This window comes from Anomaloglossus baeobatrachus, chromosome 11, assembly GCF_048569485.1.
Source record: "Anomaloglossus baeobatrachus isolate aAnoBae1 chromosome 11, aAnoBae1.hap1, whole genome shotgun sequence".
Classification (NCBI taxonomy): domain Eukaryota; kingdom Metazoa; phylum Chordata; class Amphibia; order Anura; family Aromobatidae; genus Anomaloglossus; species Anomaloglossus baeobatrachus.
In genome coordinates, this window is record NC_134363.1 from 126,297,534 (window position 1) to 127,450,966 (window position 1,153,433).

The 1,153,433-nt window shown below is 46.7% G+C and overlaps 7 protein-coding genes and 1 long non-coding RNA gene across 10 annotated transcripts in view; 6 read left to right on the plus strand and 2 right to left on the minus strand.

Moving 5' to 3' along the window:
• The window catches only part of LOC142255841 (uncharacterized), a 4,179-nt gene extending 2,016 nt beyond the window's left edge, over window positions 1-2,163 (plus strand). Inside the window, 2 exon segments of the mRNA XM_075327289.1 lie at window positions 527-916; window positions 1,279-2,163. Of these exon segments, the coding sequence (XP_075183404.1) occupies window positions 527-916; window positions 1,279-2,163 (1,275 nt within the window).
• Window positions 2,164-23,031: 20,868 nt separating this feature from the next.
• Window positions 23,032-31,291, plus strand: LOC142255842 (microtubule-associated serine/threonine-protein kinase 4-like). Its single transcript, XM_075327290.1, has 5 exons — window positions 23,032-23,253; window positions 23,466-23,567; window positions 25,312-25,411; window positions 30,792-30,859; window positions 31,208-31,291. The coding sequence occupies exons 1-5, from the start codon at window positions 23,032-23,034 to the stop codon at window positions 31,289-31,291; spliced, it is 576 nt and encodes a 191-aa protein (XP_075183405.1).
• Window positions 31,292-72,916: 41,625 nt separating this feature from the next.
• On the plus strand, window positions 72,917-89,943 carry LOC142256302 (uncharacterized). The gene is made up of 4 exons (XR_012727513.1): window positions 72,917-72,992; window positions 75,593-75,692; window positions 89,478-89,545; window positions 89,894-89,943. It is a non-coding gene; the product is annotated as an uncharacterized LOC142256302 (long non-coding RNA).
• On the plus strand, window positions 89,942-95,555 carry LOC142255843 (microtubule-associated serine/threonine-protein kinase 3-like). Its single transcript, XM_075327291.1, has 14 exons — window positions 89,942-89,973; window positions 90,319-90,527; window positions 90,682-90,820; window positions 90,907-91,039; window positions 91,213-91,378; window positions 91,498-91,596; window positions 91,855-91,977; window positions 92,136-92,248; window positions 92,332-92,423; window positions 93,056-93,129; window positions 94,545-94,634; window positions 94,808-94,897; window positions 95,054-95,143; window positions 95,527-95,555. Exons 1-14 carry the CDS (start codon window positions 89,942-89,944, stop codon window positions 95,553-95,555), a joined length of 1,479 nt encoding a protein of 492 aa, XP_075183406.1.
• A 53,741-nt stretch (window positions 95,556-149,296) lies between these two features.
• On the plus strand, window positions 149,297-156,096 carry LOC142255844 (microtubule-associated serine/threonine-protein kinase 3-like). The gene is made up of 16 exons (XM_075327293.1): window positions 149,297-149,336; window positions 150,108-150,175; window positions 150,524-150,603; window positions 150,949-151,157; window positions 151,312-151,450; window positions 151,537-151,669; window positions 151,843-152,008; window positions 152,128-152,226; window positions 152,485-152,607; window positions 152,766-152,878; window positions 152,962-153,053; window positions 153,686-153,759; window positions 155,175-155,264; window positions 155,438-155,527; window positions 155,684-155,773; window positions 155,999-156,096. The coding sequence occupies exons 1-16, from the start codon at window positions 149,297-149,299 to the stop codon at window positions 156,094-156,096; spliced, it is 1,704 nt and encodes a 567-aa protein (XP_075183408.1).
• A 75,336-nt stretch (window positions 156,097-231,432) lies between these two features.
• Window positions 231,433-310,195, plus strand: ARHGEF16 (Rho guanine nucleotide exchange factor 16). Of its 3 annotated transcripts, XR_012727454.1 has the most exons (16): window positions 231,433-231,560; window positions 242,962-243,530; window positions 248,461-248,515; window positions 254,251-254,420; window positions 274,299-274,355; window positions 276,591-276,751; window positions 295,822-295,974; window positions 300,265-300,394; window positions 300,618-300,692; window positions 302,089-302,181; window positions 302,584-302,735; window positions 303,750-303,962; window positions 304,839-304,915; window positions 306,576-306,677; window positions 307,690-308,838; window positions 308,895-310,195. XR_012727454.1 is itself a non-coding variant. In XM_075327131.1 (15 exons), the coding sequence occupies exons 2-15, from the start codon at window positions 242,976-242,978 to the stop codon at window positions 307,827-307,829; spliced, it is 2,133 nt and encodes a 710-aa protein (XP_075183246.1). In that variant the 5' UTR covers window positions 231,433-231,572; window positions 242,962-242,975; the 3' UTR covers window positions 307,830-310,195. The 3 variants fall into 3 exon arrangements, 2 of the variants coding, with proteins under 2 accessions (XP_075183246.1, XP_075183245.1); XM_075327131.1 differs by having other exon boundaries at window positions 231,433-231,572; window positions 307,690-310,195; XM_075327130.1 differs by having other exon boundaries at window positions 307,690-310,195.
• Window positions 310,196-315,565: 5,370 nt separating this feature from the next.
• MEGF6 (multiple EGF like domains 6) lies at window positions 315,566-951,550 on the minus strand. The gene is made up of 39 exons (XM_075328936.1): window positions 951,088-951,550; window positions 861,177-861,311; window positions 838,658-838,767; window positions 765,348-765,452; window positions 545,892-546,014; window positions 490,866-490,988; window positions 437,564-437,689; window positions 435,106-435,228; window positions 419,617-419,739; window positions 416,841-416,978; window positions 410,807-410,929; window positions 409,259-409,381; window positions 408,845-409,000; window positions 408,161-408,292; window positions 397,316-397,444; window positions 396,933-397,061; window positions 395,157-395,291; window positions 393,083-393,217; window positions 391,711-391,836; window positions 385,144-385,275; window positions 384,767-384,895; window positions 383,131-383,262; window positions 382,852-382,980; window positions 380,801-380,929; window positions 380,134-380,262; window positions 365,650-365,778; window positions 365,386-365,514; window positions 359,762-359,890; window positions 340,895-341,023; window positions 340,547-340,678; window positions 340,281-340,409; window positions 340,070-340,198; window positions 339,705-339,833; window positions 335,706-335,834; window positions 334,302-334,430; window positions 333,692-333,820; window positions 332,840-332,968; window positions 324,800-324,844; window positions 315,566-318,607 (listed from the first exon to the last, which is right to left on the minus strand). The coding sequence occupies exons 1-39, from the start codon at window positions 951,201-951,203 to the stop codon at window positions 318,537-318,539; spliced, it is 4,857 nt and encodes a 1,618-aa protein (XP_075185051.1). The 5' UTR covers window positions 951,204-951,550; the 3' UTR covers window positions 315,566-318,536.
• Window positions 951,551-1,028,070: 76,520 nt separating this feature from the next.
• WRAP73 (WD repeat containing, antisense to TP73) lies at window positions 1,028,071-1,101,948 on the minus strand. Its single transcript, XM_075329393.1, has 12 exons — window positions 1,101,762-1,101,948; window positions 1,097,836-1,097,988; window positions 1,090,255-1,090,371; window positions 1,049,077-1,049,149; window positions 1,045,031-1,045,134; window positions 1,039,392-1,039,478; window positions 1,039,123-1,039,257; window positions 1,038,962-1,039,039; window positions 1,038,531-1,038,636; window positions 1,032,404-1,032,529; window positions 1,028,905-1,029,096; window positions 1,028,071-1,028,501 (listed from the first exon to the last, which is right to left on the minus strand). The coding sequence occupies exons 1-12, from the start codon at window positions 1,101,828-1,101,830 to the stop codon at window positions 1,028,389-1,028,391; spliced, it is 1,353 nt and encodes a 450-aa protein (XP_075185508.1). The 5' UTR covers window positions 1,101,831-1,101,948; the 3' UTR covers window positions 1,028,071-1,028,388.
• Between the last annotated feature and the right edge of the window lie 51,485 nt (window positions 1,101,949-1,153,433).

The window sequence follows — 1,153,433 nt, forward strand, 5'->3', positions numbered from 1 at the left end:
GTGTAACACCGATAAGCGATTTTGCATCGTTGCAAAAATGTGCAAAATCGCTAATCGGCGACACGGGGGTCCATTCTCAAATCTCGTTACTGCAGCAGTAACGAGGTTGTTCCTCATTCCTGCGGCAGCACACATCGCTGCGTGTGACGCCGCAGGAACGAGGAAGCTCCCCTTACCTGCCTCCCGGCCGCTATGAGGAAGGAAGGAGGTGGGCGGGATGTTACGTCCCGCTCAGCTCCGCCCCTCCGCTGCTATTGGGCGGCGGTTCAGTGACGTCGCTGTGACGCCGCACGGACCGCCCCCTTAGAAAGGAGGCGGTTCGCCCGTCACAGCGTCGTCGCTGGACAGGTATGTATGTGTGACGGCTGTTGTGCGGCACGGGCAGCGATTTGCCCGTGTCGCGCAACAGATGGGGGCGGGTACCCACACTAGCGATATCGGGACCGATATCGCAGTGTGTAAAGTAGCCTTAAGACACCTCTTTGCTATTATTCTAACAACCTGTAGCATTTCAAATCCTCTTGAGATTTGGACAAAGTACAAAACTGATCTCAGTAAGGACATCCTCATGCAGATTAGAAGGGAAAATCCTCAGCAACTCATCAACTTCACTGAGGAAATGTTCAATGAAACTTTAATGCTCCTTGAAGATCAGTGCATAACAATGTCAGGAAAAGCCTTACAGTTGCTTGGTTTGCCTGCTGCAATAAGAAATCCTGAAGGCATCCAAATGTGTAGGGAGATTTTCATAGAAACAAACTACAATATGGATGAACTGACAGCATTTGTGTCTCAGAACGAGCCAATATTGGTACCAGATCAAAGGGACGCCTATAACTACGTTTTAAGTTTCAGTGAAACCAACAAAGGTGTGATTGTCTTCCTTGATGCTCCAGGAGGAACAGGAAAGACATTTGTAATCAACTTGCTCCTGACAAAATTTCGACAACAAAATAAGATTGCACTTGCAGTGGCATCTTCTGGAATTGCTGCTACGCTTTTAAAAGGTGGGAGGACAGCACATTCGACATTCAAACTACCACTTAACCTGTCTCACAGTGACAGCCCCATGTGTAATATTGCCAAGGGATCAGGACTGGCCAAATTGCTTCAAAAATGCAGTGCCATCATTTGAGATGAATGCACCATGTCACACAAAAAGGCTCTGAAAGCAGTGGACAGACTTCTGCAAGACCTGCGTAGCAACAAATATATCATGGGAGGAGTAGTTGTAGTTTTGGGAGGTGACTTTCGCCAAACATTACCTGTTATTCCAAGATCAACCCCTGCAGACGAACTCAATGCCTGTCTCAAAGCATCATACCTTTGGAGAAAAGTAAAGAAAACGTCACTGAACACAAACATGAGGGTCTACTTTCTGCTGGACAGTTTTCGAGCCAGCTGTTGACTATTGGAGATGGCAAAGCACCCGTAAACTCAACCACTGGACAGATCACCTTCCCAAGCAACGTTTGTTGCATTGTGACTTCCATTGAGGAGTTGAAAGCAAAGGTTTTTGCAAACATCCAACTCCACTTTAAAAATTCTGGCTGGCTGTGTGAAAGAGCTATTCTAGCTCCCAAAAATGACAACGTCAACAAGATCAATCTTCAAATTCTAAATCTCCTTCCAGGTGTGTGCACAACCTACAAGTCAGTGGATACAGTAATAGACCCTACTCAAGCATTATTTTATCCAACTGAGTTCCTCAATTCCTTGGAGCCACAAGGACTTCCTCCCCACAACCTCTTTCTAAAACCTGGAGCATCTATTCTGCTATTGAGAAATTTGGATCCGCCAAAGCTGTGTAATGGAACAAGACTCTTGATTAAGAACCTGTTTCCACATGTAATTGAGGCAACCATTTTGACAGGATGGGCCACAGGAGAAGATGTTTTCATTCCAACAATTCCTCTTATTCCATCTGATTTGCCTTTTGATTTTAAACGCCTCCAGTTTCCTGTTCGACTGGCCTTTGCTATGTCCATCAACAAGGCTCAGGGACAGTCTTTGAAAGTAGTTGGAATTGATTTACAATCTCCATGCTTTTCTCATGGTCAACTTTATGTGGCCTGTTCAAGAGTTGGAACAGCCAAAAATCTGTTCGTCTTTGCACCTGAAGGAAGAACAAGGAATGTCGTCTATCAAAAGGCTCTCGAATGAGGAGTAGAAGATTACTTCACATCACTTGGCCAATTTAGTTAAACCTGTGTGGAATATCTGTGGTGTTGAAATATATGTTGTGAAATGCTTCTATTAGCTTAGTTTTTGCCTTTTAATAATTACATTTGTATCTATTTGTTTTGTGTTTTTTGTGCGCAGAATAATTTTTTGTTAATACATTCTATTTTGTTAACAGCAGTTATTAACCCGGGCGAAGCCGGGTAGTACAGCTAGTATATATATATCTATATATACATATATATACATATATCTCCTATCCTGGTATATATGTCCTATTCTGGGCCCATCCTGGTACATAGGTTCCGTATCCTGGTCCGATCTGGTATATATGTACAACACGACAACGATCCAAAACACAAGGCCAAGTTGACCTGTCATTGGGTACAGCAGAACAAACTGAAGGTTCTGGAGTCGCCATCTCAGTCTCCTGACCTCAATATCATTGAGCCATTCTGGGGAGAACTCAAGCACGCAGTTCATGCAAGAAAGCCCAGGAATTTACAGGAACTGGAGGCTTTATGCTAAGAAAAATGGGCAGCTTTACCATCTGAGAAAATAAAGAACCTCATCCACAACTACCACAAAAGACTTCAAGCTGTCATTGATGATACAGGGGGCAATACACGGTATTAAGAACTGGGGGATGTGAATTTTTGATCAGGGTCATTTGGATGTTTTTGGTTGTTATTATGATTTAAAAAGAGAAAACACAGTAGTTTGACAATAAATGGCTTCACCCAACCACTAACCATGAGTGGGAAAAAAATTGTGTTATCCTTCAAATTCTCTGAAAAAAGAAAGCAAAAAGTCTGCCAGGGTATGTAACCTTTTGAGCACAACTGTATGTACCTACATCCTGGCCTGGCATATACAGTATGTCTCCCATAATGGTATATAAGCTCCCCATTCTGGGCACTTTAGTATATATCTCCCCCATTCTGGTATATATGGTCTCACATCCTGGTGTATTTGGCCCTCATCTTGGTGTATATGTTCCCCCGTGTATTTATGTTTGCTATCCTGGTATATATGTTCCGCATCCTGGTCAGATCAGGTATATATGTCCCCATCCTGGTATTTATGTCTCCTATCCTAGTATATATGTGTTGCACACAGACCAGGGGATGCCTGGTGCACGGCGCAGCACAGAGGTTACAACGAGATGGAAAGGGGGTAGATAGGCCCTTACAGTTTGGAGAGGGGAGACGTGTCACACCTGACACTAACCTGTGCCTGTACCCTAAGCTCAGTAATGTCCCTAAGCTGGTCCTTCCTCCCACCACCGTCATGTGCCTAGTCTTTTACTGTCCCTTCACTTACAATGAATAGTGATAAGGCCGGTGAGTGCACTTAAATCTGCACATAAAACTCAATGTAACTAAAAGAGAAGTTGCCATGTTGCGGATTTCAACCACGCACCGCAGGTCAGTTTACACTAAAGAAAAAAAGCCCAGAGGGTGTGAGATTTCTAGAATTCCCAGACACTTTTGCTGGAACTGTAAGACGCTGCATTTTCCATGTTTAGCATCAAGAACTCACTAAGAACTCATCATGGGCACAGCCGTATAATCCGCATGGGACAGCGCTGCAATCGTCTCATATAACCAATTAATGGGACGCAGGCATGATACCAGTCGGGTATTGGATGGTTGTCCCTGTATATGTCTTATTCCGGTGTACGGCAGCATTTCTCTACAATTTATACACAGTTTACGTATTAAAGTGTGTCCGAGCACCGCTCTGTATCTGGAGTAATTTGTACCTTTCCTAATTTACAAAATCAGTGCCCATTAGTGCTTTTTTGATCAAAAATAGTGTTTACTAAGTCCCCTATGTTTATTTCTATGCACTATGCTTTTATTTAGTTACAGCAGGGTATATGTTCATATTATTCTTATTTTGGGTTTTCTTTGTCTCATGGCCAGTGTGAACATGCGCTTATAACATGCATGTGTATTAACTTACGCTCCGGCTCATTTTTTTAAATTTTTTCTCTAGTGTCTTGTACTCAGTACAAATAGGGTGTGGCCTCTTTTTCAAATGAGACGAGCAATTCATCCATTACAGCCCATGGCTGTGTGCCTATAGTCGGGACCCAGCCATTCTCTGCCCTTATTCAGATTGATGTCTGTTGACACATGGTGAGGTTTTAATATTAGAGTGTAGGTACCATCTTGATTTGGGTACACCTTGTCGCGGTGGGATGGCTTTACGCTTTTTTGATCAAAATTAGTGTTTACTAAGTTAAGTCCCCTATGTTTATTTATATGCACTATGCTTTTATTTAGTTGCAGCAGGGTATATATATTATTCTTATTTTGAGTTTTCTTTATCTAGTAGCATGGATAAAGAGATATTTAGAAAATGAATTTATAAAGATCTTTTATAATATGCTAATGAGTACAGATGAGTTACCCCCCGCAGTTTGGTTTGCCGAACCGAACCGAGCATGGAGTGCGCTAGCAAAACTTTATCGAACCAAGCCTGAACCGAACTTCGAACCTTTATCAAACCGCATTGGATTCAATGGGAGGCCAAAAAATAAGGAACAGAAAACCCATTTAGGGGGCTTGAAAGGCTTCAAAAACAGCAAAAATATGTTTTACAGTGCAGCACCACTGTTTTGGCCTAGCCATTAGCTTCCTAGGCTATAGACAGAAGAAATATAAAGGTGTATGACAGACAGGTGTAGGGCTGGTGCTCCCATACCCCGGCCAGTACAGACAAGACACAACTTGGAAAGCTATGCAGTAGTCAACCACTGAGGACTCTTGGTTCTTTTAAACAAACAAACTTTTTTTATGTAGTAGTCTGTTCATTCATTATTCTTCCAGGGACACAGCAGTACAATAACATTAATTGCCCCCTCCCCATAGGGCTTTATAACACCAGGGAGTTACGGTCCGTGCTACACAGGCTGTGAGCCATTATTTTTTATTTATATATATATATATATATATTTTTATATATATATATATATATATATATATATATATATATATATATATTATATATATATATATATATATATATATATAATACAAATATAAATAAATAATATATATATATATTTATTTTTTTTTACTTTTTTTTTTAATCAAGCTATGCATTATTGGGCCTGTGGCACTGTGGCAGGCCTGAACGCTGGCAGTAGCCTATCCATAACATTAGGAGACCCATTTACCAGTCTCCTCCTTTAAAAACAACAGTCCAGTACCATCAATTGCTTCCTCACCAAAGGGCTTTCACACAGCAGGGAGTTACAGTCCACTAAACACATAGGCTGTGGGGTTTTATTTGTATTTTTTGGTTAAAAATGTAATGCGGGATGGTGGAACCAGACCCGCTGCACGCTAGCAAGTGCAATGTGACGGTCGCACTTGGCGCTAGCTGTCGCACTGCAGCACACCCTTAAGGGCCGGGGATATCCTTCACCCGCCTGCAGGTCCTGGCAAGGGGGGACTTTAACAGAGCTCTTCCCAGGCAGCAACAGTGTGGTAGCTGGCGACCGGGCACACAGCGGCAGATGGGAAAAGCACACCAACTCAATATAACCTAATGGGAAAGGAAACAAGACACAAGACAGAAACCACAGCAGAAACAAAAGGAGGTGAACCAGCCATAACCAAACTAAGAGAAAGCTGAACTCAGCTATAACCAAGGAGAAGCCGTAACCACCGCAGAGAAACTCAAGGAACCAAGAGACCCAACAACCACCCGCACCACTGAATTCACCAGCAACTAAGGCTATGTTCACATTTCCGTTGTTTTGCTTCAGTCACAATCCGTCGCCTTGAGGAATTACGGTATCCTGCAAAATCTTTTTATATATTCAATATATTATATTATTTAATGTAATATTTATAATATATTTCCCATAGACTTCTATAAGCGATGGATTGTGACTGATGGCACTGCGTTGCATCCGCCGCCTGACGATAAGTCGGTTACTGACTGACCGTCAGGCGGGAGCAACGCTGAGTGTAACTTGTTTTTGTGCAGCGGATCGATTTTTTTACTGTGAGCATACGCACAGTAAAAACCATGATCCATTGTAAGTTCCAGCGGCCGGAACGATCAGCAGTTCGCCCGGCTTTTCTGAGCAATCAGCTGATCACCCGACGGCCGACTTTTCAGAGCTATCAGCTGATTGCTTACAAAAGCCGGCCGCCAGGCCATCAGCAGATTGCTCACAAAAGCCGGCTACCGGGCGATCAGCTGATTGCTCAGAAAAGCCGGCCGCCGGGCCATCAGCTGATTGCTCACAAAAGCCGGCTACCGGGCAATCAGCTGATTCCTCAGAAAAGCTGACGGCTGCCTTTTGAAAGCAATCAGCTGATCGCCCGGCGGCCGGCTTCTCTGAGCAATCAGCTGATCGTTCTCTCTCTCTCGTTTTTATACTGAAATAATTTCATAGAATCCGCTTTCTCATGACAATAAATTCCATTTCTTCATTCCTTGCCACCCGTTGTACAACGCATCAGTCACAAGCGTCACGCAACGCAGGTGACTGATGCAAAAAAACGGAAATGTGAACATAGCCTAAGAAGACAGATTGCAGGGTTAAATCTGCCCCCAGGGCTCATGTGACTCTGAGGCAACGTCCATTCCCCACCCTCTGTCCACAGAACATCCCATAATCATGTGGGGAACACCGGTGTATTGGTCCACTGTATAAGGCCAAAATTAGGCTGAAAAACCTTTCGTAATCCGGTAGATAACCAAGAAATACTTTAATTCCGGTTTAGGTGTGCAGAGGGGGCTTTGCACTATTTGCATACCAGTGGTGGCCATACTTGTTTCGGACAATGAACCACATATTGCGTTCCATGGCTATTATATAATATTCACGGCTAGATTTTTTCCGTCTGTTGGATCGCATATTGAGTTTCCCGGCCGTCACATGATATCGGCCGCCATACTGCTTCCAGCCGGTGGAACGCATACTGCGCTCCATGGATATAAACACCAGTGAGCTGACATTTCTGGAATCGCACATGGCTGCGGTTCTATTACAAAATCAATTGGCATCCGCTGGACATCACCAGGTTAGCACAGGTTAAAACTTGATGGGGCTGTTCTCTTAATCAGCTCTCCTCACTGGTTGGACAATGACATGTCCAGGGTCCTGTATATATATCCCCTAATTTTATCAAGTGGCACACTCCTGATGAAGCCAGCCTGACTGGCGCAATGCGTCGGGGGGTTTTCAGCGCCATCCTGACCCTTAAAGGGGTGGTTCACCCATATTTTTTATTGTCTAGATCGATATTATATTGAGAAACAATGTTTCTCTCAAATACCTTGTGTTGACAATAGTGCCTGTGAGAGGCGCTATTGCAGACCGCTGCTCCCCGTCCAGTGACGTACCCGTCCAATGCTGCCTCGTCACATCCGTGCAGCCGGCTACAGTCTTCCAGACTCTGAGCTTTGAGCGGTGTTTCACTGCTGTCACAGCCCATCTGCTCCCTCCTCCTCCTCCCTCCTCCCTCCTAGCACAGCACGGCTCGTCTCCTGCTCCCCCCTCCCTCCTCCCTCCTCGCAGAACGCTGCAAGCAAGAGACGTGCTGTGAGGGAGGAGGGAGGAGGAGCAGGGAGCAGATGGGCTCAGAATGCAGCCGGCTGCACGGATGTGACGAGGCAGCATTGGACGGGTACGTCACTGGACGGAGAGCAGTGGTCTGCAATAGCGCCTCTCACAGGCACTATTGACAACACAAGGTATTTGAGAGAAACATTGTTTCTCAATATAATATCGATCTAGACAATAAAAAATATGGGTGAACCACCCCTTTAATAATGGGCCCCTGGTAACTATACCTTCACTTCTATTCAGGCCACGGACTCTAAACTTGGCTTATAGCCTTTTTTTTTGCCCCCCTTGAGGCCTGGACATAGAGATATTGGTGCATACTCTGTTCAGCTTAACCACCCTCAAGATAGATATGGAGGGTTAAGGCCGCTTTACACACTGCAATATCGATACCGGTATCGCCAGCGTGGGTACCTGCCCACATCGGTTGTGCGACACGGGCAAATCTCTGCCCGTGTCACACAACATCGCCCGGACCCGTCACACTAGTTACCTTCCCTGCGACGTCGCTGTGACCGGCGAACCGCCTCCTTTCTAAGGGGGCGGTTCGTTCAGCGTCACAGCGATATCACAGCAGCGTCACTGAACCGCCGGCCAATAGAAGCGGAGGGGCGGAGATGAGCGGGACGAACATCCCGCCCACCTCCTTCCTTCCACATTGTGGCCGGGATGCAGGTAAGGTGAGGTTCCTCGTTCCTGCGGTGTCACACGGAGCGATGTGTGCTGCCGCAGGAATGAGGAACAACTTCGTTACTGCTGCAGTAACGATTTTTGAGAATGGACCCCCATGTCGCCGATGAGCGATTTTGCATGTTTTTGCGACGATGCAAAATCGCTCATAGGTGTCACACGCAACGGCATCGCTACAGCGGCCGGATGTACGTCACAAAATCCGTGACCCCAACGAGATCGCTGTAGCGATCTCGTAGCGTGTAAAGCCCGCTTAAGGTATCTCAGTGTTAGGACCAGGATGACGGGTAGGCCCATGAGGTGGATCCACTGGACTGAGCACCCCACCGAGGGCAAGGTGCCCGGTAGCCGGAGCACTACGGGTAGCAGGACAGTCCGTTCAGAGGAGTGAGTGTAGAAGTCCCTGGGACCACGGAGTCTCTGAAGGTAGTCCGGGTGACGGAGCTCAGGTTCGGAGGCCGGGATGATGTCAGGCAGAGTCCGGAACCAGCGGAGCGGGGAGGTTGGTCACCACACGGATCCAGGGATTGGAGACGGTAGGGACTGACAAGATGGCGGACAGTCACCGTTCGGAGTTCTGGAACCGTCAGGACCGGTTGGCGAGACAGGAGCGGCTCTACAAGAGAGATAGGTAAGTACGGGACAAGGCACAGGGAGACCTGACTCCTAGCTTAGCAAACACGAAGAACAGGCCCCGCCCACTTGAAAAGGAACCCCCTATATACCCTGTACCTGAATCTTCAATATCCTGTTGGAGGACGCTGGCCCTTTAAGAGAGGGTCAATGACCGCACGCGCGCCCTAATGCGCATGCGCGAGGCCCGGGTGCCAAAAGCCAGAGCAGGAAGCGTTGCACAGGAGGCAGGAGTGCCGGGCAGGTTCAGCATAGCAGACGGGCGCCGGGAGCGGGGACCGGGTTGCCTGGTTGACGCAGGTGAGGAAGCATGGAGGCTGTGGAGCAGGGGACCAGGGAGCGTGGCACAGGAGCGGGGAAGCGTGGCACGGAAGCCGGGGAGCGTGGCACGGAAGCCGGGGAGCGTGGCAGGGTAGCCGGGGAGCGTGGCAGGGGAGCCGGGGAGCGTGACACTCAGCCACATAGCGGCAATAGCATTTAATCTGTGGCACTGTATATGGGAACTGGTTCATTAAGATACTGGGAGGTATTGTTATGTTATAATGATCTAATTACCCTATGATCGTATGTACCATGATTACACGTGGGATTCTGCATTAATATGGCTGCAGTGTGTTGGCATTTAACCATTACTGGTATACACAGGGACCCTTTATTCGGAACTTTCTGCGATTATGCAGGGTTATTCAGGATGACAGCTGATTTGTATTCGTATTTTTTAAATGATTTTAAATGTCTGTCTGTTTGCCACTTGTTATATGAATAAAATCTATACATGTTTTTGCACAACATAGCTCCATGTCAGGTATTATTTATTCACTATAATATGAGAGCATGGTGCCTTTTATGTACTTTTTTCTTTAAGAGTGTTGGTTATTTGGCACATAGCTTTTTCCAGGAATATAGGTGGTCCCAAGCCTTCTTTGGTGGTCACTCTGAGGCAACGTCCATTCCCCACCCTCTGTCCACAGAACATCAGAAGGAGAGGAGGGGAGTGGAATGGAGGGAACCTCCCACCATCTGGCGTCCCGTATCTGCAGGAAACAGCTTACACCAGGGGACCCAGCATTTTGGGGTCCCTGAGTGACACCACTGCTGGGAGGAGCAGCGTCCCACCTCCCAGCGACCCCCAGGGCACGTCGTGTGCATAGATGCAAGGTGCGTCCCCCGACAGTAACACCCCGCCCCTCGTGGCCAGCGAAGGATGACAGATGTCCCAACAGGGACCCAGAGCACACATAGTAGCGCGATGGACCCACTCAGGTGCAGAACCACCAGACCTGACAAGAAGTCCAGCCATGCATAAGTGGGCCTGTGGCAGTCTGAACCCTGGCAGTGACCTCTCCACAACATTAGGAGACCCATTTTCTAGTCTCTGCCTTTATAAACAACAGTCCAGTACCATCAATTGTTTCCCCTCCATAGGGTCCATAGGGAATTGCCCCCTCCCCAAAGGGCTTTCACACAGCAGGAGTTACAGTCCACCAAACACATAGGCTGTGGGCCTTTTTTTGTATTATATTTTATTTTTTTTTAAACCCAGACATTATGCATTAGTGGGCCTGTGTCGGGCTTAGACTATTCAAGTACAAGGAGACACTATTATAAAGACCAAAGAAAAAAACTCCTAAAGATAATATTAATTTAATTATTAAAAGACAGTAATAAAACTAAGTAGGTTTATTGATAGCCCCTATACTTCAGACAAAGTCACGTGAGGTGAGTGCAAAAAGAGGGCGAACAACTGGTGAAGGGATAGAGAGAAATAAATATCAGCCGACACACACATTACCAGATTGCTATAAGGTAGCAGGGGATGGGCGAGCAGGGACCGAGCTGTTTCCTCCCCCTTACCTACCTACCAGCGGAGGTGCACCATACTGATTTGGATATTTAGATAGTTCACTGGCAAATTTTGACCAGGCATTAATAAGTACCAATAACAGGAAATGTGGGTCACTGGGTAATTTAGAGCAGGTACTGTTTCAGCCGTGTATACAACCTATACCGGCTATAAAGGACAATACACAGGAAGGGGGAAGGAATGCCTTATAGTTAGGGAATGGGGGAAGTGGTGACCCCTGACTATGACCTGCAGCTCACCCTCACAGTCCTAACAGACCCTATACAGGTTCTGCACGTGTCGCCGAGCTGGAAAACCTGTGACCCTATTTCACCTTAGCAAATGGGCCCTAAGTAAGGATGGAGGGTATAAGCTCTTTGTCAACAGCACTATCACTAAAGGAGGACACAAGGGAACAATACATGGCAAACACAACAGCAATCACCAGATCCCTGGTAGATAGCAAAGACAAACACTTATCTGAGCTGCAGCAACCACAGGAGTCTGGAGCAACAGAACAACACGACTGCTCCACAGCTCAATCAGGAACAAACTATAAACCGCACCTAAGTATCCATAATGGGAGGTTTATAAAGGGAGTCAGAGGCTGACAACAGAGAGGAAAAATGGACAGATTCCCAGAGTCCTACAGTCTGCAGCTGCAGAAACGGGGATGTTATGATCCGGAACCATGGAAGACCACCACAAATCATTGGCAAAAGGTGACAAGAGCATTGGCAACTAATCTGGCCGCCATCCCCTTACTAACCATCACAACTAGAAGTAGCCGAGGGGTGAACTAACATCCTGTGCACCGCGAACCCAGCCGGAGAACAAACTATCCTAAAGGTAGGAAAGATGAAAAACTCTCTACCTCAGAAAATAGACAAGAATAGCTAGCCCCCCACATTCAAAGACTGCGGTGATATAGGAAAAACACAATACACAGGTAGATGACAGGATTAGCAAAAGGTGAGGCCCCCGCTGACTAAAATAGGAAAGGACAGGAAAGGGACTGATGGTGGCCAGAGAAAAACCCTGCAAAATACCAACTTCCTGATAGTACGAAAAGGCCCTCAGATCGCACGATCTGAACTCCGTCCTATACCAGGTGCCCTTGTCATACCAATGAACAGAAAACAAGAATCATAACAAATTCAACAAGCCACAAATACATGGACCCAAAGGAGCTTTACTCCACACAGGACTGCAGGGAGTTCCCCAACAAACCACTGAGGGGGAAAATCCCTGCAAGCAAATAAACTGCAAGCAACCACAGCAAATGACAAACCCAGATAAGAGCAAAAGAACCAGACAATAAATAAAGAGCAAGCACTTATCTGGAGTAGATGTGGTGTAGAGCAGGATGAAGCAGGCTGGAGATACAAAGAACAACTGACATCCGGCAACAGCCTACAATCAGACCAGGATTTAAATAAGCAGAGAGTTAACAAAGGAAACGCCCACTGCACAACACACCTGGTCCAAGTCCAAACCATTCCTGGCCACCAGAGGGAGCCTCCCAGTAGCCAAAACATAACTAACATTCACAACACGGGGAACTCTTAGATAACAACACGTGCTGCTAATCTATGGCCACTCTCTGCCACAGGATTGTCATCTGACCTTGACAGATCCGTGACAGGCACTAATATGTAATAATACCTAGAAATTTGGTTCACTCGTTAAATTTGAGCAGGCACTAAGTAGCAATCCCTATTTATATCATGAAATGCCGATTTGTGGCACATACCTTTCCCTACACTGCTCGTCCTTATTCTACACTATCACTCTCCTGAGAAAAAAAGGGAACCAGCACGATCTGAAATTGGCATGCATCATATAAAAAGTGAAAATTCACAAATTTATTCCAACTGTACTATAATAAAAAAATGAGATTTTTAGCAAATAATTGATCAATTTTTTGAGCCACCCCTGCCAACGTCACGGCAAATCTCAATAGGGGGGTCCTACTCTACATTCTGTATTTCATGTGCCATGCGGCCTCCTAGATAAAGTTAAAAGCAGAACCATAATGGAGCACACATACCTGCAACCTGTATATAGCCGCTTCCATGTTGCAAAAAAGGCACTTGTGGATAGAGACCAGCCCAGGTCCCAGCATGTGGAGCAAGCCCTACACATACCAGGACTATATCAGAACTGATCCTCCCAGTGTCAAACAGCAACCATTGATAAAGGCGGACCAGATCCAAGAATGGTGCTTAATTAGCATTGCCTGTGGAAAGGGGTGAGGTAACTGGGTCTGAACAGCTACCAACAGGAGGAATATATTGTAGCAATCCCTATTTATATCATGAAATGCCGATTTGTGGCACATACCTTTCCCTACACTGCTCGTCCTTATTCTACACTATCACTCTCCTATCTATCTCAACTATCTATCATTAAACACCTACCTATGATAACTGTTTAGCAGCGGTGGCAGCACCTTCCCTAATCTTTAACATTCACAAAATGGCGCAGACACCGCATGTCATTATGTTATATGCAGATGGACATGTGACTTAGGCAGTCAATGACACAAGCCCTTGAGTCTGAGCCTTGTGGATGTTTTCTGCGTCGCGATTGGCTGCAGGAACATCAACAAATAGAGTTAGGAAACATAAAAGGCAATGCCCCTCTGGCTACTCCCGATTCCCCACCTCCTCCACTCATTACACATACACCACCGTTCATCATACAGCACCACAATCCTATCCAAAAACATAACATGTTATCAGAAAAGCATTTTTGGAAAACGTAATCAGTTATCGAACAAAACTGAACATTGCCAAATTTTGGGGAAAGTGCTTGTGTTACCGACCCAGAGCCGAACAGGCTAAGCCTCATACTGAATTAGAAATTGGAGAACACGACAAGAACAGGGAGTGGACATAAAGGGGTTAATAAATAGTCCAGGGTCAGATGTCAAAATCAAAACAGTAACACAAACAGAAGCAAAAAGCACAACAGAAGAACCAGTAAGTATGACAGGCAAAATTCTGGGCGTGCATGCTCAGTAATGAAACAGAGCAATTACCAGGAACAAGGAGCATCTGAGCAAGCACCTCCCACAACCAGCAAGGAAAGCTTGTGCAGGAAAACAACCTGTCAGCAAATACTGAAGAAACACCGCTGTAATACTATTGTATGAACTGAGGATTTCGATTGCGTTAGGGCAATGACAACCAGAGATGGGTTCTTGGTGCAAAGACGTTTAAAATATGCAACCAAAAATATGTACACAGAACAGAACATAAACACAGTAGAACATAAACACAGTAAATACCTGCCAGGTTCGGAGCAAAGGGGAATTCCCGGGGCCGCGCACCGGACTCCCCCAGGGAGACCACCAGGAGCGAACCCCTATACAGGGACTGTCTGGCGATCACGCCAGAAGGCCTAAATGCGCAGCAGCCGGGACACGAAAGGGCAACAGGTATAGTCCAAAAATGTCCGTACGTGATGTGAGTCCTAGGGTGGATATGAAACGGAAGGAACCGGGCAGAAGTGCCGACCAGAGATGGCAGACGGAGTCCGGGCACAGCTTGATGAGACCAGGTGAAGTCCAGAGCCGGTGTCGGGTGTTTCAACAAGATCCAAATAGCAATCAGGAACCAAGAGCAGCAGGGCAGGAGTAGACAGGAAGCAGTATACTCAGGCAACTAGACTAAGCTTAGGGGCGGGCTTTTAAACAGATGAACAGGAAGTAGGGCAACAGAACAGAAAACTCCATGTTAACAGAGGGCAAGATCCTTCAGAAGAAAACTGGAAATCCCGGAACTCTGACAGTACTTTCCCCCCCAGAAACGGCCTCAGGACGGACCAGGGCCAGGCTTGTCCGAGTACCTCCGATGAAACTGAGCAACCTTCCGGGGCACTCGGATGTTACCCACAGGTTCCCAGGAATCGTCCTCGGGGGAGTACCCCTGCCAACGAACCAGATACTGAAGCCGATGCCGATGGAGCCGGGAGTCAGTAATGTCCTCAACCACAAACTGCTCCTGGCCATCAACCATCACCGGTGGAGGAGGAGGCACGATGCGACCCTGAAACGTATTAGGGGAAACCGGTTTCAGCAGGGAAACGTGAAAGACCGGGTGTACCTTCAAATTGTGCGGCAACTTCAGCCGACGGGCCACAGAGCTCACTATCCCGGTGATCTTGAACGGACCAATGAATTTCTGCCCCAGCTTCTGCGAAGGAACACCTAGTTTTAGATTCTTGGTGGATAACCACACCGAGTCCCCTACCTTATACATGGGTGTCTGTTTCCGGTGAGTGTCTGCCGACTTCTTGTAACGCTCCTGAGCCGAAGCCAAAGAGTCCTTCAAAACCTCCAGATTCCGTTGTAGCTCCGTCAATCTGTCCTCCACCGCTGGCACCAAAATCGCCACCGGTGACCTAGGCAAAATATTCGGATGGTAACCCAAGTTAGCGAAAAAGGGCGTTACCTTAGTGGAGCTACTCTGAGTGTTGTTATACGAGAACTCCGCCAAAGGAAGCAGCTGCAACCAATCGTCCTGCAGATGGCTGACATAACATCGCAGGTACTGCTCCAGGGTTTGATTAGTCCGTTCGGTTTGCCCATTTGTCTGGGGATGGTATGCAGAAGACAAACAGACATCAATATGGAGTACCGAACAAAACCCTTTCCAGAACTTAGAAGTGAACTGCACGCCCCGGTCAGAGATGATCTCATCCGGTACCCCATGCAACCGAAATATATTTTGGATAACCAAATCCACTGTCTCTGCAGCTGAGGGAAGACCGGTACACGGAATAAAGTGAGCAGCCTTTGTCAACCGATCCACTACCAACAAAATGGTATTGTAACCGCCCGAGACGGGCAACTCCACAATAAAATCCATTGAGATGGATCCCCAAGGGCGAGATGGCACGGGTAACGGTTGAAGGAGTCCCGTAGGATCCACGCGAGGGACCTTGCACCGGGCACAAACCACACATGAGTGGACATAGTCTTTCACATCCTTTAAACAGGTAGGCCACCAGAAAAAACGACTCAGAAATTCCTGTGTCTTCTGTACCCCCCTATGACCTGTCAACACGGAGTCATGGACCAACTTGAGAACCCGAAGTCTTACAGCCTCCGGGACATAAATACGTCGCTCTCTCAACCACACACCATTCCGAAGGACAAGAGTCACATCATTCGGGGGGGCAGCAAGAAATACGTCACCATCATAGGCCAGCTTGATGTCCTTCCACAAGTCCTGGTCCCGGATTACTCCAACAAAATTGGCATCCGATAAAACGGTCTGAGACGGGGTTTCAGGCACGGAGTCCATGGCGTGGATCCGGGATAAGGCATCGGCTTTCCCATTACGTGACCCTGGACAGTACGTGACGATAAAATTGAACTGGTTAAGGAACAGGCTCCAACGGGCTTGCCGTGGAGACAGGCACCTGGCAGATTTAAGGAATTCCAGGTTCCGATGGTCTGTGAGAACTACTACTTGTTGCTCTGCTCCCTGTAAGTGGTGTCGCCATTACTTAAAAGCAGAAATAATCGCCAACAATTCCTTGTCCGCAATGTCATAGTTCTTTTCTGCAGGGGACAACCGGCGAGAAAAGAAGGCACACGGGTGCAAGAGACTCTTGTCCCCAGTCCTCTGAGAAAGGATAGCCGCTAATGCATAATCGGAAGCATCGATTTCCACAATAAAAGGGAGTGCGGGATTCGGGTGTATTAGTATTGGTGCTGAGGTAAAACAAACCTTGAGACGATTGAAAGCTTCCTGGGCCTGGGCGGACCACACGAACTTCTGCCCCTTTTTGGTTAACAGGGTGATAGGACGGACGATCTCTGAAAAGTTGCGGATAAAGCGTCTGTAAAAATTAGCAAACCCGACAAAGCGTTGTGCCTCCTTGATGTTTCCTGGTTCCGGCCAGTCTAGAATTGCCCGTATCTTGCCAGACTCCATGTTGAGTCCCTGAGGAGAGATGACATATCCTAAAAATTGTATCTTTGAGCAATGGAATTCGCACTTCTCCAGTTTAATATACAGGTGGTTATCCCTCAGACGGGTAAGTACGGTCTTGACGTGCTCCTGGTGTTCCTGTAGGGAATCAGAAAAGATCAAGATATCATCCAGGTAAATCACCATGAACTGGTCCATTATATCCCTAAAAATATCGTTGACTAGGTGTTGGAAAGCCGCAGGAGCGTTACAGAGTCCGAAGGGCATCACTAGATACTCATAATGTCCATACCGACATCTGAACGCTGTTTTCCACTCGTCCCCGGGACGTATGCGGAGTAGATTATATGCTCCACGGAGATCCAATTTAGTAAATATTTTGGCCTGTTGTACTCTCTCCAATAGTTCGGGAATCAACGTCAACGGATACCGGTTCCAGATGGTTATCTTATTTAGTTCCCGGTAGTCGATACAAGGTCTCAGAGTCCCCTCTTTCTTCTTCATGAAAAAGATGGGTGCCCCCGCTGGTGAGGTAGAAGGTCGAATAAATCCCTTGGCTAGGTTTTCATCGATATAATCTTTTAGTGCTTGTAACTCTGGTGCCGCCAACGGGTAGACATGACCAAACGGGATCTCTGCCCCTGGGAGTAATTCGATGGGACAATCATACGGTCTATGCGGGGGAAGCCGATCTGCTTTTTTTTTGTCGCATATATCTGCGAATTCATTATAAACCGGGGGAAGAACAGGTACCTGTACAGTGCCCTCCGCTTTCTGTGTTACCGGAACCGGTACAGTTGGACTAATGGTCGGACCACTCTGGGGTGGGAAGGATATTTCTTTAGTCTCCCAATTGATGACTGGATTTGTAGACCGCAGGCAAGGAATTCCTAAAATTATCGGAAAATGGGGAGAGAAATCAACATGAAAACAAGGGTCTCCTGCTGACCTTGTTTCATCACACTTTCAAGGGGTACTGTCTCCTGATCAACTGGTCCGGAAACTAATGGAGAACCGTCTACCATCTCCATGGTAACCGGTGAGGATCTTTGTTGAGTCTGGATACCGTGTTTCCTGGCAAAAGAAGAGTCCATGAAATTTCCCCCTGCCCCAGAGTCTATCATAGCAGATGTAGGAATTAACTGTCCCTCCCACCGAATCTGAATGGGAAGCGAGCAATGGGTGTATTTCCCTTCCGGGTGCTTAGGAAGTTGACATCACTGTCGAGGGAGCTAGCGCATCCAGGTGTATAATGGTTTCAGAGACGTCGGACTCTGGGTCAGTGTTGTCACACTCTGCCACTGCTGCTAGTACCTTATTCGGGCGATTGGGACGTTTTGGGCAATCAATCAGAAAATGGTCCGATTGACCACAATAGAAACACAAACGCTCACGGAGCCGATGTTCACGACGTTCGTTGGTCTCTCGCCTTTGCAGAGAGTCCACTTGCATAGGAACATCCTCGGCCTCCCGTGGCGTCTTGTGAGCGGGTTCCCTAGAAGGGAAAGCAAAGTTGGTTACCCGGTTTACAGCTGCCCATTTTTCCTGTCTACATTCCGTCAAGCGGGTATCGAAACGCACACAGCGATGGAGAAACAGTTCAAAATCCTGTGGAGATTCGGCACGAGCTAACTCGTCCTTGATGGTACCGGACAGACCCTTTCTGAAAACTGACAATAGCGCATTGTTTCCCCAGTCGGTGTCTACCACTAACCTCTTGAACTCGGTGGTGTATTCGATGACAGACCGCTTTCCCTGACGTAAGGAAAGCAGAGCCGATTCAGCGGTAGCACGGCGATTATGATCATCAAACATTTGTGCCATGGCTGTTAAAAAATCATCCAGGTTATTTAAACGGATATCACGATTCTCAATCATAGGATTAGCCCAAGCCAGTGCTCGTGATGTTAACAACATGATTATGCATAATACCCTTGACCGGTCAGACCGGTAATAATCAGCATGTACATCAAAAAACAGTATACACTGATTAACAAACCCCCGTAACTGACTTCGATCACCACTGAAACGAAATGGGGGTAACCTAGGCATACCGGGAGCTGATACGGACGTAGTGGGGGCGGCTTCCTGAGCCTCCACTCTAACTTGCAAATCCTTAATAGCCGGACCAAGTACTTGGTGATTGTGGCCCAGCTGTACCTCCACATCTCTAAGTTTAGTTTGCACCGCCTCCATCTCCTGCTGCAAGGAGTTAATCATGGAGAAAAGTTGATCTACTCGTGTCTCCGTCATTGCCCCAGCGAAATCCTCTTAGTGGCCTGAGTATAATGTAATACTATTGTATGAACTGAGGATTTCGATTGCGTTAGTGCAATGACAACCAGAGACGGGTTCTTGGTGCAAAGACGTTTATAATATGCAACCAACAATATGTACACAGAACAGAACATAAACACAGTAGAACATAAACACAGTAATTACCTGCCAGGTTCGGAGCAAAGGGGAATTCCCGGGGCCGCGCACCGGACTCCCCGAGGGAGACCACCAGGAGCGAACCCCTATACAGGGACTGTCTGGCGATCACGCCAGAAGGCCTAAATGCGCAGCAGCCGGGACACGAAAGGTCAACAGGTATAGTCCAAAAATGTCCGTACGTGATGTGAGTCCTAGGGTGGATATGAAACGGAAGGAACCGGGCAGAAGTGCCGACCAGAGATGGCAGACGGAGTCCGGGCACAGCTTGATGAGACCAGGTGAAGTCCAGAGCCAGTGTCGGATGTTTCAACAGGATCCAAATAGCAATCAGGAACCAAGAGCAGCAGGGCAGGAGTAGACAGGAAGCAGTATACTCAGACAACTAGACTAAGCTTAGGGGCGGGCTTTTAAACAGATGAACAGGAAGTAGGGCAACAGAACAGAAAACTCCATGTTAACAAAGGGCAAGATCCTTCAGAAGAGAACTGGAAATCCCGGAACTCTGACAACCGCAAAGCATTACACATGCAAAATGTTGTGCACAAAGGAGACATATAACTGCCAGCTCCATGGTTGAGCTGGGTGTGTTGAGTCATTTGTACTGGACTTTCCTCTCCTTTTGGGACTAACTGTTTGAACTCAGTTCAGTCATGGTGAGGTCTCTGAGCTCAATTAGGTCACTTGAGGTCAGTTTAGCTGCAGTCAAAGGGGAAATACCGTAGGAACTTCACAAGTCAGGTCATTGTCTGTGCCCACACGTTGTGACTTCAGTATGTAGCAGAGCCGAGATCGTCGTTGGACCTCATGCGGATTACATTGGAGCTGGGTGTTAGGGGTTAATAAATTTGAGAATGAGGGTTTTTGTATTCTATTTCAAATAAAGGATTTTTCGGTGTTTTTGGTATTTCTTTTCACTTACAGTATTAGTAATGGGGGATCTTATAGATGCCTCCCCTTACTAATCTAGGGCTTAGTGGCAACTGTGAGCTGTTATTAATCTCTTATATTACCCTAATTGCAATCACACTAAGGCAATCAGGATGAGCCAGGCTAAGTTTTACATTGTTCCATCTAATGGATGCGACACTTCTAGGCAGCTGCAGGCTGCTATTTTTAAGCTGGGGAGCCAATAACAATGGGCCCACTAAGCCTGAGAATGTGCTGCATGCTGCTTCTTTCTGGACTATCAAACGTGTGGAAAAATGGCTAACAGGCCTGCCCAGCGTGTGGAACCTTTATTATCTATCTGAACAATCGCTCATTGAGCTTTTTCGCTGCATGGTTGTATCAAAGGCATTTGGGATTCATAGTGAAATTTGGCATGACCAAGGATCCAATTAATAAATCCTCCTGATGAACCCCTTGTTTTGATTTTACAAGGTGGGAGGAATGCGTCAAGGTGAAGGTTGTCTTGATGTTTGCACATTGCCAACTGAACACAGTATATATATATGGTCAAAATGAGGGTGATTGGAGTTGGACGTTTTTAATCTTTATCCAACCAAATTCCTTGAAGACCCATGGAGCCCCCATTGAGATGGTGAAGGATTGTGAAGTGGATGAACATTTAATCCATTCATTATGAATTTGGACACTAATTAGCCGTACTCCTAATTGGTTATCTAAGTAGGTTCCTTTTTACTGGTGTTTTTTGTCAATTGCTCTATCTTTTGAGGGTCAGGAAAAGGGCAGTTTGTATATAAACCTGCTAATGACCTTCAATGGACCCCTATAAATGATATTATGGAGGTAGAACATCTGAAAGAGGCTGGATCCAGATATCTTTGCTATAAGTTCCTGCATTGTGTGATGGCCACACCAATGTGAATATTGGCTAATGGTTACTAATACCAAGATATAAAAATTTGGGAAGGTGGACTCTCTTGTTTTTTATAAAAAAAAAAATTTGTGTATCTGATATCACTAATATGTACATATGTAGACTATGGAAGCTTTGTGGCATTAGGTATTACTAATGTACATGTATACATGTAATAAATTTATGCAGGGCCTTTATATATTTGTAAATTTACAATGGGGTCTCAAAACATTGATTGACTTATATTCTCTCTACTATCCCCTTTTTCAGATCTTTCCTTTTCTCTATTGTAATAACATTGAATGAGGTTATTGGGGATAAGGAAAGAGAAAAGCAGAGAATTGGGTTTGAGTTATTTTGTCAATAGAACAATATTTGCTATATTTGGGACCGTTGAGGTATCTATACTGTTTTGAGGTTTTTCTGAATGATAAGTATTTGCTATATTTAAGATCGTTTTTGTATCTACACTGTATTTGCTATATTTAAGATCAATATTGCAATTATATTGCTTTGGAACTGAATATATGGGTGGAACACCATATGGCCTAATATAGAATGATAAGTATTGGCTATATTTAAGATCGTTATTGTATCATTACTGTATTTTGATATTGTTATTGAAATCATACAGTTTTGGAACCTAATATATGGGGTGGACCACCATAGGGTCTGGATATATATCTGTACATATTTCTGATATACGTTTTTGTATTTTTCTATGGCTGAATTCATTTAAGAGATTAATAAAGATGACATTTTATACTTGGGGTAAATATAGTTTTTCTTGAGATAATTGTTAGTGACCCCATTCATTATCTGTCCTTACAAGTTCATTTTTTAAAATTATTTATTTAAATATTTAAAACAAAAGCCACATAGGGTCCCACTTATTCTGATACAGAGCCAAGATAAGCACACGGCTGGGGGCTGCAGCCTAAAGCCGTATGCTTTATCTGTGCTGGGTGTCATAATATGGTGTGACCCTATGCCAATTCATTCATTTATTTATTTTTACACTACGGGTACGCAGACAACATGTGTGATGCCAAGCAATCCCAGACACTGTCACACAGAGTGGGGGTGCGGTCTGACTGCAGCCAATCACTGATGCCGGGACTGCCAGTGGGCAGAGAAAGCAATGAATATGTATGAGGGTTAATGAGCGGACCCAGAAGTAGTGTTACAGCCACACAGGAGACTTGGTACGTACAACGCTGCTACTCTAATTCCCCTAGCCACCCAGCCATTTCTACCTTTCACCCCCATTTTACAGCACAATGTTTTGATCCCCGTAGACTTATATGGGGTTCAGCATCCGGTCGCAAGTCTGATTCCAAACCGGATTTTTTTTTTTTTTTTAAATACGGCTGAACTCGCCAAACTCAAATATCTGCGGGTTCGCCAATCTATAATAGTAATATTTAAAAATGGGGATATACCCACAATAATGACCAACAATCTATACAGTCCACCTGATAACACAACAAAGGAAATGAATAGGTATATCAAAGAATAAAAAGATGCAATAAAGTGCAATACTAATATCCGTGCTCTTTTCGGGAACACAAGGTGCAGCATTACACTTGGGTACGGATCTTCATCCTGATAGCGTTCTAATGGAAAATAAAACAGAACAGTTGTCCTAACATGAAGACATAATTCATTCTATGGTGTTTCCACTTTAAATAATTTGTGTAGAGCTGCCCCTTTAAGATTGCATCATGACATCACTGATGATGTCAGCAATGATGATATCATGGATGGCGGAATGTCGGCTATAATTACATCACAATTGACATTCCCTATGTATAGGCTGTACACACAGTCACCGGTGCCATTTTTTGGTTCTATAGTTGGTGACTAAACTTGCAGTTAGTTGTTCGCTATGGATCGATGTTTTAAACGCAAACGTCCGGTATCACTATCCGGGATTCTTGGCACCTATTCCCGTGACTCTGAGCTTCTACCCCCCGATGGCATCCTCAGCTTCACTTACCAGCTAGTGTTGGAGCTAGTAAAGGACTGCCTGACCAAATACCAGCGAGGTGACCTCACCTCCAAGCATCTGAAGGATGTATGTAAGAACATCAGGACCTTACTACAGCAGGTAAGTGGGGGACGCTCCGCACAAAATGTCTCCATAATTGATTCCTCCCCCTTGTTTCTTCTTTAGGCGGAATCCAATATATTACATGACTGATCCCCAGATATGTAGTAATTGTATCTGCAGAAAGAGGAGTAAATGGTCACATAAATGGCGTCCTCCATTCTGCCCTTTCTCATCTCACCATTTTCCTTCCTGTTTGTGTTTATCTTTAGGCTCAAATTAGATCTCAAAATGGAGATTTGGGTTTTATTAATGAACTGGCCCAAGACGTCCTGTCTGTACTAGAAGGTCCAGCCCGCCCACCGAGACACCAGGTAAGGAGCCTCATCTTCTCCTTCATGGCCTTGTGTTCTGATCTTCTCCAGATCACCGGTCAGACATCAGCAGATCTGGTGTTAAGTCTTACAGGCCTCCCTGTCAGCTCCTGGCAGGATATGTTATGGCCGCCTGTCTGTGCGGCTCCATCCTCTGTGATCACAGTCTGTATTCTGCTGATGTGGTCACAGCTCAGTGGTGGGCAGTCTGTATTCTGCCTGTCTCACTCTATTATCAGAGTCTTCCTGCTTGTAAATGCTGCAGAAGAGATAATAGAGGTGATGACAGAAACATTGTGTAACAAGTCCCTTATACAGATGTAGCCAAGGTTACCTTAACACAGATAACACAGTGCGGAGATATCAGGGGCAAAATACTGTAATGTGACCCCTACCGACATCGGTCAATGGCTTGTGCAATCGCACATTATCTTAACCCCTTCAGCCCCCGGGCACTTTCCGTTTTTGAGTTTTTTTTTTTTGCTCCCCTTCTTCCGAGAGGCGTAACTTTTTTATTTTACCATCAATCTTGCCATATAAGGGCTTGTTTTTTTGCGGGAAGAGTTGTACTTTTAAATAAAACCATATGTTTTACCATATAGTGTACTGAAAACGGCAAAAAAATTCCAAGTGCGGAAAAATTGCAAAAAAAGTGTGATCGTACAATAGTTTTTGGGATATTTTATTCACCGTGTTCACTATATGGTAAAACTGAGGTATCTATGTGATGCCTCAGGTCAGTGCGAGTTTATAGACACCAAACATGTATAGGTTTACTTGTATCTAAGGGGTTAAAAAAAAATTCACAAGCTTGTCCAAAAAAAGTGGCGCACGTTTTGCACCGTTTTCCAAAACCCGTAGCGTTCTCATTTTTCGGGATCTGAGGCTCAGGGATGGCTTAGTTTTTGCGTCTCGACCTGATGTTTTTAACGGTACCATTTTTGCTCAGATGCTACGTTTTGATCGCCTGTTATTGCATTTTGTGCAAAATTTGCGGCGACCAAAAAACGTAATTTTGGCGTTTGGAATTTTTTGCCGCTACGCCGTTTACTGATCAGATTCATTGATTTTATATTTTGATAGATCGGGCATTTCTGAACGCGGCGATACCATATATGTGTGTATTTTCTACAGAGCTGAGAACTGCAGATTTGCTGCTTTACTTTCAATGCCGGCTATATTCCGGCATTGAGAGGAAGTGAGTCATGTTAGCTACAGGCGTCATCACATGACCCTGTGCTACCATGGCAACCACCGAAAGTCATGTCATCATGTCACGTGACTTCCGGTGGGGGCGGGGTAAGTTGACTGTCATGGCGGCGCCCATATACATATCGCTGCCAGATTTTGGCAGCGAAATGTAAGGGGTTAATGGCCGCGGGTGGAATCGCTTCCACCCGCGGCTAGCAGGCACACATGTCAGCTGTTGATAACAGCTGATATGTGCGCGGATCGCCGCCGCCTGACGGCGGCAGGGGGCGGGGCTTACCGGCACACGATCCATGACGTACCCAGTACGTCATGGGTCGTTAAGGGGTTAATAATCTTAGGTGTTATTTGTCAAGTTAAACTTGGCTACATCTGTATATTATTCTGGATTCACTGGAGAGGAGCTGCAGTGTAAAGTAATTTCACCCAATACTGAAAATAAATAAATAACTCCAAATGTAGTCCTTCCTGATTTATGTATATGATTATTAAGATAAAGGTTCCACATATTAACTATATGTATTATAATTTTCAGGTAACAGCACAAGGTGACTCCAGACGTGGGCAAAATATAAATACCAAAATCCCTGACCCTAAAGGGAGTCAGCGGGAGCTAAACAGCCATCTGATTACAGGTAAGCCGATCATGCAACAAGAAATATCTAGATCGGGGTCTCAAGCTCGGCTGGGTGTATGGGCCGCACATAGGAAAAAATAATTTGGGGGACAAAGTGACATTTTAATTGGTACCATTTTGTTTTTCTCTACACCAAGGGTGGGGAACCTTTTTACTGCCGGGGGCCATTTGGAAATTTCTGCCAACCTTCGGGGGCCGCACAAAATTATCAATGTGAAAATGAACCGGCTATATTTGGTCAAACAATTAACTCACCCGTACCGTGGTAGCTGCAGCTGCTTCTCTTTGGTGCGGCTGTGATGTTCGGCAATACTTATGCTACTTCTCACAACTGCTTTTCCAGGTTTGTCTCTGTCTGGAGCAGTCAACTCTTTGTGATAATAAGATTGGTAAACCATATACATCACACAGGAACTGCTGTATATAAATCACAGTAGACACATCACTGGAGGGGCTGGGGGCATATGCATCACATAGGAAACACTGGGACTGCTGTATATACAGTGCCTACAAGTAGTATTCAACCCCCTGCAGATTTAGCAGGTTTGATAAGATGCAAATAAGTTAGAGCCTTCAAACTTCAAACAAGAGCAGGATTCATTAACAGATGCATAAATCTTACAAACCAACAAGTTATGTTGCTCAGTTAAATTTTAATAAATTTTCAACATAAAAGTGTGGGTCAATTATTATTCAACCCCTAGGTTTAATATTTTGTGGAATAACCCTTGTTTGCAATAACAGCTAATAATCGTCTTTTATAAGACCTGATCAGGCCGGCACAGGTCTCTGGAGTTATCTTGGCCCACTCCTCCATGCAGATATTCTCCAAGTTATCTACGTTCTTTGGGTGTCTCATGTGGACTTTAATCTTGAGCTCCTTCCACAAGTTTTAAATTGGGTTAAGGTCAGGAGACTGACTAGGCCACTGCAACACCTTGATTTTTTCCCTCTTGAACCAGGCCTTGGTTTTCTTGGCTGTGTGCTTTGGGTCGTTGTCTTGTTGGAAGATGAAATGACGACCCATATTAAGATCCTTGATGGAGGAGCGGAGGTTCTTGGCCAAAATCTCCAGGTAGGCCGTGTTATCCATCTTCCCATGGATGCGGACCAGATGGCCAGGCCCCTTGGCTGAGAAACAGCCCCACAGCATGATGCTGCCACCACCATGCTTGACTGTAGGGATGGTATTCTTGGGGTCGTATGCAGTGCCATCCAGTCTCCAAACGTCACGTGTGTGGTTGGCACCAAAGATCTCGATCTTGGTCTCATCAGACCAGAGAACCTTGAACCAGTCTGTCTCAGAGTCCTCCAAGTGATCATGAGCAAACTGTAGACGAGCCTTGACATGACGCTTTGAAAGTAAAGGTACCTTACGGGCTCGTCTGGAACGGAGACCATTGCGGTGGAGTACGTTAGTTATGGTATTGACTGAAACCAATGTCCCCACTGCCATGAGATCTTCCCAGAGCTCCTTCCTTGTTGTCCTTGGTTTAGCCTTGACTCTTCGGACAAGCCTGGCCTCGGCACGGGTGGAAACTTTCAAAGGCTGTCCAGGCCGTGGAAGGCTAACAGTAGTTCCATAAGCCTTCCACTTCCGGATGATGCTCCCAACAGTGGAGACAGGTAGGCCCAACTCCTTGGAAAGCGTTTTGTACCCCTTGCCAGCCTTGTGACCCTCCACGATCTTGTCTCTGATGGCCTTGGAATGCTCCTTTGTCTTTCCCATGTTGACCATGTAGGAGTGCTGTTCACAAGTTTGGGGAGGGTCTTAATTAGTCAGAAAAGGCTGGAAAAAGAGATAATTAATCCAAATATGTGAAGCTCATTGTTCTTTGTGCCTGAAATACTTCTTAATACTTTAGGGGAACCAAACAGAATTCTGCTGGTTTGAGGGGTTGAATAATAAATGACCATCTGAATAAACTTTTCACAATTTAAAAAAAAAAAAAAATAACATTCTTTTTTGCTGCAGTGCATTTCACACTTCCAGGCTGATCTACAGTCCAAATGTCACAATGCCAAGTTAATTCCGAATGTGTAAACCTGCTAAATCTGCAGGGGGTTGAATACTACTTGTAGGCACTGTATATCACATAGGTGACGTTGGGACTGCTGTATATATATCACATAGGTGACGCTGGGATTGCTGTATATATATCACATAGGTGACGCAGGGACTGCTCTATATATATCACATAGGTGACGCTGGGACTGCTGTATAAACCTCACAGGAAACACTGGGGGCACATACATCACACATGTATATGCCCCCATCCCCTCCTGTGAGGTATATGCCCCCAGCCCCTCCTGTGAGATATATGCTCCCAGCCCCTCCTGTGAGATATATGCCCTCAGCCCCTCCTGTGAGGTGTATGCCCCCAGCCCCTCCTGTGATGTATATGCCCCCAGCATCTCAAATGTATTGTATATGCTCCCAGCATCTCAAATGTGATGTATATGCTCCCAGCATCTTAAATGTGACGTATATGCCCAGAGTGTCTGAAATGTGATGTATAAGCCCCCAGCATCTCAAATGTAATGTATATGCCCCAGCATCTCAAATGTGATGTACATGGTCCATCACCTCTTGTGATGTATATGCCACTTACATCTTCAATGTGATTTATCACAGGAGGGGCTGGGGCATACACCTCACAAGAGATTCTGGGGGCATATACATGACCGGAGGGGGTTTGGGCATATACCTGACAGGAAAGGCTGGGGGCATATACATCACAAGAGGGGTATCACAAGATTATAATTTTGTTCCTCTCACTGAGAACATTCAATAAGAGGGGCGGGGGCACAGACATCACTGGGAGACATAAACTTGGCTGTGGGGCACAGACATCACTAGGAGGGACAATGCATCACCGTGGGGGGGTGGGACGGGACACATGCATCACCGTGGGAAGGGGCACAGGCATCACCGGGGGAAGAGGCACAGGCATCACTGGGGGAAGAGGCACATGCATCACTGGGAGACATAAACTTGGCTGTGGGGCACAAACATCACTGGGAGGGGCACAGGCATCACTAGGAGGGACAAGGCATCACCGTGGGGGGGGGACACAGGCATCACCGTGGGGGGGGGGGGACACAGGCATCACCGTGGGGAGGGGGGACACAGGCATCACCGGGGGAAGGGGCACAGGCATCACCGGGGGAAGGGGCACAGGCATTACCGGGGGAAGGGGCACAGGCATCACCAGGTGAAGGGGCACAGGCATCACCGGGGGAAGGGGCACAGGCATCACCGGGGGAAGGGGCACAGGCATCACCGGGGGAAGGGGCACAGGCATCACTGGGAGGAGACTGGGGGCATGGACAGCACTTGCAGAACACAGATATCACTAGGGAGCATTGGAGGGAACACAACACTGGGGGTGACACACAGCACTTAAAACTGCACACAGTGTCGGAGAGCGGGCACACAGCACCAGAGAGCGGGTACAGGGAACAGGCATCACTAGGGGGCACAGGACATCACTGAGAGGAGACTGGGGGCATGGACAGCACTTGTGGAGCACAGCATTGCAGGGAACACAACACTAGGGGTGACACACAGTACTCAGAGCTGCAAACAGCACTGGAGGAGGCACACAGTGTCGGAGAGCGGGCACACAGCGCCGGAGAGTCGGCGCTGGGCACAGGCATCACTAGGTGAGGCACAGGCATCATTAGGGAAGGGGGGGGCACAGGCATCATTAGGGGTGGCACAAACAGGACTGGGCAGCCATAGGCATCAGTAGCAGGGCAGAGGACAACACTATGGGGGGCACAGGCATCACTATGGGCCTGTAGTAATGTGCCCCCTCCTGTAGTAATGTGCTCAACATTGTCCCCTTTTACTAATGTGCCCCATCCTTGTTCCCATCCTCTAGTAATGTGCCCATCCTGTAGTAACGTGCCCCAGTCTTGTCCCCTTTAATTAATGTGCCCCACCTTCCCCCCCTTCCTTTAGCAATGTACTCATCCTGTTGTAATGTGCCCCCTCCTTGACCCCATCCTGTAGTAATGTACCCCATCCTGTAATAATGTGCCCCCTCTACATCCCCATTTACTAACGTGCCCCATTCCTTGTCCCCATCCTGTAGTACTGTGCCCCATCTTTGTCCCCGTTCTGAAGTAATGTTCCCATCCCTGTCCTCTTTTACTAATGTGCCCATCCTGTAGTAATGTCTCCTTTACTGATCCTCTTCTTTTAGCAATGTCCCATCCTGGTCCTCTATTGTGCCATTCTACACACACACACACATTCCAAAACTGCCGCGCTTCATCTAAAATTCAGATGAACGTTTTGCCATTGTGCAGTCAAGCTCTCTCTGCACTATTCTAATGGCAGCAACCAGTTAATCAGATGCAAGCAGATGACGTCATACGCATCAGTTGCTTGCCTCTGATTGGTCAGCAGCTGCCATTGGAATAGTGCAGAGAGAGCTTCACTCTTCGCCCTGGAGGCAAAATGTTCATCTGAAATGAAGCAGCGATGGCTGCAGCCCCTGCACTGGCCGCGATCGTACAAGAGAGTACGTGCCTGCGGGCCACAAGAAGCAGCCTGAGGGGCCACATGCGGGCCGCGTGTTTGAGACCTGTGATCTAGATATTGTAGAGAAAAGGTAATAATCTGTAGATTAACTGTCTCTACTCTTTATAATGGGAATCTGTCATCATATTTTCACATAAGGAAGTAGTGGTATGGCTGTACAGCCCCCATAAACCGATATCTTTTTATATAAAGATTCAATAGACAGTCATGGGAATGTAGAAGCCGTATGTATATCAGGCTGGAAATGCACAGTAGACTTCAAGGAAAAACCGATGCAGTAACCCGCCCCCTGTGCAGTGATCCGCCCCCTGTGCAGTGACCCGCCCCAGCTGCAGTGACCCACCCCCTGTGCAGTGACCCGCCCCAGCTGCAGTGACCTTCCCCCTGTGCAGTGACCCACCCCAGCTGCAGTGACCTGCCCCCTGTGCAGTGACCCACCCCAGCTGCAGTGACCTGCCCCCTGTGCAGTGACCCACCCCAGCTGCAGTGACCTGCCCCCTGTGCAGTGACCCGCCCAGCTGAAGTGACTCACCCCCATTGCAGTGACCTGCCCCTTGTGCACTTGCAGACTGATTTACATATGGCTTATATTATTGGTTTCACATTACTGGCACATCAGATCTCTCCAAAAATATTTTTTTTTATTGGAGGACAAGCACCTATACAGCAATACCCCCTACCTGCTGATTTCCATGTTCCCATATAAGTAGCATCAATCCCATATTCAGACATCTCGTCATTTTCTCCGTTATATTGTTGTATTATTTATCTAAGATTAATATCATCTGATACATTTGATTTCTTCATTATTTTATCCCTATTTTAGAAAAAACTGAGCTGTCGACTCCAGATAGTGGAATCTGTGAGATCCCGGAGATCCATGAATCTGCCAGTGTAAGTATCATAGAGGGATCTGTCTGTATATTATCAGATCCCGGGGTGTGAATGACTCCTCTAATATCCCCCATATACCCATGGGATATCTCTATTCTAAGCAGGTAACAGCATTTATAGTCCGTCCCCCCCGGTGTGATCTCCCATATTATCCCGCGCTGTACAGTGATCCCGGTGTATGGAGGATCCCCCATTACATAGGTGTCTGCCGAGCGTCCGGCTTGTATCCTCCTCTACATCGGATCAGTAGAATCAGCTGGGACATAAAATAGACGGAGAAGTTTCTGCGTCTGGAGCTTTTTTCCTGCAGTTTCTAGATCGTAAAATAATTTCTAATTTTTTTTATAGAACGTGATCGCAACCCGAGCGAGAACGCCGAGTAAGAGCGATTATGACATGTCCATACTGATCGGCAAGGGAGCATTCGGGTGAGTTTCCCTTTGGGATTATGCACATTTCTCAGGTCCCTATGACAGTTCTTCTGCGTCTGTGCTCTGCCATCCAGTGTGACCATAGACAAGTGACGAGTCCACATCACTGTCCACGTCTAATTGTCACTGTTCAATTGTAACAAATTCAGTTAGCTACTAGTGAATCTGAATTTTTGAGTACATGGATGAGGACGTGGCAGACGTGGCACTGACATCCCATAGTTGACCTTTTATACAGTGTTATTATATGAATGTTTAATGAGACTGGACTTCTAGTATTAACCCCTAGTACAGAAGATCATATGACGAGTTCTATAAACCATGCATTTTCCTTCTCTCCAGTGCGGTCAACTTAGTGCGCCATAAAGACTCCAAAAAGATCTTTGCCATGAAGAAACTGGACAAAAAGGAGCTTAATACTCCATCAAAAATACAACAAGCTTTCCTGGAGAGGGACATCTTAACATTCGCTGATTGTCCCTTTGTGGTCTCCATGCTTTGCTCCTTTCCAACCAAATCTCATCTGTGTATGGTTATGGAGTATGTAGAAGGTAGGACGTGTACATTGTATTACATTCAGCCCATGTCTGCTTACATCTCATCACCTTCTCTATCCTGCCCCAATGTCTCCGCTCTCTTCTCATTATACACCATGTGTGATCTGCTGTATCGTCCCTCACCGGCCATATTTCCTTTCTTCTATAGGTGGAGACTGTCGGAAGCTTCTAAGAACCATGAAAATTTTACCTATCTCCTTGGCCCGCTTGTACTTTGCGGAGGCCATGCTTGCTGTGGAATATCTGCACAGCTATGGTGTGGTGCATAGAGACCTGAAACCAGACAAGTAAGTGACCACTGTAGTATAATAAAGGGGGGTTATCACATATTATTACATGGTCTGCATGGCTGAAACCATCTTTTCTTTCACAGCCTCCTGATAACATCTGCAGGACACATTAAAGTCTCAGATTTTGGGGTGTCAAAATTCGGTCTCATGATGCCAAAAACCAACATCTACCAGGAATCACCTGAGAACATCGCCAGAGAGTTCCGCGATCGTGAGGTCAGTATCACCTACTGGAACGTCACTTCTTCACGATAAATCTCACCAACCTTTTCTTTCTTCTCTGGAGAATTTTTCCGCTGAGATTTCGTCTTCTGTCCTTGTGTTTTTATCGAGAGATCTTTTCCTAAAAATAGTTTCATCAATCTCCTCTTTCTTCTTTTGGTTTCCAGATGTGGGGCACCGTATGTTACATGGCCCCCGAGGTCATCCTGTCGAAAGGCTTCGGAAGACCTGTTGACTGGTGGTCAATGGGGATCATCCTATACGAATTCCTCGTAGGAAATGTACCGTTTCATGATAAGGACAAATATGAGCTTTATAGAAAGATCATCAGAGGTAAGTAAAGTAATCCACTTGGGTTGGTTTAGTTACTTGGTTTATAATTGTGCAGCTTTACTGTATAATACAGTTTAATAACGTTTATTTTTTGTCATTTTCTATACAATAGGTGACATTTATTTTAAGTGTTTTCCTGCTCTTCCTCTCGATGCTCGAAACCTCATCACTAAGCTGCTGAGAAGAAATCCTGTACAAAGACTTGGGACAGGTAATGTATATAACAGTATTAACACTTACTTATTACGCCCAGAACATACTAATCATCACCACGAGGATCAGCTCTTCTTCTGCTTGTCCATTTCTAAAAAATTCATTGAAAAAAATGATAGTCCTCAGTGGCTGATACTTTATAATGGCTAACAGTAGGTTTCCTTCATGTTATGTCCATGTCAATAGTTCAGATTTCTCTCCAGATACGGAGCAGTCTCTGACAATGTCCACATCACTTTTGATTTTTTTTTTCCAGGAGGAGCAGATGAGATCAAGTGTCAGCCATTCCTCGAAGACTTAGACTTTGAGAACCTTCTAAGTCAGGAGCCGGAGTACGTTCCTCAGCGTTTGTCAGATGTGTTCAGCTGCCTCTCTGACAGTAAGTAGATGGAGACATCATCCAGACTAAGTGGCTGATGGTCTTCACTAATGTGTGACTCTCACTTCCTAATAATACTAATGATAACATGGTAACTATCGATGACCATGGGTCATGCTGACAACTCCTAATAACATTTCATTACTTATGTCTTTTAGATGACTCTGCTGTATACCAACCTATGGGCTCAGAGGATAAGGACAAGAGAAGAGAGGACAATGAGAACCGTGAGTTCCAAAACTTCACATCATCTTCTGAAAGTCTTTCTAAAGTAAGTATGGGATCAACACATAAAAATATGTGCGAAAATGTAAGAAAAAGGTATATTATAGTTTCCTTTTATCCCTATTTAGCTCTGCACCAGCGTTATCAGGACGATGAGCAAAGAGGATCCCAAGTCGCCTCCAGAGAGTTCTCAAGAGCCCAACACAAAAATCTCAGAAATGTGAGTAGATGAAGGGGTCATTACTGGGATCTCCAGCTGATATACTGTATGTACCCAACACCAAACATAGGACATGAATAACATAATATTAAAAGCAGCATCAACCAACTCATGATTAGTGGTCATTGTGGTTTCGGCTTCAGAAACCGTTGGGGATAGCTAGCAACTCGTAAATGGGGCAGCATGGCGGCTCTGTGGTAAACACTGTAGCCTTGCAGCACTGGAACTTGGGGTCAAAAGACAATGTCTGCAAGGATTCCTTCCTTTGTGGGGTTCCTTGCATACTTAAAAGAGATACTGATAGGGAGATCGGATTGTGAGCCCCAATGGGGTCAGTGATGATGTCTGTAAAGTGTTCTGAAAAAAAATGGCGCTATATAAGTGCCTAAAAGAAATATTTGCAGCCAGTCCTGCATTTTTAATGTTACTTCCACTGCAGGTGAGATGTGATATTACATGCCAGCCATTCTTGGTAGTGGTTTTCCATTCAGCTCCATATGAGGTAGTATTGAACAGGAGCCCATTCCCACTATGACTTTCCTATGTCTTGTAGTCAGGTGTTATTCTGGTCAGACGACCCCTTATATAATGCTTTAGTTTAGTGATTTACATGTTTTTCTTCCACCAAACAGGCAGAAAGAATCTCCTCCGGTATCTGATGGAGACGATGCTGTGAGCAGCGGGATATCCTCCTTCCCATTCTCAGGTATGTACATGTCTACAGCACCAAAAATGTGGATGTTCACTTCAAGGCTCAGATAATTCCATAGATATTCTCTGTAATGGGCCTCATATGTTATCCATGTTTCATGGTCCCAAATATGTTAAAAAAAAAACAGACCATAGGAGCCAATTCAGATGATGTACGCAAACACAGAACGTGGCAAACCCTCCTAAACAAGATGGCCGCAGCCCAGGTGCACGATGCTGATGATACAGCCACTGAAACCTCCACACTAAAGGGGAGAGGCAGTTGTTTAGCATAGGACATGCACACTAATAAGGCTTGCATTGGGAGCTCGTCATATAGATGAGTGAGATGCGCAGTGTCTGAACTGTTACCTATAAATGACTCCAGAAACCTAGGTAAGGCGGGATAACCAGCACTATATGGGTGCATCTCACACGGATACGCGAGATGCACTTGTGACGCCCTGGGCAAGCCAGGGGTCACAGGTCACACACCACCACACCCTACATCCCATTCAGGAACACCAAAGCTAACCAAAAATCCTTGTTGCCTTCCTCCAGAGGCTGATGATTCACACCAGGGGGTGGGCCAGGCGGTTGGCTCCGCCCACCGAGGAGGTCACAGCTCTGGAGGCAGGAAGTACCAGGCAGATAGAGTTTGTAGGAGGAAGTGGAAGGAGTGGAAGATTAGCCCAGGCAGGGCTCGAGTGCAGATAGCTCAGGGGGAGCTTGAGTAAACAGCGAAGTGAAGGAAGTAAAGTGGTAAAGGAGGAAAGCAAGAAGGGTGACAGGAAAGAAAGAGAGTGGAAAGCCTGAAGTGGGTCCAGCTGTGTGCAGGACCGTGTCAGCAAGGTCAGCAACGACGGTGACTGTCCAGAGGGGTGACTGTTTGGGAGTTCCTGGAAGGACCGCGGACGGGTAGTGACCCGGCGGTCTGGAGCAGAGGGCAAAGGACAGTCAGCACCAGGGCAGGGGCCTCTCGGACCCCGGCAAGGCTAGGAGTCGCCATAATTTGCCGAATCCGTCAGTGAAGGGGACGTCGATCCCCCAACAACCAAGTCCCGATTGAAGGCAACAGTCCAACCATTAAGGAGGAACACCGCCACCGCCAAGGCACCAGTTCCTCAGGGCCAGCATCTGCGGGCAAAGTAGAGCTCCTCCGGTCCAGCTTGAAGCCTGGGAGCGGATTACCGGTGGGAACCCATCGCTACCAACTTAGAAACATCAGGTGCAGGTCAGAGGGACATCACCGTTACCTACTGGGAGAGCAAGTGAAGCCGTCCGTGGGAACCGTCTTTCCAGCCGTGTGGTTTACCGTAAAACTGTGTCAACGTCTCAGGCTGAGTGAGTACCACAGTGCCGCAAGGCACAGCGCTGCCCCCGCGTCCCTGCGCCCACCAGGCCCTGCATCTCCCTCACCATCACCGGGCCCCGGGATCACCAACCCCTACCCACGGAGGGGCAACGCAACATCTCGCTGCTACCCACCATCATCCCCGGGCCTATAGAGCAGCGGTGGTGAAATCACCACAACCGTGGGTGGCGTCACGGACAATAAACTATCCCCACACCCAACAAACCCCCTTTCACTCACGGGCGAGGAGTGCCGCTCGAGAACCCCCGGGATCCGGCCCACAGCTCGAGCCACCACTGAGCCGCAGCCGCCGGACCCGAGCAGAAGGGGTGAGCGTAGTGTGCTGACACCCTCCTCCCCGCCCGCGACACACTGTGTCTGAATTGTGGCCTATAAATGACGCACAACACCAGGTCAGGCGGTTAGTTAGCACTATATAAGTGCATATCACATGACGGACTCACCATTTAACCACCTGAATTCAGAAGGTCCACACACATCCTGCAAAAATAGATAAAATGTGTAATACCTCAAATAGTGAGATATTAGTTGATATTTTGGCCCAAAATATGTAAGCTCGCAATCCACGTCACGGATTCTCACACTTGTGAGTCCCTACACTCAATTATTTGAAAAAAAAAACCAAACCAAAACACAGAACTATATAAAAAAACAGACAATAGGAGCCAATTTAGATGATGTACGCACATACAGAACATGGCAAAAAAGCACAACACAGCAGGGGGAGAGATAAGGAATGCAGCTGCACAGAAGCTGTTACTAAACAAATCTCATATAGTACTACGAGGTTAAATAAAACAAATCACATCTGTGAGTCAATCTAGGGGTACCTTCACACTTAGCGATGCAGCAGCGATCCGACCAGCGATCTGACCTGGTCAGGATCGCTGCTGCATCGCTACATGGTCGCTGGTGAGCTGTCAAACAGGCAGATCTCACCAGCGACCAGTGAACAGCCCCCAGCCAGCAGTGACGTGCAAGCGACGCTGCGCTTGCACGGAGCCGGCATCTGGAAGCTGCGGACACTGGTAACTAAGGTAAACATCGGGTATGGTTACCCGATATTTACATTAGTTACCAGCGCACACCGCTTAGCTGTCTGTGCAGGGAGCAGGGAGCCGCGCACACTGAGCGCTGGCTCCTTGCTCTCCTAGCTGCTGTACACATCGGGTTAATTAACCCGATGTGTACAGCAGCTACATGTGCAGAGAGCCGGAGCCGGCAGCACAGGCAGCGTGAGAGCTGCAGAGGCTGGTAACTAAGGTAAATATCGGGTAACCACCTTGGTTACCCGATGTTTATCTTGGATACAAGCTTACCTCAGCTGTCAGACGCCGGCTCCTGCTCCCTGCTCGCTTCATTTGTCGCTCTCTCGCTGTCACACACAGCGATCTGTGTGTCACAGTGGGAGAGCGCCTTTGAAGAAAACGAACCAGGGCTGTGTGTAACGAGCAGCGATCTCACAGCAGGGGCCAGATCGCTGCTCAGTGTCACACACAGCGAGATCGCTAATGAGGTCACTGTTGCGTCACAAAAAGCGTGACTCAGCAGCGATCTCGGCAGTGAGCTCGCTGTGTGTGAAGCACCCCTAACTCCGGTGAGAATGAAACACCAGATACAAATAGTGTGCAGCTCATTAAAGAATACAATAGTATAAAGGACAGTGTGAATAAACAAACAAATGAGTGCATACAATAGCTAGTGGCATCTCCTCCTGCTGGAGCTAAAATCCCGACGCGCGTTTTGGCTTTTTGGCCTTAGTCAGGCCAAAAAATTCTTTAATATACAAGGAAGATATAGAGCAGATCCTATAAGAACATATACTAAATGTGTTATTTTACTTTATGATCAGAATTTCCAGTTATGGAGGAAGAAAAATCTGCAATAAATCTGTAGTATAAAGGACAGTGTCAATAAGCAAATTAAATGAGTGCATACAATTTGTAGTGGCATCTTCTCCTGCTGGCGCTAAAATCCCGACACACATTTCGGCTTTTTAGCCTTCATCAGGCCAAAAGTGCTTTAATATACAGAGAAGATATAGAGCAGATCCTATAAGAACATATACTAAAAGTGTTATTTTACTTTATGATCAGAATTTCCAGTCCTGGAGGAAGAAAAATCTGCAATAATTCTGAATGAAGAACTGGATTCAGAAAATAACGAACAGGACAAAAAGAGTGAAGGTAAGTGTGAGAACCACCTCCATGTTGTGTGATGTCACTGAGAAGAATTCATGTGGGGCAGATATCATCTATCAGTGATGGGATTGTCACATGTGTGATGGCTGACAGGGAAGATACCGAGCAGATCCTATAAGAATATATACTCAATGTGTTATTTTTTACTTTCTGATCAGAATCTCCAGCTCAGGAAGAAGCAAAATCTGCAATTCATCTGAGTGGAGAACCAAAATCACAAAATGAAGAACAGGACAAAAAGAGTGAAGGTCAGTGTGAGGACCACCTCCATGTTGTGTGACGTCAGTGAGAAGACTCCATGTGGAGCAGATGCCATCTGTCACATATATGATTGATGACAGGGAAGATACAGAGCGGATCCTATATGAATATATACTCAATGTGTTATTTTACTTTCTTATCAGAATTTCCAGCTGAGGAGAAAGAAAAATCAGCAATAAATCTCAGGAAGGAATCAAAACCAGAAAATGGAGAACGGGGCAAAAAGAGAAGAGGTAAGTGTGAGAACCTCCTCCATGTTGTGTGATGTCAGTCAGTGAGAGGACTCCATGTGGGTCAGATGTCATCCGTCAGTGATGGGATTGTCACATGTGTGATGGCTGACAATGATACCGCACCTCTGTATGGAGAAGATTCCTCGGCTGTTCGGCCACAGTGACTGCACAGTAGTATCATGTAATATGGAGTCCCATCACTTACTTTATATTTCTTTCTCTTAGGTTCCATCTTCCGCCGGATCTTATTATCCTGCCGACGTGGATTAGCCAGGGCTGCTCGCGCATTTGTGTGTTGTCCCTGTTTCTCTAAAGTCACTTAGAGGACAGGACACCTGAAGTACAGCACATCCACTATCAATGCTGTACTTTTTGTGCTGTAGCCCTGACTCCATTCTCTAACCCCGGCTATTTCCCTGACTACGATTTTGACTATTGATTCTGTTTATGGTTTTGTCTCTGCTCTCACCCATGGATATGACTTTTACTGGACTTTCCGCAGTCAGAAGTGTTCACAGACAAGTGACTTACCTGCTGCATAATTAGGCAGCTTCCGGGCTCGGTCTCTGCTCTCACCCTTGGATATGACTTTTACTGGACTTTCTGCAGTCAGATGTGGTCACACACAAGTGACCTTCCTGCTGCAAGACGAGACAGATTCCGGGCTCGGTTTCTGATCTCACCCATTGATATGACTTTTAATGGGCTTTCAGCAGTCAGATGTGGTCAGACACAAGTGACTTACCTGCTGCAAGACGAGACAGATTCCGGGCTCGGTTTCTGATCTCACCCATTGATATGACTTTTAATGGGCTTTCAGCAGTCAGATGTGGTCAGACACAAGTGACTTACCTGCTGCAAGGCGAGACAGATTCCGGGCTTGGTTTCTGATCTCACCCATTGATATGACTTTTAATGGGCTTTCAGCAGTCAGATGTGGTCACAGACAAGTGACTTACCTGCTGCAAGACGAGACAGATTCCAGGCACGGTTTCTGATCTCACCCATTGATATGACTTTTACTAGACTTTCCGCAGTCAGATGTGGTCACACACAAGTGACTTACCTGCTGCAAGACGAGACAGATTCCGGGCTCGGTTTCTGATCTCACCCATTGATATGACTTTTAATGGGCTTTCAGCAGTCAGATGTGGTCACAGACAAGTGACTTACCTGCTGCATAAAGAGACAGTTTCCGGGCTCGGTCTCTGCTCTCACCCATTGATATAACATTTACAAGACTTTCTACAGTCATACATATTCACTGATAAGTGACTGGGCGGCACGGTGGCTCAGTGGTTAGCACTGCAGTCTTGCAGCATTGGGGTCCTCGGTTCAAATTCCATCAAGGACAACATCTGTAAGGAGTTTGTGTGTTCTCCCCGTGTTTGCGTGGGTTTCCTCCGGGTACTCCGGTTTCCTCCCACACCAAAGACATACTGATATGGAATTAATTGCATGATATAAATTAATAAATATTATCATCATTTTTATATTATTATTATTATTTTCTGCATGAAAAGACAGATTCTGGACTCGGTCTCTGCTGTCAACATTTTACAAGTAAAGCCAAAGGGAAGGGCAATCTTTTAGCCATGGTCTCTCCCGATATTGACCCGACTTCGTTTGACCATTCTTTGCTAATAATAAACATTAGTGGGAATTTCTTTACATCAAGCAGTGTACTCACACGTCTGACATGTATAGCAGGGGTGTGAAGGCCGGGGATCCACTGGGATCTGTTAGATAGGGTGCCTTCACCCACGTCTGTCTGAGGTTGCCTTTTGGGGCTTGTGACAGACCTAAATAAGCATTCCCATCAAAGGGTTTATTCTCTGAATATATTGCAGTCATCGTGTATCCCATGCACCACTCTGCTGTGCGTGCTACTTGGCACCGCGCTCCATTAGCTGCAAACTTCAAGCAGATATCAGAGAATCCAAGACACCATCATTTCTTCTCTTGTTTAGAAAAATAAATATGTAACATACACAACGTTTTGGCCAACACAGGGCCTTTCTCAAGCTAATAAAAGGTATACATAACTATAGCACTGCAAACAGTGCTTTATATAGAGGTGTGATTGTAGGTCACTCCCCTCAGTCCCACAGATCCGGCCTCCATTGTCATCACAAGACCAAATACAACTAAAATCACAGATAAAAACATATATATATACAAAGAGCATCACTAGATATAATGTCACTTATATCGCCCTCTACAAACATAGTCAAAATGATATCAGATCAGCAAAAAGAAGGTACACGTCTGTATATTTACTATTGTCACATCCCATAAGACCATCTCCGATCCCTCCTCTGAGCCAATAGCGTCCCTGATTCCATCACTGTTCCCACAATGCATTAGTGACCACACAGGGAGTTGTGTGTTTGGGGAGGAGATCACTGTTTAAAAAAATTGCACCAACTGCACTTATTGGTGAGACTACTACTAATCTCCATGTGTCCCATATTTATGATCAGGGTATCCGGACGTGTCAAAACATAGTGCGCTCAGTGAAGGCGCAGATCCACCATAGCATCATAGTGTCGCAAAATGCTCCCTGACTTTCTATTGTTCCTGCTTTCAGTATTTATTGGTATAGGTGCCTTTCCTGCTGGATTTTCATCTCTCCCCTTTTAGGACCCAGCAGGAGCCCACCTTCCACCCTGCTGCTGGTTATCAGTATTCCCCTTGTGCATAAATACTCCCATCACATGAACAGGAGAGGCATTAATGGGACCTGCACAGAGGCTACAGGCTCTATTCATCTTTACAGTCACAGGTCCTGAAATTCCTAGTGCAGAAGGTCCTTCAGCTGCACGGCTCCTGCAGCCTCTGGTCCGGTCCAGCTTCCTCCCCTGCCCTATACCGATCACACAGACCAGTGCAGAGCAGGAGGGGACAGGGTGGCTGTCTGTGAGCGGCCGGGCCCCCCTGCTTGCTTCAGCTCTCTGGGCCCCATACACCAGTAAGGGCAGTAATGCCCTGATGGCGGCCCGGATTACAGCCAGATACATTAATCTCTGAAATGCTATAAGGTTTTGAAGATCCGTGGACCACAGAGGGAGATGTCCGATGTTGTCCACCAGCAGCAGGTGATTGACAGGTCTACCCCCTTGTGTATAAATAGGGCGAGACACTTCATTCACCTGCATTGGAGATGGGAAAAGCCAGCTGCGGACATCGTCTGACTAGTCACGTCTCCGGCTATGGTCCCCGGCTGGATCTTTAGACTGTACGGCCTCTGAAAAGTCGGAGTGTTTCACAGAAATATATACCTACCCGCAATCATACGGCCAGACTGCGAGGCATGCACCCGCAGGTGCAGAGCAGGAATCACAGGACTGATCACTGTAATTGCAGCAGCTCTTCTACAGGTTTGTGGTGACTGCTCCTCGTGGGCTCGGTCACACAATACAGTAGGGATTTGCTGGTTTTTAAAGCCAATAATATTTATATGAAATACTCAGAGATACAGGGGCAGGGGCAGACAAATACAGGAAAGGGAACCTGTCACCAAGTTTTATAAACTATAACCATCACCTTTCAGCTTCATTTAACCCTTTAATGATTCTGGGTGTTTTTTGTTTTTTTTTTTTCATTTTTTCCTCCTCTTCTTCCAAGAGCCATTCTTTTTTTTTTTATCTTTGCGACTGCATAGAGCTATGAGGGCTTGGTGTTTGCATTTTATTGCAGTGTTGCGGAACCCAAAAAAGCCATAATTCTGGTGTTTCGATTTGTTTCTCGTTACGCTGTTTACCAATCAAATAAATTTTTTGTTATATTTTGATTGGACGATACCAAATATGTATTTTTTATTTTTTTTGGCAAAGTGGTGTGATGTGAACTTGTGGTTTCTCATATTTTTAAACTTGTTTTATACTTTTTACTGTATTTAGTAGTCCCCTTAGGGAACTTAAAGCTGCATCTGATCGGTTGTGGTGTACAGAGCGGTGCACAAGCATTGCTATGTATAGCGAAAATCACAGTCTCCTATGAACGCCAGTTAAATGTCGGCTTTCACAGAACAGTCATGACAGGAACAGAGGTCTTCAACAGACCCCGGCTTTCATGGTAACCCATAGTTGCTCTGAGATCACGTCACGTCCTCTGACCCCACAATTGCCATCCTCCTGCCTTGATTGACATGGTGGATGTCTCCTGTGTCCTCCAGTCTGTGGCGCCTCCGCAGCTCCTATTCCCTCCAATACAGGTACTAGAGATGAAGAAAAAACAAAAAAGCCAGCACTAAATGTGCACTACAGCACTAAAAACTCCAACTGTACTTATTATAAATATGAGATTTTTGGCAAAAAATTGCAATTTCTTGAGCCACCCCGCCACTTCACAGCAAATCTCATCTGGGGCAGTCCTAACACTAAAATATTTTTATAAAATGTGCCATACGGCCTCACATATGAATAGTAGAACTGCTCTTAGCAGCACTCACCTGGTGATATTACAATCCCGTACCCATGACTGAGTCATGCCTGTGGGCGGGACAGGTCCAAGCAAATGCTGCATGAAGTAAATAGCCTGTGGACAGGGCCTGATGACTGAATGTGAACAGTCACCAACCACCAAAATCTAGACAGGTGGAATACATCCCAAATTGGGGTGCATAGCAAGGTGGGGGTCAATCACCGACCAATTAAATGAAGAAAAAACAAAAAAGCCAGCACTAAATGTGCACTTCAGCACTAAAAATTCCAACTGTACTTATTATAAATATGAGATTGACAGAGGCGATGTCCACCTGGTCAGTCAAGGCAGAAGAGATGGTAAATTAGAGCCACAGCAAGCGACTGCCAGACATCCGGGGAGCCGGCTCAACATCTCTTTCTCTATGTTTTTAACTACTGTTCTCTGTTATCAGCTTCTCATTTGCTGACATATTGTCCACTATTTTTTTCTTTATCCAGTAATTTCAGCTGCGTCTTATTCTCTGTGCTAGCATCCTGTCATCTGAGTCTCATTCTCTGAGCTATTGTCCACTGTTGTCTGCCTCCCAAATCCTGTGTTTAGGTTCTGTCATTTGGTTGTCATCAACCTGTTGTGCCTGTGTTCTAGAGTTCTCTGTTATCAGCCTGCCACTCCCTGCTTGTATTCTGTATTTTTTGCATATTACCCTCCTCCACAGACTGCAGAAGAGCGGTCACATGACTCACTCTCTGCACTGTGATTGGAGCTCCATCCTCCGTTCTGTGCCGGCCCCCTGGGATCCTGTTTGCCCTGATTCATCATTGATTTCAATTGTATCAGCATCCGCAATGCTGATATAGCTGACAGTGTAATGCTGGGCGGGGGAGGGGGAAGAGAGCACAGTACTTGGGCTGGTACCACCTCCACCCCCAACCCTCCCCGACTCACAAGATCCAGCTGCGTGGTCTTTCGCCATTGACGGTACGCCACTATTACCCAAGTGAGCCCCAACCAGAACATTTCACAGTCTGTCTTCTCTATTGGTTAATATTAGGTCTAGCAGTGACCCCCTTTTTGTTGGGTCCTGCACCAGTTCTGAAAGGTCATTGTCTTTATTGTCAAAACCTGTTTCCTTTGAGGGACCTGCAGGTTTCTGCTCTCCAGCTTTTACCATGGTAGATGAAGTCCCCCATAATAATGACTCCTCCCTGACTCCCATAAGGACCCTCACTTTCATTAGCCTCCCATATATTATCATGCTGGATGGGTTTAAGGGTTGATTTTGGATATAAGCAAATCCCTCACTTACCTTTAAGCATACGGTAAATCCTGAACAAACTTTAGCTCTGTAAATTAACAGCCCAGTCATAGCTCTCATCCAGCCATGCCTCCATTATTCCAATGATATCATACTTTTCTCCCAGCAATATTAACCCTTTAGTGACGGAGCTAATTTTCACCTTAATGACCAGACCAAATTTTGCAATTCTGACCAGTGTCACTTCATGAGGTTATAACTCTAGAACGCTTCAACAGATCCCGGTGATTCTGAGATTGTTTTTTCGTCACATATTGGACTTCATGTTAGTACCAAATTTAGGACAATATTTTTTGCGTTTATTTATGAAAAAAATTGAATATTGGCAAAAAGTTTGAAAATTTAGCAATTTTCAACTTTTGAATTTTTATATCGTTAAACCATAGATTTCTGTGACACAAAATAGTTAATAAATAACATTTCCCACATGTCTACTTTACATCAGCACAATTTTGGAAACAAAATTTTTTTTTGTTAGGAAGTTAGAGGGGTTCAAAGTTTATCAGCGATTTCTCATTTTTACAGCAAAATTTACAAAACCATTTTTTTAGGGACCACATACCATTTGAAGTGACTTCAATAGGCCTAGATGACAGAAAATACCCAAAAGTGACACCATTCTAAAAACTGCACCCCCCAAAGTACTCAAAACCACATTCAAGAAGTTTATTAACCCTTCAGGTGCTTCACATGAAAAAAAGCAATGTGGAATGAAAAAAAGCAAAAATTAAATTTTACCTAAAAATGTTGCTCTAACCCAAATTTATTCACTTTTAGAAGAAATAGCACAACAAAATGGACCCCAAAACTTGTTCCCCACTTTCTTATGAGTGCGCCGATACCCCACATGTGGTCAGAAACCTCTGTTTGGACAAATGGGAGGGCTCGGAACAGAAGGAGCAATATTTGAATTTTGGAAAGCAAATTTGGCTGAAATAGATTGCGGGCACCATGTTGCATTTACAGGTCCGCTAAGGTACCTAAACAGAAAAAACCCCTCACAAGTGACACCATTTTAGAAACTAGACCCCTCAAGGCTTCTATCTAGGGGTATAGTGAGCATTTTAGATCCACAGGTACTTCACAGATTTTGTTAACGTTACGTTGTCATATTGAAAATTTTAATAATTTTCTCAAAAATGTTGCTTTAGCATCAATTTTCTCACTTTTTCAAGAGGTAATTCCAAAAATTTGACCTCAAAGTTTGTTAACCACTTTTTTATGAGCACGGTGATACCTCACATGTGGTCTGAAACCTTTGTTTGGACAAATGGGAGGGCTTGGAACGAAAGGAGCAATATTTGAATTTTGGAAAGGAAATTTGGCTGAAAAAGATTGCGGGCACCATGTCACATTTGGAGGACCCCTAAGGTACCTAAACAGCAGAAACCCCGCACAAGTGACCCCATTTTGGAAACTAGGCCCCTCAAAGAATTTATCTAGATGTTTGGTGAGTACCCTGAACCCCCAGGTGCTTCACAGAATTTTATAACGTTGAGCCATGAAAAAAAAAAAATAAAATTTTACCACAAAATTGTTATTTCAACCAGGTAGCTTTTTTTTTTACAAGAGTAAAAGGAAAAAATTCAGCATAACATTTATTGTTCAATTTCTCCTGAGTTTAGCGATACCTTATATGTGGTGGAAATCAACTGTTTGGGCGCATGGCAGGGCTCGGAAGGGAAGGAGTGCCATTTGACTGCAAAATTGGCTGGAATCAATAGCGGACGCCAGGTTGCATTTGGAGAGCCCCTGAGGTGCCTAAACAGTGGCGGTCCCCCACAAGTGACTCCATTCTGGAAACAAGACACCTCAAGGCTTTTATCTAGGTGTATAGTGAGCAGTTTGAATCCACGAATTCTTCACAGAATTTGATAAGCTTAGGTTGCCATATTGAAAATTTTCATTTTTTTCACAAAAATGTTGCTTCAGCATCAAATTTCTCACTTTTTCAAGAGACAACAACAAACCGTGGACCCAACAGGTTTCTATCCAATGTCTTATGAGCACAGGGATACCCAACATGTGGCCAAAAACCTCTGTTTGGATAAATGGGAGGGCTTGGAATGGAAGGAGCACCATTTGAATTCTGGAAAAGTTGAAATAAATTGCGGGCACCATGTCACATTTGCAGGGCCCCTTGGGTACCTATACATTAGAAACCCCCCACAAGTGACCCCATTTTGGAAACTGGATTTTATTCAGGAGTATAGTAAGCATTTTGAATCCACAGGTACTTCACAAAAATGTTGCTGTAGCAACAAATGTCTCACGTTTAGGCTATGTGGCCATGATACAGCGACACGGCGTCTAGTACAGTGTGTCAGCCTCCTGCAGAGATGTGAGTGTTGTCCACGGGAGAACGCAGCTGCCCATGCCCACGATTTGGGTTCAGGCCGCTGTGGAGCTCTATGCTACCTGCAGAGAACACTCATCTCCGCAGCATAAATTGACATGCTGAGGCTCGGGAAGCTGCGCCACAGGTCGGTTTATGCTGAGGAGAAAAGAAGCACATTGGGCAAGCACATTGGGCATGGGATTTCTAAAAATCCTTCCACTGTGCTTCTACTGCACAACGCAGCGCTATGGACGCAGGGAAAACACTCTGCGCCCAAAACGCTGCAAATCCCGATTGTGGGCGCACAGCCTAAAATGCTACAATGGATGAATGGATAGATGTCAAACATATATAACGTCCCACCCCCTGCATATTCTAAGCTGGCGCCCTTTAGTGCCTTTCATGTGGCACTAAAGGGTGCCTAGCCTTGTATTTAGCCCCCCAAAAAATTAATAATTAAAATAAACGACGTGGGGTCCCCCCTATTTTTGATAGCCAGCTAGGGTAAAGCAGACAGCTGTAGCCTGCAAACCACAGCTGACAGCTTCACCTTGTCTGGTGATCAATTTGGAGGGCTCCCCAGGCGTTTTTTTTTTAAAAAAAACAAAAACGTGGGGTCCCCCCCAAATTAGATCACCAGCCAAGGTGAAGCGGACAGCTGGGGTCTGGTATTCTCAGGGTGGGAAGAGCCATGGTTATTGGACTCTTCCCAGCCTAAAAATAGCAGGCTGCAGCCGCCCCAGAAGTGGCGCATCCATTAGATGCGCCAATCCTGGCGCTTCGCCCCAGCTCATCCCGCGCCCTGGTGCGGTGGCAGACGGGGTAATATATGGGGTTGATACCAGCTGTAATGTCACCTGGCATCAAGCCCTGGGGTTAGTGATGTCACGGCATCTGAACAGATACCCGACATCACTAACCCAGTAAGTAATAGAAAAAAATAAAGACAAAAAAAAAATTTATTTGAAAAAACACTCCCCGAAACATTCCTCTTTCCCCAATTTATTGAAAATAAAGAAATTCCGGTCGCTGTAATCCATTTTGGAGGTCCCACGCCGACTCTGGATCTTCTAGAATATGGAGGGCACGTTTAGGGAACGTATCCCTCATTTTCTGGAAGAGCAAGCTCTCCATGAGCAGTGTGGGTGCAGTAATCTGAGAATTACTGCACTCACACTGCCCCGGTCCAACTTAGGGCAGAGTGACCTGCAGTAACCTCATTCCAGAATATGAGGGGCACGCTCACAGAACATACCCCCCATTTTCTGGAACAGCAGTCTCTCCATGTGAGGACCACACTCCTCACATGGAGAGACTGCTGATTACTGCACTCACTCTCCCCCGGTCCACAGTGGAGCAGCCTGTGCAGCAGCGACGTCAGCGTCCCAGGGATCCAGCTGACAGCCGCTGTCTGCGCATGCGCCGCCAGCATTCAAGAAGGAGGCGGCGAGGCGGCGTGATCGCGGGACGGATCACCAGACAGGTAACGTATGACCGGGGGCTGGGGGAGGGGGTGACGGGGGGTGACGGGGGGTGACGGGGGGTGACCTAGCGGGACCTGGGGACATCTTTCTGCCGCATGTGACTTGTCACATGCGGCAGAAAGAGCAGAATGAATGCGGCCGCGCGCCGCCATCTTCCACGCTCCGGAGGGGGGAGGGGGGAGGCGGCTCTGGAGACTGGAGGGGGCTCCGGGGACCAGAGATCTCCGGTGTACCGGAGGAGGGGTCAGGGGGAGGACATTTCCCTCCGATCTGAAATGTTTGATCATTTCAGATCGGAGGGAAATGAATGGAGAGCCGACGGCGGCGGCAGTTTTCTGTGCGCTTCGGCGCCATTTTGAGTGCTCCGGAGGGGGGTTAGGGGTGGTGGGGGGACTCTCCGGTACCGGGGGCTTTGGGGGCACTAGGGGTTTAGATTTCTTTCTCATCTGACATGTTTGATCATGTCAGATGAAAAAGAAATCAGTTTTACCGGCCATTTCTTTTTTTTTCATGTGTTCGTCGGTATACGGTGTATACCGGCAATCACATTAACGGAGTCCAAAAAAAACACCCCGATTCATAATCTGGGGGGTCTCAGCTACCCCCGGTAGCTGAAACCCCCGAGATTTTCGGTCGCTGGGGGGCGCTACAGGGTTTTTTCGGGCCGCCGCTTTAAAGCGGCGGAACAGAATAAGTACCCTGTTTTGCCGCCGCTTTAAGTCGTACGGCCGTCGTTATGAGGTTAATTCTAAGTCCGCCATCTTGTTGGTGACACTTCATATCCTATAAGGACATTGGAGTTTCCTCATCTCTCCCGTTATGTAGTAATGTCCCCCATCCTGGTATATATGTCCCCCATTATGGGCGAATTCTGATATACAGTATATGTCTCCCTATCCTGGCCCATCCTGGTATATATGTCCTCATACTGGTATTTATGTCCTCATCCTGGTATATATTGTACATCCCCCATCTTGGTACATGTCTCTTATCCTGGTTTATATGTCCCTCATCCTGGTCCTATACTGGTATATATGTTCCCCATCCTGGTGTGTTTGGCTCTCATCTTGGTGTATATGTCCTCCCATGCTGGTATCAATGTTTCCTCTCCTGGCCCATCCTGGAATAGATGTCCTCATCCTGGAACATACATCCTCTATCTTGGTATATATATATCCTATCCTGGTATAAACAGTATGTCCTCACATCCTGGTCCCATCCTATTATATACGTATCCCATCATGGTATTTATGCTCCCCCATCCTGGGCACATGCTAGTAAATATCTCTCCAATTCTGGTACATTTGGCCTCATACTGGTATATACATTTAGGTCCACAAATATTTGGACAGTGACACATTTTTTGCGAGTTGGGCTCTGCATGCCACCACATTGGATTTGAAATGAAACCTCTACAACAGAATTCAAGTGCAGATTGTAACGTTTAATTTGAAGGTTTGAACAAAAATATCTGATAGAAATTGTAGGAATTGTACACATTTCTTTACAAACACTCCACATTTTAGGAGGTCAAAAGTAATCCTTTTTTCTCAGAATGTACCCGACTGTTGATTTTGCTACTCCAAGCATGTCTGCTATCTCTCTGATGCATTTTTTCTTTTTTTTCAGCCTCAGGATGTTCTGTTTCACCTCAATTGAGAGTTCCTTAGACCTTATGTTGTCTGGTCACAGCAACAGCTTCCAAATGCAAAACCACACACCTGTAATCAACCCCAGACCTTTTAACTACTTCATTGATTACAGGTTAACGAGGGAGACGCCTTCAGAGTTAATTGCAGCCCTTAGAGTCCCTTGTCCAATTACTTTTGGTCCCTTGAAAAAGAGGAGGCTATGCATTACAGAGCTATGATTCCTAAACCCTTTCTCCGATTTGGATGTGAAAACTCTCATATTGCAGCTGGGAGTGTGCACTTTCAGCCCATATTATATATATAATTGTATTTCTGAACATGTTTTTGTAAACAGCTAAAATAACAAAACTTGTGTCACTGTCCAAATATTTCTGGACCTAACTGTATGTACTCATCCGGTATATACATCCCCCATCTTGGTATATGTACCCCACCCTGGTCCTGTGCTGTTATATATGTCTCCAATCCTGGTATATATGCCCCCCATCCTGGGCACATGCTGGTATATATGTCCCCCATCCTGGTAGATATGTCCCCATCCTGGATGTATTTGGCCCCCATCTTGGTGTATATGCACCCTATGCTGGTATCTATGTATCCTATCCTGGCCCATCCCGGGATATATGTCCTCACACTGATATATATGTACTCATCCTGGTATATACATCCCAATCTTTTTATATATATATATATATATATATATATATATATATTGTGAGGTAGCGTGGTCGGCTGCGTAGCAGAAGACACAGGATCTAGGCACCAAGGGTCACAGCACACGGTTTATTGTACAAACCACAAGTCCAATACAGCATACACTTGTTTCTCCGGCAGATACTCAGGGAGTTGTGTTCACTCCCTCACACACTAGGGCACCACGCCCATGTTCCTGTTTCCTTTTAACCCTCCTTTCAGCCTGTAGGGAAACAGTATTAACCCCGGAGTGAAGTTACTTTCTATCATGGAGTGAGCACAACCGGGGCGAGACGTACCGGCCGTCATAGATAACCCAGGTCACAGTCTCACATACCCCCCCCCCTCAGTTCAAGCGAGCGGGGTTGAACTCCTGCCATCAAACACGGGCCGCGGGACAAGGCATCGGCGTTGCCCTGCAACCTACTGGCCGGTGTTCAACCGTAAACCGGAAGTTCTGCAGAGAAAGGAACCACCGGGTAACCCGGGCATTCCGTTCCTTGGCGGACCTCATCCAGACCAGCGGAGAGTGATCAGTCACCAAGCGAAACTGCCGTCCCAGCAGGTAATAGCGTAGGGACTCCAAGGCCCACTTGATCGCCAGGCACTCCTTCTCCACTACGCTATAATTCCGCTCGGGAGGGGTGAGCTTCCTACTTAAGAAGGTGACGGGGTGTTCCTCCCCCTGAACCACCTGAGACAGCACTGCCCCCGGGCCGACCTCCGAGGCGTCAGTCTGTACTATGAACTCCTTCCGGAAATCAGGTTGACCAGAACGGGCAGACCGCACAGGACCCCCTTCAGGGCCCGGAAGGAGTCCTCGGCCTGCGGAGTCCAGCGCACCATGACGGACTTCTTGCCTTTGAGAAGGTCCGTCAAGGGGGCTGACAGTCCCGCAAAATCTTTTACAAACCTCCTGTAGTACCCCACGATACCCAGGAAGGCCCTAACCTGCTTCGTGGTCAGGGGTCTAGGCCACTTCTGGATCGCCTCAACCTTGTTAATTTGGGGCTTAATCACTCCTTGGCCTATTACGTAGCCCAAGTAGCGGGCTTCCGTGAGCCCCAACGCACATTTCTTGGGATTGGCTGTCAATCCGGCTGTTCGGAGCGCGTTCACCACCGCTTGTACCTGTTCCAAGTGGGTCTGCCACTCAGAGCTGTAAATAATGATGTCATCAAGGTACGCGATGCATACGCCTGGTGGGGTTCCAGCACCAAGTCCATCAACCTCTGGAACATGGCCGGAGCGCCATGTAACCCAAAATGCAAGACAACATAGTGGAAGAGACCCTCCGGCGTAACAAAAGCGGTTTTCTCCTTGGCGGACTCCGTCAGTGGCACCTGCCAGTACCCCTTGGTCAGGTCGAGCGTGGTGAAATATCGCGCCTGTCCCAGCCTATCAATCAGCTCATCCACCCGGGGCATGGGGTAGAGATCGAACTTGGATATTTCGTTCAATGTCCTAAAGTCATTGCAGAACCTTAAGGAGCCATCGGGTTTTGGTATTAGGACAATGGGACTAGCCCATTCACTCCGGGATTTTTCGATGACCCCCAGGCGTAGCATTGTCTTCACTTCCTCTGATATGGCTTGTCTTCGAGCCTCCGGCACCCGGTATGACTTCAGGCGTACCTTCAGGTGAGGCTCGGTGACAATGTCATGTCGTATCAGACTGGTCCTACCAGGCAGCTCGGAGAAGACATCGGGGTTCTGCTGAACCAGCCGTCTGGCCTCTCGCCTCTGTTGCCTGGTGAGGGCTTCTCCAATCCTTACTTCCAGTTCGTCCTCTCCGGAGGTCGCTGGAGCCGGGTTTGAACGACCCGAAGAGGAGGGAGATGGGGAAAAAACAACCATCAGGCTTTCCCGTTCCTGCCAAGGTTTTAATAGGTTGACATGGTATATTTGTTCAGGTTTCCGCCTACCGGGCTGCAATACCTTATAGTTGACCACCCCGACTTTTTCCTTTATCTCGTAGGGGCCTTGCCACTGAGCCAGGAATTTACTCTCCGCCGTGGGGATCAATACCAACACCCGATCCCCGGGTTTAAAGGTCCGCACGGTGGCTTGTCTATTGTAGCGGCCGCTCTGCGCGGCCTGAGCCTCCTGTAAATGCTCCTTCACAATTGGCATGACCGCGCTTATGCGGTTCTGCATTCCTAAAATGTGTTCAATCACACTTTTATGGGGGGTGGGCTCTTGCTCCCATGTTTCCTTTGCCAGGTCCAACAATCCCCGGGGATGTCGCCCGTATAACAACTCAAAAGGCGAAAACCCCGTGGATGCCTGTGGCACCTCTCGTATGGCAAACATCAAATAGGGAAGCATCATATCCCAGTCTTTCCCGTCTTTGGAAATCACCCTTTTGAGCATGGTTTTCAGGGTTTTATTGAATCATTCCACTAAACCATCCGTCTGAGGATGATACACAGACGTACGCAACTGCTTGATCTGGAGTAGCCGGCATAGCTCTTTGGTCACTTTAGACATGAATGGGGTCCCCTGATCCGTAAGGGTCTCCTTGGGCAACCCCACCCGGCAGAACACAGCAAACAACTCCCGAGCTATAAGCTTCGCCGCAGTATGTCTGAGAGGTTTCGCCTCTGGATACCGGGTGGCATAGTCAACGATCACTAGGATATGTTGGTGCCCTCGAGCAGACTTTACGAGGGGCCCCACCAGATCCATCCCTATCCGTTCAAAATGGACTTCTATAATGGGTAACGGTACCAACGGACTGCGAAAGTGGGTCAGGGGTGCGGTAAGCTGACACTCCGGGCAGGTTTCGCAGAACCGTTTTACCTCCCCAAAGACCCCGGGCCAATAGAACCTTTGCAATATTCGCTCCTGCGTTTTCTTGACCCCTAGGTGGCCACTCATCAGGTGTTTATGAGCCAAGTCGAGGACCCGCCGGCGATACGGCTGGGGCACCACCAACTGCTCTACCCCCACGCCCCATATTTCATCTACCCGGTAGAGTAAATCCTGCTTAAGAGCGAAATGGGGGTACCTTACCTGGGCACCGGGCAGCTGTGCCACCCCGTCAACTACTGTCACCCGACTCCGGGCATGTATTAATGTAGGGTCCTGGAGTTGGGCTGTCCCAAACGTATCCGGGGACGCCTCCAACTCCGGGATGGGCTCGACCATCTCAGCCTCTCCTGCCAATACCTCTTGGGGCGACCTATCGGGTTCACATTCTGTCCCTATCATGGGGACCCCTACGGCAGGCGTCCCGGATTCGGGATTGTAGGGCTCAGGTCCCGGACTGACCAATATCTGAGGGGACTTAGGAGGTCCCTTCCATAAAGTCCAAAAATAGTGCAGATCCCTTCCTAGGATCACGTCATAGGGAAGAGTGTTAATAAGTCCCACCTCATGTTGCACCTGACCGCAAGGTGCTGTGATGGTGACAATCCCCGTGGGATAGTCTCGGCGGTCCCCATGTATGCAAACCACCCCCACGGTACGTCCTGTGGCCTTTATGTTAGCCCTTAGGGTTGATCGCACAAGGGTCACTAAGCTTCCGGAATCCAACAAGCCTGTAACCGGACGTCCATTCACCTGTATTTGGCACAAGTGGGGCTCAGTCTCCGGGGAGACAAGGTCCGCGGTATATACCGCCTGAGCATACATTGAACCCCGCCGGGTAACCCCACAATCCATGGGCTCCGTGGTGAGTGGACACTGGGCCTCTATATGTCCCACCCGCTGGCACCGCCAACATCTAATAGGGAAGGATACCTCCTTGACGAGTTGTCGTTTAGGGTACATAGCCTTCCGGACCGCAGGGACGGCGGGCGCGACCTCAGACGGGACGGTAACGGACTCCCGCACCGGTGTCAGCGGTGGGTCCTTGGCCCGAGGCTTGGAGGGGCCGGACCGACGGGCGGCACGCAAAGTCTCAGTGTCCCGTATCAAGTCCTGCGTAGCCACATGCCGCTCCACCAGACCTACTAATTGGTCCAGGGTACTTGGGTCGCCCTGTCCTACCCACCGTTGAATGGTGACAGGTAAGGTACGCACAAAGCGATCCACCACTACCCTTTCCACCATTTGCACAGGGCTCAGAGTGTCAGGCTGCAACCACTTCTTTACCAGATGCAACAAGTCATAGGCCTGGGAGCGTACGGGTTTGGCTTCCTCATAGAACCACTGATTTACCCGCTGAGCCCGTACATAGGTATTCACCCCCAACCGAGCAAGTATTTCGGCTTTCAGGGTCACATAGTCTATGGCGTCCTCGGTACAGAGGTCCAGGTATGCTTTTTGGGGCTCCCCCGTCAGATAGGGCGACAATACCTCAGCCCACTGGGGGGTCGGCAGCTTTTCCCGCTCGGCCACCCGCTCAAACACCGTCAGGAACGCTTCCACATCATCCCCCGGGGTCATCTTTTGCAACGCTTGTCTCACCGTTTTCCGGACGCTGCCGTCGTCACCCGGTCCCGGGGTTGTTGCTGCCGGTCCGCCACGGATCGCCTTGGCCAGGAGAACCATCTGTTCTTGGTGTCTTTGTTCCTGCAATTGCAAGGCTTGCTGCTGACGTGCATTGGCCTGAACCAGCTGCTTTAGTATGTCCTCCATGGCGTCGCCGGGTTTGGGCCGTAGTATAGCCGCTTGAATCCAGGACATGTGCTACCGGGTCACCAGAAATGGAAGCTACACCTGACCGGGCTGGCATGCCCACCGATTCTCCACCATATGTGAGGTAGCGTGGTCGGCTGCGTAGCAGAAGACACAGGATCTAGGCACCAAGGGTCACAGCACACGGTTTATTGTACAAACCACAAGTCCAATACAGCATACACTTGTTTCTCCGGCAGATACTCAGGGAGTTGTGTTCACTCCCTCACACACTAGGGCACCACGCCCATGTTCCTGTTTCCTTTTAACCCTCCTTTCAGCCTGTAGGGAAACAGCATTAACCCCGGAGTGGAGTTACTTTCTATCATGGAGTGAGCACAACCGGGCCGAGACGTACCGGCCGTCATAGATAACCCCGGTCACAGTCTCACAATATATATATATATGAAACACCTCCTATCCTGGTATATATGTCCTAGGTACTGCTTGAAAAAAGTCACTTGTGACTGAAACAAACGTCATGCTGTATCATATGGGCCATTAAATAGGCATTTTCATTCAAGATTGAAGCTGTGTGCTGCCTTCATTTTTTTGCTGCTCATTGAAATCGGGTGAGACTGATTGGAAGGACTTTGCACCACAGGTTAAGTGCTGCTCCTATTTTTTGCATTTTATATATATATATATATATATATATATATATATATATATATATGTATATATATATATATATATATATATATATATATATAAAACACCTCCTATCCTGGTATATATGTCCTATCCTGGGCCCGTCCTGGTGCATATGTTCCGCAATCCTGGTCCGATCTGGTATATATGTCCAACATAACGACGATCCAAAACACAAGGCCAAGTCGACCTGTCATTGGCTACAGTAGAACAAACTGAAGGTTCTGGAGTGGCCATCTCAGTCTCCTGACCTCAATATCATTGAGCGACTCTGGGGACAACTTCAAAGTGCAGTTCATGCCAGAAAGCTCAGGAATTTACAGGAACTGGAGGTTTTTTGCCAAGAGGAATGAGCAGCTTTACCATCTGAGAAAATAAAGAGCCTCATCCACAACTACCACAAAAGACTTCAAGCTGTCATTGATGTAAGAGGGGGCAATACACAGTTTTAAGGACTGAGATATGTGAATTTTTGATCAGGGTCTATTGGATGTGTTTGGTTGTCATTATGATTTAGAAAGAAAAAAACACAGTAGTTTGACAATAAATGGCTTCACCCAACCACTAACCATACCAAACTATGTAAACGTTTGAGCACAACTGTATGTCCCCACATCCAGGTCCCATCCTGGTATATACAGTATGTCTCTCATTATGGTATATATGCTCCCTATCCTGGGCATATATTAGTATATATCTCCCCCATTCTGGTATATGTGCCCCACATCCTTTTGTATTTGGCCCCCATCTTGGTGTATATGTTCCCCCATGCTGGTGTATATGTTTCCTATCCTGGGCCCATCCTGGTATATATCTTCCGCATCCTGGTCAGATCTGGTATATATGTCCCCCATCCTGGTATTTATGTCTCCTATCCTAGTATATATGTGTTGCACACAGACTAGGGGATGTTTGGCGCACGACACAGCACAGAGGTTACAACGGGATAGAAAGGGGGTAGATAGGCCCTTAGAGTTTGGAGAGGGGAGACGTGTCACACCTGACACTAACCTGTGCCTGCACCCTAAGCTCAGTAATGTCCCTAAGCTGGTCCTTCCTCCCGCCGCCGTCATATGCCTAGTCTTTTACTGTCCCTTCACTTACCCTGAATAGTGATAAGGCCGGTGAGTGCACTTAAATCTGCACATAAAACTCAATGTAACTAAAAGAGAAGTTGCCATGTTGCGGATTTCAACCACGCACCGCAGGTCAGTTTACACTAAAGAAAAAAAGCCCAGAGGATGTGAGATTTCTATAACTCCCAGACACTTTTGCTGGAACTGTGAACGCTGCATTTTCCATGTTTAGCATCAAGAACTCACTAAGAACTCATCATGGGCACAGCTGTATAATCCGCATGGGACAGCGCTGCAATCGTCTCATATAACCAATTAATGGGACGCAGGCATGATACCAGTCGGGTATTGGATGGTTGTCCCTGTATATGTCTTATTCCGGTGTACGGCAGCATTTCTCTACAATTTATACAACGTTTAAGTCAGGGCTGTATTTTGCCTTCGTGCTGCCCTAGGCACTTTAAGTGGTCGCGCCCCTTATTGACAACGTAAAACTGAGTTTTCGCACACGACATCTGTTTAAGGCGGATCTACTCTGTAAAACATTTGAAAAAGTATCAATGAGAAACGAAGGGCACTAACCCCCCCCCCCAATGGGAATCACCACGGGCACATCAAAACATAGCATGAGTATAAAATATTCCCACCGTCCCCACTTATATACTGTGACTGTCACACTGCCCCTAATAAACTACACACTACCCTCCCTTATAAATTATACCCACCACACCTTCCTCAATTATGAAATATGATCTGCACACTGTCCTCACATCATGCTGCCCCCTCCTCACAGTGTCCCATGCATGCTGCCCCCTCCTCACAGTGTCCCATGCATGCTGCCCCCTCCTCACAATGTCCCATGCATGCTGCCCCCTCCTCACAGTGTCCCATGCATGCTGCCCCCTCCTCACAGTGTCCCATGCATGCTGCCCCCTCCTCACAGTGTCCCATGCATGATGCCCCCTCCTCACAGTGTCCCATGCATGCTGCCCCCTCCTCACAGTGTCCCATGCATGCTGCCCCCTCCTCACAGTGTCCCATGCATGCTGCCCCCTCCTCACAGTGTCCCATGCATGCTGCCCCCTCCTCACAGTGTCCCATGCATGCTGCCCCCTCCTCACAGTGTCCCATGCATGCTGCCCCCTCCTCACAGTGTCCCATGCATGCTGCCCCCTCCTCACAGTGTCCCATGCATGCTGCCCCCTCCTCACAGTGTCCCATGCATGCTGCCCCCTCCTCACAGTGTCCCATGCATGCTGCCCCCTCCTCACAGTGTCCCATGCATGCTGCCCCCTCCTCACAGTGTCCCATGCATGCTGCCCCCTCCTCACAGTGTCCCATGCATGCTGCCCCCTCCTCACAGTGTCCCATGCATGCTGCCCCCTCCTCACAGTGTCCCATGCATGCTGCCCCCTCCTCACAGTGTCCCATGCATGCTGCCCCCTCCTCACAGTGTCCCATGCATGCTGCCCCCTCCTCACAGTGTCCCATGCATGCTGCCCCCTCCTCACAGTGTCCCATGCATGCTGCCCCCTCCTCACAGTGTCCCATGCATGCTGCCCCCTCCTCACAGTGTCCCATGCATGCTGCCCCCTCCTCACAGTGTCCCATGCATGCTGCCCCCTCCTCACAGTGTCCCATGCATGCTGCCCCCTCCTCACAGTGTCCCATGCATGCTGCCCCCTCCTCAGTGTCCCGTGCATGCTGCCCCTCTCCATGAGCTCCTAATGCTGCCTTCCTCTTTTCCATAATGTCACCTCCATGCTGCCCTATTCATCCTAAGACCACCACACTAACGCTTATGATGAGACCCCCCCCACACACACTACCCCACTCTTGATATTGACTCCCCTACATTGTTCCACTCCATACTGAGCCCAGACATGCTGCCCCTTCTCCATAATGAGCTCCCAATGCTGGCCCCCTCTTATTCTGAGCCCTTACACTCCCCCCCATCGATATTGTCATTGCTCTATCCCTCAACCCTTGTCCTCTGTCTCTAGCATTGGCCCCTCTCTCCCATTCCCCCAGCAGCAGCCGCTCTCTCCCGCCTTCACCAGCAGCCTCTCCCCCAGCATCAGCCTCTCTCTCCCCAGCCTCCCCCAGCATCAGCCTCTCTCCCCCCAGCCTCCCCCAGCTTCAGCCTCTCTCCCCCAGCTTCCCCCAGCATCAGCCTCTCTTCTCCCAGCCTCCCCCAGCATGAGCCTCCTCCAGCATCAGCCTCTCTCCTCCCAGTCTCCCCCAGCATGAGCCTCCTCCAGCATCAGCCTCTCTCCTCCCAGTCTCCCCCAGCATGAGCCTCCTCCAGCATCAGCCTCTCTCCTCCCAGTCTCCCCCAGCATGAGCCTCCTCCAGCATCAGCCTCTCTCCTCCCAGCCTCCCCCAGCATGAGCCTCCTCCAGCATCAGCCTCTCTACTCCCAGCCTCCCCCAGCATCAGCCTCCTCCAGCATCAGCCTCTCTCCTCCCAGCCTCCCCCAGCATCAGCCTCCTCCAGCATCAGCCTCTCTCCTCCCAGCCTCCCCCAGCATCAGCCTCCTCCAGCATCAGCCTCTCTCCTCCCAGCCTCCCCCAGCATGAGCCTCCTCCAGCATCAGCCTCTCTCCTCCCAGCCTCCCCCAGCATCAGCCTCCTCCAGCATCAGCCTCTCTCCTCCCAGCCTCCCCCAGCATTAGCCTCCTCCAGCATCAGCCTCTCTTCTCCCAGCCTCCCCCAGCATCAGCCTCCTCCAGCATCAGCCTCTCTCCTCCCAGCCTCCCCCAGCATCAGCCTCCCTGCTCCCAGCATCAGCCTCCCTCCTCCCAGCCTCCCCCAGCATCAGCCTCCCTGCTCCCAGCATCAGCCTCCCTCCTCCCAGCCTCCCCCAGCATCAGCCTCCCTCCTCCCAGCCTAACCTTCCCCTCCCAGCCTCAGCCTCCCTCCTCCCAGCCTCCCCCAGCCTCCCTCCTCCCAGCCTCCCCCAGCCTCAGCCTCCCTCCTCCCAGCCTCCCCCAGCCTCAGCCTCAACCAGCCTCAGCCTCCCTCCTCCCAGCCTCCCCCAGCCTCAGCCTCCCTCCTCCCAGCCTTCCCCAGCTTCAGCCTCCCTCCTCCCAGCCTCCCCTAGCCTCAGCCTCCCTCCTCCCAACCTCCCCAAGCATCAGCCTCCCTCCTCCCAGCCTCCCCTAGCCTCAGCCTCCCTCCTCCCAACCTCCCCCAGCATCAGCCTCCCTCCTTCCAGCCTCCCCTAGCCTCAGCCTCCCTCCTCCCAACCTCCCCCAGCATCAGCCTCCCTCCTCCCAGCCTCCCCCAGCATCAGCCTCCCTCCTCCCAGCCTCCCCCAGCATCAGCCTCCCTCCTCCCAGCCTCCCCCAGCATCAGCCTCCCTCCTCCCTCCCTCCTCCAAGTCTCCCTCAGCATCAGCTTCCCTCCTCCAAGCCTCACCCTCCCCCTCCCAGCCTCCCTCAGCATCAGCCTCCCTCAGCATCAGCCTCCCCCTCCCAGACTCCCCCAGAATCAGCCTCTCTCCTCCCAGCCTCCTCCAGCATCAGCCTCCCTCCTCCCAGCATCAGCCTCCCTCCTCCCAGCATCAGCCTCCCTCCTCCCAGCATCAGCCTCCCTCTTCCCAGCCTCCCCCAGCATCAGCCTCCCTCCTCCAAGCCTCACCTTCCCCCTCCCAGCCTCCCTCCTCCCAGCCTCCCTCCTCCCAGCCTCAGCCTCCCCTAGCCTCAGCCTCCCTCCTCCCAACCTCCCCCAGCATCAGCCTCCCTCCTCCCAGCCTCCCCTAGCCTCAGCCTCCCTCCTCCCAACCTCCCCCAGCATCAGCCTCCCTCCTCCCAGCCTCCCCTAGCCTCAGCCTCCCTCCTCCCAACCTCCCCCAGCATCAGCCTCCCTCCTCCCAGCCTCCCCCAGCATCAGCCTCCCTCCTCCCTCCCTCCTCCAAGTCTCCCTCAGCATCAGCTTCCCTCCTCCAAGCCTCACCCTCCCCCTCCCAGCCTCCCTCAGCATCAGCCTCCCTCAGCATCAGCCTCCCCCTCCCAGACTCCCCTAGAATCAGCCTCTCTTCTCCCAGCCTCCCCCCCAGCTTCAGCCTCTCTCTCCCCCCAGCCTCAGCCTCTCTCCCCCCAGCCTTAGCCTCTCTCCCCCTAGCCTCCCCCCCAGCCTCTCTCCCCCCAGCCTCAGCCTCTCTCTCTTCCCAGCCTCCCCCCAGCCTAAGCCTCTCTGTCTTCCCAGCCTCAGCCTCTCTCTCTCTCTTCCCAGACTCCCCCCAGCCTCATTCTCTTCCCAGCCTCTCTCTCTTCCCAGCCTCCCCCAGCCTCTCTCTCTTCCCAGCCTCCCCCCAGTCTCAGTCTCTCTCTTCCCAGCCTCTCTCTCTCTTCCCAGCCTCCCCTCAGCCTCTCTCTTCCCAGCCTCTCTCTCTTCCCAGCCTCAGCCTCTCTCTCTCTCTTCCCAGCCTCCCCCCAGCCTCCCTCTCTTCCCAGCCTCCCCCAGCCTCAGCCTCTCTCCCCCCAGCCTCCCCTTGCATGATTACAGTGGACAAAAAGAGGCATCGCAATTTGCAACGATCATCAACTAACCTGTAAGGAGCCCATACATTCTAGGCTCTGCCTTACCTGCTCCGGTGCCCGCCGCCCTGCTCTGGCTGGCTCCTCTTCTGGCTGGCTCCAGCTGCAGACGCGTCCTCCTCCACGGCGTGTGTCATCTGCAGCACTGGACGCTGCAGCACGGGGCAGTCAGCTGAATGTCGCGCCCGCGCGCCTCTGACCCCGGAAGTGCAGGCCATGGAACTTCCGGGGTTAGTCAGCTCACTATGCCAGCCGCCCGCCATGTATTGAAATAGACAGCAGAAGTGCGCCCCCCCCCCCCCCCCCCCCGGAACACAGCCGAGTGTAACGGAGGGAGGGACGGGGGGCGGGGATGTAAAAAAAAAAAAAAAAAAATTATAAAATTATTTTTTTTTTTTTTTTTTTTTTTTGCTGCCAGAAAGTGCCGCCCCCCGCAACGTGCCGCCCTAGGCACGGGACCACGGGTGCCTAGTGGCAAATACGGCCCTGGTTTAAGTATTAAAGTGTGTCCGGGCACCGCTCTGTATCTGGAGTAATTTGTACCTTTCCTAATTTACAAAATCAGTGCCCATTAGTGCTTTTTTGATCAAAAATAGTGTTCACTAAGTCCCCTATGTTTATTTATATGCACTATGCTTTTATTTAGTTACAGCAGGGTATATGTTCATATTACTGTTATTTTGGGTTTTCTTTATCTGGTAACATAGATAAAGAGATCTTTAGAAAAAGTATTTTATAATATGCTAATGAGTAGAGATGAGTGAACCCCTGGAGTTTGGTTCGTCAGACTGAACCGAGCATGGAGTGCGCTCGAAAAATTTTATGGAACCGAACCTGAAGCGAACTTCAAACTTTTATTGAACTACATTGGATTCAATGGGAGGCCAAAAAATAAGGAATAGAAAACACATTTAGGGGCTTTGAAAGGCTTCCAAAACAGCAAAAATAAGTTTTACAGTACAGTACCACTGTTTTGGCCCAGACATTACCTTCCTAGGCTATAGACAGAAGAAATATAGAGGTGGATGACAGACAGGTGTATGGCTGCTGCTCCCACACCCCGGCCAGTACAGACAAGACACAACTTGGAGACCTATGTAGTAGTCTGGTCATTTATTATCCTTCCATAGACACAGAAGTAGAATAACATCAATTGCCCCCCTACCCATAGAGCTTTAAAACGCCACGAAGTTACGGTCTATGCGACACAGGCTATTGCCGATATTTTTTCATTTTTACATTTTTTTTTTAAATCAAGCCATGCATTATTGGGCCTGTGGCAGGTCTGAACCCTGGCAGTAACCTATCCATAACATTAGGAGACCCATTTTCCAGTCTCTTCCTTTAAAAACAACAGTCCAGTACCATCAATTGCTTCCTCACCAAAGGGCTTTCACACAGCAGGGAGTTACAGTCCACTAAACACATAGGCTGTGGGCCTTTTTTTGTATTTTTTGGTTAAAAATGTAATGCGGGGTGGTGGAACCAGACCCGCTGCACGCTAGCAAGTGCAATGTGACGGTCGCACTTGGCGCTAGCTGTCGCACTGCAGCACACCCTTAAGGGCCGGGGATATCCTTCACTCGCCTGCCGGTCCTGGCGAGGGGGGACTTTAACAGAGCCCTTCCCAGGCAGCAACAGTGCGGCAGCTGGCGACCGGGCACACAGCAGCAGATGGGAAAAGCACACCAACTCAATATAACCTAATGGAAAAGGAAACAAGACAGAAACCACAGCAGAAACAAAAAGGGAGCTGAACCAGCCATAACCAAACTAAGAGAAAGCTGAACTCAGCTATAACCAAGGAGAAGCTGTAACCACAGCAGAGAAACTCAAGGAAAACAGCGCTATTACCACAAGAGACCCAACCACCTGCACCACTGAACTCATCAGCAACTAAGGAGACAGATCGCAGGGTTATATCTACCCCCCAGGGCTCATGTCACTCTGAGGCAACGTCCATTCCCCACCCTCTATTCACAGAACATCAGAAGGAGAGGAGAAGAGTGGAATGGAGGGAACCTCCCACCATCTGGCTGTGTCAGAGGATACAGGGTCCCATATCTGCTGGAACAGCTCACACCAGGGGACCCAGCGTCCTGGGGCCCCTGAGTGACACCACTGCTGGGAGCAGCAGCGTCCCACCTCCCAGGGCACGACGTTTCCGGTCACAGCGGGCACTCATGCAAGCTGTGCTCCCTGACGGTAACACCTCGCCCCTTGTGGCCAGTGAAAGGTGACGGATGTCCCGTCAGGGATCCAGAGCACACATAGGAGCGCGACGGACCCTCTCAGGTGCAGAACCACCAGACCTGATAAAAAAAATCAAGATATGTATTAGTGGGCCTGTGGCAGGTCTGAACCCTGGCAGCGACCTCTCCACAACATGAGGAGACCCATTTTCTAGTCTCTGCCTTTAAAAACAACAGTCCAGTACCATCTATTGCTTCCCCTCCTTAGGGAATTGCCCCTCCCCAAAGCGCTTTCACAGGGAGTTACAGTCCACCAAATACATAGGCTGTGGACCTTTTTTTATGTATGCATGTATATGTATATATATATATATATATATATATATATATATATATATATATATATAGTGTGTGCCTGTGGCAGTCTTAGACCATTCAAGTACAACAAGGAGAAACTATTATAAAAACCAAAGAAAAAAACTTCTAAAACTAATATTTATTTATTTATTAATTTAATTATTAAAAGACAGAGTAATAAAACTTAGTAGGTTTATTAATACCCACTATACTTCAGGCCCCCTTCACACGTCCGTGAAAAACACGCACGTGTGTTACGGGCCGTTTTTCGGGTCCGTATCCCGTTTTTGTGTCCGTTTTTATGGTCCGTGTGGCATCTGTGTGAATTGCGTATGCTAGCCGTGTTTGTGTGTAGAACGTCCGTGTGTGCGTGTGGAATTAACGTGTATGTGTACGTGGAATGTCCGTGTGGAATGTCCGTGTGTGATGTCCGTGTGTGATGCACAATGTCGTTTATAAATGTCGGCTGACAGCCGACAGAGTTGCGCGATGAGAATGAACTCGGGTGAACTTCACTCGACTTCATCCTCATACCGCGGCTCTGTCTGTGTCGAGTACTGATTAGCGGTCACCTGTGAAGGATTCACCGGTGATCGCTAATCCCCCGAGTGACTGAAGATTCCCCCCCTCTCTCATACTCACCGATCCCCGATCACCAGCGCTGCACGGCATTCACACTGCTGCGGCGGCTTTTATAATTTTGAAAAAGCCGGCCGCTCATTAAACAATCTCGTATTCCCTGCTTTCCCCGCCCACCGGCACCTATGATTGGTTACAGTGAGACACGCCCCCACGCTGAGTGACAGGTGTCTCACTGCACCCAATCACAGCAGCCGGTGGGCGTGTCTATACTGTGCAGTGAAATAAATAAATAATTAAAAAAAAACGGCGTGCGGTCCCCCCCAATTTTAATGCCAGCCAGATAAAGCCATACGGCTGAAGGCTGGTATTCTCAGGATGGGGAGCTCAACGTTATGGGGAGCCCCCCACCCTAACAATATCAGTCAGCAGCCGCCCAGAATTGCCGCATACATTAGATGCGACAGTTCTGGGACTGTACCCGGCTCTTCCCGATTTGCCCTGGTGCTTTGGCAAATCGGGGTAATAAGGAGTTAATGGCAGCCCATAGCTGCCACTAAATCCTAGATTAATCATGCCAGGCGTCTCCACGAGATACCTTCCATGATTAATCTGTAAGTGACAGTAAATAAACACACACACACCTGAAAAAATCATTTATTAGAAATAAAAAACACAAACATATACCCTCGTTCAACAATTTAATCAGCCCGAAAAAGCCCTCCATGTCCGGCGGAATCCAGGATGGTCCAGCGTCGCTTCCAGCTGTGCTGCATGGAGGTGACAGGAGCTGCAGAAGACACCGCCGCTCCTGTCACCTCCACGCAGCAAATGAAGAGTGCCGTGCGATCAGCTGAGCTGTCACTGAGGTTACCCGCTGTCAACGCTGGATCCAGTGACAGCGGGTAACCTCAGTGACAGTTCAGCTGATCGCGCGGCTGTCTTCATTAGCTGCGTGGAGGTGACAGGAGCGGCTTTGTCTTCTGCAGCTCCTGTCACCTGCATGCAGCAGAGCTGGATGCGACGCTGGAGGTCCGTGGATTACGCCGGACATGGAGGGCTTTATCGGGGTTAATAAATTGGTGATGAGGGACTTTGTTAGTTTTTTATTTCTAATAAAGGATTTTTCGGGTGTGTGTGTTTATTTATTGTAACCTACAGATTAATCATGGAAGGTATCTCGGGGAGACGCCTGACATGATTAATCTAGGACTTATTGGCAGCTATGGGCTGCCATTAACTCCTTATTACCCCGATTTGCCAAAGCACCAGGGCAAATCGGGAAGAGCCGGGTACAGTCCCAGAACTGTCGCATCTAATGTATGCGGCAATTCTGGGCGGCTGCTGACTGATATTGTTAGGCTGGGGGGCTCCCCATAACATGGAGCTCCCCATCCTGAGAATACCAGCCTTCAGCCGTATGGCTTTATCTGGCTGGTATTGAAATTGGGGGGGACCGCACGCCGTTTTTTTTTAATTATTTATTTATTTATTTTACTGCACAGTATAGACCCGCCCACCGGCTGCAGTGATTGGGTGCAGTGAGACACCTGTCACTCAGCGTGGGGGCGTGTCTCACTGTAACCAATCATAGGCGCCGGTGGGCGGGTAAAGCAGGGAATACGAGATTGTTTAATGAGCGGTCGGCTTTTTCAAAATAGTAAAAGCCGCCGCAGCAGTGTGAACGCCGTGCAGCGCCGCGCCGGTGATCGGGGAACGGTAAGTATGAGAGAGGGTGGGAAACTGACCGACAGACTGTGAGAGAGGGACAGACAGACAGAGAGACCGACAGAGAGACTGACCGACGGACTCAGGGAGATTGACCCACATACACAGAAATAGAAAGAATGGCCGACATCACTAGAAATAAAAACACCAAATGGACACGGACTATAGGTAGATGCATACGTGTTTACTAACGTGTGTGCACATACCCATAGACTTTTATTGTATCCACGTGTGCATGCTCCGTGCAGATAACGGACATGCATCCGTGCAAAACGCAAACACATACGGATCACGGACACGCACACACGGACATAATGAAATAACGCACGTGTGACCACAATCATAGATTAACATTGGTGCATGTTTGTCCGTGTCTCCGGTATATACGGAAACGGAACAAACACGCACGTGTTTCACGGATGTGTGAAGGGGGCCTCAGACAAAGTCACGTGAGGTGAGTGCAAAAAGAGGGCGAACAACTGGTGAAGGGATAGAGGGAAATAAATATCAGCCGACACACATATTACCAGATTGCTATAAGGCAGTAGCAGGGGATGGGCGAGCAGGGACCGAGCTGTTTCCTCCCTCTTACCTACCTACCAGCGGAGGTGCACCATACTGATTTGGATATTTAGATAGTTCACTGGCAAATTTTGAGCAGGCATTAATAAGTACCAATAATAGGAAATGTGGGTCACTGGGTAATTTAGAGCAGGCACTGTCACAGCTGTGTATACAACTTATCCCAGCTGTAAAGGATAACACACAGGAAAGGGGAAGGAATGCTTTATAGTTAGGGAATGGGGGAAGTGGTGACCCCTGACTATGACCTGCAGCTCACCCTCACAGTCCTAACAGACCCTATATAGGTTCTGCACGTGTCGCCGAGCTGGAAAACCTGTGGCCCTATTTCACCCTAGCAAATGGGCCCTAAATAAGGATGGAGGGTATAAGCTCTTTGTCAACAGCACTGTCATTAAAGGAGGACACAAGGGAACAATACAAGGGAAACACAACAGCAATCACCAGATCCCTGGTAGATAGCAAAGACAACACTTATCTGAGCTGCAGCAACCACAGGAGTCTGGAGCAACAGAACAACACGACTGCACCACAACTCAGTCAGGAACAAACTATAAACCGCACCCAACTATCCCCAATGTGAGGTTTATAAAGGGAGTCAGAGGCTGGCAACAGAGAGGAATAACTGACAGACTCCCAGGGTCCTAGAGTCTGCAGCTGCAGAAACGGGGATGTTATGATCCGGAACCATGGAAGACCACCACAAATCATTGGCAAAAGGTGACAAGAGCATTGGCAACTAATCTGGCCGCCATCCCCTTGCTAACCATCACAACTTGAAGTAGCCGAGGGGTGAACTAACATTCTGTGCACCGCGAACCCAGCCGGAGAACTAACTATCCTAAAGGTAGGAAAGATGAATAACTCTCTGCCTCAGAAAATAGACAAGAATAGCTAGCCCCCCAAATTCAAATACTGCGGTGATATAGGAAAAACACAATACACAGGTAGATGACAGGATTAGCAAAAGGTGAGGTCCCCGCTGACTAAAATAGGAAAGAACAGGAAAGGGACTGATGGTGGCCAGAGAAAAACCCTGCAAAATACCAACTTCCTGATGGTACAAAAAGGCCCTCAGATCGCACGATCTGAACTCCGTCCTATACCAGGTGCCCTTGTCATACCAATGAACAGAAAACAAGAATCATAACAAATTCAACAAACCACAAACACATGGACCCAAAGGAGCTTTACTCCACACAGGACTGCAGGGAGTTCCCCAACAAACCACTGAGGGGGAAAATCCCTGCAAGCAAATAAACTGCAAGCAACCACAGCAAATGACAAACCCAGATAAGAGCAAAAGAACCAGACAATAAATAAAGAGCAAACACTTATCTGGAGTAGATGTGGTGTAGAGCAGGATGAAGCAGGCTGGAGATACAAAGAACAACTGACATCCGGCAACAGCCTGCAATCAGACCAGGATTTAAATAAGCAGAGAGTTAGCAAAGGAAACGCCCATTGCACAACACACCTGGTCCAAGTCCAAACCATTCCTGGCCACCAGAGGGAGCCTCCCAGCAGCCAAAACATAACTAACATTCACAATAAGGGGAACTATTAGATAACAACACGTGCTGCTAATCTATGGCCACTCGCTGCCACAGGATTGTCAGCCGACCTTGACAGATCCGTGACAGGCACTAATAAGTAATAATACCTAGAAATTTGGTTCACTTGTTAAATTTGAGCAGGCACTAAGTAGCAATCCCTATTTATATCATGAAATGCCGATTTGTGGCACATACCTTTCCCTACACTGCTCGTCCTTATTCTACACTATCACTCTCCTATCTATCTCAACTATCTATCATTAAACACCTACCTATGATAACTGTTTAGCAGCAGTGGCAGCACCTTCCCTAATCTTTAAAATTCACAAAATGGCGCCGACACCGCATGTCATTATGTTATATGCAGATGGACATGTGACTTAGGCAGTCAATGACACAAGCCCTTGAGTCTGAACCTTGTGGATGTTTTCTGCGTCGCGATTGGCTGCAGGAACATCAACAAATAGAGTTAGGAAACATAAAAGGCAATGCCCCTCTGGCTACTCCCGATTCCCCACCTCCTCCACTCATTACACATACACCACCGTTCATCATACAGCACCACATTCCTATCCAAAAACATAACATGTTATTAGAAAAGCATTTTTGGAAAACATAATCAGTTATCGAACAAAACTGAACATTGCCAAATTTTGGGGAAAGTGATTGTGTTACCAACCCAGAGCCGAACAGGCTAAGCCTCATACTGAATTAGAAATTGGAGAACACGACAAGAACAGGGAGTGGGCCTAAAGGGGTTAATAAATAGTCCAGGGTCAGATGTAAAAATCAAAACATTAACACAAACAGGAGCAAAAAGCACAACTGAAGAACCAGTAAGTATGACTGGCAAAATTCTGGGAGAGCATGCTCAGTAATGAAACAGAGCAATTACCAGGAACAAGGAGCATCTGAGCAAGCACCTCCCATAACCAGCAAGGAAAGCTTGTGCAGGAAAACAACCTGTCAGCAAATACTGAAGAAACACCGCAAAGCATTACACATGCAAAATGTTGTGCACAAAGGAGACATATAACTGCCGGCTCCATGGTTGAGCTGGGTGTGTTGAGTCATTTGTACTGGACTTTCCTCTCCTTTTGGGACTAACTGTTTGAACTCAGTTCACTCATCGTGAGGTCTCTGAGTTCAATTAGGTCACTTGAGGTCAGTTTAGCTGCAGTCAAAGGGGAAATACCGTAGGAACTTCACAAGTCAGGTCATTGTCTGTGCCCACGCGTTGTGACTTCAGTATGTAGCAGAGCCGAGATCGTCGCTGGACCTCATGCAGATTACATTGGAGCTGGGTGTTGGGGGTTAATAAATTTGAGAATGAGGGTTTTTGTATTCTATTTCAAATAAAGGATTTTTTGGTGTTTTTGGTATTTCTTTTCACTTACAGTATTAGTAATTGGGGATCTTATAGATGCCTCCCCTTACTAATCTAGTTCTTAGTGGCAACTGTGAGCTGTTATTAATCCCTTATATTACCCTAATTGCAATCACACTAAGGCAATCAGGATGAGCCAGGCTAAGTTTTACATTGTTGCATCTAATGGATGCGACACTTCTAGGCAGCTGCAGGCTGATATTTTTAGGCTGGGGAGCCAATAACAATGGGCCCACTAAGCCTGAGAATGTGCTGCATGCTGCTTCTTTCTGGACTATCAAACGTGTGGAAAAATGGCTAACAGCGTGTGGAACCTTTATTATCTATCTGAACAATCGCTCATTGAGCTTTTTCGCTGCATGGGTGTATCAAAGGCATTTGGGATCCATAATGAAATTTGGCATGCCCATGGATCCAATTAATAAATCCTCCTGATGAACCCCTTGTTTTGATTTTACAAGGTGGGATGAATGCGTCGAGGTGAAGGTTGTCTTGATGTTTGCACATTGCCAACTGAACACAGTATATATATATGGTCAAAATGAGGGTGATTGGAGTTGGACGTTTTTAATCTTTATCCAACCAAATTCCTTGAAGACCCATGGAGCCCCCATTGAGACGGTGAACGATTGTGAAGTGGATGAACATTTAATCCATTCATTATGAATTTGGACACTAATTACCCGTACTCCTAACTGGTTATCTAAGTAGGTTCCTTTTTACTGGTGTTTTTTGTCAATTGCTCTATCTTTTGAGGGTCAGGAAAAGGGCAGTTTGTATATAAACCTGCTAATGACCTTCAATGGACCCCTATAAATGATATTATGGAGGTAGAACATCTGAAAGAGGCTGGATCCAGATATCTTTGCTATAAATTCCTGCATTGTGTGATGGCCACACCAATGTAAATATTGGCTAATGGTTACTAATACCAAGATATAAAAATTTGGGAAGGTGGACTCTCTTGTTTTTTATAAAAAAAATAAGTTTGTGTATCTGATATCACTAATATGTACATATCTAGACTATGGAAGCTTTGTGGCATTAGGTATTACTAATGTACATGTATACATGTAATGAATTTATGCAGGGCCCTTATATATTTGTAAATTTACAATGGGGTCTCAAAACATTGATTGACTTATATTCTCTCTACTATCCCCTTTTTCAGATCTTTCCTTTTCTCTATTGTAATAACATTGAATGAGGTTATTGGGGATAAGGAAAGAGAAAAACAAAGAATTGGGTTTGAGTTATTTTGTCAATAGAACAATATTTGCTATATTTGGGACCGTTGAGGTATCTATACTGTTTTGAGGTTTTTCTGAATGATAAGTATTTGCCATATTTAAGATCATTATTGTATCTACACTGTATTTGCTATATTTAAGATCAATATTGCAATTATATTGCTTTGGAACTGAATATATGGGTGGAACACCATATGGCCTAATATAGAATGATAAGTATTGGCTATATTTAAGATCGTTATTGTATCATTACTGTATTTTGATATTGTTATTGAAATCATACAGTTTTGGAACCTAATATATGGGGTGGACCACCATAGGGTCTGGATATATATCTGTACATATTTCTGATATACGTTTTTGTATTTTTCTATGGCTGAATTTGTTTAAGAGATTAATAAAGATGACATTTTATACTTGGGGTAAATATAGTTTTTCTTGAGATAATTGTTAGTGACCCCATTCATTATCTGTCCTTACAAGTTCATTTTTTAAAATTATTTATTTAAATATTTAAAACAAAAGCCACATAGGGTCCCACTTATTCTGATACAGAGCCAAGATAAGCACACGGCTGGGGGCTGCAGCCTAAAGCCGTATGCTTTATCTGTGCTGGGTGTCATAATATGGTGTGACCCTATGCCAATTCATTTATTTATTTATTTTTACACTACGGGTACGCAGACAACATGTGTGATGCCAAGCAATCCCAGACACTGTCACACAGAGTGGGGGTGTGGTCTGACTGCAGCCAATCACTGATGCCGGGACTGCCAGTGGGCAGAGAAAGCAATGAATATGTTGAGGGTTAATGAGCGGACCCAGAAGTAGTGTTACAGCCACACAGGAGACTTGGTACGTACAACGCTGCTGCTCTAATTCCCCTAGCCACCTAGCCATTTCTACCTTTCACCCCCATTTTACAGCACAATGTTTTGATCCCCGTAGACTTATATGGGGTTCAGCATCCGGTCGCAAGTCTGATTCCAAACCGGATTTTTTTTTTTTTTTAAATACGGCTGTACTCGCCAAACTCAAATATCTGCGGGTTCGCCAATCTATAATAGTAATATTTAAAAATGGGGATATACCCACAATAATGACCAACAATCTATGCAGACCACCTGATAACACAACAAAGGAAATGAATAGGTAGATCAAAGAATAAAAAGATGCAATAAAGTGCAATACTAATATCCGTGCTCTTTTCGGGAACACAAGGTGCAGCATTACACTTGGGTACGGATCTTCATCCTGATAGCGTTCTAATGGAAAATAAAACAGAACAGTTGTCCTAACATGAAGACATAATTCATTCTATGGTGTTTCCACTTTAAATAATTTGTGTAGAGCTGCCCCTTTAAGATTGCATCATGACATCACTGATGATGTCAGCAATGATGATATCATGGATGGCGGAATGTCGGCTATTATGACATAACAATTGACATTCCCTATATATAGAATGTACACACAGTCACCGGTGCCATTTTTTGGTTCTATAGTTGGTGACTAAACTTGCAGTTAGTTGTTCGCTATGGATCGATGTTTTAAACGCAAACGTCCGGTATCACTATCCGGGATTCTTGGCACCTATTCCCGTGACTCTGAGCTTCTACCCCCCGATGGCGTCCTCAGCTTCACTTACCAGCTAGTGTTGGAGCTAGTAAAGGACTGCCTCACCAAATACCAGCGAGGTGACCTCACCTCCAAGCATCTGAAGGATGTATGTAAGAACATCAGGACCTTACTACAGCAGGTAAGTGGGGGACGCTCCGCACAAAATGTCTCCATAATTGATTCCTCCCCCTTGTTTCTTCTTTAGGCGGAATCCAATATATTACATGACTGATCCCCAGATATGTAGTAATTGTATCTGCAGAAAGAGGAGTAAATGGTCACATAAATGGCGTCCTCCATTCTGCCCTTTCTCATCTCACCATTTTCCTTCCTGTTTGTGTTTATCTTTAGGCACAAATTAGATCTCAAAATGGAGATTTGGGTTTTATTAATGAACTGGCCCAAGACGTCCTGTCTGTACTAGAAGGTCCAGCCCGCCCACCGAGACACCAGGTAAGGAGCCTCATCTTCTCCTTCATGGCCTTGTGTTCTGATCTTCTCCAGATCACCGGTCAGACATCAGCAGATCTGGTGTTAGGTCTTACAGGCCTCCCTGTCAGCTCCTGGCAGGATATGTTATGGCCGCCTGTCTGTGCGGCTCCATCCTCTGTGATCACAGTCTGTATTCTGCTGATGTGGTCACAGCTCAGTGGTGGGCAGTCTGTATTCTGCCTGTCTCACTCTATTATCAGAGTCTTCCTGCTTGTAAATGCTGCAGAAGAGATAATAGAGGTGATGACAGAAACATTGTGTAACAAGTCCCTTAGGGTACCTTCACACTTAGCGATGCAGCAGCGATCCGACCAGCGATCTGACCTGGTCAGGATCGCTGCTGCATCGCTACATGGTCGTTGGTGAGCTGTCAAACAGGCAGATCTCACCAGCGACCAGTGAACAGCCCCCAGCCAGCAGCGACGTGCAAGCGACGCTGCGCTTGCACGGAGCCGGCGTCTGGAAGCTGCGGACACTGGTAACTAAGGTAAACATCGGGTATGGTTACCCGATGTTTACATTAGTTACCAGTGTGAGCAGGGAGCAGGGAGCCGCGCACACTGAGCGCTGGCTCCTTGCTCTCCTAGCTACAGTACACATCGGGTTAATTAACCCGATGTGTAATGCAGCTACATGTGCAGAGAGCAGGGAGCCGCGCACACTGCTTAGCGCTGGCTCCTTGCTCTCCTAGCTGCTGTACACATCGGGTTAATTAACCCGATGTGTACAGCAGCTACATGTGCAGAGAGCCGGAGCCGGCAGCACAGGCAGCGTGAGAGCTGCAGAGGCTGGTAACTAAGGTAAATATCGGGTAACCACCTTGGTTACCTGATGTTTATCTTGGATACAGCTTACCTCAGCTGTCAGACGCCGGCTCCTGCTCTCTGCTCGCTTCATTTGTCGCTCTCTCGCTGTCACACACAGCGATCTGTGTGTCACAGCAGGAGAGCGGCTTTGAAGAAAACGAACCAGGGCTGTGTGTAACGAGCAGCGATCTCGCAGCAGGGGCCAGATCGCTGCTCATTGTCACACACAGCGAGATCGCTAATGAGGTCACTGCTGCGTCACAAAAAGCGTGACTCAGCAGCGATCTCGGCAGTGAGCTCGCTATGTGTGAAGCACCCCTTATACAGATGTAGCCAAGGTTACCTTAACACAGATAACACAGTGCGGAGATATCAGGGGCAAAATACTGTAATGTGACCCCTACCGACATCGGTCAATGGCTTGTGCAATCGCACATTATCTTAACCCCTTCAGCCCCCGGGCACTTTCCGTTTTTGAGTTTTTGTTTTTTGCTCCCCTTCTTCCGAGAGGCGTAACTTTTATATTTTTCCATCAATCTTGCCATATAAGGGCTTGTTTTTTTGCGGGAAGAGTTGTACTTTTAAATGAAACCATACGTTTTACCATATAGTGTACTGGAAAACGGCAAAAAAATTCCAAATTCGGAAAAATTGCAAAAAAAGTGTGATTGTACAATAGTTTTTGGGATATTTTATTCACCGTGTTCACTATATGGTAAAACTGGGGTATCTATGTGATGCTTCAGGTCAGTGCGAGTTTGTAGACACCAAACATGTATAGGTTTATTTGTATCTAAGGGATTAAAAAAAAATTCACAAGCTTGTCCAAAAAAAGTTGCGCACGTTTTGCGCCATTTTCCAAAACCCGTAGCGTTCTCATTTTTCGGGATCTGAGGCTCAGGGATGGCTTATTTTTTGCGTCTCGACCTGACGTTTTTAACGGTACCATTTTTGCTCAGATGCTACGTTTTGATCGCCTGTTATTGCATTTTGCGCAAAATTTGCGGCGACCAAAAAATGTAATTTTGGCGTTTGGAATTTTTTTGCCGCTACGCCGTTTACTGATCAGATTCATTGATTTTATATTTTGATAGATCGGGCATTTCTGAACGCGGCGATACCATATATGTGTCTATTTTCTACAGAGCTGAGAACTGCAGATTTGCTGCTTTACTTTCAATGCCGGCTATATTCCGGCATTGAGAGGAAGTGAGTCATGTTAGCTACAGGCGTCATCACATGACCCTGTGCTACCATGGCAACCACCGAAAGTCATGTCATCATGTCACGTGACTTCCGGTGGGGGCGGGGTAAGTTGACTGTCATGGCGGCGCCCATATACATATCGCTGCCAGATTTTGGCAGCGAAATGTAAGGTGTTAATGGCCGCGGGTGGAGGCGATTCCACCCGCGGCTAGCAGGCACACATGTCAGCTGTTGATAACAGCTGATATGTGCGCGGATCGCCGCCGCCTACTGGCGGCAGGGGGCGGGGCTTACCGGCACACGATCCATGACGTACCCAGTACGTCATGGGTCGTTAAGGGGTTAATAATCTTAGGTGTTATTTGTCAAGTTAAACTTGGCTACATCTGTATATTATTCTGGATTCACTGGAGAGGAGCTGCAGTGTAAAGTAATTTCACCCAATACTGAAATTAAATAAATAACTCCAAATGTAGTCCTTCCTGATTTATGTATATGATTATTAAGGTAAAGGTTCCACATATTAACTATATGTATTATAATTTTCAGGTAACAGCACAAGGTGACTCCAGACGTGGGCAAAATATAAATACCAAAATCCCTGACCCTAAAGGGAGTCAGCGGGAGCTAAACAGCCATCTGATTACAGGTAAGCCGATCATGCAACAAGAAATATCTAGATCGGGGTCTCAAGCTCGGCTGGGTGTATGGGCCGCACATAGGAAAAAATAATTTGGGGGACAAAGTGACATTTTAATTGGTACCATTTTGTTTTTCTCTACACCAGGGGTGGGGAACCTTTTTACTGCCGGGGGCCATTTGGAAATTTCTGCCAACCTTCGGGGGCCGCACAAAATTATCAATGTGAAAATGACCCGGCTATATTTGGTCAAACAATTAACTCACCCGTACCGCGGTAGCTGCAGCTGCTTCTCTTTGGTGCGGCTGTGATGTTCGGCAATACTTATGCTACTTCTCACAACTGCTTTTCCAGGTTTGTCTCTGTCTGGAGCAGTCAACTCTTTGTGATAATAAGATTGGTAAACCATATACATCACACAGGAACTGCTGTATATAAATCACAGTAGACACATCACTGGAGGGGCTGGGGGCATATGCATCACATAGGAAACACTGGGACTGCTGTATATACAGTGCCTACAAGTAGTATTCAACCCCCTGCAGATTTAGCAGGTTTGATAAGATGCAAATAAGTTAGGGCCTTCAAACTTCAAACAAGAGCAGGATTTATTAACAGATGCATAAATCTTACAAACCAACAAGTTATGTTGCTCAGTTAAATTTTAATAAATTTTCAACATAAAAGTGTGGGTCAATTATTATTCAACCCCTAGGTTTAATATTTTGTGGAATAACCCTTGTTTGCAATAACAGCTAATAATCGTCTTTTATAAGACCTGATCAGGCCGGCACAGGTCTCTGGAGTTATCTTGGCCCACTCCTCCATGCAGATCTTCTCCAAGTTATCTAGGTTCTTTGGGTGTCTCATGTGGACTTTAATCTTGAGCTCCTTCCACAAGTTTTCAATTGGGTTAAGGTCAGGAGACTGACTAGGCCACTGCAACACCTTGATTTTTTCCCTCTTGAACCAGGCCTTGGTTTTCTTGGCTGTGTGCTTTGGGTCGTTGTCTTGTTGGCAGATGAAATGATGACCCATCTTAAGATCCTTGATGGAGGAGCGGAGGTTCTTGGCCAAAATCTCCAGGTAGGCCGTGTTATCCATCTTCCCATGGATGCGGACCAGATGGCCAGGCCCCTTGGCTGAGAAACAGCCCCACAGCATGATGCTGCCACCACCATGCTTGACTGTAGGGATGGTATTCTTGGGGTCGTATGCAGTGCCATCCAGTCTCCAAACGTCACGTGTGTGGTTGGCACCAAAGATCTCGATCTTGGTCTCATCAGACCAGAGAACCTTGAACCAGTCTGTCTCAGAGTCCTCCAAGTGATTATGAGCAAACTGTAGACGAGCCTTGACATGACGCTTTGAAAGTAAAGGTACCTTACGGGCTCGTCTGGAACGGAGACCATTGCGGTGGAGTACGTTAGTTATGGTATTGACTGAAACCAATGTCCCCACTGCCATGAGATCTTCCCAGAGCTCCTTCCTTGTTGTCCTTGGGTTAGCCTTGACTCTTCGGACAAGCCTGGCCTCGGCATGGGAGGAAACTTTCAAAGGCTGTCCAGGCTGTGGAAGGCTAACAGTAGTTCCATAAGCCTTCCACTTCCTGATGATGCTCCCAAAAGTGGAGACAGGTAGGCCCAACTCCTTGGAAAGGGTTTTGTACCCCTTGCCAGCCTTGTGACCCTCCACGATCTTGTCTCTGATGGCCTTGGAATACTCCTTTGTCTTTCCCATGTTGACCATGTATGAGTGCTGTTCACAAGTTTGGGGAGGGTCTTAATTAGTCAGAAAAGGCTGGAAAAAGAGATAATTAATCCAAATATGTGAAGCTCATTGTTCTTTGTGCCTGAAATACTTCTTAATACTTTAGGGGAACCAAACAGAATTCTGCTGGTTTGAGGGGTTGAATAATAAATGACCCTCTGAATAAACTTTTCACAATTTAAAAAAAAAAAAAAAATAACATTCTTTTTTGCTGCAGTGCATTTCACACTTCCAGGCTGATCTACAGTCCAAATGTCACAATTCCAAGTTAATTCCGAATGTGTAAACCTGCTAAATCTGCAGGGGGTTGAATACTACTTGTAGGCACTGTATATCACATAGGTGACGCTGGGACTGCTGTATATATATCACATAGGTGACGCTGGGACTGCTGTATATATATCACATAGGTGACGCAGGGACTGCTCTATATATATCACATAGGTGACGCTGGGACTGCTGTATAAACCTCACAGGAAACACTGGGGGCACATACATCACACATGTATATGCCCCCATCCCCTCCTGTGAGGTATATGCCCCCAGCCCCTCCTGTGAGATATATGCTCCCAGCCCCTCCTATGAGATATATGCCCTCAGCCCCTCCTGTGAGGTGTATGCCCCCAGCCCCTCCTGTGATGTATATGCTCCCAGCATCTCAAATGTGATGTATATGCCCAGAGTGTCTGAAATGTGATGTATAAGCCCCCAGCATCTCAAATGTAATGTATATGCCCCAGCATCTCAAATGTGATGTACATGGTCCATCACCTCTTGTGATGTATATGCCACTTACATCTTCAATGTGATTTATCACAGGAGGGGCTGGGGCATACACCTCACAAGAGATTCTGGGGGCATATACATGACCGGAGGGGGTTCGGGCATATACCTGACAGGAAAGGCTGGGGGCATATACATCACAAGAGGGGTATCACAAGATTATAATTTTGTTCCTCCCACTGAGAACATTCAATAAGAGGGGCGGGGGCACAGACATCACTGGGAGACATAAACTTGGCTGTGGGGCACAGACATCACTAGGAGGGACAATGCATCACCGTGGGGGGAGGGACGGGACACAGGCATCACCGGAGGAAGGGGCACAGGCATCACCGGGGGAAGAGGCACAGGCATCACTGGTGGAAGAGGCATAGGCATCACCGGGGGAAGAGGCACAGGCATCACTGGGAGACATAAACTTGGCTGTGGGGCACAAACATCACTGGGAGGGGCACAGGCATCACTAGGATGGACAAGGCATCACCATGGGGGGGGGACACAGGCATCACCGTGGGGAGGGGGGACACAGGCATCACCGGGGGAAGGGGCACAGGCATCACCGGGGGAAGGGGCACAGGCATTACCGGGGGAAGTGCCACAGGCATCACCAGGGGAAGGGGGACAGGCATCACCGGGGGAAGGGGCACAGGCATCACCGGGGGAAGGGGCACAGGCATCACCGGGGGAAGGGGCACAGGCATCACCGGGAGGAGACTGGGGGCATGGACAGCACTTGCAGAACACGGATATCACTAGGGAGCATTGGAGGGAACACAACACTGGGGGTGACACACAGCACTTAAAACTGCACACAGTGTCGGAGAGCGGGCACACAGCGCCAGAGAGCGGGTACAGGGAACAGGCATCACTAGGGGGCACAGGACATCACTGAGAGGAGACTGGGGGCATGGAGAGCACTTGTGGAGCACAGCATTGCAGGGAACACAACACTAGGGGTGACACACAGTACTCAGAGCTGCACACAGCACTGGAGGAGGCACACAGTGTCGGAGAGCGGGCACACAGCGCCGGAGAGTCGGCGCTGGGCACAGGCATCACTAGGTGAGGCACAGGCATCATTAGGGAAGGGGGGGGCACAGGCATCATTAGGGGTGGCATGGACAGGACTGGGCAGCCATAGGCATCAGTAGCAGGGCACAGACATCAATGGGGGGCAGAGGACAACACTATGGGGGGCACAGGCATCACTATGGGCCTGTAGTAATGTGCCCCCTCCTGTAGTAATGTGCTCAACATTGTCCCCTTTTACTAATGTGCCCCATCCTTATTCCCATCCTCTAGTAATGTGCCCATCCTGTAGTAACGTGCCCCAGTCTTGTCCCCTTTAATTAATGTGCCCCACCTTCCCCCCCTTCCTTTAGCAATGTGCTCATCCTGTTGTAATGTGCCCCCTCCTTGACCCCATCCTGTAGTAATGTACCCCATCCTGTAATAATGTGCCCCCTCTACATCCCCATTTACTAACGTGCCCCATTCCTTGTCCCCATCCTGTAGTACTGTGCCCCATCTTTGTCCCCGTTCTGAAGTAATGTTCCCATCCCTGTCCTCTTTTACTAATGTGCCCATCCTGTAGTAATGTCTCCTTTACTGATCCTCTTCTTTTAGCAATGTCCCATCCTGGTCCTCTATTGTGCCATTCTACACACACACACACACACACACACATTCCAAAACTGCCGCGCTTCATCTAAAATTCAGATGAACGTTTTGCCATTGTGCAGTCAAGCTCTCTCTGCACTATTCTAATGGCAGCAACCAGTTAATCAGATGCAAGTGTCGCGGGCGGGGAGGAGGGTGTCAGCACACCGCGCTCACCCCTTCTGCTCGGGTCCGGCAGTTGCTCCTGGTGGCTCGAGCCGTGGGCCGGATCCCGGGGTGTCTCGAGCGACACTCCTCGCCCGTGAGTGAAAGGGGGTGTTTGTTGGGTGTGGGGATTGTTATAGTTCGTGACGCCACCCACGGTTGTGGTGATTGCACCACCGCTGCTCAGTATGGGGGTCCCGGGGATGGTGATGCGGAGCAGCCAGGTGTTGTGTTGCCCCTCCGTGGGTAGGGGTTGGTGATCCCGGGGCCCAGTGAAGTGATGTGAAGTGTAGGGCCCGGTGGGCGCAGGGACGCGGGGGCAGCGCTGTGCCTTGCGGCACTGTGGTACTCACTCAGCCTGAGACACGGACACAGTTTGTACGGTAAACCAACGGCTGGTAGGACGGTCCCACAGACGGCTGCACCTGCACTCCCGGTAGGTGACGGTGACGTCTCTCTTCCTTGCACCTGTGTTGTCTGATGGTAGCGGTGGATTCCCTCCGGTTACCCGCTCCCCGACTGCAATCTGGGCCGGAGGAGCTCTACACTTTGCCCGCAGGCGCTGGCCCTGGGGAAACTGGTGCCCTGGCGGTGGCGGTGTCTCCCCGGTAATGGTTGGGCTGTTGCCGTCAATCGGGACTTGGTTGTTGGGGGATCTACGTCCCCTTCACTGACGGATTCGGCAAATTTGGCGACTCCTAGCCTTGCCGGGGTCCGAGAGGCCCCTGCCCTGGTGCTGACTGTCCTTCGGAACACTGCTCCAGACCACCGGGCACACAGCCAACGGGGTCCTTCCAGGAACTTCCAAACGGTCCCCCTCCAAACAGTCACCGCCGTCGCTGACCTTGCTGTTCTGGCCCTACACAAAGCTGGGCTCTCAGGCTTTCTTTCCTTCTGTCACTTTACTTGCTTTTCTCCTTTACACTTCTCTACTTTCACCACTTTCACTTAGCTGTTTACTTTCCACTTAGCTCCTCACTCCTGCTCCTCCCTGAGCTAACTGCACTCTTGCCCTGCCTGGGCTAATCTTCACTCCTTCCACTTCCTCCTCCCTGACAGTCCTGCCTGGAACTTCCTGCCTCCAGAGTTGTGAGCTCCTCGGTGGGCGGAGCCACCTGCCTGGCCCACCCCCTGGTGTGCATCAACAGACTCCTGGAGGAAGGCAACAAGGATTTGTAGGTTAGCAGATGTGCCTACCTGGAGTGTGGGGTGTGGTGGTGTTGTGACCTGTGTCCCCTGGCTTGCCCAGGGCGACACATTCCCCCTTAGCAAAATGCAGACCGTCCGCGGGCTGCCGTCCTACACCGGTTTTATTTTTCTGTAAAAAGGGGATAACAGGGTTAAGCAAACATAAATACATTTTTAATCAAAAACTCTTCCCAAGACGGGAGGCACATTTACTTAAACGTTGCAACGGTTTACGGCTACGGTTTCCGCTCTCTCCCACCCAAGCAACCTGGCCCTGATGCTGCCCCTAAAGCCCAGGCAGCACCCCTTGACCCACAGTCCAGCACAAGTTACCCGAGCGGGATCTGTCCTTCCCCTCCAGAGGGTAGCCACCGGTTCCTTTGGTGGCTGGGCCCCAGCCTGCTCTGCTCAGGGCCCTCCCTCCAACCTGCCTCTCCGGAGGCGGCATTGCGGAAACGGTAACGGTAACCAACATATTTACAAGCCACTTAACGTTTGTGGTGCCCTGCAAGTTCACGGGCTTGTCCATGGATAGTTCCCATGCATTTTAAACGGTCCCCACGGGGACAACGGTGCCGGCTCCTGCCGGTTGCAAATCAACAAACAAATCAGGTGACTTCTTCGGTAATTTCACTTATCATTTCAAACTTTTCAACTTTTAAACAGACACACAACACTCTTTTACATTTGCGGGCCCCTCTTACTCATAGAACGGTCTCCCTGTACCTAAGTGGGGGTCTACCTAGGTTGGAACGGGTGGACCTTCGGGGCCCGGTGTCAGTGGTGCTAGACAGTGGAGTAGAGGGAACAATCGGTTCCTCCTCCCTGCTATAGTGTGGAGCAGGCGGAGGTGCAGGGGGGCTGGGTACAGGTTCATCCCTGGGCACTGGCACTGGTTCTGTCTCACGGTTAACCGCTTCCACTACTTCTTCATCCACGGGTTGTGGGAACAGTATCACTGGAAGTATCACCGCGCCGTTCTGTGTAGGCCAGTTTGCTGGGAAGTCACCCATTACAGTGTGGATTACCTCTGCTGCCTTTTCCACTGGTGGAGGAACCGGTACTTCAGCCTCTGCTTTCAACGCTGGGGGGCATTTTTTTAGATGGTCCCGAGAAACTGTGGCCAGGGTGCCCCCTTGGTCACGACTGATCTGGTAGGTCTTCCCATTGTCCCACTCGGTGGGTTGTACGACGTAAGGGACTTGCTCCCACTGGTCATACAGTTTGTGGGCTTTTCTCTTCCGTTTCAGCACCACATCTCCTGGCTGGAAAGGACCTGCAGGCGCCTTCTGGTTGAACCGGTGCTCTTGCTGTTCTCGACTTCGACTGAGGTTTTTCTCCACATACTCCTGGATTTGCCGGTACTGGGCCCTCCTCCGACTTTCCCACTCTGCCGTTGAAGGGAGTGCTTCCGGAGCCTCCAACCCCATCTCCAGATCCACCGGCAGGCGGCCAGGCCGAGCCCTCATCAGATACGCTGGGGTGCACTTCGTCGAGCTGGATGGGATATTATTGTACATGTCGACCAAGTCGGGTAACTTTTCCGGCCACATGTTCCGTTCTTCCAGCGGTAGCGTCTTGAGGAGCCCCAGGACCAAGTGGTTCATTTTCTCGCACATGCCGTTGGTTTGGGCGTGGTACGGAGTGGTCCGGATCTTCTTGCAGCCGTACAACTGGCAGAATTCGTGAAACACTTCTGCTTCAAAAGCCGGGCCTTGGTCAGTCAGCACCTTCTCGGGGTACCCATGGGGTCGGCAAAAATAGGCCTGGAACGCTCGAGCAGCGGTTCGACCAGTCAAGTCCTTAACGGGGACTACCACCATAAATCTTGAGTAGTGGTCTACCATGGTCAATGCGTAGGTGTACCCACTTCGGCTAGGGGTGAGTTTGACATGGTCCAGGGCGACCAGCTCCAGCGGCTGATGGGTGACGATGGGATGTAACGGTGCCCTCTGGCTAGTCTCGTCCTTTCTCCTCAGTGTACAAGGACCGCACTCTCGGCACCAAGCTTCCACCGATTCAGGCATCCCACTCCAATAGAACCGCTCCCTCAACAGCATCTCCAGCTTCTTCCACCCGAAGTGGCCAGCACCATCATGGTATGCCCGCAGGACAGTAGCAACCTCAGCTTGAGGAACGATCAACTGGCATATTTTCTCATGGGTCTTTGGGTTGATCAGCTCACGGTACAGCCTCCCTTGGTGTAGGTAGAGCCGTTTTCGTTCTTTCCACAAGCGTTGGGCTTCGGCTGGAGCGGCAGGGTCTATTCCCATAGCACCTTGTTCCACCAGGGTCTTGACAAGGCGGACAGCCGGCGCTTGGTCCTGGGCGTCCTGCCACTCTTGACTGGGCCGCGGGTCCAGATCCACCCGTTGCTGACATACTTGTACTCTTTCAGTAGGCGGCTGGTGGAACGCAGGCAACTCAATCTCCTCGAGGTCGTCATCCTCGCACCCCTCTTCTGACAAATGGGGCATCCGGGAGAGTGCATCTGCATTGATGTTGACACGACCAGCTCGGTACTTTATGGTGAAATCGTAGTTGGCTAACCGGGCTACCCACCGCTGCTCCAGCGCGCCCAACTTGGCCGTGTTCAGGTGAGTCAGTGGATTGTTGTCCGTGAATGTGGTAAATTTTGCTGCCGCCAAATAGTGCCGAAACCGCTCCGTGATAGCCCACACCAACGCCAGTAGCTCAAGCTTGAAAGAGCTATAATTCTCAGGGTTCCTTTCGGTCGGCTGGAGTTTTCGGCTGGCGTAGGCAATCACCTTCTCCTTTCCATCCTGGACCTGGGATAGGACCGCTCCTAGCCCCACGTTACTGGCGTCCGTGTGGAGGATGAATGGGCGCCCATAATCAGGGTACGCCAGGACCTCTTCTCCGGTCAGGGCCGCCTTCAACTGGCAAAAGGACTCCTCATGCTTGTCTTCCCACGACAGTGGGGCTCCAATGGGTCTTCCACCTTTGGTCTGTCCCACGAGGAGATCTTGCATGGGGGCAGCCATCTTCGTGTACCCCTTTATAAAGCGCCGATAGTATCCCACCAGGCCCAGAAACTGCCTTACCTCCCTCACTGTGGTTGGTCTCGGCCAGCTCTGGATGGCAGTGATCTTCTCAGGGTCGGGGGCGACACCATCCGCACTCACCAAATGCCCTAGATACTGCACCCTGGGTTTCAGCAAATGGCATTTTGAGGGCTTCAACTTCATCCCGTACTTGGCAAGGGACGCGAACACCTCGGCCAGGTGCTCCAGATGGGCTTCATACGTCTGGGAATAAACAATCACATCATCCAAATACAGCAGGACGGTCTCGAAGTTTAAGTGTCCCAGACAGCACTCCATCAACCGTTGGAAGGTCCCAGGGGCATTGCACAGCCCAAACGGCATGCTATTGAATTCGCAGAGCCCCATCGGGGTGGTGAAGGCGGTCTTCTCCCGGTCCTCTGGGGCCACGGCCACTTGCCAGTATCCGCTGGTGAGGTCAAGGGTCGAGAAGTAGTTTGCAGTTCTTAGTGCAGCCAAAGACTCTTCAATACGAGGCAACGGATAGGCATCTTTATGGGTTATCTGGTTGATCTTCCGGTAGTCCACACACATCCGCATGGTACCATCCTTCTTCTTGACCAGTACCAACGGAGCGGCCCAGGGACTACAGCTGTCCCGAATAACCCCTGCCTCCTTCATATTCCTCAACATATCCTTGGCATACTGGTAATGTGCAGGGGGAATAGGTCTATACCTCTCTTTGATAGGGAGATGTTCACCCGTGGGAATATGGTGTTGGACCCCCTTGATCTGCCCAAAGTCTAGGGGGTGCTTACTAAACACCTGTTCGTACTCCTGCACCACCCTGTGTACCCCTGCCCTGTGATGTGTAGGGGTGTCATCCGTGCCTACATGTAGCTGTTGGTGCCACTCCTTTGTGTCCCCCTGGGGTGGGGAAGTGCTGGTGGTAGGTGGGAGTGTGGATGGACTGGCTTCATGGATAGTGTGAGGGTCCAGGGTGAGCAGCTTGGCAATGGTGGCATACCGGGGGAGCCTGACTTCTTCCTCCCCACAGTTCAACACTCTCACGGGCACTCTCCCTTTCTTCACATCTACCACCCCTCGGGCGGCTACTACAGTGGGCCAGTGCTCGGAAGGCATGGGCTCCATCATCGCAGGGTAGTCACGCCCCTGAGGCCCTACTGCTGCCCTACACCAAATCATCATCTCACTCCTAGGGGGCACAGTCAATGGAGCAACATCCATCACTCTCACTCCACCAATCTCCCCTCCGGTTGAGCTTACATGCTGGCGGTACATCAGGGCGCGGATCTCACGCTGCACAGCCCTCTGCCGGCTCCCCGCCGCTGTGGTGGCTAGCTGTTGCAATAGGTTCAACACATCAGCCATGCAGTGTTCCATCACATTGGTTCCCAGCACTATTTTCGGGTTATGATCACTGGGTTCATTCATGATCACAATCATGCCCTGATGTTGCAGTTCAGCTTGCCCCACTGTCATAGCCACCTGTTTATACCCCACCTGGGTCAATGGAAGTCCATTAGCGGCAATCAAATTTATACTATTGTCTGGAGGCGCCAGCTCGTCTGTGGCCCAATACTGCTGATACAACGTGTACGGTATGGTAGTTACCTGTGATCCAGTGTCCAAGAGAGCCATCACTGGTATGCTGTCCACAGCCACGGGGATGATAGGGCGGGCCCTGACATATCGGTCTCGCCAGTCCGGGGGGCCACGGTGTTCTACTCCTGAGGATTGGCCCGGGGCCCCAGGGGTTGCTCGTTTAACGGGCACTGTCGATAATAATGGCCCGGCTTACGGCACTTGTAGCAGATTGGAGGTCTGCTCCGCGGGTTGTTAGCGCTTCTCCGCTGCATCCAGGGAACATCTTTGGGACTGTCAGCAAGCTGTATCTGCGCTGGGGGCTGGGATCTGGTCAGAGGTTGCAGTGCAGCAAGGATTTTGGCAAGGTCTCCGTCCAGGCGACGGACCTGGGCTGCCAACTCTTCAACTGTGCTGCTCGGGGCTGCAGGCATTACAGAGGTCGGTTTGGCTGAGGCCGCCATAACAGGAGCTGTCTCGACGGGCCACGGGACGGGTTCCAGAACTTCAGCAGCTGGGGGCTGTAGTGCTTTGATAGCCCGCTCCTTTAACACAGCAAAGTCCACATCAGGGTGTTCCAGGGCCCACAGCCGGAGTTGTTTACGATCCTCAGGGGACCTCATCCCCTGCGCAAATTGCTCCACTAACATCTTGTTGCTATCCGCCTCATTAATAGAGTTCACCCGCTTCAGCGTGCGGAGGGCGGTCTGCAGACGTAGAGCATAGTCCCGAATGCTATCCCCAGCTCGTTGCCGGCACTGGTAAAACTGCATCCTCAGCTCAGCTTCAGTCCGGGTCTCGAAGGCAGTCTGTAGCTTCTCGAAGATGGTGGCTACAGAGAGCCGGTCCCCCTCGGCCCAGGTCTCCGCTTCCTGCTCCGCCGCACCGGTTAACTGGCCTAGCACTATCGCTGCACGTTGCTTATCAGTCAGGGGGTACAGCTCTAGCAACGGGTTAAGCTTTTTCCGGAAGGCCTGTAGGGCATCCGGTTTCCCGTCATACTGCGGTAGCCAGGCAGCTCCGGGTGCATAGGGCAAGGAAAACGGCATGACCTGAGCAAGCGCGGGGGCCGCGGCACCTCCCGCCGGTGCGGCCAGGACCTGGGCAGGCCCATTCCCATCCGCGGGTGCCGCTGCGGCTGCGACCACCGCTCCTCCAGCGGCTCCGTCGGGCGCAGACATCTTGTTTCCGTCCCCCTTAGCTCTTTCCGGCCCCTCCTCTCTCGGGGCGGGGTTTTGACCTTCGCGCCTCTACTGCTCGAGAAGACCCTCGAGCGGGAACTTTTCGCGCCAAAGATGGCGGCTTCTGAAATTTTTCTGCCGGATACCTCCGGCGGTAACAAGGCGCACCTCTACCAGACGGAAGAGCGGTAAGATCCTGTTCGTGACGCCAAGTTGTCGCGGGCGGGGAGGAGGGTGTCAGCACACCGCGCTCACCCCTTCTGCTCGGGTCCGGCAGTTGCTCCTGGTGGCTCGAGCCGTGGGCCGGATCCCGGGGTGTCTCGAGCGACACTCCTCGCCCGTGAGTGAAAGGGGGTGTTTGTTGGGTGTGGGGATTGTTATAGTTCGTGACGCCACCCACGGTTGTGGTGATTGCACCACCGCTGCTCAGTATGGGGGTCCCGGGGATGGTGATGCGGAGCAGCCAGGTGTTGTGTTGCCCCTCCGTGGGTAGGGGTTGGTGATCCCGGGGCCCAGTGAAGTGATGTGAAGTGTAGGGCCCGGTGGGCGCAGGGACGCGGGGGCAGCGCTGTGCCTTGCGGCACTGTTGTACTCACTCAGCCTGAGACACGGACACAGTTTGTACGGTAAACCAACGGCTGGTAGGACGGTCTCACAGACGGCTGCACCTGCACTCCCGGTAGGTGACGGTGACGTCTCTCTTCCTTGCACCTGTGTTGTCTGATGGTAGCGGTGGATTCCCTCCGGTTACCCGCTCCCCGACTGCAATCTGGGCCGGAGGAGCTCTACACTTTGCCCGCAGGCGCTGGCCCTGGGGAAACTGGTGCCCTGGCGGTGGCGGTGTCTCCCCGGTAATGGTTGGGCTGTTGCCGTTAATCGGGACTTGGTTGTTGGGGGATCTACGTCCCCTTCACTGACGGATTCGGCAAATTTGGCGACTCCTAGCCTTGCCTGGGTCCGAGAGGCCCCTGCCCTGGTGCTGACTGTCCTTCGGAACACTGCTCCAGACCACCGGGCACACAGCCAACGGGGTCCTTCCAGGAACTTCCAAACGGTCCCCCTCCAAACAGTCACCGCCGTCGCTGACCTTGCTGTTCTGGCCCTACACAAAGCTGGGCTCTCAGGCTTTCTTTCCTTCTGTCACTTTACTTGCTTTTCTCCTTTACACTTCTCTACTTTCACTACTTTCACTTAGATGTTTACTTTCCACTTAGCTCCTCACTCCTGCTCCTCCCTGAGCTAACTGCACTCTTGCCCTGCCTGGGCTAATCTTCACTCCTTCCACTTCCTCCTCCCTGACAGTCCTGCCTGGAACTTCCTGCCTCCAGAGTTGTGAGCTCCTCGGTGGGCGGAGCCAACCGCCTGGCCCACCCCCTGGTGTGCATCAACAGACTCCTGGAGGAAGGCAACAAGGATTTGTAGGTTAGCAGATGTGCCTACCTGGAGTGTGGGGTGTGGTGGTGTTGTGACCTGTGTCCCCTGGCTTGCCCAGGGCGACACACAAGCAGATGACGTCATACGCATCAGTTGCTTGCCTCTGATTGGTCAGCAGCTGCCATTGGAATAGTGCAGAGAGAGCTTCACTCTTCGCCCTTGAGGCAAAACGTTCATCTGAAATGAAGCAGCGATGGCTGCAGCCCCTGCACTGGCCGCGATCGCACAAGAGGGTACGTGCCTGCGGGCCACAAGAAGCAGCCTGAGGGGCCACATGCGGGCCGCGTGTTTGAGACCTGTGATCTAGATATTGTAGAGAAAAGGTAATAATCTGTAGATTAACTGTCTCTACTCTTTATAATGGGAATCTGTCATCATATTTTCACATAAGGAAGTAGAGGTATGGCTGTACAGCCACCATAAACCGATATCTTTTTATATAAAGATTCAATAGACAGTCATGGGAATGTAGAAGCCGTATGTATATCAGGCTGGAAATGCACAGTAGACTTCAAGGAAAAACCGCTGCAGTAACCCGCCCCCTGTGCAGTGATCCGCCCCCTGTGCAGTGACCCGCCCCAGCTGCAGTGACCCACCCCCTGTGCAGTGACCCACCCCAGCTGCAGTGACCTGCCCCCTGTGCAGTGATCCGTCCCCTGTGCAGTGACCCGCCCCAACTGCAGTGACCCGCCCTGCTGAAGTGACTCACCCCCATTGCAGTGACCTGCCCCTTGTGCACTTGCAGCCTGATTTACATATGGCTTATATTATTGGTTTCACATTACTGGCACATCAGATCTCTCCAAAAATATTTTTTTTTTATTGGAGGACAAGCACCTATACAGCAATACCCCCTACCTGCTGATTTCCATGTTCCCATATAAGAAGCATCAATCCCATATTCAGACGTCTCGTCATTTTCTCCGTTATATTGTTGTATTATTTATCTAAGATTAATATTATCTGATACATTTAATTTCTTCATTATTTTATCCCTATTTTAGAAAAAACTGAGCTGTCGACTCCAGATAGTGGAATCTGTGAGATCCCGGAGATCCATGAATCTGCTAGTGTAAGTATCATAGAGGGATCTGTCTGTATATTATCAGATCCCGGGGTGTGAATGACTCCTCTAATATCCCCCATATACCCATGGAATATCTCTATTCTAAGCAGGTAACAGCATTTATAGTCCGTTCCCCCCGGTGTGATCTCCCATATTATCCCGCGCTGTACAGTGATCCCGGTGTATGGAGGATCCCCCATTACATAGGTGTCTGCCGAGCGTCCGGCTTGTATCCTCCTCTACATCGGATCAGTAGAATCAGCTGGGACATAAAATAGACGGAGAAGTTTCTGCGTCTGGAGCTTTTTTCCTGCAGTTTCTAGATCGTAAAATAATTTCTAATTTTTTTTATAGAACGTGATCGCAACCCGCGCGAGAACGCCGAGTAAGAGCGATTATGACATGTCCATACTGATCGGCAAGGGAGCATTCGGGTGAGTTTCCCTTTGGGATTATGCACATTTCTCAGGTCCCTATGACAGTTCTTCTGCGTCTGTGCTCTGCCATCCAGTGTGACCATAGACAAGTGACGAGTCCACATCACTGTCCACGTCTAATTGTCACTGTTCAATTGTAACAAATTCAGTTAGCTACTAGTGAATCTGAATTTTTGAGGACATGGATGAGGACGTGGCAGACGTGGCACTGACATCCTATAGGTGACCTTTTATACAGTGTTATTATATGAATGTTTAATGAGACTGGACTTCTAGTATTAACCCCTAGTACAGAAGATCATATGACGAGTTCTATAAACCATGCATTTTCCTTCTCTCCAGTGCGGTCAACTTAGTGCGCCATAAAGACTCCAAAAAGATCTTTGCCATGAAGAAATTGGACAAGAAGGAGCTTAATACTCCATCAAAAATACAACAAGCTTTCCTGGAGAGGGACATCTTAACATTCGCTGATTGTCCCTTTGTGGTCTCCATGCTTTGCTCCTTTCCAACCAAATCTCATCTGTGTATGGTTATGGAGTATGTAGAAGGTAGGACGTGTACATTGTATTACATTCAGCCCATGTCTGCTTACATCTCATCACCTTCTCTATCCTGCCCCAATGTCTCCGCTCTCTTCTCATTATACACCATGTGTGATCTGCTGTATCGTCCCTCACCGGCCATATTTCCTTTCTACTATAGGTGGAGACTGTCGGAAACTTCTAAGAACCATGAAAATTTTACCTATCTCCTTGGCCCGCTTGTACTTTGCGGAGGCCATGCTTGCTGTGGAATATCTGCACAGCTATGGTGTGGTGCATAGAGACCTGAAACCGGACAAGTAAGTGACCGCTGTAGTATAATAAAGGGGGGTTATCACATATTATTACATGGCTTGCATGGCTAAAACCATCTTTTCTTTCACAGCCTCCTGATAACATCTGCAGGACACATTAAAGTCTCAGATTTTGGGGTGTCAAAATTCGGTCTCATGATGCCAAAAACCAACATCTACCAGGAATCACCTGAGAACATCGCCAGAGAGTTCCGCGATCGTGAGGTCAGTATCACCTACTGGAACGTCACTTCTTCACTATAAATCTCACCAACCTTTTCTTTCTTCTCTGGAGAATTTTTCCGCTGAGATTTCGTCTTCTGTCCTTGTGTTTTTATCGAGAGATCTTTTCCTAAAAATAGTTTCATCAATCTCCTCTTTCTTCTTTTGGTTTCCAGATGTGGGGCACCGTATGTTACATGGCCCCCGAGGTCATCCTGTCGAAAGGCTTCGGAAGACCTGTTGACTGGTGGTCAATGGGGATCATCCTATACGAATTCCTCGTAGGAAATGTACCGTTTCATGATAAGGACAAATATGAGCTTTATAGAAAGATCGTCAGAGGTAAGTAGAGTAATCCACTCATTACTTGGGTTGGTTTAGTTACTTGGTTTATAATTGTGCAGCTTTACTGTATAATACAGTTCAATAACGTTTATTTTTTGTCATTTTCTATACAATAGGTGACATTTATTTTAAGTGTTTTCCTGCTCTTCCTCTCGATGCTCGAAACCTCATCACTAAGCTGCTGAGAAGAAATCCTGTACAAAGACTTGGGACAGGTAATGTATATAACAGTATTAACACTTACTTATTACGCCCAGAACATACCAATCATCATCACGAGGATCAGCTCTTCTTCTGCTTGTCCATTTCTAAAAAATTCATTGAAAAAAATGATAGTCCTCAGTGGCTGATACTTTATAATGGCTAACAGTAGGTTTCCTTCATGTTATGTCCATGTCAATAGTTCAGATTTCTCTCCAGATATGGAGCAGTCTCTGACAATGTCCACATCACTTTTGATCTTTTTTTTCCAGGAGGAGCAGATGAGATCAAGTGTCAGCCATTCCTCGAAGACTTAGATTTTGAGAACCTTCTAAGTCAGGATCCGGAGTACGTTCCTCAGCGTTTATCAGATGTGTTCAGCTGCCTCTCTGACAGTAAGTAGATGGAGACATCATCCAGACTAAGTGGCTGATGGTCTTCACTAATGTGTGACTCTCACTTCCTAATAATACTAATGATAACATGGTAACTATCGATGACCATTGGTCATGCTGACAACTCCTAATAACATTTCATTACTTATGTATTTTAGATGACTCTGATGTATACCAACCTATGGGCTCAGAGGATAAGGACAAGAGAAGAGAGGACAATGAGAACCGTGAGTTCGAAAACTTTACATCATCTTCTGAAAGTCTTTCTAAAGTAAGTATGGGATCAACACATAAAAATATGTGCGAAAATGTAAGAAAAAGGTATATTATAGTTTCTTTTTATCCCTTTTTTAGCTCTGCACCAGCGTTATCAGGACGATGAGCAAAGAGGATCCCAAGTCGCCTCCAGAGAGTTCTCAAGAGTCCAACACAAAAATCTCAGAAATGTGAGTAGATGAAGGGGTCATTACTGGGATCTCCAGCTGATATACTGTATGTACCCAACACCAAACATAGGACATGAATAACATAATATTAAAAACAGCATCAACCAACTCATGATTAGTGGTCGTTGTGGTTTCGGCTTCAGAAACCGTTGGGGATAGCTAGCAACTCGTAAATGGGGCAGCATGGCGGCTCTGTGGTAAACACTGTAGCCTTGCAGCACTGGAACTTGGGGTCAAAAGACAATGTCTGCAAGGATTCCTTCCTTTGTGGGGTTCCTTGCATACTTAAAAGAGATACTGATAGGGAGATCGGATTGTGAGCCCCAATGGGGTCAGTGATGATGTCTGTAAAGTGTTCTGAAAAAAAATGGCGCTATATACGTGCCTAAAAGAAATATTTGCAGCCAGTCCTGCATTTTTAATGTTACTTCCACTGCAGGTGAGATGTGATATTACATGCCGGCCATTCTTAGTAGTGGTTTTCCATTCAGCTCCATATGAGGTAGTATTGAGCAGGAGCCCATTCCCACTATGACTTTCCTATGTCTTGTAGTCAGGTGTTATTCTGGTCAGACGACCCCTTATATAATGCTTTAGTTTAGTGATTTACATGTTTTTCTTCCACCAAACAGGCAGAAAGAATCTCCTCCGGTATCTGATGGAGACGATGCTGTGAGCAGCGGGATATCCTCGTTCCCATTCTCAGGTATGTACATGTCTACAGCACCAAAAATGTGGATGTTCACTTCAAGGCTCAGATAATTCCATAGATATTCTCTGTAATGGGCCTCATATGTTATCCATGTTTCATGGTCCCAAATATGTTAAAAAAAAAACAGACCATAGGAGCCAATTCAGATGATGTACGCAAACACAGAACGTGGCAAACCCTCCTAAACAAGATGGCCGCAGCCCAGGTGCACGATGCTGATGATACAGCCACTGAAACCTCCACACTAAAGGGGAGAGGCAGTTGTTTAGCATAGGACATGCACACTAATAAGGCTTGCATTGTGAGCTCGTCATATAGATGAGTGAGATGCACAGTGTCTGAACTGTTACCTATAAATGACGCCAGAAACCTAGGTAAGGCGAGATAACCAGCACTATATGGGTGCATCTCACACGGATACGCGAGATGCACTGTGTCTGAATTGTGGCCTATAAATGACGCACAACACCAGGTCAGGCGGTTAGTTAGCACTATATAAGTGCATATCACATGACGGACTCACCATTTAACCAATTGAATTCAGAAGGTCCACACACATCCTGCAAAAATAGATAAAATGTGTAATACCTCAAATAGTGAGATATTAGTTGATATTTTGGCCCAAAATATGTAAGCTCGCAATCCATGTCACGGATTCTCACACTTGTGAGTCCCTACACTCAATTATTTGAAAAAAAAAACAAACCAAAACACAGAACTATATAAAAAAAAACAGACAATAGGAGCCAATTTAGATGATGTACGCACATACAGAACGTGGCAAAGTAGCACAACACAGCAGGGGGAGAGATAAGGAATGCAGCTGCACAGAAGCTGTTACTAAACATATCTCATATAGTACTACGAGGTTAAATAAAACAAATCACATCTGTGAGTCAATCTAACTCCAGTGAGAATGAAACACCAGATACAAATAGTGTGAAGCTCATTAAATAATACAATAGTATAAAGGACAGTGTGAATAAACAAACAAATGAGTGCATACAATAGCTAGTGGCATCTCCTCCTGCTGGAGCTAAAATCCCGACGCGCGTTTTGGCTTTTTGGCCTTAGTCAGGCCAAAACATTCTTTAATATACAAGGAAGATATAGAGCAGATCCTATAAGAACATATACTAAATGTGTTATTTTACTTTATGATCAGAATTTCCAGTTATGGAGGAAGAAAAATCTGCAATAAATCTGTAGTATAAAGGACAGTGTCAATAAGCAAATTAAATGAGTGCATACAATTTGTAGTGGCATCTTCTCCTGCTGGCGCTAAAATCCCAACACACATTTCGGCTTTTTAGCCTTCGTCAGGCCAAAAGTGCTTTAATATACAGAGAAGATATAGAGCAGATCCTATAAGAACATATACTAAAAGTGTTATTTTACTTTATGATCAGAATTTCCAGTCCTGGAGGAAGAAAAATCTGCAATAATTCTGAATGAAGAACTGGATTCAGAAAATAACGAACAGGACAAAAAGAGTGAAGGTAAGTGTGAGAACCACCTCCATGTTGTGTGATGTCAGTGAGAAGAATTCATGTGGGGCAGATATCATCTATCAGTGATGGGATTGTCACATGTGTGATGGCTGACAGGGAAGATACAGAGCAGATCCTATAAGAATATATACTCAATGTGTTATTTTTTACTTTCTGATCAGAATCTCCAGCTCAGGAAGAAGCAAAATCTGCAATTCATCTGAGTGGAGAACCAAAATCACAAAATGAAGAACAGGACAAAAAGAGTGAAGGTCAGTGTGAGGACCACCTCCATGTTGTGTGACGTCAGTGAGAAGACTCCATGTGGAGCAGATGCCATCTGTCACATATATGATTGATGACAGGGAAGATACAGAGCGGATCCTATATGAATATATACTCAATGTGTTATTTTACTTTCTTATCAGAATTTCCAGCTCAGGAGAAAGAAAAATCAGCAATAAATCTCAGGAAGGAATCAAAACCAGAAAATGGAGAACGGGGCAAAAAGAGAAGAGGTAAGTGTGAGAACCTCCTCCATGTTGTGTGATGTCGGTCAGTGAGAGGACTCCATGTGGGTCAGATGTCATCCGTCAGTGATGGGATTGTCACATGTGTGATGGCTGACAATGATACCGCACCTCTGTATGGAGAAGATTCCTCGGCTGTTCGGCCACAGTGACTGCACAGTAGTATCAGGTAATATGGAGTCCCATCACTTACTTTATATTTCTTTCTCTTAGGTTCCATCTTCCGCCAGATCTTATCATCCTGCCGACGTGGATTAGTCAGGGCTGCTCGCGCATTTGTGTGTTGTCCCTGTTTCTCTAAAGTCACTTAGAGGACAGGACACCTGAAGTACAGCAAATCCACTATCAATGCTGTACTTTTTGTCCTGTAGCCCTGACTCTGTTCTCTAATGCCTGCTGACTCCGACCCCGGCTATTTCCCTGACTACGATTTTGTCTATTGATTCTGTTTATGGTTTTGTCTCTGCTCTCACCCATGGATATGACTTTTACTGGACTTTCCGCAGTCAGAAGTGTTCACAGACAAGTGACTTACCTGCTGCATAATTAGGCAGTTTCCGGGCTCGGTCTCTGCTCTAACCCTTGGATATGACTTTTACTGGACTTTCCGCAGTCAGATGTGGTCACACACAAGTGACCTTCCTGCTGCAAGACGAGACAGATTCCGGGCTCGGTTTCTGATCTCACCCATTGATATGACTTTTACTGGGCTTTCAGCAGTCAGATGTGGTCACACACAAGTGACTTACCTGCTGCAAGACGAGACAGATTCCGGGCTCGGTTTCTGATCTCACCCATTGATATGACTTTTAATGGGCTTTCAGCAGTCAGATGTGGTCACAGACAAGTGACTTACCTGCTGCATAAAGAGACAGTTTCCAGGCTCGGTCTCTGCTCTCACCCATTGATATAACATTTACAAGACTTTCTACAGTCAGACATATTCACTGATAAGTGACTGGGCGGCACGGTGGCTCAGTGGTTAGCACTGCAGTCTTGCAGCATTGGGGTCCTCGGTTCAAATTCCATCAAGGACAACATCTGTAAGGAGTTTGTGTGTTCTCCCCGTGTTTGCGTGGGTTTCCTCCGGGTACTCCGGTTTCCTCCCACACCAAAGACATACTGATAGGGAATTAATTGCATGATGTAAATTAATAAATATTATCATCATTTTTATATTATTATTATTATTTTCTGCATGAAAAGACAGATTCTGGACTCGGTCTCTGCTGTCAACATTTTACAAGTAAAGCCCAAGGGAAGGGCAATCTTTCAGCCATGGTCTCTCCTGATATTTACCCGACTTCGTTTGACCATTCTTTGCTAATAATAAACATTAGTGGGAATTTCTTTACATCAAGCAGTGTACTCACACGTCTGACATGTATAGTAGGGGTGTGAAGGCCGGGGATCCACTGGGATCTGTTAGATAGGGTGCCTTCACCCACGTCTGTCTGAGGTTGCCTTTTGGGGCTTGTGACAGACCTAAATAAGCATTCCCATCAAAGGGTTTATTCTCTGAATATATTGCAGTCATCGTGTATCCCATGCACCACTCTGCTGTGCGTGCTACTTGGCACCGCGCTCCATTAGCTGCAAACTTCAAGCAGATATCAGAGAATCCAAGACACCATCATTTCTTCTCTTGTTTAGAAAAATAAATATGTAACATACACAACGTTTTGGCCAACACAGGGCCTTTCTCAAGCTAATAAAAGATATACATAACTATAGCACCGCAAACAGTGCTTTATATAGAGGTGTGATTGTAGGTCACTCCCCTCAGTCCCACAGATCCGGCCTCCATTGTCATCACAAGGCCAAATACAACTAAAATCCCAGATAAAAACATATATATATACAAAGAGCATCACTAGATATAATGTCACTTATATCGCCCTCTACAAACATAGTCAAAATGATATCAGATCAGCAAAAAGAAGGTACACGTCTGTATATTTACTATTGTCACATCCCATAAGACCATCCTCGATCCCTCCTCTGAGCCAATAGCGTCCCTGATTCCATCACTGTTCCCACAATGCATTAGTGACCACACAGGGAGTTGTGTGTTTGGGGAGGAGATCACTGTTTAAAAAATTGCACCAACTGCACTTATTGGTGAGACTACTACTAATCTCCATGTGTCCCATATTTATGATCAGGGTATCCGGACGTGTCAAAACATAGTGCGGTCAGTGAAGGGGCAGATCCACCATAGCATCATAGTGTCGCAAAATGCTCCCTGACTTTCTATTGTTCCTGCTTTCAGTATTTATTGGTATAGGTGCCTTTCCTGCTGGATTTTCATCTCTCCCCTTTTAGGACCCAGCAGGAGCCCACCTTCCACCCTGCTGCTGGTTATCAGTATTCCCCTTGTGCATAAATACTCCCACCGCATGAACAGGAGAGGCATTAATGGGACCTGCACAGAGGCTACAGGCTCTATTCATCTTTACAGTCACAGGTCCTGAAATTCCTAGTGCAGAAGGTCCTTCAGCTGCACGGCTCCTGCAGCCTCTGGTCCGGTCCAGCTTCCTCCCCTGCCCTATACCAATCACACAGACCAGTGCAGAGCAGGAGGGCAGAGGGTGGATGTCTGTGAGCGGCCGGGCCCCCCTGCTTGCTTCAGCTCTCTGGGCCCCATACACCAGTAAGGGCAGTAATGCCCGGATGGCGGCCCGGATTACAGCCAGATACATTAATCTCTGAAATGCTATAAGGTTTTGAAGATCCGTGGACCACAGAGGGAGATGTCCGATGTTGTCCACCAGCAGCAGGTGATTGACAGGTCTACCCCCTTGTGTATAAATAGGGCGACACACTTCATTCACCGGCATTGGAGATGGGAAAAGCCAGCTGCGGACATCGTCTGACTAGTCACGTCTCCGGCTAGGGTCCCCGGCTGGATCTTTAGACTGTACAGCTTCTGAAAAGTCGGAGTGTTTCACAGAAATATATACCTACCCGCAATCATACGGCCAGACTGCGAGTCATGCAGCCCGCAGGTGCAGAGCAGGAATCACAGGACTGATCACTGTAATTGCAGCAGCTTTTCTACAGGTTTGTGGTGACTGCTCCTCGTGGGCTCGGTCACACAATACAGTAGGGATTTGCTGGTTTTTAAAGCCAATAATATTTATATGAAATACTCAGAGATACAGGGGCAGGGTCAGACAAATACAGGAAAGGGAACCTGTCACCAAGTTATATAAACTATAACCATCACCTTTCAGCTTCATTTAACCCTTTAATGATTCTGGGTGTTTTTTGTTGTTTTTTTTTGTTTTTTTTTTTCATTTTTTCCTCCTCTTCTTCCAAGAGCCATTTTTTTTTTTATCTTTGCGCCTGCATAGCGCTATTGGGGCTTGGTGTTTGCATTTTATTGCAGTGTTGCGGAACCCAAAAAAGCCATAATTCTGGTGTTTCGATTTGTTTCTCATTACGTTGTTTACCAATCAAATCAATTTTTTGTTATATTTTCATTGGACGATACCAAATATGTATTTTTTATTTTTTTTGGCAAAGTGGTGTGATGTGATCTTGTGGTTTCTCATATTTTTAAACTTGTTTTTTACTTTTTACTGTATTTAGTAGTCCCCTTAGGGAACTTAAAGCTGCATCTGATCGCTCGTGGTGTACAGAGCGGTGCACCAGCATTGCTATGTATAGCGAAAATCACAGTCTCCTATGAACGCCAGTTAAATGTCGGCTTTCACAGAACAGTCATGACAGGAACAGAGGTCTTCAACAGACCCCGGCTTTCATGGTAACCCATAGTTGCTCTGAGATCACGTCACGTCCTCTGACCCCACAATTGCCATCCTCCTGCCTTGATTGACATGGTGGATGTCTCCTGTGTCCTCCAGTCTGTGGCGCCTCCGCAGCTCCTATTCCCTCCAATACAGGTACTAGAGATGAAGAAAAAACAAAAAAGCCAGCACTAAATGTGCACTACAGCACTAAAAATTCCAACTGTACTTATTATAAATATGAGATTTTTGGCAAAAAATTGCAATTTCTTGAGCCACCCCGCCACTTCACAGCAAATCTCATCTGGGGCAGTCCTAACACTAAAATATTTTTATAAAATGTGCCATACGGCCTCACATATGAATAGTAGAACTGCTCTTAGCAGCACTCACCTGGTGATATTACAATCCCGTACCCATGACTGAGTCATGCCTGTGGGCGGGACAGGTCCAAGCAAATGCTGCATGAAGTAAATAGCCTGTGGACAGGGCCTGATGACTGAATGTGAACAGTCACCAATCGCCAAAATCTAGACAGGTGGAATACATCCCAAATTGGGGTGCATAGCAAGGTGGGGGTCAATCACCGACCAATTAAATGAAGAAAAAACAAAAAAGCCAGCACTAAATGTGCACTTCAGCACTAAAAATTCCAACTGTACTTATTATAAATATGAGATTGACAGAGGCGATGTCCACCTGGTCAGTCAAGGCAGAAGAGACGGTAAATTAGAGCCACAGCAAGCGACTGCCAGACATCCGGGGAGCCGGCTCAACATCTCTTTCTCTATGTTCTTTACTACTGTTCTCTGTTATCAGCTTCTCATTTGCTGACATATTGTCCACTCTTTTTTTTCTTTATCCAGTAATTTCAGCTGCGTCTTATTCTCTGTGCTAGCATCCTGTCATCTGAGTCTCATTCTCTGAGCTATTGTCCACTGTTGTCTGCCTCCCAAATCCTGTGTTTAGGTTCTGTCATTTGGTTGTCATCAACCTGTTGTGCCTGTGTTCTAGAGTTCTCTGTTATCAGCCTGCCACTCCCTGCTTGTATTCTGTATTTTTTGCATATTACCCTCCTCCACAGACTGCAGAAGAGCGGTCACATGACTCACTCTCTGCACTGTGATTGGAGCTCCATCCTCCGTTCTGTGCCGGCCCCCTGGGATTCTGTTTGCCCTGATTCATCATTGATTTCAATTGTATCAGCATCCGCAATGCTGATATAGCTGACAGTGTAATGCTGGGCGGGGGAGGGGGAAGAGAGCACAGTACTTGGGCTGGTACCACCTCCACCCCCAACCCTCCCCGACTCACAAGATCCAGCTGCGTGGTCTTTCGCCATTGACGGTACGCCACTATTACCCAAGTGAGCCCCAACCAGAACATTTCACAGTCTGTCTTCTCTATTGGTTAATATTAGGTCTAGCAGTGACCCCCTTTTTGTTGGGTCCTGCACCAGTTCTGAAAGGTCATTGTCTTTATTGTCAAAACCTGTTTCCTTTGAGGGACCTGCAGGTTTCTGCTCTCCAGCTTTTACCATGGTAGATGAAGTCCCCCATAATAATGACTCCTCCCTGACTCCCATAAGGACCCTCACTTTCATTAGCCTCCCATATATTATCATGCTGGATGGGTTTAAGGGTTGATTTTGGATATAAGCAAATCCCTCACTTTCCTTTAACCATACGGTAAATCCTGAACAAACTTTAGCTCTGTAAATTAACAGCCCAGTCATAGCTCTCATCCAGCCATGCCTCGATTATTCCAATGATATCATACTTTTCTCCCAGCAATATTAATTCTAAGTCCGCCATCTTGTTGGTGACACTTCATATCCTATAAGGACATTGGAGTTTCCTCATCTCTCCCGTTATGTAGTAATGTCCCCCATCCTGGTATATATGTCCCCCATTATGGGCGAATTCTGATATACAGTATATGTCTCCCTATCCTGGCCCATCCTGGTATATATGTCCTCATACTGGTATTTATGTCCTCATCCTGGTATATATTGTACATCCCCCATCTTGGTACATGTCTCTTATCCTGGTTTATATGTCCCTCATCCTGGTCCTATACTGGTATATATGTTCCCCATCCTGGTGTGTTTGGCTCTCATCTTGGTGTATATGTCCTCCCATGCTGGTATCAATGTTTCCTCTCCTGGCCCATCCTGGAATAGATGTCCTCATCCTGGAACATACATCCTCTATCTTGGTATATATATATCCTATCCTGGTATAAACAGTATGTCCTCACATCCTGGTCCCATCCTATTATATACGTATCCCATCATGGTATTTATGCTCCCCCATCCTGGGCACATGCTAGTAAATATCTCTCCAATTCTGGTACATTTCGCCTCATACTGGTATATACAGTTAGGTCCACAAATATTTGGACAGTGACACAATTTTTGCGAGTTGGGCTCTGCATGCCACCACATTGGATTTGAAATGTAACCTCTACAACAGAATTCAAGTGCAGATTGTAACGTTTAATTTGAAGGTTTGAACAAAAATATCTGATAGAAATTGTAGGAATTGTACACATTTCTTTACAAACACTCCACATTTTAGGAGGTCAAAAGTAATCCTTTTTTCTCAGAATGTACCCGACTGTTGATTTTGCTACTCCAAGCATGTCTGCTATCTCTCTGATGCATTTTTTCTTTTTTTTCAGCCTCAGGATGTTCTGTTTCACCTCAATTGAGAGTTCCTTAGACCTTATGTTGTCTGGTGACAGCAACAGCTTCCAAATGCAAAACCACACACCTGTAATCAACCCCAGACCTTTTAACTACTTCATTGATTACAGGTTAACGAGGGAGACGCCTTCAGAGTTAATTGCAGCCCTTAGAGTCCCTTGTCCAATTACTTTTGGTCCCTTGAAAAAGAGGAGGCTATGCATTACAGAGCTATGATTCCTAAACCCTTTCTCCGATTTGGATGTGAAAACTCTCATATTGCAGCTGGGAGTGTGCACTTTCAGCCCATATTATATATATAATTGTATTTCTGAACATGTTTTTGTAAACAGCTAAAATAACAAAACTTGTGTCACTGTCCAAATATTTCTGGACCTAACTGTATGTACTCATCCGGTATATACATCCCCCATCTTGGTATATGTACCCCACCCTGGTCCTGTGCTGTTATATATGTCTCCCATCCTGGTATATATGCCCCCCATCCTGGGCACATGCTGGTATATATGTCCCCCATCCTGGTAGATATGTCCCCATCCTGGATGTATTTGGCCCCCATCTTGGTGTATATGCACCCTATGCTGGTATCTATGTATCCTATCCTGGCCCATCCCGGGATATATGTCCTCACACTGGTATATATGTACTCATCCTGGTATATACATCCCAATCTTTTTATATATATATATATATATATATATATATATCTTGTGAGGTAGCGTGGTCGGCTGCGTAGCAGAAGACACAGGATCTAGGCACCAAGGGTCACAGCACACGGTTTATTGTACAAACCACAAGTCCAATACAGCATACACTTGTTTCTCCGGCAGATACTCAGGGAGTTGTGTTCACTCCCTCACACACTAGGGCACCACGCCCATGTTCCTGTTTCCTTTTAACCCTCCTTTCAGCCTGTAGGGAAACAGTATTAACCCCGGAGTGAAGTTACTTTCTATCATGGAGTGAGCACAACCGGGGCGAGACGTACCGGCCGTCATAGATAACCCAGGTCACAGTCTCACATACCCCCCCCCCTCAGTTCAAGCGAGCGGGGTTGAACTCCTGCCATCAAACACGGGCCGCGGGACAAGGCATCGGCGTTGCCCTGCAACCTACCGGCCCGGTGTTCAACCGTAAACCGGAAGTTCTGCAGAGAAAGGAACCACCGGGTTACCCGGGCATTCCGTTCCTTGGCGGACCTCATCCAGACCAGCGGAGAGTGATCAGTCACCAAGCAAAACTGCCGTCCCAGCAGGTAATAGCGTAGGGACTCCAAGGCCCACTTGATCGCCAGGCACTCCTTCTCCACTACGCTATAATTCCGCTCGGGAGGGGTGAGCTTCCTACTTAAGAAGGTGACGGGGTGTTCCTCCCCCTGAACCACCTGAGACAGCACTGCCCCCAGGCCGACCTCCGAGGCGTCAGTCTGTACTATGAACTCCTTCCGGAAATCAGGGTTGACCAGAACGGGCAGACCGCACAGGACCCCCTTCAGGGCCCGGAAGGAGTCCTCGGCCTGCGGAGTCCAGCGCACCATGACGGACTTCTTGCCTTTGAGAAGGTCCGTCAAGGGGGCTGACAGTCCCGCAAAATCTTTTACAAACCTCCTGTAGTACCCCACGATACCCAGGAAGGCCCTAACCTGCTTCGTGGTCAGGGGTCTAGGCCACTTCTGGATCGCCTCAACCTTGTTAATTTGGGGCTTAATCACTCCTTGGCCTATTACGTAGCCCAAGTAGCGGGCTTCCGTGAGCCCCAACGCACATTTCTTGGGATTGGCTGTCAATCCGGCTGTTCGGAGCGCGTTCACCACCGCTTGTACCTGTTCCAAGTGGGTCTGCCACTCAGAGCTGTAAATAATGATGTCATCAAGGTACGCGATGCATACGCCTGGTGGGGTTACAGCACCAAGTCCATCAACCTCTGGAACGTGGCCGGAGCGCCATGTAACCCAAAAGGCAAGACAACATAGTGGAAGAGACCCTCCAGCGTAACAAAAGCGGTTTTCTCCTTGGCGGACTCCGTCAGTGGCACCTGCCAGTACCCCTTGGTCAGGTCGAGCGTGGTGAAATATCGCGCCTGTCCCAGCCTATCAATAAGCTCATCCACCCGGGGCATGGGGTAGAGATCGAACTTGGATATTTCGTTCAATCTCCTAAAGTCATTGCAGAACCTTAAGGAGCCATCGGGTTTTGGTATTAGGACAATGGGACTAGCCCATTCACTCCGGGATTTTTCGATGACCCCCAGGCGTAGCATTGTCTTCACTTCCTCTGATATGGCTTGTCTTCGAGCCTCCGGCACCCGGTATGACTTCAGGCGTACCTTCAGGTGAGGCTCGGTGACAATGTCATGTCGTATCAGACTGGTCCTACCAGGCAGCTCGGAGAAGACATCGGGGTTCTGCTGAACCAGCCATCTGGCCTCTCGCCTCTGTTGCCTGGTGAGGGCTTCTCCAATCCTTACTTCCAGTTCGTCCTCTCCGGAGGTCGCTGGAGCCGGGTTTGAACGACCCGAAGAGGAGGGAGATGGGGAAAAAACAACCATCAGGCTTTCCCGTTCCTGCCAAGGTTTTAATAGGTTGACATGGTATATTTGTTCAGGTTTCCGCCTACCGGGCTGCAATACCTTATAGTTGACCACCCCGACTTTTTCCTTTATCTCGTAGGGACCTTGCCACTGAGCCAGGAATTTACTCTCCGCCGTGGGGATCAATACCAACACCCGATCCCCGGGTTTAAAGGTCCGCACGGTGGCTTGTCTATTGTAGCGGTCGCTCTGCGCGGCCTGAGCCTCCTGTAAATGCTCCTTCACAATTGGCATGACCGCGCTTATGCGGTTCTGCATTCCTAAAATGTGTTCAATCACACTTTTATGGGGGGTGGGCTCTTGCTCCCATGTTTCCTTTGCCAGGTCCAACAATCCCCGGGGATGTCGCCCGTATAACAACTCAAAAGGCGAAAACCCCGTGGATGCCTGTGGCACCTCTTGTATGGCAAACATCAAATAGGGAAGCATCATATCCCAGTCTTTCCCGTCTTTGGAAATCACCCTTTTGAGCATGGTTTTCAGGGTTTTATTGAATCATTCCACTAAACCATCCGTCTGAGGATGATACACAGACGTACGTAACTGCTTGATCTGGAGTAGCCGGCATAGCTCTTTGGTCACTTTAGACATGAATGGGGTCCCCTGATCTGTAAGGGTCTCCTTGGGCAACCCCACCCGGCAGAACACAGCAAACAACTCCCGAGCTATAAGCTTCGCCGCAGTATGTCTGAGAGGTTTCGCCTCTGGATACCGGGTGGCATAGTCAACGATCACTAGGATATGTTGGTGCCCTCGAGCAGACTTTACGAGGGGCCCCACCAGATCCATCCCTATCCGGTCAAAAGGGACTTCTATAATGGGTAACGGTACCAACGGACTGCGAAAGTGGGTCAGGGGTGCGGTAAGCTGACACTCCGGGCAGGTTTCGCAGAACCGTTTTACCTCCCCAAAGACCCCAGGCCAATAGAACCTTTGCAATATTCGCTCCTGCGTTTTCTTGACCCCTAGGTGGCCACTCATCAGGTGTTTATGAGCCAAGTCGAGGACCCGCCGGCGATACGGCTGGGGCACCACCAACTGCTCTACCCCCACGCCCCGTATTTCATCTACCCGGTAGAGTAAATCCTGCTTAAGAGCGAAATGGGGGTACCTTACCTGGGCACCGGGCAGCTGTGCCACCCCGTCAACTACTGTCACCCGACTCCGGGCATGTATTAATGTAGGGTCCTGGAGTTGGGCTGTCCCAAACGTATCCGGGGACGCCTCCAACTCCGGGATGGGCTCGACCACCTCAGCCTCTCTTGCCAATACCTCTTGGGGCGACCTATCGGGTTCACATTCTGTCCCTATCATGGGGACCCCTACGGCAGGCGTCCCGGATTCGGGATTGTAGGGCTCAGGTCCTGGACTGACCAATATCTGAGGAGACTTAGGAGGTCCCTTCCATAAAGTCCAAAAATAGGGCAGATCCCTTCCTAGGATCACGTCATAGGGAAGAGTGTTAATAAGTCCCACCTCATGTTGCACCTGACCGCAAGGTGCTGTGATGGTGACAATCCCCGTGGGATAGTCTCGGCGGTCCCCATGTATGCAAACCACCCCCACGGTACGTCCTGTGGCCTTTATGTTAGCCCTTAGGGTTGATCGCACAAGGGTCACTAAGCTTCCGGAATCCAACAAGCCTGTAACCGGACGTCCATTCACCTGTATTTGGCACAAGTGGGGCTCAGTCTCCGGGGAGACAAGGTCCGCGGTATATACCGCCTGAGCATACATTGAACCCCGCCGGGTAACCCCACAATCCATGGGCTCCGTGGTGAGTGGACACTGGGCCTCTATATGTCCCACCCGCTGGCACCGCCAACATCTAATAGGGAAGGATACCTCCTTGACGAGTTGTCGTTTAGGGTACATAGCCTTCCGGACCGCAGGGACGGCGGGCGCGACCTCAGACGGGACGGTAACGGACTCCCGCACCGGTGTCAGCGGTGGGTCCTTGGCCCGAGGCTTGGAGGGGCCGGACCGACGGGCGGCACGCAAAGTCTCAGTGTCCCGTATCAAGTCCTGCGTAGCCACATGCCGCTCCACCAGACCTACTAATTGGTCCAGGGTACTTGGGTCGCCCTGTCCTACCCACCGTTGAATGGTGACAGGTAAGGTACGCACAAAGCGATCCACCACTACCCTTTCCACCATTTGCACAGGGCTCAGAGTGTCAGGCTGCAACCACTTCTTTACCAGATGCAACAAGTCATAGGCCTGGGAGCGTACGGGTTTGGCTTCCTCATAGAACCACTGATTTACCCGCTGAGCCCGTACATAGGTATTCACCCCCAACCGAGCAAGTATTTCGGCTTTCAGGGTCACATAGTCTATGGCGTCCTCGGTACAGAGGTCCAGGTATGCTTTTTGGGGCTCCCCCGTCAGATAGGGCGACAATACCTCAGCCCACTGGGGGGTCGGCAGCTTTTCCCGCTCGGCCACCCGCTCAAACACCGTCAGGAACGCTTCCACATCATCCCCCGGGGTCATCTTTTGCAACGCTTGTCTCACCGTTTTCCGGACGCTGCCGTCGTCACCCGGTCCCGGGGTTGTTGCTGCCGGTCCGCCACGGATCGCCTTGGCCAGGAGAACCATCTGTTCTTGGTGTCTTTGTTCCTGCAATTGCAAGGCTTGCTGCTGACGTGCATTGGCCTGAACCAGCTGCTTTAGTATGTCCTCCATGGCGTCGCCGGGTTTGGGCCGTAGTATAGCCGCTTGAATCCAGGACATGTGCTACCGGGTCACCAGAAATGGAAGCTACACCTGACCGGGCTGGCATGCCCGCCGATTCTCCACCATATGTGAGGTAGCGTGGTCGGCTGCGTAGCAGAAGACACAGGATCTAGGCACCAAGGGTCACAGCACACGGTTTATTGTACAAACCACAAGTCCAATACAGCATACACTTGTTTCTCCGGCAGATACTCAGGGAGTTGTGTTCACTCCCTCACACACTAGGGCACCACGCCCATGTTCCTGTTTCCTTTTAACCCTCCTTTCAGCCTGTAGGGAAACAGCATTAACCCCGGAGTGGAGTTACTTTCTATCATGGAGTGAGCACAACCGGGCCGAGACGTACCGGCCGTCATAGATAACCCCGGTCACAGTCTCACAATATATATATATATGAAACACCTCCTATCCTGGTATATATGTCCTAGGTACTGCTTGAAAAAAGTCACTTGTGACTGAAACGTCATGCTGTATCATATGGGCCATTAAATAGGCATTTTCATTCAAGATTGAAGCTGTGTGCTGCCTTCATTTTTTTGCTGCTCATTGAAATCGGGTGAGACTGATTGGAAGGACTTTGCACCACAGGTTAAGTGCTGCTCCTATTTTTTGCATTTTATATATATATATATATATATATATATATATATATATGTATATATATATATATATATATATATATATATATAAAACACCTCCTATCCTGGTATATATGTCCTATCCTGGGCCCGTCCTGGTGCATATGTTCCGCAATCCTGGTCCGATCTGGTATATATGTCCAACATAACAACGATCCAAAACACAAGGCCAAGTTGACCTGTCATTGGCTACAGTAGAACAAACTGAAGGTTCTGGAGTGGCCATCTCAGTCTCCTGACCTCAATATCATTGAGCGACTCTGGGGACAACTTCAAAGTGCAGTTCATGCCAGAAAGCTCAGGAATTTACAGGAACTGGAGGTTTTTTGCCAAGAGGAATGGGCAGCTTTACCATCTGAGAAAATAAAGAGCCTCATCCACAACTACCACAAAAGACTTCAAGCTGTCATTGATGTAAGAGGGGGCAATACACAGTTTTAAGGACTGAGATATGTGAATTTTTGATCAGGGTCTATTGGATGTGTTTGGTTGTCATTATGATTTAGAAAGAAAAAAACACAGTAGTTTGACAATAAATGGCTTCACCCAACCACTAACCATACCAAACTATGTAAACGTTTGAGCACAACTGTATGTCCCCACATCCAGGTCCCATCCTGGTATATACAGTATGTCTCTCATTATGGTATATATGCTCCCTATCCTGGGCACATATTAGTATATATCTCCCCCATTCTGGTATATGTGCCCCACATCCTTTTGTATTTGGCCCCCATCTTGGTGTATATGTTCCCCCATGCTGGTGTATATGTTTCCTATCCTGGGCCCATCCTGGTATATATCTTCCGCATCCTGGTCAGATCTGGTATATATGTCCCCCATCCTGGTATTTATGTCTCCTATCCTAGTATATATGTGTTGCACACAGACTAGGGGATGTTTGGCGCACGACGCAGCACAGAGGTTACAACGGGATGGAAAGGGGGTAGATAGGCCCTTAGAGTTTGGAGAGGGGAGACGTGTCACACCTGACACTAACCTGTGCCTGCACCCTAAGCTCAGTAATGTCCCTAAGCTGGTCCTTCCTCCCACCACCGTCATGTGCCTAGTCTTTTACTGTCCCTTCACTTACCCTGAATAGTGATAAGGCCGGTGAGTGCACTTAAATCTGCACATAAAACTCAATGTAACTAAAAGAGAAGTTGCCATGTTGCGGATTTCAACCACGCACCACAGGTCAGTTTACACTAAAGAAAAAAAGCCCAGAGGATGTGAGATTTCTATAACTCCCAGACACTTTTGCTGGAACTGTGAACGCTGCATTTTCCATGTTTAGCATCAAGAACTCACTAAGAACTCATCATGGGCACAGCCGTATAATCCGCATGGGACAGCGCTGCAATCGTCTCATATAACCAATTAATGGGACGCAGGCATGATACCAGTCGGGTATTGGATGGTTGTCCCTGTATATGTCTTATTCCGGTGTACGGCAGCATTTCTCTACAATTTATACAATGTTTAAGTATTAAAGTGTGTCCGGGCACCGCTCTGTATCTGGAGTAATTTGTACCTTTCCTAATTTACAAAATCAGTGCCCATTAGTGCTTTTTTGATCAAAAATAGTGTTCACTAAGTCCCCTATGTTTATTTATATGCACTATGCTTTTATTTAGTTACAGCAGGGTATATGTTCATATTACTCTTATTTTGGGTTTTCTTTATCTGGTAACATAGATAAAGAGATCTTTAGAAAAAGTATTTTATAATATGCTAATGAGTAGAGATGAGTGAACCCCTGGAGTTTGGTTCGTCAGACTGAACCGAGCATGGAGTGCGCTCGAAAAATTTTATGGAACCGAACCTGAAGCGAACTTCAAACTTTTATTGAACCACATTGGATTCAATGGGAGGCCAAAAAATAAGGAATAGAAAACACATTTAGGGGCTTTGAAAGGCTTCCAAAACAGCAAAAATAAGTTTTACAGTACAGTACCACTGTTTTGGCCCAGACATTACCTTCCTAGGCTATAGACAGAAGAAATATAGAGGTGGATGACAGACAGGTGTATGGCTGCTGCTCCCACACCCCGGCCAGTACAGACAAGACACAACTTGGAGACCTATGTAGTAGTCTGGTCATTTATTATCCTTCCATAAACACAGAAGTACAATAACATCAATTGCCCCCCTACCCATAGGGCTTTAAAACGCCACGAAGTTAAGGTCCATGCGACACAGGCTATTGCCGATATTTTTTCATTTTTACATTTTTTTTTTAAATCAAGCCATGCATTATTGGGCCTGTGGCAGGTCTGAACCCTGGCAGTAACCTATCCATAACATTAGGAGACCCATTTTCCAGTCTCTTCCTTTAAAAACAACAGTCCAGTACCATCAATTGCTTCCTCACCAAAGGGCTTTCACACAGCAGGGAGTTACAGTCCACTAAACACATAGGCTGTGGGCCTTTTTTTGTATTTTTTGGTTAAAAATGTAATGCGGGATGGTGGAACCAGACCCGCTGCACGCTAGCAAGTACAATGTGACGGTCGCACTTGGCGCTAGCTGTCGCACTGCAGCACACCCTTAAGGGCCGGGGATATCCTTAACCCGCCTGCCGGTCCTGGCGAGGGGGGACTTTAACAGAGCCCTTCCCAGGCAGCAACAGTGCGGCAGCTGGCGACCGGGCACACAGCGGCAGATGGGAAAAGCACACCAACTCAATATAACCTAATGGAAAAGGAAACAAGACAGAAACCACAGCAGAAACAAAAGGGAGCTGAACCAGCCATAACCAAACTAAGAGAAAGCTGAACTCAGCTATAACCAAGGAGAAGCTGTAACCACAGCAGAGAAACTCAAGGAAAACAGCGCTATTACCACAAGAGACCCAACCACCTGCACCACTGAACTCATTAGCAACTAAGGAGACAGATCGCAGGGTTATATCTACCCCCCAGGGCTCATGTCACTCTGAGGCAACGTCCATTCCCCACCCTCTATTCACAGAACATCAGAAGGAGAGGAGAAGAGTGGAATGGAGGGAACCTCCCACCATCTGGCTGTGTCAGAGGATACAGGGTCCCATATCTGCTGGAACAGCTCACACCAGGGGACCCAGCGTCCTGGGGCCCCTGAGTGACACCACTGCTGGGAGCAGCAACGTCCCACCTCCCAGGGCACGACGTTTCCGGTCAGAGCGGGCACTCATGCAAGCTGTGCTCCCTGACGGTAACACCTCGCCCCTTGTGGCCAGTGAAAGGTGACGGATGTCCCGTCAGGGATCCAGAGCACACATAGGAGCGCGACGAACCCTCTCAGGTGCAGAACCACCAGACCTGATAAAAAAAATCAAGATATGTATTAGTGGGCCTGTGGCAGGTCTGAACCCTGGCAGCGACCTCTCAACAACATGAGGAGACCCATTTTCTAGTCTCTGCCTTTAAAAACAACAGTCCAGTACCATCTATTGCTTCCTTTCCATTGGGAATTGCCCCCTCCCCAAAGCGCTTTCACAGGGAGTTACAGTCCACCAAATACATAGGCTGTGGACCTTTTTTTATGTATGCATGTATATATATATATATTATATATATATATATATATATATATATATATATATATATATATATATATATATATATATATAGTGTGTGTGCCTGTGGCAGTCTTACACCATTCAAATACAACAAGGAGAAACTATTATAAAAACCAAAGAAAAAAACTTCTAAAACTAATATTTATTTATTTATTTATTAATTTAATTATTAAAAGACAGAGTAATAAAACTTAGTAGGTTTATTAATACCCACTATACTTCAGGCCCCCTTCACACGTCCGTGAAAAACACACACGTGTGTTACGGGCCGTTTTTCGGGTCCGTATCCCGTTTTTGTGTCCGTTTTTATGGTCCGTGTGGCATCTGTGTGAATTGCGTATGCTAGCCGTGTTTGTGTGTAGAACGTCCGTGTGTGCGTGTGGAATTAACGTGTATGTGTACGTGGAATGTCCGTGTGGAATGTCCGTGTGTGATGTCCGTGTGTGATGCACAATGTCGTTTATAAATGTCGGCTGACAGCCGACAGAGTTGCGCGATGAGAATGAACTCGGGTGAACTTCACTCGACTTCATCCTCATACCGCGGCTCTGTCTGTGTCGAGTACTGATTAGCGGTCACCTGTGAAGGATTCACCGGTGATCGCTAATCCCTCGAGTGACTGAAGATTCCCCCCCTCTCTCATACTCACCGATCACCGGCGCTGCACGGCATTCACACTGCTGCGGCGGCTTTTATAATTTTGAAAAAGCCGGCCGCTCATTAAACAATCTCGTATTGCCTGCTTTCCCCGCCCACCGGCGCCTATGATTGGTTACAGTGAGACACGCCCCCACGCTGAGTGACAGGTGTCTCACTGCACCCAATCACAGCAGCCGGTGGGCGTGTCTATACTGTGCAGTGAAATAAATAAATAAATAATTAAAAAAAAATGGCGTGCGGTCCCCCCCAATTTTAATGCCAGCCAGATAAAGCCATACGGCTGAAGGCTGGTATTCTCAGGATGTAAATTAGAAGTGCAAAGGTATATAGTTAAGGAAAAACTTCTAAAATACAATACTTTATTATTAATAAGTTAAAAAAGGGGGAAACCCCAACATTTCAATAACAAGATTACAAAGTGCACAAATGAAAAAAGCAAAAAAGCACAGGAGGGGCCTGGCCCTTAGGTAGCCCTCGATCTCCCCCTACCTTGCTGCGGAGGTCGGCACCCTAAGGCCTACGCAGTTTGGCGCCCCCGCTCACCGAAGACTTTCCCTCCGGGCCCTAATCTGGCCCTGACGGTCCGGGAGGTGAAAATCTACTAGCGGAAAAAAATTTTTCAAATTGAACCAACAATAGATTTAAAAGATGTAGATCAAATACACTATGACCAATATAATGAAACTGGAAACATAGTAGGGTACAATCACCCAATAAGGAATCACCCGTCAAAACCTGATGATTCCAACCAGAAACACCCAACGCGTTTCCCCTCATATATTTGAGGTTCTTCAGGGGTAAATACAGTAGTAGTTAGTTCAAAAGACATATAGATATACAGAATGCTGGTGGTCCCAAACAGCACTGCAAGTGAGTAGACCCCCACTACCCCCCACACACGGGTAACAAGTCCCAACAGAACTCCGTGTTACACTCAACACCCAAAATGGTCCCGGGACTAGGCTCCCACAGGGTAACCAGCTTCAGTCAGGGTGTCTTATACAGTTAGGGGGCAGATCCCGTTTGTTCAAAATAGCGGGTATTGACTACTTATCTTAAACCGCAGTGCTCAGCGATAAAGGGACATGCTTCACCGGACTCCCTGGATGTGGCGTGAGTCAAAGCCCCCCTACAGCAAGATATACGCTCCTTAGTTCACCATCCTCCCATCTAGAGGTGGCCAAAGTGTTTGCATGCAGAATACAGGGGCAAGGAGGTACCCACGCACGTAACAGCCCATTTATGAACAGGTTCCAAATATTCTCACCTGTGATGAAGTAAGATTAACCCCAAGCAGTCCGTTCCTGAAAGAATACAAGTGTGCTTGCATCGTACGCGTGTCTGATCACACACTTCCGCCTCACCGGGTATCTCCATCACGTGACCGGGGATTCCCCGATGACGAGGGCCGCACGCACACTCAGTGGGCGGTGACGCGGTCCGCACCTGCGCACTGAGTGCGTCCCAAGCTGGGACGCAAACAGGAAGGTACTCGCAGGGAGGCAGACCCGGCCCGCGTCACGTGTCTCGGGCTGCCCCGATCACATGAGCCGTATTTCCCAATAATGCTGGCTGCGCCTGCGCGTTATGCGCATACCCAGCCTAAACACACTGAGGGGAGATTTACTGAGAGGCGGAAACAGTGCACAGCGTTCAGACATGCCCCCCTCCCCCTTCTTCAAATATGCAGGGAGATGGAGCCAATGATTTACGCTTCAATATACGTGGTCATAGGGCCAAAATCAAAGAATATGAATCAACTGGAGAACCATCCAGCCACTTAAACAGATGGTAAAAATAGGTATAGGCTGAGAACATCCAAAAATGGGGTCCATATGAGCTCCCCTTAATGTAACTTCGGTAGTTATAGGATGTCAATAAAATAAACTGATGTGGACCTACAATAAGGTAAATAAATAGAGCCAACTCCCTAGCGGATTAATAGGCATGGCAGAAAGAAATGGGCCCGAGAGAATCGGGCAGACACTCCGGACACCAAATTAAAGGGGGGCATCAAGGAGACCACTCCATGCCGGTTTATAGAAAACATCCAAAGTGCAGTTGTTCATTAAGACCCGATGGACTCACAGTACACAACCTGTGGATCCACCGGGCCTCTTTTTGCAGGATAAGCCTATCCCAATTGCCACCCCTATCCGGCCTTGACACCACCTCAATGGCATTAAAGGCAAAGCCGTCTAGTCTGCCCCCATGCTCTAAGCGAACATGTCTGGAAATAGGAGTATCTCTGGCGTTTCTAATATCTCCAATGTGGTCTCCTATCCGTCTCCTAAATTCACGTTTTGTCTTTCCCACATACTCCTTCCCACAGTCGCACTTAAAGAGGTAGATCACGCCCACCGTGGTGCAGTTGGCGAACTGTCTATTAAAATATGTTCTCCCTGTCACTTCACTTAGGAACCGATCACCTCGTCTAACAAACTTACAGAAAGTGCACTTTCCGCACCTAAACGTGCCAGCTCTTCTATTGTCGAGCCAGGTTGTCCCAGATGGAGAGCAATAGTTGCTATGGACCAACCTGTCCCGAATTGTCCTACCTTGTCTAAATGTGATAGATGGGGAGGGGGGTATGGAGCCTGCAATTTCCGGGTCAGCATTCAAGATGTTCCAGTATTTTCCCAGAATTCTGCGCACATCCTCTGACCGGTCATCATAATCCCCAATGATCCTCAACACCTGGGTTGTATCTTTAATCCTTGTTTGCAGTGTGGCACTTCTTGGTGTAGTTGCTGCGTTTTTATATGCTGCATTTAAAACCTGTTCAGGATAACCCCTAGATAGAAACCTCCGTCTCAGGTCACCTGCTTGTTGGTAAAAATCCATATTGGAAGAACAATTCCTCCTCATTCGCAGGTACTGACCCCTTGGTATTCCCCTCCTCAGACTCAAGGGGTGATGACTTTGCCAGTGGAGAAAACTATTAGTTGAGGTTGGTTTGCGGAAGGTCCTGGTTTGGATCTTACCCTGGGGATCCCTGAAGATTGATAAATCCAAAAAGTCAATCCTGTCTTTCTGAAAATCTGAGGTAAACCTCAGGCCAAGGCTGTTTTTATTGAGATCACTCACAAACCTCAAAAACTCACCTCCGCCACCCGACCACAGCACCAGTACATCATCGATGTAACGCCCCCAGAATGTTATATGGGGGCTCCACCACGATGTCTCCTCACCAAACACGATGGTATCCTCCCACCAGCCCAGGTAAAGATTAGCGTACGTGGGAGCACATGGGCTCCCCATCGCCGTACCCCTGAGCTGGTGGAAAAATCTCCCATCGAATCTGAAAACATTGTGCTTAAGTATGAGGTCTAAAATAGTGATGATGAACTGGTTATGCGCAGAAAATTGTGTACCCCTTGTGCTAAGGAAATGCTCCACTGCGGTGATACCCAGGTCATGTGGGATGCAGCTATAGAGGGTCTCCACGTCGATTGAGGCAAAGCAGACATTCTCCTCTATAACCACATCCTCCAACTTCAAAAGAAGATCCGAGGTATCACGTAGGTAAGATGGAAGCGCTGTGACAAAACTCCTCAATACTCTATCCACATAGATGCTACTGTTTTGTGTGAAGGAGTCCACCCCCGACACTATCGGACGTCCACGCAGGGGATCAACCCCCTTGTGCACCTTTGGAAGTGAGTAGAAGACTGGTAACACTGGAAATTTGGAGTACATAAAGTCCAGCTCGTTTTTTGAGATCAATCCACAGGACTGAGCCCCCTCAAGCACTGCGAGGAGTTTCTGATTAAATTCCCCTGTCGGATCCCTCTTAATGACTCCATATGTGTCCTTCCTATCCAGTATGTCACAACACATCCTCCTATACTGATCATGGGTCATCACCACCAAATTGCCGCCTTTGTCAGAAGGCTTTATGACAAAGGTATCATCTTTCATTAGAGTCTCCAAAGCCTCCCTCTCCCCCCCCCCCAGATTGCCTTTATGTGTCCATCCTCTCCTCTTTAGTTGGCCAAGTTCGTCCGTCACTAACTTAGTAAAAATGTCAATACTATTGACCTCGGAACTTGGTGGCATTCTTTGACTCTTAGGTCTTAAATCCGTAAAGGGGCCAAGTCCCGGAACTGCAAGACTATCACTCCACAGTTCACTTAAAGTTCTAAAATCCGGGAGGTCTTCCTCCGCTATCCCCAACCTTAGGCATTCTTGTTTGTCATGGATATTGAAAAAACGTCTCCACTTGAGCTTACGTGCAAATAGGTTGACGTCTTTTATCCAACCAAAATCATCATATGAGTTTGTGGGGACAAACGACAGACCCCTGGAGAGAATACGGCATTCAAGGGGAGTGAGTATACGGGAGGTTAAGTTGATGATACAATTGTCATCTCTATGGCTCATTTGTGGTTCATTCTCGCGGGGTTGTTCCTCAGGTTGTAAGAGTTCTGATAAGTCCTTTGTTCTAAAAAAGAGGACGCACCTGAGGCTGAAGGAAAGGAGGAGGAAGAAGAGTGAGGAGAGGTGGAGAAGTCCACTCTTTGATTTGTGTTTTTCTTTGTGAACTTTCCCCATTTCCCCTTTTTGGGGGGGCCACTGGTCCGATAGCTAGATTTAAGTCTAGCTCCCCTCTCAATATCAGCTGAGGCAGTATCCGACCTCTCGGTGTCAGACGTATCAGTATCTGAATTCGAACTATCTCGTGGCTGCTCCGCTGGTTCCCCCTGGAGCATGGGGTAGATCCTACCCTCCTTGAACTCCAGCAGGTCCCTACTAAATTGTTTTTGCTTGCGATCTTTAATAGAGTTCTGAACTTTTTTCTATCGCAAACTGCAAAGCAGCCTCTTTTCTTTGAAAGTCTACGTCAGTTTTGAATTTGAGAGCTTCCTCGGTCAGTGTGGTCAGTCTCCTTGATGTATACTCAAAAATACTTCTCTCCTCCTTCAACAGTACACCCATCAAACGTATAGAGCTCTCAGTTAGTTCCTTCTCCCAGGCTGTCAAGAGTTCTGGGGACCGGGAGCGCTTCGATGGAATGAGGCTAATTCTTAAACCCCTAGGAACAATTTTGTTTTTGATATAGTTCTCTAGTGATTGTATCTCCCACCACGACTTTAAATTATCTTTATAACAGCCCGTGAGATCTTGAAATATGTTCCTAATATTTGAGGTTCTTGGGGTATCAGAATTTGTCACACAATCCGAGAAAGCATCCCTTGCATCTAGTGCCCACTGTTCCCGGTTCACTGGCCCTGACAAGAATCCTGCCATAAATAATTTTAATTTATATTACTCAAGGGAATAAATTAGAAGTGCAAAGGTATATAGCTAAGGAAAAACTTCTAAAATACAATACTTTATTATTAATAAGTTAAAAAAGGGGGAAACCCCAACATTTCAATAACAAGATTACAAAGTGCACAAATGAAAAAAGCAAAAAAGCACAGGAGGGGCCTGGCCCTTAGGTAGCCCTCGATCTCCCCCTACCTTGCTGCGGAGGTCGGCACCCTAAGGCCTACGCAGTTTGGCGCCCCCGCTCACCGAAGACTTTCCCTCCGGGCCCTAATCTGGCCCTGACGGTCCGGGAGGTGAAAATCTACTAGCGGAAAAATTTTTTTCAAATTGAACCAACAATAGATTTAAAAGATGTAGATCAAATACACTATGACCAATATAATGAAACTGGAAACATAGTAGGGTACAATCACCCAATAAGGAATCACCCGTCAAAACCTGATGATTCCAACCAGAAACACCCAACGCGTTTCCCCTCATATATTTGAGGTTCTTCAGGGGTAAATACAGTAGTAGTTAGTTCAAAAGACATATAGATATACAGAATGCTGGTGGTCCCAAACAGCACTGCAAGTGAGTAGACCCCCACTACCCCCCACACACGGGTAACAAGTCCCAACAGAACTCCGTGTTACACTCAACACCCAAAATGGTCCCGGGACTAGGCTCCCACAGGGTAACCAGCTTCAGTCAGGGTGTCTTATACAGTTAGGGGGCAGATCCCGTTTGTTCAAAATAGCGGGTATTGACTACTTATCTTAAACCGCAGTGCTCAGCGATAAAGGGACATGCTTCACCGGACTCCCTGGATGTGGCGTGAGTCAAAGCCCCCCTACAGCAAGATATACGCTCCTTAGTTCACCATCCTCCCATCTAGAGGTGGCCAAAGTGTTTGCATGCAGAATACAGGGGCAAGGAGGTACCCACGCACGTAACAGCCCATTTATGAACAGGTTCCAAATATTCTCACCTGTGATGAAGTAAGATTAACCCCAAGCAGTCCGTTCCTGAAAGAATACACGTGTGCTTGCATCGTACGCGTGTCTGATCACACACTTCCGCCTCACCGGGTATCTCCATCACGTGACCGGGGATTCCCCGATGACGAGGGCCGCACGCACACTCAGTGGGCGGTGACGCGGTCCGCACCTGCGCACTGAGTGCGTCCCAAGCTGGGACGCAAACAGGAAGGTACTCGCAGGGAGGCAGACCCGGCCCGCGTCACGTGTCTCGGGCTGCCCCGATCACATGAGCCGTATTTCCCAATAATGCTGGCTGCGCCTGCGCGTTATGCGCATACCCAGCCTAAACACACTGAGGGGAGATTTACTGAGAGGCGGAAACAGTGCACAGCGTTCAGACATGCCCCCCTCCCCCTTCTTCAAATATGCAGGGAGGTGGAGCCAATGATTTACGCTTCAATATACGTGGTCATAGGGCCCCCCTTTAATTTGGTTTCTATAAACCGGCATGGAGTGGTCTCCTTGATGCCCCCCTTTAATTTGGTGTCCGGAGTGTCTGCCCGATTCTCTCGGGCCCATTTCTTTCTGCCATGCCTATTAATCCACTAGGGAGTTGGCTCTATTTATTTACCTTATTGTAGGTCCACATCAGTTTATTTTATTGACATCCTATAACTACCGAAGTTACATTAAGGGGAGCTCATATGGACCCCATTTTTGGATGTTCTCAGCCTATACCTATTTTTACCATCTGTTTAAGTGGCTGGATGGTTCTCCAGTTGATTCATATTCTTTGATTTTGGCCCTATGACCACGTATATTGAAGCGTAAATCATTGGCTCCATCTCCCTGCATATTTGAAGAAGGGGGAGGGGGGCATGTCTGAACGCTGTGCACTGTTTCCGCCTCTCAGTAAATCTCCCCTCAGTGTGTTTAGGCTGGGTATGCGCATAACGCGCAGGCGCAGCCAGCATTATTGGGAAATACGGCTCATGTGATCGGGGCAGCCCGAGACACGTGACGCGGGCCGGGTCTGCCTCCCTGCGAGTACCTTCCTGTTTGCGTCCCAGCTTGGGACGCACTCAGTGCGCAGGTGCGGACCGCGTCACCGCCCACTGAGTGTGCGTGCGGCCCTCGTCATCGGGGAATCCCCGGTCACGTGATGGAGATACCCGGTGAGGCGGAAGTGTGTGATCAGATACGCGTACGATGCAAGCACACGTGTATTCTTTCAGGAACGGACTGCTTGGGGTTAATCTTACTTCATCACAGGTGAGAATATTTGGAACCTGTTCATAAATGGGCTGTTACGTGCGTGGGTACCTCCTTGCCCCTGTATTCTGCATGCAAACACTTTGGCCACCTCTAGATGGGAGGATGGTGAACTAAGGAGCGTATATCTTGCTGTAGGGGGGCTTTGACTCACGCCACATCCAGGGAGTCCGGTGAAGCATGTCCCTTTATCGCTGAGCACTGCGGTTTAAGATAAGTAGTCAATACCCGCTATTTTGAACAAACGGGATCTGCCCCCTAACTGTATAAGACACCCTGACTGAAGCTGGTTACCCTGTGGGAGCCTAGTCCCGGGACCATTTTGGGTGTTGAGTGTAACACGGAGTTCTGTTGGGACTGGTTACCCGTGTGTGGGGGGTAGTGGGGGTCTACTCACTTGCAGTGCTGTTTGGGACCACCAGCATTCTGTATATCTATATGTCTTTTGAACTAACTACTACTGTATTTACCCCTGAAGAACCTCAAATATACAGACAGACCAGTCTCCAATCTCTCCTTCATCTCTAAACTCTTGGAGCGCCTGGTCTACTCTCGCCTCACCCGCTACCTCTCCTCTCACTCTCTTCTAGATCCTTTACAGTCTGGCTTCCGCCCTTTACACTCAACAGAAACTGCCCTTGTCAAAGTGACCAATGACCTATTGACAGCAAAACGTAACGGTGACCACTCTCTGCTTATTCTTCTTGACCTTTCTGCTGCCTTTGACACTGTTGACCACCATCTCCTTCTCTCTATGCTCCACTCTATCGGCCTAAAGGACACTGTTCTTTCCTGGTTCTCTTCCTATCTTTCTGGCCGCTCATTCAGTGTATCATTTGCTGGCTCCACATCTTCTCCTCTTCCTCTCACTGTTGGGGTCCCTCAAGGCTCAGTCCTTGGCCCTCTTCTTTTCTCCCTCTACACTGCCCCAATTGGTCAGACCATCAGCAGATTTGGCTTTCAGTACCATCTTTATGCTGATGACACACAGCTATACACCTCCTCCCCTGAGCTCACCCCCGCTGTACTACAGAACACCAGTGACTGCCTGACTGCAGTTTGCAATGTCATGTCTGCTCTCTATCTGAAACTTAACCTTTCCAAAACTGAACTTCTTCTTTTCCCTCCATCTTCCAACTTTCCTCAACCTGACATCTCCCTCTCTGTGTGTGGCACAACGATAAGTCCTAGGCCGCAAGCCCGCTGCCTGGGGGTTATACTTGACACTGATCTCTCCTTCACCTCCCACATACAATCTCTTGCCCGCACCTGCCGCTTGCACCTCAAGAACATCTCTAGAATCCGCCCCTTTCTCACAATGGAAACGACAAAAACCCTCACCGTGGCCCTGATCCACTCTCGCTTGGACTACTGTAACTCTCTATTAATTGGTCTCCCCCTAACTAGACTCTCTCCTCTACAGTCAATCCTTAATGCAGCAGCCAGGGTCACCTATCTGGCTAACCGCTACTCGGATGCCTCTGCTCTGTGCAAGTCATTGCACTGGCTGCCCATATATCATAGGATCCAATTCAAACTGCTTGTTCTCGCCCACAAAGCTCTCCACAGTGCAGCACCCCCCTACATCTCCACCCTCCTCTCTGTCTATCAGTCCACCCGTTCTCTACGCTCTGCAAGCGACTTTCGACTAACATCCACACTAATTCGAACCTCCCACTCCCGGATCCAAGACTTCTTCCGAGCTGCACCAACCCTCTGGAACGCTCTACCCCAAGAAGTTAGGACAAATCACAACTTACTCAGCTTCAGACGCACCCTAAAGACGCATCTTTTTAGGGCGGCCTATCACACTCCCTAATCAGATTCGATTCACATAGTCCCTCTACAACCTCTCACAACATAGCTCCACATCAAACTCCATGGCACCCAAAGGCATCTCAAGGCTCGGGCCCACTGGTCCAGGAAACCATTATCCAGCCCCATTTCCGTGAGATGGTTGGATTGTCATTGTAAATAAGCACTTGAACCTTGCCTCTCCCCCCATCTCATTGTAGATTGTAAGCTCTCACGAGCAGGGTTGTATTTTTTTTTCCCCTCTAAATATTGTATTTCTATAACTGTTACTTGTTTGTATATGATCCTCCTGAATTGTAAAGCGCTACGGAATATGTTGGCGCTATAGAAATAAAGATTATTATTATTATTAAATATATGAGGGGAAACGCGTTGGGTGTTTCTGGTTGGAATCATCAGGTTTTGACGGGTGATTCCTTATTGGGTGATTGTACCCTACTATGTTTCCAGTTTCATTATATTGGTCATAGTGTATTTGATCTACATCTTTTAAATCTATTGTTGGTTCAATTTGAAAAAAATTTTTCCGCTAGTAGATTTTCACCTCCCGGACCGTCAGGGCCAGATTAGGGCCCGGAGGGAAAGTCTTCGGTGAGCGGGGGCGCCAAACTGCGTAGGCCTTAGGGTGCCGACCTCCGCAGCAAGGTAGGGGGAGATCGAGGGCTACCTAAGGGCCAGGCCCCTCCTGTGCTTTTTTGCTTTTTTCATTTGTGCACTTTGTAATCTTGTTATTGAAATGTTGGGGTTTCCCCCTTTTTTAACTTATTAATAATAAAGTATTGTATTTTAGAAGTTTTTCCTTAGCTATATTCTCAGGATGGGGAGCTCCACGTTATGGGGAGCCCCCCACCCTAACAATATCAGTCAGCAGCCGCCCAGAATTGCCGCATACATTAGATGCGACAGTTCTGGGACTGTACCCGGCTCTTCCCGATTTGCCCTGGTGCTTTGGCAAATCGGGGTAATAAGGAGTTAATGGCAGCCCATAGCTGCCACTAAATCCTAGATTAATCATGCCAGGCGTCTCCACGAGATACCTTCCATGATTAATCTGTAAGTGACAGTAAATAAACACACACACACCTGAAAAAATCATTTATTAGAAATAAAAAACACAAACATATACCCTCGTTCAACAATTTAATCAGCCCGAAAAAGTCCTCCATGTCCGGCGGAATCCAGGATGGTCCAGTGTCGCTTCCAGCTGTGCTGCATGGAGGTGACAGGAGCTGCAGAAGACACCGCCGCTCCGGTCACCTCCACGCAGCAAATGAAGAGTGCCGCGCGATCAGCTGAGCTGTCACTGAGGTTACCCGCTGTCAACGCTGGATCCAGTGACAGCGGGTAACCTCAGTGACAGTTCAGCTGATCGCGCGGCTGTCTTCATTAGCTGCGTGGAGGTGACAGGAGCGGCTTTGTCTTCTGCAGCTCCTGTCACCTGCATGCAGCAGAGCTGGATGCGACGCTGGAGGTCCGTGGATTACGCTGGACATGGAGGGCTTTGTTGGGGTTAATAAATTGGTGATGAGGGACTTTGTTAGTTTTTTATTTCTAATAAAGGATTTTTCGGGTGTGTGTGTTTATTTACTGTAACCTACAGATTAATCATGGCAGGTATCTCGGGGAGACGCCTGACATGATTAATCTAGGACTTATTGGCAGCTATGGGCTGCCATTAACTCCTTATTACCCCGATTTGCCAAAGCACCAGGGCAAATCGGGAAGAGCCGGGTACAGTCCCAGAACTGTCGCATCTAATGTATGCGGCAATTCTGGGCGGTTGCTGACTGATATTGTTAGGCTGGGGGGCTCCCCATAACGTGGAGATCCCCATCCTGAGAATACCAGCCTTCAGCCGTATGGCTTTATCTGGCTGGTATTGAAATTGGGGGGGACCGCACGCCGTTTTTTTTAATTATTTATTTATTTATTTTACTGCACAGTATAGACCCGCCCACCGGCTGCCGTGATTGGGTGCAGTGAGACAGCTGTCACTCAGCGTGGGGGCGTGTCTCACTGCAACCAATCATAGGCGCCGGTGGGCGGGTAAAGCAGGGAATACGAGATTGTTTAATGAGCGGCCGGCTTTTTCAAAATAGTAAAAGCCGCCGCAGCAGTGTGAACAACGTGCAGCGCCGCGCCGGTGATCGGGGAACGGTAAGTATGAGAGAGGGTGGGAAACTGACCGACAGACTGTGAGAGAGGGACAGACAGATAGAGAGACCGACAGAGAGACAGAGAGACTGACCGACGGACTCAGGGAGATTGACCCACATACACAGAAATAGAAAGAATGGCCGACATCACTAGAAATAAAAACACCAAATGGACACGGACTATAGGTAGATGCATACGTGTTTACTAACGTGTGTGCACATACCCATAGACTTTCATTGTGTCCACGTGTGCATGCTCCATGCAGATAACGGACATGCATCCGTGCAAAACGCAAACACATACGGATCACGGACACGCACACACGGACATAATGAAATAACGCACGTGTGACCACAATCATAGATTAACATTGGTGCATGTTTGTCCGTGTCTCCGGTATATACGGAAACGGAACAAACACGCACGTGTTTCACGGACGTGTGAAGGGGGCCTCAGACAAAGTCACGTGAGGTGAGTGCAAAAAGAGGGCGAACAACTGGTGAAGGGATAGAGGGAAATAAATATCAGCCGACACACACATTACCAGATTGCTATAAGGCAGTAGCAGGGGATGGGCGAGCAGGGACCGAGCTGTTTCCTCCCTCTTATCTACCTACCAGCGGAGGTGCACCATACTGATTTGGATATTTAGATAGTTCACTGGCAAATTTTGAGCAGGCATTAATAAGTACCAATAACAGGAAATGTGGGTCACTGGGTAATTTAGAGCAGGCACTGTCACAGCCGTGTATACAACTTATACCGGCTGTAAAGGATAACACACAGGAAGGGGGAAGGAATGCTTTATAGTTAGGGAATGGGGGAAGTGGTGACCCCTGACTATGACCTGCAGCTCACCCTCACAGTCCTAACAGACCCTATATAGGTTCTGCACGTGTCGCCGAGCTGGAAAACCTGTGGCCCTATTTCACCCTAGCAAATGGGCCCTAAATAAGGATGGAGGGTATAAGCTCTTTGTCAACAGCACTGTCATTAAAGGAGGACACAAGGGAACAATACAAAGAAAACACAACGGCAATCACCAGATCCCTGGTAGATAGCAAAGACAACACTTATCTGAGCTGCAGCAACCACAGGAGTCTGGAGCAACAGAACAACACGACTGCACCACAGCTCAGTCAGGAACAAACTATAAACCGCACCCAAGTATCCCCAATGTGAGGTTTATAAAGGGAGTCAGAGGCTGGCAACAGAGAGGAATAATTGACAGACTCCCAGGGTCCTAGAGTCTGCAGCTGCAGAAACGGGGATGTTATGATCCGGAACCATGGAAGACCACCACAAATCATTGGCAAAAGGTGACAAGAGCATTGGCAACTAATCTGGCCGCCATCCCCTTACTAACCATCACAACTTGAAGTAGCCGAGGGGTGAACTAACATCCTGTGCACCGCGAACCCAGCCGGAGAACTAACTATCCTAAAGGTAGGAAAGATGAATAACTCTCTGCCTCAGAAAATAGACAAGAATAGCTAGCCCCCCACATTCAAATACTGCGGTGATATAGGAAAAACACAATACACAGGTAGATGACAGGATTAGCAAAAGGTGAGGCCCCCGCTGACTAAAATAGGAAAGAACAGGAAAGTGACTGATGGTGGCCAGAGAAAAACCCTGCAAAATACCAACTTCCTGATAGTACAAAAAGGCCCTCAGATCGCACGATCTGAACTCCGTCCTATACCAGGTGCCCTTGTCATACCAATGAACAGAAAACAAGAATCATAACAAATTCATCAAACCACAAACACATGGACCCAAAGGAGCTTTACTCCACACAGGACTGCAGGGAGTTCCCCAACAAACCACTGAGGGGGAAAATCCCTGCAAGCAAATAAACTGCAAGCAACCACAGCAAATGACAAACCCAGATAAGAGCAAAAGAACCAGACAATAAATAAAGAGCAAGCACTTATCTGGAGTAGATGTGGTGTAGAGCAGGATGAAGTAGGCTGGAGATACAAAGAACAACTGACATCCGGCAACAGCCTGCAATCAGACCAGGATTTAAATAAGCAGAGAGTTAGCAAAGGAAACGCCCATTGCACAACACACCTGGTCCAAGTCCAAACCATTCCTGGCCACCAGAGGGAGCCTCCGAGCAGCCAAAACATAACTAACATTCACAATAAGGGGAACTCTTAGATAACAACACGTGCTGCTAATCTATGGCCACTCGCTGCCACAGGATTGTCAGCCGACCTTGACAGATCCGTGACAGGCACTAATAAGAAATAATACCTAGAAATTTGGTTCACTTGTTAAATTTGAGCAGGCACTAAGTAGCAATCCCTATTTATATCATGAAATGCCGATTTGTGGCACATACCTTTCCCTACACTGCTCGTCCTTATTCTACACTATCACTCTCCTATCTATCTCAACTATCTATCATTAAACACCTACCTATGATAACTGTTTAGCAGCGGTGGCAGCACCTTCCCTAATCTTTAACATTCACAAAATGGCGCCGACACCGCATGTCATTATGTTATATGCAGATGGACATGTGACTTAGGCAGTCAATGACACAAGCCCTTGAGTCTGAACCTTGTGGATGTTTTCTGCGTCGCGATTGGCTGCAGGAACATCAACAAATAGAGTTAGGAAACATAAAAGGCAATGCCCCTCTGGCTACTCCCGATTCCCCACCTCCTCCACTCATTACACATACACCACCGTTCATCATACAGCACCACATTCCTATCCAAAAACATAACATGTTATTAGAAAAGCATTTTTGGAAAACATAATCAGTAGTGATGAGCAAGTACTAAAAAGCTCGGGTGCTCGAGGCTCGGGCCGAGCATCCCAAGATACTCGTGTACTCGGCCCGAGCACCGAGCCCAATGTTATCCTATGGGAGACCCGAGTATTTTTGTGAAATGACCCCCGGCAGCATGTAGAAACACTAAAAATGGCACAAAAGTCTCAGAAGAGTGCTCAAATGACATGGCAACAGCATGGGGAAGATCCCTTGAAGCATTTATCACTCAAAAGTCACAGCTGTGAACAATTCTGTCCGCGTTTTACGCCATTTTTACGGACTCACCAGAAAACCTTCAAAAATGACACCAAAATGAATTTTCATGGCGGAAATGTTAAGGGCACATACCCAATAGTGAGATAGAGCTAATGTATGTTACTTTTTGAGATTAATACATGAAATATTTTACGTAAAACATTGTGTGGCACTCCGATGTCCCTGAGAAGAGACGTACATAAAGGCCTCTGAGTCTAATGTGCCCATTTTGAGGAAGTGAGTCTTTGTAGTATTTTCCTTTGCCAGGGCAGTCCAAAATTGTGAGGTTCACCAATGCCCCTGCATACAGACGTGCATGAGGGCCTGTAAACCTGAAGTGCCCATTGTAAGGAAGTGGGTCTATTGTAGTATAGCCCTTAGGCAGGGCAGCCAAAAATTGGGAGGCTCCACGTTGTCCCTGGATAGAGACGTGCATGAGGGCCTCAAAACATTAAGTGTCCATTGTCAGGAAGTGGGTGTATTATAGTATAGCCCTTTGGCAGGGCAGCCAAAAATTGGGAGGCTCCACGTTGTCCCTGGATAGAGACGTGCATGATGGCCTGTAAACCTGAACTGCCCATTGTAAGGAAGTGGGTCTATTGTAGTATAGCCCTTTGGCAGGGCAGCCAAAAATTGGGAGGCTCCACGTTGTCCCTGGATAGAGACGTGCATGATGGCCTGTAAACCTGAAGTGCCCATTGTAAGGAAGTGAGTGTATTATAGTATAGCCCTTTGGGAGGGCAGCCAAAAATTGGGAGGCTCCACGTTGTGCCTGGATAGAGATGTGCATGAGGGCCTGTAAACCTGAAGTGCCCATTGTAAGGAAGTGGGTCTATTGTAGTATAGTCCTTAGGCAGGGCAGCCAAAAATTGGGAGGCTCCACGTTGTTCCTGGATAGAGATGTGCATGAGGGCCTCAAAACATTAAGTGTCCATTGTCAGGAAGTGGGTGTATTATAGTATAGCCCTTTGGCAGGGCAGCCAAAAATTGGGAGGCTCCACGTTGTCCCTGGATAGAGACGTGCATGATGGCCTGTAAACCTGAAGTGCCCATTGTAAGGAAGTGGGTCTATTGTAGTATAGCCCTTAGGCAGGGCAGCCAAAAATTGGGAGGCTCCACGTTGTCCCTGGATAGAGACGTGCATGAGGGCCTCAAAACATTAAGTGTCCATTGTCAGGAAGTGGGTGTATTATACTATAGCCCTTAGGCAGGGCAGCCAAAAATTGGGAGGCTCCACGTTGTCCCTGGATAGAGACGTGCATGAGGGCCTCAAAACATTAAGTGTCCATTGTCAGGAAGTGGGTGTATTATAGTATAGCCCTTAGGCAGGGCAGCCAAAAATTGGGAGGCTCCACGTTGTCCCTGGATAGAGACGTGCATGAGGGCCTCAAAACATTAAGTGTCCATTGTCAGGAAGTGGGTGTATTATAGTATAGCCCTTAGGCAGGGCAGCCAAAAATTGGGAGGCTCCACGTTGTCCCTGGATAGAGACGTGCATGAGGGCCTCAAAACATTAAGTGTCCATTGTCAGGAAGTGGGTGTATTATAGTATAGCCCTTAGGCAGGGCAGCCAAAAATTGGGAGGCTCCACGTTGTCCCTGGATAGAGACGTGCATGAGGGCCTCAAAACATTAAGTGTCCATTGTCAGGAAGTGGGTGTATTATAGTATAGCCCTTAGGCAGGGCAGCCAAAAATTGGGAGGCTCCACGTTGTCCCTGGATAGAGACGTGCATGAGGGCCTCAAAACATTAAGTGTCCATTGTCAGGAAGTGGGTGTATTATAGTATAGCCCTTAGGCAGGGCAGCCAAAAATTGGGAGGCTCCACGTTGTCCCTGGATAGAGACGTGCATGAGGGCCTCAAAACATTAAGTGTCCATTGTCAGAAAGTGAGTGTATTATAGTATAGCCCTTAGGCAGGGCAGCCAAAAATTGGGAGGCTCCACGTTGTCCCTGGATAGAGACGTGCATGAGGGCCTCAAAACATTAAGTGTCCATTGTCAGGAAGTGGGTGTATTATAGTATAGCCCTTAGGCAGGGCAGCCAAAAATTGGGAGGCTCCACGTTGTCCCTGGATAGAGACGTGCATGAGGGCCTCAAAACATTAAGTGTCCATTGTCAGGAAGTGGGTGTATTATAGTATAGCCCTTAGGCAGGGCAGCCAAAAATTGGGAGGCTCCACGTTGTCCATGGATAGAGACGTGCATGAGGGCCTCAAAACATTGTTCCCATTGCAAAGGAGCGGGTCTCCTGTCGTTGTAATGTCCATTCTGCAAAGAATGGGCGAAAAAATGTACCACTGGGGGTATACCTGAAACAAAGGCCTAACTATTGTAACGGTCATCATGGTGGCGCATGAGGAGAAGGAGGAGCAGTCCAGCGATTATCCAAAGTCCAGAAGTGTGTACCCATGGGTGAGTGGAGGTACATGGCAAATTCCCGTTACAAACTTTAAATCTCGCTCTCATTTGCTGGTGGTGTGGTGAAGTCTGGCCCAATCCAACCCTTGTTCATCTTGATCAGAGTCAGCCTGTCAGCATTTTCAGTTGACAGGCGGGTGCGTTTATCTGTAATGATTCCACCTGCGGCACTAAAAACACGCTCTGACAAAACGCTAGCGGCAGGGCAGGCCAGGACTTCCAAGGCGTAGAGAGCCAATTCATGCCACGTGTCCACCTTGGATACCCAATAATTGTAAGGCACAGAGGAATGTCGGAGTACAGTTGTTCGATCTGCAAGGTACTCCTTGAGCATCTGGGCAAACTTAGGATTTCTTGTGGCACTACCCCGCACCTTAGGGGCTGTGGTACGTGAGGGGCTGAGAAAACTGTCCCACATCTTAAAGACTGTTCCCCTACCTCTGGCGGATTGGACTTGTGCCTCTGTCGGCTGTACGCCTTGGTTGTCCACTGATTCCTGACCTATGCCGCTAGCATTTTGTGAGGGGAATGCTTTGCCTACTTCCGTGACTATGGCCTTCCGGAACTGCTGCATTTTGGTTGACCTCTCAGCCTCGGGAATAAGAGACATAAAGTTCTCCTTGTAGCGTGGGTCTAACAGTGTTACCAACCAGTAATGATTGTCGGCCAAGATGTTCTTAACGCGAGGGTCACGAGACAGGCAGCTTACCATAAAGTCAGCCATGTGCGCCAGACTCTTAACAGCCAGGACTTCAGTAGCCTGACCAACATGATGACTGAACATACTGTCCTCCTCCTCCTCCTCCTCCTCCTCATCTACCCTGTCCTCTGGCCAGCCACGCTGAACCGAGGATATGACTGGTGTGCATGTCATATCCTCAATTTGGCCGGAGAGTTGCTCCATGTCTTCATCCTCCTCCTCGTCATAGTCCTCCACTGCACGTTGTGATGAGACGAGGCTGGGCTGTGTGTTATCACCCACACCCACTACTGTTTCTTGCTGCAACTCATCGCGCTCCGCCTGCGATGCATCATGTTTGTTTTTGAGCAGAGACCGTTTTAGAAGGCAGAGTAGCGGTATGGTGACGCTAATAATGGCGTCATCACCACTCACCATCTTGGTGGAGTCCTCAAAGTTTTGGAGGATGGTACATAGGTCGGACATCCATCTCCACTCCTCAGGTGTTATGTGTGGAGTTTGACCCATTTCCCGACGGCTTAGGTGATGCAGGTACTCAACAACTGCCCTCTTCTGCTCACATATCCTGACCAACATGTGCAGAGTTGAATTCCAACGCGTGGGGACATCACACACCAGTCTGTAAGCCGGAAGATGCAAACGGCGCTGAAAGCCGGCAAGGCCGGCTGAAGCAGTAGGTGACTTTCGAAAATGTGCAGACAGGCGGCGAACTTTTACCAGCAGATCAGACAGCTCTGGGTATGACTTTATAAACCGCTGAACCACGAGGTTGAGCACATGGGCCACGCATGGAACATGTGTCAGCTGGCCTCGCCTCAAAGCCGCCACCAGGTTCCGGCCATTGTCACACACGACCTTTCCTGGCTTTAGGTTCAGAGGTGTGAGCCAGTGAGCTGCCTGCTGTTTCAGAGCTGTCCACACCTCTTCTGCATTGTGGGGTTTGTCACCTATGCAGATTAGCTTCAGCACAGCCTGTTGCCGCTTCGCCGAGGCAGTGCTGCAGTGCTTCCAGCTTGGGACTGGTGTGGAGGGTAAAGTGGATGAGGATGCGCAGGAGGAGGAGGAGGCTGAAGAGCATGACATTCCGGAGCTGTAGAGTGTGGGTGAAACCCTGACTGAGGTAGGGCCTGCAAACCTTGGTGTGGGAAGGACGTGTTCCGTCCCTCGCTCAGACTGGGTCCCAGCTTCCACAATATTAACCCAGTGTGCCGTCAACGAGATGTAGCGGCCTTGCCCACAAGCACTTGTCCACGTGTCTGTGGTGAGGTGGACTTTGGGTGAAACAGCGTTGTTCAGGGCACGTGTGATGTTTTGTGACACGTGGTTAAGCAACGCGGGGACGGCACACCGGGAGAAATAGTGGCGGCTGGGGACCGAGTAACATGGGACAGCTGCCGGCATCAGGTCGCGGAATGCTTCTGTCTCCACCAGCCTAAAAGGCAACATTTCCAGCGCAAGCAGTCGCGAAATGTTAGCATTTAGAACTGTGGCATGTGGGGCGTTGGCAGTGTATTTGCGCCTGCGTTCAAAGGTTTGCTGAATGGATAACTGAACGCTGCGCTGGGACAAGGACGTGCTTGATGATGGTGTTATTTCTGCGTAGGCAACTGCAGGTGCAGGACCAGAGGAGGCTTGTTCGCAGGCAGCATGGACAGGGATTGGCTCGCATGCACAACCAGCGAAGACGTAGCAGTGACATCAGCAAGCACTGCTCCTCGACTCTGTTTTACTTCCCACAAAGTCGGGTGCTTGGCTGACATGTGCCTGATCATGCTGGTGGTGGTCAGGCTGCTAGTTTTGGTACCCCTGCTGATGCTGGCACGGCAGGTGTTGCAAATGGCCTTTTTAGAATCATCTGGAGCCAACTTAAAAAACTGCCAGACTCGGGAAGACCTAACATTTGTACAGGCACCTTGTGTCGTGTTGTTGTTCCGGGGAACGGTTGCCTGACTTCTGCCTGGAGCCACCACCCTGCTTCTTACTGCCTGTTGGGATGCTACGCCTCCCTCCCCCTGTGCACTGCTGTCCTCGCTCTGCATATCCTCCTGCCAGGTTGGGTCAGTTACTGGATCATCCACCACGTCGTCTTCCTCTTCCGCACCCTGCTCCTCCTCCTGACTTCCTGACAATTGTGTCTCATCATCGTCCACCCCTTGTTGAGACACGTTGCCAACTTCGTGAGAACGTGGCTGCTCAAATATTTGGGCATCTGTACATACAATCTCGTCATGGCCCACTTCAATATGAGCTGGCGAGAGGCCAGAATGTGCGAATTGAAACGTGAACAGCTCTTCCGAGTGTCCAAGTGTGGGATCATTAATGTCCGAGGACGTGTACTCAGCCTTGTGGTAGGAAGGAGGATCAGGTTCTGAAATGTGCGGTGCAGTATCACGGCTACTGACACTTGACCGTGTGGAAGACAGAGTGTTTGTGGTGGTGCCAATCTGACTGGAAGCATTATCCGCTATCCAACTAACAACCTGTTGACACTGGTCTTGGTTCAAGAGCGGTGTACTGCTGCGGTTCCCAAGAATTTGGGACAGGACGTGCGAGCGACTAGATGTGGCCCTTTGTTGTGGCGAAATTAGAGCTTGCCCACGACCTCGGCCTCTGCCTGCACCACCATCACGTCCACTTCCTTGTTCCTTGCCAATGCCCTTGCGCATTTTGCAATGCTGTGCTGACGTGTATTCACTAGACTTGTGCGTTATATCCAAGTTTGTGCAAATCGTGCACCTGTACGCTGCCACCGACAGGCACACACGTGCGGTTTTTAAATGCAAGCACGGACGCACTAAGAACCTAACAGGTTTTTAGGAGCGACAATTACTGAGAAGTCTGACACTATCAGCCACTGCTGACTGACGTGTATTATACACTACACTTGTGCGTTATATAATAGTTTGTGAAAAACGCACACAAGTGCACCTGTACACTGCCACCGACAGGCACACACGTGCGGTTTTTAAATGCAAGCACGGACGCACTAAGAACCTAACAGGTTTTTAGGAGCGACAATTACTGAGAAGTCTGACACTATCAGCCACTGCTGACTGACGTGTATTATACACTACACTTGTGCGTTATATAATAGTTTGTGCAAATCGTGCACCTGTACGCTGCCACCGACAGGCACACACGTGCGGTTTTTAAATGCAAGCACGGACGAACTAAGAACCTAACAGGTTTTTAGGAGCGACAATTACTGAGAAGTCTGACACTATCAGCCACTGCTGACTGACGTGTATTATACACTACACTTGTGCGTTATATAATAGTTTGTGAAAAACGCACACAAGTGCACCTGTACGCTGCCACCGACAGGCACACACGTGCGGTTTTTAAATGCAAGCACGGACGCACTAAGAACCTAACAGGTTTTTAGGAGCGACAATTACTGAGAAGTCTGACACTATCAGCCACTGCTTACTGACGTGTATTATACACTACACTTGTGCGTTATATAATAGTTTGTGCAAAACGTGCACCTGTACGCTGCCACCGACAAGCACACACGTGCGGTTTTTAAATGCAAGCACGGACGCAATAAGAACCTAACAGGTTTTTAGGAGCGACAATTACTGAGAAGTCTGACACTATCTGGACTGTTTTAGACTGTGTACACCAGCCCCAGATATGATGAAGGCTGGTATACGGTCACCACTAGGAATGGCTATATACCCTGCCTGCCTGCCTGCCTGTATACTGCTACAATAGTCCTGACAAGGACTCTTCTGGTCACTAGCCTGTATTCCGACCTGGCTATACCCTGCCTGTATATAGCAACAATAGTCCTGAGAAGGACTCTGCTACTGTACTCCGACCTGGCTATTCCCTGCCTGCCTGTATACAACTTATTGTATGTCCTGAGAAGGACTTCTGGTCACACTGTTTGCAGCCCTGCTCCGGAACTAACAATAAAGGGCCGCAAACCTTTCCCTGAAGCAGCAACCCTCTCCCTGCACTGACTGTCTGGATGGCTGTGAGCAGAGCACAGCGCGCCCGCCGGTATAAAGGTTCAGTCACGCTGTGCGGGCCGGCCAATCACTGCAATTCCACAACTAACAGGGCTGTGGCATTGCAGTGGTCTGCCAGCCAATCCCTGCATGAGGGCTGGCTCTCAAAAGAGCGCCAACATGCAGGGATGAAGACCACGAGTACAGCACGAGTATCGCGAGATTAATCGGTCCCCGCCGAGTAGCCCGAGTACAGTGATACTCGTGCGAGTACCGAGTAGTAACAAGCATACTCGCTCATCACTAATAATCAGTTATCGAACAAAACTGAACATTGCCAAATTTTGGGGAAAGTGCTTGTGTTACCGACCCAGAGCCGAACAGGCTAAGCCTCATACTGAATTAGAAATTGGAGAACACGACAAGAACAGGGAGTGGGCCTAAAGGGGTTAATAAATAGTCCAGGGTCAGATGTCAAAATCAAAACATTAACACAAACAGGAGCAAAAAGCACAACTGAAGAACCAGTAAGTATGACTGGCAAAATTCTGGGAGAGCATGCTCAGTAATGAAACAGAGCAATTACCAGGAACAAGGAGCATCTGAGCAAGCACCTCCCATAACCAGCAAGGGAAGCTTGTGCAGGAAAACAACCTGTCAGCAAATACTGAAGAAACACCGCAAAGCATTACACATGCAAAATGTTGTGCACAAAGGAGACATATAACTGCCGGCTCCATGGATGAGCTGGGTGTGTTGAGTCAATTGTACTGGACTTTCCTCTCCTTTTGGGACTAACTGTTTGAACTCCGTTCACTCATGGTGAGGTCTCTGAGTTCAATTAGGTCACTTGAGGTCAGTTTAGCTGCAGTCAAAGGGGAAATACCGTAGGAACTTCACAAGTCAGGTCATTGTCTGTGCCCACGCGTTGTGACTTCAGTATGTAGCAGAGCCGAGATCGTCGCTGGACCTCATGCAGATTACATTGGAGCTGGGTGTTGGGGGTTAATAAATTTGAGGATGAGGGTTTTTGTATTCTATTTCAAATAAAGGATTTTTTGGTGTTTTTGGTATTTCTTTTCACTTACAGTATTTGTGAAGCCCCGCCGGTGCTGTGTCGGTGTCGGTGCGTTACCTTCAGGGACTCCACGTTGCTGGATCTCCGTCACTGGTAGGAAATCTTCTGTTTTGATCGTGACGCCACTCTCAGTATTGCGGTCAGTGGGGACCGCCACTGCAGGTTAGGGGACGCCTGGGGCTGATGGTGTGTGCAGTTAGTTGGAATAGCCTCCTGAGAGTGAGGCAAGCCCCAGGGCCCGGTGTAGGTTTGTAGTACCACAAGTCGCAGAATGACCACACAGGCAGGAATGTCTTTCAAGGGCTTTACTCACATTTGATGGCAGGGTGAGTAGCCCGGGCGTAGCTGAGATGAACCAGGTGGGAACCAGGTATCCTTCAGGCTGACTTTATGAGGGTGACTACTGACTCGCCTTCCTTAGCCCTTGGTGGTTTGGGGTGACCCCGACTTTGAGTCCCTATGGGGGTCACCCAGGGAAGATGCTGCAGCCTCTCTCCCCTTCGTTCGCCGTATGCTTGTTCCCCGGACCAGGCCACTCCAGCCTCTTGCCTCCTATGACCTATGGGCCCTAACTTGTGGTTACGTGGCTGCGGCTTTTGTAGTGTTGTGGTGTGGGCTTTAAGAGCCCCACACCGGCAGGTTTAGCAGAAGAAAGTTGAATCTATCCCCGCTTCGGGATCTGCCGCCCGGTTGGGCCTGGTGCTCTCTAGCAGTCTCCTTACTTCCCACTCCGTGCACTCCCTAGCTGAAGCTGGCTTTCAGGTAGCACTCCTAGTTGACCGTTCTCCCCCGTCTGTAGCCACTGCGCGGGCGCTGTTAGACAGCAACAGCCCCACAGGTCTGCTCCTCACTGAGCCCTATGGAGTTCTGCTCTACCTGACTCACTGCTCCTCCTCTCCTGTTCTTGCCTACGCCACCTAGCAACCAGACTCTCCACCACACCCCTTGAGAGGAGATGGAGGCTCTACCCCCTCCACTATTCCAGTGAAGGTGAAGGCTTGCCCCCTCCTGGGATCCCCAGGGGTCCTCTCATGGGTACATGTGTGAGACCTGATCACTATGCGCCTGTGTTCCACACCCCTGTCAGCCTTCTGGATTACCTGTATTGTACTGTCCCCAGCATGGGTGCAGTACTCAGTGGTGCCTGACCAGGTCAGGGGCGCCACATTCCCCCTTAGTTATCACCAGCACGTCCTCGGGCTGCAAGACAACATTTTAAAATGCATAAAACATTAAAACATGTAAAACATTTTTAAAAGCACCAGGTATCAGACATCACCACCCTCCACCCACAAGTCCGTTAACCCACCCAAAACCCTCTCAGGAGGCAGGTCACCGGTTCTTTTGGTAACCAGGTCTGGGCCATCTACTTCCCCAGACCTTTCCTCCAATCTTCCTCTCCCGTTGGCCGCGACTTCAGCCACTTCTGGCAGGATGTAGAGGCGGCTTACATGGGCTGGTGGTTTCAGGGTATACCTGGCCTGGTGGATCCGCGCCGTCAGCCTCTTCTGGCAGGATGCAGAGGCGGCCTCCACAGTTGGTGCTGACCAGGTACCCTCTTTGTGGTGGTGAGCCAAGGCCCCATAAACAGGCGTGCTCTCTGGTCGCAGGTGAGCCAAGGCCCTTTTCTACGGACGGGCCCCCCTGGTTGCAGACGAGCCAAGCCCCTAAACAGGCTGGCCCTGGTGGTGGTGCCACTGGTGTAACTATTTACACTGCGAGAGTTTGTGGCTATAGCAAGTTCATAGCCTTAAAGTTTATTTCTCACAATAGTTTTTGTGGGCGCATTTCTTAAACGTTGCAAACAAAACTTGTCAAAACTTCAACTGGTAACTTGCTGTATTTCTTTACTTCTCTCTACTCTACTCCTCCGTTTCACCAGGGCGTGGGCATGTAGGGCACCGGCACCTGTGACTTTCTTGCTCTCCGTCGTCGTCCGTGGTTGTTTCATCTGTAGGATCTTTGTCTGTGGTTGTTTCATCTGTAGGTTCTTTATCTCTGTCTTTTCTTTCTTGTCTTTCTTGTCTTTCTTGTCTTTCTTGTCTTTCTTGTCTTTCTTGTAGCATGGGATGGCTGTAAGGTTTGCTGGGACATAGCGCTACGTCCAGGGCATACAATCCCCTTTCGCCCTGATGCATGGTGAACTGAACTGAGTCTCCCGTCTTTAGATTTCTGCCAGGGTGTCCTCTAGGCAGATGAGCGCTTACATCTCTCCTGTTAACAAATATCCCCTCCTTGATGCCAGGGGCTACAATGAATCCATAACCACTTCTCAGATTGAAATCTTCCACTACGCCATGACACAGGGGTCCTCTGGCCTGGGCTTTGGACCTTCTTAGGCACCTTTTCTCCTCCAGGTCTCTGACCGTGACTTCTCTCTGCTCTGGGGATTGTGGTGCTGGAGCAACCTGTGCTCTGCTGCGCCGTGTCTTGCGGGCTGGATTCATGCCTGTGGGCTTCCAGGTGAGGTCTTTGGGTTGATCTTCATCTGCTGACGGTGTCAAGTCTTCCTCCTCCCAGCGGGAATAGGGCAGCATCTCCGGCTCTGGGTAGGGGTCTGCTGCGGTTGGCGTCGGAGTCAGCCCTTCTGCTTCCTGGCCTCCTCTCCCCCTTAGTTCTTCTTGGCACTCCTTTGGTGGCAGTGCTGGGGATGGGCTCTCTTCAGCTGGTCTGGGCGGTGGACTCTCTGGCGCGGCTGCAGGGGTTACCTGAATCTCCTTGGGGGTATGCGGAGGGAGCAGATACCGATCCACCATCTCCTGTGGGAACTGGGCCTCTAGATCAGCCTTCAGCTTCCAGTATTCAGGGTCCTCTCCTATCAGGGTCTTCCTAGCAGGGACCTCTCTGGACTGGGGAGCGGTGTCTGCTCTGGCCTTGCAGGCCGGGGAAAATAGTGATGCAATCTCTTGGCGGGCCGCGCCCTGTATGGCGGCGGCCTGGTCTTGGCGGGCCGCGCCTGGCATGGCGGCGGCCTGGTCTTGGCGGGCCGCGCCTGGCATGGCGGCGGCCTGGTCTTGGCGGGCCGCGCCTGGCATGGCGGCGGCCTGGTCTTGGCGGGCCGCGCCCGGCATGGCGGCGGCCTGGATCAGTGTCGCTGTTGCAGGGGGCTCTGTGCAGGCTGGGCTGGACGTCGCTGCAGCGATCGGAGCTTGGCGGGCCGCACCCGGCGGGGCTGCGGCCTGGTTCAGCATATCACTTGCGGCGCGGACGAGCGTCACTGCTGCGTTGGGGTCTTGGCGGACCGGGTTCAGCAGGGTGGCAGCCTGGGTCAGCGTCACACCTGCAGCACGGATGAGCACTGCCGTGGTGGTCGGAGCCCTGCGGGACAGGCGGGGCATCGCTGCAGCGGCCTGGGCTTGGCGGGCCGCACCTAGCGTGGCTGCGGCCTCACTCAGCGTCGCCGCACCGGGCGCCTCCTCTGGGACCGCGGTCGCAGCAGCCAGGGTCGGGGCTCTTGTTCTAGCCGGGGCAACACCGGACTCACCCATCGGGGTCTGAATCGTCGTCGCCGCTCGATCCGGCAGGCTCCGCGCGGCTCTCTCCTCATAGGTCCGGACCGCTGCAGCCATCTCCAGGAGCTCCGTGCGTTCTTCCCTAAGCTGTCGCACAATCCCGGCCTCCAGCCGGTCACAGAAGAGGGCAAGCTCCCGGCACCACCAGGCAGCAGAGCCTGGCTCGGGGTATCCGTGTCTGGACTCCATTTCTGCTCTCCGCAGCAGCAGGTTTGTGGCTTCCCTTCTCTCTCGCCGTTTCTGGACGCTTCCGCTCTCTTCATCAGCGAGGTCAGGACTCTGCAGAGGATCTCTGGGTAGCCACACCTCTTCGTGGGCGGTAACTTCTCCCAGCGCGGGCTGCTGTTGTTTTTCAGCGCGCTTTTCATGGTGGCAATATGGCGGCGCTTCCAATTTTTCAAGCGGACCGCTCAGGCACATGGTCACCTGTCTGAACAGGTCTAGTCCTTATCCTGTTCGTGACGCCAGATGTGAAGCCCCGCCGGTGCTGTGTCGGTGTCGGTGCGTTACCTTCAGGGACTCCACGTTGCTGGATCTCCGTCACTGGTAGGAAATCTTCTGTTTTGATCGTGACGCCACTCTCAGTATTGCGGTCAGTGGGGACCGCCACTGCAGGTTAGGGGACGCCTGGGGCTGATGGTGTGTGCAGTTAGTTGGAATAGCCTCCTGAGAGTGAGGCAAGCCCCAGGGCCCGGTGTAGGTTTGTAGTACCACAAGTCGCAGAATGACCACACAGGCAGGAATGTCTTTCAAGGGCTTTACTCACATTTGATGGCAGGGTGAGTAGCCCGGGCGTAGCTGAGATGAACCAGGTGGGAACCAGGTATCCTTCAGGCTGACTTTATGAGGGTGACTACTGACTCGCCTTCCTTAGCCCTTGGTGGTTTGGGGTGACCCCGACTTTGAGTCCCTATGGGGGTCACCCAGGGAAGATGCTGCAGCCTCTCTCCCCTTCGTTCGCCGTATGCTTGTTCCCCGGACCAGGCCACTCCAGCCTCTTGCCTCCTATGACCTATGGGCCCTAACTTGTGGTTACGTGGCTGCGGCTTTTGTAGTGTTGTGGTGTGGGCTTTAAGAGCCCCACACCGGCAGGTTTAGCAGAAGAAAGTTGAATCTATCCCCGCTTCGGGATCTGCCGCCCGGTTGGGCCTGGTGCTCTCTAGCAGTCTCCTTACTTCCCACTCCGTGCACTCCCTAGCTGAAGCTGGCTTTCAGGTAGCACTCCTAGTTGACCGTTCTCCCCCGTCTGTAGCCACTGCGCGGGCGCTGTTAGACAGCAACAGCCCCACAGGTCTGCTCCTCACTGAGCCCTATGGAGTTCTGCTCTACCTGACTCACTGCTCCTCCTCTCCTGTTCTTGCCTACGCCACCTAGCAACCAGACTCTCCACCACACCCCTTGAGAGGAGATGGAGGCTCTACCCCCTCCACTATTCCAGTGAAGGTGAAGGCTTGCCCCCTCCTGGGATCCCCAGGGGTCCTCTCATGGGTACATGTGTGAGACCTGATCACTATGCGCCTGTGTTCCACACCCCTGTCAGCCTTCTGGATTACCTGTATTGTACTGTCCCCAGCATGGGTGCAGTACTCAGTGGTGCCTGACCAGGTCAGGGGCGCCACATATTAGTAATGGGGGATCTTATAGATGCCTCCCCTTACTAATCTAGGGCTTAGTGGCAACTGTGAGCTGTTATTAATCCCTTATATTACCCTAATTGCAATCACACTAAGGCAATCAGGATGAGCCAGGCTAAGTTTTACATTGTTGCATCTAATGGATGCGACACTTCTAGGCAGCTGCAGGCTGCTATTTTTAAGCTGGGGAGCCAATAACAATGGGCCCACTAAGCCTGAGAATGTGCTGCATGCTGCTTCTTTCTGGACTATCAAACGTGTGGAAAAATGGCTAACAGGCCTGCCCAGCATGTGGAACCTTTATTATCTATCTGAACAATCGCTCATTGAGCTTTTTTAACTGCATGGGTGTATCAAAGGCATTTGGGATTCATAGTGAAATTTGGCATGCCCATGGATCAAATTAATAAATCCTCCTGATGAACCCCTTGTTTTGATTTTACAAGGTGGGAGGAATGCGTCGAGGTGAAGGTTGTCTTGATGTTTGCACATTGCCAACTGAACACAGTATATATATATATGGTCAAAATGAGGGTGATTGGAGTTGGACGTTTTTAATCTTTATCCAACCAAATTCCTTGAAGACCCATGGAGCCCCCATTGAGACGGTGAAGGATTGTGAAGTGGATGAACATTTAATCCATTCATTATGAATTTGGACACTAATTACTGGTACTCCTAATTGGTTATCTAAGTAGGCTCCTTTTTACTGGTGTTTTTTGTCAATTGCTCTATCTTTTGAGGGTCAGGAAAAGGGCAGTTTGTATATAAACCTGCTAATGACCTTCAATGGACCCCTATAAATGATATTATGGAGGTAGAACATCTGAAAGAGGCTGGATCCAGATATCTTTGCTATAAGTTCCTGCATTGTGTGATGGCCACACCAATGTGAATATTGGCTAATGGTTACTAATACCAAGATATAAAAATTTGGGAAGGTGGACTCTCTTGTTTTTTATAAAAAAAAAAAGTTTGTGTATCTGATATCACTAATATGTACATATCTAGACTATGGAAGCTTTATGGCATTAGGTATTACTAATGTACATGTATACATGTAATTAATTTATGCAGGGCCTTTATATATTTGTAGATTTACAATGGGGTCTCAAAACATTGACTGACTTATATTCTCTCTACTATCCCCTTTTTCAGATCTTTCCTTTTCTCTATTGTAATAACATTGAATGAGGTTATTGGGGATAAGGAAAGAGAAAAACAGAGAATTGGGTTTGAGTTATTTTGTCAATAGAACAATATTTGCTATATTTGGGACCGTTGAGGTATCTATACTGTTTTGAGGTTTTGCTGAATGATAAGTATTTGCTATATTTAAGATCATTATTGTATCTACACTGTATTTGCTATATTTAAGATCAATATTGCAATTATATTGCTTTGGAACTGAATATATGGGTGGAACACCATATGGCCTAATATAGAATGATAAGTATTGGCTATATTTAAGATCGTTATTGTATCATTACTGTATTTTGATATTGTTATTGAAATCATACAGTTTTGGAACCTAATATATGGGGTGGACCACCATAGGGTCTGGATATATATCTGTACCTATTTCTGATATACGTTTTTGTATTTTTCTATGGCTGAATTCGTTTAAGAGATTAATAAAGATGACATTTTATACTTGGGGTAAATATAGTTTTTCTTGAGATAATTGTTAGTGACCCCATTCATTATCTGTCCTTACAAGTTCATTTTTTAAAATGATTTATTTAAATATTTAAAACAAAAGCCACATAGGGTCCCACTTATTCTGATACAGAGCCAAGATAAGCACACGGCTGGGGGCTGCAGCCTAAAGCCGTATGCTTTATCTGTGCTGGGTGTCATAATATGGTGTGACCCTATGCCAATTCATTCATTTATTTATTTTTACACTACGGGTACGCAGACAACATGTGTGATGCCAAGCAATCCCAGACACTGTCACACAGAGTGGGGGTGCGGTCTGACTGCAGCCAATCACTGATGCCGGGACTGCCAGTGGGCAGAGAAAGCAATGAATATGTATGAGGGTTAATGAGCGGACCCAGAAGTAGTGTTACAGCCACACAGGAGACTTGGTACGTACAACGCTGCTACTCTAATTCCCCTAGCCACCCAGCCATTTCTACCTTTCACCCCCATTTTACAGCACAATGTTTTGATCCCCGTAGACTTATATGGGGTTCAGCATCCGGTGGCAGGTCTGATTCCAAACCGGATTTTTTTTTTTTTTTTAAATACGGCTGAACTCGCCAAACTCAAATATCTGCGGGTTCGCCAATCTATAATAGTAATATTTAAAAATGGGGATATACCCACAATAATGACCAACAATCTATACAGTCCACCTGATAACACAACAAAGGAAATGAATAGGTATATCAAAGAATAAAAAGATGCAATAAAGTGCAATACTAATATCCGTGCTCTTTTCGGGAACACAAGGTGCAGCATTACACTTGGGTACGGATCTTCATCCTGATAGCGTTCTAATGGAAAATAAAACAGAACAGTTGTCCTAACATGAAGACATAATTCATTCTATGGTGTTTCCACTTTAAATAATTTGTGTAGAGCTGCCCCTTTAAGATTGCATCATGACATCACTGATGATGTCAGCAATGATGATATCATGGATGGCGGAATGTCGGCTATAATTACATCACAATTGACATTCCCTATGTATAGGCTGTACACACAGTCACCGGTGCCATTTTTTGGTTCTATAGTTGGTGACTAAACTTGCAGTTAGTTGTTCGCTATGGATCGATGTTTTAAACGCAAACGTCCGGTATCACTATCCGGGATTCTTGGCACCTATTCCCGTGACTCTGAGCTTCTACCCCCCGATGGCGTCCTCAGCTTCACTTACCAGCTAGTGTTGGAGCTAGTAAAGGACTGCCTGACCAAATACCAGCGAGGTGACCTCACCTCCAAGCATCTGAAGGATGTATGTAAGAACATCAGGACCTTACTACAGCAGGTAAGTGGGGGACGCTCCGCACAAAATGTCTCCATAATTGATTCCTCCCCCTTGTTTCTTCTTTAGGCGGAATCCAATATATTACATGACTGATCCCCAGATATATAGTAATTGTATCTGCAGAAAGAGGAGTAAATGGTCACATAAATGGCGTCCTCCATTCTGCCCTTTCTCATCTCACCATTTTCCTTCCTGTTTGTGTTTATCTTTAGGCTCAAATTAGATCTCAAAATGGAGATTTGGGTTTTATTAATGAACTGGCCCAAGACGTCCTGTCTGTACTAGAAGGTCCAGCCCGCCCACCGAGACACCAGGTAAGGAGCCTCATCTTCTCCTTCATGGCCTTGTTTTCTGATCTTCTCCAGATCACCGGTCAGACATCAGCAGATCTGGTGTTAGGTCTTACAGGCCTCCCTGTCAGCTCCTGGCAGGATATGTTATGGCCGCCTGTCTGTGCGGCTCCATCCTCTGTGATCACAGTCTGTATTCTGCTGATGTGGTCACAGCTCAGTGGTGGGCAGTCTGTATTCTGCCTGTCTCACTCTATTATCAGAGTCTTCCTGCTTGTAAATGCTGCAGAAGAGATAATAGAGGTGATGACAGAAACATTGTGTAACAAGTCCCTTATACAGATGTAGCCAAGGTTACCTTAACACAGATAACACAGTGCGGAGATATCAGGGGCAAAATACTGTAATGTGACCCCTACCGACATCGGTCAATGGCTTGTGCAATCGCACATTATCTTAACCCCTTCAGCCCCCGGGCACTTTCCGTTTTTGAGTTTTTATTTTTTGCTCCCCTTCTTCCAAGAGGCGTAACTTTTTTATTTTACCATCAATCTTGCCATATAAGGGCTTGTTTTTTTGCGGGAAGAGTTGTACTTTTAAATAAAACCATATGTTTTACCATATAGTGTACTGAAAACGGCAAAAAAATTCCAAGTGCGGAAAAATTGCAAAAAAAGTGTGATCGTACAATAGTTTTTGGGATATTTTATTCACCGTGTTCACTATATGGTAAAACTGAGGTATCTATGTGATGCCTCAGGTCAGTGCGAGTTTGTAGACACCAAACATGTATAGGTTTACTTGTATCTAAGGGGTTAAAAAAAAATTCACAAGCTTGTCCAAAAAAAGTGGCGCACGTTTTGCACCGTTTTCCAAAACCCGTAGCGTTCTCATTTTTCGGGATCTGAGGCTCAGGGATGGCTTAGTTTTTGCGTCTCGACCTGACGTTTTTAACGGTACCATTTTTGCTCAGATGCTACGTTTTGATCGCCTGTTATTGCATTTTGTGCAAAATTTGCGGCGACCAAAAAACGTAATTTTGGCGTTTGGAATTTTTTGACGCTACGCCGTTTACTGATCAGATTCATTGATTTTATATTTTGATAGATCGGGCATTTCTGAACGCGGCGATACCATATATGTGTGTATTTTCTACAGAGCTGAGAACTGCAGATTTGCTGCTTTACTTTCAATGCCGGCTATATTCCGGCATTGAGAGGAAGTGAGTCATGTTAGCTACAGGCGTCATCACATGACCCTGTGCTACCATGGCAACCACCGAAAGTCATGTCATCATGTCACGTGACTTCCGGTGGGGGCGGGGTAAGTTGACTGTCATGGCGGCGCCCATATACATATCGCTGCCAGATTTTGGCAGCGAAATGTAAGGGGTTAATGGCCGCGGGTGGAATCGCTTCCACCCGCGGCTAGCAGGCACACATGTCAGCTGTTGATAACAGCTGATATGTGCGCGGATCGCCGCCGCCTGACGGCGGCAGGGGGCGGGGCTTACCGGCACACGATCCATGACGTACCCAGTACGTCATGGGTCGTTAAGGGGTTAATAATCTTAGGTGTTATTTGTCAAGTTAAACTTGGCTACATCTGTATATTATTCTGGATTCACTGGAGAGGAGCTGCAGTGTAAAGTAATTTCACCCAATACTGAAAATAAATAAATAACTCCAAATGTAGTCCTTCCTGATTTATGTATATGATTATTAAGGTAAAGGTTCCACATATTAACTATATGTATTATAATTTTCAGGTAACAGCAAAAGGTGACTCCAGACGTGGGCAAAATATAAATACCAAAATCCCTGACCCTAAAGGGAGTCAGCGGGAGCTAAACAGCCATCTGATTACAGGTAAGCCGATCATGCAACAAGAAATATCTAGATCGGGGTCTCAAGCTCGGCTGGGTGTATGGGCCGCACATAGGAAAAAATAATTTGGGGGACAAAGTGACATTTTAATTGGTACCATTTTGTTTTTCTCTACACCAAGGGTGGGGAACCTTTTTACTGCCGGGGGCCATTTGGAAATTTCTGCCAACCTTCGGGGGCCGCACAAAATTATCAATGTGAAAATGAACCGGCTATATTTGGTCAAACAATTAACTCACCCGTACCGTGGTAGCTGCAGCTGCTTCTCTTTGGTGCGGCTGTGATGTTCGGCAATACTTATGCTACTTCTCACAACTGCTTTTCCAAGTTTGTCTCTGTCTGGAGCAGTCAACTCTTTGTGATAATAAGATTGGTAAACCATATACATCACACAGGAACTGCTGTATATAAATCACAGTAGACACATCACTGGAGGGGCTGGGGGCATATGCATCACATAGGAAACACTGGGACTGCTGTATATACAGTGCCTACAAGTAGTATTCAACCCCCTGCAGATTTAGCAGGTTTGATAAGATGCAAATAAGTTAGAGCCTTCAAACTTCAAACAAGAGCAGGATTCATTAACAGATGCATAAATCTTACAAACCAACAAGTTATGTTGCTCAATTAAATTTTAATAAATTTTCAACATAAAAGTGTGGGTCAATTATTATTCAACCCCTAGGTTTAATATTTTGTGGAATAACCCTTGTTTGCAATAACAGCTAATAATCGTCTTTTATAAGACCTGATCAGGCCGGCACAGGTCTCTGGAGTTATCTTGGCCCACTCCTCCATGCAGATATTCTCCAAGTTATCTACGTTCTTTGGGTGTCTCATGTGGACTTTAATCTTGAGCTCCTTCCACAAGTTTTAAATTGGGTTAAGGTCAGGAGACTGACTAGGCCACTGCAACACCTTGATTTTTTCCCTCTTGAACCAGGCCTTGGTTTTCTTGGCTGTGTGCTTTGGGTCGTTGTCTTGTTGGAAGATGAAATGACGACCCATCTTAAGATCCTTGATGGAGGAGCGGAGGTTCTTGGCCAAAATCTCCAGGTAGGCCGTGTTATCCATCTTCCCATGGATGCGGACCAGATGGCCAGGCCCCTTGGCTGAGAAACAGCCCCACAGCATGATGCTGCCACCACCATGCTTGACTGTAGGGATGGTATTCTTGGGGTCGTATGCAGTGCCATCCAGTCTCCAAACGTCACGTGTGTGGTTGGCACCAAAGATCTCGATCTTCGTCTCATCAGACCAGAGAACCTTGAACCAGTCTGTCTCAGAGTCCTCCAAGTGATCATGAGCAAACTGTAGACGAGCCTTGACATGACGCTTTGAAAGTAAAGGTACCTTACGGGCTCGTCTGGAACGGAGACCATTGCGGTGGAGTACGTTAGTTATGGTATTGACTGAAACCAATGTCCCCACTGCCATGAGATCTTCCCAGAGCTCCTTCCTTGTTGTCCTTGGTTTAGCCTTGACTCGTCGGACAAGCCTGGCCTCGGCACGGGTGGAAACTTTCAAAGGCTGTCCAGGCCGTGGAAGGCTAACAGTAGTTCCATAAGCCTTCCACTTCCGGATGATGCTCCCAACAGTGGAGACAGGTAGGCCCAACTCCTTGGAAAGCGTTTTGTACCCCTTGCCAGCCTTGTAACCCTCCACGATCTTGTCTCTGATGGCCTTGGAATGCTCCTTTGTCTTTCCCATGTTGACCATGTAGGAGTGCTGTTCACAAGTTTGGGGAGGGTCTTAATTAGTCAGAAAAGGCTGGAAAAAGAGATAATTAATCCAAATATGTGAAGCTCATTGTTCTTTGTGCCTGAAATACTTCTTAATACTTTAGGGGAACCAAACAGAATTCTGCTGGTTTGAGGGGTTGAATAATAAATGACCCTCTGAATAAACTTTTCACAATTTAAAAAAAAAAAAAATAACATTCTTTTTTGCTGCAGTGCATTTCACACTTCCAGGCTGATCTACAGTCCAAATGTCACAATGCCAAGTTAATTCCGAATGTGTAAACCTGCTAAATCTGCAGGGGGTTGAATACTACTTGTAGGCACTGTATATCACATAGGTGACGTTGGGACTGCTGTATATATATCACATAGGTGACGCTGGGATTGCTGTATATATATCACATAGGTGACGCAGGGACTGCTCTATATATATCACATAGGTGACGCTGGGACTGCTGTATAAACCTCACAGGAAACACTGGGGGCACATACATCACACATGTATATGCCCCCATCCCCTCCTGTGAGGTATATGCCCCCAGCCCCTCCTGTGAGATATATGCTCCCAGCCCCTCCTGTGAGATATATGCCCTCAGCCCCTCCTGTGAGGTGTATGCCCCCAGCCCCTCCTGTGATGTATATGCCCCCAGCATCTCAAATGTATTGTATATGCTCCCAGCATCTCAAATGTGATGTATATGCTCCCAGCATCTTAAATGTGACATATATGCCCAGAGTGTCTGAAATGTGATGTATAAGCCCCCAGCATCTCAAATGTAATGTATATGCCCCAGCATCTCAAATGTGATGTACATGGTCCATCACCTCTTGTGATGTATATGCCACTTACATCTTCAATGTGATTTATCACAGGAGGGGCTGGGACATACACCTCACAAGAGATTCTGGGGGCATATACATGACCGGAGGGGGTTTGGGCATATACCTGACAGGAAAGGCTGGGGGCATATACATCACAAGAGGGGTATCACAAGATTATAATTTTGTTCCTCTCACTGAGAACATTCAATAAGAGGGGCGGGGGCACAGACATCACTGGGAGACATAAACTTGGCTGTGGGGCACAGACATCACTAGGAGGGACAATGCATCACCGTGGGGGGGGGGGACGGGACACATGCATCACCGTGGGAAGGGGCACAGGCATCACCGGGGGAAGAGGCACAGGCATCACCGGGGGAAGAGGCACAGGCATCACTGGGGGAAGAGGCACATGCATCACTGGGAGACATAAACTTGGCTGTGGGGCACAAACATCACTGGGAGGGGCACAGGCATCACTAGGAGGGACAAGGCATCACCGTGGGGGGGGGACACAGGCATCACCGTGGGGGGGGGACACAGGCATCACCGTGGGGAGGGGGGACACAGGCATCACCGGGGGAAGGGGCACAGGCATCACCGGGGGAAGGGGCACAGGCATTACCGGGGGAAGGGGCACAGGCATCACCAGGTGAAGGGGCACAGGCATCACCGGGGGAAGGGGCACAGGCATCACCGGGGGAAGGGGCACAGGCATCACCGGGGGAAGGGGCACAGGCATCACTGGGAGGAGACTGGGGGCATGGACAGCACTTGCAGAACACAGATATCACTAGGGAGCATTGGAGGGAACACAACACTGGGGGTGACACACAGCACTTAAAACTGCACACAGTGTCGGAGAGCGGGCACACAGCACCAGAGAGCGGGTACAGGGAACAGGCATCACTAGGGGGCACAGGACATCACTGAGAGGAGACTGGGGGCATGGACAGCACTTGTGGAGCACAGCATTGCAGGGAACACAACACTAGGGGTGACACACAGTACTCAGAGCTGCAAACAGCACTGGAGGAGGCACACAGTGTCGGAGAGCGGGCACACAGCGCCGGAGAGTCGGCGCTGGGCACAGGCATCACTAGGTGAGGCACAGGCATCATTAGGGAAGGGGGGGGCACAGGCATCATTAGGGGTGGCACAAACAGGACTGGGCAGCCATAGGCATCAGTAGCAGGGCAGAGGACAACACTATGGGGGGCACAGGCATCACTATGGGCCTGTAGTAATGTGCCCCCTCCTGTAGTAATGTGCTCAACATTGTCCCCTTTTACTAATGTGCCCCCTCCTTGTTCCCATCCTCTAGTAATGTGCCCATCCTGTAGTAACGTGCCCCAGTCTTGTCCCCTTTAATTAATGTGCCCCACCTTCCCCCCCTTCCTTTAGCAATGTACTCATCCTGTTGTAATGTGCCCCCTCCTTGACCCCCATCCTGTAGTAATGTACCCCATCCTGTAATAATGTGCCCCCTCTACATCCCCATTTACTAACGTGCCCCATTCCTTGTCCCCATCCTGTAGTACTGTGCCCCATCTTTGTCCCCGTTCTGAAGTAATGTTCCCATCCCTGTCCTCTTTTACTAATGTGCCCATCCTGTAGTAATGTCTCCTTTACTGATCCTCTTCTTTTAGCAATGTCCCATCCTGGTCCTCTATTGTGCCATTCTACACACACACACACACACATTCCAAAACTGCCGCGCTTCATCTAAAATTCAGATGAACGTTTTGCCATTGTGCAGTCAAGCTCTCTCTGCACTATTCTAATGGCAGCAACCAGTTAATCAGATGCAAGCAGATGACGTCATACGCATCAGTTGCTTGCCTCTGATTGGTCAGCAGCTGCCATTGGAATAGTGCAGAGAGAGCTTCACTCTTCGCCCTGGAGGCAAAATGTTCATCTGAAATGAAGCAGCGATGGCTGCAGCCCCTGCACTGGCCGCGATCGTACAAGAGAGTACGTGCCTGCGGGCCACAAGAAGCAGCCTGAGGGGCCACATGCGGGCCGCGTGTTTGAGACCTGTGATCTAGATATTGTAGAGAAAAGGTAATAATCTGTAGATTAACTGTCTCTACTCTTTATAATGGGAATCTGTCATCATATTTTCACATAAGGAAGTAGTGGTATGGCTGTACAGCCCCCATAAACCGATATCTTTTTATATAAAGATTCAATAGACAGTCATGGGAATGTAGAAGCCGTATGTATATCAGGCTGGAAATGCACAGTAGACTTCAAGGAAAAACCGCTGCAGTAACCCGCCCCCTGTGCAGTGATCCGCCCCCTGTGCAGTGACCCGCCCCAGCTGCAGTGACCCACCCCCTGTGCAGTGACCCGCCCCAGCTGCAGTGACCTGCCCCCTGTGCAGTGACCCACCCCAGCTGCAGTGACCTGCCCCCTGTGCAGTGACCCGCCCTGCTGAAGTGACTCACCCCCATTGCAGTGACCTGCCCCTTGTGCACTTGCAGCCTGATTTACATATGGCTTATATTATTGGTTTCACATTACTGGCACATCAGATCTCTCCAAAAATATTTTTTTTTTATTGGAGGACAAGCACCTATACAGCAATACCCCATACCTGCTGATTTCCATGTTCCCATATAAGTAGCATCAATCCCATATTCAGACGTCTCGTCATTTTCTCCGTTATATTGTTGTATTATTTAGCTAAGATTAATATTATCTGATACATTTAATTTCTTCATTATTTTATCCCTATTTTAGAAAAAACTGAGCTGTCGACTCCAGATAGTGGAATCTGTGAGATCCCGGAGATCCATGAATCTGCCAGTGTAAGTATCATAGAGGGATCTGTCTGTATATTATCAGATCCCGGGGTGTGAATGACTCCTCTAATATCCCCCATATACCCATGGGATATCTCTATTCTAAGCAGGTAACAGCATTTATAGTCCGTTCCCCCCGGTGTGATTTCCCATATTATCCCGCGCTGTACAGTGATCCCGGTGTATGGAGGATCCCCCATTACATAGGTGTCTGCCGAGCGTCCGGCTTGTATCCTCCTCTACATCGGATCAGTAGAATCAGCTGGGACATAAAATAGACGGAGAAGTTTCTGCGTCTGGAGCTTTTTTCCTGCAGTTTCTAGATCGTAAAATAATTTCTAATTTTTTTTATAGAACGTGATCGCAACCCGCGCGAGAACGCCGAGTAAGAGCGATTATGACATGTCCATACTGATCGGCAAGGGAGCATTCGGGTGAGTTTCCCTTTGGGATTATGCACATTTCTCAGGTCCCTATGACAGTTCTTCTGCGTCTGTGCTCTGCCATCCAGTGTGACCATAGACAAGTGACGAGTCCACATCACTGTCCACGTCTAATTGTCACTGTTCAATTGTAACAAATTCAGTTAGCTACTAGTGAATCTGAATTTTTGAGGACATGGATGAGGACGTGGCAGACGTGGCACTGACATCCCATAGGTGACCTTTTATACAGTGTTATTATATGAATGTTTAATGAGACTGGACTTCTAGTATTAACCCCTAGTACAGAAGATCATATGACGAGTTCTATAAACCATGCATTTTCCTTCTCTCCAGTGCGGTCAACTTAGTGCGCCATAAAGACTCCAAAAAGATCTTTGCCATGAAGAAATTGGACAAGAAGGAGCTTAATACTCCATCAAAAATACAACAAGCTTTCCTGGAGAGGGACATCTTAACATTCGCTGATTGTCCCTTTGTGGTCTCCATGCTTTGCTCCTTTCCAACCAAATCTCATCTGTGTATGGTTATGGAGTATGTAGAAGGTAGGACGTGTACATTGTATTACATTCAGCCCATGTCTGCTTACATCTCATCACCTTCTCTATCCTGCCCCAATGTCTCCGCTCTCTTCTCATTATACACCATGTGTGATCTGCTGTATCGTCCCTCACCGGCCATATTTCCTTTCTTCTATAGGTGGAGACTGTCGGAAGCTTCTAAGAACCATGAAAATTTTACCTATCTCCTTGGCTCGCTTGTACTTTGCGGAGGCCATGCTTGCTGTGGAATATCTGCACAGCTATGGTGTGGTGCATAGAGACCTGAAACCGGACAAGTAAGTGACCGCTGTAGTATAATAAAGGGGGGTTATCACATATTATTACATGGCTTGCATGGCTAAAACCATCTTTTCTTTCACAGCCTCCTGATAACATCTGCAGGACACATTAAAGTCTCAGATTTTGGGGTGTCAAAATTCGGTCTCATGATGCCAAAAACCAACTTCTACCAGGAATCACCTGAGAACATCGCCAGAGAGTTCCGCGATCGTGAGGTCAGTATCACCTACTGGAACGTCACTTCTTCACTATAAATCTTACCAACCTTTTCTTTCTTCTCTGGAGAATTTTTCCGCTGAGATTTCGTCTTCTGTCCTTGTGTTTTTATCGAGAGATCTTTTCCTAAAAATAGTTTCATCAATCTCCTCTTTCTTCTTTTGGTTTCCAGATGTGGGGCACCGTATGTTACATGGCCCCCGAGGTCATCCTGTCGAAAGGCTTCGGAAGACCTGTTGACTGGTGGTCAATGGGGATCATCCTATATGAATTCCTCGTAGGAAATGTACCGTTTCATGATAAGGACAAATATGAGCTTTATAGAAAGATCGTCAGAGGTAAGTAGAGTAATCCACTCATTACTTGGGTTGGTTTAGTTACTTGGTTTATAATTGTGCAGCTTTACTATATAATACAGTTCAATAACGTTTATTTTTTGTCATTTTCTATACAATAGGTGACATTTCTTTTAAGTGTTTTCCTGCTCTTCCTCTCGATGCTCGAAACCTCATCACTAAGCTGCTGAGAAGAAATCCTGTACAAAGACTTGGGACAGGTAATGTATATAACAGTATTAACACTTACTTATTACGCCCAGAACATACTAATTATCATCACGAGGATCAGCTCTTCTTCTGCTTGTCCATTTCTAAAAAATTCATTGAAAAAAATGATAGTCCTCAGTGACTGATACTTTATAATGGCTAACAGTAGGTTTCCTTCATGTTATATCCATGTCAATAGTTCAGATTTCTCTCCAGATATGGAGCAGTCTCTGACAATGTCCACATCACTTTTGATCTTTTTTTTCCAGGAGGAGCAGATGAGATCAAGTGCCAGCCATTCCTCGAAGACTTAGATTTTGAGAACCTTCTAAGTCAGGAGCCGGAGTACGTTCCTCAGCGTTTATCAGATGTGTTCAGCTGCCTCTCTGACAGTAAGTAGATGGAGACATCATCCAGACTAAGTGGCTGATGGTCTTCACTAATGTGTGACTCTCACTTACTAATAATACTAATGATAACATGGTAACTATCGATGACCATTGGTCATGCTGACAACTCCTAATAACATTTCATTACTTATGTATTTTAGATGACTCTGATGTATACCAACCTATGGGCTCAGAGGATAAGGACAAGAGAAGAGAGGACAATGAGAACCGTGAGTTCGAAAACTTTACATCATCTTCTGAAAGTCTTTCTAAAGTAAGTATGGGATCAACACATAAAAATATGTGCGAAAATGTAAGAAAAAGGTATATTATAGTTTCCTTTTATCCCTTTTTTAGCTCTGCACCAGCGTTATCAGGACGATGAGCAAAGAGGATCCCAAGTCGCCTCCAGAGAGTTCTCAAGAGTCCAACACAAAAATCTCAGAAATGTGAGTAGATGATGGGGTCATTACTGGGATCTCCAGCTGATATACTGTATGTACCCAACACCAAACATAGGACATGAATAACATAATATTAAAAACAGCATCAACCAACTCATGATTAGTGGTCATTGTGGTTTCGGCTTCAGAAACCGTTGGGGATAGCTAGCAACTCGTAAATGGGGCAGCATGGCGGCTCTGTGGTAAACACTGTAGCCTTGCAGCACTGGAACTTGGGGTCAAAAGACAATGTCTGCAAGGATTCCTTCCTTTGTGGGGTTCCTTGCATACTTAAAAGAGATACTGATAGGGAGATCGGATTGTGAGCCCCAATGGGGTCAGTGATGATGTCTGTAAAGTGTTCTGAAAAAAAATGGCGCTATATACGTGCCTAAAAGAAATATTTGCAGCCAGTCCTGCATTTTTAATGTTACTTCCACTGCAGGTGAGATGTGATATTACATGCCGGCCATTCTTAGTAGTGGTTTTCCATTCAGCTCCATATGAGGTAGTATTGAACAGGAGCCCATTCCCACTATGAATTTCCTATGTCTTGTAGTCAGGTGTTATTCTGGTCAGACGACCCCTTATATAATGCTTTAGTTTAGTGATTTACATGTTTTTCTTCCACCAAACAGGCAGAAAGAATCTCCTCCGGTATCTGATGGAGACGATGCTGTGAGCAGCGGGATATCCTCGTTCCCATTCTCAGGTATGTACATGTCTACAGCACCAAAAATGTGGATGTTCACTTCAAGGCTCAGATAATTCCATAGATATTCTCTGTAATGGGCCTCATATGTTATCCATGTTTCATGGTCCCAAATATGTTAAAAAAAAAACAGACCATAGGAGCCAATTCAGATGATGTACGCAAACACAGAACGTGGCAAACCCTCCTAAACAAGATGGCCGCAGCCCAGGTGCACGATGCTGATGATACAGCCACTGAAACCTCCACACTAAAGGGGAGAGGCAGTTGTTTAGCATAGGACATGCACACTAATTAGGCTTGCATTGTGAGCTCGTCATATAGATGAGTGAGATGCACAGTGCCTGAACTGTTACCTATAAATGACGCCAGAAACCTAGGTAAGGCGAGATAACCAGCACTATATGGGTGCATCTCACACGGATACGCGAGATGCACTGTGTCTGAATTGTGGCCTATAAATGACGCACAACACCAGGTCAGGCGGTTAGTTAGCACTATATAAGTGCATATCACATGACGGACTCACCATTTAACCACTTGAATTCAGAAGGTCCACACACATCCTGCAAAAATAGATAAAATGTGTAATACCTCAAATAGTGAGATATTAGTTGATATTTTGGCCCAAAATATGTAAGCTCGCAATCCACGTCACGGATTCTCACACTTGTGAGTCCCTACACTCAATTATTTGAAAAAAAAAACAAACCAAAACACAGAACTATATAAAAAAAAACAGACAATAGGAGCCAATTTAGATGATGTACGCACATACAGAACGTGGCAAAGTAGCACAACACAGCAGGGGGAGAGATAAGGAATGCAGCTGCACAGAAGCTGTTACTAAACATATCTCATATAGTACTATGAGGTTAAATAAAACAAATCACATCTGTGAGTCAATCTAACTCCGGTGAGAATGAAACACCAGATACAAATAGTGTGAAGCTCATTAAATAATACAATAGTATAAAGGACAGTGTGAATAAACAAACAAATGAGTGCATACAATAGCTAGTGGCATCTCCTCCTGCTGGAGCTAAAATCCCGACGCGCGTTTTGGCTTTTTGGCCTTAGTCAGGCCAAAACATTCTTTAATATACAAGGAAGATATAGAGCAGATCCTATAAGAACATATACTAAATGTGTTATTTTACTTTATGATCAGAATTTCCAGTTATGGAGGAAGAAAAATCTGCAATAAATCTGTAGTATAAAGGACAGTGTCAATAAGCAAATTAAATGAGTGCATACAATTTGTAGTGGCATCTTCTCCTGCTGGCGCTAAAATCCCGACACACATTTCGGCTTTTTAGCCTTCGTCAGGCCAAAAGTGCTTTAATATACAGAGAAGATATAGAGCAGATCCTATAAGAACATATACTAAAAGTGTTATTTTACTTTATGATCAGAATTTCCAGTCCTGGAGGAAGAAAAATCTGCAATAATTCTGAATGAAGAACTGGATTCAGAAAATAACGAACAGGACAAAAAGAGTGAAGGTAAGTGTGAGAACCACCTCCATGTTGTGTGATGTCAGTGAGAAGAATTCATGTGGGGCAGATATCATCTATCAGTGATGGGATTGTCACATGTGTGATGGCTGACAGGGAAGATACAGAGCAGATCCTATAAGAATATATACTCAATGTGTTATTTTTTACTTTCTGATCAGAATCTCCAGCTCAGGAAGAAGCAAAATCTGCAATTCATCTGAGTGGAGAACCAAAATCACAAAATGAAGAACAGGACAAAAAGAGTGAAGGTCAGTGTGAGGACCACCTCCATGTTGTGTGACGTCAGTGAGAAGACTCCATGTGGAGCAGATGCCATCTGTCACATATATGATTGATGACAGGGAAGATACAGAGCGGATCCTATATGAATATATACTCAATGTGTTATTTTTCTTTCTTATCAGAATTTCCAGCTCAGGAGAAAGAAAAATCAGCAATAAATCTCAGGAAGGAATCAAAACCAGAAAATGGAGAACGGGGCAAAAAGAGAAGAGGTAAGTGTGAGAACCTCCTCCATGTTGTGTGATGTCGGTCAGTGAGAGGACTCCATGTGGGTCAGATGTCATCCGTCAGTGATGGGATTGTCACATGTGTGATGGCTGACAATGATACCGCACCTCTGTATGGAGAAGATTCCTCGGCTGTTCGGCCACAGTGACTGCACAGTAGTATCAGGTAATATGGAGTCCCATCACTTACTTTATATTTCTTTCTCTTAGGTTCCATCTTCCGCCGGATCTTATCATCCTGCCGACGTGGATTAGCCAGGGCTGCTCGCGCATTTGTGTGTTGTCCCTGTTTCTCTAAAGTCACTTAGAGGACAGGACACCTGAAGTACAGCACATCCACTATCAATGCTGTACTTTTTGTCCTGTAGCCCTGACTCTGTTCTCTAATGCCTGCTGACTCCGACCCCGGCTATTTCCCTGACTACGATTTTGTCTATTGATTCTGTTTATGGTTTTGTCTCTGCTCTCACCCATGGATATGACTTTTACTGGACTTTCCGCAGTCAGATGTGGTCACACACAAGTGACCTTCCTGCTGCAAGACGAGACAGATTCCGGGCTCGGTTTCTGATCTCACCCATTGATATGACTTTTACTGGGCTTTCTGCAGTCAGATGTGGTCACACACAAGTGACTTACCTGCTGCAAGACGAGACAGATTCCGGGCTCGGTTTCTGATCTCACCCATTGATATGACTTTTAATGGGCTTTCAGCAGTCAGATGTGGTCACAGACAAGTGACTTACCTGCTGCATAAAGAGACAGTTTCCGGGCTCGGTCTCTGCTCTCACCCATTGATATAACATTTACAAGACTTTCTACAGTCAGACATATTCACTGATAAGTGATTGGGCGGCACGGTGGCTCAGTGGTTAGCACTGCAGTCTTGCAGCATTGGGGTCCTCGGTTCAAATTCCATCAAGGACAACATCTGTAAGGAGTTTGTGTGTTCTCCCCGTGTTTGCGTGGGTTTCCTCCGGGTACTCCGGTTTCCTCCCACACCAAAGACATACTGATAGGGAATTAATTGCATGATATAAATTAATAAATATTATCATCATTTTTATATTATTATTATTATTTTCTGCATGAAAAGACAGATTCTGGACTCGGTCTCTGCTGTCAACATTTTACAAGTAAAGCCCAAGGGAAGGGCAATCTTTCAGCCATGGTCTCTCCTGATATTTACCCGACTTCGTTTGACCATTCTTTGCTAATAATAAACATTAGTGGGAATTTCTTTACATCAAGCAGTGTACTCACACGTCTGACATGTATAGTAGGGGTGTGAAGGCCGGGGATCCACTGGGATCTGTTAGATAGGGTGCCTTCACCCACGTCTGTCTGAGGTTGCCTTTTGGGGCTTGTGACAGACCTAAATAAGCATTCCCATCAAAGGGTTTATTCTCTGAATATATTGCAGTCATCGTGTATCCCATGCACCACTCTTGGCTCCATTAGCTGCAAACTTCAAGCAGATATCAGAGAATCCAAGACACCATCATTTCTTCTCTTGTTTAGAAAAATAAATATGTAACATACACAACGTTTTGGCCAACACAGGGCCTTTCTCAAGCTAATAAAAGATATACATAACTATAGCACCGCAAACAGTGCTTTATATAGAGGTGTGATTGTAGGTCACTCCCCTCAGTCCCACAGATCCGGCCTCCATTGTCATCACAAGGCCAAATACAACTAAAATCCCAGATAAAAACATATATATATACAAAGAGCATCACTAGATATAATGTCACTTATATCGCCCTCTACAAACATAGTCAAAATGATATCAGATCAGCAAAAAGAAGGTACACGTCTGTATATTTACTATTGTCACATCCCATAAGACCATCCTCGATCCCTCCTCTGAGCCAATAGCGTCCCTGATTCCATCACTGTTCCCACAATGCATTAGTGACCACACAGGGAGTTGTGTGTTTGGGGAGGAGATCACTGTTTAAAAAATTGCACCAACTGCACTTATTGGTGAGACTACTACTAATCTCCATGTGTCCCATATTTATGATCAGGGTATCCGGACGTGTCAAAACATAGTGCGGTCAGTGAAGGGGCAGATCCACCATAGCATCATAGTGTCGCAAAATGCTCCCTGACTTTCTATTGTTCCTGCTTTCAGTATTTATTGGTATAGGTGCCTTTCCTGCTGGATTTTCATCTCTCCCCTTTTAGGACCCAGCAGGAGCCCACCTTCCACCCTGCTGCTGGTTATCAGTATTCCCCTTGTGCATAAATACTCCCACCGCATGAACAGGAGAGGCATTAATGGGACCTGCACAGAGGCTACAGGCTCTATTCACCCTTCTGGTCATGTGATGAGGCACATTCTCAGTCACAGGTTCTGAAATTCCTAGTGCAGAAGGTCCTTCAGCTGCACGGCTCCTGCAGCCTCTGGTCCGGTCCAGCTTCCTCCCCTGCCCTATACCAATCACACAGACCAGTGCAGAGCAGGAGGGCAGAGGGTGGATGTCTGTGAGCGGCCGGACCCCCTGCTTGCTTCAGCTCTCTGGACCCCATACACCAGTAAGGGCAGTAATGCCCTGATGGCGGCCCGGATTACAGCCAGATACATTAATCTCTGAAATGCTATAAGGTTTTGAAGATCCGTGGACCACAGAGGGAGATGTCCGATGTTGTCCACCAGCAGCAGGTGATTGACAGGTCTACCCCCTTGTGTATAAATAGGGCGACACACTTCATTCACCTGCATTGGAGATGGGAAAAGCCAGCTGCGGACATCGTCTGACTAGTCACGCCTCTGGCTATGGTCCCCGGCTGGATCTTTAGACTGTACAGCCTCTGAAAAGTCGGAGTGTTTCACAGAAATATATACCTACCCGCAATCATACGGCCAGACTGCGAGTCATGCAGCCCGCAGGTGCAGAGCAGGAATCACAGGACTGATCACTGTAATTGCAGCAGCTTTTCTACAGGTTTGTGGTGACTGCTCCTCGTGGGCTCGGTCACACAATACAGTAGGGATTTGCTGGTTTTTAAAGCCAATAATATTTATATGAAATACTCAAGGATACAGGGGCAGGGGCAGACAAATACAGGAAAGGGAACCTGTCACCAAGTTTTATAAACTATAACCATCACCTTTCAGCTTCATTTAACCCTTTAATGATTCTGGGTGTTTTTTGGTTTTTTTTTTTCATTTTTTCCTCCTCTTCTTCCAAGAGCCATTCTTTTTTTTTTTATCTTTGCGCCTGCATAGAGCTATGAGGGCTTGGTGTTTGCATTTTATTGCAGTGTTGCGGAACCCAAAAAAGCCATAATCCTGGTGTTTCGATTTGTTTCTCGTTACGCTGTTTACCAATCAAATAAATTTTTTGTTATATTTTGATTGGACGATACCAAATATGTATTTTTTATTTTTTTTGGCAAAGTGGTGTGATGTGAACTTGTGGTTTCTCATATTTTTAAACTTGTTTTTTACTTTTTACTGTATTTAGTAGTCCCCTTAGGGAACTTAAAGCTGCATCTGATCGCTTGTGGTGTACAGAGCGGTGCACCAGCATTGCTATGTATAGCGAAAATCACAGTCTCCTATGAACGCCAGTTAAATGTCGGCTTTCACAGAACAGTCATGACAGGAACAGAGGTCTTCAACAGACCCCAGCTTTCATGGTAACCCATAGTTGCTCTGAGATCACGTCACGTCCTCTGACCCCACAATTGCCATCCTCCTGCCTTGATTGACATGGTGGATGTCTCCTGTGTCCTCCAGTCTGTGGCGCCTCCGCAGCTCCTATTCCCTCCAATACAGGTGAAGCGACCGATGGGAGGGCCGCGGGTGTGTGTGTATGCTCTATTCCAACAAAATCCCCATACTCAGATTTTACCGGTAGTAACATTTCTTTACTAGGAAACATGTTTATAATACAATCAACTGAGCTATCTGCACACATGGGTATAGGAAGCCCCTGGACTTTCACTCCTTCCGGGTATGCAGCAAGAAAAAAACAACAACAAAAAAATGGCGGCAACTTTCCCTAACTTTCCCTACAAACACGTACCAGTCTATCCCGAAAGAAGATGTCGCTCCCACGTCGCAGGCCTGGGGTCTCGCGGTGATGGGTCCCGGTGCAGCGCTGGAGAGATGAAGCTCCTCGGTCTTTTCTTTTCTTTTATCTTCCCCAGCTGGTGACGGATTATAAGTAGTCTTTTGGTCCCGGAGCACGCCGGGCACAAGAAGGCAGGTCACAGTCCCTGCAATTACACTCAGATGGCGGTGCTCGGTAGTCCGGTTAACTCCCTGAGGAAAACAAAGTTCTGCAGACTGGGAGTGACAGAAACTGCTTTCACCGGGTGATTTCTTCCTGACTTTTGCGGCAAACCGAGCCCTCTCTTCAGGGAGACCACACGCAGGACTCTCCTCACTGAGCTCCGGAGCTGAACAACACTTTCCCGCGTCTTCTCTTCTGGTTTTTCACACACCAGCTCCTGTGGGGAATTTCCCAGCTCTGTGTTTGTCGTTGTACAGTACGACGCTGCCCCCTTGTGGGCAATTGCTGGAACAGTATTCAAAGCCATTTCTACAGAAGGGATACAGTCGGACTTGTTGACCCCATTACATACCCCCCCACTTAAAGGTTGGCAGTCCCTGTCAACTACCGTCGGTTCCCAGGCAGCGATGACTGCAGACGTTACAGGGGTTGGTTGAGAAGTGGGCCATACGTACTGGTCCCTGTAAGACCGCCCGGGCGGGATCCCAGCAGTGGTGCGGTCAGTGCGCCTCAAGGGTCGGTTGTTCCCCTCCCTGTCACTGTCTCTACGCCCCACTCCAGTCAGCACCCCGGGGAAAGAACTGGGTTGTGTAGGGAGGTCACTGATCTCAGAGTCAAGGTGATCACTGTGCCGGGAAACGTCCGTGTCGTCAGTCGTGTTGGTAGTGTCATCCCCTCCGGGTACTGTGGTAGGGGAGTCAGGCTGGGATCGGCAGGGCCACAACATATTTCGGTGCACAGTGCGGATGCTGTGATTGTCTTCACCCCGCACTCGGTATACATGCCCGTTGGGGTAGGGGCGTTCGATTACCCGGTAAACCTCAGTCTCCCACTTGGCTCGAAGTTTCCCTTGGGGCTTCTTGATACGGAGCAGGACTGGCTGTCCCAACTTCAAGGGTTGCTCTTGCACGGGGAGTGGATCAGCATGTATCTGGCCCCGGATTTGTTTGCTCACCAGTCGGTGTACCGTCTCCATCTTCTGTCGGTGAGCATTTAGCCAGGAGGGGTAGTTATGGCAGACGTCAACTCCAGGGCGAAATAGGTTCAGGTCATGGACCCCTTTTCCGGGGCGACCAAAGAGAAGGGTGTGTGGAGTGTAGCCAGTCACAGAGTGGACCTGGTTGTTATAGGCCCATACTAAATCAGGAAGGAATTGAGGCCATTGGTCTTTCTTATCATCGGCCAAGGTGCGGATCAGCTGGAGTAGGGTCCGGTTGAAGCGTTCACATGCACCGTTCCCTTGTGGGTGATAAGGAGTGGTCCTCGACTTCTGGATCCCATACATCTGGTGCAGCTCTTCGATGACTCGGCCCTCGAAACAAGCCCCCTGGTCGGAGTGCAACCTCTCCAGGCACCCGTAGACATGGATGAACTGTCGACAGATGGCCCGAGCAGCCGATTCAGCCGTCTGGTCTTTGGTAGCGACAGCGACAGCGAATTTTGTGAAGTGATCCACCATGACTAAACAATACTGATAGCCACTGCTCGCCGTCCCAACCAGCAGATAATCCACCATCAACAGCTCAAGGGGTCTGGATGTTTTAATTGTCTGAACAGGTGCACGCTGCTCAGAGGACTTGTGTAGTTCACAGGTGCGACAGGTCTGGCAGACGTCTTCAACCAGCTTGCGGAGCCCCGGACAATAGATGGACTGTTGAACCCACCGAAAAGTCTTGTCCATTCCGAAGTGTCCATTCCTTTTGTGGGCCTGGACCACCATCTCACGGGCCAATTGTTCAGGCACTACAACTTGTGCGCATTCTTCCAGCATGTGTGACAAGAGAACCTTCCGGTATAGCACTCCTTCTCTCAGAATCAGCCGGTCCCACTGGCTGAGCAGGGTCAAGGTCCCGGTAGACAGTCGCGCCCGTATATCGGCGGGAGGCTTCTGCTGCCGTTTCACCCATTGTTTGAGTAGAGCCCAATCGGGGTTCTGGTCCTGAATCCTGCACCACTCCTGGGGTGGCAAGGCGACTCCCACCGGAGTTCCAGCTTCGCCCACAACGAGCTGGCGGTGATCCACCATCTGTTGGGCGAGCTTTGCAAAGTCAGGTGTCTCGTCCCCTTCTAATTCTTCATCCCGGTCTCGGTTGAGTAAGGGGTATGACACTCTAGACAGGCTGTCCGCATTTTGGTTCTCAGCGCCAGCCCGATACTTGATCTTGTAATTGAACTTGGAGAGCCGAGCCATCCAACGCTGCTCCATGACTCCGAGCTTCGCATTTTCTAGATGGGCCAACGGGTTGTTATCGGTCAGGACTAGTACTTCGGTCCCCGTGAGATACCCTGCAAATTTCTCCGCCATAGCCCACGTTAGGGCCAACAGCTCCAGCCGGAACGAGCTATAATTGGTGGGGTTCTTCTCGCCCTCATGTAGGGACCGACTGGCATAGGCTATGACCCGTTCCTTGCCGTCTTGGACCTGTGAAAGTACTGCCCCTAGACCCTGTAAACTGGCATCGGTGTGTAGTTGGAAGGGCAGGTTGTAGTCCGCATATGCCAGGATGGGGGGAGACGTTAAGGCACCCTTTAGGGCTTGGAAGGAGTCTTCCTGGCTGGGTCCCCAGCGGATGAGTCGTCCTCTGGGGCTGTTGGTGGTCCCTCGAAGCAGATCCTGCAAGGGTGCAGCAAGCCGGGCGAAGTTTTTGACGAACCGGCGGTAGTAGCCGGCCAACCCCAGGAAAGCCCTGACCTCCTTGACGTTTGTGGGCTGCGGCCAATCCCGTACGGCGGCTATCTTCTCTGAAGATGGCTGGACGCCTTCGGCTGAGATCCGGTGACCCAGGTAATTGATCTCGGGCTGCAGAAGACGGCACTTGTTGGGTTTCAACTTCAGGCCATGTTCCCTCAACCTACTGAACACACGGCCCAGCTGCTGCAGGTGTTCTTCAAATGTGGCCGAATAGACTACAATGTCGTCCAGATAGATGAGGGTGAAGTCGAAGTTGAAGTCTCCCAAGCAGCGCTCCATCAGCCGCTGGAAAGTCCCCGGCGCGTTGTTCAGACCAAAGGGCATCCGGTCAAACTCGTACAGGCCCATGGGTAAGATGAAAGCAGTCTTCTCTCTATCTTTCTCATGCATAGGTACCTGCCAATATCCGCTGGCCAGATCCAACGAGGAGAAGTATTTGGCTTTCTTCAGGGCTGTCAGGGATTCTTCGATCCTTGGCAGAGGGTACGAGTCCCGGATGGTGCAAGCATTCAAACGGCGGTAGTCCACACAGAATCTCAGGGATCCGTCCTTCTTCTTGACTAACACTACCGGCGCCGCCCAGGGGCTCTGGCTTTCCCGTACCACTCCCGCGTGTAGCATGGAATTCAGGAGATTTTTCACTTCTTGGTATTGCTGGGGAGGAATTTGGCGGTACCTTTCACGGATAGGAGCAGTGTCACCGGTGGGGATCTCGTGTTTGATACTGGTGGTGCACCCAAAATCGGTGTCGTGCCGGGCAAAGGACGCCTGATGCTCTTGGAGTAGCTCTTCCACCTGAGACACCTCCCGTTTGGAGTATTGGGATACGTCCAACTGACACTTCTCTCGGAGTTCTCGCCCCACGTTGGTGTCACCCGCGACAGCGGCCATGGTAGAGACCGTCACTGTCCAATCTCCCTCTGTAGACGGTACAAACTGGAGGGGGCTCATAGGGTTCACCTCTTCGGTTAGAGCGTAGACTCGGCCGAGCTGTGTCCCGGCTTCTAGGTCAACACTCACATTAGCCGTGTTGCCCAGCCTGACGGGAATTCTTCCCTTTCTCACTACTGCTAGAGTTCGAGCGACTAGTGGGTTCAGCTTCCCCTCCCTCGGGGAGCGCGGCTCAATCAGCACCTCCACGCCTTCAAACTGTCTCATGGTGCCAAGGGGTAGTGAGATAACTGTCTCTTTTCCAGCTGGTAAGGTGATCCTAGTATGGCGGGGTACGGTGACCGTGGCCAGCGGCAGCTGTTCTTCGGTCATTCGCTGGAGGTTGCAGGTCCGGACCACTTGTTGAAAGGCACGGCGGGTGGCCTTATGTGCGGTCACTCCTTGCCAGTACTTGGGCCCCTTCTTGGTAAACAGCACCAGATTCAGGTCCTTCAAGATGTTCATCCCAATAATCATGGGCGTTTCTGGTTCAAAGCCTTCCCTGACCACAATTATCCCTCTCTTCCCGAGATCTTGGCCACAGATTTCGGTGTTCATCCAGGCAACTCCCGACACCGGAATGGGTAGATTATTGGCTGCTTTGATCTTGATGGCGGTATCAGGGTCATAGGCAACTCGCGGTTTTAGACATTCTTCGTAGAACTGCTCGGAGATAGTGGATACCTGAGACCCAGTATCCATTAACCCTTGTACGGCGATCCCTTCCAGTAATACTTCTAGGGTGGGGCTATTTGATGCAAGTTTGTTCCGTGGCTGGCTCTGTTTTCCTACACCCCTCTCTTTGGCATCCCCTGTCGAGTGAGCCTCTTTGACAGGGGCGTCTAGTTTAAAGGCGGCCTCTGTTGTGGGACCTGACTTGCTGGTTCTGGTAGATCGGACTGTGGAGGAGCTTGAAAGTTCTGAGGGCAACGGTTGGCTCTATGGCGGGGATCGCCGCATGTCCAGCATCTTCCCATCGGCCGGCTGGGTTGTTGTCTCGCTTGCCGGCCCGCCTGTTGATCTAAGGTGAGCTGTAACACCTGTTTCTGCAACTCTGCCACCATCTGTTTCAGTTCCTCCGTGTTGCTGTTCGGCGTCCCGATATCAGATATGGACCTGCAAGCCGCGGTATATGTCTGTGTCTCCACGACAGGCCCCCTTGAACGTTCTATAGCTTCTTGTTTGACCTCAGCGAACGTAAAGGCCGGATTTATCCGGAGTAGATCTTGCAATGAGCGGTTAAGGTACGGGTCTCTCAATCCGGTCACAAACTGATCTCTCAACACCAGGTCACGGGTACCCGTACTAGCTATCTGTTCTTCTTTTCTACAGGCTTGTTCTAGTAGCACTTGAAGGGCATTGGCATATTGAGGGATGTCCTCCGACTCGAGTTGCGTCCGCCGGAAAAACATATAGCGCAATGTTCCCGCATATGTGGTCGGTCCATAGGTGTTCTCCAGCACCCGCACTAAGTCATCCAACGTACGCTGGCCCCTAACCGTCTCCAGCCTGACTGTCGTCCACGCTTCCCCTTCTAGTGTTAGCATGGCCATTTCTGCTAAGGTCTTAGGGTCAGTGTTATACATTTCCCCCACTATCTTAAGTTGTTCAGTCCATTCCGTTACAGGATAGTTCCGTCCGTCAAACTTCCTCACCTGATTGACAATAGACGGCGGGGGAGCTGTCTGGTTATAAGTTACTACCGGGGGATGATTTTGTTGGTCACACATCCTGCCGACTACGCCACATGAAGCGACCGATGGGAGGGCCGCGGGTGTGTGTGTATGCTCTATTCCAACAAAATCCCCATACTCAGATTTTACCGGTAGTAACATTTCTTTACTAGGAAACATGTTTATAATACAATCAACTGAGCTATCTGCACACATGGGTATAGGAAGCCCCTGGACTTTCACTCCTTCCGGGTATGCAGCAAGAAAAAAACAACAACAAAAAAATGGCGGCAACTTTCCCTAACTTTCCCTACAAACACGTACCAGTCTATCCCGAAAGAAGATGTCGCTCCCACGTCGCAGGCCTGGGGTCTCGCGGTGATGGGTCCCGGTGCAGCGCTGGAGAGATGAAGCTCCTCGGTCTTTTCTTTTCTTTTATCTTCCCCAGCTGGTGACGGATTATAAGTAGTCTTTTGGTCCCGGAGCACGCCGGGCAGAAGAAGGCAGGTCACAGTCCCTGCAATTACACTCAGATGGCGGTGCTCGGTAGTCCGGTTAACTCCCTGAGGAAAACAAAGTTCTGCAGACTGGGAGTGACAGAAACTGCTTTCACCGGGTGATTTCTTCCTGACTTTTGCGGCAAACCGAGCCCTCTCTTCAGGGAGACCACACGCAGGACTCTCCTCACTGAGCTCCGGAGCTGAACAACACTTTCCCGCGTCTTCTCTTCTGGTTTTTCACACACCAGCTCCTGTGGGGAATTTCCCAGCTCTGTGTTTGTCGTTGTACAGTACGACGCTGCCCCCTTGTGGGCAATTGCTGGAACAGTATTCAAAGCCATTTCTACAGAAGGGATACAGTCGGACTTGTTGACCCCATTACACAGGTACTAGAGATGAAGAAAAAACAAAAAAGCCAGCACTAAATGTGCACTACAGCACTAAAAATTCCAACTGTACTTATTATAAATATGAGATTTTTGGCAAAAAATTGCAATTTCTTGAGCCACCCCGCCACTTCACAGCAAATCTCATCTGGGGCAGTCCTAACACTAAAATATTTTTAGAAAATGTGCCATACGGCCTCACATATGAATAGTAGAACTGCTCTTAGCAGCACTCACCTGGTCTATTTCAATCCCGTACCCATGACTGAGTCATGGCTGTGGGCGGGACAGGTCCAAGCAAATGCTGCATGAAGTAAATAGCCTGTGGACAGGGCCTGATGACTGAATGTGAACAGTCACCAATCGCCAAAATCTAGACAGGTGGAATACATCCCAAATTGGGGTGCATAGCAAGGTGGGGGTCAATCACCGACCAATTAAATGAAGAAAAAACAAAAAAGCCAGCACTAAATGTGCACTTCAGCACTAAAAACTCCAACTGTACTTATTATAAATATGAGATTGACAGAGGCGATGTCCACCTGGTCAGTCAAGGCAGAAGAGACGGTAAATTAGAGCCACTGCAAGCGACTGCCAGACATCCGGGGAGCCGGCTCAACATCTCTTTCTCTATGTTCTTTACTACTGTTCTCTGTTATCAGCTTCTCATTTGCTGACATATTGTCCACTCTTTTTTTTCTTTATCCAGTAATTTCAGCTGCGTCTTATTCTCTGTGCTAGCATCCTGTCATCTGAGTCTCATTCTCTGAGCTATTGTCCACTGTTGTCTGCCTCCCAAATCCTGTGTATAGGTTCTGTCATTTGGTTGTCATCAACCTGTTGTGCCTGTGTTCTAGAGTTCTCTGTTATCAGCCTGCCACTCCCTGCTTGTATTCTGTATTTTTTGCATATTACCCTCCTCCACAGACTGCAGAAGAGCGGTCACATGACTCACTCTCTGCACTGTGATTGGAGCTCCATCCTCCGTTCTGTGCCGGCCCCCTGGGATCCTGTTTGCCCTGATTCATCATTGATTTCAATTGTATCAGCATCCGCAATGCTGATATAGCTGACAGTGTAATGCTGGGCGGGGGAGGGGGAAGAGAGCACAGTACTGGGACTGGTACCACCTCCACCCCCAACCCTCCCCGACTCACAAGATCCAGCTGCGTGGTCTTTCGCCATTGACGGTACGCCACTATTACCCAAGTGAGCCCCAACCAGAACAAAGACCACCATAGATCCATCAGTGGAGCAGCTGAAACTGTAGGAGGTATGTGACGCCCTGGCAGGGCCAGGTAGTCACAGTTAGGCCCCTGCATAACACCTTCCCTCACTTAGGAAACACACAGCCGACCTGAAACCCTAGTCACCCCCACTTAGGGAAAGACAGACACACCAGTGGGCGGGACCAGGCGGTTGGACACGCCCACCCAGGGGTCTAGACAGCCCGGGGCGGGAAAATAAGGAGTCTAGTTGAGGAAGTTGGTAGTTCAAGTTGAGAGGAGTGTGGGCTGCAGCTAGGTGTAGCTCCACCAGTGGAGGTTCAAGTTGAACGGTGCCAGTGTAGGAGCCCTGATGCCTTTGGCTAGGTGGCAGTCGGTGGTCTCCATCAGCAGGAGACAGGAAGACGGCTCGGGAGAACCGAGATGGACCGGGACAGGGTTGTAGCCCGCCGGTACCGACCCGGGGAACCGACCCGGAAGCCGGAGCACAAAGGGGGGTACTCGGACCCTGAAGCCAGGACCGGAAACCAGTGGCCTGGTTAATTAACCGATTAAGGACAGGACTAGAGGTCCTGTCCCACCCAAAGTCCCTCATAGAAGACAACAGCCCACCGATAGGGATAGGAGGTTACCACCAGGGCCCATAGATCCCACAGGCCAGCGTCTGCGGGCACGACTCCTTAGGCCACATCCAGCCGGGAGCGGACTTCTGAGTTCCAGACTAGGAAGTCCACCTTACACAAAGTCAGTGCAGAGGAAAAGGACAGAGACCACCAGCCCGCGTGGGGGATCCGAATGCAACCAGCCGCGGCGCCGGCCACCAGCACCTTGGTTTACCAAAGACTCGTGTGATTCATTGACTGTGAGTAATCAAGCATCCCCTTGCTGTCGCTATACCCTGCACAAAGTCACTGGGTCCCGGGGCAACCATCCCTACCAACGGAGGGGTTAATATCTAGCTGCCACTACATCTCCCCCGGGTGCCCCATAACAGCAGCGGTCGTGTCCCAACTCACCACACACAGTGGGTGGCGTCACGAACTTACTACGGCCTCACCCGTACATCTACGTCCCCCCCATTTATTCGGCGTGTCCGCGAGACCCCCGGGTCCGGAGACCCTCGAGCCACCCCCTTAGGAGGTCCGGATCCGAGCAGCGGCGGCTGCTGGCACGGGGGCGGCACAGGTGGATAATAAGGTGCACAGTCTGGGAGGTATCCATTACCCCAATGCAGAGAAACTAGAAATAGGCCAGCACTGAGGTGTAAGTATGTCATCACTGCCATACAAGCGTGTGTATATGCAAGCACTATGCAATAACACAAGATTTGTATACTCGTACTGCCGATACTGCACACAGGCATTGCTGCAGTTGTAGTGCAGAGCTAGTCTGTTATAACAATAAAGTCTGATATTCTTGCATTGCACAGCAAAGGAGGCCAGGGAAAAAGATCCGGCTAAGATAGAATGATAAGTGTAGTAAAGGGGTATCTGGAAGACCATGAATTAGTGCTTTGCCAATACCTGTCACAGGGTATGAAATGACAGAAGAGTGGTTCATAGTTTGGCCCTTTGACTTGAGACCCTGCTCTGTTCCTTATCTCAGAGGTAGGCATAATGGTAGCCAGGTCTGTGTCCCCAGCGTGACCCTGACTCCTGTCTGAAACCTTCTCCCTCACCTTTGCGGCGGGATGGAAAAACAGTCACAAAAACCCCCAGAAACACGGACAAGGGAGAACAAAAACTCATACACACTGCACTCAAACACAAAGGAGAGACAATATGTGTACAGGGGAATAAAGAAAAAGGAAGGAAGTAAACGCCCAACATGGAAACCTCCACACTCCTCAAAATAGAAAGTAGTAATAACCAAGAACTGGAGAACCACAAAGGACCGGAATCGCTGGAGCAAAGCTGAAGCTATTATTGGCTCAGAAACATAGGCTTCCATACCTTATACAGAAAAGAGACAGATGTGGGGCCATCCACAAGAATTAACTACTGCAGGACTGGGGAGCAGTGCAAATGAATCAGCCAATGCCCGGCTCAGTCTGAGCAATTAGAAGACCTCAGGTTGCCTGTCAGACTCTACAATGTGAACAGAGTCTGACACAGTAGTGGCACCCCGCGAGTGTGGAACCAAACACCGCATGACAATACCCTTTAGTATATGGTCAGAAGAGCAAGATGGAGAGATCCGGCTACCAAGTGTTTCCTGCATGACCCTGCAAGCAGAGATAAGGCAGCAAGAACAAACCAGAGTATTGCCACAGGCCAATGTCGCACTAAGTAAATAAGTCCTCAGCATCAGCACTGTTCTGGAGATTCTCAGCACAACAGGGAGTAGCAGAAGGACAGAACAAGCATGAAATCAAGGCACCTGGTGTAAGAACTTTTCTGTAGGAATGTGTATGTGGCCCTCCTTTATGTCTAATACAGGGTGTATCGGAGTCCCTCTTCCTTCTAATTTTTAACAGTTCTTGCATTGCGTGCCGTAGGGAATCAGTTACACACCAGTTTTAAATCCAAAAATTCAGTGTTTTATTCACACTGATAACAAACAGAAAAACAAAGCACAGTCTTAGGCGGCCTTTGCACGCTGCGACATCGGCGCAGGCCGATGCTGCGATGCCGAGCGCGATAGTCCCCGCCCCCGTCGCAGATGCGATATCCTTGTGATAACTGCCGTAGCGAACATTATCGCTACAGCAGCTTCACATGGACTCACCCGTCCTGCGACCGTCGCTCTGGCCGGCGACCCGCCTCCTTGTTAAGGGGGCGGGTCGTATGGTGTCACTGCGACGTCACACGGCAGGCGGCCAATAGGAGCGGAGAGGCGGAGATGAGCGGGATGTAAACATCCCGCCCACTCCTTCCTTCCGCATATCCTACGGAAGCCGCGTTGACGCCGGTAGGAGATGTTCCTCGCTCCTGCAGCTTCACACACAGCGATGTGTGCTGCCGCAGGAACGAGAAACAACATTGGACCGTCGCGTCAGCGTAATCATGGATTACGCCGACGCTGCACCGATGATACGATTACGACGCTTTTGCGCTCGTTAATCGTATCATCGAGCCTTTACACACTACGATGTCGCATGCGATGCCAGAAGTACGTCATTTTCAATTTGACCCCACCGACATCGCACCTGCTATGTCGTAGTGTGCAAAGCCCACCTTACTTCTGACAGGTATGCAAAGCAAAAGTCCGGCTTGTCAAACAGCATAGCAAAGGGGTCCTGGATGTGCCAGTCCTGTCAGGTATGTTATTCCCACAAAACCTGCTTCAGCTTTGCAGCCCAACCACGAACACTCCAGTGAGAAGTTATGGCTGCCTATTTATGTTGTGCTAATACTACATCTGTGCCAATCGGGCGTTACCCCGAAAACCCAAACTAGCAGAGAAAGTCCTGGCCTGGTTTGACCTCATTCCTTGCTGCTCACCAGTGCAGAATTCACTTGCCAGCAGGAATATTTCTCTGATCTACCACCATACCCTTTACTGTGTCACCAGATTGTCACGTCCCCACCGGAGTCTGCTCCTGCGACTTCTGTTTCGATCACCAGGCAGCACCGTGTTCTCGCTGTGGATAGTTCTAGTGATAGGAAAGGAGTCGGTGCCAGTGGCTCTGGTGGGCGCAGGCTCCGCTCATCCACTAAGCTGGGTTTCCCTGGGATCTGCAGTACTACTGGCTGACTGTAGGTGGCATGTGTCTTCCAGTTGAAGTTACCACCATTCAGCTACAGCCAATGGGAAGACACCACACCCTTTTAATTCCCCCTCTTTTCTGCTGCTTACTGCCAGAGATAGTTCTGAATTCCTGGTTTCCGTTATGTTTTGTGATTCTTGTGCTTTGACTTCTGCCTGTTCTCTGACTGCCCTCCTGCCTACCGTTTTTGTACCTCACTACCCAATCCAGATTTGACCTCTGCCTGGTTTTCTGACCACGTCCTAGTCTGCCGATTTTGTCCCTGTTTTGCATCTCCTGGTTTGACCCGGCCTGACGACAACTCCCATCGGACTGCAGCGTACCACAAGTAGTGATCTCTGGGGCCCTGTGTAATTCCAGATCCCTGTATAAGAGTTAAAGGGTTTCAGGGTCCTACTTTGTGAGTGGCTTTTGTCAAACCTGTCCATTACAGCCAATCTGAGTCTGTGATTCCAGGCAGGCGTTACACACATAGGCATTGTGAGTTTCAAAGTCCTTTCTTTATAAATTAAACAAGATTTGTATGTGTCACGATGACAATAGGATAGTGGGGAACTGGGGCTCCTAATCTGTCCCTCAAAATAGGGGGGCTCTATGCTATCACTAATCTCAGGGATACTCCTGATGGTGGAGATGCCTGATTCTCTTTCCTAACCCTGAACTGATTCCTCCTTTCACCAGGGAGGTATGGGACAACAGTGTGATGAAACCTACAAATCAAGACAGCCAAGGGAAAACAAAAACTTTGTCACAGAGCACACACACACACAGGATAAGACAATAAGAGATTCAGGAGGAAAACAAGAGTAGGAAGGAAACTACAAAACAACAGGGGTAAATTCCACAACCGCACCAAGCAATGAGCACAACTTCACCAGAGAGTCTGGGACACCACACCTCATGGACCAACATAGAATAAACTATAGCTGGCATGCGTAGAAGGATTCCACCAGCATAAATAGGAAGGGAGCAAATGTGATACGTCTCTCCACAACATGTGACCAACGGAGGAAGCAGAGCAGCAGAGAATAACTCTTGCTTGCCTGCCTATGAATTAGTACACAGCAGGTCAGTGCCCGAGTCTGCTTGTGCTGATCACAGACACCAAAGAAACCATTGGGCGGAGTGTGACAATCTGCAATCTGAACAGAGGCTGACGCCTCCATGACAGATGTTGAAGTTTGTGCAAAACTCCGTGTGACAGTCTGACCATGTAACACACACACACACCACATGCAGGATAAGGTAGTAAAATATAAAAATTTTATTTACCGGCAACTATCTGTGGGTGTAGTTTTATTTCCCCTTCTACTACGGTATGTCATCTACTGTAGTCAGAGGCAATGGGAAATAAGGTGAGATGACCAGGCTATTAATGGGTGGAGGAGGTGGGGTTTTTATCGCTTTTTAATTTTGGCTTACAGACAAGTCATTACACAAGAAATATAAAATCTGTGTTATCTTCGGTTTGGTATGTTTTATTGTCAGTCCGTAAAAGTGGCGTAATACTTTGATATTGGTCCCAGCAGCAACCTGGGAGTCAGAGATGCGTCCAGGCATCTTCCGAGTGCTGTTCCCAGTCCATTTGAGAGCGGTTTCCATCCATTAAGCAATTTTCCTCTTTCCCTAGGCCTCCTGTTAGGGTCTTCCAGAAGAATGGTTGAGTTTCCCATTGACTTCCATTATACTCGGCACTTCACTATTCCTGAACCAATTTAGGCGCTGCAGCACCTCTTTTCCTGCTCCAAGGATAGATGATCCCTTCTTCCATTGCGTGTCAATTCACAGACTGTTCTGAGACTTGTTGCACCTCATTGTTGTATTGTGCATTTATTCACAGATAGAATTATCACCAGTCTGGTTATCCACAGAACCAGCAAAGCATTAATTAAAAGGCTGAAGATCATATTTTTCACCAGCTATATTAATTGCTTTTTTTGTTTAAATACACAGGACTGGGACATAGTCTGATGACTGGCATATATGACTACTAATGAATCAACTATTTTTGGCTTTTGGTCTATATAACAATAGCTTTTATTGCTAGAGAGTCCTGAGAAATACTTTAATGTATAGTTAAAAGTAAAGTCTGTGTTTGTCCACACGGGGGCAGTCACACACAGCAGATAATGGCAGACAAACTCTGGTCTGCTGTACTTTCTGTTATAGCTATTGGGATCATGAATTATTGCATCTATCATCATAGATACCAAACATTTATCATTAAATCGGCTTCTATAAGTGGAAATGTATTACCAGTATACATCTCTTACATGGGTCTCCAACTAGCTGTTAAAAAGCTTTAGCTCCCATTTAAAGCATGTTGGTAGTTTTGCAACAGAGGGAGGCCACTGGTGTGGTCAGTGGAAAGAAAAGTGACAGGTCTAATGGAGAATTTCTGAAAATCTATTACTGTTACCTAGTAGAAGGGGAGGAGTAAGACCAGGGGCTTCATAGCAGAAGCTCTAATTGCTCCACACAAAAATACAAATAGATTAATTAATATTCAGCTGGGTCACATAAAAACATATCTCACAACTTTATACCTCTTACTAAGTAATTTTCCTCCTATTGAAAACCCTACATCCCCTTTCATCCCTAGATCCCCATCATAAAGTATGATGCCAACAATAGTGCCCCACAATACAGTTTATGATATTGTGGCACCCTGGACTAGCCAGGTCGTCACAGGTACTGCAACAACACACCCCACACCCCGAGATAGGCACACCAGTCACACACAAATCCTTGTTGCCTCCCTCCAGGGGCTGATGTCCAGACCAGGTGGGGTGGAGCCAGGCTGTTGGCCCCACCCACTGAGGAGTTCACAGTACTGGAGGCGGGAAAGGAAGTCAGAGTAGTTCAGAGAGTGAAAGCAAGAGGAGTAAAGTAGTAGAGGAGCAATCTGACCGTGTCCGGGTACGTGGCCCAGGCACCGAGAGCAAGGTTGGCAGACGGTGGTGGCCGTCTGCAGGAGAGGCCGATCAACGCGGAACCATAGGACCGGGGACGGGCGGTGGCCCACCGGTACTGAACCGGGGAGCGAAGAGAAGCCAGCACAAACCGGCAGAGTCTACGGACCCCGACCAGGCTTGGAGTCGCCGTTAAACCGGTCAAATCCGTTAGCGACCGGAACCTCTGGTGTTTCCTAGCAGTAAAGACCCGACTGAAGGCAACCGTCCAAACTGAGAAAGGGAAATACAGCTACCGCCACAGCTAGGATTCCCAGGGCCAGAGCCTGCGGGCAAAAGGGGCTCCTCCGGCACATATCCAAGCTGGGGAGCGGGTTACCGGTGGGAAGCCATTGGGACCGAAGATACACAACAGGTGCAGGGAAAGGCAGCCACCACCAACCTACCGGGAGTAACCACAGCAGCCGGCCGTTTGTTTTACCGGAGACTCTGTATCCATTCTTGGCTGAGTGAGTACCACTGTGCCATCTGGCACTGCGCTGCCCCCGCGACCCTGCACCTCGCCAACCCTGCCTCCCTGTCACACCTCACCGGGCCCCGGGACCACCAACCCCCCTACCCACGGAGGTGAGAGAAACATCTCGGCTGCTCCCTGTCATCGCTCCCGGGATCCCCGTCCAGAGCAGCGGTGGTGTCCCAACCTCACCACACACCGTGGGTGGCGTCACGGACCAACTCCCCAAACCCAAACAACCCCCCTTTTCACTCACGGGCGAGGAACGCCGCTCGAGTCCCCGCATCCGGCCCACCGCTCGAGCCACCGAGCAGCAGCCGCAGCAGCGCCGGACCCGAGCGTGGTGAGCGCAGCGTCCTCCCCGCCCGCGACAATATGACATAGCTGTAGAAAAAAACATGAACCTCATATCCAAAAATCATACCGTTAGGCAAAAATTTATATACCTCAACATGAGGTTCTTGGTATAACATTCTGATCAGACTTTATAAAGAACACTGCCACATCACGGCAAACCACTGAGTGGGTCCCTAACTTATTTGAAGCTTTAAAGGTGCAATGCCTGTTGGGGGGCCTGGTGTCGGCACTTGCATAAAGCCCACCCAACTCCATAGTGGCCACGTGATCTGCCACCATTAGCTGTATGCCACTGAGTAGGACATATCTAGTAATGATCTTTGTCATTACCCCACCCCCACAACCTTTATTGTACATTTTATCTGATTTTTGTATAGTATCCCTCGGGTACATATCATTTTAACAAACTTCTGACACGTTACAGAGAAGTATTGATTAGTGGGGTAAAGGGGCTGAGACCATCAATGATTGCTATGCTGAGCACTGTGCAACTTCTTTGCTGCTCAGCTCTCTGCGGAGAGTAAACGGAGCGCTATACGGTTTAGTGATAAGTTCATAGACTCTCTCTAAATCCATGCACTGCACACTCCGCTCTACAGGGAGACTGTAATACTTGGAAGGAATGTGCAAATCTTCATTTAGGGCTCATGCGCACGTTGCTTACTGACATGCATTTACGCTGCGTATTGCATTGCAGCGTAAATAAATGCGTCCTGTGTCCCCTGCACAATCTATGAAGATTGTGCATGATATGTGCGCACGTTGCTTTTATGAACACAGCGATTTGGGTGCTAAAATTTTGACCCAAATCCATGCGTTCATAAAAGCAGCATGTCAATTATTTGTGCGTTCTGGATGCAGCTCCCTCTCTGTCTATAGTGGGGGCAGCAGCCATAGCGCATGAAATCGGCTTTTTTTAACACATATACTGCATTCATTATGCAGTGTTTCTGCAGCGATTTGACACGCACATGTGCTGTCAAATCGCTGCAGAATATTATGCAGTTACGTGCGCATGAGCCCTTACACCGTTTCAAGTCCAGGATGAAAGTATGAATCCTGTAACACTACTTCTTAGGCCCCCTTCACACGTCCGTGAAAAACACGCACGTGTGTTACGGGCCGTTTTTCGGGTCCGTGTCCCGTTTTTGTGTCCGTTTTTATGGTCCGTGTGGCACCTGTGTGAATTGCGTATGCTAGCCGTGTTTGTGTGCAGAACGTCCGTGTGTGCGTGTGGAATTAACGTGTATGTGTACGTGTAATGTCCGTGTGTAATGTCCGTGTGTGTGATGCACAATGTCGTTTATAAATGTCGGCTGACAGCAGACAGAGTTGCGCGATGAGAATGAACTCGGGTGAACTTCACCCGACTTCATCCTCATACCGCGGCTCTGTCTGTGTCGAGTACTGATTAGCGGTCACCTGTGAAGGATTCACCGGTGACTGCTAATCCCCCGAGTGACTGAAGTGTCCCCCCCCTCTCTCATACTCACCGTTCCCCGATCACCGGCGCTGCACGGCGTTCACACTGCTTCGGCGGCTTTTTCTAATTTGAAAAAGCCGGCCGCTCATTAATCAATCTCGTATTCCCTGCTTTACCCGCCCACCGGCGGCTGTGATTGGTTGCAGTGAGACACGCCCACCACGCTGAGTGACAGGTGTCACACTGCACCCAATCACAGCAGCCAGTGGGCGTGTCTATACTGTGCATTGAAAAAAATAAATAAATAATTAAAAAAAACGGCGTGCGGTCCCCCCCCATTTTAATGCCAGCCAGATAAAGCCATACGGCTGAAGGCTGGTATTCTCAGGATGGGGAGCTCCACGTTATGGGGAGCCCCCCACCCTAACAATATCAGTCAGCAGCCGCCCAGAATTGCCGCATACATTATATGCGACAGTTCTGGGGCTGTACCCGGCTCTTCCCGATTTACCCTGGTGCGTTGGCAAATCGGGGTAATAAGGAGTTATTGGCAGCCCATAGCTGCCAATAAGTCCTAGATTAATCATGTCAGGCGTCTATGAGACACCTTCCATGATTAATCTGTAAGTTACAGTAAAAAAACACACACACCCGAAAAAATCCTTTATTTGAAATAAAAAACACAAACAAATTCCCTCATTACCAATTTATTAACCCCGACAAACCCTCCATGTCCGGCGTACTCCACGGACCTCCAGCGTCGCATCCAGCTCTGCTGCATGGAGGTGACAGGAGCAGCAGAAGACACCGCCGCTCCGGTCACCTCCATGCAGCTAATGAGATGAGTAGCGCGATCAGCTGCTGTCAGTCAGGTAACTCGCGGCCACCGCTGGATCCAGCGGTGGCCGCGGGTAACCTCAGTGACAGCAGCTGATCGCGCTACTCATCTCATTAGCTGCGTGGAGGTGACCGGAGCGGCGGTGTCTTCTGCTGCTCCTGTCACCTCCATGCAGCAGAGCTGGATGCGACGCTGGAGGTCCGTGGATTACGCCGGACATGGAGGGTTTGTCGGGGTTAATAAATTGGTAATGAGGGAATTTGTTTGTGTTTTTTATTTCAAATAAAGGATTTTTTCGGGTGTGTGTGTTTTTTTACTGTAACTTACAGATTAATCATGGAAGGTGTCTCATAGACGCCTGACATGATTAATCTAGGACTTATTGGCAGCTATGGGCTGCCAATAACTCCTTATTACCCCGATTTGCCAACGCACCAGGGTAAATCGGGAAGAGCCGGGTACAGCCCCAGAACTGTCGCATATAATGTATGCGGCAATTCTGGGCGGCTGCTGACTGATATTGTTAGGGTGGGGGGCTCCCCATAACGTGGAGCTCCCCATCCTGAGAATACCAGCCTTCAGCCGTATGGCTTTATCTGGCTGGCATTAAAATTGGGGGGAACCGCACGCCGTTTTTTTTTAATTATTTATTTATTTATTTTACTGCACAGTATAGACACGCCCACCGGCTGCTGTGATTGGGTGCAGTGTGACACCTGTCACTCAGCGTGGGGGCGTGTCTCACTGTAACCAATCATAGGCGCCGGTGGGCGGGGAAAGCAGGGAATAGGAGATTGTTTAATGAGCGGCCGGCTTTTTCAAAATAGTAAAAGCCGCCGCAGCAGTGTGAATGCCGTGCAGCGCTGCGCCGGAGATCAGGGAACGGTAAGTATGAGAGAGGGGGGGAAACTGACCGACAGACTGTGAGAGAGGGACAGACAGACAGACAGACCGACAGAGAGACAGAGAGACTGACCGACGGACTCAGGGAGATTGACCGACATACACAGAAATAGAAAGAATAGCCGACCTCACTAGAAATAAAAACACCAAACGGACACGGACTATAGGTAGATGCATACGTGTTTACTAACGTGTGTGCACATACCCATAGACTTTCATTGTGTCCACGTGTGCGTGCTCCGTGCAGATAACGGACATGCATCCGTGCCAAACGCAAACACATACGGATCACGGACACGCACACACGGACATAATGAAATAACGCACGTGTGACCACAATCATAGGTTAACATTGGTGCACGTTTGGCCGTGTCTCCGGTATATACGGAAACGGACCAAACACGCACGTGTATCACGGACGTGTGAAGGGGGCCTTAGAAGAAGCTCTCCAGCCTGGAATGTCGGCTGGAATTCGGTTACTAGAGGGTGTTGACGGACATGTAGCCTCAGGGCATACTTGATGAGTTGGCAAATCTCCTGTCGTGCTCATTATATAAACCACGTGTTTAACAAATCCAAACAAAAGTCTGTAACTAAATAATTTAAAGGAGAAACATCATAAAATCGCTGATAAATAATTACAGAGGGTGCTGCAATATTTGTAGGTGATTTATTATTCACAATTACATATGTGACCTGCAGTACCACTTTTCACCACTGCTGACCACTATTGCTTCACTAACTATTGCTTTGATTTTCCATAAATGCCAATGCAACAGCGCCCCCACCTCTAGTCTGAGTAACGTGTAATGTGCCAACTTGTTATCCAGTACAGTAATTTAAATCACGTCAAGAAATATATCTTCTGCTTATGGATATATGTGGATGTGGATATACATAGGGCTTCACCATGTTATTACAGCTCCCTTGGTGACCAGATTTTTTGGCATGGTGTACCCTGTGGTGACTGTTAGGGGTACTTTGCACGTTGCGACATCGCTAGCATCAGCTAGCGATGCCGAGCGCGATAGTCCCCGCCCCGTCGCACATGCGATATGTGGTGATAGCTTCACACGCACATACCTGCTGTGCGACGTCGCTGTGACTGCCGAACAATCCCTCCTTCAAGGGCTAGGTGCGTTCGGCGTCACAGCGACGTCACTAATCGGTCGGCCAATAGAAGCGGAGGGGCGGAGATGAGCGGCACATAACATCCCGCCCACCTTCTCCCTTCCGCATTGCCGTCGGGATGCAGGTAAGGAGATTTTTGTCGTTCCTGCGGGTTTACACACAACGATGTGTGGAGCTACAGGAGCGACAAACAACATGGTACCTGCGGTCGACCCAACATTATGAAAATGACCGACGCTACACAGATCACCGATTTTCGACGTTTTTGCCATCGTTTATCGGAGCATCTATGATTTACACGTTGTGATGTCGTTACCGGCGCCGGATGTGACCCCTAATGACGTGACCCCGACAATATTCCCGATGCGATGTCACAATGTGCAAAATACCCCTTTGTCTCAAAGGAACAGGACAGACTGTAGTTCTTTAAAGGGAGGCTGTCACCAGATTTTTCCCCTATAAGCTGCGGCCACCACCAGTGGGCTCTTATATACTCATTCTAGAATACTGTATATAAGAGCCCAGGCCGCTGTTTAGAACGTAAAAAACACCTTTATTATACTGTACTCACCTAAGGGACTGTTGCTTTATAAGACTTCCAAGAATGTGTTGCTGATCTGCATGGCTTGTTTTGTCATGTTTACCGTCTGCCTCCTTGGTGACATTTCATTAATTAAGGGTATTCAGGGGCTTTTGGGAATTTGTTTGAGTGTAGGTGGATAAGATTGTAAACTATTGTGCTGCACCACTGGTAGGGCGTGTTTATACACAAAATCATTCCTACTTCCCAGAGGAATTACTAAGTATTAGGCTCTGTGCGCACTGGGAAATGGAATTTTCTTGTGAAAATTCCGCATGCTCTCAAAGATTACCGCACCCGCGGTAAAAAACCGCGGGAAACCGCACACGAAAACCGCATGCGGTTTGCCGCGGTTTGCCGCGGTTTTACCGCGGTATTATTCGCGGTATTGCCGCGGTTTTGCCGCGTGCGGGTTGGGATGTGCTTTATTGCATTCAATGCAATAAAGCACATTGAAGAAAAAAAGAAGAAAAAAAAAAAAAGTCATTTAATTCTGAGATAGTAGATAGACTGAAGAATAGATAGAGGGATAGATAGATAGACAGACAGACAGATAGAGGGATAGATAGATAGATGACAGATCGCTGCATTTCCCACGGTCGGCAGTGAGTTCACATTACCGGCCGTGGGAAATGACCGGTAATTACCTCTGCTGTCTGCTGCATTCAGCCTGTGTCTGTGACAGTCGCGGCTGGATGTCAGCAGTGCAGGACGCCGGAGCCGGAGCTGTGGATTATGCCGGAGCTGTGTGGATTATGCCGGAGCTTTGTTTGGGGGGGTTAATAAAATGGTGAACGAGGCTTGTTGGTTTTATTTAAAATAAAGGATTTTTCTGTGTGTTTTATTCACTTTACTTACGGGTTGATCATGTCAGCTGTCACATAGACGCTGCCATGATCAAGCCTGGGGTTAATGGCGGTGGTCCCCCACCATCATTAACCCCTTGTATTACCTTGCCACCACTGCTACACGGTGGCAAGAAGAGCCGAGGACACGCCGGTAGTGCCGCATAATGCATGCGACAGTGCCGGGGCAGCTGCGGCTGATATTCTCGGCTGCGGGAGGGGGAGTGAGGCGGGGGACATTACCCCTGCCCCTCTCCCTCCCCAGCCTGAGAATACCGGGCCGCCGCTGTGTGCTTACCTCGGCTGGACGGTAAATATGCAGCGGAGCCCACGTTCTTTTTTTCCTATATTTCTGTTTCTTTCTATGTGTGTTCTATGTGTCTGTGTCTATGTGTTCTGAGATGTGTTCTGTGTGTGTGTGTGATGTGTCTATGTCTGTGATGTGTTCTATGTCTGATCTGTGTGTGTGTTTACTCTCTGCACGGCTTCCTCTTCCTGTAATGACATCACTTCCCTGCAAAACCGCAGACAAGCGATGCACATTACCGGAGGTAAACCGCGAAATACCGCAGGGAATAACGCAGGAAAACGCAGTGAACCGCACACAATTTGCTGCCTGCGTTATTCCCTGCGGGATTTCATGATTAACATTGAGTCAATGGAGGGAAATCCCGCAGCGATGTGCGGAAAAGAAGTGACATGCACTTGTTTTTGCTGCGGGATTCCCGCAGCAAAACATGCAGCTGTCAAATTCCGCCCAGTGCGCACAGGATTTTTTTTCTCCATAGGATTTGCTGGTGATTCACTGCAGAGATGTTATGAACATTTTCTGCAGCGAAACATGCAGCAAATCCGCGAAAAATCTGCGGCAAAATCCGGTAAGTGCGCACATAGCCTTAGACAACTTCCCAGATAGTTAGGCAAAGGTTGGTGAGAATGCGACATTGGCCGCCGTTAGGGGTGGTGCAGCACTGGGGTGTCGGCCTTTGGCCTTGTAAATATATATTCTTGTGTTCTTTTGGACAGCTTTCTGTTTTGCGGACTTTTGTATAAGTAAAGCAACCCTTTCTCAAGCCAACTACCTAGAGTTGCTTTCCTTGTGCATGGTTTTGCTGTATACTGGGGAGACCAGCCTGTACATGACTTACATCTTCTAACAACTTTTGCCACCAAACAATCCAGTTATCTGAGCTCACACTCTGGGAGCAACGTGCTATCGCAGTGTTCTCTCTAGCACATTATGGCTATCTGAGGTCTAATATGACCCAGGTATAGCTACCAACTGTCCCTGATTCAGAGAGACTTGCCCCAATTTCAGGGCTCAGGCCTGCTGTCCTGACTTTTTCTCATTTCACCGCTTCTTGCCAGTTCCATAGCTCCTCTACCTCCCAAACAATTTTCTTCAGGTCTTGAATTCCTTGTCTGTTAGCATCAGCTCTATCAACAAGCCACTGCCCAGACTGAGAAAGATAGGAATATTTGGTATAGTTGACCTGTAGTGCAAGGAAGGAACCCAGAAGCAGATTATACAGGTACTTAGAGATACATCTGTATATAGCAGTGTATCTCTATGTCCATGTGTACTATAGGTGCAGAAATACTTAGATTATATTGTTCCAATAAATAACTAAAAAATTGCAAAAATATTACTTTCTCTTTGGGAGTGTCCCTGGGACTTGAATCAGCAACCTCTACAGTTTCATGCAGAAGCTTAAGTTTGAGCCACAGGCTCTAGTAATGGCACAATAAGAATATTGTATACTTACTGCTGCATTGCAGGCTCTGACTTCACAGGCAGATTATACTCGTACATAGACATACATTGTACATAGCAGTGAATCTTTATGTACCTGTAAAATAGATGGAAAATAAAAGAAATGTATTTCTTCCTATAAAATTACTAAAAAATAATAAAAAAAAAACATTAAAAACAATGTTTAATGCGCTTTAAAAAGAAAATAATCAGCAAATAACATGGAAATATTTGGTGTTATATATTATTTATGGTGACTCAAAAATGGCTTAAAAACATGACATAATTAATTATTTTTCTCTATTAAAAAAGTTCTAAAAATGTAACGCTAAGGCCGTGTTCTTTCTGATTATTGAATATTTGTTGTGTTTTTTGTGCATTTTCTTACTTACTTGATGCACTTTGAATGCAGATAAATGTATATTGATTATTTAATACTAAAGAAAAGCTTTAATTCTGCGCTTTAAAAGTAAAGGGTTGGAGTTCTCTGACTCGATCCGCACATCATTAGTCCCAATCATCCTGATGACAGCAGAATAGTCCCAAATTTGGGTCTGCGCCCTGTAGTCTCGGGTGTCTGCTAAATATCCCTCACTGCCACAACCCTTCTGACATCTCTTCTTGCCAGGGTATAAAGAAATGGCAAATGGGTGAGGCTAGGGAAGTGGTTAATATTTGTCCCTCTTTTTGTTCTTCCAAAGTTGGCAGGTGTGCACCCAGGGGTCTACTATAGACTAAAGCGGGCTTTACACACTGCGATATCGGTCCCGATATCGCTAGTGTGGGTACCCACCCCCATCTGTTGCGCGACACGGGCAAATCGCTGCCCGTGTTGCACAACATCACCCAGACCCGTCACACATACTTACCTGCCCGGCGACGTCGCTGTGACCGGCGAACCGCCTCCTTTATAAGGGGGCGGTCCGTGCGGCGTCACAGCGACGTCACTGAGCGCCTGCCCAATAGCAGCGGAGGGGCGGAGCTGAGCGGGACGTAACATCCCGCCCACCTCTTTCCTTCCGCATAGCGGCCGGGAGGCAGGTAAGGAGAGCTTCCTCGTTCCTGCGGTGTCACACGGAGCGATGTGTACTGCCGCAGGAACGAGGAACAACCTCGTTACTGCTGCAGTAACGATTTTTGAGAATGGACCCCCATGTCACCGATGAGCGATTTTGCAAGTTTTTGCAACGATGCAAAATCGCTCATTGGTGTCACACGCAACGGCATCGCTAATGCGGCCGGATGTGCGTCACCAATTCCGTGACCCCAACGAGTTCGCATTAGCGATGTCGTAGCGTGTAAAGCCTTCTTTAGGGGCACTTTGCACACTATGACATCGCAGCTGCGATGTCGATGGGGTCAAATCGAAAGTGATGCACATCCAGCGTCGCAGTCGATATCGTAGTGTGTAAATCCTTTTTGATACGATTAAGGAGTGCAAAAACGTCCAAATCGTATCATCGGTGTAGCGTCAGTCATTTCCATAATTTCAGAAGGACCGATGTTACGATGTTGTTCCTTGTTCATATGGCAGCACCCATCGCTGTGTGTGAAGCCACAGGAGCGAGGAACATCTCCTTACCTGCGTCCTGTGGCTCACGCCAGCTATGCGGAAGGACAAAGGTGGGCGGGATGTTTACGTCCCGCTCAGCTCCGCCCCTCCGCTTTTATTGGCCGCCTGTCATGTGATGTCGCTATGACGCCGCACGACCCGCCCCCTTAATAAGGAGGCGGTTCGCCGGCCAGAGCGACGTCGCAGGGCAGGTGAGTGCATGTGAAGCTGCCGTAGCGATAATGTTCGCTACGGCAGCTATCACCATGATATAGCAGCTGCGACGGGGGTGGGGACTATCGCGCTCGGCATCGCAAGCATCGGCTTGCGATGTCGTAGTGTGCAAAGTTCCCCTAAGGCTAGTTTCACACTTGCATTGAATGGCATCCATTGCGTTGTGTGACGGATGCAACGGATGTGTTGCATATAGTGGCACAACAGATGCAACGGATCGTACAAAACAACGGAATCTGCTTTTTTTTTTCTTTACAGTTTTATCGGTGGCAGACTATTGTGAACGAGCAGCCGGCCGCCAGGTGATCAGCTGATCGCTCACAGCAGCCGGCCGCCAGGTGATCAGCTGATCGTTCGGCCGCCGAGAATGTGTGTGGGGGGCGGAGTGCGGGGTGGGTGGAGCCGAGCGGGGCCATGGCACTGAGGACGTCAGTGACGGGGACTGCATGGCTGGGGACAGGTGAGTGTCTGTGTGTGTGTGTGTGTGTGAGAGTGTGTGTGTGCGCGCGTGTGCGTGTGCTTGTGTACATGCGGAGTGGAGTGTGGGAGGGGGCGTAGCCGAGCGGGGAAATGGCGGGCTCCCTGCACACGCCAGGGTAAATATCGGGTAACTAAGCAAAGCACTTTGCTTGGTTTCCCGATATTTACCTTGGTTACCAGCGTACACCGCTTAGCACTTGCTCCATGCACACGTAGCCAGGGTAAATATCGGGTAACTAAGCAAAGTTATGTGTGCAGGGAGCCAGAGAGATCATGCACAGCGAAATCCTAAGGATTCCGCTGCTCAAAAAACGTTACATGCTGCGTTCCTTCCGCCCGGCGGAAGCAATGCAACGTCGGCCAGCGGAAGCAACGCGGGTCCATCAGTCGCAATCCGTCGTCCATACAAGTCTATGGGAAGCAGCGGAATCCGTTAACGGATTCCGCTGTTTTCCAAAGCCGCGGATTGCGACTGAAGGAAAACAACGCAAGTGTGAAACTAGCCTAAACCACTCCCTTTCTTCCACATTTCCCTGCATACTCAGCTAATGCAAAGTCATGGCTCAAGTACTAACAATGAGCAGTATATGGTGCCAAAAGCAATTACTGTCTATTGTAAATACAGTACACGTTATACTGCAGTAACTCACTATCCAAAAATCATCTGCTTTTTGCTCCCAAAACTGCTCCCAACTACACGGCGGCCAGCTGTAACACTTCCCTGCCCAGCTGACTATTGTCCCAGAACTTCACATAAAAGGGATTATAACAAACCATACAATCAACATATTTTGCATCATTGTCATATAAAAACAGTATATCATGCAGCAACATAACAAATAAAACATTAAAGGGAATCTGTCAGCAGATTTTTGCTCTTTAATCTGAGTGCAGCATAATATACGGCACGTGAGCCTGATGGCAGTGATGTGTCACTCACTAGGATGTGTTGTAGTTTCAATATAGTCAATGTTTTATCAATAGGAGATTATCACTAGAGAGCTAATTTTACATATGTTACATACGCCCCTACCGCTGATTAGCAGCTTGTTGACAATGTACACAGGAAGGAGGTTTGGTAGGCAAGGTTATATACAGCCCAGCATTCTGAACACTGCTAGGTCTACTAAAGAGAAACAAGGAATCTATCAAATATACATCAAGCAGTCCAGTAAATGATATACAGTTAGGTCCAGAAATATTTGGACAGTGACACAATTTTCGCGAGTTGGGCTCTGCATGCCACCACATTGGATTTGAAATGAAACCTCTACAACAGAATTCAAGTGCAGATTGTAACGTTTAATTTGAAGGTTTGAACAAAAATATCTGATAAAAATTGTAGGAATTGTACACATTTCTTTACAAACACTCCACATTTTAGGAGGTCAAAAGTAATTGGACAAATAAACCAAACCCAAACAAAATATTTTTATTTTCAATATTTTGTTGCGAATCCTTTGGAGGCAATCACTGCCTTAAGTCTGGAACCCATGGACATCACCAAACGCTGGGTTTCCTCCTTCTTAATGCTTTGCCAGGCCTTTACAGCCGCAGCCTTCAGGTCTTGCTTGTTTGTGGGTCTTTCCGTCTTAAGTCTGGATTTGAGCAAGTGAAATGCATGCTCAATTGGGTTAAGATCTGGTGATTGACTTGGCCATTGCAGAATGTTCCACTTTTTTGCACTCATGAACTCCTGGGTAGCTTTGGCTGTATGCTTGGGGTCATTGTCCATCTGTACTATGAAGCGCCGTCTGATCAACTTTGCGGCATTTGGCTGAATCTGGGCTGAAAGTATATCCCGGTACACTTCTGAATTCATCCGGCTACTCTTGTCTGCTGTTATGTCATCAATAAACACAAGTGACCCACTGCCATTGAAAGCCATGCATGCCCATGCCATCACGTTGCCTCCACCATGTTTTACAGAGGATGTGGTGTGCCTTGGATCATGTGCCGTTCCCTTTCTTCTCCAAACTTTTTTCTTCCCATCATTCTGGTACAGGTTGATCTTGGTCTCATCTGTCCATAGAATACTTTTCCAGAACTGAGCTGGCTTCATGAGGTGTTTTTCAGCAAATTTAACTCTGGCCTGTCTATTTTTGGAATTGATGAATGGTTTGCATCTAGATGTGAACCCTTTGTATTTACTTTCATGGAGTCTTCTCTTTACTGTTGACTTAGAGACAGATGCACCTACTTCACTGAGAGTGTTCTTGACTTCAGTTGATGTTGTGAACGGGTTCTTCTTCACCAAAGAAAGTATGCGGCGATCATCCACCACTGTTGTCATCCGTGGACGCCCAGGCCTTTTTGAGTTCCCAAGCTCACCAGTCAATTCCTTTTTTCTCAGAATGTACCCGACTGTTGATTTTGCTACTCCAAGCATGTCTGCTATCTCTCTGATGGATTTTTTCTTTTTTTTCAGCCTCCGGATGTTCTGCTTCACCTCAATTGAGAGTTCCTTAGACCGCATGTTGTCTGGTCACAGCAACAGCTTCCAAATGCAAAACCACACACCTGTAATCAACCCCAGACTGTGAGGCAAATCCCGGGATATGAAGATGAATTATGACTCCAGTCATAATCCCTCATCACTCCCTGGCAGTGCCCCCTCCCTTCTTGTTCTCAGTGTTCCACTTACACCTCCATGGCCATGTCCTGTGATATGGAGATGAGGTGGTGTGGGAACAATGGACACAGGATGACTCCCTGCCATCACCCTGTAGTAGGAGCTGCTAGCTAGTTAGCAAGGCTATGGAAATAGCCAGACAGAACGACTCCAGTAAAAAATGGTTCATATCTCGCAAGCCATATTTCCGATAAATATGGCAACCATAAAAATGGTGTCTCTGCATGCGGACGATGCCGGCACACCCTTTTTATGGGAGCAGGACATTGGGAAATGCCCCAGGCGTGATATCAGCCAATGGGGAACTGGCAGACAGGTCATGAGTCCCCTCGTTCTGTAGCTAGATTCATAACTGTCACAATGAGAGCATTGGCGTCCGCCTACGACGCTCCCAGGCAAAGTTATGGCCCATATTCCATGTTGGGATATTGTCCACAACTCAAGCCAGGGGTGGAGCAGTGCTCCCTGTGAGGTCACGAAGGTAGGAGGGGACCTGGATTTGGCCAGGTTGATAACCCTACTTCGGCCATTTTCCAGTGTTCTTTCGCTGGGGGCACGTGTAGGAAACATCTGTGGGAGTTCCTGGAAACCTGGTCTACAGCGCCCCCCTGTGGCCAGACGCAACAAGGTAACTGCTGGAACTGTGTATGCCTGTTTGTAACCCATGCTTTGATTGTAACTGTACTCTGACATATGTATATTCTGTAGATTCCCTATTGTATATATTGTAGTTTCTAGTGTGCTTTAGGCTGATTAAATTATATAATTAATCTTGGGCTGTTCTGTTATCTCGATCTTGAATCCCACGTCTGTGTGTTCGGCTAATAGTTACCGTAAATCGGTTGGTGGCAGCGAATTGTGCCAAGGATTATTGTGGGGAGGCCAGTGAGATTCGGGGAGATTTTATATATTCCGCCCGCGGAGGTCGGGGGAATATATACCCTACTCTCACCGGGGACCCTTCAATAATCGGCATAAGTAGTATAGCGGCCTCCTGGCTTATGGTCGGGCAATTCCATAATTGACCTGACTATAAGAGGGGCGCTAGAGAGCGCGTCACGTGCTCTGTCGGTCGGGAGGTATAAAGGAGGGGTGACCCCCACTTGTTACCCCCCGATTGTGACGTACTGGTAGCCAGCGCGGGGGGATTTCTGAGTGACCCCCCCGGTGGTTTGTGACATATTGGGGGCATAGCGGTGGGATCGAGATAATAGTGTGTGTGAGTGTGAGACCCATACTCCCAGACACTAAAGACTGCCTGCAGCAGCTGTGGCTGCTGGGGTCTTCAGACTAGCTCAACACTAGAGTGTCAGAGTGCAGATACTGTAAGGTGTGTGGAGGCATCAGGTGTCAGTTCTGTGTCAGTGACCAAAAGTCTGCAAGAATGGCTGATGGCACCAGGAGCAGAGCTATGCAACTGGCCAATGCTAAGGCAGGAGCCGAAGAGAGGGAGGACGGTGCTGTGGACAGTAATGAGGAGGTTGCCCACGAGTCCTCCAGGAGCTCGACGCCAGAAAACCGTTCTGCCGAGGACATTGCGCAACCTGGCACTGCTGGACAAGATGAGGAGGAGCTCACCCAAGGTTCCTCAACGAGCCAGATGCCAGCCCTCCGCTCTGAAAGGGACAGTGAATCGCCTAGCTCTGCAGCGTGCCGCAGTTCACCACGTGCCATTCCACCGAGCCTGGGAGGCTCGGATAGCCTTCTTCAAATGGCTATGGCCCTTCTCCAGGCTGGAGACCAGAAGGGCTACAAGGAACTCCTGGCAGAGCGCAGGGCAGAGCGGCACGCAGAGCGTGAGGCTGCGGAGCGAGAGCGGCAGGCAGCGCGTGAAGAGCGAGAGCGACAGGCAGACCGTGACTACCAGCTGCAGCTAGCTCAGCTCCGGCCCTCATCAGCCACATGTGACCTTCGAGACACCAAACTTCCAAAGGTCCGTGTTGAGGACTTCCCAGTGCTGGAGAAGGATGGAGACTTGGACTCTTTCTTGACTGCTTTTGAACGGACTTGCTTGCAGCACCATCTGGACAAGGACCAGTGGGCCAAATACCTGACCCCCCGTTTAAGGGGTAAGGCCCTGGATATCCTTGGGGACGTGCCTGCTGAGGCAGATCAGGGCTACGACACCATCAAGCGGGCCCTGATCCAACAGTACAACCTCACTCCGGAGTCCTACCGCAAGAAGTTCCGGACCCTGCAGAAGGGACCAAAGGACTCCTGGGCTGACCACCGGCGGGCACTTGCCCGAGCTGCCGACCACTGGACCCAAGGCCTGCAGCTTTCCACCGGACCGGAGATCCTGGACTTGTTCATCACGGAGCAACTCTTGTGGAACTGCCCTGAGGATCTCCGCCAGTTCATCCGAGACCAGAAGCCAAAGGGGTCCACGGCTACAGCTGCCCTTGCCGATGACTACACCAACAACCGGGCCCCTGAGGCCAGGAGAGCGGCCACCAGCAGCACCTGGAGAGGGGGTAAGATGAATTCTGCGACTGCCCCACCTGCCCCTAGACTGCAGGGGGTGTCCCCCTCAACTCCCCTCTCCAGGCCCGTGGCAGAACCAAGACGGTGCCACCAGTGCAACCTACCTGGACACTTCAAGGCCATGTGCCCTCAGCGTCCCAAGGCCCCGGCTCCGTCCCCGTCCCAAGGGCCGCCCAAGGTGTATTGTGTGGGTGGGGGTGGTGGTAGGTCCCTGGACAGCTTCCAACCTGTCACCGTCGGCCGGTCTGTGACCATAGGACTGCGAGACAGCGCCTCGGAGGTGACTCTGGTGCGGCCTGAGATGGTGTCCCCCCAAGACTTGATCCCTGGAAAAACCCTCGCTGTCTCCGGGATTGGAGGCACTGACCCGGCGCTGCCTGTTGCTGACATTTATGTGGACTGGGGCGCAGGGCGAGGGGTGAGGGAGGTGGGGGTAACTGATCGGATCCCCGCAAACGTGCTACTTGGGACAGATTTGGGGCAGATAACCTCCCAGTTTGGGCCCCAACCAAGGGCTGAACCTTCAGCCAGTACTGGCATGCCTCCGGACAATGTTAATGTGTTATCTATGAATGATGTAAGGGAGGAGGGAGTGAACTCTGATATTTCTGCTTGCACAGACACCATAGACACACACACAGCTGCAGCTGTGACAGGGGAGGGGGTCAGAGAAAGGTGTGACAATGCCTCTACAAGTAACCAGCCTGTGAGCTGGGATCTGTTGCCCTCTGCAGGGATAAGCAGAGAGCAGGGTGCTGCAGGGGGAGGACCAGTGTGTGGGGTGGGGGCTACCACAGCAAATGTGGGGTCCCCAGAGATTTCACAGCGGGGTTCTGTTGCTGCAGGAGGGGAACAGGCAGGTGAGATTGGGGCCGGTCCAGGAGCGGAAGTGCTCCCAGGTAAGATCTCGGTGCATGGTTCCCCCACAACCGGGGTGTCAGGAAGCCAGGTAGGTCTGCCTGAACCGGCGACTTGGTCAGGAACGGAGGAGGAGCAGGCACGACCCACGGTCGCAGCGGCTGTGGCCGCTGTCACCCGCAGTGGGAGTGCTGGAAGCCAAGGGGCCTCCCGGAGGTCCGATAGCTCTTCCCCTTCTGACCAAGTGGCAGCCGAGTCAGGTGGAGGCCAGGACACAGGTCCCGGGGTACTGACTGAAGATGTGACAGTCTCGTCGATTCTGGCCACATCTAGTCAGGGGTTTCAGGCAGCGTTAGAAGCTGACGACAGCCTGAAAGCTCTTAAGGAGCAGGCGGCACAGCCTCCCTCGGACTCGGACCCGGAGCGAGTGGTCTGGGACCAAGGACGGCTGTACCGGGCCACGGTCCAGCAGGGTTCACCGGAGGCGTGGCCCAGGGACCGACAGTTGGTGGTACCCTATCCGTTCCGGACGGAGTTGTTGCGGATCGCACATGAGATTCCGATGGCCGGACACCTAGGGATCGCTAAGACCAAGGCCAGGTTAAACCAGCATTTCTACTGGCCAAAAATGGGGGCCGATGTGGCTGCCTACTGCCGTTCGTGTGAAACCTGTCAGAGAGTGGGGAAGGCGGGGCCACGCCCCAAAGCCCCACTGGTATCTCTGCCAATCATCGATGAGCCTTTCAGGAGGGTGGCTGTGGATCTGGTCGGCCCGCTGGCCATCCCCAGCAGCTCCGGGAAACGCTTCATACTGACGGTAGTGGACTATGCCACCCGGTACCCAGAAGCAGTGGCCTTGTCGTCCATTCGGGCTGACAAGGTGGCCACCGCATTGCTGGAGATTTTCTCCCGAGTGGGTTTTCCCCAGGAAATGCTCACTGACCGGGGGACCCAATTCATGTCCCAGCTGATGGAGGCCCTCTGTAAGCAAGTCCAGGTGCGACATCTGGTGGCCAGCCCGTACCATCCACAGACTAATGGCCTGTGCGAGCGGTTCAATGGCACCTTAAAGCAGATGCTTAAGATGTTGGTCGACTCCCATGGGCGTGACTGGGAGCGGTATCTCCCACACCTGTTATTTGCTTACCGGGAGGTTCCACAGGCCTCAACAGGATTCTCACCGTTTGAGCTCCTGTACGGGCGACGTGTGCGGGGCCCCCTGGCTCTGGTGAAAGAGGCTTGGGAAGGGGATTTGGCCACCCCTGGAGTGTCGGTTATCGAGTATGTCATGCGCTTCCGGGACAAAATGCAGGCCTTGACGCAACTGGTACACGACAATATGGCTCAAGCCCAGGCCGATCAGAAGCGTTGGTACGACCAGAACGCTTGTGAGAGGACCTACCAAGTGGGTCAAAAGGTGTGGGTACTGGTCCCCGTACCACAGGACAAGCTTCAGGCAGCCTGGGAAGGCCCATACCTCGTGTACCAGCAGCTCAACCCTGTAACGTACCTGGTCACCCTGGACCCTGCCCGTGGAAGGCGGAAGCCCTTCCATGTGAACATGATGAAGGCACATCATGAGCGGGAGGCATGTGCGCTCCCCGTGTGCAACCTGCCCGAGGAGGGAGAAGCGGAAACCCTCTTGGATATGCTAGCCCAGGTTAGGGCAGGCGGATCCATTGAGGATGTGGAGGTTGGCCACCAGCTCTTGGAAGACCAACGGTCCCAGCTGTGGGCCACCCTCCTCCCCTTCCGGGGGTTGTTTACCAACCAGCCCGGAAGGACTGACTTGGCTGTCCATCACGTGGACACTGGGGATCATCCCCCGATCCGGCGTTCAGCATATCGGGTCTCCCTGGAGGTGCAGCAACACATGCGCCAGGAGATTGACGAGATGCTGAAGCTGGGGGTGATCCAGGCATCCAACAGCGCTTGGGCCTCGCCTGTAGTCCTCGTCCCTAAGAAGGACCGAACCACTCGGTTCTGCGTGGACTACAGGGGGCTCAATGCGGTCACGGTCGCCGATGCGTACCCAATGCCACGCATCGATGACCTGCTCGATCAGTTGGCCGGGGCTCAGTACCTGACCATCATGGATCTGAGCCGGGGATATTGGCAGATCCCCCTGACTCGCAAGGCCAGGGAACGCTCTGCCTTTATTACCCCATTTGGACTGTACGAGTCCACGGTGATGCCATTCGGGATGAGGAATGCCCCTGCCACTTTCCAGCGGATGGTCAACACCCTGCTCAAGGGACTTGAAGGGTACGCGGCCGCGTACCTGGATGACATTGCCGTCTTCAGTCCCACCTGGGAGGACCACCTAGAGCATCTAGCACAGGTGCTCAGGCGGATCCACCGGGCAGGTTTGACCATCAAGCCGGGAAAGTGTCAGCTGGCCATGAGCGAGGTCCAGTACCTCGGTCACCGGGTAGGTGGGAGAACACTGAAGCCCGAGCCTGAGAAAGTGGAAGCCATCGCATCCTGGCCCACCCCCAGGACCAAGAAGCAGGTGATGTCCTTCTTGGGGACCGCTGGGTACTATAGGAGGTTTGTTCCATGCTATAGTAGCCTGGCAAAGCCCTTGACGGACCTCACCAAGAAGAAGCTGCCCTCTGCAGTCGATTGGACAATGGACTGCGAGACAGCCTTCCGGGCCCTAAAGGACGCCCTGTCCAGCCCGCCCGTGCTACAGGCAGCCGACTTCACGCGGCCGTTTGTAGTACAGACCGACGCCAGTGACTTCGGCCTCGGTGCGGTGCTCAGCCAGGTGGACTCTGCGAGCCAAGAGCACCCAGTCTTGTACCTGAGCAGGAAGCTGTTACCAAGGGAAGTTGCCTATTCCACGATGGAGAAGGAGTGCCTGGCCATAGTGTGGGCCCTGCAGCGTCTGCAACCCTATCTATACGGGCGCCACTTCATCGTGGAGACGGACCACAATCCCCTCAGCTGGTTGCACACCGTCTCTGGGACGAATGGGCGATTGTTGCGATGGAGCCTTGCGCTCCAGCAATACAACTTCACCATTCGCCACAAAAGGGGCCGTGACCACGGTAACGCAGACGGGCTGTCCCGACAAGGAGAGGTCGCGGACGGGCGCACGGGGGAACACCGGAGTGTGCTGCCCCCTAGCGCCCTCAAAAGGGGGGAGGTGTGAGGCAAATCCCGGGATATGAAGATGAATTATGACTCCAGTCATAATCCCTCATCACTCCCTGGCAGTGCCCCCTCCCTTCTTGTTCTCAGTGTTCCACTTACACCTCCATGGCCATGTCCTGTGATATGGAGATGAGGTGGTGTGGGAACAATGGACACAGGATGACTCCCTGCCGTCACCCTGTAGTAGGAGCTGCTAGCTAGTTAGCAAGGCTATGGAAATAGCCAGACAGAACGACTCCAGTAAAAAATGGTTCATATCTCGCAAGCCATATTTCCGATAAATATGGCAACCATAAAAATGGTGTCTCTGCATGCGGACGATGCCGGCACACCCTTTTTATGGGAGCAGGACATTGGGAAATGCCCCAGGCGTGATATCAGCCAATGGGGAACTGGCAGACAGGTCATGAGTCCCCTCGTTCTGTAGCTAGATTCATAACTGTCACAATGAGAGCATTGGCGTCCGCCTACGACGCTCCCAGGCAAAGTTATGGCCCATATTCCATGTTGGGATATTGTCCACAACTCAAGCCAGGGGTGGAGCAGTGCTCCCTGTGAGGTCACGAAGGTAGGAGGGGACCTGGATTTGGCCAGGTTGATAACCCTACTTCGGCCATTTTCCAGTGTTCTTTCGCTGGGGGCACGTGTAGGAAACATCTGTGGGAGTTCCTGGAAACCTGGTCTACAGCGCCCCCCTGTGGCCAGACGCAACAAGGTAACTGCTGGAACTGTGTATGCCTGTTTGTAACCCATGCTTTGATTGTAACTGTACTCTGACATATGTATATTCTGTAGATTCCCTATTGTATATATTGTAGTTTCTAGTGTGCTTTAGGCTGATTAAATTATATAATTAATCTTGGGCTGTTCTGTTATCTCGATCTTGAATCCCACGTCTGTGTGTTCGGCTAATAGTTACCGTAAATCGGTTGGTGGCAGCGAATTGTGCCAAGGATTATTGTGGGGAGGCCAGTGAGATTCGGGGAGATTTTATATATTCCGCCCGCGGAGGTCGGGGGAATATATACCCTACTCTCACCGGGGACCCTTCAATAATCGGCATAAGTAGTATAGCGGCCTCCTGGCTTATGGTCGGGCAATTCCATAATTGACCTGACTATAAGAGGGGCGCTAGAGAGCGCGTCACGTGCTCTGTCTGTCGGTCGGGAGGTATAAAGGAGGGGTGACCCCCACTTGTTACCCCCCGATTGTGACGTACTGGTAGCCAGCGCGGGGGGATTTCTGAGTGACCCCCCCGGTGGTTTGTGACATAGTCCCTTGTCCAATTACTTTTGGTCCCTTGAAAAAGAGGAGGCTATGCATTACAGAGCTATGATTCCTAAACCCTTTCTCCGATTTGGATGTGAAAACTCTCATATTGCAGCTGGGAGTGTGCACTTTCAGTCCATATTATATATATAATTGTATTTCTGAACATGTTTTTGTAAACAGCTAAAATAACAAAACTTGTGTCACTGTCCAAATATTTCTGGACCTAACTGTATCATTGGAATGAGACTCCCCCTATATCATGCTGCTCTCAGATTACATTGCAAAAACCTGCTGACAAATTCAGTTTAAGTTACATCAGCAAATCTCTTTGGGGGTAACAGGCAGCTTTATTTGCTTTATACTAATGACATGCGCCCACCAGGGCCATGGGGGCACTCGGAACCGGGCCGGTTCTGTTCTGGGAGGATGTCACGGCGGCAGGGCCCAACTCCATAACCCTGGCGGTGTTGTTTTAAATGAGCGTGGGGGATATATTTATAGGGGTTAATGATTCGTGACACCTGTGGTCTTCGGCCAGGTATGGCCAATGCTGCTTGGACGGGACCGATGGGGCAGATGGTGACGCAGCTGAGATGGTACAGCTCCCACAGGTGGAGCTGGGTCCCCAGGGCAACTGTAGGCAGTTCTTAGCCATAGGGATGTTTGGATAGCACGGGGCTGGCGGTGCAGGCAATGAGTCCAGGACACAGCGGGATGCAGTCACAAGTTCTTCACTCACAGTTGTCAATTCCAGATTATCACGTCCGGACGATCAAATGCTGGACTTCCTTTATACTTGGTACCAGAGTCAAGCCTATTTGAGCGTCCAAGCTGCTCGATTTGAGTATCGAGCACTTGAGCATTTTAGTGCTCGCTCATCACTAGTAACTACCATGTTGCGCATTTCTCATACTATGGAACAGGAACATGGAGCTCTCTGACCACAACTACAAAATTATTTTGGGCTGTCTGATAGGAATGTAGTTTATATAGTTATTTGGGGATAAGTGTCTGCCAGTTGCATATAATGTCACTTTTGTCTCTGAAATTAAAGGAAATTAAAGAACTGTTATATAGTCTGTTCCAGTGGCGTAACTAGAATTTGATGGGCCCTGGTGCAAAATTTGTACCGGGGCCCCCCCTGTACGTGCACCGACACTTAGGGTACGGGATAATGACACTGACACTCGGGGTACAGGATTATGATGCTGACACTTGGCTCTTACCCTCAGCACACAGCTTTCCCATGTTCTGATATCCATCTTGTCCTCGGCACCCAGCTTTCCCATGCTCTGCTATACATCATTCCCTCAGCACCCAGCTTTCCCATGCTCTGCTATACATCATTCCCTCAGCACCCAGCTTTCCCATATCAGAGCATGGGAAATCTGGGTGCTGAGGGAAAGAGCCTTTTTTCCTCAGCATAAAACGTTCCCATCCCATGTTTGTATCTTTGTCCCCCCTCGTATATAGTTCTTCAAAAACTATAATGGCCCCCACATAGCCTTCCATATAGTATAAAGGGTCCCACATAACCCTTCATATATTAGAATACCCTTCCATAGTCCTCCATGTATTATAATGCATTTCCCATAGTCCTCCATGTATTATAATTCACCCCATAGTTCTCCATGTATTATACTGCACCACAGTCCTCCATGTTTTATAATGCACCCCCATAGTCCTCCATATATAAAGTAGCCTCCATATATTATAATGTAGCCCCCATAGTTCTATATGTATTACAATGCAGCCCCATAAACCTTCATATTGTATTATGCAGCCCCATACTTCTCCATGTACAATGCACTTATATAGTCCATGTATAAGGTGTCCTTCATGTTTATTATGCAGCTCCATAGACCTCCATGTATCATGCAGCCCCAGAGACCTCCATGTGTCATGCAGCCAGCCCCCCCAGGGTCTCCATGTGTCATGCAGCAAGCCCCTTACCAGGCCTCCATGAGTCATGCAGCCAGCCTCACGCCCCCCCCCCCAGGACTCCATGTGTCCTGCAACCAATTTCCCCCGCAAGGACTCCATGTGTCCTGCAACCAGCACCTCCCAGGGCCTCCATGTGTCCTGCAGCCAGGGCCCCCCCAAGGACTCCATGTGTCCTGCAGCCAGTGCCTCCCCAAGGACTCCATGTGTCCTGCAGCCAGCCTCCCCGTGTACTCACTGATTTATAAAAAAAAAAAAATTAAAAAAACAAGTACTCACCTCTCCTCCTTCCACTGCAGTTCTGTCCTCACCTCTACTTGTTTCACCGCTGTCCGTCCTCACTTCTGTCATCGTTCCCCCGTGGCTCCGGTCGGCGTCCTCCTGTGCTCTGTGCTCTCACCACACACAGCAGTCGCACAGGAGGGATGTCACCGCGCAGACACAGGGGAAGACTGATGATGCATAGAGCGGCGCCGGCCACTCTATGCAATATCAAAGCAGAGCGCGGTGAGAGACGGGAGCGCGGTGAGAGACGGGAGCGCGGTGACGCCACTGCTGACACCAGACAGGGGGTGCCCGGTGTCAGCAGCGGCGACTGGGTCATATAGCAGCCGCCGCGTGGTCTGGTGCAGAACAGCGCAGCTCCTCTCACAGAAAGGAGCTGGCTGCTGATCTGCCGGGCGGCCGCGGGCCGCTGACCTCCGAGGCCTGGTCGCAATCGCGACCGCTGCGACCGCGGTAGTTACACCCATGAGGACAGGTGTATATATATATATATATATATATATATATATATATATACAGTTCACAGTTTAGCATAAATTCTGCAGCTTGTCAGTGTACAGTTCAGTAAATGCTGCTGCAGGAAATCCTTATAAAATGAAAAATAAAATACTTTTCTGGCATAAGATGCACCCCAGATTTAGAAGAGGAAAATAGGAAAAAGTAAGTTTTAATGTTGAAGAGGGTCCATTTTATAATCCCAGTGCGTCTTAATCCTAATGCTCACCAGGGGGGAGCGGCAGTGGTGTAGTGGCTTGGGAAGGTCACAGGAGGGTCGCGATTCTGCAGGCTTGGAGGAGGGGGTGTTGCGGCTCAGGAGGGTCAGCGATGCTGTGGCTCGGGGTGTAGCCATGGGCGCATTTGAATCCCTCGGCTATGGCTTACCAGGGCGGTGGTGGTGGAGCAGGGTCACAGGATGCGCTCAAGGTTGTTGCAGCGGCCGCCATTGATCTGCGGGCGGGCTGTGGAGGTGTCACAACACAGGGTGTCATGGCGGCGGGTAGTCTGTGGAGGCAACTCGGCGGCAGGTGCATTGAGCTGACTGCCGGCTCCATTGAATCATCCGCGTTTGACGAGATGGACTTCAAGAAAATGGCCGCGGAGGTGGCGCGCGCGTAGATAGGACTCCATGGCCATTTTCTTAAAGTCCATTGTGTCAATCTGTGCAAGCGCTGCTTCTGTGGCCATTTTCTTGAAGTTCATCGCGTGAACTGTGAGCGATTCAATTGAGCCTGCAGTCAGCTCAATGCACCCGCCGCTGAGACACCCTCACAGCCCGCCGATCAATGCTGTCCACGCGACACCTCTGAGCGCATCTTATGAGCCCGCTCGATCACCGCCGCCTTCATAAAGCCATATCTGTTTTGTAAGATGCATTCTCATTTTACCGCCAGTTTTCAGGGGAAAAAAGTGCGTCTAACAAAGCGAAAAATATGGTAAATGAGAATTCTGAAGTATTGTGAACACGTTCAGGATCTTTTCCTTGCAGATTTGGTTGTAGAAAAAAAAACTGCAGCATGTCAATTCTTTCTGTGTTTATGCTGCGTTTTCCCCATTAAAAGTAATGGAAAAAAAAAACGAAACCAAAAATACATATAATGCACCAAATTGTGGCAAAACCCTTTGTTTTTGCTGCAGCATTTCCATACCTCCCAACTTTTAAAGAAGGAAAAGAGGGACAAAGTTTGCGGCGCGCGTAAATTTTTAGGCCACGCCCCCTAACCACACCCATTTCACAGTCACGCCCATATCCACTCCCCATCCACACCCATTCAGCACAAACACGCAGGCAGCCGGCGGGCCTCCAGCACGGACACGCAGGCAGCCGGCGGGCCTCCAGCACGGACACGCAGGCAGCCGGCGGGCCTCCAGCACGGACACGCAGGCAGCCGGCGGGCCTCCAGCACGGACACGCAGGCAGCCGGCGGGCCTCCAGCACGGACACGCAGGCAGCCGGCGGGCCTCCAGCACGGACACGCAGGCAGCCGGCGGGCCTCCAGCACGGACACGCAGGCAGCCGGCGGGCCTCCAGCACGGACACGCAGGCAGCCGGCGGGCCTCCAGCACGGACACGCAGGCAGCCGGCGGGCCTCCAGCACGGACACGCAGGCAGCCGGCGGGCCTCCAGCACGGACACGCAGGCAGCCGGCGGGCCTCCAGCACGGACACGCAGGCAGCCACAGTGAGGCGGCCGGTCGCCCGCACAGTGAGGCGGCCGGCCGCCTTCACAGACAGGCGGCGGGCCGCCCGCACAGAGAGGCGGCGGGCCGCCCGCACAGACAGGCGGCGGGGGGCGCCCGCACAGACAGGCGGCAGGGGGGCGCCCGCACAGACAGGCGGCAGGGGGGCGCCCGCACAGACAGGCGGCAGGGGGGCGCCCGCACAGACAGGCGGCAGGGGGGCGCCCGCACAGACAGGCGGCAGGGGGGCGCCCGCACAGACAGGCGGCGGGGGGCGCCCGCACAGACAGGCGGCGGGTGGCGCCCGCACAGACAGGCGGCAGGGGGGCGCCCGCACAGACAGGTGGCGGGCCGACCGCACAGACAGGCGGCCGGCCGACCGCACAGACAGGCGGCCGGCCGACCGCACAGACAGGCGGCCGGCCGACCGCACAGACAGGCGGCCGGCCGACCGCACAGACAGGCGGCCGGCCGACCGCACAGACAGGCGGCCGGCCGACCGCACAGACAGGCTCCGGCCGGGGGTGAGGGGGGAGGGAGGGAAATCAGCGCTGGGGAGATTAGTTTACTGTACCAGCAGCAGCACAGGCAGCGCTCCTCTCTATGCCACGTCTACTAGGATGGTAGGAGGGAAAAGCAGGGAGGCGGAGAGAGAGTGGGTGGGCGGAGCCCGGGAGCCGGCCGTCCCGCCCGTGGCAACGGGACAAACAACGTAAAGCGTGAAAGTCCCGCTGTATCCGGGACGGTTGGGAGGTATGCAGCATGTTAGAATGTGTACATAAGATCCCGCTGGTGGTGGCCGCAGCTTATAGGCCCCAAATCTGGTGACAGGTTCCCTTTAAAGTGAACCTGTCAGGTGCAATATGCACTCAGAGCCAGGAGCAGTTCTGGGCACATATTGCTAATCCCTGCCTAACCGTCCCTGTATACACTAGCATAGATAAAGAGATCAAGAACAAATATTTTTAAAGATCTTATATCTTATGCTAATGAGCGCGGGGACTAGTCCGAAGGGCGTTACTTCACTTGGCTAGTCGGCTCGCATAGCATGTTAGCATGTTATTACGCCCCTGTGTGAGTACTAATACGCTATGTGAGCCGACTAGCCAAGTGAAGTAACGCCCTTGGGACTAGTCCCCGCGCTAATTAGCATAAGATATAAGCTCTTTAAAAATACTTTTTCTATAGATGCCTTTATCTATGCTAGTGTATACAGGGACAGTTAGGGAGGGATTAGCAATATACACCCAGAACTGCTCCTGGCTCTGAGTGCATATTGCACCTGATAGGTTCCCTTTAAAGGGAAACTGTCACCAGAAATTTAGCAAAAAAAATAAAAGATTCCCCTCTGCAGCTCCTGGGCTGCATTCTGGAAAGGTTCCTGTTGTTATTGTGCCCACTTTGAGACCTAAAAAAATACTTTATGAAGTCTTACCTTTTTGTATGCAAATCTGTTTTTATGGTCACGGGGGCGGGCTGCCTGGCGTCCGTTATTCCCCCTCCTGCCGCTGTACGCAGTCCCCCATTGCTCATTTCCATACATGAGGACGCCTTCCTCATGTAACTGTCCTCCCGAAGTTTTGTGCATGCCCAGTGCCACTCTCGCGGGACTGAGCACTGTGCAAAGTGTGAACGCTTTTGAGGTGATTGCGCAGGCGCGAGATTATGGGCGGCGCTGTGATTGTCATCAGCAGCGTCATCCAAGTACCTGCCCATAATCTCGTGCCCGCGCTTCTCACTCTGCCTCCACCGTTATGCGCAAGCACTGGCCATATGAACCACGTTACCTATTACCATGGGCGCGAGATTATGGGCGGCGCTGTGATTGTCATCAGCAGCGTCATCCAAGTACCTGCCCATAATCTCGTGCCCGCGCTTCTCACTCTGCCTCCACCGTTATGCGCAAGCACTGTCCATATGAACCATGTTACCTATTACCATGGGCGCGAGATTATGGGCGGCGCTGTGATTGTCATCAGCAGCGTCATCCAAGTACCTGCCCATAATCTCGTGCCCGCGCTTCTCACTCTGCCTCCACCGTTATGCGCAAGCACTGGCCATATGAACCATGTTACCTATTACCGTGGGCGCGAGATTATGGGCGGCGCTGTGATTGTCATCAGCAAAGTCATCCAAGTACCCGCCCATAATCTCGTGCAAGCAGTAATAGGTAACATGGTTCATATGGCCAGCACTTGCGCATAACGGTGGAGTCAGAGGGAAAAGTGCGGGCACGAGATTATGGGCGGGTACTTGGTTAACGCTGTTGATGACAATCACAGCGCCGCCCATAATCTCGTGCCTGCGCAATCACCTGAAAAAGCGTTCACATGCGCAAAACTTCGGGAGGACAGTTACATGAGGAAGGCGTTCTTGTGTATGTAAATGAGCAATGGGGGACTGCGTAAAGCGGCAGGAGGGGGAATAACGGACGCCAGACAGCCCGCCCCCGTGACCATAAAAACACATTTGCATACAAAAAGGTAAGACTTCATAAAGTATTTTTGTAGGTCTCAAAGGGGGCACAATAACAACAGGAACCTTTCTAGAAGCAGCCCAGGAGCTGGAGAGGGGAATCTATTACTTTTATTGTGAAATTTCTGCTGACATGTTCCCTTTAACTGGTAGGGGAGCCAGGATAAAGCAGAGCTGAAGTTGTTGGGAAGCTAGGACCCAGCAGCTCTACAGGCAGGAGAGGTAAGCTAATAGAAGCCTGCAGATGTCACTCTGCATAGGTTATTACTGGCCAGTGCTATCTGCAGGAGATAAGTGCTGATTGCACGGTCTCCTCAGCTTCCTGACTCCCCGCGTGTCTGCAGCAGTGAGAAGCCGCACACGGGGAGTCAGAGAACAGCTGCAGACAAACGCAGGCTCCGGGACTGGGGGGGGTCGGCTCTGGGGGAGGGGGGGGTCGCTCTGCTGCAGGGGGATCGCTCTGCTGCAGGGGGTGATTCATACCTCAGCAGCAGTCACAGGAGTAGGTGCGCGCTCGGCTCTGTAATGAATAGAAGGGAGAAACAGCGAGGCGGGGCTACAGTGGGTGGGTGGAGCCCGGGATAAACAGCCTCACGGGCGGGACCCGGGATCAAAGGCTCAGAAGAGGGACTGTCCCGCTGTATCCGGGACGGTTGGGAGGTATGCATTTCTCCTGCCAGTAGATGCAGACTTGATGCAGAAATTTCTGCAAACAAATCTCCATCTTGTGCACATAGCGTTACAGTGTAATAGCACTCAGCAGTGCACAGTCATTTAGCCATATATAGTGCAAAGGACCTGGCTGCCTTCAACAAACTGCTCCAAATGCGTCCCCCACTGCTCACATCCATTGTATGGCACTGATTCTGTGGGTTGTGACCCCCACCAACTCATAGATCAGCCTCAGTCCCTTATCCCCCATCCCCCCAGATTCTAGTGTTCCAAGCACTGGCAGCTTGGTGAATCTTTACATGTTATAATAAAGATATAATGCAAAAAGGGCCAGATCCACTTTTCTGCATTATAGTTACTGTTGACCCTGCCCAGCACATGGCTGCCCAGACTGCTGAGACCCCAACAAACCCACAACCCATCGTCCCATGTAATGAAGAATCAGACTCAGGTATATAAAATCAGAACTCTTTATTATGGAGATTTAATAATCAAATCTCATCTTTTAGTGGATGGTGGTCGGTCACAGCCCAAAATATCAAACTAAAACCATTGAAATAAATCACAGTAAACCAGTACAAAGCGTTGTGCCGCAGCCGGACTCCCGGCGGGGGTAACTTTTGTACCAAAAAACCACCAACGTTGTTGAATTGACCGCTGCTGTGACTTAATCAAATATTATGAAAAACAAAAATAGTACAACTCATTGTGACACAGCCGGACTACCGGCACAAGTAAGCCAAACCAGTCAAAATAATTCTGTTGAAGCCGGACTCCCGGCACAGGTAGCTTTTACAGTACCACTCATTGTCTCACAGCCGGACTTCCGGCGCAGGTAAGCGTCCACACTGAAACCATCAACGTTGACAAAGGGAGGGAGGGTGGGACAGCTGCCTCCGGGTCCCACAGAGTGGGGAGAGACCGGAAAAAGAAGGGATTGAGATTATAAAGGGGGAAGCAGGAGGAGGAGGAGACAAGAATTATTGGCTGCCACAAACTGGGAGGAGGCAGAAAATTACATGGGACGACCAGATTAACCCCTTATTACGGGGCACAGCAGTCAGGGGGCCCCAGTCAAATACTGGAATGCTCCACAGACTGCTGAGACCCCAACAAACCCACAACCCATCGTCCCATGTAATGAAGAATCAGACTCAGGTATATAAAATCAGAACTCTTTATTATGGAGATTTAATAATCAAATCTCATCTTTTAGTGGATGGTGGTCGGTCACAGCCCAAAATATCAAACTAAAACCATTGAAATAAATCACAGTAAACCAGTACAAAGCCTTGTGCCGCAGCCGGACTCCCGGCGGGGGTAACTTTTGTACCAAAAAACCACCAACGTTGTTGAATTGACCGCCAAGGAGGAGCAAAGTGGCAAACTGTGCTCCGACCCCCACCCAGAAACTAAGGCATGCTAAATACCAACCTGCAAACCAAAGAAATATCAACCCTAAGTCATGTTAAACGTATACCAGTGAGAAACAGAAGCTCTGAATCGTACGCCTCAAATAAAACGTGGCACTCCAGCATGAAGTGTACCCAACAATCCATCAATAGCCGCCCTGTCATACCACGCGATGAATGACCTTTGACTAAATCAATACAAGATCAGGAATGACCTGGTTAAACCAGTATTAGCTCCTAAATCAACCTGGAACTCATCATAGTGAGAATCTATGAGGAAGAGGCAGAGGTCATCCCAAAAAGTAACATGTAAAAATGCGTCCAGTAAGATCATAACTCTTTTGGCAGATCGTTACTGCCAAAACCGGTCTCTGATGCCTCTCCAATGAACGTCCACTTCCACCTGCATAGCTCTCCATTCTCCGGGCTGCTCATGGTGAGCAGCCAAAAAATCCATAGCACGGATCTGACACCATCTGAAAAAGAGAAAATTGTTACCAAAGCAATAAACTGGTCTAATATACCTGAGGAAACAATCAGTACATAAAGGCTCTGTGATTTGACCTTGGAATCTGAATTGAAAAGACCAACTGCAAAACCTACGGTATCATAACAAAGATCACCAGGACTTGTTCTGGGGAACAAAATTGTATTATTTCACTTCTCCTCCCATGATCGGGACACTGCAAATCTCCCAGTATGCAAAAGCAGCATAATGGCGCTTAACCACACCTACCAGAAGTAGCACCTACCTATTTTTAAGAGCTAATTATTATTTTTTTTTTTTAGTTTGACCATTCCAATCATTTTTATTTCTTTTTCTCATGATGGCCTTATTTCCTAATTTTTGTTGAAATTGATGTATAGTCAGCACCCTGCGTCGTATCTGGTGTGCAAATGTGCAGGACTACCCAATACAGTATATCCTTCGCAATTAAATCACAGCCTTTAGTAATGCAAGAAAGTACTTTTTTTTTTTTTTTTTTTGACATAAATGAAATTGTATAACTGAAATAGACAATACAGTAAGATCAGTCTAGAAGTCATTTCAAGGCACCTGTACATGATTGAGGATATCCTGTAGAGAGAACCTTTTGGCAATGTCTGATTTCATCTTAATAATTCCATCACCTATACAATAAGGAAATACTGAAAAACACTGTATATGTATATATTCGTAAAAAAACAGCTGCCAACCATTACATGGACTGGCGAAAATAAATAAAACTATTGGAAACCTAGATTACGCTCATTTGGACTTTTTTTTTTTTTTTTTTATTAGTTCTTACTACTTTTGGAAGCAATCACGTAACAGTGAATGTATGGAGAAACATTGATTGCAAAAGAAAGGTCAGTAGAAACTAGGGACAGGGGAAAATTGGTCCAAGGATAGAAAACAAGGAACGCAAGAACCAATACCTAAAGGCTCGATGGTGTGAAAAAAGAAAAACACTTAATAGTAAACATATGAAGAAACGGTGATCGAAAACGAATATCACTCACATCATGTTTTACCGTAAGCTCACCATGTTGTGGAGCCGCCAAGGACTTCACCAGCATCAATAAATCGAGCGCATCCTGATGGAAATGGATCCCCTCCACTCGGGCATTAGGGCAAAACTTTCAGAGTATAATGAAAGCAAGGAGGGGCTTAAGCAACGATACTTCACGGGTATGGGGAAACCAAACACTAAAGAACAATAACCTAACGGGCGATGTACCGGGGGAGGGTAAGGGGTTTAAGAATAGGAACGCTCATGTTTATCAACCAAAAGCGAAAAACAAGTCCGGGTGTGGTATCAAGTGTAGTATCAATGGGGAACAACACAGAAATTCTAGGTGAAGTATCCAAACCCTAGACCCCGAGACCCCACAACGCACAGAACCGACAACATTGAAAAGATAAAATCCCAACCCAGGGACTGCAGAAAGGCAATTATAGGATAAAAGGATGTAGCATTATACAATATTTTTATAGGATACCACGATGGTGAAATGTAAAAATGTCCACGAATGGGACTGAACACAGAGCTCTATCTGTAACCTGCACACTACCATTGAGCTATGTCGTAATCACGGCAAAAGGCCAAGTCTAAAAAGAAAAAACAGAGGAGGGAAAATGCCACCCGCTGAGGGAATCACTACCCGAAATGAACAAATACCCATCACAAAGGGTGCGGCTCCAAATAAGGAACACTGGACCAAACAAAAAAGGAACAAAACGTGGTTAATAAAGTTGAGAAGCATTAAATCATCACGGTGGCGTATGATGGAAAGACCCTGACTCGCCCACCCCAGGGCTATGGGACACCCGGTGCCGGGCTGGACTAGTCCGGTGGTAGTCAGTGGTGGCTGGGCCCGGCTCCGTGGCCCTGGTGGGTGTCAGTTGAATATGTGGCTTGAATTAAAGTTTGTGTTCGTGACGCCACCTGTGGTATGCGGCTATTAAGCCGCCGCTGCTGTGTGAGGCCTCCGGGATGATGATATAGCAGCTATGGTAGTACTGCTCCCCACAGGTGGAGCAATGCCCGGGGCACGGTTGGTGCTTGTGGAAGTCTATGGTGCTGCGTGACTAACACGGTGCAGGGCCGACAAGCAATGAAAGAAACAGGCACAAACAGTAGTCTCTTTACCTTCTCCTCTTTTACTCGGCAGAAACTTAGTCCAGGGAGACCGTCACAGATGGTAAAGATGGTCCGGCCGGCCTGGAAGTGCCTGGGGTGATCTTTGGCCAGTTGAGTATGAGGCCTACTCCTTAATCTTTCTCTGCTGTGTTAGGACACTGCACTTTGGGTTTGCAATTGCCCTCTTGCTGCTGGGACTTGTTGTTCGTCCCTTTTTCTGTGTGGTAGACTGCGCAGGCCCTCTCTGGTGCTTCTCTGCTGGAGTCTACACCGGGCCCTTGGGATGCAGCTGTACCTTCAGATTGCTTCTGGGACAGGGGGCTTACAGCTCTCCTGCCCTCCGGATTCAGCTACCAGGGATGGATTTTATGCCCTGGCAACTACAGACTCCGATGTCCGAGTCTCTGCTGTGCCTCTCCGCTCCCCTTGCTTCACTGGGCCAAGCTATCCCAGCTCTAGGCCCCAGTTTACAAGGCAGCACTACTCTCCGTCTGCACTCTTTCACTCCTGTCTCCAGACTAACTACCACTTCCTCCTTCCAGCCAGACTTAAGGAATGCTCCCTGAAGTTCCAGGTTCAGAGCTCCCCCTGCTGGCCGGAGGGAGAACTGTGTTGAGTGTTAACTTACTGGCCAATAGATCTCCCAATTACCTCCAGGCTCAGCATTAACCCTTTTGGGAGGGCAATGCTGTTGTGGCGACCAGGTCCTGGGGCGCCACAACCCCGTCACGAAATTAATGACCATAAAGAAAAGAAGTAAAATGACTGAATGTAATAACATGAATAAAACAACCCAAAGAAGGAACGTGTCATAAATTAAAGTCTGCAAAGCAACCAAAAATGCAGAAAAAACGGTGACAGTGTGGGACCCGATGTGTGATGATGCATGTTACTGATGTAAACCTGAGAGAGGAGATGGAATCTGATAGCTACAGTATAATATATATTTCTATATATACACATACAAAAACACACTTGTGTAAATGTCATTATCGGATATATCGGGGTTAACAATGAACCCTTGTAAGACATTATTAGAAACACCATGGTTAAGGCTGAACACATGGATGCAGACAGCCGCGACATCATCTAATAATAATTAGGTAGGTGACCTGGCGATAGGGGGCAGCAGAGGGGTGTCCTAACACAAACTGACCCTGAGCGGGGATGGATCCAGAGACCCCAGTATGGGAGAACAAGTAAAGCATCATGGGCAAACCCCCAAAAGAAAAATGGCAACCCGGTAACTTAGCGTCTCTCTGAGAAACGCGCAGGGATCAAATACTTGACGCCATGTTCTCATCCATTGCACTTTAATTGGTGGATGCCTACCTGCTATAACCCTCACACCAAACCGCTGTACGACAGGCTATATAACTAGTCATAGCGCAACCCTGAACTGGAAATGCCTTTTTTTTTTTTTTCCTTCCTTTCTTCATCTGCGGGTTCTTTTAGGATACTGCGGTTACTAGCAGGGCTTAGTGTACACTTAATTCCTGGGGATCTAGTTAACTAAAGCATTTTTTTTTTTTACTGACATCATTATAGTTGTTATTATTACTATTATTATAAACTGGGATCATGGAAGACTAATCAATCCAAGGGTACTCACCGCTGTCAGGAGGAACCAGGAGAGTCCGGCTGGCCCAGGCAGATGCTGGAGGGTCGGCGGGAGGACCTGTAACATGCCCTTCTGTGGGGCCTTGCCAATAATTAAGGGATTCTTCAGACAATGAAGGTGAACGCCGTGGCAAACGTCTTGAGCGATGACTCCTTCCTGAAGGCCTGTGGTAATGCAAACGACTGCTCCGGCTATTACAGGCCGGCCAGCAGTGACTGATACCGAGGAGCGTCACCGTGCGGAGCGGGTACCACAGCTGTAATGGCAGCACCGCCATGTCGGGGATCCAGCACCCGCATGCTCAAGGACCAAGGAGGGGGCGGGGGGGGGGGGGTTAAAGAAAGAGCCATGCCAGCAGGAGGCAGCACATGCAGTTTAGGGGTTAATAATGGGGTGGGGGGCAGAAGCAGTAATGCAGCGGTCTTATAGCTGCGGGGAGGGAAACATGCACATCACGTGTGTTTACTATTATGCAGAGCTTGGATCCCACTGAATGAGGCGCTGCGCTCGCCCATTATAGAGGCAACTAACGCTGCAGGGTGGGTTTGATAGTGGGGCGGGATATAGGTGGGATAGATTCTACAATGTGTGGGCTCCATGGCACCCAACATTTCCAGAGGGAGTAAACTTTTTTTTTTTTTTTTTTTTTTTGTAAATGTTCTATTTATTTGTTACATATACACTATAATGGGGGTAGGAGGGTGGGAATTATTATAGTGGACACGAGGAAATATCCATGTCCATCAACCAAACCAGCCACATCCACCACCTGAAAGGAGCCCATACACTCCAGGACTAACCACCTTGGAAGAGCCCATACATTCCAGGCTTATCCACCCGGAAGGAGCTCATACACTCTAGGACTAACCACCTGGGAAGAGCCCATACACTCCAGGCTCATCCACAGGGAAGAAGCTCATACAAGGTGGGTGCAGGTACTTAAAAATAGTAGCGATGCACTCCCTGTATAGAGGGGGCGTGGCAATCGCTCAGTGATGGTGGGCGGGGCCAGAATGGAGCGTCCACACAGTGCAACCACGGGTTCAGTGCAGTTACTAGGGCATAGCACAAAGGGTGGGGGCGATGCTACTGCTCTCTGTTACTGACAGAGGAGCAGCCAGGGCAGACCATCAAGGCTGGGAGGGAGGAGGGGGAGGTGAGTGAGGAGGTGCACGCTGCCTCCACTGGCCTTAGATGCAGGCAGGCACGCTGACCTCCTGCTGGCATGGCTGTGAGCAGGGACAGGGGGTTAGCCATCAGGAGGGACGGGACACTGGCCAGAGATCTGGGATGACAGCCATGCATCCCCATCCCTCCTGATAGTCTGGGATGGCAGCGGTTAGATCGACTGCCTACTCACTCTCTCCAGGTGCACAGCGGGGACAGCTGCCTCCGGGTCCCACAGAGTGGGGAGAGACCGGAAAAAGAAGGGATTGAGATTATAAAGGGGGAAGCAGGAGGAGGAGGAGACAAGAATTATTGGCTGCCACAAACTGGGAGGAGGCAGAAAATTACATGGGACGACCAGATTAACCCCTTATTACGGGGCACAGCAGTCAGGGGGCCCCAGTCAAATACTGGAATGCTCCACATTACTACAGAGCTAATGGGAGAGGGAGGCAGCAGAAGCTGAGCGTCACAAACAAGTCACAAACTTTGTAACTGTGTAGCCCACTGTCTGCAGCCTCCAGTCCTGACCTGAATCTTCATTTCCTGCACTGCCGGCCCGACATGCATCCACAGTCACAAACAGCAGCCAGTCACTGTCTCCATACCCTGGCTGTAAAAGAGTAGATGACGCGGCAGGCCGTCAGCCCGAGGTCACAGGTAAAGAGGCTAGAGGGGGCGGAGCCGGCCACTTGTAAAAGAGATCGTATAGTATAGTTACAAGTTAAGTAATGCAGCTCTCGCTCCCTGACACGATCAGCTGTTTATCTTCAGGGCGGGCCCCTAACCTCCCGGGCCCGGTCGCAGTGGCGACCGCTGCGACCGTGGTAGTTACGCCCCTGGTCTGTTCAGCAGAACAGAGGCCCAGAGCTTGTTTTTAAATTTTCCAATGTCCTATCCCTGTCAACACTTCTCCACTTCAGGAATAAGTGCAGCCATTGTGAGATGCTTTCTGATTCAATCACAAGCAATCTTACATATTCACATCCTGAAATTTAGCTTCCTCACTACCCCAAATTATGTGGGAATTGAATGTCATGGCTTAAGTAAATTCTTTTTAGGAATAGTTGACTACATTCCTTTATTTTGATCATCTTATTATAAAGAGAATTTGGTTAAAGCAGGGGTGGGGAACCTTTTTACTGCTGCGGGCCATTAGGAATTTTATACCAACCTTCGAGGGCCGCACCAAATTATCAACTTGAAAACTATCCTGCTTTATTTGGTCAAACAATTAATTAACTCACCCCCTACTGTGGTGGTTGGAGCTGCTTCTCTTTGGTGTGGCGGGGATGTTTAGTGATATTGATCATGTTGTTTCTCACAGCTACTTTTCCAGTTTTGTCTCGGTCTGGAGAGGCTGGGGACATGCACATCACAGGAGAGGCTGGGGCATATCCATCACAGGAGACACTGGGGCATACACATCACAGGAGATGCTGGGGCATATACATCACAGGAGACGCTGGGGCGTATATGTGGCGCCCCTGAGGCTTCCGTCGCCACAGGACATTGCACCCCATCCAGCGGTGTGATGTCCCATTCTGGATGAGGAAAGGAGTGAACGCCGGTCCCCTGGCAAATCTACACAACACCCATTGTTAGGTACACACTGGGACCAGGGATAGTGGCAGCAACCCTCCCATGCTGCATGCTGGGAGGGGCCATAAGACCCATCCCTGCCTGGAGGCTGTAGTGGAGGCCGAGCAGGTTCATCCTAAAAGAGCTAGGCTTAAGGAGACAGCTAAAGACAGAGACACTTTAGAGAGAAGGGTACCGGCTTTCATTCCAGAAATCACCCAGAAACGGCGGAGGTCCCTGACAGTAGGTTCCAGCCGTCCGAAGGCACCAGTGTGCACCTACCAGGAAGTGTGAGTAAAGATCTTGGAATTGCACCCTCCGGTGTTGTCTCAGTTATTGTCGCCTGCATAGACTTCCATTACACCATAGACTCTCACGATCACCAACTGTGCCCCGGGGCACCGCTCCACCTGTGGGGAGCAGTACCATACCAGCTGCCATTCCATCACCCCGGAGGCCTCATACAGCAGCGGCGGCTTTATAGCCGCATACCACAGGTGGCGTCACGAAATAAAGACTTTAATTACTCCCAAGTCACCAGCCATATTAATTGACACCCACCAGGGCCACGGAGCCGGGCCCCGCCACCACTGACGACCCCCGGACTAGTCCGGCCCGGCACCGGGTGTCCCATAGCCCTGGGGTGGGCGAGTCATATACATCACAGGAGACGCTGGGGCATATACATCCCAGGAGACGTTAAGGCGTATACATCCCAGGAGACGCTGGGGCGTATACATCCCAGGAGACGCTGGGGATAATACATCCCAGGAGATGCTGGGGCGTATACATCCCAGGAGACGATGGGGCGTATACTTGCCAGGAGACGCTGGGGCATATACATCCCAGGAGACGCTGGGGCGTAAACATCCCAGGAGATGCTGGGGTGTATACATCACAGGAGGAGCGTATACATCACAGGAGATGCTGTGCACGGACAGCACTGGCGGCAGCACAGACAGCACTAGGTGGCAGCACGGACTGCACTAGGTGGCAGCACGGACTGCACTAGGTGGCACAACGGACAGCACTAGGTGGCACAATGGAGAGCAATACTGTAGGTGGCAGCACGGAGAGCACTGGGTGACAGCACGGAGAGCACTGGGTGGCAGCACGGAGAGCACTGGTTGGCATCATGGAGAACACTGGGTGGCAGCACAGAGAGCACTGGGTGGCAGCACGAAGACCACTAAGTGGCAGCACTGAGAGCACTAGGTGGCAGCACGGAGAGCACTAGGAGGCAGCACGGAGAGCAATAGGTGGCAGCATGGACAGCACGAGGAGGCAGCAGGGAGAACACAATGTGGCAGCACAGAGAGCATTAGGTGGCAGCATGGACAGCACTTGGAGGCTGCACTGGTTACACATCATTTGGGGCTACACACAGTACTAGGGAAACACAGCACTGGACAAGGGGGACAGCGATGGATTGCATACTCACAGTACTGGGGTGGGGGAGGAGGAGTCACACAGCACAGGTCCGGGAGGCATGTACAGCAAGCAGGCATCTGCTGTAACTCTTCTTCTGTGACTGTAGCCAGCGCGCTGCTTACCCCGCCCACAAGGTAAGCCCTGAGCACACTAGCACAGGCCAGGGTTCAGCCTAGAATGTACAAGCTGCAGTAAGGTCCCAAAAAGAACCCATACATTCTAGTATGGGCTGCAATCAGGATCTGTAAGAAGCCCATACATTCTAGCATCTACCCAAAGTGCATGTGCTTCCTCGAATCATGCACAGGAATTTAAAGGGCTAGCAGCCGGCAAAAGCATGGCTGCCGCTCGAGCATTGCGATTCCCTGGAATGTGCCCACGGGCCGCAGAAAAAGTCATTGCGGGCCGCATACGGCCCACGGGCCAGAATTCCCCACCCCTGGATTAAAGGATCAGTTTTGTATGTGTACCACACTCAAAAATGGTGTAGTTAATCATAGGGACTTGAGAAGACTCAAGTGGAGTTAACATTTACTCAGCTTGGGGTAACAATTGTAGTGGTTACACTCTGTCATTGCCGGTACAATCTTGGCATTACCCACTATGTTGAGGAGAAGAGCTTGTCGGTTAAACAACAGGAACAGCTATTAACACAGCTCACGATATAGCCAACAACAGGTGTTGATAGGGATTAGGAAGCAGGTTCAGCCATTGTCTCAGGGCTACCTCTTGAACCAGGGCATCCCTGCTTGTACCCACCTAAGATACAGCATGTATGTTGGAAGATGTCTATAACCACTTGCGTTATCCTGTTTCCTTAGAAGCTACGCCAGTAGGCGCGGTAACTGCAGTCCAGGACAGGATGTAAACAGTGGTCCTGTAACCACTCAGCCCAATTCCAACCACGGCTTCCCAGATGAAGCCTCCCAAAGAATGAATATGTGTACCACCCCCGTGTAAGCGGCCGAGCCGCTCGGATCCGGAACCGCGGTGGCTCGAAGGGTCTCCCGACCCGGGTGGGGGGTTGCACGGACACTTGAATTGAAAAGGGGGGAATTATGTACAGAGGGAATTGGAAATTCATGACGCCACCCACGGTGCGTGGTAAGATGAAGTACCACCTGCTGTTGGGGGCACCCGGTGGCGGTGGTATGGCGGCAACGTGTTCAACCTCTCCGTGGGTAGGGAAGTTTTGCACCAGGAGCCCGGTGATGGTAGTGAACGGGTGCCGATGGGGAGGAAAGGTTTTTTCTGCATACTCACTCAGTCCAAGAATACTGACACCGACAACTTGTAAACCAGAATTCTGAGCACCGCTGCAGCAAGGAGGGAGCATGCGTGAATCCATGCCCCTTGGTGTTGCTTGTTAACCTGTGACCGTTTCCGTGGCACTTTCTTAGCTATTTGGACCCTGTAGTGTGGAACTAGTCGGGTCCCACTCACCCGTATGGCTAGCGGAGTGAGCTTGCTCTCAGGGTTCACACTTGGGATTTTCTGGACTAGATTCTGGGAAGGTCCTATTCCATCGTTGCGCTAGTACCCCGATTTTGGAGTGGGTGGAGGATGAATCTTGAAGACTTCACCCTCGTCAGGTAAATTACGGGGCTGCGTGAAGCTACTTCCCAGCCTAGGTTCCACGTACCCCGTCGTTCCCTGGCCCCTGCCCGGAGATGGCTCAAGGCTGCCGGCTGCCCTCCTCAGCAGATCCGTGCCCCTTGACTCAATCCCCTGCGACCGTGGTTCCAGCTCCTACCAGGCCCAGACCAACGTCTCCCACCTAGTATTTTACAAGGAGCCCAGCTCCTGACCTCCTGTCTCTTCTCCTCACACTTCACTTCTCTAGCACCTCTGACTTCCCCTACCAACCCCCCAAGTGGGTGGCCCTATTCCCTTCAGGCCCCCTAATGGCATGTCTGGTGGGTGTGGTGCAAAGTGTTCCTAGGGTTTTGACTGGCTCTGCTCTTTGCAACACCGAAGAACAGAGATCCGTAACCAAGGAGGACTTGGATACTGTGCTGAAGGGCAGATTGCACTATACCCTGTGACGACCTGATAGGCCAGAGCGTCACATATGTCACTTCTTTTAATCTTTTCACTGTTTCCAAACCCTGAAGGGGTTATACGAGGAGACATAAGACAGAACATGTACAAAGCAAGGTCGTTTTAACATTGTTGTGCACAATGTTCACTGTATGGAGCTTTTTACTGCAGATTCCAAGTGGAATCCATCTGAAAAGACGTCATGTGCACATAGCCTATCTGATCCCATTTTCTTCCATTTTTAGATGTTGTGATGACAGTCTGCTGGATTTTTAGGAAATCCATGGACAAACATCTCATGGGTAGGACTATGTTTAGGGCAGCCATGTAAGCCTTAGGTCTTAATGACAAGTCCGTCTTCCACATACTTGTTCTGTCTGAGTACTTCACCGATCCACGTACCCATTATACTCAGTGTAAATGTTCATATCTCTGATTTTTCTTTTTTTAATGAACCAATTGCAAAAGGAAAACAAAGGCATCGCTGAATCTGATTCAATCCGAAGATCAAAATTGCGCATTCAAGTCTACGGATTTGTGAAAATCATCTTTGTTGCATCCTAGTGCTGTACTTTTTTTTATTGGTTAATGGAAAGGAGAAATTTGGAAACTTTTTCTTTTTACATACAACAGAAAAAAACACATGCCACAATGATAAAAATGCTTGCGTGCCTGCTTGGTGCCTTACTTTAGGCCTGTCAGTTACAATGTATCCAAAGGGAGACTGGAGATGATGGTAAAAAATGATATATGTTGTGTTTTGCCCCCACTTCGAAGTGAAGCGCTTGAAGTTTCCAAAGTTTTAAAGTTTTATAGCCTTAATTACTGATCTTGTGTCATATTACATAGCTATGAAGCCGCACAATGTCCCACCACATGAGAGATAAGTAAGCTCTGATCTCTATGGATAAAACATAAGGGGTCCATGCACCAAGCAGACCCTCATCACCTTCAGTTGTCATGGAGTAGCTATAAAAGTGCCACAGAGAGCACCTTCACATGGTGCTATTTACCAATGATAATATCTACTAATTTCTACAGGGATGGTGTACAATATGTACAGTTTTTTTAAACATTCTTTACAACAATTAACTCATAATTCACAGTTTAGCTAATTTAAGCGAAAATGATACAGTCTCACAAAACCATGAAACTCCCAGATTTTTTTTTACTGTAGAGGGATATCCGGGGCTACAGGCAGGACACAATGCTGTTGCTGTGATGTGGTCTTTCTATCACTTAAACCCACACCCTGGTCCTCTTCACAAAGCAAGGGGATAGGGATGGTTGGCTGGGGTCTTGGTTGGGTGGGTGGACTTTTTGTGTGTAAGCCATACCTTCATGCAGGTCCTCAAACAATCCAGGAGACTCCTGGCAGGATTGATGAACACAAATTCAGTTTCCTTACTCAACAGTCTTTTACTAACAGTTATGCACAGTACTTCAGTCACACCATTACTGTGGACACAACACTTCAACATTGTAGGTATTGTGAGACTGTGACCGGGGTTGTCTATGATGGCCGGTACGTCTCGCCCCGGTTGTGCTCCCTCCATGTATAGAAAGCAACTCCACTCCAGGGTTAATGCTGTTTCCCTGCAGGCTGAAAGGAGGGTTAAAAGGAAACAGGAACATGGGCGTGGGTAACCTAGTGTGAGGGAGTGAACACAACTCCCTGACTTTTCGGCCAGAGAAACACATGTGTACTGTTTTTGGACTTTTGGTTTGTGCAATAAACCGTGTGCTGTGACCATTGGTGCCTGGATCCCGTGTCTTCTGCCGTGCAGCCGACCATGCTACCTCACAGATGGTGGAGAACGGCGGGCATGCCAGCCCGGTGAGGTGTAGCATCCATCCCTGGTGACCCGGTAGCACATGTCCTGGATTCGAGCGGCTATACTACAGCCCAAACCCGGCGACGCCATGGAGGACATACTAAAGCAGCTGGCTCAGGCTAATGCACAGCAACAACAGGCTAATGCACAGCAGCAACAGACCAATGCACACCTGCTCCGGTCGTTGGATCGTCAGCAGCAATCCTTGCAATTGCAGGAACAAAGGCACCAAGAACAGATGGTTCTCCTGGCCAAGTCGATCCGTGCCGGACCGGCAGCAACAACCCCGGGACCGGGTGACGACGGCAGCGTCCGGAAAGTGGTGAGACAAGCGTTGCAAAAGATGACCCCGGGGGATGATGTGGAAGCGTTCCTGGCGGTGTTTGAGCGGGTGGCCGAGCGGGAAAAGCTGCCGACCCCCAGTGGGCTGAGGTATTGTCGCCCTATCTGACGGGGGAGCCCCAAAAAGCGTACCTGGACCTCTGTACCGAGGACGCCATAGAATATGCGACCCTGAAAGCCGAAATACTTGCTCGGTTGGGGGTGAATACCTATGTACGGGGGCTCAGCGGGTAAATCAGTGGTTCTATGAGGAAGTCAAACCCGTACGCTCCCAGGCCTATGACTTGTTGCATCTGGTAAAGAAGTGGTTGCAGCCTGACACTCTGAGCCCTGCGCAAATGGTGGAAAGGGTAGTGGTTGATCGCTTTGTGCGCACTTTACCCGTCACCATTCAACGGTGGGTAGGACAGGGCGACCCAAGTACCCTGGACCAATTAGTGTGCCTGGTGGAGCGGCATGTGGCTACGCAGGACTTGATACGGGACACTGAGACTTTGCGTGCCGCCCGTCGGTCCGGCCCCTCCAAGCCTCGGGCCAAGGACCCACCGCTGACACCGGTGCGGGAGTCCGCTACCGCCCCGTCTGAGGCCACGCCCGCCGTCCCTGAGGTCCGGAAGGCTATGTACCCTAAACGACAACTCGTCAAGGGGGTTTCCTTCCCTATTAGATGTTGGCGGTGCCAGCGGGTGGGACATATGGAAGCCCAGTGTCCACTCACCACAGAGCCCATGGATTGTGGGGTTACCCGGCGGGGTTCAATGTATGCTCAGGCGGTGTGTACCGCGGACCTTGTCTCCCCGGAGACTGAGCCCCACTTGTGCCAAATACAGGTTAATGGATGTCCGGTTACAGGCTTGTTGGATTCCGGAAGCTTAGTGACCCTTGTGCGATCAACCCTAAGGGCTGAAGTAAAGGCCACAGGACGTACCGTGGGGGTGGTTTACATACATGGGGACCGCCGAGACTATCCCACGGGGATTGTCACCATCACAGCCCCCTGCGGTCAGGTGCAACATGAGGTGGGACTTATTAACACTCTTCCCTATGACGTGATCCTAGGAAGGGATCTGCCGTATTTTTGGACTCTATGGAAGGGGCCTCCTAAGTCCCCTCAGGTATTGGACAGTCCGGGACCTGAGCCCGACAATCCCGAATCCGGGACGCCTGCCGTAGGGGTCCCCATGATAGGGACAGAATGTGAACCCGATAGGTCGCCCCTAGAGGTATTGGCAGGAGAGGCTGAGATGGTCGAGCCCATCCCGGAGTTGGAGGCGTCCCCGGATACGTTTGGGACAGCCCAACTCCAGGATCCTACATTAATACATGCCCGGAGTCGGGTGACAGTGGTTGACGGGGTGGCACAGCTGCCCGGTGCCCAGGTAAGGTACCCCCATTTCGCTCTTAAACAGGATTTACTCTACCGGGTAGATGAAATACGGGGCGTGGGGGTAGAGCAGTTGGTGGTGCCCCAGCCATATCGCCGGCGGGTCCTCGACTTGGCTCATAAACACCTGATGAGTGGCCACCTACGGGTCAAGAAAACGCAGGAGCGAATATTGCAAAGGTTCTATTGGCCCGGGGTCTTTGGGGAGGTAAAACGGTTCTGCGAAACCTGCGCGGAGTGTCAGCTTACCGCACCCCTGGCCCACTTTCGCAGTCCGTTGGTACCGTTACCCATTATAGAAGTCCCTTTTGAACGGATAGGGATGGATCTGGTGGGGCCCCTCGTAAAGTCCGCTCGAGGGCACCAACACATCCTAGTGATCGTTGACTATGCCACCCGGTATCCAGAGGCGATACCTCTCAGACATACTGCGGCGAAGCTTATAGCTCGGGAGTTGTTTGCTGTGTTCTGCCGGGTGGGGTTGCCCAAGGAGATCCTTACGGATCAGGGGACCCCATTCATGTCTAAAGTGACCAAAGAGCTATGCCGGCTACTCCAGATCAAGCAGTTGCGTACGTCTGTGTATCATCCTCAGACGGACGGTTTAGTGGAGCGATTCAATAAAACCCTGAAAACCATGCTGAAAAGGGTGATTTCCAAAGACGGGAAAGACTGGGATATGATGCTTCCCTATTTGATGTTTGCCATCCGAGAGGTGCCACAGGCATCCACGGGGTTTTCGCCTTTTGAGTTGTTATACGGGCGACATCCCCGGGGATTGTTGGACCTAGCGAAGGAAACATGGGAGCAGGAGCCCACCCCCCATAAAAGTGTGATTGAACACATTTTAGGAATGCAGAACCGCATAAGCGCGGTCATGCCAATTGTGAAGTAGCATTTACAGGAGGCTCAGGCCGCGCAAAGCGGCCGCTACAATAGACAAGCCACCGTGCGGACCTTTCAACCCGGGGATCGGGTGTTGGTATTGATCCCCACGGCGGAGAGTAAATTCCTGGCTCAGTGGCAAGGCCCCTACGAGATAAAGGAAAGAATCGGGGTGGTCAACTATAAGGTATTGCAGCCCGGTAGGCGGAAACCTGAACAAATATACCATGTCAACCTGTTAAAACCTTGGCAGGAACGGGAAAGCCTGATGGTTGATTTTTCCCCATCTCCCTCCTCTTCGGGTCGTTCAAACCCGGCTCCAGCGACCTCCGGAGAGGACGAACCGGAAGTAAGGATTGGAGAAGCCCTCACCAAGCAACAGAGGCGAGAGGCAAGACGGCTGGTTCAGCAGAACCCCGATGTCTTCTCCGAGCTGCCTGGTAGGACCAGTCTGATACGACATGACATTGTCACCGAGCCTCACCTGAAGGTACGCCTGAAGCCATACCGGGTACCGGAGGCTCGAAGACAAGCCATATCAGAGGAAGTGAAGACAATGCTACGCCTGGGGGTCATCGAAAAATCCCGGAGTGAATGGGCTAGTCCCATTGTCCTAATACCAAAACCCGATGGCTCCTTAAGGTTCTGCAATGACTTTAGGAGATTAAACGAAATATCCAAGTTTGATCTCTACCCCATGCCCCGGGTGGATGAGCTGATTGATAGGCTGGGACAGGCGCGATATTTCACCACGCTCGACCTGACCAAGGGGTACTGGCAGGTGCCACTGACGGAGTCCGCCAAGGAGAAAACCGCTTTTGTTACGCCGGAGGGTCTCTTCCACTATGTTGTCTTGCCTTTTGGGTTGCATGGCGCTCCGGCCACGTTCCAGAGGTTGATGGACTTGGTGCTGGAACCCCACCAGGCGTATGCATCAGCGTACCTTGATGACATCATTATTTACAGCTCTGAGTGGCAGACCCATTTGGAACAGGTACAAGCGGTGGTGAACGCGCTCCGAACAGTCGGATTGACAGCCAATCCCAAGAAATGTGCGTTGGGGCTCATGGAAGCCCGCTACTTGGGCTACGTAATAGGCCAAGGAGTGATTAAGCCCCAAATTAACAAAGTTGAGGCGATCCAGAAGTGGCCTAGACCCCTGACCACGAAGCAGGTTAGGGCCTTCCTGGGTATCGTGGGGTACTACAGGAGGTTTGTAAAAAATTTTGCGGGACTATCAGCCCCCTTGACGGACCTTCTCAAAGGCAAGAAGTCCGTCATGGTGCGCTGGACTCCGCAGGCTGAGGACTCCTTCCTGGCCCTGAAGGGGGTCCTGTGCGGACAGCCCGTTCTTGTCAACCCTGATTTCCGGAAGGAGTTCATAGTACAGACTGACGCCTCTGAGGTCGGCCTGGGGGCAGTGCTGTCTCAGGTGGTTCAGGGGGAGGAACACCCCGTCACCTTCTTAAGTAGGAAGCTCACCCCTCCCGAGCGGAATTATAGCGTAGTGGAGAAGGAGTGCCTGGCGATCAAGTGGGCCTTGGAGTCCCTATGCTATTACCTGCTGGGACGACAGTTTTGCTTGGTGACTGATCACTCTCCGCTGGTCTGGATGAGGTCCGCCAAGGAACGGAATGCCCGGGTTACCGGGTGGTTCCTTTCTCTGCAGAACTTCTGGTTTACGGTAGAACACCGGGCCGGTAGGTTGCAGGGCAACGCCGATGCCTTGTCCCGCGGCCCGTGTTTGATGGCGGGAGTTCAATCCCGCACGCTTGAACTGAGGGGGGGGGGTATGTGAGACTGTGACCGGGGTTGTCTATGACGGCCGGTACGTCTCGCCCCGGTTGTGCTCCCTCCATGTATAGAAAGCAACTCCACTCCAGGGTTAATGCTGTTTCCCTGCAGGCTGAAAGGAGGGTTAAAAGGAAACAGGAACATGGGCGTGGGTCCCTAGTGTGAGGGAGTGAACACAACTCCCTGACTTTTCGGCCAGAGAAACACATGTGTACTGTTTTTGGACTTTTGGTTTGTGCAATAAACCGTGTGCTGTGACCATTGGTGCCTGGATCCCGTGTCTTCTGCCGTGCAGCCGACCACGCTACCTCACAGTATGAAACACTTTCCTTCAAAAGACACTTCTCCCGCAGCCTGCTCCTTGCCTCTTGGTATTACTGCTGCTCTTACACTGTCCTGTCCTTCACTTGCTAACACCACGGGTCCACCCAGTAAAGTCATAAATTTCTGTTTGGCCATGATCAAGCCCAGTCCTGAAGGCCCTGTTCCTGCTAACGGTTCTTGCCAACTTGCTCTGCTGACGCAACACGTTCGTTCACTTGGCTTCTCTGTGACGACCTGTTCACCCAAGCCTTTATCAGCCCTCTATTATAGGACTGTGCTGTCGAGAACAATGACAGTCTATGAACACACCACAAACATATTAAAATTCATAAAGGTATTGAATCCAGCGGACCGCAGATAGGGATATATAAAAAGTTCCATTTATTACAAAGCTTAAAAATTTGCTCTACAGGCTTGCACAGAAGACAAAGAAGTAGATCTCGTGAGATACCCTTCACCTGAAAGGTAGTGAGATTGATATCTTTATGTATGGACAAACATATTAAGGATCATTTAGTGCAGTCAGTTTGTCTAAACAGACTATTAAGCGACTTCTGCTTGGCTTCTATGTAGCCATTCAGTGGTTGTTTAATGGCAGCGAGTCAGCTGCTGTAACTGCTCCCTAAAACAAGTGTGAATACCAAATTCAGACACCCATAATATGACCATATTTTAACACATATATTGATTTGCAAACACAAGGACTAATGTTCTGAATGTTTAACAAGTCCTAGAAGGCCCCTGAGGCTGCTTCATGTGCCTGCAGAAACCGGAGTTCCTATGACGATGTGGCCCAGTACCAGAAAGCCACCTATGTTAAGGATTCTTTTCAGTTTAATGTGTGTCCTTGAACAAGGACCGCAATACCAGAAACCGCCCAATCAGAGTCTGACAGCAGACATCAGCATCCCAGAGCAAGTGGTGTATGGTATCCCTGTTATGTGGCGCTCAGGCTGTGGATGAGAAGAGAACGCTGTTTGCTGGGGGGCCAGGTCAGGTGAGATATTTTTTTTTTGTAATGTGTATCAGAAAAGCAGTATGGAGATAAGGATGAGGACATTGCTACAAGATAGGGACTAGAATAGGGGCATTAATACAAGATGGGGGTATTAAGACAAAAAGGGGAGCAGGATGGGGGGCATTACTATAAGATAGGGAATAGTATGGATGCATTAGTACAGGATGGGGGCATTACTACATGATGGGCAACAGGATGAAGGCATTACTACAAGATGGGGACCAAGATGAGGGCATTAATACAAGATTGGCAACAGGATGGAGACATTACTACAAGATGGGGAAGATTACTATAAGAAGGGGACCAGAATAGGGACATTACTTCAAGATGGGGACATTGCTATAAGTTGGGGACCTTTATTGGAAAATTCCTACAAGATGGGGACCAGGGTGGGACAGTACTACAAGATGAGCCCCGAATGGGGAACATTACAACAAGAAGGGTACCAGGATGGGAACATTGCTACAAGAAGGGAACCAGGATGGGGACATTACTACAAGACATCAACTAGGATGAAGGCATTACTGCAAGATGAAGAACAGGATGGGGACATTACTACAAGTTGGAGAAATTACTACCAGATTGGGACCAGGATTGGGACATTATTACAAGATGGGGACCAGGATGGAGACATTACTACACAATAGGGACCAGGATGGAGACATTACTACACAATAGGGACCAGGATGGAGACATTACTACACAATAGGGACCAGGATGGAGACATTACTACACAATAGGGACCAGGATGGAGACATTACTACAAGATAGGGACCAGGATGGAGACATTATTACAAGATGGTGACCAAGATGGGGAACATTATTAAAAGATGGGGATCATAAGATGTTGATCAGAATGACTATATGGTGTTAATTGTAAGACAATATTACTGTATAGGGCCAATTGGGGGACAAAAAAAGGAAAAATGATAAAAATGTTAAATGGTATTCTAAATTAAGTATGAAAAAATATTTTACCATTAAAAGATCTGTTTTATGTACAAACTAATGCAATAAAAAAGTACACGTTTGTTATTGCAGCATCAATAAAGACCCAAAGTATAAAACTGTACCATAACCCATACAATGAATGCCATTTACAAATTAATAAAACAAGTCTAAATGTAAAAAACGTGTGACGTTTTAGCCTGCTCTCAAGAAAGCTTCTTTGCCTATGAACTGCTGTAATTGATATAAAAAATAATAGCCTGAGGCTGCACCAATGGAAATCTGCGGTCATGGGTTTACAGGTAATTTTCTGCCCACATATTTTCCCTGCAGAATCCACATTGCACATGTCACTCATACTAACGACAGGGTGCAGGTAATGCAGTGGGAATATCTTCCCTGCATAGAGCATTTCACATTGTCTACATTTGCTATCATGCAGCACATTACTGTCAGTTGCTGGACAGGATGGAATGTCACCCTTCACCCTCAGCAGTTAAATAGTTTATTGTGTTCTTCCCACACACTGTCCTCCTCCTCACATGTAGAACATGAATTTCCTCCCAGCTATGAAAAGGCAGATGTGGGCCAGCAAAACTCCAGCACACAGAGCAGGACAAGCCCTATCTATAGCCACACATCATCGCTGGCTCACAAACAAGGAAGAACTTTTCAGTGGGATTGAACTGCAAATTTAATAGCATTTAGGCACATTTTTTTGCCCAGCCTCATGGCCGTCAGTCTTCAGTTGTGGGGGACCAACTTCATTTGTCCCAATTGAGAGGCATTCGTGAAAAGCATTAAACGAGTGTCTACCCTACTGCAGTGGATATCGTATTCATCAGCGCATCACCTAGCTTGTTGGCTACTATGATGACAAAGGTGAAAAAACACCAATTCAGGCCTAGAAAAAGCCTGATAAATGAGTAAAACACCATGCAGAGCTACATAGGACATGATCAATATACACACATATATAAAAGTATAAAAGCTCAAAATGTATAAATTTATAAATCTGTTAAATGTCACGTATAATTAATCAATTCACGCAGGTGCTGCCAGCTAGTACAGGGTAAAATCAAATATACATAGGGCCACATAAATATCCTATAGAATAACAACAACTGATAAAATTTTAGCTCAAATAATATAACAAACCAGTCATAATAGTATCCAATAACAACCAAAAGTGGTATCAGTTATCTCCTATAGTACTAGTTAGTTAAATTAAAGACTGATTCTCCAAACAATTATCAACTGAAGGCATAATGAATGTAACTTACATGTGACACACTATGTTGTGATCTCCCTGCCTCCCCAACGCGCGTTTTGTGCTTTTCTTCTTCAGGAGGCGTGAAAAATAAAAACTGATAACTGAGTAGTCCACTTTTCACAATTTATTTAGACCTGGAGGAAGGACTTATATATGTGATGTTCATTTCTGATATCATATTCAGGATGGATTTTATTTCCTTCAATGGCCACAAACCAATGGAAACAAGTGATCAGCACTCATGAGGAATCAGCACAAAATGTAAAGGTGTGAACTCTTCCATAAGATAATTTCACTTAGAGATATTGAATCAAACAAATCTGACATATTTTCAAACAGGATGAATTTTTTGCACTTTTTAGATTAGTTTTTCTTTTCCTGCAGTCTTTTTGCAGGCTTGATTGGACAGTGCTTAGTCTGGAGCAAATTCTATCAGAATCCGTCTCAAAGAAGTAACATTCACTTTCTGGGGTTTTTTTTTTTTCAAAACCTCTGTAGGAGACAAAATATGAAAGGATATGTGTACAGGGCTTAGACAGCCACTGAATTTTTATATATGGCTTTTGAAGTGGAACCGCTTCATTATCAGTATTAAAAAACTGCTTCAAATACTCTTTGATGAAGATTATTAACTGGTAAGATTCACAATCCATATATGTGTTAACTTAAGGCTGTGGCCATAACTACAATAAGTGCAGGGGGTTGCAATTTCACCAGGGACTGGAGCCTGTGGTGCCCAAAAAGTTCTGTTAGCCTATAGTCATATGAAAAAGTTTGGGCACCCCTATTAATGTTAACCTTTTTTCTTTATAACAATTTGGGTTTTTGCAACAGCTATTTCAGTTTCATATATCTAATAACTGATGGACTGAGTAATATTTCTGGATTGAAATGAGGTTTATTGTACTAACAGAAAATGTGCAATCCGCATTTAAACAAAATTTGACCGATGCAAAAGTATGGGCACCCTTATCAATTTCTTGATTTTAACACTCCTATCTACTTTTTACTGACTTACTAAAGCACTAAATTGGTTTTGTAACCTCATTGAGCTTTGAACTTCATAGGCAGGTGTATCCAATCATGAGAAAAGGTATTTAAGGTGGCCACTTGCAAGTTGTTCTCCTATTTGAATCTCCTATGAAGAGTGGCATCATGGGCTCCTCAAAACAACTCTGAAATGATCTGAAAACAAAGACTATTCAACATAGTTGTTCAGGGGAAGGATACAAAAAGTTGTCTCAGAGATTTAAACTGTCAGTTTCCACTGTGAGGAACATAGTAAGGAAATGGAAGAACACAGGTACAGTTCTTGTTAAGCCCAGAAGTGGCAGGCCAAGAAAAATATCAGAAAGGCAGAGAAGAAGAAGGGTGAGAACAGTCAAGGACAATCCACAGACCACCTCCAAAGACCTGCAGCATCATCTTGCTGCAGATGGTGTCAATGTGCATCGGTCAACAATACAGCGCACTTTGCACAAGAAGAAGCTGCATGGGAGAGTGATGCGAAAGAAGCCGTTTCTGCAAGCACACCACAAACAGAGTCGCCTGAGGTATGTAAAAGCACATTTGGGCAAGCCAGTTACATTTTGGAAGAAGGTCCTGTGGACTGATGAAACTGAGATTTAGTTGTTTGGTCATACAAAAAGGCGTTATGCATGGAGGCAAAAAAACCACGGCATTCCAACATTCCAAGAAACACACTAATATATATATATATATATATATATATATATATAAAATGTATTTCTTTTTTTCCCTAGAAGGTTTTGAAAACTTTGTGGAGGAAGTAAAGAAATAACTTGTCAGTTCTTTGAGGCGAATTCCAAAGTTGACACAGTTCTATCTTAACACGAGATACGGTGTAATTACTGCGGAATACATCACTGCAATTTTTTCATTCAGGCACCATATTTATTATGTGGTTTTCAGTCCTGAGGGAAAGGGTCATGGTACGACCAGAAAGAAAAATATATATATATACTGTATGTATATGCCTAGTACATGTGTACATTGCCCACTGTATGACACACAATTATTAGTAGATTAGGAACAAAGTTGATGTACAGCTATTACTGCACTGCTGAGGATATGACATAAATACAGGAAAGATTAAATGAAGGTGGTTTTATTCAACGGGTTTCGAAGTGTCATTCCATTTCTTCATTAGGAAATCCACCAATATAACCAATATTTGTTATATTGGTGGATTACCTGATGAAGAAGTGGTTGACACTTCGAAACGCGTTGAATGAAACCCACCTTCATTCAATCTTTTCTGGATTTATGTCATATCTTCAGCAGTGCAGTAACAGTCCACATCTACTTTGTTCCTGATCTGCTTTGGCTTGTTAAGTGCGTGGACTCTGCAGCAGCTGATTACATGCTTTGTATCTGGTTATGTGACACACCACCCCATAAGGTGGGCACATTCCCTTATTACTTTTCTATGTAAGTTGGGTAAGACCCTTTTGCACTTTTTTATCTTCAGCTTTTGTTTACACAATTATTAGTAGACTATTAAAATCCATGAATTCCATAATGATATAAGGATTTCAAGAAAATGTAAAAAAAAAGATATTCTAAGGATACTTAACATAAAGTGAAAGTACTGATAACTGTCCAAAAATTAATAATAAAACATCCCAGGGTCCAAATTTATTACAAATGTGAAACTTATTAAAATGCACCATTTTTTTTGCACATTAGCACAGCAACCATTGACTGAAATAGGTCTACAAGTTTAGAGAGTTGCAGAAAAATTTTAACCCCTTAAGGACCATTTTTCCCTGCGTGTGTCCGCTGATCAGATTGGAGATCCACCAGCTCCTGTTAACTAGTTAAATTGCAATGTGAAACTCTGACAGCGCTTCTGCAGGAATCGCGCTGTTCCACGATCACGATCACGGGGCGCCAATGGGTTGTCATCATAGCATGCGGCAGAGCGCCAGCACTCACAGGAGAGCAGCATTTCTGCTGTACAGAGTGATGCTGAAGCTGATATTGATGCTGAATCATCGCTCTGATCAGCAGAAGTGATCGAACAGTGCAGGCTTCAAGTCCCCTAGGGAGACTAGTAAAATCAATAAAAAGTTTTAAAAAATTAAAAAAATCTCAAAGTTTAAATTATCCCCCTTTTGCCCCACAGAAAATAAAACAATAGTAAAAAAAAACCTACAAATTTGGTATTGCTGGGTTCAGAAATGCTAAATCTATCAAAATATAAAATCAATTAATCTCACCAGTAAAGGGCGTAGCACAAAAAAAATCAAAAGCCAGAAATATGTTTTTTGGTCATTGCAACATTGCATTAAAATACAATAAAAGGCAATCAAAATATCGCATCTACCCAAAAATGGTATAATTAAAAACACCAGCTTAAGAAACAAAATATAAGCCATCACTGAGCCCCAGATCCCGAAAAATGAGAACTCTATGGGTCTCAGAAGATGCTGACAAAAGCGTTTTTTTTTTTATTTTACAAATTTCTGAATTTTTTGTCACCACCTAGATAAAAGTAAAAGCATACATGTTTGGTATCTACGAACGTGTACCGACCTGGGGAATCATAATGCCAGGTCAGTTTTACAAAATAGTGAACATGGTAAATAAATAAACACTCATGTAATTGCACTTTTTTTTTTAAATTTTTTCAAGTTCCCTGCACTTGCATTTTTTTTCCCCATATTCCAATATGATATGTGGCAGAATGAATGGTGCCATTTAAAAGTACAACTCGTCCCGCAAAAAACAAGCCCTCATACAGGTATATTGAGTGAAATATAAAAAATGGTTATGGCTCTTGGAATAAAGAGAGGAAAAAACAAAAAATGGAAAATCGCCCGAAGGTGAAGGGGTTAATGAATTTAATACAATTTGCTGAATTCACTCATAAATTCATGTATTTTATGACATCTCTCGCTTTGTTTATTCTCTTCAATGTGTTCCTACACTGCTCTTCAACAGATCAGTAACAAGCAGTAAATAACTGCACCATCAGCCTCTTTGGGCCATGTTCACATGTTGCGTATTTGGTGAGTTTTTTACCTCAGTATTTGTAGCCAAAACCAGGAGTGGGTGAGAAATACACAAGTGGTGCCGTGTTTTTATTATACTTTTCCTCTGATTGTTCCACTCCTGGTTTTGGCTACAAATACTGAGGTAAAAAACTCACCAAATATTCAACGTGTATACGTGGCCTTAGTGGGACCCAGATCTCCTAAACACTTAAGCCAGGTGCCCACGCTGAGTATTTGGTGAGGTTTTTACCTCAGACAAAACCAGGAGTGGAACAATCAGAGGAAAGGTATATTAGAAACACGGGCACCACTTCTGTATTTATCACCCACTCCTGGTTTTGGCAACAAACACTGAGGTAAAAAAATCACCAAATACTCAGTATGTGCATGTGGCCTAAGTATTTAGCAGAACCGGGTCCCAATAAGGCCACATGCATATGTTGAGTATTTGATGAGTTTTTTTACCTCAGAATTTGTAGCCAAAATCAGGAGTGGGTGATAAATCCAAAAGTGGTGCCTGTGTTTCTGTGACGCCCTGGGCTAGCCAGGTAGTCACAGGTAGACCCCCTGCACAAACACCAGCCCCTAATAAGGTGACAGTAGCCAACCTACAAACTCTTGTCACCTCTCTCAGTGTTCAATGGTCACACCAGGGGGCGGAGCCAGGTGGTTGGCCACGCCCACCTAGGAGTCCAGAGAGCCTGAGACAGGAAACAGTCAGTTTAGTACAGTGAAGGGGAGTTGAAGTTCAAGTGCAGCAGGACTGAGGCGTCAGGTCTGCAGCGACAACACTGACTGGTGCCGGGGTCGTAGCCCTGGTACCGTGGCAAGGAGGCAGACGGTGGTGGCCGCCTGCAGGAGCTGGGATTACAGCCATTGGAACCGTAAGGGCCCGGGACCGGGTAGGGGCCCGCCGGTACCGAAACGGGGAACAGATTGGAAACCAGAGCACCAGGAGGGGTACTCAGACCCAGTACGAGGCCCAGAAACCACTGGATCGAGTCAAATTCACTGATTGAGGTCTGGACTTTAGGTCCTTTCCCACCCAAGACCTGATTGAAGACAACAGCCCAACCATAGGGATAGAAAGCTACCACCCAGGCATCGAGATCCCACGGGCCAGCGTCTGCGGGCACGCGGATTCTGCCGGCACACACAAAGCTGGGGAGCGGACTACCATTGCACAGGCATAGGAGTCATCATTTCTACCAAAAGTGAGGTGCAGGAGAAAGGCGGAAACCACCAACCTAAAAAGGGAAAAAGCGCAGCCGGCTGCGGGCACCGTCCACCATCTTGCTTGGTTCACCAGAGACTCCAGTGTGTCTGTAATAGTGAGTACAACAGTGCCCTCGGGCCTTGCACCACGCCACACCGCACCGACACACCAGCATTCATCCACCCCCCCTCCTCAGCACCCTCGGGCCCCCGGGACCATCATCCCTCTACCCACGGAGGGGTCAACACCAAGCTGCGCAACACCGTCCCCGGGAACCTAGTCAACGGCAGCGGTGGTGTCCATCCATTCACCACTACCCGTGGGTGGCGTCACGAACTTAATCCCTAAACAACCGCGGCCTCGGCCGTGGACCTTCCCCCCCCACCGAACACCACCCCTCACGTAGCACCAGCATCCCTTCAGAGAGACGTGACCCCCTGGGTCCGGGAGGAGCTCGAGCCACCCACCGACGAGCCCGGACCTGAGCGGCTCGGCAGGCGGCCGAGCCCCGGGGCAGTACATTGCTATTAGGCCTAAGCCACACGGTGAGAACATTGGTGCAAGTGGAGTGCGATAAAACATCGCATTCCACTCGGACCAATATTAGCCTGTGTTATCACCCATGAGCGATTATTTTCTCAGCCCTAATCGGACTGAGAAAACAATCGCAGCATGCTGCGATTGTAATGCGAGACTCTTTCTCTCACACCCATTCAAGTGTATGGGGTGAGAGAAAAATCGCACTGCACTCGCGGTACACCGGTGTACCGCGCGCGCAGAGCGAGAATCGCAATAGCCGACTATGGAGGAGAGAGGGAGAGAATCAGAGCCGGCCCACTCCCCGCAGCTGAGGTCCACTCGCACAGTTGGACCTCAGTCGCATGGATACTCGCATGACACTCGGCTTCTGCGGTGCTGCCAGCGTGAACCGAGTGTCATGCGAGAATCGCAGTAGTGCCCCGTGTGGCCCTGGCCTTATACTTTTCCTCTGATTGTTCCTCTCCTGGTTTTGGCTACAAATACTTACGGTAAAAAACTCACCAAATGCTCAGTGTGCACGTGGCCTGAGGGGACCTGGTTCTCCTAAACACTAAGGCCACGTGCACACATTGAGTATTTGGTGAGTTTTTTTACCTCAGTATTTGTAGCCAAAACCAGGAGTGGCACAATCAGAGGAAAAGTATAATAGACACAGGGTCAACACTTCTAGATTTTTCACCCACTCCTGGTTTTGGCTACAAATACTGAGGTAAAAAAACTCACCAAATACTCAATGTGTGCACGTGGCCTTAGTGTTTAGGAGAACCAGGTCCCCTAAGGCCACGTGCACACATTGAGTATTTGGTGAGTTTTTTACCTCAGTATTTGTAGCCAAAACCAGGAGTGGGTGATAAATACAGAAGTGGTGCCGTGTTTCTAAGATATTTTTCCTGTGATTGTTCCACTCCTTGTTTTAGCTACAAGTACAGAGGTAAAAAACTCACCAAATACCTTGTGCACGTGGTCTTAGTGGGACCCCGATCTCCTAAATATTTAGGCCACGTGCAAATGTTGAGTAGTGAGTTTTTTACCTCAGTATTTGCAACCAAAACCAGAAGTGGGTGATAAACACAGAAGTGGTGCCGTGTTTCTATTACACTTTTCCTCTGATTGTTCCACTCCTGGTTTTCACTACAAATACTGAGGTAAAAAAGTCACCAAATACTCAACATGTGAACTTGGCCTTACAGAAATGATTTCTAGGAAGGTAGACGCTGTGACAAAAGTCCAGATCTGCGTGATTCTAGTTTGTGTGGCGCTGCGCCTCCTCCTCTCCTGCACACACCTGGGTGATGTCAGCATTATTACAATCTCTGGGCTGATCCCACAGAGGAGGCTACAGGAAGTGAGAGCAGGGAGGAGAATGGAGGCTGCAGGCTGAGCACAGGAGAGTGCAGCACCCAGGACAGTGAAGAAGACTATGGGGGCCACCAGGAGCCAGGACCACTGCTGATAACCTGAGACACAGCAGGCAGGTGAGAAAAGAGGTAGGGGGATGTTTCCCACATTCCTTCTGTCAGCAGATGTCAGTAACTCCGCTCTGTCCCTGCAGTTCTGGGAATGATCAGTATCTGCAGCGCCCACTGTCCTGGGATCTGCTGTTATGATGCAGATCTATGGCCAGGATGATGAGGGTTATTGTTCCTGACAACTTTTATAGTTTGTGTGTTTTCAGTGAAGAGTTACTTTGTGTCGTGTACGTGTATTATGTATCAGCCATAACGATACATTGTTTCATATAAATCAGCAGCGGCGACTCTTTTTCTTTGATTTTGCATTATGTTGCAGAAGATCTTCCTAATATTTAGGAAAGCCTCGCGCCTTATTTAATATGGAGTAAGATCTTTGATTTGGCACGTGGAGAGCTCTGTTTGTCATGAATGTATCTGCCAATTTAATTTTGGACTGACACTCAATTTTTATCAATTTGATGCAATTTTTTGACCATATTATTATCAGACATGATGGTACGTGTTTTTTTTTTCCAATGCTGTGGTAGATGCCACAGCGACATATTTCCTAGACGTATGTGTTTTGGCTTTATGGGATATTAAAATTATTCTGTCGTCACATCAAAATGTGAACCCATAATATTTAAACACCAAGAATAATAATATTTATTCATTTTTATAGCACTATTAATTCCTTAGCGCTTTACATACATTGGCATCACTGTCCCCATTGGGGCTCACAATCTAGAGTCCCGATGAGCATGTCTTTGGAGTGTGGGAGGAAACCGGAGGAAACCCACGCAGACACGGGGATAACATACAAGACACAATGTTCTGCGATATGTCACTGATAAACAACGTTCAATGCTTTTTTGGAATGCCCAGTTTTTAAAACTGGTTGTCAAGATATGCTGAGAGTTGTAGTTCTTCAATAACTGGGAAGACACAGGTAGGAGAAAACGACTTTTTATTAAGTAGTGCATGAGCTGACGCTTTAATCCTTAATTACTCCAAAGCAATATAAGCCACACACATCTGTATTCATCACTTTTGAGGTATTATCTATTATTTTAGTATTGCTGCACCATATTCCATGGGTGAATGCTCCAACAACTATTCTTTCTGACCCATGCATGGTTATTTTATAATGGCACCACTTATCTCTGGGCAGGTCTGCAGATGGGGGCCTGATCATACACCTTTTGCATTGCAGTTCTATGTAATGTTTGTGCCCACTTTTTCTTTTTGTGACTCTCCCTAGCCTCAGGGCATAAGCCTAGATAATCCTGTCCCAGTTCTGTATTGCATTACACATGCCATTTGAAAGACAGGAAAGAGGCGCACAGTGGTGAGCGTGCACTGAAATACCTTGTTTCCCTGAAAATAAGGTAAGGTTTTATATTATTTTTAGATCCAAAAGATGCGTTGGGGCCTATTTTTTGGCGGATGTCTTATATTTTGTATTGGCATCAGTGAATGGGTCCCCCATTAATGGAAAATTAATGTGTGCTACCCCCGCCCACCTCTCTGCACCAGAATCAGTGATGAGAACATATGTTTATTGCAAATGAATATACACGCCCTACCTGCACCTGTATTCCTGCCCACCTCTGTGCCGGCATCAGTGATTCAGTCAGACTGCCGTATTACTGCCTAGGATGGCAGTGCAATGCTCGTAATGCCCGGTGGCTCTATTGACCCGAGTGTGTCAGCGTATGTCTCTTTGCAGGTGTCCTATGGGCCCGGTGCAAGATTTGGACCTGTCCCAACTCCCCGCTCCCCCTGCATGTTGGTCAGATGTATGGGCCCTTGTAGCTAAATTCTTTAGACATACAGTACAGTATGTGTTGCTCTATTATGTAGTAATGTCCCTCATCCTGTACTAATATCTCATCTTGGGTCCCTTCCTGGTATATATGTCCCCATCTTGTGCACATTGTGATATATATGTCCCCCCCATCCTAGGACCATCCTGGTATAATCTGCCCCCATTCCGAGACCATTCTGTTTTTGTTTTTTTTTGTCCCATCCTTGTATAGATGTCCCTCATCCTGGGCCCATCTTGGTATATATGTCCCTCATCCTTGTATAGATGTCCCTCATCCTGGGCCCATCTTGGTATATATGTCCCTCACCTAGCTCATGTTTCCACAATGACTGGAGCAGTCCTGCGCCGCTCTATGCTGTGTGAGGGGCAGTAGGTGCCTTCTCATGATGTCATCACTCATCCAAAATCCACGGAGAGCATGTCCAGGCTGGATGGTGGAGCAGCTAATTACTACCTGCTACCGTATTGTTTTCATCTGTATCTACGTCCTAAGGTCGTAGATGAAGTTGAAACCAGGACATACCTCTTACTGAGTGATGCATAGCTCCCAACCCTCCTACTTCTAATGCTACATTCCTGGCACAGCTTCCCAAGTCTGGGAATGTCCCTCTGGGATGGTTAAGGGGTATATGCAGATAACAGATAAGTGGTCGCCAGGGTCACTTCTGACGACTAGAAAGTCCCAGTTGACATGTGAAGACACTGCACCAGGTTTGTGTCCCAATAGGCTGGGTGAGGGAAATTCTAGGTTTCCTATAAGTCCCTGGGGCAGAGGGATTTTCTTCTTGCATTGATTTACATTGTGATAAACACCCACGTATCGTACTGCTTTGTCCACTGATGAATTATAGGTTTGCACAAAAGGGTGTAGACCTGATTATAAAGACTTTAGCTCGAAATCTAAGATCCTGGTTTTAGGTCCTGAGTCACAATATGAGGAAACAAGTTTTACAAGAGAAAAAATAGAGGCCTACAGGAATATGAAACTGGTAAGAGCAGGGGACGTAAAATGAGTGTAGTGAATCTCCATGATCCTACTGTAAATCAGAAAGGTGACATTAGATTATATAACAAAAAATGGAGCAGCAGCTAAAATGTTTAGCTATTGTTAAAGCACACCAACCACCAGGATTTTCCTATATAACCTAAAGCCAGTGCTATACTGGCACGATCAGGCTGATTCTATACATACCTTTTAGGTGTCAGGTTTTGAAACACAAGCGAGTAAAGTTAATAAAATCAGCAGCTTGTTGAGTGACGGCAGCTGCCGATCAGCTGATAGCTGAGGTGGATATTTGTAGCACCCCTGAAACCATCAGGGAGCTACAAGGTTTTTCATCCCCACCAGGATGCAGGGCCTACTCCCTAGGTCCCCGGAAGACCAGTGCCGGTCACACACAAACACTCCAGGTAATCCCAGTTTTCCCAACAGTCCCCCATACAATGATGCAAAGCTAGGGTCGGACCAATGGATGGCCACCTAGAGGTGGAGCCAGTCCAGTCCACTAGTTGAATAGGTGGGAGAGACGGATAGGGAGTGAGTATCGGTCGGAGGCGAGAGAGGAGTGAAGCTGGACCTGAGGAGACGCACTGACAGAGTTGTCAGTAACCTGGTGCCCAGGAGGGTAGTTGCCGGAGGAGTACTCCCGGATCTACGCATCGACGGGGTACAGGACCCTAGGACAGACAGAAGCTCCAAGCAGGCCTGTTAACACCTGTACAGCGAGGGGACCATCAAGGACCTCGCTGACCCTAAAAATCTGAGACTGTAGCAAAGAGAGAGCCGGGGACAGGACCAGAGACTCCAACCCCACAGGGTTCACGCTACAGTCATTCGGACAGCAGTGGAAAGAAACACCACCAGACGGGGACCCACTAACCAGAGACAGGTGCAGGGGAAGAAGGTACCAGATTACTACACTGGCACTGGGACAAAGGGGACCTGAAGGGTGAAACCAGCCAGCCTCGGGTGACCAGTTATCACCAGAAAGTGAGTAAAGAACCAGTTGCACTGAACCCCTTGTGTGGACTACCTTCTTCCGACACCCATCATTAAACCTACCCTCTGGGGCCCGGCCCTGCTTGCGGAGGGTCTAACATCTAGGCTGCCATTAACACCAGCCCCAGTAGTGGACATTGTGCAGCGGCGGCTAAATCCACATGCCGCAACACCGCAAGTGGCGTCACGTCTGATCACTAATCTAATCTCTTGTAAATATGTCCCCTTTAGAAAAAGGGCCCAGGGCATGGAACCGGGCAACGGCCACCAAAGTGACATTCCCCGGGACAGAGTACCCCATATCCATGTGCGTCACATATTCATAGTTATCCCCTCCCCTATTACTTATGCTATTTCTATCGTACAATCGTTTTTTTTCTTTGTGACTTAAAGTACCTGTGCTGATGCCATACCATGTGACTAGAAGGGGCGGAGCCTCAGCCAAAATAGCGGATACCAGGAAGCAACGTTTTTCTCTTGATAATTAGTGCTCTTTAATGATTGGTGTAGTCAGAAACACATGAAATTTGTCATACTGCTTGATGAAACATTAATTTTTATTCTTCTTTTTTTTTTTTTTATCGTATGGGAATTAAGCTCTATTTTATTTATTTTTTTTTTTTAATTGTTGTATCTGTATTGTTGTATCCCAAATGTGGTCCATCCGCCCAGCATCAGCCTTTTCTGTCCCTAGCATCAGCCTCTCTCCTCCCAGCCTACCCCAGCCTCTCTTCTCTCAGCCTCCCCCTCCCAGCCTTCCCCAGGATCAGCCTCTCTCATCCCAGCATCAGCCTCTCTCCTCCCAGCATCAGCCTCTCCTCTCTGTTCCCAGCATCAGCCTCTCTCCTCCCAGCCTTCTCCAGCATCAGCCTCTCTCTTCCCAGCCTCCCCCAGCATCAGCCTCTCTCCTTCCAGCCTCCCCCAGCATCAGCCTCTCTCCTTCCAGCCTCCCCCAGCATCAGCCTCTCTCCTTCCAGCCTCCCCCAGCATCAGCCTCTCTCCTTCCAGCCTCCCCCAGTATCAGCCTCTCTCCTTCCAGCCTCCCCCAGTATCAGCCTCTCTCCTTCCAGCCTCCCCCAGCATCAGCCTCTCTCCTTCCAGCCTCCCCCAGCATCAGCCTCTCTCCTTCCAGCCTCCCCCAGCATCAGCCTCTCTCCTTCCAGCCTCCCCCAGCATCAGCCTCTCTCCTTCCAGCCTCCCCCAGCATCAGCCTCTCTCCTTCCAGCCTCCCCCAGCATCAGCCTCTCTCCTTCCAGCCTCCCCCAGCATCAGCCTCTCTCCTTCCAGCCTCCCCCAGCATCAGCCTCTCTCCTTCCAGCCTCCCCCAGCATCAGCCTCTCTCCTTCCAGCCTCCCCCAGCATCAGCCTCTCTCCTTCCAGCCTCCCCCAGCATCAGCCTCTCTCCTTCCAGCCTCCCCCAGCATCAGCCTCTCTCCTTCCAGCCTCCCCCAGCATCAGCCTCTCTCCTTCCAGCCTCCCCCAGCATCAGCCTCTCTCCTTCCAGCCTCCCCCAGCATCAGCCTCTCTCCTTCCAGCCTCCCCCAGCATCAGCCTCTCTCCTTCCAGCCTCCCCCAGCATCAGCCTCTCTCCTTCCAGCCTCCCCCAGCATCAGCCTCTCTCCTTCCAGCCTCCCCCAGCATCAGCCTCTCTCCTTCCAGCCTCCCCCAGCATCAGCCTCTCTCCTTCCAGCCTCCCCCAGCATCAGCCTCTCTCCTTCCAGCCTCCCCCAGCATCAGCCTCTCTCCTTCCAGCCTCCCCCAGCATCAGCCTCTCTCCTTCCAGCCTCCCCCAGCATCAGCCTCTCTCCTTCCAGCCTCCCCCAGCATCAGCCTCTCTCCTTCCAGCCTCCCCCAGCATCAGCCTCTCTCCTTCCAGCCTCCCCCAGCATCAGCCTCTCTCCTTCCAGCCTCCCCCAGCATCAGCCTCTCTCCTTCCAGCCTCCCCCAGCATCAGCCTCTCTCCTTCCAGCCTCCCCCAGCATCAGCCTCTCTCCTTCCAGCCTCCCCCAGCATCAGCCTCTCTCCTTCCAGCCTCCCCCAGCATCAGCCTCTCTCCTTCCAGCCTCCCCCAGCATCAGCCTCTCTCCTTCCAGCCTCCCCCAGCATCAGCCTCTCTCCTTCCAGCCTCCCCCAGCATCAGCCTCTCTCCTTCCAGCCTCCCCCAGCATCAGCCTCTCTCCTTCCAGCCTCCCCCAGCATCAGCCTCTCTCCTTCCAGCCTCCCCCAGCATCCGCCTCTCTCCTTCCAGCCTCCCCCAGCATCAGCCTCTCTCCTTCCAGCCTCCCCCAGCATCAGCCTCTCTCCTTCCAGCCTCCCCCAGCATCAGCCTCTCTCCTTCCAGCCTCCCCCAGCATCAGCCTCTCTCCTTCCAGCCTCCCCCAGCATCAGCCTCTCTCCTTCCAGCCTCCCCCAGCATCAGCCTCTCTCCTTCCAGCCTCCCCCAGCATCAGCCTCTCTCCTTCCAGCCTCCCCCAGCATCAGCCTCTCTCCTTCCAGCCTCCCCCAGCATCAGCCTCTCTCCTTCCAGCCTCCCCCAGCATCAGCCTCTCTCCTTCCAGCCTCCCCCAGCATCAGCCTCTCTCCTTCCAGCCTCCCCCAGCATCAGCCTCCTTCTCCCAGCCTTCCCCAGCATCAGCCTCCTTCTCCCAGCCTCCCCCAGCATCAGCCTCCTTCTCCCAGCCTTCCCCAGCATCAGCCTCTCTCCTTCCAGCCTCCCCCAGCATCAGCCTCCTTCTCCCAGCCTTCCCCAGCATCAGCCTCTCTCCTTCCAGCCTCCCCCAGCATCAGCCTCCTTCTCCCAGCCTTCCCCAGCATCAGCCTCCTTCTCCCAGCCTCCCCCAGCATCAGCCTCCTTCTCCCAGCCTCCCCCAGCATCAGCCTCCTTCTCCCAGCCTCCCCCAGCATCAGCCTCCTTCTCCCAGCCTTCCCCAGCATCAGCCTCCTTCTCCCAGCCTTCCCCAGCATCAGCCTCCTTCTCCCAGCCTTCCCCAGGATCAGCCTCCTTCTCCCAGCCTTCCCCAGGATCAGCCTCCTTCTCCCAGCCTTCCCCAGGGTCAGCCTCTCTCCTCCCAGCCTTTCCCAGGATCAGCCTCTCTCCTCCCAGCCTCAGCCTCTCTCCTTCCAGCCTCCCCCAGCATCAGCCTCTCTCCTTCCCAGCCTTCCCCAGGATCAGCCTCTCTGCTCCCAGCCTCCTCCAGCACGCAGTGTTCCTCTGCCGACACTCACACACACAACCGATCGCATACACTCACACACACAACCGATCGCATACACTCACACACACACCCGATCGCATACACTCACACACACACCCGATCGCATACACTCACACACACAACCGATCGCATACACTCACACACACAGACACTGACGAAATCGCACATACGCGCTGATACTCACAACATCCGGAGATACCACATGCTTCTGGCCATGTGATCCTCCGTCAGGTCCTGGAAGGTCAAAGCAGCACAGTATCGAGGCCGAGAAGCAAGCGATATCGCCGGATGCTGTGAGTGTGTGGATGCGATGTGTGTGTGAGGTGTTTGTGAGAGGGAGTGTGATCTGATGTGTGTGTGCTGTTATGTGTGTGCGTGTGGATCTCCCGCCGCTGCAGGACCTTGATGCGCTTGTAACCATGGTTACCAAAGTATCCCGTTCCCCGCTCGCACGGGAGCCCACACCAGCATACGGCGGCGGCGTACGCTGATGTGGGCTCCCGTTGGAAGGGGGGGGGGAGTACAGTGCTCACCTGGGATTCGTGGCACCGTGACCGTGTCAGTTCGGGGAATGCGCGGGGGGGGCAGAGCTAACGTCCATTGCGTGAGGGGGGCGGGGCGTGGCGTGGCCGAGTTGCCAATGCCTGCAGGGTGCCGGGGCGAGGGGCCAGTCTGTGGGGGGGGCGGAGCCTGGGCGAGCGGCTGGCCAATCCGTGTGGGGGCGCAGCCTGGGCGAGCGGCCAATCGGTGTGGGGGGGGGGGGGCCATGGCGAGCCCAGCGGCCAATCAGCTTTGTGTCACCGTAAGGACACAATTTTGAAGCATGACAGACAGACGGACAGAATAAGGCAATTATATATATAGATATACAGTCACGGCTGAAAGTGTTGGCACACTTCAAATTGTTCCAGAAAATTAGGTATTTCTCCAAGAAAATGATTGCAATTACACATTTTGTTGTACACATTTATTTCCTTTTGAGTGTATTGGAACAACATAAAGGGGAAAAAAGGCAAATTGGACATAATTTCACACAACCTCAAAAATGGTCTGGACAAAATTGTTGGCACCTTTTCCAAAATTGTGGGTAAACAACTTTTGTTAAAGCATGTGATGCCTGTTCAATCTCACCTCTGGCAAGTTTTAGTTGTTAGCAATATGAAGTTCACACCTGAAACCAGATAATAAGGGGAGAAGTTGACTCAATCTTTGTATTGTGTCTGTGGGTGCCAAGCATGGAGAACAGAAATAGGAGAAAAGGACTTTCTGATGACAAAAGAACCAAAATTGTTGAAAAAATATCAACAATCTCAAGGTTGCAAGTCCATGTATATAAATCTTGATGTTCTTTTGTCCACGGTGTGCAGCATAATCAAGAATTTTACAACCCATGTCATTGTAGCAAATCTCCCTGGACATGGACCGCAGATTAAAATCAATTAAAGGTTGCAATGCAGAACAGTCTGTATGGTGCATAAGCCGCCTCAATCGAATTCCAAAGAAATTCAAGCTGTTCTGCAGGCTAAGGGTGCATCAGTGTCAGTGTGAACTATTTGTCCACATTTGATTTAACTGAAACCCTATTGCAGGAGACCCAGGAGGACCTCACTGCTAACACATAGACATAAAAAAGCTAGACTGCCAAAATGTCTGTTAATTAGCCAAAATCCTTCTGGTAAAGCGACTTGTAGACACATGAGATCAAAATAAAGCTTTTTGGTAAGCACATCATTCTACGGTTTACTAAAAATGGAATGAGCCCTACAAAGAAAAGAACATAGTACCTACAGTCAGATAAGGTGGAGGTTCAAAGATGTTTTGGGGTTGTGTTGCTACCTCTGACACTGGATGTCTTGACTGTGTGCAAGATATTATGAAATCTGAAGATTACCATAGGATTTTGGGTTGCAATGTAGTGCCCAGTGTCAGAAAGCTGAGTTTGCGTCCTAGGCCACGGGCTGGACAATGACACCAAACATACTTCAGAATTCTCCAGCACTTTGCTTCCTTCATTTCTGGGGCTTCTTGAAGTGACAGGAATGAGTCCGGATTGAAATACCATTAAACACCTGTGGAGAGATCTGAAAATTGCTCTTGGGAGAAGACGCCATCAAATATGAGAGATCTGGAGCAGTTTTCAAAAGAAGAGTCCAAGATTCCAGGAGAAAGGAGTAAGAAGCTTATGGATGCTTATAGGAAGCCACTGATTGCAGTTATTGATTTTTTTTTTTTTTTTTGGAAGTTTTGTGTGAAATGATATCCAGTTTACCTTGTGTTGTGTTTTTAGTTTGTGTGCATTGAAGAAGAAATATATAAACAAACAAAAAGCACAAAGGAAATAAACGTGTATAACAAAACATGTGTAATAGTAGTAATTTTCGGGATAAACACTTCATTTTCTGGAACAATTTCAAAGGTGACAACACTTTCGTGTGTGTAACTACACATACATAGTGGGTGAAATAAGTAATGAACACCACCAATTTTCTAAATATATTTCTAAAGCTGCTATTGACATTAATTTCTCACCAGATGTCGGTAACAACCCATCCAATCCACAAGCAAAGAAATCAAACCATGGATTTCCATAAATGTAGTGATGTGTAATAATGAGAAATGACACTGGAAAAAAAAGTATTGAACACATGACAAAAGAGATGTGCGAAAATCCTTGACAGTCATGATACTGGCTGAAATCTATCAGTAGTTACAAAGCAATCCTGCCACTTATTGAAAAATATTAGCTGGCCCAAGTGATGGCTTATATAAAGGTGTCTCATTACCAAGATGTCAGCCAAGAATCATTTCATGAAGGGTAAAACCAGTGAGCTGTCTCAAGTCCTTTGCAAATATTTGTATTGTCACAAAACATAATAATGGTTTGATTACAGAATCATTTCTAAACTGATAAATGTAATGTTCCTATGAGCACTGATGGGGCCATAATACGGAAGTGGAAAGAACATAATTTCACCAGAAACACCTTTAACCTGGAACATATACTCCCACGGCTTTCAGTATCATCTCTATGCTGACGACACACAGATCTACCGCTCTGGACCTGATATTACCTCTCTACCACCTAGAATCCTACAACGTCTGTCAACTATTTCATCCTTTTTAAAACTTTACATGGATAAAACCAAATTCATCATTCCCCCCCTCCCCCCCAGAGTGAGATGTTGGAAACAGACCTATCCATCAAAGTAAATGGCTGCTCGCGCTCCCCAGTACCTCAAGCACACTATCTTGGGGTAACCCTTGACTCTGCTCTCCTTCAAGTTTCATATCCAACTCTTACCACCTCTTTGCCAACTCCAACTCAAAGATATTTTCTGGGTCCGTACATTCCTTAACCAGGAATCTGTTAAAACACTTGTGCATGCCCTCATCGTCTCCCGCCTTGACTACTGCAACTTCTCTAAAAACTCCATACCAACAGTGAGGTTTGGAGGCCGGAACATCATGGTGTGGGGATGGCACTGGCAACCTTCATATAATTTGAAGGAAGGATGAAAGGACAAATGTGCAGAGACAGTCCTGATAAAAAATCTGCTGCTGTCTACCAGGATGATGTAGATGAAGAGGGCCCAGCCAATCACCGGACCTGAATCTAATAGAACATTTATGGAAGGAACTAAAGCTCAGAGTTCATAGGAGCCCATGGGACCTTAATGATGTGAAGAGTGTTTGTGTGCAAGAATGGACGAAAATCACACCCCAGAAATGTAGGCGACTAGTTTCTCCATACATTAGTCATTATCACCAAGCAAGGCTTTTTTTTTTTTTTTTTTTTTTATAAAGTATTAATTAAATTTCATTAAGCATTTTCAATACTTTTTCCATGTCCTTTCTCATTTTTGCACATTACTGAATTTATGGATACCATGCTGGTCTGTGGTTTGATTTCTTTGCCTGTGTGGATTGGATGGGTTGTTACTGACATTTGGTTAGAATTTTGTGTCAATGGGACCTCTTAGAAATATGTTTAGCAAGAAAATTGGTGTCGTGTTCAATACATATTTCACCAACTGTGTATATATAAATATACATCAGTATATTTTATATACCCTCCCCAATGTTTTGTATGGTCTGATTTTCACAGCTTGCCATATCCTAATCTCCTGGAAACATGATCGCACTGGTAGTAACTTATGTAGATATATCAGTCACCGGAGGTGAAGTTCGGACACTCTCCAGACCTCTCTCGTAATCTTCCTTGTTGGTATTTTATTATCCGTTGAGACGTGTGCAGCAGGGTGGCTGTTCATTCTACAAGATTTATTACTTTCGGGTATAACGCTTCACTTTAATTTCAGATTTGTCACTTTTGCTTTAGTTTATAGGATATATGATTTAATATGCAATGGTTATGTCTTGTAGGTACAACGTCTACAATGTCTCACCGCTACTCGGATCCATCAGTGGGGGAAAAGTCTATCCTTCTACTGGAGAAAAACAAATATTTGGACTTAAAGGCCAACACCACCTCAAATTCTACTTTGCAAAGAAAGCCCACAAATGCAATGGATAACGCCTCGTATGTTCCAGATCTGAATCCCTCCCCAGTGGAGGCACGTAGGATTGTACTGAGCACAGAAAGTGCTGCTGCACAAAAGCTTGGAACTCAACAAATGATCCCAAAAGGCTTGGCTCTTGCCTCAAAAACTAAAGTCCCTAGACATCACAGCTTTGCGGCAACTACTTTCAGCAAAGAACTTGCCCGCAATGACCCTAAGCGAATTTCTGCTCCGGACATCTGTCTAGACTCTCCCGATGATGATCCTGATGGTGGGGGGACATTGAAAAGAAATCTCCGTAACCAGTCTTATCGGGCAGCTATGAAAGGGTTTAAGGATGATGAATATGAGCCTCGAAAGCCAATCTCCACCCTAAAGCCTCTTTCAGAAGATCCAAATGCTCCACCTCCGAAGAGCCCTGGAAGATCGAAGGTGTGTATTATATAGTGATGTATAGTTTGTAAGCCTTACATACAAAGGGGCGATCAATGGAAAGAAAGAAAATGAACCAACAGACAAATATATGCCCCTCCCCAATACTCAGGCCATGTATAGCCTGTGGCCAGGTGTGGTGCTGTTTCTGAGAAATGGGCTATGTTTTACCAATCCTGGATATGTACCACTATTAATTCTTTAAAGGGAATCTGTCAGAAGGTTCTTGCAACATGGTGTAGTCAAAGAGACCCTGAATCCAACTGTATCTTTGTGTCAGAACCGCTCTACCCAGTAAGCTGAGTTTTTAGATTTAGCAATGCAACAGATCTCAGAAAGCTGCCCCCTCCTCCCACAACAAGCTCTGTATGTGCTGCGGGCGGGGAGGGAGCCGTCGCTGCTACGCTCTCACTGGCGCTCGGGTCCAGCGCTGCTGCTGCTGCGGCACGGTGGCTCGAGCGGTGGGCCGGATCCGGTGAGTGAAAGGGGTGGTTTGGTTTGGAGATTTGGTCTGTGACGCCACCCACGGTTTGTGGTGAGGTTGGGGCACCACCGCTGCTGGTGACTGGGATCCCGAGAGCGATGGCAGGGAGCAGCTGGGATGTTGTTTCCCCCTCCGTGGGTAGGGGGTTGGTTGTCCCGGGGCCCGGTGAGGTGACTGGAATGTGGATGGCAGGGTTTGGTGAGGTGCAGGGTCGCGGGGGCAGCGCGGTGCCAGACGGCACGGTGGTACTCACTCAGCCGACAACGTACACGGAGTCTCTGGTAAAACAAACGGCTGGTTGGACGGGTCCCGCAGCCGGCTGCAGTGGTCACTCCCGGTAGGTTGGCGGTGTCTGCCTTTCCCTGCACCTGTAGTGTGTTTTCGGCCCCGATGGCTTCCTACTGGTAACCTGCTCCCAAGCTTTGATAGGCACCGGAGGAGCCCCTTTTGCCCGCAGGCTCTGGCCCTGGGAATTGTAGCCTTGGCGGTGACTGTATTTCCCTTCACTGTTTGGACGGTTGCCTTCAATCGAGTCTTTGCTGCTGGGAAACCCCGGAGGTTCCCGTCGCTAACGGATTTGACCGGTTTAACGGCGACTCCAAGCCTGGTCGGGGTCCGTAGGCCCTGCCGAATGGTGCTGGCTTCACTTTGCTCCCCGGTTCGGTACCGGCGGGCCACCGCCCGTCCCCGGTCCTACGGTTCCGCGTCGATCGGCCTCTCCTGCAGACGGCCACCACCGTCTGCCAACCTTGCTGTATGTGCCCGGGCCACGTACCCGGACACAGTCAGACTGCTCCTCTACTGCCACTTCCTCACTCTTACTACTCCAAAACTACGCTCTACTCTGACTTCCTTTTCCCGCCTCCAGGACTGTGAACTCCTCAGTGGGTGGGGCCAACCACCTTGCGCCACCCCACCTGGTGTGGACATCAGCCCCTGGAGGGAGGCAACAAGGATTTGTGTGTGACTGGTGTGCCTTACCGGGGTGTGGGGTGTGTTGTTGCAGTACCTGTGACAACCTGGCTTGTCCAGGGCGCCACATATGTACAATATCTATAGAACGTATGCTGGTAATCACAGGAGGGAGCATGCTGGACCACCAGGCACAGGCAATGTAGTCCAGCAATGATAAGGGCCTTGTGCTGAAACAATCATTGCAAGTAAACACCACAGACCTTGATGAGAGGCATCACCTAAAATTTTGTGTGGAAACCCTTACCGCATGTGGTCTTCAGATTAAGAAGCAGAAACCTACGGACAGGCTCATGTGCATGGGATCTTAGATTTGGTACCATTGCCAATTTTTTATAATTAATAGGCCCAGAATTGGTTATAAAAAGATCACACCGGGGCAAGCATCTATACATGGCTCCCGTTCATTTTAATGGAGATGTGGCTTCATGTATGCAGACATCTCACCATCACAGCTGGAGCTGGGTCTTATCCATTCTGTGCTTAGATGAGGAACAGTATATTGGAATGGATAACTGCACAATGACTATAATTTTTACTTAGTGCCAAACATATTGTGCATTAGTTTACAATTCAGAGTGGACAGTACAGATGATAGGAGACATTACAGAGTAAATTACAGAGTATAGTTAAACGTTGGCTATTGGGCCTAGGGAATATGTATCATCAGTAACAGACAATTATATTCCCAAATATTCCTTTATTTTAAGTATATAAATTAAATATCCACACCTACAGTGAATTAATTATAGTACATGTACCTTTGGTATCAAAGACAGTTCGCATACATATAGCATACAGTAGTTTATAGTACATATAGGTCCTTGATAACAAGGAAATTTGCATATAGCATACAATGATTATTCAACATAAATACAGGCCGCTCACTCCAGGATTATGGATAATGCTTCACAAACACTTAACTTGTGAGCTTATATGCTCTTTCCCATTATACTCATGGCAGACGCTATTATGATTTAAGCAAGTCCAGAATAGGCAAGCATATAGAATCCAGTCCCAGTATATTCAGAGTGAGTTTGACATCAAGCCTGTTAGTTTGATCTTCACCTCAACGCGTTTCCCCACATGAATTATTGTGGTTCATCAGGAGGCTACAAAAAGCAGAATATAGTCTATCAGGTTTGCATATTTGTATCATTAAAAATAACACATGCATGTGTGGAAAATAAACATAGACATAGTCAATATACATTGTATCTACTTGCCATAACAAAGAATCAATAGGGTATGCAGATCCACGGAGTCTTTCCTTAATGGAATCGGCGGTAGCACAGAGCGATCCTGTCAAGATAAACAGCCACTTCCGTCCCTGGAGACTCTATGGATCTGCATAACCGTGGAGGTTTATAAAGCCGGCATAACTTAGATCAGCTGTGTGCCCCTAGGTAAGATGGGCTGGCGCGTCATAATGCCGCTATTGCGCCTGCGTGCAGTAATTAAAACACTGCAGCTGTGTATCATGAATAGTTTATGAACGATGTCCGCGCGCGCGCGCGGCGCATGACCCCACCGCGCATGCGCGAATCGTCACCATGACGTCAGCGCGCATGCGCAGTGCACCGCACCGCGTCCCGCAGGTGCACATCCATCTCGACTCGGACAGATTAGCTGCGGCCTTCTGTGTCTCATAATGCCACATCAAGGCTAAGTGCCGCATATGCCCATCTGATTACCCGCAATAAATATGCATAAATCGATAAAATACCGGCAATCACAGTGGCAATGTTAGTGCGCATGCGCGATGCGTCATCTCTGACGTCACAGCGCATGCGCAATACACCACAATCCGCCACACTCAGCCGTCTTGGGCAGATTACTATTGCACCTGCGTATCGCAGCGAACCCTTGCGGTTACATATTGGCATATGATCTCTACAACGCCAATATATATTACAAGATGAAGCTTGCTTTACATATATAGCAGGTATAGATCATATAACTATTTTCAGTATATACTACCACATCGCTATAGGGCACACAGATCTGATCTTTACATAGACAGATATGCACGGCAGATACATTTCATGATCATAAATTAGATCTCTGTTGCATATATTTCTTTTACATAATCATACTTATATATATTCATATATTAATCAATGTAGCTTATTATACAACATAAAACAGGGGCCCTGTGTAAGATTAATAACATATACATAAACAGGCAACCCTAGATGCAGAAATTTTCTCCAAGACTGATCATTAATATACTCCAATTTATCAAAGCAAGAAGACAAATTTATAATTCAATATTTTCCAAAAATTTGGATGAATGCCATAGGCATTCTATCTCTAATGTTATAGGATATTAAACAGATAAGTCCTTAAGTACTTTTACATAGGTAGGAAACAACTAAAAGAGAGCAGTTCGTTAAGCCCTTTTGGAGATAAGGAACCCATTTTAAAAATCCATTCAGATTCTTTCTGTAGTAGAATTCTATCGAAGTCCCCCCCCCTTGGATTACGCCTTACTACTTCAAGTATAGAGAATCGGATATGCTTTATATCCCCGTGATGTATGGTATTTATATGCCGGGAAATTGGGGTATCCCTTTTATTCCGTATATCGGATAAATGCTCCCCTACCCTTCTCCGAAATTCTCGTCTTGTTTTACCTACATAGTCAAGGGGGCAGTTGCAGGTGGCTCTATAAACAACTCCTGTAGATTTACAATTACTAAAATCTCGTAGAGTGAAAATTTTTCCTGTTGCTGCACTTCTTACTATTTTACATGAATCCATAGAATCACAATAACTACAGGTCCCACATCGGAACATACCGCATATCTGCCTGTCCAGCCAAGTCCCTAACGGACGAGGTCCTTGATATATGCTATGCATGAGTCTATCTCCTATAGTTTGGCCCCTTCTATAGGTAATGCATGGATTGTTTGGAATATATTTGGCCAGATCTCTATCTGCCTTTAAAATATTCCAATGTTTGTTAATAATTCTAAATATCCGTTCAGATTGGACGTCAAAGGTACCGATAATACGTGTAATATTCAAATCCTCCTTTTTCTTTTTTGAAGACATAAGTGTATGTCTATCACTATCTCTGGCAAATGCATAGGATTGCTGTAAGATTCTTTTTGGGTACCCTCTGTCCAGGAATCTTCCAAACATATCTGAGGCCTGTATTTTAAAATCTACATCCCTGGAGCAGTTTCTGCGCACTCTCAGAAACTGCCCTTTTGGAATCCCTCTTTTTAGAGGGATGGGATGATGACTATCCCATTTTAGCAGGGAGTTAGTGGCCGTTGGTTTACGATAAGTTGCCGTATGAATCTTGCCCCTGTCATCTTTTGAAATAATTAAATCCAGGAATGAGATGGAATTAAGATCGTAAGAATAAGTAAATCTCAGCCCTGATGGGGCAGCACCTTTTTATGCAAATCTCTATCTGTGCTGTGAAGAAATAAACCACTGACCTATCCGCATTTTATTTTACAGAAAACATTTGCCAAAAAGAAATTTCAAAGAAACACTGCCGGCTCCTTTAAAGACGGTGAGTGGAAGGTTAATTCTCTGTAGTAATTAAGCCAAAATCTAATAAATTTAGTAAATTAAATCTTTAATACAGCTGAAGATTGATAGGCGAGACGTGATAAGTGCAGTACGTGGAAACAATTAAGTTGTATGCGTGTCAGTATAAATAATGCAGCAAGTCGTTAACACTGCTGAATATTTCATATAGCGAGTGCTTAAATATATGATAAACGTAAAGATAATTATGGAGATTTGTGATCACATCGGCAATGATTTACAAGGCTGTATATTCAAGAACTACTATTATGCTACCCAAATTTATAAGAACATAACTACTATAATTCTGCTCCTATGTACAAGAATATAACGACTATAATACTGCCCCTATGTACAAGAATATAACGACTATAATACTGCCCCTATGTACAAGAATATAACTGTTATAGCAGTGGAGAAAAGAGGGATGATCCAGCATGTGTTCCACTTACATTTTTTTTTCTACTACCGTATAATACAGCTCCTAATAATATACTAAAGCTCTGCCCTCTATGCACAAGAGTATAACTACTACAATACTGCTCCTATGTATGAGAATATAACCTTTATGTGCCTCTTATGTACATTAATATAACTACTATAATACTGCCCTCATGTACAGGAATATAACTACTATAATACTGTCCCTATATACAATAATATACCTACTATAATACTGCTCCTACTGTATATACAGTAATATACCTACTATAATACTGTCTATATACAAGAATATACTGTAATACTGCCTCCTATGTACAAGAATGTAACTACCATAATACTGCCTCCTACGTGCAGGAATAATAACTACTAGAATACTGCCCCCTATGTACAAGAATATAACTGCTATAATACTGCTCCTATGTTCAAGAATATAACTGCTATAATACTGCCCCTATGTTCAAGAATATAACTGCTATAATACTGCCCCCTATGTTCAAGAATATAACTGCTATAATACTGCTCCTATGTTCAAGAATATAACTACTATAATACTGCCCCTATGTACAAGAATATAACTACTATAATACTGCCCCCAAAAATAGTCAGCTTTCTTGGCCCTCATGTTTAGGGACTCTTACTCCTCTTATTGAAAAGAAGCCGTTCATGCCCCTCTTGCGTGCGGTGGTGATGTACGTGTAGCGCTGCAGTTTTGTGCCTTTGTTGCACTGGGGAGTATTGTATATCAGTAACGTTTTATTTTGCTTCCATCATCGTGTAGTAGCTTGTAGTGTTATATTGGCGCCATGCATGTCTATACACGAGAGCAGAAAGGACCCAGCTGGGGTCAGGTAGAACTAAATATCCTGCGCTTCCAGCCACATTCCTTTGTAGGATTATATCTGTGTTCAAACCTTTCCTGCTGTAGCGGGTGACGGCCCTGTATTGGGGAGGAGCAATCGGCGTCTTGTACTAGGATTGTGTTGTGACCCCCTGATGTCCGCGATCCAGGCTTTCCCTTTTGAGGCCCCATAGATAGCAGCTCCATATGTGATGTTCTTATTGGGAAAACGGTCTCCAAGCCCTTTCAATATCATTTAGATCTGTTCTTACACTATTCTATGCTCTACAGTGCCCTCTGTCTGGGAAGAATAGTAGTGTTCATCCTGTGCCTCCTGTTTCATGAGCTGCAGTGAGGGATGACGCATAATTCCATATAGATTGATGTGCTATTCAGGGTCTGCAGAAAGCACCTAGTTACTGAGACTTGTGCAGGGGAACCACTTGAAGGATGATCTTCTACTTCCGAGGGGTCACATACTTTACCAACTGCCCATTTTTCCAACCCTGCAGTAGCGCAGCACTTTGTCAAAATGAAATTGTTACAGATCAGCCCCGTCCTGGAGGACGGCTCGCACTCAGGAATGTTTACTGGAGCCGATTCCTGCCAAGTGTTGTATTTCACAGCAAGTTATTTGTAGTCCTGTTGTGACCTTTTCAAAAGGAGAAAAAAAATCACATTATTTCAATTCGAGTTAGAAAACATTTACAAAGCCTTCTTGTTTCGTAATTCAAAATTTTATTTTTACTAAAGCACTCCAAATGTATCAACCGCGCTTGAAATATAAAATGTTGACCTCCTCGATCCACCACTAGGAGGCGCTCCCTGCACACCGATCTGAGTGCAGTGCATACACTGACTGCGTTAAGCTCCCCCTAGTGGTGGCAGCCAGACTTACTAATTAATAATTTCATAGTCCTGTTTATGACACTGCGTGTGGGTGGCACAGGAGTCCATGCTGGAAATGTCATTTACTGGGTAGAAGTGCCTTTCATAGGTATTCATACGCATCAATTCTACTCCCAGTCCAGACAATGGTGATGTTGCTTAGTCTTAGAATATGGTCAAATTGGGGACAGTGTTGCTACTCTTCTGTCATACAGATGCCCAACTTGAAGACCAAGCTCTCAACTGACCTCCTATTGTTTCAGGTGGTACCTGTAAAACTTTGTGCTTCGTTTGGCCTCTGTTCCACAAGTGTCCATCTTTTTAGGTGGCCACGCTTATTTTCTGGAGCAGAAGCCATATGTACGAGGGGCTGCTGATAAGTCTTTGGCTTTACCCAAAGAGAAACAAGATAGGATGATGAAACTTTACATTTATTCCACACAGTCTCTACTGATGTCAACACACTTCTTATATCGGTATTCCAAGTTCTGTAAGCCTAGCAAAAAGGATTTCAGTTGTATCTCACACCAGGCATTTGTAGCAGCCATGGCATCAAAATTGGTGTGAAATTTGGTACCCTTGAGGTGTTTCTTCAGGTTTGGAGACAGATGATAGTCAGGAGCTAGATATGGTGAATACGGTGGGTGGTCTACCAGCTGGAAGCCCATCTCTGCCAGTTTTGCCGTGGTCGCTTGTGCAGTGTGAGCAGAAGCGTTGGCTTGCAGGAGCAAGGTTCCTTTTGGACAGTTTGCCGCCTTCAGAGCTGCCTTCAATTGGTCCAAAAGTTCAATGTACTACCTTGCATTGATGGTGGAACCCTTTTGAAGGTAGTCCACTAGCAGCACACCCTCCTTATCCCAGAACACAGACGCCATCACCTTTTTAGTGGCTGATTTTTTTGCACTCTGAATGTCTTTGGATGAGGAGAACCACTGAGCCTCCACACTTTTGACTGCTATGTGTTTTCAGAGTCATACAAATAAAATCCAGGTCTCATCCATAGTGACCAGTCGATCCAGGAAGTTCTTATCAGTCCCGAAACACTGACAAATGGACCGGAAAGTTCTCACTCGCATGCTTCTCTGATCTGTTGTCAAACATTTAAGAACCCACTTTGCAGATAGCTTCCTCATGCCCAAATGTTCATGGATAATGACACAAACACGTTCACAGGAAATCCCCATGATGTCTGCTATTGCTTTAGTTGAAATTCGTCAATTCTCCAATATGAGGTTGTGCACAGCATCGAGAATCTCCAGAACTACAACCACTCTCTATCGTCCAGAACGTTCCTCATCATTGGGGCTGAAATGGCCCATTTTAAATTTTACAACCCAGTTCTTAACTATGGAATATGAAGGGCATTGATCCCTCAATGTCTCTGATATATTACCATGAATATCCTTCGCGGACTTTCATTGCAGAAACAAGAATTTTATCACTCCTCTGCTCGCAGTGCTGTGAATATCGCATTAGACTCCACCAATTTGTTTATATATTAGACACACAAGGCTTTCATGTGAAGTAACATTCGTTACCATAGGAACAAAAAAGATCACAAAGCCAAAGACTTATCAGCAGCCCCTTGCAGCGCGAGGTGACTGTCTTGTTCTTTTTGGCAGGTACGTCCGAATCCAGTTTTTCAGAAACTCTGAATGTGATGTGATCCCGGCACAGATTGATTATAAGTCAAAAGATTAGCAAATACAAGTTGTCTGTGTGTGTTTTTTGCTTTTTTACCATTTGTTACCATCCACCCAGTTGAGCGTAATTACCGTCTCGTTCTGTCACGTGCTCGGCTGACGAGGCTGCAAAACAGGTTTTACTCCTTGCAGTTGTGTAATTATATCTTCTAGCGCTCGGGTCAGGTGTTTATCAGGATTTTTCATGTTTTTCACTTGCGTTCTGTCATAACACGTAACCATTATAAGGAAAGAATGAGTAAAACAGTGTAACTGGGAACCTCCCCTAAAAGGTTATCCCCATGTTACAATGCTTTATGATTGGCATTGTCTGACCGCTGGTACGTCACAGGATCCTGAGATGCAAGGGGCTGGAGTAGCGGCAGTAATGAGCATGCGCTGCACCCCTCCCCTATCCTTTTTGACAAAAAAATGTGTAGAAGGGGTCCCTCTGTTCTCATGATGGTCACCCAAGGTCAAAACCTCAAAATGATGAGATGTTGTGGTATCACTTCGTTAGATGTGAAAGGTTTATTTATGTATTGTTCTAACACCCAGACAGTGTCAGCTGCGGACGTGGAGGAGCTTGTGTCTAGAGCAAACTGGTGCTGACATTATTTTCAGTGGAGAAGGGTTCTGTAAAACTCTAGTTGGTCTCATGAATGATTGGCAGACCAGAGGACACTTTTTGGATGGTTGTGGCTAAATCCCAGTGGGTAGAAGGACCTGTGGGCGTGACTGGCTTCCTTAGTAGGCTTGACGGCTTGTTTGGTGGGCGTGGCGATGTTTCCTTCCGTCCACTATACTCCCCCAGACCCTCGCTTCTATTATAATCAACTCTATGCCAACGAGGACTTAGAAGAATAATGTATCTTCTTGGTATGAGCAATTTCGGTGGAGGCCCTGCCCCTTTCTGGTCACATTGACGTGACGTTAGCAGAGGTCCCTCTGGCCACTGGGATTTAGACGCTACCCTGGTATCATTCGCCCATGACCAGATAGCCAACATCACGTAGACTGTGACTTCACATATTATATGATTTAGCTAAATTACAACAAGAATGGGCTGACCACTAGAGGCATGGCATGCTAACCAGGTACAATACATGTCCCCTAGGGTAAAGACCCCTGATTCCCATTCAAAATAATATCACATGGGCTGACTTCATCCTCTGAGCCGACTACAGTCTTAAGTACAAAGAGAAAATGGCTCGGTGCTAATAGTTTCCTTGCTTCTGCATTTTTCCAATCCATTTTTTTGAGCTGGATTCGTCTGAGGCTGTCAGTGCTGTGCACACTTGTATTTGGAAAATGGTCTGGATCGGATTACTTAACTCAAGGTTGACCTTGAAAGAAAAGAATATGAAGGCTTGGTAGACGTCACGTGAAGTTTATATGTCCATTGAAGTGGATGAGGTTCAATTCGATGCATAACCTGTGTACAGGTGCATCACATTTTTATTTTGTCTAAATCCTGCACAACCCCTTTAAATTATAGTTAAGACGTTCTTCACGGAATCTTTTTAAATGTTCAGAGTATGGATTCATTTGTATAGCGGTGTCAATCCCTTGAGTCTGAGATGTTAAATTCAACACTCGGCTACAATTTTACTTCAGCAGCTAAAAAACATGAGCATCTACGAGGGAGAATATCAAAACTAACCATGGAACAGAGCGAAGCAGAGGAGAACGTGGTGCTGGGCGTTCTCCGGAGACTTTCTCTTTCTGGGTCATCTTGGGCAAGAAGGGACAGTTCGACTGTTCAATTCCTGTCATCTTTCAACAGGACCCTAGAAGAGAACTGTGAAAATATCAGAGAGTTTACTGAGGGTCTCTCTATATTCCTCAACCGTCTTTTCTCTCCAGACCCCAGGTTGTACCAGGACTACAGAGAACGGGGACTCATCTCCAACAACCTGGAATCAGACGATGACCTGCTGGATGATAGCCCCGTCCAAACTGAACCACAACCTGACGACAGCATTGTAGTTAAAAATTATCGACCTGCTCAGCTTATCTGGAGCCAGCTTCCACAGGTAAGATTAATCTCCTGTGTCTGCATACACATAGAGGGTGTTAAATACGACGACAAAAAAAAAATTGGGATATTGACTATGGATGGTGCCTCTTTCACAGATTTACTGGCTTGCTTCATAAAATTCTTTAGAAGTAATATACTTGTTGATAGAAGTTATATAAAGGCTTTCCCAGCCTTCTTGGATTGTAGAATTGTAGTTATGTTCTATCTACAGTAAAGCATTATTTTGCAATAGGACTTTGTTGAAATTTATGGATTGTTTGGCTTTTTCAGCCTCTATATAGTAGTGATGAGCAAGCACTACCATGCTCTGGTGCGGAGTACTCGTAACGAGTAGGTTGGACTACCGAATTGAAGTCGATGGGAAACTCTAGCATTTTCCCAAGAAATCTTCTGGAAAAATGCTCTCAAGTCCTCCATTGACTTCCATTACACTTGGGTACTCAAGTCGCGCCCGTCCGAGCGTCCAGCTGCTTGTTACGAGCACCCGAGCATGGTAGTGCTCACTCAACACTAATAGTACGGGGCAGACTGAAACAATGAGTTAGCAGTCGATCTGTCCCTGAGCTTGTCTGACATCAGGGTCTGTAACTGTGCTTACCCTTTAACCATCTTCTTAGGTGAAGAGAGGAACAGGTTTGTGTAGCAGTTTTTTTTTTTTAAGAAAATACAGTTAGAATTTTAGCCAGTGGCATTTTCTTGGTGAGTGTTGCTGGGCAAGCCAAGACGCAGCATCGGTGTCTTAAAGCTCAGTCATGTAGGAATAAAAAGTTTTTCTGTGTATGTAGAATACTTCACGCTTCAGTTCTTTTTAATTTTTAAGCTTGTTGTTGCTTGTTGTTAGTCTATTTTTACCAAGAGTTAGAAAACCTCACACAATCGTCTAACGTAAATCCTTAGGGGTACTTTGCACACTACAACATCGCAGGTGCGATGTCGGTGGGGTCATGTCGAAAGTGATGCACTTCCTGCGTCGCTCTCGACATCGTAGTGTGTAAATCCTAGATGATACGATTAACGAGCGCAGAAGCGTCGTAATTGTATCATCGGTGTAGCGTCGGCGAATTCCATAATTACGCTGACGCGACAGTCCGATGTTGTTCCTCGCACCAGCTGCAGCACACATAGCTGTGTGGGAAGTCGCAGGAGCGAGGAACATCTCCTACCTGCGTCCCGGCTGCAATGCAGAAGGAAGGAGGTGGGCGGGATGTTTACATCCCGCTCATCTCCGCCCTTCCGCTCCTATTGGCCGCCTGCCGTGTGACGTCGCAGTGACGCCGCACGACCCCCCCCCCCCCCTTAATGAGGTGGTTCACCGGCCAGAACGACGTTGCAGGGCAGGTGAGTGCATGTGAAGCAGCTGTAGCGATATTTGCTACGGCACCTACCACAATATCGCAGCTGCGACGGGGGCGGGGACTATCGCGCTCTGCATCGCAGCATCTGCTTGTGATGTCTTAGTGTGCAAAGTACCCCTTAGGCCAGGTTCACACATCACTGATTCTGTGCTGCATAGCCATAGCAATTTACAATACAATAAAAGTGAATGGGCTATACAAAAGCGAAGACAGGCTTTGCAAAACATTGGGGTGGATTTCAAATCTGCAGGTGGTTCGTTAATGTTCGGATATTCATTGCAGATCTTCATACTATTCAGTGTTTTTGTAAATAGAGTAGAATGAAATTGGTAATGACAAATACTCAAGTAATGCATGTGTGACGCCCTGGACTAGCCAGGTAGTTACAGGTAGGCCCTTGCATAAACACCCGTCCCCTAACAAGGTAACAGCAGCCAACCTAAAAACCCTGAGTCACCCCTCTCAGGTCTTGATGTTCACACCAGGGGGCGGAGCCAGGTGGTTAGCTATGCCCTCCGAGGAGTTTGGATAGCCTGAGGCGGGAAAAACACAAACAGATCAGTTTTGGAGGTGAAAGAGAGTAGTGGTAAAGAGTAAACGTCTGTCAGGGATCTGGGTCGTAGCCCAGATACCCTGTGGCCAGGAGGCAGACGGTGGTTGCTGGCTGCAGGAGCCGGGAAGATGGCTGGTGGAACTGTAAGGGAACGGGACAGGGTAGTGGCCTGCCGGTACCGAACCGGGGAACCAACTGGAAACTGGAGCACCAGGAGGGGTACTCAGACCCAGAACGAGGTCCAGAAACCACTGGACCACATCGAATTTACTGATTGATGTCTGGACCTTAGCTCCTTTCCCTTCCCAAGACCCGAAAGACGGCAACAGCCCACCGAGGGGGGATAAAAAGCCACCGCACAGGCAGAAAGATCCCACGGGCCAGCGCCTGCGGGCAAACTGGTTCCCCGATACACATAAAGCCGGGGAGCAGACTACCGTTGCTGAAGCATAGGCAGGAAAATTCTACAAAACGAGGTGCAGGAGAAAGGCAGGAACCACCAAACTGGGTGGGGGACCAAGCGCAGTCGGCTGCGGGCACCGACCACCATCCTTTTGGTTTACCAGAGACTCCGGTGTATCTGTCATAGTAAGTACAACAGTGCCCTCGGGCATGCACCGCGCTGCACCAACACGCCCGCACCTCGCGAGCACTGGGCCCCGGGACCATCACCCCCTGCCCTGTGAACCTCCCGACCGAAGATCACCCTCCTTCACGTAGCGCCAGCATCCCTTCAGAGCGACGTGACCCCCGGGTGCCGGAGGCGCTCGAGCCACCCACCAAACGAGCCCTGACCCGAGCGGCTCGGCTGCGGCTGAGCGCAGGGCGGTACACATGCAGATTTGTTGCATATTTGCCACTAAATTTGCATCGGAAATTTTCCACAACATGGGAACATAGTTTTAGATTGCTAGTCAAGTGTTTGCTCAATGTACAAATCAACAAATCTTCATATGGCATTGATCTTACACATGTGCTTTAGTTGGTGGGGATGCCATCAGAGCATTACAGCCATTACTGGTGTATAGGCTGCAGGGGACCCATCGACCACAGCACCTACTTCAGCTTGATGTGTGTCAAAGGACGCACATCCAGCTGAAATGCATTGTAGAATAGAGACACAGCGGGTGCCTGCGCTGGAATACACTGTCAGCCGGCAGCTGATGTTGGTGGTATTGTGAATGGGGACACATAAGTGACGTCATGTCATGGCACGCATGCCATTGTCAGCTGCTGGCTACAGGTTCACCGGCCAATGTGGGAGCAGAGTAAAGGGGAGTAGAATTATTTTTATTTATTTTATTTTTTTTTATGTGCGTTAGAGACAGAATGGTGACTATATATAGACTAGGAAGGGGTTCAGGATAAGGACATATATACCAGCATGGACTCTGGATGGAGACCTATATACCAGGCTGAGGATATATATACCAGGCTGGGGCTCAGGATGAGGACATATATACTGGGATTGGGCTCGAGATGAGGATATTCTATCTATCTAATCCTCAGGTTGAGGATATGTATACCAAGATGGGGCTTAGGATAAGGACATGTATACCAGGATGGGAAACCTTAGCACCTAATGGGGGACATTAATACGTAATGTAAAGGGAGGGGGGATCAACTTGAATGTCTTTATAGGATTTAGAACACAAGGGCCCATACATCTGACCAGTATACAGGGGGGTGCCCAGACTCTAGTTACACCACAGCTACTTACATTGTATGGCTGCAGCAGAGGTGGCCGGCCACATTTGACACCAGTGACGTCAGATTCTGCTGGCCCACCCTCTGTTCCTAAGCTTCCGGCGTGCCCTTGCGGGAGATTATATGCAGGAGTTGAAGGCCCGAAAGTGATGGTGTGTACACCCACCCACTTGTCCGTCCACTCACAGTAGGTGGTGTCACAGCTCACCTCTTCCCCCTTCCTGCACATTGATACCTGCATGTCACTAAACATGAGAACATGTATAAAAAACTCTCCCAAGGAAATGGTCCCCTATAATGTCTTGAGATAGAGCGATCTATACATGCATATGTCCAATGTCCATATCTCCAAACAGCCAAAAGAGCAGCTTCCATAAATATACAGAAAACTAAATACAATAATCTGCAATCAGAAATAAAGATTATAAAATCACAATCTGGTTTCAATTAGTTTAAAAAATGAATGTGACACATTACCTTTTTAAAAAGGAATAAATAAAACTATATACCTGAAGAGTATTGGATATTTTAAGAACTTTTTAATAGGTTTGAGCAGAGTAGGGCCCTACCAAAAATCTACATTGTCGTGGTGGAAGGCTTAAAAAAAATCTTTTGGGCCAAAACGAAAGCTGATGGCTATGTATGTTATATAGTGTTTGATGGGAACTGTTAGGCCCTGTGCGCACACTGCGTTTTTACCTGCGATTTTACCCGCGGTTTTGCTGCAGAAATTTCTTGAGAAATGTTTGTAACCTTTCTGCAGACATTTCCCAGCAAAACATATGGGAAAAAAATGGCTGTGCACACACTGCGTTTTTTTTCTCCAGAACATTCTTTCTGCAGAATTTCTTGAGAAAATGTGCATGTCACTTCTTTTCCGCAGGTGCCTGCGGTATTTCACTCCATTCACTGTAATGTAATCGCGAAATATCGCAGGTATACCACAGGTAGCAAATAATGTGCGGTATAGCCGCGGTTTACCTGCGGTAATGTTCATCACTGCCTGCGTTTTGCAGGGAAGTGATGTCATTATGACAGGAAGAGGAAGCGGAGCAGAGCATAAACACACACACCTCACACTCCCTGGACGCCGCACGGAAGCACTTCCGTGTGACCTCTGTCGGGTGCCCGTGCAGTCTGTGTCCCGCTCCATCCCCGAGGCTGTCCGCACAGCAGTGTCAGTGTCTGCCCACACTGCAGTATCAGCAGCTTCTCACACTGCAGTGCGTGCAGCCTGATGAGCGCTGCTGTCAGGAGGTTAGATGAGATCATTACCTGCTGTGATGATCTCCTGCTCTCCTGATGTTACTGCCTTCCATTGCCCGACGAGTTCTCACATCACGTCTCGCGGGCAGCCCGAGACTCGCTAGCGGTGACGTCACGGGTTCCCGCGATTCTTCGCTGAGAACGCGGCGGGCATAGAAGTCAGTGACAGCGCTGACGTCAGGAGAGCAGGAGATCGTGCCAGCAGGTGATGATCTCATGTAACCTCCTGATGGCAGTGCTCGTCATCCCATGCAGTGACCTGGGCTGACATATTGATTTTAGCTCGGGTCACTGCATTACTCTCCCAGCCAATGGGGAACATTCTGTTCTTCATTGACTGGGACAGTAACTATGGTATGGATCATCGTGGGACACCCTTATTGGATTACGCCGGACCCGGATTTGATTGTTCTTTTCAATAAATTGATGAAAGAGGGAATGTTTTGGGGAGTGATTTTTTAAAAAATTTTTTTTGTCTATTTTGTATTTCTTACTGACTGGGTGTGATGTTGGGTATCTGATAGACGCTTGACATCACTAACCCCAGGGCCTGATGCCAGGTGACATTACACATCTGGCATCAACCCCCTATATTACCCCGTTTGCCACCGCACCAGGGCAATGGGATGGAGTTGGGGCAAATCGCCAGGATTGACACATCTAATGGATGCACCACTTCTGGGGCGGCTGCGGCCTGCTATTTTTAGGCTGGGGAGAGTCCAATAACGGTGGACCTCCCTAGTGTGAGAATACCAGACCACAGCTGTCCACTTTACCTTGGCTGGTGATCCAATTTGGGGGCGACCCCACGTTTTTTGTTTAAAATTATTTATTTAATGTAAAATAACAGCGTGGGGTGCCCTCTGTGTTTTGGATTACCAGCCAAGGTGAAGCTGCCAGCTGTGGTCTGCAGGCTGTAGCCGTCTGCTTTACCTTAGCTGGCTACAAAAGATAGGGGGATCTCACGTCGTTTTGTTTTTTTTATTTATTTTTTTGGCTAAATACAAGGCTAAGCACCCTTTTAGTGCCACATGAAAGTCACTAAAGGGTGTCAGCTTAGAATATGCAGGGAGGTGTGACATTATATAGGTCTTTCTCATTTATCTATCTATTCAGCTATCCATCTTTCCCTCTATCCATCTATTATCTATTATTTATTGCTGTTAAAGCATTAAAAAACACAGGGACCAACCTGCACCAAAAACGCAACAAAACGCGGTAAAAACGCATGCGTTTTTTGTGCGTTATTGGTGCGTTAATTTAACGCAGGTGCTCTAATCCTTCACTCAAGAAATTTACTTAAGAAAAATCCTTTTTCTAGTGCGCACATAGCCTTAATGTGTGATTGGTGAGGACTTGGTGCAGAGTTTTTCCAAGAGTGGTCATGAGACTGCGGAAGGTTTGCGGGGCGGAGGTGGAGCCTGGGCAGAGTCTCAAGGGAGCCTTAAAATTTTGCTAGTATGGGGCAAAATTTGATGAATAAAAATGAGTTAGAATTGCCCTAATACTATAAAATACACAACAAAGTAACCATCACACAGCTAGTGCACATCAAAGTATAGTGTGAGACTGTGACCGGGGTTATCTATGACGGCCGGTATGTCTCGCCCAGGTTGTGCTCACTCCATGATAGAAAGTAAATCCACTATAGGGTTAATGCTGTTTCCCTACAGGCTTAAGGAAGGGTTAAAAGGAAACAGGAACGAGGGCAGGTGTGCCGGGTGTGGGGGAAGTGACCAGAACTTCCTGAGCCCTCTGCTGGAGAGGCACATGTATTTTGTTATGGACTTTTTGTTTGGACATTAAACACCGTGTGCTGTGAACCTTGATGCCTGGATCCCGTGTCTTCTGCTGCGCAGCCGACCGCGCTACCTCACATATGGTGGAGAATCGGCGGGCATGACAGCCGGTGAGGTGTAGCATCCATCCCTGGTGACCCAGCTGCGCATGTCCTGGATTCGAGCGGCTATACTACAGCCCAAACCCGGCGACGCCATGGAGGACATACTAAAGCATTTGGCTCAGGCTAATGCACAGCAGCAACAGGCTAATGCACAGCAGCAACAGACCAATGCACACCTGCTCCAATCCTTGCAAGTGCAGGAAAAAAAACTCCAAGAACAGTTGGATCAGGCCAATGCACGTCAGCAGCAATCCTTGCAAGTGCAGGTCAAAATGCACCAAGAACAGATGGAGCAGGCCAATGCACGTCAGCAGCAATCCTTGCAAGTGCAGGACAAAAGGCACCAAGAACAGATGGAGCAGGCCAATGCACGTCAGCAGCAAGCCTTACAATTGCAGGAAAAAAGGCACCAAGAACAGATGGTTCTCCTGGCCAAGTCGATCCGTGCCGGACCGGCAGCAACAACCCCGGGACCGGGTGACGACGGCAGCGTCCGGAAAGCGGTGAGACAAGCGTTGCAAAAGATGACCCCGGGTGATGATGTGGAAGCGTTCCTGGCGGTGTTTGAGCGGGTGGCCGAGCGGGAAAAGCTGCCGACCCCCCAGTGGGCTGAGGTATTGTCGCCCTATCTGACGGGGGAACCCCAAAAAGCGTACCTGGACCTCGGTACCGAGGACGCCATTGACTATGTGACCCTGAAAGCCGAAATACTGGCTCGGTTGGGGGTGAATACCTATGTACGGGCTCAGCGGGTAAATCAGTGGTTCTATGAGGAAGCCAAACCCGTACGCTCCCAGGCCTATGACTTATTACATCTTGTAAAAAAGTGGTTGCAGCCTGACACTCTGAGCCCGGCGCAAATGGTGGAAAGGGTAGTAGTGGATCGTTTTGTGCGCACTTTACCCGTCACCGTTCAACGGTGGGTAGGACAGGGTGACCCGAGTACCCTGGACCAATTAGTGTCCCTGGTAGAGCGGCATGTGGCTACGCAGGACTTGATACGGGACACTGAGACTTTGCGTACCGCCCGTCGGTCCGGCCCCTCCAAGCCTAGGGCCAAGGACCCACCGCCGACACCGGTACAGGAGTCCGCTACCATCCTGGCTGAGGCCGCGCCCGCCGTTCCTGAGGTCCGGAAGGCCATGTACCCTAAACGACAACTTGTCAAGGGGGTTTCCTTCCCTATTAGATGTTGGCGGTGCCAGCGGGTGGGACATATGGAAGCCCAGTGTCCACTCACCACGGAGCCCATGGATTGTGGGGTTACCCGGCGGGGTTCAATGTATGCTCAGGTGGTGTGTACCGCTGACCTGGTCTCCCCAGAGACAGAGCCCCACTTGTGCCAAATACAGGTGAATGGATGTCCGGTTACAGGATTGTTGGATTCCGGAAGCTTAGTGACCCTTGTGCGATCCACCTTGAGAGCTAAAGTAAAGGTCACAGGACGCACTGTGGGGGTGGTTTGCATACATGGGGACCGCCACGACTATCCCACGGGGATTGTCACCATCACAGCACCTTGCGGTCAGGTGCAACATGAGGTGGGACTTCTTAACACTCTTCCTTATGACGTGATCCTAGGAAGGGATCTGCCCTATTTTTGGACTTTATGGAGGGGACCCCCTAAGTCCCCTCAGATATTGGTCGGTCCGGGACCTGAGCCCTACAATCCTGAATCCGGGACACCTGCCGTAGGGGTCACGATGATAGGGACAGAGTGTGAACCCGATAGGTCACCCCTAGAGGTATTGGCAGGAGAGGCTGAGACGGTCGAGCCCATCCCGGAGTTGGAGGCGTCCCCGGATACGTTTGGGACAGCCCAACTCCAGGACCCTACGTTAATACATGCCCGGAGTCGGGTGACAGTAGTTGACGGGGTGGCACAGCTGCCCAGTGCCCAGGTAAGGTACCCCCATTTCGCTCTTAAGCAGGATTTACTCTACCGGGTAGATGAAATACGGGGCGTAGGGGTAGAACAGTTGGTGGTGCCCCAGCCGCATCGCCGGCGGGTCCTCGACTTGGCTCATAAACACCTGATGAGTGGCCACCTAGGGGTCAAGAAAACGCAGGAGCGAATATTGCAAAGGTTCTATTGGCCCGGGGTCTTTGGGGAGGTAAAACGGTTCTGCGAAACCTGCCCGGAGTGTCAGCTTACTGCACCCCTGACCCATTTTCGCAGTCCGTTGGTACCGTTACCCATTATAGAAGTCCCTTTTGAACGGATAGGGATGGATCTGGTGGGGCCCCTCGTAAAGTCCGCTCGAGGGCACCAACACATCCTAGTGATCGTTGACTATGCCACCCGGTATCCCGAGGCGATACCTCTCAGACATACTGCAGCAAAGCTTATAGCTCGGGAGTTGTTTGCTGTGTTCTGCCGGGTGGGATTGCCCAAGGAGATCCTTACGGATCAGGGGACCCCATTCATGTCTAAAGTGACCAAAGAGCTATGCCGGCTACTCCAGATCAAGCAGTTGCGTACGTCTGTGTATCATCCGCAAACGGACGGTTTAGTCGAGCGTTTCAATAAAACCCTGAAAACCATGCTAAGAAGGGTGATTTCAAAAGACGGGAAAGACTGGGATATGATGCTTCCCTATTTGATGTTTGCCATACGAGAGGTGCCACAGGCATCCACGGGGTTTTCGCCTTTTGAATTGTTATACGGGCGACATCCCCGGGGATTGTTGGACCTGGCAAAGGAAACATGGGAACAAGAGCCCACCCCCCATAAAAGTGTGATTGAACACATTTTGGGTATGCAGAACCGCATAAGCGCGGTCATGCCAATTGTGAAGGAGCACTTACAGGAGGCTCAGGCCGCGCAAAGCGGCCGCTACAATAGACAAGCCACCGTGCGGACCTTTAAACCCGGGGATCGGGTGTTGGTATTGATCCCCACGGCGGAGAGCAAATTCCTGGCTCAGTGGCAAGGCCCCTACGAGATAAAGGAAAGAGTAGGGGTGGTTAACTATAAAGTATTGCAGCCCGGTAGGCGGAAACCTGAACAAATATACCATGTCAACCTATTAAAACCTTGGCAGGAACGGGAAAGCCTGATGGCTGGTTTTTCCCCACCTCCCTCCTCTTCGGGTCGTTCACATCCGGCTCCAGCGACCTCCGGAGAGGACGAACCGGAAGTAAGGATTGGAGAAGCCCTCACCAAGCAACAGAGGCGAGAGGCCAGACGGTTGGTTCAGCAGAACCCCGATGTCTTCTCCGAGCTGCCCGGTAGGACCAGTCTGATACGACATGATATTGTCACCGAGCCCCACCTGAAGGTACGCCTGAAGTCATACCGGGTGCCGGAGGCTCGACGACAAGCCATATCGGAGGAAGTAAAGACAATGTTACGCCTGGGGGTCATCGAAAAATCCCGGAGTGAATGGGCTAGTCCGATTGTCCTAATACCAAAACCCGATGGCTCCTTAAGGTTCTGCAATGACTTTAGGAGATTGAACGAAATATCCAAGTTCGATCTCTACCCCATGCCCCGGGTGGATGAGCTGATTGATAGGCTGGGACAGGCGCGATATTTTACCACGCTCGACCTGACCAAAGGGTACTGGCAGGTGCCACTAACGGAGTCCGCCAAGGAGAAAACAGCTTTTGTTACGCCGGAGGGTCTCTTCCACTATGTTGTCTTGCCTTTTGGGTTACATGGCGCTCCGGCCACGTTCCAGAGGTTGATGGACTTAGTGCTGGAACCCCACCAGGCGTATGCATCAGCGTACCTGGATGACATCATTATTTACAGCTCCGATTGGCAGACCCACTTGGAACAGGTACAAGCGGTGGTGGACGCGCTTCGAACAGCCGGATTGACAGCCAATCCCAAGAAATGTGCATTGGGACTCACGGAAGCCCGCTACTTGGGCTACGTGATAGGCCAAGGAGTGATTAAGCCCCAAATTAACAAGGTTGAGGCGATCCAGAAGTGGCCTAGACCCCTGACCACGAAGCAGGTTAGGGCCTTCCTGGGTATCGTGGGGTACTACAGGAGGTTTGTAAAGGATTTTGCGGGACTATCAGCCCCCTTGACGGACCTTCTCAAAGGCAAGAAGTCCGTCATGGTGCGGTGGACTCCGCAGGCCGAGGACTCCTTCCGGGCCCTGAAGGGGGTCCTGTGCGGACAGCCCGTTCTGGTCAACCCTGATTTCCGGAAGGAGTTCATAGTACAGACTGACGCCTCGGAGGTCGGCCTGGGGGCAGTGCTGTCTCAGGTGGTTCAGGGGGAGGAACACCCCGTCACCTTCTTGAGTAGGAAGCTCACCCCTCCCGAGCGGAATTATAGCGTAGTGGAGAAGGAGTGCCTGGCGATCAAGTGGGCCTTGGAGTCCCTACGCTATTACCTGCTGGGACGGCAGTTTCGCTTGGTGACGGATCACTCTCCACTGGTCTGGATGAGGTCCGCCAAGGAACGGAATGCCCGGGTTACCCGGTGGTTCCTTTCTCTGCAGAACTTCCGGTTTACGGTTGAACACCGGGCCGGTAGGTTGCAGGGCAACGCCGATGCCTTGTCCCGCGGCCCGTGCTTGATGGCTGGAGTTCAACCCCGCACGCTTGAACTGAGGGGGGGGGTATGTGAGACTGTGACCGGGGTTATCTATGACGGCCGGTATGTCTCGCCCAGGTTGTGCTCACTCCATGATAGAAAGTAAATCCACTATAGGGTTAATGCTGTTTCCCTACAGGCTTAAGGAAGGGTTAAAAGGAAACAGGAACGAGGGCAGGTGTGCCGGGTGTGGGGGAAGTGACCAGAACTTCCTGAGCCCTCTGCTGGAGAGGCACATGTATTTTGTTATGGACTTTTTGTTTGGACATTAAACACCGTGTGCTGTGAACCTTGATGCCTGGATCCCGTGTCTTCTGCTGCGCAGCCGACCGCGCTACCTCACAATAGACAGAAGATCTTTTATTTATACAAGAACATAAACATATGAGATACAAAACATGAGTAACCACAACAACCTACCTACACATTCTATCTCTTTCCACACTTCTTTAATCATAAACCATCTTCCGTGGTTTTTTGGGAGGTTTCATACTGTAATGTATATTGGGTAATTTGTTAATTTTGTGCATTTGGTCTCTTTTTGACACATTAGGGATGAAGCTATGTTTATAGGTTGGGTGAGTATGCTGCAAGGGAAATACAGGTTATTTTTCAGTGTCTTATGTTACACTGTAGGTTTTTGTGGGGGCAGTATTTAATCAGGATTTGCTGTGACGTGTTTTGCATTTTTATTTATTTTATTTTTTTTGTTTTCTTGTATACATAGATAACTTGTCTATACGTGGATGTAGAATAGTTTTTAATAACTAACACAATAGTTGACACCTCTTACTGTTTGTGTTTATGATGTATACAGTTCTGTGGAAACGTTTTAGGCAGCTATGGAAAAATTGCTGCGAAGAATTCTTTCAATCAGAGAAGTCTTAATAGTTTACATTTTTGTTAATTGATAAAAATAAGTGAATGAACAAAAGAGAAATTAATCAATATTTAGTGTTACCGTTCATTGCCTACAAAAGTGCATTAATTTTTCTGAAATACACTTGTGCACAAGTTTTGAAAGAACTTGTTTAGGTTTGTAGAAATCCTTCAGTTTCTTCATGTGATCCTAGACAGACTGGATGTGTTGGGATCAGGGCTCTGTGGGGGCTGGATTATCACTTCCAGGACTCCGAGTATCCTGCTCGGCGCATAGGTGAGGAACCTATCTAGGGTGGCGAGGGAAACCAGGGCCCAGTGGTAGGCTTGGTCAGGAGTCACTATCTTCCCCTTCTCTAGACACAGGGTTTCTCTTCCCTTTCACTGTTTGCTTGGTACTTTCCCGTACCTAGCGTGACATTATCAGTGTCAGAGCGAACTATCCGTCCACATTTGAATGAAATGAAATGCTATGGAGGAGACCCAGGAGGATCCCACTGCTGACATACATGAAAAAGGTAGACTGCAGGATGCCAAAATATAAGTGAGTAACCAAAATTCTTCTTGGAAAACGCCAAGTGGGCAGATTAGACCAAAATAAAGCTTTTTGGTAAAGCATCATTCTACTGTTTACAGAAAATGGAATGAGACCTACAAAGAAAAGAACAAAGCTCCTATAGTCGCATATGGTGGAGGGTCAAAGGTGTTTTAAGGTTGTTTTGATGCCTCAGGCACTGGGTACCTTGACTATGTGCAAGACCTCATGAAATCTGAAGGTTACCAAGGATCTTGGGTGGCAATGTAGTGCCCAGTGTCAGAAATCTGGGTGTGTGTCCTAAGTCATAATTCTTCCAGTGGGATAATCACCCCAAACATACTTCAAGAAGCCCCTAGAACTTCCCTCTACCTAGTGTGACAAAAGCCCTTGCTATTAGTGATTATGCCCTACTCTGATTGGCACCATGGCCAGGTGCACTTGGCAATCACAAGAAGTCATCAGCTGGACTCTTCATAATTAGGATTCAGTATGAACAGTCATTAAAAATTGTATATATTGTGGCATCGCCTTGTGGATCGCCATGCGAGCCCAGTCACCTGCATTATGCAAGCATATAACCGCCATATACTCATACAAAGAAACAACAAAGAGCCAGCACCAATGTGCACTAAGGCATCAAATATTCCAAACTGCATTATAAAAAATTTTTTTTTGAGATTTTTGGCAAAAAATTGCAATTTCTTGAGCTGCTTCGCCACGTCACGGCAAATCTCATTTGAAGCAGTCCTACACTAAAATATTTTTATAAAATGTGCCATGCGGCCTCACACATGAATAACAGAACTGCTCTCAGCAGCACTCACCTGGTCTATTGCAGTCCCGTACCCATGACTGAGTCACGGTTGTGGGCGGGACAGGTCCAAGCAAATGCTGCATGAAGTATATATATAGCCTGTGGACAAAGCCTGATGACCCAATGTGAACAGTCACCAAACGCCAAAATCTATACAGATGGAATACATCCCAAATTGGGGTGCGTAGCAAGGTGGAGGTCAACCACCGACCAATTCAACAAAGAAACAACAAAGAGCCAGCACCAATGTGCACTAAGGCATCAAATATTCCAAACTGCATTATAAAAAAATTTTTTTGAGATTTTTGGCAAAAAATTGCAATTTCTTGAGCTGCTTCGCCACGTCACGGCAAATCTCATTTGAAGCAGTCCTACACTAAAATATTTTTATAAAATGTGCCATGCGGCCTCACACATGAATAACAGAACTGCTCTCAGCAGCACTCACCTGGTCTATTGCAGTCCCGTACCCATGACTGAGTCACGGTTGTGGGCGGGACAGGTCCAAGCAAATGCTGCATGAAGTATATATATAGCCTGTGGACAAAGCCTGATGACCCAATGTGAACAGTCACCAAACGCCAAAATCTATACAGATGGAATACATCCCAAATTGGGGTGCGTAGCAAGGTGGAGGTCAACCACCGACCAATTCAACAAAGAAACAACAAAGAGCCAGCACCAATGTGCACTAAGGCATCAAATATTCCAAACTGCATTATAAAAATTTTTTTTTGAGATTTTTGGCAAAAAATTGCAATTTCTTGAGCTGCTTCGCCACGTCACGGCAAATCTCATTTGAAGCAGTCCTACACTAAAATATTTTTATAAAATGTGCCATGCGGCCTCACACATGAATAACAGAACTGCTCTCAGCAGCACTCACCTGGTCTATTGCAGTCCCGTACCCATGACTGAGTCACGGTTGTGGGCGGGACAGGTCCAAGCAAATGCTGCATGAAGTATATATATAGCCTGTGGACAAAGCCTGATGACCCAATGTGAACAGTCACCAAACGCCAAAATCTATACAGATGGAATACATCCCAAATTGGGGTGCGTAGCAAGGTGGAGGTCAACCACCGACCAATTCAACAAAGAAACAACAAAGAGCCAGCACCAATGTGCACTAAGGCATCAAATATTCCAAACTGCATTATAAAAAATTTTTTTTGAGATTTTTGGCAAAAAATTGCAATTTCTTGAGCTGCTTCGCCACGTCACGGCAAATCTCATTTGAAGCAGTCCTACACTAAAATATTTTTATAAAATGTGCCATGCGGCCTCACACATGAATAACAGAACTGCTCTCAGCAGCACTCACCTGGTCTATTGCAGTCCCGTACCCATGACTGAGTCACGGTTGTGGGCGGGACAGGTCCAAGCAAATGCTGCATGAAGTATATATATAGCCTGTGGACAAAGCCTGATGACCCAATGTGAACAGTCACCAAACGCCAAAATCTATACAGATGGAATACATCCCAAATTGGGGTGCGTAGCAAGGTGGAGGTCAACCACCGACCAATTCAACAAAGAAACAACAAAGAGCCAGCACCAATGTGCACTAAGGCATCAAATATTCCAAACTGCATTATAAAAAATTTTTTTTGAGATTTTTGGCAAAAAATTGCAATTTCTTGAGCTGCTTCGCCACGTCACGGCAAATCTCATTTGAAGCAGTCCTACACTAAAATATTTTTATAAAATGTGCCATGCGGCCTCACACATGAATAACAGAACTGCTCTCAGCAGCACTCACCTGGTCTATTGCAGTCCCGTACCCATGACTGAGTCACGGTTGTGGGCGGGACAGGTCCAAGCAAATGCTGCATGAAGTATATATATAGCCTGTGGACAAAGCCTGATGACCCAATGTGAACAGTCACCAAACGCCAAAATCTATACAGATGGAATACATCCCAAATTGGGGTGCGTAGCAAGGTGGAGGTCAACCACCGACCAATTCAACAAAGAAACAACAAAGAGCCAGCACCAATGTGCACTAAGGCATCAAATATTCCAAACTGCATTATAAAAAATTTTTTTTGAGATTTTTGGCAAAAAATTGCAATTTCTTGAGCTGCTTCGCCACGTCACGGCAAATCTCATTTGAAGCAGTCCTACACTAAAATATTTTTATGAAATGTGCCATGCGGCCTCACACATGAATAACAGAACTGCTCTCAGCAGCACTCACCTGGTCTATTGCAGTCCCGTACCCATGACTGAGTCACGGTTGTGGGCGGGACAGGTCCAAGCAAATGCTGCATGAAGTATATATATAGCCTGTGGACAAAGCCTGATGACCCAATGTGAACAGTCACCAAACGCCAAAATCTATACAGATGGAATACATCCCAAATTGGGGTGCGTAGCAAGGTGGAGGTCAACCACCGACCAATTCAACAAAGAAACAACAAAGAGCCAGCACCAATGTGCACTAAGGCATCAAATATTCCAAACTGCATTATAAAAAATTTTTTTTGAGATTTTTGGCAAAAAATTGCAATTTCTTGAGCTGCTTCGCCACGTCACGGCAAATCTCATTTGAAGCAGTCCTACACTAAAATATTTTTATAAAATGTGCCATGCGGCCTCACACATGAATAACAGAACTGCTCTCAGCAGCACTCACCTGGTCTATTGCAGTCCCGTACCCATGACTGAGTCACGGTTGTGGGCGGGACAGGTCCAAGCAAATGCTGCATGAAGTATATATATAGCCTGTGGACAAAGCCTGATGACCCAATGTGAACAGTCACCAAACGCCAAAATCTATACAGATGGAATACATCCCAAATTGGGGTGCGTAGCAAGGTGGAGGTCAACCACCGACCAATTCAACAAAGAAACAACAAAGAGCCAGCACCAATGTGCACTAAGGCATACTCATACAACCTGTGCCACTGCCAGTCATCATGCAGCCCTAGTGGTAATCCAGCTTCACACATTTTTCCATTTTGTGCCATGGGCACATCCATATATTTGTGTTAACTTTGACATTTATAGAAAAATGAAGAAAGTGGTATTTTATAAACTCTATAGTGATTAACAAGCCTGTGTGCATATTGTTTTATGAGCTCATTAACAACCGTCCTATTCTAATCATTGTGTAACCTCCCCGAGCTCAGGGACTGCTCCGTGTCCTGACACAGGTCATAAAACAAGTCTTATTTGCAGTAAGACGAATGAATCACTTGTGCGATGACTTAATCCTTTATTTTATGTTACCCACCTCACTAAACATAACAGGCTGATTTTTAAACTTCAGTTTGGCCATATATTGTATATGTTACCTGATACCTGTTCTGAAACTTATGAAATCATTCCCTGCCTTAATCGCCAATAAGGTTGCAGGTGTTTTTGGACTAAAATGTATAACAAATCAGTACAGTAAGCATTTAGAAATATTTCTTTCTTGGAAGTCTCAAGAATGTTGCATCTGGCCACGAAGGGTTTTCTCATCCACTGCTGGCGAGCCGAGCTTTAATATGGGGATGAATTGAAACACAAATGATAGTAAATTATATGTTGATTATAGAACCACTAGAAGGTGGCCCGATTCTACGCATCGGGTATTTTAGAATTTACGTATTGTGTAGTTCATGTATGATTTTTGATATAGATATAGATATAGATATAGATATAGATATAGATAGATAGATGGATGTTGTTGTGTGTAGTTACCAAGTGTTTGTGTAGGGCGCTGTACATGTTCTGGGTGTTGTCTGGGTGTGGCGAAGGGTGAGAGCGGTGTTGTATGTGTGTTGCGTTGTTTGTGGAGCGCTGTGTGTCTGTCGCGTTGTGTGTGTGTGTGTTGCGCGGTTTGTGTGGGTGTGGTGTGTTTTGGGGGGAGGTATGTTTTGTGCAATGTGTGTGTTGTGCGGTATGTGCGTATATTTATGTATGCCGCGGTGTTTGTGTGTTGGGTGTTGTGTGTGTGTGTGCAGCGTTGTGTGTGGGTGTCTGTGTATGGCGGTGTTTGTGGTTCCCAGTGTGTGTGTGTTGTGTTGTGTGTGTGTGTGTGTTGGGGGGAGGTGTGCACCTCCCATCGTGCTCCATCCCCCATGCTGCGCACTCCCCATCGTGCTACATCCCCCATGCTGCGCACTCCCCACCGTGCTACATCCCCCATGCTGCGCACTCCCCATCGTGCTACATCCCCCATGCTGCGCACTCCCCATCGTGCTACATCCCCCATGCTGCGCACTCCCCATCGTGCTACATCCCCCATGCTGCGCACCCCCCATCGTGCTCCATCCGCCATGCTGCGCACTCCCCATCGTGCTCCATCCGCCATGCTGCGCACTCCCCATCGTGCTACATCCCCCATGCTGCGCACTCCCCATCGTGCTACATCCCCCATACTGCGCACTCCCCATCGTGCTACATCCCCCATGCTGCGCACTCCCCATCGTGCTACATCCCCCATGCTGCGCACTCCCCATCGTGCTACATCCCCCATGCTGCGCACTCCCCATCGTGCTACATCCCCCATGCTGCGCACTCCCCATCGTGCTACATCCCCCATGCTGCGCACTCCCCATCGTGCTACATCCCCCATGCTGCGCACTCCCCATCGTGCTACATCCCCCATGCTGCGCACTCCCCATCGTGCTACATCCCCCATGCTGCGCACTCCCCATCGTGCTACATCCCCCATGCTGCGCACTCCCCATCGTGCTACATCCCCCATGCTGCGCACCCCCCATCGTGCTACATCCCCCATCGTGCTACATCCCCCATGCTATAATAGTTCTCCTATTATACGCAGAGAGGAGTATAATAGGAGGACTGTAATAGGAGGAGTAGTCCTGGGGGGAGAGGAGTATAATGCCGGCTCCCTGCACATGTGTACCGGGAGCCGCTGTACGCTGGTAACTATGATACACATCGGGTAACTAAGGGACCTTAGTTACCCGATGTGTATAATGGTTACCAGCGTTCACGGGCTCCTTCAAGATCCCAGCATCGCAAGGTTATGTCTAGCGCTGCTGGGATCGTGACGGAGCCGGTGTACACTGGTAACTATGATACACATCGGGTAACTAAGGGACCTTAGTTACCCGATGTGTATAATGGTTACCAGCGTTCACCGGCTCCGTCACGATCCCAGCAGCGCAAGTTTGTCTGGCGAGGCGTGCGGAGGGCCGGGGCGAGCAGCCAATCCATGCGGAGGGCGGGGCCAGGCCGAGGCGAGCGACCAATCCGTGGGGGGGCGGAGCCGAGGCGAGCAGCCAATCCGTGCGGGGGGGCGGGGCCATGGCGAGCCCAGCGGCCAATCAGCTTTGTGTCACCGTAAGGACACAATTTTGGAGCAAGTCAGACAGACAGACAGACAGAATAAGGCAATTATATATATATAGATTATTGTTTCCCAGACATGTAATATTGATATTGAATCTCTAGGGTAAGGGGTGCTTCACACCTAGCAAGATCGCTGCTGAGATCGCTGCTGAGTCACGGTTTTTGTGACGCAGCAGTGACTTCATTAGCGATCTCGCTGTGTGTGACACTGAGCAGCGATCTGGCCCCTGCTGTGAGATCGCTGCTCGTTACACACAGCCCTGCTTCGTTTTTTTATTGTTGCTCTCCCGCTGTGACGCACAGATCGCTGTGTGTGACAGCTCAAGAGCGATGAAATGAAGCGAGCAGAGAGCAGGAGCCGGCATCTGGCAGCTGCGGTAAGCTGTAACCAAGGTAAACATCGGGTAACCAAGGTGGTTACCCGATATTTACCTTCGTTACCAGCCTCCGCCGCTCTCACGCTGCCAGTGCCGGCTCCTGCTCCCTGCACATGTAGCTGCAGTACACATCGGGTAATTAACCCAATGTGTACTGTAGCTAGGAGAGCAGTGAACCAGCGCTAAGCAGTGTGCGCGGCTCCCTGCTCTCTGCACATGTAGCGACGTTATGATCGCTGCTGCGTCGCTGTGTTTGACAGCTAAGCAGCGATCATAACAGCGACATACAAGGTCGCGGTTACGTCACAGAAAATTGTGACGTAACAGCAACGTCGCTGTTGCCATGTGTGAACCCAGCTTAAGCCGAGGTGCTGTGGAATATGTTGGCACCATTTAAAGATAATTATTTACCATACACTTGGTTGTGACTGTGCCTGATAAAGCAGATCCATCCTGATCATTTGAGCTGCAGTAAGTGTTGGTCACAATCAATTGTATGACACTCCGGGTAAATTTCATTTCTTGTAAAACCTTAGTAATATGGACTTGTCATGTAAATAAAATGGGGCAGCCATTGTTTTTGGTACATTAAACCTAATGCACTATGGTCTTTTAGGTACAAGAAGCCGGAATTCTAGATCAGATCTCGCCAGAGGAACGTAAGAGACAAGAGGTAAGACGTTTTACTAATATTAATGTGTATGGGTGCAAGTTCCTTACATGAGTGCATACAATGATCGTAGTGTAGAGCCTCTTGGAAGTAGAGACCTCCTACATTGATCGCAGTTTAGGTCCTATTGGGAGAAGAGACCTCATACAATGATCGTAGTGTAGATCCTCTTGGAAGGAGAGATCTCATACAATGATCGTAGTGAAAAAGCCTCTTAGAAGGAGACCTCATACAATGATCGTAGTTTAGGTCCTCTTTGGAGGATAGACCTCATACAATGATCATAGATCACCTGGTTTCAACAGTTGCAGTCAAGAGCTCTTTAGGCCATTGTGAAAAGAGGAAAATTGGTGCGAGAACCCTACGAGAGTTGTTTTGGAAGTGGTATGTGATTTTATATACTACGTTTCAAAGATCTTTAGTCTGAAGACATCTGGAGTGATGGTTTTAACCTGTACTATAAGCTACACACTAAGCTTATTGTTCTTAGCTTATTGTAGGCTTTTTGTTTATAAACCAAGGAGGACCACACTGCTTACAGAAGAGTATAAAAAGAGCAACTAAGTGTTCTAAAAAGACTAACCGAAATGCTCCTGTAAGATGTTCTATGGGCTGATTAAGCTACAGCTATTTGCCAATGCTTACTAACATTATATGTAATGACTATAAAACGAAGAATGTAAAACAAAAGCGCCCTCACCCTACTGTGAAACCTTGTTGAGGATCCATAATGTTGTGGTGCTGCTTTAATGCCTCTTGGACTAGATGCCTTGATTGTGTTTACAGGAACCATAAAACCAGAAGTTAAGTTGAGTAGTTTAAAGGAAAATGTGCCCCCAAATGTAAAAACTAGGTTTGAGTTGGACAAAACTGGTCCTACAGTAGGATAAAGACCTCGAAGTGTATAAGAATTGTTAGGACTGAACTAAATAGGCAAACACATGAGTGCTAATCTTGGTGCAATTCAGAATCTGTGGAGCTGAAATCTGCCATACAAAAAAGAAACCTTCAAGAGCTTGTGAGAACTGCAGTGGGAGGAAGCTGGGAGCAAAAACCTTGCAGATGGCTTAAGGCAACACCCAAGTGTTTTGTGGTTTTTTGTTTTGTTTTTGACTTCAGCACTTGAGTGGTGCTTCACATCTCAGTCTCCTGATCCCTCCCTTCCAGCAGCTTTATCTACCATCAGCGTCACACCCGATTTTTGTGACCTGCCGGCATCTCCATGGAACGTGCCGGAGGTCACAACTCTATACAAGGTCTATGAGAGCCCCGTTCTGGCTCTCCATAGAGATGCAATGGGAACTTGTGATGCACCTTCTGACTTCCGGCCAGTCAGAAATTACGGGCCAAGATGGCACTGTGGAACCAGAGTGGTTCCAAACCTGATGTAAACATCAAAGGGTGAGTATCGGAGCAGAGGCAGGGGACTGGGATTAAAAGCACCATTCTGGAGCAGGAAAAAAACAACTTTCTGGAGTAGTGTTGTAAACATTTGGAGTTTTATAGTCCCTAAAAGTTGTTCAACCAAGTTTTACGGAAAGGTGCCTTTTTATATCCTGTCAACATCATACACAATTATGTTTTCTTTTTGAAGTGACTGCATACGTATGGTGAAACATGAGCTTTTTTTTTTTAAAAAAAAAAGTTAACCAGTTATGCAATAGTAGATTATTTCCCCTGGTAGTCCATGCATGGAGAGGCAGGAGCATCATAGGAAAACAAAAAAAAAATTCCAGCAAAGGATCCATATCCAAGGCGTAGAATAAAATTACTGTATTTTTTTTATTTAAATTCCCTACAAAATATATATAGAATCCTGGCAATACGTTTAATGCAGTCCCGAAAAAAGAGATGAGAGATTACGCATTTTGACTAATGCGCCTTCTTCATGATCACATTAACTTTTTGTTGAATTATTGGACATGTTATTAAATATTCCAGTGATACTCAGTTGGTGTATATCCACCTATATCTGATTAGTATGCAGTGAACTCTAGCAATAATGACAACCACAATATTGTACGTTACAAATAAAGACCTGAGCAAATATAAATTAAACAAAGAATATATGAACAATCCAATAGATCTATATAAAAACAGGAGTAAGGTCCTTTTTAAATTTAGCTTTATGCACTTCTCTACCATGGGGAAAAAACAGTATCAGTCGTTCAGAGGTGGGGCGCGGTGTTTGCTCAGCTTTCGGCCTGTATTTACATTGCAGTGCTGTTTTCTTTGCAGGCCATATTTGAAATAATCACCTCGGAGTATTCTTATCAGCACAGCCTTGATATCCTCTTCCGACTCTTTAAAAAGTCTGATGAGCTGAAGCAGACCATTAATAGCACAGACCACCACCACCTCTTCTCCAACATCGCAGATATCCTTGAAGTCAGCAAAAGGTAATTGAGCTCTCTATAGAGAGTAAGATTATAAAAACATACTGTAGCTGCCAGTGATCTTGGTTATTGTCAAAATTGAAATATGGTCTTATATCAATGTTCATGTATTTATTTAGTTGTGCCAATTTGAGTGCTTTTTACATGTACCCCATTTTGTACACATCACCTCCAACCAACACCAACATTTTCCCTGATCTATCCATCTTTTTCTTCTTGAAAAGTTGTGAAGTTTGGATATACCGATTTAGCTGGAAAAGTTGTGTTCAGGCCATACAATGCACTGAAGAAGGTGAATCGTACACATATATTAGCTTGCTGATGTCCCCCAGAGATAGGGGTCTGCAGCACTGAGGAGAAGCGGGAAATGTAGTTTTAGCTGAATGGGTGGTCCTGTTCTTATTTACTATGTGAAACTGGATACACAAAGGGGCAAAGAAAGATGAAAAAAATCACAAAAAGGTACAAGTAAGAAACGTTATGTGGTTCTTTTAGTCTTTGTATTAACAAAAATCATGTATTTACTATGCTTTCTGGAAAAAAAAAAATAATAATGTAAGTCTCAGAATACTCTTAAGTTTTTGACCAATTGTCATGATTGACCAATGAAAGAAGTTCTATTCTACTGTTGCCCACCGTTCATGGTCTGTCTAAGGTCCTGTTCTAGCTTGGGAATGTCTAGGTGACCATTTTATGGACACTTTTTTTAAAGTGATAATGGCAGACAAAATACATTACAGTTTTAGTTCTACTGTCCTACAACACTGACCCCAAAAGGCAGTCAATTTTACCTGATCAATGATGCAAATATGGCTGTTTTTTTTAATGGTTTCCTCATTGCTGCTGAATGACCTGGTCATGAGCCTCCCGGTACCCAAGTATCAAAGGTCTACCTTATTTGAAGTATTTGTTGTTTTTTTTTAGCCTGGAGTATATTTCTTAGGGTACGGTTCAACTTACGTATGACTCGTGCCAGTCTCGCATCGCATCCCCCGACACGGCTGCACACTCTTCAGATACGAGCGCCTACGCTGTGTGGAAATACAGCCAGCCTGCTCCTATCAGGCGATTGTCAGGCCATGCCGGGCAATGCAAGACTCACACAAGTGGAACTCTAGCCTTATGCAGGTTTCTGGGCTGTTCACGATAGTCCTACACTGAAAAAAGAACAGCGGTCCAGGACACCTGATATGGGCACATTGTGACATCCAAAATAAGTGTACATTGATGTAGTGGCAGACAGGAGTACCTGGGGTCACCCCATAGGAAAGGATTCTGGAGGCTCACCCTCAATCTGTATTCAGAGCCGTATTTGGAGCTCTTGCTGCCCTTTTTTTGGATTTTTTTTTTTATTATTTTTTATGAGATCTATTCAGTTCTGAAGTGACTTTGGGGAACCTCCAAAAGTTATACCAAAAACGGCACCTCTCAACATATTCAAAACTGCGGTCTGTAGTTTATTATCCCTTGTGCTGTTCTTCAAGAACTAATGCAAAGTGACATGACCGGAAAGCGGAAAAGAAAAAAAAATTGTTTTTACCACCTTCATGTCGCTAACTTTTGAGCAGGTCATCATAGCTGGCAGAGTCAAAGCTTATTTTTTGGCCATGAATTGCCATGGCAAGCATCAGGACCACACAATTATGATCTCAGGATGCCAATATGGTTAAAGATGGAGCCCCATACAGTTAACTATCTAGATTCCATAGTCCCTATTGACAGCAGCATCTAAGGGGTTAAACGGCCATGTTCAGTGTCAACACCGATTGTGAGGTAGTAGGACGCTGGCTGTAGTGTACAGCTGCTACATCTTCACACGTCAGGCGGCGTTACTCACTCACTTTTATCTCAAGTCAGTTTTAACTTGTATTTTTGGTCACTAAGGGGTTAAGTGGTCAATCCCCCTACTAGTTATTCAGGCTAAAAGTGCCCAGAAGTCTTAAGATGGTAGTTAAGGCGCCTATATTGATTAGACTAATATCAACCAAACCTGTAAATATCAGCTATCTAATGTTTATGGGGGTCCCTGACAAAGACTGCAGGGGAAGATAAGGATGTGGAATGTTCCATCTTGGACTGCAGGTCTTTCTTGTTTTCTAAGCACTAAGCAGCCACCAGAGATGTCTGACAGCATCGCTTTGTAGAGACTTCAGGAGCGATCTGCCAAGTGAACGCTCCTGTGTATGGAAGAGTTTGGCAAGATAAATTTCGGCCTGAGAATTGTTCAACCAATTGTTTGACCAACAGCAATCTAATTTATTTGGGGGCTTTAATGAAACACTTGTTTGGCTGACATGTGGTCCTGTTTAAAATGGCTATATTTTTGGGGGGTTTTATGTTGTCGTGCATGTGTGCAGCGGACAACACACTGACCTTATAAGGATGTAGTACCAAGCCTGGCAAATTGCTACAGCACCAGACTCACCATCAGTACATGAATACATCTACCAGAACACCCATTAGTACAATGATTCACTGCCATGTCAGGTCAGCACCCGACAAGAGTTTTTGATACCAGTCATCGTCATAGTACTTATTAAAAGTTTAATAGTACTACTGCATGAGTCTAAAGAGTAGAGTTCATTCTGAACAGATTAGTTCTGGTCTGGGTCCTGAGACCCTCACCGATTGCGCAAGGACCTCTTAGAAGTGTGCAGTTTCACTAGACATGAGAGCACAGAAAGCATATGACTTTCTACTGCAACTACTCCACTGTGTGCGCTCTCCTGTCTCCTGAGCTGCACAATTCTAAGTCTTTTGAGTGATTGATGGGGATCATATGAAAAAGATTCCTCCCCTCCCCCAATTCTGCTCAGAATTTAATGGTCTAATACATAGAGAAACTAACTAAACTTTTGGGGTCTAAGGAGAGAACTTTTCTCCTTGCGGAGACTTACAAACCAATCTGGCTGCCAGTGAGGAGTCTTATAGCTGCAATGCTCCTCTGGGTAATAATCAAATTGTCTCTTCATGGAGGAAGGAAACTAACTCTAGTGCCACCTATTGGAAGTAGCTACTTCCAATAGGTGGCACTAAAGTTCGTCTCCTCCTCCCTGAAGAGACAATTTTAAACTTTTGGGAGAATTTTTTTCAAGATGCATTTATTTAGGTTGGTGATTGGTTACTGATTATCCGCTATCATGCTATTAAAGGGAACCTGTCATCAGAAATTTACCTGTAAACCTAAAAGTTTCCCCCTCTGCAGCTCCTGGGCTGCATTCTAGGAAGCTTCCTATAGTTTTTGTGGCCCCTTTTATACCAAAATAAATACTTTATAAACTTGTACCTTTTTCGTATGCAAATTTTGAAAATTATCCATGGGGGCGGGCTGCCTGGTCTCCGTTGCTGTCCTGCTGCGGATTTACGCCGCCACCGAACGCTGAATTTCAAACCTCAGGACGCCGCCCCTGGGCGCCTGTGGTCCCGCGCATGCGCTGTGCGACTGTGGTCCCGCGCATGCGCTGTGCGACTGTAGCGGTGCCGTGCACTGTGTGACCGCTGGTGACGCTTTGCACGGGTACGAGGTTATGGGCGGCGCTGTGAGTGTCATCAGCAAGTGCCGCCCATAACCTCGTGACCGCACTTTCCCCTTTGCCTCCTGCATTCTGCGCAAGCGTCTCCTCGTAACCTGTGGTGGCCTGATCCGCTCCTCCCATCTATTTCCTGCTGCAGGGCAAGATGGGAAAGGTGACGTCGGATCATTTGTCCAGCGCTTGCGCAGAACGCAGGAGGCAAAGGGGAGAGCGCGGCCACGGTATTATGGGCGGGCACTTGTGATGCATTCACAGCGCCGCCCATAATATCGTGCCTGCGACCACGTCACCAGCAGTCCTCGCGTGCACGGTACCTCGGGCGCTGTGGGCGGCGTCCTGATCTATGAAATGAAGCAATGGGGGACAGCGTAAATCAGAAGGAGGGACAGTAACGGACGCAAGAGAGCCCGCCCCCCATGGATAATTTACAAGAATTGCAGACAAAAAGGTACAACTTTATAAAGTGTTTAATTTGGTTTAAAAGGGGGCACAAAAAGTACAGGAACCTTGCTAGAATGCAGCCCAGGAGCTGCAGAGGGGGAAACATTTAGGTTTAAAGCTCAATTTCTGATGACAGGTTCCCTTTAAAACATAACAGATCGGCAATCGTTTCTTGGGCCATGATAGGCCAGTATAAATGCACCCTTACATCCAGGTATCTTACAGGTAACATCCTCTGTAGTTAAAGTTGTTCTTATCCTTTTTTAATCTGGCCCTAACTCCATGATGACTTTTCACATCCACAGCTTGTCTCGAAAACTTCCCTTTTCTCCAGTCCAGCAGATCCCCACGTGTTGCCCTTAAAAATAAGTTTCATTATAGCCCCTAAATTTAAAATCTCTTCCTATGCTTTTGAAACCTGGCCCGGGGCTGTAGTCATGGGCGAGGGCTTCACTTTCGCTCGCCTCGACACCCTACAGACACGGGGTTTTGAGTAGGTGTAGAGGTGTTACCTGATCACAGCGGTACTTCCCGATCACAAGCCATCTTCTCATCATCTTAGTCACACTGTGCAATTCTGCGTTCCGGATTACAAAAGATGAGTACACAATGGTTAAAAATTGAATGTAGTATATGTATAACACAGTTTTAAACACAGTTTTCACTTTTGCTTGCAACAGGTTTCACACTCTGTTTCTCAAATGGGATTAACATTGTAGTACAGTTCGGGTCTTCCGTTACAGTTGCAGAAGAGTTCACACCGGCTACCAAGGAAGTTGGGTGTTTGGCACTTCGCTCTCCACTGTATATCCATCTACAGGGGTTCATGTGTAGCGCTGTGTCTAGACTACCCTACACTGTTATGCTACTACTTTGTGATCACTCCTAGAGTCGATTCACCCAGTGTCAATGACAGTCAATACCGACCCGCGACTGTCTGTACAGTTCACGCTAGCCTTCTTTGAAGGAGGGACACCTCCCTGTTTCCTCAATTCGCCTAAAAGGTTATTTTGGCTAGAATATGGTCCCGGTCACCTTCACTTACTCCTGCCCGTTACTTATGCCTTGATTTGTTCTTACAACACCACACTATTAACTGGATCCTAAAGGGGGCTTTACACGCTACAATATCGTTAATGGTTTATCATCCGGGTCAAGTTGTTAGTGACGCATATCCGGCGTCATTAACGATATTGCAGCGTGTGACACTGACCAGCGACCTTAAGCGACCTCAAAAATGGTGAAAATCGTTCACCATGGAGAGGTCATCCCAAACTCAAAAATCGGTAAGGGTTGTTTTTCGCTGTAGTTCATCGCTCATGCGGCAGCACACATTGCTGTGTGTGACACCGCAGGAGCGAGGAACGTCTCCTTACCTGCCGCCGGCCACAATGCGGAAGGAAGAGGTGGGCGGGATGTTTACATCACGCTCAGCTCCACCCCTCCGCTTTGATTGGCCGGCCGCTTGGTGACGTCGCTGTGATGCCGAACGTCCCTCCCCCTTAAAGGAGGGATTGTTCGGCAGTCACAGCGACGACGACCAGGTAAGTGCGTGTGACGCAGCCGTAGTGATAATGTTCGCTAAGGCAGCGATCACAAACAATCGCAGGAACGACGGGGGCGGGTGCTTTTGCATACGATATCGCTAACAATTGCTAACAATATCGTAGCGCGTAAAGCCCCCTTAAGGCTAGATTCACACTTCCGTTGTTTTAAATCCGTCAGTAATGGATCAGTCGTTTTTTTTTAGTTGTCAACCGATGCAACTGATGTGTTTTTCACAAGATTCCTTTCACAGGAATCCTGTGAAAAAACTGATCCGTTGCATCTGTTGTGCGTCCGTTTTTTGACGGATCAGTCATGATCCGTTTGTGTTTGGGACAAACACCCAGTGGGTGTGCCAAACGTGCTGGGCATGCTCAGTAGAGCATGACGGAATCTAGCGCTGGATTCCGTCGTAAGACGGATTACGACGCAATCCAGCGCCATAGACCTACATTACAAGCGTGACGGACTGCGGCGGATTCCTGCGCAGTGCGTCAATTTTGACGGCCAGAAAAACATTACATTCTGCGTTGCTCCCGCCCGGCGGTCAGTCAAAAAACGACTGACCGCGACACAGCGGATGCAACGCAAGGTCATCAGTCGCAATCCGTCACTCACTAATGGAAGTCTATGGGGGGAAAAACTGGATTCCTGCAAAATATTTTGCAGGATAGCGTAATTCCTCAAGACAACGGATTTTGACTGATGCAAAACAACGGAAGTGTGAACCTAGCCTCACTCTCAACTCTCTCCAAAATCAAGAAATACCCAACATTGTATTCTCTATACTGTGGGCTGGCTTCTTTAGTTAACCATCTCATACCCTGTCACTATACCTTAGGGGCCTAAGCTTCCCTTTTCAACTAAGGAACCTAGGACTTTTCATATTTAATGGTGGCTGACAGCACTGCGCCCATGGACACACACACAGGGAACGTAAACATATCAATATGGTTGTAGGTCACAGGTCACTCACCTACACTGTGTTTTAAATAAGCGTTACGCTGTGCTCGTGAATAAATGATGGCCCCTTACTGAGCTCCCTCAACAAAAAATGCCCCACACTCTCCTTCTTTTGATACATGACCTCTACACTGTCCTCTCCTGTAAAATATTGCCTCCATATGGTCCTCCCTTATGAGGGTCACACAGTCCTCCCTTATGAACTATAACTGCAGCATTGACCACCCTTATGAACTATAGCCTCCACACCATCCCTCCCAACCTCCTCCCCCCCCCCCCACCTATGCTATCCCCTCTCTGGTCTCCCCACCACTTACCCTCCACCATGCTGCCCCCTCTTTATGCTGTGCCCTCACACTATCCCTCACTCTGTATACTGAAACTTTACAATGCAGAAACAAGATAATAATGAGCTGTAATTTTAACTCTTTGCTCGTAAAATCCTTCTGCTCTCTGGGTTATGTGAAAATGATGGCATCCATCCCTCCTCCCCGTCACTACTAACAGCAGCCTACTCTTTGCATCCCAGGACGTCTGATCTCTTCTATGACATAGTCTTATGTAGGCTGGATATTTTTCCCACATGTGTGAAATGCAAGAATCCTCTACGGGGAATCATCTCCTGGTCACCACTTCTAATGGGATCCAGAAAGGAAGCAGTATCATTCCAGTAGTGGCTGCGCTCCAATAAATCCCGATCCTGGAGAGAGGTCACGAGTCTCCGTCACACAATGAAGGCATTAGACTGATCACAGGAAGTTGCCTAAACCCAGCTGGGGAGAAGAGGGGCCCCTACATTATATACATCTCTCCTTATAAGCACCCGAGAGGACCAAGTCTTTCCTCTGTGCTGCATCGATAAATTATACCGAGTAACACTATCACTAGAAAAGAGATTGCTTTGATGGGAATATTCAAATTATACAACACTGTGTCCATTGAGTTTTACAGATGTAACAGAGCTAAAGTTGATAAATGAAGCCTGTTAGTACAAAATGTAGTTCTTGCTGGTTCAGAAGATATTCAGAAGACAAACCATATTTACGCACACGTATACATAGTTACTTAGGTTGAAAAAAGACCTAGGTCCATCTACTTCACCCTTCCTCCACCAGTTCTACATTTGGTCACTAAGTCACTTATAACCCACAATGTTGTGTGTACTGAGGAAATCATCCAGCCCTTTTTTAAAAGCTGTTATAGTATCTGCCATTACTACCTCTTGTGGTCGGCATTCCACAGTCTGACTGCTCTAACTGTAAAGAACCCTTTCCTATTTAGCTGCCGGAATCGCTTTTCTTCCACTCGCAGTGAGTGCCCCCTGGTCCTTAGTACTGTCTTTGGAAGAAATAAGTCATGTGCCAGTCCTTTATATTGACCACACATGTATTTATACATATAAATGAGATCTCCTCTGAGACGTCTTTTTTCTAAGCTAAACATATCTAACTTTTCAACCTCTCATCATATGGGAGGCCTCCATTCCTTGTAATAGTCTAGTTGCCCGCCTTTGAACGGACTCTAACTTCTGAATGTCCTTTTTAAAATGTGGAGCCCAAAACTGGATCCCATATTGCAGATGTGGCCTTACAAGTGATTTATAGAGGGGTAACAATACGTTGGGATCACGGGATCTAATCTCTCTTTTTATACACCCTAGAATCTTGTTTGCTTTTGCAGCTGCTGCCTGACACTGAGTGCTGCTGCTCAGCTTATTTGTAATGAGAATACCCAAGTCCTTCTCCTGTTCTGTAGTCCCGAGTTTACTTCCATTTAATGTATATGCAGCTATAGGATTACTCCGTCCTAGGTGCATTACTTTACATTTATCAACATTAAATCTCATTTGCCAAGTATCTGCCCATTCCGACATCTTATCCAGATCTTTTTGTAATATTGTACTATAAGGTCAGTTTTTAATATCCTACGTAGTTTGGTGTCATCAGCAAAGACTGACACTTTACTATCAATCCCATCCACAAGGTCATTAATAAAGAGATTAAAAAGAATCGGTCCTAGCACAGATCCCTGCGGCACCCCACTGCTGACTATGGCCCATTTAGAGAATGTTCCATTTATGACTACTCTTTGTTTCCTATCTTTTAGCCAATTCCTTACCCAGTTGCATATAGATTCCCCTAGTCCTTGCTTCTGGAGCTTTAGTATAAGGCTGTTATGTTGTACAGTATCAAATGCCTTTGCAAAGTCCAAATAAATCACATCAGCTGCATTACCAATATCCAGGTTTGCACTTACCCCCTCATAGAACCCCAACAGGTTGGTTAGACACGACTTATCTTTCATGAATCCATGCTGTCTGTCAGTTATTATTATATTTTCTGCAATATATTTTTGCATGTCATCCCTTTAAAATGCCCTCAAAAACTTTGCATACTACTGTCAGGCTTACTGGACGGTAGTTGCCTGGATCTACCCTCTTACCTTTCTTAAATATCGGTACCACATCAGCAATCCTCCAATCCTGAGGCACCAACCCTGTTACAAGTGAGTCTAAAAAGATGAGATACAGCGGTCTGTTAATTACGGAGCTCAATTCCCTCAATATTCGTGGATGAATGCCATCTGGCCCTGGGGATTTGTCAATGTTTAATTTACTCAGACGTAGGCGTACTTCTTCTTGTGTTAAATTAATTATATTGGGTGGTGAACTTTGATTTTTCACTTGTTGAATGATCCCTGGTACAGTCAGTTCCTTGGTGGACACAGATGAGAAATGTCTATTTAATATCTCAGTCTTTTGTTTTGTCCTCTATAACTAACTACTTATATATACGCCTAAGGAAATTTCAATTATCTAAAATAGTGAATTATTTTAGTGCTTTTTTTGGTATACAAGTTTAGAACTAATACACACATATAAATGCAAGAGGATAAATGATTATTATATAAAAATTCCCAACAATTCTCCAAATATTTAAATCAGTTACTGGAAAAGGAGGCATATAGGAAAAATAATAATGTGCATACAAACAATGAAAAAAAAACCCATTGAAAAACATTAGTTGGTCATTAACCAAATGGAAAAGAAAGCAATATATAATATTTTGCAAGTAGTAAATAGCTACATATAAAGATTTACAAAGTAAACCACTTTTTAGTGTTTAACCCCTTTAGGACGAAGCCAGTTTTGTACTTAATGACCAGGCCATTTTTTGCAATTCTGACCAGTGTCACTTTATGAGGTCATAACTCTGGAACGCTTCAACGGATCCCGGTGATTCTGACATTGTTTTTTCGTGACATATTGTACTTCATGATAGTTATAAATTTAGAACAATATTTTTTTGCTTTTATTTGTGAAAAAAACGGAAATTTGATGAAAATGTTGAAAATTTTGCAATTTTCAAACTTTTAATTTTTATGCCCTTAACCCAGAGAGTTATGTCACACAAAACAGTTAATAAATAACATTTCCCACATGTCTACTTTACATTAGCGCAATTTCTGAAACAAAATGTTTTGGGGTTAGGAAGTTAGAAGGGGTCAAAGTTCATCAGCAATTTCCCATTTTTTCAACAAAATTCACAAAACCATTTGTTTAGGGACCACATCACATTTGAAGTGACTTTGAGAGGCCTAAGTGACAGAAAATACCTAAAAGTGACACCATTCTCAAAACAGAACCCCTCAAAGTACTCAAAACCACATCCAAGAAGTTTATTAACCCTTCAGGTGCTTCACAGGAACTAAAGCAAAGTGGAATGAAAAAAAGCAAAAAATAAAATTTTACCTAAAATGTTGCTCTACCCCAAATTTATTCACTTTTAGAAGAAATAACACAACAAAATGAACCCCAAAACTTGTTACCCACTTTCTTATGAACGCGCCAATACCCCACATGTGGTCAGAAACCTTTGTTTGGACAAATGGGAGGGCTCGGAACAGAAGGAGCAATATTTGAATTTTGGAAAGCAAATTTGGCTGAAATAGATTGCGGGCACCATGTTGCATTTACATGTCCGCTAAGGTACCTAAACAGCAGAAACCCCTTACAAGTGACACCATTTTGGAACCTAGACCCCTTAAGGCTTCTATCTAGGGGTATAGTGAGCATTTTGGATCCACAGGTACTTCACAGATTTTGATAACGTTACGTTGTCACATTGAAAATTTTCATTTTTTTCTCAAAAATGTTGCTTTAGCATCAATTTTTTTCACTTTTTCAAGAGGTAATTCCAAAAATTTGACCCCAATGTTTGTTACCCACTTTTTTATGAGCGCGGTGATACCTCACTTGTGGTCTGAAACCTTTGTTTGGAGAAATGGGAGGGCTTGGAACGGAAGGAGCAATATTTGAATTTTGGAAAGGAAATTTGGCTGAAAAAGATTGCGGGCACCATGTCGCATTTGGAGGACCCCTAAGGTACGTAAACAGCAAAAAAACACCACAAGTGACCCCATATTGGAAACTAGGCCCCTCAAGGAATTTATCTTGATGTTTGGCGAGTACCCTGAACCTCCAGGTGCTTTACAGAAGTTTATAACGTTGAGCCATGAAAATAAAAAAATAAAATTTTACCACAAAATTGTTACTTCAACCAGGTAGCTTTTTTTTTCACAAGGGTAACAGGAAAAAAATCACCATGAAATTTATTGCGCAATTTGTCCTGAGTTTGGCGATACCTTATATGTGGTGGAAATCAACTGTTTGGGCACACTACAGGGCTCAGAAGAGAAGGAGTGCAATTTGACTGCAAAATTGGCTGGAATCAATAGCGGACGCCATGTTGCATTAGGAGAACCCCTGAGGTGCCGAAGCAGTGGAGGTCCCCCACAAGTGACCCCATTCTGGAAATAAGACCCCTCAAGGCTTTAATCTAGGTGTATATTGAGCATTTTGAATCCACGAATACTTCACAGAATTTGATAAGCTTAGGTTGCCATATTGAAATTTTCATTTTTTTCACAAAAATGTTGATTTAGCGACACATTTTTCACTTTTTCAAGAGGCAACAACAAAACGTGTACCCCACAGGTTATCTAATTTCTTATGAGCGCAGGGATACCCCACATGTGGCCAAAAACCTTTGTTTGGATAAATGGGAGGGCTTGGAATGGAAGGAGCACCATTTGAATTTTGGAAAAGTTGAAGTAAATTGCGCGCACCATGTCACATTAGCAGGGCCCCTTGGGCACCTATACATCAGAAACCCCCCACAAGTGACCTCATTTTGGAAACTGGACCCCTCAAGGATTTTATTCAGGAGTATAGTAAACATTTTGAATCCACAGGTACTTCACAAAACTGTTGCTGTAGCAACAAATTTCTCACTGTTAAGGGGGCTTTACACGCTGCGACATCGCTAATGCGGAGTCGTTAGGGTCACGGAATTGGTGACGCACATCCGGCCGCATTAGCGATGTTGCTGCGTGTGACACCGATGAGCAATTTTGCATCGTTGCAGCAGTAACGATGTAGTTCGTCGCTCCTGCGGCAGCACACATCGCTATGTGTGACGCCGCAGGAACGAGGAACCTCTCCTTACCTGCCTCCCGGCCGCTATGAGGAAGGAAGGAGGTGGGCGGGATGTTCCGGCCACTCATCTCCGCCCCTCCGCTTCTATTGGGCGGCCGCTCAGTGACGTCACTGTGACGCCACACGGACCGCCCCCTTAGAAAGGAGGCGGTTCGCCGGTCACAGCGACGTCGCCGGGCAGGTAAGTATGTGTGACGGGTCTGCGCGATGTTGTGCGGCACGGGCAGCGATTTGCCCGTGTCGCACAACAGATGGGGGCGGGTACCCACGCTAGCGATATCGGGACCGGTATCGCAGCGTGTAAAGTAGCCTTTAGGCTATGTGGCCATGATCCAGCGACACGGCGTCTAGTACCCAGTGTCAGCCTCCTGCAGAAATGTGAGTGTTGTCCACGGGAGAACGCAGCTGCCCATGCCCACGATTTGGGTTCAGGCTGCTGTGGACTTTAGTTCTATTCTACCTGCAAAGAACACTCATCTCCGCAGCATAAATTGACATGCTGAGGCTCGGGAAGCTGCGCCACAGGTCGATTTATGCTGCGGAGAAAAGAAACACAGTGGGCACGGGATTTCTAAAAATCCTGCCACTGTGCTTCTACTGCACAACGCAGCGTTATGGACGCAGGGAAAACACTCTGCGCCCAAAACGTTGCAAACCCTGATTGTGGGCACACAGCGTAAAATGCTACAATGGATGAATGGATAGATGTCAAACATATATAACGTCCCACCCCCCTGCATATTCTAAGCTGGCGCCCTTTAGTGCCTTTCATGTGACACTAAAGGATGCCTAGCCTTGTATTTAGCCCAAAAAAAAAAAAAAAGAATTAAAATAAATGACGTGGGGTCCCCCCTATTTTTGATAGCCAGCTAGGGTAAAGCAGACAGCTGTAGCCTGCAAACCACAGCTGACAGCTTCATCTTGTCTGGTGATCAATTTGGAGGGCTCCCCAAGCTGTTTTTTTTTTTTTAATTATTTATAAATAAATAATTAAAAAAAAAAAAACAAACGTGGGGTCCCCCCAAATTAGATCACCAGCCAAGGTGAAGCTGACAGCTGGGGTCTGGTATTCTCAGGATGGGAAGAGCCACGGTTATTGGACTCTTCCCAGCCTAAAAATAGCAGGCCGCAGCCGCCCCAGAAGTGGCGCATCCATTAGATGCGCCAATTCTGGCGCTTCGCCCCAGCTCATCCCGCGCCCTGGTGCGTTGGCTAACGGGGTAATGAATGGGGTTGATACCAGGTGTGTAATGTCACCTGGCATCAAGCCCAGCAATTAGTTATGTCACGGCGTCTATCAGATACCCGACATAACTAATTGACAGTAATAAAAAAAAAATTGACAACAAAAAAAAATTTATTTGAAAAAACACTCCCCCAAACATTCCCTGATTGACCAATTTATTGAAAAGAAAAAAAAAATCCACAATAATCCATTTGGACGTCCCACGTCGACTCTGGACCTTCTAGAATATAGGGGACACGTTCAGGGAACGTATCCCCCATTTTCTAGGAGGGCAGACCCTCCATTTGAGGAGAGTGGGTGCAAAGAATCTGCACCCACTCTCCCCGGGTCACAGCTGCAGTGTGCGAGCAGCCAGCGTCCTGAACACAGGAAGCTGACAGCTGCGCTCTGCTCATGTGACCGGAGTCTGCTGTGAAGGAGCCGGAGGAGGGGGCCGCGGGGGATCAGCGCTCCGAAAGGTATGTATGACACCGGGGGACACCGGGGAACACCAGGGGCGGGTAGGGGGGGACCCGGCAGGGCCTAGGGAGCAGGTTTCTGTCGTATGTGTTTTGGCACATACGACAGAAACCATAGGAACAGTGGAAATGCGGCCGGCGCGCTGCTGTGCTCGCCGGTGCGCGCGGCCATCTTGGATTTTCGGGAGGGGGTTGGGGGTTGGGGGGGGCACTTTGGGGACACCGGGGGACCGGAGGGAACCGGGAAAAAGATTTATCTCCCATCTGGCATGTTTGATCATGCCAGATGGGAGATAAATCATTTTTTACCGGCGCGGTCATTTACTATAACTTGATGATCGGTATACGGTGTATACCGGTCATCAGGTGAGCGGGGACCGGAAAAACCGGCCAGAATCATGATCTCCAGGGTCTCAGCTACCCCCGGCAGCTGAGACCCCGGAAATTTTCTGACTCTGGGGGGCGCTAGACCCTTTTTTCCGACCGCCGTTAAAAAGCGGCGGATCGGAAAAAGTACCCTTATTTACCGCCGTTAAAAGGCGTATCGGCGGTCGTTAAGGGGTTAAACCACGGAGTTGAAATGGTCACAAATTTTGTATAAATGAATCATGAAATCAAAGTGCAGGTATAGGGAGCACGTTGTTTAAATGCAGATATACAGTGTGTCCACCCATATATCCTTTCCACCGCCATTAACTTGAGAACGGCGGCAGCTATAGGCATAGAAGTGGTGAATGAGAGAGGAAAAAAAGTGAATTAAAAAATTGTAGGGCATCATCAATTCAATACGAATCGACACCTTGCATACAGAAATACTATGATATGAAACCCATGACCCCCCCCCCCCAAAAAAAACATTGAATGCTGGTCACGCATATGGCGCTCATTTAACTTTGATGCTCAAAGTGGCCCCCGTCAGCTGCAATGCACATCTGGACTCTGCACAGCATACTGTATCTTGCTGCACGTTGTGCAATATGGTAGGTGACACGTTTGCACAAGCATCTGTGATACGTCGTCGTAGGTCCTGCAATGTTGGTGGAGGGGTCGCATACACCTGCTGTTTGATGTGACCTCACAGAAAGAAGTCCAATGGGGTCAGGTCAGGTGAGCATGGAGGCCACTCCATGCAGCCACCATACCCAATGACCTGTAGGAAGATCTCCATGAGGTATCGCTTCACGTCCGCAGCCTTGTGAGTTTCACACGTTCTAATCATAGCATTTCTGTATGCAAGGTGTCAATTCGTATTGAATTGATGATGCCCTACAACTTTGTAATTCACTTTTTTCCTCTCTCATTCACCACTTCTATGCCTATAGCTGCCACCGTTCTCAAGTTTAATGGCGGTGGACAGGATATGGGTGGACACACTGTATAGTGACTGCTGTGAATATGTAATTCAGCATTCAAAGGCTTTGAATAACCCTGGAAGTGTGGGAACGGGGTTTTCCATAGAACTATATTCACACTTTCAATAAACAAATATGGAGTTTCAGTGTAGGCACTCAAATATACAAATGACTAACAATGGAAGAGCCCATTTACATGTATGACTTCATTAGGTGCCAAAAGACGAGCAACAAGCGTACATGGAATAAACTTATTACGGAGTGTGACGCTGGAAATGTCGAACGTGGGACTCCTACTAAATACAAAGATAAAGACTACTGCCAGGTACGACTGGGACATTTTTGAGAGACGATGACGACTTCCAATTTTCAGTTAAGAACTTCATCCTACTCTGATCAATGATCAGGCTGCCTCGACAACACCAGAAGTGAATAGGAGAATAGCTATGGGCAAATCAACAATGAAGTCACTGGATAAGGTCTTCACCAGTGAAATGTTTGTCGATTTTAAGACCGGATTCATACATAGTCTGGTCTATTGTGTGGGAACCTATGGATACGAACCCTGGACAATAAATGAACAAGATGGAAGAAGAATCAACTCCCTTCAAGATGTGGTGCTGGAGAAGAATGTTATCAATACCATGGATGGCAAGAAAAACAAGCAAATTTTAGAACAAATCAAGTCAGACAGGTCACTCGACGCAAGGATAGCCAAGCTACGACTTGCCTACTTTGGACACATTATGTCAAAAGATGAATTGCTAGAGAAGGACATCATGGTCGAAGAATAGAAGGAACAAGGTGAAGAGGATACAATCAAGTTAATGGCGGAGAAGACCCTGGTGGGCCTATCCAGGCTTGCACAAGGTTGATCTTCCTACAGAGCATTCATATATCAAGTAGCCATGGCTCGAGATAGCGCTGAAGGGCGTATAAAAGAAAAAAAATATCATACTATGCAATCAGTGATATAATGTCCATGCAGGAAACATGAACAATATACAGGGGTCCTGTCAAGTGAAATAATCCAGAAACCTGACTGTAAATTCATAGATCTCACCCTTCCTGCTCAGCATTTCATGTACCATAGGAGGTTGGGCAGTGCAGTGATCTGTTCAGGAGGTGAACCTCCACTTGTAAAACTACTTGGGGTGAATCCACAGATCAGACCATTCCTCAGTCCATCACTCAATGTAAGATGAGAGGCGGCTGAGCGATGCAGACTTCCAATAGTGAGGCAGTGGTCAATCCTTCAAGGAGAGGCCATGTTGGAAAGGTAAACTCTATACAGACAGAGGTCCTCTAACTATAGTCAGTGCATCTAATTCGTAGACAAGTCATTAGCAGCATAAATGACTTTCTCAATCTGTATAAAACATTAAAGTCGTCCATTTTGTAACTCTTTATATGCAGCTATTTCCTAATTGCAAAAAATATTTTTCCTATTGTTATTTTTTTTATATTTGCCAATAACCAGGTAATGTTTTTCAATGTTTTTATGTTTGTATGCACATAATTTTTTTTCTATATGCAGTAATGTAGTTAATGCTTTGAGAGTTGAAGGAATCTTTATATAATAAAATGTATTTTTTTAAGCCTATATCCTCTTGCAGTTATTGGTGAGCTTATTAGTTCTGGATTGTTTGTATTCCATATTTTTCAACATTATGCATGCATTTATGTTTTTCATAAATGTACAATGTGAATGAAGACCAGAAGGTTTTGCAGTGTGTCCTATTGGAGAGAAAAAAAATCTTGTCGTCACACACACACACACACACACACACACACACACACACACACACACACACACACTCTTTACTTTTTGTCTCTTGTACTGATCATTCGCTATCTAAAAAAAAAAAAAAAAGCTTAAGGCCATGTGCGCACGTTGCATTCTATTCTGCAGCGTGTAAGTCATTGCATGTGCGTCTCAGAACGCAGCCGAAAAAGCTGCGTTCTGAGACGCGTTCGGCAGAACGCAATGTGTGCACATTCCTGGAGAAGTCATGCGTTCTGGAAGCTTGCTCTGCCATTGACAGTGGGAAAAGCATCCAGACCGCACTGTGAAAAAGAGCATGGCTGGCTGCGAGACAGACGCGCGATCAGAATGAACTCGGATGAACTTCACCCGACTTCATTGTGATCACGCAGCTCTGTGTGTGTGCCGCGGCTTGATTTGCGGTCACACATAAAGGACTCACCTGTGATCGCAAATCCCCTGAGTGATTGCAGTGAGCCGCGCGATCAGCTGTGCTTTCACTCAGGTTACTCGCGGCCACAGCTGCAGTCCTCCACCTGAGAGCGGTGGCCGCGAAAAACCTCAGTGACGGCACAGCTGATCGCGCGACTCACTTCAGTTGCTGCATGGAGCTCACAGGAGCGGCGGTGTTCTACTGCCGCTCCTGTCAGCTTCTGATGTAGCAGAGCTGAAAGAGTCATGGGACCTTGCGTGGATTACGTCGGACCTGGAGGTGTTTTTGAGAGGCTAATAGTGGTGAAAGGGTTTTTTTTTTTGTCTTTCATTACAAATAAAGGATTTTTGGATGTGTGTGTTTTATTTTCTTTAACTTACAGGTTAATCATGAAAGGTATCTCGGGGAGACGCCTGCCATGATTAACCTGGACTTAGTGGTAGCTATGGGCTGCTGCCATTAACTCCTTTTTACCCCATTTGCCACCGCACCAGGGCAATTTGGTATGAGCCGGGTAAAGTCCCAGGACTGTCGCATCTAATGGATGTGGCCATTCCGGGCGGCTGCTGGCTGATATTGTTAGGCTGGGGGGCTCCCCATAACGTGAAGCTCCCCATCCTGAGAATACCAGCCTTCAGCCGTGTGGCTTTGCATTGGCTGGTATCTAAATTTGGGGGGAAGGGGGGGGGGGGGAACACATGTAGTGTGTGGTTTTTATTTTTTTTACTGCTCGATATAGACACGCCCACCGGCGGCTGTGATTGGTTGCAGTGAGACAGCTGTCACTTATAGTGGGGGCGTGTCTGACTGCAACCAATTATAGGCGCCAGTGGGCGGGAAAGCAGGGAATACGAGATGGATTAATGAGCGGCCGGCATTTTCAAGAGATGCCGCCACAGTGTGAACACCGTACAGCGTCGCGCCGGTGATCGTGGATCGGTGAGTATGAAAGAGGGGGTGGGAGGGAGAGACTGACATGGACAGAGAGAGATATATAGATAGAGACCGACCAACCGAGACCAAAAGACCTGCCTTTATGTTATAAAAACATGCGGCTCGAAAAAAAAATGCAGTGCATACGCACTGCTTAACATTTTGGCAGTGTTTTTTCTACAACTCATTGATTTCAATGGGTGTAGAGCGCTGCCAAAACGGACAAAAGAATTGACATGATGCTTTTCTAAACTCAGAGATTTTGACAAATTTTTGACAATCAAAACGCTGCGTTTCAAAAAGCATCGTGTGCACGGATTTTGCATGATTCTCATAGACTTTGCTGGGGAAGCACAACGCATGCACTTTGTCAATGACACAGTGTAGTTGTAAACACAGCAAAAACCCAGAAAAAACGCAACGTGCGCACATGGCCTAAATCTGTATATTAAGCCGTCTAGAAAGCTATCTGCAGCTAGTTATCAAATTACACCTGCTGCTCAAAAACTCTATGAAGAGGAGAGAGAGAGGCTGGATTGAAACTAAAGCAGAAATATTCATGGAGAGACTGCTGAGGCTTCTAGTGCAGAGGGAATCTGTACTAATGATGCAGGATACATGTCATATATGGCCAGAAATAGGGCAATTCCTAATGTTCTCTCATGCATCCTGTTCTAAAAAGTGATCTGAAACTGCAGTAGCTCTTTTGAGAGATCTGACACAGTGGATTACCCTACCTCCAGCCATATTGTATATCTTCTTCCAATACATTGGACTGATGGATTTGAAGAACATCCGAGAATATTTTATCCTTCAGCCAGTTTAGGCATAACACTGTTATAAATTCTGCCTAGAATGATTGATCCAACAGCTAACATTTCAGATTTTTTTTTTTTTTTTCATTCAGATTTTTTGATGATCTGGAAAAACGGCACAAGGATAATCCCTTCATCCACGACATCAGTGACATTGTGGAGAACCACGCCTCAAACCATTTCCAGCCATATGTCATCTATTGCTCCAATGAAATGTACCAGCAGCGGACTCTGCAGAGGCTGGTGTAAGTTCAGGAAATCTTTAGGTTTTGGGGAATGGCAGCCAATCATAAACCAGCTCAGTTGGGGAAGTGATTTGATTGGTTGAGCTGTCTACATGATTAGAAATGGCGACTTGTTGCTTGTTCCAGTGCCTTCTCTGCCGTGAGACTCATGTCCCTGTCTTATGGTGTAATTGAAGGGGGCAATGAGAAATCTGTGAGAACTGCCACAAAGGAGAACGTCTAGTGCAAAAATCCTCACGCTCTAGCCATGTGGTTACAGTCCGCATGTGATTATATTAGAGGTTGTTTGAGTTTTTGCCTCCTAATCTGAGAGCATCATAACGTTGTGGCAGAGACCCTGATTCCTGGGATGACATTTACTGGGCTAGTTGCTATAGTTTTGATAATCTCCTGTAGGGAAAACAGCAATTTTATCACCAGAGGACTAGTAAACCTGTCCTTCATATTCATGAACTGTGCATAACCCACCCCATCACTGATTGGCCGCTTTCTGCCTATGCAGATCTTGTTCCTACCTCCGTTCACTTTATTCCTAACAACCATGCTGCTCTCAGATGGGCTAGCGAAAACCTGGAGTCAGGGTCCCTGAAAAAAAATTTGACAACTTGGCCTAATATTTTAACCTGGTTTTAATGTGTAAAAAAAAAAGAGTAAACTGCAATACTACAGACATTCTGCTGACAGGTGTAGCGCTATTTTTTTGGGGTGTGGAGGTAAAGAACCGAGCCACCTAAGACATGAGTTATTAGATATAAATGAAAAAGCTGACAAATCAATCAGTGAAGACCCAAACAATATTATAAGCCGTAATTGGTAACGGGTGTATAGATGTACCGTCAATTGCACAGAAAGAGGGGTGAGTAGGGAGCAATGGGTAGAGTAATCACATCCAGCAGTGACCCCGATATATCTCTGTATATCACCCAGCCTAAGCTTGGCACCCTACAAAACCATGCAAGAGATGGCACCCCTAATCAACGTTTGCTGACGCTAATAGTCCCCGATATTTTCTCAATCTACATCGCACTATAAATAAACCGGCTACACGAAAAGGCAGATAAGCTCCAGAGAGGCCAAACTGGGCACAGCCTTAAAAGGGAGGCCGACATGACTGGGTTAGGACGGGAATAAAAGGGGGATTAAGTGATTGGGGTTAGGCAAGGGTTAAAGATATTTAGAGGGGGCGGAGATAGAGGATTTTGAATTGTGCATTGGGGCTGTAGTTAGTGGGGGCGGGGAACAATTAATGGGTTTATAAGGGGTGGTCAGTTAGTGGGGTCGTCCATTTGGGCACAGGAAACGGAACAATCTCCCACCCGCCCTCCCATTTTTTTCTTTTCTTGTCATAGCAGCATAGCGAAGGGGAGGAGGCTCCTCGAAGTTGGAATTTGGGGTTTGTGGCGGAACGTTGGGGGGGGGGGGGTAACCCGTAAGGTTCTGGACCCCTCAAGTGGACTCTTTACATGCCGGCGGGTAGAAGAATCCAGTGGTAGGCCTGGTGGGCCACGGGTTGGGGGCGTGTGTTCAGATGAGGCCAGGTTGTTGGTTAACTGGTGCCTCCGAGCCGGTGCTTGAGCGGCTGGGGGTAAAACATCAGTTTGGGTAGAATACCCGTCGGCAGGTTTTCGGGGCTTCGAGGACCACCCTCCGGTTCTGTTGAGTAGATTTCTGTTATTTATGTTGTTTTGTTACAATATTGGCTGCTGTGGCCAATAAAATCCATATTGGTGTGCAGTCTCTTTTATTTTAGGGAAGGTAATGGTGTTTTTTTTGTTTTTTTTTTAAAGTGTTCATTAATGACTCGACCATACCCATTGTCAAGTACCTGGTGACTAACCGGGCAGCAAAAATAAACATTGGCAACGTGGATGCTACATCCCCATATAGTGGTGCCCATGTGCAAAGATGTGAAACAAATATAATCCATTATAAGCCCTAACCAGAAAATCCGTGTATATATAAAAGAATAAGAGCGAATATGTCATGGGGTAGAAGCAAACGATATATGGCCATGGTCCTGGGAGACATCGGATATCCTCTTTTTTTGTCCCCTTCATTTATTGCATATTTTATTTATTTATTTTTGCCAGTAATGTAGATTGTTTGTTTATACCTGATAACTTATTATCTCTGGTATTATTCTATATACACAGGTTTTCTTTTTATATTATATTAAAAGCATTAGGCTGCGTTCACATATCCTGTAATCATCCGTTAGAATGGATCCTGCATAGATCCAATGGCAAAATGATTCCCGCCGGATCCGTTTGTTTTTTTTAACATGGCAGTCAATGCAGGACGGATCCGTTACAGATTGCTATTTGTGTTCCATATGAAATGAATCCTCTAAGAAAAAAACAGATCCATTACAATTCCAAGAAAAACGGATGACTAAATAGCAGTCAGACAATGGATCCGTTTTTTATAGACTCCAATGTTAAAAAAAAAAACGGATCCGACAGACCTCAGTTATTTAACCATGAACAAGAAAGTTGTGTTTGCAGAACATTTTACCCATCGGATCTCTGCAGGATCCATTCTAACAGATGATTACAGGACATGTGACCTCAGTGCCTTGTGCCCATGTTGCTTTTTCTGTGCTTCTTTTAATTAATAAAAGCAAGGAAAAATCATCCCAGCGAAGTCTACGAGAATCCTGACTTGTGCACATGCTGCTTCCTTTTTCCTTGCAGTTTTTGTTGCTGAAAAAGCAGCATGTACAATTGTTTTTCCTTTTTTTTTTTTTTCCTGCTTTTTTCACCAATTTACTTCAATGGAGTTAGTGAAAAATGTAGGAAAAAACGCATGTGTAATCCCCTCGTTGCTTTTTTTTTTTTTGTGCATTTTTATGTGCTTTTTTACGTTACTGGGGCTCCCTGCAGCCATTTTCTCATCTCGTGGTCTTTACCGCGGGACCTTGCTGCTGGGAACTCCGGTGATGTCACAAGGTGAATTGAGTTCATGCCGGCGGATCACTGGGGTTTCCTGCAGATCCGCTGACATGAACTCTGTTCACCTTGTGACGTCCCTGGGGTTCCCTGCACCCAGGCTTCATGGTCTTTATCATAGGACTTTGCTGCAGGGAACTCCGGTGACGTAAGTGCCCTGGTCTGTGAGGCAATCCATACCTCAGTAACCTGGGGTCGTCGTGGTGATAACCCAGGGATACCATAGCAGCGATCGGGTCCCTGTGATCACATTATAGGGACCCAATCGCTAGGAAGATTTAAGTGATTCCTCTCCCTCCTGAATGCTGCAATTGCATTGATCTCAGAAGCAGCATCGGCACCGCTCTGGGCAGTGAGAACCGGGTCCCAGCTGTAAGATCAGCCGGTGACCGCGGGGTGCAGTGCCTGAACACCCGCAGTCACCATATCTTGAAAAAGCACAATAAGAAGCATGGGAAAAAAATGTGCAAACACAATAAAAAAAGCTTATTTTTTCAACTGCTTTTTTTTTGCCAAAACATGCGTTTTTATGTAGATTTTATGCACGTAAAAATGCAACGTGGGCACATAGCCGAACATATGTTTTCCATCTTTGCACATGGGCACTGGCTGTATGAGGAAGTGGCATCTATGTTGCAATTGTTTGTTTTTTTTCTGCCGTTAGTCACCAGGTGCTGGTGTTTATCTGCCTTTTTGTATCACTAGTGTATTTAGATCTATTGTTAGGTGCTAGATTATTTGAGGCAATATCGGGGACTATTACATTCAATGTTGATGAAGTTGTTTTTGTTTTTTTTTGTCCTGATAAAGGAGACTTGATCTCTGAAAAGCGTTGACTGAAGAAACAATCCATTTTTTTTTTTTAAATCCACTAACTGGATTCCTGGCAGCAGCGCGGCATTAACCCTTCTCTTCCGGAACATTGGCACAAGTTTGTTTTTTTTTTTTTTGTTTTTTTTTTATTCGCAAATTAGTGTTTTAGGCAGAGGCGGATGTATGATTGAATCTGATGTGAGGTCTGCCGACATATATCTTGTATTTTGTCTTGTATACATCATTTGGTGGCTCAAACGGATCCTGCAGAAATCTTATTTCTTCAAAACTGACAAAAAAGGTGTTTGCAGAACTTTTTTTTTTTTTTTTTTAAACCAATGGATTGCTGCTGGATCTGTTTTGATGGATGTTCCAGGACATGTGAACCCAGCCTTATGAGTTGCACATGGTCGGTTGGGTCCTTGCAGATTTTGCACTGGGTCCCAATAGCTTCAAGTAATGCTTCTGTTCTGTACAGAAGCATTACTTCCATAGCAGAAGCCGTTGAACATTTCAATACTCATTTCAGAACCTCAAATGTGACATTCAAAGAAATGCTGAAGCAGATAGAGATGAAGCCGGAGTGCGGAGGTCTCCCCATGTTTTCCTTCCTGATCCTTCCCATGCAGAGGGTTACTCGGCTCCCCCTACTGATGGATGTGAGTTCTGCACCTGAGTATCTAATAGAAAACACTTGTTCTATTTTGGATAGTATATTTATATGGCATTGGGTATAAAAAAAAATAAATAAATAAAATCCCACAATATCCTGCATTATGCACATTTTGTATTATGTTCTTTTCTACTTACAGTAACTTTTTTTTTTTTTTTGTTTTTTGGTTTTGGTTTTTTGGACAATTTTTTTTTTTTTTTTTTGTCTAGACCATTTGTCAAAAAACAGATTGTGAATCTCCTGAGTATGAAGCGTGCACCAGAGCATTGAAAGCCATCAGCAAGGTGAGCACGTCTACATCTACGTGTGTTTTTGCGGTGCAGTGACAGACACAACACATACCGGGCGCTGTTTCCAACTGGAAAAGTAAAAGCAGAATCTTCTTCTAGTCTCTTGTTTCCCCCTTTTCATATAAAAGCGACCCTCTTGTTTTATCTGGCCTTTCATTGAGACACTTCAGAAGGAATCAATGGGAAAGGTCCTTAAGCTGAAATCCTCCTTATTTGTAATAGGACAGGGTCCCTACCGGAGGTAAATGCCCCTGCAGATCATGGCTAGAAGATCTTCATGGATCCCTTTTTTGTTCTCATGATCAGTTGGGGTAGTAAAAGACCACCCCCCCATTAGTAACGACCAGGAGAACTCATTTTTCAAGGCGGACCCCCATTGTTTACATAACAGTTGGTCCAGAGTATTGTATGTATTTCTATAGTTGTGGTCTGAGTGCTAAAATCCCCCTACAACTTCTGGGATGAAGTCAAGTACTATGCTCCATCTGCTTTTAGGGAAGAGGCAGGCTTAGCTGTAGGTGGTCCCGTAAACATCTTTGAGCCTGTACACGACTAATCCCATCTACTCTAGGAGAAAAAGAGAAAGGCATTCCCGTATAGATCAATCAATGGAATAATCTGTGTAGTGCCAAAATGCACTCACCTTTTATTGCTGTGCTGGTAGGCACAACACTGTAGCGGCGTGTGTGCGGGATCCCCCTCCAACGGTCCGCCAACAAGAGAATCCAAACCGGGAGAACTCGGACTAAAGTCCACGCCGCCGAAGCCCTCTGCTGAAGAAGTGATAGCTGCCTCTGTGGGCTTCGTGGACGTCGGATCACGCTGCTGCCCGGGAGCTAATTAGATACACGTAGTTCAAAACAACAAAGGGCCGTAATTTCTTTGATTTATTTTAATTATTTTCTAATATATTACCAACATACTGTATCTTTATAAGGCAGATTAAACACTTCCTGTTCAGCACCTGATGAAGGGGATGTACCATCCCAAAAACGCATTGTGCGATTTAAAGGGTTAAACCTCCTTGTCGGTGCAGTTGGATCTGTGTAGTGCCCGGATTACCGCTCTCCCCCTTTTTTTTTTTTTTTTTCTTTTTTATATATTATTTTGTTTTGAATCTGCATGTATCTACTCTAGGAGGGCTGAGCAGTGCCACACCGGTCTACAGGTGGTATGTGGTATTGCAGCTTGCCCCTATTCATTTCATAGGAGCATAGCTGCAGACGCAATCTATGGACATAGTGCTATTTCTGTAAGAATGCAATAAAGCCCAGCTAATACAGGATAGCCTCTTTCATTCCAATATGAGACCTCTTCATTGGGGAATAGAATCTGCCCCTTCCTTGGGTCGTCTGTTGTTATCCGTGATCATGTCCTCCTTGTCTTGTAGTTGGTCAAAATGTGCAATGAGGGGGCCCGGAAGATGGAGCGGACGGAGCAGATGTACACCTTACAAACACAACTGGAATTTGGGAAAATCAAGGTAAAAAAAATGTCCGGAAAGTGTGTTGTCAATGATTGGGGTTGTTCTATAATTTGCTCCCGAGTGACCTTTCATTGCTAGTTATGATCCTAGAATATTTCTACAGTAAATAAACTTTTCTAGATGATACAACCTCCTGTGGCCTCTGTAGGAATATAATTGTGGTCACTGAGGTCATGAGACTGAAGAGGGGGAAGAAGCAGATTCAGGAAAAGCTTCAAATTAAACTGAATGCAGAATTTGCAGAGGTATCTGGGTCTGATGGATCCGTTCTTGGGCTGCTCCGCTCCAGTGTAGCGGATTGGTCTGAGGTGTAATAACACTGACAGCCTATACACAGGGTATTTGGCAGGAAGCGGCCATGTTCTGTTTTTGTATAGTGAGTCTCTTCTCTTTTCCCAGCCCTTCCCTTTGATATCTGCATCCCGCTGGCTCCTGAAGAGAGGAGAGCTCGGACTGGTGGAAGAGGCCGGAATATTCCGGAAAGGCTTCGGGAGAACCTTCTGCTATCTCTTCTTGTTTAATGATGTTCTCATAATGACTAAAAAGAAAAGGTGAGAAAGTGTTGAAAAATCAGACTCTACTGCAATTTCTGGTGAATCCTCCCCATGGTTCCAAAAATTGGTAAAATAACCCAAACAAGCAAAACAATAGAAAGGGCCGGATGAGCCTCTGACTGACAGTCACGCTTGTCTTCTCGTCTACCTTATCTTGGATAGGAAGAGAAGTACAGTGTACGTTGCCACCATGATCCATAAACCAGTGAGACACTGATGCCGGTCCAACTCTGCTCTGATATTAATACAAAACTCTGTTACTATGTCGTAAAGCCAAATATAAGATTGTTTAAAAATGGTGATTTATAACATGAGTGACGTATCACAATTTCACCACCGGGCCCGCCCCTCTGAGGTTTATTCCAACACAAAATTAGTCCCCCATTTTGGCACTTGGCTAATAATGTAATGTGTAGACCCGGTGCAGTGCACTCATTGAGAGAGCCCTTCTCGGAGACTACCTACTGCACGAGGCCTAACAGCCAGCCCCATTCAACCAGTTTGGACTCGTAGATTCTTGTTCTGAGTCGTGATTTATCCGTTCCTCCTAATAAGTTGAAACTACAAACGTTATTAAGATGCTTTAACACTAGAACTACTGGACTCGTGACACCTATATAGAAATACATGGTGCAAAGTAGTCAAAATGACTACCTCAGTAGTTCTAGTGTTAAAGAGCATCTGTCAGCACAGACTGCTTAAAGCAAGCATATGCGCTCTGTGCATCCTTGGTGTACCCAAACATATAAGTGCACCTTCCCACCTGCTTGATTTCCATCTATCTTCACCCCCTCTTCTTTGATTGACAGCTCTGGTTTCATTGAGCCAGAAATAAATGGAAAAGAAGCAGGTGGGAGGGTGCACTTACTTGTTTGGCCACGCCATGATGCACCGAGCACCTCTCTTGGTTTGAACAATCTTTCTGTGGTGACAGACGCCCTTTTAATACTTATTACCTGAACTACTTGGATTAATCTTGGGATCTAACAAATGATTACATATTCTATACAGTGACGACAGTTACATGGTGACGGACTACGTGAAGACTGATCAGTATGAAGTTGATGTGTTTGACAATGGAGACAACCAGATGTCTGTGTCCACAAAGACCGGGACCATTGGTAATCGAAGTCCAACCGGGCCGTTTACATTTCAGATCACAATGAGAAAATCGGTGAATGGTGAAGGGCGACCGGAGCCAATTGTGCTGGCAGCTGACACCTTGTAAGTGGTTCATAGGGGGTGAGAGCAGCGATGCTTTGCATCAGCCATTACTGCATAGGAGTACCCACAATATTATTTTACCTGTATATTATTTACAATTAATGATTGATTGTGGTGGTTGGTTATGGTAGGGTTCTTATTGGTTACTGGAGGTGGGTGTTGGTGCTAGATGTTGGTTGTGGTGTATGTTAGGTGGGTGTTTGTTGGTTTTGGTTGGGTTATTGGTTGTGGTGTTTTCATTACTGGTGGTGGGTGTTGGTGGTAATTTTTGGTTGTGATACATCTTAGTTGCGTGTTCGTTGGTTTTGTCTGAGTTCTTGTAGATGTTGGTGGTTCGTTATGGTAAGGTTGTTGGTGGAAGGTGTTGGTTTTGATGTATGTTAGTTAGGTGTTCTTATTGGTAGTGGTTATTGGTTGTGGTGCTTGGTTGTTTACTGGTTTTGTATGTTGGTTGTGATGCATGTTAGTTTTGTGTTGGTTGATTTTGGTAGGTTTGGTGGTAAATGTTGATTGTGTTGGTTACTAGTTATGGTAGGTTTCTTGCTGGTTATTGATGGTGGGTGTTGATAGTGGTGCTTGTTAGCTACTGGTAATGGGTGTTGGTGGTAGATGTTGGTTGTGATGCATGTTAGGTGGCTGTTGGTTGGTTTTGGTACGGTTCTTGTTGATGGTAGATGTTGTTTGTGTTGTTATTCGTGGTGGGTGTTGGTTGGGGAGGTATTTTGAGGTGGTGGATGTTTTTATCGCTAAATTATTTATTGCATAACTGGGTAGGTGGTACTGTTAACATGGTTATCTCCTGGGCTCACTGCCAACCATATAAATAATCTAATATTGTCTATTTCACTTTTTACTTTGCATTTAATCCTTTTGCAGAAGTGACCGAGCAAGATGGATTACAGCACTTGAGGTGAAAGAAGAAAGTAAGCGATACAGTAGATCCAAGACAGCAGGTAAGGATACAACACTTTAGCAACCAAAGCTTCTTTTTTCTAAAACCAAGCTCCAAATACTGTCCATAGTAAAATAAAAAAATTCAGCCTTTCATCAGACACCACCAGGGGGCGCTCACTGAAGGCTAATTTTATAATTGAGTTCAATGAGAACTCTAGAAAGCCAAATACCTTCAGCTCCCCCTAGTGGCCTCTACAGGCATCTGTAAAGGTATGGTTTAACTGTTAGTAGGGAAGCGGGGGATTGGAGCTTTGTAACATTTGGGATTTAAGTTCTTATCTCCATAATATTTTTGCTTTTTCTTGCTACTTTTAGCTTTGATGTACTTTGTTCCTTTACTTTCTCTGTTCCCACAATTGCTCAGCTTAATAAGTAACCATCTGACATCGAGTAATTCAACCCTTGCTGCATTCTTAGTTTTCTTAAATTACTTTTTTACAAAGAGGCCTCAGGATTGTTTTACAGATATGTTCACGTTTAAGTATTAACCTTGTATCTGTTGTTATTTGGCATCTAATGACCTGGAAATCTTATGTTATCGTAAAGCAAAGTAATTCCTTCTGAGTGAATTCTATAGCTGATAAGCCGATCAGTGTAACTTTATGTATTAAAGATGAAAAATAAAATAAAATAATACAAAAAAAAAAACGATCAACAGCTTTTTGATGGTTTCCACACTAAAACTTAGATTCTGCACACAGTAAAAAAACAAACAAAAAGAATCAAAAAAGTAGTTTCATTCTACCTGAACCTGCATTTGGTTGAAACTCCTTTAGGGCCTCCTTCTCACGTCCGTGATTCCGGTACGTGTGATGTCCGTTTTCATATGTACCGGAGACACTGACATATGCAGACCCATTAAAATCAATGGGTCTGTGCACATATGCGTGTTTGCTAATGTACGTGTGTTCCGCATGGAGACAAGTCCGTTTTTTCTATGGCAACACAGCTGTCACACGGATCGCACACTGATGTGATCCGTGTGACATGACCCGTACCAGAGAAAACGTGTCTTTGAATTTAAATGATTTTCTATATTCACCCGTCTCCAGCCCTGCTGTCTCCGGCGCTGCTGTCACTTGCTTCCGGGTCTGCTCATTATGCTCATGCATATTCTCTGCACTGCGGACCCAGAAGCAGCGGCGGTGCTGGAAAAAGGTGAGTATAGAAGTTCCTGCTGTCAATACACTGACTTCACATGAGGAACACACACACACACACACACACACACACACACACACACACACACACACACACACACACACACACACACACACACACACACACACACACACACACACACACACACACACACACACACACACACACACACACACACACACACACACACACACACACACACACACACACACACACACACACACACACACACACACACACACACACACACACACACACACATATATATATATATATATATATATATATATATATATATATATATATATATACACACCCACAGACCGTGAAAAAAACGTGCGTTTTCATCACGGACATGTGAAGGGGGCCTTACAGGAAGAGCAGGATAGTCTAGAAGGTTGACCTGCACTATAAAGATTCTTCCCTAAGGAGACAAAATTTCAACTTTTTTTTTTTTTTTAAATGGTCATTTATACAAAATGTTTACTTCTTTTTTAGGGTTGCGTCAAGTAGAAATCACAAAGGCATATATGGCTAAACAAGCTGATGAGGTCTCGCTGCAGCAAGCTGATGTGGTTTTGGTCCTTCAGGAGGCAGATGGTAATATATATTTATATATTCAGCTATATGGCCAATGGGGGATTCACCTTTTTGGAAGCGCTGATCTAATGAGGAGCGGCTGTGTATTGTAACTTTTTTTAGTTCCCATTGTACAGATAATGATGAGGTGAAAAGAAAGTTCTTGAGTTTTTAGACTAATAACTTTTTCTTCCTTCTATTTTGAGCATCTAGCCTTGGCTGCAAAGAGTTTTGGTGTTCCTCACCTGTTTACACTTTGAACATAGGGGAAAGTGCCCACTCCCTCTTTGAAACTCCTGGTAAACAATTTGGTCATGGCACTGAGGTCTTTAGGGGGAGTGCCACTTTTAGAAATAATGTAAGAAGTAAAGTATCTTAACACTAAGTCCCAGAGAGGGGTCATTTAACATTTCTACCATTGGAACTCTATGGAGCTCGAAATTCCTGGGACTTCTAGTGTTAAACGGCATCTGTCACAAGTTTGTGTTGCCCTATCTGAGAGTTGAATGACGAAGGGGCAGAGATGCTGATTCCAGCGATATCACTTACTGAGCTGTTTGCTGCCATTTTGATAAAATCCCTGTTTTATCTCCTGCACATCTACCAGTTCCCTGAACGTTGAGCTGTATATAACACTGCTCATCCCTCTCATTGGCAGCTTTCTTTGTACACTGTGCATATGCAGAAATCTAACAATCAGTGGTGTGGGTGGGGTTATGCAGAGCTCATGAATATAGAGAACTACATGGTGACTGGTTTACTAGTACTCTAGAGATAATCTCCTACTGATAAAACTGTGATTGTATCAACACTACAGTAAGCACTCCAGTAAGCGACGTCACTGGAATCTGGGTCTCAACCTTTATGCTGCGCACATTAGGTGACAAAAATTTGGTGACAAATTCCCTTTAAGAACCCACTTTGTGATATATGCAGCATATATTCTCCAGATCTGGCACACAAAGGGTGAACTTGGGAATCACTGAAGATAGTCTTCTGACAACCAAGTAATCCAATTTTTTTTTTTCTTTAGATTGGTATCAGGGGGAGAGATTACGAGATGGGGAAAGGGGATGGTTTCCTCAGAAGTGTGCCAAGGAAATCACTAACCAGGTGGCGGTGGAACGCAACGTTAAACGGATGGAGAGACTGAGGCTTGAAACGGACGTGTAGATGATGTGAGGAGCAGCGTGGACAGTGACTGACCACAACATCGACACTCCAGAGAACAGCACGCAGACACCGGGAGGTAGCGTGCTCACCATTTCTGGGGGAATATCATCCCTGTTCACGGAATCGACCAAAGGTTTCACATTTAATTTATACGTGAAGAATTCCTCATCTTTACTCTCCAGCACTGGACATGGTGCTCCATCCTCTACCCTCCATCCTCTGTGCTGGGGACACTCTGCTGTATACAATCCTTTATTAGCAACTTCTGCACTCCCTTTTCATCTGATATCCACATTCTTGAAAGAATTTTTTCAAGTGATATTTTTGCATTTTCCAAGTTTTTGTATTTTTAATGTTTTTTGTTTTTTTAAACATAGAAATTTATATAAAAAATGTATTTTGTCATGTTGCCAAAATCTGTGCACCTTGTATGGATCCATGGTAGAGTGCCTATTGCCAGTTAAATCCTCGGATTTTCTGCCTCCTGATTTTAAAAAATTTATTTTTCTGGAGATGTACTCTTTTGGGAAAGACTTATTTGCATGAGGACTGAAATTTGTAAATCTTTACACAAGTTTAATAGAAACACCGACAAGTGAATACAAATTGTGTCAATGTAATTACATAGTAATTGTCTGTTCCGCCTCACCTCCTATAAGCCCTGAGCAATGGTGGATTGTAGGGCCCCAGTGTTAGGGGTACTTTGCACGCTGTGACATCGCAAGCCGATGCTAGCGATGCCGAGCGCGATAGTCCCCGCCCCCGTCGCAGCTGCGATATCTTGTGATAGCTGCCGTAGCGAACATTATCGCTACGGCAGCTTCACACGCACTTACCTGCCCTGCGACGTCGCTCTGGCCGGCGACCCGCCTCCTTCCTTAGGGGGCGGGTCGTGCGGCATCACAGCGACGTCACACGGCAGGTGGCCAATAGAAGCGGAGGGGCGGAGATGAGCAGGACGTAAACATCCCGCCCACCTCCTTCCTTCCTCATTGCAGGCGGAACGCAGGTAAGAGAAGTTCCTCGCTCCTGCGGCTTCATACACAGCGATGTGTGCTGCCGCAGGAACGAGGAACAACATCGTACCTGTCGCTGCAGCCAAATTATGGAAATGACCGACGCTACACAGATCACCGATTTTCGACGCTTTTGCGATCGTTTATCGGTGCTTCTAGGCTTTACACGTTGCGACGTCGTTACTGGCACCGGATGTGCATCACTTTAGATTTGACCCCGACGAGATCGCAGTAGCAGTGTCGCAACGTGCAAAGTACCCCTTAATGGTATACTTCTGGGGAGGTCACAGTGAGAGGCTCTTTATATCCCACTATACATGGAAGTCTATTTAGTCTCTGGGCCTGGGTGATTAGGAATTTGCAACGCTAGATATGACAGAGGGCTCTTTCAGACTTCGGTGATGTCGGATCACAATACACGGACCATGCGTCTACTGACCCAAGGGTGACCACTTCATATATTTCCATGAGGCTGTAACATTTAGGTTGGGAGAAGCACAGATGTCAAAAGAACTCTGACTCTCTGGTTAAATATCCCTTCCCTCATAACGTTCCTGGAATTTGAGAAAGCATCCCAGCCCTATAGTTGCTCCTTGCTCCTCCATAAGACTACCAGGCCTTATAAACCTATTTGACTTCAATGCTAAGGTAGTTTTTTGACATGTTGCCTCTTTTGTAGAAATCAAATAATGTCCAACTTTTTATCTTAGAATAATGAAATCTAACTCAATCTTTGCACAATACATATAACTTTCTAATATTTTTGTTCATATATTATCCTCCTTGCATTAAGACTCTGCAAGCCCCAACAATCCCTCATAACCTCACACCCCAGCCCTATATCCAAGAGGTGCTCAGCTCTGGACCAGAGCACACACAGAATGGGGCACGGATTCAATAGCATTCATAAGCTTTGTAACTTATGCTTTCCATTTGAATGTGTACTCCAGGCACACTGTTTGGAGGGGAAGGAGGGTCTGTTGAGTATCAATGGGCTCTCAGGATCTGGTATCCCACTGATCTTGTTGTAATTAGAAGGGGGATGAAATATGAAAAAACATTAAAAAGTAACTAAACCTTTGTAAATTTTCTTGGCTGCAGCCACCACTAGAGGGAGCTAAATCGCTTACTGCACACTGTTGTGTTGTATGTATGCAGTGAGCTCCCTCTAGTGGTGGCTCATGACCCTTCTCTGCACTATTAAACTGGTTTGCTTTCAGCTGATGATGGAGGTTATCTAAGGTCCCTGATTTCATGCAATGAGCGTCTTCCTCCTTTTGTTTATGTAGAATTTGAATTCAACCTCTGTATGTAAAATCCTATGAATAAATACTACAAATGTATCTGAAACGATGAAGGAAGCCCTTTATTGATAAGGTGTTAATAACACATGGTGTTGGTGGTGTAGCTGCATATAAGTTTTTTGTGTGTATCATAGAATCATAGAATATTAGAGTTGGGATGGACCTCCTGGGTCATCTAGTCCAACCCCCTGCTCAAAGCAGGATCTGTAGCTATACTGCTTGTACATACCATTTCTAAACATATCTGCATATGTTCGTGTGTATCAGGGTGTGTATTGGGCTTTATGGGGTCCTATGATCTAACAGAAAAATTAGTTCCATTTTTGGCAATAAATCACCCCATTCCACTCCAGGATAATGAACTCCTCCATGTGGGATCTATTTAGGGTGTCTCTGACATCTGGGATGATGGGTAAGATGTATGTAAGCCATGATGTATAAATAAACTCTCAAAATGGCAGAAAAATAGACAAATAGCCATGAAATGTACCAATGTGACGGCTGTATGAAGATCATCAGGACAACCGAGAGGAAAGCGCTATATGGCTGGAGAAATGTACGTACCGGTAATGGTGCTGCAGTATTTCAGCTTTTTCATTTTAAATTGATATTTCTATGTTTTTGTTGCTCTTTACCTTTGCTCTATCAGTGTATAATTATCAGCAACTTCGGTTTAGCTCCTAGTCACTCTCATAAGTAGTCTCATGCCATTGCTCTGTCCATCCACCATGCTTTACACTGCAGGTTTGAATGCTACTTAAGTACATTGAAATAAAGTCTGTGTTTTAAAGAGCGGATATCTATTATATCAAGTACAGAAATTATCATCAATCTATGGTAGTATAATTTAACTTGGGAGTTCACATGTCCTATAATTATGTCCTATAATGAATCCAGCAGCGATCTGTTGGCAAAAAAAAAGTTGTACAGATAACTTTTTTGTCTGTTTTGAGAAAAAAAATATTTTTTGTAGGATCCAATTTTTTAACACTGGAGACTATGGAAAATGGATTGCTATTTATCTTTCATTTGAAACTGATCCAGTAAGAAAATAATGGATTCTTTGCTATTTAGCCATTTTTTTTGCTTTTGTAGAGGATCTATTATTTTCTTACTGGATCAGTTTCAAATTATGAAAGATAAATAGCAATCAGAAAGCAAACAGGACTCATTTTCCATAGACTCCAATGTTAAAAAATTGGATCCTGCAAAAAAATGTTTTTCTTCCTTTCCCAAAATGGACAATTTTGTGTTTGCAGCACATTTTTGCCAATGCATTTCTTCCAGGTCCATTCTAATGGTTGATGACTGCACATGTGAACTAAGCCTAACAATGTTAACCTGCTATGTCTAAAATTGAACACAAGGTGGCAGCATTACTTCATTTATACATTATGTGAAGGTTCCACACTATTAGGCTACATTCACACAACCGTCCCGTTTTTGCGGTCTGCAAAAAAAGTTCCTGTTTTTTCACAGATGCATCTGTGTGACATCAGTTCCGTATACAGTCCATGTGTCATCTGTGTGCCTTCCGTGTTTTTTTTTGTTTTTTTTTTTTTTTTTTTTCCGGACCGCAAAACACTGAAGCAGCTAGATACATATAGATGGAGGGATAGATTGAGAGAGAAAGAGAGGGATGAATGAATGAAGGAGGGATAGATAGCTAGCTAGATAGATAATAGATGAGAAAGACCTATATAATCTCCCACTCGCCAGCATTTTGTAATCTTACACCCTTTAGTGCCTTTCATGTGGCACTAAAGGGTGCTTAGCCTTGTACTTAGCCAAAAAATAAATACTTTTAAAAAACAGATGTGGGGACCCCTTATTTTTTTGCAGCCTGTAGCCAGCTAGGGTAAAGCAGACAGCTGCAGCCTACAGACCACAGCTGGCAGCTTCACCTTGGCTGTTAATTCAAAACAGAGGACACCCCACGCTGTTATTTTAAATTAAATCTATAATTTAAAACAAAAAATGTGTGTTCCCACCCCCCCCCCCAAATTGGATCACCAGTCAAGGTAAAGCGGAAAGCAGTGGTCTGGTATTCTCGGACGACTAGGGAGATCCGCTGTTCTTGGACCCTCCCCAGCCTAAGAATAGCAGGCCGCAGCCGCCCAAGAAGTGGCACATCCATTAGATGCGCCAATCCTGGTTCCTTTCCCCAGCTCATCCCGATGCCCTGGTGCGGTGGCAAACTAGGTAATATATGGGGTTGATACCAGATGTGTAATGTCACCTGGCATCAAGCCCTGGGGGTAGTGATGACACGACCTCTATCAGATATCCAGTCAGTAAGAAAAATTTGTCTTTTTTTTATTTGAAAGAAAAAAAAAATCCCAACACATTCCCTCTTTCACCAATTTATTGAAAAGGAAAAACAAATCCGGGTCCGGCGTAATCCAATAAGGGGTCCCACGATGATCCATTCTCACTGTCCCAGTCAATGATGAATAGAATGTTCCCTATTGGCAGGGAGAATAGTGCAGTGACCTGAGCTAACATCATGAGGTCAGCCCAGGTCACAGCAGGGCATGACCAGCGCTGACTTCAGGAGGTTAGTGAGGTACATTACCTGGGTGGTTAAAGCCGCTGCACTCCTGACGTCAGCGTTGGTCACTGACTTCTATGCCCACCGCGTTCTCAGATCACCTCTCGCGAGCGGCCTGTGACGTCACCGCTAGTCACAGCCTCTGGCCGCCCGCGAGAAGTGATGTGAGAATGCGGCTGTCAGTGACGAGCGCTGACGTCAGGAATGCAGGTGTTCAACACCGCAGGTAATAAACTTTTACTAACCTCCTGACAGCAATGCTCATCATCACCCACGGCTGCTCGCATTGCAGTGTCGGCAGCTGCTGATACACTACAGTGCAGGCAGCTGCTGACATTGAAGTGCGGGAAGCTGCTGACATTACAGTGCGGGCAGACACTGACACACTGCAGTGCGAGCAGCCACGGGGCTGGCACGGGAGCGGGACACAAACTGCACGGGCACCCGATGGAGTTCACGTGGAAGTGCTCGTGTGGCTTATGGGGATTTTGCAGACCTATTGACTTGTATTGAGTCAGTCCATTATTATGGAACAGAATAGAACATGTTCCATAATGGAACGATATTTTCATACGGCGTCCGATGTGTTGGGTTTTTTTGTAGGATCGGACGCACATGGAAGTGCTTCCGTGTGCCATCCGATCCCACACAAGACATTGAAAAGGTGGTCCTGTCGGTAGGTCCGCAAAAAACCAGCAACTGAACAGGACAAATGGAATGGCCATATGAATGAGCCCTTAAACTGTATTGGGGTTTTTTTTGTTTTTTTTTGTTTTTTTTTAGAAATGTTAGGCAATCCTCTGATCACACATTTGTTCCTCTTTTATAATATTGAACTTTATTATATACAGCTTAATTCATAACAATTTGCGTGTAGGAAACAAGCTGCATTCTCCTTTCTTAGGATGCAGTATCTTAAGGTACAAACTGTCTGACTTTTCATTTAGGTAAAGAATTTCCTGTGAGGTCTTCACCTCCCTCGGAATATGAAGGTGAGCATCAGCCAATGTTAAGACATGTGACATGATCTACCTAATGCAACATTTTGTTTAATATGTGAATATAAATATATATTTTTTTTTTGTTAACGGAACTGTTTGTGTTCAACCTCCATACACATGCAAGATATGGGAATGTTATACATGTATAATCCACATAGGCATTTACAATTGATGCATATGGGATGTAGTACCTAAATGTAAGCAGTAGATGGCAGTGTAAAACCACTTTTTATACAAAGCTGTTCTAGAATTCAAAACACCACTCCTGTTTTTTTTGTTTTTTTTAAACTGCTTGCATAGTGCTTTAAATCTAAGTCCCCTGCCCCCACTGACACGTAAAAATCTAGTATGATTCCGCTCCTGAAAAGTGTGACGTGTGAAATCTGTATGGGTAACCTTTTTGTCATGCAAATGCTAAATGAGTGAGCTTAATTATATTTTTTTTTTTTTCTCGCACCATGCGCTTGCATTGATGACTCATCTGCTCCGCCTCACTGATGAACATTTGCCCTAGTGTAGTGCAATTTTTTTTTTCTCACAATGCAGTGGTCTGTTTTATACGCCAGTGTGAGAGAACCCTTATACTTGTCCTCCGGCATCTTCATCTGTTATTCATGTTGCTCCCTTGTCTTTGGTGATTTGTGACCTGCCGGCAGCTCAAGTGCTTGATCATGGAAAATTGGAGGTCACAACTAAATAATAGTCTATGGGAGCCTCATTCTGGCTCTCATAGACTTGTATTGAGAGCTTGTAATGTAACTTCTGACTTCCGGACAATCAAAAGTTAGACACAAGATGGCGCCGTGGGACCAAAGCAACACTGAAAAAGGTGAAAATGCCTGAAGGAGAGTATAAGACCAGAGGCCGGGGGGGGGGGGGGGTTCACCCGATGGCGTGGTGCTTTTAAAGAATAATTTAGCTGGGTGTTTTGTACCAGTAACTCTAGTTTTTGGATGCAACACACAGGCCTTTTAATTATACTGCTTATCACTCAGCGGTATCTTAGTTAGTAGTAGTCTTTTGTATTTGCAAGCAAGAATCAGAAACCGTGAAAGATAGAAGGATCTACAGACATTGGTGTGGATTTGCAGCAGCGGAAAAAAAATCTAAAATTACGGTCCTGCTGATTTAGGGTCATCAGTGTATTTTGTGCTGCCAGATTTCTGCTTTAGGGTATATTGACTGAAATCTGTGTTTAAAGGGAATTTGTCACCAGGTTTTTGCCACCTAATCTGAGAGCAGCATAACGTAGGGGCAGAGATCCTGATTCCAGCGATGTGTCACTTACTGGGCTGCGTAGTGTAGCTTTGATCTACTCCTGTAACGATAAAATCACTGTTTAGTCAGGACTACTTGCTGCCAGGTAGTCCAGCATATTCATGAGCTCTGTATAACTGCTGTCATTTTGATAAGATTTCTCTGCTGCAGATCTAGCAAGCAAACAGCTCAATAAGTGACACATCGCTGGAATCAAGGTCTCTGTCTTACCATTATGCTGCTCTCAGATGGGGGAGCAAAAACTTGGTGACAGGTTCTCTTTAAATCTTCCAAGTGGCAACCTCTGACACAGATGCCCCCTAATAGGAAGAGTCCTTCAAATTTTAGTTTTCTTGTGAAAATTGCCTTAAAAACAGAGTCCTACATTGTCCTCAGCTTCTTCTCCGCCCTGCGGGGGTGTCACTGCCAGCTATGGATTTGAAGACTTTTATTCTGGAATGTAGACTCCCTCCACCTTTTTTATTGGGGGAGTTGTGTCGCCACACTATCCCTCTTCAAGTGTGCTAACAGTACAATGTCAATTTTCATAGTTGCCACTAGATGGCAGCACCATAGTTCACAATGCAGACAGTAAAGAAAATGGCACAGGAGCCTTTAGTATTACAGAAAATGGTTGTTATTAGGATCACGTTGCATTCCAAGTAATCGCTTCATTCCAAACAAGTGAAAAAGTATAAATTATGTAATGACCTCAGGATTGATAAATACAGTACATACATACAGACCGTTCCATGGTGATCAGGGGTGGTGGTGACCTATACATGTTATACGCAGCATCCTAAATCTACATCAAGGGCTTCCTCTCAATATATAATATTAAAGAAATATACTGAAAATGCAGTGGTTGAAAGATCGAAGCAAGACGAGGCGGTGACTATGGGCTCTTCAGGATCTCATCGGTGACTGTGTCTGACCTTGTACATATTGATGTGATCATTATCATCCTGGTTTGGTGGAAACTGTCAGGCCCAGTGCCCACGCTGTGCAGTTTTGACTCGTATTTTCAGAAATCTGCAGCAAAATCTGCATGTCCATTGTGAAGCCAGCAAAGTCCATGAGAATTCAGAACTGCTGAGCCCACGTTGCTTATTTTTCCCTTGTGTATTTGGTGCAGAAAAAAAAGAAATCTGCACCAAATACGCAAGGGAAAAATACTCAACGTGGGCTCAGCACTTCCGAATCATCATACACTTTGTGCAGCCAGCAATGGACATGCAGATTTCTGAAAATCTGCGTCAAAATCCGCAGCATCGGCACAGGGCCTTAGAGGGAATTTGTCAGCAGGTTTTTGTTCCTCCCCCCTCCCGTTCTCTGACTTTTGGTCTCTGTATAACCCCACCCCCACCACTGATTGCACAGTGTACACAAAGCTTCCAATCAGGGATGAGGGTGTGGTTATACAGAGCTCACAAATATAGAGCACTACATGAAAGCAGGTATACTAGTGATAATCTCCTACTGATAGAGTAGTTTTCATAAAATCATTGTTTTAAGTGGCCTAGTAAGTGACACATCGTCGGAATCAGGGTCTCTTATGCTGCTCAGATTAAGGGGCAACAATCTGGTGCTAGATTCCTTTTAAGAGAATTAACAGTGCCCCCTGCAGGTTGACAGTGGAATAGGTAAATTCCTTCTTTGACTGTGTCTCTACCTTTTTAGACATTTTAATTTACCATGGCTGACTCTTTTATAACAACTGTGCAATATAGATCCAGTGTTTCATCTTATGGCAATGTATTTGTCAGCAGCACAACTATCTGTCCTGGGCAATGGCTCATTAGGCTCCGTGCACATTTGTCAGAGCCTGTATTGCCCTCTAAGGCTTAGGAAGCTCCATCCTAAAGAGGTTGATATTACAGATTTTCCTGTAGGATTAGTCCAGACTATGTCAGCTGTAGCAGGTCTGAGGTGTATGGCTGCAGGCCCCGAGGGTGGGTGTCCTGGCCCCATATGCAGTATTTCTGGCAGGGTGCAGTCCGTGCTAATGGCGGAGGTGCCAAGTATCTGACCCCCCCCCCCCTCCAACTGATCCTAGTTGGGGTCAGCACCTTGAATAGCATAGGCCATGATTATTTTTTTTTTTTTATTATTTTTCATTTTTCTGGTAAATTGCTATCTTACCCAAAATGACTAGCAGCATACAGAGAATACTGGAGCCGATGTGATCGTCATATATTACAGCTCTGGGACCGCCAGTGCCTGAGTCGTGGGCTGTCCTTACATATTTTGTATGCACACAATTGCATTGTATTCAGGAGTATAATCCATTTTCAGCCTCTGACTATAAAGTGTTTCGATTCACTGAATGCAAGCAGGGATCATGCAACTATAAGAAACACTGTTAAAATCATATTTAAGAGGGAAAAGTCTAGTACCTCCTAATTTTTCCACTCTGCACACAGCGACCTTTGGCAATATAATGTCCACCGTGCCCAATCTGCGGTCACTTTGATTCACTCTTCTTCCCTCGGTTGGTTCTTGTGTCACAATTTATTTTTCAAGTATTTTAGAGCACCAAATAACTTTTTCCGCACATTTTCTACATTTTTAGACTCTACCCCTGTTTTAAAATACATTATGCCTTATCTTTATAACTTATTCTCAATGTTCTGAGATGTTAGTTGTGGTCTTCATTAACACGGATCTGTTCCTGGGCGAGCCGGCTGAAAACCATCATGGCCACTACTACCACTGTCACATATCTTTGTTATAGTTTTGTATCCCTGGTCAAAATTGACTTCTAAAAAGCAGATTTGCTATGCAGGTGCCTGGCCGCGCTGGTTTGATAACCTCACCCAGCCTTCCCGAATGTAAATCTGCCAGGTTCTCCCCTCCCATGTTGTTGCCTATTTGTGCAGATTTAATGGTTCATGGCTCTGACAGGCACATGGGTTGTCATCCAGCGCCCCTCTGAACAGATCGTGCGACTGATTAAAAATGTATCATGGTTACACGGATGGACTGGAACATGGCGAGACATCAAAAACCTCAGACACGACGTTCTTTTGATGTAGTTTGTAGGACATATGGTCACCAGACATGTACAACCCTTTTGGCTACGTCTTCAAGAATCTTTCTCATAAATAAGTCATCATAAATAGATTCCTCAACTATGTGTTAGGCAAACAAGTCTGGAATAGTAATGATCAAGACAACAAGGTCACTTGACCCCCGAAAAAAAACAAGTCTTCAAGGATCTGCTGCCTCGAATTCAAATATTGCAGCTAATTCAACACAAATGAGGATTGTGTATCCACAGCCATCAAGTCTATGGGGTCCTGTCTCCGAGCAGAAGACCATTGCTCCACAGCAGAACCCAGCAGTGTCAAGTCAGTGGTGATCCGTGGCTTGATATTGGAAATGTAAAAAGACCGAACCATGAAATGTGAGTTCTTCGCGGTCTCCGTGTTAGAACATGATGTTCAGCTTTGACATCTACAGTGGATTCTATCACTCCAGAATCTTCAGTTCTCCAGTATGGACATCAATGAATATTGTCCCAAATTGATAGTGGTTTTATGGTGGCACCTGCAATGGATTTTACTCCAGGAATGAGACTATGGCCGATGTTTGCTTGAATGTATTAAATATCTAACTGAAGATCGATGTGATGGTCGCAGCTGCGCATCTAGAAACCAAAGGAGACAGCAGAGTATTATAAAACGGTCTGATAAGTAAATTACTAAATCCTAAAACAGCTGTAATAGGAGCAATGGCCCAACAAGTTCCCAGTAAGGCTTTGTGATGTGACTTAAACATTCAAACAGTTATACTTTATTTCATAAATCAATGACAAGGAAATAGGGTATATTACAAGGCTTCTTATCAGAAAAAAACACTTTATTCTCCTCCTCCTTTCATTCTCAGTTCATTGATTGCACATTTTACCCATGACGACTGATGTTCCCATTACCGAGATACATAACAGTTGGTGCTTATAAAATTCTATGGAGGAGCTAAAGGCAGACATGGACAGAGATATTCTACTGCAAACTGTCCTGAAACCACAGTTCTCCATAGAACTTTATGAGCACAAATTGCCATCTCCTACCTCAGTAATGTAAGGCTATGTGCCCACGTGGCTTTTTTTTTTTCTTCTTAATTTTTCCTTGCTTATCTTAATCAGTATAAGGAAAAAGCATCCCAGCAAAGTCTATGGCAATAAAGACCTGCTGTGTACACACTGCTTTTTTTTTTTCCCTTTCCTTTCTCTTGCAGATTTTGTTGCTGAACAAAGAAACAGCATGTTAATTGTTTTTGTGCTTCTATAATCCCCTGCAGTGCTTTATCACTAAAGTGGATATCAGTTTGGGAAGAGAAAGTAGATTTCTCTAAAGGCCACATCACACTAAGCAACATCGCTAGCAACATCGCTGCTAAGGCACAACTTTTGTGACGTTGCTAGCGATGTTGCTTAGTGTGACATCCAGCAACAACCTGGCCCCTGCTGTGAGGTCGTTGGTTGTTGCTGAATGTCCTGGGCCATTTTTTAGTTGTTGCTGTCCCGCTGTGAAGCACAGATCGCTGTGTGTGACAGCGACAGAGCAACAACTAAATGTGCAGGCAGCAGGAGCCGGCTTCTGCGGACGCTGGTAACCACGGTAAACATCGGGTAACCAAAAAGCCCTTACCTTTTTTTACCCGATATTTACCTTCGTTACCAGCGTCCGCAGCTCTCAGCTGTCAGTGCTGGCTCCCTGCTCCCTGCACATGTAGCTGGAGTACACATCGGGTAATTAACCCGATGTGTACTGTGGCTAGGAGTGCAAGGAACAGGGAGCAGGCACTGGCAGTGTGAGAGCGGCAGACGCTGGTAACGAAGGTAAATATCGGGTAACCAAGGTAAGGGCTTCTTGGTTACTCGATGTTTACCGTGGTTACCAGCGTCCGCAGAAGCTGGCCCCTGCTGCCTGCACACGTAGCAGAGTACACATCGGGTAATTAACCCGATGTGTACTGTGACTAGGTGTGCAGGGAGCCAGCGCTAAGCGGTGTGCGCTGGTAACCAAGGTAAATATCGGGTTGGTTACCCGATATTTACCTTAGTTACCAAGCGCAGCATCGCTTCCACGTGGCACTGCTGGCTGGGGGCTGGTCACTGGTTGCTGGTGAGATCTGCCTGTGTGACAGCTCACCAGCATCCCGTGTAGCGACGCTCCAGCGATCTCTGCCAGGTCAGGTTGCTGGTGGGATCGCTGGAGCGTCGCTTAGTGTGACATCTCACCAGCGACCTCCTACCAACTTACCAGCGATCCCTATCAGGTTGTATCGTTGTTGGGATCGCTGGTAAGTTGTTTAGTGTGACTCGGCCTTTAGGCCCTGTGCGCAGACTGCATTTTTTGCTGCGGTTTTGTTTCATAAGCTTCATACAGTCTTTTCCCCTGCAAAGTCTAGAGAAATCCAAAATGGTGTGTGCACACTGCATTTTTTTTCCTTACAGGTGTGCCGCCCCAGCAGTGAATCGAACCGCTCTGATCCGGGGGTGGTGATCGTTCATGGCTCAAGAGTCTCCGGACCCAGGGGATACACTCAAATGTGAAGGGGGTATTCACAGGGGATTTTGGTGTAGTTCGTGACACTACCCGTGGTGTGCGGTAATTGGGAGTACCGCTGCTGCTGTTGGGAGTACCTGGGGTGATTGGAGTGGGGCAACTTGGTGATGTTGCCCTCCACGGGTAGGGGTAGGCCCCGAGACTCTGGTGGGAGAGGTGGGGGTGCAGTACAGGGGTCAGTCGGGTACTCACTCAGCAATGAAGCAGACACTGACAACAGGGTAAACAAAGTCTCTGAACGCAGTTGCATCTCGAGGGGAGCTCGCCCTACAGTACTGCCGGTGATCTGTAACCTGCCTCCAGGCACTAAGTTTTAGATTGTCCGTTGTGGCCCGGTAGCTTGGAGCTGTCCGGGCCCCGCTCCCCCCTGTGGCTAAGTGAAGGAGCCTGCTCTCAAGGCTCACGCTTTGGATTTCCGTTGGCTGCTTGCTAGGAAAGCCCTATCCCCCTCGTTGTGCTAGTTCCCCGATTCTGGAGCTGGTGGGAACAGTCCATAAAGGCCCCGTTCTCCGCAGGTTAATTGCCGGGTTGCCTGAAGCTTCTCCCCGACCTAGAGTCCGTGTACCCCATCGTGCCTTCGGTCCCGGACCGGTGATAGGACCAGTATGCTGACCGTCCTCCTTGACGAGTCCCAGGTACCTAGCCTCAATCCCCTGCGACCGGGGGTCTGACTCCTCTAGGTCCAGACCACCATCTGCGACCTAGTCTGCTTCTCCCCTGCGAGCTACAACTCCCAGATTCCTCAGAGCGCCTCACAGCTCAAGGGCTACCGCTCAACGGACTTGACACCTCCCACCTCCCTGCCTGACCCCTAGGTGTGCGGCGCTATTGTGCCGCCCCGCAGCCTCGGCTGCAGCCGCCGAGCCGCTCGGATCCGTGCTCGTACTGCGGGTGGTGGCTCGAGCCTCTCATGGACCCTGGGGTCACGTCGCTCTGCAAGGGGGGGTTGGCGCTACGCGCAGGGGAATGCGGGTGTTTGGTTTTTGGGTGATTGTTCGTGACGCCACCCACGACGGGTTGTGGTGATGGTGGACTCCACCGCTGCGGTGAAGGTACGGGGACTCCCGGGAGCGGTGTAGTGGCGCAGCTAGGTGTTGACCCCTCCGTGGGTAGGGGGATGTTGGTCCCGGTTGTGCGAGGGCCGGGGTGCAGGGCGCAGGGTTGCGGTGCGGTGCCGGATGGCACTGGTGTACTCACGATTAAACCACACAGAGTCACTGGTAAACCAAACGGAGGGATGGACGGGGCCCGCAGCCAGCTGCAGCTTTCTAGTCGGGTTGGCAATGTCCGCCTTTCTCTTGCACCTGTTTGTAGTGTGACCACTGTGCCTGGGCACTGGTAGTCCGCTCCCCGGCGTGTATGTGTCGTAGGAGCCGCTTTTGCCCGCAGATGCTGGCCCTTAGATCTCTGGCCTCTGGCGGTGGCTCTTATCCAGACGGGTTGGGCTGTTGCCTTCAATCGGGACTTTGGTGGGAATGAACCCCTGAGGTCCAGACCGCAATCAGTTAATTCGACTATGGTGGTGGCGTATAGCCTAGTTCGGGGTCTGAGTACCCTGCCTGGTGCTCCGGTATCCTGTTGGCTCCCCGGTTCGGTTCCGGCGGGCCGCTACCCTGTCCCGGTCCCTCATAGTTCCACTGGTCGTATTCCCGGTCTCCTGCAGGCGGCCACTGCCATCTGCCTGCCTGACTGTTTGGGGGGGTCCTAGGCTCCAACCCAGGCCCCGCGCAGAACCATACTCCACTACTCTCCACTCTGCTGTACTGAACTGAACTGTCTGTGCACTGCACTGTGTTCCTGCCTCAGGCCAGCAGACTCCTCAGAGGGCGTGTCTTTCCGCCTGACTCTGCCCACCTGGTGTGCCTGTCTGCCTCCCTCAGAGTAAATCAGGTCTTTGTGGTTGACTGGTGGTACCTTACTGGGGTGGGGGTGTATGTGGTGAGTGTAGTAACCTGTGACCCCTGCAATACTGCAGAATGGAGACCCAGAACCATGGGGGTTTAAATACTGTACGGCTATGGTAGTTTGTGCAGTACCCTGTGATGACCTGAATAGTCCAGGGGCGTCACAGGTTTTGCTGCAGAATTTCTGCGGCAAAAAGATGTAGCATGTCACCTCTTTTGCTGCGTTTTTCTCGTTGACAATGTTAAAAAAAAACACAGGCAAAAACACAGTAATTCTGCACCAAAAACGCAGTAAACGGCGGTAAAAACGCATGCATTATTGGTGTGGTTTTTTTGCCAGAAGATGCGGTTTTTGCTGGAGAAACAAATCCGCAGTGTGCGTACAGGGCCTTACAAAGTTTCTCATTTTCATTTGTAGTACGGATATATGAAAAAAAATTAAAATGGTTTATCCTAAAGAGGACTGCTCACTGGATATTTTTTTTTCTTTTGTGCCCCTCTTCTAAGGTTACACCCCCAGTAATAGATGCAAATGTTCCCTTCAACTACCTGCCCATATACCCCAGAATTTATTTGTGGCTGTGGCCATGTTTTGATTGCCTTTTTTTCTCTGATCCTAGCCAAATGCCCATAGGGAAGTTCTGTTGTATATTTTTATTTGTTTGAAGGGAAAATTTACATCTTTATTAAGGGGGTGGGGGGCATAATTTTGGAATGGAGGGGTACAAAATAAAAATAAAAATAGATCCATCAGTGGAGCAGCTGAAACTGTAGGAGGTATGTGACGCCCTGGCAGGGCTAGGTAGTCCCCTGCGTAACACCTTCCCTCACAAGGAAACACACAGCCGACCAGAAAGCTTAGTCACATCCCCCTTAGGGACAGACAGACACACCACTGGGCGTGACCAGGCGGTTGGAACACGCCCACCCAGGGGTCTAGACAGCCCGGGGCGGGAAAACAAGTAATTCTGCTTAGAGTTCAGTTTGGAGAGGAGTGTGGGCTTGAGCTAAGTGTAGCTCCAGCAGTGAAGCTCAAGTTGAACGGTACCAGGGTAAGAGACCTCGTGCCACTGGCTAGGAGGCAGACGGTGGTCTCCGTCAGCAGGAGACGGGAAGACGGCTCGGCAGAACCGAGGTGGACCGGGACAGGGTTATAGCCCGCCGGTACCTACACCGGGGACTCGACCGGAAACAGTGCACAAAGGGGGGACTCGGACCCTGAAGCCAGTGCCAGAACCTACTGGAGCTGGTTAATTAACCGATTGAGGCCAGGACTAGAGGTCCTGTCCCACCCAAAGTCCCTCATAGAAGACAACAGCCCACCGAATAGGGATAAGCGGTCACCGACAATGCCCAGAGATCCCACGGGCCAGCGTCTGCGGGCACAGCTCCTTAGGCCACATCCAGCCGGGAGCGGACTCCCGAGTTCCATACCGGGGAAGTCCATTGAACACAAAAAGGTGCAGGAACAGGATAGAGACCACCAGCCGGGTGGGGAACCCTGAACGCAACCGGCCACCACCATCTTGGTTTACCAGAGACTTGTGTGTGTTACTAATCATGAGTACTCCAGCACCCCCTGCGGTTGCCATCCCCTGCACCCAGCCACTGGGTCCCGGGGTCACCATCCCTGCCTACGGAGGGGTTAACAACTTGCTGCACAACATCTCCCCCAGGTGTCCCATAACAGCAGCGGTGGTGTCCAACCTCACCACATACCGTGGGTGGCGTCACAAACTTGCTACAGCCTAGCCCGTACATCTACATCCGCCCATTTATTCGGCGTGTCCGCGAGACCCCCGGGTCCGGGGACCCTCGAGCCACCACCCCTGAAGGCCCGGACCCGAGTAGTGCCGGCTGCTGGCACGGGGGGTGGCACAGGTACTCCATTTTAATTAAATAAAACTCAGTGGATAGTTTTTTATTTTTAGGTACCACACAACAACACTTCATATTAATAAGGTTATTTCTAAATCTTCACCACTCTTATTCGTCAGTGAGGTCTAGAATTGCAGATCAGAAAAATTGCCGGCACTTCCTAATCTCATAATCTGAACTGGTACAAACTTAACATGACCTACAATAGCTAAAACAACAGTTGCACTCAAGTAAAGGGAAGGAGAAAAAAACAAGACTGTAGATGGTGAACATTGGAATATTACGCATTACTGCCAAGAAAACATGATTTTTTTTTTCTTCGGGATTGCAGATCAGTCTCCAGGACAAGGCATGTTTTTATATTGGTTACAGAAACTGTAACTTTTCCATATGTATAATCTATCCCAAATACAAAATAAGAAAGAGCCTTTATGATAATGGTCATAATAAAGTAAGGACAAGACGTGTACTATAGTCCGGACTTACGGAGGGCTGCCTGCAGCTGAGCTGACATAAGCGGGGGAGGGCCTCCTGGAAAGAAACCAGATACAAAACATTAGCATAAGTGAGATACAAACCTTAAAGGGGTGGTTCACCCATTTTTTTTTTTTCCCCAATGATTCTCACTTACCATTGTCTGCAGCTTCTGCATTGGCTTCTGTTTCCATTTCTGGCACTGAGCGGCGCTATCCTGCACGCTCAGTGCCAGTCACATGACCCCCTGGAGCTGTGGCCGCCGGCATCCTCTGACGTCCCGGCATTTCCGGGCTCATAAACTGGACGGGTACGTCACAGGATGCCGGCGCCACTCACAGTGATTGACTGGGCTGTGGGCGGTGACTACCTGACGTCACAGCCCAGCATCGAGGGGAGGATCCGGAGGACGCCAGTGGAGCGGTGAAGGCAGAGCGCGCTTACCAGCATTCAGCTGTGGGAGGTATGGGCTCCAGTGTGGAGTACAGGGGGGGTTTCCTCCACTGAAATCCCCCCTGTCACGCAAGTATGTGATCACACTGTCCACCCGCCCGCTGTGCTCAGCTGTCAGGAGAGCGGGCGGTGTCGGCAGTGTGATCATATACTCCCACCAGCAGCACAGTTGACAGGACGCGGAGTGAGTGTGTATGTGTGTGTATATACAGTGTGTGTGCGTATATACAGTGTATGTGTGTGTATATACAGTGTGTGTGTGTATATATACAGTGTATGTGTGTGTATATATACAGTGTGTGAGTGAATGTGTATGTGTGTGTATGTCATACTCACCTGTCTGCAGGGTCCGGGTGCCATGCTTGCTTCCAGCCCCTGTCTCGGTCCCGCCGCTTCGGCTGTGTGCAGTCTCCCCGGTGCACGCACGAAGCTTGCAGGACCTGGCCGTGGATCACCTGATGCAGTCACCTGACGCATCAGCTGATCGTAGTCTCGCTGGCTTTTTCGCGCCCGGCCGGCTATCAGCTGATCCTGCTGTCAGGGGACTTCATCAGCTGATTACCGGCAGCTCCCGCAGCGATGGGACAGGATCATACTCCGGTCCAATCGATCGCAGCGGGAGCTGCCGGTAATCACACACAAGTGACAATCGCACATAAGTGAGTATGTATTTTTTTTTTTTTTTTTTTGCACTGATGCATCAGCTGATTGTATAATCGGCTTTTATACAATCAGCTGATGTGTGATGGGATTCAGGCACTTGATCCTGAGACATCATCTGATCGCTTTGCCTTCCAGCAAACCGATCAGATGATATTGGATCCGGATTGGACGGCGTGGGACCCTTGACCCAGGATTACTGCGGAGGGGGGTTTATTTCAATAAAGATGGAGTCACTAATTGTGTTGTGTTTTATTTCTAATAAAAATATTTTTGTGTGTTGTGGTTTTTTTTTTATCATTACTAGAAATTCATGGTGGCCATGTCTAATATTGGCGTGACACCATGAATTTCGGGCTTAGGGCTAGCTGATAATATACAGCTAGCCCTAACTCCATTATTACCCGGCTAGCCACCCGGCATCAGGGCAGCTGGAAGAGTTGGATACAGCGCCAGAAGATGGCGCTTCTATGAAAGCTCCATTTTCTGGGGTGGCTGCGGACTGCAATTCGCAGTGGGGGTGCCCAGAAAGCTTGGGCACCCTTCACTGTGGATTCCAATCCCCAGCTGCCTAGTTGTACCCGGCTGGACACCAAAATTAGGCGAAGCTCACGTCATTTTTTTTTAAAATTATTTCATGAAATTCATGAAATAATTAAAAAAAAAAAGGGCTTCTCTATATTTTTGGTTCCCAGCCGGGTACAAATAGGCAGCTGGGGGTTGGGGGCAGCCCGTACCTGCCTGCTGTACCCGGCTAGCATACAAAAATATGGCGAAGCCCATGTCATTTTTTTTTTCTTTTTGGGTAAAAAACTGCATACAGTCCTGGATGGAGGATGCTGAGCCTTGTAGTTCTGCAGCTTCTGTCTGCTCTCATGCATACACTAGTGAATGGAGGATGCTGAGCCTTGTAGTTCTGCAGCTGCTGTCTGCTCTCATGCATACACTAGTGAATGGAGGATGCTGAGCCTTGTAGTTCTGCAGCTGCTGTCTGCTCTCCTGCATACACTAGTGAATGGAGGATGCTGAGCCTTGTAGTTCTGCAGCTGCTGTCTGCTCTCCTGCATACACTAGTGAATGGAGGATGCTGAGCCTTGTAGTTCTGCAGCTGCTGTCTGCTCTCATGCATACACTAGTGAATGGAGGATGCTGAGCCTTGTAGTTCTGCTCCCCCTGCCTCTCCCTCCAGCATACAGTCCTGGATAGAGCATGGTGAGCCCTGTAGTTCTGCAGCTGTATGCTCTCCTGCATACACTAGTGGAGAATGAAGAACATATTGAAGAAGGAAATTACTTCAGAACTTGTTTATTTTTTTTTTCTTTCAACAATCTTTCTCTGATAAAAAAAAGCATAAAAACACAGAGCAAAAAACGCACAAACACGGTAAAAACGCGTCTGTTGTTTGCCACGTATGCTTTTTTTTGGGTTTTTTGACGCAAAAAAACGCACAAAAACACCGCTTAAATAAAACGACGCAGTGTGTGAACAGTGTGTGTCCCCTGTCAGTGTTAGACACCGTGTGGAATTTTCCAAAGCACGCAAAGCATGGGTTGTAAAATATTTATATCACCCAACATCACAAGCTTTTCAACAAGAAATCCAGGACGATGTAATTCGAATTATGAAGCAGGAACTTCAAACCTCCTGGACCTCCAAACGTCCAGATTTTCCAACAAATATTGCTTCTATCCCGAAGCCGGATAAACAACAAATTGTTGAAGAGCATGAAACCCGATATTAAAATGTAATAACGTTGCATGTGTAAAAGTACTAGTCTAGCTAATGTTTGTAGTTAAAGTGGTTGTGTGGTCTTGAAATCCAAGTCAACTGGTACTATGTTCCACTATGTTACTGCAGACGTAAAAATCCTCACATTGTGTGCTCTGGTTGCTCAGAGGATTTTCCGTTGTTGGGAGAGGAGAGGGTGTTATTAAAAATATGCAATTTGCATACATGCAATCACGTGGTCACTTCACTTTAGCGGTCCACGCTCTATCAAAATGTAGTTTGTGGCCAGATATAGTGTATTCATAATGTGGATGAAACTTAGAATAAAGCAGACTTGCAGTAGCATAACCGGTTCATTACGGTAACGTCAAATACTCACTTGGTGTATTGTGAGTGCTGTGAGGACAGACAAGTACGTAGTCAAATGAAGTGACTATTGGCTTGTCCAGCATTTCTCTGTTTTCCTTTGTCTGTTTTAGTTTTGGGGTATTCCCATCACCAAGATCCTATCTCAATATGTATGAGGTGTTATAATAATAATATTAGCAAATATATGCAATTTGAAACGTAGTATACATCTCATGATTAGCCATGTATCTTACCTGATGTGGAAGTGATTAACTCTAAGGTATCCATGGTTACAACCAATCATATAGTGAAAGTTGATACTGTTTGTTGCCATTGATGCCTAGGCCGTTGGAATGCCCCTGCCCATGAGGTAAGTGACATGGCTTATCACGAGAGCTACACTACATTTATAATGCGATATATTTGCTAATATTCTTATTATTACATCTACTACATAGTAGTAGTGGATCTTGGACATGGGAATACCCCTTTAACTGTTAATAATGTTATCTGTTTATCTAATAATATTTTTTTTTAGTTGACATTGATTAAAACAGTTAATATTTTCATACACAGGTATAATTAAAAAGTCCAGTCAAGTACATATCATATTTTTCATTTATTTTATGCAGCAGAAATCACAGAGTGGGGCAGTTAGTGACATGTATCATCCGGTCACCTGCACAACAAGTCCCAGAGTGGAGGCAGTGACATGTAGCATCCGGTCACCTGCACAACAAGTCCCTGAGTGGAGACAGTGACATGCTCTGCTCTGACACATAGTGTGCTGCATGTCACTATCTGTCTCCCCTCTGGGACTTGTTGTGCAGGTGACCGGATGCTAAATGTCACTATCTGTCTCCACTCTGTGATTTCTGCTGCATAGTACCAACTGTATACACTCTCACCTGCAGAACAAGTACCACAGTGGAGACAGTTAGTGACATGTATCATCCGTTCACCTGCACAACAAGTCCCAGAGTGGATACAGTGACATGCAGCACACTATGTGTCAGGGCACACCATGTCACCAACTTGCTCTGCTCTGTCACCTGCGGTGCTGCATGTCACGTTTTTGCTGCGATTTGGTGCGTTTTTTGCTGCGTTTTTGCTCACTGCGTTTTTAATCAGTGCACAATGCCATTAAAGATTGTTGATGAAAAAAAAAAAAAGGTCTGTTGTCATTTCCTTATTCAAAATGTTCATTGTATGCAGGAGAGCAGACAGCAGCTGCAGAACTACAAGGCTCAGCATCCTCCATTCACTAGTGTATGCAGGAGAGCAGACAGCAGCTGCAGAACTACAAGGCTCAGAATCCTCCATTCACTAGTGTATGCAGGAGAGCAGACAGCAGCTGCAGAACTACAAGGCTCAGAATTCTCCATTCACTAGTGTATGCATGAGAGCAGACAGCAGCTGCAGAACTACAAGGCTCAGCATCCTCCATTCACTAGTGTATGCAGTAGAGCAGACAGCAGCTGCAGAACTACAAGGCTCAGCATCCTCCATTCACTAGTGTATGCAGGAGAGCAGACAGAAGCTGCAGAACTACAAGGCTCAGCATCCTCCATCCAGGACTGTATGCAGTTTTTTACCCAAAAAGAAAAAAAAATGACATGGGCTTCGCCATATTTTTGTATGCTAGCCGGGTACAGCAGGCAGGTACGGGCTGCCCCCAACCCCCAGCTGCCTATTTGTACCCGGCTGGGAACCAAAAATATAGAGAAGCCCTTTTTTTTTTTTTAATTATTTCATGAATTTCATGAAATAATTTAAAAAAAAAATGACGTGAGCTTCGCCTAATTTTGGTGTCCAGCCGGGTACAACTAGGCAGCTGGGGATTGGAATCCACAGTGAAGGGTGCCCAAGCTTTCTGGGCACCCCCACTGCGAATTGCAGTCCGCAGCCACCCCAGAAAATGGCGCTTTCATAGAAGCGCCATCTTCTGGCGCTGTATCCAACTCTTCCAGCTGCCCTGATGCCGGGTGGCTAGCCGGGTAATAATGGAGTTAGGGCTAGCTGTATATTATCAGCTAGCCCTAAGCCCGAAATTCATGGTGTCACGCCAATATTAGACATGGCCACCATGAATTTCTAGTAATGATAAAAAAAAAAAACACAACACACAAAAATATTTTTATTAGAAATAAAACACAACACAATTAGTGACTCCATCTTTATTGAAATAAACCCCCCTCCGCAGTAATCCTGGGTTAGGGTCCCGCGCCGTCCAATCCGGATCCAATATCATCTGATCGGTTTGCTGGAAGGCAAAGCGATCAGATGATGTCTCAGGATCAAGTGCCTGAATCCCATCACACATCAGCTGATTGTATAAAAGCCGATTATACAATCAGCAGATGCATCAGTGCAAAAAAAAAAAAAAAAATACATACTCACTTATGTGCGATTGTCACTTGTGTGTGATTACCGGCAGCTCCCGCAGCGATCGATTGGACCGGAGTATGATCCTGTCCCATCGCTGCGGGAGCTGCCGGTAATCAGCTGATGAAGTCACCTGACGGCAGGATCAGCTGATAGCCGGCCGGGCGCGAAAAAGCCGGCGACACCACGAGAATCGATCAGCTGATGCGTCAGGTGACTGCATCAGGTGATCCACGGCCAGGTCCTGCAAGCTTCGTGCGTGCCCCGGGGAGACTGCACACAGCCGAAGCGGCGGGACCGGGACAGGGGCTGGAAGCAAGCATGGCACCCGGACCCTGCAGACAGGTGAGTATGACATACACACACACATACACACTCACTCACACACTGTATATATACACACACACACACTGTGTATACGCACACACACTGTATATACACACACATACACTGTATATACGCACACACAATGTATATACACACACATACACTGTATATACGCGCACACACACTTTCTTCCCCGGCTGTGTAGAGCTGCTGCTGTCTCTGTGTGATTGATCTCAGTGCACATCCACTGGGAAGAGGCAGGGAGGAGGGTTTGGGTGGGAGCAGAGTGGGTGTATTAGACACAATGGGTGTGTTAGATAAGCCAGACACCGCCCTAGAGCCACAAAGAATTCTGGGACTTGTAGGAACTGAACACAGGAAGTCAGAGGAGAGATTAACCCCATCAGAGCTGGAGCCAGCAATGAGCATGTGCTGCTAGTGCACAATGAAAGGTAATTTTGCTGAAAAAACATAATAGATGTGTTGAGGGGCACATATTAGCAAGATTTATCAGGAAAAAAAAAATCAGTTTTGGTAACTGGACAACTTCTTTAAGGATAAGGCCAAAATAATCCCCAAAATACTGCAGAGTGATGATTGTGACCCAAAATGCTACCCAGTTTGCAAAAGAGAAATAAAAACAAGAATGATAAATTCACTGCCAACAAGCTGAACTCTTGGAAATGCTGAAGATGTGGTGTTTTACGTTAAAAGGAATCTGAAAGAAGGGTTTTGCTACCACATCTGAGAGCAGCATGATGTAGGGGCAGAAACCTGGATCACATCAAACAACCCAGTATAGTGACATTGCTGGAGTTTTGATAAAATCCCTGTATTATCGCCTGCAGATCTACCTTTTCTCTGAATACTGAGCTGTGTATAACCCCACCCACCACTGATTGGCAGCTTTATACCTATAAACAGTGTACACCGAAAGCTGTCAATCAGTGGAAAATTCCCTTTAAATCAACAGGTGGAACTGTATGCATCTAAATGGATAAGGTATAGGTAACGTGAATGCAAAATCTGTGATAGATCGCCTCCTATAGTGTGCCATTTATAATACTTATGGATTGTTATGTGGAGGAGGAGCTCATGGGCGGCCTCAGGCTCCAGTTTCCAATCATGCCTACCACCTCTGCACCACTTCATTGTCTATTGCATATGATTTAGTACTTGAAAAAACATGTACCTGTGGCACTCCTGAGGCTTCAGGCACTACAGGGTACTACACCTCCATTAGGGTGTAGTACTTATCCTGGGTCCAGGGAAGGTCGGTACCGGTTTCCACTTACACAACATACAGTAACACTGAGTTGCCCTCCCCAATGGGGACTGATCCAGGGTCGGATCACAGTAGGGGGTCACTACAGCGGTGGGTTTACAAAACTCCACTGCACCAGGGGCTCCCCGATCCACTGGACTAGGGACTCAGGGTCAGGGAGAAGCAACCACCAGGGGGGGTCAGTAACATAGTGGGAAGAGCAGGTTGACCTAGTGAGAGTAGTGAACCAGCCGGTGGCAGCGACTGGGGGCAACAGCTTTGAATACATAACATAACTACAAAAAAACGAGAGAGAACAGCTTCAGACACCGAGCAGAGTGGACGTGGGCCAAGGCGTTCAACACAGCCGCTGGGGAAAAGTAGGCGGCTGCCTCCACAGGACTGGCGCTGTCAGGATACAGAATCCTAGGGCAGATATACTTCACGTTATCTACCAACTCTGCAAGGGTCGCGGGGAACGGCTAGAACAGTCACCGGACCCGTCCCACGAGTCTGCAGTGAAATAGCATATAGGTTGCGGGGTTGAGGATCGTCCCCATAACGGAACCGTGCTATCAGCATAGAGAACGGGACAATTTACTGACACCGGGATCCTCAAGTGCTTGACGCCACAGGGGTCCAATACTTGCACCCCCAGCAGCCCGTGCCTGGCCGCATACCACAGATGGCGTCACAATCTTAAAAAAGACTTTACTAACTGCCACTACCCCCCTCATCCTCCCTCCTGCCCACCGCCATCCTTCCCTTCCTGTACGCCTCGGGGCAAGGCAACTGGATTAAGCCACCCTGTGACGATGCAGAGGATCTGCAACCCCGTCCCGGCAACGAGTAGGTTAAAAACACCTGCCCCCTGGGGCGCTACATACCTTCCTGGCAGGTGGCTCCTATGTAGCGGTTGAGACAGATGCATCCTCCGGTCAGGGCATTGCACTGGGCGTTCCAGCCACAGTCACAGCTCAGGCTGCAGTTTGGTCCATAGTGATTTATCCTACAGTCTGGGGTAAAGAACAAGCGCTCAGTGACTTCTACTTGGCTTTTTAACAACGGTGCTCCAGGTTTTAGGTACATTGTGTAGAATGTTTCTTACTATATGCCGTTTTTTGGATTATTACTAACTCTGCTCAGTCGAATATTAGCTTATTTAAGGCAATAGGCTGTTGGTCACAAATCTGCTTTAGCATGTGATGTGATCCAATCTAGTATGCTGAGACTTGTAGTTTCATAAGTGTTGGAGAGCCTCAGCTTGCAGACCATTAACCTGTAAACTGTGGGTTCAACAAACTACCACTGCCAACTTCTGTAGTTTTGCATCAATTAAAGAACCAAATCTTAAAAGGGCTGTCTGGGTTTAATGCATAACCCTGCATTTACCGTGTGACTGCAGACTTGTAAATCCTCCCATTGCACACACTGTGAAGATTCTCCGGTGTCAGAGCTGTGAATGGCGGTTACATGGTCTCGAGTATACTACCGGGCAGAATTCGACAAGAGGGGCTCATACTTGACTCATACATTTGCATTGAGCCACATGAGCACCATTCCCAGCTCTGACACCGGAGAATCCTCAGAGCGCACAGTGCGGGTGTGAGTGAGGACTCACAAGTCTGCAGTCACTGAGTGACATACAGAGCGACTGCAGAGTTATGGATTTAGACTGGACAACCCCTCTAAAAAACATAGACTTTATGTATTAATCCAGAACGTCGGGTCTACTGTACCTAGATCACAGGTCGCTCCAGTCTTTCCCGGTGGACAAAAGCAAACACCAGTCACTGGGTCACAAGGTCCATTCCCTTCACACTCACAAATCTTCCCACAATTCTCTCCAAATGATCCCAAGTTGCAACCTGGAAGACATAAGAGATGTTTAGAACCCTGAAATTCGTGACAAATAGGGCTTAGAGTCCTAGGCAAGTGTTGTTTAAAGGAGAGCACCGCAGTCCATCCCCTCGATCAGGGTTCTGGGTGCAGCATATTTTTGCTATGTTCTCCTGCTGAAAACACTCAGGTCTCCGTGGCATAAATTAACGTGCTGCAGCTCGTAAACCCACCACAGGTCAGTGTATGCATCGTCAAAAAGAAGCACAGCGGGCAGGAGATTTCTATGAATCCCATCCATTGTGCTTATACTTATAGCTAAAACACACTGCATCCAAAACACTGCAAAAACTGATTATGTGACTGTACCCTAAACGTTAAGTACTTAAAGGGTATGTTCACCTTGAAACTCTATTTTCACTTAATATATTGCGTTAAGTTACAGTTTGTAGTATGTTTAAGATTTTGTGTTTACATCTTAGCGATTTATGTCCCACATGTTACACCGACCTTTTTCACATCTGTCTCCATTGAAACCAGCCGGGCAGCGGCACGCCGCAGTCACTGGGTCACATGATGCTCCATTTTCACAGTCGCACATTTCTTGGCACTTGTCTCCATGGTAACCATGGGGACAAACTACAAAAAGTAATAAAAGTGTAGCGGTGAGTTTCACTCTGTAAAATTCTACTTCTTTATCAACTAAACGTTCATTTTTGTTTTTGAAGGACTTGCCCCTCCTTGATTTCAGCATCAGATTGCCAATCTTTGTGTCATACTATAGTGACGAGTCATCTAAAGGCCCAGTCACACACAACGACTTACCAGCGATCCCGGAAACGATGCGACCTGATAGGGATCACTGGTAAGTCGCTGGGAGATCGCAGGTGAGATGTCACACAGATAGATCTTACCAGCGATGCAGGAACAATACAGGTCGCAGTAGCGACCTGTATAACGATCTCAGCAGTCACTGTGACCCTGTCACACAGTGTCACACACAGCGATGTGTCCTGCCCAGCAGGACATCGCCTTTGAAGAAAATGACCTGGACCATTCGGCAACGACTAGAGACCTCACAGCAGGGGCCTGGTCGCTGGGAGGTGTCACACATAATGAGATCGCTAACTGGATCGCTACTGCGTCACGGACTCAGCAGCAATCTCGCTAGCGATCTCGTTATGTGTGACGGTACCTTAATACATATCACCACTTGTATCCAACAGGACCTTTAAGGCCCATTATTGTGTCAGATCCTCAGCCAGGGGGAGGGGTGGTGATCTGGCTTTATTGTCTTATCCTGCTTACCTTTCAAGTGATCAATGTAAATTTTATCAAAATTAGTGTAAAGGTAACCTAGGCTGCTATGGAAAACTGCTCCCTTGAAACCACAAAGGGCCTGTGAAAAAAAGGTGAACTGGGATCCAATTTGTTACTATGGGCAACCACTTTGTTTTGCAGCAGTTTTGATGCATCTTCCCCAATAAAAATGTCATTTCTCCAGTTGTGGTAAGGTTGTATTTCCTTAAAGTTATATCCTATCATACACAATTAAGGTCTGCCTACAATCTATGCCAGAAATGGTGGAAGATGACAAAAATGGAAATGTTGGAAATTAACTATGCCATACATGCGTTTGCAGAATATTCCTTCAAGTGACTTCATAGTTTTCGTGGAACAAGTCATGACCAAGAAGATAAGATTAGAGACCCCAAGGACAATTGAAGGGGATTGTAAAATCCAGAGGTCACAGCCCGTATCATTGTAAGACAGCCGAACCTTGTAGAAAACCATAGACCTTGTAATCTATCTTCCCTAGGGTCTAGGAAGGGAGGTCATGTCCTCCTTACCACCTCCACCCTCCTCCTATCACGGACATTTCCTCCTCCTGACTGGCATATCAGGGCGACTTACTGTGCTGGCATGCGTTTCCGTAATACCCTCCCGAGCACTGACAGGACCCAGTTACTTTGTCGCACGTCCCATTGTTCAAGCAGGAACAATCCATCTGACAAGCGGCTCCATATTTCCCAGGAGGACATTCTGTAATGAATGACAGGAGTAATCTGAGTGAGGATATTACACAGCATTGTTCAACTGAAAGGGTCTACAGAAGACCTCATACTGACCAGAAATTCACACCGGGGCCCAACAGTAAATGGACCAGACTACAAGCAGCAGTTATGGATAATATATAGGACTACAGCTGTGATACACTGCAAAAAAAAATGAACGGGTATGCCTACATTGGAAAACAAATAGAGAACATTTTTTGGGGTGCCTCAGGCATTCTTTATTTTGGGTATACTCAGTCCTCTGAATCAGAAAAGGTAATTTTTTTTGTAGAAAAAAGGAAAGGTCCAGCACCAAAATTTTCCATAAAAAAATCTGCTTTTTTTATTGAGAAATCTCATACATGATAAAATCAAATATGTCCCATGATGTGGACCTAATAAGACTCCCGCCTTATGCGTTTCAGAAATGACTCCTTACTCATAGGCATGCCTATATGGAAAACGTTGGTGCTGGACCTTTTATCTTTTTTCTATTGACTTGTGGTAGCCAGCCACGTCCACGCTCCTGTGGGTCTGCAGAACTAACAGTGAGTTTTCTCCCCACCCGTTTCCTTTGGATTACATATATCATTTTTTTGTAGCAACTCCACTTTTTGAGATAAAATACAGCTGCCCACGTATGAAAATGGGATTTTTTTCTCTCGACGGGGTACTAATTATACATAGACTCAAAGATGGTCTGTAAGATATGTAAGACATGTCAATGTTTGCAACGTTCTAACATTTCTCTTGTATGGATTAAGCTGACTGAAACCCGTAAACTTTTGGTTTACAAAAAAAAGTGTGCTTTTATACAATGGCAACAAATATGGATCATTCCCAATAGGTCACTCAACTAAGATCACTGAAGAGCAAAAGGCAATTGATTTGATCTTACAGAAAATATCATACCATGATGACCAGTGGCCAATCTGTGTGGATCTAAAGATGGTGAATATTCTCCTGGGACAGCAGAGTGGATATGTGCCGCCCCTGCAGCGGATCGAACCGCTCGGATCCAGGGGTGGTGATTACTCGTGGCTCGAGGGTCTCCGGACACCGGGGCTAGGAGCCACACTCAAATGGAAGAGGGGGTATTTACAGGGAATAAGTATATATTTTGTGATGCCACCCATGGTGTACGGTAATTGGGAGTACCCGGGGCAATGGAGTAGGGCAGCAAGGTGTCGTTGCCCTCCTCGGGTAGGGAAAGGCCCCGGGACTCTGGATGGTGATACGGGGTGTAGTGCAGGGCGAGCACAGGCACGCTGGTTACAGAGGTCAATCTGGTACTCACTCAGCAATAAAGCAGACGCTGACAACAGGGTAAACCAAGTCTCTGACTGCTGCTGTCTCTTGAGGGGAGCTCGTCCGGGTCCCGTCCCCTGCAGCACTGCCTGGTGGTCCGTGACCTGCCTCATGGCACAGAATTTAGAATGTTCTTTGTGGCCCGTCAGCTTGGAGCTTTCCGGGTCCCGCTCCCCACTATGGCTAAGTGAAAGAGCTTGCTCTCAGGAGCTCACGCTTGGGATTTCAGTGGGCCACTTGTTTAGAAAGCCCTATCCCCCTCGTTGCGCTAGTGCCCCCGATCTCTGAGCTTCGTGGGAACAGTCCATAAAGGCCCTGTCCTCCGCAGGTTACTTGCCGGGTCGCCTGAGGCTTCTCCCCGACCTAGGGTCCGTGTACTCTGTCGTGCCTTCGGTCCCGGACCGGTGATTAGGCTCAGGCTGCTGACCGTCCTCCAAGACAGGTCCCAGGCACCTAGCCTCAATCCCCTGCGACTGGGGGTCCGACTCCTCTAGGTCCAGACCACAGTTTGTGACCTAGTCTGCTTCTCCCCTGTGGGCTACAACTTCCAGCTTCCTCAGAACTCCTCACATCTTCAGGGCTACCACTCGACTGACTCGACTCCTCCCACCTCCGTGCCTGACCCCTAGGTAGGCGGCCCTATTCCTGCTTAAGCAGCCCACTGGTGTGCCTGACAGGTGTGGAGCAAGGTGTATCTAGGATTTTTGAATGCTGGTGGAGGCAGTACTGCAGGATGGGGACCCAGAACCATGGGGGGTTGAATCCTGCACTAAAGAGAGAGCGTGCAGTACCCTGTGACGACCTGAATAGTCCAGGGGCGTCACAGATACACTAAAGGCCACATCACACACAGAGATAAATCTTTGGCAGATCTGTGGTTGCAGTGAAATCATGGACATATTGTTCCATTTGTACACAGCCACAAACCTGGCACTGATTGTCCACAATTTCACTGCAAACACAGATCTGTGTGTGACGGCCTTAAGTATCTCTGTTGTACCTGTTTCTAGGATTCTAGATCAAAAATGAGCACTGGGTACGAAATCTGTGGCCTCTGAGAAAACACATGGTAGTAGGAGAAAAGAAAGTAATTGCAAAACCATTGGTTGAGAAGAATAAGATCATTTTACCTCCACTGCACATCAAATTAGGTTTAATGAAGCAGTTTGCAAAGGCTCTAAACAAGGAGAGATAATGTTTCGACTAAATATACAGAACATTTCCAGCACAATAATTTTGAAGGTCCTCAAATCAGAGGACTCATGAAAGATCCACACTTCAAAGATTCATTGAACGATGCTGAGGCAGATGCATGGTCGTCTTTCACTATGGTTGTATAGAATTTTCTTGGGAACTATAAAGCAGATAATTACACTAAACTAGTAGAAAGAATGCTATCTTCTTTCTGTCACATTGGTTGTACAAAGTGCACCTTGATACACAACCTCCACAGCCACTTGAACATTTCCAAGAAAACTTTGGTAACCCAAGTGAAGAGTAGGGTTGAACGATTCCACCAAGATTTAAGAACTACAAGGCTGGATTCACAAGAATGTATAGCATCTGATGTGAGTGCATTGAATGCGTTATGCTAATTACCCTCGTCTCCAGCTGTGCTGCCAGCATGAGCCGAGTATTATGCAACTGTGACATGATCCTACAGCTGCAGAGGAGAGGACGGTAGCTGTGGAGGAGAGGGAGGGATTAATCTCCCCATCTTCTCCATTACAAGCTGATGCGATTATCGCACTGCACTCTGATAACATCCAAGTGCAGTCCCATGTTTCACTCCTTGCACCAATAGACTTGTATTGGTGCGAGTGACACAGGTCTCACAGACAATCGCAGCATGCTGCAACTTTTCTCTCATCCAGAATCTGTATGAGAAAAAAGCTGGCCATCTGCTCTCCCTCATTGAATAACATTGGTCCGAATGCAATGCGAGATTTTCTCACATTGCACTCGTCCAATTCATACGCTCGTGTGAGCGTGCCCTAAAAGAAAGATATGGAGGGCACTGGGTTACCCACAGAATGTCGGATTACTATTGGTCTATTCAAAGTGATTGCCCTGGCGCAATTCACTGCAAGAAATCTTTAAAGCGCCGCTTTTGCGTGGAATCTAAATGAATAGTGAATCAATGGCAACTTTTTATGGATGTTCAATTGATATTCTATGATATAAATTCTTCATAAATAAAATAAATTTACATGTATAAATTTGTTTTAATAACCAAGAAGGCAAAAATAACAATGTTTAGTAGACGTCAGTCCAAGCGTTTGATCAGTTGAATGCATTTACATATGGTATATCACATCTTATTAACTAGACCTGATGGACAAAATATGAGGGCAGATTTAGAATTGGTGACAAAAAACAACTTTAAAATAGGTTAAATATCTCAGGCACCAGTTTTCGTGTTCCCAGCCTCTGAATGGAGAGAAGTGTTTTGATTTATTGACTGCAAATGGTACACATCTATATATGAGAAAATAATTAACAATTTCATATCAATGTGAATACTAGGGGGCACGCATCACATAGTACATACCATCCTCGCATGTGACGCCCGTCCATCCAAGGCCGCAGCTACATGTCCCATTGGTTGGGTTACACAGTCCTCCATTCTTACAGGAGCAAACCTGCTGACAGTTTGCCCCAAAATAATTTTTGGTGCAGACTGAAATGTAAAAAAACAAAAAAGGGTGCGTGAGGGCCATGCATATACCTGCCACAATGAGTAAATCAGTACACCGACATCTACAAATCAGGATCCCATTGTTCGATGCAGCCCACCACCACCAGCCAGACCCCCCATAAATGGCTTATGGGAGAATTGAATTGTTGAATTGAAAGCGGACAGCGCCTGTAATGCATATTATTCTATGTATCGTACTCTATGATTATCAGTCATACCACGTTCGCAGTTCTTTCCTATTCTTCCAGGTGCACAGACACAATCGCCAGTCACATGATCACAGGATCCATTAGGACCGCAGCGGCACACATGGGTGCACCCATTTCCATATCTTCCTAGGGGACACACTGTAAAAGAACCACTAATTATATGACATAACAGTGAGGTTAATGTCAGTATACAGCGTATAACACCCGGACAGAGGCTTACCAGTGCCACAATCAGACCCCACGTAACCCGGCGGACAGTGGCACGCTCCAGTTGTGGCTTCACAATGGCTACCATTTTTACATTTACATTCCTGCTCGCAGTTTCGGCCATAAAGTCCACTAGTGCACTCTGAAATGGAAACATGTATAACAATCAATGGGGATATTAATTGCCATACACATAGAAGAGAATTTATTCCAGCACTGATGTGTTATGGATGTGTGAAACCACCCTTGTCCAATTTCTGTAGAGAACGAGTCACTTACTGATCTGACACGTGTGTCCGTGATATCCTGGTGCGCAGATACACTCCCCGGTCACTGGGTGGCAGTCTTGATGCTGTCCGGGACACTGACATATTTTGCCACAATTTGTACCATATGTTCCTGGCAGACAAGCTGGGGGAGGACACAGGAAGACAAGACTTTTACAACTAAGCACATAACAGAAGACTGGTAATATCTATACATCATTAGGAGGCTCCTATGTCAGCTATACTCAATCAATGGCGTCCTTTACTAAGAATCAGAATACACAAGGGACGACGGGCACTTGGGAATGAATAGAAGTATGGGTTGAGTATAAAATTCTAATTTTTCCATTTTCCCACTTACTTTGGTCACATCCATTGCCTGTAAATCCTGGTGGACAGCCGCACTCCCCAGTGATGTGATTACATGGGATTCCATGGGGGCAATTGCAATGTTTCTCACAGTGATCACCGTATGAGCCAGGGAGACAAGCTAGGGAGAAATAAAATGGATATAAAGCCTGCTTTACACCTTTCAATTAAGCATACGATATCGTATGCGATGTGACACGCCCCCATCGAATGTGTGGCACGTTAAATTTTTTTACCATGCCGCACAATCGATTAAAAGCTGTCACACGTACTTACCCGTCCATACGACGTCGCTGTGGGCAGCGAACATCCACTTCCTGAAGGGGGAGGGACGTTCGGCATCACAGCGACGTCACGTGGCAGCCGGCCAATAGAAGCGGAGGGGCGGAGATGAGCAGGACGTAAACATCCCGCCCACCTCCTTCCTTCCTCATTGTCGCGGGAGCCACGAACGGAGGTAAGCTGTCGTTCAATGTTCCCGGGGTGTCACACACTGTGATGTGTGCTGCCCCGGGAACATTGCACAACCGCACGTTCAATCTTTGAGAAATGAACGACGTGCATGCGATGAACGGATTTTCATTCAATCGCAATTGTACGGAGGTTTTACACGCTACAATCATACTTACGATGCCGGATGTGCGTCACTTACGACGTGACCCCACCGACACATCATAAGATTTATTGTAGCATGTAAAGCGGGCTTTAGTCACAGAAAATGGTAAAAAGGAACATACTCCAATATACGTCTCTCCATCTAGATCCATATTCTTGTACATAGGAGCAGTATTATAGTAGTTATATTCTTGTACATAGGAGCAGTATTATAGTAGCTATATTCTTGTATATAGGGGCAGTATTATAGTAGTTATATTCTTGTATATAGGGGGCAGTATTATAGTAGTTATATTCTTATACATAGGGGCAGTATTATAGTAGTTATATTCTTGTACATAGGAGCAGTATTATAGTAGTTATATTCTTGTACATAGAAGCAGTATTATAGTAGTTATATTCTTGTACATAGGGGTAGTATTATAGTAGCTATATTCTTGTACATAGGGGTAGTATTATAGTAGCTATATTCTTGTACATAGGGCCAGTATTATAGTAGTTATATTCTTGTACATAGGAGCAGTATTATAGTAGTTATATTCTTGTACATAGGAGCAGTATTATAGTAGTTATAGTCTTGTACATAGGGGCAGTATTATAGTAGTTATATTCTTGTACATTGGAGCAGTATTATAGTAGTTATATTCTTGTACATAGGAGCAGTATTATAGTAGTTATAGTCTTGTACACAGGGGAAGTATTATAATAGTTATATTCTTGTACATAGGGGCAGTATTATAGTAGTTATATTCTTGTACATAGGAGCAGTATTATAGTAGTTATATTCTTGTACATAGGAGCAGTATTATAGTAGTTATATTCTTGTACATAGGGGCAGTATTATAGTAGTTATATTCTTGTACATAGGAGCAGTATTATAGTAGTTATATTCTTGTACATAGGGGCAGTATTGTAGTTATATTCTTGTACATAGGAGCAGTATTATAGTAGTTATATTCTTGTACATAGGGGCAGTATTATAGTAGTTATATTCTTGTACATAGGGGCAGTATTATAGTAGTTATATTCTTGTACATAGGAGCAGTATTATAGTAGTTATATTCTTGTACATAGGGGCAGTATTATAGTAGTTATATTCTTGTACATAGGAGCAGTATTATAGTAGTTATATTCTTGTACATAGGAGCAGTATTATAGTAGTTATATTCTTGTACATAGGAGCAGTATTATAGTAGTTATATTATTGTACATAGGGGCAGTATTATAGTAGTTATATTCTTGTACATAGGAGCAGTATTATAGTAGTTATATTCTTGTACATAGGGGCAGTATTATAGTAGTTATATTCTTGTACATAGGAGCAGTATTATAGTAGTTATATTCTTGTACATAGGGGCAGTATTATAGTAGTTGTAGCTTTGTACATAGGAGCAGTAATATGTGAGTTCTATAATGCTGCTCATTTATAATTTAGGTGCAAAATAATAGCAGTCCAACATCATGATCTTTTCTCCCAAAGTTAGTAATTAAATATAATATGGGAAAAAAATGAATGACTAGGTGTAGGCAAGTAATGGGCAACCAATAGAATCAACGGTCATGACATGTATGCTGCTTATTGGGTGTAATTGACACATTTAATGAAATGGGGGGTGTACAAAATAATAGCAGTATAGAGTTCAATTAGTGAGATCATTCATTCTGTGAAAAAAAGGTGTCAATTATGGCCATTATTTAAAGGAGAGCAGCAAATGCTGTACCTGCTGGTGTTAGTCCTTGCTCAGTGAGTAAAATGGGTTGTTCCAGACATTGTACCAAAGGAGGAAGAACTTTGATCAAGAAATTGATTGGAGAAGGAAAAACATATAAAGACGTGCAGAAAATAATTCCTTACTCAGCTATAAAGATTTCCAATGCTTTGAAATGGCAAAGAAAACCCGAAACGCGTGGTAGAAATAGAAATACTACCATCCGAATAGAATATAGAACAAGAATGGCAAAAAAGCATTCGATGATCTCTCCAGGGAGATCAAAAAAAGATCTTCAGTTACTTGTGAGTGCTGCAACCATCAGAAGACACCAACGTGAAGCAAGAAACCCTTGTAAAGTACCATTGCTAAAACAAAAACGTGTTGAAACGGTTATTGAAATGGGTATTTCAGCAGGACAACGACCCCCAAACACCAGCGAGTGGGCCCCATCCTGGCTCCAGACCAAATAGATTCATGTTTTGAAGTGGCCAGCCCAATCCCTGACCTCAATCGTATTGAGAATGTGTGGAGTGACATCAAAAATGATGGGGTTTTTTATAGAAAACCTAAGAATGCATAAGAACTGTGGAATGTAGTCCGGTCAGCTTGGCCTGAACTATGTGTACGCAGGTGTCAGATGTTGGTTGATTCCATGCCATACAGATGTAGAGCCGTTATCAGAAATAAAGGTTACACAACAGTCCCTTTAGGAGGTTATACCTCTGGAACGCTTCAACATGTCCCAGTGATTCTGAGAATGTTTGTTTTTTCATGACACATTGTACTTCATGTTAGTGGTAAATTTAGGTAGATATGATTTGTGTTTATAAAAATACTGAAAATTTGACAAAAATGTGAACATTTTCCAAGTTTTCATTTTTATGCCTTTCAACTAGTTAAAGGGAACCTGTCACCGGTTTTTCGGCCTATAAGTTGCGGCCACCACCAGTGGGCTCTTATATACTGCATTCTAACATGCTGTATATAAGAGCCCAGGCCGTTGTGTAGAATGTAAAAAGCACTTTATAATACTCACCTAAACGGTCGCGCTGCCGTGAGGTTGGGCCATATGGGCGTCTCCGTTGTCCGGTACCGGCGCCTCCTCTTTCGGCCATCTTCGTCCTCCTTCTGAAGCCTGTGTGCATGACGCGTCTACGTCATACACACTCGCCGGTCCCATGCAGGCACATTACAATACTTTTATCTGCCCTGCTCAGGGGATATCAAAGTATTGTAGTGCGCCTGTGCAGGACCTTAATGCCGGTGTGTGTGGATGAGTGGATGACGTAGGACGCATCATGCACCCCGGCTACAGAAGAAGGAGGACGAAGATGGCCAAAAGAGGCAGCGCTGGCACCGGACAACGGAGACGCCCATCTGACCCAACTCCACTGTAGCGACCGTTTAGGTGAGTATTATAAAGTGCTTTTTACATTCTACACAGAGGTCTGGGCTCTTATACACAACATTCTAACATGCTGTATATAAGAGCACAGTGGTGGTGGCCGCAGCTTATAGGCCGAAAAACCGGTGACAGGTTCCCTTTAAATTACAAAAAATAGATTTTTTTAGTTAGGAAGTTTGAAGAGTTAAAAGTTTTGCAGTAATTTCTGATTTTTTTCAAGAAATTTACAAAACCTGTTCCTTTAGGGACCTATTCAGCTTTAAAGGGAACCTGTTAGGTGCAATATAAACCCAGAACCAGTCCCTGAGTGATATTTCTATTTCCTCCCTAACTGTCCCTGTATCTAGTAGCATAGCTAAAGAGATCTTTAGAAAACGTATTTTTAAAGAGCCTTTATGATACGCTAACGAGCTCAGGGACTAGTTGCAAGGGCATTATTTCCCCTGACTAGTCCGTCTTCTTAGCATATTAGCACACCCACAGGGGAGTTTTAACATACTATTCAATGCCCAGCGTCATCAATAGTGATGCTTGTACTTGTGTCCATTGTCCCTGCCTCAGAAACCGGGTTTAGGCTCAGTGCGCATGATCAGAAGTCCCAGCATTGCAACCTTTCATCAATTTTACTCTGCTGCCCATATCCAGGGAGATGAGCTTCAGTGCTATGGGTTGTAATCTTGATTATGTTGCGCACCATGGACAAATGAACATCAAGATCTCAGGAAATAGACTTGTAACCATGAGATTTTTGAGATTTTTCAACAATCTTGGTTCTCAAGTCCTCAGACAGTTCTTTTCTGAATTTTCTGTTGTCCATACTTAGTGTGACACACAATGCAAAGACTGAGTTAACCATTTCTATCTGGTTTCAGGTGTGCTGAAACTAGGAAAACATGCTTAAAACAAAGCTGTTTACCTATAATTTTGGAACGGCACCAACATTTATGCCCTGCAAATCTTTGGGGTTTTGTGTGAAGTCATATCCAAGTTGCCTTTTTCCTTTTGTTTTTTATGTGGTTACTATATACACAAAGGAAATAAGGATATGTGTGACAAAACAATTGCAATAATTTTCTTGGAGAAATACTTCATTTTCTAGTTACAACTTCAAGGGTGCCAACACTTTTGGTCATAACTGTGTATATACAGTATATTATATATACACACTGCTCACAACAAGTTAGGGATATTTGGCTTTCTGGTGAAACTTCAGGATCACCCTAAAATGTGCTGTAACCTTTAATGTGACCTTCTCTAAACTTTTGATTACACTCGTCCAACTGATCAATGTTTCAGGGACTTTTCGTACAATTTCCTGTTCTCTGACAAGCAGCCTAATGGCAAAAGTCACAAGAGGTGTTTGATATATAAATCGCCTAATAAATTTCGGGGTTCAGTTAGAATTGTATTAAACAGTCCTCCTCATCGTGCTGTTCCCATTTGGACATCAGGAGTCCAAGACGACACCTATCAATTGATCAGCAGTACCACACAATTGCGAGGCTTCAAGCAGGATGTTCTCAGACGGAAGTGGTCACTGAGCTTAGAGTGTCACAGAGTGTCACCAGCAGGCTGCAACAGAGATACAGAGAGACTGGAAGAGTCACAGAAAGGAAGAAGTGGACGTCCTTTGGCCACATCCCACACTGATGACCATTTTATTGTGAACAAGGTGCTTCAGAACCGAATGATGAATGTCACAACTCCAGGCTCAATGACCTGAGGGCCGCCCTTCCAGAAGAGTGGGTTTGCATGCCTCCGCAGACAATAACTCCACTTGTGACCAGCAGGAGGTGTCGTTGGCAGCTGTAATTGATGCTCAAGGCCACAAGACAAGTTATTGAGATACTACCATTTTGGGGAGTGTATACCCAGCACTGGTGTTGGCTTTTTTTTCAATTAATTGTTTGAGATGAGGAAATCCCCATTGCTGCTTCTACTTAAATGCCTCACAGTCATGATAAAATATCACTATAGCGCACACGTTTTATATAAATTTCACCCAAAAGCCAAATATTCCCAACTCTTGTGAGTTGTGTAAATACTACTCACAAATACTGACATAGGAAATGGTAAAAGTGAGAGGGAGACTGGGGTGACACTGGGAGAAATGGGTGATTTAGTTTTTAGTATAGCACTTTTCTGACAAAAGCACAGCTGCAATCTCCAACACCGTCACGGACAGAATGAGGAGAATCGGAGCCGAGGTGCTGTTTCCACGCACTGGATACATGATTACATGATGTGATTACACTCAGGGGCGTAACTACCGAAGTCGCAGCGGTCGCCATTGCGACCGGGCCCGGGAGCTTAGGGGTCCGCAGCCGCCCGGCAGATCAGCAGCCAGTTCCTTTCTGTGAGAGGTGCTGTGCTGTTCTGCCACAGACCACGCGGTCGCTATATGACCCGGTACCGTCGCTGACACCGGGCCCCCCTGCCTGGTGTTAGTGGAGGCGGCATCGGGCCCCCGTCATCTCACACTGCTATGATATTGCATAGAGCAGCCGGTGCCGCTCTATGCACCATCATTCTTCCCCCGCGCCCGCGCGGTGACTTCACTCCTGTGCGACTGTTGTGCTGAGTGCACAGAGCGCAGCGCAGGACGGGAGGACAACAACCGAAGCCACGGGGGAACGAGGACAGAGGTGAGGACGAGCAGCGGTGAAACAAGTAGAGGTGAGGACAGAGCAGTGGTGGAAGGAGAAGACAGGTGAGTACTTGTTTTTTTATTTTTTTTTATCAATCAGTGAGTACACGGGGAAGCCAGCTGTAGGACACATGAGGCCTTGGTGGGGCGGCTGGCTGCAGGACACATGGAGGCCTTGGTGGGGGGTGACTGGCTGCAGGACACATGGAGGCCTTGGGGGGGCCTGGCTTCATGACACATGGAGGCCTTGGTGGGGGGGAACTGGCTGCAAGACACATGGAGGCCTTGGTGGGGGGGGCCTGGCTGCATGACACATTGAGGCCCTGGGGAGGCTGGCTGCATGACACATGGAGACCTTGGTGGGGGGGCTGGCTGCAGGACACATGGAAGCCTTGGTGGAGGGGATTGGCTCCATGACACATGGAAGCCTTGGGGGGGGGTTGGCTGCATAACTCATCGAGGCCTTGGGGGGGGGGGCTGGCTGCATGACACATGGAGGCCTTGAGGGGGCCTGGCTGCATGACGTGGAGGCCCCGGGGGAGGGTGGCTGCATGATACATGGAGGCCCTGGGGGGGGCTGGCTGCATGACACATGGAGGCCCTGGGGGGACTGGCTGTATGACACATGGAGGCCCAGGGGGGGCTGGCTGCATGACACATGGAGGCCTGTGGGTTCTGGCTGCATGATACATGGAGGTCTATGATGCTGCATGATACATGGAGGTCTATGGGGCTGCATTATACCTGAGGTCTATGGGGCTGCATAATAAACATGAAGGACACCTTATACATGGAATATAGTGGTGCATTATACATGGATGAATACGGGGCTGCATAATACAAAATGAAAATTTATGGGGCTGCATTATAATACATATAGGACTATGGGGACTACATTATAATATAAGGAGGACTATAGAGGCTACCTTATACATGTACTATAGGGGTGCGTTATAAAACATGGAGGACTATGTGGTACAGTATAATATATGGAGTACTATTGGGTGAATTATAATACATGGAGGATTATGGGAAATTCATTATAATAATTGGAGGGCTATGAGGGCTACTTTATACATAGAGGACTATGGGGGTGCATTATAATATATGGAGGACTATGTGGTGCACTATAATATATGGTGAACTATGGGGTGAGTTGTAATATATGAAGGACTATGGGGTGAATTATAATACATGGAGAACTATAGGAAATGCATTATAATACATGGAGGACTATGGAGCTGCATTCTAATATATGAAGGGTTATGTGGGACCCTTTATACTATATGGAAGGCTATGTGGGGCCATTATAGTATTTGGAGAACTATATATGAGGGGGGAGAAAGATACAAGCATGGGATGGGAATGTTTTGTGCTGAGGGAAAAGGGCTCTTTCCCTCGGCACCCAGCTTTCCCATGCTCTGCTGTACATCTTCTCTCAGCACCCAGCTTTCCCATGCTCTGATATGGGAAAGCTGGGTGCTGAGGGAAAGATGTATAGCAGAGCATTGGAAAGCTGGGTGCCGAGGACAAGATGGATATCAGAACACGGGAAAGCTGGGAGCTGATAGAGGGATTTTAGATCATGGGAAACCTGGGTGCTGAGGGTAAGAGCCAAGTGTCAGCGTCATTATCCTGTACCCCGAGTGTCAGTGTCATTTTCCCGTACCCTAAATGTCAGTGTACGTGGAGGGGGGCCCCGGTCCAAATTTTGCACCAGGGCCCATCAAACTCTAGTTACGCCACTGATTACACTCACTATGTAATCACAGCGATAAGAAAGCAGAAGACGCTATCATTGGTCCTTGCATCTCTTGACAATTTTCCAAATGTTGCAATCGCGGCATTTGGAGCATTAATCAGCGGGTGTGTTGCTGGCACTGTTGCTAGCTGTTACCACTGGAGCTCGGCTGTCAGGTGTGCTGAGCTCCCATCAGATTGACTTTCTGATTACAGCGATCGGAGTGCACGCACTTCTGAAATCGGTTCCTGCACCTCTTCCCGTGCCGGTCAGCTGTCAGTGAATGCTAGCGGCACTGAGCTGTCACTGTGCGTTTTCACACAGTGACAGTTTTAATCCATGACAGGCCCAGTAGGAACGGACACCCAATCATAACGTTCTATGTCTGTCATTCGTCGTTAAGGGATTAAATGAACATATTCGAGTTTGTAAATGAAAATGCAGACTACTATTTTTTCACACAGCCTATTGTTCCTTTTTCTTCATTTTCAGTTTAAAAATGTATGTTTTGTTCATGTTTTCATTTGGAATTCAATGTACAGCGCTCCGATAACTTTGTGTGTATAGAAATAAATGCTATTATGAGGATTGAGCTTTTTCTCAGTTGTTTTAAACATTCTGCTATTATTTTGCACATGACTGTACATACAATAATGTTATATCATTCATCAAAGGGGCATTATTATAGGAGTTATATTCTTGCACAAAATGGGACAGTAATAAAAATTATAGCAACCTACTAATGCTCCACTTTGTGTTATAATATAGCTACTATATTTTCTCGTACAAGAAGGGCAGCATTTGCATAAGTGCGTTTGTGTGAATACATATATATACACACACAGTCATGTCCAGAAATATTTGAACAGTGACATAAGTTTTGGTGTTTAGCAATTTACCAAACATTCAATATACAGTAATATAATCAGTTTGGGCTTAAAGGGAACCTGTCACCAGGTTTGTCCCATATAAGCTGCGGCCAGCATTATTGAGTCCTTATATACAGTATTCTAGAATACTGTATATAAGAGCCCAGGCCACTCTGTATAACGTAAAAAACACCTTTATAATACTCACCTAGGGGGCGGTCCAGTCCAATGGGTGTCACTGCTCTCCCGTCCGGCGCCTCCTCCATCTTGTGTGATCGCCGTCCTCCTGTCCAATCCCACGTGCATGATGCATCCTGCGTTATTCACAGAGAGGCCTCCATTGTGCTCCTACGCACGTGCACTTTGATCTGCCCTGCTGAGGGTAGAACAAAGTACTGTAATGTACAAGCGCAAAGAAAGGTCAAAGACCGCCCGCACATGCGCACTACACTACTTTGATCTACCCCCAGCCGGGGAGATCAAAGTGCGCCTTCGCAGGAGTGCAATGGAGTCTTCTCTGTGAATGACGAAGGACACGTCATGCACACGAGGCTGGGCGGGAGGACGGCAACTGCACAAGATGGAGGAGGCGCCGGACCAAGAGCAGCGACGGCCATCTGACTGAGCCGCTCTCTAGGTGAATATTATAAAAGTGTTTTTTACATTCTACAGAGCGGTCTGGGCTCTTATATACAGTATTCTAAAATGTTGTATATAAGAGCCCACTGGTGATGGTGGCCGCAGCTCATAAGGGAAAAACCTGGTGACAGGTTCCCTCTAAAGAGGTTGTCCGACCCAGATGTACAAACTTTTTTAAGATAATCTGTGCTGTGTTGTAAAATACAACATCACTAGAAATTTAGTTTTTTGTTTCTGCCTTTTGTCCCTTCTGAATTTCACTTAATGCCCTGCACCCACTTTGTTTACCTGAGGCTCTACCAAACTCGACATCTCTTTACCTAACCTCAAAGCCACAGATGGCACTGCCTCAGTGTCCAGTCCTGTCCTATGCCCACCTGCTGCACACTCATTGGCTGTCAGCAATCTGACCTAGCGCCCACCCACTGCACATTGATTGGCTGTAAGTAATCTGCCCCGGCTCCACCCCCTGCCCACCCACTACACACTCATTGGCTGTCAGTAATTTGCCCCAGAACTGCCCTCTGCCCACCCACTACACACTCTTTGGAGGTCAGTAATCTGCACAAGTTCCACCCCCTGCCCACCCACTACACACTCTTTGGAGGTCAGTAATCTGCACAAGTTCCACCCCCTGCCCGCCCACTACACACTCTTTGGAGGTCAGTAATCTGCACAAGTTCCACCCCCTGCCCGCCCACTACACACTCTTTGGAGGTCAGTAATCTGCACAAGTTCCACCCCCTGTCCGCCCACTACACACTCTTTGGAGGTCAGTAACCTGCACAAGTTCTACCCCCTGCCCACCCACTACACACTCTTTGGAGGTCAGTAATCTGCACAAGTTCCACCCTCTGTCCGCCCACTACACACTCTTTGGAGGTCAGTAACCTGCACAAGTTCCACCCCCTGCCCACCCACCACACACTCTTTGGAGGTCAGTAATCTGCACAAGTTCCACCCCCTGCTCGCCCACCACACACTCTTTGGAGGTCAGTAATCTGCACAAGTTCCACCCCCTGCCCACCCACCACACACTCTTTGGAGGTCAGTAATCTGCACAAGTTCCACCCCCTGCCCACCCACTTCAGCATTGAAGCAGTGACAGCAGTGACCCTGCTCCTACCATCTGTGGAAATTATAAGGATAAACAATCTAACACCATTCAAATAAAGACAAATACACCAAACAGAGGCAATCTGATCCAAAAAGTAATATTACTTGTCAAAACTGAACCATTCCACAGGTCTAACAAAGGGCAATAGTGCAAGGACAAAAATAGCCACCAGATTGCGCCGTAATCAATGTGACAACAATTTAGAGCACATAGCCCAGTGCCCTGATGCGTGTTTCGCCCAAAGCTTTATCAGGCGCTGGTGTTATATTGTTTATCATTATAATTTGGGGTTTTTGTCCCTGTATTTATCATGCTTTTATTTTATGTGCAGGCATTATAACCTCCTTTCTTACTGTACCATATTTAACTAATATAGTACATTTGATAGTGTGACACGCCATTGACCACATCGCTTTTTCTAGTTTTTAATGGGCTGCTTTTATTAAATTCTTAATTGTGTAGGTAAAGAAATTTGATCAATAAAATTTGTATATTGTACTTTTGGTCATCTATTTATTATGAAGTTCTGGGGAGTCATTTATATAGGTCTATGTGGTTTGCTGGGACTCCGGTTTCATGAAGATTCAATCACTGTACTAATATTTCTGGAGCTAACTGCATACAAACTAGCAGGCAGTAATATAGTAGTTATATAGTAGTCATTTTGGGACAATGTCCTCAAAAATGGGAGCACAGAAAATAAGTGGGAAATTTTTAAATCGGTATTAAACACCCACTGCGAGCGAGCCATACCATACGGAAATAAAAGGGCTAGGAACAGGAGAAAACCAATGTGGCTAAATAAGGATGTAAAAGGGGCAATGAATAATAAGAAAAAGGCTTATACAAAGCTAAAACAAGAAGGCAGCGAAGAAGCATTAAAAAGATATAGAGAAAAAAATAAAATGTGTAAAAAACAAATACATTTAGCAAAAGTAGAAACTGAGAGACTCATTGCTAAGGAAAGCAAAACCAATCCCAAACTATTCTTTAATTATATAAACAGAAAAAAGATTAAAATTGATGGTGTTGGCCATTTAAAGAACAATGAGGGTAAAATCATAGAAAGCGATGTGGGAAAAGCAAATGTTTTAAATACTTTTTTCTCAACTGTGTTCACACAGGAAAAGCATATGCCACGGGAAATGCAGAGTGATAATGTAAACGCTTCATTAAGTATGACCTGCCTAACCCAGGAAGAAGTGCAGAACCGACTTAGTAACATTAAAATTGACAAATCACCAGGCCCTGATGGCATTCACCCTCGGGTATTAAGGGAGTTAAGTAATGTGATAGACAGGCCTCTATTCCTTATATTTAAAGACTCTAAAGAAACTGGGTCTGTTCCACTGGATTGGCGGCTAGCAAATGTGGTACCAATATTCAAAAAAGGGTGTAAAAGGGAACCTGAAAACTATAGGCTGGTAAGCTTAACATCTGTTGTGGGTAAAATGTTTGAAGGTTTTTAAGGGATACTATTATGGAATGTCTCAATGTTAATAACTGTTTAACTCCATATCAACATGGATTTATGAAGGATCGCTCCTGTCAAACTAACCTGATCAGCTTCTATGAGGATGTAAGCTCTCACATGGACCGAGGAGAATCATTGAATGCAAGGGCGTAACTAGAGTTTGATGGGCCCCGGTGCAAAGTTCAGACCTGGGCCCCCCCTCTATGTACATCGACATTTAGGGTACAGGATAATGACACTGACACTCGGGGTACAGGATAATGATGTTGACACTTGGCTCTTACCCACAGCACCCTGATTTCCCATGATCTGAAATCCCTCTATCAGCTCCCAGCTTTCCTATTTTCTGATATCCATCTTGTCCTCGGCACCCAGCTTCCCCATGCTCTGCTATACATCTTTCCCTCAGCACCCAGCTTTCCCATATCAGAGCATGGGAAAGCTGGGTGCTGAGACATGATGTATAGCAGAGCATGGGAAAGCTGGGTGCTGAGAGAAGATGTATAGCAGAGCATGGGAAAGCTGGGTGCTGAGAGAAGATGTATAGCAGAGCATGGGAAAGCTGGGTGCTGAAACATGATGTATAGCAGAGCATGGGAAAGCTGGGTGCTGAGGGAAAGAGCCTTTTTCCCTCAGCACAAAACGTTCCCATCCCCTGCTTGTATCTTTGTCCCCCCTTGTATATAGTTCTCCAAATACAATAATGGCACCCACATAGCCTTCCAAATAGTATAAAGGGTCCCACATAACCCTTCATATATTAGAATACACTTCCATAGTCCTCCATGTATTATAATGCATTTCCCATAGTTCTCCATGCATTATAATTCACCCCATAGTACTCAATATATAATACTGCACCACATAATCCTCCATATATTATAATGCACCCCCATAATCCTCCATGTATAAAGTAGCCCTTCAATTATTATCTTGAATTTCTCATAGTTCTCTATGTATTATATTTCACCCCATAGTTCTCCATGTATTATACTGCACCACATAGGCCTCCATATATTATAATGCAGCCCTATAGTCCTCCTTGTATAAAGTAGCCCTCCAATTATTATAATGAATTTCTCATAGTTCTCCATATATTATAATTCACCCTATAGTTCTCCATATATTACACTGCACCACATAGTCCCCAATGTTTTATAATGCACCCCCATAGTCCATGTATAAGGTAGCCTCCATAGTCCTTCATATATTATAATGTAGCCCCCATAGTCCTATATGTATTATAACGCAACCCCGTAAAACTTCATATTGCATTATGCAGCCCCATACTCCTCCATGCATAAGGCACTCCTATATTCCATGTATAAGGTGTCCTTCATTTTGTATTATGCAGCCCTCCCAGACCTCCATATATAATAATGTAGCCAGCCTCTCCAGGCCTCCATGTATAATAATGCAGCCAGCCTCCTCAGGCCTCCATGTATAATGTAGCAGCCAGCTTCTCCAGGCCTCCATGTATAACAATGCAGCCAGCCTCCTCAGGCCTCCATGTATAATATAGCACCCAGTCTCTCCAGACCACCTCCATGTATAACAATGCACCCAGCCTCCTCAGGCCTCCATGTATAATATAGCACCCAGTCTCTCCAGACCACCTCCATGTATAACAATGCACCCAGCCTCCTCAGGCCTCCATGTATAATATAGCAGCCAGCTTCTCCAGGCCTCCATGTATAACAATGCACCCAGCCTCCTCAGGCCTCCATGTATAATATAGCACCCAATCTCTCCAGACCACCTCCATGTATAACAATGCACCCAGCCTCCTCAGGCCTCCATGTATAATATAGCAGCCAGCCTCTCCAGGCCTCCATGTATAACAATGCACCCAGCCTCCTCAGGCCTCCATGTATAATGCAGTATCTCCAGGCCTCCATGTATAATAATGCAGCCACCCCAGACCTCCATGTAAAAAGCAGCCTCTACAGGCCTCCATGTATAAAGCAGCCTCACTAGGCCTCCATATATAATGCAGCCTCCTCAGACCTCCATGTATAAAGCAGCCTCTCCAGGCCTCCATATATAATGCAGCCTCCTCAGACCTCCATGTATAAAGCAGCCTCTCCAGGCCTCTATGTATAATAATGCAGCTACCCCAGACCTCCACATATAATGCAGCCTCCTCAGACCTCCATGTATAAAGCAGCCTCTCTAGGCTTCCATGTACAATAATGCAGCTTCCCCAGAACTGCCTTCCCAAGCCTCTGGCCACCGTTTACTCACTTATATTAAAAAAAACCCCAAGTACTCACCTTCTCTCTTCCTTCCACCGCTGCTGTCCTCCCCGCTGCTCGTTCTCCCGGTGCTGCGGTCGGCGTCCTCCTGTCCTGCACTCTGTGCACTCAGCACAGCAGTCGCTCGGGAGTGACGTCATCGCACAGGGGGAGAATGGTGATGCATAGCGCGGCACCGGCCGCACTATGCTTCATCATTACTGTGCGCGGTGACGGGGGAGACGCCGCAGCCGCTGACACCAGGTAGGGGGCCCCGGTGCCGCCGCTGATATCAGGCAGATGGGCCCGTTGTCGGCGGCGGCAGCGGGTCAAATAGCGGTCGCGAGGTCTGTGACAGATCAGCGCAGCTCCTCTCACACTGACAGGAGCTGGCTGCTGATCTGCCTGGCGGCCGCCGGGCCCCTAACCTCCTGGGCCCGGTCGCGATCGCGACCACTGCGACCGCGGTAGTTACGCCACTGATTGGATGTCATTTATCTCGACTTCGGTAAAGCATTTGACACTGTCCCACATAAAAGACTGATAAGTAAAATGAGAAAGCTTGGGCTCGGGGAAAATGTGTGTAGATGGGTAGGTAGCTGGCTTAGTGGTAGAAAACAAAGAGTGGTTATTAATGGCGCATACTCAGATTGGGCCCGGGTTACTAGTGGGGTGCCGCAGGGGTCTGTATTGGGCCCCCTACTATTTAATATATTTATTAATGATCTGGTGGATGGTTGACAGAGTAAAATATCAGTATTTGCAGATGATACAAAACTATGTAAGGTAGTTAACACAAAGGAGGACAGTTTGCAACTACAGATGGATTTGAGTAAATTGGAGAATTGGGCTGAAAAATGGCAAATGAGGTTTAACACAGATAAGTGTAAGGTTATGCACATGGGAAGGAGAAACAGATGCTATGATTACTTACTAAATGGGAAACTGCTGGGGAAATCAGAAATGGAAAAAGACTTAGGCATCTTAGTCAATAAGAATCTAAACTGGAGTGCCCAGTGTCAGGCAGCAGCCACCAAAGCAAATAGGGTGATGGGATGCATTAGAAGAGGTCTGGGGGCACGAGATGAAAACATCATTCTCCCTCTGTACAAATCACTCGTCAGACCACACTTGGAGTATTGTGTGCAATTTTGGGCGCCGGTGCTCAAGAAAGACATTACTGAACTTGAAAGGGTTCAGAGGCGGGCTACTAAAATAATAAATGGAGTGGGTGCATTACAATATACGGAAAGGTTATCAAAATTAGGTCTATTTACTCTAGAAAAGAGAAGACTTAGGGGAGACCTAATAAACATGTACAAATATATCAGAGGGCAGTACAGAGATCTCTCCCATGATCTGTTTGTACCAAGGACTATGACAAGAACAAGGGGGCATTCTCTTTGATTGAAGGAAAGAAAATTCCTACATCAGCATAGAAGAGGGTTCTTCACGGTAAGGCAATGTGCGCACTGGGAAATGGAATTTTCTTGAGAAAATTCCGCATGCTCTCAAAGATTACCGCACCCGCGGTAAAAAACCGCGGCAAACCGCACCCGAAAACCGCATGCGGTTTGCCGCGGTTTGCTGCGGTTTCACCGCGGTATTGTTCACGGTATTGCCGCGGTTTTGCCGCGTGCGGGTTGGGATGTGCTTTATTGCATTCAATGCAATAAAGCACATTGGAAAAAAAAAAAGTCATTTAATTCTGAGATAGTAGATAGATAGACAGAAGAATAGATAGAGGGATAGATAGATAGACAGACAGATAGAGGGATAGATAGATAGACAGAGGACAGATCGCTACATTTCCCACGGTCGGCAGTGAGTTCACATTACCAGCCGTGGGAAATGACCGGTAATTACCTCTGCTGTCTGCTGCTTTCATTCAGCGCTGTGTCTGTGACAGTCGCGGCTGGATGTAAGCAGCGCAGGACGCCGGAGCTGTGGATTATGCTGGAGCTGTGGATTACGCCGGAGCTTTGGTGCGGGAGGGGTTAATAAAATGGTGAACGAGGCTTGTTTATTTTATTTAAAATAAAGGATTTTTCGGTGTCTGTGTTTTTTCACTTTACTTACGGGTTGATCATGTCAGCTGTCACATAGACGCTGCCATGATCAATATACCCCAATAAGAGGAGAGTGCTGTTCCCAAGAAGGGTCACAATAATATATCAGACACTTTATATAAATAACCAATTATTTTTAATTTCATCTGAACATCATAATTCATATTTCAAACAAGTAACAATACATACAGTGCTGGTGATCACAGAAGATTAAAAACCCCTACCCCATAAAAACATGCAGAACCAAACTGGTGCGTTGTGGATCCAAATTGTATATAAATGGTTGTCAGAAATTCATATGAAAAACCCCCCAGGTTAACACTCACAATGTACATAAAGTGCTCGTGCATTCATATAACCATAGTACAGATCACTAATACAAGCCCAAACCCAAATGGTTTGAATAGCAGCAACCTCAATTATTGAGTACTCTAAGATATAAATAAGTCACCATATACTTGCATTTCAATTCATTATTAAGGTAAAAGAGTCTCTAGCCACATGTCTGGGCGGCCATTGAGGTTACCGTTATGGCAGGAGGGTAACCACGAGGAAAATAGTAGTGATAGTGACACTCCGGTTTGGTGAACCACAACGCCCAGCACCTCTTTTGTCAAGAACGAGGCTGCCATGATCAAGCCTGGAGTTAATGGCGGTGATCCACCACCATTAACCCCTTGTATTACCCTTCTACCACTGCTACATGGCGGCAGGAAGAGCCGGGGACACTCCGGTAGTGCCGCATAATGCATGCGACAGTCCCGGGGCAGCTGCGGCTGATATTCTCGGCTGCCGGAGGGGGAGTGAGGCGGGGGACATTAACCCTGCCCCTCTCCCTCCCCAGCCTGAGAATACCGGGCCGCCGCTGTGTGCTTACCTCGGCTGGACGGTAAATATACAGCGGAGCCCACGTTCTTTTTTTTCTATACTTCCGTTTTCTTTCTATGTGTGTTCTATGTGTCTGTGATCTCTGTGTGTGATGTCTGTGATGTGTCTGTGTGTGTGATATGTGTGTGTTTACTCTCTGCACGGCTTCCTCTTCCTGTAATGACATCACTTCCCTGCAAAACCGCAGACAAGCGATGCACATTACCGGAGGTAAACCGCGAAATACCGCAGAGAATAACGCAGGAAAACGCAGTGATCCGCACAGATTTTGCTGCCTGCGTTATTCCCTGCGGGATTTCACGATTAACATTGGAGTCAATGGAGTGAAATCCCGCAGCGATGTGCGGAAAAGAATTGACATGCAATTGTTTTTGCTGTGGGATTCCCGCAGCAAAACATGCAGCTGTCAAATTCCGCCCAGTGCGCACAGGATTTTTTTTGCCCATAGGTTTTGCTGGTGATTCACTGCAGAGATGTTATGAACATTTTCTGCAGCGAAACATGCAGCAAATCCGCGGAAAATCCGCGGCAAAATCCGGTAAGTGCGCACATAGCCTAAGAGCAGTGAGGCTCTGGAACTCTCTTCCTGAGGAAGTGGTGATGGCCAACTCACTGAATAAATTTAAGAGAGGAATGGATGCTTTTCTTGTTAGCAAAAGTATAGAAGGTTATAAATAGCATAATCTTACAGGTAGATAGAAGAGCGACCAAGATTATTAGAGGAATGGGTGGGCTGCAATACCAAGACAGGTTATTAAACTTGGGGTTAGTTAGTTTGGAAAAACAAAGGCTTAGGGGGGATCTAATCACAATGTATAAATATATGAGGGGACAGTACAGAGACCTTTCCAAAGATCTTTTTACACCTAGGCCTGCGACTGGAACACGGGGGCATCCGCTACGTCTTGAGGAAAGAATGTTTAATCATAATCACAGACGAGGATTCTTTACTGTACGAGCAGTGAGACTGTGGAGCTCTCTGCCGCATGATGTTGTAATGAGTGATTCACTACTAACATTTAAGCAGAGCCTGGATGCCTTTCTTGAAAAATATATTACCAGTTATGTATATTAGATTTTATGACAGGGTATTGATCCAGGGAACCAGTCTGATTGCCGGATGTGGAGTCAGGAAGGAATTTTTTTCCCCATTGGAGCTGTTTGACACATTGGGGTTTTTTTGCCTTCCTCTGGATCAACATGTTAGGCTACGGGTTGAACTAGATGGACTTAGAGTCTCCCTTCAACCTTAAAAACTATGAAACTATATTTCTGTACACAGGCCATACAAAGAGCATTACTGAACTGAAGGGGCCCACCGGACAGGGGAGAGTCCTCCTCCCAGGGTACAGTGACCGTAAAATCTGTGCTCCACTCAAAACCAAACATCTTTTTTACATTATTTATTTTGGGCAGTATTCATCTGGTACCTCAGATGGCAGAACTTACGCTTATCACAATGCTTTCCTCTCCATCCTGTGGGGCAGTCGCAGGCACCAGTAATATGGTGGCAGGAATTTCCGTATCGACATTCACATTTTTCCAGGCACTGGACTCCAAATGTCCCCACTGGACAGGCTGCAAAGTAAAATTGATTACATGGTACATTCCATCAATTATTGGTGGAAACAGTCATGGCTGAAAGTGTTGGCACCCATAAAATTCTTCCAGAAAATTAAGTACTTCCCCCAGAAAATTATTGCAGTTAGGCCTGTTTCACACATCAGTGAAAAACATAGACGTTTTTCACTAACATGTTAAAAACACATATGTCCCTTCGTGTGCCGTGATTAACGGCACATGTGAGTTGTCCATGGGCAATCCGTGAGACGTGATCATGCCATCCGTGATTGCACATGGCGATAAACTCACCTGTCTCCGCTCCTGCTGTCCATGGTGCTGAACTCTTCAGCTCTGCTGTGTTTCCACCCCCGCTGCAGCTACTTCCGGGTCGGCTGTGGCTGTTCACTGGGATTTAGATCTGGACTCATTGCTGCCACTTCCGACCTCTCCAGCGCTTTGTTTCCATTCATTTCTGGGTCTTCTTGAAGTATTGTATGTTTGGGGTCTTTGTCCTGCTGGAAGACCCATGACCTACGACGCAAACCCAGCTTTCTGACACTGGGTACTACACTACAACCCAAAATCCTTTGGTATTTTTCAGAGGCAGCAAAACAACGCCAAAACATCTCTGACCCTCCACCATATCTGACTGCTGTAGGTCCGGTATTCTTTTCTTTGTAGGCCTCATTCTGTTTTCGGTAAACAGTAGAATGATGTCCTTTACCATAAAGCTTTATCTTGGTCTCATCTGTCCACAAGACACTTTTCCTGAAGGATTTTGGCTTCCTCATTTACAGTTTGGCAAACTGCAGTCTAGCTTTTTCCTGTCTCTGTGTCAGCAGTGAGGTCCTCCTGGGACTCCTCCATAGCGTTTAATTTCATTCAAATGTTAACAGATACCTCGTACTGACCCTGATGCAGCTTGAATTTCTTTGCAATTTGATTGGGGTGGCTTATCCACCATCCAGACTATCCTGCGTTGCAACCTTTCAGCAATTTTTCTCTGCGGTCCACGTCCAGGGAGATTAGCTACACTGCCGTGAGCTGCAAACTTCTTGATTATGTTGCACAACATGAACAAAGAAACATCAAGATCTCTGGAGATGGACTTGTAACTTTGAGATTGTTGTTATATTTCAACAGTCCTCTTCTCCTGTTTCTGTCCTCCATACTCAGTGTGGTACACCAAACATACAATGCACAGATTGAGTAAACTTCTCCCCTTTTTATCTGGTTTCAGGTGTGATTTTCATATTGCCCACACCTATTACTTGCCATAGGTGAGTTTGAATGAACATCACACGCTTGAAACAAAGTTGTTTACCGACAAAATTTTGAAAAGGTGCCAACAATTTTCTCAGGCCCATTTTTGAGGTTTTGTGTGAAATTATGTCCAGTTTGCATTTTTTTCCTCAGTTTTTTGTCTTGTTCCAATACACACAAGGTAAATAAACGTGTATAAAAACATGTGTAATTGCAATAGCTTTCTGGGAGAAATATTTCATTTTCTGGAACAATTTCAAGGGTTGCCAACTTTCAGCCATGACTGTATAAGGCAGCAGATAACACAGGACAAAGATACATTGTCATTTCATATATACACTACTACTTAATGCTCAAAGATCCTATCCCAATATGTAGTAGGTGTAATAATAATAACATTAGTAAATATCTCCAATTAGAAATGTAGTATAGTTCTACTGATTTATGCCTCTTACCTCATGTGCAGGGCATTACAGTACCTTAGGTATCCATGGCTATAACCATAAGCAACTAACTGTCATTATATGAGTTGTTGTAACCATGAATACCTAAGCTGCAATGCCCTGCGTACAGTAAGCGACATAGCTAATCAGGAGAACTAAACTAGAACTAATTGGAGGTATTTGCTGATATTATAATTATTATTACACTTACTGCATATTTGGATAGGGTCTTGGACATGGGACTATCCTTTTAAAGGGCTATATTATCTATATTCTTAACTTCTTGCTGTTTTTTTTCTATATATTTCTCAATCGGTGCTCCAAAACTTCTGACCAGTGACTCTACCTTAAAGAGGACCAACCACCAGGATTTTCCTATACACACTAAAGCCAGTGCTATATTGGGGCTATCATGCTGATTCTATACATACCTTTAGTTGTGAGATCGGATGTATAGTTTCTGAAATACAGGCAAGTAAAGTTTGTATGTATTGTTATTTGATGATAGGTGCAACAGAATATCTAATAGGTGGGTCGAGTTTTGCTAATTATTCCCGCCTCTGTCTGCCTGTCTGTCCTTCCTCCCCTGTCACTGTAATTAGAGTAAGAGGAAGGAGGGAGGAAGGACAGGCAGGCAGACGGGCAGAATAACTAGCAAAACTCGACCCACCTATTAGATATTTCGTTGCACCTATCAATCAAATAACAGTGCATTTCACAAACTTTACTTGCCTGTATTTCAGAAACTATACATCCGATCTCACAACTAAAGGTATGTATAGAATTGGCATGATAGCGCCAGTATAGCACTGGCTTTAGTTTATACAGTGGAACCTCGGTTAACGTGTAACTCAGTTAGTGAGTATTCCGCTTAGGCTGCTTTCACACTACGTTTTTTTAACATGCGTCATGAAAGTTTTTTTAACGCAAAAACGGATCAAGTGCAAATGCGTTTTCATTTCAATGCATTTGCAATGGACTCGCGTCAACATGCGATCACATGCATTTGCGTGCGTTATAGTGAGGATCCAGCGACTTGCAGTTTTTTAACTTTTTTCAAAAACGCTACTTGTAGCGTTTTTGAGCTGCGTCCAAATACTGCAAATTCCTGGATCCTGACTAAACAGCACGCAAACGCATGTGAACGCTGGCATGCTGATAGACAGGACCCTGCTTGCTCTACTGAGCATGCCCAGAAACCAGCCTCGCGTGATCAGTCTCTCTCTCCCCCTCCCTCTCTCCCCCTCCCTCTCTCTCCTCTCTCCCCTGCCTGAGAGCGGAGGACGCTCGTAACCAAGGTAAATATCGGGTAACCGCGGGCTTAGTTACCCAATGTTTATCTTGGTTACGTGTGCAGGGAGCAGGCAGCGCTGTAATGTAAAAATCGGGTATTCAAGCAAGTTACCCGATGTTTACCTTGGTTACATGTGCAGGGAGCCGGCTCCTAGCAGCTGCAGATGCTCGTAACCAATGTAAATATTGGGTATCCAAGCAAGTTACCCGATGTTTACCTTGGTTACGAGCCTCCGCAGCTGTCAGATGTCGGCTCCCAGTCTTTCACATTCAGTTCCTCTCACTCCTGATCACATGACTCCAATGCCCGCCCATAAACTTAAAGTGACAGGATCCTGCAAAATAACACATGCGTTTTTCTTTGCAAAAACAGGATCCGCTTTTGCAGCAAAAAAATGTTCATAACGCATGCTAAAAAAACGTAGTGTGAAAGCAACCTAAACAAGCAAAGCTTGCTGTAAATTTGTAACGCACTTTACGAGCAAGCTTTGCCGTACGAGCAAAATACTCACCGCACACACTTTCGGTTCCGTACATCCACCGCGCTCTGACCCGCTCTTACAGTCCACACAAACACACACAAACACACACAAATTATGCTCACCTTACCTTCCGTTCCATCGCCAGCCTCATGGTTCTTGTAGTTCACTGCTACAGGATGTGTATCGGTAACCATCGCGACGAGGGAGGAACTTCCGCTGTCAGCCGCTACTCAAAGGCAGCGTGTTGACCAATCAGAGGCAAGCGGCTCCTGCCTTTGACGTCAGCACTCTGACAGCAGAAGTTCCGGCATCGGTCGCAATGGTTATCCGATACCCTTCCTGTAACGGTGAACTGCAAGAACCAGGAGGCTGGCGATAGAACGGAAGGTAAGGTGAGCATAATATGTGTGTGTGCGTGTGTTTATACGTGTTTGTGTGTGTGGAATGGCACAGTAGGGGACCAGGATGGGACATTTAACAAGTTGTGGAACGAATTGTCTGCATTGCAATGATGATGGGAAATCTTGCTTTGCTAGATGAGTAACTTGGTTAACAAGCACAGTCCCAGAACGGATTGTTCTTGTTAACCAAGGTTCCACTGATTAGGAAAATCCTGGTGGTTGGTCTTCTTTAACTGCATTGTTTGTAGCAGTTGATGGTGATCTGAATTCCACCCCTGTCTCATCATAGCCTAATGCACTTTCTCTGTAAGCTTGTTCAGACAGGTGGCCATGTATCAGCACAAAGCCAACAAGAAGATTTAAAAAAAGAGCTAATTTCTAATACAACAATAAGATCATTTTAAGCTACTAGAAACCAAACCGCCAGTAAAAAAAAAATCAGGTAATGCAAGAGCTGAGCGACTCTCTGTCGGACCTGTCATGGTAGCCATTTTCATTGTGCTAAGAAAAATAGATCAATAAAAGTACACAGGTAAGAGATTGGGCACCTCAATCTTTTGAGATTATCAGCAGCGTCTTGCCTAAACAGGATGTTCAGTATATGAAAGCCTGATGGTGATCAGCAGCTAAAACTCCCTGTGATCAGCTGCCAACACTTTGAAAAATAATCGGCAGCTGGACCATTCTCATGCAGCGATCCCGCAGGAGAAGTGTGGTATTGCATGGAGCGTATTCAAATGAATAGACGACCATGTCATGCATGGGTACACAAGAGTCCTCTGGAGGAGGAGTAGGCTGCTCTTTACAGGTGTTTTTTTTTTTCTCAGGCTAACAAGAATCTTTGTGCCTTAAAGAGGTGGTCCACCACAAAGCATAGTGGCCACATCGATGTAAAGCTGAGACACAAGACTTTCTAAATACCTTCTGTTGTGAATTATGCCTGTAAGTGGCGCTATCCCTGTCCATTCAGTTCCCATCACGTGACCCGGACTGCATTGACCTCTGATGTCCGATGATGTCACGTCAACTTTCGGAATTGGAAGTTGACCCGGCATCACCGAGGCAGGACCCAGTCTCTGTGAGTGACAGGGCTGTGGGTGGCGTCTCACCGCACATCAAAGCCCATCATCTCACATGCTCTGTCCTTCCCCACAGAGCACCGCAAGCAAGAGCAATGCTGGGCTGTGATGTGTGGTGAACCTCCGCCCACAGCCCAGTCACTCAGAAAGACTGGGGCCGGCCTCGGTATTGCCAGATCAACTTACAATGATAAGTACATGGTGTAATCAGGCAGAAATGAGGTTTGATGCAGCTTAACAGGGATGTTCATGTAAATCTAAGCTCAGTGACAACAATATAAAAAGAAGGCAGAAAGAATAAAGGCATTCGCAGAGCGAATCCAACTTGCTGACTCCCACCTGTTTTGCCGCCTTAGGCTGTTGCCTACTTTACCTTTCTTTTCACAACTTCGACCTGCATTTTGCACCCCTGACCATTATCTAGCCCATACAGCTGCTACAGTGACCCAGCTTTTCTTCTTCTTTTAAAAAGAAGTTGTGAATTGTGAACCAGTCTCATTTTGTGTTATTTTTTTCAATATCTCCCCCATATGTTATACCTTCACCTACCTGTCTGACAAGACTCTCCAGTCCACCCCGCTAGGCACATACAGGTGCCTGAGCCGCGATCACATAGTCCACCATTTTGACAAGAGCAATTTTGCATACAGTCGTCTCCATATTTTCCCAGAGAACATTCTAGAGCAAAAATAGAAAAATAAGTGTAAACGTCATTGGCTGGGTCATAGCCATTGAGTGCTGCACGATTATGGCAGAGTGTACGGTCCTACTATAGGGTGGAAACCTACGAGCGGGATTTACATGGGGACTCACCCAGTTCACACGCTAATCCCGTCCAACCTTTAGGACAAAGACAGCGGCCTGTGATGTGATTGCAGGCTGCTCCGTTTCTACAGATACATTGCTGAAGGCACTTTTCTCCATAGAAACCGTCTTGACAAACTGTAGAAATAAAAGTTAATGACTCACGTTTCTTACAGGTTTTACATATGTCAATATGTAAAAAATCATATTAGTGGTTTCAGTACACACGAACATATAAAACCTACAAAAAGAGTACTGAAACTCACATTATAAAAACAATAATTTTTATTATTGAATAAGTTTTAAAAGCAAAAAACGTTACGTTTCCCTTGTTAAAGACGGCGAAACGTGCGTTGGGAAGCCTCCCTGTGGTCCCTAGCATGTAAGTAGTAATTATTGAGCATATTTGTGATGTACTGATACATTCCACATCACTTGAGGTGTGTTCTATACATAACTCCTCTATGGTCTCTCTCTTTATATGGTCCACTGCAAGGTGCCAGGTCAGCATACTTTGTCATCTGGATTGATATATTACATATACGTATTTCATACGTGAATGTTATTGTTATAGTATTCAGTGCACTGAGCACTTTACATTTAGCCCTTATTAAATTCTTTTGTTATACATCTGAGCTAATACATGCTGTATATATAATTCTCATGATGAATTCTTTATGCTGAGCGTATCAATTTTATTGAACATCCTGTCTACCAAACATTGGACATTTATATGGCAAACCAATGCGTCTGTGGAGATATTTATGTGGATTAATTGAGGTTCCATATAATTTGTTTATGCAATTAATAACCATATATTTATCTATTAGGCACTTTTGCACTTTATATAGGTTTTTAGATTTAATTTAGCAATAGACAAGTTGTATGAATTAACCTGAATTACTCCACGTCACTCCACACTGCAGAGATTTCACTAGTATTTTACGTATTGACTACCTGCATCCTTTATCTCTACTCATATTTATTAGGTGACCAATTCAGGGTAATTACCGTACATCTTCCTCACTGTGTATACTCTCTGTCCCATACAATATTGTCCCCCTTTAATTGCTTTTAAAACTTATTCAATAATAAAAATTGTTGTTTTTATAATATGAGTTTTAGTACTCTTTTTGTAGGTTTTACATATGGAAATATCTGAGACATGTCAAGCTTGGAATACCATTGCTCTAATGGGGAAACCTACTGGGGACGTTCCGGAACCGCATCGTCCTTGGTCATCAACACCAAGTGCTCTGCCGTTAAATTAAAGCAAAACTGTCCACAGATTTAACCAACCACACCGCTTCCCCGCTTTACTGGGAGTAATACTTGGAAACTGAATATATTGGCATACTACAGTGATATGTTTAGACACCAGCGGTATTATGTTTGTTTTATTGTGAGGTGCGCACTGTATGGTAGTATTATGTTTTATTTATTAGTATTTATAAGCTGTCCGGCGGTGTTATCACTGTTTTAAAACATTATATGCGGCATATTTTATGTTAGTATGAATACATTTAAAGGGAATCTGTCAGCAGGTTTTTGCTACCCAATCTGAAGGCAGCAAGATTTAGACAAAGAGATCCTTAATCCAATGATGTATCACTTAGATTACTGGGTGCGGCCATTCTTAAAGGGAACCTGTCACCAGGTTTGGGGCCTATAAGCTGCGGCCAACACCAGTGGGCTCTTATATACAGCATTCTAACATGCTGTATACAAGAGCCCAGGCCGCTGCATAGAATGCAATGCTGGTCAGATGGGTGTCTCCGTTCTCCGGGACCGGCGCCTCCTCTTTCGGCCATCTTTGTCCTCCCTCTTCTGAAGCTGGCGTGCATGACGCATGCGGACTACAATACTTTTATCTACCTTGCGCGGGACCTCAATACCGGCGAGGGTGTATGACGTAGGATGCATCATGCATGCCGGCTTCAGAAGAAGGAGGACAAAGATGGCTGAAAGAAGGGGTGTCTGTCCCGGATAACGGCGCCACCCATCTGACCAGTTTGCATCGCACCGACCCCCTAGGTGAGTATTATAAAGTGTTTTTTATGTTCTACACAGCGGCCTGGGCTCTTATATACAGCATGTTAGAATGCTATATATAAGAGCCAACTGGTGGTGGCCGCAGCTTATAGGCCCAAATCTGGTGACAGGTTCCCTTTTAGATTTAGCAAAGCTGAGAAAGCTGCCCCCACCCACACCAGGCTCTGTATGTGCAATGTCTATAGACAGTGAGCTGCTAATCACAAGAGGGGGCGTGTCAGACTGCACTGCTGCACTGCTGCAGTACGTGCAATTATAATTTCCTGGCGCTAAAAAATAAAAGTAAACAACAGCACCATCAAATTGTGTTTTAACCCTTACAGCATGCTGTCCTCAGATTACATATCAAAAACCTGCAGACAAATACTCTTTAATATATTGTTTTCACTTTGTAGCATAATATTTATACTATAATACCATATATTATACACTTAAAGGAAACCTGTCCTGTTGAAACTGATATCTTATCTGCAGGCAGGAGGAGCTGATCAAACTGATATACATTTTAGTGGGGAAAATTTTCAGTTAAAATTTTATGTTATTCATAGAAATCCTCATTGTTTGTATGTGTTAGTCCAGTGGGCGGTCCCACAAGTGAAGAACAGTTTTTCCTGTATAACTGTACCCGCAGAGATAGCTGGCAACACCAATAGGACGGTCCACTAGACTCCTATGCATACAAATACCAAGGATTTCAATGAATAAAATCCAAGTCATACCCAATTTGTGCCAATAAGTTTATATATCATTTCGCTCAGCTTCTCCTTCTACGCTTCTTATTCCACTCTGTACACAGATTGGTCTGTGTGTACAACACGACAGACGTCCTTTAATATACACATCTATATATATAATTGCCTTATTCTGTCTGTTCGTCTGTCTGTCTTGCTCCAAAATTGTGTCCTTTCGGTGACAAACAGCGGATTGGCCGCTGGGCTCGCCATGGCCCCGCCCCCCGCACGGATTGGCCGCTCGCCTTGCCTCAGCTCCTCCCCCCCGCACGGATTGGCCACTCACCTTGCCTCGGCTCCGCCCTCCCCCCCCGCACGGATTGGCCATGTCCTTACGGTGACAAACAGCAGATAGACCGCTGAGCTCGCCATGGCCCCGCCCCCCTGCACGGATTGGCTGCTCGCCTCGGCTCCTCCCCCCCGCACGGATTGGCCGCTCGCCTCGCCTCGGCTCTGCCCCCCCGCACGGATTGGCCGCTGGCCGAGGTTCCGCCCCCCACACGGAATGGCCTCTCGCCCCGAGGTGAGCGCATCAAGGTCCTGCAGCGGCGGAACACACACGCACGCACACACATAAGAACAGACACACACACACACACATCAGATCACACTCACTCTCACACACACATCAGATCGCATCCACGTCCTGCAGCGGCGGAACACACACACACGCACACACATAACAACAGACACACACACACACACATCAGATCACACTCACACACAACTCACACACACATCAGATCGCATACACACACTCACAACTTCCAGTGATATCACTTGCTTCTCGGCGACGATCCTGTGCGTGCAGTGACCTTCCAGGACCTGCCGGAGGATCACATGACCGGAATCATGTGGTATCTCCGGATGTTGTGATTGTGTGAGCGCGTATGTGCGATATCGTCAGTGTGTGTGTGTGAGTGTATGCGATCGGATGTGTGTGAGTGTGTTCTGATGTGTGAGTGTGTGTGTGTGTGTGTGAGTGTATGCGATCGGATCTGTGAGTGTCGGCAGAGGAGCACGGCGTGCAGCACAGGGAGAAGTGGGGTGTGTGTGTGAGTGTATGCGATCAGATGTGTGCGTGTATACTGTCTGATGTGTGACTGTGGAGCACGATGGGGGGTGCGCAGTATGGGGGATGGAGCACGATGGGGGGTGCGCAGCATGGGGGATGGAGCACGATGGGGAGTGTGCAGCATGGGGGATGGAGCACGATGTGGGGTGCGCAGAATGGGGGATGGAGCACGATGGGGAGTGCGAAGCATGGGGGATGGAGCACGATGGGGGGTGCGCAGCATGGGGGATGGAGCACGATGGGGAGTGCGCAGCATGGGGGATGGAGCACGATGGGGGGTGCGCAGCATGGGGGATGGAGCACGATGGGGGGTGCGCAGCATGGGGGATGGAGCACGATGGGGGGTGCGCAGCATGGGGGATGGAGCACGTTTGGGAGTGCGCAGCATGGGGGATGGAGCACGATGGGGAGTGCGCAGCATGGGGGATGGAGCACATTTGGGAGTGCGCAGCATGGTGGATGGAGCACGATGGGGAATGCGCAGCATGGGGGATGGAGCACGATGGGGGTTGCGCAGCATGGTTGGATGGAGCACGATGGGGGGTGCGCAGCATGGGGGATGGAGCACGATGGGGATTGCGCAGCATGGGGGATGGAGCACGATGGGGGGTGCGCAGCATGGGGGATGGAGCACGATGGGGGGTGCACACCTCCCCCCAAAACACACACACCCACACATGCACTGCACAACACACCACACACACACTGGGAACCACAAACACCGCCCTACACAGACACACACAGACAACGCCGCACACACACAACACCCAACACACAAACAGCGCGGCACACACAAATATACGCACATAACGCACAACACACACACTGCACAAAACATATCTCCCACCAAAACACACACACACACCCCACACCCACCGCGCAACACACACACACAGTGCTCCACAAACAATGCAACACACACAACGCAACACACAAACAACACTGCTCTCACCCCCCGCCACACCCCACACCCAGACAACACCCAGAACATGTACAGCGCCCTACACAATTGGTAACTACACACAACATCTATATATATATATATATATAACAAAAATCATACATTAACTACACAATACGTAAATGCTAGAATACCCGATGCGTAGAATCGGGCCACCTTCTAGTCCTTTTATATATATATATATATATACAGTACAGACCAAAAGTTTGGATACACTTTCTCATCTCTAGAACAACTAACTGTTAAGAGGAGACTTTGTGCAGCAGCCTTCATGGTAAAATAGCTGCTAGGAAACCACTGCTAAGGACAGGCAACAAGCAGAAGAGACTTGTTTGGGCTAAAGAACACAAGGAATGGACATTAGACCAGTGGAAATCTGTGCTTTGGTCTGATGAGTCCAAATTTGAGATCTTTGGATCCAACCACCGTGTCTTTGTAGAAAAGGTGAACGGATGGACTCTACATGGCTGGTTCCCACCGTCAAGCATATAGGAGGAGATGTGATGGTGTGGGGGTGCTTTGCTGGTGACACTGTTGGGGATTTATTCAAAATTGAAGGCATACAGAACCAGCATGCCTACCACAGCATCTTGCAGCGGCGTGCTATTCCATCCGGTTTGCGTTTAGTTGGACCATCATTTATTTTTCAACAGGACAATGAGCCCAAACACACCTCCTGGCTGTGTAAGGGCTATTTGACTAAGAAGGAGAGTGATGGGGTGCTACACCAGATGACCTGGTCTCCACAGTCACCAGACCTGAACCCAATCGAGATGGTTTAGGGTGAGCTGGACCGCAGAGTGAAGGCAAAAGGGCCAACAAATGCTAAGCATCTCTGGGAACTCCTTCAAGACTGTTGGAAAACCATTTCCGGTGACTACCTCTTGAAGCTCATCAAGAGAATGCCAAGAGTGTGCAAAAGCAGTAATGAAAGCAAAAGGTAGCTACTTTGAAGAACCTAAAATATAAGACATATTTTCAGTTGTTTCAAACTTTAAGTATTTCATTCCACATGTTTTAATTCATAGTTTTGATGCCTTCAATGTGAATCTACAATTTTCAGAGTCCTGGAAATAAAGAAAACTCTTTGAATGAGAAGGTGTGTCCAAACTTTTGGTCTGTACTGTATATATATACTACCCAGCTTTGCCCGGGTTAATAACTGTTTTTAACAAAATAGAATGTATTAACAAAAATGTATTCTGCACACAAAAACCACAAAACAAATAGATAGATATGTAATTATTAAAAGGCAAAAACTAAGCTAATAGAAGCATTTCACAACATATATTTCAACACCACAGAAATACCACACAGATTTAACTAAATTGGCCAAGTAATGTGCTCAGTCTGTCTCTTTGAAGGTCTGTCTCTTTCCAGGTCTGTCTCTTTCCCCGTCTGTCTCTTTCCACGTCTGTCTCTTTCCCCGTCTGTCTCTTTCCCCGTCTGTCTTTTTCCCCGTCTGTCTCTTTCCCCGTCTGTCTCTTTTCAGGTCTGTCTCTTTTCAGGTCTGTCTCTTTTCCTGTTTGTCTCTTTCCCCATCTGTCTCTGTCTGTCTCTTTCACCGTCTGTCTCTGTCTGTCTGTCTTTTTCCCCGTCTGTCTCTTTCCCCGTCTGTCTCTTTTCAGGTCTGTCTCTTTTCAGGTCTGTCTCTTTTCCTGTTTGTCTCTTTCCCCATCTGTCTCTGTCTGTCTCTTTCACCGTCTGTCTCTGTCTGTCTGTCTCTTTCCCCGTCTGTCTCTTTCCCTGTCTGTCTCTATCTCTCTGTCTCTTTCTCTGTCTGTCTCTCTGTCTGTCTCTCTGTCTGTCTGTCTGTGTCTCTGTCTGTCTCTCTGTCTGTGTCTCTGTCTGTCTCTCTGTCTGTCTCTCTGTCTGTCTCTCTGTCTGTCTCTCTGTCTGTCTCTCTGTATCCGTCTCCCCACCGACATCTTATTACATCACATATAAGCTTCTTATACTATGAATGTCTTTTGTTCCTATAGCAACCACTCACAGCTCCTACTAATAACCTGTTTTGTTATACACATGTTTATTTCCATGTTTATTTCCATGTTTATTATGTGTATTTGAGCAACAAAAGAAAAAAGGCAAATTGGACATAATTTCACACAAAACCCCAAAAATGGGCTGGACAAAATTGTTACCACCTTTCCAAAATTTTTGGGTTAACAACAGAATGTGATGCACGTTCAAATTCATGGCAAGTAACAGGTGTGGGCAATATGAAAATCACACCTGAAACCAGATAAAGAGGGGAAAAGTTGGCTCAATCTTTGCATTGTGTGTCTGTGTGTGACACACTAAGCATGGCGAACAGAAAGAGAAGAAGAGAACTGTCTGAGGAGTTGAGAACCAAAATTGTTGAAAACTATCAACAATCACAAGGTTTCAAGTCCATCTCTAGAGATCTTGATGTTCCCTTGTTCAGGGCTCGCAACATAATCAAGAAGTTTAAAACCCATGGCACTGTAACTCTCCCTGGATGTGGACGACAGAGAAAAATTGATAAAAAGTTTCAACACAGGATAGTCCGGATGGTAGACAAGCAACTCCAATCACGTTCCAAAGAAATTCAAGCTGTGCTGCAGGCTCAGGGTACATCAGTGTCAGAGCAAACTATCTGTCCATATTTGAAATGAAATGCTATGGCAGAAGACCCAGAAGGGCCCCACTGATAACACAAACACCGTAGTTTGCCAAAATGTATGCGATTAAGCCAAAATCTTAATGGGAAAGAGTCTTGTAGGCAAATGAGACCAAGATAAAGCTTTTTGGTAAAGCACATCATTCTACTGTTTACCGAAAACGGAATGAGGCCTACAAAGAAAAGAGCACAGCTCCTACACTCACATATGGTGGAGGGTCAAGGATGTTGTGGGTTTGTTCTGCTGTCTCTGGCCCTGGGTACCTTGACTGCGTGCAAGGCATCAAGATATCTGAATATTACCAAAAGGATTTTGAGTGGTAATGTAGTGTCCAGTGTCAGAAAGCTGGGTGTGTATCCTAGGTCAGGGGTCTTCCAGCAGGGCAATGACTCCAAACATACTTAAAGAAGCCCCCAGAAATGGATGGAAACAGAGCACTGGAGAGTCTGAAGTGGCAGCAATGAGTCCGGATCTAAATCCCATTGACTCCTATGGAGAGATCTGAAAATTGCTGTTGGGTGAAGACGTCTTCAAATATGAGAGACTTGAAGCAGCTTGTTAAGAAGAGTCCAAGATTCCAGGTGGGAGGAGTAAGAAGCTTGTGGATGGTTATAGGAAGTGATTGATTGCAGTTATTGATTCCAAAGGGTAAAGGGTGTGCAGCCAAATAATAAGCTGAGGGTGACAACAATTTTGTCCTGCCCCTGGAGTTTTGTGGAAAATTATGTCCAATTTGCCTTTTTTCTCACTTTGATTGTGTTGTTCCAATACACACGAAGGAAATAAAAGTGTATAACAAAACGTGCAATTGCAATAATTTTCTAGGAGACATATGTTATTTTCTGGAAAAATTTCAAGGGTGCCAACATTTTTGGCCATACTGATTATATCTATCTAATATATATGTTACCAGCAATGTGTAAAAACAGGCATTTTATAGAATACCTAGGCAATGTATACAATGCCGGAAATGGGTCATCAAAGTATGAAATACATCAGATTTTAATACTTTTCCTAGTCATTCTATAGAATACCTAAATGACAAATAGGCGGAGTGTAGTATACTACAGGGGTGGTCCGTCTAAAAGTGGGTGGACAGAGCAGGCAGCAGCAGATCTGTGACACTGGCTCAGTTGCCCTTAGCATTAGCAACCAATCAGATTCCACCTTTCATTTTCCAAAGAGTCTGTGAGGAATGAAAAGTGGACTCTATGCATGATCACAATTCAGTGTTTGTCAAAAAGGCTTGTTCAAGGTTCAAGATGTTCCTGACCACAAAATACCTCTTCGATCTGCTGCTACTGCTCAGTCCACAGGAAGTGGCCAAGGATTTTTGAGGTGTATGTGCAAGACTAAGGGGTACTTTCCACGTTGCGACATCGCTACTGCGATATCATAGGGATCAAATCGAAAGTGATGAACATCCGGCGCCGGTAATGACGTCACAACGTGTAAAGCCTAGATGCGCCGATAAACGATCGCAAAAGCGTCGTAAATCGGTGATCTGTGTAGTGTCGGACAGTTCCATAATGTCGCACCAATAGGAGATACGATGTTGTTCCTTGTTCCTACGGCAGCACACATCGCTGTGTATGAAGCCGCAGGAGCGAGGAACATCTCCTACCTGCCTCCACCGCCTATGCGGAATGAGGGAGGTGGGCGGGATGTTTACGTCCCGCTCATCTCCGCCCCTCCGCTTCTATTGGCTGCCTGCCGTGTGACGTCGCTGTGACACCGCACGGCCCGCCCCCTTCGGAAGGAGGCGGGTCGCCGGCCAGAGCGATGTCGCAGGGCAGGTGTGTGTGAAGCTGCCGTAGCGATAATGTTCGCTATGGCAGCTATCACAAGATATCGCATTTGCGACGGGGGCAGGAACTATCGTGCTCGGCATCGCTATCATTGGCTAGCGATGTCACAGCGTGCAAAGTACACCTAAGTGCCAAACTAACAAATGCCTTTGCGTAAAAAAAAAATGAAGTGCAATTCAAAATGCCATTCTAGCCTCCCGTGCTGCAACAAATAGTCAGGAATGACACTTCTGATTCCTTTTCTTTTTGTTTCCCAGCAAAGATATCCCGTTGTTCATTTTGCATTTCTTCTTTCATGTTTTTGACTGTTTGTTACTAAAAACTAATAGTCGGGAATGACACTTCTGTTTCTTTGTGTTTTTCCCAGTAAAGATATCCTGTTGTTCATTTTGGATTTCTTCTTTCATTAGTTTTTTTGACTGTTTGTTACTAAAGATTTTTCCAATCTAGGCATTATATCACACTTTGCCTGATCAGTTGTTGTCACTCTTTGTAATACTTAGACATTTTATGTAATGCCTAGGAAAAGTATAGAACAACACAGAGATTTCATACCTTGCCTGAAAATGACAGGGATTGTATACATTGCCTAGGTATTCTATAGAATGCCGGGTTTTCATACATTGTATATATATGTATGTAGATTCACATTGAAGGCATCAAAATATGAATTAACACACGTGGAATAAAATACTTAACAAAAAAGTGTGAAACAACTGAAAATATGTCTTATATTGTAGGTTCTTCAAAGTAGCCACCTTTTAGCTTTGATCATGGCTTTGCACACTCTTGGCATTCTCTTGATGAGCTTCAAGAGGTAGTCACCGGAAATGGCTTTCACTTCACAGGTGTGCCCTGTCAGGTTTAATAAGTGGGATTTCTTGCCTTATAAATGGGGTTGGGACCATCAGTTGTGTTGTGCAAAAGTCTGGTGGATACACAGCTGATAGTCCTACTGAATAGACTGTTAGAATTTGTATTATGGAATAACGTCTGGAACACCAATTCTGAGTCTGAACTGGGTGCAAAAACCTAAAAAATCTACACTATATGGAGAGAAGGTATGCACACTAGTGACTATGTAAGGGGAATACAGTTAGGTCCAGAAATATTTGGACAGTGACACAATTTTCGCGAGTTGGGCTCTGCATGCCACCACATTGGATTTGAAATGAAACCTCTACAACAGAATTCAAGTGCAGATTGTAACGTTTAATTTGAAGGTTTGAACAAAAATATCTGATAGAAATTGTAGGAATTGTACACATTTCTTTACAAACACTCCACATTTTAGGAGGTCAAAAGTAATTGGACAAATAAACCAAACCCAAACAAAATATTTTTATTTTCAATATTTTGTTGCGAATCCTTTGGAGGCAATCACTGCCTTAAGTCTGGAACCCATGGACATCACCAAACACTGGGTTTCCTCCTTCTTAATGCTTTGCCAGGCCTTTACAGCCGCAGCCTTCAGGTCTTGCTTGTTTGTGGTTCTTTCCGTCTTAAGTTTGGATTTGAGCAAGTGAAATGCATGCTCAATTGGGTTAAGATCTGGTGATTGACTTGGCCATTGCAGAATGTTCCACTTTTTAGCACTCATGAACTCCTGGGTAGCTTTGGCTGTATGCTTGGGGTCATTGTCCATCTGTACTATGAAACGCCGTCCGATCAACTTTGCGGCATTTGGCTGAATCTGGGCTGAAAGTATATCCCGGTACACTTCAGAATTCATCCGGCTACTCTTGTCTGCTGTTATGTCATCAATAAACACAAGTGACCCAGTGCCATTGAAAGCCATGCATGCCCATGCCATCACGTTGCCTCCACCATGTTTTACAGAGGATGTGGTGTGCCTTGGATCATGTGCCGTTCCCTTTCTTCTCCAAACTTTTTTCTTCCCATCATTCTGGTACAGGTTGATCTTGGTCTCATCTGTCCATAGAATACTTTTCCAGAACTGAGCTGGCTTCATGAGGTGTTTTTCAGCAAATTTAACTCTGGCCTGTCTATTTTTGGAATTGATGAATGGTTTGCATCTAGATGTGAACCCTTTGTATTTACTTTCATGGAGTCTTCTCTTTACTGTTGACTTAGAGACAGATACACCTACTTCACTGAGAGTGTTCTGGACTTCAGTTGATGTTGTGAACGGGTTCTTCTTCACCAAAGAAAGTATGCGGCGATCATCCACCACTGTTGTCATCCGTGGACGCCCAGGCCTTTTTGAGTTCCCAAGCTCACCAGTCAATTCCTTTTTTCTCAGAATGTACCCGACTGTTGATTTTGCTACTCCAAGCATGTCTGCTATCTCTCTGATGGATTTTTTCTTTTTTTTCAGCCTCAGGATGTTCTGCTTCACCTCAATTGAGAGTTCCTTAGACCGCATGTTGTCTGGTCACAGCAACAGCTTCCAAATGCAAAACCACACACCTGTAATCAACCCCAGACCTTTTAACTACTTCATTGATTACAGGTTAACATGGGAGACGCCTTCAGAGTTAATTGCAGCCCTTAGAGTCCCTTGTCCAATTACTTTTGGTCCCTTGAAAAAGAGGAGGATATGCATTACAGAGCTATGAATCCTAAACCCTTTCTCCGATTTGGATGTGAAAACTCTCATATTGCAGCTGGGAGTGTGCACTTTCAGCCCATATTATATATATAATTGTATTTCTGAACATGTTTTTGTAAACAGCTAAAATAACAAAACTTGTGTCACTGTCCAAATATTTCTGGACCTAACTGTATATGAAAAGCAAAACAATCCTCAGAATTGGTGTTCCAGACGTTATTTCTTAATTGATTTGTAGTCTTTTGTTTGTGAACCCGGCCCCTCCACACCTATTGCCAGTCCACATTATACGCATATATAGCCTGGGTCTCAGCTTCCCATACACGGTAAGTTTTTTAACTGCATGAGAGGACACACACAAGCTAGGGACCCCAACGTAGAGAAATACTTTGGCGTAGTGTTGGGGCTCTGTTGCATTGATCAATTCAGTAGCTAAATTTCTCTTTATTCATATGTTCATGGCAGTAATGCAGATTCTATTTTCATATTTCTTACATATAGCTATTGGATTTTTCATGTCAGTATTCACACAGCAGTTTCTGCTTTTCAAATATTCCCCTTACATAGTCACTGGTGTACATAACTTCTCTCCATATAGTGTAGAATTTGTATTATGGCAAGAAAAAAGCAGCTAAGTAAAGAAAAACTAGTGGCCATCATTACTTTAAGAAATGAAGGTCAGTCTGTCCGAAAAATTGGTAAAACTTTGAAAGTGTCCCTAAGTGCAGTGGCATAAACCATGAAACACTACAAAGAAACTGGCTCACATGAGGACCAACCCAGGAAAGGAAGACCAAGAGTCACCTCTGCTGTGGAGGATAAGTTTATCCGAGTGACCAGCCTCAGAAATCACAGGTTAACAGCAGCTCAGATTAGAGACCAGCTCAATGTCACACACAGTTCTAGCAGCAGACACATCTCTAGAACAACTGCTAAGAGGAGACTTTGTGCAGCAGGCCTTTATGGTAAAATAGCTTCTAGGAAGCCACTGCTAAAGACAAGCAACAATCAGAAGAGATTTGTTTAGGCTAAAGAACACAAGGAATGGACATTAGACTTGTGGAAATCTGTGCTTTGGTCTGATGAGTCCAAATTTGAGAACTTTGGATCCAACCACCGTGTCTTTGTGCGACGCAGAAAAGGTGAGCGGATGGACTCTACATGTCGGGTTCCCACCGTGAAGCATGGAGAAGGAGATGTGATGGTGTGGGGGTGCTTTGCTGGTGACACTGCTGGGGATTTATTCGAAATTGAAGGCATACTGAACCAGCATGGCTACCACAACAACTTGCAGCGCCATACTATTCCATCCGGTTTGCGTTTAGTTGGACCATCATTTATTTTTCAACAGGACAATGACCCCAAACACACCTCCAGGCTGTGTAAGGGCTATTTGACTAAGAAGGAGAGTGATGGGGTGCTACGCCAGATGACCTGGCCTCCACAGTCACCAGACCTGAACCCAATCGAGATGCATTGGGGTTAGCTGGACCACAGAGTTAAGGCAAAAGGGCCAACAAGTGCTAAGCATCTCTGAGAACTCCTTCAAGACTGTTGGAAGACGATTTCTGCTGACTACCTCTTGAAGCTCGTCAAGAGAATGCCAAGAGTGTGCAAAGCAGTAATCAAAGCAAAAGGTGGCTACTTTGAAGAACCTAGAATATAAGACATATTTTCAGTTGTTTCACACTTTTTTGTTAGATAGCAGAAAGTAATAGAGATGGGTTTTCAACACCACGCCAATGACTAAAAAGGATTGAAGATAGGATTAATGTTTCTTTATTTTCATGCACTGGTCAACGCGTTTCAGGAGTCTCAGCTCCCTTCATCAGGACAAACAGGCAAAAGAACATCAAATCGATGTTCTTTTGCCTGTTTGTACTGATGAAGGAAGCTGAGACTCCTGAAACGCGTTGACCAGTGCATGAAAATAAAGAAACATTAATCCTATCTTCAATCCTTTTTGGTCATTGGCGCGGTGTTGAAAACCCATCTCTATTACTTTCTGCTATCTGCCAATCCTGGGACTGCAGCCTTTGACCTGGAGTGTACATGCTTATATAGGAGTTGTGACTGGCACAACTTCTTTAGGTACGTTTGATTTTAATTAACCCCTTCCCTATTGGGGTAAGACCCTATTGCGCTTTCTTTTCCACAGTTATTTTCATTATACACTTTTTTGTTAAGTATTTCATTCCACGTGTGTTAATTCATAGTTTTGATGCCTTCAATGTGCATCTACAATTTTCAGAGTCAAGAAAATAAATAAAACTCTTTGAATGAGAGGGTGTGTCCAAACTTTTGGTTTGTACTGTGTATATATATACATATATATATATATATATATATATATATATATATATATATATATATATAGATATATATATATATATATCTATATATATATATATATATATATATATATATATAGATATATATATATATATATAGATATATATATATATACAGTACAAACCAAAAGTTTGGACACACCCTCTCATTCAAAGAGTTTTATTTATTTTTTTGACTCTGAAAATTGTATATATATATATATATATATATCTACACACACACACACACACACACACACACACACACACACACACACACACACACACACACACAGTATTTTAAGGAGTCCTGACTTACCATCCTCGCATAGTGGTCCCGTCCATCCTGGCGCACAGATGCACTCCCCGCTGACGTGATTACACTTGGCGCCATTATGGCACAGACATGTCTCCTTGCAGCCTCTTCCATATCTGTTGCTTTCACATTCTAAAACAAGAATTTCATTAACCCATTAGTGACCGGATAGGAAACCTTCCAATATAAAGCATTAGTGACCTGATAGGAAACCATAAGTGAGTGGTAATGGATCCTCTTTAAGGGGCTCTCTACTGTATAGAATGTAAGTTCTTGAGTCGTCTTCTTCTATATTGTACAAACCTCTATTCCAACTGTTTCTACTTATATAAACTCTGTGTCTGATAAGCCTTGGGAGCAATCAGTATGGCTGTTGAATCCTTTCTCCCGATGCAGTCACTTTGGCAGAATGTGAATTTTTCTAGATATAATCTGAATTTTTTTTACTCGCTCTCTGTCCTATAACCATTGTTATACTGGCGGTCATCCAACCCTCCCTAGTACCAATATAAAAGAAAAAATGTTTCCCAATCACATTAGGTTGTAGAATATGCCACCACTCAATGCAGAGTATATTGGCACAGTGGATATCCGGCCATGCCCTGGCCACCATAGACCAGAATAGTCTGGCTAGTATAAATAAGACACAGCGTATTTACTAACAACTCACTTTGGTTACATGTAGGTCCTAACCAACCATCTTGGCACAGGCAGGCCCCGGTGACACGGTTGCAGCTGGCACCATTGGCACACTGGCAGCTGTTGGCACAGTCTGTGCCATAGAATCCTTCTGGGCACACTGTAAAAGAGTAACAAGACAGAAGTGTGAATTCATAGTAAAAGTAATGTGAGACATGTGAAAGCTCCAGCCACCATACTGTCCTACCCCAGTATAGGAGGGCACCCGACGCTGACCCTCTGACTACACTGTCAAATTTATGAATGAAGAGCCATTCTTTAATTTCTTTCTCGTTTAGCAATATGTGCCCATTAGAGGGGTGATGGGTTTAATCTAAGCTGTCCCTCTGACTTCCTGGCACGTCTCCCACTCGAGGAACTTCAAATGTTGAAAATCTACACCCCCCAGCATGCTCCTATAGGCTGCAACTGCCATGGGGTTACATAATTACATAGGTTGAAAAAAGACCTAGGTCCATCTAGTTCAACTTCCTCCACCAATTCTACATTTTCTCATTAAGTCATTTATAACCCACGATGTTGTGTACTGAGGAAATCATCCAGCCCTGATATAAAAGCTGTTATAGTATCTGCCATTACTACCTCTTGTGGTCGGCATTCCACAGTCTGACTGCTCTAACTGTAAAGAACCCTTTCCTATTTAGCTGCAGGAATCGCTTTTCTTCCACTCGCAGTGAGTGCCCCTGGTCCTTAGTATTGTCTTTGGAATGTGGTTGTATGTGCTGTCTATGTTATACAGTACACCATGACACATGTACTCATTCCTATTAAAGGGTTATTCCCATCGTCAGATATTGATGCTTGTAATTAACAGAAATTTTGCAATTTGTTGATCATTATAATTTTAAACCATTCTTAAGGGTACTTTTTACACACTGCGACATCGCTAACGATATATCGTCGGGGTCACGTCGTTAGTGACGCACATCCGGCGCCGTTAGCGACATCGCAGCGTGTGACACCAAGGAGCAACGATCAATGATCGCAAAAACGTCAAAAATCGTTGATCGTTGACACGTCGCTCCTTTTCATAATATCGTTGGTGGTGCATGCCGCTGCTTGTTCCTCGTTCCTGCGGCAGCACACATCGCTATGTGTGACACCGCAGGAACGACGAACATCTCCTTACCTGCATCCATCGGCAATGAGGAAGGAAGAAGGTGGGCGGGATGTTCCGGCCGCTCATCTCCGCCCCTCCTCTGCTATTGGCCGGCCGCTTAGTGACGCCGCAGTGACATCGCTATGACGCCGAACGCACCTCTCCCTTGAAGGAGGGATTGTTCGGCGGTCATAGCGCGTCGCTGAAAAGGTATGTGCGTGTGACGCTGCCGTAGCGATAATGTTCGCTACAGCAGCGATCACCAAATGTTGCACGGGCGACGGGGGCGGGTGCTATCGCTAGCGATGTCGCGGCGTGTAAAGCACCCTTTAAGCTATTAACAATATTCTTTTGTTTACAACTCACGGCCTTGGAGACCCAACCACCTCTGCTGGACAGTTGAACATGTGCAGGGCTCACACGCTCTTTTCAATTGAGCTTGTAAGTACTGCTTTGAAGCTGGAGTGCACTGTTACCTCCTAATCATGGCCAGTTCTAGTGCAGTGCTTACAAGCTAAACAGTAGCGGTGGTCGGTCTCCTAGGCAACGAGCCCTAAATAAAAGAACAGTCTTAATACATCAAGAATGACTGCAAATTTTAAGAAGCTGTAATATACAAAATTCATCTATGAAGATGAATATAACCCACAAGTTCCTCTCTTTGGCCTCATCTCCTGCTTGGGGCTATGGGGGCATGCTGGGCATTGTAGCTCTGCAGCAGCTGGAGGCCACAGGAGAAACACTTTGTTTTTATATGTAACTCAGCATTTATGTGCATGACATCTTTTATATACAAAACCAAGGAACTCTGCGTAACTATCATTCTCAGTGTCTATCATTCTGCCGGTGACTAGAAGCCAGAGACCAGGCCTGAGATCCCCATCTTATCATCCGAACGTGGCAGTAATCATAGGCATACTTACCAATTTCACAGTAGGTCCCTCGCCAGCCAGGGGCACATGTGCAGGCCCCACTCACGTGGTCGCAGAGGGCGCCGTTCTCACACTGACACTGGTGTCTGCAGTCTGAACCGTACCAGCCGGCCGGACACTCTGTTGGAATATAGAGGCTCCCAGTTATACATGTGCACAATGTGTGAGGCCTCCCTAAGGCATTAGTTCCCAGGATGTAGAGTCAGCCATGCTGTCCACATCTGCTGGGACATGTAGTGTTAATGAGGGAGGATAATACCATGGACTTACTGTGATCACATTGCCGCCCCGTGTAGCCGGACTCGCAGACACAGTCCCCCGATACGGGGTTACAGCCCCAGTCACTGTTACTGCAGTTGCAGCTGCTGACACAGTCCGCTCCCCAGAAACCGCCGTCACAAGCTGTAAAAGAAACATGATAAGCCTTGGAAAGGTATTTATCAGAAAAAGAAGACTGTGATGGCACAAGATATTTTCAGATTATTGGGTGCTGGGCTGTCAGTATGGTGCAGGGCTGGAAAATCTTTTTATAATTCTATATAATGTCTGTCCGCTATTTCATCCTTTTCTGCTCAATTTCTAATACTGAACATGAACAAATCAGAATTCATCATCTTTCCCCCATTTCACTCTACCTCTCCACATGTCCTATCCATCAGAGTCAATGACTGCTCACTCTCCCCAGTCCCGGGTGCTCGCTGCCTGGGGGTACCCCTTGACTCTGCTCTCTCGTTCAAGATACATATCCAAGCCCTTTCCACCTCCTGCCATCAGCAACTCAGAAATACCTGGATGGATCCATACATTCCTTGACCAAAAATCTGCAAAAACACTAGTCAATGCCCTCATCATCTCCCGCCTCAACTACTGCAACCTGCTCCTGCTCTGTGGCCTCCCTTCTAACACTCTCACACCCCTACAATCTATTCTAATCCATCTGTCCCCTGCTTTTTCCCAGCCTTTCCACATTGCCATTCCCTTCACTGGCTTCCCATTGCCCAAAGACTCCATTTCAAAACACTAGCCATGACATACAAAGCCACCCGCAACCTGTCTCCTCCTTACATCTGTGATCTAGTCTCCTGGTACTTAACTGTACGCAACCTCCGATCCTCACCAGATCGCCTTCTCTACTCCTCTCTTATCCCCTCTTCTCACAATCGCATACAAAATTTCTCCTGCACCTTCCCCATACTCTGGAACTCTCGAGCTCAGCATATCAGACTCTCGCTTACTGTGGAAACCTTCAAAAGGAATCTAAAGACCCATCTCTTCCGACAAGCCAACAACCTGCAGTAACCCTCAGTCCAGTACACCACTGCGCAACCAGCTCTACCCTCACTTACTGTGTCCTCACCCATCCCCTGTACACTGTGAGCCCTCACGGGCAGTGTTCTCTCCTCCTGTAGACTGTGAGCCCTCGTGGGCAGGGCCCTCTCTCCTCCTGTAGACTGTGAGCCCTCGTGGGCAGGGTCCTCTCTCCTCCTGTAGACTGTCAGCCCTCGCAGACAGGGTCCTCTCTCCTCCTGTAGACTGTCAGTCCTTTCGGGCAGGGTCCTCTCTCCTCCTGTAGACTGTGAGCCCTCGTGGGCAGTGTCCTCTCTCCTCCTGTAGGCTGTGAGCCCTCGTGGGCAGTGTCCTCTCTCCTCCTGTAGACTGTGAGCCCTCGTGGGCAGTGTCCTCTCTCCTTCTTTAGACTGTGAGCCCTCGCGGGCAATGTCCTCTCTCCTTCTTTAGACTGAGAGCCCTCGCGGGCAGGGTTCTCTCTCCTCCTGTACCTGTCTTTGCCTTGTATTGTTTTATTATTGTACTGGTCCCTATTATATATACCCTTTTTCACATGTAAAGCGCAATGGAATAAGTGGCGCTATAATAATAAATAACAATGAATAGTAATATACGGTACCTCTCCTGCAGTTGTGTCCAGTAAATCCAGGTGGACAAGCGCACCGGCCGGTTAAGGGGTCGCATTGGCTATCTTCCTGACAAAGGCACCGTGACTGGCAGCCATGCCCAAACCAACCACTGGGGCATCCTACAGATAAAACAAAAGTCATACCGGGTTTATCACTGGGTTTGCACAGACGGTATCATATAAGTCTCAATCCCCCCCCCCCAAACCTATTCTTGCTCTATATAAGTTTTAGTTATTATTGTAATTCTGGAATTGTATTCATTCATCAGAAAGAATACGATGAACAAGGGAAGAGGGATTTACCATTATAATACTTGAGGAAGATGACAGCTTACAGATGTGCGGCTTTATTACAGTGTGTTACTTACGGTCTTTGCAGTGGTCTCCGGTGTAGCCAGGCTCACAGATGCACCTCCCGGTGGCAGGGTGGCAGCGGCCATCATTGTCACACACTGGGCAGATCTCCAGACAGCCGGACCCCCAGCGTCCTATGGGGCAATCTGCAACAAACACACAAGAATGGAAAGTATTTACAAGCACAAACCACAGGGCCACTTGTTAATTCCTCAGCTCATATCCGGGCTCCAAATTACTGCTTGTAAATCCCGAATCGTGCCAGAGCCAAATGAAGAATTTACTAGGACTCTTTTTTTAACTACTCGCTCGTAAGGGCTGCAGAAGTGACGTTGGAGGCGCTGGGGAGACGCTGCATTCACAACACAGTTAAGATGGAGCCGTCACCTGCAGGTCAGAGACATTACGGTCTGGATCTGAATGACGTTCCTCATTAGAGGGGTTTATAGCTAAAAAAAATGTCATGTAAGCATTTATTTCCCTGCTTTCAGCTGCACTGATATCAGTACATAGTCATTTGGAGTACAGCTGATGGCAGTGATATGTCAGCTCAGCCCATGTGTCTCACTAACTCTAGAGGCGTAGGTGCCTTGTTCCTCCTAGTCCAACCATGCCCGCCTAAAGCAATTATTGGCAGTTTTCTGTCTATGCACAGTGTACATAGAAAGCTGCCAATCAGTATTGTGGGTGGGGTTATACAGAGCTCAACATTCCGAGCTCTACTATTTAGCTCTACTAAATCTTCAGCAGAGACAGCTGATTCTATCCCAACTACTGCAGCCAGTAATCTACGTGATACATCACCGGACTCAGAGTCTCTGTCCCTGCATCATGCTGCTATCAGATTATATAGCAAAAACCTGTTGCCAGATTCCTTTTCATTTCTGGGAATGGAATATTAATCTTAAAAGCACAGTACATCACCTACAGTAAACTTCTTAATTTTGTTAATTATTTTTTCACAAGGACATTCACATATAGGACATCTATATCTTTGGCTGCATAATAGAGAGGTGGAGCTATAGGCATGGTGAGCCACACCCCTCAACCAAAGTTTAAATTACACTAACAGCAAAAAGAGATGGTGGTAATGGATAAAAGGGCTACGTCCTGCAGTTTTTCGTCTCCTTTCAGATTATAATATGGAATAAAACAGGACTAAAGCACCCGCACATTTAGCAACTTACCAGCGATCCCGAAAACGATGCGACCTGATAAGGATCGCTGGTAAGTCGCTGGTGAGATGTCACACAGTCAGACCTTACCAACGACTCAGTAACGATACAGGTCGCAGTAGCAACCTGTATAACGATCTCTGCTGTCATTGGGACCCTGTCACACAGTGTCAAACATAGCAATGCGTCTTGCCCAGCAGGACATCGCCTTTGAAGAAAATGGTCCAGGACATTCTGCAACAACCGGCGATCTCACAGCAGGGGCCAGGTCGTTTCTGGATGTCACACACAGCAACATCGCTAGCAAGATCGGTGTTGCGTCACCAAAACCGTGACTCAACAGCAATGTCGCTAACGATGTCGCTTAGTGAGACGTGGCCTTAAGAATCAGCAGGACATTCTACGAGGGGCTGCTGATAAGTCTTTGGATTTACCCAGAGAGAAACGAGATAGGATGATGAAACTTTACATTTAGTCTACATACTCTCCACTGATATGAACACACTTCTTAAATCGGTATTTCAAGTTCTGTAGGCCTAGCAAAAAGAAGGATTTCAGTTCTGCCTCAAACCAGGCATCTGTAGCAGCCATGGCATCAGAAATGGTGTGAAATTTGGTTTCCTTGAGGTGTTTCTTCAGGTCTGGAAACAGATGATAGTCAGAGTGAGCTAGATCTTGTGAATAAGGTGGGTGGTCAACCACCTGGAAGGCCAGCTCTGCCAGTTTTGCCGTGGTCGCTTGTGGAGTGTGAGTGGAGGCGTTGTCTTGCAGGAGCAAGGTTCCTTTGGACAGCTTGCCGTGCCTTTCGCCCTTCAATTGGTCCAAAGGTTCAATGTAATACCTTGCATTGATGGTGGAACCCTTTTGAAGGTAGTCCACTAGCAGCTCAACCTCCTTATCCCAGAACACAGATGCCATCTCCTTAGTTGCTGATTTTTGCACCCTGAACTTCTTTGGATGAGGAGAACCACTGTGCCTCCACTATTTTGACTGCTCCTTGTTTTCAGGGTCATACAAATACATCCAAGTCATTCCATAGCGACCAGTCGATGCAGGAAGTTCTTATCAGTCCGGAAACGCTGACAAACGGACCGAGAAGTTTTCACTCGCATACTTCTCTGATCTGTTGTCAAACATTTGGGGACCCACTTTGCAGATCGCTTCATCATGTCCAAATGTTCATGGATAATGACACCAACATGTTCACAGGAAATCCCCATGACGTCTGCTATTGCTTTAGCTGAAACTCCTCAATTCTCCAGTATGAGGTTGTGCACAGCATCGACGATCTCCAGAACAACAACCCCTCTCGGTCGTCCAGGACCTTCCTCATCATTGGGGCTGCAGTGGCCCGTTTTAATTTTGGCAACCCAGCTCTTAACTGTGGAATATGAAGGGCATTGATCCCCCAATGTCTGTGACCTATCACCATGAATATCCTTTGCGGACTCTCCTTGCAGAAACAAGAATTTTATCACTCCTCTGCTCTCAGTTGCTGTGAATATCACATTAGACTCCACCATTTAGTTTTCTTGCATGTGTAGAACACTGTTGCCATAAGCAACAAACACAAAATAGGTCCTAGGTAGAGAACGGATGGTATGAGCGCTTAGTCAACCCTACTAAGCTTTAAAGAACACACAGGGAATACAAACAGGGTAAAGTATATGAATAACTTATCTCCAGATGACTCAATGAGAGGAACTGCAAAAACCACAAAGTTTCCCCAGATGAATACAAGCTGACTGCTTGCACTGAAGACTTGTTAAAGGGTATTAGACCTATCACTGGCACAGAGTAAGGGGGAATGGGGGTATTTAACACGAGAAGTCCCAGAGAGGGGTCATTTAACATTTCTACCTTTGGAACCCAGAGACGGGTCGAATGACCTGAAGGATTTTAGCTAACATCCTATAATCACCGTCTTTTGTTCTGTAATTAAGGCCATTACTGTCGCACCACAGGAGGTTGTTGTTTTCTATTGAGTTTAGCCATTTAGTTTCTAGTTAGTTCTATTCAGTTTGGACTAAGGGTCATTTGACCCTCTTTCGGGACTTCAGGGGGGATCTCAAAAATTCTGGGACTTCTAGTGTTATAGACACAAAGGGAAAAGTGGACAAAACCAGCTGAAAAGATGAGGAAATCCGCAGGGTCCTAAAGAGAAAGGGATAAACCACAAGCATGGAAAAGGGAAAGTCAGAGAGTAGTTTGTGTAGCCAAACGATGTGACCGTCTACAGCCAGAAACTACAGGACTATCTGTCAAATGTGACACACCCGTGACAATTACTGGTGGAAAGACTCCCACAGGAGTCTGCAAACAACATAGCAAACATTTAATAAACCATAAACATGTAATAATCTTTTTTTATTTCTTATGAAAGTGTCTATAACTTTTACACCCCATCCCATATTGGGCATCCCCTTTAAGCCAAGCCCTCACAAGGGGAGACAGACAGCATAGCGAGGGATGTTATCCTCCCTTTGTTGGATTGTGATATGGGGAAGAATAGGATCAAGGAGGAAGATGATGATATTCTGGATTCTAACACTTTTTTCAACTTCAGCGCCCTTTTAAGACGTTCTAAGAGTGGCATTCTCTCTGGTGATGTGACTGGTATTAGACATTACCTAAGCAGCGATTCTCACAAGATATTTATGATGAAATGAATGATGCACCGGAGACTCCTCCGTTACATTACATTACTAAGGATCCTTGTTCTCTATAAAACCCAAACTTTCCTTCCATTCCACAACTGTGGCAGGAAAGTGATATACAACCTGTCGGCTCCAATAAATCACTTTTAAGAGCTCAGATATCAGCTACCTCTGCTAATTTCCTGATAAACTGGAGGAGATGATAGAACCGACAAAAAAGAAATAAGCACATTTATCTGTACACTGCGGGGGAGGGGGTATATACGCAGTATACTTTGTCTTGCGGCTCAGCACCAATTACACGCCACTGTTTTCCTTCATTTATTTCTTTTTGTGCTTACTGGAATGAACCCATTAATGCACAAAGTGTATATATTGTACACTGGCCAGCCAATAAGCAGCAGGATATAGGGGGCATGTAGCACACAACGCTGCCCCCAGGACTCCATTAATGCAGCACCAGTATTTCAGCTTAGTCCTAGTCACTTAAATGGGCCAGAGATGCAGTACCAGGCACAGCCACTACTAAAAATGCAGCGCTGTGATGATAACCCAAAAAAGGAGATGGGGTCCCTTCTGTCAGCTGATTAGCAGGGGTGCTAGGATGCCATCAGTAATGTACAAAAAAAGACAGTTGCACTGTGAAATGCTAAAGCATGCAAACCATGAATGTAAGAATATAGACATGCATTACTGGTTAAGGAAATCTAGAAAAATTTGAGACTTTTAGCATATAAAAATGGCCATTTCTATATCTGCCCAGTAGCCACGTCAAGGCATACCTCGTATACTGAGTGCCATCAGATTTTTTGTCTAGATTATGGAGTCATGCCCTCTGACTGTGCACCCTGCCCTCATTAGTCACAGGTGATTTTATTACCTAATAGCAGGTACCTACATGCCCATACACAGGAGTTTTTTAACCCAGAGAGAGGCGTTAGAGTAGCCTTGATGTGGCTACTGGGCAGATAGAGAAATAGCCATTTTTGTATGCTACATATCTCAATGTTTCCTAGATTTCCTTAAGCAATAATGCATGTCTATATTTTTACATTCATGATTTGTATGTTTTAGCATTTCAGAGTGCAGCTGTCTTTTTGCTATTATATGTCATGTTCAGTTTTGCACCTGCTCAGACTGCATGTTGGGAGTACCGTCAGTTTTTTTTTCGTTTAGATAATGCCATCAGTAATGTAGTCACAGAGAACCCAAATGTACATCAACCCTGGAACTTACAGAGGTCATCCACTATTGGGGCCCTTTTTAAATAAAATACCAAAAAAATAATGCAAATATTTTGGGCCAAAAATCATTTTTGCAATTGGGTTTCATTAGGAAGTTTGCCCAGTTTGGCTTTTAAACGATCTTTGTTTCCCTGTACATTCAACTTTAATGTGGTCTGTGGTCATACATCCACTAAGAGGAGCTCAGAAAAAGAAGAGGCAAAAGCAGTGCAAACTCCCTGCCAGACCGTCATGGCAGATTCTCATAAATCTCATTCTGCAACCAGCAATAAACAGTGCAACACAGAGGCCACATAAAGCAATGGGTGCAAAATGTTTATTGATATCCAATAGCAAAAATAATGTTTTATTCCAACATACAAGAAAAAGACTGATTGCACATCTTACCTTTCTGTGAACACATGCAAACCGAACATCAAACATAGTAACAGAAAAGAGACAGCTGCACTCTGTAGTGCTCAGATATGTGTAACAATGAATATGGGAATATAGACATGCATTACTGCTATGAAAAAATATGTAAAAATTGAGATACTTAGCACACAAAAATGGACAGTTTTATGTGAGCCCAACAGCCGATGGCAAGGTGACCTCTTTATGTTACTGTCTCTTTCTTGTTACCGTGTTTCATGTTCAGTTTGCACCTGCTCACACTAGAAAGTTAGGAAGTGCCATCAGTCTTTTTCTTAGATTACAGGGTTATGCCTTCTGATTGAGCACTCCTGCTCTTCAGCCTTGGGTTATTTTAATTTTACATTTGCAGGTTCCAGTCCGCCCATAAATTGTAGGTTTTTAAATCCAAAGAGAGGTATTAGTTTGATAGGGGCTCAATAAAAAAAGGTTGCCTTGCCATGGCTGTTGGGCTCACATAACACTGGCCATTTTTGTGTGCTAAGTAGCTGAATTTTTACATGTTTTCATAGCAGTAATTCATATCTACATTCCCATATTCATTGTTCCATATATCTTAGCACTACAGAGTGCAATTGTCTCCTTTTTGTTATCCTAAAATACAGTTAGACACCACTGCAGTGTTTTGGGGGGCGTTTTCAGCGCTATAGTGGTTGCTTTTAATCTATAGTAAGTCCCCTTCCCCCTGGCTAATACTCACCCTCTGGTGTCTTCATCTCTTTTTGGCATCACTCTGGTCCCGCGGTGCCATCTTGGTGGGAAGTCAGGAGTTATGTCAGAAGCGCTCAATACAAGTCTATGGGAGCCAGAATGAGGCTATCATAGACTTGTATTGAGTTGTGACCTCCGGCGCGCTCTATGGAGCTGACAGATCAAAAATCGCAGGAGACCGAATGGAGCAGCAATGCCAGAAGATGAAGACGGCGGTAGGTGACTATAATACAGGGAGAAGGGGACTTAGAGTTTGAAGCACCACCCCAGCGGTAAAATAGAAAACAATGCCCGAGTGGTGCTTTAAAGTACAAAAAAAAATGTCCCCAAAGAAGGACATCGCCCTATATTGAGTCCTGTAGGGTCTTTTGCGTCTTGCTTACCTTTGGAGCAGTCTGATCCAGTTTTACCAGCTGGGCAAATGCATGTTCCATCCACATGGTTGCACGGAGCGCCTCCACATGTGCAGGACTGTAAGCAGCTCAGGCCGTAGGTCCCTGCGGGACATGCTGTGCGCAAACAAAAATAATTATCATAATATAATAATATATTATACAACATACTTTATCCCACTTTATATATTCTAATGTCCACTGACCCGGATGCCGAGTCCATACGAGAAATCCACCTCTGCAAACTTACACAATTAAGCCATAAAGATGCCTCCGCGTCGTCCTTAGTACATGATAAATGAAGTCCAGATCTAGATCAATTATCCGCTTTATGTGAACACGCCACTAAAGCATTTTAATTGAAATTGCATTACTGATGCCTGAATCCAATCAATGCTCCCTGAATGCGCCGTAAAAGTAAAGTATCTGCAAAACTTTTCTTATGTTACCGAGAGCTTATCATAGTTTACGGCTTAAAGGTTCAAGGCAGCGAGGACCTGATCATTACTTATTGTATCTCCAAAATGTTAACCACTTTAATAACTGTGAGCTCCTCCACAACAAACTTTTTAATTACTCCCTAGCATCTGCAATAAAAAATGAAGCAATTTTGCAGTTTTCATTAAAAATCTCCTGTCGTTTTGTGCACACAGCTCCTATGCAGAGCGATCTGTCTTATAAACTTAAGAAGATGGAGGGGATAAAAAGAAGAGAATGTAACGTCAGAATCCTAATGAAGAGGATCTAAATACACAAAATTGTAGCAGACTTTTAAATTCATAGACACAGTAAAAAAAAAAAAAAATTAAGGAGGAAATACCTTGTACATGTAAGGGCCATTGTAAGTCATCACTATCAACCATAATATTATGCAATTTTAAGGGGTTGTCCAGTTGAAGAAAAATATACTTAAATCACTTTAACCTGCAAGTCATAGAACTTACTAATATAATTCTTTCTACTCTAACCTTCACTTATCCTCCATCTATTCTAGTCCCCACAACTCCGCTTTCTGGTTGGGATCCATAAATGAGAAAATGAGCATTGCTGTGTGACCATACTGCTCATGTCAATGGCCCCTCCTCTGTCTGCTCATTGGTCCTTAACTAGAAGGGCAGCGGCTGAAGTATTCAAATTAGGAGCTCAGCCACACCCCCTTCACACACTGCTCTCTACAGTGGAAAAACAGTCTCCTATTAAGTACAGCTGCCAAAGTTGGGGACCAGAGGGTACAACTGTGGTAACACCTGTAATATTAAAAATTGTCTCACTTACTGTTTTAAGCTCATTTAGTATTTTTTCTTTAACTAGACAATCCCTTGAAGGTTTGAACATTTTCCCGTCATTGTTCTTTATATGTTACCTTGGTCACAGTTTTCCCCGTGGTATCCCTGCGGACATTGCTTCAGACACTTCCCATTGGTGTGGTCACAGGATATGCCTTGTTGGCAGACGCATTTACTTTTGCAGCCAACACCATAAAATCCCGAGTCACATTCTAGAAAAGCAAAGAAGCTGTTCAGTAATCAGCCGTGTCCTATAAATACAATTCATCATGAGCTGTATAAAGAAATAAGGGCATGCACTCACTTTCCTCCTCTGGCAGACAAGGCAGGCTTATTACACATTTCTGGCCAGCAGGTGGTGCTACACTAATATACTAAGGCAGCAGTAACAGGCAGGCTGGCAGACACAGCTGACAAGTTGGCAGCTGCTTTTTCTCTAAATTTGGGAAATGCTGCCCTAATTCTTACGGCAAGAAAGTCATTGTGCTCCATGGTGAATATTAAAAGCTAAGGAGCCATCATATTTCTTATTTTGAAACTGAGTACCATTTATGTATAAAGGCATACGTACAGGAGGATGACATATAGGGAAAAGGATCGATGACATATAAGGACCAGGATGGGGTTTATATAGGGACCAGGATGGAGGACATACCATGATGGGGGATTATATTGGGACCAGGATGGAGGATATATGAGAACCAGGATGGGGGATTATATGGGGACCATGATGGCTGATATATGTGGAACAGGATATATGACATACAGGGACCAGGACAGGGGATTATATGGGGACCAGGATGGGGTACATTACTACATAAAGGGGTCAGGATGGGGAACATTATAAAAAAGGGCCCAGAATGGACAACATGATTACACGATGGGGCCAGGACAGAGAAACATGTTACATTTTGGGGGTCATTATTACAGAAGGGGGCCAGTACAGAGGAAATTATTACAGGAAGGGGCCAGGCGGGTGACATAATTTCTATATGGGGGCCAGAATAAGGAACATGGATTATTGCTTTATGGTGGCAAGTGGGAGACATAATTACTGTAGGGGCCACTTAGAAAACGTTATTACTGCTAGAATATATTTTACTTTTGAGGATACTGTTTTCTATGAGAGGAACAAAAGGGAGGTGTTGTTGCTGTGCAGGGTAGCTTAGCGTCACATTTTTTTCTTCATGTGGCACAGTGTAGAAATAGGGATAAAAAGTCGTGAATGTGTTTAGAAGCGATCTGATATAGAAGACTGTGTGTTATTTTCTGCAGAGTTGAGTCCTGGCTGGAAGAAGTGATGGCAATCAGTGCCAGATGAAGATGAAAAGCGAAGATGAATGACTTCACCTACAGATGTCACTGGTAAGTCATAGTATTACCTGTACACTATAAACTATTTTATATATAAAATATATAAAACAAAAACCAAGTCAGCTCACCTGCCAGTGTATATATATATCAAGCACAGGGTGCCCGTCGAGGACTCGGGGACATAGGGGGATCCCCCGCTGTCCCACCCAGCCGGTCATACCCTGCTTGTGAGGGGCCCCCTCCCCTCTGGGCCTCAGTGCAGTTGCACCAGCTGCACCTATTATATGTCCGCCACTGGGTCTGGTCATAGCATGGAGGTGTTTCTCCCTCGCATGTGTTATTAGTCAGTCACTATGTGGTGGTAATATGTGGTCTGGTAATGGTGTGGCCATAGTTCACACATATTTGGCTTATGACTGCTGAGGCCAGAGATTAGGTGCAGCAGACCGTAGAGGTTACAGATGGACAGGTGGTCATCCTTTGCAGTTTGATCAGGGTTCCTTTAGTACCAATTTTAAAATCTCATAAAAAACTATTCACCATACTAAGAAGCGACTGACAGTGACAGGAACAATGTGGATCGGACAGGAGGCAATGAGATTGTACATGAAGGAATAAATAGGGTAAGAAGGGTCACGTGCTTTTTCTTTTATCTACCATTACTTGTTTTTTTGTGAGTGAGGAAATTGTGTGAAAATAGGTCTGGTTAACAAAATAGGTGTGGCTTTAAAAATGTACGTGCTTTAAAAACGCGTGTAGCTTAAACATATGCATGGTTTACTAACACAAACAGGGAACCTGTTGTTAAAAATTGTAATTCCACCCCTTCATACGTACGAGTTTCGCAGGATGCTCCCTGGTAGCCGGGTTTACATGTGCAGAATCCATCCCTTTTACTACACTCCAGTGCATTGCTTTGCACACAGGTGCACTCTTTAGAACAGCCGGGTCCAAAAGTCCACTTTGGACAAGCTGAAATATAAAAAAAGAAATAACATTTTCTATATTCTCCTTGAAATTTTTCCTAAAGTGTAGCTAAAATAAAATGAAACCACACCCCTTGGGTAAACCCCGCCCCTTCAGACACACCAGCTAAATCACTTCAAAAAGCTAATTATTTATAACCTTTTATTTTTTCTATTAGATTTATTTCCAGATCTTGCAGGTGCCGTAGAAAACTGATGAATGGAGTTTTTTTTCTTATTGATTTTTAGTGGTCATGTTCCTTTAAGCGGCCAATGTTCACACACAATGAGATATCAGTCCACGAGTAGCCGATAAACTTTCTTCAGTGAATTCTGTCGATTTCAGTGGGACATTGTGACAATCCTATGTCTATGATGAGAGCTAGTCTATATCCCAGTGGGAACAGATACAAAACATATTTGGCTTCCCAACCGTCACAGAATGTTTTCTTCCCGTATACTGTACATGATCTTCTGGTTTAGTTACCCAGAATTGGTAATTTTGGCTCTTGGTTGTTCTCCATATTAAAGAGCAACCATTATTTTAATTTTTATTTAATAAATAATCAATATAATCAATAGTATGTATGAAAATAAGCAACTTTATAATATATCTAATCAGAAAAACCTTCTTTCTCCTCCTGGATTTATTTTTTTAATCTCCATTTATGGATAATATCTTTATCAAATTTGGTGAATACAGATGTTCCCACTGCTGAGATGAAAGTTGGTACTTTTAAAATTCTATAGAAGAGGGAGGAGCAACAAGACGACACATTCTGTTGTAAATTAATCTGAAACCACAGTTACAGTTCTCCATGGAACTTTATGAGCACCAACTGTCACCTCCTATCTCATAGATCTGAAAGTCTGAACTCACGTAAAGGCATTGTACACTAATAGGACCAACCCCTCACACCAGGTAATAAAAAAAGCCTATACTCACCTCCCATATTGGCGCCATTCCAGCGGCGCCGCAGTTTGTGTTCCCAGGGCTCACGTGATGTCATGCGAGCCCCACGTCCAATCAGTGTCGGGTTCCTTCTCACCGCTTTAGGACCAAACAACTTAATCAACAGGAAGTGAGCGCTGCAGTTGCTGCTCACTTCCTGTTGATTGGTCGTTTGGTCCAAAGGCAGGGGAGAGACAGAAGCCTGCGCTGATTGGACAACGGGCTCACATGATGTTCTGGGAACAAGAACGGCTGCACCACGTCGATACAGGAGGGGAGTATAGGCTATAGTATTACCTGGGGGAAGCGCGCAATCAGAAGGGGTTGTCCGAGTAGTGGACAACCCCTTTAAGAGAGATTTTACTCATAAATGGGAAATTTTTTAGAACGACTGATCAGTCTTTCTCTGATAAGATATATTACAAAGGCTACAGGTTATTGTATACTGTTGGTTTATGGGCGGAAAAAAGGTTAGTTTTTAAGGAAATGTAGGATATATACAGTATATGCATTACTGAATAATAGGTGCAATGTGATGGGTTCCTTCTCCTTTTTGAGCAGTTACAAGACATAACATTTTCAGCATGCCAAATCCGACAAGATGATTTCCTTCAAAACCTTTACATGACATATAAGTGATGTGAAGATGGAGTCAACATAAGTCAAACTAACCAAATATCATTATGAACCCCTCACCTAAGTGGCAGTAACGCCCGTAGAGGCCAGCTTCGCATAGACAGGCTCCATGGATCTTGTGGCATCGGCCCTTGTTGGCGCAGTTACATTTCTTCTTACAGGTTTTACCATAAAACCCTTTAGGGCAACCTATAGGAGAGGAAAAAAAGAATAATATTTCAATAAACAGTCTAGGGGATATATATATATTACATTTTTTGTACGTAGGAGAAAGTAGCGAATGGTGGCCTGTATTCCGCTGATGGACCCTAGGAATGGCGTCATCTAAATTTCTCCACTACTGCCCTATCTGATGACCATATCTTTCCTGTACTGCCCAGAAGTATTTCCTGGAATACTAGAATATGCTAGACAATACCAAGTTTCCCATGTGTAGACCTTACCATCCTCGCAGAACTCTCCGCTCACTCCTTGGGGGCAGCGGCACTGGCCGGTGATGGCGTCACACGTTCCACCATTTTTACAGTTACATTTCTGAGTGCAGTTCAGACCAAACGTTCCCTCCAGACAAGCTAAGAAAGGAAAAAGTAACAAGTATAATGATGAGGCGCCATGAGCGGCATCTGTACGGTACACACCGGCCATCATGAAACTATTTATTTTTTAAGACCATCCAAGCGAGAAAGGATTAATTCATCAAAGCCCAATGTATACAGATACGGACGGCTAGAAATCCTCATTATAAAGCAATAGTGCGGTATGCTATAATGAGAGAAGGTAAGCTCTATAGTGGGGGCAACGTAAACACATTTTTTTTTTTTTAGAATTTGCCTTTTACAGTTTATAAGTAGGTAAGTTTATTGCACATTTTTCTATTCCCGTGGAGAGACATTAAACTTCACACTGTGTTTTTACCTTTCCAGATATTAGCATAATTATGAAAACCCATGTCAGTGCCTAGTGGTTTGCATAAATAAAGGAGATTAGACTGTGGTGGATCCCAGGCACTGCCAATAACAAAATGTAATCCAGGCGGTAAGTATAAAAAACGTCCAGTTCATAGCAACACATTTCCTTCCTCAAGCAACTGAGAAGATGCCTGAAGAAGGAGTCAGTTCTGCTCCGAAACACGTTGCTTAAATTAGACGTTTTTTATACTTACCGCCTGGATTAACCTTTTTCAGTTGGATCCTCCGCACTCTTCCCTACTTTGTAAAGTCCTCTCTCTATTTGGTGTAAGTACAACATTTGAAACAGCAGCCATGATTGGATTATATATATCTATATATACATGTATATGTGTATATATATATATATATATATATATATATACACACACACATATATATACAGTATATATATATATATATATATATATATATATATATTTATAAAAAAAAATAAAAAAAGTCTAGGAGACTTAAACCTGCAGTTATTTCATTACTAGTTCCAGGGGTTGCAGTTTCACCCAAGCTTTGGAGGTCCATAAATGTCGCTTTAGCCAATTTGAGGGGATCAATACTTGTATAAATGCCTGATAGTTTGGGGAATCTTTTGCAGATTTTGAATTGGAGCCTCCAAGCTTGAGGTTACACCACTGCTCAAGGCCCCATACACATTTGACTAAAGTTGGAGGAACTCGCCGATATTGGCAAGAACTGCCAACAGAATGTGTACAGTGGTCTTGGGTGTCTCCTTCCAATGTCATGGTAGAGAAGGACATGTCTGGCTGAATTTCAGTGGCTTATCCTTCTCTCCTCCCTGCAGAGAAGAGGATAGAGAACAGAAGAGGGTTCAGTACAGAAAAATGTTCCTGTGTATGGCAAAAACAGGAGAGACCAAAACCAACCGACAGTAATCTAATGAGTTTGTGGGCTGTAGGAGGCAAGTCTTGTCTGATGAGTTGTGCAGGAGCTCTACAGCCATGCTCCCACTGGTCATAGTGTGGGCACACTGACAGCGCCTGCCAATCATGATGACATATACCATAGATCCTTGAAGTTACATATGCGACGCCCCTTGACTAGTCAGGTCGTCACAGGGTACTGCACAATCTTTCTCTCCCAGTGCAGGACTCAACCCCCTATGGTTCTGGGTTTCCATCTTGAAGTACTGCCTCCATCAGCATCTACAAATCCTAATCACACCCCGCACCACACCCTGTCAGGTACACCAGTGGGCTGCTAAGCTGGAATAAGGCCGCCCACCTAGGGGTCAGGCAGGGAATTGGGAGGTGACAAGTTCAGTTCAGCGGTAGCCCTCGAGCAGTCAGGAGCTCGAGGAAGCTGGGAGTTGGAGCTCCCAGGGGAGAAGCAGATTAGGTCGCAGACGGTGGTCTGGACCCGGAGGAGTCGGAGACCAGGTCACGGGAGATTGGGACTGGGTACTTGGCTAGTCTTGGAGGATAGCCAGTAGCCGCAGCTCAATAGCCGGGCTGAGGTCGAAGGCACGTCGGGGTACATGGATCCTACGTCGGGAAGAAGCTTCAAGCGACCCGGCAATTAACCTGCGGAAGACAGGGCCTATATGGACTGTTCCCATGAAGCTCAGAGATCGGGGGCACTAGCGCAACGAGGGGGATAGGGCTTCCCAAGCAAAGCAGCCCACTGAAATCCTAAGCGTGAGCTCCTAAGAGCAATCTCCTCTGCTACTCTTGGCAGGGGGGCGGGGCCTGGAAAGCTCCAAGCTGACGGGTCACTTGGACACTCTAAAATTTCTGTGCCAGGAGGCAGGCCACGGACCACCAGGCAATGCTGCAGGGTACGGGACCCGGATGAGCTCCCCAAGAGGGCAGTGACACCCAGAGACTTGGTTTACTACGTTGCCAGCGTCTGCTTTCTTGCTGAGTGAGTACCTGATTAGCCCCTGCAACCAGCGAACCTGCACTCCTCTTGCACTCCATCCCCCCATCCAGAGTCCCGGGGCCTTTCCCTACCCGTGGAGGGTAACATCATCTAGCTGCCCCACTCCATCACCTCGGTTACTCCCAACGGCAGCGGCGGTACTCCCTATTACCGCACACCACAGGTGGCGTCACAAACTTTATATCTCCCCCTGTAAATAGCCCCCTTCTTCATTCGGGTGTGACCCTTAGCCCCCGGGTCCAGAGACCCTCGAGCCACGAGCAGTGGCATCCGGATCCGAGCTGTTCGACCGCTGCTGGAGCGGTACACATAGGGTGAAGGTACGTAAGTAATAATACAGTGCCGTGTAAAGGGGACAACTGAACTCTTGTTATAAGCAACGGAGTTGGAGTTCGCAGTCAAATCCAATTTACTTTCTAGCTCTGATTATTTATTTATTTTTTTATAATTTAAGAAATATTTCCCAGGAGGAACTCTGCACATGCCCCACATTCAGCTCAGTATATAAGTAGTAACTGAAAACGATTGTTCGTGGTGGCATTAGGCCTCAGTAATTCATATATCAGCAAACGGATGTTAACACTTTAAATGTCATAATCGCCTTCATGCTAAACAGAGCGTAAAGCTGTTCCGCCAATTATTTAAAGCAGACTAATAACCCATACACACGACACCAAGTGTAGGGAACCCGGGCCAATCAAAGCAAACTCTCGTCATGATTTCTTAATTTATGAGTCTGGTGTAATAGAAAAACAATGACATCCATGTGAAATTCTAAGTGTGTATGTGACGGCCGCAGAATAGAGAGGGTCACTCTGCGTTGGATGCCACTCTCCACATACGCATTTGTGAGTTGGCCCCGATATTTTGGACAGTGATGCTTTTTTTTTAAATTTTGTTCGCCATCATGATATGATTGAAATGTAGACATTCAGATTTAAACCTTTATATTGATGGTGTGTCCCTAGGATAGGTCATCAGTGTCTCATCAGTGAAGGTATGACATCCACTGATCAGCTGTTCTTGGTGCAAGTGGTGGCCGAAAGTCCTCGGTTGCGGAGCTGCACAGCACTGCTCCACCAACTGTATAGTCAAATCAGTGGAGGGCCGATGTTCAGTACCCAGCTGCGGACCCTATACAGTTGACAGAGCTGTGCAGCTCCAAAGCTCAGCACTTCTGGACACTACCGTGAACAACTGATTGTCAGGGTTGCTGGATGTCGCACCCTCACTGATCAGACATTGGTGACCTATCCTAAGGATACGTCGTCAATGTAAAAGTCCTGGACAATCCCTTTAATGTGTTTTTCATAAATATTGCATTAAGTACTAAGAAACTACAGCCATTTTTCACTTAATCAACAATTGGGTTTAGGAGGAAACAATTAGCTTTTTTTGGTGGCAGCCTGGATCATCTACAGTATTTGTGCCTGTGCCCCTTCACTTTATGGCTTCCAATCCCTCAGTTGACCTTGATGGACATTTGTTTTTTTTCCCCCAACTATGTAAAAGTAAATGAACAAAGTAATATAATTCTAAAAATAAGCATGACTTTTTAAGACTTGGATGCAAGTACTTTACAGGCGCTGTTGGGTTGAAATCCGGAATACATGGACCTCATCTCATTTTCCTCTCTTGCAGCTCATGGTCCTTTTTGGGTCTTTCGGACTTTAGTTTTGTCGTTTAAGTAAAAAGCATGCTCTGTACACTTCACAATTCATCCTGCTTTTCCTATCTGTAGACATATTCTCGGTAAACACCAGTGACCCAGTTCCTTCTCTGCTATACATACCGAGGCCATGACGCAACCTCCAGCAGAAATTTGGTTTTCTGCCTCAAAATAAATCCTTACTTTCCTTATTGGTTTCATATGATCAAAGAATCTTGTTCCAGAACAAGTTGCTTTTTTAGATATTTTCTAGCAAATTCTAATAATATGGCCTTTCTGATCTTGAGGGTTACAAATGGTTTGCATCTTGAGATAAACAATCGGGATTTCCATCCATGGAAGCTCCTCGTAATTCTACCACTTGCCAGTGATACACCAACTTCATTGAAGTTGTGAAACGTTTTCTCTTTACTAAGTTTATAATTAGCACTAATTATCTGTTGTCTTTCAGGTTTTGGACATTCCCCATTGTTACCAATTTGTTGAGTAGCCTATCCTAAATTTTCTGCTCTCTCCAATAGATTTGTTTTTTCAGCACAATGGTGGATCCTTCATCAACATTTACACCTCTTCGCACCAAATATTGAGTTCCTACAAACAGCTGCCAAATGGAAATTTAACACTTGGAATCTCCTTATGAAATGACACAGGGACGAGCCCCTCCGGACCATGACACGGCTCATCAGTCAGTGGGACAATTACATTTGAGCCAGTAACAATGGAAAGACAATGCAAGGGGTGGTAACTATTACATGGTAATTATAATGTTTTTGGAAAACCATAATTAAATGGGAACTTTAACAAACTTTACGTAAATCAATAGTACAAGTAAATATAAGAAACTTTGCAATGTATCTTATGGAGAAATATGCTTTTTCTTCACTTATGAGCCACTTCTTCCCTCCCGCTACCTCCTGATCTCACCTTTTACTCTGAAGAAGCAATTTTAATGCATCTTACCCAGGATAAGAATGACTGCCGGATTGTGCCGCATGGCCTCGCTTTTCATCCGGAGGCCACTGGATCCGGCAAAAATTGTGAGTGCGGCTGCCGGAAGCAATGCACAATGCAACGTTTTTTGTGTGCGTCGAAAAAACGGAAGGCAATTGATCCGGCGCCGTCCGTCTTTTTTACAATGGAAGCCTATGAGCGTCGGAACAATCTTCAATCGTCAAATGACGGAATCAGGAAACGGATCCGTTTTTTGTTTCTGGCCATGCCCAAAAGTTGTGTAAATGCACTTCTGGTCACAAAAAATGTGACCACAGGTGAATGAGACGGATCCGTTTTGTTACTGGATCCGTCGCATCAGTTTTGACACAATCTGCGACGTATCCATCACATCAGGCACAAAACGGATTGTGCCTGATGGCAAAAAACTGATGTGTGAAAGTAGCCTTAGAAGGAGCCAATTCTAATACATGAATGAATTGCAACACCGGTTAGAAGATAGAGAACAACATTTCTCCATCTTCTCCATTTTGTGGGTCTGTGGGATGACATTAGTGCAGTCCGATCTTCCACACACACCCATAGACTTGAATGAGTGCACTACCTGAAATGTACTGCCAATCGCAGCATGCACGGTTTTTATTTTCTCAAGCCAAATCGCATGAGATAAAAAGCACTGATCGGCATTGCTCCATAGTATAACATCGGTCTATAAGCTATCCGATAAAACACCAGACAGCACTCGTCTGTGTTATATGCTCGTGTAAGTGAGACCTAACAAGCACAGTAATAGGGAGAGAAACAAATCATGCAAATTCTGCATTATCTCATAACTGGATTCACAGCTGCACTGCTTAGCACTGTTGTATAATGTTCTCCATGCCTCTGCTGCTACTGTCTGTGCGCTACTCCAGTCACATCCAAAGCTGCACACTTATACTCACAGCACTTATAAACTATTTTCTAAGATTTAGTTGATATTCTGTAATGCAATCAGCCTCTTTATAGATAGAGCTACAATTTTCTGATAGAAAGCTTCAAATCTGCTACAAAAAGGGAAATAACATTATAGCTGCCTGCGGCCACCACTAGAGGGAGCCCCAGAAAACTCAGTGGAGTATGCTGTGAGCTCCAACACTCCCTCTAGTGGTGAATTAAAGTGGACAATGCTTCCTGCAGCCACCACTAGAGGGAGCTCCAGAGAACTCAGTGGAGTATACCGTGAGCTCCAATGCTCCCTCTAGTGGTGAATGCAGGTGGACAATGCTTCCTGCAGCCACCATTAGAGGGAGTTCCAAAGAACTCAGTGATGGAGTATACCGTGAGCTCCAATGCTCCCTCTAGTGGTGAATGCAGGTGGACAATGCTTCCTGCAGCCACCATTAGAGGGAGCTCCAAAGAACTTAGTAATGCAGTATGCCGTGAACTCCAATGCTCCATCTAGTGGTGAATGTGGGTGGACAATGCTTCCTGCAGCCACCACTAGAGGGAGGTCCATAGAACTCAGTAATGCAGTATGCTGTGAGCTCCCATGCTTCACCTAGTGGTGAATGCAGGTGGACAATGCTTCCTGCAGCCACCACTAGAGGGAGCTCCATAGGACTCAGTAATGCAGTATGCTGTGAGCTCCCATGCTCCACCTAGTGGTGAATGCAGGTGGACAATGCTTCCTGCAGCCACCACTAGAGGGAGCTCCAGAGAACTCAGTGATAGAGTATAGCGTGAGTTCCAACGCTCCCTCTAGTGGTGAATGCTTCCTGCAGCCACCACTAGAGGGAGCTCCATAGGACTCAGTAATGCAGTATGCTGTGAGCCCCAATGCTTTATCTAGTGGTGAATGCAGGTGGACAAAATTGTATCACAGAAACTAATGACTACAAGAGATTTTGAGCTCTGTATTATGCAGTCTGCAGCCAAGTGTAACTTATATATGTGAGGGCTCAGGTACCTCCAAATATACATAAGACAATGCAGAAGACTGTTATTGCCAGGATTGCCCTATTCTGTAGAACTGTATCTGTGCCTAGAGGAATCCAAGAAAAACCTGGTAGAAGATCATGGGCCAAAGGGGCAATAATTGCAGTTGTCTGGAAATAAAATAAAGATTGGATAAAAAGTAAAATATTTGTAAGAGAAAGAAAATAGTTCACAAAATTCCTGAAAAACCAAACATCGATAGTACAAAGAGGCAGCACTTTCCAAGACCAGAGCCTAAATCCAGGTCTCTGGGGTTTGGCAGTGAGGAAATTTACATTGAACAAGAACCAACGACTTGAAATGTAAAAATAATCTGCAGTTCTAGCAATGTCTCCAGAAAGCCGCTCCAAGAAACAGAATATGATATCACTCCTATTTATAAATGTGGAAAGCGCTGAGATGCCAAGGTGACGCACCAATCAGGAGACAGGACTGGATTCATTGAGTTCTGTGTCCAAACCAAAGCAACACACTGATACAATCCAGAGCTCCAAACAAATGCTCCATCCACCAGGGACTTGGCTTCTTCAGGATGGTGCTGTGGAAACTTCTACCGCAACAAATAAAGTCAATAGCATGAAATACCAAAGTCAATAAATAACCTTGTATCACTCTGATATTAAAGAGCACAATGGCTCTGTAAACTGAAATGGAATTTCCAATGGTTTTCTATTCAACTGAGCTTATCCAGGAAAATTGGCAGAGATGGCCAGAAGGACATACTGTAGTTATGAGTCACCTGGCAAGACGTGTCCTCCTCTGGGTGATGGGTGCCAGGGTGAAGCGTCATCAATACACATTGCAACTACACTACCGGTCAAAAGGTTGGACACAACTGTATATTCAATGGTTTTCCTTGCTCTTATTGTATTGTGCACGTTGTAGATTCAGGCTGAAGGGAGTAAAACCACAAATACTAGGAGTAAAGAAACACATGGTGGTTGGTAGCAAAAAAGATTTCCACTGATCGCATGTTCAGTCCTTGTGCTTGTTGGCTCAAACAAGTTTCTTTTTCTTGTGTCCTGTCCTCAGTAGTGGCTTCTCTGCAGCAATGTGACCAGAAAAACCTGAACAGTTGATGTTGAGATGTGTCTGGTACTTTTATGTCTATGCATCTTTTACAAAGGACTGTTATCCGAGGTGCTGTAAATTTTAAATTTTTTGAGTCTGGTAACTCTAATGAACTTATCATCTGCAGCAGAGGAAATTCTTGATCCTCCATTTCTGGGATGGTCCTCATGAAAGTCAAATTCATCATAACAATTGATGGTTTTCATGACTGTAGTTGAACAAAGTGCTGTATAGGACTGATCAAATCCGCCAAAATCCTGAATCTGCAGATCCCTGCCGGATTGAACAATAAATACGGATCTGCTTCGGATTCCAGTGCCCATATAAGTCTAATGAGACCAGAATCCAGAGATTAAAAATGTTTGTGGAGGGGACAGGGGGTAGGAGCGCGCACAGTGTACTCACCCGAGGCTGTGTCATGGCAGAAAACTCCTTCCGGGTCACGCTTTTCCCTTTCGGAGCTGACAATTCAATATTTATTGTTTTGCCCGCCCACCAGCGCGTGTAATTGGTTGCAGCTAGACGCACCCCAACCCTAAGTGGCAGCGTGGCAGCTGACTCCAACCAACCACAGGCGGCAGGATGGCCGGTGGGCGGGGAAAGCATTACAAGAGTCTGCGGGTCACTATGGTGAACGTGCATGTCTTTCAGAAACACATGCAAGTGCACGTTCCTGTCAGAAGTGTGTGGCTGTGCCGGTGATGAGCTGTCAGACTCGTACAAATCTGACATGACATCGTCCGGCACAGCCTGCTGTGCTCTGGGCATGAGCATGCATGTACCTAGAGACACATGCACGCTCCTGTCAGAAGTGTGTGCAGCTGTGCCGGTGATGCCCTGTCAAACTCGTACAAGTCTGACATGACATCAGCCGGCATGGCCAGCATGGCCTGCCGCACTCTGAGCATGAGTGTGCATGTACCTAGAAACACATGCACATTCCTGTCAGAAGTGTGCGCGGCTGTGCCGGGGATGCGACTTTTTTTTTAATTTATTATTTAAATAAATAATTTAAAAAAAACGATGTGCGGTCCCCTCTAACTTTTATCCCCAGCCATGATAATGCCGGCTGGGGGCTGGTATTCTCAGCCCACAGCCACCCGGTATTGCCGCATCTATTAGACGTGACAATCCAAGTGCAATACCAGCTCTTCTCGATTGCTCTGGAGTGCTGGCAATCGGGGTAATAAGGGGTTGATAAAAGCGCACAGCTGCTACTAAACCCTAGGTTAGTGATAGCACAGGCGTCTATGAGCTACCTGCATCACACTAACCAGTACATGAAAATAAATAAACACAGACACAGAGAAAAATCCTTTATTTGGAATAAAGTACAAAACACACACCTTCCTTCACCACTTTATTAACCCCCAACATCCTGCAGCTCCAGCGTAATCCACATGAGGTCCCACGCCACTTCAGCTCTGCTACATAACACAGCTAGCAGCCATAGAGCAAGACTGCAGGCTGTGCAGACACTGACAGCCGCGATGACTGCACGGCAATCAGACACTGTCACAGGCTGGGGGCGTGTCTGCCTACAACCAATCACAGATGAGAGAACAGCCGGTGGGCGGGGAAAACACAGAAAGCTGTGTGTATATGATGGACAGTACAGGAAGTGAATGCGCGACCCGGAAGCAGTGTGCCGCCATGACACCGAGTCTCGGTAAGTATGAAACACTGTTTTATCTCTGGTTTTCTTTATCTTTTAATTATTTTCCCCAGTGCCGGATTCGGATCCAGCACCCGGAAATCTTTGCAACCGCAGGGGGTTGGACCCGATGGTCCTTGAGGTCCCTTCCAACTCTACCATTTTATGATTTTATGAAGATACCTCCAAGGTCCTAGAAATTTTCTGGATTCTTTATGTCTTACAGTAATCATGGATTTTCATTTCTCTTTACTTAGTTGAGTGGAGTGTGCGGCTGCATGTATTTCTATGGAGCTGCATACTGAAGTGCACTGGTCCAGGCAGAGGTCATAATTGATTGCATTAATTTTATCTTGCATGTTCAAAGTATGAGATCTGATTTGGTTACAATATAGGCTTCTGACTGGGATCTAAGGAATAATTTTTCTCCTTGTGGTGAGTGACATCCCTGACATTCCAGCATAAGGAGGCTTATAGGCCATACAATGCATGTCCTTTAACAAGCCTTGGGTCAATACCAATTTTTAGGATTGCCAATACAATAAGGTGGCACTAAAGTTCAAATCCTCCATCTCTCTGAAGAGGTAATTTGCATATTTAATTTCCCAGAGAAGCATTGCATTGCTTATAAGCGTCCTTACACTGGCATGTATCTCTCCACAAGGAGAAGGATTACCCCTTAGATCCTAATCTGTACTAAGAAGTTGTATCGGTGCAGAAGTTACAATTGCATCCATGTCCCATGGCTAAACTCCGCTAATACTTCCTGTGTATATATCTTAGTCCTGATGAGGCTGGTGTACTTGCTTTCAACTGCATGTTTAAACCCTTTTTAAAGTTCCAATACCTCGATATTTAAATGAGCATTTTAGTAGGGCATCTAATAGGATTATGTAGGCATTGTGACCTGGATTGTTCCACACAGCAGCCTGTACAGATCTAAAATAAAGTTTGCAGTATTATGGAGTCTGGTGACAGATCTGCTTTAAAAAACTCATAAAGAAATGTCTTATAGAAGATTATTTGGATCCTTCTATGATAACAGAACCATAAGGTACGGGATTATATGCTCTTCATTACTAAATAATATCAGTCAACTTACTCTGGTTGCAAACGAGTCCGGTCCACCCTGCAGCGCACGCACAGCCGTCCTCCTCTATAGTACAGGTGGCGCCATTCTGACAGTCGTCACAGGTTAGCGTGCAGTCTGGGCCAAACGTGCCATCAAAACAAACTGTAAGGGCCAAGCAAAGCAAAAATTAGTTAGCTCTCCCATCAAACTGGGAGCTCACTGACAGATTCTCAAATAACTCATTCAGCAGCTGGCTATGAATAGCAAAGTACACAGAAGCTACACAGAAAATGGAGAAAATCTTTTACAAAACACAACTGAAAAAAATGTGGGTTTTTTTTAGCCAAAAATACATTAGCGTATGCAAAAAATAAAATTGGAACCAAAGGATATACAGCCCTTTTTTGTGTGGGTGTTTCTTTATATTTGTCGTATAATTGAGCCCCCCCGATACCAAAAATGAAGAATATTCACTTTTTTGTATTATGAGAACCATATGTGCTAATAAGTCAATGTATAGAGGGATTATGTTACCATGTAGTGGCACCGTAATCCCCCAAAGAGACGGGATCCCTGGTAGAAACTAATTGGGGTTAATTCCAGTAATAACCAGTAAGTGGATCCGTTTTCATGGGTCAATTCATAAAGCAGAGGAGAGAATGAGCGCGGTGCTGATGGATGTATGGTAATGGTAACGTGCGTGTGTCTGGTTACCGAATGACTCAGACAGTGTGTGCTCTCCTCGCAATTCTGCTTCTTCATCTTCATCATAATCGTCATCAAATATCTGTGAGAATTCATCCCGCAATAACGTCACTTGTGGAAGAGATTGCTCCGCAGGAAGCGGCCTGGGATCCGATTCTTGGATGCCTGAGAAGAATAGGAAAAAAGTGGACAAGAGTCTGCATTTAGCAAGAAGTAGAAAGAAAGTATGATTGTAGAATCAGACTACACTTGGTTGTAGTCTGTAACCATGGAAACCTATAGTTCAGGATAGGAGCTGCAGACACAAAACTGTTTTACAATTTCTAAGTAATAATTTAAAGCTAAGAGCTGTTTACAAAGGTTGACATAGATTTAAGGTCCATATATATAGTGCACCAGTTTATTTCAAGGTGTGAGTATTACCGGTACAGCCTTTTCCATCGGCGTTCAGTCTGTATTCAGGATTGCAGCCACATTGGAATGATCCAGGAAGATTATCACAAACTTGGTGGCATCCTCCATTGTTTGATAAGCATTCGTTCACATCTGTAGGCAGATTAGATTGGGTTAGAGGTATGATATAACTTCCATGTTCTGAGAGCTGTATATATGTGGAGGGTGCTTAGGGTATAAAAACGTTTTGGTACTCCCCTTAAAATCTCTTTATTGGAGGACACAAGAGCCTCTAGATGGCAGCATATTAACCCATGGTTCTTGCGTCCCCCAATGAAGCGACCCTTAAACCTCTTTACTCTCCCATGTGAAGGGTCAATATCTTCCACAAGTACCTAAACATAGAATGGTGTAATTGCTTCAAGGGTCAAATGTGCTTCTCTCCTGCCTTGGATTTAAAGATGAGAAGTACACAAAATCTGGGGCTTCTGCTAAATAATCGGATGGGGCTGATATATAGGCTATAAACCCCTACAAGGCCCAGAACATCTGTAGGAGGGCACAGGGCTTGGCTCACCCCAGACCTGCAGACTGTTTGTAACCTGTATGATTATTGCTTTATTGTGTAACTGTATTTTGGTCACAACGGCCAAAAGATGGCCCCGGTGTGCTCAGCTGCTTCCCTGATCCTGTGGGACAGGAAAGGGTTAGTGGTTGCGGAGCAAGAGACACAAAAAGTAGGAGTGGTGAGCAAAGGGCAGGAGAGTCCCGGTAGGAGAGAAAGACACCACACTTGTGGTAGGTGTGGAGTGCAGCCCCCAAGTAGAGTAATTTGCTGGACCCTAAAGGTTAATCCTGGACGACCGGTGGAACATGGGATCCTGGAACTGAAGGATCGTGTCTAACCACGTCCCCTGCTTTGAGTTTAGTCCAGCCGGTCGGGAACGCAACCGTTCCCCTGCCGCAATTACCCGAAGAACCCTTCTGGCAGCCGAAGGTCAGTTGCGCCCTCCAGAGTAGGGTAGGTCTGGTCCTGACCAGAAGCAGTTGCCTGGGGAAGAAGATGCTGTGGACCCTGTCAGGCACATTGCAAGTCCCTGTGGGTGGGATGAAGGGGTTCAGGAGCTGGAATGATCCGGACTCTGCGTGTCTGATGCTGGCCAGGGGGATGAGGGGCCTAATGGAGCCTGGAGGTACCCGGGTGCCAGAGAAGCGGCTAGTCTCCAATGTATACCGTATATCTGTTATTGTGGAGACTAAGGAGAACCCCTATGGGCCCAATGCCGGTGCCCTAACAGTGCCTGTGAATGCAATAAATGTTAAAGTTCTGTTGGAGCCATGGAGTGAAGGTGTGATCCTTGAAACTATATCCCAGGCGTGCCGTATACAGGAGGTAACGGGCGAATGGTATGGAAAATCCCTTGCAAGTGGCGTGATGTCTGGCAGGTATGGGGTTAACCGCCTGCTGCGCTGTGGCCGGTTAACCCCTGCACACACAGCTACCATTGCCTGCTGCCCTCACCCTACACATCTACATTTAGATTCCAGTACCAAAATGAAATACCCTAAACCCCTCACCATCACATCCACAGCCGTCAAGGCTGAGTCGATATCCAGGGTAACAGACGCACTCGTAGCCCCCGACATAATTGGAGCACTCTTGCTGACAGCAGGACGCACCATTGCCGCACTCATCAGTGTCTGGAAAGATAAATGGGAATTTATAAATTATATCATTTACATATTTATATCCTACAGATGTGGTCCGTTTCTCTTCATTATTGCTATTAGCAAACACGACTTCTTTCATTTACGTCTTCTTCTACTTCTCAGTTAATAGCATGGATAAATACAATTATTGACAAAAGTATTGGGACACATTTCTTTACTCATTAAATGGACTCTGTTAGAACAGAATGACTTTAAAAAACAAGTAGAGATGCTCGGTGCATCATGGCGGGGCAAACCTTTTAGTGTACTCTCCCACCAGCTGGTTTCCCATCTATCTCCGCCCTTCTCTGGCGCTATGAAGCCAGGGCTGTCAATCAAAGTAGAGGGGGGAGAGAAACTGGCAAAACAAACAGGTGGGAAGGTGTAGTTAAATGTTTGGCCCCACCACGATGCACCGAGTGCCTCTACTTTATTTGAACAGTCCTTTTCTGAGTCCCTTTAAATTCAAGTTTGTTGATTTATTGCCCCCGTGTATAAAATCCAGCTTCCAACCATGCAGTCTGCCTTTAAGAGCATGTGTGACAGCATAGATGGTGGTGACGAGCACCCTGATACCAGCGCGGTCTGGTAATAGAAGCCACACTGGTGAAACAAGTCAAGTTATGACTTTCACATGTGTCGGGGTGTATAATTGCTAAGGTTTCCATGTCTAAGTAGCTGCACACAAGCCTTACATCTCCAAGCATATTACCAAGTCTTGGATGAAGTGGTGTAAAGCCACTACCATTGGACTCTGGAGAAGGGAAAATGTGTTCTGTGCAGTTTTAGGGGAGTCAAGGCTCCGCCACCCCTTGAAGAAGTACCCGGCACACTGAAAGGTTTATCAAATGTAATAATTGTAATATGTATTTTGTAAATGGCCACCAGGTGGCAATTTGGTTTAGTAACAGCTGTCCTGGCACCTAGTTAGATAGGAAAAGGGTTAAGTGAAAGGAGGAGTGTAGTGTAAAAATAGGGCAGGATGTAAAAAGAGGGTAGGAGAGTCCCCAGTAGGAGTTAGAGAGAACAAGCCCAAATATACTTTAATAAGAGATCCTAAGGGTCAACCCTTTGATCTCAGACACGCGGGGTCCTGCTCTTGAGAGGACTTTTGGAACTGCGTCCCCAGAAGAGGGGTTGAGTCCGGTCAGTCAGGGTGCTGTCCGTTCTTTACTGGATAAGAACACTCAACAAAATCCCCTGCGAGGCCGAAGGTCAGTGGGCCCTTAAACGAGAAGTATAAATCCTGGCCAGAAGCACGAACGAAGGAGTGCTGTCGCACTGAGCCATTTCCAGAGCGCAAGCTAATCCCAGTGGGTGGGACAAAAAGGCTTAAGGACTTTTTGAGTCGGTTTATACAGCATGACGTCAGGCAGGTGAATGACGGGCCTAGTAGTGTCCTATGGAGCTCAGGTGCCAGGAAAGCGGTTGGCCATCAAATTAATTGTTGGATTGGAGTCTGGAGGGAATCCCATTGGAATCACAAGCGGTGCCTGTGTTATATGAGTGGAAAAAGTACCTGTAAGGAAGACCAGTAAAGTTCAGAGGTTTGAAGAAAGTATATCACTGTCTGCTTTATTGACTCAGAGCAAGCATGAACTGTGGTGAAAGCATCACTGCAGTGAAGTGGCGACTGGGAGGAAAGGGCTTACCGAGTGGCTGCGATGCGGCCTGGCAACCCCTGCACACACAACTACCACTGTCTCCCCTAGCCACTCTTAAGAGTGACAGCACTGTGCCACCTGTTTGGTGGAGAAGCTAAAATGCTATAGAGTTATTATTCCAGGGGTAGTCTATGCCTCTTAGCAACTAACTAGAGTTCAATGGGCCCCAGTGCAAACTTTGGACCTGGGCCCCATCCATCCTCGCATGTTGGTCAGATGTATGTATGTATACATTTAACATTCTAAATCCTATAAAGACATACGAGTTTCCCTTCCCCTATTATGTAGTAATGTTCCTCATCCTGTTTTATTGTACCCCATTCTGGGCTCCTTCCTTATAAATATGTCCCCTTTTCCTGGTGTATATGATCCACATCCTGATATATATGTCCCCCATCTTGGTAAATATGTCCCAAATTCTGGTATATACTCTCCCCCTCCTGGTATATACTGTCCTCCACATGAGCAACTTCTGGTATATACGATTCCCTTCCAGATATATTCATATATTCATTGGCGTCTGTGCCATGGCAACACATGACATCATTTTCATGCGTCGCCTCAGTCACTGGGACGCCGCTGAAAGCTGCTGGCTTCTGTTTGGCCGGCAGTGTGTATCGCAGTGCAGGGCCCCAACAGATCTCTGAACCGCGATGCATTTCAGCTGGATGTGCGGCCTCGAACATACATCCAGATAAAGCAGACACTGGGGGCAGCGGGCCCCGGGCCCGATCGCAATTCCTGCAACCTCCATCGTTTCTCCCCTGCCTCTTAGTTCCAGTGAAGATACATCTTAATCTTTCAGAAAACCAAGACATTTTGGACAATCTAGAAGACCCTTTTCTGATCCCTAGGACAGTGCCCAGTGCACAAACGAAAGTCAATAAGGTGTGTGTGTCGCGGGCGGGGAGGGCGCTGCGCTCACCACGCTCGGGTCTGGTGCTGCTGCTGCTGCTGCTCGGTGGCTCGAGCGGTGGGCCGGATCCGGGGACTCGAGCGGCGCTCCTCGCCTGTGAGTGAAAGGGGATAATTTTTGGGTTTGGGAAGTCAGTCCGTGATGCCACCCACGGTTTGTGGTGAGGTTGGGACACCACCACTGCTCTGGACGGGGATCCCGGGAGCGATGACTGGGAGCAGTCGAGATGTTTCTCTCCCCTCCGTGGGTAGGGGGTTTTGGTGGTCCCAGGGCCCAGTGATGGGGACTGAAAGGTGGATGGCGGGGTTTAGTGAGGTGCAGGGTCGCGGGGGCAGCGCGGTGCCAGACGGCACGATGGTACTCACTCAGCCAATGATGTAGACGGAGTCTCTGGTAAAACAAACGGCTGGATGGACGGGTCCCGCAGCCGGCTGCGATGGTCACTCCCGGTAGGTTGGCGGTGACTGTCTCTCCCTGCACCAGTAATGTGTCTTCGGCTCCGATGGCTTCCCACCGGTAACCCGCTCCCTAGCGGTGTATTTGCCAGAGAAGCCCCTTTTTGCCCGCAGGCTCTGGCCCTGGGAACTCTAGCTGTGGCGGTAGCTGTATTTCCCTTCACGGTTGAGCGGTTGCCTTCAGTCGGGTCTTTGCTGCTGGGAAACCCCGGAGGTTCCCATCACTGACGGATTTGACCGGTTTAACGGCGACTCCAAGCCTAGTCGGGGTCCGTAGGCCCTGCCGAGTGGTGCTGGCTTCTCTTCGCTCCCCGGTCCGGTAGCGGCGGGCCACCGCCCGTCCCCGGTCCTTACGGTTGTGCGTCAATCGGCCTCGCCTGCAGACGGTCACCACCGTCTGCCAACCTTGCTCTAAGGTGCCCGGGCCATGTACCCGGACACGGTCAGTCTGCTCCACTACCACTTCACTCCTCTCCTTTCACTTTCCCTCACTGCACTCCTGTCCTTTCCCGCCTCCAGGACTGTGAACTCCTCGGTGGGTGGAGCCAACCGCCTGGCTCCACCCCACCTGGTGTGGACATCAGCCCCTGGAGGGAGGCAACAAGGATTTATGTGTGTGACTGATGTGCCTAACCGGGGTGTGGGGTGTGTTGTTGCAGTACCTGTGACGTCCTGGCCTGTCCAGGGCGCCACATTTGTTCTGCCTATTGATTTTTGAGGACAGACACAGATGTTTGATGAGAGGGCCTGGCTGCCAGAAATTTTGCCTATAAAGAAGCAAACTACTACTGAGGTTTTTGGTAAAAGAAAGCCCTCTATTTGGTGACAATCCAATTTGTGGCTCGCCTCTTTTGTTTTCTGCCTTCCATACTGAACACAATGTCCAATAGAAAAAATATTTATTATTATTTTTATTCAATCTACAGTAAAGGCATTGCAGCACAATGGCAGAAAGTGACACTTTTGACGCGCTTCAACAAAAAAAATGGCATTAGCCATAACCAAGACCATTGGATCAAAACGACCAATGTGCAGCGATGCCTTTCATGAAGATTAAATTTAAAAAAGTGGGTTTTTTTCACTGTAGAAGAGCTTTTGTGGAACTACTGTACCTTACAAATACTATGTGTATGAGCCGACATGTTACCAATGAAGCTCCGGTTTTTGCATCAGGGCTACTGGAACACATGGGGAGGTGAGCCAATATTGTGTTTATTTATACCAGAAAATACATGGGACATAGAGAACAGATTAATATTGCTGGGTGCTGACATTGGCCCTTTATAGTGCCCTTTTTGTGGTTGGCCCTTTTGTAGTGGGACAGGCTGCACAACTTTGAGGCCAACCTTGCAACAACTTAAAATGGACCAACCACCAGAATTGTCCTATATAAAATAAAGCCAGTGCTATACTGGCACTATCATGCTGAGTCTATACATACCTTTAGTTGTGAGATCGGATGTATAGTCTCTGAAATACAGGCAAGTAAAGTTTGTGAAATGCACTGTTATTTGATTGATAGGTGCAACGGAATATCTAATAGGTGGGTCTGGTTTTGCTCGTTATTCCCACCCCTGTCTGCTGCCTGTCCTTCCTCCCTCCTTCCTCCCCCTGTAATAACAGAGACAGGAGAAGGAAGGACATACAGGGACAGGAATAACTAGCAAAATCCAACCCACCTATTAGATATTCTGTAGCACCTATCAATCAAATAACAGTTTCACAAACTTTACTTGTCTATATTTCAGAAACTATACATCCGATCACACAACTAAAGGTATGTATAGAATCCGCATGATAGCGCCAGTATAGCACTGGCTTTAGTTTATATAGGAAAATTCTGGTGGTTGGTTCTCTTTAAGTATAGCTTGGGGCTGAGCCTGACACATTTGTAAACCTCTTAGTCATAAACAAACAGGACAGATGAGTCTCAAATTGGGTTGAAGATTTAGTGGATATTATATGCCCACAGTGAGCTGACAGTCTGGACTCTAGGATAAAACATTTTGCCTGCAGTGATACATTGTAACAAACCATCAGGATAGAAATATATTCACCAATATTAGCACCAATCAATACTTTAGGAAAAAGACGTTTTTCCTTGACGAACTTGGTGTAATATTGAACGTGTTTTAATAACAAACTTGAGGTACATTAAAAATAGTAAAAAAAATTCATATACAAGTACAACGCGTTTCGGCTGAAATAGCCTTCATCAGGTAGATCTCTATCCCATCAGGATAGGACAGAGATAGGCCAGTGTTCTTAAGGATTGTACAGTAATTATTACTACAAGAAAGTTACAGAACTTCATTAGCATAAACACTGAACACTCCCTTTAAGATTGAGCTGCTAGATCTCCTCTCTGACGCTCCCGATGCTCCTTGTTCCGCAGCAGATTTCTAGGCTCTTTGACCACTTATTGGACATTCTTGGTTAAACAATTTAATTTTGCTGCTGGCAATATTTGTATCTGTCCGGCTCATGCGTGACTGGAGTGTAAAGCTGCAGCAAGCGTTTGATCCTGGACACAATAAACCATTTCTGTACAGAGAAGCATCTGTGGATTATGTACTAGAGAATAGATGGTCTATACAGCCTGCCATCATCCCGGTACATGTGTAATTGGCAAGATTCTTCACTCTTGATCTCCAACCTGTCCTCTCCAGCTGTTGCAAACTATGACTCCTATCGATGAGTATAGGTGGGAATTTTTAACTTCAGGCAGCACCCCTCCCATACTGCGGGGGCAGCGTTCTGGCAGACTGTATGTTCAATTCAGCAATTTACCATTTTGAATTTAGGAAGTAGGGGCGCCCTTCCACCGATGGCTAGGGAGCAGAACATAGACAAACACTCCTTCTTACCCACACATGTCTTTCCATCAGAGTCCAGATCTAACCCCAGTGGGCAGGTACACGCGGGCCCCGTGCTGCTGTGGCGGCATTCATGTGAACAGCCGCCATTGTTTATCTCACAATTGTTGATGATTTCCATTTCTATCCCTGGAGGAAAAGATAAAATAAAAAGAAATAATTCACAGTTAGAAAAGTAGAAACGGCTCATCCTCCTGTAGATGGTCCCTACCCCAAGCCCTCGTCTATCATCAGAACAATAGCATGGGCTGTAACAACGTGCCTGTATTAGGTTTAGTTTTGTTTTTTTTTAATCTTTTCTACTGATCAAAGAGAATTTCATTCCTGGGTGAGAGATATGGTAGTTCATGTATTACCAGTATGTGAATCTGACCGTATTCAGGTTTTCTAGTGTCATTTCAGGTCTTTTTGTCAAATCCTATCCATAGCTGATTTCTAGATTCTGCCGATTGCCCTTAGGAATAGACAACAGTGTAAAGCGGGCTTTACATGCTATGAAATCACTACAGCGATCTCGTTGGGGTCACGGATTTTGTGACGCACATCCGGCTGCTTTAGCGATACCGTTGCGTGTGACACCTATGAGCGATTTTGCATCGTCGCAAAAGCGTGCAAAATCGCTCATCGGTGACATGGGGGTCCATTCTCAAATATTGTTACTGCAGCAGTAACAAAGTTGTTCCTCGTTCCTGCGGCAGCACACATCGCTCTGTGTGACACCGCAGGAACGAGGAAGCTCTCCTTACCTGCCTCCCGGCCACAATGCAGAAGGAAGAAGATAAGCGGGATGTTCGTCCCGCTCATCTCCGCCCCTCTGCTTCTATTGGGCGGCGGTTCAGTGACGCTGCAGTGACGTTGCTCTGACGCTGAACGAACTGCCCCCTTAAAAAGGAGGCGGATCGCCGGTCACAACAACGTCGCAGGGAAGGTAAGTAGTGTGACGGGTCCGGGAGATGCTGTGTGACACGGGCAGCGATTTGCCCGTGTCGCACAACAGATGGGGGCGGGTACGCACGATGGCGATATCGGTACCGATATCGCAGTGTGTAAAGCGGCCTTAACTCATATCTGTGAGCTGTCCAAGAATGTCCAAAAAATTTCCAGGATGAATTGGCAAACCTAGGTGCCACTGAGGCTTCAGAAAAGTTTCTGAAAGGAAGAGCATCTGAAAGATCTCTTCTATGAAGGGGCATGGAAAAGATTTGTAGAGGAAGGGATAAGATCATGTATTCTCCCATTCTTGCCTGAAAGTTGGCAAGTAGTGATGAGTGAGCACTACCATGCTCGGTTGCTCGGTACTTGTTAAGAGCAATTGGATGATTGGATGGACGCGACTAGAGTACCCAAGTATAATGGAAGTCAACGGGAAACTCTTCCAGCTTGAGTTTCCCATTGACTTCCATTAAACTTGAGTACTCGAATAGAGCCCATCCAAGCATCTAACTGCTCTAAACAAGTACCGAGCACTCGAGCATGGTAGTGCTTGCTCATCCCTAATTACGAGTACTGAAAACCCGAGCATGGTAGTGCTCGCTCATCACTAATTACGAGTACTGAGAACCCGAGCTTGGTAGTGCTTGCTCATCACTAATTACGAGTACCGAGCACCCGAGCATGGTAGTGCTCGCTCATCACTAGTTACGAGTATCGAGTATGGCAGTGCCCACTCATCACTAGTTACGAGTAGTGACCACCTGAGCATGATAGTGCTCGCTCATCACTAGTTACGAGTACTGACCACCCGAGCATGGTAGTGCCCACTCATCACTAGTTACGAGTACCGAGAACCTGAGCTTGGTAGTGCTCGCTCATCACTAATTACGAGTACCGAGCACCTGAGCATGGTAGTGCTCGCTCATCACTAGTTACGAGTATCGAGCATGGCAGTGCCCACTCATCACTAGTTACGAGTACTGACCACCTGAGCAGGGTAGTGCTCGCTCATCACTAGTTATGAGTACTGAGCACCTGAGCATGGTAGTGCTCACTCATCACTAGAGGCAAGTTCAAAGGGAATCTGGCAATAGGTTCAACCCTTCTAACCCGTCTATATGGGCATGTAGGTCATAGGAAGCTGAATAAAATGATACTTTGCTATCTGTTATCTGATTACTTATTCCGGAGAAATCCATATTTTTCTTAGTAAATGAGCTGTTATGATTTACGATCCGGACACACATCCCCCTCAAAATCTACCTCCAGAGATTATTTTAAATGAAAGGAGGCGTTACCGGTGTGAGACTTGTAATGACTGACAGTCTGCTCTCCTGATCCACATGTCTCACACAGGTAACACCTCCTTTCATTAACAATAAGCTCTGGAGGCAGATTCTCAGGGAGATCTGTGTCTGGACCAAAGATCTTAACATCTCATATACAGATAAGAAAAACGTGGATTTCTATGGAATAAGACATTGGATTGCAGATATTAAGGTATGATTTTATTAAATTTCCTATGACCTGCATGCCCATATTGATGGCTTAGGAGGGTTGATCTTCAACTTTAAAAGGAGAAAATGTCTTAAGGAAAAAAAATTACAAATTTACTCAATATGCTCTGTAGATTTTATCTGTGGATTGTTGTATATCATGACTCCAAAGTGGAGTTCCCCTTTAAATCTATATATACTTCTGAAAGTGAAGTTGCAATCCAACCAAACATTCTGTAATTGTGTTTTTCTGGCAACGACTGACACCAAATATTTCACAGCCAAAGCAGCAGATTCTGTGCAGATGTTAGGAACGTTCCCCCCCATGGAACACTTACTGTAGCACTGTTTCCCATCAGCTCCTAACTCATATCCAGGACTGCAACCGCAGTGGAAGGAACCTCGAGTGTTGAGACAGCTGTGTGCACACATGGCCAGGCCGGTCACGCATTCATTAATGTCTGTATGAAGAAGCAGGGGATATTGGAGAGAGATTATTAAAAGTGAAAACCAGGGGTTGAAGCACAAGGAACATTCCGCCAAGGAGAAGAGCGATTGCTTTGCGCTACATTGTAATCAATGTATTAATATCTGGTTACAGAGCTCCCGTCCGCCTCCGCATACTATGAAGATGAGCTGTACCATAATGGGGGACATACCATAAAGGAGTCCAATTTTCCTTTCTATTGAGTGGTCAGAAATTGAATACTCCCCTCTCCTAAACTGATAGTGGAACTAGATGTGGAATTGGCACATGGGACAAGAAAAGATCATAAAGGGGTGACCGCCGCTAAACCATTCTGTACCGGGTAGTAAAATCCAGCCCCATAATTGTCAGCCCACCTTGGAGCCCATTTATCTAATGTATACTGAAGTATTAATGTAACTAGGGACAGTTTGGGACAAAGTGGGGCATGGGTACAGATTTAAAGCAGAGCCCTAAATGCTCAAATATTGTCATATCACAGTCAATCATTTAGGCTACATTTACATGTGCTGAGTTGAGACCATTAAAAAAGTGAGATCGACAATATTGAAGCCGTTTAGCACTTGTTTATGATGGGCACAGAACGATCACTAGCAGATCAATCTGTCCCTGTATAGTATCATGTTATCAGCAGCTCTTCTGCAGTCTGTGGGGCATTCCAGTATTTGACTGACAGCCCCCTGACTGCTGTGCCCCGTGATAAGGGGTTAATCCAGTCATCCCTTGTAATTTCTCCCTCCTCCCTGTTTTATTGCAGCCAATGGTTCTGTTCTCCTCCTCCTGCTTCCTTTCTTTAGAAACCTTTTCCCGGCCTCTTCCGGACTCTCCCCACTTTGTGGGACCCGGAGGCAGCTGTGCCACCCTCCCTCCCTTTGTCAGTGTTGATGTGATGGTTTTGGTGCAAAAGCTTACCCTCGCCGGGAGCCCGGCTCCAGCACAATGATTTGTACTGGTTTGGCTTTCCTGCGTCGGGGGTCTGGCTTTGACACAATGTTTTCGATTGGTTTGCCTTTCCTGTGCCGGGAGTCCGGCTGTGACACAATGATTTGTACTGGTTTGGCTTTCCTGCGCCGGGAGTCTGGCTGTGACACAATGATTTGTACTGGTTTGGCTTTCCTGCGCCAGGAGTCCGGCTGTGACACAATGATTTGCATTGGTTTGGCTTTCCTGCGCCGGGAGTCCGCTGTGACACAATGATTTGTACGGGTTTTGGCTTTCATAATATTGTATTAAGTCTCAGTAGCGGTCTTTTGGAACAAAAGCCACCCGCGTCGGGAGTCCGGCTGCAGCGCAACGCTTTGTACTGGCTTACTGTGATTTATTACAGTAGTTTTATTTTGATATTTTGGGCTGTGACCGACCACCATCCACTAAAAGATGAGATTTGGTTATTAAATCTCCAAAATAAAGATAGTTCTGATGTATATACCTGAGTCGGATTCTTCATTACATGGGACGATCAGTTATGGGTTTGTTGGGGTCTTAGCAGTCTGCACCAGGCAATGTGCTGCCGAGAACAAGGATTTGTGTTCTGCCATAAACAATCCAATCACCCAATGAATGAGCAGCATTTTGCTAATTTGTTAGACGATTGCCGTCATGTTTACACCTAGGAACTTTAATCTGTGCATCCGGGGCTTATACATGGATGATACATACATGTCGCGGGCGGGGAGGAGGATGGCAACGCTGCACTCACACCCCCCTGCACGGGTCCGGCCGCTGCTGCTGCGGCTGCTGCTCGGCGGTGGCTCGAGCGGTGGGCCGGATCCCGGGGTCTCGAGCGGCGCTCCTCGCCCATGAGTGAAAAGGGGGTGGTTTGGTTTTGGGAATATTGTCCGTGACGCCACCCACGGTTGTGGTGATTTTTGGTGACACCACCGCTGCTCCGGATTGGGATCCCGGAGACGGTGACAGGGAGCAGCTTGGGTTGTTATTCTCCCCTCCATGGGTAGGGGGTTTGTTGTCCCGGGTCCCCGGTGATGGGGTAGGGATGGATGGCAGGCGGGTTGCGGGGCCTGATGAGGTGCAGGGTCGCAGGGGCAGCGCTGTGCCGCACGGCACGGAGGTACTCACTCAGCCCAATGATGATGACACAGTTCACGGTAAAACAAGCGGCTGGTTGGACGGGTCCCTCGGACGGCTGCGGTGTTGTTGTTCCCTGCAAGTTAGCGGTGACTGTCTCTTCCCTGCACCCAAGTACGGTTGTTGGTATCGATGGGTTCCCACCGGTAACCCGCTCCCCGACTTGGATATGGGCCGGAGGAGCCCCTTTTTGCCCGCAGGCGCTGGCCCTGAGGAACTGGTGCCTTGGCGGTGGCGATGTCCCTCTCACTCGGTCGGACTGTTGCCTTCAATCGGGACTTAGTTGTTTGTAAACCCAGGAGGTCCCCTTCACTGACGGATTTGGCAAATTCACGGCGACTACAAGCCTTGCCGGGGTCCGAGAGGCCCCTGCCACTGGTGCTGGCTTCTCTTTATGTACCGGTCCGGTACCGCCGGGCCACCACCCGTCCGCGGTCCTTACGGTAGACTCCAATCGGCCACTCCTGCAGACGGTCACCGCCGTCTGCCAACCTTGCTGTCTCGCCCGGGGCACACACCCGGATGCTCTTCAGACTGTTTGTTTGCTCAAGTACCACTTCACTTCCTCACTCCTCCAACTCCTGAACTAATCTCTCCACTCCTTCACTTCCCTAGCTTAACTCTATCTGCCTGGTTTTCCCGCCTCCAGGACTGTGAACTCCTCGGTGGGTGGAGACCAACCGCCTGGCTCCACCCCCTGGTGTGGACATCAGCCCCTGGAGGAGGGCAACAAGGGTTTTGTGTCTGACCTTGATGTGCCTGCAGGGAATGTGGAGTGTGTTGTGATGTTGTTCTCTGTGGCCCCTGGCTTGTCCAGGGCGACACATTCCCCCTTAGTTTAATGCAGACCATCCTCGGGCTGCCCGTCCAACACCGGGTTTATTTTCACCAACTGTAGAAAAATTTAAAACGGTGACAGACATACAATTAAAATAACATCTTCCCACATCGGGAGGTACTCTTACTTAAACGTTGCAACGGTTGCGGCTTCCGCTCTCTCCCACCCAAGCAACCTGGCCCTGATGCTGCCCCTAAGAAACAGGCAGCACCCCTTGACCCCAGTCCTGCACAAATTGCCCGAGCGGGTTCTGTCCTTTCCAGGGGACCCACGTCCATGGGAGCCCCTGGAACCCCCAGAGGTTAGCCACCGGTTCCGGTGGTGGCTGGGCCCCAGCCTGCTCCACTGCGGGCCCTTCCTCCAGTCTGCCTCTCCGGAGGCGGCAACGGTTGGAAGCTGCAACAACACATTTATTTACAAGCCACTAATGTTTGTGGTTGCCCTGCAAGTTCTCAGGCTTGTCCATAGTAGTTCCTATGCAGCTTTTTAAACGGTCCCCACGGGGACAACGGTGCCGGCAACGGCCGGTTTCAAATCACGGTAGACAATCAGGTGACTTTCACGGTTTCATTTCACTTATCATTTTGCCAGAAAACTTTCAAAACTTTACAGCACACAAACAGGTGGTCCCAACAGGGACAGGGACAACGGTGCTCCGCTGCCCTTACTCCGATTCTTCGGCATCACCTGAGGGAGGGGGTGCGGCGCTTACACGGGCCTCCTGGCTGCCCCTCAGCTTCGCATCCAGCGCGAACCACCCCCTCTCCCCACAGTGCCGGGTGTACTGCACCAGGTCGCCCGGCATTAGGTTACAGCCCGGATGCTCCTCTGGCAGGTGGGCATTCACATCCCGTCGGGCTATGAACACTTCGGCCTCCAGGCCCGGTTCATAAATGAATCCATAGCCCCGGCGGACATCAAACCGCCTCACCTGCCCTTCATACAGGGGGCCCCGGACACGGAAAGTCGCTTGCCTTAGACTCTCCTTCTCCCGGATTGCACGGGCCACCAACTCCGCCTTCTTCCTCTCCCTCTCTTCAATTTCTGGGCCCAACGGTACCGGCTCCCTGTCCCAGTACGGGGCTGCTGCGAGCTCCGGCGCACGGGTCGGGCCCCGCGAAACCTGTCGAACACTGCCCACTGCTGGTAACCTGGGCGGAAGGTCCCGCGGTGACTTGGCCTTGGGCGCCGCCTTGCAGCGGCAACCCGGCGCAACCTCAGCCGAGGTGTGGGGGATGGGCACAGGGGCTTTCCGCTGCTGGGCCTTTTTCACGAAGCGGTCAGTCGGCTCCGGCTCGGGGGATCTCTCGGGGGATGCCTCCGGCTCTGGCTTCGGGGCTCTCCATGGGAGCACCTCCGGTCGGCTACGGGCTCCGGCTACAGGTCGGCCCGCCAGGGCGGGCATGCGGGGTATCGCTACTGGTTGCGGTGGCAGCGGGCCTAGTGGCGGGGTCACGGTTTCCGGGACAGGTGGCGAGGGAGGCAGCAGGGTGAGAGGGTTTAGACCGGGTCCCGCAGCCGCGATGACCGGCCCTTTAAGGGCATCGGGGCGTGGGTCACTCACCCTCCCTTCCGCAGCTTCCTCCTCGCGTCTCCGCACGGTCGCTATGACCTCCGCCATGTCGGTCTCCCACTCCTCCAAGAGGAGCTGCATTTTGACCTGCAGCCTCTGGTAGAGCTGAGCGGTCTGGATTTCCACCCACGCCACTGTTCCAGGCGCGGGGGCCACGGTGCTTCGGGACGGCATAAACATCTTGCTGGCGGCCTCTCCCAGGAACAAGATGGACACAGGGTCCTGGCGTCCCTGCTTTTATAGCCGCGCTCACATGCAGCCAGCCACCATTTCGTCCCCCTTACTTTCTTTATCGGGGCGGGGTTTTGGCCTTCGCGCCTCCACTACTCGAGGAGACGCTCGAGCGGGAACTTTCCGCGCCAAAGATGGCGGCTTCTGAAATTTTTCGGCCGGACACCTCCGGCGGTAACAAGGCGCACCTCTACCAAACGGCAGAGCGGTAGGATCCTGTTCGTGACGCCAAGTTGTCTCGGGCGGGGAGGATGATGGCAACGCTGCGCTCACACCCCCCTGCTCGGGTCCGGCCGCTGCTGCTGCGGCTGCTGCTCGGCGGTGGCTCGAGCGGTGGGCCAGATCCCGGGGTCTCGAGCAGCTCTCCTCGCCCGTGAGTGAAAAGGGGGTGGTTTGGTTTTGGGAATATTGTCCGTGACGCCACCCACGGTTGTGGTGATTTTTGGTGACACTACCGCTGCTCCGGATGGGGATCCCGGGGACGGTGACAGGGAGCAGCTTGGGTTGTTATTCTGCCCTCCGTGGGTAGGGGGTTTGTTGTCCCGGGGCCCCGGTGATGGGGTAGGGATGGATGGCAGGCGGGTTGCGGGACCTGATGAGGTGCAGGGTCGCAGGGGCAGCGCTGTGCCACACGGCACGGAGGTACTCACTCAGCCCAATGATGATGACACAGTTCACGGTAAAACAAGCGGCTGGTTGGACGGGTCCCTCGGACGGCTGCGGTGTTGTTGTTCCCTGCAAGTTAGCGGTGACTGTCTCTTCCATGCACCTAAGTACGGTTGTTGGTATCGATGGGTTCCCACCGCTAACCCGCTCCCTGACTTTGATATGGGCCGGAGGAGCCCCTTTTTGCCCGCAGGCGCTGGCCCTGAGGAACTGGTGCCTTGGCGGTGGCGATGTCCCTCTCACTCGGTCGGACTGTTGCCTTCAATCGGGACTTAGTTGTTTGGAAGCCCAGGAGGTCCCCTTCACTGACGGATTTGGCAAATTCAAGGCGACTCCAAGCCTTGCCGGGGTCCGAGAGGCCCCTGCCACTGGTGCTGGCTTCTCTTTGTGTACCGGTCCGGTACCGCCGGGCCACCACCCGTCCGCGGTCCTTACGGTAGACTCCAATCGGCCACTCCTGCAGACGGTCACCGCCGTCTGCCAACCTTGCTGTCTCGCCTGGGGCACAAACCCGGACGCTCTTCAGACTGTTTGTTTGCTCAAGTACCACTTCACTTCCTCACTCCTCCAACTCCTGAACTAATCTCTCCACTCCTTCACTTCCCTAGCTTAACTCTATCTGCCTGGTTTTCCCGCCTCCAGGACTGTGAACTCCTCGGTGGGTGGAGACCAACCGCCTGGCTCCACCCCCTGGTGTGGACATCAGCCCCTGGAGGAGGGCAACAAGGGTTTTGTGTCTGACCTTGATGTGCCTGCAGGGAATGTGGGGTGTGTTGTGATGTTGTTCTCTGTGGCCCCTGGCTTGTCTAGGGCGACACATACACACAGAATGTGACACAAACACTACATGTTACACACACATAACACACACATGCATAGACCGAGCACATACATACACATTCTGATCTCCTAATTAATATATATATATATATATATATATATATATATATATATATATACAGTATAGTGGAGCCCATACATTCTAATGTCCTAACTAATATATACCATCAGGAGCCAATACATTCTACATTCTGATGTCCTAACTAATATATACCACCAGGAGCCCATACATTCTGATGTCCTAACTAATATATACCACCAGGAGCCCATACATTCTGATGTCCTCTCTAATATATACCACCAGGAGCCCATACATTCTACATTCTGATGTCCTCACTAATATATACCACCAGGAGCCCATACATTCTACATTCTGATGTCCTCACTAATATATACCACCAGGAGCCCATACATTCTACATTCTGATGTCCTCACTAATATATACCACCAGGAGCCCATACATTCTACATTCTGATGTCCTCACTAATATATACCACCAGGAGCCCATACATTCTGATTTCATCCCTAATATATACCACCAGGAGCCCATACATTCTACATTCTGATGTCCTCACTAATATATACCACCAGGAGCCCATACATTCTGATTTCATCCCTAATATATACCACCAGGAGCCCATACATTCTGATTTCATCCCTAATATATACCACCAGAAGCCCATACATTCTGATGTCCTCATTAATATATATCATGAGGAGCCCATACATTTTCTGATGTCCTAACTAATATATACTACCAGGAGCCCATACATTCTGATATCCTCACTAATATATACCACCAGGAGCCCTTGCATTCAGATGTCCTCACTAATATATACCACCAGGAGCCCATACATTCTGATGTTCTCACTAATACATATATACTGTATGTATCACTAGTAGCCCTTACATCCTGATGTCCTCAGTAATATTTACCACCAGGAGCCCATACATTCAGATGTTCTCATTAATACATACTGTATGTATGTACCATCAGGAGCCCTTACGTCCTGATGTCCTCCGTAATATATACCACCAGTAATCCATACATTCTGATGTCCTCATTTATATAAACCCACCAGAAACACACACACACACACACACACACGCACACACACACACACACACACACACACACACACACACGCACACACTGACACATAGACACACACAAATACACACTTACCATAAGTCCAACTCCTCTTCCGCAGAGTCCAGAACCTCCAGTGACATCACGATCACACGACCAGTCATAAGATCATGATGTCACCAAAAGTCCTAGAGTCTCACAGAATAAAAGACCTGTGGTGACAAAACATTCAAATTACCGATCACATGGTCATGATGTCACCAAAGGTCCTCAAGTGGTCTCCACATTGAAAGCTACACTGATAATGCCATTATCAGTGTAGCTCCTGCTATAGATGCTGGGGCCCACCAAGTGACTGGAGGCTCCGGAAATTGCGCAGTTTGTCCCACCTGAACGTCAGCTCTGAATATAACAAGCCGAAATCTAATGTTTTCATTAAGAATGTACTGTATAAATGAGTCTATCACACTGATAGCCTAGTATAGGACTTAAAAGCCAAACAATGCTGTCACGCTCCCCGGGTCCTCGGCTCCCCTTCCCGGGTCCCCGGTTCCGCTCCCCGGGTCCTCACCCCCGCTCCCCGGCTCACCTGCCACGCTCCCCGCTCTCCAGCCTCCGGTGCCCGTCCTTCCCAGGCCCCCTGGTCTCCGATCCCGGCGCCCGACGGCTTCCCAGGCCCTAGCCGGCTCCCCTGCGTCCTCCTCTCAGCTTCCTTCCCTGGCTTCTGGCACCCGGGCGGCGCGCATGCGCATTAGGGCGCGCGCGCGCGGTCACTGACCCTTTCTTAAAGGGCCAGCGTCCATTAACAGGAAATGAGGCTAAACAGGTACAGGGTATAAAGGGGGTTATTGTCCAAGGGGGCGGGGCCTGATCTTCGTGTTTCCTAAGCTAGGAGTCAGGTCTCCTGGTGTATATGTGTATATACTCACCTATCTCTCTTGTAGAGCCGTGCCTGCCTCGCCATCCAGTCCTGCCGTATCCTGAACCCCGAACGCTGTCCATCTGCCATCCTGACAGTCCGCACCATCTCGGATCCCTGCGGTGACCCGTCATCTCGCTCCAAAGGTTCCGGACCCCGCCTGACATCATCTCGGCTTCCGAACCTGAGCTGCGTCACCCGGACTACCACCCGTGACTCCGTGGTCCCAGGGACTTCTCCGCTATACTCGTGTGCACGGACTGTTCTGCTGTTTATAGTGTTCCAGCTACCGGACTCTTTACTACCATCTAGGAGTTCGGCCCAGTGGATCCACCTCCTGGGTCTGCCCGTCCACCTGGCCGTGACAGTAAGATCAGGCCATGGATCCCGCTGCAGCACTAGCAGCCGTACAGGAGGAACTTCAATGCCAGCGTGAAGTCCAGACCCGCATGCTGCAATTCATGTCTTCTGTGGACGCCCGCCTGAACACGCTACAAACGGCAGTTACGACTTCAACATCCCGGGCTTCCACTAGTCAATCCACGGATCCAGCTCCTGTGGCGACTTCTTCAGATACCACCAGACTTCGGTTGGCTTCACCACCCCGGTACGCCGGAGACCCCAAGACCTGCAGGGGATTCTTAAACCAATGCTCCCTCCATTTCACGCAGCTGCCGCATTTGTTTGCCTCCGACCAAGCCAAGGTCGCCTTCATCATGTCCCATCTAGAGGGTGAGGCACTGGCGTGGATGAACCCCTTGTGGGAGAAGGGGGATCCTGTTACCACGAACATCCAGGACTTCCTGCAGGCATTCCGTGGTACTTTTGATGAGCCCGGACGCGCCTCCGCGTCTGCTTCGTCTCTTCTCCGGTTACGTCAGGGGACTCTGACGGTGGGTCAATACGCGATCCGGTTCCGCACCCTGGCCTCAGAACTCGGGTGGAACAACGAGGCCCTAACCGCCGCCTTCTGGGAAGGACTCTCAGGGCGAATTAAAGACGAGCTGGCGGGTCGTGACGTACCGACCACCCTGGATGCCCTGATTGCCCTAGCGACTCGAGTGGACATTCGCTTTCAGGAGAGATCCAAGGAAGTGTCCCGTGAGAGACGTCCAGTACGGCATTCCTCTCCTCCGCAGAGACCCTCCGTACTTCAGTCATCGACAGCTGGGGCTCCCGTCCACGAGCCCATGCAGATCGACCGAGTGCGTCAGTCTGAACAACGTCGAGCAGAGCGGCTCGCCAAGGGTCTCTGCTTTTACTGCGGTGAGGGCACACACCTGCTACGCTCCTGTCCAGAGAGGCCGGGAAACTCCAAAGCCTAGGGTTGGTAGGAGAGGCCACCCTAGGTGCTGGGACTCTCTCTGACCCGGTTACATGGACAGTGCAAGTGACAACGGGAGAGACGCGGTTCACGGCTGATGCCTACCTCGATTCCGGGGCAGCAGGCAATTTCATCCAGCAGGCCACGGTGGACAAGTACCGGGTGCCTGTTATTCCACTCGACAAGCCCCTAGTGATTGCCTCGGTGGATGGGAGGCCCCTCTCTGACACCATCTCCTGGATCACCAGGCCGGTCGAACTGCGTATCGGTGCCCTTCACACCGAGAACATCGCTTTCTACGTTCTCCCACACATGTCCCACCAGATCCTGCTGGGACTTCCATGGTTGCGGACACACGAACCATCAGTTATCTGGGGCACTGGCGAAATCACCCGATGGGGCTCTTCGTGTCATGAGAGGTGCCTAAAGTCCATACAACCCATCCGACGACCTCCGGTTCCAGAGAACCTACCGGGGCTGCCCTCGGCCTATTGGTCCTTTCCAGATGTCTTTGATAAAAAGGAATCCGAGGTACTGCCGCCACATCGTCCATACGATTGTGCCATCGACCTGCTCCCAGGAACAACACCACCACGAGGACGCATATATCCTTTATCTCCAGCCGAAACAAGGGCCATGTCTGCTTACATCTCAGAGAGCCTGGCAAGGGGGTTCATTCGGAGATCCTCCTCTCCTGCTGGAGCAGGTTTCTTCTTTGTCAAGAAGAAAGAGGGCGACTTACGCCCATGCATAGACTACCAGGGTCTGAATCAAATCACCGTAAAAAACAAGTACCCTCTGCCGCTCATTCCCGAATTGTTTGACCGGCTTAGAGGAGCTCGTGTGTTCACCAAGCTGGATCTTCGGGGTGCTTACAATCTGGTACGCATCCGCTCTGGTGACGAATGGAAAACCGCGTTCAATACGCGCGATGGACATTATGAATACTGCGTGATGCCCTTCGGCCTGTGTAACGCTCCTGCCGTCTTTCAAGAACTGGTGAACGACGTGTTCCGGGACCTTCTCTACATCTGTGTGGTAGTGTATCTAGATGACATCCTTGTCTTCTCTCCGGACCTCCAAACCCACAGAGAAAACGTACAGCTGGTTCTACAAAGACTGAGAGAGAATCGTCTGTACGCAAAGTATGAGAAGTGTGTCTTTGAGCAGTCTTCTCTCCCCTTTCTGGGGTACATCATCTCTGATACTGGACTGCAGATGGATCCCAAGAAGGTCTCCGCCATTCTCAACTGGCCTCCTCCTTCTGGACTGAAGGCAATCCAACGCTTCCTGGGATTCGCCAACTACTACCACCAGTTTATCCCTCACTTCTCTGCCTTGACTGCTCCTCTCTCCGCTTTGACTAAGAAGGAGGCTAATCCAAAGGACTGGTCACCTGCGGCTGACGCCGCGTTTGGCTCTCTGAAGCGGGCTTTTGCTTCCTCTCCTGTACTCCACCGTCCGGAGTTAAACCGCCAGTTTACCTTGGAGGTGGATGCCTCCTCCTCAGGAGCCGGAGCAGTGCTCATGCAAAAGTCCTCCTCCGGGAAGATGGTGACTTGCGGATTCTTCTCCAAGGGCTTCTCAGCGCCTGAACGCAACTACACCATCGGTGACCGAGAGCTCTTGGCAGTCAAACTGGCTTTGGAGGAATGGCGCTACCTCCTGGAAGGTGCAGTATACCCCGTGATTATTTACACGGACCACAAGAACTTGGAATACCTACGGTCCGCTCAGCGTCTGAACCCACGGCAAGCCAGGTGGTCCCTATTCTTTGCCAGGTTTGATTTCCAGCTTCATTTCCGACCCGCGGACAAGAATGTACGCGCTGATGCCTTGTCCAGGTCTTTCATGCCCATGGAGCAGGAGGAAGAGGCTACCCAACCCATCATTTGTCCTAGTAAAATCATTCCGGTGGCCCCTGTCACCCTGGCCCAGATACCGCCCGGGAAGACCTATGTCTCCGAGGGAGACAGGGAAAAAGTGTTACACTGGGGTCATGCCTCGAAAACAGCCGGTCATGCTGGTCAGAAAAAGACATGGGGTGCGATGGTACGTCATTATTGGTGGCCATCCCTTCGCACGGACGTCGCTGCTTTTGTATCCGCCTGTTCCTCTTGTGCCAGGAACAAGACGCCCAAACACCTCCCATATGGCCGTCTTCTGCCTCTGCCGATACCCTCAGTTCCGTGGCAACACATAGCAATGGACTTTATTACGGACTTGCCATTGTCCTCCGGACACACAGTCATATGGGTCGTGGTGGACCGGTTCTCTAAAATGGCCCATTTCGTCCCTATGGCTGGACTGCCCTCTGCTCAGGAACTCGCGGACGCCTACATACATCACATCTTCCGCTTTATGGCTTTCCATTACACATCGTATCCGACAGAGGAACTCAGTTCACCTCCCGCTTCTGGAGGGCTCTCTGTAAACATCTGGGAGTGACTCTGGACTTTTCATCTGCATACCATCCTCAGTCTAATGGCCAGGTAGAGAGGGTCAATCAAATCTTGACCTCTTTCTTACGTCACTATGTGAACGCCCATCACGACGACTGGTCCGCTCTTCTTCCTTGGGCTGAATTCTCCCACAACCACCACATCAGTGAGTCGTCCTCCAGCTCTCCCTTCCATGTCGTTTACGGACTTCAGCCTTCCATCCCATTGCCTGTATCCCCTTCTTCGGATGTCCCTGCTGCAGATACAGTAGCCCGTGACTTTGCTACCATTTGGGACTCTGTCAAAGCGTCCCTTGGGCGTGCTTCCCTGCGGATGAAAAGACACGCAGACAAGAAACGTCTGGACCCTCCGTGTTTCTCTCCTGGAGATCTCGTCTGGCTTGCTTCCCAGTACGTCCGCCTGAAGATACCATCATACAAGCTGGGTCCTCGCTACATTGGGCCGTTTAAAGTCCTCCACAAGATCAATGAGGTCTCCTACAAGCTACAGCTCCCGGCCACGATGAGGATACCCAACTCATTCCACGTCTCCCTGCTCAAGCCGGTTGTCCTTGGTCCCTTCTCCGCTGCTGCCAGTCCGGCTCCTCCACCTATTGCCGATGACGACATCTATGCGGTAAGGGATATCGTGGCCATGAAGACCGTACGAGGTCGACAGTTCTTCCTGGTGGACTGGGAAGGGTATGGTCCTGAGGATAGGTCCTGGGAGCCCAGGGAGAACGTGGGCACTCCTCTGATCCGTGCCTTCATGTCCCGGTTGCGGGGAGGGGGGCGTGGGGGGGGGGTACTGTCACGCTCCCCGGGTCCTCGGCTCCCCTTCCCGGGTCCCCGGTTACGCTCCCCGGGTCCTCACCCCCGCTCCCCGGCTCACCTGCCACGCTCCCCGCTCTCCAGCCTCCGGTGCCCGTCCTTCCCAGGCCCCCTGGTCTCCGATCCCGGCGCCCGACGGCTTCCCAGGCCCTAGCCGGCTCCCCTGCGTCCTCCTCTCAGCTTCCTTCCCTGGCTTCTGGCACCCGGGCGGCGCGCATGCGCATTAGGGCGCGCGCGCGGTCACTGACCCTTTCTTAAAGGGCCAGCGTCCATTAACAGGAAATGAGGCTAAACAGGTACAGGGTATAAAGGGGGTTATTGTCCAAGGGGGCGGGGCCTGATCTTCGTGTTTCCTAAGCTAGGAGTCAGGTCTCCTGGTGTATATGTGTATATACTCACCTATCTCTCTTGTAGAGCCGTGCCTGCCTCGCCATCCAGTCCTGCCGTATCCTGAACCCCGAACGCTGTCCATCTGCCATCCTGACAGTCCGCACCATCTCGGATCCCTGCGGTGACCCGTCATCTCGCTCCAAAGGTTCCGGACCCCGCCTGACATCATCTCGGCTTCCGAACCTGAGCTGCGTCACCCGGACTACCACCCGTGACTCCGTGGTCCCAGGGACTTCTCCGCTATACTCGTGTGCACGGACTGTTCTGCTGTTTATAGTGTTCCAGCTACCGGACTCTTTACTACCATCTAGGAGTTCGGCCCAGTGGATCCACCTCCTGGGTCTGCCCGTCCACCTGGCCGTGACAAATGCTCCCTGGAAAAAAGCCTGCAAATTTGCTCTCAGTCAAGAGCAAAAAGACTGTCTCTCTAGTGCCACCTATAAGTGATTGTCACCCCTATAAGTCAATGTCCACCCTTTGATGAGGCATTCCGCTTTACTTTAGCCATTCTCAGATTTCTTCAAACAGAAAAGAAATCTGACTGCTGACAGCATTTTTGCGGTTCTTGCCACTCGTCAGTATCGTATAAAGTACTGGATGGTTCGGTGAGAGGCCTTTAAAAGTGTTTAGGGTGTACCTTTTCCTCTTGGAGAAGACTGGTTTGGTTAAATATCCTAAGTCATTAAGTCAAGTGGCAAGGATTGTTAGAGCGTCAACAGTGAGTTATGTGGTTGCCATCACCAATAGGTGACATTACTGAGACAGTTTCTTTTTCTTATAAAGAAAAATAGATGGAAGAATGAAAAGGAAGAAGAAGAAGAAGAAGAAGAAGAAGAAGAAGAAGAAGAAGAAAAGGAAGATGAAGAAGATAGAAGAAAAAAATAATGAAGAAAAAGAAGAGGACAAAGTAAGGAATGAAGATAGAAGACAGAAGGAATGCAGATGGAAGAAGAAGGGAGGAAGATGGAAGAAGAAGGGAGGAAGATGGAAGAAGAAGGGAGGAAAATGGAAGAAGGGAGGAAGATAGAAGAAGAATGGAAGAAGAAGGAAGAAGATGGGAGGAAGAAGAAGGAAGAAGATGGGAGGAAGAAGAAGGGAGGAAGAGAAAGAAGAGGAGGAAAAAAAGGAAGAAGACGAAGAGGATGAAGAAGAAGATGAGGAAGAAGAGGAAGAAGGAAAAGAAGAAAAAAAGAAGATGTAGAAGAGGAAGATAGAGAACGAGAAGAAGCGAAAGAAAAAGAGGAAGAAGAGGAAGAAGAAGAAGAAGAGGAAGAAGAGGAATTAGAACAAATAATAATAATAATAATAACAACAGTATTAAAATAATTACATATAATAGTAAACCTACTATTACAACTACCAGGGACACACAATGACAGTGAAATTTGGCAACAATGCTTATAATAGTACTCGTACTGTTACCACTAATTATAGTAGCAGTAATACAAATATTGCTACTAGCAATCTAATTCTGTGCATACTAGTAAATTTACTACTGCTGATAATAGTAATACTACCATCACTTTTGGTACTGATGGTAGTAGTGATATAATAACTACCATGGTAATAATTATAATTGAACTTGTACTATTATTTCTAATGCTACTGTTGAGATGTACCAAGTAATAATAATAGTAATTCTATAAATATTATGAGTAATATAATAATATAATAAAATAATAATAACAATAAAAATAATAATTACAACTACTACTAACAATAACATTTCTTCTCTATTAATGGTACTAATGCTGATACTGATAGACTTCTATCCGTGAAGGCTAGCTTTCTAGACACAATACACCCAACCACCCATCAGTAAGAATCAGGACACTGATATGTGTGTTGATTTGGATCTACACAGTGTCCCTATGATAACACTGAACCATGTGTTGTCATAAGGACAAATGTGTGGCTGAACCTTGGGTTTTTGCACATTTCATTGACACTAATGTTTCGCTTTCACGTCTCTTCAGGGGATTCCATACAACTTTACTGAGCTGAACACAATAGAGATGGAAATGATTTTATGGCCCATCAGTTCTGAGACCCCATGGGTTATCTGGTTTAATAGAACCATATGTTACATGGAGACCCCATTGAGATACTGCACCTTCACATGTCTTTCCATCGGCTGCCAGTCTGTATCCAGGATGGCAGGAGCATTTCCCCCGTCCTCCGTCGTTGGTACACTGGTGCATGCAGCCCCCATTCCTGGTTAAACATGGGTTACTCACTGGGGAAACACATTGAATCTATTAAAGAGGAATTTTCCACAAATCTTTCTACAACTCCACTGCTGTCTGTTCTGTGGAGAACGAATGTTCAGAGTAATTAGAAGTAACAGGAGATAACGAGGAAAATGTGCTATTAATAAAAAGCGGAAATATGAAAAATCACCGGAGTGCTGCTGATCGATCCCATTTCCTAACAATGATGCAAAAAAAGCAAAGTAGACCCCAAACTTTACTGCAGAAGAACGACTCTTCTGGCCATTGCGTTCGCCCGGTTTATTTCTGCAGATCTTTCCGGGTGGCTGTGCCACATTCACATAACCACGTGTGCCACGTCCTAGTGCTGTCTGGTTTCTTTTTCCTTCGACAGAGCATTGACCCATAGTTTCATTGAGCCATATGCACACATCAGTTTTAAAACTGGATCCATGTCTGTGGTCTGTGACACTCAGAACAGATCCTATTCTCAACAGATTCTGAATCATCCATTAAAGTCTATGGGGATCAGAGTGAATGAAGTCAGGAAGACAGACCTGGTACTTCAGAGTTACATTCAAGTTTCATCAGATTTTAACGAATACACTACTAGGAGCCTTTGGTAAAAAGTTCAGTCTACCAGCTTCATCCAAAAAAAAAGGATGAGAAAAAAACGGATGCAACTAAGATGCAACTAGGAGGAGTCCTGAGGAAAAAAAGCAGTTCGTTTCTCTTGGATGATAACGCTCACTGATGTGCGAATATAGCCTTAAAGAGAACCTGTCAGCACGATTTTCTAATGTAAAGTAAAGACATTGTTGTAATGACTCTGTAATACTGATTCAGCTGTGCTTCCCCGGCCCCTCCGCCGGCCTCCGGACTGTGATTCATCGGCCCCTCCACCTGCCTACGGTAAATGATTCCCCAGCCCAACCACCTGCCTTTGGTCTGTGAGTCCCTGGCCCCTCCACCTGCCTCCGGTCTTTGATTCCCCAGATCCTCCACCTGCCTCCAGTCTGTGATTACCCAGCCCCTCTGGATGCCTCTGGTCTGTGATTTCCTGGCCCCTCTGCCTGCCTCTTGTCTGTATTTCCCTGGCCCCTCCACTTTCCTCTGGTCTGTGATTCCCCAACCCTTCCACCTGCCTCTGGTCCTTGAATACCTGGTCCCTCCGCCTGCCTCTGGTTTGTGATTATTCAGCCCCTCCACCTACCTGTGGTCTGTGATTTACCAGCACCTTCCGCCTGCCTGCGATCTATGATTCCCTGGCCCCTAAACCTGCCTCCAGTCTGTGATTCCCCAGACCCTCTGCTCTGTGATTTTCCAGCACCTCCGCCATCCTCCGGTCTGATTTTTGGGCCCCTGTGCCTACCTCTGGTCTTAGATTTCCTGACCCCTCCCATCTGCCTCTGGTCCGTGATTCCCTGCCCCTCCACCGGCCTCTGGTCTATGATTCCAGAGCCCCTAAACTTGCCTCCAGTCCATGATTCCCCGACCCCTCCAATCTGTGATTTTAAATCCCCTCTGCCTGCCTATGGTCTGATTTTCCAGCCCCTCTGCCTGCCTCCGGTCTGTAACTCCCCGGCCCCTCTACCTGCCTCCAGTTTGTGATTCCCCAGGTTCTCCTTTTGCCTCTGGTCTGTGAAGGATCTTCCTCCTCTGTTTGAATTCTCAGCAGTGACTTGTCATTCAAATATCAGAGGCAGGAGGAGGGGCGAGGAATCAGAGACCGGAGGCAGGTGGAAGGGCCGGGGAATCACAGACAGGGAGGAGAAGACCCAGTTTGCACTCCGGCCCCTGTGCACCAAAACCAAATTAGTAGAAAACTTCAAATGGTGATTAAAGAAGAACCACAAAGCAGATTTCTTCACCAAAGATATCAATGTAATCAGTATTACAGTGCCATTACAGCCATGTCTTTACTTTACACTACAAAATCATGCTTGACAGGTTCTCTTTAAGCCTATAGAGGCAAAGAAGTAGCAGGTAAAGGATAAAGGATCCAAAGATAAAGGATAAAGGGCACAGCCAGGATATAGTATATATAGATGCTGTAATCACTGATGCATATGTCCTAGGTTAAGAGAATTAAGGGCTCAAGTTTAAAAAGGTCCTAATGAGCAAAAGCTTCCTAATTTAAGCACTTTCAAAGGTAGGACTACAGCTAACGGCAATCAATATAGTGTTATATTCAAAGGCTATGCATGTTCCATAGGGGTAAAAATTGCAATTATATTTTTACAGATTTCAGAACTGTCACATAAAAATACAATATGGGAGAATGTAATATGTGTGCAATCCAGCTAGTTTCTTGCGTGTTGGCCAATCCCAATAATAATATGAAAATCTAGTCGCACTTACGTTCGCAGTGTTTGCCATCTTCCTTCAGTTGATAGTTGTTCCGGCAGCGACACTGATAATGAGCCACAGTGATCTGGACGCAGTCGTGCTCACAGCCGCCATTTCCCAGGGAGCAAGAGTACAGGGCTATAAGGAGAAGCAAACATAAATACATAAAAAAACATCAAGGGATTGCGACTTGTGGCAGATTTCATCCTTCAGCAGAATCAGTACTCAGACATTGGGGGAGAATGAACTGTGTACTTGGAACATACAGCAACTGTCATCTACATCATTACAACATTGAATATTACACCCCCAGAGGGAGCAACGGCGAAACACGTGTTGGGTTGAGTAATCACTATTCTGTAGTCAGGTATCTTATTATGTTGTCTCTCCAGTGGTGTTACTTATAAGCATTATGTCCTATTGGTTTTTTTCCTCATCTGGGGAGATCACCTTTGTGTTTTTATACTTCTACTATCTTTTATACATTTGTTGGTTATTACTAATCTGCGCTGCATATATGGTAAATCTTTTAGGCCTATATACAAACATTGCATTGCTTATTGTCTGACTTGTATGCTTATAATACCTGGACCACACTACAGGTCACATCATTTATAGCAGTGCCTCCCCATATCCGTATGCGCACATTGCATTGTATTGTAGTTGTTTATTAATAAAGTCAATTTATACTGATAATGTATGGAGTAGTGTTTGCTCTTATTGTATAGAAATTGCTGGGAGATTACAGGGAGAAACTTACACAAACCAGAGCCAGAGCAGATACAGAGAGGGGCTTCAATGAAGGAACAATGTATGGGGCCCTCTGCAGTCCAATAGCTCTTCAATAATGCACATGTTTTGGAAGTAGATGTGGCCACCTTGCCTCTAGGGCCCCTGTGGCATTGCACTGTTTGCACCAATAGTATGTCCGCCCCTGATGCAAAGAGGTCACATAATGCAGTCAACAGAGGAACTGCATGCTCATAAACGGGAACAGTTAAAGCCCCATCTGCTTTCTTCTGAAGGTAGTCCCTCCACCGTATAAGCCTGAAGCAGTAAGGCAGGACTAAGGACACAATTCAGCCTGTTCTTGGTTCATAAATAGAATTGCTGAACTGTAGGTGAAGTGGATTGTGACTGAAGATGTATATCCTATTTAGGCTAGATGGAAGGATGACTAGAGTTGTAGTATCAATATTCATTACTCATAAAGGGCAGAAGGCCCTTTTGGGTTCTCCAAGGACTAGGCCTCCAGACATGACCATATGTCCTTCAGTCACTATAAGTATCAAAACAGTCTGTAAGTTTGAGGTTAAATTTATGAACTCTGAAGAATACAGATAAAATCAGTATTACAAATGGAGAATGATAGGTGTGCATGAGTGTGTCATGCGTGTGTGTAAAGGGAGGTGTTACCCATTTTGTATTGGGGCTCAGAATCTTTATGTTACACCTCCCTTATGAAAATCAATCATATATTTGCCTCCCACGCATTTTGTGCCCCTTTTTAACCCTAGCTAGAGTTAGAACAGGTGATTATGCAAGGTTCAGAGCTGAATAATCAGTATATATATATATTGCACCTATGGTGCCAACACAAGCTAAGGCAGAACATGGTACAATGTAGACACTTAAGACCTTGATGAATAATCCCCAGTGTTTTATTATTTTCCCTATTCACTTGCTACAGAAGAACTTGTTGTGGTTCCTACAGAGCGTTGCAGTGTCACAGCTGCTAATATTGTTGGAACAATTAAGAATATAAATGTTAGTTTTGCCGATTACAACAAATACATAACATGTCTGGGAGCGCAAGAGCAAAGGGATTAGGAAATGCTTAAAGACGCCTCTGGGAAACATCTTTACTGCCAAGGAGGTGCCTAAGAAAAAGTTGGAAATGTCTCAAGAGACATTTTGCCAGCTCATATATTTAAGGGTGTTTTCCAGGTGTACAGATGTGGCCAAAAGTTTTGAAATTGACACGGATTTTGGTTTTCATAAAGTTTGCGGCTTCCGTTTTTATAGAGACAATTCGTTTTAACTCGAGTTTGTTATTAAAAGTAATCAGATGAATTGCAAAAAAAATGCAAAGTTGTGCCTTCTACTGAAAACTAACTTAATCAATTAGCGGTAAGGTGCCTTTAGGGCACCTAAGAAAGCCCAGCAAGTGCCAAGACTGTCTCTGAAGAGGATTCAGCTATGGCAGTGTTTCTCAACTCCAGTCCTCAAGACCCACCAACAGATCATGTTTTCAGGTTTTCCTCAATCAGGTTTTCAGGATTTCCTTAATGTTGCACAGGTGATGGAATTATTCCCTGTGTAACATTGAGGAAAACCTGAAAACATGTTGGTGGGTCCTGAGGACTGGAGTTGAGAAACACTGAGCTATGGGATCTGTTTAACACCGATGCAGAGCTTGCCTTGGAATGGCAGCAGTCAGTGCATCTGCATGCACAGTGAGGTGAAGGCTTTTGGAGGCTGGCCCCGTGTCAAGAAGGGCAGCAAAGAAGCCATTAGTCTCTAAGAAAAACATCAATGGCTGATTGACATTCTACAGGCAGTACTAGGAGTGGACTATAATAGGGCTAGGGTAAAGGCATTTTCTCAGAAGAAGTCCTCTTCAGACTGGAACGTCTGCAAGTTGCTAGCTTGATTTTTTATTTTTTTCTGGATGGCTTATAAAAAAAAACCCACGAACAAACAATATTTCTTACAGACACATTGCAAAACCATAACAAATCATCATGATTATAAGTGATCTATGTTTACGGCAAATAGTTCTGATGTGAAGTCATCACCTGCACTCACTGCAAATCATAAAATGGTGATAATTACAGTCAAAATAATTGGTATAAATTTCTGTAGCTTTAAAAAATAATCACAGACGCCATAATATTTTTCACGGAGAGGGCAAAAAAGTGTCCAATTTTTATAGACTAACCTGGAGAGTTGGCAACCCAGGACATCTGGAAGAAGGATTGCCCATCCATGGAGGGGGCTCACTCACAATTTTGCCTGAGAACACTGCCATGTATCAGAGGCAGATACAGTTAGGTCCAGAAATATTTGGACAGTGACACAAGTTTTGTTATTTTAGCTGTTTACAAAAACATGTTCAGAAATACAATTATATATATAATATGGGCTGAAAGTGCACACTCCCAGCTGCAATATGAGAGTTTTCACATCCAAATCGGAGAAAGGGTTTAGGAATCATAGCTCTGTAATGCATAGCCTCCTCTTTTTCAAGGGACCAAAAGTAATTGGACAAGGGACTCTAAGGGCTGTAATTAACTCTGAAGGCGTCTCCCTCGTTAACCTGTAATCAATGAAGTAGTTAAAAGGTCTGGGGTTGATTACAGGTGTGTGGTTTTGCATTTGGAAGCTGTTGCTGTGACCAGACAACATGCAGTCTAAGGAACTCTCAATTGAGGTGAAGCAGAACATCCTGAGGCTGAAAAAAAATAAAAAATCCATCAGAGAGATAGCAGACATGCTTGGAGTAGCAAAATCAACAGTCGGGTACATTCTGAGAAAAAAGGAATTGACTGGTGAGCTTGGGAACTCAAAAAGGCCTGGGCGTCCACGGATGACAACAGTGGTGGATGATCGCCGCATACTTTCTTTGGTGAAGAAGAACCCGTTCACAACATCAACTGAAGTCCAGAACACTCTCAGTGAAGTAGGTGTATCTGTCTCTAAGTCAACAGTAAAGAGAAGACTCCATGAAAGTAAATACAAAGGGTTCACATCTAGATGCAAACCATTCATCAATTCCAAAAATAGACAGGCCAGAGTTAAATTTGCTGAAAAACACCTCATGAAGCCAGCTCAGTTCTGGAAAAGTATTCTATGGACAGATGAGACCAAGATCAACCTGTACCAGAATGATGGGAAGACAAAAGTTTGGAGAAGAAAGGGAACGGCACATGATCCAAGGCACACCACATCCTCTGTAAAACATGGTGGAGGCAACGTGATGGCATGGGCATGCATGGCTTTCAATGGCACTGGGTCACTTGTGTTTATTGATGACATAACAGCAGACAAGAGTAGCCGGATGAATTCTGAAGTGTACCGGGATATACTTTCAGCCCAGATTCAGCCAAATGCCGCAAAGTTGATCGGACGGCGCTTCATAGTACAGATGGACAATGACCCAAAGCATACAGCCAAAGCTACCCAGGAGTTCATGAGTGCAAAAAAGTGGAACATTCTGCAATGGCCAAGTCAATCACCAGATCTTAACCCAATTGAGCATGCATTTCACTTGCTCAAATCCAGACTTAAGACGGAAAGACCCACAAACAAGCAAGACCTGAAGGCTGCGGCTGTAAAGGCCTGGCAAAGCATTAAGAAGGAGGAAACCCAGTGTTTGGTGATGTCCATGGGTTCCAGACTTAAGGCAGTGATTGCCTCCAAAGGATTCGCAACAAAATATTGAAAATAAAAATATTTTGTTGGGGTTTGGTTTATTTGTCCAATTACTTTTGACCTCCTAAAATGTGGAGTGTTTGTAAAGAAATGTGTACAATTCCTACAATTTCTATCAGATATTTTTGTTCAAACCTTCAAATTAAACGTTACAATCTGCACTTGAATTCTGTTGTAGAGGTTTCATTTCAAATCCAATGTGGTGGCATGCAGAGCCCAACTCGCGAAAATTGTGTCACTGTCCAAATATTTCTGGACCTAACTGTATATCATTGGTGCAATCTGTGCAGCCTCATAAGGGCCCAATAGATAAATTGGGGGGGTGGGGGTCGCACTAATACCTCCAAATCAAATGGAATCGTGCATTTTGATTTGTTATTAGACTGAAAATGGCCAATATACTGTTCTTGTCTAATAACCCAAAGTTGTTGTGTTTGTACTTTTAAGATGTAGCAGATCTGACAGCTATCCTATTAAAATAATATGGCCCTTTAATGTTGGCTGGGAGAACTGGTGTGTCTGTCCTGTAGGGTGCACTTATATAGTGCTGGGCAGCCTGCCTGATCTAATAGCATGGGTGTCATCCATAGGCTGTAAGCCAGACACTATGCATCACACGTACCTGTGTGACTGGTGCCCTATGCAAGCCCTATCTGTGCATCCAAAATACTAGCATCCACCTCCTCCACCAATTGATTCCGAGTGGTTGTTTCATTACTATTTTGCACCTGTGCTGCCCCCACATGTATCTCGGGGGTCTGCTGCATCATTCTAGTACATTGGTAATCTGACCTTGTGTTAGTAATGGCTGTTTCTTTTCTGTGATGTTTTATGTTTTCAGCACATAAAAGTGGTTTATATATGTACAAAATGATGCAGCTGTTATGTTCTGTTATTAGGACATTATTAAGGGTTAATGAGGCAGCCCTGCTTTCCATACATTGCATACAGGTCACCTGTCTTTGGGCTTAGCACTGAGGGAGAGTAGACATTGTGTCTCTGTGTGAGTAGAACTGGAGAAGTTGAAGAGGAAGTAATGGAGCAGCCATAGCTCCTGTATATATATTAGAGCCCAAAGCCTCAGCTGCAGATAATTGTGTGGTTAGGATTGTTGTCACGGGTGTGTCACGGGTGACAGACAGTTCTGTGGTGTCCGGCAATAGAAATTCACAGCATTTGGCTGCGCAATCTAGTCCCTGACTTTGCTTCCTGCAGTCAGTATTCAGTGTACTAGGTATTTCTTCTGCTCTGTTTTCATCCTTTTCCCTTTAGGACCCTGTGGAGCTCCTATTCCCTTCAGTGGCTAATCATCTATTTCCCCTTGGATTTAAATATTCTCATTTTTCCCTGGACTTATGCTTGTGATATTTAGTTACTTCACAAGCTCTAGATGCAAGCAGGCAGCTTGCACTCATCTGTAGGATTGTTGCTGTTCTTTACTGATCTTCTGACTGAGTTATCTGGAAATAAGTTGTTTATGCGCTGCCCCATGTATGTGTGCTCCCTGTGCCTTCTTTAGTACTTAGTGGGGATGACGAAGAGCTCATCCTACCCGTTCTTTATCTAGGTCCCTTCTGTAGGGGGTCATTCTAGGGTCAGGTATGCAGCTTGGCGCATAGGAACTTGTGACGCTCTGGCCTATCAGGTCGTCGCAGGGTATCGTGCAAAATGCCTTTCTGCACGGTATTCACCCTCCTTGGTTACGGGTCCTGGTCCTTTGGTGTTACTAACAGCTTAGCCAATCAAAATCCTAGAAACACTTCCCACTTTAACCTACCATACACACCATTGGGGGGCCTGAAGGGAATAGGGCCGCCCACATGAGGGGTTGGTGAGGAAAAGTGAGGAAAGTGACAGTTGAGCTTTGGAAGTTGAGCTTGGAGAGTGAAAGGAGATGAGGTGGAATGGTGTCTCTCGTGAGGAGAGGCCACGGAGGAGAGCTCCTGAGTACTAGGTGGCAGACATTGGTCTGGGCCTGGTAGGAGCTGGAACCCCGGTCGCAGGGGTCAGTGTCAAGTGGCACGGACTGCCGAGGAGGGCGGCTGGCGGCCTTGAGCTGTAGCGCACCGATGGGATAGGACTTTCCCAATACAGTCCAAAGAAATCCTACACGTGAACCCTGAGAGCAAGCTCACTCCGTTAGCCATACGGGTGAGCGGGACCCGAACAGTTTTATACCGACGGGTCCAACAGAGAGAGAGAGGTGCCAAGGACAGGACCACAGGCTAACAGCAATACCAAGGGCACGGACCCAATCGTGCTCCCTACAAGCTACAGTGGTGCTCAGAACTCTGGTTTACAAGCTGTCGGTGTTGTTATTCCTGGACTGAGTCTGAGTGAGTACACTGAAACATCCCTGTTCCTACCCCATTGGCACCCATCCGCCAACCTACCCGACGGGCCCCGGGACACAAACCCCCTGCCCATGGAGGGGTTAAACATCAGGCTGCTACACCATCGTCACCGGGCTCCCCAACCGCAGCGGTGGTCCCTCACATTACCACGCACCGTGGGTTGCGTCACAAACTTTACAAACCCCCTGTACATAGCCCCCCTTTCATTCGAGTGGCCGCGCGACCCCCGGGTCCGGAGACCCCCTCGAGCCACCGCAGATTCTGATCCGAGCAGATGCCCGGCCGCTGGCGTGGGGGCGGTACAAACTTATCTAGGGTGGTGAAGGACCCCAGGGACCAGTGGTAGGCTCGGTCTGGGGTCATCATCTCCCTCTTCCCTAAACGCAGGGTTTCCCTTCCGTTTCGCCGTTCGCTTGGTACTTCCCCGTAGTTAGCATGACAATTGTGCATACCAGCAGAAAGAGGAGCTAAGGAAGCACTGCATCTGATGTATAACCACAAAATTACCCTGGAAAGTAAAGTGAATGCTGATTAGGAATTGAGCCTATGTACAAGTATTATTCATCTCGAGGTACCTAAGTAACCTTACAATAAGTAAATGTGTTGTTTTCTACAGCTTCATTGACGTCCCTGTTTTCTGGATTGCAGAGGTAAATTGAGTGCACCCTAGCTTCCCAGACTCTCTTTTCCTATAATTTTCTTCTTTTTGTCACTTCCATGGTGGCGTGGTAACTACCGCTAACTACATGGGTCCATAGTACACAACACTTCCATAGGGGCCCTTTTTTGTCTGTGTCTGCCAGTGCCATGAATAAAGAATGGGATCTATACATTCTCCAAAAGAAACTTCTGCCAAATGATCCTGCAGTAAGTTCGTGATGATTTTTTCCAACATGATGGAGACTGTGTCACAAGGCAAGAGTGAAAACTGAGCGGATCGGTGAACAAAAATTGAAACTCCCCAGATCTCAATCCCATTGAGAATCTGTGAAAACAGTCAATAATCAAAAATCTGGAGGACAAACAAAAACACAGAAATTGTGATAAACACCAAGTACTGATTAGTCAGGAATGGGTCATCAGTCAGGATTTGGCCCAGAAGCTGATGTCGAGGCGAAGGACAGAAGTCTTGAAAAATAAGATTCAATGCTGTAAATATTGAGTCTTTACATAAACATGATGTACTTGACAAGAAAAGTTTATAAATTTATGAAATGCTGACAACTGTACATCTGTAACCACAGAATCTTCTGACTACAAAATCTAAAATTACTGAAGCAGCAATCTATGGGAAAACGAAAATTTGTATCAGTCTCAAAACTTTTGGCTACAACTGTATGGTACTGTCACGGGTAAGCTAAGCTAGAAAGGGAGACCTGAGCTGGACCTGAGACTGAGATCCCTGCGCTGTCTCGCAACCCAGAGGTACACTTAAGGGTAGTGAGGTCTGGGCTTCCAGCGTGTCCCAATCTCCTATTCAGGCCCTGACCTAACTCACCTTACCCCTCCTCCCGCCCTGGGGTGTACAGAGCACAATGTAATAACCCCCCTCCCCAAAAGACACAGACAGGGGGAGAACTGAAACTCACTCACCCTGCAAACAACCACAAAGGGAAGACAAATAAAGGCAAGAGAGGGAATGAAATATACGGGAGGAAGTAAGACACACCAAGGGACACTTCCACACCACACAAGCAACAGATCGCAGGTCACCAAAAAAGGATTGCTAAGGACACCAGATTTTCACAACAGCAGATGCTATCTTCGGCGATATCCTTACAAACTACCCAGCCTTAAATAGGGAGGGACAAGCTGTGGATGGTAATCAGCAACCAGACTCAAAGAAGAGTTGAACACTGCTCCAAAAAGCATTAACTCCTGTACAGCTGGGAGAAGTGAAACAACTCAGCCGACGACCGGCAGAGCTGAGCATCTAACAGATACCAGGTTGCCTGTTCGACTCTTCAATATGAACATGGATAGCGCATGACAGATACGATATTAAGATAACTTAGTTTTAAGATAAATTTTATCATCGTATTTGCACATGCTCCATTTTTCAAATAAAGTGAGGTCCAGAAATATTTGGACAGTGACACAATTTTCGCGAGTTGGGCTCTGCATGCCACCACATTGGATTTGAAATGAAACCTCTACAACAGAATTCAAGTGCAGATTGTAACGTTTAATTTAAAGGTTTGAACAAAAATATCTGATAGAAATTGTAGGAATTGTACACATTTCTTTACAAACACTCCACATTTTAGGAGGTCAAAAGTAATTGGACAAATAAACCAAACCCAAACAAAATATTTTTTTTTCAATATTTTGTTGCAAATCCTTTGGAGGCAATCACTGCCTTAAGTCTGAAACCCATGGACATCACCAAACGCTGGGTTTCCTCCTTCTTAATGCTTTGCCAGGCCTTTACAGCCGCAGCCTTCAGGTCTTGCTTGTTTGTGGGTCTTTCCATCTTAAGTCTGGATTTGAGCAAGTGAAATGCATGCTCAATTGGGTTAAGATCTGGTGATTGACTTGGCCATTGCAGAATGTTCCACTTTTTTGCACTCATGAACTCCTGGGTAGCTTTGGCTGTATGCTTGGGGTCATTGTCCATCTGTACTATGAAGCGCCGTCCGATCAACTTTGCGGCATTTGGCTGAATCTGGGCTGAAAGTATATCCCGGTACACTTCTGAATTCAACTGGCTACTCTTGTCTGCTGTTATGTCATCAATAAACACAAGTGACCCAGTGCCATTGAAAGCCATGCATGCCCATGCCATCACGTTGCCTCCACCATGTTTTACAGAGGATGTGGTGTGCCTTGGATCATGTGCCGTTCCCTTTCTTCTCCAAACTTTTTTCTTCCCATCATTCTGGTACAGGTTGATCTTTGTCTCATCTGTCCATAGAATACTTTTCCAGAACTGAGCTGGCTTCATGAAGTGTTTTTCAGCAAATTTAACTCTGGCCTGTCTATTTTTGGAATTGATGAATGGTTTGCATCTAGATGTGAACCCTTTTTATTTACTTTCATGGAGTCTTCTCTTTACTGTTGACTTAGAGACAGGTACACCTACTTCACTGAGAGTATTCTGGACTTCAGTTGATGTTGTGAACGGGTTCTTCTTCACCAAAGAAAGTATGCGGCGATCATCCACCACTGTTGTCATCCGTGGACGCCCAGGCCTTTTTGAGTTCCCAAGCTCACCAGTCAATTCCTTTTTTCTCAGAATGTACCCGACTGTTGATTTTGCTACTCCAAGCATGTCTGCTATCTCTCTGATGGATTTTTTCTTTTTTTTCAGCCTCAGGATGTTCTGCTTCACCTCAATTGAGAGTTCCTTAGACCGCATGTTGTCTGGTCACAGCAACAGCTTCCAAATGCAAAACCACACACCTGTAATCAACCCCAGACCTTTTAACTACTTCATTGATTACAGGTTAACGAGGGAGACGCCTTCAGAGTTAATTGCAGCCCTTAGAGTCCCTTGTCCAATTACTTTTGGTCCCTTGAAAAAGAGGAGGCTATGCATTACAGAGCTATGATTCCTAAACCCTTTCTCCGATTTGGATGTGAAAACTCTCATATTGCAGCTGGGAGTGTGCACTTTCAGCCCATATTATATATATAATTGTATTTCTGAACATGTTTTTGTAAACAGCTAAAATAACAAAACTTGTGTCACTGTCCAAATATTTCTGTACCTAACTGTATATATATATTATTTTATGTATGTATACATATATAAATAAATATATATATATATATATATATATATATATATATATATATATATATATATATATATATATATTTATATATATATGTATAAGATATATGTGTGTGTGTGTCCAAAGTACGGTATATGCTGAACAAAAGCTGTGGCCGAATTCCGGTGGCATCTGTCAGCCATATATGTCTATGTTAAAAAAAGAGTACATTTCTGTTTAACCAATGTGGTTTTTACTGGATGAAGATGAAGGTGTGAACTATTAAAATATTCAAAACTTTTCTGTGTGTCAATGAATCTTTATGGACACAATAGCATGCACATCGGGAGCATTTGTGGCATATACGCTAAGTATAGAGCAAAAACAAAACACAGAACATCACCTAAAAAGAATACTCAAGCCATTTAGCTAATAAAAAAGAAAGATCTTGAGAATATTAGGCAACTGAAAAAGTAGTAAAAGTAATGACAGTTTCAAATGTCCGACATTCGCGGTCCGTGTGTAGATTGTGATGTCCAGCTCATCAGGAACCTGAACTCAGCATGCTCATATATGTTTATAATGCTGTTCGTTCAGATGAAGAGACCCACACCTGAACATTGAATGTCAGACATATGACACAGGTCTAAAGCCAATTCTCATAGCTGTATTATATGGTCCACAATTCCTGGATCATGACCTGAACTAACAGCCTTATAGGCATGCAGTATATGAGGATGCTAGGTTGAGTTAGGATACCCACATTTAGGCCAGGAATTACAGCATGAGCATGGACCTCACATCCCAGGCAGGTAAATGTCCCACCTCTATCGGAAACTACCGTGGCCCTCCAGGTTGGGTTACTATGCCCACGTTTAGACAAGGAATTACGGCTTGAACATGGACCTCACAACCCAACTAGGTAAATGTCCCACCGCTATCGAGAATTTCCCCAGCCTTCCAGGTTTGGTTAGGATACCCACAATTAGGCAAGGCATTACGGCTTGAGAATGGACCTCACAACCCAGGCAGGTAAACATCCCATCTCTATTGGGAACTCCCATGGCCCTCCAGGTTGGGTTAGGATACCCACGTTTAGGCAAGGAATTGCGGCTTGAGCATGGACCTCACAACCAAGACAGGGAAATGCCCTATCTCTATTGAGAACTTCTCTGGCCCTCCTACATATACCCAGCTCTTTTCTAGCCCAGGAATTTATAGCGCAACTAGAAACTGTGCATTCACAATTTTCTAGCTGAAATCTTCAAGCATTTTTTGGAGAGACATTTCCTCTTAGACCACAGTCAGAGGATTCTAATACAGCCACATCAGTTCTTATGCTTTGCACTGAGGAGGGGCAACACCCTGAAACAGATGTCTGAAAATTGAAATTCTGGTTAGGTTTCTACCCTCTGTCATGTGGCAAGCCTTGTTAAAGGATCAATATTAACTTTTAGGATTGCTACTTCCAATAAATGGAAATAGAGTTCAAGTCCACTTCATCTTTGAAGAGGCAATTTGCATATTTGCTGTCTGAATATCTGCACCGAGCTTCTTCTAGTGGTTTGCATTGTGCGTGGAGTCATCTCTTTACCAGGCACCGTATAGTAATCTGGTATAGTAATAGCTAAGTGTCTTATGCACATTAAGAGCAAGGTTAAAGTTCTCTTTTTAATATTTAGCAGGAACTTGAATTACTTGCAGATTGGTAGGGGTCTGGGCCCGGAGATGCCAAACAATTGTGTAACAGACTCCCAAGAAGCATGCAGCTCAGCGGACAGGAGCCTGGAGTACAGATTCAATAGAAAGCATAGCCTACAAATCCATATTTCTGGCAGGCTTAGATAGGAGTGCGTGCACGTCTCAGGGGTCTATTACTTTATGAAGCCAATGCTTTCTTTTGAGTCCATACTCCAGGCTGAGCGCACGCTCAGATAGGAGCTGCGTTAAGCAGCTCTTGGGGATCTATTGCTAGGGCCACCGCAGTTTTGCAAGCAATTAAGGTGCTTGCTATATATGAAGAGTCATGATGAAAGTTTAGTTACTTTTTAAGATGTTAATATTGTGCCTCACCACAGTAGTTGGAGCTCCCATTACATTGTGAAGTCCATATCATTCAGGATTCGGGAAAAGTAGACCGGTGACCCTGGTAGTGTGCCGCATTCCCAGATGTTACCTAATGTAATGTCCCTCAGTAGTTTATCTTGTTCTACTACTCAATGTCTAAGATCAGGCCACAGTCGGCACACTGTAAATAAGCATATCTCCTGTACGATAGATCCCAGTCCTCTGCCACGCGGCAATCCAGTCCAAATCTCCGATAGCGCTAAGCTGCAAACTGACTGTTATTATGTATTATTATTAAACAACCGCATTCCAATCGAGAACGGATAATAGGAACCAGAAGTGGATTTTGGGCAAATCACTCTGAACTAAATATACTCATACTGGCCGTGTGCCACCTCCAGGCTCTTTACCCAATAATACCTCTTCTGTCTTGGGACTGACGTAATGTTGCTGTTAACAATTTCTAAGAGTAAACTGGAGTCTTTTCAATAGTTTATTTTATCGTAGTAAACGCTGACGGCAATTCAGCTTATGCTTGGGTCAAACTACAAATCCCATCATCCTTGGCAAGGAGGGGGGTTCTATAGCGGTAAAATATAGGGTGCGTGATACTATGAAAGGGCTCCTTAGAAGTCAATACAGAACTCAATGGCATAGACATCCAACAGTTTGAGCCCTCAAAGTGAGAGTCCCGGTACCCTCCTTAATACTATCTTCAACGTGCACTTTCCCTACTAAGACGGCTATGGATATTTCTTAGTCTATCTATTTTTGATGTTATCTGTTCACAACCTGATATGCATATATCCGCATTACATAATCTACCAATTACACCAAACCCTGCCAATATAAGCTTGGTCTACACACACGGTGGAGTAAAAGGAGTATTGGATGACTTGTGGTAGGAATATAACTGTGAAATCATCCAATATCTGACTATTGGGGCAACTGTAGCTGCCATCTTTCCAAAAATGTCATATTGTTTACACCTTAGACTGTGGGATATGATGCTGACCCTAAATGAAGGCAAGAACCAGTTCCTAGGTTGGCCAACAAGAGTCATTCCCCCTCCATGGTGAACCTTTATTGGATAAGATTTATGGTACTGTTGCAGATTTCATCTTTCAGCAGAATTATCTAACAGTCAAACACTATGGAAGAATTAACTGTTTTACTTGGGAATTACAACCACATGGTTGATTAGAGAGGAAAATGAAAAAAAAAACAAGCCAAAAAGTCACACAGTTCATTACTAAGGCTATGTGCGCACGTGTGCGCTCTGCACAGCACCTAAAAGGTGCGCTTCAGAGCGCAGCTGAAAAGCTCCGTTCTGAAGCGCATGGTGCCGGCGAGAACGTGCACTCTGCCTGCAGCTCCTGCCATAGACAGAGCAGGGGCTGCCGGCAAAGCGCACGGAAGAAGTGACATGTCACTTCTTAGAACGCAGCGATTCGGGCAGCAGCCGAAGCGCTGCATTCTAATATGCCACGTGCGCACGGCCCCTGCACAATCTCCATAGACTGTGCAGGGGACGCAGGACGCATGCAGTTACGCTGCGCTACAAAGCGCAGCGTAACTGCATGAATTACGCACACGTGCGCACATAGCCTAAAGGGAACCTATAAGTTGATTCACGATACTTGCACCCAAGTTTCACAATGACTTTGGGATAGTGGGGGATCAGGGTTCCTAAGCTGTCCATCAAGCATGTAGCCCTATGCTATTCCTTATCTCAGGGATACTCCTGATGATGGAGAGGCTAGAGTCTCCTTCCTAGCCCTGCTCCTGACCAGTCCTGATCTGATTCCCTCTCCCCATCTCTGCAGGGAGGAATGGGACAGAAGTGCGTTGAAATCACAGATAAAGACAAACAAGGGAAAAACCAAAACTCTATCACACAGCACGCACACACAAAGGTAAAGACAGGAGGAAAAACAAGAACAAGAAGGAAGTACAAAACAACAGGGGTAAATTCCACAACTTTTCCAAGCAATGAGCACAACTTAAGCACAAATTTCCCCATAGAGTCTGGGACACCACACCTCACAGACCAAAGAATAAAGTATAGCTGGCATGGGTAGAAGGATTCCACCAGGAAAAATAGGTGGGGATCAGATGTGATAGGTCTCCCCATAACAAGTGACTAAAGAAGCAAGCTGATTAGCAGAGATTAACTGTTGCTAGCCTGCCTATGAATCAGCACACAGAAGATTGACGCCCGAGGCTGCCTATGTTGATCCCAGACACCAAAGAAACCATCAGGCGCAGTGTCAGAATCTGCAATCTGAACAGAATCCAATACCATTAGAGGCAGCGAAGCTTGTGCAAAACTCTGTGTGAAACCAAGGTTGAAAACCGTCCAAAATTTCCAAGGCCTTAAAAATAGAGCCCTTTTTTGACCTGTCCGTTAAAAAAAATTGAAGGTGCCCGTTATTTATTTGAACCTAAATAAACTTGTACAGATTATTTTGACTGTAATTATCATCATTATACAGTTCACAGTGAATTGAGCTGATGTGTTCATATCAGAATTATGGGCTGTAGACAATGGATCACATAATCACTGATTTATTATGGTTTTACAATGTATCTGTAAAGAGTATATTAGTCTGTTATTATTTGACAATCTGTCCAGAAAAAAATAAAAAAGCCAAGTTGGCAACCCTGCCCACATTATGGGCAGCAGAAACCAGAGCGGATCTGCACAATTGTCCGCTTCCACGTAACTGACAGACATGGGGGAATCTGTGAATCATGTAGAGCGGTGCAGGAAAAAGTTGGCTTGGAGCAGTCATCTTGCCCCTGCCTATGGTCCACACTCGGCTCCAATCTGTGTTCTCTGAAACATCAGAGCATTTCAGATAAAGACCTACCGAGCTGCAATCAGGATGCCAGACTCTGATTTAGGTTAAGTTCACACTTCCGTTGTTTTGCATCAGTCACAATCCGTCGTCTTGAGGAATTACGGTATCCTGCTAAATATTTTGCAGGAATCCGGTTTTTCCCCATAGACTTCTATTAGTGACGGATTGTGACTGATAGTCTTGTGTGACGCGTGACGGGTCAGTCGTTTACTGACTGACCGTCAGGCGGGAGCAACGCTGAATGTAACGATTTTTGTGATCGTTTTTTTACTGTGAGCATGCGCACAATAAATAACTATAATAGACTGTAAATTCCGTTCCAGTTCCAGCGGCTGGAACAATCAGCTGATCGGCAAGCTTTTGTGAACAATCAGCTGATCGCCCGGCTTTTGTGAACAATCAGCTGATCGCCCGGCTTTTGTGAACAATCAGCTGATCGCCCGGCTTTTGTGAACAATCAGCTGATCGCCCGGCTTTTGTGAACAATCAGCTGATCGGCCGGCTTTTGTGAACAATCAGCTGATCGGCCGGCTTTTGTGAACAATCAGCTGATCGCCCGGCTTTTGTGAACAATCAGCTGATCGCCCGGCTTTTGTGAACAATCAGCTGATCGGCCGGCTTTTGTGAACAATCAGCTGATCGCCCGGCTTTTGTGAACAATCAGCTGATCGGCCGGCTTTTGTGAACGATCAGCTGATCGCCCGGCTTTTGTGAACAATCAGCTGATCGGCCGGCTTTTGTGAACAATCAGCTGATCGGCCGGCTTTTGTGAACAATCAGCTGATCGGCCGGCTTTTGTGAACAATCAGCTGATCGGCCGGCTTCTGTGAACAATCAGATTGATGTGCCCCCGTCGCACATGTGATCTCTTGTGATAGCTGCCGTAGCGAACATTATCGCTACGGCAGCGTCACACGCACTTACCTTCCCTGCGATGTCGCTCTGGCCGGCGACCTGCCTCCTTCCTAAGGGGGCAGGTCGTGTGGCGTCACACGGCAGGCGGCCAATAGAAGCGGAGGGGCGGAGATGAGCGGGACGTAAACATCCCGCCCACCTCCTTCCTTCCTCATTGCAGGCGGGACGCAGGTAAGGAGATGTTCCTCGCTCCTGCGGCCTCATACACAGCGATGTGTGCTGCCGCAGAAACGAGGAACAACATCGTACCTGTCGCTGCAGCGAAATTATGGAAATGACCGACACTACACATATCACCGATTTTCAACGCTTTTGCGATCGTTCATCTTCTCTCCTAGGCTTTACACGTTGCGACGTCGTTTCTGGCGCCGGATGTGCGTCACTTTCGATTTGACCCCCGACGAGATCGCAGTAGTGATGTCGCAACGTGCAACGTACCTCTAACAATTAACACAGTGCTATATGTTGTCCATGCAACTCAGTCAGTCTTCTACAGCATAAGCCTGCAGCTGTTCTTACTCCAGCAGGTGCAGACTATCTTGCTGAACTACAAGGCACTTATTTCCCGGCCACATGGAGACGTCATCTTCAATCCCCAATAAATGCAAACCATTACTATGCACCTCGGGAAGGAGAGCAGCACATTGTTCTTTTCTAGTGTACGGATACAACGTGAAATTCCTTTCGCTAATCTGATTTGTGACCTTGTGCAGATCATATATCATCAGAGAATGGAACCAGCTCTATACAAGCTGCAGCTGTTTTATTAAATCATTTGTTTTGGACGGGATTTATTTTCGCTTTTTGCTCGCTCCAGAGAATAGACAGACACGCATGTATTATCTGGTTGTAGATAGAGTTGCCAGGAGTGTAAAAAAACAGCACAATCTACTGCATATCAGCCAACAAGAAGATGACAAATGCGCTTCACAGGACCCTAATGTAAGGCCTCATTCAGACATCCGGGTTTGACGTATGCGTTCTATCAGGGGTAGAACTTGTTTACATTATAATCTAAGGGTCTATTCACATGTCCCAGTTCTTTTGTGGATTATGTGCCCGTGAAAAAAAAAAATCATGGAGAGGTCTGTTTTTGCTCCAAGTCACAGAACAAATTTACCCATACAAGTCTATTGATACATGAAAATCACTGACAGCACATGGATGGCAAAAGTGTGCAACCCTTGTGCTTAAAAATGATTAAAATAAGGTTTATGGCACACTTGGAAATAATATGGGTGCTCAAGAAGGGTTCAAACCTGTCATTAGATACAAAAGTACTTGGCACACCAAAATGAATGTAAGGACTTCCTTGTACATGCAATCCCCAAAAAATGTAACGTTTCGACCCCTATGTTTGGGTCTTTATCAGACACAATAGAGTCTTCTATAGGGATATGCCTTTTAGGTGGAACTTATATAACAGGATGGGGGACATATTTACCAGGAAGTAGCCCTGAATGGGGAACATTTACCAGGATGGGGGACATATTTACCAGGAAGAATCCCAGAATGGTGGACATTTACCAGGATGGGGGACATTTACCAGAATGGGGGGACATATTTACCAGGAAGGAGCCCAGGATGGGCAACATCTACCAGGATGGGGGACATATATACAAGGATGGGGGATATATTTATAAGGATGGGGGAGACACCAGGATGGAGGGTATATATACCATGGAGTGGAACTTATATAACAGGATGGGGGACATATTTACCAGGAAGTAGCCCTGAATGGGGAACATTTACCAGGATAGGGGACATATTTACCAGGAAGAATCCCAGAATGGTGGACATTTACCAGGATTGGGGACATATTTACCAGGAAGGAGCCCAGGATGGGGAACATCTACCAGCATGGGGGACATATTTACCAGGAAGGGGTCCAGGATGGGGTACATCTACCAGCATGGGGGACATATTTACCAGGAAGGGGTCCAGGATGGGGTACATTAGAACAGGATGGGGGACATTACTACATAATGGGGGGAGAGCTACTGTGCCGCCCCTGTGGAAGCAGCCGAGCTGCTCGGATCCGGGTTCGCTGTGGCTCGAGGGTCTCCGGACCTGGGGGTTGTGCAGCCACTCAAATGAAAAGGGGTATTTACAGGGGAGTTGATGTATAGTTTGTGACACCACCCGTGGTTCACGGTAATTTGGGGAATACCGCCACTGCAGCTGGGAGTACCCGGGGTGATGAAGTGGGGCAGCAAGGTGTTGTAACCCTGCACGGGTAGGGGGGGTGCGCCGGGACTCTGTGAGGGGTGCCGTGGGATGCAGGGGTCACTCTCATACTCAGTTCATAAGCAGACACTGACAACCGGGTAAACCAAGTCTCTGGGTACCGCTGCCGCTGTGGGGAGCTCGTCCGGGTCCCGTCCCCAATGGTGCTGCCTGGTGATCCGTGACCTGCCTCCTAGCACTTAGACTTCAACTTGATGGCCCGGTAGCTTGGAACTAGCTGGGCCCCGCTCCCCACTATGGCTAAGTATGAGAGCTTGCTCTCAGGGCTCACGCTTGGAATTTTCTGGACCGTTTTGGATTGTAAAGTCCTATACCCCTTGTTGCCCTAGTGCCCCGATTCTGGAGCGGGTGGGAACAGATCATAAAGGCTCCGTTCTCCTCAGGTGAATTGTCGGGTTGCCTGAAGCTACTCCCCAACCTACGGTCCGTGTACTCCGTCGTGCCTTCGGCTCCGGACCGGTGATAGTGCTAGGCTGCTGGCTGTCCTTCTCAACAGGTCCAAGCACCTCGCCACAATCCCCTGCGACCGGGGGTCCGACTCCTCTAGGCCCAGACCACCGTCTGCAACCTAGACAGTTCCTTCAGGAGTCACTACTTCTGACTTCCTCTGAGCTCCTCACAGCTCGAGGGCTACTTCCCAACCCTCCTTCAACTCCACACTCACTAACTAACTGACTACACTCCTCACCTCCCCTCCATAACCCCCCAGGTGGGTGACTCTATTCCACTCAAGCCGTCCACTGGTGTGTCTGGTGGGTGTGGTGTAGGGTGTATCTAGGATTTGATTTGCTGTTGGAGGCAACACCATTTAGTTAGGGACCCAGAATCAAGAGGGAGGCGGAATACTGCACAGAAGGGCAGCTTGTGCAGTACCCTGTGACGACCTGATAGTCCAGGGGGCGTCACACTACTCGTATGTCTTTATAGGATTTAGAACATTAAATGTATACATACTTCTGACCAACATGTGGGGATGGGGTGGGGGGATGAGGGGGGCAATTTTGCACCAGGGCCCATTAATCTCTAGTTACATCACTGAATGGGAGAAAGGGTTGCCCAGAACTAGACAATTTTTCGGGCTTCCTCACTGTTGGGGAGCACTAAAGTCAGAGTTTTGTAGCATCTTTCAGCCAAACATGAAACTACAAGTTAAATAATAATATAGGAGTTTTATGAGCGCCGTATGCAGTGTGCCCCCTAGTGGCAGCTGCAGGTAGACATAATTTTATCTTTTTGCTGAGTGGTAGCAGAAAAAGATCTGGAGTTCAGTGTCACATAGGACTCTCAAAAAGAAACTACAGGGTCACTTTCCTATCCTAGACCACCTAAACCTTTCCCAATCAATAATGTAAAAATGAGATAAACCAACCTACACGGCCATAGACAAGAGGTAATAAATACTTATTCCCATCTCAGACCAGATGCCACATATGGAATACTATCTTATAGCTTTCATGGAGAATGGTTATCCTCCATTACCCTAGACCACCAGTGCCTGGACTAGCCACAATCCAGCTTTCGCTGCATACAGCGCTGGGAGAAGACAGATGGAGCTGTGAATTGTTGGCTTTTTTTACTTAAATTGTGCAGTATGTGACGGGTCAAATAATGACTTTTGCTTAGTTATTTGGAGACTCAGCAAAACCTTTTTTTTTCTTGGCGTCTTTCTATTATTCACTTCCAGCTAATGATAAACACTGAGACTAACTAGATTGCGAAACGCGTCAGTAGATGCCGTGACAGAGACACATATCACAGCTATTGTCCGGATATCTCTTTCGGTTGCAAATCTCCCACCCTGAAACACTTCCGCGCCGCTCGTCACTTCATTATAGTTATCCCATCTTATAAATGAGGTGGGAGGCAATGCTGGAGCCGAGCGCCAATTTAAGAGACGCTGAAAATTACTGTCATATGTCATCCAGCATGTAATGTGGTGTCCTTCTTCCCCAAGTAATTACAGAAATTGGATGCAAATTTCAGCTGTAAAACTTGACTCCTGATTTATCTGATCAGTGACGAGTGGAGTTTGTAAGTGCTGAGTATTTAGCTGCTAACTCTCTCCCTTGAGGGGATGGGCTGTGAGACTGCAGTAATGCTTCAAGTGGAGACAAGTAAAGGTAGGACAGAGGACATACACTACGCTTGGTCCATGTCTGGGCACCCCTATCAATAAACGGTTCCAGCCTGATGAAGGAATTCAAGGTGAACCTGTCAGGTCCAATATGCACCAGAACCACGAGCAGTTCTGGGTGTATATTGCTAATCCCTGCCTAACCGTCCCTGTATACACTAGCATAGATAAAGGGATCTTTAGAAAAAGTATTTCTAAAGATCTTATATCTTATGCTAATGAGCACCGGGACTAGTCCCAAGGGTGTTATTTCCCCTGACAAGCCGCCCTCTAAGTGACACACCTTATGGCATTGGTGTTCTCGGTCCCGGGCCTTGAATCACGGGGACGTATCACGGATGGCCGTTCCCCGATTCCGTGACTCTGGGGGGTCGCTTAAAAGACAGGGGAAAAATGAAGAAAGGAAAATAATAAAAAAAATAAAATGTTTTTCATGACGCCACTTGCGGTATACGGCTATATGAGGGAGCTGCCGCTGCAAAGTCTCTCACTGCTGGGGCTGGTGGTATTGAGCAGCTTGGATGTTAGGGCTCTCCGCAAGTAGAGCTAGGCCCCAGGGGAGGATGATGGTGGTTGTAGCATGGTGAAAGTTAGTGATGCAGAGCTGCAGGAAGAATTCAGACAACACAGATGCTGCAGTTTAACTTTACTCACTGGTTCCGTGAAGCTGCAACCTGGCTGGTGCTGGCCTCTACCAATCTGGGCCTCAGGTGATTCGGTATTTCCTTGATCCCAGTGCCGATGTAGTGACCTCGTGAGCCTTACATCCATGCACCCGTCTGTAGTTGGTGGGCCCCCGTGGCCTGAAGCGTTCTGGGGTCCACTCCTGCTGTCACAGTCCTGGCCCGCCTGGCCCGTATGGCAGGCAGCTTGAAACTCTCTTGGGTTGGACTTCTGTCCCCGTTCCCAGGTTCCCTCTTTGCTGCTGTGCCCCGGACACTAACATTGGTGAGGAACCTTGATGATTCTCTCATCGGTCACATTTGTCAGGTGAGCTTGAAGCATCTTCCTGAACTAGGGCTCTGCACCCCGCCGGTGCTCGGTCCCGTGAGTACTCACACCGTACTCTCCTTGGCGACCGTACGCCTCGAGTCCAACAAGTCACTTTACACTCGTCTTAACGTCGACTTCTGACTGACTTAGGACGGACCATTCAACTGACTTCAGGCTCACTGTCTGTCAAGATGTCTGTCTACCGTCAACTGCACTGACTAGCCCCTCCCCCTCCCAGGTTTCTGACTAGCGGATTGGATAAATCTCGACCAATAGATCCATTAGATCCGTCTCTAGCCTGTTACCCAGTCAGGGAAAAGGGCAGAACTATGTGTGTTCGAATGGTATTTACCGGCACTGGTCTTCCAGGAACTTGTGGTTAGCACCGCACCTGTTAATGGATGCAATACCCTGTGGCACCTGACGCCTCAGGGGTGCCACATAAGCATTTTAGCACGCTCACAGGGGCGTACTAACATCCTATTCAATGCAGCATCACCAGTGGTCACTGTAGCCACGCTTCTGAATGTCGGGCAATTGTGGTAATGCGCAGTATGAAGCCGGGTGTATGTGTCCCGGCTTCAGAGAGGTCTAGTGCACATGACCGGAAGCACCCAGAATTCAAAAGTGCGGTTGTGACGCCCCTGGACTAGTCAGGGCGTCACAGGATACTGCACTTGCTGCTCTTTATTTGAGGGCTCAACCCCCCATGGTTCTGGGTTCCCAACCTATGGTACGGCCTTCATCCGCATCCAAATCCCAAGCACACCTCATACCACACCCTGTCAGACACACCAGTGGGCTGCTGAGCTGGAATAGGGCCACCCACCTAGGGGTCAGGCAGACTGGTGTGAGGGGAGTATAACAGAACAGTGGCAGCTCTCGAGTAGTGAGGAGCTGGGGGGGTGTGTGGTTCCCTGGGTGTTAGAGGTTGGGTCGCAGATGATGGTCTGGGCCAGGAGGAGTCGCAGACCCGGTTGCAGGGTATTGAGACTGGGTGCCTAGACCTGGTCTTGAAGGACGGTCAGCAGCTCGAGTCTAATAACCGGTTCGGGACCGAAAGCACGGCAGGGTACAGGACCCTGGGTCGGGGAGTAGCTTCAGGCAACCCGGCAATTAAACCTGCGGAGGATAGTGACTTTATGGACTGTCCCTAAGAAGCTCAGAGATCAGGGGCACTAGCGCAACAAGGGGGATAGGGCTTTCCAACCCACGCAGCCCACAGGAAACCAAAGCGTGAGCCCTTGAGAGCGCAGCTCCACTACCAACAAGTAGGGAGTGGGGCCCGGACAGCTTTACACCAACGGGCCACCAGAAATCTTCTAATTTGTGCACGGAGGCAGGCTCCGGACCACCCGGCAGTACCAGAGGGGACGGATACCCGGACGAGCTCCCCCAAGAGGGCAGCGGCACCAGAGACTTGGTTTATCTTGTTGTCAGAGTCTGCTTTGCGGTCGCATCATTACCAACACTGCCTGAGTGAGTACATGGGCCTACCCTGCTTCCAACCAGCGCTGCGCTCCCCTACAACCAGCATCCCACTATCCAGAGTCCCGGGGCCTCCCCTACCCGTGGAGAGAACATCATCTGGCTGCCCCACTTCATCTCCCCTGGGTATTCCCATTGGCAGCGGCGGTACTCCCCTTACCGCGAACCACGGATGGCGTCACAAACTCTTATCCCCTGTAAATAGTCCCCTTTACATTTGAGTGGCCGCAAGCCCCGGGTCCGGAGACCCTCGAACCACAGCAACCCTGGATCCGAGCGGTTCGATCTCTGCAGGGGCCGCACATGGTCACAGCGGACACAGGTACGTGCAGCACTGCTCGTGACGCGCATTGAATAGCATGTTAGTACACCTCTGTGGGCGTGCTAACAAGCCAAGAGGGCGAACTGGTTGGGGCATATAATGCCCTTGGGACTAGTCCCCGCGTTCATTAGTATAAGATAAAAGATCTTTAGAAATACTATTTCTAATGATATCTTCATATATGCTACTAGATACAAGGACGGTTAGGCAGGGATTAGCAACATGCACCCCGAACTGCTTGTAGATCTGGGTGCATATTGGACCTGACAGGTTAATTTAAAGGCTGAGACTGTCACAAGTGCCTCATAGCCTAATATGATCTCAGGAGGAACTGGGATCAGAAGGTTAAATCATATAGTTGATCTCAAATCAGCTTTAGTGCCCGCTCGTCATTTACCCTGAGTTGGAGCATATTTAATTCCATCCGGTATTTAAGGGGTTAAGGCTCATTTCTATCCTGCAGTGATCTAACAGGTAGTTGTAATCTCATCTGCAGACTCCCTAGTCTGCTATAAACATCTACTCCTCACCCCTCCCTATGCCAGCTATAGCTCATACCTATGCTGTCCACCTTAGAAAGAGCCAGTTCCTGATGGAGCAGCTGTGGAGTGTAATTTTTTGGTCTTTCCTCATCTGTTCGACTTTCCTTCCTCATGTTATCTTATTGCAGTGTCTCGCTGGCCTTTCACTAGTCAGGGTGAGCTCAAGGCAAGCGAGGGCCTAAGCACATGACAGCACAAGGGGGAAGCACCCGTCTAGAGACGTTAGGGAGTACAGGGATTAGCCTTGGGTGAGTGTTAGGAGGTGACCCGGCTCCCCTCTCCCTAGCACAAGGGCCTTCCATTATCATGCTACCCTGGTGTTCCCTCTGTGTTTCGCCGTTCGCTTATTCCAGGGGTTTATACCTGTAGTCACATTGTGACAGAAACATGACCGATCCCCTGACATGTCTGTTTCAGTAAATACTCGAGATTCCCATAATATAACAATTCTAGGGCTCCTGATCTTGACATTTCACGTAGCACTGTTCCTCAGTTATTCATACTAGAAATTTATGAATATGTTGACAGCTGGCAATTACCGGTTGGGGGCGTGTCCTTACATCTATAGGTGTCCAATCAGTGTAGCCCATACTACGCACCCCTTTCACAATGGTAAAAAGTAACAAGTTGTCAACTTATTTATGAATTTCCAGTAGGTGTAACAGAGGAACAGAACATCACATTTGTAAAATAAAGATGCATGAGAATTGACTTTTTTTTATAGAAAATTCTAGGTGATCACTGCCAGATGTATGACAGCCTCAGTGCTCACATGTGGCAGCCACTCTGTTTAAAAGGAAGCCATCATCAGAAAAAGACATACTGATCAAAATCAGTTTTTTATGTTAAATGTCTTTTGAAAAATATTGGAACTGTCATATTTTTTTTTTACATAGAACAATCTGTATTACAAATAAAAATAAAAAACTTACAAATTTCACAATGGTCACTGGGGTTTTTCTTAAGGCTGCATTACACGCAGCAACATCGCTAGCGATGTCGCTGGTGAATGCACCCGCCCCTGTCGGTTGTGCGTCACGGGCAAATTGCTGCCCGTGGTGCACAACATCGCTAGGAACAGTCACACTACTTACCCTCCTAGCGACGTTTCTGTGGCCGACGAACTGCCTCCTTTCACAGGGACGTCACATGGCAGCCGTCCAATAGAAGCAGAGGGGTGGAGAGCAGCCGAAAGAAAGTGACGCCCACCTCGTTGCCGGAGGACACAGGTACGATGTTGTTCCTTGTTCCCGGGGTGTCACACGTAGCGATGTGTGCTGCCGCAGGAACGATGAACAACCTGCGTCCTGCAACAGCAACGATATTTGGGAAATGGACGACGTGTCAACAATCAACCATTAGGTAAGTAATTTTGATCATTAGCGATGTCGTTGCGTGTAAAGCCCCCTTTAGACTAACTTTTTTAGGGAATAGCACATGTACACTAGCCAGAATGATCAGACCTCAACCTTATGTTATGTATTGAAGCATCTAATCAGCGTGTGCACAGGTCATTGTGAGGGGAGGTGGAGCAGAGTCAGCCGTGTACTGACAGCACATTGTGTGTTATCAGCTGTGTGTAGAGATTATAGGTCATTGCAATCCTGCCTTTGATGATAAGGAGCCTGCTGAAAACTCCTCCTGACATGTCTCCAAAAATTAAGGTCTTTGTTCTTGTGTGCACTTGCAAACGTTAATCTGGCTTTTTTCAATGTTTCTTTTGGCGTAATGGCTTCTTCCTGGTAGAGTGTCCTTTCAGCCCATGTTAAAACAGTACTTGTTTCACTGTGGATAATGACACAATCTTACCAGCTTCTGCCAGCATCTTCACAAGGTCTTTTGCTTTTGTTCTTGGGTTGATATGCACATGTCTGACCAACGCACGTTCATCTCTGGTACACAGAACCCGTCTCCTTCCTGAGTGGTATGATGGCTGGACATTCCCATCTTGTTTGTACTTGTGTATAATTGTTTGTACAGATGAACGAGGCACCTTCAGGTATCTGGAAATTGCATCCATTGCATTGCATTGTTCAAGTCCACAATTCTCTTCCTGAGATCTTGGCTGATTTCTTTTGACTTTCCCATGATGCTATACAAAGAAGCAGTGTATTTCAGGTGTGCATTAAAATACACACCTGAAACACCCTGACCTAAAACGGGAAAGGTTTATTCTGATTTCATGTCAGATCGTGAGAAAAACATGCAGATGTGTCTTTTTAGATAGTGGATGTAAACTTCTGGTTCAACTGTATATCTGTGCAGTGCAGCACACTACATGTGGGCACCATGGCGGCCTATAGTGATGTCATGTACATTAGCCTTATTTAGTGTGATGTCATCAGAATGGAAAGACATCTCCTTTGCTGGTAAACTATTTACACCAAGATTTAAGCTGCATTATTCTATTATATTCATGTGCTTGTAAGCATTTTTTTATCATATTTGTGACAAAATCCTAAATTTCCTGAGAGTGTAGTTACCCGTCTGGCCTGCAGGTGTCACTGTGGTAATTGATAGTTATAGAAAACATGCATAACAGACTAAATTATTTTTTTTTTCTGCAGCCAAAACATCAGATGCACAGGTGTGAACAGACCCCTAATAACGCCTTTATCTGAAAGATAAATTTCTGCAATCAGTTAAAATGGACAGATACAAATATGTAATTAGCGGAGATGTCCACCGCCAGCTTGCAGCACGGCTCCAGCGAATTGAATGGTAATTGACCGTAATCATGTTCGGCTATTAATGCCAGAGAGGAATTTTGTGATATCACAAAAAAATTGACCTCTTGATATAAATCACATAGAAAAAAAAAAGTGCATGGCTCCTTCTAATGGAGCTGGAAGAGAGTGCGAAATGGCGCGAGTGAGTGCACAATGAAAAAGTTCTCGTCATTCTCCCGATCCTGGATGGAGTTCAGTAAGACAGATGCCTCCGACAAGGAATGACACACTAAAGGAATGACATCTGTCAGTGTGGCGCCTGCCAAGCCCCGGCCTCAGCAGATTGCCGCACACTCGGAGGCTGGAGGGACTCATCTCATAATGACAGCAACAAAGCAACACCGAGGAAATTTAATGTGATGATTTCACGAGCGTGCTTGCCAGCGCAATTAGGAGAGTCGTGTTGCTATTTTTTGCACGCCTGGCTGACCGATCTCTCCCTGTGCTGTCTGGCAGCAGAAATCAACACTAGGGGGCGCTGGTGTTGACTCGCCCACCCCAGGGCTATGGGACACCCGGTGCCGGGCCGGACTAGTCCGGTGGTAGTCAGTGGTGGCTGGGCCCGGCTCCGTGGCCCTGGTGGGTGTCAGTTGAATATGTGGCTTAAGTTAAAGTTTGTGTTCGTGACGCCACCTGTGGTATGCGGCTAATAAGCCGCCGCTGCTGTGTGAGGCCACCGGGATGGTGTGATGGCAGCTATGGTGGTACTGCTCCCCACAGGTGGAGCAATGCCCGGGGCACAGTTGGTGCTTGTAAGTGTCTATGCAGATGGAATAACAGAGACGAGTCCAAAGGTGCAGTTCCAGTTCTTTTACTCACAGTTTCCGTCACAGTTGCAGGGACCCTCAGACTGCTGGGACCACTGTCAGGGACCTCCGTCAGTTCTGGATGATTCAGAGCGTGAAATCCGGTTCCCTCTCTTTAGTGTCTCTTTTTCTGCTGTCTTCACTAGCCTTGCCTTAGTTAGATGGACTTGGCTTGGCCTCCATTACAGCCTCCAGGCTGGGGGGGTCACCTGTCGGCTGATTACCCCTTTTCTGAAGGTCTGCTCTGGGTTCTGGCCCTGGGAGCTTGCAATTCCCTGGGCCTCGGTTTTTACTGTCTGGAGACTGTCTTTTCACTCCTCCAGTTTCTAGGGACCGTCCCCTGTCGCAGCTGATCACTCCACCGATGTCACTGTGGAACGGGCCACCGCAGCCTGCAGCTACCCGTAGCGCCTCTGGGCCCTCGGCAGCGGTACCCAACAAGGACTGCTCGTGGTACCATACAGGACTACCCGCGGCCCTGCGACCCTTTCTTTCCTTCTCTTCTTTCTCCTCCTTGCCTGCCTCAGCAGGCCTCCTCCTCCCTCCTTTCTCTCGTTCTTCTCCTCCAACTACATGCTGCTTCTCTCACTCCCTGAGGTAAACTGAAACTAACTTGACCTTCCTTTCTCTATCTGCTCTCTGGTGGCTCCTCCCACCTCCCCAGTTGCTAAGCTACCACCCTATGGGAGCAGGGATGGGTCTTACAGCCCCTCTCAGCATGCAGCATGGGAGGGTTGCCTGCCACTTTCCCTGGTCCTGTGTGTCCCTAGCAATGGGTGTAGTGTGAATTTACCAGGGGACCGGAGTTCACTCTCTTCCTCTCCCAGAATGGGGCATCACACCGCAGATGGGGTGCAATGACCTGTGGCGACGGAAGCCTCAGGGGCGCCACACTCCCCCACAGCAAATCCCAGCACGTCCTCGGGCTGAAAAACAACAAAAACATATGGAGAACTGCAAAAACATTTTTGTATGCAATAACATAAAACAATAAAACATTTCTTCCCTTTATGGGAGGCACATGAAAGTAAACGTTGCAAACTTCTTATAAAGAAAAATTCTAAGTGTGCACTTCCAGTCCATTGCACGGTTTGGGCACATCCCCCATAATTCTGGTAGGGGGCACAACAGGTGCAACTAATTACATTCTTGGCTACTACAAGTCCAGTAGCCCGACAGTTCGTTTCAATCAAACAAAGTGACATCTTCGACCAGCCATTAAGTCCAATGGCCTGGTTACATAAGACATATCAACAACATACCAGCCATTAAGTCCAATGGCCTGGTAGGACATACACATACATTTCCACCAGGGCCCACATTCCAGTTCAGTGGCCCGGTAGCACATAACATGGGGGGGGTGACGTCTTCGCAAAGAATCAGGGGCAAAACACAGCAGGAAAGGGTGTCGTCTTCGAAAAGAATGAGGGGCAGACAGGGGCTATCTACAGTTCAGCATCTCTTCATCTTTACTTGTAGGGATTCTTCTCCGGCTCCCCACCTGGCAGCAGGTAGACAGCGGTCAGCACAGTCTGCGTCTGCTGGTCTTGGCGGGCCGCGCCTGGCATGGCGGCGGCCTGTATTGGAGTCGCTGCTGCGGTGTGGATGGGCGCCGCTCCGGCGGCAAAATCTTGGCGGGCCGCACCTGGCGTGGCTGCGGCCTGGATCGGCGTCGCCGTGCCGGGCGTTTCTCCAGGGACCGCGGGCATGGCAGCGGGGGTTGGGGCACCCGCGCCGGCAGGGGCATTAAATGACTCACCCCTCAGTAGCATCTCCGGTGTTCTGGCGGTCGCTGCTCCGCGCGTCGCTTGCCGGATCTGCTGCATCACCTTCGCTGCGATAAGGTACATTTTCTTTATCTGTTGGTCGGGCGTTTAAGCTTTTTCTGCCAGCCGGCCAGCTTATTTGGTCGCCGCTTCCTTTTCTTCCGCTTTCTATGGCGGGCACCGCTTCGCGCGCTTTTCTTGGACAAGGGGGCGGGGCTTCTCTTCGCGCCCTTTCTTCTTTCACGCCCCCCTTCTTCCCGCTCTCAGCTGCGCTAATGGCGGCGGTTTCTCAGTAAAGTACACAGTCTGTCACACGGTTCTTCAGGCGCACAGTACCCGGTTAGACCGGGCACGAAATCCTGTTCGTGACGCCAAAGTTGACTCGCCCACCCCAGGGCTATGGGACACCCGGTGCCGGGCCGGACTAGTCCGGTGGTAGTCAGTGGTGGCTGGGCCCGGCTCCGTGGCCCTGGTGGGTGTCAGTTGAATATGTGGCTTAAGTTAAAGTTTGTGTTCGTGACGCCACCTGTGGTATGCGGCTAATAAGCCGCCGCTGCTGTGTGAGGCCACCGGGATGGTGTGATGGCAGCTATGGTGGTACTGCTCCCCACAGGTGGAGCAATGCCCGGGGCACAGTTGGTGCTTGTAAGTGTCTATGCAGATGGAATAACAGAGACGAGTCCAAAGGTGCAGTTCCAGTTCTTTTACTCACAGTTTCCGTCACAGTTGCAGGGACCCTCAGACTGCTGGGACCACTGTCAGGGACCTCCGTCAGTTCTGGATGATTCAGAGCGTGAAATCCGGTTCCCTCTCTTTAGTGTCTCTTTTTCTGCTGTCTTCACTAGCCTTGCCTTAGTTAGATGGACTTGGCTTGGCCTCCATTACAGCCTCCAGGCTGGGGGGGTCACCTGTCGGCTGATTACCCCTTTTCTGAAGGTCTGCTCTGGGTTCTGGCCCTGGGAGCTTGCAATTCCCTGGGCCTCGGTTTTTACTGTCTGGAGACTGTCTTTTCACTCCTCCAGTTTCTAGGGACCGTCCCCTGTCGCAGCTGATCACTCCACCGATGTCACTGTGGAACGGGCCACCGCAGCCTGCAGCTACCCGTAGCGCCTCTGGGCCCTCGGCAGCGGTACCCAACAAGGACTGCTCGTGGTACCATACAGGACTACCCGCGGCCCTGCGACCCTTTCTTTCCTTCTCTTCTTTCTCCTCCTTGCCTGCCTCAGCAGGCCTCCTCCTCCCTCCTTTCTCTCGTTCTTCTCCTCCAACTACATGCTGCTTCTCTCACTCCCTGAGGTAAACTGAAACTAACTTGACCTTCCTTTCTCTATCTGCTCTCTGGTGGCTCCTCCCACCTCCCCAGTTGCTAAGCTACCACCCTATGGGAGCAGGGATGGGTCTTACAGCCCCTCTCAGCATGCAGCATGGGAGGGTTGCCTGCCACTTTCCCTGGTCCTGTGTGTCCCTAGCAATGGGTGTAGTGTGAATTTACCAGGGGACCGGAGTTCACTCTCTTCCTCTCCCAGAATGGGGCATCACACCGCAGATGGGGTGCAATGACCTGTGGCGACGGAAGCCTCAGGGGCGCCACAGTGTCCCTTAGAGGGCAAAACAAGAGCCAACTCACACTACTGTCTGCCATGGAACACTACACACTCAACGTATCCACATACCCCTGCTGTGGCTCTAATTCACTGTCCCCCTTTTGGAAAATCTAAAAAGTGAAAATATAGGATGCTTAAGCCCTAATATGGGAACGAAGAAAGAAAAAATTCAGCTCACCCCTATATGTATCGGCTCAGTTCAGATGGGATGCAGGATGTCCACCGGACGGGCAGGTCCGTAGAGGCAATAGCAAGGAGTAAGGACGGGACTCAGCACCAGTTCCAGGATAGAAAAATATAGACAAGTCCTTAATCATAAGCTTATGATTAAGGACTTATCTACATTCCAACTGTCCGAAACGCGTCAAGCCATGATGTTTTCATGGAATCGATGATGTTTTTCTTGGATTTTTAATCGTTGAATAAAGTTTCTACACTTTTATATATTTTTCGTTGGATTTATATTTTTCTATCCTGGAACTGGTGCTGAGTCCCATCCTTACTCCTTGCTTATGCCCTAATATACCTATTTCATATTATTTCTAGCAATCTAAAGGAAGCAACTAGCAGTAGAAGTGTACAGGAGTTGGGGTCGGGCTGGAGGGTGTACTTGTAGCTTAAAAAAACGCAGCCGCCAAATATTGTACAGAGGGAAAGCCGAAGATAATTGCAGTAGTGGTGATGGTGCCCCTTCTTATCTGTTGCTCTGGAGAACTATACTGTTCTAAATCTGGGTCCAAAAAAATCAAAGCAAGGAACAGCAAAGGATAATTGCAATTGGATGCAATTGGAGTCAGGGGAGGAATGATTGCGGTCACAGAGATCTCAACCACAACCAGGACTGGCAACCCCAGACCCTGCTTCAGCTGGATGTGCATCCGAGGCTCCACATCCAGCTGAAATGCATCACGGTCCAGTGACTGAGGGTGGTGCATGGCAATGACGTCATATGTTGCAATAGCACCAACACCGATGAAAGCTGCCAGCAACTGTGCGCTGGCTACACAGGAGGACGCTGCGCAACGTGGGAGCCAGGGACAGTGAGTACAATGTTGTTGTTTTTTTGTATTAGACAGAACGGAGACATATTTACCAGGAAGGGGACATATATACCAGGAGAGGGACAGTGAATACTAGGAGGGGCCCAGTATGGGGACATATATACCAGGATGATGACATATATACCAGGACGGAGACAAATATACCAGGATGGGGGACATTTTTACCAGGATGAGGTTATATATACACACCAGGATGTGGGCTAGAATGGAGAACATATATACTTGGATGGGGGACATACAGTACAGACCAAAAGTTTGGACACATCTCATTCAAAGAGTTTTCTTTATTTTCATGACTCTGAAAATTGTAGATTCACATTGAAGGCATGAAAACTATGAATTAACACATGTGGAATGAAATACTTAACAAAAAAGTGTGAAACAACTGAAAATATGTCTTATATTCTAGGTTCTTCAAAGTAGCCACCTTTTGCTTTGATTACTGCTTTGCACACTCTTGGCATTCTCTTGATGAGCTTCAAGAGGTATTCACCGGAAATGGTCTTCTAACAGTCTTGAAAGAGTTCCCAGAGATGCTTAGCACTTGTTGGCCCTTTTGCCTTCACTCTGCGGTCCAGCTCACCCCAAAACATCTTGATTAGTGATGAGCGAGCATGCTTGTAACTACTCGGTACTCGCACGAGTATCGCTGTACTCGGGCTGCTCGGCGGGGACCGAGTAATCTCGCGATACTCGTGCTGTACTCGTGGTCTTCATTTCTGCATGTTGGCGCTCTTTTGAGAGCCAGCCCTCATGCAGGGATTGGCTGGCAGACCACTGCAATGCCACAGCCCTGTTAGTCGTGGAATTGCAGTGATTGGCCGGCCTGCACAGCGTGACCGAGCCTTTATACCGGCCGGCGCGCTGTGCTCTGCTCACAGCTATCCAGACAGTGAGTGCAGGGAGAGTGTCGCTGATTCAGGGAAAGCTTTGCGGCCCTTTATAGCTTTTTCAGTTGCAGGGCTGCAAACAGTGTGACCAGAAGTTCTTCTCAGGACTATTCTAGTTGTATACAGGCAGGCAGGGTATAGCCAGGTCGGAGTACAGTAGCAGAGTCCTTCTCAGGACTATTGTTGCTATATACAGGCAGGGTATAGCCAGGTCGGAATACAGGCTAGTGACCAGATGAGTCCTTGTCAGGACTATTGTAGCAGTATACAGGCAGGCAGGCAGGCAGGGTATATAGCCATTCCTAGTGGTGACCGTATACCAGCCTTCATCATATCTGGGGCTGGTGTACACAGTGTAAAACAGTCCAGATAGTGTCAGACTTCTCAGTAATTGTCGCTCCTAAAAACCAGTTAGGTTCTTATTGCGTCCGTGCTTGCATTTAAAAACAGCACGTGTGTGCCTGTCGGTGGCAGCGTACAGGTGCGCGTTTTGCACAAACTATTATATAACGCACAAGTCTAGTGTATAATACACGTCAGTCAGCAGTGTCTGATAGTGTCAGACTTCTCAGTAATTGTCTCTCCTAAAAACCAGTTAGGTTCTTATTGCGTCCGTGCTTGCATTTAAAAACAGCACGTGTGTGTCTGTCGGTGGCAGCGTACAGGTGCGCGTTTTGCACAAACAATTATATAACGCACAAGTCTAGTGTATAATACACGTCAGTCAGCAGTGTCTGATAGTGTCAGACTTCTCAGTAATTGTCGCTCCTAAAAACCAGTTAGGTTCTTATTGCGTCCGTGCTTGCATTTAAAAACAGCACGTGTGTGTCTGTCGGTGGCAGCGTACAGGTGCGCGTTTTGCACAAACAATTATATAACGCACAAGTCTAGTGTATAATACACGTCAGTCAGCAGTGTCTGATAGTGTCAGACTTCTCAGTAATTGTCGCTCCTAAAAACCAGTTAGGTTCTTATTGCGTCCGTGCTTGCATTTAAAAACAGCACGTGTGTGTCTGTCGGTGGCAGCGTACAGGTGCGCGTTTTGCACAAACAATTATATAACGCACAAGTCTAGTGTATAATACACGTCAGTCAGCAGTGTCTGATAGTGTCAGACTTCTCAGTAATTGTCGCTCCTAAAAACCAGTTAGGTTCTTATTGCGTCCGTGCTTGCATTTAAAAACAGCACGTGTGTGTCTGTCGGTGGCAGCGTACAGGTGCGCGTTTTGCACAAACAATTATATAACGCACAAGTCTAGTGTATAATACACGTCAGTCAGCAGTGTCTGATAGTGTCAGACTTCTCAGTAATTGTCGCTCCTAAAAACCAGTTAGGTTCTTATTGCGTCCGTGCTTGCATTTAAAAACAGCACGTGTGTGTCTGTCGGTGGCAGCGTACAGGTGCGCGTTTTGCACAAACAATTATATAACGCACAAGTCTAGTGTATAATACACGTCAGTCAGCAGTGTCTGATAGTGTCAGACTTCTCAGTAATTGTCGCTCCTAAAAACCAGTTAGGTTCTTATTGCGTCCGTGCTTGCATTTAAAAACAGCACGTGTGTGTCTGTCGGTGGCAGCGTACAGGTGCGCGTTTTGCACAAACAATTATATAACGCACAAGTCTAGTGTATAATACACGTCAGTCAGCAGTGTCTGATAGTGTCAGACTTCTCAGTAATTGTCGCTCCTAAAAACCAGTTAGGTTCTTATTGCGTCCGTGCTTGCATTTAAAAACAGCACGTGTGTGTCTGTCGGTGGCAGCGTACAGGTGCGCGTTTTGCACAAACTATTATATAACGCACAAGTCTAGTGTATAATACACGTCAGTCAGCAGTGTCTGATAGTGTCAGACTTCTCAGTAATTGTCGCTCCTAAAAACCAGTTAGGTTCTTATTGCGTCCGTGCTTGCATTTAAAAACAGCACGTGTGTGTCTGTCGGTGGCAGCGTACAGGTGCGCGTTTTGCACAAACTATTATATAACGCACAAGTCTAGTGTATAATACACGTCAGTCAGCAGTGTCTGATAGTGTCAGACATCTCAGTAATTGTCGCTCCTAAAAACCAGTTAGGTTCTTATTGCGTCCGTGCTTGCATTTAAAAACAGCATGTGTGTGGCAGTCGGTGGCAGCGTCAGGCTCCATATTGTCCCTGGATAGAGACGTGCATGATGGCCTGTAAACATGAAGTGCCCATTGTAAGGAAGTGGGTCTATTGTAGTATAGCCCTTAGGCAGGGCAGCCAAAAATTGGGAGGCTCCACATTGTCCCTGGATAGAGATGTGCATGAGGGCCTCAAAACATTGTTCCCATTGCAAAGGAGCGGGTCTCCTGTCGTTGTAATGCCCATTCAGAAAGAATGGGCGAAAAAATTTACCACTGGGGGTATACCTGAAACAATGGCTTAACTATTGTAACGGTCACCATGATGGCGCATGAGGAGAAGGAGGAGCAGTCCAGCGATTAGCCAAAGTCCAGAAGTGTGTTACCATGGGTGAGTGGAGGTACATGGCAAATTCCCGTTACAAACTTTAAATTCCGCTGTAATTTGCTGTTGGTGTGTGTGGTGAAGTCTGGCCAAATCCAACCCTTGTTCATCTTGATCAGAGTCAGCCTGTCAGCATTTACAGTTGACAGGCGGGTGCGTTTATCTGTAATGATTCCACCTGCGGCACTAAAAACACGCTCTGACAAAACGCTAGCGGCAGGGCAGGCCAGGACTTCCAAGGCGTAGAGAGCCAATTCATGCCACGTGTCCAGCTTGGATACACATTAATTGTAAGGCACAGAGGAATGTCGGAGTACAGTTGTTTGATCTGCAAGGTACTCCTTGAGCATCTGGCCAAACTTAGGATTTCTTGTGTCACTACCCCTCACCTCAGGGGCTGTGGTATGTGAGGGGCTGAGAAAACTGTCCCACATCTTAAAGACTGTTCCCCTACCTCTGGCGGATTGGACTTGTGCCCCTCTCGGCTGTACGCCTTGGTTGTCCAGTGATTCCTGACCTATGCCGCTAGCGTTTTGTGAGGGGAATGCTTTGCCTACTTCCGTGACTATGGCCTTCTGGAACTGCTGCATTTTGCCTGACCTCTCCGCCTCGGGAATAAGAGACATAAAGTTCTCCTTTTAGCGTGGGTCTAACAGTGTTACCAACCAGTAATGATTGTCGGCCAAGATGTTCTTAACGCGAGGGTCACGAGACAGGCAGCTTACCATAAAGTCAGCCATGTGTGCCAGACTCTTAACAGCCATCACTTCAGTATCCTGACCAACACGATGACTGAACATGCTGTCCTCCTCCTCCTCCTCCTCATCATCTACCCTGTCCTCTGGCCAGCCACGCTGAACCGAGGATATGACTGCATGTCATATCCTCAATTTGGCCAGAGAGTTGCTCCATGTCTTCATCCTCCTCCTCGTCATAGTCCTCCACTGCACGTTGTGATGAGACGAGGCTGGGCTGTGTGTTATCATCACCCACACCCACTACTGTTTCTTGCTCAAACTCATCGCGCTCCGCCTGCAATGCATCATGGTTGTTTTTTGAGCAGAGACCATTTTAGAAGGCAGAGAAGCGGTATGGTGACGCTAATAATGTCGTCATCGCCGCTCACCATCTTGGTGGAGTCCTCAAAGTTTTGGCGGATGGTGCATAGGTCGGACATCCATCTCCACTCCTCAGGTGTTATGTGTGGAGTTTGACCCATTTCCCGACGGCTTAGGTGATGCAGGTATTCAACAACTGCCCTCTTCTGCTCACATATCCTGACCAACTTGTGCAGAGTTGAATTCCAACACGTGGGGACATCACACACCAGTCTGTGTGCCGGAAGATGCAAACGGCGTCTTAAGCCGGCAAGGCCGGCTGAAGCAGTAGGTGACTTTCGAAAATGTGCAGACAGGCGGCGAACTTTTACCAGCAGATCAGACAGCTCTGAGTATGACTTTAGAAACCGCTGAACCACGAGGTTGAGCACATGGGCCACGCATGGAACATGTGTCAGCTGGCCTCGCCTCAAAGCCGCCACCAGGTTCCGGCCATTGTCACACACGACCTTTCCTGGCTTTAGGTTCAGAGTTGTGAGCCAGTGATCTGCCTGCTGTTTCAGAGCTGTCCACACCTCTTCTGCATTGTGGGGTTTGTCACCTATGCAGATTAGCTTCAGCACTGCCTGTTGCCGCTTCGCCGAGGCAGTGCTGCAGTGCTTCTGTGTCGCCCTGGACAAGCCAGGGGCCACAGAGCACAACACTTAAACACCCCACACTCCCTGCAGGCATATCATAGTCAAAACACAAAATCCTTGTTGCCTTCCCCAGGGGCTGTTGTCCACACCAGGGTGTGGAGCCAGGCGGTTGGTCTCCACCCACCGAGGAGGAGGGAAAACACAGGCAGTGAGAGTTAAGCTAAGGAAGTGGAAGGAGGAAAGTAGTAGAGAGGAGAAAAGTGACAGCAAAGAGCCTGAAGTTGGTCCGGGTGTGTGGCCCGGACAGGACAGCAAGGTTGGCAGGATGTGGTGACCGTCTGCAGTGGAGGCCGATTGGAGTCTGCCGTAAGGACCGTGGACGGGTGGTGACCCGGCCGTACCGGACCGGTATACAAAGAGAAGCCAGCACCATTGGCAGAGGACTTTCGGATCCCGGCAAGGCTTGGTGTCGCCGTGAATTTGCCAAATCCGTTAGTGAAGGGAACCTCAGGGTTTCCAAACAGCCAAGTCCAGATAGAAGGCAACCGTACAACCGTGAAGGGGAGACACCGCCACCGCTAAGGGCAACCGTCTCCCAGGGCCAGCGCCTGTGGGCAAAAGGGGCTCCTCCGGCCCATATCCAGGTCGGGGAGCGGGTTACCGTTGGGAAACCATCACTACCAACACTTAACTTAGGTGCAGGGAGAGACAGTCATCACTAACCTGCAGGGAGGAACAACCGCAGCCGTCCGAGTGACCCGTCCATCCAGCCACTTGTTTTACCGTGAACTGTGTCATCATCATTGGGCTGAGTGAGTACCTCCGTGCCGTGCGGCACAGCGCTGCCCCTGCGACCCTGCACCTCATCAGGCCCCGCAACCCGCCTGTCATCCATCTCTACCCCATCACCAGGCCCCGGGACAACCAACCCCCCTACCCACGGAGGGGAGAAATAACAACAAAGCTGCTCCCTGTCACAGGCTCCCGGGATCCCCGTCCAGAGCAGCGGTGGTGTCCACACAATCACCACAACCGTGGGTGGCGTCACGGACAATATCCCCAAAACCCAAACCACCTCTTTTCACTCACGGGCGAGTAGCGCCGCTCGAGTCCCCGGGATCCGGCCATCGCTCGAGCCAACGAGCAGCAGCAGCCGTAGAGCAGCGTCAGCCGGACCCGAGCAGTGGGAGAGCGCACCGTCCCCTCCTCCGCCCGCGACACTTCCAGCTTGGGACTGGTGTGGAGGGTAAAGTGGATCAGGATGCGCAGGAGGAGGAGGAGGCTGAGGAGCATGACATTCCGGAGCTGTAGAGTGTGTGTGAAACCCTGACTGAGGTAGGGCCTGCAAAACTTGGTGTGTGAAGGACGTGTTCCGTCCCTCGCTCAGACTGGGTCCCAGCTTGCACAATATTAACCCAGTGTGACGTCAACGAGATGTAGCGGCCTTGCCCACATGCACTTGTCCACGTGTCTGTGGTTAGGTGGACTTTGGCTGAAACAGCGTTGTTCAGGGCACGTGTGATGTTTTGTGACACGTGGTTATGCAATGCGGGGATGGCACACCGGGAGAAATAGTGGCGGCTGTGGACCGAGTAACGTGGGACAGCTGCCACCATCATGTCGCGAAATGCTTCTGTCTCAACCAGCCTAAAAGGCAACATTTCCAGCGCAAGCAGTCGCGAAATGTTAGCATTTAGAACTGTGGCATGTGAGGTGTTGGCAGTGTATTTGCGCCTGCGTTCAAAGGTTTGCTGAATGGATAACTGAACGCTGCGCTGGGACAAGGACGTGCTTGATGATGGTGTTCTTTCTGCGTAGGCAACTGCAGGTGCAGGAGTGGAGGAGGCTTGTTCGCAGGCAGCATGGACAGGGGATTGGCTCGCATGCACAACCAGCGAAGACGTAGCAGTGACATCAGCAAGCACTGCTCCTCGACTCTGTTGTACTTCCCACAAAGTCGGGTGCTTGGCTGACATGTGCCTGATCATGCTGGTGGTGGTCAGGCTGCTAGTTTTGGTACCCCTGCTGATGCTGGCATGGCAGGTGTTGCAAATGGCCTTTTTAGAATCATCTGGAGCCAACTTAAAAAACTGCCAGTGTCAGAGTTCCGGGTTTTCCAGTTTTCTTTTGAAAGAGCTTGCCCTTTGTTAACATGGAGTTTTCTGTTCTGTTGCCCTACTTCCTGTCCATCTGTTTAAAAGCCGCCCCTAAAGCTTAGTCCAGTGCCTGAGTATACTGCTTCCTGTGTGCTCCTGCCCTGCTGCTTTTGGTTCCTGATTGTTATTCGGATCCTCTTGGAAAACAACCGACACCGACTCTGGACTTCATCTGGTATCATCTAGCTGTGCCCGGACTCCGTTTGCCGTCTTTGGTCGGCACTTCTGCCCGGTTCCTTCCGTTTAATACCACTCTGGACTCACATCACGTACGGACATTTTTGGACTTACCTATTGCCCTTTTGTGTCCCGGCTGCTGCGCATTTAGGGCTTCTGGGGTGATTGCCAGACAGTCCCTGTATAGGGGTTCGCTCTTGGTGGTCTCCCTGGGGGAGTCCGGTGCGCGGTCCCGGGAATTCCCTTTCGCTCCGTCCCTGGAAGGTATTTCCTGTATTTATGTTCTACTGTGTTTTTGTTCCGTTTATGTACATATTTGCTGGTTGCATATTATAAACGTCTTGCACCAAGAACTCGTCTCTGGTTGTCATTGCCCTAACGCAATCGAAATCCTCAATACATACAATAGTATTACAGCCAGACTCGGGAAGACCTAACATTTGTACAGGCACCTTGTGTCGTGTTGTTCCGGGGAACAGTTGCCTGACGTCTGCCTGGGGCCACCACTCTGCTTCTTACTGCCTGTTGGGATGCTACGCCTCCCTCCCCCTGTGCACTGCTGTCCTCGCTCTGCATATCCTCCTGCCAGGTTGGGTCAGTTACTGGATCATCCACCACGTCGTCTTCCTCTTCCGCACCCTGCTCCTCCTCCTGACTTCCTGACAATTGTGTCTCATCATCGTCCACCCCTCGTTGAGACACGTTGCCAACTTCGTGAGAACGTGGCTGCTCAAATATTTGGGCATCTGTACATACAATCTCGTCATGGCCCACTTCAACAGGAGCTGGCGAGAGGCCAGAATTTGTGAATGGAAACGTGAACGAACAGCTCTTCCGAGTGTCCAAGTGTGGGATCAGTAATGTCCGTGGACGTGTACTCGGCCTGGTGGTAGGAAGGAGGATCAGGTTCTGAAATGTGCGGTGCAGTATCACGGCTACTGACACTTGACCGTGTGGAAGACAGAGTGTTTGTGGTGGTGCCAATCTGACTGGAAGCATTATCCGCTATCCAACTAACAACCTGTTGACACTGGTCTTGGTTCAAGAGCGGTGTACTGCTGCGGTCCCCAAGAATTTGGGACAGGACGTGCGAGCGACTAGATGTGGCCCTTTGTTGTGGCGAAATTAGAGCTTGCACACAACCTCGGTCTCTGCCTGCACCACCATCACGTCCACTTCCTTGTTCGTTGACAACGCCCTTGCGCATTTTGGAATGCTGTGCTGATGTGTATTCACTAGACTTGTGCGTTATATCCAAGTTTTTGCAAAACTCACACAAATGCAGCGGAAAGCTGCCACCAACAGGCACACACGTGCGGTTTTTAAATGCAAGCACGGAGGCACTAAGAACCTAACAGGTCTCTATCCAGGGACAACGTGGAGCCTCCCAATTTTTGGCTGCCCTGCCTAAGGGCTATACTACAATAGACCCACTTCCTTCCAATGGGCACTTCAGGTTTACAGGCCCTCATGCACGTCTCTATCCAGGGACAACGTGGAGCCTCCCAATTTTTGGCTGCCCTGCCTAAGGGCTATACTACAATAGACCCACTTCCTTCCAATGGGCACTTCAGGTTTACAGGCCCTCATGCACGTCTCTACCCAGGGACAACGTGGAGCCTCCCAATTTTTGGCTGCCCTGCCTAAGGGCTATACTACAATAGACCCACTTCCTGACAATGGACACTTAATGTTTTGAGGCCCTCATGCACGTCTCTACCCAGGGACAACGTGGAGCCTCCCAATTTTTGGCTGCCCTGCCTAAGGGCTATACTACAATAGACCCACTTCCTTCCAATGGGCACTTCAGGTTTACAGGCCCTCATGCACGTCTCTATCCAGGGACAATGTGGAGCCTCCCAATTTTTGGCTGCCCTGCCTAAGGGCTATACTATAATACACCCACTTCCTGACAATGGACACTTAATGTTTTGAGGCCCTCATGCACGTCTCTACCCAGGGACAACGTGGAGCCTCCCAATTTTTGGCTGCCCTGCCTAAGGGCTATACTACAATAGACCCACTTCCTTCCAATGGGCACTTCAGGTTTACAGGCCCTCATGCACGTCTCTATCCAGGGACAATGTGGAGCCTCCCAATTTTTGGCTGCTCTGCCTAAGGGCTATACTATAATACACCCACTTCCTGACAATGGACACTTAATGTTTTGAGGCCCTCATGCACGTCTCTACCCAGGGACAACGTGGAGCCTCCCAATTTTTGGCTGCCCTGCCTAAGGGCTATACTACAATAGACCCACTTCCTTCCAATGGGCACTTCAGGTTTACAGGCCCTCATGCACGTCTCTATCCAGGGACAATGTGGAGCCTCCCAATTTTTGGCTGCCCTGCCTAAGGGCTATACTATAATACACCCACTTCCTGACAATGGACACTTAATGTTTTGAGGCCCTCATGCACGTCTCTACCCAGGGACAACGTGGAGCCTCCCAATTTTTGGCTGCCCTGCCTAAGGGCTATACTACAATAGACCCACTTCCTTACAATGGGCACTTCAGGTTTACAGGCCATCATGCACGTCTGTATGCAGGGGCATTGGTGAACCTCACAATTTTGGACTGCCCTGGCAAAGGAAAATACTACAAAGACTCACTTCCTCAAAATGGGCACATTAGACTCAAGAGGCCTTCATGTACGTCTCTTCTCAGGGACATCGGAGTGCCACACAATGTTTTCACGTAAAATCTTTCATGTATTAATCTCAAAAAGTAACATACACCAGCTCTATCTCACTATTGGGTATGTGCCCTTAACATTTCCGCCATGAAAAATCATTTTGGGGTCATTTTGGAAGCTTTTCTGGTGAGTCCGTAAAAATGGCGTAAAACGCGGACAAAATTGTTCACAGCTGTGACTTTTCAGTGATAAATGCTTCAAGGGGTCTTCCCCATGCTGTTGCCATGTCATTTGAGCACTCTTCTGAGACTTTTGTGACATTTTTAGGGTTTCTCCATGCTGCCGGGGGGTCATTTCACAAAAATACTCGGGTCTCCCATAGGATAACATTGGGCTCGTTGCTCGGGCCGAGTACACGAGTATCTTGGGAGGCTCGGCCCGAGCTTCGAGCACCCGAGCTTTTTAGTACTCGCTCATCACTAATCTTGATTGGGTTCAGGTCTGGTGACTGTGGAGGCCAGGTCATCTGGCGTAGCACCCCATCACTCTCCTTCTTAGTCAAATAGCCCTTACACAGCCTGGAGGTATGTTTGGGGTCATTGTCCTGTTGAAAAATAAATGATGGTCCAACTAAACGCAAACCGGATAGAATAGCATGCCGCTGCAAGATGCTGTGGTAGCCATGCTGGTTCAGTATGCCTTCAATTTTGAATAAATCCCCAACAGTGTCACCAGCAAAGCCCCCCCACACCATCACCTCCTCCTCCATGCTTCACGGTGGGAACCAGGCATGTAGAGTCCATCTGTTCCCCTTTTCTGCGTCGCACAAAGACACGGTAGTTGGATCCAAAGATTTCAAATTTGGACTCATCAGACCAAAGCACAGATTTCCATTGGTCTAATGTCCATTCCTTGTGTTCTTTAGCCCAAACAAGTCTCTTCTGCTTGTTGCCTGTCCTTAGCAGTGGTTTCCTAGCAGCTATTTTAGGCCCGTTTCACACGTCAGTGAAAAACACAGACATTCTTCACTGACGTGTAAAACACGCACAAGTCCCTCCATGTGCAGTGATTCACGGCACACGTGGGTTGTCTAAGTGAAATCCGGGCTCCATTCTCTATGGTCCGTGATTGCACATAGAGATTAAAGCGGGCTTTACACACTGCGATATCGGTCCCGATATTGCTAGCGTGGGTACCCGACCCCATCTGTTGCGCGACACGGGCAAATCGCTGCCCGTGCCGCACAACATCGCCCAGACCCGTCACACATACTTACCTGCCCGGCGACGTCGCTGTGACCGGCGAACCGCCTCCTTTCTAAGGGGGTGGTCCGTGCGGCGTCACAGCGACATCACTGAGCGGCCACCCAATAGCAGAGGAGGGGCGGAGCTGAGCGGGACGTAACATCCCGCCCACCTCCTTCCTTCCGCATAGCAGCCGGGAGGCAGGTAAGGAGAGCTTCCTCGTTCCTGCGGTGTCACACGGAGCGATGTGTGCTGCCGCAGGAACGAGGAACAACCTCGTTACTGCTGCAGTAACGATTTTTGAGAATGGACCCCCATGTCACCGATGAGCGATTTTGCACGTTTTTGCAACGATGCAAAATCGCTCATCGGTGTCACACGCAACGGCATCGCTAATGCGGCCGGATGTGCGTCACCAATTCCGTGACCCCAACGAGTTCGCATTAGCGATGTCGTAGCGTGTAAAGCCGCCTTAACTCACCTGTGCCCGCTCCCGCTCTCCATGGTGCTGAACGCTCCCGCGGTGCAGCATCCGGCCGGCACTGACCCCCGCAGCAGCTTCTTCCGGGTCGGCTGTGTCGTGCATTCATGAATATGCACGACAGTAATGAGCCGGCTCAGAAGCAGCAGGCAACACAGGCTGCAGAGAGTGTCGCTGGAGCCGGGTGAGTAAAAATGATTCCTTTCTCGCCTTTTCATTGGGGAACACAGACAGTGGGTATTATGATGTCTCCAGGGAGGCATGACACTAGATTTGCAAAAGTGTTAGCTCCTCCCCCCACAGCATATCAGCATATACCCTAGCTAGGCAGGAAACTAGCTCAGTTTTTTCTAGTGTCAGCAGGGAGGCTGACAAGTCTGGACTGAGCTCCACCATAGGTGCCTCAGGCCAGCTTATTTTGTTTTTATTTTTACTTTTTATTTTGTTTTCTTTTTCTTATTCATTCTATTTTTGATAGGGGCAATACCAGGGTGCCTTGCCACCCCCGTTCCCCCCGTGTACGGGCAGAGGAAATCTGGCGTACACAAGCCGTCAGTCTTCCCTCGCGCCCAAGTGGTCGGGTCTGCGTACCCCTCCATGCTCCCTGGTAGCACCTCACACCAAGGTAGCTCCAGAGGGCTAGCAGAGCCGAGGACCTGCTTCAGCCTTGAGCCGAAGATGCGTCCCTGAGATCCCCGCATCCATCACCGACGCGTCTTCAGACGGAGCCAGAAGCAGGTAGGGAGACGACGAATCATCTGTCCCCTGCATCCAAACCGCCGCCTGAAAAGGCGCCGGTGGGGCAATGCAGGCCGTGATCCCGTGGAGCATCATTAATTTAGCCCCCGGCTTCGGCCTGCATTCTAGCAGCGCCCCCTCCCACTGCTCTAGAAGCCGCTCCCTCTCTCAGGAGCAGCTCCTTTCCGATTGGCCGTCACACTTAGGGCGGCTTTGCACGTTGCGACATCGCACGTGTGATGTCGATGGGGTTAAACTGAAAGTGACGCACATCCGGTGTCACTTGCGATGTCGCAATGTGTAAAACCTTTTGGATATGATGAACGAGCGCAAAAGCGTCGTTATCGTATCATCGGTGCATACTCCGACATTTTCATAATGCCGGTGCTGCGACAGGTACGATGTTGTTCCTCGTTCCTGCGGCAGCACACATCGCTGTGTATGAAGCCGCAGGAGCGAGGAACATCAGCCTACCTGCCTCCCGGCTGCTATGAGACGGACGGAGGTGGGCGGGATGTTTACATCTCCTCATCCTGCTCATCTCCGCCCCTTCGCTGCTATTGGCCGCCTGCCGTGTGACATTGCTGTGACGCTGCACGACCCGCCCCCTTAGGAAGGAGGCGGGTCGCCGGCCAGAGCGACGTCGCAGGGGCAGGTGAGTGCATGTGAAGCTGGCGTAGAGATAATATTCACTACGCCAACTATCACACGATATCGCACCTGCGATGGGGGCAGTGACTATCGCTGCAGCATCGCAAGCATCGGCTTGCGATGTTGCAGCGTGCAAAGCCCGCCTTAGTCCCAGCCCTGAGACCAATCAGCCTCCGGGGGCCGTCTCTCTCCTCCAGGCTGCCAGGAATGCTGGACGCCATTTTCCACGTGGGGAGCAGACTTGGCTCTGCACTTCTACAGCACTATATACCGCTCTGCTCAGCGGTATATCGCTGTCTCTCTAGCGGTATGTGTCTGCTGGCTAGCGGTGTATATCAACTATTAGCGGTATATACTGGCTCTGCCTGCAGGTATATGCCGGCTGTTTGACAGTATATGCCATTTTGCTACGGTATATACCGGCTCTGCATAGCAGTCACTTTATAATACTGCTAGTGGCTCCTCACTCATATAACTCTACCCCTATAGGGCTGTAGGACTCTATTGCTGACATGCGTAACCGCAAGGGTGATAAAGCTTCCCAGGCGTCCTCTATGGACCTGTACTATGCCTGTACCACCTGTGGACGCTCATTTTCTAACGAAGCTATCCACTATGCCGGGGCTGCAATGCCCCTTCTACCGTGTCACATCAGACCCCGTTGCCGGACCAGGATGCCGTGCAGTCTCTGGATTCAGCTCCGGCCACCGGCCAGGCAGCACCCCCGTCTGATGACGTAATGCCTGCATGGGCTCTTCTAATGTCTAAAAGGTTAGATGACCTTGCCGCTCAGATATCCCAGCCGTCCTCAGGCTCCCACAGCCTTCCCCCGGCTCAGCTCCCTCAGAGGAGCCCGCCTGCTTCGTCTGGTCCTTCTTCCTCAGAATGTAAAAAGGCTGTTTCCAAAAGGCGCCATTGCGACCTCTACGCCTCTTCAGACTCGGACGATGGTCAGTCTGACCCGGGCTCTGTGACTTTTAGTAGTCACGATTCCCAAGACTCTGACTCTGATTCAGATGTCCTTTCTGAGTCTAGGCATATAGAAGACACACTAATTTCGGCTGTCAATCACTCTCTGTTGATCTCTGATCAGCCTCCTGACCCAACTTCTCAGTCGGCAATCAAGCGAGCCAAGAAGCCTCCTAAATCCTTTGCTCAGGATTAGTTTTTTTTGGCAAATTATATCTAAACGGTGGGATCACCCTGATAGAAGGTTTAATAAAAAACCCTTCTCTTCATTTGCTTATCCCTTTCCCTCTGAAATGGTTAAGCCCTGGTCAGTGCCCCCCGTTGTGGATCCGCAAGTAAGCAGACTGGCTAAACACACGGTCATGTCTGTTTCAGACAATGCGTCTCTCAAGGACTCGTCCGACTGCGCAGTTGACGCTGCGGTGAAATCTATTTTCCAGGCTTCGGGCTCCTCTCTTCGCCCCCTGTTTGCCTTAACATGGGTCGCGAGAGCTATGGGGGTGTGGAGCAATAACCTACGCAGGATGCTTCGCTCTTGTAATATTCCCCCGGCGGCTTTTGAGATCCTTGATTTGTTCTCTCTAGCCTCTAATTATTTTCTTCATGGCTCCCTAGATGCAGCTAGTTTGTCAGCCCTATCGGCGACCAATGCGGTCTTTGCCCGCAGAGTCCTTTGGCTAAAAATATGGAATGCGGACAGTGCCTCCAAGAAATCCCTGTCCACACTCCCCTTCCATGGCCTGCGTCTGTTTGGAGAATCCCTGGACAAACTCATATCTGAGACGACGGGTGGTAAAAGTACCATTCTACCTCAAAAGCGGCCTGTATCCAGGAATTTTAAAAAATCTCCTTGGCGCAGGCAGTCCTTTCGGCTTGCCCCCCAAAAAAGCATCAGCCCAAAGATCATCCCAACGCTCAGATCGAGGATCCGGTCCCTCAAGGGGCTCTTCTTGGCGTTCCCACTCCAAGCAACCTAAACCCAAAGGACCTCGCTCTGTACAGGCCCCCTCAGCATGACGCCAGGTATCCCTCAGATCTGACTGCTGTTGGAGGGCGACTTCTGCCTTTTCGGGATATCTGGCTAGACCACACTCACGATGCTTGGGTTCGAGAAATCGTCACCTCAGGTTACAAGATCGATTGCCATTCCCTGCCGGTCAACAGGTTTCTGCGTTCTCGTTGTCCAAAATGCAAAGCCAGCCTTATTTCAGGCCATAGCCTCTTTACAGAAAGCAAATGTTATCATTCCAATGCCCCTGGAACAGCGCGGCAAAGGTTTCTATTCAAACCTTTTTGTCGTTCCCAAAAAAGATGGCTCTGTCCGCCCTATCTTGGACCTCAAACGGCTGAACAAATTTGTACGGATTCGAACTTTCCGAATTGAAGCATTCAAAGCAGTGCTAGCCGCCATGGAACCTGGAGAATTCCTAGCTTCCATAGACATTCAAGATGCTTATTTACACATTCCCATATGTGTCTCTCATCAACGGTTCCTTCGCTTGCCGAAGGACACCGTCATTTCCAATTCAGGGCCCTCCCCTTTGGGCTGGCCACTGCGCCTCGGGTCTTCACAAAAGGTCATGGCGGCCGTCATGTCCATTTTACACCCCAGAGGCATCCTGGTCGTTCCCTATTTGGACGAACTTCTTGTCAAAGGGAGCTCTCTTCAAGTTTGCTCAGAAAGCGTGCAGATATGCCTAGACACGCTGTCAAGGCTAGGGTGGCTTATCAACTTCAACAAGTCATCCCTCATTCCTCATCAGCGCATCACCTTTTTAGGTATGCTGATAGACACGGCTCAGTCCCGGGTTTTTCTTCCAGAGGACGAGGTCTTCCCTGATCCGGGCCGCCCAATCCCTCCGCTCTCGCCGTCACACATCCCTTCGGAATGGAATGAGAGTGTTAGGCAAGATGGTGATGGTCATAGAAGTCGTGTCCTTTGCCCAATTCCATCTGCGCCCTCTACAACTGGATCTTCTATCCTCCTGTGACAAGAATCCAGCTTCCCTAGACCGGTCAGTCCGCCTATCTCGGTCTGCGCTCAGCTCCCTCGTCTGGTGGACTCAAGCCTCATCCCTATCTCAAGGGAAGTCCTTCCGCCCGGTCTACTGGCAAGTAGTCACAACGGATGCCAGCCTGATAGGCTGGGGGGCGGTGTTTCTCCACCACACTGTTCACGGACGCTGGTCTCCTTCCGAGCGCTCCCTGCACATCAATGTTCTGGAGATCAGAGCCATATTTTTGGCCCTTCAGAATTTTCAACCCTTAATATTGGGCCTCCCTGTTCGGATCCAGTCAGACAATGCCACGGCCGTGGCTTACATCAACCGTCAGGGAGGAACTCGCAGCAAGGCAGCGATGAAGGAAGTATCCAGGATTCTTCTTGGGCAGAGAAGCACATCCCCATTATTTCAGCTGTCCATATCCCAGGGGTAGACAACTGGGCCGCAGACGTTCTCAGCAGGCAAGGTCTAGCAGCAGGGGAATGGTCCCTCCACGACGAAGTGTTCCATCAGATCACTCTTCGTTGGGGACTCCCGGATATGGACCTCATGGCGTCTCGAATGAATGCCAAAATACGTCCCTTCATATCCCGGTCGAGAGACCCGCTAGCGATCGGCTCCGACGCCCTAGTCTTTCCGTGGGCGCAGTTCTGCCTACCCTACATCTACCCTCTGTTTCCTCTCATTCCGAGAGTAATCAAGAAAATCAAAGCGGAGGGAATCCCTGTGATCCTCGTGGCCCCGGACTGGCCCAGGAGAGCCTGGTACCCAGAGCTTCTCCAACTGCTCGGCGACACTCCCTGGCGTCTTCCCGACAGCCCGGATCTTCTGTCGCAAGATCCAATATTCCACCAGAATACAGCTGCATTTGACGGCGTGGCGCTTGAATCCTTGATTCTAGCAAAATCAGGTCTTTCTTCTAAGGTTGTTCATACCATGCTTAATGCTCGGAAGCCCTCCTCCGCCAGTATCTACCACAGGACCTGGAAGACCTATCTTTCCTGGTGTGACCGTCATAATCGGTCGCCCCTTACCTTTTCAATCCCTACTGTTCTTACCTTTCTGCAAGACGGTCTGGACTCGGGACTAGCTCTCAGTACCCTTAAAGGACAACTTTCTGCCTTGTCAGTATTTTTCCAGAAGCGGCTGGCTTCTCACCCTCAGGTCCATACCTTTCTTCAAGGGGTGGCGCATTTGGTCCCTCCTTATCGCCACCCCTTAGATCCCTGGGATCTGAATCTGGTTCTCGGAGCTCTTCAGCTTCCTCCCTTCGAACCTCTGAGAGAAATCTCTCTTCAACGACTGTCCTGGAAGGTTGCCTTTTTAGTCGCCATTATCTCTATTAGGCGAGTGTCCGAGCTAGCGGCTCTTTCCTGTAGCTCACCTTACTTGATTTTCCATCATGATAAGGTGGTCCTTCGGCCTTCCCCCGCTTTTCTCCCGAAGGTCGTATCTTCTTTCCACTTAAACGAGGACATTGTGTTACCGTCATTCTGCCCGCTCCCGGTCCACTCTTTTGAAAAAGCCCTTCACACTCTAGATCTTGTCAGGGCTCTGCAGATCTACATCTCCAGAACAGCGCCGTTGCGCAAGTCTGATGCCCTCTTCGTCCTCTCACAAGGACACAAAAAGGGCAATCCGGCTTCTAAATCCACGATTTCTCGATGGATTAGGACTGCCATCTGTGAGGCATACAAAGCACGAGGTTCTGTTCCCCCTCAATCTGTGCGGGCCCACTCTACGCGAGCAGTGGGTGCTTCCTGGGCTATCCGTCATCAGGCTTCGGCGGCCCAACTTTGCAAGGCCGCTACCTGGTCCAGTGTGCACACGTTTACAAAATTCTACAGAGTGCATACGCATGCCTCCGCAGATGCTGCTCTTGGAAGACAAGTCCTCCAGGCGGCAGTGGCCCATTTATAAGTGGCCACTGCTCGGGGTTTTTTTGACAATGTTTTTGATATGTGTTCACTGCAGTTGCAGTCGTTAGTCAGCTCTTAGTCTGATGTTATACACTGTTAATAGTTCAGTTCCCACCCAGGGACTGCTTTGGGACGTCCCACTGTCTGTGTCCCCCAATGAAAAGGCGAGAAAGGAAATTACATTTTTGTGTACTCACCGTAAAAAGTTTTCCTTGGAGCCTTTCATTGGGGGACACAGCTCCCACCCTTGTGGTTTTGGTTGTCCTTCTCCTACTGCTTTTACACCAAACTGAGCTAGTTTCCTGCCTAGCTAGGGTATATGCTGGGGGGGAGGAGCTAACACTTTTGCAAATCTAGTGTCATGCCTCCCTGGAAACATCATAATACCCACTGTCTATGTCCCCCAATGAAAGGCTCCAAGGAAGACATTTTACAGTGAGTACACAAAAATGTCCTTTTTTATTTTATATGCACGTTTTTTTCTGCACGTGTTTCACGGATCACACCACTGCGTGGTCCGTGGGACATCCGTGATGCCAGAAAAAAATGGACATGTCTCAGTGCGGCAATCACAGACAAGCGGGTATGCCGCACGGAGACAAGGTCAGTGAAAAATCACTGATGTGTGAGCAGACCCATTGATTATAATGGGTCTGCGTATGTCAGTGATTCTGGTACGTAGAAAAAAAAGCACAAACGTACCAGAATCACTGACGTGTGAAACAGGCCTTACCATGAAGGCCTGCTGCACAAAGTCTCCCCTTAACAGTTGTTCTAGAGATGTGTCTGCTGCTAGATCTCTGTGTGTGGCATTGACCTGGTCTCTAATCTGAGCTGCTGTTAACCTGCGATTTCTGAGGCTGGTGACTCAGATAAACTTATCCTCCGCAGCAGAGGTGACTCTTGGTCTTCCTTTCCTGGGGCGGTCCTCATGTGAGCCAGTTTCTTTGTAGCGTTTGATGGTTTTTGCCACTGCACTTGGGAACACTTTCAAAGTTCTCCCAATTTTTTGGACTGACTGACGTTTATTTCTTAAAGTAATGATGGCCACTTGTTTTTCTTTACTTAGAATTTTTATTATGACAAGAAAAAAGCAACTAACAGTCTATTCAATAGGACTATCAGCTGTGTATCCAGAAGACTTCTGCACAACACAACTGATGGTCCCAACCCCATTTATAAGGCAAGAAATCCCACTTATTAAACCAGACAGGGCATACCTGTGAAGTGAAAACCATTCCCGGCGACTACCTCTTGAAGCTCATCAAGAGACTGTCAAGAGTGTGCAAAGCAATAATCAAAGCAAAAGGTGGCTACTATGAAGAACCTAGAATATAAGACATATTTTCAGTTGTTTCACAATTTTTTGTTAAGTATTTCATTCCACATTTGTTAATTCATAGTTTTGATGCCTTCAATGTGAATCTACAATTTTCAGAGTCATGAAAATAAAGAAAACTCTTTGAATGAGAAGGTGTGTCCAAACGTTTGGTCTGTACTGTACATACTAGGATATGGACATATATACCAGGATGGGGGGGCATATATATCAGGATGAGAAGACATACTGTACTTACCAGGATGGGGGACATATTTACCAGGAAGGAGCACAGGATGGGACATTATAACAGGATAAGAACATTACTACATAATGGGGGGGATTCGTATGTCTTTATAGGATTTAGAACGCTAAATGTATGCATACATATACATTCATATGACCAACATATGGGGGGGGGAATCGGGCCAAATATTGCACCGGGGCCCATCAAACTCTAGTTAAGCCACTGAATGGAGTTGTAGGGGCTATGCTCCTTCCTGTCTGTGGCTCTGGAGAACCCAACTGTTGTTAATCTGGGTCCAAAAAATTGAAGTGAGTGGCAAAAATGAATAATTGGAGTAGTAGTGATTGTGCTCCTTCCTATTCTTGGCTTTGGATGACTACACTGTCCTTAATCTGGATCCATAAGATTGAAGCGAGGAAAATCAAAGGATAATTAGAGTAGTAGTGGTTGTACTCATTTTAATTTGTGGCTTTGGAGAACCCAACTGTCCTTTATCTGGGTCCAAAACACTGAAGTGAGGGACATCAGAAGATAATTAGAGTAGTAGTGATTGTGCTCCTTCTTATTTGTGGCTTTTGAGAACCCAACTGTTCTTAATATGGGTCCAAAAAATTTAAGCGAGGTACATCAGAAGATAATTGGAGTAGTCGTATGCATCTGCTTTGTGACCAAGTTAGGTTGGAATCTTCTAACATGCTATGGATTGTCACACAGGAACAGGAGGATGATAGAAGTAATGTTTTTTGGCGACCTTGGAAAGGACAGATACTATGAAGACCAGGTGGACTCTCTGCAGCCCACACCTTATTATGGGAGGAGGTTACTCATGGGTTCATCGTCGCCCCCTATTAGTAATTTACTGTGTATGAGTTATCTGCAGCAGTGAGGGAAGGGAAATAAGTGCTCTAAGCTTATATCTTGCACAGAATTTTTGAATATATATTTTAAAGGGGTTGTCCATTACCTTTACATTGATGGCCTATCCTAAGATAGGTCATCAATGTCTGATCGGCCAGTGTCTGACACCCAGCACCCTCACCGATCAGCTGTCCTCGTCCCGGCAGCGGCAGCAGGCAGCCAGAAATGCTCAGTTCTAGAGCTGCTCCGTCTTCTGATAGCGGCCGTGGTTGGGTACTACACATCCGCTTCTATTGATTAGAAAGTAAGGCTGATGTGCAGGCCATGACCGCTATCAAAAGACGGGGCAGCTGTGGAATTGAGCATTTCTGGCTGCCTGCTGCCACCGCTGGGACTGGGGACAGCTGATTGGCTGGGCTGCAGGGTGTCGGACTCCGGCCAATCAGACACTGATGACCTATCCTAAGCATAGGCCATCAATGTAAAAGCAGTGGACAACCACTTTAAGGGTTCTTGATTGATGAATTTTGGGTCGGCTATTAGGGAAAAGCCTACTTTAACCATCCAGTTTATCTAACGAGCCACAACCACCTTGCAATGTCATATAAAAAAATAATATTTTTGATCAGAGCCTTTATAATTACTGGCCCTATTATACAGTAAGCGAGGACAGCGCTGAAGTATATTTCTAGGGAAAAACTTGTCCAGATTCCAAACAGTATAGGAATATGAGCCCAGCTTGGTGCCAAAGGGATGAAATGAGATTATAAGCAGGAATGTAACAGTGGATAGTGATTACTTACTAATGCATGACCTGCTATCCGCGTGAAGACGGAAGCCCGCTCGGCACTCGCAGTGATATGACCCCGGGGTGTTGACACACCGCTGCTGGCATCCTCCATTATGGACTTGGCATTCGTCGACATCTAAAAAGAGAAGCAGAACGGATTGGTGATAACTGCAGATAGCGGGGCGAAATGAGTACACGGGGTGTTCTGACCCAATAAACGTCTCTGTGCATTATCGTCTGAAAATAAAAAATATATAAAAAACAAGTAAAAAGTTATTGAGCCAAATAGCAGGAGGCGAGGGCCAAAATGCATACATTTGTTTTCTGGTTATGATCTCCTTAAATAAAAAGGCTCTACTGGGCTAGAAAAAGGGAAATCATTTTTAATATAGTGTAAAAATCTGATGCAGATGCGAAAGTCCAGATATTGTCACCTAACCTCAATTTTAAAAGGTAATACGAGCCAAAAAGGGAGAACTCAATTGTGGCATTGATTAGTGTCAGTGTATGAAATCACCTAAAATCTTTTTGATTAGGATTTTAGCGACACAAAGTATTAATAATTTTCAGAATTTGTTTTTTACTAAAGTGTGGCCTACACTTGTGAGACCTGGGACCACATTCTAGTTGTGCCACGGTGTGTCACGTGTGACAGTCATGTGGTTTCTGGCCATAGGTCACATTGTCTGGCTGCGCAGAATGCTCCCTGACTTTCCGTTGTTCCTGCTGTCAGTATTCATTGGTATAGGTAGCTTTCCTGTTGGATTCATCTCTCTCCCTTTTGGATCCAGCAGGAGTGCGACTTTCACCCAGCTGTTGATTGTCAGTATTCCCTTGTTTAAATACCCCTTCCTTCCTTGGACTGGTGCTGGTGATATTTTCGGTTCCTTCATGCTGAGGTTGTAAGCAAGTGGTTTGTACACCTCTGTGGTATCATTGCTGAAAGCTCTGCAAACAAAATGAATGAATTGGAGACTCTTATGTGAACCATGGATTATGATGTGGTGTGCATTACGGAAACCTGGCTGGATGAAAGCCGTGACTGGGTGACAAACTTAGAAGGTTATACTACATTCAGGAAGGACAGAAAAGACAAAAGAGGAGGTGGGGTGTGTGGTGTGTATTTATCAAATCTAACCTAAAACCTGTGTTGAATGATGACATTGGGGGGAACTGCAACAATGTAGAGTCAGTATGGGTAAATGTACATGGAGTGGGGAATAATGGAAAATTGCTAATTGTAGTTTTCAATAAGCCTCCTAACATACCTGAACAAGTAGAGGGTGAAATGCTGGAATAAATTGAAAAGGCAGCTAATAATAAAAATCGGGTTCTTATTATGGGGGATTTCAACTATCCAGACATACAGTGGGACATAGAATCTTCTGGTTGTGCTAAAAGCTGTAAGTTCTTATCTACTATTCAAGACAATTTCCTCTCTCAGATGGTAGGTGAACCGACCAGGGGAGATAATTTGCTAGATCTAGTCCTGTTAAATAGACCGGATACAATTTCAGATCTACAGAACGAAGCTTGAAAGTAGAACAAAATATTTTCATATCCCAAAATTGTAACAGTGTACTAGATGATGGGGGATTAATCCCAACTCAAGATTCAGGACCCTGTATCAGAGACTGGTTCTGCAGCAATTTCAGTCACAATATAGCCTGATCAGGTCAAACTGTGGAAAGCTTTCAACTTCAAAACAAAGTGGATAAGAGGGTGACCACAAAATGGTCAATCTATCCAAAAAGCCCAATTATTAGCAGCTCAGAAACATATATCAACTATGGCTGACGTGAAGATTATTTTTATTCTATGCACGCTGGAGACATTTATCTGTGCTGGTGGGTGCATTAAGGTGCAATTTATGAATCCGTAAGGATGTGTGTAATTTCACTATAGCTGATTGAATAGAAGGTTAACCAAACTGGCTTCTTGACTTTCTTAGAAGAAACGTGCCATTTAGTCAGCTGATCCAATCAGAGTCTCCTTTTATAAATCCCGCCCATGAAGAACTCAAGAAGCTGGTCAGATAGTAAGTTCCATTGCACCCATCAGACTAATGCTTCCATTAAATATACCAAAACTGGCCATAATCTACTTGTGTATAAGCAGGATCTGCCCTATACAGCTGACCACCAACATACCCTCTCATTTCCATATATCACGTCTGAAGAAATGAGTCATCACATTGTGCCCATCTAAATTCCTGGACCATCCATAAAGTTTAAGGGCATTCTGGGTCCTACAAATCATAAGCCACAATGTGCAGCATGGAGGGAGGCCTTCAGTAGGGAAGACCTATCATTTTACTTCCATATCCTTTACTAGTGAATATGGAAAGAGGTTTTCAAGGCTGGACCATCCATTAAACAACTCCTAAATCCATCAAAATTGGCTAATCAGGATCAATCATGATTTGATAAACTAATTTTTCATAGCTGGAGATATTAGTGGACTTCTTTCTTCTTATAAGGGCCTTGAGCTCGACCTCAAGCCATGACAACTTGATGGATAACTGCTCTGTAAGAAGATCGACCTTGTGCAAGCATAGATAGGTCCCCCAAGTTCTTCATCGTATTAATGAACAGAATATACTGTATCACTAAGCTCGACCTCAGTACTATGAAAGAACATGGAGAGAACTGGCAGTAGAGCTTCATCATCTACAGAAAGACCTTCACATGGACAGAACCGGCAGGGCAGCTTCATCATCTACAGAAAGACCATCACATAGATAGAACCAGCTGCAGCACTACATCATCTACAGAAAGACCATCACATGGATAGAACTGGCAGCGGTTCTTCATCATATACAGAAAAAACATCACATGGATAGAACCGACAGGGCAGCTTCATCATCTACAGAAATACGATCACATGGATAGAACCGGCAGCAGACGTTCATCAGCTACAGAAAGACCATCACATGGATATATCCGGCAGTGGAGCTTCATCATTTACAGAAAGACCATCACATGGATAGAACAGGCAGTGGAGCTTTATCATTTATAGAAAGATCATCCCATGGATAGATCCGGCAGTGGAGCTTCATCATCTACAGAAAGACCATCACATGGATAGATCCAGCAGCCGTGCTTCATTATCTACAGAAAGAACATCACATGGATAAAACTGGCAGCGAAGCCTCATCATCTACAGAAAGTCCATCACATGGATAGAACCAGCAGCAGAGCTTCATCATCTACAGAGAGACCATCACATGGATAGAACCAGCAGCGGAGGTTCATCATCTACAGATAAAAAATCACAAGGATAGAAGCGGCAACGGAGGTTCATCATCTACAGAAAGACCATCACATGGATAAAACAGGCAGTGGAGCTTCATCCTCTACAGAAAGTCCATCACATGGATAGAACCGGCAGTGGAGGTTCATCTACAGAAAGACCATGACATGGATAAAACAGGCAGCGGAGCTTCATCATCTACAGAAAGACCATCACATGGATAGAACCGGCAGCAGAGCTTCATCATCTACAGAGAGACCATCACATGGATAGAACCGGCAGCGGAGGTTCATCATCTACAGAAAGACCATCACATGGATAAAACAGGCAGTGGAGCTTCATCCTCTACAGAAAGTCCATCACATGGATAGAACCGGCAGTGGAGGTTCATCTACAGAAAGACCATGACATGGATAAAACAGGCAGCGGAGCTTCATCATCTACAGAAAGACCATCACATGGATAGAACCGGCAGCAGAGCTTCATCATCTACAGAGAGACCATCACATGGATAGAACCGGCAGCGGAGGTTCATCATCTACAGAAAGACCATCACATGGATAAAACAGGCAGTGGAGCTTCATCATCTATAGAAAGACTATCACAAGGATAAAACCGGCAGCGGAGGTTGATCATCTACAGAACGACCATCACATGGATAGAATTCAGCAACATGTACAAAAAGATCATTACATGCTTGGTGATTATCTAAAGACAACATATCTCTGTAGACACTCTCGGAGCTTTCTTCCCGTAGTCCTGGTGACATAAGGAAATGTACAAGGTTTACATTCCTTTGTAACAGTCTCCTTCATAGCTCCTTAAGACCCATCTTGTATCCATTTTCCATGCCTATTTTAGATAATATCTTCAATGCTCCTGGAATGTTCTCAGGAAGCAACGTCTGGATAACAGCCAACGTGTTCTGTAGAAATGCTGGAAAGTAGAAGAAATAAGCGGAAACGCTAAATGATGGACTGTTATCAGTGCAGTCATCCTCGGCTCCTCCAGCCCTTCCAAGGCTACGAGCCTCATCAACATGTGGCTGGCAGGGCACATTGGGTCAGCGCGCCACAGCCAGCACAACAGCACCGATTGCCTATTAGACAGGAATAAAGTGAGCCAAGTTTGTCGTTTGGCACAACACTTGCAGCGCTATCTAGGATTTTCCATAGGAGCACAGATTAGGAGTCAAAGTACAAATTTTGCTCCAAAGTTGCCTACGTAACAATGATATTCTATAGGCCACGGCCAAGGATAGACAGAGACAGATATGAACCCTGTGCAACAGCAGTATATGGGCCCTTCTTCAGTAAAGTGGTCTGACTCCCCCTCAAAGGCTGACAACGTTTTTATCAGGCTGCAGGGTGACACAAGGTAGTCTCACCATGGCATACTCCGGTGATTTGCACAGGCTTTTGCATGCATCTGTTATTTTTGCACCCTCTCGTCCTGCAGTTCACAACATGCACAGACTGTAAATGAGCGGCTTCTCTAACAATTAGGGAATCGTGCAAACAGCTTCACGTGGAGCTTAGAAATCAAAACAAATGATGGATTTTTTTTTCTTTCCAAAACTGAATTCCTTTCCAATTAATCTGTCAGCGCATTAAACATTTGTAACATGTCAAGGAATGTTTAATGACGGGATGTAAGGAGACCTAAGTCCCATTGATTATATGTTTAGTTTACTACAAACATTTGCCAAGGTAACAAAATGAAAAACAGGCCTCGGGATGAGAGGAGCATTTCCCCATCTTGACTGCAGGGGACAGCATTTTGGCAAACGGGATTCGATTACAGAACTAGGTGTATGGGAAGCCAGGATTTTTCCCCATACATTGGAGTCTACAAAATGGAGTCCTCCCAAAATACACATCTGCACTCGCTCCGAGCCAATCAGCAGGTCTGTCAATGCGTGGAAGACTATCGGTTCACTGTACACGGTTTGAATCCATCCTACTATAAAACCAACATTATGTCTTGTTTTGACCATCTTAATGAATTGAGGTGGTATGAACATATCTGTGAGTGCTACTCATCCCCACTTGCAAGATAACAACAGTGCAGGCATTTCTCTGCTGCTGTATAGCTTCTTCTGCCTGACTGCAATGGCTTGACCTCTACTAGTGAGAACTTCATGTTCTGTGAGATACTACCAAACCAAGGTACCACTCTATTCCTGTTTACACAAAGGGGTACTTTGTGCGTTGCGACATCGCTACTGCGATATCTTCAGGGTCAAATCGAAAGTGGCGCACATCCGGCGCCGGTAACGACGTCGCAACGTGTAAAGCCTAGGAGAGAAGATGAACGAGCGTGAAACAGTCAAAAATCGGTGATCTGTGTCACATCGGTTATTTTCATAATGTCAGTGCGTCCGCAGGTACGATGTTGTTTGTCGTTCCTGGAGCTCCACACATCGCTGTGTGTGAAGCCGCAGGAGCGGCAAACATCTCCTTACCTGTGCCCGCCGTCCACCGGCAATGAGTAAGGGAGAAGGTGGGCGGGATGTTTACATCCCGCTCATCTCCGCCCCTCCGCTTCTATTGGCCGGCCGATTAGTGACGTCACGGTGATGCCGATCGCACCGCCTCCTTGAAGGAGGGATTCTTGGGCAGTCACAGCGACGTCGCAGGGCAGGTAAGTGCGTGTGAAGCTGCCGTAGAGATAATGTTCGCTACAGCAGCTATCAAAAGATATCGCATGTGCGACCGGGATGGGTACTATCGCGCTCGGCATCGCTATCATCGGCTAACGATGTCGCAGCGTGCAAAGTACCCCAAAGACACAGCACAAAACTATTGTTCCTAAGAGTGGCATTAAGAAAATACCACCACTAATAAGTGTCAACCTTCTGTGAGGCATTTCTTGACACGGAGCTTAAAATAACCCAGTAATATCAACTAATATTTCTGTGGGTGTAGGACAGTTAAAGGTTTAACAGCATTATCTCTATTGGTCTAAGGCAGTGAAGGGGTTTATTATGTCATCTGTAGAGGTTTAGGGTGAAGAAAGGGTTGAATGCATGTCTAGGGTGGTCAAGAATATGTCCTAGTTAAAGGGGTAATCTCAAGTTTAAAGAGAATGGTATGAATGTGTAGCGCCCCTGAAACCATCAGGGTGCTACAAGGTTCTGCATCCCCACCAGGATGCAGGGCCTACCCAATTAGGGACCCAGAACCCCAGTGCCGGTACCAACAAAAACCCAGGTAATCACAGTTTTTTCCCAACAATCCCCCAAACAATGGTACCCAGCTAGGGTGGGATCAATGGATGGCCGCCTAGAGGTGGAGCCAATCCAGTCTACTAGTTGACCAGGTGGGAGGGGCAGACTGTGGAGAGTAGTCAGTGAGTTGACAGCAGAAGGAGAGTGAAGGTGGAAGCGAAGCGACGTCCTGACATGGGTTGACGGTGACCTGGTACCCAGGAGAAGTGGTTGCCGGTGGAATACGGTGGAGTACTCCCGGAACTACGCACCAACGGGGTACAGGATCCTAGGACAGGAAAGAGCTCCAGGCCGACCTTTTAACACCTGCACAGCAAGGGGACCATGAAGGACCTTGCTGACCCTAAAGAATCCGAAGACTCAGTAGCAAAGGGAGAACCGGGGACAGGACCAAGACTCCAACCCCACAGGGTTCACGCTACCATCAGGCGGACAGAGGTGGACAAACCACAGAACGGGGATCCCCAGTTGTTCTATATCACGGGGACCCACTTACCACAGACAGGTGCAGGGGAAGAAGGTACCAGAGAATCAAACTGGCGCTGGGACGAAGGGGACCTGGAGGCGAAACCAGCTGGCCTCAGGCAACCAGTCAACATCTACCAGCAGTGAGTAAACCAGTTGCACTGAACACCTGTGTGGACTACCTTCTTCCAACGCCCACTGCACCATATACCCTCTGGGGCAAAACCCTACTTTCTGAGGGTCTACCATTCTAGTTGCCAATACCACCAGCCCCAGTAGAGACATTCTGCAGCAGCGGCTTCCTACACTTAGCCGCAACACCGCAAGTGGTGTCACATGTGAACATTATCTTATTCTCCCCTATAAATATCCCCATTACAAAAAGGGCCCAGGGCACGGAACCGGGTAACAGCCACCACCGTGACTTCCCAAAAACCTGTACTGCCCGGAAAAGAGTATCCCATATCCCTGGGTAATACAAATGTTGCGGTGGATGATCAAGCACACTGCCACTCCATTCTTCCTTTATTGGACTGCCGGAGATAGCCGATTACTGCATGTGGCTGGTCTTCGGCACTCCCATAAGAATGAATGATGCGGCTGTGCGCTTGATTGACGTCTGCTCCATTCACACAGGCTTTTTCAGAGATCTCGAGATCAGTGGGAATCCCAGTTTTCTGGTGATCGGGAAGTTAACCCCTATAAAATGGAATGGTTGATAACTTTCAAACTTAAGGCCCCCGTCACACACAGAGATAAATCTTTGGCAGATCTGTGGTTGCAGTGAAATCATAGACATATTGTTCCATTTGTACACAGCCACAAATCTGGCACTGATTGTCCACAATTTCACTGCAACCACAGATCTGCCGCAGATTTCTCTCTGTGTGTGACAGGGCCTTAAAGAATATCCCTTTAATCTTTATTGGTAATATTTTTGTAGTGAACAAATTCAGAATATATTTTTATGAGGGTCAAAACTCTACTTTTCAGTTACAGAGCTCCAAAACCCCAAAAGAAATAGTTAAATGATACCTTTCCAACAACCAGTGACCAATACTAGGCTGAGCATAGTGCATGCAGATCTGAGTAGTCAGCATTGAACACAAAGGCCCCGATACAACAAAGCGATTATGCCAGAATTCTGGCGTAAATTATTTTAAAAAGCCACATTTTTATGCAACATGGAGTTATACAAAAAATAAATTGCCACTTTTAGGGTTTTTCACTGCAGTCTCGCCCACCCCCACCAACATAGAGAAGAGCTGTGATATACCTTACACCAGAAATCTTACTCCAGTCCCTGACTGGAGTAAGATTTGTGGCAAGACGCTAGAGATTAATTAAGAAATGTGCGCCTCTTAAAGGGAATCTGTCACCAGATTTGGTGACTATAAGCTTCGGTCACCACCAGTGGGCTCTTATATACATTATTCTAACATGCTGTATATAAGAGCCCAGGTCACTGTGTAGAACGTAAAAATGACTTTATAATACTCACCTAATGATCGGTATGGATCAGATGGGTCAGATGGGCGTCTCCATTCTCCGGGTTCGGCGCCTTCTCTATCGGCCATCTTCGTCCTCCTTCTTCTGAAGTCGGGGTAAATGACGCGTCCTATGTCATGCACACGTCCCGGCATTGAGGTCCCGCGCAATATAATATTGACCGTTTAGGTAAGTATCATAAAGTCATATTTACGCTCTACACAGCGGCCTGGGCTCTTATATACAGTATGTTAGAATGCTGTATATAAGAGCCCGGTGGTGGTGGCTGCAGCTTATAGGCCCAAATCTGGTGACAGGTTCCCTTTGATGCATTAGGATCAACGGACTATAGCATACCCCCTTAACGAGACCGGTGTGAACAGTGCCAGTCTAGATGACTCGGCTGGTACCAAAGTCTTTAGTGAGCGGTAGCTGGAGGCTGAAATAATTTTATCATTGAAAGAAGGATTTAAAGAACCATTCAGGAAAATTGGCTAAGCAAATTTGTTGTACTAACCTGATGTGCTCTAGCTGAAAAATTCAGCTTTGAAGCTACAGCACATGCAGTTTAGCCAGGAAATGCATTGGGGGCGTGCCGATGACTGTAAGAGGATTGAAAAAGAGTCTGCTATTTGTTTACAAAATTAGGAACTTATGTGACCCCACTGTTATGTTCTTAAAAAGCAAGCCTGATATATGTCTATTGTTAGTTGCAATGGGTTACCTTCCAGTGGAGATACTACTGGGTTATTTTAAACCACGCGTCAAGAAATGCCTAGCAAAGGTTAACACTGATTAGTGGTGGTGAAGTCTTGATGCCACACTTAGGAAGTATAATTTTGTGGTGTATCCTTGTGTAAATAGGAGTAGCATGGGACCTTGGCCTTGGTAGCATCTCACAGACCACAAAGTCCCTAAGTTCCCATTGGTAGGGGTCAAACTATTTCAGGCAAAAGAAGAAGCGGTACAGCAGCAGAGAAATGCCTGCACTATTGTTATCTAGCAAGTGGGGATGAGTAGCACTCACAAGTTAGTGTGCAATATCAGCACTTTATAAGGGAACAGAGAAGCATGTAAAGGCCCCGTCACACTAAGCAACATCGCTAGCAACATCGCTGCTAACGAACAACTTTTGTGACGTTGCTAGCGATGTTGCTGTGTGTGACATCCAGCAACAACCTGGCCCCTGCTGTGAGGTCGTTGGTTGTTGCTGAATGTCCTGGGCCATTTTTTAGTTGTTGCTGTCCCGCTGTGAAGCACAGATCGCTGTGTGTGACAGCGAGACAGCAACAACTAAATGTGCAGGCAGCAGGAGCCGGCTTCTGCGGAGGCTGGTAACCAATGTAAACATCGGGTAACCAAGAAGCCCTGTCCTTGGTTACCCGATATTTACCTTTGATACCAGCCTCCCCCGCTCTCACTGCCTGTGCTGCCGGCTCCTGCTCTGTGCACATGTAGCTAGCTGCAGGACACATCGGGTTAATTAACCTGATGTGTGCTGTAAGTAGGAGAGCAGGGAGCCAGCGCTAAGCAGTGTGCGCTGCTCCCTGCACATTTAGCTGCAGCACACATCAGGTAATTAACCCCATGTGTGCTGTAGCTAGGAGAGCAAGGAGCCAGCGCTCAGTGTGCGCTGCTCCCTGCTCTCTGCACGTGTAGCTGGTCACTGGTTGCTTGTGAGCTCACCAGCAACTCGTGTAGCCACGCTCCAGCGATCCCTGCCAGGTCAGGTTGCTGGTGGGATCGCTGGAGCGTCGCAGTGTGACAGCTCACCAGCAACCTCCTAGCAACTTACCAGCGATCCCTATCGTTGTTGGGATCGCTGGTAAGTTGCTTAGTGTGACGGTACCTTAACATCCTATCCTATCTATCCTGGATCGCCGTCAGTGTAGATTATCCTAAGTGGAGGAAATCAGCCCTCTTACATAAGTATACCGCCACCAGAAAATGGCAAGAAAGTAAGAGCAGAACGTAGCCGAAGAGGCTCATTTCTGTAAGCAGAGTTCATCCTCCAGCAGAGTGAATATATGGCACAACAGATGGTTGTATAAAGGCCTATTCCTGTCTGTGAAGCAATTCGCCAGCATGAAGGATGAAGCGATAACCATACCAGAGGGAGTCTCAATACTCATTTCTGTGTGTAAAGAGGTTTGCCACACTAGACAAAGCTGAAAGATTGGTGCCCAAGTGTGAAGGACTGTGGCATTGTAACTGAGCAAATCAGTTGCAAAATTGTTTAGATTGCCAGACAAGTTATTATAGTGCACTGTAACTAAGAGAGACCAGACCACGGAGAGAGGTCAGCAAGAAGCACCAAGAATATGCTACGTAATGCACAGAGTATTGTGTAGCATTACGCTAGGATTGTGCCTTATTGAAGGAGGTGCTGCTGAAGAAATTGCCAGCAGACCATCGCAAATGTCAGTAAAGTGCCACAAATGTCCACCCACTGTTGTATCCTTGTGAAAAAGCTCATGAAACAAATACAGTGTATCCTGCATTTGCCATCTCAGAGTAGGGAACTATTTATCATCAATGGCCACTACAGCCTATATCCATTTTAACATAGCACACCGCCACGTAACCACCTCTAATAAGCAATTCTGTCACTCCAATTAGTGCAGCCATTGAATAGGACTCAGCAGAACAAGTCCAATTTTATAACACTCTACTTCGTCTGCAAAGCCAGAAGCATAATAGGAAATGTAGTCTGTATTAGGCAGGGGCAGACATATCATTGGTGAAACCTGTGCAGCCGCACAGGGCCTTGGAGGTAAGGGGGCTCACTTCTACCTCCAAGACAATTTTGATGAGCTCTTGGGCTGCAAAGGACCCATATACTGTCCTTGCCCTATTCTGTTTGTGTCCACCACTGGCATTTGGGAAACAATATCAAGGAATCGACAAGGCAGCCAAACCAGAAATGGTATAGGTCGCCCCTACGTCCGCAGTCGGGCTGCTCGGATCCGGATCCGCGGTGGCTCGAGAGGGCTCCGGACCCGGAGGTCATGCGGCTCCTCAAACAAAGGGGGGTTGTGTACAGGGGATGGTGTGGAAAGTTCGTGACGCCACCCGTGGTGCGTGGTAAGGTGGAGTACCACCGCTGCGACTGGGAGTACCCGGTGGCGATGGTGTGGGCAGCCAGGTGTTTAACCCCTCCACGGGTAGGGGGGATGCCCTGGGACTCAGTGATGGTGACAGGGATGTGCCATTGGGACAGTAAGGGTCACTTGCGTATTCACTCAGTCCAATAATGCTGACACCGACAACTGTAGTAAACTAAAGTTCTGGACACCGCTGCCGCTGAGGGGGAAAACGCCTGGGTCCCGATTCTGTTGGTGTTGCCTGTTAGCCTGTGACCTTTTCCCGTGGCACCTTGTTTTCTAGTTGGTCCCTTTAGTCTGAAACTAATCGGGTCCTGCTCCCCAGTATGGCTAACTGAGAGAACTTGCTCTCAGGGTTCATGCTTGGGATTTTCTGGACCGTATGTGTGGAAAGTCCTATCCCCCTCGTTGCGCTAGTACCCCGATTTTGGAGTGGGTGGAGAACGGATCTTGAAGGCTTCGTCCTCGTCTGGTAATTTTTCAGGACGCCTGAAGCTACTCCCTGACCTAGGGTCGACGTATCTCGTCATGCCCTGGCCCCTGCGTGTGATGGCACAAGGCCGCTGGCTGTCCTCCTCGACAGTCCGTGCCATTGTCACGATCTCCTGCGACCGGGGCCAACTCCTACCAGGCCCAGACCAACGTCTGCTACCTAGTAGTTCCAAGGAGCCAAGCTCCTGACCTCCTTTCTCTCTCCTCCAACACTGCCTGCTCCTGTCACTCCTGACCCCCCTTAACCAACCCCCTAACTGGGCGACCCTATTCCACTCAGGCCATCCACTGGTGTCTGGTGGGTGTGGTGCAGAGCGTTCCTAGGATTTTGATTAGCTGTTCTTGGCAACACCAAAGGTTAGGGACCCGTAACCAAGGAGGAGGTGGATATTGCACAGTAGGGTAGATTGCACAATACCCTGTGACGACCTGATAGGCCAGGGCGTCACAGGTAAATTGACCAGTACAGCTATATTTGAGGCAAACAGAAGAGCTTCTACATTATTCTCTAATGGTAGGCTATGTAGCAGGCAAAAGAAACATACTGGAGTTATCTAAATCTGTGGGGCTCAGCTGACTTAGTTGGACACTAGGAACCATATCCTACTCCTTAAACCAGAAATTTTGAGAACACCATACAATCACTGAAGATGTTCCATAACAGTTTACAGCAGGTGTACATTTATTGTTGTGTATATATTTAGCAATCAGCAGGGTAAAGGGTACAGCCTCTGCAGACGGTCTTGTTATATAGAACAGTGAACTGTGCCTCTTCTATACAGATTCCACAGTATTACATTAGTCCAAGGCTGTATCTTCCCGATACAGAGAGGATGGGAAAGCGGAAGCAGCCGGCCGTCCTGTGTCAGGGGATCTTCACAGCTGTGCGCTTAGAAAGTGAGCTCATGTAAGACATCCGGTGTGATACATTTCACATGCTACATAATGGCCAAGTAAGTTATGTAATGTGGGACATAACACAGTCACCTTCAGAGCCTCTTAAAGAAGTTTACGCTAGCATGGACCTATAAATACTCTGTGCAAAACTGTCCCTTGGTGCCAAAACACCAATATCAATAATGTCTGCTAGAGAGCCCCTATCAATGGTATCAGCCAGATTACACCCATCAATGATGTCAACCAGAGACCCTCCATCAATGGTGTCAACCAGAAAAGACCCATCAATGGTGAAAACCAGAGAAGACCCATCAATGGTGTAAACCAGAGAAGACCCATCAATGGTGAAAACTAGAGAAGACCAATCAATGGTGAAAACCAGAGAAGACCCATCAATGGGGTCAACCAGATTAGACCCATCAATGGGGTCAACCAGAGACCCTTCATCAATGGTGTCAGTCAGAGAAGACCCATTGATGGTGTCAACAAGAGACCCCCCATCAATGGTGTCAAACAGAGACCCACCCCATCAATGGGGTCACCCAGAGAAGGCCCATCAATTGGGTCAACCAGAGAAGGCCCATCAATGGTGACAACAAAAGAAGGCCCATCAATGGTGTCAACCAGAGACCCCCATCAATGGTGTCAACCAGAGAAGCCTAATCAAGGGTATCAGCCAGAGTTCCTCCATAAATCGTGTCAGCCAAAATACCCTATATCAACGGTGTGTCAGAGAACCCCCATCAATGGTGTCAGCCAGAGTACCTCCATCAATGGTGTTATCCAGATTATCCCATCAATGGTGTCATCCAGATTACCCCCATCAATGGTGTCAGCCAGAGTACCTCCATAAATAGTATCATCCAAATTACCCCAACAATGGTGTCAGAGTACCCCATCACTAATGTTGAACAGATTACCCTAATCAATGGTGTCTGTCAGATTACTCCATCAATGGTGTCAACCAGATTACCCCCAACAATGGTGTCAGCCAGGTTACCCCCATCAATGGTGTCATAGTACCCCATCACTGATGTTGGACAGATTACCCCCATCAATAGTGTCAGCCACATTACCCCTATCACTGGTATCAGCAAGAATACCCCCATCAATGGTGTCGATCAGGTTACCCCCATTAATGGTGTCAGCAAGATTACCCCCTATCAATGGTGTCAGCAAGATTACCCCCATCAATGGTATCAGCAAGATTACCCCCTATCAATGGTGTCAGACAGACTACTCCATATCAATGGTGTCAGACAGATTACCCCAATCAATGGTGTCAGCGAAATTACCCCCATCACTGGTATCAGCCTGATTACCCCCATCAATGGAGTCAGCCAGAGTAGCCCCGTTATAATTATTGCTGTTAGCAAGGGTGCTCTCATAATTAGTAACAGTCAAAGTGCCTCCATGAACAAGAAGCGGTCTTTGACAGGCCATTTCTGCTAGACTAACAACCGGCACATTTTTCCTTCTATCTGGAGACTGCCGAGATGACCTGTCACTGATCACTGGAATGTTTTTTATTCTGTATAAATGTATTTTCATGAAGCCAAATTCAATTGTTATACTACTTCTTACGCTGGACTCACACGAGCGTATGGCATCCGATGCGAAAGCATCGGATGCGATATGCTAATGTCCCCCGGCTCAGGCTCTGCTGCGAGCGTGAGCCGGGTGTCATGTGACTGTAACCCGATCTTGCGATCGGGTCACAGCTGTGAAGCTGAGTGCAGGCGCTGCGGAGGAGAGGGAGGGGTTAATCCTCCCATCTCCTCCACTGTCAGCCTGTGCGTAGATCGCACTGCACTGGGATAACATCCGAGTGCAGTCCGATGTATCTCTCGCATCCATTCACTTGAATGGGTGTGAGAGATACGGCGATAGCAGCAAACCGCAGCATGCTGCCGCTTTTCTCGCATCCAGAATCTGGATGCAAGAAAAGCTGACCAACAGCTCAACCTCATTGCCTAACATTGGTCAGAGTGCAATGCGAGAATTTCTCGCATTGCACTCGTCCGATTTTCACGCTCGTGTGAGCGTACCCTTATAGTGGTTCAGGATGCTGAGATATGAGGAGCTGTTTGATAGGGTTTTGTTATACTTGACTCTGGAGAGACCACTGTGGCTAATGGGACATTATTTCTCTGACTCATCATGGTGGCTTTTCAAGCTCCAGGAGATAATAGATGGTTTTTTTGACCCGTAATTTTGTCAGATACAGATCTTCGTCCTATGGAATTTGTAATGTAGTAATGTCCCTCCAGCATGGCTGATGAGACTTATCTCAGATTCACTTCCTACCACAAAACCACAAGTGGAGCGTACAAGGAGCCTGGGAAAGAGGACAAGCATCAGGTTCAATAAGAAGATGCCACGACTCCAGGAGACCAACGCTCATGTTCTTCTGTGGGTTCTGGTACCAGACGGAGCTCTAACGGGAACTTGCACTATGAAAGAACAATTTACATTCTTCTCAATGAAATACATTACTTGGTATCTCCCAAAAAAAAAGAGGTCAAGTCTTTGGGAAAACGAAGTGCTACCCTGTAACATCAATTCTGGTGGCCATATTGGTTGATACTGTGGCACCCCAGTGGTCATGGGAGCCACAGTGGCGTTGTTCTCCTCACCAGGGGGCAATCCTATGCCTGCAAGCAGCAGGGGAAATCTCCATGTCAGGTACAATTACACACAACACTTCCTAACTCAGGCCAGAAGGGGGAGCTCAAGTCCTGTCTGGGGCGAGCTTCCCTGTGCATTCTGGGCTGGGGAGGGGTTAGACAGAGAAACAGGAAGAGGGCCCTCAGAACACGAGTGGTGAGGAAGTAGAAAGGTCACTGTAAGAGAGCTGTCTGTAAGCTTTCCAGGACCAGGCGCCGAAATCAGGACACCGGGGTCCTCAAATGTTGGGTGCTAACGGCCCAGCAGTAAAACCCGGAAGGCAGGAGATTCCACATCCACTGGCCCATCAGAGACTCCCAAGGCGAAGTAGCACCATAGAGCCCGGGGCCGCCGAAATACAAGCAGGGCCCACATCCGGCTCATGCTCCCAGCCACAAGGAACAAGGCAAGCTGCATCTAGGGAGAGGGACGCTGTGCTGCTCCAAAGGCCAGGCCTCTGTGACATCCCCAAGGCCTCCCCTCATCACCGGCCAAGTGCCGAATGCGACCCCGGCTCCGGGCGGGTGCTCCAATACCACCCTACTTACAGGTCTATAAAAAGTGTTGAGCATACCCCAGGAGGAGAGAGGAGTAGTAAGAATATACTTTCCTGGGTAGGCTCAGACTAATTTCAGACTTCCTAAAAGAAAAATCACAGGCAGATGTAGAAAAACAGGAATCATTATTGTAAGATCTTACAATATGGAGGTTTTTGCTTAAAGGGAACCTTTCACATTGCAGTCTAATCTGTGGACAGGATAGCTAAGGAGACGCTGAGCAAAATGATATATAGGTTTACTGGAAAAGATTCGGTTTAACTTGTATTTGATCCATTATATTCCCTGATATTTGCAGGAGTCCAGTGGACGGTCCTACTAATGATTGACAGCTCTCTCCTCCTGCACAGTATGAGAGAATATAATCCATTTTTATTCTTAAAGGAACCATCTTGTCTTATAACTGAATGATGTCATAGGGTTCAGCTAAACTGAAGGGCAGGGAAGTTTCACATTTCTACACACACCCCTGTGGATCTTATGCCGGCGTCACACGGTACGATATATCGTGTGCTATGTCGGCGGGGTCACGGAATTCGTGACGCACATCCGGCATCATTAGAGATGTCGTACCGTGCACCCCAGGAACGACAAACACTGCTTACCTGTGGCCGCCAGCAATGCGGAAGGAAGGAGGTGGGCAGGTTGTTACGTCCCGCTCATCTCCACTCCTCCGCTTCTATTGGCCAGCGGCTGTGTGACGTCACTGTGACGCCGAACGTCCCTCCCCCTTCAGGAAGAGGATGTTCGCCGTCCACAGCGAGGTAATTTGGAAGGTAAGAACGTGTGACGGGGGTTTAACGACTTTGTGCGACACGGGTAATAAATTGCCCGTGACGCACAAACGACGGGGGCGGGTACGATCGCTCATGCGATCGCACAATAGATCGTCCCGTGTGACGCCGGCCTTATTGGTGCATAGTACAGAGGGACAAGGCCTTTGTCCCTGACCTTATATAAACTGGTCACATGTCCTAATAATGGAGAATTCTTTGAGTAATCCATACTAAGTGTCTGCTCTATTGATTTCCCTAGGGTTCAGCTAACACTGATGGGTGGGGAAGTTTCACATTCTATACACTCCTGTGGCTCTTATTGCTGCATAGTACAGAGGGACAAGGCCTTTGTCCCTGACCTTATATAAACTTGTCACATGTCCTAATAAAGCAGAATTCTTTGAGTACACCGTACTATGTGTGTGCTGTATTGATTTCCCGAGCGCTCGTAAAACAAAATCTTATTAATTTGGAGTTCCAGCGGCATAGAAAGAGAGTATTTCGCTCACAACAGTCATACAGGAAAGACTGTCAATCACTAGTAGGACCGCCCACTGGACTCATATGTCACAAACACCAGGGATTTCTTCCCACAAACAATTATATCAGTCCGATCAGCTCCTCCTGCTTTATAACCTCCCGTCTGCAGATCAGACACTATTTTTAACAATGACAGGTTCCTTTTAAACACTGCAAGCATATTTTGAGTGATGGAACTCGAGATCAGCGCTCTTCAGGGTGCGTCTGCTCTCACCACACCCACACCATACACCGCCAGAGTTTTCCCAACGTCTCGCTTTCAGGACTAGCCAAACCACACAACTCACCGCTCTGCTGGAATTATCTCATGTTTCTTTACTTAAAGGGGTTGCCATTTATTTTTTTATTTTTTTTTTACTTAAACAGGTATTGTGGGCTAAAATAATTTTTGCAGTTGTGTTTCATTAAAAATCGTGCACTGTTTGTCTTTTATAGCCTTTTTGTTGCAGTCTACTGCTGGCTGCAGAATGAGTTAATTGAGAATCCGTCAGTGAGTCTTCTATGATGGTCCGACAGGCAGCTTGTAACTATTATCTGCATTTTTCTGACCTACCTTTTCTGCTGACTTATGTCCACACACCCAATTAAAGTTATTTGTGACAAAGTCAAATGGTGCAAAAAATTTTATGAAACCCAATTGCAAATATGATTTTTTTAGCCACAGATACATGCGTTAAAGTTTTTTTTAAATGTCTCCCAAAGATGGACAGCCCCTTTAAGAGCGCCAACATGGTGCACAGTTGAGATTAACACCAAATCAGTAGTAAAGGGGGTGGTCTGGCCCAAGTAATGGCCCTGAGAAGAAGAGGAATAGGTTACATATATTCTACCCCCTCCAAACCTCGGGCAAAAGTAACTATCGGCATATGTATGAGTCTAGTTTTCATCATTATTGTTTTAAGGAAACTTCTTTATTAATATAGAAAATCTGGTTATTATTCTAGCACTGAGAGCAAAGCCCCAGGACCCGCTACCTTTCTGCTTCATAAGGTACAAACTACTGTTCAATGGCTTAATGAGTAGTAATTTCCATTCATTATGAATAATGGAGCTGATGTCTGATGCCAGTGACTGCACCCGCTGGGTATCAGCAGGGGATCATTGCTGGCTCATGCTTCAGGGACATCTTGGAATCTGCCGGCTCGCTGTGTTTTCATTCTCTGCTATTTTCTGCTGATTGATGGAACAACTGTAACTCAACGGTCTACAGTGCAGCAAGAATCCCTCACACGTCCTCGAGATGCCCACCCATACATTATTATATATGTACTAGCTGTACTACCCGGCTTCGCCTGGGTTAATAACTGCTGTTAACAAAATAGAATGTATTAACAAAAATGTATTCTGCACACAAAAACCACAAAACAAATAGATATAAATGTAATTATGTCTGTCTCCCCCTCTGTATATATGTCTCTGTCTCTCTCTATCACTGTCTGTCTGTCTCTTTCCCTGTCTGTCTCTGACTGTCTCTGTCTCTTTCTCCATCTGTCTCAATCTCTTTCCCTGTCTGTCTATCTCTGTCACTTTCCCTGTCTGTCTCTTTCCCTCTCTTTCCCTCTCTTTCCCGGTCTGTCTCGTCTCCTCTCGTTCCCTGTCTGTCTCTTTCCCTGTGTCTGTCTCTTTGTCTGTCTCTTTACCTGTCTTTGTCTGTCTCTTACCCTGTCTGTCTCTTTCCCTCTTTCCCTGTCTGTCTCTTTCCCTGTGTCTGTCTCTTTACCTGTCTGTGTCTGTCTCTTAACCTGTCTCTCTCTTTCCCTGTCTGTCTCTTTCCCTGTCAGTCTGTCTCTTTGTCTGTGTCTGTCTCTTTGTGTCTGTCTCTTACCCTGTCTATGTCTGTTTCTTACCCTGTCTGTGTCTGCCTCTTTCCCTGTCTGTGTCTGCCTCTTTCCCTGGCTGCATTGTGACACGCCAACATTCCATTTAAGGGCGTGGCTGCACATTCTTCTGAAGTTCTGGCTGCACTTTGGCTCCCAGCTCCATTCACTTTAATGGAGGCAGTTTTTTTGGTGAATAACTGTAAAGCACGGGGTTAACATTTCCCCTCAAAACATAGCCTATGATGCTCTCGGGGTCCAGAATTGTGAGTGTGCAAAATTTTGTGGCTGTAGCTGTGACGGTGCAGATGCCAATCCCGGACATACATACATACACACACACATACATACACACATTCAGCTTTATATATTAGATTGCTGCTAGAGCTCAGTTTTACTAATACAGAATCCCAAACCCTCTTCATAGTGTAACATGGCGGCATGTATGTATCATTGAGGGGGTGTAAACCTGGATGTCCGCTCTGGTACCTGTAGAGCACAAGGCTTATTAGGGTGTTCCAGGGACAGGTTTTATGGATAGCTGGAGAGATGGGCGGGTCTGGATATCTACATACCTCGGCCCATGCGTGTGTCTCATGTTTAAAAATGAAGACTGATTGTTTGACACATGGTCAGTGTAAAGAGGATGTGTTATCTCCAGGAAGGAATCCTCTGAGAGAAGATAAGTTTAGCTTATACTGATCAGGATCATGTGTACAGGCTGTTACGACTCTCAAAGGGAGGAAGAGTGGGTTTGCGTCTTCTGACGACTGGGGTCAGTGTCTGGAGGTTTGTGAAACTTCCGCAAGGTGCCTCTGGAGTGTAGTGTGTATATAATGACCAAACTCAGTGAGTGGAGGCTGAGATTGCTCCACTGGGATACTACTGTGGAGAACCTGTGTGGGAGCACGGTGTATGTTCCTTTAAGGTATAAGAGGCTTTGTGATGTTATCAGGAGTGCTGTTTCTGGAGTGTTAAATAAACCAACTGGACTTTTTAATAGAAGTTCTCATTTGTCTTCTGACTGGGGACAGTGTATGGAGGTTTGTGAAGCCTCTGCAAGGTGCCTCAGGAGAGTGGTGTGTATAATGACCAAGGTCAATGAGTGGAGGCTGAGATTGCTCCACTGGGATACTTCTGCGGAGAACCTGTGCGGGTGCACCTTGTGTTAAACAGCCTGTGTACCATGTATGTTTGTTTAAGCCATAAGAGGCTTTGTGATGTTACCAGGAGTGTGGTTTAAGCAGTGTTAAATAAACCAACTGGATTTTTAAATAGAAGTTCTCCTTTGTCTTCTAACTGGGATTAGTGTATGGAGGTTCGTGAAACCTCTGCAAGGTTCCTCTGGAGAGTGGTGTATATAATGACAAAGGTCAGTGAGTGGAGGCTGAGATTGCTCCACTGGGATACTTCTGCAGAGAACCTGTGCAGGTGTACCGTGTGTTAAATGGACTGTGTACTGTGTATGTTCCTTTAAGCCATAAGAGGCTTTGTGATGTTACCAGGAGTGCGGTTTATGCAATGTTAAATAAACCAACAAGACTTTTCAATGGAAGTTTTACTGTGTGCTACCTTACACAACAAGCTAAGTAACCCCATCACAATAGACAAAGCTAAAAAAATTAAATTCTGGTTACCCTCAGCCACCACTAGGGAGAGCATATGGCATACCTGTAATGCAGAGATCTAAATAAAACAACAGTATGCAGTAAGAACCTTAGCTCCCTCTAGTGGAGGCTGCAGACAGTTTTATAATTTTACACTCTCTTTATAGTGGTCATAGCTCCATTTTGACATAGTCTTTCTCCTTCGCCAGGTTATCAGTGTTTTAAGTTACAGGCTCTCTGTTCCCATGATAACACTCCCTGGCCTGTACTTTGGCAGTCGTAGGAACATCATTTGTGTAAAAGTTAGTGTATATATGGACATCCACATTCTAACTGGTTAGAATAATGGCGGCAATTACATAGACATTTATGTAGGTGGTGATTTTAACCCAAATAAAAAAGTTGAATTGACAGATGACAGGAAGGTTTGACATGGGATCACAAAAATTGACTATTCTTAACGCAGTGTCTGAATAACGGACTATTCCTAAGAAATGAATGCTGAACTCTGACCAATGTATAGGTACAGTCAGGGCTAGAAATATTTGGACAGTGACACAAGTTTTGTTATTTTAGCTGTTTACAAAAACATGTTCAGAAATACAATTATATATGTATAATATGGGCTGAAAGTGCACACTCCCAGCTGCAATATGAGAGTTTTCACATCCAAATCGGAGAAAGGGTTTAGGAATCATAGCTCTGTAATGCATAGCCTCCTCTTTTTCAAGGGACCAAAAGTAATTGGACAAGGGACTCTAAGGACTGCAATTAACTCTGAAGGCGTCTCCCTCGTTAACCTGTAATCAATGAAGTAGTTAAAAGGTCTGGGGTTGATTACAGGTGTGTGGTTTTGCATTTGGAAGCTGTTGCTGTGACCAGACAACATGCGGTCTAAGGAACTCTCAATTGAGGTGAAGCAGAACATCCTGAGGCTGAAAAAAAAGAAAAAAATCCATCAGAGAGATAGCAGACATGCTTGGAGTAGCAAAATCAACAGTCGGGTACATTCTGAGAAAAAAGGAATTGACTGGTGAGCTTGGGAACTCAAAAAGGCCTGGGCGTCCACGGATGACAACAGTGGTGGATGATCGCCGCATACTTTCTTTGGTGAAGAAGAACCCGTTCACAACATCAACTGAAGTCCAGAACACTCTCAGTGAAGTAGGTGTATCTGTCTCTAAGTCAACAGTAAAGAGAAGACTCCATGAAAGTAAATACAAAGGGTTCACATCTAGATGCAAACCATTCATCAATTCCAAAAATAGACAGGCCAGAGTTAAATTTGCTGAAAAACACCTCATGAAGCCAGCTCAGTTCTGGAAAAGTATTCTATGAACAGATGAGACAAAGATCAACCTGTACCAGAATGATGGGAAGAAAAAAGTTTGGAGAAGAAAGGGAATGGCACATGATCCAAGGCACACCACATCCTCTGTAAAACATGGTGGAGGCAACGTGATGGCATGGGCATGCATGGCTTTCAATGGCACTGGGTCACTTGTGTTTATTGATGACATAACAGCAGACAAGAGTAGCCGGATGAATTCTGAAGTGTACCGGGATATACTTTCAGCCCAGATTCAGCCAAATGCCGCAAAGTTGATCGGACGGCGCTTCATAGTACAGATGGACAATGACCCCAAGCATACAGCCAAAGCCACCCAGGAGTTCATGAGTGCAAAAAAGTGGAACATTCTGCAATGGCCAAGTCAATCACCAGATCTTAACCCAATTGAGCATGCATTTCACTTGCTCAAATCCAGACTTAAGACGGAAAGACCCACAAACAAGCAAGACCTGAAGGCTGCGGCTGTAAAGGCCTGGCAAAGCATTAAGAAGGAGGAAACCCAGCGTTTGGTGATGTCCATGGGTTCCAGACTTAAGGCAGTGATTGCCTCCAAAGGATTCGCAACAAAATATTGAAAATAAAAATATTTTGTTTGGGTTTGGTTTATTTGTCCAATTACTTTTGACCTCCTAAAATGTGGAGTGTTTGTAAAGAAATGTGTACAATTCCTACAATTTCTATCAGATATTTTTGATCAAACCTTCAAATTAAACGTTACAATCTGCACTTGAATTCTGTTGTAGAGGTTTCATTTCAAATCCAATGTGGTGGCATGCAGAGCCCAACTCGCGAAAATTGTGTCACTGTCCAAATATTTCTGGACCTAACTGTATGTCAGGTATGTGTAGAGCATCAATTTCACCCATAAAAGGCAGAAAATGACAACCGTGAAAAGAAGCAGAACACTGATCACACTGCAATGTCCCACCATGCAGCAAAAAGGAAAAAGAAAAGTCAGTAACGCCTCCTTATATTAAGATCTGTATACATTCTACTATTCTAATCCTTAGTGTCCTTGACACGACCTTTTCTAATGGAGGAAAATACTAAATCCTTTTTGGCAAAATTCATATATTAACCCTTACAGGTCTTATATACCCATAAAAATAGTATTGTTAAAAAAACAAATACAGTATGGGATTGTGTCGCCACCTATTGTTCACATTTGGTACTGCAGCAGCTGTATACAAATCATACATACAGTATGTACAGTATACAATGTCCCAGCACATTCATTTCTTACATTCTTTAGCAGTAAATTTCATATGTAAAGTTATAAGATGGGACCTTATGGAAGGAACATCCATCTAAGTGGAAAGAAGATTGGAAGAAGAACAATGAGGAATAAAAATAAACTAATTAAAATGATAAAGACATAAAGTGGGTTCATCTATAACACTTGAGCAATTTACTTTTGAGAACCAATTAAAAAAAGTATATAAATACACATACAGCATCTTTGGATTTTCGAGAAGAAGCAGCATAAGTTTGTTTTTAAAGAAAAATTCAGAGGAGGAAAAAAGTTACAAGCAAAAGCCAAAACAAGGTGAATATAATAGAAATCAAATACTAAAAAATATAGTATAAAAGACCTAATCAATAGGATGAAAAATAAGCCCAGTAAAAGAAACACACAAATAGAAAAACAAATAAAATACTAAGTAAAGATAGCAAAAGAAAAACTATAAAATTCTAAAACATAGTAAAAGAAAAAAAACTACTAAACATAGTAAAAGAAAAAAATACTAAACATCATAAAAGGAAAAATATAAAATGCGAAATAAACATAGTAAATGAAAAATAAAATACTAAAACAAAGTAAAAGATAAAAATAAAATACTAAATAAACATAGTAAAAGAAAATAAATTACTAAATAAACATAGTAAAAGAAAAAATATAAAATACTAAATAAATATAGTAAAAGGAAAAAATATAAAATACTAAATAAACATAGTAAAAAAAAATACTAAATAAACATAGTAAAAGGAAAAAATATAAAATACCAAATAAACATAGTAAAAGGAAAAAAAATAAAATACTAAATAAACATGGTAAAAAAATACCAAATAAACATAGTAAAAGGAATAAATATAAAATACTAAATAAACATAGTAAAAAAATACCAAATAAAAATAGTAAAAGGAATAAATATAAAATACTAAATAAACATAGTAAAAAAATACCAAATAAACATAGTAAAAGGAAAAAATATAAAATACTAAATAAACATAGTAAAAAAAAAAAAAAAATACTAAATAAACACAGTAAAAGAAAAATAAAATAAAATGCTAAAACATAGTAAAAGACAAAAATAAAATACTAAATAATCAAAGTAAAGAAAATACTAAATAAACATGGTAAAAGAAAAAATATAAAATACTAAATAAATATAGTAAAAGAAAAAAACCCTAAATAAAATAGTAAAAAAAAATACTAAATAAAGAATTTGGGCTTATCCATACCTGGCCTTCCATTGTTAGAGTGACTAGTACTAAATCCCTGATTTCTTAAGTAACATGGGTAGCAATTGGGGCGAAGGAATCTGGAGCTGAATGTGGTACCCACATGGATGCAGCCACCCACTAGAACCACATATAGGATCTGCAATATGTTCCTCATGTTTCCAAATGATGTGGGGTCCTGACTGAGACCATAACTTGCAGCCTACAGTGTGTGATCCTCGCCTGCTCAGATGTGGATTTTGTTTTGGACTTTTTTTTTTTACTGTATATGTTTTGGAGTCCTGGGAATTCTCCATGTCCCTCCCACACGAGTCCTTTTATGTTACCAAGTCCTGGCCCATCTCCTGCAGGTAATGAACAGCCCCCCACAGTCTACAGCCAAAGCCACAGCCAGGCAGCGCGTGACATCACACTCCCTCCGAGCAAACCCAAGGAAACCTGGCTGTCAAGTATAAGGAGAGCGAGAGATCTGAAGATGATGGCTGCAGGGCAGGGAGAAGGAAGCAGCGCAGGACCAGGCGGCACTTCTCTCAAAACCGTTTCTTCTTTTCTTCACTGGAAAATTAAGAATCCAAATCCAAACCACATTTATAATCCAAACTGAGAAAAATCAAGGATGTTAGGAAAGAGTAAAAAAGTAATATTCAGAGTGCCTGATAGAGCTGTGTGATATTATATTGGTGGTATTATTATTAGTGCTATTCATTTGGATAGGAGCAGTATTAGTGTAGTTATATTCTTATATTAGCAATAATATAGTAAACGAGGGGAAAAAAATCCAGCACTCTTGTGGTATCCAGTAATATTGTAGAAAGAACTTCTTTATTCAAAATTCATTTAAAATCCAGCATCAAGGACAGGAGAATGTGCAATGACTAGAGCTGGGCAGACTTGCAGATAATCGGGCCCGGCGAGTCCCTCCTAAATTTTAAAAAAAAATCTGGATCCTGTCTGGAATTCGGTACCCATATAAGTCTATGGGGACCAGAATCCGGAGGTTAAAAATTATGGTAAAAAGCATAGGGAGGAAGGAGCGCACGCGGTGTACTCACCGAAGGTCTGTCATGGCGGCAAACTGCTTCCAGGTCACGCGTTCCCTTCTGGAGCCGACAATTATTCCTCATTGAATATTCACTGCTTTCTTCGCCCACGAGCGTGTGTAATTGGTTGCGCCCCACCCTGAGTGGCAGAGAATCAGCTGACTGAAACCAATCAGAGGCGCCATGACGGCCAGTGGGCGAAGAAAGCAGTGCAGCTGTCTGCGGGTGAGTATCGTGGTATAAAAATAAATGAATGAATAAAACAATCGGTGCAGTGTTCCCCATATTCTGATACCAGCACAGATAAAGCCCATGGTTACATGCTCCAGTACACAGTTGTCGGGCTTTATCATGGCTGTGTATCAAAATAAGGCCAGAATCACACTTGCGAGGGACTCTCACAAGTCTCGCTCGGCATCACCCGGCACGGACTGACACTCTCCAGACACGTGCGTGCAGCTGCATAGAAATACATGCAGCCAAACCGCTACTGTCAAGAGAGTGTGTGACTGTGCCGGGTGATACAGTGCGAGACTTGGGAGAGTTCCTCGCAAGTGTGACTCTGGCCTAAAAAGTACCACATGCAGCTTTTTTAAAAAAAACAAAAAAATAATGAATAAATAATTTAAAAAAACAACGTTCTGTCCCCCAAAATTCTGATACCCAGCCAAGGTGAAGCCAGACAGCTGGGGGCTGATATTCTCAGGCTGGGTAGGTCCAGCCTAAAAATATCAGCCTCCAGTCATCTGGAATTGTCACATCCATTAGATGTGACAAGCCCCGTGCTTTCTCCAGCTCTTCCTGATTGCCCTGGTGCGGTGGCAATCAGGGGAATAAGAAGTTAATGGCAGCCCACAACAGCCACTAAGCCCTGGATTAGTAATGGCAGCGTCTATGACCCTGAATCACTAATCTGTAAGTGAAAGTAATTAAACAAATACAGTCCCAACCCCTGTCATATACACTGATCAGTTGTGACCTGCTGCAGTGTTTGTTGGAGAGTGCTGGAGGTCACTACTCAATACAAATCTATGACAGCCTTGTTCTGGCTTTGTTCTGGCTCTCAGAGATGCATTGGGAGCTTGTGATGTAACTTCTAACCAGTTAGAAGTTACTGTCACAAGATGGTGCCACGGGACCAAAGCGGCATTGGAAAAAGATGAACACGTCGGAAGATGAGCACACGACAGAGGGCAGGGGGCTTAGATTTAAAGCACAACTCCAGGGCTGAAAAAAAATGCTGGAGTGGTCCTTTACTTCAATTGCATCTCAGTTGTTTCATTTTAGATTAAAAAAATAGTGGCATACAGAGCCCAAATCACGAAGACTATGTCAGAGTCAAAATGTTTCTGTACCTACTGTATATTCTTGCACATAGGGGCAGTATTAGGTTAGGTAGTCTCCTCTACACTAGGGCAGTATTATAGTAGTTATACTCTTGTACATAGATGGTAATATTATAGTAGTTATACTCTTGTACATAGACGGTAATATTATAGTAGTTATACGCTTTTTCTGTGTAATTTACTGAAGGTTTCATTGTTGTTATTGTTTAAGCTAAGGTGTCTACAGAAGGTGTATAGTAAAATCTCAAGAATTCAGTTATCAAAATTTTCATTCACATGAATGTTCTACAAGTGATGCTTGGAAAGTCTCAGTAGATTTAAGGTGAGACATTAAGATGCCCTAGATTAAAGATGCACATCTGGGATTTAAGAAGCATGCAAATAGTATTTACTGGGGAGAAAATAAGGAGATGTTCACATGCAATGCCCGGAATCACTTAGTCATGGATGTGTCCAATACCTCAGGGGCGAATTACAAACAGGACAGAGATGTTTAAAGACGTGCACTTTGTGGTAAGACTGAAGATAAGTAGTCTAGATGTATGATGTATTGTGGAGTTCTGACTCGCTCGCTTGTGGGTTTGAGGCAAGCACAGGATCGGTTTTCATTTAAATCTAGCAGGTTTATTCCAACCTCATAAACCTCTTTAGAAAAATAGAAACAAAACAGCCTTTTTACAGAAAGTAAAAAGTCCGTACATATATCTGCGGGGATCGCTTGCCAAGGATTTCACAAAACAAAAATCACACAGGAGTTGTTCCAACCTCCACACACAGATCATGTGTGAGACAATCAGTCTCCATCTTAACAGCTGTACCACACCCATGGGTGGGGGTATGTGAGCAGCCAGACCTGCCCATCTCTAGAGCTTACACCCAGACTTATATCACAGAGGATAACCACCTTTGCGATACATACCTCCCAGGGACTACATGTCTGGCAGCCATTTTGCATATCTCCCCCCTCTGGTAGTGGAGGGTGCCAAGCCCCAAAGGCTTTAGGCAGACAATGTAGTCTTGTTGGCGTATCCGATTTACCATGCAGCTTCCCGGGTCTATGTTCTATATGGAAGTTGAAATCTTGCAGGGCTAAGAACCAACAGGTTACCATGGCATTCTTCCCTTTCTTTTCCCTCATCCACTTGAGCAGACCATGGTCCAAAGCTAATGTAAACTTTTGGCCTAAAGTAGTACCGTAATGTGTCAACCAAACACTTAACAGGCAATCACTCCTTCTCTACAACAGAACAGTTTTCCTCACAGGCTGACAGCTTCCTACTCAGGTACAATATTGTTCTTCTCCATTGACCACCTGTGAGAGAACTAATCCTAACCCAACCTCTGAAGCATCCGTCTGGACAATGAAATCCTTGAAGTTGAGTGCCACCAAAACCAGCTGTTTGCAAAAGGCCATGTTCAACTTTTTGAAAAGCAACAATCATGCGACAATCATGGCAAAGTTTGGGATGAACCTTTTAACCTTTTATAGTACCCCAGGAGTCCAAGAAAGGCCTTAACCTCCTTATTTTAGAGTAATCTCAGCCAAATATGGATTGTGTCCATGTGGCGCCCCTGAGGCTTCAGTCGCCACAGGGTACTGCATCTCCTTTAAGGTGCAGTATTCATCTCAGGTGAGGAGGGAGTTACTCACCGGTGTTTCCACGTTTCACTTTACATACAGCTTAGGTGACTTCTCACTGGGGACTGGACTAGGGTAGTCTGGGTGTGGCCATCACGAGGCATGAGACATTCCCGGGCACTAGGATCACCACCTGGGGGGCGGGTACCACTTGGGGTAAAAGTAGGAGCAACCTTCACACAATCTTCAGTCAAGTCGGAACTACAGTTCTGGCAACATTCTTCTTCAACTCTTTCTTCTCAGAGCCTGAGGCTTGGAGCAGGAAGCTCAGCCCAGGTTCTTCACTTCAACAAGGGGTAACCTTTGTGAAAGGACAAACTCTAACACCGGTGGTGACCTCTGACTTATCTGGGATCGGGTGAGGCCCATCACAGCAGAAACCGACACCCCGTGGGCGGCTATCAGACACTGAGTAATGACCGTGAACCGCATCCACTGTGCCAGCCCATCATTGCCGGTGCCCCGGCGCCACCGGCTATTACCACAACTATCATTCTCCCTGGGGCCCACTATAATTGTGGGGAGCCGAACCATCTGAGCTGTGACACCATCCGCCCCAGAGGACATCAACCGCAGCGGCGGCTAATCCCTGGCCGCACACCACAGCTGGCGTCACGAGACAACTACTCCCAACATCCCCACCATCAATCCCATCGTCCATACCTTTTATTGACACTGACGGGGTCACTAAACCGGCAGGGCCACCCGTGACATCCCCTGACCCTCACCGGCCTGGTGACAAGTATTCCCGAGACCCCGTGGGGCCCGTCAACTTGGCGTCACGAACGGGATAACGTGCCCATAACAACGGGTACAGTGCGCCTTACAGAACTGTGTCAAAACGTATTTCTTGGAAAAGACAGTCACCATTAACTGTTCCTCGTGGGAAAAGAAGGAGTGTGTCATCGTGGGTGGAGTCCAGAAAGAGCGCAAAGGAGAGCCCCACTGCCGGAAACCAGCAGGAAACCCTGTGCCGGCAAGGATATGTCGACTGAGGAGGAAGCGGAGGCTGTTCCTAAAGCTGTTGCAGCAGCTCCAGTGATACCATTTACCATGCCGTACCTCCCGGGAGCAAATGGCTACCCCAGTGTTCCGGGGAAGCAAATACCCTTACTGACTTTAAGAGAAACTCGCCTCTGACACCATGGACATCCTAATACCGGTTTGTCACTGTTTTAAGTAGGCTGAACATTTCGCCAGAGGATGTCCCTTGAGTACCCAGAGCAAGGGGGCTGGGACCAGCCCTCTGGTACCACTGTGACGCCCCTGAACTAGTCAGGGTGTCACAGGGTACTGCACCCTCTAGCCTTTGGTGGAAGGGGCTGCAGCGGAGTAGGCTAAGCCACCCACTACCGCTACAACCGGTAGCGTTCCTATGGTTCTTAAGAAATGTGAACGCTGACAGTTTGTTATGCAACGTTTAAGTGATGTGCCTCCCCTGTGTGGGATGAGAAATTGTTGAATTAAAATGTTATTTTCTTCTTTATCAGTTAAAACAAAATAAACCTCTGGGTGTCTTGTAGCTCAGGGATGAGCTACGTTTAACCAAGGGGGAATGTGACACCCCTGAACTAGTCAGGGTGTCACAGGGTACTGTACCCTCTAGCCTTTGGTGCAGGACTCAACCCCTCATGGTTCTGGGATACTGAACTTTGATGTTGCTTTCACCAGCATTCAAATCCTAGTCACCTTACACCACACCCTGTCAGGCACACCAGTGGGTGGTCTAGCTAGAATAGGGCCACCTGCCTAGGGGTCAGACAGACTAGTGGGAGGGACTAGATCAGTTGAGTGTCAGCTTTCAGTAAGAGAGGAGCTGAAGTGTCAGCTCCTGGGGAGCTGGGAGAATAGAACAGTGGTAGGCCTCAGAGAGTGAGGAGCTAGGGGAGTTGGAGCTCCCTGGGAGACGTTGGCTAGGTTGCAGACGGTGGTCTGGGACCGGAGGAGTCGGAGACCCAGTCGCAGGGTATTGGAGAAAGGAGCCAGACTTAGTTTAGTGAAACGGTTGGCACCAGAGCACCTAATAACCGAACCGGTACTGAGCATGGCGGGGTACTGTACCCTAGATCAGGGAGTAGCTTCAACCTCATAATTAACCTGTGGAGGATAGTATCTCTATGAACTGTCCCCAAGAGCTCAGAGATCGAAAGCACCAACACAAGGAGGGGATAGGGCTTTCCAACTCATGCAGCCCACTGAAATCCTAAGTGTCAGCCATCGAGAGCACAGCTTCCCTACCTAATAGTGGGGAGCGGGACCCTGAAAGCTTCAAGCCGAGGGGTCACTGGAAAATATCTACAATTAGTGCAAGGAGGCAGGTCAAGACCACCAGCAACATCAAAGGGAGTGGATTCCCGGACGAGCTCCCCCAGAGAGGCAGCAGCACCCAGAGACTTGGTTTACCTTGGTGTCAGAGTCTGCTTTGCAGTCACATAAATACTAACAATACCTGAGTGAGTACGCTGTCCTCCCCTGCTTCCAATCTGCACCACGCTCCCCTATACCTTCACCATCCAGAGTCCTGGGGCCTACCCTACCCGTGGCGGGAACATCATCTAGCTGCCCCATTCCATCTTCCCTGGGTACTCCCATCGGCAGCGGCAGTACTCCCCTTACCGCGAACAATGGGTGCCGTCACGAACTCTTATCCCCTGTAAATATCCCCTTTTCATTTGAAGTGGCCGCGAACCCCGGGTCCGGAGACCCTCGAGCCACAGAAGACCCCGGATTCGAGCGGTTCGACCGCTGCAGGAGCGGCACACCACCAGCAGCCAAGAAAGAGTAAAATGTTGTCTTATGCAAATGTTGATGTTTTGTTGAATTTGATCACACTGCTGACCGGTAAATGTTTAATGTTTGAAATGTTTGTTTGATAATGCCTCCCATAAAGAGAAGAATAGTTACCTGTTTAATGCATAACAAAAACTGCGGTGCACCATTGTTATTTTGTTGCAGCCCGGGAGTGCTGAGATTTGCTGTGTGGGTCCTCTCTTAGCTTTGTCACATGGTATAATAAATCACCATTTACTGCAAGATGTGGGTACCTGGTGTCGACCCCCAGCTCTTGAGCTACCCGTTTATGATGGTCTCATTATCAAACGCCCCTTTTAGTGTTAGGTTCCTAAGTTTGACAGTTCCAAAATGTCCCCCTAGCTCTGGGATGTTGGCCTCAGGGAGCACTGCCTCCTCATCATCCTCCACAAGCACACAGGAGGGAAACTAATCAGACTCAGGCTGCAGTGGAACTTCTTTAGGGGTGAACCGGTTCTTTACGAGTGACGGGGTTTATCATGACGATCTACCCAGCGCTGGACCCTCTGTGCCCTGAAAGTCATGGTCAACACACCAGGAGCGCCAATACTTCCATTTTTAATTTGTCATATTCTTTCACGCTCTTTAAGGTCAGGTTTTAATAGGCCTTCTGTGGTTCTCTATGCCCATTCCTCCAGTGGGAGTTACTCCCATGCCCTCCTTGTCCCATCCAATTGAGACCCCCGAGATGAGTCAAAGGGGTTCCGATCGTTACCATGGCAACTCGAGATCAAATGATGACCTCTGGGTTACCTGGCTAAGGTGGCCTGTTAAACTATGCCAAGAGAGCATGGTCTAACAGGCGTTCTTTCAATGTCACATTGACAGGTTTAATGCAACACACCAGTGGTCAGATTAATAAAAGCTAATGTCCCATAGGGGGGATTAAGTAGAATAGTAAAAGAAAAGTTTAAAAAAATTGACAATTTTTTATTTTTTTTTAAAACCCAAAATAAATAATGAAAAATGTTTAAAATATTATACCAATAAATACGTAAATCTATGTAAAAACAAAAAAAAATAAAATACACATATTTGGTATTGCCGCATCCAGAATTACCCGATTTATATTTCTGTCACACTGGTTAACCTTTTCAGTCAACACCTTGAAAAAAAAAAAATATATAAACGGTATATATATACATATATATATATATATATATATATATATATACAGGCAAATATTAGGCTTTTTAATCAAACCACTAGAAAAAAGTGGAATAAAATGTGATCAGAAAGTCAAATATAAGTAAATATGGTATCCCTGAAAAGGACATCATGTCCCACAAAAAAACAAGCCACCATACAGCTTCATTAGAGGAAAAATAAAAAAGCTATAGCTGTCATAATATAGCAATGCAATATAAATTTTTTTTTCTACAAAATTGCTTTTATTGTATGAAGGAGGCAAAACATAAAAAAAATATGTAAATTGTGTCGTTTTCCAAAATGGGGGCACTTGAGGGGGGATTCTGCTCTTCTGACACTTAAAGGATTGGTATATGGAGTAAACAAACTATTCAACAAAAATGTGTGCTCCAAGGGTCAACTAGCGCTTTTTCCCTCCAGAGTCTCGACATTTACCTAGGCAGTATTGTACAGCCACATATGGGATATTGCCACGCTCAGCAAAATGTGTGACAAATTTTTGGTTCCATTGTTACCCATTTTCCCTTGTAAAAATGTAAAATCTGGGGCTAAAATAAAATAATTGTGATAAAAATGTAATTTATTTTTTCTTCATTGCTCAATATTATAAAATGGTATAAAATGGAATAAAAATTTGTCAAACACCTATGGTGTCATAATGAAATCATTGAGAGGTGTATTTTGTTAAATAAGGTCACTTGTGGGGGGAGCATTATTTATGCTATATAAGTGAATATTATTAATGTTACTTTATATTGTATCAGATTGTCGTATCTTCAGTGATGTCCCATGAAAAGACAAAAAAAATATTTACAAAAATGCAAGGGGTGTACTCACTTTTGTGATTTACATCTTAACATTCCAGCAGAAAGGACAAAATAACAAACACGAGACTATCACCGGATGAACCCAATTTAGACTCATCCAGAAGGCAGCACACAAAATAATCTGCGGAATGAGGAGCCCGAGGACCCGGGACAGTAACTGGAGTAAAATTGTTTAGGTTTCCAAACAATAATACACAGACAAGGCTCGGTCACGCTAGTAACAGAGCAGAAATGCTAGCATCAGGGAAACACGACGCAATTAAGAAAATTGATATTGGCAAAGTAAAATAGAGGGTAAGAGGAAAATTGTGTTTTTCTCCAAGTCAAGTCAATATTGAGCCTTAAAGGGAATGTCTACATTTGAGCATTTATTTTATTTTATCTAAAGGAATCCAAAATTATGTGCCATTTCATTTCTTAATATATCTTATAGGCCTCATTCACATGTCCATGTTTAAACACCTACATCAAAATATGGTACCGGTGTCATCAGTGCTTGTATCAGTCTGTTATCCATGTGTCCGTTTTTCACAGATGGCTAAATAAATGAAATGACATAGCTTCTCCTATCCTTTGCAATGTTAAAACAGGCACCACACATTTTCTTTGTGGACCCATACACTTCTATTAGCCCTTGTCATCCATACTCCCGGAAAAAAAATGGACCTGTCTCCATGTGTTTTGCATGGACACACAATCAATGTAAAAATTCAGCCGTGAATAGCACCACAGATTGTAATATATGAGTGTTGTGTCAGTGAAAGAAACAGATACAGCACATATGTTATGCAACACGGACGTGTGAATGAGGCCTAATGCCGGCGTCACACGGGACGATTTATCGTGCGATCGCATCAGTGATCGCATCCGCCCCCGTCGTTTGTGCGTCACGGGCAATTCATTGCCCGTGGTGCACAAAGTCGTTTACCCCCGTCACATGCACTTACCTCCCGGGCGACGTCACTGTGGGCGGCGAACATCCTCTTCCTGAACACACACGTCACAGCGACGTCACACAGCGGCCGGCCAATAGAAGCGGAGGGGCGGAGATGAGCGGGACGTAACATCCCGCCCACCTTCTTCCTTCCGCATTGCCGGCGGGACGCAGGTAAGCTGTGTTAGTCGTTCCCGGGATGTCACATGGAGCGATGTGTGCTGTTACGGGAACGACGAACTACCGGCGCGCAGAAGGAGGACCGACATTTTGAAAATGAAAGACGTGTCAACGAGCAACGATAAGGTGAGTATTTTTGCTCGTTCACAGTCGTTCGAAGGTGGTCACACGGTACAATATGTCACACGATGCCGGATGTGCGTCACTAACGACGTGACCCCGCCGACATATCGCACGATATATCGTACCGTGTGACGCCAGCATTAGGGTCAGAATTTATTTATTTATTTTTTAAAGACAAATCTCCAAATCGCCTGATTAGTTAAGACGTAAACTCGTAAAGGGTTATTACAAAAAAAAATGTTAAATGCCTATCTGGAAAAAAAGATGATAGCTTTTGACTCGCTCTAGGTCCGAAGATTGGCGATTACTTTTAAAAGGGTTCATCAGTATATTTTTAAACTTCACAGGGGAAAGGAAAGGAAAGAAAAGTAAGAAAAGAAGGACTAAAAATAAAGAGAAATATATAGAAGAGATTAAGGGAAAGAGAAAGTAAAAGATAAGGAAAAATAAAGTAAAAAAAAAAGTACTAAAGAGTGCAAAATAGAGAAAGTGAAAGATAGAAAGAGAAGGGAAGAGAGTATATATAAGGGCTGCTTCTCACTTGCGAGTTTCTCGCAGTAGAGCAATGCGAGAAAATCTCGCATTGGAATCGGACACATGTTAGTGAATGATTCAGCTCTCATCTGCGATTTTTTTCTCAGTCCAAATCGGACCGAGAAAAAAATCGCAGCATGCTGCTTTATTGCGAGTTTCTACTGCGAGTTTCTCCAATGCAAGTCTATGGGAGCGTGTAAAAAATCGGATGTCACGGGACGGCACTCACACCATCCTAGTGACATCCGATTTTCTAAATACATTTCTCGCATGTTTCCTAAAACACTGGAAACGAGCGATGTCTCCCAATTTCTGTCAATCACTATTCCCTGTCAGTCGGTCTCTCCCTCTCGGTCTCTATTCTCTCTCTGTCGGTCCGTCACTATCTCTGTCCCTCTCTCACAGTCTGTCGGTCAGTTTCCACCCCTCTCTCATACTCACCGTTCCCCGATCCCCCGGTGCGGCGCTGCACGGCTTTCTCACTGCTCCGGCGGCTTTTACTATTTTGAAAAAGCCGGCCGCTCATTAAAGAATCTCGTATTCCCTGCTTTCCCCGCCCACAGGCGCCTATGATTGGTTGCAGTGAGACACGCCCCCACGCTGAGTGACAGGTGTCTCACTGCACCCAATCACAGCAGCCGGTGGGCGGGTCTATACTGTGCAGTGAAATAAATAAATAAATAATTAAAAAAAATGGCGTGCGGTCCCCCCCAATTTTAATACCAGCCAGATAAAGCCATACGGCTGAAGGCTGGTATTCTCAGGATGGGGAGCTCCACGTTATGGGGAGCCCCCCACCCTAACAATATCAGCCAACAGCCGCCCAGAATTGCCGCATACATTATATGCGACAGTTCTGGGACTGTACCCGGCTCTTCCCGATTTACCCTGGTGCGTTGGCAAATCGGGGTAATAAGGAGTTATTGGCAGCCCATAGCTGCCAATAAGTCCTAGATTAATCATGTCAGGCGTCTATGAGACACCCTCCATGATTAATCTGTAAGTTACAGTAAATAAACACACACGCCCGAAAAAATCCTTTATTAGAAATAAAAAACACAAACACATTCCCTCATTACCAATTTATTAACCCCGACAAACCCTCCATGTCCGGCGTAATCCACGGACTCCAGCGTCGCTTCCAGCATGCAGGTGACAGGAGTTGCAGAAGACACCGCCGCTCCGGTCACCTCCAAGCAGCAACTGAGGTGAGTAGCGCGATCTGCTGAGCTGTCACTGAGGTTACCCGCTGTCACTGGATCCAGCGGTGACAGCGGGTAACCTCAGTGACACCTCAGCAGATCGCGCTACTCACCTCAGTTGCTGCTTGGAGGTGACCGGAGCGGCGGTGTCTTCTGCAGCTCCTGTCACCTTCATGCTGGAAGCGACGCTGGAGTCCGTGGAGTACGCCGGACATGGAGGGTTTGTCGGGGTTAATAAATTGGTAATGAGGGAATGTGTTTGTGTTTTTTATTTCTAATAAAGGATTTTTTCGGGCGTGTGTGTTTATTTACTGTAGCTTACAGATTAATCATGGAGGGTGTCTCATAGACGCCTGACATGATTAATCTAGGACTTATTGGCAGCTATGGGCTGCCAATAACTCCTTATTACCCCGATTTGCCAACGCACCAGGGTAAATCGGGAAGAGCCGGGTACAGTCCCAGAACTGTCGCATATAATGTACGCGGCAATTCTGGGCGGCTGTTGGCTGATATTGTTAGGGTGGGGGGCTCCCCATAACGTGGAGCTCCCCATCCTGAGAATACCAGCCTTCAGCCGTATGGCTTTATCTGGCTGGTATTAAAATTGGGGGGGACCGCACGCCATTTTTTTAAATTATTTATTTATTTATTTCACTGCACAGTATAGACCCGCCCACCGGCTGCTGTGATTGGGTGCAGTGTGACACCTGTCACTCAGAGTGGGGGCGTGTCTCACTGTAACCAATCATAGGCGCTGGTGGGCGGGGAAAGCAGGGAATACGAAATTGTTTAATGGGCGGCCGGCTTTTTCAAAACAGTAAAAGCCGCCTCAGCAGTGTGAATGCCGTGCAGCGCCGGGGATCGGGGATTGGTGAGTATATGAGAGAGGGCTGCTAACTTCAGTTACTCAGGAGATTAGCGGTCACCGGTGAGTCTTCACTGGTGACCGCTAATCAGGGCGCGACACAGACAGAGCCGCAGCATGACAATGAAGTCGGGTGAAGTTCACCCGAGTTCATTCTGACAGTGCAGCTCTGTCTGTGTCTGCTGTCATCTGCCATTCAGCTCTGCTACATGGCTGTCTGTGTCTGCTGTCAGCGGCCATGTAGCAGCGCTGAATGGCAGATGACATAGTAAAAAATACGCATTACACACGCATTACACACGCATTACACACGCTAGTAAAATCTCAGAAATAGCATCGCACTTGCGTTGCACTCGCACCTAACGTGAACTAAAATCAGCCGAGTTTTTTTCAGCCCAGTCGGACCGATTTTACTCGCATAGATGTGTTTCCACCCTAAGTAAAATATTGGAAAAAAAAAAAAGAGAAAAATATCAAGAAAGAGAGAGTAATAAAAAAGAAACATTAAGAAAGAAAAAAGAATAAAGAAAGAACGACAAACAGAATCCCCATGTCACAGGGTGTCTGGCTCAAAAGTTGCCGACTTCTGACGCTGTTCACACAGCAGGGTCAGACCCGCCACATGCTTTTGAGTTGCATAGACAGGCTCGGGTGCCGACCAGCTGGGCTTTTATTAGTAATCGGGCTTGCAGGAGTTAATTTCTGCTAGCGTATGGATTACTGCTTGATTCACATGTTGCTGGAGACTTATCACAGTTACAGCCGCCTATTTAAGATGGTGGAGCCTGGTCTCCCATGCCAATGATAGCTTTTGCGATCCCGGTCTTTCTGCTTTCATATCCAGTTGCCGGCGAACTACTGTGTGCCGTTTGGTGTGTTGTAGACATACTCTTGTTGTCTGATTATTTCTTTCCTTCCTTTAGTTTCCACCTGATCACATATTGTCTACAACTCTGTGAATGATTGCTGTGAGTTTGAGTTTTTCACCTGTCTGTTTATTTGTGTGGGACTTATCGCTCCTGTCCCGGCCCTCTCCTGGGTGGAAGGAGGGGGGCCACTAGACCAGGATTATTCAGGTGCTAGGGTTAGGAAGGTGGCCCAAACATCGCCACCTTCCGATGTATCTTTAGGATTAGCGTCAGCGAGGCTTCCCCTAGCCTGAGGGACAGTTTAGGCTCCCCTGTTCCTAGTGATGCCGTCACACCCAACTCCTTCCTTCTGTCTCCCTTTGCGACCGTCTCCGTGGGACCAGAACGGTATGACCACCATTGACCTGATCGCTAAGGCCACTGATTGGCTGCAGGGTCTGGTGATTGGTGGTCATTGCTTCCTTTCCAGTGGAGCAACATTGGATAAAACGTTCAATAATTCTCGTTGCCTAAATTATCAAGAATTGCCTATTTCCATTAATAGACTTCCGTTTCTGTATAATATTCTCTCTTTTCATCTCCAGATCTATGTAGACTAAGTAACAATTAACTCATTAATTGCACCCCATAAATAATGATATCTGTGAGCACCGGGGACTTTCCCAACTATTTCTTGATACCAACAGCATTTTATTTCATTTCAGTTTGTAATCGCAAAACCACAAACTCTGCACGAAATCTCGCTGACGTGACACGACAGGTCGTAAATACTGGTTTTGTTTTTATCACACAGACTTCTGTTCAAACAAAATATTTAACAATGGAAGAAGTAAGTGCATCTGGCAGTGAGCGGAGGCAGCGGGAACTGCTCAAGGCTTCTGCCAGAACGTGTGGGATGCGAGGATAAGGCCGGACTGCACCTCCCAGCAGAGACACGCCATCAGGCGGAACGATAATCACTATTGAAGGCTTGATTCAATGCTACTTTGTTTTCTAAGGACACTAACTCTTATGTCATCTCACCGTTTGCAGTGTGATTGAAAACACCCTACTCTTCACTTTTACCAGTCATTCCACACTGGAGAAAGGTTGGCCTGCCAAAGCGCTGAGATAACTGTCACCACAGCACCCCACATTTTTTTTTCCTTATAACTTACACCCTTTTTGTGCCACACCCTGTATATCATGCCCCTGAGCACCAATGCCACACCACCTCCGGGTACGCACACCTCCAAAGCCTCCTGTGTAACTTGGCACTACGGCCACAAAACCAAAAACAGAACAAACCAAAGCAGCAGTATTAAGACCAGGTAAAAAATGCATACTTATTGCAAGTGGTAGGTCTTCTGTGATTCACCAGATCCATGTGAGTTTGCAAATTTTGATACTTCTCCAGATAAGGGGTCTCAAACACAAAGGCCATTGGGCACCGTAGACTCCTTGACAATTGAGGTTCGGTCGAGCAGGCCGCCGCCATCAACGTTTCTTTTCAGTTGAGTGTGTGTTTTTGGATGCATATTCAATTGAAATGCATTGCAGTGCTGAGTCCAGGACTCTGCACCACAATGGCAATGCCAGCCAATGGCGTCGCAGCATATGATCTCACTGCCATGCGCTGCCCCAGCTGTGAAGAAAAGAGGACACTGAGGGAATGGAGGACAGGTGAGACAAAACTTTTCATTTATTTTAAAGGCGACCTGTCAAATGAAAAAACTCTGACAGCCTCCTCTAATACTGAGCTAGCTGTCTATCAGTGTGGGGGGTGCAGTTTCAGCTGCAGCTCTTGATACACAGAGCGGTGACTGATCCTGCACTTGCGCCCTCCCTATAACTGAAACCAGAATGCTGCCAAGAGGATTGAAGTTATTTCCTCCCAGCAACAGGGTTTGAAGTGCAGGCGCAAGGTAGATTCTAACTGCTATTAACAGGCAGATGACTGATCCATTTAAGTTGTATGTGAAGAGTGGCACAATAGGGACATTATTACAAGATGGAGACATTAGTACAAGAGAACCAGTATGGGGACATTACCACAAGATGGGGACCAGGACAGGGCATATTACTGCAAGAAGTGGACTAGGATGGGAACAAAGCTACAAGATGAGGCCCAAGATGGGGGACATTGCTACAAGACAGGGACCAGAATGGGGCATTACTAAAAGATGAGGACCAGGAAGGGGGACATTACTACAAAAAGGGGAAAAGGAATGGGCACATTACTACAAGATAAGAAGAAGGATGAGGACATTACTACAAGATCAGGACCAGGATGAAGATGGTACTTCAGATAGGGACTAGGTTAGGAACATTGCTACAATATGGCGACCAGGATGGGGACAATATTACAAGATAGGAACCAGAATGGGGACTTTTCTACAAAATGGGGACATTACTACAAGATGTGGCAAGATGAGGACCAGCATGGGGCTATTACTACAAAATAGGGACCAGAATGGGACTTTACTACAAGATGGCGACCAGGATGGGAAAAGTAAGACAATTTTTCTGTATAAGGAACTTGTCAGTAGGATTAACCCTCCTAAGCCATCTACTGTATATGGACATGCAGGTCCTAGAAAGTGGAATAAACTGATACCTAGATATCTGCAATCCTATGAAGTTGCCATTTTTCTCAATCTATAAATAGGCCGTTAAGATCTATGGGCCGGACATAGATCTTACTGAGACCTTATAAACTGGGGTCTCCGTTCGTGTGTGTTGCACTTACATAGTGCTGGGCAGCCCGCATATTCTAATAGTATGGGCATCACTAATAGGTTGTAAGCCAAATACCTTGCACCCACATGTGTGAACAGTGTCCTATAAGTCTTTTTGTATGTAGTTTTAATATTAAGCGATCAAGTCCTCCATTAATTGTTAGTTTGTGAGTGGTTGTTTTATCAGTGTTTTGCACCGGTTGCCTCTGTGGCGCCCTGGACAAGCCAGGTCGTCACAGAACAACACCAACACACCCCACACTCCCGGTCAGGCACGCCGAAGTCAGACAAAAACCCTTGTTGCCTTCCTCCAGGGGCTGATGTTCACACCAGGGGGTGGGCCAGACGGTTGGTCCCGCCCACCGAGGAGTTCACAGTCCTGGAGGCGGGAAAAAGAGTTAGTTTTAGTTGGGAAGTGAAAGTGAGAGGAGGGAAGTAGCAGTTGAGTAGACAGAAAGTGGTCCGGGTGTGTGGCCCGGACGGATCAGCAAGGTTGGCAGACGGTGGTGACCGTCTACAGGAGAGGCTTATTGGAGATAGCCGTAAGGACCGTGGACGGGCGGTGGCCCGGCGGTACCGGACCGGTATGCAAAGAGAAGCCAGCACCACCCGGCAGGGGCTTACGGACCCCGGCAAGGCTAGGAGTCGCCGTGAATTTGTCAAATCCGTTAGCGAAGGGAACCTCCTGGGTTTCCCAGCAGCCAAGTCCCGACAGAAGGCAACCGTCCAACCGAGAGAGGGAAACACAGTCACCGCCAAGGCTAAAGTTCCCAGGGCCAGAGCCTGCGGGCAAAAAGGGCTCCTTCAGCAACCTTCAAGCTGGGGAGCGGGTTACCGGTGGGAACCCATTGGAACCGTTACACTACATAGGTGCAGGGAAAGGCAGTCACCATCAACCTGCCGGGAGGAGAAACACCGCAGCCGTCTGTGGGATCCGTCCATCCAGCCGTTTGTTTTACCGGAGACTCTGTGTACATCATTGGCTGAGCGAGTACCACCGTGCCGTGCGGCACAGCGCTGCCCCCGCAACCCTGCACCTCGCCAGGCCCCGTAACCCGCCTGCAATCCATCCCTACCCCATCACCGGGCCCCGGGACAACCAACCCCCTACCCACGGAGGGGAGAACCAACATCCAGGCTGCTCCCTGTCATCGTTCCCGGGATCCCCGTCCAGAGCAGCGGTGGTGTCACCAATCTCACCACAACCTTGGGTGGCGTCACGGACAATATCCAATCCCCACAATCAATCCCCACCCTTTTCACTCACGGGCGAGGAACGCCGCTCAAGTCCCCAGGATCCGGCCCACCGCTCGAGCCACCACCGAGCAGCAGCCGCAGCAGCAGCGGCCGGACCCGAGCAGTGGGAGAGCGCAGTGTCCCCTCCTCCGCCCGCGACACCTCCATCTTTATTAAGGAGATTTGCTGCATCATGTTAGTGAATTAGTTTCTGTAACCTGTGCAGGTAAATACCGTTGCCCATTTTTTGCTGTGTTTAATGCCTGAATTTCTTTGGGGGAAGATGTAATTCCTCTTATTGTGGCTTATCTTTTATATTATTACTGACAGATTCCCATTAAAGAGGACCTGTCATTTGCCATAAATATGACATTTTTTACTTTATGTCAATGCTTCTGTTCTCTTTAATACGGCATTGTTTTTTTTCCCTGTACCTCTCCCTTCCTGAGATATGGTCCGCTCTTCCTTTTATTTATATATATAATTGCCTTATTCTGTCTGTCACGAAAATGACGTCATTACAGTGACAACCGTCGCATTGGCCACTGGGCTCGGCCTGGCCCGCCCCCCCCCGCACGGATTGGCTGCTCGGCCTGGCCCCACCCTTCCACACGGATTGGCTGCTCGGCCAGGCCCCGCCTCCCGCACGCATTCCCCGAACCCACATGGAGCCCCGACTCCCAGGTGACTGCTGCACCCCTGGAAACCCACACCGGCAAGACAAAGTGGAGAAAAGGCCGAATGTGTGAAACCACTAGCTTACCCCGGCTCCCGGCACACGTGTGCCGGAGCCGGCATAGGCTGGCAACCATGGTACACATCGTGGAACTAAAGAAACCGCTTTCTTTAGTTACCCGATGTGTAACATGGTTACTAGCTTACCTCGGCTCCCGGCACACGTCAGCACTGTCACTTTGAATAGCTACTTACCTTTTCTCCACTTTCTCAGATCCGGCACGCTCCCGTGCACTGTGTACAGTACAGTGGCCGCGCGACAAGCTCCGATCACGTTTTGTCATGTGACCGGAGCATGTGACCAGGAAGTTGCGGCGCGGCCACTGTACTGTACACAGTGTACGGGAGCGCGCCAGATGTGCGAAACCACTAGCTTACCCCGGCTCCCGGCACACGTGTGTCGGAGCCGGCGTAGGCTGGTAACCATGGTACACATCGTTAACTATAGAAACCGCTGTCCTTAGTTACCCGATGTGTAACATGGTTACCAGCGTACCCCGGCTCCCGGCACACGTGTAACCTACATATACATTCTAGACTACCCGATACGTTAGAATCAGGCCACCTTCTAGTATAAGTATAATCTTGTTAGTCATCTGGGTTTGGTGCTCAAGCAGACGCTCATACAAAAACTAAAATAACCACACCCACTTGCCTATTAAGACTAAATTTGTAAAAAGGGAGGAGGGCCCATATCTCAGGAACAGAAATACAATGCCAGATTTATACCAGGTTAAAAAAAATCTGACATTTATGGCAAGTGATCCTCTTATAGCTTTATTCATATAAGCCACCTTTGAAAACGATCCACCGTTAATAAAACAAGAACACAAATCCATTAGGTCAGGGGTGGGGGACTCTGTTTCTGCTGGGGCCATTTGGAAAGTTCTACCATTATTCAGGTGGGCCGCACAAAATAATCAACTGGAAAATTATCTACTATATTTGGTAAAGCAATTAACTTCCTGTCGGCTGGAGATTCTTGTATTTGGTGCTGCTGTGATATTAGACAATATTGTTCTTGTTGCTTCTCAACTGCTTTTTCAGGTTTGTGTCGGCTGGGACTGATGTATATACATCATAAAGGAGACACTGAGGGCATATAATCACAGGAGCTATTGGGGGCACATACATCACAGGAAAAACTGGGGGCATATACATCACAGGGGAGGCCTGAGAGGAATATATGTCACTGGGAAAGCTGGGGGTACAGACATCACTGGGGGTACATACACATCACTGGGGGGGCACATACATAGCTGGAGGGCACAAACATCGTTGGTGGTATACACAGCACTGGGGAGCACAGACACACAGACATCACTGGAGGTATATACATATCAGGGGGGCACAGAAAGCCCCAAGGATGCTAGAGGGGCACAGACAGCCCCAGGGAGGCTGGAGGGGCAAAAACAGCCCCAGGGAGGCTGGAAAGGCCCACACAGACCAGGGGAGGCTGGAGGGGCCCACACTAGCCTTGGGAGACTAGAGGGACTCACAGAGGCCTAGGGAAGCTGGAGGAGCCCACACAGGCCTGCGGAAGCTGGAGTGACACACGCAGGCCTGGGGACACTGGAGTTGCACGCACAGGCCTGGGGAGGCTGGAGGGGCACACACAGGCCTGGGGAGGCTGGAGGGGCACACACAGGCCTGGGAATGCTGGAGGGGCTCACACAGACCTTTGGATACTGGAGGGGCTCACACACACCTGAGGAGGCTTGAGGGGCTCAGATAGCGCTGACAAGGCTTGAGGGGCAAACTTTTGCACAAACACACCTGGGGGACGCTGGGGCAGCTGCGCCTCTTCTATGGGACGAGAGCACATTGCACGCCTACCCCATCCATAAAGTACGTCCTCATGCTGGCACTGGCCAGTGTGATATCGTCATCTGTCCAGTGCATGCATCGCAGCATTCAGCATTGAACGCTGCCTAGCATACAGGGTTTAAAGGGCCAGCAACTAGCAAGATGTGGCTGTTGCCCAATCCTGTGGTCCCTGGAAATCTGCCCAGGGCTCATAGAAAAGGTCATCGTGGGCCGCATACGGCCCCCAGGCTAGAGGTTCCCCACCCCTACATTAGGTGAACATTGCAAGGCAGACACATGGAACAATTTATGAATTAAAACTGAAAAGCTGAAGCTAAAGACACTCACAAAACAGCCCGAATCTAAACAATGCAAGCAAATATTCAAGACCCAGAACAGCAGAACCTCAATCAAAAGGAGCCGGAGAATTAGAGGATTAGAAGCCATGCGGAGAACCTGTTTATGTTTCCTTTCCTCGTGCTGGAAAAAATTATAAAATGTGATGTAAAATCTATTTTTGGAGTTGAAATCGTAATTCTTCCCAATATTTGAAATGTCTTCTAAAACAGCATAAAACCACACGAAGACCCCGCTCTGCCAAGCACAACGCTGTGGTCTGCAGACGTGGATCCAGTCCCAGCGCCGCTCTGTGCTCCATGATAATGGTTCCACTGGCTAGATGAAATATTAATACAAAACAGAGTCCCTGGATCAGGAGAGACATGCACGAGTAGCAGAATGTGTCATGTAAAGGGAAACTGCGACCAGTTACTATAGACTGGCTAAACGATAAGGACATTGTACGGGATACTGGTTAGTGACTGGACCTCACCGGATAAGGTGGAACGCCGGCAGAAACAAATATATAAGTTTCAGAACTCCTTTTTAACCCTTTATCACTACAGTTCTCTTTTTCATAAGCTAGAATGTAACAGCGCCATCATCTGTGAAAAAGTATGTAGTACGGCTTTTTACCACTACATAAGGGATATGAAAAATCCCATTGGGTGACATGTCGTAGTGTCACCAGCTATGGAAACATGACGAAGTATTGGTCTTGGATTTCTTGCTAGCTCTTGTTTAATGTTGTTACCATTTTTCAAAAATGTCAGCCTTTTCCTAACAATATCCATGCCAAAGAAGGCTGGGTTGAAAACCATAAAGGCAACACAGTGGCTCAATGGTTAGCACTGCAGTCTTGAAGTTCTGGCGTCCTGGGTTCAAATCCCACCAAGGACAACATCTGCAAGTTTGTATGTTCTCGCCATGTGTGGGATTACTCCAGGTTCTCCGGTTTCCTCCCACACTCCAATGACATACTGATAGGGAATTTAGATTGTGAGACCCAAATGGGCACAGTGATGATGATGTACAGTACAGTCCAAAAGTTTGGACACACCTTCTCAAGAGTTTTCTTTATTTTCAGGACTCTGAAAATTGTAGATTCACATTGAAGGCATCAAAACTATGAATTAAAACAAGTGGAATGAAATACTTAAAGTGTGAAACAACTGAAAATATGTCTATATTCTAGGTTCTTCAAAGTAGCAACCTTTTGCACACTCTTGGCATTCTCTTGATGAGCTTCATGAGGTAGTCACCAGAAATGGTTTTCCAACAGTCTTGAAGGAGTTCCCAGAGATGCTTAGCACTTGTTGGCCCTTTTGCCTTCACTCTGCGGTCCAGCTCACCCCAAACCATCTCACTTGGGTTCAGGTCTGGTGACTGTGGAGGCCAGGTCATCTGGCGTAGCACCCCATCACTCTCCTTCTCAGTCAAATAGCCCTTACACAGCCTGGAGGTGTGTTTGGGGTCATTGTCCTGTTGAAAATTAAATGATGGTCCAACTAAACGCAAACCGGATGGAATAGCACGCTGCTGCGAGATGCTGTGGTAGCCATGCTGGTTCAGTATGCCTTCAATTTTGAATAAATCCCCAACAGTGTCACCAGCAAAGCACCCCCACACCATCACACCTCCTCCTCCATGCTTCACGGTGGGAACCAGCCATGTAGAGTCCATCTGTTCACCTTTTCTACAAAGACACGGTGGTTGGATCCAAAGATCTCAAATTTGGACTCATCAGACCAAAGCACAGATTTCCACTGGTCTAATGTCCATTCCTTGTGTTCTTTAGCCCAAACAAGTCTCTTCTGCTTGTTGCCTGTCCTTAGCAGTGGTTTCCTAGCAGCTATTTTACCATGAAGGCCTGCTGCACAAAGTCTCCTCTTAATAGTTGTTCTAGAGATGAGAAGGTGTGTCCAAACTTTTGGTCTGTACTGTATGTAAAGCGCTGTGAAATTAATGGCGCTATATAAATATTATTATTATATGGTCACCATTATATTTTCCAACCACATGGCCACAGTTGTCAATTTATCCCAAAGTTCTTGTAATGTAGTAACGCACCCCTTCTCTCCTTGTGGTTGCATAATTAGGCTAGCTATTTTACCTTTATAATGTAAATTATATTCTTTGTCACACATTTTTCCAAAAAAAACCCACAAAGCAGATATATAGCAACTAAATATAGCTGAGATAAAACTGATGACCTTCCCAAACATTGTGGTCAAGAGGGCATGTTGGAGTCAGACCCTGTCACGCCCTAACTCCACCTATTGTGGCAGAGCTGGGCAAAACTGGCACGAAAATAGAAAAAGATTGCGCCACTCCATATTTTAACTCTAAGGAATTTTCAAATTGAGGAATAAATGCTTTTCGCTGGATAGATTCAGGCTGCTATGGTGTAACATGCATCTCTCTAGTGCAGTGAAGGTAAAGGGGCATCCATTTTTTTCCCAATTTCTTTTACACTGTGTTCCAAATTATATATATATATAGTATAGTATAGTATTTTTTCATATTTTCCTAAATTAACTTCATGAATTGCAGTCATTGTTATTTTCCAGTCATCTACTATTCGAGTATAATTGAAATGTTTTTTATCAAACTGCCTATGAAAACAGTATATTTTTAAAAATAATAAACACTCAAAATGCACACAAAATGCATGTTCCAAATTATTATGCACAGCAGAGTTTTCTTTTTATTATTATTTTGAAAAACAAAATGGTCAATTGTGAAATTATGAGCATTATCAGCTTATTACAAAATGAAATCAAACAGTTTTCAAGTCAAAACTTAATTCTAGGTGATGTACATTTGCACATAGGACCCTTTATTCGAAAGAATCTTCTGAACTCTCTCGTCCATTGAATTTGTCAGTTTTTGGATGGTTTGTGCTTCAATTGTTTTATATGTGGACAGAATACCCTCCCAGAGCTGTTGCTTAGATGTGAACTGCCTCCCGCCATCATAGACACTCCTTTTGATGATGCTCCAGAGGTTCTCAATGGGATTGAGGTCAGGGGAAGATGGTGGCTACACCATAAGTTTGTCCTCCTTTATGCCCATAGCAGCCAGAGATACACATGTGTTACTTGCAGCATGAGACGGGGCATTATCATGGATGAAAATGATCTTGCTGTGGAATGCACGGTTCTTCCTCCTGAACCATGGCAGGAAGTGCTGTTTTAGAAACTCCACATAGATTATGGAGTTCATCTTTACCCTGTCTGGGATCCTAAAGGTCCAGTCACACTAAGCAACTTACCAGCGATCCCAACAACGATAGGGATCGCTGGTAAGTTGCTAGGAGGTTGCTGGTGAGATGTCACACTGCGACGCTCCAGCGATCCCACCAGCAACCTGACCTGGCAGGGATCGCTGGAGCGTCGCTACACAAGTTGCTGGTGAGCTCACCAGCAACCAGTGACCAGCCCCCAGCGCCGCGTGGAAGATGCTGCGCTTGGTAACTAAGGTAAATATCGGGTAACCAACCCGATATTTACCTTGGTTACCACCGCACGGAGCTACACATGCAGAGAGCAGGGAGCAGCGCACACTGAGCGCTGGCTCCTTGCTCTCCTAGTTACAGCACACATCGGGTTAATTAACCCGATGTGTGCTGCAGCTAAATGTGCAGAGAGCAGGGAGCAGCGCACAATGCTTAGCGCTGGCTCCTTGCTCTCGTAGTTACAGCACACATCGGGTTAATTAACCCGATGTGTGCTGCAGCTACATGTGCACAGAGCAGGAGCCGGCACTGACAGTGAGAGCGGAGGAGGCTGGTAACAAAGGTAAATATCGGGTAACCAAGGACAGGGCTTCTTGGTTACCCGATGTTTACATTGGTTACCAGCCTCCGCAGAAGCCGGCTCCTGCTGCCTGCACATTCAGTTGTTGCTGTCTCGCTGTCACACACAGCGATCTGTGCTTCACAGCGGGACAGCAACAACTAAAAAATGGCCCAGGACATTCAGCAACAACCAACGACCTCACAGCAGGGGCCAGGTTGTTGCTGGATGTCACACACAGCAACATCACTAGCAACGTCACAAAAGTTGTTCGTTAGCAGCGATGTTGCTAGCGATGTTGCTTAGTGTGACGGGGCCTTAAAGGGGCCGACAATCTCTGTCCCCATGATTCTAGCCCAAAACATTACTCCATCTCCTTCTTGTTGGCGCCTTAGCCGTGTTTTCATGGGGTGTCCATCACTCAGCCATCCTCCACTCCATCCATCTGGACCATCGAGCGTTGTACGGCACTCATCGGTGAACAAAACAGTTTGGAAGTCAGTCTTCATGTATGGTTTGGCCCACTGGAGCCGTTTCTGCTTGTGTGCAGTGGATAGAGGTGGTCGACAGGATGGTTTACGCACAGCTGCAAACCTCTGAAAGACCCTGCATCTTGTTGTTCGGGGGACGTTGGAGGCATCAGCAGCTTCAAAAACGTGTCTGCTGCTATGACAAGGCATTTTAGCAGCTGCTCTTTTAACCTGAGGTAATTGCCTGTTGGAAAGAGTCCTCAATTTTTCCTTATCAGCACGCACACGCGTGTGCTGTGAATCAACTACATACTTCTTGATTGTGCGATGATCACGATGAAGTGTCTTGGCAATATTGATTGTAGTCGTGCCTTGACCTAAATACTCCACAATTTGTTGCTTCTCAGCAGCCGACACATCCTCTTTCTTTCCCATTTTGGCAAAAAATATAGGCTGCTTAATAATGTGGAACAGTCTTCTTAAGTAGTCTTGCCTTTATTTAGACACACCTTCCAAACTAATTTGCACAGGTATCTGCAATTGCTTTCAGTGATATAAAGAGCCCTGACACACATCACCAGCAATGAGTTTACATGACAAACAAAGAATTTCTAAACATCACTCCTAAACTCTTTTTGCATAATAATTTGGAACACAGTGTAGTTGGAAGGAGCCCCTTTAATTTTGCAGATTACAGTGTGCTCTACTATTAGGGTCCCTAATGATCAGCTGTAATCTGTCCTTGAAATTTTCTATTCTCTTGCAGCACCACCCAAATAGAAATGAAGCATTACATGGCACTCGCGGAAATGAAGTCTACTGTGTGTAATGGTTGGTCGTGCTGGGTCCTCCACGTCAAAATATGTTCTTTGTGTCTCTCTATGCTCTCAAATTGATTGAGATCCCCTTAATCTGCCTTAGGACTTCTTAAAATTTGGCAGGTAAGCAAGAAAAAGGGGACAAATGGAGACTAATATGACTGTAGAATCAGACTACAGATGACTTGACTGTAGTCTGTTACCGTGGAAACACAAATATTGAAAGAAGCTGCATACACAAAGCAGAAGGGAGATTTTTTTATATTTAAATATGTGAAATAAGCCTCATGTTCTTTCTTTGTGGTAAGGAGAAGGTATTTATTTCCCTCTATTATAATTAGGAACCATGAGTACATGCTGAGACGCCCATGAGTTTAGATTACTAAGAATTGGATAAATGTATGGAAATTGTTACATTTTCCTCTTTGTCAGGAGCCTCTCCTAGTAAACGCTCTGCGCTATAAAATCCAAAGTCATGCTAAGAATGCAAATTCCTGGGTTTACGGAGACATTTGCTTAAGCTGCAGAAATGACAGGAATGGGGCCATGACAGCCGAGCCGACTGTTCCAACATGTTCACCCGGAGACACAATGGGAGAGAATTCTCCCACTAGAAAATATCCAGAGAGCTCTATTTACATAGGGCTTTGTGTTCATGGTCTGTGTCATACGGGGAGACGCGAACCTCGCATGCAACCTTGCTCCCATATTGTCTCAATGACAGGAGCCATCATGCGGTTATCACGGCGACGTCATATATGGCAGAAAATTACAGTCATTATCGTTTTAAAAAACATATTTATAGAAGCAAAGTGCCCGATGACAGAGATTTAGATGGGATGGGGTCTGCTCAGCCGTATCTCGCAGACCAAACCTCCCCGGCTGATTACCGTTCCTCCATGGCATTGTTTAACCCCATTTTTCTTGCTTTTTTACTTCTTCACCTTTCAACAACCATAACTTTTATTATCTATCCCTTAAAATAGCCAAATCCCCTAATGTGGTGCTTATAATCTGTCACATGGGGTTTTTTTGCCTTCCCCTGGATCAACATGCTAGGGTAGTGCTTGGTTTGAACTCAATGGACTTAAAGGGGTATTCCCATCTCCAAGATCCAATCCCAATATGTAGTAGGAGTAATAATAATAATAATAATAATAATAATAATATTAGAAAATACCTCCAATTAGAAATAAAGTACAGTTCTCCTGATTAGCTCATGTTCAAGTCATTGGAGGACCTTAGGTATCCATGGTTACAACCATGCATATAGTCACAGTTAGTTAGTTGCTCGAGGATACCTAAGGTCCTGCAATGGCCTGAACATGAGGTAAGTGATATAGTGAATCAGAAGAACTCTACTACATTTTTTATTGGAGGTATTTGCTAATATTATTCTTATTATTACACCTACTATATATTGGGATATGATCTTGGAGACGGGAATACCCCTTTAAGTCTACCTTAAACACTATGAAATATGAGGGCTTGTTTTATACAGGACAAGTTGTAGTTGTGAATGACACCATTCATTTTACCATACATTGTACAGAAAACCAGAAAAATATTCTAAGTGGGGTGGAAGTGGGGAAAAAAAAAACCAAAACAGCTATTTCACAGATTTTTATTTTTTATATTTTTTGGGGGGGGGTGGTTTTAAAGACATTTGTTTTATGGAAAAAAAAATGACTGTTGTACAGGTCAGTATGGTTATAGTGATATCAAATTCATTTAGTATTTTTATTTTAGATTTATGAAAAGACGGAAAACTGTGGCAGGAGAAGCGCAATAGGGTCTAAAATAAAGGGATAAAAAAAAAAAAAGTGATCAACTCACCTATAGAGGTTGTGCCAGTCACAACCTATAACAGCAGAGATAAGTGCAGGTGAATAGCTGCAGCCCCGGGTGTAGTATGTAGAACGTAGTAGAGGAAACGGGTAATTCAGCCGCGCTCTCACCACATCAGGAACGTATTAATAATTTGTCTTTATTCTTTCATGCACAGATCGCGTTTCAGGAGTCTCTGTTCCCTTCATCAGGACAACAGGCGTAAAAAACATCAAATCTCAATTTTCTCAGATTTTCTGTTTCTTCTACTACGGTCTACATATTTTAGATTTATAAGACATAAATAAAAAAATTGCAAAAAAAGAAATTGGGGCTGAGTTGCCATATTTTTATAGCTTCAATTTTTATTTTTGGCAAATAAAGCTGTTTGTTTAATTTGGGGTGAGTTGTAGATTTTATTAAGACCATTTTGGGGTCCATATGACCCAGTTGCACAAAAATGTCAAGTGAGGACTTTCAGGTGCCAGCATATGGTTCGGGCTCAGGAGCATAGCAGGCATCTTCCTGAAAAAGCAGCGACCGGAGCTTGCTCCAAATGCTGCTGATTATCAGTCACTGACAGCGGTAATTACATAATGCACCTGTTGCTGCTGATGTGCATCTGTATCAGCTCCCATCTTCCCCCCTAAGGATGCAATTGTGGGGGCTGGTGGACTTGCATGACTCTAGGGACCAAAAAACAAGTCATTTCAGCTACATACTGCAAAACTGTAGTATTTTAATAGATAAAACTTGGACTATATAGTCCCCAAAACCTTATTTATGGGAGATAAAAAAAATAAAGTATATAAAAAGTAAAAAATATAGAAAATTAACATTCAATTGGAGCCTCTTTTTTCAATAAATGTTAACAAAAAAAAAAATGTCAGCTCACCAAAAATAAACAAGCCGTCACACAGCTCCATCGACAAAAAATAAAACAGTTACTAGACTCAGAAAATAGAAGCAAAATAAAACTTTTGTTTTTCTCCCATTTTCCCAGCATTTCAATTTTATTTATTTTTTCTTTTTTAACATTTTCCTGTATGCTACATGGTAAAATCAACAGAACAATTCAAAACTAAAACTCATCTTGCTAAAAAAAAATCCTCATATGGCTACATGAACTTAAGAAAACAAACAAAAAAAAACCATTATGACTCTTGGAGTCTGGTAGGAAAAGAAAAATTGCTTGGTCAAGAAGGCGCGAACACCGGCTACTCAGGAAATACAAGATCAAGCAGCTTTATACCTAAAGGCCACTTTACACACAGCGACATCGCTAGCGATGTCGCTGCCGATCGCACCCGCCCCCGTCGTTTGTGCGTCAAGGCCACTTTACATGCAACGACATTGCTAACGAGATGTCGTTGGGGTCACGGAATTCGTGACGCACATCCGGCCTCGTTAGCGACGTTGTTGTGTGTGAAACGCAAAAGCGACCGTTAACGATCAAAAATACTCACCTTATCGTTGACACATCGTTCTTATCTCAATTACTAACAATACGGTGCGCCACGGGCAGCGATTTGCCCGTGACGCACAACCGACGGGGGCGGGTGCGATTGGCAGCGACATCGCTAGCGATGTCGCTGCATGTAAAGTGTCCTTCACGGACAAATCGCTGCCCGTGGCGCACAACATCACTAGGACCCGTCACACGGACTTACCTTCCCAGTGACGTTGCTGTGACCGGCGAACCGCCTCCTTTCTAAGGGGGTGGTTTGTGCGACGTCACATGGCAGGCGGCCAATAGAAGCGGATGGGCGGAGAGCAGCCGAAGAAAAGACACACCCACCTCGTTGCCGGAGGACGCAGGTAAGCTGTTGTTCGTCGTTCCTGGGGTGTCACACGTAGCGATATGTGCTGCCTCAGGAACGATGAATAACCTGCAAAAGCAGCAACGATTATCGGGATTACAACGACCGGACAACGATCAACGATAAGGTGAGTATTTTTAATCGTTAGCGGTCGTTCGTACGTTTCACGCGCAATAATGTCGCTAACAAGGCCGGATGTACGTCATGAATTCAGTGACCCCAAAGACATCTCGTTAGCGATGTCGCTGAGTGTAAACCCCGCTTAACAGTAGAAAATGAAGACAAGCTGGCACTTTGAAGAACTGCGTTTCTTTAGTCATGCATTTGATTAAAAGATTACATGTATGGTTCCATAAAAATCCTCTGGCGCTGTATGTGCTCTTCATCATGGAGATGTCTGTGCTGAAGGGCACATACAGCACTGGAAACGCTTCAGAGGATTTATGTGAAACCATGCATGTAATCTTTTAATCAAATGCACAAATAAAGAAAACTAATTTTAAACTTTATCTTGGAAGTGTCATCTCGTCTCCATATCCTATGGATACGCATTCAGCAGTGGGGCAGCACATCTTATCTCCACCGAAGAGGTTGCTTAAATTAGCGGTGAGTCCAGATTTAAAAAAATATATATTTTTGATAATATATAATATTATAAACTTATTATATTCAAAAATCTTTATCTAAATGATCCAGCTTGTTTTAACTGTACAATAGAAAATAAAATGTGCTGGAAACCATCAACAAGCAGGATGTATAATAATCTAATGGTGGTCATGTTTTTCATTGAATTTTGCGTGAAATAACATATAGGCAGACAGGTGGTCAGATAACTGTAAAGATATTTTGCATTGCAGCTCAGCTTGTAGGGAAGATTGAGGTTTACGGTGGCACAAAAAGTTCCCATGAGTCACCCACGGCCTCATAAATTTTCCAAATAGTACAAATTGTCTCTTAATGGAGAAAGAGACAATCTCTAGCGCCAACTATTGGAAGTAGCAATCCTAAAAGGCAAAAGTGGCCCTTTAACAAGCCTTTTCATATGACCTAGGATTTATGTCAGAACAGAACCTTAATTTGCAGATACGGTGTTTCGGGATGATTGTCCCTCGTCAATGCAAAGTATGAGATCTGATCTGGCTGACCTCAAATAGTACAGACATATACAAAAAAAAAGAGCTAAACCTCCAATAAATCCAATGGCCGAATCCCATTTGAGTTGTGTCGGTTGTGGTCACGTTTCTCACCTTGACAGGTCTTTCCATCTTCTTTTAGGCTTTGTCCGTCAGGGCACTTGCAGTAGAAGCTCCCGATGGTGTTACAACATTGCACCTCACACCCGCCATTACCATTCTCACATTCGTTAACATCTGGAACATAAAAAGAGATGCAAAAGTTTACTGTATGTCCAGTTTTACTTGACTTGAGACCTTTCATTTTTATGAGGTGATTTGGAATTCTCTCTTTAAAAGTTATTTGTGATGACTATGAAAGCTATATAAATCTGCATAACTATGCACAGTATGCCGTTACCCGCTTCCGCTCTCCTCTGTGTGTCAGTCTTCACATAGCTCGGGCATTCTGTTCATGTTCCATCTACCTCATGAAATGACAACTACACATTATCCCAGACAGGAAAATGCCTGAAACTGTACTACATAGAATTGTCTCAATACCCCCTGGAGGACAAATATACTTCAGAATTAGAAAAACATGGCTGCCATGTTCCAAAAACAGCACCACCCCTATCTACAGATATGTGTGGCACCACTCACTTCACTGAAGCTGAGCTGCAATGACCCAACCTATAGACAGAGTGGAACTGTTTTTTTACTTACACTGATGAGCAAAAGGGTAACAATGTTTTGAACCTTTAGCTTTCAGGCTCCATATCTCACCATCCTCTTCAGCTTTGAGCGTGAGACGACATTAATTTTATAGACAATCATCTTGGCTATCTCATACATAAATTTGACTTGCAGCTATTTAGCATATGATTAGTTATGCAGATTCTTGTGATATCACTGCATTGTTACTGTTTTGCTCCTAAAAAAATCTAAATTTTAATTTTATTATTTTGCTAGGATTTTATAAATTATTTTTTGGCATGCTCCCGATCAGATACAAGCATGTCTCAACTGAAATCTGGTCCCAAGTCTCTTCTACACATTCCCAATGTTGGTGTCTACTGGTCGGCTCACTTGAGTATATATACAGCTTTTTCTTCAACTCTACCCACAAGTGTTAGGCGGGTTTTGCACACTACGACATCGCAGGTGCGATGTCGGTGGGGTCAAATTGAAAGTGACGCACTTCCGGCATCGCATGCGACATCGTAGTGTGTAAAGGCTCGATGATACGATTAACGAGCGCAAAAGCGTCGTAATCGTATCATCGGTGCAGCGTCGGCGTAATCCATGATTACGCTAACGCGACAGTCCGATGTTGTTCCTCGCTCCTGCGGCAGCACACATTGCTGTGTGTGAAGCCGCAGGAGCGAGGAACATCTCCTACCGGCGTCACTGCGGCTTCCGTAGGATATGCGGAAGGAAGGAGGTGGGCGGGATGTTTACATCCCGCTCATCTCCGCCCCTCCGCTCCTATTGGCCGCCTGCCGTGTGACGTCGCAGTGACGCTGCACGACCGGCCCCCTTAATAAGGAGGCGGGTTGCTGGCCAGAGCGACGGTCGCAGGACAGGTGAGTCCATGTGAAGCTGCCGTAGCGATAATGTTCGCTACGGCAGCTATCACAAGGATATCACAGTTGCGACGGGGGCGGGCACTATCGCGCTCGGCATTGCAGCATCGGCCTGCGATGTCGCAGCGTGCAAAGTGCCCCATAGATTGGGTTGAGATCTGGAGACTATGGGGCCAATCCAGCACCTCTACTTCATTGTCATTGAACCATTTATTCCCCAGTCTTGACGTATTCTTTGGGTCGTCCTTTTCATACCCAAAGTACTTGAGTGTACAAAGTAACTCGTCTTGTAGGACACTCACATGTAGCTCAGCACTGAGACCATTGATCCTGGTCAAGTATCCAACGCCTTTGGCTGTGACACACCCCATATCATCATATTTCCTCCACTAAACTTGACAGTTCTTTCAATTTCTCGATCTGTTATCCCCTTTTTACTTTGTTTTTTCCAGACCGATTTGCCCCCATCAGAGCCGTCTATTGACTTTTATCTCATTGCTCCAAATCACCCGTTTCCAATCTTCTACTCTCGACTTTCTATACTTTTTTTTGCAAACTCGAGCTGACGCTTTATTAATGATGATGACATTGAGGCTTCTTCACCATTCCAGACTTGTGTAAGGTGCATTGCATGGTGCTTGCTTGACATCTGTGATCTCACTATTATGAAGCATACGAGCCGCCTCCACTGTCGGGTTTATCGCACCAGAACTAATAGATTTTGTGATGAGCGACTTGGTGACTCCGATAATTTGCCTGGACGTCACCTCTTGGCATTTGAATGGATGGATGGACTTCATTTCGTATTCTTCACACTGTCATGGCCTCACATGATGTAATTTGGCAATTTTCCTGGTTGAGAGACCGCTATCGATGAGCTGGATGATGAGGTTTCTCTTTTCTTGGAAAATCTTCTTCATAGCTGCTCCTTGATTCGAACCACTGACCTTTCACTTGGAAATTAACTTAAAAACACACTGAGTTATTAGGGAATGTGAGAACAGGTCGTAATTAGTGATGAGCGAGTACTAAAAAGCTCGGGTGCTCGAGGCTCGGGCCGAGCATCCCAAGATACTCGTGTACTCGGCCCGAGCAACGAGCCCAATGTTATCCTATGGGAGACCCGAGTATTTTTGTGAAATGACCCGCCGGCAGCATGTAGAAACCCTAAAAATGTCACAAAAGTCTCAGAAGAGTGCTCAAATGACATGGCAACAGCATGGGGAAGACCCCTTGAAGCATTTATCACTCAAAAGTCACAGCTGTGAACAATTTTGTCCGCGTTTTACGCCATTTTTACGGACTCACCAGAAAACCTTGCAAAATGACCCCAAAATGAATTTTCATGGCGGAAATGTTAAGGGCACATACACAATAGTGAGATAGAGCTGGTGTATGTTACTTTTTGAGATTAATACATGAAAGATTTTACATAAACATTGTGTGGCACTCCGATGTCCAAAACGCACGTTTTGTGCTTTTTACTAGCGATGTCGGTCATTTTTTTTTTCATTCTATCTCCCGTCGGTCGGTCTCGCTCTGTCGGTCTCTCTCTGTCTTGTCTGTCCCCCTCTCACAGTCTGTCGGTCATTCTCCCCCCTCTCTCTTACTCACCGTTCCCCGATCACTGCTGCGGCACTGCACGGCATTCACACTGCTCCTGCGGCTTTTCCTCTTTTGAAAAAGCCGGCCGCTCATTAATCAATCTCGTATTCTCTGCTTTCCTGCTTTTCGGCGCCTATGATTGGTTGCAGTGAGACACGCCCCCACTCTGAGTGACAGGTGTCACACTGCACCCAATCACAGCAGCCGGTGGGTGTGTGTATACTGTGCAGTGAAATAAATAATTAAATAATTAAAAAAAACGGCGTGCGGTCCCCCCAATTTTAATACCAGCCAGATAAAGCCATACGGCTGAAGGCTGGTATTCTCAGGATGGGGAGCTCCACGTTATGGGGAGCCCCCCACCCTAACAATAACAGTCAGCAGCCGCCAAGAATTGCCGCATACATTATATGCGACAGTTCTGGGACTGTACCCGGCTCTTCCCGATTTACCCTGGTGCGTTGGCAAATCGGGGTAATAAGGAGTTATTGGCAGCCCGTAGCTGCCAATAAGTCCTAGATTAATCATGTCAGGCGTCTAGGAGACACCTTCCATGATTAATCTGTAAATTACAGTTAAAAAACACACACACCCGAAAAATCCTTTATTAGAAATAAAAAACAATAACAAAGTCCCTCATCACCAATTTATTACCCACAACAAAGCCCTCCATGTCCGGTGTAATCCACGGTCCTCCAGCGTCGCGTCCAGCTCTGCTACATGCAGGTGACAGGAGCTGCAGAATACACCGCCGCTCCGGTCACCTCCACGCACCTAATGAGGTGAGTATAGCGATCAGCTGCTGTCACTGAGGTTACCTGGATCCAGCGGTGGATGCAGCGGTGGCCGCGGGTAACCTCAGTGACAGCTCAGCTGATCGCGCTACTCACCGCCGCTCCGGTCAGCTCCATGCACCAACTGAGGAGAGTATAGCGATCAGCTGCTGTCACTGAGGTTAATCGCGGCCACCGCTGGATCCAGCGGTGGCCGCGAGTTACCTGACTGACAGCAGCTGATCGCGCTTCTCACCTCAGTTGCTGTGTGAAGCTGACCGGAGCGGCGGTGAGTAGCGCGATCAGCTGCTGTCACTGAGGTTACCCGCGGCCACCGCTGGATCCAGGTAACCTCAGTGACAGCTCAGCTGATCGCTATACTCACCTCATTAGCTGCGTGGAGGTGACCGGAGCGGCGGTGTATTCTGCAGCTCCTGTCACCTGCATGCAGCAGAGCTGGACGCGACGCTGGAGGACCGTGGATTACACCGGACATGGAGGGCTTTGTTGTGGGTAATAAATTGGTGATGAGGGACTTTGTTATTGTTTTTTATTTCTAATAAAGGATTTTTTCATGTGTGTGTGTTTATTTACTGTAATTTACAGATTAATCATGGAGGGTGTCTCATAGACGCCTGACATGATTAATCTAGGACTTATTGGCAGCTATGGGCTGCCAATAACTCCTTATTACCCCGATTTGCCAACGCACCAGGGTAAATCGGGAAGAGCCGGGTACAGTCCCAGAACCGTCGCATATAATGTATGCGGCAATTCTGGGCGGCTGCTGACTGATATTGTTAGGGTGGGGGGCTCCCCATAACGTGGAGCTCCCCATCCTGAGAATACCAGCCTTCAGCCGTATGACTTTATCTGGCTGGTATTAAAATTGGGGGGACCGCACGCCGGTTTTTTTAATTATTTATTTATTTATTTTACTGCACAGTATAGACCCGCCCACCGGCTGCTGTGATTGGGTGCAGTGAGACACCTGTCACTCAGCGTGGGGGCGTGTCTCACTGCAACCAATCATAGGCGCCTGTGGGCGTGGAAAGCAGGGAATATGAGATGGCTGTGTACAGAGCACAGCGCGCCGGCCGGTATAAAGGCTCGGTCACGCTGTGCAGGCCGGCCAATCACTGCAATTCCACAACTAACAGGGCTGTGGCATTGCAGTGGTCTGCCAGCCAATCCCTGCATGAGGGCTGGCTCTCAAAAGAGCGCCAACATGCAGAAATGAAGACCACGAGTAAAGCACGAGTATCGCGAAATTACTCGGTACCCGCCGAGTAGCCCGAGTACAGTGATACTCGTGCGAGTACCGAGTAGTAACAAGCATACTCGCTCATCACTAGTCGTAATTTGTAGTACACAGGAAGATAAAGGAGCAAAACAGTAACAATGCAGTAACATGAGAAGAATCCGCATAACTAATCATATGCTACATAGCTGCAAGTTAAATTTCTGTATGAGATAGCCAAGATGATTGTTTGTAAAATGAAGGTCGTCTCACACTCAAAGGTGTAGTGGATGGTGAGAAATGGAGCCTGAGAGTCAAAAGGTCAAAACATTGTTACCCTTTTGCTGGACAATGTGCTCACAAAAATTGAGTTAAAGCATAACCATCATTTGAATTTTTGTTTTATAAATCAATAGTGCACATAAAAATAACCAACTTTGTAATATTTCTTATCACACAAATTTGCTTCTTTCTCTGCTAGAATTGATCAGTCATTATCAACATTCTCAGTTATGAGGTGAAATCTATATTCAGCAAAGACTATTCAATTATTGAGATAGGAGATGGCAGCTGTTACTGATGGGAGGAGGGCAGGGCTAGAGGAAGAGGGAGGAGCTAAGTGCAGAGGGAGGAGCTGGAGGCAGAGGGAGGAGCTGGAGGCAGAGGGAGGAGTTGGAGGCAGAGGAAGGAGCTATAGGCAGAAGGAGGAGCTATAGGCAGAGGGAGGAGCTATAGGCAGAGGGAGGAGCTATAGGCAGAGGGAGGAGCTATAGGCAGAGGGAGGAGCTGGAGGCAGATCTTCACCCCCTTCTCAATCTTCTATCTACATAGCATCTCATCAGTAACAACCGCCATCTCCTAGCTCAGTGATAGGAAAGTCTTCACTGAATACAGATACCTTAGAATTGAGAATTTTGATTACTGGTTCAGATGCATATTTGATCTGTTATTCTCATGGTGCAGAACCCGTCCTATAGTGTTGGGTACCTTATTTACAAAGGTTTAAATATCCTGCTTAAATATATTATTCTTTATATACTGCTAAGTTTACCCACAAAAGAAAGCAGACACCCCTAAAAGAATCGCACTTACCAGACCCCAAACAATTAGCATTGGCAAGAGAATGGGCTCTCACATACAAATCTGCATCACTATCAGGTTCCCTGCGTTCTACAGCGGATGGCTCCCCCTGGTGACTATGAGCAGTATTACTCCGATGGAGGGATACTGGTATCCAGTTTGCGAGAGCTGCAGGGCAATGCAGCTGGAATGGCGAGGGACCTGACAGCGACACAGGCCCCTGTGTGAGAGCCCATCCACCTTTGTCACTTTCCAACTGTAATTGTTTGGAGTCTGGTTGGTGCAATTTTTTTTTTTTTTTTTGGGGGGGGGTCCGCTTTCTTTTGGGGCTGTCTGCTTTCTTTTAGGAGGAGTCCTGCTGTATTCTTTATATGTTTTAGCTGCTTGAACACTTCCTTATGGAACCGCAACTAGGGCTTTTTTTTTTTAAGTAGACCTTATATTTTAAGCATACTCAAAACAGCCCCCAAAATACTACTAGGGCTCATTTTTGGGGAAACGGTAATGTAACTACCTGGCACATATGGTGATGTTTCATCAAATGATTTATTTTAAACAATCCCAAAACTACAGATGTAACATTTTGGTCCCAATCAGACCTTCTGCAGAGAATCAGACTGTCATTGAAGATCGACTTTAGAATTAGCAGATAGCACTGGGGAAATATGGAGTATTCTGCTGGGGATACTGTGCTCTGGGCTTAATGTTTAAATTGTATTTCTGGGATTGCTGTAAAATAAATAATCAGTTCATACATCACTACAAGTGCCAGGTACTGTTTTATAATTGTTTTTGGAACAGGCAGTGATGTTTTTCTACTTCTGGACAATCCCTTTAAGATCTACATCTATACCTGCAACATATGGAGCCTTTTGGATTTGCCCTTTAAATCCTGAGGTCGATTGGAAAATGGAACCTGTTTGACACAAGCTTATGCTCGGTGTAAGTGCACAATACTCTTCAGGCCTTACAAAGCCTGCGTGATAACTGGAACGTAGGATATGGACCGTGGAAACAGATGACTTTTCATATGACCCAGCTGCGAAAAGGTTGAAATTTTGAAACATTTTTGCACAGAACATCTGGCTCATCAAACAACTTTACTCATCTGCCTTTTTGGATACGAGCAGCGGAAGTAAGGTAACTCCAGATATAGCAGATGACATCATGTGTTTGGACAAAGCCTGGCCGCGGCCACTGATCATTCCGCCTCTGCAGACACATTTTTGCGCTCTCATAAGGCGCTCTAACATGTCACAGGTGCTCAGTTCTGTCTCTGCTCCATGTGAGCGAAGTGATTCTGTGTTCTCTCTCCCCCAGTCTGCTCTGCATAGGCATGAATTCAACTTATCTGCCCCCTATGTACACAAAAATACTACAATATTGCCCTCTATGTGCAAAAATATTTATTATACACATTATGCCAATAATTCACCTTTGCTAATATGGCCTCCTCTGTACAAGAATATAACTACATATAACTACTGTACTATAATACTACTATAATACTGACCCTATGTACAAGAATTTAACTACTATAATACTGACCCTATGTACAAGAATATAACTACTATAATACTGACCCTATGTACAAGAATTTAACTACTATAATACTGCCCCTATGTACAAGAATATAACTACTATAATACTGCCCCTATGTACAAGAATATAACTACTATAATACTGCCCCCTATGTACAAGAATAAAACTACTATGATACTGCCCCTATTTACAAGAATATAACTACTATAATACTGCCTCTATGTACAAGAATATAACTACTTTAATACTGCCCCTATGGTACAAGAATATAACTACTATAATACTGCCTCCTATGTTTAAGAATATAACTACTATAATACTGCCCCTATGGTACAAGAATATAACTACTATAATACTGCCTCCTATGTACAAAAATATAACTACTATAATACTGCCCCTATGTACAAGAATCTAACTACTGTAATACTGCCCCTATGTACAAGAATATAACTATTACAATGCTGCCCCTATGTACAATAACTAATATATTACTACCTCTGATTCTATGTACATGAATATAACTAGTATCATACTGCAACCTATGTATAAGAATATAAATATTATAAGACTGTCCCTATGTACATAAATATACCTACAATACAACTACTATAACACTACCCCCTATATACAAGAAAATGATTACTATAATACTGCCCCTATGTACAAGAATGTAACTACTATAATACTGCCCCTATGTATAAGAATATAAATACTATAATACTGTCCCTATGTACAAAAATATAATTATCATAATACTGCCTCCAATGTATAAAAGAATATATAACTACTGAAATACTGCCCCCATGTACAATATAATACTGTACTGTCACTTATGTACAAGAATATAACTATTATAATACTGCCCCCTATGTACAAGAATCTAACTACTATAATACTGCCCCTATGTAGAAGAATATAACTACTATAATACTGCCCCTATGCACAAGAATATAACTACTATAATACTGCCCCTATGTACAAGTATATAACTACTATAATACTACCCCTATGCACAATAATATAATACTGTACTGTCACTTATGTACAAGCAAGTAACTATTATAATACTGCCCCCTATATACAAGAATATAACTACTATAATACTGCCCCCTGTGTACAGGACTATGGGGCCAATTTATTAAGGATGGTATAGCAAACGTTCATGCTACACTAGTCTTAAGAGTTACAAGGCACTAAATTCATTAAAAGATACACACCACTTAGCGAATTTGGCGTATAGTCTGAGTGGCAGAAAACAAGAGACTAGAGAATATCCAGTTTGTCAGATTTCCTTTAAAAATTCGCTTTATTGAATTCTCCATAAAGCCTTTACAGTGCAGCATCAAGCAGAGACATGGATGTCATACTGAGCTGCAACTCTGATTTCTTAATCATAGACATTAGATTATCAGCATTGTAGCTCGTAACACTTAAGAAAACATGACGTCCCGGCCTCTGCTTTATGTTACACTGTAAAGTTTTTGTGAAGAATTGAATAAAGCCAAATTTTGAAAGGAAATGTGACAAGCTGGATATTCTCTTCTTTTCCGCTGTGCACAGTCATGATCCTACTGAGCCATGCATTCTTGCGTTATCCTTCGGGTTGAGCTGTGAGCAATTATTGCTGTGACTCCTATATTATAGCCCCTATTTCTAAGCATATCACTACTATGATTGCACTGAACATTATTCAACACACATTAGCAAAATTTATAAAGGTTTTGATGTGTACAATATTAACCAAAGAACAATTGAAATAGCTCAACTATTAACTAATATAACAAATGTTTTCTCCAGCTCAACAAAATATTACCTTATCTCACAACTCCAGCCTTAGCATTATTCACCCCTTCATGACCAATGTCTATAGTAGAGTCCCTTGGGCAAAGTATAGCAGCCCCATGGTATCACCAAGTCACTGCCGTGCTTCATTACAGGCATCACCTAGTCACCACCATACTTCACTGTAGGCTTCACCAAGCTACCATCATGCCTTATTGTAGGCATAATAGAGTCACCACCATGCTTCATTGTACACATCACCGAGTCACCACCATTCTTCACTGTACACATCACCGAGTTACCACCATTCTTCACTGTACACATCACTGACTCACCAACATGCTTCATTGTGGGAATCATAGAGATACAGCTATGATTCACTGTAGGCATCATCAAGCCATTACCATGGCTCACTGTAGTCATCACCAAGCCACCACCATGCTTCACTGTAGAGATCACCGAGTCATTGGCATACTCCAAGCCACCACCATGCTTTATTGTAGGCATGACCAAGTCACTGCCCTGTTTCACTGTAAACATCACTAAGCCACAACCATACTTCACTGTACACATCACTGAGTCACCACCATTCTTCACTGTACACATCACCAAGTCACCAACATGCTTCATTGTACCCATCACAGCCATGATTCACTAGCGACATCACTAATGCACTATTATGTCTGACTGTAGGCATCACCAAGCTACCACTATGCTTCACTGTACACATCACTGATATATAACAAGCCATGGAGAAAAAGACATGGATCGCACATCCCAAAAATACATTGATCTAAAAGCCGCTAGGCAAAAATTTAAATAGAACATGAGGTTCTTAGTTACCATTCTGATCAGACTGTATTAAGCCCACTGCCACGTCACGGCGAACCTCTTGAGTGGGTCCCTAATCTAAAGCCTGTTATATAACAGTCTATCCCCCTCAGTTTTTTGCTTGGATCTGCACTCCCCCCATTTGGCACAGGTGTTTTCAATCAGCAGGAGACTGCAAGAGGTTCGCCGTGACGTGGCAGTGGGCTTAATACAGTCTGATCAGAATGGTAACTAAGAACCTCATGTTCTATTTAAATTTTTGCCTAGCGGCTTTTAGATCAATGTATTTTTGGGATGTGCGATCCATGTCTTTTTCTCCATGGCTTGGTACACATCACTGAGTTACCACTATGCTTCACTGAAGACATCAGTAATGGTCTCTGGCAGAGATGAGTAATACAATGGGAGGTTCGCATAATTGATTTATCTGGGTATCTGACCTTCACTGGCCAAGGCAATTACATGAGTTAACAAGAACTTTAATACTAGACTTTTAAGAGTCTTGTAGAAACAATGAGGGGCTTATTCCCCGTTTATAAACAAACTATCATCGTGTCTGGCTGACGTTTAAGAAACTTAACCCATGCTAGGCACTGACAGAGTCTATGTCGTCACAATCACTGAGCCACCACTATGCTTCATTGTAGGCATGACAGTCATTGTCCTGCTCCAATCTAGACATTGCCGAGCCACTGCCATGTTTCACTATAGGCAGGGTGTTCTTCTCAGCATATGCCTGATTCTTCCAACGTACCACTGATCTATAGGCCTAAACAGTTCCAGTTTTGGATCAATACTACACAGAATAGAATCAAAAAACTTATGTGGCTTATTTATTTGGTTTAGAGGATATTGAAGCAGACTTTTCTTGTGCTTTTTGTTTAAAAGAGATATACGTCTATAATACTGCCCCTATGTACAAGAATATAACTACTATAATGCTGCCCCTATGTACAAGAATATAACTACTATAATACTGCTCCTATGTACAAGAATATAACTACTATAATACTGCCCCTATGTACAAGACTATAACTACTATAATACTGCTCCTATGTACAAGAATATAAGTACTATAATTCTAACTCTATGTACAAGAATATAACTACTATAATACTGCTCCCTACGTACAAGAATATAACTACTATAATACTGCTCCCTATGTACAAGACTATAACTACTATAATACTGCTCCTATGTACAAGAATATAATTACTATAATTCTAACTCTATGTACAAGAATATAACTACTATAATACTGCCCCTATGTACAAGACTATAACTACTATAATACTGCCCTTTAAAAATATAACTACTATAATACTGCCCCTATGTACAAGAATATAACTACTATAATACTAACTCTATGTACAAGAATATAACTACTATAATACTGCCCCTATGTACAAGACTATAACTACTATAATACTGCCCTTTAAAAATATAACTACTATAATACTGTCCTTATCTCCAAGAATATACCGTAATATTTTATAATACTTTCACCTACACACAAAACAATATCTTGTGCTTTGCAGCTTAATAAGGAATAGAATATGCTTATGAAATGGGGATGTTTTATGAACTTTTGTTTGGGGTAGATTCAGTGTATAGTAATTTACCGTGTAGACTTTAGCACTACATGGGACATTTGTGTTGATGTCATTACCATTATTTCGCTAATAAGCAATTAACGTCCTCGTCTATATTTTTAGAGCTTGCTCGCAGTTCAGCAAATGGATACAATTTTAGGCTGTACTTTGAGTCTCTCTCATTACTTTCCAAACAAAAATTACCTGGTAAAGTAGTTTGGACGTCCTTTTTTTGTTGGAGGTAATTATCGCAGGGCTGGCGATTGTTCATTCATGAGAAAGTAAGTGTGCCCCACAAGTGACCCCCACACATTTTAATTCCTCAGAGAATGTCTTTATTAGACCCAGGCACGTTAATATCTCATAATGAGTCCATTTCAGTGATGGATGGCCAGATCTAATTAACACATTGAATACATATAGGGATACAAGAGCGGGGGCCTTTACTTACTTTTCTCAAAAATTACAAAAGTTTAATGAACGAAAGCAGCAGAAGTGGAAAAGTTTAGTCATTTTTCATTCTCAATGGTTCCTAGTGGTTTGGCATGGTCTCGAAAAGAAAAAGGTAGAATCTTAATATTCAGCCTTTAAAAGGGGGGGTTTGCCAAAAAAGGCACTCACTTGAACAAAATTAGAGCCAATTCCCCAGGGAACAGCCTATAGCACATGTCTAAGGTACCTGAACTGTAGGAAAACCGGAAAAGCCAGCCCACCAGAACAGTCTTATTTCTTCTAGAGCTCGGAGGAGCATAACTGCCAGGAGTGGGAAGGAGCATCACTGCCAGGAACGGGAAGGAGCATCACTGCCAGGAATGGGAAGGAGCATCACTGCCAGGAACGGGAAGGAGCATCACTGCCAGGAACAGGAAGGAGCATCACTGCCAGGAATGGGAAGGAGCATCACTGCCAGGAGCGGGAAGGAGCATCACTGCCAGGAATGGGAAGGAGCATGACTGCCGGGAACGGGAAGGAGCATGACTGCCAAAGGCGGGAAGGAGTATGACTGCCAGGGACGGGAAGGAGCATCACTGCCAGAAACGGGAAGGTGCATCACTACCAGGAACGGGAAGGTGCATCACTGCCAGAGACAGGAAGGAGCATCACTGCCAGAAACGGGAAGGTGCATCACTGCCAGAAACGGGAAGGAGCATCACTGCCAGAAACGGGAAGGTGCATCACTGCCAGAAACGGGAAGGTGCATCACTGCCAGAAACGGGAAGGTGCATCACTGCCAGGGACGGGAAGGAGCTTCACTTCCAAGAAGGGGAAGGAGCATGACCGCCAGGGGCAGGAAGGAGCATGACTGCCAGTGGCAGGAAGGAGCATCACTGCCAGAAACGGAAAGCATCACTGCCAGAAATGGAAAGAAGCATGACTGCCAAAGGCGGGAAGGAACATTACTGCCCGGGGCAGGAAGCAGTATGACTGCCAGGGATGGGAAGGAGCATCACTGCCAGGAACGATAAGGAGCATGACTGCCAGGAACGGGAAGGAGCATGACTACCAAAGGCGGGAAGGAGCATCACTGCCAGGAACGGGAAGGAGCATGACTGCCTGGAACGGGAAGGAGCATGACTGCCTGGAACGGGAAGGAGCATCACTGCCAGGAACGGGAAGGAGCATCACTGCCAGGAACGGGAAGAAGCATGACTGCCTGGGACGGGAAGATCATGCATTTTTGAGAAAAGGATCCGGTTCATGGGGATATAAACTCTTCAACTTTGTTAAGACATTATTAAAACATGGTTACAACCAAAGACTGTCCATGAAGGAAAATGCCAACGTGTTTCCGGTGCACAAACTAATGACTAATTGTGCTATGTGCACCGGAAATAAGTTCCTGTTTTTCTCGATGAACGGCCTTTGGATGTAACTACATTTTTCAAACTCCTTAATAAAGATAAAGAATTTATATTCTTATAGGCCAGATCTGTCCCTTGAGAATCTGAAATGTAGCACTTAAAAGGTGTGGTATAATTTACAGAACCTCTTCTTCTTTTAACAGTAAAAGTTTGCCATAAACTGATACAAAACTCTCACCCAATGGAAAATTGCACTTAGTCAAACATTGCAGCTCCTTATGTCACACTCCATTGATAGCACAATATGCACAAATGTTCTGTTGATAGTTGCTGGACACAGTCAGTAAGTTTGTACTATCAGCTTAGCTGAGCATTATGTACTGTAGGCAATGTACTGTATGTCGGTAAAGTACTGTATAATACAGGAACACATTCTTATGGCTGATACCTTAAAGGGGTTGTCCACTACTTTTACATTGATGGGCTATCCTTAGGATAGGTTATCAACGTCAGATTGGCCGGGGTCTGACACCACGCATACCTGCTGATCAGCTGTATTTGGTGCCGGCGGCGGCAGCAGGAAATGCTCAGTTCCAGAGCTGCCCGGTCTTCTGATAGTGTTCGCGGCCGGATACTGCACATCCGCCTGCTAGTGATCTGAATAGGTGGCGGATGTGCAGTAGCCGGCCTAGGCCACTGTCAGGAGATGGAGCAGATCCGGAACTGAGCATTTCCGGCTGCCTGCTACCATCGATCTGACATTGATGACCTATCCTACGGATAGGCTGTCAATGTAAAAGTAGGGGACAACCTCTTTAAGAAACATAAAAAATGGGTGGTAGTGAGTGGGATCCAGAAGCTTTCAAACAGTCATTTCTTTCTGTTTAAACTATTAATAAATATACAGTATACAGCCTTATAGGTGACGGGCAAATTGGTTTTGTAAGACTACGTTTCCACGATCAGTATCTGTTGCGTTTTTCACACTGCAGAATTAGTTTACTTGTGTTTTTTTCATAGTGTTTTTGGTGCTGCATTTTATTGCGCTTTTTTTGTTAATTGTTAGGTGCGGATTACATTTGTTTTTGAGGCATTTTTGCAGAATAAACGCACAAAAAATGCATATGCGTTTTTTTTCTTGCAGAATTGTTGCATCTAATGCAAGTTTATGGGGAAATTCCAGACAGAAAACGCGTCGTAGCTGCAAGTGAAATTGATGTGATGTGGTTTCGAAAAACGCAGATGAGTTTATGCAGCATAAAAAATGATGGGTGCTGGAAACAGGACGATTAGGAGGTTTAGAGAGCAGCCAGTACAGAATAGGGTGCAAATGTGAGACAACATGGCCTCGGTGCTAGGGCCAGTTAGGGAACCCTGAGATAACCGTGAGAAGTCCCGAGCCTATGGCTCACCCCAGCGGGCTTAGAGAGTCATCCGGCTAGAGAGACGCCAGGGCCCAGAATTGGATGCAAGTGAACGGAGTGAGGGGGAAAAAACACAGGCCCCTCAGAGGATGAGATCCAAGATACCAGAGGGGAACAGGTCAAGGAGCAGTACCCCAAACAGAGGGAGAAAGGAAAGATAGGTCATGTCATTCATAGCAGTGTGAATAATAAAGTGGATGCTTCTGGTTGGCTAACTGAGCATTGGTGTTGTGTGTTACTGACTGTCTACGACTACTGCCAGCGGGGTGATGGACACCGTCCTGAAGAAACCAATAAGTGTCATGCACCTCATCCGAGGTTCCATCTGTATACAGAGTCTCATTGGCGAAGGAGTGCGGTGCCCATACAGCCCTGGGCTCTTTTGAAATGTGAAGAAAAAAATATATATATATATATATAAAAAAAAATACAGAATGTAACTCAAGATCAGTACAGGATAAGTCATGTAATACACTGTATGTACACAGTGACTCCACCAGCAGAATAGTGAGTGCAGCTCTGGAGTATAATACAGGATGTAACTCAGGATCAGTACAGGATAAGTAATGTAATGTATGTACACAGTAACTGCACCAGCAGAATAGTGAGTGCAGCTCTGGAGTATAATATAGGATGTAACTCAGGATCAGTACAGGATGAGTAATGTAATGTATGTACACAGTGATTGCACCAGCAGAATAGTGAGTGCAGCTCTGGAGTATAATATAGGATGTAACTCAGGATCAGTACAGGATAAGTAATGTAATGTATGTACACAGTGACTCCACCAGCAGAATAGTGAGTGCAGCTCTGGAGTATAATACAGGATGTAACTCAGGATCGATACAGGATAAGTAATGTAATGTATGTACACAGTAACTGCACCAGCAGAATAGTGAGTGCAGCTCTGGAGTATAATACAGGATGTAACTCAGGATCGATACAGGATAAGTAATGTAATGTATGTACACAGTAACTGCACCAGCAGAATAGTGAGTGCAGCTCTGGAGTATAATACAGGATGTAACTCAGGATCAGTAATGTAATGTATGTACACAGTGACTGCACCAGCAGAATAGTGACTGCAGCTCTGGAGTATAATACAGGATGTAACTCAGGATCAGTACAGGATAAGTAATGTAATGTATGTACACAGTGACTGCACCAGCAGAATAGTGACTGCAGCTCTGGAGTATAATACAGGATGTAACTCAGGATCAGTACAGTAAAAGTATTCTTTTGAAACGTGAATAAAAAAAAATACAGAATGTAACTCAGGATCAGTACAGGATAAGTAATGTAATGTATGTACACAGTGACTGCACCAGCAGAATAGTGAGTGCAGCTCTGGAGTATAATACAGGATGTAGCTCAGGATCAGTACAGGATCAGTAATGTAATGTATGTACACAGTGACTCCACCAGCAGAATAGTGAGTGCAGCTCTGGAGTATAATACAGGATGTAGCTCAGGATCAGTACAGGATAAGTAATGTAATGTATGTACACAGTGACTGCACCAGCAAAATAGTGAGTGCAGCTCTAGATTATAATACAGGCTGAACCTTAGGACCTCCTTACACATTAAAGTCATCTGACAGTCTAAGGCTATGTGCCCACGCTAGAATGTCCCTGCGGATTTTTTTGCCTGAAAATCCGCGACTTTCGCGGCAAATCCGCACCCGCGGATTTGCCGCGGATTTGCCGCGGATTTACCGCGGATTTACCGCGGATTTTGATGCGGATTTTTTTTTCCCCATTCAAAGCCAAAAATCCGCACCAAATCTGCACCAAACAATTGACATGCTGCAGATTTTTCCGGATCAAAATCCGCGGCAAATCCGCCGCGGAAAAATCCGCAGCATGGGCACAGCATTTCCAAAATGCCATTGAAATGGCTTGGAAGTGCTGCTGCTGCAGATTTTCGGCAAATCCGCGGTAAATCCGCGGCAAAATCCGCGGTAAATCCGCGGTAAATCCTGTAGCGTGGGCACATAGCCTAATGTGTATGGAGGCTGACTGACTTTCTAAACAGACATGATATCAGGGAAAACAAGGATCCCACCTTCATGACTTTCAAAGACAAATGCTTTGTGTATATACAAAGTGTCTAAACTATAATATTGTAAATGGAAATTATCATACAGTGCCTTGTGAAAATCAAAAAGGGTGGATGTCCAGCATAAAAACATTCCAGGTGGCTGACAAAATCAATTGTTTATTAGAAAAAAAATAAAAACATTTCAAGTTTTGGGTAGGATCCCTGTGGTCTTTTTACGCTTTTCGAAGACAAGGTTCTTAATCATAACATGCAACAGGGAAGAAACCATGAGATTAAAGAGTCTCACAACAAGAAATAATGAGGAAGAAAAAGAAATAATGAAATATGTAATTAAAGCACATCATAAATATAAGCATTATTTGCAAGTGCCTTGTGAAAGCATTCACCCTCCTTGGTATTTTTTCTGTATTGCTACCCGACAACCTGGAATTTAACAGTTTTTTTTGAGTGTTAAAATCAGTTCATGTAAAAGAACATGCCTACAACTGGGAACATTTGTTTTTCTTTTTATTGTGAAACGAACAATAAATAGGATAAAATAACTGAAAACTTCAGTGTGCATAACTATTCACCCCCCTGAAGTTAGCGGTTTGTAAAGCCTACTTTTGCAGCAATTACAGCTGCAAATCGTTTTGGATAAGTCTATATGAGCTTTCCACATCTTGCCACTGAGATTTAAGCCCATTCCTCAAGGATAAATGCTCTTCTCCTCCTCAATGGATAGTTTCATGTGGTGAGCAGCAATCTTCAAGTTGGGCAACAGATTCTCAATTGGATTAAGGTCTGGGCTTTGACTAGGCCACTACAATATATTTACATATTTCCCCTTAAACCACTCGAGTATAAGTTTAACAGTAGCTTTAGGTCATTGTCTTGTTGGAAGGTGAATCTCCGTCCTAGTTTGAAAATCGTTGACAAACACGTTTTGCTGAAGAATATCTCTGTATTTTGCACCATCCTACTTCCCCTCGCCAAAGACCATTTTCCCTGTCTCTGCTGCCGAAAAAAATCCCCACAACATGAGGCTACCACCACCATGTTTCACTGTGGGCATGGTGTTCTTGGGGTGACGAGGCATGTTCATTTGGCGCCAGACATAGCATTTACCTTGGTGTCCAAAAGGTTCAATTTTGGTCTTATCTCACCATAGCACCTACCTCCATACATTTGGGAAGTCTCCCACATGTCTTTTGGCAAAATCAAAACAAGCCTTCCAATTTTTGTCTGTAAGTAAAGGCTTCTTTTTTTCTTATTTTTTAGCCACTCTTCCGTAAATGCCAGCTCTATGGAGTATACGGCTTATTGTGGTTGTATGGACAGATACTACAGTCTCTGCTTTTGAACATTACAGCCCCTTCAGAGTTACCTTTGCTCTCTGTGCTGCCTCTCTGAATAATACCCTCTTTGCCCAGGCTGATAGTTTTGGTGGGTATCTATCTCTTGGCAGGTTTGTTCTGGTACCATGCTCTTTCCATTTGATGATAATGGATTTGATGGTTCTTCGGGGGATCATCAGAGATTAGAGATTGAGATATTTTTTTAGAACCCAACCCTGACTTGTATTTCTCAACAACTTTGTCTCTATTTTGTTTGGAGATCTCCTTGGTCTTCATGGTGTTGTTTGGAGATCTCCTTGGTATTCATGGTGTTGTTTGGATATCTCCTTGGTCTTCATGGTGTTGTTTGGAGATCTCCTTGGTCTTCATGGTATTGTTTGGAGATCTCCTTGGTCTTCATGGTGTTGTTTGGAGATCTCCTTGGTATTCATGGTGTTGTTTGGATATCTCCTTGGTCTTCATGGTGTTGTTTGGAGATCTCCTTGGTCTTCATGGTATTGTTTGGAGATCTCCTTGGTCTTCATGGTGTTGTTTGGAGATCTCCTTGGTCTTCATGGTGTTGTTTGGAGATCTCCTTGGTCTTCATGGTGTTGTTTGGAGATCTCCTTGGTCTTCATGGTGTTGTTGAAGATCTCCTTGGTCTTCATGCTGGTGTTTGGTTAGTGTGGCGTCTTGCTTAATGGTGTTGCAGCCTCTGTGGTCTTTCAGAAAAGGTGTGTATATACTTACATACCATGTTACACATAGATTGCACACAGATAGACGTCCTTTCACGAAGCATATGACTTATGAAGGTAATTGCTTTTACCAGAAATTAAGGGGTTCATAGCAGCAGTGGTGAATACATATGCCCATGGCAATATATATTTCATCACATAAATTTAATTTTTGCCTATATTTTTCTCACTTCTCTTCCCCAACTTAGAATATTTAGTGTTGATGTATCACACAAATCGGATTACAAAAATCTTTAATCACAGGTTCTAATCTAAGAAAATAGGGGAAAAAACAAGGGGGTGAATACTTTCGCAAGGCACTGTTTGTGCTTCCCATTCCTCTGTGTTGTACCCACATACAGCACTAATGACAACCGTAGTATATATTTAATCCGATTTTGCCTGCTCTGTCAGGGATGTTTGTTGGAGTTTACTCTGGGCCAAAGGTTTCTTGGACATAAACTGAAGTCTTACTGTGCCGTTCTTTCACTTTCCAGAACTTGTCACAAAGTTGGAAATTTCCTGACCTGGTATGTAAACACTGATGCTTCCAATTTGTGAGTTCAACATTTCATGTTGCCGTGGCCGTAGAAATGCCATGAAGAACAAGGAGTACAGAGACAGGACACGGTAAGGAAGTGACCCCAAGCAAAAAAGAAAGAATGTGGTAGTCTTGTTTAGAAAACTCATTTTAAATACTCTTAAATCTGATGGCCCCAACAGACAAGCAAATCCAGGCTATTAAAGGGAACCTGTCACCAATTTGGTGACTATAAGCTGCGGCCACCACCACCGGGCTCTTATATACAGCATTCTAACATGCTGTATATAAGAGCCCAGGCCGCTGTGTAGAACGAAGAAAACACTTTATAATACTCACCTAAAGGTCGGTGAGGTGCAGACCGGTCGAATGGGTGTCTCCATTCTCTAGGTCCGGCGCCTCCTCTTTCAGCCATCTTTTTTCTCCTTCTTCTAAAGCCTGGGTACATGACATGTCCTACGTCATGCACACTATCCGGCATTGAGGTCCTGCGTAGGCACACTATAATACTTTGATCTGCGCTGCAATGCCGGCCTGTGTGTATGACAAAGGACGCGTCATGCACCCAGGCTTCAGAAGAAGGAGGACAAAGATGGCCGAAAAAGGAGGCGTGTGCATAAAAAATGAAGGTTTTTGGTACTCACCAAAAAAATCACTGTCTCGTAGAGTTCTTTGCAGGACACAGGAACCATGGGTTAAGTCTGCTGCCACCTACTAGTTAACACTTACAATACAGCTGAATAAAAAAGTCATCCCCTCCCGAGCAGATTATACCTAGCTTGATACCACCAAGTCTCCACAATCAGCGAGAAAGCAGTAGGTGAAGTAAAAAAAAGAATAAAAGCATGAAAGAAATCATTTAACCACCCAAAGAGAAAAAACAACTTAGATGAATGCCCAAACAGGCACCCATGGGATGGTGCCATGTTCCCCCAATGAACGCTATGAGAAAGAGATTTTACAGTTAGTACCAAAAATCTTTTTATTTCTCAGTCGCTTCATTGGGGGATGTAAAGGCGATGTCGCTCGTGAAAGCACCCGCCACCGTCGTTTGTGCGTCACGGGCAAATCGCTGCCCATGGCGTACAAAATCGCTAGTGCCCGTCACACACAATTACCTTCCTAGCAACGTCACTGTGGCCGGCGAACAGTCTCTTTTCTAAGGGGGCGGTTCATGCGGCGTCACAGCAACGTCACACGGCAGGCGTCCAATAGAAGCGGAGTGGCGGAGAGCAGTCGCATGAAAGTGACGCCCACCTCGTTGCTGGAGGATGCAGGTACGGTGTTGTTCGGCGTTCCTGGGGTGTCACACGTAGCGATGTCTGCTGCCTCAGGAACGAAGAACAACCTGCATCCTGCACCAGGAACGATTTTTTGAAAATGAACGACGTGTCAACGATCAACGATAAGGTGAGTATTTTTGATCGTTAACACTCGCTCATAGGTTTCACACGCAACGACGTCGCTAACGAGGCCGAATGTGCGCCACGAATTCCGTGACCCCAACGACATCTTGTTAGCGATGTCGTTGCGTGTAAAGCCCCCTTAAGAACCATGGGAAATGCTAAAACTGTCCCTGGGGTGGGTTATAACAAAACATATAATACTGTTACCACAGAATGAATCGCTCTTGCTTAGGTCACCGCCTAAGTGGTCTCTACTTGCAAACCCTTCCTGCCAAGGCTTACATCTGTTGAAGCAATGGTATGGGCTCTGTAAAATGTAGAATATGTGTGAACCGACTATCAGAGTTGCAGAACAGATGCCTGGTGATGGATGGCCCAGGAGGCCCACACAGCCTACGTTGAGTGCATCCTAACCCTGAATGAGGGAGATCGGGACTTTGTTCAATATGGTTTGACAATGGCCGAATGCAGCAAGCAGCAATGGTCACCTTAGAGGCAGTCAGGCGTCTGTGTGCGCCTTCCAGAATGACAAACATAGAAACTGAATGTTTGAATGGAGCAGTTTATGAGACGTATTGTCGCCCAGCTCTGACAATGTCCACCTTGTGCAAAGTTCTTCCAGTAGGACGAGAGGTCAAGTGGCAAAAGGAAGGTAAGAATATCCTCATTAAGTTGGAGAGATGAAACAATTTTAAAGAGAAAAGTTGGACCCGACCGCACCACCACCTTGTCTAAGTGCAGGATGAGGTAAGAAGAGTGACAAGAGAGGGTAGCCAGCTCAAAAACCTGACTGATTGAAGTAATTGCTATAAGAAAAGACACCTTAAAGGAGAACCAGATCTTTCTGAAAAAGAATGGCCAAGGAAGAAACCTGGCCCCTGAGGGAACTGAGCACCAGTCCGGACTCCAAATCTGATTTCAAAAAAGGAGAGAAGCGTTGGCAAGGGGCAATATTGCTGGTTTCACAATACACAATGAGGAGGATTTTCGTGTCTTAATCATTGTCTATGTAATTGAATCCAACGGGCCCAATGCTTAAAGAGCCAAACCATTATTCAACCGTGAATTCTGGTGGAAAAGTGGACCCTCGCAAAGATCTGGATGGTCTGGGAGAGCCCAGGGGCATCTGCCAGGAGGGTGACCATGACCGCATACCAAGTTCATTGAGGCCAGTTCAGCGTGATCAGGATAATGACAATCCCCTCTGCCCTGAAAAGCCAAGGTAGCAGGTTCAGAACTGAAAAGAGGTATGGGAGGGCAAACTGTGAACAATGGATTGCCAACGCGTCGACTGACTGCTAGTGGATCTCGAGACCTGGCCACAAACATCAGCAATTTGCATTTTTGTTTGGATGCTGATCAACATCTGGCGTGCCCCACAGAAGACAGATCCGGCTAAAGACTTTCACATGAAGAAAACATTCACCTGCAGATAACCCCCTCATAGCTTGAAAATTCATGGCCCAATTGTTCACTTTGGGTATGTGGATCGCTTCAATCAATGGCTCTGATCACCAGTACATTAATTGGGAAAAATCCTGAGCCCTGAATGGACAAAAGACTTATTCCCATCTGAAGAGACTGGCAACCATCATCAGAATCTGCCAATGAATAAGGTGGAAAAAGCAACCGTGATCTAACTGGGGCAATGTTAACCACCATTCGAGAAACTGCTGGACATAGAATGGTAGGCGGACAAATCGAGCCAGGGAGTGAACTAACCCATCCCAACAAGACAGAAGTGGATTCTGCAGGGATCTGAAATGAAACAGAGAAAGGAAACACCTTGAAAGCCGCCACTATATTTCCTTTTTCCTAGAATGCTCATGTAGAGACCCAAGGGTGTTTATTCACTGATCACCTCAGGGTCCAGATGCCTCTCGGAGAAAATTTTTGCCTGGACTATGTGAAATAACATCCCCAGAAAACGTAGTCGCTGTACCAGGACCAAATTTTCTATTCACCAGAAATGAGATAGGTCGCCAAGATGATTTGTAGACTCTGCAAGTTTTTTGAGTAAGAAGGAGCCTTGATAAGAATGTTGTCTAGGTAAGAGATCACCATAATCCCTCTAGTCCAACCAGTGCTACAACTGGGGCAAAGATCTTTGTGAAAAGTGTGGTGGTCAAGCTGAAGGGAAGAGCCAAGAATTGAAAATGATCCTAATTGATTGCAAAGTGGAGAAACCTCTGGTGATCCGGGATGAAGGGAATATGAAGGAAAGCATCCTGAATGTCCACTGAAAACACAAACTCCCAGGGTTACATGGAGGCGATGACGGACTGAAGAGACTCCATCCTGAAGTAGAGGAGATGCACCTTTTCATTCAGTAGCCCTAGGTCCAGAATGGGCGTCACTAAGCAGTCCTTCATGTGTAGGAGTATAAACCATTGAAATGATACAGAGGCAAAACGAGAGTAATGACTCTTGCCTGAGAATAAGACGCTATAGCTTGGCCAAAGCCAGATCTTATGGCGAGGTTATTTCTTTGACCCAGATATCGTTGTCTGTCCATAGCCATGCATCCTGGAAGAGAAGGCCAAAATCACTCACCTGGGAGAAAACCTTAGTGAGGGTGACCCTACACGCATTGGTCCCAAAGTTAACTCTAGTCATCGGAAGCTTGTTCTGTGGATTCTAAAATTGATTTAGTTTGTAAAAGGGTCTCCTTTTTATTTGGGGAGCACGAGGTCTGTCCTGGGGCCAACTGCCAGTGGGAACTGATGAAACAGGACAGAACTTAAGAGTCCCTCATCTCCAAAATGGAAGGCTAGCTCTAGGCTAAGGGAGTAGTGTACTTCTACCACCAGTGGCGTACACATTAAACTTGTCCTACATGATCCTGAACAGTTGAGAACCCTGCAAGGGAAGGCCAGTAAGGGAATCTTTGGAATCAGGATACGCCTTAAAGCCCTAAGCCATAGAATGCGATGGATAGCCACAATACCAAGCAGTGGGCCACTCCCAATTACACTGAACACAAAATACTTGCAAACCTGAGTGATCTGGTCAGTCATGTCCATTAATTCTACTCTTTAGGAGAACCAGAATGACTATCCTGCTACAGTTTTTACCCCAGATGGCAACTGCCTAAGAAATCCAAGTGGTGGCAAAAGCTGGGTATAGGACAAAAGCTACAGTTCCAAATAATGACTTGGCCATAGAATCAATACGTCTATCTGTAGAGTTTCTTAGAACAACCCTGAAAGAGAGAGGGTAGTAGTCTTCAACAAATGCAACACTGGAGTGGAGGATCAAGTCACCACCAGCTCCACTGGGAAAGGATACAACATCTGCAACGATGCTGAAGTTGGTTTCTTATTCGTCCAGTTTCTTATTCGGGGCTGAAGTTGGTTTCTTATTCGTCAGTTTCTTATTCGGCAATTTAGTTTTTTCAGTTTTTTATGCATTTATCAACAAAAATGACACATGATAATAATAAAATACAATGCACTGATGAGCCCTAATATACATACACTCAAAACCAGCTGCGAAAATTAAAAAACTGGCAAAAAAATGGGCATCAAAGTGGGCACCGAAGTATGTTAGTGAAAGGGTTAAATGGCTTTGGGCCACTGATCTAACACCAAAATTGCATATCTAGTGATGCCTCTAATCAAACTCAAGTGTCTCCAGCCTGGCCCAAAGGGGTTCTGGGCATCAAAACTGGCATCAAAGTGGGCACACAGCCAATTTTCACAGATTTGAATAAGTAACTGGTGTTTTTGAGGGGTTAAATGGCTTTGGGCCACTGATCTCACACCACATTTACATATCTAGTGATGCCACACATCAAATTCAGATCACTACAGCCTGGCCCAAACAGGTTCTGGGCATCAGAACTGGCATCAAAGTGGGCAAAACCCCAGTTTTCACAGATTTGAATAAGTAACCAGTGTTTTTGAGGGGTTAAATGGCTTTGGGCCACTGATCTCACACCACATTTACATACCTAGTGATGCCACACATCAAATTCAGATCACTACAGCCTGGCCCAAACAGGTTCTGGGCATCAGAACTGGCATCAAAGTGGGCAAAACCCCAGTTTTCACAGATTTGAATAAGTAAACAGTGTTTTTGAGGGGTTAAATGGCTTTGGGCCACTGATCTCACACCACATTTACATACCTAGTGATGCCACACATCAAATTCAGATCACTACAGCCTGGCCCAAACAGGTTCTGGGCATCAGAACTGGCATCAAAGTGGGCAAAAACACAGTTTTCACAGATTTGAATAAGTAACCAGTGTTTTTGAGGGGTTAAATGGCTTTGGGCCACTGATCTCACACCACATTTACATACCTAGTGATGCCACACATCAAATTCAGATCACTTTAGCCTGGCCCAAACAGGTTCTGGGCATCAGAACTGGCATCAAAGTGGGCAAAACCCCAGTTTTCACAGATTTGATTAAGTAACTGGTGTTTTTGAGGGGTTAAATGGCTTTGGGCCACTGATCTCACACCACATTTACATACCTAGTGATGCCACACATCAAATACAGATCACTTTAGCCTGGCCCAAACAGGTTCTGGGCATCAGAACTGGCATCAAAGTGGGCAAAACCCCAGTTTTCACAGATTTGAATAAGTAACCAGTGTTTTTGAGGGGTTAAATGGCTTTGGGCCACTGATCTCACACCACATTTACATACCTAGTGATGCCACACATCAAATTCAGATCACTCCAGCCTGGCCCAAACAGGTTCTGGGCATCAGAACTGGCATCAAAGTGGTAAAAATCCCAGTTTTCACAGATTTGAATAAGTAACCAGTGTTTTTGAGGGGTTAAATGGCTTTGGGCCACTGATCTCACACCACATTTACATACCAAGTGATTCCACACATCAAATTCAGATCACTCCAGCCTGGCCCAAACAGGTTCTGGGCATCAGAACTGGCATCAAAGTGGTAAAAATCCCAGTTTTCACAGATTTGAATAAGTAACCAGTGTTTTTGAGGGGTTAAATGGCTTTGGGCCACTGACCTCACACCACATTTACATACCTAGTGATGCCACACATCAAATTCAGATCTCTCCAGCCTGGCCCAAACAGGTTCTGGGCATCAGAACTGGCATCAAAGTGGTAAAAATCCCAGTTTTCACAGATTTGAATAAGTAACCAGTGTTTTTGAGGGGTTAAATAGCTTTGGGTCACTGACCTCACACCACATTTACATACCTAGTGATGCCACACATCAAATTCAGATCTCTCCAGCCTGGCCCAAACAGGTTCTGGGCATCAGAACTGGCATCAAAGTGGTAAAAATCCCAGTTTTCACAGATTTGAATAAGTAACCAGTGTTTTTGAGGGGTTAAATGGCTTTGGGCCACTGATCTCACACCACATTTACATACCTAGTGATGCCACACATCAAATTCAGATCACTCCAACCTGGCCCAAACAGGTTCTGGGTATCAGAACTGGCATCAAAGTGGGCAAAACCCCAGTTTTCACAGATTTGAAAAAGTAACCAGTGTTTTTGAGGGGTTAAATGGCTTTGGGCCACTGACCTCACACCACATTTACATACCTAGTGATGCCACACATAAAATTCAGATCACTCCAGCCTGGCCCAAACAGGTTCTGGGCAGTAGAACTGGCATCAAAGTGGGCAAAACCCACTTTTCACAGATTTGAATAAGTAACCAGTGTTTTTGAGGGGTTAAATGGCTTTGGGCCACTGATCTCACACCACATTTACATACCTAGTGATGCCACACATCAAATTCAGATCACTCCAGCCTGGCCCAAACAGGTTCTGGGCATCAGAACTGGCATCAAAGTGGGCAAAACCCACTTTTCACAGATTTGAATAAGTAACCAGTGTTTTTGAGGGGTTAAATGGCTTTGGGCCACTGATCTCACACCACATTTACATACCTAGTGATGCCACACATAAAATTCAGATCACTCCAGCCTAAACCCAAACAGGTTCTGGGCAGTAGAACTGGCATCAAAATGGGCAAAACCCCAGTTTTCACAGATTTGAATAAGTAACCAGTGTTTTTGAGGGGTTAAATGGCTTTGGGCCACTGACCTCACACCACATTTACATACCTAGTGATGCCACACATAAAATTCAGATCACTCCAGCCTGGCCCAAACAGGTTCTGGGCATCAGAACTGGTATCAAGATGGGCAAAACCCCAGTTTTCACAGATTTGAATAAGTAAACAGTGTTTTTGAGGGGTTAAATGGCTTTGGGCCACTGATCTGACACCACATTTACATACCTAGTGATGCCACACATCAAATTCAGATCACTCCAGCCTTGCCCAAACAGGTTCTGGGCATCAGAACTGGCATCAAAGTGGTAAAAATCCCAGTTTTCACAGATTTGAATAAGTAACTGGTGTTTTTGAAGAGTTAAATGGCTTTGGGCCACTGATCTCACAACACATTTACATACCTAGTGATGCCACACATCAAATTCAGATCACTCCAGCCTGGCCCAAACAGGTTCTGGGCATCAGAACTGGCATCAAAGTGGGCAAAACCCCAGTTTTCACAGATTTGAATAAGTAACCAGTGTTTTTGAGGGGTTAAATGACTTTGGGCCACTGATCTCACACCACATTTACATACCTAGTGATGCCGCACATCAAATTCAGATCACTCCAGCCTGGCCCAAACAGGTTCTGGGCATCAGAACTGGCATCAAAGTGGGCAAAACCCCAATTTTCACAGATTTGAATAAGTAACCAGTGTTTTTGAGGGGTTAAATGGCTTTGGGCCACTGATCTCATACCACATTTACATACCTAGTGATGACACACATCAAATTCAGATCACTTCAGCCTGGCCCAAACAAGTTCTGGGCATCAGAACTGGCATCAAAGTGGGCAAAAACCCAGTTTTCACAGATTTGAATAAGTAACCAGTGTTTTTGAGGGGTTAAATGGCTTTGGGCCACTGACCTCACACCACATTTACATACATAGTGATGCCACACATCAAATTCAGATCACTCCAGCCTGGCCCAAACAGGTTCTGGGCATCAGAACTGGCATCAAAGTGGGCAAAACCCACTTTTCACAGATTTGAATAAGTAACCAGTGTTTTTGAGGGGTTAAATGGCTTTGGGCCACTGACCTCACACCACATTTACATACCTAGTGATGACACACATAAAATTCAGATCACTTTAGCCTGGCCCAAACAGGTTCTGGGCATCAGAACTGGCATCAAAGTGGGCAAAACCCACTTTTCACAGATTTGAATAAGTAACTGGTGTTTTTGAGGGGTTAAATGGCTTTGGGCCACTGATCTCACACCACATTTACATACCTAGTGATGCCACACATCAAATTCAGATCACTTTAGCCTGGCTCAAACAGGTTCTGGGCATCAGAACTGGCATCAAAGTGGGCAAAACCCACTTTTTACAGATTTGAATAAGTAACTGGTGTTTTTGAGGGGTTAAATGGCTTTGGGCCACTGATCTCACACCACATTTACATACCTAGTGATGCCACACATCAAATTCAGATCACTTTAGCCTGGCCCAAACAGGTTCTGGGCATCAGAACTGGCATCAAAGTGGGCAAAACCCACTTTTTACAGATTTGAATAAGTAACCAGTGTTTTTGAGGGGTTAAATGGCTTTGGGCCACTGATCTCACACCCCATTTACATACCTAGTGATGCCACACATAAAATTCAGATCACTCCAGCCTAAACCCAAACAGGTTCTGGGCAGTAGAACTGGCATCAAAATGGGCAAAACCCCAGTTTTCACAGATTTGAATAAGTAACCAGTGTTTTTGAGGGGTTAAATGGCTTTGGGCCACTGACCTCACACCACATTTACATACCTAGTGATGCCACACATAAAATTCAGATCACTCCAGCCTGGCCCAAAAAGGTTCTGGGCATCAGAACTGGTAGCAAGATGGGCAAAACCCCAGTTTTCACAGATTTGAATAAGTAAACAGTGTTTTTGAGGGGTTAAATGGCTTTGGGCCACTGATCTGACACCACATTTACATACCTAGTGATGCCACACATCAAATTAAGATCACTCCAGCCTGGCCCAAACAGGTTCTGGGCATCAGAACTGGCATCAAAGTGGTAAAAATCCCAGTTTTCACAGATTTGAATAAGTAACTGGTGTTTTTGAAGGGTTAAATGGCTTTGGGCCACTGATCTCACAACACATTTACATACCTAGTGATGCCACACATCAAATTCAGATCACTCCAGCCTGGCCCAAACAGGTTCTGGGCATCAGAACTGGCATCAAAGTGGGCAAAACCCCAGTTTTCACAGATTTGAATAAGTAACCAGTGTTTTTGAGGGGTTAAATGACTTTGGGCCACTGATCTCACACCACATTTACATACCTAGTGATGCCGCACATCAAATTCAGATCACTCCAGCCTGGCCCAAACAGGTTCTGGGCATCAGAACTGGCATCAAAATGGGCAAAACCCCAATTTTCACAGATTTGAATAAGTAACCAGTGTTTTTGAGGGGTTAAATGGCTTTGGGCCACTGATCTCATACCACATTTACATACCTAGTGATGACACACATCAAATTCAGATCACTTCAGCCTGGCCCAAACAAGTTCTGGGCATCAGAACTGGCATCAAAGTGGGCAAAAACCCAGTTTTCACAGATTTGAATAAGTAACCAGTGTTTTTGAGGGGTTAAATGGCTTTGGGCCACTGACCTCACACCACATTTACATACCTAGTGATGACACACATCAAATTCAGATCACTCCAGCCTGGCCCAAACAGGTTCTGGGCATCAGAACTGGCATCAAAGTGGGCAAAACCCACTTTTCACAGATTTGAATAAGTAACTGGTGTTTTTGAAGGGTTAAATGGCTTTGGGCCACTGATCTCACACCACATTTACATACCTAGTGATGCCACACATCAAATTCAGATCACTTTAGCCTGGCCCAATTAGGTTCTGGGCATCAGAACTGGCATCAAAGTGGTAAAAATCCCAGTTTTCACAGATTTGAATAAGTAACTGGTGTTTTTGAAGGGTTAAATGGCTTTGGGCCACTGACCTCACACCACATTTACATACCTAGTGATGCCACACATCAAATTCAGATCACTCCAGCCTGGCCCAAACAGGTTCTGGGCATCAGAACTGGCATCAAAGTGGGCAAAACCCACTTTTCACAGATTTGAATAAGTAACTGGTGTTTTTGAGGGGTTAAATGGCTTTGGGCCACTGATCTGACACCACATTTACATACCTAGTGATGCCACACATCAAATTCAGATCACTCCAGCCTGGCCCAAACAGGTTCTGGGCATCAGAACTGGCATCAAAGTGGGCAAAACCCACTTTTCACAGATTTGAATAAGTAACTGGTGTTTTTGAGGGGTTAAATGGCTTTGGGCCACTGATCTCACACAACATTTACATACCTAGTGATGCCACACATCAAATTCAGATCACTCCAGCCTGGCCCAAACAGGTTCTGGGCATCAGAACTGGCATCAAAGTGGGCAAAACCCACTTTTCACAGATTTGAATAAGTAACCAGTGTTTTTGAGGGGTTAAATGGCTTTGGGCCACTGATCTGACACCACATTTACATACCTAGTGATGCCACACATCAAATTCAGATCACTTTAGCCTGGCCCAAACAGGTTCTGGGCATCAGAACTGGCATCAAAGTGGGCAAAACCCACTTTTCACAGATTTGAATAAGTAACCAGTGTTTTTGAGGGGTTAAATGGCTTTGGGCCACTGACCTCACACCACATTTACATACCTAGTGATGCCACACATCAAATTCAGATCACTCCAGCCTGGCCCAAACAGGTTCTGGGCATCAGAACTGGCATCAAAGTGGGCACACAGCCAATTTTCACAGATTTGAATAAGTAACCAGTGTTTTTGAGGGGTTAAATGGCTTTGGGCCACTGATCTCACACCACATTTACATACCTAGGGATGCCCCACATCAAACTCAGATCACTCCAGCCTGGCCCAAACAGGTTCTGGGCATCAGAACTGGCATCAAAGTGGGCAAAACCCCAGTTTTCACAGATTTGAATAAGTAACCAGTGTTTTTGAGGGGTTAAATGACTTTGGGCCACTGATCTCACACCACATTTACATACCTAGTGATGCCGCACATCAAATTCAGATCACTCCAGCCTGGCCCAAACAGGTTCTGGGCATCAGAACTGGCATCAAAGTGGGCAAAACCCCAATTTTCACAGATTTGAATAAGTAACCAGTGTTTTTGAGGGGTTAAATGGCTTTGGGCCACTGATCTCATACCACATTTACATACCTAGTGATGACACACATCAAATTCAGATCACTTCAGCCTGGCCCAAACAAGTTCTGGGCATCAGAACTGGCATCAAAGTGGGCAAAAACCCAGTTTTCACAGATTTGAATAAGTAACCAGTGTTTTTGAGGGGTTAAATGGCTTTGGGCCACTGACCTCACACCACATTTACATACCTAGTGATGCCACACATCAAATTCAGATCACTCCAGCCTGGCCCAAACAGGTTCTGGGCATCAGAACTGGCATCAAAGTGGGCAAAACCCACTTTTCACAGATTTGAATAAGTAACCAGTGTTTTTGAGGGGTTAAATGGCTTTGGGCCACTGACCTCACACCACATTTACATACCTAGTGATGACACACATAAAATTCAGATCACTTTAGCCTGGCCCAAACAGGTTCTGGGCATCAGAACTGGCATCAAAGTGGGCAAAACCCACTTTTCACAGATTTGAATAAGTAACTGGTGTTTTTGAGGGGTTAAATGGCTTTGGGCCACTGATCTCACACAACATTTACATACCTAGTGATGCCACACATCAAATTCAGATCACTCCAGCCTGGCCCAAACAGGTTCTGGGCATCAGAACTGGCATCAAAGTGGGCAAAACCCACTTTTCACAGATTTGAATAAGTAACCAGTGTTATTGAGGGGTTAAATGGCTTTGGGCCACTGATCTGACACCACATTTACATACCTAGTGATGCCACACATCAAATTCAGATCACTCCAGCCTGGCCCAAACAGGTTCTGGGCATCAGAACTGGCATCAAAGTGGGCAAAACCCAGTTTTCACAGATTTGAATAAGTAACCAGTGTTTTTGAGGGGTTAAATGGCTTTGGGCCACTGATCTGACACCACATTTACATACCTAGTGATGCCACACATCAAATTCAGATCACTTTAGCCTGGCCCAAACAGGTTCTGGGCATCAGAACTGGCATCAAAGTGGGCAAAACCCAATTTTCACAGATTTGAATAAGTAACCAGTGTTTTTGAGGGGTTAAATGGCTTTGGGCCACTGATCTGACACCACATTTACATACCTAGTGATGCCCCATATCAAATTCAGATCCCTCCAGCCTGGCCCAAACAGGTTCTGGGCATCAGAACTGGCATCAAAGTGGGCAAAACCCCAGTTTTCACAGATTTGAATAAGTAACCAGTGTTTTTGAGGGTTAAATGGCTTTGGGCCACTGACCTCACACCACATTTACATACCTAGTGATGACACACATAAAATTCAGATCACTCCAGCCTGGCCCAAACAGGTTCTGGGCATCAGAACTGGCATCAAAGTGGTAAAAATCCCAGTTTTCACAGATTTGAATAAGTAACCAGTGTTTTTGAGGGGTTAAATGGCTTTGGGCCACTGATCTCAAAACACTGGTTACTTATTCAAATCTGTGAAAACTGTGTTTTTGCCCACTTTGATGCCAGTTCTGATGCCCAGAACCTGTTTGGGCCAGGCTGTAGTGATCTGAATTTGATGTGTGGCATCACTAGGTATGTAAATGTGGTGTGAGATCAGTGGCCCAAAGCCATTTAACCCCTCAAAAACACTGGTTACTTATTCAAATCTGTGAAAACTGGGGTTTTGCCCACTTTGATGCCAGTTCTGATGCCCAGAACCTGTTTGGGCCAGGCTGTAGTGATCTGAATTTGATGTGTGGCATCACTAGGTATGTAAATGTTGTGTGAGATCAGTGGCCCAAAGCCATTTAACCCCTCAAAAACACCAGTTACTTATTCAAATCTGTGAAAAGTGGGTTTTGCCCACTTTGATGCCAGTTCTGATGCCCAGAACCTGTTTGGGCCAGGCTGGAGTGATCTGAATTTGATGTGTGGCATCACTAGGTATGTAAATGTGGTGTGAGATCAGTGGCCCAAAGCCATTTAACCCCTCAAAAACACTGGTTACTTATTCAAATCTGTGAAAACTGGGATTTTTACCACTTTGATGCCAGTTCTGATGCCCAGAACCTGTTTGGGCCAGGCTGGAGTGATCTGAATTTTATGTGTGTCATCACTAGGTATGTAAATGTGGTGTGAGGTCAGTGGCCCAAAGCCATTTAACCCCTCAAAAACACTGGTTACTTATTCAAATCTGTGAAAACTGGGGTTTTGCCCACTTTGATGCCAGTTCTGATGCCCAGAACCTGTTTGGGCCAGGCTGGAGGGATCTGAATTTGATATGGGGCATCACTAGGTATGTAACTGTGGTGTCAGATCAGTGGCCCAAAGCCATTTAACCCCTCAAAAACACTGGTTACTTTTTCAAATCTGTGAAAACTGGGGTTTTGCCCACTTTGATGCCAGTTCTGATGCCCAGAACCTGTTTGGGCCAGGCTGGAGTGATCTGAATTTGATGTGTGGCATCACTACGTATGTAATTGTGGTGTCAAATCAGTGGCCCAAAGCCATTTAACCCTTCAAAAACACTGGTTACTTATTCAAATCTGTGAAAAGTGGGTTTTGCCCACTTTGATGCCAGTTCTGATGCCCAGAACCTGTTTGGGCCAGGCTAAAGTGATCTGAATTTGATGTGTGGCATCACTAGGTATGTAATTGTGGTGTCAGATCAGTGGCCCAAAGCCATTTAACCCCTCAAAAACACTGGTTACTTATTCAAATCTGTGAAAACTGGGGTTTTGCCCACTTTGATGCCAGTTCTGATGCCCAGAACCTGTTTGGGCCAGGCTGGAGTGATCTGAATTTGATGTGTGGCATCACTAGGTATGTAAATGTGGTGTCAGATCAGTGGCTCAAAGCCATTTACCCCTCAAAAACACTGGTTACTTATTCAAATCTGTGAAAAGTGGGTTTTGCCCACTTTGATGCCAGTTCTGATGCCCAGAACCTGTTTGGGCCAGGCTGGAGTGATCTGAATTTGATGTGTGGCATCACTAGGTATGTAAATGTGGTGTGAGATCACTGGCCCAAAGCCATTTAACCCCTCAAAAACACTGGTTACTTATTCAAATCTGTGAAAACTGGCCATTTGCCCACTTTGATGCCAGTTCTGATGCCCAGAACCTGTTTGGGCCAGGCTGGAGTGATCTGAGTTTGATGTGGGGCATCCCTAGGTATGTAAATGTGGTGTGAGATCAGTGGCCCAAAGCCATTTAACCCCTCAAAAACACTGGTTACTTATTCAAATCTGTGAAAATTGGCTGTGTGCCCACTTTGATGCCAGTTCTGATGCCCAGAACCTGTTTGGGCCAGGCTGGAGTGATCTGAATTTGATGTGTGGCATCACTAGGTATGTAAATGTGGTGTGAGGTCAGTGGCCCAAAGCCATTTAACCCCTCAAAAACACTGGTTACTTATTCAAATCTGTGAAAAGTGGGTTTTGCCCACTTTGATGCCAGTTCTGATGCCCAGAACCTGTTTGGGCCAGGCTGGAGTGATCTGAATTTGATGTGTGGCATCACTAGGTATGTAAATGTTGTGTGAGATCAGTGGCCCAAAGCCATTTAACCCCTCAAAAACACCAGTTACTTATTCAAATCTGTGAAAAGTGGGTTTTGCCCACTTTGATGCCAGTTCTGATGCCCAGAACCTGTTTGGGCCAGGCTGGAGTGATCTGAATTTGATGTGTGGCATCACTAGGTATGTAAATGTGGTGTGAGATCAGTGGCCCAAAGCCATTTAACCCCTCAAAAACACTGGTTACTTATTCAAATCTGTGAAAACTGGGATTTTTACCACTTTGATGCCAGTTCTGATGCCCAGAACCTGTTTGGGCCAGGCTGGAGTGATCTGAATTTTATGTGTGTCATCACTAGGTATGTAAATGTGGTGTGAGGTCAGTGGCCCAAAGCCATTTAACCCCTCAAAAACACTGGTTACTTATTCAAATCTGTGAAAACTGGGGTTTTGCCCACTTTGATGCCAGTTCTGATGCCCAGAACCTGTTTGGGCCAGGCTGGAGGGATCTGAATTTGATATGGGGCATCACTAGGTATGTAACTGGGGTGTCAGATCAGTGGCCCAAAGCCATTTAACCCCTCAAAAACACTGGTTACTTTTTCAAATCTGTGAAAACTGGGGTTTTGCCCACTTTGATGCCAGTTCTGATGCCCAGAACCTGTTTGGGCCAGGCTGGAGTGATCTGAATTTGATGTGTGGCATCACTACGTATGTAATTGTGGTGTCAAATCAGTGGCCCAAAGCCATTTAACCCCTCAAAAACACTGGTTACTTATTCAAATCTGTGAAAAGTGGGTTTTGCCCACTTTGATGCCAGTTCTGATGCCCAGAACCTGTTTGGGCCAGGCTAAAGTGATCTGAATTTGATGTGCGGCATCACTAGGTATGTAAATGTGGTGTCAGATCAGTGGCCCAAAGCCATTTAACCCTTCAAAAACACCAGTTACTTATTCAAATCTGTGAAAACTGGGATTTTTACCACGTTGATGCCAGTTCTGATGCCCAGAACCTGTTTGGGCCAGGCTGGAGTGATCTGAATTTGATGTGTGGCATCACTAGGTATGTAAATGTGGTGTGAGATCAGTGGCCCAAAGCCATTTAACCCCTCAAAAACACTGGTTACTTATTCAAATCTGTGAAAACTGGGGTTTTGCCCACTTTGATGCCAGTTCTGATGCCCAGAACCTGTTTGGGCCAGGCTGGAGTGATCTGAATTTGATGTGTGGCATCACTAGGTATGTAAATGTGGTGTCAGATCAGTGGCTCAAAGCCATTTACCCCTCAAAAACACTGGTTACTTATTCAAATCTGTGAAAAGTGGGTTTTACCCACTTTGATGCCAGTTCTGATGCCCAGAACCTGTTTGGGCCAGGCTGGAGTGATCTGAATTTGATGTGTGGCATCACTAGGTATGTAAATGTGGTGTGAGGTCAGTGGCCCAAAGCCATTTAACCCCTCAAAAACACTGGTTACTTATTCAAATCTGTGAAAAGTGGGTTTTGCCCACTTTGATGCCAGTTCTGATGCCCAGAACCTGTTTGGGCCAGGCTAAAGTGATCTGAATTTGATGTGTGGCATCACTAGGTATGTAAATGTGGTGTCAGATCAGTGGCCCAAAGCCATTTAACCCCTCAAAAACACTGGTTACTTATTCAAATCTGTGAAAAGTGGGTTTTGCCCACTTTGATGCCAGTTCTGATGCCCAGAACCTGTTTGGGCCAGGCTGGAGTGATCTTAATTTGATGTGTGGCATCACTAGGTATGTAAATGTGGTGTCAGATCAGTGGCCCAAAGCCATTTAACCCCTCAAAAACACTGGTTACTTATTCAAATCTGTGAAAAGTGGGTTTTGCCCACTTTGATGCCAGTTCTGATGCCCAGAACCTGTTTGGGCCAGGCTGGAGTGATCTGAATTTGATGTGTGGCATCACTAGGTATGTAAATGTGGTGTGAGATCAGTGGCCCAAAGCCATTTAACCCCTCAAAAACACTGGTTACTTATTCAAATCTGTGAAAACTGGGGTTTTGCCCACTTTGATGCCAGTTCTGATGCCCAGAACCTGTTTGGGCCAGGCTGGAGTGATCTGAGTTTGATGTGGGACATCCCTAGGTATGTAAATTTGGTGTGAGATCAGTGGCCCAAAGCCATTTAACCCCTCAAAAACACTGGTTACTTATTCAAATCTGTGAAAATTGGCTGTGTGCCCACTTTGATGCCAGTTCTGATGCCCAGAACCTGTTTGGGCCAGGCTGGAGTGATCTGAATTTGATGTGTGGCATCACTAGGTATGTAAATGTGGTGTGAGGTCAGTGGCCCAAAGCCATTTAACCCCTCAAAAACACTGGTTACTTATTCAAATCTGTGAAAAGTGGGTTTTGCCCACTTTGATGCCAGTTCTGATGCCCAGAACCTGTTTGGGCCAGGCTAAAGTGATCTGAATTTGATGTGTGGCATCACTAGGTATGTAAATGTGGTGTCAGATCAGTGGCCCAAAGCCATTTAACCCCTCAAAAACACTGGTTACTTATTCAAATCTGTGAAAAGTGGGTTTTGCCCACTTTGATGCCAGTTCTGATGCCCAGAACCTGTTTGGGCCAGGCTGGAGTGATCTTAATTTGATGTGTGGCATCACTAGGTATGTAAATGTGGTGTCAGATCAGTGGCCCAAAGCCATTTAACCCCTCAAAAACACTGGTTACTTATTCAAATCTGTGAAAACTGGGTTTTGCCCACTTTGATGCCAGTTCTGATGCCCAGAACCTGTTTGGGCCAGGCTGGAGTGATCTGAATTTGATGTGTGGCATCACTAGGTATGTAAATGTGGTGTGAGGTCAGTGGCCCAAAGCCATTTAACCCCTCAAAAACACTGGTTACTTATTCAAATCTATGAAAAGTGGGTTTTGCCCACTTTGATGCCAGTTCTGATGCCCAGAACCTGTTTGGGCCAGGCTGGAGTGATCTGAATTTGATGTGTGGCATCACTAGGTATGTAAATGTGGTGTGAGATCAGTGGCCCAAAGCCATTTAACCCCTCAAAAACACTGGTTACTTATTCAAATCTGTGAAAACTGGGATTTTTACCACTTTGATGCCAGTTCTGATGCCCAGAACCTGTTTGGGCCAGGCTGCAGTGATCTGAATTTTATGTGTGTCATCACTAGGTATGTAAATGTGGTGTGAGGTCAGTGGCCCAAAGCCATTTAACCCCTCAAAAACACTGGTTACTTATTCAAATCTGTGAAAACTGGGGTTTTGCCCACTTTGATGCCAGTTCTGATGCCCAGAACCTGTTTGGGCCAGGCTGGAGGGATCTGAATTTGATATGGGGCATCACTAGGTATGTAACTGGGGTGTCAGATCAGTGGCCCAAAGCCATTTAACCCCTCAAAAACACTGGTTACTTTTTCAAATCTGTGAAAACTGGGGTTTTGCCCACTTTGATGCCAGTTCTGATGCCCAGAACCTGTTTGGGCCAGGCTGGAGTGATCTGAATTTGATGTGTGGCATCACTACGTATGTAATTGTGGTGTCAAATCAGTGGCCCAAAGCCATTTAACCCCTCAAAAACACTGGTTACTTATTCAAATCTGTGAAAAGTGGGTTTTGCCCACTTTGATGCCAGTTCTGATGCCCAGAACCTGTTTGGGCCAGGCTAAAGTGATCTGAATTTGATGTGTGGCATCACTAGGTATGTAAATGTGGTGTCAGATCAGTGGCCCAAAGCCATTTAACCCTTCAAAAACACCAGTTACTTATTCAAATCTGTGAAAACTGGGATTTTTACCACGTTGATGCCAGTTCTGATGCCCAGAACCTGTTTGGGCCAGGCTGGAGTGATCTGAATTTGATGTGTGGCATCACTAGGTATGTAAATGTGGTGTGAGATCAGTGGCCCAAAGCCATTTAACCCCTCAAAAACACTGGTTACTTATTCAAATCTGTGAAAACTGGGGTTTTGCCCACTTTGATGCCAGTTCTGATGCCCAGAACCTGTTTGGGCCAGGCTGGAGTGATCTGAATTTGATGTGTGGCATCACTAGGTATGTAAATGTGGTGTCAGATCAGTGGCTCAAAGCCATTTACCCCTCAAAAACACTGGTTACTTATTCAAATCTGTGAAAAGTGGGTTTTACCCACTTTGATGCCAGTTCTGATGCCCAGAACCTGTTTGGGCCAGGCTGGAGTGATCTGAATTTGATGTGTGGCATCACTAGGTATGTAAATGTGGTGTGAGGTCAGTGGCCCAAAGCCATTTAACCCCTCAAAAACACTGGTTACTTATTCAAATCTGTGAAAAGTGGGTTTTGCCCACTTTGATGCCAGTTCTGATGCCCAGAACCTGTTTGGGCCAGGCTAAAGTGATCTGAATTTGATGTGTGGCATCACTAGGTATGTAAATGTGGTGTCAGATCAGTGGCCCAAAGCCATTTAACCCCTCAAAAACACTGGTTACTTATTCAAATCTGTGAAAAGTGGGTTTTGCCCACTTTGATGCCAGTTCTGATGCCCAGAACCTGTTTGGGCCAGGCTGGAGTGATCTTAATTTGATGTGTGGCATCACTAGGTATGTAAATGTGGTGTCAGATCAGTGGCCCAAAGCCATTTAACCCCTCAAAAACACTGGTTACTTATTCAAATCTGTGAAAAGTGGGTGTTGCCCACTTTGATGCCAGTTCTGATGCCCAGAACCTGTTTGGGCCAGGCTGGAGTGATCTGAATTTGATGTGTGGCATCACTAGGTATGTAAATGTGGTGTGAGATCAGTGGCCCAAAGCCATTTAACCCCTCAAAAACACTGGTTACTTATTCAAATCTGTGAAAACTGGGGTTTTGCCCACTTTGATGCCAGTTCTGATGCCCAGAACCTGTTTGGGCCAGGCTGGAGTGATCTGAGTTTGATGTGGGACATCCCTAGGTATGTAAATTTGGTGTGAGATCAGTGGCCCAAAGCCATTTAACCCCTCAAAAACACTGGTTACTTATTCAAATCTGTGAAAACTGGGATTTTTACCACTTTGATGCCAGTTCTGATGCCCAGAACCTGTTTGGGCCAGGCTGGAGTGATCTGAATTTTATGTGTGTCATCACTAGGTATGTAAATGTGGTGTGAGGTCAGTGGCCCAAAGCCATTTAACCCTCAAAAACACTGGTTACTTATTCAAATCTGTGAAAACTGGGGTTTTGCCCACTTTGATGCCAGTTCTGATGCCCAGAACCTGTTTGGGCCAGGCTGGAGGGATCTGAATTTGATATGGGGCATCACTAGGTATGTAAATGTGGTGTCAGATCAGTGGCCCAAAGCCATTTAACCCCTCAAAAACACTGGTTACTTATTCAAATCTGTGAAAATTGGGTTTTGCCCACTTTGATGCCAGTTCTGATGCCCAGAACCTGTTTGGGCCAGGCTAAAGTGATCTGAATTTGATGTGTGGCATCACTAGGTATGTAAATGTGGTGTCAGATCAGTGGCCCAAAGCCATTTAACCCCTCAAAAACACTGGTTACTTATTCAAATCTGTGAAAACTGGGTTTTGCCCACTTTGATGCCAGTTCTGATGCCCAGAACCTGTTTGGGCCAGGCTGGAGGGATCTGAATTTGATATGGGGCATCACTAGGTATGTAAATGTGGTGTCAGATCAGTGGCCCAAAGCCATTTAACCCCTCAAAAACACTGGTTACTTATTCAAATCTGTGAAAATTGGGTTTTGCCCACTTTGATGCCAGTTCTGATGCCCAGAACCTGTTTGGGCCAGGCTAAAGTGATCTGAATTTGATGTGTGGCATCACTAGGTATGTAAATGTGGTGTCAGATCAGTGGCCCAAAGCCATTTAACCCCTCAAAAACACTGGTTACTTATTCAAATCTGTGAAAACTGGGTTTTGCCCACTTTGATGCCAGTTCTGATGCCCAGAACCTGTTTGGGCCAGGCTGGAGGGATCTGAATTTGATGTGTGGCATCACTAGGTATGTAAATGTTGTGTGAGATCAGTGGCCCAAAGCCATTTAACCCCTCAAAAACACCAGTTACTTATTCAAATCTGTGAAAAGTGGGTTTTGCCCACTTTGATGCCAGTTCTGATGCCCAGAACCTGTTTGGGCCAGGCTGGAGTGATCTGAATTTGATGTGTGGCATCACTAGGTATGTAAATGTGGTGTGAGATCAGTGGCCCAAAGCCATTTAACCCCTCAAAAACACTGGTTACTTATTCAAATCTGTGAAAACTGGGATTTTTACCACTTTGATGCCAGTTCTGATGCCCAGAACCTGTTTGGGCCAGGCTGGAGTGATCTGAATTTTATGTGTGTCATCACTAGGTATGTAAATGTGGTGTGAGGTCAGTGGCCCAAAGCCATTTAACCCTCAAAAACACTGGTTACTTATTCAAATCTGTGAAAACTGGGGTTTTGCCCACTTTGATGCCAGTTCTGATGCCCAGAACCTGTTTGGGCCAGGCTGGAGGGATCTGAATTTGATATGGGGCATCACTAGGTATGTAAATGTGGTGTCAGATCAGTGGCCCAAAGCCATTTAACCCCTCAAAAACACTGGTTACTTATTCAAATCTGTGAAAATTGGCTGTGTGCCCACTTTGATGCCAGTTCTGATGCCCAGAACCTGTTTGGGCCAGGCTGGAGTGATCTGAATTTGATGTGTGGCATCACTAGGTATGTAAATGTGGTGTGAGGTCAGTGGCCCAAAGCCATTTAACCCCTCAAAAACACTAGTTACTTATTCAAATCTGTGAAAATTGGGTTTTGCCCACTTTGATGCCAGTTCTGATGCCCAGAACCTGTTTGGGCCAGGCTAAAGTGATCTGAATTTGATGTGTGGCATCACTAGGTATGTAAATGTGGTGTCAGATCAGTGGCCCAAAGCCATTTAACCCCTCAAAAACACTGGTTACTTATTCAAATCTGTGAAAAGTGGGTTTTGCCCACTTTGATGCCAGTTCTGATGCCCAGAACCTGTTTGGGCCAGGCTGGAGTGATCTGAATTTGATGTGTGGCATCACTAGGTATGTAAATGTGGTGTCAGATCAGTGGCCCAAAGCCATTTAACCCCTCAATAACACTGGTTACTTATTCAAATCTGTGAAAACTGGGGTTTTGCCCACTTTGATGCCAGTTCTGATGCCCAGAACCTGTTTGGGCCAGGCTGGAGTGATCTGAATTTGATGTGTGGCATCACTAGGTATGTAAATGTTGTGTGAGATTAGTGGCCCAAAGCCATTTAACCCCTCAAAAACACCAGTTACTTATTCAAATCTGTGAAAAGTGGGTTTTGCCCACTTTGATGCCAGTTGTGATGCCCAGAACCTGTTTGGGCCAGGCTGGAGTGATCTGAATTTGATGTGTGGCATCACTAGGTATGTAAGTGTGGTGTGAGATCAGTGGCCCAAAGCCATTTAACCCCTCAAAAACACTGGTTACTTATTCAAATCTGTGAAAACTGGGATTTTTACCACTTTGATGCCAGTTCTGATGCCCAGAACCTGTTTGGGCCAGGCTGGAGTGATCTGAATTTGATGTGTGGCATCACTAGGTATGTAAATGTGGTGTGAGGTCAGTGGCCCAAAGCCATTTAACCCTCAAAAACACTGGTTACTTATTCAAATCTGTGAAAACTGGGGTTTTGCCCACTTTGATGCCAGTTCTGATGCCCAGAACCTGTTTGGGCCAGGCTGGAGGGATCTGAATTTGATATGGGGCATCACTAGGTATGTAAATGTGGTGTCAGATCAGTGGCCCAAAGCCATTTAACCCCTCAAAAACACTGGTTACTTTTTCAAATATGTGAAAACTGGGGTTTTGCCCACTTTGATGCCAGTTCTGATGCCCAGAACCTGTTTGGGCCAGGCTGGAGTGATCTGAATTTGATGTGTGGCATCACTAGGTATGTAATTGTGGTGTCAAATCAGTGGCCCAAAGCCATTTAACCCCTCAAAAACACTGGTTACTTATTCAAATCTGTGAAAAGTGGGTTTTGCCCACTTTGATGCCAGTTCTGATGCCCAGAACCTGTTTGGGCCAGGCTAAAGTGATCTGAATTTGATGTGTGGCATCACTAGGTATGTAAATGTGGTGTGAGATCAGTGGCCCAAAGTCATTTAACCCTTCAAAAACACCAGTTACTTATTCAAATCTGTGAAAACTGGGATTTTTACCACGTTGATGCCAGTTCTGATGCCCAGAACCTGTTTGGGCCAGGCTGGAGTGATCTGAATTTGATGTGTGGCATCACTAGGTATGTAAATGTGGTGTGAGATCAGTGGCCCAAAGCCATTTAACCCCTCAAAAACACTGGTTACTTATTCAAATCTGTGAAAACTGGCCATTTGCCCACTTTGATGCCAGTTCTGATGCCCAGAACCTGTTTGGGCCAGGCTGGAGAGATCTGAATTTGATGTGGGGCATCCCTAGGTATGTAAATGTGGTGTGAGGTCAGTGGCCCAAAGCCATTTAACCCCTCAAAAACACTGGTTACTTATTCAAATCTGTGAAAATTGGCTGTGTGCCCACTTTGATGCCAGTTCTGATGCCCAGAACCCCTTTGGGCCAGGCTGGAGACACTTGAGTTTGATTAGAGGCATCACTAGATATGCAATTTTGGTGTTAGATCAGTGGCCCAAAGCCATTTAACCCTTTCACTAACATACTTTGGTGCCCACTTTGATGCCCATTTTTTTGCCAGTTTTATAATTTTCGCAGCTGGTTTTGAGTGTATGTATATTAGGGCTCATCAGTGCATTGTATTTTATTATTGTCACATGTCATTTTTGTTGATAAATGCATAAAAAACTGAAAAAACTAAATTGCCGAATAAGAAACTGATGAATAAGAAACCAACTTCAGCCCCGAATAAGAAACTGGACGAATAAGAAACCAACTTCAGCATCGTACATCTGCACGCATTTGCATCTCTGAAAATGTCTATCTGGATTCTCCTATCCCTTTTCCAGTATCCCAATGAACTCCTCTTGGTTGGAGAAACCTCTAGCCACATGTATACCCCTACTAAAGAAACCGGACTCTGAAAATACCAGGATTTGCCTTAAGGCCATGTCACACACAGAGATAAATCTGTGGTAGATCTGTGGTAGATCTGTGGTTTCAGTGAAATTGTGGACAATCTGTGCAAGGTTTGTGGCTGTGTACAAATGGAACAATATGTCCATGATTTCACTGCAACCACAGATCTGCCAAAGATTTATCTCTGTGTGTGACGGGGCCTTTAGAGACCTTAAGAGATAGGTTTAATGCAAGTATAAGGGGTGCTTCACACACAGCGAGATCGCTACTGAGATCGCTGCTGAGTCACGTTTTTTGTGACCTCATTAGCGATCTCGCTGTGTGTGACACTGAGCAGCGATCTGGCCCCTGCTGCGAGATCGCTGCTCGTTACACACAGCCCTGGTTCGTTTTCTTCAAAGGCGCTCTCCCGCTGTGACACACAGATCGCTGTGTGTGACAGCGAGAGAGCGACAAATGAAGCGAGCAGGAGCCGGCAGCACAGGCAGCGTTAGAGCTGCGGAGGCTGGTAACTAAGGTAAACATCGGGTAACCAAGGTGGTTACCCGATATTTACCTTAGTTACCAGCCTCCGCAGCTCTCACGCTGCCTGTGCTGCCGGCTCCTGCTCCCTGCACACGTTAAGCGGTGTGCGCTGGTAACTAATGTAAACATCGGGTAACCATAGCCGATGTTTACCTTAGTTTCCAGTGTCCGCAGCTTCCAGGCGCCGGCTCCGTGCAAGCGCAGCGTCGCTTGCACGTCGCTGCTGGCTGGGGGCTGGTCACTGGTCGCTGGTGAGATCTGCCTGTTTGACAGCTCACCAGCGACCATGTAGCGATGCAGCAGCGATCCTGACCAGGTTAGATCGCTGGTCGGATCGCTGCTGCATCGCTAAAGTGTGAAGGTACCCTAAAACTATCAATCATCTGCCTTTACTTCCCTGCTTGGAGTCTAAATCTGAGTCTTAGTTGGAATTAGGCTCTGATTCCTGAGGCAAGTGGCCCTATGAAGAATGAGGACATGACTGCATCCCAGAAGACTCAGAAGGAGACCTGATCTGAGGTTGATTCCATCCCAGAAGACTCAGAAGGAGACCTGATCTGAGGTTGATTCCATCCCAGAAGACTCAGAAGGAGACCTGATCTGAGGTTGATTCCATCCCAGAAGACTCAGAAGGAGACCTGATCTGAGGTTGATTCCATCCCAGAAGACTCAGAAGGAGACCTGATCTGAGGTTGATTCCATCCCAGAAGACTCAGAAGGAGACCTGATCTGAGGTTGATTCCATCCCAGGAGACTCAGACAGAGAGTTGATCCAAGGCTGCTTCGATCACCCTCTCGGGCTGGTGCAGTGTAGCTGGTGGGTCAGAGCCCCAGGGCAGTAGGGCCTTAGGCAATCATTCTACAACTGTAACAAGAGTCTGTGATCCCCTGATGAACTCAGCTAAAATTAAGGGTTTCATAATTCTTATTACAATCAATACATTATCTGAGTAGTGTACAGACATCATAAATTCTTCCTAAAAGGATGTTTATCCTGGCTGGGGAACACCCACTAATACCTCAAAATTCTCTAATTCGGTATTTTTACATGGGCTTCCGAAATTGGACAACCCTTCAACATATAGTGTGGTGACTCAGGTGCACCAAACCTAAGTGGCTCTCTCTGAACTAAAGATCACTACTGGTCATCATATAATTCATATATGACTGACAACAGAAAAATAAGGGTTTTTTTGGGTGGCAGGAAAATAAAAAGAATATTAACATGCTCCCAGAGGCAAAAGGCACCATCTACTGGTGCACTCACAGATCTGCTTTTAGCTGCTTGATGTTTGAATAGAAAACAACAAAATACCGTAATTTAAGATGCAAACTTAAAAGTTAGCAAAACGTTGTGAAAAATGTATATTATTGAAGTGCAATCTTAGAATCTGCGGACACATCCTGGATAAATATCCTCATCATTCACTTCTGATTCTATTCTGGTTGGCTTACATTAACCTGAAGCTACATAGAGCAAACTTAAAGCATAAAAAGCAGCACAGAGGGTTTAAGAAATTGAAAGAATGGCTTTTGGGAAGTATGGTAAGAGAGGAGAAAAGAAAGATGGTGACGTGTATAATAGTGTCAGGATAAGAGGTAAATAGAGGGGTGACGCAAGCGAAGACGGTATGAAGAGACCAGGAAAGTCATAGGACTATGGGGCAGAAGTGGGATTTCCCAGCAGCACAGAGTATTTCAGGTCATTTGGGAGACAGAAGGTGGTCACAAATGAACTGGGACAGCAAAGGCGTAAATTCCTGGAAATCACAGGCTATAGAGCTATATGATCCCTATTTGCTATATACCAATGTATAACACTCGGTAAATGGAATAATTACTACCGCTTAGCAGCGGAGATATCCAGTTGTCTGGTCACATAATCACCGCAATGAAAGGCTGATCTATAATTGCATGACTAGTCATTACGGTCAAATTAAACAATACCGCCTATCCTCAGCTTCAGCGCCATCCTGTAATTTGACATGTTAAGATTTCAGACCGGGTTTTAACAATGAGAAATGGCAGTATGGCGCACGCGGTGATTGCTCTTCATTTTAGATGGGATTCATTTGCTAGAAATAAAATGTGCCGATATACTTAAAAAATTACAGATGACACAGTGACGGGGTTGTAATGTGCAGGTGATGGGATGGCGCAGGATAAATGTCCGAGGTACAGAGTTCAGGCGGCACGTTGGCTCGGTGGCTAGCACTGCATCTTGCAGCGCTGGGGTCCTGGATTCAAATCCAACCAAGGACAACATCTGCAAGGAGTTTGTATGTTCTCCCCGTGTTTGCGTGGGTTTCCTCCGGGTTCTCCGGTTTCCTCCCACACTCAAAATCCAAATAAGTATGCTAAGAAGCACAGATAGGGTCTTATCTGGTGGAATTTGACAAGACAAACAGGTAAGATACTCACCTGTAGAAGCTGTGCCAGTCACAACTCTTACATTGGCATAAAATGGTGTCTGCTGCAGCCCCGGAGTGACGTGTTACAGATGTGGAAGAAGGAAAACGGAATATTCCACGCTGACATCAAGCATGCAGAAGTTGATTAATTTATCTTTTATTCAATCAGGTCTACGCGTTTCGGAGGACACAGCCTCCTTCTTCAGGACATTTATTACAGAAAAATCAACCTTCATCAGTGCAAAGCAGGAAACTGGTTTGGCTAGTAGCAAGGCTTCTGACAGAAGAAAGCAGAAAGTTGGCATAGGGAAACTTTTAAGCTACGCATCCTCAAGAAGAAACTGTACCCTTAAAACCCACTGTCAGAAGCCTCTCACATAGCCAACCACTTCTGCTTTGCACTGATGAGAGGTAAAAACCATGAAAACCAACTTGCTCTCACTGCAACTGTGGCACCCCTGGGGTTCAGGCGCCACAGGTTATTACACCACTTTTCATGGGTAATATTTATCCCAGGTCAGGAGGGGGTTAACCTGCCAGTGCTGTCACAAAACACACACAAACAACAGCAGGTGCTTACTCACCTAGCACTGACAACTGGAGTTAGTGTTCCTCTCTCTTCGTGGACCCGTGGCTTGGAGCAGGAGGCTCGGCCCGGGTCCGGATAGCAACCGAGAGACACTTCACTAAAGACTTTCACAGTCACCGGTGGTGAGCGCCGACGGATCCGGGGTCGGCTGGATCCAATCATGGCAGAGATCGGTACTCTGGGGCTGCGCCTGAACAACATGTCAGTAAAAAGTCTTGTAACCGCAGCCCCTGCCTCTGCCTCTCCTTTACCGGCGCCGGCGCCCAGTGCTGCGGCACCAACGGGGACTACCAACACCCTCGCCATCCTCCCCAAGGTAATATCACTCCATCTGTGGGGAGCAACACCATTCCGGTTGCACTTAACATCTGCCCCAGTGAGAGACCGTGCAGCGACGGCCCCCATCCCTGCGCGCGTACCACAGATGGCGGCACGATCATCCTAATAGACTTTCCTAACCTCCAACTACTACCTCCATCCTCCTACCACCCTCCAGCCCTCCAGCCATCCTCCTACCAGGGCCCCCATCCCTGCGCGCGTACCACAGATGGCGGCACGATCATCCTAATAGACTTTCCTAACCTCCAACTACTACCTCCATCCTCCTACCACCCTCCAGCCCTCCATTCTGTACACCTCGGGGCAACAAAACCGGGCCAGGCCACCCAGTGATGACGTAGAGGATCTGCACCCCGGCCCGGCAACGAGTAGGTTAAAACACCTGCCCTGTGGGGCGCTACACAACAATTGTTCATATGCAGTTATGGCAAATTCAAGACCATCCTGAGCCAAAAAAGGGATGGAGCTTATGCAAACCTTGCCCAAAATTAGGTGGCCCTAATCAGTTGGGGGTGGGGGTGTCCTGGTTTGGTGAAACATCCTATTCCACCAACAATAAAGTACGTATGGACGTTAGCTATTTTCAGGAGGTCCTTCCACACGTTATAGCTCCTTACAATTATATTAGGCCAAGCAATTAAAGAGAAGAATCCCCACTATGCTGAGCTGGAACAATATTCAGAATAAGATGATAGGTACGTAAGGTGCCCGATGCCCAGACCAACTGCTAACTATGGTAGGTGCACGGGTTGCAATAGCACCCAACCCATGGGCCTTAGAGAGCCCAAAAAGGTCCCTTTGTCCCATATCAGAAGACCAATGCTATTAAAGACTTGTGATAGTTGGGAGCCTTGTTGGCGATCCTGCACTGGACCCAGGTAGCGTCAGGTTAGACCACTGCATGTGCCTCATGTCTCTGTAATATTATTACATCATAGTAAAGACTGATAGCATATTCTAATTCTAAATTGAATTAAAAAAAAATGTTAATTTTTTTATTACAGTCAACAGTATTTGCATTTCCTTTATATCATGTCATACAACTCATCCTGCAGCTCCACCATTCCACCACTAGAGGTCACTGTCAGCAAGTCAGTCCCTCAATCAGCAGTTTGGATGGGACCCAATGCATATGTGAAATTGGCATTCGACACAATATGGCCCTTATGTCAGTCTGCAGATCTGTGATTTAGACATATGCCAGGAGTCATGCGAGATTTACATTCCTGCAATCAAAATGTAAAACTTTAATGTTAGCCAAAATAACATTTCAGCGTTGACACCAGGAGGTTCTGTTCTGTGTGTTTCCATACACAGGTTTCCTGGGGATTTCATCCAAGTCTGCAGTGTGTGTTTTTGAAGCTAGATCTTTTCCTTTAGGCATTATTCCATAACGTTAACAAGTCAGTATTCTGAAGAACAGTCAGTGACGACCATTTAAAAGACTAAATTACCCCTATAATGTATAAAGAATAGAGCTGCACATCTGCAATATAGTTATCTCCTATCTAAGAGATGCACATAACCTTGTAAATATATTGCATTACCTACTACTGATCCGGAGTTACATCCTGTATTATACTCCAGAGCTGCACTCACTATTCTGCTGGTGCAGTCACTGTGGTCATACATTACATTACTTATCCTGTACTGATCCTAAGTTACATCCTGTATTATACTCCAGAGCTGCCCTCACTATTCTGTGGGTGCAGTCACTGTATACATACATTACATTACTTATCCTGTACTGATCCTAAGTTACATCCTGTATTATACTCCAGAGCTGCACTCACTATTGTGCTGGTGCAGTCAGTGTGTACATACATTACATTACTTATCCTGTACTGATCCTAAGTTACATCCTGTATTATACTCCAGAGCTGCACTCACTATTGTGCTGGTGCAGTCAGTGTGTACATACATTACATTACTTATCCTGTACTGATCCTGAGTTACATCCTGTATTATACTCCAGAGCTGCACTCACTATTCTGCTGGTGCAGTCACTGTGTACATACATCACATTACTTATCCTGTACTGATCCTGAGTTACATCCTGTATTATAATCCAGAGCTGTACTCACTATTCTGCTTGTGCAGTCACTCTGTACACTAATCATCTAGTGGAGACACTGTGTACATAGATTACATTATAATACATGATGTAACTCAGGATCAGTACATGGTAAGTAATGTAATGTATGTACACAGTGACTGCACCAGGAGAATAGTGAGTGCAGCTCTGGAGTATAATACAGGATGTAACTCAGGATCAGTACAGGGTAAGTAATGTATTGTATGCACACAGTGACTCCACCAGCAGAATAGTGAGTGCAGCTCTGGAGTATAATAAAGGATGTAACTCAGGATCAGTACAGGATAAGTAATGTGATGTATGTACACAGTGACTCCACCAGCAGAATAGTGAGTGCAGCTCTGGAGTATAATACAGGATGTAATTTGGGATAAGTAATGTATGTACGCAGTGACTGCACCAGCAGAATAGTGAGTGCAGCTCTGGAGTATAATACAGGATGTAACTCAGGATCAGTACAGGGTAAGTAATGTAATGTATGTACACAGTGACTCCGCCAGCAGAATAGTGAGTGCAGCTCTGGAGTATAATACAGGCTGCAACTCAGGATCAGTACTGGATAAGTAATGTAATGTGTGTACACAGTGACTCCATCAGCAGAATAGTGAGTGCAGCTCTGGAGTATAATACAAGGTGCAACTCAGGATCAGTACAGGATAAGTAATGTAATGTATGTGCATAGTGACTCCATCAGCAGAATAGTGAGTGCAGCTCTGGAGTATAATACAGGATGCAACTCAGGATCAGTACAGGATCAGTAATGTAATGTATGTACACAGTGACTGCACCAGTAGAATAGTGAGTGCAGCTCTGGAGTATAATACAGGCTGTAACGCAGGATCAGTACAGGGTAAGTAATGTAATGTATGTACACAGTGACTGCACCAGTAGAATAGTGAGTGCAGCTCTGGAGTATAATACAGGCTGTAACGCAGGATCAGTACAGGGTAAGTAATGTAATGTATGTACACAGTGACTGCACCAGTAGAATAGTGAGTGCAGCTCTGGAGTATAATACAGGCTGTAACGCAGGATCAGTACAGGATAAACAATGTATGTACACAGTGACTGCACCAGCAGAATAGTGAGTGCAGCTCTGGAGTATAATACAGGCTGTAATGCAGGATCAGTACACAGACGTCACTGTTTTTGGATAGCCTGTGCCTGCTTGACAGCCGCCTGCACTAGAGTATAATAACATGACTGTAGGGTTATTATATGCAGTAATTGCAGGGATGACTTTTTTATTTTTACCCATTTCCTATACCATTTTTCTACAGTGTTCTCCTTGTCCTATATGAAAATGTACCCCGTAATGTAAATCTCATATGCAGCTGTCGTGTTCGATGTTTCTAAATCAAGAATATTTTCTTTGTTTCTAATTCTGTATTCTCATCTGGTTTTAATAAAGACGATTCCAGTTCCAGCACCGCTCAGTGCACAGAGGGCGATTAATCTCCCGTTTAATGTATATATCATTACAGCCATGTAATGCGCCACTGATATTTGATCATAAGCTTTTTACCATACACTGCAAGTGTGTGCAGAAGTGGGGGGTCTCTAGAGACCTGTAATCACAATATCTATGCAGTTCAGTCCACTTAGAGGTGAAAAAGAAAGGTTAGCATAATTGTTCCATTTAACATTCTATTAAAAAGGTTTATTACGACTGGTGTTCCATACATCACTCTTAAAACTAAATGCATTAGGGAAGATGTTCCAGTTGTATTAAAAGGGTCCACAAAACCACATGGACAGCACCATAAGAGTTTACTATATATATTCCCAGTTTGCTGACTTCAACAAGGTATCCCCTGATGAAGCCGGCAGACCGGTGATACACGTGTAAACTCTGAACCAACATGGTCTCTTTTAAACTGTGTCCATGATTTGTGAAAACCTTCTTTTTGATATGTTCTTAAGTTCTGTTATCTTTCAACATTAACGATTTGATTATAGCATCCAACATGATTTTTTTATGGGACTGGTCATGACTCATATAGTTGCACCCACTTTTCTAAAAAAAGCTCTGAGAGGCAAATGAAATCTATACATTTTATAGAAAATGTGACGTAATCCAAAACACGCAACTTCTCATAGTGCGCAATAGTGTAGCAAAGCAAAGTAAGCCCCCTCCAAGAGCGCCCCCCTATTTTTACAACCAGTTCTGTGCCAAAGAGACACAGGGCTGTTTTCGCATTAAATTTATGGCAAATATGGCACCAAACATAACATTAGGTGTTCATTAAATTAAGAAGACAAATGGCAAACGTTTCACCGTAAAGAAAGGGATAGTCTCTTTGTATGTATAGGTATACCACAAAAATGTATTCTGTATAGTGTACATTCTTTACAATAGGAGCCTGTAGTCATGTGTCACTTAGAATGTCATATAGATAGATGGATGGATATAGACACAATGATAAAGTTTTGAAGGCTTCAAACTAACTATGAACATCAAGATCCATTACTTTAACCTGACAAGCCCTGCTCAAGCCCTACTATAAAGCGACTTAAGCCCTACTATGAAGCGGCTCAAGCCCTATTATGAAGCAGCTCAAGCCCTACTATAAAGTGGCTCAAGCCCTACTATGACAATTCAAAAGGCAGGAGAAAAATCAGGTGTAAATACCGCGCCAAACCACAGGAGTCCAGATGGTGTTAGTAAATCCCTTTTCTTTATTTTCACAGGTCTACGCGTTTCAAGGACATATCCGTCCCCTTCCTCAGGACAATGTACAGAGAATACTAACTCTGTACATTGTCCTGAGGAAGGGGACGGATATGTCGTTGAAACGCGTAGACCTGTGAAAATAAAGAAAAGGGATTTACTAACACCATCTGGACTCCTGTGGTTTGGCGCGGTATTTAAACCTGCTTTTTCTCCTGCCTTTTGAATTGTCTCCTCGCTGCGGGACCGCTGCCTCCCACGCTATCTCCATGCTATCTACATGCTCTAAAAGGGGTTGTGACTGGCACAACCCCATCAGGTGAGTATTCCTGCTAAAATTCACCCCCACGTGTTTTACCGGGCAAGACCCTATTTGCGCCTTATCTTTCCACAGCTTCTCAAGCCCTACTATGAAGCAGCTCAAGCACTACTATGATGCGGCTCAAGCCCTACTATGATGCAGCTCAAGCCCTACTGTGATGCAGCTCAAGCCCTACTATAATGCGGCTCAAGCTTTACTATGATGTGGCTCAAGCCCTACTATGACTTTCTTGTACAAAGCAGGCATCATATATTGGTCCTACGTTTAGACCGGAGTCAGATCAGTTGTGCAGAAAATGAACCATACTGGAGAATGTGGTGTATACTTTTGGCGCATCGTGCTAGACATACAGTGCCTACAAGTAGTATTCAACCCCCTGCAAATTTAGCAGGTTTGATAAGATGCAAATAAGTTAGAGCCTGCAAACTTCAAACAAGAGCAGGATTTATTAACAGATGCATAAATCTTACAAACCAACAAGTTATGTTGCTCAGTTAAATTTTAATACATTTTCAACATAAAAGTGTGGGTCAATTATTATTCAACCCCTAGGTTTAATATTTTGTGGAATAACCCTTGTTTGCAATTACAGCTAATAATCGTCTTTTATAAGACCTGATCAGGCCGGCACAGGTCTCTGGAGTTATCTTGGCCCACTCCTCCATGCAGATCTTCTCCAAGTTATCTAGGTTCTTTGGGTGTCTCATGTGGACTTTAATCTTGAGCTCCTTCCACAAGTTTTCAATTGGGTTAAGGTCAGGAGACTGACTAGGCCACTGCAACACCTTGATTTTTTTTCCCTCTTGAACCAGGCCTTGGTTTTCTTGGCTGTGTGCTTTGGGTTGTTGTCTTGTTGGAAGATGAAATGACGACCCATCTTAAGATCCTTGATGGAGGAGCGGAGGTTCTTGGCCAAAATCTCCAGGTAGGCCGTGCTATCCATCTTCCCATGGATGCGGACCAGATGGCCATGCCCCTTGGCTGAAAAACAGCCCCACAGCATGATGCTGCCACCACCATGCTTGACTGTAGGGATGGTATTCTTGGGGTCGTATGCAGTGCCATCCAGTCTCCAAACGTCACGTGGGTGGTTGGCACCAAAGATCTCGATCTTGGTCTCATCAGACCATCCAAGTGATCATGAGCAAACTGTAGACAAGCCTTGACATGACGCTTTGAAAGTAAAGGTACCTTACGGGCTCGTCTGGAACGGAGACCATTGCGGTGGAGTACGTTACTTATGGTATTGACTGAAACCAATGTCCCCACTGCCATGAGATCTTCCCGGAGCTCCTTCCTTGTTGTCCTTTGGTTAGCCTTGACTCTTCGGACAAGCCTGGCCTCGGCACGGGTGGAAACTTTCAAAGGCTGTCCAGGCCGTGGAAGGCTAACAGTAGTTCCATAAGCCTTCCACTTCCGGATGATGCTCCCAACAGTGGAGACAGGTAGGCCCAACTCCTTGGAAAGGGTTTTGTACCCCCTGCTAGCCTTGTGACCCTCCACGATCTTTTCTCTGATGGCCTTGGAATGCTCCTTTGTCTTTCCCATGTTGACCAAGTATGAGTGCTGTTCACAAGTTTGGGGAGGGTCTTAATTAGTCAGAAAAGGCTGGAAAAAGAGATAACTAATCCAAACATGTGAAGCTCATTGTTCTTTGTGCCTGAAATACTTCTTAATACTTTAGGGGAACCAAACAGAATTCTGGTGGTTTGAGGGGTTGAATAATAAATGACCCTCTGAATAAACTTTTCACAATTTAAAAAAAAAAATAAAAAAAGAAATAACATTCTTTTTTGCTGCAGTGCATTTCACACTTCCAGGCTGATCTACAGTCCAAATGTCACAATGCCAAGTTAATTCCGAATGTGTAAACCTGCTAAATCTGCAGGGGGTTGAATACTACTTGTAGGCACTGTATAAGCCACATTCTCCTTTTCCTTGCACTTCTTGGCTGCCTTAATTACCAGGCTTTTCTTGTAAAATTGGTGCTGCATATCATTAATAAATTTGGCACATATGGAAGATCCCATTTAGCTATACCACAAAAACAAAAACCATGTAGTGAGGCAGAAAAGTGTCTAAAACACAGAATAATTCTTACAAAACATAAAACAATTGTGGCACATGTACATAGTCACTAGTTTTTGGTGTACTGTGAGCCAGAATCAAGCACATTTTGCTTTGTAAATTTGTCCCAATGTTCCATGCACAGTCTGATTACTGATCAGATAAAGCTATGGGAATATATTTTGTGACTTTTTTCTCTATTCCCACCTCCCTTGTCAAAATTGTAGGATCCAGCAGTAGGAGTGGGAGTCCCCAGTGTCCAAAATAATTACTATAATGTACACTGAAAACTGGTTTAAATTAAAGATTTATTTCCAACTCACAGCAGGTGTAGATTTTGATTTGTGGTATTGTGGCACATAGCCTGTCCAAGATGTGCCAACTTCTTTAAAAGGCACCGGGGGGTGGAGAATGGTCTCAGGAGGCAGGTGCAATGCTGCGGGCACTGCTCTGGGCTGCAGGCAGTGAGGCAGGGGCCATCCTGAAGATATCAGAGGTGTGGGCTTCAAATAATGGCGCCTGGAGTCGGCGCATGCACAGATAGAGCTCTCAGCTCAAGATCTTATCTGTGCCCGCGCCACTTCCGACCCATCTGGGACACCCGCCGCACCGCCCACAGCATTGCCCTACTCCACCACAGCCCCTGCATCCTGTGACCCCACTCCACCACTGCTGCCGCCACCACCCAGTAATACATCACTGGATTATAAAATCCCATTTTTTTTTTTTACATTTTTTTCCCTTCTAAATTTAGGTTGCGTATTATAATCTGTGCATCTTATAAAATTAAAAATAAAGTATATATAGGCCGGACAAAATTGTTGTCATCTTTCCAGAGTTGTGGGTAAAATACGTTTTGTGTGAAGCATGCGATGTTCATTCAAACTCACTTGTGGCAAGTAATAGGTTTTTGGGAAATATGAAAATCACACCTGAAAACCAGATAAAAAGAAGAGAAGTTGACTCAATCTTTGCATTGTTGGTCTGTGTGTGTCAAACTAAGCATAGAACACAAAGAGGAGAAGAGGACTGTATGAGGATTTGAGAACCAAAATTGTTTAATAAATATCAACAATCTCAAGCTTACAAGTCCATCTCCAGAGATCTTGATGTTCCATTGTCCACGGTGCGCAACATAATCAAAAAGTTTACAACCCATGGCACTTCTGGACAGATGAGACCAAGATAGAGCTTTTTGGTAAAGCACATCATTCTACTGTTTAACAAGAATGGAATCAGACCTAAAAAGAAAAGAGCACAACACCTACAGTCACATATGGTGGAAGATCAAAGATGTTTTGGGATTGTTTTGCAGCCTCTGGCACTGGGTGACTGTGTGGAAGACATCATGAAATCTGAAGATTATTAAAGGATTTTGGGTCGCAATATAGTGCCCAGTGTCAGAGAGCTGGGTGTGCATCTTAGTAGTACAATGACCCCAAACTTTCTTCAAGAAGCCCCCAGCAATGGATGGAAACAAAGCGCTGGAGAGTTCTGAAGTGGCCGCAATGAATCCGGATCTACATCCCATTGAACACCTGTGGAGAGATCTTAAAATTGCTGTTAGGAGAAGACGCCTTTAAATATGAGACCTGGAGGGGATTATAAAGAAGAGTCCAAAATTCTAGGTGAGAGGAGTAGGTAGCTTGTGGATGGTTATAGGAAGGGATTGATTGCAGTTATTTATTCCAAAGGGTAAAGGATGTGTAGCGAAATAATAAGCTGAAGGTGCCATCTATTTTGTACGCTCCATTTTTGTAGTTTTATGTGAAGTTCTGTCCAATTTGCCTTTTTCTTCCCCGTTTTTTGTGTTGTTGCAATAAACGCGAAGGCAATAAACACGTGTATAACAAGACATTCGTAACTGCAATAATTTTCTGGGAGAAATACTTAATTTTCTAGATCAATTTCAAGGGTGCCAACAGTTTCAGCCATGACTGTATATCTATAGTTGCTGAATGTAAAGGGGGCTTTACACGCTACGATATCGTTAATGTTTTGTCGTCGGGGTCAAGTTGTAAACGACGCACATCCGGCGTCATTAACGATATTGCAGCGTGTGACACTGACCAGCGACCTTAAGCGACCTCAAAAATGGTGAAAATCGTTCACCGTGGAGAGGTCGTCCCAAACTCAAAAATCGGTAAGGGTTGTTTATCCAGGTGGTTCGTCGCTCATGTGGCAGCATACATCGCTATGTGTGACACCGCAGGAGCGAGGAACGTCTCCTTACCTGCCGCCGGCCACAATGCGGAAAGGAGGTGGGCGGGATGTTACGTCCTGCTCATCTCCGCCCCTCCGCTTTGATTGGCCAGCCGCTTAGTGACGTTGCGGTGACGTCGCTGTGATGCCGAACGTCCCTCCCCCTTGAAGGAGGGATTGTTCGGCAGTCACAGCAACGACGCCGACCAGGTAAGTATGTGTGACGCTGCCGTAGCGATAATGTTCACTACGGCAGCGATCACAAACAATCGCATGCGCGACGAGGGCGGGTACTTACACGCTCGATATCGATACAAATTGCTAGCGATATCGCTACCGTGTAAAGCCCCCTTAAAGGTCTCAGTATGTTGCGTTTATGTTTTTTTTTTGTTCCTGGGGGCACATAACTATGGCATAAATGTAAGAACCGTCCTTCTGCGACCAGTTCCTGTGAAGCCTATTTTCCCAGTGTCACAGCCAGGCAATCTCAGCCTTTTCTGACAGATTTACTACCTTGGCATGAAATACAGACTGAACAGATTTTGGCTTTTATTCTTTTCCCAATAAAACGGCAAAATCCATAAATCATCAGGCCTGAAGAGCTGAGACCACAGAGCTCTATGATGTCCTTCATTCGGTGTTTTGCCGGCAATGCCAGTTTTAGATTAGATGCACTCAGTTACTGCTGTTCGTTGCCCGGCGTAAGCATCGAAGCCCAGGACAGTGGCAACAACCAATACATAATAAATATATATATAGTCCTCCAAGCTCAGCCTGCACAGTGACTCCAGATCTCATCCACAGTCAGAGTTAAGGCCGCTTTACACACAGTGACATCGCTAACGAGATGTCGTTGGGGTCACAGAATTCGTGACGCACATCTGGCCTCGTTAGCGACGTTGTTGCGTGTGACATGTACGAGCGACCGCTAACGATCAAAAATACTCACTTTATCGTTGATCGTTGTTCGATCGTTCCATTCCCGATTATCGTTTCTGCTTTTGGACGCAGGTTGTTTGTCGTTCCTGAGGCAGCACACATCGCTACGTTTGACACCCCAGGAACGACAAACAACACCGTACCTGCGTCCTCCGGCAACGAGGTGGGCGTGTCTTTCCTTCGACTGCTCTCCGCCTATCTGCTTCTATTGTCCGCCTGCCACTTGACGTCGCTGTGACGTCGCACGAACCGCCCCCTTAGAAAGGAGGCAGTGGAAGGTAAGTATGTGTGACGAGGCCTAACGATATTGTGCGCCACAGGCAACAATTTGTCCGTGACGCACAAACGTCGGGGGCAGGTACGCTCGCTATCGATATCGCAGCGTTTAAAACCTCCTTTAGTGTTTTTCATATCAACAGAACTAAACCCCAAATGCTATAAAATAACTAATATATTGAACAGTGCAGGTGCTCGTCCACTCTTGGTCCAGTGTTGGCTTGCCGCAGCAGCTCAAGTCTTAGGGGTACTTTGCACACTACAACATCGCAGCTGCGATGTCGGTGGGGTCAAATCAAAAGTGATGCACATCCGGCGTCGTTGTCGACATTGGAGTATGTGAATCCTTTTTACTATGATTAACTAGCGCAACAGTGTCGAAATTGTATAATCGGTGTAGTGTCGGTCATTTCCATAATTTCGCTGCAGCGACAGGTACGATGTTGTTCCTCGTTCCTGCGGCAGCACACATCGCTGTGTATGAAGCCACAGGAGCGAGGAACATCTCCTTACCTGTGACCCACCTGCAATGAGGAAGGAAGGAGGTGGGCGGGATGTTTATGTCCCGCTCATCTCTGCCCCTCCGCTTCTATTGGCTGCCTGCCGTGTGACGTCGCTGTGACGCCGCACGACCCGCCCCCTTAGGAAGGAGGCGGTTCGCCGGCCAGAGCAACGTCGCAGGGCAAGTAAGTGCGTGTGACGCTGCCGTAGCGATAATATTCGCTACGGCAGCTATCACTAGATATCGCATGTGCGACGGGGGCGGGGACTATCGCGCTCGGCATCACTACAATCGGCTTGCAATGTTGTAGTGTGCAAAGTACCCCTTAGGCTATGTGCGCACGTTGCGTACAGTTCACTGCAGAAATTTCTGCAGCGATCTGAAGAGCACATGTGCGCTTTAAATCGCTGCAGAAATGTCCGTAGTGAAGCCGATTCCATGCGCTCTGCCTGCAGCTCCTGCCATAGACAGAGCAGGGGCTGCCGGCAAAGCGCACGGAAGAAGTGACATGTCACTTCTTAGAACGCAGCGCTTCGGCAATAGCCGAAGCGCTGCGCTCTAAAACGCCACGTGCGCACGGCCCCTGCACAATCTCCATAGACTGTGCATGGGACGCAGGACGCATGCAGTTACGCTGCGCTACAAAGTGCAGCGTAACTGCATGTATTTGCGCAACGTGCGCACATAGCCTTAGTGTTTTATGGCTGCAGCAGTGACATCACGTCAACAGCACACATCACCACTGCAGCCAATCACTGAGCTCGGCAGGTCATGCCGTCTACCTCTCTGTCTAAATTATAATAATCTGTCTGCCTGCAGTCACCACTAGAGGGGGCTCACTGTACAAAATGTATACTATAAACTGAGTGATAAAGCTGTATAGTCTATGCCATCACTGCTGGTGAATGCAGGCAGCAAAAAATGTAAAGTATGTTTGTCTTTTAATCCAAAGCCTGTTGAAAAGCATGATCTTTCTGCCCATATCCTCCAAAACAAGTAATAAAAGGATTTGATGTGCATATCTGTCTAATAAGTCCAGGAACTGTCCAGATTCATATGCTCTGTATATCACCATCTACTTTTTTTTACGAATGTCCACTTCCCATGCATTCTGCCAACACTATAGGTGCTGAAGTTTCTTTCCCTTAATTCCCAGAATGCACTGCACCAGTTCTTGTCTAATGACTTGTCTGCCCCAAACTGAAACTGTCACGAATGACACAGTCATGTGGTTTCTTACCATAGAAGGTCACAGCATCTGGCTGCACAGAATGCTCCCTGTCATTGTTCCTGCTGTCAGTATTCATTGGTATAGGTAGTTTTCCTGCTGGATTCATCTCTCTTCCTTTTTGACTTACAACCAGCTGATGATTATCAGTATTCCCCTTGTGCTTAAATACCCCTTCTTCCTTGGACTGGTGCTTGTGATATTTTCAGTTCATTCAAGCCTAGGTTGCAAGCAGGTGGCTTGTACTCCTCTGTGTATTGTTGCTGAAGCTTTGCTGAACTTCTCCCTGAGTCATCTGTAGATAAGTAGTTCATTCTTTTCCCCTGTGTCTCCCCACTTGTGTCTTTAGTGTTTAGTGGGGTTGACAAAGAGTTCATCCCAACTGTTCCCTATTTAGGGCCCTGCACTAGGGATACCTAGGGTCAGGTATCCAGCTCGACGCATTGGTGTGGAATCTATCTAGTGTGATGAGGGACCCCAGGGACCAGCAGTAGGTTTGGTCAGGGGTCACCATCTTCCCTCTCCCTAGACACAGGGACACCTTTCCGTTCCCTTTCGCTTGATACGTCCCTGTACCTAGCGTGACAGAAACCCGCTTCTCTGGTTGGCTTGTGTACAGTTTGACACAAAAGAGCAAGATCAGGTCTCTCGGCATCTCTGGTGCTAGAGATGGATAACGCTCGCCAACAGGCAGTGGACTGCAAATTACACAGAATTGATGCATCTGGTTGGAGTGGTTTTTCAGATCTATTGTAATTGTTGAAATAAGTGACTTGTGATTTCCCAATTAGCACATGGTCACAATGTAAAGCATGGTACAATATTATTGTTGCAGGCGGAGGCCAGCCCACAGCTAGGGTCCGCTCGGGGCCGCTCGGATCTGGGGCTTTGCTGTGGCTCGAGTGGGGACCGGACCCGGGCTCGAGCAGCGGTCTGCCGCCCACAAGTGATAAGGGGGGTTTATTTACAAGGGAGGTTGTCTGTGACGCCACCCGTGGGTTGCGGTGATGAGATGGTGGCACCGCCGCTGCCTGTGGGGACCGTGCCCGGGACTGATGGAGCGGGGCAGCAAGGTGGAATTCCCTCCACGGGTAGGGGAGTGGTAGTCCCGGGGGCCCAGTGTCTCTCTGTGCAGGTATGGTGATGGCTGGGGCTTGTGCGCCCGGATGGACGGGCGATGTTGGGTTACTCACGAGTAAATGAACCACGTGAGTCTTTTGGTAAACCAAGGTGTTGGTGGCCGGCCGCCGCGGCCGGTTGTACTCTGGTCCCCCACCCGGGCTGATGGTCGCCGTCTTCTCCTCTGCACTGTTTGTGGTTGTGTTTTAGACTTCCCAGTATGGAACACGGGAGTCCGCTCCAGGCTTTCTGTGTGCCTAAGGAGCCGTGCCCGCTGACGCTGACCCATGGTATCTATGGGCCCTGGTGGCTGCCCTATCCCTCTCTGTGGGTGGTTGTCTGCTTTTGGGACTTTGGTTGGGACAGGACCTATAATTCTGCCCTCAACCGGTTGATAGACTAGGCTGTTGGTTCTGGTCCTGGCTTCAGGGTCCGAGTACCCACTCTGTGCACGGTTTCCGGTCGGGTCTCCGGTGTCGGTACCGGCGGGCTCCAACCCTGCTCGGGCCTCCTCGGATCTGCCGAGCCATCTTCCCGTCTCCTGCTGACAGAGACCACCGTCTGCCACCTAGCCAAGGTATCAGGGCTCCGACCCTGGCACCGTTCAACTTGAACTCTTTCCGCCACTGGAGCTACACCTAGCCCCAGCCTCCACTCCTCTCAACTTGAACTGCAAACTTAATCTGCCTGTTTTCCCGCTCCGAGATGTCTAGACCCCTAGGTGGGCGTTTACTAACCGCCTGGTCCCGCCCACTGGTGTGCCTGTCTTGCCCTGAGGGGGGTGGCTAGGGTTTCAGGTCAGCTGTGTGTAACCTAGGTGAGGGAAGGTGTTATGCGGGGGCCTATTGTGTGACTAACAGGTTCTGCCAGGGCTGCCAATGAGTTTAGCTTGTGGAGCCTACCTACAAAGCCTGATCAACAGCAATTAAGGGACTGATGAGAGCGATTACCTCTTTGTACACTGCTGCAGTCTATGTTGGAGCTATATAAATAATGGGAAATATACAATTGCTCATCTGTGTGGTGCCTCAATGAACTTGAATCAACTTTTGTCCCCTGTAGTTGCTATTTTCCAACTTCTCACACAGTAAAGCAAGCCCTTTGCACATGGCAGCCCTAAAAAAAAACTAATTTCCGTACACAAAAGGTGACACTAAAGATTCTGGCACTTTGATGTTTGTTTAATTTTTTATTTCCAATTTAAAACGGTGACACATTCCTGAGAGCGGCCTCATTCCATTCAGCCCGGGACATTCTCACTGGTTTTATCATTCGTTTGGGAAAAGCCGCAGATATTAGTCGTCTCGTTCTGATATCATAAATCACTGCACTTCAAAGGCGCGCTGTAAAATAACTCGGCAAGTGGCTTGGCAGGTCACGTCAGGAATATTAAAAGAGCTGGGAATCTGGCGGAGGATTGGCTGCAGCCGGGAGTAATAATGTGTTTACTACCCAAGAACAATGTCGTACAACAAATGCTGATAAATGACTAACGGAAATTGGTTTGAAGTGCAACTCCGGCCAAAAATGTGAAACCTAAATCAGCTATGTGAAATCCCATCCATATTTGCTCCAGGCTTATCCTACCATAAGCTACTGCAACGGAAAGTAGCTGACATCTAGCAGGGGTACTTCTATATCCCTTTTTAAACTTTCCCAGGCAGCCTGTCACAAGTGACAAAGTCATGTGGTTTCTGACAATAGAAGGTCACAGCGTTTGGCTGCACAGAATGTTCCCTGACTTTCCATTGTTTCTGCTGTCAGTGTTCATTGTACTAGGTAGCTTTCCTGCTGGATTTTTATCTTTCCCCCCAGGAGCTCGCCTTCCACCCAGCTGCTGATTATCAGTATTCCCCTTGTGCTTAAATACTCCCATCTTCCCTGGACTAGTGCTGCTGATATTTTCAGTTCATTCTAGCTCTGGTTGCGAGCAGGTGGCTTGTACTCATCTGTGGTATTGTTGCTGATGCTTTGCTGAGCTTCTACCTGAGTCATATAATGATAAGTAGTTCATGCTTTTCCCCGGTGTGTCCTACTTGCGTCTTCTTTAGTGTTTAGTGGGGTTAATGAAGAGCTCATCCCATCCATTCCACACCTATGTGTCGAGCCGGATACTTGACCCTAGGTATCCCTAGTGCTGAGCCCTAAAAGAGAACGGAACAAAAGGGATAAGCTCTTCGTCAACTCTGACTCAGGTAGAAGTTCAGCTAAGTAACAATGATACCACACATGAGTACAAGCCACCTGCTTGCAACCTGAGCTAAATGAACTGAATAACATCACCAGCACCAGTCCAGGCAAGATGGGAGTATTGAAGCACAAAGAGAATACTTATAATCAGCAGCTGGGTGGAAAGTGAGCTTCTGCTGGATCCTAAAAGGGGGAAAAATGAAGATCTAGCAAGAAAGCTACCTATACCAATGAATACTAACAGCAGGAACAATAGAAAGTCGGGAAGCATTTTGCACAGCAAAACGCTGTGACCTTCTATTAGCAGCAACCACATGACTTTTTGTCACCCGTGACAAAACCAATAGCAATAAGACAATCAGCTCCTCGCATTCCTCTATCACCTCTCCCTGGCGGTCAATCACAATATAAGAACCCTCCTCTCTTTAGAGAAACCCATGTCATAGAATCGATTTCTGTAGAGCTTGAAACTTTTAGTTTGACATTGAATTTTAGTAGTGACAAAATAATTATTCTCCAAAAGTGAACATGTCAAGGATGCAAGGGTCATTAGCCAACAGGTGGTGTTCTTGACAACACCTTAAATCTTTGCTTGTGTTCATTGAGGGTGCCAATTTTTTTTATCCAACTTTTCCTATCCCCCCATCACATCTGCCATTAGGAAGTCACCACCATTTAGCTACATCCAGCTTAATTTTTCAAAAATAAACGTATGAAGATGCACTTTTTTTTCAAGGGTTTTGGATTGTTCACAACCATCATTAGGAAAGGCCAGGTGATGCAGGTTTTGCAGCTTTATAAAACCCAGTCTCCTCTAACCTTGTGCAAAAAAATCAGCAGTCATGGGTTCTTCTAAGCAGCTGCCTAGCACTCTGAAAATGAAAATGGTGGAGATCTATAAAGCAGGAAAAGGCCATAAGAAGATAGAAAAGCATTTAAGAAGACTGGAGCTGTGGTACATTGTTATTCTGCTCAGAGACACCTGCACAAATATGACCTTTATGGAAGAGTCATCAGAAGAAAACCTCTCCTGCATCCTCACCATAAAATTCTGTGTCAGAAGTATGCAAAAACATCTAAACAAGTTTGATGCATTTTGGTCCTGTGGACCGATGAGGTGGAAATAGAATCTCTGGCCACGATGATCAAATGTATGATTGGGAAAAAAGGGCACAGAATTTCAGCAAAAGAATATATCGCCAACCATTAAGCATGGGGGTGGATCAATCATACTTTGGGATTGTGTTGCAGCCAATGGTATGGGGAACATTTCATGGGTAGAAGAAAGAATGGATTCAATTAAATTCCAACAAATTCCTGATGCAAACATAACACATCTGTAAAAAAGCTGAAGTTGAAAAGAGGAGAAAAGAGGATGGCTTCTACAAATGCATACTGATCCTACACATACAACAAAATCCACAATCCACAATAGACGACCTCAAAAGGCTCAGGCTGAAGGTTTTACAATGGCTCTCAGTCCCCTGATCTGAACATCATTGAAAATTTGTGGTTAGACCGCAAAAGAGCAGAGCATGCAAGACGAGCCAGGAATCTTACAGAACTGGAAGACTTTTCCAAGGAAGAATGGATGAAAATCCCTCAAACAAGAATTGAAAGACTTTTGGATGCTACAAAAAGTGTTTACAAGTTTTGATACTTGCCAAAATGCTACTAGATACTAACCATACAGGGTGCCCAAACTTTTGCATTGACCCATTGTCCTTTTCTGATCATTTTAAAATATAAACTATGTTTTGGGGTTTATTTGCTTGAAATACTAAGGAAATGTGTCATCTTCAACACTATGCCTTTTACAGATCATTTCATCTTTAAGTGTTCACAATAACTGTAATTTTGTCCAGGAATACCCAAACATTTCCATGCCACTGTAGGTGGTGAGGGTACAAATTCATAGCTATGTCTAATCCACTTATTTTTCCTCCTAGACTGATCTTTGTCTCAAGATTCTCGAATCACATGTAAAATCAGTCTTCATTGTATATAGAAATACCCATTACTGAGATAGATAATAGTTTTTGCTTATAAAATTCTATGGAGAACTGTAAAGGCAGCATTACGCGGGACAATCTATCGTGTGATCGCATAAGCGATCGCACCCGCCCCCGTCGTTTGTGCGTCACGGGCAATTCATTGCCTGTGGCGCACAAAGTCGTTAAACCTCTATCACACGTACTTACCTCCCTAACGACGTCGCTGTGGGCGGTGAACATCCTCTTCCTGAAGGGGGGGGACGCTCGGCGTCACAGCAACGTCACACAGCGGCCGGCCAATAGAAGTGGAGGGGCGGAGATGAGCGGGACGTAAACATCCCGCCCGCCTCCTTCCGTCCGCATTGCCGGCGGGACGCAGGTAAGCTGTGTTCATCATACGGGGTATCACACGTAGCGATGTGTGCTGGCACGGGAACGATGAACAACCGGCGCGCAGAAGGAGGAACGACATTCTGAAAATGAACGATGTGTCAACGAGTAATGATAAGGTGAGTATTTTTGCTCGTTAACAGCCGTTCGGAGGTGTCACACGCTACAACATCTCTAACGATGCTGGATGTGCGTCACGAATTCCATGACCCCGATGACATATCGTTAGATATATTGTACCGTGTAACGCCGCCTTAAGTGTTGTTTCAGGAGAACTTGCAGGAGAACTTGCAGCAGAATGTTTGAGCTTGCCGCTAGCATCTGCATTGTCAGCATAGAATTTTAAAAGCATCAAATGCCATCTCCTATCTCAGTCATGTGCACATCTGTCTTTGCTGAATATAGATTTCACCCATGAATTAAAAGTGAAAAATCAATGAGGAAAAAAGCCGATTTCTCTAATAAGATATATTACAAAGTTGCTTATGGAATAAAAATTAAAGCAACAGTTACAAATGTGAGTGGACACAAAAGATCTATTAAAGATAGCATCGGATATCATGGTAGAGATCATTAAAGTTTAGGGACAGCTCTTGCCTGTTAAAGGGACAGTACCAGTGCTACCCGACAGGGTTAGTGTCAGGAATACTGGGGAGATGCCTAGACTTGAGAGGACCATGACTCTTGGTAAAATCAATTTGTCAAGCCAAAAGTGATGTTGAAGGGGACCCACTGTGAGCCTGTCACCCAAGGACACTGGAGTCATCTCTGCCAATATGGCATATTGAGACACAACTTCACTCTTCCTTGAAGGCGGCCATTTTGAACTAATATTTGCTAACAACGCCTTCTAATTCACTAGAAACTAGTTGGAAATGTGGAACTTTCTGAATTCTTTTTTTCCACACACTAAAATCACAAGTTAAAAAATGAGTTCAAATCGCTGTTCATCAGTTGTCAGAGAGCGGTGTGCGGCCCAGCCGGGGGATTCAATCAGTCTCCAACATCAAACTGGAAATAATGGGATTTCTGAAGGTCATTAATGAAAATTCATTCTTTACCAGAGAACCACTAATTGCCAATTACTCTGTCTCATTTGTAATAAACATACTAAACACTGCGCGATGCTGAAAAAAGAAAGCGGGCATTTAATTCAGACACCAAGCTGGCAAGAAGTGCCAACATGTTAAGAAGTATAAAGCCACGGGAAGACCTGCCACTGAGAACACTTGTCTCCTTTCTACGAAGTCTGCTATTTAGGGTTTAAAATTAAGAAATTCAGAACTCTGAGAAGTAATGATCTTTACAAAGTTTTGCCAGTCTGGGCCTGTGAACGATTCCTGAGACTATTGGAAATAAGAATATTAAAAAGACCATTAACCAATTTTTGCAAAAATTATAGGAGCCCTATACATGTATGGACAAATATATTGGGCCCCATATCATAATACTTGAAATCAGGTTTGTAATTTAGTCCCATTGCTCCCACTGTATAACATTCGGCCACAAGCCATGTAGTCTGCATTATTAGCATGTTACAGAATGGTGCTAATTGATACCAGACAATGCATAGCAATACCTGAATCAGCTTCTTTATCAAGTCAAAACACCAGACAGACTTCATAAGACGCCGGGGTGGTGTTGAAACGCATTGTCGTAATGTGGGAGCCTCATCACAACTTCTCTCAGCAAGAAATCTTCCATCAGCGCAGCCTTTTTGTACCAGTGTTTTTTTACTCTTTTTTGGATTATACAGTATACCTATGCATTTATCCGAGCCATGAGGCAGCAACAGGTAAAACATTTATCAGGGTCACCTGAAGACCACATAACGTTAGAAAGTGGGGGCCGAGTGCTGAGGAGCAGAGGGCAGAAAAGTCACCACCGCTCTGCTGACTCCATAACTGCAGAGTCCAGACCACTGGCAACTTCAGCACAAACACTGCACCCACCGGGAGCTTCATGCAATGAGTTTCCTTGTCTAAGCAGCTTCATACAAGCCGTACATCACCAAGCACAATACCAAGTGTTGGATGGAGTAATGTAAAGCCGCCACCACTGGTCTCTGAAGTACGCGTATAATACAGGCAACGGCTGTCCCAGCACTGCCCTGCTCCCCTCCACTAGCAGGGACGCTGGCTCTCCCACCTTCCAGACCGCTCAGTGGTGGCTGCTTAGTCGCCTACCCCAGACTCCCAGGGCCTGCGTACACCGCACAGGCTTCCTGGGAGCTCTCCTAGGGCAAACCTTTCTTAAAGGGCCAGTACGCCCTAACCCAAAAGTGCCTCTCAGCCTATGGGTGAGAGACACTGGGTAGTTAAGGCACCCTCCCCTTAAGGGAGGTGCCTGGGCAACATGGTCTGTACATTGGTAGTTGTCAGGTCCCTTGTGCTGCTCCTGCTGTATTGCTGTGTTCCACATTACTAAGACCAGTTTGTGTTTCATGACTTCTCGTAACCGCTGCTGCAACTATCTGTTCCAGCTGTATCTACCGAACCACTGCTGTAACTATCCACACAGGCTGTATCCGCAGAACCCGCTGCTGCATTACTCTATACTGGACAAGCCTGCCACATAAGTTGTCCTGGCTGCATCTTCCATTACAGAGAGTGTCAGTGTCCGTAACTCTGGCGCCAGCTGCCGAGGTACCAAGATCCCCTGGCGCTGGCTACCTACTAGCGCATCTTATCCCCACATCCTGTGGTTTAGTGAAATCTCAGTAGCCGTTCAGGTACACTTCTCCAGGTCAGAGATTGGTGCCTTGATCCAGTGGGTCTACTCCCTGCTCCCACATAACACGTCTTCTGTGAAGGGACAGGAATTATGCCAGACAAGTGTCATCTGTCACTTTTCTATTTGACATCTGATGGATGAGTCTGGGTTTGATGAATGCCAGGTAAAGGTTACCTGGCTGACTACACTGTGCCAACTGTAAAGTTTGGTGTAGAATGGATAATACAATGAACTTGTTTTTCAGGGGTCTGCCGTGGCCCCTTAGTTCCAGCGCACAAAGACTGATTGAGATTTTGGCTTGCCATTGAGTGGAGATCTAAATCCATGTATGTGCCGTGTACAACACCATTTAAATGAAGACCGCTGGGAGGTCAGTCTGCGCAAGCGACACCAGCAGTGAGGACGGCGCAATCCACCAGAGGCAGATACAGACGCCAGAGGCCATGCTTTTACTTTAAGATGCAAAATCGTGATGACAGGATCTCTTTAAAGAACCTAAATATGAAGCAATTCCCTGCTGACCCTTGAAACCAAGTATGGGTCGCCTCTGTTATTTTCCAGGCCTAACCGAGACTTGGCTTCTAAGGTCCAACAAGATTAAATCTTCATTGAGTGCTAGTGATAAACGCTGGCGTCCATCTATATCAGTCCCCATAGTACATTGCATTATCTAATACACAACTGTCAAAGGAAATGTGTTATTAATTAAATGAATGAGGATCAGCAGAATTAGGAAATGTGGAGCTTCCTGGCTGATATCGAAAAGGAAAAGCCCTTGGGTGTGTAACTAGTAAAAGGCTAAAATATAACACATACAAAGATGTCACGTTCAGGCTGGAACATCACCATTGTAGAGATGTAAAGAGTCAATGATCATTTTGCTCCTGGAATTTTGCTATACTTTATTCACACCCAGAGCTGCACTCACAATAAGGCCTCTTTCGCACATCCGTGTCTCCGGTACGTGTATGGTCAGTTTTCTCACGTACCAGAAACACGGGCACACGTAGACCCATTAAAATCAATGGGTCTGCATTTACGTGCGTATTCTGCCATGGACCGTGTGTACGTGTGGAGCATACGTGTGCCCGTGTGCTCCAAATGTAGACATGTCCACGTTTTCTCTGGCATCACGGGTGTCACACGGCATGCAAACTGGTCACACGTAACACAATTGGACCACACAGATGTGTTCCATGTGACACGCACCGGAGAAAACACATGTATCTGCGAGAAAAAAAAAAACATTACTCACCTTCTCCAGCGCTGCTGTCTCTGCCGCTGCTGTCACTTGCTGCCGACCCCCGCTCATTATGCTCATTGAATATTCACTTCACTGCGACCGGAAGCAGCAGCAGCGGGGAGTCGGCAAGACCGGAGAACGAAGATCAGCACCACGGACAGCAACGCCAGGGACAGGTGAGTAGAACGTTCCCGTTCTCCGTGTGTTGTCACGGATAACAGACGGAGAATACATGTGAGCCATAAACACGGCACACGGAGGGCAAAACGCACCTTTGACATGTCCGCGAAAAACGTGCGTGGTTTTTCACGGATGTGTGAAAGAGGCCTTAAACTGGTTTCTATTGGAAGGCGTTTTGATGGCACTTCACTGCCTTATGTGACCTCTCAGCGGAGCTGTATGTAACTCATATTTCATAATAATAATAATAATCTTTATTTTCTATTTTAATATAGCGCTAATATATTCCACAGCGCTTTAAATACATCAGCAATACTGTTCCTATTGGGGCTCACAATCTAAATTCCCTATCAGTGTGTCTTTGATATTTCATCTCTAGCAACAACAAAATAACCAACATTTAGATGTTCTCAATGTGAATGGAGATTTAAACATCTAAATGTTCACAAAAATCTAATCTAAGTATATAAAAAATAGGAAAAGTAAACTAAAGGGTTTACTACTTTTATACACACTACTATGCAAAAGATTCAGACAGATGTGATAAAAAGCTGCAAAGTAGGTTGCTAGCAGGTGGCTTGTGCTCCTCTGTGCCATCGTTGCTGAGAACTCTGCTGAACTTCTACCTGTGTCATCTAATGATAAGTAGTTCATGCTTTTCCCCTGTGTGTCACCCTTGTGTCTTCTATAGTATTTAGTGGGGTTGATGAGGAGCTCATCTCATCCATTCCTATTTAGGGCGCAGCACTAGGGATACCTAGGTTTAGGTATCCGGCTCAGCGCATAGGTGTGGAACCTATCTAGGGTGGTGAGGGACCCCAGGGACCAGCAGTAGGTTCGGTCACGGGTCACCATTTTCCCTTTTCCTACACACAGGGTTTCCCTTCCCTTTCGCCGTGTGCTTGGTACTTCCCCGTACATAGCGTGACGAAAGCTCAACTTGAAACCTTAGTCTGCTTTGAAATCTTTGCTTGAGACTTTGCCGATGCAGTATAACTACCTTGTGTCTCAGTGTTGCCATAGTGTATGACCTGTGACATGAAAATATCTTCCACAACCTCACCTTTGTAGCTGAGTTTAGCTGTTCCTCACCCAGTTTTAATCCATGTAAACAGCTGTATATCACCATTAATGACAGTGTTTCAATCTACATATGAACTGATGATCATTATCACCTACAGTGCCTTGCGAAAGTATTCGGCCCCCTTGAATTTTTCAACCATTTCCCACATTTCAGGCTTCAAACATAAAGATAAAAATTTTAATGTTATGGTGAAGAATCAACAACAAGTTGGACAAAGTTGTGAAGTTGAACGAAATGTATTGCTTATTTTAAACGTTTTTAAAAAATAAGTAACAATATTATTCATCCCCTTTACTTTCCGTGCAGCAAACTCACTCTAGAAGTTGATTGAGGATCTCTGATCCAATGTTGTCCTAAATGACTGATGATGATAAATATAAGCCCCTGTGTGTAATCAAGTCTCCGTATAAATGCACCTGCTGTGTGATAGTCTCAGTGTTCTGTTTAAAGCGCAGATAGCATCATGAAGACCAAGGAACACAACAGGCAGGTCTGTGGTACTGTTGTGGAGAAGTTAAAAGCTGGATTTACTTACAAAACATTTTCAAAACTTTAAACATCCCAAGGAACACTGTGCAAGCGATCATATTGAAATGGAAGGAGTATCATACCACTGCAAATTTACCAAGACCCGGCCGTCCATCCAAACTTTCATCAAAAACAAGAAGACTGATCAGAGATGCAGCCAAGAGGCCCATGATCACTCTGGATGAACTGCAGAGATCTACAGCTGAGATGGGAGAGTCTGTCCATCTGGCCTTTATGGAAGAGTGGCAAGGAGAAAGCCATTTCTCAAAGATATCTATAAAAAAGTGTTGTTTAAAGTTTGCCACAAGCCACCTGGGAGACACACCAAACATGTGGAAGAAAGTGCTCTGGTCAGATGAAACCAAAATTGAACTATTCGGGCACAATGCCAAACGAAATGTTTGGCGTAAAAGCAACACAGCTCGTCACCCTGAACACACCATCCCCACTGTCAAACATGGTGGTGGCAGCATCATGGTTTGGACCTGCTTTTCTTCAGCAGGGACAGGGAAGATGGTTAAAATTGATGGGAAGATGGATGGAGCCATATACAGGACCATTCTTGAAGAAAACCTGTTGGAGTGTGCAAAAGACCTGAGACTGGGACGGAGATTTGTCTTCCAACAAGACAATGATCCAAAGCATAAAGCAAAATCTACAATGGAATGGTTCACAAATAAACGAATCCAGGTGATAGAATGGCCAAGTCAAAGTCCAGACCTGAATCCAATCGAGAATCTGTGGAAAGAGCTGAAAACTGCTGTTCACAAACGCCTCCATCCACCCTCACTCAGCTGTTTACAAAGGAAGAATGGGCAAGAATTTCAGTCTCTCGATGTGCAAAACTGATAGAGACATACCCCAAGCGACTGCAGCTGTAATCGCAGCAAAAGGTGGCGCTGCAAAATATTAACTTAAAGGGAACGAATAATATTGCACGCCATAATTTTCAGTTATTTATTTTTTTAAAAAGTTTAAAATAATCAATACATTTAATTCACCTTCACAATTGTGTCCACTTGTTGTTGATTCTTCACCAGAACATTAACATATTTATCTTTATGTTTGAAGCCTGAAATGTGGGAAAAGTTTGAAAAATTCAAGGGGGCAAAATACTTTCGCAAGGCACTGTATCTGATATAATTAGTTACTCTTACCTGACTACTATGCTAAAAAAATCCCTGACTGTGTACAAGTGTATCTATAAGAACTGATGCTGTTTTGAAGCCAAAGGATGGTGGCACCAAGTATTTATTTGATTTAGATTTCTCTTTTGATCATTCACTTTGTATTTTGTTAATTCAGAAAAATAAACTACTATATTAACAACTCTTCTATTTTTGCAAATTGTCTCTCCAGGAAAGGAGACAATCTCTAGCGCCACCTATTGGAAGTAGCAATCCTAAAAGTCAAAATTGGCCTTTTAACAAGCCTTTTCATATGACCTAGGATATATGCCAGATCAGAATCCCAATTTGCAGACACGGTGTTTCGGGGTGATTGCCCCTCGTCGGTGCAAAGTGTGGGTATCTGATCTGGTTTATAAAAAACCACGGGGGAAGACTATTCTCCTTATGGAGACCTGACAAACCAGTCTGACTGTCAGTATCTATTTTTGCATACATTTTTGCTTTGCAGCATTATTGCCACACCTGCCTTAAACTTTTGCATAGGATATTAGCTGAAATTTTAGATCTACAACAAAACTTGTTTTCCTGCTGTTATAATCAATATGGAAAGTCCTAGAAGCAGGATCCCCGTTGATCAACCCATCAGAGAGACCTGCATTGTACATGGCCATCCCTCCACATCACGGAAAGCCCACTAGTGAGCATGGGTGGTAGAGTCACTATGCTGTGCCCCATGGGTCCTCCCGATATTTTCACCCGCTGTATAGCAATATTCCTTTATTACGGCATCTGGAGATTGTTTTCGGCGTTAATCTACAACACAACATGAATATCAAATTAAAGCTAAAACAGACCAGAAGGAATCATGAAATTCCCTATGAAACGATACCATGTTATTATGGGCTGGCCAGACAGTTTTCTATCCTTATATATTTTTTTTATGAATATTCCCCAAAATAATCATCACATACCAGTGATGCTGGATTAAAGGAATTTGAATGTAGTTACACACACAAGCTAATCAGCATCGAGACCTGGCATTTGCCATAAATCATAGCCGCACTCCTGCTGTACTGTAATTAACCTGTGCTGTATCCCGACCACCCACCAGGGCACATACGTCATGTACGAAAGTCTGCGTGACCCAGCTGTGCATGTAGTGCCCGCTCCTCCACCAGGAATGCATTCCCACACAGCACTTACCAGGCCATTGCCAAACTATCTGAAAAATGTCTCGGGATTAAGAGGAGTCCCTGGAAGTGGCATTAATAGACCATTCAGTCCTTGAAGCCCATGGGAAATATTTTAGCATTTTTGGGTTATTGGAGGTAATGTGATTGTAAAGATCATACAAATAGTCATAACTTATAATCCCTTGTGTAGTTGAGCATGTGACACCAATTAGGGGTAGACGGCTGCTGGTCCCAGTTACGGGATATAATAAACCAGCATGTTACATCCAGTAGTCATTGAGGAGAAGGGGATGTAGCCAACGCTAGGTCAACCCAACCGGGACAGAAATAACAGATGAAAATCCTTACTGCTGCCAATAGCAGGAATCCCATACAGAGAGAGGAGTCCATTGAACAATACTATAAAAATGGGGCTCAGGTGCTTAAAGGGAACCTGTCAGGTCCAATATGCACCTAGAACCACGAGCAGTTCTGGGTATATATTGCTAATCCCTGCCTAACCGTCCCTGTATACACTAGCATAGATAAAGAGATCTTTAGAAAAAGGATTTTTAAAGATCTTTTATCATACGCTAATGAGCTAGGGGACTAGTCCCCTGGGCGTTAGTTGCCCTTGCTAGTCGGCCCCATTAGCATGTTAGTATGTCCCTGTGGGTGTGCTATCATGCTAATAAATAAGTGTCACAGGATGATCTCACTCACCTCTCTGCTGCCATTGTGTCCAAAAAGGAATTTCGGCTCAGTGCGCATGACCCCAGAGTTGGGGTCATGCGCACTATGAAGCCGGGTGTACGTGTTCTTCAGAAATCCGCGCGATGACGGCAGAGAGGTGAGTGAGATTATGTCTATACATTATGTCACATGGGCCCCAGGAATGCGATTTCAGACATCGCTGGAATCGTGGCCGCACCGGAAGTGAGTATAGGCTTATTTATTTTTATAGTGACAAACAAGCGGAATGAGCAGAGGTTGTCCAAGTAGTGGACATCCCCTTCAAGGAGTGTAGATAAGCATTAAAGCTGCATTTTTAGGAATCACTCCATAAAAAATGGCTGCAGTAACAGAAGAGAACAAAGTAAGCAAAAATAAATAAATGAAAAACTTACTAAGCTTTGGCTGTTATTCGAAATTGTGATTTACTCAAACATGGCAGACTTTATGTTTTGGATGGAAATCCCCTTTAAAGGAAGTCTGTCATTTCAAACTGATTTTAGTTCAGACTAAGCAGATAGTCTTGTAGGGGGAAATACGGTAGCAATTGGACGAATCGCACCTTTACTGTTTAAGTTACTACCTGAGTTCTACAGAAAATGAAGTTCAATCAAGTATGCTAATTAGGGTACTCCATGCACCCTGGGTGTGGCCAAGACACTCAGTGTAATGCTCATCGCACTGGATGTGTATGCCCCGCCTACCTCACAGGTGATTGACACTGCTAGTTTGCCTGAGCTTTCTTTGTGGACAGTTCTCACAGGAGGCAAGTCAGAGCTGTCATGCACCAGTGAAAGGTGGGGAAATGCATAACTAGTGGATGTAACTATACACAGGATCTCTTGGCCATGTGAAAAGTTGCCCTAAGTGGTATGCCGCTATGGGGCCAGTCAGCTGGGGAGGGACTGTTGCCAAACAGCCCAGCTCAGTATACCAATTTCAATGGTATCTGTGCCTGAAGGATACAGATACTATTGTTTACAATGGTTGAGCAAAGAGCCATCAGCTCCCTGCTCTACAATTACACTCGAGCCTTCATGTTCCAGTGCAGCAGGAGTGATGACGTCACTACATCGTGCCTACTACATGGGACCTGAGTCTACATACAACACAGAAAAGAGCAGTGCAGGGGGCTAATTGTAAGACTATTACTGAATGGGGCCAATTGGGGGACAAAAAAATGTAAAAAAAAGTAAATAAAATATGAAAAAATACTTCTAATAACCCGGGATCTTGCTTTCTTTTTCACTCTTTTTTGCTCTTTCTTCTTTTTGCTATTTCTTTCTTTTCCTCTTTCTTTCGCTCTTTTTCTCTTTCTTTCGCTCTTTCACTCTTTTTTTCCTCTTTTGCTCTTTCTTCCATTCGCACTCTCTTTTGCTCTCTTTTGCCCTTTCTTTTGCTCTCTCTTTCTTCCATTTGCTCTCTTTCTTTCTTTCGCTCTCTTTTTCACACTTCCTTTCGCTCTTTCTTTTGCTCTCTTTCTTTCGCCCTCTTTTGCTTTCTTTCGCCACATCCTGACTTCTAATGTTTTATTTCGCTATATAACTGTTACGTTCAATTAATTGTCTGTATATCACTTTTCCTTCTACAGGATTGTACTTTAGAAATTTATAATTTACATGATATTTTAACAACTACCTATTCTCATTCTATATAAATGTTCTCCTTCGTCCACCTTCCTTTTTCCTTCCCTTCTTCCCTTGTTTTCCCAATAAAAGTTCACTTTCCCATTTCCCCCCTCTCATTCCCAATGTACTCCTCAAATATTGAAATGTGTTCTCCTTATTCTTCCAATTATCCAGTTGTAATTCCTCTTTTAAAATAAAACTTTTGGAAATGAAAAAATAATGTAAAAAAAAATTGACACTACAACTGCATTTTTTTGTACAAACTAAAGAAGTAAAAAAAAGTACACGTTTGTTATCGCCATATTCGTAACAACAAAGTTAGAAAACTGTACCATAACGCATACGATGAAGGATATTAAAAATATACATGCCGAAAATGTTCAAAAAAAATATAAAAAAGTGATGTAGAAAAAAAAATGGTATTACTGAAAACATCACCTCGTCCTGCAAAGAATGCGGCCAATCAAATTTGATTTTTTTTCTGTGTGGCGCATACACCCAGCCGAGTATCAGGGAGGCTGAATACAAATGCAAGTCACAATTTTTAAATTTATATTTTAAAAGATCACTGGGAATGTGTGATGTAATGTGAAAAAATGTGGAAACCTTTATGGGGTATATATACCGTACTTTTTCAAGACACTATATGTAATGAAGGCAGCAGATACCACAATAACATGAATATCAAAACTTTTGATACCTACAAATCCATGGAATGTGTTGGAGCAACCAGTATGTGACTTGACAGCTCTGCAGCTTAGTATAATAAATCTCTTTAGCCACCTGCCTATGGAATGTCACATTTACACTTTACTGCCCATAAGGTTATGGTCATCCAGCCAGAACTGGCCACAAAAAGTGTGAGAAAATGTTGAAAAAAGTTCGAAAAATGGTAAAATTGACGTGATGAGCCAGCTGTGGGTAAATCAGCAGAGAAGGTCACCACATTCACCCACAGAAATGTAACCCCCAGTGAATAGACTCAGGCAGAAGACTTCTCCGAAAATGTCAAAGTCTGTGGTGGAAAAAAAATGAAGGAAAAAAATAAATAAATACACTATATATATATATATATATATATATATATATATATATATATATATATATATATATATATATACTTATAAAATTGAAGCTAAAATCTACTCATGAGAAAGATAGGTCCCTGCTACCCTATACCATAATCGGTATTAATCTTGGCTCCAAAAGATGTGCTGGGGCTTATATTCAGGGGATGTCTTATATTATGTATTAGCATTAGTGATTGGGTCACCCATTAATGGAAAATGAATATTCACTCCCTTCCCCTGCCCATAATCCTGACCACCTCTCTGTGCCAGCATCAGTGATTCAGTCAAACTGACATTATTACTGCCCGATGATCGCATGGCGGTGCTTGGACTGGCTGGCGGCTCTTCTAACCTGAGAGTATATTTTTATGAAGCTGTCACGCTCAAGTTAGGAGAGCCACCGGCAAGTACAAGCATAGTGCTGAAATCTTCAGACAGTAATACGGCATTCTGACTGAATCAATGATGCCGGCACAGAGGGTGAGCAGGAATATGGGTAAGGAATAGTGTTGAGCCACCCCCCCTAGTGTTCGAGTTCGGTTCGTCGAATAGCGGCTTAGTTCGAAGAACACCTTCGAACCCCATTGAAAACAATGGCAGGCAAACAAAAACACATACAAACACATTATAAATGTACACATACAGTTAATAAACATTGCCATTACAATTACAGGTCCCCGCGACGCGTCCTGCACTCTGTCTCCCGCCGCTTTTCCTTCCGATCATCTCTGCACCCTCCCGGTAACCAGCTCTGATGATAGGACCTTCCGTGACGTCGTCATAGCATGTGACCAGTCACGTGTCTATTATCTCATTGGTTACAGACTGGTCACATGGCTAGACGTCATGCTAGGTCCTGTCAGTGCATCTCTCCGGCGAGATGCTTGGGCACATGCTTGGCTCCCCGTTCCTGCATGTGGGCGCTCTTTACAGAGTCAGCCCATATGCAAGGACTGGATGCCACAGCCGGTGAATAACGGAAATAACCGTTGCTATAGTAACCCGCCTGTCAGATTACTATTTCAACGGTGGCAGCAGTGACGTCACCGCTTACAACCCGCAGCCTCAGCTCACTCACTGAGTGATTAGACTGCACGGGAGCAGCAGCGTCTTCCTCCCACGCAGTGCTGTCTGATAGCAAAACAATTCTCATAATAACAGCCTTTGTTATAAGCACCAGGTCAGCCATAATAAGGCAAAGAAGGTGCCAGCACTACTCATAGTAACAGTAATACACAGGAGGACAAAGAGTAAAGTGCAAAAAATTCATATATTTTATTGAGACATACACAACACAGAACGATTAAAATTAATTAAAAGGGAAGGCAGCACAAGTATTTCACCATAGGATCTCCAAGGAAAGGGAGAGATTATTGGTGAAGCTATAACTGAGGTCACAAAGTAATAGTACAATTATAGTAAGAGGACCAAACAGTACAGGGTCATATAGGATACAGTTTCTTACCTAAAGTGCTAGTGCAGTGGAAAATTCAAAATAGTGCTCCAGGTTCTGCCAACCCAAACACTGTCCAAAAGCTCAGTACGGTCCCTGGATAACGCCCAGGTTCTCCATCCGACGCGCATTTCGCGTTTGGCTCCCCACCTTGAGAAAGCTTGACCCCGCGAAACGCGCATCGGATGGAGATCCTGGGCGTTATCCAGGGACCGTACTGAGCTTTTGGACAGTGTTTGGGTTGGCAGAACCTGGAGCACTATTTTGAATTTTCCACTGCACTAGCACTTTAGGTAAGAAACTGAGGATAGTATCCTATATGCCCCTGTACTGTTTGGTCCTCTTACTATAATTGTGCTGCCTTCCCTTCCATTGTCCCAGCCTTGTACCACTTTCATTGCCTGTGTCCTGAGTTAACCCTGTGACAGCCTCCATTTTTTACAATGATGTATTTCACATATTGACACACTGTAGGTGGCTGTCCTTATTCCATTATATTTGGACTCTGGCATTTTGTCCCCCCCTGTTTTATGGTAGTGTACCACCATTTTAATCGTTCTGTGTTGTGTATGTCTCAATAAAATATATGAATTTTTTGCACTTTACTCTTTGTCCTCCTGTGTATTAGTGCTGTCTGATGTAGCAGAGCTGCATGGCTTGAAGGAGAAAGAAGACGGAAGACCAGGATCGTGGAGGGCTGAGAGGGAGTAATAAACATGGAGTCGCTAAGTGTGTCTGTGTATTTATTTCTACTAAAGTATTTTTTCTCTGTGTGGTGTCTTTTTTTAACCCTTTATTGGAGATTCTTAATGGCCGGGTCAAACTTGCCTGACATTAAGAATCTCTGGCTTAATACTAGCTAGTAAAACAAAGCTAATATTAACCCATTATTGCCCAGCGAGCCACCCGGCATAAGGGCAGCTGGAAGAGTTGGATACAGCGCCTAAATACTTTAGGTCATGGCACATTTGTAAAATATTTTTTCCATTCAGAAGCCCAAAATAAGTTTGATGTAGGTGACATTAGTAGCCATCTAAGGAAAGTCAATTGAATTCAGTTCTTCAGTGTAAGGACCCTACTATCTACATATTTCATCTCCCTAGAGCCATGCAAATTATCTTGGGGGTGATAAGGCTTATGTAGAAGTAAAGTGGATGTCCAAAATGAGAAACACACTTCTCCTTTTTGGCAGTCTACAGGCTTTGTGTGATGTGAACGCTCAACCCTACATGCTTTGATTAATCCAAGCTGCAATACCAGTTACAACCCAAAGACAAACATGGCACTGTTTTTTCAATCCTGGATAAGCTCATATTGAATTTCCAGAGTCAGTGCAGCATTAGGATTTCACAGTATGTCATGTGTACTTCAGGGAATTTTCACGTACAATATATTTTTTTGTGAGTCATGAAACGCGTGTGGTTTGTTAAGTCTGGTTAACATCTGGCTACTGTTATCGTCTCGGAGAGATCTGCTTTTCATTGAATTTGATTTAGTGTTGAATTCATAGTTGTCACAGAAGAAACAGAACTGAATCGCTTTCATTGTCAACATCAGATGTCACCAATAACGAAATGTGGGAGAACTGATCTCACCAGGACGGCTGGTAAGACTGCTACGGTACTTGGTGACACAAAGTATATAAATGTATTGAGGAAGGATATCTACCCCAGAAATACCCATCAGAGTAGGAATCACCATGAGGCAGCATTAAAACAAGGAAACATAGCCCCACATTGTGCTGAAGAAGACCCTCATGCTATGGTCAGATGCCAATTTCAGCTACATGCCCAAAGTTTCACCCAAAAAGATGGACCGTTGCAATATTTTTGCTGCTGTCACTTTGATATCGAGCAAAGACTCTAAAATAATGAAGGTGCAATAAAAAAAAAATCATGAATATCTTATGAGAATTGCAAGGATTTTATATATTAGTTGTTTAGGTCCATCTACATTGCACGTTTTTGGGCTCAATGCAATGGGGTCAGGGGAGTTAACGAGATCTTAACATTTTGCATTATATCTATACATATTTCTCTCTGCAGGAACAGATGATTTCCTGCAGAGGAAGCAGATATTTTTGATTCAGCATTTTTGGCTGTGTCAGTGAATAGTATTCATTCCTGTAGGGGAAAGAACAAACATCCCACTTACATAACTTTAAAATAAATTACAGGGAAAGGGACAGGCAAAGAAGATAGAGTAAAAATTCTACCTGCCCTTTTTCTTGGTATTCCAAAATAAAGCACATTTCAATGGTCAACATTCTATTTAGAAGATTAGGAAAACGGACAGCTATTTTGCCAAATACCGCTCAATTGCTACCCATGAGCTAATATTACAGCTCACTACCATATCCTGTATTTTTGAAACAGCTTTTAGCTGTTTTTAGAAAAGGTTAAACACACATCACAAGTGTGTCATGACAGATAGTGTAGTTTCCGGGTAGAAGGTCGCAGTGTTTGGCTGCACAAGCTGCTCTCTGACTTTACCTTGTTCCTGATTGTGGTTTATCTCTTTATCTTTAGGACCCTGCGAGTTTCCTCACCTTTTCAGCTGTTAATCTTCAGCACTTCACTTTATGTCTTTAAATACCCTCATTCCCCCTTAGGCCTGCAACACACTTCCGTGCCGCCGGTACGTGTTTGGTACGTTTTTACACGTACCGGCGGCTCGAGCACACGTGCACCAATGTTACCCTATGGTAACAGGCACACACACAAAGTCACACGGAACGTGTGTCTGTGTGGATTGTACACGTGTGTGCGTTTTTTCACACGGCTGACATGTCTGCGTTTCTCCGGCATCACGCAGACACGGACCTGCTAAAGTCAATGGGTCCGAGGCTGCACGTACGTGACACGTAGCATGTACGTGTGCTATCCGTACCGTTCGTATAACGTGTATTGCGTAGCATGACTAGGGGTGGATCCACATCCTTTGCTCACTTGTTGGTTTAAAATCTAGCATATGGCGCCGTAAACCAAATCTCCTTGAAATCAACCAGAGTAGATACATAGTACACTCATTTGAAAGAGACATCTTTGTGTTTGTCTATTGAGCTATTTTCACCCTTTGAAATGAGTTTAAACAAAGGTTACCAATTAGTAGTGATTATGGCAGCTGATAGTCCAATTAGACACACCGGAATCTCATGATTAGGCATTTTCAACTTAATTTTCCATCAGAAACGTATCAAGACAAGCGGACTGAACACGGACATGACACGTACATATCTCACGCATACACGGACATTCAAAACGCACGCACGGCAAGCATACGCCATCACACGAATGTCACACGTACCGGCGAAATGGACATCAAAAACGAAACACGGACCCGAAAAACGGAACGCGAGACACGCACGTGTTTTTTGCGGAAGTGTGTTGCAGGCCTTACTCTGTGCTGGTGGTAGATCGAATACTTTTAACAAGTCTACAGTGCAAGCAATCAGCTTGTATTCATCTGGAGAAACTTTGTCATTGTTGCAGTTTTGCTCCCTGAGTCATCTGGAGAGATTTTGTTTGTTTACTTTCCCCCTGTTTGTGATCTCTGTGTCTTCTTTAGAGCTTAGTGGGGTTGACTAGGTTCTCATCCCACCTGTTCTTTACCTAGGGCCTATTTCAAGGTCAGATATCTGGCTCGGTGTATAGGTGTGGAACCTATCTAGGGTGGTGAGGGAAGCCAGGGATCAGCGGTAGATTTGGTCAGAGGTCACCATCTCCCTCTTCCCTAGACACAGGGTTTTCCCTTCCCTTTCACCGTTAACTTGGTACTTTCCCATAGCTAGTGTAAGAACATGGGTGTAGAGATTAAAGATTAAAAATGGTGTTAAATATCTTGTAAAAGTCCCTGAGTATTGATGAACAAGCACTACCATGCTAGGGTGTTTGGTACTTGTTAAGAGCAGCTGGATCCTTGGATAGATGAGACTTGAGTACCCAAGTATAATAGAAGTCAGTGGGGAACTTTAGCATTTTTTCGAGAAACCTTCCAGAAAAGTGCTCGAGTCCCCTCATTGATCTCCATTATACTTGGGTACTCGAGTCGTTCCCATCCAAGCATCCAACTGCTCATAACAAGTATCAAGCATGGTAGTGCTCGCTCATTACTATGGACCTGGAGCTCCACTAATTCTGCCACTCTTTTCCATTATTTTGCTGTGTCACAGTGATATTCTAATTTGTTGCTTATGGAGTGCAGTATGTGAAACCTCTGCTTCATATCAACTGGGTGTTTCTTCAGAGTAATCTCTAGGGGTGTGGACCAATTGCCAGTATCATGGAGGGAGGGGTGAAAGCGCACAACTCCAGAGAAGACTGAAGAAATGCATAGTTGCACTACAAGGAGAGATTTCACATAGTGTGCTCCATAAGCAACAAATCAGAATATCTCTGCAATGGAGTGACGCAGAGCCGATCGGAAAAAAGTCTGAATCAGAGGAGCTCAGGGATTTTTTTTACAAGGTTTTTCAGTTTGTTTGAGCAAGGATCAGGTACTCTTTAAATCACAGCCTAACTTGACCAAAACAATATTAACAGTATAATAAATGTTATGGCTGCTATCAGTTCTGGTTACAACAATCGCGATTAGACCAGATCTTGTAACCATAATACCGATCAGAAAAATGACTGCAATAGTGATAATCTGTCTAAAGACAGAGAAAATAGAACATCTGCACCAACTTGAGGCACGTGACTGGAGAAGACATTTTATGTGAAAGAAAAGCAAATTAACAATACTAAGCCTTTGTTGTCAAATAGGTTGTGAGTGAACATCTGCTTGATCGTGACTAGAACTGTAATCAAAACCCTTGCTGCTCCCCCTTATCCATAGACTTTTATAGGCAGCAGTTTTAATTCAATGCCTCACAATAAGTGAATCACCAATGCAGGAGAAAAGTTGATAAGTTAGTAAAGGGGATAAAGTAGTGAAGAGATACACACAATAGTGCTTGAACTGAGTGTCTGCAAATAAACATCCCCATATGCTGACCAAAGATGCTAAGAATGGATAAAGTGGAAATAACGTGAATAGTAGGTACCAAACAGTGACGTATCTGTCCCCTAGGGAGAAGATTGAAGTAGACACCAAGTCAGGTGACAGATGTGGTATAGCTAAAAACCCAGAAAAGCAGAGAAGGGTAGGAGTTGGCGCCTTAACCAGTAGCAGCACGGTTGTGTGAGCAGAGAAGTGGGCTTACAGCCAAAGACCAGCGACCAGTTCCAGATCAAAACCCATGACCAGTTCTAGATCAATGCCCGTGACCAGTTCCAGATAAAGACCCGCAACCAGTTCCAGACCAAGTTCCAGAGCAAGGGCCGCGACCAGTTCCAGAGCAAGGGCTGCGACCAGTTCTAGAGCAAGGGCCGCGACCAGTTCCAAAGCAAGGCCCGAGACCAGTTCCAAAGCAAGGCCCGAGACCAGTTCCAGAGCAAGGCCCGAGACCAGTTCCAGAGCAAGGCCCGAGACCAGTTTCAGAGCAAGGCCCGCGACCAGTTCCAGAGCAAGGCCCGAGACCAGTTCCAGAGCAAGGCCCGCGACCAGTTCCAGAGCAAGGCCCGAGACCAGTTCCAGAGCAAGGCCCGAGACCAGTTCCAGAGCAAGGCCCGAGACCAGTTCCAGAGCAAGGCCCTAGACCAGTTCCAGAGCAAGGCCCGCGACCAGTTCCAGAGCAAGGCCCGAGACCAGTTCCAAAGCAAGGCCCGAGACCAGTTCCAGAGCAAGGCCCGAGACCAGTTCCAGAGCAAGGCCCGAGACCAGTTTCAGAGCAAGGCCCGAGACCAGTTCCAGAGCAAGGCCCACGACCAGTTCCAGAGCAAGGCCCACGACCAGTTCCAGAGCAAGGCCCACGACCAGTTCCAGAGCAAGGCCCGCGATCAGTTCCAGAGCAAGGCCCGCGACCAGTTCCAGAGCAAGGCCCGCGACCAGTTTCAGGGCAAGGCCCGCGACCAGTTTCAGAGCAAGGCCCGCGACCAGTTCAGGTCCATGATCAGTTCAGTTCCAGAGGAAGGACCGTGACCAGTATCAGAAGAAGACCCGTGACCAGTTCCAGAGGAAGACCCGTGACCAGTTCCAGAGGAAGACCTGTGACCAGTTCCAGAGGAAGACCTGTGACCAGTTCCAGAGGAAGACCTGTGACCAGTTCCAGAGGAAGACCTGTGACCAGTTCCAGAGGAAAATCCCTGACCAGTTCAAGAGGATGTTCTGACACCAGTTCCAGGAGAAGTTCCATGACCAGTTCCAATAGAGGCATGGCAGAGCAACATATTTGTGAGTCGTTGATTCCTGTGCAGAATAAGGGTACTAAGTGGAGGCTGGGGCCACGCTTCATGGAACATAGGTAGTAAGTGTACTGAGTTTGTGGAGTTACATGCCAACCTGGACTTGCGGCCTAGTGGCTAGTGTTATCGAGCCCCATTAGAGCCTGTGTGTTGTTTCGTGTTATTTAGAAAGTTGGTGACGCTGAAGCTGACGCTTCCTGCTAGGGAGTTAGGAATAAGATATTGCTTACAATGACTGTCCTGCATATTTGTATAGCTATATACCTTATTGTAACAATCTGTTTTATTGTCACCGACTTTGCTATTCCGTGAACTCATGCAAAAGGTAATTTTCCTTATTGGTGTAAAGTAAATAGACCATTGCTGGTTCAGTTACCTTACCACTGTCTCCTCATTGTCTGCGCCGTTGCATCCTCGCACCTGTTTATATCTTCGCTTGTACTATTAATTTATTAAAAAAAAGAAAAACACATTAAAAGTGGAATTACTATTAAAAAAAACCTTTCAATTTGGTCTAGATTCTCAAATCTGTTTTGACTAGTTGTAAACATTTCTTTTAATATTTTCCGCATGGCGAGCACAAGATATTTGCAGGCAGATGTTTCAGGAGACCATCGATGTGAAATAAATTGTAGATAAAAATATGATAGGATATTTGCAGGTGATACACTAGATGAATAGCAATCTTTCTGTTCCATCATAAAAAAGCATACTACGTATTCAATGAGTTTGCTATGGAAAACATCCTTTGACGCAACGTTCAACTTGTCGGTTTCACTGTTTAATCTTTTTATGCAGAGGGGGATAAATATGTGTCTGCCTTGGGACCACATATGTAAAGGGGACTCCGGAGCTGTACACCCTCCACATATAGGAGATGCCGGCTGTCTTACATAGCTGCATCTGTTTCTGCTGCTGTTCACCATTTAGATGGCGTGGTGCACCAGTTCCCTTCGGACCCCGCTACATGACAAAGGGGGACTAATTGGTTGCAATGGCAGCTGGGAGCCTTGTGAAGGGAGCTGAGCACCCTCCACATATAGGAGATGCCAGCTGTGTTACACAGCTGCATCTAATTCTAACAGCAGCGGCTGGAGCTGAGCACCAATCGCTGCTGTTAACCATTTAGATGATGCTGTGCACCAGTTCCCATTGGCCCCCACTTCATGACAAAGGGGGAATGATTGGTTGCCATGGGAGCTGGGAGAATGGTATAAGATACATTGCTGCTATCTTGATTCTTTTATGATACCTAGTCTCATGTAAGGTTTCATAGGAGACTGACATTTAGATTATAAACTAAGTTGTACAGTATATAGAGCATGCAATCAAAGGATCGCAGGTTTAAGTCACCTACGTGACCAAAAGTATAGAAAAAATTAAAAAAAAACAAAAACAAAAAAACAAAATTGAAATCACCCTTTTTTTTGATGTATCCATAAAAGTCAGATCTATCAAAATATTAACATAACTAGTCCCTATGGGAAGCATTGAAATGCCAAAACCCATTTTTCACTAAATAATATACAATAAACAGTGATCAAAACGTATTGACTATGGCACACCCACAAATAAAAAAGATACGCTCATACAGATCATTGGACTGAAAAATAAAAACATTACAGGTTTCTGGCAAAAAAAAAAAAAGTGACAAAACAAAAAAAAAAAATTCTAAAATTTCTGAATTTTTCTTTTACCATTTAAAAATAAAAAAAGACAGCATGTCTAGTGCTAAAGTAATCGTACTGGCCTGAAAAATTATGTTTCCAGGTGACTTTTACCATAGGTTGAACGTTATAAAAAAAAAACCTAGTTCTTACGCATCGCCCCCTCCCCAAAAAAAATGGCAGAATTGCATTTTTTTCATTATTTCTTCCCACTTGGAATTTATTTATCCTCTTTCAGTACATTACATAGTAAAATAGGCCGTCACACAGCTATGTGAATGTAAAAATAAAAAAAAGTCATGGTGCTTGGAAGGAGAGGAAAAAAAATGAAAGGGTAAAAATTTAGATTGACCGGTCCTTAAAGGGTTAAACATTCTACCCATTCTCCAGTTCTGCAGTTTTAGTTGGAAGATGATTGCTGGATGGAAGATACGAGGGGATGTTAATGAGTTAAACATCAAAATCAGTGGTCACCGAGTTGCAATACCAGGCATAACCAGTGGTCGATTGTGGCACTGTTAAAAGAATGCAGACATTTTTCCCAATTCCATTTAACCCTTTTAAAAGAGCTTGTTTACACAAGAGCATTATACGTCCTTGTGCTATCTGTATGCAAAACAGGTAGTATAAGAACAGCACAAAGTCCCCCTCCCCCCCAAAAAAATCACAACATGAACTACTTTGTTGGAGATTTGTATAGATGCCCACAAACTAAGATTTCCCAATGTTGTCCATCCCGGAGGTGTAGATATGAAAAGGGCAACCTGTGCATTAACCCAAAGTCCTGGGTACTACGGGTGAGCACCAACTGGCACTTTGCCTAAACGGAGGAATTTAGACACATGGTGTGGGTGCAACATTGAGCGTTTTGCTCCAGATAAATGAAAGCATCTAGCTATAGCTCTGATCTACCAAATAATTTACTGGAAGTCCAACCTTGTGGCAACTATTTAGACCATACCGCATGTAGAGGATGGTGCCCACCTGCTTGCTGTTGCCACTACTATCGTTCTCGCTGTTGGGGAGATAGTCACATTGCTCCCTTCCTTTATATGCAGGCTAGACACTTCCTTTAATGCCAGCTATAGCTAGTCTATACTGGTCTGAGAGGTGGTGTGATCCAGACTTACTGGTGGTTGTAGTGCTCTATTGCTGTGAGTGGTTGTGGTGATAACTTGTCGAAAGGTAATGGGGAGGGGAAGGCTCACAAGTTCTCTGCAAATCCCACTGATGCACGGACATGGCTGGTCACCACACAAGTAGACAAAGAGGAAGGAAGACCAGCATCAAATTCTTTCTTAAAAGGTGGTATCCAAATGTATTCAAAAATTATAAGTGCACAAAAAGTTAAAAACATAATCCCACGATACAAGCCACGCAGGACTCCCGCCTTACGCGTTTTGGATGTCTCCTTAGTCATAACTAGTCTATACTGGTCTGAGAGGTGGTGTCATCCAGACATACTGGTGGTTGTAGTGCTTTATTGTTGTGAGTGTTTGCGGTGTTAACCTTTGATGTCCTTTTGTTGCTGCCTCCCTTCTCTTGCTTTTCTCCTTAATTTCTTACTGTTTGTTCCTTGAGTTTGCAGTGTCTGAGTTTAGTTTTTTTCTGTCTTTATATGTGTTTCCATTGCACTACTGCCCTTTCCTTCTGAACGCCTATGGAGGAAAACCCGTACACCAGAAAACTTCATCCACTACAAATTCATGTTAAGAACCTACAACTCATCCCTTCACCTCGCCAAACAGACTTACTTCACCCCCCTGATCTCCTCACTATCCAACAATCCAAAAAAGCTCTTTTACACCTTTCACTCCCTCCTCAGACCCAAAGTACAGACCCCTATCACACACCTTCATGCTGATGATCTGGCCTCGTATTTCACAGAGAAAATAGAAAACATCCGCCGAGAGATCAGCTCCCAGCCACCAAGCATCGTGATTCCCATCCCTCCCCACATCCCATCCGGATCACTCTCCGCATTTGACCCAGTCACAGAGGAAGAAGTCTCCAGGCTCCTCTCCTCCTCTCTTCTCGTCCTACCACTTGCCCTACTGATCCCTTCCCCTCACACCTTCTCCAGTCTCTCTCTCCAGTCAACACTACTCACCTAACCAAAATCTTCAATCTCTCTCTCTCTTCTGGTATCTTCCCCTCCTCCCTTAAACACTCTATCATTACTCCATTATTTAAAAAACCTACTCTTGATCCGTCCTGCACAAGAAATTACAGACCAGTTTCCAATCTCCCCTTCATTTCCAAACTCTTGGAGCGCCTGGTCTATTGACGCCTCACCCACTACCTCTCCTCTCACTCTCTTCTAGATCCTTTACAGTCTGGCTTCAGCCCCCTACACTCAACAGAAACTGCCCTCATCAAAGTGACCAATGACGTATTGACAACAAAACGTAACGGTGACCACTCTCTGCTTATTCTTCTTGACCTCTCTGCAGCCTTCATTACTGTTGACCACCATCTCCTTCTCTCTATGTGCCATTCAATCGGCCTAAAGGACACTGTGCTTTCCTGGTTTTCTTCCTATCTTTCTGGCCGCTCATTCAGTGTATCAAGTGCTGGCTCCACATCTTCTCCTCTCCCTTTCACTGTTGGGGTCCCTCAAGGTTCAGTCCTCGGCCCTCTTCTTTTCTCCCTTTACACTGCCCCAATTGGACAGACCATCAGCAGATTTGGCTTTCAGTACCATCTTTATGCTGATGACACACAGCTATACACCTCATCCCCTGAGCTCACCCCCGCTGTACTACAGAACACAAGTGACTGCCTGACTGCAGTTTGCAATGTCATGTCTGCTCTCTATCTGAAACTTAACCTTTCCAAAACTGAACTACTTCTATTCCCTCCATCTTCTAACCTCCCTAAACCCAACATCTCCCTCTCTGTGTGTGGCACCATGATAACTCCTAGGCAGCAAGCCCGCTGTCTGGGTGTTATACTTGACACTGATCTGTCCTTCACCTCCCACATACAATCTCTTGCCCGCTCCTGCCGCTTGCACCTCAAGAACATCTCTAGAATCCGTCACTTTCTCACAATGGAAACGACAAAAAACCTTTCCGTGGCCCTGATCCACTCTCGCCTTGACTACTGTAACTCTCTATTAATTGGTCTCCCCCTAACTAGACTCTCTCCTCTACAGTCAATCCTTAATGCAGCAGCCAGGGTCACCTATCTGGCTAGCCGCCACTCAGATGCTTCCGTTCTGTGCCAGTCACTGCACTGGCTGCCCATATATCACAAGATCCAATTCAAATTGCTTGTTCTCACCCACAAAGCTCTCCACAATGCGGCACCCCCTATATCTCCACCCTCCTCTCTGTCTATCACCCCACTTGTTCTCTATGCTCTGCAAAAGACTTTCGACTAACATCCTCACTAATGTGAACCTCCCACTCCCAGATCAAAGACTTCTCCCGAGCTGCACCAATTCCCTGGAACGCTCTACCCCAAGAAGCTAGGACGAATCACAACTTACTCAGCTTCAGACGCTCCCTAAAAACGCATCTTTTTAGGGTGGCCTATCACAGTCCCTAGCCGAATTATATTCACATAGTCCCTCCACGTCTTCTCAGAATATAACCCCACATCAAACTCCATGGCACCCAAATGCATCTCAAGGTTCTGGCCAACTGGTCCAGGCAGCCATTATGTATCCCCCACTTCCTTGAGATGGCTGCCCTTTTACCTTGTCGTCTCCCCCCCCCCATCGCATTGTAGATTGTAAGCTCTCACGAGCAGGGTTGTCGTCTTTCCATACTCCAATTATTGTATTTTCTGTAACTGTTATTTGTTTGTATATGAACCTCCTGAATTGTAAAGCGCTGCGGAATATGTTGGCGCTATAGAAATAAAGATTATTATTATTATAGTTGTGTTTTTTGGCAGCGGTATACCTTTTCCCGACCAAGTGACAGAGAAAGAGGTCACATAAGAGCCAATATGGCAGACCATAAGAAGCTGTCAGACCTGGTCTCAGACACTGGAGGCCAGAGAAGTCAGGAGCACAAATAGCTCGAAAAAATAATTCCCCAGTTCTACATGTTTGGTAAATGTTTCCGTCCAGTACATTGCATCAGAATATTCCAGAATTTGAAAGGAATGTTTTTAAATACAAAACAATTAAATGTACTGACGGCATGAACAAGAATAAGAGGAAGAAAGCGGCAAATAAAAGGCAATTAGTCCAAATTATATATTTTATGATGAGTCCGCACCTGGTATCTGTCAGCCTTATTTACAGAACACCGCACTTGGTGCAATTTCTAATCTCTATTAGAACTGGAATGTTGGAGTCTCACCATCTTGTACGTTCCAGATTCTTCTAATATGAAACCCTCATGTTTGGTACATATGTCTATAATTTCAGGAACTTCAGGAAATATTAAATTCCGCTGCCAGATTCACTTATTCTGTTTGACAAACAATAAACTAGTCAAATTCTTTCCATAAGGAAAATCCATTTATGCCAGCCTGCTTCATATTTCAGCGCATCCTAGATTTGGCAACCCCTGAGGAACCACATGTGAAGTGGTGATGCACATGGGGGTATAGAGACCCCCTGCTTCCATTAGGGTGTATGTGATCTTATATGGTTTTTATTCTTTGGATTAATACACTCTATTACTTTATGTTGGATTTTGGATTACTCCTTGTAGGTAGATCAACTTTAACATATCCATTTATTTATTTTCAGCACCATCATAGTAAGCAACGCCTTACAGACATTATCATTGCTGTCCCCATTGGAGCTCAAAACTCCCTATCAGTATATCTTTGGAGTGTGGGAAGAGACTGTAGAACCTGAAGTAAACCCACACAAACACGGGGAGAACATACAGACTCCTTGCAGATGTTGTCCTTGGTGGGGATTGAACCCAGGATTACAGAAACAATAGTAACCACTGAGCAACTCTGCTGCCCATATAGTATGTTGCACTTTATGCTGGTGGCACTTCTACATATTCTTGCATTTGCCAAGGACCTTTCTGAATAGAAAGTAGGGTGCAATTTTGGACACTTATCAGACAGTTTTGACTTTTGCATATAACACAATGGTGTGGTTTTTTTGTTTTAACGCGTTGAACCATTGGCTTTTTTCCTTTGCTGTCTTCAGCGCTGCTGTTGTGACGCCCTGGGCAAGCCAGGGGTCACAGATCACAACACCACATGCACCCCACATTCCCTGCAGGTACACACTAGGTCAAAACTAAAATCCTTGTTGCCTTCCTCCAGGAGCTGGTGTCCACACCAGGGGGTGGGCCAGGCGGTTGGCTCCGCCCACCGAGGAGTTCACAGCTCTGGAGGCGGGAAACCCAGGCAGATAGAAGTGGAAGTTCAAAGTGAGAGGAAGTGGTAGAGGAGCTAAAGTAAGAGCAACAGAGAAAGTGACAGAAAGAAGCCTGAAGTTGGTCCGGGTGTGTGCCCCGGACTGAGACAGCAAGGTTGGCAGACGGCGGTGACCGTCTGCAGGCGAGACTGATTGGAGGTTGTCGAAAGGACAGTGGACGGGTGGTGACCCGGCGGTACCGGAGCGGTATACGAAGATTAGTCAGCACCAGTGCAGGGGCCTTTCGGATCCCGGCAAGGCTAGGAGTCGCCATAATTTGCCAAATCCGTCAGTGAAGGGGACGACTGTCTCCCAACAACCAAGTCCCGTTTGAAGGCAAAAGTCCAACCGTTAAGGGGAGACATCGCCACCGCCAAGGCACCAGTTTCCCAGGGCCAGCGCCTGCGGGCAAGTGTGGAGCTCCTCCGGCTCATATCCAAGCTGGGGAGCTGGTTACCGGGGGGAACCCATCGCTACCAAACAACAACACATAGGTGCAAGGAAGAGACCGTCACCGTCAACTGCAGGGGAAATTGGCACCGTAACCGTCCGAGGGACCCGTCCAACCAGCCGTTTGTTTACCGAGAACTGTGTCGTGTTTACTGGCTGAGTGAGTACCTCTGTGCCGTACGGCACAGCGCTGCCCCTGCGCCCCTGCACCTCCACAGGCCCCATACCCGCCTGTCCACCATCCCAACCCCCATCACTGGGCCCCGGGACCACCGATCCCCTACCCACGGAGGGGCAAATCCACAACTGGCTGCTCCATACCACCACTCCCGGGATCCCCAGCCAGAGCAGCGGTGGTGTCCACCTAATCACCACAACCGTGGGTGGCGTCACGGACAATAAACAATCCCAACTACCAATCCCCTTTCACTCACGGGCGAGGAGCGCCGCTAGAGTCCCCGGGATCCGGCCCATCGCTCGAGCCACCGAGCAGCAGCAGGCCGCGGCAGCAGCGGCAGCCGGACCCGAGCAGTGGGAGAGCGCGGTGTCCCCTCCTCCGCCCGCGACACTGTCACTTGCTTCTGGGCCCACTCATTATGTTTATTGCATATTCACTGCACCACGGACCCGGAAGCAGCAGCACCAGAGATAGCATCGCCAGGGACAGGTGAGTATCCAGCAGTCTGTGTGCAGTGATGTCATGGTTTCATCAGAGTATTCAATGAACTCGGTTGACCTGCTGATGTTACTGCCGAGCGACCCACGCTACAGCAAGTGTTGCGGCAGTGGCTTAATGGGTTTGTAACAGTTCATTGGGAACTTCGATGAAACCATGACGTCACTAACACAGCTGCACACACACTTCTGAGGTGACCTGGGCTGACCTCATGAGATCATCTCAGGTCACTGCAGGAAGCACACACAGCAGTGTGTGTGTGTGTGTGTGTGTGTGTGTGTGCCTGCAGGGCCTGCTCTCACTTTACATGGATTTAGAAAGCTGCAAGGGCTTGTGCATGTGTCATAAACATGTCAAAGTTGCATCGGGGTCTACTGGACTCTAGTTATGCCACTGGTGTGGGGAGCATTTATATTGTGAGGAGCCTTTATACAGTGTGTGAACTAATGTAGGAGTCATTATACAGTGTGGGAGCTAATCTGGAGCCTTTGTACAGGATGGGAGCTAATGTGGTGGCTGTCATATACTGTGGGGACTACTCTGGGGGTCCTCATACAGTTCGGGGGGGGCTACTATTGAAGACATTATACAATGTGGGGGCTGCCGTAGGGACAATTAATCGGTGTATCCGCTACTGTGGTGGCCATAATACAGCGTATGAACCATTATTTTGGGGGAGCTGTAGGCCCATCACACTGTGTATAGGGGAGGTGTAGTGGCATCCTACTGTGTATAGAAATGGTGTAGAGGAATCATACTGTGTATATTAGGAGCTATGGGAACATCATACTGTTAATAGGGGAGATACTGTATAGGGGCTTCAGACTGTGTATAGACGAGCTGTACATGGGGGGACATTATTAAATGGACACTTAAAAACTCAGGGTATTGTGAATGTCACAGGCAGACAGGGGGCGTTATTACTTTCTAGGAGCAATATGTGGGTATTTTTCTAGGACATTTATACAGGGCATTAATACTTTATAGGGGCAATTCTACCATCTAGAAGGCACAAAAGAAGCATTTTACCATGTGAAGGACACAATGGTGGCATTAGTATGTGGGGGCACAGTGGTGGCATTATTATGTGGGGGCACAGCGGTGGCATTATTATGTGTAGGCACAGTGGGGGCATTAGTATGTGGGGGCACAGTGGTGGCATTATTATGTGGGGGCACAGCGGTGGCATTATTATGTGTAGGCACAGTGGGGGCATTAGTATGTGGGGGGCACAGTGGTGGCACTATTATGTGTAGGCACAGTGGGGGCATTAGTATGTGGGGGGCACAGTGGTGGCACTATGATGTGTAGGCACAGTGGGGGCATTAGTATGTGGGGGGGCACAGTGGTGGCACTATTATGTGAGGGCACAGTGGTGGCATTAGTATATGGGGCAGTACGAGGAGTCGTTTTTTGTGCCACACAGCAGGTGCAGTAAAGGGGACACATACGGCAGCAGTGCTCGGTATTGGGGTGACAGCTGGATGAGGAGTTTGTGCAGGTTGGGATTAGATGGGGATGGTGCAGGAAATGTGAGATGTCAAATGTGTCTTTTTTGTAATCTCTGTAGACACGTTGTAGCTGGAAGAAGTTGTCATGTCGGTCTGGGCCAGATGGAAAAGATGAACAATTCCATCTGAAAGAACTTCAGCTGTAAGTCACCATCTATACTTTAATCTCTTGTACGTGCTGCAGGACCGATATTTCCCATTATATAGTCATCATATAGTCATCATCATACCCACGATTAGTCTGTGCCACCGTAGTTATCATGGTTACCTGATTACGGGCCCACTCAGATGTTTCAACATCCCCCCCCCCCAATGAGCTTGAACTCTTAGCTACGCCACTGATGTGATGGGCTATGCTGCATGTAGCACCTAGAGATTATACGTGACTTGTGCCTGTCCATTTGCTAGATGTAGATATGACAACCATATGAGGCTACTATATATTCTATAGGCAGGAGCAGCTTTGGCTCTGTTCACACATCTGTTTGAGAGCTCCTTTTGGCTGTTCTTTTGTAGAAACAGAATTATAACCCAAACAGATCCATTTGGTAATGGATTCGAATAGACACGGAGGGGCCCCTTTGAATATTATGGGGTCCATCTGGTTTCCGCTTGTGTCAGTTTTTTAGATAAAGTTCTTCAAGATGCGCTTTTCTCTCTATTCTAAAAACAGGAATCAGACGACCCCCTAGTAATCAATGAGACCCCTTTGCTTCCGTTTTCATCAGTTGGCTTCTCTTTCAATAGAAGAATGATTTAGACAAGCCCTTTTAACATCGCCTAAATCAATCCATGCTTGGAAAATAAACCATTACAAACCAGACAAAGTCCCCACTCCATGGGCCGATGTCATGAGGTATGTAATGACGGGACAGGGACCCTTAGGCTGGCCTGCAGACTTGAGACCCTGTGCTATCCCTTATCACGAAGGTAGGCTTGATGGTAGCCAGGTCCGACACCCAAAGTGACCCTAACTTCTGTCCGAGCCCTGATCTTACTCCCCCTCTCCAACTCCCTTGGGGAGGACCGGAAAACACAATGAGAAAACCTCACAAAATGACACGGACAAGGGATCATGGAAACTCGAACACACTGCACTCAAAACACATAGGAGAGACCATATGTGTACAGGGGAACAACGAAAAAGGGGAGGAAATAACACAGAACAAGGGAAGGCTCATGCCACTCAAAAGCACAGAACGGATCACCATAAACAGGAAAAGCACCAAGAACGGGATCGCTGAAGCTTATGCTGAAGCTATCATCGGAGCATACTGAAAGGACGCCGTGCTAAATAGGTGGCAATTAGCAACCGGAGCTTTAGTTCCTGCTCACCTATCTGCAGAAATGAACTCCTGCAGAACTGAAGACCAGTGAACCTGAACCTGCCGACACCCGGCTCTGGATGAATAATCCAACAGCCTCAAGTTGCTTGCCAGACTCTGTGGTGTGAACAGTGTCCGACGAATCCGTGTCAGCCGGTGTGTGCAGAGCCGAACATCGCATGACAGCCGAATACATAACCCCCTGCAAAATGTTTGCCAGCGGTGCAATAAAGAGAGTGCTTCCCTGGCATTTCGAAGTTATGTCAGGTCAAGGGGCCCATTTCAAAACTTGGAAACTCTGAAAACTCAAGGAAAGAAAGAAACGAGTTTCATCTTTCTCAGCAGAGAAACCAATAGATTTATTAGACACTTCTTCCCTAAATGGACGGAGGCTCAGACAGATAAAGGTGAAACGCGTTCATAAATCTAAAGCGCCACTGGGAACGTAATAACCATTTAGAGTTGATTCTGAGCGTGGCCTAAAGCAACTTGTGCGGTTTAATGAGATTGGAGGCCCTCCGGTGAGTGATAGATGTAGGGGGAGCAGACGGACGAGGTGAAAATCCATCACAACACTGAAAAGCCTCCTGCTGGAGCAGAAGCCTCATGTCATATGCTGTATATACACGAGGCGCTCGTCACTCACAGGAACCACGCCGCTCTGTTACAACATGCACAGTCACACGTGACAGCCGCTCGGAGCAACGTCTCAGCCAATTTACCGAGATGTGTGTTTTACCCATTATCCTGTGTGTCCTCCAGCTATAATGTCAGACATGTGAAATCTACAGCTTTCCTCATGGTTCTATCTGCTGGAAAAAAACATGCACATGATAAAAAACAAAAAAAACACTAAAATGCAACATCACAAACATAGCACCCACATTGCAGACAAAGCATGTGGCTCCTGTTTCTGCATGTAACATGAGCTTGTTATAGTAAAGTTATCTGTCCAAGGAACTTCCAAGGAGTTCTGCAACAAAAAATGCAATCAATAACATGATGGAAAGGAAGAGTCCAGAATAATTGGGGGTGCTACACAAACCATGGCCACCAGATGGCATTACAGCTGCAAAGCAACCTATTTATCACTCTGTTGTGGAGTTTGTGGTCTAGGAGGGTAAGAATAATATATACTAGATTTCTGAATTATTTTTTATAATGAATTAAACAGGTACTTTACATTTTGTAAAAAAAAAAAAAATATATATATATATATATATATATATATATATATATATATATATATATATATATATATATATATATATATAAAAAATGGAATGAAAATTAATATAATTGCATTGATTAGGGATGAGCAAACCCAAACTGTAAAGTTCAGGATTTGTACCGGACTTTGGGTTTCTTCAGAGCTCAAACTCGAACACAGACTATTTTTTAAAAGTGTGTGTCCAAGTTCGGGTGCTGTTCATAATAGTGTTTGGGCGCTGTTCATGCTAATAAAGTTTATTGGAAGGCTGCAGTGCTGCCAATTAACAAGCTTTTTGGCACAAGGAAGATGCGTATATGCTGCTTTGAACAGTAAAGAAAAAAAAATGATGTGGAGTCCCCCCTATTTTTCATAACCAGTGCATATAACACAGACAGCTGGGGGCTGGTAGTATCAGACTGGGAAGGCCCATGGTTATTTGGCCTTTCCCAGTCTAAATATATCAGCTCGCAGCCAACCCAAAAGTGGTGCATCCATTAGATGCACCAATTCAGGTACTTTACCTGGCTCCTCCCGATTGCCTTGGTGCGGTGGCAACCCGGGTAATACTTTTGGGGTTGATATCAACTGTGAAATGGCAGCTGTTATCAAGCCCAGGGGTTAGTAATGGAGAGGCGTCTATCAGATTCCCCCATTACCAACTCAGCAAGTGTACAATTAAATAATTAAAAAAAAAAACGGTATGGGGTCCTCCCTATTTTTGATAACCAGCCAAGGTAAAGCAGATAGCTGAGGGTTGCAGATGTCTGCTTTACCTGCGCTACTTATCAAAAATAGTGGGGAACCCACAATTATTTTTTTTTATTTATTACCTATCCACATTTGTTTGCAGGGCAATTGTCCCAAATTCTGCTTCGTTTTGCAGCCCCCTAACCCTCTCTATGACCATTTACAGCACCAAAGATCAAGTCAAGGGGGCAGCACTGCAGCCTTGCAGCGCTGGGGTCCTGAGTTCAATTCCCACCAAGGACAACATCTGCAAGGAGTTTGTATGTTCTCCCCGTGTTTGCGTGGGTTTCCTCCGGGTTCTCCGGTTTCCTCCCACACTTTAAAAGACATACCAATAGGGAATTTTGATTGTGAGCCCCAATGGGACAAATGTTATATATGTGAGCCGCTCCGAGTCTCAGGAGAAGGGTGATATACAAGTCTGACAAATAAATAAAGTCCTCGGGTTTGAAGGTCAAGTTTGGGTCCTGAACTGAACTATTAAAGGGAACCTGTCAGCAGAAATGTCCCCTAAAACCTAACAGATTCCCCCTCTGCAGCTCCTGGGCTGCATTCTATAAAGGTCCCTGTTATGATTGTGCCCACTTTCTGACCGAAAAAAAGTGTTTATAAAGTTGTACCTTTTTGGCTTCTGATTCTGTAAATCCGTCACGGGGGCGGGCTGCCTGATGGCCGTTATTCTGCCCCCTGGTCCTGTATGCCGCCCCCATCGCTGATTTCAATACTTCTGGACGCCGCCCACTGCTCCAGCCATCCCCGCGCATGCCCAGTGCCCATCTCTCGGGGATGAGCACTGTGCCCAGCGTCACCGCTGGTGACGTGCACGCAGGGTTAAGATTATGGGCGGTGCTGTGATGTTTATTCCTAAGCAACCGCCCATAATCGCGGGACCGCGCTTTCGGTGTAGTCACTGCTCCGCGCTCTTCCCATCTATTTCCTGCCTCGGGGCAAGATGGGAAGGAGGCGAAGTGAGGTCAGCAGCAGCGCGCTTGCGCAGAAAGAAGCAGGCCGAGGGGGAAAGCGCGGTCCCGCGATTATGGGCGGTTGCTTAGGAATAAACATCACAGCACCGCCCATAATCTTAACCCTGCGTGCACGTCACCAGCGGTGACGCTGGGCACAGTGCTCATCCCCGAGAGATGGGCACTGGGCATGCGCGGGGATGGCTGGAGCAGTGGGCGGCGTCCAGAAGTATTGAAATCAGCGATGGGGGCGGCATACAGGAACAGGGGGCAGAATAACGGCCATCAGGCAGCCCGCCCCCGTGACGGATTTACAGAATCAGAAGCCAAAAAGGTACAACTTTATAAACACTTTTTTTCGGTCAGAAAGTGGGCACAATCATAACAGGGACCTTTATAGAATGCAGCCCAGGAGCTGCAGAGGGGGAATCTGTTAGGTTTTAGGGGACATTTCTGCTGACAGGTTCCCTTTAACTAAAGACTGGCTGAATCAGTTGAACCCCAACTTCCATGGGTCCACTTAACTTTACTTATTATCTGTATTATAGGGCTTTCCCATCAAACTAAGAACAAACAACTTACCTGTTATTAAAATCCTCTCTGCTTTCAAGAATGGGGTGATTTTTAATCTCATAGTTTACTGGTTGTTGGCTAGGTCATCGGCCACCGCTGCAGTCTATCAGAGGTGGCCAGTTTCCTAGAAAATGAATGCAATGGTTACACTGGCGGAGAGAGACAGAAAAAGGCCCCTATGCACCTGTTTTTGGCCTCCCTACCTCTTGGGGCACTGTGTGGGTGCATAGGTTGCACCAGTGCGTGCCATTGAATTATGACAAAAGAGCTTGTAAGCGCTGCTCTAAAGCTGGCTTAATCACTATAGAGCACTGGTTAAATAGGTGGATAAAAAGAAGGTGGAAATGAAAATATGCTAAAAACAAGATAAAAGGCACAAAATCAATACTGACTAGGGCAGTAGTATTTTATTTAGGGGTCTTCCATTTATAATCCCTTTCTGGATTTACCTCCAAAAATAGCAAACAGAAAACCTAAAGTGGTTACATGCCCTTATGTTCCACACCGGAGTTACCCAGATGCGAGCAGCCGTTTTCCTGATAACCCATTAATGTTAATCTCACAGTTGCGGCTGAGCGCGGTTCTCGCTGCTCCAGTTTCTAACTCCATAAATTAGCAGTGTTAATAATATTCATGTTTCAGTGCAGATGATTTGCCTAATGATACATGAGCACATGATCCAGGGTCGCTCTGGCTCTCATTAGCACAGCATTACGTAATGTGCACATCAACTGTCTCGCCTGTGGCTTCTAAGAGACTGGAGCAATTTTTTAAAGGGGGTTTTCCAGTCCTATTTAAACAAAATGTTTAGTGGAAAAAATATTGTGTTTTCATTCTTCATCATTTTAAAAGATTTGTCTTTGATGTCAATGGTTGATCCATTCTTGTTTAAATCCAGAGAGTGGAAAACCAGTAAAGACTTTGCGGAGGATTTGCAATAATCTATCTATATAGGGCAGCACAAATGTCTGCTGATTGTTTGCTACAATGTATAAGATGATATATATATGACTAAAAAATGCCAAACAACAGGGTTGCGTAAATAATATGAATCAAAGAAAATATATATATATATATATATATATATATATATATATATATATATATATATATATATATATATATATACACGCTGGCATGGTAATCAAAACGGCAGAGAATAAGTCCACCCTAGGCAATATGCAATACAATCCGTTGAAAACACCAATCAAGAACCAAAGCAAATAGCCAAAAAGAATACCCCCTGACGAAGGCCCTAAAGCAGAAACGCGCGTAGGGAGTTTGGCGCCAGCACCAGCAGGAGGAGATGTCACTAGGTGTTATGATCTGGTAACCATGGAAGATTACAAAAAACATCCAATTAGTAGAAAAACACCAAGAAAAACAAGAGTAGTTGGAACCTGATATGACCGCAATCCCCTAACTATCAGACCACACTAGAAGTAGCCGTGGAGCGTTCCTAAACACCTAGACGCCACGTCACAGCTGGAAAAACTAGCTACACCTCACAGATAAAATGAGAAAATCTTACTTGCCTCAGAGAAGTCACCAAAGGAATAGCCATCCACCGACATATAGCGATTACGGTAATGTAGGAAAACAAGATACACAGATAGGAAAAATAGATTTAGTAAAGGCGAGGCCCAACTACCTAGATACAAAGGAAAGAAAAGGAAACGGATTGCGGTCAGTACAAAAACCCTGCAGAAAAATACCAATTTCCTAATAGTAAAAACGGCCCTGGACCTCACCCCTACTATATCAGGTACTCTTGTAAATAATGGGAGAAACAATGTACCAAAAAGAACACAAAAAATACAAAAATGCAAATAATCAAGTTTGACAGGGAGAATCTCCCTTTTCTTGCAGAAGAGCTAGCAAAGGGGAACCCCATGCTCACTAAACTATAAAATCAAATCTTCACCTGCAAGAAAACAGATACCAAACAAAACAAAAGAAAAACAAACACCCTAAGGTGTAAACCAGGAAGCAATGCAAAAGCTTGTAAATTTATGTGCAGAGGTCTTGCACAGGAAAACAGGGTAGGACACAACTCCAAGCCAGGTTCAGAGACTGAGGAAAATTCAACTATCACTGGTGCCAGCGATGCAAAAAAAAAAAAAGTGCTCACCTATATAGACCAGACTTGTCTGCAATAGGACTTCCTTAATTCCCAATTAACGCTGACACCTGTCTGAGTCACAGACCCAGCTTCACTACCAATCTTGGCTACCAGAGGGAGCTCAAAAACAGCACCCACAGAGATGACATTCACAACAACTAGGTATTGTATGTGTTTATCTGCTTCTCTATTGATATTGTCCTCTGTACGTTGTATCTGGAGTCATCCACCTGTGACTGCAAATCACCTGAGTGACGTCACCCCTGATCGGGCGGCTCACTTCAGTTGCTCCGTGGAGCTCACACCGGGCAGTCATGTTCTATGGCGCTTGTTGTGAGCTTCGGCTGTAGCATTTTTGCCGCGAGTGCATTTTTTGGAGGCCAAAAACATGCATCTTTGTGGTCACCACATAGCCTTATTGATACCATTTTGAGGTCCATGTTACTTTTTTATCACTTTTTATTTCATTTTTTTTTTCAAGATAAACTAAACAAAAAGAACAATTCTGGTACGGTTGTTTAAAAGAAAAAAAATGTTGTTTGCTATGCAAGATAAATAATTAAATAGTTTTATAGTTCAGGTCTGAGGTGATACCAAATGTGTGTGATTTTTTTATGGCATTTGTTTATTTCTTTTCTCAAGTAAAGCATCTTTGTATTGATTAAATTGGGATGCGTTTTGGTTTTGTTCATTTTACACCTAAAACTTATCTATTTTTTTATTATTTAGCATACTTAAGTCCCACAAGGAGACTAAGGGGGGCTTTACACGTTGCGACATCACTACCGATATATCGTCGGGGTCACGTCGTTAGTGACGCACATCCGGCGCCGGTAGCGACATCGCAATATGTAAAGCCTAGGTGCGACGATGAACGAGCGCAAAAGTGACAAAAATCGCTGATTTGTGTCACGTCGTTCATTTTCATAATGTCGCTCCTGCTGCAGATACGATATTGTTTGTCGTTCCTGTGGCAGCATACATCGCTGTGTGTAAACCTGCAGGAGCGACAAACATCTCCTTACCTGCATCCACCAGCAATGCGGAAGGAAGGAGGTGGGTGGGATGTTACTTTCTGCTCATCTCCGGCCCTCCGCTGCTATTTGCCGGCCGTTTGGTAACGTAGCGGTAAAGTTGCAGTGACGACGAACGCACCTCCCCCTTGAAGGAGGGATTGTTCGATAGTCACAGCGACGTCGCCGACCAGGTATGTGCGTGTGAAGCTGCCGTAGCGATAATGTTCGCTACGGCAGCAAACACCATATATTGCATGTGCGATGGGGGCGGGTGCTATCGCGCTTGACATCGCTAGCCGATGTCGCAGCGTGTAAACCCGCCTTACACATGAGATCTTTTCATTTTTTAGATGATAGACTATTGCTTTTGCTGTACAGTGTATTATCCTACCTGTCACTGTTTGTCATACAGGCAGCCTATTAAGACCCTGCCTCTGGCTGCGGCTGGGGTATATGGCAGACACAGAGGCCATTGTTAGGCCTCCGGCTAGGAAACCGTTCACACAGTGGGGATACCCATGGGCTGACAAATGGAGCGATCTCTCAATGTCAAATTCCTTACATCAGTGCTCAATAGTGATGGTAAGAATTGTTTATCCTGGCTGTTAGGGCTAGGATACACAGCGAGTAAAATGGCCCAAGTGGAATGTGATAAAAAAAAAAAAAAAAAATCGCATTCCACTTGGACCCATGCTAGGCTATGTGCGCACTAGAAATGTGAATTTTCTCAAGAAAATTTCTTGAGAAACTTCTGGGAGTGGAAGATTTCCGCACCTGCGGAAAAATCCGCGGCAAAAACGCATGCGGATTTGCCGCGGATTTGCCGCAGGTTGCTCCCTGCGGTTTTGCAATAAATAATATAGATAATCGATAGACAGATAATGGATAGAGTGAAAGATGGATAGATGAATAGATAGATAGGCCTGTTTCACACGTCAGTGATTCTGGTACGTTTGTGCTTTTTTTTAAACGTACCAGAATCCCTGACATACGCAGACCCATTATAATGAATGGGTCTGCTCACACGTCAGTGATTTTTCATTGCACGTGTCTCCATGCGGCGTACCCGCGTGTGCGTGATTGCCGCACGGAGATATGTCCATTTTTTTCTGGCATCACTGATGTCCCACGGACCACGCAGTGGTGTGATCCGTGAAACACGTGCCAGAAAAAAACGTGCTTTTAAAATAAAAAACATTTTTACTCAACCGGCTTCAGCGGCGCTCTCTGCAGCCCGTGCAGCCTGCTGCTTCTGAGCCGGCTGATTACTGTCGCGCATATTCATGATGCACGACACAGCCGACCCGGAAGCAGCTGCTGCGGGGGTCAGCGCTGGCCGGATGCTGCACCGCGGGAGCGATCAGCACCATGGACAGCGGGAGCGCGCACAGGTGAGTTGGTTTCTAAGTGCAATCACGGGCCACGGAGAACGGAGCCCGGATTGCACTTAGACAACCCACGTGTGCCGTAATTCACGGCACACGCAGGGACATGTGCATGTTTTACACGCCAGTGAAAAACGTCAGTGTTTTTCACTGACGTGTGAAACGGGCCATAGATAGATAGATAGATGAGAAAGACCTATAGAATGTCCCACCTCCCTGCATATTCTAAGCTGGCACCCTTTAGTGACTTTCATGTGGCACTAAAGGGTGCTTAGCCTTGTATTTAGCCATAAAATAAATAAATAATTAAAAAAAAACCGACGTAAGGTCCCCCCATCTTTTCTAGCCAGCTAGGGTAAAGCAGATGGCTGCAGCCTGCAAACCACAGCTGACAGCTTCACCTTGGCTGGTAATCCAAAATAGAGGGCACCCCACGCTGTTATTTTACATTAAATAAATAATTTAAAACAAAAAACGTGGGGTCCCCCCCAAATTGGATCACCAGCCAAGGTAAAGCGGACAGCTGTGGTCTGGTATTCTCAGACTAGGGAGGTCCACTGTTATTGGACACTCCCCAGCCTAAAAATAGCAGGCCGCAGTCGCCCCAGAAGTGGCGCATCCATTAGACGTGCCAATCCTGGTGCTTCGCCCCAGCTCATCCCGCGCCCTGGTGCGTTGGCAATCGAGGTAATATATGGGGTTGATTCCAGATGTGTAATGTCACCTGGCATCAAGCCCTGGGGTTTGTGAGGTCAGGCGTCTATCAGATACCCGACATCACCAAACCAGTCAGTAAGAAATAAAAAATAGACAACAAAAAAAGTTTTATTTGAAAAAACACTCCCCAAAACATTCCCTCTTTAACCAATTTATTGAAAAGAACAATCAATTCCACGTCCGGCGTAATCCAATAAGGGGGGGGGGCACGGCGATCCATACCATAGTCGCTGTCCCAGTCAATGAAGAACAGAATGTTCCCCATTGGCTGGGAGAGCAATTCAGTGACCTGAGCTAACATCAATAGGTCAGCCCAGGTCACTGCAGGGGATGCCGAGCGCTGTCATCAGGAGCATAGATGAGATCATTACCTTCTGTGATCATCTCCTGTACTGCTGACGTCAGCGCTGTCACTGACTTCTATGCCCGCCGCGTTGTCAGAAGTATCGCGAGAGCCCGTGACGTCACCGCTAGTGACAGTCTCGGGCCGCTCGCGAGACGGGCATAGACAGCAGTGACAGCGCTGACGTCAGGAGGCAGGAGATCGTCACAGCAGGTAATGATCTCATCTCACCTCCTGACAGCAGCGCTCGGCATCCCCGCGGCTGCCAGCACTGCAGCGTGACAGGCTGCTGACACTGCGGGCAGACACTGACACCCTGCAGTGCAGTGTCAGTGTCTGCCTGTGTCAGTGTCTGCCTGCGCTGCAGCGTGACAGGCTGCTGACACTGCGGGCAGACACTGACACCCTGCAGTGCAGGCAGCCGCGAGGCCGGAGCAGGACACAGACTGCACGGGACAGACCTGGAGGTCGCACGGAAGTGCTTCTGTGCGGCGTCCAGGGAGTGCGACGTCTGTGTTTACTCTGCTCCGCTTCCTCTTCCTGGCATAATGACATCGCTTCCTGCAAAACCGCAGGCAGCGATGAGCATTACCGCAGGTAAATCGCTGCTATACCGGGGGTATACCGGCATTTGCTACCTGCGGTATACCCCCGGAATTTCGCGATTACATTACAGTGAATGGAGTGAAATTCCGGGGGTATTCCGCAGGTACCTGCGGAAAATAATGGACATGCTCATTTTCTCAAGAAAGTTTCTCGAGAAAATTTTCTCAAGGAAATTTCTTGAGAAAAATCCGCACAGTGCGCACAGCTATTTTTTTTTCTCATAGGATTTGCTGGGAAATGTCTGCACAAAGATTGCAGACATTTCTCAAGAAATTTCTGCAGCAAATCCGCGGGTAAATCCGCGGGCAAAACGGCCTAGTGCGTACAGAGCCTTACTCTATGGGGTTGCTCCCATCTGCAATTATTTTTTCAGCCCTAATCAGACAAAGAAAACAGCATGCTGCGGTGGAATCCGATCTATATTCACTTGCACCCATACAAGTTTATGAGTGTGAGGGAAACTTCACACTACACTCGGATGACATCGGAGCGCACTGCGATAATCACAACAGCTGACAATGGAGGAGATGGTGAGATTAGTCTCTCCCTCTCCTCCGAAGCTGTGATCCGATTGCAGTTTAAAGCACACAATTTGAAGGTGGAAGGGGTTGTAAATTTGTGTATCCTAGTTGACCTTCATGGACTCTAATGTAAACAGGCCAGATTCATTAGGTGGCTTTACACACTGCAACATCGCAAACAACATCGCTGTAACGTCACCGGTTTTCTGACGTAATAGCGACCTCCCCAGCGACATTGCAGTGTGTGAAACACATCAGCGACCTGGCCCCTGCTGTGAAGTTGTGATCGCTACAAATCGTTCAGGACCATTCTTAGGTCCTTTGTTTCCCGCTGTGCAGCATGATTGCTAGAAAGTCTCAGTGTGTAAAGGGGACTTTACAGCGACTTCCCTTTCAAAAAGCTGCTTTACAACGTCCCCAACAACCAGCTAGGTCGCTCTGCAGGTCCGGATCACTGTTGCGTCGTTGGCCAGGTTTGCCTGTTTGACAGCTCACCAGAGACTTTGTAGCGATCCCGGCCAGGTTGGGATCGCTGGTGGGATCGCTAGAAAGTTTCAGTGTGTAAACCCAGCTTTAGTCCTGCATCTGGTGAGGGGTTGTGCGTCTTATGTCCCCCTCTGCAGGGGGCCTCCTTGATACACAATCCTGCAGACTAGCCGGAGACTAGACGTCCATGCAGTAGTTCATACTTATAGTCACATGAAACAAATGTTTAAGGTGGTAGAAATTGATTACCTCTCGTCATCCAGAGTGCTGATTCCAAAAGAGGTAGAAAAACAAGGAAACACATGTTTGGATGTAGTTAGTGCTTTGATGTGGAAGGGAGATCTTTTGCTGCGGTCAGGTCCTGTTGCCCATGAATGGACTATAGAGATTGGAGTTGGATACCCCTGCTATGGTCATGATATCTGTTGTTTGGATCGAGTAATTACAGGAAGGACTACTGTTACTGGCTGGAGATGGATACATGTGCTACGGTCGTGACAGCCATTGTTTGGATTGAGGAACTACCCTAAGGACTCCTGTTACCAGCTGGAGTTGGATACATGTGCTACGGTCGTGATATCCATTGTCTGGAGGAGCATAAGAACTATTATTGTTTTAAGATCGTGTACAAAAGAAATAAACAATTGTTACATTGTTAACCTGCCTAAGTGATTAAAGGAAACCTTTCAGGTCCAATATGCACCCAGAACTGTTCTGGGTGTATATTGTTAATCCCTGCCCAATCGTCCCAGCATCTGGTAGCATAGATAAAGAGATCTTTAGAAAAAGTATTTCTAAAGATCTTTTATCACATGCTAATGAGCTCAGGGACTAGTCCCAAGGGCGTTGCTTCCCTTGCTAGTCGGCTCCATTAGCATGTTAGTACGTCCCTGTGGGTGTGCCAGCATGCTAATGAATACGCAGCATCAGAAAATGATCTTACTCAACTCTCCGACGCCATTGCGTCCGACGCTAGATTTCGGATCATCGCGCATGACCCCGGAGTTTCGTTCATGTGCACTATGAAGCCGGGTGTACGCGTCCTGGCTTCAAACTGAAGTAAAGTAGTGCGCATGACCGAATCTCCAGGATCATGCGCACTGAGTTGAAATCCAGTGTCAGATGCAATGGCGGCAGAGAGGTGAGTGAGATCATCCTCTGACGCTGCGCATTCATTAACATATTAACACGCCCACAGGGGTATACTAACATGTTAATGGAGCCGACTAGTCGGGGGAAATCACGCCCAGGGGACTAGTCTACTCGCTCAATGTTAGCATATGATAAAAGATCTTTAGAAATACTTTTTCTAAAGATCTCTTTATCTATGCGAGTGTATACAGGGACAGTTAGGCAGGGATTAGCAATAGGCACCCAGAACTGCTCAGAGGTGCATATTGCACCTGACAGGTTGCCTTTAATACAACCTGCAAGCTCAGATCTTCACAGGGCACAAACAGATAATCCAGTATTGCAGCCTGTTCGTTTACAGGATCGTTGGGGGTCTCGGGGTCAGGACACTGACCAACTACTAATTGATGGAATATCCTAGCATCATGCCATCACTTCACAAGGTGTGAATACAAATAACAAGCCTTATGTATAGACAATTGAAAATCATCTATATCTGTAGGAATAACTTGCAATTTACAGAAAAGTGACTTAATATGAAGGCAAATACTCCTGAGGGTCAAAAATTAGACTTCAAGTTCATTAAAAAAGACAATATTAAGAATTAAAAAAAAAACAAAAAAACACAACATGCCCAACAGCGCACACGACTGCACATAAATATGCTATCAATCATATGTATTAATTAAGTAGAACCTGAGCGATGACACTAATTATCCCGGATGTAATTACAGCACAATGCATTGTATACCATAAAAATCCCATAGTTAATACAACTGGAGGCTTAAAATGAGATGTGGTTATCAGTCGTCCCCAGCACCTTATAAAGAATTAATCACCTTACAACGCCAAGACTAAAGGAATAACCAATATCAGGAGACTCGGAAAACACTGCAAGGTATTTATACCTTCTGCATTGCCTTGTGGAATTAAAGGGACAGTCCAATACAGAATATTTGTGGCCGGGGTATATAGTGTCTGGGAATCGTATTGATACTTTTCAGGGTCAGGCTGTTTTTGCATTGCAATAATTAACATTATGTCAGCCGTTTTCTGTTCACCTTTGTAACTTTGTTTTGTTTGTATCACTAGAACACGACTAATATGCAAAATAAGACCTCCTTGTAAATAATCTTGCACGCCGATCTTCTGCTGAGCTATGCGTCTCTATGGTTACAGACTACAAACAAACCCAGTGTAGTCTGATCCTGTAATAATGCCTTGCTACCATGTTTTTCCAAAAATAAGACACTGTCTTATATATTTTTTTGCCCCGAACAAATGCTAAAGGCTTATTTTCAGGTAGGTCTTATTCTTGGGGAAACATGGTTGGGGGTACGTTTACCACCCCAAAATAGTAGGACCCTCCCCTTCCCAGGAGACTTATACTTACCAGCCCCCGGCCGGACATCTGCATGGCTCCAAGGTCCTCCTGCAATCTTTGGCTGATGCTCCCAGTAGGTATGCTCCACGCGCTCCTTCCCTGCTTCTGGCTGATACTCACATACATCAGATCACAAACACACACATCAGATCACACACATGCACATCAGAGCGTACACACAATCGCACACACACACACACTTACCACATCTGGCTATACCGATTTCTTACGGCCGGCAGGGGAAGATGGGAGGCAGTGCAGTGGAGCATGATGACCTGCAGTGGAATGCATCGACGCGTTCCACTACAGGTCCTTCATGCATTCCACCACTCTACTGCACTGCAACCCAGGTTCATCTGCGGCCCAAAAGCAATCAGTATTGCTGGATGGAATGACTGTGTGTGCGATCTGATGTGATTGTTTGTGTGTGTGTGTGCAATCTGATGTGTGTGGGTGTGCAATCTAATTGTGTGTGATTTGGTGTGTGTGGGGGTGTGCAATCTGATGTGTGTGGGTGTGCGTTCCACTGCAGGTCCTTGATGCGTTCCAGTGCAGGTCCTCCCGTTCGGCATCTAGTGAGTATGACTGCGGGGTCTTCTGTCTTCTTTCTTCTCTCTTTTGGGAGTGTCTGCTTTCTATAATGAAGTGTCCTGGAGTATTAACTTTTTTAGCTGCATGGAAAATTCCTTATTGAACCGTGACTATGGCTTATTTTCGGGGTAGGGCTTATATTTAAGCCTTACACCAAAAATGCTGAAAATTCCCGCTAGGGCTTATGTTTGGGGGTACCCTCTTCCATGGGACCACCCTTCCTGCATGATGTCTGTAGAATCTGAGCATATAAAGAGATTTTTTTGCTAGTGTGTGACCATCAAGACAAAAAACACCAGTAACTAAGCCATAAGACCTTGGGGGTCAGTAGTTAACCATATTGATTAGAACCCGAACGGTAAAGTTCATGGTCCATACCGGTGACCAGGGCACGAACCCAAACAAAGAATTTTTTTTTTAATTTTTTTTTTAGTCTGTGTCCGAGTTCAGAGCGGAGGTGGTGTTCGCATGCTAATAAAGCTTGTGTTGAAAGGAAAAGTGGAGTAAGAGCGTGCAAGAGAGATACCGTAACCATTTTACAGCACAGAAGTTCGAGTCCCCATGAACTTTTTATGGTGCTTGGGGTCCAGGGTCAAGTTTCGGTATTTTGAAACAAACGGTCGGAGAGGTTTTTTTTAAATCAAGATTATTTGAAATGTGTCTTGATTTATTATTTGTTGCATTAAAGTCATATAAAAAGAATATAGACATACCGTTTAATAATCCCATTCCAGTCTATTGTAGGACTGTGACATTAAGCGTTATTCTGGTACAGATAGAACAAATAATGAAACTGAAGGGATTCTCTAAATTGTAGGAATAAAGTTGATTAAACTAAATGCATCCAAATTTACAAAACTGTCACCAAAAGCAGATTATAATTAGTCCACTGGTCGTCTACCTCCTGCTTATCAATCATTCCAACGAAGAACGCTGCAGCCAGGGAACAATGGGTTACACAGCAAATGGTGATATGATCAATGGCAGGTACTAAGGTGAAAATGATATTTTCCAGGAAAGCCACAAAGGTAGAATTCCCTCACTACCCCCACAAACTTTTAATGATACTTTGTCTCACCCTCGGTAGTGGGATGACCATGGAACAGGGGCAGATATATTATTGGTGCAGTCACACAGGGGCCCAAGAGGTAATTGGCCCATTTCTATCTCCAGAGCAAGTGGAATTGTGGATTTTTATGAGCTCCTGGGCTGGAAAGGGCTCATATATTGCTCTTGCAGGGGGGTCTTATTTTGTCTGTGTGTCGCCCAGGGGAATGTCACTTTGGTGGCCATTGCCAGGTCCCGTGCCCTGGGTGCTTTTTGAAAAGGGGATTATTTTCAGGGGATTAACGTTATGTTTACACGTGATGCCACTTGCAGTGCTGCGGCTATGTAGATGGAGCCACCACTGCAGAAAGAAGGGCAGTGAGCCCCATAGGGGTGAATGGACCCCATGACGATCGGGAGGGTGCCAGGTTAGGAAGGGGTTAATTTGGATTACATGGATAGGGGATATATGGGGCTATAGGATTGGTAGAAGGGAGCTGTAAGGGGATTGGGAGGGGAGCAAGGAAGGGGTGGGGAGTTTATGGGAGGTATAAGAGAGGGGGTGTACTGATTACCTCCCCTTTTGTCGCCGGAAAGTTGTGTCCCCAGGACGTATTGCTGCCTGCTGCCATGGCTGCCTTAGCTGAGCTGCTGGAGATGGTGCGTGGGGCCTCCGAGGTATTCGGGGTGGACGCTCTGCGGCAGCAGCTGGCGGCGGTCTGTGGCCCTGGAGCGGCGCTGCCTGCTGCTCCTGCGTAGCCGTTGCTACGTGCTCGGCGGGCGCGACCGCCGGAGCGCTACTCCCCCAGCTGGAGGGGGAGAATGAGATCCAGGAGCCCCTGCGGGGACCCTCCGGGGAGGCGGAGCCCTTCTACTCACCAAGGGGAGCTGCCGGCCACCGGGAGGAATCCTCGTCGGAGATCCCGCGGGTTGGGGGTGGGCGGAGCCTCGGCGAGGCCCACTTCCGGTCCGCGGCCTGCACAGCCCCAGACCGGAGCGGTGATAACAGCAGCCCCCAGTGATGTGCCGGCCGGGGGTGGCGCTCGGCGTTCCAGACGGACGGAGGAGACTCCCTGCAGGCCGCAGGGGAGAGACACAGGACGGAGGGCTGGAGCGGATGGGAGCGGCGATGTGGGGAGATCGGAGGAGGGGTACGGTGGCTCGCAGGCACGGATGAGATCTGTAATCACAGTCCCCCCCAGCGAGGATCGGGCTGGGGGGTGTTCCCAGCGAGGGTCAAGTTCTGCACGGCCTTCCTGCAGTCGGCAGGGAGGGAGCCCACTGAGAGCGACAGGAGAAGTAGCGGCGCAGCAGTCTGTCATGATTTCAGCGAGGAAGGACGGCAGCAGGGCGCCACGGCGGGCTAAAAGGAAGAGGTCCAGCAGGAGTCGCCCGGACGAGCAGGGTGCGGTGACCGTGGGGGTTGACGGCCGCCAGGTGCGTGCTGTCCCCTCGCTGGTCCCCCCTGAGGATTTCGGCAGCTCGTCAGACTCCGGCGAGGAAGAAGGAGCAACGGCAGCGGCAGGTCGGACAGAGCGGCAGCAGGAAGATCGTGGCACTGCTGTTCCGGAGTCGGTGCAACGGCAGCCTGGTGAGCGGACGACAGAAATGTTTTATGCTGTGGGTAGCGCGGGCGGGGGTTCCATCGCGGGAAGCGTTGCGCAGGGGGCGAGTGCGGTCGGACAGTCTGGTTTACCGGGCCCGGAGTTTTGGGGGCAGCTTTTGGGAGTGTTGCAGGGGTTGTCTGCGGAACGGGTTAGTCGGATTGGGCCTGGGGCCCCGATGGGGGCGTGGGTGGGCCCCACGGAGGTGGTGCAGACAGAGGCACCGGTGCGCGAGGTTGCGGCGCGGGACCCTACCTCGGCGGTAGGTACGGGACAGGCGGCTGGTGGGGCAGCTGACGTGGGTGCGAGTAAGGAGGCGGAAAAGGAAAAAGAAAAGGAGGATGAGGTTGTGCGTTTGGATGATAGGGCGCGAAGTGAAATTTATGTGTGTTTTGAAGGTCAGTTAGGGGTTCATTTGAAAAAGGAGGTGAGGGAAAAGATTTGGAAAGGGGAGTACGTGGAAATTTTTTCCCTGCTTCCTTTGGAGAAGTTTAATTTGGATAAGGTGAAACCCAGTGATACAAAAAAGGAGAAAGAGGATGAGGAAAAACGGAGGTATAGGTTGATCCCGAGGACGTTTACTAACTGGCTACAGGCCTTTGCGATCTTAGCCAGCGTGATCGGGGAAAAGGAGCCGGAGCATTGTTCCGCCCTATTTGGATATATGGACGCGATAGGGGAAGCGTATAGAGTATACGGCGGTTTAGGGTGGCTAAGATATGATGAGCAGTTCCGGCAACGGAAGGCTCTGCGGCCGGGTGTCCAGTGGGGCCACAAGGATATTTCTTTGTGGATGCGGTTAATGACGGCTCCGGCTCAGCACTTTTGAGGGGGTGCCGGGAGCCCGGGTGCGAGTGGCGGGTCCTCGGCTGGACAGAAAAAAGGGGCTTGTTGGCAATATAACGAGGGACAGTGTAAGTTCGGGGCCTCGTGTCGGTTCAAACATGAGTGTTCCGGATGTGGAGGGTCCCACCCTCTGGCCAGGTGCTTCAAGAAAGGGAAAGGAAAGGCGGGGGAGGGGTCTGGAAAAAGGGAGGACGCCAGTGAGGGTAGAGGCGATGCTTCCGTATTTAAATAGATACCCGGATGTTCGGGCGGCGGAGTTGTTGGAACGTGGTTTTACGGAGGGCTTTCGGATTCCGTTTGAATCTGAGGCGCCGGTGTTTCGCCCGGGAAACTTGAGGTCCGCAAAAGAACATCCAGCGGTGGTGAAGGAAAAGCTGCAGAAGGAGGTGGAGTTGGGGAGGATGGCGGGCCCATTCCAGGACCCGCCATTCTCCAACTTACGGATTTCCCCCCTTGGGGTGGTACCTAAGAAGGAGCCGAACAAATTTCGGCTCATTCATCATTTATCTTATCCGGCAGGATTGTCGGTGAATGATGGGATATCACCAGAGTTGTCGGCGGTATGTTATGTATCGTTCGATAGGGCCTTGGAGCTGGTAAGGGTTGCGGGGTGGGGGGCCCTGATTGTAAAGGCTGATGTGGAAGCAGCTTTTCATTTACTCCCGGTGCATCCAGAGAGCCTTCATCTCTTAGGGTGTATGTGGGATGGTGAATACTATGTGGATCGCTGCTTGCCGATGGGCTGTTCCATTTCGTGTGCTTATTTTGAGGCATTCAGTACTTTTGTGGAATGGGTAGTCAAGGAGGTGGCAGGAGTCCATTCAGTGATTCACTATTTGGATGACTTCTTTTGCGTGGGTCCGGCGGGCTCTTCGGTTTGCTCCTTGTTGTTGTTTACGTTAGAGCGGATCGCGCGGAGTCTGGGTATTCCGTTGGCAAAAGAAAAAACAGAAGGGCCGGTGACGGCCCTATGTTTCTTAGGTATCGAAATTGATACACTGGCGATGGAATGCCGGTTGCCGGAGGGGAAGCTTTTGGATTTGAAGGCGTCGGTGCGGTTTTTGTCTCAGGCCAAGATGGTGCGGTTGCGGGATTTGCAGTCAGTGCTCGGAAAATTGAATTTCGCTTGTCGCATTATGCCGATGGGGCGGATATTTAATAGGAGACTGGCGAGCGCAACCGCGGGGGTAAAAGCTCCAAATCACTTTGTCAGAGTGACCAAAGTGATGAAGGGGGATTTGTTGGTTTGGGAGGAGTTCTTGGACCGGTTCAACGGTCGGACCCTTTGGATGAGCGAGGCATTGTCCAATAGCCAGTTGGAATTGTATACTGATGCGGCTGGAGCGACAGGTTTTGGGGCAATTTTTCAGACGCGCTGGTGTGTGGGAAAGTGGCCACGGCTTTGGGTGGAAGCAGTTTGGTGAGGAATTTGGCGCTGCTGGAATTGTTTCCCATCATTGTGGCAGTGGAGTTGTGGGGCCCCGTTTTTTCCGGAAGAAGGGTTTGCATGCATTGTGACAACATGGCGGTGGTGCATTCCATCAATGCACTGTCGGCTAAATCCCCACAGGTTGTGGGGTATTTAAGGCACCTGGTGTTGCGTTGCTTGGAGTTGAACATTTGCGTGGTGGCTCGGCACGTGCCAGGGATTCGAAACGAGGTGGCTGACGCGCTATCACGGTTTCAGTTTTGCAGGTTCAGGAAGCTGGTGCCGGGAGCGGACGCGGATGGAGAACCTTGCCCGGAATGGCTGTGGGACCTGGCATCGGTATAGCATTTGAGGGAATTAGGAGATCGGTGTCTGAGGCTACTTGGTGCCGATATCAGGCGGTGTGGAAGGCTTAGGCAATGTTGGAGAGAGGGGAATTTTTGGAGTCGGGTTACAAGGGCCGAGTGTTGGGGGTCCTGATGTTAATTAGTGGGGATTTTCCGGCAGGTCGGTCCGTTTCGGTGATTGGTGGCAAGTTGGCGGCATTGGCCTTCTTGTTTCAGATGCAAGGGGTTCGGGACGCGACTAAGGATTTTCTGGTGCGGCAGGCAATGAAGGGTTTTCGAAAAGGGGCCCAGTCGCGTGACATGAGGCGGCCGGTGTCATTGCCATTGTTGGATCGTTTAGTGGTGTGTTTGGGGGAATTGTGTTCGTCTTCTTATGAGCGGGTGTTGTTTTCAGTAGCTTTTGTATTGGCGTTTTTTGGGGCCTTTCGCATTGGTGAATTGGTCAGCCAGACCAAGCAAGCGATGCGTGGGTTGCTGTTGGAGGATGTAATGCTGGGGGAGGATAGAGTGGAATGTCGCCTTCTATTTTCGAAGACGGATCAGAGGGGCCGGGGGCGTTTAGTAGTGTTGTTTGCTTTACCGGGGCACCAGTTGTGCCCAGTGGTACAAGTGTCAGAGTTTTTAAAGGTGCGCGGCGGTTTCCCTGGCGTTTTTCTTAGACATGCGGACGGATTGGCTTTGTCGCGGTACCAATTCAATGCGGTGCTGAAGATGGCTTTAGCAAGGGTGGGGGAGGAGCCACGTGAGTACGGGTCTCACTCCTTCCGGATTGGGGCGGCGACGGAAGCCTCCAGGTGGGGTTTGAGTGAGGATTGTATCCGGCGGATTGGGAGGTGGGAGTCTTCCAGGTTTCGCTTGTACATTAGGCCTCACTTGGTCAGGTGATGGTCAGGGGTGGGGGATTCCTGGTTTGTGTTTGATGCTGGTTTGTGGTAATTTTCTTGTTCTGTTGCTGTTTTTATTCGTGGTTTTTGTATTTTGTAGGTCCATGCCTTGTGTGGATCCTCGGGCACTCCTATGTGTATTGGGGAGCGTTGCGAGCGGATGTGCGTCGTGACGGTCGGCAGCTGGGAGTGTCGGTGTCGGAAGCCCGAGTAAAGTGGCTCGGAATTCGGGGCATGACCTGGGGTAGAGTGCGCCCAGAGGTGGCTTATTATAGCCGTATGGATCGTGACCCTGATGTGTTAATTTTGCACGTGGGTGGGAACGATTTGGGAGTAAGGTCGGCGAGGGAATTGAAAAGGGACATAAAGCTGGACCTGTTACATTTGTGGAGGGCGTTCCCGGGCATAGTTATTGTGTGGTCGGACATCATAGCTCGGACGCAGTGGCGTTTTGGTAGGTCGGTGGACCATATTAATAGGGCTCGGAGCAAGCTGAACCGGGCAATTGGTAGGTTTGTGGCGAGGAATGGTGGGTTGGTGGTGCGGCATAGAGAATTGGAGGAGTCCACGGAGCAGTATCTAAGGAGAGATGGGGTTCATCTGACCGATGTGGGTCTGGATTTATGGATGTTGGGTTTGAGGGATGGCCTGGAGCAAGCACTAGGGGTGTGGGGGGCCCGGGCCAAGTAAGGGTGTCACTTGGCCGGTCTGTGGCGGGGTGATAGGTCCGTCTGAGAGGTTGGGAGTACCGACAGTCGGTTTGTTGGTACGAAGTCGCTCAAGGGGAGTGGCTTCGGACTGGATGGGAACTTGTGGGCGGAGGTCCCGCAGGCTCTGGGTAGGGGTAATCAACGATGGAACGTTGTTACCCCTCACCTTGGGCCGGGTGGTCACGGCCGAGGTGGTCCTCTGGGCCGGTTTGGAGGTTACGGCCGGGGGGTTAGGAATGATGGTTGGCCTCTCGGATGGATCTATCGGTGTTTCTGGTTATACGGGTATATATGTATAAGGTTAAGTTTAACAATTGAGTGGCATGTTGGGCCACGAGTTTTTGGTATACATATATACGGTTAAATAAAACTGTGGCCATTCCTGCAATAAAGTCGTGGTTCTCGTCTTTATTTAGGTAGATTGGTATGGGGGTGTTTAGCATGGTAACCTGCTTATCCCTTATAGATACGTCATGTCTACTACTGGGGCTGGTGTTAATGGCAGCCTGGGTGTTCGGCCCTCCCAAGCAGGGCTGGACCTCAGATGGTAGGTGATAAGACTAGTGTCGGAAGAAGGTAGGTCACACAAGAGGGTTTCAGCGCAACTGGTTCTTTACTCACTTTCTGGTGGTAACTGGTCACCCAAGGCCGACTGGTTTCACCTTCAGGTCCCCTTAGCCCCAGTGCTGGTTTAGTAACCTGGTGCCTTCTTCCCCTGCACCTGTCTTTTGGTTGGTGGGTCTCCGTGTTGTAGAGCAGCTGGGGGTCCCCTCTCGGTGGTCTTCCACTGCAGTCCGTATGACGTTAGCGTGAACCCTGTGGGGTTGGAGTCTCTGGTCCTGTTCCCCGGTTCTCCCTTTGCTACTGAGTCCCGAATGTCAAAGTCAGTGAGGTGTTACAGGTATTATCAGGCCTGCCTGGAGCTTCTGCCTGACCTAGGTTCCTGTACCACGTTGGTGCGTAGTTCCTGGAGCACTCCACCATGCTCCACCGGCAACTAACCGCCTGGGCCCCCAGGTTACTGTTCACTCCTCTCAGCGCATCTGCTCACGCTCTAACTCGGATTGTCTCTGACCGTCCACTGTCCGCCCCTCCCACCTGGTTAACTAGTGGACTGGATTGGCTCCACCTCTAGGCGGCCATCCATTGGTCCAACCCTAGCCTGGTACCATTCTATGGGGGATGTTGGGGAAAAACAGGGATTTTTGTGAGTGTTTGTGTGTTACCGGCACTGGTCTTCTGGGTCCCTAGGGGGGAGGCCCTGCATCCCAGTGGGGATGCAGTACCTTGTAGCTCCCTCATGGCTTCAGGGGCGCTACATTTGCGTCCACCAGTGCCATGGAACCTGCAGATGACAGATGCCTCAAGTTTAATCTATAACTTTACTTTCTGTCACTCACCATATGCCAAAGATACAATTGTGGGGTCCAACAATGGTTGGGAAAATTACAAAAAGCTTTGATTTATATATTGATTTTGAGAATCTTTAATTTTATTTACAGTCCTCGACTGTTAGCTTCTCCCTGCCACAGTTGCCCTTGGCTGCTTTTTTATCAGTGGAGAGAGTCTCTTCTGCAAGACGTCTCCTCTGCTCTCCACCGGCAGCCAAACAGCGGAGAGAAGCACCAGTAGGGAGTATGGGAGCCAAGAACTGCAAGTGCGCGGATACACCCACCAGTGAACCTGTCCGTTTAATTTCCATATGAAAAAATCACAAATTTCTGTACATCTGGGCTCAATATAGTAGTGAAATAGGGTAATATAAAACCCTTTCATGGATACCTATCATACACTACTACATACGTATATATATATATATATATATATATATATATATATGTATGTATTAGGGTTAAAGTAGTAAAAGGGATGAGTGAAGATGACAGGGCGTATGGTTAGGAGAGGGAGTTCCAGAGGAAGGCAGTCGAAGTGGGTTCAAAATGAGAATGTAAGGGGGTTATGGTTAAGCCCACCCCTGCAGAAGTAGCCTGCACACTGGTGGTCCATGTATAATTGATAAAATGTAAATGTATTATGTAAAACCGTCACCAGGTGGCAGAGGTGTAGCATGGCTGTCCTGGCACCTGGGTGGGCAGGGAGAGAGTAGTAGGAGGAGGAGAGTAGGGGATATAAAAGGGAGAGATAAAGGAAAGGAGGACAGGAGACTCCCAGTGGAGAAATAGTGTGAACAGCCTATTCTGAAGATTCTGACCCTAAGGGGCCGTGACGTGCGGGATATGTTTCGGATTAGTTAACAGTATCCTCAAGAAGAGGGATTTAGTCTGATAGTCAGGGGTCTGGTGTCAATATTGCCTGGCTCGTAATACTCAACGATTTCCTCACTAACTAAAGGTCAGTGCACCCTCAAGGAGTAGGGTATGGCTGGATGGCCTGGGCACGGATGGGAGAGCCCTGTCGGTTGCAGTCCTTCGCATGTGATAGCGTCCCCTGTGGGTGGGGTGAAGTGGCTCAACAGAATTAATGCCAAAGCTGCCAAATTGTGTTTGAGAAGAAGGAGTAGAAGGAACCCCTATGGGATGAGTACCAGTGCTGGCAAAATGCGTATCGAAGTAATCGAGGAATTGAAGGAACATATAGTTTGCATGTTTGAGAGAAGAAACTTTGTTATGACTTTATTTACTGAGAGACAGAGAAAGTGGTGTCGCCTGAACAGTTACAGAGTTCTCCTCTGTGTAGTGTGGCAACAGGGAGGTGAGCTGTTAACGGATGGCTGCGCTGCGGCCTGTTGACCCCTGCAACCACGACTACTACCACTGCCTGCCCCGTGCCCTCCACCACAAGAAAATGTGGACTCGGTGCTAGGGCCAGTCAGGAAACCTCAAGGTAAGCTCTGGAGGTCCGGAGCCTACGGCTCACCCCAGTGGGCTTAGAAAGTTGTCTGGCTTGAGAAGCCATCGGGGCCCAGAAGAAGATGAAGGTGTGCGGTATTAGGGGGAAAGAGTCACAGACTCCAGAGGACAAGGTCTGAAATAGTGACAAGAAGTAGTACCCTACTGAGAGTGAAAGGAAGGCCATGATGTCATAACTGTGTAAAGAATAAAAGTAAACAAAATTGGTTGGCCAAGTGAACTCTTGGTGTTGCGTGCTTACTTCCCAACAGCATCAGTGACTGGCAGCAGGGGTGATGAGCACTGGCCAGAAGCAGCAAATAAGTGTCATGCACCCCACCCGAAGCCATGTCTGCACAAAGAGTTTCCTTGGTGAAGGAGAGCAGCGCCCGTGCACCCGGGGACCGTGTGATTCCTTCAATACCATTGTAGACGCTGATTCTCAGCTCACAATCAGAAGAGATTCCATTAGGCAAAGGATTGCTCTAGGTGGACAATATCTTTAAGACTTCACGCATTGTTGCTATAGACTGTGGAACAAGTTTAAGGTGCAAGCACAACTATGTTCTAGTTACTGGAGTAACTGGAACAAAGTAATCAAATAATTTCTATTATTTTTCTATAGAACCAAAAACCTTTCTTTCCAATTTAAGTCAATTACAAGAACTGAGAATTCTTCCTCCTCTTAATTGCATTTCTTCTCACCAATTAGCCCTGACAAAACAACCATGGAGAGCAGACAGGAACAGATTTATGTCATATTTCTAAGGGGGAGAATCATGTGTAATCATTGCCCTGTAGCTGTAATATCTGTCAGATTAGTCTGAATCGCCCCCTCCACCTTTCCCTTTTACTCCAGCATTCCTTTACACATCTGCAGCCTAACACCGATAACAACCCGAGTATCTGACCAAAGACGGCTGCCGGGCCTCACGCTGTAATTCTGCACCTGCCACAATCAGGACGGTGCTTGGCAGGAGCTGTGAGGTTGTATACTGGAGCTGAGGAATCTAATAAAACTCCATTGCATACAGTGAAGATTATATCCAGTGGTGGCCTCACAGGTTAATACTGGTGGAATGTTGTAAAATATGAGGATTGTGAAGAATGGGGCAGTCCGGCCGAGCATGATCCATAAACCCTTCGGGCTAGTAATTCATCCTGCTGATGAAGGGTAGTAATCAACAGCTAAGACATTGGAGTTAATTGTGTAGTAATTGTAAAATGTTCTGTCTTGTCTGCTTTGGGATAGTTGTTGATAGAGATGAATGTTTTCAACCATAATGAATGTTCATCAGGTGAAGTCATCAATGAATGATCATTGAGCTGATGGATGGCGCACTGCTATTGTCCGGCCAAGCTTGAATTTTTTTTTTCGTATGATGGTTTATTGATAGAAGGATAGTTCATCCACAAACGATCTTTTTTTAAAGCAACCTGGTGTCACGGACAGGTGTGTCATGGGTGACAGACAGTCATGTGGTTTCTGGCCATAGAAGGTCACCGTGTTTGACTGCACAGAATGACTCCTGACTTTCTATTGTTCCTGCTATCAGTATTCATTGGTATAGGTAGCTTTCCTGCTGAATTCATCTCTCTCCCTTTTGGACCCAGCAGGAGCTCGCCTTTCACCCAACTGTTGATCATCAGCATTAGTGCTTAAATAGCACTTCCTTCCTTCCTTGAACTGGTGCTGGTGATATTTTTCCGTTCATTCAAGTCTTGGTTGCAAGCAGGTGGCTTGTACTCCTCTATTGTCTCATTGCTGAAAACACTGCTGAACTGCTACCCGTATCATCTGTAGATAAGTAGTTAATGCATTTTTACTCATGTGTCCTACTTGTGTCTTCTATAGTATTTAGTGGAGTTGATGAAGAGCTCATGCCATCTGTTCCCTATTTATGGCCCAGCACGATGGATATCTAGGGTCAGTTATCCGGCTCAGTGCAGAAGTGCGGAACCTATCTAGGGTGGTGAGGGACCCCAGGGACCAGCAGTAGGTTTGGTCAGGGGTCACCATCTTCCCCTTCCCTAGACACAGGGTTTCTCTTCCCTTACGCCGTTCGCTTGGTACTTCCCCGTACCTAGCGTGACAACTGGAAGCTGATTCATGCAAGAATCAAAGACCAACTCCTGAATCCCAAATACCCATGGTTTCCTCTAAAATGTTTCAGAGAAGAAAAAATTATTGAAAGCGCTATTGGGAATAATGAAGTGACTAGTCCAAGAGGTATGTACCCGCTGACGTCTACACACCAGCTCAGCTAGACGCACACATTGCCTAGCTGAGCAGGTAGGGAGAAGTCTGTTGGGACCTGCCTCTTGGACAAGTCACTTCATCCCTGGCTGAATGTTCAATATGTTTTATCTTTGAAAAGCCACAGCATTTTAGAGAAAAATATAGATGTTTTATAATTCAGGATCCAGTCTCCGATTCAGTCTGCTCATTGTCCGAGTAGCCTACATGAGCTGCCAAGCTCCCTTTAAAGAATATTCCTTGAAAAATTGCATGTTCTTTGTCTAGTATCATCAAATGGATTAACTTACATGAGTATCATTCAACTATTGGTTGTTCTTTAACGTTTTGTCAACCATTAACTAATTCAAATGTTGAACAGATATTGCTTCAGGGTCCCTGTCCTGGCTCTATGGTAGGTACACAACTGGTGGGAGTATAGGGAAAATCAAAGCTCTTTGTGCTCGATAATGTTCTCAGGGTCAAGTCCCCCAAAACCAAACTTTAGATGACTCGATCCTCCCTATTTTGATACATGAAAAATACATACAGCTGCACTCTAAAATGCTAACAATTAATAAGGGAACTCTGCTATTGCATTACTGCTAAAGGAATATATGAAAGAAAAAAAAAAGATATTGAGCTTATGTATTGACTAATGCATGTGAGCCCGGTAATCAACGACAAGGTGATCTCAATATACCGGGACCCTAACTGACTGAGCACTCTGCCCTATAACCAGGCTGTGTCCATCCTCCTTTATAGTTGGATGCTTCCTGCCCAAACATTTAGGTTTTTAACCCAGATAGAAACATTTAAGTTAGAGTACTGGTATATTGAGATCACTTTGTCGTTGGTTACCAGGCTCACAAGCATTAGCCAATTGGCTAAATAGCTCTTTTTTTTTTTTTTCAAATATTCCTATGGCAGTAATGCAATACCAGAGTTCCCTTATTCATAGTTAGCATTCTAGAGTGCAGCTGTATGTATTTAGTAGTTATATTGTGTTTTCAGCTAGCACCTGTTCACACCTGTTGGATGTGCGAATCAGTCTTTTTGTTGTATTTTGATACTTGAACAGATTTTCCAAAAGTATCAATAAATTACCTAAACAAAAAATAAAGTTCCAGAATGTACTGGGTGAATTAAAAACCTCAGGGAAATCATAGGACCCTAAAGATATGTTCACAAAGAGCTTTTTAAGGAGATTTTAAAGCTGATTTTGCTCCAAAATCCACATGAAAAACTGTTTCAAATACTCTTTGAATAAGCTGCTTGGACATTTCAATAGGATATTATCAAAAATACATGAAAAAGAACCATGTGCACTAAAGGCATGTTTTCTGATTTAAATGAATAGGAAGAGCATTTGATGTGGGTTTGTAAGTGAATTTTTCAAGCAGAAACTACTTCCAAATCCTTGGTAAAAAAAAAATGAGTGTAAAAATATCCTAAGGCTCCATGCACAAAGGCCAATCCGTATTGTGCAGATGCTGGATATGGCATCCATGGCTTGCTACGGGCCCATACTTTACATTCCTCTGTCTTCATGTAGTAGTTTTTTTTCCTGGTGTATTTATATAGTCATTATACAGTAAGTTATGGCTTTTAACATTGAGTTGGGGTGGGATACATCATATCCCCCATTGTCTTAATACAGTAGGTCTGAAACTAGAACAACTACGTATGATATTTTGTGGCTGTCAGTTGTAGTTTTGCCAAAGCTGGAGAGTTGCAGGTTTGAGGTCACGACTTTAGAAGGAGTCGTAAATGAAAACAGTTTTTGTCATTTACATCATGCAGATGAGTTTGGAGCAGATAGTGCTCAGGGGTAGCTGATGGCCTAGAAGTTTAAGAAACAGATGAAATGTACAAGAGAGCATGAAATAAGGCTAATATTTATTATAACCGACTTCCATCACAGCGGCAAAAAAAAAAACAAAAAAATGAAGATTTGAAAATTTTCAGAGAAAAATACCAAATACATCAACTGTCCGTACAGCTCTGCTGTCACTTGGTAAACGGCTGGGGCTCTAGAGGAAACTGGAGCAAGGTCTATGTGAATGGAAATGACTGGTTACAGCTGCTCTACCGTCCATTCCAAGGAAAATGTGTGCCCCGTTTACCGTATGAGGATGAATGACGCTCATCATCTGTTCCCCGTGAAGACATTAAAGCCGTAATGTCCTCATTAGCCTCCATGAAGCATCGCAGTCTCTCGAATTACACAGAGTTCTTTCCTTTTATGTTTTTGATGGTTATGACAAAAGCAGAAACCTGTATTTTTGAGGAACCATGATGGCGACCGAAGATGCAGGCAAAGAGGAAAGAAGTGTGCTGGCGGTCACTGAAGCTGCGGTCACTTCTCCTTCACCCACTACAGCCCAAAATAGGACGTCATCGGGGAAGGCATTGACAACTGTGGTAAGTGACCGCAATGCTGCCACCCTGATAGTGTCCTGTTTCAAGGGTGTGGCAGTGACTGCAGCACCAGCCTTCTGTCATGTCCCGTAAGATTCCCCTCAAATGAAATGTCACAGGAAGTAAAGAAGAAAAATGACTGATATAGGAATTAACTGTATAGAGAGAATGGTGAATGGTAGGGGTTTTTTTTGTTTTTTTTTGCTTTTTTTTTTACACAAATTACAAAAGTGGTAACAGCAAAAAAAATAAACAATAGATAATTTCTTAAACCACTCCTTTAACCATAAATTTATGGTGCTTGGTTCTGGATATTAACACTGTGCTATTGTAAGTTTATGGTGCAGGATTAAAGTTGAGACACAGCTGGGGACCCTGAGGAGGAGACAGAAGCGGTTTATTACCGTGTCTGTCTTCCCTTTTTCCAGCTTTATCACTGTCAGTGAGCGTTATACAATTAATAGAAGCATCGGTACATACCTATGGCTCCAATGGATGTAGATACAGTGGATGGCACAAGCCACTGAGCTTAGGGATAAGCTGCGGCACTGTAGATGTGATGTCACTGCTGCAGCCTATACACAATCACTGAAGCAATCACGAAGACAGAGCACTGGATGCAGGGAGGGCAAGAAACAGATGATTTTATGATTTTCATTACATATTTGCACAAACATTTGAAAGATTAAAAAAAACCTTTAAAAGGGGTTGTCTGATTTAGATTGTATAATTGCTAAATGTATATCTACTAATGATGAGATGGTCGCTGTTGATTTACTGAAATCCCTGGCAATCAGTGGTCCAAGACAAAGAACGTTGTCGGTTGCGGCGCATGATACTGAACATGTAATCATGTGTTAGGCTATGTTCACACATTGTGTTTTTGCTGCATTTTTTTACATGATTTTTCACTTGCTTTTATACAAATTCATGCTAATAAAACTCTGCTTTCACAGTCCCAGCAAAGCCTATGAGATTCCTGAAATCTCATGCACACACACAAACCACCTGCTTTTTTTTAACCTGACTGTTTTGTCAAACACCTTGGTTATTGCTCCGTCTTTGAAAGAATGAGCATGTCAATTCTTTTCACTGTTTTTGCCATGGTTTTACCACAATTTTATTGTGTTTTTTTCACTGATACAAATCAATGAAGAAGTGCAAAATCGTGGCAAAAAAAAGCGGCAAAACTGCAGGTTATTTCCTGACAAAAGATGAAGTTTTGCTGTAGAAAGAAAACCTGAGCAAAAATGCTGTGTGAAAATAGCCTTACAGGGATTCTACTTTTCTGCTCATCTCCGCCCCTCCGCTTCTATTGGCCGCCTGCCGTGTGACATCGCTGTGACGCCGCACGAACCGCCCCCTTAGAAAGGAGGCGGATCGCCGGCCAGAGCGACGTCGCAGGGAAGGTAAGTACGTGTGACGGGTGTAAGCGATGTTGTGCGCCACGGGCAGTGATGTTCCCGTGTCGCAGAACCGACGGCGGCAGGTACGCTCGCTAGCGATATCGATACCGATATCGCAGCGTGTAAAGCACCCCCTTTAGGGTATGTGTGCATGCTTTTTTGCTGTGTTTTTGTGCCATGCGTTTTTTTGTGGAAATCAATTGCTGGAAGGGCTAAAAAAGCACATGAATAAAACAGCATCAAGAATTGACATGTTGCAGATATTTTTCTGCCCCCAAAACTGCAAGGAAAAAAAATAAGGAACGTCTGCACAGTACTTCAGAATTCTCATGAACTTTGTTTCACGTGTGACAGACAGTCATGTGGTTTCTGGCCATGAAAGGTCACAGTGTTTGGCTGTGCAGAATGCTCCCTGACTTTCCAGTGTTCCTGCTGTCAGTATTCATTGGTATAGGTAGCTTTCCTGCTGGATTAATCTCTCTCCCTTTTGGACCCAGCAGGAGCTCACCTTCCACGCAGCTGTTCATTATCAGTATTCCCTTGGTGTTTAAATACCCCTTCCTTCCTTTGGACTGGTGCTGGTGATATTTTCAGTTTCTTCAAGCCGAGGTTGCAATCTGTTGGTTTTGTTACGGAAAGCTCTGCTGGACTCCTACCGGAGTCATTCAAGGATAAGTAGTTCATGCTTTTCCCCCTGTGTGTCCTCCTTGTGTCTTCCATAGTTGTTTAGTGGGGTTGACGAAGAGCTCATCTCATCCGTTCCCTATTTAGGGCCCAGCATTAGGGATACCTAAGGTCAGGAATCCGGCTCGGTGCACAGGTGCAGAATCTTTGAATCTTTCTAGGGTGGTGAGGGACACCAGGAACCAGCAGTAAGTTCGGTCAGGGGTCACCATCTTCCCCTAGACATAGGGTTTCCCTTCACTTTCGCCGTGCGCTTGGTACTTCCCCATACCTAGTGTGACACTTTGCTGGCATAAGGATAGACATGCAGATTTTGGCCACCAACTGCACCAAAAACACGTCAAAACTTACACCACGAGCACAAGGCCTAATAGAGAATAGCCTTAAATAGGGGACCCCTGCTCTACGATGTCTGTACACCGCTATAGGACATATGGAATGACTTTGTTGAAATGAGATAAACTCTTTAAGAGGAGATCAGTAATATAAATGGCTTATAATAGTGGTTGGGGGCCATAACAGTTTTTGCATCCTTCTCAGTGTCACCACTTGTATCCATTGCACGTCATCTGGTCCATTGTACTGTACCCCAGATTGCTGGAAGCTCCTTATCAATTATATAGCAGCTTTCGCATTGCAAAGCCACTTATGCGTTTGCAGTCTTTGAAATATAATTTCCACGATAGATAGATCAGAAGCTTTGCAAAATGACTTGATAAGCACAAAATGATACTTACGTGGCTAATTGCAAGACTTAACTCGCTCCCCATTAATGATTCGCAGCTACTCCATTTTAAGTAGCTAATGCTTATTTTACAGTTGATTTTAAGATGCTATTTTAGGCTCGATAAGCAAGTGAGATAAATCAGGGAAAAAAAATAGCAGCAAAGTGCATTTCATACTGATGTGTTACACAAACACCAACTGCTAAAAGCATTTTTTTCTCTGAGCCTTTGGGTGCAATGAACTCGCAGTTATGTCATCGCACAGCTACAAGCAAAGGCTCCTTTGAGAAATGTCAAGGAAAAGAAATTGAGATGAGTATGAAAAGGTTGAGCGGAGAATGAACGCTACATAGAGGCAAAATCTCAGGGCTATTTATTTTTCACTCGTATGTACCCAACAGAAGCGCTGTGGGAATTATTTAGGTAGGAAAAAAAAATCAAAGGCACGGCATCGTTTCCAAATGATAAAGCCATGTACTATATAGGAAGTAGAGATGGTGCCATCAATATCACAGCCTGGGTAGACATTAATGGGCGTCTTATCGAAAAAGAGGCTCATTGCGAGAAGCCTCTGAGAAATGGAGGAGTGAAGAGTTTAAAAAGTGTTCAACTCAAAGTGAAGTCTGACGGCAATGGAAAATAAATGTTTGGAAGAAGAGTCTAACAGCAGCTTTGGGAAAATCGGGAACACAGCAGCATACTATGAATTCATACTAGATCAGAAGCTGTGGTCCCGGATGGCTCGCCATTTCAAAGCAAATAACAGGAAAAACTACATCTAATTCATGGCTTCTTTTTAAAGATTTAAAGTACTATTCTGGTCAGCTAATTAGAGGTCCACATGTGTCAGAGAACCATGGGGTACAGATAGGGAGGGATGATACAGATGAAGACATAACTGAATGTGGTAGTGGCTGGTGGCCACCGACCCGTGACACCACAGATATGACCCACATCTTGTCCGGTGCTAACTACTCTGGTACACATTATTCCAACCTTTGCTGGTCACCAGAAGTGCTTTGTTGGTTTCCACAAATACCGTTAAAAGTTTATCTATGTTCTCCTTCTGGCAATGTTGTCTATGTAATACCAAGGGGCCAATTTTTTTGGGCGAGTTCTTTTATTAAATGTCAACGTTTATCTAAAAAGACATCTCTGTTATCAGCATAGCCAAGTCCAAGGAGCCTAAATGGGCCAGAAGACTCAACCCTCTAGATTACTTCTAGAGTTGGTGCAAAGTCAAATCTGTTCCATTGGCCACTAGACGAGACCCTTGGAAACCAACTCTAAAGGGGGTGTTACACGCAGCGATATCGCTATTGAGATCACTGGTGAAAGCACCCGCCCCGTTTGTGCGTCACGGGCAAATCGCTGCCTGTGGCGCACAAAATCGTTAGGAGCCATCACACGTACTTACCTGCCTTGCGACGTCGCTGTGTCCGGCAAACCGCTTCCTTTCTAAGGGGGGCGGTTTGTTCGGCGTCACAGTGGCGTCACTAAGCGGCCGCCCAATAGAAGCGGAGGGGTGGAGATGAGCGGGACGTAGCATCCCGCCCACCTCCTTCCTTCCTCATGGCCAGAGGCCGCAGGTAAGCTGTACTTCGTCGCTCCCGAGATGTCACACGTAGCGATGTGTGCTGCCTCGGGAACGACGAACAACCTGCGAGATCAACACTCAACGATTTTTAGAAAAGGAACGACGCGTCAACGATGGACGATAAGGCGAGTATTTTCCATCGTTAACGCTCGTTCCTTGCTGTCACACGCAACGACGTGGCTAACGATGCCGGATGTGCGTCACGGAATCCGTGACCCCGACAATATATCGTTAGATACGTCGTTGCGTGTAACGGGCCTTTACTTGACGGCATCTAAGCAATCAATCTTCTATTAATTTTCCTGCGTGGCAAAATGACACATGTGCATTACACCACAATGATGACGTAGCACCAGGCCAGCTAATCAAAAGATGAGCTCAAGATGCCACTAGGGTAAGAGGAGATTCTTAGGGCTCCCATTCATTCAGAGGCCACTGATTGCTGATGTGGCTGATGGACCTGGTCCAGCATACTGATACTAATTGATTCAATGATTTAAAGACAACAAATTTGACAAAGACTTAAAGGGAAGTGTCTTCACTAAGAAAGTCCAAGTCTATCTTCACACGTTGCTGCTTTTTACAGATGCAGCAACAGCTATAAGATTTCAGAAATCTCATGCACAAGCTTGTTTTTTTTTCTGACTGAAATGGAAAACTGCTGCGTTTTTAAAAGAAGCAGCGGGTAAATTTATCAGCACTTTTGCAGCGCTTTTTCACCATTGAAAGCAATGGGAAACTGCACAAAACAAATACTAACTAACTAATTTCAGGGTGTTTGACCCTCATCAGGCAAAAGCAGAACTGATTTTGCTGGGTAAGAGGCTTATAACTAACAGGGGGTCTAAGTGGTAAAGTTTCTGGTTTTGCTTCTTATTCTAAAGGGTGCTTTACACGCTGCGATATCGGTAACGATATATCGTCGGGGTCACGTCGTTAGTGGCGCACATCCGGCGCCGTTATCAACATCGCAGCATCTGACACCAAGGAGCGACGATCAACGAGCACAAAATTGTGAAAAATCATTGCTCGTTGACACGTCGCTCATTTCCTTAATATCATTGCTGCTGCCATTACAATGTTGTTCGTCGTTCCTGCGGCACCACATATCGCTATGTGTAACACCGTAGGAACGACGAACATCTCTTTACCTGCCTCCACCGGCAATACGGGAAGAAGGAGGTGGGTGGGATGTTACGTCACGCTCATCTCTGCCCCTCCGCTTCTATTGGACGCCTGCCGTGTGACGTCACTGTGACACCGCACAAACCACCCCCTTAGAAAGGAGGCGGTTCGCCGGCCAGAGCGACGTCGCTGGGAAAGTAAGTCCGTGTGATGGGGGTAAGTGAGGTAGTGCACCACGGGCAGCGATTTGCCTGTGTCGCACAACTGACGGGGGCGGGTACGCTCGCTAGCAAGATCGCAGCGTGTAAAGTACCCTTTAGAGTCCCGTCATACGTAGCGATGTATCCAAGGACCCCACCAGCGATCTTACCTGGCAGGGATCGTCGGTGCGTCGCTACATGATGGTCAATCAGGCAGATCTCACCAGCGACCAGCGACTCGTGTAACGATACTGCGCTTGGTAACCAGGGTAAATATCGAGTAACTAAGCAAAGTGCTTTGCTTGGTTACTCGATATTTACCCTGGTTACCAGCGTACACCGCTTACAGGCTGCCAGCGCTGGCTCCCTGTATATGTAGCTAGGGTACACATCGGGTTACTAAGCAAAGTGCTTTGATTCGTTACCCGATATTTACCCTTGCTACATATGCAGAGAGCCAGCGCTGGCAGCCTGTAAGCGGTGTACGCTGGTAACCAAGGTAAATATCTGGTAACCAAGCAAAGCGCTTTGCTTAGTTACCCGATATTTACCCTGGTTACCAGCGTACGCTGCTTACACAGAGTCGGTGCTCGTTTGTCTCCCGCAGTCAAGCAAACCGATGCGTGCTGCACAGCGGGAGACCAACGACCAGAAAATGAACCAGAGCAGTGTGTAACGAGCAGCGATTTTACAGCAGGAGCCAGGTCGCTGCTTAGTGTCACACACAGCGAGATCGCTGATGAGGTCACTGGTACGTCACAAAACCTGTGACTCAGCATCGATTTCTGTATGTGAGAAGTACCCCTAAGTCATATGGTAAGGGTCTCGATATTGACTTAGGATTGCTACTTATAATAGGTGGCAATGGAGTTAAAGGGAACCTATCAGGTGCATTATGCACCCATAGCCACCAGCAGTTCTGAGTGTATATTGCTAATCCCTGCCTAACCGTCCCTGTATCTAGTAGCATAGATAAAGAGATCTTCGGGAAAAAGTAAGATCTTTTGTCTTATGCTAATAAGGCCAGCAACAAGTCGCAAGGGGGTTACTTTGCCTGACTAGCCCACCCTCATAGCATGGTAGTACACCCCCAGGGGCGTGCTAACATGCTACTCAATGCAGCATCACGAGTGGTGGCGCGCGTAACTGTGTCCGCTGTCTCCGCTGTTCAGAAGTCCCTGGCACTTCTGGTCCTGTGTAGTAGCGTCCCGGCTTCAGTGAGGTCTAGTGCACATTACCGGAAGTGCTGGGGACTTCTGAACAGCGGAGACAGCGGACACATGTACGCGCGCCACCTCTGGTGATGCTGCATTGAGTAGCATGTTAGCACTCCCCTGTGGGTGTGCTACCATGCTAAGAGGGTGGAATAGTCGGGGGAAGCAATGCCCTTGTGACTAGTCGGTGTCCTCATTAGCATAAGATAAAAGATCTTTAGAAATACTTTTTCTAAAGATCTCTTTATGTATGCTAGTGTATACAGGGACAGTTAGGCAGGGATTAGCCATATGCACCCAGAACTGCTCGTGGTCCTGGGTGCATATTGCACCTGACAGGTTTCCTTTAAAGTCCTCGTCTTCTCAAAAGTGGTTATTTGCATACACAAAGAAAAGTACGGCATTTCCTAAGGTTCAAGAAATGAACGCCAAATTTATGTAATGACAAACAGGAGGTGACCCCCCAATGAGAGTTTTTCAACTTTTAAGCACTCAAGAAGCCATTCAAAGGTATTTACATATTGGATGACATTGCTTGAGAACACCTAAGTAAAGAAAAAAAGAAAAAGAGTATATCTAGGAGCATTAATTTCACAAGTGTGCGTGGTCGTGCGTAATCCATTTTCAGGCGTGCACACAAACTCATCAAAAAAATAAAATTAAATCCAATCCTAGTTGAACATTTCAAATTCATAAAAGAAAAACATCCTCTGTGGCTACGTTATCGAGATGCCATCATGTTTATATTTGTGAAAATCCACCATGCGACTTCCTATAAGGGGATTATGTTCGATGCATTTCGGAGCTGCTGTACCGGCAGCCTGAGATGATTCCGTCTTTATTGCTAATTAAATGGCTCACATTAAAACTTGAAAAGGGTAATTTAGATGGCTCCCCATAGATAATAAAATCACTTGCACAGCGTCTGCTCTCTGCTGACAGTTGCAATTGATGCTAAGTGCACTTCATTTAAATAGATCAAAGGAGCGTCAACCTCAGACCGGAGTAATCACGAAATACAGTGATTTCATGTGGCTGGTTCTCCATTCTAAAAACTTAGGGAAACTCTATTTAGATTTGCCAAGATAGGAAGGACCCATAAGACAGGATGCAAAGGAAACCCAAAAAAACCCACTACTCTTTGAAAGGGCAAAACAATTGTAAATTTCATGGCAAAAAAATATAAAGGATTCTGCAAAGAAAAAAAAAATTGTGGTATTTCGACAAACGGGAAACTGGAGTGCTTTGTTGTAAGAAAGGTCATTGGAGGCTTTATCTATTGCCTTGAGCCCATTCATCAAAACCGGTAACAATGTTGTCTGTTTCATGGCAGACATTCCTGTATTGCTAAGGCAAACCAATCACAAAGGTGACTTGTAAAAAAAAGGACATTACCAGGTGCTGCATAAAAAATGAGTCATTGTCTTGAATAGGTCGTTAGCGGAGTGAGCCTTCTTCTGCCAGGATGGATTTACAAGCCCGAAACCATCTGATCCATACACGCCATAACAAATGGATACGGAACAGTCAGAGGTGGAGGTGGATTGAAAGGAGAATACATTTTTCATGGTTTCTTCTCAGTGATGGTGCATATTCTTAAAGGGGGTTGTCCACAACATTTTATTAGTTAAAAAATTGTCCCTTGGTGGCCTTAACGCAAAAAAAATAAACAAACAAAAACATGCATCCAGGACTTCTCTCGTGCCTCCCCCATACTCTGGAATGCTCTACCACAGCATATCAGACTTCCGCCCACACTGACAAGCTTCAAAAGGAACCTGAAGATCCACCTCTTCCGACAAGCCTACAACCTGCAGTAACCCTCAGATCGCTATGACACCTCAGGACTCTCTCTACCCTCACCTACTGTATCCTCACCCAACCCTTGTAGACTGTGAGCCCTCGCGGGCAGGGACCTCCATCCTCCTGTACCTGTCTGTGCCTTGTATTTTTATGATTATTGTACTTGTCCATACTATGTATACCGCTTTTCACATGTAAAGCTCCATGGAATAAATGGCGCTATAATAATAAATAATAATAATAATGCACTAAAATACTAGATTCCCTGTGAGTCTCCTTACTTCTTCTTCCAGCAGTGGAGGTATCAGCTACAGCCAATCAGCAGCCACCGATTGGCTGCAGTGGTCAGATGTCATACAATCCAAAAGAATGAGCTCGAAGACCATAATGGTCCAGTAAACGGGTATTTTATTTAATTTTAAGACCATCATGGGCCTATTTGTCAGCTTTGTGTGCTTTTTAGTAAACATTTGCAAACCCCCCAAAATAACAAATTTGAACAGTCTGTCATCAGAACTCTGCATTTTGCTGTTCCTCAGTGATTCCTCTTGGAAATATCTGAGCACAATGACAATGCAATGTTATCATCATCTGTGTCAATGTGAAGTGTTCCTATACAGATTGATTTGCAAGAGGAATAATAGAGGAAGTGTACGATGAAGTATGTTAGAAGAAACGGTTCTAGAATTATTATATATTGAATGTCAAGTGTTTTAAAGTCTATTGCAGTGTCCATAGCATAAAAATACTAATTTTATCCTTTCTTGCCTCCGTGCCCCCCAATGCAGCTGCTAAGCCGTGCTGCTGGCTCTGGACAGACTTCATCTCCTTCCCCCTCTGCTATTATACTGACTGAGCAGATGTATAACACCAGGTTCAGTACATTAGATGAAGGTGGCTGCAGTAGCAAACCGGTACATAATAAGAAAAATAAAACCTCTTTGTTACAGAGCTATGTTTGTATTAACGCAAAAGGTAAGCATAAAAGTATCATCCTAATACCTTGATCTTATTAGAGCCTCTATAGCAGCGATCCCCAACCTTTCTTACCTTGAGAGCCACATTTAGATCTGATAGAGAGTCGTGAGTCATATCCACCTTTGAGAGAGGGTCGTGAGCCACATCTAGCTCTGACAGAGGATCGCAAGCCACATCCAGCTTTCAGCAAGGGTTGCGACCCACATCCAGCTTTGAGAAAGGTCGTGAGCCACATCCAGCTCTGAAAGAGGGTCTCGAACCTTCATACAGCTTTGAAAGAGGGTTGCAAGCCAGATTCAGCTCAAAGAGGGTCACAAGCCACATCCAGCTCTGAGAGAAGGCTCTCTAGCCACATCCATCTCTGAGAGAGGGTCGCAAGCCACATCCAGCTATGAAAGAGGGTTGCGAACCTTCATACAGCTTTGAAAGATGGTTGCAAGCCACATTCAGCTCGAAGAGGGTCACGAGCCACATTCAGCTCCTATAGAGGGTTGTGAGCCACATCCAGCTCAGAGAGGGCTAAGAGTCACATCCAGCTCTGAGAGAGGTTAACGAGCCACATTCAGCTCTGAGAGAGGGTCGCGAGCTACATCCATCTCTGAGAGAAGTTCGCGAGCCACATCCAGCTCTTGTACCCCTCACAGTGGTGACACCCAGGGTCCCCATTACCCTTATAATGACAAAGCTTTTCCACAGAAATCGCAACGAAGCACTATACCAAGAACCAGGGGTTTGTACCTTACTCCCAACCAGATCTGCTCTTCTGTGAGAGGCTACTAACAAAAGTCACCATCTATTGACCTGCTCCTTCATAGCCGCTTTCTATACCTGGTGCTAATGCACCAAGCTGGCAGACAGCCATGAGCCACAAATCATGGGTTCACTAGCCACATGTGGCCCCCAAGTCACAGTTAGGGGACCCATGTTGTATAGAATGAAGTGCCACTTATTTCTGTTTGTATTATAGTACAAAGCATCTGCAGCACTCGGCTCATTAGGGAGATGTGCACACGGCTATACATTTTGAACACCTAGTGGTGCCATACTATGTAAGCAAACTTCACTGGATCATTTTTATAAAAGCGTTTGATGCAGAAATGACTGGCCGAGTGGCGCTAAATGGGTAGAGTGCGCACAGAAAGAAATGACGGTCCACATCCACCAAAGCAGGCATCACGCCCACCAACTAAGCCAGTCACGCCCACTAATTTTTAGCCCCCGATATTGCGAGTATGCCCTCTATTTTTGGGTAAAATATGTCTTCAGTGAATACAGATTTTTATATTAGCTAAAAAGGAGATGGTAGTTGGTTTTTATAAGCTTCTATGTAGAAAGGATAGAAGAGGGAGGAGGAGCTCCGCCTCTAGCTCCTCCCTCCTCCCTGCCCCCATCCTTCTAGATTACAATGTTGTCAGTATTATCTGCTCGCTCTTATCTCAGTAATATAAAAATCTATAGTCACTGAAAACAGATTTTAACTGGGTATTGAGAATTTTGAGAATAAAAGATCAGTCGAGTTTCATAGTTTCATATGTACTATTGATTTATGAAATAATAATTAAAATGATGGCTATGCTTTAAAGTTTTATCAAAGTTTACTTAAATATATTGTTATATAAAAAAAAAAAAACGATCTGCAAAACGGTAAAAAAAAAAAATACACTTTATATGGCATCAAGCTAACATATACTTTAAAATGCATGGTAAACGGCATTTTTCTATTCCTCCCTAAAAAATAATAGAAAGCTTATCAATAATTTATATATACTTCCAATTCTTCAATTACAAAATATGACTCGTTCTACAGAAAACCAGTCTCCATACGGCTACATCAATGTGGTAATATAAAAACTATTTATTTTTCGCGAGATGTGCTTTCACCATGTATAAAAAGTCATAAATAAAAATAAATTCTTTTTTTGTATTTTCCTAGCTGTACTGTCCCACCAAATATAGGTAACATGGTAAATGGTGCGAAATTTATAATACAAAAAACCTATGGCAGATGTGATGTTCGCTTTCAATTTTTTCTACAAGCATCAAGCCCTCATCCTGTGGGGTCATTAGAAATAAATTATGGCTCCTGGAAAGAGATGAGTAAAGGAACCCCAAAAAGACAAGCATCTGAAGGCCATATGCAAATATCATCTCAGAAGGAGTAGGATCTGATCTCTGGCATCATATTGGATGTAATAGTCCTAAAAGTAAATACCGAACCTTTAACAAGCCTTGACACATGACAAGAACCAGAAATTCCATTTGCAGACACGTGTTTCGTGGTGTTGCCACTACTCAGTGCAAAGCACAAAATCTGATTGCTGAGATGACGCCAGAAATCAAATACTCATTCTTCGGCCTATTTCTTGAAAAACACGCATGTTTTGCACAGACGTGTAAAAGTTGCATTTGGTCCTTCTTGTGCCATGATTTTGGCGCGGTCGGAAGCAAGTGACAGAGACAGCAGTGCTGGAGAAAGTGAGAGTAGAAATTAATTTTATTTCACAGAAACTTGATTTTCTCCGGTACATATCACACTGATGTCATACGGAGCACATCCGTGTGACACACGTGCTGCCGGAGAAAAACGGACATGTCTACTTGTAGAGCACAGGGACACACGTATGCTCCACACGGACACAGTCCATGGGTAAACATGCACGTGTACGCAAAATCATTGATTTTATTGGCGCTACGTGTGCCCGTGTCTCCGGTATGTGTGAAAACGGACGTCACAAGTACCAGAGACACGGATGTCTGAAGGGGGCCTAATAAAGGGACTAGTTGCATATTTAGTTTCTCAGAGGAACATTTCATGGCCTAGAAGTCTCCTTACACTGGCATGTCACTCTCCACAAGTAGAAAGATTCCCCTTAAACCCCCAGTCACAGGCCTCTCACCTAGCCAAATCAGATTGCCTGCTTTGCACTGAGGAGGGGCAACACTTCAAAACACGTGTCTGCAAATGGAGATTCTGGTTTGACTTCTTAAACTAAGTGATGTGACAAGGCTTGTTAAAAAGCTGATATTGACTTTCAGGATTATTACATCCAATAGATGATGCCAGAGAGCAAATCATCTTCCTACTGAAGAGGTTAGTTGCATATTTAATCTCCCAGAGTAGTATTGTATGGTCTACAAATCTACTTAAACCGGCATGTCACTCATGTCACTCTCCACAAGGATCCCTCTTGGACCTCCAAAAGGTTAAAAATGGCCTAAAGGAGGTTCGTGGTGGGACAACCCTTGTGGTTTACCATCTTGTACAAAATAATTTTTAAAAAGGGAATTGCATCCTTAGTGAGAAAAGAATGGTAAATAACCATGGAAAACTTGTGCAGGCACAAATAAACCTATTGTCGTGGGTGGAAAACCAGCACATGGGACGTAGATAGTTCAAGGGTAGCCGCTCCTCCTAGTTTCTGATACTCAGAAGGAACAAATGGCACATAAGATACAGTGATGGACACAGACCGAAGAGGGCTCATGTGCAAGAACCATACATGGGTCCCTCTTAGTGTCTATGACAATAGCTGCACTGGAGGTGGAAGTAGGCCTCCTTTACTGCACAGGTTACATCACTAGAGGTCCGCCTATGAGACGATAACCCTACAATACATAAATGGGGAATCTATAACATTTCCCACTAGGTAACAACTGCTTTTACTGATGCCACTGAATGGCACCATAACGGGGAACCGATAAGAACATTGCCATGAGGCCTTATCTCTTCAATGTCACCGCTGTTGTAAATGGTGATCTTAAAAGGGTTAATTTCTATTTTAATATTGATGACATTCCTTAGGATAAGACATTAGGAACCAACAACCCCACAATTAGCTGTCATAACGTCCAGTGGCAGTCAAGTGTAGACCGGACCACAATTCTTTCCTTTGTTTATTGGCTTCTCCCAGAACCTCTTACTATGTCTACAAAGAAGTTGTTTTCTTTATTTAATTAACTGGGGAAATACCATCACAAAATATGGGACGATTTCTAATTTTTTCCGTTGAGGTCAATGGGGATGAAAGCACAAAATCTCCATGAAAGTGTGGTGAAATAAACTCTAAACTCATAGTGCACTACAATCTTGTGTGAATGGGAGTAACATCTTCTAGGTGGAAATGTCTGATCTTATCCTGTTGTTACTGGTGGTCACTGTATTATATCTATGGATTTTTAAGGCAGATATAGAGTATCTCACAAAAGTGAGTACACCCCTCATATTTTTGTAAATATTTTATTATATTTTTTCATGGGACAAAACTGAAGATGCGGCACTTTGATACAATGTAAAGTAGTCATTGTACGGCTTGTATAATAGTGTAAATTTGGTGTCCTCTAAATAACAACACAGCCATTAATGTCTAAACCGCTGGCAACAAAAGGGAGTACAATTCTACGTGAAAATGGCCAATTGTGTACAAAGTGCCAATAATATTTCAGGCACTGCCTTAACTTTCTTGGGCATGGAGGTCACTAGAGCTTCACAGGAGCCACTGGATCCTCTTTTATCCTCCATGACGACAAACAGAGATGTTGGATGTTAGAGAATTTGCGCTCCTCCCCCTTCCGTTTGAGGAGGCCCCATAAATACTCAATAGGGTTTAGGTCTAGAGACGCTTGGCCAGTCCAGCACCTTCACCTTCAGTTTCTATAGGAAGGCAGTAGTCGTCTTGGAGATGTGTTTGTGTTCGTTGTTATATTGGAAGGGAGTGGAACATGCCCTGCTTCAGTATGTCACAATACATGTCGGCATTCCTGGTTCCCTCAATGAGCTGTAGCTCCCCAGATTAGCAGCAGTTGACTCGCCCACCCCAGGGCTATGGGACACCCGGTGCCGGGCCGGACTAGTCCGGGGGTAGTCAGTGGTGGCGGTGCCCGACTCTGTGGCCCTGGTGGATGTCAGTTAAAATGGCTGATAACTTGGGGGTGATTAAAGTTTGTGTTCGTGACGCCACCTGTGGTATGCGGCTATTAAGCCGCCGCTGCTCTGTAAGGCCTCCGGGGTGATGCTATGGCAGCAATGGTGGTACTGCTCCCCACAGGTGGAGCGGTGCCCCGGGGACACTGTTGGTGCTTGTGAGAGTCTATGGTGTTGTGTGGATAACACGGTGCAGGGCCGACAGGCAATGAAAGAAACAGGCACAAACAACAGTCTCTTTACCTTCTCCTCTTTTACTCCACAAACGGTTAGTCCTGGGAGACCGTTACAGGTGGTAGAGGGCTCCGGCCGGCCTGGAAGTAACGGAGATGTTGTTTTGGCCAGCTGAGTATGAGGTCTACTCCTGTTCTTTTTTTTACTGTGCTAGAACCCTGCTCTCTGGATTTAGCAATGGCCCTCTTTCTGCTGGGACCGGTGGTATGTCCCTTTCCCTCTGTGGTAGGCGGCACAGACCCTCTCTGGTGCTTCTCTGCTGGAGTCCACACCGGGCCCTGATGATGCAGCTGTACCTTCGGGCTGTTTATGGGCCAGGTGCTTGCAGCTCTCCTGCCCTTCGGATTCGGCTACCAGGGAGTATTTTAGGCCCTGGTGGCCACAGACTCCGATGTCCAAGTCTCCTCTGTGCCTCTCTGCTCCTCCTGTTTCACTGGGCCAAGCTGTTCCAGCTCTAGGCCCCAGTTCCACAGGACAGCACACTCTGCGTCTGCTTCCTTTCACTTCTCTCTACAGACTGACTACTACTTCCTCCCTCAGGTCAGACTTAAGGAATGCTCCCTGCAATTCCAGGTTCAGAGCTCCCCCTGCTGGCCGGAGGGAGAACTGCGTTGGATGTTAAACTTACTGGCCAATAGACCTCCCAATTACCTCCAGGCTCAGCATTAACCCTTTGGGAGGGCAATGCTGTTGTGACGACCAGGTCCTGGGGCGCCACACACTCATGCAACCCCAAACCATGACACTTCCACCACCATGCCTAACTGTAGGCAGGACACACTTGTTTTTGTACTCTTCTCCTGATTGCCACCACACACGCTTGACACCATCTCAACCAAATAAGTTTAGCTTGGTCTCATCAGACCACAGGACAGGGCTCCAGTAATCCGTATCTTTAGTCTGCTTGTCTTCTGGAAATTGTTTGTGGGATTTCCTATCCATCATCTTTATAAGAGACTTCCATCTGGAACAACAGCCTTGCAGACCAGTTTGAAGCAGTGTGAGGCATATGGTCTGAGCACTGACAGGCTGACCCCCCCCCACCCCTGTAATCTCTGCAGAAATGCTGGCAACACTCATATGTCTATTTTGAAAAGACAACCTCTGGATATGACGCTGAACACGTGCACTCAACTTCTTTAGTCGTCCATGTTCTGAGCGAAATATGGTCTGTTAAACCACTGTATAGTCTTGGCCACCGTGCTGCAGCTCAGTGTCAGGGTGGTGGCAATTTTCTTATAGCCTTGGCCATCTTTATGTAGAGCAACAATTCTTTTTTTTCAGATCTTCAGAGAATTCTCTGCCATGAGGAGCCATGTTGAATTTCCAGTGACCAGTATGAGAGAGTGTGTGAGTGATAACACCAAATGTAACACCCCTGCTCCCTATTCACACCTCAGACCTTGTAACACTAATGAGTCACATGACACTGGAGAGAAAAAATGGCTATTTGGGCTCAATTTGGCCATTTCCCTTAGGGGTTACTCACTTTTATTGCCAACTGTTTAGACATTAATGGCTGTGTGTTGAGTAAATTAGAGCGCACACTTAATTTACATTGTTTAAAAAGCTGTACGCTATTGCAGCAAAATGTCATATCTTCATTTTTTTCCATGAAAAGATATAAAATATTTGACAGAAATGTGATGGGTGTACTCACTTTTGTGAGATACTGTAGATGCCAGACCCTTGTCTTGAAATTCAGTACAGAGTAAAAATATCTCCAGCACACCAATATTGTAATATCACAGGTTAGCACCTCCATATAGAAAGTCATTGCTATAAACCTCTGCGCTGAATATTTCTAGTTCAATCTCCTACACTAATAGTCATAATGGCTATCGACTTTCTAGGAGGCTCTGGTTCTAATGGCAGAGCTAACTGTCCTAACATCATATAAATGCTTTTTAATATGGTCATTATTTCCCACTGAGCTTACATCGTGGTCACATCATCAGCGGGGGTTAACTGCCTGGAGAAGTCAATAATTTCTTTCAATTGCACTTGACACGGCTCTTGTGTGAGGAATTTGCTTAGTCAAATGATGTGAAACATTCTAATATCATAGACGCTCACAGGTCTCTGAGTTTTGTATGGAGCAGAAACTGCTGACTCTAATAATACTAAAATTGTGACCTCAGAGCAAGGAATCCTGGTTCAAGACCCACTAGCAACTAGTACTGACCTCCCGGGAGTTATTTTATTAATCTTAAGGTCCTTGGCTTATGAGCAGCTTGTCTGGGCACAGACCTCATTCATGTTTGAATGACAAGTGTGACCTGAGGCTTGTCAAGAAGGCACCGCAATGGGATCTACAAAGACCCCAGGACATCTGAAATCACTCATCACCTATAGACTGCTAGAAAAACAATGCAAGTTACCACACTAGAGAACATTAAAATCATAAAAATGAGGCAAACACAACAAAGTGCCAATTAGATAAGTCATACTGTGGCAAATAGTCTACTCCCTAGATACTAACTATGTGATTATTTTCTTCAGCAACCAGTTTCCGTGTATGTTAATTCTCTATCTCCGATACTATTAAATGGAATATAAAAAAAAAATAAAACAAACAAGCACAAATTTAATCTCTCTCAATAGTCACCAAGAGAGTTCTGCACAGAAGATCTATTGCTCTACTTGACGTCAAGGCACTAGGGTACATATCCCCTTTGGACACAGCGCAGCAAATCAAATGATTTATGGCATACCTATACTTCCTCTTGCATTTTTTTCCTTATAGGCATACAATCCCCTTTTTTCAGGCTAAGCCCTTCCACAAAAAAAACCCCCAAAACTTCCAGAATAGAAATGAGCGAACCCGAAGTTTGGGGCTTGGTGTTCGTACCAAACACAGATTTTACAAAAGAAAACAGAATTTATGTGCCTTACGTATGCAAACCACTCGCACGAGCATCGCTGTGCTGAGGTATGCTCAGTGCTCGGCCCAGTGTAAGCCGCATGGTTGAACGGTTTGCGCTGAGGGTAACAACAGTGTGATCAGATATAGTGTGCACTAAATAAAAAAATGGAAAGAAACCACTCTCCCCCCCACCCCCCCGGAAGTGATCTGTTTTATAGCTGGCTGCATATGGGCAGAAGACCCGAATTGCCCAATTAGTGACCTCGATTGGGGTTTAGGTCAAGTCCGGGCCCCAAACCAAACTTTATCTAAAGTCCAGTTGAACCTGCCGAACCGAACTTTTATGGGTCCACTCATATCTATTCAAGAGAGGTTGCATTCTGGGAAGTTTCAAGAAAATTAGTCATCACCCAGGAGATATTCCAGTCCTTGCAAAAAGTTGAAGGGTCTCCCAATTTTATGGGCATGTTGGTAATTATTCTATACACTATGGATAGATGTTTGTGGTAGGAATGCCTATTTAAGGCTATACAGTAGATTTAGATATCCTGAATTTGCTATCATTTCACTTTCCCCACAAAAAGGCATTTCAGTAGATTCAACAATTAGTTGCCATGCAAAAAAAAAAACATTTTAAAAACATCCGGCCTGAAATGTCTATATCTAGTAAAAATTAAGCTCATCAAGTATAACTGATGTCATCATCCAAAGCCTTTTCACACAGCATTTTTTACCTAAAAACTAAAATGATAAAAGGTTTCAATTAAATTAATAAACTTTTCCCATTTTAGGTCAATTAGGAGCCAAAATTATTTATATTTGCCATATACCAGAATAATGAGAGAGAGAATGTATTAAGGCATTTTTATTACTTTCTGCAACATCAAAATCAAAAGATCTCAGAAAGAGAATTGTGGACTTGCACAAGTCTGGTTCATCCTTGGGTGCAATTGCCAGATACCTGAAGGTGCCTCATTCATCTATACAAACAATTATATGCAAGTACTGTACAAACAAGATGGGAATGTCCAACCATCAAACCGCTCAGGAAGGAGACAGGTTCTGTATACCAGAGATGAACATGTTTTGGTCAAACATATGCATATCAACCCAAGAACAAAAGCAAAAGACCTTGTGAAAATGCTGGTGGAAGCTGGTAAGTGAAATGAGAACTGTATCAACATGGGCTGAAAGACTTCTGCTAGGATGAAGCCATTACTATAAAAGAAACATAAAACAGCCAGATTAATGTTTGCAAATGTGCACAGGAACAAACACCTTAATTTTTGGAGACATGTCTGTAGTCTGACGAAACTAAAACTGAACTGTTTGGCCATAATGACTATTGTTATGTTTGGAGGAAAAAGGGAGACGTTTTGAAACCTAAGAACACCATCCCAACTGTGAAAAATGGGGGGGGGGCAGCATCATATTGTAGGGTTGCCTTGCTGCAGGAGGGACTGGTGCACTTCACAAAATAGATGGCCTCATGAGAAAAGAAAAGAAGACTATGTTGAAAGCCTAAAGCAACATCTCAAGACATCAGCCAGGAACTTAAAGCTTGAGCTGAAATGGTTCTTCCAAACAGACAATGACCCAAAGCATACTGCCAAACTGGTTACAAAGTGGTTTAAGGATACCAAGGTCAATGTTTTGGAGTGGCCATCACAAAACCCTGATCTCAATCCTATTGTAAATTTATAGGCAAAGCTGAAAAGGTAGGTGTGACCAAGGTGACCTACAAACATGGCTCAGTTACACCAGTTCTGTCAGGAGGAATTGGCCCAAATTCCAACCAACTATTGTGAGAAGCTTGTGGAAGGAGATCCAAAATATTTGACCCAAGTCAGACAGTTTAAGGGCAATGGTACCAAATACTAATGAAACATATGTACATTTTTTTTGCAGAAAGTAATAAAATGGCTTAAAACATTCTCTTTCTCTGTCATTATTTTTGTGTTTGGCAAATATAAATAATTTTGGTTCCTAATTGATTTAAAACGGGAAAGGTTTATTCTGATTCCATGTCAGATAGTGAGAAAAACCTGCAGATGTGTCTTTACAAATTGAACAAATTGAAATGCATCTATAAAGGAAGAAAAGAAGTTCACTTGTATTAGTAGCAGAGACACTTTAATTAAATGTTCAACATCCACCTCCCAACACATTATATTGTCTGGCCCGGAATTTATAACCAATATGTTTAAGAGCTTCCCAGACAAAAAAGCGCCATAAAACCGCGGTGGACGCTACCGAAGATTGTGATAATATTGATTGGAAAGAGAGTAACTTGTTCAGTTCAGAGATGACAGATGAGCTTCTAAAATAGCCAATTATCTGTGAAAATATATACCTGTTCATTAACGGCATGTTTAAAAATGGAAGAGCCATCCGTCTACAACACATCGCGTTCCACATTTTACAGCACTTCTATTGGGAGATGTAATTACATCCACCGCTCATACACTTCTTAGTCAAACATTGTAAATACAAAATATCTGACCCGCTGGTATTAATTTATAAAATATGACATACTTCCAATATGCAATATTGGATGAGCGGAGAAGATGACGCTGTGCTGTCACTTCTACTCAGCCTATACCCAAACACAAGAAAATTACAAGCCATAAAGAGAAATAAAAATATTAGTGATGTATGTGTCTACCGATGTGTAAGGCTATGTTCACATTTCCATTGTTTTGCATCAGTCACCTGCGTTGCTTGACGCTTGTGACTGATGCGTTGTACAACGGGTGACAAGAATTGTCATTAGAAAGCGGACTCCGTTGGTGAAATGCTTTTAGTATGAAAAAGAAGAGCCGGCCGCCGGGAGATCAGCTGATCGCTCTCAAAAGCCAGCGGCCGGCTATTGTGAACGATCAGCTGATCGGCTTTTGATCTCAGGTGAGTGATCAGCTGATCGCCTGGCGGCCGACTTTTATGAGAGCGATCGTTCACAATAGCTGGCCGCTGCGCGATCAGCTGATCACTCACATCAGATCAAAAGCCGTCCGCCAGGAGATCAGCTGATCGCCCGGAACAATCAGCTGATCACCCGGCTTTTGAGAGCGATCAGTTGATCTATGGGCGGCCGGCTTTTGAGAGCGATCAACTGATCTCCCAGCAGCCGGCATTTATGAGAGCGATCGTTCACAATAGCCGGCCACCGGATGATCAGCTGATCACTCACAGAAGCCTGTCGATCAGCTGATCGCTCACAGTAGTCGACCGCCGGGCAATCAGCTGATTGTTTGGCTGCTGAGAGAGAGACATTGATTTGAATTATTAAACACAAGATCTAAGCATGCACAGTGAAAACAAAAGGATTCCGCTGCTCAAAAAACGTTACATGCTGCGTTCCTGCCGCCCGACGGTCAGTTATTCCACGACTGATCAGTCAAGCAGCGGATGCAACGAAAGGGCATCAGTCGCAATCCGCTGCTCATACAAGTCTATGGGAACAACGGAATCCGCTAAATGGATTGCGTTGTTTATCAGAGCGGCGGATTGTGACTTATCCTAAACTGCGGAAATGTGAACATAGCCTAAAGGGGGCTTTACACGCTACGACATCGCTAATGCGAACTCGTTGGGGTCACGGAATTGGTGACGCACATCCGGCCGCATTAGCGATGCCGTTGCGTGTGACACCGATGAGAGATTTTGCATCGTTGCAAAAACGTGCAAAATCGCTCATCGGTGACATGGGGGTCCATTCTCAAAAATCGTTACTGCAGCAGTAAGGAGGTTGTTCCTCGTTCCTGCGGCAGCACACATCGCTCCGTGTGACACCGCAGGAACGAGGAAGCTCTACTTACCTGTGTCCCGGCCGCTATGCGGAAGGAAGGAGGTGGGCAGGATGTTACGTCCCGCTCAGCTCCGCTGCTATTGGGCGGCCGCTCAGTGACATCGCTGTGACGCCGCACGGACCGCCCCCTTAGAAAGGAGGCGGTTCGCCGGTCACAGCGACGTCGCCGGGCAGGTAAGTATGTGTGACGGGTCTAGGCGATGTTGTGCGGCACGGGCAGCGATTTGCCCGTGTCGCGCAACAGATGGGGGCGGGTACACACACTAGCGATATCGGGACCGATATCGCAGTGTGTAAAGCCCGCTTAAGGCTATGTGCGCACTTACCGGATTTTGCCGCGGATTTTTCGCGGATTTGCTGCATGTTTCGCTGCAGAAAATGTTCATAACATCTCTGCAGTGAATCACCAGCAAATCCTATGGAGAAAAAAAATCCTGTGCGCACTGGGCGGAATTTGACAGCTGCATGTTTTGCTGCGGGAATCCCGCAGCAAAAACAAGTGCATGTCACTTCTTTTCCGCACATCGCTGCGGGATTTCACTCCATTGACTCCAATGTTAATCATGAAATCCCGCAGGGAATAACGCAGGCAGCAAATTCTGTGCGGTTCACTGCGTTTTGCTGCGTTATTCCCTGCGGTATTTCGCGGTTTACCTCCGGTAATGTACATCGCCTGTCTGCGGTTTTGCAGGGAAGTGATGTCATTACAGGAAGAGGAAGCCGTGCAGAGAGTAAACACACACACATGACAGACATAGAACACATCACAGACACAGAACACATAGACACAGACACATAGAACACACATAGAAAGAAAACGGAAATATAGAAAAAAAAGAACGTGGGCTCCGCTGCATATTTACCGTCCAGCCGAGGTAAGCACACAGCGGCGGCCCGGTATTCTCAGGCTGGGGAGGGAGAGGGGCAGGGTAATGTCCCCCGCCTCACTCCCCCTCCGGCAGCCGAGAATATCAGCCGCAGCTGCCCCGGCACTGTCGCATGCAATATGCAGCAGCACCGGCGTGTCCTCGGCTCTTCTTGCCACCGTGTAGCAGTGGTGGCAAGGTAATACAAGGGGTTAATGGTGATGGGGGACCACCGCCATTAACCCCAGGCTTGATCATGGCAGCGTCTATGTGACAGCTGACATGATCAACCCGTAAGTAAAGTGAAAAAAACACAGACACCGAAAAATCCTTTATTTTAAATAAAACCAACAAGCCTCGTTCACCATTTTATTAACCCCCCCCAAACAAAGCTCCGGCGTAATCCACAGGGTCCTGCATAATCCACAGCTCCGGCTCCGACGTCCTGCACTGCTGACATCCAGCCGCGATGTGTCACAGACACAGCGCTGAATGCAGCAGACAGCAGAGGTAATTACCGGTCATTTCCCACGGCCGGTAATGTGAACTCACTGCCGACCGTGGGAAATGCAGCGATCTGTCCTCTATCTATCCCTCTATCTTTCTGTCTGTCTATCTATCTATCCCTCTATCTATTCTTCTGTCTATCTACTATCAGAATTAAATGTATTTTTTTTTTTTTTTTTTTTTCTTCAATGTGCTTTATTGCATTGAATGCCATAAAGCACATCCCAACCCGCACGCGGCAAAACCGCGGCAATACCGCGAACAATACCGCGGTAAAACCGCAGCAAACCGCATGCGGTTTTCGGGTGCGGTTTCCCGCAGTTTTTTACCGCGGGTGCGGTAATCTTTGAGAGCATGCGGAATTTTCTCAAGAAAATTCCATTTCCCAGTGCGCACAGAGCCTAAGGGTCACACAGTTGCTCATTGGTGACCCTGTAATCACTCCACTTTTGGAGAAGAAAGAGGATTTTTCATAACTTCAATTCCAAAGTTGCTTATTTGTGTAAGCTCTTTGCAATTTATTCCATTTAAGAAGAGGAGACATCACTTTTAAAAAGGAACATAACATAAAAACAACAATTTTTTTAGCACTAATGTCACACGGAGTTTTGCACAAATTTCGCCAACTGTCATGGTAGCGTTGTGCTCTGTTCACATAGCAGATTCTGATACTCCACCCAATGGTTTCTCTGTAGTCTGGTATCAACGCAGGCAGACTCGGGTGTCGAACTGCTGTGTGCTGATTCATAGGCAGGCTTGCAAGAGTTATGCCTGCTTTACACAAGTCGACCGATCGTGCGATTTCACGATCGATCGTACTCGCCCCCGTCGTTTGTGGGTCACGGGCAAATCGCTGCCCGTGTCGCACAAAGTCGTGAAACTCCCTGTCACACGCACTTACCTGCTGAGCGACCTCGCTGTGGGCAGCGAACATCCACTTCCTGAAGGGGGAGGGACGTTCGGCGTCACAGCAAAGTCAAACAGCCACCGTCCAATAGAAGCGGAAGGGCGGAGATGAGCGGGACGTAAACATCCCGCCCACCTCCTTCCTTCCGCATAGCCGCCGGGAGCCACGGGACGCAGGTAAGCTGTGTTCATCGTTCCCGGGGTGTCACACGGAGCGATGTGTGCTGCCCCGGGTACGATGAACAACCGGCACCATTTTAATTAAACAATTTTTTAAATCTGAGCGACGAGTACACGACTCACGATTTGTGAGCAATACTGCGTCGCTCGGAGGTGTCACACGAGACGACGTCGTGAACAATGCTGGATGTGCGTCACGAAAACCGTGACCCTGACGATGCATCGCACGATAGCTCATCTCGTGTAAAGCCCGCATTAATCTCTGCTGGTCTGCTTGCTCCTGTAATCACATGTTGTGGGGAGGCCTATCACATCTGCTCCCCTCCTATTTATGCTGGTGGAATCCTTCTACCTATGCCAGCTATAGTTTATTTTGTGCTGGCCTGTGAGGTGTAGTGTCCCCCGAATCTCTCTGATGAAAGTTGTGTTTAGTGGTGGTTTTTGCTTGCAGCAGTTGTGGAGAGAACCCCTGTTGCATTGTATTTCCTTCCTGCTCTTGTTTTCCTACTGAATCTCTTATTGTCTTTACGTGTGTGTGTGTGTGTGTGTGTGTGTGAGGTTTAATTTTTCCTTTGTGTTTTTCTGTGGTTTCAGCACACTCTTCTTCCGTCTCTCCCTGGGGGAGGGGGAAGCAGATCAGGTCTAGTCAGGAGCATGGCCATGAAGAGTACTCAGGCCTCTCCACCATTAGGAGTATACCTGAAAATATGGATAGCATAGTGTCCCCTAGCTTGAAGGACAGGTTCACTGCTACCCTAAAGTCATTGTGACAACTAGCTTCTCAATCTTCTCCTTTTCTGTTCCTATTTTATATGATATTACAATAAAACTGAAATATAATAGGAATATTTCCATGTGTCTCAGGAGCTCATTCCTGCACACTGACTCGCTTCTAACTCTTCTGTGTCTGGATGTAGAGCAACTGGCTGCAGCAGGAGACGCCTCCTATCATCTTTCTGCAATAGGAAACAAATATTGTTAAAAGGGTTGATCAGAATTTTTTTAAAACAAGTCTGCGTTCTTCCAGAAACAGCTCTGGTTTCCAAGACAAAGTACCACATGTTGTATCTGGTGTTGGATGTCAACTCCATGCACTTCAATAGAGGTTACTGATGGATGTCAGCACCAACGGTGCCGGTGGGGAACACTGGAGAGGCAGGCCATTCACAGTGGAAGAAATGCTTGTTTATTTTTTAACCCAGTTGATCGATATTGACTTAGTTGCTTTTGTTTTCCACTCTTGCCCTTTGAGTCCCATTTTGCAAAAACAAAAAAATATGCTCAGGAACAAAAATCGTATTATGATCTTATCCAGATGTGAGGGGCATAATGGTGCAGGGAGATGCTCATCTGGTAACGTTGTGTGCCACTCAACACAGAATGAAGAGCAATTATCAGCTGCTGCAGTCCACGGGGTAAAAAAATGGAGATATGCCTGAAGAAACTTGGTTGACATTTTGCGCTGCTGAAGAAAATCTCAAAAAAATTCCTAGAAGATGAGATGGATTTTTAAGGTTTTTAGTCAACGCGTTTCAGAGTCACCTGACTTCATCAGGACAAACCACAATAAACCGCAAAAATTCATCTGGATTCCTGGAAATTCTTTGGGATTTCCTTCAGCAACACAGAAATGTATCATGCTAGGTACAGGAAAGTACAAAGTAAGCGCCGAAAGGTAAGGGAAGGGGACCCCTGCGTCTAGGGAAGGGGGAGATGCTGACCCCTGATCAAACATATAGCTGGTCCCTCACCACCGTAGACAGGTTCCGCACCTATGCGCCAAGCTGGGTACCTGACCCTTGGTATCCCTAATGCTGGATCCTAAATAGGGAACAGATGGCATGAGATCTTTGTCAACCCCAATAAACACTACAGGAAGACACAAGGGGGTACATAGGGAGAAAACCATGAACTATTTCTCCACAGACGACACAGGCAGGAGTTCAGCAACGATACTACAGATGAGAGCAAGCCATCTGCTTGCAACCAGAGCTAGAATGAACTGAATAATATCACCAGCTCCAGTCCAGGGAAGAAGGGAGTATTTAAGCACCAAGAGAATACTGATGATCAGCAACTGGGTGGAAGGCGAGCAACTGTTGGGTCCAAAAGGGGGAGAGATGAATTCAGCAGGAAAGCCACCTATACCAATGAATAATGACAGCAATAACAATGAAAAGTCAGGGAGCATTTTGCGCAGTTAAACACTGTGACCATGTATAGCCAGAAACCACATGACTGTCTGTTACCCATGACAAAAGTCCACCTATTTCATTGTGACATTTTGCAAAAAAATATTGACTACATGCACTTTGAAATCAAGTATTTATTGTTGAAGAGAACTAAAATAAAAAAAAATAAAACAAAATTGGAAAGATCTAAATCTAAAAACATTATTTCCGCTTACTAACAAGTCCTATCACATGCGAATGTGAATGCCGCACTAATTGCCCAACCAAAAAATAAATATCTCAGCTATTCAATACCCCAGTGGTTGACAATGTCTGCCCTTGCTCACCTGCATAGATTTAGCAAAGAAAAAAAAATCCCATTGGGACGATTAGGTGAAGTTGTTGTAGGGCGCAATGTAATTTATCCCTTTTGCAAGAAAAATGAGCTTTGTCAGGATGAAAACTAAAGGGTCCAGTGAACAGCTAATAAACCACTTACAAAAATACTTGAAAACTGAGCAATGTCAACCTGCAAGGTCAAGCTCGTAGTCTAAAGGATGAAGCATTAGCAAGGATGACAATGAAACAGTCAAGTGAAGTGTAAATGAGCGGGTAACGTTTCATTGTCTCCTCATTTCAAGGTATTAAACAATAGAACATTTCCTTTAAGTGGAAAGGGCTACATATTTCAAATGGAGATTTGGAGAAAAAATTAAAAAATGAATTTCCAGTTAGATGATATAAGACCACAGGGAAAACATTTTATATTGGAATTTAAAAGCAGCTTATCATTGAGATAAACGATGAATATTTCAAGAAGGAACCAACCATGACTCAATGTCACATTTAAACAATGCTGTCGTTTTTTAAAGAGATAGGTCAGGGAGATGGGTAACAGGGAATTAATGCATGGGAAACTTTAGGAGGTAAATCTGCCTTGTTAGTTAGTTCTTTAATGAGTTAAAAGTGGTTTTATAGGAGGAGAAAAACATGGCTGCTTTCTAGTGTTGAGCGGACTCGGATCCGCAAAATTCGGATCCGCACGGTTTGAGCATCCGATCCGAGTCCGACCAGTACTCGGGATTCGGGGTGCACGATCCGGATTTTTTTTTTCTCTCTCTCTCGCTCTCGCCCGGATCCCCATTGAGTTACATGGCCGTAGATTCCGGATCGGATCCGGACTTCGGCGGCAACCCGATCCGGATCCGCCGGACCCGGTTTATGACCGATCCGCTCAACTCTACTGCTTTCTTTCAAAAATACACAGTTTATTTATTGATACTGTCTAATTTTTAGATGGTGTAAACGTTGACTGAACAGTCTCAACATGCGCCAGTTTTTCATGGTGGTTACCAGATTGATAAATCTGGTGCATGTGTATACTGTCTTGTCTAAGTTTATGCTTTGTGTCAAAAATTTGCACCAAAATTTTGGTGCACTTTTTAGCATGATGGAACATTTAGGCTACGTCTTCTGTTGAGTAAGCCACACCTGCTTCCGGTGATGCCACAACACTGCTCTTCCCTTCTCATTCATGTTTTAAATCTGTACATGGAGTTCAGTGTAACACTCGCGGCCGGAGTAAGGGCAGCGAGCGGGATTAGTGGATCCACTGGACCATGGGGGGAACCCGAGCTTAACCTTTAGTGTTAAGGGCTAAACTAAGCATCTACCGCAAGGTGGGTGCCTGGTACCACTCCCAGGGCAGTGACCGGGACTGTGCAGCTGACCCCCAGGACAGGTGATGGACGATGGTATAGGCACACAAGTAAAGGCGGGATGCTTGAGAAAGGTAGGTGGGTATGGACAGGTATGGTGGGCACGGCAGGGACCGATAAGCATGGGAAGGCAGACTCAGGTACAGGTGATAGGCACAGTGATAACGGGACCTGATAACTAGCTAGACAGACAGGACACTGACTAACTAAAGTGGTTACATAGGCATCTCCCCTAATGGGAGGGTGCCTTAAATACATTGTGCCTCTCAGCCATAGGCTGAGAGCCATTTCCTGGAAATAGTGCGCCGGCCCTTTAAGAGGAGGGCCAGTGTGTATGCCCTAAGCACTCTTCCTGGAGACCTGGGCTGCATGCACAGGCTCCGGGGGAAGAAAGAAGCAGGGGCGCACATGGATGGCCAGGGGAGTGTAAGGTAGGTTATGACCCAGCCAGTTAGTAAGTTGGTCCCTGCAGTGACTCCGGCGCTACATTCAGCTTAATAAAAAATGACTGCAAGGGTTACAAAAGCTTTGTCAGAAAGAAGTCACTGGCAAATTCTTAGGTAATTCATTTAGCAATCATTAAACGGAGGTTACAGAAGACGAAAGGTTCAAAATTATTAATTAAATCAAATTACAAGAATATTTAGCCCAAAATACATGCATTTAGGAAACAAAATAACCTGTTTTGTTAGCCTACCTGGTGCCCTCTGCTTGTGTTCTAGTGACTTCTCCGCAGAAATCAGCATTCCACTCGTTGGCAATTCAATATGGTTACCATACTGTCATGTGGAGTGCTGGTGCAGAGGAGTGGATCACACGTAATCCTGCACCTTGTGCAATTTTAATTGGCGTCTTGGATTCAGTAATCAGAAGAATCAATGTGCAGAGTCAGAGGCATGGTTGATCTCACCGCTTTCTGCTGCCACCGCCTCCAACGCTGGACTTTGGCTCAGTGAGCATGATCTCAGACTTTCGGTCATGCGCACTACACCTGTTTGAAGCCAGGACACGTACACCCAGCTTCATAGTGCACATGACCAAAAGTGCGGGATCTTGTACACTGAGCCGAAATCCAGGACGACTCGGACGCGATGGCAGCAGAGAGGTGAGCAAGACCATGCCTCTGATGCTGCACATTCATTAGCATGTTAGCACGCCCACATGAGCATGCTTCCATGCTAAGGGGGCCGACTAGCCAAGGGAAGTAATGCCCAGGGAACTAGTTGCTGGCCTCATTAGCATATCATATGAGATCTTTAGAAATACTTTTTCTAAAGATCTCTTTATCTATGCTAGTATATGTCGTACCCCAGGTCTATGGGGTACTCGGTCCCAGGCTTGGTTTCGCTGGGCAAGTGTCACGGATGTAATGGCCGGTGCCCAGTTCCGTGACCCTGGGGGTTGCTTTTAAAAAGGGGAATATATACAGGGAAATTTTTAATAAAGTTTTTGTCATGATGCCACATGCGGGTTGCGGCTATACAGGTGGAGCCACCGCTGCACAGTCTCTCATCGCTGGGGCTGATGTTAGTGGCAGCCTGGGTGTTGCGGCCCTCCACAAGTAGAGCTAGGCCCCAGGGCACAGATGATGGTGGATGTTGGTTATGTCCATTAACAACGCTAGGACGCGGAAAGAAGTTAGGCCACACAGGGGATTTTAACTAGTAACTAGTTAAACTAGTAATTGTAACTAGTTCTTTACTCACTGAGATGTTGCTTGCAACCCAACGGAGGCTGGTCCTCACCACTGGTCCCCTTAGTTCCAGTGCCGGTGTGGTGACTTGGTGGCTTCCTTCCCCTGCAACTGTTTCTGGTTGGTGGGTCCCCGTTGCTTGGAGCATCTGGGTGTCCCCTCCTGGTTGTCTTTCAGTCTTAGTCTGTATGGCAGGTAACTTGAACCCTGTGGGGCGGATCTCTGTTCCCATTCCCCGTATCCGTGTCCCGGACTTTACAGTCGGTGAGGTCCTGGATGGTCCCCTCACCGTGCAGATTTTATCAGGTCTGCCTGGAGCATTTACCTGATCTAGGGCTCTGTACCCCATCGGTGCTATGGTTCAGAGAGTACTCCACCGTACTCCTTCGGCAACCACACGCCGGAGCCTGACAGGTCACTATTACACTCTCCAGTCAGTACTGTTATGTCCGTCTCCTCTTTCCTCCGCTTACTGACTGTCTGACCCCGCCTCCCTGGTTGTAGTCTAGTGGACTGAATCAGTTCCACCCCCAAGTGGCCACCCATTGGGTCCAACCCTAGCCCATCACCAGTTTTGGATGGGGGAAAAACAGGGATTATTTGAATGTTTTGGTGTTACCGGCACTGGTCTTCTGAGTCCCTGCGGGCAGGCTCTGCATCTTTGACAGGATGCAGTTCCTCGTAGCTCCTGATGGCTCAAAGGCTGTCACGCTGGGTGTGGGGAGAGACAGAGGGTGGGTGACCAGGGGCTCCTGCGCTGGCTCTCAAATCACAGGTACCTATAAGGGTTAGGAGGTGAAGCCCGCCAACGTGCCCCTGTCTCCTAGTCAGACCCTAGGACTAAATCCCACCACCCAACAATTCACGGAGGGAAAAACAAACACAAAAATAAACAGCAATAGGGGAAAAAGGAAAAACAACAACTTATCTTGAGCGGGAATCTTCAGCATCTACAGTCGTCTGAAGCTACATGCACTCCTGAGCAAGCAACTTTTCCAAGTGAAGAGTATAACCCGCACTAGGGGAGTGAGAGGCCTCACGTTATAAAGGCCCTTAATTACCAGCTGGAGGAACTGCTCCTCCAACCTGGCAAGGAAACAGAAAAAAAACCTAAATCAAGCCCTTAAAGGGAAAGCGTCCATTAATGTCTGGACGATCGCCGGGCACTTCTGCACCTGGGCCCAGCAGCAGCAACATGAGGTCCAGACACATCCGTGACAGGGGCGCTTCATATGTACAGGGACAGTTAGGCGGGGAATAGCAATATGCACTCAGAACTGCTTGTGGTCCTGGGTGCATATTGCACGTGACAGGTTCACTTTAAGTAAGCAGGTTTTTTGGGGGGTTATCCACCATAGAGTTCCAGGAATATGGGCCTTTTTATTTGGTGCTAAATGTTATGGTCTTTGCCATGAGGGTGGAGCTCGCAAGGTAATAATGAAGAGCAGCCTAAAGACACCAAGATCATGAAAATGAACACGTAAAATAAAGGCAACTATATCTGGAACCATGGCAGGAATTAAATAAGAAAAAAAACTGGACACTTCTAATCTGGTGACAGATCCTCTTTAATATGGAATTACTTTCTAACACAAACATATGGAAAGCTGTCGACACAGCCCAGGGCTCAGCTGCTTTGCCGCACGGTGTAAAAGAATCTCTCAGTCCATTGGCTTCTGAAGCCATCAATACCATATTCTTCCCCGCCATCATCTGCAGTCAGAACAACATCAGTGGCCTAATGCAGTGGAACATATCACCAGTATTTGCTCTATGTGCGGGTCACTCAGCTGGAAGATTTGCATAGATTAAACCGTTCTCCTGAAAATTAGCAACAAGTGAAAAATACATATAGATTAAGGTAATGATGTCCCCGGCCATCATTATCCATCCATCACATTAATTACCGCGCAATGGAACGCAATGAGAAATTTGTCTTGGCTAAATATGTGCTCGATTTAGCGTGGAATAAGAACTGATACAAGATGATAACAACGGTATCAAAACCGGCGACCATACGGCACGAGCCCGGTGGTAAAGCTCTTCTGAGAAATAAACAAAGGCTTTTTGTTCACGGCGACCATTAAAAAAGGATTCGCTCTACTGCTGGGATTCTCTGTACACTGAAAATCTTAATAAATTGGGGCACACAGAGCGAGGGCTCGTCTCATCACCGCTCACAACGGGAGGCTGCAGATAGAGGGGAATGGAGAATAACTGTATCGTTACATGAAGCTAAATATCATCAGGCAGAGTATTTAGTGACACGTCGTAATGTGCCACCTACGGCCAGTAACCGATCAATATGTCTGCCTAAGTTACTGATATACTGCAGATATGCACTAACCACACTCGCCAAGGGACAGGAGCGTACAATCTAACTTCCCAATCTGATACATGCAACATCCAAAAAACTTACAATATATAAGTACATGCAGTCAACTAATTTCCAACATAAAAATTTAAGAAGAAAATCTGTAGTAAGCTGCAAGGAATTTTGTGCAATTTTTTCTTCTTTTTTTTGGGCGGAAAGGAAGGGGTGGTAGATTTGCTACTGCTAACTAGCTAGCATGTGTTTGGGACAGCCCAATTGGTGTGCCAAACATGCTGGACATGCTCAGTAAAGCATGACGGAATCCAGCACTGGATTCCGTCGTGTGATGGATTACGGTGGAATCCAGCACCATAGACATCCATTATAGCTTTTAACACATGGCGACGGACACCTGCAGAGTCCGTTTTTTTGCCGCTCCAAAAAAACGTTACATGCAGCGTTGCTCCCGCCTGACAGTGAGTCAGTAAACGACTGATCCGTCAAGCGGCGGATGCAACGCAAGGCCATCCGTCGCTAATAGAAGTCTATGGGGAGAAAACAGTTTCCTGCAAATAACTCAAGGCGACGGAAGCAAACAACGGAAGTGTGAACCTAGCCTAAAGGTACCGTCACACTAAGCAACATTGCTAGCAACATCGCTGCTGAGGCACAACTTGCTAGTGATGTTGCTTAGTGTGACATCCAGCAACAACCTGGCCCCTGCTGTGAGGTCGTTGGTTGTTGCTGAATGTCCTGGATCATTTTTTAGTTGTTGCTCTCCCGCTGTGAAGCACACATCACTGTGTGTGACAGCGAGAGAGCAACAACTGAATGTGCAGGTGTCGCGGGCGGGGAGGGGACGCTGCGCTCACCACGCTAGGGTCCGGCGCTGCTGCTGCTCGGTGGCTCGAGCGGTGGGCCGGATCCGGGGACTCGAGCGGCGCTCCTCGCCTGTGAGTGAAAAGGGTGGTTTGTCGGGGTTTGGGATGTCGGTTTGTGACGCCACCCACGGTGTGTGGTGAGGTTGGGGCACCACCGCTGCTCTGTACGGGGATCCCGGGAGCGATGACAGGGAGCAGCTGGGATGTTTCTCTCCCCTCCATGGGCAGGGGGATCTTGGTAGTCCCGGGGCCCGGAGTTATTGTCTGTTTGGTGGATCGCGGGGCCTGGCCAGGTGCAGGGTCGCAGGGCAGCGCAGTGCCAGACGGCACGGTGGTACTTACTCAGCCAGTAACGCACACGGAGTCTCTTGTAAAACAAACGGCTGGATGGACGAGTCCCACAGACGGATGCGGCGGTCACTCCCGGTCAGTTGGCGGTAACGGTCTCTCCCTGCACCAGTGTTATGTTCTCGGCCCCGATGGCTTCCCACCGGTAACCCGCTCCCCAGCGGTGTTGTGTTGGCTAAGGGAGCCCCTTTTGTTGCCCGCAGGCTCTGGCCCTGGGAGCTCTAGCTCTGGCGGTAGCTTTATCTCCTTCACGGTTTGGACGGGTCTTTATTGCTGGGAAACCCCGGAGGTCCCCGTCGCTGACGGATTTGACCGGTTTGACGGCGACTCCTAGACTGGTCGGGGTCCGTAGGCCCTGCCGGATGGTACTGGCTTCTCTTCGCTCCCCGGTCCGGTACCGGCGGGCCACCACCCGTCCCCGGTCCTTACGGATGTGCATCAATCTGCCTCTCCTGCAGACGGTCACCACCGTCTGCCAACCTTGCTGTATGTGCCCGGGTCACGTACCCGGACACGGTCAGTCTGCTCCTCCACTACTACCTCCTTGAACTTCTTGTCACTAACTATCTGACCTTCTTTCCCGCCTCCAGGACTGTGAACTCCTCAGTGGGAGGAGCCAACCGCCTGGCTCCGCCCCACCTGGTGTGGACATCAGCCTCTGGAGGGAGGCAACAAGGAGTTGTGTGTGTGGCTGGTGTGCCTAACCGGGGTGTGGGGTGTGTTGTTGCAGTACCTGTGACGTCCTGGCTTGTCCAGGGCGCCACATTCCCCCTTGGTTAAACGCAGACCGTCCGCGAGCTGCTTGTCCATCACCGGTTTTATTTTTGTTAAATGTAAAAGGTAGAAAAATGGTAAACATGTAAAAACACAACATAAGCTTTTTCTTTATAACTTCCCATAACGGGAGGCACGATACTTTTAACGTTACAAACGGTAGTCAATTTTATTAACGGTACGGCTTCTGCTCTCCTCCCGCCCAAACAACCTGGCCCTGATGCTGCCCCTAAGAAGTGGGTGGCACCCCTTGCCCCAGTCCAGAACCAAATTGCCCGAGCGGGTACGGTCTCTTTCAGGGGAACCCACGTCCATGGGGAACCCCCTGAACCCCCGGAGGATCGCCACCGGTTACGGTAGTGGCGGGCCTGGGCCACCCCTTTCCTCCAGGCCCATCCTCCCAAATCAGCCTCTCCGGAGGCAGCAACGGTATCAAGCCAACATTTTTATTTACATTCCACAAGTTTGTGGTTGCCCTGCAAGTTCTCGGGCTTGTCCGTAAGCAGTTCCTTACGCAACGGTTGCAGAAAGTCCCAACGGGGACTAGTTGCCGGCAACGGCCGGTTAAATCACGGTGTTCATCTGGTCACAGTTAGGTTGATTTCTTTCCTTATCATTCAGTTACATTCAACAACAACATACAACGGTGCTGGTGGTCCCAACGGGGACAACTTGTGGCGGGGGACCGCTGCCATCACCCCGACTCTTCTGCTGAGGTGGCCTCATCCTCCGCTACCAGCATGTCAAACATGCGGTAACAGGCCTGTTGGGAAAGGGGTGCCCGGTATCCGTTTCCACCGGTGCGCGGGTTATAGAAAACTACCGGTCCGCCGTCGTAGCAAAGGCTGTCACTCGCTTCCTCGGACTCTGAGACGGGCTCGGTGTCAGGGCCGGAGTCACTATCATCTGTCCCTGCGCCAGGCGGGTTACCGCCAGCTGTCATAGTCTCCGGGCCCCCGGTACTCAGCACGTCGGGCCCCACGGTTGTAGCATGGGGCAGCAGGTCAGGTAGATCAACACTGGGGTGCCCCACGGGTAATGGCAGAGACGGTACGAGGGCAAAGATCGGACCGGGTCTCCCAGCCGCAGTGGCCGGTCCCTGTGGGACATGGAGGCGTGGGTCACTCACCAGCTCTGTCTCGTCGGCTCCCATCTCGTGCATCTGGGCAGTCGCAGCCAGCGTTTCCACCTCGATGGTCCACTGCTCCGTCAGGAGACGTATCTGGTCCCGATGGCGTCGGTTGGATTCAGTTATTCGAGCCTTTATCCACGCCACGGTCCCGGGCGCGGATTCGAAACCTGGCACGATCACGGCAGGTGCCTCCGGTACATCTCCACTGACGGGCACGGATTTCGATAGCTCCCACGGAAGCGGTCCAGGACGGTCACGGGCCTCGGCTGCAGGTCGGTCCGCTTGGGCGGATTGGCAGGGTACCGCTACCGGTTGCGGTGGTAGCGGGCCTAGTGGCGGGGCAGCAGCAGCCAACGCGGGTAGCGGGGGAGGCAGCGGGGCGAGTGGGTGCAGACCGGGCTCCTCAGCCACGATGGCCGACCCTATCGGGATACAGGGGCGTGGGTCGCTTACCCGCTCTTCCAAAACTTCCTCCACCTCGCGTCTCCGTATGGCCGCCACCACATTCGCCATGTCGGCCTCCCGCTCCTAAAGAGGAGCTGCACTCGGACCTGCAGTCGGCTATGCAGTTGAGCGGTCCGGACCTCCACCCACGCCGCGGTGCCAGGCGCGGGGGTTACGGTGTTGCTCGTCGGACGATGCATTGCTGCGGCGTCCTCCTCCAGGAACCAAAAGATGGCCGCAGGGTCCTGGCGTCCCTGCTTCCACAGCCGCGGTTCACATGCGGCCGGACGCCATCCGTGCCCCCCTTCGTCTCTTTCCGGCACCTCCTCTTCAGGGGCGGAGCTTCGGCTTTCGCGCCTCCACTGCTCGGGAAGATGCTCGAGCGGGGACTCTTCGCGCCCAAAATGGCGGCTACTGAAAATTTTCGGCCGGACCCTCCGGCGGGACACAAGGCGCACCTCTACCAGACGGCAGAGTGGTAGGATCCTGTTCGTGACGCCAAGTTGTCGCGGGCGGGGAGGGGACGCTGTGCTCACCACGCTTGGGTCCGGCGCTGCTGCTGCTCGGTGGCTCGAGCGGTGGGCCGGATCCGGGGACTCGAGCGGCGCTCCTCGCCCGTGAGTGAAAAGGGTGGTTTGTCGGGGTTTGGGATATCGGTTCGTGACGCCACCCACGGTGTGTGGTGAGGTTGGGGCGCCACCGCTGCTCTGTACGGGGATCCCGGGAGCGATGACAGGGAGCAGCTGGGATGTTTCTCTCCCCTCCGTGGGTAGGGGGATTTTGGTAGTCCCAGGGCCTGGAGGTATTGTCTGTTTGGTGGATCGCGGGGCTTGGCCAGGTGCAGGGTCGCGGGGCAGCGCAGTGCCAGACGGCACGGTGGTACTTACTCAGCCAGTAACGCACACGGAGTCTCTTGTAAAACAAACGGCTGGATGGACAAGTCCCACAGACGGCTGCGGCGGTCACTCCCGGTCGGTTGGCGGTAACGGTCTCTCCCTGCACCAGTGTTATGTTCTCGGCCCCGATGGCTTCCCACCGGTAACCCGCTCCCCAGCGGTGTGTTGGCTAAGGGAGCCCCTTTTGTTGCCCGCAGGCTCTGGCCCTGGGAGCTGTAGCTCTGGCGGTAGCTTTATCTCCCTCACGGTTTGGACGGTTGCCTTCAGTCGGGTCTTTATTGCTGGGAAACCCCGGAGGTTCCAGTCGCTGACGGATTTGACCGGTTTAACGGCGACTCCTAGCCTGGTCGGGGTCCGTAGGCCCTGCCGGATGGTGCTGGCTTCTCTTCGCTCCCCGGTCCGGTACCGGCGAGCCACCACCCGTCCCCGGTCCTTACGGTTGTGCGTCAATCTGCCTCTCCTGCAGACGGTCACCACCGTCTGCCAACCTTGCTGTATGTGCCCGGGCCACGTACCCGGACACGGTCAGTCTGCTCCTCCACTACTACCTCCTTCAACTTCTTGTCACTAACTATCTGACCTTCTTTCCCGCCTCCAGAACTGTGAACTCCTCAGTGGGAGGAGCCAACCGCCTGGCTCCGCCCCACCTGGTGTGACATCAGCCCCTGGAGGGAGGCAACAAGGATTTGTGTGTGTGGCTGGTGTGCCTAACCGGGGTGTGTTGTTGCAGTACCTGTGACGTCCTGGCTTGTCCAGGGCGCCACACAGGCAGCAGGAGCCGGCTTCTGCGGACGCTGGTAACCACGGTAAACATCGGGTAACCAAGAAGCCCTTCCCTTGGTTACCCGATATTTGCCTTCGTTACCGATATTTGCCTTCGTCCTCCGCTCTCAGCTGCCAGTGCCGGCTCCCTGCTCTCTGCACACGTAGCCGGAGTACACATCGGGTAATTAACCCGATGTGTACTGTGGCTATCAGTGCAGGGAACAGGGAGTCGGCACTGGCAGTGTGAGAGTGGCGGACGCTGGTAACGAAGGTAAATAACGGGTAACCAAGGGAAGGGCTTCTTGGTTACCCGATGTTTACCGTGGTTACCAGAGTCCACAGAAGCCGGCTCCCTGCTCACGTAGCAGAGTACACATCGAGTGATTAATCCGATGTGTACTGTGGCTAGGTGTGCAGGGAGCCAGCACTAAGCGGTGTGAGCTGGTAACCAAGGTAAATATCGGGTTGGTTACCCGATATTTACCTTAGTTACCAAGCGCAGCATGCTTCCACGTGTAGCGACGCTCCAGCGATCCCTGCCAGGTCAGGTTGGTGGTGGGATCGCTGGAGCGTCGCTTAGTGTGACATCTCACCAGCGACCTCCTAGCAACTTACCAGCGATCCCTATCAGGTTGTATCGTTGTTGGGATCGCTGGTAAGTTGTTTAGTGTGACTGGGCCATAAGAGCTAAAGGACAAACAGGGATAACAAACAAGGAAAAATAAACAACTTATCTCCAAGAAGATACAGGGAGAGGGACTGCAACACGCAACAATGTTACTCTAAATGAATGTAAGCCGACTGCTTGCATTCAAGATCTGTAGGGAGTTGGAGCTATCACCAGCACAGACTAGAAGGGAATGAGGGCATTTAAGAACACAAAAGGGAAGTGCTCATGAAAACAGTTGAAGGGGTGAGGAACTCCGTAGGGTCCTAAAGGGAAAGAGATGAACCCCATGTAGAGGAGATACACAAGATACAATGTACAGAAAGCATGAATAACAGACTGTTAGGGAGCTGTTTGCGCAGCCAAACGCTGCAACCTTTTATAGACCAGACACAACAGGACTCTGTCATGCGTGGCACACCTTCCCAATCGTCTGCCAGTCCTACTGCAACTTTTGCTTCATTCCCCATGACTGTATCCTAGCCTCCAGCAACGACATATCAAGACATGTCACCATTTACTGCAGTGGTGTGGTATGGGTTTCCAATGCCTTGGGCAATACAAGTGCACCGGTAATCCCAGAAATAAGGACCCCCAAATCCATCATGCACTCACTCAGCATCATATAAGTAAAGGTTCAGGAATGCCTCCTTTGGGAAGTATTAAAGTGGTTGCCTCATGTTGGTCTTCAGGAAAGCTTCAGGCCTGGCTTTCTGGTTGCTGGATCCTGATTGATTGACATATTGGACCTCCATCATGATCTACTGGCTTAACATGTATGCTCTCAGATGCTACAGAGGAGTGGCATAACTAGAGTCCAATGGGCCCCGCACCAAGATTTGGACCAGTACACCTGTCCCCCCCACCGCATGCTAGTAAGATGTAGGAGCCCTTGCAGTGTTCTAAAGACATACGTTCTGCCCCCCATTATATAGTAATGTCCCTACTCTTCGGGCACCCCCTAACAGGGATTTGTCCCCCATCTTGGGCCTCATTTTGGTATATACAGTGGGGAAAAAAAGTATTGCGTCAGCCACCAATTGTGCAAGTTCTCCCACTTAAAAAGATGATATAGGCCTGTAATTGACATCATAGGTAGACCACAACTGTGGCGCCCCTGAGGCTCCAGTCACCACAGAGGTACTGCACCTCAGTCAGAGGTGTGGTATCCCATTCCTGGGTAAGGACGAGATCATAGGTCGGTTTACACATACACAGACACTTTATCTAGCGACACCCCATTAGACCACGGTTCTGACACAGCCAGCTTGGAGTGGAGTTTAGTTAGTGGGAGGACACTGTAGAAGGTTAGAGAGTCGAGAGGTAGCAGCGGTAGTTGTGTTAACCTGGAACCTGTTACAGTGAGTAAAAACCTTGAGACTGCATCCCTGTGTCGCTCCGTTATTCGCCTGTGCCTCCGGCCCAGCACCCCACCTTTACAACACCATAAACTCCCTTTATCATTGGTGAGGACTACTACTCCCAACAGCCCTGGGGCCGAGCTTTATCTGTGGAGAGCTATGCCAACCCAGCTGCATCACCACCTGCACCAGGGGACCCATCACACAGCGTCGGCTATTTCTGGCCGAGTACCACAGGTGGCGTCACGAACTATCATCCCCACTACTCCCGCCGGAGCCACGGAACCTGTCCTTGCCGCCGCAACATCATACCCAGGACAGAACTGACACAGACTGTCACAACTATGAGAGACAAAATGAGAAAACAAATCCAGAAAATCACCGCGTCTGATTTGGCAAGATTTACTAATCCTACATACATTTTAGACAGGCTATACATAGACTAAACAGTCTGAAATGTGCCAAATGTATGTCAGCAGATTGTACTGTACTTGAGGATACATTTTTTTTCCACAACCTGTTGCTTGGCATACTCTAGACAATTTTTGTGCCACGTGTGGGGCCTGTTTTAAACACCTTTTGTCTAAACATAGATATTTCAATTTGCACCAAAATGTGTTGAATTTTGGAGCACTTTGCATTAAACGCTGAGATGTTCTATTAGCAATGCACGAGCGACAGGACAGAACAAAAATGCCAGTATAGTCGTATTTTACATTACTATTCTATTCTATATAATCTAACTGGTAAAAAAGGCTATACAAATTCCAAGACATGTTTCACTATGAGACCTTCTAGTACTGCTTATATCAAGAGGCACAGGGCAGAGTGATAATGAGCAGATAAACCTGCGAGTAATTTCATACAGCAGAGTATAAATAGCAGTGATAATTACAGCACATCATGTGGAAATATTGCATTTCTGTGCCATGTTCACCTTGTTTACACACCACGCATTTCAGTAATTAAACACAATACATTATTTGTTGTATTCTCTAAATGCTCTACCACAGTAAATTGTGACTTCATCTGCAGGAATATAGGGAGGTTTGTTGGGCAATCCATAGCTGAAGCAGATCACTGTGTAATTCTGTACCACTATTGTGCCCCGTACACATTAGATGGCTATCGTTTAGCCGGTCATTCAACCGGTAGCTGTTTCACCTGGCTATCCAATACATGGGAACATTCGGTCATCCAACAGCTCCTGTTTTCTCTATGGCACAGTCGTTATCAGACAGGTCTTTTCAATGTGAGAGTAATTAATCAAAAGTCCTAAATTGGACATGCTGGATCCTTACTAGAGATTAGCAAACCGGAGATTCGGGTTCGGAAACTGACTTCCAAAAAAAAAACAAAGTTTGAGTTCGAAGTTCGAGTGAAGGTAGATTATTTTCGGCACACCATGGGTGAAATAATGGAAGTCCAAAGAATGATATTTGAAATATAAGTCCACTTTTTATTTCTCAAGCAGAAAAAAATGTAAAAAAAAGAGAATACAGATGTCCAGAGACCAACGTTTCGGCCTTTTTGGGCCTTTATCAAGGTGCTTATCTGGAGAATCTGTGTGCACAGTCCCTTATAAAATCAGAGAAGTGGCACTCCGGTGGATTCCATAGTTAGAAGCTTGTGGAAGATGTAGAGGGCCTTGAATAGAGGAATATGATGCAAAAGTATGGTCAGGTCACATGTAATATTTACGGTCTCCTTGCTTAGGAAGAGCGAAGAGACATCTCAAGGGGCTGTATTCATACATGCAAGGTGCTGTTGTCCTCAGTGTTCTGAGCTGGTATCATCAGTGTTACCAAAAGGCAAATCAGCCCTCAAAGGGTCATAAAGAACCTGTGTCCTGGACAAGAGTGCAGCCACGTGGTGAGGTCTCTGGTCATCTGTATTCTCTTTTTTGTTTTACATTTTTTTCTGCTTGAGAAATAAAAAGTGGACTTATATTGCAAATATCATTCTTTGGATTTCATTTATTTCACCCATGGAGTGCCGAAAATAATCTACCTTTATTTGACTTCTTTTTTTCAAGCACCCAAGTTTTTCGAGTGAGCAGACATTACTCCCTATTCGAAGTTCGAGTGAGTTACGAGTGCAATATAGGTATGGTGATCTTTCTTTTTGGCACATTGGCTATTTGTTTTTGTAACTTGCATGCTTATGGCATGGCAGGGAGTGGTGGCTGTTAAAACTAAACTCTTAGGCCAGTGTCACACATCCTTCTTTTTGCCGGTTTCGCGGATTCGGCACGCTCCCGTACAGTGAATACAGTACAATGACAACGCTGTAACTTCCGGGTCACATGCGCCGGTCACATGACAGCATGTGACCGGCGCTTGTTGCGCTGTCATTGTACTGTATTCACTGTACGGGAGCGTGCCGGATCCGCGAAACCGGCAAAAAGAAGGATGTGTGAAACTGGCCTAAGAGTTTAGTTTTAACAGACGCAATCTACAATATGCACCAACTATGGAGCCAAATACTCTCTTTATAATGTAGGTAGGATAGTCAGTTCTAATCTTCATGGCAGTAGAGCACAAAGAGTATAAAAATGTCACAGGTGTGTCACTGGTGACAGACAGTCATGTGGTTTCTGGCTATAGAAGGTCACAGTGTTTGGCTGCATAGAATGCTCCCTGACTTTTTATTGTTCCTACTGTCAGTATTCATTGTAATAGATAGCTTTCCTGCCGGATTTTCATCTCTTCCCCTTTTGGACCCAGCAGGAGCTCACCTTTCATCCAGCTGCTGATCATCAGCATTCTCTTGGTGTTTAAATACTCCCATCTTTCCTGGACTGGTACACTACCTCTGGTTGCAAGCAGGTGGCTTGCTCTCATCTGTAGTATCGTTGCTAAATCTTGCTGAACTCCTGCCTGTGTCAACTGTGGATAAGTAGCTCATGCATTTCCCCCATGTATCCCCCTTGTGTCTTCCTTTTAGAGTTTAGTGAGGTTGATGAAGAGCTCATCCCACTCCCACTCATCACACTCCTATTTAGGGTCCAGTACTAGGGATACCTAGGGTCAGGTATTCAGCCCAGCGTATAGATGCGGAACCTATCTAGGGTGGTGAGGGACCCCAGAGATCAGCAGTAGGTTTGGTCAGGGGCCACCATCTCCATCTTCCCTAGATACAGGTGTCCCTTTCACTTTACCTTTACTTACCTATATCTAGCATGACACAAAACCTCCCATCAAGAGGGTCATTGACCGTAGATATCTAGAGCACTTTGACCAGTGGATGAATCATTCACTTTTCTTCATTGGGTTGTGGAGGAAAAGAAAAACATGGATATTGTTTTTCCTACACCTGTTTGATATTTACTGAAATTAATCTGAGCTGCACTACCGAACACAACCAGTGGACAGGTGTGGCACTGTTCTCAAAGAAGGAAGCCGTGTTTTTTTGGAAAAGGTCTCAGACCACTATTCCGGAAAAGTCAATGACCTACGTAACCAGTGTTATCGGCCCCACCAGGACAGTCTACAATCAGACTGTGTTTGCCTTGTTCCAAGGACACCATGAGTCATTTATCCAGAATTTCCCCTTCTCTGATATGGGTCTGTCGCTCAGGAAACACCGGTAAAGAGCACCCACGGCAGGTTGTGACTAACCATGACCGCCCGTGATGATAAGAGGCTGAATTATCTATAATGAAGTGGCAGCTTCTCAGTCCAGTCCTTGACTTTTCTAAATGTCACAGCGCAAAGTTAATGAGAATATATTAAGCACTAGAAATCTCTGATGTTTTTATAGATATTCTCCATTTAAAACAAAAAAAAATACTTTAATAATGTGGATGGAGATAGTTTATGGCCACCAGAGGGTATGATTCAAAAGGCACAATGTTTTATTCTATTGCATGTCGTCATGAACTCCCGTCAGGAAAAGCGTGAAAGCCAAGAAGTGGAAAGCTGTCCATTGTTGAACTTCATATTGAACCCTCTTATAGGGGACGTTTCTATTCACTTACTGCAATCAGAATTTAAATTGGTGACGCCACGAACATCGAAAAGACAGAGACCTTTCTTCTGATCATGGAAGAGCCGGGATTGGACACTTCCAGACAATTTTGTACTTCTCATCTATACGTCACTTGGTTTATTTTCATAGAATCTGGACAATACTTTTCTAATATCAACCTCAACTTTCCAGCAAAGACAATCAGTTAAAGGAATTGTCTGCTCTTCTAGCGACGGATCGCTGCAGCCACTGATAGGATGAAGCAGTCCTGTTGAGAAGAGATCGCAAATGGAGACAGCACAGACAGCTGAATATACTGGATCCACAGGGACACCTCTGTATTATTTTAAAACCTGAACTGCCTAATAAAAAATAATTATTTTGGAGGAGGGCAACCCCTTTAAATTATAATTTTCTGGCTGCAGGTAGCACTCAGTAGAGGAAGCTTACTTTAAAAAAAATAAATAAATAATACATACATACATATATACACATACATATATATATATATATATATATATATATATATATATATATATATATATATATATATAAGTAATATAGTATAATAATATAGTAAATATATATATAGTACAGACCAAAAGTTTGGACACACCTCATTCAAGGAGTTTTCTTTATTTTCATGATTCTAAAAATTGTAGATTCACATTGAAGACATCAAAACTATGAAAGAAAACATGTGGAATGAAATACTTAAAAAAGTGTGAAGCAACTGAAAATATGTCTTATATTCTAGGTTCTTCAAAGTAGCCACCTTTTGCTTTGATTACTGCTTTGCACACTCTTGGCATTCTCTTGATGAGCTTCAAGAGTTAGTCACCGGAAATGGTTTTCCAACAGTCTTTAAGGAGTTCCCAGAGTTGCTTAGCACTTGTTGGCCCTTTTGCCTTCACTCTGCGGTCCAGCTCACCCCAAACCATCTCAATTGGGTTCAGGTCTGGTGACTGTGGAGGCCAGGTCATCTGGCGTAGCACCCCATCACTCTCCTTCTTAGTCAAATAGCCCTTACACAGCCTGGAGGTGTGTTTGGGGTCATTGTCCTGTTGAAAAATAAATGATGGTCCAACTATACGCAAACCGAATGGAATAGCACGCCGCTGCAAGATGCTGTGGTAGCCATGCTGGTTCTGTATGCCTTCAATTTTGAATAAATCCCCAACAGTGTCACCAGCAAAGCACCCCCCACACCATCACACCTCCTCCTCCATGCTTCACGGTGGGAACCAGCCATGTAGAGTCCATCCGTTCACCTTTTCTACAAAGACACGGTGGTTGGATCCAAAGATCTCAAATTTGGACTCATCAGACCAAAGCACAGATTTCCACTGGTCTAATGTCCATTCCTTGTGTTCTTTAGCCCAAACAAGTCTCTTCTGCTTGTTGCCTGTCCTTAGCAGTGGTTTCCTAGCAGCTATTTTACCATGAAAGCCTGCTGCACAAAGTCTCCTCTTAACAGTTGTTCTAGAGATGAGAAGGTGTGTCCAAACTTTTGGTCTGTTATATATATATATATATATATATATATAAAAATATATAATATTACTCCGTGTGCACAATTCTTAGGCAGTGAGTATTTTGCCCATATCATCAAACTTTTGGTGCAAAATGATTTGAGAAGAATCAGCTGTAAAGTGACCAGGAGTCCTTATCCTCTTGTGCTGTCATATTCCAAACATCAAAACATCAAGTCTCTCTGTAGAACGTAAAAAACACTTTTATAATACTCACCTAAGAGGCAGTCCAGTCCAATGGGTGTTGCTACTCTCCAGTTCAGCGCCTCCTCTCTGCGGCATTTTCTGTCCTCCTTCTACCCAACCCAGTGTGGATGACACACCTATGTCATGCACACTAGCCGGCATTGTAGTCCTGCGTAGGTACACTCAGATCTGTCCTGCTGAGGGCAGATCAAATTACTGTAATGCATAGGCGCGAAGAAAGGTTAAAGACCGCCCCCACACATGTGCACTACAATACTTTGATCTGCCCCAAGGAGGACAGATCAAAGTGCGCCTGCGCAGGACCTCAATGCCAGCTAGTGTGCATGACATAGGATGGGCCATGTACATGGGCCTCAGAAGAAGGAGATTGGTGATTACCACAGAGCGGAGGCGCCAAACCGGAGAGAAAAGATGCCAGATGAGAGACCAGCGACACCCATCAGACTGGACTGCCCCTTAGGTGAGTATTATAATAATAATAATAATAATAATAATTTTATTCATTTATATAGCGCTATTAATTCCACAGCGCTTTACATACATTGGCAACACTGTCCCCATTGGGGCTCACAATCTAGAGTCGCTATCTGTATGTCTTTGTAGTGTGGGAGGAAACCGGAGAACCCGGAGGAAACCCACGCAAACTCCTTGCAGATAGTGTCCTTGGTGGGATTTGAACCCAGGACCCCAGCGCTGCAAGACTGCAGTGCTAACCACTGACCACTGAGCCACCATGCCGCCCTTATAAAAGTGTTTTTTACATTCTACACAGCAGCCTGGGCTCTAAAGGGTGCTTTACACGCTGCGACATCGCTAGCAATTGCTAGCGATGTCGAGCGCAATAGCACCCTCCCCCGTCGTTCGTGCGACATTTGGTGCTCGCTGTCGTAGCGAACATTATCGCTATGGCAGCGTCACACGCATATACCTTGTCAGCGACGTCGCTGTGACCGCCGAACAATCCCTCCCTTAAGGTGGAGGTGCGTTCGGCGTCATAGGGACATCACTGCGGCGTGACTAAGCAGCCGGCCAATAGAAGCGGAGGGGCGGAGATGAGCGGCCGGAACCTCCCGCCCACCTCCTTCCTTTCTTATTGCCGGTGGACGCAGGTAAGGAGATGTTCGTCGCTCCTCCGGTGTCACTCATAGCGATGTGTGATGCCGCAGGAACGACGAACAACATCGTACCTGTGGCAGCAGCGATATTAAGGAAAGGAGCGACGTGTCAATGATCACTGTTTTTGAACGATTTTGCAATCGTTGATCGTCGCTCCTAGGTGTCACACGATATATCGGTAGCGATGTCGCAGCGTGTAAAGCACCTTTTATATGCAGTATTCTGGAATGCTGTTTATAAGACCTCACTGGTGGTGGCCACAGCTTATATGGGACAATTCTGGTGACAAGTTCCCTTTAAAAATTAAAGAGTAATGACAGGGTCCCTTCCTCACCTGACCTTTAGCCGATGAAAAATAAATTTTACCATGTCAATTATTTTTTTTACTGACGTCGCTCAGAAATGGAGCAATAAAGAAAATGACTTCTTTTCATATTGTTACTTTGTTTACTAGATTTCAGAATGTTGATACAGAAGTTTGGACCTTGAATAATGTAACACTGTGGATTACAGAATACAATGTAACAATGTAATGTAACACTGTGGATTACAGAATACAATGTAACAATGTAATGTAACACTGTGGATTACAGAATACAATGTAACAATGTAATGCAACACTGTGGATTACAGAATACAATGTAACAATGTAATGTAACACTGTGGATTACAGAATACAATGTTATGTAACAATGTGGATTACAGAATACAATGTAACAATGTAATGTAACACTGTGGATTACAGAATACAATGTAACAATGTAATGTAACACTGTGGATTACAGAATACAATGTAATGTAACAATGTGGATTACAGAATACAATGTAACAATGTAATGTAACAATGTGGATTACAGAATACAATGTAACAATGTGGATTACAGAATACAATGTAACAATGTGGATTACAGAATACAATGTAATGTAACAATGTGGATTACAGAATACAATGTAACAATGTAATGTAACAATGTGGATTACAGAATACAATGTAACAATGTGGATTACAGAATACAATGTAACAATGTAATGTAACAATGTGTATTACAGAATGCAATGTAACAATGTAATGTAACAATGTGGATTACAGAATACAATGTAACAATGTGTATTACAGAAAACAATGTAATGTAACAATGTGGATTACAGAATACAATGTAACAATGTGGATTACAGAATACAATGTAACAATGTGTATTACAGAATACAATGTAACAATGTGTATTACAGAATACAATGTAACAATGTGTATTACAGAATACAATGTAACAATGTGTATTACAGAATACAATGTAACAATGTGTATTACAGAAAACAATGTAACAATGTGTATTACAGAAAACAATGTAACAATGTGTATTACAGAATACAATGTAACAATGTGTATTACAGAATACAATGTAACAATGTGTATTACAGAATACAATGTAACAATGTGTATTACAGAATACAATGTAACAATGTGTATTACAGAAAACAATGTAATGTAACAATGTGGATTACAGAATACAATGTAACAATGTGGATTACAGAATACAATGTAACAATGTGTATTACAGAATACAATGTAACAATGTGTATTACAGAATACAATGTAACAATGTGTATTACAGAATACAATGTAACAATGTGTATTACAGAATACAATGTAACAATGTGGATTACAGAATACAATGAAACAATGTGTATTACAGAATACAATGTAACAATGTGTATTACAGAATACAATGTAACAATATGGATTACAGAATACAATGTAACAATGTGTATTACAGAATACAATGTAACAATGTGGATTACAGAATACATATTTACACAATTGAATTTCCATCAATTGTATTTTTTTAACTCAATTTCTAAAGGCATCCTCATATTACCGAACACCTCTGCACTTTTAAAGTAAATATGTTTTCTTTTTTAATCGGTGTCCATTACAGGCTATTAGCCGGATCCCGCACAGATGTCTTGTTCCCTAATTGCCTGATATTTGCTTCTATCCTCATTTTTGGCTACTGCAATTAGCTGCAATTCAATACGGAGCAGCCGGGGCAGGCAGACAATGCTAATCTGAGCCGTCAGGTCAAGTCACCCACGTATTCAGCACTCATGATAAATGTCCAATATATTGACTGCGCTGTCATCAATAGTGCTGGTACAGGCCGGGAAGGTTCATGTTTTATTAAGGAACATCTGTTGGAAATAACAAAAGGTCTTTCTATATTGCATCTCGTGGCACAGAAAAATGGACTGCTTAACCCCCTAATCACCAGGAAGAAATGCAATTGAAAACCAGTCAATACCCGAGATAGATGTCTGATGGGCCTTAAATATAAATGGCCCCTGGAGCTTAATTGCTATAAGAAAATGTTGGAAAAGTAATTTAGTTTTAAGGCGAGAGCCCACAAATCAGAACGGTTTTCTTGACGTGAAATCACAAGTCAACTTCTAATCCTAAGTAAATTTAAAGAGGACCTGTCGTCACATTTTTTATGTTGAACTGAATGTACAATGTAAAAGTTACTGCAGAGTAAAATATATATATCTTTATTTCACTTCTCCATTGCAGATATATTAGCGATCAAAGTATTCAGCACCTAAACAGTTAATCTTTTTAAGTCCAAGTGGGCACTACCAGAGAGCTTTCACTTGGGGCGTGTACTTTGTATTCTCTCAGATGCTGACCAATCATAAGCAATTGTTATCAACACACTGGGGAAAGAAGAGACATGTATTGACAAACAGTCTGTTTTTCTCACTGCAAAGTGATGATACTTGTATGTGCTGGACCACAGCAGACCTGAGTGTGATGGACAGTTTTCAGCTTTCCTCCATGGGGGGGGTGGGGGGTGGGGGGCTACAAAAGTTGAGTCTTATTATAAGCATTTCTAGTAGCTCTCCTCTCAAATTATAATTAGCTTTATTGGCAGGACCAAATGCACATTATCATTACCAAGGCAATGTAATGCTACCAACTCTGGCCTAGTCTTGTACATAGAATGAAACAAAACAAATACTATAATGCTGCCTCCTATGTACAAGACTATAACTACTATAATACTGCCCCTATGTACAAGAATATAACTACTATAATACTGCCCCTATGTACAAGAATATAACTACTATAATACTGCCCCAATGTACAAGAATTTAACTACTATAATACTGCCCCTATGTACAAGAATATAACTACTATAATACTGCTCCTATGTACAAGAATTTAACTACTATAATACTGCCCCTATGTACAAGAATATAACTACTATAATACTGCTCCTATGTACAAGACTATAACTACTATAATACTGCCCCTATGTACAAGAATTTAACTACTATAATACTGCCCCTATGTACAAGAATATAACTACTATAATACTGCCCCTATGTACAAGAATTTAACTACTATAATACTGCCCCTATGTACAAGAATATAACTACTATAATACTGCTCCAATGTACAAGACTATAATTACTATAATACTGCCCCTATGTACAAGAATATAACTACTATAATACTGCTCCTATGTACAAGAATATAACTGCTATAATACTGCTCCTATGTACAAGAATATAACTACTATAATACTGCCCCTATGTACAAGAATATAACTACTATAACACTGCCCCTATGTACAAGAATATAACTACTATAACACTGCCCCTATGTACAAGAATATAACTACTATAATACTGACCATATGTACAAGAATATAACTACTATAATACTGCTCCTATGTACAAGAATATAACTACTATAATACTGACCCTATGTACAAGAATATAACTACTATAATACTGCCCCTATGTACAAGAATATAACTACTATAATACTGCCCCTATGTACAAGAATATAACTACTATAATACTGCCCCTATGTACAAGAATATAACTACTATAATACTGCCCCTATGTACAAGAATATAACTACTATAATACTGCCCCTATGTCCAAGAATATAACTACTATAATACTGCTCCTATGTACAAGAATATAACTACTATAATACTGCTCCTATGTACAAGAATATAACTGCTATAATACTGCTCCTATGTACAAGAATATAACTACTATAATACTGCCCCTATGTACAAGAATATAACTACTATAACACTGCCCCTATGTACAAGAATATAACTACTATAACACTGCCCCTATGTACAAGAATATAACTACTATAATACTGACCATATGTACAAGAATATAACTACTATAATACTGCTCCTATGTACAAGAATATAACTACTATAATACTGCCCCTATGTACAAGAATATAACTACTATAATACTGCCCCTATGTACAAGAGTATAACTACTATAATACTGCCCCTATGTACAAGAATATAACTACTATAATACTGCCCCTATGTACAAGAATATAACTACTATAATACTGCCCCTATGTACAAGAATATAACTACTATAATACTGACCATATGTACAAGAATATAACTACTATAATACTGCTCCTATGTACAAGAATATAACTACTATAATACTGCCCCTATGTACAAGAATATAACTACTATAATACTGCCCCTATGTACAAGAATATAACTACTATAACACTGCCCCTATGTACAAGAATATAACTACTATAATACTGCCCCTATGTACAAGAATATAACTACTATAATACTGCTCCTATGTACAAGAATATAACTACTATAATACTGCTCCTATGTACAAGAATATAACTACTATAATACTGCTCCTATATACAAGAATATAACTACTATAATACTGCCTTGTGTGTACATTTTACGTATAATTACAATATTATTCTTGAAAACTATGGTATGTTTTCTTTCTTCTGACTATAGACTGTACTATGAGGATTAGTATATATACCTGGAGTGTCTCTTTATCTTCAGTCCCGGCTTTTCCATAGTTGGAATGTGTAGGATTTGTTCTTGCTCTAGATTTAAACTAGTAATAAACACATGACAGATCTACATGGCCGGGCACCTGAGCAAAGAAAGATTCTGCTGAGTCTGGGAAATTCTGATTTGTGAACATTTTTAGGCAAACCATTTGTTTTGTAAATTAAATCCTTCAGTGCTAAACCCGCCAAGGGAAGAAAAGATCACAGCATCCAAAACATGGGCACAGGTTCAATAATGTGGCCTAAGAAGCTGCCAGCTGAAGCGGAGCGCTCTGCAGTGCTGTGAATGAGACATTAACAAAGTGCTGAGTGTCTCATCCGGCGACACCTCCTGCAGGGTCACCTGTCAGCACCGCTTCTATTCACAGAATTCAGATTTACAGACGAGTCCAAGTACAGAAGATGAAGCCACATCGGAGGTAACATCTTGAAACTTTTTAAAGGACCCAAAATAGTAAATAAAAAAAACTTTAAAAAAAATGTTGGACCATATTGTGTATACAGCTCCTATGCAGACTGATGTGTCTCTGTGGTTACCGATTTCAGACATGCTTGTTTCTATCCTCTCCAGCCAGTGCTGTTAATCATAAAGCTACACAGCAGAGCAATTCGGAAGTAACCGGACAACCGCTTTAACTTATATAGGATTGTCCAGACTGGTTACAAATGTAACAAATCCTCAGATATGAGAAGTACTAGGGCTATACAGGTTTTCAACATCTGTGTTGAAACGATTTTTCCTAGCAATGGAAGTTATCACTTCTCCACATGACAGTTAGGACTCCCCACCAATCCCAAGAACTGGGCTCTGTAACACTTCATCAGGACTCTGTCAGCGCCTAGCATGGGTTAAGTTCTTAAAATTCATCCAGACATGATGATAGTTTGTTTATAGGTGGGGGATAAGCCTCTCATTGTTTCTACAAGACTCTTAGGAGTCTAGTGTTACAGTTCTTGTTGACTCATGTAATTGCCTTGGCCAGTGAAGGTCAGACACCCAGACAAATCAATTATGCGAATCTCCCATTGTATTACTATGTGTATTGCTAGATGTGATGTAACTTAGCTGTCTCTCCCTCATCTCTGGATATTTTGTATACGGCTTGAAATCTAGCCAATAAGAGCCCAGTCTTATCCACCAATCGTGAAGACCCCAATGGTCTGAAGGGAGAGCTCAAGGGTATAAGAAGGATGACTGTCCATTGCCCGGGAAGACTCTTGCTACATGCTACCAATCTAGGACCTGTGTATCCGATTGGCAAGCTATAACCGAACCTGGATTAAAATACTATATGGACTTCAGCATCGAATGCAAGGATTTGGCTGAGCTATCAAGGACTACCTAAGGAAGGAATCCAGCTTGGGTCAATCCAGTCACCTGATTACAGGCTTTGCGGTCCTCAGCCAGCTTCCTAAATCCAGCATTATTCCATTCTCAGTGGGTGCCCGCCGAAAGCAGGGTGCTGCTGGTTTGGAGTAAGTAGCCCTGGAAACTCTAAGGCACAGGCATTCTAATCCCTGGTGAGCCAGCGGAAGGGTGAGAAACTGTTGCCGGTTACATTCTATGATTTTGCTGGTTATGTGCCATATGCCGTTAATTGTTTGTGTTGTCTGAGTAGTGTTCCGCCCACAGTTAAGGAGGTCGGACGTTCAGTTGGGATGAGCCCTGGGCCATGCAATCTTTCTAAAGGTGACCGGGGCAGCGGACGAGAGCACCCACTGACCCCCGTGTCTACACACTAGGGCTATACAGGTTGTCAATGACAGCTGCCACATGACAACTGGACCCCCACCAATCCCAAGAACTGGGCTCTGTATCGCTTCACCAGAACTGATCTGCGGCCACAACTCCATTCATTCTCTCTGGCACTGCCGGAGATAGCGTTGGAACTCGCGTGTGGCCATAGCTCTATTCCAACAAACCATCTCACAGCCCTGTTCCCGGGATGACTGATAAGAATGGAATCACCTATCCTGTGGATAGTTGATAATTTTCAGTGTTGTGGAATAACGCTTTAAAACAATAAAAATACATCATTCCCTAGCTGCAAGCAGTGATCTGGAAATCGATACAAAATTAAAACGGAAAATACATAAGAATTTGTGATTTGGTCAAAAAATAAAAACATGCAAGGCATGCACTAAATTTACTTTGTTTTTTGTTTGTTTTATTTTAAATGGTTGCTGTAAAAAGTGTTGCAAGAAAAGAGAGTGATTAAAGGAAACCCGTCACCAGATTTGGGCCCTATAAGCTGCGGCCACCACCAGTGGGCTCTTATATACAGCTTTCTAGAATACTGTATATAAGAGCCCAGGCCGCTGTGTAGAACGTACAAAACACCTTTATAATACTCACCTAAGGGGCGGTCCGGTCCAATGGGTGTCACAGCTCGCAAATCCGGCGCCTCCTCTCTGCTGCAATATCTGTCCTCCTTCTTCTGAGGCCGTGTGCATAACGTGTTCTACGTCATCCGCACATGCTAGCATTGAGGTCCTGCGCAGGTGCACTTTGATCTGTCCTGCTGAGGGCAGATCAAAGTACAGTATTGTAGTGTGCATGCGCGGGTGATCTTTAACCTTTCCTCGTGACTGCGCATTACAGTACTCTAATCTGCCCTCAACAGGACCGCAATGTCGTCCTATGTGGAAGACACAGACACGTCATCCACACTGGGCTGGGTAGAAGGAGGACGGCGATCACAGCAGAGAGGAGGCGCCGGACCAAACAGCGTCGACACCCATCTGACCGGACGCCCCATGGGTGAGTAGTATAAAAAGTGATTTTTACATTATATAGAACGGCCTGGGCTCTTATATACAGTATTCTGGAATGCTGTATATAAGGGGTCAGTGGTGAATCCAAAAAATTCCAAGGCACCGAGAAGCTCCTCTCCATTTATAAATCTTATTTGTTCCAGGATACAGAAGAAAAAAGTGCAAAAAACAACGTTTCGGCCGAGAAAGGGCCTTTTTCAAGCCATAAAAATTACATGCATATGTTTTGGCCCTTTGTCAGCCAAAACATTGGTTTTTTGCACTTTTTTCTTCTGTATGTTGGAACAAATAAAGATTTATAAATGGAGAGGAGCTGCTCGATAGCTTGGAATTTTTTTGGATTCTTTACAACGTAGCAGCTGGTGGAGAGCTGCACCAAGCAGCACGAGTGGTGGAGCGGTGCATGGGATACTGTTGATTCAAGTAAGAGCTCAGTGGTGGTGGCCGTAGCTTATAGTCGCCTAATCTGGTGACAGGTTCCCTTTAATCATAAAATGCACACTTTTTGGGACAAATATCTTCCCACAAACACATAAGCTGTGGGGCAGCAAAAGGAAAAGAAATGTTTGTAATATACCGAGCTGTGAGACATACAAATACATTGTGGTGTGAGAGCTATTTTGATAAAACAAATACAAATATATTGTGGCAGGTGCGGCGTTTTTTGCCAAACAAGTACCATTTTTGGTAAAAAAAAAAAAATTACAAAATTCTTAATACTTATATAGTGGACAACTGTCACGCTCCCCGGGTCCCCTGCTCTGCTCCCCGGCTCACCTGCCACGCTCCCCGGCTTCCCTGCGTCGCTCCCCGGTTCTTCTGTCCGGTCTCCGCCGCTCCCCGGTCTCCAGCCTCCATTGCCTGCGCTTCCCAGGCGTCCTGGTCCCCGCTCCCGGCGCCCGTCGGCTTCTCAGCCCCAGCCCGGCTCTGCTGCTTCCTCCTCACCGCTTCCTGCTCTGGCTTCTGGCACCCGGGACTCGCGCATGCGCATTAGGGCGCGCGCGCGGTCATTGACCCTTTCTTAAAGGGCCAGCGTCCACTGACAGGAAATGAAGCACACAGGTACAGGGTATAAAGGGGTTTAGTGTCCAAGTGGGCGGGGCCTGTTCTTCGTGTTTCCCAAGCTAGGAGTCAGGTCTCCTTGTGTTCCTGTGAGATACTCACCTCTCTCTCTTCTAGAGCCGATCCTGCCTTGCCATCCGGTCCTGCCGAATCCCGAACCCCGAACGCTGCCTATCTGCCCTCCTGACAGTCCGTACCATCTCTGATCCCTGCGGTGACCCGTCATCTCGCTCCATCGGTTCCGGACTCCGCCTGACAACATCTCGGCTTCCGAACCTGAGCTCCGTCACCCGGACTACCATCAGTGACTCCGTGGTCCCAGGGACTTCTCCATTCTACTCTTGTGCACGGACTGTCTTGCTACCTGTAGTGCTCCAGCTACCGGACCCCTTACCATCATCAAGGAGTTCGGCCCAGTGGATCCACCTCCTGGGTCTGCCCGTCCACCTAGCCCTAACAACAACCCTGATCTGCTGTGGATAGAAGATCTCCGTTCACTAAAGGCTCAGTCTACAGGTCCTGCCGTATTTAAGGGTATAAAAATGCACAAAGAACATGGAGCGTAAAGTGGTTTTAGCACAGCGTCACATCTTTACAGATTACTACTGTAGTCTTACCTTGGGCCTCGGTGCTGTTAGCTGTGTGCAGAGGAGGTCACGGGAGGGAGCTCAGCAATCCCAGGTGAGAGCATTTCAGTGGATTGCTGCCACTGCAGAAGATCTCATACAGAACTGGATCCATAACGCTATGTTCCCACATAACATAAATACTACATTTCTCAGCAGAAAATGTATTATATATACATATAAAGGGAAAGTATTTACAGGGGATAAGTGTTCGTGACGCCACCCATGGTTCGCGGTAAGGGGAGTACCGCCACTGCCGATGGGAGTACACGGAGGAGATGGAGTGGGGCAGCCAGATGGTGTTCCCTCCACGGGTAAGGGAGGACCCGGGACTCTAGAGATATAGGTGGCGGATAGCGTTGTGCAGGCTGGCAGGACACAGGGAGAGCAGTGTACTCACTCAGGCTGTGCAGAGTTTGGTGCAACTATTAAAAGACTCTGACACAGAAGTAAACCAAGTCTCTGGGTGCCGCTGCCACTCTGGGGAGTTCATCCGGGAATCCGTCCCCGCTGGTATTGCTTAGTGGTCCGGAGCTTGCCTCCATGCACATATAGATAGATGTTTCTGTGTGACCCCTCGGCCTGAAGCGGTCAGGGTCCCTCTCCCTATATTTAAATAGAGGAGCTGTGCTCTCGATGGCTGACACTTGGGATTTCTGTAGGCCGCATAAGCTGGAAAGCCCTATCCCTGTCGTTGTGTTCGATCTCTCAGCTCTTGGGGAAAGTTCATAAAGAGACTATCCTACACAGGTGAATTACCAGGTTGCGTGACGCTACTCCCTGATCTGAGGTCCTGTACCCCGCCGTACTCGGTACCGGTCCGGTTACTGGACTTTCCGGTACTGACCATTCTCCAAAACTAAGTCTGGGCACCCCTCTCCAATACCCTGCAACCGAGTCTCCAACTCCTCCGGTCCCAGACCACAGTCTGCGACCCAACCAAAGTCACACAGGGAGCTACAACTCCCTCAGCTTCTCACTCTTTGAGGGCTACTACTTGACTGACTATGTCCCTCCCACCAGTCTGCCTGACCCCTAGGCAGGTGGCCCTTTTCCAGCTAGACCACCCACTGGTGTGTCTGACAGGGTGTGGTGTGAGGTGTGGTTAGGATTTGAGTGCTGATGGAAGCAATACCAGTAGTTAGGATCCCAGAACCATGGAGGATGAGTTCTGCACCATAAGAGAAAGGAGTGCAGTTCCCTGTGACACCCTGATAGAGTCAGGGGCGTTACAGATATGTGTCGCTCAGGGATAGGGGAACTCAGAGCCGGGCCAATGGGGTCGCTTCTAGAGGTATAACGGTCGCGTGACCCAGTCTGTGATCCCAGGCTCCATAACAAAAGGGGAATATGTAAAGGGGGATTGTCTGTGACGCCACCCGTGGGTTGCGATAATGAGATAATGGCACCGCCGCTGCCTCTGGGGACCGTGCCCGGGACTGATGGTGTGGGGCAGCAAGGTGGGATCCCCTCCACGGGAGTTGTAGTCCCGGGGCCCAATTGGGAGTTGTGGTGGTGGCAGGGATTGCAGGGAGCAGGAAACTCACAATTCGGTTGTCCTGGTGTTGGATGAAGCTAGGCTGATGGGTGTGGTCAGAAAACACAGAGTCCTTAAACCAACTTGCCAAATGGCCGGTCACCGTTGGCGGGTGTCTTCGGGTCCCACACCCAGATGTACAGCCAGGGGCCCTTCCTTCCACACTCTCTGTCTGTCTCTTTTCTGGACTAGTCCATTTTAAACGGCTTCCGGATTGGGTCCCTCTCCCGGCACCGGCGGGCTACAACCCTGTTCCGGTCGCCTCAGGTTCCCCGCTGCCGGATCTCCGTCGCCTGTGGCCCTCACAGCCACCTACTCCGGTAGTCCAGGGCTCCAACTCCGGCTACCACTTTCTCCGGGGAGCTGCAAGCCACCCCTGTCAGCTTTCCACTGACTACAGCACAACTGAACTAAATTCTGCTCTGTCACTTCCTTAGCTCCTCTCGCCCCCTCCCTTTTCCTGGGGAGGGGGTGAGTAGGGCCCTGATTGGCTGCTGTACATCTGTGTGGGGATTGTGTAGCTGCCAAGGAAGATTAACTCTTTCTGTTACTAGCTGGGTTTACCAGGGCTTCACAGATACACTATTGTCCTGTGTGAAGAACACGCTAAACGTGGCCATGGTCAGGATTACTGACACATATATTTGCTATGTCTCAAGTTTAGAACGCTAGCATCTCCGCAAGAATAAATTGACATGCTGCGGCTCGGAAACCCAGGTCAGTTTAAGCAGCTCCAAAAAGGCATAGGATTTCTATAAATCCCATCCACTGTGCTTGTACTGTGCAACGCAGAGTTTTGGACGCAGAGAAAACACGCTGACCCGTCGGGGCTTCAATCCGCAAAATGGGTTTCGTATGTATGCGCTGACAGGGCCATTGACTATAATTGTGCAGAAGGAGTCACCATGTACTCTGTTGTGCACCATTTTCGGATTTTTGGGAGTATACGCCTATTGGAGGCCGACACCAAGACATTATAGACTGTGCCTGAGTGTCCTTCTCCAGTAAGCGTATATTCTCCAAAATCCTGCACGACAGAGCACACGGTGACTCCATCTGCACCATTATAATTAGTGGCCCCGTCGGCGCATACGTCCGAAACTCATTTTGTGGGGGCTTCAGACGGAAGCCCAGATGGGACCACTGAACGGGGAGAGGAACTCAGTGTAAAAGAGGCCTAAGTGCACGGTAATATGCAACTAAAGAATATTTAATTTAATTTAAAAGGAGTTTGCTGTGTGGCCACCCCTATGTATGATGGCTAACCAGATTTTCCAGAAGCAGATATAACATAGGGAGAATGGAATATAATGAGGACTCATACAGGAGGGTGTGCTTGGTAGCCATGACATGAAATGGCATTTATTGTATTAATGTAAGTGGTATTTTCTATAGTATCAGCAGTAGAAAACCTTTCATTTGTTTTCAATTTGGGCAAGGAATAGGCGACGTTTAGCACAAACCAATGCCCTGCCTGTATGACCTGATATTCCGTTTTGTACTCGCCTTGTGATACTTATTCCCACAGCGTCCTGTAGATGGCGCTGTTACGCTCCTAGATAAGCTGATAACTGATTCTATGAAATATCACGGATTTACTTGCCTGGCCATTAGAAGATCATTTCGCCTTTGGATTCGGCTGAATAACTTCCATGTCACACGAAAAACCAATGCACTACACCAGAGACAAGGCGATGAAATCTGCTCATACACCTAACCGGCAAAATACCAAAGAGCAATCCCACCAAGCCGGGAATTGCAATAAGTATTCATATAAAGTAAAGCTGGGGTGTGCGAGGCAATGGCATAGCATGTGGGGAGCACAGGGGGTGATTTTCCATGTACGCCACAGCCGAAGGGGCGCAAAATATAACAGGGTTAGACTTAGGATTAGGGCAATACAATTATTACATTAAAAAAATTATATTAATAACATCAAAACATTATATATATATATTTATTATATTTAATTTTAGCGAAAAAATTAACCCTAGAACGCACAATCATAGAAATCTACAATAGAAAACAAGTAACCTAGCAGGCCTACGAGGCCCCAGGTATGCGTTCTAGGGTTAAGAGATCAAAGTGCAAACTATAATAATATCAGTATTTTTGTCAAATTACAATACTAGTGCTCGGTGTATTAGGGATTCAATACTTGACTGGTGGAAGAGACTCCGGAGGTGATAACGGTTCACAGGCTAGGCACAATTCACTGGCAATTTACAGTACACCAGAATATGTACACTGGATGTATGTAAATAGTAAGTCCAGCTTTGAAGTTTATTGCAGGATGTAACTCGGGATTAGAACCGGATAAATGTATATGTACAGTGATTTCATCAGCAGAATAGTGAGTGCAGCTCTGGAGTATAATACAGGGTGTAACACAGGATCAAAACCGGATTAATGTTTATGAACAGTGATACCATCAGCAGAATAGTGAGTGCAGCTCTAAAGTATAATACAGGATGTAACTAAGGATCAGTACAGGATAAGTAATGTAATATATGTGTACAGTGACTGCACCAGCAGAATAGTGAGTGCAGCTCTGGAGTATAATACAGGATGTAACTCAGGATCAGTACAGGATAAGTAATGTAATGTATGTACACAGTGACTGCACCAGCAGAATAGTGAGTGCAGCTCTGGAGTATAATACAGGAGGTAACTCAGGATCAGTACAGGATAAGTAATGTAATGTATGTACACAGTGACTGCACCAGCAGAATAGTGAGTGCAGCTCTGGAGTATAATACAGGAGGTAACTCCGGATCAGTAATGGATAGATAATATAATTGCACAGTGACTGAAATATTTGTCAGTTACAGATATAGTTAATCTATAATATGGTGCTGGCATACACATGGTAAAATTATTATATCAGACTTGTATTTCCTCCCTGACGGTTCTCTTCCTTTTCTATATATTCTTGGCCGTGCCTTCCAATTGTTCCAGATTTCCATTCAATGTGAGAAAAATATCTAGGACTAGAATGGCAGTAAATGGAAGAATAAGGGACGTGCTGTGTATTCTGCCTGTTCCATTTAACTGGGACCCAGGAATCCAGCACCTTCTAGTGTTATTGTGCCTTAGAGAACAGCAGACATTTTACAGCTTAAGAAACAACTAGTAATAAAATGTAAGCGGGAGTTATGTGACCATGCTGGGCAGAGAATATAAAAGGAAGGACTTTACAACTTGCTGCTTGCTCCGGTACAGGTGGCATGGGATCCGATTTAGAAAATTAAAACCAACCACTCCCCTGCTGGAATAATCTGCCGCTTGCAGAATAGATAAACAAATTCTACATGCATTTGGATTGCAGAATAGCGGCTGCGGGGTTCAGCCCATTATACAGTAATCTGGGGAATGATAATGATGATTACGCCATTAAATGCAGCACAATGCATTATTAAGGAAGTTTTTTTTTTACATTACTACACTACATTGCAACAACTTCCTTTTTTATTTTCTTTATTTTCTTTAACACAGTTGTGTAAATTCTTATATTTATGGAAAATGTTGACCCTTTTATACTTCTATATCTTTTTTGGGGGGATGTAAAAAAAAAGTAATTCCAAAATGGTTATTGGGGTTTTCTTCTTATCAATAAATCTACTTTTATACAGTTTATTTCCTCTTTTGCTACTTTTGTTCATTAAAAAAGTAATAGTGTTTATATAGCTGCACTCCACGAATATTAAAGGGAATCTGTCAGCAGGTTGTTGTTACCTCATCTGAGAGCAGCGTGATGTAGGCAAAGAGACTCTGAATCCAACAATGTATCACTTAGATTACTGGGTGCAGCTGTCATGATCCAGGACCGGTATTCCCCGCTCCAGAGTTTCCCAGACACGGCCTGGTCATGTCAGGGGTTAACTCCCATCAGCCTCGTTCTGGTTTCAGGAGACACTATATCTGGTCGCTGCACCAGCATTCCAGTGCTGGTTATAGTTTTGCTCTGCAGCCTGTGACTGGTTCTGGTGAGATTTCCTGTTTGATCTGACTCCTTGTTACTGTGCCCTGACCTGTACTCTCCCCATTTGTCTCTCTGTCCTAGTCCCTGACTTCCCGCTCCTGTCAGTTGTTTACCCGTTCTGGTTCGTCCTCCTTCCCGTGTTTGTGTCTCCTCACCCTTCGGTATTATCTTCTGCTCCCTGTGCCCTTTGTAATTCCCTCTCATACCTGATCTCCCGGCATCCAACCTCGGTTCTATCTTCTGACCTCATCTTGATCCTCCCTTTGCAGTGACTTGACTTTCCTGGCTAGACCCTGACTGCTTGATTAATCTATTGCCCCCTGGTGGTTCGCCTGTGAACTGCCTGCTGAAGTTGATATGCTATACTTCAGCCTCCTTTCTATTACAGTGTTACTTTGACTCTCCTTCACTACTCTTCTGACACCTAGTGGGGAATACGTAGTACTAGGTCTTACCACCCCTTTGTACAGTGTGACAGCAGCCGTTCTGACACAATCAGAATATTTAGCTTTAGTCATGTAGCAGAGCTGAGAAAGCTGTCCCGCCCACACCAGGCTCTCTATAGAGATTGTACATTGACAGTGAGATGTCAATTGTGTACAATCTTAACTGGTGTAACCAAAATGTGTAGACAAATAATAAAATATAACTTTTAATAATCACAGATTAAAATATTTTAAACACACACCATAAATGATTGTAAAACCAACCAATAATTACAGCACAAGGAGCTAATGTTATGCAAAGCTCCCACTGTATACACAGAGGGCAATAACAGTAAGAGAACCTGGTCCCAAAGAATTCTCTCACTGTGTACACAAGTATGATTTACCCAAAATAACATCAATTGTTTCCAACCGATGTCTATTAGTGTGTACACCAGACTGTGATAATCATAATCTAAAATACCTAACAGTGTTAAGAAATGTCATCAAAACATGCTTTGGTCATAAAGCACTGAGGTGATATAAATCAAAACAAGACGTGTTGGCTAGTAGAGGGTGGCGGGGGACAACAGCCTCACAATACCCCTCAAAGGCATACAATCTGACCTTATACGCTCCTGGGCCTCCCGACGCGTTTCGTAAATACCTTACTCATCAGAGGACACTGGCCAAGAAAGCAAAAGCTTCAGAGTAGTACGGACCTCCACCATAGTATGCCTGGACTTACTATGGTGGAGGTCCGTACTACTCTGAAGGTAGGATTTGGCTCTTTACATGCTGAGTTTGTGCACGCTTTGCTAAAGTAATTTGGTAGAAAATACCTTGACCATGTGGCTCCTCTTGCAGCTTTCGATTTCTTGGCCACTGTCTCCTTTTAACCCCTATAAAGGAATTTGGAATTACTACAGGGCCCCAGAGATCGCTACCTGTGGAAGGCTGCACTCCAGAGGAGAGTAGTCATCAGACAGGGTGAACCCAGGAGATCCTGAAAAGTGACAAACTCAGCGGACAAGAGCATAGTCAGGAAATCAGGCTTAGGTCAAACTCAAAGAGGGCAGCGAGGTACAAAACGGCAGGCAAGAGAGTAGTAATAGAGCAGGCAGAGGTCAAAACACAGGAATCAAAATACAGAGCAGAGCGGGAACCAGAAACAAGCAGGAATACAAAACTATATCTGGCAGAGACCAGCAGACAGGAGGGGGAATTAGAATACTGTGGTTTCTTCTCATTAGCTGAAGCTGAAAGGTGGAAACTTCATCTGGAAGACACACGTCACCACAGTCAGCCAGTGGTACTGCAGGTCCCAGGGAAACCCAGCTTAGTGTACGGGCGGAGCCTGCGTCCACCAGAGCCACTGGCACCGACTCTTCTCCTATCACCAGCACTGTCTGCAGCGGGAATACGGCGGCACCTAAAGACCAAAGCAGAAGTTGCAGGAGCAGACTCCGGTGGAGACTTGACACCGAGACTCTAGTGCACAGTAGGTACATTTCAAGCAAGGGGTTAACTCTTAACATACCAGACACCTCTCCCCAGCCCATTGATTTCTATACAGCAGTTAGCTATTCACTTTCCTCCTCCTTCCTCTTAGCTAATGGCAAGATGCTGTTTTAAATCTTGCAAAGTCATCAGCTGCTTCCAGAGAAAGTCTCCTAATCAGGGCTCTGGTTGCTGTCCTGTGCCCTGTGCTTTTTCCAATGCCCGGTTATCTCTGTATGCAAATACAGTGATAGTAGTGTACACTACAGAACAATCCATTCATAGCTGAATGTGTTATAGCAGAACTTGTTGAGCTTAAAGGCTGCTTTACACCAGACAATCTATCGTGCGATAGATCGTCGGGGTCACGGTTTTTGTGATGCACATCCGGCATCGCTGGCGATGCCGGCCTGTGTGACACCTCCTAGCGACGCAGTATCGCTCACAAATCGTGAGTCGGGTACTGCTCGCTAGGTTCCATAATATCGTTTAATTTAGTTGACCATCGTTTCCGTGGTAGCACACGCCGCTCCGTGTGACACCACGGGAATGATGAGCAGCTCATCTGCCTCCCGCGGCCGCCGCCGGCTCTATGTGGAAGGAAGGAGGTGGGCGGGAGATGTTTACGTCCCGCTCATCTCCGCCCCTCCGCTTCTATTGGCCGGCGGCCGTGTGATGTCGCTGTGACGCCGAACGTCCCTCCAACTCCAGGAAGTGGACGTTCGCCGCCCACAGCGAGGTCGCACGAGAGGTAAGTATGTGTGAGGGGGTTACTGACTTTGTGCGACACGGGCAGCGATTTGCCCGTGACGCAAAAAGGACGGGGGCGGGTACGATCGATTGTGAAATCGCACAATCGGTCGTACCGTGTAAAGCAGCCTTTAGAGTTCTACTGATGCTACAACTGTGATTGTCGCCAAAACTGTTACTCAAGTGAGAGAGTCCTGCCATTAACCAGGAAGTGAGGAGACTGGAAAGCTATGAGCAGCTTAAAATAAGTAGGTTTTCAATTGACCTGCTTTTCCTATCTGCTGTTACTCTCCTGCAATGATAGCTTTTATCTTACATGGTGTACAGCTGGTTTAGGAGACAATTTGAGAATAACCCATTAAAACCTATCACACAAGTCCCTGACATGTTTCACTGTTAAGCCAACTTCATTAGGGGTATATGCATTAAAAAATGCACTGTTCAATGTAGTCTTATTTATTAAGCTGCCAAATTAAGTGGGGGAAGGAAGGTGACAATTGCTATGAGCACATTTCTGGTTTACAAACAGCCGTTGTCATTTTTCAAGCCCGATTAGCCATTTTGAAAAGTAGGTCTGTAAACAGAATGGCAGCAAACCTTGCGATATTAGACAGTATAAACGTACAGCCTAGAGATAGTGTACAAAGAAGACTGTTCAATTTACTGAAAGCAAGCAGAGGTCTTAAAATGATGAGCAACTGAAGCGCAAAGTATATTGTAAAGTTGCAGGCAGTTATATTTCGATTACTTTTTCCCAAAAATATTTTCTCTAGCATTTTAGGAGGCACTTCTGAGACTTGTAGTTCCATCTTCAGAATCTAGTCTGTCAGATGCCGTTAGTGACATGCGGCAAACCAACAGCCAGAGTACAGCTTTATACACCACAGTCCGCTCCAGCAGCGAGAACATGTCACTGTAAAAACAATTAACGTTCCTTCCATGAGATGTAGCATAAAAATAAGAGGCAGCAATCTGAATCAGCAATTGTAAGAAGGTGGAAGAATCCAGTAAGTGATTTTATGTCTGTGATCCAGATGAAGAGCTTACAAGGAGCAGCTCCGTGAAAGTAATGTTCCCATTAATAAAAGTCTGTGCGCTCGTTCCGCTAAGCTTTTCACTGCCCGCGTTCCGCTGCTAATCTCCCGGGCAGACAAAGTTTGATTTGCACCTTGTGGTTACAGCTATTGTCCTGCGGGAGGTCATTCTGCTCTACGAGGAATAGTAATAGAGTAATGTTTTATCCCAAGAAATTCTTGAAAACAGAGTTAAAGGGCATGTGAATCCTATCACGAGCTTAGCCTTTATACAGTATAAAAATGTATATCATTGTAGTCACATTACATGGTTTATCTTGTACTGATCCTGAATTATAGTTTGTATTGAACTCCAGAGCTGCACTCACTATTCTGCTGGTGAATTCACTGTGTACATACATTACATTACTTATCCTTTACTGATCCTGAGATACACCCTGTATTATACTCCAGAGCGGCATTCACTATTCTGCTGGTGCAGTCACTGTGTACATACATTACATTACTTATCCTGTACTGATCCTGAGTTACATCCTGTATTATACTCCAGAGCGGCATTCACTATTCTGCTGGTGCACTCACTGTCTACATACATTACATTACTTATCCTGTACTGATCCTGAGATACACCCTGTATTATACTCCAGAGCTGCACTCACTATTCTGCTGGTGAATTCACTGTCTACATACATTACATTACTTATCCTGTACTGATCCTGAGTTACATCCTGTATTATTCTCCAGAGCTGCATTCACTATTCTGCTGGTGCACTCACTGTGTACACACATTACATTACTTATCCTGTACTGATCCGGAGTTACCTCCTGTATCATACTCCTGAGCTGCATTCACTATTCTGCTGGTGGAGTCACTGTGTACATACATTACATTACTTATCCTGTACTGATTCTGAGTTACATCCTGTATTATACTCCAGAGCTGCACTCACTATTCTGCTGGTGGAGTCACTGTGTGCATACAATACATTACTTACCCTGTACTGATCCTGAGTTACATCCTGTATTATAATCCAGAGCAGCACTCACTATTCTGCTGGTGCACTCACTGTGTACATACATTACATTACTGATCCTGTACTCTGGGAATGCACACCTGCACGGTTTTAGTTTTAATTGAGCACTAAGTCCATCCCATGACGTGTAATGTGTACTTTTTAAATACTGAATCAGTTTGGGGTAAATCACATGCCATGAATAAGACTCTCTGGTCGAAACGCGTTGGATAACCCACACTTTTCACCTGTGCCTCTGTGCCCACTGCACAATTTGCAAGTTTTTATTCTGCTACAATAAAATCAAGTTTTATTTCTACAAAATCTCCATGATGCTGGATTTTTTCCTCTGCTGATATACACTATTCTACTGGTGCAGTCACTGTGTACATACATTAAATTGCTTATCCTGAGTTACATCCTGTATTACATGTAACTCAGAGCTGCACTCAGTATTCTGCTGGTGCAGTCACTGTGTACATACATTACATTACTTATCCTGTACTGATCCTGAGTTACATCCTGTATTATACTCCAGAGCGGCATTCACTATTCTGCTGGTGCACTCACTGTCTACATACATTACATTACTTATCCTTTACTGATCCTGAGATACACCCTGTATTATACTCCAGAGCTGCACTCACTATTCTGCTGGTGAATTCACTGTCTACATACATTACATTACTTATCCTGTACTGATCCTGAGTTACATCCTGTATTATTCTCCAGAGCTGCATTCACTATTCTGCTGGTGCACTCACTGTGTACACACATTACATTACTTATCCTGTACTGATCCGGAGTTACCTCCTGTATCATACTCCTGAGCTGCATTCACTATTCTGCTGGTGGAGTCACTGTGTACATACATTACATTACTTATCCTGTACTGATTCTGAGTTACATCCTGTATTATACTCCAGAGCTGCACTCACTATTCTGCTGGTGGAGTCACTGTGTGCATACAATACATTACTTACCCTGTACTGATCCTGAGTTACATCCTGTATTATAATCCAGAGCAGCACTCACTATTCTGCTGGTGCACTCACTGTGTACATACATTACATTACTGATCCTGTACTCTGGGAATGCACACCTGCACGGTTTTAGTTTTAATTGAGCACTAAGTCCATCCCATGACGTGTAATGTGTACTTTTTAAATACTGAATCAGTTTGGGGTAAATCACATGCCATGAATAAGACTCTCTGGTCGAAACGCGTTGGATAACCCACACTTTTCACCTGTGCCTCTGTGCCCACTGCACAATTTGCAAGTTTTTATTCTGCTACAATAAAATCAAGTTTTATTTCTACAAAATCTCCATGATGCTGGATTTTTTCCTCTGCTGATATACACTATTCTACTGGTGCAGTCACTGTGTACATACATTAAATTGCTTATCCTGAGTTACATCCTGTATTACATGTAACTCAGAGCTGCACTCAGTATTCTGCTGGTGCAGTCACTGTGTACATACATTACATTACTTATCCTGTACTGATCCTGAGTTACATCCTGTATTATACTCCAGAGCTGCAATCACTATTCTGCTGGTGCAGTCATTGAGTACAAACATTATACTGCTTATCCTGAGTTACATCCTGTATTACATGTAACTCAGAGCTGCACTCACAATTCTGCTGGCTGTAACTGGAAGCATCCTGCAATACTGCTTACACTAGGTAATGAAATAATCTGATAGAGAAGGTCGTCATGCCCAATTTCTATCTGCAAAACATACCGCCATATTCATGTAGACTCATAGAAAAAAATGTGCAAACCTTATGTTGCAACATAAGGGAATTGATTTTTTTTAAATTTCCAGTGCTAACAAAAGTTATTCAATAAGCTACCTCAAAATGGTGCCATCGACAAATACGACACTTATGTCTCATAGAGATGTCAAAACTCCTGCAGATATTTAGGCCAAAATAGGGGTGAAACTTAAACCTTTTTTTAAGAGAAAAAAAAACCAAACAGCGCCACACTTGTAGAACGGGTTGTGTGTGGTATTACAACTCATCTCTGTTCACTGCTTGTGCTTACCGAACCGCAATACCAGACACAACCTGTTCACAGATGTGGTGCTGTTTGTAGAAGACAGCGGGCATGTTTTTGGGGTCTCATACAGGCCCTTTCAATTAGATCTCAGATAAATAAGGAATAACAATTCCTCATAACATGGCCTTTGCAATTGTGGGCATTATTGTGGTCTGTGAATTGCAAGCACTCTGACTCTAGGCCCGTGCGTTCTCTGTGGCTCACACGGATGACATATGGACCGATTACACACTCCCAAAGCAGAAATGTATACTAATTCTGAGTGACATTCAGTTTTATGCTCCAGAGCTGCACTCACTATTCTGCACTCACTGTACATTCTGTACATGTCATCACTTATCTTCACAGGATCCAATGCAAAGTTGTAGGAGGTGGAAAGGGATCATGGTCTCTAAGGCCTGTTTCACACGTCAGTGATTCTGGTACGTAGTGACAGTTTTTATACGTACCAGAATCACAGACATACGCAGACCCATTAAAACCAATAGGTCTACGCACACATCAGTGATTTTTCACTGACCGTATCTCCGTGTGGTGTACATGTCGCGGGCGGAGGAGGGGACGCTGCGCTCTCCCACTGCTCGGGTCCGGCTGCCGCTGCTGCTGCGGCCGCTGCTGCTCGGTGGCTCGAGCGATGGGCCGGATCCCGGGGACTCGAGCGGCGCTCCTCGCCCGTGAGTGAAAAGGGGGATTGTTTTGGGGATTTATTGTCCGTGACGCCACCCACGGTTGTGGTGATTGTGTGGACACCACCGCTGCTCGATATGGGGATCCCGGGAGTGGTGGTATGGAGCAGCTAGATGTTGGCCCTCCCCTCCGTGGGTAGGGGGTTGGTGGTCCCGGGGCCCAGTGATGGAATTGGGATGGTTGACAGGCGGGTTATGGGGCCTGTTGAGGTGCAGGGACGCAGGGGGCAGCGCGGTGCCGTACGGCACAGAGGTACTCACTCAGCCCAAGGATGATGACACAGTTCACGGTAAACAAGCGGCTGGTTGGACAGGTCCCTCGGACGGCTGCGGTGTTGGTGTTCCCTGCAAGTTAGCGGTGACTGTCTCTTCCCTGCACCTAAATACGGTTGTTGGTAGCGATGGGTTCCCACCGGTAACCCGCTCCCCGGCTTGGATATGGGCCGGTGGAGCCCCTCTTTGCCCGCAGGCGCTGGCCCTGAGGTACTGGTGCCTTGGCGGTGGCGGTGTCCCTCTCTCACGGTTGGACCTTTGCCTTCAATCGGGACTTGGCTGTTTAGAGACCCAGGAGGTCCCCTTCAATGACGGATTTGGCAAATTGTACGGCGACTCCAAGCCTTGCCGGGATCCGAAAGGCCCCTGCCAATGGTGCTGGCTTCTCTTTGTGTACCGGTCCGGTACCGCCGGGCCACCACCCGTCCACGGTCCTTACGGTAGACTCCAATTGGCCACTCCTGCAGACGGTCACCGCCGTCTGCCAACCTTGCTGTCTCAGTCCGGGGCACACACCCGGACCAACTTCAGGCTTTCCAAACTGTCACTTTCTCTGTCACTACTCTCACTTTCCTCCTTCTCCTTCCTCTCACTTTGAACTCTCAAACTAATCTGCCTGGTTTTCCCGCCTCCAGGACTGTGAACTCCTCGGTGGGCGGAGACAACCGCCTGGCCCACCCCCTGGTGTGGACATCAGCCCCTGGAGGAGGGCAACAAGGATTTGTGATTTGACCTAGGTGTGCCTGTAGGGAATGTGGGGTATGTGGTGGTGTCATGACCTGTGACCACTGGCTTGCCCAGGGCGTCACATTCCCCCTTAGCAAAATGCAGACCGTCCTCGGGCTGCCTGTCCAACACCGGTTTTATTTTCCTTTTTTTTTTTTCTTCTGAAAAGATAAAAACGGTAACACATACAAGTAGAATACCATCATCCCACATCGGGAGGCACTTTACTTAAACGTTATGGTAACATTTAAACGGTTGCTGCTGCCGCTCTCTCCAACCCAAGTAACCTGGCCCTGATGCTGCCCCTAAGAAACAGGCAGCACCCCTTGACCCCAGTCCTGAACCAAGTCACCCGAGCGGGATCTGTCCTTCCCCTCCAGAGGGTAGCCACCGGTTCTGGTGGTGGCTGGGCCCCAGCCTGCTCCACTGCGGGCCCTCCCTCCAACCTGCCTCTCCGGAAGCGGTAAACGGTTAGCTGTAACAAACAGATTTACATCCCACTTAACGTTTGTGGTTGCCCTGCAAGTTCTCGGGCCTGGTCATAGAGAGTTCCCTATGCAAAACTTTCTAGACGGTCCCCACGGGGACAACGGTGCCGGCAACGGCCGGTTTCAAATCACGGTTGCAGACAATCAGGTTACTGTTCGGTAATCATTTGCTTTCTTTTTCAAACTTTTAAACTTTTCAACACACATACAGGTGGTGCCAACGGGGACTGTGACAACGGTGCTCCGCTGCCCTACTCAGATTCTTCGGCATCACCTTGGGGAAGGGGTGCGGTGCTCACACGGGACTCCTGGCTGCCCCTCAGCTTTGCATCTAGCGCAAACCATCCCCTCTCCCCACAGTGCCGGGTGTACTGCACCAAGTCGCCCGGCATCAGGTTACGACCTGGGTGCTTCTCCGGGAGATGGGCATTCACATCCCGCCGGGCTATGAACACTTCGGCCTCCAGGCCCGGCTCGTAAATGAATCCATAGCCCCGGCGGACATCAAACCGCCTCACCTGCCCTTCATACAACGGGCCCCGGACACGGAAAGTTGCCTGGCGGAGACTCTCTTTTTCCTGGATTGCACGGGCCACCAACTCCGCCTTCTTCCTTTCCCTCTCCTCGATTTCCAGGCCCAACGGTACCGGCTCCCTGTCCCAGTACGGCGCTGCTGCGAACTCCGGCGCACGGGTCGGGCCCCGCGGGACGTTTTGGACGCTGCCCACTGTTAGGGATCTGGGCGGCAGGTCCCGCGGCGTCTTGGCCTTGGACGCCGCCTTGCAGCGGCAACCCAGCGCAACCTCAGCCGAGGTGTGGGGGATGGGCACAGGGGCTTTCCTCTGCCGGGCCTTCGGCACTGAGCGGGCTGTCGGCTCCGGCTCGGGGGACTTCTCGGTGGATGCCTCTGGTTCGGGCTTCGGGGCTTTCCACGGCAGCACCTCCGGGCGGCTACCGGCTTCGGCTGCAGGTCGGCCCGCCGGGGCGGGCATGCTGGGTATCGCTACCGTTTGCGGTGGCAGCGGGCCTAGTCGCGGGGTCACAGCTTCCGGGACGGGTGGCGAGGGAGGCAGCAGGGTGAGAGGGTTTGGACCGGGTCCCGCAGCCGCGATGACCGGCCCTTCAAGGGCATCGGGGCGTGGGTCACTCACCCTCCCTTCCGCAGCTTCCTCCTCGCGTCTCCGCACGGTCGCTATAACATCCGCCATGTCGGTCTCCAACTCCTCCATGAGGAGTTGCATCTTGACCTGCAGCCTCTGGTAGAGCTGCGCGGTTCCCGGCGCGGGGACTACGGTGCTTCGGGACGGCATCCACATGCTGCTGGCGGCTTCTCCCAGGAACAAGATGGCTGCAGAGTCCTGGCGTCCCCGCTTTTATAGCCGCGGCTACATGCGACCAGTCGCCATTTCGTCCCCCTTAGCCTCTTTTCGGCCCCTCCTCTATCGGGGCGGGGTTTTGGCCTTCGCGCCTCCACTACTCGAGAAGACGCTCGAGCGGGAACTTTTCACGCCAAAGATGGCGGCTTCTGAAATTTTCTGGCCGGACACCTCCGGCGGTAACAAGGCGCACCTCTACCAGACGGCAGAGCGGTAAGATCCTGTTCGTGACGCCAAGTTGTCGCGGGCGGAGGAGGGGACGCTGCGCTCTCCCACTGCTCGGGTCCGGCTGCCGCTGCTGCTGCGGCCGCTGCTGCTCGGTGGCTCGAGCGATGGGCCGGATCCCGGGGACTCGAGCGGCGCTCCTTGCCCGTGAGTGAAAAGGGGGATTGTTTTGGGGATTTATTGTCCGTGATGCCACCCACGGTTGTGGTGATTGTGTGGACACCACCGCTGCTCGATATGGGGATCCCGGGAGTGGTGGTATGGAGCAGCTAGATGTTGGCCCTCACCTCCGTGGGTAGGGGGTTGGTGGTCCCGGGGCCCAGTGATGGAATTGGGATGGTTGACAGGCGGGTTATGGGGCCTGTTGAGGTGCAGGGACGCAGGGGGCAGCGCGGTGCCGTACGGCACAGAGGTACTCACTCAGCCCAAGGATGATGACACAGTTCACGGTAAACAAGCGGCTGGTTGGACGGGTCCCTCGGACGGCTGCGGTGTTGGTGTTCCCTGCAAGTTAGAGGTGACTGTCTCTTCCCTGCACCTAAATACGGTTGTTGGTAGCGATGGGTTCCCACCGGTAACCCGCTCCCTGGCTTGGATATGGGCCGGAGGAGCCCCTCTTTGCCCGCAGGCGCTGGCCCTGAGGTACTGGTGCCTTGGCGGTGGCGGTGTCCCTCTCTCACGGTTGGACCTTTGCCTTCAATCGGGACTTGGCTGTTTAGAGACCCAGGAGGTCCCCTTCAATGACGGATTTGGCAAATTGTACGGCGACTCCAAGCCTTGCCGGGATCCGAAAGGCCCCTGCCAATGGTGCTGGCTTCTCTTTGTGTACCGGTCCGGTACCGCCGGGCCACCACCCGTCCACGGTCCTTACGGTAGACTCCAATCGGCCACTCCTGCAGACGGTCACCGCCGTCTGCCAACCTTGCTGTCTCAGTCCGGGGCACACACCCGGACCAACTTCAGGCTTTTCAAACTGTCACTTTCTCTGTCACTACTCTCACTTTCCTCCTTCTCCTTCCTCTCACTTTGAACTCTCAAACTAATCTGCCTGGTTTTGCCGCCTCCAGGACTGTGAACTCCTCGGTGGGCGGAGCCAACCGCCTGGCCCACCCCCTGGTGTGGACATCAGCCCCTGGAGGAGGGCAACAAGGATTTGTGTTTTGACCTAGGTGTGCCTGTAGGGAATGTGGGGTGTGTGGTGGTGTCATGACCCGTGACCCCTGGCTTGCCCAGGGCGTCACATTCACGCGTGTCCATGATTGCCGCACAGAGAGATGTACGTTTTTTCTGGCATCACTGATGTCCCACAGACCACACTATGGTGTGATCCGTGAAACATGTACCAAAAAAACACAGACATTGAAAATATAAAGCTTGTTATACTCCCCTTCTCCAGCGACGCTGTCTCCGGCCTCTGCTGGCTGCTGCTTCTGAGCAGGCTCGTTATGGTCATACATATGCATTTTATGCATGACACCGCGACCCGGAAGTAGCTGCAGCGGGGGCGGAAACACAGCAGAGCCAAAGAGTTCGGCACCATGGACAGCAGGAGCGGAGACTGGTGAGTATACGTCCATGTGCAATCACGGATGACAGATCACGGATAGCACATGAACAACCCACCTGTGCCGTGAATCACGGCACACGGAGGGACATATGCATTTTTTACACATCAGTGAAAAACATCTGTATTTTTCACTGATGTGTGAAACGGGCCTTACAAAGTCACCCATGTCCAGTAATCAGGCAACATGATAATCCAGCCTATGACTATAGGAATCACATGGTCCCAGAACGCGTCCTTTATACGTTACCAGTGGCTGAAGGAGTCTGGGTAGAAGGGATCAATAAAAGTGAAATCCACAAGCGTCCAGCTTCCCTCAGTAACGACTAAACAGATTACTGCTTAATCACTTGCAAAATATCTTCATTTCCTCTGCCCTCGGGCAGCAGAGCTGATGGATACAGCAAGGAACATATTCAGTGCCAACAAATGGTGGTTATCCTCTCTGCCAGCTTTATTTTTCGGCGCTTTGAGGGCTTTCAAAAATCTGTTTACTCGGATCGTGTCTTGAGAGCTCTCACGTGCACCGCTAGTCCTCAGTTTAATATTACCAACAAACACACCATCTGGAAGGAGATGACTGCAGTCCCATCTGGAGTCGGACAGCAATGGTCACCTCTTAATGGACAGTCCAGAGGCGCAATACAGAACTGTAAATATAGAATGTTAGAGTAGGAAGGGACCTCCAGGGTCATCATGTCCTACTCTCTGCAGGATTTACCAAACCATCTCAGTGTCACAAGGGTACCACTATGGAGAGTGGTGCCTCCTATTTCTGGTGTTAGGAGATTGCAGTGCAGGGCTATTTACACACTTGTGTGACGCCCTGGGCAAGCCAGGGGTCACAGGTCACAACATCACATGCACCCCACATTCCCGGCAGGTACACCTAGGCTAACCTAAAATCCTTGTTGCCTTCCTCCAGGGGCTGATGTCCACACCAGGGGGTGGGCCAGGCGGTTGACTCCGCCCACCGAGGAGTTCACAGCCCTGGAGGCGGGAGAACCAGGCAGTTGAAGTTTGAGGGAGTGAAGTAGAAGGAAGTGCTAGAGGAGGACAGTAAGAGTGGCGACAGAAAAGGAACAGTTAAGAAAGCCTGAAGTTGGTCCGGGTGTGTGCCCCGGACTGAGACAGCAAGGTCAGCAGACGGCGGTGATAGTCTGCAGGGTGACTGCTTGGAGGTTGCTGGAAGGACCGCGGACGGGTGGTGGCCCAGCGGTACCGGAGCAGTATACGAAGAACAGTCAGCACCAGAGCAGGGGCCTTTCGGATCCCGGCAAGGCTAGGAGTCGCCATAATTTGCCAATTCCGTCAGTGAAGGGGACCTCTGTCTCCTAACAACCAAGTCCCGATTGAAGGCAACAGTCCGACCGTTAGGGGGAGACACCGCCACCGCCAAGGCACCAGTTTCCCAGGGCCAGCGCCTGCGGGCAAGAGAGGGGCTCCTCCGGCTCATGTCCAGGTCGGGGAGCGGGTAACCGGTGGGAACCCATCGCTACCAAAAAGACTTTACATAGGTGCAGGGAAGAGACCATCACCGCTAACTGCAGGGAACAGCAGCACCGTAACCGTCCGAGGGACCCGTCCAACCAGCCGTTTGTTTACCGAGAACTGTGTCGTGTTTACTGGCTGAGTGAGTACCTCCGTGCCGTGCGGCACAGCGCTGCCCCTGCGCCCCTGCACCTCCACAGGCCCCATACCCGCCTGTCCACCATACCAACCCCATCACTGGGCCCCGGGACCACCAAACCCCCTACCCACGGAGGGGCAAATCAACAACGGGCTGCTCCATACCATCACTCCCGGGCTCCCCAGACAGAGCAGCGGTGGTGTCCACTTAATCACCACAACCGTGGGTGGCGTCACGGACAATAAACTATCCCAAAACCCAATCCCCTTTCACTCACGGGCGAGGAGCGCCGCTCGAGTCCCCGGGATCCGGCCCATCGCTCGAGCCACCGAGCAGCAGCAGCAGGCCGCAGCAGCCGCAGCGGCAGCCGGACCCGAGCAGTGGGAGAGCGCGGCATCCCCTCCTCCGCCCGCGACACTTGCTCAGGTTAATACTGCTATTTGTGCAGTTTTTCCTTTATCCGGTGTTGCTAGAGTTAAGTATATCCTCTGGTCTCCTAAACTCTGCATGAACGTTATAGCCAGCTGTTCTGTGTTGCAAACTACCTTTGCTATAAAGATGCCTCTCTCAGCCCAGGTAATTGCCGGTGATAGCTTCTGCTTAGCTTTCCTTTAGAGAGAACCTGTGAGCTACGGACTAGGACTCATTCAGAGATCAGTTGCCGGAGTTTAATGTTGGAAAGCTGAGTTGTGTTTTTCCCTTCCTTATTCCTTTGGCCTCACTGGTTCATTCCTCATTACTTCCTCCTGTTGTTTTGAGTGTTTTGTATGATTGCTATTTATTTTACCCCTATCTGTGTAATCCTCTCTGTGTTTTTAACCTAGAGCAGGACTAGCATTCCTATTGCCCTGCTCATTAGACAGGGCTGAGTCTAGAGAAAGACAAGGCTAGGCACGTGATCAGTGGCAGGGTGAAAGAATTTGTATAGGAACAATAGGGAGTGCAGGGATCAGCCTCCCGTGAGTTTAGTAGGTAACCCTGCTCCTTTTTGCCTAGCGCCAGGGCTCACCATTGTATTGTGTACCCTGTATGTTGAGGCGCTTGCCAGGGGTTCCCATATACCTGACGGAACCCCGGTAGTCACTGCGTGACATTTACACAGATGTCTGCCCAGCCTCTGTCTGAAGACTTCCTTGAAGGGAACACAACCCTCTGTGGCAGCCTGTTCCACTCATTGGTCACCGTAACTGTCAAAACGTTTTTCCTAATATCTAACCTGTATCTTCTCTCTTTCAGTTTCATCCCATTGCTTCTCATGTTTCCATGTACAAATGAGAATAATTATGATCCTTCTACACTGTGACATCCCTTCAGATACATATTTGTAGTTACCTATTAAGTCTCCCTTAAGACTTCTTTTTTGCAAGGTAAGCATTCCCAGATCCTGTAATGGTTCCTCGTAGGACATAGTTTGAAGTTCAATCACCATCTTGGATGCTCGTTTCTGAACTTGCTCCAGTTTTTCAATGTCTTTATTAAAATGTAGTATTCCAGTTGAAGTTTGACAAAAGCAGAGTATAAGTCGATAATTACTTCAGGTGATCTAGACTCTATGCTTCTCTAAATACAACTCAGAACTGTGTTGGCTTTTTTTTGCTGCTGCATCACACTGTTGACTCATGTGCAGTCTGTGATCTCTTATTATACCCAAGTCTTTTCACATGTGCTGTTCTTTAGTTTTATTCCTCTCATTCTGTAGATGGAAGGAATCAAACTAAATTATGAATAGATTATGAGTGGCATTGGCACGTGCGCAGTTTTTATTTTTATTTTTTTTTCATCTGCACATGCACCGCTGCCACTCATCATCTTTTCCGCAGTGTCTTCAATAAAATGGCGCCAGAGATTATGCATGCGTGGACCCTGGAGCCATTTTAAAGACAACATCATCACTGTAGCAATGCGCATCACTGTAGCAATGCGCATGTACCGCCAACAGCAGCAACGGTGGTGTGGCATGATATTTAAATAAAGAAAAGTGGGTATGCCAGGAGGAGGACTTTACAGCAAGGACCCTACTCACAAAGACGCACCGCTGCACACGTCAATCAGAGGTGCAGTGCATTTCTGCAGCTTTGATTACAGATATTTCAGCCATCAAGCATCCAATCTTTCAACAAAAGGTATGCTTGAATTCAGCATCCTAGTATTGTGGCGCCCCTGACCTGGTCAGGCACCACTGAGTACTGCACCCATGCTGGGGACAGTACAATACAGGTAATCCAGAAGGCTGACTGGGGTGTGGAACACAGGCGCATAGTGATCAGGTCTCACACATGTTCCCATGAGAGGACCCCTGGGGATCCCAGGAGGGGGCAAGCCTTCACCTTCACTGGAATAGTGGAGGGGGTAGAGCCTCCATCTCCTCTCAAGGGGTGTGGTGGAGAGTCTGGTTGCTAGGTGGCGTAGGCAAGAACAGGAGAGGAGGAGCAGTGAGTCAGTTAGAGCAGAACTCCATAGGGCTCAGTGAGGAGCAGACCTGTGGGGCTGTTGCTGTCTAACAGCGCCCGCGCAGTGGCTACAGACGGGGGAGAACGGTCAACTAGGAGTGCTACCTGAAAGCCAGCTTCAGCTAGAGAGTGCACGGAGTGGGAAGTAAGGAGACTGCTAGAGAGCACCAGGCCCAACCGGGCGGCAGATCCCGAAGCGAGGATAGATTCACCTTTCCCTGCTAAACCTGCCGGTGTGGGGCTCTTAAAGCCCACACCACAACACTACAAAAGCCGCAGCCACGTAACCACAAGTTAGGGCCCATAGGTCATAGGAGGCAAGAGGCTGGAGTGGCCTGGTCCGGGGAACAAGCACACGGCAAACAACAAGGGGAGAGAGGCTGCAGCATCTTCCCTGGGTGACCCCCATAGGGACTCAAAGTCGGGGTCACCCCAAACCACCAAGGGCTAAGGAAGGCGAGTCAGTAGTCACCCTCATAAAGTCAGCCTGAAGGATACCTGGTTCCCACCTGGTTCATCTCAGCTACGCCCGGGTTACTCACCCTGCCACCTGAAGTGAGTAAAAACCCTGAAAGACATCCTGCCTGTGTGGTCATTCTGCGACTTGTGGTACTACAAACCTACACAGGGCCCTGGGGCTTGCCTCACTCTCAGGAGGCTACTACATCTAACTGCACACACCATCAGCCCCAGGCGACCCTCAACCTGCAGTGGCGGTCCCTACTGGCCGCAATACTGAGAGTGGCGTCACGATCAAAACAGAAGATTTCCTACCAGTGACGGAGATCCAGCAACGTGGAGTCCCTGAAGGTAACGCACCGACACCGACACACCACCTGTGGGGCTTCACATCTGGCGTCACGAACAGGATAAGGACTAGACCTGTTCAGACAGGTGACCATGTGCCTGGGCGGTCCGCTTGAAAAATTGGAAGCGCCGCCATATTGCCACCATGAGAAGCGCGCTGAAAAACAACAGCAGCCCGCGCTGGAAGAAGTTACCGCCCACGAAGAGGTGTGGCTACCCAGAGATCCCCTGCAGAGTCCTGACCTCGCTTGTGATGAGAGCGGAGGAGTCCAGAGACGGCGGGAAGGAAAGGGAGCCACAAGCCTGCTGCTGGGAGAGGAGCTGCTGAAAGAAGCAGAGCAGAAACTGAACAGCTTGCTATCTGAGGCAACGGCGAGTCCACAGCTGGAGAGTCGTGCAGAAGAGGGCGCAGAAGAAATGGCGTCTGACCGCAGAAATCCAGAACCGGGCTCCGCTGCCTGGTGGTATCGGGAGCTGGCCCAGTTCTGCGACCGACTGGAGAACCGGGTTGTGGAGCAGATCCGGGAAGAACGACTGGAAATGCTGGAGATGACCGCGGCGGTTCGGGCCTATGAAAGGAGAGCCGCGCGCCGAGTGCCAGACAGGACGGCGATGACGCAGACCCCGATGCTGCCACCGGTGGGTGAGTCGAGTGATGCCCCGGCCAGCGCAAGTGCCCCGACCCCTGCTGCCACGCCCGCGGTCCCCGAAGAGGCGTCCGGTGCGGCGACGCTGAGCCAGGCCGCAGCCACGCCAGGTGCGGCCCGCCAAGCCCAGGCCGCCGCAGCGATGCCCTGCTCGGCCCGTCAAGCCCCGGCCGCCGCAGCGATGCCCTGCTCGGCCCGCCAAGCCCCGGCCGCCGCAGCGATGCCCTGCTCGGCCCACCAAGACCCGGTCCCTGCAGCGACGCCCAGCCCAGCCTGCACAGATCCCATCGCAGCTGCGACGCCGATCCAGGCCGCCGCCATACAGGGCGCGGCCCGCCAAGACCAGGCCGCCGCCATACAGGGCGCGGCCCGCCAAGACCAGGCCGCCGCCATGCCGGGCGCGGCCCGCCAAGACCAGGCCGCCGCCATGCCGGGCGCGGCCCGCCAAGACCAGGCCGCCGCCATCCAGGGCGCGGCCCGCCAAGACCAGGCCGCCGCCATGCCAGGCGCGGCCCGCCAAGACCAGGCCGCCGCCATGCCAGGCGCGGCCCGCCAAGACCAGGCCGCCGCCATACAGGGCGCGGCCCGCCAAGAGATTGCATCACTATTTTCCCCGGCCTGCAAGGCCAGAGCAGACACCGCTCCCCAGTCCAGAGAGGTCCCTGCTAGGAAGACCCTGATAGGAGAGGACCCTGAATACTGGAAGCTGAAGGCTGACCTAGAGGCCCAGTTCCCACAGGAGATGGTGGATCGGTATCTGCTCCCTCCGCATACCCCCAAGGAGATTCAGGTAACCCCTGCAGCCGCGCCAGAGAGTCCACCGCCCAGACCAGCTGAAGAAAGCCCATCCCCAGCACTGCCACCAAAGGAGTGCCAAGAAGAACTAAGGGGGAGAGGAGGCCAGGAAGCAGAAGGGCTGACTCCGACGCCAACCGCAGCAGACCCCTACCCAGAGCCGGAGATGCTGCCCTATTCCCGCTGGGAGGAGGAAGACTTGACACCGTCAGCAGATGAAGATCAACCCAAAGACCTCACCTGGGAGCCTGCAGGCATGAACCCAGCCCGCAAGACAAGGCGCAGCAGAACAAAGCGTCCTCCAACACCACAGTCTCCAGAGCAGAGGGAGGTCACAGCCAGAGACCTGGAGGAGAAAAGGTGCCTAAGAAGGTCCCAAGCCCAGGCTAGAGGACCCCTTTACAGAGGAATAGTAGAAGACTTCAACCTGAAAAGCGGATACGGCTTCATTGTAGTAAAAGGAATAAAAGAGGGCATATTTGTAAATCGAAGAGATGTTCAAGCCCACCTGCCCAGAGGACATTCAGGCAGAAATTTGAAAATTGGGGACTTAGTACAGTTCACCTTGCATCAAGGAGAAAGGGGCTACTATGCCTTAGACGTAGCACCATGTCCCAGACAAGAAAGACAAGAAAGACAAGAAAGACAAGAAAGACAAGAAAGACAAGAAAGAAAAGACAGAGATACAGAAACAGATGCAGAAAAGGAAACAGACGAAGATCAAGAAAGGAAAGATAAAGAACCTACAGATGAAACAACCACAGACAAAGATCCTACAGATGAAACAACCACGGACGACGACGGAGAGCAAGAAAGTCACAGGTGCCGGTGCCCTACATGCCCACGCCCTGGTGAAACGGAGGAGTAGAGTAGAGAGAAGTAAAGAAATACAGCAAGTTACCAGTTGAAGTTTTGACAAGTTTTGTTTGCAACGTTTAAGAAATGCGCCCACAAAAACTATTGTGAGAAAACCATAAACCTTAAGGCTATGAACTTGCTATAGCCACAAACTCTCGCAGTGTAAATAGTTACACCAGTGGCACCACCACCAGGGCCAGCCTGTTTAGGGGCTTGGCTCGTCTGCAACCAGGGGGGGCCCGTCCGTAGAAAAGGGCCTTGGCTCACCTGCGACCAGAGAGCACGCCTGTTTATGGGGCCTTGGCTCACCACCACAAAGAGGGTACCTGGTCAGCACCAACTGTGGAGGCCGCCTCTGCATCCTGCCAGAAGAGGCTGACGGCGCGGATCCACCAGGCCAGGTATACCCTGAAACCACCAGCCCATGAAAGCCGCCTCTACATCCTGCCAGAAGTGGCTGAAGTCGCGGCCAACGGGAGAGGAAGATTGGAGGAAAGGTCTGGGGAAGTAGATGGCCCAGACCTGGTTACCAACAGGACCGGTGACCTGCCTCCTGAGAGGGTTTTGGGTGGGTTAACGGACTTGTGGGTGGAGGGTGGTGATGTCTGATACCTGGTGCTTTTAAAAATGTTTTACATGTTTTAATGTTTTATGCATTTTAAAATGTTGTCTTGCAGCCCGAGGACGTGCTGGTGATAACTAAGGGGGAATGTGGCGCCCCTGACCTGGTCAGGCACCACTGAGTACTGCACCCATGCTGGGGACAGTACAATACAGGTAATCCAGAAGGCTGACTGGGGTGTGGAACACAGGCGCATAGTGATCAGGTCTCACACATGTACCCATGAGAGGACCCCTGGGGATCCCAGGAGGGGGCAAGCCTTCACCTTCACTGGAATAGTGGAGGGGGTAGAGCCTCCATCTCCTCTCAAGGGGTGTGGTGGAGAGTCTGGTTGCTAGGAGGCGTAGGCAAGAACAGGAGAGGAGGAGCAGTGAGTCAGTTAGAGCAGAACTCCATAGGGCTCAGTGAGGAGCAGACCTGTGGGGCTGTTGCTGTCTAACAGCGCCCGCGCAGTGGCTACAGACGGGGGAGAACGGTCAACTAGGAGTGCTACCTGAAAGCCAGCTTCAGCTAGAGAGTGCACGGAGTGGGAAGTAAGGAGACTGCTAGAGAGCACCAGGCCCAACCGGGCGGCAGATCCCGAAGCGAGGATAGATTCACCTTTCCCTGCTAAACCTGCCGGTGTGGGGCTCTTAAAGCCCACACCACAACACTACAAAAGCCGCAGCCACGTAACCACAAGTTAGGGCCCATAGGTCATAGGAGGCAAGAGGCTGGAGTGGCCTGGTCCGGGGAACAAGCACACGGCAAACAACAAGGGGAGAGAGGCTGCAGCATCTTCCCTGGGTGACCCCCATAGGGACTCAAAGTCGGGGTCACCCCAAACCACCAAGGGCTAAGGAAGGCGAGTCAGTAGTCACCCTCATAAAGTCAGCCTGAAGGATACCTGGTTCCCACCTGGTTCATCTCAGCTACGCCCGGGTTACTCACCCTGCCACCTGAAGTGAGTAAAAACCCTGAAAGACATCCTGCCTGTGTGGTCATTCTGCGACTTGTGGTACTACAAACCTACACAGGGCCCTGGGGCTTGCCTCACTCTCAGGAGGCTACTACATCTAACTGCACACACCATCAGCCCCAGGCGACCCTCAACCTGCAGTGGCGGTCCCTACTGGCCGCAATACTGAGAGTGGCGTCACGATCAAAACAGAAGATTTCCTACCAGTGACGGAGATCCAGCAACGTGGAGTCCCTGAAGGTAACGCACCGACACCGACACACCACCTGTGGGGCTTCACAGTATCAGCATGGCACTGCCTTTACTTTATACAGCAAAATATTGGTGGTCGGTTCTCTTTAATCAAAGTTATAAACGTTCCCTTTTAAAAGGACATCTCTATTCAGACAATAAAATCTAGTCATTGTGTTGTGCAGAGAATTTAACTTTATGAAGCAACCATTTGTGCAGAGGTGCACTTCTTTCTCAAGAGGAAGCCATGAAATTGCAACTTTAAAGTGAACCTGTCATCAGAAATTTAGCTATAAACCTAAAAGTTTCCCCCTCTGCAGTTCCTGGGCTGCAGTCTAGCAAGCTTCCTATAGTTTTTGTGGCCCCTTTTATTCCAAAATAAATACTTTATAAACTTGTACCTTTTCGTATGCAAATTTCTTAAATCTTCCATGGGGGTGGGCTGCCTGATGTACGTTGCTGTCCTCCTGCCGATTTACGCCGCCCCCGAACGCTGAATTTCAAACCTCAGGACACCGCCCCTGGGCGCCCGTGGTCCCGCGCATGCGCTGTGCTACTGTAGCGGTGCCGTGCACTGCGTGCACGTGTGACTGCTAGTGACGCTTTGCGCGGGCACGAGGTTATGGGCGGCGCTGTGAGTGTCATCAGCAAGTGCCACCCATAACCTCGTGACCGCACTTTCGCCTATTCCTCCAGCGTTCTGCGCAAACTCTCGCTGGCCAGATGACCGGACGTCACCTCCTTCCCATCCTGCTCAGCAGCAGGAAATAGATGGGAGGAGCGGACGGAGCAGTCGGTGCCCGCGCAAAGCGTCACCAGCGGTCACACGTGCACGCAGTGCACGGCACCGCTACAGTAGCACAGCGCATGCGCGGGACCACGGGCGCCCAGGGGCGGCGTCCTGAGGTTTGAAATTCAGCGTTCGGGGGCGGCGTAAATCGGCAGGAGGACAGCAACGTACATCAGTGTCAGGGCCAGGTGGACGGGCAGACCCAGGAGGTGGATCCACTGGGCCGAACTCCTAGATGGTGGTAAGGGGTCCGGTAGCTGAAGCACTATAGGCAGCAGAACAGTCCGTGCATACGAGTATAACGGAGAAGTCCCTGGGACCACGGAGTCACTGATGGTAGTCCGGGTGACGCAGCTCAGGTTCGGAAGCCGAGAAGATGTCAGGTGGGGTCCGGAACCTTTGGAGCGAGATGACGGGTCACCGCAGGGATCCGAGATGGTACGGACTGTCAGGATGGCAGATGGACAGCGTTCGGGGTTCGGGATTCGGCAGGACTGGATGGCGAGGCAGGCACGACTCTACAAGAGAGATAGGTGAGTATATCATAGAGACACCAGGAGACCTGACTCCTAGCTTAAGAAACACGAAGATCAGGCCCCGCCCCCTTGGACATTAAACCCCTTTATACCCAGTACCTGTTTGCATCATTTCCTGTTAATGGACGCTGGCCCTTTAAGAAAGGGTCAATGACCGCGCGCGCGCCCTAATGCGCATGCGCGCGGCCCGAGTGCCAGAAGCCAGAGCAGGAAGCTGCGAGGAGGAAGCAGCAGGGACGGGCTGGGGCTGAGAAGCCGACGGGCGCCGGGAGCGGGGGCCAGGACGCCGGGGACGCGCCGGCAATGGATGCTGGAGAGCGGGGAGCGGCGGTGACCGGACCAAGGAACCGGGAAGCGAGGCAGGGGAGCCGGGGAGCGTGACAGGTGAGCCGGAGGGCAGCGCAGGGGACCCGGGGAGCGTGACAGTACCCCCCCCCCCACGCCCCCCTCCCCGCAACCGGGACAGGAAGGCACGGATCAGCGGAGTACCCACATTCTCCCGGGGCTCCCAGGACCTATCCTCAGGACCATACCCTGCCCAGTCCACCAGGAAGAACTGTCGACCCCGTACGGTCTTCATGGCCACGATATCCCTTACCGCATAGATGTCGTCATCGGCAATAGGAGGAGGAGCCGAACTGGCAGCAGCGGAGAAGGGACCAAGGACAACCGGCTTGAGCAGGGAGACGTGGAAGGAATTGGGTATCCTCATCGTGGCCGGGAGCTGTAGCTTGTAGGAGACCTCATTGATCTTGTTGAGGACTTTAAACGGCCCGATGTAGCGAGGACCCAGCTTGTAGGATGGTATCTTCAATCGGACGTACTTGGAAGCAAGCCAGACTAGATCTCCAGGAGAGAAACACGGAGGGTCCAGACGTCTCTTGTCTGCGTGTCTCTTCATCCGCAGGGAAGCACGCCCAAGGGACGCCTTGACAGAGTCCCAAATGGTAGCGAAGTCACGGGCTACAGTATCAGCAGCAGGGACATCCGAAGAAGGGGATACAGGCAATGGGACGGAGGGCTGAAGTCCGTAAACAACATGGAAGGGAGAGCTGGAGGACGACTCACTGATGTGGTGGTTATGGGAGAATTCAGCCCAAGGAAGAAGCGTGGACCAGTCGTCGTGATGGGCGTTGACATAGTGACGTAAGAAGGAGGTCAAGATTTGATTGACCCTCTCCACTTGGCCATTAGACTGAGGATGGTAGGCAGAAGAAAAGTCCAGAGTCACTCCCAGATGTTTGCAGAGCGCCCTCCAGAAGCGGGAGGTGAACTGAGTTCCTCTGTCGGATACGATGTGTGATGGAAAGCCATGCAAGCGGAAGATGTGATGTATATAGGCGTCCGCGAGTTCCTGAGCAGAGGGCAGTCCAGCCATAGGGACGAAATGAGCCATTTTAGAGAACCGATCCACCACGACCCATATGACTGTGTGTCCGGAGGACAATGGCAAGTCCGTAATAAAGTCCATCGCTATGTGTTGCCACGGAACTGAGGGTATCGGCAGAGGCAGAGACGGCCATATGGCAGGTGTTTGGGCGTCTTGTTCCTGGCACAAGAGGAGCAGGCAGAGACAAAAGCAGCGACGTCCGTGCGAAGGGATGGCCACCAGTAATGACGTACAATCGCACCCCATGTTCTCTTCTGGCCAGCATGACCGGCTGTTTTCGAGGCATGACCCCAGTGTAACACTTTTTGCCTGTCAGTATCAGAGACATAGGTCTTCCCGGGCGGTATCTGGGCCAGGGTGACAGGAGCCACCGGAATGATTTTGCTAGGACAGATGATGGGTTGGGTAGTTTCCTCCTCCTGCTCCATGGGCATGAAAGACCTAGACAAGGCATCAGCGCGTACATTCTTGTCCGCGGGTCGGAAATGGAGCTGGAAATCAAACCTGGCAAAGAATAAGGACCACCTGGCTTGCCGTGGGTTCAGTCGCTGAGCGGACCGCAGGTATTCCAGGTTCTTGTGGTCCGTGTAAATAATCACGGGGTACACTGCTCCTTCCAGAAGGTAGCGCCATTCCTCCAGAGCCAGTTTGACTGCCAATAGCTCTCGGTCACCGATGGTGTAGTTGCGGTCAGGCGCTGAGAAGCTCTTGGAGAAGAAACCGCAAGTCACCATCTTCCCGGAGGAGGACTTCTGCATGAGCACTGCTCCGGCTCCCGAGGAGGAGGCATCCACCTCCAAGGTGAACTGGCGGTTTAACTCCGGACGGTGGAGTACAGGAGAGGAGGCAAATGCCCGCTTCAGAGAGCCAAACGCGGCGTCGGCCGCAGGTGACCAGTCCTTTGGATTAGCCTCCTTCTTGGTCAAAGCGGAGAGAGGAGCAGTCAGAGCAGAGAAGTGAGGGATAAACTGGCGGTAGTAGTTGGCGAATCCCAGGAAACGTTGGATTGCCTTCAGTCCAGAAGGAGGAGGCCAGTTGAGAATGGAAGAGACCTTCTTTGGATCCATCTGCAGTCCGGTATCAGAGATGATGTACCCCAGGAAGGGGAGAGAAGACTGCTCAAAGACACACTTCTCGTACTTGGCGTACAGACGATTCTCTCTCAGTCTTTGTAGAACCAGCTGTACGTTCTCTCTGTGGGTCTGGAGGTCCGGAGAGAAGACAAGGATGTCATCCAGATACACTACCACACAGACGTAGAGAAGGTCCCGGAAAACGTCGTTCACCAGTTCTTGAAAGACGGCTGGGGCGTTACACAGGCCGAAGGGCATCACGCAGTATTCATAGTGCCCATCGCGAGTATTGAACGCGGTCTTCCATTCGTCCCCAGAGCGGATGCGAACCAGATTGTAAGCACCCCGAAGATCCAGCTTGGTGAACACACGAGCTCCTCTAAGCCGGTCAAACAATTCGGGGATGAGCGGCAGAGGGTACTTGTTTTTTACGGTGATTTGATTCAATCCCCGGTAATCTATGCATGGGCGTAAGTCGCCCTCTTTCTTCTTGACGAAGAAGAAGCCTGCTCCCGCAGGAGTGGAGGATCTCCGAATGAATCCCCTTGCCAGGCTCTCTGTGATGTAAGTCGACATGGCCCTTGTTTCGGCTGGAGACAATGGATATATCCGTCCTCGAGGTGGTGTTGTTCCTGGGAGCAGGTCGATGGCACAATCGTAAGGACGATGTGGCGGAAGTACCCCAGATTCCTTTTTATCAAAGACGTCTGCGAAGGACCAATAGGCTGAGGGTAGTCCTGGTAGGTTCTCTGGAACCGGAGGTCGTCGGATGGGTTGTATGGTCTTCAGACACTTCTCATGGCACGAAGAGCCCCATCGGGTGATTTCGCCAGTGCCTCAGCTGACTGATGGTTCGTGTGTCCGCAACCAGGGAAGTCCCAGCAGGATTTGATGGGACATGTGTGGAAGGACGTAGAGAGCGATGTTCTCGGTGTGCAGGGCACCGATACGCAGTTCGACCGGCCTGGTGATCCAGGAGATGGTGTCAGAGAGGGGTCTCCCATCCACAGAGGCAATCACTAGGGGCTTGTCGAGTGGAGTAACAGGCACCTGGTACTTGTCCACCGTGGCCTGCTGGATGAAATTGCCTGCTGCCCCGGAATCGAGGTATGCCTCAGCCGTGCACCGCGTCTCTCCCGTTGTCACTTGCACAGTCCACGTAACCGGGTCTGAGAGAGTCCCAGCACCTAGGGTGGCCTCTCCTACCAACCCTAGGCTTTGGAGTTTCCCGGCCTCTCTGGACAGGAGCGTAGCAGGTGTGTGCCCTCTCCGCAGTAAAAGCAGAGACCCTTGGCGAGCCGCTCTGCTCGACGTTGTTCAGACTGCCGCACTCGGTCGATCTGCATGGGCTCGTGGACGGGGGCCCCAGCTGTCGATGACTGAAGTACGGAGGGCTTCTGCGGAGGAGAGGAATGTCGTACCGGACGTCTCTCACGGGACACTTCCTTGGATCGCTCCTGAAAGCGAATGTCTACTCGAGTCGCTAGGGCAATCAGGGCATCCAGGGTGGTCGGTACGTCACGACCCGCCAGCTCATCTTTAATTCGCCCCGAGAGTCCTTCCCAGAAGGCGGCGGTTAGGGCCTCGTTGTTCCAGCCGAGTTCCGCAGCCAGGGTGCGAAACCGGATTGCGTATTGACCCACCGTCAGAGTCCCCTGACGTAACCGGAGAAGAGACGAAGCAGACGCGGAGGCGCGTCCGGGCTCATCAAAGGTGCCACGGAATGCCTGCAGGAACTCTTGGATGTTCGAGGTCACAGGATCCCCCTTCTCCCACAAGGGGTTCATCCACGCCAGTGCCTCACCCTCTAGATGGGACATGATGAAGGCGACCTTGGCTTGGTCGGAGGCAAACAAATGCGGTAGCTGCGTGAAATGGAGGGAGCATTGGTTTAAGAATCCCCTGCAGGTCTTGGGGTCTCCGGCGTACCGGGGTGGTGAGGCCAAACGAAGTCTGGAAGTATCTGAAGAAGTCGCACACAGGAGCTGGAGACGTGGCTTGACTAGTGGAAGCCCGGGATGTTGAAGACGTAACTGCTGCTTGTAGCGTATTCAGGCGGGCGTCCACAGACGACATGAATTGCAGCATGCGGGTCTGGGTCTCACGCTGGCGTTGGAGTTCCTCCTGTACGGCTGCTAGTGCTGCAGCGGGATCCATGGCCTGATCTTACTGTCAGGGCCAGGTGGACGGGCAGACCCAGGAGGTGGATCCACTGGGCCGAACTCCTAGATGGTGGTAAGGGGTCCGGTAGCTGAAGCACTATAGGCAGCAGAACAGTCCGTGCATACGAGTATAACGGAGAAGTCCCTGGGACCACGGAGTCACTGATGGTAGTCCGGGTGACGCAGCTCAGGTTCGGAAGCCGAGAAGATGTCAGGTGGGGTCCGGAACCTTTGGAGCGAGATGACGGGTCACCGCAGGGATCCGAGATGGTACGGACTGTCAGGATGGCAGATGGACAGAGTTCGGGGTTCGGGATTCGGCAGGACCGGATGGCGAGGCAGGCACGGCTCTACAAGAGAGATAGGTGAGTATATCATAGAGACACCAGGAGACCTGACTCCTAGCTTAAGAAACACGAAGATCAGGCCCCGCCCCCTTGGACATTAAACCCCTTTATACCCAGTACCTGTTTGCATCATTTCCTGTTAATGGACGCTGGCCCTTTAAGAAAGGGTCAATGACCGCGCGCGCGCCCTAATGCGCATGCGCGCGGCCCGAGTGCCAGAAGCCAGAGCAGGAAGCTGCGAAGAGGAAGCAGCAGGGACGGGCTGGGGCTGAGAAGCCGACGGGCGCCGGGAGCGGGGGCCAGGACGCCGGGGACGCGCCGGCAATGGATGCTGGAGAGCGGGGAGCGGCGGTGACCGGACCAAGGAACCGGGAAGCGAGGCAGGGGAGCCGGGGAGCGTGACAGGTGAGCCGGAGGGCAGCGCAGGGGACCCGGGGAGCGTGACAATCAGGCAGCCCGCCCCCATGGAAGATTTAAGAAATTTGTATACGAAAAGGTACAAGTTTATAAAGTATTTATTTTGGAATAAAAGGGGCCACAAAAACTATAGGAAGCTTCCTAGAATGCAGCCCAGGAGCTGCAGAGGGGGAAACGTTTAGGTTTATAGCTAAATTTCTGATGACAGGTTCCCTTTAATCAGCCATACTGGATTTTCTGCAGAACTGTCTTTGGACACCCAGTCACTCAAGGGTTCCTATGTCCCCGTTTTCTGTTCCTAGTCAGAGGAACATTTTTAATATATCTTTATACCAGCCAGATCTGCGGTTTTCTGATTCAGAGCTCTAAATCTTCTGCATTAACATTGTAAAATGCTTAAATTCAGACAAAATTCTATCACCACCTCTAGATGGAGCTCATGAACCTACAGCATACTGTGTTATTATTGAGATCAATGTATAAACAGTATACAGTAATCTGTTGCTCGCTCTTGCGGTGAATGTATATATATATATATCCTCATGTAAGAGTCTGCCTTGTATTGTTGTTTATGATTATTGTACTTGTCCCTATTATGTATACCCCTTTCACATGTAGTGCGCCATGGAAATGATGGCGCTATAATAATAAATAATAATAATAATTATTTATATATATATATATATATATATATATATATATATAAAATAATCATCGCTCTTTTATCAATGGACGACTTTTATGATGAATATATGTTATAAGTGGGGTTTTTTTTGTTTGTTTGTTTTTTTTAAAGGGTCTCTGTCATTATAATTTTTGCTTTACAATTAATCTTCTAATCAATAGATCTTTAACTGTATCACACATTATATTAATAGGTTTGGCCTTTGTATCCTTTTTATTCCACAGGGAAAATTTGGGCAGGTTCCCAAGAACTGAAATGGTATTTTATTTGTTTGTTTTTTTTAAAATATTGCCTGAGTTCTAATGTTGCACTGAAGTTATTATATTAACGCCTATTTACATGGATTTTGAATATGCAGCAAAATTTATGCCACAAAGTCCTATTTAAACATATCCTTAATTAATATCATCTGAAGACGCAGAGAAACCCACAGAGCCAGTGCTGTTAATGGGGGCTCCACATACAGCAGCAAAGGAAAGTGGGAGCAATAGTGTCTGTACGGGCTGTGCTGGCAAACAATCCAGGAGAGGATCTTACCCCCCCTAGTCTTGCTACAGTACCAAGTGAGTGAAAGAAACAAAGACAAATTGTAAAGAAATATCACAGTGCTACATTGCAATAAGACCAGACTGCTTCCACTATGAACAAGTGAACAATCTGCGATGGCAGAGAAACCAAGCAGCAGCTGTTGTAAATTGTATTAGTTAGCTAAAAAATACCAGAAAGCTTTTTTTAATTAGTATAGAATCTCCATAAGGCAAACCCATTTGAAGATATTATTGGGAATTATCAGAATAGGTTTAAAAGACCCACCCCCGAGGTTTTACAAGTCCTGCCCCCGAGGTGCCTCTTCTATGCATTCTGATTGTTATCAAAGAATTCCAAGCCAATGCACTGATTTTTCTGCCACTTTCAACTAGTCCTGATGGGTTGCAATTTACCGTACAAGTAAACTCAGGTTCCTGTGAAGGAAATGGATGTATCTTGAAGACAGCCATAAATTATCTCAGAATACAGACAAATGCAAATAACGATGTCCCTTCATCATGCCCATTTGATACAATCAAATTGAATTGTAAATTGAAGTAGGCAAAAAATTATAATTGTTTGTGAAGTTGAATCTATCGGGAATATAATCTGCCGGCTTTTCATTGATTTAATAAGTAAGCGGTAAAAACAATTTGGATCCTGAAATTAACCCTTTACTCTCTATCTAAAAGTAGTGTTGTGCAAAGTATGTAACAGTAGATAAATGAATCCAATTAAAACCTTAGTAGTGCTACAGCGAGTCAAATACTTATATACACTGTATATAAATTTTGGTAGACACACAGGGCATATATATATATATATATTTATATATATTTATTTATAACCCTTGTTTTTCTGAAAATAACACAGGGCCTTGTCATGACTATAGCTGGACGCTAACGGAGTTAAGTCTTGTGGGAGAGGTCTGCTTGGTGGTACCTTGTTCCGGGGCTCACACTGCTTTATCATGGTGTGGATTCTTCCGGAACGCCGCCAGTAATAGTTCCTGCAACTGGTTCTTGTGAGTTAGCCTGGATTCATCATGCTTCCCAGCTTTCCTCTCCCTGACCTCCGTTTTCCTTGTACTGTTTGTTCGCATTATCTACTTGACCCTGGTCTCGTTCTGTGTCTCGGTCTCCTCCCCCTCCTTGTACTTACTTGCTCTCCCGGCCTCTAACCTCGGTAACATTTCCTGACTTTGGCTCTGCTTCCCCTGTTTGGCCTTTGACCTGACTTCTCAGCTCCTGACCCTTTTTGCTTCCATCTGTTTACGGCTTGCTCACTCCCCCCCTGTATTGACGTGAATCCCGGTTTAGACTTAGGCTTGCTGACTACTCTTTCTGTTGCTTGCGCCCTCTTGTGGGCTTTTGCCTAACTGCTCTTCGGAGTTCCATCTCCATTCAGCTTCTGCCTCCTAGTGGAAGCCTGACAGGTTTCATGTTATTTTTTGCTCCAAAAGATGCGCTAGGGCTTATTTTAAGAGAATGTCTTTTTTTATTCCATAAACAACAATCCACATTTAAAAAAAAAAAAAAAAATCTACATTTATTGAAATATAATCATATCACATTCTGGAACATCAACATAACTTTCAAAACCCTGTGTGTAACACGTGTCTATCTATCTAGCTATCTATCATCTATCTATCTATCTATCTATCTATCTATCATCTATCTATCTATCATCTATCTATCTATCTATCCATCCCTCTATCTATCTATCCATTATCTATCCCTCTATCTATCTATCTATCTATCATCTATCTATCATCTATCTATCTATCTGTCATCTATCTATCTATCTATCTATCCCTCTATCTATCTATCTATCATCTATCTATCTATCTATCCATCTATTTATCTATCTATCATCTATCTATCTATCTATCCATCCCTCTATCTATCTATCTATCTATTATCTATCCCTCTATCTATCTGTCTATCTATCTATCATCTATCTATCCCTCTATCTATCTATCCATTATCTATCCCTCTATCTATCTATCCCTCTATCTATCTATCATCTATCTATCTATCTATCCATTATCTATCCCTCTATCTATCTATCTATCTGTCTATCTATCTATCTATCTATCATCTATCTATCTATCATCTATCTATCCCTCTATCTATCTATCTATCCATTATCTATCCCTCTATCTATCTATCTATCTATCTATCCCTCTATCTATCTATCTATCCCTCTATCTATCTATCTATTATCTATCTATCTATCCCTCTATCTATCTATCTATCTATCTATCCCTCTATCTATCTATCTATCTATCTATCCCTCTATCTATCTATCTATCTATCTATCTATCTATCTATCTATCCCTCTATCTATCTATCTATCTATCTATCTATCCCTCTATCTATCTATCTATCCCTCTATCTATCTATCTATCTATCTATCCCTCTATCTATCTATCTATCTATCTATCTATCTATCTATCTATCCCTCTATCTATCTATCTATCCCTCTATCTATCTATCTATCTATCCCTCTATCTATCTATCTATTATCTATCTATCTATCCCTCTATCCATCTATCTATCTATCCCTCTATCTATCTATCTATCCCTCTATCTATCTATCTATTATCTATCTATCTATCCCTCTATCTATCTATCTATCCCTCTATCTATCATCTATCTATCTATCCCTCTATCTATCTATCTATCTATCCCTCTATCTATCTATCTATCTACAGTTAGGTCCAGAAATATTTGGACAGTGACACAATTTTCGCGAGTTGGGCTCTGCATGCCACCACATTGGATTTGAAATGAAACCTCTACAACAGAATTCAAGTGCAGATTGTAACGTTTAATTTGAAGGTTTGAACAAAAATATCTGATAGAAATTGTAGGAATTGTACACATTTCTTTACAAACACTCCACATTTTAGGAGGTCAAAAGTAATTGGACAAATAAACCAAACCCAAACAAAATATTTTTATTTTCAATATTTTGTTGCGAATCCTTTGGAGGCAATCACTGCCTTAAGTCTGGAACCCATGGACATCACCAAACGCTGGGTTTCCTCCTTCTTAATGCTTTGCCAGGCCTTTACAGCCGCAGCCTTCAGGTCTTGCTTGTTTGTGGGTCTTTCCGTCTTAAGTCTGGATTTGAGCAAGTGAAATGCATGCTCAATTGGGTTAAGATCTGGTGATTGACTTGGCCATTGCAGAAGGTTCCAGTTTTTTGCACTCATGAACTCCTGGGTAGCTTTGGCTGTATGCTTGGGGTCATTGTCCATCTGTACTATGAAGCGCCGTCCGATCAACTTTGCGGCATTTGGCTGAATCTGGGCTGAAAGTATATCCCGGTACACTTCAGAATTCATCCGGCTACTCTTGTCTGCTGTTATGTCATCAATAAACACAAGTGACCCAGTGCCATTGAAAGCCATGCATGCCCATGCCATCACGTTGCCTCCACCATGTTTTACAGAGGATGTGGTGTGCCTTGGATCATGTGCCGTTCCCTTTCTTCTCCAAACTTTTTTCTTCCCATCATTCTGGTACAGGTTGATCTTTGTCTCATCTGTCCATAGAATACTTTTCCAGAACTGAGCTGGCTTCATGAGGTGTTTTTCAGCAAATTTAACTCTGGCCTGTCTATTTTTGGAATTGATGAATGGTTTGCATCTAGATGTGAACCCTTTGTATTTACTTTCATGGAGTCTTCTCTTTACTGTTGACTTAGAGACAGATACACCTACTTCACTGAGAGTGTTCTGGACTTCAGTTGATGTTGTGAACGGGTTCTTCTTCACCAAAGAAAGTATGCGGCGATCATCCACCACTGTTGTCATCCGTGGACGCCCAGGCCTTTTTGAGTTCCCAAGCTCACCAGTCAATTCCTTTTTTCTCAGAATGTACCCGACTGTTGATTTTGCTACTCCAAGCATGTCTGCTATCTCTCTGATGGATTTTTTCTTTTTTTCAGCCTCAGGATGTTCTGCTTCACCTCAATTGAGAGTTCCTGAGACCGCATGTTGTCTGGTCACAGCAACAGCTTCCAAATGCAAAACCACACACCTGTAATCAACCCCAGACCTTTTAACTACTTCATTGATTACAGGTTAATGAGGGAGACGCCTTCAGAGTTAATTGCAGCCCTTAGAGTCCCTTGTCCAATTACTTTTGGTCCCTTGAAAAAGAGGAGGCTATGCATTATAGAGCTATGACTCCTAAACCCTTTCTCCGATTTGGATGTGAAAACTCTCATATTGCAGCTGGGAGTGTGCACTTTCAGCCCATATTATATATATAATTGTATTTCTGAACATGTTTTTGTAAACAGCTAAAATAACAAAACTCGTGTCACTGTCCAAATATTTCTGGCCTTGACTGTATCTATCCCTCTATCTATCTATCTATCTATCTATCTATCTATTATCTATCTATCTATCCCTCTATCCATCTATCTATCTATCCCTCTATCTATCTATCTATCTATCCCTCTATCTATCTATCTATCCCTCTATCTATCATCTATCTATCTATCCCTCTATCTATCTATCTATCTATCATCTATCTATCTATCCCTCTATCTATCTATCTATCTATCTATCTATCTAGCTATCTATCTATCTATCTATCCCTCTATCTATCCCTCTATCTATCTATCTATCTATCTATCTATCTATCTATCTATCTATCTATCTATCTATCCCTCTATCTATCCCTCTATCTATCTATCTATCTATCTATCTATCTATCTATCTATCTATCTATCTATCTATCCCTCTATCTATCTATCTATCTATCCCTCTATATATCTATCTATCTATCTATCTATCTATCTATCATCTATCTATCTATCCCTCTATCTATCTATCTATCTATCTAGCTAGCTATCACCAAAGGTCCTTAAACAATCTTAACCTCGCAATTCAAACTCTGCGGTTCCCAGAAAGGTGGGGGACCTGAGAAATTGTGCAGTTTGACTCTCCCTAACGCCGGTCCTGACTAGGGCTTATTTTTGGAGTAGGGCTTATATTTAGAGCATACTCTAAAAATCCTGTAAAATCATGATAGGGCTTATTTTCAGGGAAACAGAGTATTTGTTACTGCAGTAATAGTTCATGCTCTAAAAATGGAGTATCTGGTGAGGTCTGGTGCAGTAAACGTTTTGATGCCACACTTGCGTAGATTGGACGATAGCGCTGTTTGTAACATATTTTTTTATATATTATTTGTTTGGCCAAAAACAGTGGTCCATCAGAATTTTCTATGTGCTTTTTATCCTGACCATGATTGACCAGTCAAGAAATGATGGCCTGTAGATATACATTGGGATCCCATCATATCAGAAATTATCTTTACAATCTAGTCTCTTTCCACCTACCATATTGACAGCGAGGTCCCTGGAAGCCAGCAGGACATAGACACCTCTGGGCAGATCCTTCAACACAATTTCCTCCATTGAAACAGACCCCGGAATTACAGGCCGCTGAAAAAAATAAAATAAAATAAATGAAAAGATTGTTTTAAAAATGCAATATAACATATCTGCTTTTGTTTGTCAATTCTTAACCATCTAAATATTTTCTTGCAGTCAGTGAATAGAAGCTGTAAGACTCTTAACTGGCAGCTATGGTGGTGTGTCAGTCTCCACAAGAAGAAACGTTTTCCCCTTAGAACCCACTATAGCTTCTCATACAGCCAGATCAGATCTCATACTTTTCATTGACGAGGGGCAATCACCCCGAAACACTGTGTCTGCAAATTGAGGTTCTGATCTTGCAGAAATCCTAAGTCATATGAAAAGGTTCGTTAAAGGGCCACTTTTGACTTTTAGGGGTACTTTGCACACTACGACATCGCTAGCCGATACTTGCGATGCCGAGCGCGATAGTCCCCGACCCGTCGCAGCTGCGATTTCTTGTGATAGCTGCCATAGTGAACATTATCGCTACGGCAGCTTCACATGGACTTACCTGCCCTGCGACGTCGCTGTGGCTGGCGACCCGCCTCCTTCCTAAGGGGAGGGGTCGTGCAGCGTCACAGCGATGTCACACGGCAGGCGGCCAATAGAAGTGGAGGGGCGGAGATAAGCGGGACGTAAACATCCCGCCCACCTCGTTCCTTACGCATAGCCGGCGTGAGCCGCAGGACGCAGGTAGGAGATGTTCCTCGCTCCTGCGGCTTCACACACAGCGATGTGTGGTGCCGCAGGGGAACGAGGAACAACATCGTAACATCGGTCCTTCCGAAATATTGGAAATGACCGACGCTACACCGATGTTACGATTTTGACGCTTTTGCGCTCGTTAATCGTATCAAAAACAATTTACACACTCAGATATCGACAGCGACGCCGGATGTGCGTCACTTTCGATTTGACCCCACTGACATCACAGCTGCGTTGTCGTAGTGTGCAAAGTACCCCTTAGGATTGATACTTCCAATAGGTAGCGCTAGAGTTCATCTACTTCCTCCCTGAAGAGACAATTGGAAACATTTGTGTTTCCAATATCCTTCAAGTTGTCCCGATCAGGTCTTGATGTCACAAAGACATTACGGAGTATTTGAGCTTTCTACTTAGCCTGTGTCAATAGGACATCATAGTATGATATGGAATCTACCAGGGAAAAGAAATCCTATCCCATTCCATTTCTATTATTATTCAATGACCATACAGCGCTGTGACAACTTGATTTTACGTTGTGGATGTAATAGGAAAGACTTTACATACTTTTCCTGTGGATCGCATCCTCATTGCATGTTGTCAGTACAGTAGTTGCAGAATTTCTGGAAAATTCGTGGAAAGGACCTCATCATGCACTGAAGCTAAAAAATCCTCTCCATCATCTGGCAGCCAGCGCAATACCCGAGAGACAGACTGCAGAATCTCTGAGTCTGTCTAATCCCCGGGACGTATCATCTTGCACTAAGACAATGGATGCTGTGTGCTGCTCCACTTACAAGCTCCAAGCATTAGCAGCGGTCACTTCATTATTCCATTTTATTTTATTCTATTCTCTGCAGTTCGTGCATTACACAAAGCTATAAATACATGCAAGGCCCAATCCATATGCAATTGTAGCGCCCCTGAACCCATCAGGGCACTACAAAGTACTGAATCCAGCTAAAGATGCAGGGCCTACCTCCAGGGACCTGGAAGACCAGTGTCGGTAACATCAAAACACATTATAATCTCAGTTTTCCCCCATCCACACAGACTGGTGACAGACTAGAAATGGACCCAATGGATGGCCACCCCGGGGTGGAGCCAATCCAGTCCACTAGATGACGACCAGGTGGGCAGGGACAACAGTTAGACAGTAGTTAAAGTTGGGAAGTGGAAGTGAGAGGAGATGGACGTAACTGCTCTGACACGGGAGTATGACAGTGACCTGAGGGCCCAGGAGTGTGGTTGCCGGCGGAGTACAGCGAAGTACTCCTGGAACCATAGCACCATCGGGGCACAGAGCCGTAGGTCAGGTAAACGCTCCAAGCAGACCTGATAAAAATCTGCACAGAGAGGGGACCATACAGGACCTCACTGACCTTAGACATCCGAAGGCACCAGCAGTGACGAGAGAACCAGGGACCGGAACGGAACACCGACCCTACAGGGTTCACACTGCCTCCGTACGGACTAGAGACTGAGACAAACAGGAGGGGACCCCAAGAAGCTCCAAGCCACGGGGACCCACCAACTTGAAAAAGGTGCAGGGGAAAGAAGCCATCAGGTCACCAACCAGCAATGGGACTAAGGGAACCAGAGGTGAATACCAGCCTTCCTCCAGGTACCAGTTACCATCTACTGTGAGTAAAGAGAACCAGTTAAACAGTAATCCCTTCGTGTAGCCTACCTTACTTTCCGCACCTATCACCAACACCAACCCCCTCGGACCCCGGCCCTACTTGCGGAGGGCCCAACATCCAGGATGCCATCACATCAGCCCCAGAGGAGAGACTGTGCAGCGGTGGATCCATCACCATAACCGTAACCCGCAAGTGGTGTCACAAAATAAACTCTATTGAACATTCCCTTGTATATAAACCCCCTTTTTAAAGTGACCCCCAGGGACACGGAACCGGGCAACGGCCACCCAGTGAAACATCCCAGTAGTACACTCCCGTGGCGCACAACATCGCTTACACCCGTCACACTACTTACCTGCCTAGCGACATCGCTGTGACCGGCGAACCACCTCCTTTCTAAGGCAGCGGTTCGTCAGGCGTCATAGCAACGTCCCTAAGTGGCCGCCCAATAGCAGAGGAGGGGCGGAGATGAGCGGGCCAAACATCCCGCCCACCTCCTTCCTTCCTCATTGCCGGCGGGATGCAGGAACGGTGAGTTTCCTCGTTCCTGTGGTGTCACACACAGCGATGTGTGCTGCAGCAGGAACGACAAACAACCTCGCTACTCACCTGTCAACGATTTTTGGTGTTGGAGCGACCTCTCCAATACCAACGATTTTTACCTCTTTTGCGATCATTTTAGGTCGCTCAGAGGTGTTACATGCTGCGATGTCACTAACGACGCCGGAAGTGCTTCACAAACACCGTGACCCCGACAAATCGTTAGCAATGTCGCAGCGTGTAAAGCACCCTTTAGATGTCTTCTTCATTCCCCATTGCTGTAGTGAACATGTTTACCATGCTGCAATAATGGTGGCTTTACCTGACTCCAGCTGACACTTGACATTGGGAGCTTAGTCTTACACATGATGACTCAGAAGCGATAGCCCAATCCATTAATTCAGGGGTAATTTTTGCATTCCCAGTGTTTTAAGTTGTACCCAAGGATAGACCATTGTTACGTTGTTCATTTAGCAATCGATGGTCCAGTTGGGGTTTGAAACTATGTGGCCACCGCTGAGCTACTCTAGAACCTACATGGTTCTACGTCATATAAAAGAACATACTGCTATTTCATAGTTTTTCCTTGCTCAATTATGAAAACTTAACGTGGACAAAACAGAATTCATTATCTTTCCTCCTCACTCAGCCCTCCCAACAAACCTATCATTCAAAATCAATAGCTGCTCACTCTCTCAAGTCCCACGTGCTCGCTGCCTTGGGGTAACCTTTGACTCTGCTCTCTTCTTCAAGCCACACATCCCCAGCCCTCTTCACCTCCAGCCGACTCCAACTCAAAAATATTTCCTGGATTTGTGCATTCCTTAACCAAGAATCTGCATAAACACTAGTGCATGCTCTCATTATCTCCCGCCTGGACTACTGCAACCTCCTGCTATGTGGCCTCCCTTCTAACACTCTTGCACTCTTACAATCTATCCAAACTATGCTGCCCGACTAAACCACCTGTCCTCCCACTATTCTCCGACCTCTCCTCTCTGCTATTCCCTTCACTGGCTCCCCACTGCCCAAAGACTCCAGTTCAAAACACTAACCATGACATACAAAGCCATCCACAACCTGTTTCCTCCATACATCTGTGACCTAGTCTCCCGGTACTAACATACCTGTAACCTCCAATCCTCACAAGATCTCCTTTCCTACTCCCCTCTTATCCCCTCTTCCCACAATCACATACAAGATTTTTCCTGCGCCTCCCCCATACTCTGGAACTCTCTGCCCCAACATATCAGACTCACCTAGCTTGGAAAGCTTCAAAGGGAGCCTGAAGACCCACCTCTTCTGACAACCCTACAACCTGCAGTAACCCTCAGTCCAATGTATCACCGCATGACCATCTCTACCCTGACCCACTGTACCCTTATCCATCCCCTGTAGATTGTGAGCCCTTGCTGGCAAGCTCCTCTGTCCTCCCTTAGACTGTGAGCCCTCGTGGGCAGGTTCCTCTGTCCTCGTGTAGACTGTGAGACCCCATGAGCAGGGTCCTCTCTCTTCCTGTAGACTGTGAGCCCTCGTGGGCAGGGTCCTCTCTCCTCCTGTAGACTGTGAGCCCTTGTCGGCAGGGTAACGTCTCCTCCTGTAGACTGTGAGCCCTTGTGGGCAGGGTTCTCTCTCCTCCTGTAGACTGTGGGCTCTCGTGGGCAGGGTCCTCTCTCCTCCTGTACCAGTCTGTGCCTTGTATTGTTCAAGAGCATTGTACTTTTCTCTATTTTGTATAACCCTTTTCACTTGTAAAGTGTCATGGAATAAATGGCTCTATAATACTAATAAATAATAATAATACTGGAGTCCTGGGGCAGTTCTGTCAGTGCAGAAAATCGACAAAACTATCTGGCATAGGGTCGGCCACTTATGGAAGTCAAGAGCTGGACAAGTCAATGCAAAGCCACTTGGAAGAGACTGGGAGAGCTACAGAGACACCGCACCAGACCTGGGGAGGGTGTGTAAAGCTCAGTTTATTTCTACACATAATTGAGCCTATGAGCAAAAGCTTGGTAAAAACGTAAAACCCCTTTCAATAGATAACAATGAAGCAGAGCCGTCTTGGACATATGTCCCAACTGTTGGTGAAATCATGGTATTACCTACTGAGCAAGTGGAGCACATAAATACATCAATGGAAATTTCGGCTCTGCTCCATCTGTATGTGTCCAAATGTGGTGAAATTTTGTATTTCTTACCTGCAAACTGATGAACTAAGATATACGGTAGAGGCCAGGAGCCCACAATGATACATGGGAAGAGGGGGTTAGCGGGTCGATTGTCTCGGGTGCTTCTCGGCCCTGATCAAGGTATTTAGATATAATACATGGAACACAATTTTTACTTCTGTTAAAGGAAAGCTCAGCTACAACTCTGATAGAGACCCCTGACAAAAAACTACAAAGCCCCAATTCATATTCTTCCACCTAGTCAGTCCTGTTTTAACTTAGTGGAGTAATAATCTGCAGCCGCTGATTCCCGCTCGCTCTTGTCTCACAGTCGGCTCTGATACGGAACATGCCTTCTGCATTGACTATTTCCATACCTGATGCAGCCCGTCACTTGGGGTAATTTAACAAATGGATGCACAAATTAAATTGCAGATGTCTGGCTTATTCTGATCCTGTGCACATCTCACAGTTCATAAAGAAGCTGAGCTCCGCAATTTAATATCAGGGTCTGCCTGACGACGAGATAGCGGAAAGAGAAAAAAAATCAATTCACGACACTAAAGGGAAAATGCATTTATTGCAAACTGTAATTTGTAACTCTGAATTCATCCCAATGTCCTAAAAAAGGACACTCGCAGCATATCAATCAGATGGATTGGTGGCCCAGAAGCAGAAAACGTGGAGATGATCCCAGTCCTGGCTCTCAGTGAACAGGAGGCCACAGACATGGAAGCAGAATAGTATTCATAAGCGTATTATAGTATACAGCAGACAAAAGAGTAAAATATTGTCCCTGCACCAGTCCGCAACAAGACTGCCCAATGACATCATCAATGACATCACTAATGACGTCATCTGCAGATTACCGTTCTCAGCTCCAGCACTGATGTGACGCCCTAGACTAGCCAGGTCGTCCCAGGTGGTCCTGCACAAACACCCCCCCTCCCCTTAGAAAGGAGACAGCAGCCAAACTTTAAAACCTTTGTCTCCACCCTTCGGGTGTGATGTTCACACCAGGGGGGCGGAGCCAGGTTGTTGGCTCCGCCCACCGAGGAGTTCACAGGCCCGGAGGCGGGAAAACAGTGAGTGACAGTTGAGCTTTGACAGTGGAGTGAAGGAGAGAGTCAAGTTCAAGGGCAGACCTGTGCTCAGGCCTGCCAAAGTCGACACCAGGTGTCTGGGTTGGAGCCCAGTCACCTCTGGCAAAGAGGCAGATGGTGGTGGCCGCCTGCAGGAGCTGGGATTACAGCCGGTGGAACCGTAGAGACCGGGGGCGGGCGGTGGCCCGCCGGTACCGAACCAAGGAACCGATTGGAAACTGGAGCACCAGGAGGGGTACTCAGACCCAGTACGAGGCCCAGAAACAACTGGACCGAGTCAAATCAACTGATTGAGGACTGGACTTTAGGACCTTTCCCACATAAGACCCGACAGAAGACAACAGCCCAACCATTGGGGTAAAGCCACCGCCCAGGCATAGAGACCCGAGGGGCCAGCGTCTGCGGGCAAAGAGGGCTCTCCCGACACATAGCAAGACGGGGAGCGGACTACCGTTGCTTAGGCATAAGAGTCATAACTTTTACACAAGAGAAGTGCAGGAGAAAGGCGGAAACCACCAACCTGTTAAGGGGAAACTGCAGCCGGCTGCGGGCACCATTCACCATCTTGTTTGGTTTACCAGAGACTCCAGCGTGTTTATCATAGTGAGTACACCAGCGCCTTCGGGCCGCGCACCACGCTGCACCGAACTGGCACCCCAGCACGCATCTATCCCCGCGCCTCAGCACCTCCCTCGGGCCCCCAGGACCATCATCCCCGTACCCACGGAGGGGGTCAACACCAAGCTGCACAACACTGTCCCCGGGAGCCTAGTCAACGGCAGCGGTGGTGTCCATACATTCACCACAACCCGTGGGTGGCATCACGAACTTAAATCCCCTGCAAACCACCGCGGCTCCGGCCGTGGACCTCCCCACCGAAGTCCCTACATGTAGCGCCAACCCCCTTTCAGAGTGACGTGACCCCCGGGTCCATGGAGAGCTCGAGCCATCCACCGACGAGCACGGATCCGAGCGGCTCGGCAGCCGGCCGAGCCCCGGGGCGGTACACTGACTCTGAGGATCATCTTGACTTTGGCAACTGGAGCTGATGAATGATGTCATCTTAAAGAAATGGTTTCAACCTATTTAAGGAGGATCAGTCATCATCTTAAAAGCAGCCACTTTTTTCCCTTCTGCCCTCCAGAATATTTTGCTTAGGTTTTTTTTAAGTCTGCTATATGGTTCCAGAGATATAGACCTTTTTATTTAGTGATAATTTGTATTATCTTTTCAAGGAGGTGTCTCACAGGGTAATAATACAGAGCAACCTGGTGACATGCCCCCACAGAATCCTGTGAGATACACCCCCACAGAATCCTAAGGCATGTCCCCACAGAATCCTGAGACACGACCCCACAGAATCATGTGAGACACGCCCCCACAGTATCCTGAGGCACGCCCCCACAGAATATATGTGCTACACGCCCCCACAGAATATATGTGATACATGCCCATACAGAATCCTGAGACACCCCCCCACAGAATATATGTGATACATGCCCCCACAGAATCCTGAGACTTGCCCCCACATAATCCTGTGAGACACACTCCCACAGAATCCTGAAACACGCCCCCACAGAATCCTGTGATACATGCTCCCACAGAATCCTGAGACATGCCCCCACATAATCCTGTGAGACACGCCCCCACCCAATTCTGTGAGACACACCCCCACAGAATCATGTGAGACACGCCAACACAGAATATTGAGAAAAAAAACCCTACAGAATCCTGAGACACACCCCCACAAAATCCTGTGACACACATCGCAACGGACTCCTGTGTGACACGCCCCCACAGAACCATGTGAGACACGCCCCCTTGTAAAAGATCATATAATTTAGTACAAAATAAACAGGCTCATAAGTCTGAACAGTATGGCTAATTACAAAATAAAAAATGGAATACACAGCGGGAATAAAATAAGAGCAAAAATAAGACACTTTTGACCTGATGACATGTCCGCTTTAATAAAAGGACCACTGTATGTGAGAGTCAATGCCTTACTGAGTCCCTTACATACTAGTTGTATCTTACTCTTCATGCAAATCCCAACCTTTTGTTGTCTGAGAAAGCTGATAACGCTAGCCGACGTTGCGGCTGCAAGCGAAAGTGGACCCACTGAACCACAGGGAAAACCTGGGCTTACCCTAACATGGGAAGAAATTAACTAAGCGCCTACCGAGTATACGCCAGAGCCTCAGATGGTGAGGATGGGATTGGCTGCCTGCAGACACCAGGTGCCACTCCCAGGGTAGTGTCTGTGACTATTGCAGCTGACCCCCAGGGCAGAGATGGGCTCAGGTACGGACAGAGAGAGTCTCTAGTGCAGACAGTGGCAGTCGGGATGGCTGATGCAGACAGGATGGCTGGTTCACGCAGATACAGAGGATACTGATGCAAGTATCGGACAGTGGAGACACAAGACCTAACAGCTAGCTAGCAAGCCGGAACCTATCTAACTGACCATGTTGCTCAGGCACCTCCCCTAGTGGGAGGATGCCTTAAGTACCTGGTGAGGATGTGAGCATGCGCATGCCCTAGGTTTGCTCCTGGGGGACCCGCTTAGGGTGGGAGGAGGAGGCATGTGCAGAAAAGCGGGGAAACAAGGAAGCACGTGATCCCGCCTCGGCAGTGAGTGAGTAGGCATCCCTGCTGGAGAAATTAGGCAGGACCGTGCAGGGACTCCAGTGCTACATAGGTCCTCAAAATTAAGATGTTATACAGTTGCATAACTTTAAGCTCATAAATTCCAATGTAAAATCTCCAACATGATCCTCAAGTATCCTAGGTCGTTTATAGTATTGGTCTGCACAAAGGGACTCTAGAACCCTCTACAGTTATAGCTCTGACACCAAGTGAACCACACTATTGTGTTTTGGACTGTCCAAATCCTTTTTGGTTGCTTTGAGTTACCATTGACCCTGTTGTGGTAGAAGTTTCAGCTCGTTACCTAAGTTTTCTTTTATTGCTATGCAAATGTCACCATATGATATTATAGCCCATTTTATGTGTGGTATTATGTGCAGTATTTTGTTACGCTATGCTTGTGGTGTACTGCCAGTAATCTGCTATTACTAATAAGTATAATGGCCTTTTTAGTTACATAGTTCTCATTACAATGAAATGTAATATATCTATTGTTTCTAAATATAAAAATGTTAATCACCATGATATATTAATTAGTTATTGGGTAAAGTAAATGTGTAAAAAACAAATAAAGAACAGAGAACAGAATGGCAGAATGCACACAACTAGTGATGAATGAGCCCTAAAATATTCGAGTGTTCATTACTCAAATCGAGCAGGTTGTACAGGCTTGACTTGAGTAACGAGTAAACTGGAAGTCAATGGGGAACTCAAGCATTTTTCTGACAGACCCCCCCATAGGAGAGCTGGGGAGCAGAAAAATCACTGACATGGAAACAGTGCTCAAATGGAAGTCGAACAGCATGGGGAAGATGATGTCTGGATGCATTTCTGACTCCCAGTTCACTGCTCTTAAGTAAATAAATAATTTTAAAAAATTAAAGCAGACAGCTGGGAGCTAATATTATCAGGTTGGGAAGGCCCATGGTTATTTGGCCCTTCCCAGCCTTAAAATACGAGTCTGCAACCGCCCCAGAATAGGCAATAATCAGTAACGAACGCCCCGATGCTCAATCGAGTAACAAGCGTGTCTGAGCAGCCTGATGCTCGATCGAGTATCGAGCAGTGGCAAGCACAGTCACTCATCACTACACACAACAAATTCATAAAAATAATTGCTCTAATGTTTATTAAACACCAAGACAAAAACTACAACGTTAGAAGCAATGTAAAACATATAGTCAAAATTGCTGATGAAGAAACATGCAGCTCTACTGCAATGCCTGCCAAAAATGAAGTTTTAATGATCTAGAACTACCAACTTAACTGTAAATTTACCACCACAAAATATTTGCAGAATTTACTCAATATGTTTTCAGCTGTCTCCTATTCAAGGCAAAAAGTTGCCTCTCGGGACAATGTTGAAACCACCAAGTTCGTTAGCTTAGGTAAACTGGTGTAACCTATAACTTGTTGCCTCACTGTGGGTAAGTTTGTTTAAGTGGAGGACCACTCTACAACCAGGGCCAGTATATCATATAATATACTTGAAAGGGCACACCCATTGAAGTGCAGTGTCGCACAAAATGTCCATCATCCACAGCGCTGCCTGTGTCCTCCTGCATCCGTGGTTTTTAAGTAAATGAAATAAAAGATTTTTATGGATCGGTGAGTGCCATCTATTTCTTCTACACTCTCAAAGAGCACACCCCCACCACCAAGTTCCCCCTTACAAGCTGCCAATACCTACAGTTGAAACCAGAATGTTTCATCCACTATCTAAAAAGACACATCTGCATGTTTTTCTCACTATCTGCCATGAAATCAGAATAAACCTTTCCTGTTTTAGGTCAAATAGGAACAAAATTATTTATATTTGCCAAATGCCAGAATAAGGAGAAAAAGAGAATGTTTTAAGGCATTTTTATTACTTTCTGCAAAATGAAACTTTTACCTACATTTCATTAGTATTTGGTCCCATTCCCCTTAAACTGTATGAGTTGGGTGAAACATTTTGGATCTTCTTTCACAAGCTTCTCACCATATCTGGTAGGAATTTGGGCCCAGTCCTCCTGACAGAACTGGTGTAACTGAGCCATGTTTGTAGGTCGCCTTGCTCGCACCGGCATTTACAGCTATGTCCATAAATTTTCAATAGGATTGAGATCAGGGTTTTGTGATGGCCACTCCATAACATTGACTTTGTTATCCTCAAGCCACTTTGTAACCAGATTGGCAGTATGCTTCGGGTCATTGTCTATTTGGAAGACCCATTTCCGCCCAGGCTTTAAATTCCTGGCTGATGTCTTAAGTTGTTACTTAACTATTGCCACATAATCTTCTTTCCTCATGATGCCATCTATTTTGTGAAGTGCACAAGTTCCTCCTGCAGCAAAACAACCCCACAACATGATGCAGCCACTCCCATGTATCATAGTTCGGATGCTGTTCTTGGGCTGGAAAGCTTCTCCCTTTTTCCTACAAACATTACAATGGTCATTATGGTCAAACAGTTCAATTTTATTCTCGTCAGACCATAGGACAGGTCTCCAAAAATTAAGGTTTTGTTCCTGTGTGCATTTGCAAACATTATTCTGATTTTTTTCTGTTTCTTTTGGAGTAATGGCTTATTCCTGGCAAAGAGACCTTTCAGCCCATGTTGATACAGTACTCCTTTCACTGTGGATAATGACACAATCTTACCAGGTTCCGTCAGCATCTTCACAAGGTCTTTTGGTTTTGTTCTTGGGTTGATATGCACATGTCTGACCAAAGCATGTTCAACTCTGGTACACAGAACCCATCTCCTTCCTGAGCTGTATGATGGCTGGACATTCCCATCTTGTTTGTACTTATGTATAATTGTATAATTGTTTGTACAGATAAACGAGGCACCTTCAGGAATCTGGAAATTGCACCCAAGGATGAACCAGACTTGTGCAAGTCCACAATTTTCTTCCTGAGATCTTGGTTGATTTTTTTTTTACTTTCCCATGATGCTACACAAAGAAGCAGTGTGTTTCAGGTGTGCATTAAAATACATCCACAGGCATGTCTCTAATTAATTCAGATATTGCCAATAAACCTATCAGAAGGTTCCAAAGGCATGACATCATCATATGGGCTTTCCCATATTATTTAAAGGCATAGTACTCTTTGTGTATGTGAACTTTTAACTTTGAAGAAAGTAATAAAATACCTTAAACCAGCCTCTCTCTCATTATTCTGGCATTTGACAAATATAAATAATTTTGGTTCCTAATTGACCTAAAACGGAAAAAGGTTTATTCTGATTTCATGTCAGATAGTGAGAAAAACCTGCAAATGTGTCTTTTTAGATAGTGTATGTAAACTTGTGGTTTCAACTGTATGTCCTTGGATGCGTCTCTAGTCAGCTTTGGGTCCTTCTCATGTACCTCTAAGGGGCAAAGTCATGCTTTTAATTCTCGTATACCTGCTGACTAGTTCTTTGGTTTGTCTTCTGTCTGCTCCTTTGAGTATGTCTTTAAGTCATCTTTTGCTACTTGTGAGGTTAAGTTTGACTTTAGTCTCTGGTCTAGCCTCTGACTTGCCTTTTGGTCCAACAGTCATCTGCTCTACTCCCATAATATGTCGTTGGCTACTTCTATGGGTCATCCTCTGGTAGCCGGTGATCAATCTCATGGATATGGTGATGCTGAGGTGTCCAAGAACATGAGTATTCAGAGAGTGCACTGGAAACTATCACATTGGAACACCTAAATCTACCCGTCCTCACTAGTATTAGGGGAGATGACTTGGTTTCTTCAGACTCCGCTCTTCAGTTTAGCTTGCGCCTATCTAGTTCTACCATAGAGAATACACATCTTGAGCTGAACCACGAGAATAGACAAAGTACTCTAGACTGTAGTTTTGTAGACCCTTCAAAATTCCCCAAACTTGTATATGAATAGATTCAATATATGAGAACTGCAATAATATCAAACAGTTCATTTCATCCCTGTGACCAGAATCTCATTAGGAGTTTAGCATAACTTGGACTTGCAGGGGTCACTTACAAGAAAAAAAAACTTTTTTCCATAAAACAATAAATCATACTTTTTACCTTATCTCCCAAATTGTTTTGCCTCTTGAGAGATTATATTTTGCAATTCCCCATCCAGTATAAACAATATCTCTGTAATGGGATTTTCAAATTTGATAAATACTTTCTAGCCTTTGGCCGCAATTTCGCAGGCGGCAGGCGCCGTGTCTTTAAATGTTCCGTAGATGTTCGCTTGCCACACGGAGAAATTATGTTGGCTGTCTGAACATCTAAAGCATTAAGTCTGTGTATGCTGTATTAGCGGCAGCGCTTGTCAGGGAGTTCATGTACTAGATCATGAATACGAAGATCCGCTTGAGAGTAAAATCTATGGAAAGATGAAGAATGGGTCTTTAATCACGTCTTATTGTCATGTCTTGTGAATGGACAAGTAGCTCCAGATACACAACTACAATGTGATTTATATCCACAGGTGCAGCTCCTGAACCCCGAATCTTAGACCTCAATTGAGGCCCGTGGCACTTACCGTAGTACCGTTCTCCTGGTATATGCTGCAGAGTCCATTTTTCTATTTTGCTACATAAGTAGTAGATTTAGAGAAACCAAGGAAAAAAAAAAAAAAAAAAAAATTGTGAAAATATACCCTGCTGTAACTAAATAAAAGCATAGTGCATATAAACATAGGGTACTTAGTAAACACTGTTTTTGATCAAAAAAAGCATAAAGCTATCCCACCAAACGTCAAGGTGTACCCAGTTGGGATAGTACCTACACTCTCTAATATTAAAACCTTACCATGGGTCTAAAATAGGCCTCAATGTGGCTAAGGACTGAGAGCGACCGGGTCCCAACAGGACACACACAGTCAGGGGGATTCACAGAATGAAATGTCCAGCTCGCTGAGAAGGGGGCCACTCCCTGTTTGTACTGAATACAAAAAAACTACATAAAAACAAAAAAGTGAGCCGGAGTATGAGATGGTATACATGGAACTTGTGAGACCATGTTCACACTGGCCATGAGACTAAGAGAAACCAAGGAAAAAAAAAAAAAAAAAAATTGTGAAAATATACCCTGCTGTAACTAAATAAAAGCATAGTGCATATAAACATAGGGTACTTAGTAAACACTGTTTTTGATCAAAAAAAGCATAAAGCTATCCCACCAAACGTCAAGGTGTACCCAGTTGGGATAGTACCTACACTCTCTAATATTAAAACCTTACCATGGGTCTAAAATAGGCCTCAATGTGGCTAAGGACTGAGAGCGACCGGGTCCCAACAGGACACACACAGTCAGGGGGATTCACAGAATGAAATGTCCAGCTCGCTGAGAAGGGGGCCACTCCCTGTTTGTACTGAATACAAAAAAACTACATAAAAACAAAAAAGTGAGCCGGAGTATGAGATGGTATACATGGAACTTGTGAGACCATGTTCACACTGGCCATGAGACTAAGAGAAACCAAGGAAAAAAAAAAAAAATTGTGAAAATATACCCTGCTGTAACTAAATAAAAGCATAGTGCATATAAACATAGGGTACTTAGTAAACACTGTTTTTGATCAAAAAAAGCATAAAGCTATCCCACCAAACGTCAAGGTGTACCCAGTTGGGATAGTACCTACACTCTCTAATATTAAAACCTTACCATGGGTCTAAAATAGGCCTCAATGTGGCTAAGGACTGAGAGCGACCGGGTCCCAACAGGACACACACAGTCAGGGGGATTCACAGAATGAAATGTCCAGCTCGCTGAGAAGGGGGCCACTCCCTGTTTGTACTGAATACAAAAAAACTACATAAAAACAAAAAAGTGAGCCGGAGTATGAGATGGTATACATGGAACTTGTGAGACCATGTTCACACTGGCCATGAGACTAAGAGAAACCAAGGAAAAAAAAAAAAAATTGTGAAAATATACCCTGCTGTAACTAAATAAAAGCATAGTGCATATAAACATAGGGTACTTAGTAAACACTGTTTTTGATCAAAAAAAGCATAAAGCTATCCCACCAAACGTCAAGGTGTACCCAGTTGGGATAGTACCTACACTCTCTAATATTAAAACCTTACCATGGGTCTAAAATAGGCCTCAATGTGGCTAAGGGCTGAGAGCGACCGGGTCCCAACAGGACACACACAGTCAGGGGGATTCACAGAATGAAATGTCCAGCTCGCTGAGAAGGGGGCCACTCCCTGTTTGTACTGAATACAAAAAAACTACATAAAAACAAAAAAGTGAGCCGGAGTATGAGATGGTATACATGAGACTAAGAGAAACCAAGGAAAAAAAAAAAAAAATTGTGAAAATATACCCTGCTGTAACTAAATAAAAGCATAGTGCATATAAACATAGGGTACTTAGTAAACACTGTTTTTGATCAAAAAAAAGCATAAAGCTATCCCACCAAACGTCAAGGTGTACCCAGTTGGGATAGTACCTACACTCTCTAATATTAAAACCTTACCATGGGTCTAAAATAGACCAAATTTTCCTTGGTTTCTCTTAGTCTCATGGCCAGTGTGAACATGGTCTCACAAGTTCCATGTATACCATCTCATACTCCGGCTCACTTTTTTGTTTTTTTGTTTTTTTGTTTTTGTTTTTGTTTTTATAAGTAGTAGATTTGTCATTCTTGATGAAGGCCCCCATCAGGGCAGTTTTTAGGCTAATTTCACATGTCCTGTAGTCCTCCGTTAGAACGAATCCGTTGGGAAACTGATTTCTGCTGGATCCATTTTTTTTAACATGGGAGTCTATAGGCAACGGATCCATTAACGGATTGCTATTCAGCCATCCATTGTACTAGCATTTGTAACGGATCCATTATAAAGGGATGATAAATAGCAATCTGTTAACGGATCCATTGTCTATAGACTCCACATGTTAAAAATGGATCCGGCCCACATTGCACAAAATGTTGTGTTTGTACAACTTTTTTGCAATGGATCTCTAATGATGATACAAGACATGTGAACCCAGCCTAAAGATGTCAAGAAGCCTGGGCAAAATGTAAGGAAAGGGAAAAGAATGGTTTGGTTGACAAGTGTGTGGGGCGTAAAAATGTTATGGGCTTCTATCATGCAAACAATCCAATAACTAAAGCGGAAATCAGCCTCCTGCTCCGTATTGCTATCTCGTTCCTCCGCTATCGTACTAAGTTCTCTATAGGTGCACACAATGTCCTGATGCTGGAAGTGAAGAGAGCTCAAAACTCATATGCTGCCGACGGGGTCTTGTCTGAAGTTTGACTTAACCAAGGGATCTGAATTAACAAGTCTTATGCATGCCACTTTCTGTTGCCCCCAGTGAGAAGGGGGAGGTAGGAGCACTGACACCTAGGCAGTATGGAGCCAGAAATCTCTTATGGCTGTCATGGTCATGACCCTTGGAAAGCTCTTTGACTACCCCAGTGAAGTATAAGTATATGCACACACTGAGCATTTGGTGCGGAAATTCTGCATCTTCTGGCAGAAAAATGCACCAAAAATGCGATGTGTTTTTGCCACATTTTTGGTGCGTTTTTGGCATGCATTTTTCATAATGAAGTCAATGGGTGGAAGGGTGCAAAAACGCACCAAAAATTGACATGCTGCAGATTATTTTCTGCACCAAATCTGCAAGGAAAAAATAAGCAACATGCCCACAACACTTCAGGATTCTCATTGACTTTGCTGGCATAAGGATAGACATGCAGTTTTGTGACAAAACTGCACCAAAAACACATCAAAAATGCAGTGTGTGCACATGGCCCATAACCCCTTCACGACCATGGACGGATATATCCGTCATGGAGCGTGTCCCGTTAAGCCGTTATGCTGCGGCAGGCGGCATTGATCGGCACACATATCAGCTGTGTTTAACAGCTGACATGTGTGCCTGCATGTTATGAGTGGAATCGCATTCCACCCTTAACATTAACCCCTTACATCTCGCTGCCAAACTCTGGCAGCGAGATGTATATATGCGCGGTGAAGATTTTAACTTACCGCCGCCCCCACCGGAAGTCACGTGAGTGATCACGTGACTTTCGGTGGTTGCCATCGTAGCACAGGGTCATGTGATGTGTTTTCCCTCAGCCCGGAGCAGAGGGAAACAGGAAGTGACTGTATCTACTGTTTACAGCTGTATAGCTGTGATCAGCAGATGGATAAGAGCGATCGGATTGCTGATCGCTATAGCCCCCTAGGGGGACTAGTAAAATAAAAAAAAAGTAAAAAAAAAAGTTTTAAAAAATAAAAAAAAACAACAAAAAACCTAAAAGTTCAAATCACCCCCCTTCCCCCTTATTGAAAATTAAAGGGTTAAAAAATAAATAAATATACACATATTTGGTATCGACGCGTTCAGAAATGCCCGATCTATCAAAATATAAAATCAATTAATCTGATTGGTAAACGGCGTAGTGGCAAAAACAATTCCAAACGCCAAAATTACGTTTTTTGGTCGCCTAACAGAGAGAGATAGCGGAGATGGGTTTTAAAAACCGCGCCAGAGATCCCAGATGTAAGCTTGATCAATGTACACTTTATTTCAGCATAGGTCTACGCGTTTCAGGGGTCTCAGCCCCCTTCTTCAGGACCAGCAAGCACAAGATACATCAAATCTGCAGAGTCACATGCATACAGACAGTATATACCCAGTGGAACATCAAAGAACCGCCCTCAAAAAGAAAAAAATTGGCGGGAAAAAACATCAATCCCTGCAAGGAGTGACGTGGTCCGGTGAAAAAACCAAAGACAATGAACTGTATCGACAGCAACAGTCTCTTTGTTAATAAAATGACCAATGTAATCAAAAACAATTAAAAATAATTAACATAAAACAAAAATGCGTCATTGATGAATAAAAAATGTATAACCATACATATATATGTGTTTATTGTGTCCCAGAACACATTAGAATTCACACTGCAGTAAGAGGGTATAGAACCCACACCTAATCATGGCCATCAATCCTCATGAGGACCAAGAAATGTGAAGCGGTTAGTCCACACAGCCAGAACGATGTGCGGTAAAACGTTCATGATCTAAAGAAGGTGAAGAAACCATAGAAAGGGAATTACTAAAAAAATGTATATATTAAAAATTGAGAAAAATCTATTCCAATATAAATTATATACGGAATAGATGTTAGTGTCATGAAAAAACAACATATATATCCCATAGAATGATTTAATAGTGAGCGCAAAATGAGCGCTATCCATAAAACTAAAAACTCATATATGCCTTTTTAGTTTTAGGGATTGCGCTCATTTTGCGCTCAGTATTAAATCATTCTATGGGATATATATGTTGTTTTTTCATGACACTAACATCTATTCCGTATATAATTTATATTGGAATAGATTTTTCTCAATTTTTAATATATATATTTTTTTAGTAATTCCCTTTCTATGGTTTCTTCACCTTCTTGAGATCATGAACGTTTTACCGCACATCGTTCTGGCTGTGTGGACTAACCGCTTCACATTTCTTGGTCCTCATGAGGATTGATGGCCATGATTAGGTGTGGGTTCTATACCCTCTTACTGCAGTGTGAATTCTAATGTGTTCTGGGACACAATAAACACATATATATGTATGGTTATATATTTTTTATTCATCAATGACGCATTTTTGTTTTATGTTAATTATTTTTAATTGTTTTTGATTACATTGGTCATTTTATTAACAAAGAGACTGTTGCTGTCGATACAGTTCATTGTCTTTGGTTTTTTCACCGGACCACGTCACTCCTTGCAGGGATTGATGTTTTTTCCCGCCGATTTTTTTCTTTTTGAGGGCGGTTCTTTGATGTTCCACTGGGTATATACTGTCTGTATGCATGTGACTCTGCAGATTTGATGTATCTTGTGCTTGCTGGTCCTGAAGAAGGGGGCTGAGACCCCTGAAACGCGTAGACCTATGCTGAAATAAAGTGTACATTGATCAAGCTTACATCTGGGATCTCTGGCGCGGTTTTTAAAACCCATCTCCGCTATCTCTCTCTGTTAGGCGACCAAAAAACATAATTTTGGCGTTTGGAATTTTTTTTGCCACTACGCCGTTTACCAATCAGATTAATTGATTTTATATTTTGATAGATCGGGCATTTCTGAATGCGTCGATACCAAATATGTGTATATTTATTTATTTTTTAACCCTTTAATTTTCAATAAGGGGGAAGGGGGGTGATTTGAACTTTTAGGTTTTTTGTTGTTTTTTTTTATTTTTTAAAACTTTTTTTTTACTTTTTTTTTATTTTACTAGTCCCCCTAGGGGGCGGTTTTTAAAACCCATCTCCGCTATCTCTCTCTGTTATATGCCAATCGGGGTACTGCTGCCGTTGATCTACATATGCGATTATAGGAGTTGTGCCTTTCACAACTCTAATAGGTGAGTAGGATTACTCTTTATTACACCCCCTGTTTGTCAGGGTAAGACCCTATGCGCTTTTTCCCCACAGGTTTCTTGCTTATGTTTTTTGGTCGCCGCAAGTTTTACGCAAAATGCAATAACAGGCAATCAAAACGTAGCATCTGTGCAAAAATGCTACCATTAAAAATGTCAGCTCGAGACGCAAAAAATAAGCCCTCACTGAGCCATAGATCCAGAAAAATGAGAATTCTACGGGTTTCGGAAAATGGCGCAAAACCTACGCCACTTTTATTGGACAAGCTTGTGAATTTTTTTTAACCCCTTAGATACAAGTAAACCTATACATGTTTGGTGTCTACAAACTCGCACCGACCTCAGGCATCATACCCATACATCAGTTTTACATTATAGTGAACAATGTGAATAAAACATCCCAAAAACTATTGTGCCATCACACATTTTTTGCAGTTTTTCCACACTTGGAATTTTTTTGCTGTCTTCCAGTACACCATATGGTAAAACTTATGGTTTCATTTAAAAGTACAACTTGTCCCGCAAAAACAAAAACCCTCATATGGCAAGATTGACGGAAAAATAAAAAAGTTACGGCTCTCGGAAGAAGGGGAGAAAAAAACAAAAACGCAAAAACGGAAAGTGCCCCGGGGCTGAAGGGGCTGAAGGGGTTAAAGGGAACCTGTCAGGTGCAATGTGCACCCAGAACCACGAGCAGTTCTAGGTCCATATTAGTAATTCTTGCCTAGCAGTCCCTGTATATACAAGCATAGATAAAGAGATCTTTAGAAAAAGTATTTCTAAAGATCCTTTATGGATATGGTAATAAGGCCAGCGACTTGTCGCAAGGGCGTGAGTTCCCTTGGCTAGTCGGCCCACATAGCATGTTAACGCTCCCACCGCAGGGGCGTGATAACATGCTATGTGGGCCAGTTAGCTAAGGGGAGAAACGCCCCCGGGACTAGTCCCCTCGCTAATTAGCATATAAGAAACGATCTTTAAAAATACGTATCTATGCTAGTGTATACAGGGACGGGTAGGCAGGGATTACTAATATGCACCCAGAACTGCTCGTTAAACAATGCTTGAACCCAGGCTTAGGAATTTGATATGTAATATGTCCGACTCCTTACCTTCTGCAGCAGGACACTTGGCTCCTGACATGTTTCCTCTCACATGTTCTTAACCATAATTATTTTTCCTTATGAAAATTCAGCCCCCAAAACCACAACTATTTTTAAAGTGAGAAAAGTGCATTTGCCAGTCTTCTAAAATACTTTAAAGAAAACAGAACAAGACAGTAAATTCTCCGCCAAAGGAACCAGAATATAATTCTCCCTCTTGGCTTTGGAAAGCGCGAGGTCTATGAATTCTTACATGTCATGGAAAAGTTCTCAAGTCGTGGAAACCTCGGAGTGAAGGAGAGCGAGACGCTCTATGTCTGCGCTAAGGACAAGCTGGAGAGAAATATGAGGACAAGACGGGAACTTGGATCCGCTGTCATATCGAAAAATGATTTGAGAAAGGAACGCTAATCCAAAGTCTGTCCATTTACTGTTTCTCTGTTATCAGCCAGTATTTCAATCTCGCCGTATCATTTTTCTAAATGATGTGTATCTGGGCAGATTGATGTTAATGATGATGGCAGTGATTAATGTCAGATTGAAAATAATAATTTCAGGTCAATTTAGATGCTGCAATTATCTCTAGAGGTGGTGACAATTAATTGGATTGCATGTAAATGTATTTTGTATGTGCTCGTAGTAACCATGGAGCGTACAGATGAGCAATAATCGCTGTCTGATTGTAACTGCTGCAAAAATTAGCAGAAACCAATCTCTGCCACAAACTGCAGGGGAGTACGCTGAGGAAAAATGGATCCTCTTCCTCTACACCCATCACTCATCATTCAGGAGAGGAGGACATCAGCTGGCCATTTATAATCCACAAGTCGCGTATACGCATAAGGCTAACCAGCCTTGTTAGATCTAAAGAAGCGAGCGGTAAGCCGTAGAGATGTGCAAATCTGCAGATATTCGGGATCGACAGGTCCAACCGTATTGTAAAAAAAAAGAAAACACTGGTTCGGTACTGGAATTAATCCCAAATATCTGTCGAACCCCATATAAATCTATGGAGACCCGAATATAGTGCTTTAAAATGGTGGTACAAAGGGATAGGGGAATTAGAGCCGGCGTGTTATACTTAGGCGGGCTTTGCACACTACGACATCGCAGGTGCGATGTCGGTGGGGTCAAATTGAAAATGACGCACTTCCGGCATCGCATGCGACATCATAGTGTGGAAAGGCTCGATGATACGATTAAAGAGCGCAAAAGCGTCGTAATCGTATCATCGGTGCAGCGTCGGCGTAATCCATGATTACGCTGACGCGACGGTCCGATGTTGTTCCTCGCTCCTGCGGCAGCACACATCGCTGTGTGTGAAGCCGCAGGAGCGAGGAACATCTCCTACCGGCGTCACCGCGGCTTCCGTAGGATATGCGGAAGGAAGGAGGTGGGCGGGATGTTTACATCCCGCTCATCTCCGCCCCTCCGCTCCTATTGGCCGCCTGCCGTGTGACGTCGCAGTGACGCCGCACGACCCGCACCCTTGATAAGGAGGCGGGTCACCGGCCAGAGCTATGGTCGCAGGACAGGTGAGTCCATGTGAAGCTGCCGTAGCGATAATGTTCGCTACGGCAGCTATCAGAAGGATATCGCAGTTGCGACGGGGGCGGGCACTATCGCGCACGGCATCGCAGCATCGGCCTGCGATGTCGCACTGTGCAAAGTGCCCCTTAGTCTCCAGTGTGGCTGTAACACTACTTCCAGAGCCGTTCATCACCCTCATACATATTCACTGTTTCCACTGCGCACCGGCATATTTGTTTGGTTGCACTAAGACCGCGCCTACCAAGGGACCGCATGCGACTTTATTTAATTATTATTTAAATAAATAATTTTTAAAAATAGTGCTTCATCCCCCTCAATTGTGATACCCAACAATGATAAAGCCGACAGCTAGTGACTGGTATTCTCAGGCTCGGGAGGCAGATGGTTATTGGGCCCCTCCCAGCCTAAAAATAGTAGCCTGCAAATGTGGCGCCCCTGACCTGGTCAGGTGCCACTGAGTACTGCACCCATGCTGGGACAGTATTTCCAGGTAATCCTAAGGGCCAGAACGAGGTATGTACGCACAGACACATAGCAACCAGTTCTCCCACACCAGTAGATGGGACCCTTGGCAGTCTCCAGAAGGGACTGGCCTTCAAATCTTGTCAAGGGGTGTAGCGGAGGGGCTGGGAGCTAGAGTGCAGAGATTGTCAGGAAAGGAGGAGGAGAGACAGTCTGGTGGTGGTGAGCGGCGGTCGCGAGGGAGATACGCGCGCGGCCACTGGTCAGACCCTGCACGGGGTAGTAATGGTTAGCGGGGGAGAATGGTCACCTGGTGAGAAAAAGTACGGTGCTCCTGGTGACTAGGCACGTACGGGGTACAGGTCCCTAGAGCAGACTCCAGTTTAACTACCTGCTAAACCTGCCGGTGAGGGGAACTACAAGTAACTCACCAACCTCACAGAGTCCGAGCCTCAGCAGCAACGCAGGGACCCATAATGGGACAGAGCCTGGAGCCATCTCACTTGGTCCACGCTGCCGGCAAATGGGCCAAACACAGGGGAGAAAAGGCAGAAGCGACTCCTTGGATAGACCCCCATGGTACTCCACGTCAGGGGGTTATCCGAACACAGAGTGCTAGGAAGGTGAGCTAACAGGTTACCCTCAGACTGGCCCAAAGGAGCCCCTGGTCCTTCCTCATTCATCACAGCAACGCCCGGGTCAGCTCGCCGTAACATCTGAAGTGAGTAAAAACCAGTTAAAAGACTTTTGGGCTCAGCCTGTGTTATTCCGGAACTGCTACCCTGCTCACCCGAGACCCTGGGGCCTGCCTCCCTCACGGGAGGCTACATCATCTGGCTGCAGACCCCATCAGCCCCAGACGCTCATAAAACATGCAGCGGCGGTCATCCACATCCCTGACCGCAAGCCGTGAGTGGCGTCACGACATATAAAAACTGACATTACCTGTTCGCCAGATTGAATAATCCCTGTGGCGTCACTAACCAGGATCGGCACCTCTGGGGTGACACATCTCTTTTGGCGTCACGAACAGGATCCTGGACTAGACCCGTTCAGGCGGGTGACAGTGTGCCTCGGTGGTCCAACTGCAAAATTTGAACTGCCGCCATTTTTGCCACCGTTGAAAGCGCGCCATTCAAAAAACTGCAGTCCGCGCAGATGAAGTCCCCACCCACGAAGGAGGAGATGGGGGCTGATCTGTCCCCGGACTGCTGGGACACCCCAGCCCTTTGGGGGAGAAACAAAACTAAGGCCAAAACCTGAGAAGAAGCTGATGAGCGAGGGAAGGAGCAAGATGGCATCAGCAGAGGGTGAGCAGAGGGAGCTGGGCTGGTCAAGGCCCATGACGGCGGAGGAGCTAGAAGCGGAGGTTGAGAGGATTGCTGACCGCATGGAAGAGCAGCGGAAACGGGAAGTAGCCGCCTGGAGAAACAATGCTAGTGGCGATCCGAAGTCTGCGGCTGTCCGTGCAGCGGGGCCTGCCTGGAGGCGCCGCCCATGCTCAGCCCAAACTACCGCCAGCGACAGAGACCCTGCCACTGGATGTCTCCGACCCGACTCCGGGTGAATCCGATGCTACCCCTTCCTTACCTGGTGTGATGATCCTGCTGGCGCTACCATCAGAAGCCCTTGCGACGCCCACGCCGTCCCGACCTGAAGCGGTCGCAGCACCCTCTCCGCTGGAGATTTGTCCGGGTGCCCTGTCCTCGGCTCACCTGGCTGCTAAAGGCCCGGTCATCGAGTTGCCGCTTACCCGACCTGAAGCGGTCGCAGCACCCTCTCCGCTGGAGAGGGATCCTGAAGTCCTGCCACCGTCCTGCCCAGCTGCCAAAGGCTCGACCCCAGAGCTGCCACGTACCCGACCAAGAGGAGGTCGCAGCACCTTCTGGAAGAGAGGGAGACCATGATGGTTTACTTAAAGCCAAGGCCGCACTGCTGTCCCCCCGCCGACCGGAAGAGGTCGCAACACCCTCCGCCAGGGAGGGAAAACAGGTCCTGCAGCCAGTGGCAACTGCCACCCCATCATCTACCCAACTTAACCAGGTCACAGCCAACCCCAGCAGGGAGGAAGAGATGCGGAGCGCGTCACTCACCTGGTGGCCCGCTGATGACCAGGTGATGTTGCTGCGGAGAGAGGCCTACCCCAGGGCCATCTCAACGTCGCAAGACCACAGAGAGCGATGACGGGTGAGAGCCGGTCGCCCACGTCCCCTTGTGGAGCCCATCCCGGGGAGTGAGGAGTTGGAGGCCCGGGACCAGCAAGAATAGCAGTCCCTGCGGCGGGCCAGATCCTGGGCTCAAGGTCCCCTTTACCTGGGAGTAGTGGAGGAGTTCAATTGTTGTAAGGGGTGGGGTTTCATTGTGGAAGCAGGGGTAAAAGAGGGGATTTGTGTGTCCCGGCGGAACGTGCAATCCCATTTGCAGCGGGGTCACCCTGGCCATGACCTGTACATGGGGGGCATGGCGGAGTTTACGCGGCATATGGGGGGGAGAGGCTGGTTCGCGTTGGATGTGGTGCCATGTCCAAGGGGGACCTCAGTGATCCCAGGCTCCACCCCCACCGCTTCGACCAGGTCCCCATTGTCCCCACTGCCAGGGGACGCCCATGACATGACCTCCAGGGGTCAGTGCACTGAAGTATCAAGCACTGACCTTGGAAGGCGTAAGTCAATTTAAATAGTTTAGAATATAGAGAAAGAATAGTTTAAAATGTTTTAGAAAAAGTTAAAGTAATGCTTAAGTGAAATGTGCCCGCAAAGACTTTTGCGTGAACTCTTCAAATATTCTTGGCACCAGGTTATGTGCACTTTATATGGACCACAGGTTATGAACTGGCTATAAGCACAAACTCTCACAGTGTACATAGTTACCCCAGTGGTACCAACCCCAGAGTGTGCCTGTTTATGGGGCATGGCTCTGCACCACCAAGGGGGCAGGCCTGTTTATGGGGCCTGCTCTCCAGCACAAAGAAACAAAGCAGGTAGGCCTGTTTATGGGGCCTACCCTACGCCAGCAGGACAAGGAGGACTGTCGCCGGAATGGTTTACGGCGGAGCAGACCGAGACGAGGTCACCAAAAGGATTGGTGATCACTCCGTATTCGGGTCTTGGGTTAAAGACTCATGGGTGGTGGGTGGTGGTGGCATGGTACCTAGTATGTTTAAATGTAAATATCTCCCTTGTGTGGGAAAACTTGTATTTTGTTTCTTATCTTTGCAGCCCGAGGACGTGCTGTCGATAACCAAGGGGGAATGTGGCGCCCCTGACCCGGTCAGGCGCCACTGTGTACTGCACCCATGCTGGGACAGTACTTACAGGTAATCCTAAGGGCCAGAACGAGGTGTGTACGCACAGTCACATAGCAACCAGTTCTCTCACACCAGTAGATGGGACCCTTGGGCAGTCTCCGGAGGGGACTGGCCTTCAAATCTTGTCAAGGGGTGTAGCAGAGGGGCTGGGAGCTAGAGTGCAGAGGTTGTCAGGAAAGGAGGAGGAGAGACAGTCTGGTGGTGGTGAGCGGCGGTCGCGAGGGAGATACGCGTGCGGCCACTAGTCAGACCCTGCACGGGGTAGTAACGGTTAGCGGGGGAGAACGGTCACCTGGTGAGAAACAGTACGGTGCTCCTGGTGACTAGGCACGTACGGGGTACAGGTCCCTAGAGCAGACTCCAGTTTAACTACCTGCTAAACCTGCCAGTGAGGGAAACTACAAGTAACTCACCAACATCACAGAGTCCAAGCCTCAGCAGCAACGCAGGGACCCATAATGGGACAGAGCCTGGAGCCATCTCACTTGGTCCACGCTGCCGGCAAATGGGCCAAACACAGGGGAGAAAAGGCAGAAGCGACTCCCTGGATAGACCCCCATGGTACTCCACGTCAGGGGGTTATCCGAACACAGAGTGCTAGGAAGGCGAGCTAACAGGTTAGGAGAGCAGTAAATAGCAGCGGGGGGCAAATAGCCAGAGAAAAAACTCCTAAAACATAACATTTATTAGGTATACATTAAAAAGTGGACTGCCACTATAAAATAATAAAAGATGTGCATTTGGGCCACACAACAAAATCGTACAGGCTCAAACTGAACACCAGGCACAGAATGCAGAAAGTGTGAAACCAAGTCACACAGAAAATCAGCATTCAGAAAAACACAGCATACACGGTTGCCACCTCAGACTTGCTGCAACAGTGAATCAAAAATAAGGAAACGGTCTTACCGTGCTTCCAAGGGCATGTCAATAGAGAAACATAGTAGACCTCAATCATAGGTGACCCTTCACAAGGCCTGCATAAATACCATTAGTTGGCTCAAAAGGGAAAAGGCAGTATGTAACCTCCCGACGCGTTTCATAAATTAATCTTCAGGGGAGTCTTCATAAGATGATCAACATCATGTCAGTAATCACGTCAATGTAGGAAAGAACTACGGCACTCTTAGTAACCCCAATAAGAGACTTTAAGCAGTAGTGATGTTCAAATAGAATTTTTTTATTCAGAGAAAAAGTCCATAAATAAATAAACGTTTTCGACCTAATTCGGTCTTCCTCAGAAAGGACTTATCTATGGAGATGCAGGGTAAAATTATGATCTTCCTTTGTAAGATCCTCCTTTATGGATCCACCGCTTCAGAACAGACCATTACGGTATGAAAACAGATGTAAAAATCAGCTGCCTATAGGACCATTCAATAGCATATATTCAGAATATCGTCCTATAATTATCTATAATTGGATATCTTAAATGAGGTTGAATTGGACAATACTGAACAAAAGAGGAAAGCCCTCACGATTATGTTACAAAGTGGACATATGTGTGTGGGGAACCGCTCCGTGGACTTCACTGTCAGACACATCCCTGACCGCAAGCCGTGAGTGGCGTCACGACATATAAAAACTGACATTACCTGGTCGCCAGATTGAATAATCCCTGTGGCGTCCCTAACCAGGATCAGCACCCCTGGGGCGACACATAGGCACCCAGAATTGTCGCATCCATTAGATGCAGCAATCCGGCACTTTACCCGGCTCATAACAATTGCTCTAGTGTGGTGGCAATCGAGACAACATAAGGGTTAAGGACAGCTCACAGCTGCCACTTAGCCCTAGATTAGTAATGGGAGGTGTCTATGAGACCCCCATCACTAATATGTAAATGAAAAGAGATAAACACCAAAAAAATCCTTTGTTTGAAATATCATACAAAAAACACCCTTTCAACCCTTTATTAATCCCCAAAACAATCAGGTTCGGCGTAATCCACACAAGGACCCATGACAATCTCGGCTCAGAAAGCCATGGAACCCATAGGGTGGAGGGGCGACATGACTAGAGGGAAGGGAAGGAGTGATGGGGTTAATGGAAACAGGAATGGTTTGTTTATAAGGCAGAGTAAAGGGATTGGTGGGTAGGAGGAGTTCCCTGGAGGAAGAGGTGGGACAGTTGAGGGGTGTAAGTAAAGGACTTTGACTTACCCCCTCTCTCTTGACTTCCGGATATGGAACGATCTGACTGGAGAGGTTCCTATAAGGTGTCAGGACGTCACCTTCTATTTCTCCATGGAGGAGTGGGAGTATTTAGAAGGACACAAAGATCTGTACAAGGACGTCATGATGGAGGTTCCCCAGCCCCTCACATCACCAGACTTCCGGATATGGAACGATCCGGACGTGCGACAGGATGGCTGCTACCCGGGAGCAGCGGATTCATCATGGCAGTGCACGGGCCCCTGGCAGCGCGGTCCCACGTCTTGGCTGCTGGGGGTTAACCCGTTGGCACTTTCCCCTCGCTCCCCTGTCAGCTGCGGGCGGCGTCCCCCCTCCCTCATATCTCAGGTACTTGCCGTGTGCGGGGGGAGCGAGGAGGAGATGCGAGAGCCCCTTCGGGGACCCTCCGCGGTAGGACGTGGGCAGGGCAGTACTCAGCTGCTGCTCCGGCCGCGGGAGGAATCTCCGTCCGGGCCGCGGCAGTCGGGAGGGGGGCGTGGCTTGGCTGCGGCCTACTTCCGGTCCGAGCCGCGGCCTGGATTGCTGGATACGGCGGCTCTCGGACGGGGAGAGCGCCCGGCGGTGACAGAGGCCAGCTTTACCCCTCGCGGAAGGCGGGGGGGGGGCCGCGGAGCTGCAGCCAGTGGTGGGTCCGGCACCAGGGCAGGCGGGCCTGGGGCGACGGGTGCCCAGGAAGCGTCGGTGAGTGGGGGTGACGGCAGGGGCCCTGCAGTTCCTGCTTGGTCACCCAGATCAGGTTGCAGCTCCCGGCCGCGGCGGTCTCCCCCAGGAGGGGGAGGGCCCAGCGGACAGAGGCTTTCATGGGGCCCAGGAGGGCTGGATGCGGCGGCTCCTGGCCAGGAGAGCGCCCGGCGAGGACGGAGGCCAGCGTTACCCCCCCCCCGCGGGTGGAGGGGGGGGGCCGGGGGGCTGCAGCAGCAAGGGGTCCGGCACCAGGGCAGGCGAGCATGGTGCGACGGATGCCCGGGAGGCGTCGGTACGTGGGGGGTGACGGCGGGGGCCCTGCGGTCCCCGCCTGGTCACCCAGAGCAGGCGTGCAGCTCCCGGCAGCGGCGGTCTCCCCCAAGGGGGGGAGGGCCCGGCGGACGGATGCCTTCTGGGCCCAGGAGGGCAGGAGGCTGGCGGCTCTGGATGGGAGTCTGCTGGCAGCGGGTCGGGCCACAGGTACCCCCTGTCCTTGCAGGTAGCAAGGGGGGGTCAGGCCAGAAGATAAGGCCCGCGGTGGCAGCCCGTAGGACGGGACGGTTTCCGGGGTTGTCGCCGCGGGACAGAAGATGGAGCTTGGAGAATGGTGCCCACGCGGCGTACCAGGAGGACGGCCGTGGTGGTGGCAGCGCTTCGGCGGCGTCTGCATTACATGAGCCAGAGGCGGTCGGCTCCAGCGAGGAGGAGGAGGAAGCAGCGACGGATGAATCATACGTTCGGATGGCGTGATTTTTATTCCAGGATATGCCGGGTCGCGGTCGGGTGAGACGGCCGTGGATTTGGCAGGGCTGGGGGGGGCGGCTGCGGACACGGCAGCGCCGAGTGGGTTGGTGTTTTGACCAGGTATGGGGTTTACTGAAGTGGTGGATACGGTTGTGGAGAGTGCGCATGCACCGCCGGCGGCATGGACGGGATCGGTGGTTAGTAGGCGCAGGTGCGGCAGGCAGAGTGAGGGCGCATGAGGCGGCAGGGGAGCATTTTCGGGCAGAGGCGGCAAGGGCTGTCACAGAGTGAGTGGTGAGGAACGAAGAGGGGGATGAGGTGGTGCGTCTGGCTGACAGTGGCCAAGTGTGAGAGGTATGGGTGCTTCAAAGGCCCGCTGGAGGGGCTCACTTGCTGGAGGATGTGAGGGATAAGATTTGAATGGGGAACGTGTAGCAATAGTTTCGCTGCTCCCCCGGGAACAGTTTCACCTGGATTAGGTTAAGCCAAGTGATTCCAGGAAGGATAAGTAGAGGGAGGGGAGCGCCGGTGGAGGCTCACCCTCGTACATTTGCAACGTGGCTGCGGGCATTTGCGTTTTTGGCAAGGGTATCGGGGGAAGGAATTGGGTAATTGGTTCGGCATGGTTCGGTTATATGGATCCATTTGGGGTGGCTTGTTAGGTCATATGGCGGTTTAGTCTGGCTTCAGTACGCCGAGTAATTTCAGCAAGGGAAGGTGTTGCGTGCCAGTATGCGGTAGGATCATACGGGCACATCCTTATGGCTGCAGTGGATGGCGGCTCCTAGTCAGCCCCCCCCCCCCTTTTTGGGGGGTAGTTGGCTGTTCGGGGCTTGGAACCCCGGCGACACGGACGATGAGGGTTTTTTGGGGGGAATAGAAGGATGGGTGGTGCAGATTTGGCGCGGACGGTTGTCTTAAGCATAAGTGTTGGGTTGTGGTAAGGAACATAGTAATTCTGCGTCATTCTATTTATATTGGTGGATCTTTGCCTCCTTATTGGAAGTTGCGCTGGGCTAGGGGACACCTGGTGGTTGTCAGTGGAAAGAGGGGTCAGGAAGTGGTGTTGGGCAGGATGGGTGGGCCATTCGGGGCCCTCCTTGTCACGATTGGGTTTCTCTGTTGGGGGGTAGTGCCGGAAATGAGCCGTATATAGATGTATATATTTCGGCTTGTTCAAAACGTATCTTATCTGGAGGAGTCATCGGTGTATGCCTGCTTGGCTCCAGAATTGTCGGCGGTTTATTATGTGTCGTTTGACAGAGGGTGGGATTTGGTAAAGGCGGTGAGCCGGGGAGCATTGATGGCAAAGGCGAATTTGGAGGCGGCATTTAGGTTGTTACTGGTCCACCCTGCTAGCTAGCAGTTCTGGTGCTGCGGTGGGGAGGGGAGTTATTATTATGTTGATCGGTGGGTGCTAATGGGTTGTTGTCCCATTTTATGTTCCTTTGGAGGCGGTTATTTCTTGGTGGAGTGGTTTGTGCGTGGTGTGTCCCAGCTTACACCTCTTATTCATTATAGGTTGATTCTCTTTACATCGGGTTGGCGGGTTGATGATTCGTTGAGGTTGATTGTTTTATTACAGATGGTGGTGGATACTCTTTTGGGCCTGTTGGCGCAGGCGAAGACTGAGGGTCCAACGCCAGTGATACGGTTTGTGGGGATAAAGTTTGATGTTATGGTCAGAGGGGTAGGATTCGTGGGTAATGGTGTGGTCCTATGGGCTGCGATAGAGGCAGTTAGGTCAGCTAAGACGGTGCGGTTTCAGGCGGTGCAGTCTTTGCAGGGGCGGTCGAACCACGGGTGCAGAGTTACGCCGCTGGGGTGCGTGTCTGCTGGACGGCTGGCGATGGCTGCGCCAAGGGTGCAGCCATCGGATCCTTTGTGTGTGGTCACGAGGGAGATCAATGATGATCTGATGGTGTAGGAGGTTTTTTCTTACGGCGATTTAGTGGCCGCGGATTGTGTCTGGGTAAGGTGCTACCTGATGGAACGTAGCTGCGGTACTCGGAGGCAGCGGGTCCAGTTGTTTTCTGGTTGGGCATTGTAGGGTAGCGCTTCCAATCGGTGGTAGTGGTCGGGTGGTGGAGGTTGGCAGTTTTTTCCAAGAGGAAGGTGTGCTGTCATTCTGGCTATCAGTTGGTGGAGAATTCGATTAATAGTTGGTTTGCTAATCCTGGGGCCAAGGGTGGCGTACTTGCGACAGTTGGTTTCTCAATTGGATGTGTTTTAAAAAAAAAAAAAAAATGTTATGCGTGGCGCAACCAGTACTGGGGTTCGCCAAGGGAATAGCAGCTGCTGTGTTTCCTTCCAGTTCTGCAGGTCTCGGGAGTTGAGGCCGGGTAGCAGACGAGGTGGGCACGGTGTGTCCGGAGGGCTTGTGGAGTCTGGTGTGGCTGTGTTGGGGAGCGGCTCGGTGCCCAGTGACTGAGGTTATTTGGGGCTGATATTCAGAAGTATGGGTGGCGCGGATAACGTTTGGGACAATGTGTGAGGAAGGCCCGGTGGAGTATTTGATGGTGGCGTTGGCAGTGGTGAGTAACGGTTTTCAGGCTGCTAGGCCGGCGTCCGCAGTGGAGCAGAGGGTGGCGGCTGTGGCTGTCTTGTTAAGGATTAGATGTGGAGAGATGTTTTCGCAGGATCTTAGGGCGCGGCAGGCCTTGAAGGGTTTGGTCGTAAGGGTGTGAGGGAGCGGGATACAAGGGTCCGTCTCCGTTGTTATGTGGCAGCGTTTGGTGAGTGGTTTGTGGCGGCTATGTTCATCTGAGCACGAGCGGGTTTTTGTTTCCCTTGTCCAAAACGGTTTGTGTTAGCCTTTTGGGGGGCTTTGAGATTGTGGGGTTGGTCAGCCCATCTACGGTCAAGAGCGGAGGTTGGATGTTGGAGGATGTGTCCGAGGTGGTGCAGTGGGTTGAGCGCCGGCTTTGTCGCTCACCGAATTAGATTAGGCGGGTGGTGAAGGTTGGTGTTGTTATACGCGGTCCCGGGTGCGGAATTATGTTGTGAGGGCGCCCAGGCTCATTATTGTGTCGCGTTTGTTAAGGTACCATTTTGTGGCAGTGCTGCAGACTTGATTGCAGGTGGCGGGGGTGGGCGCCCGGAATACTATGGGTCGTATTCCTTCTGGATTGGGCTGCCACGGAGGCCCCTCGGTGGGCTCAGAAAAGGGGTTGTGAGAAGTATTGGGAGGTGGGAGTCCTCTTGTTTCGGTGTTACGTTTGGCCTCAGTTGTTATCGGGTTAAGGCAATGGGGGCATTTGAGTCTTTTGGGAGTGGAATGGGTTGGCGTAACAGGTTGGTGCTATCTGTGGGTTTATAACCCCTGGGTTTTGGTGGTGAGGGTGTGCCTCATTTGGATATTTGGGCATTCGTTGGTTCTCGGGGCCTCGACGGTCTGAGGCTCGCCTGAATGTTGCCAGTTGGGTCTGGACGGGTCGATGGTACTGGTCCAGTAAATTGGAGGCAGCGATTTGGTATCTCGAGAAGTTATTTATGAATGTTTTAAAAAAAAAAAAAAAAAAAAAAAATTGTTGGTTGTTGCATTGTGTAAGACATACCTGAGCTTAATCGTGGGGTAGTTTTGATAGTGTGACCAGGTTGGAATGGCGTGTGGCTCGTGCGATAGGCAGTATCAATCGAGTCTTATTGGGGGGGGGGCGCCAAAAGTTGGTGGCGCTGAACTGGTGGTTTCGGGGATGCGATGGGGGTGCATCTTCACGTGCTTGGTGCTGTTTTGTGGACGCTGGGATTGCGTGGAGGTGTGGTACAAGCTTTTGGTGTGTGGCGGGTCCAGGCCACGTAAGGAGTCACGTGCCCTGTCCTGTGGCGGGGGGTAGGTCTGGTCCAGAGGCGGTTGAAGGCAATGGTAACTGGACAGAGAGACACCATCTTGGTATGGTGGCTCCAGGTTCCGGGATGTTGCAGGCACGGGGTTCTGCAAAGTTGGGGGGTTAATCCGTAGGTGATTAATACCTCATCTCTGGGTCGGTGTGTTGCGGCCAGGGATACTGGGGTGAGAAGTGGTTCCTGGACTGGGCCTACTCAGGGTTGTATATTTACTGTATTGGTTACTGTGTTACCTATTGTTATTTGTTGGGGTCGCCCGTTGGACGGCGCCCCCTTGTGTTAGTATGTAAATAATAGGTAATAAAGGCTGCTGTGGCCAATTTTAAACCAAGTCACATGCAGTTCGTGTATTATTTACAGATGGTATTGGTGGGTAACACACATACAGCACGACTGGAGAATCCTTCCTCAATGGTCAAGAAAGCCATGGAACCCATAGGGTGGAGGGGCGACATGACTAGAGGGAAGGGAAGGAGTGATGGGGTTAATGGAAACAGGAATGGTTTGTTTATAAGGCAGAGTAAAGGGATTGGTGGGTAGGAGGAGTTCCCTGGAGGAAGAGGTGGGACAGTTGAGGGGTGTAAGTAAAGGACTTTGACTTACCCCCTCTCTCTTGACTTCCGGATATGGAACGATCCCCGCCCACCCTCCCTTGTGTTTAATGCCGAGGGGAATTTGGTCTGGGTTGTTTCTTTGTCACAGCAGCGGGGGGTAGGTCTGGTCCAGAGGCGGTTGAAGGCAATGGTAACTGGACAGAGAGACACCATCTTGGTATGGTGGCTCCAGGTTCCGGGATGTTGCAGGCACGGGGTTCTGCAAAGTTGGGGGGTTAATCCGTAGGTGATTAATACCTCATCTCTGGGTCGGTGTGTTGCGGCCAGGGATACTGGGGTGAGAAGTGGTTCCTGGACTGGGCCTACTCAGGGTTGTATATTTACTGTATTGGTTACTGTGTTACCTATTGTTATTTGTTGGGGTCGCCCGTTGGACGGCGCCCCCTTGTGTTAGTATGTAAATAATAGGTAATAAAGGCTGCTGTGGCCAATTTTAAACCAAGTCACATGCAGTTCGTGTATTATTTACAGATGGTATTGGTGGGTAACACACATACAGCACGACTGGAGAATCCTTCCTCAATGGTCATGAAACATTCTGCAGTCACAGCACACAAGCACAGAACATGCCCGTCCGCTGCGGCTGCAGGCAGAGACTGACTAAGCCACAGCTGTGAGCGGTGACGTCACGCAGTTTATCTGCAGTCACTGCTGGAGGTTGCCACAGCACCACACCTTTGATTGAAGGCAAACTGACCTCAAGTGACCTCAGTGAACTCAGTGATCTCACCTGACGTGACCTGAGTTCAATGAAAGCTGCATCTCCTGGCAAAAACACCTAATTTTTTTTTTCCCAAGAGATGAAGATATAGTGCTGAAATTTATACATCAAATTCATGCACCAATACTGTATCTCCAGGCAAATAAACTAATTAAAGAGCAATTCAGTTTTGATGCAATATTTTGCCATGATATGCAGATTTGGTGCTGAAATTTATACACCACATTCTTGCACTAAAACTGCATCTTCTGGCAAAAAAATAATTGCAGCAAAACTGCATTGCGTTATGATGCGTTTTTTTTTTTGCTAGAAGATGCAGTATTGGTGCAGGAATTTGATGTATAAATTTCCGCATCATATCTGCATTTCTTGGCAAAAAAAAAAGCCAGCGGTTTTGGAGATATCAAGTTTCATTGAACTAAATGAGTTCACCTGAAGTGAGGTCACTCAGTTCAATGAGGTCGCTTAAGGTCAGTTTACCAGCGGTCATAGGTGGGGTACAGTGGCAACCTCCAGTGGTGACCACAGATAAACTGAGTGATGTCACTACTCTCAGTCAGTCTCTGCTTGCAGTGGGCGGTCATGTTCTGTGCCCGTGTGCTGTGACTTCAGTGTGTAGCAGAGCTGGGATCGTCATGGGTGCTTGTGTTGATTACGTCAGATCTGGGTGTTTGGGGTCAATAAATTGAAGAAAGAAGGTGTTTTTTTGTGTTTTATTTCAAATAAAGTATTTTTAGGTGTTTGCATTTATTTCTTTTCATTTACAGTATTAGTAATGGGGGAGTCTCATAGACGCCTTCCATTACTAATCTAGGGCTTAGTGACAGCTGTGATTTGTCATTAACCCCTTATATTACCGCGATTGCCACCACATCAGGGCAATCGAGATATGCTGAGTAAAGTGGTGGATTGTCGCATCTAATGGATGCGACAATTCTGGGAAGCTGCAGGCTGCTATTTTTAGGTGGGGGGGGCCAATAACCATGGGCCTCCCCAGATTTAGAATACCAGCCCTCAGCTGTCAGCTTTATCATTGCTGGGGATCAAAATTGGGGGGACCACATGCTGTTTTTTAATTATTGATTTAAATAATTTAAAAAAGAAGCTGCATGGGTCCTGCTTATTGTGATACACAGCCAAGATAAACACATGGCTGAGGGCTGCAGTCCGTAGCCGTATGCTTTACCTGAGCTGGAAATCACGATATGAGCTGACCCTATGCCAGTTTATTTATTTTTATACCACTGTAGAGATGCAGACAGTGCCTGTGATTTCAAGCAATCACGCATGCTGCAAACAATCAGAGATTCCGGGACTGCCGGTTGGCAGGGGAAGCATTGTATGAGGGTAATAAGCGGCCCTATAAGTAGAGTTACAGGCGTATGGGAGATTTGGTAAGTATAACGCTCCTGCTTTATTCCCTAGTTTCTTTCTTTTTCCTTTTTTTTATTATCTGAGTGGCCGCAAGCCGGATAGTTACACGGAGTTCCTGTGTTTGTGGTCGGTGCATGGATACTAGGTATGCGGTACGGATCCCGAATTTTACAGTACGGGTTCGCCCTTCACTAGTAAGCAGCCACGTGATGATCAACCTATTCGCTCCTGCTGAAGCCGGAATACCTCCTAAATGTTTAAGTTCCATGATCTACTATACTTTGTGATTGAATTTCTCCAGATCTCTGCTTGCTGTCAGCACTGTAAACCCCACATCTGTCACAGCGGAGAGCTTGCAACATTTGTGTATAGATAATTTTCTATGAGATCGGTTTGTAGAGCAATGGAAACCTGACTGTGACGTGCTCCACATCATCACTTGAAGGGATAAAGGGGGAAAAACATGAATCAATCCAACGTTCTTATTCGGTTCTTTACCAATGAGAGGCATAGAACGTTCCCGCAGGATCTCATCCATATTCTGCCGCTCAGATGATTCTTTACTTCTCATTTAATTTTTTTTTTTAATTTACTGCTTCCTCTAATCTGGAGAATGATCGGATTTCATCTAACATCTCGAATCAATTCACTAGCAGGCGATAAGGCAGGGAAACGTTTCCGGCGTGCCGAGCATAGCTGCAGGTGCACCGCATCCTTAAAGGACAGCATCGTCTTTAATGCAATTGTCATGGTGATTTTGTAGCCTGAAAATACTCATCAAAACAGCAACAAATGGAAAATAAGAAAAATCCTACAAAGTCCCTTATCTGAGCGCCGCGCCGAATGTGCAATTAATTGGAACATTCGCACGTATGAATCCCTAATGTAGATGAGAGGTTTTAATTTACTTAAAGAGACAGTGCAAGAGGCCCCATGTGTCGCTACAGATGTAGCATCGCTCATTGATCATCCACACATAGGGGTTCTTGTAATATGTTCATCCTACCATGAAAATTAACTTTTTCCACCTTTATCTTGTAACAATCCCTTATCAAGTAGATGGCTAATATTTCTCATTTTGAGCCTCCTTAATCATAAATCAACTGCGAAATCAACAGTGAAAACTGACACCTACACAATCAGGCAAGTTGGAAAAAAGGGGTTAGAACGATTACATGCTGGTTTCTCATTGACGTATTATGGTAAAGGCCGCTTTACACGCAACGACATCGCTAACGAGATGTCGTTGGGGTCACGGAATTCGTGACGCACATCCGGCCTCGTTAGCGACGTTGTCGCGTGTGAAACGCACGAACGACCAAAATTTACTTACCTAATCGTTGATCGTTGACGTGTCGTTCCTTTCCCGATTATCGTTGCTGGTGCAGGACGCAGGTTGTTCGTCGTTCCTGCGGCAGCACACATCGCTACGTGTGACACCGCAGGAATGAGGAACAACACCTTACCTGCGGTCGCCCGCAATGAGGAATGAAGGAGGTGGGCGGGATGTTTGGCCCGCTCATCTCCGCCCCTCCGTTTCTATTGGGCGGCCGCTTAGTGACGCCGCTGTGACGCCGCACGAACCACCCCCTTAAGCCCGCTTTACACGTTGCAATTTTGCATACGATCTCGTATGCGATTTACAATGCCCCCATCGTATGTGCGGCACGTTCAATTTGTTGAATGTGCCGCACATACGAGTAACCCCCCATCACACGTACTTACCCGTCCATACGACCTCGATGTGGGCGGCGAACGTCCACTTCCTGGAGTGGGAGGGACGTTCGGCGTCACATCGACGTCACGCGGCAGCCGGCCAATAGATGCGGAGGGGCAGAGCTGAGCGGGACGTAAACATCCCGCCCACCTCCTTTCTTCCGCATTACCGGCCGGGAGCCGCAGGACGCAGGTAAGATCTGTTCATCGTTCCCGGGTTGTCACACACTGCAATGTGTGCTACCCCGGGTACGATGAACAATCTGACGTGCAATTGTAGAGAAAGGTACGATGTGTTTGTGATGAACGTTTTACCGTTCAATCACAATCGCACGTACCTGTCACACACTGCAATGTACCTTACAATGCCGGATGTGCGTTACTTACGACGTGACCCCGCCGACACATTGTAAGATACATTGCAGCGTGTAAAGCGGGCTTTAGAAAGGAGGCTATTCGCCGCCCACAGCGACGTCGCTAGGCAGGTAAGTAGTGTGACGTGTGACGGGGACTAACGATATTGTGCGCCACGGGCAGCTATTTGCCCGTGACGCAAAAACGACGGGGGCGGGTTTGATCGGCAGCGACATCACTAGCGATGTCGCTGTGTGTAAAGTGGCCTTTAGTCTTCAATCATGCATTACCAAGATGGCATGTGCCACTGATTCAGGCATAGATTAAACTTCTGGTACATTGTAGTGGTAAAGGTACCATTTGTGTTTCCATGGCTCACTATTCTTCAGAAGTATTCTGGTTTCAGAAAACCCTTCCTCCTGCTCCCTCGACTTCTTGTTTTTTTCTAAATTGTCTCTCCAGGGAGGAAGGAGATGAACTCTAGCGCCACCTATTGGAAGTAGCAATGCTAAAAGTCAAAAGTGGCCCTTTAAGGCTGCTTTGACACATCCGGTTTGAGCTGTGCGGCTCATTCCGGCTGTGCAAGCTATGCAACGGATGCGGTGAAAACACTGCATCTGTGGCGCCCCTGACCTGGTCAGGCACCACTGAGTACTGCACCCATGCTGGGGACAGTACAATACAGGTAATCCAGAAGGCTGACCGAGGTGTGACTACACAGGCGCATAGTGATCAGGTCTCACACATGTACCTATGAGAGGACCCCTGGGGATCCCAGGAGGGGGAAAAGCCTTCACCTCCACTGGAATAGTGGAGGGGGCCAAAAGCCTCCATCTCCTCTCAAGGGGTGTGGTAAGAGAGTCTGGTTGCTAGGTGGCGTAGGCAGGCACAAAAGGGAAAAGAGAAGGAGGAGTAAACAGTCTGCAGCAGAGTGTGGAGGAGTGAGGAGCAGGAAAGTGAAGCTCTGACAGGAGCAGCAGTGAAGGTCCCAGATGTGAGCCGGTTCAGAGCAGAGTCCAGGGAGCTCCGAGGAGAGCTGACCCCTTCCCCTGGGCTGCTGTAGTCTGACAGCGTCCGCGCAGTGGCTACCGACGGGGGAGAACGGTCACCTAGGAGTGCTACCCGAAACCCATCTCCAGCTAAAGAGAGAGCACAGAGTGGGAAGTAAGGAGACTGCTAGGGAGAACCAGGCCCAAACGGGCGGCAGATCCCGGAGCGGGGATAGATCCACCTTTCCCTGCTAAACCTGCCGGTGTGGGGCCCTCAAAGCCCACACCACAACACCACAAAAGCCGCAGCCACGTAGCCACAGTTAGGGCCCATAGTTCACAGGAGGCAAGCAGCTGGAGTGATCTGGCCCAGGCAACAAAAAAAACGGCAAACGAAGGGGAGAGAGGCTTCAGCAACTTCCCTGGGTGACCCCCATAGGGACTAAAAGTCGGGGTTACCCCAAACCACCAAGGGCTAAGGAAGGCGAGTTGGTAGTCACCATCAGAAGTCAGCCTGAAGGATACCTGGTTCCCGCCTGGTTCATCCCAGTTACGCCCGGGTTACTCACCCTGCCACCTGAAGTGAGTAAAACCCCTGAAAGACATCCTGCGTGTGTGGAGTTATTCTGCGCCTTGTGGTACTACGCACCTACACAGGGCCCTGGGGCTTGCCTCACTCTCAGGAGGCTATTCCAACTAACTGCACTTACCATCAGCCCCAGGCGTCCCTCAACCTGCAGTGGCGGTCCCCACTGACCGCAATACTGAGAGTGGCGTCACGACAAATAGAAGATCTCCTACCTGTGACAAGATCCAGCCGAGTGGAGTCCCTGAAGGTAATGCACCGACACTACACCTGTGGGGCTTCACATCTGGCGCTGTGAACAGGATAAGGACTAGACCTGTTCAGACAGGTGACCATGTGCCTGGGCGGTCCGCTTGAAAAATTGGAAGCGCCGCCATATTGCCACCATGAAAAGCGCGCTGAAAAACAACAGCAGCCCGCGCTGGGAGAAGTTACCGCCCACGAAGAGGTGTGGCTACCCAGAGATCCCCTGCAGAGTTCTGACCTCGCTTGTGAAGAGAGTGGAAGCGTCCAGAGACGGCGGAACGGAAAAGAAGCCAGCAGCTTGCTATTAGAGAAAATGGCGTCTGAGTGCAGAGACCCAGAGCCAGGCTCCGCTGCCTGGTGGTGTCGGGAGCTCGCCGAGTTCTGCGATCAACTGGAGGCCAGGGTCGGAAGGCTGATCAGAGAGGGACGGACGGAGTTTCTGTGGATGACCGCGGCGGTTCAGGCCTATGAGGGGAGAGCCGCGCGCCGAGTGCCAGACCGGGCGGTGACGACTCAGACCCCGATGCTGCCACCGATGGGTGAGTCCAGTGATGCCCCTGCCAGCGCAAGTGCCCCGACCCCTACTGCCACGCCTGCAGTCCCTGAGGAGGCGCCCGGCGCGGCGACGCTGAGCCAGGCCGCAGCCACGCCAGGTGCGGCCCGCCAAGCCCAGGCCGCCGCAGCGATGCCCTGCTCGGCCCACCAAGACCCGGTCCCTGCAGCGACGCCCAGTCCGGCCCGCAAAGAACCGGCTGCCACCGCGACCCTCATCCACGCCGCAGGTGTGACGCTGACCCAGGCCGCCGCCATGCTAGGCCCGGCCCGCCGAGACCCTACCGCAGCCGCAACGCTCGTCCGCGCCGCAAGTGAGGTGCTGAACCAGGCCGCAGCCCCGCCAGGTGCGGCCCGCCAAGCCCAGATCGCTGCAGCGACGCCCAGCCCAGCCTGCAAAGACCCCATCGCAGCTGCGACGCCGATCCAAGCTGCGCCAGAAACGCCCATCCAGGCCGCCGCCATGCCAGGCGCGGCCCGCCAAGACCAGGCCGCCGCCATATCGGGCGCGGCCCGCCAAGATAAAATTGCATCATCATTTTCCCCGGCCTGCAAGGCCAGAGCAGCCACCGCTCCCCAGTCCAAGGAGGTCCCTGCTAGGAAGCCCACGCTGGGGGAGGACCCTGCATACTGGCAGCTGAAGGCTGACATGGAGGCCAAGTTCCCACAGGAGATGGTGGATCAGTACATGCTCCCTCCGCACACCCCCAAGAGGATTCCGACAACTCCTGCAGAAACCACGTCAAAGAGGTCCCCGTCTGGGTCTGCTGAAGAAAGTCCATCCCCAGCACTGCCACCGAAGGAGTGCTCAGAAAAACTAAGGGGGAGAGGAGGCCAGGAAGCTGAGAAGCTGACCCCGGAGATACCAGCAGTGGATCCATGCCCAGAGCCAGAGATGTTGCCATACTCCCGCTGGGATGAAGAAGACCTGACACCGTCTGCTGAAGAAGATTTGCCTAAAAGCCTCACCTGGGAGCTTGTAAGCTGTACCTCGCAGAATCCAGTCCGCAAGACACGGCGCCGTAGCAGAACCCAGTTTTCCCCTGCACCGCCATCCCCAGAGCAGAGAGAAGTCACGGCCCGAGACCTAGAAGAAAAACGGTTCCTGAGAAGAGCCAAAGCACAGGTCAGAGGACCCCTTTGTAGAGGAATTGTGGAAGACTTTAGCCTGAAGTCAGGATACGGATTCATCGTTGCACCTGGTATAAAGGAAGGTATCTTCGTCAATAGAAGAGACGTGAGAGCTCATTTGCCCAGAGGACATCCTGGAAGAAACTTAAAGATGGGAGACTCCGTACAATTTACCATGCATCAAGGCGAAAGAGGCTGGTATGCACTAGATGTAGCACCATGTCCTAAAGAAGAAAGGAAAGACAGCGATAAAGAAAGAAAAGACAAAGGACCTACTGACGAGACTACCACAGATGAAGAAAAAGGTCAAGGAAGCAACAGGTGCCGCAGCCCTACAGGCCCAAGCCCTGGTGAAGAGGAGTCTGCATAAGTTCATGTAAAGTAAAGCAAGTGACCAGTTTGAAAAAGTTTGTTTTGCAACGTTTTACAAGTTTAAGAATGTGCCCACATAAACTAATGTGAGAAATGAACCTTAAGGCTATGAACTGGCTATAGCCACAAACTCTCGCAGTGTAAATAGTTACACCAGAGGGCACCACCACCACCAGAGTCAGCCTGTTTAGGGGCTTGGCTCGTCTGCAACCAGGGAGCACGTCCGTATATAGGGCCTTGGCTCACCTGCAACCAGAGAGCATGCCTGTTTATGGGGCCTGGCTCTCCACCACAAAGAGGGTACCTGGTCAGCACCAACTGTGGAGGCCGCCTCTACATCCTGCCAGAAGAGGCTGAAGGCGCGGCTCCACCAGGCCAGGTATACCCTGAAGACCACCAGACCATGAAAGCCGCCTCTACATCCTGCCAGAAGTGGCTGAAGGCGCGGCCAACGTGAGAGGGTTTTGGGTGGGTTAACGGACTTGTGGGTGGAGGGTGGTGATGTATGGTACCTGGTGCTTTTAAAAAAATGTTTTACATGTTTTAATGTTTTATGCATTTTAAAATGTTGTCTTGCAGCCCGAGGACGTGCTGGTGATAACTAAGGGGGAATGTGGCGCCCCTGACCTGGTCAGGCACCACTGAGTACTGCACCCATGCTGGGGACAGTACAATACAGGTAATCCAGAAGGCTGACCGAGGTGTGACTACACAGGCGCATAGTGATCAGGTCTCACACATGTACCTATGAGAGGACCCCTGGGGATCCCAGGAGGGGGAAAAGCCTTCACCTCCACTGGAATAGTGGAGGGGGCCAAAAGCCTCCATCTCCTCTCAAGGGGTGTGGTAAGAGAGTCTGGTTGCTAGGTGGCGTAGGCAGGCACAAAAGGGAAAAGAGAAGGAGGAGTAAACAGTCTGCAGCAGAGTGTGGAGGAGTGAGGAGCAGGAAAGTGAAGCTCTGACAGGAGCAGCAGTGAAGGTCCCAGATGTGAGCCGGTTCAGAGCAGAGTCCAGGGAGCTCCGAGGAGAGCTGACCCCTTCCCCTGGGCTGCTGTAGTCTGACAGCGTCCGCGCAGTGGCTACCGACGGGGGAGAACGGTCACCTAGGAGTGCTACCCGAAACCCATCTCCAGCTAAAGAGAGAGCACAGAGTGGGAAGTAAGGAGACTGCTAGGGAGAACCAGGCCCAAACGGGCGGCAGATCCCGGAGCGGGGATAGATCCACCTTTCCCTGCTAAACCTGCCGGTGTGGGGCCCTCAAAGCCCACACCACAACACCACAAAAGCCGCAGCCACGTAGCCACAGTTAGGGCCCATAGTTCACAGGAGGCAAGCAGCTGGAGTGATCTGGCCCAGGCAACAAAAAAACGGCAAACGAAGGGGAGAGAGGCTTCAGCAACTTCCCTGGGTGACCCCCATAGGGACTAAAAGTCGGGGTTACCCCAAACCACCAAGGGCTAAGGAAGGCAAGTTGGTAGTCACCATCAGAAGTCAGCCTGAAGGATACCTGGTTCCCGCCTGGTTCATCCCAGTTACGCCCGGGTTACTCACCCTGCCACCTGAAGTGAGTAAAACCCCTGAAAGACATCCTGCGTGTGTGGAGTTATTCTGCGCCTTGTGGTACTACGCACCTACACAGGGCCCTGGGGCTTGCCTCACTCTCAGGAGGCTATTCCAACTAACTGCACTTACCATCAGCCCCAGGCGTCCCTCAACCTGCAGTGGCGGTCCCCACTGACCGCAATACTGAGAGTGGCGTCACGACAAATAGAAGATCTCCTACCTGTGACAAGATCCAGCCGAGTGGAGTCCCTGAAGGTAATGCACCGACACTACACCTGTGGGGCTTCACACATCCTTTGCATAGTTTTTCCCATGCGGCCCGTCCGGTTTTTGCCGCTTGCGGCATGCTACTGAGCATGCGCAGTGGCAAAAACCGCATGCGGCGGCCGGATGCGGTTTTTGCCGCATCGCACCGCATCCGGCCGCCATAGGCATGCATTGAAAAAGGCGCCACATCGGCCGAATGCGGCGCGATGCGTTTTTTGTTTGCCGCACGAAAAAACGTGCCAGGCAACGTTCCATTCGCCCGCCGCATCGGCTAAATCTGCCGCATACGGCAAAAACCGGACCGAACGCAAGGCCATGCGGCACAATGCGGCACTAATTAAAGTCTATGCAGAAAAAACGCAACCGGCAGCAAAAAAAAACCGGTTGCGATTTTCCTGCAAAGTGCCGGATTGTGCCGCATTGCAGAAACCAGAGGTGTGAAAGCAGTCCAAGCCCTTTCATATGACCAAGGATTTATACCAGATCAGAAGCTCAATTTGCAGACATGGTGTTTCGGGGTGATTGCCCCTCGTCAGTGAAAAGTATGAGATCTGATCTGGCTGTATGAGAAGCTAGAGTGGGATCTAAGGGGAAAACTTCTCTCCTTGTGGGGACCTGACAAACCAGTCTGGCTGCCAGTGAGGGGTCTTATAGCTGTAATGCTCCTCTGGGAAATATGCAAATTGTGTCTTCAGGGAGGAAGGAGTCGAACTCTAGTGCCACCTATTCACCCTCCCCAGGTTTGGTGACAAGTCTCCACCGCTGCTCCAGTGGCAGCCAGTGAACTCTGCAGTTCTGAGCCACTTCTGCGGTCATCCCAGGTAGACCCAATGAGACAATATCAGACCCCAGGAATCACTGTTGATCCGGGGGAGGGGGAAAAAAGTGCACTTTTAAACAAACTCCTGCCAGAAAATGGAGTTTTACAAAACCAAAATCTTTTAGGGCGTTTTATTGTAAAACTGCGGCACAAAAATAATGCACAGTGTGAGGATGGCCTAAGGCTGTGTGCACACAGTGCGTTTTTATTGCGTTTTTTGATGCGCTTTTTTTTAGTGCAGTTTTGTCACAAAGCTTCAAGGAAATCCTTATCCCAGCAAAGTCAATGAGAATCCTGAAGTGTTGTGTGCACGTTCAGGATTTTTTCCTTGCAGAGTTGGTTGCAGAAAAAAATCTGCAGTGTCAATTCTTTCTGCTTTTTTGTATGTGTTTTCACCATTGAAAACAATTAAAAAGATGCATAAAAAGAGGCAAATTGTGGCAGCGTATTTCCTACCAGAAGATGCAGAAACCTCTGCAACCATATCTACAACATGTGCACATAAGCGGGCTTTACACGCTGCGATATTGTTAATGAATTATCATCGGGGTCACGTTGTTAGTGACTCACATCCGGCGTCATTAACGAGATCGCAGTGTGTAACACGTTCGAGCGAACTTAAATGATCGCAAAAGAGGGCAAAATCGTTCACCATGGAGAGGTCGTCCTGAAAATCGTTCTCTGCATGTTAGCGATGTTGTTCGTCGTTCCTGCGGCAGCACACATCGCTATGTGTGACACCATAGGAGCGAGGAACATCTCCTTACCTGCCTCCACCGGCAATGCGGAAGGAAGGAGGTGGACAGGATGTTTACGTCCCGCTCATCTCCGCCCCTCCGCTTCTATTGGCCACCTGCCGTGTGACATCGCTGTGACGCCACACGACCCGCCCCCTTAGAAAGGAGGCGGATCACTGGCCAGAGCGACGTCGAAGGGAAGGTAAGTCCATGTGACGGGGGTAAGCGAGGTTGTGCGCGACGGGCAGCAATTTGCCCGTGTCGCACAACTGACGGGGGCGGGTACGATCGCTTGCGATCTCTCTAGCAAGATCGCAGCATGTAAAGCCCGCTATAGCCTAAGACTCCCAGCTATCATGTGCACTTTGTAATATTATTACTGTATATATCTGTTGCAGAGAGAATATCTCTGATAGTAGTGGCATAACTAGAGTTTGATGGGCCAGAGTGCAAAATTTGGACCTGGGCCCCCCATCTCCACATGTTTGTCAGATGTATGTACAGTACAGACCAAAAGTTTGGACACACCTTCTCATTCAAAGAGTTTTCTTTATTTTCAAGACTCTGAAAATTGTAGATTCACATTGAAGGCATCAAAACTATGAATTAAAACATGTGGAATTAAATACTTAAAAATGTGTGAAACAACTGAAAATATGTCTTATATTCTAGGTTCTTCAAAGTAGCCACCTTTTGCTTTGATTACTACTTTGCACACTCTTGGCATTCTCTTGATGAGCTTCAAGAGGTAGTCACCGGAAATGGTCTTCCAACAGTCTTGAAGGAGTTCCCAGAGATGCTTAGCACTTGTTGGCCCTTTTGCCTTCACTTTGCGGTCCAGCTCACCCCAAAGCATCTCGATTGGGTTCAGGTCTGGTGACTGTGGAGGCCAGGTCATCTGGCGTAGCACCCCATCACTCTCCTTCTTCGTCAAATAGCCCTTACACAGCCTGGAGGTGTGTTTGGGGTCATTGTCCTGTTGAAAAATAAATGATGGTCCAACTAAACCGGATGGAATAGCATGCCGCTGCAAGATGCTGTGGTAGCCATGCTGGTTCTGTATGCCTTCAATTTTTAATAAATCCCCAACAGTGTCACCAGTAAAGCACCCCCTCACCATCACACCTCCTCCTCCATGCTTCACGGTGGGAACCAGCCATGTAGAGTCCATCCGTTCACCTTTTCTACAATGACACGGTGGATGGATCCAAAGATCTCAAATTTGGACTCATCAGACCAAAGCACAGATTTCCACTGGTCTAATGTCAATTCCTTGTGTTCTTTAGCCCAAACAAGTCTCTTCTGCTTGTTGCCTGTCCTTAGCAGTGGTTTCCTAGCAGCTATTTTACCATGAAGGCTGCTGCACAAAGTCTCTTCTCAACAGTTGTTCTAGAGATGAGAAGGTGTGTCCGAACTTTTGGTCTGTACTGTATATGTATAGATACATTTAGTGTTCTAAATCCTATAAAGACATAAGAGTTGCCCTCCCCCCATTATGTAGTAATGTGCCCCCTACTCTTCTAATGTACCTCATCCTGGGTTCTTTCTTGGTAAATATGTCCCCCATCCAGGTATATATGTCCCCCATCCAGGTATATATGTCCCCCATCCTAGTATATGCTGTCCCTCTCCTGGGCCCCTTCTAGTATATACTGTCTCCTTTCTGGTATATAATGTCCCCTCCTGGTGTATATGTTCCTCACCTGGGTCCCTCACGGAATACACTGTCCCCTTTCTGGTATATAATGTCCCCTCCTGGTAAATACTGCCCCTCTCCTGTTATATATGTTCCTCTCCTGGGCCCCTCCTGGTATGTATTGTACCTCTCCTGGTATATACTGTACTCACCAGAGCCCCAGATCCCGCGCCACTCTTCTACAGCTGGCCCGCAGTGGTCGGCAGCTTTCATTAGCGTCCATACTATGGCAATGCATGATGTCACTGTCATGCGCCACCTCAGTCAAGGGGATGCCGTTGAAAGCTGCCAGCTTCTGTTTGGCTGGCAGCGCGTATCGCAGTGCAGGGACCCAACAGGTCTTTGCACTGCAATGCATTTCAACTGGATGTGCGGCCTCGGGGTGAAGCAGGGGCTGGGGCCGTTGGGCCCCCTGCCATCCCGGGCCCGGTTACAGTCGCGATCCCTGCGACCACAATTGTTTGTCCCTGTCTGATACCTAGGTAGATATGTGCCACATCTGCATTTATACATAGTAGCAAACTATCAGGTTATGAAACAGTTTTGTGCTGATGAGGACTGACTACAATGGCTCCAACTGTAGCAAACCCTCAGCTGTGAGGTCTTTATATTGCAATCTTACAAGAAAACTAAAATTCTTGCACAAGTAAATGTCCTCGTCTACAATAGATCAAAAGTCACAATTGATACTTGGAATGCGGCACAATATAATTAACAGTCGGGGATGTGAAAATTAAAGTGCAGAGTTCCTCTTTAATTTCTAGTTTGGCCATTATATTGACAAATGGTGGCTGTGATTATTAGCTCCATGGAATAGTGCCGTGCCATCTGCTGTGTGTAGAGCCCCCTCCATATGTGACTCGGATACTATGAAGCGTCGCAGTGAGCCGCGAGGCTGATGGCTGGACATGACTCTGCCGTGCAGTATAGTAACACGCCGAGCGCTCAGCTTAGGCAGGGCTAATCCCATCGCCATTTAGACCCTGAGCGCAATGTCACCAATCAATGTCTAATCCTGCTCTCTGGCCAAATGAGTCAGTCCATTGTTCCTACAACACTTCTGTGTACTCGGCCGTCTGTACAAGAGGAGGAGGGAGGACAAGACAAAAAGTCACTTCTGTATAAAAAGCTTATTACATTCACCCCAAGGTTATTCAGATATATTGGGTTCGTATATTGTATATCCACAGCCGGCTCATAATACCTCACTTAAAGGGAATATGTCACCAGGTTTTTACTACTTAATCTAAGAGCAGAGTAATGTAGAAACAGAGACCCTGATTCCAGCGATGTGTCACTTACTAGGCTGCTTGCTATAGTTTTGATAAAATCACAGCTTTATCAGCAGGAGAGCTTGTAAACGTGCAGTCAAGTAGTCTTCCATATTTATCAGCTGGGCAGTCACACCCCACCAATCATTGGCAGCTGTCTGCCTCTGCACAGTGTACACAGACAGCTGCCAATCAGTGGTGTGGGTGAGGTGATACAGAGCTCAGCATTCAGAGAACTGGGAAATCTGTAGCAGAGAAGACAGGGATTTTATCAAAACTGAACAAAGTAGCCCAGTAAGTGATACATCACTGGAATCAAGGTCTCTGCCCCTACATCCTGCTGTTCTCAGATTTAGAAGCAAAAACCTTGTGAAAAGTTCCCTTGATGTCAGGTAAGTTATCATCTGTAATCAGGTTAGGTGAAGATCTTGAAGATAACATACTCATCTTTATTGCACAGCGGCGCTGCATTTACCCCTATCACTCCCACCAGCTATAACGAAGTATCCTCGATACTGGAGACACAGTGTGGCGCCCCTGACCTGATCAGGCGCCACCGAGTACTGCACTCATGCTGGGTCAGTGCACACAGGTAATCCTAAAGGCTGGAATAGGGTGTATACGCACAGACACATAGTGACCAGGTCTCCCACACCATTGAGGGGACCCTTGGGCAGATCCAAGAGGGGGCGTGCCTCCACATCCAATCAATGGGTGTGGTGGAGGGGCTGGAAGCTAAGTTGCAGTGGCAGACAGGAAAGTAGGAGGAGAGCCAGTCTGATAGTGGAGACACAGTCGCGCGGACATGCTAGTCAGACCCTGCGTGTGAAGTAGTCGTTGGCGGGGCGAACAGTTACCACACAGTCGGCCAGAAAGACACCTGAAGAGAGGCAGTCGAGTACGGGGACTCCTGGTGACTAGGCACGCACGGGGAACAGGTCCCTAGAGTAGACATACATTTAGTGGTCTGCTAAACCTGCCGGTGAGGGTACTAGAGGTACCTCACCAACCATACAGAGTCCGAGCCTCAGCAGCAAGGAGGGGGCCCATAAGAGGGATCGAGCCTGGAGCGATCTCACTTGGTCCACGCTGCCGGCAAACGGGCCAGAAAGGGGAGAAAAGGCAGTAGCGACTTCCCTGGATGAATCCCACAATACTTCAAGTCAGGGGTTATCCGAAACAAGAAGTGCTAGGAAGGCGAGCTAACGGTTACCCTTAGACCTGCCTAAAGGATACCTGGTTCCACCTGGTGTATCTCAGCATCGCCCGGGTACCTCACAGAACATCAAAAAGTGAGTAAAGATCCGTTGCAAGACATTCTGGACTAAGGCTGAGTTATTCTGGAACCTTTTATTCTACACACCCGAGCCCCTGGGGCCAGCCTCACTCATGGGAGGCCACACGATCTGACTGCAGACTCCATCAGCCCCAGACGCTCGTTAAAGCTGCAGTGGCGGTCACCCACATCCCTGACCGCAAACCGTGAGTGGCGTCACAACTCATACATAAGTTGTCACGTCCCCACCGGAGTCCGCTCCTGCGACTTCTGCTCTGATCGCCAGACGGCGCCATGTTGCCGCCATGGATAGTGCTGGTGATGGGAGAGGAGTCGGTGCCCGTGGCTCTGCGGAGCACAGGCTCCGCTCATCCACTAGGCTGGGTTTCCCTGGAACCTGCAGTACCACTGGCTGTGTGTAGGTGGCGTGCGTCTTCCAGCTGAAGTTGCCAACATTCATCTGCAGCCTATGGGAAGACACCACACCCTTCTTATTCCCCCTCCTGTCACATGACCACTGCCAGAGATAGTTATTCTCTAGCCAGTACTCCTGGCTCATGTGCTGTTTGTATTTTGAGTCCTGTGCGCTGACCTTTGCTTGTTGTTTGACTACCCTCCTGCCTGTCGTTTTTGTACCTTACTGCCAGTTCCGGATTTGACCTCTGCTTTGTCTCCTCACTACGCCCTTGCCTGCCGATTCTGTTCCCATTTAGCATCTCCTGGTTTTTGACCCTGCCTGACGACCACGGACTACAGCCTGCCACAGGTGGTGATCTCTGGGGCTCTGTGTAATTCCAAATCCCTGTATAGGAGTTAAAGGGTTGCAGAGTTCTTGGGGTCCTCCTTTGTGAGCGGCTTTTCTCTAGACTCCCCTTACAGCTAGTCTGAGTCTGTGGCTCCAATCAGGCATTACATAAGTAACCTGACATACCTGTCGCCAGAGATACCAATGCGGAGACCCTGTGGCGTCCCTGAAGGTGGAGTGATGTCCCTGAAGAGACCGCTAGAGGTGGGCGACACATCAGCAGCTGTTTTCCCAAGGTTTCTTCCAGCGGTTGTGTCTGACACAACCCTCCCAAGTGAGCAACACCTGATTGTAGGTTCACCTTATCTCACAGATAAGACCCTATTTTGAGCTTTTCTTTCCTTCCATACAGCTTTTCCAGCTTTTCTTAGGGTGTGTTTATCCCCACGTTCCCATCGGGGCTTACATCCGAACCCCTCGCAAAACAAGATTCGGACGTTTGCCCTGACAGGACCATTGACTATAAAGTTGTACACGGAGTGGCCATGTGTGCTCTTTCATTGTAGTCAATGACCCCATAAGTTCAGATCCTGTTTTGTGAGGGGGTCGGATGTAAGACCCAACGGGGATCAACGCAATGTGGCGGGCTTTGCACACTACGACATCGCAGGTGCGATGTCGGTGGGGTCAAATTGAAAATGACGCACTTCCGGCATCGCATGCGACATCATAGTGTGTAAAGGCTCGATGATACGATTAATGAGCGCAAAAGCGTCGTAATTGTATCATCGGTGCAGTGTCGGCGTAATCCATGTTACGCTGACGCGACAGTCCGATGTTGTTCCTCGCTCCTGCGGTAGCACACATCGCTGTGTGTGAAGCCGTAGGAGCGAGGAACATCTACCGGCGTCACTGCGGCTTCCGTAGGATATCCGTAGGATGGCGTGTGACGTCGCTATGACGCCGCATGACCCGTCCCCTTAACAAGGAGGCGGGTCGCCGGCCAGAGCGACGGTCGCAGGACAGGTGAGTCCATGTGAAGCTGCCGTAGCGATAATGTTCGCTACGGCAGCTATCACAAGGAAATCGCTACTGCGACGGGGGCGGTGACTATCGCGCTCGGCATCGCAGCATCGGCCTGCGATGTCGCAGCGTGCAAAGTACCCCTTAGTCTAAGTGCACACACAGAGCACCGCTGAGCATTACATACTGGTTTCCTTCGAAATCCTGAAACCCCAACGGAGCCATTCACCATTATGAGGCAGATGGAGTCACTTTGGAAACTTTAGGCCACCGTTCTGGTATTTCAGACCTACACAATAATGTGGCAGACCACATTTGGGGCCTTCACTGCCCTATTTCTAATTTCTACTGCTGATCTTACTTCTATTCTTTCCCGTATCGAAGGAATAACCAACTTCACCGTTCCCCTGCGCTGCATTAAGATTCATCAGCTCCTGGAATGTTATAGTCAAGGTCTTTGAACTTAATGAAATTAAACACCTTCAGCACAGACGTTGATAAAGGCGAATGGCGGTCGCAGCGCTCGCTCTTATCAGTCGTTGTTCTGCACTGACTCACACTTTAAAACCATTTCCCATTCCCTTCTCTCACATTTGAGATTTGCTGTAACTACCAGACAAGAACATTACAACGGAGCCAACAGACATTCCTGTGAAACCGTGTCGCAGCCTCGAGCAACGTTACCCTTTGACTCGTGTTTGATCCTTACGCTATGTCTTTTATCCCCACTCCAAGGTGCTAAAAACATTGTCTCGAGCGGTTTACCAAAGAGGCTCTTTCTTCTACCTATAAGTTATTTCCCACTCCCATTCCATTCCCACTGGCTGCCCGAATCCTTGATAGAAAAGCGTATAATGGCTGCATGTTAACCCAGCGGCCGAGAGACATTAGGAGCAGCAGGCGCTTCTTCTACCCTGGGCTACGACGGTACATCTCCCTGCATTGCAGAAGCGCAGCATCCCCGTACAGTAAAACAAAGTGCGCTGTCACAGCCCAGGGAGCTGGAACTCTGTCAATGCTCCATTGCGACCAGCTGGAATGTTAATAGGCGGAAACAGCAGAGAAGGAAGGGGGATACCAGTCCCCTAATAGTGTAAATCCCATCCTGGAAAAGACAGAACATGCTCCAGTCCTGCATCTTTCAGGATTAACAGAACATGGTGACTTTTTTCCCAAAAATAGCACATAGTTTGTGTCTGGTATTGCAGCTCTGCAGTGAATGCGTGCTGAGCTGTAATACCACACACAACCTGTAGGTAAGTGAGGCACTGTTTTAACAAGAAGAGGTAATACCACAACCACACACAATAATATCATAACCATTAATAAGCCTGGATAAATCCACCTTTCCAGGCCAGGTATACTCAAGCTATAGCTCGCACCATAAGAACAGTCCAGCCAGCATATATAGGAGGAGAGCGAATGTTACTGGCTCTCCCATAACATGTGACAAAAGAGACTAACAAGCAGTCCAGCAGAGATGATTTCTTGCTAGCCTGCCTATGAACCACAGGTCTGTGAGTTGACGCAAGAGTCACCCTGCGCTGATCACAGACATCAGGGAGGTTAGCAGGTAGAGTGCAGGAATCTGAAGTTTCCACAGACCCTGACGCTGCCATGACAGTCGGCAATGCTGGCAAAAACCTCTTTGTGACAGTTGCCTAAAGAGCATTTCCCCCCTAGATCAAAATATTTTCAGTAAGTAGAAGTTCTTGATTTCAGATCTGGCGTTCTAGTTACATCTATATCTGGTAGAACTGGGTGGTCAACCATATGGCGATTGGTATGTCCCTATTAAAGGGGTTGGCCATTTAATTTTTAACAAATGTGTAAGGGAAATTATTTGGAGTCACTTACTAATATATAAGTATTACAGGCTGAGGACAGAACTTGTCACATGATCCTCTATCATCAATCACTGGGAACAGGAGAGCTGTGCAGTGTAACAAGTGCATATGAAGAACTTGTAATACTAAAGCCTGCTTTACATGCTGCAATGTATCTTACGATGTGTCGGCGGGGTCACGTTGTAAGTGACGCACATCCGGCATTGTAAGGTACATTGCAGTGTGTGACAGGTACGTGCAATTGCGATTGAACGTTAAAACGTTCATCGCACGCACGTCGTTCATTCCTCATGGATTGAACGTCAGGTTGTTCATCGTACCCGGGGTAGCACACATCGCAGTGTGTGACACCCTGGGAACGATGAACAGATCTTACCTGCGTCCTGCGGCTCCAGGCCGGTAATGCGGAAGGAAGGAGGTGGGTGGGATGTTTACGTCCCGCTTAGCTCCGCCCCTCCGCATCTATTGGCCGGCTGCTGCGTGACGTCGATGTGACGCCGAACGTCCCTCCCACTCTAGGAAGTGGACGTTCGCCGCCCACATCGAGGTCGTATGGACGGGTAAGTACGTGTGATGGGGGTTAATCGTTTGTGCGGCACGTTCAACAAATTGAAAGTGCCGCACATACGATGGGGGCGTTGCAAATCGCATACGATATCGTATGCGAAATTGCAACGTGTAAAGCAGGCTTTATATATAGTAAGTGCCATAAAATCTAATCTCTAATACATTTGTTAAAATAAAGATTAAGTGGTCAACCAGCATACAAAAAGGCACAATTGCCCGCGTCCCTCACCATTCTACAAGCATCTTCTGTGATTGTTGCACTCAATCATAAGTCTCATCACTAATGTGGCCAGTGATTAGCTGCAGCGGTCAAATATCCAATCAACCAAAGCAGGATAGTCGGAAATGGCAACAATGATGAGTTGTTCACCACTGTGACCAGTTATTAGCTGCAGCAGTCAAATGCCCGTCAAGGCAATGAGAGGAAGTGTTATGCAGAAGTTTCAAGAGATGGGTAAGTGAGTAGTTAAGTGTTCTTTTTTTAACTATTCTAGGACATTATTTTATAAAGAATCATGCTGTCACATGGAGTTTTGCACAAATGTTGCTTACTGGACTCTGTTCAGATTGCAGATTCTGACACTCTGCCCTATGGTTTCTCTAGTGTCGAGGATCAGCACAGGTATAAACTGTATGCAGATTCATAGGCAGGTTAGTAAAAATTAATCTCTGCTAGTCTGCTTGCTCTTTTGGTCACATGTTATGGGGAGACCTATTACAACTTTTTCCCTCCTATTTATACTAGTTGAATCCTTCTACCCATGCCAGCTATAGTTTATTCTGTGTTGGTCTGTGAGGTGCTGTCCCAGGCTCTCTCTGGTGAAAGTTGTGTTTTGCGGTTCTTGCTTGGAGCGGTTGTCGAGTGTATCCCTATTGTTTATTCTGTGGTTTCAACACACTCCTGTCTTAGCACATCCTGAGGAGGGGGAAGTAGATCAGGACTGGTAAGGAGCAGGGCCAGGAAGGAGAGTCAGACATCTCCACCATTAAGAATATCCCTGAAAATAAAGATAGAATAGGGCCCTCTATCTTGAGGTACAGCTTAGGAGCCCCGTTTCTCTGCTATCTCAATGTCATCAAGACACATGGAGGGATAACTCTTTTAAAGAAAAACTGTCACTTGCCATAAATACTAGCTTTATATACAGAGAAGAGAGGAATGTCAGGAACAGAGTGGAGCTGTGACAAAAGAAAAATACTGCCAGACTCAGTAGAAAAGTGACATTTACACCAGCTAAAAAAATACATATTTTTAGCAAGTGATAAGTTCCTTGAAATAAGAAGAGAAACTCATTAAAGGGAGTAAACACCTCTCCACCGGCCCAAAACTATATACTGCATTACATCCTGTGTGATCCATTGAGGTACAAAGACCAGGCTGTATGCCTCCATCATTGAGAAGATTGCCCATATTTGCTCATAATAAAACAAGGAACCTTGTGTTCCTCCTAACCGTCTGTGCCTTTGATCTCGGCTTTCCAGAATACATGGGGATAATGGGAGTTATCAGTGAGAATGGCCCGAGGCGCTGACAGTCAGGCACCTCACATGAGATGCTGGCTTCATGTTCAGGTTACCGGTACATTCAGGATCACACATCACACCAACGTTTTTAATGACTCCTCAGCAATTAGTAAATCCCAAAATGGTTTTTAACGAGAAGCTGCTCGAGGACACAAAAATACCCAAAAAAAAAAAACTTTAAAGTAAAAAAAATAAAATAAAAATTCTCGTACTGTCAAACTGACGCTCATCCGGATAACAAAAGAATTTAACTTCTACCAACTTTAATTGTCTTTAAGCAAGTGTTATGTGAAGAAGAAGATTTTACAGACTTGTTTTTTTTTAAGGACGGAGAAGGTATCATCGAGGCAGTAGACTTTAATCATTAGGGAAGATAAAAACATTTTAATGCAGGAATACAGTACTTTTCCAGAAACCGAATATTGCTACAATGTTTAAAAGTGACCAGTTTTTGTTATTTTCTTCCCGCAGTTCCCTTGAGTATTATGTTGTTTTTCTTTCTTAAAACCCCCATGGGGTTCCAGAGATATGGGCCTTTTCATTTATTGCAATTTTTATGTATTTAAAAGGGGGAGTGGCTCATAAGAGAACACGCCCAGAAAACCTAGTGAGCCACGCCCCCTTAGTAAAGACTATAAAAATTAGCACCAAATAAAAAGCGCTATATCTTCGGAACCGTACGGAGGATTCAAAAAAGAAAAACAACACAAAACTCAGGACAGTAGTAGGAATAAATTAAGATAAAAAGCTGTATATTTTGGAACTGGTCAAAAGTCCTCTTTAAATTTGAAAATGTTGCAAAGAAAAAGTAAAAATTCATTTTAAATTTAAAAAAATAATTCACTAAGAATTTTTAAAAGATCCCACTCAAATTTTCTACAATTTACATAGGGGAAACCTCCTCTATAGGGGTGGAGGTTGGGAATGGATCATTTATGCTTGATCCCAATGTCTTCTCCCAAAGCTAGAGGTGGCTGTGTTGGTATGATAGGCATGTGCTTCAATGAGAATCTATTATTCTTCTATTGGATTTTTTTATAGTAATAATTTAGGCTTGAGAATTGATCAACTGAAAGTTTTATTTTTTGGGAGGCAATAGCCAACGAGATTTGTCATTAAAGATTTCCATCTCCTTAAAATTATTCTTCAAAATTTAAAGCAAGGAAAATATCCCTTGAATTAAGGATGATCCATGGATACAAGGTAATCAGAAGATAATGTCAAAATTGTCAGGATTCACCCATTCACCCGCAACAATCTGATATGTAAAGGGATTTGTTCAGCATAGTGACCGTTCAAACCAAGTACAGGCGCTCGCTGCACACTTGGCGTGGCCAAACAGTTCAGTGCACCTTCCCATCTATTTGTTTTTCAGATATTTTCACACTTCTCTGGCTCATTAAGGACAGAGTTGTCAATCAAAATAGAGGGGGTGGAGATAGAGAGAATAAAAGTAGGTGGGCTGATGCACATAAATGTTTGGCCATACCATGAAGCACCGAGCGCCTGTGCTTGGTTTGAACAGTCATTCTGTGACGACAGAGTCCCTTTAACTTTTTCATGCTATCTGGAATCTTAAAGTGAATCTGTCAGGCCCAATATGCACCCAGAACCACGAGCAGTTCTGGGTGCATATTGCTAATCTCTGCCTAACCGTCTCTATATCTAGTAGCATACATAAAGACATCTTTACAAAAAGTATTTCTATACATTCTTTAATCACATGCTAATGAAGCCAGTGACTAGTCGCAAGGGCATTAGTTCCCTTGGCTAGTCGGCCCCCTTAGTATGTTAGCTCGCCACAGGGATGTACTAACATGCTAAGGCTGCTTTCACACCTCCGGTTTCAGCAATGCGGTACACTCCGGCACTTTGCAGGAAAATCGCAACCGGTTTTTTTTGCTGCCGGTTGCGATTTTCCTGCATAGACTTTAATTAGTGCCGCATTGTGCCGCATGGCCTTGCGTTCCATCCGGTTTTTGCCGCATGCGGCAGATTTAGCCGATGCGGCGGCCGGATGGAACGTTGCCTGGCACGTTTTTTCGTGCGGCAAAAAAAACCGCATCGCGCCGCATTCGGCCGATGCGGCGCATTTTTCAATGCATGCCTATGGCGGCCGGATGCGGCGCGATGCGGCAATAACCGCATCCGGCCGCCGCATGCAGTTTTTGCCACTGCGCATGCTCAGTAGCATGCCGCAAGCGGCAAAAACCGGACTGGCCGCAAAGGAAAAACTTATGCAAAGGATGCGGTGTGTTCACCGCATCCGTTGCATAGCTTGCACAGCCGGATTGAGCCGCAGAGCTCAAGCCGGATGTGTGAAAGCAGCCTAATGAATGTGCAGCGTCAGATGCATGGTCGCTCTCACCTCTGCTGCCAACACTGATTTTCAGCTCAGAACGTCCCCGGACTTCTGGTCATGCGAACTACACCAGTTTGAAGCCGGAATGCGTACACCCAGCCTCATAGTATGCATGACTGGAAGTCCGGGACTTCTGATCATGCGCACAGAGCTGAAATCCAGCGTCGGGTGTGGTGGCAGCAGAGAGCAATGAGATCGACCATATCTCTGATGCTGCACATTCATTAACATATTTGCACACCAACAGGGGTGTGCTAACATGCAAGGGAGCCGACTTGCCAAGGGAAGTACAGTAACACCCTTGCGACTAGTCCCTAGCCTCATTAGCATATGATAAAAGATCTTTAGAAATACTTTTTCTAAAGATCTCTTTATGCATGCTACTAAATACAGGGACAGAGAGGCAGGGATTAGCAATATGCACCCAGAACTTCTCATGGTTTTGGCAGCATATTGCACCTGACAGGTTCCCTTTAATGAAGATACCAAAGATCACTACCTACAAAAAAATACCTATACCTGTGGAATGTCATATCACCTTGCAACTGCTCTTCCTCAATGCACTGAACTTTGGAAACAGGAAACTTGCAAATTCTTTGGTGTAGTGTTGGGTGTAAATGGAGAAGAAAACAATATTAGTAAAGATTTGAGTGTAAACATAGAAGAAGAAAAAAGTAAATATCTGAAATAAAAAAATGCAAATAATGCCATATAATGAGAAGTTTGGGTGCCAAAGGAGAAGGAGATGAAATCAGTAAATCTCTGGAGAAGAAAACAAGCAAAGGTTTAAATGTGAATAAATAAGAAAATAAGGAAAGGAAAGTTGTGAGTGTGAATGGAGAAGAAAACAAAGCTTTAAATGTGAATAAATAATGAAAGCGCTAAGTGTGAATGGAGAAGAAAGGATGGCAAGCTTCCAGTGTGACCATGGAAGAAAGCAAGATAAGTAACGCTTTAGGTGTTAATGAAGAGACAAAACAAAGAGTCAAGCTTTTTGCAAAGTTGATCAGTTGTTTATGTAAATATAAACAGTGCAGTAAACTCTGAATATGTAATCATCCTTTAAGGTGTTTCATTCTTTATTTATTCTCTTATTATTCTAAATCTGCAGGACTAATCAGATGCAAAATAAAAAAATACAAATCCTGCAATGATTCTGTCCATGCTGAAGGCCGTCAGGTTCTCTTTATTTCAGTTCTTGTGACTCTTTTTTGCGCCTCTCTCGACATCTGACTTCCCATTGTCTGTGTACACCAGTCAGTAAATGTATCTACGCCACTAGAACCAGTACAATCATTTGGAGCATAATCTACTGTCAGGCTCCAGGCTCCATTACCTTGGCCCTCGCATACATACAATAAACATATCTATCGTGTGCTGCTGGCTCCATGAGGACTCAAAACATCTTTTTTGGAATGAAAATCAGAAATATAATTATTTCATCTCCAGAAATTACCATAAAGATAAACAAATCTACAACACAGCCTCGAGAGCTTCAGATAGCTAATTTGTGAAGTTTAAAACATTGTGGTAATACAACTTTTTCACAGCCAAGGGCATTGCTGAGCCAAAAGTACCAAGCATGAGCCCCCCCCCTTCTTACACTCATCATTGGCCCCTTCCGAGCCTGCACCATTCACAGAGCGTGTTGGCTGTTTTACACAGCAGACACCTGCTGTTAACTGCAGTACTTAAACCCCTTAGATGCTTTTGTGAACAACGATCCCGGCATTTATGTGGTCAGGAGATACACCCATTGTCACTCCCAGTGGGCCATAGCAACATGATCACAGGAAGAGAAAGAGAGAGAGAGGACACAAAAGAGAGGGGAAGAGAGAAAGAGAGGAAGAGAGCAAGAGAGAGGAACACAGAGAGAGAGAGGAAGAGAGAGAGGGAGAAGAAGAGAGAGAGCGGGGGAGAAGAGAGAGAGCGGGGAAGAGAGAGAGAGAGGAAGAGAGTGAGGGAGAGGAAGAGAGAGGAAGAAAGAGTGAGAGGAAGAGAGAGAGGGAGAAGAAGAGAGAGAGAGAGGGGAAGATAGAGAGGGGAAGAGAGAGAGAAGAAGAAGAGAGAGAGAGAAAGAGAGAGCGGGGAAGAGAGAGAGTAAGAGAGTGAGGGAGAGGAAGAGAGAGGAAGAAAGAGTGAGAGGAAGAGAGAGAGGAATATAAGATAGGAAGAGAGCAAGAGAGCGGAAGAGAGAGAGGGAGAGGAAGAGAGAGGAGAGAAAGAGAGAGGAAGAGAGAAAGAGAGAAAGAGAAAGAGAGAGAAAGAAAGAGAGAAAGAGAGGAAGAGAGAAAGAGAGAGAGAAAGAGAGGAAGAGAGAAAGAGAGAGGGAGAGAGAGAGAGAGAAAGGGGAAGAGAGGGAGAGAGAAAATGCTACATGGGGGGATACAGTAAATTGCATGCAAATGAATCTCACTGCAATGGAGATATGTGCTCTGTATGTAGTATGAGATACTCTATTAATAAAAATTACTGAAACAGAATCTCAACAATGCATCTGTCACTCAATAACTAAAATCAATTAGTAGAACTATGAAAAACCTGAAAAAAGTGAGTAACCAAAGCTGACATGACAAAGGAGCGTTACCAATCCACTTGTCAGTATGATGTCTCCCCACAACTTCTGATACTTACAATGATGTTTGCACACTATCAGACTGTACATGTACCATCACAGGGTTTGGCAAAGGAAAAATACCAGTTGATTAAGGCTGCTTTCACACATACGGCTTGAGCTCTGCGGCTCAATCCGGCTGTGCAAGCTATGCAACGGATGCGGTGAACACACCGCATTCTTTGCATAAGTTTTTCCTTTGCGGCCAGTCCGGTTTTTGCCGCTTGCGGCATGCTACTGAGCATGCGCAGTGGCAAAAACCGCATGCGGCGGCCGGATGCGGTTATTGCCGCATCGCGCCGCATCCGGCCGCCATAAGCATGCATTGAAAGATGCGCCGCATCGGCCGAATGCGGCGCAATGCGGTTTTTTTTGCCGCACGAAAAAACGTGCCAGGCAACGTTCCATCCGGCCGCCGCATCGGCTAAATCTGCCGCATGCGGCAAAAACCGGATGGAACGCAAGGCCTTGCAGCACAATGCGGCACTAATTAAAGTCTATGCAGGAAAAACGCAACCGGCAGCAAAAAAGACCGGTTGCGATTTTCCTGCAAAGTGCCGGATTGTGCCGCATTGCAAAAACCGGATGTGTGAAAGCAGCCTAACTCATATATTTCCAAGTGTAACAAAGAAACAGCGGTGTAGACATTTATGGCTGTGTGTTGAGTTATTTAGAAGACGACACAAAATTTACAATGTTCTACAAGCTGCACACTGACAACTTTATTTTGTATCAAAGTGTCATATCTTCAGTGTTGTCCCATGAAAAGATATAATAAAATATTTACACAAATGTGAGGGATGTACTCACTTTTGATATATACTGTATATCTTGTGCGGATTCCAAGTTACATCCTATATTATACTCCAGAGCTGCACTCACTATTCTGCTGGTGCAGTCACTGTGTACATACATTACATTACTTATTCTGTGCTGATCCTGAGTTACATCCTGTATTAGGCTATGTGCGCACTAGAAATGTGAATTTTCTCAAGAAAATTTCTTGAGAAACTTCTGGGAGTGGAAGATTTCCGCACCTGCGGAAAAATCTGCGGCAAAAACGCATGCGGATTTGCCGCGGATTTGCCGCGGATTTACCGCGGATTTACCGCGGATTTACCGCAGGTTTGTCCCTGCAATAAATAATAAAGATAATCGATAGACAGATAATGGATAGAGGGAAAGATGGATAGATGAATAGATAGATAGATAGAGGGATAGATAGATAGATGAATAGATAGATAGATAGAGGGATAGATAGATAGATGAATAGATAGATAGATAGAGGGATAGATAGATAGATGAATAGATGAATAGATAGATAGATAGAGGGATAGATGGATAGATGAATAGATAGAGGGATAGATGGATAGATAGATAGATAGAGGGATAGATGGATAGATAGATAGATAGATAGATAGATGGATAGATAGATAGATAGATAGATAGATAGATAGATAGATAGATAGATAGATAGATAGATAGATAGATAGAGGGATAGATAGATAGATGAGAAAAACCTATATAATGTTCCACCTCCCTGCATTTTCTAAGCTGGCACCCTTTAGTGACTTTCATGTGGCACTAAAGGGTGCTTAGCCTTGTATTTAACCATAAAATAAATAATTAAAAAAAAACAACGTGAGGTCCCCCCATATTTTGTAGCCAGCTTGGGTAAAGCAGACGGCTGCAGCCTGCAGACCACCGCTGGCAGCTTCACCTTGGCTGATAATCCAAAACAGTGGGCACCCCACGCTGTTATTTTAAATTATATAAATAATTTAAAACAAAAAACGTGCGGTCCCCCCCATATTGGATCACCAGCCAAGGTAAAGCGGACAGCTGGGGTCTGATATTCTCAGACTAGGGAGGTCCACTGTTATTGGACACTCCCCAGCCTAAAAATAGCAGGCCGCAGCCGCCCCAGAAGTGGCGCATCCATTAGACGTGCCAATCCTGGCGCTTTGCCCCAGCTCATCCCGCGCCCTGGTGCGTTGGCAAACGGGGTAATATATGGGGTTGATGCCAGATGTGTAATGTCACCTGGCATCAAGCCCTGGGGTTGGTGAGGTCAGGCGTCTATCAGATACCCGACATCACCAACCCAGTCAGTAGTAATTAAAAAATAGACAACAAAAAAAGTTTTATTTGAAAAAACACTCCCCACATAGCCTCTTTAACCAATTTATTGAAAAGAACAATCAATCCACGTCCGGCGTAATCCAATAGGGGGTGGGGGTCCCACGGCGATCCATACCATAGTCGCTGTCCCAGTCAATGAAGAACAGAATGTTCCCCATTGGCTGGGAGAGCAATGCAGTGACCTGAGCTAACATCAATAGGTCAGCCCAGGTCACTGCAGGGGATGACGAGCGCAGCCATCAGGAGCATAGATGAGATCATTACCTTCTGTGATCATCTCCTGTACTGCTGACGTCAGCGCTGTCACTGACTGCGTTGTGAGAAGTATCGCGAGAGCCCTTGACGTCACCGCTAGTGACAGTCTCGGGCCGCTCGCGAGACGGGCATAGACAGCGCTGACGTCAGGAGGCAGGAGATCGTCACAGCAGGTAATGATCTCACCTCCTGACAGCAGCGATCGTCATCCCCGCGGCTCCCAACACTGCAGGGTGTCAGTGTCTGCCTGTGTCAGTGTCTGCCTGCGCTGCAGCGTGACAGGCTGCTGACACTGCGGGCAGACACTGACACCCTGCAGTGCAGGCAGCCGCGAGGCCGGAGCAGGACACAGACTGGCACCTGGAGGTCGCACGGAAGTGCTTCTGTGCGGTGTCCAGGGAGTGTGACGTCTGCTCCGCTTCCTCTTCCTGACATAATGACATCGCTTCCTGCAAAACCGCAGGCAGCGATGATCATTCCCGCAGGTAATTCGCGGCTATTCCGGGGGTATACCGCACATCATTGCTACCTGCGGAATACCCCCGGAATACCCCCGGTACCTGCGGAAATTAATGGACATGCACATTTTCTCAAGAAAGTTTCTCGAGAAAATTTTCTCAAGAAATTTTCTTGAGAAAAATCCGCACAGTGCGCACAGCTATTTTTTTTTCTCATTGAATTTCATGGGAAATGTCTGCACAAAGATTGCAGACATTTCTCAAGAAATTTCCGGGGCAAATCCGCGGGTAAATCCGCAGGTAAAAAGCTCTAGTGCGCACATAGCCTTATACTCCAGAGCTGCACTCACTATTCTGCTGGTGCAGTCACTGTATACATACATTATATTTCTTATCCTGTACTGAGCCTGAGATACCCACTGTATTATACTCCAGAGCTGTACTCACTATTCTGCTGGTGCAGTCACTGTATACATACATTACATTACTGATCCTGTACTGATCCTGAGGTACCCACTGTATTATACTCCAGAGCTGCACTCACTACTTTGCTGGTGCAGTCACTATGTACATACATTATATTACTTATCCTGTACTAATCCTGATTTACTGCCTGTATTATGCTCCAGAGCTTCACTCACTAATCTGGAGACAGTGTCCATACATTAATGTATACTCTCATACCCCCAACTTTGAAGGAAAGGAAAGAGGGACACATACTGTGGTGTGCATAGCGCACCACAACAATTTCCATTTTACACTAAGGCACTTCCATATCTTTGCCTGGCCCTTTGTATGCATTCATGCAGAAATATTGGTCATAGTGAGGTATATTACTGTTCCCATACAATGGTATCATTTTCATAGCTCCCATAGTGCCCCTCATACACATTATGATGCCCCCACAGTACATTCACCCATACACAATATGATGTTTACACAATACATTGCCCCCCCACACACAGTATGATGTCTCCACAGTACAGTCCCCACAATCACAGTACAATTCTCCACAGTACATTTCTCCCACGCACAGTATGATGTATCCTGGAGTGGTGGCTGTAAGTATGTTCGGCACTTAGATTGACAGGCTGCTCTCCAGGCAGCAGCTCCTGAGAGGAAAGAAGTTCATTTTCTCCCTGTAGCTGCACTTTCAGTAAGGCTTCCAGGCAACATTGTAACACTAATTACCTGCAGATATATCTACAGGTAAATAGCAATTTCAAAGAGACAGGTTACCTTTAACTCATGACACTACTGTGTAGGTATCTGTCACGAGGGTACCATGATACCATGATGGAGAATGGTCCCTCCTATTTCTAGCATCAGGACATCACAGCATAGGGTTTCATACACACTTGCTCAGGTTAATACTGCTGGCTGTGCAGATTCTCCTTTATCCAGCACTGCTACGGTTAAGTAGATCCTCTGGTCTCCTGAACTCTGAATTAAAGCTATCGTCAGCTGTTCTTTATTGCTCATTTATCTCTGCTATAAAGACTTCACCCCTTGGCCAGGTAATAGCTGGTGATATTTTCTGCTTTGCTTGTCTCTAGAGGGAAACTGTAAACTAGAAAGCCATTCTAAAGCCTGCTTTACATGTTATGATTTCGCATACGATATCGTATGCGATCGTAACCACCCCCATCGTATGTGCGGCACGTTCAATTTGTTGAATGTGCCGCACATATGAGCAACCCCCTGTCACATGTACTTACCCGTCCATATGACCTCGCTGTGGGCGGCGAACGTCCACTTCCTGAAGTCTGAGGGACGTTCGGTGTCATAGTGATGTCACGCGGCAGCCGGCCAATAGATACGGAGGGGCGGAGCTGAGCGGGACGTAAACATCCCGCCCACCTCCTTCCTTCTGCATTGCTGGCCGGGAGCCGCAGGACGCAGGTAAGATCTGTTCATCGTTCCCGGCGTGTCACACACTGCGATGTGTGCTACCCCGGGTACGATGAATAATCTGACGTGCAATTCTAGAGAAAGGTACGATGTGTCTGCGATGAACGTTTTACCGTTCAATCGCAATCGCACGTAGCTGTTACACACTGCACTGTACTTACGATGCCGGATGTGCATCACTTACGACGTGACCTCGCCGACACATTGTAAGATACATTGCAGCGTGTAAAGCGGGCTTAAGAACTTCAGATTTGCTGTGTGAAAGCTGTGTTGTTTTTCCCTTGCTTAGTCTTTTTTGTTTTTTCCCGTCTCGTCCATTCCTCATTATTACCTCTTGTTATTTGGAGTGCTTTGTATGATTGCTGTTTTTTTTACCTGTCTGTCTTATCCTCTCTGTGTCTTTAACCTAGAGCGGGACTAGCGTTCCCGCTGCCCTGCTCACTAGACAGGGCTGAGTCCAGGGAAAGACAGGGATAGGCACATGATCAGTAGCACGGTGAAAGAATTTGTATAGGAACAATAGGGAGTGCAGGGATCAGCCTCATGTGAGTTTAGTAGGTGATCCTGCTCCCCTTTGCCAAGCACCAGGGCCCACCGTTGTATCGTGTAACCTGTGTGTTGCGGCACGGGGGTTCCCATGTACCTGGTGGAACGCCGGTAGTCACTGCTTCACATTATCACTGTATTCTACACAATGTCCTGTATATGACCACAATGTATGTAAGTGTATGTTCTGTGCACTGATGATGACTCACACACACATGACATTTTACAAGTAATCTCCTTGTCAGTTACAATAACTGGATTCCTTCCATGCTATCTCCATCTACTACGTATGGTTATGGTAATGTGTTTTCCAGCCAGCATGGATGACTTATCCTTGGTCCTGTCATGTCATACTTGTGTTCTGCAATGTCCTCCTTCTTTACATCTTGAAAAGGCGTTTTCTGGAGGCTGCAGTATTGAGCGCTGGATTGGCAGCTCTGCCAGATGTAGCTGCTGACCCTTGTGACATCTGAACTTCTGAGATGCAGCCACCAAAATAACAACTCAATATTCTTGTGTTATCTGCCTCAGCATTTTTACTTTCTTGTAGTTCTTCTCTGCCAAGATATTTATCACTAAAACAACATAGCCTCGCAGACCCAGGCTTCCTCTGTGCAAACTGCTACTGCGTGGGGGAGCAGAGAACCCGAGTCCTCCTAGGAATTCCAGCATTATTACACACTGGCTGTACTAAAACTTGTGTTTATATATAAAACAGAGCAAAGATCATTGATAATCCCCAAGTTGGATGAGCACTAAGGATTTCTAAGTGTAGGAGAATAAGTATTTATACCCCCAAAGCCCCTGCATAGACAGCTAAACAAAGACATGCTGCCTGCCGCCACCTCTAGGGGGAGCTAAGAAGCTTACTGAATATGGTTTATTAAATAAGCCCTTCAACTAACTTTTTTTAATTGATTAAATGTGTGTGTACATCCATGTAACGTACTGTTAGTGTAGTAATATATACACATACCACCTTTGTCTCCGGTGTTCAGCACTGTTCTTATCTTCTTCTCAGTGACGTCACCGCTCTACAGACTCTCCGGGTAACGGTGCGCTCTGTGTGATCCTAAAGTGGATTTTACAATGTAAGTCTATGGAGCGTCAGAACGAGGCTCAGAACGAGGCTCCATAAACTTATATGGTAAAAAAGACTTCACGGTCACACAAGGAATGAGCTGGATAGTCACAGCTGCAGTGACGCACTCAGAAGCAAAGCAGAACAATGCTGAACAACAGAGAGAGCAGCGGTAGGTGACTATACTGTATTAATAAACTCACACTAAATTACAGACATATATATACCCACATTTAATGAACAAAAAACTTAGTGGAAGGGCTCCTTTAAAGAGAAACTGTCAGCATGATTTTGTAAAGTAAAGTAAAGACATGGCTGTAATGGTGCTGTAATACTGATTTCATTGAGATCTTTAGTGAAGAAATCTGCTTTGCGGTTCTTCTTTAATCACCACTTGTAATTTTCTGTTAATTTAGTTTCACTGCCTAGGGGTAGATTGTACACTGGTCTTCTCCTCCCTGTCTGTGATTCCCCAGCCCCTCCGTCTGCCTCTGGTCTGTGATTCTCCGGCCCCTCCGCCTGCATTGTCTGTGATTCCCCAGCCCTTCCACCTGCCTCCAGTCTTGTGATTCCCCAGCTCCTCCGCCTGCCACTATTCTGTGATTCACCGGCCCCTCTGCCTGTCTCCAGTCTGTGATTCCGTGGCCCCTTTGCCTGTCTCTAGTCTGTGATTCCTCGGCCCCTCTGCCTGTCTCCAGTCTGTGATTTCTCGGCCTCTCTGCCTCTAGTCTGTGATTCCTCGGCCCCTCTGTCTGTCTCTAGTCTGATTCCTCGGCCCCTCTGCCTGTCTCCAGTCTGTGATTCCTTGGCCCCTCTGTCTGTCTCTAGTCTGATTCCTCGGCCCCTCTGCCTGTCTCCAGTCTGTGATTCCTTGGCCCCTCTGCCTGTCTCCAGTCTGTGATTCCTCGGCCTCTCTGCCTCTAGTCTGTGATTCCTCGGCCCCTCTGTCTGTCTCTAGTCTGATTCCTCGGCCCCTCTGCCTGTCTCCAGTCTGTGATTCCTTGGCCCCTCTGCCTGTCTCTAGTCTGTGATTCCCCGGCCCCTCTGCCTGTCTCCAGTCTGTGATTCCTCGGCCCCTCTGCCTGTCTCCAGTCTGTGCTTCCTTGGCCCCTCTGCCTGTCTCTAGTCTGTGATTCCTCGGCCCCTCTGCCTATCTCCAGTCTGAGATTCCTTGGCCCCTCTGCCTGTCTCCAATCTGTGATTCCTCGGCCCCTCTGCCTGTCTCCATTTTGTGCTTCCTTGGCCCCTCTGCCTGTCTCTAGTCTGTGATTTCTCGGCCCCTCTGCTTGTCTCCAGTCTGTGCTTCCTTGGCCCCTCTGCCTGTCTCCAGTCTTTGTTTCCTTGGCCCCTCTGCCTGTGTCCAGTCTGTGCTTCATTGGCCCCTCTACCTGTCTCCAGTCTGTGCTTCCTTGGTCCCTCTGCCTGTCTCTTGTCTGTGCTTCCTTGGCCCCTCTGCCTTTCTCCAGTCTGTGCTTCCTTGGCCCCTCTGCCTGTCTCTAGTCTGTGCTTCCTTGGCCCCTCTGCCTGTCTCTAGTCTGTGCTTCCTTGGCCCCTCTGCCTGTCTCTAGTCTGTGATTCCCCGGCCCCTCTGCCTGTCTCCAATCTGTGATTCCCCGGCCCCTCTGCCTGTCTCCAGTCTGTGATTCCTCGGCCCCTCTGCCTGTCTCCGGTCTGTGATTCCCCAGCCCCTCTGCCTGTCTTCGGTCTGTGATTCCCCAGCCCCTCTGCCTGTCTCCGGTCTGCCTCCTATGTTTGAAATACCAGAAGTGACCTGTGATTCACTGACTGGAGGCAGGTGCAGAGCAGGGGAATCACAGATCGGAGGCAATCACAGATTGGAGGCAGGTAAGGAGGCCGGAAATCACAAACTGGAGTCAGGTGAGGAGATGGGGAAATCACAGATCGGATGCAAGCAAAGGGGCCGGGGAATCACAGACCAGAAGCAGGCAGAGGGGCCAGGGAATCACAGACAGGGAGGAGAAGACCCAGTGTATAGTAGGGCTCCTGTGCACTGAAATCTAATTAGCAGAAAACCCAAAATCATGCTGACAGGTTCTCTTTAATGTATAAAATAGTTTCCTCCTGAGCTCCATTTTCTGACAGCATCCAGAATTGTAAAGGGGAGGTCCGAAACTAAAGTTGAATTTAATGGTAAATGTCTATTTAATGTAATAATGTAATCACTTTTCTGATATACTTTAATTAAAAATTCTCAACCGTTCCTCTCGTCTATCTTCCTTTTTGTCTGTTTTTTTTAACTTCTATTCTAATGATGTTTCATATGAGGATTCCCAGTGCATGCTGCAATATTCAAATGGGACGTTATCAGGGGGCCAGGGCTGTGGTCACTGCCATAGCTGCTTTCCTCACCCTGAAATGAAGCTCCATCAGTGATGCCAGTATCAAGGACTGGGCTCTTCTCTGCTCACCCTGCTCGTCGTGTTCTCTCCTTACAATGCTCACTGACTGTGTGTTCTCATGCTGGTTTGTTACTTCTCATTAGAGTGCATTGAAAACGCACTGCCTCTGACTTTTCAAAGGGATATAGTACGATGAGTGGAGAGCGCATATTGAGCACACCTTGGAATTGACAACTGGTGTTTGCTCAGTAAAGCAGGGACTAGCTCAGCTCTTGAAACAACTGCCACTATTGATGCTTTGTTTCAGTGCAGGGAAAGCAGCTACGTCAGTGACTGCTGCCCTGACCCACTGATGATGTTCCATTTGAGTATCCCAGCATGCACTGGGGATTCTCAAACAAAACGTCATGAGAATAGAAGGTAAAAAAAAAAAGTAAAATATATTAGAAACGTGATTAGGTTATTGCATTAATTAGACACTTATGCGGGCGTCACACGATACGATCTATCGTGCAATCGCACGAGAGATCGTACCCGACCCCGTCTTTTGTGCGTCACGGGCAATTAGTTGCCTGTGTTGCACAAAGTCGTTAAAACACCGTCACACGTACTTACCTGTTGAGCGACGTCGCTGTGGGCAGAGAACATCCACTTCCTGAAGGGGATGGGACGTTCGGCGTCACAGCGACGTCACACAGCGGCCGGCCAATAGAAGCGGAGGGGCGGAGATGAGCAGGACGTAAACATCTCGCCCACCTCCTTCCTTCCGCATTGCCGGCAGCCGCAGGTAAGCTGTGTTCATCGTTCCCGGGGTGTCACACGGAGCGACATGTGCTGCCACGGGAACGACGAACAACCGGCGCAGAGAAGAAGAAACGACTTTTTGAAAATGAGCGACGTGTCAACGAGCAACAATAAGGTGAGTATTTTTGCTCGTTCACCGCCGCTCGTTGCTGCCACACGCTACGATATATCAAACGATGTCGGATGTGCGTCACTTACGTCGTGACCCCGCCGACATATCGCACGATATATCGTCTCGTGTAACGCCGGCATTAGGATTAAATTAAATGTTGGTTTAGGACCAAAGGTGAATACCAGTTGGCAGTCAGAGCCATAGAAAAATAGCAGAAATAATTCCAAATCAGTCCAGAAGATGGAGCCAAGGTCAATTTCAGGACATACGCCAAAAACATCCCAGCAATTAACCTAAGTAGAGGGAGAAGTGATAGTTGGGAGTACAGTGGATCTGTCACCAGATTTCCCAATACAAACTGCATATGATATTTAATAGATTTCTTAGACCCAGTGAGGCTGGTGTACTTACTTTCAAAATCCATGTCACAATAACGGTATAATTCTGGTAATAAAAACCTGATAATAAATAAAGCATTTATAAGTCTGGCTATGCAATGAAATAGCTCATGAATCCAAGTGCATTCAACCTCTCTCCACCCAGCTGGACTGACAGCTGCAGCTTGTACTGAGCAGGGTAAAATCTCAGCAGAGAAGATGGACAGTGAGGAGCAGTTAATCAAGTAAGGTGGTTGGAAAGTGAATTTAAACTTTCAAAAATGATCAAACAATCATTCTGACACGGATTTTAAAAGTAAATACACCAGCCTCATCAGGTATAAGAGGTCTATTTTATAGCATTTGCAGATATTGTGAACATCTGTTTTGTACAAAAATAGCCGATTTTACATGGCTCCCTTGTTTTCTTTTTTAAAAGTTGTTGGGGCACAAAAGTAGGATACTATTACTCTAAAGGGCACAGAGGAGGCTTTACTACTGTGTACGACCCTGGTTACAGCCCTATATGGTTTGTGTAGTGGTGGTGGGATATGAGGAGGGTCCTTACCTTGGCAGTAAGCCAAAGGTGTCTGTGTGTTACATATTGCAGGGACACGTTATGGATGGAAGAAGAGGTTATGGCGGTCTGGGCCGAGTGGAAAAGGGAAAATGAATGACTAGAATCAGCGAGCAGGAGAACAGGTGAGAACCTGTATAGTACACCCATATATAGTGTGCAGAACACTGGTGTAACACTGATCTTACCATTATATGGTTATTGTATGGCGGTAAATTCAGTCCTAGTATAGTGCTTATGATTAATGATCACTATTGCAGTATTATTACTACTGTTTATGTTGGTAATGTGCTTTTATGGTCTGGTGGTATTTGTCTGTTATATTGCAGCATTATTGTGGCATTATTATTTCATCTTATATAGCGGTATTACTGGAAATATTGGTTTTCTAGTAAATCTTGATTTTCCCATGGCAGGGTAAGATTAGTAATAGAAACCCTCATCTGGGGAAGGGGACGGAGGGGCTGAATGTTTGTCCCAGTCTATCCCTGCATAAGGCTATGTGCCCACAGGACTCTGTATCTGCGGATTTTTCTGCATCAAAATCCGCAGCTTTCCCCCGGAATCCGCACCTTTTCATAGGTGCGGATTTTGTGCGGATTTGATGCGGATTTTGTTGTGGATTTTACGATTTTTTTTAATTCAATTGAATAGGCAAAATCCGCACGAAAATCCGCAACAATAATTGACATGCTGCAGATTTTTCCACACGAAAATCCGCACGATTTCCGCTGCGGAAAAATCCGCAGCGTGGGCACAGCATTTCCCAAATGCCATAGAAATGGCTGGGGAGTAGCTGTGCTGCAGATTTCTGGAAAATCCGCGGCTTTTCCGTAAGAAATCCGCGGCAAAATCTGCACATTTTCCGCAGCGTGGGCACATAGCCTAAGATAACTGCCTCCACCCTCCTGCCCACCAGTCTTTGCAGTGACTGAGCACTGCTGTGTATAGATCACACCAACAACCTATGGCTGCACATTGACATCTCACAAGCATGCAACATAACAAGTGACAAAACTACAGGTGTCATTTAGAGCTGGACACCCCTATTTAAATTCTGTAACATGGCCCCCATCATCATATGCAGGCTCATGTTTCTCAATATACAATATGTGTGCCATCACCTCCAACCAGCTTGTATACTGTTACCAGCAGGTACAAATGTTCTTCAAGAAATTTGACATTGGCATTTTTTTTTTCAAACCGAACGAGGTGGAAAAATGCGATATTTTAATTGCATCAACTCTCGACAGATTTATGCTTCTGTAAACCGTCCCACATGAATTATACCCTTACCCCATCTAGCCTGAGAAGCCATAAATCATCGCATGTCTCCGCTATGAATTCTTCAAACACATATAAGCATATTTTAATATTAATCTTCAGCTTTCCGTGATATTTAAATGTTATAGAAGTCGCCTCCAAAAGTTCAGCGAGAACAAATATTAAACATTCTGACACTAAAAAGCAAAAGGCTTCTGTGGAGAGGAGATAATAAATGAAGGGGGGAGATGGGACCCCAAAAACTTAGGAAGGACCATCATGTGTGCTTATGGGGGGTCAATGCCACTGATAAGCAAAGTAAAGGTAGATGTCTCAGGTGGTCCAATATTCAGCAAAATGAAGGTAAGGGTCCCATCCTTTGACCCTCCAACCAATCATGCATCAATGTGTTAAAAACATTCGCTCTTTTAAAGTACTGGTCTCAACAGGTAACCCCTTTTAAATAAAGTCATATTCATCATATAATGTGCTAACACCCTCTTTAAGGGTCGGGACAATTTCTATAGGGGAATTTGAAAGGGGCACTATAGAATAAGAAAAAATAGCCACTTTCCTCCAGATACAGTGTCACACCTGTCTATGGGATTGGTCTGGTATTGCAGCTCCATTGAAGTGAATGGGGCCGAGATGCAATGCCACACACAACCTTTGCACATTAGTGGCGCTACTTTTGAAAGAAAGGAGCTATGTTTTCTAATCTTGTTCAACCTCTTTTATGTTCCCCTAAAGTATTTGTCTCTCCTATAATGTGGTTTTATCAATCTCATGATCTCATTTAAAGTGGGTGCATGTTCCAGGCTGACCCTTTAAGGCACACACTGAGTTTTTATGCCGTTTTATAAAAATCTGCATGTCTAGCCTTATCCCAGCAAAGTCAATGAGAGTTCTCAAGCAGATTTGGTGCAGAAAATAATCTGCAACACGTCAATTCTTGAAGCGTTTTTGCCTGTGTTTTTTTAGCTCTTCCACCCATTGACGTCCGTATGAAAAACACATGGAAAAAAACGCATCAAAAACTCATGCATTCTTTGGTGCGTTTTTCTGCCAAAAGGTACAGATTTGATGCAGAAAATTTCTGCACCAAATACTCAGCATGCGCAGATAGTGTAAATAATTGTTTGGAGGGAAAGTGACTTTTTCCATACAAGACTGTCTGCAGCGTTACACCGAGTGGGTGAATGAGGACGCTCGTCTATTGTTTTTTCTTTGCACATGTGTTCTCTATACTGTATACTGTAGCTACCATTGCATTTTGAGGATTGAGGGTGTCATTTCCATAAGTTGATCTGTACTTACAGTGCTGACAGCCCGCCTCGCCATTCAGCTGTGACCATCCAGGACAGCACTTATTCACCGTCTGATACTCCCGGCTGTACACCTGACGATATGTCGTGTAATACGCTGTTCTGCAACGACAATAGCAAAGTACATTATAAAGCATAGCAATAAAAGTAAGAAAACAGAACATGTAGTAGACAGATGATGCTGGAGGACAGGGGAACCAGTCCGTTTGAATTGAAACATCTGATCCTGTTGTTGTCACCGGAGATAAGTCTCTTCCAGAAGTGTCCGACAGCGACTTTCTTTCCTGACCCCATTAAAAAATGAGCCAAACAGAGCGGCAATGTGTGAGGGGCTGTCAGGAGCCATACCTGTCTACTGAACAAGCAAATTCCGGGCAGCTAGAGCCTATGAGGCCACGTACACATGTTGAGTATTTTGTGAGTTTTTACCTCAGTATTTGTAGCCAAAACCAAAAATGGAACAATCAGAGGAAAAGTATAATAGAAACACGGGCACCACTTCTGTATTGCCCACTCCTGGTTTAGGGTTACAAATACTGAGGTAATAAAACTCACCAAATAGTCAACGTGTGCACGTGGCCTTAGTGGGACCTGGTTCTCCTAAACATTTAAGCCACGTGCACACGGTGAGTTTTTGTTGAATATTTTACTTCAGTATTTGTAGCCAAAATGAGGGGAACAATCAGAGGAAAAGTATAATAGAAACACGGGCACTACTTCTGTATTTATCACCCACTCCTTGTTTTGGCTTAAAAATACTGAGGTAAAAAAAAACCTCACCAAAGAGTCAACACGTGGACTAAATGTTTAGGAGAACCAGGTCCCACTATGGCCACGTGCACATATTGAGTATTTGGGGAGTTTTTTTACCTCAGTATTTGTAACCAAAACCAGGAGTGGGTAATAAATACAGAAGTGGTGCCCGTGTTTCTATTATACTTTTCCTCTGATTGTCCCACTCCAGGTTTTGGCTTTGAAATACTGAGGTAAAAAAGTCACCAAATACTGAACATTTGGACGTGGCCTTAGGTTACATTCCCTCAATTTGCTTTTGATGATGCGTCTTAAGGCCCCATTAGACAAGAATTGTTTTAACAATAGCGATTGACAAGAGAATAGTTATCGCGTTGTTACTATGCGTACAAGCTCATTATTACACAAGCAAATGTTCGCTCGAAAGATTACTGCTGCAGTTGATGGAAAGTCGCTAATCATTCATAAAAGCATGTACCGGTATTACACCATAGGATTAGGTGTTAGCGACTTATTACGCCGTGAAATTTTATGCCAAGTGATAATTTTTAAGCAAGTTGAAAGATCTGGTTTTGCAAGAATTGAATGATATTACGATCGCTAGCAGCTATTACACACTGTGTGAATATCACTCTGTTTTGAACAGTATTGCTATTTTACACACAATTTTTGCCCAAGTCTAAAAAGGGCTTTACAGTTCCAGCAAAGTGGATGGGATTTATAGAAATTTCTTGACCTCTGAGCTTCTTTTTGACGCGGCATAAACAGACTTGTGGAGTCTTTCAAATCCAAAACATGGCAATTTCTCCAGCGGGTACACTGAATTTACTGTGCAGATTTTCCCCATATATTTGCATTACACGAGGAAAAAACGCAGGTAAAAAACGCACATGCATTTTTAATGCATTTCTGCAGTGGAAACGCAGCAAAAACACAAGTAATCTGCACCTAAGTATATCATAACTTGATGTCAAAGCCAAAGGCCATAAGGTATAAAAAACAAAGCAGCTTTATTTAAAGCATGACACACCAAGAAAAAACAAAAACCGCAGATTAAATAATACAATAAAAATGCATGAAAAAAATGCAAGTAACCTAATTTACATAATAGATGCAGAAAGGCAGAAGAAATTCTGTAACATAAAAAACTCATCAAAACCAGGAGTGGAACAATCAGAGGAAAAGTATAATAGAAACACGGGCACCACTTCTGTATTTATGACCCACTCCTGGTTTTGGCTACAAATCCTGAGGTAAAAGACTCATCAAATACTCAACGTGTGAAAATGGCCTAAATGTTTAGGACAACCGAGTCCCACTTAGGCCACGTGCACACGTTGAGTATTTGGTGAGTTTTTTTACCTCAGTATTTGTAGCCGAAACCAGGAGAGGAGAGGTTAAAAAAAATACAGAAGTGGTGCCCGTGTTTCTATTAGGCCAGAGTCATACTTGCGTATGACACGGGGAGTCTCGCATCGGGATTACCCAGGGTGGCCACACACTCTATGGACAGGAGCTTCTCAGCTGCATGTATTTCTATGCAGCTGACCCGCTCCTGTCTGTGAGTGTGCGGCTGTGTCGGGTGATGCCGATGTGAGACTCGCCGAGCCATACGCAAGTGTCACTCTGGCCTTATACTTTTTCCTCTGATTGTTCCACTCCTGGTTTTGGCTACAAATAATGAGGTAAAAGACTCATCAAATACTCAACATGTGAACATAGCCTAAATGTTTAGGCTATGTGCGCACGTTGCGTCGGAGTACCTGCAGTTTATTCTGCACGTTTTCCTTCACTTGGTTTTTGACCAAATGGCTTTTGACCATTTTTTAGCGCTAAAAACGCATGCGTTTTTACCGCGTTTTTAGTGCGTTTTTAGCGCTTTTTACCTGCGTTTTCACCTGCGTTTCTGCAGATGCGTTTTTTAGATCAAGACACTGAGAAATAAAGTTGAATTAGTCAAAAAGAATGAAAAAAGAGAAAAAAAAAGTATAAAATTGACTTTTAATAAAACTATATGGGAAATTATCATTTTTAATGAAAAAATAGTGGTTATGCACATTTTATCAGAAAAATAGGTGAAGTTTCTAATTTTTTAACATTTTAATTTTTGGATTTTCGGTTATTGTGTGTGTGTGTGTGTGTGTGTAAAGGAACATTAGAACCCATTAAATTTTGTCCAGAAAAGCATGCGTTTTTGGAGCCAAAAACGCAGTGGAAAAGCAGGTAAAAAGCATGAAAAACGCAGGAATTGTGATTTTGGTTGCGTTTTGCCATTTCTCATTGACTCCAATGTTAAGGAAATGCTGCAGAAATGGCAAAAACAACTGACATGCTGCTTCTTTTTCAGCATGGTTTTTGACCACAAATATGCAAATTAAACGCTGCAGAAAAAAAAGCAAAGTGCAGACAGGATTTCTGCTTTTCCCATAGACTTTGCTGGGAATCAAAAACGCATGCGTTTTAGCGCAAAAACGCTGCAGAAACGCGGAAAAAAACGCAATGTGCGAACATAGCCTTAGGAGAACCAGGTCCCACTTAGGCCATGTGCACACGTTGAGTATTTGGTGAGTTGTTTACCTTTAGTATTTGTAGCTAAAACCAGGAGTGGGTAAAAAAATACAGAAGTGGTGGCCGTGTTTCTATTAGGCCTTGTGCGCACATTACTTTTTGTGCATTTTTGGTGCAGTTTTGGGTGCAGTTTATGGTCCTAAACAGCATGTATGCCCTTCTCCAGCAAAGTCTATGAGAAATCAGAAAGGCTGTGCACACATTGCTTCTTTTTTGCCTGCAGTTTTGGGTGCAGACAAAAGAAGCAGCATGTCACTTCTTTTCTGCGTTTTTCCCTGTGTTTTGCCATTGACAATGTTAACAAAAACACACGTGCAAAATCGCAGGCAAACATGCACCAAAAATGCGGTAAAAACGCATGCGTTTTTTGGATGCTTTTTTCTGGCTAGAAGTGTGTTTTTCTGCCAGAGGGTGCATTTTTCTCTGAAGAAGTAAAACTGCAGTGTGCACACATACCCTTAGGCTATGTGCGCACTTTGCGTCGAGGTAGCTGCAATTCCAAACGCATTCTCTGGCAGAAATTGTCTTTGTCAAATTTGGTTTTGACCACAAAAACGTTATAAATACGCTTGCGTTTTTTACCGCATTTTAGCCACATTTTTACCGCGATTTACATGCTTTTCCACAGCTTAAAAACAGATGCGTTTTGACTACAAATACAATGCTAAATAATGTTTAAACATACAAATGTCGCGGGCGGGGAGGAGGGTGTCAGCACACTACGCTCACCCCCTTCTGCTCGGGTCCGGCGGCTGCTGCTCTGTGGTGGCTCGAGCGATGGGCCGGATCCCGGGGGTTTCTCGAGCGGCACTCCTCGCCCGTGAGTGAAAGGGGGGTTGTTGGGTGTGGGGATGATTATTGTCCGTGACGCCACCCACGGTTGTGGTGATTTCACCACCGCTGCTCTATACGGGGCTCCCGGGGATGGTGATGCGGAGCAGCCAGGTGTTGTGTTGCCCCTCCGTGTGTAGGGATTGGTGATCCCGGGGCCCGGTGATGACTTGGGAGGTGCAGGGCCTGGTGGGCGCAGGGACGCGGGGGCAGCGCTGTGCCTTGCGGCACTGTGGTACTCACTCAGCCTGAGACGTGACACAGTTTTTACGGTAAACCAAACGGCTGGATAGACGGTCCCACGGACGGCTGCACTTGCTCTCCCAGTAGGTGACGGTGATGTCCCTTTTCCTTGCACCTTGGTGTACTTGTGGTTGCGATGGGTCCCCACCGGTAACCCGCTCCCCGGCTTCAAGCTGGACCGGGGGAGCTCTACTCTTTGCCCGCAGGCGCTGGCCCTGGGGAAACTGGTGCCTTGGCGGTGGCGGTGTCTCCCCTGTAGTGGTTGAGTTGTTGCCTTCAATCGGGACTTTGTTGTTGGGGGATCTGCGTCCCCGTCACTGACGGGTTCGGCAAATTTGGCGACTCCTAGCCTTGCCGGGGTCCGAGAGGCCCCTGCCCTGGTGCTGACTGTCCTTCGGAACACTGCTCCAGACCGCCGGGCACACAGCCAACGGGGTCCTTCCAGGAACTTCCAAACGGTCCCCCTCCAGACAGTCACCGCCGTTGCTGACCTTGCTGATCTGGCCCTACACAAAGCTGGACCCTCCAGGCTTTCCTTCCTTCTTGTCACCTCACTTGCTTTCCTCCTTTTCCACTTTTCTACTTTCACTACTTTCACTTAGCTCCTCGCTCCTGCTCCTCCCTGAGCTGACTCCTCTCTAGCCCTTAGCTAGACTTCAACTTCACTCATGCCCTGCCTGGGCTAATCTGCCTGGTTTCTCCCGCCTCCAGAGCTGTGTCCTCCTTGGTGGGCGGAGCCAACCGCCTGGCCCACCCCCTGGTGTGAATCATCAGCCTCTGGAGGAAGGCAACAAGGATTTCTGGTTAGCTGTGGTGTTCCTAGCTGGGATGTAGGGTGTGATGGTGTGTGACCTGTGTCCCCTGGCTTGCCCAGGGCGACACATTCCCCCTTAGCAAAATGCAGACCGTCCGCGGGCTGCCGTCCAACACCGGTTTTATTTTTCTGAAAAAGATAACATGGTAACGGTAACACATATATACATTTTTAATAATAACTCATCCCAAGACGGGAGGCACATTTCTTTTAACGTTGCAAACGGTTTACGGTTACGGTTTCCGCTCTCTCCCACCCAAGCAACCTGGCCCTGATGCTGCCCCTAAAGCCCAGGCAGCACCCCTTGACCCACAGTCCAGCACACGGTACCCGAGCGGGATCTGTCCTTGCCCTCCAGAGGGTGGCCACCGGTTCCTTTGGTGGCTGGGCCCCAGCCTGCTCTGCTCAGGGCCCTCCCTCCAACCTGCCTCTCCGGAGGCAGCATTGCGGAAAACGGTAACGGCAAATAACATATTTACAAGCCACTTAACGTTTGTGGGTGCCCTGCAAGTTCACGGGCTTGTCCATGGATAGTTCCCATGCAAAACTTTAAACGGTCCCCACGGGGACAACGGTGCCGGCTCCAGCCGGTTGCAATCACAAAGCAAATCTGGTTAAGTACTCGGTCATCATCATTTTTATCATTCTTTCAAACTTTTTAAACAAACAAACACTCCTTTACATTTGCGGACCCCTTTTACTTATAGAACGGTCTCCCGGTACCTAAGTGGGGGTCTACCTAGGTTGGAACGGGTGGACCTTCGGGGCCCGGTGTCAGTGTTGCTAGACAGTGGGGTAGAGGGAACAATCGGTTCCTCCTCCCTGCTATAGTGTGGAGCAGGCGGAGGTGTAGGAGGGCTGGGTACAGGTTCATCCCTGGGCACTGGCACTGGTTCTGGCTCACGGTTAACCGCTTCCACTACTTCTTCATCCACGGGTTGTGGGAACAGTATCACTGGAAGAATCACCGCGCCGTTCTGTGTAGGCCAGTTTGCTGGGAAGTCACCCATTACAGTGTGGATTACCTCTGCTGCCTTCTCCACTGGTGGAGGAACCGGTACTTCAGCCTCTGCCTTCAACGCTGGGGGGCATTTTTTTAGATGGTCCCGAGAAACTGTGGCTAGGGTGCCCCCTTGATCACGACTGATCTGGTAGGTCTTCCCATCTCCCCATTCTGTGGGTTGTATGACGTAAGGGACTTGCTCCCACTGATCATCCAGCTTGTGGGCTTTTCTCTTCCGTTTCAGCACCACATCTCCTGGCTGGAAAGGACCTGCGGGCGCCTTCTGATTGAACCGGTGCTCTTGCTGCTCTCGACTTCGACTGAGGTTTTTCTCCACATACTCCTGGATTTGCCGGTACTGTGCCCTCCTCCGACTTTCCCACTCCGCCGTTGAAGGGAGTGCTTCCGGGGCTTCCAACCCCATCTCCAGATCCACCGGCAGGCGGCCAGGCCGAGCCCTCATCAGATACGCTGGGGTGCACTTCGTCGAGCTAGACGGGATGTTATTGTACATGTCGACCAAGTCAGGTAGCTTTTCCGGCCACATGTTCCGTTCTTCTAGCGGTAGCGTCTTGAGGAGCCCCAGGACTAAGTGGTTCATTTTCTCGCACATGCCGTTGGTTTGGGCGTGGTACGGAGTGGTCCGGATCTTCTTGCAGCCGTACAACTGGCAGAATTCGTGAAACACCTCTGCTTCAAAAGCCGGGCCTTGGTCAGTCAGCACCTTCTCGGGGTACCCATGGGGTCGGCAAAAATAAGCCTGGAACGCTCGAGCAGCGGTTCGACCAGTTAGGTCCTTAACGGGGACTACCACCATAAATCTTGAGTAGTGGTCTACCATGGTCAATGCATAGGTGTACCCACTTCGGCTAGGGGTGAGCTTGACATGGTCCAGGGCGACCAGCTCCAGCGGCTGATGGGTGACTATGGGATGTAACGGTGCCCTCTGGCTAGTCTCGTCCTTTCTCCTCAGTGTACAAGGACCGCACTCTCGGCACCAGGCTTCCACCGATTCACGCATCCCACTCCAATAGAACCGCTCCCTCAACAGCATCTCCAGCTTCTTCCACCCGAAGTGGCCAGCACCATCATGGTATGCCCGCAGGACAGTAGCGACCTCAGCTTGAGGAACGATCAACTGGCATATTTTCTCATGGGTCTTCGGGTTGATCAGCTCACGGTACAGCCTCCCTTGGTGTAGGTAAAGCCGTTTTCGTTCTTTCCACAAGCGTTGGGCTTCGGCTGGAGCGGCAGGGTCTATTCCCATAGCACCTTGTTCCACCAGAGTCTTGACAAGGCGGACAGCCGGCGCTTGGTCCTGGGCGTCCTGCCACTCTTGACTGGGCCGCGGGTCCAGATCCACCCTCTGCTGGCATACTTGTACCCTCTCAGTAGGCGGCTGGTGAAACGCAGGCAACTCGATCTCCTCGAGGTCGTCATCCTCGCACCCCTCTTCTGACAAATGGGGCATCCGGGAGAGTGCATCGGCATTTATGTTGACACGACCAGCTCGGTACTTTATGGTGAAATCATAGTTGGCTAGCCGGGCTACCCACCGCTGCTCCAGCGCGCCCAACTTGGCCGTGTTCAGGTGAGTCAGCGGATTGTTGTCCGTAAACGCGGTGAAGGTTGCTGCCGCCAAGTAGTGGCGGAACCACTCCGTGATAGCCCATACCAACGCCAATAGCTCGAGCTTGAAGGAGCTATAGTTCTCGGGGTTCCTTTCGGTCGGCCGGAGCTTTCGGCTAGCGTAGGCAATCACCTTCTCCTTTCCATCCTGGACCTGGGATAGGACCGCTCCTAGCCACACGTTACTGGCGTCCGTGTGGAGGATGAACGGGCGCCCATAGTCAGGGTACGCCAGGACCTCTTCTCCGGTCAAGGCCGCCTTCAACTGGCAAAAGGACTCCTCATGCTTGTCCTCCCACGACAGTGGGGCTCCAATGGGTCTGCCACCTTTGGTCTGTCCCACGAGGAGATCTTGCATGGGGGCAGCCATCTTCGTGTACCCCTTTATAAAGCGCCGATAGTACCCCACCAGACCCAGGAACTGCCTTACTTCCCTCACTGTAGTTGGTCTCGGCCAGCTCTGGATGGCAGTAATCTTCTCAGGGTCGGGGGCGACACCATCCGCACTCACCACATGCCCTAGGTACTGCACCCTGGGTTTCAGCAGGTGGCATTTTGAGGGCTTCAACTTCATCCCGTACTTGGCAAGGGACGCGAACACCTCGGCCAGGTGCTCCAGATGGGCTTCATACGTCTGGGAATAAACAATCACATCATCCAAATACAGCAGGATGGTCTCAAAGTTTAAATGTCCCAGACAGCACTCCATCAACCGTTGGAAGGTCCCGGGGGCATTGCACAGCCCAAACGGCATGCTATTGAATTCGCAGAGCCCCATCGGGGTGGTGAAGGCGGTCTTCTCCCGGTCCTCTGGGGCCACGGCCACTTGCCAGTATCCGCTGGTGAGGTCAAGGGTCGAGAAGTAGTTTGCAGTTCTCAGGGCAGCCAAAGACTCTTCAATACGAGGTAATGGATAGGCATCTTTATGGGTTATCTGGTTGATCTTCCGGTAGTCCACACACATCCGCATGGTACCATCCTTCTTCTTGACCAGTACCAACGGAGCGGCCCAGGGACTACAACTGTCCCGAATAACCCCTGCCTCCTTCATATTCCTCAACATATCTTTGGCACACTGGTAATGTGCAGGGGGAATAGGTCTATACCTCTCTTTGATAGGGGGATGTTCACCCGTGGGAATGTGGTGTTGGACCCCCTTGATCTGCCCAAAGTCTAGGGGGTGCTTACTGAAAACCTGTTCGTACTCCTGCACCACCCTGCCTACATGTAGCTGTTGGTGCCACTCCTTTGTGTCCCCCTGGGGTGGGGAAGTGCTGGTGGTAGGTGGGAGTGTGGATGGACTGGCTTCATGGATAGTGTGAGGGTCCAGGGTGAGCAGTTTGGCAATGGTGGCATACCGGGGGAGCCTGACTTCTTCCTCCCCACAGTTCAACACTCTCACAGGCACTCTCCCTTTCTTCACATCCACCACCCCTCGGGCGGCCACTACAGTGGGCCAGTGCTCGGAAGGCATGGGCTCCATCATCGCAGGGTAGTCACGCCCCTGAGGCCCTACTGCTGCCCTACACCAGATCATCATCTCACTCCTAGGGGGCACAGTCAATGGAGCAACATCCATCACTCTCACTCCACCAATCTCCCCTCCTGTTGAGCTTACATGCTGGCGGTACATCAGGGCGCGGATCTCACGCTGCACAGCCCTCTGCCGGCTCCCCGCCGCTGTGGCGGCCAGCTGTTGCAATAGGGTCAACACATCAGCCATGCAGTGTTCCATCACATTGGTTCCCAGCACTATTTTCGGGTTATGATCACTGGGTTCATTCATGATCACAATCATACCCTGGTGTTGCAGTTCAGCTTGCCCCACTGTCATAGCCACTTGTTTATACCCCACCTGGGTCAATGGAAGTCCATTAGCGGCAATCAAAGTTATACTATTGTCTGGAGGCGCCAGCTCGTCTGTGGCCCAATACCGCTGATACAACGTGTACGGTATGGTAGTTACCTGTGATCCAGTGTCCAAGAGAGCCATCACCGGTATGCCGTCCACAGCCACGGGGATGATAGGGCGGGCCCCGATATATCGGTCTCGCCAGTCCGGGGGGCCACGATGTTCTACTCCTGAGGATTGGCCCGGGGCCCCAGGGGTTGCTCGTTTAACGGGCACTGTCGGTAGTAATGGCCCGGCTTACGGCACTTGTAGCAGATTGGAGGTCTGCTCCGCGGGTTGTTAGCACTTCCCCGCTGCATCCAGGGAACATCTTCGGGACTGTCAGCAAGCTGTATCTGCGCTGGAGGCTGAGATCTGGTCAGAGGTTGCAGTGCAGCAAGGATTTTGGCAAGGTCTCCGTCCATGCGTCGGACCTGGGCTGCCAGCTCTTCTACTGTACTGCTCGGGGCTGCAGGTATTAAAGAGGTTGGTTTGGCTGAGGCCGCCACAACGGGAGCTGTCTCGACGGGCCACGAGACGGGTTCCAGAACTTCAGCAGCTGGGGGCTGTAGTGCCTTGATAGCCCGCTCCTTTAACACAGCAAAGTCCACATCAGGGTGTTCCAGGGCCCACAGCCGGAGTTGTTTACGATCCTCAGGGGACCTCATCCCCTGCGCAAATTGCTCCACTAACATCTTGTTGCTATCCGCCTCATTAATAGAGTTCACCCGCTTCAGCGTGCGGAGGGCGGTCTGCAGACGTAGAGCATAGTCCCGAATGCTATCCCCAGCTCGTTGCCGGCACTGGTAAAACTGCATCCTCAGCTCAGCTTCAGTCCGGGTCTCGAAGGCAGTCTGTAGCTTCTCAAAGATGGTGGCTACAGAGAGCCGGTCCCCCTCGGCCCAGGTCTCCGCTTCCTGCTCCGCCGCACCGGTTAACTGGCCTAGCACTATCGCTGCACGTTGCTTATCAGTCAGGGGGTACAGCTCTAGCAACGGGTTAAGCTTTTTCCGGAAGGCCTGTAGAGCATCCGGTTTCCCGTCATACTGCGGTAGCCAGGCAGCTCCGGGCGCATAGGGCAAGGAAAACGGCATGACCTGAGCCAGCGTGGGGGCCGCGGCACCTCCCGCCGGTACGGCCGGGACCTGGGCAGGCCCATTCCCCTCCGCGGGTGCCGCTGCGGCTGCGACCACCGCTCCTCCAGCGGCTCCGTCGGGCGCAGACATCTTGTTCCCGTCCCCCTTAGCTCTTTCCGGCCCCTCCTCTCTCGGGGCGGAGTTTTGGCCTTCGCGCTTCTACTGCTCGAGAAGACGCTCGAGCGGGAACTTTTCGCGCCAAAGATGGCGGCTTCTGAAATTTTTCTGCCGGATACCTCCGGCGGTAACAAGGCGCACCTCTACCAGACGGCAGAGCGGTAAGATCCTGTTCGTGACGCCAAGTTGTCGCGGGCGGGGAGGAGGTTGTCAGCACACTACGCTCACCCCCTTCTGCTCGGGTCCGGCGGCTGCTGCTCTGTGGTGGCTCGAGCGATGGGCCGGATCCCGGGGGTTTCTCGAGCGGCACTTCTCGCCCGTGAGTGAAAGGGGGGTTGTTGGGTGTGGGGATGATTATTGTCCGTGACGCCACCCACGGTTGTGGTGATTTCACCACCGCTGCTCTATACGGGGCTCCCGGGGATGGTGATGCGGAGCAGCCAGGTGTTGTGTTGCCCCTCCGTGGGTAGGGGTTGGTGATCCCGGGGCCCGGTGATGACTTGGGAGGTGCAGGGCCTGGTGGGCGCAGGGACGCGGGGGCAGCGCTGTGCCTTGCGGCACTGTGGTACTCACTCAGCCTGAGACGTGACAGAGTTTTTACGGTAAACCAAACGGCTGGATAGACGGTCCCACGGACGGCTGCACTTGCTCTCCCAGTAGGTGACGGTGATGTCCCTTTTCCTTGCACCTTGGTGTACTTGTGGTTGCGATGGGTCCCCACCGGTAACCCGCTCCCCGGCTTCAAGCTGGACCGGGGGAGCTCTACTCTTTGCCCGCAGGCGCTGGCCCTGGGGAAACTGGTGCCTTGGCGGTGGCGGTGTCTCCCCTGTAGTGGTTGAGCTGTTGCCTTCAATCGGGACTTTGTTGTTGGGGGATCTGCGTCCCCGTCACTGACGGGTTCGGCAAATTTGGCGACTCCTAGCCTTGCCGGGGTCCGAGAGGCCCCTGCCCTGGTGCTGACTGTCCTTCGGAACACTGCTCCAGACCGCCGGGCACACAGCCAACGGGGTCCTTCCAGGAACTTCCAAACGGTCCCCCTCCAGACAGTCACCGCCGTTGCTGACCTTGCTGATCTGGCCCTACACAAAGCTGGACCCTCCAGGCTTTCCTTCCTTCTTGTCACCTCACTTGCTTTCCTCCTTTTCCACTTTTCTACTTTCACTACTTTCACTTAGCTCCTCGCTCCTGCTCCTCCCTGAGCTGACTCCTCTCTAGCCCTTAGCTAGACTTCAACTTCACTCATGCCCTGCCTGGGCTAATCTGCCTGGTTTCTCCCGCCTCCAGAGCTGTGTCCTCCTTGGTGGGCGGAGCCAACCGCCTGGCCCACCCCCTGGTGTGAATCATCAGCCTCTGGAGGAAGGCAACAAGGATTTCTGGTTAGCTGTGGTGTTCCTACCTGGGATGTAGGGTGTGATGGTGTGTGACCTGTGTCCCCTGGCTTGCCCAGGGCGACACACAAACACTATAAAAAAAATGATAGCAAATTTCAATATTAAAATCATAAGCTTATTTTATTAAAATGATAACTGTGTGCTAATATTTATGCATAAAATTACATTTATTTATTGATTTTCATACATTTAATTGTCGGACTATGTGGGTGTAAAGGGACATATCATGCCATTAATATTTTGTCAAAAACGCATGCATTTAATTGGTCCAAAAAGCATGTTTTCTGCATCAAAAAAGCATGTTAAACGCTAGAATTTTGAAGTAGATTGCGTTTTGCAACTTCTCATTATCTTCAATGTTAGCAAAACGCTGCCAAAATGGCAAAAACAATTGACATGCTGCTTCTTTTAAACGCTGAATTTTTGCCAAATTTTCTGCAACTAATACGCTGCGTTTTTAACAGCATAGTGCGCACAAGAAATCCCTATTTCCCATAGACTTTGCTTGAAAATCAAAACGCATGCCTTTTGGCATTAAAACACTGCAGTTCAAAACGCTGCGGAAACGCAGGTAAAAACGCAAAGTGCGCACATAGCCTTATACTTTTCCTCTGATTGTTCCACTCCTGGTTTTGGCTACAAATACTGAGGTAAAAAACTCACCAAATACTCAGTGTTTGCACATGGTCTTATTGGGACCCAGTTTTCCTAAATATTTAGGCCATGTGCATACGTTGAGTATTTGGTGAGTTTTTGACCTCAGTATTTGTAGCTAAAACCAGGTATGGGGAAAAAATACAGAAGTGGTGCCCGTGTTACTATTATACTTTTCCTCTGATTGTTCCACTCCTGGTTTTGGCTACAAATATTGAGGTAAAAAAATAACCAAATATTCAATGTGTGCATGTGGCCTTAAATAGCATGGACAACATCAATTCTAAAAAAATGAAAGCTTCCTGACGTACATTAACTCTCAGCCTTAGCTTTACGAGCCCACGTCTTATATTAATTTTAATAACTGTCAATGCATAAGATGAATACCCGGTCTTATGAATGATGGCCCCGGTTCTACAGAGAAAGAGAAGAAAAAAAAAAAAACACATAAAATGTGGAAGTCTTCACCAATAATCTGGCTCTTTTCAGACCCATCCTTGGGATTTTTATTTCAGCTTCATTAAGCAGATTCTGTCGGAGCAATATTTCATAGCACATTGTGAACGACATCCTCATTTGTTGAGCGCTATATTCCGAGATGTTTTCACGAGCTAATAAGCAGCCTCATTGCTTTACAATTTACTCCAGACCGGGCTAAATGATTGGGGTCAAGTGAATCCATTTTACCTGGAATTGCGGCTTTGAATTTGTAAAAAAAAAAATTAAAAAAGCTTTTCACGCTGTCAGATGCTGTCAACAATTGTCAACGGGAAGATATCGGAGGTCCAAATAAATGCTTGGTTGCTAGGGCGCAGATGTTCAAACAACACGCCACCTGCTCGCCCCTCATTTATTGCTCTATCTCGGATATTAAAACATGGAAGGAACATAACACCCTCTTCAGCTATCAGCTCATACCGGTTTTCGCAGATTAGGACCTCTCTCGAATTGACACATTGAGTCACATAACGATCTGCACAGCTTTCCATGAGCATACTACAATGTTCAGTGCATTAAGAGCGGCAACCTCCCCAAGGACCATGCACATCGCTCGGATTAGATTAGGAGTCATTTTAGGAGTCATTTAATAGACCTTGGCCGAAGACCAATGAGAATGAACAGGCCATGGTAATGAGGTGCTGGCGTCGGATAACATCATAGAAACTTACTGCGAGCAAATCACCGATCAGGGTTTATAAGTGGCTTAGTCTATTTGGCTGTGAGCGCAGACGGTGAAGTGGGACTCTCTGCCAAAGCTCGGAGAATGGCTTGTGTGGTCTCTGCTATAAGCCTCTTGAGACCATAAGAAAAAAGTTTCCTTGGCCAACGGCATTTACAATACTTTTTTTGATATCTCCAATGCATTGAGTATGGGAGGAATGCAGTACAGCTGTTTTTGATGAATTACTGAACCTTATAGTTTAGGGATTTACTATTTAATCAGCAATTTTTACAGAGTAGGTATGGAAATACGAGAAAATATCTGGAGAAACTGATCTCCTATATATTTTTAGCTGCCAAAGTTTGGAGACTATAGATCGTTACTTAGCGTGGAGCTCTCATGCATGATGGTAATATAATGAACTCCAAAGCATCCAGCAACGAATCCTAATTTACTGGGATATGGACTTCTTGGATGGCTCACATGGGGTTAATTGAGGTATTGGTTGCCTCCTAGGTCTAATTCCATTTTTACATACCCCTATGAGATTTAAGACAGAAAAATTCTTAAGTGAAAATATACCGTACACTAAAATATAATAAAAAGGATAAGGGTATATATGTATGTGCAATCCATAAGCTAGTGTATGAATGGAAAGGAACAATTGGGGCCAAAAAGGATTAATCGATATGTAACTAATTAGGGAAGAGAAAAGGTAAAACCGACAAATAGTCCAGTAAGTGTGTAAAAATATTGTATTTTATTATTGCATAACACAAAATAAATTTGGCGGCGTTGGTGAGGAAACATGTAAAAACAGACTGCGTATCCAGACCCAGATAATACATAAGAAATAACGATCAATGCATAAAGTCATATAATATAGCCTACAAGTGCACTGTATAGATAGATGTATGTGGTGCCACCATATAAACAGTGGTAATATACAGTAACAGCTGATCATGAAGGAATACGCACATGTAAGATGCCACTGAATATGGAGTTAGCGGGTAAAGAAACTCCAAGGCATAGATATACACAATGAGTTGCAACAATGTACAATAAATATTGCAAAGTGCAAGTGCATGTCATAAAATACAATCACTGTGGTATAGAATAATATGAAGTGTAAGTGCAGTGTGAACCATGTGACATCACGTCAGATAGCATGTAAAGTAATGTAAATCCAGTATGGTGTAGTAAGGGATTGTATGGGTAATAGCACAAGTATAGAATAGATGAGGTTATCTGCTATTCAATGTAGTAATGTAAAGGCAAATATGCTTACAAGTATACTGTATGTGTCATACTGGGACTGCCGAGTGTCCAACACACGGCGTGACAGATGAGCGAGGACCTAAGACTGTCTGTCCAACCATGAGATACACAAATATCAACTGGGATTGTAAAGCAGAGAAGAAGCCTGATGGTAGGGAGCGGGGTATGGGACACCTCCTGACACCAACCTGTGTCTACTCCCTAAGCTCCCCTAGCATCCCTATACAAGTCTTTCCCCTCGTCGCCATCACGTGCCTAGTCCTATACTGTCCCTCCACTCACCTTGTACAGAGACAAGGCCGGTGAGTACTCTAGACGTCACCACTACAGTAATGACACACAGGGCTAGGAGGACAGACATTTTTATTTCTTTATATTTTATTTTATTTATTTTTTTTAATTATATTTTTTAGTGATTTTACTAGTCCCCTTGCCTGCAATATCCGCTCTCTTCTCCTGATCAGAGCAATGCTTCAGCATCCCTCTGAACAGCAGATATTCTGAGTTCCTGAAAGACCCGGCGCTCAGCCAGCATTCACAGGAAGTGAGTCATGACAGTGACAGGGGTCATCGGCAGTGGGGAATGACACAATCCCCGACTGAGTGCATAAGATCATGCTGTCAGAGTCTGACAGCGCAATCTAACTGACAACAAGCTTACAACAAGATAACAGGAAGAGGGAGAGTTAAAAGTTACTGATTCTGAAAGGTCTTCTTAAGCCCAATTTAAAGATAACATTAGTATTGTACATCAGATATGTTGAGACATATCATTGGGATCAGGGTCAGCCAGGGTTCCCCTAACCTGAGGGCCAGCTTAGGCTCCCCTGTTCCTAGTGATCTAGTCAAACTGAGTGACAAAACTGCAGTGCTAACCACTGAACCACTGTGCTACCCTTTTCAAAGAGATGGATCCTCATGAAGATACAGGCAATGGTATAAACTTCACAAAAATCTGGGTATCTTGAACAGCTTAGAAGATCTGAGAAACCTAAGATCTCTTCAAAAACTAGCCTATGATCAATGACTTTAAAACACCTCCATGATCTTTGCCCATGTGACCTGTTACGCTCCAGTCTGGGATCAGGGCTCTGCTTTCCTCATCCCAATCTGTTAAACTCTTTTATGATCTACATTGGGTTTTAGAGATGGCTCAGCATGATTCCATGTGACCATCTTCCTTGGTTTATGTAAGGCTCACCAAGACACACACTTGTGTTTTGGAATTAAGACTTTAGTATTCCTGAGTCCTTTCTGCTGGTAGCCTGGAGGACGTACGCTACCTCTTTCCAGGCTCCTGTCTGCCGCAGTCTCCAGGACGTCTGCTACCTATCTGCGGTCTTCACGGAATCTACTGTATGTCTGCGGTCTTCCAGGACCTCTGCTACCTGTCTGCAGTTTCCAGGATGTCTCCTCTCTGCCTGCGACTTCCTGTACCTCTACTACTGTCTGGATTTGCCAGGATGTCTCCTTTCCGCTTTCGGTTTCCAGCATCTCTGCTACCTGTTCCAGGTCTCCTGTCCTTCTGTAATCTCCAGGACGTCTCCTGTCTGCCTGCAGCTTCCAGTACCTCTGCTATCTGTCTGCAATCTCCAGAACGTCTCCTATCTGCCTGGAGCTTCCAATTCCTTTGCAATCTGTTTTCAGAGAGCCTCACCTGCATGCTGCACTGACGCCCATGGACCGTCTACCCAACCAGACCTTGGGCCTGGAGAATCTACCCTCACTGGGTGAGTCTACCATGATCTAGATCAATTAAATCTGAGACCATAACTTATTATTCACTCATAATCTAATTCAGTGATCTCCAACCTGTGGCCATTCAGTTACTACAAAACAAAAGTCTCGATATTAGACAGCTTGAGTCACAAGGAGTGGAGAACTGACCTTGACATCTTAAGGAACGTAACAAATGGTTTGAGGATTTCTTGTGTCTTGCTGAGTTACCTATCACCTTGATTTAATGACGAATCAGCCCCTGGTGCAAGTACAACTCAAATATTATGTTACAAAAATTCTAAACACCAAACTAACTTCTACAGTAGAAAGATCAATAAGATGTCTTTAAATATTCAAGTTCCCCTCTCAATGGTATCGTACCCGAATTCCTCTGAAGACGTTCTTAAGGAAACCTGTATTAATTGCATTTCTTAAGAGCCAGCCAAAAACGACGTTTGGTGGAATTGTACTCTACAAAGAGCTTCAAACAATTAGTTGACTGTTTCTTATTAATGAGCAAGTAACTTGCCACTGCTACAATGCTACTTTGGGCTTTTGAAGTTCTGGCAAGAAGTCTGTCTTTGCTATTTAGTTCCTTTGTTCATAGCTCAAACACTTTGAATAATCGTCCTTGCTCTTTTTTATATTACAGTAGCCTTTACATTAGTTCTCATAATTGCTGAAAATTACAGTTTAAAGGGAGTTCATTGAACCTGACACTCCTGTTCCTAGGTTGTGTGGGACTACTGTACGGAATTCCTTCCCCGTGAAACAAATAAATAAAATTAAGGCATGCCTTTAATGTTTGCTTTGTCTTCTTCTTGGTGTGAACCCAATCTACCGTTGAGGGGATTTTACAAGCAATGGGTCTGGTATTGCTAAATCTCACATAAAGGAAATTAACACAACTATATTTGTGGATGATTCTTCTATAATACATATTCCCTTTTACAACAGAAGCTATAGTGCTAAAGAAGATGGACTCCAACAGCATCTGACAGACCCCATTGACTTCCAATACAGTCTACCAATGTGCAGGGAAAAATTAAAAGGAGATACAGCCTGAAACCAATTCTCTATCCCTCTACATTCTCGGAATTGCTAATGTGTCGCCCACCTGCAGCGGTCGCCCCAGGGACACCACTCCACCTTCGGGGACGCCACAGGGTCTTCACTTTCGGTATATCTGGCTATCGTATGTCAGGTTTATTTATATAGGAGTCGTGACGCCACTCACGGTTTGCGGTCAGGATTATGGGTAACCGCCACTGCAGGTTTAACAAGCGTCTAGGGCTGGTGGAGTCTGCAGTTGGGTGGTGTGGCCTCCCGTGAGTGAGGCTGGCCCCAGGGGCTCGGGTGTGTAGAACAACAGGTCTCAGAATAACTCAGTCTCAGTCCAAGATGTCTTTCAACTTGTTTACTCACTTTTTAGGTGTTTTTGTGAGGTACCCGGGTGATGCTGAGATTAACCAGGTGGAACCAGATATCCTTTAGGCTGGTCTAAGAGTAACTGTTAACTCGCCTTCCTAGCACTTCTTGTTTCGGATAACCCCTGACTTGAAGTACCATGGGATTCATCCAGGGAAGTCGCTACAGCCTTTTCTCCGCTTTTTTTGGCCCGTTTGCCGGCAGCATGGACCAAGAAAGATGGCTCCAGGCTCGATCATCCTTATGAGCCCTCTCGTTGCTGCTGTGGCTTGGACTCTAGTTGGTTGGTGTGGGACTTGTGGTTCCCCTCACCGGCAGGTTTAGAAGATCAATAAATGGACGTCTACTCTAGGGAACTGTTCCCCGTGCGTGCCTAGTCACCAGGAGTCTCCGTACTCGACCAGCTGACTTCCTCAGCGTCTTTCTGACCGACTTGCTGAAAACAGTTCTCCCCCACCAACGGCTAGTACACGTGCAGGGTCTGACTAGCGTGTCAGCGCGCGTCTCTCCTCCAGCAACCTTCTTTTTGCGCCTACTGCTCTCAGACTAGCTAGCTCTTCCTACTTTCCTTACAACCGCTGCCACCTTAGCTTCCAGCCCCTCCCCTACATCCCTAGATGAGATATGGAGGCAAGCCCCCTTTTGGGTCTGCCCAAGGGTCCCCTCTAAAGTGTGGGAGACCTGGTTGCTATGTATCTGTGCGTACACTCCCTATTAAGGCCTTTGGAATTACCTGAAAGCACTGTCCCAGTATGGGTGCAGTACTCAGTGGTGCCTGACCAGGTCAGGGGCGCCACACTAAAATAGGGCATAACTGTCATGATTCTATTGTGCAGAACATTCTGTATCGTTCTGCTATGCTCTCCTGTAGAGGCGGTATATGTTGACTATGGTGCAGAGTGTTTTGCAGGATGAATGCTCTACTGGTTGTTTCATAGCACTGGGTATCACGCTGATCCTTGGAGGTGCTCTCGCAGATGTTTCTCTTCCCGGTGATTGCTCTGCTTCTTTAGGGAGGGTGTTAGGTCAGGACGCCGCCAGTCGTCTTTCCTGTTTACAGTTGTGCTGTTGGCTGCCGTGGTGCTCCGTGTTCAGATCTTGGTCTCTCTACTCTGAATTGCTGTTTACCCATCTCTCTCTGTCCTCCCATGTTTCTGTTGTTAGATCCTGGCTTCTAACCTCGGACTTCCTCCTGACCATGTCCTCGCCTGCTCCCTGTATTTTGTATGTACTCTCCTGGAACCCTGACCTTTGGCTTATATCCTGACCTCGTCTCTGTCTGCCCCCGTGTACTGTCGTGCCCTCCTGGTTTATGATCTTGGCCTGTCTTACTACCTCTCTATTTACTGCGTACAAGTAGAGTCTAGTGCCGTGCCACCTTGTGACAGTCACCACTTGAACGTTATCGTTGTGAGACCCCAACCAAGAAAATAATGGCATATACTACCAATAAGCCATTATACTTTTAAATATATATCACTTCTAAGGTTGATTAAAAGTAAGGAATCCACGATTATAAACTAAATGTAATTACCATGAATCTTTTCACTACATTAATCAATTCAAAGTGATCTTTCTATGCATAGAAAATGATTCGAAACAGCAAATATCAAGCCTCCATTAAAGAAAAAAAACAAGGAAAAAAAAATATGAAAAAAATTACTTTAAGCATGAAAAGTCAGATTGAAATAATCCAAAACATAAAACCTAAAAAAAATAATAATAATAATAATAATAATAATAATAATAATATACAGGAAAGAGCAGGATGCATAAATTGACTTTTCTTCTATCAATACGTGAATGTTATCAATGGATTTGCAGCCGTCCTAGCCACTTGTGGATCATGACGAACTGGGAGCATGTGGTTCATAGTGAAACATTTTATGCATGTTTTCAGGACAAAGCTTTGTATTTTTTGCAAATGTTTTAACACCCCAAGAAGGTGAGCCCATTGACAGCGTAGTACTTTAGTCTCATTTGCCCGGGTAGGAGGCTGGTGGCTTGATTTGGGCAGCGTCCTTGTTCTTCCAGTCTTCATACTCAATCCTATATATATGGCATAAAGAAGTGGCTTGTCTTAATCTTCTACCTGTGGCCGCACTCAATTCCTCCGCAGCGTTTCTTGATGATTTCTCTTTATCTTGGCATCTGTACAAGAAGCTCTTAGTGTTTATCAGTTTCAATTTCATGTTCTGGTTTAATGATTTTTTTTTCTCCATGTGATGAGACGGCAGAAAGTGGAATGAAAACAAGCGGCAGGTAAACAGGTACCAGGCAGAGAACGAGCCTCCGTTATATCAGCGCAAACAATCCTGGCATGTGCTGTAATATACAGAGGCCGTGAGGATATAGAAGGTGGAGATATTTCACATTTTACGCATTGTGAAATTACACATTGCCCAACATCTGACATTCTGCTATAAGCAAATGCATGAATAATTCCAAGTGAGTCAACCACTGCACCTTTATGGTTTATTTTAAGGGTCCGTGTAGGGAAGGGTCCAGAATATTAGCAGTGGTCCTTGGGAGGCACTAAAAATGAAATAAACACTTTTATGAAAGTGTTCACTATATCTAGCTACAGCTTTGGCTTTACTTCTTCCATTAACTTTTTAAAGCATTGTGATACTACCCATAAAATTATACTCTAATACTTTGGGAAAACAATGAAATACACAGGATTTTTCTGTGATGCTGGACACTACTTACAGGAAGTAGGGACGGAGGGGTAGTCAGGAAAGCCAGAGTCTGGTAACGGGAGGACGTGTATGAGCACAAGGTGAAAAGAGGGGCGCAGTCAAGTCAATATCCGAGGGTCAAAAATCCAGGAGAACATGTAACAGATTAAGGGGAAAAACAGAAACGTGGTCAGGTAATAGTCTGAGGTCAAAAAAGCAGGAGGTCACGACATGAACAGGCAGAGAGAAGTCAAATAACAGTCCAGAGTCAGAGAGCAAAGATCAGAATACTATCAGAGACATAAGCCAACAGCACAACTGCAAAACTAGAAAATACAACTGGCAATGTCCAGGGCGAGCATGTTAAGCCTGCTTTACACGTTGCAATTTCGCATACGATATCGTATGCGATTTGCAACGCCCCCATCGTATGTGTGGCACATTCAATTTGTTGAACGTGCCACACAAATGATTAACCCCCGTCACACGTACTTACCCGTCCATACGACCTCGCTGTGGGCGGCGAACATCCACTTCCTGGAGTGGGAGGGACGTTTGGCGTCACATCGACGTCACGCGGCAGCCGGCCAATAGATGCGGAAGGGCGGAGCTGAGCGGGACGTAAACATCCCACCCACCTCCTTCCTTCCGCATTACCGGCCGGGAGCCGCAGGACGCAGGTAATATCTGTTCATCGTTCCCGGGGTGTCACACACTGCGATGTGTGCTTACCCCGGGTACGATGAACAATCTGACGTTCAATCCATGAGGAATGAACGACGTGCGTGCGATGAACGTTTTACCGTTCATTCGCAATCACACGTACCTGTCACACACTACAATGTACCTTACGATGCCGGATGTGCGTCACTCACGACGTGACCCCGCCGACACATCATAAGATACATTGCAGTGTGTAAAGCCAGCTTTAAGTAAAGAAACCTGAGCAATTACCAGGAAGGGGGGACACCTGAGTAATCAGCACCAACATGGACTCCTGAGCTGTCAAACAAACTGCTAATTTAGTAACACGGGAAACTGCTGCAGAGCATCTCCAAAGGCAAGATGCTCTGCACAGAGGAATCGTGACATCTTCTTTACCTAGAAAAAGACAAATGTATTTATGCAAATCACCTTCCTGTAATATAGCTAATTATCATGTAATTATGACCACAGATATGCGCTGTTCAAATGAGCTATATCCAGTACTTACCTGCGTTCATAGCCAACACACCATATCTGTCCCGCACATCCTTGCTTCCAAACTTTCACCATACGACTGTAGGCCTCAACCACTGGCTGTTTGTGAGCGACTATGGACAGTTCTCGTTCTGGACAAACATTTGGCCTGAAAAAAAAAGATAAATTATAAAGCTTAAATCTCACTTCATTTTTTATTTGCATCATTTTTGTTCTTCTAATCTAAATATTTATGTATTATAAAAAATATTTATATTTATGTATTATTATTTTAAATGTTTTTCTTTGTTGTATTTTACATTTTGTAAAAATTCATACAAAAAGTATCTCGTTTTCACACTAGAGGACTAATATTTCTTGCATTCTTCAACTACATTTTCAGTTTTTCTGTATAGACTGAGTCATAGTCCGCAGAGTCATCTCATTCTAAATACAGTAATTATCTGTACTTCTGAAAGCCTATATAAGGCAGGATAACAACACTATACACTACAGACACTGGTAAAGTTCTGTAATTAACTTCCTTGCCACTCTATAATTCCTGGGAGAGAGGTACTGTATATACTACTTCTCTTTCCAGATACTTCTTTAGTATATTATCACTTTTAAGTCCATTGATTGCAATGCAATACAGCTAACATAAAGCAGAAACACCAGGCTGGACTGTCTAAATAAAAAAAAAAAATACATCTTTTCTGTATTTGTCTCCAATTTGGCCAAAGAAAAGAAAAATTTTAAAAATTAATAGGGATGATATTTTCGGCAAGTAGTGCAGCTTTCAAAATCCTAACAGTGTGTAATAAACACACAGATAGGGTATGGACTTGTTTGCTCCAGTGGTTATCATATTATTGAAAGTGTGACATATTTACAGTGGGTACGGAAAGTATTCAGACCCCTTTAAATTTTTCACTCTTTGTTTCATTGCAGCCATTTGGTAAATTTAAACAGTTCATTTTTTTCTCATTAATGTACACCCCATCCCCCTTCTTGACAGGGAAAAACGTAGAAAATGTAGAAATGTTTTCAAATTTATTAAACAAGAAAATCTGAAATATCAGATGGTCATAAGAATTCAGACCTTTTGCTCAGTATTGAGTAGCAGCACACTCCTTTTGAGCTAGTACAGCCATGAGTCTTCTTGGGAATGATGCAACAAGTTTTTCACACCTTGATTTGGGGATCCTCGGCGATTCTTCCTTGCAGATCCTCTCCAGTTCCATCAGGTTGGATGGTGAACGTTGGTGGACAGCCATTTTCAGGTCTCTCCAGAGATGCTCAATTGAGTTTAGGTCAGGGCTCTGGCTGGGTCAAGAATGGTCACAGAGTTGTTCTGAAGCCACTCCTTTGTTATTTTAGCTGCATGCTTAGGGTCATTGTCTTGATGGAAAGTGAATCATTGGCCAAGTCTGAGGTCCAGAGCACTCTGGAAGAGGTTTTCTTCCAGGATATCTCTGTACTTGGCCACATTAATCTTTCCTTCAATAGCAACCAGTTGTCCTGTTCCTGCTGCTGAAAAAAACCCCATAGCACGATGCTGCCACCACAGTGCCTGGTTTTCTCCACACATACCACTTAGAATTATCACCAAAAAGTTTTATCTTCGTATCATCAGACCAAAGGATCTTATTTCTTATAGTCTGGGAGTCCTTCAAGTGTTTTTTTGCAAACTCTATGTGGCCTTTCATATGTGGCCTTTCATATATTCACATGAATTGAGGAGAGGCTTCCGTTGAGCCACTCTGCTATAAAGGCCCATCTGGTGGAGGGCTGCAGTGATAGTTGACTTTGTGGAACTTTCTCCCATCTCCCTACTGCATCTCTGGAGCTCAGTCACAGTGATCTTGGGGTTCTTCTTCACCTCTCTCACCAAGGCTCTTCTACCACGATTGCTCAGTTTAGCTGGACGGCCAGGACTAGGAAAAGTTCTGGTGGTCCCAAACGTCTTCCATTTAAGGATTATGGAGGTCTTTGTGCTCTTAGGAACCTTAAATACTGCAGAAATTATTTTGTAACCTTGACCAGATCTGTGCCTTGCCACAATTCTGTCTCTGAGCTCCTTGGGCCTTTGACCTCATGATTCTCATTTGGTGTGACATGCTCTGTGAGCAGTGAGGTCTTAAGGTGGCTTTACACACTGCAACATCGCAAACGACATCGCTGTAACGTCACCGGTTTTGTGACGTAATAGCGACCTCCCCAGCGACATTGCAGTGTGTGAAAGACAGCAGCGACCTGGCCCCTGCTGTGAGGTCGCTGATTGCTACAAATCGTTCAGGACCATTCTTTGGTCCTTTGTTTCCCGCTGTGCAGCATGATCGCTAGAAAGTCTCAGTGTGTAAAAGGACTTTACAGCGACTTCGTTAGCGACTTCCCTTTCAAAACGCTGCTTTACAACGTCCCCAATGGCTAGCTAGGTCGCTCTGCAGGTCCGGATCGCTGTTGCGTCGTTGGCCAGGTTTGCCTGTTTGACAGCTCACCAGAGACTTTGTAGCGATCCCGGCCAGGTTGGGATCGCTGGTGGGATCGCTAGAAAGTCTCAGTGTGTAAAGGGGCCTTTATATAGACAAGTGTGTGCAATTCCAAATCAAGTCTAATCAGTTTAATTAAACACAGCTGGACTCCAATGAAGGAGGAGAACATCTCAAGGAGGATCACAAGAAAATGGACAGCATTTGACTTAAATAAGAGTGTCTGAGCAAAGGGTCTGAATACTTATGACCATGTGGTATTTCAGTTTTTCTTGTTTAATACATTTGCAAAAATTTCTACATTCTTCTACGTTTTTTTCGGTCAAGATGGGGTGCAGAGTATACATTAATGAGAAAAAAATTAACTTTTTAGGAATTTACCAAATGGCTGCAATGAAACAAAGAGTGAAAAATTTAACCGGGTCCGAATACTTTCCATACCCACTGTATATTTGTGGTCACATGCCGGCCTGAGTCTCAGCCACATCTCTCAATTGAACATTTTAAGATGTAGCCGAGACTCATGTCAGCATGTGGTTGCAAGATTGCAAATTATATAACACTGCTGAAACTGCCAAGTATTGCCAAATCTTAACAGACTGTGCAGTACTGTTAAATAGAGTTTTGCACAAAACTCTCTGACTGTCATGGCGGCCTCAGGCTCTGTTCACATTGCAGAGTCTGACACTCCGTCCGATGATTTATCTGGTGTTTCTAATCAACTGAGGCAGACCCAGGCGTTGACCTGCTGTGTGCTCCGTCATTAGTCAGGCTAGCAAGAGTTAACTTGTGCTAGGCTAGTCATTAGGCTTCTTTGATCACATGTTGCATGGAAGCCAATTCTGCTTCCTCTCATTTTTAGGCTGGAAGAAATCTTACACCTATGCCAGTGCCAGATATTGTTTGTGCTGTGTTGGTCTGTGAGTTGTGGTGTCCCAGACTTGCTGGAGAAAGAGTTGCTTTGTGCTTGGTGTTGATGTGGAATTACCCGTCATCTTGTTGTTTCCACCATGCTCTTGTTTTCCTCCTAATATGTTATTGTCTTATACTTCGATGTTTCCTTGCTGTGTGATAGAGTTTTGCTCTCCCTTATTTGTCTATTTCTGTGGGTTAAATCACACTCCTGTCCTAGCCCTCCCTGGGGGAGGAGGAGGTATAAGATCATGACTGGTCAGTGGCAGGGCCAGGAAGGAGACTCCGACATCCCCACCATTAGGGGTATCTCTAAGAATAGGGATAGCACTGCCCCCCTAGTCTGAGGGTCAGCTTGGGGTCCCCTGTATCCCGCTATCCAGATAGTCCCTCATGATAGTTGCACACCATTAACATTCAACAAGGATGCAGTGTTTGCTGAAGATTTCACAAAGAGTGGACAACCCCCTTAAAACTGCATTTAAAAAACCAGAATAAACATTTCCTTTTTATTCTACAGATTTACATCTAAAAATTACATATTAAATACATTCCCTTTTAAGGCATAGCATCCTAATGGGAAATCGTCAGGGAGAAGAAATGACAACAGCGTCAGATAAATTATACCACTAGGCCAAATATAATTGGGTGCAGACAGTTTTATCATTTTGTAACCTTGTTTCCTGTAACAATCACTCCGTGGTACAAAATTCAGATATAGAAATTACAGAGGAAGGACATATAACAAGAAAGATTTATTTAATCCAGGGTGGCAACCAGGAAACAGGAGCGCATTCTGACATCAGTATTTAAAAGGGATTTTCCAGTTGGCGTGAATAAAGATTCATCACTGTACACTGAAAACTTCTGCAACTTTGTTATACACTTTGTTTCAATATATTATACATTTTCAAGATCTCTATTTGCTAGCGGTAACTAAAAATCTTAAATTTAGAGAGTAAAACAAATATTTGACTTACATTATTGAAGATTTTAAAATGTCCTGATACATTGTAACAACCATGCTCTGAAAGGTGAGTCCATACATTGCACTTTTGTAGCAATTTTCTGCAAATTTGTTTTTTCAAATGGATAAACTATTTATGTGACTCAAGGTACCTGAAAGTTTTTTTTTTCAATTATGTTAGCTGTTAAAATGCAATTGGCTGTCCACCCCTAAACATTGTTATTGTATAATCACTGGTGCAGCTGCTTCATAATAAATTAGAATATCATCAAAAAGTTACGGTAATTTATTTCAGTAATTCAATACAGAAAGGGAAACGCATATATTATATAGAGTCATTACACACAGAGGGATCTATTCCTATACTGTAACTTATATAGTCATTACACACAGAGGGATCTATTCCTATATATTATATAGAGTCATTACACACAGAGGGATCTATTTCTGTATATTATATAGAGTCATTACACACAGAGGGATCTATTTCTATATATTATATAGAGTCATTACACACAGAGGGATCTATTCCTATAAATTATATAGAGTCATTACACACAGAGGAATCTATTCCTATATATTACATAGAGTCATTACACACAGAGGGATCTATTTCTATATATTATATAGAGTCATTACACACAGAGGGATCTATTTCTATATATTATATAGAGTCATTACACACAGAGGGATCTATTCCTATACTGTATATTATATAGAGTCATTACACACAGAGGGATCTATTTCTATATATTATATAGAGTCATTACACACAGAGGGATCTATTCCTATATATTATATAGAGTCATTACACACAGAGGGATCTATTTCTATATATTATATAGAGTCATTACACACAGAGGGATCTATTTTTATATATTATATAGAGTCATTACACACAGAGAGATCTATTTATATATATTATATAGAGTCATTACACACAGAGGGATCTATTCCTATACTGTATATTACCGTATTTTTCGGACCATAAGACGCACTTTTTTCCCCCCAAATGTTGGGGGAAAGTGGGGGGTGCGTCTTATGGTCTGACTATAAGGTTGCGGGTGCGGGGAATGAGGGTGCTGCGGTGGAGCGGGTCATCGGCGGCACGAGCAGGCTGTAGCAGCCTGCCGTGACCACGTGGGCCCACTCATTACATATGCACGCCCATCCTCCCGCCCATCATCTCTCCGCGAAACCGGCGCTGACAGGTGGGCGGGGTGATGGGCGGGAAGGGGGGGGTGTGCATAATTAGCAGCCGGCCATGATCACCCCTGGCAACTACAGCCTGGAGTGATCATGTGCGGCTGTATTCACTGCCCCCCGTGCATCATTATCAGCGCGGGGTGCAGTGAATCAGTGTACTCACCCGTCACCGTGTGTGGAGCCGCCCCACTGCAGCATCGCGTCTTCCTGTCTGTGCCGGCGGTCAGCTGATCTGGACACTAGCGGTGCGCACCGCGATGACGTCATCGCTGTGGGCGCCGCTAGTATCCACCAGAATCGATCAGCTTACCGCCGGCACAGACAGGAAGACGCGATGCTGCAGACAACTGTGACGGCTCCACACAGCGGCGCTGCAGCTGAGACAGAGATCGGTGCTTCAGGGAGTGAGGAAGGGTAAGTATAAACGTTTATTTTTTTTTCCTGTGCCACAGTTTACACGCCATTTACCAGGATGGGGGAATATCATGAGCAGGATGGATGGGGGCATTTCATGAGCAGGATGGATGGGGGCATTTCATGAGCAGGATGGATGGGGGCATATCACGAGCAGGATGGATGGGGGCATTTCATGAGCAGGATGGATGGGGGTATATCATGAGCAGGATGGATGGGGGCATTTCATGAGCAGGATGGATGGGGGCATATCATGAGCAGGATGGATGGGGGCATATCATGAGCAGGATGGATGGGGGCATATCATGAGCAGGATGGATGGGGGCATTTCATGAGCAGGATGGATGGGGGCATTTCATGAGCAGGATGGATGGGGGCATTTCATGAGCAGGATGGATGGGGGTATATCATGAGCAGGATGGATGGGGGCATTTCATGAGCAGGATGGATGGGGGCATATCATGAGCAGGATGGATGGGGGCATATCATGAGCAGGATGGATGGGGGCATATCATGAGCAGGATGGATGGGGGCATATCATGAGCAGGATGGATGGGGGCATATCATGAGCAGGATGGATGGGGCATATCATGAGCAGGATGGATGGGGGCATATCATGAGCAGGATGGATGGGGGCATATCATGAGCAGGATGGATGGGGGAGTATATCATGAGCAGGATGGATGGGGGGTATATCATGAGCAGGATGGATGGGGGTATTACATGAGCAGGATGGATGGGGGAATTTCATGAGCAGGATGGATGGGGGCATATCATGAGCAGGATGGATGGGGGCATTTCATGAGCAGGATGGATGGGGGCATTTCATGAGCAGGATGGATGGGGGAATTTCATGAGCAGGATGGATGGGGGCATATCATGAGCAGGATGGATGGGGGCATTTCATGAGCAGGATGGATGGGGGGGTATATCATGAGCAGGATGGATGGGGGTATTACATGAGCAGGATGAATGGGGGAATTTCATGAGCAGGATGGATGGGGGCATATCATGAGCAGGATGGATGGGGGCATATCATGAGCAGGATGGATGGGGGCATATCATGAGCAGGATGGATGGGGGCATATCATGAGCAGGATGGATGGGGGCATATCATGAGCAGGATGGATGGGGGCATTTCATGAGCAGGATGGATGGGGGGGGTATATCATGAGCAGGATGGATGGGGGGGTATATCATGAGCAGGATGGATGGGGGCATTTCATGAGCAGGATGGATGGGGGCATTTCATGAGCAGGATGGATGGGGGTATATCATGAGCAGGATGGATGGGGGCATTTCATGAGCAGGATGGATGGGGGCATTTCATGAGCAGGATGGATGGGGGTATATCATGAGCAGGATGGATGGGGGCATATCATGAGCAGGATGGATGGGGGCATTTCATGAGCAGGATGGATGGGGGCATATCATGAGCAGGATGGATGGGGGTATATCATGAGCAGGATGGATGGGGGCATTTCATGAGCAGGATGGATGGGGGCATATCATGAGCAGGATGGATGGGGGTATATCATGAGCAGGATGGATGGGGGCATATCATGAGCAGGATGGATGGGGGCATTTCATGAGCATGATGGATGGGGGCATATCTTGAGCAGGATGGATGGGGGTATATCATGAGCAGAATGGATGGGGGTATATCATGAGCAGGATGGATGGAAGGTATATTATTAGCAGGATGGATGGGGGGTATATTATTAGCAGGATGGGGGGTATATGAGCAGGATCATATACAAGGCAGGATGATCCTTATCAGAATGGGGTACCTTAGTAGAGAATTTGGGGACATTACCCCCATAACAGTGTCAGCAGCAGATCCTCGCCCCATAACAGTGTGTCATGACCATATTTTTTGGTAAAAATTTTATTTTCCTATTTTCCTCCTCTAAAACCAGGGTGCGTCTTATGGTCAGGTGCGTCTTATAGTCCGAAAAATACAGTATATAGAGTCATTACACACAGAGGGATCTATTTCTGTATATTATATAGAGTCATTACACACAGAGGGATCTATTTCTATATATTATATAGAGTCATTACACACAGAGGGATCTATTCCTATATATTATATAGAGTCATTACACACAGAGGGATCTATTTCTATATATTATATAGAGTCATTACACACAGAGGGATCTATTTCTATATATTATATAGAGTCATTACACACAGAGGGATCTATTTCTATATATTATATAGAGTCATTACACACAGAGGGATCTATTCCTATACTGTATATTATATAGTCATTACACACAGAGGGATCTATTTCTATATATTATATAGAGTCATTACACACAGAAGGATCTATTTCTATATATTATATAGAGTCATTACACATAGAGGGATCTATTTCAAGTGTTTATTTCTGTTAATGTTGATGATTATGGCTTACAGCCAATGAAAACCCAAAAGTAATTATCTCAGAAAATTAGAATATTATATAAAACTAACTGAAAAAGTGATTTCACTCTCAGAAATATTGGCGCCTACTGAAAAGTCTGTATAGTAAATGCCTCAATACGTGGTCGGGGCTCCTTTTGCATGAATTACTGAATCAATGCGGCATGGCATGGAGGCGATCAGCCTGTGGCACTGCTGAGGTGTTATGGAAGCCCAGGTTGCTTTGATAGCAGCCTTCATCTCGTCTGCATTGTTGGGTCTGGTGTCTCTCATCTTCCTCTCGGCAATACCCCATAGATTCTCTATGGGGTTTAGGTCAGAGGAGTTTGCTGGCCAATCAAGCACAGTGATACTGTGGTTAGTAAACCAGGTATTGGTCCTTTTGGCAGTGTGGACAGGGGCCAAGTCTTGCTGGAAAATGAAATTTCCACCTTCAAAAAGCTTGTCAGCACAGGGAAACATTAAGTGCTCTAAAATTTCCTGGTAGACGGCTGCGCTGACGTTTGTCTTGATAAAACACAGTGGAGCTACACCAGCAGATGACATGGCTCCCCAAACCATCACTGATTGTGGAAACTGCACACTAGACCTCAGCAGCTTGGATTGTGGCCTCTCCACTCTTCCTCCAGATTCTGGGACCGCGATTTCCAAATGAAATGAAAAATTTACCTTAATCTGAAAACACCTTGGACCACTGAGCAGCAGTCCAGTTCTTTTTCTCCTTGGCCCAGGTAAGACGCTTCTGGCGTTGTCTATTGGTCATGAGTGGCTTGACACAAGGAATGCGACAGCTGTAGCCCATGTCCTGGATACGTCTGTGTGTGGTGGCTCTTGAAGCACTGACTCCAGCAGCGTCCACTCCTTGTGAATCTTTCCCTAAAAAGTTTGACTGGCCTTTTCTTAACAATCCTATGAAGGCTTCAGTTATCCCAGTTGCTTGTGCTCTTTTTTCTACCACACTTTTTCCTTCCACTCAACTTTCCATTAATATGCTTGGATACAGCACTCTGTGAGCAGCCAGCTTCTTTAGCAATTACCTTCTTAAGGCTTACCCTCCTTGTGGAGTGTGTCAATGACTGCTTTCTGGATATCTGTCAAGTCAGCAGTCTTCCCCATGATTGTGTAGCCTTCTGAACCAGACTAAAGGACCATTTTAAATGCTTGGGAAGCCTTTGCAGGTGTTTTGTTATAATTATTCTAATTTTCTGAGATAATGACTTTTGGATTTTCTTTGGCTGTAAGCCATAATCATCAACATTAACAGAAATAAACACATGAAATAGATCCCTCTGTGTGTAATGGCTCTATATAATATATAGGAATAGATCCCTCTGTGTGTAATGACGCTATATAATATATAGAAATAGATCCCTCTGTTTTTAATGGCTCTATATATTATATAGAAATAGATCCCTTTGTGTGTAATGACTCTGTGTAATATATGCGTTTCCCTTTTAGCATTGAATTACTAAAATAAATTAACTTTTTATGATATTCTAATTTATTGAGATGCACCTGTATATAGATAGATACAGTGGCTTGAAAAAGTATTCATACCCTGTGAAGTTTTTCCCTTTCTTTCACGTTACACTCATAAACTTAAATGTATTTTCTTGGGATTTTATGTGATATCCCACACAAAGTATTAGCTATTTTTGATGTGTAAAGGAAATTATACATTTTTTTTAATTACTTAAAAAACATAAATCTAAAAATAGTGACGTGCATTTGTATTCAGTCCTCTGAGTCAATACTGTGTAGAATGTGGAAGAAGGTTCTCTGGTCAGATAAGACTAAAGTAGAACTTTTGGAGTTAAATGCAAAAGCGCTATGTGTAGAGGAAAACTAACGCTGCACATTACCCTGAAAACACCATCCCCGCAGTCAAACATGGTGGCAGCATCATGCTGTGGGGAGTCTTTTCTTAAGCATGGACAGGGAATCTGCTCATAGTTAATGGGAAGATGGATGTAGCTAAATGCAGGACAATCTTGACAGAAAACCTGTTAGAGGTTGCAAAAGACTTGAGACGGGGTTCACCTTCTATCAGGACAACAAAGGTAAACCAACTGCCAGAGACACAGTGGAATGATTTAGATCGGATATAATATTTATGTTTCTTTCAATTGTATGGACATTGATGCCTCTCTTTTTCGATATCTGGGTGATCCATGGCTGGAGATTCTTTTTGGTGTTTTTGGAATATTGAGTCTCGTTTAGTAAGAACACATCGCATTCTTATCAATTTCGTTGTAGTTTGTTATAATATATGAGCCTCAAAGGGGCTTGGACAAAGTAATCATTTCACTTTTATGAACCATGAATGCAATTTCTGACCGTAAAGGCTTGACTGCTTATCCTTCAAAAAAACAGAGGTGTCTGGTCCCTCTTGATGCTCAGTCGGCTTCGTATGCTTTCATTATGGTCTATGGGTGATACAGTTCTTGGATCCAAAATGAAAAATTCTTTAATATCCATGATTTTTCCCTCTGCACTTTCTATGGCTACATACCTGGATATGGAAATAAATACATTTAGCTTTCTCAATATCCTCTAGTCTACACAATACCTTCTGCTGAAGATTAAGGACAAGGTGTTCCAATGGCGGACATATAGCCGGTGCAGCCGATGCAACTGCACTGGGGTCCAGACGGGAGGGGGGCCCTCACAATTAAAGAGGGCCACGGTATTCTCATTTTTAGGACTGGTAGGATCCCAGATTTCAAATCAGTATATTATGAATGCAAATGTACTGCTCCGCACTCGGCTGCAGCTGAGCCGCTCGGATCCGGGCTCGATGGTGGGTGGCTCGAGCGCCTCTGGACCCGGGGTCACTTCGCTCTGAAAGGGTGCTGGCGCTACGTAGGGGGGTGGTAGTAGGTAGGTGTACGGCTGGAGCCGTGTTTGAGTTCGTGATGCCACCCACGGGATGTGGTGAAGGTGTAGACACCACCGCTGCGGTTACGGGGCACCCGGGGGAGATGGTGATGCAGCAAGATGTTAACCCCTCCGTGGGCAGGGATGATGGCCCCGGGACCCGTTGGGGAGAGTAGCTGGGCGGTGCACGGCCGGATGGCACTGTTGTACTCACTGTTATTGACACACACAAGTCTCTGCACCGTGTAGAGTATGTGTAGACTGCCTGCGCCTCAGCGACGGGAGTCCACTCCCTGGCGGTGTATATGTCGGAGGAGCCCGTTTGCCCGCAGATGCTGGCCCGTGGGATCTCTCTGCCTGTGCGGTGGCTTTCTATCCCCCTCGGTGGGTTGTTGTCTTCAGTCGGGACTTGGGTGGGAAAGGACCTATAGTCCAGACCTCAATCAGTGAATTAACTCAGTCCAGTGGATTATGGACCTCGTTTCAGGGTCTGAGTACCCCCCTGTGTGCTCCGGTTTCCAGTCGGTTCCCCGGGTCGGTACCGGCGGGACACTACCCTGTCCTGGTCCACCATGGTTCCACCGAGCCGTCTTCCCGGCTCCTGCACGCTAGGCCACCATATGCCTCTTAGCCAAGGTGTTCGGGCTACGACCCTCACACCTGTCAGACTGTCACAGGCCTGTACCACAGGCCTGACCTCCTCCACTGCTCAACACTCCAACTCATCTCACTGTGTGTTTCCTGCCTCAGGCCCTTTGAACTCCTCGGTGGGTGTGGCCAACTGCCCAGCTCCGCCCCCTGGTGTGTCCATCAAGCACTGAGGGAGGTGACTAGGGTTTATGGTCTGGCTGGTGTTACCTTATGTGGGACTGGTGTTGTGTGGGGCGCTATCTGTGACTACCTGGCTAGTCCAGGGCGTCACACAAACAATGAGAAAATCCCTTTATTTTTTTAGCACCATTTATTAGTATTTTGGAAATATAATTTCTCTACATTGCCAAACATTGCCATCAGGTGGCGCTACAGAGTACAGTGATTTGTAGAATAGTCTAGGGCACAGTTTTTTGCCTCTATATGCTTATGATACTTTGCTATTATTCTGCATTTATACACTTCATGGGTGTAGCATGTAATTCTGCTCATTTTTTAAGCTAAACTCAATGTCTCCCAGGGTGATTTCTTTGCAAAGGCTTAATTGATTGCTTTTCTTACTCTATGTGTATATCATAAAACTAAAGCAATTACATCAAGCAATGGAAATATTACTGCCTGCTCGCCGTTATTTATTTTCTATAGCAGGAATTTATTGCAAATAGTTGAGATAATTCTTTCATTCTTTGGAAAATTGCCACAGGATCATTAATGCCTCCTACACTGTATCTACCAGGATTAAGATCTCACCCAACACTGATGGGAAAATAAATTGTCCGCAACATCCTCCTTTACAACGAAGGGGTGAAATGCCACTGATAAGTAAAAGCTAGAAAATTCATAAATCAGCCAAGCTCCTACTAAAGAAGGAAGGCGCCAGCTCAAAGTACAACGGCTCAGGCCCGAGCTCTGCTGCTTTATTCTACTGCTATTATTCTTTTCTTTTTTTTTTAAACAATAACAAAATTATTATATTAATAGTCATTATTTTTATTTTTTATACAGCACCAACATAATCCACAGCACTTTACAGGGTAACACTTTTTTATTAAAAAGGGTCCCAAATAGAGAAGTTGATCATAGGTATTCTGCTACTAGGACACCCAGTGATTAGTTTTAATTTTGGGGAAACCCATCGGCAATTGTTTAATTTCTCTGTAGCGCACCCTCAGGTGAAATGAAGAATTACAGTGGTGTGAAAAAGTGTATGCCCCCTTCCTTACTTCTTATTCTTTTGCATGGTTGTCACACTTAGGCCTCTGCCACACTTCCGCAAAAAACACGTGCGTGTCTCACGTTCCGTTTTTGGGTCCGTGTTCCGTTTTTTTATGTCCGTTTCGCCGGTACGTGTGACATCCGTGTGATGGCGTATCCTCGCCATGTGTGCGTGTGAAATATCTGTGTATGTGTGAGATACGTACGTGTACTGTCCGTGTGTTGTCCGTTTGAAATGATCTGTGTGTGTGGCAAAATGTCATTGATACATACCCGCTGACAGCAGACACAGACAGAGTCGCGCGATGAGAATGAACTCGGATGAACTTCACCCGACTTTATTGTCATACCACGGCTCTGTCTGTGTGTGGCCTCCTGATTAGCGGTCGCCTGTGAAGGACTCACCGGTGACCGCTAATCCCCTGAGTGACTGAAGTCAGCGGCGTGTTTAGCGCTGCCGTCACTCAGGCTACCCGCGGCTAGCTGGAGTCCTCCACCCGAGACCGCAGCTCACCTGCGACTTCATCGCTGATCGCGCAGCTCACTTCAGTCACTTGGGCGACTTGCTGTCACAGTTGGAGGATCCAGCGGTGGCCGCGAGTAACCTGAGTGACGTCATCACTGATCGTGCGGCTCATCTCAGTTGCTGCGTGGAGCTCACAGAGAGCAGTCGTGGTCTGTGGCCGCTCCTGTCAGCTTCATGTAGCAGAGCTGAGAGCATCGTGGGACGTCGTGTGGATTACGCCGGACCTGGATGGGTATTTGGGGCTTAATAAATTGGTGAAAGAGGGTGTTTGTTTTTGTGTATTATTCCAAATAAAGGATTTTTTGGATGTGTGTGTTTATTTTCTTTAACTTACAGGTTAATCATTGAAGGTATCTCGGGGAGACGCCTGACATGATTAATCTAGGAGTTATTGGCAGCTATGGGCTGCCAATAACTCCTTATTACCTCGATTGCCACCACACCAGGGCAATTCGGAATCAGCTGTTTAGAGTCCCGGAACTGTCGCATCTAATGGATGCGGCAATTCTGGGCGGCTGCTGGCTGATATTGTTAGGCTGGGGGGCTCCCCATAACGTGGAGCCCCCCATCCTGAGAATACCAGCCTTCAGCCGTGTGGCTTTCCCCTGGCTAGTATCAAAATTGGGGGGGACCGCACGTCGTTTTTGTTTATTTATTTATTTATTTTACTGCATGATATAGACCTGTCCACCGGTGTCTGTGATTGGTTGCAGTGAGACAGCTGTCACTCAGCGTGGGGGCGTGTCTGACTGCAACCAATCATAGGCTCCGGTGGGCGGAGAAAGCAGTGAATACGAGATTGAATAATGAGCGGCCGGCATTTTCAAAATAGTAAAAGCCGCCGGAGCTTTTTGACAGCTGTGCAGCGCCGAGCTAGTGATCGGGGATCGGTGAGTATGAGAGAGGGGGAGAGACCGACCGATGGACAGAGAGAGGGACAGACAGAGAGAGAGACAGACAGATAGAGCGACCATCTGACAGAGAAAGATACCGACCGACCGACAAAGGGAGATTGACCGACATCGCATCCAGAATGCACAAAAAAAGTGATACGGACGGTACGGGTAGCACATGGATATGCTACGTGTCACATACGTGCAGGCACGGACCCATTGACTTTAGCGGGTCCGTGCCTGCGTGAAAGCCGAAGAAAAACGGACATGTTGAGCATGAGGAAAAACGCACACACGTACAAACGACACGGACACACGTTCCGTGTGGTTTTACGTGTGTGTGCCTGTTACCATAGGGTAACATTGGTGTATGTGTCTCCGTGCCGCCGGTACGTGCAAAAACGTGCCAAACACGTACCGGTGGCACGGATGTGTGTTGGAGGCCTTAAAGGGAATCTGTCTCCAGATTTGGCGACTATAAGCTGCGGCCACCACCAGTGGGCTCTTATTTACAGCATTCTAGAATACTGTATACAAGAGCCCAGGCTGCTGTGTAGAACGTAAAAATCACTTTATAATACTCTAAGGATGAGTGTCGCTGCTCTCCGGTCTGGCGCCTCCTCTCTCTGGTCTGACGGCTCCTTTCTGCGGCGATTGCTGTCCACCTTCTTCTGAGGCCCGTGTGCATGATGTGTCCTACGTCATGCCACTATCCGGCATTGAGGTTATGCGCAGGCGCACTTTGATCTGCCCTGCTTAGGGCAGGTGAAAGTATTGTAGTGCACATGCGCGGGCGGTCTGTAACTTTTCCTCGCGCCTGCGGATTACAGTAACTTTGATCTGCTCTGAGCAGGGCAGATCAAAGTGCGCCTGCGCAGGACCTCAATCACAGCTAGTGAGCATGACGTAGATGCGTCATCCACACTTGCCTGGGTAGAAAGAGGATGCAGATTGCAGCAGAGAGGAGGCGCCTGACCGGAGAGAGGAGGCGCCGGACCGGAGAGCAGCGACACCGACCGGACCGCCCTCCCCTAGGTGAGTATTATAAAAATGATTTTTTTTTATGGTATACAGTGCGGCCTGGGCTCTTATATATAGCATTCTGGAATGCTGTATATAAGGAATTACTGATGGTGGCCGCCGCTTATAGTTGCCAAATCTCCTGACAGGTTCTCTTTAATGTTAAAGATCACCAAACAAATTTAAATATCAGGCAAAGATAATGCAAGTATACACAAAATGTATATTAAGGGAAAAAGAAATCCAAACCGACAGGGCCCTGCGTGAAAAAGTGATTGACCTTCCCCAGCTCCCCTTAAAACATCTTTGGGAAACTAAGTTCACCTTCCCTAGCCACACTCACATCCAAGCCTGTTTACTGCCACACCTGTTCTCAATCAAGAAATCACTTAATTAGGACCTACCTGACAAAGTGAAGTAGACAAAAAGATCCTCAAAAGTCAGATATCATGCCGCGATCCAAAGAAATTCAAGAACAAATTGATTGGCTTGCTGAATGCTCCAGAACAAAGCTTCTTTCTTTTCATCTTTTCAGTTTCCTCACTTATAGGACCCCTCTATTAGTTTCATATCAAACTACAGGTTACTTGAAGTTTTATATTTCTAACAAGACGATCCCTTTAACTACTAAGAAAACTTACCAGAAATGTATATAGTTCTTTATAAAATAAATTGATTTAGATCTTAAAAGGAATCTGTCATCTGGTTTTTGCTACTCCATGTGAGAGTTGCATGATCTGGGGTCAGAGACCCTGATTTCAGTGTTGTGTCACTTACGGGCTGCCTGCTGAAGTTCTGATACAATCACAGTTCTCTGAATGCTGAGTGCTGTATAACCCGTCCACACCACTGATTGGTAGGTATTTGTGTGCACTGTGCATAGACAGAAAGCTGCCAATCAGTGGTGAGGGTGGGGTTATATAGAGCACATGAGTATGGAGAACTTTATGGCAGCCCATCCTGCATGGAGTATGCACATCCTGCACAGACGCACTAATATAATAATGTCAGAGATTACTTTTTGCATATGACAGGAATAAAGGCAAAAAATGGTAAGTGACTGACTAATGTGGAAGAAGCTTCTTTTACAGCACAGAGTATTTCAGGAAACAGATATACAGCTCAAGTGGGAAGCCTAACCAATTATGTGATAAGAGGATTTAAAGGGGTTGTCCACTATTTGGACAATGCCTTCTCATTCCCCTTGCTCGCCCCGTAAAAATAAATAAGCCTTTACTCACCTTTGCTGCAGCTGCAGTTACAGTGATATCTGCAGCCATGTTCCCGGGGCCCAGGTGACATTGTTATGACACGCGAGCCCCGTGACCAATCAGTGCTGGCATCCTTCGGACATTTGAACAGGAAGTCAGCGCTGCACTCACATCCTGCTCAAAAATGTCCTAAGGCGGGGAGATAGACGCCAGGCACTGATTGTTCGCGGGGTTTGAGTGTCACAACAATATCTTGTGGCCCTCAGGAACACGACTTCAGACATCGCTGGAACTGCGGCCGCACCGGAGGTGAGTATATGCTTAATTATTTTTACAGGGGCAAACAAGAGAAGGGTTTGTCCAAGTAGTGTACAACCCCTTTAATATCACGTCTAACAAGTGATTTATTTCCATTCAGTTACTCTATGAATACCCCACTTCCGGTCGCCCCCCTTTTACTATGTTTACTCTAGCACCAATGTTGTTTTTACTTTTATGCTAAAACTTTTTTATCGCTAAAAACAATTGAAAAACATAATTACCAGCAATCAGGAGCCGCCTGCAGCCGCCAAGCGAGTCATTTCATATTTGTAAAAAAAGCATCTTGTTATGTGAAGTTGCTCCCGAGTTAATGTCATATTCCGCGACTTTAGAAGTTCTGCTCAGCATCTTTTGAAGATTTTTTTTCCCCAGGATGGCACAAATTACATGCGCTGTTCTCAAATTCAATTTATAATTTTAATGGTATCCCATGAAGAGAGGTTAACGTAACGACTGGCGGGGTCTTCTACGGGTACAAGCAATTACAGCCCACAGCTCACAGAACAGTTTTATATTAAAAATAAAAGACATTTCGTTTTATTGGACTTTTCCCATCTGATTAATCACAAACAGTTAAAAATTCTAAACACTATTATCTGAACTTTACATACTGAACTTTAAAGGAATATTACAGGAAAAGCTGATACACTGTGTTATGCCTAGTGCAGGGCATGCGGGGGCGAGGCATGGCACAGATTATTCATGCTCTACCCCCTCAGGCTCCACACTGGGTGTAACCAGAGCCGGACTGGCCAGGGTGCAAATCTGGCAAATGCCAGAAGGGCCACAGTGGCCATAGCCCATATTGATTATTACCCAGGATGCAGATATTGTTATCAGCTGTGCAGGAGCAGAGAGCCACCGGCTTCCTGTTCCTTCACTTACTCCAGCAGGGTGCAGACTGCTGTGTTGTAGACATCATAAACTGTATGGGGGCTGTGGGGGTATCATAATGTAAAAAGACAACTGTGCTGGACATCATACTGTATGGAAGGCTGTGGGGGCCATCATACTGTAAAAAAGAGAACTTTGGTGGACATCATACTATATGGGAGGCTATCAACCTTAATATAGGGAGCTGTGGTGCACATCATACTGTATGGGAGGCTGTGGGGGCCATCATAATGTAAAAAGACAACTGTGCTGGACATCATACTGTATGGAAGGCTGTGGGGGCCATCATACTGTAAAAAAGAGAACTTTGGTGGACATCATACTATATGGGAGGCTATCAACCTTAATATAGGGAGCTGTGGTGCACATCATACTGTATGGGAGGCTGTGGGGGCCATCATAATGTAAAAAGACAACTGTGCTGGACATCATACTGTATGGAAGGCTGTGGGGGCCATCATACTGTAAAAAAGAGAACTTTGGTGGACATCATACTATATGGGAGGCTATCAACCTTAATATAGGGAGCTGTGGTGCACATCATACTGTATGGGATGCTGTGGGGGCCATCATATTTTATTTAGGGAGCTGTGGTGGACATCATACAGCATGAAAGGCAGTGGGGGCCATCATACTTTATATAGTGAGCTGTGGTGGAAATCATACTGTTTGAGGGCTGTGGTTAACATCATATTATGTGATAGTCTATAGGGGCCACCATACAGTGTGTGAAGGTTGTGGTGGATATCAAACTGCATGGGGTAGCTACAGTGCTGGCCAAAAGTATTGGCACCCCTGTAATTCTGTCAGATAATACTCAGTTTCTTCTTGAAAATGATTGCAATCACAAATTCTTTGGTATTATTATCTTTATTTAATTTGTCTTCAATGAAAAAAAATAAAAAGAATTGTCATAAAGCCAAATTGGATATAATTCCACACCAAACATAAAAAAGGGGGTGGACAAAAGTATTGGCACTGTTTGAAAAATCATGTGATGCTTCTCTAATTTGTGTAATTAACAGCCCCTGTAACTTACCTGTGGCACCTAACAGGTGTTTGCAATAACTAAATCACACTTGCAGCCAGTTGACATGGATTAAAGTTGACTCAACCTCTGTCCTGTGTCCTTGTGTGCACCACATTGAACATGGAGAAAAGAAAGAAGACCAAAGAACTGTCTGAGGATTTGAGAATCCAAATTGTGAGGAAGCATGAGCAATCTCAAGGCTACAAGTCCATCTCCAAAGACCTGAAAGTTCCTGTGTCTACGGTGCGCAGTGTCATCAAGAAGTTTAAAGCCCATGGCACTGTGGCTAACCTCCCTAGATGTGGAAGGAAAAGAAAAATTGACGAGAGATTTCAACGCAAGATTGTGCGGATGGTGGATAAAGAACCTCGACTAACATCCAAACAAGTTCAAGATGCCCTGCAGTCCGAGCATACAACAGTGTCAACCCGTACTATCCGTCGGCATCGGAATGAAAAGGGACTGTATGGTAGGATACCCAGGAAGACCCCACTTCTTACCCCGAGACATAAAAAAGCCAGGCTGGAGTTTGCCAAAACTTACCTGAGAAAGCCTGAAACGTTTTGGAAGAATGTTCTCTGGTCAGATGAGACAAAAGTAGAGCTTTTTGGGAAAAGCCATCAACATAGAGTTTACAGGAAAAAAAAGAGGCATTTAAAGAAAAGAACATGGTCCCTACAGTCAAACATGGTGGAGGCTCCCTGATGTTTTGGGGTTGCTTTCCTGCCTCTGGCACTGGACTGCTTGACCATGTGCATGGCATTATGAAGTCTGAAGACTACCAACAAATTTTGCACCATAATGTAGGGCCCAGTGTGAGAAAGCTGGGTCTTCCTCAGAGGTCATGGGTCTTCCAGCAGGACAATGACCCAAAATACACTTCAAAAAGCACTAGAAAATGGTTTGATTAAAAGCATTGGAGACTACTAAAGTGGCCAGCAATGAGTCAAGACCTAAATCCCATAGAACATCTGTGGAGAGATCTCAAAATGGCAGTTTGGAGAAGGCACCTTCATATCTCAGGGACCTGGAGCAGTTTGCCAAAGAAGAATGGTCTAAAATTCCAGCAGAGCATTGTAAGAAACTCATTGATGGTTACCGGAGGCAGTTGTTTGCAGTTATTTTGGCTAAAGGTTGGGCAACCAAGTATTTAGGCTAAGGGTGCCAATTACTTTTGTCTGGCCCATTTTTGGAGTTTTGTGTGAAATATTCAATGATTTGATTTTTGTTTCATTCTCTTTTGTGTTTTTTCATTGCAAGCAAAATAAATGAAGATAATAATACCAAAGAATTTGTGATTGCAATCATTTTCAAGAAGAAACTGAGTATTATCTGACAGAATTGCAGGGGTGCCAATACTTTTGTCCAGCACTGTATAGGACATTATACTGTGTGGGGATTGTGATGGATATCATACAGTGTGGGAGCTCTGGTAACCATACTATGTAGGGGCTATGGTGACCGTCATACTATATGGAGGGCTGTGGTAACCATCATGTTGTATGATGGGGCTGTAGTGGATATATCGTACTGTGTGGGAGGCCGTGATGACCATGATACTGTATGCGAGGCTGTGGTGACAATCATAATATATTTGGGGGGCATCACATCTACAGTGCCTACAAGTAGTATTCAACCCCTTGCAGATTTAGCAGGTTTACACATTCGGAATTAAGTTGGCATTGTGACATTTGGACTGTAGATCAGCCTGGAAGTGTGAAATGCACTGCAGCAAAAAAGAATGTTATTTCTTTTTTTATTTTTTTTTTTTTTTTAAATTGTGAAAAGTTTATTCAGAGGGTCATTTATTATTCAACCCCTCAAACCACAAGAATTCTGTTTGGTTCCCCTAAAGTATTAAGAAGTATTTCAGGCACAAAGAATAATGAGCTTCACATATTTAGATTAATTATCTCTTTTTCCAGCCTTTTCTGACTAATTAAGACCCTCCCCAAACTTGTGAACAGCACTCATACTTGGTCAACATGGGAAAGACAAAGGAGCATTCCAAGGCCATCAGAGACAAGATTGTGGAGGGTCACAAGGCTGGCAAGGGGTACAAAACCCTTTCCAAGGAGTTGGGCCTACCTGTCTCCACTGTTGGGAGCATCATCCGGAAGTGGAAGGCTTATGGGACTACTGTTAGCATTCCACGGCCTGGACATCCTTTGAAAGTTTCCACCCGTGCCGAGGCCAGGCTTGTCCGAAGAGTCAAGGCTAACCCAAGGACAACAAGGAAGGAGCTCCGGGAAGATCTCATGGCAGTGGGGACATTGGTTTCAGTCAATACCATAAGTAACGTACTCCACCGCAATGGTCTCCGTTCCAGACAAGCCTGTAAGGTACCTTTACTTTCAAAGCGTCAAGTCAAGGCTCGTCTACAGTTTGCTCATGATCACTTGGAGGACTCTGAGACAGACTGGTTCAAGGTTCTCTGGTCTGATGAGACCAAGATCGAGATCTTTGGTGCCAACCACACACGTGACGTTTGGAGACTGGATGGCACTGCATACGACCCCAAGAATACCATCCCTACAGTTAAGCATGGTGGTGGCAGCATCATGCTGTGGGGCTGTTTCTCAGCCAAGGGGCCTGGCCATCTGGTCCGCATCCATGGGAAGATGGATAGCACGGCCTACCTGGAGATTTTGGCCAAGAACCTCCGCTCCTCCATCAAGGATCTTAAGATGGGTCGTCATTTCATCTTCCAACAAGACAACGACACAAAGCACACAGCCAAGAAAACCAAGGCCTGGTTCAAGAGGGAAAAAAACAAGGTGTTGCAGTGGCCTAGTCAGTCTCCTGACCTTAACCCAATTGAAAACTTGTGGAAGGAGCTCAAGATTAAAGTCCACATGAAACACCCAAAGAACCTAGATAACTTGGAGAAGATCTGCATGGAGGAGTGGGCCAAGATAACTCCAGAGACCTGTGCCGGCCTGATCAGGTCTTATAAAAGACGATTATTAGCTGTAATTGCAAACAAGGGTTATTCCACAAAATATTAAACCTAGGGGTTGAATAATAATTGACCCATACTTTTATGTTGAAAATGTATTAAAATTTAACTGTGCAACATAACTTGTTGGTTTGTAAGATTTATGCATCTGTTAATAAATCCTGCTCTTGTTTGAAGTTTGCAGGCTCTAACTTATTTGCATCTTATCAAACCTGCTAAATCTGCAGGGGGTTGAAGACTACTTGTAGGCACTGTATATATGTAAAGTGTATTAGGCTATGTGCGCACGTTGCGTACAAGCCCTGCAGAAATTTCTGCAGCGATCTGAAGAGCACATGTGCGCTTTAGATCGCTGCAGAAATGTCCGTAGTGAGCGCCGATTCCATGCGCTCTGCCTGCAGCTCCTGCCATAGACAGAGCAGGAGCTGCCGGCAAAGCGCAGGAAAGAAGTGACATGTCACTTCTTTTTGCGCAGCGCTTCGGCAGTAGCCGAAGCGCTGCGCTCTTAGACGCCACGTGCGCACGGCCCCTGCACAATCTCCATAGACTGTGCAGGGGCCGCAGGACGCATGCAGTTACGCTGCGCTACAAAGCGCAGCGTAACTGCATGTTTTTACGCAACGTGCGCACATAGCCTTATAGTGTGTGAGGACTCGCAAAATCCGCGCATTTTCCGCAGCGTGGGCACATAGCCTTAAGGTGCTGGAATACATAGAAGTTGAGCGGTATGCCCATCTCTAACTGCAGCTATGTGCCATGATGGAACCTATACTATGAGTCCCTTGATTTCTATGTACACCTCTGCTAAGGGACATTATTACAATAGAGGAACTGGGGGTCATTATTATAAAGGAGGCGCAATGGGGGGTCGTTATCACTATATAGAACACACCAGAAGCATTATTATTATTATAAGAAAGTACAGACATGCTTGTATTATTATAAGGATATATTGGGTCGTTATTATTATTATTATTATGAATAGTCAAGGGAAATTATTATTATTATAAAAGGAGGGACGAGGGACATTATTTCTGTAGAGTGCTGTGTAACTCTGCAGGGGCTCATTATTATTATGATGAAGTACACAAAGAACATTTTTACTCTAAGGTCACAGATGGAACACAAAAGGATGGTACAACTACTGTGCAGGACACAGAGGGGTCTAAATTACTGTTTTTAGGACTGGTTATAGCACTATATGGAGGTGAAGAATGTGAGGAAGAGGCTGGAAAAGCAGTAAGAAGATTTCTGTGTGGTACATTTTACTGGAATGAATTATGGATGGAAGAAGCGGTAATGGTGGTCTGGGCCGGAAGGAAAAGAAAAGCGCAAATGAATGATAATCAGCAAATATACCAATTGTGAGAACCTGCAGAATACACACATATGTGGTCTGCAGAACACTGGTGTAGAACTGATATCACCACTTTATGGTCACTGTATGGTGGTAATATCAGTCCTAGTACAGTGGTTTTGGTTAATGATCAGTATGGCGGAATTATCACTACTGTATATGCTGATGATATTTGGTTATAGTCTGGTTGTCTGTTGTATTGCATTATTTTTATTAATAAATCTTTTATAGAGGTATTATTGGAAAAATACATCTTGTAGTAAATCTTGATTCTTCTTTTCAGGGTAACATTAGTAGTAAAGACCCTTATCTGGGGAAGGGGCATCAGAATGGGCCTGTGTGTTTTCAAATGCCATTGCTAAAGTTTAGTACTAAATGGATATAACACAGTTGCAGCAAAAAGTTATATTAACCTGGAGTGTTCCTTTAACATCACAGATATTCATGGAAAATCACTAATATGCCCATTTTATTCCTCATTACATAGCTCATGAGTACAGAGGTTCTGGATGAAGAATAGCCCAAAAAAAGAAGAGTACAGATGGCATCTTCTGATCCTTAGGCCTCACTTAGGCCGCTTTTGTGACGCCCTGGACTAGCCAGGTAGTCACAGTTAGGCCCCCGCACAACAACCATCCCCTAAAAAGGGTACCATCAGCCAACCTAAAACCCTGAGTCACCCCTCTCAGGTTCTGACGTACACACCTGGTGGGCGGAACCAGGTGGTTGGCTACGCCCACCGAGGAGTTCAGATGGCCTGAGGCGGGAAAGGAGTTGAGTGGAGTTGAGAGAGGAGAGTGGAAGGGAAAGGAAGGAGAGGAGTAAGGAGAGTGACAGAGGAGACGAGAATGTCTGTCAGGGGTCCGGTTAGTAGCCCAGACACCCTGTGGCCAGGAGGCAGACAGTGGTGGCCGCCTGCAGGAGCTGGGATTACAGCCGGTGGAACCGTAGGGACCGAGGACGGGCGGTGGCCCGCCGGTACCGAACCGGGGAACCGATTGGAAACCGGAGCACCAGGAGGGGTACTCAGAGGCAAGCACCAGCCCGAGAAAAGGGGAGAAATGCAGTCGGCTGCGGGCACCGTCCACCATCTTGTTTGGTTCACCAGAGACTCCAGCGTATTTGTAATAGGGAGTACACCAGTGCCCTCGGGCCAAGCACCGCACCACACCGCATCAACACTGCCCTACACCAGCAATTTACAGCGACCCCTCGGGCCCCGGGACCATCACCCCTACCCACGGAGGGGTTAACACCAAGCTGCGTAACACAGTTCCCGGGAGCCTAGTCAACGGCAGCGGTGGTGTCCATCCATTCACCACAGCCCCGTGGGTGGCGTCACAAACTCTTGATCCCCAAAACCACCACCCCACCTGCACGTGTATCGCCAAAGCAACGACTCCCCCAACATCCTAACTCATCCCCCTCCCTTACAGAGAGGCAGCGGGACCCCCGGGTCTCTGGGAAGCTCGAGCCACCCACCGACGAGCACGGATCCGAGCGGCTCGGCAGCCGTCCGAGTCCGGGGCGGTACACTTTCACACTGCATTCTGATCTCCGTTCAGTGGTCCCGTCGGGGCTTCCGTCCGAACCCCCCACAAAACGGGATCCAGACGTATGCAACAATGGGGCCACTGACTATAATGGTGCAGACAAAGTCACCGTAAGCTCTGTACTGCACCATGTATAAAAGTCCTTCTACAACGGGAAACAAATAGGTGCCCAAAAGTCTGACCCCACGAATTAGCCAGGTATGTCTTATACCAGCTGCAAAACCTCAGGTGAGTCAGTTGGTGGGATAAAGCAAATCAACACAAGACCCAAAGGAACAAAAAGCAAGTGAATCCTTAAATGTAATAATCCTCCTCCCCTTTAGCAGCAATCACATCTACCAAATGTTTACTATAATTAGAAATAAGACTGGCACAGCGTTTGAGGATTTCTAGATTATTCTTCCCTACAAACATTTCTAACTTCATCAACATTTTTCGGATGCCTTTCATGCACATCTCTTCAAGGCCATGCCACGGTGTATCAATAGGGTTAAGGTCAAAACACAAGTCTTTTTTTCAACCATTGTTTTAGTTGATTTACTTGCATCTATTAGCTCATTGTCTTGGTGCATCATGCAATGTCTATTCAGTTTGAGTTCACGGACTGCTGTCCTTATATTGTGCTTTGAAAGGTTTTCATCCCTCCACCACACTTTACAGTTGGGATGAAGTTCTAGTGTTGGTGTGCAGTGTTCTTTTTTCTCCAAAAACAGCATTTATCCTAAAAAGTTATAATTCTGTTACATCTCTCCATAGAACATTTTCCCATGAGCGTTGGGGGTACCCCAATATCCAGTTAATCTTGGTCAAAATTTGGACAGTCTGCAAGGCTTTTTTCTCAACAGCGGGCCCTTCGTTCATAATTTCCTGATTTTCTTCCATTATTGCTCAATTAATTTTTTTCTACGTGTGCACATGAAGAGAGGCTGACACAGTTTTTAGAGTCTTTAAAAAGTTGTTTTGCTACTACCATTGGGTACTTTTCCACTTCTTTCAGGATTACCTTTTTTACTCTTGGAGCAATTTGTCATGGTGCAGCCCGGGAGATCATGCACATATCCCACCGCTGCCGCCAATTTGTCTAGGAAACCACTCCACTGCCTCCAATCGTCAGGCCAGTTATGCAATTGAATGACGAGTGATGGACGAGGCTGCAGCTGTTTCCACTACTAGGCCAGTTATTGGGGAACTCACAGTGAGAATAGAATATATACACCTCTGATTCCATCACATGGCTATATATCCCAGAACGGTCACAGCCAACCCAATAATAACAAGAGGAAATACTAACTGCCACCACCAATTGTTTATACAGGCCAATTGGACACCCATTACAAGTAGGGTATGGCTTCAGGGATGCGATTTGTAGAGCAAGCGGAACAAAGCTATTAAATTTGATATATTTAATCTGAAAAGTAGGCAGTGATTCTAAAAATATACAAAACATGTTACAAAGGAGAACAAAACAATACGGCATATATAATTACATACAATAAAAAGGGCTAACAAAAGAAAAGTAGTAAACCTGTGTCCCGGAAACGGCTCAAAGCTTAGTGGAGGGAAAAACTGTATTTGGAAAATATGGAACAATCCTATAGAAACCTGTATCTTCATGCATAAAACAAAGGTGTCAACTCAAAATCTCTATTTGTTAAAAAACAGTCACCCCCACATACCTCCCATTGGTGATCTTACATGGGGCTGGTCATGGGATATGGCTCCGGTCTCTAGAAAATTAGGAAATCCCCAACTTTCAGGATATTTTCACCTTTGGAGGAACCAGGAGGAAGATTATAATGACATATCTCCTATCATGATTTTAGGCATCCATAGATAGGAAATATGACATAGGCAACCCATTCATAGGGCCGATATTAATTTGGGCTGATGCTCAGGCCACATAATTATGACAGAATATGCATGTTGGGATTTGGGATGCAATTGGGATCATGATGCTGAAAACGTGTCTCCTATAACTATAGAATCTATGCTTTCCACAAACACCCAAATATTTATAACTTGATGCTGGCTCTAGTCCGACTATTCTCAGCCTTTGGAGATTGGAAGAGTTATCTATTGAGGTGACAGAAGTGTTGCTTCTTAAGCTTTGTATATATGAACCCCAGCCTTGGTGTCTGGTTCTCAGAGCAGATCTCCTGTTGTAATTACCTAGTCACTGAAGAAGGGCCTACATCAATGGAAGTTGAAGTGTCAGTGCACAGTGCACTCTCTCTCTTCCCCAGTTACAATAAGGTTTATCACTTCTCCAGTTATAATTTATCCCATATTTTGGATGTGAGGGTAGCCCCTCTCTGGAGATGTCTTTTTTGTCTATGACAGTGATCATAACAGGCCATCAATCCTAGAGAGTAGCAGTCCTAAATTGTCCCCATTTATAAACAATTGGGATAAAAGTGAATTGATATAAACCTAGGTCTTTAACAAAGTTTTGTAGCCTTTTCCAGTTTTAGGAGTCTCTATAATATGTTTATTAAAGACTTATAAAATTTTTTCACACTAATTAATCTCCTTTGTGAATAGCTATGTCAGTAACCAGGATTTGTTTTCTTTTATTTAATCGGCAAAACACTGGCGATCCACAAATTGGAAAGGTCATAAACATAGACGTGAACTTTTTCTCCCTCCCCGGTAGATGTGGTCAACAAAGACATAAATAATCCAAATCTTAGTGTGTAATTTGTTTAGTCAAAGAGGGATTATCTATAATTGTGATTTACATATCAATCCGACCACATTTTACAAGGCAGAAATCCAGGGAATTTCAAAATGTTTGACTTTTTTTTGCAAAGGTACAAGCTACGCTCCGAACAGCGGATAAGCCCCATAGCAGTAGTGTTACCTGTCTCGATAGCAGAAATCCTTTCTTCTCCCAATGGAGGCAACAACCTTTTTGATTAAAGTCCCAGAACAACTAGGGAGGATATTTTTGGTAATATCTTTTGTACTTTTTAGAAAATAAGCAGCAAAGGCCACCGAGTCTGAGAGTCTATTTTCGCCACACTTCAGATGTACAGAGCGGTAAACTTTGCTCTGTGTATTTTGTGTTGAGCGCTTAACAAATAAAAGTTCTTTTCAGATTTCTTTATTTTTAAGACCTTCAGGGGGGAACAGCAGGGACCGTTCTAACCTGCAGGGGTTGCTATTTTCAGAGTCGCTTTTTGCAGAAATCTCCTCCTGTGCCTATCAGTCTCCTGCCAAGAGGGGACCTGACATGTAGTCGCTAATGTGGAGGAATAGAAGGGGTAAAAGATCACTGAAGATGAGAGGCCGCGAGGAGCATGCCGAGGTACAATGATTTTCTTCAAATGCCTTTAGCAGCCATTATTCATCTCAAGACCATAACTATGATCCCTCACATGGAGAGAAAACAAAAAAACCCTCTATTTATATATTTTACTCTCCATGTAACCCTAATCCGCAGAGGAAAAAAAGAGCCAGAAAATAAAGACTAAAATGTCATCAGAACACACAAAAAAAATCAAAAATAACTTCCTGCAGTTCTCAATATTTTGCTTTTCCAAAATTTTGAAAATTCTACATTCATAAAAATATTACGAAATCACATAACAATTATTTAATTTATTCTTTATCAGCTGAAGTGATTCAATAAGTGGTGAAAATGGAAAATAATTCATAGATATTTCCTGATCATCATAATAGTGTGATCTGACTTACTCCCAAATTAATCCTGACAATGAGGTACCTGTGCACACTTGGCTATTTCCATATATATATTAGACCACACATGAGCTGGCCCTTCTTGATGACTAATGACTATACCGTAAAAGTCCATCTTGACATTGCAGATAACATGACCTTATAACATCAGAGGGGTCCACGAGCAGGGCCCACCTTGATTAAAGGGAACCAATCACCAGGATTTTCCTATATAACCTAAAGTCAGTGCTATACTGGCACTATCAGGCTGATTCTATACATATCTTTAGTGGTCAGCTCGGATGTTTAGGTTTTGAAATCCAAGAAAGTAAAGTTTATAAAATCAGCAGCTTCTTGAGTGATAGCAGCTGAGGATCAGATAATATCTGTAGGGTATGCATAGTTATCCCCTCCCCCTGTTAGAATTAGCATAAGTATTATATAATCGACCTAACAGGACCTGTGATGAGGTCATACCCATGTGACCAGAAGGGGTTCGGCTTCAGCCAACAGAAAAATGTTGCTACTTGATATCAGCTTTGTTGGCTGAGGCCCTGCCCCTTCTGGACATATGGATATGACCCCACCACAGGTCCTGCTAGGTCGATTGTATAATACTTATGCTAATTCTAACAGGGAAAGGTGATAACTATGAATATATTATCTGATCCTCAGCAGCTGTCACTCAAGAAGCTGATGATTTTGTAAACTTTACTTTCTTGGATTTCAAAACCTATACATCCGAGCTGACTACTGCAGGTATATATAGAATCAGCCTGATAGTCACAGTATAGCACTGGCTTTAGGTTATATACGAAATCCTGGTGATTGGTTCCCTTTAAGGTTGTCTAAGTTCTCTGTATTGGATCACTGCACATGACCGGATTATCGACCGTTAATGCATTGATCTAAACAGAGGTGTCTATAGAAATGTTCAGTCCTTTTGCATAGCTACCGAAGGTGGGCAGAGGTGCGGTCACACCAGGCCCCGCGATCACATGGGTTCGCCGCTAGTGTACGGGAGTGCGCAGCGCTGATACAGTTAAACTCTGCGGTAGAGCAGGGAGATCCCTGCACTGCACTCTCCATTCTCTAGACAGCAGATCGATTCTATATTATGAGGATTATGACAGTTAAAGGTCAGTCATCTGTCACTATTCATTTGCACACCCACCTGCCCTGCAGCAGTGATTTCCTCACATCTACTCAGCAAATGGCCAAGGTGACAAAATTGCATTAAGTCCAAGGAACCCCCCTGCTGGCCAGCAGGAAGGATGCGTGGGCAACTCAGGTTCTTACAAGTTTTATAACCGAACTTCAATCAAAACTCCAGGCTTTGAGGTGCCGATGTAAGAGTTACAATATTGGGGAGCGCTCCCACAACTAAAGTAGGCATATTTCCAGACTCCTGACAGCAATTCGCAGGTCACACACTTTTCCCCTAAATTGTGAGACGTGTGTAGTAGTCAATAATTAATAACTCTCCAAAGTAAGCACTCAGACCTATAATTTTTTATATCTATAGATAGATCAAATAATAACTGGAAATATGATGGTCAAATTGTCTGTGTGGGACCCTCAGGGGCTGAGATTTGGGGAAAACTGAAAATCCATATTTCCCTGGAAGGTAAAAGGCACACCAATTTCCAGCCCAGTCTTCGATAACATGGGATGTGCAGGGATTCATAACATCAGTGCGGACATCTTGTGGGTGTTCTTCCCTGACAGGTCACATGTGATAGACGTGTGAGCAGTCCCAGCAAACCCGTGGCTCCACAGCGCCTCCCCCGTGTAAGTCATGATCTATCTGTGTATCTGTTTGTAACCATAGCCTATCTGTAACAGTGCTTCTGACATATAACCTGAAACGTCCATCTAGTATATAGTGTATTAACTAGTGTGCCCTTAAGACAAATAAATATTTAATTTAATCTTGGGCTGTTCTTTTATCTTGATTCCCGAATTCCATGTTCATGGGTTTGGCTTAGTTTTACATGCTACCTGGGCTGGCTTCTGACCCGATATAGTCCTGTTAACGGAGTAGGCCTATATCTAACGAGGAATTGGTGACAGTCTACTGCACTGCACCGGATCGACAGAATTCTGCTGCACTGGGCCTACACTTTATCTACACTCCACAAGCTCCATGTATGCGGCTTTGCAGCAGCTTTAAGTGTTCTTCATGCAACTTGGATACTTCTATATCTATATCTTGGAAACTAAAAAAAGACCAATTTGAGTTTATATTCAGGAACTACACATTCAAGATTGGCTCAAAATATAAAATGAGTTCTGTTGATCTCACAAGGTTTCAAGAAGCTGAGATATGGATGCTGTTGGTTCCTTCCACTTTGAACCTGTCTTAACGTCTTACACTCCCTTCGGAGATATGCAGGAAAGAAGTCGGACACCAGGTACCTTATTTCTTATTAACAAGGAGCCAAATTTGGACTTAATTTGATCATGCAGAGCTACTTTTACTTTAGTCTGGAAAGTAAAACCACCAATGCCCATAGCGTGCCCTCCAAATCACAAGCCGCACAGGGACAGCTCAATCAGCTCTACCATGACCGGTTTCCATCAAACAGCTCCCCATAGCTCATCTTCCCTGAGCAATATATCAGGACCATTGTAATAATGGGATTAATAGAGGGACATATAGTGACTCTTTATATCATGTTGATATTTCATAAATACATTTTGATTTTTTCGCTTCGTTATTTGAAGACCATCAGGTTTAGATGCATATTCCATAAATAATGAGTTTATTTCTAAGCACATATTTAGGGATGTGTCATACTCATTATCTTTTCTTAATAGCTCATCATTAAACTTCAGTTAATAGGTCACCTAGGACCAAAGGAACAGGCAGGTAACACATGAAAGCTAAAAGGTCTTCTTTAAAGGCCTTTATTATATGGCTCTTTACGGCAGAAATGGGGTTTAAATACCGCCCTGCGACGGTTATAAAGGGAGTTAATTACAGGAGGCAAATACCATTAAGCAAAATGTGAGCTGTAATTTTATTTCTGAATAACTTAAAAAGCAATTAGACAAAATTTTATTTCAAATTATTATCCCCATCTTACGTTACTAAAATTTCAGGATTTATAAAACGGCGCTCACATCGCTTCTCAGACATATTCAGATTTATCGCACCATACTGAATCGAGACCAACTTTGCAGTCAGAGGATCCAGTACGCTATATTAAAGGGATTTCAACTGAAAGTCCTTAAAGGTTGTTTCCATATTCCTATAGAGCATATGGATAAGACAGGGGGTCCACCATTCTCCATCCTCCGATTTAACATGGATGTGAAAACAGCAACTTGCCCTGGTGGAGCTTTGCTCTTCCTTGTATTTTATACATTTATCAATATGTGCAGGGCTTACAATCACACCTGGGCCCTGGAGGGTCCTTTTAGAGAGGCCCAAAAGATCCTTTGCCTCATATGAAAATTATTATTAATATTAAAGACCTTGAAGATTTTGCATTGAGGACCACCAACTTCAAATAATGCCACTGTATTTAACAATAATTAATTTGCCGTATAGTGGGCACAATTTCTCCCAATTTTGGTATCGAATCACTGCAAAATGATTCAAGAGCTCGCAGTGATCAGATGAACCCAAATTGGCTTTACTCGCAAAAGGGGCTTATATTTATAACTAGTTGTAGTACCCGGGCATTGCCCGGGATTTTAACTGTCTCTTTGACTCTCTCCCAGTCTCTGTCTGTTTGTCTCTGTCTGTCTGTCTGTCTCTGTGTGTCTGTCTCTGTCTGTCTCTCTTTCCATGTCTGTCTCTTTCTCTCTGTCTCTGTCTGTGTGTCTGTCTCTATCCATGTGTGTGTCTCTATATATGTCTTTCTGTCTGTGTCTATCATTCTGTCTGTCTCTGTATCAGTCTCTGTCTGTCTCTCTCTTTGTATCTGTCTGTCTCTCTCTAGCTCTACAGTATATCTGTCTGTCAGTCACTACATGTAACGCTCCAAAGCATGTCCTATATTGTAGAGCCTGAACCTACATCTAAAGCTGGGTTTACACACTGCAACATCTCAAACGACATCGCTGTAACGTCACCGGTTTTGTGACGCAATAGCGATGTCGTTTGCGATGTTGCAGTGTGTGAAACACATCAGCGACCCGGCCCCTGCTGTGAAGTTGCTGATCGCTACAAATCGTTCAGGACCATTCCTAGGTCCTTTGTTTCCCGCTGTGCAGCATGCATCGCTGGAAAGTTTCAGTGTGTGAAGACTTTGCAGCGACTTTGTTAGCAACTTCCCTTTCAAAAAGTTGCTTATCAATGTCCCCAACAACCAGCTAGGTCGCTCTGCAGGTCCGGATCGCTGTTGCGTTGTTGGCCAGGTTTGCCGGGTTGAACGCTCACCAGCGACTCAACAGAGACTTAGGGAGGTCGCTATTGCGTCACAAACCGGTGACGTTACAGCGATTTCCTTTGCGATGTTGCAGTGTGTAAACCCAGCTTAACTGTTGTGATCAAAGTTACCTCTTTAGCAGTATAGCATCAACTTAACCCCGAAGATGATGTGGTCAGTTGTGACAGCAGCATTTAATGGGTTTCAAAATGGGGTGCTGATGGATTGTCATGGCAGTTTTATTACCGCACGTGGACTCCACATAGGAGAATGGTAATTCTACAATCAATGTACTGTAACTTCACTATTACAATATTGCGCTGTGTCGTATGAACAATCACAGGTTGAATTCTCCCATGGGGACAAAATGCTACAGTTTATGATGCAGCAAAAAAAATTAAAAAAATACAGGGTCAAAAAAGTTACTAAAAACTCATTCTGGCCCATAATGTTATCATTCATAAAATTCTGATCTAATAAAATGTTATCATATGGTAAATGTTAAAATGAAAAAATGATTAAAAAAAAATCAAAATGACAGAAATTCATTTTTGGGTCACAAAATCCCTCAAAAATTGGAATAAAATAATATCAGAATGTTGTAAAAACTCCAAAATAGCACAAATACAAATTACAGCTCATACTTCAAAAACGACAAGAACTAATACGATTTTATCTACCAAATAAAAAAGTTAAAGCTCGTGAAGGAACAGATCCAACCAAATTCTGAATAAACATGGAGCCATCGCTCTTCACTGTAACATATAACACACTGAGCACTGCTGAAAAGTAAAGAAAAGGGTTAATTTGTACAGTCTAGATTGCAAGAGAATATCCTAATGAAATCATATGAATGTCATATAAAGAGGCAGGTAGCCACATTGGGCGATACTGTATTAGCCAGAATAAAAAAACTACTGTAAAGGGGCCTTATTATCTTACCGGATTTCCCTATCTGAATAGTATGTGACTGACCATCCTTTTTTGAATCATAGGTTAATTTACAGACTCAAGAATGTTCCCTTTGTTCATGGCACATGAAGACCGCCACAACCACAACAGAACGCCCGACACCTGTTTCTACACACAAGTATATGTCAAACTGTAAATCAGAGTTTTATAGCTAAAATGAATACATACCTTTATTAAAGGAGTAGCAACATTTTACAAAACATTATGTGTTAAACCGCCCCTATGTATAAGTATATAGCTACAATAATACTACCCCCTATGTACAAGAAAATAGCTACCGTACTATAATATTGCTCCCGATGTAAAAGAATATATTTACTATAATACTGTCCCTTATGTACAAGAATATAACTACTATAATACTGCCCATATATAAGAACATAACTACTATAAGACTGCCAATACTGCCCCCTATATACTATAATACTGCTCCCTATGTACAAGAATATAACTACTATAATACTGTTCCTAGGTGCAATAATATAATTACTATAAACTGTCCCCTATGTACAAGAATATAACTACTATAATACTGCTCCTATGTACAAGAATTTAACTATTATAATACTGCCCCAATGTACAAGAATCTAACTACTATAATACTGCCCTCTATGTACAAGAATATAACTACTATAATACTGCTCCCTATGTACAAGAATATAACTACTATAATACTGCCCCTATGTACAAGAATATAACTACTATAATACTGCCCCTATGTACAAGAATATAACTACTATAATACTGCTCCTATGTACAAGAATATAACTACTATAATACTGCTCCTATGTACAAGAATATAACTATTATAATACTGCCCCTATGTACAAGAATATAATTAATATAATACTTGCCCATATATACAAGAATATAACTACTATAATACTGCTCCTAAATACAAGGGTATAAATACTATAATACTGCCCCCTATGTACAAGAATATAACTACTATAATACTGCCCCATGTACAAGAATATAACTACTATAATACTGCCCCTATGTACAAGAATATAACTACTATAATTCTGCCCTCTATGTACAAGAATTTAACTACTATAATACTGACCCTATATACAAAAATATAACTACTATAAGCCTGACCTTATGTACAAGAATATAACTACTATAATACTGCCTCAGGTAAAATATATCTTTGTACTGTGTTTGTACCAGGCTCCCTGGTAAAAACGTTTTTAGCTAGCACCCTGTTCACATTTGCAATGGTGTTCCAGCAGTCTTTTTGATTGTTATGCAGTTTTTTTCTGTCTGAGAACACAGTCCCATCCTTCAGCTATGTTTATTCAGTTTCCTATATACCCAGGTCCCTGGCTTCCCATACACAAGCAGGTTTTAACTGCACATAGAGGTAACATTTGGTTAGGGACCCGATAAATAAGAGATTACCGTGAAGTGGTTATGGGGCAGTAATGAATTGATCAATACATTAGCAAAATATCTCTTTTTTTCAAATAATCCTTAGCAGTCATATTTTCAATTTTTCATATGGCTAATTGTATATGTTTCATTTCTTTATGTATCATAGAGCAGTTTTCCTTATTCATATTTCTCTGAATTTGGTGTGCAGCTTACACTTTATATAAATTGTGTATTTTCTAGCACCCTGTTCACATTTGCAATGGTGTTCCAGCAGTCTTTTTGATTGGGACCACTGTAGTGACTGAGGCAGAAGGCACAGCTGGAACAGACAGGCAGTCTCTAGTGTGGCAAGGGCCACCGGGGTAACTGAGGCTGGAGGCACAGCCTGGACGGACAGGCACAGTCTCTGGTGTAGCAGGGGCCACCTGGGTAACTGAGGCTCAGCCGGGACTAACAGGCACGGATACTGGCATCAACCGGACAAGACAGGGGCCAAAAGGATGGGAGCTAACAGGACAGGAGCTAAAAGGGCAACAGTCAACAGGACAGGACAGACACGGGGACCTGACAACTAGCTAGCTGGAGTACTGGACACTGACTAGCTAAACTAGGGCATTGAGCAGGCAACTCCCCTGGTGGGAACTTGCCCTAAATACCCAGTGCCTCTCAGCAATAGGAGCAATGTGAGGCACTACCTGGGAGTGGGGCGCTGGCCCTTTAAGAGAGGGGAAGCGGCGCATGCGCGCACTCCTTAGGTGAGCTCCCAGAAATGCTGTGATGCGCACAGAGTCTGCGGGAGGCAGGGGAGGAGAACCCACATGGAGGAGAGGCAGGGACACCGGGCAGCGCGGAGGGGCCTGGCCGCGGCAGTGAGTCTCAGAGTGTGTCCCTGCAGGAAGGCAAGCTGTGCAGGGATACAGCTTTACAGTGCCTATATATATATATATATATATATATATATATATATATATGTGGCGCCCCTGACCTGGTCAGGCACCACAGAGTATTGCACCCATGCGGGAACAATGCTTCCAGGTAATCTCCAAAGGCCAGGATGAGGCGCACACACAAACACATAGTGACCAGGCCTCCCACATCACCAGAGGGGACCCTTGGGTAGCCATAAGGGGTTAACTTTCAATTCCCAGCTAGGGGTGTGTTCAGGGGCTGGTTGCTAGGAAGCAGGGCAGAGAGAGAGAGGAAGAGGAGAGTCTGGAGGAAGAAGTTGAAGTGTGAGGAAGCAGGGCAGAGGAGCTCTAGAGTGTGAGACAGGTCCTGAGGAGTGCAGTAGCTGAAAGCGGGGGAGAAAGGAGTACCGTGGGTCGGCCTGAAAATCATCCAGAGAGAAGGGTGGCTGAGTACGGAGATCCCGGTATCCGAGCACACAAGGGGAACTAGGTCCCCAGTACAGGCAGCAGATCATCCAGAGCTGCTTAACCTACAGGTGGGGGGGGGGTACTTCATGCCCTCACCACTACTACACAGAGCTTGAGCCAAGCAGCAATCACCAGGCCCATAAGGGGACAGGGCCAGAAGCCATCCCACCAAGGCCACGCTGCCGGCAGACGAGCCAGAGAGAGGGGAGCAGGGTGGTAACAGCTTCCTGGAGGGGTCCTACCACGCTTCAAGCAAAGGATCCTCCTAAAACAGAAAGAGTGCAAGGAAGGCGAGTGGACAGCTACCCTCAGAACGGCCTCCTGGAATTCCTGGTTCCACCTGGTTATCACAGTGTCGCCCGGGCATCTCACCGTGACCTCCAAACAGTGAGTAAACACGTTGAAAGACTTCTTGGACTGTGTTTGAGTCATTCTGCGACCTGTGGTCCCACACACATACACCGGGGCCTGGGGCTTGCCTCACTCTCAGGGGGCTAATATACTGACTGCACCCACCATCAGCCCCAGGCATCCCTTAATCTGCAGTGGCGGTCCCCGCTGACCGCAATACTGAGAGTGGCGTCACGACAATCCTAAAAGAAGGTTCCCTACCTGTGACCAGACTGTTCCATCCACGTGGAGTCCCTGAAGGTACTGCACCGACACATACTAGCGGGGCTTCACAACTTCTGGCGTCACGAACAGGATTTGGACTAGACCTGTTCAGACAGGTGACCGTGTGCCTCAGAGGTCCGACCGCAAAAATTGAACCGCCGCCATATTGCCATCTTCAAAAGCGCGCGCTGCAGCCCGCGCGAGGGAGAAGAGCACCGCCCACGAAGAGGTGTGGCCGTCCCAGAATCCCCACAATTCGGAGAGCGTTCTGATCCAGGAAGTGGAAAGGGAGCGCGCAGATCTCTGAAGAAAAATGGACGCTGCAGGAGGTAATGCCCCTGGTCAGGGCGACGCAGCCCAAGCGATGCCAGCCCCCGTCGCGCTGGACGCAGCAGCGCCTGGTGCCGGTGCCGCGGTCGCAGCCGCGCCGGCTGAAATCTCCCCCATAATGCCAGTTTCCTTGCTGTATGTCCCAGGAGCGCAATGGCTGCCCCAATACGCCGGTAAAATAGACACGCTGACCGGATTTAAGAAGAAGATCAACACCCTGCTAGACATGCACGCGATGACTGGTAAGCAGAGGGCCGCTGTGGTGCTGGGACAATTGACTGAAGCAGCAGAACTGGAGGCTGAGTCCTGGACCAATGATGACCGGAGCTCTGTTGAGACCATCTTTGCCAAACTAGCAGCTGCTTTTGAACACCGCACCGAGGGAGAGCTGAGGACGGACTTCTATAACTGCCGGCAGAAGCCCCAAGATAGCATAAGAGCCTATGCCCTCAGGCTGCAGGCTGCACTGCGGGCTCTCAAGCTGGTGGACCCTGTCAGTGATCAGGAAGGAAACCGGATGATGAAGGAACAATTCTTGCGGGGCCTGCGCTCTCCTGAGGATGGGAAGCAGATGAAGCTGTGGTCCCTGGAACACCCTGACGTGGACTTTGCCATTCTGAAAGACAGGGCAGTGAAAGCACTCCAACCTCCTGTGGACACAGACCCCGTCGCACCAGCATGGCCTGCCAGTTCCACGGCTGCAGGAGCGGAATCCTCCTCGCAGGCCCTGGTAACTGCAAAAGGACTCAACACGCCAGCAGAGACCATAAATACACTATCCTCCCAGGTGCAACAGCTCACTAAGGACGTCGCACAAATCCTGAAAGCAATGCAGTTGCCCTCAGAGACCAAAGTCCCTCATCGGATCCTGCTAGCTGACAACCCAGAGGACGTCCCTTGGATGCGGAGGAGAAGAGGTCCCCCAACCCGAGGCAGGAGCAGTGATCGCTATGACTCATCTGGACAACCCATCTGTCGTCGTTGCCAGGAGGCAGGACACTATGCAAGGGCCTGTCCTTTAAACGAGCCAAACCTGGGGCCGGGGGCCAGTCCTCAGGATTAAGAAGATCAGGCCCAAGTCGCTGCTGTGATCAGTACGTGGGTGGACGTCCTGTCCTGTCCATCGTCCTGGACGGGATCCCTACCCCGGCGTTATTGGACACCGGCTCTCAGGTAACCACGATCCCGTATGTCCTGTATCGTAGGTTTTGGTCGGACGACGATCTCCGACCACCGGACCCCTCCCTCACCATCTATGCTGCCAACGGACAACCTATAGACCAGATCGGGGTCAAAGAGGTAACCATAAAGGTGGGAAGGCAGGAAATGAAGGGACAAGGACTGATTGTTGTGGACACTGATATTAGAGAAAGGAACCCGCAAATGATTTTAGGCACTAATGTCATAGAAAATTGCCTAGGGGAAGTGTTGTTGTTGCTTCACCAGATTGTTGAAGGTGCTGAGGGCAGGTCGCAAAGAGCCTTGCAAAAGGAGATCCGAATCATTCTGAGGAAGCAACAGGTAAAACAGACTGGCGGTGAGATTGGTAGTGTACGGGTGATGGATGCAAACCCCATTGTGATACCCCCACGGAGTGAAATGATGATGTGGTGTAGAGCAGCGGTAGGTCTCAGAGGACAAGATTACCAGGCTGTACTAGAGCCCACTCATTCAGACCACTGGCCCACGATTCTGACAGCCAGGGGGGTAGTTGATGTACACAAGGGACGAGTGCCTGTACGAGTGTTGAACTGTGGGGAGGAGGAAGCCAGACTACCAAGGTACGCTACCATAGCCAAACTGTTTACATGCTCAGATGACGCCATAACACCTGTAGGTCCCCTGACACAAGCTGACTCAAAAGAGGGCGAGACCTCCCAAAAGCAGTTAGAGGATTGGTGCCAGAAACTACACGTGGGGACTGACTCTACACCCGACTACCAGAAACATGGGGTTTACAGGGTCGTGCAGGAATACGAGCAGGTCTTTAGTAAGAACCAACTAGACTTTGGTAGGATCAAAGGGGTGCAACATCACATACCCACAGGCAGTCATCCTCCCATTAAGGAAAGACATAGGCCTATTCCACCAGCCCATTACCAGCGCACAAAGGACATGCTGAAGGACATGAAGGAGGCAGGCGTCATAAGGGACAATTGTAGCCCCTGGCCGGCTCCCCTGGTCCTGGTAAGGAAGAAGGATGGCACGATGAGGATGTGTGTGGATTACAGACGGATAAATCAGATAACACACAAGGATGCCTACCCTTTGCCAAGGATAGAGGAATCCCTCGCTGCCTTGAAAGCCTCTAACTACTTTTCTACCCTAGATCTTACTAGTGGCTACTGGCAAGTATCTGTAGCAGAAGAAGATCGGGAGAAGACGGCCTTCACCACCCCAATGGGCCTCTGTGAGTTCAACAGCATGCCATTTGGACTCTGCAATGCCCCCGGGACCTTCCAGAGGCTTATGGAATGCTGCCTAGGGCACCTCAACTTTGAAACCGTCCTGCTCTACCTGGATGATGTCATCGTGTACTCCAAGACCTACGAGGACCACCTGAAACACCTGGCTGAAGTCTTTGAAGCGCTATCCCGATATGGAATGAAGCTGAAACCATCCAAGTGCCATTTACTGAAGCCAAAGGTCCAGTACCTAGGTCACGTGGTCAGTGCAGAAGGAGTAGCACCGGACCCAGAGAAGGTCACAGTCATCCAGGAATGGCCCACACCTACTACCGTCCGGGAGGTACGTCAGTTCCTTGGCTTGGTAGGCTACTACAGAAGGTTCATCAAGGGCTACACGAAAATGGCAGCGCCTTTGCAAGAGCTCCTGGTAGGCCACCCAAAGAAGAAAGGAAAGATCTCCGGCCCGCCATTTCACTGGGGAGAAGCAGAAGAACACTCCTTCAGACAAATGAAAGGGGCCTTGACGGGTGAAGAGATCCTAGCCTACCCTGACTACAGTCTACCATTTGTACTGTATACAGATGCCAGTAATGTGGGACTGGGAGCAGTGCTTTCACAGGTGCAGGAAGGCAAAGAGCGTGTGATTGCTTACGCCAGCAGGAAGCTCAGGCCTACTGAAAGAAACCCAGAGAATTATAGCTCATTTAAGCTAGAGTTCCTGGCCATGGTATGGGCTATCACAGAGCGGTTCAAGCACTACCTGGCAGCCACCAAATTCACTGTCTTCACGGACAACAACCCCCTGACCCACTTGGACACTGCTAAATTGGGTGCCATGGAGCAGCGTTGGGTAGCCCGGCTGGCGAATTATGACTTTACTGTCAAGTATCGAGCTGGCCGCAAGAACGGCAACGCAGATGCTCTGTCCAGGATGCCTCACCTAGCAGACGAGGGTGAAGATGTAGATGATCTTGAAGAGATTGAGCTGCCAGCGTTCCATCGCCATGGAGCAAAACAGTGTCGGCAGTCGCGTGCCCACCGCCAAGAGGTGACCCTGAACCCACTACCTCACTACAACTGGAAGGAGACCCAGGAAAATGATCCAGCGGTAGGCTTGGTAAAGAAACTGATCAGCCAGCCTGGCGCCAGCCTTGACAAAGGAGCCCCACCTGAGGCACAGTACCTATGGAAGGAGAGGGGTCGATTATTCATCTATCAAGACAAACTTTACAGGAGCATCATTGACCCGAGGACGCATGAGAAGGTGTGGCAAGTGATTGTACCACAGAAGGATACGAGGATGGTGCTAGAAGCCTATCACAATGGTGCAGGCCACTTTGGTTGGAAGAAACTGGAGGCCCTACTTAAAGTAAGATTCTACTGGGTGGGCATGAGATCTGCCCTAGAGAAGTGGTGTCGAAACTGCGGGCCCTGCAATCTTAGAAGAAAAGACCAGCACCGCCAGAGAGCACCACTCCAGCCAATCCAAACTAAACGGCCCCTGGAGATCGTGGCCCTGGACCATGTAAAGTTGGCACCCAGCAGACAAGGCTACAACTACGCTCTCACTATGGTTGACCACTACTCCAGATTCCTGGTGGTAGTACCAGTCAAGGACTTGACAGGTCAAACTGCAGCCAAAGCTTTCCAGACACACTTCTGTCGACCACATGGCTATCCAGATCAAGTGCTCACTGACCAAGGACCAGCCTTTGAAGCTGAAGTGTTTAAGGAGTTTTGTAACCTATACGGCTGCCAGAAGATCCGTACTACGCCTTACCATCCTCAGACCAATGGCATGTGTGAGAAGATGAACCACATCATTCTCGACCTTCTGAAGACGCTCCCACTAGAAGAACGAAGTCAGTGGCCGGAAAAACTGCCCGATCTAGTGGACATGTATAACAACATCCCTGTGAGTTCCACGAACTGCACACCGGCATACCTGATGAGGGCCAGACCAGGGAGATTGCCAGTAGATCTGGAAATGGGAGTTGAGACCCCTGAAGACCATCTACAAGGTGCTGATTGGGATTCCAACCGCCAAGCCCAATACAAGAAAGTACAAGAATGTGTGGAGCGAAGCCTGACTCAGCAGCGTGAGAAACAAGAAAAGGCCTACAATCGAAAAGCACCTGCTGTTCCTTTGATGCCAGGAGATATAGTTCTCAAAAGAAAGAGAAGACGTCATAAGCTTGACAATCACTGGGAAGAAGAACCCTATACTGTGTTACCATCGACGCTTAGCAATGAAAAGACATGCCTTATCAGCAAAGATGGAGGAAAAACAACAGCTGTCGTTTCTAGAGATCGCTTAAAGAAATGTCCTGAACAACTAAGAATCCCTGAAGAAATTCCCAACCCTTTGCCAGTTCAAGAACCAAAAGAAAAGATGATCCATACTGTACTTGGAGATTTTCCAGCAAGTTGGCCTCAATACAATGGAGCAGTAGTTATTCCGGTTATTACATTCCCTCAATCTGGAGAAGTAAGAGACCCAGAAGAACCTGTTCAGAGCCTGGAAGAGCCAAATGTAGCTGAAGCAGAAGACCATGCACTGGCATCAATACCTAGTATACCTATTATTCACATTGAGACACATACATCGGGTGGGAGGACACAACCTCAGACAGATGACAGTATAGTACTGCGTAGATCAACCCGCAGCAACTTTGGTCAGCTCCCATTACGCTATAGAGAAAGTACAGTTTAGTTCAAAGTGACGGTATGAAATGTAATGTTTAACCTGTTTACAGTTAAGTAACGTTTAAGTGAAATGTGCCCACAAGGACTATTGTGAGACCTCTTTAAAATGTTTTCTTTGCACTAGTTCACGTGCACTTTAAAAAATGGACCACCGGTTATGAACTGGCTTTAACCACAAACTTTTGCATTGTAAAAAGTTACCTCCTTGGTATCAACCACAGAGTCTGCCTGTTGAGGGGCATGGCTCTGCACCAACAAGGGGGCACGCCTGTTTATGGGGCCTGCCCTCCAACACTCGGAAGCGGGTACGCCTGTTTATGGGGCCTACCTTACACCACTCTCCTCAGGAGAGGAAGATTGGAGGAAAGGTCTGGGGAATGTGATGGCCCAGCCCTGGTCACCAAAAGGACCGGCGACCTACCTCCTGGAGGTTTTTGGGTGGGGTTCGGACATGTGGGTGGTTGGTGGTGGAATGGTACCTGGTATGTTTAAATGTAAATAATTGCCCCTGCGTGGGAAAAGTTTGTATTTACCTTTTTCTCTTGTCTTTGCAGCCCGAGGACGTGCTGATGATAACTAAGGGGGAATGTGGCGCCCCTGACCTGGTCAGGCACCACAGAGTATTGCACCCATGCGGGAACAATGCTTCCAGGTAATCTCCAAAGGCCAGGATGAGGCGCACACACAAACACATAGTGACCAGGCCTCCCACATCACCAGAGGGGACCCTTGGGTAGCCATAAGGGGTTAACTTTCAATTCCCAGCTAGGGGTGTGTTCAGGGGCTGGTTGCTAGGAAGCAGGGCAGAGAGAGAGAGGAAGAGGAGAGTCTGGAGGAAGAAGTTGAAGTGTGAGGAAGCAGGGCAGAGGAGCTCTAGAGTGTGAGACAGGTCCTGAGGAGTGCAGTAGCTGAAAGCGGGGGAGAAAGGAGTACCGTGGGTCGGCCTGAAAATCATCCAGAGAGAAGGGTGGCTGAGTACGGAGATCCCGGTATCCGAGCACACAAGGGGAACTAGGTCCCCAGTACAGGCAGCAGATCATCCAGAGCTGCTTAACCTACAGGTGGGGGGGGGTACTTCATGCCCTCACCACTACTACACAGAGCTTGAGCCAAGCAGCAATCACCAGGCCCATAAGGGGACAGGGCCAGAAGCCATCCCACCAAGGCCACGCTGCCGGCAGACGAGCCAGAGAGAGGGGAGCAGGGTGGTAACAGCTTCCTGGAGGGGTCCTACCACGCTTCAAGCAAAGGATCCTCCTAAAACAGAAAGAGTGCAAGGAAGGCGAGTGGACAGCTACCCTCAGAACGGCCTCCTGGAATTCCTGGTTCCACCTGGTTATCACAGTGTCGCCCGGGCATCTCACCGTGACCTCCAAACAGTGAGTAAACACGTTGAAAGACTTCTTGGACTGTGTTTGAGTCATTCTGCGACCTGTGGTCCCACACACATACACCGGGGCCTGGGGCTTGCCTCACTCTCAGGGGGCTAATATACTGACTGCACCCACCATCAGCCCCAGGCATCCCTTAATCTGCAGTGGCGGTCCCCGCTGACCGCAATACTGAGAGTGGCGTCACGACAATCCTAAAAGAAGGTTCCCTACCTGTGACCAGACTGTTCCATCCACGTGGAGTCCCTGAAGGTACTGCACCGACACATACTAGCGGGGCTTCACATATATATATATATATAAAAGACTATAACTATCATACTATTGCTCCTATGTACAAAAATATAACTAATATAATACTGCCCCCTATTTACAAGAATAAAATGGTGTCTTCATGTAGAAGAACATACAGCGGGGTAAATAAGTATTGTACACATCACCACTTTTCTAATTAAATATATTTCTAAAGGCGCCATTGACATGAATTTTTCACCAGATGTCAGTAACAACCCATCCAATCCACATAAGCACAGAAATCAAACATAGATTTCCATAAATTTGGTGATGTGTAATATTGAGAAATGACACAGGGAAAAGAATTGAACACACGATGAAAGAGAGGTGCTAAAAGCCATGGAAAGTCATGACACCAGCTACAATATATCAGTAATTAGAAAACAATCCTGCCACTTAGTGACAAATAATAGCTGGTTCAACTGATGGCCTATAAAAATGTGGTTCATTACCAAGGTGCCACGCAAGAAATATTTCATGATAGGTAAAACAAGTGAGCTGTCTCAAGACCTTCACAATCTTATTGTTGCAGAATATACTGATGGTATTGGTTATAGAAGAATTTTTAAACTACTTGAGATTCTAGTGAGCACTGTTGGGGCTATAATCTGGAAGTGCCAAGAACATAATTTCACCATAAAACGTCCTATGACCAGATTTTAGACAGAGGAGTGAAAATAATTATCAGAAGAGTTGTCCAAGAGTCAAGAACCACCTGTGGAGCGCTACAGAAAGACCTGAAATCAGCAGGTACAATTGTTTCCAAGAAAACAAAAAGAAATGCACTCAACCCCCATGGCCTATATACACACTCACCACACAAGACTACACTGCTGAACAAAAAGCATGTTCAAACGAGTTTAACGTTTGCTCAACACCATTTAGAAAAGCCTGTGAAATACTGTGAGAATATAATCTGGTCAGATGAGACCAACATTGAACTCTGTGGATGCTATAATACACCCCATATTTGGAGGTCAAAAGGCACTGCATATCACCTCAAAAACACCATACCAACAGGGAATTTTGGAAGGTGGGAACATCATGGTCTGGGGCTGTTTTTCCAACCTATGGCACTAGCAAACTTAATACTACAATTTAAGGAAGACAGTTATCCCAAACACACAGCCAAGGAAACATTAACTTTTCACGATTCCGCCTGTGCATCTCGGACATAGTAGGTGACATGCTGCACTGTGGATTCCGGGGTTGCTGAGCTGTCGGTATGCTGATTGATAGCTCAGTTGTAGAATCTGGTGCAGGGGCATGCTGAGCTGATGATGTGTTCAGTGAAAGCTCAGCCGTCCAATCTGAGACTCAGAGGTTCTGGGTTTTCCAGGCATGCTCTGTTCAGATTTATTGCCCAGCTATTTAGCTGAGCAGTCAGTCCCAGAACACTGCCAGTCTTAAGGCCCCGTCACACGCAGCGATATCGCTAGCGAGCGTACCCGCCCCCGTTGTTTGTGCGTCACGGGCAAATCGCTGCCCGTGGCACACAATATCGTTCGGAGCCGTTACACGGACTTACCTGCCTAGCGACGTCGCTGTGGCTGGCGAACCACCTCCTTTCTAAGGGAGCGGCTCGTGCGGCGTCACTAAGCGGCCGCCCAATAGAAGCGGAGGGGTGGAGATGAGCGGCCGTAACATCCCACCCGCCTCCTTCCTTCCTCATTGCTGGCAGCCACAGGTAAGCTGTGTTCGTCGTTCACACACAACGACGTCGCTAACGATGCCGGATGTGCGTCACGGAATCCGTGACCCTGGCGATATATCATTAGATACGTCCTTGCGTTTGGCAGGGCCTTTAGTCTTCTGCTTAGTTGTGTTTGTTGACCTCTTGTATCTGTGCTCTAGGAATTGATCTTTTACTGCCTGACCACTGACTTTGTTTGACCGTCCTTTTGCCTTGTCCCTCTGCTCTGATCTGCTACTGTCCAGGTATTCTGACTCTGGACCGTGACCTGACTATGACTCTGCCTATCCCCTTAATCTTGACTTGGTCTCATGGTACTTGACCCCGAAACGTTTGACTATCCTGCCTCATGACTTACCTGTGTAGTGACTAGTGTACCGCCCCGGGGCTCGGCCGGCCGCCGAGCCGCTCGGATCCGTGCTCGCTGGTGGGTGGCTCGAGCTCTTCACGGACCCAGGGGTCACGTCGCTCTGAAAGGGGGTTGGCGCTACACGTAGGGACTTCGTTGGGGAGGTCCATGGCCGGAGCCGTGGTTGTTTGTAGGGGATTTAAGTTTGTGACGCCACCCACGGGTTGTGGTGAATGGATAGACACCACCGCTGCCATTGACTAGGCTCCCAGGGACGGTGTTGTGCAGCTTGGTGTTGGCCCCCCTCCGTGGGTAGGGCGGATGATGGTGCCGGGGGCCCGAGGGAGGTGCTGAGGCGAGGGGATGGATGTGTGCTGGGGTGTCGGTGCAGTGCGGCGCGGTGCGAGGCCCGAAGGCACTGTTGTACTCAATATGACAAACACGCTGGAGTCGCTGGTAAACCAAACAAGATGGTGAACGGTGCCCGCAGCCGCCTTCAGTTTTCCCCTTAACAGGTTGGTGGTTCCCGCCTTTCTCCTGCACCTCACTTGTGTAGAAATCCCGACTCCTATGCCTGAGCAACGGTAGTCCGCTCCCCGGTTTGATATGTGTCAGGAGAGCCCCCTTTGCCCGCAGACGCTGGCCCCTCGGTTCTCTATGCCTGGGCGGTGGCTTGACCCCTATGGTTGGGCTGTTGTCAACAGTCGGGTCTTATGTGGGAAAGGTCCTAAAGTCCAGTCTTCAATCAGTTGATTTGACTCAGCCCGGTTGTTTCTGGGCCTCGTACTGGGTCTGAGTACCCCTCCTGGTGCTCCGGTTTCCAATCGGTTCCCCGGTTCGGTACCAGTGGGCCACCGCCTGTCCCCGGTCCCTACGGTTCCACCGGCTGTAATCCCAGCTCCTGCAGGCGGCCACCACCATCTGCCTCCTTGCCAGAGGTGACTGGGCTCCAACCCAGACACCTGGTGTAGACTATGGCAGACCTAGGCACAGGTCTGCCCTTGAACTTCACTTCATTCCACTTCACAGTCAAAGCTAATCTTCACTACTCTTTTTCCCGCCTCCGGGCCTGTGAACTCCTCGGTGGGTGGAGCTAACCGCCTGGCTCTGCCCCCCCTGGTGTGAACATCAAACCCAGAGGGAGGTGACAAGGGTTTTGTAGTTTGGCTGCTGTCACCTTTCTAAGGCTATGTGCGCACTGGGAAATGGAATTTTCTTGAGAAAATTCCGCATGCTCTCAAAGATTACCGCACCCGCGGTAAAAAACCGCAGGAAACCGCACCCGAAAACCGCATGCGGTTTGCCGCGGTTTGCTGCGGTTTTACCGCGGTATTGTTCGCGGTATTGCCGCGGTTTTGCCGCGTGCGGATTGGGATGTGCTTTATTGCATTCAATGCAATAAAGCACATTGAAAAAAAAAAAAAAGTCATTTAATTCTGAGATAGTAGATAGATAGACAGAAGAATAGATAGAGGGATAGATAGATAGACAGACAGATAGAGGGATAGATAGATAGATAGAGGACAGAACGCTGCATTTCCCACGGTTGGCAGTGAGTTCACATTACCGGCCGTGGGAAATGACCGGTAATTACCTCTGCTGTCTGCTGCATTCATTCAGCGCTGTGTCTGTGACAGTCGCGGCTGGATGTAAGCAGCGCAGGACCTGTGGATTACGCCGGAGCGGTGGATTACGACGGAGCTTTGGTGCGGGAGGGGTTAATAAAATGGTGAACGAGGCTTGTTTGTTTTATTTAAAATAAAGGATTTTTCTGTGTGTGTGTTTTTTTCACTTTACTTACGGGTTGATCATGTCAGCTGTCACATAGACGCTGCCATGATCAAGCCTGGAGTTAATGGCGGTGGTCCCCCACCATCATTAACCCCTTGTATTACCTTGCTGCCACTGCTACACGGCAGCAAGAAGAGCCGGGGACACGCCGGTGCTGCCGCATAATGCATGCGACAGTCCCGGGGCAGCTGCGGCTGATATTCTCGGCTGCGGGAGGGGGAGTGAGGTGGGGGACATTAACCCTGCCCCTCTCCCTCCCCAGCCTGAGAATACCGGGCCGCCGCTGTGTGCTTACCTCGGCTGGAAGGTAAATATGCAGCGGAGCCCACGTTCTTTGTTTTCTATATTTTTGTTTTCTTTCTATGTGTGTTCTATGTGTCTGTGTCTGTGTTCTATGTGTCTGTGATGTGTTTGTTTACTCTCTGCTTTGCTTCCTCTTCCTGTAATGACATCACTTCCCTGCAAACCGCAGACAGGCGATGTACATTACCGGAGGTAAACCGCGAAATACCGCAGGGAATAACGCAGGAAAACGCAGTGAACCGCACAGAATTTGCTGCCTGCGTTATTCCCTGCGGGATTTCATGATTAACATTGGAGTCAATGGAGTGAAATCCCGCAGCGACGTGCGGAAAAGAAGTGACATGCACTTGTTTTTGCTGCGGGAATCCCGCAGCAAAACATGCAGCTGTCAAATTCCGCCTAGTGCGCAAAGGATTTTTTTTCTCCATAGGATTTGCTGGTGATTCACTGCAGAGATGTTATGAACATTTTCTGCAGCGAAACATGCAGCAAATCCGCGGAAAATCCGCGGCAAAATCCGGTAAGTGCGCACATAGCCTAAGGATGGGGGGGTGCATGTGTGTATGGGACTACCTGTGACAACCTGGCTAGTCCAGGGTGTCAGACTAGCATCATATCAATCGGTTTCAGGGAAAGAAAATAAAGCAGCTAGAATGGCCCAGCCAATTACTTGACCTGAATCTAATAGAAAATTGATAGAAAGAAGCAAAGCTCAGAGTTCATAGAAGGAGCCCACAGGACATTCAGGATTTCAAGAATGTTTGTGTGGAAGAATGGACCAAAATCACACCTGAGCAATGCATGTCACTAGTTTCTTCATTCAGTATGTGTCTTGACGCTATCATCACCAACAAAGGCTTTTGTACGAAGTATTAAATAGATTTCAGTAAGTGTGTCCAATACTTTTTCCTTGTGTCATTTCTCATTATTACACATAACTTATTTTATGGACCTCTATGGTTTGATTTCTTTACCTGTGTGGATTGGATGGGTGATAAATTAATTTCAATAGCATCTTTACAAATATATTTACTTAGAAAACAGTTGACGTGTTCAATACTTATCTCACCCGCAGTAGCTACAGGTATAAGAGAGGAATATGACCTAGTATAAAGACTATTGACCTCTCAAAAAGAAATCAACAATGTGAACAAGGCACAAAAAATCTATATATATAATTGCCTTATTCTGTCTGTCTGTCTGTCTGTCTGTCATGCTCCAAAATTGTGTCCTTACGGTGACACAAAGCTGATTGGCCGCTGGGCTCGCCATGGCCCCGCCCCCCCACACGGATTGGCCGCTCGCCCAGGCTGCGCCCCCACACGGATTGGCCAGCCGCTCGCCCAGGCTCCACCCCCCCCACAGATTGGCCTCTCGCCCCGGCACCCTGCAGGCATTGGCAATTCGGCCACACCACGCCCCCCTCACGCAATGCACGCTAGCTCTGGCCCCGCCCCCCTCCCCCCCGCGCATTCCCCGAACTGACACGGCTGTCATGGAGCCACGACTCCCAGGTGAGTACTGCATTCCCCCCCCCAACCCACCCCCCCCTAGCATGGTTACAAGCGCATCAAGGTCCTGCAGCGGCGGAAGATCCACACGCACACACATAACAGCACACACACACACACATACACACACATCAGATTACACTCACTCTCACACACACCTCACACACACCTCACACACACATCACATCGCATCCACACACTCACAGCATCCGGCGATATCGCTTGCTTCTCGGCCTCGATACTGTGCTGTGACCTTCCAGGACCTGACGGAGGATCACATGGCCAGAAGCATGTGGTATCTCCGGATGTTGTGAGTGTGAGCGCGTATGTGCGATTTCGTCAGTGTCTGTGTGTGTGAGTGTATGCGATCGGGTGTGTGTGAGTGTATGCGATCGGGTGTGTGTGAGTGTATGCGATCGGGTGTTTGAGTGTCGGCAGAGGAGCACGGCGTGCTGGAGGAGGCTGGGAGCAGAGAGGCTGATCTTGGGGAAGGCTGGGAGGGGGAGGCTGATGCTGGGGGAGACTGAGAGGGGAAGGCTGATGCTGAAGGAGGCTGGGAGGAGAGAGGCTGATCCTGGGGAAGGCTGGGAAGGGGAGGCTGATGCTGAGGGAGGCTGGAAGGAGAGAGGCTGATGCTGGGGGAGGCTGGAAGGAGAGAGGCTGAGGCTGGAAGGAGAGAGGCTGATGCTGGGGAAGGCTGATGCTGAGGGAGGCTGGGAGGGGAAAGCTGATGCTGGGGAAGGCTGGGAGGATGGAGGCTGGGAGGAGAGAGGCTGATCCTGGGGAAGGCTGGGAGAGGGAGGCTGATGCTGGGGGAGGCTGGAAGGAGAGAGGCTGATGCTGGGGGAGGCTGGAAGGAGAGAGGCTGATGCTGGGGGAGGCTGATGCTGGGGGAGGCTGGGAGGACGGAGGCTGGGAGGAGAGAGGCTGATCCTAGGGAAGGCTGGGAGAGGGAGGCTGATGCTGGGGGAGGCTGGAAGGAGAGAGGCTGATGCTGGGGGAGGCTGGAAGGAGAGAGGCTGGTGCTGGGGGAGGCTGATGCTGGGGGAGGCTGGGAAGAGAGAGAGGCTGGGAGGAGAGAGGCTGATGCTGGGGAAGGCTGGGAGGAGAGAGGCTGATGCTGGGGACAGAGAGGAGAGGCTGATGCTGGGAGGAGAGAGGCTGATGCTGGGATGAGAGAGGCTGATCGAGGGGGAGGCTGAGAGAAGAGAGGCTGATGCTGAGGGAGGCTGAGGCTGGGGTAGGCTGGGAGGAGAGAAGCTGATGCTAGGGACAGAAAAGGCTGATGCTGGGAGGAGAGAGGCTGATGCTGTGAGGAGAGAGGCTGATGCTGGGAGGAGAGAGGCTGATGCTGGGAGGAGAGAGGCTGATGCTGGGAGGAGAGAGGCTGATGCTGTGTGCAGAGAGGCTGATGCTGCGGGCAGAGAGGCTGATGCTGCGGGCAGAGAGGCTGATGCTGGTGCAGCATGGGGGATGGAGCACGATGGGGGGTGCGCAGCATGGGGGATGGAGCACGATGGGGAGTGCGCAGCATGGGGGATGGAGCACGTTTGGGAGTGCGCAGCATGGCGGATGGACCACGTTTGGGAGTGCGCAGCATGGAGGATGGAGCACGTTTGGGAGTGCGCAGCATGGCGGATTGACCACGTTTGGGAGTGTGCAGCATGGAGGATGGAGCACGTTTGGGAGTGCGCAGCATGGCGGATGGAGCACGTTTGGGAGTGAGCAGCATGGCGGATGGAGCACGTTTGGGAGTGCGCAGCATGGCGGATGGAGCACGTTTGGGAGTGCGCAGCATGGCGGATGGAGCACGTTTGGGAGTGCGCAGCATGGCGGATGGACCACGTTTGGGAGTGCGCAGCATAGCGGATGGACCACGTTTGGGAGTGCGCAGCATGGCGGATGGACCACGTTTGGGAGTGCGCAGCATGGCGGATGGAGCACGTGTGGGAGTGCGCAGCATGGCGGATGGAGCACGTTTGGGAGTGCGCAGCATGACCGCAGCATGGCGGATGGAGCACGTTTGGGAGTGCGCAGCATGACGGATGGAGCACGTTTGGGAGTGCGCAGCATGGCGGATGGACCACGTTTGGGAGTGCGCAGCATGCCGGATGGTGCACGATGGGGAGTGCGCAGTATGGCGGATGGAGCACGTTTGGGAGTGCGCAGTATGGCGGATGGAGCACGTTGGGGATTGCGCAGCATGGCGGATGGAGCACGTTTGGGAGTGCGCAGCATGGCGGATGGAGCACGTTTGGGAGTGCGCAGCATGGCGGATGGACCACGTTTGGGAGTGCGCAGCATGGCGGATGGAGCACGTTTGGGAGTGCGCAGCATGGCGGATGGAGCACGTTTGGGTGCGCAGTATGGCGGATGGAGCACGTTTGGGAGTGCGCAGCATGGCGGATGGACCACGTTTGGGAGTGCGCAGCATGGCGGATGGAGCACGTTTGGGAGTGCGCAGCATGGGGGATGCAGCACGATGGGGAGTGCGCTGCATGTGGGATGGAGCACGATGGGGGGTGCACAGCATGGGGGATGGAGCACGATGGGAGTTGCACACCTCCCCCCAACACACACACACACACACACACACGCGCACTGCACAACACACACACACTGGGAACCACAAACAACGCCCTACACAGACACCCACACACACAGACAACGCTGCACACACACAACACCCAACACACAAACACCGCAGCACACACAAATATACGCACATACCGCACAACACACACATTGCTCAAAACATACCTCCCCCCAAAACACACCACACACACACAAACCGCACAACACACACACACACACAACGCTACAGACACACAGCGCTCCACAAACAACGCAACACACATACAACACCGCTCTCACCCCCCGCCAAACCCAGAACATGTACAGCGCCCTACACAAACACTTGGTAACTACACACAACAACATCTATATATATATATATAACAAAAATCATACATGAACTACACAATACGTAAATTCTAGAATACCCGATGCGTAGAATCGGGCCACCTTCTAGTATTAATATAATGCCCCAGATTCAGTTAAGAAATGGAGAATTTATTTTATACATGGAATTCTGTCTTCTTAAATGTTCTATTGTTTATAATAAAGTATTAGGCAGAAGGAACAGAGCAGCCCCAGGACTGTGTGATGAGCGATGACCATCAGGTAATTACTGTACACAAGTCGAGGCCTCAGACGTTGCCCCAGTTCTGGCTGTGGTCCAGACGTACACAGTGAACCAGAACTCCCAGTCTGACTGTCTGCCAGGCACACGGGAGGCCTCTGCGCAGTGGACAGAGCCGTGATGGCACACAGCCCTGCACAGATTACCTGCCTGGGATCCTGCAAAATAAATTGTTTTACTGTTCAGTTTAATAACTAGACATTTTTATACGGAATGTGTAATCAGAAAATGAAAAATTGTTCCAAGATGGTTTTATTTAAAATGCACTCTGTTTAAAAATGCGATAACGTTTTGGTTTTTTTTTATCATTTAGGCCTGATATTATTCTCATACAATCTGTTTACTTCAGCAGCCACATACACATAGACAGCAATAGACTCGCTCTTGCTTATTGATCTGTATAGGATATTTTTTGGGCATGCTCTAACCTGGGCAAAGGTAAGCTCGCCTCTGACTATCATCTTTTATAATGAATAGATCCCGTGCTACCGTATCTACTGTATATGGTGTAGTTCCCTCTGATTGGAATCCTGTCTGTGATGATAATGAGACTACTGAAAACTCGTCAATACAGAACTGAATGTGTGAGTCTAATATGAGGGGTTTTTATTTAGATAGTGATATAGATATTAAAAAAAAAATAGAAAATAAAGAAAAATACAAACAAACAGGTAATTTTGTAAATACACATTCCCACTAAAAACGTCCATACTACCCCATCTATTGTTACGCTAAGTACGGGGAAGGACCAAGTGAACGGCGAAAGGGTAGGGAAAGGAAACCCGTGTGTGTTTGGAAGGGGAAGATGGTGACCCCTGACCAAACCTTCTGCTGGTCCCTCACCACACTAGATAGGTTCCGCACCTATGCACTGAGCTGGATACCTGACCTCAGGTATCCCTAGTGCTGGATCCTAAATAGGTAACAGGTGGGACGAGCTCTTCGTCAACCCCACTAAACACTATAGAAGACACAATTGGGACACACAGGGGGAAAATGCATGAACTACTTATCTAAAGATGACACAGGTAGAAGTTCAGCAAAGTTTTCAGCAATGATACCACAGAGGAGTACAAGCCACCTGCTTGCAACCAGAGCTTGAATGAACTGAATAATATCACCAACACCAGTCCAAGGAAGGAAGGGGTATTTAAGCAGCAAGGGAATATTGATGATCAGCAGCTGGGTGAACGTCAAGCTCCTGCTGGGTCCAAAAGGGGAGAGATGAATCCAACAGGAAAGCTACCTAGTACAATAAATACTGACAGCAGGAACAATGGAAGGTCAGGGTGTCACGGTTCCGCCTCCCCTTCCACAAGGCTTGGGGGCGGAGCCTTCTCCCGGGCCTCACTTCCGGATCTTGGATGATTTACATACTGTAATCTCCAGTGAACCAGCGCCGGCTATAAGCTTAGCGCTGCTTTGCTTGTGAGTGCTGGTCCCTGTAAGTGTGATCCTGATCCGTCCCCTCTCTGTGCCCTCGGTCCCTGTCTGTGCTCCGTCCCTTAGTCATTCTGCCATTCCTCTGTCCCACCTCCTTCCTTCCCACAATAGCCCCGGTTGTTCCCCCCTCTCCTACCTCCCCACTCGGTTGCTTCCTCTGGTACTGACCTTGGCCTGACCTCGACCCTGTCTCTGCTTGTTCCTCCGGTCTTCCTTCTCCCTGTACTGTGTATGACCCGGCCTGCCCGACCATCCCCGCTTCTGCTTTCTGGCTGATGCTCAGCACACTGGGAGTTCCCCTCCTGGCTTATTCAGCTCCGTGTAGTGTATTTCCCTGCAGGACTCCAGCTCCTCCTAGTGGCAGCCTAACACAGGAATCATTCTGCGCAGCCAAACACTGTGACCTTCTATGGCCAGAAACCACACGACTGTCTGTCACCCGTGACACATCCGTGACATCTATACCAAAGGCAACCCTAATCTCATTGATTGGTTGTAGCAAGCATAACATTATGCAGTGCTTTTAAATATGCACTGTATGGCAGTAATTTACAAGCACTTTGTAGCAGTATTCTGTTGGCATGTTAGCTTATGGCAATATTCATTGCTCTTGAGATGAGAACCAGTACCAATTTCTAGAACTAAATAGCCACCAAGCTTCTCCAGTCACTGTGCTGATAATTCAGAAACGGCTGCGGCAAATTAAAGGGATCCTCAAATGGAGTGTCCTCTCCATTACCGCCATATGGTTACATATATAATCACTGATATGATAGCGATCTTATGTTCTTGGCCTCTTTTATAACTTGCCAATTTTTTTTTTTGTGCAAATATTTCTGGTGCAATTTTTCATAATTTTGTCCCTGAAATCCCATTAGACAGTTGTGTATTTATAACACATTGACCGATTCTTTCCCGAGAGTCAAGATCTCACATTAAGATGTTGTCTGGTGGTGATGAAGTACCAGGGTCAAGGGCAGGCGAGGGAATGTAGATATGGAGATAAACAGGAAGCAGAAACAAGAACTGGTATGTCATCCCTCAGCCAAACCGACGCTCCACAGTGAGCCTCTGCCCATATTAATGGAGATAGGAAGTCCTTGTGCAGGGCTCCGGGGTTCCTACTAAAGTTGTGTCTACAACTATGGGACAGATCCACTGGGTGCGGACTGAGAATGCTCTTAGTCTTTGGGCTGGTATTAGTGGCACATTTTCACTGGGGAATGCCAAGTTGTGCACTTTTTGGAACTTTTTTTACTTTAATGCATGAATCTAGGGCTAAAAATATTTTTTTTTGCATCTACAGTAGGTTAAATTAAAAAATTGCACTCCTTTTGCCCTCTATAGCCTCTGTGCAGCACTGTTTATCTTTGCCTACAATATAAATTAAAGGGACTCCATCAACAGGTTTTTGCTCCCCCATCTGAGAGCAGCATAATATAGAGACAGAGACCCTGATTCCAGCGATGTGTCACTTGCTGAGCTGTTTGCTGTCATTTTGATAAAATCAATGTTTTCTCTGCTGCAGATCTAACCGTTATACAGAGCTCATGAATATGCTGGACTACCTGCAGCATGCCAAGTAGTCCTGTGATGATAATCTACTGCTGATTAAACAGTGATTTTATCATAAATACACTAAGCAGCCAAGTAAGTGACACAGCGCTGGAATCAGGATCTCTGCTTCTACATTATGTTGCTTTCAGATTAGATGTCAAAACCTGGTAACAGATTCCCTTTAACTGAGAATCTGTCGTTGAGCTCATTTTGTCTGGTGGGAGAACCGGTAACTCTTTTATCGGTATTTTTTTTAGCTCTTCTCAGCTAATATATTCCTACAGACCACATCAAAGTTGAATGTGCATGCTAAGAAACAGCTTGTATAAGTTGAATGGTGCAAATTTTTTAATATAATTAAATTGTAAAAATGATTTTAAGTCCCAAGTTTACAGGTGCATTTCAATAAATTAGAATACAGTGCTGGCCAAAAGTATTGGCACCCCTGCAATTCTGTCAGAGAATACTCAGTTTCTTCTTGAAAATGATTGCAATCACAAATTCTTTGGTATTATTATCTTCATTTATTTTGCTTGTAATGAAAACGCACAAAAGAGAATGAAACAAAAATCAAATCATTGATCATTTCACACAAAACTCCAAAAATGGGCCAGACAAAAGTATTGGCACCCTTAGGGGGGCTTTACACGTTGCGACATCGCTTCCGAAATATCGTCGGGGTCACGTCGTTAGTGACGCACATCCGGCGCCGGTAGCGACATCGCAACGTGTAAATCCTAGGTGCAACGATACGACGATAAACGATCGCAAAAGCGTCGAAAATCGTTGATCTGTGTGGCATCATTCATTTCCATAATGTCGGGTCGACCGCAGGTACGATGTTGTTTGTCGTTCCTGCAGCACCACACATCGCTGTGTGTAAACCTGCAGGAGCGACAAACATCTCCTTACCCGCGACCACCAGCAATGCGGAAGGGAGAAGGTGGGCGGGATGTTATGTCCCGCTCATCTCCGTCCCTCCGCTTCTATTGGCCGGCCGCTTAGTGACGTTGCGGTGACGTTGCGGTGACGCTGAACGCACCTTCCCCTTGAAGGAGGGATTGTTCGGCAATCACAGCGACGTCGCCAAGCAGGTAAGTGCGTGTGAAGCTGCCGTAGCGATAATATTCGCTACGGCAGCAATCACCACATATCGCATGTGTGACGGGGGCAGGTGCTATTGTCGCGGGCGGAGGAGGGGACGCCGCGCTCTCCCACTGCTCGGGTCCGGCTGCCGCGGCCTGCTGCTGCTCGGTGGCTCGAGCGATGGGCCGGATCCCGGGGACTCTAGCGGCGCTCCTCGCCCGTGAGTGAAAGGAGGTTGTTGGGTGTGGGGATTGTTTATTGTACGTGACGCCACCCACGGTTGTGGTGATTGAGTGTACACCACCGCTGCTCTGGCTGGGGATCCCGGGAGTGATGGTATGGAGCAGCCAGTTGTGTTGCCCCTCCGTGGGTAGGGGTTGGTGATCCCGGGGCCCAGTGATGGAGTTGGGATGGTGGACAGGCGGGCTAGGGGGCCTGTGGAGGTGCAGGGGCGCAGGGGCAGCGCTGTGCCGCACGGCACGGAGGTACTCACTCAGCCAGTAAACACGACACAGTTCTCGGTAAACAAACGGCTGGTTGGACAGGTCCCTCGGAAAGTCCCTTTCTTCGCCTCCGTGCACACTCTTCCTGCTCTCCGGTTTCCAGCTGGCTCCTCGATTCAGTACCGGGGGGCCACCGCCCAGCCCCGGCTACCTGCGGTTCCACCAACTGGCTCCCCGGCTCCCTGCAGACGGCCACTAGCGTCTGCCTGTCTTTCTGCACAGGGGCCCTAGGCTCCAACCTAGGCCCCAGTCTGCGTCTGCCTCTCTGCAGGCTTCCTCTCTCCTTCACTCCTGAACTTGTCTCTGTGAACTGCTGGGGGTGGGGGTGTGTGTGTGCTGTTACCTGTGTCCCCTGGCTTGTCCAGGGCGACACACTATCACGCTCGGCATCGCTAGCCGATGCTAGCGATGTTGCAACGTGTAAAGTACCCCTTAGCCCAGGGGTGGGCAATTAATTTTCCCATGGGGCCGCATGAGAAATTGGGATTGGTTTAGAGGGCCGGACTAATATAATTAACTCAGTTCTACCCAATATACTACATTACTACCCCCCTCCATATACTACACCTGTAATAAACTACACCACTACACCCCTATATACTACACCTGTATTATACTACACTCCCTCCATATACCTGTAATATACTACACCCCCATATACACCTGTATTATACTGCACCACTATATAATACACCTCCGATATACTACATCATTACACCCCTATATACTACACCTGTAATATACTACATCACTACACCCCTATATACTACACCTGTAATATACTACAACTCCATATAGTACACCTGTAATATACTACATCACTACACCCCTATATACACCTGTAATATACTACATCACTACACCCCTATATACACCTGTAATATACTACACCTCCATATAGCACACCTGTAATATACTACAACTCCATATAGTACACCTGTAATATACTACAACTCCATATAGTACACCTGTAATATACTACATCACTACACCCCTATATACACCTGTAATATACTACATCACTACACCCCTATATACACCTGTAATATACTACACCTCCATATAGCACACCTGTAATATACTACACCTCCATATAGCACACCTGTAATATACTACACCTCCATATAGTACACCTGTAATATACTACAACTCCATATAGTACACCTGTAATATACTACATCACTACACCCCTATATACACCTGTAATATACTACATCACTACACCCCTATATACACCTGTAATATACTACATCACTACACCCCATATACTACACCTGTAATATACTACACCTCCATATAGCACACCTGTAATATACTACACCTCTATATAGCACACCTGTAATATACTACATCACTACACCTCCATATAGCACACCTGTAATATACTACACCTCTATATAGCACACCTGTAATATACTACATCACTACACCTCCATATAGCACACCTGTAATATACTACACCTCCATATAGCACACCTGTAATATACTACACCTCCATATAGCACACCTGTAATATACACCTCCATATAGCACACCTGTAATATACTACACCTCCATATAGTACACCTGTAATATACTACACCTCCATAGAGCACACCTGTAATATACTACACCTCCATAGAGCACACCTGTAATATACTACATCACTACACCTCCATATAGTACACCTGTAATATACTACACCTCCATATAGCACACCTGTAATATACTACACCTCCATATAGTACACCTGTAATATACTACATCACTATACCCCCATATACTACACCACTATATACACCTCCATATAGCACACCTGTAATATACTACACCTCCATATAGCACACCTGTAATATACTACATCACTATACCCCCATATACTACACCACTATATACACCTCCATATAGCACACCTGTAATATACTACACCCCCATATGTCACACACCCTGCTTCCCATACAGCCTGCACCCCCATATCACACACACTACACCCCCATATGTCACACACTACACCCCCATATGTCACACACCCTGCTTCCCATACAGCCTGCACCCCCATATCACACACACTACACCCCCATATGTCACACACCCTGCTTCCCATACAGCCTGCACCCCCATATCACACACACTACACCCCCATATGTCACACACCCTGCTTCCCATACAGCCTGCACCCCCATATCACACACACTACATCCCCATATGTCACACACTACACCCCCATATGTCACACACCCTGCTTCCCATACAGCCTGCACCCCCATATCACACACAGTACACCCCCATATGTCACACACCCTGCTTCCCATACAGCCTGCACCCACATATCACACACACTACACCCCCATATGTCACACACCCTGCCCACATATCTCACCCTGCCTGTACCCCAACTTACCCCTCTCAAACACTCTGCACCCCTTCACATCCTTCTGTCAGTCTGCAGCCCTCATATGCCACTCACCCTGCAGCCCCCCTCCCCCTCATGTCCCCTCTTTTCTTATTACCAGTCATCATATGTCCACATCTCCTTCAGGATTCAGTATCTTGCTTTCTGCCCGGCATCCTGTGTCTCCTCCCACACAGTCACATGGGCGTGACATCATCGCAGGTCCTGGAAGATGAATTATTCTGTCTGCTGTGCTGCTTCTTCTCCTGCACTGACTGTGCGGACCTGCACAGGATCTCTCCCTGCTCAGCACGCTGCAGCCCGGCTCCACTGCACCAGCTGAAGACGGGCGGGCCGGTCACAGAGAGCAGGCGGGCCGGATGTGGCCCGCGGGCCGCCCCTTGCCCAGGTCTGCCTTAGCCTAATACTTGGTTGCACAACTGTTAACCATAATAACTGCGAACAACCGCTTCCGGTAACCATCAATGAGTTTCTTACAATGCTCTGCTGGAATTTTAGACCATTCTTCTTTGGCAAACTGCTCCAGGTCCCTGAGATTTGAAGGGTGCCTTCTCCAAACTGCCATTCTGAGATCTCTCCACAGGTGTTCTATGGGATTCAGGTCTGGACTCATTGCTGGCCACTTTAGTATTCCTTCCTGGCTTTTTTATGTCTCGGGGTAAGAAGTGGGGTCTTCCTGGGTATCCTGCCATACAGTCCCTTTTCATTCAGACGCCGACGGATAGTACGGGTTGACACTGTTGTACCCTCGGACTGCAGGGCAGCTTGAACTTGTGTGGATGCTAGTCGAGGTTCTTTATCCACCATCCGCACAATCTTGCGTTGAAATCTCTCGTCAATTGTTCTTTTCCTTCCACATCTAGGGAGGTTAGCCACAGTGCCATGGGCTTTACACTTCTTGATGACACTGCGCACCATAGACACAGGAACTTTCAGGTCTTTGGAGATGGACTTGTAGCCTTGAGATTGCTCATGCTTCCTCACAATTTGGATTCTCGGGTCCTCAGACAGTTCTTTGGTCTTCTTTCTTTTCTCCATGCTCAATGTGGTACACACAAGGACACAGGACAGAGGTTGAGTCAACTTTAATCCATGTCAACTGACTGCAAGTGTGATTTAGTTATTGCCAACACCTGTTAGGTGCCACAGGTAAGTTACAGGCGCTGTTAATTACACAAATTAGAGAAGCATCACATGATTTTTCAAACAGTGCCAATACTTTTGTCCACCCCTTTTTTATGTTTGGTGTGGAATTATATCCAATTTGGCTTTATGACAATTTTTTTTTTTTCATTGAAGACAAATTAAATGAAGATAATAATACCAAAGAATTTGTGATTGCAATCATTTTCAAGAAGAAACTGAGTATTCTCTGACAGAATTGCAGGGGTGCCAATACTTTGGCCACTACTGTATCTTCAAAAAGTTAATTTATTTCAGTAATTCAATACAACAATCTGTCTATTTCTATACATTATATAGAGTCATTACACACAGAGGGATCTTTTTCTATATATTATATAGAGTCTTTACACACAGAGGGATCTATTGCTATATATTATATAGAGTCATTACACACAGAGGGATCTATTCCTATATATTGTACAGTCATTACACACAGAGGGATCTATTTATATATATTATATAGAGTCACTACACACAGAGGGATCTATTTCTATATATTATATAGAGTCATTACACACAGAGGGATCTATTTCTATATATTATATAGAGTCATTACACACAGAGGGATCTATTTCTATATATTATATAGAGTCTTTACACACAGAGGGATCTATTTCTATATATTATACAGTCATTACACACAGAGGGATCTATTTCTATATATTATATAGAGTCATTACACACAGAGGGATCTATTCCTATATATTATATAGAGTCATTGCACACAGAGGGATCTATTCCTATATATTATATAGAGTCTTTACACACAGAGGGATCTATTTCTATATATTATACAGTCATTACGCACAGAGGGATCTATTTCTATATATTATATAGAGTCACTACACACAGAGGGATCTATTTCTATATATTATATAGAGTCATTACACACAGAGGGATCTATTTCTATATATAATATAGAGTCATTACACACAGAGGGATTTATTTCTATATATTATATAGAGTCATTACACACAGAGGGATCTATTTCTATATATTATATAGAGTCATTACACACAGAGGGATCTATTCATATATATTATACAGAGTTATTACACACAGAGGGATCTATTCCTATATATTATATATAATTACACACAGGGAGATCTATCTCACGTGTTTATTTCTGTTAATGTTGATGATTATGGCTTACAGCCAATGAAAATCCAACAGTCATTATCTCAGAAAATTAGAATATTATATAAAACCAACTGAAAAACTGATTTCACACTCAGTAATGTTGGCGCCTCCTGAAAAGTCTGTACAGTAAATGACTCAATACTTGATCGGGGCTCCTTTTGCATGAATTACTGCATCAATGCGGCGTGGCATGGAGGTGATCAGCCTGTGGCACTGCTGAGGTGTTATGGAAGACCAGGTTGCTTTGATAGCAGCCTTCAGCTCGTCTGCATTGTTGGGTCTGGTGTTTCATTTCCAAATGAAATGCAAAATTTAACTTCATCTGAAAACAACACCTTGGACCACTGAGCAACAGTGCAGTTCTATTTCTCCTTGGCCCAGGTAAGACGCTTCTGGCGTTGTCTATTGGTCATGAGTGGCTTGACACAAGGGATGCGACACTTGTAGCCCATGTACTGGATACGTCTGTGTGTGGTGGATCTTGAAGCACTGACTCCAGGAGCGTCCACTCCTTGTGAATCTTTCCCAAAATTTGAATGGCCTTTTCCTAACAATCCTATCCTAGGCTGCAGTTATACCGGTTGCTTGTGCACCTTTTTCTACCACACTTTTTCCTTCCACTCAACTTTCCATTAATATTCTTGGATACAGCACTCTGTGAGCAGCCAGCTTCTTTACCAATGACCTTTTGTGGCTTACCCTCCTTGTGGAGTGTGTCAATGACTGCCTTCTGAACATCTGTCAAGTCAGCAGTCTTCCCCATGATTGTGTAGCCTTCTGAACCAGACTAAAGGACCATTTTAAATGCTTGGGAAGCCTTTGCAGGTGTTTTGTTATAATTATTCTAATTTTCTGACATAATGACTTTTGGATTTTTTTTGGCTGTAAGCCATAATCATCAACATTAACAGAAATAAACACATGAAATAGATCCCTCTGTGTGTAATGACTCTATATAATATATAGGAATAGATCCTTCTGTGTGTAATCACTCTATATAATATATAGAAATAGATCCCTCTGTGTGTAATGACTCTATATAATATATAGAAATAGATCCCTCTGTGTGTAATGACTCTATATAGTATATAGGAATAGATCCCTCTGTGTGTAATGACTCTATATAATATATAGAAATAGATCCCTCTGTGTGTAATGACTCTATATAGTATATAGGAATAGATCCCTCTGTGTGTAATGACTCTAATATATAGAAATAGATCCCTCTGTGTGTAATGACTCTATATAGTATATAGGAATAGATCCCTCTGTGTGTAATGACTCTATATAATATATAGAAATAGATCCCTCCGTGTGTAATGACTCTATATAATATATAGAAATAGATCCCTCTGTGTGTAATGACTCTATATAATATATAGAAATAGATCTCTCTGTGTGTAATGACTCTATATAATATATAGAAATAGATCCCTCTGTGTGTAATGACTCTATAATAATAATTATAATAATATAATTGTTTCCCTTTTTGAATTGAAGTACTGAAATAAATTAACTTTTTGAGGATATTCTAATTTCTTGAGATGCACTTGTATATGCATTTAAGTTAAACAAAAAAATTCAAAGACAACCACTTTAAAGGGAATCTGTCACCAGGTTTTTGCTCCCCCATCTGAGAACAGCATAATCGAGAGACAGAGACCCTGATTCCAGCGATGTGTCACTTGATGAGCTATGTGCTGTCATTTTGATGATATCTCTGCTGCAGATCTAGCAGATATCTGAATGTAGAGCAGGGTTATAACAAGCTCATGCAGCTGCTGGACTACCTGCAGCACGCCAAGTAGTCCGTTAATGATAATCTCTTGCTCATTAAACAGTGATTTTATAAAAGCTACACTATGCAGCCCAGTAAGTGACACAGTGCTGGAATCAGGGTCTCTATCTCTACAACATGCTGCTCTCAGATTAGGTGGCAAAAACCTGGTGATCGATTCCCTTTAAGTCATGTTGATTAGCACTGACTATATTTAGGCCACCTATGATTATCATGCACAGCACATGGATGGCATCAGTGTGCAATCCAAGAGGAGAAGCTTTGTAAAAACTGATGAAAATCGGACAATCGGACCGTTGTTTACATACGTGAAAAATCTCTCCCATCTGAATGAGGTCTCACACCGCACCCCCTGATGACCCCAGATCCCATGATCTTACAATCAAAATTATTTCAGCAGCGATAACACAGACATCAATATTCAGAATTAGCACAATCTCCCCGTAGGACTCATTAACGAGCATCAATGCTAAATAATTAAGTGTAATTAGTTCAGAATGTTTTTTTGTGATTAATTACTGCTGATATTGAAGCCGCATTTACAATTTTAGATATAAATTTAGTAAACTGACTGATGATCAGTAAGTCTTGCTGCACAATACAGGCAAAGGCACGCTCCTCCGTGTTGTTCCCACTGTGATGTTTGGCACATATGTTATTTGCAGCAGTTTGGTCAGTCACATATACAGCAATGCTATGAATTCTTCTACAATACAGTATGTGACATTTCTTTTTTTGTTTAGCTTTGTTATCTCCATATGAATCTAGCCAATGTGCACATGGTTTGGCATCACTGCCTCCTGGACGCAGCGTGCCTTCTCCTTGTTCTCCACAGGAGAACGCAGTGTCCATGCCCATGATCAAGGTTCAAGGCGCTGTAGACTTTACCTCCATTCTCCCCGAGGAGAACACTCACGTCTCCACAGCATAAATTGACACGCTGCGGCTCGGGAAGGTGCGCCGCATGATAGTTTATGCTGCTTAGGAAAGAAGCACAGTAGGCAGAATATTTCTATGAATCCCATCCACTGCATACCTCCCAACCATCCCGGAATCAGCGGGACTGTCCCGATTTGAGGGCTCTCTCCCACAGTCCCGCTGTTCACTGCTCTTGTCCAGCTCCTCCTCTCAATTGCAGTGAATAAATTAACTCAAGAAGAGCAGTGCATAAATTAAACTCACATTAGCTCTCCCAGCAGTGCATAAATTAAACTCCCAGGACAGGACTTGAACTCATCAGCTTGTGAGCGCTTCATTTATAGCAGCAGCTCTACCATTGAGCCACTACCTGTAATGAGATACATAGGAGTATTTGGTAATCTTGCCTTGTATTGCAAGCAGAGAATCCAGAATCAGATTATTCAGCTACATAAAGATATAGCTAGATATATACTGCATCTCCATGTAGCTGAATGAAAAAGTCAGATTCTTTTGTTCCCACAAAACTACTATAAAAAAAAATTAGAACAAATTGACAAAAAAATTTAATTTTTCAACACCCAATCAAACTAGCAACTTTCAAACACATAACTGCAGCCCTAGCTGTCTGTCCTAGCTGTTGAGCCACCAGCTTTGATGATGTCAGAGGAAGGATTTTGTATACACCGCGTGCAGAATTATTAGGCAAGTTGTATTTTAGAGGATTTTTTTATTATTGATCAACAACTATGTTCTCAATCAACCCAAAAGACTCAAATATCAAAGCTTAATATTTTTGGAAGTTGGAGTGGTTTTTTTTTTTTTAGATTTGGCTATCTTAAGCCCGCTTTACACACTACAATGTATCTTACAATGTGTCAGTGGGGTCACGTCGTAAGTGACGCATATCCGGCATCGTAAGGTACATTGTAGTGTGTGACAGGTACGTGTGATTGCGAATGAACGGTAAAACGTTCATCGTACGCACGTCGTTCATTCCTCATGAATTGAATGTCAGATTGTTCATCGTACCCGGGGTAGTGCACATCGCAGTGTGTGACACCCCGGGAACGATGAACAGATCTTACCTGCGTCCTGCAGCTCCCACCGGCAATGCGGAAGGAAGAAGGTGGGCGGGATGTTTACGTCCCGCTCAGCTCCGCCCCTCCTCTTCTATTGGCTGGCTGCCGCGTGACGTCGATGTGACGCCGAACGTCCCTCCCACTCCAGGAAGTGGACGTTCGCTGCCCACATCGAGGTCGTATGGACGGGTAAGTACGTGTGACGGGGGTTAATCGTTTGTGCGGCACATTCAACAAAATTGAACGTGCCGCACATACGATGGGGGCGGTTATGATCGCATACGATATCGTATGCAGAATCGTAACATGTAAAGCAGGCATTAGGAGGATATCTGTTTGTGCAGGTAACTATTACTGTGCAGAATTATGAGGCAACTTAATAAAAAACAAATATATTCCCATCTCACTTGTTTATTTTCACCAGATAAACCAATATAACTGCACAACATTTAGAAATAAACATTTCTGACATGCACAAACAAAACCCCAAAAAATTAGTGACCAATATAGCCACCTTTCTTTATGATGACACTCAGAGGCCGACCATCCATAAATTGTGTCATTGCTTGATCTGTTTACGATCAGTAGTATCAGTATCAGACTGCCACCTATAGGAAAGTGAGCAATATGCATTTTAATCCATACAGCCTTTAAACTGGTTACCTCCCTGCGCCATAAAGTCTGCTCCACAGGCATCAAATTCACCAACATGCATTTATTGTTGATAATGAAAGCCAATTAAATGACAATTAAAACTAATGAAAAGAAATAAGCGTTCAGACAAAAGCTTGTTTCGTCACAGTCGCAGTGATCTGCATCATGGGCACTGAGTAAAGATGCTGAGGATTTCCTTGGCAACTCTCATCTAATGCCAATGAATGCAGTAAATTACATTCACTAACTTCAAAATGTCCTAACTCCTGAGGGGCGATCAGTGTATTGTAAGGAGACGCAACAATGAAGGAAAAAGTAGCAACAATTCTTCTGGTTCATTGGGTTTTACTGAGTTCCCAGAAATTGAAAATTTGGGGAATTAGGAGGTGCATGAAAAAGAAGGTACGTGTGATTAGGGGCACATTCAGACCCAGGGATATGACGATTGTGTTCTCAGAGAGTGCAAACAGACCCATACGGGAGGGGGGGGGGGGGGGGGGGGCGACAACACCTGCGACATTTTCTGCTGGATATGTGTCCAAGGATGCACATTCAGCTAAGGTGTATTGCAGCACAGAGACCCACAGTCTTCCTATGCTTCAAAACATGCCACCGGCCAACCAGAGGCCGTCAGCTGACATCGGCATGCCAGGCACGAACTGCGCATGGCAGTGACATCATGCGTTGTCCAGCTGCCGCCTACAGAAGAGGACACCACACCCCGTGGGAGTGGTAGAAGGTAAGAAGAATCTATTTTTCTAATGTTTTCCTAAACAGAATGGACATTAAACCAAGAAAGGTGTCAGTATCCAAGGAAGAGGTACAGGATGGAGGACATTACACCTGGACGGGGGTCATTATACAAAGAAGGGGCTCAGATGAGTGTTATTATAACAGAATAGGGTCAATCATGGGGGTCATTATACAAGAAAGGGGCTTGGATAACGGTCACTATACTAGGAAGGGTCCCAGGATGGGGAACAATATATCACGATGGGGAACATTGTTATAGGATGGGGGACATTATACCAGGAAGAGGTCTAGGATGGGAGACAGTATATCATGGTCGGGAACATTGTTACACGAATGGGCCCAGGATGGGACATTATTACAGTAAGGGGCCCAAGACATGGAACAAAACATTATACCAGGACGTTTCCTAGGATGGGGGACATTATTACAGAAAGGGGCCAGGACAGGGGATATTATTACAAGAAGTTGCCATTAAAGGAACTCTATTGCACGTATGTATAGAATCTAATTAACCAACATGGAGATGGGGGCCCAAGTACAAATTTTGCACCAGGGTCCAGGGGACTCTAGTTATGCCATTGTTCAGACCTCAGATTTTCACGAACAAACCACATGCCCATAATACTTTATGAAAATGTTCATATGTCCATTTTTTTCTAAAGGGTGCTTTACACGCTGTGACATCGCTACCGATATATCGTCGGGGTCACGTCGTTAGTGACGCACATTCGGGGTCGTTAGCGACATCGCAGCGTGTGACACCAAGGAGCGACAATCAACGATCGCAAAATCGTTCAAAAATAGTGACTGTTGACATGTCGCTCCTTTCCATAATATCGTTGCTGCTGCAGGTACGGTGTTGTTCGTCGCCTCTGCGGCACCACACATCGCTATGTGTGACACCGCAGGAACGACGAACATCTCCTTATCTGCGTCCACCGGAAGTGTGGAAGGAAGGAGATGGGCGGGATGTTACGTCCCGCTCATCTCCGCCCCTCCGCTTCTATTGGCCGGCCGCTTAGTGACGCCGCAGTGACGACGCTATAACGCCGAACGCACCTCCCCCTTGAAGGAGGGATTGTTCGGCAGTCACAGCGACGTCGCTGACAAGGTATGTTCGTGTGACGCTGCCGTAGCGATAATGTTTGCTACAGCAGCGATCACCAAATGTCGCACGAACGACGGGGGAGGGTGACAGAAAAGTCGATCCAGCATGCTGATAGAAATTTGACTGTTCTTTACTGTAATTAACAAGAAAAAAAAAGATTTTGAAGGATCCTGAAAGCTGCGTATACGGTGACTTTGGCCGCCACACATCACATCATGGTGCAGAGGCATGAATTCCTATTGAAACCTGTAAGGTAAAGGTCACAGGGTGTAAGGGGATAACATGGGACCGAGGCTCCTACACTGGACTTCAGGCTGGAGGGGGGAGCTAGCTGTCCCTACTCCCAGAGATACGTCTAATGGTGACGATATCTTTGCCGCCTTCCTTGCCCTACACCTGACCAGCCCTGATTTTATTCCCACTCCCTCCAACCCAGAAGGAGGACTGGGGGCAGGAGTTATAAAGCCCACAAAAAAAAAAAGACAAACAGGGGAAACCAAATTTCTATCTCATGGCGCACACACACACACACACAGAGGTTCAAGACAAAAAAGCTTAGGAGGAAAATAAGAGCAAGGAGGAAACAACAAGACAAAGGGACAGCTCCACAAAAACTCTACCCACAAAGCAATAGAATCACCTGTGATACAACTGGACACAGAATGGTTTAGAAAAAAGCTATAATCAGCATGGGAAGACAGGCTCCTCCATCTTAAACAGGTATGGAGCGACTGTGATGTCTCCAACAACATATGATCCAAGAGGTAGCCATCAGGCTAGCAAAAATTAACTCCTGCAAGCCCAATCACTAATGAGAACACAGCTGGTCGACGCCCAAGCCTGTCTGTGTTACTCATTAGTAACACAGACATTAGTAACTCAAAGGACACCTAGTGTGCACTGTCAGATTCTGCAATGTGATGCCGCCATAACACTTGGCGAATTTAGAACCAAACACCACGTGACAGTAATTCACCTAAAAAATTCAACAGGTTCCAGAGTTGTAAAATTTGTCCCGGTCACGCTTTATTGAGGGTCACATTGTGACACTATTCACTACCATTATGCTGCAATGTAGCATCAACGTACAGTGATCTTTGACCATGTGACTAGTGACTTGTTCATGGCCAATGTCTCTTTGTAGCCCCAGGCTAAAAAGGAACTTCCATAGAATAACATTAAGCGAACTATTGTATTGTGAGCTGACACAATCACAAAGTGTAGTCGTCACAATGAATTAAGTCGATTCGATGTAGAGCTCTGATCTACTGTAGATTAGTTTTCTCTGAAAATTTATTTTGGAATAGTTATCCATTTTTATGTTTCTTTGTATCCTGTACTCATTTCAAATTAAAAAAAATATATAATATAATATATAAAATATACAATAAATAAATATATATATATATATATATATATATATATATATATATATATATATACACAGTACAGACCAAAAGTTTGGACACACCTTCTCATTCACAGAGTTTTCTTTATTTCATGACTCTGAAAATTGTAGATTCACATTGAAGGCATCAAAACTATGAATTAACACATGTAGAATGAAATACTTAACAAACAAGTGTGAAACAACTGAAAATATGTCTTATATTCTAGGTTCTTCAAAGTAGCCACCTTTTGCTTTGATTACTGCTTTGCACACTCTTGGAATTCTCTTCATAAGCTTCAAGAGGTAGTCACCGGAAATGGTTTTCACATCACAGGTGTGCCCTGTCAGGTTTAATAAGTGGGATTTCTTGCCTTATAAATGGGGTTGGGACCATCAGGTGTGTTGTGCAGAAGTCTGGTGGATACACAGCTGATAGTCCTACTGAATAGACTGTTAGAATTTGTGTTATGGCAAGAAAAAAGCAGCTAATTAAAGAAAAACGAGTGGCCATCATTACTTTAAGAAATGAAGGTCAGTCAGTTGGAAAAATTGGGAAAACTTTGAAAGTGTCCCCAAGTGTAGTGGCAAAAAGCATCAAACGGTACAAAGAAACTGGCTCACATGAGGAGCGCCCCGGGAAAGGAAGACCAAGAGTCACCTCTGCTGTGGAGGATAAGTTTATCCCAGTCACCAGCCTCAGAAATCGCAGGTTAACAGCAGCTCAGATTAGAGACCAGGTCAATGCCACACAAAGTTCTAGCAGCAAACACATCTCTAGAACAACTGTTAAGAGAAGACTTTGTGCAGCAGGCCTTCATGGTAAAATAGCTGCTAGGAAACCACTGCTAAGGACAGGCAACAAGCAGAAGAGACTTGTTTGGGATAAAAAACACAAGGAATGGACATTAGACCAGTGGAAATCTGTGCTTTGGTCTGATGAGTCCAAATATGAGATCTTTGGATCCAACCACCGTGTCTTTGTGCGACGCAGAAAAAGTGAACAGATGGACTCTACATGCCTGGTTCCCACCGTGAAGCATGGAGGAGGAGGTGTGATGGTGTGGGGGGGGGGCTTTGCTGGTGACACTGTTGGGGATTTATTCAAAATTGAAGGCATACAGAAGCAGCAAGGCTACCACAGCAGCGGCGTGCTATTCCATCCGGTTTGCGTTTAGTTGAACCATCATTTATTTATCAACAGGACAATGACCCCAAACACACCTCCAGGCTGTGTAAGGGCTATTTGACTAAGAAGGAGAGTGATGGGGTGCTACGCCAGATGACCTGGCCTCCACAGTCACCAGACCTGAACCCAATCGAGATGGTTTGGGGTGAGATGGACCGCAGAGTGAAGGCAAAAGGGCCAACAAGTGCTTAGCATCTCTGGGAACTCCTTCAAGACTGTTGGAAAACCATTTCCGGTGACTACCTTTTGAAGCTCATCAAGAGAATGCCAAGAGTGTGCAAAGCAGTAGAAAGCAAAAGGTGGCTACTTTGAAGAACCTAGAATATAAGACATATTTTCAGTTGTTTCACACTTTTTTGTTAAGTATTTCATTCCACGTGTGTTAATTCATAGTTTTGATGCCTCCAATGTGAATCTACAATTTTCAGAGTTATGAAAATAAAGAAAACTCTTTGAATGAGAAGGTGTGTCCAAACTCTTGGTCTGTACTGTGTGTGTATATATATATATATATATATATATAGTAAAAAAATTATAAAAATTATATATATATATATATATATATATATATATATATATATATATACACATAAATATATATATTGAGAAAGTCAAATTAATATATATATATATATATATATATATATAATTGCCTTATTCTGTCTGTCTGTCTGTCTGTCTGTCTGTCTTGCTCCAAAATTGTGTCCTTACGGTGACACAAAGCTGATTGGCCGCTGGGCTCGCCATGGCCCCACCCCCCCCACGGATTGGCCGGCCGCTCGCCCAGGCTCCGCTCCCCCACAGATTGGCCTCTCGCCCCGGCACCCTGCAGGTATTGGCAACTCGGCCACGCCCCGCCCCCCTCACGCAATGCACGCTGGCTCTGGCCCCGCCCCCCATGGGGCTGGCCGGCGTATGCTGGTGTGGGCTCCCGTGCGAGCGGGGGACGAGATACGCTGGTAACCATGCTAGCATAGTTAGGCTGCTTTCACACTAAGTTTTTTTAACAGCCGTCATGAACGTTTTTTTAACGCAAAAGCGGATCCAGTGCAAATGCGTTTTCATTTCAATGCATTTGCAATGGACTCGCGTTAACATGCGTTCACCTGCGTTTGCGTGCGTTATAGTGAGGATCCAGCGACTTGCAGTTTTTTAACATCTTTCAAAAACGCTACTTGTAGCGTTTTTGAGCTGCGTCCAAATACTGCAAATTGCTGGATCCTGACTAAACAGCATGCAAACGTATGTGAACGCTGGCATGCTGATAGACAGGATCCTGCTTGCTCTACTGAGCATGCCCAGAAACCAGTCTCGGGTGATCAGTCCCTCTCTCTCCTCCCTCTCTCACCCTCTCCCTCCACCCTCTCATTCCTCCCTCTCTCTCTCTGTCTCTCCCCCTCCCTCTCCTGTCTCTCTCTCCCACCTGAGAGCTGCGGACACTCGTAACCAAGGTAAATATCGGGTAACCACTTCTCTTAGTTACCCGATGTTTACGTTGGTTACGTGTACAGACGCTCATAACCAAGATAAATATCGGGTATCCAAGCAAGTTACCCGATGTTTACCTTGGTTACGAACCTCCGCAGTTGTAAGAAGCCGGCTCCCAGTCTGGCACGTTTAGTTCCCCTCACTCCCGATCACATGACTCCAATGCCCGCCCCTAAACATCCAGTGACAGGATCCTGCAAAATAACACATGCGTTAGCATGCGTTTTTTGCTGTAAAAGCAGGATCCGCTTTTACAGCAAAAAAATGTTCATGACGCATGTTAAAAAAACATAGTGTGAAAGCAGCCTTACCAGCGCATCAAGGTCCTGCAGCGGCGGAACATACACACACGCACGCACATAACAGCACACACACACACATACACACACACACACATCAGATCACACTCACTCTCACACACACCTCACATACACATCACATCGCATCCACATACTCACAACATCCTGGGATATCGCTTGCTTCTCGGCGGCGATACTGTGCTGTGACCTTACAGGACTTGCCGGAGGATCACATGGCCAGAAGCATGTGGTATCTCCGGATGTTGTGAGTGTGAGCGCGTATGTGCAATATCGTCAATGTGTGTGTGAGTGAGTGTATGCGATCGGGTGTGCGTGAGTGTATGCGATCGGGTGTGTGTGAGTGTATGCGATCGTGTGTGTGTGTGTGTGTGTGTGTGTGTGTGTATGTATGAGTGTATGCGATCGGATCTGTGAGTGTCGGCAGAGGAGCACGGCGTGCTGGAGGAGGCTGGGAGGAGAGAGGCTGGTCCTGGGGAAGGCTGGGATGAGGAGGCTGAGAGAAGAGAGGCTGATGCTGGGGAAGGCTGAGGCTGGGGTAGGCTGGGAGGAGAGAGGCTGATGCTGGGGACCGAAAAGGCTGATGCTGGGAGGAGAGAGGCTGATGCTGGGGGAGGCTGAGGCTGGGGTAGGCTGGGAGGAGAGAGGCTGATGCTGGGAGGAGAGAGGCTGATGCTGAGAGGAGAGAGGCTGATGCTGGGAGGAGAGAGGCTGATGCTGGGGGAGGCTGAGGCTGGGGTAGGCTGGGAGGAGAGAGGCTGATGCTGGGAAGAGAGAGGCTGATGCTGGGAGGAGAGAGGCTGATGCTGGGGGAGGCTGAGGCTGGGGAAGGCTGAGGCTGGGGACAGAAAAGGCTGATGCTGGGAGGAGAGAGGCTGATGCTGGGATGAGACGGCTGATGCTGGGAGGAGAGAGGCTGATGCTGGGATGAGAGAGGCTGATGCTGGGAGGAGAGAGGCTGATGCTGGGGACAGAGAGGCTGATGCTGGGAGGAGAGAGGCTGATGCTGCGGGTAGAGAGGCTGATGCTGGGAGGAGAGAGGCTGATGCTAGGGACAGAAAAGGCTGATGCTGGGATGAGAGAGGCTGATGCTGGGAGGAGAGAGGCTGATGCTGGGGACAGAGAGGCTGATGCTGGGAGGAGAGAGGCTGATGCTGCGGGTAGAGAGGCTGATGCTGGGAGGAGAGAGGCTGATGCTGGGGACAGAAAAGGCTGATGCTGGGAGGAGAGAGGCTGATGCTGGGAGGAGAGAGGCTGATGCTAGGGACAGAAAAGGCTGATGCTGGGAGGAGAGAGGCTGATGCTGGGAGGAGAGAGGCTGATGCTGGGAGGAGAGAGGCTGATGCTGGGAGGAGAGAGGCTGATGCTAGGGACAGAAAAGGCTGATGCTGGGAGGAGAGAGGCTGATGCTGGGATGAGAGAGGCTGATGCTGGGAGGAGAGAGGCTGATGCTGGGGACAGAGAGGCTGATGCTGGGAGGAGAGAGGCTGATGCTGCGGGTAGAGAGGCTGATGCTGGGAGGAGAGAGGCTGATGCTGGGGACAGAAAAGGCTGATGCTGGGATGAGAGAGGCTGATGCTGGGAGGAGAGAGGCTGATGCTGGGGACAGAGAGGCTGATGCTGGGAGGAGAGAGGCTGATGCTGCGGGTAGAGAGGCTGATGCTGGGGACAGAAAAGGCTGATGCTGGGATGAGAGAGGCTGATGCTGGGAGGAGAGAGGCTGATGCTGGGAGGAGAGAGGCTGATGCTGGGGACAGAGAGGCTGATGCTGGGAGGAGAGAGGCTGATGCTGCGGGTAGAGAGGCTGATGCTGGGAGGAGAGAGGCTGATGCTGGGGGAGACTGGGAGGAGAGAGGCTGATGCTGGGGGAGGCTGATGCTGGGGGAGGCTGGGAGGAGAGAGGCTGATGCTGGGGGAGGCTGATGCTGGGGGAGGCTGGAAGGAGAGAGGCTAATGCTGGGGGAGGCTGATGCTGGGGGAGGCTGGGAGGGGGAGGCTGATGCTGGGGGAGGCTGGGAGGAGGAAGGCTGGGAGGAGAGAGGCTGATGCTGGGGGAGGCTGGGAGGGGGAGGCTGATGCTGGGGAAGGCTGAGAGGAGGGAGGCTGGGAGGAGAGAGGCTGATGCTGGGGGAGGCTGGGAGGGGGAGGTTGATGCTAGGGGAGGCTGGGAGGAGGGAGGCTGGGAGGAGAGAGGCTGATCCTGGGGAAGGCTGGGAGGGGGAGGCTGGGAGGAGAGAGGCTGATGCTGGAGGAGGCTGGGAGGAGAGAGGCTGATGCTGAGGGAGGCTGGGAGGAGAGAGGCTGATGCTGGGAGGCGAGAGGCTGATGCTGGGGGAGGCTGGGAGGGGGAGGCTGATGCTGGGGGAGGCTGGGAGGAGGGAGGCTGGGAGGGGGGAGGCTGAGAGAAGAGAGGCTGATGCTGGAGGAGGCTGAGGCTGAGAGGAGACAGGCTGATGCTGGGGACAGAGAGGCTGATGCTGGGGACAGAGAGGCTGATGCTGGGGACAGAGAGGCTGATGGTGGGAGGAGAGAGGCTGATGGTGGGAGGAGAGAGGCTGATGCTGGGGGCAGAGAGGCTGATGCTGGGAGGAGAGAGGCTGATGCTGGGAGGAGAGATGCTGATGCTGGGGGCAGAGAGGCTGATGCTGGTGCAGCATGGGGGATGGAGCACGATGGGGGGTGCGCAGCATGGGGGATGGAGCACGATGGGGAGTGCGCAGCATGGCGGATGGAGCACGTTTGGGAGTACGCAGCATGGCGGATGGAGCACGTTTGGGAGTGCGCAGCATGGCGGATGGAGCACGTTTGGGAGTGCGCAGCATGGCGGATGGAGCACGTTTGGGAGTGCGCAGCATGGCGGATGGAGCACGTTTGGGAGTGCGCAGCATGGCGGATGGAGCACGTTTGGGAGTGCGCAGCATGGCGGATGGAGCACGTTTGGGAGTGCGCAGCATGGCGGATGGAGCACGTTTGGGAGTGCGCAGCATGGCGGATGGAGCACGATGGGGGGTGCGCAGCATGGCGGATGGAGCACGTTTAGGAGTGCGCAGCATGGCGGATGGAGCACGTTTGGGAGTGCGCAGCATGGCGGATGGAGCACGATGGGGGGTGCGCAGCATGGGGGATGGAGCACGATGGGAGGTGCACACCTCCCCCCAACACACACACGCACTGCACAACACACCACACACACACTGGGAACCACAAACACCGCCCTACACAGACACCCACACACACAGACAACGCTGCACACACACACAACACCCAACACACAAACACCGCGGCATACATAAATATACGCACATACCACGCAACACACACACATTGCACAAAACATACCTCCCCCCAAAACACACCACACACACACAAACCGCGCAACACACACACACACACAACGCTACAGACACACAGCGCTCCACAAACAAGGCAACACACAAACAACACCGCTCTCACCCCCCGTCACACCCAGACAACACCCAGAACATGTACAGCGCCCTACACAAACACTTGGTAACTACACACAACATCTATATATATAACAAAAATCATACATTAACTACACAATACGTAAATTCTAGAATACCCGATGCGTAGAATCGGGCCACCTTCTAGTGTGTGTGTGTGTATATGTATATGTATATATATATATATATATATATATATATATATATATATATATTTAATAATAGATCAATAGATCAATATATATATAACAAATTCTAATTGGTTATTAATATGAAAATAGTAATATTAGTGAAACACTATTCAGTAATACAAAAGAAACTTCAGTTTTCTTTTAAATAACAATGTAAATATATTCCGTACATCCAGGGTGAATTCCTTGTATATTTTTTCCATGAATCACGTACTGATAGATAAATGTGGTATTGGCAAATAAACCCCTCGGCCGGCTCTCCCGCGGACGGTCTTATCAGTTATTGACAACTCGATGCTTCAACAAGTGCCAGCTCGTCAGGAGGTATTAAGTCGTCAATTTCACATTTTAAAGTGGCGGTGTTTGGTGTATGGTAACAGACAGCAGTGGCGGTGTTCAGCCTGCGCTCTCTGAATGGGTGTTTTGGTCGTTCTGTGCAACTCAAAAAAACATGGATTTTTTTATGTCAGGCTTTAAGAAAGGGGTCAAATGTAACACATTTCACACGGGATACTCTGAATCCCATTCACATTATATGAAGAATAACAAATAATAATAATAATAGAAATAAGTAAATTAAAAAAAAGAACCAACTTTCACATTAACATTTTAAGAAATTGGCCCCAGAATTTGCATTAACCCAATGAAAAAAATAAAAGCTCACTTAGACCTGATTCATTAAGACTGATGTTTTGTAGTCCAGTCTACTTATCACGCTGTCATGGGGACATACCAAGCGCAGGGTGAAAGGGAAGGGAAACCCTGTGTCTAGGGAAAGAGGAGATGGTGACCCCTGACCACACTTACCGCTGGTCCCTGGTGTCTCTCACCACCCTAGATCGGTTCCGCACCTATGCGCCGAGCCGGATACCTGACCCTAGGTAAACCTAATACTAGGCCCTAGGGATGGGATGAGCTCTTCATCAACTCCACTAAAGACTAGAGAAGACACAAGGAGGACACAGAGGAAAAGCATGAACTACTTCTACAGATGTAGAAGTTCAGAAGAGTTTTCAGCAACGATACCATAGAGGAGTAAAAACCACCTGCTTGCAACCTCAGCTTTAAGGAACAGAAAATATCACCAGCATCAGTCCAAAGGAAGCAGTATTTAAACTCTAAGGGAATACTGATGATCAGCAGCTGGGTGGAAGGCGAGCTCCTGCTGGGTCCAAAAGGGGCGAGATAAAAATCCAACAGGAAAGCTACCTATACCAATGAATACTAACAGCAGGAACAATGGAAAGTCAGGGAGCATTCTGCACAGCCAAACGCTGTGACCTTCTACTGCCAGAAACCACATGACTTTCTGTCACACGTGACACTACTAATAAGAGTAGACATTTTAATGATTTTGGCGCATTTTTCAGCTATCGTATGCCTAAACTATGGACTAGAGAACATTCCTGTCTTAATATTAGTCACTTTTGTAGCTGTGAATGAATTTATTGGGCATGCTTGGCCATGACCCCACCTGGCCGAGGTACACCCTCTTTTCAAGAAGTTGGCAGAGCCGACTGTGACTGGTGTAAAAACACCAATAGCAGTAAAATTTTTGAGTTGGCCAAAATGTTTGTTACATTTCCACTAGTTTTAAGCTAGAAAATTATTAGAGGAATCGGTCTCTAAGGCTTCAGAGCAGTATGAGGTGAGCAGTGAACGGGACTCATGACTTTGCTCATGAATATTGGGCATTATCGGGGGATGTTGAGAATAGACTGAGTGGTCAGAAGACTACATATATACATGAACAGTAGAAAAGTCCGCAATACAAAAAAAGTCCAAATAGGTGCCCTATCCTGGTCTGCATCATCCCCAAACAAGGTCCCATTTGTTTCGGGATCACATGTCCAATTTAGCATTTTTATGGCCCTTGGGACAGTTAACGAAAGCTTGTTGTTATCCTGCGTGCGGGGAGGGGGTCCTGTAATATACCCCATGACCTTAGGGAGTAGGTGCCTCAACTCGTCATCGCTCACTATGTACCACATATGTAAGTTTCCTCTGTTATTGGGACATTGTGGATGTCATGGTGCCAACTTAGCGGCCCGTGTTGGTCAGAGATGTGGCATCTTCTGGGACACTGTGGCCAGCATTACTATGGAGGCATCTTGTCTGTCATTGTTGTGGAGGCACTGTGGCACCCCGGCTGGCTCATTTCTGTAGCATTCTGGATGGATTTGTTACCAGTCCATATGATTAAGAGACTAAATAGCACTGTGAATTGTGATCGCAGTGACAGGTCGGCAGTATATGAAATAATCTTTGGTCCTTATAGACTGGCAATGACAATCCCCTCTGCCAAGGACACTGGAGAAAGCAGGTGGTAGTAAGTGATGCTTTCCCTGCTGATTCTTGGAAAATTACCAGCCTTTGCCCATATGATGCCACTAACACACAGTGCCAGACTGATATTCACTTAATGTGACACAGACGTACCCAGCAGAGTACAGTCACTGCTGTTCATGTGTCAATCTAACCGCCATGGAGGAAACACTAGGCAAATGCTGCCCTCAGGTCATATCAGCCAGCAAGAGAGATCACAACGCATTTCAATCCATTTCATGTCTATATTACAGTCTGTGCTCCGTACATTGTGTAGATGCAGCAGGTTTTCACATAACCTGTTGTGCCCTGACTAACGAAAGGAAGACACAAAGTTCACCGTCGGCTTCTCTAGGACAATAAATCTATCACGCGAGTGACAACAGGAAGCATGGTGTACAACAGAACACTCAATAAGACAAGGGGGACACTATAACAATGGTGGACCCTAGTGCTAGTGAGAGGGCACATAGTATACCTTACACTCCTAACCAGTCCCTATAGAAGTCCCACATCTGTTGCTGAACAGGATACCTGAGACCGTGGCAGACCCTGTAATAGTCCTGGCTAATGAGCTGGCAGGTGAGCGACACTAGCCCCATTGCTGCACTAATAACACACCAGGAGAAGGTAAGACAGACAGGGGAAAAACAACAACAGACTGCTGCAGTCATCACCAGGACTGCAGCCAACACAGCAACTTGCAGAGAGGGCTCCGCCAGCTCCCTTTGGAGGACCCGGTATGTCTGCGCATAACATGGACTGCCCTTTGTTTCCAGTACGTACCATGTAATACTTCATTTCTCCTGTGGGGGTGCTGCTTAGGAATTCAACACTACGTTCCTGCTCTGATTACTGCTGATTACTGAGGGTCCGAATAGTGGAACAACCAGTGATCATTGGGAGACTTTTCTAACAAAAAAGGGGGAGGACAATGGCAGATAAGCCCTAAAATCTATCTCATTGGTGAACCGATAAAAAGGGAAAGTTTCCTGATAACATACTCTCATTAATGAGCTGCATTGTCATGGCTACAGGAAGAAAAAAAAAAGATGAGAACAAGTTCCAGTTGAGTTATAATTAAAATTAAAGCACAATTGGAAAAAAAATATTCCTATATCAATCGTAACACTTAGGAGAGAAATAATTGAGAGAAGCCTGTGCTTGTGACAGATAAATTACTCCGCTCCTGCCCATAACCCTCCGCTTGCCCCACAGGATAGAACCAAATTTCACAGTGAGATGACTGGTGCAGCGCTATCGTCTGAACGGAATATATCAAAGCAGCGCAACACACGACATTCTCATTATAAAGCTTTAATCCATGTCCCCAGCAGGCAACGCACAACGGACAGACACCAGCGTACTCAGCCACAGCGTGGGCAGCACCGCACAATTTAGCTTTTTTGTTTACATACATTATTTTTAAAATTATTAGTTATTTATTTTGATTTTGTATTTTATTACTTTTTTCTATCAGTCTATGAAATTTACTAGTGTGCTTATTCCTGAGCTCAGCTGTCTGCGTTATGGAGGTAGTGATGGAGGATGCGCAGCACGCAGACCTCTCCGGCCAACGCTGACGTCCGGCTCCTGTCACACCGGCAGTATGGATTACGCTTATAATGAATAATATTACACTGTTACAGGTCGGTTCCACCAATCAATCCCAACTTACACTGGAGGACCCCAATGACATCCAAAAGTTTGGGAACCAAGTTTTCCCCCTCCCAACTGCACTATTCTTACCATTAAAAAACATCAAAATATGCTTTTTCTTTCTCTTTTTTTGTGAGATTCCGGCGGCCTCCATAGATATTTCACAGTGCTTGTGGTCTGCTTTGCTGGTGGAGAATGAGGGGGCAAGCAATATACGGCTATGTAAGCTGTAACTAAAGGCTTCAAGACACATTGGATATGCGTGGCATGGTGAATCAGTGGTTAGCAGTTAATGGTGGCTCAGTGGTTAGCACTGTATGGTGGCTCAGTGGTTAGCACTTTACGGTGGCTCAATGGTTACCACTTTCTGGTGGCACAGTGGCTAGCACTTTATGGTGGCTCAGTGGTTAGCACTGTATGGTGGCTAAGTGGTTAGCACTGTATTATGGCTCAGTGGTTAGCACTGTATGGTGGTTCAATGGTTAGCACTGTATTGTGGCTCAGTGGTTAGCACTGTATTGTGGCTGTGGTTAGCACTGTATTGTGGCTGTGGTTAGCACTGTATTGTGGCTCAGTGGTTAGCACTGTATGATGGCTCAGTAGTCAGCACTGTTGCAGCTCTGGGGTCCTGGGCTCAAATCCCGCCAAGGACACCATCTGCAGGGAGTTTGCATATCCTCCCTTTGTGTGGTTTTCCTTCAGGTTCTCCGTTTTCCTCCCACACTCCAAAGACATAGTGATAGGGACTGTAGATTGTGAGTCCCAATAGGGACAGTGATGCTGATGTATGTAAAGTGCTGTGTAATTAATGTAGCTATATAAGTGAATACATTCTATTATTTAAAGCGGTTGTCCGGTAAAAACAAGTTATCTCTGATCCTCAGGACTTACGGATTGGTGGGGGTCCGAATGCTGGACCAGTATCAATCAGCAGAGTGGGCTTTTTTTCTTATTCCTGTTAGAATAAAGCAGCAGTTCACATGTGCGACCAGTGCTCCCCCATACCACATGGGGCTGCTAAGCACTGCGCTGGGCATTTTTTGGGGGGCAGCCCTATTGGGAATTTATGCAGTAATGGTCCGGCATCAGACCCATCACTGCATTTTGTAACGAAGATTAAAAAATTCCATCTGGGATAAAAATTCTTCGATCTGCCAATCTGTGCGGTGGGAAAGCCGCTAATCAGGAAGCGATCGCCTATCCTCTGGATAGATGATAATGTCTTTTCACACTATAAGCTTCTTAGACTAGGTCATCAAAGTCTGATCGGCCGGTGACCGACAACCAGCACAGTCGCCAATCAGTTGTTCCCGATGCCGGCAGAAATGCTCAATTCTGGAGCTGCTCCATCTTCTGATAGCGGCCGCGGCCAGGTACTGCACATCTGCCTCCTATTGATCTGAATGGGAGGTGGATGAGCAGTACCAGGCCGCAGCCACTATTGGGAGACAGAGCAGATCTGGAACTGAGCATTTCCAGCTACCTGATTCCACCGTCGGCACTGGGAGTAGCTGATCGGCGGAGGGACCCCGGCCCATCAGACATTGATGACCTATCCTAAGGATAGGTCATCAATGTTAAAATAGTGGACAACCCCTTTAAGTTAAGGGGGCTTTACACGCTACGATATTGCTAGCAATTGCTAGCGATATCAAGCATGTAAGTACCCGCCCCTGTCATGCAAGCGAAATCGTGTGATCGCTGCTGCAACGAACATTATCGCTATGGCAGCGTCACACGCACTTACCTGGTCGGCGTCGTCGCTGTGACTGCCGAACAATCCCTCCCTCAAGGGGGAGGGACGTTCGGCATCACAGCGACGTCACCGCGACGTCACTAAGCGGCCGGCCAATCAAAGCGGAGGGGCGGAGCTGAGCGTGATGTAAGCATCCCGCCCACTTCTTCCTTCCGCATTGTGGCCGGCGGCAGGTAAGGAGACGTTCCTCGCTCATGCGGTGTCACACATAGCGATATGTGCTGCCGCAGGAGCGACGAACCACAACGAAAAACAACCCTTACTGATTTTTGAGTTTGGGACGACCTCTCCATGGTGAACGATTTTCACCATTTTTGAGGTCGCTGGTCAGTATCACACGCTGCGATATCGTTAATGACGCCGGATGTGCGTCACTAACAACGTGACCCCGACGATAAAACATTAACGATATTGTAGCGTGTAAAGCCCCCTTTAGATGAACCAACTGATTTTAACCAATCATCTCATTAGATGATAATGTATGTAAAGGGCTGTGGAATTAATGGCGCTATATTATTGAATAAATATTTTTATTATTATTATATTATGTGTAAAGGGGCCTCCTGACTATCTTCTGACAGATGAACTGGGGAAATAAGGAATAAACAGTAAGGATTAAAACACCTAAACCTTTTGTTCTCCAGGCAGATAATCCACTACCAGAGGAGTCTGATCACAGTTTACTCTTCTCTCCAAATAGAGAACAACATGAACGCTCCTCTGAGCTAAAGATACCATCACACTAAGCGACACTCCAGCGATCCCACCAGCAACCTGACCTGGCAGGGATCGCTGGAGCATCACTACATGGGATGGTGGTGAGCTGTCACACAGGCAGATCTGACCAGCAACCAGTGACCAGCCCCCAGCCAGCAGTGCCACGTGGAAGCGTGCTACGCTTGGTAACTAAGGTAAATATCGGGTAACCAACCCGATATTTACCTTGGTCACCAGCGCACACCGCTTAGCGCTGGCTCCCTGCACACCTAGCCAGAGTACACATCGGGTTAATTACCCGATGTGTCCTGCAGCTACATGTGCAGGGAGCAGGAGTCGGCACTGACAGCTGAGAGCGGCGGATGCTGGTAACGAAGGTAAATATCGGGTAACCAAGGGAAGGGCTTCTTGGTTACCCGATATTTACATTGGTTACCAGCGTCCGCAGAAGCCGGCTCCCTGCTTCCTCTACATTTAGTTGTTGCTGTCACACACAGCGATCTGTGCTTCACAGCGGGAGAGCAACAACTAAAAAATGATCCAGGACATTCAGCAACAACCAACAACCTCACAGCAGGGGCCAGGTTGTTGCTGGATGTCACACACAGCAACATCGCTAGCAACATCGCGGCTACGTCACAAAAGTCGTGCCTCAGCAGCGATGTTGCTAGCGATGTTGCTTAGTGAGACGTGGCCTTAACTGTCCATGTAGAGGAAGAAGTCAGAAGAGAAGGCCGTGTATGAATGAGAGGTAATATGGCAGTTATCTAAGTGAACACGCACCTTGGTATGTGAGATAATGTAAGGAGTCTCGAGTCTCTCGACACAGAAAGGATTTCACTGTGTTGAGCGCCCTCGCTGGCTGCCAGCAGTGTTTTCTCTGGCTGGTCTCCTCGAGATCAGTGATTGTTTTGTTGGTCTACTAGGCATTGCTCCCACCTGGCCAGAATCCTACTCCACACTGATGAGGGGCAATACCCCGAAACAGCTGTCTGTGGATGGATACCTGGCCTTGGTATTTCCCTTGTCATATCTTTAAACTTGTCAAAGAGTTGGATATTGACTAAAAGGGCCACTTAATATGGTGGTTATGGTGGTCTCCTAAAAAGAGCCACTCCTTGGCTAGGTCCTTCCTGGAGGGATATCTGGCCAGTTTCTGTGTCGAGACTCCTAACAGAGGCTCCACAGACATTTTTGATTTACATATTTCCCAGGGGGCAATGCACCTAGGATTTCACTGTGTTGAGCACCCTCGTTGGCTGCCGGCAATGTTTTCTCTGGCTGGTCTCCCCGAGATCAGTGATTGTTTTGTCTTCTAAATAATGTAAGGACACAGGTATGATCAGTGACTCCAGCTTAGCTGAAGTGTCTATTGGAGTCTGCGGTAGTCTTATAGCTCCCTCCTTTCTGATCAGAAGCAATGCCGTTCCTCATTGCACCCCGGTCCCCAATGCTTTGTATAACCACAGCTCAGGTAGACTCCAGTGCACAAGGAGCTATCAATAACTGCAAAAAAATCAGATTCAGAAAAAGGGAGCCAGGAACAGTTTCCATTCATCAGTTGCAGATTGTCCAGCCAGTTATAGAACTGCACCATGGGCTGTAACCCAGCTTTTCCAGGCTCCTGAATGCAAAAATATTTGTTATGGCCAAGTAGAAGGCTTGTTTACATGGCAAGAGGTGATAGTCAAGACTGATGGAGCTAACACTTCTGTGGGCATCATGGCGTGACATTGGTTGTCACCCAGCTTTTCCAGCCTACTGAATGGTAAATGTGCCTGGTTCATACACTATTGATATAAGCATCCTTCCTGAATAGGGAGACTTGATTTTATGGAAGGAAAATGCTCACTATTAGTTATTATTGCACTTTGCATTGATCCAAAAGGAGTGAACTATTGCTAGAATATTTGGATCTGAAGCCCGAAAGTCCCTGCGTCTGGTGTAAGTAGCCTGGTATAATTACAGAAGTGCAATAGTCGGAGCCGTGTTACAGAATTTACATGGGACCCAAATGAGCTACTTTAGGACACTGAATCGTGATGTTCTCCAATGTAGCAGATCTGTCATTGGGGTGTGAAGTGTGCGGCGGTATGAGCAGCCCAGGGCGGTATTGCATGCAAGACACATATATAATAACAGAGAGCATTTATACTCCGTGTACTCAATAACAGGAAGCAGCAAAACCTCCAGAATCATGAGAAATTCCAAGAAAAATGGAAAATATATTCCAAACATTTATCTTAAAGATCTAAGAAATGTGAGAAGATCAAACTGGGGAAGTCTCTAATGTCCGACCACCGCTGATTTCCAGATTGGAGCTCTGTACAGTTTTCACAATCTCTTCTACACAACTCAGAATTTGATGACTGAAAATTTAGGAATAGAGTTGATATTCTGGGCCTGCATCCAACTGAAAAGGACATAGGGGGAGGAGCAATACAGGCACAACAAAGCTGATTGGCTGAGATCAGCTGACTTCCCCATGCTCCGCCCTCATATCCTTTCCAGCTGGATGCAGGCACTGTATACCTATCTTATGCATTTTATCTTCTGTATCTGTAGATTGTGAGCTCTTGTGGGCTGCTCAGTTTTATTCTTCAGATTATACTGTGTCATTTGCTTATGTGTTGGTATTAACCAGTAGTGACAAATAAAAATAAATTTCTATATATGTAGCAAAATAAAAAAATATATAAAAAATAGGGGGATCTGTCAATTGCATCACATTAGTGGCAGAGAAAGAAATCAGACAGTCAACGGAGATCATAAATGGAAGAATTCATGGCCATGTTTGTTTAACCCCTAGAACTACAAATTGCAGTAGATCGGCAGCATAGGATGACTATTAACATTTGCAGAACTTTTCATATAACCAATTGGTAATTGCTTAGATAGAAATTCCTTGGCTTAATGTTATCACCTTCATAGCCCTCACTTTCACCATCATTGCCCCTACTAGCTGGAATAGTGACCCAATAATAAAATCCAAGGCGATCAGGAACTCACAATCACTTCTGATTAACCATAAACACTATATTAGAATTGCTACTTAAAGGGTTGTTCCTCTTTTATAGGTTATATTATTGGGTAGTTTTTGCAATTTAAACCTTATTAAAATTTGCAGCCGTTCTTGAGATATTGTCACTTTTCTTCTCTTTACAGGCCATCGCCTAGGAGACCGTCCACCTCTGCTGTCTCAATTGTGAGCACTGTGCTGAAACTAGCCGGAATTAAGAGTTAACAGCCATCCTGGCCAGCTTCAAAAGAGCTTACAAGCTCAATAGATAAGAGCATGTAACTGCTGCGGGTGTTCTGGTGCCTAACAGTGGTCGGTCTCCAAGGCAACAAGCTGTAAACAAAAGAAAACGTGTAAATATTTCAAATTTAAATAAGCAGAAAATGTAAACATTGTTTGTATTTACAAATAATAACTGACCATATTCATATATTTCATATATGAGGATGGGAATAACCTTTTAGGGAATTTTTGATAATATTTTGAAAGGTTCAACCCATTATACTTGAATATACAGTGGAACCTTGGATTACGAGCATAATTGGTTCTGGGAGTGTGCTCTTAAACCAAGTTACTCTTATATCAAAGCGAATTTTCCCATAGGAAATAATTGAAAAGCAGACAATTCCTTCCACAACCCAAAAAAATTGACTGTATTTATACAAACCTATTACAGTAATAATACAATGTGCTGTATTCATATACAATTATTACAGTACACTAATACAAAATACTGCACAATACAATAAAAATTATATATATATATATAATACAGTATACATATATATGTATATATATATATATATATATATACACACATGTATATATATAAAATACAGTATATGTGTATATATATATATATATATACACACACATGTATATATATAAAATACAGTATATATATATATATATATATATATATATATATATACACACACATGTATATATATAAAATACAGTATATGTATATATATATATAATATACACACACATGTATATATATAAAATACAGTATATATATATATATATATATATATATATATATATATATATATACAAAAAGCAAATTAAACTGAACTTTAGCTTACAAGAAAATTGTTGGTGTGCGAGACGTACAGTACAAGTAATGTGCTGCACTGGTTATCATTAGGAGAGTACAATACTATATCCACAAATACAAATTGGTAGACATGCTGTATAGTATATACTGTACTGTACAATGGTATATAGTATACAGTACATATGTACAGAAAGTTACCTCCAGAGCGGGTCAGAGCACGGTGAAAGGACAGAACCAGACGTGTGCACGGTGAGTATTTGCTCTTCTTGCAAAGCATTGCTCTTAAACCAAGTTACAAATTTGTAAAAAGCTTTGCTTGTCTTGCAAAACGCTCTCAAACCACGTTACTCTTAAACCAGGGTACTGGATTATGGGGAAAAGTCCTTTGTCTTTTGTGCCCATGTTCTAAGAGGTATAGTGGAGCTGAATGTGTCACTTGGCATCCTGATACCTGCCCTGCCGCACATGAAGCTTGGCTCTGCTACATCAGACACACTCCACTCTGCTGTATTGTAGGTATTGTGCTGGTATGTGGGTTTGTTGTCATTGTGAGCATTTCTATGCCTTCATAAATCCTCAATGTAAGCAAATGGTAATCCAATCTCCCAAACTGCCTAAGGTGAAGTTCCATGAATCTGTCTATTACCTGGTGAAATATCCCCCCTTCCCACCGCTCAGGGGCTCCGGAGAATTCTCTGCTCACTACAAAGGATTCTTCGCCAAGAACTCGCCGCACATTTTACTAGACAGAGGCGAGCAACCATTGTTTCCAGCAAAAAAGGAAATCATTTATCAAACAGCAGACAAGGTGTATCCAGCAGAAGAGAACAGCACACTAGCATCCTCCTGACACACCGCACCTCCAGGGTTTGAGCTGTGGATGTAGCAGAGCTGGATGTGAACTTATATTGACAGTTTACCAGCAGTCCTATGTAAGAGACATAGATGTAGCAGAAGTGACCTTGCCATTGATTTCTCAATGAGTTAATCTGAGGCATAGGGTAAGATGAGGTCAGAATCCTGTAGAAAATCACAAGCGAGACACTGAAATCCTGACAACACATACAGATGCAGCAGAGCTAAAATGGTTATTAATTGTTTGCTTGTTTGTATATCCCCAATTCCTCATTTGCAGTCCTATAGGAAACCAAATATGTTACAAGTAACTCAGCTCTGCTACATTTGTAACATGTGTATGACAATCACCTGAACCACATGACAAACTTAGCTCTTCTACATCTGTGATATATTGTGATACGAAGATGTGCTGCAGACAGATCAGCTACATATGTAACCTATTCTGATATCAATATGACTTGTGACAATGGACAAACTTAACTCTGCTATTTCAGTAACTCGTGATATAAAGTTATTTTGTTTCTGTTGGCAAATTAAGCTCTGCTATATTGTAACAATATTTGGTACCAAAATGTTGTGCCAACTGGCAAGTTCAGCCTTGTTACCTCTACTACATAAGCATTTATGCCAAATAACAAACTGAGCTCTACTACATCTGTAAAACAACGTGATATTAAGATGACTTTGGTCAGGTAACAAATGATGCTCCACTTTGCTATGTCTGTATCCCACTGACTGGAGTATAAAAACTCAATGCATGGAAGATTTCCAATTCACAGACTTGCACTAAAGGACAAACTCAGCTCTGCAATGTCTGTAATGCATTGTGGTTTCTAATTTTTAGTTATCCCCAAAATAAACTCAGCTCTGCTATGTCAGTAATGCATTGTGGTTTCTAATTTGCCAACTTGTACTAAAGAATAAAATCATCTCTGCTACTTCTGTAATACATTGTGGTTTCCAGTTTGCAGACTTGTACAAAAGGACAAAGTCAGCTCTGCTATGTATGTGATGTACTGTGGTTTCTAATTTGCAGATACTGTATGTGAAAAGACAAACATGTTATTAATGCATTGTGGCTTCTAATTTCCAAATATACCAAAGGACAAACCCAGCTCTCCTATGTCACTAATGAATTGTGGTTTCCAGTTTGCAGATATACCAAAGGACAAACCCAGTCTGCTATGTCACTAATGAATTGTGGTTTCTAGTTTTCAGATATACCAAACAACAAACTCAGCTCTGCTATGTCACTAATGAATTGTGGTTTCTAGTTTTCAGATATACCAAACAACAAACTCAGCTCTGCTATGTCACTAATGCATTGTGGTGTCTAATTTGCAGATATACCAACACTCAGCTCTACTATGTCAGTAATGCATTGTGGTTTCTAATTTGCAGATATACCAAAGAACAAACTCAGCTCTGCTAGGTCACTAATGCATTGTGGTGTCTAATTTCCAAATATACCAAACGACAAACTCAGCTGTGCTATGTCAGTAATGCATTGTGGTTTCTAATTTGCAGACATGCCAAAGGACTAGTTGAGCTCTGCTACATCGTCATCACTATGCAGTGTCCCATAAACCCACTTACATGTAGGGCTGCAGCCTGGTCCCATCTGTTGCTGAGCACTTCTCTGTGCAGAACATCAGTACCAATCCCATGTGCAGAGCCGGCAGCAGCAGGCACTGTGCAGTAAATGAAGCCATCACTCCTATTCCTCCCTGGGTTGCAGATTATTTTTAGGGGTTTGCAATCAGGTCCCAGCCACATTATCCCCCCCTGGCCGGGGCAGTGTCAGGCAGCAGGGTCTTTGCCTCCATTGTCGTCTGTAAAGTTACTTGTTCGCACACTGAGCCCCCGCAGCTGGTTCTAATTGTTGCATTCGATCCACAGAATTGCAGGGGGTGATATTTTTTTAGGAGCCTTCCCTGAAGGCGGCGGTGGCGGTGTGGATTTTGGAGATGCACAAGTTCTCCGGCTCCAATAAGCACAGCGGCCCCCTCCTTCCCTTTACTCCAACAGGAGCCTGTAAGCGGAGGAGGAGGAGGAGGGCTTCTCCAGACAGGTCGCCTCCCTCCGGACAAATTACTGAAGATGTTCCCCACAGTCGGCTCCCCAAAGGGACTTCTCTGCCCCTGTGTAGCTGATGTGACAGTCTCTGCCCCTGTGTAGCTGATGTGACAGTCTCTGCCCCTGTGTGGCTGATGTGACAGTCTCTGCCCCTGTGTAGCTGATGTGACAGTGTCTTCCCCTGTGTAGCTGATGTGACAGTCTCTGCCCCTGTGTAGCTGATGTGACAGTCTCTGCCCCTGTGTAGCTGATGTGACAGTCTCTGCCCCTGTGTGGCTGATGTGACAGTCTCTGCCCCTGTGTAGCTGATGTGACAGTCTCTGCCCCTGTGTAGCTGATGTGACAGTGTCTGCCCCTGTGTGGCTGATGTGACAGTCTCTGCCCCTGTGTAGCTGATGTGACAGTGTCTGCCCCTGTGTAGCTGATGTGACAGTCTCTGCCCCTGTGTAGCTGATGTGACAGTCTCTGCCCCTGTGTGGCTGATGTGACAGTCTCTGCCCCTGTGTAGCTGATGTGACAGTGTCTTCCCCTGTGTAGCTGATGTGACAGTCTCTGCCCCTGTGTAGCTGATGTGACAGTCTCTGCCCCTGTGTGGCTGATGTGACAGTCTCTGCCCCTGTGTGGCTGATGTGACAGTCTCTGCCCCTGTGTAGCTGATGTGACAGTCTCTGCCCCTGTGTAGCTGATGTGACAGTGTCTGCCCCTGTGTGGCTGATGTGACAGTCTCTGCCCCTGTGTAGCTGATGTGACAGTGTCTGCCCCTGTGTAGCTGATGTGACAGTCTCTGCCCCCGTGTAGCTGATGTGACAGTCTCTGCCCCTGTGTAGCTGATGTGACAGTCTCTGCCCCTGTGTGGCTGATGTGACAGTCTCTGCCCCTGTGTGGCTGATGGTGACAGTCTCTGCCCCTGTGTAGCTGATGTGACAGTCTCTGCCCCTGTGTAGCTGATGTGACAGTCTCTGCCCCTGTGTGGCTGATGTGACAGTCTCTGCCCCTGTGTGGCTGATGTGACAGTCTCTGCCCCTGTGTAGCTGATGTGACAGTCTCTGCCCCTGTGTGGCTGATGTGACAGTCTCTGCCCCTGTGTGGCTGATGTGACAGTCTCTGCCCCTGTGTAGCTGATGTGACAGTGTCTGCCCCTGTGTAGCTGATGTGACAGTGTCTGCCCCTGTGTAGCTGATGTGACAGTGTCTGCCCCTGTGTAGCTGATGTGACAGTCTCTGCCCCTGTGTGGCTGATGTGACAGTCTCTGCCCCTGTGTAGCTGATGTGACAGTGTCTGCCCCTGTGTAGCTGATGTGACAGTCTCTGCCCCTGTGTGGCTGATGTGACAGTCTCTGCCCCTGTGTAGCTGATGTGACAGTCTCTGCCCCTGTGTATAGCTGATGTGACAGTCTCTGCCCCTGTGTAGCTGATGTGACAGTCTCTGCCCCTGTGTAGCTGATGGTGACAGTCTCTGCCCCTGTGTAGCTGATGTGACAGTCTCTGCCCCTGTGTGGCTGATGTGACAGTCTCTGCCCCTGTGTAGCTGATGGTGACAGTCTCTGCCCCTGTGTAGCTGATGTGACAGTCTCTGCCCCTGTGTAGCTGATGGTGACAGTCTCTGCCCCTGTGTAGCTGATGTGACAGTGTCTGCCCCTGTGTAGCTGATGGGGACAGTCTCTGCCCCTGTGTAGCTGATGGGGACAGTCTCTGCCCCTGTGTGGCTGATGTGACAGTCTCTGCCCCTGTGTAGCTGATGGTGACAGTCTCTGCCCCTGTGTAGCTGATGTGACAGTCTCTGCCCCTGTGTAGCTGATGGTGACAGTCTCTGCCCCTGTGTAGCTGATGTGACAGTCTCTGCCCCTGTGTGGCTGATGTGACAGTCTCTGCCCCTGTGTAGCTGATGTGACAGTCTCTGCCCCTGTGTAGCTGATGTGACAGTCTCTGCCCCTGTGTAGCTGATGTGACAGTCTCTGCCCCTGTGTGGCTGATGTGACAGTCTCTACCCCTGTGTAGCTGATGTGACAGTCTCTGCCCCTGTGTGGCTGATGTGACAGTCTCTGCCCCTGTGTAGCTGATGTGACAGTCTCTGCCCCTGTGTGGCTGATGTGACAGTCTCTGCCCCTGTGTAGCTGATGTGACAGTCTCTGCCCCTGTGTGGCTGATGTGACAGTCTCTGCCCCTGTGTAGCTGATGTGACAGTCTCTACCCCTGTGTAGCTGATGTGACAGTCTCTGCCCCTGTGTAGCTGATGTGACAGTCTCTGCCCCTGTGTGGCTGATGGTGACAGTCTCTGCCCCTGTGTAGCTGATGTGACAGTCTCTGCCCCTGTGTAGCTGATGTGACAGTCTCTGCCCCTGTGTAGCTGATGGTGACAGTCTCTGCCCCTGTGTAGCTGATGTGACAGTCTCTGCCCCTGTGTAGCTGATGGTGAAGGACTCTGCCCCTGTGTAGCTGATGTGACAGTCTCTGCCCCTGTGTAGCTGATGTGACAGTCTCTGCCCCTGTGTAGCTGATGTGACAGTGTCTGCCCCTGTGTAGCTGATGTGACAGTCTCTGCCCCTGTGTAGCTGATGTGACAGTCTCTGCCCCTGTGTAGCTGATGTGACAGTCTCTGCCCCTGTGTAGCTGATGTGACAGTCTCTGCCCCTGTGTGGCTGATGTGACAGTCTCTGCCCCTGTGTGGCTGATGTGACAGTCTCTGCCCCTGTGTAGCTGATGGTGAAGGACTCTGCCCCTGTGTAGCTGATGTGACAGTCTCTGCCCCTGTGTAGCTGATGGTGACAGTCTCTGCCCCTGTGTAGCTGATGGTGACAGTCTCTGCCCCTGTGTAGCTGATGTGACAGTGTCTGCCCCTGTGTAGCTGATGGGGACAGTCTCTGCCCCTGTGTAGCTGATGGGGACAGTCTCTGCCCCTGTGTGGCTGATGTGACAGTCTCTGCCCCTGTGTAGCTGATGGTGACAGTCTCTGCCCCTGTGTAGCTGATGTGACAGTCTCTGCCCCTGTGTAGCTGATGTGACAGTCTCTGCCCCTGTGTAGCTGATGGTGACAGTCTCTGCCCCTGTGTAGCTGATGGTGACAGTCTCTGCCCCTGTGTAGCTGATGGTGACAGTCTCTGCCCCTGTGTAGCTGATGTGACAGTCTCTGCCCCTGTGTAGCTGATGTGACAGTCTCTGCCCCTGTGTAGCTCTATGTGACAGTCTCTGCCCCTGTGTAGCTGATGGTGACAGTCTCTGCCCCTGTGTAGCTGATGGTGACAGTCTCTGCCCCGTGTAGCTGATGTGACAGTCTCTGCCCCCGTGTAGCTGATGTGACAGTCTCTGCCCCTGTGTAGCTGATGTGACAGTCTCTACCCCTGTGTAGCTCTATGTGACAGTCTCTGCCCCTGTGTAGCTGATGGTGACAGTCTCTGCCCCTGTGTAGCTGATGTGACAGTCTCTTCCCCTGTGTAGCTGATGTGACAGTGTCTTCCCCTGTGTAGCTGATGTGACAGTCTCTGCCCCTGTGTAGCTGATGTGACAGTGTCTGCCCCTGTGTGGCTGATGGTGACGGTCTTTGCCCCTGTGTAGCTCTATGTGACAGTCTCTGCCCCTGTGTAGCTGATGGTGACAGTCTCTGCCCCTGTGTAGCTGATGTGACAGTCTCTTCCCCTGTGTAGCTGATGTGACAGTGTCTTCCCCTGTGTAGCTGATGTGACAGTCTCTGCCCCTGTGTAGCTGATGGTGACAGTGTCTGCCCCTGTGTAGCTGATGGTGACAGTCTCTGCCCCTGTGTAGCTGATGTGACAGTCTCTGCCCCTGTGTAGCTGATGTGACAGTGTCTTCCCCTGTGTAGCTGATGTGACAGTCTCTGCCCCTGTGTAGCTGATGTGACAGTGTCTGCCCCTGTGTGGCTGATGGTGACGGTCTTTGCCCCTGTGTGGCTGATGTGACAGTCTCTGCCCCTGTGTAGCTGATGGTGACAGTCTCTGCCCCTGTGTAGCTGATGTGACAGTCTCTGCCCCTGTGTAGCTGATGTGACAGTCTCTGCCCCTGTGTAGCTGATGGTGACAGTCTCTGCCCCTGTGTAGCTGATGGTGACAGTCTCTGCCCCGTGTAGCTGATGTGACAGTCTCTGCCCCCGTGTAGCTGATGTGACAGTCTCTGACCCTGTGTAGCTGATGTGACAGTCTCTGCCCCTGTGTAGCTGATGTGACAGTCTCTGCCCCTGTGTAGCTGATGGTGACAGTCTCTGCCCCTGTGTAGCTGATGTGACAGTCTCTGCCCCTGTGTAGCTGATGGTGACAGTCTCTACCCCTGTGTAGCTGATGTGACAGTCTCTGCCCCTGTGTAGCTGATGTGACAGTCTCTGCCCCTGTGTAGCTCTATGTGACAGTCTCTGCCCCTGTGTAGCTGATGTGACAGTCTCTGCCCCTGTGTAGCTGATGGTGACAGTCTCTGCCCCTGTGTAGCTGATGGTGACAGTCTCTGCCCCTGTGTGGCTAATGGTGACAGTCTCTGCCCCTGTGTAGCTGATGTGACAGTCTCTGCCCCTGTGTAGCTGATGGTGACAGTCTCTGCCCCTGTGTAGCTGATGGTGACAGTCTCTGCCCCTGTGTGGCTAATGGTGACAGTCTCTGCCTCTGTGTAGCTGATGGTGACAGTCTCTACCCCTGTGTGGCTGATGTGACAGTCTCTGCCCCTGTGTAGCTGATGTGACAGTCTCTGCCCCTGTGTAGCTGATGTGACAGTCTCTGCCCCTGTGTGGCTGATGGTGATGGTCTCTGCCCCTGTGTGGCTGATGTGACAGTCTCTGCCCCTGTGTAGCTGATGTGACAGTCTCTGCCCCTGTGTAGCTCTATGTGACAGTCTCTGCCCCTGTGTAGCTGATGTGACAGTCTCTGCCCCTGTGTAGCTCTATGTGACAGTCTCTGCCCCTGTGTAGCTGATGGTGACAGTCTCTGCCCCTGTGTGGCTGATGTGACAGTCTCTGCCCCTGTGTAGCTGATGTGACAGTCTCTGCCCCTGTGTAGCTGATGTGACAGTCTCTACCCCTGTGTGGCTGATGGTGACAGTCTCTACCCCTGTGTGGCTGATGGGGACAGTCTCTGCCCCTGTGTAGCTGATAGTGACAGTCTCTGCCCCCGTGTAGCTGATGGTGACAGTCTCTGCCCCCGTGTAGCTGATGGTGACAGTCTCTGCCCCTGTGTGGCTGATGGGGACAATCTCTGCCCCTGTGTATCTGATGTGACAGTCTCTGCGCCCGAGTAGCTGATGGGGACAGTCTCTGTCCCTGTGTGGCTGATGGGGACAGTGTCTGTCACAGTGTGGCTCATGGGGACAATGTCTGCCCCTGTGTGGTTGATGGGGACAGTGTCTGTCCCTGTGTAGCTGATGGTGATAATCTCTGTCCCTGTGTAGCTGATGGTGACAGTCTCTGCCCCTGTGTGGCTGATGGTGACATACTCTCCCCCTGTGTGGCTGATGGTGATAGTGTCTGCCCCGGTGTGGGTGATGGGAACAGTGTCTGCCCCTGTGTGGCTGATGGAGACAGTGTCTGCCCCTGTGTGGCTGATTGGGACAGTGTCTGCCCCTGTGTGGATAATGGGGACAGTGTCTGCCCCTGTATGGCTGATTGGGACAGTGTCTGCCCCTGTGTGGATGATGGGGACAGTGTCTGCCCCTGTGTGGTTGATGGGGACAGTGTCTGTCCCTGTGTAGCTGATGGTGATAATCTCTGTCCCTGTGTAGCTGATGGTGACAGTCTCTGCCTCTGAGTGGCTGATGATGACAGACTCTGCCCCTGTGTGGCTGATGGTGACATACTCTCCCCCTGTGTGGATAATGGGGACAGTGTCTGCCCCTGTGTAGCTGATGATAACAGTTTCAGCCCCTGTTTAGCTTATGATGATGGTCTCTGCCCCGTGTGGCTGATAGGGACAGTGTCTGCCCCTGTGTGGCTGATGGTGACAGTCTCTGCCCCTGAGTGGCTGATGGTGACAGTCTCTGCCCCGGTGTGGCTAATGGTGACAGTCTCTGCCCATGTGTGGCTGATGGTGACAGTCTCTGCCCCTGTGTGGCTGATGGTGACAGTCTCTGCCCCTGCGTGGCTAATGGTGACAGTCTCTGCTCCTGTGTGGATGATGGTGATGGTCTCTGCCCCTGTGTGGCTGATGGTGACAGTCTCTGCCCCTGCGTGGCTAATGGTGACAGTCTCTGCTCCTGTGTGGCTGATGGTGATGGTCTCTGCCCCTGTGTGGCTGATAGTGACGCTCTTTGCCCCTGTGTGGCTGATGGTGACGGTCTTTGCCCCTGTGTGGCTGATGGTGATGTTCTCTGCCCCTGTGTGGCTGATGGGGACAGTCTCTGCCCCTGTGTGGATGATGGTGATGGTCTCTGCCCCTGTGTGGCTGATGGTGACAGTCTCTACCCCTGCGTGGCTAATGGTGACAGTCTCTGCTCCTGTGTGGCTGATGGTGATGGTCTCTGCCCCTGTGTGGCTGATAGTGACGCTCTTTGCCCCTGTGTGGCTGATGGTGACGTTCTCTGCCCCTGTGTGGCTGATGGTGATGGTCTCTGCCCCTGTGTGGCTGATGGTGACAGTCTCTGCCCCTGCGTGGCTAATGGTGACAGTCTCTGCTCCTGTGTGGCTGATGGTGATGGTCTCTGCCCCTGTGTGGCTGATGGTGACGCTCTTTGCCCCTGTGTGGCTGATGGTGACGTTCTCTGCTCCTGTGTGGCTGATGGGGACAGTCTCTGCCCCTGTGTGGCTGATGGGGACAGTCTCTGCTCCTGTGTGGCTGATGGGGACAGTCTCTGCCCCTGTGTGGCTGATGGGGACAGTTTCTGTCCGCAGCCTCCTTCTGATTCTGTCTCTGTACATGTGGCGCCCCTGAGGCTTCAGTCGCCACAGAGTATTGTGTGAAGCCCCAGGGCTATGGGGTACTCGGTCCCTGGCCGTATATGTACGCGGATGCTGTGTCACACTTGTGTAACGGCCGATGCCCAGTTCCATGACCCTGGGGGGGGAGGTGGGGGGTCACTTTTTAAAGAGATTATATACAGGGGAGATTAAAGAGTTTATATCGTGATGCCACAGGTGTTGCGGTTATGGTGATGGAACCACCACTGCACAGTCTTTTACCACTGGGGCTGATGGTGATGGCAGCCTGGATGGTAGGCCCTCCGCAAATAGGGCCGGGCCCCAGGGAGTGGATGATGGGATCCAGCGCAGAAAGAAGGGGATGGGGATGCAACTGTTGTTTACTCACATTGGTGTGGATGCTGATGCACTGAGGATGGCTGGTTTCGACCCCTGGTCCTTTTTGTTCCATTGCCAGTGTGGTAATCTGGTGGCTTCTTTCCCCAGCACCTCTCACTGGTTGGTGGAACCCCATGGCTTGGAGCATCTGGGGGTCCCCTACTGTCTGTCGGCAGTCTCTGGTCCATACGGCGGGCAGTGCGAACCCTGTAGGGTCGGTGTTCTGTTCCAGTCCCTGCTCTCTCGTTACTGCTGGTGGCCCCGCGCTCTTGGGTCAGTGAGGTCCTGGATGGTCCCCTCACTGTGCAGGTATTTGTCAGGTAGCCTGAAGCGTTCACCTGACCTAGGGCCCTGTGCCCCGTTGGTGCTCTGGTTCCAGGGGTACATGGCTGTATCCTCTCTGGCAACGACTCTACTACGTCACCTAGGTCACTGCTACACGAACCCGTCTGGAGACACATCCGTCCCCTTCAGCTGTCACTACCGGACTCTCTGTCTTTTTGTCTCTCCCCTCCCACCTGGTTGTCGTCTAGTGGACTGGACTGGCTCCACCCCTGGGTGGCCATCCATTGGGCCCCAGACTAGTCAGTCACCCATGATTGGGAGAGGGAAACTGGGGATGTTTATGTGTTTTGATGTTACTGGCACTGGTTTTCCAGGTCCCTGGGGGTAGGCCCTGCATCTCTGACAGGATAGAATCAAAAAGTCCATCAGTCCAATATATCTAACTTAAGGGAAAAAATCCATTTACTACACATATGTCCACCATAGCATACATAACAAAAAAGAGGAGAAAAAGGAGTGGACTTGTATGGAAAGGTAAAAATAAATTTTATTGATAACAATTAAAAAAGTTGACATAAATATGTAAATACACAATTAAAAAACGCATTGAAGTAATGGACCGGCTATGCAGACATTACAAAACCACCCAACGCGCGTTTCACATGTTTTAGTGATAAAGCGAGCACTAAAGGCTACTTTACATGCTGCGATATCGCTAGCGATCTCATTAGCGATGTGAAATTCTAGATCGCAAGTGCGACCTGTCGAGATCGCACATGCGTAAAATGACCTATGTACGATCTCGAAAGATCGCACTTGCGCTCTAGAATTTCACATCGCTAATGAGATCGCTAGCGATGTCGCAGCATGTAAAGTAGCCTTAAGACACGTGAAACGTGCGTTGGGTGGTTTCTTGCCAGTCCCCTGCAAGTATATTTTCTTGAGCTGTTTTGTATTTGCTGTTTATTTGCTCAACTGATTGACTTTTAATACAGCGAGTAACCATCTCAACTCACTATTTGCTTACCTTAGCCCTGCAGGGGGCTGACTGCTTTTTCCTATTGTATGGCTTCCAACCTGACAATTTAACATAGGCAATTCAGCCTTCATGGTTTACATATAACCAATAGGGATTCTGCCATTTTCCTGATAATTTTTGTTATTGTTTGTCTGTTTTGTATTGTTTGTCTGTTTTGTAATGTCTGCATAGCTGGTCCATTTCCTCTATGCTTTTTTTTAATTGTGTCATATTTATGTGAACTTTTTTAATTGTTATCAATAAAATATATTTTTACCTCTCTATACAAGTCCACTCCTTTTTCTACTCTTTTTTGTTATCTTTGACAGGATGCAGTACCTAGTAGTGCTCTGATGGGTTCAGGGGCGCTACAATTGCACCTTATTTTAGGTACGATATTTGCCTCGAGTAAGGAGGGGGTTAATCACATTCACACTCCCAGGGGTAGATGGCTCAGGGTAGGCAGGGGGGTAGCCATCATGAGTCATGGGACTTCCCCGGTCACTGAAGCCAGACACCTGGAGGGCGGGTTCCACTTGGGGTAGAAGTAGGAGCAACTCACACACTCATCAGTCAGTCTACCCGGGAGACCAGTTCTGGGACACGACACCACCACCTCTTTCTTCTCATCGCGGGGCCTGGGGCTTGGAGCGGAGCGCTCGGCCCAGGTGCCTCACAGCTGTAAGGACAACACCGGTGACTTCTCCTAACTTATCCGAGGTCGATAGAGCCAATCACAGCGGGTGACCAGTACTATCCGGGCGAACGGCACAAAGAGTGAGTAAAGACACCTGGAACCGCAGCCACTGACTCTGTCTCTTGACTACTGGCACCGCCGCCCCGCGCCTCGGTGCTCAAACGCCATCACAACACCCCTCATCATCCTCCCCGGGGCCTGCTCCACCTGTGGGAAGCGATACCATTTCTGGCCGGTACTACCATCCGCCCTGGAGGTAGCGGCGGCTAATCTCTGGCCGGGTACCACAAGTGGCGTCACGACATTCATCCCACTACTATCCCCATCATCTTCCCTCTTTATTGGTGTACACCTCGGGGCATGAAGCCGAGCAGGCCTCCGTGAAATCACAGATCATCATACCGGCCCGATGACGAGTAACGGAGGTACGAGACACCCCGTGCCTGACAACCCTTGCCCCCCGGGTGCTACATACATAGATGGGGGAAATGTTGTTCTCTGTGCATTATCCTATCAAACGCGTAGCTCCAGGGAAGCCCCGGAGAGGATTGCACCCTCCTGTCCTGATTAACACACAAGACCTTCCTGGGACAGACTTTGCCGTCTCCTCACACTTCTGTCTCTGTCCTCTGGGTGATTGCCAAGATACCAGAGGAGCAAGGGGGGGCTAAGCAGGGAAGAATGTGAGACCGAGTCCACAGGTAGTTCATAGGTGAATGACAGATGTAGCAGAGCTGAGTATGCGGCACAATGTGATGTAATACTGCAGGTAAAGCAACTAAGTTATTCTGATGTACAAAGGAATCATTAATGACCTCAGCTCTGCTACATCGGTATCTTGAATCTCGTCACCTGTGCCAGGTTCCATATAACAGTCCTGATGTTTGAGATACATAAACGACATTTATACATCCTCTTTCTCTTGTTGATTTTTTTTCTTTAAAACTTGGGGATCCTAGAAGTGAAACTCAAATGTCCCCATAACAGTGTGTCATCCACAGATTCCCCGTAACAATGCATCATTCACAGGTCACCCACAACAGTGCGAAATTCACTGATCCCCATAGCAAAATGTATTCCACAGGTACCCCATAACAGTGTATCATCCAGAGATCCTCCAATAACAGTGCATCAACTACAGGTCCTCCATAACTGTGCGTTATGCACAGGTCCCCCATAACAATATCTAAACCAAAGATCCCCCAATAACAGTCCTTTATGCACAGATCCCCCATAACAGTGTGTCATGTTAAGGGCTGCCCTCCTGTCTCTGCCGCTGCTGTCACTTGCTTCTGACCGCCGCTCATTATGCTCATTGAATATTCACTTCACTGCGGCTGGAAGCAGCAGCAGCGGGGAGTCTGCAGGACCGGAGACCGAAGAACAGCACCACGGACAGCGACGCCAGGGACAGGTGAGTAGAAAGTTCCCGTTCTCCATGTGTTATCACGGATAACACACGGAGAACACACATAGCCCATAAACACGGGTCACGCAGGGCAAAACGCACCTCTGACACGTCCGTGAAAAACGTGCGTGATTTTTCACGGACGTGTGAAGGGGGCCTCAAGGAAAGCTATCATCAGGAAGTGACCTATTGTTACATGCATTTTAAAAAATAATCATGATTTTTATTAAATAACATTTGAAAAACTTGCAATTTCACTTCAAAATGGTCACTGGGGCATTTTTTTTACACTCAAGTTTCCTGTTCATTCCAGAAGAGCTTTCAGCAGACTTCTTATCATCAGAGGCAGGGTAACAATGACAGGCAATGCCTCATTACACAGCAGCTACCACGAGATCCACCAATTACAACAGGCGATATCACAGCTGGCCTCCTCCTCCTCCTCTTCCCTTCATAATGACCTTTGCACATGCTCATTAGATGCTTCAATACAAAAGATAGGGTTAAGATCTGACCATTGTATCTGTGGCACCCCTGATGCCTCAGCCGCCACAAGGTACTACATCTGTCTTAAGGTGCAGTACTGATCCAGGTAAGAAGAGGTTAACCACTGGTGTTCAGAGCTTACGCCTGTTTCACACATTCGGCATTTCGCTGGATTGCCGGATCTGGCACACTCCAGTACCGTGTAATACTGTACAATGGCATCGCGGCAAGCTGCGGTCACATACTCCGGTCACATGACAGCATGTGACTGGAGGTTGCCGCAATGCCATTGTACTGTATTTACACTGTACTGGAGTGTGACATATCCGGCAATCCAGCGAAATGCCGGATGTGTGAAACGGGCCCAACACACATCCAGAGCTCATAACTTACACAATCCCCAGCCCATGAGTCAGCTAGTTATACAACATAGGAAGCCAGACAGCCTGGGGAATTCCAGGTTACCAGGGCAACAGCCACTAAGAGTCATCCCAAGGGTGGGGGCACCTGAGAAAGTGAGCAAACTCAGGCTATGTGCCCACGTAGCGTATTTGCGTGCAGTTACACTGCGTATTGCACTGCAGCATAACTGCACGCGTCCTGCGTCCCCTGCACAATCTATGAAGATTGTGCATAATCCATGCGCATGTTGCGTTTTAGATCACAGCGATTTGCATGCTGCCAAATTGCTGCGTTCTAAAAAGCAACATGTAACTTATTCCGTGTGCTTTGGATGGAGGTCCCGCTCTGTCTATGGTGGGGGATGCATCCAGAGCGCATGAATTCGGCTTTTTCACTGCATTCATTATGCAGTGTTTCTGCAGCGATTTGAAGCGCACATGTCGCAGACGGTGGGGCGCTGCGCTCGCTAACGCTCGGGTCCGGCGCTGCGGTTGCTGCTCGGTGGCTCGAGCGGTGGGCCGGATCCAGGGACTCGAGCGGCGCTCCTCGTCCGTGAGTGAAAGGGGGTAGTTTGGTTTGGGGATTTAGTCCGTGACGCCACCCAGACGGATTTAGTCCGTGATGCAGCTGGGATGTTGTTTTCCCCCCTCCGTGGGTAGGGGTTGGTGGTCCCGGGGCCCGGTAGTGTGACGGGGAGACAGGGTCGGTGAGGTGCAGGGTTGCAGGGACAGCGCGGCGCGGTGCCGGATGGTACGGGTGTACTCACTCAGCAATAGAGGCACAAAGTCTCCGGTGAACCAAACGGCTGGATGGACGGGTCCCGCAGCCGGCTGCAGTGTCTCTCCCTGGACAGGTGATGGTGGCTGTCACATTCGGATTTGACTATTGTCGGCGGCTCCAAGCCTGGTCGGGGTCCGATGGCCTTGCCTGGGTGTGCTTAGCTTCACTCCGTTCCCCGATCCGGTACCGGTGGGCCACCGCCCAGCCCCGGTCCTTACGGCTCTGCGGAGATCCACCAACTCCTGCAGACGGCCACCACCGTCTGCCAACCTTGCTCTCAGTGCCTGGGCTCCAACCCAGACACTCGCAGTACGTGACCTCTCACTTTCACCTCCCAACTCTATCTGTCTGCTTTTCCCGCCTCCAGGCCTGTGAACTCATCGGTGGGCGGGGCCAACTGCCTGGCTCCGCCCCACCTGGTGTGGACATCAGACCCTGGAGGGAGGCAACAAGGGTTTTGTGTATGACTAATGTAACTGTCTGGGGGTGGAGGTGTGTGTGTGTTTTGTCTGTGGCTACCTGGCTAGTCCAGGGCGCCACACACATGTGCTGTTCAAATCGCTGCAGAAATTTCTGCAGGGACACAACGCAACGTGGGCACACATGGGCACATAGCCTCAAACAGTTTCTAGTCAGATCAGTCTGTGACAGAGAAGAAACAGCAGGTCCCTGGGGGTTGTGCTGCTCAGCTCCCCTCAGGGAGACCGCCCGGGGTGCGTGCTTCAGAGCTATCTCGGGAAAGGAGAAAGTGCCAGAACATCATGAGACTTGTAGTACCACGGCTGCTATAGAGAGTGCTTAAGAGCTTCTATAGCGATGACTGGGCAGACTGGAAGAAACCGGGAGGACAGAGAGAAGCAGGAGACGACCGAGTGGAGCTGGTGAGACAGATGAGAACATGGTAGCTGAGGTCAAGCCTAACCGTTCCCACAGTGCCAGCGCAGTCAGAGTGCAGAGCCCTCGGTTAGGGAAACCTTCATGGAATCTAGGGGATGGGGATTCCAAGTCCCATTGCCCACTACCCATTTTCCCGGAGCACAGTGACCTATATAGGATACGGGATCAGAGCCACAGCTGGACCCCACATCGGACCCGCATCACCTGCATACGGGACGGGACACTTAACACCGATGGCGGGGTCCCCAAATTGCTTCAGGCCACGGGGAACCACGTGTCAGTGCAGAGGAGGAACCTCTGATTCATCCGGGATCAGCTGGGGCTCAGCACGGCGGTGACCGATACCCTGAGGGCAGCATCCTAAGAACTTTGAGTAAAAGACCTGGACTTGCAACCGTTGCCTTAGTCCCTTATTACCTACGCCCCGCGCTTCGGCGCCAACGGCCCCTCTCACCCATCACTACCATTTCTGCGGCTCTCTCCAACTGTGGGGAGCTGGACTATCTGAGCTGCGTCAACATCATCCCCGGCTGAGAGACACATCTTGCAGCAGCAGCTGAATCCCTGGCCGCACACCACGGGTGGCGCTGCAAAGCAAACCCCCATCTATGTAGATTGTGCATGAGAGGTGCGCACGTTGCTTTTATGAACACAGCGATTTGGGTGCTAAAATTTTGACCCAAATCTGTGCGTTCATAAAAGTAGCATGTCAATTATTTCTGCGTTCTGGATGCAGCTCCCACTCTGTCTATGGTGGGGGCATCAGCCAGAGCGCATGAAATCGGCTTTTTTAACAAATAAATGTGTCGCCCTGGGCAAGCCAGGGGACACAGGTCACAACAACACACACACCCCACATTCCCTGCAGGTACACCAGCTAACCTACAAATCCTTGTTGCCTTCCTCCAGGAGTCTGTTGATGCACACCAGGGGGTGGGCCAGGCGGTTGGCTCCGCTCACCAAGGAGCTCACAACTCTGGAGGCAGGAAGTGTCAGGCAGACGAGCCCAGGGTGAGCCTGTGTCAACAGCAGATTAGCCCAGGCAGGGCAAGAGTGAAGTTCAGCTCAGGGAGAGCTTGAGTGAGGAGTGAACAACTAGAGGAGTAAGGAAAGTGGAAGGAAGTAAGAGAAGTGACAGAAAGCCTGAAGTTGGTCTGTGGCTGTGTGCCCAGACGGAGTCAGCAAGGTCAGCAGACGGCGGTGAAGGTCTGGAGTGGGACTGTCTGGAGGTTACTGGAAGGACCCCGTTGGCTGTGTGCCCGGTGGTCTGGAGCGGATACAAAGGGCAGTCAGCACCAGAGCAGGGGCTTTTCGGATCCCAGCAAGGCTTGGAGTCGCTGTAAATTGCTAAATCTGTTAGTGAAGGGGACGTAGATCTCCCAGCAAGCAAGTCCTGATTGACGGCAAAGGTCCAACCACAACGGGGAAACACCGCCACCGCCAAGGCACCAGTTTCCCAGGGCCGGCGCCTGCGGGCAAAGTGTGGAGCTCCTCCGGCCCAGATTGTAGTCAGGGAGCGGGTAACCGGTGGGAATCCATCGCTACCAATAGACTTAACATAGGTGCAGGGAAGAGTGACCATCACCGTCAACTGCAGGGAACCGCAGCACCGTGAACCGTCCGTGGGACCGTCCTACCAGCCGTTGGTTTACCGTACAAACTGTGTCCATGTCTCAGGCTGAGTGAGTACCACAGTGCCGCAAGGCACAGCGCTGCCCCCGCGTCCCTGCGCCCACCAGGCCCTGCACTTCACAAGTCATCACCGGGCCCCGGGATCACCAACCCCTACCCACGGAGGGGCAACACAACACCTGGCTGCTCCGCATCACCATCCCCAGGACCCCCACACTGAGCAGCGGTGGTGCAATCACCACAACCGTGGGTGGCGTCACGAACTATAACAATCCCCACACCCAACAAACACCCCCCTTTCACTCACGGGCGAGGAGTGTCGCTCGAGAAACCCCGGGATCCGGCCCACCGCTCGAGCCACCACTGAGCAGCTGCCGGACCCAAGCAGAAGGGGTGAGCGCGGTGTGCTGACACCCTCCTCCCCGCCCGCGACATATACTGCATTCATTCTGCAGTGATTTGAAGAGCACGTGTGCTGTCAAATCGCTGCAGAAGTGTGGCGCCCTGGACAAGCCAGGTCGTCACAGAACAACACCAACACACCCCACACCCCGGTTAGGCACACCTAAGCCAAACACAAAATCCTTGTTGCCTTCCTCCAGGGGCTGATGTCCACACCAGGGGGTGGGCCAGGCGGTTGGTCCCGCCCACCGAGGAGTTCACAGTCCTGGAGGCGGGAAAAGCAGTAGAGTCTAGGAGAGAGTTTGAAGTTGGAGGAAGTAAAGTGGTAGTGGAGCAACTGTCTGACGGCGTCCGGGTGTGTGGCCCGGAAGGTACAGCAAGGTTGGCAGACGGTGGTGACCGTCTGCAAGAGAGGCCGATTGGAGTGAGCCGTAAGGACCGTGGACGGGCGGTGGCCCGGCGGTACCGGACCGGTGAACAAAGAGAAGCCAGCACCATCCGGCAGGGCTTACGGACCCTGACAAGGCTAGGAGTCGCCGTTGAATTTGTCAAATCCGTTAGCGAAGGGAACCTCCTGGGTTTCCCAGCAGACAAGTCCCGATAGAAGGCGACAGCTCAAACCGTGAAGGGAAACACAGTCACCGCCAAGGCTAAAGTTCCCAGGGCCAGAGCCTGCGGGCAAAAAGGGGCTCCTTTAGCACCCATCCAAGCTGGGGAGCGGGTTACCGGTGGGAACCCATTGGAACCGTACACACTACACAGGTGCAGGGAAAGGCAGTCACCATCAACCTACCGGGAGCAGAAACTACCGCAGCCGTCAGTGGGCCCCGTCCATCCAGCCGTGTGTTTTACCAAGGACTGTGTCTTCGTGATTGGCTGAGTGAGTACTACCGTGCTGTGCGGCACAGCGCTGCCCCCGCGACCCTGCACCTCGCCAGGCCCTGTAACCTGCCTGCCATCCCATCCCCTCACCGGGCCCCGGGACAACCAACCCCCTACCCACGGAGGGGAGAACCAACATCCAAGCTGCTCCCAGTCATCGCTCCCGGGATCCCCGTCCAGAGCAGCGGTGGTGTCACAACCTCACCACAACCGTGGGTGGCGTCACGGACAATATCAAATCCCCAAAATCAACCCCCTTTTCACTCATGGGCGAGGAACGCCGCTCGAGTCCCCGGGATCCGGCCCACCGCTCGAGCCACCACCGAGCAGCAGCAGCGGCAGCAGCAGCTGGACCCGAGCAGTGGGAGAGCGCAGCGTCACCTCCTCCGCCCGCGACAGAAGAATCAGCAGTTACGTGCGCATGAGCCCTTACGTGGACCCCCTTCTGTTATATCTAAGTATAATCATATGGGGGCCATTGGAAGTACACAGTGCACCCCCAACCCTAACTTACTATATAGCATTATGTACTCAGAACTGGCATCACTCCAAAGTGATGAATTTCTGGAAAAGCAGCCCTACATTTCACTCAAGCCCATCTGCCCAAACCTGCTCAACTAATTATCATTGGAATATTTACTGGATCCCACACGTTTCACATCTAGAAATACAGTATGTATGGTTCTTAATTATGACCTCACTTTGTGACTGCAGATTTGTGAATCATCACAGTGCACACTGTACGCACTGTCAGGATTCTTATGTGATGGTAAATATGCATTTTGTATACTTCCGGTCACATTTAGACTAGACATGTCTGGTCTCAGCACGTCTAGTCAGCATGTGACTGCATGTATGTAAATCGCGGTCACAAGTCCGCCTGCTCCTGGAACATCCTGACCTGACAGCGCTCTGTGACGATTCACAAGCCTACAGTGATATTGAGTGACTACAGACTTGCCACCCAAACCTGGACAATCCCTTAAAACTGAAAACCACTGCCAGATTAGAAGCCTTTCTGCAGCATCAGATGCTGGACTTCTTCCTAACTAAACATTATGGATCCAATTCACAGAGTTTATGCCAATTTTAAACACTTTGAAACGTCACAAAAGTTGCACAAATATTTCTTTGTCGCTCCTAATTGGGAGACCCAGACAATTGGGTGTATAGCTACTGCCTCCGGAGGCCACACAAAGTATTACACTTAAAAGTGTAAAGCCCCTCCCCTTCTGCCTATACACCCCCCGTGGGATCACGGGCTCCTCAGTTTTCAAGCTTTGTGCGAAGGAGGTCAGACATCCACGCATAGCTCCACTGTTTAGTCAGCAGTAGCTGCTGACTATGTCGGATGGAAGAAAAGAGGGCCCATACTAGGGCCCCCAGCATGCTCCCTTCTCACCCCACTCTTGGCGGTGTTTGTTAAGGTTGAGGTATCCATTGCGGGTACGGAGGCTGGAGCCCACATGCTGCTTTCCTTCCCCATCCCCCTTAGGGCTCTGGGTGAAGTGGGATCTTACCGGTCTCCAGGCACTGAGACCGTGCTCCATCCACAGCCACTGGGGTATCTGCTGGATATGGAGCTGAGTATCGTCAGGGACAGGGCCCTGCTACGTCAAGGTACTCTGTGTCCCCGTACAGACCGCGCGCAGACACACTGCAGCATTGCTGGGTGTGTTAGTGCGCTGGGGACAACAGCGCTGCGCGCTTGTGCCACTACTTACTACAGCTTGGCTGAGTTAGTTAATGTATTGGGGACTGCCGCGCCGGCCGCTGCTGTCAGTTTTACACTGCGGCGCGGCTGGGACTTGTAGTGCGCCGGGGACTTCCGCGCTGGCCGTGCTTGTTGTCGGCCGCGCTTGTTACTCGAGTCCCCGGCTTTTGCGGCCTAGTCTCGTTGCTTTCCCGCCCCCAGGCCTGCCAGTCAGGGGAAGGGCGGGACGCTGTACAGGACGTCAGCACCGAGGGCTGGAGTCTGCTTTGCATACTCCAGCCCCCTCACTGAACACAGTGGGACGCCAGTTTCCCGCACTTTGTCTGAGGCACGCCCACGGTACGTCCCTCTTCACAGGACGCCGGCAGCCATTCCTGTGTGCAGTCGGAGCTGGAGAAGGGAGACAAGCTCTGGGGGACCCAGACACGGGATTCTGGCGACCACACACCCGCTTTTGAGCGGGCGGTAAGCAGCACCTGAAGTGCTGACACCACTAGCGCCGAAGTGTTCATTTGTACTTTTATGCTTGTATTCTATACATTGCACTGTACGGTCGCTATTCTTGACTATATACCCTCCTAGATTGCTCAGAGGACAGCATGTCGTCCGCAAAAAGCAAGGGTGCCAAGGCACAGGCTTTCTATGCTGCTTGTACTGCTTGTGAGGCTGTTCTGCCGGCAGGTTCCACTGATCCCCATTGTGTGCAATGTTCGGCCCCTGTGGCACTTGCTCAGCCGGGGTCTCTGCTAGAGGTGACCCAGGGAGAACCACCTGTGAACACTGTCCAGGTGACGGGGACGGAGTTTGCAGTTTTTGCTGATAGATTGTCTGTGACTATGACTAAAATTCTAGAAACTTTGCAGTCCAGACCGGTACCTCAGACCATGGGCACTGTTGAATCATTGCCCCCTGGTCCCCCTCAGTTGGAACAACTCCGGGCTCTGGGGATGTCCCATGCATCCCAGGGTGAAGGCTCTGACACGGACGACAGTCCCAGACGGCCTAAGCGAGCTCGCTGGGAACGGCCCTCGACATCATCACACTGGTCAGGGTCCCAGCAGGAGGACTCTCTGTATGATGAAGCGGAGGTAGCTGATCAGGATTCTGATCCTGAGACCGCTCTCAATCTGGATACACCTGAGGGTGACGCCATAGTGAATGATCTTATAGCGTCCATCAATCGAATGTTGGATATTTCTCCCTCAGCTCCTCCAGTGGAGGAGTCAGCTTCACAGCAGGAGAAATTCCATTTCAGGTATCCCAAGCGTAAATTGAGTACTTTTCTGGACCACTCTGACTTCAGGGAGGCAGTCCAGAAACACCACGCTTATCCAGATAAGCGTTTCTCCAAACGCCTTAAGGATACACGTTATCCCTTCCCTCCTGACGTGGTCAAGGGCTGGACCCAGTGTCCCAAGGTGGATCCTCCAATCTCCAGGCTTGCGGCTAGATTCGTAGTTGCAGTGGAAGATGGGGCTTCACTTAAAGATTCCACTGACAGACAGATGGAGCTCTGGTTGAAATCCATCTATGAAGCTATCGGCGCGTCGTTTGCTCCAGCATTCGCAGCCGTGTGGGCACTCCAAGCTATTTCAGCTGGTCTGGCGCAGATTGACACTGTCACACGTACATCTGTTCCGCAAGTGGCATCCTTAACCTCTCAAATGTCGGCATTTGCGTCTTACGCTATTAATGCTGTCCTGGACTCTACGAGCCGTACGGCAGTGGCGTCCGCCAACTCCGTGGTTTTACGCAGAGCCTTGTGGTTAAGGGAATGGAAGGCAGATTCTGCTTCCAAAAAGTGCTTAACCAGTTTGCCATTTTCTGGTGACCGACTGTTTGGTGAGCGATTGGATGAAATCATTAAACAATCCAAGGGTAAGGATTCATCCTTACCTCAGCCCAGACCAAACAAACCCCAACAGAGGAGGGGACAGTCGAGGTTTCGGTCCTTTCGAGGCTCGGGCAGGTCCCAATTCTCCTCGTCCAAAAGGTCTCAAAAGGATCAGAGGAGCTCAGATTCTTGGCGGGCTCAGTCACGCCCAAAAAAGACAGCCGGAGGAACCGCTACCAAGGCGGCTTCCTCATGACTTTCGGCCCCCTCTCTCCTCGGTCGGTGGCAGGCTCTCCCGCTTTGGCGACATTTGGCTGCCACAGGTCCAAGACCGTTGGGTGAGAGACATTCTGTCTCACGGGTACAGGATAGAGTTCAGTTCTCGTCCTCCGACTCGATTCTTCAGAACGTCTCCGCCTCCCGACCGAGCCGATGCTCTTCTGCAGGCGGTGTGCACTCTAAAGGCAGAAGGAGTGGTGATCCCTGTTCCTCTTCATCAGCAAGGTCACGGTTTTTACTCCAATTTGTTTGTGGTGCCAAAAAAGGACGGGTCTTTCCGTCCCGTTCTGGACCTAAAACTGCTCAACAAGCACGTGAAAACCAGACGGTTCCGGATGGAATCCCTCCGCTCCGTCATCGCCGCAATGTCTCAAGGAGATTTCCTAGCATCAATAGACATCAAGGATGCTTATCTCCACGTGCCGATTGCTCCAGAGCATCAGCGTTTTCTACGCTTCGTTATAGGAGACGAACACCTTCAGTTCGTAGCTCTGCCTTTCGGTCTGGCGACAGCCCCACGGGTCTTCACCAAGGTCATGGCAGCAGTAGTAGCAGTCCTGCACTCTCAGGGACACTCTGTGATCCCTTACTTAGACGATCTGCTTGTCAAGGCGCCCTCTCAAGAGGCATGCCAACACAGCCTGAACGTTGCGCTGGAGACTCTCCAGAGTTTCGGGTGGATCATCAACTTTTCAAAGTCAAATCTGACCCCGGCCCAATCGCTAACATATCTTGGCATGGAGTTTCATACTCTATCAGCGATAGTGAAGCTTCCGCTGGACAAACAACGTTCACTACAGATAGGGGTGTAATCTCTCCTTCAAGGCCAGTTGCACCCCTTGAGGCGCCTCATGCACTTCCTAGGGAAGATGGTAGCAGCAATGGAGGCAGTCCCTTTCGCGCAGTTTCATCTGCGTCCACTACAATGGGACATTCTCCGCCAATGGGACGGGAGGTCGACGTCCCTCGACAGGAACGTCTCCCTTTCTCAGGCGGCCAAGGATTCTCTTCGGTGGTGGCTGCTTCCCACCTCATTGTCGAAAGGGAAATCCGTCCTACCCCCATCCTGGGCGGTGGTCACGACAGATGCGAGTCTGTCAGGGTGGGGAGCAGTCTTTCTCCACCACAGGGCTCAAGGTACGTGGACTCAGCAAGAGTCCACCCTTCAGATCAATGTTCTGGAGATCAGGGCAGTGTATCTTGCCCTACAAGCCTTCCAGCAGTGGCTGGAAGGCAAGCAGATCCGAATTCAGTCGGACAACTCCACAGCGGTGGCATACATCAACCACCAAGGCGGAACACGCAGTCGACAAGCCTTCCAGGAAGTCCGGCGGATTCTGAGGTGGGTGGAAGACACGGCCTCCACCATATCCGCAGTTCACATCCCGGGCGTAGAAAACTGGGAAGCAGACTTCCTCAGTCGCCAGAGTATGGACGCAGGGGAATGGTCTCTTCACCCGGACGTGTTTCAGGAGATCTGTCGCCACTGGGCGATGCCGGACGTCGACCTAATGGCGTCCCGGCACAACAACAAGGTCCCGGCTTTCATGGCACGGTCTCACGATCACAGAGCTCTGGCGGCAGACGCCTTAGTTCAGGATTGGTCACAGTTCCGGCTACCTTATGTGTTTCCACCTCTGGCACTGTTGCCCAGAGTGCTACGCAAGATCAGGTCCGACTGCCGCCGCGCCATCCTCGTCGCTCCAGACTGGCCGAGGAGGTCGTGGTATCCGGATCTGTGGCATCTCGCGGTAGGCCAACCGTGGGCACTACCAGACCGGCCAGACTTGCTGTCTCAAGGACCGTTTTTCCATCTGAATTCTGCGGCCCTGAACCTGACTGTGTGGCCATTGAGTCCTGGATCCTAGCGTCTTCAGGATTATCTCAAGAGGTCATTGCTACCATGAGACAGGCTAGGAAACCAACGTCCGCCAAAATCTACCACAGGACGTGGAAGATTTTCTTATCTTGGTGCTCTACTCAGGGAGTTTCTCCCTGGCCATTTGCATTACCTACTTTTCTTTCCTTCCTGCAATCCGGTTTGGAAAAAGGTTTGTCGCTAGGCTCCCTTAAAGGACAGGTCTCAGCGCTATCTGTATTTTTTCAGAAGCGCCTAGCCCGACTTCCTCAGGTACGCACGTTCCTGCAGGGGGTTTGCCACTTAGTCCCTCCTTACAAGCGGCCATTAGAACCTTGGGATCTGAACAGGGTTCTAATTGCTCTCCAGAAGCCGCCTTTCGAGCCTATGAGGGATGTTCCCCTTTCTCGCCTTTCACAGAAAGTGGCCTTTCTAGTAGCGGTCACGTCTCTTCGGAGAGTGTCCGAGCTAGCAGCGCTGTCATGCAAAGCTCCCTTCCTGGTATTTCACCAGGACAAGGTGGTTCTGCGCCCGATTCCCGAGTTTCTTCCTAAGGTGGTATCCCCCTTTCATCTCAATCAGGATATCTCCTTACCTTCTTTTTGTCCTCATCCAGTTCATCAATGTGAAAAGGATTTGCATCTGTTGGATCTGGTGAGAGCACTCAGAATCTACATTTCCCGCACGGCGCCCCTGCGCCACTCGGATGCACTCTTTGTCCTTGTCGCTGGTCAGCGTAAAGGGTCGCAAGCTTCAAAATCCACCCTGGCTCGGTGGATCAAGGAACCAATTCTGGAAGCCTATCGTTCTGCCGGGCTTCCGGTTCCCTCAGGGCTGAAGGCCCATTCTACCAGAGCCGTGGGTGCGTCCTGGGCATTACGGCACCAGGCTACGGCTCAGCAGGTGTGCCAGGCGGCTACCTGGTCGAGTCTGCACACTTTCACCAAGCATTATCAGGTGCATACCTACGCTTCGGCGGACGCCAGCCTAGGTAGACAAGTCCTTCACGCGGCGGTTGCCCACCTGTAGGAAAGGGCTGTTTTACGGCCCTATCACGAGGTGTTATTTTACCCACCCAGGGACTGCTTTTGGACGTCCCAATTGTCTGGGTCTCCCAATTAGGAGCGACAAAGAAGAAGGGAATTTTGTTTACTTACCGTAAATTCCTTTTCTTCTAGCTCCAATTGGGAGACCCAGCACCCGCCCTGTTTCCTTAGGGATTTTTGTTTTTTCGGGTACACATGTTGTTCATGTTGAATGGTTTCAGTTCTCCGATGTTTCTTCGGATTGAATTTGTTTTTAAACCAGTTATTGGCTTTCCTCCTTCTTGCTTTTGCACTAAAACTGAGGAGCCCGTGATCCCACGGGGGGTGTATAGGCAGAAGGGGAGGGGCTTTACACTTTTAAGTGTAATACTTTGTGTGGCCTCCGGAGGCAGTAGCTATACACCCAATTGTCTGGGTCTCCCAATTGGAGCTAGAAGAAAAGGAATTTACGGTAAGTAAACAAAATTCCCTTCTTTTGTGATTTTTTTTTTCCATTTTCATGCCGGTTTCAGACAGTGCGGCCAAAATGTGCAGAGTTGGGGAAGACACAGAACCCCCTGAGGAAGTCATGAAACACGTGTCGGGGTCTGCAGCAGGCAAACGGGTCACGTGGACCATACAAACTTAAAACTAAGATATATGATTCTCTGCTTTACCCAGTAATTTTTATTATATCTGCAGACATTGCTCAATAAGATCCGCGGTATTTGTATCTTATTTCAGCCATATATATGTCTTGCTATTCACATATGATTCTCCATACTGTGGTTCTGCATAACATTATCTAGCACCTTAGTTGTATTCTTTCGTGTACTGCGATCTTGCACAGCACTATCCAGCACTTTAATCATATGTTATCTAACATCACTATAAGGTTTTTGCAAGATTTTGGGTCCGTTGTTGTCACTTTGGATTTGTCCTGCTGCTATTGTCTGGGAATTTCCCTGTCTTTTATTATTCTTGTATGTTATTATATGTTTTTAAAAAATGAATTAAATAAAATAATATTTTTATATTCTATATTTATTGCTTTTTTGGTCACGTCTTCCCTCCACGGGTTATATGCCTGCACTCGGTGGGGGGATTATAAAGTCTTACATTTCATTGTAGTGACATATAACGGAGTTTTTGATTGTACAGAGTTGGGGAAGAGTCTGGGTGGGATGGGGTGTAGCTATGACCACCATTCAAATTCAGTAGTATTTCTTACTCCAGAAATGTTACTCCAGTCCCTGACTAGAGTAGCTTTCTGGTGAGGTGCAAGGAGGCATTGTGCAGGCGCAGTAGTGTGTGCTTCTTAAGCATTTTGGCGCATCCCATTCCTGCATGCTACTTGACGTGCCCACAGGGTCTCTGGGGTTGTTAGGGCTACCCGTCACCTGGTCGGTTTTGGGGTGTCACAGCGGCGGTTCCGTGACTCCGTCGGCGTCAATAAAGATGGGGAGAAGATGGTGGGAGTAGTTATTTGTGACGCCACCTGTGGTGTGCGGCCAATTATTAACTGCTGCTGCGGGAAGCCTTCTCCGGGGCGAATGATAACGTAGCTCAGATGGTACAGGTCTCCACAGGCAGAGCTTAGGCCCCGGGAGGATGTGGGGGGTAGTAGTCCACTATAATGAAGGAGCACGGGAAGGATCAGATGACACAGCCGGTGCAGTTCAAGTTCTTTACTCACTGAGATGTCACCACCTTTGGACTGCCAGACTTCGCTTTCATGGGCTCCAGCTGATCCCGGATAGTTCGGAGGTCAGAACCGGCATTTCGTTCAGTGAGTCCTTCCTCCCTGCGCCGTGTTGAGCGAGTCCCTGCGGCTTGAAGCTACGCTGGGACCATAGTCCTTGAGGTTGTTCAGTTTCTCATCCCATATAGCAGGCAGCATGAGTCCGTAGATGGAGCTGCTCTATGGTCACGACTCCTGGCTCTTTTAGCTGCTTTGCCCCGGCGCTGTGTGTGGGCCAGAGGACTTGAAATCCTTTGCCTGGCAGATTCTGCTGGCGAGCCTTGCAGTGCTCACCAGCCTAGGGCTCCGCACCCTGAGGTGTGCACCGGCCCTGGGGGAGCTATCAGCTCTCCCCTCAGCAACCATGTCTTCCTGCATCACACTTGTTTCCTGTTCTCGACTAGACTGCTCGTGTGTCGCCTCGCTCCCCGGTGTGTAGCTCCTCCCCCCTCGGGTTCCTGAACTACTGAGCTAACGGTCCACTACATTAGTTAGCCATCTAACTGTGTGTTTTGGTGGATTGTGGTGGTTTTACCGGCGATGACCTCCTCCGCATCCGAGATGAATACTGCACCTCTGGTGAGGTGCAGTACCCTGTGGCGACTGAAGCCTCAGGGGCGCCACACTACTCATGGAGATCGGTGCATGAAACACCAGTGTTATGGAATCGGGCCCTAAGCTTACTACATTGACTTGTTGTCATATTTCGTACTTTACAAATCAGAATCTGATCCAAAATTAAAGGGGTTATCCATTTTGGATAATCTCTACCTGTTAAAAAGGTTTCTTAAAAATAAGAAAATGACAAAGTGCCCTCCAGTGATCAACTGTTAAATCTTCCTGCCGCGTCCCTACAGGGGAAAAGGGGCATTACACCGTGCCTAATAACACCAATGACTATATGGTGCAGAACAGTACAGGTCCTCCAGAGCGAGAGGTGCTCTACACAGCCGCGCACAAAGCCTACTGAACATAAGACCTCATTTTATAAACTCAAAAACAGGAGATCCCCTGTAAGAAATGTTAATGCCTGTTATTATCTCCCGCCTGCTAACCTGGCAGCCAATGACAAGAAAAAAATGATTATTCTCTGTTTGTCAAACATTAAAATTCCTTCTGCTGAAATCTCCCCGTGTGTCAGTCAGCAGGCTCCGGCTTGTAATTGTCAATATCCTTCATTGCAAACATCAAGGTCAAAAGGAATCTGCGAGACGTGATGTCACACTCCCCTTCTAAGATGTCGAAACCTTGGTCAGCGGAGGGTACAAAGAACTGTACGAGTGACCCCGGACAAGGAACCAAATCTTAGATTCTTGATACAAGAATCAGCCATTGCGAATTATAGATAAATCCAAAAAGTCTGAGAATTTGGCCCTTGTTCACACACAAAAATAAGCAGCTGGTTATAGTGTTATATTCTGGGCTGCCTTTCCACCCTTTCTGCAGGCCGTTTACCATTAAGGGAACATTAGATACAGTTAGGTCCAGAAATATTTGGACAGTGACACAATTTTCGCGAGTTGGGCTCTGCATGCCACCACATTGGATTTGAAATGAAACCTCTACAACAGAATTCAAGTGCAGATTGTAACGTTTAATTTGAAGGTTTGAACAAAAATATCTGATAGAAATTGTAGGAATTGTACACATTTCTTTACAAACACTCCACATTTTAGGAGGTCAAAAGTAATTGGACAAATAAACCAAACCCAAACAAAATATTTTTATTTTCAATATTTTGTTGCGAATCCTTTGGAGGCAATCACTGCCTTAAGTCTGGAACCCATGGACATCACCAAACGCTGGGTTTCCTCCTTCTTAATGCTTTGCCAGGCCTTTACAGCCGCAGCCTTCAGGTCTTGCTTGTTTGTGGGTCTTTCCGTCTAAAGCTGGGTTTACACACTGCAACATCGCAAACGACATCGCTGTAACGTCACCGGTTTTGTGACGTTACAGCGACCTCCCCAGCGACATTGCAGTGTGTGAAACCTATCAGCGATCTGGCCCCTGCTGTGAAGTTGTGATCGCTACAAATCGTTCAGGACCATTCCTAGGTCCTTTGTTTCCCGCTGTGCAGCATGCATCGCTAGCAAGTTTCAGTGTGTAAAGCTGGGTTTACACACTGAGACTTTCTAGCGATCCAACCTGCGATCTCAACCTAGCCGGGATCGCTACAAAGTCTCTGGTGAGCTGTCAAACAGGCAAACCTGGCCAACGACCTAACAGCGATCCGGACCTGCAGAGCGACTAGCTGGTCGTTGGGGACGTGTCAAAAAAGCAGGTGAACTTCACCCGACTTCATTTAATGCCGCGCGGCTCTGTGTGCCGTGTAAATAAATAAATAATTAAAAAATCCGGCGTGCGGTCCCCCCCTATTTTAATACCAGCCAGATAAAGCCATACGGCTGCAGGCTGGTATTCTCAGGATGGGGAGCCCCACGTTATGGGGATCCCCCCAACCTAACAATATCAGCCAGCAGACGCCCAGAATTGCCGCATACATTAGATGCGACAGATCTGGGACTGTACCCGGCTCTTCCCAATTTGCCCTGGTGCGTTGGCAAATCGGGGTAATAAGGAGTTATTGGCAGCCCATAGCTGCCAAAAAGTCCAAGATTAATCATGTCAGGCGTCACCCCGAGATACCTTCCATGATTAATCTGTAAATTACAGTTAAAAAACACACACCCGAAAAATCCTTTATTAGAAATAAAAAACACTAACAAATTCCCTCATTACCAATTTATTACCCACAACAAAGCCCTCCTTGTCCGGCGTAATCCACGGTCCTCCAGCGTCGCATCCAGCTCTGCTGCATGCAGGTGACAGGAGCAGCAGAAGACACAGCCGCTCCTGTCACCTGCACGCAGCTAATGAAGAGAGCCGTGTGATCGGCTGAGCTGTCACTGAGGTTACCTGGATCCAGCGGTGGATGCAGCGGTGGCCGCGGGTAACCTCAGTGACAGCTCAGCTGATCGCGTTACTCACCTCATTTGCTGGTGATTTCCCCCCCTCTCTCATACTCACCGATCCCCGATCACCGGCGCTGCACGGCGTTCACACTGCTCCGGCGGCTTTTCCTTTTTTGAAAAAGCCGGCCGCTCATTAAACAATCTCGAATTCCCTGCTTTCCCCGCCCACCGGCAAATGTGATTGGTTGCAGTGAGACACGCCCACACGCTGAGTGACAGCTGTGTCACTGCACCCAATCACAGCAGCCGGTGGGCGTGTCTATACTGTGCAGTAAAATAAATAAATAAATAATTAAAAAATCCGGCGTGCGGTCCCCCCCTATTTTAATACCAGCCAGATAAAGCCATACGGCTGCAGGCTGGTATTCTCAGGATGGGGAGCCCCACGTTATGGGGAGCCCCCCAGCCTAACAATATCAGCCAGCAGACGCCCAGAATTGCCGCATACATTAGATGTGACAGTTCTGGGACTGTACCCGGCTCTTCCCGATTTGCCCTGGTGCGTTGGCAAATCGGGGTAATAAGGAGTTATTGGCAGCCAATAGCTGCCAATAAGTCCTAGATTAATCATGTCAGGCGTCTCCCCGAGATTCCTTCCATGATTAATCTGTAAGTGACAGTAAATAAACACACACCTGAAAAAATCCTTTATTAGAAATTAAAAACACAAACACATTCCCTCATTACCAATTTATTACCCACAACAAAGCCCTCCTTGTCCGGCGTAATCCACGGTCCTCCAGAGTCGCATCCAGCTCTGCTGCATGCAGGTGACAGGAGCAGCAGAAGACACAGCCGCTCCTGTCACCTGCACGCAGCTAATGAAGAGAGCCGTGTGATCGGCTGAGCTGTCACTGAGGTTACCTGGATCCAGCGGTGGATGCAGCGGTGGCCGCGGGTAACCTCAGTGACAGCTCAGCTGATCGCGCTACTCACCTCATTTGCTGCGTGGAGCTGACCGGAGCGGCGGTGAGTAGCGCGATCAGCTGAGCTGTCACTGAGGTTACCCGCGGCCACCGCTGCATCCACCGCTGGATCCAGTTAACCTCAGTGACAGCTCAGCCGATCACACGGCTCTCTTCATTAGCTGCGTGCAGGTGACAGGAGCGGCGGTGTATTCTGCTGCTCCTGTCACCTGCATGCAGCAGAGCTGGATGCGACTCTGGAGGACCGTGGATTACGCCGGACAAGGAGGGCTTTGTTGTGGGTAATAAATTGGTAATGAGGGAATTTGTTAGTGTTTTTTATTTCTAATAAAGGATTTTTCGGGTGTGTGTTTTTTAACTGTAATTTACAGATTAATCATGGAAGGAATCTCGTGGAGACGCCTGACATGATTAATCTAGGACTTATTGGCAGCTATGGGCTGCCAATAACTCCTTATTACCCCGATTTGCCAACGCACCAGGGCAAATCGGGAAGAGCCGGGTACAGTCCCAGAACTGTCTCATCTAATGTATGCGGCAATTCTGGGCGGCTGCTGGCTGATATTGTTAGGCTTGGGGGGCTCCCCATAACGTGGAGCTCCCCATCCTGAGAATACCAGCCTGCAGCCGTATGGCTTTATCTGGCTGGTATTAAAATTGGGGGGGACCGCACGCCGGATTTTTTAATTATTTATTTATTTATTTTACTGCACAGTATAGACACGCCCACCGGCTGCTGTGATTGGGTGCAGTGACACAGCTGTCACTCAGCGTGTGGGCGTGTCTCACTGCAACCAATCATATTTGCCGGTGGGCGGGGAAAAGCAGGGAATACGAGATTGTTTAATGAGCGGCCGGCTTTTTCAAAAAAGGAAAAGCCGCTGGAGCAGAGTGAACGCCGTGCAGCGCCGGTGATCGGGGATTGGTGAGTATGAGAGAGGGGGGGACACTTCAGTCACTCGGGGGATTAGCGGTCACCGGTGAGTCCTTCACAGGTGACCGCTAATCAGGACGCTACACAGACAGAGCCGCGGAGTCGCTGTAAAGTCCCCTTAGTCTGGATTTGAGCAAGTGAAATGCATGCTCAATTGGGTTAAGATCTGGTGATTGACTTGGCCATTGCAGAATGTTCCACTTTTTTGCACTCATGAACTCCTGGGTAGCTTTGGCTGTATGCTTGGGGTCATTGTCCATCTGTACTATGAAGCGCCGTCCGATCAACTTTGCGGCATTTGGCTGAATCTGGGCTGAAAGTATATCCCGGTACACTTCAGAATTCATCCGGCTACTCTTGTCTGCTGTTATGTCATCAATAAACACAAGTGACCCAGTGCCATTGAAAGCCATGCATGCCCATGCCATCACGTTGCCTCCACCATGTTTTACAGAGGATGTGGTGTGCCTTGGATCATGTGCCGTTCCCTTTCTTCTCCAAACTTTTTTCTTCCCATCATTCTGGTACAGGTTGATCTTTGTCTCATCTGTCCATAGAATACTTTTCCAGAACTGAGCTGGCTTCATGAGGTGTTTTTCAGCAAATTTAACTCTGGCCTGTCTATTTTTGGAATTGATGAATGGTTTGCATCTAGATGTCAACCCTTTGTATTTACTTTCATGGAGTCTTCTCTTTACTGTTGACTTAGAGACAGATACACCTACTTCACTGAGAGTGTTCTGGACTTCAGTTGATGTTGTGAACGGGTTCTTCTTCACCAAAGAAAGTATGCGGCGATCATCCACCACTGTTGTCATCCGTGGATGCCCAGGCCTTTTTGAGTTCCCAAGCTCACCAGTCAATTCCTTTTTTCTCAGAATGTACCCGACTGTTGATATTGCTACTCCAAGCATGTCTGCTATCTCTCTGATGGATTTTTTCTTTTTTTTCAGCCTCAGGATGTTCTGCTTCACCTCAATTGAGAGTTCCTTAGACCGCATGTTGTCTGGTCACAGCAACAGCTTCCAAATGCAAAACCACACACCTGTAATCAACCCCAGACCTTTTAACTACTTAATTGATTACAGGTTAACGAGGGAGACGCCTTCAGAGTTAATTGCAGCCCTTAGAGTCCCTTGTCCAATTACTTTTGGTCCCTTGAAAAAGAGGAGGCTATGCATTACAGGGCTATGATTCCTAAACCCTTTCTCCGATTTGGATGTGAAAACTCTCATATTGCAGCTGGGAGTGTGCACTTTCAGCCCATATTATATATATAATTGTATTTCTGAACATGTTTTTGTAAACAGCTAAAATAACAAAACTTGTGTCACTGTCCAAATATTTCTGGCCTTGACTGTATACATTATGCTTTCCCATGATGATTTAGAACTTTTGATAATCCAGCATCCATTAGGATCCATTGATGTTGGACCTGGTAAGGGCAGATAGAGTTGGCATTTTTAAAGTCACACCGTTTTGAATAAAGTAATATTTACTTGCAAAATTTTGAGAGCATTAGTGCATGGACCCTCGGTGGTGTGTCCCGCCAGATGTCAATAGAATGCGGGGGCATCCTTAGAACCGCTGCTTACAGTATAGAGGGCAGTGTGGAGAGCGGTGACTGTAGTTGATCCATGCACCGCCTCCATAACTATAGCTAATCTGTGCACCGCCTCCATGACAATAGCTGATTCATGCACCGCCTCCATGACGGTAGTTGATCCATGCACCGCCTCCATGACTGTAGTTGATCCATGCACCGCCTCCATGACTGTAGCTGATCCGTGCACCGCCTCCATGACTGTAGCTGATCCGTGCACCGCCTTCGTGACTCCAGCTGATCCGTGCACCGCCTCCATGACTGTAGCTGATCATGCATCGCCTCCATGACTGTAGCTGATCCGTGCACCGCCTCCATGACTGTAGCTGATCCGTGCACTGCCTCCATGACTGTAGCTGATCCGTGCACCACCTCCATGACTCTAGCTGATCCGTGCACCACCTCCATGACTCTAGCTGATCCGTGCACCACCTCCATGACTGTAGCTGATCCGTGCACCGCCTTCATGATTGTAGCTGATCCGTGCAACACCTCCATGACTGTAGCTGATCCGTGCACCGCCTCTATGACTGTAGCTGATCCGTGCACCACCTCTATGACTATAGCTGATCTGTGCACCGCCTCAATGACTGTAGTTGATCCGTGCAACGCCTCCATGACTGTAACTGATCCGTGCACTGCCTCCATGTCTGTAATTGATCCGTCCACCACCTCCATGACTGTAGCTGATCCGTGCACCGCCTCTATGACTGTAGCTGATCCGTGCACCACCTCCATGACTATAGCTGATCTGTGCACCGCCTCAATGACTGTAGTTGATCCGTGCAACGCCTCCATGACTGTAACTGATCCGTGCACTGCCTCCATGTCTGTAATTGATCCGTCCACCACCTCCATGACTGTAGCTGATCCGTGCACCGCCTTCATGACTGTAGTGGATCTATGCACTGCCTCCATGACTATAGCGGATCCGTGCACTGCCTCCATGACTTTAGCTGATCCGTGCACCGCTTCCAACTGAACCTGAAACATAGTAACAAAAAGGAGACAGTTGCACTCAGTAGTGCTAAGATATATGGAACAATGAATATGGAAATATAGACCTGTATTACTGCTGTAAAAAACATGTAAAAATTGAGGTACAAATATGTAAAAATTGAGATGCTTAGCACACAAAAATGGCCAGTTTTATATGAGCCCAACAGCCAACGGCAAGGTGACCTTGAATCGGCGAATTGCTGCTTTTCTAACTGCAGCATGTCAATTCTTCTGGTGTTTATTGAGTGTTTATTCACCATAGAAAACACTGAAAAAAAGTGGAAAAATGTAATGCTTTTTTTGATAAATGAAACTAATTGTATTAAATATGTACTGTAGACAAATGACACATATAATCCATTGCCTAAATTAAGCAAAAAAAAAGCCGCAAAACCTGATTTTTGTATTGTATTTCTTGCCAAGCAAGCAGATTTTGCCTGCAGAAAAAAGCATCCAAAAGTATGAACCTGGTGTAATATATTCTACCTGCATATTAACCCTATATCTGCTGTTAAATAGTGTTTTCCGAGGTAACAAATGCCCTTCAAGAGAACAGGTAGCTGAAAAATGAGTTGCGCCAGGTGAGAAGTCTGCTGCGTTGCTCTTTCTGACTTCTGCCCGACCAGCTCAGCTTGATCGGTCTCTTCCTCTGTAAGTATAGTGGGAGAGCTGTTCCATCAAGCTGAGTTTCATTAATGTGGAGGGTGGACTTGCCCCTGTACTGTTTATGTCATGTATTCTATGTGTTATACCAAATGTATATATTAATGTGTTATGCTGCGAGCTGGGTGCAGGTTTCAGATACAGTAGAGCGGAACTGTCACCAAAGGCGCCACTCAGTGGTTGGGTTGAGATAGCAGCAGGATGGAAGAGGCAGGGGTAAAGGGGAAGTGACAAATGAGGGAATTAGGATGGTTGGGAGGTTTTGAAAGGAGCCAGTACAGAATAAGGTTCAAGTGTGAGAAGACGTGGCCTCAGATCAAGGGCCGGTCGAGAGGTCCGGAGCCTACGGCCCACCCAGGCAGGCTTAGAGAATCGTTTGTCTAGAGAGCAACCGGGGCTCAGAATCAGAGGAAGATGAATGAAATCAGGGGGAAGAAAACACAGACCTTGGAGCTTGAGGACACGATCTAAGATAGCAGAAGGGAACAGGTTGAGGAGTTGTACCCCAAACTGAGAAGAAGGAAGGCCATGTTTGTCATAACGGTGTGAAGAATAAAACTGAACATTTCTGGTTGGCTAAGTGGGCTCTGGTGTTGCGTGTGTTACTGACTGTCTACGATGAGGACCGCCAGTGGCGTGATAGATACCGGCCAGCAGAAACCAGTAAGTGTCATGCACCTCACCCGAGGTCACATTCGCACACAAGAGTCCCCTTGGCAACGAAATGCGGCACCCGTGCGTCCCAGGGCTGGCACCTTTCTTCACTAAAGGCCCCGTTACACGCTACGATTTATCTGATGATATGTCGTCGGGGTCACGATTTCCGTGACGCACTTCCGTCGTCGCTAGCGACGTCGCTGCGTGTGACACCTACGAGCGACTCCGAATGATCGTAAAACTAGCGAAAATCGTTGATTGTTGACACGTCGTTCATTTTCAAAATATTGTTCGTCGTTTGGAACGCAGCAGACATATTGCTACGTTTGACACCCTGCCAACGACGAACAACATCGTTAGTGCGTCCGTCATCAGCGACGCGGGCGTGTCGTTACGAGTAATGCTCCACGCCTCCTCCGCTCTGATTGGTGTCACGTCAGGGTGTATGCTATGGACAATTATATGCCTCTATCCTTGCCGGAATTGTTGGGAGGAACGCTGTGTGACGGTTTCCACACAACCGCATTGGTCAAACAATATATCGCTGAACGATGTAGCGCCGTTTTTGAGATGGGTACGTGTGACCGCTACAAAACGACCTATGAGCGATCTCAGCAAATTGTAGCAACGATATCATTCTGTGTAAAGCGGCCTTTACACACCCCAATATTTTAGAGTAGAACAAACCTTTCTGCAGTGAATGATCCGATCCGTATTGTCATGCTGCCTGTGGTTCAGAATACATGAAACATGTCAGGTCTCTCTAATTTTCTATATGTAATTGTGGGGGTACATATTGCAGATGGGGGATTGGTTAATATTTATGTCCAATAATAGCAGATGCGTGCCCTGCCGCTATAACGGGTATGCCATCTGATGCTCAGCATGGTGGGTAACTCACCCCAGTTATTTCTATAGAAGCTATAATGGGGAGCATATTTCTTTTAGAAAGTAGATATCTGAAAAATTCATATTTCTCAGTAATTTCATTAATTTCAGGTACACTGGCCCTTTAATTTAATCGTAAAAGTCTCCAAGTACCGCAAAAAAAGTTGAAAGCACCAAATTAGGCAGCAAAGTAGATAGGAAGCGGACCTGTGTAATGATATAGGGTGCGGAGAGGCATGCTGGCACTGATGTAGCTTCATCCTTTGTTACACGTCCGAGCACAGACGCCCAGCGGCTCCAGGTGTCACCTCCATTACCGAGCCAAAGAAAGCATTGCCATTAGAAGCACCGCTCTGATACATTACAGGGTCCGGGATAAAGGACCCTTCATTAAACAATGCATCTGGTGCACTCAGTATGTTAATACAAGTAGATTGCACGGCTCGCTATTCCATTTGCTGAGTTTTCTCATGAAATAAGGAAAGCCGAGGATTCATCAGTCCAATTTAGCAGGTACCTGCCGTAATCATAAATAGCATTACAGGTTGTATCGTGCTGCCTTGACGTGTCCCTGTTGTTTATGCATATGTTATCATTAATGAGGGAGAATGTAATCTCTTTGGAATATAAATTCACCTTTTTTTGCATCTTCATTAATATTCAGGTCCATGGATCACGTATATAAGCTGCAAATTGGTTCATGGCTAATAATAGATATTATTTAAAGGGACAGCGTTAAAAAAAAAATCACAGTTGTTCCTACTTTCTGTTGGAGTTTCTATTAATAGGTCGTGTACTGATTAAATAGGATTACTCTCTAAGATATATATACACTGCTCAAATATAATAAAGGAACACTTGTATGTCACAGTGTGAGAGAATAAAAGCCATTTTCTATTCTATAGAAACCATCTTGCGGCTCTTATTGGTGCATGGTAATTTCTTTGTTTGAGGTACTATATAAGCTGCTCACAGGATGTAATAAAGCAGAACCTCTCAGTACACCATGCTAAGCTGTGCTGTATTGATTTCTCCAAGTGCTTGTGTCGCACCAATTGATATGGGGTACTCGGTCCCGGGCACAATGTATCTTGGGAATATCACTGTGGTGGCCGTTGCCCGGTTCCGTGCCCTGGGCCCTTTTTGTAATGGGGGTGTAGTTACAGGGGATTAGATTAGTGTTCATGCGTGACGCCACTTGCGGTGTTGCGGCTATATAGATGGAGCCGCCGCTGCAGAATGTCACTACTGGGGCTGGTGTTAATTGCAGCCTGGATGATAGGCCCTCCGCAAGCAGGCCAGGCCCCAGAGGATGGATGATGTGACGGGCGTTGGAAGAAGGCAGTCCACCCAGAGGTTTAGTGCAACTGGTTTTTACTCACCTCTGGTTGGTGGTAACTGGTTACCCGAGGCCGACTGGTTTCACCTCCAGGTGCCCTTCATGACAGTGCCAGTTTAGTACTCTGGTACCTTCTTCCCCTGCACCTGTGTCTGGTGAATGGGTCCCCGTGGCGTAGAGCAACTGGAGGTCTCCATCCGGTGGTTTGTCCACTTTTTTCCGCCTGATGGTAGCGTGAACCCTGTAGGGTTGGAGTCTCAGGTCATGTCCCCGGTTCTCCCTTTGCTCCTGAGTCTTTGGATTTTTAGGGTCAGCGAGGTCCTTGATGGTCCCCTCACTGTTCAGGTGTGATCAAGTCGGCTTGGAGCCCTTTCCTGTCCTAGGGTCCTGTACCCAGCCGATGGGTAGTTCCAGGAGTACTCCACCGTACTCCACCGGCAACTACTCTCCTGGGTACCAGGTTACTGTTAAGCCGAGTCAGAACGTCTCCTCACGTCCACCTTCACTCCTCTCCTACTCTCTTTCTTCTGACTACTCTCCACAGTCTGCCCCTCTCACCTGGTCACCTGGTCAACTAGTGGACTAGACTGGCTCCCCCTCTAGGTGGCCACCCTAGCCTTGCAGCATTATATGGGGGATTGTTAGGGAAAACTGGGATTACCTAAGTTCTAGTGTGTTACCGGCACTGGTCTTCCGGGGTCCTAGGGTGTAGGCCCTGCATCCTTGTGGGGATGCAGAACCTTGTAGCACCCTGATGGCTTCAGGGGCGCTACACTTGTAAAGCAAATCTTATTAATTTGGAGTTTCAAATGCATAGAAGCAGAGTATTTCGCTCATACTGTATGACCCTAAACAATTGAACTTAGTATATCAAATTGGGCCAGGCGGTCCGGCCAGGTGTCTGAAGCCAGAACTCAGACCATCGCAATGGCCAAGTGCTGCATAATTTTTCTTCAGAATTGTGCGGCCCTTGGTCTACTGCATGTCGGCAGAGCTCCATTTCGGCAACACCACTACTGCTGCACCATCTGGCCAAAGCATTAGGGAGCAGAAGTGATTGTGAATCAATTGTACCTGCTTTGGCGCACAGGAAAATACTGAAAGGTGCGCAGGAGAATCAACAGGCACTCCCCGAAAATGGGAATGGTGTTTGTGGCGCCCTGGACTAGCCAGGTCGACACAGGTAACACTCAAACACCCCCACCCCCATTAGACAGTAACATTAGCCAAACACAAAACCCTTGTTGCCTTCCTCCAGGGTTTGATGTCCACACCAGGTGGGGCAGGGCCAAGTGGTTGGCCCCACCCACCAAGGAGTTCACAGGCCTGGAGGCGGGAAAAGTGTCAGTGAGAAGTTGGAGATCAGTGGAGGAGGTTGAAGTGAAGAGTGTCTGGGTTTGGGGCCCAGGCGCTGACAACAAGGTTGGCAGACGGTGGTGGCCGTCTGCAGGAGTGGTGAATCGACGCGGAACCGTAGGACCAGGGTCGGGCGTTGGCCCGCCGGTACTGACCGGGGAGCGAAGTGAAGCCAGCACACACAGGCAGGGCCATCGGACCCCGACTAGGCTTGGAGTCGCCGTCAACAGTCAAATCCGAGAGTGACAGGAACCCCAGGGGTTTCCTAACAGCCAAAGACCCGATAGAAGGCAACTGCCCACACAGTGAGGGTATACAGCTACTGCCTAAGGCTAGAGACCCAAGGGCCAGCGCCTGCAGGCAAACAGGCTCCTCCGGCATCCATACACCGGGGAGCGGACTACCGTTGGGGATCCACCGTAATCAAACAAGTACAAAAAGGTGCAGGGAAAACAGCCGCCATCACCTGTCCGGGGAGAGACACTGCAGCCGGCTGCGGGACCCGTCCATCCAGCCATTTGGTTTACTGAGGACTTTGTGCATCTCTTACTGAGTGAGTACACCCGTGCCATCCGGCACCGTGCCGCGCTGTCCCTGCAACCCTGCACCTCACCAACCCTGCCTCCCCGTCACACCACCGGGCCCCGGGACCACCGACCTCTACCCACGGAGGGGGAAAACAACATCCCAGCTGCTCCCTACTATCGCTCCCGGGATCCCCGTCACCAGCAGCGGTGGTGCTTATCTTAACCACAACCCGTGGGTGGCGTCACAGACTAAATCCCGCAAACCAACCACCCCTTTCACTCACGGGCGAGGAGCGCCGCTCGAGTCCCCTGATCCGGGCCACTGCTCGAGCCTCCGAGCAGCAGCAGCCGCAGTAGCGTTAGCGAGAGCGCAGCAGCGGCGTACCTCCCCGCCCGCGACAGTTTTCACAGACATTTATCCTGACCGTTTTTTCTCTAGTTTTCCAAGTGTCCTTATCACCATTGGTACCATAAGGTGCACATTCCAGTTGTAGTCCAGCTCCTCCAGGATGGCACATGAGGGTGAATGTTGTGCCACCTGCAAAAGATCCTCTAGAATGCTTAGTTTGGAGGTGCATCAGTGATGATCTGGGGTGGCATATTTTTGGAGGGTTGCAGAAAACTCTATATGATAGCGAACAATTCCGCACCAGGACGAAATCTTCAGAATCCGTGTGCTGCTCATGGGTCCCTCAGGGCAGGACAATACCTAGCCTCATGTGACCAGAGGATGTATGGCTGCCGGATGATGAAGGCATTTATGCCAGTCACAGACCGCTAAACTATATTCACACGTTGCTTTTTTCTGCAGCCAAAACCTGCTGTCTTGGCAGTAAAAAAAAAGCTGCATTCAAAAAAACAAGTTTTGCTGCTTTTATTGTTGCATTGTTGCTGTGTTTTTGGTGCAGATTATTAAGCGTGCTGTAGACAAATGGCACATATGAATTTATTTTCATGCACCTGTAACGGGGTGCCAGGGGCGCCTCGGGGGTTGTAGTCGTGGCCCCTTCTGTCAGGCTTACCCCTGGCTCCGCCGTCACTATCGGGACGGGAGATGTCTTGGTGGGGCAGAGTGTGGTGGTGCAGATGTCGTCCGACGTATAAACACTCTCCAGGCATGGTTCGATGCAAATAAAAGACATTCTTTATTTCACAACTCTTTCCAAAAACCGGCAGTTACAGATGACTTCACGTTCTTTTCTTAGCTGGGGAAAGCCTGCCCTGACGTCTCCTCCAGTGGGGATGTGCCCGGCTACTCCTCTTCGCCCGGCTCCCACTTATGGCTACCCACAGCCCGGACCCACACCGGGACTGCTTCGCACTATGAGGTTCCGCCCGCTCCTTTTCTCTCCGGCTTCCCTGTTCTTCCAGCTCCCTTCTTTCTTTCTTTCTTTCTGCCCACTCAGCTCCACACTCTGCCCCTGGCTGTTTCTTCTCTCCCGTCCCGGACACAACTGCCTTCAGCACACACTTCCTTTCCCCCTAAGCTGCCGGCTCCTCCTCCCTCCTGTACAGTTTCTATGGGGACAGCATTAACCACTTCAGAGAAAACCTGTGCTTCCTTGTAAGGGGTCTGCCCACCCCTTACATACCTCCCCTCTTTAAGCCTAAGCCTCCCGGCAAGGCACAAATCTAAAATCACATTTTAAAACTAAACAAAGTCATTTTAATGAAACTGCGAACATGTTCACCTGATGGCACCCGCAAGGGCACACCAGTCCAGCGCCCGGAGTTCCTCCTGGAAGCTCCCGGTCTTAGTCGTGTCCGGAGGCCGTCGGCAGGCACTCCCGGTCTTAGTGGAGTTTCTGCCCGGAGGCTTTTGCAGCACTCCCGGTCTTAGACGTTAGCTGGCAGGAACACAACTCGGCAAAAAAATCTTCTTAACGACGCGGAGGGAGCCCCTGGCTCAGTCCAGCATCAGGCTCTCTTCCGGGCTCAGCAACTTGAATGGTTACAAACAACACACCTTCTTCCGGCTCAAAACAACGCCGGTGTTGAACAAAAACAGGCCCGCCATCTTCCGGTCTTGAAAAGTCACTCCGGATGATATGCACGTTGCCATTCGGCTCGTTGGGCCTGCACGTACTCCGACAGGGACTGTCCGGGCAACCGGCGCAGCCTCCGGAAGGGCTCGTAGTTGGCGGGTTGCTCCAACGTCTCGGGTGGGAGAGTTCAGCTAGCACCGGTCTTTGCTCCGACCGCCGCCGGTATTGGCATTCCTCCCACTCGATTTCCTGTTGCCACTGTGCGGCCTCTTGTGTAGTGGGCCGCTCCGGTCCTCCTGGCACAGCCGGTAGGTTAAGGGTGGGTCCTTCCGCAGCCGCAGTCTGCTTCGGGCGTCCTCTGCCCAGGCTAGTCGCTACTAGTGCGGCTACCGCAGCTTGCTGTCTTCCTGGAGTCTCCATCTTGCTCGGAGTCAGCGTTTCTGGTAATGGCGTCGGGGTCAGTGGAGATGCTGGAGGAAGTGGAGGCGGGCTTACTTTTCCCGCTCTTGGGTATACTCCACCCCCAGTCTCACACATCAGGTCGACCCCTACGCGGCGGTTCTTCTTTTTCTCTGGAACACCGCCCACTTCACATATCTTCCTTCGTGCCCTCGGACCGGCACCTCCCCTCTTTGGGCGGAGTACTCCGAACTTCTTTTTCGGCACCGGCCAGCCCCAGGCTCTTCTTTTGGCGCCAATTCTGCGCGCGCTTTCTGTGTCTTCACAGACAACAGCCATCTTGCCGCCATCTTGTGCCCGGTCCAACGCCTTAGGCACTTCTTCCTCTTCCCACCATGGGATCGGGACTCTTTTCCAATAATCTGGATCCAGTGTCCTCGGCATCACTTGATCTCCTTCTTCTTGGAGCGGGACCCCTTGCATATGATCCGGATCCTGCCGACTACGCCACATGTAACGGGGTGCCAGGGGCGCCTCGGGGGTTGTAGTCGTGGCCCCTTCTGTCAGGCTTACCCCTGGCTCCGCCGTCACTATCGGGACGGGAGATGTCTTGGTGGGGCAGAGTGTGGTGGTGCAGATGTCGTCCGACGTATAAACACTCTCCAGGCATGGTTCGATGCAAATAAAAGACATTCTTTATTTCACAACTCTTTCCAAAAACCGGCAGTTACAGATGACTTCACGTTCTTTTCTTAGCTGGGGAAAGCCTACCCTGACGTCTCCTCCAGTGGGGATGTGCCCGGCTACTCTACTTCACCTGGCTCCCACTTATGGCTACCCACAGCCCGGACCCACACCGGGACTGCTTCGAACTATGAGGTTCCGCCCGCTCCTTTTCTCTCCGGCTTCCCTGTTCTTCCAGCTCCCTTCTTTCTTTCTTTCTTTCTTTCTGCCCACTCAGCTCCACACTCTGCCCCTGTTTCTTCTCTCCCGTCCCGGACACAACTGCCTTCAGCACACACTTCCTTTCCCCCTAAGCTGCCGGCTCCTCCTCCCTCCTGTACAGTTTCTATGGGGACAGCATTTACCACTTCAGAGAAAACCTGTGCTTCCTTGTAAGGGGTCTGCCCACCCCTTACACACCAAAAACATAGTAGTTGCATTTTTGCTATTTCTTGTTGACTTCTTTATTGAAAAAAACGCTGCAAAAACTCTGAAGGAATTGACATCCTGCAGTTTTACAATTCTGTCAGAAAAAAAACATTGTGTGCATGAATTTCTGAAATCTTTGAGTTTATGAAATCTCATAGCTTTTGCTGGTAGTGTAAAAAGTATCTTTTAATTTGCATAAAAAAAGATGGCAAACGCAACGTGTGAACACAGCCTTCTATTCCTGAAGTACAAACTCAGTTAAGAACATCAGAGACATTAAGTATCAGTGCATCCGACACCAAGCAGCACCGCGAACTGTCCAGGAGCTCAGTGATGAATGGATCCAGATCTGGAGGAGACCCCTGGACACGATCTAGGAATGCAGAAGAACAGCGGCACACTTTAATTGTGAAAGTTTTCTTCTTTTATTAATCCAGGTATATATGAAGAAACCGCAGTCACAGCGTTCGTAGAAACAGGGTGAGAGGATACAGACAGGAGCACTGAGCCGGATGCTTCTACGGGTCCCTGGACATGATCTACTGTTCCAAAGCATGGCCAGACTACATCAGGAGTGCACACCGACACTGCAGAGTCACATTACAAGTTGCCATGATGAAATTTACACAAATTGGATCATCTTAAAATTTCAATCTTTTCTGTTGATTTTCACGGTGATTTGGTGACCAGCTCTCGGATAGTTGATGATTTTGGTTTCCATTGATTAATGAATTGTTTTTTAATACTTAGGGCGGCTTTGCACGTTGCAACATCGCACGTGCGATGTCGGTGGGATCAAATCGAAAGTGACGCACATCCGGCGTCACTTTCGATATCGTTGTGTGTAAATCCTAGATGATACGATTAACGAGCGCAAAAGCGTCATTATCATATCATCGGTGCAGGCTCCGACTTTTTCATAATTACGCTGCCGCGACAGGTACGATTCTGTTCCTCGTTCCTGCGGCAGCACACATTGCTGAGTGTAAAGCCTCAGGAGCGAGGAACATCTCCTTACCTGCCGCCGGTGGTTATACCGAAGGAAGGAGGTGGGCGGGATGTTTACATCCTGCTCATCTCCGCCCCTCCGCCGCTATTGGCCGCCTGCCATGTGACCTCGCTATGACGCCGCACGACCCGCCCCCTTAGGAAGGAGGCGGGTCGCCGGCCAGAGCGACGGTCGCAGGGAAGGTGAGTGCATGTGAAGCTGGCGTAGCGATAATTTTCGCTACGCCAGCTATCACAAGATATCGTACCTGCGACGGGGGCGGGGACTATCGCATGCGACATCGCAGCATCGGCCTGCGATGTCACAACATGCAAAGCCCGCCTAAATGAATGAAACAACTTCTAATCAGAAATGTTTTTTTATTCATTGAAATCCAGTGATTTAAAGCATTTCCTTATTATTTTTAAACAAAGTATATATTACACCTGTATACTGTCCTATATATCCAGTAGGGGCGCTGTTATGCGCACTGCTTCTGCAGCACAGGCGCTGTTCTCTCCCTCTCAAACCGTGTGCACACGCTGCAGTTTTTGACACAGTTTTTTTTAAAAAAAAAAGTCTGCATCAAAATCTGCATGCCTCTCTTGGCCCCAGGAAAGTCTATGGGATGTTAGATTTACTGTGCACATGGTGTGTTTTTTTTCCGTGCAGTTTTGGTGCAGATTTTGATGCAGAAAAAAACTGCAGCATGTCAATTATTGGTCGTGCTTAGCAGCGTTTTTTCACCCATTGACTTCAATTCATTGATTTTCTTGATGGCCCAAAAAAAACGCATCAAAACTGCATCCAGTTTTGATGTGGTTTTTTTTTTTGCCACCGTGCAGAATATTTCTGCACCAAATCTGCAGCGTGTGCACATACCCTTAGAGAACCACTATTGTTCTTTTATAATGTATCCATATGTGCTGGAAATGTTGCCACAAAGGCTTCATCCCAGCAAATCTTGCATCCTCCTGCACACAATGCATTCCTACAGGACAGGACAAATGTAATGAGCATAGCCCAATATTACAAGACCCCCGTACAGACCAAGTGCCTGAAACTTGTTAGTCATGTCTATCAACCCTGGGATGTATATAAAGAGAGATCACCATTGGAACGTCTTTATTTTTGCTACTTCCATCTGTAGCACCATCGTATTCCATAGTGATAATGGTATATACCAGCTGGTGGAATGCCCTTCCCCCCTACCCATGAATTTTACAATTTCTAGTCCGTCCCCCAAGGCCAATGCAATGGTATTAGGCTTGTACTTTGCAGTCTACAAGACAACTGTGCCCCATAGAGGTCAACAACCTGCCAACCATGACCTGAGCATATGGTGCCCTCCACCGCTAAATCTGGCCAAATGACTATAGAACTAGATCCCCGAGCAGGAATCTTGTCTTTGAGGCTCAGAAGGTATACGGCTGACGCATATACTGTATATGATGTGTCTCATACGTCCTTGCTTGGATTACTCTCTGTTTGGAGAATTCATTCCAAAAGAAATTGCCTCAGCTTTAAGAAAAGCCTTGTGAGCAGAATATAGAAGACTCATCTATGGGATACATGTGTATTCGGATCGATATTCCCTGCAAGAACAATGTGCTAGGTATGACCGGCGCGTCTCCACTATGAATTAATCACACACACGGCTCCACGTCTGTCGCTTAAAGAGCAACTTCACCCCCGATTGATTTCACACTGCCAGATCTGAGCCGAGAGGTTAGGTTATAGTCCTGGCCTAGGGGGGCTACGTGAGTGACAACCAGTCAAGATGTAATTTTGAAGGAAAGTGGTATTGGGGTGGGGGTGGGATCCTTCCATTCCAAAGAGAACGAAAGGGGTAAATCTTTGACACCCACCCAACCATACCAGGCTGAATGATAGTACTTGGCCATGAGAGGCGCACCGGCTTTTAGGAATTGGAGCCGATCTCTTCCATGTTGCTGATAATTGATCTTGAGGCCTTATTCAGACGTATGCATTCTATCCGTGCGCACATTTTTGACTATGGGGCTGTTCACACATCCAAGTTACTAATAAAATGCGTCCACGTGAGTCAATGGATCTGTAGAAAATAAAATAGACGGCTCACTTACCAACGCCATCTGTGTCATCCAAGTGCTGCCACTTCTCAATGTTTAATAGGGAAGGGAGACCTAACATTTATTTTTTGCTCTAATAACTTATGAAACACCAATGGTAGAAAGAAAATAGGACCAAACACTGATGTAAATCTGACCCAGCACCCCTGATGGAAATGGGTGTGTTATTTTCATGTTTTCATGTAAAAGAAAAAAAATAGACATCTGAACGAGACCATGATCCATTAAATGCCACATTGATTTTTGTTTTAACCTCAATAGGTCAAAAAATTCTTGTCAGATTTGCAGTGTTGGTATATAGGTCAGAGCTCCTTTTTTCTGATACAGTGTTCCAATAAATATACAGTTAAATAACTAAAAAAAAAATTCCTGACTGCCTTTAGCTGCCACTAGGGGAAGCACTGTAACTAGGGGGAGCACTGTAACTAGGGGAAGCACTGTAACTAGGGGGAGCACTGTAGCTTAGTGCACATTATACATTCATAGAAATAGTATGCAGAAAACTCCAGCGCTCCCCCTAGTGGCGACTTCAGGTAAGCACAATTCCATCAATTAAATTAATTATGAAGCTTTTTAAATTAAAATTAAGAAGTTTGTCAATTTCACAACTATTAACATCTTAACTACTTGATGCATACATTTTTGCGACAATTTGTGAGGTGCATGGAGAGGCTTGCTCCACACTAAGCAGATCAGCTGTGTTACACCGCAGGCATCTACCTAGAATAGCAGCAACTGGAGTCGGCTCTGGTCACTTCTGTTTAATCATTTAAAGGGAATCTGTCTGCAGGTTTTTGCTACCTCATCTCAGAGCAAAATAAAGTAGACATATGCAAAGAGGTCCTGAGTTGAATGAAGTATCACTTAGATTAGTGGATGCAGCCATTCTGACACAGTGAAAGATTTGAGATTTTGCATGTACGAAAGCTCTGAAAGCTGCCCCGTCCACACCAGGCTTTCAGTGTACATTTCCATAGGCAGAAGCTGCTAATCCCAGAAGGGGCGGAGTCGGGCTGCAACTCATGTGCTGCTGAGACCCACTAATAATAAAGATAAGAGGCTTAAGCTAACATAACAGTGAAATGAAAAAAGACTGTAAGACAACAGACACAGGGCTGAAGTCTCTGGTTTAACACTTGCAGGATGCTGTATTCAGGTTACATTGCAGAAATCTGCTGACAGAGTCCCTTTAACGTGTCAATGTCTGATAGTTGCATTTAAATGTCAGACTCCTATAACCACCCTGATTCCACAACCTGATTGTAAGCTGTGATGAGTTACCATTAGGGATGATTGAATACTTCGATTATCAGGCTTTGCGAATATTTTCCAAATACCTCGCCGCTATTCGACTATTTGATGCTCAATGTAAGTCTATGGGAAGCCCGAATAGTTCCGAATAGTTGTTATTCGGGTTTCCCATTGACTTACATTGCGCATCGAGTATTCGCGAATAGTCGAAAAGCGGCAAAGTATTCGGAAATTATTCGCAAAGCCGGATAATCGAAGTATTCGATCATCTCTAGTTACCATTAAAACCGGGGGACTGTTCATGATCCCTATAGCGGCCCATCTGAATCCAGAGGCTGGGCTTCATAAATGAACGTCAATTTGATATTTAAATACTTCAGTATTATAGTATATACTACAAGCAACCCAATAAATGCCAGTTCAAAGCCACAAATAGGAATAAAAAAAAGGTAAAAATGTAAAAAAATAAAATAAAGTGTAAAAAATGAAAATAAAACACCTAATTAAAAAAAAAAATATTTAAATGGTACTTTAAATGCCAAAATAAATATTGAAATTACAGAATTGCTGTTTTTGTTTTTCAAAAAAAATGTAACAAAATAATCAAAGTGTACAAAAAAAGACCTCAAACAACTCCATTGATGGAAAAAAAAGTTATGGATGGGTCTTATTATTATTATTATTATTATTATTATTATTTTGGTATTGCTGCAATTGGACTGATCTGAAGAATGATATTGTCAGGTCATTTTTACAACACTATGAATACCTTGAAATAAAAAAAAAATAAAAAAACTGACAATTGATTTTTTTTCCCAAGTTTTTCTACATAATAAGGTAAGATTAATGGTGTAGTTCACTCATCTCGTATAAAACAATCCCTGATATGGCTATGTGGATAGAAAAATAAAGAGAAAGAAATATAAATACAGTAATAAAAATAAATTAAAAATAAAGAAAAATTGCTACATCTTGAAAGGGTTTAAAAAAAATAAAAAAGAATAATAATAAAAAAATCTGACTTCATTGGAACAACCACAAAGGACTATTAATGGGATCCAATTTTTTTTTCCTATTTAATAAATTGAACGTATTCAATTATAAAAATTGTCAATCACTTCCATTGGAGCATAAGTGGATGAAGTTGGTATCTCCTTGTGTGGAAAAAAAATGAAATGGATTTCCGTTTGTTATGTTGTGAAAAGCAGCGTGAAATTTCCTGAAATGGATGTAATAGAGCTGCGTCTACTCCCACCAGATACATGATGAGTGCTGCTAGTAAAATTAAAGTACCTTTATTCCGGGGCTTACAAAATAGAACTTGTCAACTTGTCAACACGGAGGTGCCTCTAATAACGTGTTGTCGTTAATGCAGGCACTTTTTTTTTTTCCCTTTTTTCAAGGGATATGTTGAAACGCTTCTATTACTATAACCTGAAATTTTTCTGCTGTTTCGGTAAAAATATAAAAATGTTCTTAAAAGAAAAAAAAAAATTTTTTAGTCCCTATCTTGATGTTTGGGGGGTGGTCCGCAATAACAAAAAATCTGACATCCGGAGTTATATAAAAGATTCAAAATAAACTACATTCCATTACGATTTACATCATATGCCTCATAACATAAAAAGTGACTTAAAGGGAACCGGTCAGGTCCCCGATGCACCCAGAACCACGAGTAGTCCTGGGTGTATACCTACTGTCCCTGTATCTAGTGGCATATATAAAGAGATCTTTAGGAAAAGTATTTCTAATGATCTTTTATGAGATGCTAATTAGGGCAGTGGCTTGTCGCAAGGGTGTTAGTTCCTTGGCTAGTTGGCCCATTTAGTGTGTAATCACGCCCCTGTGGGCATGATAACATGCTTTACAACAGCAGGTGTCATGGCAGTGCGATGCAAAGCCTTTGTACCAGCCATCTTTCAGCTTCTTTGACACCGGATGTATGCGTGCCCAGCTTCAAAAATGCTCACTGCCCAGGATCGGAAGTCGTCTGCACTTCCGGTCATGTGCACTGATTCTCTCTGAAGCCTGGACACGGACACCCGGCTTCTGTGTGGTGCGCATGACTGGAGGTGCGGCTGACTTCCGATCATGGGCAATGAGAGTTTTTGAAGCCAGGTACGCACACACCCAGCGTCAAAGACGCTGAGACCTGGGTACAAAGCACCCAGTCCCCGCCTGCCTGGGGGTCTTACCCCCGGACTCCCGCTTCTATTATAAATAACTTCATGACCATGTGGACTTAAACAAATACTGTTTGTTCCATCTGGAAACACCAAGCAGCATTTTGAACACACCCCCTCTCACGTGATACTCTAGCATCTACCCGGGCATGATGTCAACAGAGGTCCTTTGGCCACTGGTATTTAGCCTCTACCCTGACGGCAGCAGTAGCCCTGTGTACCGACCAAGATCATCAAGGGGACTAGGTGCCTGTGGTCCAAGTGTTTAAGACCCATGGGCTAGAAACCTGGATCATGGCAGACGAGTGGCAGTGATCAGTGCGCACAGTAACTAATCTGACTCACTGTCGCCCCACTGCAGTCTGGCAGCCGGCGCCCTATGCGATCGCACAGGTTGCACATAGCTAAAGCTGGCCATGAGTGGGACCCTCACTCAAGTATAAGCCAAGGGGGGATTTTTCAGTTTAAAAAATGTGCTGAAAAACTCGGCTTATACACGAGTATATACAGTAATATTAAATTCTGTGTCCCTCTGACAAAACTTCCTGTCTCAGTTGAAGGGAAACATTCAGTTGAAATTTAAAAATAATAATAAAAGAAAAAATAAAATAAAAAAAAAAAAATATATATATATATACATATATATATTATATATGCACATACCACACACATACACAAGTGCATTTCAATAAATTAGAATATCATAAAAAAGTTAATTGATTTCAGTTATTCAATACAAAAAGGGAAACGCATATTATATAGAGTCATTACACACAGAGTGATCTATTTCATGTGTTTATTTCTGTTAATATTGATGATTATGGCTTACAGCCAATGAAACCCCAAAAGTAATTATCTCAGAAAATTAGAATAATTACCACGAAACACCTGCAAAGGCTTCCTAAGCATTTAAAATGGTACCTTAGTCTGGTTCAGTAGGCTACACAATCATGGGGAAGACTGCTGACTTGACAGATGTCCAGAAGCAGTCATCGACACACTCCACAAATAGTGTGAAATAGATCCCTCTGTGTGTAATGACTCTATATAATATATGTTTCCCTTTTTGTATTGAATTACTGAAATAAATTAACTTTTTGATGCTATTCTAATTTATTGAGATGCACTTGTGTATATCTATATATATAATTGCCTTATTCTGTCTGTCTGTCTGTCTGTCTGTTTGTCATGCTCCGAAATTGTGTCCTTACGGTGACTCAAAGCTGATTGGCCACTGGGCTCGCCATGGCCCCGCCCCCCCACACGGATTGGCCTCTCGCCCCGGCTCTCTGCAGGTCCCGCCCCCCTCACGCAATGCACGCTCGCTCTGGCCCAACTGACACGTAGCTCCGACTCCCAGGTGAGTACACACACACATCAGATCACACTCACTCTCACACACACCTCACACATCACATCCACACACTCACAACATCCTGGGATATCGCTTGCTTCTACACCGGCTCCGTCAGGATCCCAGCAGCGCCAGACATAACCTTGCGATGCTGGGATCTTGACGGAGCCCGTGAACGCTGGTAACCATTATACACATCGGGTAACTAAGGTCCCTTAGTTACCCGATGTGTATCATAGTTACCAGTGTACACCGGCTCACACTCACTCTCACACACACCTCACACACACATCACATCGCATCCACATACTCACAGCATCCGGAGATATCGCTTGCTTCTCGGCCTCGATACTGTGCTGTGAGCTTCCAGGACCTGCCGGAGGATCACATGGCCAGAAGCATGTGGTATCTCCGGATGTTGTGAGTATGAGCGCGTATGTGCAATATCGTCAGTGTGTGTGTGCGTGAGTGTATGCGATCGGGTGTGTGTGAGTGTATGCGATCGGGGGTGTGTGTGTGTGTGTGTGTGTGTGGGTGTGAGTGTATGCGATCGGATCTGTGAGTGTCGGCAGAGGAGCACGGCGTGCTGGAGGAGGCTGGGAGGAGAGAGGCTGATCCTGGGAAAGGCTGGGATGGGGAGGCTGATGCTGGGGACAGAGAGGCTGATGCTGGGATGGGGAGGCTGATGCTGGAGACGGAGAGGCTGATGCTGGAGACGGAGAGGCTGATGCTGGGGACAGAGAGGCTGATGCTGGGGACAGAGAGGCTGATGCTGGGGACAGAGAGGCTGATGCTGGGGACAGAGAGGCTGATGCTGGGGACAGAAAGGCTGATGCTGGGAGGAGAGAGGCTGAAGCTGGGGACAGAGAGGCTGATGCTGGGGACAGAGAGGCTGATGCTGGCGCAGCATGGCGGATGGAGCACATTTGGGAGTGCGCAGCATGGCGGATGGAGCACGTTTGGGAGTGCGCAGCATGGCGGATGGAGCACGTTTGGGAGTGCGCAGCATGGCGGATGGAGCACGTTTGGGAGTGCGCAGCATGGCGGATGGAGCACGTTTGGGAGTGCGCAGCATGGCGGATGGAGCACATTTGGGAGTGCGCAGCATGGCGGATGGAGCACGTTTGGGAGTGCGCAGCATGGCGGCTGGAGCACGTTTGGGAGTGCGCAGCATGGCGGCTGGAGCACGTTTGGGAGTGCGCAGCATGGCGGATGGAGCACGTTTGGGAGTGAGCAGCATGGGATATGTAGCACGATGGGGAGTGCGGAGTATGGCGGATGGAGCACATTTGGGAGTGCGCAGCATGGCGGATGGACCACGTTTGGGAGTGCGCAGCATGGCGGATGGAGCACGTTTGGGAGTGCGCAGCATGGGAGATGGAGCACGATGGGGAGTGCGCAGCATGGCGGATGGAGCACGTTTGGGAGTGCGCAGCATGGGGGATGGAGCACGTTTGGGAGTGCGCAGGATGGGAGATGGAGCACGATGGGGGGTGCGCAGCATAGGGGATGGAGCACGTTTGGGAGTGCGCAGCATGGCGGATGGAGCACGTTTGGGAGTGCGCAGCATGGGGGATGCAGCACGATGGGGAGTGCGGAGTATGGCGGATGGAGCACGTTTGGGAGTGCGCAGCATGGCGGATGGACCACGTTTGGGAGTGCGCAGCATGGCGGATGGAGCACGTTTGGGAGTGCGCAGCATGGGAGATGGAGCACGATGGGGGGTGCGCAGCATAGGGGATGGAGCACGATGGGGAGTGCGCTGCATGGGGGATGGAGCACGATGGGGAGTGCGGAGTATGGCGGATGGAGCACGTTTGGGAGTGCGCAGCATGGCGGATGGAGCACGTTTGGGAGTGCGCAGCATGGCGGATGGAGCACGTTTGGGAGTGCGCAGCATGGGAGATGGAGCATGATGGGGAGTGCGCAGCATGGCGGATGGAGCACGTTTGGGAGTGCGCAGCATGGGGGATGGAGCACGATGGGGAGTGCGCAGCATGGCGGAAGGAGCACGTTTGGGAGTGCGCAGCATGGCGGATGGAGCACGTTTGGGAGTGCGCAGCATGGCGGATGGAGCACGTTTGGGAGTGCGCAGGATGGGAGATGGAGCACGATGGGGGGTGCGCAGCATGGGGGATGGAGCACGATGGGGAGTGCGCTGCATGGGGGATGGAGCACGATGGGAAGTGCACACCTCCCCCCAACACACACACACACACACGCGCGCGCGCGCACTGCACAACACACCACACACACAAACAACTGCCCTAGACAGACACCCACACACACAGACAACGCTGCACACACAAATATACGCACATACCGCACAACACACACATTACACAAAACATACCTCCCCCCAAAACACACCACACACACACAAACCGCGCAACACACACACAACGCTACAGACACACAGCGCTCCACAAACAACGCAACACACAAACAACACACCTCTCACCCCCCATCACACCCAGACAACATCCAGAACATGTACAGCGCCCTACACAAACACTTGGTAACTACACACAACAACATCTATATATATATATATATATAACAAAAATTATACATGAACTACACAATACGTAAATTCTAGAATACCCGATGCGTAGAATCGGGCCACCTTCTATTATATATATATTTACCTGCCCACATAATGGTAATCTATCCAACTGGAAGGGAAGTCATGGAGAAAATGAAGTTAGTTTACAGCTCCTTGGGTTGACTCAAGGACTCGAAGCGAGCGGCTGCAGGGTGCTGTATTAATCACCGCTCTCTAAACAGAGAGTACGGCTGTATTCACTCCCAGTCTGGTCTGCAACATGCAGTTGCAGGTAAGTATAATTTCTTTTGTCTTTAAAGGACACCTGTTACCAGGTTAAAAATTGACATTTTTTTTTTATATTCCAGTTACTCCCCTTATTATTCCTTTATTTTTTTTAAAAATCCACCATACAGTTCCAGGTCTATGGGGCTTTTTATTTTATGCTAATTTTGGGGGGTCTTCATCAAAGAGTGTGACTCACAGGGCAATATAGAGCAGCCAAAAGGCACGCCCTGAGGATCTCTTGAGTCCCACCTCCTTGGTACACACCATAAAATAAGTATTACCGTAACTAAAAAGACCCACATCTCTGGAACCGTACTGTGAAAATAAAAAAAGCAGAAAACTCAGATGAAATGTCACTGGGCAGCAGCACTATAGTCCTCCCGATTTTTTCCAAACATTAACTTCGGTAACAACATGCATTTTAATTAATAATTTTGTTTATGCTGTTTTAATATATGATTTTTGTGTTTAGTTTGTTACCTCCTATTAGCTTTTGGACATTTTCTATGTTTATAGAAGAAGATGCGACGTCTCTCCATGTACCGCAGTGTAAAGACTGACACCTTCTGGCAAAGATAAGAATGGATTACATAGGACATGAATTAAAAAAAAAAATCGCACAAAAAAAGTAACGACCTTACCAACGCCAGGGCAGATTACCAATGTACTAACAGAATGCAGCAAACCCTGACAAAGGTGGGGGCAGCACAGGTGCAAAATACTGATGAAACAACCACTTACAACCTACCAATTCATAGAGGAGGTGGCTGATAGTATTAGACATGCACACAGATAGGGCGCCAGTCACACAGGTACAAGTGATGCACAGTGCTTGGCTTACTACCTATTGATGGTTCACAACACTATTAGATCAGGCGGGCTGCCCAGCACTATATAATATATCAGTTCACCCCACAGGACAGACACCCCAATTCACCCGTTCAACACTAAATGGCCTGGCTGCATAAAAATGATAAAATGAATAATAAAAAGGTGAAGAAATGATGTAGAAAATACATGAGACATTTTTTGGCCAAAATGTTCAAGCTCGCAACCCATGTCAAGGGTCCCCATACTTTCAAGTCCCTAAATTCAAAAACTGCTCACTTAGGACATAAATTAAAAAAAATAAATAAAAAGATAAATAAAGGAAATGTCAGAACCTGGAAGAGTTGCTGACAATTATGTTTACAGGATAGACCCCAGGATGGTTTGACTGGAGAATTTGAAGTAGCCAGTATCTCCAGATACTATATAGGACAAGCCAAAGCTCCCAACCTTCATGGATTCAGCAGGACTGTCCCAATTTAAAGGTTCAGTTCCACTGTCCCGGCAGTGAGGAATTTTCCCGACTTCTCACCTCTTCCCATGGCCTTTATGTTTGCAGGTAGCATCTGTAAAAATAAGCCACAGCCTACAGTGAAGAAAATTGGAGAATCTGGTAATTTTAAGCTGTATTGCGGGCAGTGAACCCAGAAGTAGATTATACAGGTAAATAGAGATACACTGCTATGTACAGATGTATCTCTATGTACCTGTATACTAGAGATGAATGAGAAGAGAAAATTACAAAAATATAATTAAAAAAGTATTCCCCCAAACTCTGTTGGTTCCAATCAAAGATGAGCATGATGCCAGCCCTGGCTACGCAACAGCCGTGCCGGGGACGCCGGATAGTAAGAGATTTGCGGCCTCCTGTCCAACCTCCACATACCACAGACCTTGATCGGAGTCCCATAAATGAATCTGCTCATCTCTAGTCCCAACATAATTGTATACAGTGGTTCAGTCCTGGATTTGGGCTCACGTCCAGCAGTCTCTGGCTTCTGCTGACTGTCCCTCACTGCCAAATGGGTGTGGTTGAGGGCTGACAAAATTTGCATGACCCGCAAAGAAGTTTGTCCCTATTTCTATTCTACAAAAGTTGGGAAATATGTACAAGCTCCTACCATCAGTCTGAGGTATATATTATTTATATATATATATTATATATATATATATATAAATATGTATATATATATATATATATATATAATGTATATATTCAATATTATTCTTCAACTGTACAGTAAGCATGAGATTTCCAGTGACATACATGGAAGTTTATTGTTGCCTGTAATCATCTTACAACTGTCAAATGATAATTCTGAAAATTTCGTACAAGAATCTTATCAAGCAGGAGTCACCTTGTACACTTACTAGATATGGCAACAATTATGGCCCCCATGTGGGGTAATAAGTCATGGTCTCATTAACACAACTACATGATGGACAACCATAGAAATCTAAGGGCTCATATGGTTCCTCCATGTACCCCAGATGCCGTATAAATCATGACATGTTCAAACACATTCCATTTATTGCAGGTATTCATCCCTAGTAGCTTTTAAAGTGAATAGGACCAAGCTGCGATACGAGATATAACTATTTGCAGTGTTATTATTGAAAGATTTTATAAGGATTGATATCTATGCATATATACTTCCGATTTTCGCTGTATGTTTTTCGACAGTGTGTCTAATATAAGTGTATCGTAGATACACAGGGCCTAAGGGGAAAACTTTTCTCCTTGCGGAGACTGACAAACCAATCTGGCTGCCAGGGAGGTGTCTTATTGCTGCTTACAGCCAGATCAGATCTTATACTTTCACTGACGAGGGGCAATCAACCCAAAACACTGGGTCTGCAAATTATGGATCTGATCTGGCATAAATCCCAAGTCATATGAAAAGGCTTGTTAAAAGGCCACTTTTGACTTTTAGGATTGCTACTTCCAATAGGTGGCACTAGAGTTTGTTTCCTTCCTCCCTGAAGAGACAATTTGAATATTTCCCAGAGTATTGCAGCTATAAGACTCCTCATCACTGACAGCCAGATTGGCTTGGTAGTCTTCGCAAGGAGAAAAGTTTTCCCCATAGACCCCACTATAGTTTCTCATACAGCCAGATCAGATCTCATACTTTGCACTGACAAGGGGCAATCATCCCAAAATATTGTGTCTGCAAATTGAGGTTTTGATATGGCATAAATCCTAAGTCATATGAAAATGCTCGTTAAAGGGTCACTTTTGACTTGTAGGATTGCTACTTCCAATAGGTGGCGCTAGAGTTCGTCTCCTTCCTCCCTGAACAGACAATTTGGTTATAGATACGCAAACACATTGCAGTCCTATGTAAGCAGTAATCATCACTGAGGCTTTACTCCTGTTCAGGATTGCAGTTTACTTGCCCTTTGCTGCCATCTGGTGGTCATCAGGAGATTTGACAAAGGGCATTAGGTATGAACATTGTATCTTCCAATTTTCTTGAGTAAATACAGCCTGTGTAAGTCAAGTAAATTAGTAGGCGGCATAATGGACAGTCCCAATTATCTTTATAGCACCAACTGCGTAAATGAGTGTGTTCTACTTATGCAAACCTCCTATCCTGAACTGCGCTCATCAGCATATTTATATCATTAAACTTAGTAAACTCAAACTCAATGCCGCACAGTAAAATGCGAACACGAAAAAATGTTATCTAGGGGAAATATCCTTCATCCAGGGTTTGTGGCTACTCACAACAACGGCCAGGTTGTCCTACTATGGCGCCCCTGACCTGCTCAGGCACCATTGAGTACTGCAACCATGCTGGAGCAGTACTTCCAGGTAATCCTGAAGGCTGGAATAGGGTGTGTACGCACAGACACATAGCAACCAGGTCTCCCACACTATTAGATGGGACCCTTGGGTAGCCTCTGGAAGAGACTAGCCTCCAATTCTTGGCAAGGGGTGTAGTGGAGGGGCTGGAAGCTAAGTTGCAGAGGCTGTCAGGAAAGTAGGTGGAGCGAGCCAGTCTGAGAGCGGGGATGAGAGCGGGGAGCATGGTTGCAAGGAGAGGCAGTCACGCGGGCACTCGAGTCAGACCCTGCAAGTGAAGTAGCTGTTGGGGGGGGGGAGAACGGTCACCAGCAAGGCAGTCAGAAAGACACCTGAAGAGAGGCAGTCGAGTACGGGGACTGCCGGTGACTAGGCACGCACGGGGAACAGGTCCCTAGAGTAGACATCCATTTATTGATCTGCTAAACCTGTCGGTGAGGGAACTGGAGGTACCTCACCAACGATCCAGAGACCGAGCTTCAGCAGCAACAGGGGGACCCATAAGGAGACAGAGCCAGAAGCCATCTCACCTGGTCCACGCTGCCGGAAAACGGGCCAAAAAGGGGAGAAAAGGCAGTAGCAACTTCCCTGGATGAATCCCATGGTACTTCAAGTCAGGGGTTATCCGAAACAAGAAGTACTAGGAAGGCGAGTTAACGGTTACCCTTAGACCGGCCTAAAGGGATACCTGGTTTCTCCTGGTTTAATCTCAGCATCGCCCGGGTACCTCACCAAACATCAAAAAGTGAGTAAACAAGTTGAAAAACTTTCCGGACTGAGACTGAGTTATTCTGGGACCTGTTGTTCTACACACCCGAGCCTCTGGGGCCAGCCTCACTCACGGGAGGCCACACCATCCGACTGCAGACTCCATCAGCCCCAAGCGCTCGATAAACCTGCAGTGGCGGTCACCCATATCCCTGACCGCAAACCGTGAGTGGCGTCACGACTCCTATATAAATAAACCTGACATACCTGTAGCCAGATATACCCAAAGTGAAGACCCTGTGGCGTCCCTGGAGGTGGAGTGGTGTACCTGGGGCGACCGCTGCAGGTAGGCGACACACTACCTCTCTGGGACCATCACAAGTGCCACTAGTGCAATACAACAGATAGGACTGGTGACGATCTACTGCACCAAAGGTCATCATCCGAATGCTCCTTAGCTGCTACCAATCTGCAATTCCCAGCTAAAATAATCATTTCAAGCTTTGGTTAAATGCTTCATCTGCAGTCAGAACACAAGAAAGGTTATCGTGACTGTTCGGCATCTTTGGCACTTGCTTTTGCACATTACGTGTGTCTTTTCTGCTTTTAATAACAAACACAATTAAAGGGGTTGTCTAATGCGGGCGTCACACGATACGATCTATCGTGCAATTCGCACGAGCGATCGTTCCCGCCCCTGTCGTTTGTGCGTCACGGGCAATTAGTTGCCCGTGGTGCACAAAGTCGTTAAACCCCTGTCACACGTACTTACCTGCTGAGCGACGTTGCTGTGGGCGGCGACCATCCTCTTCCTGAAGGGGGTGGGACATTCGGCGTCACAGTGACGTCATACAGCGGCCGGCCAATAGAAGTGGAGGGGCGGAGATGAGCGGGACGTAAAAATCCCGCCTACCTCCTTCATTGCCGGCAGGACGCAGGTAAGCTGTGTTCATCGTTCCCAGGGTGTCACACGGAGCGATGTGTGCTGCCCCGGGTACGATGAACAACCGGCGCAAAGAAAAATATACGACTTTTTAAAAATGAGTGACGTGTCAACGATACATAATTTGCGAATGTTCTACGTCGCTCGTAGTTGTCACACGGGACGACGTCGTAAACGATGCTGGATGTGCGTCACGAAAACCGTGACCCCGACGACATATCGCACGATAGATCGTCTCATGTGACGCCCGCATAAGGCTCCCATCCTGCCAAACGCACTTGCTTTCCAAGGGATGGTGTGTTCCTGAAGATTGACCATTAAAACTAGCGGAATGTCTGAGCCATCTGGTCAGCTTCAGCACAGCACTAGAAAGCTCTATAGCAGGCAGCTTCCTAGCCTCGGAAACCAGCCACTTCTCATTGATTGCAGAGGTAGCAAGTGTAGCTCCCCACGGGACAGATGCATTAACCTACTTGTCGCTGGGCCGTCAACTGTTGTTGTCATGGGCGGCCTAGCCCTGCTCCGTTGCCCCGAGGCGTACAGAAGATGGCAGGGGAGAGATGATGGGGGTAGTAGTGAGGTGAATGTGGTGATGCCACCTGTGGTATGCGGCCAGGGAATTGTCCGCAACTGCTGTCGCTGTCCTCCGGGGCGGATGGTGGTAGCAGCTATGGATGGTATCGCTCCCCACAGGTGGAGCGGGCCCCGGGGAGAATGATGAGGGGAGTAGTAATGGCGGGTGCCAAGGCAGTGCCGGTAATGAAGAGACAGAGTTTATGGCAGCGGTTCCAGGTTCTTTACTCACTTTTTGTGCTGTACCGCTCACCCGGACAATACCAGTCACTTGCTATGATGGGCTCCGTCGAACCTGAATCCCTTTAGAGATCAGTCCAGTGTGGTGTTCAGTGGGTTCCCTTCTTATAGCTCCAACAACAGGAAGATGAAAAATCGACCGCAAACAGCTGCTATGCCAAACAATTTCTTTTTTATTCAAGCGTTCTTTTCATCGGTGCAGATAAAAATGCGGGAGGTGACTAGGATGCGAGTCCCTCCAAAGGACGACGGCCGTTTCGTCTGTAAGCCAGACTTCTACGGGTCCACGTCGGGAAATGGCCGCACGCACCTTATAAAGGGGAGTGCATCCAGGCCACATCACCGCACATTAAAAACAGAGGAATGCACACATGATAGTGATTAACATAAGTGCAGACAACACATCCCATTTAAAACATGGTCATACAATCAATGTGACACACATTTCAAAAACAAACATGAAAACAGGGGAAAAAAAAAAAAAAAAAAAAAGGAAAAAATTCACCTGAAAGGTACAGAGGCATTTATCAATGTCATATCAATACATAACCCATTATGTTCATATTATTCTTTTTAATGACATAACCACTCATTTATCAAAAGATCCAAAATGAATCCATCACTCGAAAATAATTTGCAAAAAATCAGTTTTATGCAAGCCGGTATTATAAGAATACCGCTAGGTCGTTACGGTCATTCAAACCCAGGTTTCCCTGCGCTCCAAATTTTATTATCATACTTGCTTCTTTACGTAGCAATAACTTATGGAGATCGCCCCCTTGTGGAGGCAGGGAAACCTGGACTAGTCCTGCAAAGCGCAAGATGTTGGGATTACCTTCATGTGCTGTGCGAATGTGTTCTATTAGCCTAGGAGAACCTTTACCTGTGGAAATCGATTTATAGTGCTCCCTAAAGCGTATGTACATGCACCTTATTGTCTTCCCTATATAAAATCTTCCACAGGGGCATACAATCACATAAACCACATACTTCGTCTTGCAGGAAATAAACTGCCTGACCTGGTGAGAAAAGGAACCAATTTGAAGAGATGTACCAGTGAGATGTAAGGCGCAAAACTTGCAGTGACCGCAGCGAAAATTCCCAACGGGCGAACATTTTTCGAGCCATGTGGACTGACAGGTCACCCTGTTTTTCACCAGCAGATCTCTCAAATTATTACACCGTCTATAAGAGACTAGGGGTCCTGCATCTGTCATACTCTTTAGATCCGGGTCGTTGGCAAGGATATGCCAATTCGTTTTTATGGCTTTTTTTATTACTCCATCTAAGGGGCCGAACCTAAAACTGAACATAAACCTATTTACGGCATTGTTCGTTTTTCTCACCTTTTTTGCCTTTGCCTGACTATGTGACAATTTTCCAATACCAGAAGATTGGCTGACCCATAGATTCTCAGAACTCTCAGAACACGCCTTCTCATACGCAGAATCAATTAGTGTACTAGGGTAACCCCGTGCCAATAACCTTGATCTTAAATCCCCAGCTTGTTCTTCAAAAATCTCTTTTACATTATTGATCCTTCTTAGTCTCAAAAACTGAGAGTAGGGTAAAGCTACTTTAGTATGAGTGGGGTGGGCACTCTGAAAGTGCAGTAACGAGTTAGAGGCAGTTGGTTTCCTATACATCCTTGTCAATATTAACCCTTCTTTCACTTCTACCTCTATATCCAAAAATGTTATAACGTTGCCTCCAAAACATGATGTAAACGACATATTCATGGTGTTTGTACTATTAAGGTAGGTGACAAAACCTGTGAACTCCTCCTCTGTACCATCCCACACCATGAATATGTCGTCCACATATCTGAGGAACAACTTCACGTGCTTGAGAAATGGGTTTGTGCTAACGAAAACGTATACGCTCTCAAAAAAACCCAAAAAAATATTAGCCATAGCGCACGATACGGGGGTACCCATTGCAGTACCCCCGCACTGGACGTACCATTTATCCAGGAACATGAATGCGTTTTTTGAAAGTACAAAATTCAAAGCTTCACCTACAAAATCGCAATACAACTGCGTTTTTCCACTGCGAGCCACTGTCTCCCTCACTGCCTGTACACCCAGGTTCTGGGGTATCCGTGTATACAGGCTTTCCACATCGATGGACACAAGATTAAACCCCTCCTGCCAATCAAAACCTCTCAACAAAGATATAAAATCGTTACTATCCTTCACATAGGAAGGGATTCTTTCCATCAGAGGCCTCAATAACCAATCAAGATAGTGGGACAACGGCTCAGTTAACGAACCGATGCCAGCCACTATCGGGCGGCCAGGGGGGTTGACACTATCTTTGTGTATCTTAGGTATAGCATACCAATGGGGTTTTGTGGGAAATTCTGGAATTAATTTTTCGACCTGAGTGCTAGTGAGAAAACCGAGTGTTACATATCTCCCCAATAAGCGTGTTAATTGCTTTTTATACTCAGTAATGGGGTTAGATTGTAAGGGAGTGTATGTATCACGATCCTGCAGATGCCTTAAGCATTCTTTAATATAAGCGGTGCGCGTTAACAACACAATATTACCGCCTTTATCCGCTTGGCGGAATACTGTGTCATTCCACGTGCGCATTATTTTTACCGCTGCCGCTTCTCCCTCATTAAGATTATTATCCATTTTGGGATATAGCAATGCCTCCACATCCTTGACAACTGCTTCCTGAAACACATCAATTAAATTACCATGGGCCACCGGGGGGAAAAAATTAGATTTCACCCCCTTAGTGAATCTACCACATTCATTAGTGTCACCACCTGGGTCAAAAGGCTTTTCGCCCTCGGGGTCATTCAGACTCAACAGCAAACCAGCGGCCTGGGTTACAGTGGAGTCAAAAGCCCCCGTGATATCCCAATCGCACCCTTCAGTTGTGCAAGGTTGGTGACCCTCAGGGACTATAGTCGAAGTGGTCGACGTCTGGTGAAAAAACTTATGCAAGTGCATTTTCCTTGTGGCTTTATATAAATCAATTCTGAATTCAGAAAAATCAAACTCTTCTGGCACGCAAAAATTTAAACCTCTAGATAGGACGGCTACCATATCATCGGTCAACACATGTTCAGACAGGTTAACAACACTATTGGCAGAAGGAGAGAGAGAGGGTGACAAATATTCTAATTCTTCCATGAGACAAATTTTCTCTTGTGTCCTCTTCCCCTTGTGCCTCTTCCTGCCCCCCCTACGGATGCGTTTCCTAAAGGGGCAGGATTTTCGAGTGATGGATTCATTTTGGATCTTTTGATAAATGAGTGGTTATGTCATTAAAAAGAATAATATGAACATAATGGGTTATGTATTGATATGACATTGATAAATGCCTCTGTACCTTTCAGGTGAATTTTTTCCTTTTTTTTTTTTTTTTCCCCTGTTTTCATGTTTGTTTTTGAAATGTGTGTCACATTGATTGTATGACCATGTTTTAAATGGGATGTGTTGTCTGCACTTATGTTAATCACTATCATGTGTGCATTCCTCTGTTTTTAATGTGCGGTGATGTGGCCTGGATGCACTCCCCTTTATAAGGTGCGTGCGGCCATTCCCCGACGTGGACCCGTAGAAGTCTGGCTTACAGACGAAACGGCCGTCGTCCTTTGGAGGGACTCGCATCCTAGTCACCTCCCGCATTTTTATCTGCACCGATGAAAAGAACGCTTGAATAAAAAAGAAATTGTTTGGCATAGCAGCTGTTTGCGGTCGATTTTTTCATCTTCCTGTTGTTGGATCTCCTAGCTGCTCAATACCGACCAGCACGCTGCGCCTGCAAACCAGCGCTACATGGCAGTCATCAGCACGTGAGCCACTGAACTTGGAGGTAATCTGAGGGCAGGCGGTGCAGGACTTGTTCACTTGTTGCTACAGTATATTTGGATTCTTTTCTGGAGTCTTTTTTGCACGCTGTTGCCGGGCTCAGTACCAAAGTTCGCAAGAGACTGTGTGTTTTATCACATTTGCGGTGGCCACGATGGAACTGATGGACAATGAAAGCGCAAGTTCTGTGGACGTTCCAGGTGTACAGGCGGGGAGGATCGATGCGGCTTCCTTTTTCGAGGAATGCAATCTAAAAAAGGACACTGAGGTACTTGGCATTAAAACACTCGAAAATAAGATATATTCCCTCTCTGACAGAGAGGTGCGTCTATTTTGGACTATAAAGTCGTTACAGTCTTATGTTGATTGCGGCAGGGTCCCTAGGGGCCTCCGAGTGATAAAAACATTGTCCCATTTTCAAGATGATAAAAACTTTACTAAAGAATGGGAGAGCATTCAGCATGATTGTTCCATGAGGCTGCTACAGCTGGTCTTGAAGAAAAATGAGGAGGAATATTCAGCTCTGAACATACAGCTGGACGTTTTGAAAAAAGACACTCGTTCACGTGTCACTGAGGGTGTATGGTTAACATTCATACAGAATTTGGACAAAAAATTGATTGACACTCAGACAGAGATTAAAATTAAAAAAAGAGAAAAGTTTATGAGAGATAAAAAAGATTACGAAATGGGACAAATTTTCTGTTGGACAAAAGATCGCACTAAAAATTATAAAAGAAAACCTTATATAAAAAACAAAAAATTGGGTAACCAGGAAAGAGGGTACTGGACCACTGAATCGGAGTCCAGTGGCTCTGAGGATGTGGTTCCAGGCCCCTCTAGAACGGTGACCCCTCAAGTTGGGCCAAATCCTGCCCCTTTAGGAAACGCATCCGTAGGGGGGGCAGGAAGAGGCACAAGGGGAAGAGGACACAAGAGAAAATTTGTCTCATGGAAGAATTAGAATATTTGTCACCCTCTCTCTCTCCTTCTGCCAATAATGTTGTTAACCTGTCTGAACATGTGTTGACCGATGATATGGTAGCCGTCCTATCTAGAGGTTTAAATTTTTGCGTGCCAGAAGAGTTTGATTTTTCTGAATTCAGAATTGATTTATATAAAGCCACAAGGAAAATGCACTTGCATAAGTTTTTTCACTAGACGTCGACCACTTCGACTATAGTCCCTGAGGGTCACCAACCTTGCACAACTGAGGGGTGCGATTGGGATATCACGGGGGCTTTTGACTCCACTGTAACCCAGGCCGCTGGTTTGCTGTTGAGTCTGAATGACCCCGAGGGCGAAAAGCCTTTTGACCCAGGTGGTGACACTAATGAATGTGGTAGATTCACTAAGGGGGTGAAATCTAATTTTTTCCCCCCGGTGGCCCATGGTCATTTAATTGATGTGTTTCAGGAAGCAGTTGTCAAGGATGTGGAGGCATTGCTATATCCCAAAATGGATAATAATCTTAATGAGGGAGAAGCGGCAGCGGTAAAAATAATGCGCACGTGGAATGACACAGTATTCCGCCAAGCGGATAAAGGCGGTAATATTGTGTTGTTAACGCGCACCGCTTATATTAAAGAATGCTTAAGGCATCTGCAGGATCGTGATACATACACTCCCTTACAATCTAACCCCATTACTGAGTATAAAAAGCAATTAACACGCTTATTGGGGAGATATGTAACACTCGGTTTTCTCACTAGCACTCAGGTCGAAAAATTAATTCCAGAATTTCCCACAAAACCCCATTGGTATGCTATACCTAAGATACACAAAGATAGTGTCAACCCCCCTGGCCGCCCGATAGTGGCTGGCATCGGTTCGTTAACTGAGCCGTTGTCCCACTATCTTGATTGGTTATTGAGGCCTCTGATGGAAAGAATCCCTTCCTATGTGAAGGATAGTAACGATTTTATATCTTTGTTGAGAGGTTTTGATTGGCAGGAGGGGTTTAATCTTGTGTCCATCGATGTGGAAAGCCTGTATACACGGATACCCCAGAACCTGGGTGTACAGGCAGTGAGGGAGACAGTGGCTCGCAGTGGAAAAACGCAGTTGTATTGCGATTTTGTAGGTGAAGCTTTGAATTTTGTGCTTTCAAAAAACGCATTCATGTTCCTGGATAAATGGTACGTCCAGTGCGGGGGTACTGCAATGGGTACCCCCGTATCGTGCGCTATGGCTAATATTTTTTTGGGTTTTTTTGAGAGCGTATACGTTTTCGTTAGCACAAACCCATTTCTCAAGCACGTGAAGTTGTTCCTCAGATATGTGGACGACATATTCATGGTGTGGGATGGTACAGAGGAGGAGTTCACAGGTTTTGTCACCTACCTTAATAGTACAAACACCATGAATATGTCGTTTACATCATGTTTTGGAGGCAACGTTATAACATTTTTGGATATAGAGGTAGAAGTGAAAGAAGGGTTAATATTGACAAGGATGTATAGGAAACCAACTGCCTCTAACTCGTTACTGCACTTTCAGAGTGCCCACCCCACTCATACTAAAGTAGCTTTACCCTACTCTCAGTTTTTGAGACTAAGGAGGATCAATAATGTAAAAGAGATTTTTGAAGAACAAGCTGGGGATTTAAGATCAAGGTTATTGGCACGGGGTTACCCTAGTACATTAATTGATTCTGCGTATGAGAAGGCGTGTTCTGAGAGTTCTGAAAATCTATGGGTCAGCCAATCTTCTGGTATTGGAAAATTGTCACATAGTCAGGCAAAGGCAAAAAAGGTGAGAAAAACGAACAATGCCGTAAATAGGTTTATGTTCAGTTTTAGGTTCGGCCCCTTAGATGGAGTAATAAAAAAAGCCATAAAAAAGAATTGGCATATCCTTGCCAACGACCCGGATCTAAAGAGTATGACAGATGCAGGACCCCTAGTCTCTTATAGACGGTGTAATAATTTGAGAGATCTGCTGGTGAAAAACAGGGTGACCTGTCAGTCCACATGGCTCGAGAAATGTTCGCCCGTTGGGAATTTTCGCTGCGGTCACTGCAAGTTTTGCGCCTTACATCTCACTGGTACATCTCTTCAAATTGGTTCCTTTTCTCACCAGGTCAGGCAGTTTATTTCCTGCAAGACGAAGTATGTGGTTTATGTGATTGTATGCCCCTGTGGAAGATTTTATATAGGGAAGACAATCAGGTGCATGTACATACGCTTTAGGGAGCACTATAAATCAATTTCCACAGGTAAAGGTTCTCCTAGGCTAATAGAACACATTCGCACAGCACATGAAGGTAATCCCAACATCTTGCGCTTTGCAGGACTAGTCCAGGTTTCCCTGCCTCCACAAGGGGGCGATCTCCATAAGTTATTGCTACGTAAAGAAGCAAGTATGATAATAAAATTTGGAGCGCAGGGAAACCTGGGTTTGAATGACCGTAACGACCTAGCGGTATTCTTATAATACCGGCTTGCATAAAACTGATTTTTTGCAAATTATTTTCGAGTGATGGATTCATTTTGGATCTTTTGATAAATGAGTGGTTATGTCATTAAAAAGAATAATATGAACATAATGGGTTATGTATTGATATGACATTGATAAATGCCTCTGTACCTTTCAGGTGAATTTTTTCCTTTTTTTTTTTTTTTTTTCCCCCTGTTTTCATGTTTGTTTTTGAAATGTGTGTCACATTGATTGTATGACCATGTTTTAAATGGGATGTGTTGTCTGCACTTATGTTAATCACTATCATGTGTGCATTCCTCTGTTTTTAATGTGCGGTGATGTGGCCTGGATGCACTCCCCTTTATAAGGTGCGTGCGGCCATTCCCCGACGTGGACCCGTAGAAGTCTGGCTTACAGACGAAACGGCCGTCGTCCATTGGAGGGACTCGCATCCTAGTCACCTCCCGCATTTTTATCTGCACCGATGAAAAGAACGCTTGAATAAAAAAGAAATTGTTTGGCATAGCAGCTGTTTGCGGTCGATTTTTCATCTTCCTGTTGTTGGATCTCCTAGCTGCTCAATACCGACCAGCACGCTGCGCCTGCAAACCAGCGCTACATGGCAGTCATCAGCACGTGAGCCACTGAACTTGGAGGTAATCTGAGGGCAGGCGGTGCAGGACTTGTTCACTTGTTGCTACAGTATATTTCCCTTCTTATAGCGCCTGTCAGTGGATCCCCTGGCTTGAAGCTACATGGGGACCCGGGTTTTCACGAGTAGTACTCTTGTCCCTATATGCAGGTGCCACGGTTCCGATATGGGGTCCCTCTTGAAGCGAGGCCCCGGATCCTCTCTGGCACTATGCTCCTCGGGCGCTGTGTGGCCAGGGAAGTTTGAACCTTTCTCCGTTCAGGCAGATTCTGGAAAGCCAACATGAAGTATGAACTTCCCTAGGGTCCTGCCGCCCTGTGTGGTGCCGGTTCCGAGGGGAACACATGCACTCTCCCAATGGCAACCGTGTGAACTCTTCCTGCTTCCCATCGGAGCACCTGTGCGGCACATCTGCTGCCTTGCTCTTCTACTGGAGTCTCTCCCTAGCTGTTGTGTTGGCTCCTGACTCCCTCTGCTGGCTGCACCTCCCCCTCCCAGGTCCTAAGCTAGTGGGACTGGGGCCCCTGTATAGGGCATCCTCTAAATACCACTCTGTCGGCAACTCCTTTATTTCCTGACCCTAGCCCAGGTCCCAGTGGGAACAGAGTAACCTCGTGTGTATTTGAGTAAGTGTTAAAACCGGGACTGACCTGCTCAGAATTCGGGTTTAACATTACACCCAAATTTGGGTGCAATACTCTGTGGTGACTGAAGCCTCAGGGGCGCCACAACCAGTACCCTTAACAAGTGAGCTTCCTGAACACTTTTAGGAGTATCTTATATAATTTGAGCTGTTATCACGTAATTCACCTTAAAAATGATCCTGTCCTGTACTGTCTATTCTAAAAACATCTGTTTGAACGATTTTATTTTTCCATATTTTTTCAGGCTGTGCATGTATTGTCCACATCATATGTGCTGTTATGTAATTTATAGGCAAGCAAAGGCATGAATCCTTTGCATTTCATTGAAGTTGCAAAACTTCAGTGGAATCATTACAGACTAGGCACACCTAGACATGTCTAGACGCTGCCTGCAGAGGCTGTAAAATTTGCTTGCAAAGATTCTGCAAGTTATTTCAAATCTAAGCAGTAGAGATGAGCGAACCTTTCAAGGTTCAGTTCGCCGAGCCCAACCGAACAAAGGTTACGTCCGTCAAACTTTTATCGAACCGAACTTCGAACCTTTAATCGAACGTTTCCGAACCCCATTGAATTCAATGGGAAGGCCAAACGCAAGTCAGAGAAAACACCTTTAGGGGGTCGAAAAGCTTCCAAACCAGCAAAAACACGTTTTAAAGTGCAGCCCAACTGTTTTGGCATAGCCATTAGTTTCCTAGACTATTGACATAGGAAATATAGAGGTGAATGAGAGACAGGTGTAGGGCTGGTGCTCCCATACCCCTGCCAGTACAGAAGAGACAACTTTGAGACCTATCTAGTAGTCTCGACAAATCCTTTCAGGCAGACAGCAGGACAGCAGCATCAATTGCCCTCCTCCCCGTAGGGCATTAAAAGAGCTGGGAGGTACAGTCCATGCAACACACAGGCTGTGAGCCGGCATTTGAATTTTAAAAATGAAGACATGCCTGAGTGGCAGGTTTAGGCCTGTTCCTCCCAGAAGCCTGGTACTACCCACAAGACACAACTTTGAGACTCATTTTGGAGTCTCAACATTCAAAATCCTTTCAGGCAGACAGCAGTACAGTAGCATCAATTGCCCTCCTCCCCATAGGGCCCTAAAAGAGCAGGGAGGTACGGTTCATCCAGGGTCAGCTCCAGGTTTTTGTGGGCCCCAGGCAAAAGAGTCTCCGTGGGCCCCATCCACACGTAGACACACACATACACAGATACATTCACATACAGGCATACATACACATTCATATTTAAAGACAAATTCAGAAAAACATATATAAACAAACATAAATATATGCACAGTCATATACACTGACATGCATAGATACACACATCACACATGCACACACAGGCACATTAGAGATATTTTTAATAATATGGGGCAGCAGTCTCACTCACCTCCTTCTCTTGTCTCACATTCAGCTCCTCCAGGGCATGTGGCTGGGCTGATTTGTGGCTATGACTAACAGACCTAGCCGCACACAATGCACACTGACACTGCTATATACATCACAGAAGAGGCTGGGGACATACTTATTACTGGGAAGCATACACATTACTGGGGAAAGGGGCATATAGCAATGGGGGCATACAGCTCTAAAGAAGGGCATTCAGCTGTGGGGTGGTATACAACATTGGGTGGGGGGAGATACAGCTCTGGTGGGTTATACAGCACTGGGGTGGGGGACATGCAGCTCTAGGAGGTATACAGCACTGGAGCTGGGAGACATACAGTTGTGGGGGTTACGGCACAGAGTTGGGGGGACATACAGACCCCAGTGCTCTGGAGGGGTAGACACCACTGGGGTCAGGTGACGTAAAGTTCTGGGTTGGTATACAGCACTGGGGTGGGGTACATACAGTTCTGAGGGGTATACAGCACTAGGGTGGTATACAGCACTAGGGTGGGGTACAGACAATTCTGGGGGGGTATACAGCACTGGGGTTAGAGGACAGACAGTTATGGGGGGTATACAGCAGTGAGGTCAGGGGACAGACGTTATGGGGGAGGTATACAGCCCTGGGGTCAGGGGACAGACAGTTCTGGGGGAGTAAACAACCCTGGAGTCAGGGGACAGACAGTTCTGGGGGGGGAAACAGCATCTGGGTCAGGGGACAGACAGTTCGGGGGGTATACAGCATTGGGGTCAGGGGACAGACAGTTCTGGGCAGAGATACAGCACTGGGGTCAGGGGACAGACAGTTCTGGGGGTATAAAGCATTGGGGTCAGGGGACAAACAGTTCAGGGGGGACATACAGCACTGGGATCAAGGGACAGACAGTTCTGGGGGTACATACAGCCCACAGCCATAATTCAGTCATGGATACGGGATTGAAAAGCACCAGGTAAGTGCTGCTATAAACAGTTCTACTTTTTCATAAATGAGGCCGTATGGCTCATTTTAAATAAAATTATTTTAGAGTAGGACTGCCCCAAAGAGATTTGCCGTGATGTGGCGGGGTAGCTCAAGAAATTGCAATTTTTTGCCAAAAATTTCAAATTTTAAAATAGTGCAGTTTGGAATTTTTAGTGCAGTGCACATCTTATAATACATGCCATTTTTGAGTTGAGCTGGCTTTCTTGTTTTTTCTTGATATCTACAGCCTGCCTTTACACAACTGACTTAGATCTACATTGGCCGTTAGCGCCACCTAGTGAAATTACAGAGACTGTGTGACAAGAAAAATATATCTTTGTACAGTGTTAGCCAGTAGAGATAAAAAAATTTGTTTAAAAGAACAGAGAGTCCTCAGTGGTTGATACCTTTTAATGGCTAACTGAAAAGATGGTAATAATTGCAAGCTTTCGAGACTACTCAGGTCTCTTCACCATGCCTGATGAAGAGACCTGAGTAGTCTCGAAAGCTTGCAATTATTACCATCTTTTCAGTTAGCCATTAAAAGGTATCAACCACTGAGGACTTCAGTTCTTTTAGAGACTGTGTGATATTCCAGTTTATTATGTAGGAATTCCAGCCCTCTCTAGATGGAATTATAGGGGCAGACTGCTTTTCTTACTTTGTCCCTAATTAAGAGAGCAAAGCATTACGGTGTTCCGAAATTAGTGGAGTCCTGCTGAACACATCTGGAATATTCCATTTTTCTTTCCTTCCCTTCTTTTCCGTGTCTCCCTTCTTCCCCATCCCAAATATGTTATAGTATGTTTGTTGTTTATTAGTGTGCTGTTTATATGTGGGGGTTTCTCTCATGTAAGTCTTGAACATTTCTTACTAAAATTATTGGAAGAAAAAATATATATAAATCTGAAAATGGTGACGTGCATTTGTACTCAGCTCCCCTGAGTCAATACTTTGCAGGGCCACATTTTGCTGCTAGTTTTTTGGGGGATGTAGTGCATGTAGGATGTGCACATCTAGAGACTGAAATTTTTGCTCAGTTTTTTTTTTTTGCACCCGAGCTCACTGAGATTGGATGGAGATGCCTGTGAACAGAAATTTTGAAGTCTTGCCACAGATTCTAAGATTCCCATCGATTGTAGCTCTGGCAATATGTTTAGAGTTGTTGTCCTGCTGGAAGGTGAACCTACGCCCTAATCTCGTATTTTGCAGCGTCTAACAGGTTTTCCTCCAGGATGGTCCTGTGTTTAGCTCCATCTATCTTCTCATCAACTCTGACCAGCCTACCTGTTCCTGCTGAAAAAAAAGCCTCTCGACAGCGTGATGCTGCCGCCACTATGTGTGATGGTGGTGATGGTGTTTTCAAGGTGATATGCGGTGTTAGTTTTCTGCCTCACATCGCATTTAGCCCAGGGGTCGGGAACCTATGGTTCGCGAGCCAGATGTAGCTCGAAGACAAATCTTAAATAAAAAAAATACCGTATTTTCTGGTTTGTAAGATGGGGCTGTGTCTTACAAACCTCATATGGCTTACCAGGGCGGCAGTGTTGGCGCAGGGTCGGTGATATAGCGGGCTTGTGGGGTGTTGCGGCAGACTGCGGGCTGCTTTGAATCTCCTGCAGTTGACGACTGCAAGAAAATGGCCGCAGAGGCGGTGCGTGAGCAGATAGGACTCCGCAGCCATTTTCTTGAAGTCGATCTCGTCAACTGCGGAAGATTCAAAGCAGCCCGCCAGTAGATCAATGTCACCCGCCGCCATGATACCACACGAGCCCGCTGCAGTATCACCAAACCTTTCCACACTGACCCTCTTGAGCCACAACACCCCCTCCTCCGTGCTTGCAGCATCGCTTACCCTGCCTCCTGGGACACTTCACTGCCGCTGCTATCCCCCGGTGAGTATGGCTCTCACAAAATTACATTTTAAAATATGTGGCGTTCATGGCTCTCTCAGCCATAAAGGTTTCTGACCCCTGGTTTAGTAAAAAAAAAGTTCTACTTTGGTCTCATGTGACCAGAGCATCTTCTTCCACATGCAAACAGGCAGGACTTATGGCTTGCTTGCAAAAATGTCTTTCTTCTTGACACTCTCCCATAAAGGCCAGATTTGTGGAGTACATGACTAAAGGGTACTTTGCACGCTGTGACATCGCTACTGCGATATCGTCGGGGTCAAATCGAAAGTGACGCACATCCGGCGCCAGTAACGACGTCGCAACGTGTAAAACCTAGATGCGCCGATAAACGATCGCAAAAGCATCGTAAATCGGTGATCTGTGTAGCGTCGGTCATTTTCATAATGTCGCACTAATAGGAGATACGATGTTGTTCCTTGTTCCTGCAGCAGCATACATCGCTGTGTATGAAGCCGCAGGAGCGAGGAATATCTCCTTACCTGCCTCCACCGGCTATGCGGAAGGAAGGAGGTGGGCAGGATGTTTACGTCCTGCTCATCTCCGCCCCTCCGCTTCTATTGGAAGCCTGCCGTGTGACGTCGCTGTGACGCCGCAGAGCGGATTGCAGAGCGACGTCGCAGGGCAGGTAAGTGTGTGTAAAGCTGCCGTAGCGATAATGTTCGCTACGGCAGCTATCACAAGATATCGCATGTGCGACGGGGGCGGGTACTATCGCGCTCGGCATCGCTAGCCGATGCTAGGGATGTCGCAACGTGCAAAGTACCCCTAATAGTCTTATTAGTCATATATTGTGGACAGATTCTCTCACCTGAGCCATTGTGGACCTCTGTTGCTCCTTCAGAATGACTATGAGCCTCTGTTTAGATGGACGGCTATGTTTTAGTAGGTTTGCAGTTGTGCCAAGCTCATTCCATTTTTAGATGATGGATTGAAAAGTGCTCTGTGACATATCCAGAGCTTAGCTATTTTTTTTTTTTTTTATTACTTAACCCTGCTTTACTTTTCTCCACAACTTTATCGTTGACCTGTCTAGTGTATTCCCTGGTTTACATGATGCTGGTTGATCTCTAAACTCCATGAATCACTCAAGATTTTATTTAGAGATATAAGACTAAAGGGGGGGGGTGAACAATTTTTCAAGGCACTGTTTATTAGTAACAGATCTGCACGATACTTCTTCTTCCAATCTATATCTGGACATAAAAGAACCCAGGTGGACTCATTAATAATCAATGGGAACTTTCTATTTCAGTTTACATCAAATATGTAATACATCCATTGTTTATATTAATTTTGTCTGTTCCTAAAAACAGAAAATGATAAATTGAATAAGAGCTCATCAAACTATAATGCAAGTTCAGTTGGGATGCTGGAGTTCAAGCATTTAATCAGGGGATTTACCAAACAGATTTGCAAATCCCAACATAGGAGTACACTATATGGACAAAAGTCTTGTGCCACCTTCACATTACACCTACAGGAACGTTTAATATGGTATCTGCCCCACACCCCTTTGTAATTAAACCATTTTTGGAAGGCTTTCTGACAGACTTTGAAGGTATCTGAGGGAATTTTGTGTCCCGTCACCCAGAATAGCACTTGTGGAGGTCAGACACGGATGTTGTTCTTGTCTAGTTCATCCCCGAGGTGTTGAATGAGGTGGAGATCTATACTTTCTATGGCCGGTCATGTTCTTCCACATTAAATTCCCCCAACTATGTTTTTATGAACATTGCGAACTTGGCCCAGGCATGGGAAACAGAAGAAGGCCTTCTGCAAACTGTTCCCAAAAAGATGGAAGCTACAACTGTGCAAAATGTCAAATTCTTAAACCTTGTAGTAAAACTGAAATGACAAGGAACGAGGGAGCGCAGATGGTGTCTTATCCGATGGTAACAAAAAGAATTAAAATAGATGCACCAACCTGTTGCGGTTGTGTTACAGATACAACCACTATAGCCACGTGTTGAGGAAGGCTGCTGCAGAACCCAGGAGGACAGCATTGGAGGATGGAAGAAAAGGGTTAATCCTTGCTGCCAGAAGATGATCACTGAAGATCAATGGAGGTTAAGATATTTGATTTTATTGTTAGACGCGTTTCGGAGCCATTATGACTCCTTGAGAAACAAAAATCAATAATGTACATTTGGTAATGTACATTATTGATTTTTGTTCCTGAAGAAGGAGTCATACGGCTCCGAAACACATCGAACAATAAAATCAAATATCCATTGATCTTCAGTGATCATCTTCTGGCAGCGCAGATTAACCCTTTTCTTCCATCTCCTCCAAATACTTAAACCTTAACATTTCACAAGTAGACCCCTTAAAAACAAACCCATGGCATTATACCTCCTCCAAATTTTACAGTTGGCACAATGCAGTCAGACAGGTAATGATATTCTGGGATTCGGCAGGCCTCAACCCCTCCGTCTGACTCCACATCAGCATTCAGTGAGCCCATGGTGAATGAACTAAAGTCATTCACAATGTAGAGACTGAAGCCCGGTGCTACAGAACACCTTCTATGGTTTTGGATAGGACTCAGGAGTGCCCATGACACATTGAGCTCATCTGCATTGAGCTGCTCTAGTCACTGTGTACTGTATTTTTCGGATTATAGGACGCACTTTTCCTTCAAAAACTTGGGAGGAAAATGAGGGGTGAGTTTTAAAATCCGAATATAGCCTATTGGGGGGTAGTGGAGAGGAATCACTGGAGGCAGCACAATATTGTGCTGTTCTGTGCAGCAGCCGGCGCTGTCTGGTGAGGCTCTGTGCGGTGGCTGACGCGGCTCTGTGCAGCGGCTGGAGCAGATCTGTGGAGTGGCTGGCGCTGCCCGGCGAGGCTCTGTGCGGTGGCTGGCGTGGCTCTGTACAGCGACTTGGCGCTGCCCGGCGAGGTTCTGTGCGGCGACTAGCGGTGCCCGGCGAGGCACTGTGTGGACACCCGGCGCTGCCCGGCGAGGCTCTGAGCGGCCGCTCAGTGCTGCCCGGAAAGGCTCTGTGCGGTAGCTGCTGCTGCTGCTCAAGAGGTCAGCGGTAAGTATAATGGCGCCCAGAGTCAGCGCATGCGCAGATTGAGCTCTCGGCTCAATCTCCCATCTGCGCAAGCGCCGACTCCGGCCGTTTCTTTGAAGCCTGCACCGCCGACATCTTCAGAATGGCCAGTGCCCGCAGCGAGCACCAACACACAGCAGTGCCGGCCACCACAGCACACAGCAGCGCAACAGCACACAACAGCTCTGGCCACCCCAGCACAGCTCCACAGTGAGCATCTGGGCCCCTCTGCACTGCCCGCAGCATGGACCTACTCCACCACCGCCAGTAAGACACCACCTGATTATAAAACGGACCCCAGATTTTTAATTTTTTTTTTAGCTCTAAATTTGGGGTGCGTCTTATAATCCGGTGTGTCTTATAAAACAAAAAATCCGGTATACATTCCGCGACTGCTGGGGCAAATAACAGCTGATTGGCGGGAGTGCCTGGTGTTGGACCCCTTCCCCAGTGATCTGGTAGTTAAAGACCTAATCTATCAGATCAGTCACAACATATTGATGATCTGACAACCCAGGAATAGAAGAAAACAGTAAAAGAAAAAACAAAAAAAACAAAAAAAAAAAACAACATTGCATTTGTAAGTGCAAGACAAATGAGTAATTAATGACCAAAAATTTACAAAAAGTCATCTGTGAAGCGTCCGGTGATTCTACAATCCAATGTAAGTTACATTGTGACAGTTTATAATGTAGGTGTCTCTGGTGCCACATGTCACAGATCAGAGGCTCTCTGGCTGCTCCAATTCTACATATCCAGTAATTATCCCATTCAGCAGGGTGCACAATGTGTCAATTAATGGCTCACTCTCCTCCCTCTTATTCCTAAAGTCCAGGCTTTTTAAATGAAAATAAAATTAAGCAATAATAGAAAAATACATTTAAATTGTAAATAAGGACAATGTGCGGGGTCCAGCCGGGCTCATTATTAGTAATCAGGCCGCATTGTCAGCGGAGCAGCGAGGAACAAACACTCATGAGATCCAAAATAGAGACTATTTAAATATCAATAGATCTCATTACCACGAGAGCCGATCTGCACATTTCATGATTACACACTTGCCAATTGCAGTTTCTCAAGTTTTCAGAACTTGAGGTTTAAAAAATAATTTTAACATTTACAAATATAAAGAAAGTCAAGACAAGTTTCCAGTGTCCAATATTCTCAGTGGCTAAACCTGATGGCCCAATGGTTTAACAGAGATATTGGTTTAGCTACCAACCTTGCAAAAGTAGGCATATTGACAGATTCCTGTCCCAGGTGGCCTAGTGGTTTAACTTCCAAGCCCTCTTTAGCTTTTCGCCCCTGGCATCCTCATGGTTTAGCTTTGAGCCTTGCAAGTTGAGGCCTAGTGGTTTAGTTTTAAGTCCCTGGCGGTTTAGTGGTTTAGTTCCTAGTCCAAAGTGTACTAGTAGTTTAGTTTACAGTCTCTGGGGTCCTAGTGGTTAGTTGCCAGTCACTGGCAACCTAGTGTTTTAGTTTCTTGTACCTGGTGGTCTACTTTGCAGTCCCTGGCGACTTAGTGATTTAGTTTCTTGTCCCTGGTGGTCTACTTTCCAGTCTCTAGCAACCTAGTTGTTGGTTTCCAGTCCCTGGCGACCTAGTGGTTTAGTTTCTGGTCCCTGGTGATCTACTTTCCAGTCCCCGGCGACCTAGTGGTTTATTTTTAAGTCCATGGTGGTCTAGTGGTTTAGTTTCTAGTCCCTGGTGGTCTAGTGGTTTAGTTTCTAGTCCCTGGTGGGCTAGTGGTTTAGTTTCTAGTCCCTGGTGGGCTAGTGGTTTAGTTTCTAGTCCCTGGTGGGCTAGTGGTTTAGTTTCTAGTCCAAAGCAATCTAGCAGTTTAGTTTCCAGTCTCTGGCATCCTAGTGGTTGGTTTCAAGTCCCTGGTGACTTAGTGGTTTAGTTTCTTGTCCCTCGTGGTCTACTTTCCAGTCCCTGGAACCTAGTGGTTTAGTTTCTTGTCCCTGGTGGTCTACTTTTCAGTCCCTGGTGGCTACTTTCCAGTCCCTGGTGGCTACTTTCCAGTCCCTGGTGGCTACTTTCCAGTCCCTGGTGGGCTACTTTCCAGTCCCTGGTGGGCTACTTTCCAGTCCCTGGTGGGCTACTTTCCAGTCCCTGGTGGGCTACTTTCCAGTCCCTGGTGGGCTACTTTCCAGTCCCTGGTGAGCTACTTTCCAGTCCCTGGTGGGCTACTTTCCAGTCCCTGGTGGGCTACTTTCCAGTCCCTGGTGGGCTACTTTCCAGTCCCTGGTGGGCTACTTTCCAGTCCCTGGTGGGCTAGTGGTTTAGTCCAGCAATGTGTCACTTACTGAGCTGTTTGCTGTCATTTTGATAAAATCAATGTTTTCTCTGCTGCAGATCTAGCAGTTATACAAAGCTCATGAATATGCTGGACTACCTGCAGCACGCCAAGTAGTCCTGTAATGATAAACTACTGCTGATTAAACTATGATTTTATCAAAACTACACTAAGCAGCCCAGCAAGTGGCAGACTGCTGGATCTCTGTCTCTACATTATACTGCTCTGAGATCAAATGGCAAAAACCTGCGATAGAGTCCCTTTAATAAATTAGTATCTAGACCCTGGTAGTAAGGAGGCTTTGTTCAGCCATGATGTACTCATTTAGTGTTCAATCATTGCCAACTTAGTATCACGTCCCTGTACTCTACTGGTTTAACGTCCAGCCCATGGGGGCCAGGAATTCACTGCACAAGTTATGGAATAGATTTATGGGATATATATTTCTGAATAGTCTCTTGTTCTAAGGGGGGGTCAACATATTTGCAGACAACCATTTATTTTGCAAAACTCATCAATGTGTATGCTCCAGTCAGCACTATAGGACACCAATGAAAATAAAGGATTTATTGACTTATAAATTACATCTCTACATATATACACATCACAATGTACACGCTTATTAGCAATGCTGAGCACTCTAGTGCATAAAACCTACCCGACCTAAAACCTTCGCTCTCGGCCCCAAATGGGCCACAAATAGGTACTAACATAGAAAACAGGACGAGATAACACACGGCTGCTCAGTGTCCCGCAATGAGCCCGACAGACAGAAGTCGCCTTATTTTTATACAGGGCCCTCACACACATGATGGGGGTCCATACGCCCACCATGTAAACATGTTTTTCTAGGATAATTTCCAGCTGAGGTCAGTGATCATCTTGCGACTCCAAGTAACAAATGCAGAAATTATCCTTATTAGTGAGCAATAACGAGTCCTCTCCTTGTGGGTGCCAGGCTAGTGACAGCACATTAAAAGTACCTAAAGAAAGGGGGGAAAAAAACATTTACAGCGTCATTATTGAAAGTGATGCACAGTCACCTGAAAATACATGCAAATGTTAAAACCGTTTATGGCAATAAGAAGTCAAGGCTTGTTTTTTGCAAAAACAGCGCCACACCTGTTGACAGGTTAGTTGTGGTATTGCAGCTATGACTCGAACTACATAGAGCTGCAATACTGGACACGATGCAAGGACTGGAGGAAGGCAAAGAGGTTTTTATAATCCTGTAGTACGTTAAGTAATCATTATTGGGGAGATCAGTTTTTGGACACAAAATACAGACTGGTGTATGGGTCAGTGCTTGTTTGCGACCAGACAATTACTGTAGTGGACACTGTCAATCCTCATGGTCATCAGTGTTAATATGAAGGGGTTACTCACCTTCAACAGGGACTTGGACGGAGACGCAGCCGGATGGAGACCACAAATACACTTTGCTATTACCAGTGCAAATGGCAAGCCGTGGCTGGACCGGGTCCCAACAAAAAGAACGGACAGATGACGTCTGCTCCAGCACCACCGATAACCTCATCTTCTGAACGTCCCATATCCACACACAACAGGGCATGTTATCTGTGAGACATCCGTCAGCAAAAAAGAAAGTATTAAATTCCGGCCCTATTGTCATTTTATGATACCAGCACAGATAAAGCATATGGCTACAGGCTCCAGCCCCCAGCCGTATACCGTACTTATCTTGGCTGTGTATCAAAATAAGAGGAATTGCATGCAGCTTTTCTTTATTTTAATAAGTTATAAAAAAGAAACTGTGGCGTCCGCCCCAATTTTGATACGCAGGCATGATAAAGTTGACAGTTGGGGGCTGGTAGTCTCAGGCTGGGGAGATCCATGCTTATTGACCCCCCCCAGTATAAAAATAGCTGCCTGCAGCCGTCCAGAATTGTCACATCTATTAGATGCGACAATCCCGGCACTTTACCCGACTCTTCCTGATTACCCTGGTACAATTACTGCAAGAATGTGACAGTAAACCACAGCCCCACTCCGTCCCAACTCCCGATCCCGGTCATTCTGTACAGACAATCAGCAATGATGTACAGGCATAGGGAAAAGTTTTGATAATGACACGAAGTTTGGTTTTTGCACAGTTTGCTACTGCAGTTTTTATACTGGCAATTTGCAATAACGCTAGATTTTTATGACAAAAAATTGCAAAGTCATTCCTCATCATGAAAATTACCTTCCTCACAAATTCCCCATTTCTACAGAATTCTAGCCCTGATCACAAAATGACCTGATTCAGCGTTTCAGTCATCTTCTCATTAGTTCAGAAGAAAGTATTAGAGAGCCTGTCATGTCCGATAACATTGTTAGGGCCTGTGCACACAATGCCGCTTTGTCTTTTTTTTCTGCAGTTTTGTGTCAAAACCCATTTTCTGATGTCAGCACAGTGGAAAAAAGTCCTGACGTCTCCTGCACACGTTGCTTATTTTCTCCTTGCAGATTTGGTGCAGATTTAAATCTGCAGGATGTCATTTCTTCCAGCATTATTGCTGCACATTTCATCCATTCTAATGATTGGGGAAAAGTTTACACTAAAAACATGTCAAAAACACATTTTATGCTGCATTTTTCTTGCCAGAAATGATGCAGAAATTTCTGCATCAAATACTTAAAAGGTAGTTCACTACTCAGCAGGAAAGTGGCCACAGCCCTGTAAAACTGATAGGGAAGGCTTTTTCAAAAACATTCTTCAGCCAATTCTGCCTGTGAGCGGCGCTATTGTGGTCCGCTCATCCCCATGAAGTGACCCCCTCTCCGGGCTCCATGACCTCTGAGATCCGGTGATGTCACACCAACTTTCACTTGACCCGACATCACCGAGCCCAGCCTCAGTTTTCCTGAGTGACTAGGCTGTGGGCAGCGTTTCGCCGCTTGTTACAGCCCAGCATTGTTCCTGCTTCAGGCGCTCTGCAACGAAAGAGAGCGCGCAACATACTGGTCAGCGATGTTGGGCTGTGACGAGCAGTGAAACTAGGCCCACAGCCCAGTCACTCAGGAAGACTGCGGCCGGCTTCTGTGGTGTTAGGTCAACTGAGAGTTGACGTGACATCACTGGATCTCAGAGGTCACGGAGACCGGGGGTCACTTCATGGGGATGAGCGGACCGCAATAGCGCCGCTCACAGGCAGATTAGGCTGAACAAGGTATTCAGAAAAAGTCTTCCCTATCTATTTTACAAGGATGTGGCCACTATTGCAGAGTGAACCACCCCTTTAATGTGTGCACTTATGCTTAATTGAAGGCACACCCCGGCACCGACAGCCAGCTGCACGCACGTCCCGACACTGACAGCCGGCTCTACACTAACGCACTGCACTGCGAGCTGTCAATCAATGCAGGGGAGTGCTTACACCCACCCGGAGCAATTTGGTGATTAAAGGGAACCTGTCAACAGTTTTTCGGCCTATAAGCTGCGGCCACCACCACTGGGCTCTTATATATACACAGCATGTTAGAATGCTGTATATAAGAGCCCAGGCCGCTGTGTAGAACATAAAAAACACTTTATAATACTCACCTAACGGTCGCGCTTCGGTGGAGTTGGGCCATATGGGAGTCTTTGTTCTCCGGTGCCGGCGCCTCCTCTTTCGACCATCTTCCTCCTTCTGAAGCTTGTGTGCATGATGAGTCACACGTCATACACACTCGCCGGTCCTGCGCAGGCGCACTACAATGCTTTGATCTGCCTTGCTCAGGGCAGATCAATACTGGCCTGTGTGTATGAAGTAGGACGCGTCATGCACCCCGGCTTCAGAAGGAGGACAAAGATGGCTGAAAGAGGAGGCGCCGGAACCAGAAAATGGCGCCACCCATCTGACTGTTGTGCACTAAAGCGACCTTCTAGGTGAGTATTATAAAGTGTTTTTTACATTCTACACAGCGGCCTGGGCTTTTATATACAGCATGTTAGAATACTGTATATAAGAGCCCACTGGTGGTGGCTGCAGCTTATAGGCCCAAAATCTGCTGACAGGTTCCCTTTAACGATTCTTTTTCCAACATGACGAAGAATAATTTTCAAAAGGCAAAATAACCAAGTGGATCGGTGAGTAAAACATTGAAATTTTAGATCCATGGCCAGGAAACTCCGCAGATTCCAATCCCATTGAGAAACTAGTGTGGTCAATCCTTAAAAAGCAGGAGGAGCAACAAAAACACAGACATTGTGATAAACACCAAACACTTATGAGACATGAATAGGTCATCAGTCGGGATTTGGCAAAAGACAGAAGACTTGTATAATAAGGGACAACACTGTAAATATTGAGTCTTTACATAAACTTGATGTATTTGTCAAAAAGTTAAAACTAGTGAAATTCTGATAATTGTACATCAGAAACCATCGAAATATCTGACTAAAAGATCTAAAAACACTGAAGCACCTAACTATGGGAAAACCAAAATTTGTGTCAGTCTCAATACTTTTGGCCACGACTGTAAATGTACGGCATTCTGTAAAAATTGGATCCCCGTGATTAATAATAATAATAATATAATATTTATTCATTTATATAGCGCTGTTAATTCCACAGCACTTTACATACATTGGCAACACTGTCCCCATTGGGGCTCACAATCTAGAGTCCCTATCTGTATGTCTTTGGAGTGTGGGAGGAACCTGGAGAACCCGGAGGAAACCCACGCAAACACGGGGAGAACATGCAAACTCCTTGCAGATGGTGTCCTTAGTGGGATTACGTACATGGAGATCATTTTGCAGGGAGGGATTATGGTGGACAATATTGTAATATCACTGTTCCCTTTTTTCAGATTTGACAGCTGCTGTAAAACATTTTAAAATTTTAAGTAATATGCAGACCCCCCCCTCCCCCTCAAAAAATAAATAGATTTTTACCATTTTTGGTGGCCAAGTATCGATTATCAGGACTGAAGGCCAGCATCCCGATCCCAAGTTCTGGATTTGCGCGGTCAGTGTCTGGTTTAATGGTGGGTAATGTCACCGGCACCTCAATCAGGTCATCTATGGGCAGAATCAGTGAGGTTATTGATAAAAAATAAAAAACATGAATCATGTCAGAATAAAAAACATCTGTCTAGAGGTTAGTGAGGCCCTGCCAGAGGATGAGGGCAGCATCACATATACACAGGGACCCTGATCCTAGCGCTCGGTCACTTACTTTTCTGAGCCACCCAATGTAATGCAAGAGCTGAGAGTCCTCGATGTTCCTGAGCACCCATCTAGCCGCGCCCTACAGGATCTTAATGACCACTATCTCCTTATACTGTGCATAGGGAGAAGGCTGTATATCAGGGGCTGAAGGGTGACACTCGCCTACAGATATTGACCACGGATTATTAAAGAATGACTACATAATCTAACGTAAGTGACCCAGCACCCTCTGGTCCTATGCTAGGTCCAATGAAATATTTCCTGACAACCAAAACTATGGTAGTCAGACAGCTCTTTCCCTGCAATTAAGGGGACCATAAACACTGAATAATGGGCAGATGACTTCTCACCCAATTAAAAGGGAACCCATCTCTTGATTTATGCTGCACAAATCACTGGCAGCACAAACCGGAGCCTGGCTGCACAATTGCAACGCTTAATTCTGCAGGACTGCGGTGTTTCACAGAAATTAGTATTAGTTATATGTGAGAGACCTCACAATCACCTGAAGTGGCGCTGGGAGAATGGTCTCAGACTACGGACCCCGGACAGATCTTCTAAATAGATTTCCTTGTGCAGCCAGGAAGTGATTCACGCTGGCCGTGGTTAAGGCAGCATGACCCAGTGACAGGTTCTGTTTAAGGAGCAACTGAGCTCCTGTAAATACAAAGGATTGGACACATTGTCATTCATTATGTCTGATACTTTGCTCCTCCTATATTATATAGCTGCACTCTCTATTCTGCTGGTGCAGTCACTGTGTACATACATTACATTACTTATCCTGTACTGATCCTGAGTTACATACTGTATTATACTCCAGAGCTGCACTCACTATTCTGCTGGTGCAGTCACTGTGTACATACATTACATTACTTATCCTGTACTGATCCTGCATTACATCCTGTATTATACTCCAGAGCTGCACTCACTATTCTGCTGGTGCAGTCACTGTGTACATACATTACATTACTTATCCTGTACTGATCCTGAGTTACATCCTGTATTATACTCCAGAGCTGCACTCACAATTCTGCTGGTACAGTAGTGTGTACATACATTACATTACTTATCCTGTACTGATCCTGCATTACATCCTGTATTATACTCCAGAGCTGCACTCACTATTCTGCTGGTGCAGTCACTGTGTACATACATTACATTACTTATCCTGTACTGATCCTGAGTTACATCCTGTATTATACTCCAGAGCTGCACTCACAATTCTGCTGGTACAGTAGTGTGTACATACATTACATTACTTATCCTGTACTGATCCTGCATTACATCCTGTATTATACTCCAGAGCTGCACTCACTATTCTGCTGGTGCAGTCACTGTGTACATACATTACATTACTTATCCTGTACTGATCCTGAGTTACATCCTGTATTATACTCCAGAGCTGCACTCACAATTCTGCTGGTACAGTAGTGTGTACATACATTACATTACTTATCCTGTACTGATCCTGCATTACATCCTGTATTATACTCCAGAGCTGCACTCACTATTCTGCTGGTGCAGTCACTGTGTACATACATTACATTACTTATCCTGTACTGATCCTGAGTTACATCCTGTATTATACTCCAGAGCTGCACTCACAATTCTGCTGGTACAGTAGTGTGTACATACATTACATTACTTATCCTGTACTGATCCTGCATTACATCCTGTATTATACTCCAGAGGTGCACTCACTATTCTGCTGGTGTAGTCACTGTGTACATATACTACATTACTTATCTGTATTCATCCTGAGTTACCTCCTGTATTATACTCCAGAGCTGCACTCACTATTCTGCTGGTACAGTAGTGTGTACATACATTACTTATCCTGTACTGATCCTGCATTACATCCTGTATTATACTGCAGAGCTGCACTCACTATTCTGCTGGCGCAGTCACGGTGTACATACATTACATTAATGATCCTGAGTTACACCCTGTATTATACCCCAGAGCTGCACTCACTATTCTGCTGGTGCAGTCACTGTGTACATACATTACCTATCCAGTACTGATCCTGAGTTACATATTGTTTGCCATACAACTTTCCAAAAAGTATTGTGGCTATTTCCTCCCCATCTTTTCCAGACTATACTCAGAATATATTAGTGCAGAATTGGAAGTGATCAGTTTGGTATAGCTCGGGGACAAACCCAGTGAGACGTGTGACGCTGCCACATTGGGTGTATTATACAGATATAATAAAATCCACTGTTGGGGGAATATTGCCTGTAATGAATGATGGCATATCAGTGGGACCCTCATCCATGTGGATAATGAAGGTGCAGTAGCATTTGCTACAGAGCCTAGACTTCATAAATTCTTATTACACCACCATTGCCTATAAGGCGCTGTATCCTGGATATTGTACACGGCTCTGTAGTCCTACAATACCCAAATTTTGGGAAGTGGCTCCGCTACACCACATACAGTCATCTGATATACCGTAATAAAGGCTATGCCCATCTTTGCAACCAAAAAGGGAAAGGACACTTTGCATTGTTATCCAATTTTTTATTCTATATGCAATAAGGGAATAACAAAATGTAGTATAGCTTTTGCACCCGATGACCCCACAGTGTCTGGTGTATAGAGGACACTTCACCATATCAGGTTTTGTGCAGGCACTTAAAATCTGATGCCAAACACAGCTTGCTATCTCTGCAGAATTGTGCATGCTGCTCTGAAGTACAGGTAGTAACTTGGACTTCAGAATAAGTAATGTCCTAAAGAAACCAATACAGATGAGCAAATAAATTTGAGTCACATTTAATTCAATTTAAGTTTTCAAAAATTTTACATAGATTTGGCAAAATAATAGCTGCAATGTTCCTGAACTGTAGGGTATGTGCCCACACTGCAGAAATATTCTGCATGAAATCTGCACCTTCTGGCAGAAAAACGCACAAAGAAAGGCACCTAAAAAAAGTATGTGTTTTGGTGCATTTTGTGCCATATGGTATTTTTTATTGAAGTTAATGAAAGGAGGAAAAAACGCTCAAAGATTTCACATGCTGCAGATTACCGTATTTTATGGGATTATAAGACGCACTTTTCCTCAAAGATCTGGGAGGAAAATGAGGGGTGCGTCTTATAATCCGAATGTAGCTTACCAGGAAGTGGTGGAGAGGGGTCGCAGGAGACAAGGGCAATGCTGTGGGCGCTGTACTGGCTGCGGGCAGTGACTCAGGCGCCATCCTGAAAATCTCGGCAATGCGGGCTTCACATAATGGCGCCCGGAGTTGACACATGCGCAGATTGAACTCTCGGCTCAAGATGTCATCTGTGCACACATCACCTCCGGCCCATTGATCTCCCAGCAGTGGGCTTAAGGAAAATGGTACCCAGAGGTGACACGTGAGCAGATGAGATCTCTGGTTGTCTATCGACAACTCTGGGCGCCATTTCTTTGAAGCCCGCAAAGCTGGCAGTTCCGGATGTTCCTACCTCACAGCGCCCGCAACGAGCATCTGAGACACCCGCTGCACCGCCCACAGCATCGCCCTACTCCACCACCGGTGACCCCGCTCTACAGCCGATAAGACACCAGCGGATTATAAGACAGACCCCATTTTTTTTTCCTTTAAATTTGGGGTGCATCTTATAAAACAAAAAATACTGTATTTTCTGCACCAAATCTGCAAGTAAAAAATAAGCAACGTGTGCACTGCACTTCAGAATTCTCACTGAGTTTGCTGGAATAGCTGGCATGAAGAAAAACATGCAGATGTGGGCCACAAATTGCACAAAAAAAAAAAAGCATCAAAAACGTACCTTGTGCACACAGCCTTACAAAGGGCAGCAAAATGTAAAAAAAAAATCCTTATACTTTCTTTTCCACTCACCTCACCTCTCCAGCCCCTCCATTCATAAAAAAAGCCCTCAGTCCATCTAGTTCAACCTTCCTCCACCAATTATACATTTTGTCATTATCCAGCCCTTTTTTTAAAAGCTGTTATAGTATCTGCCATTACTACCTCTTGTGGTCGGCATTCCACAGTCTGACTGCTCTAACTGTAAAGAACCCTTTCCTATTTAGGTGCCGGAATCGCTTTTCTTCCACTCGCAGTGAATGCCCCCTAGTCCTTAGTACTGTCTTTGGAAGAAATAAGTCATGTGTCAGTCCTTTATATTGACCACACATGTATTTATACATATAAATGAGATCTCCTCTGAGACGTCTTTTTTCTAAGCTAAACATATCTAACTTTTTCAACCTCTCATCATACGGGCGGCCTCCATTCCTTGTAGTAGTCTAGTTACCCGCCTTTGAACTGACTCTAACTTCTGAATGTCCTTTTTAAAATGTGGAGCCCAAAACTGGATCCCATATTCCAGATGTGGCCTTACAAGTGATTTATAGAGGGGTAACAATACGTTGGGGTCACGGGATCTAATCTCTCTTTTTATACACCCATTCCTCACAGTCAATCCTCTGGTTCTTGACCATACCTTCATATCGCCTTCGCTCGTGCTGAAATCCCTCACGCTTGGCTAGGATTTCCAGCTTTGAGTCGGCCGAGCGCAAGAGGCCCAGGGATATCAGCGCGACTGGAGGCGATTTGAAGATGTGGCGAGGACTGGAGACGGGACAGGGAGCAGCTGAGGGGCGAGCAGAGGGAGAGTATAAGGATTATTATTTTTTTATTTCTAATGTTTATTATGCTCTGGGGTATAGAGAGTCCAGAGCAAAATAAAGAACAATAAATTAACTAAGAATAACTTCCATGAATCAAAGTTCCTAGTAAAAAAAAAAAAAAAAAAAAAAACCCCAAAACGTAAATGTACAAATTAGAATTTTGCAAGATTCGCTCATCTCTGCCTACAAAGTGACAACTTTTTAATGATATGAAAGCTGGTGGATGAATTGCAGTTAATAATGACTGGAGTGTATGGGCAAAAGTTCTTCCCCTAATCAGCAGCAAGAACAGGCAGGCTATGTACGCACTGAGAGTTCTTGCACGTTTTTGGGCTCAAAACTGCATGACTTTGATTCCCAAGGCAAAGTCTATGACTTTTCATTTTTGCTGTCAGCACACAGCTTTTTTTTTAGCTGCGTTTGAGCTAAAAAAAAAAAAAAATGGACACGTCAGTTCTTTCCTGCGTTTTTCACTCATGCAACGCATTGGAAAAACGCAGCAAAACACACTGAAACGCGGTAAAAACGCATGCGTTTTTAAGGAATGCAAAAACGTCATAATGCGCACATAGCCTAAAGGCCCAGTCACACGCTATGCTATATCCAACGATATGTCGGCGGGGTCACGGAATTGATGACGCACATCCGGCATCGTTTGACATATCGTAGCGTGTGACAGCTCCGAGCGACTGAACGAGCAAAAATACTCCCCTTATCGTTGCTCATTGACACGTCGCTCATTTTAAAAATGTCGTTCCTCCTTCTGCGTGCCAGTTGTTCATTGTTCCCGTGGCAGCACACATCGCTACGTGTGACATCCCGGGAATGATGAACACAGCTTACCTGCGGCCGCCGGCAATGCGGAAGGAAGGAGGTGGGCGGGATGTTATGCCCCACTCATCTCCGCCCCTCCGCTTCTATTGGGCGGCCGCTGTGTAACGTCGCTGTGACACCGAACGTCCCTCCCCCTTCAGGAAGAGGATGTTCGCCGCCCACAGTGACCTCGTTAGGGAGGCAAGTGCGTGTGACGGGGGTTAACGACATTGTGCGCCATGGGAAACAAAATTGCCCGTGACGCACAAACGACGGGGGTGGGTGCAATCGCTCATGCAATCGCACGACATATCAGCGCGTGTGACGCCGGCCTTTAATGTAAATGTTACATCCAGGCAGGAGCTGCAGAACCTGGTCCCCACTTACATTTACTGTGGACAGTAAACAAACTATTGGGGGTCCCTCGTGGAGGAGGGAACAGGAGCTGACTGGGTTCAACGCTTTGGCATTTGTCCACTTCTCGGTACACCACCTAAATAAGAAAAAGACAAAGCAAAGGAGAAACAAAAAACGGTGTTAAAAGTACTATTAGTAAATTAAAACAAAATAATAAAATGTATATAAAATGTTTAGCTGTTGTGCAACTACAATTCTCAGCGTGCACTGACGGGCAGACTGTAGTTTTGCAACTGCCATTATTTCCAAAAACTTTCCAATCCCAAGATACATCACATATCATGTATCCCCGTTGCCCCTGGAGGGGTCAGAAGCCGGCACAGAAGACATCCGCCCAGGACTGAAGACCCTTCCCCTTCTGTAAAAGGGATCTGTGCAGTCCTGGGCTTTGCGGTGCTCACCGTCTTTGGGTTGGAGATTGTAGCGGGATGCACCAGTTCTTTGATTGGTTTCCATGTCACGTGGTTCAGGATTCGGACCTAATAAAAAAAAACAAATGTATAAGAACAGACATAAGTAAAAACAAGAGTAAACCAAAGGCCTGTAATGTGGGCTTACATACCTTCTCATCATAGCTGCCGACAGCCAGGAACTGGCTACTGGGACTCCATGTAACCGACTTGATGCCCAGCGACCACTCGTAGGCAGAGTAACTGGACAGCAGGCGGCCATCTAGTGAGTATAGCAGTATCTTGTACTGACGGAAAAGAGAAAAGTCAATATGAGACAGTAAATGTATATATGCTACATAAAAAAACAAAAAAAGTAGAAGATTGTGGACTGGAGAGCAACTAAAAAAAAAAATAAATAAAAAATAAATAAAAATAATACCTCCAGACAAGTGTCCCACACAGCCAGCACACAGCCATTTGGAGCCCAGTCTATGCCAGTCAGGTCCTGGGTGTCAGTTTCAAAATGCTGCAATGAAACCCAGTCAAAGTCAAAAAGTATAACCATTTACCATAATCACCGATCTAATAATACTGCCCCTGTATACGGCAATATAACTACTATAATACTGCACTGCTCCCTATGTACAAGAATATTACTACTATAATACTGCTCCTAAGAGAATAATACTGCCCATGTGTACAAGAATATACGGTAACTACTATAATACTGCCTTTATATACAAGAATATAACTACTATAATACTGCCCCTATGTACAAGAATATAACTACTATAATACTGCCCCTATGTACAAGAATATAACTACTATAATACTGCCCTCTATGTACAAGAATATAACTACTATAATACTGCCCTCTATGTACAAGTATATAACTACTATAATACTGCCCCCATGTACAAGAATATAACTACTATAATACTGCTCCTATGTACAAGATTATAACTACTATAATACTGCTCCTATGTACAAGAATATAACTACTATAATACTGTCCCCTATGTACAAGAATATAACTACTATAATACTGTCCCCTATGTACAAGAATATAACTACTATAATACTGTCCCCTATGTACAAGAATATAACTACTATAATACTGTCCCCTATGTACAAGAATATAACTACTATAATACTGCCCCTATGTATAAGAATATAACTACTATAATACTGCCCCTATGTATAAGAATATAACTACTATAATACTGCTCCTACATACAAGGATATAACTACTATAATATTGCTCCTAGTCTATAACATGCTGTATATAAATATAAAGAGTGAATATCGTTTCAGGAGAACTTGAAGCAGAATGAGTCTGCCTGTAGCTCCTCTTGCCTTCCCTCTTCATAGAACTTTATGAGCACCATCTGTCATTTCCTAGCCAAACTGCCCAGTCATTGACATCTATTATACTTGCTACTCGAGTTGAGCGCACTCAGAGCGTCTGACCTGCTTGACTCGAATAATGGGCAAATGAGCATTTTTGTGCTCACCCATCACTACTGATGAGAGATTTTACCAGTGGTCTGAAAGTGAATGATCAGTCCAGGAGCAGAAAGAAACAGATTTCTCTGATAATGACATACTATTGGTTAAATGAAAATAAATACAACAATGGTTACTATTTAAAAGGGTTTTCCGGCTTTTTCGCTGCTTCGGCTGCTGTGTTTGACAGCTAAGCAGCGATCATAACAGCGACTTACAAGGTCGCTGCTACGTCACAGAAAATGGTGACGTAACAGCGACGTCGTTGTCGTTTAGTGTGACCCCAGCTTTATCCTTGGAACACAGATCAGACACCCCAGCCCCCACCCCCATCGAACAGCAGCTTTCCGCTGTGGCCAGATGAAAACGCAGAGTGACTGCATAGCGCCACTCAGTGTGTGCTGGCCAGTCTCAGGTACTGCAGCACAGGTTTTATTGAAGTGATTTTATCTCCTTTTAATATCTTATTAGTGACCGCATCTTTGGATAGATAGATATCAGAAGCCTGGAATATGTATTTATAAACATACAGGTCAGTGATATAGCAGTGGTATTTTCGCATATATGGGGCAGTATTGTTGCTGTAGTTTTGTTCATATGAGACCAGGTTCAAGTAGTTCTATTGTTTTACATAAGGAGTTTTATGAAATCACTGTACATTATAGCACATACAATACCCAGTCCTCGGCAAAGGACAAAGCCCTGTTTGTCAGTCTTTATTTCATGCTCCTGCCTGTGTCATGCCAGGGCCTTGATCACTTCAGTGGAATTAAACCTTAAGTTGAGCGTGTCCAGAGAGCAGTCACATCGTTCTAAATACATGTTGTGACAGCTGGGGAAGGAGATGTGTTCACCGAGACCCCAACAGTCCTCGCCGCTAACATATGGAATGTGGCGTTCCCGGCAGATGTGCCAATACGGGCCGCAGACCTCATCAAAGCCACATGTGTGCCACCAGCTCCATCTACAGATTGCAGCATAAATCACCGGCGGGCACCTATAGGGTCACTAATGGGGGAATACAGCGCCACAATGCTGGGATTTATTTCCCCATTGCTTACACTATAACAGGTTCTGCAGGGCTGTACATTTATATCTCCCTTTCTATAAAATATTTTTTCACTGTATATAAAAAATAAATAAAAAAAAAAAAAAAAAAAAAGTATATCCTACAATCCTACACTTACCAAAAATCCTTGTCTTTGCAGATGCCCTTGGCCACCCAGAGGGCAGACCCATCCGGCACCCCCATGCAGGGCAGAACCATCCAGCTCTCCCCTGCAGAAAAGAACCATCCGGCGACCCCCATGCAGGGCAGAGCCATCCGGCACCCCCCTGCAGGGCAAAACGATCAGACACCCCCCTGCGGGGCAGAACCATCAGACACCCCCCTGCGGGGCAGAACCATCAGACACCCCCCTGCGGGGCAGAACCATCAGACACCCCCCTGCGGGGCAGAACCATCAGACACCCCCCTGCGGGGCAGAACCATCAGACACCCCCCTGCGGGGCAGAACCATCAGACACCCCCCTGCGGGGCAGAACCATCAGACACCCCCCTGCGGGGCAGAACCATCAGACACCCCCCTGCGGGGCAGAACCATCAGACACCCCCCTGCGGGGCAGAACCATCAGACACCCCCCTGCGGGGCAGAACCATCAGACACCCCCCTGCGGGGCAGAACCATCAGACACCCCCCTGCGGGGCAGAACCATCAGACACCCCCCTGCGGGGCAGAACCATCAGACACCCCCCTGCGGGGCAGAACCATCAGACACCCCCCTGCGGGGCAGAACCATCAGACACCCCCCTGCGGGGCAGAACCATCAGACACCCCCCTGCGGGGCAGAACCATCAGACACCCCCCTGCGGGGCAGAACCATCAGACACCCCCCTGCGGGGCAGAACCATCAGACACCCCCCTGCGGGGCAGAACCATCAGACACCCCCCTGCGGGGCAGAACCATCAGACACCCCCCTGCGGGGCAGAACCATCAGACACCCCCCTGCGGGGCAGAACCATCAGACACCCCCCTGCGGGGCAGAACCATCAGACACCCCCCTGCGGGGCAGAACCATCAGACACCCCCCTGCGGGGCAGAACCATCAGACACCCCCCTGCGGGGCAGAACCATCAGACACCCCCCTGCGGGGCAGAACCATCAGACACCCCCCTGCGGGGCAGAACCATCAGACACCCCCCTGCGGGGCAGAACCATCAGACACCCCCCTGCGGGGCAGAACCATCAGACACCCCCCTGCGGGGCAGAACCATCAGACACCCCCCTGCGGGGCAGAACCATCAGACACCCCCCTGCGGGGCAGAACCATCAGACACCCCCCTGCGGGGCAGAACCATCAGACACCCCCCTGCGGGGCAGAACCATCAGACACCCCCCTGCGGGGCAGAACCATCAGACACCCCCCTGCGGGGCAGAACCATCAGACACCCCCCTGCGGGGCAGAACCATCAGACACCCCCCTGCGGGGCAGAACCATCAGACACCCCCCTGCGGGGCAGAACCATCAGACACCCCCCTGCGGGGCAGAACCATCAGACACCCCCCTGCGGGGCAGAACCATCAGACACCCCCCTGCGGGGCAGAACCATCAGACACCCCCCTGCGGGGCAGAACCATCAGACACCCCCCTGCGGGGCAGAACCATCAGACACCCCCCTGCGGGGCAGAACCATCAGACACCCCCCTGCGGGGCAGAACCATCAGACACTCCCCTGCGGGGCAGAACCATCAGACACCCCCCTGCGGGGCAGAACCATCAGACACCCCCCTGCGGGGCAGAACCATCAGACACCCCCCTGCGGGGCAGAACCATCAGACACCCCCCTGCGGGGCAGAACCATCAGACACCCCCCTGCGGGGCAGAACCATCAGACACCCCCCTGCAGGGCAGAACCATCAGACACCCCCCTGCGGGGCAGAACCATCAGACACCCCCCTGCGGGGCAGAACCATCAGACACCCCCCTGCGGGGCAGAACCATCAGACACCCCCCTGCGGGGCAGAACCATCAGACACCCCCCTGCGGGGCAGAACCATCAGACACCCCCCTGCGGGGCAGAACCATCAGACACCCCCCTGCGGGGCAGAACCATCAGACACCCCCCTGCGGGGCAGAACCATCAGACACCCCCCTGCGGGGCAGAACCATCAGACACCCCCCTGCGGGGCAGAACCATCAGACACCCCCCTGCGGGGCAGAACCATCAGACACCCCCCTGCGGGGCAGAACCATCAGACACCCCCCTGCAGGGCAGAGCCATCCGGCGACCCCCCTGCAGGGCAGAGCCATCCGGCGACCCCCCTGCAGGGCAGAGCCATCCGGCGACCCCCCTGCAGGGCAGAGCCATCCGGCGACCCCCCTGCAGGGCAGTGCCATCCGGCGACCCCCCTGCAGGGCAGAGCCATCCGGCGACCCCCCTGCAGGGCAGAGCCATCCGGCGACCCCCCTGCAGGGCAGAACCATCCAACACCCCCCTGCGGGAAAGAACCATCCAACACCCCCCTGCAGGGCAGAACCATCCGGCCCCCCCCTGCAGGGCAGAACCATCCGGCCCCCCCCTGCAGGGCAGAACCATCCGGCCCCCCCCTGCAGGGCAGAACCATCCGGCCCCCCCCTGCAGGGCAGAACCATCCGGCACCCCCCTGCAGAGCACAACCATCCAGCACCCCCCTGCAGGGCAGAACCATCCGGCGACCCCTCCTGCACGTCAGGGCCATCTGGCACCCCCCTGCAGGGCAGACCCATCACCCTTCACTATAAAAGGGCATATGCATTTTTTCTCCAGTGGTTTTAAGAACCACAGCATGTTTGCTGTGGATTTGGAAAAACTATGGTAAAAAAATCCACATATCATAAAACAGATGAATCAATGCAATCAATGGATCATATCAAAATTAATTATAAAGGGCCTGTGCACGTGGTTTTATTGCATTTTTTTGCCCAGTTTTGCCATAAACCCTGAAGCGTTTCCTGATGCAGCACAGTGAATGAGAATCTTGAAGTGTCATGCACACGCTGCGTATTTTTGACTTGCAGATTAAAACGGAGCCGGTCATATTAAGACCATATCTGCAGATTAATAGCATTATTCCACGAGACAGGTTCCCTTTAAATCTGCATTGTCAATTCTTTCAGTGGTTTTGCAGCAGGTTTCACCCATTCTAATAAAAAAAAGTGGATTTTACGGTGCGTTTTTCCTGCCGAGCGATGCAGAAATTTCTGCACCAAATCCTTAACGTGTGCACTTACCCTGATGGGCTGTGTATGAAGCTGTCCTAGTATTAGGGGCACATAGCAGCGGGGCGGCTGATGTGACCACTGCCGCTTCATTTCTAATTAATGACTTTACATAATGGCCTGGTACAATGAATGTGCGCGGGCGAGTGGAAATAATGCTGCTATGTTTAGACACCTTGCCGACTGCCAGGGAAGAATCCAGGAAAGTCCCCTGAAAGCAGCGTAGTAAATTCTACAAACTAAGTACTAAAGATACGTAGGTATTAAATGAACAGACAGGCGCACAGCATGTGGACGCAGGCATTTCTCACCCTTAGAAGGCGCCAGTCATTGCACACAAATATGCTAATGTAATCTTTGCAGTCCCGTCTCTCAGCCAGGGCCATGTGCCGCCCATCGCTGGTGAAGGCTATCCCTGCGGGGAGAGATCAGGGTTAGTACTCACCTCTATGTTAATATCAACAGTAATAACTATTAGAAACATAAAAGATATGCAAAGATGTCAGAAAAAGTGCCGTAATAATAGGTCCATGTAACAGCGGACGATGGGAACCAATGAGCTTCAGACCGGAAGGCGATTTATCTACTAATACGTCCCGGTGTTGTCCCAAACCTCCTGGTGATGTGATAGTATCAGTGACAGAAGGAGAATGTAAGGAGGGGCATCGACAGCGCCAAAATCAGCCAGGGACAGGCAAGAACCTTCCCTAACAAAAAAGTTCAACTGTTTAGTAAATACTTGCTGTATTCTTCCCATTGTGCCATACTCTCTGTTATTTCTCTCCAAAATTTAGGAACAAACAGTTATTTGGGTGTTACCAGAAGGTGGCGTGTCCCTGCCCCCTGACATTCTCCAATCAGTGCCGACAGTATGTCACACCTCTCAAACAAGGAAAAATGGTAACACCCAGTTGTCAATTTAATCATAATCATTCATTAGAAATAACAGAAGAGCAGAAAAAAAAGAGCTATGAGAAAAGAAGATCCAAACAATTATTACATGAGAAATTCAAGAATTAAAGAGTAACTGTCACTAATATTTTTTTTCTTCTAAAAACCATTAGTACAAGTGGAAAAAACAAAATGTTTATCAGGAGAAGGAAGCCGCTTTCTCTACTAATCATTCATTCTCAAAATTCTCAATTCAGGGGTAATATCTGTCTTCAGTGAATATAGATTTTCCCGTCACCCAGATAGATGACAGTTGGTGCTCATAAAGTTCTATGGAACGCTGTCTGCCTCTAGTTCCTCCTCCTGTCTCCGCTTCATGGAACTTTATAATCACCAACTCATCTCAGTCTACATGCCCTAAACACAGATTTTATCCATTAACGTACAATAAAAGATCATTCCAGGAAGGAGAAAGAAGCAGATTTCTTGGATAAAACAGAAGACAAAGTTGCTTCTTTTCATGTGTACTATTGATTTATGGTCACTATTACTCTAGAAGTTGAAGACATGTCAGGAGTGATAAGTCGTCTTTAAAGGAGCTTACCAGAAACTTAGTGATGGCCCACCCTTATTTTTTGATTTTCATATATAAAAAAAAATAAAAAAAGAAAAATCAAATTTTTTTTAACACTTTTTAGAGTCTTTATTTTTTTAGGCATTTTTATTTTGGGGGCAAATTCATCAACTTTTTTGTGCCATTTTACATTGCCTTCTTCAATGCCTGTAATTTTTTGGGTTTGCTTGACAATGTGGGTATGATTATTAATATCTGGATGTTTTCGGCGACCTCAAAAGTGTTCGAAACGCGTCAAACAGACCTTTTATCTTTGTTTGGAATTTAAAAAAAATAAATAAAAATTTGAATAAAATAAAATAAAGCCTAAATATTAGACCTTACTTTACTGCTGGACATACTGCACTTTCACTTCCTATATACGACATTTGTGGCATAAATGATGGTGAATTGTTTGGGCTGTTCGGTCACGTCTAGTGATGGGCGGACTTGCAGATTACGGAACTGGGAGGGAGGGGCGGATCTAACCAGATAAAAAAAAAAAAAAAAAATCCAGTTCCAGCCTGGAATTGATCCCAGATATCTGGCAGGACGCCGGTCCCACTATAAGTCTATGGGGACCAGAATCCGGAGCGTAAAAATGGTGGTAGAAGGGATAAGGGGGTTAGAGCAAGCGCTTTATACTTACTATTATACTTACCAGTCTCCGGCACGGCTATAACTGCTCCTGCAGCCGCTAATTCTTCTTCCGGGGCTGCTCATTATTGCTCATTCATATTTACTCCTTCCCCCGCCCACCGACAGTCCTGGTGTCTGTGATTGGTTGCAGTCAAACACGCCCCCAGCCTGTGTGACAGCGTGTCTGACTGCAACCAATCACACATGCCAGGACGGCCGGTGGGTTGGGGAAGCAGTGCATATGGATTAGCGATAATGAGTGGCCCTGGAAGTGAATAAGAAGCTGCGGGAGCAGTGACAGCCGCGTCGGAGCCTCGGTACATATGAAGCGCTTGCTTCATTCTTATTTTATTTTCCCTTTAATTTTTTCCCGAGTTGCTGGATCCGTATTATTACCCGGAATTCCCGGGTCAGAGTCCGTCACTCAGGTACGTTTGAAACTTTGCGGATCCGGACTTTTACAGTCCAGGTCCACCCATCACTAGTCACGTCCTTTCTTGGCCAACCTCCACCTGCGTCTCAAGAAGTTGAGGGAGCTGGCAAGGGACTGACATAAAAACGAGTGTTGCAAAAAACTGACATACACTGCTTGATAAATTGGCCCCTAAGTTTAGTGTGTTGTATTAGCTCCTCACTAGAGTTGAGCGGGAAGGCAATAATCCGGGGCCAGCGGGTCATTAACAGACTTAAAAATAAGTCCGATCCGCTCCGGAATCCGCTGCCCATATAAGTCAATGGGGACCGGAATCCGGAGGGTTAAAATGTTTGTGGAGGGGCTAGGGGGCTAGCAGCGAGCGCGGCATACTCACCGAGGCGCTGTCATGGCGGCACACTCCTTCCGGGTCACGCTGTTACCTTCCAGAGCCGACAATTCAATATTCATGGTTTTCCCCGCCCACCGGCGTGTGTTGGTTGCAGCTAGACACGCCCCCATCCTGAGTGGCAGCGTGTCAGCTAACTGCAACCAATCACAGGCGCCAGGACGGCCGGTGGGCGGAGAAAGAAGTGCACTGTCGGTCACGGTGGTAAACACACTCGGCAGCACAGTTATAGCGCTCGGCTGCAGCCCCAGCCGTCGCAGAGTATCTGTGCTGTTTATCCAGTGCCCGGAGTCACACGTGCGAGGCTGCCGGGTGCTGCCAGAGCCCCTCGCACGTGTGATTCCGGTGTAAGTAAAAAAAAAAACACACACGACGTGCGGTCCCCCTAATCTTCACATCCAGCCAAGATAACGCCGGCCGGGGGCTGGTATATCCTCAGCCCGCAGCCGTCCGGTATGTCGCATCTGTTAGATGCGACATACCGGTGCGATACCGGCTCTTCCCGCCGGCGTGATGCGGTGCCAGTCGGGGTAATAGCAGGTGTTAGCAGGGGCACATAGCTGCTGCTAAACCCTAGGTTTGTGTGATGGTACAAGCGTCTATCAGATACCTGCATCACACAAACCTGTAAGTGACAGTAAATAAACACAGACCAACAGAAAAATCCTTTATTTGAAATAAAATACAAAACACTCCTCCTTCACCACTTTATTAACCCCAAACACCCTGCAGCTCCGACATAATCCACAGGAGAAGTCCCGCGGCGACACATCCGGCTCTGCTACATCTCAGAGCGAGCAGCCATAGAGCACGACCGCCCGCTCTGAGTGCAGTCTATTACTGAGCCGCGAAAAACGATGACCGCGGCAGAGACTGTCACAGGCTGGGGGGCGCGTCAGCTAGGAACCAATCACAGCTGAGAGGACGGCCGGTGGGCGGGGAAAACACGGAAAGCTGTGTGACTGCGTGCACAGGAAGAGAAAGCGCGACCCGGAAGCAAGTGTGCCACCATGACAGAGTCTGGTAAGTATGAAACGCTATTTTTTTAATTGATTTTTAACATTTTTATTAATTGCAGATTCCAGATCGTGCAGCTGGAATCCCGGGCCCGGATCAGGCCCGGGAATAGTGCTGAAACCGCGCGGATCCGGACTTTAACAGCCCGGGCCCGCTCAGCCCTACTCCTCACCATTTCTATTCTTTGTGTATCACTTCAGGCCAATTTAACATCTCTGCTTGCGGTCATTGAAAATTATACCGTAGTTTGCGTGCACATGCAAAAAACATGTCCCGGACCGGTCAGACTGTGTATGGTTCATTACAGTGTATCAGATCTCTGTAGGGTGTAAAAATAAATTGGAGAACCAAATGGCCTCTTTTAGAGAGGACTTACCTTTCTGACATGCTTTCGGATACTTTATGTATGACACAGACTTTGCACTAATGGACCATAGCGTTATTCGGAGCTGTGAAAAGAGAACGAAACAGCATATAAATATTCAGATACATCACAAGGTGCGTGTACTGCAGCCCTGGACACGGAAAACCAACGTTTGGAGAGGTTACAATTAAGACACAAGGCAAATAGCCTTAATTAAAAAATCTAGTGTTTACCTCTGTCTCCATGGTAACAGACCACAAATAAACCATGTGTAGTCTGATTCTGCAGAGCAAATTTTGATTAGTAAGAATTAGGAGACATAGGCGAGGTAATAGGATTGAAGGATGAGCTAGTTATATAACAGCTGGGAGATCACTGAGATACGTCAGCTTTTTTGAGGGAAGATGTGTTGGGGGGTGTCGAACTGGTCAGTTCTTATCAGATTAGACACCCTGGGACACCCTGTCCTTTTAGTTTAGGTTGCTTTCACACTACTTTTTTTAGCATGCGTCATGAACTTTTTTTGCTGCAAAAGCGGATCCTGTTTTTGCAAAGAAAAATGCATGCAAACGCATGTATTATTTTGCAGCATCCTGTCACTTTAAGTTTATGGGCGGGTATTGGAGTCATGTGATCCGGAGCGAGAGGAACTGAACGTTAAAAGACTGGGAGCTGACATCTGACAGCTGCGGAGGCTCGTAACCAAGGTAAACATGGGGTAACTTGCTTGGATACCCGATATTTACATTGGTTACGAGCGTCTGCAGCTGCTAGGAGCAGGGCTGCCTGCTCCCTGCACACGTAACCAAGATAAACATTGGGTAACTAAGCCCGCGGTTACCCGATATTTGCCTTAGTTACGAGCGTCCATCGCTCTCAGGCGGGGGAGAGAGGAGAGACAGGTAGGGGGGAGAGAGGGAGGTGGGAGGGAGGGAGGGGGGAGAGAGGGAGGGGGGGGGGGAGGGAAGGGGGGGGGGATGGAGGGGGGGAGAGGGAGACTGACCACGCGAGGCTGGTTTCTGTGCATGCTCAGTAGAGCAAGCAGGATCCTGTCTATCAGCATGCCAGCGTTCACATACGTTTGCGTGCTGTTTAGTCAGGATCCAGCAATTTGCAGTATTTGGCTGCAGCTCAAAAACGCTACAAGTAGCGTTTTTAAAAAGAGTTAAAAAACTGCAACTCACTGGATCCTCACTATAACGCACGCAAACGCAGGTGAACGCATGTTGACGCGAGTCCATTGCAAATGCATTAAAATGAAAACGCATTTGGGCTATGTGCGCACGTTGCGTAAATTCATGCAGTTACGCTGCGCTTTGCAGCGCAGCGTAACTGCATGCGTCCTGCGCCCCCTGCACAGTCTATGGAGATTGTGCAGGGGCCGTGCGCACGTGGCGTCTCAGAGCGCAGCGCTTCGGCTACTGCCGAAGCGCTGCGCAAAAAGAAGTGACATGTCATTTCTTCCGTGCGCTTTGCCGGCAGCTCCTGCTCTGTCTATGGCAGGAGCTGCAGGCAGAGCGCACGTTCTCGCCGGCACCATGCGCTTCAGAACGGAGCTTTTCAGCTGCGCTCTGAAGCGCACCTTACGGTGCTGGGCTAGTACGCAACGTGCGCACATACCCTTGCATTGGATCCGTTTTTGCATTAAAAAAAACGTTCATGACGGATGTTAAAAAAACGTAGTGTGAAAGCAGCCTTACTTGATGTCTTAAAATGACAAATTTAAAGCCCCTTTTCTTATACCTCTGTATTGGTTTTGTTACTCTGCTACTCCTCCTGGACATTTATGACAATTGGATAGTCATTCCTCTTGGCAGCCGGATGTGAACCTGCACATTCTGGCTTTATTAGGACTGTTTGGATAGGGTCAAGGCTTTGCAAGGACACATCTGAAATTGTAACACCCTGTTATAACAGTAAGGCGCAGAACAATGTAGAGCTCTAAGACAATTATGGGGTATGTACAGTGGCTACGGAGAGTATTCAGACTCCTATAAATTTTTCACTCTGTTTCATTGCAGCCATTTAGTAAATTCAAAAAAGTTCATATTCTTTTACTCATTAATGTACACTCTGTACCCCATCTTGACAAAAAAAAACAAATTTAAAAATTTGCAAAAATTTCTATAACAAGAAAAACGGAACTATCACATGGTGATAAGTATTCAGACCCTTTGCTCAGACACTCATATTTAAGTCACATGCTGTCCATTTCCTTGTGATCTTCCTTGAGATGTTCTCCTCCTTTACTGGAATCCAATTGTGTTTAATAAAACTGATAGGACTTGATTTGGAAAGGCGCACACCTGTCTATATAAGACCTCACCGCTCACAGTGCATGTCACACCAAATGAGAATCATGAGGTCAAAAGTACAGCCCAAGGAGCTCAGAGACAGAATTGTGGCAAGGCACAGATCTGGCCAAGGTTACAAAAGAATTTATGCAGTACGCAAGGTTCCTAAGAGCAGAGTGGCCTCCATAATCCTTAAATGGAAGAAGTTTGGGACCACCAGAACTCTTCCTAGACCTGGCCGTCCAGCCAAACTGAGCAATCGTGGGAGAAGAGCCTTGGTGAGAGAGGTGAAGAAGAAGCCTAAGATCACTGTTGCTGAGCTCCAGAGATGCAGTAGGGAGATAGTTGACTTTGTGGAACTTTCTCCCATCACTGCAGCCCTCCACCAGTCGGGCCTTTTATGGCAGAGTGGCCGTACAGAAGCCTCTCCTCAGTGCAAGACATGTGAAAGCCCACATAGAGTTTGCAAAAAAACATTTGAAGGACTCCCAGACTATGAGAAATACCATTCTTTGGTCTGATGAGACGAAGATAGAACTTTTTGGTGATAATTCTAAGAGGTATGAGTGGAGAAATTCAGGCACTGCTTATCACCTGCCCAATACAATCCCAACAGTGAAACATGGTGGTGGCAGCATCATGCTATGGGGGTGTTTTTCAGCTGCAGGGACAGGACAACTGGTTGCAACTGAAGGAAAGATGAATGCGGTCAAGTACAGAGATATCCTGGAAGAAAACCTCTTCCAGAGTGCTCTGGACCTCAGACTTGGCCGAAGGTTCACCTTCCAACAAGACAATGACCCTAAGCACACAGCTAAAATAACAAAGGAGTGACTTCAGAACAACTCTGTGACCATTCTTGACTGGCCCAGCCAGAGCCCTGACCTAAACCCAATTGAGCATCTCTGGAGAGACCTGAAAATGGCTGTCCACCAACGTTCACCATCCATCCTGATGGAACTGGAGAAGATCTGCAAGGAAGAATGGCCGAGGATCCCCAAATCCAGGGGTGAAAAACTTCTTGCATCATTCCCAAGAAGACTCATGGCTGTACTAGCTCCAAAGGTGCTTCTACTCAATACTGCGCAAAGGGTCTGAATACTTATGACCATGTGATATTTCAGTTTTTCTTGTTTAAAAAAAGTTGCAAAAATTCTACATTTGTTTTTTTTCTGTCAAGATGGGGGATGGGGGGCAGAGTGTACATTAATGAGAAAAGTATGAACTTTTTTGAATTTACCAAATGGCTGCAATGAATAGTGTGACAAATTTAAAGGGGTCTGAATACTTTCTGTACCCACTGTATTTACTAAAGCAAACATGTCAGGAGAACAAACCAGTCATTTTATAGGAATATTGATACCTTGGGAATATTGGAAAAAATATAAATAATAAATAAATGACAGGATTTTTCAAGGCAGTTTGGAGTTTCCATGTAGGAAGGTTATGTCGAACCACAGAACATTTGGGAATTTGCAGAGGGAACTATTCTCAGCTCTTTGGGGAGCTCATGTGCGAGCCCACACTCTGCGCCCACTCTGTGTGACCTCAGCAGCTGCATAGCTCAGATGCCGCGATTTAAAACAGACATATTAACCATCGTTTCCTGGCTTATGTTTGATTAATAGGGCCCCAACCCTACCAGAGAGAACTATGGGAAATGCCAACACGACGGTTGGGATGCACTTGTGTCCTGAAGGAATCTTAACCTCTGTCGTAAAGCCAAGGAGCAAAATAAAAGGAAAAATAAATAAAATATATAGAAACTCAAATACCAAAACAATGGAAAAGTGGTACGGTTCTACATCGGAGCATAGAAAAACAAGACTATGTGCACACGTTGCAGATTTGATGCAGATATTTCTGCACCAAATCTGCATCTACTGGCAGGAAAAATTATGCGTTTTTTTCTATGCATTTTTATTATCATTGCTTTCAATGGGGAAACCGCATCCAAAAATACAGAAAGAATTGATATGCCGATGTTTTCTGAAACCAAATGTGCAAAGAAAAAATCCTGAAGATATGCACATTATTTCAGGATTCTCATTGACTTTGCTGGCATAAGACTGAATAGGATAACTGAAGTGAGCACTAATATATATATATGAGTGCAAGCCAAAAATACATACTATATATAAGAATAAGGCTGCACATCAAACTTAGATAATGGTATAATGCCTCAAGCATATGGAAAAATATTGGAATATACAATGAAAAATGCTACTTGCTAATTTGAACATGTGAATAATGAATTGCATACCTGCTATGAATATTAGGAAAAAGGAGATATTTAGCAATCGCATTGATCAATGTAACTGAGCCCCAAAACCTCGTCAAGGTATATCTCTATATTGGGGTCCCTAGCTATGTGACCCTAACTGTGTGTCATCTCATTGCAATTAAAAACTGCTATGGATGGAGAGGGGTAACTAAGGACTTTCTTATATAGGAGATGGAAAAAACATGGCCGAAAGGGGCGGAGCTGTGTTCACATTCAGAAAAAAAACTACATATAACTGAATAGGATAACTGAAGTGAGCACTAATATATATATATATATATATATATATGAGTGCAAGCCAAAAATACATACTATATATAAGAATAAGGCTGCACATCAAACTTAGATAATGGGATAATGCCTCAAGCATATGGAAAAATATTGGAATATACAATGAAAAATGCTACTTGCTAATTTGAACATGTGAATAATGAATTGCATACCTGCCATGAATATTAGGAAAAAGGAGATATTTAGCATTTTCCTAATATTCATAGCAGGTATGCAATTCATTATTCACATGTTCAAATTAGCAAGTAGCATTTTTCATTGTATATTCCAATATTTTTCCATATGCTTGAGGCATTATACCATTATCTAAGTTTGATGTGCAGCCTTATTCTTATATTTGCTGGCATAAGGACTTCCTTGTAGATTTTATAAAATCAGCAAGCAAAAACGCATGAAAAAAAACTGAAAAATACAACGTGTGCACACAGAGTAAAGGTTTCCATTAATTTATAATCTGACATCTATCAGGTGCCAGATTACAGTAATTTCATTGTGTTATTAGATTTGATTTTGTTTCCCCGTTACCGCCTGTTTAGTGACATAAAACGTACAATCTAAGAAAATGTTATACAAATATTCTACAGTTATATTGTGTTTTCAGATAGCACCTGTTCAGACTTGTTGGATGTGCGGGTCAGTCTTTTTGATATATTTGTAGTGCGTTTCTTTCTGATTGAGCACTCCGCCCTATAATCAGGCTGTGTCCATCCTCCTTTATGGCAGAATCCTTTCTGCCCAGACATGTAGGTTTTTATCCCAGATAGAGGCATTTAAGTTAGGGTCCTGGTATATTAGAGATTACCTTGTCGTTGGTTATCGGGTTCACAAGCATTGGCCAATACATAAGCTAAGTATCTCTTTTTTTCAAATATTCCTAAAGCAGTAATGTAATACCAGAGTGCCCTTATTCATTGTTAGCATTCTAGAGTGCAGCTGTATGTAATTTGCACCTATACAGATTGCAAGGCATCACTTACCACAATTCAAAAAGTGAAAAAAACAAAAGAGAAATTTAAATAAAATATTTGGTACATCATCATCAAGGCATAAGTTTTTCTAGGTTCACACGAATACATTTTTTTTTTTTTTTTCTTCTTTAAGTAAAATGGTAGGTTATTCCAAACATCTTGGAGAGCTAACCACAGATCTTCTGATCTCAACATCACAGAATCTATCTGGGATTACATGAAGACAACTTTCGCAAGCCTACATCCAAAGAGGATCTGTCGTTAGTTTTCCCAAGATGTTTAGAAAACCCAGAAGGAAAAAGAAGTAAACAAAAAAAAAAAACACCTCTATATTGCTGTCATGACATGTTTTATCTTTTGGAACAGGTATCAAAACCAAGACATTAGTTTCCCACTGCCCTGAGGAAGTCTGCTTACATCAGTGGTACACGTGGGGCTCCGTCACCCATTGGACCCCCGTTTATGGTATATTTGACTCTACCATAGTTATTTACTATCGTAATCCCTAACCCTTATGTAACACCGCTGGCATTCTTGCACTCCACATGGCAGGCACACCGACACACTCACCGCCCCGGACGTCCACCTGTTCCTTTTGCAGTCCACTCTGCATCTATCTGCTCCAAGGGCCTGCGCACGCCATGCACGTCCCCTAGGAGCACACTAAAGGCAGTGCACACTCTGGAAGTGTTACCAGCCAATGGTTGAAAGATATTAGGAATTTAAGGCACTCTCCCTCTTGGGAATACCTGAGCAACTTCTGTATTGTGAGATTCCTCACTTGCTAGTTAGTTGTCAGTCTCTGTGATCTTGTGCCTGAACCCAAACCTCTCCTGCGGGTTTGAATTCGAACCTGTCCAGTCTGCCTGTACCAGATTCTGTCCTGCCAGCCTGAACCCGAACCTGTCCAGTCTGCCCGAACTTGTGTCCATCCTGCCATCCTGACACAATCCACCGTCTTGTCTAAACCAGTCCCTCTACCAACACTGCCTGTGATCGTGAACCAGTCCTGCCTGCTACCCCGAGCCTCATACGTGCGTCCCTGACCCCAAGGGGCAGCTGCTGCAGTATCGGAGACTGCCCTGGGGTGGTACCTGGTGTCTACTGGCAGCCAAGTTCAACCTCATTCTTAAGAATAATCTTTATTACATTGGCCATTGGTCCATGTACAGTACAGACCAAAAGTTTGGACACATCTTCTCATTCAAAGAGTTTTCTTTATTTTCATGACTCTGAAAATTGTAGATTCACATTGAAGGCATTAAAACTATGAATTAACATGTGGAATAAAATACTTAACAAAAAAGTGTGAAACAACTGAAAATATGTCTTATATTCTAGGTTCTTCAAAGTAGCCACCTTTTGCTTTGATTACTGCTTTGCACACTCTTGGCATTCTCTTGATGAGCTTCAAGGGGTAGTCACCGGAAATGGTTCTCACTTCACAGGTGTTGCCCTGTCAGGTTTAATAAGTGGGATTTCTTGCCTTATAAATGGGGTTGGGACCATCAGTTGTGTTGTGCCGATGTCTGGTGGATACACAGCTGATAGTCCTACTGAATAGACTGTTAAGGGTGCTTTACATGCGGCGACATCGCTAGCGATTGCGATGAAAGGAAAGAAGCGATGGGGGACAGCATAAAGGACCAGGAGGGAGAATAACGGACTCCAAAAAGCCCGCCCCCGTGACTATAAAAAAAGATTGCCATACAAAAATGTAAGACTTTATAAAGTCTTTATTTTGGTCTTACAGGGGGCACAATAACAACAGGAACCTTGCTAGAATGCAGGACAGGAGCTGCAGAGGGGGAATCTTTTAGGTTTTGTGCAAAATTTAAGCTGACAGGTTCCCTTTAAGTATGTCATTCCACATGTGTTAATTAATAGTTTTGATGCCTTCTATGTGAATCTACGATTTTCAGAGTAATGAAAATAAAGAAAACTCTTTGAATGAGAATGTGTGTCCAAACTTTTGGTCTGTACTGTATATCATATCTGTCCAGGTCAGGGCCTGTTTACTTTACTGTGAGTTACAGCCATGAAGGTTATTTTTTCTTGCACACCTTGTTCTGCTTTTAAAGTTGTTTTTTTAAATCTTGCCTGCTTTTGTTTGTAGTTATATTATGTTGCATTAATAAAGAAATTTGAGTTTATACTATTCTAAAGGGCACCTTACACGCTGCGAGATAGCTAGCGAGCGTACCCGTCCCCATCGGTTGTGCGTCACGGGCAAATAGCTGCCCGTGATGCACAACATCACTAACACCTGTCACACCATACTTACCTGCCAAGCGACGTCGCTGTGGCCGGAAAACCGCCTCCTTTCTAAGGGGGCGGTTCGTTCGGCGTCAGTTACGTCACTAAGCGGCCGCCCAATAGAAGCGGAGGGGCGGAGATTAGCGGGATGAACAGCCCGCCCACCTCCTTCCTTCCTCATTGCGGGCGGCCGCAGGTACGAGGTTTTTCCTCGTTCCTGCGGTGTCACACGTAGCGATGTGTGCTGCCGCAGGAACGACAAGCAACCTGCGTCCTGCAACAGCAACGATATTTGTGATTAGAACGACGCGTCAACGATCAATGATAAGGTAAGTAATTATGATCATTAACGGTCGTTCGTGCGTTTCACATGCAACGCCGTTGCTAACGAGTCCGGATGTGTATCACGAATTTGGTGACCCCAACGACATCTCATTAGCGATGTCGTTGCGTGTAAAGCGGCCTTAACACTATCTGGGATGTGACCTAATTACATGCTGATGTATCCTGTGCTTTCTTGGGTCTACATGTTTCTTTGCACCAGCTTTTTTTCCATTCTTGTGATTTATATACAATGATATTCCATGGTGCCCAACACAATAAATGCAATATTAATCCTCATCAATATTTTTTTTTTTTCAACTGCAGAGTCCTCAGTGATTGATACAGAAAAGATGGAAGTAAACAGCAGCTTTCGAGACTACTCCAGCCTCTTCATCAGGCATGCTATAACACAAAATCTGAAGAGTCAGAGATTTATACACAACAGGACATAGAATGGAGCAGTAAATAAGAGGTGACGTGAAGCAGAACGATCAGTATGCGAAGGGGACAAACAGTTGTGGCAGTAAATATTGCAGCAGTTTATAGATAAGGAGTGTGAAAGTTTTATTGACCTCTGATTGAGGTCTGGTCCACAGTTGTGATGCCCCCAAATGCTCTGAGGAGCACATTCGTTAAAACTGCAAAGCCTTCATGGAAAATACAAGAATTGATGCCAATTCTGTGTCTAAGCTTACAAAATTTATCCTCACAGATAATTACTTTACATTTGATAACATATACAGTGGGGAAAAAAGTATTTAGTCAGCCACCAATTGTGCAAGTTCTCCAACTTAAAAAAATGACAGCGGCCTGTAATTGACATAATAGGCAGACCACAACTAGGAGAGACAAAATGAGAAAACAAATCCAGAAAATCACCTTGTCTGATTTGGCAAGATTTTTTTGCAAATTATGGTCGAAAATAAGTATTTAGTCATCTAAAAACATGCAAGATTTCTGGCTCTCACAGACCTGTAACTTGTTCTTTAAAGAGGCTCCTCTGTCCTCCACTCATTACCTGTAGTAATGGCCCCTGTTTGAACTTGTTATCAGTATAAAAGACACATGTCCACAACCTCAAACAGTCACACTGCAAACTCCACTATGGTGAACACCAAAGAGTTGTTTTTATGGACACCAGAAACAAAATTGTAGCCCTACACCAGGCTGGAAAGAGTGAATCTGCACTAGGCAAGCAGCTTGGTGTGATGAAATCAACTGTGGAAGCAATAATAAGAAAATGGAAGACATAAGACCACTGATAATCTCCCTAGATCTGTGGCTGCACGCAACATCTCAGCCCGTGGGGTCAAAATGAATACAAAAATGGTGAGGAAAAATTCCAGAACCACACAGGGGGGGACCTAGTGAATGACCTGCATAGAGCTGGGACCACCATAACAAAGGCTACCATCAGTAACACACTACGCCACCAGGGACTAAGATCCTGCAGTGCCAGATGTGTCCCCCTGCTTAAGCCAGTACATGTCCGGACCTGTCTGAAGTTTTCTAGAGAGCATTTGGATTATCCAGGAGAGTATTGGAAGAATGTCATATGGTCTGATGAAACCAAAATAGAACTGTTTGGTAGAGACACATCTCATCGTGTTTGGAGGAAACAGAATGCCGAGTTGCATGAAAAGAACACCATACCTACTGTGAAGCATGGGGGTGGCAACATCATGCTTTGGGGCTGCTTCTCTGCAAAGGGACCAGGACGACTGATCCGTGTACATGGATGAATGAATGGGTCCATGTTTCTTGAGATTTTGAGTATAAACCACCTTCCATTGACAAGGGCATTGAAGATGAAATGTGGCTGGGTCTTTCAGCATGATAATGATTTAAAGCACACCACCAAGGTAATGAAGGAGTGGCTGCATAAGAAGCATACGAAGGTCTTGGAGTGGCCTAGCTAGTCTTCAGATCTCAACCCCATAGAAAACTTTTGGAGGGAGTTGAAAGTCCGTGTTGCCCAGTGACAGGCCCAAAACATCACTGCTCTAGAGGAGATATGCATGGAGGATTGGGCCTCCATCAACAGTGTGTGCCAACATTGTGAAGACTTACAGAAAACGTTTGATCTCTGTAATTGCCAACAAAGGATATAGAACAAAATAGTGAGATGAACTTTGGTTATTGACCAAATACTTATTTTCCATCATAATTTGCAAAAACAAATCTTGCCAAATGAGACCAGGTGATTTTCTGATTTTCTGGTTTTGTTTTCTCATTTTGTCTTTCATAGTTGTGGTCTACCTATGATGTCAATTAAAGGCAAATCTCTTTTTAAGTGGGAGAACTTACACAATTGGTGGCGAATACTTTTTTTCCCCACTGTACAGCTCTGGCAAAAATTAAGCGACCACTGCAAAATTTTCATTTTTTTCTGATTTTTCTCTTTATAGGTATAATTTTTGCGTAAAATGTAAATTGTTCTTTTATTCTATAAACTACTGACAACGTCTCCCAATTTCCAAGCAAAAAATTTCATAATTATTTTTTGAAAATGAGAAATGGTCAAACTAACAAAACAATGCATTGCTTTCAGACCTCAAATTTGCAAAATTTGGTGGAGGATCGGCGATGATCTGGGGATGCTATCGCAAGGCTGGAATTGGGCAGGTTAATCTTTGCGAAGGGCGTATGAATGAAGCCGCATACAAGTTTATCCTGGAAAAACTGTTGCTTCCTTCTGCTCAGGCAATGTTCCCCAACTCTGAGGACTATTCTTTTCCAGCAGGACAATGCGCCATGCCACACAGCTTGGTCAATGTGTGGATGAAGGACCACCACATCAAAACCCTGTCATGGCCAGCCCAATCTCCAGACCTGAACCCCATTGAAAACCTCTGGAATGTAATCAAGATGTATAGTCACATTCCATCAAAAAAAAAAAGAACTGCTTACATTTTTGCGCCAGAAGTGGCATAAGGTCACCCAAAAGCAGTGTGAAAGACTGGTGGAAAGAATGCCAAGACGCATGAAAGTTGTGATTAAAAATCATGGTTATTCCACAAAATATTGATTTCTGAACTCTTCTGGAGTTAAATCTAATCTTTTTCATAGGTGATGAATATTTAAGTCTTGGATATCCACTTATGGTTCAGTTTGTGATATAGATGTCACCTTCTGTGAAAAATAAGGTCTAGTAAAACCAGAAAGCAAAAGCAGATGTAAAGGGGGCTTTACACGCTACGACATCGCTAATGCGAACTCGTTGGGGTCACAGAATTTGTGACGCACATCCGGCCGCATTAGCGATGCCGTTGTGTGTGACACCTATGAGCGATTTTGCATCGTTGCAAAAATGTGCAAAATCGCTCATCGGTGACATGGGGGTCCATTCTCAAAAATCGTTCCTGCGGCAGCACACATCGCTCCGTGTGACACCGCAGGAACGAGGAAGCTCTCCTTACCTGCCTCCCGACAGCAATGCGGAAGGAAGGAGGTGGGCGGGATGTTACGTCCCGCTCATCTCCGCCCCTCCGCTTCTATTGGGCGGCGGTTCAGTGACGCAGAACGCACCGCCCCTTAGAAAGGAGGCGGTTCGCCGGTCACAGCGACGTCGCTGGGCAGGTAAGTAGTGTGACAGTTCGGGGCGATGTTGTGCGGCACGGGCAGCGATTTGCCAGTGTTGCACAACAGATCGGGGCAGGTACCCACGCTAGCGATATCGGGACAGATATCGCAGCATGTAAAGCGGCCTTAAGCCTACCTTTATTTTATAATTTTTTAAATATTTATTTATACAAAAGTGTAAAAAAAAAAAAAAAGAAAAAAAAACACACCTTTGGGTGATCTCTGCTCATGAGGCAAACATGAAAAACTCAGACGTTTATTGAAAGAAAAAAAAATTTTGCTTAGTCCCATGAAATTCCAGGTATCCAGATATCGTAACCATTGTCTCCCAAGGAGACTTTCAGCTGCTGTTTTGGAGGAAAAACTGTAAAAGAAAGCTAATGTGTTTCTAAAATAAGAATGTCAAACAGCTGAGAAATATAAAAGTATTGAGACGGTAATGTGATGAACGGCCCCTGCCATTGGTGCAATGCGACAGAGTGGACGCGGCTTTGACAGTCGGCGGCAGGTGTGAGCGGCGGGTGATTTTCACCGTACAAGAATCACTTCTCCAGAACCTGCCTTCTCAAGTGACTGTCAGATTGTGTCCCAGACTTGACTGGGTCACACAGGCCCTTTACATAGCTGCGTCTGTCAGCACGGGATTTCGACGGATTATATTCCTGCACATTCCTCGACACAAAGCATTTCAGTCAATGCAAGTCGTTGGCAATTACAATGGATTTTTATTCCTTGCCCGGTGCCAGTGGGTACGAGTGATGTTTCGCACAGCGGGTTAATTACCGGCTTCTATGGGGGATGGAAAATATCCAACTTAATTTCATGCCTAAATCGGAGGCTGTCATTAATACATTAAACAGTCACCGGGGTCTTTGGGGGGCTCCGCAAATTCAGACATCTGCTCCGCTATCCGGGACAATTGCTCAATTTGTAACATGACATGAGGGCGCTTTTGCTTGTTAATTCGGACACCGGGTAATGGTAGATGGATAAATTAAAAGACTATTACTCCCAAACATTGAGATTTCTGGAATGCCCCATCGACAATGCTCCATTTATTCTTCATTGGACTTCTCACGTCAGTCCTAGACTATATACAGAGTATTGACGGCAATCAATGGCCATTGCTCCATTTTAAGGGGATCCACAGATCCTCTATAATGCCCCATAAATTGGACCCCACTGATCTGCAAATATGAACTAGAACTTTCGACGCTTGGTATAACTCTTAAAAAACCCTGTATTGTTGCTGGGCACACAGAGAAACATGGAAGAAAACAAAATGGACATCTGCATTTTAAGAATATATGTGGATTCCACCCTTGATATCACTTTGAGGTGAAATCTCCACTTGATAAGTAAAAACAAAGATTTCATTTCATTAAAGGGAACCTGTCAGGTGTAATATGCAGCCAGATCCACGAGCAGTTCTGGGTGCATATGGCTAATCCCTGCCTAACTGTCCCTGTATACACTAGCATACATAAAGAGATATTTAGAAAATGTTTTTCTAAAGATCCTTTATGATATGCTAATGAGCACAGGGACTAGTCACAAGAGCGTTAGTTCTCCCGACTAGTTCCCCCCCCCAGCCCCACAGGGGTGTACTAACATGATATTCAATGCCCATTGTCCAGCGTCATCGGCGGTGACGTGCGTACCTGTATCCGTTGTCACCACCTCAGATGCTGGGTTTAGGGTCAGTGTGCATGATCAGAAGTCCCTGCACTTTCAGTCACGAGCAATAAACCTCTTTTGAAGCTGGGGCACCTACACCCAGTTTAATAGTGCGCATGACCGGAAGCGCGATGACTTCTGATCATGCGCACTGACCCTAAAGCCGACATCTGAGACGGTAACAACGGACACAGATACGTGTGTCACCACTGATGACGCTGGGCAATGGGCATTGAATAGCATATTAGCACGCCCCTGTGAGCTTACCAACAGGCTAAGAGGGCGGACTAGTCGCGGGGATATAACACCCTTAGTCCCTGCAATCATTACCATATCATAAAGGATCTTTAGAAATACTTTTGCTAAAGATCTCTTTATCTATGCTACTAGATACAGGGACGGTTAGGCAGGGATTAGCAATATCCAGCCAGAACTGCTCATGGTTCTGGCTACATATTGCACCTGACGGGTTCCATTACTGTAAAGACTGGCGATTTGTACTGTTTTGCATGTGCCTCTTTAATTAATCAATGAATGTGGCGCATCTTTGCACCACCGCTAAATATGTACTCGATGTACGTGGCTGGCATACAGCTTCATCATAATGTTAACTTACGCCACTTTCCTCTAACAAATGAAGATTATTTTGTCGGCTGGGCTTGACCATATCCTGCCCCGCCCAAGTTCTGCCTATTTCACAAAATAGTTGAAATCCATAAAAATGCCAAAAGTTGCCAGATATTTGCAACATTTACAGTGGAATTCAGGGGAAAACTGCCTGAGGAATTTGGGCCAAAGTATTTATTCAAAGATGTTGATTTTGGAAACACAAGGTGTCAGAGTAATACATGTTGGAACCAGTTTAAACCCCAATTTTTGGGACAAAATTCACATGGAAAGACATTTGGAACGATTATAATGACTTTTCCACTTGTATGGCACTTGTGGTGCCCCAAGTAGCTGATTCATTGGTACAATCAAAGTGCTTGCTCAAAAAATTCAGAGTTTGGGGATTTTTACAAGGTATTCTCTATATTTTTTGGAGCAAGTGGCATGGTTTCTGTAAAATAGGTAAAAAAAAAAATAAAAAAAAATATACCAACGTTTTTTACTCCCAAGTGACTTCTTTTAAAGGGAATAGTCAGCAAGTTTCTGCCTTGGAATTTGAAGACAGCAAGACATAGGGTCTGAAACACGTATCTAATATATAAAGCTGAATGTGTATGTCCGGGATTGGCATCTGCACCGTCGCAGCTGCAGCCACAAAATTTTGCACACTCACACGTCTGGACCCCGAGAGCGTCATAGGCTATGTTTTGAGGGGAAATTTTAACCCCGCGCTTTACAGTTATTCACCAAAAAAACCTGCCTCCATTACAGTGAATAGAGCTGGGAGCCACAGTGCAGCCAGAACTTCAGAAGAATGCGCAGCCACGCCCTTATATGGAATGTTGGCGTGTCACAATGCAGCCAGGGAAAGAGACAGACATAGACAGGGTAAGAGACAGACACAGACAAAGAGACAGAGACAGACACAGGGAAACAGACAGAAAGGGAAAGAGACAGACAGGGTAAGAGAGACAAAGACAGGTAAAGAGATAGACAAAGAGACAGAGGGAAAGAGACAGACAGGGAAAGAGACAGACAGACAAAGAGATAGAGAGAGAGAGACAGAGAGATATATACAGAGGGGGAGACAGACAGAGACTGGGAGAGAAACAGAGAGACAGTTACTATCCCAGGCGTTAATACATTCTATTTATACATTCTATCCCAGGAATGTTAATACATTCTATTTTGTTAACAACAGTTATTAACCTGGGCGAAGGCGGGTAGTACAGCTAGTTTTAAATATAAGTCATTTATTGGGCTGTGTGCCGTTTACTTACAATGAAGGTTTTATCATTAGGACATTATCATTGCTGGGACTAGCTGATTTGGGCAAAGTTGTCTGACCATGCCCATCCTATGATAAGCAGCTCACTGTCTATAGGCAATGTACACAGAAAGCTGTCGTGTGGGTGGGGTTAGCTCTCTCAGCTCTGCTACATCTAAAAACTCTTTCAAAACTGATACATTCAGTAATCCAAGTGATACATCCTTGGAATCAGGGTCTCTTTTAATACATTATGCAGCACTTAGATGAGGAAGCAAAACCTGGCGAAATTACCTATAAAATGGTTGTCTCATCAGGACCGATACAAACTTCAGAAACCTCTGGCAATCCGCACAATTTGTTGGGGAGCTGGTAGTCATTTAAATAATTATACAATCTATATATATATAATTGCCTTATTCTGTCTGTCTGTCTGTCTTGCTCCAAAATTGTGTCCTTACGGTGACGCAAAGCTGATTGGCCGCTGGGCTCGCCATGGCCCCGCCCCCCGCACGGATTGGCCGCTCGCCTCGGCTCCACCCCCCCACGCATTGGTCGCTCGCCTCGGCCTGGCCCCGCCCTCCGCATGGATTGGCCACTCGCCCCGGCCCTTCGCACGCATCGCCAGACATAACCTTGCGTTGCTGGGATCGTGACGGAGCCGGTGAACGCTGGTAACCATTATACACATCGGGTAACTAAGGTCCCTTAGTTACCCGATGTGTATCATAGTTACCAGCGTACACCGGCTCCCGGTACACATGTGCAGGGAGCCGGCATTATACTCCTCTCCCCCCAGGACTACTCCTCCTATTATAGTCCTCCTATTATACTCCTCTCTGAGTATAATAGGAGAACTTTTATAGCATGGGGGATGGAGCACGATGGGGTGCGCAGCATAGGGGATGCAGCACGATGGGGGGTGCGCAGCATGGGGGATGGAGCACGATGGGGAGTGCGCAGCATGGAGGACGGAGCACGATGGGGAGTGCGCAGCATCGGGGATGGAGCACGATGGGGAATGCGCAGCATCGGGGATGGAGCACGATGGGGAATGCGCAGCATAGGGGATGGAGCACGATGGGGGGTGGGCAGCATGGGGGATGGGGCACGATGGGAGGTGCACACCTCCCCCCAACACACACACACACACACACAAACACACCGGGAACCACAAACACCGCCATACACAGACACCCACACACACAGACAATGCCGCACACACACGCACACACACACACACACAACACACAAACACCGCGGCATACATAAATACACGCACATACCGCACAACACACACATTGCACAAAACATACCTCCCCCCAAAACACACCACACCCACACAAACCGTGCAACACACACACACACAACGCTCCACAAACAACGCAACACACATACAACACCGCTCTCACCCCCCGCCACACCCAGTACATGTACAGCGCCCTACACAAACACTTGGTAACTACACACAACAAATTTTATATATATATATTATATATATGACAAAAATCATACATGACCTACACAATACGTAAATTCTAGAATACCCGATGCGTAGAATCGGGCCACCTTCTAGTAATACATAAATAGGTGAGGTCCCCCTCCATCATATCCATATGCTGCAATGGACCAAGTGGGAAACCTTGAGACAATACCTTACATACAAGGGTTGAAGGTTTTTTACTTGTTTTTAAGGAGCACAGCGCTCCCCAGCCTCCTACTTTCCTCTTGCTGATTGTCGTTGTACTCCCGATTGACAATTCGAACTACCCCGCCGGAACTGTGTCGGCTCAGATGCCGCAACCACATGCAACTGTACCTCTGCAGCATCAGAGAGCCGCAGTGGCACTGAAGCTAGACAGGTCCACCGTTCCAGACAGCTCCATAGTAAAAAAGTTTGTAAGCACTGTGCTTACTGCAGAGGTGGCTGGTTACCTAGGCAACAAGAAGTAAACAACAACATTAACAATCCCTCTGCTCTTGAGAACAAAGTATTTATAATAAAAAGGGGAAATTTGTTTGATTTTACAAAGATTTTGCAATTTTACCCATTAAAGGGAAACAGTCAGCAGGTTTTTAGATCCCAAATTATGCTTTCTATTTACAGTCCCTTTGGAATTGATTATGTTGATTCCATTATTTTGTGTGCCCCTGTTAGATAGAAATCCATAGACACATTTTTATGCAAATGAGCTGGAAGTGCAGGGGGCTCCTCCTGTACCTCTCTGTCCTCTCTCCCTCTTTACCTGCTCACCCCCAGCCTCCCGCCACTGATTGACACGTCACACTTTCCTCAACGACCTGCTCCCCCGCCTGAGATCTCACACAAGCGCCATCATTCCCAGAGGTGGCGCATGCGCAGATCGATAGTCCAACTCTATAACATCATCAGGATTCTATTGCGCATGCCCCACCTCTAGGAAGATGGCGCTTGCTTGCGATCTGACGCGGAGGAGCAGGTCACAGAGAAGAGTGGCAGGCGGAGAAAGAGGAAGACTGCAAGTGCAAGTGCAAGGCCAAGCTCCCTGCGCTTGCAGCACATTTTCTGATGGATTTCTATAAAACAGAGGCACAGACTTATAAAGAAAAGCTATGGATAAAATCAACACTACAGGAACTTTACATAGATGAAGTTAGCTTGGCGTCTAAAATCCTGCTGAAAGGTTCCCTTTAAAGGGACTTTAGAATATCACTTTAATAATTTTATGATCCTTGAGGTCTGACTTTTGGGCCCTTCATCAATCTGGAGAATGAAGACGTTACAGGCTGCAGACCCCTCTAGGATTTCTCTGCCCAGCAGCGTTGCGGGAGCGAATAGTGTTGTTGTACAGGGAAAACAGAAGGAAACATGGCAATAACCCAGCCCTGAAGCCTTATGCTTCTCAGGATTGGCGAGAGTCCCAGAGATCAGTCACTGCTGCTGAAAAAGTGATGTATATCCTAGCCAGGTGCTAATACTTCTTTACATAGCAAAAAAACAAACATCAAATCCAAATGTGAAAACTAACTCATTTTGCCTGTTCAGATACTTCATTCTATAGAATATGTCACCAGGTTTTTGTTATGAGAGCAGCATAATGCAGGGGCAGAGATCCAGATTCCAGCGATGTGTCACTTACGGGGCTGCTTGCTGTAGGCTTTATATAATCATATTTTATCAACAGGAGATTATCACTAGAGAACTAGTACCGTAAACCTGTTAACAAGTAGTCCTTCATATTCATGATGTCTGTATAACCCCGCCCCCTCCACTGATTGGCAGATTTCTGTGTACACTGTGCATAGGCAGAAAGCTGCCAATCAGTGGTGTGAGTGGGGTTATACAGAGATCAGCATTAAGAGAATTGGAAGTTCTGGAGCAGAGGAAACAGGGATTTTAGCAAAACTGCAGCAAGCCATAAAAAAAGTGATACACGGCTGGAATCAGGGTCTCTACCCCTACAACATGCTGCTTTTAATATGGGTAGTACAAACCTGGTGACAGATTCACTTTAATTACCCTATTCTTCTATTACATTTGCCAAAAGTACATCTCAGGCTTGTCACTTGTCAGAGTAAGATGAGCAATGTACCCTAATGGCTGATGAATTCCACACCAATTTCCATACTAAATTTGATGGAAAAAAGTTTGAAATGATCCATATAGTTATAGACTATTCACAATCATTTGCAGACAGATGTTTAAATGAGTTTCCCAGTTTTATATGAAAGTCTAAAAAAGAAAATGTTTTCACTATACAAACTTTATGCGTTATTTAATAGAATTCTTAGACCCAATGATGCTGGTGTATTTACTGTGAAAATCAATGTGAGAATAGTTGTATAATCCTTTATGAAAATTTAACTTAAAAGTAAGTATGTTTTTCCACCTAATCTGAGAGCAGCATAATGTAGGGAAAGAGATCCTGATTCCAGTTATGTGTCACTTACTGGGCTGCTTTGTGTAGTTTTTATAAAATTAGTGTTTAAATCAGCAGTAGATTATCATCAGATGACTACTTGGCGTGCCGCCAGCGAGTCCTGCATATGAGCTTTGTATAAACCCACCCCCAACACTGATTGGCAGCTTTGTGTGTACACTGTTGTCACATCTCCACCAGGGCCTGCTCCGGTGATGTCTGCCCTGGTCACCAGGCGCTGCTCTGCTCACACTGTGGGCTGTGCTGGTGATGGGGAGAAGTCAGTTCCAGTGGCTCTGGTGGGCAGAGTTGCTGCACATTCACCGGGCTTGGTCTGGCTGGAACTTGCAGTACTGCTGGCTGACTGTAGGGGTGTGTGCCTTCCAGCTAGTATCAGCCCCTACTTCAGCCTATGGGAAGGCACTACACCCTTTTTCTATTCTTCAGTGTTCTTGGATCTTTGCCAGATATAGTCTTGTGTTGCTGTGAGCCACATCGTTCCTGGTACTGGGCACCTTGCTTTATATCTCATATGAACTCGGCTTTGTTTATTGACGTCCCTCCTGCCTGCTGTTTTGTACCTCGCCTGACATCTCGGTTTGACCTTGGCCTGTCGACTATCCCCATCTCTGGACTGCAGCCTACCATAGGCAGTGACCCTGCAGTAATTCCAGATCCCAGTATAGGGGTTAAAGGGTTTCGGGCTACCTCAGGGTCCTGCTTAGTGGGTGGCTTGCCGTTACAACGGTAAATAGGCAGAAAGCTGCCAATCAGAGGTGTAGGTGGGGTTATAGAGCTCCACATTCAAATTACTGATAGATCTGCAGCAGTGAAAAGTGATTTAATCAAAATGACAGCAAACAGCTCAGTAAGTGATATTGCTGGAATCAGGATTTCTGTCTCTACAGATAGGGTAGCAAAAACCTGGTGACATATTTCCTTTAATCTCTACCTATCCAGCCTGAGACAGCTGCTCAGGGTCCCTCCTCCTTGCTGAGCTCTCACACTGCTCAGTACAAGCTGCAGCAATGAAAATAGTGATTTTTATTAAAATGACATCAAACAAGCTCAGTTAGATCCTGATTCCCGCAATGTCACTATGTCTCTACATTACACGAGATTGAATGAAGAGAGGCACTCACCCACAATAAAATGCAAGGTCCTTTATTTCATATGGACGAACAGGGGCAGGGAAAGGATGCGGGAAGCGAGGACGATGGCTGCCGTTTCCCACTTGGAATAGCGCTTCTACGGGTTTAACCTGGTGGACCCGTAGAAGCGCTATTCTAAGGGCGAAACGCATCCTCTCTTCCCGCATCCTCTCCCTGCCCCTGTTCGTCCATATGAAATAAAGGACCTTGCATTTTATTTTGGGTGAGTGCCTCTCTTCATTCTATAATCTCGTGTAATGTAGAGACAGAGACCCTGATTCCAGCAATGTCACTAACTGAGCTTGTTTGCTGTCATTTTGATAAAAATCACTATTTTCATTGCTGCAGCTTGTACTGAGCAGTGTGAGATCTCAGCAAGGAAGAGGGACACTGAGGAGCTATCAGGCTGGGTAGGTAGAGATTAAAGGGAATAGGTCACCATGTTTTTGCTACCCAATCTGTAGAGACACAGATCCTGATTCCAGCAATGTCACTAACTGAGATTGTTTGCTGTCATTTTGATAATCTATTGGACTTTGCCTTAATGTTTGCAATGACTGTCCCTCCCTATTTTTTCGTGTCCTGGCTCTGCTTTCCAGCTACTGATTTTGTGCTGCACTAATAACTCATAGTCAGTGGTGCTGGACTTTCTGTTCGCTGTGGTTCTGTCTTTACATTATGCTGCTTTCAGATGTGGAAACAAAAACCTGGTGACAGGTTCCCTTTAATCTCTACCTACCCAGCCTGATTGACAGCTCCTCAGTGTCCCTCCTCCCTGCTGAGATCTCACACTGCTCAGCAGAAGCTGCGGCTGTCAGTCAGGCTGTGTGGGCAGAGAATGAATATACTGGACTCTCACTCTCTTGCTGGACTCAACATTTAATAATTATATCAGGATTATAAAGTGATCTATAATGGATTTAACAGTTAAGATAACATCAGTCAATGAATTTTCACATTCAGAAAGTGTACAGGTTCTGTACATCTGTAGCCTGTAAGAAGAGAAAACTGACCACAATGAATGGATCATCACTATGGCCAACGATTGCCACTTTTGTGTAGTTACGGTGGGTAACAAGAGAGGCGGCTGGGGGTGGGGGGGGGGGGTTTGTACGATATATTGCAAACACTGAGATTTTGCACTGTAGATCCCAAATTGATAATATTAAATCCCGGATGATCTCTTTTCGATTGCTTTACTAGAGAGTTTACAAATATCCACAAGAGAATCTGTCATTTTTTAAACTTTTGTTTTAAGAAAAGAAAAAAAAAAGAACAATAAAATATTCTTCACTAGCAAACAAGCAAAAACAAGCAAACATAAGAAGGCATTAAAGCTAAAGCCGTCCTGGCAGTGGCTATCGGGAGGGGTGCCAAGACTTACCCATATAAATCAATATACAAGTAGCTGTGCGTGTGAACAATTCGATTTGGGCTGTAAATCTGTCAGGTTACTAAGGCGGCCGGGATCGAATGCTGAACCCGAGAGATCAGCTAAGACGCGCTGTCCCGGCCAGTGTTTTGCGCCAGCGGACAGGTGCTCCTTTATAGCCCTGGCAATTAATGAGACATTGTCATCGCCGGGTACGGCTCATCTAAAAATGTTGTCCTGGGTTATCTGAGGTGATTGCAAAACATTTCTATTGCACAACAGTAAGTGAAAAAAGATCAGGGAGAATTAATGACTTTCATCGCGGCTCAGAGTCTGTAAAGTCTTAATAGAAAAAAAATAAATAAAAATACAGTTCATGACAGGGCCACATAGCAAAGCTCAGAATGGGCCCCACGTTCTGTTCTAGTGCCCAAAATAATCATCTGTAAAATGCAGACATAAATCTGCTACCTGCGGTCACCACTAGGGGGAGCTGCCTGCATACATAACTCCATAGCTGCTATATACACCGTGTGCAGAATTATTGGGCAAGTTGTATTTTAGAGGATTTTTTTTATTATTGATCAACAACTATGTTCTCAATCAACCCAAAAGACTCATAAATATCAAAGCTTAATATTTTTGGAAGTTGGAGTGGGGTTTTTTTTTTTAGACTTGGCTATCTTAGGAGGATATCGGTTTGTGTAGGTAACTATTACTGTGCAAAATTATTAGGCAACTTAATAAAAACCCAAATATATTCCCATCTCACTTGTTTATTTTCACCAGATAAACCAATACAACTGAACAAAATTTAGAAATAAATATTTCTGACATGCAAAAACAAAACCCCAAAATATTAGTGACCAACATAGACACCTTTCTTTATGATGAAACTCAACAGCCTACCATCCATAGATTTTGTCAGTTGCTTGATCTGTTTACGATCAACATTGCGTGCAGCAGTCACCACAGCCTCCAGACACTGTTCCGAGAGGTGTACTGTTTTCCCTCCCTGTAGATCTCACATTTTATGAGGGACCACAGGTTCTCTATGGGGTTCAGATCAGGTGAAAAAGGGGGCCATGTCATTATTTTTCATCTTTTAGACCTTTACTGGCCAGCCACGCTGTGGAGTAGTTGGATGGATGCATGTGATGGAGCATTGTCCTGCATGAAAATCATGTTTTTCTTGAACGATACCGACTTCTTCCTGTACCACTGCTAGAAGAAGTTGTCTTCCAGAAACTGGCAGTAGGTCTGGGAGTTGAGCTTCACTCCATCCTCAACCCGAAAAGGTCCTACAAGTTGATCTTTGATGATACAAGCCCATACCATTACCCCACCTCCACCTTGCTGGCGTCTGAGTCGGAGTGGAGCTCTCTGCCCTTTACTGATCCAGCCTCTGGCCCATCCATTTGGCCCATCAACAGTCACTCTCATTTCATCAGTCCATAAAACCTTTTGAAAAATCAGTCTTAAGATATTTCTTGGCCCAGTCTTGACGTTTTATCTTATGTTTCTTGTTCAAAGGTGGTGGTTTTTCAGCCTTCCTTACCTTGGCCATGTCCCTGAGTATGGCACACCTTGTGCTTTTTGATACTCCAGTAACGTTGCAGCTCTGAGATATGGCCAAACTGGTGGCAAATGGCATCTTGGCAGCTTCACACTTGATTTTCCTCAATTCATGGGCAGTTATTTTGCGTCTTTTTGCCCAACACGCTTCTTGCTACCCTGTTGGCTATTTGCCATGAAACGTTTGATTGTTTGGCAATTTCAAGACTGCTGCATCCCTCTGCAAGACATCTCACAATTTTGGACTTTTCAGAGCCCGTCAAATCTCTCTTCTGACCCATTTTGCCAAAGGAACGCAAGTTGCCTAATAATTAAGCACACCTTATATAGGGTGTTGATGTCATTACACCGCACCCCTCCTCATTACAGAGATGCACATCACCTGATTTACTTAATTGATAGTTGGCTCTCAAGCCTATACAGCTTGGAGTAGGACAACATGTATAAAAAGTATCATGTGATCAAAGTACTCATTTGTCTAATAATTCTGCACACAGTGTAGTAGATTCCCCCTAGTGGCTGTCAGAGGTAACCACTAGCATTGGTAAGAGATAGCAGCGCAGAGGTGGCCCATATATGAGCATGTATCTACTCTTGTGATTAGTGCGGTCCCAGCTTCTAACCTCCCCCACCAATATGTCTCATCATTCATTCACTGTAACCATTGATAACATTTAAACTGGTTCTTCTCTATTACCATCTGTAGCATAGATGTCCTGGTCAGCAGCGCTGCAGGCAGTCAGTGAGCTCAGTGTCTCTGACCGTCTTGTGCCATCAACTCTGGCAGCGTTGTTGAGCTCACTGATTGGCTGCGGCGCTCTCCATGTGAAATTAGTGCTGCAGAGGACAAGAGACACTGGGAGCAGTGGTGGATATGTAGGAGCAAACCAGTGGATGTCTGGGTATACTGGGTTGAGCCATACTTTAGTTAACCGTTTGGTATGGTAGTTGGACTTGACCCTGGACTCCATATAAGTCAATGGGGACACAAACTTTGGTGCTGTAAAATGGTCATAGTAAGAGCTAGGGGGCTGCAAAAGGAAGCAAAAATGGGGGTAAGAGCAGAGCAATTGCCATGCAAACAAAACGTGGATAGTGAATAAATAAATGATGTGTGCTGCCCTCTATTACTGCAGGTAAAGCAGACAGCTGGGGGCTGCAAACCTCAGTTATCTGCTTTACCTTGACTGGTTATCCAAAATAGAGAGGATCCCATGCCACTTTTTTAACCCTTTATTGACTAAGTTAAAAGGGAATATGTCACCAGGTTTTTGCTCCCCCATCTGAGAGCAGCATAATGTAGAGACAGAGACCTTGATTCCAGGGATGTGTCACTTACTGAGCTGTTTGCTATCATTTTGATAAAATCAATGTTTTCTCTGCTGCAGATCTAGCAGTTATACAGAGCTCATGAATATGCTGGACTACCTGCAGCATGAGAAGGGGCTTTAAGAGTCCTGTGAAACAGAAAATACCCAAAACGAACACCATCTTAAAAACTGCACCCCTCAAACTGCTCAAAACCACATCCAAGAAGTTTATTAACCCTTCAGGTGCTTCACATTAATTCATGTTAAGTGGAATGAACAAAATAAAATAAATTTACATGGTACCTAAATATATTGCTTTAGCCCCAATTTATTCACGCGCGCTGATACCCCACATGTGATCAAAAACCTCTGATTGGACACACGGCTGGGCTCAGAACAGAAGGAACAATATTTGAATTTTGGAAAGCAAAGTTGGCTGAAATAGCTTGCAGACACCATGTTGCATTTGCAAAGCCCCTGAGGTACCAAAACATCGGAAACCCCCACACGTGACCCCATTTTGGAAACTAGACCCAACAAGGAATTTATGTAGAAGTGTGTTGAACATTTTGAACTCAGGTGCTTCACAGAACTTTATAAAATGTGGCGGTAAATACAATGATTACATTTTTATCTGCTAAAATAATTATTTTAGCCCCAAATTTGTAATTTTGACAATGAATAATAGGAGAAAACGGCTATAAAATTTTTTACACAAGGTCTCCCACACAAAGTGACATACATGGTAAAAAAAAACCAAACTAATGCATGTGCACATGGCAGGGCTTGGAAAGTGAACAGTGCCATTTGATTTTTGGAAAGCAAATTTGGACAATATGTTGCATTTACAGAGCCCCTGAGGTGCCAAAAATGCAGAAACCCCACAAGTGACCCTATATTGGAAAAGTCACTGCGTTAGAAATTCATCTAGGAGTGTAGTGAGTATTTTGAACTCAGGTGCTTCACAGAATATTATAACATTGGGAAGTGGAAATATAACATTTTAGTTTTAAAAAATGCTGGTATTCGGCACAGATTTTGCTAGAATAGTTTGAAGACAACTTTTGAGGAACAGCCAGAACAGCACAAAAGAAAAAAAAAAAAAAAAAGTGACCCCCATTATAGAAATTGCACCTCTCAAATAATTTATCTATGGCTGCAGCAATTATTTTGTAGTATCTGTGCCATGCTCTTTTTCTGTATAATTACAGATATTCCATTTTAGTGCCCATACATTGTGCCCCCATATATTGTGTTCAGCTTCTGTTTCTGGTGACATGCACCCCATAAATTATGTGAGCTCTCCCCACTACAATGCCACACATATGGCCGTTTAGGCCGTTTTGGGGTACAGAACATTTTTTGATTGCTTTCAGTATAAGGGGTACTTTGCACGCTGCAACATCGCTAGTCGATTGTAGCGATGCCGAGCGCGATAGTCCCCGCCCCCATCGCACATGCGATATCTTGTGATAGCTGCCGTAGCGAACATTATCGCTACGGCAGCTTCACACGTACTTACTTGCCCTGCAACGTCGCTCTGGCCGGCGACCTGCCTCCTTCCTAAGAGGGCGGGTCGTGCGGCGTCACAGCGACATCAAACGGCAGGCGGCCAATAGAAGCGGAGGGGCGGAGATGAGCGGGACATAAACATCCCGCCAACCTCCTTCCTTCCTCATTGCAGCTGGGACACAGGTAAGGAGATGTTCCTTGCTCCTGCGTCTTCACACACAGCGATGTGTGCTGCCGCAGGAACGAGGAACAACATCGTACCTACGGACGTACCGACATTATGAAAATGAACAACGTGACACAGATCAGCGATTTTTGACTGTTTCTCGCTCGTTCATCTTCTCTCCTAGGCTTTACACGTTGCGACATAGTTTCCGTCGCCGGATGTGCGTCACTTTCGATTTGACCCCGACGATATCGCAGGTGCGATGTCACAACGTGCAAAGTACCCCTAAGGCTGAGATAACATTCTTATGTTCTGTGCTACGCACTAACATCGGAGTTTCCAGGTAAATCCCCCAAAAATGTGATTCAGCCGAAACCCCAACGGAACCACTCACTATAATGAGGCAGGTGGAGACACTTTGGCATCTGTTTTGCTGGTGTCCATCTTTTTAGGCTTGCACAGATCTGTGGTCATCCACAGACGGACCAGATGGAGTCCAAAGTGTCTCCACCTGCCTCATTAGAGGGAGTGGTTCAAACTGGGGTTTTGTTTCAATTCTAGTTTTTGGGATTTACACGAAAACCCCAACATAAGTGCTCAGCAGTAAACATGAGCGAACCTGAGATTCAGTTTTCGAATCGAACACCAACTTAAAAAAAAAACAATAAAAAAATAAAGGCTCGGTGTTCGGATGCTTTAAGTGTGACTTTCACTCGCACAAGCAATGCTGTGCTCAGGTACGCTCAGTGCTCAGCGCTGTGCGAGCTGTTTGCAATGTTTGAATGGCTCACACTGGGGTTAACATCAGCACAATTACATGTACTGTGCAACCCAAATAAAATGTTTGAAAAAGCCTGCCCACCCTCCCCAGAAGTGGTCTGTTTGTGGGCGGAGACTGAAACTGGCAATCAGTTACTTGCTCCAGGGTTCGGGTCCTGCCCGAACCAGTAGAGGCTCGGCTCCTTGGCTGCCGGTGAACCGAACCTCGACGGAACCGCTCATCTCTACTCAGCGGAGAGCACAGAATAAATATCAGCCAAGTTGTATTCCAATTTTTGGGAGGTAAAAAGAAAAAAAAATAATAGTCCAAAAATAGCAGTACAGTAATAATGCGTAGTTCTCGGTCCGGTAAAAGTGATAAGACCGATTTATTCTTCAGGTCAGTAGGATTATAGCAATACTAGATGTCTATAGTTTTTTTTTTTTAGCTACTTTGACACACTAAAAACAATGTTTTACAAAAAATTATTTTTGAATCGAGAGCTGTAGTTTTTTAAGAAAAAAATAATAATTTCCTGAGTGAGCCATATTAGGGCTTGTTTTTTGTGGAACAGCTTGGCCTTTTCATTTCTACCATTTTTTTTTAACATATAACTTTTTGATCACTTTTTATTCACTTTTCTGTGTGTCAGTATGATGAAAAAAAATGCCATTAATGCCATGGTTTTAATTATTTTTTTATGGTATTAGCCATACAGAATAAGTAACGTAACAGTTTTATAGATTGGATTGTCCCAGCTGCGGCAATTTTAATTAGGTGTACGTTTTTTAGTTTAAAACAGTTTTTGTCATTTGTGTGGGGTTTTTTTTGTTTTGTTTTTTTAAATATATACATATTAACATTTTTTGTTTAATTTTTTTCACGTAGTTCCATTGTGGGACATGAATATTTCTTTAGTTTGATCACTTGTCTCCTGCACTACTGTGCCTGTAAGAACTTCGAGGCCACAGTACGCTGGGGTCATCAGATGACCTCAGGGTACCATGGCAATAATCAGCACCCACATTTACCATTGTGTGGGGGGGGCAATTCTCCCAAAGAAGGTCTTTTAACCCCCATTAAACCTCAGAAATGCCGCTGTCGTGATTGACAGCAGTATTTAAGGGGTTAATTGGCCCCGATCAGTTCCAAAACTGGTAGGGGCCAATGGCCTCAGTTGTCAGCTGTAATGTACAGCTGTCCCCCATGGGAATTTCACCTGCGAGGCTGCGTTATACACTTATTCCTCAGTGCGATAAAAAATGTTGCTGGGGAAAAGTACCCTAAACGACCACTGTTAAAAGGTGTATCAACGATTGTTAAGGGGTAACTTTATTATTTTTAAATAATTAGAAAAAAAAAAAGTGTGGAGACTTCCCTTTTTTTGATTACCAAGGATAACCAGACAGCTGGGGGCTGGTATTAGGCTGGGAAGGCCCATGTTTATTTGGCCCTTCCCAGCCTAAAAAAATAGTAGCCTACAGCAGCCCCAGAAGTGCTGCATCAGTGTAGCTATGTCTGGCTCTTACTAATTGCCCTGAAGCAATGGCAATCATGGTAATATTTTTAGGGTTAATCGCATCTAACCAGACACCCCCATTACTAACCCGGTAAGTGTTACAGTTGGAGTTCACTCAGCCTTCGCAGCGGTGACTCATTGTTGGATCCAGGGAGGGCGAATAAAGCACAATTTGTTTTTATTTTAAAACAATCATCAGCCAGGAGAGGGGTTTCCCAAAACGGAAAGCCTGTTTAAAATAAAAGTTTCTGAACCTCTCATGAATCATCCCGCAGCCTTTGTGTTGCCTGAAATTATTGAGAATAGAAAGTAATAGCTTCCGACATCGCCTTCTGCAAAGCCTCGGCAAAAAAAATTCCTGTCCCTAAGCAGTTAATGCTCTGCACCGTCACTCGCCTGTGCTAGATTTGGCTCAGACCCTTAATGTGATGCACATTAATTGTATATCATGACCCTATAAAAGTTCGGCAGACGAGGAGTGAGAAGGTGATAACTACCGAGCACTCAAAGGAGCGTCAAGTATCAAGTTGCCGATGTTTAATGCACTAATTCCCGCTAATATCCATTTAAAAGAGCTGCCATTTAAAAGTAAAGTGTGGCATGAAGCAATGGCTGCACGGGATCATCATCATCACGGTTACACCTCATTGTAAGTCACTTTCTACCTTGAGACTTTCTCCTATACGAGGCGTTCCCATTAACGCAGGATCAATGGCTCCCCGCAGACGCTGGATGTACCGTCCTGGGGGATAACATGCCGCGGGGACTGACACGGGCTCACCAGCTGTCTGAAAGGAGTTCATTTTGCAACCTGTTTACAGCTGGAGAGTAAATCTATCCTGACACAGATGCCATATTGGCAAAACCTTAATGAAATCTTCTGAGGGTCGTGCCGAATTCAGACGGCTGGTCAGAAATACACGCCACCCACACCAACACGTGCTGCCGGGGATCCACTGCCGGCCGGACAGGTAGCCGGGCTCTGAGGGGTCTGACCATTGAACTTCACGTCAGCATATAGGAAAAAAATAAAAAATCTGTGGCTAGGTGATAAATGTATTGTGCAGGGGTCATGTTCTTACAAAACAGTCATAAATAGCTGATATAGTACTTTGCAGTGTTGTTATTTTGGGTGCCCTTTGGCACTGGTACTAATCAATGCAATGGACGAAATTAGTCTCCTTCCCCATCTGGCAGCAGACAATATAGTCCAGACCTGGGCAAGGGGCGGCCCGCGGGCCACATCCGGCCCGCCTACTCTCTGTGACCGGCCCGCCTGGCTCAGGGCGTCCTTGCTGGCCGATCACTGATGAGAGCAATCTGACCTGTTGTCCGGAGCTCCAGGCTCCGGGAGGCGCGGTCAGATTGCCCTCATCAGTGCCCGGGCAAATGCCGGGGCCCTGGAGAGCCGGGGGGGCCCACTCGGCCTCGTCAGTTCTGGTGACCCTTGGCCAGGACCCACTCGCCTTAGTTCTGCTGCCCCCCGGGCTGAGTAGGAATCTGCAGCGCCGTCCCTTTAAGGAGCAAAGACTTCCTGGCTGAACTTAATCTGTGGGCGGAGCTACCGGCCGGCGTCCTGCTCATCCCACAGATGAGAGTTGCAGTGCCAGCCAGCGACCCCCAGCACAGTGCTTCTTTCCGGCTCTGTGTGGGCCCCCTCTCCACCGTGACCTGAGCGGTATGTGCCCTCCCCACCCCCCGATTTATGGGCCCTGGTGAGCTGTATGGGCTCTTCTCCCCCCCTAGGTGTATTCCCTGCAAACACCCCCCCCCCCCCCGGTGCCGTATGTGCTGGGCCCCAGAGCCGCGTGTGTGTCTGTCTGTCTGTATGTATGCATGCATGTATATATGTAGCAGAGCTATGTGTGTATGTATGTATATATGTAGCAGAGCTAGAGCTATGTGTGTATGTATGTAGCAGAGCTATGTGTGTAAGTATGTAGCAGAGCTATGTGTGTATGTAGCAGAGCAATGTGTATGTATGTATATATGTAGCAGAGCTATGTGTGTCTGTATGTAGCAGTGCTATGTGTGTATGTAGCAGTGCTATGTGTGTATGTAGCAGAGCTATGTGTGTATGTATATATGTAGCAGAGCTATGTGTGTCTGTATGTAGCAGTGCTATGTGTGTATGTAGCAGTGCTATGTGTGTATGTAGCAGTGCTATGTGTGTATGTATGTAGCAGAGCTATGTGTGTATGTATGTAGCAGAGCTATGTGTGTATGTATGTAGCAGAGCTATGTGTGTCTGTATGTAGCAGTGCTATGTGTGTCTGTATGTAGCAGTGCTATGTGTGTCTGTATGTAGCAGTGCTATGTGTGTCTGTATGTAGCAGAGCTATGTGTGTCTGTATGTAGCAGTGCTATGTGTGTATGTAGCAGTGCTATGTGTGTATGTATGTAGCAGAGCTATGTATGTAGCAGAGCTATGTGTGTATGTATGTAGCAGAGCTATGTGTGTATGTATGTAGCAGAGCTATGTGTGTATGTATGTAGCAGAGCTATGTGTGTATGTATGTAGCAGAGCTATGTGTGTATGTATGTAGCAGAGCTATGTGTGTATGTATGTAGCAGAGCTATGTGTGTATGTATGTAGCAGAGCTATGTGTGTATGTATGTAGCAGAGCTATGTGTGTATGTAGCAGAGCAATGTGTGTGTATGTATATATGTAGCAGTGCTATATGTGTATGTAGCAGTGCTATGTGTGTATGTAGCAGTGCTATGTGTGTATGTATGTAGCAGAGCTATGTGTGTATGTATGTAGCAGAGCTATGTGTGTATGTATGTAGCAGAGCTATGTGTGTCTGTATGTAGCAGTGCTATGTGTGTATGTAGCAGTGCTATGTGTGTATGTATGTAGCAGAGCTATGTATGTAGAAGAGCTATGTGTGTATGTATGTAGCAGAGCTATGTGTGTATGTATGTAGCAGAGCTATGTGTGTATGTATGTAGCAGAGCTATGTGTGTATGTATGTAGCAGAGCTATGTATGTATGTAGCAGAGCTATGTGTGTCTGTAGCAGAGCTATGTGTGTCTGTAGCAGAGCTATGTGTGTCTGTAGCAGAGCTATGTGTGTCTGTAGCAGAGCTATGTGTGTCTGTAGCAGAGCTATGTGTGTCTGTAGCAGAGCTATGTGTGTCTGTAGCAGAGCTATGTGTGTCTGTAGCAGAGCTATGTGTGTCTGTAGCAGAGCTATGTGTGTCTGTATGTATGCAGCAGAGCTGTGTGTCTGTAGGCATGTATAATGTGTATCTATGTATGTCAGTGTATATGGCTGTATAGATGTGTCCGTTCTATATGTATTTTTGTGAGTTTGTCTTTAAATATGTATGTGTACGTATGTGTGCCTGCGTGTTGATGGGGCCCATTGGGACTCTTCCGCCCGGGGCCCACAAAAACCTGGAGCCGGCCCTGACCCTCATCACACGCTGCGTGTCGGGCAGGAAACAGAGGACAGATCCTGAAGCTCCGCACAGTGTAGGCAGCGGAACGCAGGAATCTCTCCTCTGTTCCTTGCCCGACACTTTTCTCTGTGACACACGCGCGCCCTGATATCGTCAGTACGGCGCGCGTGTGTCATTTGAAAAGTTCCTGCCCGGAAGGAGAAGCTGCAGAGGCGGGGGCCGTATGGAGAGAGGCAGCGGCGGGGGCTCCTAGGAATACAGCGTCGGCGCAGCCTGGCCATGTGAAGGAGAAGCAGCTCAGCGGGGGGCTCGTACGGAGGTGTCTGAGGACGGGAACGATAAAAAGAGAGGTGAGTGGTTACTAGTAACCTGCGGGGACAATGGGGGCGGGCAGGCGGGGGGGCTGGGGGAGAGGGGTAACTTTTGACAAATATTTGGGGTGTAGTGGTTTAGTATATGGGAATGTAGTTTTACAGGTGTGGTATATGGGGGGGGTGTAGTGGTGTAGTATAATACAGGTGTATATAGGAGTGTAGTATAATACTACACCCCTATATACACCTGTATTATACTACACCACTACACCCCTATATACACCTGTAATATACTACACCCCTATATACACCTGTATTATACTACACCCCTATATACACCTGTATTATACTACACCACTACACCCCTATATACACCTGTATTATACTACACCCCTATATACACCTGTATTATACTACACCCCTATATACACCTGTATTATACTACACCACTACACCCCTATATACACCTGTATTATATTACACCCCTATATACACCTGTATTATACTACACCACTATATACACCTGTATTATACAGGTGTATATAGGGGTGTAGTAGTGTAGTATATTACAGGTGTATATAAGGGTGTAGTGGTGTAGTATATTACAGGTGTATATGGGGTGTAGTGGTGTAGTATATTACAGGTGTAGTGGTGTAGTATAATACAGGTGTTTATAGGGGTGAAGTGGTGTAGTATAATACAGGTGTAGTATATAGGAGTGTAGTATAATACAAGTGTAGTATATAGGGGTGTAGTGATGTAGTATAATACAAGTGTAGTATATAGGGGTGTAGTGATGTAGTATAATACAAGTGTAGTATATAGGGGTGTAGTGATGTAGTATAATACAAGTGTAGTATATAAGGGTGTAGTGATGTAGTATAATACAAGTGTAGTATATAGGGGTGTAGTGATGTAGGTTATCACAGGTGTAGTATATAGTGATGTGCTGCAGTTTATAGTGATGTAGCATATTACAGGTGTATATAGGGGTGTAGTGATGTAATATATAGTGGTATAGTATATAGAGGTGTAGTTTATTACAGGTGTAGTGTATACTGATGTATATTACAGGTGTAGTATGTGGCGGGTGTAGTGATGTAGTATATGGGGATTGTGTGTGTATGTATACATTGTGTGTATGTATATATATATATGTGTAGAACCGAGTTAATTATATTAGTCCGGCCCTCTAAAACCATCCCAATTTCTCATGCGGCCCCATGGAAAAATTAATTGCCCACCCCTGATATAGTCTCTACTTCTTCCTCCTGCAGAAGGAGTCTTCTCAGCTATACTGCCATGCTCCTTCCCAGAGAAGCAGGACTGAAAGCCATGTCTATTGGTTGATCTACTTTGAACAGGCTATCCAAAAAATTGGGCAGACGTTCAGATGTTGCAGATTGGTTGTAGCTTTTGCTTCACATTTGCAGTATAATGCTAGTGACCCCAATGACAAGTAGCACATTTTATTTTGACCCATATGCAAGCTTGCGATACATATTCAAATCCACACAATGTGAATAAGGTTATGAACCTGCAGATATTTACTAAGAATTTCAGTCTTTGTAATGCAGAAAGTGAAATCCACAGCAGTATCCACATATAATACATATGGATTGTTCCAGGGGATTGTGGAAGATTTGTATTGCCAGGTCTGAATGTGGCCTTACAATTTCTGGGGGCTGGGAAGAGAGATATACTGCAGGATGGGGCTCTATACAGGAGACAGAAGAGATATACTGCAGGATGGGGCTCTATACAAAGGGCTGAGAGGGGAGATTTACTGCAGGATGGGGGCTCTATACAGGAGACAGAAGAGATATACTGCAGGATGGGGCTCTATACAAAGGGCTGAGAGGAGAGATTTACTGCAGGATAGGGCTCTATACAGGAGGCTGAGAGGGGAGATTTACTGCAGGATAGGGCTCTATACAAAGGGCTGAGAGGAGAGATTTACTGCAGGATGGGGCTCTATACAGGAGACAGAAGAGATATACTGCAGGATGGGGCTCTATACAAAGGGCTGAGAGGAGAGATTTACTGCAGGATGGGGCTCTATACAGGAGGCTGAGAGGGGAGATTTACTGCAGGATAGGGCTCTATACAGGAGGCTGAGAGGGGAGATTTACTGCAGGATAGGGCTCTATACAAGGGGCTGAGAGGAGAGATTTACTGCAGGATAGGGCTCTATACAGGAGGCTGAGAGGGGAGATTTACTGCAGGATGGGGCTCTATACAGGAGGTGGAGAGGGGAGATATACTGCAGGATGGGGCTCTATACAGGAGGCTGAGAGGGAGATTTACTGCAGGATAGGGCTCTATACAAGGGGCTGAGAGGGAAGATTTACCGCAGGATGGGGCTCTATACAAGGGGCTGAGAGGGGAGATTTACTGCAGGATAGGGCTCTATACAGGAGGCTGAGAGGGGAGATTTACCGCAGGATGGGGCTCTATACAAGGGGCTGAGAGGGGAGATTTACTGCAGGATAGGGCTCTATACAGGAGGCTGAGAGGGGAGATTTACCGCAGGATGGGGCTCTATACAAGGGGCTGAGAGGGGAGAATTACTGCAGGATAGGGCTCTATACAGGAGACAGAAGAGATATACTGCAGGATGGGGCTCTATACAAAGGGCTGAGAGGGGAAATTTACTGCAGGATAGGGCTCTATACAGGAGACAGAAGAGATATACTGCAGGATGGGGCTCTATACAAAGGGCTGAGAGGGGAAATTTACTGCAGGATAGGGCTCTATACAGGAGGCTGAGAGGGGAGATTTACTGCAGGATAGGGCTCTATACAGGAGGCTGAGAGGGGAGATTTACTGCAGGATAGGGCTCTATACAGGAGGCGGAGAGGGGAGATTTACTGCAGGATAGGGCTCTATACAGGAGGCTGAGAGGGGAGATTTACTGCAGGATAGGGCTCTATACAGGAGGCTGAGAGGGGAGATTTACTGCAGGATAGGGCTCTATACAGGAGGCTGAGAGGGGAGATTTACTGCAGGATAGGGCTCTATACAGGAGGCTGAGAGGGGAGATTTACTGCAGGATAGGGCTCTATACAGGAGGCTGAGAGGGGAGATTTACTGCAGGATAGGGCTCTATACAGGAGGCTGAGAGGGGAGATTTACTGCAGGATAGGGCTCTATACAGGAGGCTGAGAGGGGAGATTTACTGCAGGATAGGGCTCTATACAGGAGGCTGAGAGGGGAGATTTACTGCAGGATAGGGCTCTATACAGGAGGCTGAGAGGGGAGATTTACTGCAGGATAGGGCTCTATACAGGAGGCGGAGAGGGGAGATTTACTGCAGGATAGGGCTCTATACAGGAGGCTGAGAGGGGAGATTTACTGCAGGATAGGGCTCTATACAGGAGGCTGAGAGGGGAGATTTACTGCAGGATAGGGCTCTATACAGGAGGCTGAGAGGGGAGATTTACTGCAGGATAGGGCTCTATACAGGAGGCTGAGAGGGGAGATTTACTGCAGGATAGGGCTCTATACAGGAGGCTGAGAGGGGAGATTTACCGCAGGATAGGGCTCTATACAGGAGGCTGAGAGGGGAGATTTACTGCAGGATAGGGCTCTATACAGGAGGCTGAGAGGGGAGATTTACTGCAGGATAGGGCTCTATACAGGAGGCTGAGAGGGGAGATTTACTGCAGGATAGGGCTCTATACAGGAGGCTGAGAGGGGAGATTTACCGCAGGATAGGGCTCTATACAGGAGGCTGAGAGGGGAGATTTACCGCAGGATAGGGCTCTATACAGGAGGCTGAGAGGGGAGATTTACTGCAGGATAGGGCTCTATACAAGGGGCTGAGAGAAGAGATATACTGCAGGACGGTGCTCTATACAGGAGGCTGGGAAGAGAGATATATTGCAGGACGGGGCTCTATACAGGAGGCTGATAGAGATATACTGCAGGATGGCCCTGTATATAGGGGGTTGAGAGGATATACTGCAGGATAGGGCTCTATAAAGGAGGCTGAGAGGAGAGATACTGCAGGATGAACCTGTATACAGGGGGCTGAGAGGAGAGATATACACTGCAGGATCGGGATCTATACTAGGGACTGAGAGGAGAGATATACTGCAAGATGGGGCTACTGTATATACAGGGGCTGTGTTTGTCACCTCCTGCAGAGGGACCAGTGATGTGAGTCTGCAAATGCTGCTCTATTGATGCAATAAGCAAATGATTATCTTCTGTCTCATGCATCAACAGATCAACATTTGTTAGTTCACATCACTTATCTCTGAGCAGCAGAAAAAAACAATACTGCACTGCCATTGTGGAGGATGCAGGAAAGTTAAGCTCTGCTAGAACCAGCTAAAGATGTAAAACCACACAGGCAACGATACTGATGTAGATGTCAGAAGATAAAATCAGTCAGGCTGGATACTATACAGAGGAGCAGAGAGTGCACAAGAACATAAGGTGAATTCCATACTTAGATTAGTTTGATGATAGCTCATTGTGGTGGGGCTAGTCAGAGCACACAGAGGAGGAGGTAGGGCCCTGCAGTCTCAGGAGAAGCAGGGTGCTCCTGGGAAATACAGTTTAAGCAGATAAAAGTACTAAAAAAACACGTTTTGAGGCTTAATCGATATATATTAACAATAAGTATATATTTACTGTCCCTTGTGGTAAAAACCCTTAAAAAAGTAAAGACTTTCCCTGAACCAACTAAATTTGGGACTTCCCGCTAAATTCCTGGTGATCCAGATTATTAGAGTTCCAAACCAAGCTCCTCTGGATTAAAGGTCTTTTATTGCATGCCTGCCACTGGTTGAATTACAATCTTATTAGGCCAGTGATATTTTCTACGGTAATAGTTGGCCTAGAAGTAAAATTTTGATTGAACAAGCAAGAAAAATGATCCTCTCAAGTTTCATAATTAGTACAAATCCGGCTGTACAAGTCGTGGCACAACACGGGGGACGTCTCTCATCGCCGCTTGGTGTAAAGCTCCCAAGATGCCACCAGAGAACCATCAAATCATGGGGAACAGATCTGCGCAAAACAAAAGCAGCGATGATGTGCAGGATCCCATGGAGATAACTGCAGTCCCTCAACCTTAATGGGGGCTCATGTTTTCTATATGCTATGGAGACATGAAGGCATAATTTACAGCCTGCTGTCCTGCTGCCAGCTTCACCTTACGTGACCAGTAGGCTGCGCGTCAGCCCCGGAGCCCAGTTACTTCGCACAGTGGACACATGCACCTAATTGATTCGTCGTCAACATGTTCTTTCCCATCATTTCGAACAAGTGGAAGAATTCATACGGTCAATGGATTCAGACCAATTAATTGTTTTATAGGATGGAAAATTGCTCCGAGGAGCGGACCAGCCAGTTGTTGATATATAAGACGTCCCAGACCAGTTGTAAAGGCAATAAACCATGTGTAACACTAAGATTCTGACAGGCCCTGGACCAACGCCCTCAAGATAGAGAGAAAAACTGTGCCGAGGTACTTACATAGAAAGGGCTCTTACCCCCTAAATTTAAGGGGGTGCTAATATATTTAATTACCTGCCTAACCAGCCCTGTATAACGCCATTTACTAAAATCAATGTTTAAAAAAAGCATTTATAAAGCGCCCTGTCCCTATGCTAATTAGGTCTTTGACTAGTTGATGGCGCGTTGTTTCCCCTGACTAGTCGGCCGCCTTGTATGTTATCATTGTCACATGATTTCCAGGAGTCGGCATCACTGCAGCTCCTGGAAATCTTGCGCATGCGCTTGGCTCATATCGGCAGCGTCAGTGTGCCTCAGAAGTCGAGTGTATGCGTCCTGGCTTCGGAGAGGCGCACTGTGTGTGATCGGAAGTGCAGTAGCTGTTCCTCAAATCATGCGCAGTGTACCTCTCTGAAGCCAGGACGCATACACCCGGCTTCTGAGGCACACCGACGCTGCCGACATGAGCCACGCGCATGTCATCATTCCTCGCCTTGTCTCCTTTTCTTTATTTAAATTTTGTGCTGCCGCCATTACTGCTGTTGGCAGCATGTGCGCATTTCTATGGTGACGTTGTCCTCAATAAATGGCCCCAGAATCTGCGCATGCACGCACCGCGATATCTGGCGCAATTTTATTGAAAACATTGTGGAGATGACTATGAGTGGCAGAGGTGCATGCACTGATAAAAAAAAAATAGAAGAAAAAAAATCAATCTGAGCATGCGCCGCCACTGCTGATACTCCTCTCCAGAGTGGCTTTAATAAAATTGCGTTGGAGATCACGGTACGCGCATGCGCAAATTCCAGAGCCATTTTATTGAAGACACTGTGTAGATGTAGATGATCAGCGGCAGAGCCACATGCACTGATGTAAAAAAAAAAAAATATCAATCTGACTATGTGCCACCGCTCAGTCATCTCCACAGTCTCCTCAGTAAAATGGCGCAGAGCATGCGCAGATTCCAGAGCCATTTTATTGAAGACACTGTGTAGATGTAGATGATCAGCGGCAGAGCCACATGCACTGATGTAAAAAAAAAAAAAATCAATCTGACTATGTGCCACCGCTCAGTCATCTCCACAGTCTCCTCAGTAAAATGGCGCAGAGCATGTACGAGCATACGCAGATTCCAGAGCCATTTTATTGAAGACAATGCCACAACAGCAGTAGCAAGCGGCGCCAATACTAGTAATGTCATCTGTGCAAAATTTAAATAAAGGAAAGAAGGCAAGGCAGCAGGAGGAAGAATGATCACAGAGGACTCGACACACAAAGTCCTGCGCCGATGCTCAAGCCTGTGCACAAATTACGTCATTTTGGAAAGTGTGGACAAAGATTGCTCTGCAATAAAGCCTCAGATTTGTCAACTAAAGGTATCATTATAATCAGCATCCTAGTGTCATTATGGCACTGCCTCTAGTTTATAGGGTAAAAACCTGGTGGTTAGTTCCCTTTAAATCATGCACTAAGCAGAGTTCTCCTTCAACACCTTTTTTTTTAATATGTAACGCAGCATGTGACCTTCATGCCATTATGGATGTGTGAGTCCATAGAAGTGTATGGACCAAAAATACACTGAGTGTATTAAGAGAATGTAGGACAATAATGCTAGTATTTCAGTCATCAGTCTATATCAGGGTTAGTTGTTTTAATTGGTGAGGGTCTTGGAGCTGGAGACCCCAGAGATCAAGATGAATGGGCAGAAGTGCTCAGTGTTCTACTGCTTGTTATAGCACTGTTTATATACCAGCTCATGAAAGTCTATAGGAGGGGAAAAAAGGTGATCAGAGACGAAAAGGAATGGAGCTCCGCTAACCAAAATTGCCTTTTGTGACCTGTGGGAACCTTTGTAACAGATTTAAAGCATTGATGGCATATGGCTAGGGTACGGCATACGGATAGGCTACGGCATACGGATAGGCTACGGCATACGCATAGGCTACGGCATACGCATAGGCTACGGCATACGCATAGGCTACGGCATACGCATAGGCTACGGCATACGCATAGGCTACGGCATACGCATAGGCTACGGCATACGGATAGGCTACGGCATACGGATAGGCTACGGCATACGGATAGGCTACGGCATACGGATAGGCTACGGCATACGGATAGGCTACGGCATACGGATAGGCTACGGCATACGGATAGGCTACGGCATACGGATAGGCTACGGCATACGGATAGGCTACGGCATACGGATAGGCTACGGCATACGGATAGGCTACGGCATACGGATAGGCTACGGCATATTGATAGGCTACGGCGCATATTGATAGGGTATGGCATATTGATAGGGTATGGCATATTGATAGGGTATGGCATATTGATAGGGTATGGCATATTGATAGGGTATGGCATATTGATAGGGTATGGCATATTGATAGGGTATGGCATATTGATAGGGTATGGCATATTGATAGGGTATGGCATATTGATAGGGTATGGCATATTGATAGGGTATGGCATATTGATAGGGTATGGCATATTGATAGGGTATGGCATATTGATAGGGTATGGCATATTGATAGGGTATGGCATATTGATAGGGTATGGCATATTGATAGGGTATGGCATATTGATAGGGTATGGCATATTGATAGGGTATGGCATATTGATAGGGTATGGCATATTGATAGGGTATGGCATATTGATAGGGTATGGCATATTGATAGGGTATGGCATATTGATAGGGTATGGCATATTGATAGGGTATGGCATATTGATAGGGTATGGCATATTGATGGGGTATGGCATATTGATGGGGTATGGCATATTGATGGGGTATGGCATATTGATAGGGTATGGCATATTGATAGGGTATGGCATATTGATAGGGTATGGCATATTGATAGGGTATGGCATATTGATAGGATATAGTTACTGAATATCTTGAACCACCAACCCCTCCAACATACAGGAAAAGGGCATATTTTTACTGAGCCATCACTACCTTTGATGATACAAACAATTCTGAAGCTTTGGGGTCAGACATGAGGAATGCCAGCGCCCTGAGTGACGTCCTATAAGAAGGGCCATCAAATAAGGACTAGCATAGTACTGCACTTCCGTCTCGGGAACCCGATATCTTTGAGCCCACTGGGATTTATTTTCAGAACGGGAGTGAGAGAGTCAGACATCAACATTTGATACCAAGTGGAGGAGGCATCAGCCCACGCTTACATGAAACTCTGTTGTGTTGAGAATGTGACGGCCATCTGGACTCCAGCAGGACGACACCAGCCCTGCCGACCCCTCGTCGATCTTACAGTGCCAATCCGGCTGCTCCAGAGACCAGACCTGGGGGAAAGAAAGAAAAAAAAGAGAGAGAACGATATTAATGACTGTGAGGACTGAGGAAAGTCAAGGCTTGTGAAAGATGAAGGACTGGCGCTGGATCCCGCTGCAGAAGTAAGTGCCGGGTGTAATCATCCACATTCCAAGACATGGCAGCTGGAACATCAATTTACTCCACACCCTGTAGGGGTCCTGTACTAACTCATGCTCGCTGGTATCAATGCTGCTCTCCTTAACAGTAGGGGACCCAAGGGATGCCGGACACCAGCGACTCACATTTTGGGCGTTAATGGTTTAAAAGTCTAAATCACAAGGAGTCTCCTATATAAAGGGTCATTCTGACCGGTAACTGATATTACTTGAAGAATCTGCAGAGACCTGATCCTAGAACTTAGCTATTTGGGTTATTTTCTGTACAGGAGGGTTTTCTTACACTTTGGGTGTACACAAGGTTGTCATTCATTGACACCAAGCAGAAAACGTGAAACTGAAGATACATTGAAACACAGAAAATGTTACAAAGTTGCAGAACTTTTCAATATGCAATCATTACACTTTACTTACACGACATCTGCATAACTTTCCATTTACCAAACCACAGACGGCACAGCTGGGTGTAACCTAGCCGAATAGTGAAGTATGACATTACTGCAAAAATTGGAAAATGAAGTGTTCTTGATGTCTTACTATGCGTGCAGTGTATACTGTAGACTAGGGCTCTGTTCAGACTGTTTCTTTTTCAATTCGGCGCATGTGCAGTGCACCTTCATGCACCAAGTATGTGCCCAAAAAAAATGTCCTTTTGGCATATATCAGGTCAATACCTATTTTTTTTTTGTAAGAAAGCATAATCTGCTACACTTTCCTATATTAGGGATTCAGTAAGAAAATTATATTGCGGCTATGCGTTATTTTTACAAGTCAATGGCAATGCATAGCTATATAGTGACATAAGTCACAGTCTTCATTGGAAGGTAAATTGTCAGGAAATACTTGAGACATTTTTTGGGTGGGAAAAAAATTAGATTTAAACATTATCTAAAAAGTGCCCAAAATTAGCTCATCCAGCCAATTTGGGGGGCGAGATTGGCGGAGCATCCAATGTGTATTTGGGATCTTAACTCTCCACTGACAGCAGATGTCAGGGGAAACAAGGATCAAGCACATTGCATTTTAACATGGCTGATCATTTGTTTTCAAGAAAGATAAAGAAGCTGCCATTACTCGATGATGTGTGTATGGGAGGCATAGTTGTCAGCTAGGAGTGTGCACATGATGTCTTTGTTGGGCAGATTCTATCTAGAAACCTGCTTAGAAAAGGCCACAAGAAATGAACATAATGCACAGCAATGTAAAAACGATATTGTTGTGCATATGTTCAGGCTTTTGTTATTTATTTTTTTTGCCCATGCTCAGGTTTTTGTTACTTTTTGTTGTGCATGTTCAGGCTTTTGTTACTTTTTGTTGTGCATGTTCAGGCTTTTGTTTCCTTTTTTTGCCCATGCTCAGGCTTTAGTTACTTTTAATTGCTCATGCGCAGGCTGTGTTACCTTTTTTTGCCCATGCTCGGGCTTTTGTTACTTTTTGTTGCCCATGTTCAGGCTTTTGTTAATTTTTTCTTTTACCACTTCAGGTTTTATAAACCATAATGTGGTTAATAAAAGCAACATGTTCAATCTCCAGGCGGCTTCTACTAGGGAGGTGCTCACTTGTTATAGTATAAAACTACAGGGGAAAAAGAAAAAAAAAAAGCCCAAAGACCGATGGCAAAAACCACCAGAAAAAAAACGTCAGGGAAAAAAAAAAAAAAAAAAAAAAAAGGACTAGAAAACCTGTGGTGAGTGCGCCCGCATATATCCTAAAAAAAAGTACGGTATTTGGTTGACAGGTATTTAAGGCAAATAGCCAGCTCAAGAAAGTGGAGGCTGTACTGCGAGCAACTTTTCAGGTCCTTGAAGTTGTCAGCAGTAAGGGTATGTGCGCACGTTGCTTTTTACCTGCTTTTTACCTGCTTTTTTGCTGCTTTTTCTTCTGCGCTGTTTAATGCCAAAATGGATGTGTTCTTCTATTCAAGCAAAGTCTATGGGAATTTGGGTTTCTTGTTCACACTATGTTGTTCAAAATGCTGCCTTTTTGTGGCAGAACTTTGGTCAAAAACTCAGCTTTTCAAAGAAGCAACATGTCAATTGTTTTTGCCATTTGGGTTTTGCACTGCAAAGCTGAGTTTTTGACCAAAGTTCTGCCACAAAAAGGCAGCATTTTGAACAACATAGTGTGAACAAGAAACCCAAATTCCCATAGACTTTGCTTGAATAGAAGAACACATCCATTTTGGCATTAAACAGCGCAGAAGAAAAAGCAGCAAAAAAGAAGGTAAAAAGCAGGTAAAAAGCAACGTGCGCAAATACCCTAAGGCTTATGTCTGCCTTTGGGGAGCTGTAATTTGTAGCTCAGTCATTGTCAGCCTCGTAATAGAACAATCTACTGTCTGATGTCAGACAATAACGTTCCTTCTAATAGATAAGTCCAAGAATACTGCTCATAATCCAAATGTATAGAGGCTGGAGGGTAAGGCTGAGTTCACACATAGCGACAGCGACAACGACGTCGCTGTTACGTCACCGCGACCTTGTAAGTCGCTGTTATGATCGCTGCTTAGCTGTCAAACAGCAGACGCAGCAGCGATCATAACGTCGCTACATGTGCAGAGAGCAGGGAGCCGCGCACACTGCTTAGCGCTGGCTCCCTGCTCTCCTAGCTACAGCACACATCGGGTTAATTACCCGATGTGTACTGCAGCTACATGTGCAGAGAGCAGGAGCCGGCACTGGCAGCGTGAGAGCGGCGGAGGCTGGTAACGAAGGTAAATATCGGGTAACCAAGGAAAGGGCTTCCCTTGGTTACCCGATGTTTACCCTGGTTACAGCTTACCGCAGCTGCCAGATGCCGGCTCCTGCTCCCTGCTCGCTTCATTTCGTCGCTCTCTCGCTGTCACACACAGCGATGTGTGCGTCACAGCGGGAGAGCGCCTTTGAAGAAAACGAACCAGGGCTGTGTGTAACGAGCAGCGATCTCGCAGCAGGGGCCAGATCGCTGCTCAGTGTCACACATAGCGAGATCGCTAATGAGGTCACTGTTGCGTCACCAAAACCGTGACGTAGCAGCAATTTCGGTAGCGATCTCGCTATGTGTGAAGCACCCCTAAGTGACATGTCAGATGTGGTCAGCTGCACACACACTGAGAAGCTAAATAGGAAAGGGTTCTTTACCGTTAGAGCAGTCACACTGTGGAATGCCGACCACAAGAGGTGGTAATGGCAGATACTATAACAGCTTTTAAAAAAGGACAGGATGATTTCATCACTACACAACATTGTGGGTTATAAATGACTTTATGACAAAAATGTAGAACTGGTGGAGGAAGGTTGAACTAGATGGACCGGGGTCTTTTTTTCCAACCTAGGTTACAAAGACCGCATCCCTTCACTACGGAAGGCACTGTACACTTGCTGGGGATAAAGACATCTTAAGGGAAAAGCTAAAAGGGCCGCATTACTCGGCAGAGCACCACATTCCCAGCAAGTGGAAGTCTAAAGGCCGCTTTACACGCAGCGATATCGTTACCGATATCGCCATCGTGCGTACCCGCCCCCATCTGTTGTGCGACACGGGCAAATCGCTGCCCGTGCCGCACAACATCGCCCAGACCCGTCATACTACTTACCTGCTCTGCGACGTCGCTGTGACCCGCGAACCGCCTCCTTTCTAAGAGGGCGGTTCATTCAGCGTCACAGCGACGTCACAGCTGCGTCACTGAACCGCCGCCCAATAGAAGCGGAGGGGCGGAGATGAGCGGGACATAACATCCCGCCCACCTCCTTCCTTCCGCATTGTGGCCGGGATACAGGTAAGGAGAGGTTCCTCGTTCCTGCGGCTTCACACGGAGCGATGTGTGCTGCCACAGGAATGAGGAACAACTTCGTTACTGCTGCAGTAACGATTTTTGAGAATGGACCCCCATGTCACCGATGAACGATTTTGCATGTTTTTGCAACGATGCAAAATCGCTCATAGGTGTCACACGCAACGGCATCGCTAATGCGGCCGGATGTGCGTCACCAATTCCGTGACCCCAACGAGTTCGCATTAGCGATGTCGTAGCGTGTAAAGCCCCCTTAAGCTATGAAACTGACCAGTCACTTAAAAAAATGAGCCACAGATAGGTAAAGCTTTAAAATTAAAGGTCTGGATTACAGAACACAATTTGTGCCCAAAACGACTGTCAATCTGCTTCACAGTTCACAGATGTGGATTGGTGGTCATTTAAGTACATGTTAAGGCAGGACAACCGCTCTTACGAAGCTCACACATGCCCATAGGTTGTAACTGTTTTTGGTAGTGCCCGACTAATTATCCCTGCTCACGCAGGACAACGTGCAGCCAAGATCGCTAATCATTAAGCAAGCTTAAAGATCGTTTCACCTGACGAACAAGCATTTTGCTCATTCCCTGAGTGAGCAGCAACCTGTTTACACCGAAGAAGCGCTCTTATGAAGGCTCGATGCCAATCATGCAGTCTGAGTGCACCCTTACCTGTTACAGCCACTGCCTCTCCCTTGCTCTCCAATAGTCTTTGTATAAAGAGCATCAGAAATGATGTCCCAATCCAAAACCCGCGACCACTGCAGACAATTACTGGCTGAGGCGGTTATCAGCATTACCACTGAGGCCAGCGACTGTCTACAGCGCTCACTTGTACCAAAACATGTCATTACTAGAGAACTGGTATACACAGACGCCTAAAGTGGAGCAGTAGTGTAAAGTGTAACAGTTTAACAGCACGCATGTTAGTCTTTATTTTCTTATCAGTCCATTAATCTAGGACTATTTTTTAACTACCTCCAGACTGTCCCTACATAATAAACATTCAGACAGTCCGCGTTCTGCAGCAAACTTCTAAAACATCAACAGATGCCGGAGTGGGGAACTGTCTGTCAGACACAGCCAGACTCCCCGGAGAGAAGGCAGAGATGGTTTAGTACAGTCGCTTCCTTCTCGATTGCTGTGTACACAGCACTGAACAAGGCGACTGCATTTCTGCTGTAAATGGGGATGGTATACCAGCCCCAGTTATAGGGGAGGCCAAGAAAAAAAAAATGTTTTCAAAATATTGATATTTCCCCCCAAAGGTCTTTTATAACCTTTTTTGGGGGAAAGGATGGGAGGAGGGACAAAGGGGGAAAAAAAATGCCACTGTCAATCCAAATCGCTGTTACTAGCTCTGCTTTTATTGGGAAAAAACGTATCCCATAAATAATTGTTACAGAAAGGGGAAAACTTTTTTAAATCTTTTTAGCAGCACCTCATGGTCATACAGAAAAAGTGAAAAGCAGACACGCATTTAGTTTATTTTTCCACCAATAAAAAAAAGGGATAAAAAAAAGTATGACAATGACATAAATGTCCCAGGTTTCACAATAACTAAAGGAAAATAATGCAAAAATTACTTGAATATCTGAACTAGATAAAATATTACAACTCCAAACTGCATGTACAAAAAAAAAAAAAAACCAACAAAACAACAAAGGCCAGTCTGTGGCCTTCAGAAAAAAAAAAAATTGAGATCAGAGCACACCCGTACCAACATCAAGTGCAAATCTGAACTGGCACTGCGAGTGCACACTGGACTCCTCCAGTGTCAGTGTGCAAGTGTAGGAACAGAGATTTGAGCTTAGAACCTGTCACCAGATTTGTCCCTTATAAGCTGCGGCCACCACCAGTGGGCTCTTATATACAGCATTCCAGAATACTGTATATAAGAGCCCAGACCATGCTGTATAATGTAAAAAACACTTCTAGAATACTTACTTATGGGGCACTCTGGTCTGATGGGTGTCGCTGCTCTCCGGTCCGGTGCCTCCTCTCTGCTGCAATCTCTGTCCTCCTTCTACCCAACCCAGTGTGGATGACGCGTCCCATGTCATCCACACATCCGGCATAGTGGTCCTCCACACACACACACACACACACACACACACACACACTTCTGTCTGTGCTGCTGAGGACAGATCAAATTACTGTAATTTGCTTACATGTATTGTAGTGTATGCACACTACAATACTTTGATCTGCCCTTAGCAGCGAAGATCAAAGTGCGCCTGTGCAGGACCCCAATGCCGGCCTGTGTGGATGACATATGGATTAAAGGTTAGTTACGGAAAAATTATCACACTAACATGTAAGTTACTAGATTTTAATATGTGCTAAGTTCCTTATGTAGATCTTTAAGTGGCTGTATTTGCAGTTTGGGGGTCACAGATTCCCTTTAAATTGAAGCACTGGAATTAAAGTTCTCCCCACACAATCAGCTGCCGTCACCATCATTTAAAAAAGCAGAGGGATAGACGGCTGCTGTGCGGCTCTGTTTCCACATATCTCTGATCAAGGGTTTTGGACAGAATACATGCAATGGAAATCCATATTATATCTATCTATCTATATCTATATATATCAGTGTGTCCACCCATATCTTGTCCACCGCCATTAACTTGAAAATGGCGGCAGCTATAGGCATAGAAGTGGTGTCTAGGTATAGTAAAGTAGCCATGCCCTAAGCAATGAAACCACCTATAGCGCCACCTGGTGGAAAACAACGGAGTTAGCATTTTTATCTCGAAAACGGAACGAGATAGAGAAAAAAAAGGGAATTACAAAGTTGTAGGGCATCATCAATTCAATACGAATTGACACCTTGCATACAGAAATGCTATGATTAGAACGTGTAAAACTCACAAGGCTGCGGACGTGAAGCGATACCTCATGGAGACCTTCCTACAAGTCATTGGGTATGGTGGCTGTGTGGCGTGGTCTCCACGCTCACCTCACCTGACCCCATTGGACTTCTTTCTGTGAGGTCACATCAAACAGCAGGTGTATGTGACCCCTCCACTAACATTGCACGACCTACGACAACGTATCACAGATGCTTGTGCAAACGTGTCACCCACCATATTGCACAGCGTGCAGCAAGATACAGTATGCTGTCCAGAGTCCAGATGTGCATTGCAGCTGACGGGGCCACTTTGAGCATCAATCTTAAATGAGCGCCATATGCGTGACCAGCATTCAATGTTTGGGGGAGGGGGGGGTCATGGGTTTCATATCAGAGCATTTCTGTATGCAAGGTGTAGATTCGTATTGAATTGATGATGCCCTACAACTTCGTAATTCACTTTTATTCTCTATCTCGTTCCGTTTTCGAGATAAAAATGCTAACTCTGTTGTTTTCCATCAGGTGGCGCTATAGGTGGTTTCATTGCGTAGCGCATGGCTACTTTACTATACCTAGACACCACTTCTATGCCTATAGCTGCCGCCGTTCTCAAGTTAATGGCGGTGGATAGGATATGGGTGGACACACTGTATGCATATACACACACGCGTGTCTCCCAACCTCATGGCACATACCTGCACCAGCCCCCTTTTGTACATGGCACACAAGATGAACATGGAGTCCGCAGACCACTCGACGTGCTGGATCTGGTCCAGGCAAGTGTAGAGCTGCAGGATCTGTAATGTGGCCACATCCCGAATCACCAATCTGTACTGGACTCCGGAGGCCTGAGAATGAAAAACAAAAAAGGTGAGAAAAGGCCTCGTCATGTCACGGTCATCCTCACCGGTTCTGAATGGAAACATAAAGGCAGAAAACCCATTCAGACCCAATACTTCTCACAGCAGAGGGTTTGTTACAATTGTAACCAGTGTGCACAATCCGTAACCTGCCCTGATTTTTTGCTACAATTAATCAGCCCAGAGTGCACACTGTTAAAAGCATCTTCACATGCAAAGTCAATCATGTGCGCAAAAAACGTCTGAACCCGGGTAAACACAAAAGGTCGGTCTGGTCCGGATACAATTGTAGCACATCTGCAGCTTCTGGGTGTAAAAAAAAAAAAGAAGATGTTCCTGTTCATTGACAGCAAGCAAAGATCTTACTAATGGTGAGGAAATAAAACATAGTGGAATACTGTGTAATACACTGCAATTGTCATCTGGCAGCTGCGAGATCCACATTGTGACAGATCAAAGAGGAAAGGCCCTGTCACACACAGATAAATCTGCGGCAGATCTGTGGTTGATCTGTGGTTGCAGTGAAATTGTGGACAATCAGTGCCAGGTTTGTGGCTGTGTACAAATGGAACAATATGTCCATGATTTCACTGCAACCACAGATCTGCCAAAGATTTATCTCTGTGTGTGACAGGGCCTTTAAACTTTATCCTACAGAACAATAGTAATGATACCACGTCTATCATTTTGGTAGCACCACAATTGTTATGTAGAATAAAGATAGCGCTACATGCGACAAGTATCGCAACGACATATTGCAACATTGGATGTAATGATTTTCTATGGGGTTATGTGATTTCTGCAGCCTGCGATCAAGCACAGGGGGTTATGCGATTTCTGCATCCCGTGATCAGGTGCTGGGGGTTATGCGATTTCTGCATCCCGTGATCGGGTGCTGGGGGTTATGCGATTTCTGCATCCCGTGATCGGGTGCTGGGGGTTATGCGATTTCTGCATCCCGTGATCGGGTGCTGGGGGTTATGCGATTTCTGCATCCCGTGATCGGGTGCTGGGGGTTATGCGATTTCTGCATCCTGTGATCGGGTGCTGGGGGTTATGCGATTTCTGCAGGCCTCGATCGGGTGCTGGGGGTTATGCGATTTCTGCAGGCCTCGATCGGGTGCTGGGGGTTATGTGATTTCTGCAGCCTGCGATCGGGTGCAGGGGGTTATGCGATTTCTGCATCCCGTGATCGGGTGCTGGGGGTTATGCGATTTCTGCATCCCATGATCGGGTGCTGGGGGTTATGTGATTTCTGCAGCCTGCGATCAGGTGCAGGGGGTTATGCGATTTCTGCATCCCGTGATCGGGTGCTGGGGGTTATGCGATTTCTGCATCCCATGATCGGGTGCTGGGGGTTATGCGATTTCTGCATCCCGTGATCGGGTGCTGGGGGGTTATGCGATTTCTGCAGGCCTCGATCGGGTGCTGGGGGTTATGCGATTTCTGCATCCCGTGATCGGCTGCTGGGGGTTATGCGATTTCTGCAGCCCGTGATTGGGGGCTGGGGTTTATGCGATTTCTGCATCCCGCGATCGGGTGCAGGGGGTTATGCGATTTCTGCAGCCCGTGATCGGGTGCTGGGGGTTATGCGATTTCTGCAGCCCGTAATTGGGGGCTGGGGGTTATGTGATTTGTTGCCACTAATGATGCGCTGCAGAGTCACCTGACCTTGACAGCCAATCACAGGTCCCAGTCGCTTGAATAGTGATGACTTCCAGGCGCAGATGACAGTTGAGGATCACTTCGGCTGTTATTTATAAATGCAGTCATGGGCGAAAGTATTGGCACCCTTGAAATGGTTCCAGAAAATGAAGAATTCTCCTAGAAAATTATTGTCATTATTATTGGCACCCTGAACTTCATATATGACTGCACATCATTTACAATACATAACTGCAATCAATCCCTTCTACAAGCTTCTTACTCCTCTGAGCTGGAATTTCGGATTCTTCTTTATAATCTCCTCCAGGTCTCTCATATTTGAAGGCGTCTTCTCCCAACAGCAATTTTAAGATCTCTCCACAAGTGTTCAATGGGATTTAGATCCAGACTCATTGCTGCCACTTCAGAACACTCCAGCACTTTGTTTCCATCCATTTCTGGGGGCTTATTGAAGTATGTTTGGGATTATTGTCCTGCTGCAAGACCCATGACCTAGGACACAAACCCAGCTTTCTGGCACTGTGCACTACAACGTAACCTAAAATCCTTTGGTAATCTTCAGATTTCATGATGCCTTGCACACAGTCAAGGCCCCCAGTGCCAGAGTCAGCAAAACAACCCCAAAACATATTTGAACCTCCATCATACTTGACTGTAGGTACTGTGTTCTTTTCTTTGAAGGCCTCATTCCGTTTTCGGTAAACAGTAGAATGATGTGCTTTACCAAAAAGCTCTCTCTTGTTCTCATCTGTCCACAAGACGCTTTCCCAGAAGGATTTTGGCTTACTTATGTACATTTTTGGCAATCTGTAGTCTAGTTTTTTTATGTCTCAGTGTAAACAGTGGGGTCCTTCTGGGTTTCCTGTCATAATGTTTCATTTCATTCAAATGTGGATGCATACGTCACGCTGACACTGATGCACCCTGAGCCTGCAGGACCGCTTGAATTTATTTGGAACTTGATTGGGGCTTATCCATCATCCAGACTATTCTGCATTGCAACCGTTTATCAATTTTTCTTTGACATCCATGGAGATTAGCTACAGTGACATGGGTTGTAAACTTCTTGATTATGTTCCACAGTGTAGACAAAGGAACATCAAGCTCTCTGAAGATGAACTTGTAACTTTGAAACTGTTGATATTCTTCAACAATTTTGGTTCTCAAGTCCTCAGACAGATCTCTTCTTTCTGTTCTCCATGCTTAGGTGTTGTCACACAATGCACAGATTGAGTCAACTTCTCCCCTTTTTATCTGGTTTCAGGTGTGATTTTCATATTGCCCACACATGTTACTTGCCACAGGTGAGTTTGAACGAATGTCACAAGCTTGAAACAAAAGTTGTTAACCCACATTTTGGGAAGGTGTCACCAATTTGGTCTATATTGGGAGTTTTGTGTGAAGTTATGTCCAGTTTGCCTTTTTTTGTGTTGTATAACAAAGCGTGTAATTGCAATAATTTTCAGGAACAAAAAGGTGCCAACACTTTCGGCCTTGACTGTATATGAAGATACTGGGAAGAATTCATTTTGCCAGGACGACTGCTTTAATAAAGATATATGGATCTGATTGATCCCCCCCCCCCCTCGCCCCCATTTTGTCCTCTTAAAATTATAAGAAAAATAAAAAAGAACCACAAAAAGTGACCAAAACAATAAACAAGCTCTCATATGGATGCATAAAAATCATCATGACCTCGAATAGTATAAGGAGGGCGGGCGGGGGGCACTCCTTCCATATAAAAAGTAATAAAACACATAATGAAGGGATAATGCCACCCCCACCCCCAGGGCAGCACTGGGAATGAGGACATGCAGGCTCCTTTAATACCATTTATTGGATTATGGCCTCAGCTCTAATGAACTACAACTCCCATGATGCTTCAGAGGTGAGCAGTGAGTGTAACCCCGCTATGTACAGTCCACTATGTTCCATGCAGTGATTAAGTAAGGTCATTACTGCAGATCAAGCTCAGAACAGATGCACCTGCGGTTCTCAAGCGCCTGCGGTACCACAAGTGTCAGCATTTGGCGTGAAGCATGCTGGGAGTTGTAGTTCCACCACGGTTGGAGGCGACTTCACTGCCCCGCACTCACCAGATACTTCCCGTTGGGGGAGAACCTGCACAGCTGGCTGGAGAGCTTGAACACTTCGGAGAAATTCATGCTTGTCAGTCTGTTCCGTTACACGGTAGCAGGAGCCATGTCCAGCCGGTGGGCGGGGCGCGTGACGTCATCGGCTGCGGAAAGGGAGAGGTTTGCTCCACTAAACAGCCTCAGACACTTCTTGTGGGCGTGGCTATGCAGACTAATCCAATGTGTAAGGCATGTCCTTGCTGATTAGCATAATAATAGGCGGAGTCACGCGGTGTAGAATTTGAAGACGTAAAACGTGACATAATAAGGAGGTGTGGCTACGTTTTGGAGGCGGAGCATTCAGCTAGAGAGGCGGGAAAGTAGGCGGCAGCCGGGCAGTGAGGGGGGGGGAGAGGCGGGAGTGGCGGCGGGAGCGGGTCCCGGGCTCTTTCCCGGTGTCGCCTCTCACAGCTGGGACGTGGAATTAGCTGCCACTAATTAGCAGGGCGACGAAATATTATAGCCAGTCCTGCAAATAAGTAGAAAGTGTGAATGACGAGACCGTCACATAACGGTCACCAGTGATAATGGAGCAATGAGTAATCCTGCAAATTAGCAAACTGTCAGTAACCAGGAGTACACTCACAAATTACAGGCTTTATTGTTACAGGAAAAATCACAGAAAATATTATTCAAAACTAGTGATGAGCGGGCACTACTATGCTCAGGTGCTCGGTACTCGTAACTAGTAATGAGCGGGCACTACCATGCTCGGGTGCTCGGTACTCGTAACTAGTAATGAGCGGGCACTACCATGCTCAGGTGCTCAGTACTGGTAACTAGTGATGAGCGGGCACTACCATGCTAGGGTGCTCAGTACTGGTAACTAGTGATGAGCGGGCACTACCATGCTAGGGTGCTCAGTACTGGTAACTAGTGATGAGCGGGCACTACTATGCTCAGGTGCTCGGTACTCGTAACTAGTAATGAGCGGGCACTACCATGCTCGGGTGCTCGGTACTCGTAACTAGTAATGAGCGGGCACTACCATGCTCAGGTGCTCTGTACTCGTAACTAGTGATGAGCGGGCACTACCATGCTAGGGTGCTCAGTACTGGTAACTAGTGATGAGCGGGCACTACCATGCTCAGGTGCTCAGTACTGGTAACTAGTGATGAGCGGGCACTACCATGCTCAGGTGCTCAGTACTGGTAACTAGTGATGAGCGGGCACTACTATGCTCAGGTGCTCTGTACTCGTAACTAGTGATGAGCGGGCACTACCATGCTCAGGTGCTTGGTACTCGTAACTAGTGATGAGCGAGCACTACCATGCTCAGGTGCTGAGTACTCGTAACTAGTGATGAGCGGGCACTACCATGCTCAGGTGCTCAGTACTCGTAACTAGTGATGAGCGGGCACTACCATGCTCAGGTGCTCAGTACTCGTAACTAGTGATGAGCGGGCACTACCATGCTCAGGTGCTCAGTACTCGTAACTAGTGATGAGCGAGCACTACCATGCTCGGGTGCTCAGTACTCGTAACTAGTGATGAGCGGGCACTACCATGCTCGGGTGCTCAGTACTCGTAACTAGTGATGAGCGGGCACTACCATGCTCAGGTGCTCGGTACTCGTAACTAGTGATGAGCGGGCACTACCATGCTCAGGTGCTCAGTACTCGTAACTAGTGATGAGCAGGCACTACCATGCTCAGGTGCTCGGTACTCGTAACTAGTGATGAGCGAGCACTACCATGCTCGGGTGCTCGGTACTCGTAACTAGTGATGAGCGAGCACTACCATGCTCGGGTGCTCGGTACTCATAACTAGTGATGAGCGGACACTACCATGCTCAGGTGCTCGGTACTCGTAACTAGTGATGAGCGAGCACTACCATGCTCAGGTGCTCGGTACTCGTAACTAGTGATGAGCGGGCACTACCATGCTCGGGTGCTCTGTACTTGTAACTAGTGATGAGCGGGCACTACCATGCTCAGGTGCTCGGTACTCGTAACTAGTGATGAGCGGGTACTACCATGCTCGGGTGCTCGGTACTCGTAACTAGTGATGAGCGGGCACTACCATGCTCGGGTGCTCTGTACTTGTAACTAGTGATGAGCGGGCACTACCATGCTCGGGTGCTCTGTACTCATAACTAGTGATGAGCGGACACTACCATGCTCAGGTGCTGAGTACTCGTAACTAGTGATGAGCGAGCACTACCATGCTCAGGTGCTGAGTACTCGTAACTAGTGATGAGCGGGCACTACTATGCTCAGGAGCTCGGTACTCGTAACTAGTGATGAGCGGGCACTACCATGCTCAGGTGCTCTGTACTCGTAACTAGTGATGAGCGAGCACTACCATGCTCAGGTGCTCAGTACTCGTAACTAGTGATGAGCGGGTACTACCATGCTCGGGTGCTCTGTACTCGTAACTACTGATGAGCGGGCACTACCATGCTTGGATGCTGACTACTCGTAACTAGTAATGAGCGGGCGCTACCATGCTCGAGTGCTGAGTACTCGTAACTAGTAATGAGCGGGCACTACCATGCTCGGGTGCTGAGTACTCGTAACTAGTGATGAGCGGGCACTACCATACTCGGGTGCTCAGTACTCGTAACTAGTGATGAGTGGGCACTACCATGCTCGGGTGCTGAGTACTCGTAACTAGTGATGAGCGAGCACTACCATGCTCAGGTGCTGAGTACTCGTAACTAGTGATGAGCGAGCACTACCATGCTCAGGTGCTGAGTACTCGTAACTAGTAATGAGCGGGCACTACCATGCTCGGGTGCTGAGTACTCGTAACTAGTGATGAGCGGGCACTACCATGCTCGGGTGCTGAGTACTCGTAACTAGTGATGAGCGAGCACTACCATGCTCAGGTGCTCTGTACTCGTAACTAGTGATGAGCGAGCACTACCATGCTCAGGTGCTGAGTACTCGTAACTAGTGATGAGCGGGCACTACCATGCTCAGGTGCTGAGTACTCGTAACTAGTGATGAGCGAGCACTACCATGCTCAGGTGCTGAGTACTCATAACTAGTGATGAGCGGACACTACCATGCTCAGGTGCTGAGTACTCGTAACTAGTGATGAGCGGGCACTACCATGCTCGGGTGCTCTGTACTCATAACTAGTGATGAGCGGACACTACCATGCTCAGGTGCTGAGTACTCGTAACTAGTGATGAGCGAGCACTACCATGCTCAGGTGCTGAGTACTCGTAACTAGTAATGAGCGGGCACTACCATGCTCGGGTGCTCTGTACTCGTAACTAGTGATGAGCGGGCACTACCATGCTCAGGTGCTGAGTACTCGTAACTAGTAATGAGCAGGCACTACCATGCTCGGGTGCTGAGTACTCGTAACTAGTGATGAGCGGGCACTACCATGCTCTGGTGCTGAGTACTCGTAACTAGTGATGAGCGAGCACTACCATGCTCAGGTGCTCAGTACTCGTAACTAGTGATGAGCGGGCACTACCATGCTTGGGTGCTCTGTACTCGTAACTAGTGATGAGCGGGCACTACCATGCTCGGGTGCTCGGTACTGGTAACTAGTGATGAGCGAGCACTACCATGCTCATGTGCTCGGTACTGGTAACTAGTGATGAGCGGGCACTACTATGCTCTGGTGCTCAGTACTCGTAACTAGTGATGAGCGGGCACTACCATGCTCGGGTGCTCAGTACTGGTAACTAGTGATGAGCGGGCACTACCATGCTCGGGTGCTCTGTACTCGTAACTAGTGATGAGCGGGCACTACCATGCTCGGGTGCTCTGTACTCGTAACTAGTGATGAGCGAGCACTACCATGCTCAGGTGCTCTGTACTCGTAACTAGTGATGAGCGGGCACTACCATGCTCGGGAGCTCTGTACTCGTAACTAGTGATGAGCGGGCACTACCATGCTTGGGTGCTCAGTACTCGTAACTAGTGATGAGCGAGCACTACCCATGCTCAGGTGCTGAGTACTCGTAACTAGTAATGAGCGGGCACTACCATGCTCGGGTGCTCAGTACTCGTAACTAGTGATGAGTGAGCACTACCATGCTCGGGTGCTCAGTACTCGTAACTAGTGATGAGCGGGCACTACCATGCTCGGGTGCTCAGTACTCGTAACTAGTGATGAGCGGGCACTACCATGCTCGGGTGCTGAGTACTCGTAACTAGTGATGAGCGAGCACTACCATGCTCAGGTGCTGAGTACTCGTAACTAGTAATGAGCAGGCACTACCATGCTCGGGTGCTGAGTACTCGTAACTAGTGATGAGCGGGCACTACCATGCTCTGGTGCTGAGTACTCGTAACTAGTGATGAGCGAGCACTACCATGCTCAGGTGCTCAGTACTCGTAACTAGTGATGAGCGGGCACTACCATGCTTGGGTGCTCTGTACTCGTAACTAGTGATGAGCGGGCACTACCATGCTCGGGTGCTCGGTACTGGTAACTAGTGATGAGCGAGCACTACCATGCTCATGTGCTCGGTACTGGTAACTAGTGATGAGCGGGCACTACTATGCTCTGGTGCTCAGTACTCGTAACTAGTGATGAGCGGGCACTACCATGCTCGGGTGCTCAGTACTGGTAACTAGTGATGAGCGGGCACTACCATGCTCGGGTGCTCTGTACTCGTAACTAGTGATGAGCGGGCACTACCATGCTCGGGTGCTCTGTACTCGTAACTAGTGATGAGCGAGCACTACCATGCTCAGGTGCTCTGTACTCGTAACTAGTGATGAGCGGGCACTACCATGCTCGGGAGCTCTGTACTCGTAACTAGTGATGAGCGGGCACTACCATGCTTGGGTGCTCAGTACTCGTAACTAGTGATGAGCGAGCACTACCCATGCTCAGGTGCTGAGTACTCGTAACTAGTAATGAGCGGGCACTACCATGCTCGGGTGCTCAGTACTCGTAACTAGTGATGAGTGAGCACTACCATGCTCGGGTGCTCAGTACTCGTAACTAGTGATGAGCGGGCACTACCATGCTCGGGTGCTCAGTACTCGTAACTAGTGATGAGCGGGCACTACCATGCTCGGGTGCTCTGTACTCATAACTAGTGATGAGCAGACACTACCATGCTCAGGTGCTGAGTACTCGTAACTAGTGATGAGCGAGCACTACCATGCTCAGGTGCTGAGTACTCGTAACTAGTAATTAGCAGGCACTACCATGCTCGGGTGCTGAGTACTCGTAACTAGTGATGAGCGGGCACTACCATGCTCAGGTGCTGAGTACTCGTAACTAGTGATGAGTGAGCACTACCATGCTCGGGTGCTGAGTACTCGTAACTAGTGATGAGCGGGCACTACCATGCTCGGGTGCTCAGTACTGGTAACTAGTGATGAGCGGGCACTACCATGCTCGGGTGCTCTGTACTCGTAACTAGTGATGAGCGGGCACTACCATGCTTGGGTGCTCAGTACTCGTAACTAGTGATGAGCGGGCACTACCATGCTCGGGTGCTCAGTACTGGTAACTAGTGATGAGCGGGCACTACCATGCTCGGGTGCTCTGTACTCGTAACTAGTGATGAGCGGGCACTACCATGCTCGGGTGCTCTGTACTCGTAACTAGTGATGAGCGGGCACTACCATGCTCGGGTACTCAGTACTCGTAGCTAGTGATGAGCGGGCACTACCATGCTCAGGTGCTGAGTACTCGTAACTAGTGATGAGCGGGCACTACCATGCTCAGGTGCTCAGTACTGGTAACTACTGATGAGCGGGCACTACCATGCTCGGGTGCTCTGTACTCGTAACTAGTGATGAGCGGGCACTAGCATGCTCGGGTGCTCTGTACTCGTAACTAGTGATGAGCGGGCACTACCATGCTCGGGTGCTCAGTACTCATAACTAGTGATGAGTGGGCACTACTATGCTCTGGTGCTCAGTACTCGTAACTAGTGATGAGCGGGCACTACTATGCTCTGGTGCTCAGTACTCGTAACTAGTGATGAGCGGGCACTACCATACTCGGGTGCTCTGTACTCCTAACTAGTGATGAGCGGGCACTACCATGCTCGGGTGCTCTGTACTCGTAACTAGTGATGAGCGGGCACTACCATGCTCGGGTGCTCTGTACTCGTAACTAGTGATGAGTGAGCACTACCATGCTCGGGTGCTCAGTACTCGTAACTAGTGATGGATGGGCACTGCCATGTTCGGGTGCTCGGTACTCATAACTAATGAGAGAGCACTAGCATGCTCAGATACTCGGTATTATAACTAGTGATGAGTGAGCACTACCATGATTGAGTGCTGGTACACATAACTAGTGATGAGCGGGCACTACCTTGCTCAAATCGCGCAGGCCGGATGCTCGAATGGGCTCCACTCAAGTAACAAGTAGAATGCAGGTCAATGGGAAACTCAAGCATTTTCCCAGTCGCTTCTCATTGACTTCCCTTATACTTGGTGCTTGAGCCACGCCTGTCCGGTAGTCCGACCTGCTCATGAGTACTGAGTATCTTAGTGCTCGCTCATCACTATTAAAAAAACATTAGGGCAATAATAACACAATATAATATCAGTCACAATTAATATTTATATAGAACAATCAGAAGCTAGACAACGATCACTGTCATCATAGTCACAGTCAGTGATACCTGATTCTACTGCCACAAGGAAAACCAAATACAAAAAGAATGACACCAATTACAGCATGGAGCCCAAATAACGGGGCCCTACAGTATGAAGCCCAAATAATAGTGCCCTACAATATGAATCCCAACTAACAGTGAACTACAGTATGAAGCCCAACTAACAGTGCCCTACAATATGAATCCCAACTAACAGTGCCATACAGTATGAATCCCAACTAACAGTGCCCTACAGTATGAAGCCCAACTAACAGTGCCCTACAATATGAATCCCAACTAACAGTGCCCTACAATATGAATCCCAACTAACAGTGCCCTACAATATGAATCCCAACTAACAGTGCCCTACAATATGAATCCCAACTAACAGTGCCCTACAATATGAATCCCAACTAACAGTGCCCTACAATATGAATCCCAACTAACAGTGCCCTACAATATGAATCCCAACTAACAGTGCCCTACAATATGAATCCCAACTAACAGTGCCCTACAGTATGAAGCCCAACTAACAGTGCCCTACAATATGAATCCCAACTAACAGTGCCCTACAGTATGTAGCCCAACTAACAGTGCCCTACAATATGAATCCCAACTAACAGTGAACTACAGTATGAAGCCCAACTAACAGTGCCCTACAGTATGAAGCCCAACTAACAGTGCCCTACAATATGAATCCCAACTAACAGTGAACTACAGTATGAAGCCCAACTAACAGTGCCCTACAGTATGAAGCCCAACTAACAGTGCCCTACAATATGAATCCCAACTAACAGTGAACTACAGTATGAAGCCCAACTAACAGTGCCCTACAATATGAATCCCAACTAACAGTGCCCTACAGTATGAAGCCCAACTAACAGTGCCCTACAGTATGTAGCCCAACTAACAGTGCCCTACAATATGAATCCCAACTAACAGTGCCCTACAGTATGTAGCCCAACTAACAGTGCCCTACAATATGAATCCCAACTAACAGTGCCCTACAGTATGTAGCCCAACTAACAGTGCCCTACAATATGAATCCCAACTAACAGTGCCCTACAGTATGAAGCCCAACTAACAGTGCCCTACAGTATGAAGCCCAACTAACAGTGCCCTACAATATGAATCCCAACTAACAGTGCCCTACAGTATGAAGCCCAACTAACAGTGCCCTACAATATGAATCCCAACTAATAGTGCCCTACAGTATGAATCCCAACTAACAGTGCCCTACAATATGAATCCCAACTAACAGTGCCCTACAGTATGGAGCCCAACTAACAGTGCCCTACAATATGAATCCCAACTAACAGTGCCCTACAGTATGGAGCCCAACTAACAGTGCCCTACAATATGAATCCCAACTAACAGTGCCCTACAGTATGGAGCCCAACTAACAGTGCCCTACAATATGAATCCCAACTAACAGTGCCCTACAGTATGGAGCCCAACTAACAGTGCCCTACAATATGAATCCCAACTAACAGTGCCCTACAGTATGGAGCCCAACTAACAGTGCCCTACAATATGAATCCCAACTAACAGTGCCCTACAGTATGAAGCCCAACTAACAGTGCCCTACAGTATGTAGCCCAACTAACAGTGCCCTACAATATGAATCCCAACTAACAGTGAACTACAGTATGTAGCCCAACTAACAGTGCCCTACAATATGAATCCCAACTAACAGTGCCCTACAGTATGTAGCCCAACTAACAGTGCCCTACAATATGAATCCCAACTAACAGTGCCCTACAGTATGAAGCCCAACTAACAGTGCCCTACAATATGAATCCCAACTAACAGTGCCCTACAGTATGAAGCCCAACTAACAGTGCCCTACAATATGAATCCCAACTAATAGTGCCCTACAGTATGAATCCCAACTAACAGTGCCCTACAATATGAATCCCAACTAACAGTGCCCTACAGTATGGAGCCCAACTAACAGTGCCCTACAATATGAATCCCAACTAACAGTGCCCTACAGTATGGAGCCCAACTAACAGTGCCCTACAATATGAATCCCAACTAACAGTGCCCTACAGTATGGAGCCCAACTAACAGTGCCCTACAATATGAATCCCAACTAACAGTGCCCTACAGTATGAAGCCCAACTAACAGTGCCCTACAATATGAATCCCAACTAACAGTGCCCACAGTATGAAGCCCAACTAACAGTGCCCTACAATATGAATCCCAACTAACAGTGCCCTACAGTATGGAGCCCAACTAACAGTGCCCTACAATATGAAACCCAACTAACAGTGCCCTACAGTATGTAGCCCAACTAACAGTGCCCTACAATATGAATCCCAACTAACAGTGCCCTACAGTATGAAGCCCAACTAACAGTGCCCTACAATATGAATCCCAACTAACAGTGCCCTACAGTATGAAGCCCAACTAACAGTGCCCTACAATATGAATCCCAACTAACAGTGCCCTACAGTATGAAGCCCAACTAACAGTGCCCTACAATATGAATCCCAACTAACAGTGCCCTACAGTATGAAGCCCAACTAACAGTGCCCTACAATATGAATCCCAACTAACAGTGCCCACAGTATGGAGCCCAACTAACAGTGCCCTACAATATGAATCCCAACTAACAGTGCCCTACAGTATGAAGCCCAACTAACATTGCCCTACAATATGAATCCCAACTGACAGTGCCCTACAGTATGAAGCCCAACTAACAGTGCCCTACAATATGAATCCCAACTAACAGTGCCCTACAATATGAATCCCAACTAACAGTGCCCTACAGTATGAAGCCCAACTAACAGTGCCCTACAATATGAATCCCAACTAATAGTGCCCTACAGTATGAAGCCCAACTAATAGTACCGTACAGTATAGAGCCCAAATAATAGTACCCTACATTATGGAGCCCAACTAATAGTACCTTTCAGAATGAAGCCCAAATAATAGTGCCCTACAGTATGAAGCCCAACTAACAGTGCCCTACAGTATGGAGCCAAAATAACAGTGAAATACAGTATGCAACCCAAATAGTAGTGCCCTACAGCATAAAGCCCAAACAACAGTGCACTGCAGAATGGAGCCCAAATAATAATAGTGCCTTACAGTATGGAGCCCACCTAACAGTACCCTGCAGTAAGGACCCCAAATAACAGTGCCCTACAGTATGGACCAAAAATAATTGTGCCCTACAGTATGGACCAAAAATAACAGTGCCCTACAGTATGGACCAAAAATAATAGTGCCCTACAGTATGGACCAAAAATAATAGTGCCCTACAGTATGGACCAAAAATAACAGTGCCATACAGAATGAAGCCCAAATAATAATAAGGTCATATTGTATGGAGCCAAAATAATAGTGCCATACAGTATGGTCATGTCAGCACACCTCGTACAGAGGGAGGCCACTTATAAATAATAATGAATGTAGCAATAGGAGGCTAAAATTTAACTTTTAATTCTAAATATTAAAAGCCCAAGAGGGGTACATGTAACCATAAAACTCTCTAGTGCTCTAAGATCTCAATTAGTACCTTATCATAGCACAGGGAGTCAATAATGTATAACAAACACAACAAAAAAACACAAAATACATAAATCATAGATTGAGTAGATTATATCCACCCATAGGACAGTGGTCCACTTGCTAGGGAAGAAAAAAATAATCAAAAAACTCAATAAACCTAAATCAAGAGCTAGATACTGGTCCTCAGTGGAAAGACCGGTATTAGATACTGGTCCTCAGTAGACAGACCAATGTAAATACGACTGCTCAATATAACATTAAATGGGAACAATCTCACCCATGTTCAGTGGTCTAGGGCAGCTCAGGATCTCCTCCGTGTAGGTCCTCTTTATGTCGTCAGGTTGTCACTGACCCTACATGAACCTAGGAGATTAGTTAAACCTGTTGCCCAAACTTCTGTCCTGACAAGGACAGACCACAGCTGGCCCTCTCTATATACCCCTACACCGATCCTATCCACGTCCCGACGCGTTTCGTCATACACGACTCATCAGGGGACTCCGGTGTTCAGATAGTGGCCAGAGGTCCTAAGCCCTCGCTCCCAAAATAACAGTATGGTCAGGTGCATAACTGCAGTAGTTGCAATCTCACCTGGGCCCTGGAGCTTTGGGGTCCAAACAGTCATTTTGGCGCATATGAAAAGACCAATTTTATTAAACACCTGTGATAATTAGGTGCACTGTTGGAGGTTTTGCACAAGCTTCAAGTTATGCCACTGAGTAGGGTGCCCAAATAGTGTCATACAGTATAGTAGTGAAATAATAGTGCTATAGGGTGGTCAAATAATGTCTCCATACAGGGCTGCATCCGGGTCTGTGGCTCCTGGTTACAGAGTACCAATGTGCCCCTCCTCAATTTCAATTTTCCCTCCTCACCTTCTAACAGTTATACCTCTTTTATTTTTCAGTTGACAGTGATTCACCAGGGTTTGGTTTTTGCAGTATATTTCTCATTATTATTTTGTGATTCATACCACTTTCCCACTTTCTGATCTTTTACTTCTAATTTATTTTATTTTTCGAGGGGGGGGGGCATTTTGACATTTATGGTATTGGCTAAGTATTATAATATCACGCACGTGGTGGTACCAAATATTTGCCTATATAATTATTTAGATAGTGATCTGGAAAGATATAGATATATAAATATGATATATTTTTATGCTGTTTTTTGCAATTTTTTTTATTAGGGTTAGAGGACTTGAACCTGCAATATCTTGTATAATGCAGTAAATTTTTGGGTGTATTGTACAATTACTGTTCTCCCCTAAAGCCCTGCACAGTTCTGAGAGGGCCCCAACACGTACAGTACATAGTAACAATATTACAGAATAATTAGTGATGAGTGAACGTGCCCGCCACAGCTCGATACTCGATTGAGCGTTGGGGTGCTTGAGTACGTTCAGGACTCAGATGTGTTTTGGGTGCTCGGGTGTGTTTTGGGTGCTCGGGTGTGTTTTGGGTGCTCAGATGCTCTGTTGATGGCTGGCTGTATGTGGGTGGACAGCCTTGCTGCCCAATAATTGACTGCCATTCTATTCATTACTTGAGTCAAGCCCATTAGAGCATCCAACCTGCTCGACGTGAGTAAAGAGCACTCAGGTATTTTAGGACTTGGTCCTCTCTAATAATAATTTAATAGCAATATGAATTGTATATTTTTGACATTCACTCCAGACCGTATTAAAAAAAAAAATAAAACTACCTTGTGCGTGGTATGTTTGTTTTTTAGTAGGATTTCCATATAACATAGTCATCTGGTCTTATATAGTTAAGACAAAGGTATACTGAAATATATAGGAAAATCTATGCCAAAGGGAACAATATATTAAAATTAAAGAAAAAAAAAACAGTTGTTTCTATAGTAAATCCTCCTAAAAAAATATACTTTCAAAATGCAAAACAGTCTAAAATAGCTATAATAATGAATTATATGTTATAGTGTACAGTCATGGCCAAAAGTTTTGAGAATGCTACAAATATTAATTTTTGCAAAGTCTATTAAGTTTTTCTAATGGCAATTTGCATATACTCCAGAATGTCATAAAGAGTGATCAGCTTAACAGCAATTACTTGCAAAGTCAATAGTGGCTAAGAAAATTAACTTTAACCCCCAAAACACATTTCAACATCATTGCATTCTTGCCTTAAAAGGAGCAGCTAAATTGTTTTAGTGATTGTTCCATTAACACAGGTGTGGGTGTTTATGAGGACAGGGCTGGCGATCAATCAGTCATGATTAAGTAAGAATGACACCACTGGACACTTTAAAAGGAGGCTGGTGCTTGGTATCATTGTTTCTCTTCAGTTAACCATGGTTATCTCTAAAGAAACATGTGCAGCCATCATTGCTCTGCACAAAAATGGCCTAACAGGGAAGAGTATCGCATCTACAAAGATTACACCTCAGTCAACAATCTATCGCATCATCAAGAACTTCAAGGAGAGAGCTTCCATTGTTGCCAAAAAGGCTCCAGGGCGCCCAAGAAGGACCAGCAAACGCCAGGACCGTATCTTCAAACTGTTTCAGCTGCGGGATCGGACTACCAGCAGTGCCGAGCTAGCTCAGCAATGGCAGCAGGCTGGTGTGAGTGCTTCTGCACGCACTGTGAGGCGGAGACTGCTTGAGCAAGGCCTGGTTTCAAGGAGGGCAGCAAAGAAGCCACTTCTCTCCAGAAGAACATCAGGGACCGACTGATATTCTGCAAAAGGTACAGGGAGTGGACTGCTGAGGACTGGGGTAAAGTCATTTTCTCAGATGAATCCCCTTTTCGATTGTTTGGGACATCTGGAAAACAGCTTATTAGGAGAAGAAGAGGTGAGCGCTACCACCAGTCTTGTCTCATGCCAACTGTTAAGCATCCTGAAACCATTCATGTGTGGGGTTGCTTCTCAGCCAAGGGAATCGCACCACTCACAGTCTTGCCTAAAAACACAGCCATGAATAAAGAATGGTACCAGAATGTCCTCCAAGAGCAACTTCTCCCAACTGTCCAAGAGCAGTTTGGCGCCCAACAATGCCTTTTCCAGCATGATGGAGCACCTTGCCATAAAGCAAAGGTGATCACTAAATGGCTCATGGAACAAAACATAGAGATTTTGGGTCCATGGCCTGGAAACTCCCCAGATCTTAATCCCATTGAGAACTTGTGGGCAATCATCAAGAGACGGGTGGACAAACAAAAACCACAAATTCTGGCAAAATATAAGCATTGCTTATGCAAGAATCGACAGCTATCAGTCAGGATTTGGTCCAGAAGTTGATTGAGAGCATGCCAGGGAGAATTGCAGAGGTCCTGAAGAAGAAGGGTCAACACTGCAAATATTGACTTGCTGCATTAACTCATTCTGTCAATATAACCTTTTGGTACTTATAATATGATTGCAATTATATTTCTGTATGTGATGTAAACATCAGACAAACACAATTAAAAACCAGAGGGCAACAGATCATGTGAAAATATCATTTTGGTGTTATTCTCAAAACTTTTGGCCATGACTGTACTCACACATTCCAGTTGCTATGCTTGTGGGTCTACACACATATAGAGGAGCAGAGGTGAGAGTGTTGTTTGGCAAGCCATATGGTGATATCACATTGGTTCTTATTAGCCTGCCATACACTTTGGATAAGGGGTGTGCTACCTATGCCATTTTAGGTGTCCCCCAGTAATGTGGCTACAGAAATGCTTTTCTGCCAGATGGGCTATATGACTGAGTATATGGGAGCAGCCACACACATAGAAGAGTAAAGTCAAGCAGCTGAGGAGAAGGGACTGACAAGTACTAATAGTGCATTTGATAGACCTCTCTAGATGCCTTGTTCACCAGATGAATGAGGTCTCTTGAGCTGTGTGACAGTTCAGAAAGGAGTTTGGAAATTATACACTGTTGTTGTGATATTTTAGCTAGCCACCGCCAAAAACATGAGCTCTATTGGAGAAAACTGTGTGCATGTATGATCCCATCCTGATTACGGTATCTTAATTTCACGGGTGTGTCACAGGTAACAGACAGTACTGTGGTGTCCGGCTATAGAAGGTCACAGCATTTGGCACAAAGTTGTAACCCGCCGTCACACGTACTTACCTCCCTAACGACCTTGCTGTGGGCGGCGAACATCCACTTCCTGAAGGGGGAGGGACGTTTGGCGTCACAGCGATATCACACAGCGGTCGGCCAATAGAAGCGGAGGGGCGGAGATGAGCGGGACGTAAAATCCCGCCCACCTCTTTCCTTCCGCATTGCCGGCGGAACGCTGGTAAGCTGCAGTTCATCGATCCCGGGGTGTCACACGGAGCAATGTGTGCTGCCTCGGGAACAATGAACAACCGGACGTTCAATTTTTAGAAAATGAGCGACGTGAAAACGAGCAACGATAAGGTGAGTATTTTTGCACGATCACACTCACTCGTACCTGTCACATGCTACGATATGTCATACGATGCCGGATGTGCATCACTTACGACGTGACCCCGACGACATATCGTTTGATATATCGTAGCATGTAAAGACCACTTTACTCCCTACAGATCTTGAGTGCAAGTAGTCAGCTTGCATTCTTCTGGAGTAACTTTGTTGCTCGTTGCAGTCCCTCTCCCCAAATCTTTGTGAAGATAAGTTGTTTATTTTTCCTTGTTTGTTATCCATGTGTATCCCTTAGCTCTTAGTGGGGTTGACGCAGAGCTCATCCCATCCACTCCCTACATAGGGCACAGATCAAGGTCAGCCTAGGGCCAGGTACCCTGCTCGGCGCTTAGGTGTGGAACAGATCTAGGGTGGTGAGATAAGCCAGGGCCCAGCGGTAAGCTTGATCAGGTATCACCATCCCCCCCTTCCCTAGACACAGGGTCTCCCCTATGTTCCCTTTTGCCGTTCGCTGGGTACTTCTCCGTACCTAGTTTTTAAACACAGTTTTTGAAGTGGATTTAGAAACAAATTTTACTACAAAATCCATATTTAAAAAATGCTTCAAATTCTCTTATTGATTTTTATTGGAAAAGCTCAAAATAATCTAAAAAAAACAAACCCCACAGCAATGTGTGTTTTGCATGATGGGAACTGTCCCATTAAAAATAATCTGGGCATGTGCACACCTATTTTTTATACATTTCTTCTGCACATTTCTATCACAGAAAAAAACCTGCAGCATTTTACAGCACAAACAGTAATGACATTTCTGAAATCTGCACACTACTTATTATTTTTCTTGCAGATTTGTAGCTGTTTCAGTTTTGCAGCATATCAGTTCTTTCAGTGTTTTTTTGCAGCGTTTTTCACCCATTCAAACATAGGGGGGGAAATACACTATTTTTTCTGCTAAGAGATGCATTTGTAGTGCAGAAATATACCCTATTTGATGTTATTTTTGTGTGTATGTTTATTGTGTTTGCATATATTGCGCCATCATATTCCTCAGCATTTCACAGACATCATTATCACTGTGTCCATTGGGGCTCACCATCTACATAAACATGGGGATTGCATACAAACTCTTTGCAGGTGTTGTCCTTAGTGGGATGTATCCAGGACCCCAGTAATACAAAGAAAAAGAGCTAACCACGGAGCCGCCATGTAAAATTTGGGAGCAGAATCTAAATACTGGTCAAAAAACTTTGAACAAACCATTGCAGTGCTGATTGGTGTAGATAGATACAACTTGTTGGTCCTTCTGTCAGTCTATATCTGCCACCAGGGAGAATTATGACACCTCTATACATTTTGGATGTTCAGATGGTCCCTCTAATATGGCCACCTAAAAACAGGTTGTCCACTTTTACCTAGATTGTACTTACCCTCCCTTGTTTCAATGCGGGCTCCCGCTTTGGCTGTGGTCTCTGTTTGTTGGCTGCATCGGTGACATCACATTAACAGCTCACATCACCTCTGCAGCTAATCAGTGATTGGCAGCAGCAGTGATGTGAGCAATCTGAAATATATAAATGTAACTCTTTAGACAGAAATATTTCCACCCATGTTTTCTTGGAAGTTTGATAAACAGATAGATAGATATTAATAAAAAAAAGAGCAGCACAATTACCAATAAGGTGGGTGAAGGATGTAACAATTATCTTATTGTAAATATATAGAAAAAAATACAAGGAAGGCAGCACTCCAAAAATGAAGTGTATTTTTTTTTTATCAATGGATTAGATAAATAGATAGATAAATAGATACATAATAGAGATAGCTAATATAGATAGCTAGATAGATAGATAATAGAGATAGCTAATATAGATAGATAATAGATAGATAGATAATAGATAGATAGATAATAGATAGATAATAGATAGATAGATAGATAGATAATAGAGATAGCTAATATAGATAGATAATAGATAGATAGATAATAAAGATAGCTAATAAAGATAAATAATATAGGTAGCTAATATAGATAGATAGATAATATAGGTAGCTCATATAGATAGATAGCTAATAGATAGATAAATAGATAGCTAATAGATAGATAGTTAGCTAAGATAGATAGATAGATAGATGGATGAATAGATAGACAGATAGATATAGATAGAAGCTCCAAAGTCAGATGATGGAAATACAAATTTCTGTATGTGGATAGATAGATACAATCAGCAGTCCACATGTGTAAAATAGCAAGTGAAAAAATATCATAATATAGAAAAATTAAAAACGAATCAGCATTCCACAAAAGAATAATGTGAAAGATATGAGGATAGGACCATATAAAGTACCCAAAATAGGCACCTGTCTTAAGTTTTGTAAAATAGATGGATTACATTAGAGATACGTAGACAGATAGATAGATAGATAGATAGATAGATAGATAGATAGATAGATAGATACTGAGTTGTATTGTTCCCACAGTATGAGATATAAAATATCAATATAATAACTATTTTTCTTAGTCTTGTAATAGGATGCATTTTGTGTCAGTTTCCATTCTGAAACAAGTAAAATATATCTTTGTACCGTGTTAGCCAATAGAGATAAAAAAAAATTTGTTTAAAAGAACATTCTGAAACAGTAATATCAGAAATGTGAACATCCATTTTATATATCTAGTAAGCCAATTATTTTAGATGCTTAGCTCAGATTGTTTCATAGTACTATTTGCAACGATATTTACAAAAAATGCTGTTTTTTTAGTAATATTGCAGAAAATGTTTCTAAGAATCCAGAGACCATCCGAAAATATTCTCAGAGGTTTTTACCTGAGGTTTCATAGAATTATATCTATAGAGACAGTTCATAGTTTAACTGAAGTAAATTTGTTCACAAAAAAATAATCAGAAGATTCTAAATTGTTCTTACATTGTTATTTATTCGTTTTTGTATACAATACAAAACAATTAACAACATAAACACCAACGTTATTGTTTTTTTATATACTGTTTATTTCTTCTCATATATATTTCTTCCTCCTATTATTTTTTTCTTTTCTGCATTTTATTCTTATAATCATTTTATAAATCTAACTTGATTTTGCTTCAAATTTGGACAGTCATATACATTAATAAAATCTGGAGATAAACTTTTGCTGCTCTCATTGACATATTTAGTGCATTATTTCTCTGAACAGTACTCATACAATCTCCCACTTTACTACACAGTAAATAATGTACACATAATGTAAATAAATAAAGCTCATCGAGTGTACATATTGGTATTGAAATAGCTATATTTAACAAAATGAAAACGTAAAAAATATATAAATCAAATGACCACATCCTAGTAGTGACAACTAAATTTAGTAGTTATATATAAAAGAAAATACAGTATAAAAATAGCCTAGAAAAAAATCTTGCAAATACAGAATCAATTGACAGATGCCAACCATCTAACTAAATTTTACATATATATATATATATATATATATATATATATATATATATATATATATATATATATATATATATATATATATATATATATAAAATTTGCCAGGAATACACAGATTTTCTCCTACTTGTAGTGTTTAATGTAGACTACTGATCCCCAGTTTTGTCCACACCCGGAGCACTTGGTGGTAGTAAGGGGGGATGCGAATTGCGATCTTTCAGAGGATTGTACCTACATCGGGCAATCTTTAACCGATCAAGTAACATGATATCCATAGCTAGGTTTGACAAGTCTGGTAAGTGAGTGGCTTTAGATGCCCAACACGAAATTGCTGGTGATTTCCAGTATAATTCCTGCAAAATTCATGCGACGTTCCCAGTGCGACATAAACAAAGTTATAGCGTGTCTTAAAAAATCATCAGTGGGTGCAACCTTCCATGATGATCGCAAATTCCCAGATCTTCAGCCAGGTCCTGGGAAAGTTTGCAGCCAGGTTTTCTCCCGGGGACCAGTGTTTGCCCCCTTTCTGCCTTCTCTTCCCGCCTGGTATGCGTTGAGAGGCGCCTTGTGCCAGCTCCCCCTCCCCCTTTTTTACTTCCTGGCAGCTCTGTCACCTTCATCCCTTGTCGCAACCCTGTAATCTGAGCAATCCCACCCACCCCAGTCACCTCCTATACCGCACATCTCATTCCCAACCAAAGCCTGCAACCGCCAGACAGGTGTCACCTGCTAAATGGAGGTTACCGGCTAGCACGGAGTTAAAGGGACACGATCTGGTGCCTGCCCCATCCCCTGCCAGGACGACTGCCCAGATCCTGCACTCCTGCATCAGCGGAGGGATTGCAGCACTTTGGCTTTTTTGCCTGCAGACTTCACCCCCTATCAGCCACTTTCATGCCAGTGACACTGATCAGGCAGAGGACTGTGCGGGGCACCATCAGGACAGACTGGGATTTAAGGTACAGCAGTGAAGTGTGATGTGTGGCCACTGGCCAGGGCATAGCTTGCCCCCTGTCCTATGACCATAGGTGATTCCGACACTGGTCTGTATATTGTTGTCATCTGCATGCTGTTTCCTTGGCTGCTGGTGAGTAGCAACTAATGTGTAAGAATTCCTGAGCTGATCTGGATGATGGTGGTTATCCTTCCAGTGTATTGTATTGTATCTGTACACGTTTTGTGCCATTATGGAGCTAGTAACACTTGATGCACAAAATTGTGATCCATTTATTTAATAGTATACACCAGAGTTGTGATGTTTCTTGTAAATGATACTTTGTTAATGAATGCTGTTAGGGAGTTGGTTATTTGTTACTGATGGTTACTTGTTACTGATGGTTACTTGTTACTGATGGTTACTTGTTACTGATTTTTACTTGTTACTGATGGTTACTTGTTACTGATGGTTATATGTTACTGATTTTTACTTGTTACTGATGGGTTACTTGTTACTGATGGTTACTTGTAACTGATTTTTACTTGTTACTGATGGTTATATGTTACTGATTTTTACTTGTTACTGATGGGTTACTTGTTACTGATGGTTACTTGTAACTGATTTTTACTTGTTACTGATGGGTTACTTATTACTGATGGTTACTTATTACTGATGGTTACTTGTAACTGATTTTTACTTGTTACTGATGGTTACTTATTACTGATGGTTACTTGTTACTGATGGTTACTTGTTACTGATTTTTACTTGTTACTGATGGTTACTTGTTACTGATAGATATATGTTACTGATTTTTACTTGTTACTGATGGGTTACTTGTTACTGATGGTTACTTGTAACTGATGGTTATATGTTACTGATTTTTACTTGTTACTGATGGGTTACTTGTTACTGATGGTTACTTGTAACTGATTTTTACTTGTTACTGATGGTTACTTATTACTGATGGTTACTTATTACTAATGGTTACTTGTTACTGATGGTTACTTGTTACTGATGGTTACTTATTACTGATTTTTACTTGTTACTGATGGTTACTTGTTACTTATTTTTACTTGTTACTAATGGTTATTTGTTACTGATGGTTACTTGTTACTGATGGTTATTTGTTACTGATGGTTACTTGTTACTGATGGTTACTTGTTACTTATTTTTACTTGTTACTGATGGTTATTTGTTACTGATGGTTACTTGTTACTGATGGTTACTTGTTACTGATGGTTTCTTATTAATGATGGTTACTTGTCACTGCTTTTTATTTGTTACTGATTGCTACTTGTTGCATTTCGGAGATTTCTCACTTTATTGTCAGGGCATGGTTGCATTTTTTAGGTGATGTATTCTATATATTTCTATGGGACAATATGCCATCAATGTACGTCAGCTTATATTAGTTTGGACAAGCCTAAAAAAAATGTTAAAAGTGTTACCTCCTAAACAAAAGTGGTCTACAGGGATAATTCCAGTGATGGAAATTAAAAAACACATGTAGCAAACTAGCCTTCCATATACTCTGCTTTCAGGCAAACATTCTAATAATGAATAATGTAAAATATGAAAATTCTCTCATCTAAGCTACTTTATTATCCTAACAGGGTATGAAAATGACATCAGATTTCACAATACACCTACATGCATTACAAAAGAAATTTATCAGACCTGACCACAGGTGTATTCACTCTGAAAATCTATATAAGGATCAATGTACAATCCTTTCTGTAGTTTTCCTGGCTAATATCAAAATTAGCACTTTAATAAAATGCTTATTTGAGGGTTTTACTGCCAGTCTGATGTGGATTTTTCACAGTAAGCACACCAGCATCATCAGGTCTAAAATTTCTATCTAATAACATATGCAATTTGTATTGTGGAGTCTGGTGACAGATACTTGTAAGATGTTTGAAGGTAGCTTGAAATTTAGGCCCATTTAAATGAGCAAATTATGGGGAATAAATGTTGATTGATCACTTTTGTATCTGCATTGGGCAGTCACTCAATTGTTTGGATTGCCCATGACATCATTAAGATCATTGTTCTTGTAGCTTGTTGTCCCATGTAAACAGGAGCTATACTGCTGGTAATGATGATATCCTATGTACACAGAACAATCATATTCACAATCGTTCTGTATACATGGAATTCTGGCCAGCCTACCTACAAAAACCAGTAAGCCACCATGAGCTTTTGGTGTGTGTATTTGGTGCTGTGTAAAAATTCAGCATTTAACAGTTCCAATAAAGTGGATGGCATTTATAGAAATCTCCTACCCATTTTTTGCTCACCGTAAACTGCCTTGCGGAGTGAATTTCAAATCCGCAACATGTCAATTTCTCTTGCAGGTACACTGAGTTTTGTGCAGATTTTCCCCATAGACTTGCATTAGATGCATAAAATCCGCAGGTAAAAAATGCGCATGCTTTTTTAGTGCATTTCCGCGGTAGAAATTTTCGACACCAAAATCTACATCTTGTGGTAGAAAAACGCACCAAAAAATGAGGTGCGTTATTGCAGCAGTTTGGTGCATTTTTCATAATGAAGGCATTGTGCGAAAGGGCTGAAAAATGCAAGAGTTCTGTTGCCATAGACCTGTGGATTTTACTCGTGCTTCAGGAGAGGACATTGATTTGCAGGGGTGGCCATATACCTCAACCTGGCTGAAAGAAATGAGGCAAGTGGAGAAAAGTGGCAGCAGTGGCACCTCTTATCTCAGGTACAAATGCAAACCTTGTTTCCCCAATGTTGGAGTCTTGTCTAGAGGGCCATTATTGGCAGATTCCAGTATAAAATTCCTCCTCTAGTGACCTTCCCTTAGGCCATGTGCGCACGCTGCGGATTTACCGCGGATTTGCTGCAGAAAATGTGTCTAACATTTCTGCAGTCATTCCCCAGCAAAACCTATGGGTATAAAAAAATGCTGTCCGCACATTGCGTTTTTTTAAACCTGCGGATTTACCCACTGAATTTTCGCTGCGGAATTAATGTGCATGTCACTTCTTTTCTGCAGGTACCTGTCGTTTTGCCATTAATTATTGTTAAAAAAACGCAGGGACCAACCTGCAGCAGAACCGCGGCAAATCCGCACCAAAACGCAGCAAAACCGCATGCGGATTTCATTGCGGTTTTGTTACTTTTTTTACCGCGGGTGCGGGATTCTTTCACAGGGTCCTGTTTTTCCTTAAGAAAAAGTCATTTTCTAGTGCGCACATGGCCTTAGTGGTAGAAGATAGGTTGGCATGAAGCAGCATTGGTGGTATCTGGCAGTAGCTTCCTTTTTGGTTGACTGGATGAGTGATTGCTGTAAATTAGTGTATGCCCTATGTTTGTTAGGGCATGCTGTGCGTTGTAGTGTTCTAGTGGCTGGAGGACCATATTGGGTTTCATCCATCGCCTTTAAGTTTTATGCATCAGGGCCAGACTGTGTCAAGTATTCTTGTAAAGTTTCCTATGACTATAGGGTATATATACAGTGGAGCCTTACAGTCTGCACACCTCTGCTCTGCCATGTACAGATTTATATGTATATTGTTTTTGCTATTCCTAACAGTTTGTTTAACCAGATAATAGTTCTGTGTTTCTGTCCAAATATCTCCAGGGAAGTAATCTTTACTAAACATTTAGCAAACACACAGAGAAAACAGGAAAGAAAGGCATTGTGTGGTCTAGACCCACTGTCATATGTCACATACTTCTATCTATTTATGGATCAATCATAATATATTTATAGCAAGCCATGCATTTCAGATAACTATTGGCTGAATGATCGTTCAGCAGACAACTATCTCTTCTGACTGCCTCATTCCCAGATGCTCTCTGCTCAGCTGAGTTTTCCTGAGGGCACATTATTGCCAATTTTGCAGCGTTAAATGACTACCGATTGGTAATAATTTATCAATAGGGGTCATTTATCCTGTTTACACAGATACACCCCATTTTATGATTAGTAATAGACTGTTCAGTGCACATAGGCTGCCATTGTTGTCGGTAGCTCGAGTCTTGTTTATATGATGAGCTTCCGAAAATTACCATCTTCTTTCTCCCGATGAGTGAGCGTTCTGCTCATTTGTCAGCCTATTTTCACTGCAATGTAAATACATCTTAAGCTGCTGCAAGAGTCATCTGAGCGCGGTTTAACTGTACGAAGAAAAAAAAAAAATCAGACATTATCGGGGTGCAGTCGGGAGGCCACCATACAAAGTAGATGGTAGCCTTAGCCCACCGAAATTGGCAGGTGCAAACACATTTGCATGGGTGCCTAATCAATCTGTCTGTCTGTCTGCCAACTCTATTCATCCATTTATGTTTCCGTCTGTCTCGTCTATCATAGGTCAACACAGGCATTTCAAGATACTGTACTAATATCACACAATGTGAGAAAATGAGAACATGTGACATTTTTTCTCTAGCTTTGCTGACATTGTAGTTTCATAAAAGTCAATAGGAGATAAAATATCAGCAGTGGTAATTTGGCAAGAATGGTACCAATTTTGCCAAATTTTGTGACTGATATATATATATATATATATATATATATATATATATATATATATCTCAATCAAATATTTGTGGTATGTATAATACACACATACACACCCATTTGATGCAGCTTACTGGACATCAGGTTTATTTTTTTATCTTATGTCACCAAATGGTTACCATTTGGTAACACCAAGAAATGACAAATATGTTGTACGTTGATAGTAATTTTGGTCCATATTGTGACTCTTAGACATCATCCTTTCTTCTAACCACTTGTTTCTCAAAACTCTCAGAGTAGATATAAAAAGCATCTACAACATATAAATGTATTATTATAGTGCCATTTATTCCATGGCATGTGAAATGGAGTATACATAATAAGTATAATAATCATGAACAATATAAGGCACAGACTGGTACAGGAAGAGAGAGGACCCTGCCCGCCAGGGCTCACAGTCTACAGGAAGAGAGAGGACCCTGCCCGCAAGGGTTCACAGTCTACAGGAGGAGAGAGGACCCTGCCCGCAAGGGTTCACAGTCTACAGGAGGATCAGATGACCCTGCCCATGAGGTCTCGCAGCCTACAGGGGAGAGAGGACCCTGCCTCCGAGATCTCGCAGCCTACAGGAGGAGAAAGGACACTGCCACCTAGGGTTCACAGTCTACAGGATGAAAGATGACCCTGATAGTTTACAGGAGAGGGGTGAGTACACAGTAAGTGAGGGCTCACAGTCTACAGGAAGAGAGAGGACCCTGCCTGCGAGGGCTCACAGTCCACAGGAGGTGAGAGGACCCTACCCCTGAGGGTTCACAGTCTACAGGAGGAGAGAGGACCCTGCCCGCAAGGGCTCACAGTCTACAGGAGGAGAGAGGACCCTGCCCGCAGGGGCTCACAGTCTACAGGAGGAGAGAGGACCCTACCCCTGAGGGCTCACAGTCCACAGGAGGAGAGAGGACCCTACCCCTGAGGGTTCACAGTCTACAGGAGGAAAGAGGACCCTGCCCGAAAGGGCTCACAGTCTACAGGAGCAGAGAGGACCCTGCCCGCAGGGGCTCACAGTCTACAGGAGGAGAGAGGACCCTGCCCGCAGGGGCTCACAGTCCACAGGAGGAGAGAGGACCCTACCCCTGAGGGTTCACAGTCTACAGGAGGAGAGAGGACCCTGTCCGCGAGGGCTCACAGTCTACAGCAGGAGAAAGGACCCTGCCCCTGTGGGTTCACAGTCTACAGAAGGAGAGAGGACCCTGCCCCCAAGGGCTCACAGTCTACAGGAGGATTAGATGATCCTGTCCATAAGGTCTCACAGCCTACAGGGGAGAGAGGAACCTGCCTCCGAGAGCTCACAGTCTACAGGAGGAGAGAGGACCCTGCCTCCGAGAGCTCACAGTCTACAGGAGGAGAAAGGGTCCTGCTCCCTAGGGTTCACAGTCTACAGGATGAAAGATGACCCTGCCAGTTTACAGGAGAGGGGTGAGGACACAGTAAGTGAGGGTCGTGCAGCACTATAGCGGACTGAGGGTTACTGCTGGTTGTAGGCTTGTCAGAAGGGGTTGGTCTTCAGGTTCCTTTTTCAAGGTGACTCCATCTTCAAAGTAATGTGGTGCCATTCTGTATCTTCAAAGTTTATAGGGAGACCTAGGATTTTTGTTTGTTTGCCTTTTGAGGCACAGCAGTGCTTCAGTTTTGTCATCTTATTATTATGCCTTTTTTTTTTTTATTGCTCCTGTTTTTTTTACCAAATGCATTTCTAGAAGTGATGTACTTTACTGCATTTCCCTACTGGTGTTTTTATAGGAAAAACAAACATGTGTCTATATCAGAAAGTCATAAAAACTACCAACAATTCCATATTTTACATGCATTAGAAACTAAAAAAACATAATGTGTGCAGAAAGTCAAGTAACAAAGACGATGGAGAGGGGCAGGATGAGGAGTAACAGAGTGTGGTAATATGTAACGACTCGAGATTAAACATAACTTATTAAATACTATAAAAAAAACCACCTTAGCACCCCAAGTAACTGCATGTGTTACAGCTAAGAATGTCTTTGTGGCGCCCCTGACCTGGTCAGGCACCACTGAGTACTGCACCCATGCTGGGGACAGTACAACACAGGTAATCCAGAAGGCTGACAGGGGTGTGGAACACAGGCGCATAGTGATCAGGTCTCACACATGTACCCATGAGAGGACCCCTGGGGATCCCAGGAGGGGGCAAGCCTTCACCTTCACTGGAATAGTGGAGGGGGTAGAGCCTCCATCTCCTCTCAAGGGGTGTGGTGGAGAGTCTGGTTGCTAGGTGGCGTAGGCAAGAACAGGAGAGGAGGAGCAGTGAGTCAGTTAGAGCAGAACTCCATAGGGCTCAGTGAGGAGCAGACCTGTGGGGCTGTTGCTGTCTAACAGCGCCCGCGCAGTGGCTACAGACGGGGGAGAACGGTCAACTAGGAGTGCTGCCTGAAAGCCAGCTTCAGCTAGAGAGTGCACGGAGTGGGAAGTAAGGAGACTGCTAGAGAGCACCAGGCCCAACCGGGCGGCAGATCCCGAAGCGAGGATAGATTCACCTTTCCCTGCTAAACCTGCCGGTGTGGGGCTCTTAAAGCCCACACCACAACACTACAAAAGCCGCAGCCACGTAACCGCAAGTTAGGGCCCATAGGTCATAGGAGGCAAGAGGCTGGAGTGGCCTGGTCCGGGGAACAAGCACACGGCGAACAAGAAGGGGAGAGAGGCTTGGAGCATCTTCCCTGGGTGACCCCCATAGGGACTCAAAGTCGGGGTTACCCCAAACCACCAAGGGCTAAGGAAGGCGAGTCCGTAGTCACCCTCATAAAGTCAGCCTGAAGGATACCTGGTTCCTACCTGGTTCATCTCAGCTACGCCCGGGTTACTCACCCTGCCACCTGAAGTGAGTAAAAACCCTGAAAGACATCCTGCCTGTGTGGTCATTCTGCGACTTGTGGTACTACAAACCTACACAGGGCCCTGGGGCTTGCCTCACTCTCAGGAGGCTCCTACATCTAACTGCACACACCATCAGCCCCAGGCGACCCTCAACCTGCAGTGGCGGTCCCTACTGGCCGCAATACTGAGAGTGGCGTCACGATCAAAAACAGAAGATTCCCTACCTGTGACCAGATCCAGCTACGTGGAGTCCCGGAAGGTAATGCACCGACACTGCACATGCGGGGCTTCACATCTGGCGTCACGAACAGGATAAGGACTAGACCTGTTCAGACAGGTGACCATGTGCCTGGGCGGTCCGCTTGAAAAATTGGAAGCGCCGCCATATTGCCACCATGAAAAGCGCGCTGAAAAACAACAGCAGCCCGCGCTGGAAGAAGTTACCGCCCACGAAGAGGTGTGGCTACCCAGAGATCCCCTGCAGAGTTCTGACCTTGCCGGCTGTGAGAGCGGAAGCGTCGAGAGACGGCGGAGCAGAAGAGAAGCCAGCAGCTTGCTAATGAAGATGGCGTCTGAGAGCAGAGATCCAGAGCCAGGCTCCGCTGCCTGGTGGTGCCGGGAGCTTGCTATTTTCTGTGACCAGCTGGAGGCTAGGATTGTGCGACAGCTCAGGGAAGAACGCACGGAGCTCCTGGAGATGGCTGCGGCGGTGCGGACCTACGAGGAGGGAGCCGCGCGGCGCCTGCCAGACCGAGCGGCGACGACACAGACCCCGATGCTGCCACAGATGGGTGAGTCGAGTGATGCCCCGGCCAGCGCAAGTGCCCCGGCCCCTGCTGCCACGCCCGCGGTCCCAGAAGAGGCGCCCGGCGCGGCGACGCTGGACCAGGCCGCAGCCACGCTAGAAGCGGCCCGCCAAATCCAGGCCGCCGCAGCGATGCCCCGCCTGTCCCGCAGGGCTCCGACCACCACGGCAGTGCTCATCCGTGCTGCAGGTGTGACGCTGACCCAGGCTGCCACCCTGCTGAACCCGGTCCGCCAAGACCCCACCGCAGCAGCGACGCTCGTCCGCGCCGCAAGTGAGATGCTGAACCAGGCCGCAGCCCCGCCAGGTGCGGCCCGCCAAGCTCCGATCGCTGCAGCGACGTCCAGCCCAGCCTGCACAGAGCCCCCTGCAACAGCGACACTGATCCAGGCCGCCGCCATGCCAGGCGCGGCCCGCCAAGACCAGGCCGCCGCCATGCCGGGCGCGGCCCGCCAAGACCAGGCCGCCGCCATGCCAGGCGCGGCCCGCCAAGACCAGGCCGCCGCCATACAGGGCGCGGCCCGCCAAGAAGAGAAGACTACCTCATCATTTTCCCCGGCCTGCAAGGCCAGAGCAGACACCGCTCCCCAGTCAGAAGAGGTCCCTGCTGGAAAGCCCACGCTGGGGGAGGACCCCGAATACTGGCGGCTGAAGGCTGACATGGAGGCCAAGTTTCCACAATGGTTGGTGGACCGGTACATGCTCCCTCCGCATACCCCCAAGAGAATTCCAGCAACCCCTGCAGCCGCGCCAGAGAGTCCACCGCCCAGACCAGCTGAGGAGAGCCCATCCCCAGCACTGCCACCAAGGGAGTGCAGCGAAGGACTAAGGGGGAGAGGAGGCCGGGAAGCTGAGGAGCTGACTCCGACGCCAACCGCAGCAGACCCCTACCCAGAGCCGGAGATGCTGCCCTATTCCCGCTGGGAGGAGGAAGACTTGACACCGTCAGCAGATGAAGATCTGCCCCAAAAGCCTCACCTGGGAGCTTGTAAGCTGCACCTCGCAGAACCCAGCCCGCAAGACACGGCGCAGCAGATCAAAGTATCCTCCAACACCACAGTCTCCAGAGCAGAGGGAGGTCACAGCCAGAGACCTGGAGGAGAAAAGGTGCCTAAGAAGGTCCAAAGCCCAGGCTAGAGGACCCCTTTACAGAGGAATAGTAGAGGACTTCAATCTGAAGAGCGGATACGGCTTCATTGTAGTAAAAGGAATAAAAGAGGGCATATTTGTAAATCGGAGAGATGTTCAAGCCCACCTGCCCAGAGGACATTCAGGCAGAAATTTGAAGACTGGGGACTTAGTACAGTTCACCTTGCATCAAGGAGAAAGGGGCTACTATGCCTTAGACGTAGCACCATGTCCCAGACAAGAAAGACAAGAAAGACAAGACAGAGATACAGAAACAGATGCAGAAAAGGAAACAGACGAAGACCAAGACAGGAAAGATAAAGAACCTACAGATGAAACAACCACAGACAAAGATCCTACAGATGAAACAACCACGGACGACGACGGAGAGCAAGAAAGTCACAGGTGCCGGTGCCCTACATGCCCACGCCCTAGTGAAAAAGAGGAGTAGAGTAAAGAAAGAAGTAAAGAAAGTTTGACCAGTTTTGAAAAGTTTTGTTTGCAACGTTTAAGAAATGCGCCCACAAAAACTATTGTGAGAAATAAACTTTAAGGCTATGAACTTGCTATAGCCACAAACTCTCGCAGTGTAAATAGTTACACCAGTGGCACCACCACCAGGGCCAGCCTGTTTAGGGGCTTGGCTCGTCTGCAACCAGGGGGGCCCGTCCGTAGAAAAGGGCCTTGGCTCACCTGCGACCAGAGAGCACGCCTGTTTATGGGGCCTTGGCTCACCACCACAAAGAGGGTACCTGGTCAGCACCAACTGTGGAGGCCGCCTCTGCATCCTGCCAGAAGAGGCTGACGGCGCGGATCCACCAGGCCAGGTATACCCTGAAACCACCAGCCCATGAAAGCCGCCTCTACATCCTGCCAGAAGTGGCTGAAGTCGCGGCCAACGGGAGAGGAAGATTGGAGGAAAGGTCTGGGGAAGTAGATGGCCCAGACCTGGTTACCAACAGGACCGGTGACCTGCCTCCTGAGAGGGTTTTGGGTGGGTTAACGGACTTGTGGGTGGAGGGTGGTGATGTCTGATACCTGGTGCTTTTAAAAATGTTTTACATGTTCTAATGTTTTATGCATTTTAAAATGTTGTCTTGCAGCCCGAGGACGTGCTGGTGATAACTAAGGGGGAATGTGGCGCCCCTGACCTGGTCAGGCACCACTGAGTACTGCACCCATGCTGGGGACAGTACAACACAGGTAATCCAGAAGGCTGACAGGGGTGTGGAACACAGGCGCATAGTGATCAGGTCTCACACATGTACCCATGAGAGGACCCCTGGGGATCCCAGGAGGGGGCAAGCCTTCACCTTCACTGGAATAGTGGAGGGGGTAGAGCCTCCATCTCCTCTCAAGGGGTGTGGTGGAGAGTCTGGTTGCTAGGTGGCGTAGGCAAGAACAGGAGAGGAGGAGCAGTGAGTCAGTTAGAGCAGAACTCCATAGGGCTCAGTGAGGAGCAGACCTGTGGGGCTGTTGCTGTCTAACAGCGCCCGCGCAGTGGCTACAGACGGGGGAGAACGGTCAACTAGGAGTGCTGCCTGAAAGCCAGCTTCAGCTAGAGAGTGCACGGAGTGGGAAGTAAGGAGACTGCTAGAGAGCACCAGGCCCAACCGGGCGGCAGATCCCGAAGCGAGGATAGATTCACCTTTCCCTGCTAAACCTGCCGGTGTGGGGCTCTTAAAGCCCACACCACAACACTACAAAAGCCGCAGCCACGTAACCGCAAGTTAGGGCCCATAGGTCATAGGAGGCAAGAGGCTGGAGTGGCCTGGTCCGGGGAACAAGCACACGGCGAACAAGAAGGGGAGAGAGGCTTGGAGCATCTTCCCTGGGTGACCCCCATAGGGACTCAAAGTCGGGGTTACCCCAAACCACCAAGGGCTAAGGAAGGCGAGTCCGTAGTCACCCTCATAAAGTCAGCCTGAAGGATACCTGGTTCCTACCTGGTTCATCTCAGCTACGCCCGGGTTACTCACCCTGCCACCTGAAGTGAGTAAAAACCCTGAAAGACATCCTGCCTGTGTGGTCATTCTGCGACTTGTGGTACTACAAACCTACACAGGGCCCTGGGGCTTGCCTCACTCTCAGGAGGCTCCTACATCTAACTGCACACACCATCAGCCCCAGGCGACCCTCAACCTGCAGTGGCGGTCCCTACTGGCCGCAATACTGAGAGTGGCGTCACGATCAAAAACAGAAGATTCCCTACCTGTGACCAGATCCAGCTACGTGGAGTCCCGGAAGGTAATGCACCGACACTGCACATGCGGGGCTTCACATCTTCATACACCGTGCCCTGGTAAAAATGCATCTTCATCTGCAACCAGAAGAGACAGAAAACCGCAGTGTTAAAAACGTGATAAAAATACATGTTAAAAATGCCCACAAAAACACACTGAAAAAAAATGCAAGTAACCTAATTTACATAAAAGGTACAGAAAATCTGCAAAAATCAAAAACTCACCACAAGCTCATCCTGGGAACGTAGCCTGTGGGAACATGATCGCTTATGCAATATACTGCAATACCACAGTATTGCAGAATATAGGAAGAATCATGGTTTCTTATGGAGCTCAGCCTGTGGAGCTTTTCAAGAGGACCAAGATGGCTGCCATGAGGGTCTTCAGCAGGCACCAAGCTTCCATGGTAACTCATTGGCCAATTCACAAGTGTGCAAATCCCAGTGCGCTTTACTTTTAATTGCTCTGTCAGAGAATGACAGAGGCATCTAAATGGTTAACAGTTACAGCTGCATCCGATATTGGCTATGCAGCATAGTCAGCAAACCCTCTTCACACTTGCAGACCCTTGCCCAGGCTGTTTTTTTGCATTCTAGGGTTAGTGATCCCCAATCTTTCTTACCTCAAGACTCACATTCCGCTTTGAAAGAGGGTTGCAAACCAGACCAAAGCCCCCCAGAATAGTAACATCCCACTCCTTCCTCCCCCACAGTGGTGACACCGAGAACCCCCATTATTGGTATAATGACAGCTGAAGCTTCCCCACAGAAATCTCATCAAGGCAGTATACTTACATCTAGGGGTTACCACCTCACCCCTATTGGGTATTCTTGCATCATGTACTCCCACCAGACAAGCACCTCCTCCATCTGGTAGTATCATCTTATCTCCAGCTTAGCACTTACTCAGGCATCACTCCAACTTGTGCATAATCACTCCAAAACTCATCCCAAAAAGTGGGGCGAGTGTTATTCGTATTTTATTATGTATGTCATGTGAGTGTGCGTTTTTTCTTGCATGGCATCCATATGACATTCGTATGCAATGTGTTTTTAATATCTTTTGCATCCTAGAATACTCTACATAGATAAATAAATAGATAGATACATATTTAGATAGATATCCTGCAGCTATATAATGTAACAACCTCCTTACATATTATAAACATGCATCCTTTAGTGCCACATTTTATGTTTAGCCTTGTTTAACCTAATTTGGATAACCAGGAAAGGTAAAGCAGACAGCTGGGGGCTGATATTATCAGGATGGAAAGGTCCTTGGTCATTGGGCCCTTCCCAGGCAAAAATACCAGCCAGCAACTGTCCCAGAAGTGGCACATCACATTAGATGTGCCAATTCTGGAGCGTCGCCTCGGCTTTTCCCAATTGCCCTGGTGCAGTGGCAATCAGCCACCTTTTGGGCTTGATGTCAGTTGTGTAGTAACAGCTGGCATCAACCATTGCAAACCGAAGTAAGTCAAAAGAAAAAAAAAACAACACCGAAAAATAGTTTATATTTAACACTCTTCAACTCACTGATTTACCATTTTATTGAAAGAAAGAAAAAGCCATGCAGGTACAACGTAGTCCAGTGAATTAAATGTAGTCCACAAACACGAACAAGAAACAGTCGCTCATTCACCAATTTATTTGAAAGTAAAGTTTCCAGGTCTGACATAGTCCAGCGATTCCCATGACTTTTCTCGATTACATAGATCATGGAGGCCAAGAACAAGGCTCAGAACGAGGTTCCATAGGTTTTGAGCAGCAGCCACTCCTGTCTCACGTGATACACGGCGACTGTGAGGAGCAGAATCACCTGAGCTCCGGAGTGCAGCCTGAATTGAACTCAGGGTTTGCAGGGCTGAACTGCAAGCGCCGACTGATTCCACGGCGATTGCGGTTCAGTTCATGTCATAGCTGTGGACAGGCCGGGCTGAACTCCAGAGTTCAGGTGAGAGCTTCGGAGTTCAGCCTGGCCTGTCCGCAGCTGTCATGAACTGAACCACAAATCGCTGGGGAATCAGTCGACGCTCGCGGTTTAGTTCTGCAAACCCTGAGTTCAGTCCAGGCTGCACTCCGGAGCTCAGGTGAGAGCTCCAGAGTACAGTGCAGGTAACCACAGCCAGGCCTGGTATTACTGGCGCTTCCTCCTGTAGCCCGTCCGATTCTGGTGAGGAGACTGTGAAAAGTGTAAAATAATGTAGTTTAATATGTGACTACCAAAAATAAACAAAAACTGCACTTGAAAAAAAACTAAATAAAAAACAAATGTAACCTACTTTTGCTCATTGGTGCATGAATGCTGTAGAAAATCTGCAACATAAAAATACACCAAATACTCCTCATAGGAACGTAGCAAGAGGCCTCATTCAGACATCCGTGAATCAGGTACACGCTTTATACATGGTTTTCACAGTACCCATTAAAGTCTATGGTGTATTCACATGTGGTGGAAAAAAAATAAGGTATACATGTCCATTTTAAAAAGTGGTCACAGATCAAAATTACAAATTCTAATCTATGGGTCTATGAAAATCACAGACAGCACACGGATGGTATCAGTATACAGTGCACAATGAACTTAGCAATGAATAGGAGAAGAATTGCAATTTATTTATTTTTTCCACAAGTGAAAATGATTTAGGTTATGATGCCACGATGATCTTCTGGTAAGTTTTTGATGTTGCAGGTTTTTTGCACCATTTCCGCACTCATTAAGTAAAATAGGTTACCGTATTTTTTGAATTATAAGACACACTTTTTGTCCCAAAAATTTGGAAAGAACATGAGGGATGCGTCTTATAATCCGAATGTAGCTAACCGGGAGTGGTGGAGAGGGGTCACAGGAGGCAGGGGAGATGCTGTTGTTCACAGGCGCTGTGCTGCAGGCTGTGAGGCAGGGGCCGCCATTCTGAAAATGTCAGCGGTGCAAGCTTTAAATAATGGCACCTGGAGTCGGCGCATGCGCAGATAGAGCTCTCGGCTCGAGATCTCATCTGCGCATGCGCCACCTCCGGCCCATTGATCTCCCTGCAGCGTAGTAGGAAAAATGGCACCCCAAGATGGCGCGTGCACAGATGAGATCGCGGTTTGTTTTTGAGCCTTGAGCTCCATCTGCGCACGCACCGACTCCGGGTGCCATTTCTTTGAAGCACACACTACTGACAGTTTCTGGATGCTCCTCCTGCCTCCCAGTGTCCGCAGCCAGCATCTGAGACACCCGCAGCATCACCCTACTCCACAACTGCCCCTGCCTCCTGTGACCCCGCTCCACCACCGCTGCCATCCCCCCTCCAGTAAGACACCACCGGATCATAAGACGGACCCCATATATTTTTTTCCCTTTTTTCTCCTCTAAATTTGGGGTCCTGTCTTATAATCCATTACGTTTTATAAAACAAAAAGTTTTTTTTTCGAAAATACGCAACATAAAAAACTTATTGTGGGAAGGTAGCCTTATGAAACACTGATGGTAAAAACTGACACTGACCAAACTCTGATGAAAACCTAATCCCAAATACTGGTAAAACGCGGACAGTTTTTTTTGTGTGTGTACATAACAAATCACTGATACCTGAATGATTCTTAAGATTAATTCCTACTCTACAGATTTAGTTACATACATTTCTGTGACTGTAAATCGGTTCCATTTATCTTAATGTGTTTTTAAGGCTTCTTTCACACATCCGTTATTTTGCCATCATGCACAATCCGGTTTGTGCTTGACGGAACAGATCCATCGCAGAATGTGGCAAAACTGGTGTGACGGATCCGGTAAAAAATTGATTCGTCGTTGAATCTTTATTTCAAACAGTTACGGTATGTGATAATGAAAACCAGGATCCGAAAAGAGGGTGAGAGGGAGATTTTTCGCCGGTCACAAAAATGTTCCTTTGTGCGTTGCTTCCGGCCGCCGCACTGACAAATTTCGCCGGATCCGGCGCACGCCGGATGAAACGCTAGGCCATGCGGCACAATCCAGCATGAGACTTGAAAGAGGGGAGGGCACCAGGGAAATATCCTGGGATCACCCCTGGCACTTAAAAAGTAGACAATAAATCAAGAAGAGCAAAGAAGTGCCAAGAAATGAGGGATCACCACACAATCATTAGTAGATATATATATATATATATATATATATATATATATATATATATATATATATATATATATATATAAATTTTATTTAGTTGGTACAAAAACATACAAGTGCAAAATAGGCCAAGGTAACAAAATGGTTATGTTACACAACAACCACTAGGACAATTTAAAACCATTTATAAACATAGACACAAATATGGACCGTCATTAAAGCTGAAATATAGATTATAATGTCCCAATAAATTCAAGTGGGGAAAAGGTGAGATTCCCAAAGTACATAGGTACAGGAAACCTATGCAAAAAGCAGTGAGGATTAAAATAGTACACTGTTTAAGGTAAGTAGTGAACCTAAAAACATTCTTAAACCAGTATCTCAAACTGCAAGATTTACCGTACATATGAAAAGAGCCACAATACAAATATAGGCTATACAAATGAGCCAGGCTACAACAGGTTCAATATAAGGCAAATCATCCAGTTGAATTGCAAAAAAAACAGGCTAAAGGCCCCGTTGCATGCAATGACATATCTAACGATATATCGCCGGGGTCACGGATTCCGTGACGCACATCCGGCATCGTTAGCGACGTTGCTGCGTGTGATATCAACGAACGGCCGTTAACGATCAAAAATACTCACCTTATCGTTGATCGTTGACACGTTGTTCGTTTTAAAAAAAATCGTTGATTGTTGAGCACATAGGTTGTTTGTCGTTCCCGAGGCAGCACACATCGCTACGTGTGACACCTCGGGAACGACAAACTACAGCTTACCTGCGGCCGCCGACAATGAGGAAGGAAGGAGGCGGGCGGGATGTTACGGCCGCTCATCTCCGCCCCTCCGCTTCTATTGGGCAGCTGCTTAGTGACGCCGCTGTGACACCGCACGAACCGCCCCCTTAGAAAGGAGGCGTTCGCCGGCAACAGCGACGTCGCTAGGCAGATAAGTACGTGTGACGGCTCCGAACGATACTGTGCGCCACGGGCAGCGATTTGCCCATGACGCACAAACGATGGGGGCGGGTACGCTTGCTAGCAATATCGCTGCGTGTGACGGGGTCTTTAGTGCTAGCAAATGCTGCATAATAAACCAGCATATTACCAGACCGTAACACCACGCATTTCGTCACTCTGGATGATTTCCTCACGGGCAAAGAGACAAGGCACAATCTGGCGCTAATGCAAGTCTATGAGGAAAAAAACGGATCCGGCACCGGATCCATTTTATCCACAATTCGCCGGATTTTGCCTGATGTCAAAAACCAGATGTGTGAAAGAGACCTTAGATGAACAGTCAGAAAAAAAAAAACAACCTCCAGAAAATAACACGTGTATAGAGACCATTGCTAATCTCCACTTATTTCTGTCGCAGATTGAGGGGTTTGGGTTATGTGGGTATTATAACAAGTGGATTGCTCGCTCCGGTTCTTAATTTCCATGATATTTGTCCATGCTGTGTATCACTTGTTCTGCAATTCACAAAGTCACTTTTCGCTTTCCTAACAACAACATTGGAATGTTTCATATTCCCTGCTATTTGATGTCTAGTTCTCTTTACTACCCAAAGTTGTTACAAAGTGTCACGTGCCTCAATGAATTATTTGCTAGTCTTGTAACATTTTGCCTCCTAGTGCGTTTAATCCTAATGGGAAACACTTAGGGCTGAGCACGAGAAAGTTGCATTGTTACTATGGTTGTCTCCATGGATGCAAATGAAGCCGAGCGAGAGAGAGTAGGACACAGGTGAGGCCACGCCAAATACAAGGGCTTTAATAACAGGCTTTACCGGTGCCAACCAGAGCTTGTGACTGCAAGGGCGCTGTCATTTTTGAACAGTGGTGCAGCCTTGTTATCAATGAACAGTAACATACAGATGGTAGTCTTGAGTATACAACTCGGAGTAAAGGGTGCTTTACACGCTGCGACATCGCTAGCGTTTTACACTCTGCGACATCGCTAGCGATCTCGTTAGCGATGTCGCAGCGTGTAAAGCACCCTTTAGTTTTGAACAGGTACGCTCCTCTTAATAACTTTAGCCCATCTGTTGGGCTATATCTACCCCAGCAGGCATAGATTTCAGCTACTATGTGCACACATCAAGTCATTTTTCCTCAAGAGTATCTCATTAAAATCCTCACCAAAACCCAGAATTCCTATATGTTTTTTTAGATTGCGGATTTAAGTGTGGATATTGCAGCAAAGTTATTTTTGCATAGTAAGAAATTAAATTCATAGCGAAAATCCACATTTCTAGAACCATACCTAAAATGTGCTGCAGATTTTTTACACTCTGAGTGATTGAGGGCTGTCAAAAATTCACTTAGGCTAGGAACGCACTTTGCGTTCACCTACTTGCAGTTTAGAACGCACGTTTTGGGCTTAATTGATTTGACCAAAATTGCCTTTTTCTGAAATTTAGCGCTGAAAACGCATGCGTTTTTGCCGCTTATTTGATGCGTTTTCAGCGCTTTTTATCTGCGTTTCCACCTGCGTTCTGATACTTGCGTTTTGAACATAAAGACACTGCTTAATAAAGTTTAAATAGTCAAAATCGTTGAAAAAATGGTAAAAAAAAGAATCAAATCTAAAATCATAGAAAAAATCATGAAATTAAATTATGTTCATTAAATTATTGCGGTAATATGATATTTTAAGGAAAAATTGCAATAAAGTATTAATTTCCTTAATTTAAATTTTCGGACTATGTGTGTGTGTAAAGGGACATATGAAATCATTATTTTAATGATCAAAAAGCATGCGTTTTGGTAGCCCAAAACGCATGCTTTCTGCACTGAAAAAGCAGGTAAAACGCAGGAATTTGAAGGAATCTTGGTTTTTGCTATTTCTCATTGACTCCAATGTTAGCAAAACGCACCGAAAATGGCAAAAACAACTCACATTTTACTTCTTTGAACGCATGGTTTTTGCTACAAAATATGCAAATTAAACGCAGCGCTTAGAAACGCAAAGTGGGGTCGGAAAATCCAATTTTTCCATAGACTTTGCTGGTAAATCAAAACGCATGCCTTATGACAAGAAAAAGGTGCTTCCCAAAACGGACCTAAAAAGAACCTAAAACGCAGGTAAAAACGCAAAGTGCGTTTCTAGCCTTAGGCTTCATTCATACATCAGTTTTTTTCACGTATGAGAAAAAACTCTGATGAAACTTGGTCAGTTTATCAGAGTTTGGCCGGAGTCACACTTGCGCGTATCTCGCGAAAGTCTCTCATCGCATCACCCGACATGGCTGCACACTCTCCGGACAGGAGCATCTCAGCTGCACAGAAATACATGCAGCCGACTCGCTCCTGTCAGGAGAGTGTGCTGCCGTGCCGGATGATGCGATGAGAGACTTGCACGAGATACGCGCAAGTGTGACTCCGGCCTAAGGTACAAATTCCTAGTTGTTCTGGTACATGAAAAAAAATTTTTTTCTATTTCTTTCTTTTCTGATCTAACTGTCCGTGAAAATCAGACTGCACTCAGATGGCAGCCAAGTGTTGTCTGATTTTTTTTTTTCCCACAGATCCATAGACTTGCATTACTGATTTTGATCCGACCCTCAGATCAACATTGAATATGTTTTTGTGGTCCATGGAAAATCAGACATGTGAATGACCCCAGTCAGTATTATAGGTACAACTGCTATCATTATCATTGTTTGGATGGTGGGGGATTTGGTGATTGTCCATGACGCCACCCACGGTTGTGGTGATTTTGGTGACACCACCGCTGCTCTAGACGGGGATCCCCGGAGCGGTGACAGGGAGCAGCTTTGTTGTTTGTTCTCCCCTCCGTGGGTAGGGGGTTGGTTGTACCGGGGCCCGGTGATGGGGTAGGGATGGATGGCAGGCGGGTTTCGGGGCCTGGTGAGGTGCAGGGTCGCGGGGGCAGCACTGTGCCGCACGGCACGGTGGTACTCACTCAGCCAATGATGAGGACACAGTTCTCGGTAAAACACACGGCTGGATGGACGGGTCCCACAGACGGCTGCGGTGTTGTTTCTCCCGGCAGGTTGGTGGTGACTGCCTTTCCCTGCACCTACGTACTGTAAACGGTTGCAATGGGTTCCCACCGATAACCCGCTCCCCAGCTTGGATATGGGCTGGAGGAGCCCCTTTTGCCCGCAGGCTCTGGCCCTGGGAACTTTAGCCTTGGCGGTGACTGTGTTTCCCTCTCTCGGTTGGACTGTTGCCTTCTGTCGGGACTTGGCTGCTGGGAAACCCAGGAGGTTCCCATCACTAACGAATTTGGCAAATTCACGGTGATTCCTAGCCTTGCCGGGGTCCGTAAGCCCCTGCCAGATGGTGCTGGCTTCTCTTTGCGTACCGGTCCGGTACCGCCGGGCCACCGCCCGTCCACGGTCTTTACGGTAGACTACAGATAGGCCACTCCTGCTGACGGTCACCACCGTCTGCCAACCTTGCTGTACCGCCCGGGCCACACACCCGGACGCTGTCAGTTAGTTGCTCCACTACCACTTTCCTTCCTTCCACTTTCACCTCCAAAACTAATCTGTCTGCATTTCCCGCCTCCAGGACTGTGAACTCCTCGGTGGGTGGGGCCAACCGCCTGGCCCACCCCCTGGTGTGAACATCAGCCCCTGGGGAAGGCAACAAGGGTTTGTGTGTGACTTTGGTGTGCCTGACCGGGAGTGTGGGGTGTGCGGGTGTTGTTCTCTGTGGCCCCTGGCTGGTCCAGGGCGCCACAGTAGTAATGGCAGATACTATAACAGCTTTTATATCAGGGCTGGATGATTTCCTCAGTACTCAACATTGTCGGTTATAAGTGACTAATGCGGGCGTCACACGATACGATCTATCGTGCGATCGCACGAGCTTGTGTGTCACGGGCAATTAGTTGCCCGTGGCGCACAAAGTCGTTAAACCGCCGTCACATGTACTTACCTGCTGAGCGACGCCGCTGTGGTCAGCGAACATCCACTTCCTGAAGTGGGTGGGACGTTCGGCGTCACAGCGACGTCAAACAGCGGCCGGCCAATAGAAGCGGAGGGGCGGAGATGAGCGGGACGTAACATCCCGCCCACCTCCTTCCTTCCGCATAGCTGGCGGGAGCCGCGGGACGCAGGTAAGCTGTGTTCATCGTTCCCGGGGTGTCACATGGAGCGATGTGTGCTGCCCCGGGTACGATGAACAACCGGCGCAAAGAAAAATAGACTTTTTAAAAATGAGTGACGTGTACAAGACTCACGATTTGTGAACGTTCTGCGTCGCTCGTAGGTGTCACACGGGACGACGTCGTAAACAATGCTGGAAGTGCGTCACGAAACCGTGACCCCGACGACATATCGCACGATAGATCGTCTCGTGTGACGCCCGCATTAGTGACAAAAAGTGTAATTAGTAGAGAAAGGTTGAACTAGGATGGACCTAGGTCTTTTTTTGTAACCTATGTTACTATGTAACTATATTCAAATTATCCCTCCAGTGAGGAAGGAGACAAACTCTAGCGCCACCTATTGGAAGTAGCAATCCTAAAAGTCAAAAGTGGCTTTTTAAACAAGCCTTTACATAAGACTAAAGGCGGCGTTACATGCTACGATATATCTAACGATATGTCGGCGGGGTCACGGAGTTTGTGACGCACATCCGGCATCGTTAGAGATGTCGTAGCGTGTGACACGTCCGAACAACTGTTAACGAGCAAAAATACTTATCGTTGCTCGTTGACACGTCGTTCATTTTCATAAAGTCGTTCCTCCTTCTGCACGCCGGTTGTTCGTCGTTCCTGAGGCAGTACACATCACTACGTGTGACACCCCAGGAACGATGAACACAGCTTACCTGCGTCCTCCGGCAACGAGGAAGGAAGGAGGTGGGTGGGATGTTACGTCCCGCTCATCTCCGCGCCTCCGCTTCTATTGGCCGGCAGCTGTGTGACGTCGCTGTGACGTTGAACGTCCCTCCCCCTTCAGGAAGAGGATGTTCGCCGCCCACAGCGAGGTCGTTAGGGAGGTAAGTACATGTGACAGGGGTTTAACGACATTGTGCACCACGGGCAATAAATTGCCCGTGACACACAGACGATGGGGGCGGGTACGATCACTCGTGCGATCGCACGATGTATCATAGCGTGTAACGCCGCCTTTAGGGTTTAATGCCAGATCAGAATCCCAATTTGCAGACACGGTATCACTTTTTAATATGTTGATTAACTTATCCTTTTTAAGAATTGAGACTCTGTTGGCAAATGTCTGTAAATTCCTGTACAGTTTTTATCACTGTCCATAATGATAATAAAAAAGATATATTACCCCCCCACCCCCCGATTCATCTAAGTGTATTTGCTAGAAAACGGTCATACAACACTTTAAAAAGTTAGAAAACTTTTGGCAAAACTTTTTTAGAGCTTTGTCATTTTCACTCCAGTTTCGGGCAACTCCGCAAAAATGGATGGAGACGGAAGGAGTAATAACACCCACCTGTCACATTAGAAATGTTACCCCAACCTCCATAGCATTTCTAGTGAGGCGCAAGGGGGAGCACGCCATTGAAAAGATACGCTAAGCTCATTAAGTGGTGTGCCTTCCTATTAAATGTGGCACATTCTAGGCCAAAACATTACTTCATTAATACTGGCAGGTACAACACTAGTCTTACCAAATGGAGCCCTACATATTTGAGTTTTTTAAAGCTACTGACAAAGAAACTGTACCGCCCCGCGACAGCTGACGGGCTGCTCGGACCTGGATCCGCAGTGGCTCGAGGGGTCTCCGGATCAGAGGCGGGGTCGCGTGGCCACCCGGAAATAAAAAGGGCAGTTGAAATGTGTTTTGGGAAAGTGTTCTTGACGCCACCCACGGTGTGTAGTAACGTGAGGGACCACCTCTGCCATTGATGGGGGGAGCCCGGGGACGATGACGTGGCAGCTCGAGATGTTAACCCCTCCGTGGGCAGGGGGAGTGGTGTCCCGTCCCGGGACTCGGTGATGGATTAGATAGGGGACCCATCGGGAGCGAAGGGGCATCGGGTACTCACACAGTCCAAAGTCACTGACACTAACACCAGGTAAACCAAACTCTTGAGCACTCTGCTTCCCTTGGTCGAATACGCTGGGTCCGCGCCCTTTTGGTGTTGCTGGTTGGTCTGAAGCCTTGTACCTTGGCACTGTGTGTCCTTCTTATGGATCCCTTTCGCCTAGAACTACTTGGAACCCGCTCACCTGCGTGGCTAGCAGGGTGAGCCTGCTCTCAGTGTTCATGCTTGGGATTTTCTGGACGGTTGTGGGAAGTCCTATCCCCCTCGTTGCGCTAGTACCCCCATTCTGGAGCGGGTGGGGAACGGTTCCTGAAGACTCCGTTCCCGTCGGGTGAATTACTGGGCTACGTGAAGCTTCTTTCCAGCCTAGGGTCCGCGTACCCCGTCGTGCCGTGGCCCCTGCCCGGTTGTAGCACAAGGCAACCGGCCTGCTCTCTGTAGCAGCACCACGCTCCCTGTCACTACCCCCTGCGACCGGGGTTCCAGCTCCTTCTGGCCAGGCCAACGTCTGGCACCTGGGACGGGTACCGGAGCCCAGCTCCACAGCGTGACCTGTCCTGTCACCACTGTCTCACTGCTCAACTACTACTCAACTGACATCTCTGCCCTCCCTCTTCCATCCCCCATCTGGGTGGCCCTATTCCCCTCAGGCTGCCCAATGGGTATCTGGTGGGTGTGGTGCAGAGTGTTCCTGAGGATTTAAATTTACCTGCTGGCAGCAACACCAAAGTGACAGGCCCCATAACCAAGGAGGAGCGGGTACCATGCAGAAAGGCAGATTGCACGGCACCCTTGTGATGACCTGATAGGCCAGGGCGTCACATTACTGCAGGCTATTGTGATTGTAATTATTATCTTTGTACAGTTCACATCAAGGGTGGATCTGCGCAGGACATGAAAAATCTGTTGCAAACTCTGTTTGCAGATCTTGTTGCAGATTTCAACCTATGCATCACAAAGATTGAAATCCACAGAATTTACATCCTACAAATTAATAAAAATCCACAACACAGGTTCATTTTCATATAGAAATCAATTCTAGGGTGTAAATGAATTGTTTCAAATCTCTATCGGAATCTTTTATGCCTTTTCACTGCACAAATCCATGCAGAAAATCAGCAGCAGATATGCAAAGTATTTACAAGCTATTACTGTCTGCTTATCAGTATTCTTGGATGTAGACATGTATCACTTAAAATCTTTATGATTCATTACAGTTTTCCGAGTTTATCCGTAAAAAAATGTTACCTGTCATTTATATTTGGATAAGTTGTCCAAAAGAAAAGAAAATATCAGTTTGGCAACCCTGGCTCTATATATGTGTGATATGGCTATCCAGATACCTTGCATAGGCATAGAGGTAACATATATAATTATTGCTGCCACTAAGAACATTTATGAGCTCACTGCATACTACCGTATGAACAGTGTGCAGCGATCTCATAAGCTCCCCCTAGTGGTGTTTGTAGGCTTGCAGATTTTTTATGTTATGATCCCCTGTCGCTACCCATGTCATGTCTATTACAGTTAGGCCTAAGACACACGCATGAAAATCGGAGCGAGTGGAATGTGATAAAACATCGCATTCCACTCGGACCAATATTAGCCTATGTGCCAGCACCCATGAGCGATTACGATTATTTTCTGAGGCCCAATCGGACCGAGAAAACAATCGCAGCGTGCTGCGGGTGCAATGCGTTCCTGGTTTCTCTCGCACCCATTCAAGCCTATGGGGCGAGAGAAAAATCGCATTGCACTCACAGTACACCGGTGTACCGTGAATGCAGGGTGAGAATGGCAATAGCCGGCAACGGAGGAGAGAGGGAGATAAATCCCTCCCCTCCGCAGCGCCGCCCCCCCCCCCCAGCTGAGGTCCGATCGCATGATCGGACCTCATTCGTTGGGACACTCGCATGACACTCGGTTTCCACTGTGCTGCCAGTGTGAGACGAGTGTCATGCTTGGATCGCATTAGTCCTCTGTGTGGCCCCGGCCTAAATATGAGTATTCCCCATCAAAAAAAAACTTGGGACATCTTTGTTCATAACGCTACATAGTTCCGTTCCTCTATTATTCCTTTTAGGCTTCAGGTTCCACTTGCACAGAGTTTCTGATTCGAGAGCATCAGAAGTGATATGATAATGACCCTCTGCTGCGAGCATCAGCCGAGGGTCATGCGAGTGTGATACGATCTTTTAATCGGATCACAGCTGTGGAGAAGGGGGGAGCAGTTTCTCCCTCTCTTCTGCAGCCTGTCTCTGCGTATATCACACTGCGGTCGAAAGACATGCGAGTGCACTGTGATGTTTCACATGCACCCATAGACTTGTATGGGCGCGTGTGAGTCGAGACTCGCTGCCAAACGCAGCAAGCTGCGATTCATTAGTCATGCAGATATGGCATGAGAAAGCAATCACAGATGGACACTACCCCATAGTTTTGAACTGGTACAAGTGCAATCCGATGTTTTATCGGACTGCACTCATCTGTGCAAAACACAAGTGGCACTGAGGCCTTAGAAATAGATGAATAAATGAGATAGGCATAACGGGGAAAAGCTTTCATATAAGGGAAAGGATTACTACTGGGCTACAGTGGCCTATCACTAATAGTGGCAAACCACACAGACATGAGTTAGGCACCACCTCACTTGGCATCACACTTTCAGCTGTCCTGGCTGCAGATGGAGATGTGTAGGGGCCATTATATTGCCTGGGGGGGCATTATCTTGCATGTAGGGCTGTGTAGGGGCTATTATATTGTGTGGAGGGCTATGTTGGGGCTATTATACTGTGGTGCGGTCATTGTGGAGGAATCATACTGTCTTGGGAGTAACTGTAGGGTTATCATACTTAGCGGGGGGGGGGATGTTTTAGGATCATCACATTAAACCTGTGGTGGGTACTGTGGAGGAATTCACTGTCAGGGGTATCATAATGTGTTTGGGGGCACTTTTGTTGGCTGCACTTTATGTAGGCCATGAAAAGGGTATCTTTTATGAAAACACTAAGAGGCTTTAATAAAAGTAAAATAACTCTGTAAGGGCTGCAAAGTAGGTGGATATGCTCTTCTGTGACACCGCCGAATGTTATTTTTTTTTCTGTGGTGGAGGGCCTAATTAGGACTTCTGCTATGGATATTATCATGATTAATAGGGCCTAGGCCAAAACGTGTTAGTTTTGGTCCTCCCCACCTATGTTTTCATTTCCTTATGTCTAACCACTTGGCGATTTAATGAAGTGAATAAATTTGAAGTTTTATAACATACGTCTATTTGGTCCAGTTCTTCCGGCGCTGGAATTTCTTTATTCTATGAAATTTCTGCTATGGGACCCATTCATTTATATTTATACCCTTGCTGGGCCACCACTATTCCAGCACTAGGTGTCTATTACTTTGTTGGAAAACAGTAAGGAGCAACTCAAGGGGCAGATCAGAGGAAAATCTGCCCACTACTGTAAAATTCCAACCAAATATACCAAATATAACACATTTTTGGAGGTATTGTGGGGATTGTATTTAAGGATTCACGTCCACGGGGTTTTATAGTATTTAATAAAAGTTACATTTTAAAGAGGATACTTTTTCACCAGGTTAAAAGAGGCCAGTTTTTACTCTTACTCCCTCCTCAATATTATTATTATTATTATTATTACTAATAGTATATTATTATTATTATTATTATTATTCATATTATTATTTTAATTGGCCATACCTTTTTATTTCTTGCCAATTTTTATGGTCTTTACAAAAAGGCATGGTTTGCAGGATCCTCTGGGGCATGTCTTTAGGTTGCTCAGCATTATTAACCTGTAAGCAATGCCCCCTTGGTAAAAATTATCAGTAAATACAGGGACCCATATTATTATTATTATTAATAATTATAGCACCATCAATTCCATGACGCTTTACATATGAAAGGGGTGTACATAATAGGGAAAAGTACAATAATCATAAACAATATAAGGCACAGACTGGTACAGGAGGAGAGAGGACCCTGCCCGCGAGGGCTCACAGTCTACAGGAGGAGAGAGGACCCTGCCCACGAGGGCTCACAGTCTACAGGAGGAGAGAGGACCCTGCCCACGAGGGCTCACAGTCTACAGGAGGAGAGAGGACCCTGCCCACGAGGGCTCACAGTCTACAGGAGGAGAGAGGACCCTGCCCACGAGGGCTCACAGTCTACAGGAGGAGAGAGGACCCTGCCCGTGAGGGTTCACAGTCTACAGGAGGAGAGAGGACCCTGCCCGCGAGGGCTCACAGTCTACAGGAGGAGAGAGGGCCCTGCCCGCGAGGGCTCACAGTCTACTATATCTGAAACCATCTGATAGATATAAAAAATAACAATACTCCAAGGAATAGCAGTAATCCAATAAGATCAAAAACGGGCCACTCTTGCTTGTCCTGGTGAAAGGTCCTATTTAAGCAAGCAGTTCTATTTGGTATTAACCCCTTCCTGACCAGGTTATTTTTTCTTTTTTATTCGCCTTTGTTTTTTTCCTTACACTATTCTAAAGAGACATACAGTAACTTTTTAATTTTTCCACTGACATAGCCTTATTGGGGCTTGCTTTTTGCGGGACAATATAAAGTTTTGAATCATATCATTCCGTTTACCATAACATTTACTGAAAAAAGAAAAGTAAAAAAAATCCAAATGGGGTTAAAAAATAAAACATAACACAATTCCCACATTGTTATTTTCTTTTATTATTACGGCGTTCATTGTGCAGTACAAATGACCTGGCAACATGATTTTGCAGGTTAGAACAATTACAGTGATACTTAACTTACATTGTTTTCTTTATATTTTAGAGTTTAAAAAAAATAATCTGAACATTGTAAAATAAAAAATAGTGCTTGGCGCTATTTTTGAAGCTAAATATTTAATTGGTATCAGTTTGGAGTACTTACATCTTTTGATTGCTTTTTATTGCAATTTTAGTGAGAAGTGTGGCAACTGAAAAATGGTAATTCTGGTATTATGTTTTTTCTTGATGGCATGTTTTTTTATCGGACTTATGCTTTATCTCGAGCCATGATGACTTGATAGATGAACTGTGTGAAGATCGATCTTGTGCAAGTCAAAGTAGATCCACCAGGGTCTTCTTAACCATTATTGTGATTGTATTAAGCCATTAGATTGCTGGTCTTCCTCTTCGAATTGTTTCTTTTATTCTTCTCACCATGATGCCCTTCTCCAGTGATTGATCTCTTCATGTGATGTGTCCAAAGTAGGCAAGTCGTAGCCTGATGATCCTTGGTTCGAGTGCTATGTCTGTCTTAATTTGTTCTAAAATTGATTTGCTTGTTCTTCTTGCCATCCATGGTATTGATAACATTCTCCAGCACCACATTTGAAGGTGTTGATTATTTTTCTATCTTGTTTCTTTATCGTCTAGGATTTGCAACCCTATATTACCACAAAAAAACAAAATATGTACGAGTCATGTTTGCATCAGCAGTTAATTGTTCACCTTCTCCAGTGACTTCATGGTTGATTTGCCCATAGCTACTGTATTCAAATAGTTAATATTAGTGGATATTGAAAAAAGCCAAAGAATACAACAAACAGCTTTATTTTTGCTCCGCCAACTACAGGAAAGCATTTTACTGTGATGATCACTAGAAACTTTAGAACATCATGAAGGATATGGGTGTTCCAAACCATTTGATCAGCCTCATGAGGAACCTCAACATCGACCAAGAAGCAATAGTCCAAACAGAACATGGTGACACGGCATGGTTCAAAGAAGAGCAAGGCGTCAGACAAGGCGGCATCCTGTTACCATTTCTCTTCAATTTATATGCTGAAGCTATTTTCAGGAAGGCTGGATCTGCCGAAAAAGATGTAGCAATCAAAATTGCTGGACATCATCAACAATCGTAAATATCCAGATGATACAACATTGATAGCAACAAGCATAGATTGAATGAAGGACTTATTACGGAGTGTCAAAATGTAAATCGCAATCATGGGACTGCTACTCAATACAAAGAAGACAAACATGATGAATACTGCCAAGTACCACCGGGACACATTTGAGATGGACGGTGATGAACTGGAGGTTGTAAAGAACTTCAACCTACTCCGATCAATGATCACTCAAGATGCAGCGACTATAGCAGAAATCAATAGGAAAATAGGTATGGGCAAATCAGCAATAAAGTCACTGAACAAGGTACTCAAATTGAGGAACATTTCACTGGTGATCAGGACACGGGTTGCACATAGTCTGGTCTTTTCTGTAATAACATAGGGATGTGAAACCTGGATGGTAAAGAAACAAAACAAAAGAATCAATGTGGCGCTGGAGAAGGATCATTAAGCAGATCGTTAGATCACTTGTACTATTACACTATTACGCTATACATTAAAATTTACAATGGGTGGCTGAATGGATTGCACCATTTAAATACCGCTGTCTGATTATGTACCACATCTAGGACACGCTGAGTATGGAGTGGGCTCAGCTTCTGAATTCGCTACACACACTTACAGCCAACATGCAACATACAGGTTCATGGGTTTCAGGAAGAAGTTAAAGAAAATCATATTAAGAAATATTAATAGAAACCTAATATATAAAGCTGATTTTATGTATGTATGTACAGTATGTCCTCTAAAGGAATTCGCACCGTCGCATGTACAATCACGAAATTTTGCACGGGCACTCCAAATGACTCAGGGAACGCCATAGACTAGGTTTTGAGGGGAAATTTTTAACCCCGCACTTTACAGTTATTCGCCAAAAAACCTGCCTCCATTAAAGTCAATGGAGCTGGGAGCCACACTGCAGACAGAACTTCAGAAGAATGCACAGCCACGCCCTGGAATGTTGGCGTGTCACAATGCAGCCAGGGAAAGAGACAGACATAGACAGACACAGACAGACACAGATAGATAGAGACAGACAAAGAGACAGACAGGGAAGGAGACAGACAAAGAGAAAGACAGGGAAGGAGACAGACAAAGAGACAGACAGACACAGAGACATTCACAGTCACAGAGACAGTCACAGAGACAGTCACAGAGACAGTCACAGAGAAAGACACAGAGACAGACACACAGACAGACAGGGAAAGAGACAGATGGACAGGAAAAGAGTTAGACAGACAGGGAAAGAAAGAGACAGACAGACAAAGAAAGAGACAGAGAGACAAAGAAAGAGACATACAAGGAACGAGACAGACAGACAGGGAAAGAGACAGACGGGGAATGAGACAGACAGGGAATGAGACAGACGGGGAAAGAGACAGACGGGGAAAGAGACAGACGGGGAAAGAGACAGACGGGGAAAGAGACAGATGGGGAAAGAGACAGACGGGGAAAGAGACAGACAGGGAAAATGGTAGACAGACAGATAGGGAAATAGACAGACAGAGACAGATAGGGAAATAGACAGACAGAGACAGACAGGGAAATAGACAGACAGAGACAGACAGGGAAAGAGACAGAGAGACAGACAGGGAAAGAGACAGACAGAGAGGGAGAGAGACAGAGACTGAGAGAGACAGTTACTATCCCCGGCAACGCCTGATGCTATAGCTAGTACTTCATAAAATTGATTGTACCATAATAGCAGTACCACATATAAACTACATCTGCCCCTTTCCCTTGCTATACAGTGGAAGGGGAGTAACATGCAAGAGCAGGAACAGACTTCACAGAATTATAGTATGCAACCATGGAGATACATAAGCCCACAAAGGAACTGTATACGCAAATAGCTTTTCAGTTAAATTCGCATAAATCTGTGCATATAGTTGTCATTAAACAACTTATTTGTCTTCCTTGCACTATACCCATGGTACATGGGAACATCTTGTTCTGTATCTTTTACATCTGGAGATTCAATTCTCTTTGTTGCCGTGGCTGGGGTTGGTGAAATTAATTGCCTTTGTGGTGTTTCTCAGGTAGAGGTACCATCCTGGGAGCCGGTACCTGGGGAGTCACATATGCACTGAAGCAGGTGTTCTGATGTTTTCTCTACTTAGTCATTTTGTGAATGTGTCTATGAAAGACTAAGCAATACATGGACATTATATACTGTATGTTTTCTTGTGCTAGTGGGTGAGAGCCTGTCATCGGGATCTACCCCAGAAATATGAGGAGCACTATATCAGCTTGCTACATTTGTAATCATCGCCTTATTATAAGTGTTGCTACAGTTATTGGAAAAGTGAAGTTTAATCCCAGCGTGCGCTATACCTGCCATACCTGTACTAGTCCAAGACTACTGCCAAATATCCCAATAGTCCATTGTTATCAGTGCCCACAGATTGACATTTCACCATGCACGGAAAGCGGTGAGGAGTAAAAGAGAGACCCCTGAAAGGGACATTTTCTTATTTGTTAGGCCGAAAATCAGACGCGGGAGACTTTTGCAATTCAATTTTGCTTTCACCAATCAGATATTGATGGGCTGTCCTAAGGATAAGCGATCAGTTTTGTAGTTCCAAAAAAAAACTATTTTATTTTTTTTTATCTAGCTGATATCAGGCACAATTAGGGAGGACATTAGAAGTTTACTGTATATGGTGTGGATATTGAGCTAAATGTATTAACTAGTGATGAGTGAGCACTACCATGCTCGGGTGCTCGGTACTAATAAGATCTTCCGGAAAAATGCTTGAGTTACCCATTGACTTCCATACACGGGTTGTGCCAGCCTAGCATCCAAATGCTCATTACCAGTAACGAGCATGGTAGTACTCGCTCATCACGAGTATTAACAATATGCAGTAACCTCCCAAATTCCACCTTGTAGTGGCTGCAGATCTGCGTCAATGCTGGAGATTTGAAGGTTTCTTGTATTAGGGCTCGTGCAGGTGACCACATCTTCAATTCGAGTGAGATCCGACAAAACATCGGATTGAGCTCAGACCAATGTTATTTTATAGGGCCTTGTACATGTTCCACTTTTTTTTCCTTGGACCAAGAGTGTCCAAGGAAAAAAATCACAGCATGCATGATTTGCCTTTGTAAGTCGTATCACAATCGGTCATGCAAGTCTATAGCCTGCTTTAAACGTTACGATTCTGCATACGATATCGTATGCGATCGTAACCGCCCCCATCGTATGTGTGGCACATTCAATTTGTTGAATGTGTCGCACAAACAAGTAACCCCCGTCACACGTACTTACCCGTCCATACAACCTCGATGTGGGCGGCGAACATCCTCTTCCTGGAGTGGGAGGGACGTTCGGCGTCACATCGACGTCATGTGGAAGCCGGCCAATAGAAGCGGAGGGGCGGAGATGAGTGGGACGTAAACATCCCGCCCACCTCCTTCCTTCCGCATTGCTGGCGGGACGCAGGTAAGCTGTGTTCATCGTTCCCGGGGTGTCACACACTGCGATCTGTGCTACCTCGAGTACGATGAACAACCTGACGTTCAATTTTTAGTAATTGAATGACGTGCGTGTGATGAACGTTTTACCGTTCAATTGCAATCGCATGTAGCTGTTACATGCTACAATGTAACTTACGATGCCGGATGTGTGTCACTTACGACGTGACTCCGCCGACATATCGTAAGATATATTGTAGCGTGTAAAGCGCCCTTTAGGGTCAGTGAAAAAAATCGGACTGCAATCAAATGAGATCTGAATGCAGTCCAATTTTTATGACTGAGAATGAAGTAGCTGAATAAATTTTGTTTTCCATCTTCTCCCCAGCCAAGAAAATCGGATCACAAAATCTGATCAGAGTGTGATGAACATATCCAAACCAATTTTCTCAGATTAGAGAAAATATAGTTGTGATACCCTAACCTTAAAAAAATAAAGTCTCCATCACTATAAGGCCTGTTTCACACGTCAGTGAAAAACACAGACATTTTTCACTGACGTATTAAAAACACATATGTCCCTCTGTGTGCTTTGATTCACGGTACATGTGTATTCTCCATGTGCTATTCGTGATCCGTGATAGCACATGGAGAGCAGGTACTCCAAACTCACCTGTCCCCGCTCTTGCTGTCCGTGGTGCTGACTCTCCGACTCTGTTGTGTCCGGCCGCTGCTGTGTCACTGCTGCTGCGACTTCTGGGTTGGCAGTGCAGTGCATATTCATGAGAAGTAATTAAGCCGGCTTGGAAGCAGCAGTCAGCAGCGTCCGGAGACAGCATCGCTGGAGAAAGTGAGTA

Coding starts and splice junctions, on each gene's coding strand:
- LOC142255843 (XM_075327291.1), top strand. CDS start 89,942: ATGTCCATACTGATCGGCAAGGGAGCATTCGG. Junction 89,974..90,318: donor ATCGGCAAGGGAGCATTCGG/GTGAGTTTCCCT, acceptor CCTTCTCTCCAG/TGCGGTCAACTTAGTGCGCC. Junction 92,424..93,055: donor AACACAAAAATCTCAGAAAT/GTGAGTAGATGA, acceptor TCCACCAAACAG/GCAGAAAGAATCTCCTCCGG.
- MEGF6 (XM_075328936.1), bottom strand. CDS start 951,203: ATGGCTTCATTTACTGCACAGTGCCTGCTGCTGCCGGCTCTGCACATG. Junction 385,276..391,710: donor TGGATCAGACTGCTCCAAAG/GTAAGCAAGACG, acceptor TGTTTGTTGCAG/ATTGCCCCATAGGACGCTGG. Junction 383,263..384,766: donor TGGACACAACTGCAGGAGAG/GTACCGTATATT, acceptor TTTCTTTTACAG/CTTGTGACGGCGGTTTCTGG.
- ARHGEF16 (XM_075327131.1), top strand. CDS start 242,976: ATGTCTCACCGCTACTCGGATCCATCAGTGGGGGAAAAGTCTATCCTT. Junction 274,356..276,590: donor AGGAACGTAAGAGACAAGAG/GTAAGACGTTTT, acceptor TTTTCTTTGCAG/GCCATATTTGAAATAATCAC. Junction 300,693..302,088: donor CATTGAAAGCCATCAGCAAG/GTGAGCACGTCT, acceptor CTTGTCTTGTAG/TTGGTCAAAATGTGCAATGA.
- LOC142255842 (XM_075327290.1), top strand. CDS start 23,032: ATGGATCGATGTTTTAAACGCAAACGTCCGGTATCACTATCCGGGATT. Junction 23,254..23,465: donor TCAGGACCTTACTACAGCAG/GTAAGTGGGGGA, acceptor GTTTATCTTTAG/GCTCAAATTAGATCTCAAAA. Junction 25,412..30,791: donor AAACAGCCATCTGATTACAG/GTAAGCCGATCA, acceptor TCCCTATTTTAG/AAAAAACTGAGCTGTCGACT.
- WRAP73 (XM_075329393.1), bottom strand. CDS start 1,101,830: ATGAATTTCTCCGAAGTGTTCAAGCTCTCCAGCCAGCTGTGCAGGTTC. Junction 1,097,989..1,101,761: donor CCCCCAACGGGAAGTATCTG/GTGAGTGCGGGG, acceptor TTTCATTCTCAG/GCCTCCGGAGTCCAGTACAG. Junction 1,049,150..1,090,254: donor TCAACACAACAGAGTTTCAT/GTAAGCGTGGGC, acceptor CTCTTTTCACAG/CTCCGAATAACGCTATGGTC.
- LOC142255844 (XM_075327293.1), top strand. CDS start 149,297: ATGGCTGCAGCCCCTGCACTGGCCGCGATCGTACAAGAGA. Junction 151,158..151,311: donor GGTTATGGAGTATGTAGAAG/GTAGGACGTGTA, acceptor TTTCTTCTATAG/GTGGAGACTGTCGGAAGCTT. Junction 152,009..152,127: donor TTATAGAAAGATCGTCAGAG/GTAAGTAGAGTA, acceptor TCTATACAATAG/GTGACATTTCTTTTAAGTGT.